At 46.8% G+C, this 1,145,138-nt stretch overlaps 72 protein-coding genes, 3 long non-coding RNA genes and 1 other non-coding gene across 182 annotated transcripts; 23 read left to right on the forward strand and 53 right to left on the reverse strand.

Moving 5' to 3' along the window:
- Positions 1–26,857: 26,857 nt before the first annotated feature.
- On the reverse strand, positions 26,858–95,081 carry LOC143149024 (igLON family member 5). 2 transcript variants are annotated; one of them, XM_076315997.1, is made up of 6 exons: positions 94,320–95,081; positions 50,962–51,069; positions 44,489–44,658; positions 31,338–31,493; positions 30,169–30,502; positions 26,858–29,015 (listed from the first exon to the last, which is right to left on the reverse strand). In XM_076315997.1, the coding sequence occupies exons 2-6, from the start codon at positions 51,017–51,019 to the stop codon at positions 28,876–28,878; spliced, it is 858 nt and encodes a 285-aa protein (XP_076172112.1). In that variant the 5' UTR covers positions 51,020–51,069; positions 94,320–95,081; the 3' UTR covers positions 26,858–28,875. The 2 variants fall into 2 exon arrangements, with proteins under 2 accessions (XP_076172112.1, XP_076172114.1); XM_076315999.1 differs by lacking the exon at positions 94,320–95,081 and adding an exon at positions 53,744–53,877.
- Positions 95,082–247,671: 152,590 nt separating this feature from the next.
- On the forward strand, positions 247,672–316,065 carry LOC143149318 (limbic system-associated membrane protein). Of its 7 annotated transcripts, none has more exons than XM_076316564.1 (7): positions 247,672–247,711; positions 249,198–249,406; positions 284,610–284,720; positions 294,193–294,341; positions 312,838–312,993; positions 313,463–313,796; positions 314,116–316,065. In XM_076316564.1, exons 3-7 carry the CDS (start codon positions 284,657–284,659, stop codon positions 314,259–314,261), a joined length of 849 nt encoding a protein of 282 aa, XP_076172679.1. In that variant the 5' UTR covers positions 247,672–247,711; positions 249,198–249,406; positions 284,610–284,656; the 3' UTR covers positions 314,262–316,065. The 7 variants fall into 7 exon arrangements, with proteins under 7 accessions (XP_076172679.1, XP_076172673.1, XP_076172674.1 ...); XM_076316558.1 differs by having other exon boundaries at positions 247,676–248,958; XM_076316559.1 differs by having other exon boundaries at positions 247,676–248,205.
- Positions 316,066–333,584: 17,519 nt separating this feature from the next.
- Positions 333,585–459,183, forward strand: LOC143149484 (uncharacterized). Its single transcript, XR_012992792.1, has 3 exons — positions 333,585–333,639; positions 334,066–334,153; positions 459,107–459,183. It is a non-coding gene; the product is annotated as an uncharacterized LOC143149484 (long non-coding RNA).
- LOC143149142 (uncharacterized) lies at positions 340,707–347,587 on the reverse strand. Of its 2 annotated transcripts, none has more exons than XR_012992711.1 (2): positions 347,565–347,587; positions 340,707–341,124 (listed from the first exon to the last, which is right to left on the reverse strand). It is a non-coding gene; the product is annotated as an uncharacterized LOC143149142 (long non-coding RNA). The 2 variants fall into 2 exon arrangements; XR_012992710.1 differs by lacking the exon at positions 347,565–347,587 and adding an exon at positions 342,357–342,523.
- Positions 361,045–368,847, reverse strand: LOC143149454 (uncharacterized). 4 transcript variants are annotated; one of them, XR_012992790.1, is made up of 3 exons: positions 367,705–368,847; positions 361,768–362,431; positions 361,045–361,183 (listed from the first exon to the last, which is right to left on the reverse strand). XR_012992790.1 is itself a non-coding variant. In XM_076316860.1 (2 exons), the coding sequence occupies exons 1-2, from the start codon at positions 367,907–367,909 to the stop codon at positions 361,980–361,982; spliced, it is 657 nt and encodes a 218-aa protein (XP_076172975.1). In that variant the 5' UTR covers positions 367,910–368,847; the 3' UTR covers positions 361,045–361,979. The 4 variants fall into 4 exon arrangements, 3 of the variants coding, with proteins under 3 accessions (XP_076172975.1, XP_076172976.1, XP_076172977.1); XM_076316860.1 differs by having other exon boundaries at positions 361,045–362,431; XM_076316861.1 differs by lacking the exon at positions 361,045–361,183 and having other exon boundaries at positions 362,007–362,431; positions 367,802–368,834.
- LOC143149409 (uncharacterized) lies at positions 370,692–372,360 on the reverse strand. Its single transcript, XM_076316746.1, has 2 exons — positions 372,247–372,360; positions 370,692–371,976 (listed from the first exon to the last, which is right to left on the reverse strand). Exons 1-2 carry the CDS (start codon positions 372,358–372,360, stop codon positions 371,734–371,736), a joined length of 357 nt encoding a protein of 118 aa, XP_076172861.1. The 3' UTR covers positions 370,692–371,733.
- LOC143148978 (longitudinals lacking protein, isoforms A/B/D/L) lies at positions 374,021–374,639 on the reverse strand. Its single transcript, XM_076315854.1, has one exon. The coding sequence runs from the start codon at positions 374,472–374,474 to the stop codon at positions 374,148–374,150; it is 327 nt and encodes a 108-aa protein (XP_076171969.1). The 5' UTR covers positions 374,475–374,639; the 3' UTR covers positions 374,021–374,147.
- Positions 376,223–379,695, reverse strand: LOC143149410 (uncharacterized). The gene is made up of 5 exons (XM_076316747.1): positions 379,313–379,695; positions 378,601–378,650; positions 378,446–378,529; positions 377,123–377,279; positions 376,223–376,639 (listed from the first exon to the last, which is right to left on the reverse strand). The coding sequence occupies exons 1-5, from the start codon at positions 379,693–379,695 to the stop codon at positions 376,231–376,233; spliced, it is 1,083 nt and encodes a 360-aa protein (XP_076172862.1). The 3' UTR covers positions 376,223–376,230.
- On the reverse strand, positions 382,534–383,531 carry LOC143149411 (uncharacterized). The gene is made up of 2 exons (XM_076316748.1): positions 383,520–383,531; positions 382,534–383,426 (listed from the first exon to the last, which is right to left on the reverse strand). Exons 1-2 carry the CDS (start codon positions 383,529–383,531, stop codon positions 382,737–382,739), a joined length of 702 nt encoding a protein of 233 aa, XP_076172863.1. The 3' UTR covers positions 382,534–382,736.
- Positions 383,503–386,986, reverse strand: LOC143149463 (uncharacterized). Its single transcript, XM_076316871.1, has 3 exons — positions 386,849–386,986; positions 385,932–386,097; positions 383,503–384,364 (listed from the first exon to the last, which is right to left on the reverse strand). The coding sequence occupies exons 2-3, from the start codon at positions 386,081–386,083 to the stop codon at positions 384,049–384,051; spliced, it is 468 nt and encodes a 155-aa protein (XP_076172986.1). The 5' UTR covers positions 386,084–386,097; positions 386,849–386,986; the 3' UTR covers positions 383,503–384,048.
- LOC143149477 (P43 5S RNA-binding protein-like) lies at positions 387,099–387,401 on the reverse strand. The gene has a single exon (XM_076316886.1). It carries the CDS (start codon positions 387,399–387,401, stop codon positions 387,099–387,101), a length of 303 nt encoding a protein of 100 aa, XP_076173001.1.
- Positions 391,514–392,091, reverse strand: LOC143149412 (uncharacterized). The gene is made up of 2 exons (XM_076316749.1): positions 392,086–392,091; positions 391,514–391,768 (listed from the first exon to the last, which is right to left on the reverse strand). The coding sequence occupies exons 1-2, from the start codon at positions 392,089–392,091 to the stop codon at positions 391,514–391,516; spliced, it is 261 nt and encodes an 86-aa protein (XP_076172864.1).
- LOC143149478 (longitudinals lacking protein, isoforms A/B/D/L-like) lies at positions 393,721–395,315 on the reverse strand. Of its 3 annotated transcripts, none has more exons than XM_076316888.1 (2): positions 395,010–395,125; positions 393,721–393,912 (listed from the first exon to the last, which is right to left on the reverse strand). In XM_076316888.1, the coding sequence occupies exons 1-2, from the start codon at positions 395,083–395,085 to the stop codon at positions 393,722–393,724; spliced, it is 267 nt and encodes an 88-aa protein (XP_076173003.1). In that variant the 5' UTR covers positions 395,086–395,125; the 3' UTR covers position 393,721. The 3 variants fall into 3 exon arrangements, with proteins under 3 accessions (XP_076173003.1, XP_076173002.1, XP_076173004.1); XM_076316887.1 differs by having other exon boundaries at positions 394,995–395,093; XM_076316889.1 differs by having other exon boundaries at positions 393,778–393,912; positions 395,098–395,315.
- LOC143149472 (uncharacterized) lies at positions 397,222–399,795 on the reverse strand. The gene is made up of 3 exons (XM_076316882.1): positions 399,607–399,795; positions 398,695–399,022; positions 397,222–398,338 (listed from the first exon to the last, which is right to left on the reverse strand). Coding segments are annotated over exons 1-3 (369 nt in total). The 5' UTR covers positions 399,647–399,795; the 3' UTR covers positions 397,222–398,337.
- Positions 399,939–401,697, reverse strand: LOC143149482 (uncharacterized; the record flags this gene model as incomplete). The annotated part of the gene is made up of 1 exon (XM_076316894.1): positions 399,939–401,697. A coding segment is annotated over one exon (252 nt), but the record flags the coding sequence as incomplete, so codon positions are not given.
- LOC143149469 (uncharacterized) lies at positions 401,570–403,565 on the reverse strand. The gene is made up of 2 exons (XM_076316876.1): positions 403,408–403,565; positions 401,570–403,076 (listed from the first exon to the last, which is right to left on the reverse strand). Exons 1-2 carry the CDS (start codon positions 403,562–403,564, stop codon positions 402,847–402,849), a joined length of 387 nt encoding a protein of 128 aa, XP_076172991.1. The 5' UTR covers position 403,565; the 3' UTR covers positions 401,570–402,846.
- Positions 403,743–404,020, reverse strand: LOC143149480 (uncharacterized). The gene has a single exon (XM_076316892.1). The coding sequence runs from the start codon at positions 404,000–404,002 to the stop codon at positions 403,757–403,759; it is 246 nt and encodes an 81-aa protein (XP_076173007.1). The 5' UTR covers positions 404,003–404,020; the 3' UTR covers positions 403,743–403,756.
- LOC143149473 (uncharacterized) lies at positions 405,701–406,544 on the reverse strand. Its single transcript, XM_076316883.1, has one exon. The coding sequence runs from the start codon at positions 406,160–406,162 to the stop codon at positions 405,803–405,805; it is 360 nt and encodes a 119-aa protein (XP_076172998.1). The 5' UTR covers positions 406,163–406,544; the 3' UTR covers positions 405,701–405,802.
- Positions 406,835–415,629, reverse strand: LOC143149461 (uncharacterized). Its single transcript, XM_076316868.1, has 3 exons — positions 415,408–415,629; positions 412,877–414,990; positions 406,835–408,046 (listed from the first exon to the last, which is right to left on the reverse strand). The coding sequence occupies exons 1-2, from the start codon at positions 415,436–415,438 to the stop codon at positions 414,530–414,532; spliced, it is 492 nt and encodes a 163-aa protein (XP_076172983.1). The 5' UTR covers positions 415,439–415,629; the 3' UTR covers positions 406,835–408,046; positions 412,877–414,529.
- On the forward strand, positions 407,110–411,921 carry LOC143149413 (uncharacterized). Its single transcript, XM_076316750.1, has 4 exons — positions 407,110–407,122; positions 407,215–407,353; positions 407,424–407,509; positions 410,688–411,921. The coding sequence occupies exons 1-4, from the start codon at positions 407,110–407,112 to the stop codon at positions 410,882–410,884; spliced, it is 435 nt and encodes a 144-aa protein (XP_076172865.1). The 3' UTR covers positions 410,885–411,921.
- Positions 427,630–428,087, reverse strand: LOC143149479 (longitudinals lacking protein, isoforms A/B/D/L-like). Its single transcript, XM_076316891.1, has one exon. The coding sequence runs from the start codon at positions 428,081–428,083 to the stop codon at positions 427,829–427,831; it is 255 nt and encodes an 84-aa protein (XP_076173006.1). The 5' UTR covers positions 428,084–428,087; the 3' UTR covers positions 427,630–427,828.
- LOC143149468 (uncharacterized) lies at positions 431,173–433,123 on the reverse strand. The gene is made up of 2 exons (XM_076316875.1): positions 433,037–433,123; positions 431,173–431,557 (listed from the first exon to the last, which is right to left on the reverse strand). Exons 1-2 carry the CDS (start codon positions 433,095–433,097, stop codon positions 431,187–431,189), a joined length of 432 nt encoding a protein of 143 aa, XP_076172990.1. The 5' UTR covers positions 433,098–433,123; the 3' UTR covers positions 431,173–431,186.
- Positions 434,089–437,229, reverse strand: LOC143149470 (zinc finger protein 131-like). Of its 3 annotated transcripts, XM_076316880.1 has the most exons (3): positions 435,295–436,491; positions 434,314–434,391; positions 434,089–434,222 (listed from the first exon to the last, which is right to left on the reverse strand). In XM_076316880.1, the coding sequence occupies exons 1-3, from the start codon at positions 435,434–435,436 to the stop codon at positions 434,215–434,217; spliced, it is 228 nt and encodes a 75-aa protein (XP_076172995.1). In that variant the 5' UTR covers positions 435,437–436,491; the 3' UTR covers positions 434,089–434,214. The 3 variants fall into 3 exon arrangements, with proteins under 3 accessions (XP_076172995.1, XP_076172992.1, XP_076172994.1); XM_076316877.1 differs by having other exon boundaries at positions 434,159–434,391; positions 435,295–436,480; XM_076316879.1 differs by lacking the exons at positions 434,089–434,222; positions 435,295–436,491 and adding an exon at positions 436,525–437,229 and having other exon boundaries at positions 434,235–434,391.
- On the reverse strand, positions 437,348–443,065 carry LOC143149460 (uncharacterized). The gene is made up of 2 exons (XM_076316867.1): positions 442,950–443,065; positions 437,348–442,410 (listed from the first exon to the last, which is right to left on the reverse strand). Exon 2 carries the CDS (start codon positions 442,406–442,408, stop codon positions 441,896–441,898), a length of 513 nt encoding a protein of 170 aa, XP_076172982.1. The 5' UTR covers positions 442,409–442,410; positions 442,950–443,065; the 3' UTR covers positions 437,348–441,895.
- Positions 444,098–445,328, reverse strand: LOC143149467 (zinc finger X-chromosomal protein-like). Its single transcript, XM_076316874.1, has 2 exons — positions 445,121–445,328; positions 444,098–444,339 (listed from the first exon to the last, which is right to left on the reverse strand). Exons 1-2 carry the CDS (start codon positions 445,326–445,328, stop codon positions 444,098–444,100), a joined length of 450 nt encoding a protein of 149 aa, XP_076172989.1.
- LOC143149481 (longitudinals lacking protein-like) lies at positions 455,261–455,777 on the reverse strand. Its single transcript, XM_076316893.1, has one exon. It carries the CDS (start codon positions 455,459–455,461, stop codon positions 455,270–455,272), a length of 192 nt encoding a protein of 63 aa, XP_076173008.1. The 5' UTR covers positions 455,462–455,777; the 3' UTR covers positions 455,261–455,269.
- Positions 455,888–459,301, reverse strand: LOC143149462 (uncharacterized). Its single transcript, XM_076316869.1, has 2 exons — positions 458,465–459,301; positions 455,888–458,288 (listed from the first exon to the last, which is right to left on the reverse strand). Exons 1-2 carry the CDS (start codon positions 458,505–458,507, stop codon positions 457,846–457,848), a joined length of 486 nt encoding a protein of 161 aa, XP_076172984.1. The 5' UTR covers positions 458,508–459,301; the 3' UTR covers positions 455,888–457,845.
- Positions 459,301–460,798, reverse strand: LOC143149701 (uncharacterized). The gene is made up of 3 exons (XM_076317271.1): positions 460,724–460,798; positions 460,085–460,657; positions 459,301–459,540 (listed from the first exon to the last, which is right to left on the reverse strand). The coding sequence occupies exons 1-3, from the start codon at positions 460,796–460,798 to the stop codon at positions 459,430–459,432; spliced, it is 759 nt and encodes a 252-aa protein (XP_076173386.1). The 3' UTR covers positions 459,301–459,429.
- A 1,951-nt stretch (positions 460,799–462,749) lies between these two features.
- LOC143149458 (uncharacterized) lies at positions 462,750–464,121 on the reverse strand. Its single transcript, XM_076316866.1, has 2 exons — positions 463,994–464,121; positions 462,750–463,574 (listed from the first exon to the last, which is right to left on the reverse strand). The coding sequence occupies exon 2, from the start codon at positions 463,453–463,455 to the stop codon at positions 462,898–462,900; it is 558 nt and encodes a 185-aa protein (XP_076172981.1). The 5' UTR covers positions 463,456–463,574; positions 463,994–464,121; the 3' UTR covers positions 462,750–462,897.
- Positions 464,122–464,928: 807 nt separating this feature from the next.
- Positions 464,929–467,759, reverse strand: LOC143149474 (PR domain zinc finger protein 14-like). The gene is made up of 4 exons (XM_076316884.1): positions 467,530–467,759; positions 466,525–467,097; positions 466,021–466,119; positions 464,929–465,213 (listed from the first exon to the last, which is right to left on the reverse strand). Exons 3-4 carry the CDS (start codon positions 466,067–466,069, stop codon positions 464,930–464,932), a joined length of 333 nt encoding a protein of 110 aa, XP_076172999.1. The 5' UTR covers positions 466,070–466,119; positions 466,525–467,097; positions 467,530–467,759; the 3' UTR covers position 464,929.
- Positions 467,760–469,120: 1,361 nt separating this feature from the next.
- On the reverse strand, positions 469,121–471,679 carry LOC143149466 (uncharacterized). The gene is made up of 2 exons (XM_076316873.1): positions 471,453–471,679; positions 469,121–471,295 (listed from the first exon to the last, which is right to left on the reverse strand). Exons 1-2 carry the CDS (start codon positions 471,463–471,465, stop codon positions 470,850–470,852), a joined length of 459 nt encoding a protein of 152 aa, XP_076172988.1. The 5' UTR covers positions 471,466–471,679; the 3' UTR covers positions 469,121–470,849.
- A 149-nt stretch (positions 471,680–471,828) lies between these two features.
- On the reverse strand, positions 471,829–474,318 carry LOC143149471 (uncharacterized). Its single transcript, XM_076316881.1, has 2 exons — positions 473,652–474,318; positions 471,829–472,940 (listed from the first exon to the last, which is right to left on the reverse strand). The coding sequence occupies exons 1-2, from the start codon at positions 473,740–473,742 to the stop codon at positions 472,657–472,659; spliced, it is 375 nt and encodes a 124-aa protein (XP_076172996.1). The 5' UTR covers positions 473,743–474,318; the 3' UTR covers positions 471,829–472,656.
- A 2,805-nt stretch (positions 474,319–477,123) lies between these two features.
- On the reverse strand, positions 477,124–478,128 carry LOC143149475 (uncharacterized). Of its 2 annotated transcripts, XR_012992791.1 has the most exons (3): positions 477,892–478,128; positions 477,312–477,640; positions 477,125–477,227 (listed from the first exon to the last, which is right to left on the reverse strand). XR_012992791.1 is itself a non-coding variant. In XM_076316885.1 (2 exons), exons 1-2 carry the CDS (start codon positions 477,980–477,982, stop codon positions 477,426–477,428), a joined length of 306 nt encoding a protein of 101 aa, XP_076173000.1. In that variant the 5' UTR covers positions 477,983–478,128; the 3' UTR covers positions 477,124–477,425. The 2 variants fall into 2 exon arrangements, 1 of the variants encoding a protein (XP_076173000.1); XM_076316885.1 differs by having other exon boundaries at positions 477,124–477,640.
- A 250-nt stretch (positions 478,129–478,378) lies between these two features.
- Positions 478,379–480,126, reverse strand: LOC143149455 (uncharacterized). The gene is made up of 2 exons (XM_076316863.1): positions 479,411–480,126; positions 478,379–478,455 (listed from the first exon to the last, which is right to left on the reverse strand). Exon 1 carries the CDS (start codon positions 480,040–480,042, stop codon positions 479,431–479,433), a length of 612 nt encoding a protein of 203 aa, XP_076172978.1. The 5' UTR covers positions 480,043–480,126; the 3' UTR covers positions 478,379–478,455; positions 479,411–479,430.
- A 4,562-nt stretch (positions 480,127–484,688) lies between these two features.
- On the reverse strand, positions 484,689–486,251 carry LOC143149483 (zinc finger X-chromosomal protein-like). Its single transcript, XM_076316895.1, has 2 exons — positions 485,990–486,251; positions 484,689–484,993 (listed from the first exon to the last, which is right to left on the reverse strand). The coding sequence occupies exons 1-2, from the start codon at positions 486,235–486,237 to the stop codon at positions 484,690–484,692; spliced, it is 552 nt and encodes a 183-aa protein (XP_076173010.1). The 5' UTR covers positions 486,238–486,251; the 3' UTR covers position 484,689.
- A 1,419-nt stretch (positions 486,252–487,670) lies between these two features.
- Positions 487,671–495,953, reverse strand: LOC143149702 (uncharacterized). The gene is made up of 7 exons (XM_076317272.1): positions 495,916–495,953; positions 495,418–495,520; positions 495,204–495,357; positions 494,636–494,877; positions 494,435–494,552; positions 489,270–489,500; positions 487,671–488,132 (listed from the first exon to the last, which is right to left on the reverse strand). The coding sequence occupies exons 1-7, from the start codon at positions 495,951–495,953 to the stop codon at positions 487,795–487,797; spliced, it is 1,224 nt and encodes a 407-aa protein (XP_076173387.1). The 3' UTR covers positions 487,671–487,794.
- LOC143149456 (uncharacterized) lies at positions 495,942–496,951 on the reverse strand. The gene has a single exon (XM_076316864.1). It carries the CDS (start codon positions 496,611–496,613, stop codon positions 496,029–496,031), a length of 585 nt encoding a protein of 194 aa, XP_076172979.1. The 5' UTR covers positions 496,614–496,951; the 3' UTR covers positions 495,942–496,028.
- Positions 496,952–498,592: 1,641 nt separating this feature from the next.
- Positions 498,593–596,540, reverse strand: LOC143149450 (uncharacterized). Of its 50 annotated transcripts, XM_076316810.1 has the most exons (9): positions 596,389–596,540; positions 593,501–593,699; positions 592,182–592,567; positions 591,828–592,068; positions 591,332–591,509; positions 587,916–588,056; positions 515,466–515,693; positions 514,593–514,860; positions 512,716–512,758 (listed from the first exon to the last, which is right to left on the reverse strand). In XM_076316810.1, the coding sequence occupies exons 2-9, from the start codon at positions 593,672–593,674 to the stop codon at positions 512,731–512,733; spliced, it is 1,644 nt and encodes a 547-aa protein (XP_076172925.1). In that variant the 5' UTR covers positions 593,675–593,699; positions 596,389–596,540; the 3' UTR covers positions 512,716–512,730. The 50 variants fall into 50 exon arrangements, 48 of the variants coding, with proteins under 48 accessions (XP_076172952.1, XP_076172936.1, XP_076172931.1 ...); XM_076316837.1 differs by lacking the exons at positions 512,716–512,758; positions 514,593–514,860; positions 515,466–515,693 and adding exons at positions 498,593–498,646; positions 500,343–500,587 and having other exon boundaries at positions 596,389–596,539; XM_076316857.1 differs by lacking the exons at positions 512,716–512,758; positions 514,593–514,860; positions 515,466–515,693 and adding exons at positions 509,369–509,453; positions 510,180–510,288 and having other exon boundaries at positions 596,389–596,539.
- Positions 502,129–504,352, reverse strand: LOC143149453 (uncharacterized). Its single transcript, XM_076316858.1, has 4 exons — positions 504,233–504,352; positions 503,347–503,681; positions 502,674–503,175; positions 502,129–502,267 (listed from the first exon to the last, which is right to left on the reverse strand). Exons 1-3 carry the CDS (start codon positions 504,286–504,288, stop codon positions 502,739–502,741), a joined length of 828 nt encoding a protein of 275 aa, XP_076172973.1. The 5' UTR covers positions 504,289–504,352; the 3' UTR covers positions 502,129–502,267; positions 502,674–502,738.
- On the reverse strand, positions 539,300–540,798 carry LOC143149465 (uncharacterized). The gene is made up of 2 exons (XM_076316872.1): positions 540,517–540,798; positions 539,300–540,058 (listed from the first exon to the last, which is right to left on the reverse strand). Exons 1-2 carry the CDS (start codon positions 540,658–540,660, stop codon positions 539,738–539,740), a joined length of 465 nt encoding a protein of 154 aa, XP_076172987.1. The 5' UTR covers positions 540,661–540,798; the 3' UTR covers positions 539,300–539,737.
- Positions 553,546–557,699, reverse strand: LOC143149457 (uncharacterized). The gene is made up of 3 exons (XM_076316865.1): positions 557,575–557,699; positions 555,432–555,857; positions 553,546–553,699 (listed from the first exon to the last, which is right to left on the reverse strand). The coding sequence occupies exons 2-3, from the start codon at positions 555,850–555,852 to the stop codon at positions 553,551–553,553; spliced, it is 570 nt and encodes a 189-aa protein (XP_076172980.1). The 5' UTR covers positions 555,853–555,857; positions 557,575–557,699; the 3' UTR covers positions 553,546–553,550.
- Positions 596,541–597,080: 540 nt separating the features above from the next.
- On the forward strand, positions 597,081–629,413 carry Psq (pipsqueak). 3 transcript variants are annotated; one of them, XM_076315680.1, is made up of 9 exons: positions 597,081–597,662; positions 610,083–610,227; positions 610,680–610,844; positions 625,326–625,589; positions 625,826–625,961; positions 626,290–626,445; positions 627,288–627,626; positions 627,763–628,213; positions 629,032–629,413. In XM_076315680.1, exons 1-9 carry the CDS (start codon positions 597,655–597,657, stop codon positions 629,234–629,236), a joined length of 1,869 nt encoding a protein of 622 aa, XP_076171795.1. In that variant the 5' UTR covers positions 597,081–597,654; the 3' UTR covers positions 629,237–629,413. The 3 variants fall into 3 exon arrangements, with proteins under 3 accessions (XP_076171795.1, XP_076171796.1, XP_076171794.1); XM_076315681.1 differs by having other exon boundaries at positions 597,081–597,657; XM_076315679.1 differs by lacking the exons at positions 597,081–597,662; positions 610,083–610,227; positions 610,680–610,844 and adding an exon at positions 618,886–619,407.
- A 1,786-nt stretch (positions 629,414–631,199) lies between these two features.
- Positions 631,200–632,642, forward strand: LOC143148920 (adenosine 5'-monophosphoramidase HINT3). 3 transcript variants are annotated; one of them, XR_012992638.1, is made up of 5 exons: positions 631,200–631,394; positions 631,532–631,649; positions 631,740–631,933; positions 632,010–632,166; positions 632,311–632,642. XR_012992638.1 is itself a non-coding variant. In XM_076315746.1 (4 exons), the coding sequence occupies exons 1-4, from the start codon at positions 631,320–631,322 to the stop codon at positions 632,046–632,048; spliced, it is 426 nt and encodes a 141-aa protein (XP_076171861.1). In that variant the 5' UTR covers positions 631,200–631,319; the 3' UTR covers positions 632,049–632,642. The 3 variants fall into 3 exon arrangements, 1 of the variants encoding a protein (XP_076171861.1); XR_012992639.1 differs by having other exon boundaries at positions 632,010–632,119; positions 632,462–632,642; XM_076315746.1 differs by having other exon boundaries at positions 632,010–632,642.
- Positions 631,973–634,814, reverse strand: LOC143148919 (mitochondrial enolase superfamily member 1). 3 transcript variants are annotated; one of them, XM_076315744.1, is made up of 7 exons: positions 634,756–634,814; positions 633,941–634,002; positions 633,760–633,862; positions 633,559–633,674; positions 633,325–633,479; positions 632,674–633,257; positions 631,973–632,605 (listed from the first exon to the last, which is right to left on the reverse strand). In XM_076315744.1, exons 2-7 carry the CDS (start codon positions 633,941–633,943, stop codon positions 632,307–632,309), a joined length of 1,260 nt encoding a protein of 419 aa, XP_076171859.1. In that variant the 5' UTR covers positions 633,944–634,002; positions 634,756–634,814; the 3' UTR covers positions 631,973–632,306. The 3 variants fall into 3 exon arrangements, with proteins under 3 accessions (XP_076171859.1, XP_076171860.1, XP_076171858.1); XM_076315745.1 differs by having other exon boundaries at positions 634,695–634,786; XM_076315743.1 differs by lacking the exon at positions 634,756–634,814 and having other exon boundaries at positions 633,941–634,042.
- A 718-nt stretch (positions 634,815–635,532) lies between these two features.
- On the forward strand, positions 635,533–638,009 carry LOC143148918 (p21-activated protein kinase-interacting protein 1-like). Of its 2 annotated transcripts, none has more exons than XM_076315742.1 (3): positions 635,533–635,894; positions 636,023–636,185; positions 636,294–638,009. In XM_076315742.1, the coding sequence occupies exons 1-3, from the start codon at positions 635,796–635,798 to the stop codon at positions 637,472–637,474; spliced, it is 1,443 nt and encodes a 480-aa protein (XP_076171857.1). In that variant the 5' UTR covers positions 635,533–635,795; the 3' UTR covers positions 637,475–638,009. The 2 variants fall into 2 exon arrangements, with proteins under 2 accessions (XP_076171857.1, XP_076171856.1); XM_076315741.1 differs by having other exon boundaries at positions 635,534–635,894; positions 636,264–638,009.
- On the reverse strand, positions 637,481–647,088 carry LOC143148917 (neprilysin-11). The gene is made up of 17 exons (XM_076315740.1): positions 646,791–647,088; positions 645,240–645,301; positions 642,406–642,473; positions 642,099–642,277; positions 641,637–641,882; positions 641,051–641,256; positions 640,793–640,969; positions 640,358–640,456; positions 640,142–640,286; positions 639,657–639,871; positions 639,414–639,590; positions 638,894–639,056; positions 638,780–638,828; positions 638,635–638,702; positions 638,357–638,493; positions 638,081–638,245; positions 637,481–637,945 (listed from the first exon to the last, which is right to left on the reverse strand). The coding sequence occupies exons 2-17, from the start codon at positions 645,249–645,251 to the stop codon at positions 637,769–637,771; spliced, it is 2,283 nt and encodes a 760-aa protein (XP_076171855.1). The 5' UTR covers positions 645,252–645,301; positions 646,791–647,088; the 3' UTR covers positions 637,481–637,768.
- Positions 647,089–650,075: 2,987 nt separating this feature from the next.
- LOC143149600 (dipeptidase 1) lies at positions 650,076–655,384 on the reverse strand. The gene is made up of 9 exons (XM_076317161.1): positions 655,054–655,384; positions 654,728–654,956; positions 654,075–654,195; positions 652,755–652,926; positions 652,161–652,598; positions 651,661–651,919; positions 650,722–650,806; positions 650,495–650,570; positions 650,076–650,392 (listed from the first exon to the last, which is right to left on the reverse strand). The coding sequence occupies exons 2-9, from the start codon at positions 654,809–654,811 to the stop codon at positions 650,158–650,160; spliced, it is 1,470 nt and encodes a 489-aa protein (XP_076173276.1). The 5' UTR covers positions 654,812–654,956; positions 655,054–655,384; the 3' UTR covers positions 650,076–650,157.
- Positions 655,385–655,595: 211 nt separating this feature from the next.
- Positions 655,596–657,937, forward strand: LOC143149603 (uncharacterized). Its single transcript, XM_076317168.1, has 5 exons — positions 655,596–655,838; positions 656,872–657,129; positions 657,215–657,355; positions 657,435–657,559; positions 657,631–657,937. Exons 1-5 carry the CDS (start codon positions 655,731–655,733, stop codon positions 657,647–657,649), a joined length of 651 nt encoding a protein of 216 aa, XP_076173283.1. The 5' UTR covers positions 655,596–655,730; the 3' UTR covers positions 657,650–657,937.
- A 564-nt stretch (positions 657,938–658,501) lies between these two features.
- Positions 658,502–664,140, reverse strand: Olf186-m (Ki-ras-induced actin-interacting protein-IP3R-interacting domain olf186-M). Of its 2 annotated transcripts, XM_076317160.1 has the most exons (6): positions 663,986–664,138; positions 663,166–663,466; positions 662,781–663,076; positions 661,764–661,988; positions 661,488–661,675; positions 658,502–661,412 (listed from the first exon to the last, which is right to left on the reverse strand). In XM_076317160.1, exons 2-6 carry the CDS (start codon positions 663,405–663,407, stop codon positions 660,633–660,635), a joined length of 1,731 nt encoding a protein of 576 aa, XP_076173275.1. In that variant the 5' UTR covers positions 663,408–663,466; positions 663,986–664,138; the 3' UTR covers positions 658,502–660,632. The 2 variants fall into 2 exon arrangements, with proteins under 2 accessions (XP_076173275.1, XP_076173273.1); XM_076317158.1 differs by having other exon boundaries at positions 658,502–661,675; positions 663,986–664,140.
- Positions 664,141–664,620: 480 nt separating this feature from the next.
- Positions 664,621–665,857, forward strand: LOC143149602 (18S rRNA aminocarboxypropyltransferase). 3 transcript variants are annotated; one of them, XM_076317167.1, is made up of 4 exons: positions 664,621–664,834; positions 664,898–665,061; positions 665,133–665,520; positions 665,607–665,857. In XM_076317167.1, exons 1-4 carry the CDS (start codon positions 664,711–664,713, stop codon positions 665,699–665,701), a joined length of 771 nt encoding a protein of 256 aa, XP_076173282.1. In that variant the 5' UTR covers positions 664,621–664,710; the 3' UTR covers positions 665,702–665,857. The 3 variants fall into 3 exon arrangements, with proteins under 3 accessions (XP_076173282.1, XP_076173280.1, XP_076173281.1); XM_076317165.1 differs by having other exon boundaries at positions 665,618–665,857; XM_076317166.1 differs by having other exon boundaries at positions 665,627–665,857.
- A 174-nt stretch (positions 665,858–666,031) lies between these two features.
- LOC143149601 (F-box only protein 32) lies at positions 666,032–676,598 on the forward strand. Of its 2 annotated transcripts, XM_076317162.1 has the most exons (7): positions 666,033–666,301; positions 671,376–671,422; positions 672,257–672,306; positions 672,586–672,772; positions 672,846–673,021; positions 673,428–673,678; positions 674,108–676,598. In XM_076317162.1, exons 1-7 carry the CDS (start codon positions 666,180–666,182, stop codon positions 674,304–674,306), a joined length of 1,032 nt encoding a protein of 343 aa, XP_076173277.1. In that variant the 5' UTR covers positions 666,033–666,179; the 3' UTR covers positions 674,307–676,598. The 2 variants fall into 2 exon arrangements, with proteins under 2 accessions (XP_076173278.1, XP_076173277.1); XM_076317163.1 differs by lacking the exon at positions 672,257–672,306 and having other exon boundaries at positions 666,032–666,301.
- A 1,699-nt stretch (positions 676,599–678,297) lies between these two features.
- Positions 678,298–683,297, forward strand: Hdac1 (histone deacetylase 1). Its single transcript, XM_076316580.1, has 9 exons — positions 678,298–678,450; positions 679,425–679,537; positions 679,689–679,806; positions 679,893–680,266; positions 680,348–680,495; positions 680,570–680,855; positions 680,942–681,170; positions 681,300–681,390; positions 681,472–683,297. Exons 1-9 carry the CDS (start codon positions 678,402–678,404, stop codon positions 681,540–681,542), a joined length of 1,479 nt encoding a protein of 492 aa, XP_076172695.1. The 5' UTR covers positions 678,298–678,401; the 3' UTR covers positions 681,543–683,297.
- A 151-nt stretch (positions 683,298–683,448) lies between these two features.
- Positions 683,449–686,892, forward strand: LOC143149321 (uncharacterized). The gene is made up of 6 exons (XM_076316571.1): positions 683,449–684,033; positions 684,112–684,382; positions 684,449–684,585; positions 684,661–684,888; positions 684,970–685,177; positions 685,238–686,892. The coding sequence occupies exons 1-6, from the start codon at positions 683,545–683,547 to the stop codon at positions 686,890–686,892; spliced, it is 2,988 nt and encodes a 995-aa protein (XP_076172686.1). The 5' UTR covers positions 683,449–683,544.
- Positions 686,893–686,897: 5 nt separating this feature from the next.
- On the forward strand, positions 686,898–690,411 carry LOC143149323 (mini-chromosome maintenance complex-binding protein). 2 transcript variants are annotated; one of them, XM_076316574.1, is made up of 10 exons: positions 686,898–687,010; positions 687,328–687,571; positions 687,695–687,972; positions 688,236–688,586; positions 688,696–689,021; positions 689,099–689,127; positions 689,218–689,278; positions 689,363–689,606; positions 689,687–689,857; positions 689,940–690,411. In XM_076316574.1, the coding sequence occupies exons 2-10, from the start codon at positions 687,565–687,567 to the stop codon at positions 690,129–690,131; spliced, it is 1,659 nt and encodes a 552-aa protein (XP_076172689.1). In that variant the 5' UTR covers positions 686,898–687,010; positions 687,328–687,564; the 3' UTR covers positions 690,132–690,411. The 2 variants fall into 2 exon arrangements, with proteins under 2 accessions (XP_076172689.1, XP_076172688.1); XM_076316573.1 differs by having other exon boundaries at positions 689,099–689,278.
- On the reverse strand, positions 688,684–696,962 carry LOC143149327 (uncharacterized). Of its 4 annotated transcripts, XM_076316585.1 has the most exons (7): positions 696,057–696,962; positions 695,618–695,975; positions 692,105–692,180; positions 691,834–691,999; positions 691,497–691,721; positions 690,946–691,171; positions 688,686–688,858 (listed from the first exon to the last, which is right to left on the reverse strand). In XM_076316585.1, the coding sequence occupies exons 2-7, from the start codon at positions 695,689–695,691 to the stop codon at positions 688,852–688,854; spliced, it is 774 nt and encodes a 257-aa protein (XP_076172700.1). In that variant the 5' UTR covers positions 695,692–695,975; positions 696,057–696,962; the 3' UTR covers positions 688,686–688,851. The 4 variants fall into 4 exon arrangements, with proteins under 4 accessions (XP_076172702.1, XP_076172703.1, XP_076172700.1 ...); XM_076316587.1 differs by having other exon boundaries at positions 688,684–688,858; positions 691,084–691,171; positions 695,618–696,962; XM_076316588.1 differs by lacking the exons at positions 695,618–695,975; positions 696,057–696,962 and adding an exon at positions 692,694–695,564 and having other exon boundaries at positions 688,685–688,858.
- Positions 696,963–697,514: 552 nt separating this feature from the next.
- Cox11 (Cytochrome c oxidase copper chaperone COX11) lies at positions 697,515–699,210 on the forward strand. Its single transcript, XM_076316589.1, has 3 exons — positions 697,515–697,939; positions 698,003–698,326; positions 698,416–699,210. Exons 1-3 carry the CDS (start codon positions 697,736–697,738, stop codon positions 698,575–698,577), a joined length of 690 nt encoding a protein of 229 aa, XP_076172704.1. The 5' UTR covers positions 697,515–697,735; the 3' UTR covers positions 698,578–699,210.
- LOC143149324 (tektin-3) lies at positions 698,000–703,076 on the reverse strand. Of its 4 annotated transcripts, XM_076316577.1 has the most exons (9): positions 701,926–702,376; positions 700,549–700,694; positions 700,240–700,476; positions 699,935–700,167; positions 699,724–699,833; positions 699,520–699,668; positions 699,231–699,453; positions 699,018–699,172; positions 698,000–698,939 (listed from the first exon to the last, which is right to left on the reverse strand). In XM_076316577.1, the coding sequence occupies exons 1-9, from the start codon at positions 701,968–701,970 to the stop codon at positions 698,729–698,731; spliced, it is 1,509 nt and encodes a 502-aa protein (XP_076172692.1). In that variant the 5' UTR covers positions 701,971–702,376; the 3' UTR covers positions 698,000–698,728. The 4 variants fall into 4 exon arrangements, with proteins under 4 accessions (XP_076172692.1, XP_076172691.1, XP_076172693.1 ...); XM_076316576.1 differs by having other exon boundaries at positions 698,000–699,172; positions 701,926–703,076; XM_076316578.1 differs by lacking the exon at positions 701,926–702,376 and adding an exon at positions 701,140–701,247 and having other exon boundaries at positions 698,000–699,172.
- Positions 701,060–703,310, forward strand: Nubp1 (NUBP iron-sulfur cluster assembly factor 1). Of its 2 annotated transcripts, none has more exons than XM_076316582.1 (7): positions 701,060–701,153; positions 701,511–701,752; positions 702,239–702,340; positions 702,412–702,502; positions 702,577–702,842; positions 702,919–703,105; positions 703,188–703,310. In XM_076316582.1, exons 1-7 carry the CDS (start codon positions 701,123–701,125, stop codon positions 703,241–703,243), a joined length of 975 nt encoding a protein of 324 aa, XP_076172697.1. In that variant the 5' UTR covers positions 701,060–701,122; the 3' UTR covers positions 703,244–703,310. The 2 variants fall into 2 exon arrangements, with proteins under 2 accessions (XP_076172697.1, XP_076172698.1); XM_076316583.1 differs by having other exon boundaries at positions 701,119–701,153; positions 701,500–701,752.
- A 147-nt stretch (positions 703,311–703,457) lies between these two features.
- Positions 703,458–708,688, forward strand: LOC143149320 (lysosomal alpha-glucosidase). Of its 2 annotated transcripts, none has more exons than XM_076316569.1 (17): positions 703,458–703,658; positions 704,064–704,511; positions 704,633–705,105; positions 705,215–705,389; positions 705,459–705,549; positions 705,634–705,802; positions 705,869–705,938; positions 706,023–706,127; positions 706,202–706,459; positions 706,528–706,730; positions 706,832–706,939; positions 707,011–707,188; positions 707,258–707,406; positions 707,468–707,552; positions 707,659–707,929; positions 708,047–708,246; positions 708,347–708,688. In XM_076316569.1, exons 2-17 carry the CDS (start codon positions 704,080–704,082, stop codon positions 708,422–708,424), a joined length of 3,045 nt encoding a protein of 1,014 aa, XP_076172684.1. In that variant the 5' UTR covers positions 703,458–703,658; positions 704,064–704,079; the 3' UTR covers positions 708,425–708,688. The 2 variants fall into 2 exon arrangements, with proteins under 2 accessions (XP_076172684.1, XP_076172685.1); XM_076316570.1 differs by having other exon boundaries at positions 704,636–705,105.
- LOC143149322 (uncharacterized) lies at positions 704,981–715,914 on the reverse strand. Its single transcript, XM_076316572.1, has one exon. It carries the CDS (start codon positions 714,783–714,785, stop codon positions 712,560–712,562), a length of 2,226 nt encoding a protein of 741 aa, XP_076172687.1. The 5' UTR covers positions 714,786–715,914; the 3' UTR covers positions 704,981–712,559.
- Positions 715,915–719,961: 4,047 nt separating this feature from the next.
- On the forward strand, positions 719,962–750,551 carry Ntan1 (N-terminal amidohydrolase 1). Of its 3 annotated transcripts, none has more exons than XM_076316007.1 (9): positions 719,962–720,093; positions 720,348–720,631; positions 731,964–732,085; positions 744,504–744,691; positions 745,268–745,333; positions 746,435–746,617; positions 747,287–747,495; positions 747,590–747,751; positions 748,453–750,551. In XM_076316007.1, the coding sequence occupies exons 4-9, from the start codon at positions 744,505–744,507 to the stop codon at positions 748,576–748,578; spliced, it is 933 nt and encodes a 310-aa protein (XP_076172122.1). In that variant the 5' UTR covers positions 719,962–720,093; positions 720,348–720,631; positions 731,964–732,085; position 744,504; the 3' UTR covers positions 748,579–750,551. The 3 variants fall into 3 exon arrangements, with proteins under 3 accessions (XP_076172122.1, XP_076172123.1, XP_076172121.1); XM_076316008.1 differs by lacking the exon at positions 719,962–720,093 and adding an exon at positions 742,029–742,195 and having other exon boundaries at positions 720,100–720,631; XM_076316006.1 differs by lacking the exon at positions 719,962–720,093 and having other exon boundaries at positions 720,100–720,631.
- Positions 750,552–752,087: 1,536 nt separating this feature from the next.
- LOC143148959 (GTP-binding protein Di-Ras2) lies at positions 752,088–782,023 on the forward strand. 2 transcript variants are annotated; one of them, XM_076315813.1, is made up of 5 exons: positions 752,088–752,261; positions 774,265–774,869; positions 775,727–775,872; positions 776,259–776,524; positions 778,195–782,023. In XM_076315813.1, exons 2-5 carry the CDS (start codon positions 774,683–774,685, stop codon positions 778,406–778,408), a joined length of 813 nt encoding a protein of 270 aa, XP_076171928.1. In that variant the 5' UTR covers positions 752,088–752,261; positions 774,265–774,682; the 3' UTR covers positions 778,409–782,023. The 2 variants fall into 2 exon arrangements, with proteins under 2 accessions (XP_076171928.1, XP_076171926.1); XM_076315811.1 differs by having other exon boundaries at positions 774,314–774,869.
- Bulli (regulator of MON1-CCZ1 complex protein bulli) lies at positions 781,616–785,302 on the reverse strand. Of its 2 annotated transcripts, XM_076315810.1 has the most exons (13): positions 785,195–785,302; positions 784,817–785,089; positions 784,428–784,733; positions 784,182–784,356; positions 783,933–784,092; positions 783,738–783,843; positions 783,505–783,658; positions 783,378–783,441; positions 783,028–783,247; positions 782,774–782,943; positions 782,419–782,694; positions 782,091–782,347; positions 781,616–782,022 (listed from the first exon to the last, which is right to left on the reverse strand). In XM_076315810.1, the coding sequence occupies exons 2-12, from the start codon at positions 784,934–784,936 to the stop codon at positions 782,098–782,100; spliced, it is 2,001 nt and encodes a 666-aa protein (XP_076171925.1). In that variant the 5' UTR covers positions 784,937–785,089; positions 785,195–785,302; the 3' UTR covers positions 781,616–782,022; positions 782,091–782,097. The 2 variants fall into 2 exon arrangements, with proteins under 2 accessions (XP_076171925.1, XP_076171924.1); XM_076315809.1 differs by having other exon boundaries at positions 781,616–782,347; positions 785,195–785,300.
- A 249-nt stretch (positions 785,303–785,551) lies between these two features.
- Positions 785,552–789,214, forward strand: Mcph1 (Microcephalin). Of its 2 annotated transcripts, none has more exons than XR_012992650.1 (4): positions 785,552–787,495; positions 787,571–788,245; positions 788,429–788,571; positions 788,695–788,833. XR_012992650.1 is itself a non-coding variant. In XM_076315808.1 (4 exons), the coding sequence occupies exons 1-4, from the start codon at positions 785,751–785,753 to the stop codon at positions 788,956–788,958; spliced, it is 2,922 nt and encodes a 973-aa protein (XP_076171923.1). In that variant the 5' UTR covers positions 785,552–785,750; the 3' UTR covers positions 788,959–789,214. The 2 variants fall into 2 exon arrangements, 1 of the variants encoding a protein (XP_076171923.1); XM_076315808.1 differs by having other exon boundaries at positions 788,334–788,571; positions 788,695–789,214.
- Positions 789,215–789,582: 368 nt separating this feature from the next.
- On the forward strand, positions 789,583–793,690 carry Tmem63 (transmembrane protein 63). 2 transcript variants are annotated; one of them, XM_076315647.1, is made up of 13 exons: positions 789,583–789,798; positions 790,049–790,169; positions 790,268–790,382; positions 790,443–790,485; positions 790,601–790,877; positions 790,989–791,092; positions 791,208–791,400; positions 791,466–791,580; positions 791,721–791,917; positions 792,017–792,343; positions 792,424–792,699; positions 792,787–793,020; positions 793,109–793,690. In XM_076315647.1, the coding sequence occupies exons 1-13, from the start codon at positions 789,779–789,781 to the stop codon at positions 793,310–793,312; spliced, it is 2,226 nt and encodes a 741-aa protein (XP_076171762.1). In that variant the 5' UTR covers positions 789,583–789,778; the 3' UTR covers positions 793,313–793,690. The 2 variants fall into 2 exon arrangements, with proteins under 2 accessions (XP_076171762.1, XP_076171761.1); XM_076315646.1 differs by having other exon boundaries at positions 789,584–789,798; positions 790,268–790,485.
- A 712-nt stretch (positions 793,691–794,402) lies between these two features.
- Positions 794,403–802,424, reverse strand: Nsd (Nuclear receptor binding SET domain protein). Of its 8 annotated transcripts, XR_012992627.1 has the most exons (15): positions 801,519–802,424; positions 801,013–801,289; positions 800,304–800,710; positions 799,497–800,223; positions 799,250–799,416; positions 798,848–799,166; positions 798,435–798,657; positions 798,159–798,354; positions 797,627–798,056; positions 797,272–797,545; positions 796,952–797,172; positions 796,639–796,865; positions 795,982–796,066; positions 795,825–795,899; positions 795,371–795,408 (listed from the first exon to the last, which is right to left on the reverse strand). XR_012992627.1 is itself a non-coding variant. In XM_076315638.1 (14 exons), the coding sequence occupies exons 2-14, from the start codon at positions 801,732–801,734 to the stop codon at positions 795,181–795,183; spliced, it is 3,912 nt and encodes a 1,303-aa protein (XP_076171753.1). In that variant the 5' UTR covers positions 801,735–801,766; positions 801,861–802,424; the 3' UTR covers positions 794,403–795,180. The 8 variants fall into 8 exon arrangements, 7 of the variants coding, with proteins under 7 accessions (XP_076171753.1, XP_076171754.1, XP_076171757.1 ...); XM_076315638.1 differs by lacking the exons at positions 795,825–795,899; positions 795,982–796,066 and having other exon boundaries at positions 794,403–795,408; positions 801,519–801,766; positions 801,861–802,424; XM_076315639.1 differs by lacking the exons at positions 795,825–795,899; positions 795,982–796,066 and having other exon boundaries at positions 794,403–795,408; positions 797,272–797,422; positions 797,483–797,545.
- Positions 802,425–802,673: 249 nt separating this feature from the next.
- Positions 802,674–805,118, reverse strand: Dnaaf3 (Dynein axonemal assembly factor 3). Of its 4 annotated transcripts, none has more exons than XM_076315652.1 (7): positions 804,987–805,118; positions 804,183–804,332; positions 803,910–804,099; positions 803,658–803,828; positions 803,385–803,567; positions 803,077–803,311; positions 802,674–803,005 (listed from the first exon to the last, which is right to left on the reverse strand). In XM_076315652.1, the coding sequence occupies exons 2-7, from the start codon at positions 804,217–804,219 to the stop codon at positions 802,706–802,708; spliced, it is 1,116 nt and encodes a 371-aa protein (XP_076171767.1). In that variant the 5' UTR covers positions 804,220–804,332; positions 804,987–805,118; the 3' UTR covers positions 802,674–802,705. The 4 variants fall into 4 exon arrangements, with proteins under 4 accessions (XP_076171767.1, XP_076171766.1, XP_076171764.1 ...); XM_076315651.1 differs by lacking the exon at positions 804,987–805,118 and adding an exon at positions 804,632–804,743; XM_076315649.1 differs by lacking the exon at positions 804,987–805,118 and having other exon boundaries at positions 803,077–803,302; positions 804,183–804,438.
- On the reverse strand, positions 805,041–809,069 carry LOC143148868 (uncharacterized). Of its 2 annotated transcripts, XM_076315645.1 has the most exons (11): positions 808,936–809,069; positions 808,200–808,509; positions 807,827–808,071; positions 807,264–807,615; positions 806,969–807,175; positions 806,701–806,878; positions 806,401–806,613; positions 806,197–806,334; positions 805,654–806,094; positions 805,388–805,581; positions 805,041–805,294 (listed from the first exon to the last, which is right to left on the reverse strand). In XM_076315645.1, exons 2-11 carry the CDS (start codon positions 808,497–808,499, stop codon positions 805,046–805,048), a joined length of 2,517 nt encoding a protein of 838 aa, XP_076171760.1. In that variant the 5' UTR covers positions 808,500–808,509; positions 808,936–809,069; the 3' UTR covers positions 805,041–805,045. The 2 variants fall into 2 exon arrangements, with proteins under 2 accessions (XP_076171760.1, XP_076171759.1); XM_076315644.1 differs by having other exon boundaries at positions 806,401–806,878.
- A 1,326-nt stretch (positions 809,070–810,395) lies between these two features.
- Positions 810,396–861,419, forward strand: Usp (retinoid X receptor ultraspiracle). 4 transcript variants are annotated; one of them, XM_076316728.1, is made up of 7 exons: positions 826,990–827,146; positions 833,166–833,497; positions 852,887–853,016; positions 853,404–853,565; positions 859,340–859,646; positions 860,587–860,912; positions 861,079–861,418. In XM_076316728.1, the coding sequence occupies exons 2-7, from the start codon at positions 833,413–833,415 to the stop codon at positions 861,350–861,352; spliced, it is 1,284 nt and encodes a 427-aa protein (XP_076172843.1). In that variant the 5' UTR covers positions 826,990–827,146; positions 833,166–833,412; the 3' UTR covers positions 861,353–861,418. The 4 variants fall into 4 exon arrangements, with proteins under 4 accessions (XP_076172846.1, XP_076172843.1, XP_076172845.1 ...); XM_076316730.1 differs by having other exon boundaries at positions 853,428–853,565; XM_076316729.1 differs by having other exon boundaries at positions 827,013–827,133.
- Positions 817,082–818,561, reverse strand: LOC143149414 (uncharacterized). The gene is made up of 4 exons (XM_076316751.1): positions 818,476–818,561; positions 817,706–818,092; positions 817,156–817,212; positions 817,082–817,087 (listed from the first exon to the last, which is right to left on the reverse strand). The coding sequence occupies exons 1-4, from the start codon at positions 818,527–818,529 to the stop codon at positions 817,082–817,084; spliced, it is 504 nt and encodes a 167-aa protein (XP_076172866.1). The 5' UTR covers positions 818,530–818,561.
- Positions 861,420–866,353: 4,934 nt separating the features above from the next.
- Tctp (translationally controlled tumor protein) lies at positions 866,354–868,675 on the reverse strand. The gene is made up of 5 exons (XM_076316732.1): positions 868,529–868,675; positions 867,758–867,828; positions 867,464–867,651; positions 867,122–867,390; positions 866,354–866,817 (listed from the first exon to the last, which is right to left on the reverse strand). The coding sequence occupies exons 1-4, from the start codon at positions 868,554–868,556 to the stop codon at positions 867,159–867,161; spliced, it is 519 nt and encodes a 172-aa protein (XP_076172847.1). The 5' UTR covers positions 868,557–868,675; the 3' UTR covers positions 866,354–866,817; positions 867,122–867,158.
- A 4,584-nt stretch (positions 868,676–873,259) lies between these two features.
- Positions 873,260–876,876, forward strand: La (La autoantigen-like). The gene is made up of 8 exons (XM_076316213.1): positions 873,260–873,649; positions 873,937–874,290; positions 874,398–874,540; positions 874,624–874,708; positions 874,785–875,039; positions 875,115–875,250; positions 875,457–875,533; positions 875,884–876,876. The coding sequence occupies exons 1-8, from the start codon at positions 873,479–873,481 to the stop codon at positions 875,899–875,901; spliced, it is 1,239 nt and encodes a 412-aa protein (XP_076172328.1). The 5' UTR covers positions 873,260–873,478; the 3' UTR covers positions 875,902–876,876.
- Positions 875,307–875,388, forward strand: LOC143149746 (small nucleolar RNA U6-53/MBII-28). The gene has a single exon (XR_012992862.1). It is a non-coding gene; the product is annotated as a small nucleolar RNA U6-53/MBII-28 (small nucleolar RNA).
- Positions 875,768–906,448, reverse strand: Nlg-5 (neuroligin 5). Its single transcript, XM_076316212.1, has 9 exons — positions 906,142–906,448; positions 896,511–896,808; positions 894,458–894,610; positions 893,567–893,767; positions 885,514–885,706; positions 884,634–885,078; positions 880,328–880,601; positions 879,841–879,987; positions 875,768–879,763 (listed from the first exon to the last, which is right to left on the reverse strand). The coding sequence occupies exons 1-9, from the start codon at positions 906,352–906,354 to the stop codon at positions 879,126–879,128; spliced, it is 2,562 nt and encodes an 853-aa protein (XP_076172327.1). The 5' UTR covers positions 906,355–906,448; the 3' UTR covers positions 875,768–879,125.
- Positions 906,449–907,083: 635 nt separating this feature from the next.
- On the reverse strand, positions 907,084–1,041,908 carry LOC143149122 (uncharacterized). Of its 2 annotated transcripts, none has more exons than XR_012992704.1 (3): positions 1,041,041–1,041,908; positions 933,729–933,898; positions 907,084–907,476 (listed from the first exon to the last, which is right to left on the reverse strand). It is a non-coding gene; the product is annotated as an uncharacterized LOC143149122 (long non-coding RNA). The 2 variants fall into 2 exon arrangements; XR_012992705.1 differs by lacking the exon at positions 1,041,041–1,041,908 and adding an exon at positions 1,000,293–1,000,406.
- On the forward strand, positions 911,520–914,018 carry Ap-1mu (adaptor protein complex 1, mu subunit). Its single transcript, XM_076315814.1, has 2 exons — positions 911,520–911,647; positions 912,029–914,018. Exon 2 carries the CDS (start codon positions 912,046–912,048, stop codon positions 913,312–913,314), a length of 1,269 nt encoding a protein of 422 aa, XP_076171929.1. The 5' UTR covers positions 911,520–911,647; positions 912,029–912,045; the 3' UTR covers positions 913,315–914,018.
- Positions 1,041,909–1,145,138: the final 103,230 nt, after the last annotated feature.

Below are 1,145,138 nucleotides of genomic sequence, written 5' to 3' on the forward strand. Positions count from 1 at the left end.
TACATCTCGATGATTTTTCTATTCAGAACAGCGATTAATTGAATTTTGGCACTTTTATGTAAAAAATACCACTTCTACGCGTATTGTGTAAATTATAAGAATTAAACAAATGTTAAATTAATGTATCTAATGAACAATTGTTACTTTCCATGCTTTAAAACTTTACGAAACACGATTTAACATCGAGTCTCGATTAAAATCAATTTCTATAAGTTTCTTAATTAATTGCAATACATAAATAAGATGCATATTGTAAGATAAATGTTCGGAACATGTATAAATGTTAGTAACAATCGCGAAAATGGACAAACATTCACCGAAACCGTTCGTCTTCGCAGATTTCGCAATATCTCGATGTTTATTTATCATAATTATTAACAACTGTCGTAGGACCATACTTTAGACAATTATTGACAATGTCCTTGTATAAATAATGGCTTAAAATAACATTTCGTTGAAATATTCTTTGTTCGCGAATGAATTTTTCGCTGAGATCCAACTGATATTCTCAAGGCTACACGTATCGATTATCGATTCACAAGTATACATCTCGATGATTTTTCTATTCAGAACAGCGATTAATTGAATTTTGGCACTTTTATGTAAAAAATACCACTTCTACGCGTATTGTGTAAATTATAAGAATTAAACAAATGTTAAATTAATGTATCTAATGAACAATTGTTACTTTCCATGCTTTAAAACTTTACGAAACACGATTTAACATCGAGTCTCGATTAAAATCAATTTCTATAAGTTTCTTAATTAATTGCAATACATAAATAAGATGCATATTGCAAGATAAATGTTCGGAACATGTATAAATGTTAGTAACAATCGCGAAAATGGACAAACATTCACCGAAACCGTTCGTCTTCGAAGATTTCGCAATATCTCGATGTTTATTTATCATAATTATTAACAACTGTCGTAGGACCATACTTTAGACAATTATTGACAATGTCCTTGTATAAATAATGGCTTAAAATAACATTTCGTTGAAATATTCTTTGTTCGCGAATGAATTTTTCGCTGAGATCCAACTGACATTCTCAAGGCTACACGTATCGATTATCGATTCACAAGTATACATCTCGATGATTTTTCTATTCAGAACAGCGATTAATTGAATTTTGGCACTTTTATGTAAAAAATACCACTTCTACGCGTATTGTGTAAATTATAAGAATTAAACAAATGTTAAATTAATGTATCTAATGAACAATTGTTACTTTCCATGCTTTAAAACTTTACGAAACACGATTTAACATCGAGTCTCGATTAAAATCAATTTCTATAAGTTTCTTAATTAATTGCAATACATAAATAAGATGCATATTGCAAGATAAATGTTCGGAACATGTATAAATGTTAGTAACAATCGCGAAAATGGACAAACATTCACCGAAACCGTTCGTCTTCGAAGATTTCGCAATATCTCGATGTTTATTTATCATAATTATTAACAACTGTCGTAGGACCATACTTTAGACAATTATTGACAATGTCCTTGTATAAATAATGGCTTAAAATAACATTTCGTTGAAATATTCTTTGTTCGCGAATGAATTTTTCGCTGAGATCCAACTGACATTCTCAAGGCTACACGTATCGATTATCGATTCACAAGTATACATCTCGATGATTTTTCTATTCAGAACAGCGATTAATTGAATTTTGGCACTTTTATGTAAAAAATACCACTTCTACGCGTATTGTGTAAATTATAAGAATTAAACAAATGTTAAATTAATGTATCTAATGAACAATTGTTACTTTCCATGCTTTAAAACTTTACGAAACACGATTTAACATCGAGTCTCGATTAAAATCAATTTCTATAAGTTTCTTAATTAATTGCAATACATAAATAAGATGCATATTGCAAGATAAATGTTCGGAACATGTATAAATGTTAGTAACAATCGCGAAAATGGACAAACATTCACCGAAACCGTTCGTCTTCGAAGATTTCGCAATATCTCGATGTTTATTTATCATAATTATTAACAACTGTCGTAGGACCATACTTTAGACAATTATTGACAATGTCCTTGTATAAATAATGGCTTAAAATAACATTTCGTTGAAATATTCTTTGTTCGCGAATGAATTTTTCGCTGAGATCCAACTGACATTCTCAAGGCTACACGTATCGATTATCGATTCACAAGTATACATCTCGATGATTTTTCTATTCAGAACAGCGATTAATTGAATTTTGGCACTTTTATGTAAAAAATACCACTTCTACGCGTATTGTGTAAATTATAAGAATTAAACAAATGTTAAATTAATGTATCTAATGAACAATTGTTACTTTCCATGCTTTAAAACTTTACGAAACACGATTTAACATCGAGTCTCGATTAAAATCAATTTCTATAAGTTTCTTAATTAATTGCAATACATAAATAAGATGCATATTGCAAGATAAATGTTCGGAACATGTATAAATGTTAGTAACAATCGCGAAAATGGACAAACATTCACCGAAACCGTTCGTCTTCGAAGATTTCGCAATATCTCGATGTTTATTTATCATAATTATTAACAACTGTCGTAGGACCATACTTTAGACAATTATTGACAATGTCCTTGTATAAATAATGGCTTAAAATAACATTTCGTTGAAATATTCTTTGTTCGCGAATGAATTTTTCGCTGAGATCCAACTGACATTCTCAAGGCTACACGTATCGATTATCGATTCACAAGTATACATCTCGATGATTTTTCTATTCAGAACAGCGATTAATTGAATTTTGGCACTTTTATGTAAAAAATACCACTTCTACGCGTATTGTGTAAATTATAAGAATTAAACAAATGTTAAATTAATGTATCTAATGAACAATTGTTACTTTCCATGCTTTAAAACTTTACGAAACACGATTTAACATCGAGTCTCGATTAAAATCAATTTCTATAAGTTTCTTAATTAATTGCAATACATAAATAAGATGCATATTGCAAGATAAATGTTCGGAACATGTATAAATGTTAGTAACAATCGCGAAAATGGACAAACATTCACCGAAACCGTTCGTCTTCGAAGATTTCGCAATATCTCGATGTTTATTTATCATAATTATTAACAACTGTCGTAGGACCATACTTTAGACAATTATTGACAATGTCCTTGTATAAATAATGGCTTAAAATAACATTTCGTTGAAATATTCTTTGTTCGCGAATGAATTTTTCGCTGAGATCCAACTGACATTCTCAAGGCTACACGTATCGATTATCGATTCACAAGTATACATCTCGATGATTTTTCTATTCAGAACAGCGATTAATTGAATTTTGGCACTTTTATGTAAAAAATACCACTTCTACGCGTATTGTGTAAATTATAAGAATTAAACAAATGTTAAATTAATGTATCTAATGAACAATTGTTACTTTCCATGCTTTAAAACTTTACGAAACACGATTTAACATCGAGTCTCGATTAAAATCAATTTCTATAAGTTTCTTAATTAATTGCAATACATAAATAAGATGCATATTGCAAGATAAATGTTCGGAACATGTATAAATGTTAGTAACAATCGCGAAAATGGACAAACATTCACCGAAACCGTTCGTCTTCGAAGATTTCGCAATATCTCGATGTTTATTTATCATAATTATTAACAACTGTCGTAGGACCATACTTTAGACAATTATTGACAATGTCCTTGTATAAATAATGGCTTAAAATAACATTTCGTTGAAATATTCTTTGTTCGCGAATGAATTTTTCGCTGAGATCCAACTGACATTCTCAAGGCTACACGTATCGATTATCGATTCACAAGTATACATCTCGATGATTTTTCTATTCAGAACAGCGATTAATTGAATTTTGGCACTTTTATGTAAAAAATACCACTTCTACGCGTATTGTGTAAATTATAAGAATTAAACAAATGTTAAATTAATGTATCTAATGAACAATTGTTACTTTCCATGCTTTAAAACTTTACGAAACACGTTTTAACATCGAGTCTCGATCAAAATCAATTTCTGTAAGTTTCTTAATTAATTGCAATACATAAATAAGATGCACTTTGTACAATCAATATTGGGAACATGCATAAATGTTAGTAACAATCGCGGAAATGAACAAACATTCACCGAAACCGTTCGCCTTCGAAGATTTCGCGATACCTTGATGTTTATTTATCATATTTATTAACAACCGTCGTAGGACCGTAGATTAAACAATTATTAACAATTTTCTGGTATAAATAATGGCTAAAAAGCCATCAATTTGTTGAAATATTCGATTAGATCGAACAATGACAATGGAAGTAACGGTAAGTCACTGGTAAGTGACCTTGCGGCGGGTATATAAGGAGCCGCCGGTTGTTTAAAATTTCATTGTTCCTGGAGCCTCCGAGGTGGACGGATCTCTTCGTTTTAGGTTTATGGAAGGGGGACCCCCCACCTTGGTAACCGGTACTGGCCGCCAGTAGGCGGTGGTCAGTACTGGCGACCACTCTCTCAATCATTTCTTTTTTTTTTTTAATTATTTCTTTGTCTAATTCATTTCATTTGTTCTCTGATTTTAATTTCTACTTGTTTTTACATGTTCATTTTTTTCCACTAACCAAATTCATTTCTATTTTCTATTATGCCTTGACTTTATGTGACTCATAGGTTTCTCTTAGAAACATTCTCTTAAATGTATCGGAAAACGAAGAAGGAAGAACGAAGGGGACCGATGTATTGCATCCTCCGCGGGACTGCTGATTCCAATTATAGACTAAGTTAGTTTTAAGGTCACCATGTACGAATATCTGTGATCTGCCGAGCAATTATCCAATCTTTAGCTTCTTTTTGCTCGCTTGCTCGTATCTCAGTCCGGCCACCTCTGCTTGTTGCATAAGCAAGTGACCGGCCGTGGAGGTGGGCCGAACGTTCGATCGCCGTTTCTTCTGGTGCGTCCGCTTTGAGAGAGTATATGCTGCGAACACAGGGGCAGGTGTTCGCACCGGTCCCTGCGGAAGCCCTTGATCCATCATAAGACCCTCTCTTCGTCATCCTCCGTGAGTCAGGTCCACGCTCTGCGTGGCTCCTGGCTGCGGAGTTGGGAGAAACGGGGCACTCCTCTAGAGGAGTGGACGGCGTCGCGCATATCCTTGAGAATCGGGCCCACTGAGGGGAAACGGGACCGACCTAGTAGGAGCAACTCTACGGTTCGCGTCGCGTATTTCCCAATTTTGCCTAATTTTTCCATAATGTAATTGCTCGGCAGAATTAAACGAGGAGATCGAAGGAACATTGATTCCTTCTATCTCTGCAGTTAGAATAAGTTAGTTTTAAGGCTGTGATCTGCCAAGCAATTATCCAAACTTTAGCTTAATTTTGCTCGCTTCCTCGTCACTCCGTCCGGTCACCACTGCTTCTTGTACAAGCAAGTGGCCGGCCGTGTAAGTAGTCCGAACGGTCTATCGCCGTCTCTTCCGGTGTGTCCGCTTCCAGAGGGGGCATGTTGCGAGCACAGGAGCAGGCACTTTTGCCGGTCCCTGCGAAAGCCTCCAAAATAAGACCCTCTCGTCGTAAAGATGGAGAAACGGGGCACTCCTCTAGGGGAGTGGTAGGCGTCGTTCGTTTTCTCTGGAATCGGAACCACGGAGGGGAAACGGGATAGACCTAGTAGGACCAACTGCACGGTTCGTGTCGCGTCTTTCCCAATTTTGCCTAATTTTTCCATAATGTAATTGCTCGGCAGAACTAAACGAGGAGATCGAAGGAACATTGATTCCTTCCATCTCTTTGGTTTAGTATCTTCGTTTGTATCGCGCGTCGAGGGAGATCGATGGAACTTTGATTCCATCTATCTCTCTCCGGGTCTCCGCTCGCAGCAACCTCCACGTGGTGAGACCTGGTAATCGATATTACTCGCTGCGAGTAATATCGAGCTAATTGGCTGCGAATTTAGAATGGTTATTTAAGATAAGAAAAAGTTGAATACCTTAAAAAGTAACATTTTTGTAGTGGGTATGAATGCTCGAGCACGTTAATTAAACGAAAGAATGAGATTGTATCACCGATGTATCGATATCTTTCAATAAAGTCATTTTTAGTAATAAAAAAAAGCTTCTTTTCCGCCATTATTTGCCTCCAATTCCTTAACCGGATCCTACCACATTGCTGAATTACCAAAGTTTCAAAATCGTCGAAAAATTTGGCCAATGTTCAGAAATTCATTCAGAAATCACGCAAAATCTTAATTCGCAGAAACTTTTGGAATTTGACGTCATTTTTAAAAATCCGCGATATCGTGGCACTTCCTCCGCAAATGTTAAATTAATGTATTTAATAAACAATTGTTACTTTCCCTGCTTTAAAACTTTACGAAACACTTTTTGCTTTGAATCTCGATCCAAATTAATTTCTATGAGGTACTTAATCATTTTCATTGCATATATATAATAGAATGCACATTGTTCGATTAATATTGGGAACATAAAATAAATGAATATTTCTCTACATATCGAAATTCTAGTTTGTTTGAATGGATATATATTCTGTTCGCTCAGTGACACACATATGTCACACGGCAAAGAAGTGGGTTGCCATCTATTGGAGAAAGGGTTCAACTACACTTAAGGGGTGAAAACACCTGGCGGAGAAAGGCTCAAGTTTGTCGAGGAATTGTTCCGACTTTCATCAAAGGATGGCTCCACAAGCATTATTTACCGACATTACAGATAAGTATCTCCTGTCGAATGATATTCCCTACCGTGCGATAAAATAAATAAATATTTCTGTACAAACTTTCGTACGCATCATTTTTCGAATAAATGTAAAATTTAACGCAATCAGCGTTATGTAATTTCTCTGCATTCTAGCCTTCCTTTATACATTTAAAAAAATCTTTGATACCACGAAATCAAGGCTACACATATCAATTATCGACTCGAAGTGTTTATAATCGATGACTTTTCTATATAGAAAAACGATTAATAGAATTTCAGCACTTTTGAGTAAAAAATAGAACTTCTACGCGTATTGTGTAAATTATGAGAATTAAATAAATGTTAAGTTATTGCAATAAATACACAATTATTATATTTCATGCTTTAAAACTTGACTAAGCAAGTTTTTAAATTGAATCTCGATTAAAATCAATTTCTATAAGTATAATCATTTATAAAGTTTGGGGATGTACGGTAGGTAAGGTATTAAATAACTGACGCAAAGCGAGTCAAGATAGTGTGAATAGTTCGGCGGACGGAAAGGATCTGCCTTAGCTCTTTATTGTCCGGGCAACCTCTGCTTACCGCCCTTCGACCGCCACCCTGCTGTCTTCGAAGACGATTCCCACGATCGCCTTCCTTCGGACAGCGGTAACTCATTCTTTCAAGTGCAGACCTCCGCCAGCAACGATAAGCTAGTTTAACTGTTTATATTACTCGGCGCCAAGTCCTCCGCGCGACGGTCGCGCGTCAAATTACACTTTCGACGTCTAGCTATTCGTTGCCGAAACTATGCGGAGGGGTCCGCTACAAAAGCATAAATAGGATACAAATTGTTCGATTAATATTGGGAACATGCATAAATGTTAACAGGAATCGCGAAAATTAACAAACCTGTTCTCCAATAGAGAAAAACCCATATAATTACCACGCTACAAATATTTGGAATTGCGCGTTCAGACTATATTTGCATGCATACAAACAATAATTTCGATATGTAGAGAAATAATCATTTATTTTATCGCACGGTAGGAAATGGCATTCGAAAGGAGATACTTATCTGTAATGTCGATAAATAATGCTTGTGGAGCCATCTTTTGATGAAAGTCGGAACAATTCCTCGACAAACTTGAGCCTTTCTCCGCCAGGTGTTTTCACCCCTTAAGTGTAGTTGAACCCTTTCTCCAATAGATGGCAACGCACTTCTTTGCCGTGTGACATATGTGTGTCACTGAGCGTTCAGAATATATATATCCATTCAAACAAACTACAATTTCGATATGTAGAGAAATATTCATTTATTTTATCGCACGGTTACTTCGATTGTCTATGTCAGATCTAACGAATACTTCAAGAAATTGATGGCTTTCAAGCCGTTATTTATACTAGGCATTGTTAATATTTGTTTAAACAATGGTCCTACGACAGTTGTTAATAATTATCATAAATAAACATCAAGTTATTGCGAAATCGGCGTAGGCGAACGGTTTTGGTGGGTGTCTGTTCATTTACGCGATTGTTGTTAATATTTACGCATGTTCCCAGTATTAATTGAACAATGTGCATCTTATTTATGCATTACAAATGATTGAGTAACTAATAGAAATTGATTTTGATCGAGATTCAAAGTAAAAACTTGTTTTGTAAAGTTTTAAAGCCTGAAAAGCAATAATTGTCTATTTAGTGCATTAATTTAACATTTATTTAATTCGTATAATTTACACAATACGTGTAGAAGTTGTATTTTTCATTCAAAAGTGCAGAAATTCGATTAATCGCTTTTTTATATAGAAAAATCATCGTGATGAACACTTGTAAGTCGATAATCGATATTTGTAGCCTTGATTTCGAGGTATCAAAGATTTGTTAAATGTATAAACAAAGGCTAGAATGTAGAGAAATTATATTACGCTGATTTCGTTTAATTTTACATTTATTCGAAAGATGATACGTACAAAAGTTTGTGCAGAAATATTTATTTATTTTATCGCACGGTAGGGAATATCATACAAATGGAACTACTTATCTGTAATGTCGGTAAAATATGCTCGTGGCGCTATCTATTGGTGTATATTAGAACAATTCTTCGACAAACTTGAGCGTTTCTCCACCAGGTGCTTTCACGCCTTAAGTGTAGTTTACCTATTCTCCGGTAGATGGCAACTCACTTCTTTGCCGTGTGACATATGTGTGTCACTGAGCGTTCAGAACATATATCCTTTCAAACAAACTAGAATTTCGATATGTAGAGAAATATTCATTTATTTTATCGCACGGTTACATGGATTGACTTTGTTCGATGTAACGAATATTTCAAGAAATTGATGATTCTCTAGCCATTGTTTATACTAGAACACTGTTAATATTTGTTTTAACTAAGGTCCTTCTACGATTGTTAATAATTATGATAAATAAACATCAAAATATTGCGAAAAATACGAAGGCGAATGGTTTTATTGAGTGTTAGTCATTTCTGCGATTGTATTAACATTTACACATGTTCCCAATATTAATCGAACAATGTGCATCGTTCTCAATCGATAACGTTGAAGATGACAGAGGGATTGACATCGAAAGGGGAGACACGTTATTTCAAACCGTACAATACAAAAAGTATTGTCTGTAACTTCTATCGTATATCCCGGCTGTGTCCGAATCTTCGATTCTTCAAATGAATGTTTGAAAAAGAAATTGAGCATGTTTTCAGCTGTTGATAGCCCACCGTGAAAATCAATAACGGTAGGTTCTTCGATGTGCCAACTAAAGGTACCGCAGATTCTGTAAGCGATATGGCATAACCGTCGAAGAATAACGCAGGAAGCGATCTCGAATAGTACTTTCGTCCGTGCATTTTATTATTCGAAAGCATTTGTTGGAAAATTCATTTACAACGAAAAAAGTCTAAACCATTCTCACGACTCGAGGTCTTTGACTCACCTGTGACACGTTTTCTCGCTCGGTATCGATGGTCTCCGATTGTTCGCGTAATTATTCACGGTTAAAACATCTGGGAACTGTACACCGAGATTGTGGATTTTAAGTAACGAGCGCTGTTCGTCGATTTTGCAAAAAGCATCTCGCACGGACGAAATCTTGTTCGATGAACTTTCGAAACTCAATGAAAATGTCTGCGATTCGCTTAAAAGCGTTAGGCAACGGTCGAGCCGGTTGCAGATTCAAGCACGGGAACGTAAAGCGACGGAATTGAGTATTTCGGCGAGTTGCAAATGTTCCTCTGGTAGTTTCGAAGTTAGTTACGTCCTGCTTTTGCCAAAATGGCTCTCAGTTGCTTGTACGCGTTATTCGGCCGCTTGTTCGGTTGACTCTGGCTCGAACGTCTGTACGATCTTGTCGGGATACAGTTTAGGGTCGTCTTACGGGCCGCGCGAAACACTCGGAAGTTGTATCGTTTGCTCTGCCAGGAGCAAGTGGTCTAGCGTTACGTCGTTCGCTGGGAAACAATTAGAATTTCGTTTCGTTTTCCCGATAGATTCGCGCCAGTTGAAATGTTCGCTTCGAGGACGATTCGACGAGCTCGCTCTTAGCATTTTCGACACAAACGGCGCCGAGAAGGAGTCCGAATCAATTTCTCGCACGAGGGAACGGCCTCCCGAAGTTCAAAGCCGAATTACTCGGTCCGTGTCGTTGAGCCTACGAATTGCAGCGATAAACGCTAACGTTGGACCGATCGATCCTCCGTCTGTAAATACAGCGAGATTCCTCGACCCGTCGCGGAACCCATTCCGCTCGCTGTATCGCGAAACGAAGGGATAAACCCTTCCATTAACCTCGAACTCGTTTGTCGTATAGCGTAATCTGCTCGGTTGCTGGCCGGTACGGGCAATTTTTAACGCGTTTCTAGGTTCTACGGTCTTTTCTCTGGCGGTCGCGCGGCGATCGACGTAAATAATAGTCCGGAAGAATTATTCCTTCGTTGATTCCACGATCCGATGGTTCGATAGTTTCGCTCGATGTACAAATAATTTCGGATCGAAACCGTGACAAAGGTGATACCGAAAAACAAAGTGACGCGAGAGCGTCCAAGTATCGAGAGTCGAACCGAGATCTAACTTCTACTTTACGCTAATTTTGTCCCAGATTCGTATGTTCCAGATTTACGGTTCGATCGACGTAGACTCGAACAGGTCGGAACTTTTGTCGGATGCGCCGACGGTATTCCGTTATTGGCTATGTCAGTTAGGTCGATCGGGACCGCGAACCGTTTCGCGAGGAATAAGCGAGCGAGCGAGCGAGCGAGCGAACAAGCATCGGGCGAACACGCATTCGAGTGCTTCGATTCCAAATTGAATCGAGCTGCATTGTTCCTCTCGCCTCGTTTGCCGGCAAATCTACAATGTTTCGGAGAATGCGCAACGTGACCAGACTGCGCCTCGGCGTTGGTAATTGCCTTTCGATTACGAAACGTTGCCTTCGGCAGGCAATTTACAAACGGGAAACCAAACATCGAGGAAGTTGAGTACAGCCCGCGTTCGCGTCGTTCCTTCGTTAAAATTGAAAATTCGCTGGCTGTGAAATACAAGGGGTATCGTTGAATATGTACTTCTGTACACTCTGTAGAGTCGTGTAAATAATTCTAATCGTCGCCCGTTCGAAATCGAACAACTTCGAACGAACTGTACACTCTTGGAACGGATTCTCCTCTAGACTTTCTTCGTCGTCGTGAGATCTTTCTCAAATCGCGATAAAAGGAACTTTGATCGAAAAATCGAGTCGGTCGATTCGGGCGATCTACTTTGCTTCTCGTACGTTTTTTACTTTCGTTTCGGTCGCAAGATCCATCGTTCTCGTCGAAACGTCCTGCCAAGTAGACGCGACTCGTCGAAATAGCGTGACTAGACGCGCATAACGACGGAGCCGTTGATAAACTATTGCCAAGGAAACTATTATCGTGGATGCGCGCCGTCCGGACGGATGCAAACGGATGGACGGAAACGTCGCGTCGCGAGAACGTAATTTGGGGATTACGCCTGCTCGTATATTATCGCGGGAACAATGGCCAAGTGACGTCGTCGTGGTACAATCACGCGCGTAATCCGTAAGGATCTTCCGATATTCTATGTCTCTCGGAGCAGGGCGGTCTGGGTCTTCGCACCCGAAATACCCTCGCGGACAAACGAATCGTTTCCTCGAGGTTTGCGCCGTAAAGCGCCACGATCCCGAAGTATTCATTTTTTCCGAACTCGGGAGGTAATCTCCTTTCGGAAAATGGTGCGTCGATCGACGAAGAACCGATCGACCGTTCTTCCGAGTAGAAGATCTCTCGAGCGTTCGAGAATTTCCTCCTAAGCTGTACGACGTTACGCGGCCGACCCGCTAATGATAAAAACTTGGATGAAAAATGGAAATATCAACGCTGGAACTGCAGCGACGACGAGAGGTGCGTCGGACTGTTCGCTTCGCGATGCACATAAATGTTCCGGGAAAGTTCAGCGGAGCGTTTCGTAAAAAGGGAAAATAAGCATCGCGAACTGCCGTTACACCGTTCCAATTACGGCCGGATAACTTGGCTGCAAGACGCGAAAAAAACTTGCGACTGAAACTTTACGGTTACGTCGCGTCCGCGAACGCAGTTTTTCACGCTGCGAGCATCGCTCTAAATTTTCGTCGAGAAGTTACGCGCCCCTGAGGCGGACAGGTAGCAGTTACCGGGAATCAAAGTTCGCCGAAAGTTCTCCTAGTTGACGATCGTTGATACGAGAAACCTCGGACCGCGAGCGACCCTGCGTAATTGTCCTATGTAACGCTACCGAGCGAGCCTACTCCCCTTGGAAATACCAGACGGTATCGAACAAATTGGTCCAAACTCTGTAAAAAGCGACCAAGCTGAGATTTTAATGGCCAATTCCCAAAATAGTCCCTTTGGGGGTCGAGGAACAACGGTTCCAGCGATCTCGGCCTCGTTGGAACGGCTTCCGAAACTTCTCCTTGTTCACCCTGTTCGGCACGATCCTCGTCTTTTCTCTAATCTCGCGTCGAGATCGTCCAAACCTGGATTTACGATACGATCGCCCGGCACGTGATACTTTTGAAGATCCTCGATGGAACTATGGTCTCTTATTTGTAAGAGGGATCATTCGGATCCTAGAAATTGCTTTATCGCGATCAAATTTCTACATTTTTCGTTCTCGATGCACAGTTGCTAATTGCGCTAAAGCCTTCTGGACTCGAGTCCCGGTGGCCCATCGCGATCCGATTGCTCCCTCCGCGAGAGAATCGTGACGTTTCGAGAAACTCGACACCGAGTTGTCGATCGCGACGCCGCGAAGAATCGATATACGAGAACACAAGGTGTCTCGAATAGAATTGTATCAAACTCCGATAGCTAAAATGATTCGAGAGAAAACTTCCTAGAAACTACTGGAGATCAGAGTTTAAGGGTCTTCCGTGCCCGTTAGTCCGTGATTCGAATACCGATGAGACGGCTAATTATTCCGAGTTCTCCTTGGTAGCGACGCGCCGGGGTTTCGTTCTCGTTCGTGATCTTCGGATCAAAGAGGTTACAGGAAGAAGCCTCGGTATCCTCGAGGATACTCGCGCTAAATTATACGTAAGAATAACTTAAAACTCCAAACGCGTAATCGACCATCGCGAGTATTATCATTTTTGGTCACCGTGCCGCGACGTAGATTCGAGAGTAAAATTTAAGCAAAGAGATTTATCTCGAACGTTGAACACGATCAACGTTTTGCCGTTGGTTCTTTCGACAAAGTTACTCCTTCGATACGATCGATTCTACGATAAATGAAATCAACGCTCCAACTGTGTCGACTGTTCGTTCTTCGAACCGATCTTCGTTCCAGGGAAGACGAAAATCTTTCCCGTTCTACCGATTTAGTCCCGGGGCGAAGACGAGGCTCAAAGAGCGAAGATTTCGCCACGGCTGAGGAGATCCGCGGAGTGGACGGGGATCGTGTTGAACGAAGAAGAAAGAGGACACTAAAAAGGCGTTCCAACGGTGGCATAATCGCTGGACCCGTTGCGTCGATTCTCAAAGAAGCCGCTTCGACGAAAAGGGTTGGCCATTAAAATCTCGAGCGAGTCCGTTACTTACCGAGGCGGTAGGTTCGAGAATTTTTCGGTACCAACGTCGTATTAAACCGCGCGATTACGGGCCGATCGTCGACGCGGACGATTCGGAAGTAGCGGGACCGGAACTGAAAGCGGAAAGGATTTCCAACCGGGGGATCAAGGGGTTATCGAGGAATCGAATTTCAGGCGGCGCGAGTAACCGCCAGGATCGTTTGGAAACGTTTTCACCGAGAGTCCTAATCCGACTCTCCAGGAACACGAACGGAGCATTCGGTAGCGATCGGAGCGCAGATGGAAATTCCATCCGATTGACGGAAATAAATTTTTATCGAAATCGTGTCCCGTTAGTCGGTAGTTCGTTCGCGAAAGATTTACGTTCCCAATTACGATAACACCGTCTACTTAAAGCGTTTCGATCGAACTCCCGAGGCTTCTATTTGAACAACCCTCCCTCCCTCCCTGCGCTCGATGTTTCCCCGAAGTTAAAATACATCGAGGGAAGGTTTCTTATCCTTCGACGCTTCCTCTTATCTTTATCTCACGGCCTGGAATTATAGCAGCAGCCCGGAAATGGCGGGACACTCCTCCACTGGCATTAAGCCCAACGCGAAAATGGCTTTCTTTTCCCGAGCTGCCGCTCTTGTTTGCTAATTAAATAAAAGGGTCGCCGGGAAAACGCCACCCCTTATTTACCCCTCGGAAATTCGCGCGAAGACAGAGTTTCACAAAGGAAGCGCCTTTGGACCGGTGGTGTTGCGAAGCTTTCTTTTCCGGCCAGCTTTCCGTGTTCTTCTCACCGGTTCGCACCTATAGCTCTCTTCGAGAGCGTTCGACCCTCCTGATCGATCTCGGCCTCCTCGACGACCGCTTGTTTTTCTCGCTTCCGTGATTTCGAGTACCCTTTCCTCGAATACGCTAGCAATACGTTTCCAAAGATCGTCGTCCGATACATTGTACCGAAAACTAGCACCTCCGTCTACCGTTCTCAACATTTACACCGTTAAAGGCGATCATTTTACCGCCATCTGACACTTACCCGTGGTTGAATCGTTGCTGCGCAAATCAGCGCGACTCTTCGAACATCCTGGACTCGGTCTCGTTCTTTTCCCAACCTCTTCGAGTCTATACGAAACCTACGATATCGAGAAATAGATTCTTTTTCCGTTATTTCGACAAAGTACTACAACCGTCGAATTATCGGAGCCAAGTTTCCGCGCGTTAAACGAGAGACGTTTTTGTTCGGCGGTTGAAAAACGAGCTCCGAACGATAATGCACCGGTTCTCCGTGCGGCAGCTGTAACTGCTTTTTTGGCACGAGAACGAGTTACAATATTGCGCCATTTGTCGGATTTAGACGCGACTATTTTATTCAAAATATTCCATAAATGGGTATACTTACGAGAGTCGTTCGATGCATCGCTGGAAAAGAAACGTATTTTTACCGAAACGAAGCATTTTCTCCCGAAATATCGACCGTGTTCCGTCATCTCCGAAAGGTTCGGTTATTTTTGGCATTGTGCATCGCGATGCACCGTCATCGCACGGCTAAGAATTTCGAGACGAGGCTGGTACGCGTCGTCCCGAAAATACGCCTGTTTCGTGGCACTCGGGCCAACCGCGAGGCTGAAACGTCGGCTCTCATTTTTTATTGTCACCGACTACCACCCCGCCATAATCACGGCGAAGTGTTCCGCGCGCTAGGCCCATTACTTCACCGCCTTTCGGCTTTGTTCGCTCCGCGCCGCCTCCGCTCTTGTGCCCGCTGTTGACCGAGCACCCGTGACCTTTCGCGAAAAAGAAGGACCAGTTTGGCCCGCGGCCGTTTTCGACAAAGCGACCGAGCTTCCGACTGCTCCGTGCTAAATGGAAGCCCTTCAGCTGCGACGGACGCAACGCCCGAAAAGGTGTCCGAGCGGAGAAAGCGCCAGTCAGCGAAGTGCACTCGGCCCACCTGAACCTTACACGGAACCGAACCCTCAAAAAGACTCGGCTGCATTCTGTGAATCGAATGACCCTTTCTTTGCCCGCCCGAGGTCACGAATTAGCATTCCATGGTCAGAACTTTCGAACGGGGGTCACGGTTCTAGACGCGAATCAAAGAGGTTACCCCGACGTGCTCTATCTAAGGGGAAAGGTTATCATTTGTCCGATCCTTTGGAAGAAAAAATGATTAAATAGAAGCGTACAGAAAATAAAATAAAAATAACGTAAAACATAGTACATAGAATCGAACGAATCGATTTTGTTACAAAATTTTTTAACATCGTTACGTACGCGGTGAAAGTTGGATACGAAACAACGAGAAAAAGCCGAAATTTCTAATTGGTGCATAGAATCGAATGTACTTTGAAACGTACGTAGACCGAGAATGGACTACGAGGGCGGACCTTTCGGTAACATTAATTGAACGTAGATACCGTTTGGACACGGTATAAGGGAGAAGATACCTTCTTCTCTCGCGATAAATTTCAAGTCCTCGCGCTTGATTAATTAATTCGGCCCGCTGGGTTCATTTGCATAGAGAGAAAGATTCAACCTCCTCGTTTGTGATCCGAAAAAGAGCCCCCGCTTCTTATCGCGGCCGTCGGGACAAATTCGTGCAGTTCGAGCACAAAGAGCGACGAGCGTTCAGACTCCCCCGCATTTGAATTGCCCGAGGTACGCGTATAACAATTACCGTACGGAAAATGGAACGCGGCGCAACGTTTTTCGAGCCCAAGCACGCGGAGTACGGTATTCTTCTCGTTCGCGTGTCCATTGTTGCGTCGTAGCCACTAATTTCGAGAGCTTTGCGCAACTATGCGATACGCGGGCGCCGAGACGAATCGATGGTCGTTGCAACGTTTAAATTATCACGGCGCGGCTCGAGCCAGTTTTAAAGACCCGCGACGAAGAAAACGTACCGAAACCTTTGACGCGACCACGGGAACCAAGAACTTCGGATCCGTGGTGTGTTTGCACGGGTTTCCATAGCCGACGCGAGCTTTATCGGAATTCCGACTGGTCAAATATTGGCCCGAAAGAACCCTGAAACTATTGCATCCGACAGATTGAACGCAACCGTGGTCACGGTAGTCGCGTTTACGGGGCCAATAACGATTTATCGAACGAACTTAATAAACTTATATACCACGACCGTGAGTGCAAGGCATTTGACTCAAGAGCACATTGGCCCAGTTGTTTGCTCGGCCGAGTAAACCTATCTCGAATAATACGATAGCTGCGCGTTTTCAGAAATATCCATTACCATTTGTCGTGAATTAGCCAGTTCGGCGAAGCTCGGGGGGTGGGAAGGGGTAGGACGTTCCTTTATAGGAACGGTACGTGCTTTGCCATTCGTCCCGTGAAATCGGGATTTTATCTCGGCTATCGACTTTAAATTCCGTGAATTGACACATATCCGGTCGCCGCTCTTTTTTTGCCGGATTAAGCTCCCCACCGGCAGGATCGCTTCGTACGTTTCCCGAAATTCTATTCGTCGGAATCGATACCGATCGACGCGATTAAATTTCCTTCGCTACGGGCTATGAAAATAAAAGCCGATGGGAACGCGAAAGTTTCCGGGGGCCGCGCGAGAGGGTGTCGCTCCGATTTTCGAATTTAATGCAACGCAGCTTCGAGCGGACCTGTAACTTTATCGACACGGTTCGTTCGATCCGTGATACCTACGCGTTTAACCCTTCGGCTGTCCGAGTTATCCTCGCCGTTCCACCGCTCCCACGGGCTTTGTCTACTTTCGCGCCGATCGCGCACCTTGTCGATTACTTAAAATTCGATTATCCGACAACGCGAGCCGTCACACTTTCTTTCGGGGATACCAAGCGACGGTTCGAGAACCATCTAAATTCAACCAACTTTCTTGCGATATTCAACGAAGGAATCAAAATTTCTGTTATCGCAAACGGTCGATTCCAAAGTAAGGAAGTCTTCTTTCCGATAGCGAATTGTCGATCCATAAATTTAAACGCGATAAAATAAAAATCGCGTAAACGCACGGACAGTGGAAAGAGCTTCTTATCCACTTTACGCCTCTATCGGGAAACACGAAGATTCGGGAAAAGAAAAAGTTCGTCGCGTACTTCACAATTCACCGCGATACATTTCCCAAGAACACTTTCCAACCTACTTTGCGCTTTCTCTCGCGCGGTTTTCCTCTCAATTTATTCGAGGCTTATCCCGTAGTCGGCGATGCACACCGCGGAGGAATTCGCGGGGAATTATCCGGTGGTCTTTCAACTTTGCGTAATTACCGGCCTAAACGGTGGTATACACGAGCCGCGAAAGTTTGGAAAAAGCGACGAAAGGCGGCTACTTCGCGACCGGGAACGGTCTTAACGATTCCGGGTTGGTCTTAAGACGCCTCGTTATCGGAACACCCGCTTTGTATTTCTCTAGGCTCGTAGTATTTCCGAGGAAAACCGACTTGGCAGCCGGGTAATGCGGGGCATCTTTCACCGTAAAGTGGTGCCGCGTTGCGTGCCGCTCGCCCGGGACAAATATGTCTGCAGAATAGGGCCGAGCTCCAATTCCACGCGGAGTGCCGCTATTTATGTTGGTTTGCTCGCGATCGTTCCGTTTGTTCGTATCCTCGCGGTACCCTCGTCTCTGGCCCTCTGTCCCTTTGCTAGGAGTTGATACTCGAGCGTCGGTGCTCGGGGCGATGGTTTCGGGAAGCGTCGAGTACGGAAACGTGTCCGGCTCGAAGGACCGAAACGATTACGGAGACAATTAACCAGTTGTCCGCGTCTCTTGCTCGAAATTAACCTACCGAGAGTCACCCGTCGTCGTTGCGACGGCAACCGGACGTTGCGTTTTTCATTCGAGATCCACCGATGGTTTCACCCCTCGTCGTATTCGATAACGAAACGTTCGCGTTATTCGCGAGCTTCTTTTCGTAACGTTCACCCTGTCGCGACCGAGACCGACGTTGTTACGTGTCACTTTACCGTGTAATCGCGTCACATCAATATGCAATACCCACCTTTCATCTCCAACGACAATAGACGGTACTTAGAAATAGTCGACAGTCTCCGCGCAAACGAGACACGTTTCTTCGTGTAAACAAGACGAACGAGATTACTTATGGAAATATCATCCTCGACGCGATTAGTAATCTTGCGTCGAGAGCCTGGTTTCGCCGAGATTGCAGAAACGTGACACAGTTCTCGGCACGGTGGAACTTCGATTACGTCTAAGAATATATACCGGCGTGCCACTGGAAATAACCACCTCGATCGCGCATGAATATTTTCGCCTCGCGAGAAAAATGCACGGGTTGCAGAAGAAGCAATAATACCGATGTAAATCCCGGCTATAATTTCCAACCGTTCTCGGCCGTTATATTCGACGAAAGGGGACGTCGAATTTCGACATAAATCGAGCTGCACGTAGCCACCGCGTCGCCGGGAGGTACATTTTTAAGTGCCGCGAAGATTTAATTATCGAATTCGTGCAACGAATGCGCAACTGCTGTGCCCTGATAACCGTCCCTTACCCCTCCCTGCCGCGCCCGTGTATATCTCGACAAAGCTCAGCTATTCTCTTTGCGACGTCGCAGTCTATACTTACGAACCTGCCACGGTTCGATAAATAATAGAGTCGCGAACTGCTTGACGGTCGATAGCTGCACGTGCTGCTCGTGCAACGACAGTAATGAAGTAATCACCCGATACACGATCGCTCTGTATCCCACGAGGTATACGGTGCTATAGGTGTTCGTCCGATTTTACGTTCGTAAGTCGACGAGCGAATAAATCTCGTTCGAAGATCAAAATCGCGCAACGAATTTAAACTTCCGATCGTCGAGATCGTCTCCGCTAACGTACCCGGGCGATCAAACGGATCCGTTCTTCTCGGATTCGACGAGTTCGTTCACCGTATCGTATCGGTGGAGTGCCGATTGAACTTTGGCCGAATACATTTAATCGTAACAAAGGATACGCGATGTATTAACTCGATCCTGCCGCGGGCTTAATCTCGTTCGTAACTGAAATAAAATTAACAAAGTCGTTACAATGGTTTCCAACGAAAAAAATGTGCTTTGAATATGCAACGAGTAAGATTACGCGTAATGTCTTCTCTACGCGGAACATGGAGAAAAATTGTACTCGACTATTTTGTGCGGAATTTAATTCTTCTTAAAATTCGTCGTAACTATTTCTTTTAATTTTGATAAACGATCGTTTCTCCCCATCGTTGTACGTTAACTGGGGTTCGCAAGTGTGGAACGTGTAAGATTTCGTTTAATTTTCCCCTCGGCAAGGAGGACAGAGACAAATTTTATTTAACCAACTTCTACGCAGAACGTAATTCTTTTCGAGATTCGTTTAAAAACACTCGCAAGCTTTGTACATCCGAGTAAGTGTATTCGTCGAAGAATTTCTCTTCCTTATGGGCCGACAAGTAAAAATAAATCGACCTACTCCGATTCGAGGCGAGACGCCGCTAGAATTTTTAGAGAAGATCCACCCGAGAGCGGCAAACAGCTCGGTCGGTCGAGCATTTAGGAACACGAAATTCTCGCGAGTACGATAAACTACGTTGCAGTGGGTGGCACGGGGACTCGTAAAACCGACCCGACGGAGCGCTATAGACGCTCGAAAAGTGAAAGCTCAGCGAAAGCTCGAACCTAGAGGAAACGCGACGCGGGCAGCATCCAGTACGGAATATCGTGTCGCGTCCAAGTCGCGGTGCCCGATACGCCGATAATATCGACTCTCGGCGTACCGAATATGCGCCCCGATTGGACGAAAGCTCTACGACGAGAACGATGACGAATGGCGTCCGCCGAAACGTTTAATTGGCTCGCGCGCCATCCTGTGCTCGGTAACTCAAAAATCAGCGCAGTCCCATTCTTTCCGTTCCACGACAGCTCGACGTTTCTCGGCTATCGAACAACCATCGGATGACCAACGGCGAACGTCCGACAACGTTTTCCCGTCGAATCGTGTCCCCGTCGTGCGTGTACTGTTACGCGAAAGAAAAAAAAAACGAAAAAGGAGAAACACATTTTGCGAAGCAGAATCGTTTGTTTCGGAGATTGTCTCGGTTTCGCCGGGCAGACTTTCGTTTCCATGATAAACGGGATTCTCCGGCCGGGAGTAGAAAAACGTGGAAGAAAAAAGCACCGCACGTCGCGCTTTCATCTTCTTTATGCCCGCTGAAATTGTAAGAACGTACAGCTCGCTCCTGGAGTTTACGACCGAGGAGGACCCGATATATATGTATGTATTAACGCGGTATTGGGGATGTACGCGAGGGTTGCGAGACTTGTTTGAACAGAACTCGGAGCTCGTAATAAAGTACGTATCCCATGGCGGAACCGACGAATGCTGTTCTGTTTACAGACCAATCTGCGAAAGCATCGTCGGGTTCCGCGTTCTCCCGGTCATGTAAAACACTGGCGCAACATCGATCCTATCCGAGCACCTTCGCGAACTTTCCCACGAGGCTGCCGTACTTACACCCCCGAAAGAACGGGCGATGCTGGTCGAAGCGGCCTGGAACCAGACGATGGAAAAATCTCGATGATCGTGTCGCTCCGAGGCGGCGTTGCCTCGACTGCTTTCACGGTAGCTCGATAAATCGTATTTTAAAGCTAGGGGCGAGTCCACGAATGTCGCTACGGACGTGCGAACCAGCTTCGAACTTATCAACCCTGGACCGATTCCTAGAGACTCGAGGCATATTTTTTCCCCGCGGGCTGCTTCGAAGCACCCTCACCGATAGGTCGCGTTTCCTCGGGGGTGAGTTGAAATTTACTAGCGACCCTGGACCGATCTCCGGGTAATAAGTCGACTCGGAAATTCTTTCAAAATTCGTCGCGATCCAAGTTTATATTCGGTTATCCGGCGTTCTGTAGTGTGCGCGGAGAAGAAACTAATTTTCGAGAAAATTAAGCGCGGTGGCTTACCGAGAAATCCACACGATCCCGCCGGTGGACCGCGCTTCGAACCAGATTGCTGTTCACTGCTATTTATGCATCACCGTATAGAGCCGTAAAAGGTGGCTGTTATTACGGGATACGACAGTGGCCTGGCTTATCGTACGGACGTAAACTTCTTTCAAGGCACGGGATTTCTACGCGTTCCTTCTTTACCAGCTTCGCTTTGCATATTTACGATCGAGGAAACTTCGAAATTGTAATTAGGTCTCGGAGAGTCTGTAGTTTCCCCCTAGCTTTCGAGAACGATTGATTAGGTTCGATGGATCAGCGTGGCTCGATAGCAGGTATTTTATTGGAACAACGACCGACCAATGAAACCTTTGAGTAACTACACGTTTTCAATGTTTGTCGAAGAAACAATTTCAATTTTTAGCAAGCAAATAATGTGCGAAAAATGTTATATTACGCGTGGCGTAAGATGGACATTGTAGTTAGTATTTTATAGAAGCTTGTTAAAATAATATACGCGTTACTCGTTAGAGGGTCGTATTTGAATTTCGAATGTTCGAAATTATTGGCCAACGTCGACTCCAGGGTCGTTATCGGCGAAACACCGAAGCGGGAAAGAATCGAATCGTTCGCGAACAACGAACCAGTTATTTTCCTAAGACGGAACAAGGGCGCTTCGGGGGTTGAAAATCGAATCGCGAGACGCTCCGTATATATTGCGCGATGCGCTTCTCAATAATTTTCCAATTTCGCCCGTGAATGGAAGCGCGAAACGTCAAAGGTTTCGATTCCCTTACCTATCGGGGACGAGAAACAAAATCACTCGTAAACCGTCTTATTTCACGGATTGGTGCGATTTTCCGCGATATTCGTGACTCGGGTATTACACACCTAGGGGCATTATTTTCTGGAACACCGACGTGCATCAGAACCCCCGATCCGTTGCAATCTCGAGGACAGTGCCACCGATAAAAATGCGTGCAACCACTGCGGAACGCGTTGCGTTCAAACTTTCTAAAAATGATTAAAACTCGATAAAACCGAGCGTTCACGGTTGCCCCGTAAAAACGTTCACGGTAAACACTATTTCATACGGCGCGGTGGCTGGCTCCTCTTTTCGTGTTCATCAAAACATGGAAATGGTATATCCAAGTTACTCTCACGGATTTCCATTAACGTAGTCGCGTTGAAATGGAAATACCGGACGAATTAATAATGTTGCACCGATATTAATCTCCACGGCCTAGAATTTTTCGTGTCACGTAGCAATTTTCTGCACGGGTCGCGCTTTCGTTCCCGAAATCGTTCCGCGACTCGTTTTTCCGACGAAACGCGACACACGTGCCTGGGAACCGTGCGAGTTTACGAACGACACTTACCTCTCGCGCCCGATATTTAATTACACTCGGTGCGCGAAATTATCGGAGCTCTTTAATTTTGATTATTCGCACAATTGTCGGTTCGGGAACGTTTGTCGCTTCGAGACGACGCAATAAAATCGTTTACGTGCAATTATAGCGACGGTAGCCGGTATTTATCCAACAACGGGAGGTACTTTCGCGTTATTGTTTCGCTCGTGGTTACGAACGCGATGTGCTTCCGTGAAAACGTGTTTCCGCGCGGATCCTTTTCGAGTCGGTTCGATCGCGCTTGAAAGTCGCGCGAGTGTGTACGCGAGGGAATTAATCGAAACGAAAGGAAAATAATCGGCCATAATGATCGTCGAGTCGAATCGATGCGAACCCATCCACGCGACGTCTCCTTTTTCCGCCGAGTATCGCGTGCGCTATCGCCGTGTTCTCAATTTCTGTCACCCTTGAACATCGCGACAATCGCGTGGCTACGCAAACTGGATTCTCAATTATTTTTTGTACATCTCGTCACGCTAGTCGCGTCGGTGGCAGGTTTATCGCGATCCAGGACTGGCACCGGTGTGTCGAGCGAACACGAGGCCAGATTGTCGCGAACGCGAGGACTCGGTTCGTTCGTCGATTAGGTACACTTCGATGTTTATGTTCGCGGGAACGTGTTCCGCGAATATACACGAGACCGTTTATCGGCCAGATTTATAGCGAAATCTTAAACTGTACCGTCACGGGATTTTACGATCCACTCGGATCGTCGGTGACGCTTTTGTCGATAAGCGTTTTCCTAGTAAATGAAACCGGCACCAGTGTTTTATCGCGCGCCTTGATTGCTTCTTCTGTTTGCGGACAAATTGAGCGATTTCGGTGTCGCAGGCCTGCTCGACCCAACGATACTTATCTCGGACCCAGTACCCACGGAACCCAATTTTATTTAGAGCCATCGATGCTCGAGATGATTTATACGAGAATCAAGAACCACGCCCGATCGATCGTAAATCTACGTCCCTTTTCTCCTTTCTTATTAGTACGCTTTCCGCAATTCTCAAACAGCCAATATTCGCACGAATTCGCACCCTCGGGAGACACGTATCGAACCCAGACGTAGGTCGATCGCGTCGAAACGTTGGTACCAGAAGAAAGGAGAATTAAGAAACCCTCTAATTGAGCAGAAGCATCCGCTGGAGAATATTTGAGGTGCGACAACAATGCGGACAACGGGGCCAAGCCGTCGTTTCGTGGTTCCGCAACGAGTACTCGAAGAACAAGACACCTCGCTGCTCGCGGAATTACCCTGTTACGTATGCGAGTTTCCCGAGACGGGAGCACTCATTCTTTGAAGGAATAGCGAACTTTCTCGAACGCTTCCAACGCCATACCCTTCCCGTCTTTTCAGCGAGTTCTCTGTGTCAGATCCCGTCCCTCACCCTGTCCCTCTCGAGCTACCATCCGAAGAGAGTTACGCGAAGTTCGAGCAACCCTTCGTCTGTTCCGCGCCCTCTTCTTCCTCGTCGTGCTTGTACCTACAGGATATAATTGTCCCTATGAAGAGCTTACCGCTGCTACGCACTGACTCTCATCGTGGATCAAGATCCCCGAATTTCGTTCGAGATACACGACTCGGGGCAATTCGAGTCGTTGCAACGAATGTAGAGACACGCGCGTACGAGTGCGTTGTCTCTCCGTCGCGCTGGAGCGTCTGGGTAATTAGATCGCGATGAAAAATTCCGAACAATTGCAGCGGGGAGAGAACGAATGGAAGATATTTTAAACGAGCGTCCTCGAACGAACAACGAAATCGAAACTCGGTAATCGTGGGATAAAAATATCGCTGTAAACGCGACGTCGGGAGATTTCGACGTTCGATATCTTTTTCGTTTTACGTACAATTTCGAGATTAAATTTTTAACCACCGGAGTAAAAAACGTCTACGTTGGAAACAATGTCTAGTAGGGTGTTCGCGCGCGCAAACTTTTTCCATCGTTTCAACGTCGCGAAAAGGTATCCCACGTGTTACGACACACACACACACACACACCCTGTGTCCAGGACAAACTACGGTCGCGCGAAAGATCCAACCGGACACGAGCGAGGAGCTCTGCAGGGTTGAACGTTCTTTGCAGTGGGAGTCACGGGGCCGTGGCGCTTTATTGCAGTAGTGTTTCAATTTAGCACCCGTTAAAAGAGTTTCGGTGCTTTTATCGCGAAAGTTCCGCGCGGCCAGGTAGAAAATAAGGCAAGAAAGCGCGGCCGGGTCGAGCGGAACGAGGTTAGAGGACAGGCGGCGGGGGCCGAACTCGGAAAAAGAGGAAGAAAATGGAATAACACGGTACCGTGCCGTGACCAGGCACGAAAGACGAACCTCGCACCTCGTCGATTAACACCTGCCCGCTAAATTAACTTCCTATTGTACTAATTGCCCGGGTATCTCCTCCCGGCCGCGCCAGCCCGACGTTCTCGGGCTCGAATCGTCATCGTTCGGTAACTCGGCGCGCATCGAGCGCAGCCACGAGTGCTGCAATTCCTACTTGGTCGAGATTTTATTGCGCACTAATGCTGCTCTATCGCATTCTTGCGCCACTATGCGTCGCAACGGAATAAAGAGCCCCGAGAGCATTTATACCGATGAATTATAACCCAATTTTCAAATAATTCTAATCTTCCGAATTCGTTCTTGATTTATTATACTAGCAGCGGCAGTATCCGATGGTGCGTTACTCGACACGGTTGGTATGATTTGTGTTACGTAACTTGGGATATTCTCCAACAATTTCTCTCATTTCCATTCTCAACGAAAGGGCTACGCTGTTCTCTCCAAGTCCTCCGAACAGTTTGACGAGGCGTCGGATGCAAGACTGCATTATGCACAATTCTGAAGTAATCCTAATCTTCCGAATGCATTCTTGATTTATATACATTAGGGGTAGCGGTGCATCAGTCGTGGCACAGTTTGTACGATTTACGTTACGTTCTCGAATAATTTCCTTCGTTTCCGTGTCTACTTCCATATCGAGGAGACCACACTTTGTACTTTCCAAATCTCTCGGACGCGGCCGAACGAAGAGGGTCGGAGACAAGACGGTGCATTTCGTCGACGAACGCGCGAATCGATCCCGCGTCGCGTCGATTAACCTAATCTCGGGGTACACCGACGTCGTTACAATTTCGTTCTCCGGACGAGCGAGCCGTTCGTCGTGCTCGTCAGATCGCGTTAATCGCCAAGAAAACCAGACGTTTGCGAATAAGTGCGGTTTCGTGTCCGACGGAGCCTTATCGATTAATCGCCTCCGGAGCTGGGCTCCCGTAAGCCGGCAGCGTGGGCTGGAATAATGTTTGGGGACGTCATCCGTGGCTGCCTCCTCGGGCGAATTTCGATATTTCTCCGGCCCAAATTTGCGGTCGAATTAATCCGTTTTAACAGGATTCCGGGGCAAGATAACGCGCGAGGGTTCCGCGATAACGTTTGCCATCGGCGTGTTAAAGCTCGCGCAAAGTTCGAAGACTCGGAGAGATATCCGGCCGCGGAACGAACGCGTACGTTTATCGGGCAAAGCTATTCCCGGCAACTTTCGTTCCCGAACTTGCCCGAAATAAACTTTTCTCTGGCGCGACGTTCGTTTCACGGGCGAATCGTGCTACTTTGCATTCAATTTCCTGTCTCATGGTTTACCCATCGAATAGCGAAAACAAACGACCAAGTTGCCTCGACAAGCTTCCATCTCTTTCTCCTTTTGTTTTTTCCGGTTTTTTCCGCAGCGGATACAAGAACTTCCGCTCCGTTCGGCGAAAGAATAACAGTCTCGCCAAGAACGTCCGAGCGTGGGAGTCGTTGCAGTGAAATGTGGGTTCCACGATTAATGTTTTATTGAATGTATAATTAGAATGTAATATTTACATCGATTCCATTTACTCGAACGTGGCGCGGAATCGCGCGAATGTACACGACGCGTCTGTCTGCGGCGGATCCCCTCGCGATCGATTCCCTGCACTCCGAAACTCTCGCGATCGAACCAACAACGAGCTCGACGATGGTCCGTCGCGGTGATAAAAGCGTCTACGCGCTCCATCCGGCGCTGAAAGCCCATCGAGCGCGCAAAGGTGCTCGTCGGTCTCGAGAAATTGAGGTTAAATTTCGAAACTTTCCTCTTTGCGCGGTTCGTTCTCCTGTGTCTCTCTGGTAACAAATGAACGCTTACTTTGCGCGTATAATAACGCAATATCTATGCAACGAAGGCGTTAAATAAATTAAGAAAAATAGAAAAAAAGAAATCGTCGAACCACGGAGGTTCCTGAAACCGGACGAGGGAGGATCCGCTCCCGCGTCGTAAAACGCGCGCCGTCCATCCATCTCGAGTCCACGCAGCAACTTACACCCTACGTGTGTGCACATATACGGGGTGGTTAGTTTTAAACTTCTCCGCGACGATTATCCGGGAAACTGAACCGTACGAACAAACGTTCCGAAGCGGACATTTCATGGTCAGCGCCTCAAGGTCAATTTCCATTATATTTTTCAATCAGACGCGTCGCTCGTGCGACTGCGACTCGAAGCATGGGTGATATCTGGGTTATTCGGGGCAACGCGGTACAACGAAGTTTCGATTTCCGATGAAGCGACTAAAGAACGAAATTCGCGGAGAACGGCTACATACTGGACAGAGTGAAACGTGCAGAGACCGAACGATTTTCGAGATCGTGTTGCGCAAAAACTGTAGAACAAACTTCCGATTTTTACGTACCGAACGATTCGATGAACGAAATTTACGGACGTCGGTCGTATTTTCGGTAGAGTGGAACGTTCGTTACGGGTCGGAATTAATCACGGACGTTAAACGATCTGCGCAGCTCGAAAGCAGCGCATACTTCCGCCTAAAAAAGAAAAGACAAACGACTCTTAAATACCGGAACGAGCTGGGACAAAACCGCGCGCGGACCGCGGGACATCCCTCTGGAATCGCGTCAAGTTTCATCCGCAACATTTGTTCGCATAACCGGTAGTTTTGGAACGTAATCGCGCGGAAAGATCGAAACGCTACACCCTGCGTGTATGTGTCTTTCGCGTGTCTATGTATTTATACATATATATAATGCACGTACGAAAAAAAAAGGGGGAAAAAAAGACGATTCGCTCGTTTTGCGCTCGCGCGAAAGATACCGAACGAGCGGTAAAGCCGTCCTCGAGCCGGGAGTTCCCACTCGCGAGGAAAAGTAGGGCAGAAAGCGACAGGAACTTCCGGTTCGCGCGACGAACTTCCGTTGCACACGCTGGCACTCACACGTACGTACACACTGTTCGCGATACAACGTATGTATCTTTCCGCGCGGAATTCTAGATCAATTCCGAAACAGAGGGATCATCGTTATTCCGAACGCGCTCACGGTTGCTCGAGATAAAGAAATTACCAGATTACAGGGGGGGATAGATTGGAACGGGCAAAGACGGGTGAACAACGAGGGGGAAGAAAAGAATAGGATTTGCCCCGGTGACTAAAGAGTCCTGGTCTCGCGATCGAAGGCCACTCCTTTCGAGAAGGGTGGACGCGAGTCTTTCTCTCCGACGACGGACACCAATAACACAGAGTTCGCGGCGTGCACAAAGTGTGGGCCGCGGGGTAGGCGTTGATTCGTTATTTTTATGTTTTACGATTCGCACACTCACACACACGCATCAGCGAGACACGGTCTTCGTCGCGCGGTCCTGTTCGGTGTCGGTGATATCGTCCCCGTGGGGGTCGGTCGGAGTTACGGCCGAAAAGACGAGTCCCGAAGAAGATCCATGCGATCGCCCGGGGTCGCCCTTGCGGAAGAGGGTGAAGTCGGGGTTGCGGTGCCGCGGCTAACGGCTCCCGCCCCCCGTAACTTCGGCGGTGATTCACGTCGGGTAAAGGCTGGTGAAACTCGGTATCCTCCAGCTGACGGTCGCCAAGAGGGACACCAGAAAGTTGCTCGCCAAAATTGCGGGGCTAAGGTTCCTTCTGTCGCCGCCGTGCATCGCCGCCGGTTTCTCCTCCTCTGAAACGAGATTGGAAACTCCGACTTTATACCGAGCGAAAAGAAGCCTGTCCCTCCCGCGCAATAGGGGAGGTTCGGTCCTAATCGGCCGGTGTCAAAAAATAGAGAAACAGAGAGAGAGAGAAGGGAGGATTCCGCGGAGCAACGGAGAATACATCCCTCGGGGGTGGCTACCGCGTTTCGACGCGGTGACCGCCGTGTGTTTTATCTCGATACAGAAATATCTCGCGAACAACCGAACGTATCGAAAATATCCTTCGAGATAAATTGATACGGACAGGGATATTATACCGTGCAAATAATTTGCTCAACCTTTTTCGTATCGAAAAACATTCGCGAAAACCTTTTTCTCGACACCGTCGGTCGTTCCCGAGACGTTTCAAAGTGTCGAGATAAAACCTTAACTTCGCTACCTGTACACCGACCGAGAACATTGGATCGATTTTATACGATAGAGTTGCGAACTCTAGAGGGGGGTCCTGCAAACTCTATCAGAGAAGTTAACTTCCTCCAGAGTTCACGATGTACCGTGTAAAAACAATGTTTTCGCTTACAACCGGTGGAAAGTGGGAAACGAGAGTGCATTTACACAAACACACTCGCACCCGTGGTAAATGCGTATCGAAGTGGGTACACACTGCGGTCAACGTGTTGAGCGAACTCGACCCGGTCGGATACTGCTGGCCCAAGCTCCGGAAGAGACACGAGCAACCTCTTTTCCTTTCTCCGTTGTCTCTCTTCTGCGACATTCGACATTGCAGTCCGATCACGCGCGCGACGATCGCTGGAACTCGCGCGCGACCCGAAACGAGATGCTCGGCTCCGCTTGTCGCAACCTTCGTCCGCCCGGATATCTATTAAACCTCTGAAATATCGCCGCTTGTTCGCGATCCCGGAGATTTACTTCCACTTTACAGTCACGCCTCCTTCGACGCTGCGTGCTAACGAGTAACTTTGCAAAAATAAGAAAGAAATAATAATAATAATAATTCCGAACTACGCGATCCTCTGCAAGTGTTTCCCGTCGCGTATTCCTTCGGCCGGATTGTGCAAACTTTGGAGGATACGTGCACTCCGGAGTTTCGAAAATCGTTCACGTTCCGCGAGAAATCCTCGAAAGGTATAATTGCAAAGTGAAATCGATTTGGCTCACCTTCGATCACGTGGACCACCACGTACGCCGGTTTCGCGTTACTCGGCTCGCACGTATAATTTCCGCTGTGCGAGGGCTTCGTTTTGTTGACCATTAATATCGATCCACTCTTCGTCAGCTCGACTTTCACCCCCGGCTCCTCGTCGTAATTGATCATGCGACCCTGACGATACCAGAAGACGTAAAGGGGCGATTCCGCGGCCGCCATCAGTTGACACTCCAGCCGAAGACTCGAGCCTTGCTTCACATGTAAATCAGGTGCCCCCGGTATGATCGAGTACGCCTCCGTGATTTTCAAGCGCACGAAGTTCCGTTGCACCGGATGCGACGTAACCTGAAATTTCGACGCGACTAGTTGCTTGCGCCCAAGATTCCGCTTGATTATCGTGTCTGCTCCGCGACGTGTAAATTCACGCCACGGATCCGTCTTACGAAAGCGTCTTAATGATCCATCGGAGATACTACTTTCGAGCAACGTTCCCCCGACGAAGAGACAACCGAAATATCGCGCGGCTTATCGATTTAAAATTGTGTCTCGATTACATTCCGCGGATCGACGTATTTGCGAGCGTTCGTCGAAAATAGATTGTTCGTCGACTCGGAACCAGATTGACCGTTTAACGCGATTCTCTTTTCGTGGCATCCTCGCGGTGTTATTTACGAACGAAGTAGAGCCAACAATAACTCACGATACGCTTCACTTTTGCAAGGTTTGGCCGTTAACATTTAATTCGATGGATCGGGGGCCGAGATTAAAAGACGCCTTTGATCTTTCCTGACCTTAAGCACCTATCGGTCCGTGTTACCGTTATCGAGGCTGACATTTTAGGTGGTATTTCCGATATACCGCGCGACCGGACTTTAATGCGGTTAGGGACGACTAATTAAAGGACCGCGCTGCAACTTTACTCCCTGTTATCGCGCGTGTATTTTATTCCCCGCGTCGGTCTCAAAGTCGTGCTTTCGTTCTGTTTGCTGCTTTCGTCCGACCGTAGAAAGAAATGTATCATAAAAGTCGGAGCAAAATTGCATCGTAAATTTAGGATACGGTCACGGTTTTACGGCCGAATGAATGATATGCATGGCGGAACGTTGCAGCGGAGCGAAGCCCTATCGCGACGAAGAAAACGTGCCTTTTATTACACGCGGGGATACATCGCTGAGTATACCTGACACTCGTATATACCCGCATCCTGCGGAGTAACCGCTCGTATTTGAAGTGCCCAATCGGTACTCGAATGCATCACGACGAATCGATTGTCGATCGAGTGGGTACTAGTGCCGACGGTTAATAACCGTCTGTCCCTCCGCTTCACCCATGTAATCTGTAACACGAGAAATTTCCGATAAAAATTATACACCTCTACGTATCTGCGCGTTCCTCCGTCTATTTCCGTTTTCGTTGATCGTAGATACGAATTCGAGACGGTTGGAAAATTGATCGGCGTAAAACTATTTACATACCGTCCGCGATACGGCGAGGAATGGAACGCGATTGCGGTCGAACAACGCGAAAACGTCTACTTCGGCTTAATCTACGCGGACCGGTGTAATCCGATCGAACGCTATTACCTTGTAAGGCGCGTTTGAAATAATTTGGGACTGTAAACGAGTCGCGGGCGGGACAGGCGTTAAAAGCATTTAGGCCATTTACGGTAACAATGTATAGGAAACAGCGTGTATCATATCAGGCAATGAGAGAGGGAGAGTAAGCCGCGCTTGCGTCCAATATCAATTACGGAGGCCATTACCGTACCCTAATTTCGGGGCAATTTTCATTCCTGACCGTGCCGACCGCGAAACTTTACTCAATTTGTCCGACACCCGTCCGTTGCGCCGCCGTCTCTTCGTTCGCGTACCTAAAACTACCCCTTTTCGCGTTCGGTATAGTTTGTCAAATTCAACGTGGAATATTTCAGTCGAGGGAGATCCAATTTTCCTTAATAAGGGTTTATTAATTTTCCCGCGTTTACTCGGATTTACACCCGCCGCTAGAATTCACGCTGTTCGAACTAGAGCTACGAAATTGTTCGCGCAAACGCGTCACCGACGACGGTTGTTCGTTACACGGGGAGCAGCGCGCGAGGGGATTACGGAAAAATAAGGGGAAATCGACTTTTAGACGTATTTCGCGAAGCACGCGAGTTAAACTCGAGCAAGTCCGCGAGCGCGCGTTGGAGTGCACGCCATTCGTAATACGAAAGCAGCAACGAGTTTCCTGCGAAACAGATGCCACTCGATTGGAAATATGTACGCCACCGCCTGTCCAAAAAGTTCCCTCGCCGATCTTTTCTCGTGGCACACCGGGAAACGACCCGCGCATTTTTACGGTCGCTTGTCAAATTGCGTTCGACTCGAAAACGATCCCGGAGTAGACTTCCGATCGAAATTTAGGATCCTTCGTGGTCGGTAATTTGGATACGATAGAATAATTGTACTCTAATTACCGTTCCAAGCCTCCCTTGGTCTACGTAGCCATTCGTTCCTATTAATTCTCTCGACCGGGCCACGCAATCGTTCCGATTTTCGTTTCCAAGGGGCAACGACCTATTTCGATATCGGCTCGTTTCCATAACGGTGACCGAACTCGTTTCAACTCGCTCGCAAAGGTAAACGTTCGAGATCTTCGCCGGTGAAAAAGTGGAATCGAAGTCTTACGGTTTGTGTTCCGCGGCTCGTGTTTGCGCTCCGACTAGCTGACTCCTTCGTCTACCGCAAGACGCTGAATAATCGAGCTTCCAATCGGAATTAAACGCGATCGCTACCGATCGATCTATCCTTGAGCACGAATACCGACTAGGATGACCCGCTTCGGTGCTCGGCCAGGCTTTAATCGCGGTAATTACAGCTATCCCATCCGATTCGTACGAAGGAAACCAATTTTCAGGGATATGACACTCGAGAAAGCACCGAGCACCCTAATCCCGGCTGTTTCCCGTAATCCTCGATTCCGGCTGAAAAGGAGCCATCTTCTTGGCGGGTCGTGCGCCGCGATTCCGAATCCGATAGGTATAGACGGTCGCGTAGGTGGCCCTCGAGCGTGTGTAGGTGCGCGCGTTCGACCTTCGCAGTTCCCAGACCGCTGCGAGTTATCGAGAACTTCGGTTTCCCTCGATCGGCAAGAAGTTACGCGAACTTTGTCCGTGTCTTTCCGAATACATCGGCCACGAAGCTGAAAAGGCAAAGACAAACTCTCGACGTCTACCGACCCTGTTCGTTTACAACATTCATCGGATCCACTCGGTAGGTAGTTTCCAGCCAGCCGAGAATCCACGGGCAACGCATAAAACGAAATCCCCTGTTCGTCGAACGGAATCAATTTTTGCGTAGGTTTCGCCGCGTCCGCGCGAGAACATTATCAACGAATCGGCGAGAGTTTCCCGATGAAAACGAATCCGAACGCGATCGTACCCGGGACTAGTTTTAATTACGTGTAATTGAAAATGTTTCGCGGAAGTGGTTCGAATAACGTGTAATTAAATAGAGTCCCGAACGAGGTCGCGTTCGGATTCATTTTCATCCGGAAGCTATCGTCGAGCGATTCGACGAGCACTCGTACCGACGATAAATGTATCGAATGTAAGTTTATTTCTCCCTTTATCCGATCGACCGCATCGGTGCATAAATCTCTCGTAGAGGGGAAAAATCGTTTCAGTTATCCGGGTGGGATTACCGATTATTTTTCTTCCCATAGCGGGATTTCAATAGCCGTCGAATTAATTACAACGGTTCCTGGCCGCCGTGCCAATTCGACGTAACGTATACGTATACTTCGCTCGGGCCAGAGACGGTGGCTGATATTCGGATCTATTAAAGCCCTCGACGATATGCAAATCGCGTACGACGCTAAAACGCCCGACTTCGTTACGCGACCCCTAATTTCCTTTGACATTGTTTCATCCATCGGTCTTCTTAGACGCGAATCGGGCAACCGATGTTCCGTGAATTCCCGAGGGGAGCTATTAAAGCGCCCACGCCGGCAAGAAACTCTTTGTACAACGCTACCCTGTACGTAGAAACGTCGAGCCGTGGGGAGGGAACCGTACGTGCAACGAACGCAGATGTAGATCTACACGCGAAACCCGTGCAAGCTTTTCGAGGGGAGTGGCGCCCACCAACACCGGTGAAAGCTTAATTGGAAACGGCTATCCGCAGCATCCTCCCGGTCGAGCTTCGCCTCCCATTCTCCACCCTCCATTCTTAATCTTTCGAACGGGAATTACCAGGAACCCGTGGAGGATGTCTCCTCCACGATCAGGGGATAACGTTATGGTCGCGTTTCGTATCTCGTCCCCTGGATCTTAACAAACTAGTTCGGAGAGAGCTAAGAGCCCGTTCGACGAGCCCGTTACAACGTCCCCGAAATTCCGCTTGCAACGATATTGCGAGCGCTTCCTGCGAACGTTCATTATGCAAACGTTCCGCGGAAAAACGGAATCGTTCCGCTATCCGGAATCATTTTTTTCATTTTTCTTTTTTTTATTTTTTTTTGTTTGCCTTCCTTCGCATCGAACGATCAACGGAACCGTCGATATTTAATTTCAAATCCGTGCCCGACGCACGATGGAATTTCCCGATTTTCGCGATGAAAAAAAGCCGCAAATACTTTAATACCGTTCGCGATTCGAGCGTAAAATAAAACCGCTATCCAATTACGTTGAAACAATTACTATCGTCGCCCGATGCGCGCTCCACATAATTCGCCCCCGGGAACATCGAAAGTTCAACCGGTTATCAGGGGAACGGTTTCAAAAGTATTCCGGTAACGAGGAAAGTTTTCTCGCTTGCCGTTAGAGAAATCGGCCGCGCACACGTAGACCACTCGTGCACACACCTACGCGAAACGTACGCGTACAGTTATGTGAAAACCCGCGGCCACGTGCCGCGTGTATTACGATCCTCGTAATTTCGGAGAAGCGAGCTCCACTCGGAGGGGTTACGGACACACGAGATCGGGCCACGGGATATTGCTCGGTAGCTCTCGTTCTCGACGTCAAACGACGAGTCTTTCTCGATTATTCGAAGCTACTCCGTATCAGTTTCGCGCGTACCTATGCACGAAACTGTTGCGAACTCGCGACGAGGGACCGGGACCGGGACAGGCATCGATCTAAGAGATTACACCGAGGAGATTGCTTTTTCGTTTCGACATTCGTCCCGGGATCGCTCGGGTTCCGGCTTAAAATCGACGTCTACGCTCTTTCGTCCGAAAGCTATCGAGTCGCTCGTTCGAAGAATGCACACCGAGCTACGATAGCCCGGGACGGTCTTGCTTTTCTATATTCACTTGTCTCGACGCGTTCGTTGCCATTCCTCGATCGCTAAATTTATTCAACGTCGTGATTTTAATCGCGTAGAAATAAAACGCAGCAAACGAATACTTCGAGTAACGTTTCGCGTACAATTTCCAAGGTATTTCGGAAACGTTGGAACCGAAATCGGTCCAAGAGCGTACGAATAATCAATCGACGGGGTACCGCGAATCGTCCCGACGATCGTTCTCGAAACGGTACCACGAAAAATCCTCGACGTAGAATACGACTTCCTCCGCGATGCAAAAACTCAATTATCGTCGCCTCTTATTCCGTCGACCGTCCATGGGACTCGGATCTCGAAGAGGCTCGAAAAGGACATCGAGCGATTTTCCATTCGGTCGATCCGTAAAATTTCGCGACAAAGGGACGTCCTTGCGAATCGAGGTGAAAGGAGGTGATCGGAGCATACGCTTGAAGTCGACTCTCGTCGCGTAGACGCTTTAATTTCCCAAAGTGCTTATTGTGTACAAAGTTTAACGAGGTCGGGTTGACAAGTATTCGTTGAAGAGTAGTCCTTTGTAGCGGTCTTCGCGAAACAGTGGCGGTCGAAGAGGAGAATGCTCGTCGCTAAGAACCGTTTACTTATTTATCAAAGTTTCGTCGGGTCATTTTATTGTCCCGTACTTCTTCCGACTTCTCGTGGACTTCCGGTCCGTGATTTCCTCCTGGTCCGTCGTGGTCTCCCCATCCGCGTCGACGTAATCGTTTCTCCGCGTTTAATCGTTTAATTGCCGCGAAAGGAGGTGAGAAATGCCTTACGAGATAATGCTCGTGTACTACACACTGGCTGGAGTGTGTTTCCCTTATCTAACGACGGCGCGGTCGGGATTACGCTGACAGTGTAAAATGCGAAGGTGCCGTAACGGCAGCTGACAGTTATGATCTTTACCGCACATGGTTCGGCACTTAACGCGTGATTTACCTCCACCGACCTGGGTGCGTCGACCCCCTCGTTTCGCGGTTTCCCCGTAAATCGGTGACATTAACTGTACACACTGAATAGGTAACGACAGATTTACGACCCGATAAAAGTTGCTTTTGTATCGAACTCGCAGAAAGTTACACTTTGCAGCGACTCGAATCGATCGTCGCGCATCCGGTACCCCCGAACGGTCTTCGAACCGCGTCGCGTCGACTCACGTGCGTTCCTCGCCATTTGCCGGTTCTAATTCGGTTTTCTAAATTCGACATCGCGCCCATCGATTTCAACCTCCGTTTCCCCCTCCCGAAAACGAAACGGCAACTCCTCGCGCGCAAACATTATTACGTTCGGTGTTTTCGAGCGACGTATTAAGTCGTATTCGCCCAACGAATAGCCCGTACAAACCAGAGGAACGCACACCGCGTGCAAAATTTGTGTACACGTTGTCGAAAGCTCGCATCGGCGAATCAAACTTTACACTCGGGTCGCAGTGCAATATCGTGTAGCTAGGTACCGTTGTGCTCGATCAACGATAACGCGTCGACGAAAAGCTTCGAAAATTTCGAAAATTCCGTCCACCCGCTCGCTGCTAATTCCTCAAGACGAATCTGTTTCGCGAAGACCGGAAACCGATATCCAGACAAGCGGTAACGCCCCGTCTTGCCGATTTAACGAACGACCTTTATTTCATTATACTTTTTAACCGTTGCTACGAAAGCAACGCGGGCTCCGGGCAGGGATAATTCGGAAAAAGATCCCCGCGAAGTTTACCGGATAACGAATTAAGCACAGGCGGCGGAGTTCCCGCGTGCTCTCTCAAACGCGAATAGTAGTTCTCCGAAACAACATTAATCAACGTTACTTTGACCGGAACCCACTTAAGGCGTCTGTTCCTGGAAATTCCCTTCGGAAATCCGGCCATGGATTTCCCGTGATCGAGAAAATTATTTCCTTCCCGTGGCCACTAGATGCGCTCGCTGGATGCACGGATAGGCCTTCTCGGTCACGCCTAACAGGCCTGTAATAATATTATCGCGCGGAAGTATTCGAGCAACGTTCGGGACCACCGACACAATTACCGGAAACCGATCCCGAGGGTTCTGCTGTTTTAATTCGTACCGCGATGGTCGTCAACGATCGACAACGCGCACACGGAAACAAAGTGTTCGTCGATCGTCGACTTGCCACTCGGAGTAAAATTTTCTTCGTCGATTCTTTCTGCACTCTGGCCGCGCAAAGTTTGTCCCGGTCGACGCGTGCCGCGCGGTTCGCTTGTTCGAGAATCGACTTTCGAAATTCTATTTCACAGACAATCCAACGCTCCCGCTCCTCTTTTTCTCTCGGTTCGACTCGTTCGTGTTTCCCGCGCGTCCTCGCAAGTTCTCTCGCAATTTCGCCAACTTATATTGTTCCGTTCCTACCCCTAATTCTCGTTTACTACCGTAGATGAGCCTACTTCCGTGTACACGGAGCGCACGACATACGTTTGCGAACTCGCGGAGGAGTAAAAGTTTCCACGACACAGGGTGGAAGGTCGACGTTGTTTCCTGTCTTCTCCGCTGAGAAAAAAATCTCATTGCGTACTCCAAGACTAAGCGGGACGGTTGATCGGTTAACGAAATTGCCACGAGTACATTTTATTCCAATAGACGTATACCGTTAATATTCTCGGTCAACGACCGTGCACGAGATATCAATTTAAAGTAAAAGTGGAGAGGAGAGTGTTAAAATTACGCGGTACGTCGAGTTCTCGAAGTGTGGTCGTCGCGCGATATCGTGAATTCTTTTCTCGTTTCGGGGAACGCGGGAACGCGTTCCGTTTAAATAAAATACAATCGTTTACAGAAAGGTACGTCGCGACGAAAAGCAACGAGGGTGAATCGGACGCTTCCCGAATCCACGGCCTCGTTCCGTGCAAATTGAACGACCCGGACGCAAGATCTTTTCGAAATTAATATCTCGTCGAGCGGTGCTCGTTCGCGTTCTCGCTTCTCCCGGCGTTCTTCCGTTCCTTTAACCTCCTCCGTGGCCTCGTTCGACCGACTCGCCACCTAAGGCAACACCCCTTGTTTCTCTGTCTCCGGCCCGTACACAAGACATAGATGAATTCATCTTTTATTCATGCAACCCGCCGGTGTAGGACCTACCAACGGTGTACTTGCTCCCCGACGATGGACAGAGAGTGTTTTACATAAGTGCTCGTAGGTTCACCGGGTTTCTTCCTACTTTCCGCGATGAGAGTTCTCGGAATTCGTAATGCGTAATACCGGTGGCCAATAACGCGGGGGGGGGGGGGGGGGGAGCGGTAATCGAGAGGAGGGGTCGACGATCAACGTCGAATTTCGAGCGACGTCCCATCGTCGAGGAACGTTTCGCTCCTAACCGTGGAGAACGGTTCGCTTTATTCCGGTACGCGGGCTCTCAGCCGGCGTGTAAACAAAGCGCTTCGAAACGGATCGACCCTTTCGAAAGAATTACAGACGAATACGATGCGCGCGCGTATACGGAGAGTAACTAGCCCGCCCTCGGGACCACGCGAAAGGAGCCGCGTTCGTCGCGTAAGCAGATTCCGAGTCCGTTGCGGTGCAAAGAATTCACCGAGGTTGAGTAGACTTCCACTTCCAATCTTCGTAAGTAACGCGCTTTTCGGCGTACATTTGAAACTTTATCGATAGCTCTGAACGACAGAGGCATTCATCGTTGAAAAGTATCCTCGAACGCCTCCCTCGTTCGGTATCTCCGAGTCCTTTGTAAATATTTCGCGGATAAGCGGTTACGGAATTGAACGAAGAAACAGAGCTCGACGAACCGTACGACCGTGACGGTGTAGAAAAGTTTCAGGCGTTAGAGCTGCGCGGAGAATTGTAGACGCAAGCTCGAGTATCGAACCGGTCACCGGTCGCCGCTCGGGTGAATAATCGTCGTCCTTAAATTAACCCGGGAACGTGGAGGAACCCTATTCGTGGCTCTCGCGATCGGCCGCCATTATTCCGCGCCACTCGACTCGACGTCGCGGCCTTTCCTTCCACCGTTAGCGAGAATCGAAGTAAGTAGTTCGACGTCGTGAAACGTGGCCGTTGATTAATCCTTTTCTCGCGGATTCTTAGCAACTCGAACGATTCTCCACGAGCGAAACTACACCCGCGATCGCGCAGTTCCCTGCTCTCGGAAACGCTTAAAAAGCTCCGGAGAACGAGAAACCGCTCGAACATAGAACCGTTTGACCAAAGAATTACCAGCCCCGTCCGACAAGAATGTATTTCCTTCGACGAAAAGCGTATCGAGTATTCCTTCCAATACGTATATATAGGTATGTATATGGTATATACGTACCTCCAGGAATGAAAATTCCTCGAAAATCCGCTCGACCTGATCCGTTCTATAAAGAAATCGTTCGTCGCCGCGATACCGAGCGGAATTCGATTTCGACATCTGGCTTTCGACGCCACGGATATCGAACGAGACGTCCCAGCTTCCCGACGCTCTGTGTACACAACCCGGATTTTCTGTCGTTCCTTTTCTTCGCCCTGCTTTTTTCTCCCTTCGGGAAACTTGAACAGAGCACCTGCTACGGTATCGGTTTAACGCCCGGAACCCCGTAAAATATTCTGAAATATTCCCGCGCCCGCGAATTCCGGGTGTACGGAAAAGAGGACGAAGGGAAACGAGAACGAGAAGGAAAAAAAAGACCGAGAAGAAACGCGAACGACCAAGCGGAAAGAAAGGAGAGCGAGGAGAGGGAAGAGGAGTGGGAAGCGACACGGTCGATGAGAGAAAATACGAGATTCAAAATTCGAATCGATCGAAAGGGGGCCGCGTTACCATAACCGATGGCTATGATCCCAAACGCGGCTTCTTCGTGCCAAAACGCCCGCACGAGAGTCGTTCGAAGAGGAGATTTGCTTAATCGCGAACGACGAACCGTTCGCGATCGATGGAAACGCCTAGCGAAGGTATCGAGCAAACTACCGAATGCTTTTTCAACGTTCCGGAACACTTAACCGTGATTCATCGATCGCAAGAATTTTCGCGCGATCCACGCTGGGAGATATATAAGGGGCCGAAAGAAAGACCGCCGGAGAAAGAATCGCCGCGAGCGGGCAGAGAGGAGAGGAGAGGAGAGGAGCGGAGCGGGACGACGGGGCTGGACAATTTGTCGAAAAGTTCAGGAAGGTAGGAGGAAAATTAGCGAGAGCCATGGCCGAGCTATTTGTTATCGAGGTGGCAATAATGCTTCCCCGGCTCTCCAACTCCCGCTCGTGGAAGTTTCGGTCTTGGTGATAATTAAACTTAATAGCGTTACGCTAGCACCGAAACCGAAAAAAATTTGCCGATCCAGGAGCTGCAATTTGAACAATAAAGAACGGTAAAACTGCGATGTCGGAGTTTTTCTTGCCAATCGGATACGGGGCGATCGGTTCCGACTCGGTAACACGGTTTCTTCTTCTTCTCGTTTGCCGTGTTCGAAACGATCAGTTCCTACGCGTCGGTTGGCTATTCTTCGCGCGATAAAATAACGTTTCGTTTCGCGGACAAGTGCCTACCAAACGGTAGAAATCGTGTACATCCGTTAGCACCGCGAGCAAGAGATAGGTTTCGTACAAAATTTTAATTCGATATTCGATTCGTTTCGCTCGACGATCTTCCTTAAGAGAGAAACCGTAACTCCGAAAGATAACAGGGAACGTTAACGGTAAACGTTGTTACAAGAACAATTGTACGTAAGAGTACTTGCTCGATGGCGATTAAACGGGAACGCAAAATGTAGCCGACAACGAGAGAGACGGTAACGGGAACATGACGGCGTATTTCTCGGCGAACGTGTACGTGGTAAATATTTAATCGAAACGTGTATTATCTTTCGATACCAATACTCCCGCACAATTTTCTCGACCGACCGAAAGAACGAGCAATGGAAACTTGTGCCACTAACGTCACCGTTTTATCGTTACCATTTTTTCTTCGTCCACGTACGCACCCCAAACGCGACCGATACGAAAACGATTGGAATCGCTGCGCGACAAATTCACACCTGTCTCGCGAGAACGAAAACAGTTCACTTACGTCCAATCAGCGTCGCGATACGGTCGGCCGTTCTCGATTGGCTCGGACCTATCACCGTAAAGTCTACAAATATATGGACCCGCTGTTACTCAACGGTCAGTCAACCTACACAAATTCTAGGGGAAACAGCGCAAGGAAAGCGAAGGGTTCTGCGCAAATTAGCCGAGACTGCGCCTCATTTTCGAAGACGTGGACGATCGATCTGGATATCCAAGGATATCCAAGTAAGCCAATACCTCGTTTATCTCGAAAACCAAGTCAAGATTTATCTTTAAGATTACGTCTATTTCCTTTGGTGGAAATATGTCTCTTTTCTCCGGGCACCTAAGAAAGTTAGACGATTCTAGATTTTAACCCGACGGTGCATTATCCAACTGCGAAATTTCGCCGTGTTGGTAGAAAATTTGCGGACGTGTGCGATTCGCCCGCAGCGTCTCTCCCGCGTGACATCGAATAACGGGTCGCACATGCACCGTTCTCTTGCACCCTGCGTCGCCCCACACCATCGCTCGAAACGAACTAGTTCCGGTGCGGGATACACCGCGGTGCCCCGAACCGCGACAATTTTTCGCGATCCACCGTGATAATATTAACGCGCACCAAATGTTCCAAAACTGTGGTGCGACCGCGGGGAGCAAAATTCGCCCCGCGTGCATTCATCTTGCGGACGAATCGTCGCGCGGATTACGAAATCACGGTTATTTTCGTTACGGAGACATTGCCCGAAACTTCGTTGCGCGAAACGAGAATAAATTTGTCCTTTGACCGCATTCTGTCCCCGCGATCGAAACAAGATATTTTACACCGTTACGCTCGCGTAGAACCATTCTCAGCGGACACTTCCGGCGAACAAGGAGCGACGTCGACGCTGTCTAGATATTTAAAGAAGAATGGTGCATCGTGGACGTCAATTCGTGGTGTAAATTTGGACGGTAAGATTCTACGGCTCGAAACAACACCAAACTGTAGAATAACTGGAATTAATAATATAGAGGTATGTTAGACATTCTGACAGTTTAACGGCAATACACCTCTTCGACGATGACGAATAAATAATAGAAAATATTATATATTTAAACACGAAACTCCCATTGTCCAATACACGCGTCTCGACTCTGTGACCACGACCCGTCTACGCGTAACAAAATCCTTTTTTCGACTGCAACGTTCTAAAGCCTAAAAACTCCGGACCCGTTTCCAACGATCCATGCACACTCCCGAAACCGATATCCTATCGTAAACTGTAAACGTTCGCTCTGTCCCAAGTACTTTTCATTCACCCGATCGTATCGATATTTATCTCGTACCTACAATTATTCGAACGAAACGTTTACATCAACCTTGCAACCTTTTTTATCGTCTCGTTGATTCCAGGTACACAGATAGGTACACAGATAAGAGTCCGAACTCGAATTTTAACTTTGTACCGAGCGCGGGTTAATTGTTAATCGCTGCATTCAACGTAGTTCAACGCATGGCCCAGTTCCTCGTTTCTAATGCGCTGTGGCAAAAAATGATTTCGCCGCGATCGCGATCATAATCTCCGCGCGAAATAAAAAGTAGACTGGGTGTTTACGCAAATGCATATTTTAATGCAATAAAATTACAAATGGAAGTCAGCGGGTCGTGTTTCCCTCTCGCGTGTTTTGCAAGAATTATTTTTATCGAGGAAATAGTAATTTTGTACTCTGACTCTCCGCGCGACCACCGTGACTCTTTAAACGACCGATTTATGAGTTTTTCGCGGATTCGTTCGCAGACTTTTCGCTCCGAGTATCAAGCGACGCGGTTCCAATCAATTCGAATTCGCGCGGAATACCTCGCGCGTTTAGTCGCCATTCGATCGTTCGCGCGAAGCTCTGGCGGAAATTGAATTTATAACGCGAAAGGAGCAATTTCGAAAATAGATTGAAACTTTCAAAGGTAATCGACTTAGAGGAGCGGGACGCGTACACCGCGGCAATCTATCGAACAACGTTAGACGAAACTTTGCTTTGCCGGTGTCTCCGCTTTGATGTCTGTTCTTCCCGATTTGTTCTCCGCGGGGGAGGAACGATTCGTTTCGAAAAACAAGCGGTTGCACGCGCTTTTATTTTTATCCGATTTTTAGGAGGCTTTCGGAGCGAACGGTGCTACGTGCTCCGCGAGAGTTTCGAACGAAACAACTTCAACATCGACACACGGCTCCGGGGGTCGGAGCACCTTTCGCGAACGCGTTACGCGCAATTTCCGTGGACGAGGGATCGTTGAATACGTCACCAAGGGTTCCTCGGTTTTTAAGATTCGAGAGACAGTTATCTCATCTAACCGTGAAAACCCTTTCTCTCGGGTGCTTCGTGTGTGCCGTCTGGCAAACGGAAATTAAATGAAAATCGCTCGACCCGCCACTCCGACGGGAAATGAAAATTGAACGGTCGCGAATAGAGAGATGGAGAGAGAGAGAGAGAGAGAAAGAGAGAGAGAGAGCAAGAGAAAGGGATGGCTTATAGAATACCGATATGTACAAACAAAAATAAAAAAAAAAAAGAAACATTGGGAATAGCGTAGATGTGTCCGAACGAAAACAGCCAAGAGTAGGGAATGCATGCGGAGCGGCCTCAGGATTTACTATCGTTTCAATTTCTACGGAAAAATGAAGTTTTCGCTCGTCGATTTTCCAACTCGACGGTATTATTGGTTACGTTATTACATCGAAGTTCTCGTCGTATTATTTCCATCGCCCCCTCTGGATCTCGCTCGAACCGGATCGCCAGCTGATACCCCGGCTGACGCTATTTTCATTTTTCCCGATTTTATTTTTTTCCCCAGTCGTCGTAGCGAGTCTCGCAAAGCATTCGGGGGATCGATATCGCCGTAAAAATAATCCCACCGATAGAAAGGCAACGCGAGTCGCGAGCGTGTTTCCGCGTGAAAAAAAATATATATACATATCCGAAACGAGTCGCGTGTCTTGGAAATAGTTTTCCAGGTCCGATCGTTCGCGAGTTTGTACGCGTATATCGTGTGCAAGGACACTTACGGTTCCAGCGCCCGGATCGGTGATTTTGCAGGGTAAATTGGCGGTACTTCCGCTCTGCGCGAGAACTTCTCTGACGGGGCCCTCGATGCCATCTTCTTTATCCTCGGTGCCCTTCAACGGCACCACTTCGTTATTGGCGCCCGACGATCGCTGTTGTTCCGCCAGGCCCCCTGGAAAGTAAACATCGAAAACATATAGACGCACGAAGCGTAAATAACGGACGAAACGATAGTCGGCTCCTTTTTCGCGATGCGCGATCAAAATTTGTCAAGATGGATGAGCATTGCGCGTATTTTCGGTGGTGGTGTACGTTCTACGAACGACACGCTCGAAGCCCTGATTTACACGGTACTCGAATTGCTCGATTTCGGTGCAATCGGTCGATAAGAGGCAAAAGGTTTCGAATCGTAGGGCTCGTGATTGCACGGCAATTGACAATTTTGCGATTACCTATCGCAAATCGAGTCTCGCGATGCTCCGACAGCCGAGATTAATCGAGAATCGGGAATCAAATTTGTAATGTCCGATCGTGCGTCCATAATTTGCAATCGTTCGGTGAAAGATCCTGTTCAACGATTACGCTACTCGCTTCGGTTGTTCGCGTTATTTATCAATCGTATTCGTTAATTACCAACTTGATTACACGGTAATTATAATCGTTGATTGTTAATTAATTCGCGTATTGGCCGTCACCGATAGCGGTTTCTCGACTTTTACGGAGACTTTACGGGCTCGTCCAGCGTGTAATTCGCGGGGTTAGGGGTGGTTTGTAATTGGCAGCTCGTACGTTATCGTACAGCTATTCGTCGACCGTTGGTTACTCGCGGAATTGCCCCAAGTTTCATCGACTGTGATACTTTGCGTTGGTAGCGGAACAAGTGGGATTGTTTATCGAGTTAATCGCGTCGCAGTTCCCGAGCTACGACTTTGAGAGCCGTGTTATCCGTGTTGCCACGAGGGTAACGAAGCGTTGTCTCGCGACGATTGTAACTTTGCTCGCGTGGTGCGTCTCTTCGAGCCGCTGGTGAAAATTTTCCATCGACTCTACGTAAAATTTCCGGGAACGTTCGAAAGCTCCGAAAACCGGTCGCGTGCACCGAAGCTGGGAAAGCTGTTGGGCTTTAAGGCCTAAGCGAAGCTACGATCGGAGATTAGGGACGATTTTCGTGGTACTTTGGCTGGCGAGGGGCACAATAGGTCGGAGGCAGTGGGCCGGAGAGGAGCGAACCCCCCTGCCGTGAGATTAATGCATCCCTCCCTCGACTCAACGATAACGCATAACCCGGGCGCAGCGTAAGTGGCTTAAATGAATAACTTAGTCGGGACAATTGCGCGACTTTGGGTCGCGCTCGCAGCGGCCCGGGCCGTTACAAATCTACCGGGGGCTCTCGTGGGAATTCACTTCGAAAACACTTAAACGTACGTAGCGTTTTCCGTTTACCGTTTCGTAGCTTGCTCGCGTTTACGCGATAAAAAAAAATCGAATCGGTCTCGTCGGAACGGGGTTCGATTCGGTAGATCTAATTTCATTTTCCTAAATTGACCCCCGAACTTGCGATCTCTGTGTTCGATGGAGCACGCTCTCAAAGTCGGGCGAACGTTCGAAGAATAGCATCGAGTCGCGAGCTCGTCCGACACGAGTCCTGGACTTTGCTTCCTGGAATTTTCCGTTTCCAATTCCTCGACGATCGACTTTCCAACCCCGACGATTTCTTATCCCCCAACGACTTATCCTCGCTCCGTACACCGAGCCTAAAGTTAGCTGGGCCTTGACCCCCGATTCGTTACAGACTTTCGACAGTTCGAACCACCTTGCTGTACACAGCACGGAAACTTTTCCATCGGTTTTCCCCGTAACGAGTTTTCTTTGCGAGCGTACCACAATTTTCGACGCGGCTCTGTTGCATAAATTTGTAACGGAGGTAGCTTATTCACGGGTTCTTGTAACCCGTTGATCTTCGTAATTAACTCGCGGCCGGTAACGCGGTCTTTAACGACCCGCACCGATATTCCTCCAATACTTTACAGTCAGCTGCACGGTGAGTTTTGCGCGGAATAGGCGATCGTCGCATTGCTATTGACGCGAGCTACTAGATGGAATACCAATGTTTCGACGACTCGCGGATGAGTGGTCCAAGGACCGTGTCCTCCGGTTTGGAGAGTCACAATGTCGGAGACACGGTGTTTACCCGTCGTCGATCCTCGAAACGACACATTTTTTCCGAAAACGTCGAGCGCGTCTCGATTGCATTAAAATGCAATAAGTTGCTCTCTCACTCTCTCTCTCTCGCGCGCGCGCGAAAGTCACCCACCGCGTAATAAGATTCCCGTGGATGTATACTCGAGCCTGGCCGTAGTATAACGTATAACGAGCCTCTATTTAGCCCGCGTACTTGAGCCGTGTACACGATGAAAACGTCGGCAATTAGCTCTCGTTACCCTGCTCGGGGCTCGTTCGACGGTTCGTTAAACCTGACCTGCTTCCCCGTAGCCCGCGAATCGTCCTGCTCTCGGGGACCAAAACGCTCAAGGAGAGATCTCGTCGCGTGGCTGGGGACTGAAATCGCACGCGAGACGTCCGAGTCGGTCGCGCGCGCGGAAACGACGCATGTGCACGCGATCGTAGATCGAGCGACGGTTTTCTCCCCGAACTACTGGCTCCGTTCTTTCTTCCGACAGTTCGGCCTAGATTCGCGGCTCGCCCGGAAGCCCCCCGCGATTTATCGCGTTTTTATTGGCACCGTTGGGCACCTTCCCCCGTGTAACGTACCACGGACTCCGCCCGAAGGCCGCGTTGATAATTGAAAAGTACACCGACGAACGTCTCCCGTTCGGTTTACGCGCGTTCTTTATCGGTCTCTTGTTTGTACGCTCGGTGCTTCGTAACACGGTAGAACCTCTCGTAACCCTACCAATTTGAACGCAAAAGTGGACGGGTAAGGGAATTTTCGGATAACAGAACGAGCATTTTTTTCTTAAATTAAACTTTATTTGTTCGATTGAAAATCAACCGAACGGAAAGTTTGCTTCGATGTTTAGGGAGCCCTGTTTTTCGCAGCTAAATTACTACGCGATAGAATTCCAATAATCGAACTACCAGTGGATGAAGATGTACCTCTTTATTCGCGGAAAGGTTCCACCGTAAATACCCTGGTAAATTAATTCCGATAACCGGCGCGGTCGGCTCGAGGAATCGATTCCGTTTAATCGACAGTTGCTCGCGCGAAATCAAACGTCGGTCTTCCTTCTTTGGAATCGCCCTCGAACCGACTTGAAATACATATTTGTCGCTGAATCCAACCCGTGGCACGATCGTCGAGAAAAATTTTTAACGAAAGAGTAAAGGTTCTATGTTCGTTGGTCGCTGAGAGCATTCGAGACACGTGCTGGTATCGAGCTTCGAGACGATTCGAGACGAGTCTAAAGGTAGAACGCGTACGATCGAAAACACCGGCATTACCGATAATTGAATTAGTCTTGCAGTATTAAATTGGCGAGCGATAGACGCGACGATTCTGAGCCTCGCAGCGATCGATGCGTCGTAAATCCACGGCGTCTCTGCAGCTTTGCCAGATGCGCGATCCTTCGGACCCAATTTTTCTACGTCCTTCTACGGCACGGTTCGACATTTTCGTGAGCGACAAAGCGGAGAGGAATTGGAACGTTTCGAAGCATCGTCGTTCTTACGTGTCGATCGGTGAATTTTGTTCTCTCGTTTTAGAGACATCGTGGTGTAATTTCCCAACAGTGTGCAGCGGCGTAAGCGTCGCGTTCCCGAAATTTACGATGCAGAATTGTTTGTCAATTTCCCCTCAGGGGGTGGTCCTTGGAGAACGTATTAATTGGCACGCACGAGTACCTTACAATACACGAAAAAAGGATAATTTCCACTCGCGAGGAATTGCCACGGGATCGTAGAAGATGAGCGAACAATGGTCAAACGGTACTCGAAAGGAGAATATTCTTCCATCATCGTTTTTACACAATTCCTTGGGGCGTTCCGGGGCGACCAGCTCTCTGAATAATTTCTATTACGTCAAAGTCGTTTCCGGTCGCAGCTCCGTCGATGATACTTAACACCCCGGTACTTTACACGGGCCTTGACGCGTCCTGCCGCGTTACGAGCTCTCTCGGTCACTGGAAGCACCTTCTCGTTCGGCATTATCGTCTTTTTACGAGGTACACACCGATAGCGGCGAGATACTACCGTGTGTGCCCGGTGCGACGTACTTTGTTGCCGCACGTGTGAACGAACAATGCGCGGTGCTCGATAAACCCGCTGCCAGCGTTTTCCACACTGTTACGAAACCGCCCCCGTGGAACCACCAGAAAGGATCCTCGATATCGACTTTTCGAGGGCTTTAACCGTACACCGGTGATTTTCAAATTTTTAGCAAGTGGCCCCCTTAATAAGAGAGAGAGAGGGAGAGAGAGTTTTTTACCCAGAATTTGTAAACGGAGAATTTTTGTTACGTTTCGACGATAATAAATAAACATTTGCCAAACGGAGAGAGAATTTATCGATGAAAAATTTTTGTTGCGTTTAATTTCGTTAATTTAACGTTAAATTCTTGTAAAATAAATACACCGATAAATAAACGGTATTTACTTCGGAAAACACTGAGGTAAACCTTGGCGAGAGTTACACAGAACTTTGTTTCTTCTCTGTACTCGACGATCGTGTACGTTACACGGTAACTCAAACACCGATCGAAAATACCGGGGAAAACGAAATATTTCGTACAATAACGCTTTGACGATCCGGCGCGATGAAAGCTTTCGAGCTGTTTTTCAAACTGTTTTTCCAATCAAAACTTCTAAATTCGACGTTTTATAAGTACTCAAATATTATCACTGCACTCTTTCGCAATTAAATAAAGATAAACAAATATTTCGTCGATTCGGACACAGTATCGAACAAATGCTTATACCTCGATATTTCAAATTTTGTAGCGTTCGCGAAATCGATAAAATAACGCGGGAAGGAGGCGACTGGCGTACAAATTCTCTCGGTTGGTTAAATAAATTTCAACGAAAATATAGATTTTTTTTCGTATTAAACGTAGAATCTAAACAAATTTAGCGAGTCGAATAAAAGAGAATAAAATCACGAATACGCGACAGAGGACGCGATCGGTGCTGGTGGAGAATTATAAAAAATTTGGCAACGAAACGGACGTAAAAGTTTGCCCGTCGAAATTCTCTTTGAGCTTGAAAAACGTTGGAAAAGTTAGACGATTTAAACGGGATCGAGCAACAATTACCGACACGAAGGTGTCACGGGCATCGATATATTCGGTTTAACGTTACAATAAAATACAATTATCCGTGGACACGTTCCAATAATTGCCCGTTATTTATATTCCCCCGATAGCGCGCGCGAGGAATCTATGCGCTCGCGGAACACGAAATCGAGTTTATGGTGGCTGGCTTCGAACGCGTCGATGATAACGTATCGCAACATCGTACAGCGGTATCACCGGCATCGTTTTACGAGTCTCGAATCCTTGAAAGCTTCTCTCGTTGGTAGAGCTCCGCGAGGTGTGCGCTTAAATCGTGTTCGGCCTTTTCCACGCAAACGGCTACCCAAGAAACCAGAGAAATACTGGAACGTTCCCAGCCTCTTGACAAAGAGGATACGCGCGCGAGACCCGGGCTGCGAGTAAAATCGTCGCGGAGCGCTCGCAAATCAGGGGCGATTCACCAAATTGAATCGTTCCACGATTCGTGAGATAGTTCAAAATTAATTCCGGGCAATTGAAGATCGTAAAACGCCCGAGTAACAAAGATCACCCTCGCGTTTAATTAAACTTTCGATCGAAATCCGAGTCGCCGAGGTGTTTTACGCGTGTGCACGTGGATCATCGTAAGACCACCGTATCGAGGCAATTCCACGGGAAAGGGTGGGATTTAAAATTTGTCAGTCGTCGGGGTAGAATCGATCGAGCCGCGATGGAAACCCGCGGATGGGAACCGAGGAGACGATTCGACGAATAAATTCTTGCCGGGGTAACGACTCCCGTTCGAGGAACGAATGGTTTACGGCCGACGGAAAGTTTCCACCGGTACTAACGAGCCGAAAGTTTGTGCGGTCTTCGAGAACACGATAACCGGATATTACTTGTCAGCCATCAACTGGCACAGTGAATTAAGTGTTTTCTGTGTCAGCACGAAAATGACTGGCTGAAACGCGAGCGCGGGACGGGTTTCGCGTCGTGCGAGCACACGTTCCAAGTTTCTACAACGTATTCGTTCGACCGTGATTCCAACGAGACGCGGTTTCGTCGACCCTCCGTCTTCCGATATTTATTTAACGAATTCCATCCGGGCGATTCCTGTTCCGTGCAACGTATCGTTTCGCGATAGGTTCGTAACGCGTGCATTTTATCGGGCGCCGACGCGACGTTCAACGATAATTCTCGGCCATTTTGTTTCCCCTGCTAACGAAGAGGATGACAAACGACGATACTTACCCGTGAAATGAAGGTGTATTTCCAGGAAAATGCTCGCCAGGATCAGGAGCGTTCTCATGGTGGCAATTAATTCGTAACGTCGTTATTTCAGACGTTCATTGTACTTATCTGTAACAGAGAAAAATAAATCGGTTGAGACAACCTTCCTTCTTTCTACCATTCGTCGGTCGTTCGTGAGTTTGGAAAACCCGGCTCGAAGCTAGGGTTGTCTTTGGTCCGTCGAGCGAAAGACATCGATGGAATATCGACGAACGGGAATCGAATAAAAATCGTGGAAGTATTCGTGTGTTCGTTACCGGTTGAATACCATCGCGGGGAAAAGTATAACAAGCTTCTTGGCCCGTGATACGACGCTCCCTCTGCAAATTCGCGTCTCTCTCTCTCTCTCTCTCTTTCTCTCTTGTGCGCGCGGCAATGTTCCAGTCCTCCGCAATCGATACGGGTTTAAGTAGGAGGGCCTGTGACCCTTGGACCTTCTCTCCGTTCCGTTCGAAGCTTTCGCTATAAGTGGCTCACCTTTGTCAAGTATTTTCGACAAGAGGAAGGAGAACGGAAAAATGGATCGCGCGGAAAGTTCCCCTGGACAAGAAATCCTCGACACGCTTCGTCGACGTTCCACGATATACCCGGTTCGAAACGTTTTTCTTATCCCGCGACGTCGTCCCCCCCCCCCCCCCCCCCCTCCGGCATCAAGAGGAATTATCCTTGTTTTACAAGAGACGTAACGCTCGGGAGATTTAACTCTTTCGCTCGCGATACAAGCGGGAAAAGTTTCATTATCTTTTCGTCTTAATCGCGTCGTATAGACGTACCGAACGGAGCGGGTAATCGGGCCGCGCGATCGTAAACGGTACGATTCTCTCGCGAGAAAGATAAATCGCGATTGCGGAATAAAATTTTCTCCAACGCTGGGGCCACGTTCCCGCGGAAATCGATTCGGAATATTCATCGAGTACGTTTGTAATTATAAACAAAATCCCGCATAAGTGTAAATATTTCCGCTTTATTCGATTAAATTTACAATCCATTATACGGAATATATAAAATACGTTTATCGTGGTAGGTATTACGGAGAAATATACACGGGATTCCTGGAACACGTTGCAATTATCGTAAAATCGCGACTGATTGGGACGGAATGCGAGTCAAATTCGATACAGGACCGCGAAGGATTAATGAAACTACTGCTCGAAGTGTGTACCCGGAAATAAAAGGTACGCGATATCGAAAATCAAATTACGAATTCTTTTCGGCTTGCGGGGAACCGATGAGAATAATCGATACTTCTTTATCCCTTCCCCGTGGGTCCCTTTAAATATTTAACAGGGCGTCCGATAGCGTGCCGTAACGGGTTAGGCCTTGAGGCCGCAGAAATTGCACGAGTTTTCTAATACTATTTACATAGAGGTCGGGGATCGATTTTTTCTTGTAAACACGTACCGACGTATCGTCTTTTCGATAAAGCTCGCCCGAACTCACCGCCGTTTCGCGTTTCATTAGAACCACGAGCGTGTTACTTTTTAACGACGGAACGTAATTTCACCGGCAACTGTGCTCCCTCGAATTTATTCGCCGCCACCGCCACCGCCACCGCCGCCACCGCCGCCGCCACCGCCGCGACGAAGAAACAGGACGAACCCGTCGCGCGATGTCTCAGATTTATAGAACTCGTAAAGCCGGAAAATTCATTGCGTCGAGGTGGCTGCTGCGGCGGCTTGTTACGGTTGATTCGACGAGCGTAACGCTAACACCGTGTACACGCTCGTCGAGTTAACGCGAACAAATTGTACGATCGTTGCCAAAGCACACACGTGCGCCAGCGAGCGCGCGCAGTCAACAAATCTGCAAGGATCCAATAAATTTCGATTCGAAAAAAGCTCGCCGGAACGAGGTTCGCAGTTACGTACGCGTCTATCGAAATTCAGGCGTCGATTTATCAACGGTGTCAGGCACGTTTCAACCATTGCTTTGCACCGAGTTTTCACTTCGCGAGCTGCAACCTTTCTTTCGCATCTCGATATTTGGTTTCCTTCCCTCCCTTTGCCGCTAAATGCGAGCCACCGATAAATCGCTCGAAACTTTTGCATCGAAATACGCGGGAATTTGTACGGTTACCCTTTCCGCGATTCCTCCCGATCTGTTTCCTCTATCCGTCGACCCGAAGGAGTCAGGGACACCCCGATCTACGAGTCGAATTCCCGCGTTAACGACAGTTTCGATTCGTTTCGTCCGGACGTTTGTTAACGGTTCGATGCAAATTGGACGATTCGTTGCACGGGACGGAAAATAATACCCAGAATTTGCTACGATCGTTCGAAGCGAGTGGGTTGTTTTCGTTCGGTGGCGGGGAACTCGAGAGGGACGATAAATCGCGAATCGAAGCGACGACACCGGACGTGAAATTTCGTTCCGTTCCTAGTAACGTCTAATCGAATTTTTTTTCGCCCGCTCGTTCCTAACAAACCATCGCCCCGCGTTTCCCGTGTACACAAAAAGAAGCGGTGGCAATATTCAATAGCTCGACGGACGAGAAATATCGGGGCAGCGCGAAAAATAAAAACGAAAAAAAAAAAGAAAAAAACGTAACAAAATATCACTGGCTTATCGATGTTTGCATCATCACCGTATTTCCGGTGAAACACGCGCGTCCCCAATTTATTTTCGCGTTTACCCCGCACTTGTCACTCGGAAACTCCGCAACGGTTTCGCGCAAAACTTCGAACACGGCTGTGCGGCTACATTCGGTCGGAGAGAGTATCCATTTAATCGCAATTATTCTCACCTCTGTCGCGTAAATACTCGACGCGGCGAAACTCGTGTCTTTTCCGCGTTCGCCGGAAAATTTTCGTTCCTCCTAGCTCGGCGAGTATCGACGACATCGGCTCGCGTTCGAAAAGAGATCCCACCGAATACGCGACGAGCGATTTAATTGCCACGGGCGAGTTACGTCGCGCATAATTTACTGCACTGTGTAACTCGCCTCGAACGAGCAAATAAATTATTGTTTCCAGACGCGGAGCTTCTATTTCGCTCGCTTGGCGCCGTTCCATACGCTCCTATCTACGCGACGCGTAAACCTCCACGTTAACTACACGATACTTATTACGGACGATTTTAATTCAAAGCTGGAGAACCGTGCGAATCATGGTACAACACCGCTCGCTCTGACTCGACGCAATTAATACCGTACACTCCCGCGCGATAACCGGCACCTTGATTCTACGGACTCTTTAATTTCGACCGTCGAGCGAAGCGAGAATTTCTTTCCAGACCCTCGGTACTCGGGAGACACAACGAAACTTAAAATTCTCGGACAAATGCTACAATCGCGACCAAGGGACCGATAAAGATTCGATCGCGTAAGAAATTGTAATCGTCGCGCTACGGGTCTGTGTTCCATCCGTGAGAAATCCAGCGTAGACGTTTTCTGTGTCGGTAGGGTACCGGTCGACGAAAATATCCTATCGAAATCAACTTTAAAGCGAGCTCTCCGTCGATGTTAAATCGCCGCGAGAAAAAATATAGACACCTTGGTTCACCATCGGCCTTTCGAGCTTTCTCGTAGATCGTGCACTCGAGTCACGTGTTAGCGACGCGTTCTAAAAAGCTCGCGCATCCGTAGAATCTATTCGCTCCTCTTTTCCCGCGATCCGTGCTCGAAAAAAGTAAACGTTCGCTCGATGTCTCGGGAGGTTGGTCGTGGTGCACCGTGTATAAATATCTCTCGCGTACTTTTCCGCGTACACATTTTACCCCGCGATGCGGAAACTCGCGGCGAAATCACGATCGGAGCAGTACCGCTCGGTAAGCCGACCTCTCGCTAAATTCACCGTGGCGGAGCGCGCAATGTGTGCGGTGCACGCTATAGCTGATACCGGCGCGTGTTTGCGTAGATTGTAAGGAGTAGGTAGAACGAAGGAACGAGAGGGGGAGGGGGTCGGGGGTGGGTTCATGGTAATGATCTCAGTCATACGGTTTCGCGGTGATAGCCACCGCGCTATTTACATACTGATACGAACGTCGCCGCGAAAGTTCGTGTAATCGGCTCGTCGCGGAGATGAGCAGGGAATCCCTGCAGGATCGTCGCGCGGAGAGTTGTGTACGCGTGCAAAATATGCGAAACGAGAGGATGGAAGTTGGGGACGATAACGAATGGGATGAACGGGTGGCGGGACTCGAGGGAAGGGAAAGGGGAACGGGGGATGAACCGGTGTAAAGACATTAAGCCGATTTCGGGTTAAACGAGCCGCGCTCCCCTGCCCCTCTTTTCTCTTCGTCTTAAACGCGCGCACACCTCGCGGAGCTCTCCATCCACGGATTAATGCTCGTTTTATTCCGTGAATAATTTAAACGGAGCATGCATTTGTACTCCTGTATCCGTGGTTCGGACCGAGAGAGGCGGAAAACTTGGCCCCGGATTAAAAACGGCCGTCGTGTCGAAACGCGCGGGCCAAGGGTTACCTTTCGCCTGACCGAAACGTTGCGCGCGATAAATGGGAACGCGATCGAAATACTCTCTCGTTCAAAGAATCTCTCCACCGTTTACACTCCGACTGGTTGCACGCCTTCGCGCTCTCCCGATGCAAACGTACCCGCGCGAACGAAACGAATTCTGGCGTACAACTTCGGGGATTTCGGGGTGGCAGTAGTCTTGTACCTACACGCCGTATTCAAACCTCGGCGCCCCGTGTGCTCGCAGAAAACGCCCGAAACTCGTACGTTAATCCCCGCTCGGGCGAGGAGGAACCAGTGTCCAGGTTTCTCCGCGCCTCCTGTAAAGAGCGTTCGACAACGCGCGGAACATTTACAATTTATTACCGAAGCGATCGGAGGCGTTACTCGATTCGGATGCTATTCTCTGGTATCGCGTGGGCGGGCGAAAATACTCGAGAGTAAAATACGTAAAATTCGCGCTGTACGAGGGTTGTCCAAGTTCGTCGACTATACTCCTCAGCGGCTAATACTTTCCTTTATTTTGTACAAATACACTCACAGTGTTCAAAGTCCTCGATTCGATACACGCGCGTACCAATGATTAAATTGTACACGTTCGCAGCATCGGAAGGCTCAGTTCGTGCAGCGTGGAACCCGTGTTACAGGAACGACGCAATTTTTCCACCGTGTCGTAAGAGGGTCGCGTGTATTAAATACCAGGATCGTCCGATAACCGCCACGGGATGTATCGAAGTATCAGCGTAACATCGACGCGATTCATCCAGGTGGAAATACGGGGGTGATGCATTACGGTCAGGAAAAAGGCGATTATAAACGCAACGCGCATCGGGATTTATACCGCGAACCGATCGTTCGCGCGATCGAACTCGACACCCCTCGCATGGGAATTGCCGCGAATGCTTTACGCGGACAAGATGATAAATAAGAGCGCAACAACGAATCCGGTGATAACGATCTTAGCGTGCTTCGAATTTATTACTATACAGTCCGTAACGGTTCCAACTCTTTAATCATTCTACGTATACGGGCTGACCCATTTTAATTTACAAACGCAATTGCGGGAAGATTAGCTAACTGTGCGCTCGTGTTTAAATTATTGTGCGCGATACAGGGAATCACGGAGAACACGGAACTCGTTAAAAAAAATGTATCGGTGATCTTGGTGCTTCCAACCGCGAAGAAAGTAATTATATTGAATTACTTCCCCCGTGTAACGAAACAAGCTTCGTTTGAAATATTTTTCTTCTAGTATCGAATAGTGTGGGAGATAACCGCGTTTATAGATTAAAATGGGTCACTCTCTATATATCTGCCTGGTTGCCGTCTTCGTCCCGCTACCGTGACCGTTGTCCATGTCAGTCACCGTCAGTCGAGCCTTGTATCGTTGCCTATGTATCTACCTTTGTCCTCGTCCGCACACTCTCCTACTTTCACCTTCGTATTCTCTTTATCCTACACGTCGATCCTCCTTTCACCTGCTTACCCACACCGTTGCTCGAGTACACCACGCTCCAACACCGTCCTTTGTTTTAACGCACTTGTTTTCGAAAAGAACTCGTCTGCTCGACGTCGAGCTAGCAAGATTATCGGGCGAGAAGAAATAAAACCGTGTCGATTTCACCAAGTACGAACACTCTTTACGATCGCTTACTCTTCGATAGGAGTTCGAAATAATTTGTCAGTTATCGATTTTAGGAGAATACATTTCGTACGAAGAATATTGCGCCGGCTGAAACTCGCGGAACGGAGAACAATTTTACACGTTGCTTGACCTGTATTTTCCGAGATTTTCCCTGTATTCCCTAGGTGCTACAATTTCAAATTTCGCGATTCCTCCTATCGTAATTTCGACTCCGAGTCAACGTTGAACAAGCTCGAGCGCGTACCGATGCAACGTTATCTTTGAATCCAAGTTACGATCGGAAAAGTATCGAAATTTGAAATTGTGCGCCACCAGACCCGTAAAGGAGAGTACGCCGTCGAATGTGTATTTTGTTCAAAGTTGATATCTATGTTGATTCGCGCGGTACAAGACGTCGAAGCGAGAGTTTAAAGCACGGGGGATGACCACGGAAAACCGAAACGCCGTGACCTAGATTTTTACCAGGCAAACGCGTCCGCCGTGAATTGAACGGAACGATAGTAATGCCTATAGCGACAGAACCTCTGCCTCATCTTGGATTACCGACTGTCGTACAGTTTCCGCGCTTGGAATAAGTCAACGAACAAGCGAGGGAGACGTAACGAAATACTTAAATTTATGCATCGCTTTAAATAACGATATCTCAGGAACGGATGGTCGTATCGACGCGAAACGGGCTCCATTTTAAAGGGAAAAGTTCACCGTTTTCGAAGTCGTGGTAAAAGGAACAGAAAAGTCTAAAGTGGTTATAAATTTCGACCGCGTAAACTTTTAGTATTTTCGATACATCTTTCGTGTATATTGCGGAAAGAGAACAAAATAATAGTTTTGAGATCAAATAGACGGAAGGTGATCGAAAGACCGCGCGTAAGAATATGGTCCGCATCCAGTCCCAATTTTTTGCAATGGCCGACTATAACCCACCGTATCCAACCCGATACGCTTGCGCGAAATTTTTTTTTTCCTTCGACGAATACGCATTTCGACGAGCATTACGACAAATAATCGAATATTTGAAACGATAATATTTGTTACAGTTTTAGTAACTGCCGTTGACGTCGTCGATAATGGCAACGCGAAAGAGATTATTCGTTTGAAGAGTGGTACGGCAATCTGCGTCGATCGTGCGCGTTCAATATTTCGTTAAAGAGGATATTTGGGGAAAAGAATATACGTCTGTGCTCGTTGTTGCAAAAAAATTTTAAGGCAACGAAACGAATTTACATTGGAAAAATACAAACACAATTATAGCAGATGGGGTGTCCGTTACGGCTCAAATGTTCGCGAAAAAAACCGGTAAATACCACTGTTTCGTTGCAGTACGAGAATCGACATTCCTCGTGTCGTTTTTCAACCTATCCGTTTCAGGTTAAAGCACAAAAGCGTCAGCTCCCGCGAGCGCGAATGCGACCGGCTGCCAAATTTTTTTTTTTTGTTCGGGACGAGTCGCAAGTGTCGATCGATCTACCGATTAATCTGTTGAAACCTTTGGAACGACCGTCATCGGTTAGGTGGGATTACCTTAATCTCTTGTCCACCCCCCTGAACGAAGATCCGTGCAGTTTTTGTGCGGTTTCCGCGCATTGACAACGTGTTCGCGCCATGGTTACCGAGTTTCCTCTCGGTGAACAGTAACGAATGGCAACGAATTAAACAATTTTCTTTTTTTTTCACCCAGATTCTTCTCCGCAAAGAATTTAGTACTTCGCGACGATGCGATACAGACGTCGTTCGATGGAATGCGTGTAAAAAGTTAAACGCACCGGCTATTCTCGAACGAAGCAATAATTTTTACAATCGTTGTCGAGTTTCGATGCTATTGCAAATTGCCGTAAGACGAGCCGTCCACGATCATTTTCACGGTCGAGAATAGAAGGTGCGAGCGTTAACGTGAAAGACACCGTGAGCACCGACCGATCGAATCGTTCATTAAGGCCTCCTCGTACACGGCGTAATGAACGCGGAAGACGGTCGAGATATAACGAAACTTCCCAGCCGGGCCATCTTTTCATCGCTTCTTGCGGGCTAATTAAATTTGTACATGCTAATAGGGTGTACAAGTACGCGCGAACGTAGAGGATTTGCGTTACCGCGAGAGCGTATTCGTTAAGGAAGTTGGATAAGCTTCGGGGCTTGCGTGTAAAGTGAATTTTCATTGGATACGGCTCTAATTGTGTTGTCGAGCCGGGTATATGGAAACTTTTTAAAGAAATTTTTACCACGCTGAGAATTTACATTCCAGCGTATTACATCGGGGCGTTCGCGCGTCCCCCGTTTAAACGTGCCTGTTCTCTTAGATGCGTAACGTTTTCCAACGCGAACGCGAGTCGGCAACGCGAGATGCTAATTTCCGGAGAAAATTGCTACGCTTATTCGCTCGGCGCAGCAAAGACCTTTTCCACGCCTCCTTTTCCCGGTACGCTCTTATTTTGGCCTAACCCTCCTCGGAGAACGCGTTCGTTCCATCGCAAGCTCAGGTTGCCCGAAACGGTCCCGTTATTCGCGAACACGTTCGGTCGAAACTCGAGGCAATCGACGAAACCGTAAACCGACACCATCTGGTGTACGAGACGAGGACAGGCGAAAAACTCCATGGACAAATACTCCGTGGCAAAATTTGTCGACGATAGCGTCAATGTTTCCGGTGGCTTTCGCGAGAATACCGATGAAACTTTCCAGTACAACGGTCTCCGTAGGTGCAATAAACAGCTCAACTCCAGGTAAAATCTCACCGCGCGTAATTCATTTCCAATGCTGCCCCTCTGCATTAATTCGCAAGTGGAGATACTATATTCGAAACGGAATAAAACGGATGTGGTTCGCGGAAGTGGCCGGCAGGTCAACTTCTGGTTAAACGAAATAAACGGTGATAGCTTTTTTTACCAAATAACTCGGCAGAAGATGCGTTATCCGATTCGTTGATCGAATTCGCACGAGGAAGCAACCGATGGAGCTGTCGCATTGTCCACTGCTCGTTGCGCGACCCGTGATCGACGCGTGCAACCTCCCAGCTGAAAAGAAATAATTCCGCGAAGCGCGAAATTTATTTCCACGATTTTACGTAATTTTTTAATCCACCTTTATGCCGAGTGTGAGCGCACATTCGGTTAAAGCCTCGAACGAGCGTGGTTAACGGGCAATCTAAATCACAATATGCATACTCGGTCGTCTCTTTTCAGCAACGTTGAAAGGACTCAGCGGCAGAACAAAGAGACCGTTTTGTCGCTAAATCGGTCATTGAAAAATGTATGACGCTTTCTGGATGGAAAAACCACCGCGATAAACGCGCGAAAGATATTTTACACGCGTATTCCGTTTGCGTTTAATACCCTTATTTGATACGCTCGTCGAAGAATTTGAAAGCGGATATTTACCCCATTGATCCGGAGATCGTGAAACGGAAAAGTATCTACTCCTAGATATCGGCCACTATGAGTCGGCAATCGACTCGGAACAACGATGAAATTGTAATTGATTCGTTACGCTCGAGCAAAAGTTGCGAATTCACGAAACGTGTCGCTCGAGCCAACCGATACTTGGACGTTTTAATCTTCGAAGCCGATTTTTGGCAAAAATGGTCGACCTCTGTTATTCCAGGAGTTCCTCGTTCTCGTTGAACCTTACGTTTTTCACTCCCGTTCGAAAAAAGCCCTCGTTCCGATCACAAGGTACCCCCGCGAGTGTACACAGATTTGGTCGTCGAAGCGTCGGCGTCAAATCGAACAATCAACTCGCGCGGAACTTCGAAACCTCGAATACCCTTCAACGAGTCGGAACGGTCCAATTAAACGTTCAGACTGCGACCAATCGAGAACTCGTTATCCACCTCGCGAAAAATTTTCGACAAGCGGCAATCGTGTCCCCCCTGATCCAGATGAGAACTCGCGAGCGCCAACCCGGGGGGCTTCCAAGTACGTAGACTCATGGGGGAGGGAAGAGGCCGCGATTAATCACGGAAAAAGTTTATCGGTTGTAAGCGAAAGGAGAGAGAGAGAGAGAGAGAGACAGAGGAGTAAGACAAACAGAGGGGACTATTAATCTCGAGCTGATGAACCCACGGCTGGTTCTCGCGACTTTAGAATCGAAGAACTTCGCCTCGTCCCGACTCGTCTTTCGACGCTGCCTCCGTAATTAAAGGGACGAGTTCTCGAGCGCAAACAAAATGTGCCGAATCGAAAGGAAAAACTTTTCTCCCCGGCCCCACACCCCCGTGCCCTTATTTCGCGCTTTCGCATCCCCCTACCGGTTCGTTCTTCGTCCCCGATTTTTCGTCGCGACACCCGTCTCTACTTTTTCCCCCGTTTTTCGTCGGAGCGGCTCTCCGGCTGATCGAAAAATATTCCCGATAGCTAGGGGAGTCGAGGCCCGCGTCAACGGACACGTACGATTTAATCGAACTATTTCGATCGAACAAAGGATTAATTCCTCGGGACGTTGGTCCAACATTCGTGAAAATGCCTCGAAAGTAAGCAGATCGTCCCTCGGTATATTCCCCGAGCCATCCTTTTATACGATATTGAATCGAAGGGTGTCGCTGGAGGGGGAAGTTGGTCGCCCGGCCGTGATTAAAATTATTCGAGTTTCGAGACTAGGGAGAACTCGATGAAACTGGAACGAGGCACGAACGGTTGCCGGACTAGGGGAAACGATTCTTCGAAACGTATTGGCCGACTTACGAGAGACGTGTATCGCGACAGGCTATTTTCCCAAACGCGTAAACGAGAAAGAAAATATTCTCCTTCCCTTAACGCGAGCACCGCGTCGGCGGCGACAGAGAACGTAAAGAACGATATTCGGATATTAAAAGTAAAAGTTGCAAGTTTGCGAGAATAGAAAAATAGTGTCGAAGGTTCCTTACGAAATTTCCCGACTCGGACCACTACTTTTCCACTTTTTCTTCGCAATCTGCGATGTAATGCTCGACTCGGCGGTATCGCACGGCGTAAACAAAAAGGTAAACAGATTATTTTAAGCGAAAACTTTCGGCTTGTTCGCGAGCCTAACTCGTTTCTTAAACTCGTTAAATTGCTGGCCAGACGAGGAGGCATTTCCAGACTTATTCCACCGCGCGCTCTTCGCAACGGTTAAAGAAAGGAGAAAAACCTGCTTAATGTTATTTATTCGGAGCTCCGGGCCCGCGAAGTCGGAAAGTAAGATTAGAAGATAAATAATCACGCCATTACGGTGGCCTGGATTCGCGAATTAACCCAGAAAGTCAGCCAGCGGGCCACCGACGAAAATTGAAGCGATCGTAACTACGGGGCGGAAGAAGCTATTTCTCTGCAATCGTATATTTCATTGTTCAATGGAAGATAGCGTTGTTCGAGGGCCGGGCGCGTTAACGGCGAATTCTTTGATAATTCTGCGACACAGGCGGACTTTAAGTTTCGAGGTACGTGGAAGAATACAGAACGAATGAAACGGGTTACCGTTTCCGTTTTAACGTACGATACCTATTCGTTTCGAGTGACATCTACCACTAGCAGCAAATTTCCAAGTAAATACTGAATCGACTGTACAGGAATTTAGGTAGGAGGAGCCAAACCCACCCTAACAAAATCTAGCCCAACCTAACCTAATTATTCTATATTCCTGTAACTCGAGGATGGACTAAATTAGATTGGATCGAGTTGAGGTAGATTAAGCGAAGTAAGGATAGGGCCGAAGTTGAATGCTTTTGGAGTGAACTTTTACGGAGGGTCTCCGAATCGATAAACCGTTTTTTTGTAAATAACTTGGAAGCTGAAGCCGATTGGCGGTAAAACGTATAGGAAAGACAGTTGTTCGGAACAATGACCTTGAGGATGTGTTTCAAGGTGGTCGAAATCGGCGAACAGGGCAAACTTCCGAAAGATTGGCAATAAGGTCCCCGTCGTATCGCGAGCGATCGAGATCCAATAAAAGCGAGGCAAATCGAGAATTATTCCGTTCCTTTTCCGACGCACGGCACAGTCGCCTCCCTTTACATCCGGCCGAGCTACGAAGGAATTTGTCCTTCGTGTACGAGAACGACCAATCGTCCTTACAGGATTCCTTTTCCGTAAGGGGCTCGTACGTCGAGGAATTCGTTCCCGGTGCTGCACAGAGAACCACGAAATTCTTCGAGCATACAGTCAAAGAATACCGCGCGTCGAAAGAACGACGAGGAACGAACGAAACTTCCTGATTTTTCTCCGTTCGCGCGTGGAATCGCTTTCGTCGAACAACGATGCACAAACTCATCGCGCATTCCGTCCCGAAACTCTTCACCGATTCGCCGACGCTACCGTGCTATCATTGTCGCTCGATCGAGTTTCGATTATCAACGAAGAAACGAGGCCCCTTCCCACGAAGCAAATTCAAACACTTTTGCGTACGTTCGATAATTTCTCGAGGCAGGCACCGTTATATTCGATCACGCTTCACGTGCACGCCGTTCCGTGTCAATTTTTCTCCTTTCCGAACGTATTTTGCAAAAATCAATGACCCCCGCGGGAGAGATATATTTATTTCTGACACGCGAGGTCAACGGGTGGGCGCTTTCCGCGAAAGATACGCCGCGAAACTGCCATAACGGCCGACACTTTCCGGAGATTGCGCTCGTAGGCTCGCCTAAAGTTCCCAGGAAAATTTCGCACTCCCCGACCCGGCGGAGGACTTTCTTTCGTAAAATTCGTTTGGGAACAAAATTACTTCTCCCTATTTTTGCCATCTTATTGAGCTACTGCTCCGCAAAACGCATTACCCTACTTCCGAACTTTAAGTAAAATTTAATGTCAGAACTCGCGATCGGGCTGAAAACGGAGACGGTTGTTTCGTATGGGAACGTTTTCGTTTAAAATTACACGGTACGTTATTTAAATAAACCTTTCGTAAGCCCATTAATCGACTTAACGGATTATTCGATTATAGTATAGGAAGCTTCGTTCGAGCGCGAAACTGAATATTTTTACTATTACGAAAAGCGTATCGCGGAGAGAACCAACGAACGTCGAACGAAACGTTATCCGAGCGTAAGCTCACGTTTAACGTACGGTTCGTTTTGGTTGTACCGTTTCTGTTCCCTTTTCCTCTCCGTTACATTTTGTTTAACGATTACAGCGAGAAGATAGTCCGCTTTTGAAATCGCTGCGACCATCGCTTCTCGTGCCTTTCGCGCGAGATACGTTTCTTTCAACGTTCGTCTCTTACGTACGAAGAAGTATTTTCCTCGAGAACGAATAACGAGAAAATAAGATTAAAAAAAAGCGGTCTCACCGGCGGGACCGTAATACGGGACTATACGTACCGTGCTCCAAGATTTACCGTGCGCGACGTATTTATTAACAGCGAAAAATGTAAAAGAGTACAGATATGCGTGAAACATATTTTTTTAAACGTTTTTTATCACGAACGGAAGCAATTTAAAGGGCAAAAAAAAAATTGCGCATTATTTAAACCGTCTCTCGTAATTTCCCTCTACCGCGAACGAGTTAAAGTGGATATAGATACGCGCACGTACGAAAATACAATAGCTCCGTACTCTTTCGTACTCTTTCGTACTCGCGCCGTCTACTCGACGAAAATACACCTCCGATGTGTTTTAGCTTCCCGAGTTTCGTAACTTTATCTTCTTTCCGCATCGTTTGGTGAACGGCCCATTTTCACTCACTTCCTAACGGGGGGGTTTAAAGACGCGCGACACGTGAACTAAACTTGCTCCGCAGCGAGGCACGAATGGAATTCATGTAAGCGATAATCTGCTACGAAACTTCTTCGATGTCCCTGTTTCCCTGCGATTCCGGAAACATCTTACCAGCACACGCGAGGTAACGTCGCACGGTGTGTCGGTGCACGCAGGAAACGAGAGCTCCCGAGTAACTTCCGTTCGATGACGAAAATCCGACGACCTACTTTTCGCACGAAACTCGAACCGGGACGGTATCGAGCAGGCGAAAAAACCCCAAGGGAGATTCTTGCGAATAAATTGCCGGTGTTAAGACCGTCAAAACCCGGGTTTACGATACGGTCGCCCGTTACCGGTTATTTTTCAAATTCGACTACCAGAAACATCGATGTTCCATTTACCTAATTAGACGAGGTAGAAACGACTCTAAAGTTGCTTCGTTGCCGTAACGTTTTTTAATCCTTGCCAACTACCCGCGCGTCTACCGTTCGTAATCCTCGGCCCAACTATATCCTCCACGCGACTAAGTGAGTGGGAATTGAGTTCTCACGAGAGGGAACTCGACACCGACTTGTCGATCGTATCGTCGCTCAATTGATATACGAAAGAACATAAGGGTTTCTCGACTCGGAGTACCTTCTCCGTACTCGGCGATTCGACGAACAAACACTCTCGTCTACGAAACAATCCGATGTACAGGAATAACTTAGCACTCGAAACACATGGTCGAACATTATAAAAATACATCTCTTTAAAATCCTAGAACACCCTTATCGATTCTACGGTCACATTTATCGAGATACCGTGAAAAATGCGAGTTTTTATCTAGCCGATGGTCCGAATCAACAGCCTTGAAATTTTTTCCGGAATTCGTCGTCGGACCTCCCGATTCGTTGGGCTACTCCCTCGAAACGATAGAAACAGTTTTTACAGGCGACGACTGACCAATCACACTCGATAACTCTCGGGGGCGCATTTTTGTCGCGAATCGTTAATTACGGCGACGCTTTCCCCGCCCGTTTGCAACGAGCCTGCTCTTTGACGCATAAAAAAAAAAAAAAAAAAACTGGAAAACTCGGCTCTCCGCGTCCATGGATACTCGAAAAATAAAACGAGCCTACAGCGCGCGGCGATCGATGGATAGGGCGTACCGAGTAAATTTCGACGTTTATTTCGATCTACGCAAATTCGATGTTTCTTTGTTGCCGCGCCGCTGCTCGATGGAGGAACATCTATATGCAGACGCGTCATTAGCGGTAGTCGGCCGTATCGTCGATCGATCGATGTCAATTGCTCGCGGAATAACGTTAAAAAGAAAGGAATAAAAGTTTCCCGGCAAACCGGATTAACACGGCCGATTACGGCGTTTCACGATGTTAAAGACGTTAACGGGTGAAAAATTAAACGGATTCTTTCGTTCGTTTTTTCGTTCAAAGATCCAAATTGAAAAACAAAGGCGCAATTAATTTTCGAATCGCGATTCTTCTCGGAAGCGACAAAAATTAATTCTACTTTATTTTCATCTTCGAAGAAATTAACTTGGTTGTTCGCGAAATACGTACACCGTCGTTGCAACGACTCGGGCATTTTTTAAATCGTTTTGTTTACACCGAGGATTAAAATGAAAAAGAACCCCGGCTAATAAAATAAGCGTTTCGGATTACCGTTAAGGTGTTCTCGTTAATTTTTGTACAGCGAGCGAAGAAGCGAGCGGAGGCAACGACAGTCTCTCGTTTCAAAATCCGAAGCTAACTAGCTCGATTACGTTACACGCTTCATCGTCGTTATCCAGCCCCGGGTTTTTCTCGGCTCGAACGTGAAAATAGAAGAAACCCTTTGGCGATGTATCACTGGAACGCGATCTCGAAATGCTTCACGGTAAGTCGTGAAACCAGCAGCCCGTGCGAACCAACGACGCGACCGACTAATTTTCTTTCGAAACGATAGCGCTAACTAGACAGTCAATTAGGCGAGACGATTGATCGTCGATATCATTCAGAGTCGCGTTTTATATCGCGACTCGAGCACGCCGAAAACGGGTCAACGATTTTCCCAACGCACGTTTTCACTCGTTACCGAAATCCATGGTCAAATTTTTATTCAAACGTTTTTCTCCTTAATCGAATCCTGCGAGGTAAATGAAACTCAATAGCACGTTGAAAACGATTCCAGCGACCCCTTGGGTATCGAATATTCGGTTGAAAAGTTTCCCACTCTTTCGGCGAACGTTCCCGATACGTCTACGACTGTTTAGAAAAGTAATTAAAATCTCGCGAAAAAGGAAGCAAAACGGCCGACGAGCGTTCGATTTTTTCGAACGCGAGAAATAAAGTTAATTCACTTTTGGTTAACGCGAAAAATCTCTTTGACGTGTAACGCGTAACCCAAAGGTCGGTGGTTCACTTTGCTTTTTAATATTTCACCGGGCGTTAATATCGCTAATGACGCGCGCGTGCACTCATTTTTTGAACGGGCTCGATTCGAAATCTCCGGAACCCGAACGTTTTCCCGATGGCCTCGAGGAAGAGTTCCCGGTAAAGGAAGTAATTTAATTTTCATCGCATCCCCGAGCGAACTCTACAGAGAATCCGAAATCCAAACGCTGCAAGAGGAACGGCGCTCGAAACAGTTTCGCCAAGTTAAATCCTGCGCTCGGCGGACTGCTTTGAGAACGCCGTTGAATCACGGAATAAGTAAATTTCTCAAATAACGTTAACCGTTATCCGGTCCGCTTCGAAGGCTCGAGTTAACCGGTGACCGTTGCTCGAACCGTCGCGGGGCACGAGGGGGCGGATTTTAATAAGGTTCGCGCGAGATGAATTCTTCTCGGGGACGAATTTACGCGAGATCGGGAAAATACATGCGCCCTAATGAAATTCATCGCGCGACGGATTCCACTTTACGAGCTCGTAAAATTCTTCGTATCGGGGCCGAGCGTCACGGCAAACCGCGAACACCTACAGGGGTACAGCCCTGCTCGCAGCTAGCCCCGCATATCGTTAAAAGATCCCCACCCGTGCCCATTATGGGACGACTGTTGCACGTTTCGTGGAACATTTCACGGAAATTGTTTCACCGAAAATGGAGGCATACATTATTATATATGTACGAGGGCGAGTCAATAGCTGTACGCGATGTAGATATAAAATTTGTTACAGGGGAACGAAGTAGAATAGCGTCGAAAATATCGCGTTTCAACGTAGCCTTTCCGGTTCGAATCGTTTAAATAAATTTCTTTATACCGTCGGTGAAACATATTTTTTTCGTATCGTGAAAAATCGACGTTCGGAGGATCTTCTTCGAGCACACCGTGTACGTTCGGGTACGGCCGACTTTATCGAATTCGATCGATAATCGAGTTACGAAAGGGAAACGAAAGAACGAAACGTTTCTGTCCGGCAGTATCGCGGTACCGTTAAAAGAATTACGGCCACATTTCGTGTAATTTTTTCCACGGATGCGAAAATTGGAGAGCGGTTAAGGTTGCACGGTCGAGGAAATTTTTTCCCGGTAATCCGCGCGACCCATTACCAGAAAGGAGTCGTTGATTCGAACGACGTTGTACTAACCCCGTGTAGATCGTCCCTGTACAATTCCACGGATTTCGATTAAAATTCAATCAAAGTTTATGCATCGCGAACACGGCCGGGAGTTTTCGTTTCCGCATAGAATTACCGACTTAAATTCCGAACGCGGTCGAAAACCAGGTCGTGCATCGACCACGTTCGAACAGCCCCTCTTCTGTCCGTCGGAGCGGGTCCGTGACATACTCGCACTCGCGATCCGATCACTATCTCCGTAGACCCGAAGGAGGGCCACCGATCGCGTGAGTTTCGCGATGCCGATCGTCCCGATGCAGGCGAACGCACTTAAGATCCCGCGATCTGGCTACGATGATCGTAAGTCGATGCTCGCGGGGAGTCGGTCCGGGATTTTAACGACTGCGAAACGAGCCAGCTCCGACTCGGAAAATTGCCCCTCGGGCTTCGGGGCTAATTTCTTTGTCCGTGTGGAAAAAGAGCGAGCGGTACGGTAGAGCTACGAGGGGAGGAGCCGTACACGTAACGAATCGCGGGAGTTTTTCCGAGCCGCGTGCGCTACGCGGTTCCGTTCGCGACGGCCTAATTCCTCCTCGACTCGTTATGAGCCGCAGAGCCGCGCGCACATGTTACTCACGGCAAATTTACATTTCAAAACCGCGCGCGCGGAGCACCGACCGGCCCGGCAAATGCACCTCGAAATTGACACTGCGCCAGCCGCCGATTGAACTTCTCCGCGAGCGCGAATTATTACGGCCGAGCCCGACCTTTGCTTCGTTTTTCGGCGAGTCGTTGCGCATCGTCGATCGATCACGGGGGGAGGAACGAACCATCGTCGAGAACAGACGTCCAGGAGATTGTAATTGCAAAGCTTCTAAAAAAACGAGAGAAGAAAATTAGTTTTTTACGTTCGAAAATCGAACGCGTCGATAGGTCGCCGTGATCGCGCGCGTAATCGTTTTCGTAAAATACAAGTCTCTGTCGCGAGCGCGCGTTCTCGAATCGTTCAACGTTTCGCGATAAATCCCTCGAACTTCTGCTTCGCGCGGATGAAGTACCAAACGACTACAACGCGCGAAGTATTTTGTAAACCTCGATTCCGTAACCGCGTACTAGGCGCGTAAACGGAAAGATCGCGGTTCCGGATGGAGTTCGATCGTCTTCTGGTCCCGCCTGATCGACGAAGACAGCCTTCCCCGATAATATCCCGATAATTCAATGATCCACGGAGTTCAATACCACCGGCTCGGCTCTGTTCTCTATCAAGGAATAAATCATACTCCCGGATGACTTTATCGCCTTGGCGGCGGCCGTGCGCCCGGCTAATCGACCGGTGAACCTCGAATCAGAATGGAGATCCCGCGACAGGACGCGTCGGGGACGACTGGACGGGTGGACACCACCGCGAGCGTTCAGCCAGTAATGAAAGGGCCGACGTGTTTTATTGCTTCGCTGATACGCGAAAATGGGGGACCGTGCTGTCGGCGATCGCGGCCCGGCACAATGCCACGCTCCTATACCGTTATTAATCATCCGTTTCCTCGGTGGTGCCACGCCCGAGTGTGCGCGAGTACGCGCGTAATCGGCCATAGTTCGCTACGAGTCTGCACGAGCCAACGGACCTTTCACGAGATAGAGGCTCGTCGCCAGTCTCGATACTTGCGGAGAAACTCTTCCATCCTTGCACTTGGAACGTCAATTGCATCGGAATTCACTCTACGGAGGAATTGCGACGGTGTTCGATAACTGTGGTAAATTCTTTAATGGAGTCGATGGAAATATTAACTCGTTGCGATCACCGTTGTGAGTTATTACGACCAGTCGCACACAATGTCGGCGCAAGTGTCACTCCGAGATTAAAATATTTCTCTATATAGATTTTTCGTTTCTCCCTCGCGAATCTACTCCAATTTTCAACTTGACCGTGCTGCGTTTACTCGCAACGAACATTTGGAAGAATCGATTACTTTGACGAAAAAACCAGTATCGACGGTTTATCGCCGGTAACAACGTACCGAGTTGGGCGTAAATCGAAGCGTGTAAACGCAGCGATTGTCTCGAAACGTTTCGAATTCTTTCGATACGGAGATCCGAGCCCTCGACGCCGAGGATTCCCCGCCGCTAACGGCAGCTGCAATCGCGTTCTTCGTTTTCAATTAGCGAGGAGGATGCCAGGAATTTGATCTAATACAGAGAGAAGGTTTTCGACTGCAGCCGTAGGTTTCCATCACCTTTGAACCGAAGCGATTCCAGGATTTCAAGGTAAACGTAATACCCGGCCGTGATTAATGGATCGCACGCAACCCCGCCGAAATTTGCCTCTTGATTAATCGAGTTCTGAAATTACTTTGCACTCGTAAAATCGCCGAATAAAACGGGGATTCGTTTTGCTTCTTCCTCGCGCTGGAACCGCGCTAAATTTATCCGATACGGTCCTCTCGTAAGTTCCGAATGTCTCCTGCAAATTACATTTTTTTTCTTCTCTATTACCGACCCCGCCCGGACCTTCGAGATTCTGGTCGAATCTTCCGCCCTTGTTCGTTTCCTTTCTCCCCGGCTCGCGCTCTCTCTCCCCGTCCCTTGCCCTCGGTCTCTCTTTTTTTTCTTTTTTTTTGCCAGCCCATTTCACCGAGTTATCGAAAAAACGATCTGCCAGGATCCACAATTTCAAGACGGATCTCCTCGCTGAACTCGAAATGAAACGAGTGGAAATCGGAATTCTTATTACCGTTCGTTTCCCTCCTTTCCGTTATATCTCTCCTCCGGCTCGAACGCGATAAGGAATCCCGTCGAATTTCGTGCTTCCTGTCGGTTGTAAATTCGAATGCGCTCGAGAGAGGACCTCGTTCGATTAAATCTCTCTCGGCGTTTTAATAGCCGGTCTCGCGGGTAGGCACATTTTTCGCGTTAACGGCAGACGGTCGTGGAAAACGACTCCCGATCGACGCGTCTCGAAGAATATCGAAAAATCACCGTTCACCCCTTTCGAAGCGAGTTTTCCTCCGCGTCGCGCCGAGGCCTGAAAAACTTCCATGGAAAAATGACGTTATAAATTCCAAGCGACGCGAAGTAACCCCGGCAGTTCGTTTATCGTTGCCGACGATCGAGTTAATTATGTCGTGAACTCGAAACCCGTAATACCTTGAACGATAATAAGCCGCGCGCAGATAACGTCTCGGGTCCCCCGTTTTCATCGAGGCTCGTAAATTATCGTTCGCCAAAGTGCACGCGAATCGAGCAACATTAATTACGGGATTCGTCCGCGTGTTTTCCCAATACCGGTTCGCCCTCGTCGAACAAAGTATTCACCGGTGAACGCGCGCGGATGACACGAGGATACATAATTAACGATACCCCGCTTCACCGCTGTGAAATTTGTTACGGACGGATAAGTCGCTTCCGTTGGCGAGAAATCGGTGCGAAATCGGTGCCGAAGGATACGAGAATCGTTGACACGCGCCACGTTGAAACACCGGGAGGCGTACACGTTGCGCGCATCTTTCCATCTTTTTCGAAGCTAGAAATCTCTCTCGTTCTCTCTGGATGGGATATACGAGGTGTCCTGAAAATTACTTCCGTATTTCGTATTTCAATAATCGTAGAGATACGCTACATTGTTCCAGAACGAAACTAATTTTCGTCGGTGCGTTCGAGAAATCGTTTCGAACGAAAAGCGATGTAAACCGAGCGCGAATAATCGGAAGCGAGCTACTCAACTTTCAACGATGATTATTGACTCGAAACTACGGGGAATTGTTTTTAGCCCGATTTACGCAAATTGTTCAGAATTACCATCTCGCGTCTCTGTACAAACAAGCTTTCATTGACCGCATCCGCCGAATGTTGGCAAGATCGTTGCCAATGCTAACAGTAGCTTCTCCGATGTTTGCCATCAATTACTCGCGCGCATTTTCGATCTAAACGCACCCTCGATTTCGCGCAGCTCTCTGCAAAATAACGAACGACCGCGTACCGAAATGGCGGCCAATAGAAGCACGGGATTGATTTTCGGAACAGGCCGTGTCACCGTCGGAAGAATCGACATTCGATGCGGAACGAGCAAGTTTTTACGAGGGATGGGGGGGACGATATCGCGATGGCCGCGAGGGAACACCACGCGGCGCGACGCGACGCGACGCGACGCGGAGTCGAGGCGATACGTGGTATCAGCGAAATACCTATAGGCAGGGTGTTACCGGGATCACGGGAAGACGCAGAAACTTCACCCCCGGGAAACGAGGATCCCTTGAATTATGCTGCGCGAGGCACTTTAGTTGCTGGAAGTTACAAGTCTAATAACTGGGTAGAAGCGGTTCGTCTGTTCGAGAAGGGGGGTCCACGGTTCTTAGCGAGATACAACGCTTCCTCTGTTTTATCAAACACGGATAAACGATAAGCTCTCCCATACCCACTCCTCCTCCTCTTTCTACTGTTCCCCGCCCCCCGTATCGGCTCGAACACGAAACTAATTCGAGGGTAAACTGTGGCGAATTAACCTGCGCTACGTATTACGGATCGTGCTCGGAGCGAGATAATGCTATGCGCGTCTGTGTGCGACTGAGCGATAGAATTCAACTCTAATCCGAGAGATTCGAAGTCGGCCGAGAGCAAACGACGAGGATGAAAATAATTTCGGGGAGACGACTTCACCGAACAATCGTCTTTGGAAACACCGTCCCGAGAACCGTTGTTTTACCGAGCGAAACAATTTCGAAAATTGTTATCGCGTATTCGAAACGATTAATCTCGCGGAATAACGGACGCGTCTGTCTTTCGTCGAGATTAATATAAGAAATATACGCGCGTAGGTCGTTTGTATTTCGCGCGCACCGGCGCGCATTATTTATACCGGCGGATATCGCGTATCGGGTTCCGCGATACAGCTTTCATAAATATCGTAATAACCCGCGTTATCCGTATTTATGTACGACTCACCGTGTCAACGTTCGCGCGTTTAAATCGTTCCCGAAAGAAAGCGCGAACGAAACGGTATTTTCGACGGCTATCCACCGTTCCTTTCTACCGATGCGAACGTTCCGATATCGGTTACGATGCATCGTTTTTTTCTTTTTTTTTTTCCCCCCAATGCGCGTACAGATGCACCGGGAATACGTATTCCATTTGCCGAAACGAGCATAACGGGGCAACCGAGAGTCTCGGCGTACCGGGTCGAATTGAAACCGATCGATCGACAGAGAGATACGAATCGGGGATCTTCTTGCCGTTATCTCGAAACCTTGCCATTTGTCACGGCATAAGCCACGGGGATGGAAGCTGGATTCTGAAGCGCGCTCGGTGTCTCGTGAGATCTCTGGGTGCAGGTGAAATCAAACCGAACCGGATTACCCGAGACAGTGCCGGGGCCCTTTCTCGTTAATCCTTCGGCGAGTCGGTGTGTTCGACTAATAAGACGAGGCCATTATGACGCGGTCCGTTATGTAATTCCAAACGCTACCCGATCGGATCTTGCGTTTACCCGTAATTGATACGTAACACGATATTTGCGCATTGCGTCGGTCCGGTCCGATCGGTCACAAACGGGCGTGTACGCTTCTCCCAAGAATATGGATCAACGTTTCGAGATTACGAGGCATCGGATAAACCCGAACGAGTTTCGCAACCCGTCGAGTCTAGTCGCCCGCATTTCCTCGGGATTTCTCCTATCGCGAGGCAATAGACCGCCAAGAGGTAAACGAATATTTGAATTTCAACGCGTCGCTCGCGTCGCGATCGAAACCTTCTAGACGCTGTTCGACGCGATATTCAATGCTCTCCTAGCTCGAAAAGATAAAGATACACTACGAACCGGAACTCGAGCGAATACGATATCTGTCTCGCGTTCCTAGACTTCTCGCGCCGACCGGCTCGAGAACGATGTTTCTTCGTTACGCGTTCGATCAACGCGAGAAATGTATTACCAGTATTCGTCACGTTTAGGAGATTTCTCTCCTCGGAGTAATCGGACCTTCGTTAATATTTCGATCGTCGAGGACGCATACAACGAACCCTGGAGACTTGGCGTTCAATATCGAATTATTATTGCCGCTGTAGTTTAACACAATTCTGTCAAGAGTATATTCGGGCATCGACGTCTCCGAAGGTACGGTTTCGTATTCGCTCACGGGTACCTAGCGTGTCTTCGACCTTAAAAAGTATCCACCTATTGTTGGATCGTTTTTGCTACCGTGATTTAGCACAAGTCCAGCAGGAACACGGCTCGATGACAATAGCGGTAGCAAAGATCGTGTCGAACAAAGAAGAACCAAAGTATTCCGGGTTCAATCGGAGGCAACCGGTCATTGGCCTTCTGACACGGATCACCGCGCTAGAAACTTTGTCAAATTTTCGGAATTGCTACTCCAGTTTCCGTTTAATCATATCCGGATGAACGCCGTCGGTCAGTAATTGGTCTACTCTTCGTTGGAGCCGACATTGGATTCCGCAATGGCTGGACGATTGGTCGCAGCACTGGAGCTTCCCGACCGCAGCTTCCAACGGTACGAGCCGATAACGATGTCCGAATCTTTTGACGTAAATACAAATTATTCGACCACGTTGTTACATCGCGCGTATCATAGCCGTGTGTTTAGGGAAACGACCAACCCGTTCAAATTATGGGAAAAATATCTACCGTTGAATACAGACGCCATTCGAGTTTGCGTAATAATTTTAACGCGTTCACCGTCACGTCGCCCGAACGCGTACCGTGGCAACGTTTAAAACGCGAGCAACATCGTGTAAAAATTAAACGGGAAGTTGTAACGGTCACGCGGTCGACGCGTTAAAAGGGACAACTTCCGCTCCCGATATCCCGCGAAGAATGAAAAATTACCAGTCAACGTTATCGTATTTCCAATATCCAAATTTCGTTCGTTCGTCGTCGTTTGAGCGCTCGAAGATGCGGGAAACGATCCTCGATACACGCTTCCACGCTCGAGCGTTTAAACGGAACGAAATCCTTTGAAAAACTACGCGTCTCGCCACGGTATTGTTTCCCCATAAAAAGTTACGAAATCGCGTGAAAAAGTCTCGCCTTCGCAAGCTCATCCGCGGTTTCCCCCGCGCTCCCAGAGACGTTGAATAATTTATGACGAAACCGCGCCGGGCGTTAGAATCGTTCGTTTCTTTTTCTTATTTTTTTTCTTCTTTTTTTTTGCTTTCGAGTCACCTTAAGTCTTGAAATTCATATTTTCCAAGCGACAGACCGTGAAAAGTTAATACCGTTCCATTTGCCATTCGGCGCGTAAAAATGGATGGCAAAAAAAAAGAAAGAAAGAAAAAAAAAAATTGGTCGCATCTCTTTCTTTCGCGAGTTCGCTTCGTCGAAGCGGAATTAGAACGACGCGCTCTCTTGAAACATTCATCCTTCCATTTCGGTTGTTATCCACTTTATCGAATTACGTTAACGAACGATCGTCGGACTTGGTCGGAGCGCGGCGAAGCTTCGAACCGATGATTTTCTCGCGGCCGATCGATCGAAGTTTTTCACGATAGGTGTTCACGCTCGCAATTTTTCCGAGGCTCTTCGCTGGCCCTCGAAAACTTGGAACCGATGTGCATCGATTCGAAACGCGTTTCGAATCACCTCGAAAGACGCGCAAGCCGCTATTAACGTTCCAGCGGTCTCTCTCGCGCGGCACCACTCGTCACGCGTCTGTATCGAGCACTCGTTTCGGTCGAACGGTCGCTCGTTCGATGGTATCGGCGCATCCCGCTCCGTTTTAATTGCGGTTGCACGGAACTCTTTAATTTCAATTCCAAAGTGCCCACGGACCGCTGACGCAACCCCTCCGCCACTTTGTTACATCCATCGGATAAATTATACAGATCGATACGCTTGATCGAGCGTCTGTTTGCCGCGCCGCAACTTCATTCCCCGTTTTTACCCGCGCGTTTTCCTATCCATCAAAGTGCGCCGCGCGCGAACCGGGCTCCGGATCGAACGCAAACTTTCGCGAGGCAATCTAGCCGGTAAATCGAAAGTATCGATGCGTCGGCGTCGCCTCGACGGCAGCTGCGTATCAATTTATCCGCGGGGAATCGGTTTTACGTTGGACGAATCGAATTAACGAATAATACCAGCCGATCGCGGGTTAGTTATCACGGATGCGATACTCGACGAGTATAGTCCTCGATGGAGCGTTCGGACCGCGATAATTCACAAATATAATAGTTCGACAATTATTACTCGCGCTTCCCTCGGAGAACTCGATTAAAATGATTTCGACTGTGCAAAATATTCGAGCGAGAGATCCATCCACCCGTCGCGGGGAACAGACCGACGGAAGCACGCGACCGTAGTCGCTTCGTCGCTCCGAAACAATTTCAGTAAGCTTTTCAAAAGTGCGGTGTTCTTCGATTTATCAAAGTGCACGAGAACGCTCGCGCCTCCTCGAATAACCGGGAACATCCATTCTCATTGGGTACGCGCTGGTTCCGTGACGCGGATCGTTTAAAAAAACCATACCCGTATTTCGCAGCGGAAGAATTTTCGGCTTCGGCTCGACTCGCGAATTTTCATCCCCGCGCGACGCTCGTTTGATCTTGGGCGGCGAATAATTTCCCACGTATACATAACTACCGTACACTATTACGTTAGAGAGCTGGAGAGACCAAAGGAAGGGAAAAGGGAATAGGACACGAAGCATACTTCTAGCTGTATAACGTCTTCCTGGCCTCACGTATTCCGTCTGTGAATCGAGGAAAATTCGGCGAAAAGCTACCCCTGTTTGCGCACCCCTGTGAACTTTCGAACGCGCCCTCGGAACTCGGACGACAGAACGGACAAACAAATAACAGAATTTTTTCCGAAATTCGCTCGTCACCGTTCCGAACGTTCCGATCGACGAATCGCGCTTCCGGTAATGTCGTTCCGAGCGTTTCGATCGTCGCCGATAATTCGTCCAAGTCGTCCATTTTTTTAACGAGTCGCGACGGGTCATTCATCGGAACTAACTTCGCGCTCGTTATTTCGATACTTGCCATTATTCGCCACTTTCCACGCGTTGTTAAACTTTTCAACGTTCGCTCGGGACGAGTCACCTCGCTCGAGCGTATCAAATTGCTCGTAAAAATGCTTCGAACGAGAATCACTTCGGCCAGAGTATTCGGTCTTTCGACTCCGTGAGAGCGCGTTCGGGTCTACGGAGTTAAAAGCACACGACCGCGATATTATTAATATAATTGGGCAACGTGTACGGTGGGTAGCATAATTGCAGGAATTTCTACTTCAATGCGTGTCAGTTTCGCGCGGCAAAGTATTACGCGTTTTCATTGACCCTAATGAAGAGTACTCCGCGTATCGTACGTTACAAATTGTTCAAAAAGCATGTTAATACTCACCGACTCTTTACCCCGCGACGCGGTCTTTTATCGAATGCTCGATACTTTGTATCTTTTTCCTTCGTTCGTATATTTTATAATCGGGAAAATAATGCTTGACAACGATGCAACGAATTTACGAGTAATTCGAGCTACTCGCACGGTAAACGTGGAAGAAAAATCCTCCGGGACGAACTGTGCGATTCCCGTCTTTCCGCGTTTGCAGGGTCGGTCCAGAAACAAGTAAATAACGCGGAAATCTCCCGAGAGAAGGATGCGGGTCGCGTCTCGGTCGTTCAAAATAAACTTTATCGTTTGCGTTCGGCCCCCGTTTGTCGAGCAATTCGGTCCCTGGTTTCCTGCGTAGGTCGCGATACGTACCGTTTCGTCGTTGAAACTCCAACGCGAACGAAGCTCGGTACGCGCGACGCTCAACTACTTCGGACGGTATTGAAATCTTGCGCGCTTCTACGAATCGAGTTTTAAAACGGATCCTCCTCGTTCCGGCGACTTGGAAATCCACCGTGTAATTATAACTTTTATCCCATCGTTTTCATTAAATTCGCGACAGCGCGGCACCGTAATCCAACACGATCGCCTCGAACGACGGGTTATACAACAAACCCCGCGTATAGTTTGCAATTACCGTCGGGTCCGCCCAGCGCAGGTGCGCAGGTTGCGGCCGAGGGTAGCTAATCAACGGGACGGCATTCGGATCGATCGATCGAAAGTTCAAATTTCCTTTTCAACGTTCGAATCTCGCGATCCGAAAAGTTTCTCGAGGCTCGAAATAACTGAAAACTGTATCACGGGACACATATCCGGCGGATACGTCTAGAGCGTTTCGAGAAAATTGCAACAATTTCCTCAGAAAGTTAATCTTCTGTCCAATAGCTTTCTCTAGTTTCTTTCTCCGTAACAGGTTGTGCCGCGCGATCCTTATAATAAACATAATACGATTACCGAAACTTTAACTTGGACTACTTTCTAACGGATCTCGCGGGAAGTTTGCTCAAAGGAGGCTCCGGTACTCGTAGTGCGACGAATCGTTGAACCGTGGCCATTGTACAAATAATGTTTACGGTCATCCGTATGACGAATTTCAACGACACGCTCAACGATCCGATAAAGCCAATTTCCGTCGGCGACGCGCGCGGTCGCGAAAGAACGCCGACTCACCCTCGTGGAATTCCTTCCCCGTAATACCCCATTAACCGCATACCGCGCTCCGCGCCATAAAACCAACGATAAAAAAGGAGGAAGGATTCGAAATTAGCCGGCACATCTGTCGCCCCGATAGCGAGAATCTAAGGGACGAGACGTCCCCCAACGACAATGAACGACGACCGTATCGGCCGATCGGCGCGTAATCTGTTTAGGTTTGCTCATTTGACACGCGTGACTAACCGCGATTCAACGCGGGCTCGTCTTTCACCGCCCCCTGGAGACCCACGACGCGGAATTACTTATGAGCGCGACAGATGCGCCCACGGATCATCCCCAAAGTACACAGAATCTCGTCTTGCATGTTTTATCCGATCGTAGGAGGGGCCGAGAGAGCATCGCTGCATTCGTGAACGTAACATTTCGTAATTCGATCTACGATATACGCCCGTCGCGTGTTGCTTTATTACCATTATCATCGTTATTATCGTGCCATATTTACGACGCGAACGAAGTGTGCGCGTCGCGTTTCGTTCGTCGTGCGCACCATCGAGGTTCATCCGCTCGCGTTTATTTTTTAATATTCGCGTATCTCTGCGTTCAATAATGAAAACAGATGGGACGGAAAAATATCGCGCGAAAGCGCGAGCAAATGGCCGGTTTTAAATCCGACTTCGAAGGCATCGAAGCAACGCAATATCGAACGAAAGAAGGGCACTTGCAGTAACGAGATGGTAAATAGGAAATTGAGGTCTGGAATTTAGAGGTGTATTTCGCACAAATTGGTACAAATTTACCAAACGAGGACAACGCGAGAAACGGTTCGCAGAGGAGGCAGCGAAGGTGGAAAATCCATCTCTGCTCGCCGCGTCGAGCCAACCAGACTTCTCAAAGAGAAACGCGATCTTATTCGCGAGCGCCGTAAGAAAATCGTAGACGAGACTTTTGAACAGGTACGCAGCGCGTCGAGCTCTGCTCGTATCGAGCTTTTTTCGTGGAACCGCGTCGGAAAATTTACTTTCGCCCCGTGAAAGGAGGAGGGGGCGTTACATCACGACCGTCGGTTAACGACTTTAATCGAGGCAGGGACAGTGGCGGCTTATTCCGGATTTACGCGGGCGTATTTACGTTTACGCGCGGGCACGGGTCTTTTAAAGGGAATCCATAGTCGCGCTGGCTGGTGAGTCATCGAAAAATTTAAATCCCCGCCGATATAACGGTGCACCCCTCTGGTCCGTTGGCCCCCGAAGAATGCTAATTGTCATTTTTTATTTGTCCCGCGGAAGCGTAAGCCGAGCAAAGCCGATCGGTTTATCGTCCCGTGTTCGCGTTTAAACGGACGAGCGTACGAATTTTCATCGGTTCCGCGATCCCTTTCGATTCGTCGCTCGAGGAGCGCCAACATCGCGCCCTTCGAGTAAAACGAATTTCGCGAAAGACAAATGGGAAAAGCTTCGCCGGAGAACCGAAAAATTATCGCGTTCGTAATAATACCGGTAAGAAAAGATCCTTGTCCGAGGTTTTCGAAGAAACGGTATGTAATTTTCAACTACGTTTATACCGCGGATAAAATCGAGACCGAAGAACCGTACAACCGAGTTCAGCGCTCGTAAAAGGTGTTATTCGGTGATAATTTTCTCTCCCGCGTGTAATTTTAGTTTCATAAAAATGGTTTCTTCGCCTCGTAACCGTTGGATCGTTCTAACGCGCAATGTTCACGCCACGTGTATCACCGTGGGTTAGAAATAATGTCGGGCTTCCGCTTTTTTACACTTTCTTTTTACTTCCGATTCTATCGTTACTCGAGAATAAATAGAGGATTCCGTTTCTTCGTTTGGGTCGCGCGGAGGCGTCGGATCGTTTAAATTGTTCGTAAATCGTTGGTAAAACGTTCGCGAATTTATACATTCGATCCGAGAGTTAACGAAAAATTGTTTTTTTTTTCCCGGCTGGAGTAGGAGAGCCCCGCGATTCGAGGCACTGGCCAACGCTTTGCAATTCAACCGAGGGAATCGTTTATCGTTGTACGCGACGCGCGTTATCGTTGCGATTCGCGTGCTGCTCGGATAGCTCCACCGTCGCTAATTAAAAAGAATACCGTCGAGATAAGGGATTCGCGATGCAAAATAACTAGCCGGGGCACTCGATGTCGGCTCGAGACTCGAGAGCGGAGTCGACGGAATTGTTCGTTGGCGAACGTTCTCCTTTGATTCGGTCGGTTGTTTGCAGCGGAAATTACAAGATTAAAAGTGCGGAAGTTGGCGCGAGGATTTCGCACCTGCGAGCAACCTAGAATTAGGATTCACTCCGCACCTCTGACGCGAAATACTGGCACGCGAGACTTCGTAACACGCGCGACAAAATTTATCCACTCGAGAATCGAGCGACTTCTCGCTAAGGTTTTTAAATCGTCGACAAATTTTTACGCCGTTTGCGTTAAGCCAGCTACGTTGCTTAAAACTTTCATCGACAATTCGCAAGTTCAAACGTGGATCGTGAGAAGGTTCGTAAACGTAACGAGAATCCGAGGGAAGCTTTCGCCGGATTTCCGACTTTTCGAAGAATTCGAAGATCCTTCGGTTCCTCCCGGATTAATTTAAATCTCCCGGCAATTTTCCGCCGCGAATGCAACAACCTTCGACGAAATCTTGAGCCGCGTTGCAATAGCTGGCCCCGGACCGTGGAGCGATACGCCTGTTTCGCCCAGTTTATGGCATCGAGTTCGAGATAACTTGGCGAATACTTCGTAGTGTGCAACCACTGTGATCGTTTATCGCGAGCGCTCGCGCGCACGATATATTTTCATTAAAGTTTATGCGAGATAACTGCGCCGTCGCTAATTAAAAACGGGAACGCTTAAGAGGAAAGTTATTAACGAGCGAGCGCTACATCTTCGTACGTTTTCGGTCGAGCGATCGCGCGGGTGAATTCGTTTCGCGAACTTTTCCAAAAATTTGTACGAAATTTCGTCATCGACGCGACCGTTGCCCGCTTTTCGAAGAAATTGCCCGCTCGTTTCTCGGGACAGGAGAAACGGGAGTTGTCTGTTCGAAGATCGAACGACCAGGGTGAGAAAGAAGGAAACAACGTCGCTCCGTTTCTCCGTGGAAATCGAGAAGAGGGTTCCGTCAGATTTCTTCGCGCCGCGTAGGCGTATCGTCTTGCGCGTGTATATAAATAAAAAGCTATCGGGGCAAAGAGGGCAGAGAAATTCCGCGAGAACCACTCTCGGGTATTGAGGACGAAATTATGTTCGAGGGGGTGAAAGGAAAGTTACAAGTTCGCTTTGGCTTTAAAGCGCGATCGACTTTATATCGAAAAACCACTTATCCGTCGACAATACCTTCCCGCGAGGCTTTTACCGTCGGCTCGATTGACGCGTATCCGTACGATGCTTTCTAGGAACGTTGGCCAGCCCAATCGAGTTAATAACGGACGATCTCTTATCCTCGAATCGCGCGCGGTTCACCGTTGCGAAAAATACGAAAACGTGTCTCTCTTTCCCTTTGGATCGTTGCATAATTCCTGTGGCTCGCAACCGTCGAACCAAAGGGGAACGAACCGATGAAACGACTTCGAACGAGAAGTCGGTTCCGATGAGGTTTCCCGGATACCGAAAGAGACATAAGCCTCGATATATTTAGCGGGGATCCGATAAGTCTTCTCGCGCGCTCGGTTTCGAGACAAGGGTTGCGGGTAGACGCACGGATGGCACGAAGGGTTGGCTTTTCCGCTGGGAACGGCAACGTCTGACCGTTTGATTACCCACGTTATACCCTCGAGCGAGTAATTACCGGTCGAACGCGATATTCGTCACGCCATCTGTCCTATCTCGTGAGGCCGCCACGCTACCCGGGGAAAAATACCGCGATTCGACCTGTTTCCGAGCGTACTCGTAATACGCGAAAATGAAATTCGAGACGACACGCTCTCCCCGGAGATCCCGATGCAGCCGCGAGCTTTCGGCTCGCCGAGGAAAACTTTCAAGAAATTAACGACGGTAAGAATGAATCTACTTTAAGGGGCCGTACCACCCCCCCTGACGACTCACAGGAATAGCTAAATTCCAAGTTTTTTCCCCCGAAGTAACTATCGAGTAAAGTGTGGCGAGTTTTTCAGCTTTTGCTCGAGCAACGTTTCGACTTTATTTTCGTCCAAGTTTCGTCCCTCGGAGTTACAAAATTACTGATTCCCGCAGCATTGTGTACCGTAAATCGTGCTCGGTAAAAGCTTCGGATTACCTTTCGCTCGGTCCGTCGAAATATATTTTAAAAATTTATAGCAAGGCGCATTCGCGATTCCGTTGAATTTTCGAATTTCGAAAAAAACTCTTTTCGCGCGATGCTCCGTACACTCGAAGCTTCGATAAACTGCGGACCAAATTTTGTTCGATTTTTCAAAACCATCGAGTGCTCGTTCAAACTCTACCAAGACCTTATCGTTGCTCGTAAGGTTGACAAATTAAACAGGGGTGTTCCGCGCATCCGGAAAGATCCGCGCCGCTTCGCAGAGATGCAGGAATCGGTCGGCCGTGGTCGCGGTTGTAACTCGTGCCGTGCGAACCTCGGCCACTGACAACGAAAAGTCGTCGCGAACGGTGAATTATTTATTCTCGCGTAGTAAATACTCAGCGAGGTAGGCGAGTCACGACTCGAGGAACCAGTCTATTTCCCGCGAGCGCCGCGAACCGGGCAGCGGAACGCAAACGTCGGTTTGCTTTAAAAGGCAGCGCCGTGCACCGTGAAGGGGTGAAAGACCGACCGAGGGGATGAGATCCGGCAAGCGAAGGAGGAGGGGGGTCACGCGCGCAATTTTCAGACAATTTCAGGTAATAAGTTTTGCATGTGAAATTGCGGTAATACGTTTTCCCCTGTGGGTCGGTAAGTTGGCTGTACGTTGCGCAAAGGCCAGACTTCTTCCTGATTCTCTCTTTCGCCGGGACGATAATGTTCAGTGTGTACCGCGGGGCCAACCATCCGGATGCTACTTACTGGTGCTCATCCTCCTTCCCCTGTTCCTCCCTCTTCCTCTTTCTCTTCCGCTTTTTCGCTCTCGTTCGTTTCGCGGAATCGTTTACGGACGTTGCCGCCTCTTGCCAGACCCACTTCTCGATCGGACGTCCTGTTTGGCTCCCTTGTTCAAAGGGGTCCGAAACCGTCGCTTCGATACCCTGGACGATATAATCGACGTTTAGATTTTCGTTCCGGACGTCTCGGTGATACAGGTACCGCGATCGTTCTCTCCTCGTTTCGTTCGCGTATAAATGAAGCCACGTTCGCTTTTCAGGGGGCCGCGAGTATCCATCGATTTCGCAGTTCGCGTGTTTCGAAACGGCTCGGAACATCCAGACGGCTGTGTAGCGGTCGGGTAGCCAGAGATGCAACGTCGACGCGGAAAAACACGAGATCGTTGCGTCGAGTGTCTTCGACGTTGGATTCCAGCCGCGCCGACGGAGAGAGCACTTTTCGAGCGGAGTTTAAATTTCCACGACGGTAGACCGAAAATGGGCCGTCGAATGAATGGAAAGGAAATCCGCGATTCGTACGGATATCGAACGAGAAGGAAAAGGTAAACGCGCTTTCGCCGATCGGGGCGAAGGTTGGCCCTTTTGTCGAAACGTTTGGAAAGTGGATCGCGTAACTGGGCCGAGAGTATACGTCGGTGTATCGTTTTTGTATCAATCGCCTCCTCTCCTCGTCGCGGTCCGCTACATCGGGGATATCGACTCGCGCGACTTTCGGTGTCTTTCCTCGATTCGAAACTACTCCCAGAAAAGGAAACCGGGATTCGAAAATAAATTTCCCGCGTGCCTCGACCGAAGTAGGTAGGGGAGCTCTTTTGTCCCGTGTCAACGGAAATGAAACGGGAAACAAAGGTCCTCGTTAAGAGCGGCAACTTTTTATTCGCACCGCGCGAAAATCGAACAATCGAAGCGGTCGCGGAAAGAAAAAAGGAGAACTCAATTTCGAATCAGCGTCGCGCACACTCGCGCGCAGACAGACAGACAGAGAGAGAGAGAGAAAGAGAGAGAAATCACCGCGAGTGTTCGCTGTCGTTTCGACCTAGGCGCGGTGCGTTCTACTCGCGGAAATAATCGTCGCGTCTTGTAACGCGCGAGACAATTTTCGATACTTTTGCGGGAAGACGCGTGCACAATTCTCGTCGGTGGTTTTCCTCGTAATCAAAACACACCGACGCGTGCACGAGCCCGGTGCTGCAATTTCATTGTCGGCTCGACAGCCGCGGTTGGACGCGCACGCGTTTTATTTTTCGCCCTCGTCCCGGATTCCGGGCATAATAAATCTTGGCCCCTTTTGTCATTCGGTTTTCCTTTGCCGGAGCTTCGCCCGCGCGTAAATTCCAACGCGTACGACGAGCCGAGGACGCGCCGCGAATATAAAGGGGCGATAACGGAAATACCGGGTGAGCGAGAAACGACCGAAAAACGATGACGATTCTTCCTGGAAAAATCGCTCGAAAATTGAGAATAAAATGCTACGATATCGGTACTCGTTTCGTAGAAAATCAATCGTCGATCGTGGCGGGGCACGCGCGGAGCCGCAATTGGACGGACTCGCGTTTCGGTCCATTGCTGACCGTTTCTACTTGCGTTGCAGTTTGTAAACATCGGGAATGGCACGATATTATCCTACCGTCTGTTTAGACGTTGAAACGGATCGTACCACCTACAATAGACACAACCGTCGATGCCAGAGTAAACAAGCAACGATGTTGCCCGCCGAATATTCGAGATTTTCTCAAGGACGAGATCGCTTAGACGCAAAGTGCGCCGATACCGTATTTTGGATTTACTTTTACGCGACGAATCGATTAATCGCTCCGTTAAATATTCGAAACGAAATACGGAACTTCGAGCCACGTAAATTTCCATCGCGCGTTTATTGCCGAAGATCGACAAATTACCTTAACGTGCTCGTGGAAACTACGCGGCGACATCGAGGACAGATTTCCCTGTCATCGGTAATCTACGATCTTCGTGCGCGACAAGCTTTATTAGCCAGTTACACAAATGGTCGCGCCGCGGAATGTCGCTCCGCCACGTTTTTGTTCGCTCGAGCGTTTTTCAAACGGTCCGCTTTTATTACCGTGGTACTCCTATCGGAAGACGGAAGCCACGAGAGGGCGACGCTCGTAAAATGTTCAGAGCCACGAAGTTCTTATTAGTCGCGATAAAATTCGCGGCCCTTTACAGTCCCGTTCGAACCCTCCCGGACCGACCATACTCGCGAGTTTGCTCGGATCTTATCCACCACTTAACCCATTCGAATCCTTCGACGAGCCGAGCTCGTCACGCCACTAGGAGGTCTTAAAATCGTGGTTTACCGCCCTGAAATATCCTTATAGCTCCACATTAGCGATAAGTCTGCAATTTTAAGATCACGAGGCCAAACTTTCCACGAAAACTGTTCGTTGTTTAATTTTTTACGATTTTATAAAAATCTGCCCGTACTTTCGACTTTTTACGGGGCATTTAAATAGATCGCAAACGGGTCGACAACTCGGTTCGCCTAATGAGCAATTATTTCGCGAAAGTGTATCGAGCGAGATACATTCGATCCGACTTATCTTCGAGGTTTGCGTTTAGAAACGACAGCAGCGCGATCGAGCAATCCCGTGGTAATTCTCGGTGCACGGAAGATGAAACAAATTATCTCGTATCGGGACGATCTCTACACGCATGGGACAATGATGGACGCCGCGCCCATATTACCTGCCATAATTTAACGCGTTAAGCGTCGAGCCCATTCTGTTTACCTTTTCGTTTGTGTCGCGCGATATCGTCGACTCGAGCGCTACATCGCAGATTGCGGGGAAAAAAAAGGTAGAAGAGCGACCAAAGTTGGAAAATTCTGTAATAAACGTTACAACGCGAAAACGGATAATTACGATTAAAGAGAAATCTTGTCTCCGACGCGTTTCAATTGCGTTAACGCGACGATTAAACGGCTCGGCCGCATTTTTCGATAAAATATTAATTTTAAAAACCGGGATATTATCGTTGGCGCGTGACACGACCGGTGGTCGAGTACTTTTGGAAAGTTCGTCGTCGGTGCTCGAAACGGCGCATAACGCGCGAACAAGATCGAAAGCCGCGTATCGACTTGTTCCCCCGCGTGTTAATTAACGGTCTCGTCGCGCGTAGCGGTCGTAACGAGGAATGAAACGGTTCGGAGGAAACGGCGCGCGTGTCCGCGAAAAAGAACGAAACGGATCGATGATTCGTGAAACGCGAAAACGGCAGGTCGAATTGGTCCGAAAGGACTCGCAGCCGGATGGAGGAGCGATTCGCGTACGCTTCTCCGATGCGCCCTTAAAGAATCCATCATTGAAAAGGTTAAATGGAAGAGGTAATTTCTTTGGCTGTTTTCAGATACGATTCGCGAGGCTACAATCTCGGCGATCCAATTGAACCGCGGGCGCAGGCACAGGCACCGGCAGCAGCGATCGGTGTTAATGCGGCATACCCTGCGTAAAGCCTTATTCAGCCGGGAAGATTACGGGTTAATACACACGACAAGGATTATAGCGGTGAATCCATTCGCCGAATGAAATAGCTGCTCGATCCGAGGGAAGAACGGAGACGGCGGTGTCGCGTACCCGGATTGCCCTCGTCTTTGAATAATTAAGCTTCTTTGGCCCTCGGGGTCAGTCGCAACGGATCCTGTCTCTGACTTTATCAAAGATACATTATTTATTCGCGAGCCATTGAATTAAACGCCGCGGGACGCCCGGGCATCGAGCGTCCCGCGGATCGTCCGTTAGCTGCCTCTACGTCTCCACGCTTTCCCATTGCGTTCATCTTTCCGCGGCTCGAAATTGGAATTTCCCTCTGTGTGTGTCTGTTTCGTTATAACGGGCTCTTCCACCGTTGCCGCCGCTATCGTTGTTTTATTTAGACATCTCCGTAGCTGTCCGTTTACTCCTTTGTTGCACCGTGTCCATTCATTCCTTTATCTTGTTCCTTTCGTTGCTTCCTGTTTTCTTTTCTTCCACCATCTTTTTTTTTCCTTTTCTTTTTGTTTACCCCTCTTCCGTCCCCGTCTCTTAGAATTACCGCACCGGATTTCGTCCGTGGTTCGCTTTTGTATCCGTCCAAAGGTACGCGGTAGTTCGTTAGCCGGACGTATCTTTCTCCTAATTATCAAAGAACGCTCGAGAAGAAACACCGGAACGGTGGACACGTAACCACCACCGGTGTAATTACGGTTACGGGGACTAATCCGCGGCAGCTGCTTGTACTTGGTCATCGTGACTTTGTAACGCAATTTCGGAAGCCCGTTCGTCGAGCCTATCGAAACGAGAGCGGGCTCGCGATTACCTGTCCGGCTCGCTCGCAAAAACGAACGGTACGCGAGCGGAAATCGACGGGCGATTATTCGGGGCCGCGATAACGCGATTATTCGGGTCAGTTTTTTTCTTTTATTAAAGCGACCCGATAAAACATCGAGTCGTCGAGTATTTTTCTTTTCTTTCTTCGTTAACTTTTTTTTTTTTTACCATTTTCCAGTGCTCCGGGAGCGACGCGCCTTCCGTTGAAAAGATTTTCCAATACCTTTTGGAATTTCACGCACGGGCTACCAAAACATTTTGGCGAAATACAAACCGGAAATTTGCTTCTGGAGTTTTCGCTTCGATTCCGATTATTTTTCGGAGTAAATATTCTCGTAAAGGATAACTGCGTACGTTGAAACTTTTTTGGTGGAAAATACGCGATCTACCGGCACCGCGCACCGCAGCCAACGTGTTGCGATTCCATTAATTTCTACCTTAGAAACCAAAATTAGCACCAAATCGTTGGAACGGTTTTCATTCCACAGGTTATCGGAATATCCGCGGTAAGGAAATTTACGGCGGAGAGGAGATTTGTTTGAAGTAATTTATTGGACAAATAGTGCAAAGTGTCGTGCCGTCGAACGCGACGTATTGCTTCGCGTCGAATTAATTACCTCTCGACGTGGCTATCCTGCGAACCGTTTAACGACTCGTTCGTAATGAATCGTTAACGTCGATACGCGCGAAATCAACGCGTTCCGAGCGAATTAATATAATAGAAATAACCGACGTACACGACCCGTCGATTCGGCACGTTAAATCCCGTAGCCCGCGAGTGGACCTTTTAATGCGGCGTTCCTCGGAACATCTGTTCACTCCCAAGGGTTTCGATAACATCGTTTCGGGAATCTTGCATCGATTTCGAACTCGCCGTACCGCTCCCGCGAATGTACGAGGTTCCTGCTCCGCTATCGCGTTTCACGAAGCGACGTTGCATTCACCACCGGCGAAGGGTTGCTAGACGTCGAGAGGGTGTACGCGCGCACCCACGCTACAAAACATATTCTCCAGGTAGGTATTACTTGCGTTCCTGATGTATTATTGTAGGTTAATCGATTCAAATTTACATGTATATTCAAATGCACTCCGCCCGGGAGATATCAACGGGTTCTTCTACCTGCGACCTAATTCGAAATGGTCGACCCGCGCGCCTGGAGGGGATCGGCGTGATATTATTACAGAGGATTAGTTGCCACGTCTCCGTACTTTTCCATTACCAGGGATTTCTCCTGTCGCGCGTATACCGGAACGTTATTACTATTAACACGGGGGAAGGGGAGCGGATAGCGAGGAGCAACTTTTATCCAGGCCCTCGTACCACGGGTACACACGCGTTACGTTCCCGTATAAAATAAAACGCAAAGTTCGTTCGGTTGTTCCGGCTTACGTGCACGTAAATGCATACAGCCCGCGTATCTACGTTCCGAGGAAGCCACCGCGGCATCTGCGTCCAATTACACGACCAACCGAATATCCACGAAACCGGATAAAACACGGTCACCTATCAGAAATACCGTAATTCGGTGGTACGTCCGGCAAATTTCCACGAAAAACACCACGCCGCCCGTATTCCACCCGTAATACCCCCGCTGTCCGCGTGTACACGGAACACACGTAGGGAGGGGAATTGGGGGTGGCTCGTGGCGAGCGAAAAAAAAAAAAAAAAAACACGCGCGAGAAAAATTGCAGTCGCCTGGCCCCGCCATTAGGCCGACGGTGGTGTACGTCCTGGACAGCGGTCTCGCGGGGCGAGAGAAAAGGCAACCGGAGCGGCGAAGAATCATTATTGGCTCCCGAGCGTCAACGTCCACGAGGTGAAATGGAATTTTTTTTACTACGGCCCCGACACCTGCGGGTCACGTTCCGGCGAGAAAAAGACCACCGCGACCGAACGAGAAAATGAAAAGCATCGTTTTCTCCGTCCGTCGTCCATTTTTGCAATTTATCCCGCCGATCGCGAGCGATTCGAAGCGTTCGAACGAGGAACGCCGAGGACTCTTCCTTTCGCGATCGGAAATCCGAGAGTTTATCTCGGGGCGAAAGATTCTTCGACGTTCTCTCGGTTCTCGAACTCTTCGAAACATAATTGTAAAGTATCGCGGTGAAATTTGAAAAATTGACCAAGTTGCGAGACCTCGGACCCGAGTCCATACGTTCTTTAATACCGCGTGCCAAACTTTAAAGTCGGTTTCCTCGAAACATTTTTCAAGCTCCTTCGCGCGAACTCTCCCGACTGGGAAAACAGACTGGGAAATTTTTCCACGCGTATGTATACCGTAAATATTCCCCCGTCGCGCGCGAGAGTTCTCCTTTACCGTTGAAACGATCGCAAAATTTTACGCGGAAACCGAATACGTGCTCGTTTTTAAGACTTTGCCTGTAATTTCCGAGTTTCTTCAATGTTCTTTTACGGAAGGTAGCCGCGATCACGCCGGTCAAGGCGGTCACGTTTCCGATGACTAAAGTTGAAACGACTACGACAACAACGATCGTTCGTACTTGAGAAAAATTCCAATAATTCGTCGGTTCCTAAACGAATATACAAGCAAGATCCGAGCTCGATCCGTCCGATAGTTTTCTCGGACTAAAAGTCCATTTCGGAGGATTTTCCGATAACTTTGTCCTCGTCGTTCGAGCCTTGGCTACGAATTAAAGACCTCTTACCATCGATAACACCGTTTCGTTTGGTTTTTTTTTTCGCGTTCGCCGAGACCCCAAAGCAATCGCGGATAAATGGAATCGCAATTAACAAAGTGGTCAAATTGCCGGCACGCGGGGCCGTCCACATTGCGCTCGACTAATCGTAATCAAAGTAATTAATTATCTATCCATTGTCCCTCTTCCGTAGTCGCGTCGATATCGATGTTTCCAGGAACGAGGAGATATCGTTCACCCTGTACGCGTCCCTTTCATCCCCTTCTCGTCGAGCCTTCGTCAAGCAGCCCGCGTATTATATCGATTCAATTTAATCATAGTCGCGCGTGGCGCGATCCAAAACGATTATCATCCACGCCCGATAATAATGCGAGATTAGCAGTTATTAAAGGCTCGAGATATGCCCGTGTTTAATTAACATTGTAATCGCGAACTCGTCGGGAAAGAACCAGCGTTATCGATCCGAGGACGATTTCGTCGGTATTCGTCCGTGATTTTCGACCGATGAAAAATTATGAAAAACGACTGATCGTGTTCGATCGTTTCGCTTCTTTGGTACCAACATTCTTCGCGTTCCGCTTGCCCGGGTGCGTCGTTCGTGTTCCTTAATCGTAAACTTTACGTTACGGTTTATTTTACGAACGTTTACGATAAAATACTCCAATGCCGCGACGATAGATAGATATCGTGGGTCCGTGTTACATGAAATTTTCGTTCGATCGAAACAAAGTAAGGATCGTTGTCGAAAGGAGCGGAGGAAAGTGGTCGGAAAGCGTTCTTAAACGCGGTTCGAGTTCCGCGCGAACCCGGGTGTTGCCGGGTAAGTATTGCGTTCCATTTTTTCGAGAGTCTTCCCGGAAACACGGTAGGTTCGCGAATGGCGTAAAAATGATCGAAACGATCGCAAGGAAGGAGAAACGTCGGGAACTCGAGGCGGGTTCAACGAGAGAGTCGGCCGCGGTGCGCGACGGCAACAAAATAGCTTCGCGATACGGCCGCTCTAATTAAATTCCCGCGTTATTCGCAATTAGCGAGCAATTTATTTGCGCGACCGTGGAAAAGAAATCGGCGAACCGGGGCCGTCGTGGGCCCCCCTCTTCCTAGGGAGGGGGCGCGAAAACGCGAAACGGCGATCGATCGTTTCTAAACACTGATCTCCACTCTTGGCGAGAGAAGAGCGACGCGAGTGCCGCGGAGCAATTGGCCCGATGTCCGTCCCTCTGTATTTCGAAATAACCGGCTACCGGCCCGATCGATGGAAAGCAATTGCCGAAATTACGCTCCGGGAATGAAGATGAATTGTTGACTGCCGGCGAATTGGTCGGCTCGAGTGCCCGTTACGTTCGAAATCCCGCCTACGCGGCTGTCGCTCGACTCGCGGAACGATAACACCCCGAAATCGTCGGACATCGAGCGAAACTTTCGTCCGGGAAACCGGACCGATTCCCACACCCTCCCCACCTACACCGCAACCCCTTCGCTACAACCCCTCGGTAGTGTTTCGCGTCACGCACGAAGGAAGAATTACGGGAACGATCCGCGGCGAAATTACACGGTGAGTGTCCCTTCTAACGTTTCACGGTAATTGCGCCGGCATGACTCGAGATTACAGGTATTTATCGAGCACGTCGGAATAAAATCGACCGTGGAAACGAAAAGAACAATCGCGACCGCGGTGCGCGAAACTACCCGGCCCCGGTTTCAATTGAATCGAGCATTAAACGTACAGGTGCGCCTAGTTCGGTACCGCGCGAGAACAGAGACCGCGAAGACGAACGCGACACGCGATGCAGACCTCGACGTCGAAACGACGGAGAACGAAAAAACAATTATTCAACGTCGACTCGGTGTCTTTGATTTTCGAACAAATACGGAGAACGCGAGCGTCTCGCTCGAATTAATTACGCGAGAATGGAACGAACAGGACTCCACGAGAGCCTCTTTTATCGCGGATTTGTGGGTATTTAAGGGTTTCTTTGCCGCGGTCGCGGAAAGTACCGCGAGAGAGAGACAGAGAGAGAGAGAGAGAGAGGTAATACGTCGAGGAAAATTTTCAACACTGTCGTTATTCTCGTAACCGTCGCATAACTGATCCGGTTTCAATAGACGAGTTACTCGTTCGAAAGTCCGATTGTCTCGGTTCGTGGTTCAATTGCGTTCGTTCGAGTGGGTAGTAAATAATTAATCGCGTCGATACGGTGACAGGCGATCGTAAGACGCGCAAATACCGGTATCTTTACTCGGTCGAAAGTTCGAATGCTCGTTTGAGAAGAACGGTCGATAAATAATTACACGGGTGCGGTAACAGCTGATCGTAAGTTATGTAAATAGCGGTAAATTTACTCGTTGGAAAGTTTAAACGCTGGCTGTGTCGCGCCCGTTCGAGGAGGATGGTTAATAAATAATTACATCGATACAGTGGCGCGACGTCGGTCGAGAGGTACCCTGGACAACGACAAAAATTTGTCCAGCGTAAAATGTATCTTTTCTCGCCGAAAATTCGAAGATGCTCGATCGAGCTCATTTTTTTTTTAGTTTCGTTCGCTGATTCGCGACGAAAGCTCCGGGGCAATTCAATTCCGTCATCAGAGAGAGAGAGAGATATCTTCTCGAGTGTATACATAAATTTTCAAAAGTCTCGCTTATTCAGCGAGAAGAGTGAATTGCTTATTCGACGCGAAAATTTGTACGGGGCTCCTCTGATAAGTCGCGCTCTATTTTCCGGCTAGAATTTCGAAATTAAATCAGATTATCAGCTACGTAACACGTCCAGATTCGCCGAGCTTCTTGCACGTACTCCCCTGAAAGAATCCTCGCAGGACACGAGTCCTCGCGCCTCTCGCGGTACCGATTGCGGTTGCGAGAAATTCGATCGTCGAACGATCCGCGTTCGCGTGTTACACGTCGCTCCGCGTAGATATTTTCTCGCTCGCGTTTGTCGAAGTTCGAGTTGAACTCGATCTCCGAATAATTTAATACAGCCTCGTTCTTCTCGGTCCACGGTTCTCCGTGGAATTGTTGCTCACGATCCACAATGTACGTGTAATCCAGGTGACCTGGATACTAGGCGAACAAATAAATGCCTCGTATCGACACACGTGCCCGCGCATATTATTACACGCGCTAATAAAGCAATTTCGTCTTTAAGCGGGAAACAAAGTTCCGTAATTAGCGACAATGTACGCCCGCATTACGTAATATATTTGCGCGAGTTAGAGGCGCCTGTAGGTACCAGCTCGGCGACGAACGCGTCGTTACGTACGTGCATGCGACGTACAGCGTATACCGACGTATTAACCGTAACGCTGGAATTGTCCGCATCGCGATTACAATCTCCCTTGGATAAAAACTTCGGAGCGGAACAATAGCCGACGGAACGATCGCCGTGGATTCGATTCGAACGATCGATCGACATTCTCGAATTATCGTCCCGGTTCGCGACGGTGTGTCCACGGTCTCGGGACCGAGCGGTAATGCGGTAATTTGGAGGGCGAGGTTCCAAACGTTTAAAGATTCCGGTGAAAGGTTCTCCTTTCGCGGTAGGGTTTTCGAGGGTCGCGCGATTCCACTGTTCGGGACGTACCTTCGGCAGCGTTTCTCGTCGACGTCTCCTCTCTGCGGCGCGTAAGATCCGAAAGTGTACACCGGGGATACGCAGTGTTGCCCGCGAGGTCGATCGAAGTTACGCGCACTTTTTCGTGTCGTTCACTGCAGTGGCGGTAACACGTTGCAGTAGTCTCGCGGTGACTTCCGGTCCACTTGTATCACAGCACTGTGGTGCACGAGCAGAGCCCACCGTGCGCGGCGAGTAACCGGCGGCGCTCGATCGTTCGATCGAAGAGATCTCGCGCGATGGATCCGCGAGAAGAGCGAGCCTCGTCCGCGCGCACCTTGTTCTCGCGAGTTTCGATCCGCACCATGGAACGGGATCACCAGGTTTCGCCGACGGTGGCCACGCGTTCCTTTAACGCGAGTTCAAACGGAGGTATTCTCCATCGCGGTGGACCACGATCGTTCCGGGCTGGTTCTCATCCCGCACGCCTCGACGTTGGAGCACGTTCGGCTCGAGAACACGCTCGAAAACGGCACCTTTCGATCGTTGGATCGAAAGTTTCTCCCTGGCTGGTCGGTGTCCGTGAGTTTTCCACTGGTCGCGGTTGCAGGTAGGGGGGAGGAGGAGAGGGAAAGAGAGAAGAAGAACGCGCGCGTACCGCGTACCGCGTACCGCGTACCGCGTACCGCGTACCGCGTCCAGACGCCGCTCGACGTCCTCGATGGATGCGCGAAAGTCGCCGAAAAGACGGTACGTAAAGCGGGTAAGCCCGAGCGATCGCGATGCGCGAGCGACGCGTCGTGTTGTTGGCAAGCGACTAACCCCCAACGCCGTCCTGCACCCCCGGACGCCGCGCATGCCCCCTACCTTAAAGAACTCACCCACCCCTCTGTGCCGCCCCAAAACCACCGGTGACTTCATCTTTTTTGACGAGATGCCTGCGAGATCCCCCCGCCTCCCTCCCCCACCTGTCCCGCCTCCTCGCTCGTTTTATCGTCCCTTCTCCGATCTCCCGCGTTCTCTTCGTTCTCCTCGCTCTCCTCTTTCATCCTCCCGACGTTCTTTTTGTTCGCCCCCTCTCTCCTTATCCCTCCGGGCTCATCTTTGCCCGACCGAGCTCTTAGCGCTTGTTTTATGTCCGCTCGTAACTCATTCCCGAGGGTGACGATTAGCGGCGGGATCAAGTTCAATATGTACTTTCGCCTAACGATCCATTCGATGGTCCGAGGTTCGTTTCGTTGCAAACAAATGTTCCGTTTAACGCGCCAATTGGCTGGAATAATTCTAGAACAATCGGCTCGGCTCGTAGCACGCGATAAGTATGCGCGTACGCGCCAAATAGGATTCGCGATCTACGCACTCGAGACGGAAACCCGAGGTTTGGGATCTCGTTCGAGCAAAGGCGAATCGATTCGCGACGCTTCGATTTTTATCGCGTCGAATTAGAATTTTTGTTCGACGAGTTACGAACGAGAAACTGTACGCTTGTTTGTTTACGTTGTTCAAAGTCTCCGAAATCCAAGGTGTTCCAGCCACTGTGCGCGCATCGTTCGACGACGAGAACAGCCAACTACGTACTTCTCTTCCCCTTGCAACGCACCGCGTGCCCTCGAGTGAATCGCGCACGGTGTTCACTCGCAAGTACCGTTTCAATTTTTTCGCGCAAAACCAACCGCGGTCCGCTCGTTCCCATCGCTGACGTCCAGAGAGATACCGGAGCCGGTAACACCGAGTATCGAAATTTCTTTCCGATGGTCGTAATATTCGTAAAAGTAAGCGACGTCGCTTAGTCTTCCGTTCGGAGCGAAGCATTCCCGGCAGGAGACGCAACCTCGAAAGTCGAAATCCAAGACGATAGAAATGGCCGGCGATCGTACGCGGTGTTCTGGAAATCGTTCGGTAGTGTACGCGCTCGCCTCAACAGGTACAAACGATGCCGATGCCATCTCGCGACGTATCGCCTCTCTTCTTCTCGTTCCGTCTTCTTTTTCCGACCACGAAAGTCTCGTCCAAAGAACTCGTGCTCGTAAACAATTGAAAACGGTATTTCTTCGATGGGTCCCGGCGAATACAATGCACTCGGTACGCCGTGGATGACCTTAGCCCTTGACGAATTGCTACGCCAGAAGTCGGATTTCGCGCGAAGCCGACCTCTGTACCGGAAAGTGCATCGTGTCGAGTAACGTGTTTCGAAGATGTCGAGTCGTTCAACGGAAGGGCTTAACGACTCGAGCCGAGTAAGGACGAACAGGCCGGTCGTTCGACACCGGCCGAAACCGTCGAGTTGCTCGAGTTCTTCGCGCGACAAATGCAAGTTTGCGAAATGAAATACCAATGTCGGAGGAATTGACGCGTCCGTAACCGGCCGTGGAAAATAATTCCGCATTCTCCGTGGGAGAGTACATCCATTTCGTTTCCACGATAACGAGCTTCCGGAGCGTCTACCGAACGAGCTCTCTGTACGAGCGATATTCGCTCGTTAAAATGATAAATATTACGCCGGAGGCCCTAAATACCGTGGCAAGAACAAGAAAGAACGGACGCGAAGCACGGTTATTAATAATCGACTCCCACTTGCGCGACAAGAGCGTTGTCAGAAATAAATATTCCCAGTAATTGTCGATAATGCATAAAGTATATACCGGTAATACGATTAAATCGCATTTGAGCGAAGAACAGAGAGCACTCGAAGGGGGGAAAAATATCGATAGAAACCCTCCGTAGGAGAGAGATTCCTGGGACAGAGACGCGAACAAACAAGTCGAACTCGTAGAAACACGAGCGGTATAAGCAATATCTCGTTTCTCGTTCAACGCGTGGCCATTGTCGAACAAAACAGAGTATAAACTGACTTCTTCTATAAAAGAAAGTTGGTTCTGTTTCGGATTTTGTTCGAGTATCATCGTCGCTACAATGGGTTGCGGAAGTTTAAAACGCGGTCAAAATCTGATATTTTCTCGTCAAACTGGACAAGCAAGTTGAACGGGATGATGCAACTTTTCACGGTTTCGAATATTGGTATCGCGCGCACGTCACGATTTTCATTCGCGCTCGAGACGACCGACGAATCTTTCCCCTGCGAGCTCGATTAAGGTGTTATCGAATTCGCGTTGAAATTCCTCGAAATTATTATCGCGCGCGTAAAAGATTTCACGATGTCGGAGATTCATCGGAGTGCTCGGCACAATGCGCGCGGTCAATTTCGGATACGTTTCGATCGGTCCTGTTGCAAATCCAAGGTTGAAAAAAAGTGTCGCCGGATGGATGCTCGGTTCGGTATTTATATTTTTTTGAAAGAAAAAATATGGAAAGGAATTAAGCAAACCGTGGCGCGGTAAAATGACGAGTAACGGTACAAAGAACGTACGCTTCGAACATTGAAACGCGGTACCAGCCGTATATCCGCGTTACAATTCTGGTACGGTAAAATTTTGTTTCTCTTGTATTTGTCGATTCGCCGGTATCACTTTCGGAGTCGTCGATCGAGCGACCGGTGCCCGTGCTCGCTGGAAATGTTACTTCGCGTAACAGAGACGAACTCGCGAACGGTAAAATAAAAACATCTCGCGCAAACGGTACGAGAATCGTTGACTCACGGATTTCGAAAACGATCGTTTGCAAAATAGCTCGGAAGCCGTAAATTCGTTGCACACTTGGTTCGTACGATACGATCGGGCTCCTTCGACGAAGAGGTAAAACGAGATCCGAGGTTAAAAGAACTCGATGCACGGGGCAAGTATTTATTCAAGGGCCTTGGAGATGAGTTTACCAAAGTCACGATCCATTGAACCGAAGGTAGAGGAATAACCCCGCGAACAAAGAAACCACGAGTACTTATTCAGACATTTTTTTTCATCGTTCATCGCGAAGGAGCTATCGATTCACTCGCTGCAGGTGCTCGCTTCTCCTCGCGCCTTCTTTTCCCTCTCAGGCTCCCCACCTGCTCCTTACTTTTCGCTTTGAGATCTTTCACAATTTTCCATCTCGAAATGATAACAATGCCATTCGTTAAACCACTCTTTACATAAAATTGTCGCTTGTCCATTGTATTTTTTCTCTTTGGCCCCCTCCCTCGACGGCCACTGTATTTAATGGTTGCTCTCGCCGAAGCTTTGTCCCCGCAAAGATCTCGAGGCCGTGTCGTTATTATCGCGACAATGGCTATCGCGCGACGAGGCGCCCGAATAAAGCGTGCCCGAGTGTACAACCTGATTTTTCGAAACGTTTCCAAAACTCGGCAACTTCGCGCTGAACGCGTCTCGTTTCTACCGTTCCTATTATTTACGTACCTCTCTGCGCGCGACCGGTCCACGAGAGCCAATATATTCGTTGCTGGGAAACCGTATAACCGTTATTAAAAGATTCGCTCGACTCTATCGTTGACGAAATATTTTTCGAGATTAACGTTTCAACGCGGTAATTCCCGAAACATCGGGGCACAATGAAATTCCGCGAGAGGAATTCGTAAATGCCACCAAACGTTCGCTTTTTAGCGACGGGTGCATATTCGAAACGTTCGAACCTTTCGAACAATTTGCATCCCGAGAATCGAACATGGATCGAGCCTCCCCTCGAACGATAAAAACGAACCTTTCTCTACCCGATCGAAAGTAAGGCACGAATATCGAAGGTGTTATTACGAACAAACACATCGTACCGATGCCACGACTGGGAGCGGGTCACGAATCTAAACTCGGCTAACTGCGGTGAATGACGCGAACCGAAGTCACGTATACGCGACACCGGCCAATAACCGACGACTCGGCGAAATCGCGTACGCGCGACGACGGCGGCGACGGCGACGGCGACGGCGACGTTTCGTCTCGAGGCGAAGAGAACATCCTGAGAACGACGCCCCTAAGTCGAACGACGGGACGCGATAATCAATTCGATCGGGCGTAGGAAGTTCGAGGGTAACGTTGGGCGAGAAGGAGGTGCGTTCTCGCGAGAACTTTTCAATCTCTCCTCGTGCTCCAGCCACGGATAAGGGGATCTTGTAAGGCGGCCGATTCGTTTTACTCGGTTTCTCCTCGGCCCTTCGTCGCCCTCCCGCGGGAACCCACCGGGTCGGTGTCGCGGCAGAGTAAAGAGGGTAAAGAGGGTAAATCACCCCACGGCACTCACCTTAACGAGAGTAAACGGGCTCGTTCGGCAAATCCAGAAGCTCCCGGAGCCAGGTACTATCGGCCATTTTCGGCCGAATAAGGGAAGAAAAGACTCGGTGCGCTTTCGTGATCGCGCCGGAAGCTATATCGGGCTCCGGTAAAGTTCACCCAGCCCCGAGGAAAAACGTCGTGAAAGTTCGCCGTTCGACTTGTTTCTTCTCGAGAGTTCCGCGCAGGGAGGCAAGGGATCGCTAGAACGAGTAGAGAGGAAAAAAAAACTGTACAACTTTTACTACACCCGTGCGTCTCGAATGTAAACCAAACGTTCCCCCACCCTCCGCCCGGTTATTGTCTCGAAGAACTCCGCTATTTTTGGTTATATCGACTCTTTGTTTTCCTCTTGCCGCAAACTCCGAATGCCCCGTGAAAGCCTACTTGCTATTCGACTCGCTTTGCGTGCCTCCGAATCGAGAGAAACGGCCAATTTTACTCTTAACGGGGCTGTCTGTTTCTTTGAAACGAAAATTGCTAGATTACAACAATAACGGTTCGTCGATAACATCGACCGTTAGAAAATCGACTTTGCGCAACCTGTACGAATTAGAAAGGAGTATTTGCGATCAGGGAAACGGAGAAAATTTTTAACGTGGCTCGGTTCGGCGAGAGTTTGGCCCCTCGGAGAGACCGGAACTCGTTCGAGTTAGCTCGACGCGTCGATTCAGCGGCTCAAAGCCTAGTTTCCCATTAATCGGTTAATTTGAATCCGTCTCGCGTTGAAGAAGTTTGCGTCGGCCGTTGGTCGTAAACATCGCCTTGAACCTGGTCGAGGAAACTACGCGACGCCGCATTGGTTTTACACCGAGCATCGTTTCGCCCTCGAAAACCATCCGGAGGAACTTTTTCCAAGTCCCCTGTTGGCCTTTAATTAACTCTCTCTCTCTTGTACGCGATCGTTTCCGGGTGTTTCCAGAGCCACGACCAAATAAAATTACCTAGTCGACGAAACGAGCCACTTACATTTTGATTGCGGCGTAATTAGCGGTCAACGTGCCTCCGTCGAGTTAATATTAAATCGCAATTTTCGCTCCGCGTGTTCGATTTTTCGTTACTCGGACATTGCCCCCCTTTCCGAGTTGAAATCTTTTTGTTAACCGGTGGAAAAAGTCGGCCGCGTTATCCGTATCGAAGACCGATTTTAAATAATTTCCGTTCGTTCAGTCTCGTTCGCGTTGTCGAATTACGGGACCGTGTCTCTTTACGTTTATCGTTTCGCGAGATAAAAGTGCTCGTTGTCGTAGAAAAAAGAAAGCAAAGGAAATACATTCCCGATAATTGACACCGGTGGAGTCGAAAACAATATCACGGGTGGATAACGAGGATGTCTTGCTCGAGTCCGAATCAGGTTGAAGTCGTTTCGTAGCGGTGTTTCGTAGCCGTGTAGTTTCTCGAATCGAGAAGTTCGCGTCCGTGATCCGGAGCCACACGGATAACTCAAATTCCTCGAAAACTTAACGGCCATTGTGCGCGAGTGTCTCGCGGCAAGCGGCGTCCACAAATTTCGCCCGTCCGAAATTACTGCACCTACTCAACCCTAAGGCTTGACAGTTAATGCGAAACGCGGAGTTCCGGCTGAAGGATTTCGAATTACAATGGGTTAGGAGTATCGTCGGACAACGAGCGTCGCTCGATTAGACATTAAACCGCATTCCGCTCTCCCATCGGTTTCTCGTCCCTCCGAACAATTGTTTCGAAGCTCGTCGTCTCCGCGCTCGCCCGCTTATTATTTTCGTTCCTGACCGACCGACGTAGTCGACCGTTTCTTTTTCCCTTCTGTGAACCGTCGAGACTTTCCATTCGTTTCGTGTAACGAAGAGGTCGCCGAAACGTCTACCTCGTTCATCGTCCTACGAAAAAACTTCTCAAGACAAAGAAAATGCTATCTCAAGGGGCACACGTGGAATAAATTTTACCTCGAGTTCATTTTTTTAACGAAATTTTATCGTCCTCGGTACTTTTTCGTATTCGTCCGCAGTAGACGGTACCACGGAGAGCGCAGTTTTGCATAGATATATGTGCGTTACGAAAAGTCAGACGAGCAGCCCGTCTACGGACTCGCCCTCGGAGCATCCCGTCCCTTCGGTTCGTTGGGAAAAAAAATTCGCTGTAATCAAAGGTGAAGGTTCGCGAGTACCGCGATTCGCGTCGGGGCGACGCCGGTTGGGAAACTCGTCGAAGAGTTTCGATGAAATTTCCAGAGCCGGTGTCACCGAAGAGCGCCGGGTCGCGTCGCTCCGCTCGATAAAGGTTCGCGACGACGCTTCGAGTTACGGAGAACGGCTAATAAATTTCTCACCGCGAGGAGAGTCACGGCTACCGGGTGGCTCGGCGACGTCGCGTGAGTTGTACGAGTGCTACCAGATTCTGATACGACGAACGATTAGGTCGAACGGGTTTAAAGAACAAGTGCGATTTACCGTCGACGAAAGTAGTTAATAGCAGCCGACGTTGCGCGCAACGTACAAACGCGAGTCTTGTACCGCTCGTACACGAGCGATGCGACGCCGATCGTTGGAGAAGGGGAACCATCGAGGAGCCGAGTTGTTCCTGGCGACGAGAATCGAAAGGGAAACCCTCCAGAGTTGCCTCCGCAGCGGTCACGGTTCTCGAGAGGAGGGAACGAGGACCGAAACGCGGGTTCGTAGACCCGCGCGGCCACGAATTTCGACACTGGCGAATTACGCTAACCATTCGCATCCCTCGCATTGTCGGAGGGTTAACGCGAGACGTCTAGCTTCCCCCGTCCATTCCGGGGCTCTGGCCAGGACTTTGGATCGGGAGGGTGGGTCTGGCAACGTCGTGGCAGACGCACGGTACAATTGCTCGACCGGTGCCCCCGACCAGCGTACCCTTCGGGTTCAGAAGTAGCTTCCGTCGCAGACCTCGCCTGGATACATTGTACGCGTAGGTACGCCAGCCACCGTCGCTTCTCGTAATCGTGTTTGCACGCACGCCCCCGTATTTGTCCTTCGCTTTAAGAGACCGTCGCGAAATCGCGTCAACGTATAATAGCGCGTCATTGACGAGAACACTGCCGCGACTCGTACGCCGGCGGCCGAGTCCACGGGGGTCCGTCGAGGGAAGCGGACCGCGATTAATCCTTTTGTTCGACACGACTCCTAATTTCCTGCGTGCTCGTGGAAACTCGATCATTCCCTCCGGAACGCTTTCGGGGAACAACGAAACTCGCTGCGCCCCGCGTTTGATGTCGGAAACGTTTACCAACTGCCGCCGCCTCGATTATTAAAAAACCAACCTACGTTCCGCGATCGTCGCCGACCGCGGATCGACGTTCGCGAAAATTTTCCATTTTTCCGACGAAAGCGAGCCGAAATTTTTAGTTATTTCAACATTTTCGACGCTCCGTCCGCGAAACTTTCAAAGAAGCGATACAATGAATATTTTACGTTACGTTGGGAGAAGGTTTTCTCGCAGCGGCGTAACGAGCACGGCTCGTCAAAAAATTCGCGTCGGTTAATAACGTTTCATTTCTTTCGCAGTCGCTCGTGATAAATCACCGAAACGGTTCGTCGGTTACACAGGTAACTCTCGGGCAACACCGTTAATTTAAACGGTTCAACGAAATTCAAAAGTACGTAGCACAATTCGCCGTGGAACGATTCAAACGGTTAACAGTTTTTACTTCAATCCTCGATTTTAAACGAACAAAACGGACTCTCCCTCTCTCTCTCTCTCCCTCTCTTTCGTGTTCTCCGTTCGCTGTCCGTCCAAGGCGACCGAATCGTTCGCGTTGTACAGGTAGCAAGGGTTTGCCCGGTTCCGAGCGACAATCGCACGACGAGAATTTACAAGTACGTATTCGGTAGTTTCTTCGAACGTATTTTTGGAATTTTCGCGCGAACGAGCGAGAACTCGCGCGTATTCCCACGGGTATCGCACGAAGGGAAGGGAAGGGAAAAACGAAGAATCGTTAGGAAAAAGTCACCGTGATAGCACACGATAAAGAACGCACGGTAGACGTAACAAAGCCTCGTCGGGTCTTTCCGCAGTGCCGTGACTTTGATCTCATTTTGGTATTCAGAAGCCATCGATGAAAAATTTCATCTACTCGGCTTTGATCGATCTTCCACGTCACGTCGTCGTATGGAAGCCATTCTTTATCGTATCCTTGTCTTTGTATCGAAATGGGACGAAGGAGCGATCGTTTCTCGATCGAATACGTCGCCGGTCGCGAACGTATTTCATATTCCCGCGTCCCCCGCCTCGTTTCGTTGATTCGCCTTCGCGCGAAGGGTGAACGAACGAAAAAATCTTTTCCCGATTGTCTTCCCGCTATTACGGAGATTGGACCGGCTTCGTATTTCGGTCGCCTCGCGCTGGCACGAAATTCGCTCCGATCGCGGATCCGGCTTCTCGATCGGGTACGAACGCGGAGAGCCATCCTAGCGTCGAAGACAAAGCTTTCGAAACCTTGCGAAAAATAACCGAGTCGAGAGAAACGCGCGAACCGTTCGACACCGTGCCGGAGAGATAATTGTTCGCATTGTCGAATTTCAATTCTCAAACACGTATCTATCGCGTTGACGATACCAAGCTAAAAGGGTGAGATAAGAGTGGTCGACTGCCCGTGAAAAACCGCACACTGCGCGATGTACAGAAATGGGAGACATACGGAGAAACGGCAGTCTGTACAATCTATAGAGGTCGGTCGTACGAAGAAACGTCGGTCTCTACGGCGTATAGAGGTCGCCGGCGTATGAAAAAAGTACAGTCTATAGACGTATGGAGGTCGTCGCCGAAGGGTTAAACTTTGCAGCTCCGGTCTCATCGGTCCGGCTGACTCGCGATGATATCCACGCGGTGGTCAACGCTTTGAGAGAGCTGCTACTCCGGACTGAACATCCGAGTCGGTCTCGTTCGTTTCGTCGCGAAGGTTGGTTCACACGTACGATCCACGACGAAGAAACGGGGACAAAGATACGCGGCAATACACGTTCGTTCGCGTAAAATTCTTCGAAAAATTGCGTCTATTGTTTCCAGACTCGATTAGGCTGGGCGAAACCACGGTCCGAGATTGGGCGGGTCGGCTGGATCGGTTGATACCGCGCCGGGAACGGAATATTTATGCGTTTCGAGGGGAACGGCGTAATCGCGAGATAGCCGGGGATAAAAATAGCCGGGTCCCGCGACCGCTACGCGGCAGACGTAAACACAAATTTATTAACAGGGTCCACGGGGTGGGCAGAAAAAAAACCGAGTCCACTCGGGACACGGTAGACAGAGGAGAAGGAGGTGAAGGAGCGGTGGTGACGTTTTTCAGTTTATCAGAATTAAGGCTGGGAAATGACTAGGCCGTAGGATCTCGCGGAAAATTAGCGAAACGACGTTGTCGCCGGTTCCAGCTGCCGGCAGCCGGTATTAAAAGGCGTCAAGCACGTAATTCATTTAGACGGAAACGCTGCCGGTCTCGCAAACGACGGCGCGATTAATCCTACCCACCCGGTCGACGTTTCGAATCATAAACTTCCGTTCGAGTCGAAGATTTTATTTTCCCTCCCTGATTAACGTTCGTCGTCTCCGGTCCGTGCAACGACCTTCCTTCCTCGCATCGAACGCGGCTTACTCGACCACTTGGCAAACACGGACCGATCGCGTCGCCTACCGAACCTTCTGTACGCTAAACACCGTGCTGGTCGCTCTTCTCGTATTTTCCTTCGAAGATAAATTACCATTCGACCGATGGAGCGCCTCTCTGTTTTCCAACCTCTCTGTCCACTTTTGCGGAAAACGAACTTTCCCAAGTAAAATACAGAATCTCTGCAGAGAACCATACGGAAAGCTGATAATTAATTCCCGTGGAGCGGAGTATATAAATTAGTTGGTAAATTCACCGTTAATATCTCCGGTTCGGACCGTACGGCATATCAGTATTTAATACCGTAGAGTGGCCGAACTCGAGGTATCTTTGTCGGACGGGTCAGTTCCACTCGATAACCCGGACGGTGGAACGTTTGTTCGACGTTGTACAAATTCATCCCTCGCCTGCGTTCGTTCTTTTTTTTCCTTTCCCGTACGAACGAGGGTCGATTCGGTTTCGCGATTCGCTCGAAGATATTTCGTACATTGGGAGCGTTCTCTTGGATCGCGTTTCCAAAATTTCCCGATACGCCCCGAGGGTGTAACCGCGTCTATGCTGTAATTTTATACTCGGGCGCGTTAACGTTGGTACGGAATGGCGTGCAACGGAGAGCTCGCTAAAATACACAATGTTAAAGGTGAGTCGCGCGCGCGTGTTCGCGATCATTATTTCAGCGGATGTTTCGTTGTATCGTGAAACGATATTACCGGGACCGACGACACACCGAGTATTTCGCTCCGTCGTAGGACAGGGAAGTTTCGACGAAACTCGTAACACCGTTTGGCTGCTCCTCGGAGCACACGGGGAGGCTCTTACGATACCGCGGACTTGCCGCGTCGATGATCGATGAAACTGTTACATAAAATGGACGTTATCGGAGCGTATCGAGAACGGGGAACGCCGTGGTTACACACGGAAAGAAACGCTTTAACGGGATTCGACGCGGGCCGCGAACTTTGTCCTTCGAAACGGACGATCCGATACTTTCCAACGAAAAAGAAACTTATCGTTTATCTTTTAAGAAATACATTGTACGATACGTGTGCTCACCGGTAAAAGAAACGTTGAAACCGTGTACTTTTTCTCGCGGTTTTCTCGAAAGCGACGTTTCGCGAACGAAGTCGTGTACGCGGTTAACCTCGGCCGTATCTAGTCCATTACCGCAGGAATAAATTATTTCCGCGAACGAAAAGAAGCCGGTGTCTTCGAAAGAAGGCTTCAAAGGCCTGACTGCCGACGACCTTGTTTCTATAGACGTCGACGACGGTCGACTTTAGACCGACCGTGCTCTGTAATCACGTAATCCACGATCCATTCTCTAATGTTAGCCTTTCTCGGACGCGGCTCGGGGCAAGGGAAAGTTTGCAATTTGTCGCGCGCGATTGGCAATTCCATCCACCGTGACTCTATTGACAACCAGCATTAAGACCGTTCGAACTTGGGTTCTATTTCCGAGGATCGACGAAAATATTCACCTCTCGATCAATAATTATTTATTCGTTATCGTGGAAACGTCGGTATCAATTTTCGCTACCGCGATACCGCGTAGTTTCTAGCGTTGAACGCGAACCGAGAGATTCGTATCTTATTTTAAACGCGGTAAATGTTTAGTTTCCCCGGGCACGTGCCGTTTCGTCGGTGTCGCGATTCTTGAAACCGTGGGAATCGATCGAGTGAAATTTCATCGGCGCGTGTCAGTTTTCGAACACCGTTCCGATGGTTAAATGGTTTTCCAATAATTTCGGCCCTATTTGCTTCGCTCCGGTAGTACTTCGATCTCGAATCTGGCCAAGAATGCATTAACTGGAACAGCTGTTCGCTCTTCCTTCGTCGTTAAAGCATCCGGCATTATCGGATAACGATGCGAGACGGCAAACGGATTTGTTTGCGTTGGGAAACGGAAAATTATGATCTCCGACTCCGTTCGCTGTGGCAGACTTCTCTAGATTTTCTCGAGCGAAAAATCCGAAAAGCTCGAGTCCTCGGTCGTCCTTGGATCTAAAAGTATTCTTCGTCCTTCGTCCCGTCTCGTCCCGTCCCGTCCCGGAAGGAAAAAGAAACACAAATCCCGCGTTTCTTGCTTCTGCCCGATATGCACACGTTCATTGTAGGGCATACGTATGCCGATGACGCGCAACGTCTATACGCATCGGAGCCAACCAGAATCGGTCTCTCGGTGCAGGAAGTGGAATCGGGGCTCGACAGGATGCGAGGCTGGTGCGTATCTCGAGATCCGAGCTTAAAGGAAACGTCGTCCTCCTCGCTGTTGGTTTTCTACTTTATTATCGGAGGAACCTTCTATTTTCGGCCGTGACGATTCTGGCCCGTTAAAGTTCTCGAAAATCTTGCTCTTCGATTCTAGGACCGGCTTGAAATTTTGAACAACGTGTCGCGAATCTGTGTCATCGCTGCTCGCTCCCCTCGCCCGTCTTGGTATTCCGTGTTCGTCCACGACCTTTTATTCGTTCCTCGGGAGAACCTCTTTTGTCCCAGTCTCCCTCGTAATCTCCCTCTTCGATTATTGCATATACAGTGGTCGTAAATTCGATCGCGTCTCTCCCCTTTTCGGGAAGGCCCTGAATTCGACGCGAAGCAGAGACGGATCTTTCATTTTTGTAGCCTCGTTCGCGGAGACTCTCGACACCGCTTGTCCTTCTTATCTTGTCAATCCGAACCCGTAACCACCGATCTTTCATCGTATCGCTCCGCCGACTCTCGTTCCACTGGTTCGTAGTCACGTTACTTTACCGTGCATCTAGATTTCTTTTCATCCAACGCGCATAACTTTTCCGTCGCGATCGGATCGAGAACGGTTCTTATCTTCGATCGCGGCTGTAGTAAATTCTCGAGATTAGGTTCGAAAGCTGCGCCTCGTGCGATCCACTATTCGGAGGAGGATGTACGCGGTATCTCCGTACGCGACGAACGTGTGGAACGATAATAATTACGGTGCAAAGAGCCTCGGTAAAGCATCGGGATTCGAACCGAATTTTAGGAGACGCGTGTTTGCGTAAATCGTCGTGTTCCCACGTCGCTCGCGAGAGCTCGAGAGCAAATACGCCCTGTTTGTCCGCGCGGAGACACGCAGTTGCGCGAAACGGGGCTGCGGAGTCACGTCGAGCCATACCAGACCGTGGAATTCCCTCTTGGAATTCGAGCAGACCCAGCACCGTCTCTAATTTCATCCGGCCACAGAATAATGGCTCGCGTTGATGCCAGGGTGTGTTACGTCCGTGCGATCAACCGAGCGTAGCGTATCGGCGACGACGGCGCGTGTCGCCTTTCAGGGACGTAAAAAGAAACTCGGTGCCCGCTTTTAGCGAACACGAACGGGAAAATTTCGCGCAGTGCGTCGCGTCGCGTCGCGACGACAGCTTGAACGACGATCACGCGCGCGTTTAAACTACCGCGGCGTCGACGATAGTCGTGCGAATTATCGTGCGAAAAATCGTTACGCGGCCCCTCCACGACGACACGCGCGTACGGCAATTTTTAGCCGACAGCCGTCTCTTCGAGGACAGATAGGGCTCGAAAAAACCGAGGGAAGAAGATTCGAGTGCACGGAATACCAGCGACCCCTCGTTGTTGACTCCCCGCGAAACACTGTATTTTTTTCTCTTTTTTTACGTACCGTATCCTACGTCCTCAATGGCGACACCGTGAATCGTCACGAAGTCGGAGTACCCGCGCGCGTTACTCGAGCCGAGCAAACGAGGATCGCGCGGGTTTTCTCGATTCCGGCATTGTCCAAAACACCGGAACACTCGCGATTCCTCGTAATCTCGAGACGCAAGACGCAAAGTTATCCGCGTTAATCCGACGAGCGCCAGTTACGCGCGTTACGTTCAAGAATACCGAGATTCGCACTCATACCCGCTTTGTTTCGTAGACGGTGAACCGTAACGAACCCACCGCTCCAACGCACCGCTACCCGGAAGCATTGTACTCCGAAATAATTGCCGTCTCATCGTTTGCCGAATCACGGACTCGCTGTAAACTCTTAAACACCGATCTTCGACGGTCTTTTTTGCCCCTGGAGTTTGATACACGGGAAAATACACGAACGGTTCTCGTTCGTTGGACGAAACGTTGCGATCGGTGCACGGTCTGCGCACTCGATTCGCGAACGATTCGAGGATAGTTTGCGAGCAGCTTTTCATCCAGTTTGAAAACGTCCCGCGACTTTTACAATTTAATCGAACGAGAAAGACATTTCGCGCGGCGAAATCTAATAACGAACGACTCTCTCTCGCCCCGACGTGGAAAAGAGTTCACGTGCTCCCATAAACGTCCGTCATCGGGAAGGACGAAGAAAATCTTGCGAACGAATAGCGATGGCGTGATTCGATTGTACGACAGCTGCCAGCCATCGCGGCTTCTCCCCGACGATAATTGCGTTTGCGTCATCGCGCGATTCGTTTTCGCGGCACGGATCCCCGGGGTACGTCTATCGGGCGCGGTCGCGTCGCTCCGTCGGCGCCGGCGTCCTCCTCGTCGTCGGCGTCCTCGTCCTCGTCCTCGTCCTCGTCCTCGTCCTCGTCCTCGTCGTCGAAAATAACCGCGCGATCGGACCAACACCGTGAAAACAATCGACGCTCGGCGACGACCGAAGCACGTTCTGCCATTTTCTGGTTCGTTTAACGCCGACCGCTCGTTATTCACGCGACGCGTGTTGATTTTCACGGCCGCCCGTCCTCCGGTTACGCCAATTAATTCCACGTCGAACGAATAATAATGACGGCCGGTCGATCGATCTTCCGCGACGACGGACGACGGAGCGACGTCGTCCGCGAGACGCGTTATCGAACCGTTCGATTCCTCCACGATCGTCCAACGCGATAACGTCGTTCGATAAGTCCGACTCGAGAGGTATACCCTATCCACGGTGACGCGTAGTCCGCCCGGAGAATTTAATAACCGCGTTCCAAAGGGCCGGTTACGCTCGCTACGGCGAAGAACCCTTTGCTACCGAGACCTCGCGAATAGATTCGAGCTCCCATCGGGCAACCGTCTACGGGTTAACATCGCGAAATAGTTGTCGAGACACCGATCGAGCTTCGATGGTTCGATCCCGTTCGCGATTAACGGCTCATCGATTACGGTACACTTTTACGAGGGACCGTGCACGAAACGAGTGCTTTCCAATTGCGAGGAGTGTCGAGGAACACACATTTTCAATGGCCAAGTAGGCGAGACGAATCGAGACCGAGCGAGACAGCATCCGAGCCTCTGGGCTATTATTCGGTCCTTATTAAAAACGTTGAAACGGAAAATAATTGTTCCCGGACGACGGTGTTGGTCCAGCGAGCGAGCGATCATCGACGCAACGAACTGCTCGAGGTGGTGCTCCGCGCTCGATTCTGTTAAAGGTGGTGCTCCGCGCCTCGATAAAAGGTAAAAATCGTTTCCGGGAAGGCGTCGACGAACTCCGTTTTTCGCGCGGGAAAGAAACATCGACGCGAAGATTCAATTAACGCGGATCGCAGTTGCGAGCGCGGTCCGCGCGGTAAACTCGTAACGCGATCGTCGCAGCCGTTCGCGCGACTACTCTGCGAAAATCGACGACCGGCAATTATACGGGCGCGAGTACGAGCGACGATTCGTGGACGAAACGTTTCGATGGAGAGTTACGAACGGGACGGAAGGGGGTATCCTTTGAAAAAGCGGCAGGAACGTGACCGTATCTCGACGAGAATCTCGAGACGGGTCGCAGCCAACGAGGACGTCCGAAGCCCGTTTCGGGGCTGTTTCTCTCTTCGTCTCTCCCTGTCTCGGTGACCCTCGTCCTCTGCATCCGAGGGGACGGAGGCGAGGGAACCGTGAGAGTTACGATTGCCACGGATAAATAAATGCAACGGAGAGCCTGAGTACACGATGGACCCCGAAACGGAAACTCCTTCCACCGATTCCGACGGTCCTCTCCATCCCTTTGTTTCTCAAGCTTGTTTATCGAAACACTGAACGGGAGAGAGCTGACTCTCCAACTTTGCCCCCCCCCCCAGCCCCCACCATCCCTTTCTACCTTTCCTTATCTGGCTTGGCCCGATTTCTTCTTTCCGGCGTCTCCCACACCCCCGCAGAAGGAATGCTTCTTCGAATCCTCGCATTTTTCTTTCGTCTCGGTTGCACCGTTCCCTGCCCTCTCCCTCCCCCTGTCCCCACACCCGGCGATCCCGGTGCACCCTTTGTCCTCATCGATGCACCGGATGCGCCGCGGTTCTCCGAATCCTTTTCCACCTCCTCGACTTCCTTTCGTTCGCCGATTATTGATCCTTCTTCTCTCTTTCCAGTGTTCGCGCTCGCGGGACTCTTATCCGGAGGCACTCGCGACAAGTTCCCTACTCGCCCGTCTATTCCCCGGCCCGTCGAGTTCGATATAATCAAATTAGATCTCGAAATAGAGAACGTTCCGAGTCGTTTGGCTCGATCCTCTCCAGCCTGTTGTTCTTAAACCTGTCGTTCCGTTCGCGGGTGAAACGCGAAGCCAGCGGATCTCCGACCGCATCTCCGCGAACCGTTCGAACGCGATACCGTCGATGACTTCTCGCGGCGGTTCCGTTTATCGACGGTTATTTATTCCCGATGGGAGATTACGAAACCGTTATCCGTACTTTCGGCAACGTCCACGGTCTCCGATCGCGCATCGAAATTCGTACAACGGTGTGTATCGCGATCGAATTCGGTCGACCTCCGTGTTTGCCGAAATAAGTTACGGATCCTGCCGAGCATAGGGAACGAGCACCGATGGAACTTCGCTACGAATACGACGCGCAAACCCGGACCGAACGACTTGCCGAACCCCCTCGTATTATATCGTCCGAGCGTAAAATTTTCCAACCTGTGTACGTAGCTACGTCGACGATTGATTTTCTATAGAGAGACCGTGAATACCGGCACCGGCAATATCGCGAGATCGCCGTTCTCGAATACGAAAGGACCGAAATCGGTTACGCAAACGCTGATTACGGAGAAGATAATCGAGGAGTTACGCGTTCCGAGTTAACGCGGCAGAGCTTGCCTTTTATCGTTGCGACGCTACCGAAGCGATGTGTTTGTAATTCAGAGAGCACGGGTTGATACATCGCGTACCGTATTTAACGGTACAATCGTAACATTTGAACCGTGTAGCGCTAAAATAACTAGGTTGCGACGCGAGTTGTTTCCGACCTACGTGTACGAGATGCGATTCGATCCGAGTATAATTGCGTTCTACGTAAACTTGTACGTTAACACCGCGACGATAAACGTCGCGAAAAATTCTCGAATCGTTGCGACCGGCGCGTGGTCTTCGACGATCGATTCTTTGCCGCGATAAACATTCGTCGAACGCGTTTATACGGGTCCGGCGATTCCTGGACGATTCCTGCGTCAACGGTGGTCGTTTCTCGTCTCAGCTTTCGACGTACGAAGTAACGCGTTCGACGGTGTTCAAATTTCAAGGGACGTCGGACATTATTAAACGCAACGAACTCGCGTTCGTCCGCGAATACGGTATCGACGTCACGCGATACCCCAATATTTGCGGAAATTTTCGTTCGACACGGACGGTGGCGCGATTTCACGCGCGAGTTTCGCGCCCGGATACGTACACGGTATCTTCGGCGAGGATCGAATATTCGGAGCAATCGGATTCGACCGATTCGGATATCTTTCGAAAAGATTCCGGCCGTAACACGCGGCGCTACGGGCCGCGATACGTCGCGCTGTTCGCGCCACTCGATTTCCATTGTAAATTGTCAGAGTGCCGAGATGTTTTGCATACTTGACGAGCAATGCCTGCTTCCGCGCTCGACGCAATTCCGTTCGAGGATACGCGAGCGTTCCGATCGAGAAAATAACGAAACCGTGCGCGAAACGATCACGGAAGTCCCTCTCGCGAGAACCTTGCGTTACGCGTCCTTACCTCCGGACCTCGAATTACGATCGAGAGTGACGCGACCCTCCCTCGGAATTTGCAAATGCGAGCGCTCGATGAATCGTTACGGTGCATTTTATCGGAGCCAGTCGAGACTGGGACATAGGTCTCGAAACGATACTAATTTCCACAACGAGGGTCGAAATAATTCCAAGAAACCTCTTTCTCGAGCAATCAAGATCGGAGGACCCTAGACTCCAATTCCAAGAAATCCCAAGAACGTTACCCTCTTGGGTAATTTTTGCGAGATTTAACCCAATTCCATCGCGACCCTCTCTTCTTCCGGGACGGTGAAAGTATCGCGTCGGAGAGGAGCAAGACGCCGAGAAAAAGTTTAATTCCGTTCCACGCGGAATTATCCTCGCGTCCGCCACGCGACGGTTCGGTTTTAAGTTCCCCGTTGATCGGACACGGATTCTTTACGTCCGTTCTAATGCGCGGCGTAACTCGATAGACGATCTCGATAAAGTTACCCGATCTCGCCGAGATTCTCCCGTCGGATAGACGGTTCGCGAAACGTATTCTACAGGTGGAAATAGATACCGGCAGAAATATTTCGCTGCTCGCTTTCTTTCTCTGTCCGCAGCGCTCATCCATCTTCCGCGTCCAGAGTGCGTTTCGTTCCCGGCGTAGATGGAAAGGATAACGTAAAACACGACGATCGATGTTTTCCTCCGTTTCTCCTCGCGTTCTTCGAATTGGTTTCGACGGCTCGACGATCTGTTCTCTTAATCCACGATGGAAGACGTTTCTTAAGACCATCGAGACTCGTGTCGCGGGAGGACCCCATTTTGTACGTTACGACGATACTTTTTACTTCGTTTCAATTTTCGGAGATCATTCTCGGGTCGTGTCGCTTGTATCGAAGGTATTTAAACATCGACTATCGTCTTAGTTGGAAGAGATTTGGACGGACCACTCGGTGTGCCAGGTATCGTAGAAACAGCTGTCTAATTCTCGGTCGGATTCGAGTTCTGAATTTGAACAGATTTGTATCGTAATTTTGAACGCAACGTTTCGCTGTTCGTTCCCCGGGCAAGATGTTTCGATCGAGCGGCGCGTCACGTGACACCGCGATCAATTTTACGATACCCGGAATTAACAACGGTCGTGAATCGTTCGTTCGCCCGATCGGTAATTACAAAGTTAGCCGGGAGCCGGGGAACACCGCGCGAACGACGAGAATCCGGTCAACTTTCGAAGCGAGTCTCCTTGGACGTTTTATCGTTTTGCGGGAGAAAAAAAACAAAAACCTAATCAACTTTCCAGTACAAGGGAACGTTTATGAAATTTTCATCAACCGAGACACCGTTCCTCGAGATATGCCTCTCCCTATTTAAGAATTGATGCCCCGATGCGGCCAGCATCGGAGCTCTCTATCGACGAATCATCGAGCGAACCCAAGTTCCCGAGACTCCGTTAAAGCAACCGAACGAGGACACTACGGGTCAATTGAAAACTGATTCCTCGCACGTTGCACCTTCCAGCCAGCAACCGAGATCACGTACGATTGATATATCTGTTTTTGAAAAAGTGGCCCTCTCGTTTCGTACCGGGTGGATCGAAGAAGCTGGAGCGGCTCGATGGCGGGCGACTCTCGTCGCGGTGAATCGAAACGATGGAACAACATCGTCTCGTTTACGTACGAAGACCCCCCGTCGAGACGAGAGATATCGATATCGTCCCGCTACTTTACGGTTACGTTTGACGAACACTCGCGAAACTATGGGAATGGAAACGCGTCATTATTTACCGCTGCTATAAATATTTTCACCCGCCTCTTCGGTATAATTTGTACAAACTTCGAACTCGTAAGCTTATCTCCCGTATTATGTATACATTGTACACACGGTTCGCGAAGCTATATAAACATCGAATGGAACCCGAAACTTTCGCGGTGGTAATTTCTCTTTCGCTAATATTTTAGTTTCGGTCTTACTCGCGTGGATTTCAGCGATATCGAAATAATTTCGCTTCGAAGCTCTTACTTCGAACTCGGTTTGTCCGCAGCGGAGCGAAATCGGGCTCCGGTCCCGTAGAGCTTAAACGCGTCGCGGTTAATAAACCGTTGGGAGTCGGACACGGTAGACGCGGGCCGATAATTTTCAAGAGCCGAGTTCCTTTTCCCGGTTCGGTTCCAGGGGGCCATCTTGGGGGGTCCTGGCGTGCTTCGAGTTTCGCAATGTAATCTATGGGGCGTGGTGAAACGGTTTTCGATTTCTCGGCCACCGGAGCGTCCGAAATTTACGATGTCCGACGTTTTAAGTTCCAATTTCTTATCACGTGTCTCGTACCCTCCCCTACTTGTCTATTTGCTCGTTCATCGGGACGATCGTAAAGGAAAAAACGAGAGTCCTTGGCTCTGTCCTTGGAAGAAAGGGAGACGAATCCGGTATGGGCGTATCCTCGGAGAAAAGCCCCGGCCGTAATTTTTACGGCCTCGAGTCGATTCGAGTAACTCGCTCGTGTCGTAACTCTTCGGATAATTCGGCGAAACGTTTCTACGGGTTTTCCTCCCGGCGACCCACGTGTACGCGGCCAACCCCGAATGTCCGCTCCTCCCATGGATAATTCGCGGAAGGAAGCGGTAAGAAACTGGACCGCGACACGGTTTTCGACCAAAGCCACGAGACCCCGTAAATTTTCGCGATTTACGAGCTTTAATAGCGCCGGGTACCCTCTCTCTATCCATTTAGGTAAGGCGATACGTAAAACCGATACATTAAAGTCCGCCTTAAAATACGCCGCGATAAATTCGAACTGCGCGCAATGCGGTCCCGCGACATCTCGCCTCGAACGTTTCGACCAGAGATCTTGATTCCGGTGCCTCGAAAATTGCAACTTACGCGCAGTAACGCGGAGTCCGAGGACACCGAGAAACCCTCTCTCCTCGGTCGAGATAAAAGAAATCGGTCAGATTCCGCGAGTCGCGAGGAATCTCTCAAAGAACGCGCTACTCGGAGCTCGACGTTTGATATTTCCTCGAGGAAATATTCAGAGAAAACACGGCGTTCGGTGCGTTCCGACGATTTCTCCTTCGCGGGACGATACAGAGAGCCACCACTCGCTTTCGTTTTACGTCTTATTAGCTCTTTTGCGCGCAAGTCGAACGAAGCTTCGAAAGCTACGGCTGCGAAATTAGTCGAATACGGAGCGAGTGTCTTCCGATCGGACGAGCCTTACCAATTTCTATCGACTTTGACGGAAACAAGGAAACCTCGTATCGAATTCTGGGAAACGTTAACGAGGAAAGGAGATCAACTTTTCGGATACCAGTGATTGCGAGCCGAGAAAGAGAACGTCGATTTACTCGCCAATTATCCAATTAGGTTCGGTCGACGGTTGAACCGTTTTTTCGACTTTTAACGATCGACGCGAATCGCCTTTCTATTTTCGGACACGTTCGCTCGGTCACCTTGTCGCGAATTCGGTCCCACCGATCGAACGTATCTTTCGACGGCACGATACACACCTTTAAATAATCCGGCACAGTTTTCTCTCAACTTTCTTCGAAAAAATTATTCCATTGGACAACGAGCTTACATCGACTGGGAAAGAAATGAAAAATGTCGAGAAGTGGAAATGGAAAATTTCAGAAATTGTGGCGTTTTTTTTGTCCAGACTCGTGACGCAAGAGCCGTGACAGTTGTTCCCCGGCGGTCGTTTGGGACGAAACTCTCGACTTTTTCTCGATCGCGTGGTCTTTGAGAGAACGACCGTAAACGTTCACCGCGACGAGGGGAAGTCTACGATGAGTCGTTCTGGCCGAAAAACGGGATTACTCGTTCGGGGTACCGCGGATGCCTTCCTTGCGACGGAGAGGAGTCGGTGGCGACGACGGTAGCACCGCTCCTACGATAAAAGTCTTTCGGACCAAAGAGCAAGCGACGGGATAGCGTTTGGCGCGGTTCCAATGTTTGTTGACTGGAAATTTAGCGGCTGGCGATTGTTTTGGCTGCGTGCCATTATCTCGTACGTGCAGAGCGAATCGCGGACCACAGAGTTTCGCGAAGTGGCGGCAACGACGACAACGACGACGACGACGACGACGACGACGACGACGACGACGACGACGATCGTGCAGCGCAACGGAGAACTGCTCCCATCGCGTGCCTATATCCCAACAGATGCGGGATTATAATTTCGCACGCGATGGCTTTCGTTCTTCGTCCTTGTTCTCCGCTAACGAGTGCCGACCTCTTTGCAGAAATTACTATTTAGACTCGAAAGCAATTAGAAACGCGAGTCGCGCGTGATACGCGACGCGTCGCGTCGCGTCGCGTCGCTGCGGATCTCGATCCTCGAATGTCGATCGAATTTCGCGCAGGAATCGTCACCCAACGCTGCACTTTGCGCGTGTTCCGCGTATCGATAATCGACGGTACGGGTGGTCCTTCGATTTAAATTCCAGGATGGGGATCGATGACGATTTGTCGTAAACCGAGCGAAAAAAAAAAGTTCGTCCGTCGAAACTCTATTTCCTGCTCGTGTCGGACGCGTCTTACGAAGAACGAGCTCCAATTGAATCCAACGTAGGAAGTAAGTACGTCAAGGGAGCAAAGGAAGTCGCAAAAACAAAGGGAATGCACCCGTCCCCGACAGTTCTCGCTGGCATCGCCGCGACTAGAATGGAGAGCTACGCGTTCTTCCTCTCGTTCCTTCTCCGTCCTCCCCCCGACTCGAACGAAATTCACCTAACCGGTTGAATCGCTATTGTGCTCGCCCGTGGCGGTCGCTCGCATCCTACGCAGACGTCGCATTGTTCCCCGGGGCTCTCGCGGTCCCCCTTTTTTCCCCTCGTTGCTCGTGCGTCGGTGCACGCGGAACCTCGCTTCGCCCCGAACCGGCGAATTACATCGTGAATAATAAAAAACAGCCGACGAAGACGCCCCCGTCTGCCGAGATTGGAGGTCGCGCGAGCCGAGGAATAATGCCGCGAAAAACTACCGCCGAGGAGAAGACGAACGGTCGAGATTCGGCGAATTGCTCTTCGCGTCGAACGCGCGAAACCGGGCTCTCGTCTAGGCCGATTTCCGCTCGGCTCGTTCCGCGCGGCGTTTCTTCGACGCCTCCGCGAGGAACGACCCTTCGCGAGACCGTCGACCCTGTCACCCTTTAAACGCAGCGCCGGGGGGGAAAAGGAAATTCGCTGAACCGATACGCGCGAACGCTCCCCCTTTGCTCGGTGAACTCGCGCCGTGACTTTTAATTATTCTCCTCCTCGCCATCTGGCGCGGCGCGAAAGAATTTCCGACGAAAGCTGAGCTTTCGCGGACGAGTTCGGAACTCCGAAAACCGCCTCCAAGCTCTATATTTAACCCCCGCGAACCCGATGACTCGACGATCCACGATAGCGCGCACACCCGCGTCGCTGTGTTTACGCGTTTACGGGGTAAATGTCGCGAGCTCGAAATACAGAGTCGACGGTACCTTAATTATAAAAACGGATCGAACGGAAAGGATCGTTAACGAGATAGTTATCTTCGTTCGTCGTCGATACTCGTCGAATAACCCGGCTTCCCCCGTTGGAGAAAATTATCAATAACATTTGACCCGGAAAGCTGCAGAGTTTGGGTCGGTGACCGCTCTGCAGATGTGGCTGCGATTACGGTAACGGTAATAAGTGACCGTCCGGATGACGCACACCTGGTCGAAGAGTCTCCTCGATCCCTCCGAAGGCAGGGTGGTATTCGAGTTCGATCGTAACGGGGTTGTAAACGATTCCGAAACTCAACTCGGTTGTTTCCATTTGCACCGTAACAACAAGGAAATCGTACACGCTCGCGACACGTTTCGTCGGTCCACTTTGCCGGGAACTTAACGAGCGCGTTCGCACGAGTGCTTCGCTCCGGCCAAATATTTATTTTCTAGCGAACGGGGGCGGAGGCGGGGACGGCGAAAGAAGTGTGGGCTCGTTAAACTGCACCGACCGTTTCGGTAACGAATACGTTCCGTCTGAAACTTTAAACGAACAACGAGGGGGAACCAGTTGGCGAACCCCGACGAAACCTTAACGTCGAGCCTCGTTTCGAACAACCGGTTCTAAGATCGCCCGACACTCATAACTTGCAGTACCGTGACGCCACCACGCTGTCCCTATTACAAATTAACCCTCGCACCGCTCGAGTATTTCTCGCGACACGAATTACCCACGGCTGGAGGCATTTTGTGCCTTCGAGAAGTAACTTTATTAACATTTTTTTTTTTTTCTTCGTACTCCCCGACGCAAAGTGTGCCCACTTTGGTAGCGCGGGGATCGATCGAACGGACCCCCCCGTTGAAATCGAGTACTCTCTCGAGGAAAACTCGTTACCGTGGTTTATCGTAAAACTATGGAAAACATTCGGTATAATGTATAGCGAGCTGGTTCGAACGTATCCGTCGGAAGTATGGTCGTAACGGTTCGAAGGCTGGAACTGTTCTTGGCTCGGTGTACGAAACGAGGGAAAGTCGGGGGTAAGAAATCGTCGGAGGGTGGAAGGTCGGTTGTCAGGAAACGGACATGGAATATTCCAGAAACTGAACGTGTCTGGCGTTCTCGCGAGACACTCGAAAAGGTTTACGGTACGATTCGCGTTCGAGTCCAGGACTCGTGTTTCGCGATGTTTATCGGTGGAATTTTTTCGAAACGTAATTCGAAACATCGAGTATTGTCTCCGATACGATCGCACCGTGAAAAGTTACGAACCCTTTTTCTTTCCACCCTCTACGAGTTGGAATACCCGAGGCAGTAAACGTTTCGTCGCGCCTCGAGATCGTTGCTTCCACGCTTCTTCTCGTGCCCCGAGGGACCGCTGCAGGCGTCGGACTCTGGTCGACGTAACGATGCAATAAGACGCCGATTATACGGGGCTAATATTCCGCAACACGTTGGGGGATTGCTGCTAATCCGACGTGCATGTTGAGGCATACGTCAGCACCGGTTGATGTACCGCGGCTGTTAGTCGCGTATGCACGTCCGCGCGTTCACCCGTGTACACTCGCGCGGCGTGTGCGTGTCCGCTCGGAAGTGGGCGCATCTGTGACGTTTCCGTTGCAACGGTGCCAGTTCCTTGCAAACGAGCGGGAAACGATTTAGCGACCTTTACCAGGGGATACGATTCACCGAGAGTACTCGTAAGACGGACAAAGCTCGACCTTCGGTCGTTGATTCGCACTCGTTTTTCATACAGAGAACCAAAACGAGGCTGAGAATTTAAGTGGACCGCATTCGCGCCAGACGAACCGAATTTACAAGAAGAACGAAAGATACAGAGTGTACGGCGAGGTACGAAAATGCATATGGAAACGCAACACTCGGTATGAAAATCGGTCGAGAGTGTAAACGAACCGTAAAGTTCGAAGTAATGGAACAAAAACTTCGTACAACGATAATAGTCACCGTGAAATATTTTCGGTGAATCTCCGTCAATTTCCATTAAGAGTGACTTCGGTCCGAGTATACGCAGTATTTGCGAGCGGTCGTAACAAACTTTCGAGCTACATGTAACGTGATTTCGGTGCAGAGTCTGCGGTACGGACAAGAAACTTGGCAAGTTGGGTTTGGATTAAACTCTCGAACAAAAATACGCGAGCGATCGACGCGTACGGGCCTCCGGTGGTCGGTCCGCGTATCGATCTCGATCTTCTCGTATAAATAGAAAATCGTGGCGCAAATTGTTACCCCTCGGTGCTAAATAGCGAGGGCACGGTGCGAAAGTTTAACGGCGAAGTTGACTCGGATTCTCGAGTACGTATCGGGGCATAAATTCCATCTCGTGTAACGATCGTTTGGCAGATATACTCGCTGACGTCTCTGGTTCATCACGGTCGATTTAAGCATTCGCAATTTCGCTTTTAGGGTGCGTCGTTTGGCCGTGCGCGGATCAATGGCCACCGCAAAGCCTTACACGTCGAATAGCCGAATTGGAAATTTCGCGAGCCCCGGCGTCGTTCGTGCCGGTGCCGTAACGATCAATGATATCCACGCGTAAACGGTAACACCTGGCGTACAGAGTGCCGCTCTCGAGAACTCCGGGATATATACGCTTGTATAATAATAGAGTTTCGGCGATCTGCCTCAGAAAATCGAGCCGGATTGACAGCGGCCGCGCAGGTCCGAGCGGAATTTCCACTTGGCGAAATTTTACGGTTATTCCGTTCCGTTTCGCGAACTATTCCGCGTTCACGGGGGATCTCGAAACGTCTATATTTCACCGTGGGCAGTTTACGGTCGGACTTAAAAAATTTATGAAAACGCGACACCGTCGCGCCCGGGCCTTCGAGGAGTTACAATCGGGGCAACGGCAACGATCCGAATTAATGGAATCGCCGAAACACCGTGTTCCCCGTAACGCGAAATCGCCACTCTTACGAAACGGTTACGGCGGAGATATCGTTTTCATTTCCCGAAATAACGGTCGCTCGAATCGATCGTTGGATACCGGATAGACCGGGCGTCCGGTTAACACGTACCTTCGTCTATCAGGTGCGAAAACACGCGAGGCGATCTATATAAAATATTTTTTCAACTCGGGTGAAAATCCCGGGTTAAGTTTCGCATCGCGTGACTCGGACGCGGGAAACGGTCTTCCCTTCCGTTCCAAGAAACGCGTAGTCAACGATGGAGTAACGAAATACGTACTTTTAGTTCGGTCGAGTGTTTAATATCCCCTAATCGGCGAAGAACGATCGGATAATTTTCAAAGTCGAGCGCCACCGGTTGTGTACGGCTTTCACCGATACACACCGCAAGTCGTTTGGAATTATTTTAACGCGTTAACGGCCAAGTATCGAGCGAATAATAGACAGCAAGGAGAAGAATTAATATTTATTCGTCGAAAACTAAAATAAACCACGATACCGCGAGAGCGGTAATTATATTTCCTTTCGAAACCGATTCGAAATATCTCTCGCGATCGAACTCTTGTTGAAATAGAGGGAAGAAGGTTCGCCTCGTCGAAAGTTTTTCATCGAAAAGATTCGCCGAAAAACACGGCACGCGCGTTTAATATTACTCTCCGTATAGCCCATACGTAACGCCGAGTACCGTGGTTGGACATAACACTTTGAATAACTTAGCACTTGGAACAGAATTTCTTCCGCGCGAAACGAATCCCGCGGGATTTAATTCCAGCTTCGGGCCAGTGGATGAAACTTGCCCAGAAAAGTTTCTCGATTCGGGAGAAGTCGTAACGGACGTGCGAATAGCGCGCAGCTCGACCCCGGGCTTTATAAAATTACCAAATCGAAACGAACACGAATGAATGGCTAGAATTAACGGGGCGTCCAATTTATTTTTCAATTTTGTTTGGACATCCATCGACTCCGTTCAAAATTGTAATGCATCGCCGATGGCACCGATCGATGAAACTTATTCGAACGAATGCTTCGAAACCCAATCGGGAACATTATTTTTGAACGATGTACAAAATTAAATTTAATCGAACGGGTATAAATAATTGTCTTCCGTTTAAACGTGGTCGCGTATCGGGCGTGAAATTTACGCAACGGTGAGGTAAATACTGTTACAATAATCTTACCAATTTTTTTGTTTCGTGCCCGCGCAAATCCACCGAAACGTCCTTTAATTTATTCCAGGTATCGATTAACCGTGTTTGCGCCGAAGAGAGTTCAAACGAAACTCGAAATATTTATTCCAATTCGACGACGTACGAAAAATGTTGAAAATCACCTGTGACACTTTTACGCGTAACTCTATAATTTTCGCGAAAGAGAACGTTTAATATCTGCGCGACTCGTACCGAGAAGAGTTTCGCGTGTAAAGTGTCCATGAAAGGGGATTCGCGGAGCTAAACTGTCGGATTATTGGCAGGGGATAACGAGAACGAACCGGTGGTGATCGGAATGGAGAACAAGAGGGAAAGAAGACGGAAAGGTTCGGGGAAATAACGATCGGTAGAAAATGTGCGAGGTACACGGGATACTAATGCATTCGAATTAGACTTTAGGGAGCGGTGTTAACCGAACTCCGATCGAATTAACATACCGACGATGCTCGGTTAAGCCAATTGCGAAACTTTCGTTTCGGGTAACCAACGAGAGCCCCGAATAAGTTTTCGTCGGGGTAACTTCTTGTTCCGCGCCTTATCGAGTTCGTGCGTGTGTTTTTCTTCGCGTTGCTCGGACTCGGGGGATTGCGGTGTCGTTTCGCTTATTTTCCGCGAAACTGATCGAGATTGACGTAGCATTCGTTGGACGCGCGTCCGTGGCACAGCTGCTGTAATAACTTTTGCAGTACGAAGCTCGAACGTGGTGGCGAAGCTCGTTGTATTATTCCCGCGGACACGCGTCGCGACGCGACGCGTGGCGAAATCTGGTGATTCCGCAGCTTCGTAATTTAAATGTCAACGAACTGGACGGTTCTTTTTGCAATAATTTGCAGCGTAACGGTTAACAAGCTCGAGTACGGAACGTCCAATTTCACCGTTTTCTTTTTCCCCTGCGGAATATCGTTGCGAGCTCGTTCTAAATAAATATTACGCTAGTAATTGAAATCCGTAATTGTGGTTAAATTCAACTATAAATACCGCCCCGTATCGTATTTCTCGCCTACGTTGTAATATTTCGAACCGACCCCCTGGACTTAATTAAATTATATTCCCGAGAGAGAATTAATAATGAAATTTTACGTCCACCGAAAAATACGATTACGGTTCGATCAACTGGCTAAATTTACATTTTCTAAAAAGGAAAGGTCTCGAGGAACTCTTACCGGACGAGGTTAATAACTTGTTAAAATTAAAACGGACCAAAAGTGCCATTAACGCCTAATCGTTCGATTCGACGATTTTGGTCTCGCGAAATTATACGGGAATAATTTTCGAACGACTTCGAAGGATTTTTATTAACGCGATTCGAAATGGGCTCCGTCACTTTCGTTTAATCGGGAGGAACGATTCGCGCGATGCAAGATCAACGTTGAATTTAACTGACCGTTTTTCGCAGATTTTTTCGAATAAACGTCGAAACGTTTGCGTTTCACCTGGAACGTTCGTCTTCGTTTACGATTCAGCGAGATGTACATTTTTGATACGGCGTAATGAAGCTACCCCGTTGAAAAATCCTCTTCACAAAGACGATATTACACGACGACGAGCTATGTAACTTTCCTAATCGAGCCCTTTTCATATCCTCTTTTTCTTCGTGCGTAGGATAAGCGCATTTAATTCAGGCGAACCGGGGCTCCAACCACCGTGTCCGTATTGTATCGCGGAGAGAGCGAGAGAGAAAGAGAGAGAGACACGTGGGTAGGTTGGTTCGCGATAATATAAAGCTCGACGTCTCGACCGTGGAGGTTCTCTCGCGCACAAAGAGCTCCGGATTTACGTGGCAGCCTTGATTTACCCGATGGTCAGGAATAGAGGTACCCGGAGCCAATCACGTCGCGCTCTTATCGGAAAAGCAAATTGCCGCCAGTCGGTTCCGCTAGCTATACCGCACCTAATTATGGAACGTAATTACCTTCGGGTAAATCAATTAGCATTCGGATCGGGCAGATACCGGGGCCATTCTTGACATATTTACGCGACAAGGAGCGAGAGCTTTCTTTCGTTTCGATTCGTTAATGAATCGCGTCGAGGATTCGAGTGGATCGTTCCATCTCGAGAGGCCAATTATTCGGTAACCTATATTTGTCCAGCGGTCGCGAATTATTGCGCAATCCTGTTTCGCGTGTTCACCGAATCGACCGTTTTCGACACCGAAGTCGCGGTTGCCCGTTCGAGATACTTGCCCCTTTCTCGACGATTTAATTAATTCACCAGCGTCGACGACGCGCGCGGGCGCGGGCGCGGGCGCGGGCGTGGGCGAGGGCACGGGCACGGGCGCTCGCCCACCCGCCCGCCGACGTGGGCGCAACCCGCCTGTCGCCGACCGAACCAGAGATACCGGAGAAATACTACCGTCCCGGCCACAACCAATGAACCGTCAGCTGTCGGTTGTCACTGACCAACGTTTGTCAACTGCTGTCAACGGGATATCAGGGTACGGCATCAACGGTAGCCGCCTTCGGGCATTCGACGTTCGCGACTAAATTGCACACGCACCCCCTTGGAACGATGTCGAGAGAAATAAGAATTTCTCTCGTAGACATCGGTACGATCGCAAATTCGACGACCGTGGTTCTCGAATGCCTCGCGACTCGAGGCTACGGTTTTATGATTTCGAATCGGTAAAAGAGGGACAGTCGACGAAACTCGACCGAAGAAAACGGCGAGGACTCGCGGTAAACGATGTAACTCGTTCGGACTAGACAGGGAACGCTAGAACTCGTATTAGAACTCACAGCGAGCGGTAGAAGTCGTCTGTAAAGCGACACGGTGTACTTTCTACGTATCGTAAATTCGCGCACACTGTGGACAATCGACACGGTGAACTCTCTGTCGGCGTTTAATTACCCGGAGAGCTCATTCGCCGGAAGAAATATAGACACCCCGGTACGCAAACACGAGTCGCAACAAGTAACGTCGGTTTTTTTCACTGGAGCGTTCGTACTAGGCGACGACACTCTCCAACCGAGTGCTAGCCCGCCTTCGAGAGGCGTGGACAATTACGCCGGCTGTAACGGAACTGGGTCGCAAAGAACACCTGCTCCCGACGTCTTTTCCTTATTCGATACGCGACCCGTACACGGATAAAGCGAATCGGGAAAATTTTAGCCACGAAGTTGGCCATTATCATTTTACGCGGACACCCGACGTAATCGGCTTAATTACCCGTTGCTTTCGTAACGGTTCGCAACATTGAAAGCTCACAGGCACGATTTTCAGCATTTTCCCCGAGTCGCTTCTTCCATCGGCGAATGCGCGTTGTCGCGCTACGCGTCCGCTCGAGAGTCTCGCTCTCGAAGGTCTCGCTATCGAGAGCGAGACTCTAGCGACGAGAGTAACTCTTCTTTCTCAGGGATAGGCGAGAACCGAGCGTACGAACGTCGACGTAACTGTCGGCACGAAGGCTCTAGATGCTCGCGCGAGAGAGCTCTATGGTTCTCGATAGCCACTCTCGAAGGTAGAACCCTCCGGTGGACGGCCAGCGTTAGTTTTGTCGTTTAGGAAGGTCCGCGAAGAATACTCGATCGAATTGCATCGCGCGAGAAAACGAGTTTCGAGCGCGACAATTTTGCTCGTAGAATTCCGAGCGATTCTTTCCAAGGTAGGGTTTTCAGGTTGCACATAATACCGAGTTTTCTAAACTTTTACAGGCCGAGACCCACTTTCGAGAACGGTAATTTTTCGCTATTCGCTCGCAATGTACATTTCAAAGGGAAGGCATAAAAATGTCGCTTCGACGCTTAAAAATTGTTCGCGCACTTTCAGTTAATACCGAAATTTATCAATCGGATACGATTCGAAACCGTTCCGATGAATATTCAAACTACTTTGGTATTTTAATATTCGATCCGGAGTTTGGGTATTCCGTGGAGAGAGAACGACCCTCGGTCGCAAGGAGAGACGGTGAGTCTGACATTGGACGAAATCGACCTTCGAACTCGGTAGGTTTCGGAGCTGTCGAGGAACCCTTTAGCGACTCGAGACGAGCGACGGCAAACTAATAGAATAGATTGCAGGTCGTTCGACGGAATTGTCCCACAGCCAGGACCCGATACACGAGGTATATAGCTGTCCAAGAATCCCAATCTGTTAGCGGGAAGCCGCTATAGCCGTGTATCATCCCGGCCGAATCTTCCCCAAATTTGGCACACGTATACGGCAAGTGTCTCGGAATTACCACGTTAAACGGAAAATATCCCCGATCGACGCGTCTCGACGAATTCCATTTACGCGATCACGCGATCACGTCGCGCCGTATCTATCGATATCGAGAACATTTATCTTTCTTTTTTCGTAACCTCGGAACTTTAACTTTCAACGTCGGGATATTTTTTACGTCGCGGATCGTGGACAATGATCGACGCGGTCCCGAAAGAAAAAGTTGCCTCGGAGTAAAAACTTAACGAAGGAGTGCTCGTTTCGAACGCTCCGGAGCGGAAGACCCGTTCGGAAATTGCACCGCGGATACTCGAAACGCCTAAACGTTGGCCCGGGTCTCGCGTACAATTACGAGACGGGTTCCGGAGCGTGTGTCGGCAGATGCACATCGGGTACGAAAACAATTTTCGTCGGTTGCGAGTCGAGAGTGTTTTTGCGGATTCCCAGCTGCGCCGGACACAGAAAGAATGGCGGTCCCCGACGGGGACGTCGTTTCACACGGTCGCGCGCGTCGAAAAGCGTAAAGTGGCGCGGTCACTAATACACCGTTACGCCCGGAAATGTCATTTCCCGCGGAAAAACGTCTTTTCCGCGGTTAACGGGAGCCGCGACAGTGGGACGGCATGGTCTTGATGGCCGTCCGCGAGACGAGAGAAACGGCCGGCGAAGAAAACGGAACTGGAACACCGCGTAAAAAGCGTTCCTCTGGAAAATCACTTCGTCGCTAAATGGAGAAAGAGAGAAAGAGAGAGAGAGAGAAGTAGCCTACCGAGCCGAAACTTTAACGTCTAAATTTTCTCCGTACATTCGAGTCGTCCTTTGAGTCGTAGCCGGACGCAAAGATAGGAACAGCGGTCGCGAAACGTCTACGACGAAGAACGTGGAAAAAGCTCGTAACCGTTCTTACTAATTTTACTCGGAGCGGAGGTATGCAGCGAGAGTTGCGTGACTCCGAGCTCGCGAGGCTGATTAAATGGAGCGTTCCGTGGCCGAGACCACGGAGCGAGAATCCCTTTCGCTTGCGTACACGTTGGAAATCGTGTGGCCCTGTCGTTGGCTACATTCTGGCTACGTTAAAGGCGGTGGGACAAGTAATATTGGCCATACTGCGCGCCGCGTTCCGCGTTCCGCCTCTTCTATCTCGACGATACCGGCAAAAACAACCGTGTTCGCCGTATTCGTAGTCGTAGCCTCCGGGTTCCGCGTTATTTTCAATGCCGCTGGATTTCGTACGACGCGGCAGGAAATTTACGTACACCGCCGGGACGTTCCAAAGGCGCGCGACTATTCAACAATAATAATAACGACAACGCGCGCCCGAACCGATCGTGCGCGTTGATCGTTCCAACTGCGCAACGAACGCTCTCTCCGGCGATATTTGTATCCCGTTGTACGACAGTTTGCCCGACCACGGGCGTACACGGTACTCCGTGAAAAAATCGTTACGTAGGTGGCACACATCGGAACGATGATACTCAAACGCGAACATCCACTCGAGCCCCTGTCGCACTGTTCCGGACACTCGTCGTTCGTACTCTGGTTCCGCGCTCCAACCGGCGCGAGTGTCTCTCGCGCCTACACCGACGAGGCTTGGAAACGCAGAAATCACCAAAGAGCGAAAGCATCGACGCCTCCGAAAGAAGAGTTTCGCGCTGTGACTCTGGTGCACCCCCAACGCCCATCTTTGAACTCGTTGATCGGAAAATCGGCAACTAAGAATATCCAGCCCCTCGGTAGCCATCGCTAACGATCCGGGGGTTTGACCGATCGAACCTCGTATTCGAATCATCGAGGACGACGGTCCTCCAAGAGTCACGGGGATGTTTGCACTCGGCTCGTTTTCGCTCGGAAAGTTGAACGCGGCTCCATCGGGGTACGCGATCCGGGACGCTTCTGTTCGAATTCTTCGATCGAGCTCGGCTCGCGATCGCGAAGAAGCTAGTTTCGCCGGGTAGTTCGGTTCGATTAATTAACGAACACCGGCGTGGCGCGGATACGTAAGGTTGGAAATTCGACGCGCGAAACTATTAACTCCAGTTAATCCTCGGTAGAATTACTCCCGCTCGAAATTCGAAAGTTGCGCGCGCCTCTGTACGTGCACACCAACGGTGGCGAGAGCGTCGAAGCTGCTCGATACTTGCCAAGAATAATTTATTGCCTTTCGGGAGGGAAAAGGTGGGGGGAAAACTAGCGGTGGCCTCGTTTCCTGGCGCGTGCACGATAAGGGACAAAAATTATTCAAATCCCAGGCGGATTTTGTTCCGGAGCCGGCGCAACTGGCGCCAAGAGGCGGCCCGGTTCCGACGAAACTCGATACAGGCCGACGCGGTGTCTCGCTTGTTTGCCTACAACTTTTAACTTTTATCGGCCGCGATAATGGCCACGGAATTAACGAACGAGGGACGCTCGTTTTCTCTCCCGGCTCGCTCCTCGTGCCTGAACATTGCGGCCCAATAACGCGCATCGGCCGTGATTTATTTAATTCTCGTTAATGCGCGGATTAATAATCGCTGGCTGGCCACGAGCCATCGTGCGTACACCACCGCTCGCGTTTCGCTCGCGTCTCGTTCCCGGACGCGTAAAGCTCGATTCTCATTGGCGATCGAAGGACGTTCGAGCACCGATCAACGTGCACGCTCGCGCTCGTGGGACATGCAGCGCGTACATTAGCGCGTTCAATTATTTAACGGGAAGACCGCTTGCATTTCGATCGGGAGCCTCGCTTCGATCGGCACGTTGCGTCACGGTTTCGTATTTAACCCGTGGACCGGTATACTTCACGATCGTAAATTTTACCGTAGCGTTGGTTCCACTTATCGCGAATTTGGCCCCGCTGGCACGTGCCGTGCCGAGTAATCGTGGCAAGATCGAAAACCGGATCGAAGGACCCTCGCCAACGGACGGCGATGGGAAAACGAACGTTACCCGCGTTCGAAAAATTCCGATTTTTTGTTTTCCAACTGTGCAGATTTGTACGGGACCTCCGATATCGGGGATTTTTTTTTATCGGCTACAGTTCGATTCGTCAGGGTGAAACCCCTTCAAGATAGACTCCTCCTCCTCTGTCTCTCCGTAGCGAAACAGAGCAACGTTTATCTACGTTTAAGAATCGCTCGATACTCGCTTCGAAGTTTCACTCCGAATCGCACTGCCGAGTAGCGCGACGCGAAGGGGCATTGGGACTTGGGCCCAGAGGCGACGAAGCGATCGCCGACGAGTGTCGCTATCGAGGACGAAGCGATACGTTCCAGGAATGTAATTCCTCGCACGATTAGGCGAACCGTGGGTCGGTATTTCCAGCGGCTGATTGGTAAAAATATCGTAAACCCCGGTTTGGACGGTCTCGACGCGTAAATAGAAAGAAAACTCGTCCGAGAAAGGAACCACGGATCCGAGGCCCGCGACCGAGATCGCATCGCGGTCGATCGAGCATCCTCTCGAGACAAAACCGCGAAAGAAAAAGGGAAGCGACGACCCCCTTCGTTCCGCGAACAATCGATGGGAACGGTCGATCGTTGATCGCGAATCTCCCCTCGAAGCCACGGCCACTTCCTTTTAATTACTTCCGCAGTTTTCAACGCGTTTTTAATTATAACTTAACACCGCCGCCTAGGCGCCCCAAATTACAAGCGAGTCGAAAGTTCTCGTGGCATTTTTTCCTCGTAACTTCGTTCGTTTGTTATTTCGCGTTTAATGAGTTCGCTTATTGTTCAAACATGTTAATGACTTCGCGGTAGCGCACCGTGAGAATAATTCGCCGTTGCGCGTTGCCGCGGATCCGTCCACGGTTGTATTTTCGACGAAAATTTCGCTCGCGAGGTATTATCGCGAGCGTCGAACGCGCCGGTTGAAAACCGGATATTTTCGTATACCTAGGAACGAAATTCGCGAGGTAGGGCGGCGGGGAGCGGGGGAACGGTGGGTTCTCCGATATCCCCGATGAGAGACGCGCGCGTACGCTTAACGAGAGTTCGCCTTCAAAGTTCGAATAAAAATCGAGAAAGGCCGGCCCCATCCGTCCATTTACCTACTCGTACGGGAACGCGGGGCTACGCCTCGGAGCATGGATATATAGTCCGCTAATGTACCTTCTACTTGGATTCACTTTAGCGTAAACCTCTCGAGCCGCCAGCCAATCGAAAATCGAACGAACCGCCTCGAGTTCTCCTTCGAAATACCGAGGTAACAATGGCAAATGGAACCGACTACTACGGGCACCGGTGCCGCCGCCGCTGCCGTCGTCGGCGTCGTCGTCGTCGTCGTCGTCCGACTCGATCGTCGGTCGTCCGGGATAGCCGAAGACTCCGTGAAATTCTTGGCCGAGTTTACCGGCTCTGCCCGAGGAAAATGGCATTGTCTCCGCCCGAAACGAACGCCCCTTCCCTCCACGGTTTCTCCTACTTCGATTAAATCCTTTCCACGGCGGGTCGTCGAGCGTGTATTAACTTTTCCGAGGCTCGTTATATTGGCTCGAGCGGGAGCGTTCGATTGCTAAAATTCTATTACCGGGGTATCCGTATTCCGACGTCGATCGGGTCCGCGGGCGAAGCCGATGAAATTTGCAGCGACGCGCCGTTACACCAGGATAAAACCAAAGCGACACACGGGATCCCTCAAGGTTCCAACGATCGAAGGACCGGCTTCGAGATTACTACCGAACAACTTTGCGTAATATTACCGTCCGAAAGTTTCCAAGATCGTTCTCGATCGTTTCCTCGCGTTCGAATCGATATCAAAATTGTTTCGCGATAGCCGTGTTTCCGGTAAGAATCTTTCGATCGTTTCCGAGACGGACGCGGAAAGCGCACCTTTTTCTTTTCAGAATTGTTGCGCCCACGGTCGCGAAACGAAAGCGCGAAAAATTTCAGTCGATCGTTATCCTCGATCTAACGAAAGATCGACCTCGATCCCGGTTGAAACGCGCTCCTCCTTCGTCGGAGGATTTCGACGTCTCCGGAGTAAATATCGGCGAAATTGTGGAGAGTAATTGCAACAGCGGTGTAGGTAACGTATTTAAAAATTCACAAAAGGGATTTGCGCTGTAATCGGGCTTTTGTACTTCAAAAGATTCCTCGGTGATTATTTACTCGTCGTAAAGGTCCGATTAGCAACGACGGTTGCAAACATTCTGCGCAAGTGGAGTTATTAATTAGACGCTTTTCATTTGGCGATTAAAGGGTTAACGAACGTTGCGAATTTCCGTAGACATTGTTACGAACGCGTTCTGTGCGCGATTGTGTAGAATCGAGTGCGTTGTAATTAGAAAATGCAGTTTACTTGCAAACGGGAGCACGACGAAACCTCGGTTTGCTCGGAGCGGTTCGCTTTATCGTACTTTCGAAGCAACGCGACTTTTCGTCTCGTCACCGTCGTCAACGCGGATCGATCTTCGCGCTTCACGAAAGTGAGAACAGTTTTCGCGGCCATCGACGACTCGTCGAGAGAATATCCGTCGCTCGTTGGTTGCCTCTCGAAAAATCGTTGATCCAGGTTCGTCGTCGAAGAACGCGGAAGCACTGGAAACGCGTTTTCGTTCCACGGTGTTCCCTTCCGTTCCGCAATCGCTTCTGGATCGCGAGGTTGTTATCATTGGCCCTCTTCGCAGCGATTGTATCGGTTATTTCGGACGACCGAGCGGACGGAAGCTATCGAGTCGATGGGGGATGAATGGATATTGATTTGAATGCTAACTCGACCGTGCTCGACCAACCCTCCGTTTTGTCTTAAACGAGCGCGGGGGTTCGGACGGCCGAAAGAGAGAGCAAGCTGCAAGATAGGACCGATGGCGGACAATCGTGGATAGATAGCCACGAGAGGAGAGGAAGATGGCCAGACGGAGAGACGAATGGAGAGACGAAGGGCGTTCGACGAGCGGGACGACCGAGGGAGGGGAGAAAACGGACGGTCGAGAGTACAGCGGAGAGAATCGAATGTCTGCAGGGATCCAGGATAGGTACTCGATCGGAATCTATTTACCAGATACTTAAGTGGACTCGAACTACCGTCCAGGATTAAATTGACCCGCAACCAGCTCGGCACTGCTTCTCTATCTCGAATTTTCATCCCTCACCGAATTTTCCACATTTTCCCAAATTCGTCGACCGAGGGGAGAGAGAGAGAGAGAGAGAGAGAGAGAGAGAGAGAGAGAGAGAGAGAGAGAGAGAGAGAGTACACTCGCGATTCGCGACGATCTCGAAGATCCATCGATCGAACGCTGCGCGGACGACCTTCGACTCCAGCGTCGCGTCGCAAACCCCCGTGGCGTCGTGGCGCAAAACCGTCACGGGTCTCGCGATTCGTTTCGACGCGGCGCGATCCTTCTTCGTGCACCTGCTGCGCGAAACGGACAGTTCGTCTCGTTTCGAGATCGGTCCACGAAAAATTTCCAAACGTTTCGAAAATTGTACACTCGACCGGATCTAATCCCGAACGGCGCAATCGTCGGGCTCCTATTGGATCATCGCGAAGCCCATTGTCTTAATTACGGACAATGGGAGAACTTGATGCGTCGTTACTCCGGCGCGGTTCAACGCGAACGGCATCCGTATCGGGCATTGCTGGTGCGCGTTGGACCGTCGAGAGTCCGGTATAATAACGTCCCGTTCGAATTGCCGTATCGAGATATGATGCCTTAGCGAGAAACCGAGAGGCGAGGAGGGAATGGAACGGTGGCAGACGGTGTCCCAAATGGGATTAGAGATTCATCGACGTGGAAATGCACGTAACGCGCCCGAACGATCCTTGTCGTCGAATATATCTAGGAGAAACGCCAACCGTTTTAACGTTGTTTTAACTTTCGATCGCGACGCACGCGTATAATCAGTCCGGTTCTCCCATTTACGACTTCGAGTAGGGTTAGAAATAGTCGCGAATCGCTCTCGATGGGCCGTGATCGAGCGGCTCGAGCAAAGTATCCGAGGAAAATCATTGCAAATTGCGTAAAACTCGCGGAGAAAAAAAATTCTCCGCGATAGGAACGTTGTATTCGTCGGTATCGACGAGGCTCGCGATCGGCATATTTTTGCATCTTGATCGACGACTTGTCCCGTTAACGGATCAAACGCAACGTTGCACCTCGACGCGACGAAGCACGGACCCTTCCCCTCGCAATCGAATCGCTATTTCCGTATCCATTTCCATCTCTTCCCGAACAAAGCGGAGCGACGTCTCGCCCCTGGGCGTCGCGGCTCGGGGACGAGTCCAGAACGGAAGCGAGAAAGAGCGTCCGCTGGTTTTCAGTTCGAGGGCGCGGAAGATTATGTATTTATGCAACACGGTAGATTAAACGGAGTGCTCGACCGTTCTCCTCCACTCCGCCACCTTTCCCTTTTTTTTCTTTTCCTTTTTCACCGTCTGGGTGGCCGCAGTCGCGTCGTCTTCTCGTTCCGCCACCACTTACGTACGCGTGCGGTAACTAACTCGAGTCGTGTCCCCGGCGTCCCTTCGCTCTTTATTCCCCGGCACTCTTTCCGCGCGGAGGCGACTCGCGCTCGTAATTTCAACCCTCCTCTCGTATCCGCGCGGCCAGTTTGGCGAGTTCGCGGCTCGTTCGAATCACCGTCCCTCGTTCTCGCGTTGGAGATTTTCCGGGCCGATTTTTCGATCGTCGAAAACGAGCCGCGCGACGAACCCAACCCGGCCGCAACTTGCGAACCTAATTGTCGAATTTTGCGGTAGGCGATGCTCGGTCGGGCTCGAGAGCGTTCGTAACGAGCTGCCAGCGGTCCAATTAATAATTGGAAGCGTCTGAATTCGGGTTGCGGCGCCGCACGCGCGCGCGCGCGCGCGCTCGAGCTCGCGCGCCCAGACTGCCAGATTCGGAGCTACTTAATTACGGAAATTACCCAGAGGGCGAGGCATTGTAAAGTCCGCGCTTGGAAGTGTTCCTTTGGAAATGCTCGCAATGTATCAGAACGAAATTAACCGGCGGTGATTCGCGCGGATTTCGACTTCGAGGAAGCGGAGATCGTTGTTGCGTTTCGAGTCCGGGTAGCCCGAAACGATTCCGCTGTTCGTAAGCGCATTTCGTCTCCGGAAATTCGGGTCGAACGAGGCCATAAATGGACACCGCTCGAACGACGAGATCGGGGCGTCGTCGAGGCACCCTTGGAACCCGTTAAGCGGAGACGCGCGAACATCTCTCTTCGTCGCTGTGACGAAAACGAGCAACAAGGGTTTGTTGTTTTTTTTTTTTTTTTTACAAAAACCTAGTTCTCGAGTCTAAACGCGTTTCTCGTTAGCTCGATCGTTTCGTTTCGACCCACGTCCCTATTTTACGCGACGTTCCCTCGCGCGTCTCCTTTCGTAACTCGTTCCGAAGATTTCTATCCTTCGAGATAAACGCTGCAGAGTATCGAACCGTCTCGCGAACGGTTCCCAGCAGCTCGACAATAGTTAACAACGTTTACGCATTCTTGAACCTCGCCGTTAACGCGTCTCGGACGTGCACGCGTCACGACGTCGAGGGAACCGTCGCTCCGAAATGCCGGATAAAGGTCAACACGCCTATCCTAAAGCCGAACAGTTAACCGGAAAGTTTCCCGAGCCGGCGGAGGGCCAAACTTAGATTACATGCATTCTTTCCCCCCGAAGCGCAAAGACGAAAGCATTCTTCGAATATTTCGCGATGCAAGCTCGTTCCGAGTAAGTAGACCCCCGAGGCTTCGAGGAAACGTATTATACGTGCGCACACCGGCTTCTCGTATACATCGTGTACACGGTCTCGTGTCCGCGCGCACGTAAACCGGTCGAAGGAGAGGTCCGATTTGCCACGAGGTTTCGACCCTGCGGAAAAGAATATCCCCCGTTAAAGTTTTAATCGGTAGCTTCGGGGGCCACGGTTACTCTTGCGAACGATATTCGAGAATATGGCTCGTTAAGCGATAGCCGCGCGGAACGTAGCTACCGAGATGCCGATCCAGCGACGGGATCGAGTACCGCGCAAAGGAAACCGCTGCTTCTCGGTCCAGGTCTCCGGTTTCGAGATCGCTGTAACCTCGCTCGCGGAAGCTTCCGAAGGGAATCGTTTTCGTAGCTCCTTTCGTCGTTCCCCGTCGATGGAAAAACGTCCAGGGATCGATAACGCGCGTTCACCGCGCCCCGAATAAATTAGAAGAAAGTCGCGAGACGAAGTACTCGGCGAGTACCGGCGTACTCGCGATTATCGATAGGCGAGGCACGGACAGAGAATTTTTCATCGAGCCGAAGTAACGCGAACAATGGCGAGGATCGCTCCCGAAACGACGAACTTTATCAATAACCGAGGCATTGCCGCGCAACGAATTTTATTTCCTACCAGGGGGTACTCGAGTCCCGCGAAATGAAACTCGGGCTATTGGATTTGACTCGGATTCCCGAGTACGCGACTCGATCCCATCCCTAGGCGGCGGGCGTCGAGCGCGAGGATCGAAGAGTCGGACGTGGAGTGCAACGAACGAAAAAGTTGCGAGAGTGGATAGGAACCGAGGAGAGACGGAGACGGAGCTGGACGGACCGAAGACGAAAGTAACGGAAGAGTAGGAGACGGCAGGTTAAACGCGCAAATGCTAATGCAAAACGCAACGTCCGTGGCCTTACGTAACCGGTCGTTGCTCGAGTCCCGGTATCTTCCGCCCCGTTCTTCCCCGCTTCGGCCACTTCTGTCCTAGGAACCGCACACGTAGAGCGGACGATAGGAGACCGATGCAAATTGCAATGTTGCATACATAATGCAGCCGTGTAAGCACGAACGTTGTCCTGGTAGGGTCTGTTCGTAGACGGGTGCACGCGCGCATCTCTAGGAACTCGTCAACGACCGATGGGAAAAGCAACGGGGAGATCGGACAGATGGAACGTTAATAGGGATCGCGGGCCGAGTGGGAGGAGAGAGAGAGAGAGAGAGAGAGAGAGAGAGAGAGGGGATCGAGAAACCTGAAAGGAACCCGTCGATGTCTGCATGCGTAATGGACGAGGGTTATGATCGACCGGATAGAGATGAAACGAACCGGAAATCCTGAGTGACGTTGTAACGGTGGAGAAATGGCGGGATCCAAGATACCGAACTAATACGAACGGTATCCGTCCATTGTCTTCAGCGTCCGACTGATGGATTACGGGAGCAAGAAGATACATCGATCTATCGTGGCGATTGCCGCCGCTTTCACGCCGGTTCAATGATCGTTCGCCTCCGTGTCCCGATTTCCAATCCTCTTATCCCGTTGATCGGGCGCCGAGCGACCGTTTCCTGCTTTCGGAGCGTATCCGTAGCGCACATGCGTCCAACTGCACCGTCAAAAATTATCCGGAAACAAACGTCTTCGCAACCTTTGATGAGCGGAATCCGGGGTCTTTCGTATTCGTTCTCGGCGGGAATCGTTCCAAGGGGAATCGACGCTTTTTCACGCATCTATCGCGAAAATGCCCCAGCGAAAGGAGCGATGTTGAGATCCACGAGGCGACTCTATTAAAAGTAAGAGTCCGAACCCTAAGATCGATCCAAGCGTTGACTTTGAATAAATAGAGAAAAATTAATCGTCGTTCCTCGGTCCCTTGACAAGGGTGGTTCGTCGAGAATATTAGTCGGCATACCGCGCGCAAATACCTTACCACACGGAAGAACGCGAACCACGGATACAGAACACCGTGTTTGTCCGTACTACGAACCGGGTTATTCTCCAGCGGTTGAAACCGGGCGCAGTAGAATGCGCCGCGTTGGACAGACGGTCCGCTCGGCGTAATCGATGCGCGCGATGACGGGATCTTTTTCTCCCCAACGATTTCGGTATCGAAGGTGTACAGGGGTATCGATCGTAAGAGCTCTCGAACACCCGGTATCGATTTTCGGGTCCGCTACTTTCGTAATCGAGTTCTCGTCGCGTTACCAGATCGGTGTCGAATTCCTCGATTTCAATCTTACCGATTTCCTCGCAAGATGAACTTTATCCGACGGTCGAGAAACGCTTGTCCAGGATCCCTCTCGAGCGAACGAAACAACCGTGCGGGTTCTGGCTCGATTTCGGGGTAAATTTCGACGCTCGGAAGCAGTCGCTCCGGGCGTCTCTGATCGATATAAGAAAGTTTCGAAGGTACCTTCGATTATACGACGGTGTGATTTACCGTGGACCCCGCAGGTGCGCGTTAATCCCGGCGAATCGACACTTTCCCGAGCCAACCCCCTCGCCGAGTAACGGCCCGCGGAACACGATACGTAAATCTTGCGCGTTCCGCCGTGGACGCAACTAAATCTGTATTTACGTCCCGTTTCGTATTCTCCGCGACCCTCGTTACCGGATGCATTCGTTCAGCGAACGATCGCCGCTGCATCGCGTCCTCGACGCGGCTTAATCCCGCGGTCCCTTTTATTCTTCGTTACTTTCGTTGCTTTCGAAAATCTCCGCGAAAGCTCGACACCTTCGTTCGATAGTTTCGACGAAAAACACCCGAACGAATTCGGCTAGATTTTCGCGGAGCATCGTGGAAACGAAGGACGCAGCTGTCGCTCGACTCGCACAGGAACACCGTAGCCAATGTATTCGAGACAAAATCCCGGATATTCGTCGTTGCGCAATTTCGTCCCGCGACTCCGTACGGTAGTCACGCATCGAAACCTTGCGGGGTTAGCCGTCGGCGCGCGTTTCTTGCGCGACGACTTGGCTCGTGCAGCTACGGCCGCGCTACACAGTTCGCGTCTTTCCGTCGCGACGAGCCATCCGGAACATCGGAAAACGCAAGAACGCGACCGCGATAAGTCGGTCGCGGGCGTAAATGTCGCGTTTGTATTTACTTTATTATCGCCGTGTTGTCCCAACAAAAAAAGGTACCCGCGGAATATGCCTCGAGGTAAATATTTCTCATTTTACGAGATCACGGTAGAAGAAGGAGACGTTTTCTCCGTTTCTCGCGTAGAACGTATCCTCGGTGTTGCATTTTCGACCGTTGCCTCGGCGTTGAATCGTTTCTCGAACGGCGTGTCGCCGATTTTTACGAGAGAGGAGCGAAGCGAGTACTTTCGTAAGAAGTTCGGGACCTTGGCCGCGCGTGATCGAAGTTGTCCAGAATTCCCCTTCGAAAGGAAAAAAGTTTTCCCCTTTGTTGGTTCGAACTCGGCCGAGGACGCTTCGCGTATGCGCATCGTACGTGGAGTTACACGACGCGCGCAATACTCGGTACGCGCGCAAAGTCCGCTCGAATCTTTCGTTACACCGACCCCTCGGCCATCTACGCGGACGTTATTGGAAATTCCATCTACGCTAGGGGTTTTCGGAATACGATACGGATTCTCCGATTCGCTATTTCGAGAACGCAACGGCGAGGTCGAAAGAATCCCAGATTTCCGGGGAATTCCGGTCGAGGCGGAACGGTTTGCGTAACGCGTTTCCATTTTCCGATCCCTTCTCGACCTTTCGACCAGAACCGAGACACGCAGGCAATATGTCTCCGCGACGCGTGGCCGACGAGGAGAAAATCGTGCACCGAGAGACCGCGGCGGGAAACTAATCGCCATTATTGCCGTTTCCACGTTTCCTCGTATTCGCTCTACACCGCACACATTCACTCGCGTCGTGTCGCGTCGCGTCGACGATTTCGTATTCCTCCTCGCGATTAGTACGCGATCGCGTTTAATCCGTGGAAAGTCTACGCCTGTGCGACCACTTTCGTACCCATCCCCCGATCGTACCCGAGGTGCGTTCCCCGCGTTTCTCGTATTTCTTTCGCGGTTGCAATTCTTTTTCCGTTCACCGTTCCTTTTTTTTTCTTTTTTTTTTTTTGCGCGCATCGCGATTTCGTTACCGAACGACGAACACCCTTTACGGAAATGCGCCGAGTTATGCGAACGTTCGAACCATTAAAATACCACGAAGAACGGGGATATTCGTTGCTTCAACGAGCGCGCTCCATTTTTGAACTGGGGATAGAAGGGGTGGGGGGCGAAGGGTATTTTTTTGTCGCTTCTCGCCACGTTGCTCGTTTTTCACGGAGTTCGGGAAACAATTTTTCGCGCCGGTCGCCGATTCGGCTGGGCGGAAAGTCACCGCCAGGCGATATTTCCCCGGGATTACTCGATCTCGTCGTCGCGGTTTCGAAACCGGTAGCGAGCTCCGCCGGTAATTCTCTTTCTTTTCTAAACGCTATTTGCCGCGAATGCAGCGATGCGCAACAACCCTAGCGCGAAATCCCCATTCAAAAGCGGTTGTGCCGAAAGCCCCGCGCACGAAATCTACGGTAAATGGAAATCCTACTCCCGTTGAATCCCTCCTCGTCGTTATAACGTTAACAATGCGCTCTTCGAATCGACGTCGCGATTAGCGAGCAATCATCGTTGCGTTTAATTAAATGGGCTGTATCTACGCGTCCCTCGGCATTGTTCCTCGATCCGACCGCGCTTCCGCGTATTCCTACCCCCATCGTCGGTTTTCCTTCTTTCGGTTCTTCGACGACGCGCGATCTTCGAAAGGGATTCGAATTTGCAAACGCGCGTAAATCGTTGGCGTGCACTCGACGAGCGCATTATTCGAAAGATCCCTGCGAACCGGTTTCGAACGGTCGAGGCTCCGATTCGAGAGAGAGGGGATCGACGTTTCTCTCGCGAAACAATCGACCACTCGCGAAAATCCTCCGTCTTACGTTCCCTCGGTCGCGTCTCGCCCTCCGCCCCGGATCTTTATCGTTGTTCTCTCTTTTGTTACGTTCTTCCGACGGTGCGCCGAAATTGCGACGAAGAAACGGGGCTAAAAATGTGCGGCAGTTTTCGCGTCGCAATATTACGAAGCGAGCGCGACGCGTTCGCGTGCGACGAATACGAAATACGTGTTTACTCGAGCGCACTCGCGGAAGAAACGAGTCGGGGAAGTTGCACTCGCAAATATTTGAGAGTGGAATAATTGTTTGCGAATGTCAGCGCGTGCTAAAGGCCACCGAGCACCGAGAGAACCCTGCCACAATTACGGTATTCGAAACGAAAGCACATTGTTGCCGGCGTACCGCGGCTCTTCGCCGCTCGAAGACGCGAAACGTTTACGTTCGCGTTTCTTCGCGAAACACCGGAGAATCGAACGCGTATCGCGTACCCTTCCGGTTCGTACACGGAACACGAGCCGTTTGGATTTACGCGCGCGACCTCGGATAACGAGTTTTCGCGTAAGCTTCGACCAGATTTTCGACGTATTTTCCGCTCTCGCGATTCGGGAGCACCGGACCGGGAACGATCGGTGTCCACGAGTTATCGTTCGCTCGCTTTTTTCTCCCTCGCGGAGTCACTTTCGAGAAGCGCTCGACAGAGGAGCAACGCGATGCTAAAAATCGGCTTACGCCCAGCGACAGGATTTTGTTTTTTCTCTCGTTCGGGACGTCGCGTACGCTTCGCGCGGATTTCATCGGAACGATCGAGCGCGCGCGGGACAACGTTCCCCGTGACCTCGTAAAAAATGCCGTGAAAATTCGATTTCGTCGTCCCGCTACCGTACGCCGACTTCCTTTCGTCGCGAACACCTCGAAGAAATTCGGCTTCTCGCGGTCGCGCGTCTCGCACCTCGAGGAACTTTGTCCATTTCGTTCGCACGTGCGTCGTCGAGTTCGTCAATTTGTTTATCGTTGAATCGAGAGCCTTTCTCCGAGCGCGAACGCTTCTCGATGGGTCATCCGTGCGGCAACGTTTCGACGAGGACTTGGGCTTGGATTAAGATTTGTGCCGCGAGGATCCGCGAATCCTCGAAGAGCAACCGGTAACCGTTCCTTCGATGGAAGTAGATTTTCCAAGAGGCGGCTCCAATCGCGCGCAAGGTCCAAGAATCGAGCGACGAAATTTTAACCGGAGAACGAAAGAAGACGTTTTCGACGACCCCGAGAATCCTGCACAACTCGGGCCGATGTCGATCCATAAATCTCGAAACGCCCGTCGAATATTTCCACGCGGGTTTCGGGGAACGTAACTTTTCTTATCCGGGTTTCCGAAAACGTGCGCTGAAATGTTCTCGGCGGACAATTCGGTGGCATCGTGGTCTCGGATTTTCGACCGTTTCGAAAAGAATACCGTTCAGCCGGACCGATCGAAAGACGAGTCGATGAATCGGCGAGGGAAAATAGAAATTGTTCGCTTCGACGCTCGAGCGACGACCCCGTTTCCGAAACAAACGTCCCGAAATAAGCTCGTTGTTCGGCGAATATCGCAGGGTGCAAGGAAAAATGGACCGACCCGCGACGATTTATGGAGAATAGTCGAACGAACGACGGGAGAATTTATCGAGTCGTTGATCTCGCGAGCGGACGATACGTGCGCGATTCGTCGCGTTAATTTCTCTCCGAGTTTTCCTCGGAAGAATTTCTTCGTTGAAAAATAGGCGTCTTCCTCTGCGACGCGAACGTTGTACATTTGGTATTCGTAGATTCTTTCGGGGAGAAACGGTCGCGTACGGGTAAACGATCGATCGGTCGCCGATACAATGGTTTCTTCTCGGTCCCGTAGGATATCGACACGGTGGCGTTTGACGGTCCATTTTCCGCAAAGTCACGATCCTTTAAGGAGCTTTGCTCACGCACAAGGTAACTCGCCGCCGAGCAGAAAGTAACCCAGGTGTTCGCGCAGACCGTCTCCGGGTCCTTTGAGTTTTCCAGACAATGCCTTTCGCTCGCGAACCTAACGAGCCAAAGAAGTTCGTTTCCTAATTAGCCACGGTCTTATTGCCCCGGTAATGCCACAAAGCGAACGGAAGTTATTGTTAATTCCGTGTTGCGAGTTATTTGCGAACGCCGGAAGTTGCGAGTCTCGAGAAGCCGGGGACGTTTCTTTATTACTTTTCAACGGCGCCGCGCGGCTTTTCCGCGGGTAACGCTCTTTTCCTGTTTTCCGTCAACCGGGAGACCCAGTTTCCGCGAGGACAGGCGGCGCAATTAGTTCGCGTTCGGCTACGGCCCGAATTAATAGCAACGCACCCCGGATTCGATTAATTTCGAGTTCGCTAATTCGGAACGAAACGAAGCCCCGGCGCAGCCTCGGCGAACGCTTCGGGGACTCGGTGTTTTCTCCGTCGACGCCGGAGAAAATGAACGCGCTAACGACCGGAAATCTAATACGTTCGTCCCCGAACTAATCTTCGACGAAATGAATTTGCTTCGTTACTCTCGCAAAGTTCAACCTTAACTGCGTCGCGCGACCGAAGGTGACGAGCTACGAGGAAAAAAACGAAGCCCCGTCGAAACTTGCGCTGAAAACTTTGGAAACTTTCGAGCATCTCGAAGCAGTTACCGCGCGAGTGTTCCCGCGATCGATGGCTTTCGCGGATCGATGAAATTTTGGAGAATTGCCGACAGATTTGTGCGTGGACGGCGATGATCGATTTCGGTTCTCGACGCTTCGAGGGAAACGGGAGTCGTCCGGTAACGAGCGGAGAACAACTCGGATTAAAACACAGAGCGAGCCGTTGCAAAGCGAGGACATCGAACACAGGTACGTCGATCGTTTGGTTTCCTTTAGTTTCGGTCGCGGTCGCGGTCGCGGTCGGAATACGGGACATATTTTGAAAAGTCCTCGCGGAAAAGCGAGATCGGTTTCCCGACTTTAACCGTTACCTTTAGCCTTTCGAGAGCTATCCAAACCTTTCGCCCGAGCGGAACGTGCTTCAGCGACAAAGTTCAACCGTCCGCGGAGTTAAACTGCGCCCGACGAATCAATTAGTCCGTCTATCGATCTCGGTTCGTTATCCACGTACGCGATCTTTTGTGCGGCGGTGCGGTGCGTCGCGTTCGCGCGTTTCGAAGAATAGTATTTTAAATCGATCCCGGTTTCACGATACGGTGCATCGCTCCGCGATATCGATACCTCCGATGGCCTAATTTCGCGAGGGTTCGAAACCCGTACAAGTTTGTCTCGCGCAGAGTGTCGTAATTAAACGAAGAGATTTATATCGCACTTTGAACGCTTTCGAGCGGCCGACTCGCCGCGCGCGGTACCAACTTACTCCGCGCGAGTAAAATTAATCGGTCGCGGCGAGCAACGGGAACATTTTACGAAACAGTCGCCGTAAATTCATAGATTCGGCCACGATCGTGGAACCGAGTTACACACGGGAATCTCCGATGTACGTGACGCAGAAACGAACCTCGAAACGTCGAATCTTTTTACGGAAAAATCTCACGAATTCCTTCTCAAACATAGCTCTCCCTCGTCAACGTTCCGACATTTTTCCGGGGAACGCGAAACATTTCACGCTCCAAGGGTCTTGGGAAACTCGTGCAGCGAAATCGAAGCGCGTCTTCCCGAGATACGGAAGTCCGTAATTTGCTCGATCTCGACGCGGCGTTCGAAACCGTTCCGAAATCATTTTCGAGGGATCGAAACGGCCCGAGAGAAACTCGAGAAACCGGGCCCGTTAATTGTACCGAGGCCGAGTAATTATCGTCGACGCGTTCGCGGTCCTCCGACGACCGGTGCCTCGACGAACGTTGCCCGATTTAACGCGACGCTTCTCCGAAGCCGAACACCGCGGACCCTCGGAGAAGAAGATGGAACGTTTGTATCGGAATTTGTATTCGGTGACTATGAACGCGTTAACGGGAGAATCCCTCGGTACGAAATTCACGGCGCAATGTGCAAAGAAATAAAAATACGCAACCGAGGAAACGAAGGCAAGGTAGCGAGGGAAATATCGAAGGGTGGAATATTTTATCTTATATTTAAAATTAATATCAACGCGTCGAGCGAACGCGAAAGTAACGGGAATACGTATCGCGCTTTCTCGATAAGAGAAGCCCGGTTGTTCGGCAAGGAGGCCCGACTAATGAACAATACTTCGGACAAGGACGCACCAAAGAGTAATATTCTCGATGCGTCGTTAAAATATCGCTCCACTTTGCCAATAAGGTCAGGAGCTTCGAAACCTTGGTTCGAAATACGTACGAGTATTTTTTATCCCGACGTAACCACTCGTGTAAACTTTCTACTCGTTTGTTTCGATCAAAGAATCGCGAGCACCTTAACGAACCGGTCTCGTCGGTGTCTCCTTTTCTACCGTCTAATTATATTACAGCGTGTTTGAAACGTTTCACCGGTTCGTTGACAAGGGCTTCGAAAGTTCGGTCCGAAGTACGTACGGATAAAAATATTTGCCCCGATCCGCAGCCGCGTCGAGTTCGAACGAAAAAATTGCGAGCGCGTTAACGAAATAGCTAGCAGCTCGGTGTAAATTTTCCTCGGTTTTCTCGTCGTTGGAAGTCTCTCTTTTTTCTCGCCCGATTTTATTAACCCGTCAGCGAAAGTAAACGAAAAGGAGCACGAAGCGTCGGAGTCTACTTTTCCCTCGTCGTTCCAACGTAACGTCCGCTTTGCGCTTTATTTCCCGACGTCACCGCGGCCATTTTTTCCCCCGCGAAACCGGCTGGCTCTTTGACGTCGTAGCTCTCCGCGAACCGTCAAACGTTCGAACGTTGAAATACTTTGAATTATTATTAATTTCCGGCCATTTCGCTCCACGTTTCCCGCAACACCGGAGAACCACCGCAGCAACCCCTCGCGTCGCGCCCGCTGCGTTCGTTAGCTCCATTTACTTCGCGGACCTTTGTGCCGTTTCTTCGACGCGATACCGAACACAATGAACTCTGCTTCCGAAGAGTACGAAAATAGCGCGGAACAATTGGCAAACGCGAAAATAAAACGGGGGGAAAAGGGTGCGTCGGCGTTGCGAGCGCCGCGGTTCAACGGAAGACCTTTTCCAATTGTTGCCGTTATTGTTATTAAATATCTTTGGAACGCGTAAAGCTACAGGTGTACGAAAGACCGGAACGAGAAACGAACGCGCGAGAGAGGAGAAGCGGTTGAAATACCGCTGGTAAAATCCGATCCTAAATTTATCGCAATTCTCGTCGGACGATCGAAACTAATTCCGCCTGGACGCGTTTAGCCATCGCCTGCAACGATCTCTGCGATCGGAAAATACGCTTGTCGCGGGTTGTTCCGAAATTTTCGGTGAACGAGGTTGGAAAATAATTACTTACTCGACGTTAATAGGTAAATCTCGGCGCAACGTTGACAACGAAAAACGTCCAGAAAGGAGAAAGAGAGCTCCGCAACTTTGGGGTGATTATTTTCGAAAACTTGACGAGAATCATTTCAAATCGGTCGACACCGGCGAGTTTCGCGAGAACTTTTTACGAGACGCTCTTGTCGCGAATAAAATCCCGTCACGGGTAAGCCGTTTCGAAGAAAAATCGAACGCGTTGCGTCGAAAAATTCTCGCTGTTCCTCTGGCATCGTATGCACGCACGTGTAAGTGCATCGCACGCTTTCCATTCGCGGTGTTCACGGTGCACGTGCAGGTGCACGCGTGGCAACGATTGAAAACGCGTTTTGAAATCGGAATCGAGGCCGGGATCCTATTCTTCGCTCCGTTCGACGCTCGTCAAGATTGCTAGTAAAAACTCGCTTCCACTCCGGTATTGCCATTCAGCGGGATTGTATAATAATACAACGAGTCCGAAACAAAGATGCTCGAGAGTCGCGCGAGAGGGCGTTTGTTACGCGTCTCCGGTGAAAGGTTGCCGATTTAAATTTCATCGCTCTCATCGACGCTCCACCTGTTCCATTCGGTGCATTTTTTTTTCTCCATCGTATCTACGTACATTCGTTGCTTTGCATCGCCGTACGTAGCTTTCTTGCGTCGTTTCGGTAGGATATTACGTTTCTTTCGAAAATGCAAATGTCGCGACGAACGAAAGTTCGTTATTCGTGTTCGTTTAAAGGTGGCTGTTCAGCGGATCAAGGGACGACGCAACGCAGAAAGAAACGGAGAAACACGCGTGCAAAGATCCCGAGATCGTCGACAATTGTTAAAACACTACGGTACTCTCGTTGCCGTCCGATCCGTCTATTAACGCGAATGGAATTTAATAAGTTTGGAACGCAAACAGCGCCGTAATTCCTCCCACGAGCAAGTCGGAGCTTTTACCTCGAACGAATCGAGTCGAGATTGGAGAGTTTGCTCGGAAGTTCCGCGATTAGCGCGAATAAACGAGAGAAAACGAGGCTTCTGTTCTCTCTTTTTTTTTCTTCTTCTTTTTGCGAGACGCGAAGGAGGGAAGAGTCTCTTCGTAAAAGTCTCGCAACGATAGGGAGCCGGGGCAACGTTGGCCGAGCGCTCGAACGAAGCGTCGAGCAGTCGCCGAGAGAACGTAATTTGTATTAATTTCGCCGGAATTAGGAGTTACGTCTTGGTCCGCAATTAAAATTTGCATAAACAAATTTCGCTCGTCGCTTTAAGCTCGAAAGAAAGATGGTAGACAGTTTCGAGCTGGCTCTCTCCTTCGGTCCCCTCCGATTTCACGTCGACCTTCGCATCGTCGTACGTGAGGGCGGGAGAAAGACGGGGGTGGATAACGCCTGGAAGGAATCGCGGATCGCATCGGGTCGGAGGTTTCGGTTAATATCCGCGAGACCGGTCTTACTCGACGCGATCCGTATCCCCTTACTCGTCGCGCCACGTTCCCCTTGATCCGTCGTTTTTTGTCTTTCGAGGCTTCCTTTTTTCTCGAACGGAGAAATATCGTAACGTCTGCGTACAAGCGAAAGCAAGAAATATCGTTTCTGGAAGGAATCGTGGGTCGTACCGGTTTCGCTCGGTCGTCGCGAGACCGGTGTAGAAGGTAACGCGTACTCTTTGACGCGAGAGCCATCTTCTTTCTCGCGACGAGGCGAGAAGAAGAATGCGTTCCGCGTATATCGTAGCGCGGTAAATGATCGCAACGTTTACCACGGTCGCGATTAATTCGATCCACCCTCGAAAGAAGTCTCGAAACTCGTTTACCTCGGTGGTAGAATTTTTTCAATTCCTTCCCGTTTCGCGCGATATTATTCCGTCGTTGCGCGCACACTCGCTGCTCGCGATTCGCGCCTATCCCCGGAAAATCGAACAATCGAACGAACCGCGGAGGACGGTCCGGCTCGGATGTTTTGCCGAAAATTTGATAATTAAGATACCCGATGGTATCCGTCGCTTCGCGCGATGTAATTACGAACGTTACAAATTCGTTCGGAGTGCTCGTTAGAAGGAAAAGTGGACTCGATGGGAGAGAAATTGGGTCGAAGCGAATCGCGTGAAGGTGTCGCTCGCGGTTAAGGGTGCTTCGCGTTCGTGCCGTGTAAACAAGAGCGTACGCGACTCGTATTATATCGCTGACTTACTCGACGCGAAAAAGGAAACCGTTCGCGGACCATCGGTCGAGCCTTCTCGATATTCGCGCGACACCGATCGAGGAACAGTAGGAAAAATCGAACGATTCGCGATTTCTCCTTCGCCTTCGCGCAACCTTTCGCGAGAACTTTCCAATATCAGGGTTACTCCGTGACGTCTCGCGCGTACTTTCCCCCGCGTTCATTTTTCCGCGTCGCGTCGTCTTCCCGTCTCGGTTCCCGACTCAACGAGTCGACGGTCGCGGGAATATTTCCGGCAGCCAGGTCTCCCTCGGAAAATACGAGTTTCAGGGGTTCGTATCCCGCAAAGCCGGCCCCTGAAACGTCGGTTCGCAGCGTAGGCGCGGGCTCGACGGGCACGGTGCGGCCAAAGTGCCGGCAGCTAACAAAGATACCGAGACGCGATTATTCTCACTTTGAAAATTACGACGAACAGCCGTAGCGGCGGCTCGTCGCGTTTTACGCTTCCGGAATACCCTTAGGGCGACCGAGGGGAAAATTAAATTTCCGCATTAACGTTCGCGTTCGTCCAGAGTCGAAGTTCGCGCGGAGAAAGAGGCGAAGAGGACAAAACAACGAGGCTCTTTCGACCGGCGGTAAAAATGGATTCGCGAAGAAGCCGCGCGTAAAACGACGACCAGAGCGAACGAGCGAGCGAGCGAGCGAGCGAATCGAGAAAACGAGCTCGGAAGTGGGCAGGGGTGAAACCGGCACGACGAAACCCGTACGTTCCCGCTCGGGCGGGTCTAGTCCCGACGGGAGCGGACCGCTCCGCTCGTTCGGTGCGTCTAATCGAGCCAGGGCGTATTCCACCGTGAAGAATCGCGAAAGAGGATCGAGAGTTTCGAGCGAAGACATCCCTCGTTTTCACGGTTCCTCGCGAGCGTTTTGCGGGAAATTTCGCTCGCAATTACCGACCTCCTCCACCGACTCGTAGGTCGAAAAGTTTCACGGCCGATCGTAACGTCCGTGCCGAGTACTCCGTTTCAATTCCGTTGCATTTCGATCGACGATTAACCGTACCGCTTCGGGGACCTACGGTTTCGTCGTTTCCTGGTTATCGAGAGACGAATTCCACACTCCGGGGCTCCTGGTTACCCAAACTGGCGCCCCGTTTACCCCGTCGATTCGAATTAAAAATATCCGTTACTACCGGGAAGCTTTTACTAGGAACGACCGAACCCCTGGCAGAATTCGAATCATCGAGGACGGACGATTCTAGATTCCAGTCTCCGGTAGTTGCAAAAAGGATTACTCTCGAGTCGTTTTTTCTAGTAGAACGCGACCCGGACATTTTCCCTGGTCGAGGGATGTTTTCGGTGGCAAATTCAGGGTGCCCTCGAAACGCGATTGAAAAGTTTCCGGTGTTACGCGCTACCTTCGACGCCTGGCCAAAGGAACACCGGTGCCCTTGGAAGATTTCTCTCGAATAAAAAGAAACGGAGAAGGTAGGGTCGTCGTGCTCGTCGAACCGCGTGAAAAATGCTCGGGTCGACGCAGGTTCTTCGACCGATCCGTTCGGAGTAAACGGCGATTTTTTATTTCGATATTACTTTTGCCAGTTCCACGTGACTTTTATTACCAGACAATGATAAGAGGAATCGAGAAAGTGATTTCTCGCCCAAGAAAAAAGGCTCGATTCTTCCTTTCGGCGGACCCTCCTCGTTCGAAACGAGTGCGCGTTCTCTTCGACAGCGAAATCCGTAAACTGCCGCTAAACGACGAAATCCAGTCATCATTGGCGAAATAGAACCGTAGCGATGCCGGTGGTGATCAAAATCTAGATTCGAATAACATTTGCCTGTTTCGTTGACATCAGGGAATACGAGGTTAGCCCAGTTCTCGAATTGATCGTTTACGATATATAAATAAATTGCACATTAATATTCGGAAAATGCACAAACGTTAATAACAATCGCGTCTAGGAACGAACATTCACTGAAAGTGTACGCCTTTACGAATTTCGCAATACCTTGACGTTTATTTATCACAATTGGTAACACCTGTTATAGGGCCATAGTTTGAACAATTGTTAACAATGTCCCAGTATAAATAATGGCTCGAAGTATCACTTTGTCGAAGTATTCTTTGTTTGCGGTGGAATTTTTCGTTGAGGTTCAACCGATATTGTCAAGGCTACACGTATCGATTATCGATTCACAAGTGTCCATCGCGATAATTTTTCTATCTAGAAAAATGATTAATTGAATTTCGACACTTTTAACTAAATAATACAACTTCCACGTGAATTGCACAAATGATAAGAATTAAACAAATGTTAAAGTAATGTAACTAGTAAACAATTGCAAGTTTCCATGCTTTAAAACTTTAAGAAACGTGTCTTTACTTCGAATCTCGATCAAAATTAATTTCTCTAGGAAAATCAAACATGTATAATGCACAAATAAAATGCATATTGTAAGACCAATAGTCGGAATATGCGTAAATGTTAATAACAATCGCGGAAATGAACGAATATTCACTGAAACCGTTCACCTTCGCAGATTTCTCAATATCTCGATGTTTATTTATCATAATTATTAACAATCATCGTAGGACCATAGTTTAAACAATTATTAACAATATCCTTGTACGAATAATGGCTTAAAAGCCGTCAATTTCTTGAAATATCCGCTTAAATCGTCACAAATCAAATCGAAGTAACGGTAAGTCACCTTGTCGAGGGTATAAATAGAACCGCCGGCTGCCAAAATTTTCATTCGCCCGGGAGTCTCCGCGGCGGACGGAGGTCCTCATCGGGGGGACGTGGACCATCCGGGCCAGGGTGGTCCGACGCGGAGAGGGGAGGTACCGTGGCGTACTCCCGGACGACCCGCGGATGTTATGCGCCGACCAGCGCGAAGGAAGTCTGTGGGAAGGTAGATCGATGTAACTCAAATACATTTCAATAAATTCATTAAGTAAAAAACAATTAGCATTTTTTCTTTTCCCACTCTATTTCCACTCCCTCCACTCCAAAAATTTCTAACTTTTGCTAAAATTTTTGGGAAAATTCTCAGAAATGACGTCATTTTCGCGAAATTCCGAAAATTCTCAGAAATGACGTCATTTCCAAGAAGTGGCGCGATAGGAATACCTCCTCGCATATCATGTTCTCCTGATACCAAAGTCTGAATTTCGGATAAAAATTTCAACCAAAGTACAGAAACCCGTTTAAAATTCGCGCCTAGGGGAAATTCTTGGAAATGACGTCATTTCCAAGAAGTGGCACGATTGGAATACCTCCTCGCACTTCATGTTCTCCTGATATCAAAGTCTCGAAAACAGTGAAAAATTCAAGTTAAAGTTCAGAAATTCGTTCAAAATTCGCGCCTAGAGGAAGTTCTTGGAAATGACGTCATTTCCAAGAAGTGGCACGATTGGAATACCTCCTCGCATATCATGTTCTCCTGATACCAAAGTCTGAATTTCGGACAAAATTTTTTGAAAATTTAACTTTGGCTAAAATTTTTCGCCGATTTCGAGACTTTGGTATCAGGAGAACATGATGTGCGAGGAGGTATTCCAATCGTGCCACTTCTTGGAAATGACGTCATTTCCAAGAATTTCCTCTAGGCGCGAATTTTAAACGGGTTTCTGTACTTTGGTTGAAATTTTTATCCGAAATTCAGACTTTGGTATCAGGAGAACATGATATGCGAGGAGGTATTCCTATCGTGCCACTTCTTGGAAATGACGTCATTTCTGAGAATTTTCGGAATTTCGCGGAAATGACGTCATTTCTGAGAATTTTCCCCAAAATTTTAGCAAAAGTTAGAAATTCTTGGAGTGGAGGGAGTGGAAATAGAGTGGGAAAAGAAAAAATGCTAATTGTTTTTTACTTAATGAATTCATTGAAATGTATTTGAGTTAAATCGATCTACCTTCCCACAGACTTCCTTCGCGCTGGTCGGCGCATAACAGCCGCGGTACCTCCCCTCTCCGCGTCGGACCACCCTGGCCCGGACGGTCCAGGTCCCCCCCGATGAGGACCTCCGTCCGCCGAGGGTCCTCCCCTGGTACGCGTCGGACCACCCTCGTCCGTCCCGGACGGACGGTCCAGGTCCCCCAGAGGAAGGAGCTCCGTCCCCTGCGGGCCAGCCTGACCCTGAGGGTCGAGGTCCCCCAGAGGAGGAGCTCCGTCCGCCGCGGAGACTCCCGGGCGAATGAAAATTTCGGCAGCCGGCGGTTCTATTTATACCCTCGACAAGGTGACTTACCGTTACTTCGATTTGATTTGTGACGATTTAAGCGGATATTTCAAGAAATTGACGGCTTTTAAGCCATTATTCGTACAAGGATATTGTTAATAATTGTTCAAAGTATGGTCCTACGATGATTGTTAATAATTATGATAAATAAACATCGAGATATTGAGAAATTTGCGAAAGCGAACGGTTTTAGTGAATATTCGTTCATTTCCGCGATTGTTATTAACATTTACGCTTGTTTCCAATATTAATCGAACAATGGGCAACTTATTTGTGCATTAAAAATGATTAAGTAACTTGTAGAAATTGATTTTGATCGAGATTTGAAGTAAAAATTGTTTCGTAGTGTTTCGTAAAGTTTTAAAGCATGAAAAGTAACAATTGTTTATTAGATACATTAATTTAACGTTTGTTTAATTCTTATAATTTACACAATACGCGTAGAAGTTGCATTTTTTACTCGAAAGCGCCGAAATTCAATTAATCGCTTTTCTATATAGAAAAATCATCGCGACGAACACTTGTGAATCGATAATGAATTTGTGTAGCTTTGACAACGTCGGTTGGACCTCGATGACAAAAATTCCGATTCGCGGAAATTCCTGGTAATGACGTCATTTCCAAGAATCCGCGGAATAAGAATACCTCCTCGCGCATCGCGTTCTCCCGATAGCAAAGTTCAGAAATTCGTACTTTTGCTAAACGTCTTGCCAGAGTTTCGAACTTTGGTATCAGGAGAACACGATGTGCGAGTAGATATTCTTATTCCGCGAATTCTTGGAAATGACGTCATTTAATTATCGGCGAACTGAGATATTCCGAACGTGCATCTTACTTGTGCATTACAAACGATCGATTTACCTAGAGAAATTAATTTCGATCGAGATTCGAAGTAAAAGATGGTTACTGACACGTTTCTCGTTGCGTTGAATCACAGAAAGTAATAATTGTTCCTTGGATACATTGATTTAACATCGGTTTAACTTTACGAAGTGGCATTTTTTAAATAAATGTAGAATTTGATCGTACGAACGGTAGTCGAGTGGCGCGGAATAGGCGAAGGGCGTAGTAGCAAACCTCTGAAAATGCAGAAGTTTCGTAAAATGGGTGCAACTTCGTCAAAAATCGTTCCTTTTCGATACGGTTGAGTTTATTTTAAAGAGAAACGATAATACTTTCCGATGGCGTGCAGGATAAATTAATATATTTGTTATCGATGCGATCGATATCGCGTCAGGGAACCCTGTGGCGCGTCGAGAACACGCACGTGATATTTTTTGGCCGTTGATACGTCGATGTATCAATGTCGTCGGTTTTCCGCGTGCTTCGTCCTCGTTCTCGTTCTCGTTTCGGTCGGTCGCGGTTTTCGCTCGTTACGGGCTCGCGTTGCGCCGCGAGGCACGCGAAAAGTTCCGTGGCTCCGAGACGGTAACGCGACTAATTATTTCGATGTCTTCCTCGATGGGGGAAAAGTAGAGAGGGGTAGGGGGCGAACCTCGGTATTATGCGCGCGGAATGCACCGTGGCGGAGAGAAGTTTGCGAAAGAGAATTTAATAAAAACGCCGGCAGTTGAATCGCGCGAGCGCGACGCTCGCCGGCCTCGAGGGTGATTGATATTGCGCGTCGTAAATCTTTCCAGGGTCGTATTAAAAAATGCTCAAGAGTGCCTCTTAATCGCGGCAGCCACCTTCGATGCCAATTCTCTCCAGTTCGGACCGCCGGCAACGGATCCGACGAGAGTTCGAAATTGTCTCGCGACTTCTCGCGTCGATCGTGGTTAGACGCATCGCGCGGACTCGAGAACGCTATTTTAACGAATCATCGAGTTTTTCGTCGGGCGGTGTCGAACCGGCGCGAGAATTCAAAGGTCCTCGTTCGATCGCTCGTTCGCGAAGAATAGGGGCGCGACGAGAACGCTCCTTTCCGTTGCCGTTAGCCGGAACGGAAACCGAAAACCCGAAACGATATTATCGCGGCGAAAGAGCCGACGCAGCGAACGCGTCCAACCAATGGAAACGGAAAGAGCAACAGTTGGCGCCGAGAGTCTAGAAATAAAAATCTTCGGCTCGATGGGAAAACGTACCGTTCGATGAACAAGGATCGGGAAATTTGCGCGCAAACGAGTCCCGCGGGGCCCGTGCTCGAGAGGAACGCCGCTCGGGAATCATCGAAGAGGGTACGAACGGAGCGAGAGGGGCACGGTTGCGCGAAATAAAGAAGAATCGTGTCCGATTCGTGCGTAATACGCCTCCGAGGGATCGGACAATGGGTTAATCTTACCCGAGGCTTCGTTATTCCCGCGTTATCTGGCTACGAGCAGCCACCGATAATCGATGTTTAACGACGCCGTTCACGGCCCAATGGCCCACCTAATTTCAACGAACGTCGACCGATCGAGTCCCGGAGAGAGATCGCGACTCTCTTTCGCGGCGAACGCCTCGCTCGTCGTTAACCCGCGCCGACGAAATTCCGGCGAATCGAAGGAACAAACTTGCGAATCTCGGAGAATTTTTCACGGAGGGATTCGATAACGGTTCCGTGATTTCGAGGGGACGAGAGACGGACCACGTTCGAATACAAACCACTGGAAAAGTCTTTCTCGAGGTCGAAAGAATATTTTTAAGCGGGGGGACAACTGGGATTTTCCTCTTCGCTCGCAGTCGTCCGGGTAACCCGATCGTCGTCCACTTTCGCAACAACCAACGAGACTTGGAACGACACGGACGAACGCGTCGTTGTCGATCGATACGATCGATGAACGCCGATCGATCGAGAAACAGGGTCGAGTAAAAAACACGAGGCGCGAACATTCGGGGCCGAAACTCGATCGACTCGAAGCGCGCGTTTCCTGGGCCACGGCCCGGTGGCTATTTATCACGATCCGGTCTGCAACAGCTGTTTTGCGCGAGATTGCGTAAAACCGGACGGAAACGCTCGAGGAAACTTTCGCGGGCAGATATCGTTTTTTTTTTTTTCAGCGAACGAGAATTCTCCGAGGGAGCTCCGCCGGTTAATTGTTCCGATTCCGAGTATTTTCCCGTATTTCGAGGCGGTGCATCGATATTCCGCGCGTCGGTTTCCAGCATCTGGCGCGGTCCGCGTCGGCACGCGCGTTTCCGCAGCCGTGTCACGAGGTACGCGTTGCGTCGATAAACAGTCGGACACGGTACATCTGTAATCGCTCGCGCGTCCGATGTTCCTCGAATTTCCAGCCCAGACTCGAGCCAGACGCGTCGAGGCGATCGATACTTTGCCTCGTGCCCTTCGATCCGTCGTTACGCCCTTCGATCCGGTCTCGAGCCTCCGTGCTTCGAATCGCGTCGAGTTTCTTTCGTACCGCCCCGCGGAATTCGGTTCTCGGTGTCCGCTGGGAAAAGAAGACCCGCGCGAAATTTGCGAAATGTCCGCGACGGGAACGACGGAAACGTTCGAGGAGAATTTCTCGCGGTATTTTCGAAACGATTTCCTTCGGGGGAAGAAAATTGTATCGCGTTCGAAGAAAAAAAACAGCGGACCACCGTGGAGTCGAGTCTCGCGTAACCTTTGGAATACAAACGCGCGTATTTATGGCACGGCTTAAAGGATTCCCGGAGAAGAAATGGAGCGTTTGGAATACATCTCGAACAGGAGCTCGAACTCTCCGTCAAAGTTCAGTCCGTATCCAGCCAAATCCTGACATCGTGTCGCGCATTATTCTCGGAGAGAACCTTTTCCGAGAGAACGGTTTCATATTTCTCCGGCGGTGCGCGACGACGAGGACCAAGATTATTCCCTATTCGAAGGAATTGCCGTCGCGGATGAAATATTATCGAGGAGCGGCTCGCGTCGGACTCTCGTCCGGTAATACCACTGCGGCGAGAGAAATTCCTCTTCGACCGCCCGTCGTGAAAATTATATCTATCGGAGACGAGGTAAGATACACAATGGAACGCGGCGGCGGTGGAGTTATTGGTAAACTAACGACGATAAGGGAGGAGGTATTTCGTTACGGTCGGTGCCGGTAGATCGATGGGAAGCTCCATCGACCGGTCGGCGGCTATCTTCTCCGAACTAGCCTGGCCCGTGCCGCGCCCGCTCAAATTATACGCCGTAATAATTGGCGGACGATAACCGGTTAGGGGAACGCGTTACACCGACCGCTGTAGCGACTTTCCTCGAGCTTTCCATCGCGGGACGAGAATCGATCGAAATCCCGGTGAACTCGGCGAGGAATTTCCATCCATCGTCGAGAACTCGAAACGTATCGCGGATAACGCAATAACGATTTACGGTGTTAACGGTCGAGGAAGTTCGAGACGAAATTTCCGTAATAATTAGAGTTCGGCGCAACGACACGGAAACTTAAACATAACTGCGCCCGACGCTGGGATCCAGGGCTCTCCGCCTTTGTAACTTTCCACTTTCCGTTCGCATATCCCTCCCTTTGTCCCCTGTTTGCTTTCTCTCGGCTGCTACCTCGACTATCGTCCACTCGTAACGCGGATGGCGTTTCCACGCGGAACGGACGTTGACGCGGTACTTTGGTTCTCCGTACTTTTTCACCGCGAGTTTCGAGCTCGGCTCCCGATCGGTTATCCGGCCCGCGATCACTCCGGGCAACGTTTCCTCGGTTACGCTCCTTTCGATATTCTCCTTCCCTCGCTCGTTCCAAGAATTACGAAAGCGGCAATAATCGTCCCGGTTTCGGAAATATTTCATCGCCGCGAGGGCGTTCCTTCCGCGAGGCGCGAGGCGCGAGGCGCGAGGCGCGAGGCGCGTGACGCACGCGGCGCAACCGGTGCGCGTAACTCGAGCACGTTGCGGCTAGTCGAACTCGATTCGCTCCGCACTCGTAGCCCCGGTCTTCCTCGAGTTGTTGTTTCGAAAAATTCCAACGGAGCGCCCGCGACTCGTGGAATTTTCCCGATCGAAACGCGCACGGAATACGTTCAATACTTTCCACGGCCGTGGAACTTCTTTTCCGTTCACCGGCCACTTGTCCCGAAGCCTCGTTTCTTCGTTTTCGAAACTCTCGATCGAAGAACTACGCGACAAACCGAATTCCACGGAATTTCCGCCCTGGAACCGGCGAAACGACGCCTCGAATTTGAAAAGTTTGCGCGACGGACGGCGAGAAAGGGACGCGTTCGAAACGTTTCAAGGGCCTTTCGAACGCGCGAGGAATCTTCGTCGAACCTCGAGCGAAACCCGGACCGAGACGTCTCGCGTTTTCTCGAAAGGTCCGAGGCACCGAGGACGAAAACGAAAACGAAAGAATCGAACGTTGCGTCGGATCGCGAGAGCTGCTGATCATCGTTCGATACGCTCGACAACGATCGAAAATGAAAGAGTAGCGCGCAATTGGCGCGGAGTGTACCGTCGGAGCAGAGCTCGAACCCAGCGAGGGGTTGGACAGGGACGAAGGGTAGGGGGTCGGTTACGGTGAGCAAGTTTCTCGGTAAATTCAGCGAGTTCAGCCCCGGCATTGGACCGCGCGAGTCGGTGCGCGTTAATACGTAGCTCGCGGCTGTTCGAAAAAAATCCACGAGGAACTTGAATGGCGTCCGCAATTGCGAAAGTTCCCTCGCAGCCGGAAGGCGAAACTCTCTGCTCTTGATCCGGCAACGAGTCGCGAGCGTAAATCTTCCGCGGCCGAGAGGCGTCCGTCTCGCGTTAAGATCCCGCGTTCCCGGTGGCTGCGGAGGAAACGCCCCCTCGGCCCCTAGTTCGGGAGTGCCGGATGTCGACCGATAACCGAAATCCTCGAAACCTCGCGATGAAATTGGAATCTTTTACCGTTCGTTTCGGGCCACGGTGATACCGGAACGATCGCATTTATTCGTTATTACGTTTGCTCTCGCGTCTCGGGAACTTGTTCGCGACCCCTGTCGAGACGAAGAGAAGAGAAAAACCTTTCGCGGAACTTTCAACTTCGATAGCCGAAGAGACAACACCGTTACGTGGATTTCAGGAACCTCGTTTTTTCAAAAGTTTCGCGAACTTCCGCGACAGCGAATACGTTCCCGATGCAAATTGCGATCGAAATTAAATATTGCCGTTACAACGAAGCGTGAACTCGATACTTTGTACGCCGGTTCATCGTCGGAGGTATACAATTATTCGAAATAAGTTATTAAATTGAATTAATTGTTTCGCGAGGAAGAGATTGGAAATAAACGGTATCATTGGCCAAATTAATTTTACATACCGTATTCCTAACCAGAAATTGCATTATTCGCGCATTATTTATTTCATTTTTGACGTAGAACGGTACAGTCGATACATATGTATGGATTGAAATTAATGGCTAATGTCCCACTCGTAATAATAATAATAACGATGACGACGATGACGATTACAATAATAACAACGGTACTAGGAATAGTATTAGCAATGATAAAAAGAAGAACGAATGTAAATGTAAATGTAAAACTAAATGTAAATGCAAATGCAAATGCAAATGTAATGCAAAAATCGAACGTTGAATCGTCTTCCAATTATTATATTAGCGCGTGCAGAAGCGATTCGATCGTGGATCGGGTTCGAGCGTAGCGGCGCGACAATTTCCGCCGAGAAAGTCGTCCGGATCGTGCAACCGGTGAATCGACGATAACGATAACGTTGATTCGCGTATTATCGCCGAGTGCCATCATCGAGCTTGTTGCACAGAATCCCGGGTACGAGTTCCGGAAACCGCTGGCCCGAGAATCGAATAACTTTATCGAATACCGCGTAGGAGAATAATTTTCTAGCCGGCGCGCTAGAGAATCCGCCTCGTCCGGCGTTGTTCCGCGATAATCGAGGAAAGCCAAGGACGACGATTACGTTCCCAAATGTATTCCGTCTCTCGCCACGGAGTCCTTTAAAGGTTAATTGGCTCCCACCGATCCGCCCAGAAACGAAATCCTCGGGAAATTTCCGGACAAAAACTCGATTTCGCTTTCCTACCGCTGGGCGCGGTTCCTGCTCCTCCTCCTCCTCCTCTCGCTCTTGCTTCCCGTCTCGCGTTTCGCGCGCGCATCGCGAACGAGAACGAGAGACGGGACGAATAATCGAGTTATCGCGTTAGTCTCGTTGCTCGTACGTCGACCGGCGAGTACCAAACGTTTCCGTTGTACAAATTTGCGAACGTCGTCGAGCAGGATCTTTCGCTCGGTCTCGCGACAGCTCGGGGCGAGCCTTTCCTCTTCGTCTTCCCGCTCGTCGACTCGCGACGACAACCCGAACGATTCGAGCCTCGAACCCCGAAGGCGTTAATTCGATGCCGCCCGACCATTTCCTCGACTACTTCTTCTCGCCGAGTGTTAACCTTGAGAACGCTCGAGTTATTTAACGGCTCGCGAGACCTGGAGACTCTCGACGCCCTCCTCGGTGCTTCGCGAACAAAACCGTACGAGAAACAGCCGAGTTTGCTTCTCGAAGAACGACCGACTTCGATTTCGTACCGATAAAACGCCGATTTCGAAACTTTGATTCCTCGTTCCTCGTTTCGTTCCACGGCGAGGAGAGGTAACAAACTGCAGTTTTAAAACCACTCGCGGTCCATCCATAGTTATTATCAAGGAGCGCGGCGATCCTCCGAGAAGTTTAGTTTTAATTTGCCGGTGAAATTCCTCGGAAATATTCTAACTCGGTGCTCGGAGGGGACAAAAAGTTTCCGGGTATTTAACTCGCCGGAGGAATATTTTACGACGTAACCTTAAGTAGATTCGCGGAACTCGAAACTCGGCGATTCGCGATTCGCGATTCGCGATCTCGGAAGACGATTGTGTCCCCAACTTTCTCGAAACTTGGCCGTGGTTCGTTCTTCGTTCCTCGTCGCTCGTTAACCGATAAATTCTTCTCCGTTCGCGGCGTCGTTGGTTCTTCGACCACCGCTACGATGTTTCTTGGGAATCGGCGGAACGTCTCGGTGTCGTCTTTGCGCGTATCCCCGGTAAATTGCGAGAGGCACGAGGAAATGCAACAAACGTTGAAACGATCGACTCTTGTTCGAGCGCAAGATTTCTACGTTGCGATTGAGCGCGCGCAACAGAGTCGATCGATGCTTCCAACTATTTCGGTAGCCCTTCGCCGTACCGGTCGAAGATCAAAGTATCGAGATCTCCGCGTTTTAATCAAACGTGCGCAGAGACTCGATCGGTGTTTCGAACTACTCGGGTATCCCCTTTACGGTAGACGTCCAAGCACCGAAACTTCTGCGTTGTAATCGAAAGCACGACTCGATCGATGTTCCCGACGATTTACTTCTCCAAGTTTAAAGACCGTTTTCGGTGGACTCTGTAATACGGAAACTAGGATTCTTCGCAACGTTTAACGCGGACTCGTTCCTCCTGGCAAAGTTTCGATCGTTGGAAAGGATTCGAAGGGAGCGCGTTAGGGATCGAGCGGTCTCGTCGCGTCGAAATTCGAGGAATCGCGTAGGAACGCGTTTCGGGGGGAGTTTCAATGGAGCTCCGGTTCCGCGTATCTAGCCGCGACGATCTCAATTGCGACCTTCACCGGTGAATCTCGAAACGGAATCCGTCGGTACGAACAATTTAATCAGCGAGACCGAGTTTATTGGCCAGGACGTCGAACTTAACCTCGTGTTGACCAATTTCGACGGTTTACCCTCCCTGCCTCGTTACCGGGAACCTCGAGAAAGGGAGAGACCCGAGCCGGCTCGCGGGGTGCGAGGCGAACGAGCTCGGTTGCATTTACCCTTAACCGTGCCACGAGGAGTTTACCGTGCTGTAGTTACAGTTGGTGCACCGTCCTCCGCCACCGGATCCTCGCCGAGGGTAGTTGCTCGCTCCTCGATGGCGAAGAGCCGGCTACCGGATAGTTCCAAGGGAAGTTGCGATGGTCGATATTATCTCTTCGAACGGTGGCTTAACCCTGTCCCGATCCGACTGCGGTCCTGTCGTCGCGTTTTCCACCCTCCCCGTCCTTCTACGGACAGCTCCTCCTCCTCCTACGCTCGTTCGCACCCCTTCTCGTGGCCACCGGCCGCCGGATAGATAACCGGTTTGGCCCCCGTCCAGAATTCATCGGCAGCCGCGTTCCAACGGGGCTTCCCCTTTGCGTCGCGAGGACCGAGCTCGCATGTACACCCTCGCGAGCCGAGCGTGACTTCGCGATACCCTAACCACCGACGAAAACACGCCGCGAGTCGATCGCGACCCGCGTCCTCGACGTTTCCGTTACTCGGAACTTTTCCAATTTTTTTTCTTAATAATCCAGCCTAAAAATCGAGTCCAAATTTTGCGGAAGCTGCTATTACGGAAATTTCCTCAAGTTCGGAGAAGGTTGTTCGGTCGATGATTCGGTGACGGTGCGAGAACTTGCGAGAAAAGGATCGGTTGGTTCCTCTCTGGCGGCGTGTGCCGAAGGTATCGTCGCACAAGGCGGGACAAATACGTTCAAAGTGGAATTGGGTAAACGAACAAAACGAGAAAGTAATTACCCTCGGAAGAGCGTCGCAGCTTTCTCGAGAGCCTCGGTCGACGATCTTCGACGCGAGCCCGCGCGCGCGATCGATTAAAAATAATGGGAGCGCGCGTTCCATTATTCCGCGCGAACGCAACGTCGAGCGCCACCCGTGAATATCTATTTCGCGGGAGGGTGAAATTTGTCTCGTCGATCATCGTGTTCGCTCTCTCGGCACTTTCGACGCTGGAAGCGACACACGCTGGGCGATTCGTCGCGGTCGAACGCGGCTGCGGTTTCGTCGCTCGCGCGTACGCGACGCGATAGTTTGGTCGTTTCCGCGCGTCATTGACGTCCGTGCACGCTGGCAAAAAAGGCCTCGACTCGACTCGACGTACCCTGTATCGAAACACCGAGAGACCGTGGAGCGAAAATTTACCCCGGTGGTCTTCGAGTGGGTCGATAATTAAATTCGCTCGTACCGAACTTTGATCCTCGTGAATTTTCACCGGAGGAAAACAGAGCCCCGAGTACCAAGGTTGCGGAGGCTTTCTCGCGAGCTCGACGAAATACCGCGATGTTTCGGGAGTTATCCGACTGGCACTCCCGCGGTAATTGGGCGAGAAAAAGTTTCCGGATCGATAATTCCCGTGTTTCGGGCCACGTTCCAGGGTCCGTGTTCCACGGACCGAACGATCGAACGTTACACGCCTCACCCCGCCCCGTTCCCCCCTGCGACCGCTCGATCTTTTTTCGGGGGTCGATCTCGGGCTTCGTTGTTTCCCATATTCCCATCGGAAACGCATCGGGCGCAAGAACCGCGCTTGCGAGTTTCCCGCTGGAGTTAATTTAGAATTGCTTCGTCATCGTGGAAATTCAGATTGCATTCACGAGAGACGCGCGAGCATTAATCATTTCCCCGTTCGGTAGTTTTAGCGTCGCGCCCGTTCGACGCGGAGCGTAAATCGGAAAATGCAGTACGCTCGAGGAGATTACCCATCGAGCGGGCCGCGTGGATTAATTTGTATCCGAGGGTTTTTCGATTGCTCGTCCATGCGCGTTCCGGATTCCTTTCTCGACGCCCGAAACCGCCGGAAAATTCCATTCTTTTCCTCCTTCGCGATCAAACTTTCTCCGTACGGTGGTTTCTCCAAGCCGAAAAGGTCGCGTTTTTCGTAGCGCCCGTCTCGCGAATTTTCAAAGTCGTTCCGCGTTTCTTTCGCGAAGAATTCTACAATTTCCACGGGCATCGAGAGAAAATCGACCAGGTGCTACGGCTCGAGCTTCCAACGACCTTGAACGGTAACTAGAAGGTTACCCCGCCACGAAAGGTACGCGATAAAGGACCACGGGGTTGGTTGGGGTCTTTCGCGACAAAAAAGTACAGCGTCGAATTAAGTTCGGGTTTCCGGCGTTTCTGCTCGAGATCGTTCGAAGGTCTTCCCGCTAAACGGTAAGCAAAAAGAAAACCACCTAGCCGGGCTACCTTTCCGCGATTCCTCCTCGAGATCCCTCCGAAGGTTATCTCCCGAACGACGAGCGAAGAAGACCGCAGGGTCGTAGGTAACGAAATCGAAGGTGCTCTCGAAAGCTTCCGAACGAAGATAAAAAGGCGAACGTTACCGTTTCGAAAACGTCTTCTTGATCGCGTAATTACGAACAAAGAAACCGCGAGCACGGTCCCGCGATTACTCGGCGTTCCCCGTTAATTTCGTCCACCCTCCTCTGGGAGCGCGTCGCCGAGCTCGGGACGCGGCGTATTATCTCGCGAATAAAGCTCCGAGTCCGAAGTAAAAATTTATGCGTTATTAGCCCACTCGGACGAGGCTTTTAATCTTATCGCGCGAAACGTTCCTCTCGTTCCATTAACGTGGCGTATTTTAACTACGCGACGCGATACCTGGTAGGTGGGCGGTCGTGATTCTCTTCCGTCCAGTGTTTCTCGTTTCGGCGCGTCGCGTCGCGTCGCGTCGCGTCGCGTCGCGTCGCGGTGGCGGTCTCGCCCGGAGAATAGAAACGACTGTAAAAAGCAGAAAAGCGCGGTCCAGGGCGCACCGTGGCACGAAACGACACAGGATACGGAAATGGCGCAGTGTCCTACGGGATACGTCGCGCGATTGTTTTGGCCGTGGTCCCATTTCTCCGGCTTTATGGGCAGCGGACAGAATTTGTGGCATCCCGTGGAGCGGCAACGAGCGGCACTTTTGCTGGCTCGCAGGCCGCGGCTATTCCGCCATTAGTTACAGACCCACTGGCTTTCGCGCGATTGTTCTTCTTATTTTTCGAAGTTCCCTTGGCCGTTCGCCCTCGCGCCCGCCACGCTCCGCTCTCTGCCAGCTTTTTCCGCCCGCCCGTAACGCCCGACTTCTGTATCGAGACTCCGAACGCTACCGCCGAACTACATCGAAACGTCGAACGGGAAAATGTTCCCGGAATTTTTCCACACGGGACCGTGAAATTCCACCCGATCCGACGCGTATCCAAACTGGAAGCGATTTCCGAACGAAGAACCGGCCGCGATCTCCGTCCCGATGTCCTTTGAAAAAATATCCCGGCTCGGAGCTCGAGGCGAATTTTAAACGCAATTGCCCGTGATCTTTCAACGTCCGAAGGAAAGTTCGGCCTTTCGTTTCCACCGCGAGAGGAAAGTTGTTTGCGTAATAAAATTACGCCCGCGTCGATTCTTTTTTCATCTTCCGTTCGCGCGTGGCTCTCTTCGCGATCGTTAACCAGCGACGCGGAAGCGGGCCGACGCCCGTGCTCGTACAAACGAATAAACGAACGAAATACGGTATTGTAATTCGAGTCTCTGAAATTCTCTTGCGCGGAAGGTATCGATATCGTTCGACAAATATTGTCCCTCCGTGGTCGCGCGTGTAAAAATATTTACCGTTTCGCGTAGCAACGTAACGAAGCGACCCGCGATAATATTTTCAGCGTAAAGCGCGAACCCGGGTATTTAGTCGGGCAGCGATGTACTCGCCGGCGCGTTGTATCGCATAATAACGCGATCCGCGTATGTGCAGTGGAAATTCCACGGATTCTTGGCTCGTCGTCGTTCCGCGAGAGAGAGACGAAAGCGGATCCGATATTACTCCCGGGCTATATTAAGGCGCTTAATACTTTGAGACCCTCCGAGATCCCGGAAGATAACTTCAAAACATCTTCATATTCGGTGAATTAAATCCCCGTGGATCTGCAACGACGGCAGCCGAGTTCGCTGCGCCGAGCGAAATTCGATCGGCGCAATCTCCTTCCTCGAAATTAAAACACCGATCGAATCGAATTCGGTCGAGAAACGGGACCGCGATTTTCCATCGGCGGACCTCGGTTTCTTCGACGACTTCTCGAGCGGAAAGAACGGCTATTTCGAAGTAATAATAATCGTCCACGTCGAGAGAAAACGAAAATAAAGAGTTGCCGCGCGAAAGTAAAGTTTGGACAAGTGCGAATTTTGATGCACCGATTTTCAGAGACTGCTCGATCGCGGAGAGAAATCGAAAGCGGGCAAAAAAGTTATATTGCATAAGTTACGCAAGGGTCGTGTATCGCTTCCCTGTGCGGTCGCCGCCCAAATCGAGCGCTCGTCGGATGATGAACCCACTTTTTACAGGGTCGAAGAACGACGACGCCGGCAGTGTACCCAGTCAGTTGTTGACTCCGTCTACGAGCTCCTCGCTGGATAGCCAGCCGGAACTTCATTTTGCCACGAAGATGGTAATCGCTTGGCCGAGTCTTGGATGCTCGGGACCGGTCGAAAATCTCTCGGTCGAACCGCTCGAGGAAAGCTTTCGTGCGTACCCACTTTGGGATCGCGAGTATCCCCGAGACAAGGATTTTACATTTTACGGGAAATTCGGAACTTCTCGGAACATTCGACAGTAAGAATGATAACCGAACCGCGATAATTATTTTTCGTCCGCGCAAACGTCGATTTCCCAGCCGGTATCTACTCGTTGCGAATAATTTTTGAGATTACGCACTCGCAACTTTCGAAAAGATCTAGGCACTGGAGGGTTCACTCTTGCCGGTGGTTCGGAGGTTGATTTCGAAACAGTCTGGTCGCGTTACTCGACTCTCCGCAACTCGTTCGCGTTCACCGGTTCGACTTAACGCGCCGTCGAGTCGACGCGCGAGCGCGTTTTCCGCGACGGACTGCGAAACGGCCGCGATTTCCATAATCGATACCGCGTCGGGATCGGCCCCGTATCGAAGCTGAGAACTCTCGCACCGTCGTGGGACCGTGACTTGTTTCTATCTCGTCCCGCACCGCGAAAGCGTTTTCCTCTTCCAACGGTTCGCTGTCACGATCTTCCTCGGTTATTTCCCGAGAGGAGAGTCATCATCGCCCGAAAGAAATTTCGAGGGCAGACCTCGGGACCGAACGCCCCCTACGATCGTACCGGGGTGCCGAGATCGAATCGCGATTCGTTGCGTTCAATGTCCACGATGATAAACGCCCCGTGGAAACACCGGGAAGCCGGTATTCGATTTCTCGGGAAGCGAAGCCGAACGTGTCGTTTCGTCTGGATATTTTCCACGAAGGTGATACGCGAAAAGATATTCGCCAAGGTTTCGAATTAAACCGATGCGGTCGATTCGACCGTGATTCGCTGTCCGTCGATATTTTCGCGAAATTCACCGTATCGTGGTCCGATCCACGTACACGTGCCTATAAAACTAAGATAGCGTTGAAACCGACCGAGACGAGATCACGGGCTTTACGAGTCCGATCGAAGCGTCCGACCGGGAACGGTCTGCATCTACTTTTACCGCTCCGCGACCGCTTCCGACGATGTCGGAACAACGAAGACACTTGGATCATCGATTACACACTTTGGTCGCAGCTATTCGACGTCGATGTTCAACGAACACGGCCGTGAACCATCGTTGAGTACGAAAGGTTCTGAAATTCGATGCGCGGGATTCGACGAGTCTCGTGGAACACGCTGGTACGCAGGGCCGTATCGCCCCGACTCTTCGAACGACGCATAAACAGTTTCGCCGTGCGACTGCTCGTCCGAGTTTAATTCGACGTTCGAAGTAGCACTTTCGAAATTAATCCCGAAGTGCGCGCGAACGTAACGGATACCGAGAGATTGAATTCGGTCGTTTAATCGATCCACCCGTCCGGGTCCGTCCCAGTTTTTTACGTACGCCACTCGGGGACGTTAAAATAGCCCCGAGGACGGCGCTTGTCCCATACATCAATGTTACAATTGACGAAAACAATAACAGCCTTCGACGCGTCGCGTCGCGTCGCGTCGGGGCATATCGATCGTCGTCCCGAAGCTCCGAGCTTTCCTTTTGTTATGCGAACCTTCCATCGGGAGACGAAACTGTTGGGACGTGTCAACGTCGAACAAGCGGTGCAAAATGGAACGGCTGAAATCCGAAAGCAACGTCGGGTAATAGGTTGTCGAGCAATGGAGATAAATGAAATACCGCGGACCGGAACAAAAGAGACTGGACGTCTTTCTCCTCGGAGACGTCTGTCGGCGATCGGGTCTTTCTCGAATCTTGTACTTGGAGCGCAAAGGGCTCGAAGAGTTTTTACCCGGCTCGCTTCCGACGACTCGACGGTTGCGAATTTGTCGTTCGGGAGTAGCGACGATTACGGAGAACGAACGGAAAATTTTACACCGGTTCTCCCTTCCGAGCAGCGAAATGAATCGATTCGCTTCGAACCGAGCTCGATCGAACGTAATCGGTGGAAGCAACCTTGTTAAAATTCGCTAGGGAAATAATGGCCCGAAACGGAGAAACAGGGCATTCTTCGACGCTGCTTTTCCACGATGTTGCGCGCACTTTTCATAACGATGTTTCGCTGCGGAAACTTTTTGTATTCTCCGTGTATTCGGGCGAAACGAGATTGCGAACCGGGATAGTAGAATACCATCGTAAGGGAGGAGAAGGGGTTCTCTGTATCTCCGCGCGCTAATTATATTATTTTCGCGTTTTCACCTCGCTTCGTGTATAATTTTTAACCAGTATTTACGCGTTTATTCTGTTTCCTCTCGCATCCTACGTACCTATTTCTTTTTTTTTTCTTTTTTCTTTTTTTTTAACCGCGTGTTATTTTTTCAACCATCGGAGAACCGACCGTAAACATATTATCGTTCTCCTAACGCACCCAAGCGCGCTTCCTTTTTCCCGGAGTATCGTTTCCCGAATATTCCACGAAACCTGTACTCACTCGTCTTCTCGATTTTTCACGGTGCTCGATCTTCGCGGACGAAAAGTACCGAACTCGTCTCGAGAATTCCCTCTCTGAAAATTCCGCGATTCCTGGAAACAGTTCTTATGCAATTCGTTTCGTTTTGACGTCTGCGAAGGAGGAAAGAGAGTAACAGGAAGAACGAGAAAAATTCGGCATTCGCGGAAATATATATACATATATACACGTCGCGGGCCGGAGCAGAGCGTTCGCTCCAAGGAGAGAAGAAGGACGAGGTCTCCTCGTAATTACCCACCTCCGGAGAACGCATTACTCTTTGTCGTCCGACGCTGCTTGGATCTTATCGTCGTCGCGGGGGAGCGACGCCGGAAACCGAAGACTTTTCGGCGGAAGGCGGCGGCGGCGGCAGCGACGACGACGACGACGACGACGTCTGGAATTTCGCCGAAAGTTTCTCTCTCGCGTTCTAGGGCCCCGAACGAGCTCGCTTCGATCCTTGAGGGGTAGACTCGCACCGAATCGTATCACGGGGACGTTTCTCGTCCGACGAGAAATTCGAGGAATTTTCGGTAGGGAATAGAGAGCGATAAACAGCTTCCGGGAACCGTTCGCGAAGATCTCGGCGACGGTGTATCCGTTTCGCCAATTAGGAACGAAACGAATCGGATTTTTACGACGAACGAGTGAGTATCTATCGCGAAACCAGGTCGCCTCTCTCCCGCGAACGAAACCGAAATACTCGCCGGTAGCGGGAGCAACAAGTAGCGCGCTCCAAAGTGCCCGCAGAGCCGATCCTCTTGTCCTAAATGCACACTCGCCGACAAATATCGAAGCCCCGTTAGCGACAAAGGCACCGATTCGGCTGCTTAGCGCCGAACGGATTCGCCGATCGCGGCCAATTTGCTCGAATTTCGCAACGCTCGTCGTTTTTGTTCAACGTTGATCGTCGAATCGGTCAATTTTGTTTCCCACCGTGCGCCGAGCGCCGAGGAGGGGCCGAATCGAGCGCGAATATTCGATCGACCGAAACGACGCATTCGCACACGGTGGGCAACCGTCGACGATTTGTCCAACGGCGCGACTACGTTGGAAAATTCGTGAAATAACGGGTGTTAACGACGTCGCGATAAACGCGTAATACCAATTTCGTTAGGGGTGCAATAATTCGGCCTGTTAGCCGGGATAATAAAACGATTCGACAGCTGCGGACGAAGCCCCCGGATCCATTTGGTAGGAAAGGGAGGGGGGCGGCGATCGTACCCGGGACCATTTTCTCTTTCATCGGGACGGCTAATCGCTTCGCGACGAGAGATTTTTCGCAATTGACGTCAATTTCGCGGCGCAACTGACACGCGAAAAACTCGATTACCGCGTGACGCGCGACAATGTGATTTAGTCGCGCGGACCGTCCACCAGCCAGCTTCCAAATAAATCAATCTTTGCTCTGCATAAATCGCGTTCGAAGCGGGGGAGGGACGAAAATGTGCCTGTTTACGGTAACGAATAATACCGTAACAGCGTAGGGGCGTGCGCGTTTTTGGCTCGACCTTCCACGGGAGAATATTTCGGTTCGCGTTTAAATATCGCTACGCGCCAAACTAGCGATACGAGCTCGGATAGCCGTCGACGGACATTTTTTTTCCCCGGGAAAGAACGTCGTCTTTCCGTCGGTAAAGTCTACGATTTATTTTTTATTCGTGCACGTCGTTCGGCTTAAAAAAATCGCGCGAACGGTCTCCCCAAAGAGACAGCGTCTAGAAGGGTGAAGAATTATTTATCGTTTCTCAACGGTCGGATCTTGTCGCTAATTTGCAAGGCAATACGCTCGATGCTCGGACGCTTCTTCGCCAATTTTATTCCGGTTGCGAGATTTATTCGACTCGACGTATCCGACGCGACGAATTAATAATCTTGCGCAGTTTCGCGGCGATCCCTTGCGAGACGCGTAAACTTTGACGGAGCGACGGAAAATTCACCGCGCGTCACCTACATGATACAGCGATCGATATTTCGACCTCTTTAACCTCGTCACGATCGAGGACCAATATAGTTGTCGTACGCGAAATATTGCTCGCTCGGAACCCCTGCGTTCAAACAGACAGGAACACTTTTAACACCGGGTTATCGTAGACACCGTTGTACCGGAGAAATAATTTTCGAAGTAATAATTCTTAGGGAATAGAATTTGTAGGAACGTGTCCCGGATAATTGTAAAATTGTTTCGCAAAATTAATCAAAAATGCGCATAGCGATGAATTTTTCAAACGGTAAGTAATTTTTTAGTCGAAACAATGTAGTACGTTTATTATTCGAAATCTCTGTTGTTGCCGATAAATCGGTATTTCGTTCATTTTCGAATAATATCGCGATCCATAAAGGACCGAAATGTGATTTCAAATAATCGTGCGTTATTTTTGTTTCGAATAAAATTTGCGCGCTCGTAAACGTCGAGCGAAACAATTTTCATCGGTCGCCAAATTGTCACGAAATCTTAATTTCATCTCGTAGACGTTCACCGGGGAGCATACTCCTGTCATCGCGAATATAAAACATTTTTGAAAATTTTATTCGCGCGAAACTACTCGATTAAATTTCCACGCAAAGAGGAAACATCGTGGTCCGTCCAAAGAAACGCTCTAGTATGCCTAAATGTTAATATTTCCGTGCGATTCGAACATCCACGGCGATCACCTATGAGAACAGATGGAAGATCGTTAAATTTTATCACGCGACGGAGAACGATTTTTAAATTTCGTGGAATCAACGAAGTTGCGCGCTTTTAGAGTAAAAAATATCGGCGAATAAAGGTCGAAAAAATTAAAAGTAAAAAAAATTGCTCGACAGGTCAAACTGCATATAATTTAATCAGTTATATGTACGCGAAATTTCGTGGAAAAATATTGAAAATTGGCAGAGTTACCGCGCGGACAGTATCCAAAAAAGAGTGCTACGCATTTGTGCGCGATATTTTTGTTATTAATACGATTTTTACAGCAGAATTTTCGTTACATTATTTTGAAGAGCTCGTTTAAAAAGGTGACTTTTTCTTTCTCCGGAAAGAGTATCGAAAAAGCGTACAACCGGAGAGGGTGCAAGCCGCAGTAGTTGTTTATCGGATATCGTGTTCGCGTTTGCGATATTAACTTTTACGAAATATTGTATACAGTGCATCGAAAAAGGAGTTCCGCGCACAGGGCTCGTGTATACGTATTTACCCCGTAGTGGCCACCTTTACCGGGGTAATTCGAGTAGGAATCGGACCTCTGGAACTCTCGTTGTATTTCAATTATCGGGGAAGGAGTACGGAAGACTCTGAGTCCTGAACTCCGTTCTCCACGAGTCGCAAGAAAATTCACTCTCGGATAGTTTTTACCTCTCGAGTTTTATCGAGGATCGTCGCGGACGATTAGATACTTTCGGTGAAATCTCGAGGCACGATCGATTCGTTGTCGACGCGCGTCTATGCGCAACGCGTCGAGAACGCAGTTATCCGAGTTCCGTGGTGGAGATCGATTTAGCGGGAGGATGTCGCGAGCTCGAAAATCGTATCCGAGCGGAGACGCATCGTGATTAACCGCGACGTCCATAGAGGAACGCGAGGAAGGGTGGTAGGAATCGCGTATGCATCGCGGCGAGCCGTGGCCCTCGTCTCTCCGCGACTTCATCCAGTTACAGACGGCTTTATATTCGAACGACGATAACAGGCCGCGATAGGCAGGGCCGACTCGCTCTCCGCTCGCTGGCAAGTCGACGCGGCGTGGCGCGCTTCCGTCTACGTCTACGTCCGCGTTTTCATTCGGTAAATGGACGGAGGAGAGGGAGGTGGGGCTCCGGCATTGTTTCGCGGCGCAGCGCGGAGCATCGCGGACGAATGGAGCTACGAATCGTCTGAAAGCCTTTTTTTGTCTCGCGGGCGTTGCATACGTGCACCGATGCCGCGAATTCATCCTACGGACCGGAGAGGACCGCCGAGAGAGGAGCAAACAGTAGCTACGAACCACCGTTCGTTCTCTGCGCGCTTTTCATCGACGCGCCACGCCGCACCGTATCCCGTCTCGGTGCTAATTGTATTAATTTAATCGGAGGGGAACTGAAAAACGCGTCGATGCTATTAACTCGTAAATGGGACCGCTCGGACGATAAACAAACCCAACGATCCAAAGTTACACGGGTGAAAAGGTTCGCGGGCGAGAACCCTCCATTAGGCGAAACAGCAAAAATTACGGATCCTCCGCGAGACCGTACCGCGGCGAAGATTCTGCTTATTAGCCCGGTGCGCGCGAATCGCGGCGGCAACCGGGATAACGATTGTTGCCGTGCCAAGCGAAATCGTATTTTCCCTCGCGGCGGTATTTCCCATGACCGGAGTCGAGAAACCCTTAACCTTAAACCGGTCTTTCGTTCGACCGTACTCGCTCGAGGTCCTTGGATAAAAAGTATCCCAAAGGAACCCGCGTTTTTTTAACTTTACGATGCGAGGAGAACAGCCAGGGAAATTGCAAGAGCACTCGGTCTCGTCTATGGAATAACATTTTTTTCAACGTGGCTTTCTTTTCGAGAAAATACCATTCCGAAAATTGGTCGTAAGACTTGGCCGCTGTGTCCGATCGCTACCGACCATTTCTACTTGCGCCGACGTTCTCGAACGCGAATCGCCTCACGGTATTGTCTACCTTTACGTCGATCTTGTCTCCCCAGTGGACAGAAGTTACGATCGTTTTGTACCAAAATCCACGCCCTCCCCTTGCAAACTTCTGCCGTTTCGAGCAGCAAAGAAATTTGAACGAAATGCACGATTCGCGGGTGTTTCTTTCCCTCGATTCCCGGGGCGGTAGGAATTGCTCGGTATCCAGAAGTCGTCCGCGGGAATAATCGCGTAATTCGATCGTCGGTGGTCGCGAAAGCGTTTCGAGACGTTAACGCTCGGCTCGACGGATTCGTTTTCGTTCGGGCGGAGAATCGAGGCTCCCGCGGAACACGTTTTTTATTTATGCGCGCGTTTGCTTCCACCGAGCCACAATGGTACGAGTTTCTTTTGTCAAAGCCGCTTTACGGTGTCACTTTTCTTTCCGACTGCTTTGTCATCATCCTTCATCGGCGTTTCGTCGTTTTTCCGTTACCGAAGCCCTTCGAGGGTGCACTTTGCGCAGCTGGACGCGCCGATCGAGTAAAAACCGTAGGAAACCGTATATATAAACTCGACGGGAGAAAAGCAACGACGACGGGGAGGGTCGAGTGGCGGTGCGATCGTAAATTGGAAAACATTGCCGGAAGGTTAAGCCGGGTACAACGTACGATAATCACGAACGCGGATAATTTCGTTTCTTTTCTTTTTCTTTCTTTTTTTTTCAACGCCCCTCGACGAAGCATTCTTTTTAACGAAAGAAAACGGGGAGAAAAATGCATCGTCGGGTTACATTAATCAGTATGCATCCGCGTTTCGCTTTTCGCTTGTCCGTGGGCTTCATCATCGTGCTTCTCCACCATTTCACCGTTTCCTTTCCCCGACGCGGTCTAATTGCGCTTCCGTGCTACACGCTGCAAACGGGCTAAATGGGTCGAAAGAGGTAGAATAATACGAAGCGGCGGCAGACTCGAACGAGTCCACGAGTCCCGGAAAAATGAGGTAAATACCGAAACGAGAGAACGATAATTCGCCCGGCGACCACCCTCGCCGGTTAGGTATATCGCGCTTAAATAATTAGACGGCCCGCCGAAGACCGTGGAGAGGCCGCGTCTCGCTCGGTAGACGAAAACGCTCCGGTTCGTTGTTTCGGTTCGCGGTTTTCGGAGGAAAACTTTCGCGCGACACTTTTACGCGTCGTCGTCGATCGTCGATCGTCGATATCGACCGTTACGGTGCCCGAGGTCTGAAAAAAAAAAAAAACGACGCAAGTAGATCGGAAATTAGCCAAAACGAGCGAACGGTGAAGAACGAGGGCGGCCATCGCGCCTCGCGTCGCGAAGCTTCGTATTTTCCTCTCGAAACCGAGAGACGGTCTTCTGTCTTTTCGCGCGTACAAAGGGAGACGTTCTCGACGTCTCTGACCAACGGAGAGGACCCAACGACAAAGAGTCGCGCGTTATGCTAAACAATCGCGCGAGTACGTGCAAGCTCCGAGACGGTCGAGCATCTTCGTCGAGGTTCCCCTTTATCTTCGTTCCTTTTTCCTTCTCGTTTTACCGTGGCGCGCCTGATTGCGGAAAGATACGTGCTTCCATCGTGCAAGCCGGTCCGCGCGGTTGATTCTCCCGGCCGACTGGCCGCCCAGACCTCTCCACCGTTTCCGCTAATGCGCTTTTACATCGCGGGGTTAATAAAACCGCACCGCCGTGGCAACCCGTGCCACGGAACGCTGCTCGGAGGGATTACATTGTATCCCGTTGCGCAACGATATCTTTCGACTCCTTTCAAGGGGGAATCTTTCCACCCCGAAACGTACGAGTTTTTAACAGTTTTTTTTTTTCCATCGATACGAAAGGTCTGGTGCGATTGTTTCGCGGCCGCGTTGAAACGCGTACGCGCTTCGAGGAGCGTTTCCTATTTCTCTGTACCCCGATCGGTAATAACCGAACGAAATTAGTATTTTTGGAAGGTAGACCAACGTCGTCGTCCGGTACGAGGCGAGTACGAAGCGCAATCTTCGGCCAGCTCTCTTCTTTTTCGTTTCAAGGATACGCCCTGTGAAAACGGGGTACGCCTTTGAGCGCAAGCAACCCTGACCGGGGATGGTCTGTACGTCGCCCTCGCCCTCGCCCTCTCGAGTATAAATAGAGCCGAAGATTTTTTAGAACGAAACGGCGTACGCACGGTTACGTTTTGAATTATCCATTCCTCGAGAGGCAAATTTCTAAGGAGGAGAATATAAAGTTTCCGGTGAAAAGATCGCAAGGACGGGGAGCATTACCGCGAATACGCGACTCCCCTTCGAAGGACGGTATCCTTCCAGGCCGATACGAATGCGTTCGACCGTCTTCCGTGGGCTCGGCCCGGACCTTTATTTTAATTCACTCTCTATCTCGATCTCGCGGGCAAAACACCGGTAGCGAGAATAGAAAAAAGAAGGGAACGGGAGGGTGGGGGGAAACGGGGAACGATCGTCGAAATGGACGCTCGAGCGATAACGGGTGGAAAAAGACCCGTAGGAGACGGAGATAAGGAGACGCTATCTCGTTTCCGTTCGTTTTCTCGAATCGCGAGCCGTCCGTTTCCCTTAGCCTTAACCTACGCGTTATCTAAATCCTCGGTCTGGAATCAACATCCCGCGCGAGGGTATCGCGTCCCGACGCGGTGAGGTATGCTCGGATTAACTCGTCCAGGCTCGTCCGAGCGGAGCCACCTTTTTATCCGTCGTCCGAAATCCGGCTCGCGTCTCGCGCGATTTCCTCGTCGTCCTCCTCGCAACGCGGACCACCGTAACCGGTATCTTCGATCTTGATTCGCGAGCACGAGCATTCGGGGGGACCGTACCGGGGATGCGAGGTTTCGAAACACGGACGTGCTCTTACGGTCAGGCTTAGCTCCGTCGATAACGCCAACCTCGTTCGAGGCGTCGACCTCTTACCTTTACGACGCTTCCGCTTAACGAAATTTCGCTACCGCCTCGTGTTTCCTTCTCGGACCGTATCGCCACGAAGTGGTTCATCGATCCGTGGACGAACGCGGGGCTCCGGGAGGCTAGGAGAGGGCGGAGAAGACGCCGAGAACGCCGCACGGATGACGATTAGGCCAAACCGGATGGAAGGGACCCAACCTCTTCCGCGTGGAACGAGGCGATACGTCGACCTACGCGCTAGCTCGATCCCCGAAAAAACGCAAACACCGACGTTGCGAATACACCGGGCGACTATTCGAATATTTTGAACAGTCCCGCGAGAAAAGCACGGGCGTTTACAAATACTTTGGACGGATCCGGACGCGAAAAAGCGCAAACATTCCCGTTACGAATATTCCGGGGGACTTTCGAATATTTCGTGTCCCGCGAGAAAAGCAGAGGCGTTTACAAATGTCTCGAACGCTCCCGCGAACAACCGCGAACGTCGGTGTTGCGAACACTCCGGGCGGACACGGTCGCGTTAAAAAGCTCCGGTTCCGCGGGGATACGTCGTTCGAGCCCCGGTGCAACCGACGCGCCCCGAGGTGTTTTCTAATAACGTTCCCGGCCGTAACTCGGTGTACCGTGCTCGCGAATCGACGGCCGAAGGAAAAACTCGACTCGCCGCCGCGCGAACCTCGACGAAACTCGAGCGCGAATCTCGAGGGACGTCCAACGCGGAAGATAGCAACGTCGATTCGTTTACCGTGTATCCCGCGGAGACGATTTCCCCTCGATATCGTACGGTTGCACGGAGGGTACCGCAAACGATCGGACGACCATCGAGCATCGGTATCGATATTCCGTCCGCGGTAGAACGACGCGCAATATCCCCGGGATATTCCTTCTCTCGCGCGGCAGGTGCACGCCCGGATCGCCCGGCTCGCCCGGCTCGCCCGGCTCGCCCGGTTTTACGGAGTCTTCGGGAGCGAAACGCCCGGACGCGGTGTCTCTCTGCGAGCGGGGGCACGAAGCTTCCCTCTCGATAAACTTTCCCGTTACGCGACCACCGCGTTTTATCGCGTTCGAACGATTTTCACGGAAGCGCGAGCTCGGACGTTTCGCGCGAGGACCGCCCGGATAAAAGCCGAAACCCGTTTTGTTTCGAGGGGGAACTCCAGATGGAGAGAGGGAGACCATTTGAAAGTATAATAGACTCTCGAGTATCATAAATACCGTAGTTGTGTAACCCCTCTTCCGAAACTCGACGACTGCACCGATGCGTACCGACCGTGAGATACGGCGCAAAGTCTCGAGGCAACGGCCAGCGGATAAATCGTATCGATTTCCCCGCTCGACGCTTTTTAACGTTCGAGACGCGCGAGACGCGACGGTCGAATATCGTTCGACTTGTAAATTCTACGAATACGCGCGACTGCGCGCGCGAGAGCGATTCTTTTTTTCGAACGACTCGACGACTTTTCCGATCTCATAGGGTACCATCGGTCCGCGAACGCGAGTGAACGATCGGCCCTTTGTACAAAAATTCCAAGTCTGGGTTTCCGTTCTACTTCTCGCGTAATAAACATTACACCGCGTCGGCGGTCGCGAATCCGAACGAACGCGATGTAATTCCAATCGCGAAATCGCAAAACAAAACGCCCGGAAAGATTTGCAACGATCCTCGCCGATTTATCGCTCGTCGACAATTATTCGCGTTTTAGCTACTAATTCCCGCAGCTCGTTGCCGAACGATCGTTTGCCCGTTTCGAGCAAACGCGCGCGAGAACAAACGTGCCCGTTAGCGTCCGATTTTTGCCTTTCGCTTCGCTACGATCGATCCGCCCGCTTTGTCCGTCAATTCGTCGGATAACGGCATTAGGGGACCGCCGTGGACAGCTTTTCGACGATCGGGCGAAACGAACGACAAATATTGTTCGACGATCGGCCGAATTTTACGATTCGCGCGAACCTAGCAGCGATACGCCGCGACGTACGCGAGATACCGATCTCGAAACACGGATCGTTCGTTGCGCGCGGATTATTTTCCCACCGGAGAGCGTCGATCGAGTCGAACATCTCTCTCTCTCTCACTCTCGCCTCGAGTTTATCGCTTCCGGATCGTTTCGGATCCGGTCCCCTCGACCGTCGACGATAACGCACTTCCCGGTTTACGATCAGAGGGATCGCTGGAGGAGCAAATTTTTTTTCAACGAAATTTCCAAGAACCGAATTTCCAAAGAGGGTTTCTCTCCCAAGGCCTCGACGGCTCGTCTCGGTTTACGAGCACGCGTTTCTTCTTTTGCCACGGATTATTCGTTCCGGGTTCTTTCGAGCGGCGTGGAAAAGAGCCGAGAAACACTGGGACGGGTGATTCGAGAACGATTAACAGGCGTCGAGGCACCGACGTTCCGGCGACCGCAGTGGAAATACCGACGATAATGGCAAATCCACGAACGCTCTGTACAGAGTGACCATCGGTGGCCGGTAGTAGCCGGAGTCCTGGCACCGGCTTTATTGTTAGCGACCATGTGCGGCTGATTGTGAGTTTCAACCCCGTCGGCCCTTGTCGCGTCTGCGGCGAAATGCAGCGTTACTGTGTTCGAGTCGGCAGCCTGTCTACGCGCGAACACCGTGCACGTGACGTTACGTACTTGCTCGCATTGCGATACTCTTTGTCGCCGCTTCCTGCATCGAAAGAGGTCCCGGGAATTTTCCGTACACGATTTAACGAGATGTCCACACTCCCGCAAAGTCCAACGACTAGGAGAAATTTTCGAATTTCGCTACAGAATTACGCACGGACCCTCTTCCGGCGAACGCGCCTACCAAAGAGGAAGAACGCGATCGTGGATCACGGAGAACGAGGAGCTCGTTCTTCGCAAAAAAATACGTTTCTGGTCAGTTTCCCTCGAGCCTCGATCGTCCGTTGGACCTCGAGGTCCTATCGGAGCTACGATTTAAGTTACCGTATATTTACGTCCCCCGAAACTTCGAGCTCGAAGAATACCCCAGGAAACCGGATTTGCGCAATTTTCGAACCGCGATAACTTCTCTCTCGTTGTCGTTATCGAGCGCGCAATTTTCGCGCGAGTATTTTCGAGTCATCGATTCATCCCCGGCGACCCTTTTCTTTGACGTTCGGCGCAACGTATACCTTTCGCGTATTGCATTTTAAAAGCAAATGCACGCCGGCGCGGGGTTAGTTGCGCGCGTCAGTCCATTGACCAGATCGCCCTTTGACCGCCCGAGCGATCAGGGGGGAGAAGGATCGGGCAAAAGAGGGTGGTTCCGGCTGGCGAACCGAGTACGTGGTTTTATCGATTTGTCAATTTGGAACGGTTTCCTGTCGGCGGTGCGGAATAATTTACCGTTGGCCAGCTTCGCGACATTCGGCCGCGTGGGTCGCTCCTTTCCCCGCAACCGCGCGACTTCTTCGAGGACCAGTGAAATTCTCGTTCGTGTCTCGGTGGCCCTCTTCCATCGACGTTAATTCCATCGCTGGGGGACAAATCAACCCTTCCACGGGAATTCGTACGACCGAGTTGGAACGATCTCGACACCCGCCATAGTCGAACGCGTTCCAAGTCGATTCTTCCGGCGAATACACCGTGGCATCTTGACGTACCCGTCGCCTCCCCTCTTCGTCGTTTACAGACTGGAGTAGACTTCGTATCGGAGTAGACTTCGGTTTCCGTGCTCTCTCCCATATTTTCGCTTTTTTTACGTTCCTTGCGTTTTGTTTCCCAGTTTCGGCGATTCGATCTTCGTCTTTTCCTACGAGTCTGGTATTTTCAGGAAGCGACGGTTTCGTTGCTCTTGGCGTTTCCAGCTTCCGCGCTCCGATACCGACTCGGTACGACGTCCCTCTTCTATTCGGAGAGAACGCGTTTCCGCTCTCGAAACGAGATAATTTAGGCGGCGGGAAACAGAGCGGCGCGATGCATCACCGATATCGTTGCAGGCGGGAACGGTTCGTCGAGAGTTTCGGCAAGAAAGCTCGGTATTAAATTTCACAAGAGGGCTTGGACGTCGTTCTCGGTTTAACGAGCAAGTTCGCGGCGACGCTCGGAAGAGGAAATTCGGTGTAGCGTGTACGACGGTGAGCGGGGTAGGAGTGGACGAAGAACAAGAGAGACGAAGGTAGCGAGGCCGGGAGATACGGGGGAGCGTTGCTCGAGGTGGAAGATCGAGAGATTTTCTTTTTGCGGGGTAGGGGGCTAGGGGGGTAGGGGGTAGGGGGGTAGGGGGGAGAGAGTCTATCGATCTCGACGGACCGCGCACGAGATCCCTCGTTCTCGGTGGACCGAACGACTGCCGAGGGATTAGAAGAAGAAAGACGGCCCGTGTTACGTGTCGCGCGACTGCGCGCGAAAAGGACGGAGCGCGAAAGGTATAAGGGTGTTCCGGTGGAAATAAGGAGGAACCGGAGTAAAGGCATCGGGATCGTGAACCGCCGGGAGAGAGAAGATTCATCGTTGGCAGCTTGCCGTAGTTTTTTCTTGCGGTGAGCACTTCCTTGCGATCGGATATCCTTTCTGGGCTCCGTTCCGAAGGTCTTCCAATATCGGTCATGCCGTATGAATCGGGTCCTTTCTCTTCTTTCCCCGTTCCATCTCGGGCCGCCTTCCGTTCGCGATTAAATTGCTTCTCGTCCAGTGGGTTTTCAGCGATCCCTCGATTGATTTAACGACGCGACTGCAATCAGTCCGTTCGAGTACATAAATCCCCGCTCGTCGCCTCCGAACGCTTTTTACCGATCATTCGAGATCGAACGCTCCTTCCGCGGCATCTGCGCGTCTCGTCCTCGGGGACGTTTTGCGTTTCGCGTAAAAATCTTACCGCCTAGACCCCCCCCCCCCCCTTGTCTTCTCGCGAAGAAAATTTCGAGCCTCGATCGCGAGGCTGAGCTCGAAGGAAGCCTCCCGGGTATACGAGGGAGGGATCGGTTCGAGCGTGCGCGCGCCCCCGAGCCGGAAGCGGCGCCGGATAAACGAGCCCTGTCGGGCTCGGGCCGGGCCACGCCGGGTCGGGCCGACGGCATCTTCTCGGAACTACTTAGCAACTTCCTAAGACTCTCGGCATCGACGTTGAAGAGTCAATTTTAACTTTATCTCGGTCGAGTTTGCGGCCTTCTCTCTTTCGAACCGGCGCCGAATACGCTTCCTCGTACGTGCCGGCACAAGGGGCCAAGATACTGTTTGTAAGTTTCATAATATCGGGCACGAACGCCCCCGAAAGGTACCGAGTCATCGCGACCGGATGCAGTTTCGGCCGCGTTCCCACATTTCCGGGTAGCAGCGCCGATGCAACGCGCGCTGCTCTCGGATAGAGAAACGATGGTAACCCGTTCGAAACGAAAACGTTCGCGTCCAGATCTACGAACGTTTACACCCGTTTCAAGTGTCCGAGGAAACGACAGCGGTTCGTGGCGTATTGTAAGAATTGAGATTTTAGCGTCGAGCGACGGGGCTCGGCAAAAGCTATCGAAACGCGGCACGATACGGGGGAAAAAACGACTACGGTCCGGAAAAATCGAGGGTCGAAGAATCCTAGGTTCCAGGGGAGAAGGAAAATACCAAATTCGAAGGGAATCGCTGATGTCGTATTTCTTCGATCGAAAGTATCCGGCAATTTTCGAAACTGTACTCTGGCCGGGACTCCGTTAATAGCATCGATGATTCAACGGGCTCGATCGCAGCGTGGAATTCTTCTGGAATTCACCGGCGTTGATCCAGATGCGGTATCAACGGTAAAGCCGATTCGCGTAGAATCGCTATAATACCTTTACAACGCTACAAAATCGATCCTCTTTTTTTAGTCGACGTTCAATTATCTCGGTTCTGGTACTTTTGTGTCCAATTGCATCGAAAATTCGCTCCTGCTCGAATTTTCAAAAAATTAATCGTCGCAGCGCACGGAACGAGTCACGCAGAATCGACGTTTCAAGCTCGTGGTGGGAATTCGCTCCGCGATTTGTTTTTTTGGAAAAAGGGGGACATATTTGCGAATATATATATATATACATATATATATATATGTATACATATACGATTTTTCCATCGGGAATGCAAAACATTTCGGCAGGGTATGCGCGCTTCGAATATTCGCGTTTCGCGCGTTTCGAAAACTTCGAAATTACCAACTGTGGACTTTAAAGCGTGCAAACAGGATTTTGGACAAAGCCGAGCGTTGTTCGAACAATTTTTAACCGACGCGTATCCGGAAAGTTGGTCGACCGCCCTTAAATTATGCGCGACGCGTTCCGACGTTTAGTCGTTCGTTAAACGGTGGTATCGTTCCGCTCGATGGAACGAATTATCGTTCGATCGCTATTTTTTCAATTACTTACGACGGTAGCGATTCGCGTATGGACGGTAGGACCGATTCGACGTTTCGTGGCATCTCCTACGCGCGCGTACGTAGATATCGAACCCGCTCTCGAATCGACGGCGCCGCTCTGATTTCGACCGAACGCGACGTCGACGAATTCGATCCGATAAATTTACGAAAAATTCCTTCCTCTCGACGGACCTTCGTTCGAGTAAAATTTTATTCGCGGACTCGATCGTTGCCCAACGAATGGAAACTACCTCGTTAACCGAATTGCGCGTAACACTTGTATCGATTCGTCGACGGATACAAAAGGGGAGAAAGCCGGGTGCACGCGCGACGCAACCCATCGCATGGAAATGAAATTTCAACGGATAGAGGTACACGATTACTTTGCTGTCCGGCGCCGTACCGGCGTGGAAAATTGCCGCGTTCGCCATTAATTTAATATGACCAGGAATAAGGCTGAACCGAGAACGCGAGGAAGCCCACGAGAGGAGAGCAGAGGAGAGCAGAGGAGAGCAGAGGAGAGACCGCGACAGCCGGGAATGCCGAATCTGTTGGAGCGAAGAGTGATTGATTGGCGAAAATTACTGACAGATTGATGGAAATTAATGGAAAGCGTAGGTGGAAATTAATGGCTCGACTCTCGCGAACCGCAGGAAAGTTAAAATACCACTCGATCGACCGTACACGTATAAATCCACCGATCGTGTGACGCGTATATCGGTACACGAGTGTAAGTATGATTAAATTTATGCGCGGCTGCGAAGTATACGGCTTAACGACCGTCTGGTTCCGATCGAAATTTGCCGTTCACGGGAAAAGTGCAATTTCGCGTTCTTCGTTGCAAAAAGAGAAAACGCGGTCTTCTTCTCCCGCGTTTAATTCGAATTGCGTAAATGTTGATAATAATAATAATAATAATAATAATACGTTTTTATCGCAGTAAGATTGTACGCATTAAACGGGAGAGAAATAATACTCGGAGCGGAGAAAGTAAAGTTACGTAACGGTTCGAGGTACGGCTATACACCGTTCTCGACCTAATTTTCAAAATAATATAGCAGAAGGGGAAATGAAAGAAATGTAAAAAATAAGAACGAATATGTGCGATGGTAATTGCGTCGATGCGAAAGAGAAATAATTTACGGCGAACCGACTTCTTCGCGCGAAGGAAAATTCAAGAGAAGGAGCTTTATTTAATACGTAAACACACGTACGCGGGAACACATCCCCGAGGACTCGGTGTATTTGATTTTCGATTGTCAAACGTTACATTGTATCCGTAAAATATATACGTACGGAGAAACGGTGGCGAGCCTCGATTTTGAAATATACACCGGTCACGTACTTGCACTGGAACGTTGCGGTACGATTCGATAGAAAAAGAGAATAACCCGGACCCGCTAAATTAAACGATACCGGCGGTCGACGGAGATTCTCGTCGCGCGGCGCATTTCGCTTCGCGTTCACGCGTGTAGAAATATTGGCCAAATAACGCCCGGTCGGCTTGTTAGGCGTCGCGGAAAACGAACTAATTTTTTCCACAAACAGCGCCTTTTCCACCCGGTCGCGACGATCGGTTTCCTTTTGGATCTTGACGAGCGTTTCCTCTTTTTTCCCATTTCCAACGCGACTCGACAATTTCGATGATGAACAGACGGTTTCGGGGCGCCTCGATTCATTTCGTAAAAAAATGTAGGCGCGTCAGCCGCCCCGACGCGCGGCAATATAAATAAATCGGGCTTCGTCTCTCCGGTCCGCTCCGGCTTCGGGGAACGCCTGAAAAACGGATTTCAGATTTCAATTTGTTCCTTTCGGCGAGAGGCCGATAAATAGCTCTCTATCCCGCTCTCGTCCCGCGAACAAGAAACTGCCCCTACTTTTTTCCTTTCTCTTTCTTGTTTTTTCCGTCGAGGAAAAACAAAGCTACGCGGAGCGTTCGACGATTTTGTCGTTTCTTATTTCGAGCAGGACCGATCGGCGTCGGCGTCGGCGTCGGCGTCGATCCGCCCGCGCGACAGAATCGATTATACCCGCGATACGCAGCGTTTTACTGCGTACGTTTTCCGAGCGAGAAAACAGCTCCTCGCGACAGATTCGATAAAATCGAAATACGGGAGAGGGAGAGAGAGAGGTAGAGAAACGACCGCGTTTATTTTCATTTCAGGCTCCGACCATGTGTAAAACATTGCCCGTTGATTAAAAAGAAAGCACGATCCCGAAACGGTTTCGTTCCAGTTCGGTGAAAGCGTGTGCTCCGCGCTGCGTTGGATTTTTCTTAAATTTTAGGCGCGAAAATATCGTCGCGACGACGACGTGCTCGATTACGGGGATTCCTTTCGATCGGGGCTGGTCAACGAAGCTAGGTATCGATTTCTCGACGTCAGCTCGCCAAGTATTTGGAAATTAAAAAGTTCCATCAGAGTCCTGCTCGCTTTTAAGCTTCTCGACGGACGAACAAAGCGGAGCCGACTTGTCGCCTCGTTGCTCGGCACGAGCCCTCGCACAGATCAAGGTAAAGGGAAACGCGGACGTTGAAGCTCGTCAAAAGCTCGGCTCCTACGAGCCGCGCGACGACGAAACAACCTATTAGCGACCAGACTGGAAGAAGAGAGGTAAACTCGACGTCTTTTCCGGGGAAGAGCGGCCAGGAGCTTGACTTCCCTCGGTTCAAATAGTTGAAATTCCGCCGGGGGTTCTCCTTTAAGTCTTTTCCTTTACAGGTGCAATCAATTTACACCCGCGCGAATAATTTTCCGCTCCGTTCGACACGGATATCTCGCTGAGGGACGCGCGGTATGCCGTGGTTATGAAAAATGCCTCGTTAAAATTGTAATTGCGACAAGTTTCGACCGATTCGACGTCGGATCCGTCTACGATGAAAATCATCGAATCAGCGCACCCGAGTTGTTACCCTTTCCTCGCGTTCGGACGGCGTCTCTTCGAAACTCGACGTGTTCGATCAAAGTCGAGATTCTATTCGACGATCTTAAAGCGGAGACTTGCGTATCAACGAGTGGAGAAATATTTGACAATTGTCTAAAACGGTGGAACGCGATGCTACGGACAAGAGGAACGCGGACCGTGGCGAGTACCGATTGGAACGTCCGGCCCAAGACGATCCGCGACTCCTTCCACCGGCCAACTTCTCTAATTTGCGCAGCACGCGATTTGAATTCGATAAAAATGGCGCCTCCTAGCTCTCCCGACCGCTCCGAGAAACGTTTTCGGCATGACGGTGCGTTGCAATCGGTCGATAACCGCGGCAATTAAGGAACGACGGCTTCGATTAACTTGTCCGAAACGAACAGCGGACCGGACAACAACGAAGGTACGTGCACGGGGGTGGACCTTGACGGTCATAAGTTTTCCAAAGCGGTCGAACTTGAAATACGACTCGCGCGGTAACGCAGAACGAATTAATCTCCGACGCGAGACCGGAAGACCAGACTCGGTTATGGAATTGGGCTGACCGGCTGGCGCAGCCGACAGGGGGTCGAGGGGACGATAGCTCGAAAGGACTCGAGCTACAACGGGAACGTCGAATGTCGCTCGGAATGAAAATTGGTATAGACGTCGTTCGCTTGCACAGGCCCATATTGTACGACACCGCGAGATTCGGATGATTTATTACGTAATATCACGGCTTCGCCGGAGAGCCCCCCGTTCCCCGCTTCTACCCCTCGCCACTCCGACCTACGCAGCCCCTCTTTTCTCTCCGATCTTTCTATCGACGCCGCGCTACACTTGGACACTCTCCAATTGAAAAATTTTACTTTAAAGGATCCATCGACCGAGAGAGTGCGCTCCTCGTTTACGACGATCGAGAACTTCTCGTCGTTATCGCGTTTTCTTAACGCCGGCTGACAGATTTCGCGGACCTCTCTCGTTACCTTTGAGTCGAACGAGTTCGCAACTTGTACAAGAAGGCGATATCGATTATGCTAAATCCGGACCTCTGGTTTCCCAAAGTGCTGGAACGCTTTGCCAGGTATTCCCGATAAGCACTCTGTCCAAACCATCGTGTATCACCGATCGTTATTTGCTTTGCATTTGCGATATCTCTTTCTTCGATCGCACCTGCCCACGTCGACACCCAGACCGGCCGATTCCTTGTTCTTAACGTGTCCGTTCGCGTCCTCTCATCCTCGTGAACGCGCTCTGCTCTCGATATCGTTTTTCCGTTCAAACGGCTCCAGCCGGGATCAATTATCGAACCGTGGCGCCCATCGCGAGTAATTACCACGCATTAAAGAATTATTTAAAGTTATACCCAACGAAGCACTGCTCGCGTAATCCTCGTATTTCCTCGTGTATCTCACCGTCAACACCGAGTTTCGAGAGAACCGATCTACCATCTGTTGCATACTACCTTGATCAAAAAGTTCTAGGACTGTCCCCCGTGTGTCGCTGTCAATCACCCGATTGTTTCTTTTTTTTTTTGTTAGGTTACCATATCTGTCATTAACACTTCCTTCCAATTTCAGCATCATAGCTTGATATTTGTAAAAGTTACGTTGTACTGAGCACATCTCCTTTGTTCGGGTCTTCGATTTTGAAAATGGCATCATTTGAGCATCAACGAGTTTGCATTCCAAAGCCGAATCCGACCTAACATTTATTAAACGTATCATCACTGGAGATGAGACGTGGATTTATGAGTATGACACACAATCCAGACATCAAGCGAGTGAATGGCGTGCACCGGAAGAGCTGAGACCGAAAAAACCACGTCGTTTTCAGTCAAGAAAGAAGGCGATGCTCACGGTTTTCATGGATTACAATGGTGTTGTGCATCAAGAATTCTTGCCAGAAAAACAGACAGTCAACAAAGAATATTATTTGGGCGTTTTGAGACGTTTGCGCGAAGCAATTCGTCAAAAAAGGCCAGATTTGTGGGCAAAGAACTCGTGGATTTTGCACCACGATAACGCACCGGCGCACAATGCGATCCTTATCCGCGAGTTTTTGACGAAAAACAACACGAACACTATCCAGCAGCCTTCAAATTCACCAGATCTGGCTCCCTGCGACTTTTTTCTGTTCAACCGAATTAAAAAACCGCTTCGCGGAACGCGTTACAGTACCCGAGAGGAGGTCATGACAAAATCGAAGACGGCTCTGATGGACATACCGAAAATTGAGTACCAGCGGTGTTTCGAGGATTGGATCAAGCGCTGGCGCAAGTGCATTGCAGTCAATGGGGACTACTTTGAAGGGGACCATATCGATTTGGACGAATAAATTTATATTTTTGATTTTATGAATAAAGTCCTAAAACTTTTTGATCAAGGTAGTAGATTAGTTGGCTAGACCTACTTCTCTACCCGGCCCAAATGGTTCGGGGTAACAAATGGAGATCACCGATCCCGGAAGTATCATCAACTACCGCGAGTTCGACCGTGAGAACGATAGCTGTCCGATTCGATGGATTCGAGGAGATCGTACTTAGCAATAGTTGAAACGAGTAGGTCCGAATCTACTTCTACACCTGGCCTAAACGGTTCCGTGCAATGAACGGAGATTCGATATCGCGGTTAGCGGTAGATCGATTGGGCCCAGTTCCGCGTCGCGATTTATTGGATGATTTTTAAACTCGTCGAGAGCGCGAACTCGAGACCGGTCCGCTTACACGGATCCGCCACGCGAACGTAGCCAGACGGAATTTTCGTCTCGAGTGGCTCGAGAACCACTGAAAATGGGACGGAAAAGATTTCTGACGCGCGGCGCGAAGCATCAACGAGGATCGGGGAAGATCAAAGGGGGAGTGGAATCAGCAGATTCGACTGGGAACTTCTCGGTCGAGGTTGCCAGCGGAGCCGACGCGCGCAGGGGGTTCGCGCCGACGAAAATGAAGAGCATTTTCCAATTTTCGTCTGGATATGACGTGGGTCTTAGCCGCTAGAATCCAGAATGCTCGATACGTGATGGCGTTACCGATTTCGTCTCGCGAAGGAGGTCGAGCACAGCCGCGGAATGATAACGTTCCCCGACGAGATTCCCTCTCTTTCCGTGGTTTTTGTCTCGGGCGCAGTCGCGGAAGGAAATACGTGCACGATAGGTGTATCGTGTCTGGCCGCCACGTCGCCCAATCTTCGATTTCCGACGGGAAAAGATCGACGCCGAATCGAAATCGAGAACCGATCGTGGAACGCTCCCCCGCGACGAGTGGTAATTGAAATCAATTACCATCGACGCAGCCCGATATTACCTTCGGCGTGAAACGTCACGGCCGTAATTGCTTCGTTTGCGCGCCTACCCGAAAAATACAAACGAACCAACCGACGAATCATTTGTACGATTTATGGAGCGCCCCGTTTTAGAATATTCGGCAACCCTCGGGAACCGGACCGGAAAAATAAAATAAAATATCAAAATTATTATTAACGGCGAGTAAACGAAAACGAAGGAATAATTTTGACGGCGATCGAGTATACCGAGCGCCCTTTCGAGAAACGATCGTCTGTGTTTCCCCGTGCATAGTCGCGGCACCGGACGCGCATCGAAACGAATCGTTCGTGGAAATTGATGTTTCGATTGTTACGCGTATCCGCATCGAGCGAAACAACGCAGCCGGGAGGCTCGTGTTTGATCCTGTTCGGGCAACCGCGTCGACGCGGACATCCGATTCGTATCTTGGCTTCCGTCGTTCCCTTTTCGTCCGCGTTTTCCGCATCTCTCGTCAAGTAAATAGCAATATTGTGATAGGATTTCCTAATTAACCGAGGTAATACGAGTGCGCCGTCCCGCTAAGAGAGTGTTTCGTCTTCCGGTATTATTCCAAAGCGAATAGTTGGGCAAACGGAAAGGGGGCACGTACAGACTGCTTGTGTAAACGAACAGATCCGAAAGCCTCTATTTCAGCGCGAATCTCTGTGACGGTGATTTTGTCCGACCTCTTCCGTCCCACTCTTCCCCCGCGCGACACTCGTAAAACATTCAGGCCGCGAGTTTCTGGCCCTCCTATCGCGCGAGATCAAAGATTTCTTCTGCCAATCTTGTAGAGTGGAAACGGTAACTTCGTCCTGGCCAACGAACGTTGGGTATTCGTCTCTGCGGCCACCGTGGACCGAATACGTCGTGCTCCAAGACCAAGATCGTTCGACGGACACGTCGAAAAGTTCGTTTCGAGAGCACGTCGTTTAGACAAGATTTCGCTCGGTCTACGTAGCCGTGTCCGCTTCGTAGTTAACGCTCGTTCCCGAAAAGCGAGCTACCTTTTTTCGATTCGTTTCAATGGCGCGGAACATGCTCGAAATTCTTCCGTTGGCTCCTTCGTAAATATTCCCCCTTTGGTCAATATTACCCGTGCGAACGAAGCGGATGATTTCGCGCCGTTTAATTTTACACTCTTGACCGTGGAGCCGAAGCTCTCGATGAAAACGAAACGCTTCCGCCGGTGTTCATTTTTAAACGCTCACGCGCTCCGAAAACGTTCCGGCTAATCTTCCGCGCGCAGCCGTTCTCTCTCTCTCTCTCTCTCTCTGGTATTTCATTTTCTGCCCGCGCCCATGTATTTATATATAACACGATGAACGTGCACGTGCACGCAGCTGTTTCTTATTATCTGTAACTTACGTTTCTCCGCCGACGGTGCATCTGCGGTGCATCGTTAGTTACGTATCAGCGGTTGGAGAGTTGCAGGTTTACATACGTTACCGCGCAGATTGCGTCGTAAAGTAATTTTACAACTGTAACGGGGAGGACGGGGGAGCCACGGGGAACGCGCCAGATGCACCGACGGGACATAAACGTGGGAACGACATTGCACAGTCGAGGAGAAAAGAAGAAAATTCGACGCGAGTCCGCGTTCTTACGGAGCTCGTTTTTATCCGGATAATCGCTCGAGTAAACGTAACGCGTCGCGCGTGTATCTCGATTCGCGAGTACCGTTAATTAGCAGAAATCAACGCGAGGGTCGGAGACAAAGAGGAGCACCGCGTCCTCGAAAATGATACGCGCGGGTGAACCTCTTCGAATCGTTTGATCGTTCCTGTCCTGTTTGCAGTACGTTTGTCCGTGCACGCGTATGTTCGTTTTCAATTAACCGACGTAATTGCTTCGACGCTCGACGAGACTCGATTTTGTTCGCGAGAGTGTTCAAGATCGTCCATACCCGGATCTACGATACGTACGGTCGTATGTTTTTTCACAAATGCAACGGTGCGCGTATTTTTTCAACGAATGCGTATTTACCGCAGGGATTTTTCGACAGGGCTGATCCCGCGATCTCGATTTTGTTTCGGTCGGTCGACACACCGCGCGGATGCACGAGTACTATTTTTCCAGGATAGGTCCAAGGACCGTTCTCGATCCGAGACCATCGACGATCGAACCGAAATCACGCGAGAATCGCGTTCATCTCGACGCAACGGCGGAGGCTCGTTAACTCGAGCCACTTAAATCACCCAGCACGCGCTCCAAGGAAAACGCGGTTTATGTAACGCGTCCACGCTGAAGTATATTGCGCCGCACGATGAATTATACTTCATTTACGCGGGGCAACGATTAATGGCCATTAGTCGATGCTAGATCTTAATTAGCGCGCCCCGCTCCCCCTTTCCTTAATTACGTCTCACTTTGTCCGGCAATTCTTTCGCCACCGCGGGCAGAAGTGTTTGCACGGGAAATGAGTTTTTTCAATATTTGTCCATCCGGCTGATAGTGAATTCCGAGTAATTTCATTGTACGGAAAATGGTGGACGGTGGTTAAACGCTAGACATTGAAATAACTTTAACCACCACGGCTGCGCGGAAAGAAAACTTCCCCGGGCTCCCTGTATTGTCGAGAAACCCGCTAAAGTCACATTCTTATTTTCGCCAAGTGGTGAGAAAATATGAAACTGTGGCGAAAAAGTTTTTTTTATATTTTACGCCTTATATAATACAACGCCTTAAGAAGGCTTCCTCGTGTCTCGGCCGAACGAAATCGATACTCTCTCTCTCTCTCCCCTTTTTTTATTTCGAAGTTCAAAGGTTTCGAAGTACACCTTGAAAATTGCGAGTCAAAAGTCAATGAATTCGCGAAGATGGGACCCTTTGAACGGGACCGTGGGCAGGGCTAAACTGGCACGTTTCCCTTGGAAATAAACTCGTTACCGTGTTCGATGAACGTCCATCGATCTCGGAATAATTCTACATCGCTTTATCGGAGCCAAACTTTGTGAAAAAACAGCTTCGTTCGCGCGATAATCGTTCGCGTTCCGTACGCGGAGGAGAATGTTTTCCCTCGAAAAAGAATAATCCGGGTTGGTTTCACAGGTCGTCGATGGATGCGGTGGAATCGATAGAATCTTATCGTTCCGCTCGAAAGAGCACGGCGGTCTCGTTTTCGTGAAAAACACGCGCATACGGTAGGAGTAACCGAGCGTCATCGCGGAGAGGTTCCAGCTCGCGCATCGTGCGCCGCTCAAGTTTTCTAATTAAGTACACCTAATGAGGAAACGCGCCGTCTCGCCATCCGTGCAAACGGTAACGTCTGCAGCCGTGGCTCGACGTAACGCCGTTGCATACAAACCGCTGCCATTTGCGGCAATACCGGAAACTGACGCACTTGTGTTTGCTTACGGGAACGTCGTCGTCGAGACGGATGCGACCCGGCCGAGACAGAAGGATCGGGAATCGCTTGGACGCGCAACGGAGCGCTAGTTGCGGTTCCACGATGCGAGATAAAAACGTGTCAACGTCGTGGTAAAAGTATACGCCGCGAACGAGTGGGTAACGCCGATTCGAAAATTACGGAATTTCAAACCGGAACTCTGAACGGAACTTTTACTCGACACTTTTCGTACCTCGATTCCGTACGAATTTCGCGACGATGCAACGACCGGTCGAATGGATCGAAAACAAACGCAACAAGGTAACCTACTCCTTCTACTTTTTACTCCTCGCTGTGACGTCGATCGTACCGCAAGAAAATCTTGCTCACCCGTTGCGACGACTCTCGTGGATCTAGTGTCCGACAGCACGCGAGGAATATCGATCGGAGTATGGTAATCCATCTGTATTATCTAGCTGGAAATTAGGATTATACGAAATTTATTACCTCGATCGATTAACTTCTAGATATTACGATCCAACCGTTGCCGACACGTGAGCGTCGAGCGAGGGAGAATTAAGAGAACGATAATGCACATACGTGTGTTATCTACTTTGTAATTGGGGTCGTGGAAAATTGATCATCCCGATCGACGAACTCCTAGGTACTATAAACGAACCGGAATCGGTCGATCGTCCGTGAGTCGAAGCACTCGCAAAGACCATCCGTCGCCCGTCCTCGGGTCTGACGAAACTTTCCGTCCCCCGCCTACCCCGGCAAACACGACGGTTCTGGAACCTCGTTCTGGTCGAGCCATACCTCCAGGGTCTTATCTCCGATGGAATTATATTAAACTCCTGCGACAAAAATGAACCAAGAGCAAACACCCTTGCGACTGCCGGAGACTGAAGTCAAGGTTCCTTGTTCGAATGCGACGAGAGGACTGGTTATTCCGAGTCGAGCCCTCTGGTACCGCTGGATGTTCGCCGTAGTTCGTGATCTCCGATCATCGGGGTCATATGCGACGTCCGTGAACGTTACGGCGTGGAAGGTTCAACGATCGAGCTGTACCCACGTCTTTGACGTCCACGGCAGTGTTTCGCGTTCGAGCGTCGGACGATATCTACCCGAGGATTTTATCCTACGTCGAGCAAGTATCTTTTATTCAGTTTAGCGAGCACGCTAAACCCGTAAAGGTTCGGACCACTTTTCGAAAACATTCTGTACGATCTTGAAAGGTTTCACGGCGACGGGCCCCTTTCCTTTCTCCCCCTTAAGGGACTGATTGCGAGAGGTAGATTGTTCGAGGTGGAGGTTCGCGTTCAAAGAGAATGGCTAATCGAATGATCGCGCGACACGACGGCCAGCACCTAGCCGAAGAATCGTATCGCGTATCCTCCGCGTCGAGGATCTTCCGTTGGCGCGGAGCTCGCTCGTAATCTCGAGGGAAGTAGCCCTTTTGAAATCTTAACGGGTCCGCGTTATGCGACAACGTAGCCAGAAATTCTTTTGAAAGTGTAATCGCACGAACGCAGGAATGCTCGCGGCAGAATTGAATTTCACAATCCAGCAGGAAAGAAGTACCGCGAAGAGGGAACTTCTTACGGCGATGGTATGCGCAGCATTTTATGCCGCTCTTGAGTCGAACCTTGCCAAGGAAAACTTTATCTTTATTAACTCTTGGTACGGCTCTCTCCTGCCCCGTTCTTCCCGACTCGGATTTTCGGTACCACGGAGGGGAGCAACGAGATCGTTCCGAGCACGCCAAATATCCAACGAACGCGTTCGATTCTTTTTACGAATGGCCGAGTCGGTCCCGAAGTTACGAGAAATCCCAGAGTCTCTCAACCGTTTCGACTTCCGTGCACCGAGCCAAGGTAATTTCTTTCCCGTCTAATCGACGAAAATCGCTACGATCCCGAGTTACGACGACTAATAAGCGAGTTCGCGCGCCCTATCGTCGAGTCTCGATCGCCGCTTGGAAAATGCGCAATTGCCGCGAGTCAGCTTCGCGTTTCGTGGTACACCGGCACGCGAGGATCGACCGATCGCTCGACGATCGAACCTGGTAAAGTCCCTGCCGATTTCATCGACGCTCGACGAGCGTTTGAACCGACCGTGACAAACCGCTGCCGATTTGTCCGAGCATTTTGGCCGCTTCATCGGCAGTTAAGATAAGGTACGCAGAGGCCGGCGCGTTCGGGGAACGGTGTTCCGTCATTTGTACGCTCTTCCGTGACCAATTAAACCGGCAATTCGCGAATTCGCTGCCCCCATTGGCGTCATTAACGCGCGACAATTACGGGAACTCCTTGTTTCCCGCGATCACCTTCCCTCCCGCTTTTTCCCCAACGTTCGGTGCTCGCCTCGAAATGCATCGAGAAAACGAAACGTGCCGAAAGCGTTGAGGCTACGGTGAGCCTAATAGGTGTACGACACGGCACAAAAATTACACGGGACCAACGTACAGAGAAATACGATAGAACCGATCTTCCGATATTGTACTTTACTCGTTCGAATAAGAACAGAGAGAATCGATCTCCTTTAAGAATATCAATCGACGCGCAACGCTGAAAATACTCTAGGTGTTTTACGGTGTAAGGAGCGCGAAACGTATTATTTATCCGTATTAGGAATCGAGTTGTCGGGTGCAGTAGAACGCAGCCGTGTTGGTCAGACGTCCCGGTCGATGCGATCCGTGAGCGCACCGAAGAGGATGGACATCCGTATCGACAGTATCGATTCCATTGTACGTTACAAAGCACCTTCTTACACCCAACTGCGTCGGTATCGAAAGTGTCGATAGATATTAACGAGACTGGGTGCACAGGTATCAATTTTCGATAACGATACTTTCCCAATTAACACGAATATCGAACGAACGATTCGTCGTTCGCGAGCGTCCGGAACTTGGTCGGAAATTAATCACACGTTTCGCGGATAATATTAACGACTCCCGACAGATTACACGGATCTAGGGAATAATGGAATACGTCTGTACCGGGCAGATTTCGTGATCCATGGCGCGTCGAACCGTGAATTCGGACGATGGAAAGAGGAACGAGCGCCGTCTCGCCAACTGTCTCGTGGAACACGGCCAAGTCTACCAAGGAAATTTCAAGACTCGACGGTACTTCCGTTCATCGGCGACCTTCGTCGAATCTCACCGTTCTTCCGCGAGTTCGCTTGTTCTTAGCACCCTCGCGCGGACTCTCACCTCGATGTGCAACAAGAACGCCGCGAGAATATTTACCAACATTCCCTCGTTACTTTCCCTTTCGTTCGTCGTTTCTTGCGATGGGTGAACCCGAACCTTCTAAAAATCCTAAGAATCGTGGATGTACAGTTTGCGGTTAAAAGGTTGCGTACAAATTACCGATTCGAGATGATGCAATATTTTGAGAATCGTGGCCGTATTCCAATTTCCAACGAGTGTTCGGCAAGGTGTCTCGTACGAGGAAGAAATCTCCTTCGTCCTTGAACCTCTTCGAGGCTCGACTTAAGTCGGAATTCGATGATACGATCTTTCAACGGCAGCCTTTCGAAAAAATCGTGGCCGATGAAAGGAACCACGGATCGGGGACGAAATTAAAAAACTCGGAGTCCGGATTACGGTAAGCCTAACGAGAAGATCGACGCGCATTATCCGCTCTGTTAGGTCGATTCCGACCGATTTGCCGTCTCGTGCTTGCTAATTTTCTCGTCACGGTGATCGGGTCTCGAGGATCCCGTCGACTCGGCTTCCTTCCCACGATTCTTCATCGAGGGAAACGAGATTGTCGAACATCGCTTCGAACAACGGGTTGAAAGACCGTTCCACGATTCGCAGCGTACCATCGTTGTTACAAATTAACGCAATGGAGTCACGTTGAAAACACTCGCGAAGAAAACTCGCTACCGAGACACTGTGGTTTATCGAAAAAGTATAAGGAACGTTGTACCGTAGCGCGAGGCTGGTGACTGAGTTTAAGCTCGACGTACCGGCAAAGTCGTTGCAGGTAAGAAATCGTTGGGGATAGAGGGTCGGTTGTTGCGAAATTGCGAATGGAAAATACGAAGAAGCGCGAGCACCGCGGGCGTTCCGAGTGTCCCACAGCGGGTGATTTATAGCGCGGCTCGAGTCTAAATTCGAAGCTCGCGCGTCTCCGACGATATTTTAAAGAGGATTTTAACGAACCGTTTCCTCGTCCACGTGTACCTGTACGATCGGCGAAGTATCGAGATGTTCGGAACGGTTCTCTCCCGTTCCCACGGAAAACGAATCCACGAACCGACTGGTCGTCCAGCCGCAAATAAGCGATCAAAATTCTGTTTTTCCTCCGCCGAAGCGCGAGGGAGCGGAGTTCCGTGAAATCTCGTTCGACGGAAAGAGTTACCGCGACGTGTACGACTTGATACCGGACTTGGACGTCCCGTGATAAAAGTTCCGCGCGTTCGTTTCGCAAGGCGTTCACGTACACGAGGTCAGGACGTCGCGTTTCGTTGGTCGAGGACTCGCTGGAAAATTTGCTCGCCGTGGAAACGAAGGAGCTCTCCCCTCGAACTTTCATGGAAATCAACTTTAGGATCTTTCCAACCCCCGCCCCTTCTCCGTGTCCGTGTCTAGCCCCCACGTTGGTCCCGTGTTCGTTCCGCCACCCTCGACCGAGCCCTCGGACGCGAATCTTCGTTTGCGAAACGAACCACCGGCAGAGAGAAGCCTCCCCGAAGATGGATCGCGCGTATAAGGTAATTCCCAGGATGGGAGAAAGAGGGTAATGCGATTCCTTTCGAGCGACGCGAGCTTCTTTGCGCCTCCGTGCTTTATTCTCCTTGGTATTACGGGGCAGATTAGGACGCGGTTCGACGAAGATTTCGAGGAATCGGCGGTACGAGCGATTTCGAAATCGCTCGGATCGAGAAGGTAACTCCGACTCGGCGAGAGAGTACGGGGTAAGTTCGATTCGACGCGGGTAAGGAAGCGCCGGAACGAGACAATCTCGGACGGAAAATCGTTTCTCGTCGGTAGTCGAGTCGCGCGGACGCGGCACGTACTTCCGCTTTTACTTTTCTCCGTTCGTTTCATTTTTCTCTCGTTCCTCGATTTTCGCTCGACGAACGAACAGGCTGGGAGGTACACCGCGAGGTACACCACCTCGACGATCCGAATAACGCCAACTCGAGTGCACACGGTCCCTGATTCGTGCCGATGGTGCCGACACTTCGCTCCTTTCCGTGTCGGCACTTCTTTCGCCGGTTTAATTTCACCATCGAACGAACAGACCGAAAAGACATCGAGGCGAGAACGAGGGAAAGTCGAGCGACCGGTAGACCTATCCGTCGCGGCGGCTACACACCGACCGCGACGAGACGCGAGAAATCGTGTCGTTCCTATCGTTCTCACGGTCGACTCGATAAGAGCTTCCAGGGCCAATCCTCCGTTAGACGCGGCCGGGAATCCTGGCATCGTTGTTCCTCGACCACGGAGTTCTCTCTGTCGAGAAACCGGGGAAAGAAATATGCAAAGCAATTTCCATCCATCAAGGGCACCTATCGCCGATCTTACGACGGGCCGAGCGCGCCTTCGCGTTCCGTCCGTTGCGTTCTCGGATTCTGCCAAGTATAAATCTCCTTTATCTGTCGGCGCATAAAGAAGTGCGTGGCTCTCGCGGCGGGGTGAGAATTTTTCTCGGTAGATTTTCGCGCAACTCCCTCGCCGGTGGTTGCCACGGCGATTCCACGCGGACGAGAGACGAAAATATTTCTTCGGGAATATTCCAAGTAAATAGGCGTCCGCTATCGGGCGGCGGTGTCGAGTCGACACCGGCGACCCTTTTCCGCGTCCGCTCGGTCAGAGACACACCAACGATGAACCCGGTTCGCGTGTACGTTTCGTTCGGTTTCTCTCGTTTTATTTCTGTGTAAGTTTGTTCAACGCGCTCGCTGGCCACCATTCGGTTGGAAAACCGTCCGCCGGCCGCAGACCGCGCAACATTTGTAGTAACTTTATTTAACGCAGTGTGTGCTTTTAACTATCTGCAAATAAAACGTGTTAAATAGGTTAATTGAATATTCCGAGTGTCACGCGTGATGCGACACCGGGCTATAGTTTGTACGCGTTTACACGAACGTCGAATAGAAAATCACCTCTGTCGCGTGTCTCGTAACCGAACCGAACGGACACTTTTCGAAAGAGCGACGTTTTCTTTCGCATTTTCCACTTACGATCGCAACCTACTCGGTCGCGAAACGATCGCTCGGACACTGCGGGTGATAATTCGATCCGGATCGGTGTCGCGATCGACGTTCCCGAGAGAATGGAACGAGGTCCGAGACTCGGACGGGAATGGAAACGAGCCGACCGAATTATCTTGCGTCGAATGGAAACCAATTACGGCGAAATTATCTTCGGAGAAGGGAGGCGAGCGACATCGTTGCTTCGAAAATGCAGCTGCATCGTCGGGATTGGATCGAAAGTTAGCCGTACGGGCCGGCGACAAGCGGTCTGTGTTACGATAAGTTGTCGCGAAATTACATCCCCCTGGACGAGACTGTAAATACTTTGACCGGAAAATTTCCATGAAACGGAAGGCAGTCCAGCGTTACTCCGCAGTTTCGTTTGAGTTAGGGGGTTTTAGCGGTCGGGACGACGACGCCCGGGTCTAACGAGAATGCGAGAACATTCGGGGCGCGAGCACGCTCGGCAAGATGGTCGATGTCCGCGTCGATTCGAAGCTTGTTTAGGCTCGGACAAACAAACGCGCGGTTACCGTGCAATTAAATCATAGCGCGGGACGCTTAAGCGGGGTTCTCGCTCGGGTTTCGTGCATTCATCGATTCCTCCGCTTTGCCGCCTCCTCGACCAAAACCCTCCTCGATTGGAAACGATGATTCGTTGTCTCGTCCGTTCGGCGAGTAATCCTCGATACGTAGCCACTTTTGTTTTCGAAGCGATCGACGCGAAACGTTATTTATCGTGCTAGTTTTCTATACGCCAGACGCGAGGAACGATCCAACGAACGTTGTTCATTCGGCCCGGGATAATAACGCGAAGATGCAAAGCGACCGCAACGCTGGCAATTTGATCGAACGATCGATCGACCTTATTATTATTTCGCGGAAGAATTCTCGCGCTTTCTCTTCGATTGGATGCCCCTTGTTCGACATCGTTGGAAACAACGCTCGATATCCGGTAGGACGGATATACGGTGGTAAATATTTTTTGCGTTTAATCGTTGGTACCTGTTGAACGATCGGGTTCGCGTTATAAAGACGTTGAACGCAAAATAAAAAAGGAGCAGAACGGAATATCGCTCTTTTCATTGTATTTCAGAGCAGGAACGTGTAGAACGGTGGCGGTGGAATATTTTCACCGATACGAAGTGTATCAAACGATGCGCAGAAGCGTAGATATAAAAGATTTGTCGAGGAACTGCAACAGGTTGTTCATAGAAGTATTCGGATGAGAAGATTATACTCACATTACTGCCCGTATTAATTTTTATACGACGCTACCTTAATAAAACTTTAATCGTCCGTGCCTGTTAATACCGCGAAGTTAATACCGCGAAGTTAATACCGCGGTTACGTTTTTATCGGTCGAATATCGAGATTTAAGTAAACGCGTGCATTCTCTGCCGACGACGTGTCTCTCGTCCAATCGTGGATACGCGCGAAAAATACGATAAACGTCGGTGTTAAGTTTTCGAGTTCGGGGAATTTTTCTCGTTCGTTGAACGGGTAAACGACGGGATAAAATATTTTTACGGGACAGTTGATTCTCCAAAGAATCGAAAACTGCTTTAACGAAAAGCTACAAAACGGTTCGAAAGTGTTTTCCGCTTTGAGCAAATTAAACGTCTATTTCAGCGAAATTGCGCAATCACCGACGTATATTATTTTATAGATTCTGCCGGCACGTTTACGCATTTCGCAATTTTGCACGATATTTGTTCGATTAATTAACTTACCGCGATTAAGCCCTCCGGGCAAATATCGCTCCGCTTTATTAAATAGTAATTGATATTTAACCGCCCATCCTATTATCCGTGAATTACCGGATACTTTTTGTCAGATACGCGCGACTGGCGCGTTAATCTAAATCGTCTAGTTCGCCGTGGTTTATTCAATCGCGAATATCTAGTGTATTCTCGACGGTCGGTCGAGAACGTTCCGAGTTGATCGATCCTCGAAAGTTGCGAACAGAATTGAAAAAAAATGTTACGTTCGTTACAACGAGTAGACATTGCCCGGAGAATAAATTAAAATTCGGAAAAATATGTCGACAAAAGTGCAACGGTACGTGAAAAACGCGTGGTCGGTAGCTAACAACATCTGTGCAAACGAAAAATAAATATGTTGCTCGACCGTTTTAATTTGCGTATCGCCGTAGTTTCCTGTACAACATTTTATCCGACTCGCCGACAAAGACGACCGTGTTCTATCCGACTAACATAAACGTTAGAGCGTTCGGTCGCTAACTCGAAACTGCCGAGTTTATAATTTCGTCCACGTCGACGAAATAGTAATTTTCGGCGCAACCAGGATGAAAAATTTCGTTTCGAGAGAAACGGTAATTTTCAATTCGAAGGTTGCGCATCGAACGAAAACGTAGCATCGTCTTTGGCTCGTTTTAGGAGGCATTCCAGCTTTCTCTCGGCTCGCATTGTTTGGGACAGCGAAGGATTTAACGTCGGACGGTAAGTTCTGTAAATGGCAAGTAACATTAACGCGATATAAGTTGAGTAAAACTTCTCCGTAAGGTTGTGCACGTGTACGTATAGTTGATGGTTCGCGTTATTGGAGTATGCACGCGCATTTGTAACGCAAGGGGACGGGTAAGAAGAGGAAGTAACTCGGAATCTCGTCCGTTGCAACTCGAAACGCCGGAACGAGGAAAGTTCAGCGAATGATACAAGTTTCGGCCCTTTACAAGTTCCCCCGGCTATATAAAACGACGTAATACCGCTCACTCGACGCGGGGATAAAATACCGCAGCATGCGACTCGCATAAAAGAACGCGTGTCGCGGGTAGAAGGAAATTGCGGGAAAAAATCCCGGCTGGGAAAGACGTTACGGTGTTTTTCTCTTTGGGCCGCGCGTTGCTAATTACTCGGCTCGGTCCTCCCCCGTGCCGTGGTTATTTTCCCGTTCTGCCGCCGGACTTTCCGAGCAACTTCGGCTCCGACTAAGATAATTCGGTCGGGAGACGAGCGAAATCGCGCGCGAAAGTAAAGGCGAACCGGGGGGCAACGTCGAGGGCCAATGAAGCAGCAACGCGGCCAGGGGGTGGGGGAAAGAGAGCCCGGAAAAAAGAAGACGCGAGGGGTTGGGTAAAAAAAAAGAGATAAGGGAGAGAGAAAGTGGAGAGAACGAAACTCGAGCGGCTGAAAGGCGAGGTAATTAGCAAGAATGCCCTCGTAACCGTTGCTGGCCCGCTCCGAAACGGAAATTCTCGTTGCGAGGCCGAACTTCTCCCTCTTTATTCCCGACCCCGTGAATCCTAACGAACCGACGCGAAACAGGGTGGGGGTGATATTCCTTCGATGTGTTTTCAATCGATGTTAATGGGGATACCGGAACTCGGCTCGCGAGAGATCCTCGAGTACGATCGGACGCGTTCGTCCGAACGAGAACCACCCTCGCCTTCCTTTTCTTTCCCCCGATTGCGCTACGAAGGAGTCCTCTTCCGTTCTTTTCTACTTTCGCTTTTTTTTTTTCTTTTTTTTTTTCTTTCTTCGCTCCGCCACCTCGCTCGTGTCGGTGGCCGCGTCTTTCTTCGGGTTTCGCACCGGAAACGCGATATCGTTCCGAACGAAAAGAACGAAGCGACGATAAACTCTTTCCGCGGCTCGCGCCGAATATTTTGCCTAATATTGCCCCCGTTTCTTCTCTTATTTTCGTGCAAAGACTTTACTCGTCGTATCAAAGGGAACGGTTTACGAAAAATTCCCCGACGCTGGCAATATTTTCCCACGAAAGTTTCGCAAGAACGGATTCTTCCTTTGGAAGTAAAAAGTTACCCGATTTCGTCCGATCTTTGCACCCACGTGCACGCGGCGTACTCGCGGCTGACCTACCAACGAAGCGGGAAAGTAAATCGCCGGTTCTAGGTAGCTCCCGTTCGAACCCGTTTCGTCGGTGAATCGAAGTTTAATAGAGAATCGGTCCCACCGATAACGGAAGCCGCGTTCGCGGTAAATAGGCGAAAAGTCTGTACCGTGTTGCAACGGTGACGGGCCGCTGGCTAGCACCCGATCAGACGTAATTTACAATGCCGTATTCGGAACCGGCCGCTTCGTTAAATTGCCTTCATTTCGTGGACACGCTGTCGTGTTTATCGCGTCGATATTAGCACTCGACGAATAATGGCGAATATTCGTCCGAGAGAACCAGCGAGGGCGAATCAACGTTATCGTTTACCTGATTAAATTTCGCAGTCTCGTTACGTAACCGCCCCGCCTCCCTCCGTCCCTTTACTCGCGCGATAACGAAGCTCATTTTTTCGAGACACCCCGTCGATCCCTTCCCCGTTCGGCCCTTCGATCGGCGATCCACGATGCTCGACGTTGTCCCGTTAATTTCAATTTAAATTAATAACGCGCGATATCGCGGCTCGGGAACAGAGACATCGTTGTTCGCGTTTCAATCGACGGCATTATCGCGCCAATTAGCCGCGACACGGTTCGCGGTCGATCGATAAATACGAAACCGGATTCGTATTTTCGTCGCCGCGACGATTTCGAAAAAATTCTATCGTCGCGGAGACGTTTAATCGCTTTTTAATCGCAACGGCGCGGCCTCGCGAACAAACGCGGACACGATCCGTTATCGCGACGCACCGTCGCTCAAAAATTGCGATTCTCGGCCGCGCGGAGCGAGCTTTTTTTGTCCCGTTCGTTCAAATTCTCTCGTTTATCGCGGAACGTTTCCAAACTCGTGACAAACGCGAAATCACGCCCAAGAGCAGTTTCAAATATCCGAGCGAGTTATTCCAGCGAACGACGGGAATCAACATTTTTTTCACGGCGCGACGCGAACGCCCGGGGTTTTTCCACGTTTCCTTTCACCGACGTCCTCCGACACGGATATTCGGACGTTAATGCGTTTCATTCGGGAGAACAATGTCGTTAATTGAATCATAGCTTTCGCGCGACTCGATTTTCGGTCCTCGAGCACGCCCACCTAACTCCGTTCACAGATCGTTCATTGTATCGTTTTTTCCAGCCGCGCGCGAGAATTCCCCGCTCCGCGATTACGTTCGCGTTCGATTATTTTTACAAGATCGTCCACGATCGCGTATCACCGGACCCGTGTGATCTCGATCCCTTCGCTGTTTCGTTCGGTCCGCCTGTCGCGAGATTCGCCCCGAACCGGTCGAGAATCCGAGCGGGAGACTGTCAACGCATCGATCGCGATGAAAATACAATATAAATCTCTTTATTTAAATTCACCGCGAGAGTAAACGCGTCCCGAGCGCGGTATCTCCTTTCGCGCGGAAAGGAAAATGGGTAACCTACGAGTATATAGACGGCGGACGACATAAATCAAAAAGCTCAGCCGGTTCCAAGGTCTACCATAAACGGAGGAGAGTTAACGCTTTGCGTACGACGGTAGATTTTCCGCGGACGCGTACGTTCGGCGGAAAAGTCCCGCAAGGTGAAACGAAACTCACCGAGCGCAACGTTTCAGAGTTTCGATAGTTTTATTTTTCTAGCGATGCAAAATCCATCGAAGAGGAAAACCGACGACAACCTGGAGTTTATCGAAAACTCCGACACCCGATCGTTTTCGTATACGACGTTGAAGAGACGGAACGCCGAACGAGCGAGAATCGACGACGATGAAGAACGAAAGGAATTCGATAGTTACTCGCGACTCGATGGATTCTCAGCCAGTGTTTGAGATTTTTGCGAAAAGTCCGGTACGAAGGACCGTAACCGAGGACGATCCGAGGAACGCGTAGGTCGAAGCGAAGCCTGTGCCAAATCACAGATCCGGGGTGCCGGGTGCTAACTGTTTCCGCAACCTTGCGAACCCGGCCCGTAACACTCGCGTACCTCGCTAGGGAAGTTGGCACTCGTCCGGAGAACTCGCGATCCATTAGCTAGTTTTCGTCCAGCAACGACCCCCGCCTGTAAATACTTTTTCGCGGTTAAGTGGAAAATTAAACGAACTCTGGTTCAACGTCGCCTTGAACTCGATACCGCGTGTTTCCCCTCTACCACGTGGAAATAATTCTATTTTATTTCCAGCCGTGGAAATAAAAGCGCGACCAGCGAAGAAGCCAACAGGAACGATATTTTTTATGAATGGAATACCGTTCCACCGCGCGCGGAATTCGAGATCGGCAGGGGGATACCGCGATGGGAATTCTGCTTTTGAATTTCTAAAACGACGCCTCCCGCCTTTGTATCCAATATCGTGTTTTCGTTCTCCGCCGCGATAACAACCTTTTTCTATCCGGGGCGTAAATTCGGCCACGGTATTTCTTACAAAAGGAGGCCGTGAATTCAAATTCCCCAACCTTCCACGCCCGACATCGGTCGCATAAATCTCGAGAAAAGGCTCTAACGCTCGGGACGAGATTTCCAAGAGCACCGAGACGTGGCCTCCCGTGAAATAACAGGCCCCGCACTTATCGAAATTGCCCGGGGGGGAACTCGTGATCGGATTCCGGCTCGTTCCACGTTCGCGGAGCGTTGAAAAACCAAAGCCACGATTAAATCTTACGCGTATTCCTACCCGATGGATGGCCCGCGACTCTCCAACGAAAAATTACCATCGTTCCTGCTCCTTTCCGAATCTTCAGCCCCGAGTTTCATCTCCCGTTTCTTTCTCTCGGCGCGTGCTCCGTCTCTCGACGAGGAACTCGCTCCTAAATCGGCTCACCGTACTTAAAATGTACACGTATTTTGGATACGGAGCAACGCTGCGAACTCCTCCTTCGGCGATCAATTTACCGAGAACGTACGATAAAGAAATCGTTATCACATCCTGATCCAAAGTGTGCGAACTCTATCTCGGAATTGTAATTACTCGTCTCGGTTGTTCCATTGGAAGAAATCGTAGATCGTTCCCGCGAATCCTGGCGCAAAGAGGAGCCAGACCGCTCGGGATTGGCTCGAGGATTTAACGCCGTTAATAAACGAGTTACGAGTCTCTTCGAATCCATCGTGGGCGGAAATGGAAGGCTCTCAGAACGAGTAACTTTCGGAGAACAAACACGAGCGGGCGCTCCGCGGACGAGCGATCCACCATCCCTCCGTAGACTCGGGCGTGGCTGTTATTGCGTAAAAAGACGAAGTTGATCCGTAAACGCGCGGTAGACAGACGGTGTGTGTTCGAGAGACGACATTGTCCCACCCCCCGTGGAACACACAACTCCCTCCCCCCCCCCCCTCTATGTCTCTCTGTGCTTGCACGTTACATCCGTGGTATTAATAATGTATCGCGGACAATGCGGCGAAGAGCAAGATCAACATCGCGCGCAGAAGAGAACGGGAACAGAGACCGCATTCTGTTCGCTTCTATCCGTATTGTTAACCCGGCAGCAGCGTGTTCGCTTCCTACGGATATTTTGTTCGTGTGCACGGTAGGTGAGCGTTGTTCGTTCTCCGATTTCGGTTCCAGGTTTCGCGCGTCGATCCGTAACGTCGCGCGTGCGAGCTACGACTGCCAGGGAACCGAACGTCCTGTATATTTTATAAGCCGACGCGGAATCGTAAAGCAGCCGCTTCGCGGAGGATTCCTCCTGATCGAGACGCAACGCTCGAGATCTTTCTTTCGAGATTGCTCCGAAGAAGAAATATAACCGCCGAGGATCCATACGGTTCTTCGTTCGGCGAATCTCTTTTGTGTTTCGATGGTTATTCGCGCAATCGTTTAAACGAACGTTTATCCTAACGTGGACCAAGAACGATTAATTGGATAAGAAAAGTCCAGTAGAAGCTACTCGATCCTCGAGACGACGTTATTGCGTATCCTCGGACAAATGTTTGATCGGACGAAAGTCGAACGTCGCCGTTATTTTATTTTTCTCGACTTTAATCATTGAATATGTATGTTTGCTTTGTTGTCGAGCCGAGTCGTATTTGATTGCATATATGTCTCCGTCCTCGTTCGCGCACATTTCTACTTGCGTCTTCGCGTTCTGTTTATCCTGCACGTCGATCCTTCTTTTTCTTGCACAACCACGCCCATTGCTCGAGCGTACCCCGCTCCGACGCTGCCCTTTGTCTCGACGTTGAAAATCTTTCTTCGGTAAATAAGAGAAAATTCCTTGCAAAAAAATGCTCGCGTTTAAAGAACGCACCGTGTATAAGAGCCGAACGGGGTAGAAATCGTCGCGAACCGGCAATGGTAAATGACCCAAAGTCGCGCATCCATCGAGGATCGTAGGATCGTTTAGAGCAGTCTCGAAAGTTTCCAGAGATGCGAGCAGCCCGACGTTGCGTCGTCCGAGGAATGAAAATATGGTCCCCGAGGATCCGACCGAGAGTAGGAAAGGTTTCCGTGGCTACTCGCGAGACGTCTGCGAGGAACACGGTCCGGAATCGGCGAAGGAAAAATTATTATCGAGGAAAGGGTGTCTCGCGTTCTCGCTCTCCAGCGAAACACGTCGAAGACCAATTCCGGTAAAATTTTAATCGGGTTCGAACTTCTCCAGGGCCGTGCGTACGCAACTCCGACGCGTTACGGTAAACTCTGCTTTTAAATCTGGCGCGCGAGAACGAGATTCGCGAGGATCGCTCGACGTATCTCGAGAGACGCGACGCGACGCGACGCGCGCAAAACTGACAACGCGAGACGAGGTCTCGTTCTCCTCCGAGTATTCGCTTTATCAGGAGCCGAGACACGACGGAGCAAACAGTCCGGTCGAAACTCCGTGGATTTTCTTTCGTTCGTGCATCCAATGGCGAACAACCGGTGGGAGGCGAGACGAAGCGACGCGTCGAAGAAAACAAAGACGCGCAATCGTCGCTGGAGGAAGACAAATATTGATGATCGTTGTTCCGTCATACCGCTCGTGACTTTTTCCAAACGGGACCATCCCGTTCCGAGACGAGCGAAATTCTTCGGAACTTCCTTTCGAGTGTAAACGCGCTTCGAGAGAGAAAAAGCTACGGAGATTTATCAAACGACCGTTCCACGCGAATCATTAGTCTCAACGGACGTGCCTGTACAGGGTGTCCCGGAAGAAAGTCGCGGACGGTGACGCGGACGGTGAAAAAAGTCTTGTAAACGTTGCGTCGAAAGCGCATAATTAACGAGACGAATACTGCGGAAGATATCGATACCTATTACCGATAGAAATAAGTCGGGATTTCTTTCGATCCGCTTCGTGTCTCGAATCGCCTCCTTCGACTCCGCTGTCCGCTGAAGATCTTTGGGTGGCACCGGGACGCACCAGGGTCGAGGAGACCGCCTTCCGGCAGGAACATCCAAAGCCGTTGTTCTCGAAAGTTTCCTCGCTCGAAGAAACGGACACAGCCGAGACGATATCGCGAGACTCGAACTTCCAACTCCCAAACGGTTCGACGAAAAATTAGATAGGCCATCTTCGAGCGGACGTTTCGTACGTTACGACCCAATGATACTTCCGAGGGGACGCTCGAATCCCGTTAGCCCTTCCGTTCGTCGAAACGCAAAAGTTGTATCTCTCTCCGGTAGCGTGATTTACGAGTCCCGTCGAGATAATGTCTGCGTCGCTTCGACGGGTTCGGCCGCGGTTATCTGTCTCGGGGACTCGGTAGAAACTATCGCGTCGCAGCGAGCCGCTCGGTATTTCCACGACGGACAAACAGACGCGGACAAATGCGCAAGATTGTGTAAACATTTCTCCAAGCCGCTCGGAACCTTCCTGTCCGGTCGAACGACGCAATCGCGACGACGTATCCGGCCAATAGCGCGGACACGAACTCATCGACGTCAAAGGATCCTCCGTTCGTCCGTGTATCCTTTCCACGGTGTTCTCCGAGAGTAGATCCTCGCGACGAGGACGTGGCTCGTCGACGATGACGACGACGACGACGACGACGACGACGACGACGACGACGACGACGACGACGACGACGACGTACCTCCTCGAGAACGTTCCGCACGCGTGCCCGTCAATGCGACGAGATCGCGAAAGAGGCATACATGCGCGACGAAAGCCGTGCTTCGGTCGATTCTCGGTCCATCGACCCAGAACAAAGTACCTCTCTTTCTCTCGATGGGTCGATCGATCGGACCGAACCTGTCCAGATGTTAATGCTCCGCGACTATAATAGCGCGGCTGCACAGGTCAATGGAAGATGGAACGATAAAAGGAAGGAGAGATCAAACGCGCGGCAACAAAGTCGATCGCGGTGACTTGCCACGGAAACGTCCTCGACTCCCATAATTGTCCGTAATTAGAGGGACGCGGTGGTCCTTTGAAGAAAAACAAAACCGTCGGAGGCCGTTTTTGTCTGCCTGTTCCTCGAACCGTGTCGCGTTCCTCAAAGTACAATTCGAACGAAATCGGTGCGTTCGATGCGGTACGAGATACGATGGAATATTTGCACTTTGCGCGTGGACCGATGTCCTCGAGGAACCGACAGTCCGGCCAATGGCGATCGATTTTTCCATCCGTGTTACTTACGAGACCATCGGTATCGAAAATCGACGTTGGCTGCATACCGTCGCTAATAGTTATCGACAATTTCGACACCAACACCGTTCGGGTATAATAGGACACTCCATCGTCTACAATGGAATCGATATCGTCGATATTCGTCACCGCGCGCATCGATTACACCGATCGACGTGTCTGGGCAAACACGCGGCCATTCTACTGCGCTCCGGAATTTCCGTTGGCTCGTTTTCGAGCCTCGAGCTCGATCGTAATTCCAAAGGGAGCTTCAACGACACCGTTCGCTCGAACGTTATCGAACCGTGGCGAGTAGCGTCTGTTTCGCGAAGAAACGAACACGGTGCAGAGAAGCTCCGAAGGATCGTGACAATTCCGCGTCCGCGGAACGTTTCTCGAGACCCGATTGCGAAATTAGTGGGAACCACGTAGACGGTTCGACTTCTCTGTACAACGATGGGAGAGTGTGGGCGCGAGGGCGCGTGCGCGCTTGCGACGGTCCGCGCGACAAACCGACGCTTCGGGGCACGGCGAAGTTACGCTCGAAAGCGCGCCGAAGAGAGGAACGGAAAACAACGAGAGAGGGGGAACAGAGGGAGAGAGAGACATCGGAGTCCGGCGAGGAGACTGCAAGTTGGATATAGATTATTGTTAGGAAGGTTGTTGAGCCGGGTAATATATCTTGGAGGTCTGGCACCCTCCCGTGAACTCGGTTCTACCGCGCGCTCGAGTTCGCAGCGCACGTAGACGGGCCGCGGTCGATCTTACGGGCTGGCCGCGATTAACGATGTAGGAAACGTCCTGTATCTCTTCTCCCCTTTGTACTTTTTCATTTCGCGAACCACGCCTTTTCTTTAATACTCGGAACGTATCCGGTCCCCGGGCGCACGAACACCGTGTTTCGCGATCGATCGTCGACCGGGAATAATTTCGCGGGAGTGTTTTCTATCGCTCTCGAGGAAACCCCGGCCAGCCTCGAATCGTTTCTGATATCGTAGTCGGACAATGTTCCAATTTGTCGGCCGGTTCCGCGAACCCGGCTCCCGCGGCACGAGGAGAGAACCCTCGGTTCCCGGCTAGTCGTTACGGAAGATATTTCGTCCTCGCGCGTTCGAACCGACCGTCCCCGCCTTCTGGTTCCACGAACACAGCACCCATGGGCTTGGGATCTACCCAATCAGCGCGTTCGCGTCCCGAGTAGCTTCCAGTACGATACCGGTGTTGCGAGCCCTAGCTATCCGCATCGGTTCGCGCGAAGCCTTTCCAAATCCCGGCCGTTTCTACAAGACGGCTCGCGGCTCGATTAACCGCAACACACGCGCCGAAATCGAAACCCTGCCATCCACGGGACCGACCAATTCCCATTGAGATTATTCGAGTCTACGGGAGACAAGGGATCCCCGTCTACCCACCATCCAAACGATCGAGAAGCGCGCGATCCTTCTCGCGGTACCTTCTGCTCGTTATTAGGTGTCACCGACTTCCAACCGAATTGTCTCAAATTTCTTAGCGATCTTTACTACCGGCCGAAATACTCTCAACGTCGAAGTATCGAAGGAACGGCCAAGCATACCTAACTACTCGTGGTTCCTTTTAAGTTATCGGCGGGCCTCTGAACCACCATGGGTACTATCGAGAAAATTATCTCAAAGTTTGCAACATTCCCGCGCAAGCTCGTCTTTCGGCTGGGGACTCTTCGATCGTGGAGCACCGAAGGGATTCGGGAATGGTCAACCCTCTGCTCGTTCGGCCCTCGTGGAACCTTTTAACCGTTATCGAGGCTTCGTAACATCGACGCTACTTTCGATCGAATTATCTTAAAGTTCGGAGGCGGTGTGACCCCTGGACGGCCTCCAGTTTCCAAAAGAACCGGACTATCGTCGGTCGTCGCCACCGAGGCGGATATATTTTATTCTCGTTGGCCGCGACAAGCAACGGGCAAAACACCGAGAATTCCTCGGGAACTCGTGGAACTTCTCAACGCGCAGGTCCACCCCGAGGCTGTGGCACGTCCGCTCGCGTCGTCGATCCCGAATCCTCCGTACCCTCCGGGTTTCTCGCGTACTTTTTCCGCCATTCTGTCCCATTTGAACACCATTACTTTCTTGTCCGTTTCATTCGAACACGGTAAAACGCGAACCCGGGAAACCGGACAGTGAAAAGAATACGTTCCCGAGCACGATTTTCGACATTGACGGCAAACTTTAATAAAAAGAAGGAGAACCCGAGGTGTGCCGGGAGCATGATAAATGCGGTGCTCGAACCAACTTGATAAATAAAAGTTTAAGTGCCCGAGAAAACGTACGGTGTTCCTTCGCGCGTCGAGATAGGGAATCGATCGCGAATCGAAATCGACAGGAACGTTACCGCCCCGCCGAGAGATTACGACCATACTTTACGGTCGTTGTTTTAATCCTCCGGATACGGAGGAACGTTTCGCGCGAGAAAACGAAACCTTCTTTTACGGGGCGCGACACGCGCGAATCCACCGCCCCGTACTCGCGTCCTCCTTTTTTTCTTCGTTAAAAAAAAAGGCGTCGCCAGTGTCGATACGTATTCTGAGAATTTTTCACCTTAACGGCGGATTAAATCGAACGAATACGACACGGCGAGTGGATTAATAAATGCAAGTCGACGATAAATTGCGCTTGATTTCTATCCTGATAAATCTACTGCGAGCTATATCTTTTCGCAAAGCGCGATCTCGTAGCCATATCGAGACCCCGTCTGTACAGCACGAAGGTTAACTACTTTCCGGCGTCTTGTCTTTCCCGCCTGGCGAGACGAGCTCGGATCGATTCTGAGCGGCCGAGGACGAAGAAAATGTCGAAAAATATTGTTCGTGGTTTGACAATTGGGCAAATCGTAGAAGGGAATCGCGAAGAACGCGAGAAAGAAGAGGAATTACGATCCGTCGTGTCTCCAGGTTGGCGTGTAATTTGACCGCTTCGAGAAGGTTTCCGAGTGTTGGCAAGTATGCGCTAAAAAAGTAGAAAGTTCCGTCGGTGGTTTTTCTAAATTAAATATTATTAGGTCGAGAAGAACAGGCAGGATGTACACGTTTTCGATTATGAGCGCGCACCGTGTTTTTCACGTTTCCGTCCTCCAAGTATTTGTTCTCGCCGCGGATAATTAGTCCGTGTTAACGAACGGTCGAGATAACTTTTATTTGAACGACCGAAGCACGAACGGCCATTAAATCGCGTTTCGATTCAATTAAGAAGTTTATTCCCAGCGATACGAATGTCTGAATATCTCGATTGTGCCTTCGACCGACCGGTTTCGATTGCGCATCGTTATATCTAATTTAACGTTAATGAGCATTCGGCGGTGCATTGCGCCAAAAGCGTAACCATTCGAATAGGTACAACTGCACCGACCGTACGTTTCGTCGAAGCGTTCGCGAATATTTCGATTTTCTATGGAGCACGGAATAGAAAACGAAAAACAGTCGTCGCGCGTATTCGGTTATTTTTCTATTCGTCCGTTCGCTGAAAAACGAAAGTGGACGTAATCGCGTTACGACGTATCTCGATCTGGAAATTCTAACGAGATCGATCCGCGGACAGCGAACGAAACGATCGAATCGATCGGATAGGGGACAATCGAGTCGTCCAATAACATATTCTTGCATTTTCCGAGAAACCGTCGCCCTTAAAAATAGCTTCGAAATGGTACGCGACCCAGACAAAAAGTAATTTCATCGGTGCTGTAATTGTAATAGACGTCGGTCCTTAAACGAGAAGAATTGAAATCGAAAATGTTGGTTTCGCGATGGAAAGTGACAAATCACTTTTAATCCGCGTAAATGCGGTACGATTACCCAGAAATAATCGTTGATCGTGTTCCCCGTTTGCGTTCAACGAGAAAAACGATCGGAAACCAAAGTCTGGGATCTTCCCGTACGAAAGGTCCGGTCGTTCCGAGTTAAAACTCCCCGGTAATGGCGGGGATGCTAAGAGATGGATACTTTTATAGTTCGCGATCTTCGAATCGATGCAGTTAGAGGCCCACTGGCTCAAGTGCCGACGATAGATAAGGTAATAGACCGTTCGAACTCCCTCCCGATCCCAAGGATCCTCGATGCTCCGTCATTACGAAGCAATTAATTTCCCTTGGACCGGAGGAAAGATTCCCCGAGACGCGAAACCTCGGGTGCAATTCTCAGCGGCGCAAAGACTATTACCGCGAGACGGAGCCCTCGGGGTGCGCGTCAAAGTATCCGTTGAAATGAACACCGAAGTTTCTGGTAACGAAAACTCGCTACACCGAGCTGAAATCTCTTACATGGCCGCGGCAAGGGGCTGAAACAGAGAGGTGGAAGACGTTCCGTCGCGGTCCCATAGGAGTTTAGAAGAAAAATATAAGATCGTGGAGGAGATTCGAATGAAAATAGGCAACGAGCCAAGAGGTAAGAAATCCGGATCCTTGAGAGGATTTTATATCGAAGACGCAACAATGTCGCCGAGCAAATTGAATCGGAGGATACGGGAAAACGATAATGTAGGCGGCGTTGTAGCATTGTTCGCGAGAAGTTCCGGGCAAACCGCGCCCGTGGTGATACGGAGCCAGAAATTGCCCGACGTTCGCTCAGAAGAAACAAACATCCCCCCGATAGCATCCGGGGGTGTCCTCGGTTCCGCAAACACGCTCGACACGGCTTGTTCGTCTTTATTTTATCGGCCGTTACGTCGCCAAAGTGTGGTACGAGGGTCGGCCCTCTCCTGAATCGCGCGAGCGTTGCGTGCGCGAGACTAATTCCCTTTACGATTCACGCGTTCCGGGCAACCATCGAAATTTTACCGGGAAGCGAACGAAACTCTTCCCGTTGTACATCCCTGTAAACGTTCTTTCGCGAAATCCACCAATCTCGTTGATTCGTGGCCTTTAACGGCGATTAAATACAGTGGTTTTTACACCGAATCCTTTAATTGAAAAAAAAATTGTCGACATTCGAGATTATCCTCGACGAGAGTATCATCGACGAATTGGCGAGGTTTCCTCGGTGAAAATTAATTTCACCCAAACGCGACATTACTCGGATATTTTCGCCCGTACGTAGTCGGTTGTGTTTTTCAGAAATGATTCGAACGACGTGTAATTAAAAGTAGCCGGAACCAGGTCGTGTTTGGACTCTTTTTCACCGGGAAAATCTCGCCAATTCGTCGATGATACTCTTGCGAGGATACAAGGAGGATCGCGTAAATTTTCATTTCGCATTAGCGAGTGCTCGATCCGACGCCGCGCTCGCAGGGTCGCTTTGACGTTTCGGCCGTCGAGCGCGCGTAACGCTAGACAGGCTGACCGTTACTCGATCTAGCGCGGACGCGTCTTTAATGAGAGACCGTCGCCGATCGATCCTGTTCGATTAACCAGCAACGAACGCGGATAACGGAGAAACGTTTAACGGCCGAAAGAAAAATAAATTCTTATTCGAATAGCGGACGATCCGGAACGGAAACGGACGAATCTTCGGACGTTTGTTCGTCCTCTTGTTTCGTTTCTCGAAATTATTGGGCATATTTTTGGAAAAGTCATCTCGATTCGGCGCATTAAAAGAACACAAATTCGTCCGTCCGAGTGTCGAGACTTTTTTGGAGCAGCCTGTATCGGTGTCGAGATAAAGGAAGTTACTCCATCGGTTCGTCCTTACGGTCGTTGAATTTTATGTTACGTTCAACGAGTGCCTTTACTACGGAGACACCATCTCGAGTTAATCTTGGAGATTTCTTATTGCCGCAGTTTGGATCCCGGTCTCTCCGGCTGATTCGCAAAACCCGCCGGCGCTATTGCGATCGTACTTGCGATTCGCCGTAACCGGAAACGACGACCGGCGTCGCAAGAACGACTAACGAACACGAAAATAGACTGGACGCGATTCCCTCGCTCGCCTGTAAATTCAACGAACGTCCGATGTTTTTCGGCATAGTCGAATGCCGCAACGGTGGATCTCTTGCCAAAATCGCGTTCCCAAATAAATTCCCGACGGTGAAATAATAACCGGAAGCAATAACCTCGCTCGATCGGAGGAAAAAGAGGAAAAAGAAAGAAATTCAATATGTACCGAGCCGCGGATGAATATTTTTCAACGCGGACAGTATAAATACGTCGCTCGATAACGACGGATACATTTTGTAAGCCAGACGCGTTAAATTGAAATTATTTTCAACCGTCGCGTTGTCACCTCGCAAGCCGCCTCAATTTCGCGGGGAATGATAGAAAGTTTATCGAAGAACGCGCAGCCATTGCCATCGATCACGTTCCTTCTTCGATAAACCCCGTTACGTTGCAAAGTAACTCCGTCGCGTGACAGATTCCTATATTCGATATTTTCCATCGACGAAGCTACGTTATGCATCTCGGCGAGTTTACGCGCAAACTTACGGTGCACCGTTTTGGTTTCGTCCCGAAGACTCGGAATAAAAATTGCCTCCGTTTCCGTAATCTCGAATCGAACGATTCGATCGGGGGAACGATTCTCCGGCAAGTGGAAGCGTCCGGCACTGGTCGGACTCGCCGAGCTTTCCGCGTTCCTTCGAACGGTATTCGATGCGAGCGTTTACTTTCGTAACTAGACTTGGTTCGATCTAGCGCGAAAGTAACGTTCCCCGGCGACGATTCGATTCTCGTCGAGGAAGGTCCGATCGTAAAGATACAACGCGAACGTAACAATAATCGATCGCTGTGTAGCGCGCGGATAAACCGTATCGGACGATAAGAAATTTCCAGCGGAACGCGCAAAAATTAATTTCACCGAATTATTTGCAACGGTTCTACGAACGCCTGTTGCATTTTCGTGCCGTACGAAAAGAAGATTAATCCCGTAGTCGGATTAAATCTATCCCGTAATTACGACGGGAATAAATTTCTCCGAAAGCCCTGGACCCCGGCATCGGCGCGCGACTAACAATACAAAATGAAATCAATTCCTGATTACGTATTATTAAATAATTTATCACGGTATTCAATTAATGCTCCGACGTAATTCCTGATATTATGTGCGCATCAGCCGGGCAAGCGTGAAACGCGTTAAATTGCCAATGAGAGGCGCGTCTGTCGCGATTAAAATGGATTTTTATCGTCCGAGGGGGACGCGGACGATTGCGCGAAATTGTAAAACCGATGGAAACTGCCACCGAAAGAACTCGTTTTACACTTCTCCCGTGTACAGCGTTCCGCGCCATCGAGGCGGTCCCGTTAATTAACGCGGTAATCGCGACAATGCAAATTGACGAATACCGCAAAAAAGGCGCTCGAAGGCGTCGGGGAACGGGCGCGGAAAAAGAAGTAACGAACAAATGGACGAAACGAGAACAATGGCGGGCGGAACGCAACGAAAAATGAACGATACGGGACAGGTTGAAAGGTTGAAAACCGCCCGAATATCGCATACTCGAGCGAGTCGGTTCCATCGTGCTGCCGGGGCACGTTTGCGCGATATTTTGTTGAAAATTAAATTCATGCGACCGGTGGCGGAAATCGTGTATTCATTGGGCGCATCGCCGAGCAAGGACGTTTTGTGTATTTCCTGCGCCAATTCCGAACAAACTATCGACGCAAAAATCCTAAAGAATTTAACGAGAAAGAATCGAAACTCATTAGTCGGGATCTACGGATTGCGCGCGATTTCGATGCTCCGAGAATACTCGGAACGTCGCGACCTTTGAACCGCGCGGACCTTGTTACCGTTAAACGTGCTCGTTGAATCGATATTTTCGCTAAAATACTGTACGCGGAGTGTTTGTTTTCGAAGCGGCGAATTGACTTGGAAACGCTCCCTCGGAACGGTACAGTTTCGAGGGAAAGTTTCACGCGGGCCTGTCTCTTTCGAAACGGTTATCGCGGCGAGTCCTTAAGGGATATTGACCCAGTCCATCGAACCGAGATTTTTCCTTCCATCTATCGGCCGAGCGTTAGACAGCCGGGGTTCGTCGGTTTCGCAGAAGCCGCGTTAAGCGGGATCGATTATTCCGTTCGCGAGATATGCAAATTTCGCCGGTATCCGTCTCAGCTACCGTCGTTTCTCCGCTTTCGCGTTCGACGCGTACTTCTACCGGTGTAGTATCCTCCGCCTAGCGATTTCCACCGCGGCGTGTCTTTCTCGCCCGTTCCTTCTCGCCGGAATGCGTCCGTCGCGTGATTTACGACGCCGAGAAATAAAAGATCGCCCGATCGCGCCGGCGCGGTCTCGCGCCCGAAAGAAGATAGAATTAGCGAACCGAAGAAGAAAGGGAAACACAGAAGCGACGGAGTTGGCTAACCCGCCCTAAATCTCTCTCGGTGCTCTCGGATGCCAAGGTTCGCGGACTCGCCACTTATCACGCCCGAAACGGTCCTCTTTCGCGCTACCTTCCGGCTCCCTGCCGTTTCCTGCCTCCTTCGGTTCTCCTTTCGAATCTCCTTTTTGTCCCCCAGCCGACTACTCCCCACCACCTTCTTTCCCTGTACAGACGAAACGGAAATTGCGGGTGGGGACAATCTTCGTCCCCGTCGTTTCCACTTACTTTAACATTTGCCGATAGGCGAACGGTACATCGACGACGAGCGTTCGCGTATCGCGCGAGAGAGGAGAAAAGGGTATGCAAATTTACTGCGGAAAAATTCTCGTTAGAATCGCCTAGATGTAAATGCGGACTCGGGGGGTGCCTCGACCGGGTGAAATTATCGGATTTATCGACGTTCCTTTGGCGAACGGTACGCAGATTGGAACGATTTCCTTGATAGATTACCAGAGAGGGTGGCGCTATGGATTTTTATTCGGGAATAAATGCATCGTCGATGCGCCGCGTCTGTGATCGCGGCGCTGTTAATTGGCAGGCCTTGTCGGTAGCGCTTACGTTGCGAGAAACCAACGAGCTGGAAATGTAAAAACGTGCAGCCAGACGAGATCGATGCTACGGTCGGCGCTCAATATTTTTACCGTTCAAGGTCGTCGATAAACACCACCATACCGTCTGCCGAATCGGATACAACTCAACGGGAGAAAGTACACGGACACGCGTGAACGGATTGCGTAACGATCTACACGGTTTCTAACTTGAAAAAAAAATAGCGCGATCGTAGCACGCATCGTTGCACCGGTGAAAACAAATATACGATCCTAGGGAATCGCTCGTCCTCTACCTTCGATATTTCTCCGTAATCGCGGCGATAAAGGCACCGGTCGGCTCGTCCTCTCGCGACGGGTACACGCCACTGCAATTTTTTTTCCACAGATTCGTAAATATCGTTGCAATTTACTCGGACGAAATTCGGGCGCGCGCAGTCCGACAGCGGAGCGCTAATAAAAATCTCTTCTTCTCTTGTATCGTTCGTCCAAGATACGATCTTCCGTGAGTTGCAACCGACGGGCCGATACGAGGTGCCGTAATTCGCTCCACACGCGAGCCGAGCGGCCGTTCGAACGGAACGCGCGTGCACGCTCCGAGTGTCGTCCATAAAGTCCGATTCGCCAGCCGCGTTGCGTTCCACGCAACTTTGTATTTCCCTGCCGCGTGACGAGCACGACCACGCGAATCGGTCAACGATCTCGTGTCTTTTCCAAACGACGCGTACGAAATACCGTCCGATAAAACCGGATCTGTCGGAGAACGCGGGGACCATCCGCGTTCCTCCGTTTTCTACGCGAGCTGCGTTTTAGTCGGCACTTATTCGGGAACGAGTTCGCGCGAGCGTTTCGTCGGTAAGTCGACGCGATGCGATCGAGCTTACCGAACGTAGAACGGGTAAGTAAATTTTCCTCCCACTCGTCGATCGTTAAATACTCGGAGCGGTAATCTCGATCGACTCTGTATACACGGTGAATCACCTCGACGAGTTACTCGAAAATTACTCGCCGGAAGTAAAAGTTGCACGAAGGTGATCAATTTTAATCAGCTTTTTGTTATCGCGCTTCTTTATCGAGAAAGTTTCCCTCGATTATCGACCCAACCTTCGAAACAATACCGGCACGAGGCGAAAGGAAATAAGAAACAATTAGGAATACGGGAGGTGAAATTAAAATAAGCTCGGTTTGGCGAGCGAGAGACGCTGTACGCTCTCCGGCCGATGACGAAACCCTGGAAAACGATTATTAATTATCCGTCTATGGAACGGTTATTCGGCCCGATGACAAAGGGTCGGACGCAATTTCAAAGGTTATTACCGCGCCATACTATGACCAAATTCGATTTGACGTACTACGCCGGTTTAACGAGTCGCGCACCGATACCTCCCGCGTCGCGCGTTCATCGTACGCGATGCGGGTAGCAATTAATAAATTAATAACTGGCGCGTCCCTGTAAGAGTCACCGCAGAGCCGGAACCTCGGCCGACGTAACTTTACAATACCCGTTGGCAACGAACCGTACGTGAACACCGCCCACCGACAAAACGCGCGTACACGGCCACGTAATCGCTGCATTATTGACGAAATAATATCTCGGTTTTGCAGAGCGCGTTACGCTCGCGTTACGAATTATTAATCGTCGCGACGTCGATGCGACAAACCTGTTATTTCACTCGTAAAACCGCCGCGTTCCTCGAGTCTTTTCCGACAATCGATATCATTTTTCCATAATCGAAGCTACCGGGGAAGTTTCGCTCCGAATAAACGAAGCTCTCGTCGCTTTCGAATTATCGGCACGGAGTGCTCCAGACTCTTCAGCCGTTAAAGGAAGTTTACTCCCGGGTCATTTTTGCCAACGGAGTTTAACACAATTCCATCGAGGATATTTCTACGGACGACCGTTTGGGCTCCGAAAATTCGTAATTCGTGTATTATGTACGGAAAATTATTGTACAGGGTAAAAAAAAGGCTTCACCGTTCGTACATTCCCCGTAGACGCGGTGCTACGTTCCCCTTGATCCAGATGACATTTTTCCAGCTGCCAGCTGTAGATAAATTATAGCCGGTGCTGGATAAAAATTCACGAAATTTCCCGTCGTCCACCGGAGGTCCATCGAGCAATGTTTCCCGAGGCGTTTAAAAATTCGCGAATCGACGCCGCGCCGCGAGCCAGGGCACAATGGTCGATCGTTCCCTCGTATCGGCCCCAAGTCCTCTCGCGGATCGATCGATATTATTCGACGAGAGATTACGATGGCCACTACGCGTCGCTACAAGTACCCGAATTTCCAAACGACCAACACGCGCCGATATCCGCCTGTAATCTCCGTATCGGTGTGTCGGCGGGTATTCGGAAATGAGACGGGAGCGATTATCCCGAATAATTACAGCCGCTACGTGCATCCGTTTTATTAGGGTAATACGTACGCGTCCGTGTATATCGATACGCTTAATCTTCTTGATATTTGACGCGTTGAATATTCATTATTACGGAGACGAGCGTAGACCGGGTTAAAACGGCGAAACGTTTCCGATGATCTTTCGATCCCTCGTCAAAGGACGCGTTAGCGGATCGTCGAGCGATCGTTCCGAACTGAGCGGAGATCGATTCGAACCGGATTCGGTATCGCGATCGTTCGAAAGTTTCTTCTCCGTACCCGACGGAACCACCGAGGAAGATTTCGCAATAAAATGTTACGGCGCCTCGCGTTTCGCGTTTCGCGTCTCGATGGCGCTAACGGCGATGAAAATCGAGACGCAAAAGATACTCGCGAGCCGCGAAGGGAACCCGTCGATCGATGAACGCGCGCGATAGATCGCGGCTTCGAACATCTCCTCCGTCTCGCGATCTTATCGTAATTCGCGAGGTGCCATTGAACACGATCAGCCACGGGTTCTCGTTCCGTCGTAAGAATCGCCGTAAGCTGCGAGGCGGCGCGATAAAAAGCTCGTAAAAGTGTACGTGGATCGAGAGTAGCGGTTATCGGGTGCGGATTTTATCGCGTCCCTCCGCCCCCCGAGATTCTTCGAGAAGAACGAAATTCAACTCGCACCCGCGAAAATAGCTGCCATTTTAACCGCCCGGGCGACAAAAGTGTCTCCGATACAAACCGCCCCGTAAATACTCCATCTCCTTTTCCGTGCCTCGGCTTCCGCCGATTCTAAAGCCTCCCCGGTTCATTTTCACGGGCGAAAAGGACCAAGAGAACGCGTCGAAGCTCCGAGTATCCATCAACGATACCGGAGAAGTCTTTCCGAAATCATTTCCCAGCGAGGGTGTCTTCGAATTATTGATACCGTCTCTACAGGCTGGTAGAGCGCGTTCGAAGAAATAAAAAAGCGAAAAAGTATCGACGAATACGCGATCGGAAACTAAGGGTTTCCAAGCCCTCTTTCGAACCAGGATACGTAGCTTTGATTTCGTAGCTAAATTAACAACGCCTTCTTGTTCTTCGAACGCGTATTTCTTAACGTATTTCTTAAAATTAACCGGATCGAAGCTTTATTTGGTACACGTGACCTTAACGATTGCAACCGACTGCGAATGACGTACGCGAGAATAATAAACGAAGCTCGCGAAACCGAATGCGCATGGAATTCTAAATCAGTTACGCCGGCACCGGTTCGTATCGAATCGAATTTAATATTCGTTAAGAATTTATAAAGAACTTTTATTCGAGTTTCGTCGATCTATTCCGGTTGTAGTTGAATTTTTCAAAGTTGAACTTTAAACACCGCGACGATCGTCTTCGTTGGGAGATGCAATCGGTGCGTGTTCTTGGAATCGAACCGGTTCCCTCGTAAATTCGTCGAGCGGCAAAAGGACAGAGCAGCCGTAATCGTTATCCGCTAAAGCACGCGACGTTCCGTGTCTTTTCATGGTCGAACAGGTTGTCAGAGCCACGACAAGCAATCGGACCTTTTCCCGAGTCCATTCGAATACTTCGTCTCAGCGTCCTTTTGTTCCTCCGGCGATTCTTCGCGGCTGGATCCACTGTTCCCGATTCTCGGTCCCGTGGAAGAAGCTCCGAGGCTTTTTCCTCCGGACAGTTTTACACGCTTTTACACAATGCATCTTTATAAGTCATTGGCTCGACCGTCCGGGTCGTCGATCGACCACCGTTCGATTTCCAATGTCGCGCAGCTTCGAGGAATGTAAAGTTGGACATTTGTCGACGACAACGGTAATCGATCTCCGGAGTCGTACGAATAGTCGGGACCGCGATACGTTTGTCGAAACTCGGCCGAGTCCACGACGAGTTTGCGATACGAGCCAAAAAGAGCAATTTGTTTCTTCGCGAAACAGCTGCAACTCTCCTGCCACGAGTTCGATAATATTCGACGACCGTGCTTCGAGCGTCGCGACACTCTTTTCTTTTTTCGTTTTCACGGAACTTTGCAATTTTTTCGGTAAGAACGTTCCGTGACTTGTTTCGGTAGCGCGCGTTCGTATCGGATAAATGCTTTCTCGTTAGAAGCCATCCGTATAGTAATTAGAAGGGATAACAAGGGTGATTCTTCGAGAATATTAATCGGTGCAACCCGTTGCGAACACCTCGCCGCATCCGAGCGGAGAATCTGAAACACAGACGCGAAACACAGATGTCAAACACCGTTTTCCAACGAAATCGTGGACGAGACGGCCCTCGTGTTATCGCGTCGTCTCGTTCCGGATCTTCCAATTACAGGGTTCATAATTAATCAAGCGGAGACGTCGAGCGCAACGCGAGAACACTTGGCAACAAGTCTCTCGTAAATAGGATTACGTTCGCGGTTGCAACGACACACCGCGTCACTCGTATTCCCGAATCGAGGCAAAAACAAATTACGTGGTCGTTAATTCTCGAGGACATACTTTCCTAATAGAATTTCGATGTATTTTCGCGCCGGTGACGAGATCTCCGCGATCGACGACTCGATGTTCACCGTTCGACGATGAAACTCGATAAGAGAATCGATTAAACGAAACCTTCGATCGACGATGCGCAGCCGTATCAAAAAATAAAAACAAACTATCGACCGACCGTATTTTAGCTGTCGTGGTCGCGAAACGATCCGTTCCCCCGATTACGAAAAATTTATAACAAGTTTTCCATCTCGTTCGATGAAAATAAAAAAAAAATCTAACCCGCGACATTTCTTTTTCGGCAGGTACTCTCGTTGCACGCAATATACGCGCATTCCAAAATTCCCGCAATTGAAATGCCTACGATTCACGGTCCGCGTTCGCTCTTGCCGCGAATATTCACTGAACGAAACTGCCGATTATTAAAAGGCAGCCGTTCCTACAATGAAATCTCCCAACAAGCAGATGAAACGCCATTATTAAATGCTGGAGCCCATTACGCGCACGACAATGGCCGAAAATTACTATATGAATTAATTACCCGGGGAACCCGGCTACAGCCCGAATCTGAACGAAACTACCTGTCCCCCGCCGGATGAACCACACAGACGTTCGTACACACGATCGTAATCGACGATAGCGTTGCATCGATATTATCGTTGATACCGAAAATCGTGTTACGCGTGTATTTCGATATACCCGTGCAAGCTGGCCAATGAGTCCGTCGACGAGAACTTGGAAAACCTCGTCTCGCTAAGGAATCGGTAAAAATGAAACGCGAACGAACGCGATGGTAAATTTCTTAAATACTTTTCGTGCTCCTAATTCGTAGGAAAACCGCGAGCAGCGTGTTTCGTTGGTTTTCGAGAGCACCCTTCGCAACGACAATGAATAATATTTTTACACCGCGACCTTCTAAAGAAAAATATAACGAAACTAAATATTTCGAGGAAGTTTGACATTGTTTTACTTTCGAGAATAATTGCGAAGAACGTTTACGCGGCCCCGGACAAACAACTCCGCCTCGACGGAATTAATTCGAAGATAAGCGAACCTCGCGACGATGCCTGCAAAAAAGTAAGGAGAAAATGGGCCGCGCGAGATACCGGGTCAGCCTACGCGAGTTTCTTCGAACCACGTCGGCAGGATGTACCAAACCGCCCCCCGCGCCCTTCATGATTTATGGTTAGCGCGTTCGCTTTTTTCTTAATTAATCTCTCCCATGGAGAGAAGATCGATGAAAATCCGAATAAAGACGGACGGAAATTCATAAGGCTCGAATGCTCGGTTATCGCCCGGTTGTTATTGCGCGCTTCGTTCGAGTCGACTTTCATCTTTCATCGGCTGTTCGAAGTTATTTAATCGTTGGATCGTACGTAAGCGTTTACCTTGTTTCTGCCCTCGATTCGTTCCTACGATCATTGTTCCCGGTCGATCGATACCTGTGTTACCAGTCAACCACTGCGCGAAGTGGTCGAGTAACCGATCCTCCGCTCTAACACTGCTCTGGGGTTTAACGCACTTGTTGGAACAAGTGGTCAATCAAGTTAACGAGATTATCGGACGAAAGAAAATAAAACCGTCGGTACCGCCAAGTGCGCGGTTCTTCGTTCGGTGTTCGTTTCGTGTTCGTTTGAAACCCTCTTTGCTAAAGTTTATTCTTCAACGTCTACCAACGTTGCAGTATCTTCTCGATCGATTCGGCAACTTCCATCGAACTAGTTACAGAGCAGGCAACTCGTCGCGTCGAGAACGAATAGCGTGTAACCGCTACCGTGTATCGTTAATTCGTACGCGGGACAACGTATAAAACACGGTGCGTGATATAATAGTTACCAAACTGAGAGAAACACGGTAGACGAGCGTTATATTCCCTCGTTTCCCGAACGATCGCGCCCACGTACGAATCGTTCGTTAAATTTCCGACGGCAAAAGTTGTCGATCGGAGTTTCTCCGTATTTTCCACGAGATGTTTCGAAACGGTGCAACGTCGAACCACACCAGCGGAAGAACGACGCGCAACGTTAACGTTTTTACGATGGAAAATTTAAAACGAACTCGTGGACGAAAGGTGTATCGAAGATACACGCGCTGGACCTTTCGAATCGTTAACGATCTTTGTAATTTGTTCGGAGAGAGATTATCGTTGAAAGCATAATTCCAAGATCGCGTCTACCAACGACGCGAGTGTAGGGCGAGTGTTGCGGAGGAACGTGTTCGCGCGCGATGATTTAAAGCTAGGAACGGACAAAGTTGGTTATCAAGTTCGCATTAGCCGCGTCTCGCGTTAATAATTCCAGAACGCTGTACGAGATTGGCTGGGTAAACGTTCATTCGTTTATTCGACAAACGTTTGGGACGAAAACCTTTTGTGTTGAACTCTCGAGGCGTGTTTCCCTTGTGCTCCGTAGCGAGCAATATCCCTACAGAAGTAAGACGTTCGTTATCGAACGAGTACGAGTAGAAGAAAGACGAGTCTCGGCTCGGTTCGTTCACCCCGGAACCGGGACACGGGGTCGTTCAGGTCGAGCCGAAAGTTGGTAGAGACGACGATACCATTTACTATGGAAAATAATTAGCATCCGTGGTGCAGGAAAATTCGCGTTTCCATTTTCATCCGGCTCGGTTTCGGTTGGTTTCGACCGCCTCGAACCCCCGAACTACCATCGTCGACGCTGCGTTTTTTTTCGGCTCTAATTAACGTCAATGCGTTCGCATCATCGTTCGCATCGCGAAGCATGGCCCCGCGTCGTCGACCGCCGGCGACAGCGGTTTTTCCCTGATAAGAATACGCAAACATCGGCGGAACGAAACCCACCACCGTCGTTTTTTCACCCCGATTCGACGTGCCCCCGTGAGCTCGTTTCGCACCGACGGGTTTATTGAAACGTCGAAAACGGCTCCGCTTCGTTGACAAACCGACGCGATAATTACAACCCGACCTCCTCGAATTTTTAACCCCGAAACTTATGCGACGCGATCGCTATCGGCGCTACGCTCCATCCACCGTCGCGCCACCCGGTCCCCACCCCCCGCGCCGCACATTTTAATTAACGCAATTAAGGGTAAACCGACGCGGACGCGAACAAAACGCGTGGCGATAACCGTCCCCGCGGTCTGCGCCCAACCAATCGTGCACGCGTCGTTCGAATACGTTTAATGAAAATCATTCCGAGGTCTCGTTTCCGGTTTGCGTTAAACTCTGACTGCGAAAATAACTCGTGAGTGAACATCCTTGCAATTTGCGTGGATACGAGTCTAGGTTCGCGACGAAACGAGAGATCCAATTGGCCGAACCCTGTGACGGAGTTGGCGACCAGAGGGCGGATCATTTTTTTCTCGCCATCTCCCGATCGATGAGACGATAGATCGGAAACATCCGGACCCAGGAGAGCCACGACGTCACACGCGTGTCCCCTAACTCGTCTGGGTCGCAGTCCCGGTCGAATCGCGTTAAACTCCGCCAGAAAAAGAGATCCAAGGGTAAACATCCTTGCGACTGCCAGAGATTGAAGTTTAGGGTACTTGTTCTCGACGAAGGTCTGGCTGTACCGAGTCAAATCCCCTGGTAGCGATATACACTAGGTGGTAGATATTTTTAGTCCGTGATCTTCGGATCAACCAAGTTAAAGACACGCCAACCGTGGTACCCGTGAACCCTACACCGGGGAGGAACTCACCCTTGTGGGATCTCGTCAAAGTTAGGTTGTAAAAAAGCTATTACCTCGCCCTATACCGGCAGATATTTTCACGGTGAAATAAACACGATAAATAATAAAACGAAATAAATAACAACGATTCGAACGAGCCCGGTTTCGACTCCTCTTCGGTGGTAGACCCGCAACGCTCGATGCATTCTATTTTCAGACGTGCTTGTTTCGGCCAGCATTGTCGTTTTATCGATCGTCGAACCGGGACAATTTAGACGTTACTTTTTTTTCATCGAATAATTCCATACCCATCGAGCTGACAACAACGCGTGCACAGAGGGCCGAAGGTCATTGCTAAAGGACAAAGACGCTTCTCTACAGTTTGGTCCGACCGCCGCCTGCACAAAAGGACTGCATCCGCTCGCAGCCCGTGATTTATGATCCACTGGTGCGAAATAAATGCATCGCGACAATATATTCCATGAACCGAGAGGCCGAGTCCATTTCACCGGCAACCGATGAGCGAAAGAAACGATAAACGGAGCTGCGATCTCTCCCTCACTTTTCTCTCTTTCTGGATTCTTTTTCGCGGTTATCGTCGAGGATACATCGAGGCATCGTCTCGTTACTCTGTCCGCCCAGTTTTCGAAGATTCGACTGTCACACTTTCGCGAATGGAAGAAACGAGAGGGTAAATGTGTTCTCGGACGTCGATGAGGAGCTACTTTTCTCTTTTACGAGGCCTTCGTGGCCGTTATACGTTAAAAATTTCCATAAACTCTCGAGAAAGGGAAACGGAGTAACTCGCGAAAAGAATCGGTTGGATCGCTTCCGTGAGATGGACGAGCGAAAACGATCGAACGGCCGTCCTAACTTTACAGGAAGCGACGATAGGATAAACTCTTAAGGGATCAAGGGATAAGAACAATTTCCTGAGGGTGTTTCACGGGAGGGAAGCGACGCCGCTCCCTTGATCCCCGATTTTCGCGAGAGGACCGTCGAAAACCAACTACTGCCTTCTTGCCGGTATCCTCGAGCTTTGTTCGTGCTCGAAGAAGGTGTACGTGTACACGAATTGTCCACGAAAGAGGACCGATCTTTTCCAAACCGTGCGGAAGCGTTCTTTTTCGGAAAGATGGAAGCAGAGAGACATCCTCCACGGGTCGAGAATCCCTCGTCAAGACGCGTATCGGAAGTCACGTTACATCGATTGTTACTCGGAGGGCGTTATTTCACTCTGTGACTTGCACGATTCGCAAACCTTGTACGATTCCTTCTTGGAAACAAATATTTCGAAATTTTCTACAAAGAAAACGTGCCAGATTTCTATCGCCGTTGAGGAGAAATTGGTCGAAATAAAAAATTCGCCATAAAATCTGCCGCGTAGCGTGGAAAAATTAATCTTCTTTGGAAAACGTCGCGCGTGCCATTTATTCGACGCGGCTGCTCCGCGATCGTTAAGCGTTTTCGAGTAAAACGAATCGTGGTGCGCGACTCTGGTCACACGGACGATACGAGAAAGGAAAAAACGTCGGTGCTGGCCGCGTATTCGGCATTCGCCCGGGGAAGAAATTGGGTGACGCAGCTGCGAGCAGCGAGCGAACCAACCGCGAGATTAGATACAATTTCGGGATACAACGAACCGGCCCTCCAAGGTGCTCTCTAAATTCCATTTACAAGGACCTTTGCGATCGTTAGCGGTCGAGCGTTCGAACACTCGGTCGACTACCAGCCGAGAACGGATACGGTCGGAGTAAAAATCGATCGCCGGAAACGAATCGGAATTCGTCTAAATTATACAACGAGATAATTATTGTACCGTGACACCGCGACCGATGAATCCATCGGGTCGTGAATCCCATTTCGCTGCGCGACGATGTCGGACCCTGTATTTCGAATTAATGGAACGATGACTAGTCGCGAGTTATGAATAACAAATATACACGGGAGCGTAGCTAGAGCGCGAAGATGGTCCGAGTCGCTCGGCCGGATGCTCGATGATACGCTCGTCGAAAGATAATAATTTTATAATGTCCTCGACGCGACGTTTTATACCTCTCGACAAGCTGGAGCTCGGAGGCGATTGGTCGATGTTCGGTGGCGAGGGAGACGCGGTGGGGTTAACACGGTGACCCGATAAGTGCAGGAAATTCCGCTCGGGGATAGGAACAAGGCCTAAACGTCTCGAGGTAGGTTGCTCGATCCCCTATCGAGCGAATAAGTTTATTGCGGGGAATTCAACGGTTTCCAAATGTTATTCCGTCCGAACGAAACTTTTAATTAGGCGCGTTTCGTTCGAAACTGGTTACCGTCGCGTTTCGGAGGACAATAGAAATGGAAAAATTGACGAGTTTCGTTTCAAAAGGAATACATTAGCCACGGTATAATTACGTATGCATCGAGCACGGTGCTCGATGGCCTATCGCGCGTAGGGCTGGAATATTAATTTATTACGGGGAATTAGACGGTCTCCGAGAAGTTGGATAGACCGCGCGCGGAAGCTTTGGAAACGAAGAATCGAAAAGTTTCCGTTCGAAAGGAAAACTTCAGCTACCGAAGAAAAACAAAGGTTATCGACGAATGGAAGGGAATTACGAGTCGTGGACGGGACAATTATGGATGCATCGATAACGAAGGCCGATGCGTTGGAATGGAATTGTAAATGACGCACGGTCTATTCTGAACTCGGTAATCGAGCAGAGGAACGACGGTGAATATCTCACGAAGACCGCCGACGATCGACGTTACGGGCAATTTCCATCGGCATCGCTCGATGTTCTTGCTGCAATTACTGCCTGTAAATGCTCGATAAAGAGAACTTTTACCTAGCGTCGAGGCATTGCTCGAAGAGCGATGAAAAACGATGTCGCGAGATCCACCCGCGTTACCAATTTAAAGGAACAAGGCATCCTTTAAATCTTGGGGAATGTTTCACCGAGACGGAGCAAAATCCTCCGGGGAAAGATTTCGCGTTCGTCCGACGGAATACCAATCGACCGTCTAACCCGGCCCAATCGACTCCGAATCGATTATACGCCCGTAGAATTATTATTATTATTATTATTATCATCATCATCACCGCGTGTCTCGAAGATACGCGTTAACCTCGTAATCTCGCGAACGAAGCAACCGAGTCTCCTGGTTCGCGTCGAGCCAACCGGGGCTTCCAAGATGGGAGAAGTGCGATCAAATTTACGACTTATTATTTATGAATCGGAGACGAGGATTTTGGACACGTTGTGCACGGAGGCGAGACGAAAGGAAGGATAAAGACCTTATACGGTGTCGCAATAATCGAAGAGGGAGATTGCGCGGCACAAGAGGGGATCTGGATAAAAGACGACGAGACGAATATAAAATATGTAGTCGGCCAAGCTCGATCGTCTCGCTTTCGATGCGTTGTACGAAATAGAGTCGATTAGATTTCTCTCGTTACCGCGAACCATCGAAAGACAAAAATGTCCGAGTACCTCGAGACGACTGTCCGCGAAAGAAATAAAAAGTTTCGTTAGCGATAAGAAGCGTGACGCCTTCGATCTCGAGAACGGAGTTAGGTGTGACCGCGCGTAACCGAGACCGGGAATCGATTAATTGGCAACCGCAAGGACGATGACGAGAGTGCCGGAGACAAAGGCGGCGCTTAGACGATAGAAGGGAAACCTGTAAGATCGGAACTATCAGGAAAGTGTTCCGCTATCGCGGGAGGAACTGCAAACTGCCGGAAGACCGCAACACGATCTCCGGAATCTAAGCAAACGCGTTACATTCGATGCATATGCATCGGCTACTTTCGGCTGACCTGGCTGCATAAATTCTAATTGGATCCACCTCGGTGTACGGAAACGGCTTGTAAACCGTCCAAGGGACCCGAGCCTTGCCCCGGACTGAATCACGGAATCCTTCGACCCCCGAGCGCCGTCGCGGGTTCCCGTGTCTTCCGAATGTTCCTTCCTGCAGACAGCTGTCTGCCCTTCCGTTTCCTCCTTCCACTGCGTTCGGCTTGTTACCGCGACCCGCTGAATTTACACCGAGGTTAATTCAATTTCGCTTACCGTTCATTGATCATTCGTCCCGTTGGATGGGAACGTTTTAGCCAAATGCGACGGCAATATAATGGTCCGTGGACGAGGAACAATCGTCGAGCTTCCAACTCGAGCGCGACGCGTTCTTCCGATTGGCGCGAGCGCGTACACTCCCCGAGACAATGCCCTCGCTGTTCAACCGCCACGAGAACACAACTACGCTCCGGCTTTCATAATTTATTCGTTTACTTCCGTTACCAACGGGATTCAATCTACGCCGCGATAAAGTTAATACGCGCGCGCAATTCGTAACGATTGATACCGGTCGGTTGGTAACTCGCTCCCGCGCAGTGTCAACGGAACGTCCAAAGTTCGGACCACCGAGACGTACGAGAAAAGATGAGCAGAATTTGCGAACGGCAACTTGCGTCGAACGATCGCTCGCAAAACGACAAGACTCCTCGTGGTTATTATCAAAGGACCGGGTTACAATCTCGATAATGATCTTCCGTTGCGCGAAAATTTCACGTTGCAAAAAATACTTGGCAAATAAAGGATAATCGAACGATAACCCGGCGAGCGACGAAAGACGAAAGAAACGAGTGGCAACAACGATTCGTGGCAATCGAGCTACACGGAATATTAATTAGCCGAGGCAACGAGCGCCCGCCTCATTTTTCTGACGAGCCGGCCCATCGATATCCACTTTTTCTCGGTCCGTGCTCTCACGGGTACCGTTCATTTGCATCGCGCTCGTTGTTTTGCACCGACGAGAATTTATTGTATCGACGTTCTCAGTTAATATTAATAGATACCGAACCCCGATACCGATACATACGCGTGAGAACGACACCCCGCGCGTGCACTCGCCCTTGCGTCGCGACACTCCCTATGTTTGACCACGATTTAGGATCAGGTGCACTCCCGACGTACCGGCCAATGCGAAAACAAAACTAATGCCAGAGAATTCCAAATACAGAGGCGAAACGAGGGTGAGCGCGGGTGGGAGATACGCAATGCAGAAATTGCGTTTCGCAATTCCATACTGCAAAAAGGGTCGCGCGACCGCGGCTGTGGTTACTCCCTTCCAGTCTCGTTTAACGTTACACTCGACGTTTTTAAAGGGCATTCCATTTTTTAATAACAACCTTTCGTCGCGAATTCGAGCGACCTGAGGCGCGACGAGCACGCGGGAACAGATTTTACGTCGCGCGTTTAAATTTTATATTTCGTTCCGCGTATTCGACAAAAATATCGCACCGTGCGCGGTTCGAGAAAGCGCACTTTACGCGAGGCGAACCTATTTTAATTCCACGCAGGCTCGATTCGAATCACTTTTCGATACTTTCGCGAGTCACGAATACGCGCCGGTAAACGCGAAAGTCTACCGGAATCCGCAAGATTTAACTCGAATAAGAAATCGCATCGAGATTCGTCGATTTAGAAAAATTCCTCTCGGGTTCTGAAAACGCGTCCGTCTCTCCGTGGAAAAATATTTTTACATTTTTCTCGATCGCGACGCGTTTCTATTTTATAGGTCGGGAAAGTAAAACGGGGAAAGTTGCGACCGATGGCGAATAAAAGTAAAAAGTGTACAACGGGCAGAAATTTGGAAAAGTCCGTTCTTGAAATGCGCGCCGAGTCGAAATAAGAAAGTTTTTACCTCGGTGAACCACTTTCGAGGGTGTTTCCAAGATTGTTAAAGGCAATAATGGTAGAGTGCGGCCGTAGCCGTCCTTATCGGGACCGAGAAAAGTTTGCGCTTCCTTCCGATAATCGAGTAGTCTCGCGTATTGCCGGAAACAGAGCGAGGAAATTCTAACGGGATTAATAATCCAACGACGGACGAGGACGATGAAAAACCTATCGAGACGATAATAACGGGCTCCGAGGCCGAGGAGGCGGCAAACGTCTAATTGAAAACTTTCGCGGAAGTATTTCTCGCGTTGAAAAGGAAACGATTCCTGAATCCTGACGCGGGCCAACGTCCGCTCCGCTCGCATTGTCGAACGGTGGGCAACTTCGCGGACCCGTCGTGTAACCTGGAAATTTCAATTCCATTTGCAGAAGTTCGCGCTGGTCGCTCGAGGGTCCTCGTATCCGCGCAGATGCTGGCATCGGCTACGAGAGACGGACCTCTCGGTCGAGCATCGAGCACTGTTCGACACCGAAACGTGGATCTGAATTTCGGACAGCCACGGTCCGCAGGGATGCGCATATTCTGGCTACCGGCCCGAGCCAACCACTCGAACAATGTGCACCACGAAATCTTCCTGCCCGTCCGAGACAACCGATCGAATTCGACCGACGAAAAAATCTCGATCGCGGACTAGATTTTACCGACTCGTCCTTTTCCAAAGATTCCGCTCCAATTTAGAGCGGAATCGAAATAAATTCGAGTTCGCGGATTCCCGGACCTTCCGAATTTAATCTCGGGAGCAACTCGACGATTCTCGATCGTGGTAAAATTATAACCAAGGTCCTCGATTCCGATCCTTTCCCGAGGTAATTGTTTGCCCAATTTTGGCGTAGACTTTTTATTCGCAAATTGTCCAAGAGAGATCTTCGTTATTGAAAAATACCAAAAATCTATTTATTTCGAAGCTCTCTATCGTACGAGCCGCTCGGGAAACACCTTTGGACCGCAACCTATCCATCGAATCGGTAAGTTTCATCCAGTCTGTGTACGAGCGTCGATCTTGCCGGTATCTCTTCGTATCCGGAGAGGTCTGCTCTTCCCTGACGCAGCAAAATCGCCGAGCAGGACTCGAAGATCGACGACGTCCAGCAGCCCGACCGGTTTTACGAGCAACTTTTGGACGCTGGCACCTTTCCGCGAGGTCGTTCGATTTTATGAAATCGACGACTGTTACGATCCACGTACGGTTGTAGTTTGGCATCGAGTAGCCGGAAGCGGTCGAACGACCAACGACGGGGAGAGGAGGGACCAAGATGGCGAGACGCCGATTTCGCGACCGAGACGAAGAATCGCGTGGATTCCGAACATCGGAGCAAGAAAAGCGTTGAAAGAAACGGAGATTCGCAGACGAGAGGACTCCGATCGCGACGGGCAAAAAAAAAAAATTCATGCGAAGAACGATGCCTTGAATATCGGTGGAAGGTTCGCCAACTCGTCGAGAGGGCAAAAATTTGCCAAACGTACGAACAAGAGGAAGCCGAGAAGAAGGATGTGGATCGATAAAAATTCCGAATTCGGCGCGGATTCGAGCACCGGGAGGCGAGTCGAAAGGAGAGTCGAAACAAAAAGGAGAGGAGGATTAACGACGAAGGCGTGGATCCGTTCGAAAGTGGTCGAGACCGCGCGAAAAACGAGGAGGTCGGACAAAAAGGAGAGTATCGATCGATGAATCGTGGAGGGAAGAGGAAGGAAGAATCGTCGATGTTGTAGGTAGAGTAAGCCGGTACGTGAACCGAATAAAAGTCGACGTCGAAAATATGCTCGGCCCCCAAACACAGCCCTATCGGCGCCGATCCATACCGTCCGGCCCTGACGCGGGATCTTTATTTCATGTTTTTATGGCGGTTCTCCGAGCTACCTAGCCTCGATACCGTGCGCCAACGTTGATTCCCGCGGTCGACGGACACGAGGAGAGATCGATGGCGGATACGGGCGAACCGATGCGCGCACCGGGTTTCCACTTTGCGACCAATTTACACCGCGCGCGTCCGAAATTTTATCGAGAGGAAAGAAATTACATCGAGAATCCCTTCCGGCGTGGAACCGAGGAGCCGGGGGACGGTTAGGAACGCGTCGTTAAACGGAATATACTCTCGGAGCATCGAGAACGTTTCTCGCGAAAGCGAGAGCGAACAAACATCCTCGCACCGTGAATTTTCGGCGTTCGGTGACAAGGTTAATAGCGCGAACGATCGTAGATCGTACCGATCCGGCGTAGTTGGACCCTCGCTCGAACTCCGCCCGGGGTACATAGATGTGCGCTAACGTCTGGCCAAAAAAATTCTCCGAAATAAAATCAATCTTCGTTCTCGTAGATTACGCGAGCAGCTGGTGTATTTAAAAGTTTTTGCACTCTTTTCTCGGCGTTCTTCGCCGATCGTTTTTCCCCCGAAGGAAAAACGGAAACAATGGGGATAAAATGCGAGCCGCGTGTAAATTTTTATCTACCACCGGTTGCAACAAATACGTGCGAGGGGAGCGGTTAAAAAAGGCTTTCTTCGCGAAAGGAGAGGAGAAACAGAGTGCGAGGTAAGAGAAGGTTTCAGGGGGTAACCGGAGCGAGATCCGACGCGAGGAGGGGTGGTTCGGGAAGGATCGTGAACGTCGAACCGAGTTCGGTGAGTACCACCGGCTGGTGTCGGATCTGTCCGGCAGGATCTGTGTCAACGCTATCGGATATATCGTCTCGCGCAAAAGAGCCGGTCGAGAAGTAGAATACACAGTAGCGTTTACGATACCCTAGTCACCGGTGGCTGCCGCACCGACGAAATGGAACAAAGCTTCGTGGCTTCGTCGCACGTGCTCGGTATCTCTTTCTTCGTCGCGAAACGAGTGCATTTTTCGCGTCGCTTCCGCTGACCTCTCCGCAAGATAAACCGACGAAAGAGAAACTTAAACTACCGACGCTGGAATCGAGACGCTATCTCGTTGGTTAGCCTTAACCCTCGAACGAGCTACCAAGTTTCCAGGTATAGCTCGACCGGTTTAATAAGATCCCTAGAAGGAGTGGCTCGAGCGCGAAAACAGCAAGGAGACCGTCGAGGGGTGTTCCAGAACCAGCGGGGAATATTTCACCCACTCGGTTCCCGAAAATAATGAAAAAAGTTTACACGAACGCGTATCCTGTTTCACCTTGTTTACGAGACACAACGAATCGATGGGTACGACGATGGCGTCGAAACGTCCCGATACAGAATCGAACAAACGTTTCGACGAATTCGAGGAACACCGAGAAACGTTGGAAAAGCAGTTACGTCGCTAACAAGTGTTAACACGTGTTACAAAGAACGTAAAACAAAGGAACGGGAAATTCGCTATACCTCGTAACCTCGTACAGTGAAACGGAACACCCGGAATATGATCTGGCTATCGGTTGTCGGCCGAGCGTGTAACATTGTTTCGAAGAAGGCTACGGAAAAGTTCGTCAGCTCCGGGTACCGAACGCTTCGATTCAAAATTGTAGTAAAATCCGCGAAATGTTCGTCAAATTAACGAGCTTCTCGAAAGCGTTTCTTTCCTTTCGCGCGCGTACGTCTCGCGAGGTGTACGGAAATTTCGCTGGCAAATAACGAAACCATGAGGCATTAACGATGCATAAAGCGCGAACATTTCCCCGATAAAGGCGAACGGGCGACAGTAAGCTGAAAGCTTTGTACGGGATGCATGCTAAATTCACGGGACGTTGCGCCGATGCGGAGCACGTGCCACGGTGAATGGATCGCAACGAAGGAATCTGTTTCGCGCGACGCCGTGAAGGGACCGTTCCTGGAACGCGCCGTGATCCCGAAATCGCGGCCCCGAGAATCTCTCCGATGCAAAAGAAACCCGTGCCACCGACAAAGATATACGGAAAGAAGAGAGCGTAGCCGGCCGACACGGAACGACCAGGAAACCGAGAGGAACCGTATAACTAGATGATTCGCGTCACCGGGAAACCACTGTCTCGGGAATATTTCTCCTCGGTGTCTTCCAGTTAACGGCTGCGTGCCTCCGCTTTCAACCGCGAACGAGATCCTCTCGTTACGCGGGCTCTCCCGTGAAAAATTCATCGCGCCCAATTTTCGCGGCGTCCGACGCCTCGTATTAAATTTACCGTGCTTAAACGCTCTCAAACGTACGGGAAGAATCGACGCGAGGATCCCTCTATAAATGCAACGCCGCGTTCTCTTTCGATTCGACCGTGCACCGGGAGAACGTCGCGGGTATCTCGCTCGACGACTCGCTAATTGGTGTCCCCCGGATGCACGCACAGAGGGTAATCCAAAGGGTGCGATCGAGTCGAGTCGAGTCGAGTCGAGTGTTTCTAAAGGCAGACGCCGATTAAATATGAAAAAAAGAAGCCCCAAAGTTAACCAATTATTCATTCGTCATTCGAACTTTCGACGATTCGAAATTTTAATACTCAACAAAGCGCAGCGTTCGGCCGGATTCGGTGGCACGAATTACGCTACCTATCGTACGTACTCTTGAAAATAATAATTCTCGATTTTCCAAAAGGAAAAGGGCAATTCTTACAGCTACTCGAACTTGGAATCTAGAGTCTTCGATAGAGGTCGTACATCTTTGTACGATAATCGACGAACACGATATCGAGAAACGCGTACGAGTTTCGTTCACCGTCAAATTAAACCCCGTTCGTTGTTTATGGAAGTCTTCGTAACGCGAAAGGACGTTCCAGGGAATTCCGCGTCTTCTTATCGCGTGACCGTTCAACCGTCTATCGCGTTACAACCGTTTTAAGCATCGAGCCCCGAGGAACGACCACGGTAAAATTAAAAATACCTCGCAACAGTGCTCGCCGTGAAAGATCATTATTCATACTGGACGCCTTTCCCTTTTCCACCGACCGTCATTCGGCCCGACTCCTCGCCGCCTCTCGGCGTTTATCGCCCGTGCTCGTTTGTCGCCGTAAAAAGTATCATTAACACGAACGCCACATTTTTTACTCGTCCCTACTACTTTCCTCCACTTAACGTTCTCCCGGCCGCTCTCGTCGTCCCGATTTCTCTCGACGACCCGCTCTGCGCTTCGCGAGCCCTTCGCGCGTTTCCCCGTGACCGTGCGAAACCGTGCCCGGAACTCCTGGGTATAAATTTCTTCCCAACGAAAAACGCCGTGACACCGGGACAACAACGCCCGGAAAAATATTGGAAGGCGACTCCATTCTGCCGCCACCGTAAACGACGAAACCCGGCGTCTCTCGCGATATTTAGCACCGGATACGCTCGCCGAGATATATCGTAGATTCGCGATACACGTATTTCGCCTCGTCGTTACGATTATCGCGACGTATTCGTCGTCTTGTTTAGAAACCGAACGAAGAACTGGTTCAGAACTAGAACTTTGGGTCGTAAAAGAACCGAAATCGATCGAGATGAAACGAAGGACTTCGGTCCGTTCGCTTGTGGCTCGATGAAACTAGTAAAAAAAATAATTCAGTCCTCTAAATCGACCAAAGGTAGATTTTATTGCTGCAGTATCGACACTTTTGGTCATTGTAAAGTTTCCAGTTTAATACGGATTATTTTGCAAAGCATATTAATAAAAGGTAAATGGGCAATTTTGAACAATTTTTTTTCCACGCTCATCGACTACGATTTTTATACAGTGCGATAGCGTCGTGCTCCAATTCGCCCGTTAATTAGATTTGAAATACTATAATTTAATCTACGCCGATCGTCGAAATGACAATGCTCGCGGAACCGAATCATCGATGCGAACAGCGGTACAAAATGGTGCGAAATTTTTTTTTAAACGCTCTCGACAGTTTCGCCGTTACGAGTAACGCGACGTATAACAAAGCAAATACGCGAAATATTGCGAAAAATACGGATCGGATAGAATGCTCGAATACACTTTGGGAGAAATAAAGTTCGCAAAAGCATCGCAGCGGCAGAATTTGTCGGAAACTAGGTACCTAAGTCAATTAATCGAAAACAAAGAGGACTGCACGTTTCGTTGCATTTGCGGCAGCAATAACTCGTCGAATTGCGCCGAAAATTTCTCCGACCGCGGCCGTATTCCGAACAACAATAACAGCGAACGATCCAGGATGATCGACGAACCGAGATCGCATCGCGCGTGGCGCATTCAGATCCGCGTCTAGGTAACTCGATCGCGCTGAAACGAAGAGGATTTCGATGAAACGATCGAACGAGAACGCTCTTTAATATTATCGATAATAATGGGTCGTCGTTGCTCGCAAATACCCCTAAAACTAAGAGAAAACCGAACAACGCGAAAAAGTTGACGTTAACTGTGTCGGAAAAATCGAAACACGACGAGGAAAAATAATTAGAATTTAATCGATCGATCGGAACATTGTTGACGGTGTACAGGTTCGTCGTTAATTTATTAATAATTTCCGGAAAACAAACGGTAACGGTTTTAATAGAACAATGATACCAACGAAACGTTTTATTCCGTGGTGTACGCGCGATTGGAAATTTAACTTTGATAAATATCGTTTATCCAAGTTTCGTAGCAGGTTACCGACAAACTCCTCGGTTTATTCGGGAAATCCTGCCTCCCATGCGACCAGGTGTTCCGAACGTGTAACGCTGAGAGAAGGAAAGATCCACTCCTTCGAGGAGTTGCATCCCGTGTCGGGTCAGACGCTTTACGTCGACGCGTTCCTCTTAGAGCGCGACCGATTTTCCGTTTTCCGCTTAAGATCTCGGAGTCGATTGTCGACTGTGCAATCTTTTAAGAAGCAGAAGTAAGATTTCCGCGACAGATGTGTCAATTTTTGTCCGTATTTTATTCGAGCGTCGCCCGACACTAATTTACGACATTTCGGAATAAAGTCTCCGATCTGCCGTGACACGCGGCGAAGATAAAACGAACGGCTAATCGATACGCGGTGATAAATATTTTGCTTCGTCATTTCGTGCTCTCTCTCTCTCTCTCTCTCTTTGCCTCTCCTTATCCGTGTTCTCAGCGGGTATTTTTCACGGCTCGTCCGAAAATAAACGACTATTCCAACGTCGAATAAAAAGGAACCCGTGCAAAGCGAAAGCACGACCAAGGACGAAGAAACCGTAATTTACAGAGCGGTGCAAAAAATTGGCGGGTTGATAGCTAATTAATAAGAACTTTTTGCTCTCGAACCGCAACGGTGAAGCAGTCTGACAGATTTACGGCATCCTGCGAGTATCGCTTATTTCGATTCGCGAGGAATTACCTTGGCACGGAACGGTCGCGTTTCAAGCCGATGGTTTTATCAAACCGGCGGTCCTTAAACCTCAGAACCGTGCACGACGAGGGACAGAGTCGAGCAACTTCTATCGGTAAGATCTCGTTCTCGTGACTCGGAAAACTTATGCACACGTCCGCTCGAACCGAGTGACCATTTTAATTGGTTTTCGCATAATGACGTCCAGGGAGCGCGGCGAACGACAACGGGCCGTATTAACGCGTCCGTCGCAAAGGGCTTGATTTATCGCTCGGGACATTCATCGCGTCGAGCCGCGGCACAATCGAGGAACGGATCGAAGCTCCTCGAGCTTTCGTCCAAAATTCGTCGCGTGTATTCTCCCGCGAGATAATTAGACAGCGACGAAACGAACCAGCTAATTGTTTCGTTTCTAAAGCGATCGGATACCCGCCAGTTATACCGATCGCTTCTCGGTAAAAGGCAATTATCGATTTCAATTTTCCAGCCGACGACTAAATCGAAACGAACACGGCCACGTTTACCGTGTTGGCCGGGCTAATTCGCGAACCTTTTTGCTCGTAAAATCGAAACCCTGATCTCCAACACGGATTTAACCCTGGACCGGTAACGCGGGATCCCCCAAGGATCACGGAGAATTTCATTTCATAATTAATTCTACGTTGATAGCATTTCGGGGTGTCCAACATCCGGTGAATTTCCTAGGGGGCGTGTTGACCATGGTCCAATTGTTCGTTCGCCGTGTAATTATCGCCCTTTGTACGATTTTCGAATAATAAATATAATTTTTTTGTACCGTGATTCGGTTCGATTGGACGATTTATTCGGTAGCCCGCTGCGCGATCGATTCGGTATTAAAATTTAGCGCGACTTGTCCAGAGTTAAAATGGTTAACGGATCGAATTCCATTCTCAAAATTTGGCAATTTATTTTGAAAACATTTTGTAAAACGACGTTCAAAAGACGGAGCGATACCATTAATTACAACGAGCAAAGTATTTACGCAGGACATCGATTCATAAATACCGGCAGCCTTTTGTCGGCCGTCCAATTAATAATATATCACAAGAGGGGAATGTTTATCGTGTCGATTGGCTGCCAAAAAGGAATTCCTATAATCATTTTGCATTTGCTTTGCGAGAACACGCGTAAACACCCGAACACCCGATCGAGAAAGAACTTCGTTCGACTTGCATTTTACGCCGTAGACGCGTTCTCACCCGGAACGACTGATGCAAATATACTAACAATAACAATGATAATTCGCCGATCGCGTTCGCAACCGACTGTAAACACGCGTATCGTGCTCGACGCACTAGACAACGCTACAAGTTTACCCATGCAAAACTAGCGCGCGCGAGTGTGCACATTGCACGCAGGGCAATGTTTATCGGTAACTATGGAAATGCTCCTTGTGGAAGATTGTTGCTCGTTAAGCGATTTTAAGAGATGAACTCGACTCGCGGATACTCGTGTACGGTTACTGCAAATTCCTAAACAACGTGCTTCGAAAACGAAACATCTCGATGCGAGGTTCATTTCCGTGCGCTTGTTTTCGAAACGAATAAGAGGACCAACGATACGAGTACTCGGTTAATGAAATATTTTTACACGCGTTCACCGCGCGCGAGGGAAATTATTTTTAAAATATGCCCCATTACTCGAACGAACGCGAACACGTGTATTCCGTATTTTCGTTTCGATAACAGCGAACAACTGTTGCGGTACTAAACAAATTTTGACGAAACAAATGTTAAATCGTCAAGCTCCATGGACGGTGTTCGTTGTTCCGCATGGTTGCTCCTGGTCGCAATCAGGTACCGATACCGTTCGATGGGCTAACGTAGCGAGACGAACGGCGTCATAGTGGAGAGCAATTTTCCAAAAAGTGTATCATCTCGCCCGCGAAAATTTTTGCCACGAAACGTACACGGAATCGTGATCGACGTTCGATGCTAAAAATTGGAAATTTTGTTATTTACGAAAAACCCGAAATTCGAATTCTCTTACGAAGCAAAATGTTTCCAATTATTGACCGTGATACGGTACCATCCGCGTAAACCGATTGCAACTAGTTGGAAGGCAGTAGCGCAGCTGTAAAACAAGAAACGACAATCGAATGTTTCCGAACGCAATGGTCGGACGCGATTTATTTCTACGCGAGCGGTCACCTTACGTCCGATCGTACCACCCGCCCTCCTACATTTTATACAATAGAATAAACTTTTGTTTCGAAATATTGCGTTCCTTGAAGCAAATTTGTTTATTCTATAAACAGCACGGGACGACGATTTCGCGATACAAAGTATCGAGGACTCAATTACCCGCTCGTGCGTCCAGATTCAACTGCGCAGAGAGAACAGGTTCGATGAACCGCAAGAAATTATCGATCTTGTCTCTTATAATTTCTGGTACTGTACCGTCGTACTTATTTACCATTCGATGATCAAAAACGTTCGCGTCTCGTACGAGTTTGTTCCGTCGATTTGTATTCGCGCGAACGCAACCTCTTAAAAATTGTTTCGAAATCGATAAAGGGAACGAAGAATCGGTTACAAATTGCCGAATGTAACAAGCGACGCGCACGCACACGTACAGACACAGTGCGGTATCAATGACATCGATCGTTCTCGGTTCGGCATCGAGAAACGTAGGTTGTAAAAATTTTGTATCGTTACAGTTGGAAAATGGCAAAAATGCAGTTTCGCCACGCGTCGACGCGCAAAGCGACGAACAAACGATCGCTTAACGAAACTATTTTCTATTTCCTTCGAAAATTCCGTCGGTACCCGCGAAACGTTTGTTCTCGTTTCGGCGCGAACGATGACTAATACGAGAATCAAATTTTTACGACGGCCGATATTACGTTTCGCGTTGGAAAGTTCTTCGAGGATTTATCGAACGGCAAACTTCGTCGGGACGGTAATTCGTAATTCGAGTGGGAAATTTCGCGCGAGGTACCCCGAGAATGGAATTTTCGAAATTATCGCTCGAGGCTGTCGCACCGATAACTCCGTTTCCGCGACTTCTCGAATGCTTTCCCGACTTTTACGCGGCTTACTCGCCCCGTACGCGCAGACACGAGTTTTCCGCGACTTATTGTTAACGCGGTCATTTAAAGTTGCGCGTAAGTCACTTTTCGAAGAAACTCGGGGAAAACGAGCGGAACGCTTCACGCACGGCGACAAAGCTCCGTTTGCTTTTCCTCGGATGCCCGGAGAAACCTTCTAGTCGCCTTTCTGGGTATCCGGGTAAAACTGAAATTACATCCGCGCGATCGTATTCCTGGATTTTAGTCGAGTGTTCGCTACAGCCGGGTGATTATTCTATCGGCAAGAATTACCTTAAGCACGCTCGGCTAAAACGTGAGAATCTTTGAGTACTTTGAATATTTAATACCATAAACTCCTTTCTTCTTTCTTTCCCTTTATGGTATCCCGAATTGCGAGAGGAGCGGGGAGGTATTAATCTTCCAAGTGGTGTTTCATTATTCCGTAGCAAGTTCCGAGAATAGCGGCAACTCGATACATCGTATTTCGCGAGAATTGTTTGGAAAACTTTCGAAAATTATTATTATTATTATTATTATTATTGTTATTATTATTATTGCAAAACGCGAAGTGGAACGCCTCGTGTACCGGGCGAAAACGAAATCTACGATCGCGGGTCGGTTTCGGAAAGCAACGGTCGACGAATCTCTTAAATCCGCGTAAGTTTCGCCACGTGACGCGTAGCATTTCTGAAATTGCTTCGCCGGTATTCGCCACGAGGATTGGGTCCCGCGGAACGACTTTCCCCTTCGCATAAATCGCGACGAGATACCGAGAGCGAAAACACCGAGGAAATCTCGAGAAACGAGAAGCAAACAGCGCGGTAAGAATCAACGAACGAACAGCTTCCGAACAACGACGAGGTTAAGGAATATTAAAGTTGCCTGAAATGAAAAATCAGAGCCGGTGGGGAATCGACGAGAGACTTTGGCGTGCGGGAGAACCGAGGAGCGGTTCGACGCGAATGGAACCAAGTCGCCAGAGACGAGCAAAAACTCGGGGAAAGGTTGAGCATCGTTGCCGAACAAATAAGCGTGGAAAATTTACACCGGAGCGAGATACGTATGAATACGGACCGAAAGCGAAACTGGCTGCGAAGGAATGAACACAGATGCAACGCGTTCTTTCAGGAGAGACACACTTCGTGCTGGTTTTCATCGGCGGAGCAAAATTGCGACTGTTTGTCTAAGCCAACCGACAGAAATTCCATTCCGTCCGTAGCGACGCCGGAAATCCTCCGTCCAGGTATCTTCGCGACTTATTATTTATTTCATTCTCGGCTGCGAGTGCTCCGATGTGTCACCTTTGCCCGTTCGGGGACGAATTGCGACGTATTCGAGGCGTGCAGCCATTTTTACCGTTAAACGTGCCCGGTGTGGAGTTAACCTCCGTGTGTTTCCCGGCTACGGTGGCGTTACTCTCTCGACGCGATCGGTCCACGTCAGTCGACGCGCGTTTAATCTCCGAATTGCATCTCGGGTCTCTCGAGGCGAGGCGAGGCGCAACGATGCCGCGAAGATGCATCGTCTTCTTCGAGAAGCGACTTCCTCCCGTGGATGAAACGGGATTCCAAGAGCAGAGTCTCCTCGAGGTTGCCGCTTCGGTGCAATTAACGCTCCGCGAAGCCATCGAATGCTTCCGCGGTAGACGTTTAAACGTTTACCTTGATTTTTAAGCGTCGAGCGTCCAAAGCGTTCCACGGCGCGAGCCTTCGGTGATTCGGGGCAGGCGAGGTTTCCCCCACCGTATTCAAAGGACTCGATTCGTAAAGTTCCGTTTCCCTCGCGTTCGACGGTTTCTCGCAAAAAGAGGTTCGCAACTCTCTTCGTCAACGTCCGCATAGTTTCGTCGCGAAAGTCCCGATAAGTTCACGATGCGTGCAGCTTTGGAGAACTTGGGGAGAGAGCGCGAGCGACCCCACTGGAATTTCACGTCCTAGAAAGCCGCGGGAAGTTTCGCGGTCGGTCGACGTATCCTTGGATCGTTCCATTCGTTAGCCCGGCTCTCTCTCCCTCGCGTTCCATTCCAACTTGCCTCGCCCGACTGGAAAACTTTCAGCTTTCAAGGTTAGTTTTCCCCCTCCGCAAGGGCATTTTACCGCGAGGAAGAGTTATTAGAGCGCACGGAGCGTAAATCCACCGATGTGTCTGGAATCCCTTCAACCGTAACACTTTTACGTCCGTGGCGTCCAACCTGCTCGAATCGCGACAGCCAACAACCAACCAACGCCGAACCGGAGAACCTCCGAATTTTTCTTTCGCATCGTAACGTTACAATTCTCACGATCCCTTCCTTTATCGAGGTTTCCGATACGGGACCCTTTGGGACACCTCATCCGTGGAACAACTTCATTATTCACCCGCATTCTTCACCCGGAGGGTATTCCGAGAAATCTACCGTGAGAAGGACGACCGTCATCCGGGCCAAAGGGCGTACATTAAACGAATCGTTTAGAATACGACTCGCTCGTTCTTTTCCTGTAACTCGAGTTACAACCAAAGAGAGACTTCTTTGAATAACGGATCGTTCGAATCGATCCACGCAGAAAGCTCGTTACGCGTGGAGAAGAAAAACGTTCGACGATTCTTTGCGCATCGAGTTCGTTCAACGACGAAACTTCCCCGAACACTTCCTTCCCCCTGTGTATTTCTAAATTACCGAGCAAAGAAAGCGGCTTTCTACAGTGGAATAAGTAGAAGTAGCGAGTAAACGATCGGACACGAGTCGTACTCTTCGATTCCACGCGGCGCACCCAAGAAATTTTCCAAATTGAATTTCTCGAGAACGAAGCTTTCCATCGCGAAATTTTCCTGTACTATATCTTCGATTCGATTCTCCGCCGAAGATCGTTCCGTCTTCGGTTCGAGTACTTACGTATTCGAAGTGTACACGACCGAGGATGCGATTACGATCAACGTGGAAAAAAAGAGTCGACTCGGTGACTGAACACGGACATCGAAGGTTTTAGAAAAGTAGCAGGTCGAGGCGGATCTTTCGAGCAACGCGACCCACTCCCAAGTACCGCGTAGTCGATTCGGAGAAAAGTTCAGGAAACGTCGGAGAGAGCACGCGATTTTCATCGGAGTTCCTGCGGCTCGACTGTTTCAGAGATCGAAAGTTACATTCCCGGTAACGATCAGCGAAATGCACTTTCGATAATGCGCGCAAATTCTGCAAAATGTATGCGCCGAGTCTCGAAACTCTCGCTCGATGGGTATAAATATTTCGTCGCGCGAAAGCCGCGACTGTCTCTTCGAGGGAATTTTACATATTCCGTTCTACCCACGCATCGAATTCGACGTTCTACGAGATACCGTGTGTACCGCGTGCACTCTCTCGTCGCTGAATATTTTTCCCGCGCTCTTAATGTTCCAAACGAGGATAAAAGTTTGCACGTACGCGAATCGATCGAGGGTTCTCCTAAACATCGATTTCGAGAATAAACGCGAACAGGCTCGACGGAAGACGAACTTTCCGCTCGACGATCGCGACGCGAGTAAACGTTCGCCTAACCGGAACTCACGGGATTTTCTGTTCGCTCGAAAAAAGAAAACGAGCTCGTGGAGGACGTAAAATTTCGCGAGCGATTCGTTCGGCGCGTCGAGAACGTTATCCGAGAATGGAGCGAGAAGAATGATATATAAGGGACGGCGAGAACGAGGGTAGCGACAGGCGGAGCGGACAGTGGTATAAGACGTTCGAGGGGGAGAGAAGGGAAGCACTGGATGCGCTCTCGATAAACCGCGTCCCGCCGAAAATTCTCAAATCTTAATTGCGAGGAAATGGTGTGTAATGGCGTGAAATATTGCCCAGAAAAAGATGCTGACTCTTATTACGGTCGGTCGAGGAGGGAGTATTTTAATCCGTCGACTTCTCTTTCCCCTCCACACCTGCTGGAAAACGCTGACCCGCCATTTCCACTGCCAATCTGTTACGGACGCGCGGATCCAACGGAGGAAAACACCGAAGGGTAAGGAACGAGCTTTTTCGCCGGCGTTCCTCTTTCATCTTCCTTGGCGCTTTCCTCGAAAGGTTCGCGAGCTCGAGTCTCTCGTCCCGCGACGACTCGCACCCCTTTACTCCTGGATACCGACTTCCAGATTTCATCCGCCGGGTTCTCTCGCTCGCTTTCCTCTCTCCGGCGGCTATTTACGCGACGCGGGTGACTCGTTGGAAATTGAAATTTAAAAGACTGCCATTCACGGAGAGGAACGTACGAAAGAACGACACCTCGCGTTACGACTATTCTGATATTATTAACCACTTCGCCTGTCGCGTTTCGAGCGTTGCTCGCGACTTATTCGTCGCGGAAAAGGAAAAGGGTAGACGTACTCGGAAATTGTGGGTCGAAGATCACGTCGACGTTACCCGTCCGACCGATACTCGACGATTCCACTCGCCCCGCGGCCGATACCAATTCCATCGATAGAGGTGGCCGATAATTGGTCAGACAGGAGTCGTGCTCGATTCCGCGGGTTCTGGATAAATTTTCCAAATGGAATTTCTCGAGAATGAAAACTTTCTATACGAAAAGTTTGTTCCATACGCTCGTTGCGTATTATCGTTTGCGCGTTTCGCTAAAATTTAGATCGAAAGCGCAAACGATCGTAGAGTCGGCCAGCTTGTTACTCTTCGCTCGAGCGCGTAGTTTCGCGATAAACTTTCGTTTCGAGCAATTGTCCCAGCGTTAGTCCTCGAACGGAGCGGTCTTTCGAGCCAAATACTCGGTGGACGCACGCGTGCAAATTCCAATCGACAAAAGTCCAAACGAGGAGAAAGGACCTCGATCGCGGACACTCGACAAGAGCGAGTCGCGTATTTCTGGAAACTCTCGTCTCTCCGTGCGACGGGCGACGAGTTTTCCTAGCAGCCAGCTACGGAGCACACGTTATTTCAAACGACGCGTTTTCGTCCCGACGTAATATTCATATTGTAACCTGAATTATCACGGGATTACTTGCGGCTCGACGAGAAGTTTTCTCGTTCTTTTTCAACGCGAACGACAGCGGAAGGGGATTAAAAGTGCTTCGCCGCGTAAGAATTTTCTCCGAGCTTCGGACAGGTTCGGGCCAATTAAGAACCACGGTCTCGTTAGGACGAAACGAACCGCGGCTTAATTTTAATCTCAAACAATAGTTGGCCGTGGTCCGTTCTCTCTCGCAACGTCGTCTCGTCTTCCCTTCCGATTTCATCCCGCAGGTTTCCGTTCGACCGATCCGGAGACTCCCGACAGACGACGCGAGTCGTCTCGCGAGAGAATCGGAGAGTTCGAGAGGCAACGTGAACGCGCGGATAAACCTTTACGACCGTGACGTCGACTCGGTGCTCCTCCTCTTTATTAAATATTTAAAGCTCGCGCGGAAAATCACGCTTCTCTTGGCGCGCGGTTGACTTTCATTTCGCGAAATAATAAAAAGATAAACGTTGCCGGGGGGCTGGCGACGATGTCGCGAGATAACCACGGTGAACCAGCCGTCCCGCGGATTTGCATTTCGAATCCTCGACGTCAGCGGTTGACGGTGCACGCTTCCGCCATTTTTGACTCCGAGAATTCTTCGAAGGTATCGTATCTCGAAAATTACCGAGCATCCGCGTCCAACGTTTCACCGTTACCAACAGGGATCCGTGCTCCACCACGGTGCAAAAGTACCTTCGTATCGGAGAGGGAGGAATCGGATCCTTTGCGAACGTATCCGCGAACAGAGGACACGAAATACGGTTCTCGGTTAGAAAGTAACGCAATAGAGATACGCTCGCGAATCCGCACAAGTGGAGGACTTATCGTACAATACGATGGTCAGAGCCAACTATCGGAATAGGAAACGCGCGACGAAACCCAGACCGAAAGTCCGGCGAAGCTTCGCTCGGGTCGATGAACCCCCTGAAGTCGAGTGTAGCGGAGTCTTTCGAGCAGTTTGGACAACCAGGGGTTGGAAAACGGACCGAAGGGAATCCAGTGGCGGAGAATTAGACGATTTAGGAATTCGGTGGACCGTTACGTGTCTCTGGGCAAAGGGGACCGAACCGGAGTCTATCGAAGTATTAAATATGCGGGGGATCGAGACAAAAGGGGAGACGGAACGTAAACGCGACACCCGAGACGTCTTCGGGCTAACGTGTACTCTGGAGTTTCGATCTTTGGACGTTAAGCGACCAAAGAGAAACATTTAACGTTACGTTTGCGAGCAAAGTATTCGGAGATCTCGCATCGTGCCCAGTTGCCGTTAAACTCCTTGTATGCGCGCAAATAGAACGCGACGTACGCTCGCGTAAACTTCTTTAACCGCCCTCGGGTATCCAAAGCGTACAATATTTACCGCCGGTTCAGAGGTACACCCTGTACATTGTTTCCCGTTTATCTTTTCGCATCGGAGGCTTTTACTCGCGAACGAACGAAAAAAAGCGAAAAGAGGGCGAAAGGTGCGGATGGAGAGGCGCGAGATTGATCAGGACGTTCGGCCGAATTAGGAGACGAGCGAACGGGAGAGGGGATCGATGATGTAGTTGTTAATAATAGTCGGATCGGTAAGAGAGTTTAAGCGAGTAGAGTTGCGCCCGGTCTGTTCGTTGGATCCCTTGGGTGGCCGAGCAATTTAGATGGCAGCCCTTTGTGCAATATTCAAGGCTGCGAGCATCGAAGCGCGCGTCACGGGCTGAACAGGTACGCTCGAGAGTAATCCGGATACATCGGCGAGGCGTGATGCGCGCGGCAGGGCCGTGCGGCGTCGAGGTGGCCGCGAACCTCGCGACGCAGGCGTCGAGCCCAGGAACGTTCGTCAGTCGTCGGGCGAACTTGAAACGCGTGGGTTCGCGGCCTCGTTGCCACGCGGTGCGAAACCACGTACACCTCCGCGCCAAAAACCGACAACACGCTTCGCGCTTCCTTCGATCCTCTGTGACTCGTGAACCCGTTTACGTCCGGCCCGGCCTGGCCCGGCGAGGTCCGGCGAGGTCCGGCTTGGCCCTACACCCGATCCTCGTAACTCGAGCCAACGACGCGTCCTTTCGCGCCATCTCCAACGGATGTTGTTCCTCGCGAGGGACGTGTTGCTCGCGCGTGTCCTACGCAATTACGTCTAGACGAAATTTCTTCGGGAACGGCGTCTACGCGCCTGTGTTGCGCATCGTTTCCCAAACCGGAAGAAAGTTCCTTTCGACAAGGTTCTCGGAGAAAATTGTGCGCTCACGGTTCGACGATTTACGTTCGAGGCTGTGTTCTTCGACCGTTTATTTTCCGTTCCAGGAAAACGGAAGCTGCTCTCCTCCCACCGCGTATCCGCAGTGTTGCGAAAGCAGCTCTCGTCAAAGCGGAGAATTCCTCGAGTAAATCCACCGATACCCATCGCACCGTTTATTTTTCCTCGGAATCGAGTCCACGTCGTAAAAGAGACGGCTCGAAAACACGAGCGTCGAAGGAAACGCGAGAAAGAAATTCAACGGGGTTACGTGTACACGAGTTTTAGAAAGTGATTACGGAAAAATTACCGCGACCTCGCGAGCGGATTAATTCGCTCGACGATCGTGGGATACCTTTTCGCTTTCCACGTAGCGTTCTTACGATTCGCGCGGTCTTGGACCTCGATTGTCGGACCGATTTTTTTCTCAATTTCATACCCAATTGGAAATCGCGGTACCAGGTCGGAAGAGTTTCATTTCCACTGAAATTTCATTGCTCTCGCGATCCATTTCTCCTTTCCGATCCATCGAGCAATCGTCGCGTTCGAAAATCTATGCGCAAAACCGCCTCGTGAAACCGTGTAATTTCGCGATCGTGAAAACACTCGGAGCTACGTTTCCTACGTAATTGTAACGTTCAATTCCTCGCGTCGGTTCTGACGCATCTCGCGATTCTCGCGTCCAATTTCGAGCAATGTTCGTTTCTTCGAGTCGATCGGTTTTCGGGCCTCGTGCAGCGAAAGAGGAACATCGTTGAAATTTTCTCGGTGAACGTACACGTATCGTGCACGTTGCGTGGACAAATTTGTCCTCGTAATTCCCGACTATTGTCTCATCTTGGCAGCGCCGCGCGACCAAGCCCGCATACAAGCTACCGGCTAGAGTGAAATTCATCCGACCGTAATTATCTTAGGATTGTCGAGAAACTCGCACACATGTTTCCATGCGGAAAGCTTCTAACGAGCAACACCGAGCGAAACGTCTTCCCGTTTCACTTTGAACGGAGCACAATTTTCGATCGAGCCACCTTTGCGAGGAACTCGTGAATTATATTCGGCGAGCCGGTACTACGTTCTCGCCGTGAGACGCGTTTCCCTGTCCACGACCATCGTTTCCAATTACTTCCCTCGATTTTCCAGTGACGGTAGTTTGATCGTCGAAATTCGCCTCCGACGAAGCGTCGCTGGGACTTTGAAACGAGGATTCGCGTTGCGTCTCCGGGAACGGTAGAACAGTGACGAAGCAAAGTTTTCACGTGGGACACGCCGTGCGACGTACACGCCACGGATAAACGCGAAGAATAATGCCCGATCGAAGTACGAGTCACGACTTCCTCGAGCGATAAACGGTAAGAGATTCCGCTAATTGTATTATACTTGGCAACCGAAAAGACGTTTCCAGAATCGAGGGGAACGCGGACGATCGTCGAGCGATTTTTAATCGGTCGCGGATCCATCGAAGGGCCGATACGGGTCGCGATCCGTTCGAGAGATCGACTTCTCGACGCACCTTTCCACTCTCCGTTCTCTCGTCGAGTACGATCGTCGTTACCGTTAAATGTAATGAAAACTGAACGTCGAAATTTCACGTGTACCGAAAGTTCGAATACAGATACGGTTAACCTGGTCGCGTGTACGAACGCGAACGCGAACGCGATATAAACCACCACCGAATAGCTTGATATCCGTGAAGTGGAACGTGCAGCTTTGGGAAAAGATCCAGAATTCTCATCCTTAACGAAAAACTCTCTCGAAAGAGGCGTTCACGAGCACCCTCGGCGAGACCCAACAATTTTAAGGGCTCTTTTCGGAGGAAGAAATTGATCCTCGAACCGTAATTAGCTCCGAAGTACCCTTTTCCGTACGTTCCAGCTACCTTATCGCCGCGCTTACGTCGCTACTTGCCCCGTTCGAGCATTCTAACGCAGCAATTACACGGAAGCAAACATTACGCCACAAATTATAACCGTCCCGGGAAGACACGCGAGACATCTTCGATGGTGTAGCTACGTTTTCCGAACTAATGACTTCGAACGTCCGCAAGAATTTCCTACGCGGAATCGAGACGCGCAACGGAGCTAAGCGGGTAAAGTTGCCAGGCAAATTAATTTTAATCCGCTGTGCATTAAATAAGGACCACCCGGGACCGTCGAACCCGTAACGCGGGTTACAGTTCCGTTCGTTGTGAGAACGAGATTGCTTCCGAGAGATCGAATCGAGCGTCGAGCATCGTTTCGAATAACGGATCGCGAGGCCGGGACTGCGGTGTATCGTATGATACAAACGCGCTATATCCGTTAGAAATTAACGTAACGGAGTCACGTCAAAAATTCGAGTATACTCGCGCGACTGAATCGTTACCGTATCCCGGTTTATCGAAAAACTATGTCAAACGTTCGACGATGCGTGCAGCGAGTATCGAACGTAACCGTCGGAAGTGACCGTAACGGTTCGAGGGCCAGAGCGTGACTAACTGTAGGCTCGGCGTGCGGAGAAAATGAAAGTAAGCGGGGCGAAATGATCGAATTTCTACACTTACTTGTGGAAAAATTAAAAATTGACGACTCCGGGATCGCGTTCCGCGTATCGAGCGCCCCACGGGTGACGGTTAAACGGTGTATCGATGTCCAAGGTACTCGGTTAAATAGGATTCGAACGTTTCGTTTTTTCGCAAGCTCGAACTCGCGACGCAACGCCGAGCTCGAACGAATCGGGCAGGTGGGACAGGTGTATCGGAACCGGCCAATTAACCAGATTTAACGCCGCAATAAAAGTAAGCGATAAGACGATGGATGGTGGGATTCGTCGATAGGCTGCTTCGATTATCCCGGTTCTCGGCCCGAAATAGGCGAATCCGGTTCTCGAGGATTTCTCCCGGTCTCGAACGCGCGAAGAATGTTCAATATCGCGACGATCCGACGGATGCTTTGCAACTCTCGCGAACAAAGTTTACGGGAACACTTGCCCCGGTCAGGCTGCAACCGTGTTTTATTCGACACGACGTGCAAAGGGACCGCGAAATACATTATTTCCCGAGACGGGAGGGTCCTGCAATTTAATAATGTTCGCCCGATGTCGTCTACGTGACCGGATTTCTATTCTATAAGTTCCGTCGTCCAGGTGGGTCGCGGCGGTGAAGTTTCATAGCGCAGCAAGTTTCAGCTACGAGCTGTTCCGCTTCTCGTTTCATTAATCCGGGGACAGGGCGAGTAATACCTCGACGCGATCTACCCCCCGACGATGCGTTCGAGATTCTTCGGGGTGACAAGTTCTTAATGGAACCCCGCCGATGGGATAACGTGAAAAATCGTCCCGTTACCCGGCGACGTTTCTCTCTAATTCGGCCGTAATCCGTCCTTGAATCGCCTTCGAGACGTCGGACGACCTTTTCCTATTTTCCGGAAGCGTTACTCGACGAGCTCGCTATCCATTTCGAAGTTCTACGACTCGGCGTTAGGGCCGAGGAACGCGCGAGTATAACGCGCGGCACGTGCCGTCGATCGTTAACTCTTCGACGTTTACCTTTCGTACCTTCTTCCTGCATTTCTTCCTACTTTAATCCCCCGCGAGATGTTCCGTCGTTTTCAGTTAACGCTGAAACTACCTACGGTGAACGTATTGCTATTTGTAACTTCGAGGACGTATCCTCGATATTGTACACACGTTTCCATGCGGAAAGCTTCTAATATTGTAAGTTAATAATTGAGTAATTTTCAAAGGAAGTTTCAAACCGGTCAAATCGACTCCTTTGGTAGTTCTAGCGTTTAAAGAATCATCCTGTACACTTTGCGCGTCTATACATTTATCGGACAGTTACGTTAGATCTCGGTCCACCTTCGTTTTTCCCGGATTCTAACAACGTGATCATCCGCCCGTTCCTCGGGTTGTCGCAGCTTCGCACCGAGCCTACGAGAACCCGAGAGACAAACACCGTGGCCCTGACGGGTGATAACTTCGTTGAACGTTAACGCGTACGAGTTCAACGAGGCGGTGCACACTCGTAAAAGTTTGATCAGGATACCGTTATTTACCGTTTCGTGTTGTTATTCCCGCCGAACGCTCGTCTTGGAAAGCAAAAACACGAGTACCCAACGGGCTCAACATCTGCGTTCAACCGTGGAGCTTTGTTTGCTCCTCGCTGGAAAAAGAGGACGATCCTCCTCTAATCGCTCGACGCGAAACGTTCGTTATTTTCATCCTCGGCTGAATTGCGAGCGGAAAAACTGGGATAGGAGGTGGTTCGATCCAAGGAGAGAGAACCGAACCGGCAGCATCCCGTGAAATCCCGAGGATCTTTGTCAACGTTGCTTTTTATTGGAACAGGTTGGTTACGGATACCGTTGGAATTCGATGCGGCGAGCAAGTTCCCTCTGCTATCGACTGTCCAACGATAACGGGAACGTTAATAACTATTCGCGGACCACGGTAGCGAACCTATTAACACGTTGGAGGCCCGTTGGTACGGCCACTTCGATCGATGTCCATCGAGCCAACTATTTGCCCCGAGCCTTTTCGAACTTAATACACGTTACTATAATTACGCGCGTCCGTGGAGCTTGCCGCGAGTCCAGGTTCGATGAAACCAAACGCGCGAACAAAGCTTTCGTTTTATTTCACCGTTCGTCGTCGTAATTTTGTTTTTGCCTCCGTTCTCGTCCCGTGTATTTTGTATACGTACTTTGCGCGTCAAAGACGTATAATTGAACGAATAAATAAAAATAATTACGCACGCGCAGACTCGGCCGCGGGTTACGCGAAATTCGCAAATACGCGGGCACGGGCTCCGACGCGTCAAAATCAATTTCGCGTCCCGGTACCGGGCACAACTACTTTTAGAATTACACTTGTACGTTATTCGCGTTCCAATGAAACAACAACGTGTACGCGTTAATATTTTACTCGTTGAATTACAGGAGGGTTCGATCAACACGCACGCAATAATGGCAGATGGCATCGATTACGTTCGAAACGGCTCGCTACGGTCGAGATGTATCGCGGGATAAATGGTTCTCCATTACAGGAAAGAGAGATCGGAAATAAATCGAGGATACAATCCAGCCAACAACGCGCGATCGACCCTAGGAGAATAAGATATCGGTCCGTACGCTATCGAGTCGAAACGCGCGATAACTTTCCCCGCGATTATTCGACCGGGTTATCGGTCGATCTCTCGAAATGTTCCTTCAACCCTTTCGTTTCTACGGTAGCCGGATGGTCAGGTATTTAGAATCGCGAGAGGAAATATTACCGACATCAATATTTTCCTATCTCTACATAAATACACATCAATTCCTTTTTGTTTATCGCGGTCGTCGCTGCCACTTTGACGCGTATGTATTTAAAAACTTCTCGACGAAACGGAGCGCACCGCCATCGATCATTTAGATACCGTTACCGATTCGGTGCTAGAGGATGGATTGCAAATACAACGAACGTTTGCAAAAATTACAAAATCCTCGGGACGGTGGATTCACAGATCGGGAACGGGGAAAAAGGTTTGCGTCGCGAATTATACGAACATCGTTTAACGCGGCGTTTCTAACCGTCTTCCGTTGCGCGTACAAGGTACAAACGGAGCACCCTTCCAATAATTCGAGAATCAACGAGTTAATTATCCCCTCGTAGACCGAGTTCGTTCTCGATAATTAGGTAGACGTTCGCCGAGACCGGGGAAAGAACTAATAACGAGTGACTGAAAGGAAGAAAATTCTCCCGGTTCGTTGTCGGTGTTCTCCACGGTCCAGCGGATATTTAATAAATAGCTCGAAACGCGCCGCGTCTAATTAATAATCCTCGAAGCGCGAGACGCGACGGAATCGGGCGTCGTTGCCCGAAAGTCGTCGCGCGTTTTTCTTCAATGGAGCGACAACGAGACTCGGGCCGAATCCTCGTCGAGGGACGCGACACGAGATTCGAGAAGCTCGACGCGCGAACGGAGAAAGATTCGCGACTACGAAAGTACAGAGAATAGGCCGCAACGCGTCCTTCTCGGCGCCGATGTCGCACTTTTCCTACGAATCGGCCAGCACGGAACGCGAGAGAACGAAACCGCGCGAAAAAGGTGGAAAGCGGGCAGGAGAAGCTCCAAGGAAGTGGATATTTCGCCCGGGGAAAATTTGAATAAAATCGCTCGGTCTCTTTCTCTGTGTCGTTCGCTCGGTTTCGGTGTCCCAGTCCCGTTCTCTCGACACCCTTCGTCTTCCTGTTCCCCTACCGACCCGTTGCTGCTCGAGAAGTAATGCAAGTTCCGCGCTGGAAACTCGTAAAAAGCTCGTGGCCGGCTAGAGCCACCGCCGGCTCCGCGACATCCCGACATCTGCGGTCCGAATGTCGCTCCTCTTCTCACCCTCTCCGTGCCCCTCCCGCTTGGAATTCAACTATTCCGCAGCCCAGACTTCCGCCTCACCCTTGTCCACCGCGCAACGCGAGCAGCGACAGTGTTTTGCGAGCTCCGAGCTACGTTTTCTCTCGGACCCGAGCTCACCGGCGCGCTCGATTCCCCCGATGGACCGTCCCGAAAAACTGACGGAATATTTCCCCCCATTCGCCCCGAGCATAACTTCCCAATAGCGAGCAGATGCTTCGCCGAACCCTCGCCGAACCCTCGCCGAACCCTCGCCGAACCCTCGCCGACTCGCCGGGAGCGATTCGGGACCGTGGTTTTTCCCCGGAACTTCCCGTAGCGACAAAACTGCACGGTATGCTTTTGTTACCTACACCGGTGTAAATAAAGTCGCGCGTAATGGAGTAATCAGAGGCGTTCTACCGGTTTAAACGCTTATCGTTAAAATTGCACGCCTCGTTTAAGCCGCGAACGGGAACCACCGAGGAAGAAACGCGGAAGGCTGTCGAATCGCCGGAAAGTAATATCCCCTTCCGGGGGATTAATTCCGAGGAAATTACCGCGGGTCTATAGGTTTCTCTTTTCCGACGGTGTTTACTCGTGCTTCGAAACAACGAGACACTCTCCTTTTAGGAAAAAAGAGGACAAAGATGTAGACGATTATTTTAACATCGCGATCCCGAGAGGTTGCGAAAAATCCACGCTGCGAGCTCGTGACGCAACGCACGAGTGTCGGTGATTAAAAGAATACAACGAGTAATTCCGCGAAACGATTCGCGCTTGTAACGTTTAAAAAAAAAAAAAAAAGAGCAGCGACAACTATTTTTATAGCGACTTCCTAGGGTCGTTGCTCGTATCCCCGGTCGAAAACGAGTTCTAGCGCCGCTCGACCGTTTCGACCGACAAATCCGCAATTTTGCGAATTTCGATAAAAACCGAACGACGTTTTACTCGGGGAAAGTGACACTTTCGAAAAGTGCGATAAAAAAATCGATTTTCCGGTCCCCTTAAATATTACACGACTCTGACACGGTCCCGGTGTCCATCGTGCTCGTTTCGCTTGCAATTCGTAGGGGAAAAAATCGGTAGGGATTCAGCCCGATACTTTGGGACGTATTTTTGCGTTCCCGAGATCCAAGTGGATAGAGTAATTTCTCGAATTTCGAGGGTATCGTTGCCGGTGATTTAGCACTCCGTTTTCGCGGGTCAAGCACGCGATTACGAGCTCTCGGTTGCGAGCGCGCTGCATACGCGAACTCGAAAATAGGATTGCGGCTATTAGGTTCGTAAGGTTCCCCGAGTACGAGCGCCGTGGAGGAAAGAGTTTTTCCCTTGTATTTTCTATTTGCGCCGGAAAACCGTAGTCGTAAGAAAGGAACCGTGCGTAGGGAACATTCCCGTCGACTTACCATGTGGCTGGGCTTCCTACCGAGCGGTCTCGGTTATCGTTTCCCCCGGAATAGCCTCGCCTCGTTCCTCCGATATCCGACCGAGTGGAATATTCTGTTTTCGTCGGACGTCTTTCGCGGACTACCGTCTCCACTTCCGACAGCGACGCTTTACGACGCCCGGCGTCCGAGAGTCGCAAAATGAATCCCGATACCCCGTCCTGGTACGAATAGTCGCGCGGTTCCTCGCTAATGATGTCCTCGGCGTACCAGAAACGGTCATCCAACCGCCGAACGATCACCGCTCGACCGTCCAGTCACCGTTCGACCGACTCGTTCCAACGTGAATTCCAGTCATCGATTTTTCCTTCGATCCCCCCCGCCTGGATAATTTTCAAACGTTACTCTCGCGAGTCGTTCCTCGTTCGCAGAAGTCAGTCCCAATTCCGAGAGTAGAAGAACCGTGCGCGTCACAGTTCCCGACAGACGCGCGACTATCATTTTCCACCGAGGTTTCCCCGTCCGTTCAATATCCCCGGCCGGAATATTCCATTTCCTTGGGTTTTGCACTTCCGCTCCTCGATTCGGCCAGACCATCGTTTAAGTCACCTCCCCTCCCCGCCCCGTCCATGGCCACGTATACGAGGATCGTAGCCTGCACGCGGTCCGAATCATCTTCCAAGCTGTCCGCTGCAGTTCGCCCATTCGGACCAAGGAACTCGTAGAAAAAATTGCGGCGTTTCCCACGGATTTCGAGATCCGATTTCGGGCAAATGGACCTCGGGACCGGAACGACGAACGTTCGAATATAATGGGAAACGAGTTTCCTACGATAATGTCTCGGTTATTGTTTCGAGCGAAGGAATGTCTCTCTCGTCGGTGGGCGAGTTCCACGACTCGAGATCGACCGAGCCGATCGAACGTCGCGAAACTTTCGAAACGCGGAAAATATATTTACATCGATCGGTTAACTCTCCAGCGAGGAGTAGGTGCCGCCGTAGTTCGCCAGTCCCGACGCGGAGTCGCGAAAATTCCACCGTGACCTCCGTGGAGCGTTCTCCGGATCGACACTCTGGCGTCGTTGAAGCGGTATCCGGATTGTGGCCTCGGCGGTCGAGCTTCGCGAGTCGGGGGGACCGTTTCGCGGACATCGTTACCCGTCCCGACGTTCAGCGCAAACGAGAAAACGTTTCCTCGATCCCGAGTTTTCTTTCTCCCGGACGTGGTTGACTCCTGCCGGGAGATTGCTGCTTATCGCGGCCGAGCTCGTTAATAAATCCGGATCCGCGCGAACGATATTAAAAGGGGGAATCTCGACCGTTGGACGTATCGAGCCCTCCGATCTCCGGTCGACCACGCGACCGTGGGAGGTTCCGCCGTAACGAGGGGTCACGTGCCGTGCGTACGCAAAGTTGCAACCCTCGTGTGTTAACCCCGGCCGGGAGATCGGTATCGCGAGCTCGATTATCATAAATAGCATCTGTAGGGAGAATCGGTGTTTCAATGGGCAGCCAGCTCGTAGCCCGGGCGCGATAACGGAACTGAGCATCGATAACAGGTACATCGGTCTTACGGGCCGGAAGATTTTCATTCCGAGATAACGGCCGCTCGTCGTAATCCGGCGAGCTTCGAAGAATAAACGCGTTTCCCGGAGTTTCCCCGAAGATTCTCACGGTGACGTGGTCGTAACAGGAAATTCCCATCGGGAGAGACGAGACTCGCGAAAGTTTCCCAGTGGCCCTCCGCTCGTGCCCCGTTCGACCCGATCGAGATATCGTCGCGTTCCTCGTATCGATCCCCGATCCTTAAAACTGAAACGAGACGTTGCACAAAGCCGGCCGTTACATAAAGCCGAAGGCGGAGCCGAGTGTACCGACTAAATGGGTCACGGGCCACTTGCCCACGGGATTTCAATGACGACCGAGAACCGGGGAAACTACGGCTCTCTCCTTTAAGAGAAAACGTGTTGCGCCGCTCGCGAACGGAGTTGGCACGTTCGGTAAAAACGTGTCCGGCCAACTCGACGAATAACGCGGGAATATTTTATCGGTCGAGGTGACGGCCTTGTTCTGGATATCGACGGGATCCTGGCACCGGTCAACGCCAGGGCACCACCACGATTCCAACGATTACGTATTTACACGTTTCGAGATCGGTTCCGATCCTGCGACGAAACACGGAAATATACGCCTTCTCCTTTCGGAACAATATTTTCCTTCTCGTTGTATCGTAGAAAACGAACGACCTCGAGTCCTCTTTTGCACGCGGTCGACCGATTTCGGGGAGAATTACGATACGCGTTGAGAATTGGTTAAAAATTTTGGTCTTTTAATTTTTTCGGCAAGTCGCGACACTCTTGATTTCCAGTCGATGATTCTAAAGCACCGTCCTCGCGAAGCAGACTTGCGCGGGCAACGCCGATATCGTTTTACAGATCGACGATCGATGCAACGAGAGAACTTTATGCGAATATTCTTCGCGTTTTGTAGCACGATAACACCAGTTTGTGAAAACGTTACGTGTTTCCGAAACTCGGTCGAGATTAATATTCCGCCTTGCGTCGGCAGCATCGATTTCGTTCCAACATCGAACCGTCCGCTGCACGGTTTGAAAAATTAGCCGACAATTAAATCATCCTCCGTGTTGCTTTTGCTCGATTTGTTTACACGGATAGATAGGTCGAGCGTTCCGCGAAAGTGCAATCAACGACGAACGCGAAACCAAAAAAAAAATGATCGCGCGAAAGACTGCAATCAAGGGTGGAAAACAATGGACGAATTGAACGTTTAATAAACCGCGCGAAACCTCGCCAACTTCGCGTAGCGGAACTTGCAACGGAGATATCTCTGTATCGGTGACGACGTAAAGGTAATCGACCGGTTCGAAGTTCAATCGATCGTTGTTTTCTTATTTATCGAAGTGTACGCGTTACTCGAGTCGAGACGCGCGCGTACGCGATTACGGAATAAGTAAACGGTACTCGGTTCTTATTCGATTCGAGAGCAGATCTCGATTCGATCTAGGTCGACCGTTACAGGGTAGCGTGTAGATTCGTTAGGAGAATTTTTTTCACGAATTGTCCGCTATTGTTATACGTAACTAACATCGGAGTAGTTTTCCTCTCTCTTTTTCGTCCGGGAAGTTCCATTCTGTACGCGACGCGATTAACCCTCGAATACAACGATACCTTGGAGTTCTCTCTCGTTTTCCCTATCTGACTGTACGAAAGTATTCGCTGTAGTACGCGTTGGTACATTGCAGGCCGTTGTTATTCCAAGTTATCAGGAAACTCCGCGCTTATCGTCATAGCCTGTTACCCGTGTCGGAGAGGAGAGATTTAGCTAGTTACAAAGGTTGGTGTAGCTTAAATAAAACGGTCGGATAGAATACCCAGTCGCGATGGGAGTCCGGCTCGCGTTTCCCCCGTAAAATCGTTTTCCTCGAGCTCCGTTCGATTCACCGTCCACTTTTAACGACACACGCGCTCCGATCGCTACGAATAAATCTTTCACCGATCACTGTCGACGATATTAGGACGCAAACAGAGAAAAAGAAAATCAATTTCGTAATCCGCTTCCACGATTGAAAAGCGTACTTTCTATTTAACGAACGGTGATTTCGTTTCGTGCTCTGTTTTCCTTTCGGCGTGGCCGAAATGTGGGATTATTTTCAATGTATCCGTCGCCGGTGGAAGTTCATTTTCATTTCCGGCGCAACGTATTTATTACGAAAATCTATTTATTAATATCGCGCGTTACGTATCGGGAACGCGATACACGAGACAGAATTTCTGTTATTTTGTTTCGACCGTAGTCCGCCCCGACGACATAAATTTCAAACGGCCACTCCGCTGACAACCTCCTCTTTCACCTCGTAATATAAAGCTTCGTTACCGCGGACAAAAATGGCGCGGACATTGTTTTCACTTGACGGGGAACGTTGCATAATGTTCCCGCGAGCGGGCTCGTAGATATCCAAATCGGCGAAACGATGCGGTGCTCGAGAACCCGAGTACCGTTCGTTGCGGCGACAACCTCGACGATAATTAAACGTGTCGGTAATTACGGAGGTAACATTAGCAGAAAAGCAAAAAAAAAAAAGAAAAGAAAGTCGAGAAAAATTTAATTCCTCTCTCGTTTCGCGTCACGTTGAAACGCGTCGTACGCTTCACGGGCGGAGGAACCGTTTCGACGAAACAAGCCTCCTTGGAAAACAAAACGAACGTTACGCCGCTTTCGGTTAACTTCCGTTAACCAAACGTTCACTCTGTTTCTCGTCTTTCCGGTTAAACGAAATCAAAACGCTTTCTCGATGACCGTTTAATTTCGTTTTCGGTAATTAGAGACGCTTCGCGTCGCCAAAGAGGGATCCGAAAACGTTTCGAATAAATAGCCGAGAGACACACGGGGGATTCGGGTATGCTCGAATCGGCACGAACAAACTGTTAAATATTGACTTACAATTAGGTCACTTTCGCGTCGACGGCCACCGTTTCGCGAGAGAGAGGCGACGTCGCGAAATGCGGCACGGCTGAATATCGCGTCGTTGATCGGGACTCTTTTCAACGTGGACGAAAATTTGCCCGCGTAAAACGAAGATGAAAACATCGGTGGGCGCGGAGCGGAGCGAAACGAACGACAGCGAATCCGTGCAATTATAATCGACGCGGCGTGTCGCGGTGAATGGGTTAATCGAATCGGCCGTAAATTGCAATCGGCGAAGTTGCAGGGAAATTGCAGGATGCGCGGCCGCCTGCTCGCGCGCGCGGTATGTCACGCATCTGCGGCACCGAATACGTGCTTCGCCGCCTAGATAGTACATAACACGGAACATCGTGGGGATCACGGTTCATAGTCGGCACTTATTTGAACACAGACCCCCGCACGAAACGCTCGACGCTCGACGCTCCCCGACTTGCCCAATGGTTCGGCCATCCTATAATAACCGGCCACGTCAGGACAAATATGCGGTGAGCAAATTTTGACGAGGTACTGCGCCCATATTTGCCTTCGATTTTGCCCCCTCTCCTCCCCCTAACGTCCCCTCGGTCCCTCTACACCGTGACCGCGATTGGTAACCGCGAACTTCCGTTTTCCGCGTCGCACGGCCGAGCAACGATCGGTTCTCGAACGTCACCGCGACGTTACCGATGCTTTCTACCCGGTGCTCGATATCCGGACAATTCCTTCCTTCGATTTTTGCCCCGTCTTGACCTCCGATTCTTTCGAGCCACGATCAAACGCGTAAAACGAGACCAAACGAGCGGAACTGAAAGTTTCGTCGATCGGGTATTTAATTACGATATGGAATATTAATAGACCCATCGTGCTCTTGAGCGAGCGGTTCAATTATTTAAACGTAACTCTATTATTCGGGATCCCTTCCGTTGGAATACGGGTTAAATCTAGGCGCGAAAGTTGAACGACCCGAGGAAAAATTAAGCTCGATACATATGTATGCGTAATGCGAAAGGAAAGAGAGAGAGCGAGTGACTCTTGGCTCGTTTTGTACCACAGTCGTGTTGCCTATTCTAAGGATTAAATGGATCTCCGTCGCTTACACGATTCCGATATTAACCACTGGGTGGTGATTGGACAATCAATTATTCGTAGTTACAAATTTCGTTCGATAGATTTTAGCGACCGCATATCCGTTCCGTTCGGCTTGAATTAGCGCGCCCGAATCGACCTGAAATTCGATCTCTGACCGACATTGGCACGTTGCAATTACAATCTCACGAGTCCTTGGCTATTACGCGTCGTTGGTCTCGTTCGCGCGAAACGGAGTTATACGTTTCTTCGCTGTTTTCTCGAGCGACACGACCACCGTTACGTTCCCGCTTAACGAGCACCGCGTTCGTAATCGATATCGGTACAAGTGTTAACAATTGCGTCGTTGTTTCCCCGGCAGTGTTTCACGGATTGACTAAACTTCGTTTCGGAATTCGAATTAGATAGATGCGCGCGCATCTGCGGGCAATCCTTTCGGGACCGAGAGTTCTGAATTTCCATAACAATGCTCGCCGCGCACGTAGAAGAGATGTCGGAACAATCATACCGAGTCGTTGTATGGAATTCATTAATAGTACATTACGAACAGATCGGATTCCGGCAACCTTTCGGGTGAAAACCACTGGAGTAAATTAAGAGCGTCCGAATTTCGGGTTACGATACGGTCGCCCGATACTACTTTTCCGGATCGATGTCTAAATAGCAAGTTGCTTCGCCGTCGTGATATTTCTCCACTTTTTACGACCGCGTGTACACCTATCGTCCCGTTGCCTCGTTCTCGATAGAAATAAACCTAACCCCGCATCGAGGCCCGACTACCCTCTCTACCAGACACTGATTTGTTCCTCGTGTCGCCACCCACTCGAACACACCGATATACAAGAACAACGTCCTTGCAGCTACCGGAGACTAAAGTTCAAAGGTTTACCGTATCTGTTAATCCATGATTCGGATAACAACGAGAGGGCTAATTATTACGAGTCGAGCCTCCTACCCGGTAGCGGTGCACCGAGGGGGTGGTTTCATTTTAGTTCGCAATGCGCAAGCCTCGGTAACTCTTGAGCACTACGGCGCGAAACTGACGCTCGATGACATACGAGAACAGCTTGGAACTCGAAACACGGAGTAGTACAACGTAGAAACAACGGTATAATTTTCGGTTACGACGATTCCCTGTTAATTCTCTCGACAAGAGTGATTCGATTTTGTTCGGATTAATAGGCGCGCCGCGCGCAGGCGGGAACAACTCCGCGATGGAATCAACGCGAGCGTTTCTCGACGATATCGCACGAAAGCAACGAATTCGATTCCGGTTTCGGGCGGAAATCTTCGGTGTGGCCCCTCGAACTGGTTCTCCCGGTGTGAAAATAATCTTACGTTTCAACGAATATACGCGTTCGTTCCGAATCGGGTCGGTCGTCTATCCGGCAGCCAGCGGGGGCTCGACCGATATAAAGTTTTCAGTGGACCAAAGACAAACAGGCGGAGCCGGCCGTAAGTCCAGCGGGACTTAACACTTGCCCTCTACCGACGACAAATTATCGTCCTCCGTTAGCAGAACGATTTAATACTCGATTTAGGGAAGGGCCGCTACTTGGACGCAACCCGCCATTAGCCCGACCGACCGTGGCCAAACTTTATGGTACTAACGACGATGAATAATGGCCGCTGCAGAAAATCGTTAGCTTCCCATTAACGGACGAGCCGGCCAGACAATCCGGCCCGGTAAACACTCCTAAACCGTGCATTCGAAATCTTGATAATGGATATCAAGTTGCGAACCGAACGAACGTCCGTGGATTACCACCGATAAAGAGGGAGGCACCGATCGCCAGAACGATCGCCCACGATCGCTTATCCGATTTACGCTCGGCTCGCTCGAACCGTAATACGATATATAGTTGAATCCGAGACACTCTCGAACCGTGATACTCCTCGCGTAACGTTACACCGCTTCGAGGAACTATTTTAACTCTTTCCAGAGAAACGACGCGATTCTTCGAGGCCCTGCCGATCCCGAAATTCGGCGATCTCTTAAACTTGGTTATTTATGGTCGATGTCGCGTCTCGAAACGAAATCTCGAGAGAAGACACGATTTTATCGTCTCGGTGAAAGGAGAATGCTCGTTCCGAACGTCCGCAAGGGGAATTAGTCCCAGAAATGTCTGTTCCAAGGACACGAACATTTTCTTTACGGACGATAATCGAACAACCGACCTCTTCGGAACGTTAATACAATTCGTACCGATTGAATTTCATTTCGGTCTCGGAGCGAATAACTTGTAAATTTCATGGACGTATAGCGCGTAGAATGGGGCGCAAAATTATTCGGTTCTACCCTGAATATATCGTTCCCTTATCGATCGTGACTCGAAAAAAAGTATACGTATAAAATAAATTTGTTCGCCTTTGAACGCATAGAAAAGTTACCATCGGATCGTACTCGATCCGGTATCCGGTGCGCGACGCGTGTGTCGCGTCGTGCGCTGTCCAAAAGTTAATGGATCGGCCGTAGGTAGAATTCCCGTGATTTGTTTGAGAGCAAAAACTGTTGGGCGATTAGAGACTGGAAGCGAATTACAGTCCCGTGTATACGGCGTCGCATCGATCACGAGCTCGGCCCTGTTGACAAACATTCGTCCGACAATCTGTAAATAAGGGGAACAGAGAGAGGAGAGAGGGAAAGAGGAGGAGAGATTCTTTAGCATCGTTTCACGTTTCGCGTTGAAACGATCGGGCATCGAGGGTCAAGAAAGTTTCGCGTTGGGGACAAACCGCGACAGAAGGGAGCAAAGCTGAATGTAAAAGGGGGAAAGGGGTGAAAAAAAGAAACGGCGAGAAAGGAAAGCAATCGTTCCGCGAATCAGTCGGGAACGATAGAAGAAAACGCCGGAAGGGGCAGGTCCCTCGTTTCCGGCACGTGCGGCCGAGAAAAATTTCCAAGCGAGTTTCCGCCTTCGAGCGATTCAACGTAAGTTCAATCAAGAAAATTGCGAGGAATCCAATTCGGGTGACTGGGGACCATTTTTATTGTTCTCGTTAGCCTATATCTCGCCTCGGCTCGAGCTTCTGTGAAACGATCGAACACATTTCCGGTTGTTTAGTCTAAAAGGAACTCGTCGAAGAGGGTCGAAAGGGCGCGAGGACATCCCGCCCGAGAACAAACACTTTTAGAACCAGGAAACGTTAGAACGAGGACGATTAATTTAAACGATCGATCGCGGTAAATTTCTTTTTCGAGTAGTGCTCATTGTCCAACGGAGAGAATCAGTTTTGCAACGCGAAGCGAGAACGCGATAGTTTTATCCTTCCTCCCGTGAATAAGCTTCGGTGCACGATTTATTATTCAACGCATGCACGTCAGCAGGAGCGAACCCTCGTCTTCGCGCTTCCATAAGACGCACCAGCTTTATACCTCGAAAATATGTTTACACCGTAGCGGCGCGAAATTTTCACAGGTAGGGAAAAATGCTTAAAATAATAATATATTACGTTCCTGTGTAAATTTTCTTCGTTGCGTCCTCTATCGGGGATAAGGGAAATATCGTAAATGGAATCCTCGGAGATTTTTCGTAAATGTTTGGACGATACTATCGTACCGGAGTGGCTCTTAAAGTATTTTTTTACTTCGCTCGATTAGGTCGTAATCTGAAAAACACGCGAGAAACGGAATCCATTCGTGTGTCTCTTGCTTCGCGAATTCCCTTTTCGCGGTAAAGTTGCGAAATTTTATTACGAAGGCATTACGTGCCTTGTGAAAAAAAAGGGGGACTGCAGTCGCAAGCAGCGGCGGTATGTGTACGTGGAATTTAATTCCGGATACGTGGAAGGTACTTTTAAAAATTCAATACCAATAGTGGCGTAAGAACGAGCATCGACGATAATACTTTCCGCTTTATTTTCGAAATTTAAGGATCGCGTAAAACGCTGGTCTTCCTTCGCACGAGAATACAGAAATAGCCGTCGCGCGGCCATTTCGGAGAAATCTTTTCTTCCCGGCGGTGAAAATTTCACATTTTTTTTATCCGCGCGCTAAGATCCGACGAGCTGCAATAATTTCAGAACGCAATTTTACTTAATCATAATAAGCGCGATTCGCTGCGCTGCCAGCAACAGAATTCCTGGCCCAATTTACGGTATACTTCTCCCCCAACAATTTGTATTTGTTTCTTCTCCCTCGTCCATCTTCCCCACACCCTGCCCTTCTTTTCTCGTTTTTCGAACGCGCGACGCTTCTCGTTACCTTTCCGCTTCTTCGCGTGGATTATATTTCACAACCGGCAAGTTTCGCGCACTTTCGGCTTTCAACATCGATTGCAAATAGAACCCGTCTTCCATTCGTTTCCTCACCCTCCTGTAATTTCCTACCAATTACAAATTATTCCCATTAAATTCGCGAGAGAGCACCGGATTCTTTCCGACTTCGTTCCGTAAATGTTCTCCCGACCAGTTTTCCTTCTCGAACCGACGATACATATTTGATCTGGACCCTCGACTTCGAGACTCGAAGATCAACTCCGAGGAACAAGGTAAACAATCAGAGTTTCGATTACCTGGAAACGAATTATTTTTACCGGATTATCGACTTCGAGCGGTTTGGTTTTTTTTCCACCGGCGGGGAACGCTTCACAATGTCCAAATTACCACCAGAAATCGTCTACTTTTAATCAGTCGGGACCGTTAACATTCAGCCGCGTTACCCGAATTTCGAGCGATCAATTTCTTTCGTTACACCCTCCAGTACGTAAATCCAAGACTTCGCCTTTTTATAGCTCGTTTACCCTCGTTCTTCTTCGTTCCCCTCTCGGTAACAATGGAACGATAAATTTCAAGAGAATCCGATTTGCATAAGATCGACAAGAAGGGTACGCCTTTTGAATGAACTACCAATAAGATCCCTCGCGATCCTCGGGCTTTCTGGGCAGATTCATCTATCGTCGGACAATGCTGAGACAAAGGAATATTTTTCGCCTCGGTAAATCCCTCCACCTCCTCCGGAGACGGAATAAATCGACAAACTCCATCGTTCACGACGTCGACTATAAATTGGAGAATCGCGCAAACGGTCGCGACATTTTCTTCAAAACTCCGTGGAAGACGCGAGACGCGATGGGTCGTTTGCTTTACTTATTGCGAGCATTTCTCGCTTCCCGATTATTCGATACAAGCTGCCGCGCTCTTTATTAGCAACCAATGCGGAAACTTACCTATCGGGGAACTTCGACGAAACGATGGAAACGGATTTCTGTAAACCAGGGCGCGAACACCTTCGAGTTTCTGTTTCTCCTCGAACTTTCAATGTTTATAGGACGCGGAACAACGTTACTCGAAGTTACACGAAACGAGGACATATGTTTATACGACCTTTTCTTTATCACCGGAACTAGAGTAAAATATATATTTCTAAACTTTCGTCGAGTATTTTAGAAACCAGTTCGCGATCGCTTTGTATAATTGCGCACAATTGCGATCGTGTGACGGTAACGATCCAATACGTTGCAACGAACATATTTCCGACATCGCGATCCGAACGCGTCATAGGGTTCCTGTTAAAAAAAATACCAATGCATTTCGTGAATTTTTTCCAAATTCGTCTCGATCGCTATTCTTCCTTACAGGTTGGGAAGATAAAAACCATTTAACGATCTCCGAACAGCAAAAGAGAGAAGAATCGAGTTAAACGCGAAGAACATCGCGTTTTACGAGCAACGTATCCACGAAAGGGTAAAGAAAATTGACGGTACTGTTTACGCGAGAATCTCACGGCGAGACGTTCGGAGATTAATCTTCGAATGATTTTCTCTCCGGGCTGGGAGGGGACACGAACGTAAATTCAATATCACGCGGTAATTTTCTACTCGGGCGGAGTTCCGGGGTCGAAACCTAGAAGTAACGGAACGTTGTTTCTTTCTCGATTTCACGGGCCGCATGGTCGTAAAGTACAATAAACGACGGTATTGAAATTCCTTCTTTTCGCTAGTGATTCCCGTGCTTCGGCCTTTCCGTCTCGGCAGAACGATTAAAACTTTTTTCCTCCGGCCCGACGCCACTGCAGTAACGATTACTTATACTCGCTTTCGGATATTGCGTTCGTCTCGACGACGAAAAATGCGTCCCACGCCCTACCGTTTGTCATTTCCCTTTACGTTTGAGAAACGAGATTCCAGCGACATCTACGAATTCCTTCGACGGAGGAATCGTCAGGTTTAATTGGTCTCTCGATCGGTTTGCAACATTCAGCGACGCGGACCCTCGAACAGCTTTACGATCAAGATGCGGATATCGCCAACTTTCTGGAATTTTACGAAGCAACTGCAACCCGTCTTCCATCGTCCAACAAAATCACGATTAAATCGAGGAGAGGGGCGAATCGGGTCTTCCCCTTGTATGAATAACTACACCTCCTGTATTCGAATCATCGAGGATGGGTGGAGAGAGCCTTAGACCCTTCAGCGATTGCAATTATGTTTATTGGGTTATTCTTGCTGCCGAGGTTCAACGCAATTCCATCGGGGATAAGACCAGAATGTCTTTTCGACGATACTTGGAGCATCTCCGCTCCTCGAAAGTTGGTGCAAACAGCAACCGACCAAATTGTAAGACCAATAGTGAAAATCACAACCCCGCCCTTACGAACTTCCAACTTCCGTTAAGACGTCCGCGTGTACCGAACCTCGGCCTTCCAGCATTCCTCGAGCAGCTCGGATGAAACAGTCCGGTACAGTTCCGCGCAATAAACATCCAACACCGACAACGTTGCCTATTTTCTTTCAAAGAAATTAATTTAAGCGCGAACAAAACCTCGTGAAACGTTATATTCGAAGAAGGATCCGCTTAAACACCCAATCTCGGCGTCGCAGTCGCGGTGGTATCCGAGGGACACTTATCGGAACTGGTTCGAGGTCCCTCGCGTCGAGGTAGCAAACTTTCTAACCTAGCTGAGACCGAACGGTCGCGCGTGCCGATAAACGTAACTGCTGAGGAACGTGTACCGAGAAAACGTTAACGATTCTCGTTGGGCGTGTATACGGAGTTCGATGAACTCATAAATTTGGACGTCGGTGGATAAATCCGTCGAGTCGAAAGAGATTCGAGAGCCTAGGAGCGCGCCGTGTTCCAAACCTACGAGTTTGTTGATTCTTGAGCGTTCTTCTTGAGTTGTTCTTGTTCGTCGGAGTGTTTGTCGAGCGTGTCGCGTCGTTTGATGGGTCGTAAAGCCAGCTCCGGTACTTCGGGTACAATGTACGAACATAGAAATTGCACCGTTTCAAAACTATTCGATAGAGATGAAAGTTTATCGTTACTCCGATCGGAGGGTTCCCGAGACCTCGAGTTCTTGGACGTTAATTTGCCGCTCGGATCGTGTTCGTCTCGAGGAAGTACGTGTACGCGGTGCGCGTAAAAATGCAAAATGTTCGCGATCGGTAATAATGTCGATGAACGAAGATTCTCCGCTCCAAGTTCCGAGCGTTTACATAAGCGTTATCTGTACAGAGATTTATCGATCGGTAGACTCCACTCCCGCGAACCATCGGATTCACATGGGATTTCAACGACGACTCCCTCTCTCGGTCTATCGCGCTGTATCCGACTCTATCTCCGTTTCTTCCCCCATGCCCCTCTGTTTCTCTCGCGAGTCGGGCGTTCGATTGGGGTCAGACACTTGGATTTCACACGATCTATAATGCAGCCCTTTCGAACAGGATAGAATACGAAAGAGCCCGGAATGAGCGCGAGCTCGAAAAATGGCAATCGAATATGCGCCGCGGTCGCAGTTGCAGTCCGAAGCCCGAGCGCGGTCCAACGAGCACGAAAATCGAAGGGAAGGCAACGATTCCCCGGGGCACCAGCTCCGAAGATTTTCAAAATGGTTTCGTTCTACAAACGCGCGACTCGATCCAACGACTCCGGCCACTCGAGAATTTAGACGCGCGAGAACCAGCGATATTTTTTACGCGCGATCGACCACCATTCTACGTACCCGTATCGTTGCTCGTCAACAACTGCGTGCTCGCTTAAATTTGTGCGATCGGTTTCGACGATTGAGTGTTTTTTTACTCTACGATAACTTCACCCGCGAAGAGTGAAATCGAACAGAGTTGCGATTTGCACGAGAGTGTTCGAACACGAATTTTCGGAACCTTAAAGTTGCCCGTACACCTCGTGAGCTCTTCTCCGTCCACTCGCAAATCCCTGGCGAGGGTACGTTTGGAACACCTCCGAGGTCCCCGAGTGCCGGCAGAATCGTTTAAACAATTTTCAGGGGTTGCTCGGGGAGTCACCGAAACACGTATCGTGTAGAGATCATCGAGGGTGCGATCCATCGAGGACTCGATTTATCGACCGCTCGTTGATTAATCTGGTCGGTGTAGCTCGAGGCAGTGCATTTTTCGTGTTCGCCAACGCGACAACCGTCGTAACCACGATCGATCGCTCGTGCAAACAATTTTACACCGATCGTCGAGACGAGCGTGTTAAACATTCGCGACACCGTTGAAAAATTCTCGTTTCCCCAATTTCAATTCGATCCAAAGTGCTTTCACTCTTTCGAATCCGCGGCCCGGTACGGTTACCGGTCTCGCCCCGCGAGCCTGTTACGAGTACACAAATCTGTGTTAACTAACGCGCTCGAAAGCACCACTTTATATGTATGTACCAGGGAAACCATGAATAACGCGCACTCCGAAACTTTATCCCGTGGTCCTCGATACGCTTGCACAGTTCGAACCCACTTTGAAAGATTCGACGCTGCATTGTCATTCCGCGACGCGTTCGAAGCTGGAAAAAAGATTTGATAAATTCCCGACCCGTCGACCAACAGAACGCCGGAACGATAATTTTACGAATCGCGTCGAGGTTCGATTAAACGCGTCGCGACGCACTCGTCGTTTATGCGCGTCGCAGTTAAACCCCGTGTTGCTCAACGACGTTGCGGGCGCTTCCTCCAAACTACATACACGTATAAGAGGTTTTAATGCGTTTAGGAGGGTTGCACCGTGCAACGTAACTTTCAAAATGTCGCGCAGTTTAGAACGAGGCCGTGTTTACCCCACCTCTGTAATCCCGGCGACCCTTCCCTAATACGTCGGCCAAAGCCGACCGCAACACCAGACGTCGAGTTTGCCATTACAAGCGCTAAATCCCGTCAAACCTATCAGGCTTTGGTTCCGCGTGTTTAACCACCCCTTCCCCCACCTCGGCCGAGAGAATCTTTTCCACGGTCAATGAGCAGCTACCGCGCGAGTTCTGGAACGAGTAAAAAAATTAAAATTTATCTCTCCTCGATGGAAAAATACGCTTGAGTACGTTTCGTAAAAATTTACGCGTTGAATCGCCCTATGTTTCAAAATACGCGGTGTATCGGTTGATCGTGTTTGTTGCTTCGCAAGCCCGGGTAGCCCGTTACGGTTCCATGGTTCGCGAAAACACATCTGGCCAGGAAACTCGAGGCAACGTGGACCCCGCTTCACGGCAGAATTTGTTTACCTCGTCCCTTCCACGATAAGACTAACGAACGAACGATCGAACGAGTGTACCGAGAAGATTGACCGCACCCGTCGCGATCCACGCTCTCCGCCAATCTTAAGATCGATCCGAGACTCGACTCGGTTCCACGGTCTCTGTGGTTGGAATGAAACGTCCAATTCTGGTTAAAGTCGGTAATTCGATTATTTAATTTTCATTCGTCGACCAAACGGACCACAAATCGTAGAACGATCGGAGAAAAGCGAACGAAACGAGATCGAACAGGGTGCTCCAATTCCGATCCACTTGGTAAATACCGAGCATCGAGACCGTGTGTCACAAAGGAGCTGAAAAAACGTGGCTCCCGTGTTTATCAGAATTCGCGAGAGTTTTATTAGCCGACTGATAACGAACGAGGAGTTCCACGTTAAACTTCACCGTCATGATTCACGGGGCTCTCAGGAACGTTGAAGAGAGGGTACGTTTCACTTTCCTCCCTTCTCTCGTTTCTCCGGCTTCTGTATCTCGATCGAGAGACGAATCGAGGAAAACATACCGCGCTCGACTCTCCTCGGAGCTGATCCGTTGGCGAACCACGCAACCTCCAAGATTCCGTCTGCTTCTTTGCGCGACTTTCGTTCCGCTGTCGATTCGTCGAACCGCAATCTCTAGGATTCATCTCCACCGCGTTTGACATTGATAGGGTACGCATCCCCCGAGTCTCCGACGCGAGGAATTTAAGAAAGGAAAAAGTCTCTCGAAGCGAGAGGAGAGGTACAAGAACGGACGGAAGGAGAGCGTAGCATCCTTAACGAGACGTCGCTTGTCGGATAAAATTGTGGAACCGAGATCGGGAACTCCCCGGATCGACGAGATCGGGATGCCTGTGCGCGAGACTGTACGCGTCGAGGAGACGAGAACAGGCACGAAAATAAATGCGACACCGGGAATGCAAGAACGAACGTTGAAATACGAGCCGTGCTGTCGCCACTTCCGCCTCGGCTCGCAAAAATTCTCCCTATCGTTTCTTTTATATTTTTCGCGTTATCGTTGTAAGACCGTTTCAAATCGCGAGAACGATCCCGCGCACGATACTCGAATAGTTTCGAGTTACGTAGCCAGAAAAGGAGCACCGAGGAGTATAAACTACGTTGCCGTTGAGATACGTGTAACATCATCGAACCAAGATCTCGCTAATAAGGATATATTTATGCCGAAGAAATTGCCGCTAAACGTCAAAGAACGCAATTAAGATATCCGAAACCTTTGCACGGCACGCGTCTAACGTTTCTAACGTTCGAAGCACGAGCGTAACACGAGTAGACGGAGTGCACACGCGCGCGGGACAATTATACGCAAGACTGTGACTGTGTGTTAAAATCACATTGTTCGGTGACCTATTTCGACGTTAATTCATCGCGACGGGAATTCAGCGATCAAAGATCCGTGTCAGACTCGTCGTTTAAATCGTTCGAATCGAGTGTTCGTCACCGTAGTTTTTCGACGCAACGATGTCACCCCTCGACGTTTTTCCAGGACAATTGAATTTCAAAATTACAACTTGCCGTGGATTTTAATTACCCCGATCGAATCGTCTCGTTACAGCTATCGTTCCGCGCGCGATAATTGCACAGAACGACCTCCTCGATGTTTCGTGCGCGTGACGTCCTCGTCGATCTTCTCGGCGCAAACGAAAAAAAACAGTTCGTTAGCCGTACAATCGGGATAACGGTGTACGTAGAAACTCGGTTTCGACTGGCGGGTGTTCTCGGTTCGATCGTAAACCTGATCTGGCGCGTCCTCGATTAAAAAGAAAAAAATAGACACCGATGGGCCCGACGGATTTAACGCGAAAAAGTTAGCGCGGGAGCCGCGTCGTATCGCGAACGACTCGATTCGATTAACGACCATAGAAGAGGCAACGCGATCGAACGAAATTTCGTCCGATACACTGCTTACGGGACGCGTCAACGTATCGCCGATGCGGTCCATTAATTTCTTCTCCACCCTCGATCGAGTTCTCGTGCTAGCAAAAAGAGAAGAAAGAAAAATGCTCCTATATCGTCCGGAACCAAAGCGTAACGAATTAATTTTGATCGTCTGCCGCCGAATTTCCTTTGTCGCGGACCGATAAAACGAAAATCGCTTTGAATCCCGATCGGGATTCAAGCGCCACCTTTGGGGATGAAAAAAAAATGCCAATACGAATGTTCTCTCCGCGTATCAAAAGTGCACGCTCCGAACAATATTTCCGGCAGTTTTCGCAGAAAGATATCGATGCTCGTGGAAAACACAAGGATCGAGTTTCTCAGTTTCGGAGCTGATAGAAATGTCCCAAGGTCTCGTGTTCTCTCGAAGAACCGGACGTTGGAAAACATTGGCGAAATAAATTTCCCGTAAACCCCGTGTCGAATCCCATACACCAACGATGTAGTCGCTGATTAACCTGCAGGTGTTTCCAGCGATTTGAAAATCGACGAGCCTCGTCCCTCTTCTCGTTCCTCTTCTTCTTCTGCTTGTTCTTCCTCTCCGTCCTTGTTTTCGCCCGATGTTCGCAATCACCCAGCCCCCTTCCTGTTTCTACAACATCCGACGCGGCCCCCGGGGCGCACGGCGAAGAAACAGAGCACGCGGACAAGTGATAAAACTTCCGGGAGGAAAGTTTCCCTCGATACGATGTAAAAGTTCCGCGGGCGGAACGAACGAGCGCAGTTGCGAGCACCGGCGTGCACGTGAGCGATTGTAATTGCACGACGTGCCTTCCGCGGGCATCGTTCGCCCCGATTGCTATCGCCGAATGGAACACGTTACCGCGAGACCCCACGGGATAATCAAATTTCACCGATTCGCAATTATTTCGAGCATTCATGAGCGACGGGCGAGTTTAACGACCGCGCGTGACGACGACGAACCGAAACTCGCCGACGAGGAATATCATCTCCTTCGAAGCTCCGGCTCTGGACGAGAATTCCACCCGAGGAGAAACTCGGCCATTCTTGAACGCGATTAACGCGCAAAGTACACCCGATATGAGAAGAACGGTGACTCGATGTAAAAGATTGCGACGTCCATCGTAGTACGAGGGTAATAGCACAATTACAGCGGCCCGAGATGCCCGATCGATAAAGTACTTACACATCAATTGTACATTTCATTGAAATTGCTACTCGAAGGCTGCTCGACGACGACATTGTTCGCGGTATGGCTTCATTCCATAAACCTAATATGTGGGTCAAGGATCCGACCGGAAATTCTTCCGAGACGAAGAAAGCGAAACGATCGAGTTAAATCCTTTACAAGCGAGTTCTCGACTTACGCGGTTAATTCATTTCGGAGCTTTACCGTCCTTCCGCGCGATCTTGCTGGGTGGAAAAGGTTAATTCGCGTTAAACGGGTCAATATGTGCGTTTCTATGGACTGAAAAATTCAAGAGGAAGAACGTATTTTCTTTTTTTTTTTTTATTAATACGATAATACGCGGAGGATATCCACGGAAGCTACTCGCTCGAGGAAAGTATTCCGCGTAATTTATCGTCGATAATTGAAACGCGCGTATCGCAACCGTTGTTGCAGTTACCGCGTACAATGGTCTAAATAAATTTTTCACCGTTTCTCGGGAACCCCTTTCCGGAAACGTGAGCGATCGTTCGGGGCGGGCAATTGGATAGATTCCCTCTACGATTTCAGCTCGGGAACACAAGCGTCGAAGCGTAAGTATTTCTTTTTACGGTCAAGTGTACTACTTCCACGGGTAAGATTTGTCGAGCGACAGGTCGTTACGTCCATGGGGGAAACGACGCGCGACAGGTCGGTCCAACGATCGCAGCACCTTCCCTCACCCGTACGATAAATCGTTACGTAGGTGGCCCCCGGGCGGCAAATCGTTAGCTCGAATCGTCGAGCGGGGAATAAATAACGAGCAGATGATTATCCACGAAACGCAAAGCGGTTCATTAATATGAAAATATATGCCCGATCGAAGTGACGAGCCCTGGTCCCCGTTCCGAATTAAAAATCTCTCGGTCGTGTATGCATTTTAATTATCTATTACTTGCAAATTCGATCCGCGCTCCAACATACCGTTCGTATTTTCGTTGGACGCGATCGTTGCACGAACACCACCGGACGGACGCCAAACGACGATAAAAATCCGCGACGCACGGGATCTGGCAAAAATCAAGGAAACTCGTAACGATGGAAACCGGTCGGCGAGCTTCCTAATGAAAACGAGCACCCCCCGATCGTTCCCGATCGTTCGGGAAAGCTCCGAGGAAGTAATTGCATCGACTGGCCGGACACACGATGTTGCGCAAGCCCCACAGTTTTCGAGAGAATCGGAATAACTGCAACCGATCGTTGCATTCGAAATCGTACAACGGAAGTAACGTTTTCAGATCGGAACTTTTCCAACCTTCCCAGAGAATTCGAACGTTCTCGAATCGAGAGACACCGACAATGGAGACACTCTCCAACGATTGATACGCGCGAGTGGGACAAATTCGTAAGACGGGTGCGAACGAAACGAGGTTCCGATTTCGTACTTGCGATTCCACCCGTAAAAACGAATAAAAAATGTGCAATAACTATTTTTTATTCCAGCCATAATCTCGGAGAAAATCGGTTTGGAATATTCACCGGGTGAACGTACGACGGGGGTCGACTTGGCTGACGCGTCCGACCATCGTTGACTTATTCCACTTGCTCCGGGATTTCCAAATATCGACTACGATACCGTCCCGATATATTCTTACCTTCGATATTAATATATTCCAATTAGTTTGAAGCAATGAAAATGGATATCACATCCCAGACACGCGTTTCTAGGCCAAGTAGAACTAATGGACAAACGCGTTTGCCAACTCGAGGTCCTAGAATTAGTTACTTGGGAACGATCTCTGTCACGCCCTGTGCTATACCGATAAATGAGCAAAGTTTCGCCTACAATCCTATCGATCGGAGATCACGAACTACAAAAGTATCTGCCCTCTGGTATTCACCACTGTCGGGTGGTCCGACTCGAAATAACTACTTCTCGCGTTCGAGGAACGGATTCTTGATTTCGATCTTGGTTAATTTTTACTGCTGGAATTTAACGCAATTCCATCGTGCGTAAGACCCGTACGATTTTAAGGTCTCGAAAGGGTTAATACGGTGGCCGATAGAGGTCGAACGCTGATAGAAATTCCCCTCTCGATCCGCGAAGCTGTACAAGCATCGAGACGCGCTTTTGACGGCATAAAATCGTGTAACGCGCGACCGGACGACCCTTGGTAATAACTCGCTGACACACGAGGGTGTTCCTTACGACTAAATGAAGAGATACGAATCGCGGATGACGGGACGAGGGGACCACGGCGCGAACAAGCATCCTCTTTCGTTGCGACGCCTCGTCGGTAACATTCCACGTGGCGAGGGTTACTGGCCCCGTACGCTCCTGACTTGACATCGACAGCTTGTTACACCGTCAAGACGACCGGCTGACGGCGTTGTATACATAATTCAAGTATCCCACATGTGCGGCTTCCCCGCCACGTACAGAGACGTTTCCAGGCTTCTCGCTCCGTGCGACTGCCATTCAAGGAAACCCAATTGTCTTCCCGCCGTGACCCGTTAACACCTCGTTTCCGGATTCCGCTTCATTATTCCCAGCTCGTGGCGAGCGTCTAATTATTCGACGACGATCTCACCACCGCCAGACGTTTTCGATGTTCTTGGCCGAGATCTCTTCGGTCCAACTTCGTTAGGAAGTTGCAGCTGGTGCGCTGACCAAGTATTGCCAAAGGACAATCCCCGATGTTCGAGCAACTCTCAAACGGTGCTACGTCAATATTTAGCGAAGCTCAACGGCTACGTTACACGTTCCAAGAGTCGAATCGAGATCGTTCTTCAATCGAGAACCGAGTGGACCGCCGAGACTAACGCCAGAGCTCTCGAGTATCCTTCTTTTCGTACAGCGTCCGTTTGATCGATGCCAGACACTCCGTAACGTGTACGTTTCGTTTCATTTCCACTCGAAAATTAACACAAGGGAGCGAGAAGGTTTCAGGTTGCGAATCAAGGTGCAAAATCTAGTCGACAACGATCGTTGCGTTTATCTCCTCGCAAGTTTTTACTCGAATTATCGTGTAATTTGCACGCGAAACGCTCAAAAGTTTAACTTGCCGCGTGACATCGCCGCGAAACGGTTTTCGCGGCTAGGAACAACGAAAATTTTACAGACCAATTGATCTTAAATACGAATCGATAACTCGGCGAATCAACGTCGAGAACAGCCGAAATGGTCCATCGTTTCCGTTTCGTCTGGGACGCGTTCTTTAAAATTAAAGCTGGTTGCACGAAGGCCATTTGTTACCCAGTCGGGTACCGTCTCCGCTACACTTGCTATGGGAGCGAACGAAACGTAAAAGGAGAAAAATCTCTCCATACGTTACGCCGTGGCAAGGAAACGAAACGATACCGAGTGCATGTAGGATATTATAGGACCCCCGTAACAATGGTATCAGCCACGGCCGCGAGAACGTATCGCCGTTAATATATCGGCGGGCGTTCCGATCGATAATTCGACTCGCTCGACGGTAAATCACGATTCCGCGTAAGGCTGCCTGTTTCGCGAGAAAAACTGCGAGAGGTATTAAATATTACATCGACGATACACCTCGCCCAATGGACCGGACGACACTGTCTGTTCCAATCGCAGACGCACACCTCTATTCGCGACTGTTCTCCGTGAAAGAATCGACGAAGAAACGATTAAAATCTCGGCTCGAGCTTTTCGTCGATGTTTATGGGACCGTGTGCAGCTCGCGAACCTAGCTATCCTCCTGTATCGCGCATCCTCCGATCCGGTATCGCGAGCTCTTCCATCGAACGAGTTTTATTAATTTCTCACGATTTTATAAATGTTCAAACTGCGAATGTAAGGTTTCCATTCGTTTCCCTTTACTCGATCGTATAAAACTCGCGAGGATCGTTCTCCGGAAAAATGATAAATAATGCCCGAACGACGGTCGTCGGTTTAGAAAGACATCGGAGCAGATCGAGTCGTGAATGTTTAAACATTTTTATTTCCTTCGGTTCACGGGGTCGACGAGGACAAACGACGCGCCAAAATAAACTGTTAAATATAACCGGACTAGCATGCCCCGGTAAAGTGCACTACAAATCTCCCTACGTTAATACCAGCCGATATTACGAACACATCAAGGATAATATACGGTTAATTCGATCGCGTGCATTGCGCGCACGTAAATTGTCGAAACATATTTCCCAGTTTCGCGTAAATGCACACGGCGGCCGGGTGCGCGTTCCGCGCCTCGAATTCGAAAGCGCAACGAACCGACGATGACGAATCGCGTGCCGACATTCGTCGACCTTCGTCGGAACATCTTCTAATTGCCGTCATCAAGATGTTAACAACCTTTTGCAGCCTCTTCAATTTCCTTTCCGGTCGGTCCGCATTTACCGAGGAGAGTAGCTCTTCTTCGAGACGCGGCGGCACGTTTCGCCCGAAAAGGCCACGTACCGCTACGAGTTCTTTCTCTTTCTTTTTTTCTTTCTTTCCTTCCTTTTTTTTTTCTTGCCTCCTCTTTGCCTCGGCCGGCAGCGACGAAAAGCGCGACAAATGCAAGAAAGAAAAATACGTGACCCGCGATGGGAGCGTCCACATTTATATTTCTTCCTCTCGAGGTTTTCGGGCTACTGCTTTCTGCGCTGACACTAATTTGACCGTTTCTCGTGTCTCTCGGTTCTCTGGTGCCCCGCCGTAAAACTCCTCCCTGACCGCCCCCTGCCGTTCAAAGAAACTACGTGTTTTACATCCCGCCCGCCTGAATCCTACCATCGAATAAATGTCTAATGAAATTTAAATATTACCCGGGAGAAACGACACGCGCGGAAAATTCTTTCGATCGAGCCTCTTCGACGCCGCCCTCCCGTGGCCGCAACGAAACCGTTATGAAATTATAACGAAAGAGCCGGCTCGTGCATCGTTTCGAAGCCCTAGGAAATTTTCCGCGATAAAACGTAACAAAATTCTACGACGTTCGATGAATCGTACTTATTATAAAACACGGTCGGACGATCCCGCTCGGGGATAAACGAGCGTACAATGCGAGCTCGTTAAACGTCTGAAATACAGTTCAAACATTCAATATCCGTGGAACAAGGGCAACGGAAAATAAATTCGTGTTGCGGCGCGTGCAACGACCGTTGTAAGTCACGTTGCGCTATCGATGGAATATAAACGTCAATGGGAAATTAAATTACACCGGAGCCGCGATCGAAAGTTATTTACCACGACGATCCTCATATTTTTCCCCCGTCGAATTCAGCTTTTTCTTTGTTTTTTTGTTCGTTTCGCGTTCCTTTTATATTCGCCGGGGAGGAAAAAGAAACGCGGAAACGGGTCAAAAGAATAGCATAATCGCGAAGACTCGACCCATCTTTTATTCCAGATTAATACGCAACGATTTACGCCTCGATGGTAATACATCCCGCTCTACAAAACTCATCCGCGGACCGTGGATCAATGGTCATTCTTCGCCGCCGACATGAATATTCCTGCCCTGCGGTTATTTGCAGTATCGACTGCCGATCGATACGTTTTATCGAGAGAGCGGTCGAAACGATACGTACGAATTACCAAAACGATCGATACTCGACTAGGTAACAAGCTACGAGAAGAATTCGTGGGAAACAGCGGTTTCCGATCGGTCGATGTTTATTTCAACAACTTTTCTTTATTTTTAACCAATCTGCGTTCCGAATCCGTACGAATACATATTCATAATCGAACAGCGAATTAATTTTTGAAAGGTTTCCCTGACACGCGAGCGCGAGCACGATCCGATATTCGAGAATCGAGACGGGAGTTTAGGTGGGAAAACGAAACAAAATACGAAAATAACGATATTTCCGCGATATAACTTTCGTAACTTGTTCGCGCCTCGTGAAAAGCAGGCCAGGTTGGTTTCTGTGTTCGCGCGACGAATACTCCGACGAAAATCCTTTTTACCGTGTACTTTCCGGTATTTAAGAGTTTTCTTGCCCCGGTTATGAAAAATCGAGGAGAACTTTAATTCCGGAATTACCGTTATCCTCGTGGCCGCCACAATACAGTACGAACCATTTCGCGAACTGTGTACACGGCCTTCTCTACAGAACGAGCCACTGGTACCGGAACGTTTGATTACTTTTTCAGAAAGAACTATCCCACCGTATCTCTTCCTCGGAATCGTTAAAATAATGCTTCAGCCGCGATAGATGCGATCCCGGTGGGACACCCTGTGCATCCGGAATGAGATACAATTAACACGGGTGCGACAAGCTCCAGAAAGCGGTCGTCACTTTACGACCAAAGCGATCGCAATTTAACGTCTTGCTCGACTTTTTTGCGAATATCGCGACGTCGTTTGTAAAACAAATTCATCGGGAAAGTTTTAACGCTTAATCCTTTCCCGTCGCTCTGAGACGCAATAAACGCCCCGTTAACGACCGCAACTTATATAGGAAGACCGTTCTATAGTATCCCCCTCCCGTCTCGAGCGATAGTCCAGGGGTTGACGACATCGTTCGAGTGCGCAAACACTTTCGCGGAAAGTTCGCGAAAACTCGCAGGAAAGCGCGATGGTAACCTGTGTTAATCCGATTACATCGATGCGAGGAGCGTGAACCGGCTCGAAAGGCAGCAACCGGTCTCCGACACCGTGCAATTTACATTATTGTGTAACCGGTACGAAGTAAAACAACGAGTACGATAACACCCGGAGAAATTAAACAAAGAGAAGAGAAAAAAGCGATACTTGCATTTTAAAGCGACTCGAATTACTCGGACACCGTGCACTACGAAACTCTCCTACGCCCCGTTCGCTCACGGTTAACGTAATTTGGAAGATTTTCGACTCGTAATCGATTCGCGATCGGGTAATGTTTTAAAAAATTTGTCCGGTACGGTAGAACCTCGATAAATGCGCGAGAACCCCGTTCCTTGCCTCCCATCGACGAGTGGAAGGGATGGTCGCTTAGCGACGGAATCGGAGAGGGAAGTAAGCGATCGTATTAGCAGAGATGCGTCGCGTAAGCGGAGCTCCTGATTGGATCGGTCCTCCCGATCGTGGCAAAAATGTTCGACCCCGTTTTCTTGAAATAATCGAGGTTCTTCCCGTAGATTCTACTTTGGACGCGATTAATCGTTCGAACGGTTCTCGATTTAAGCAGAATTTAATTTTACGTCGAAATTTAACCTTTTCTCGCCGTGCACGCGGAACGATGCTGTCGTTAAATTTAATCGAATCGTTACGAAACCGAGGGAGCACGGTTTTTGCGGGAGGAACTCGGTTACCTGCAACGGTGGAGGATCACGGTGTCTCCTCTATAGTATCGCGCGGTTTCTGTGCTTCGTTAAAGGAGACACTGATATACGCGGACCGTCCCCGAAACTTATTACTAACTTAGGTGGAGTTTATTTAAATGTATAGGTGAGCGGTGGGCATCGTCGCGGGACAGAGAAGCGTGCAGATAAGGCAAAGCCGGTCTCTTCTTCCCTCGCTCGCCTCTATTTATACCCGTAACCACCTACCGGTTGCTTTCATCGCGGGCATGCAACTCTACCGCCCCGACGTAGTTGCAAGTTAAAGCACCGTCTAATTAAGTGGGGGAATTACGAGCTCGTACGAGAACTCGCGAAATTAACCGGACCGCGCGTTGTTCCGGTCTGGTCTCCGAACGCGTGAAACTGAGAACGACCAACGCGTAGTCCGAGATCGCAACGACACGATATTAGGAAACAGATTCCTGTGTCTCTGAAAATCGACGGAATCGAATCGAACGAATATATCGAATATTTTCAACGTACACGGTCGACCGTACAACTCGACTCGGTTTTTTTCGTAACCGGTATCGCGAATCTTTGAGACGATGACATGCTTTTTTTTAACGTAAAACGAAAAGGTTAAGGGTGACTTTGAAATATTACGTAAAAATCGTCACCTCTGAAGCTCTTTTGAAATCGTGTAGCGTTTAAAAGAAATGTTAATTCGTCCATTCTAAATCTCGGTCGCGTATTATTTTAAAACGTTCAATCCTCTGGCCCCTAGCCGGGTCGGGACAGACAGTATACGGTTCAACAACTATCGCTTCTGCGATTAAACCGGAAGCTTTCTAAAACTGCAGGACGTAGATATATCATGGGGATAATAATGCGTCTCGCTCGAGAAAGGAGGTAAAATTTATTGCTGGGAAAATCGATAAAATTTTCCGTAGCCCCGAGTGGTATTTCGCGCTTATATACAGACTGCGAACGTGTTAAAGAACCGTACCAAAATTCCAAGAGAGACCGTTTTATACGACCCCAGGGAAAGTTAGCCATTATTTTATTCATTTCTTGATATCTATACGTGTTGCCCCATTTACGTGGGTAGATTGTACGCAGAAACGAGTAACATCGGGAGGGTAATTATCGTCGGATTCCGCGAAACGAATATACAGTGGCTAAAGTAGCTGCATTTTAATTACATAATCAATTACCACGGTTACGCAACCCGACAATTCGACAGTTTTGAGTTGCGTAACTTATCTGCTGAGAAGGGGTGAGAAGAGATGGGATGTAATTATCCGTATCCGGTTCAACCGAGCATCGTTACAAAACAGTTTAATCGCGCTTGTCGTTCGAGAGGAACCGGAATGCGCGAAATGCGTCGCGTTAATGCATCCCCGGAGATAAATATTCATAGACGTGCCAGTTTACACGAATTAATCGGATCTCGCGAAACGAGTAACGCGTAACACGATTCTCAGTTTTATTTCGCGTCTGTTCCGTTATCAATTTCGCGTCGAACGCGATTATGAAATTGTTAATTGCCAATTACAAAATGTAAATTGCAATCCAAACGTACCATCGAGCGCGTACGCCGCCATGCGTAATTCGAACTTGTAACGGAATACAGTTTTAAATTCGAAACACAGTTTCGAATTTTTTCGAAATTTAATATCGACGAGCCGGTCGAAGGTAGAAGAATACCATCGAGGATTGTTTCCAACAGTTTCTCGAGCGTTGCATCCGCGCAAATCTGTTTCAAGGTGCGGACGGACGCGCATTGAACCGACGCGTGACGCGGTGTTCGGAAATCTGACGTTCCCGGCAACTTACGGTACACGCGTTCTTCGATATCCGAGTTTCGCGTTCTTCCTGACAGATAGGATATTTCACTCGGTGCGTCTCAAAGGACCACCCGTCCCTGTGTACCGACGAATTTAATTTTCCTATATTTCTGGAAACGACGACTTATACTCCAACTCCGTACTTGCACGGTGCGATTACGATTCCTTTGACTTTACCGAGTCAACGGACGGGGACGATAATTCCTCCGACTTTACCGAAGAAAAGTAATCAGGAGAAAGATACTCTTCTCGCGGAAGGAAGGTAGGCTCGTCGTAACCTCGACGCGTTATACCGAGAACCGCGTTCCATTTCCTCGTTTACCGTGGTAAAGCCAATCTTCCTTGCACTCGCCACGGCTCGAATCGATTTCGAAATTGGGGACGAGACAAAGGACGAAACGAAAGACGAACAACGGAAGAGAAAGCGACTCGTGTAGGTGTTGCGATTAACGGCGTAACCAAGGGGTACGGAGAGGATGGATCGGTCGAGTAGCTTCGCAACACGGTTGATCCGTGGTCCGTGCCGATGCCCGGTGAAACCGATACACGAAGAGGAGTAGCCGGTACTCGGGCGTCTACCTGGATTATTCGAGATACTCGATACACCGCGGCGAAATCCCGGACACATTTTCCGAACCAACGAGCTCTTGCGTCGCTATAGGCTCGAACGGATGAATGCTCGCAACGATGGATCTATACGAATCGTAGTCATCGATCGGCATTAACAATGTACATACAGGCGGCTTTCGTCCGCGATAAGGCTTTGCGATCAGCGATACGCGTATCGCGGATTAATTAGGAACTTTGGTAGAGGAGATACCCCGTTCCCGTATTATATCGCTCGTCGTGCACCGTAAACCATCTATCCTGCGGATCGCTGGGACTTGTTTCTAATTAATTCACTGCCCGCCCGTAATCCAAGAAGTCCGAACATTGCTGACGAATCGCTGACACCGCGCACCATTAACGATCTTTCAACCCGCTACGTTCGTTCACGCGATACACCGGCACGGTGTTCGAAAACTTTTCGAAAATAACGCGATCGTCGAGACCGCGCGTTCTCCGAACTGTAACAAAGTAGAATAAACTCTTTCCAGTTGGAAATCGCGTGACTACTTTGCCAATGGTGACGAAAAGTGTCGCATACGCTACGGGACGAGTTGTCTTCGTTTTCGAGATACGGAAGGTAAAGCGATACGAACAATCGGACGTATTCGAGCTGCTTTCGACGATATTATTTATTCGAAACTACGGTGAAGTAGTCGACAATCACGCGACTACTCTATAGGTGTCGCTAAGCCCCGTTCCACGAGGAGCTTTCTTCGGATCTAGTCAGCCGTGTAACGGGGTAGATACGACCGATTCCGGACTCTTTTTATGCAAATAAATCGGAGCATTTCCGCGTTGTAAAATACCTCTTACCTATTTCGGTGCTGGAACACGGAGGTGTTCTATTACCGATAATTTACCGTGATCTAGGCTTCGAAGAGAAGCTGCAAAGATGACCGATAACAAACAAAACTCGTATAATAATCAAGGTATACAATTTTGTGTAACGAAAAGTATCGAACAATTTCAACGGTATCGATCGTTCCTCGCGAGAATTCCAATAACGTGTCCGTATCGATAGCCAATAGATATCATCAATGAACACAATATTCGCACAGTTATACAGATTTTTTTATTGTAGGCAAGTGCATGGATGAGCGCACGATGGACACATGAATCGAAGCCATCATGGACGTGCTCCAATTGATCCTCCTGCTGCTGGCATCGTCGCGCTACCTCGTACGTTCGATCGGTGAGTGAAGTTTTCATTTAACGAACGCTCGTAACTTCTCGAGCGGGATCTCGTACAATTTCGAATTTCCTCGAAAGCGCATTCACAGCTCTCCCTGTCCTTTTCCCTGTCCAAAATATCGGGATATATCGTAAAGAAACGAAACGACGAGCTAAGCCGCGAGCGGACCGAGAAGACGCGGAACTATCGAATTCGCGTCGCGAAACTTTATTAACCTAATCGTGCCGGATGCACGTTTCGATCGCTAGCAGGACTTTGTCGACAGCGAACCGAGCTACCGATGGGAACTCCGGAAACGAGAAAGAAACTGCATCGTTCGAGGACTACGATTCATAGTCGTCCCGTGGCAACGAGGCTACCTTTCTGCTTCGCGTCCCGATGAGGATCGTCGCGATAACGGTTAATACCGAGAACTCGGGAATAAAGACGGGATAAAAACGGACGACAGGATGGATTCGTTTTATCGCGAGCACGAGACACGGAGGATCGAGCACGTAAACAATTCGAATCCTGTTGCAACCGGTGCGACATTAATTGTACGTTCTTACCGAGCTCGATCGAAAAGGAAATCGAGAACTCGTATCGTAGAAAATTCTAAAATCGTTACTCGCTACTGTAATATGAAAAAGGAGGGTCGGCTTGTTCTAGATTTGATACGTTGAAAGTTGCCCTTGCTCGGAGGAAAGCACCAAACCGGGTAAAACTAGGTGTCTTCGAGTGGAAGATCCCTCGAGCTGAAAATACGTCGCAGCTTGCACCGTCAAGAATCGTCATCCTCTCCTGTTGGTTCCTCAACGACGGGAACTCGCCTAGAGGAACAGGCCTTAATCACGAAGAAGAGGAATGGACGAGCAACTTACACCCCAGAGGTGGTCGGGCTATCTTCGTCCCTAGGAAACACCAGCGCCGCGTACCGTGGAACTTTCTCAATTAGTGCTCCAGCCCGATCGACCAGGAGAGCTCATTCGTATTCACGATGAACCTGGGACCGTAGATACAGTGGACCGATAGCTCGCGCTCTATTCCTCGGCTCCCCCTTGCTCCTTGTTCCCTCTCAACACTTTCTCCTCGGACTTTTCTTTTTCGCGTGGTCCTCTACCGAGTCTTCGAACGCTCCGCTCCTCTTTCGCTTAATTCTCGCAGAGTTTCGTAGTCCGTCGATTTCTCTCTTTGTCCCCGTCCTCGTCGGCATTTAAAAGCACCGAAAAGGCGGAACGAGAGACCGATTAGAATCGTCGCGTTTAATTACCGTCGTTCCTTTAAATCACAGTCGAAATCGACTGCCCGATCGTCGATATCTCCAGCGAATCATTATGGACGGAAGTTCGTCCGTCGAAAGCCATTGAACGCGAAAAGTCTACGACCGTAGGAGCGTTTCACTAGTAACGGTAACGTTTCGATGAACCTTTCGATGGAAATTGATCGGCGATTTAAAAACGGACACTGTGCGTATATTTTCCCGATGAAAATGTTGATTCGACTCTCGAGGTATTTCGATGCGTCGCGGTTGATCCCTCGGGATACTTTAATGTGCCGTGATTCGACACTCGGAGTACTCGAACGGCCGAAACGGATAAAGCAACTGGAACGACGAGTCGATCTTGCAATCGGTGACGAATCAACCGACTCACCGATCGTCACCGATCGCGTCAACGTCGGTACTGCGATTCGTATTCGAGCTCGGGACAAAGATAATAGATTGGCGTCTGATCGTAAAAGCGGTCGCAGTCCCGGTGCGCAAGGTAAACGGAAGCTCGAGAAGCGGTACACGTTTACCTTTTACAACACCGTAACTGTCACCGTTAATGCTTGTAAACCTTTACCACGCTCCCAACAACGGATTCCTGATGTACCAGCGAGGAGAGCGAGTCGACGGTCGAGGGCAGATATAACCGGTAAAATATGTTCCACGAGCGGCTCGAAACTGCCGCGAAATACGCTTAACGAAGATAAAGGTATCGCCTGTCCCGAAACAAGCTCCAGCCAAGAAGCGGAGCTTATTCTTCGCTGTAACGACGTAGATAAATCTCGGGAAATAATTTCACGAGTGCGACGTTAACGTGGGAGCCGGGTTTTTGCCGAGTTTTCGGGACACGCGCTGGCAAACTAAAACGAGAAGGAAGACTCGATGGGACGTCGACGAGCTGCGCAACCGAGCTTCCTTCGCGAAACACGCGAGAATCTCCTCGCTCGTGCCACGGTCGCGAGGAGGGTAACTTTTCTCCGCTTCGGTTCATCCCGCTTGAACCGCGCGGATCAATGTTTCCAAAACTTTTCCGACCACCGTCCACTTTAACGAACTACGTAACTCGCTCCCAAAACCTACCGTCGTCGATGAGTCGTACTTTCTCAACGCGATCCACGAAATTAGCGCTTCTACTTGCGCCTCGGTGAAGATTTACAAACAAACACCGACGCACACCTCGTCGTTGAAGATCGGTAGAATTTCTTTCCCTTGGCTATTCGTAAAATCCTATGCTTCGAACGCGAGACCAAATCCTTTAGCATTTTTCCCGAAGCCTGCTACTTTGTACAGACAGCTCGGTTAATTCTCCCTCGTTTATTTCGACGTGTTACTTAACTCTTAAATTCAGTTCCAAGTAATTCTCCCAAGTTGTATAACAGTATGTTTCCGCACCTCGCCTCGTTGCGCTTTTGTTTCGCTTGTTTCGCTATTTACCTAATTTTGTTTTTCCTCCTTTTCATCGTGTACGGTATTCTCTCGATGGGAGCAGCCAGTCCGGGACCGACACCGCTACATAGGCGTAGAAGAGATACAATATCCGAGCGGTCTTTCCTGCCAAAGGCGCGAGGGAGTCGGAGGGGTTGAAAACGAGCGGGAAACGAGACAGACGAATCACGTTGCGCGCAAAGGACGAAATATCGAGCGTTCGAAAGACGAAACCAGACAAACAATCGATGTTTCGTCCGTCTAGTATCGTTTCTCGTTCGTTTTCAGTCCCTCTAACCCGGTCTCGCTCCATTTCGCTCTCGTAGAACAGAAGTGAAACGGTGGAGGAGCGTCCACCGATTCGAACAGATTTGACGGGCCAAATCCAACTTCGAACGAGAGAATACTCGTTATGCTCGTAAATGGCGAAACAAAAACGTGAAACGAATAAAGAAATCGAATAAATTTTACAAAAATTTCGCTCCGAGGTAGACAATCGCGGACCAGCGTTCCAGTTACGGATCAAGTCGAAGTAAATTTGAAATCTCGTCGTGTTGGTTTTCGGTGACATCGGTTCGCGGGATAAACTCGCGAATTCAACGTTACGCGGGGTTATCCGGTATCTTTTAAGTTCTTCGTCCACTGTCTTTTAATGCGAGAAACTGTCTCGGAGCAAAATTTTCGCGAAATTTCGCCGGTGGTAGGCGGACCGTGGTTCGAGAAACGTTGGTCCGGACGAAGTTAGCAAAGAAGTTGCGAGTGGTTATAAGACGCATAGTATGCAGCAGGGAAAGAGCGAAGGCTCGAGCAAAGGAAGTGCTCGCCGTCTTCCTTAACGAAAATTCAGCCCGGCGCGGTAACGATGAGCAAACTTAGTTTGAGAGCGTACAACGCCAAATATATTCTTCTCGTTGCGATCCTCGACCATTACTCTCTGCGTCGACTTCTTCGTTTTCCTCGCGGACGATGCAACAAAGAAGATGCTCGAAACGCGGTCGTTTCCGTTAAAGGGAAATCTTCTTGCAAGGAAGAAAATGGAAAGCCGGAAGGAACGAAGGGCGAATCTCTTTCCTTCTATGTTGGTACATACAGTTGTCGGCTTTTTGTTCCTCGTGGACCGACGGCTTCCTTTGATGAGAAACTATGAGCACCGCGAAATAAAAGGAACACTTTCCGCGGTAGGGATGTCTCTAATTTAAAGTGTACTTAGGAGGAGGGGTGAAATACACGGAAACAAAGGTTGCGCAACAAGCTTCGGTCAACCGTTTCAAAATATTTAACTCTCCTCCTTTTCGTCGATGACCGAGCGCGAAGGAAATAAACCACCGAAACCAAAGAGACGCCGAGACGACTCCGTTGTTGACACGAAAGAACAAAGTTTCTAATTAGAAACGCGATAATCGCGCAGAAAGACGAATACACTCGGACAATGTACCGAGACTTTGGAACGCGAACTGCGCGCGCAGGTATGCAAAAGTTGCGCGTTAAAGAGAAATTTATACAATCTCCCGATGCTAAGTTCCCTTTCGCAGAAGTTATTCCGTTCGATCGACGTTAACGTCAGCCGGAATTGGCAGACACGGAGCACCGAACTGAAGTTCGATGTCGGGAGAAATTTCCTGGAAAATGTCGACACCGCGAACTACTCTTATCCCTTATCGGAAAGAAATAGTTTCGTATTCTCTGCTCCGAGGTCCGAGCAAACTTGTTTGCATCGTTATTGGCTGCTTTCGAACGCTGGCGCAAGATCCTTCTCCTGCATTGTAAGAATGACTCAATTTTCCTAAGACGTGCAGCAGCGACGGTAGTCGCGAAGAAAAACTGCCCGAGCGCCCTCGACTGCTCTTGGAAATCGCAAAGTTCGAACGCCACCTCAAAATTCATCTCTGCAAATTGTCCAATTACGGTGAACATCTTCCGTTCCCCTTAGCAAGCTCTGTTTTCCGTGTCTAGCTAGGAGATACTCGAACCATTTTCGCTGATAAGTCACGAAAGAATATCTACGGAGACATCTTTCGCGTTTATCGAACGTACTTCCGATTCTTCGTTATTAAAAATTCCAGTTCGTTTCGTTCGTTCGGAACGAACATAATTATTTCGACTTTCGCGCGATGAACGAAAGTAGGACTCGGGAAAATTTTCTTCAAAATTTACATTTTATCGACCGCACGTACGTATACAACTTTCCAATTACGTTTCGCAGCACTCGTAGTTGCGAAACGATAATCACCTTCTCTGGTAACGTCGTTGAAACAGCGAATCGACGCGAGGCAACCAGAACGTTTTAATAATTTCTAAAACACTGATTATGCTACTTGAACCAACATCGGTCAAAGGATGGAATTTCAACAATTTCACGAATCACCGTTGGAACCAATTCCATTTTACCCTTAGATATCATCGGAACGCCGGAATGGAACACGAACCCGTTACGCGATACATTGAACGAGTCAAAGTAGTTGCATAGTTAACGAACTTTAAGGCAACGATCTCGTAGCCGGACAACGTAATTCGCCAAGAGAATTTGCGAGTAAAAATATGAATACCCGTCCACCGGCTGCGTTCAATTTTAACGGGCAAACTTCTGGAACCGATCCGAGCTATTAAAAATGACGGAGATACAAAAATGTATAGGGTGCTTTGCGATCGTCGTCGTAAACCTACTTATCGGACATAAATAGAAACGGAACGAAGGATCGTAGAGAGTTTCGAGACTACGTTGCCTCCAGATTACCGTAAAAAATAAATCGAGAATCACCGGTACGGCTGTCGCTGTACCTCGGAAACCGGAACTCCGAATTTCAGATCAACAAGATCGTACGTTAAACGCGTAACTGCAATTCTTACATTCATGTAGTCCGTTACGTACTGCTCGTATCTATGGCGCAACAGCGATTCGTAAAGTATCTTCAAAGTGTTTCGAAATGGAACAGTCGTGCAAGAGGTACGTAGAGAGAGAAAAGTCAAATAGAATTAGAAGCTCATTTCCAATATCCTTTCATATGCCCTGCACAGCCCTTGCCCTTTGTTTAGCAATTTTAATCGAAGCCGTAAAGTTCATTCGGACCTTCCGCCGATGGTCAAAACCCTTTAAACATCGATCGCGCTCGTTCTATCGCGAATTATTGAAACTTGCATCGTAAAGGCTGATCGCGACGTTGTTGCGCGCGTACGTATATCGCGTATAGTCGCATTGACACACCATTGAACATATTTACGTCGTACAGTTTCCCCCTTACCTTTGTTCCGCTGTTCCAATCATATCGAATGACACCGCTCGACGGCCGTACAATGTTCCGAACGTAATCAAATCGGTAACGCGCAAATTGATCCGTGTTCCTCGTTTGTACGTGCTTAACGTACACCACGCGATCTTTAGTTGTCCACTCTGCGCAACCTACTAATATTCGACGATACTAGTCGATACGGGTAAGTCGTTGCAGCGCCTACGAATAATTTCGAGACACGATTCGCGTTCTCCGAACAAAGAAGCCAACATTTAGTTTGCAAGATAGTACAATATCTATCGTAGATCCGTTCAGTAGGAAAAAAGGGGAGTGCAGAGAACTAATTCGCGCGTCGCCACCCGAGAGAATCCAAAGACAATTCGATAATAAACTTCTTAGAAACAACGCATCCTTTCGGGTCAGCGTTTCTCGAGTGTACGTAAGGCGTGTGTTGAACCCGCAACACGGTACAGTGTCTTATCTATCGTGCTCGAACTACGCAATAGTCCAGAATGAATTCTCTAGGTGGTTCGGTCGGAAACAGGGCCAATTTAATATTCCCTCTTTCGGTTTTCGCTTTCAATCGAAGTTCCGAAACCGTAATCAGGAGCGACACACTCTTAACGCGTTACGGAAGCGTCGAGCGATAAGGAAAGACTCGAGGGAGAAGGGGACGAGGGAGGGAGGGAGGGACACGTTGCTCATACGTGCTTTCTCTTCTTCGGAGTAGCTGTGTCATTGCTGATGTCATCGCAGCTCGTGTTAACCCGTTGGCAACCAACGCCAGCAACGTCAACAGCAACGTCGACGAAACGTATCTGCAGGCGTTGCACCTTCTTGATCCACAAAGTAAACCGCGTATTACCGAGCTACCTAGCGAGCCCATGACAAGAAGAACCATGCCTTTGCGGATCTTGGGCCCCGCGTCGCTCTAAGCTACACTACGGCGTCTATTGTGCGTGCCACGTTGGTTGTAATAAACGCTCCGGCAAACGCATACTACTCGCGTGCCTCTGTCTATGAAACGTCAACCTATTACGAGCCGATTATTCCCCGCGATAACGCACAATGCCGCCAGAAATACGAAAACATCGAGTATCGATCGAATTCACGAGGCTGACGCGACACAGAACCTCGTGTTTTTAATCTTTCTAATGACCGTCGCTCCTCCAACCCCACATAAGGTTCAATTTCCGTATAGAACTTTCAGGATCGGCGTTCGTTCGTTCATCATCGGGCCCGCAACACGGCTAAACGTTGCAACGAATTTCCATTGAAGCCCCGAAAGCTCGTAACGCGAGCTTTGTATTTTCGAAAATAACGGCGATGGTAATTGACGAAATGCAATTAATGAAATGCACCACCTGGTCAGAGGGTGGTCGGATCGCTGCTATTTCGTTCGTCTGCTCGCAAACATTACAAAAAGAGCCCTATCGCGAAACCGTGATTAAATAACGCGATTCGGAATAGCGGCAAGTTCGACGAAAATATAGCCCGTAATCCGAATTTTAATCGACGGGAGTAACTCTACCCCCTTCTCTTTGCGTCCTAAAAAGCAGCGAATTAATCGCAGAGCGTATAACGCGGCCAAGATTCGATCGATGTTTCGTTACGCTCGCTTCGTGTATCGCGTACGCGATTCGAACGCGGATTCATCCTTCCCCATCCTTACCGAACAGTCGAGACTTCGATTTCTCCGGATGTCGCGAAAATGGAAGACTCTCGTGCGGATTGTTTCCGTTGGTCCGAGGAACGCATCGTAATCCTGTCCAGGCGGAGTCAAAAATTCGTCGCTTTAATCACGAGACAGCCGGAAGGAGAGTCTCGCAGCCTCTTTGCGAATATTGCAGCTGGCCAGATAAGCCGAGCTAACCCCGAATTACCGGCCCCTCTCTTTACCGGTGAAAATTAGCAGGCAGGCAGGCAGCAGGCAGTTACGCCCGGAGCCGAGAGAAGGGTACAATTTTAAGGCACTCGCTCTAATAGGTAATGCAATTTAAGAAGCTCGTCAACCAGGATGGCAGCAGGACCGTAGGCAGATGGCCAGTGGAAAGAGGCAAAACCCGAGAACCCACCCTTCTTCGAGCGGTGTACGTAGAGTGAATCTTAAATTCTGTGGCTGCAGCAACCGCCTCGCTTCAGATTGCATAGCTGAGTGAGTAACTTCGGTAATTACCAACGACCTAGTTGCGACTGACGCTCAAGGTAACGTTTCGAATCTGACCGGGGGGGATGGGACGGGGGTAGGCAGCCGAAACGATAACTTTTGATACGGTGGCACCGATTTGACGAGAACGGCCTCGTCCGCGGCAACTTTTCGAGGCCAAGTCCGCGAACAACGCGCCGAGCACTTTGTTCACCTACCCCCTGCCGTGCCGCACCACCCCAGCCGCTTATCTCGAGAGCAGACTTCTTGCTCGCGAGTTCCGTTACGCGGTCTCGTCGGAAACAGGAGGAACCGCCGAACCAACTTCCATCGCGACGAATAATGCGTTTAATAAAACGGAGAAGCTTTAAACGTCTCGCTTCCGGCGAGCTTGGCACAGCTTCCCGTCCAATCAGCGTCGAGTGCAACGACTCCTGCGGTCCACGCGATCGCCGTACGATATTCTCGAGTAATGCAATTTCTTGAGTTTTCGGCTTGGCTCCAAGTCGTTAGACGTACGTTACTCGATAGCCGGGAGACCTTCCGCCTCCCCCGCACCCCACACCCCACACCCCACACCCCACACCCCACACCACCCCGCCCCTATGGGCCACGGGGAACGCCGGAGGGTTCTCGTGTGTCCAACGAAACTCCCCGGTTACACAGCGGAACGACATCGTTGTTCTTAAACCAGCGGGGAGAAGAAGAGCGCTAGTGTAAATCGAGACACCGGGGGTACGGGACGAGGACTATAAAAACGTGGAAAACAAGAGGAAGATAAAGGCGTAACGACCGGTGCTTCGCTGCAGAGGAACAAGACAAACATATACACGTCCACGGGCCGGAAGAACTTTCCGGGCCACCTATGCTCAACTTTCCCAATATGCCACTAAATAGAAACCTGTCCCTTTTCGTCGCACCTCGAGCGAACGAAAAATACAATTTTTTCGCATTTTCGATTCGAAGAGCGAGGGGAGCGTAAAATTGGACGCTCGAAATTGAAAAAACCGTCGCCGAGTGCATCCGGAGGAATTTTCAAGGGCCTCCGCGAAGAAAACGTCCACGATCGATACACCTCTGGCGGAAGTTCGGGAATAAACTTCTCTCCCTTTACTCGAGGCAATAAAATACTCGTGTCGTTTCTCGAGGGCCCGCGCAACAGTCATTATTATTCAAAAGAGTCCCCGTCCCTGGAAGTTGCCCGGCAGGCAAACATTAACGCACAATAGTTCCCCTTGAAATGGCTCGCAGTCGCGAAACGACGGCATCCACGCCGCGCCCGGTCTCGACTCGGCTCGGCTCGCGCGGGTCTTTTTACACGCGTGCGATAGCGTCGCGGTTAATTTCCTCCGCCTATTTTCCAGGCAACCCAGATCCATTGAGGGAACCGAGACGTTACAGTACACCGGTGCTTTTCAATATTTCCAGATGGTGCCATTCGCGGCGAGAAACCAGCCAACGAGGAGACTCAGAATCAGAATAATGTCCTTTCTTCGGTAGCTGCACCTGTCAAGGATGTCCTGGCGCAGACCGGCGGCAACGCTATGCTACCCTGTAGATTCACTGGCCCCGGAATAGTGAGTACAGCTACACGTATACAGGCAAATATATGCGCTCTAGATGATGTATACAAGGGCAACGGCTCCGTGTACAAGTAGACCCGTATATGCGCAATCTATAGGCCGGGGCCTCCGTGAGCGCATTATACACGGGCCAATGCACACCAAGGAAATATGCACACTGTACACAAGTTTGCATGCCATTGTGTAAAGGGAGGGAACATCGATAAACACCCGCGTTGCAGATTGCGCGTATACAGTGGCTCGGGCATTGCGCATTCCGAAACCGCGCGCGTGAATCGCGCGCTCGGTTGTGTGCCTTTGGGGACGCGCGGTGACTGTTGACGCTCATTTCGCGGACTTACGCGCGTGTCTTTCGTCCCGTTGATACCCGGAGAAATTTTCATTCTACTTTGACCCGCGAGTTTTCGATGCCTCCAGGGACTTCGGCGCGGTTTCAAACGGCTTTGAAAGACCGGTTACGGTCTTGGAGAATTTCGCGTATCGTAAAACCGCGCGGGACCCTCGCCCGAGACCGTCGAGCGACGTTTACACGCGCGCGGCACACGCTTCGAACCGCTCTACGCTTTGACGTCCTCGAGAGCTTTCACGGCTCCGCGTCGCGCGACTTGTTACGTCGCGCAACGGAAGATTATTCCGCGCGTAAGAACAACTCGAAGAATAATAACTTCCTTCCCCCGCGAACTTTCTCCCCGCGGTGCGATCGAAATTCTTTTCGAAAAAACCTTCGACGGGTATTCCGAACGCATCGTCGCTTCTGTCGCAGTTTCGTCTCGCAAATTCTAGTTTCCGCGCCGTGTAACCCTCGAACGTTAAAAAGTTCGGATCGTCGAGGGTGGCGCGCAACGTCCCTCGCGAGTTCCGCGCGGTGAAAACGGTGCTTTACGAGCCGACCTCGAGTCGCAACTTTCTCCCGAGATAATGAATTATTAACGGGAGCACGGTGCAAAGGATCGGACGGGCTGTTTCGAATCCAACTCGCTGAACGTACTCACCGATGTGGCGCGTTTCAACGACGCCGTTACGCGGACACACACACACACACACACAGGGTCGCGTTGCACTCGTCTTCTCCCCGCGCGGCGGTGCGCTCGTTAATAAATGATCGGAACGCGATGCTGGTGTATGCAAGCCTCGGGCCGAGGTCAACCGGTGGCAAAGAGCGGAAATCGGGAAACGTATCTCGAGAAGGGAAACCGAGGGTTGGTCGCGGGCGCGGGCGACCGTTTCGACGTAACTCGACGCCGGGCGGACCGGGAAATACGCGGAAGACGGAACGAGGGACGTCCGAGGGGACGGAAACCTCTCCTTCCCCCTTTCCCTGCCGCTGGAACGTAATTTCTCGGTATTAATGTTGCAAGCGTCAACGCGCCGGGAACCGCAGTTTCCTAGCTGCAACCGGCCGGCTGCCGTGGCTCGATCCGCGCCACTCAGACGCGCTGAAATTGCCGGCGAAAATTTCTATTTCCCGTGAGTGTGTACAATGAGAGCGCGATTAAGATTCATGTTGCATTATTCAGAACGTAGGTGGGCGAAATTTCTCCGCTACGACGCAATTTTGTACCACGGTTGGTCGAGACGCTTCGTCAACTTCGAGCGAGGCGGTATTAACATCTTCGCGGAAACTTCCGGAGCGATTGTTCGAGTTTCCACGCCTTCCTCCCGCGGACGTGTCCAAACGACGCGGTTCGACAGCGGAAATATTTTTTGCGTTCGACACCGGACAATGGGGTCCTCGACGCGACGCGACACAGCTTCCGTCGCGATGTCGACCGGACGCAACGCGCGCACCGGTATCTTCGTTGTTCCAACGCCACCCCTGAAAAACGAACGGATCCGCCTAATTGACTCTTGTTTGCCCCGTAAATTCAATCGAAGACCCGCTCGATTGTCCCGAAATCCTAGCCGACAATAACGGCTCGCGATAATCAACCATTCACGGGGATACAATAAATCCGCTCGACGAACTTTAGATTCAGCTGCAGTCTATCAAATATGAACGCGCAACGAATCATAGGATATCCGACGACACGGCCGCTGAAAACTGTTCGTAACGTGAAATTACCAGCGCGATGAAAATAGAACGCTGATCAACGGATTTTGTACACGGCGGTTCCGGAGCGTTTAAATATATAAATGGGAAAATAATTTTAGGGCCGTTCTCGGCAGAGATTCTCGGTGGTTCATTTGCGAGAGAAATTGAGCGAGAGAATCGCGTTTCACAGGTCCTTCGAGCTCGAGAACACCGCGGCTTAGCTTTGACTCGGTCGTGGACCGTTACCACTCAGGATGGCCACGCAGGATTGATTTTCCGTTCCACCGGCGACAGAAAAGCTGCGTGCACTCGCCGACCGAGAACTGTCCCGCGCATCCAGCTTCTCGAGGGACGCATCGACCAAGCACACGCCGAGAAAACGAGCAAAATTTCGCCTTCTCGTTAACGCACAACCGTCCGCGTAATTTCGCCAATTTGCCGGTTGAAAAGTGTAAAATTTACACGAACGAAACGACGCCGTGCGACCGACCCACTTCTGCGATCGAGTAATGCGAAAACGTACAGGGCGAACCATCCACCCCGATCGGCGCGTTCTTTTTTTTTCTTTTTATCGTAAACAGCGGACGAACATTTTTTTTATCGCGGATAAAAAAGTAGTTCTCTTTAAACGGTCCACTCGGTACATCGCGCTATCGCGGAGAGAAATTTACGCGTGCAATCGTCGCTCGATCGTACCGTACGCGAAAACGTGGAATGTCCGTGCAAATGGCAGAAGCCGAGTCGAACATTTCCCGATTCTCTGCGCGGCAGCAAAGTTTTAATGGATATCGGGGCGCAACACGTTGGCGACAAACCCGACGAACGCGCGAACAAAGAACCCGAGATCAATTTCATAGCCAGGGTGCGAGAGCTGGATAAATAGGTATTTATCTAAGAGATAAGAGCGGGAGTTGGACAGGTCCTCGACAGGGTGAGAAATCCATGCTTCGGTGCAATGGCGCGAGAAATACCTCCCTCCGTTGACCTCTCTCCGACAAAGTTAAAGCACGGCGATTTCGAAAGCTCGACCGACAGAAAGGACTTTCTCGTTGAAACGCCCACGGTCCGCCACACGGATCGCGCGCGTTTGCGACAAACGGCCGCCTGTATTCGCCAATCTGAACGACCCTCGGACACCTCGCAACACGAGGAGAGATTAAACGTTTGCACGACCCAATTCTCGCGAGAAGCTACGATTCTGCGGTGGTAATCGCGCGGAAACTCTCCGACGTTCGCGCAAAACCTCGAGGAATCGCTGAAAAACCGAAAAACTTTGAAACGGCCCTTCTTGGTAAATATCGCGCGCAATACGGAGACCCGCAACCGAGCTTTCGACCCGTTTCCATTTTTCCTATTCGTAAGATGCGCGACGAATTTCTCATAGCCGACGCTTTCGGTTAAAGGGCCGAAATATCGCCAAGTAGGGTGGAAAACAATTTCGTTCCGCGTTTCGGCAATTATTGCGTCATTGGTGACAATGAACGTTCCGGTTAAATTGCGAACGGGGACGGTAAATATTCAACGTTCGTGACCCGAATCTTCGCCCTATATGTTTACGGGCGGGGAATAAATTTCTTTTCGGCCCGTGCCTCGTTGTCGTCTCTTTAAATACGTTACGCGTCGAAGCGCGGTAAGATGAAACCCGACGTTTGGCATACGCGTCGACCTCCCCTCGAAATCGGCTATTTTAATAAACTCGTAGACCGAAAACAAACATGGCGCCATCCGAGAAGATTAGGTATCTACTCGCCGTGGCAGTCAATTTCGCCTTCCCGCAGGAGTTAAATAAATTCTTCGCGATCCGTTCCAGCGGAATCCCATTTTCCCGTTCCAAAAGCAATTTTGTCGGTTCAACATACCGTCTCGTAATATATACATTTATAGATTAAAATGGTTGCCCCGTAGATCGGTCGCGGAGACAGAAACTAGGTGCTGTGGAGGTTGGCTGGAACGAGTTGCGCTCGTGTTGCGCTCGGGTCGCGCGCGGCTCGCGTTCTCGGCCCGAGAAGAAAGGGAAACGAGTTTCGTTTGGAGGCTGGGGGCAATCTAGGGGACGCGTTTAAAATATTTCAATCCGTCGCGTTTCGTCCGACGCTCTTCGGCCTGTTCGAAAAATCTAGGCTGAGACGGTGGACCGAGAATTTCGACTCGGGTAGTTCTCGGCCCTAAGTGGGCTCTTCGCTGCGAAAACACGCGTCGTTTTCTCTTGCCTCGGGGATTATTTGCCTAGTTTTTCGGGACGACTGCACACGAGCGCAATCTGCGAGAGAGAAACGCGCGCGGTCGAGAGTGGCAAATTGATCCACTCGGAAACAATAGGCAAAGGACGAGTACTCGGAAATGGCCCACTTAACCGTCCATCGTCGGCAATATATCGATATCGTCTCGACGGCGGTCGCTTTTGTCGTCGAGAACGACGAGGATACCTTCAATAATTGAGACGCGATGATTTCTGTCCGCTCCCTTTTGCGGACCAGGAAGCAATCGACGAGAAGGACACCGGAGTCGTTTGTGTCTTCGAGCGTAAGGGAGCGTGCACAAAGTACGACACGATATTACCACACAAGGGAACCCAATATGTTAACGTCAGCGTGTTTAGAAGGCACTTTTAGCCCTAGTCGACTGCGCGAGCGCCACGTTTATCAAGGTCGGTCCACCCTAGGGACACGGTCTGGCTCTCGTTTCGAGGGAGCACTCCCTTTTAACGCAGTCGAGGAACAAAACGTTAAATATTACACGATATCGCGAATACGCGCGCCAAAGACCTTTGTCTTCTCCTCGTCGCGCGATTCAACAACGGGGAACTATTTTTTGGCGATCGAGCCGAAAACGGACTTCCGAGCGGTGACCGCGTTCGTACAACGCGTTGAATATACATATTTCTCGCAAACCGAACCGAGCCGTAAGTAGACGAAACATGCGGCTGCAACGCTGCACGAAATAAAGTGGAATCGAGCCGGAAGCAATTCGTGCCCGGGCGCCATTCGCGAGAGGAATGTTCGTAGCCTCGGTATTAGGCATCGTATACCTTCGAGCGCAACGCACAATTGCCAGATCGCCGCGCAGAAATGCAGAAATGAACGTCGCAACAGATGTAACCGATGATACCACCGCTTCTGCTACGAAAGCAATTCGGGCTTAATGCGAGTGCATTGCGCGAATATGATCGCGACAGATGGGAAACACGACGGTCTATTAACGTGGATAATGGCCATAGATTCTAGAGCATTCGTGTCGATTAGTTTCGAGCGAATCGCGGCCCAAAGACGATAAATAATTTTTGCGGTGACGAGGAACGGATCGAAATGGGGATCGCGGATCGGTGCCCCGGATTCGAGGAAAACGCGGTTTGCTCGGTCGCTGGCCTCCATTTCCGAGTGCATGGATATTCCAAACAGAGAATCGAGTCGAACCTCGTTGACCGTTTAGTCGACGATAAGATCTAAAAATTAAGGAAACTCTGAGAGACCGTGCAAGTTTTTCGAAGAAGATCACTCGTCACTCTTCGCACGAGAAGAGTTTCCTCGAAGAAAGCGAAGACACGGTTTCACTCGACAAAATTTCGAGAGAGAAGAGCTCGAGTCTCGAGACTCGAGAGGAAGAGCGAGGGTCTGTCGTAGCGAAAAGTTGGTCAACTTCAATTGGACGAAAGTCGTGTACAAAATCTGGAGCGAATGTAACGAGAGCATATGGTTGCGAAGATTTTTGTTTCAGCAGTATCCGTTTTCTTCGAGACCGTCGCTCTCCGAAAGAGCTGTCAATATCCATTTAGTATTTGTTATACAATAAAGTACCGTAACGCGTACAGCCATACGATGTCTCGCAGAGATCCTCAAAGTACCTCCAACGAAGTGGAATTCTTGGAAAACTCGAGTACCTAGGCCCGACGATAGACCAACGTCAAGATTAGTTGTCGCGAACTCTCTGAACGTTCATGGTAATGAGATTGTCCGAAACTTTCCCTCCCCTTCGGCACACACTGTTTCAGCATGTCACTCGCGCAAACACAAACATAGCAATCGCGTCCATCTTCATCCATCTTCGCGTCGTAGAAGCAACCGGTAGGAAAACGCAAAGGTAACGTCGTAGGGAAAACCAAACACGCTCGGACAAGACACAGCTGGTCGTGTAAACGTCGCGCCACCTGAAAATATATCTCGTAGTGATACTACTTTGTGTATTCGTTACTGGAAATATATTTAGGTTTACGAGGCGTCAGGCACCGCAACTCCTACGACATTAATTCGCCGTGAGAGGAACGGTACCGTCGCGAATAAAATCATCGCAGCTGCGTGCATTCGGGCCCCGGTATTCTATCAAGGAATATCGTGACGTCTGAAAGTAACGAGGCACGTCGTTGTCCCGGCAGTCGAGGTGCAAGCTTCCAGACCGATGTAACTGGAAATGCACGACGCGCGTTCGCCTACAAAAGGACACCTAGCGCTGGCCAAAGATCGATTCGCACCCGAGTAGAATTTCAATTCGAGTCGCCGAGGAGTGGCTCCGATTGCAACTGCTGATACGACAGAGAAACCTAAAAAATTCGTTCGGACGTGCCGTGCAATGCGGCGCAAAGTTCAATGATTGGAATCCGAAGGTTGTTTGGCACGTCGAAGGTTGCGAAGATAAAATAATACGAAATTTCATCGGGAGCGGTGGATCGTGAAACAAACTCGTTTCTTTCCCTTTCTTTTTCACGATAGAAGCGAAACGGAATGGATTCGACAAAACGGCTGCCTGGTAATTTCAAACTTTTATTCGTCGGGCCCGTACAACCGAGAGAAATATATGTATCTCCTCGATATAAACGAATGACGAATGAAGATCACCCGCCGATACTTGCAATTTTTTACCGCGTCTGCACGATCATGAATTTTCTACTCGCGGACGAGATAAAGCATCGACCACGGGGAGCAAGTGTTTTCCCGTCGAGTTTATTTCATTATCCGTAAGTTCGTGTTCCATGAAATGGAGGTTTCTCTACGAACATAGTTCCAGCAGCTCGGTAACGACGTCGGAGGCTCAAGGTCGGCGAAAAATATCTGTTCTCGAGAACCTCGTACCCTCGGAATTCTTCCAAACTCCGTGGGAATATTTCTGAAACGATAGCGATGCTCGGTCAGGCCTCGACGAGTAAAATATTCGATGAAAGGAATTGGAGTCTTCCCGTGAACCTATACGCGTATTAAATGCAGGATGGCTCGACCGTCCGGCAAGGTTAAGGGGAGAGATATACGAAAAAAAATATATTTCCATTTCACGAAACGTGATATTCATATCTATATTCGACGAGAGGACGCCCCTTGGCACAGAGAAGAATAACTACGATAAAGACTTTGAGAAGAATTAGCAAATAAATGGCACAATGTGTGACGTCTACGTTGCGTTTAAAGGACCATAGCAACCCTCTAAAAATATTTCTCGGAATTGCGCGGTCTACATTTCACCACAGTGTTTCAAATTTGAGAAGACCCTACGCGAACGATACAATACCTAGATCCGTTATAAACATTCGTTCCGCGCAGACGGCGTGCTCGTCATCGCGTTAACGAAACTTCGATCATTTCCAATAAAGCTAACGGTCGTTTTGTTCGCGTTATTTCTCGGGGGCAACGAGCGTAGATTTTCTTCCATCTCACCGCTGCTACAAAGTAGTAAAAAGCTCCTCTAAACAGGGGTTACAGCACGCTAGAGAAAATTCGACTCAACCAATGGCTCGTATACTTTTTATACAACTCGGGCCGTAAAAAAATTGTTTAATATAGAAGAACGGTATCGTAAAACCTTCGAGAATAGATTCAGCATCACGAGGACGATCGCGCGTTTATCTACGCGTCGTGTCATCGAAAGGACTTTTACGATACTCCGACGCTGGATGCGCGACAATACTTTCGATCTGCGCGAATGGAATGTATTAGGTGTGGAAATTAATTCGGTGTCTAAAATCTATCTTTCATGCCGAAATTTAAACGAATGGATTTTTTTGCACAAAATCGTAACGGATGAAAAACAGGTATTGTATCGAAAATCGTCCCTCCGCCCTAGGGAACCGTCGATATCGAATGCGAAACCAAATATTCGAAAAAAGCGTTGTTGCGCATCCGATGGAACGCGAAGAAAGTAGCGTACCACGGATTGTTTCAATCTGATCGGACTATCGATGCAGACCAGCATCGGTATCGACCGATACCGGAAAGTAAGGAAAGAGACCGTTTATTGGTCGGGGAACGTGGTAAATCGAGCGTCGTAAAAGGGACAAAGTATCGTTCATTCCTTGGGCTGGGAAATTCTCTCGCACGCAGCTTGCATTTGGTAAATACGCACTTTCGAACATTGGAAAAAGCGCAGAAATGGCATCGACGCATCGAACGAAATTTTGTTTAAATAAATGGTAAATTGATCGTTACACCTGATACGTGTACCGTTCGTGGAAGTCGATCGATTCGAACCAAGAATTATTTCATACGTTGGCTGGCCGAAACCCGGTGTAAAATATTTTTATCGCTCTCCGCGATTGTTCCGGACGTCGAAGTGGCCACGTAAACGGAACACAATCGCGCGTGGGGCGCATCGATACGCGCGCGCGTACTCGCGCGAGGATCTAACAACGAGCGTCACGGCATTATATTCGACCGCTGTGCCGGATATAAATTTCACGGAGGTCGGGAGCAATATGAATATTTCGGAAATCGGTACACGCGCGCTCGACATCCAAGAGGAAATCCCGACGGGAGCAGGGAACTTCTCCAATTTTCTGGCTCGGATAACGAATCGTCGCCGTAACGCTGCGGAAAGTTCGGATCCGTGAGCGCCCGGACGCAGTCGCGCCTGCACCCCCTGTGGATTTTTCTTTCCGTCTTTTTCCACGCTAATCGATCCTGGAACCAATCTGCGAGTCTCTTTCGACCGAACAAAGAATAATTTTCAATCGACCTACATTTTCCAGAATTTGCAACCCTCGAACCGACGCGGTTGCTCAATTTTCTCGAAAAGCTGCGCGACCGCGTTTACTTTCCGCTTGTACCGCGTGGAGCTGAAAAAACGTCACTCGAATTAAGAGGAATGTCCATCGGCGAGATAGTCGACTCTAGTTTAGAGTGTACGAAACGTTCGATAACCGAACGTAACGTTGAATGCCCCATCGGAGCTAATTTCGTTCACGGACCGACGCGACTGGAAAGTAAATACGTTGTAAAGCCAATTGTCGTTCGACGCGATCTTTGAACGTATCGGTTCGGGTGTGCCAATAACCGCGAAGCCCGCCCGGTCTACGATCGTAAGCTTCCAGACGTTCGTGAACTCGTTTCTAACGGAAAAATACGATCCTCCGAGTCGTACACTTTGTACAGTATAGCCGCGACTAGTAACGTTTGAGAAACACTGCGCCGCAACGATCGGGGTTTTGGAGAGTATATTAGCGGCCGGGCATTTGAATAATTACCGGGTGAATTTATAAATTTCACTCGGCTTCTAGTGCGAACGACCGTTCAGCGCGTTTCATAATTATCTTTAATGGTCAATAATTTCAGGTCGACGTCGCGGGTACAACGCGCTGAAATTTCTACGCGCGTGTCGCGTAGCAAAGGTGCCGTTTAATCGCGGATTCCAGCGACTGTGACGAATTTCCCATTGGAACAAATATTTCGACCGATGTTTGTTCGATATTTTTCCTTCGCTCTCGCTCTCGTAACTCTTCGTCTCGGCGTTTATTTTACCGTATCGTGCGACACCCTGTATACGCGACGCGCCGACTCCCGCGAGAGACATCGCCTATCCGTAACAGTGATGATTTTCTATTTTACGACCGTACGAACAAATGAACTGCGAACTACGAGCCAGCGTCGCGTTACGTACAATGTATTACTCGAAATATTTAATCGGCTCGTTCGATAGATATAATAAACCGGTTACGATCGTAACGCGATCCGGTGGCGATCAATTTTCCAACCGAACCGTCGCGGCGAACTTGTTAAATAGATTACGTTATCGGTCGTATATTCGTTCGAATAAACGTTTACCGCGACGAAATCAACGACGGTTAATTGGATAAGAAAAATCCAATACTTTTACCGGTGTCCGACGACCTGGATGCGAAACGCGGGTCCTCGGCGAGCGAGCGTATTCCGAGGAATCGAGCGTATTCCGCGCTAGCGTACACGTTTAACTTTTACTCGGGCGATCAACGGGATCGCGAAGTCGGCTGTAGCGCCGATAATAAAACGCAAACGAACCGGAAACCGATTCGACCTATTTTCTATTCCACGGAACACACCTCCCCGATGATCCGTTCGCGAAAATGACGTCGGGCTAACCGATGGAAAGCTGGGAATATACCTCGTTTGTCTCGTTATCACGGCGCTCGATGTGTACACCGTTTGATACACGAATTAACGGATGATTCGAATATCGGCCTAATATGCATAATTATTTCCCGAGCAACTGCTCGTTATCCGTGTTTCCGATCCGTCGGATCGAAACACCTGTACACGTTGTTCCGTGGAATCCACGTGCCCGCCAGACATTCGCGTTATTAACGAAAGACACAATGGCGTCCCCGTTCACGGAGTTTGCCGAGGAGGAGGCGTCGTAATCTTTCGACGCGTCGCTCCCGAAACTTTACAAAGTCGATTGAAACAATCCCGTCCCGTGTATCTCTCGCTCTCCTTATTTCCTCGAACCGATTCGAGAGAGCGTGCCATATGGCGGCGATACGACAACGGAGGGGTGTGCACCGTCGATTCCCTCATAAACCGGCAAACTTTTCGTACGAGTTCACGGGGAGAAGAACAGATGCCGGGGTTCCGTAAAAACTACCACGTCGGAGAAAAACTTCGGTGGTTAAAAACCCGTTAAAAACGCAACCCTTACGGTGGTAGGACCAAACGTCGTACCACAGTTTCGCCGCACCGTGGAGTCGAGGAGGGTGTACTCTTAATGGAAGAAGGTAATGAAAGAACGACGAGCAACCCCCCGTCGAGTTTCAACAACAATAATTTCGTTTACACGATCCACCGGTTTTTACATGCACCGCCCATCGACAGGAAGGGGAACTTTCCTTTGCCGCGACTCGTTACGCGCAAATTTATTCAACGCGCGCCGATATTGAATTTACAGGTTATTACTAACCCTTCGTTTCGCCCGTCCCTCCCCGGAACTCCTCCGACAACCGAATCCGCTTAATTTCCGAGGAAATTTCAAACGGAGCTGCTCGAGAATGCGACGACTCGATGGGTTATTAAAACGCGATCCATGGAGAGACGTACTCGTACAACCGAGGGAGTGTTATAACCGGGTCTTTGTTGCGCGGGTAAAGGGAGTGTATGTACCGTGGATAGAGTATCACGATACTGCGTGAACGCGAGATACGGCCAAAAGGCTTTTAAACTCGAAGATACCGACGATCGCTGTGGACGAAGATCGTCACTGATGCAGTCCTCGATGCGATTCGCGTCGCAAACGTGCGATTGATCCCTTCTATACTTCGATTAAAATACAACAACCGTGCTCGTTAACGCGGAACACGTGGAAGCGGTCGAATAAATGAAAAACAAATGTTTACAACGATCGGAAACACGATGGAACGTGTACGGCTACGAGTTGTAACGTCGAAGGAGCGAAACGTAGCCGAGAGGAAAAACGAAGGAGAAATAACAGAGAGTTACGCGTCTGGAAACGGTTTAAATTATCGGGTGAATCAACGAGTTGATATAGAACGACGGCACAGCATACGATTAACGTTCGATCGATCGCTCGCGGACTATCGGACCGACTCGATATATCGGTCGCGTAAGTTGACCGGATAAACAGTGCAGCTCGCGCGTACAATTAACTTTACGCGAGCGATCGCCAACCGAATCGAAGGTATAGACAGGAGGATCGGTGTTCGGTCTCCCGGAGGGGTATTTTTTCTCGACTCCGCCCACTTCTTAGCGACGCCCAGACTCGGCGACGTATCGAGGCGAACTCCGCCTACTCGGGAGAGATCATTCAAGCTCCCTTCTTTAGCACTACCTGTACCGAAAACTAATCTTATTACAGCCACAGTTACACGCGACAGACAGAAAGTTATACCCGTGTTATAAATATGTATCGAGCGCGAAAGTTTCCCGAGTTTCAGCCGTGGATGTGTGCCTTTCGTCGAACCTCAACTTTGTAAAATTCCCATTTGTAGATCTCTAACGGTGGAGACTGGGAATTAAAACGCGCGGGGGTTGACCGAACAAAGTGGATTCCGAGAGAGAAGTTTTGTAATTTTCCCAACCGTGTTGTTTGCAGCTCTCGGGCGCCGCGTGAATGCGCGTAATGGTTACATCGTTTTCGAGACGATTGGGTAAATAACAGCGTACAACTGTACCTCTGCCACCGCGTGCTTACTTTTATTTCTATGCGCTTCTTCTTTTTCAACGTACCGCGTTAACGTCTCGTGTATCGGTAAGCTCGCGTTGCTCCAATACGCGATCAGAAGTCGTTCCCACCACTGTTCGGGTTACTTGGACTCGTGCGAACATCGATTCCAACCGACGGTGATTATAAACGATTGTAAAAAATTTCCTCGATAAACGGGAGTTTTCGCAAGTTTGCCGAGTATCTCGACGAAGAAGCGCCTACTATTATTATTACTATATTAAGCATCGAACGGTCGCGTTCAAGCGCGCCGTAAATCTCGAGGAACTCGCGATAAGGGACTGGGACACTGTCGAAAAAACCCCATAAAGTAACTTCACGACTCGAAGATAACCCGGGGTGGCTCCGGTCGGCTCGTATATCGCGACAGATCGAAAAGCGTCAAGGAGGCAATCGATACACGGGGACGGGCACAGAGCCACGCAGAAACGCGCGCGATTCTACCTGCGATCTTTTATTCATCGCGCATTCCCGCCACCCTGCTTTCTCTCTTGACACCATTTTCCCCGCGCACGCTACTACTAGGTATCGCGAAGAATCGACGAGACCGATTCGAGTTTTCCGCTCTGGACAGGTTCGCGCGTACGAAAGCCGGACATCGGAACGCTCCATCGTCGCGGTGCACACGAATCGTATCGACCTCGCGCGTACGCGACGCGAATACGCTACATTTTCGTCCCCTGCAAACGTGGAATAGTCCTTCCGCGTCCACTCGATGAAAGGTTGGAATTTAATGAATGAGTAATCACGCGCGAGTTCCTCGTCACCCTACGTACGTACGTGTTTCGTGCGTCGCGAGGGAAAAATCGACGAAAGGGTTCGAAAGTTTCGCCACAAATGGCGCTCGCGAAGAGGGAGTGGACCAACATTTCCGCCGAAATATCTTGCTCGTCAATGCGCCGGAAATTATTCGCTGCGATGGACAAAACGATCAAAGGGACGCGAAACAATATCCTTTTAATTGAACGGATCCTTTTCGATTCGTACGCGATAATTAAAAATTATTTTCAAACCGAATAATTCGAAACTCTCTGTGGGTTTATCGAGCGCGTCTTCCGTACCGAGCTACACCGATCGCGGATATACATACCGAATGTGTTAATTACAAACACGTTTCATCGTTATTAATTATTACGAAACTCGATTTATTGCTTGGGCTATAAGTATTCGTTGATATATCGCGATGTTAGTTTTCGTTAATTGGCTTCCTCCGTTTTCCATTATGAACGGGTAGTTGTTTCGGGCACGGGGGAAAATATCGTTTATTGCCGCGCGTCGAGAGCCGTGTTTCGGACCCTCTCGTTGCTTATAATTCAAAGCATCCGTTTTCGGTGCCTCTTAAGATCCGTCGAGTCGTCGTCAAAGTCCGGAATAAGCGGTTAACTTTACGAGACTTCTCGAGTTTTACGACTCACGCACTACCTCGTGTGCTCCTTTTACAACCGTGGAAGGATACGATGTTTCGCATCGGTTCATTACCAAACGCGATGGTTAACGATATTAGCGAGAACAGACAGTGTTCGGTTAATGCACGGAGAGTGTTCGAGCACACTTTGGATTCGCGACTGCACGCTTGCAATTAAAAGCGCGTTGCAACGGTGACCCTCCGCGTATTGGCATCCACGTTACTAGCGAAGAATTTCCAAAATATTCTTAAATTTAATTAGCGTTAGACGCGCTCAACGGCGTAAAGTTACAGCTTTCACTTTTTCATCGTGGAAAAATAATAGGCTCGCAGACGGGTTAATCGAGAGCAAGAGCTTTCAAATTTTATGTCGAAATATAACAAAACCGGACCGCCTTAAATTCTCTCGCTACTCGAATCCGGGGCAAAAATTGTCACACGAAAGCGGGGATTACCCGGCGCAGAACCTCTATACCGACGCTCGTATTTTTACCGAGATACCAACAGCAAGCTTCTTCCCTTTAATCTTCTCCATTGCTATAAAGCACGCAAACTTTTTATAACGTTCCAACTAATTGTATCAGAGAGCCTCGATAAGAGGGAAAGTTTTTAACGACAGTCTATTTACGCCTCTTAATCGCGAAACAAAGTGAAATTTCCTTCATCGATCGAGCTCCTTAGCTGGCCGATAAAGCGGCAACTAAATACGTTATACCCTATTACGTTAATGCTTTTCTTTGAAACCGGATTTCGATCGATAATTTTCGTCGGAGATTCGTTCGATTATCCCGTCAAAGAGCTATGTATTCGTCTCGCTTCCATTAGGAGATTACCGAACGTGGAATCCATGTTGCTGCGTAAAGTAAACTGAAAAATCTGGACACAACCAGAGGCATCGATCTTCCCGACGTTGCCCGATCCATCATCCTCGAATGCTCGAGGAACGTAATTGAAATTTAATCTGACTCCGTTGCGATGTCATCTTAATAATCCGCTACCGATTGATTTACATCGCGTCTAAATTAAGTCGATGCATCTTCCGAACAACGACCGAAAGCCTCTGACATTTCATTTTCATGGAACAACGGGTACGCGAATCGATTCCGCAAAGTTACGGGCTGCAGATACTCGTTAACACGTCGAATTAATAACTTCCGCGCGTGTTACTTTTCAATTAGCGAGCCCGTACCGCGGATGATAATTAAAAGTTATTTTTATACGCGTCCGAAACGGCGCTGGGCTGTACACGCGATCACAGTTAAACGATACAAACTACGTTGCTGGATGGTCTATCGCCGGATACATTTTTAACAGATTCAACTTCAATTTTCAAATTCAATTTCAATTTCGCAAATTCAATGTACAACCAAACGTCAATGTTGCGGACGTAATTCGACAAATACCAAAGCATTATGCTCGTTGCGGCGCAACAATTAATCCATTGTCGTCGCATAACGGCTATTTATTAAATTTTAACGTTTTCCGACTTTTCGTTTGAAGTCGTTTATCGGAAAAAACGAATCGCAAACATAACGAGACGCGTGTATACAACTGAATACCACATCCGTAGACAATTTATACGGAATACTTTGCCCGTTCGATCTCCGTTTAAAATGATAAAAAGTAATTAAAAAAGCAGGAAACGATTCTGAGGGATACAATCGCATCGATGGAAACCCCATAAATTTATCGCGATCGCGATCGCGATCGCCATTCTTTCGAGGGGGACATTAATTAAACGGCGGCCGATGCAATCGTCCCGGCGGGTTCACGCGTGCGAAGAAAAGCCTGATTAATGGAACTCAGCCACCCGGAAGAAGGATTATTTTCGTTTCTTTCGGAGTCTTCGCGAAACGAAGATTGTATAAATGTCGTAAGAAATTCCTCCACTCTTTGCGCGGTCTATTTCCGTCGTAGGGGGGGTAGGGGTGAAAAACGGGTAGAAAATTGTCGCGATTGGCTCCGATGTAGCAAGCTGGAAGCGATTGAAATCAACGTGGAAGGAATCGACATCGTGGAATCGTGCTCTCGTCGATCGAGGGATCGATGGATTGGAATTGCGAACGAAATCTAGCGCGATAATAAATTCCTCTCCGCGGAGCCGGTCGTGGAAAGTTCGTCTGGCTCGCGTACAATCGCACAATGACGCCGATAGAAAAACATCGAGAGAGCTCGACGTTTGCGTTAATAGGCAGCTGGAAAGATAGACGCTGACTCGTAATACGTCGCGGCAGTTCATTATTCGTCTCGTTTATGTTCGAGTACACTCGTCGCGTCGGTACTCGTCGATCTTCAGGCCCGCATCAGAAAATCGCGAAACCTACTTGCCGCGGACGTTGAGTGCACTCGACAAAGACAATTAAGGCGCGCGAGTACCCGGTCTCCTTTTCCCAGCGTCATCGCCGAGAACACAGACAATCTATCCCCCCCGCCCCGATGATATCCTTCATCGTTGCCCACGCTGCCAATGACGACTTCGACTATCGCGCGAGCTATGTATATCGGCAAGGATGGCAATTATGGTAATTCAGGGGGATTTTCATAGAGTTATCGCTGGTAACGAGCTTTCGAGCTTCGCTGTATTCGTTGGAATCGCTCGAGGTTTGTTGTCCGTCGATAAACAGAATTCAAACGTTGACAAAGCTGTTCCACGCGACGCAAAAAGAATACGTCGAGGGAAAACACTGTCTTTCCGATGTCAAAAAATCAACATTTGTCTTCTGTATTTTCGTAAAGGTTAACGTTTCAAAAAGTAGGTTTATCCAACCAATGGGTACCTTTCCTCGATATATATTTAATCGAGAACGAGGGGTGATCATGGATACTGTTTCGAGGAGTACAAAATATCGATCGTCCATCGGTTGCGAATAAAAATTGAGTCGAGCGAGTCAGATGCTCCACCCTGTATAGGAGAGGAACGAAACAATTATTGTACCGCGAGTGACAATGACGCGAACGCATTCGTATCGGGAAAAACTCGCTCGACCATTGGCAACGTTCTCGCGACTGGTATGTGTAACGAAGAATATATTATTAGCCGCCTCCCGGATGCATGGAAACGGCTAATATCGATTCGGTGGCAGAGGAACGGGGGGAGAGAGGCACCGTAATTATTCCACGATTCTATGGGTCGCGATTCGCAGAAAAATGTCGCGAACGTGCGTCCTCCGCGTCGCGATGAAACTTTAATCTGCTATTTATGCGCGCAGAGGGTACCGCGACGTTTGCGTTTTTCTCGCGCAAATCGCCTTTACCGCGAATGTAAGAATAACGCCGGCCAAGAGGTGAAAACAGTATTACGGATGGGCTAAGCCGGATGACGATGTTTCGTACTTAGGGAGGAGGAAAGGATTTATTATTAGAGCTACTTTCCTTCAGTTTGGATGAGCCATAAATAATGTAGGAGGGAGCAGTCTCTCGAAACGAGTATAATATTTACCGTCTGGAAGGTACAACGGATAGAGATCGGAAGCGGTGTTAAAAATGCAAAAGTTTCCAAAAGGTTACCCTCGAAATCGTTAAAAATTGGACGGAACGTAAAGTCGAAAGATTAAATTTCTCCTTCGAACTTAACGCGTTGTAAATGTCGAGTACGATTCTCGTTTGCGAACGAAAAGAGTAATTGCTTTCGGAATTCAATGCGACGGAGGAACAAATTCCCGCTTCAAAAGGTTCTCGTCTTATTAAAATCTGTTTCATCGGCGATTAAAGAGCCCCCGTATTTTAAACTGAAATTCAGCGAACGCACGACCCATCTGACGTTACTCTTTGTAAAATTTACCGAGCGCTCTCTGTGTACCGTCCTCGAGCGATAATGACGCGCGTGTGCAGCAGCTTTTTTTCCCGCAAGTGTCAGCAGTGAATTAAAAAGGGCGACACCGCTGACGTGTTAGCCGCAAAACGCAAGAGGCGTTTAAAAAGCAACGTTCCACAATCTCGGGATACACCTTCGCGATTCATTTGTCTATATAGCCGTGTCAAATTGCGCTCGTGGCCAAGACTTCGCGCCTGTGTATGCCCGCGTTTAAACTCCCGCAATTCGTCTAAGTGAACTCTCGTGAACGACGGTCTGCAACATTTATGCGGCTCCCGGACTACCGAGAAGAAACTGCACCGACCTCCTTGAATACCTCGAAACAGACACGAAACTCGTTTTTCGGAAGAAAATTCATCGCAAATAATCACGGCGTACGTTCCTTTTTAAAATATTTACCGCCACGTCGGTAGTACGCGACCGTTTACCGGACGCTTTCGGGATTATTTAAAACGCTCGCAAGAAATAAACCACCCACGTTCGTAAAATTTCGAACAACGGGAATCGCGCGATGATAATTTCCGAAAAGCGTACAAATACTACCGAACGATTCGATACTTTTATTTTCAACGATACACATTTCGTCGGGCATGTTACGCAAATTGCAGAGTCCGGTGTACTTTATTAAAGCGCGTTAAACAAAAATACGATTTATCGTCGAGAGCGTTACGGAACGCGTTCCTACCCTCGTGATAACATTTTTCCCACTTTTTCTATCGTAAATTTCAATCTTTTTTTTTACGGCAACTTTTAATAGAAATTTTCCTTTGTTTTCCTTTCGCAGGGTCCAAAGTAAACACGGTTTAATACCTGACCGTTCACTCTCGTGTTTCAGGTAACTTGGATCAGACGGAAAGACAGGCAACTGTTAACAGTGGGCAGAGACACGCATTCCATCGACACGCGGTTTATGGTTGTATCGAACAGTCCGGAGTGGACGCTATTGATAAAGAACATTAAGCACGAGGACGCTGGACTCTACGAGTGTCAGGTAACGCGTAGAAATAGATAACGCAATTTTTCGTATCGTTGCATCGGAAACGGATAGCGCGGAAGACCGATAACAAAAAGCACGAAAGTAATAATAACAAAATGCGAGTGAATTACGAGCCCGGCGAATATCAAAACGCCGAAAAAGGGAGCGCGCAATTCTATTTACGTTATTGTTGCATAACGTAAATAAAGCCGTGGAACGCAACAGCGCACAATGCCCCGAATCCCTTATCGCTGTTGCTACGCGCAGCACAATGGTTCTTAAAATAATGAACGTCACGACGTCAGGTTAAAATAGAAACTTTTCAAAGAAGAACGCGGCCATCGGGATATTACATTTTATTTGCGCCGGGTCGTGCATTAATTTTAATGCATCCGTTTCGACACGCCGACTTGCCGCGTTGATATCGTAAAACTTGCAAGTCTGGAACGCTCTAGTTTTGTTCGTAATTCTCTCATCGGGACAGATTCAAACCGAGCCGGTTCAACAACGATTCATTCGTCTGAGCATCACCGAGGCGTACTCCATGATTCCCGGTGGGCCGGATCTTCACGTGAAGCAAGGATCCAGTCTTCGGTTGGAATGTCAACTAATGGCTTCCGCGGAAACCCCGAGCTACATTTTTTGGTACCGACAGGGTCGCATGATCAATTACGACGACGAGAAGGGGGTTAAGGTCGAGGCGACGAAAAACGGTTCCATTCTGGTGGTGGACAAAGTGAAACTCTCCCACGGCGCCAATTACACTTGTTTGCCGAGCAACGCCAAGCCAGCGTACATCATGATACACGTGATCGAAGGTCGGTCGGTGATATCCCATCAATTGAAAAAGAAAAAGTAATCGTCTCGTCGCGCGTAGAAGACGACCATCGGAGACGAGAATCTTCTCCCCTCCGTCTCGCGAGGGAGAAAATAATTCGCGATCAGTCCCGATCTCGTCTTCCGCGGACGGCGATGGCCGTCTGTTTTCGAATGCGATTCAATTCGAACGCGAAAAATTTATTCGCGGATAATTCACCGGGATTTAAATCGTTCGAACCGCGAATATTGATCTTCGTCCAAGCTGTCTGGATTTCGCGGGGACGGGAATTAACCGGTTGTTGTTGTTTTTCTTTATAGAAGAGGAAAAGCCAGCAGCCATGCACGGTGGAGATCGTCGAAACGGTACGCGCGGAGCGTCCATCAACGTCGTGTTGATTTTTCTGACTTTCCTCGGGATACAGAGCTCCGGCCGTCTCTATCTGCAGCCGTACCGCGTCACGTGACCAGCCCACCGGGTCAACTTTGTCACCGAATCGGTGACAAGTATGTAGCATCCACGGGAACTTGAACAATTTCTAAACACCATTTCTCTTCTATCTAGCTGTCACTCGTCCGAAACCGTGTTTATTTTTGCGAAACCAGCTTAGGATAATTGACCGTGCCGCGGAACGCGGGACGCGAGACGCGAGACGCGGGAAAACGGATACGTCGCCGATTCGAGGAACGCGGCGGCGCTACTCGGCGCCCTTGTGGCGTCGGATGATATCGTCGCGAAAGGTTTGTTTCTTGAAAACGTTTCTCTTGCGTAATTCGAGTCGTCGAGATACGCGGCAAACCCGCACCGGTAATTTTATGCGCGCGTGCACCGGGGAACTTGCTAGTTTAATCTAAAGCCGGAGAAATGGCAGCTTGAAATAACAATAACGAGGAAATTGTATCGGATTTCGCGCCAAGGCGGATCCGTCTTTCGCGATACGGCCAATTCATGGCGAAGTTTCGAAACAGTTTCCAATTGCGTATCGCGGTTTCAGAGGAGACTTCGGCTTTCGTTGGGACAATTCGAGGTTCGAACGGAGCACTCGACGGGGTTTATTACAGGGGAAGAGACTTTCGAACGGAACTTTTTACGACGGGCTCTCCATCCTAAAGTCGGGGAAGAAATTAATTGGTTGTTCGGGACCCCTGTCCCGATTGTAATTCGCACGAAAGATACCGGGCAGCATTAATTACCGTCGTTCGAGGGGAATCCCTCGTCTTCTTCGTCCCTTTTACTTCCCGATAAGCTCTTCTACGTGTTGCGCGGTTGAAAAACCAGATGGCGATTCTACCGATGCGCAGAACATTGCAGCAGAGCAGTGACAATCTTTTGGAACGCGCAACCCTCGATGGATCAACAATCTTACCATTTTTGAACTTAAATATTCCTTGGACGTCGATTGTTACTTCGTAGAGATCGGACGTTTCAAAATGTTCGAACATCTTTACGCGGCACGGTGAGTGCGAAGGGTATCGCCATCTGGCTGTCCAGCCGCGCAACGTCTAAACCGAGCCGAGCGTCGTAGCGGGGATAACGTACGAATGGCCTCGAGCGGCCACTTTATTTCGTTCCGATCCAGCGCAACGTGGTCTTCGATTTATCGATAGTTGACGCGCGAATGGACGCGTTTCCAAAGTTTCCTTCTATTAAACCGGATGATCGGTAACGTCGTAATACGCGCGCACTTGTACGGTTTGACTTCGGTACGCAGGCTACCGGAACGTTACGAACATTTTACGAAACATACGCAAATTGCAAAGCCCCGAGCACGTTGCTTCGATATCGAGTCGAGAATAATATCCGCTTTGTCTCGCGCAACGCGTACAAACTTGACCGTCGAAACAGCGAGGACTCCTCTCGAAGATTGCTCGTCGAGACTAACTTTCTTTAAAGCAACGGGGAAGATTAGTTTTCGCGCGACTGTTCGAGATGCAAACAAGGTTTTTACTTCGATGTAAGATAGCGACCCGATGTTTCCAGTCAAGAAGGTCTGGTCTTTCTTACTCGTTAGCGCGAGGAACGTTTAATTAAACGCGCTGCAGGTCTACGGTGCGAGCTCGACGCGCCACAAATTTCTTTCGCAATTAAGAGGAAAACGCGAAACGTTTTATCGACGGTGCCGAGTATCCGCCATTCGTGCTTCCCACGGATTCGCGTTTCTTCTCGCGCGAATAATCTGAATGCCGCGTCGCGAGACATCGAGACGGGGCGAGTAACACCCCGTATAATCGTGCATAGAAAAGAGGGTACCGGCGTGGCGTGGCGTGGCGTGGCGTGGCGAAAAAACGCGTCAAGGAAGAATCGAAAGCCCGGGATTCTCGACTCCTCGTGAATTTAATGCGTTGAAAGGGTCGCGGTGTGTCGCTCGGTGCACTCCGGCCGTTCGAGCGGTGCGCAAAACGAATTCGATGAACTCGAACGCGAGCATTTTCATTTAAAAAGAGACCTCTCGCGTATCCAGCGGGCTCGTACGAATAAAACGTCCTACACGGGCCCACAAGTGCCGCGCGCGCAGCCTTTCACGAACCTTCTCGTGTAAATACCGGCCGCCATTGTCTTAAATTTCTTTCAACGCGCTGGCCCTCCCCACGCCGTCGACAATTTCACTCTTTTCGTCGACCCAAAACGATTGTACCCCGGAGCCGCGTGACCACTTCAATTAACATTTCAAAACCTCGTGGAAAGTTACAATCGGGAATTCGGTGTCTGGCTGGAAAACGCCGCGAGGCTCCGTCTACCATCTCCGTACCCCGAGGCGTATCTCGACAACTGTCGCTCAATTTCAAGTTCTCGGTGCTTTTTGTTGGTGGAACGTTAAACCAGCACGAAGGTACACACAATACGGTCGACAATGAAAACTCGCTCCAGAGGAGACCGAAGGATACGTCGATTCCTCGGCGAACAATTACGAAGTACAATCGTCGTTCGTCGTACATACCTACATGCTATTCAAGAGAAAATCGGTAAGAAGCGTTTTATCGACTTGTGAAAACAATCAATGTTTCTCACTCGATGTATTAATGTGATCAGTGTATATACATGTATGTTAATTATAAGTACGTAAGTGCGTGTAACAAAAGAAAAAAAAACGTTCCACGAGATACAACAATTTTACCGTAACCTTTTACATCCAATGAAATATTGCACATTTTATCGAACCAGTGTACACGTTTCTACCTAGAACGATTTAACGATTTATCAACGAACGATCTGTCGTCTCAACACTTACGAATCGATGTGCTCGCTATTTACAGCGTTATAGAATTCTCGCTAGCTGGAATTTAACATTGATAATTGTGTTAATCGACGAGCGTAGATTACCGATTGATTTAATAACGATATAGATCAATTTCGAACATCGACCTTTAACGTGTTTCTTTTCGTCGGCTTACGATGAATGTGTAAATTGTAGGAGTAGAATTGAAAAATAGAATAGAACGAGTCACCTTTTCATCCTCACGATATTGCAGCGTGTAAAATAAATTGAACGTTTCGAAACTGTCGGTAAGTAATTGCCTCGTCACCGAGATATACAAACGCTTCGTCGGAAAAGGTAAGTTCAATTATATTTACCATCGATACACTCGCACGACCGTCGCTGATTTATATACGCGATCCGTGTACACTCCATACGGATATATATCGTAATTCCGCCTATCCTCTAATCCATTTTATCGAACGTTCTCAAAAATCCGTGCCATAATGTATATAAAAATAGATAACGAAAATCCATATTTGACCAAATAACGTTAAATCAATGTCCAGGCGATAGAAACGAATTTTGTTTTCGCAAAATTTCCAAACGGATGTTCATCAAAACGTAAATGCAAAAACTCTACGATCTCCGGCCTCTTCGATCGTACAAATGAAATATTCCAAATTTATCGAACCGAGTATTTTTCGTCGAGCGTCACGCGAGCGTTAACAACGTTAGTCTCTCGAAGTTTAGCGATTAACCGTAAAAGGAGCGAGCTCGATGAAGACCACGAGACACGATTTCTCCTGTCACTGTGATTCTAACCCGAGGAATTTCGCCCACGATCCATGGAATGTAATAACCTGCTTGCCTCTAGGGTACACCCTACAGCCAAGACGTATTTTCCGCCGAAAACGCACTTAATCGCGTGTTACGAACTGCTCGCGAGATGCTTAACGCGAAAATTGCTCACGATGGAAATTTCATCGAAAAACGAACCGTCAGGATCGACGAGGTAACGATCGCGCATATTCTTAACGAGAATCGTTGTCTCGCTCGCACAAAACGTTTTTATCGTCTCGACTCTCGAATTGTCACAGAAAGAGACTCGTGTAATACAGTTTCGGACACGTACGCAATTATACGAGCCCGACGATCCATTAGTCTTGGCAAACACACGCAACGTTGCGTTTACTCACGCCGTCCAATCGATTTGCGACCTTTGCGGGAAGCTTCGCCATAAGCGCAGCTTATTTCCGTCGATTAATCAAAACCCAGCGGATAATACGTAATATCCAGTATCTGGTAAATAGTAGGTCGAAAGCGGATACGTGTTTCCGAGTTGTAATACGAGCATATTGCGGAGCGACGATTGGGCGGAAAATTAGAGCAACCCTCGGTGCCATACGCGACAAAGACACGAAAACGCCAGACGAGACAGAGATCGCTGTCTCGATAATTGTCGCGGCTGGATACCATGGCTGCGACAGTTGGGTAGATGTTTCAGGAATTGCGCGCTGTGCTCCGGCTCTTCGGAACGCAGGGAAACGAACGCGAGAAATACACCGCGAGAGAAAGACGAGCAAAGAGCACCATCTGTTACTCCCATAGATATAATGCGATTCGTTTCAACTCGAATCGCAATATTAAAATTGAAATATCTCCCGAATTAAAATCCGCGAAGAAATTAATTACACTTGAAACATTTTTCGGGCGACAAGGAGCACAGTAATTGCATTTATAGATTGAAATTGATCGCGATGAGATTAATTCTGCATTCCTTGCAACTTCATTCTATTGCTCGAAAGTTCGTGCATCAACTGTTCGTTCAGCTCGCTGGTCTCTGATAAGTACGTCGGGAATAAGAGCGAGCGAGATACGATTAAATAGCTTGGCGACGGACTAACGAAGCAAAAACCGCGAAATTTGGCGAAGCAACGCTGCACCTTCTGTCTGTTAAATATCGTTTAGAGGAACGAGTAACGTCGCTCGTAGTTTCGTCCCACGGACACCGCGAGAAAAAGGCATCGATCCGAATACCGTGACCCGAATCCTCGCAAACACAACGAAACGCGCCGAAAATTGTAAGCCGAAATATGGGACACCGAAATGCAACATCGACACCGTTCTCGCTTTTTCTTCTCGCATTTTATAATACGTCGAGCGTTCCGATTTATCATATCGGACGTCCGTAACGCGAGTTATGGACGACAGGAGAGCAGCCATAAATAAAGGAACGAAGATCCGAGAATTCGAATTTACCGGGGGGAAACATAGGCGTGAAACGACGCGGAAAAAAAGAAACACGGAGTCTTATACGGGAGCAGAGTGCATAAATTTTAAAAGGATTCCAACAACGTGATAATTCTGACGAGATTAGAGTCGAATGAAACACAATGCGAAAGACCGATATAAAAAGTTAACAATAATAAAAGATATTTATCCCTGCGCGGGTCTTCCATCGAAAGCTTAACGAAAAGCTCCTTGTTTTTTCTGCGTACAGATCCTCTTAACGATGCAAACCCGTACAAAAGACGTAAACACCATCAATTTCTACATTCGATAATAACGTACATACGTATGAGTCGGTATTAAGCACGAGTCGAAAGGATTGTTTTTAAAGAGAATTTTTGTCGGTAATAGGATCGTGTCTCCAAAATTTTAGTACGGAACTTTGTTCAACGTTTCGGTAATATTCACGAGTTATTGCTCGATTTTTACGAAAAAGTCCAATTACTATTTTTACTCCGTTCCGATTATCGATCAGAGAACGAATATCTGGTGCCTACGAACCAGGTGGTAAACAGTTTTACGGCACGTTGCTTCTGCGAAAGAAAAACGAAAATGACGTTACCGTTGACGCTTTCCCTCGAATGAACCAATTAAATGGTCGCACGAGACTTTCGGTTCGTGTGCGTTAAACTTTTAATCGAGCTTGTCGGAGAAATTCCGCGTAGACGGAACGCGGTTCCGTTTTTATCAAAGAAAGTGGAAACGTAGACTGAAAAACAGTTTCAATTACAGGGAAGGAATACATTACGGAACCTATAGAAAATAATCCATGGAAACGGTTATTGAAGTCACCTTGCCATTTGGCTTCGAAAACTCTATCGCTTCATTCGTTTCATCGTGGGATATTGAAAGAAACGACGTCGGACAAAAATCCCGCACGAAAAGGGGAAAAGTGCTAGCTTCGAGACTCTGTGCTCGACCACGTTAACGAGAAGACTCGAAGCATGTAAATGCAAAAGGGCGGTAATGTCGCTGCAAATTTTCCACCCGTGAAAAATCCTGAGAGCGTTAAGTAAATAGGTCAGTCGTTCTCTTCGTTGTCAGTCGCGCGAGCTCCTCGAACCAACTTTTCGTTTCCGCGAAAGATTTGCCTCCCTGGTATTCGCCGATAAGAGAAATTACTCGTAGCGCGATACGAAAACGAAGAGAAAAATGTTCCGTCCGTGCTCACTGTACTCGAATCGCGTCGGCTAACGAAATTCTAAAAACGCGTTTTGCTCCAATTTCTCGTGAAAAACGACATCGATTGTTTCAACCTTTCGAAACGAGGATAAATTAAAAATTCAAACGAAAGAGGTAAAACTCGGCTATAATAAAAACCACGGAATTTTCACGAAGCAAAATTAATGGCTCGACCATTTATCACTCTTTAAGATTACCCTGCGAGGCTCTCCTTTATGGGATCCGTCGAGTTCTCGGCCCTGAAAATTGGACCATCTTTGACATTTTTTTTACAGAAACCTACGCGACGCATCGATTTCAAAATTTGTACCAATACTCGTGTATATTTTGACGAGCCGCGGTAATTTTTTCACGGACGAACGATTGATTTTGTAAAAGTTATAGATCGCTCTGCGCGCCGGGTAAACGAAATTTGTCTTCGCGAGAACTTCCCAAGGTTTTCGCATACCAATTTTGTTACTCCTTCCAGCGATAAGAGAATGATCGATGCGGACGATAGAAGGGTGTGTTTATACGTGTGCAAAATTTAAACTCAATCCCATTTGTTCCCGTGGTGCTGCGTCAACGAGCTCGAAGAACGTTGTTCCGCGAAAAAACGAGCGAAAGTATAGAAATACGTTTCAACGTTTGGCAAGGTTTTCAACGTTGGCAATGTCACCGTGGTACTTTGCAATTGTCCATCGAAAACATCGAACTTGAAAAACATACAACGGAGGGAATTCGTAAAAAGGTCGGAGCTCTCCGAGCGGAGAAGACGAATATCGAGAAAGTTGAAACGCGCTCGACGAACGAATGTAAATTGAACGGAATACGTTCCGCGATAACGTATCCGAAATTAAAATCAACGTTTTTCCAAGGGATCGAAAACAATTTACACGGACGGGTAAAAAATTGGAACGCGAAAATGGAAGCGACAGTATCGGTGGACGAGTCGGACAGTTCGTTTCGCGAACACAAAAGTGTGACATCGATTCTCTCCCGACCGCAGGCCCGATTCCGCGACGCGTTCGCCGCACGAGGAGACGCGCTTTCACCGCTATATTAGATGCGGTTATCTCGGCGAGCAGTTTTAATTGAAACAACCGCGTAAATATAGCACGATGAAACGACACGGCCGACTTAATTGAAAAGCCACACGGCGCGAGAATGGCTCGCGCGGCAAACGGTAATAAACGAACCCGCAGCGTTCGGGTTTCTGCACTTGGCGGGAGTGCACTTATAGCGAAAACTGGATCAAATGCGACCATAAAACAACCTGTCACCGACGCGTTTCATCCACTCCTGCCCTCATCGGACTAAAGCGTTCCGCTCGGCACCGCCGCGGTACGCCCGCAAAGATCTCGACGAAGGATGTTCCTCCTCGCGGACAAAAGAAAATGAATATTGTTTCCGTAAACGGTGGGCCGCACCTGTTGACCGTCGCCGCTTCATAATTCACCGTCTATTTGCCCGCAAATGGCGTTCGATAAGCACGAGCGAACACGCTCGAGCGATCTTCGTTCGTGGCCGTACGCGCGTGTGCGAGAATACCTCGAGAGGGAAAAAGGTTCCTCGCTGGGAAATACGGGAGAAAAAAGCACGAGGTCGCATGAAAACAGAACGAAGCGGGATACAAACCGGGCGCTAATATAAAACCAATAATCAACCGAGCGTGGAACAATTGGCTCGGGTGCTCGTTCGGCTGCCACGATTACACGAGAAGACCGAGAGAGACAGAGAGAGACAGAGAGAGAGAGAGAAAACATCGCGGAAGGAAATCGAAGCGATGAAAGAGAGAAAGCTCTGCTCTTTCGGCCGACAAACGACAGACTTCTGCGCTCGTCTTCGAACGGATTGGAATCCATTTCGCTGATTGCGAGGAAATAAAATTATACGACAGAAATATCCAGACCTTTGCCCGTTGGAAAGCTGCTCTATGCAATTAGCGACTAAAACGTTCGTTAATATCGACTCTCGGAATTACAGAAGACCGTACATATGATCTCTTACCGTGCTCGTAACACGAGCGCGTCTCTCTTCCGTTTCGAGGGTCCGATCGACTCACCGCGAAGCGGAGACGTATCTTCCCTGCCTCGTCTGGGAAATCTCTGAGTTCCTCTTCGTTCCTTGACAATCTCATCCGTACTATCTTTCGTATCGCTCCGCTAATTTCCTCGACAGTTTCCAGTCGCGCTTTCAAACCGTAAAATCGAGACAACCAGTTCGAAACGGAGAGACCCGTACACCGTTGCGTTCCTTGAATTTTTCGCACATCGTTCTTGTAACACCGTTCTTCTCGTCTTTTTCTTTCCATTACGATCGTTCGATCCGCACGTATGGAATCGGATCTCTGGCTGAATTGACCATTACAAAGTCATAAAACATTGAACGACGAATATTTTACGCGTACATTACCATCGATGTACAATCGGACGGATGTTTTCGCAGAGTACATTACGATTTTAAAGTCTCGCAGCGACTCGACGAGCTCGCCGAATTGGCCACGGTTATTGGTGTTTATTTATTAATTTCAACGAACATTGCTCGTCATTATTTCACGCGATATTGTTTCGTTTCGCGTATCGTCCGCAGGCTTCCTTCGACCGTGCAATAAGAACGTCGTGGTGATAACAATAATAATAATTTACCGTCCGAAGAGGCTCCTTCGGCGTAAGCTCGCGTTAACGAGCTTTCTCCTCGTGTCCTGATATCCGTTAGGCCGTTGGTAGTCTTCCCTTTCGATCCTTTATTCGTCGGTCCCTCCGTGTGGTTCTCGTCCATTCTATTCTCTCCATCAACGACCATCCGGCAAAGTAGTTTATTTCCCGAGGGCTGGCCAGACGTCCGTGCTTTCGCGCTAAAAGCTCGGTCAGGAAGGCGTACAACCGAGCCACCATTGTTCCCATGCACGAGTCGGTGTTCGTGTACCCGTACAACGGGGGAGCAAGAGCGACGCGCCAATTGCCAAATTTTATAATGGCAATTATAACTTCGAATGGATTTCCCATGCGCTCGCTACGAGCTCCATTTTCTTCGCCACGGTGAACGCGTACAATATTAATTCGAAAAAGTACACAACAATTATTCCGCTTTTATCGATACTCGGGAACAAAGTTTCGCACAGAAACGGGCACACGGGATCTGGGTCCCCTTTTTGAAAATTTTCTCGACCGCGAATTTTCGTCGTTTGCAAAATCGTAAGTAATCGAAGAGCGAGTATTTAAATCGATTCGAATCGAAGAAAAACCAATCTGCTCTACTCGCTACGTGGATTCTCGAATTCGACATCGGCTCGACCCGAACGATCGTCGTTACAGTTAAATTCGTCCGGGACGATTAAAGCGAGAAAGAGGAAAAGAAGTGAAATATATTTCTCGCTCGTCAGCGGCGGACGAATCAAAAGAAGAAATTGCTCTTTGTCGAAAGAACGCCACTTGAACGGAACCCGGTAGTCCGTCGGCACTCGTTCCGACACGGAACCCTACAAAGGGAGGTCCACGCCACGGTGAATATTCAACGCTTTGATGCCATTTTTCAGAAATACACGCTCTCGTGGGAATTTTAGCATTGTCGACGCTTCTCTGGTCGTACGCGGTTTAAGGGATGCATTTGCGGACCGTCCACCGCCGCGATGAAAATTACTCCCTTCGCGCACGGGCCCTCTAATTATTCTACCTGGAAGCGAAATACCGCGAAAATCTGATACTCGTTTGATCTTATTTTCGATCGTTTGCGCAACAATTTTCAAGCCGGATTCGAAAGCAACCATTGGTAACTCTGGCTCGCTATTCTTTTCGCGACGACACGGATACACGAACGACGCGCGACAACGATGAACAGCGAATAAGAATTACGATCGCACCGATCGAAAAACTTCGTCGAACGTACAATACGTACGCGACCGCGCAAACTGTCCGCTTCGTCAACGACACCGGGCAACCGCCTCGTAATTCGAAACTTGCCAGTTCACCGCAAACAAACGTTTCCTATACCGTACAAGTGCAGCCTCGGCTGTTGTCGGCTCTTGTTCGAGCTCGAATAAAAGTCGAACAAAAACTGATAGGAGTACAGCAAACATCATTGAACAGCGTTACAAATGCGACCAACGAGTGCCGAATAACCACCGCTTCCGTATCGTTGAGCTCGTACGCGACGGTGGTCGTAAAAATTCGAGCATTCGAAAGAAACGATACGAAAGAAATATTAACGAAGGTTCGTCGAGTAGCGTCGACGAACAACCTTCTCGGAAGCGTTCCGATCGGATTATTAGCATAACGCGACGCTCGGTCGAAAAATATAGGCGGACGATGGGCGGTTGGCGGTCGACGTTACAAAATAAACTAACCGGTGAACGGCCTTTGGCAAACGTTGCCCAAATAGGGCCAAAGACACAAAAGAGGAGACACGGTTACGTGCACATTGACACTCGAAGAGTACAGACACGCGAGTATCGGTTTCCAATACAACGCCCGGGATATATTCGCCATCGTTAATTCCAAATATCGTCGATGGCCCCTCGTAAGATTGGAAATTCCCTTCTATACGTATACTTCAAGGGCGCACGCCTAATACGTTGCGATGGTACGTTACCGCCGCCGCCGCCACCGCAAATCCGCGCGATCCGTATAATCCTGCGAAATCGGACCACACGGTTGCACCACTGTGTAAACCACCGATTGGATTCTCGATTATCATCGTTTCGCAATGTCTACCTTCCCGTACTTCACCGTAACGTCTTTTCGCTGAATCAGTGGCAGAGTAGCTCTCGAGGTTCCGCGTAAATTAATCGAAAACGCTTTTGACTCCCAAAGAGAGAAACGCGAGCGTCACGTCCCGAAGAACAAATAGCTCCGGATCGATCGAGCAATCGCCTCTCTATTTCGAGAACGAAGAAAACCTACAACCTATCCGACAGAGTTCCATTTCCCGAATTAATATCTCCGAATTATCGTCGTCGAGAAAACGCGAACATCGCCAACGGTGAACACGTGTTGCGTTCAACGGAGTGAACTTTCGAGCAAACGATACGCAACGTACTGCGAGTATTTTTACGTTATCGATGACTTGAAACGAGAAGACGAAATCACAGTGACATCCGTCTCGACAATACCGTCGTCGCGGATAAGAAATCGATTTTCCGGTAAAACAGAGGGAGACGAAATCACGGTCACGATATATATATATATATATTAATAACGGAAGAAACGGTATTCCCGAAAAGATCTAACAATAATCACCGGCATTGGCCGTTTCGTGTGCCTTTTGCATTTTCATGAATTCGATGGATCGTGGATTTAAGTTAGCCAGCGTCAACAAGCGAGCAGCGCCAGCCGGAGAATATAGACTAAAATTGCGACTAATGACATAAAATATTCCAATATGATTAGCAGGTATACGCGGAATATACACGGCACGCTATCAATCAGTGCTCGTAATCAAATGCAGATTTCATTCCGCGAGCGTTTAATCACCGCCTCTTGTCTACCTTATTTGTTCTTCGGGTTTCTTCTTGCAAATTTACCTTCCGGCTCCACTCTCGTCAAATTTTATACCGTTAATAACGCAAATATTGGCACACGTTCGAGCCAGCCGACCGCGACGCTGTTTTCTTTCCGTGCTGGTCGCGCGAAAGGAATGTTGCGCCAGGAATTCGTAATTCGCCCCGTTGGATCGGTCTCTGGTTTCAAACACGACCTATCGAGCTTAACCGTGGACGAGTTCTAAATTTCTCTTTCCGTTCACCGAATTTGTAATTGCGCCTACAACCTCGACGAGTTGCGAAAGAATTACAATTAAATTATTCGTCGATAAAACGACACGTTGTTGAAAAGCATGTAGGTCGTAACGAATACACTTGTCGCAGCTTTTAAGGACGAATCTCGGGTTAATTATATTGTCCATTCGCGTGTGCACAAACGGGTGAATTAATTCTTCTACGACCGTCGATAGACGTTAACCAAAATGTTGATATTACAGCCGAAAAAACGGCGAAGATTGCAAAATTTTTATTTCAAGATAAAGGAAACTGCAGGTAGTAATTTCCCCCGCTAAAAACGACTCAATTACAGCGAAAATTAAAACACTTCCGGCAACTTTCACGCGATTCCAAATTGTAAGTAAAAAGAAAAGATACGAAAGTTTCTAGTTTTGTTTCATCGATCGTCCGATGAGCTTTTTACGTGTAATATCGTTACCGACTTCAGTTTTTTAATCAAAGATAGTTCCTACGTTACACTTAATCAAGAAGGTTACTCCGAAACCATTGAAACTTTACAAGACCAGTATTTCTATTTCTCACCATCGTGCTATATTTCACTTGATTCTCTGATTGCTACCAAAATTAATTATCATCGTATTTAGTTTCAATTCTTACATCTAATATGCCTGAAATTTGATTACAATGAATGTCGATAAGGTTGAAAGTAACACAGGATTTGTCTATGTAAAGACGAGATGTACATGGGTATAGAATACGCGATTTGTCTCAAGCGATTTCGAATCGCACAATATGAAATACCGATCTCGAACGATAACAGTGACTCGTGGCGCGCTCTGTGTTCGCAGATGTGTACTAGATATGAAATAGATATTGCAGGTAATGCTTTTCGCGTCACGAAGTTTGGACGTCACATTCGGTTTTATCGATCCGGAAAGGAGTAAGATTTGAGCGCTACTAGCGGTAAGAATTAAAACTACGTATATCGACAATAGTACCAAGTTATCCAAGTATGGTTGAAATTGGAACTGATTTGTATTTCAGTTCTAATCCATAATCATAATCTAATCCATATCAGATTTTACAAAGAACTTATGCACACGGTAGAAAGTTTTCTTCGTCTGTTATGTCAGATGAATAGCTTCGTAAATCGATAAGACGAATAAAAAATAATCTAACCTGCACTCGAACTCACCCGACACGAAACTATATAAGGAAAAACGCAGCCATTCACTCATATTATTTGTTACGTAATTAACAATTGGATTACGATGTTACTCGCGATACGATTGTTAATTACATACTAATTTTTATACAGAATTTTTATTTATCTATACTTTCCTACCATGCGAATAAAAAACAATCTTGGTTGGATCGCTGATCGAAGAACCACCAAAGAAGGGAGTTTTCAAAAGAATCTAACAGATAATGGTTAACGATGACACAATTCGATTCAAAATGGAACATCGTGCCATTTACAAGAATTACACAAATGAAACGTGTTTAGATACAAATATCAATTATTCCTATCTAAATAAGCGTTCATACTTGATAGTAATAACTTATCTACGTAAAGTCTAATGTACTTAATTAAACACTGCAGTGTTCTTTTTCTCTCTTATAAAGAATATGTGGCCATCTATGTGGCCACTATATAAAAGCCTACCCAACTTTTAAACTATTTTATTTGCTTTCTACCTATACACATCTACAGAAGTGTAGGAAAATATACATGTTTCCCTGTTGCGTTGATGACTGATGCCACAAAGGTTTTCCTGAAACATAAAGTGAAAAATGTTAAAGTCAATGTCACAAGGTGTGACTTTCCAAGAACGATAAAATACGAGATCCATTTGTAGATACTTTTACCACTTTTGTCCCAGATCTATAGTAAGTTCCATTTCTTAACTTTTCATATGTATATATCCCCTGTAACAAAAACTTGTTTGATGGATTAGTAGACATACAAACACAAATTTGACAACTGTAAAGAAAATTTATTAATAAATATAACAAATATTCTGTAACAACTATAATAACGAAGAGCCCCTACTATAAGAGTTAAAATAATTGAATTTATCATTACAATTTATTTCACCGATAAAATAGTACTCTTTAAACATGTCAAGAATGTTACAAAGTTACATATATATGCTTCAAAAAATTATATAAATAACCATTAACTTCTTAGCTGTATTTCCAATCACAAATACTCGATTTGCAATATGACAGTTACAATAAAATTATCAATTAATTGACAATAATATCAGCTCCGAGGCATCTCCGAGGCATCTCCGAAGGACCTGAAACAAAAATCATCTGTGAGTCATCGTCCATGAAAATCATAATTCCTCAGAAATGTAAACAAATCCGTGATCGGGTCATTTGTTTATCCATACTTGGATAACTTGGTCATCTATCGCGACACTAATTTATTAAATAGAAATTGAAAAAGTACTCCCGTGAGCAGCTACACAGACTGCTTTCTTATTCGCAACACTAATTTATTAAATAAAAAATTAAAAAATACTCCCGAGAGCAGCCACCAGACTGCTTCTTTATTCGCAACACTAATTTATTAAATAGAAAATGAAAAAATACTCCCAAGAACAGTCGCATCGACTGCTTTCATATTCGCAAAGTTAATTTATTAAATACGAAATGAAAAAATTCTCAATAAAAATCGCGGAAGGTGTTTTATTTTTCGCAACACTAATTTATAGGGATTAAATGCAGAACTTCCCAGTAGGAAGCACGTACAGTGCTTCAATATTCGGACGCAATTAATATTCATAATTCGCAACGCTAATTTCAAACGCGATTAGTTCTCATTCGCAACACTAATTCAAACCGCGATCAGTTCTCATTCGCAACACTAATTCAAACCGTAATCTGTACTCGTTCGCAGGATTAATCTCAACTGCGATCGGTACTTGTTCGCAACGCTAATTTCAACCGCGATCAATTCTCATTCGCAACACTAATTCAAACCGTGATCAGTTCTCATTCGCAACACTAATTCAAACCGTAATCGGTACTCATTCGCAGGATTAATCTCAACTGCGATCGGTACTTGTTCGCAACGCTAATTTCAATCGCGATCAATTCTCGTTCGCGACACTAATTCAAACCGCGATCAGTTCTCATTCGCAACACTAATTCAAACCGTAATCTGTACTCGTTCGCAGGATCGGTGTCAACTGCGATTAATACTTGTTCGCAACACTACTGCAAATCGCGATGCGTCACCAGGTTACTGACTCAAAGGGCCAGCATATATGTACGTACACGTACGATATGCCATTGTGTACATATGCCAGCTGAAAAGACACACTAACTACTACATAACTACGTGCAAGTACAGTGACAAAGTATTAACAGTAATGACTATCCATCTTCGAACGAAGATTCGAAGATGGATAGCCATTTGTTGGGGCCCTCTCTTGAAACAATTTGTCGAGGCCTCTTCGGCTCACAGCCTCTTCGGCTTGGCAGCCTCTTCTTTCTTCGGGCGGCAGTGCCCGATCTGAAACCCCTAGGCCCAAGATTCGGTGCAGCGCGCGTGCGACCGTGCAAACGATTCGGAGAATCGTTGGTCGTGCGATGCACGCGCGAAGAATCTCGAGCGTAACGTTCGTTTCGACGCCCTAATCGACGCGACCGCGCACGCGAAAGCTAAGGGAAAGAAATACGAAGAACAGAAAGCAACGCTGGAAACAAACGGCATGCTCCGTTTGGACCAGCTTCGCGATCCATTCTTCGTATTGTCCTACAGGTACAGGTACGTCGCGCGAAATCGCGCCTACCCGAATTCAGAATGCGACCACCTGCCCTGGCCCTACCTAACCGTTATTAGCACACGTACCACAAGTAAGTTACCTGACCTACCTAGCCCTGTATTTAAAAAATGACAAAGCACAATCTCTCAAACACAATCGCTCCACGATTCTCAAGCATACCGCCCGGGTGCAATGAACCTAACCTAGGGAGGTGTCCCCGGGACACCTCCGACACCCGAGCTTGTATCAACGTGCACACTCTAAGGTACGTACCAATTTCCTGAAATCGGTTGACAAAGGCTAGCGATCATTGCGTATACGTATCGTCTACGAAAATTTAGCATTTTAGTGAATTATAGTTGATAAAATGTATCGCGTATACGTTCATTCGAGAAGCTACTAGCATTCGTTTCGTAAAATGTATAGCATTAGTCATTATATATGGAAAAAAATATGTATCTAGGTATGAATGTGAAAAATTGTAATGTAAATATAATAGCAAATGGACATTTGAAAAATTAACTGGCACGAATAATAATATGTTATAGTAGAGTATCGTTTAATGTTACTCTTTGATATATTTTAAAACCGACGCAATTCCACAGCCTAATCACACACACACACATGTGGAAAGTTACGTCGTGCACGATACGCTAGCGCATTGTCAACCGCTAACACAGATTATTATTATAAATCTTACATACTAAGTCATCGTGCCCATTGCTTTCGCTCGGTCAAGTAACTCCTGGGCACTTGAACGAGTTCGGGCAATGGACACGGAAAAATTATCCTGAAAATCCTAAACTAAAAAGAGTGGTTAGTAGATGTAAATATTTTCCATTAAAATGACTCGACCTCTTATTCGTATAAAATCAAGAGAAAATTGAAAAATTGTATTCAGAAGAAAAATTACTATAATGAGAATTACGTTAATTAGAAAAAAAAACTAATTAATTAATAATAATTATTTTACAAATAATGTAGTGTGCAAATTTATGATAAATTCATTGAATTAAATTTATTAAATTATTAATTAGAATATTGAATTTCTTTCGAGCGATTCCATCGTCAAAGAAAATTTTTCAAAAGATGTAAGTAGTGTGTAAAACATGTAACTTTGACTCAGAAATCTACTCGTCGCGAAGTGTCTTCTTGTACATAAAATTCAACATTGTATTTCTTATCGGGTAAAGACAAACTATAATACCTCAAACATATACTCCAAATATGCTCGTAAGCATATTCGTTTAATAAATATTCAATATAATACATTTTCAATTATAAATATTGTATGAAAAACGCGGTGTACAAGAAGACCCCTAACCTGAACTAAGAAATATACCGTGAAATGTTACAACTCACGGGTATATTGTAAATATACCCGCGGTCACTGTACTTGCCAAATATACAAATATAAATACAACCGGTCACCCGTGTCGATTCGGACCTTTCGTCCTACGACATGTTTGGGGACCGGAGGAAAACAAATAGCATGCGACTCACCGATCGCAGAACACGATCTGGTGAATACCCTAGCTATGAACTCCGATGATGCCGATGTACCAAGTCGTCGTGGATGTCCCAGCCAAACGTCATCGGGGAAGTTGTTGGACCCATGGACTCGATCCCGAAATGTAGAAAATCTGTAAAAACTATCACGAAACATGACAATCTATTTTTAAAATATATTACAATATATTATATTTCAATTTTAATAGTAAGTATACTTACATTATTCGCTCGTGAAGCATCGCCCAATGCTCCTCTTCGGTGATGCACTGACTCTAATACCGATAAGGAATTTAATTTTGAAGATTATAAAAAAAAAAATGGAAAAATAAGTAAAAATAGATATTAACGCAACCGAAGAACGTAATCGACGAACAACACCGATTCTAGTCTCGCGATTGGAAAAGAAAAGAGAGCCACGGTGCTCTGGAAAGAATTTACAATGCGCGAGAAACACTGAATTTATATCGCGTGTGCCTAAAATCTCAACGAAACTCTACTCGGAGCCACTGTGCTCCGAAAAACACTAACAACTTTCTACGCAACAAAATTTGACTCTATTGACCGCATTGCGCGCGGCCATCAAAATTTCTGAAAAAAAGAGTGGTTAATAAGAGGGGGGGAAGCTTTTAAATCGAGTATTTGCAAAGGAAATACAGCTCTTGCTTAATATTTCCATTTTGTCATTAGAAATACCAATATCAACGTCAAAACAATTTAATCTTTTCTTACTTGCTCTTCGCACTGGACGACAATTAAATCACAGATACATACAGCAAATAACAATTGAATAAAAGTAGAATAGTCACATACGTGTCACCTGTTGATCTTCATATTTCGAAGATTGTTCCAGAAGTCCGCGAATTCAGTTTGAACTGATCTTGAAGTGTCATGGCGTCGGTGACGCAACGCTAGCGCCCCCAATTTCAATCGGGAATCTCTAACGGAAGCAAAAAATTTTAAACTCATTTATTGAAGTAAATGAGGCGGCATTATAATTAAACAATACACGAACTCGAATTATCTTGTGCAAAACTGTTATTTAATCCGAAAATACAGATTTATACGTCGCGTTTAATACTAGATAAAGTATGTAAAAGAGACGCCAAGCTGTGAATTTTGTTCGCGATACCGATTGAATTTATTATCAAAAATATCTTAATATTGGATAATACGCGGATAGAAAGCCAACGAGAATTGTAACACCGATAAAAAGCTATTAGATATCAATACGTGAAGGATACATACCTCAAAGATCGTAGATTTCTCGAGCCTCTCGAATCTTCGATAGGTGTTATCCTTTGAACTTCCCCGGGACAAATGGACGACCCCTCGCGCCGCGTGACGTCACGTACACCAGTGATGCGACGCTAGCGCCATAATTTCAATTGCGACTCTCTAACCGAAACAATAAATTTTGAACACGTTTATTAAAGTAAGTAAGGCTTTATTATAATTAAATAATATACGAACTCGAAGCATCTTGCGCAAAATTGTAATTTAATCCGAAGACATAGATCGATACGTATCGATTAATGCTAGATAAAGAGTGTAAAAGAAACGCCAAGCCGTGAATTTTGTTCGCGATACCGATTGAATTTATTATCAAAAGTATCTTAATATTGGATAATACGCGGATAAAGAGCCAACGAGAATTGTAATACCGATAAGAATCTATTATAAATATCGATAAATAAAGGACACGCACCTCGATATTTGCAGATTTCTCGAATCGCTCGAATCTTTCGACGCGTGCTATCCTTTTCACATCCCCGGGGCAAATGAACGACCCCTGGCGAGACGCAGCGTCAAGTGCCCGAGTGACGTAATATTGGCGCCAAAATAGCAATCGCGACTCTATCAAAAAGAATACATTTTAAATACACTTATTGAAATAAATAAGGCTGTATTATAATTAAACTCGAATAAATATATTGTTTAGTTATAATCTAGGCATATTTAGTTTAATAAATTAATTTAATTAAGTGATACAGATCGATACGTATCGATTGGTACTAACTGGTATTAATCGATACTTATCGATCTGTATCCCTGAATTAAATTAATTATACCTCTGTATCGATCTATATTCCCAGATTAAATATGTTGGATTAATACTAAATAAAGAGTGAAAAAGAAGCGCCAAGCCGATAAATTTTATTCGCGACGCCGATTGAATTTATGATCAAAGGTATGTTAATATTAGATTACTTTGATTTCTCGAGTCTCTCGAATATTTCGATAGGTGTTATTCTTTCCACTTCCCTGGTAAGAATAAACGACCCCTCGCGGTACGCAGCGTCACGTAGCCAATTAGACTGTGAGTGAAGGATAAACATACCTACCGTCGAAATGTGTACTTCTAGAGGACAGAATCGTATTTCGAATAACATTATCGATACGCTCAGTCGTCAAGGACTTTTCAGGTAGAGAGGTTATAAAAGTAACACACGAAAATATCATGACAACGTTTCATTTCACAACCATTTATTTCCATTACACGTTTCAGTTGCAAACGTAAAATAGTTTATTAACCTATAAGACCGAATGTAATCGTGACACATAGAAAATTTTTATAACCCACAAAACTCTATGTACAATCGAATTTAATTCCCAGAATCACCGCTCTTGAACGACGAGGACGCTGCGAGATCACTGATGTTTCACGAGGTCGGCATTGCAGATCGTGATACACCAACTCCTTGGTAAGACGAAATGCTATTCTATATCTTGTTACAGACCAAATAGAAGTCTGCATTATCAGTAACCAGCAATATTCTAAATTCGTTCGCAATATATTAGTCTATAGTCGTTCTTTTACTACAGATGGTGTATATGTCGAAAATCGGTAAAAACGAAGTCTAATGATATCATTCCTACTGCATGCCCATATTTTAACAATAGTATCGTTGAATCCATTCCATGCTCGTTACTTTCGAAAATATAATATTTCAATGGATACGGACGATCAATGTACGATTATCAATACCGAAACGACAATTTTACATAACATTTTGCAATCTGTCCACGACAATGCAGTAGAGTGCGATAAATACATTCTTTTTATGTAGTTGCGTAAAGACGAAGGACGGCGTCTAGCTAAAAATAGGTGAGCACGAACCGCTATCTCGTGTTTCTCTCGCCAAGCTCGCTGAATCAGCGCCAGTCTTCAGTTTCCCTTTTCTTTGTCGCGATTAGCCTCGAAAAATACAAAAGAAACACGAAACTCCCGTGTATTACATTTCTGCAGTTTTTCATTCAAGATCAAGTGACCCATCACAAATTCTACTCAAGTCTTCGATACCTTCTCTAACTGGGCAACTCTTGCATACCTGTCAGTGGTTCTCATAAGCATGGAATGTCGATAAATCGATACGCGGAGGATATTGAGGCGCATTATTATATACGCCCATTATTCGTAGAAATGTAGATCGCTGATAAACCGTATTGAGAATACGAGGAGTGAAAAATTGTACAAGTTCGCGTGCAACAAATGTATTCGTAAAAGCGTTAGTAAAGCGCAACCGTTTGAAAAGGCAACGTAACCCATTATTTTGCAATGTCTTTAATAACGCGGCCTTGTACTTTACAAGCCACTGTCCAAATTGATACAGATTATATGTTCGAAATGTTCGAGTATCGATACGCATCGTCCGCGAATACAATATGGAATCCAGAATAATGCATTCAGCTGTAAAAGTCCAACGCTGAGTGCCGCTATTGATTTTTACGACAGCATATCAAATTGCCGTCTAACAGAGATACGTAAAAGGCTTTTTACTAAAAGCACCACAGCTTGAAAGACGGTCTTTAACATTGGACGGTAGACTTTAGGGCTCGGTTACATGTACATCACACAACCGCGACCGGAAAGTGTATGTAGTAGTCACCAAGAGTCTTGGGGTAGGGCAGTGGAAATTTCCACTGTGCCCGCTGAGACGGTCAATACTCTCTCCGTGCCGTAACGTGCGGCACACGAGGACCACCCGGATTACAGGGAGTTTCAATTGAGAAGAGCGAAAAAGCGTACGTGCACGCGTCCCCGTGTTTCGAAACTCTCGACGATAGCTAAAGTACAAAAGGTGACGAGGCAACTGGCCCACCGTGTTCAATCTAATTCCGTTGAAAGAAACGTGCGTGCGAGACAATTTTAGGTACGAGTGAATTCGAAAACAGAACGATCGTTGTACGTGAACAATACTGTATAGCTTGCTCCGAATACGCGTCTACCGCAAATATAAGAGTCCCTAGCTCAACCGAAAGATATTGACTGCACCGGCTTGCGCGTAACGAACTCGAATAAAAAATACACGTTTGTATCACGAAAAGTTTTCAGACGTGCTGTTACAATTTACATAAATTTCGAACGTTGAACACCTCTGTTCACGGCATGGAAGTGCATCTTTGACTCGAGTTTAACCGAAGGAAATGCAGTTAGTTTCGAACAGAATCGGTTCCAGGGCTGGTGTTTAGAAACGTTGGGAGGGAAACAGAGTTCAACGGATACGTTCCGCGAGCTAAACGGACCAAAGATGGTACAAATTTCGTACCTATTTGGTAAAATATCGGAGGAAAATGTAGCCAGTACATTACACGTGCGACAGTCGTTCTATTGCCTTCCGTACCAGCTACCATTACTTTGCATCGTCAATACAGAACTCTTGCTAGATACGAATTTCCAATGGACAGTAGCACCATCTCGACGAGACTTCTCGAATCGGAGGCAAACCGAGATCGGTACATTTGACGAGTCATCGGTGGATTTTTCACGAAGAAGCTGTTCGATAGACGATGCTCGATATTAACGCTCGGTTTTTCAATCGCAACGTTATCCCGTCGAGACATAAATTTTTGGCAGCTGATAAAATAAACCGTCCATGTGCCAAACACTCTTTTTAAAGTTTTCTTCTATGTAATCGTCGGCATTTAAATTGAAAATATACAAAACGATACCCCTTACGTTTGGAAAGTATCGTACGCATCGTCACTCTTCGAAATAAACATTTTCAAAAATTCACCGAATATTACTTTAAGAATAGCCTCTCTCTCTCTCTCCATCGATCTCGACGAGAGCCCAAAATGCATGGGAAACTTTACTGAATGGAAAGTGCCATGTTGTTAATTGTGACATAAAGGTCACAGGTTAATAAACGGACTAGGCAGGCGCCAGCTACTGTCGATCTACCAATCAACGTGATCATTCATCGTACGTACGCGGAGATAAACTATCGTGCATACGTAAATAAATGGCGGATATTTAGGGGTCTATTCGAAGAGTAAAAACAAAGCGTGCGTTTAATTTTCAAAGGTGTCCCGAAAGCTGGATGCAAAGTTGCGCGCATACAAAACCGTTTGTACCGTACAACGAAACAAATATGGCGTCGTGAAACATCACCTGAAAACTTGGACGAATCTTTACCGCTAGAAATTGACCAAGAGTTAAGATATGACGAACGAAGTAGGTTCTACTCGCATGAAGTGACCTGTAGGCACGGGATTTCTCTTTTTCTCCACGGCACAGTATTCTGCGTGTAGACGTTGAGGTACCCGCGGCAAAGAACCGGCAGCTAGCCAACAATCACGTGACACAATTTGAATGCAGTGAGAATCTTTAAATAACTGTCTGTGCGCAAATGCTCGCTTCTTCCAGCCTGTCTCCACGTCCCGGTGGAATGCGACAGGGAGGATACCATCCTTTCCACTGTTACTAAGCTAGATAGACATGGCAACAGATACCACGATTCATACCACGGAGATTGGCTACAATTATTATCGACGATCGCTTCAAAATACCATGATCCATTAAAAATATAAACCCGTTTGACCGACGATACTTTGACGTACACTTCCATAAACAAAATATACACGCGGTGTTTGTCTTTCATCTTGTACACGTATAAAATCATTCTGTATCGTATCGTTGGTACAAATTATAGATAATTACGAATATTTGCAGTAATACATACGCGAACATGTGGACACTCGTGCCGGTAATTATGAAAATACTTAGTACTCTATGTAGGAAATTTAGAAAGATTGAATTTATCGCTTGTTTCGCGTCGCAAAAAGGTACGAAAGAAACATTGACTCGAGCCACTTTCACAATCGCTGACAAATTCAATCGACGCATACGAGCGACTCTATCGAACCGATTTAGACAATTCGAGTAAAAAGATTACTTTCCAATTCGTGAACATTTCTCAAAATTCCCATATTCTTACCGCGCAGCAACCTCGTAATCATATTCCGTCCTTATATTTCACAATTACGGCACGTAATTATACGAGGGATGCTATAATTATTCGTAATTGTAGTATTGGCTGAAAAGAGCAATTACGGGAAAATAAAATGCATCCTGAAATGTAAGCAAACTACGCCATTGTCTCGCACACAGTGACCGTATCGATACGTACTTATCGGTACATTTATGGATACGAATGTGCGCGTATTTAGACGTTCTGCTTATCGGTATTTCCGCGTAAAGACACGCGATACAAACGATCGGAAATAAGCGAGTGTCGGTTGGTATAATCCGAGAAAAATTATTCTTTGCAAATTCACCAACTGTGAGCACACAATGTTACGTTTACCCACCGAATATATTTCTTTTTGTCACGTACTATGCCTCGAGTTGCTCGTTCGCGTTTTATTTATAAATTTATTATACATTTGGTATCGAGATAACCATAATATACGAGTATGCAACGATACTATCTCTTCGTTTAAAATATTGCATAAGAAAAGGCAATACGAAGAAGGCTCTCCTTTTGTCGGAATGCTAATTCCTAGTACATATTTTACGTAAATTGTAGGACTGTGCGTACATCGTGTCATTGAATCAACATTTGCTACCGTAAATAAGAAGTAAAATATCACGTGTATTTCTAGGACGCGTCGAGCATCAATTTAAATATAAACGTTATCGATGACGATAAAAAAAGAGTCGGAACGGTTATGATTATCCGCGCGAAACTCTTCGACTAAGAAATGCCACCGTCTCGCGGTTCACCGAATCTGTCCAACTTGTATTGTCTGCAATTCGGTTCATTGGCTAGTTCATTACCATTTCTGACACGTGGCTTTTGTATACAATATGTCAACGATCCACGTGATCGCACGACTATCGTGAACGAGCGCCGGAAGAACTCGAAAGTGCGAGTCTGCACGATAAAACGTGCATAAGGGCTTCTTTCCAGCACGAAGACCGCTACGTTTTATCGTTCGAGCGACACCCTGGCTCTTGCCTCGGTCGGTAATCACGGTACACTTCAAATTTCTCGAAGAGCTCGAAATCATCCACAGATGTCATCAAACTAATTGCTTTCGGGTGACAATAACTTCCTTGACGCTACTTTTCAAACAACCTTCCAGGAATTGAAACCGCTAGGTAAATTTTTACACGAAGGCATTGGAATATATACACAAATAATGGATACTTTGACAACAAATTATACGCGGAGACGTATCGAAAATTTCACGTTCAACGGCTTCCGGACATTTACACGACACGACTTTCCTACAATACGGTTTTACAATCGTTGTTTATCAAATCGTTGAAACGAGTGTACATTAGAAATAAATACATAGAATCAGTAAGAAGTGAACGCATCCTACTGCCACCAATTGTGCAATTACTATTCCTCGAATATCGTCTAGTTTCTAATTAACGCGTCTCTGTGGTCGCTAATTAACGCTAGCAACTTGGTCATATTAATATTGCTGAACAAGTGTATCTTTCCGTTACGAGTATTGCGCGTAGACGCGTAACTATAGCCTGAATGGAAGCTGATAATTAGCAGGTAACGAACGTGTACATTTATAGCCGGAGTAATTATTTAGGGTGTTCTAATAATATGCGCCCTGGTAGCATGAAATAATACTGGACGCAAGGAGCGTTTAATGCGTTTTACCTAACCGATAGTCTTACTTGCTGCGTACCTAATGGGTTACTTGACGAAAAAAGAAAAACATTTCTTCCATTATTTGAACGCAGAGACATTTAAAATAATAAACGATAAAACGCTATTCCATCTTTCGTCGATGCGACGTTATTTCTTTTTATTTCTCATTCGAAAAGTTTAAATACTTCATAAAGAATTCGTATTTTCTTTTCTTCTCTTATTCTTATTATACATTATTTCATTGTATTCGTATTGCGTTGCTCTCAAGGTTAGATTAATAACAGCAAACAGCTGTACCTAACCTTTGTGCCGCAACGTACACTTATCTTTACTTCTACATAATCATTTCGCTTCTCACTCGATATTTCATTTCGTATACAATTCCGCTGCAATAAAAACTTACGATCGCTATCATCACGTACGTTTAAAATGCCTTGTTGGACTACTATCGCTTCAACTTCTTCGGACGTTCGAAGATAATTACACATTCGTGTAAATGTGCTCTTATTCTGGGTTATCGTCGAATTAAAATTTCCTATTATCGCGCAATATTTTCCCGAGACACTTGGAAACGAGACCGCAAGAAATATTCGCAAAGTGACGAATATTCGCATATTCGTTAAAGAGCCATCGGTTAATTAATTACAAGCTTGACACGACAGAGGGAAGATAGGATAAAAATAAAGTGATTCTAATTCTCAGGGACGTTTATTGGCTGGCGAAGCAGGATCAATATTTGAAGGAGTGCCGGTTTGTTTACATAGCGTGTAAGGCGAATTGGGAATCGCGTTGACTTTTAAATTAGGTTCCATTTGTGGAAAAAATTAATTTCACGAAGGGATAGCGCTAATCGTTGACGTTAATTGGATCACGTTACACGATTTGATGACATTGTCGCGGGCGCCAGGACGTCGCGACGACGGTCCTGCTATTGCGTCGTTCCTGCCCATCCGACTCTTTGACCAAGATCGATGACGCGGGAAAGGATAATAACCGCTGATAAACGCGTTATTTCTCCATATTTACTTCCTTAACCTTCCCGAAGCATTTCTCGATTAACTCTACATCGTACGCGGAACCCGATGGACTTGCACGATTGTATTATCGAAGAACAATATACAGAATGTTCGTTGGTGTATTCGAAAATTCGAACGAAAAATCATCCGCAACGTTTCACTTGCACTTTCAATCGGAAAATTTGATTCTTACGGTCTAGCACTTCGATCGGACCTCCCGCAGCTCTCGATCGTGTTTCCCTAAAGAAACCTAACGAACGATTCGAATCGTTCAATCTACTTATCGTCGCAACGCATCGTTCTTATCGCTCGTTCAATTTTCAACTACGCAAATCGTTCGGGCAGCGAATGAATATTAACGTTTAGAGACAGGTAAGTAGACGTGGCACGTTTGAAATACATTTGTATGTATGTACATACCTACGTATATAAATCGATACGCACGATATTTACTTTTTCGCAATGGTAATTAAACCGATGTAAAAAGAATTTAATCGAACGAGTTCGTCGCGTAGGCACGATAGAACCTTGGACGAAATTAGTATCGATGACCGTTTCAGTTGTCTTTTGTTGTCTTCCATGGCAAACAGATTTAGGTGAAAAGAAGGCCACGGCGTAGTAGGCCAACGTGGTATTGATTTCGGTCGGTCGGAGCTCTCTGCATCCGCGCTTTCAGTGTCATTTGAGTACGATGTAGGTACGGTAGAAAGGTGATCGGTGAGGGGCCAGGACGGCGCTCTCATTCAAGAAAACTCCGTTCTGCGTATAGAAATGAAAATTGTGAAAACACGGGCCCCGGGACCATCAACGAACGAACGTTTCTTTTGTTCGTTGCTATTCGTTCTGGAAACGGCAGCATTTGTTCTCCGTCGCGGTGTTGCGTCACGGATTATTTACGAACGCAACCGCGGCTCGCGTCGTTCGCGAAATAAAAGTCGAAACCGATCGAAATCTCGGGGATAAGATTCTGGCCTAGATCGGTGCAGAATTTTGGCAAATGTTAAGCACGATTATTCCAAAGCCGTTCAGTCGAATTCAGTTCAACGCGTCGGCGCATCAACTCGGAACGGATTGTATCGACGATTACACAATCGAACGATAAAATTGAAGGTGTAGTCATTTTTGGCCGCGAACGATATCCACCGTTAAACAAAGAAAGGATAAAATCGAAAGGTTTGCGGATAAGTCAAATATTTGCACCGGGTGCGCATTGCGATCTTCGTTTACCGCGAATTCGATGTTTATGCCTGTGCGGTAATGCGATCTACGGGATGTAAGGATACAGGGAATCTACGTTGACTGATTTCTTTGAAATACGGGAAGAACGTGTACCAGTTCGAGTGGTTCGCAGTTAATCGGAAATCTATCGTCTATCGGTACGATACGATGCAATCGAAGTTCAATGACGATGTAAAAAATAAAGAGATCGAAGAATCATCGTTGCGTCGGGAAGCACCGATCGCGACGGAAGAGCGTTAAGTATACTGGAAATAAAAAGATGAAAAATCATACGTGCGAGGAGCGTCAACGGTAATAAAAGAAGCAAGGGAAAACAAATTTTCAAACCGCGGGAAATCGTTTCCTTGTAATAGATACGTTTTCAACGGAAGGGAAATAACTCGGGCGGGTGGAGAAACAATTTGTGAAATTGCTGTCGCGAAAAGTTAACGCGTTTTATTTCCGTAGATGGAACAGTTCGCAGAGAGGAATACGTAAGCGAGAGTGACGGACGATTTTCAGCGTGAGCGATTGTATGTCGATCGATCTTTAGTTCGCGTATTAGAAGTGGCTCAATTGATTCGAACGGACAGCATTCTATTCTCCGTGAATTATCTAAAGAGTCACCGTCACGGGCGTGCTTCCTGATGCGACATTCATAACGAAACCGGTTGCGAAGATGCCTCGCGAACAAAACGCTGGCTCGTGCTGCGATCGCAGACTTTTAAACTGCTGCATAACTGGTCGGTAACCGGTTGATGGCAGAACCTTACACCGACATCTGTACGGAGGGCAGAAAACCGATGCAGAAACCCGGCTAAGACTGGTTTCCCTTGAAAAAAGCGAATCGGCCGCGGTAGACGGCAGCGGAGAATTTCCAGCCAGATGATATCGTCCTTGCTGAGAATCAACAAGATCTCGTACCAAGGTCGATTCGACCTCGCCCGATTATGTTGCCTCCTGGTCGCTTCGTTGACGAACCGTCTGATCCGATTATCGGTCCACCGGAACGTTCCGCTATCACGATCAAAGCCGTGACGATACTTGGGACAATTCTGCGGGTGTCGCCGTTTTCTTAACCGTTTAATGCCTTTTCGAGTCGAGCGCGAAATCACCGAAACCTTGAACGACAGAGACCGCGGTTTCGACGATGCGTATCGCGATCTACTCGCGAAGCAAAGTACATTGTCGTTGACGAGATCATCGACGATCATAAACGGGCCGCGTTACCAATGGCCAAGATAATTTATTTTAAAAATCCGCGCACGCCTGCGCGTACGCGCGCGGTTATTTGGCAATAAGCGGGGCTCGCGTCAACTATTTATCGCGTACGAATCGTGCCAGACTGTTCACAATCGACGGCCGTGTTAATCTTCAGGGACCAATTTACGCGCGATCGCGTAGCGTGCCGCGGGCGTGATGCGAAGAAATTTGTCATTGCAGAGACGAGGAGGGTGTAACGACTATTTCGATCCCGATCGATGGATACGAGTCAATATTTTTGCCCCGCCGGTGTAACAATACGATTCCAACGTTAAATGCCAACATCCGAGTATTTATTGCAAACTTATAGCCTCTCGTTATTTGCGCGCCCGTTACATAATAATAATACCAGTACATCGTTCTTGCGCCAGAATTGTAAGCGATACGAAACGAGATATTGTGTAATACGAAAAGAAAAATAATAATAATAATAATAATAATACATGGGAGTGAAGATAAAGCGTACACGTACCGTAAAAACCCAAGGTACGCGCACCGTTATTAATCTAATCCGCGCAACGATCCAATAAGAATACAATGGAGCAAAAATACGATAAGAACGTGGGAAGACCGAGTGGAAAGGATAACGAATTTAAACGCTCCGAGGAGAAAATATAACGTTCGGGGAGGAAAGCAAACGGGGAAAATAAAAACGAATGCAACGAGAGTCCGCGGTGTTTAGCGATAACTCGGAGGAGAAGATCGACGAGGAACGTCCACGCGGAAGATCGTTGAAACGTTTCTCGAGCGGTCGTCAAACGCGTATTCGAATCGCCGATCGATGTTTTCGTACGTAATTCAATGATCGGAACTGATCTACTCGCCTATTAGCTATCGTGACATCGATGTTATTTGCTGTACACGATTAGGAGCGTGAATCAATTATGAAGATATTAGGAACAATTCGTATCGCGTGCGCCGCCGATCGAGGTGTCAGATGCCAACTTCTCGGGTACGAGCGAATCCAATTGGGGAACGTAATGCGAAGCAGACGGAATTGTTCGCGCCAACTGCGCACGTCTCGATGATTATCAACTTTGCGTGTGCGTGATAGGGGTACGCATGTTTATCAAACGAGACGGGACTCGAATAAATTCGTGTCGTCGAGATTTCGCTGGATCGGCAAAATTGTAAACGCTGGATCGGCAAAACTGTTTATTAGAATTTACGTCGAACGTCCATCGAACGGTCAAAGCGTAAGTTCGAATTAATAACAGATGTATCGAGAAACTCGCAGCAACGTGCGCAGCGCAACGCATCTGTTCGTGGAAGGATTTTCCATTGAGGTACTGGTTTCGTTCATACCTGGTCCGCGCATGCGCATCGCTCTAGTGGTACCGATTGACGCGCACAAGTTCGACACGTCACTCGGTGAAATAAAATGTTCGCGGATCGACCCCACGATTTTACCCATTAATATTCTCGACAATGACGCATCGCGCATCGCGCGTCATCCTTTCGATTTCGCAAGTTTAATCTCACTCCCGTTAAATCGGCTCGATTTCTATTTTTCCGTTTGTACGTTACACTCGACGAACAAGAATAGACGAACCAGTGCGCTAGATAATTTTGTCCACGAGTCACGGTGAGCACAGGTGGGTAATTGAACTTTTATCATTGATTTCTAAATGAAACGGTGACCTCGGCTCGATTCAATTGCGTGACTCAGCCTGTACATATGGCATATGGATGAAGTTAGGGCTAGGATAGGTCAGTGCGAATCAACGTGTAAACTATACGATCCAGGAAAGTTTCGCGTACAGCTGTCCAAGCACGTAACGTGCGTCAAGAGTGGAAGCCAATTCGCGTAATAACGGGTCGTATCGTTATTAGCTTATCACGGTGCGCGCTCTATTATTGTCTCGTAGCGCGTAACAACCGAAAATACAAAATACGACGACATCGATTATATAATTCGATTCCAACGAGACGGCAGGGTCATTGTCGGAGATCATAATGTACGAAGCGAAGACGTAATATCGTTTCCTCGTCGCACAGGATTATGGGACAGCACGCGAGTTTATTCCCGTAACAGCTGCCATTGGCATTCTTCCACGATGTTGTATCCTATGATTCTTCCACTTTGAGTAATTTACCTCGAAGGAATGGTAATTATCGGGGACATTCTCGCCGCGCTGCGTTCGCGAAGCGAAAAGTCGCTACCTCCGCAGCGATATTTTTTCGATAAATATTCACGAGTCGTTGGAAAAGCGATACCGTTTTCAAATTCGATAACGAAACCGGGGATCGAGCATTATCGATATCAACAACGGTGAAACGATCGTTGTTTCCAAGGTATAACGATCCGAGAGAACGAAACAACGAACGGAAATTATAGAATCGGTTAAACGAAAATGTGTCTCGACGTTTTCTACCGCAGTAGCCGTTCGTTCCGCGCTACATCGATAATTATTTTTCCTCGCGGCGGTGCACGTTTTTAGCTTGTGCAAACGACACGTATTTACACATCGGCCGACCGAATATTCCAAATAACGCGAGACGGCCAAGAGGTACGGCCGTAAAATAAAAAGTGGTCGTATCGCGGCGGGTATCGTCGCGTCACGCGTAGCTACCTGTGACAACGGACTCGTTGAACGAGTTTATCTTTTTTTTAATTCGAAGAAAGGAAATTACGTTCGCAACGACCCCGTTACCGTCGTTCCCGCCAGTTTGCCGTGTAATCTAATCGCGAGGCTGATATCGCGATCGGAACACACCCTGGTTTCGCGTCGTCGGGATATTCCGCAAGGACGCGTTGCGCCCTTGGCGCGAAAAACGAACGTCGGAAGACGGAACTGTTCAACACCCGGTCCTTGTATACGTCTAAGAATACGCCAATGCCGCGTCAAGTAAAATTCATGGTGTCTGGGGACGGGTGGTTGGCCGTGTCCGTTTTTAACGCCACGTGGACCACCGGTGGCCCAGCTCGATGGAAAGCCGAGGGAAAATTGGCGCGGATCGCGGCGTATTCGGTACGAAAATGGTGTTCGGAGACGGAAATATCGAGGGTCGAGCGGATCGCGCCTATTCTGAACGCGGCTCGGCCTTGCGGAGTCGGAGAATCGCAACGCGCCTACGTGAACGCATCCGCTTTGCTCCTGCGATCGGTCCCTTGTTACCCCGGCCCGAACAGCCGATGAACTGAACGATTTGGCAGCGTGCGTGACAGCGGCGCGCGTCTTAAAAAATGTTCACGTGGGTGTCGAGACGGCGCGGCACGACGCCGTAGGCGCCGCGATCTGCGACGACCTGCGTCGCTATTACGCCGAAAATAACGGAGTGGATCTGGCATACTTATAAGTACGGGACGCGTATGTCGATCGAGCGCGGACACGTTCTACACGCGTGACATCGCGAAAGGTCTCGATGTCGGGCGATCGTCCAACGAATCCTCGTTTCGACTTCGCGGCGATCGTCACCGGCCCGCGAGACCAGCTCGCTCAAATTTTCCGCGAGTACTGCGCCCGAGTGGCACCGGCGCTCGACGCTAATTCGTGGAAATACGCGTCGATTTTCAAGAATCCCCGATAGCCGACGCGCTCTATGCCAACCACCGTGTTTATTTGCGTTAACAATGTTCTCCGCTTGTTCGAGATTATCCCGAGGCTTGTTTACGTACACTTACGAGTCCAAGTACCAACGGTTTTATTATTAGCCGGACGTCCTGTGCGGTGGGACCGTTGCGAAAAATTAGAGTCGATTAGTGCGTTGTCTATAAACGGCGATACTCTCGTACGCGGAGATACGGCGCATCGGTGCATCGAAAGCTCGCGTGGCCCGTCTCCATGGGTCCGAGGACTTTTTGGACGAACGAAGAGCATCTTCCGGGAACGAAGAAATATACGAACAAGTTGCCTCGAATCGTGTCAGAGTTCGGTGTAACACCGGTCCTTACAATTACGGAAATACAATACGGAACGCAAACGATTCGCGTAAAAATATACATATATACAGAGAACTGGATTCCCAGTTAACCGAACGCTTTTCATTCCTTTTCCACAACGTCCTGATGCCCCTAAATTCTGCAACTTCTATCTTACATCACCCCGTATTTTGCGCAAACGCTCCAAAGATAGCTCGCTAACTTTCAGCTTCGACTCGCGCGGAATTTACGCTCCGATCCGCTAATCGCTTCCGGTTTTCACCGAATCGGCTAGTCTGGGAAGAAACGAACACGCGGTGGAACGCGCACAAGAGATCTTTCTCGTCGATTCGCAGTCCCTGCGACTCGTTCTCGGATGCATCAAAGAGGATGAAAACACACGAGGCTGGCATAGGTAACAGGAAGAACGTTTATTCACGTGCCCGTCGTAGCTACGAACGCGACGCGATAACGTACCGTTTGTTGAACTGGAAATACTACCAAGTACAAAAGCTCGCGTACGAGCGATGCGCGCGATACGTACTACGCATAAACGTTTGGAAAAACCAAGGGAGGGAGGATACAACGAAAGGGGAATAACCAAGGCCACCTAACTGTCGGTAAAAAAAAAAAAAGCTCGCGCGATGCCTGTGCTTTGTTTGCGAATCGCCAACAATCTGCGTACCGAGTCAAAGTGTACACTTCGGGCCCGCGAGCCTGCACGCGGGCATTGCGAATTAACGTCGAACGCAACGCACACCGGGGCACTTTGGTAATCATCGTGATCGGAGAGAGCTTCTGCCTTCTTTTCTTTCGTCGTTAAATTTTCAAGCACACTTTCCAGTTACCTGCGTACATTATTTCCCAAGTATCTTTCCAGAGCGAACGCGTTCATTCCTTCGAATCGTTGCATTTCCTTCGCTATTTGTCGAAAGTGTCGGCGTTAACGTACTCGAAGAACATTTCGATGGTAGTTAACCCGTTATTTCGCTTCCACGATGGTTATGGCTGGGTCAAGGGCTGAACGGAGCTTCGACGTAAACCACGCGTTCTCGCGGATGGGTGCCGAGCGATGGTTAGCGACTCGCTGACGCGTAGCTATCGAGACGCCAGCGTTTGGAAAAGATAAGAGGAAAGAAAGATCGTAGACGATCCGACGTCGCGGCGATAAAAAAAGTCACGATTCCGTGTCCAAAGCATCGGACCGAAATACGGAGAAGGATGGCCGTCCGGCGATGGACCGTGAGAAAGCTCGGCGAGCTTAACCTGGAACCTATGGAACGTTTCCTCTTCTAAAAGCTGTAATTTTTCAACGGAGAACAGACCAGAATAGAATTTACGATGACGGTAGACCTTCGGCCTTGCCACGAATCGGATCTTCGTATTCTTCGCGGTTCTCCGCTCTGTCGTTAGACGTCTTTGAATGCACCAATCAAAATCAATAGGTCAATAAGCCAATCGGCCTGCAGTGCAAAAGGATCGTTGATTTCGTAACGCCGTGAACGGAAACGAAAGCATCCGAAAGCGCGAACAAAGCCGACGATGCGCCGATGCGCCGATGGTTGCTCACCAATTGGAACTGTATCGGTTTACGAAGACTAATTGCAAAGATCACGGGCAGTTACGCGATACGGGTGTACGAAAATAGTACTCGTATCACGTGCACAGACCGAATCGCGTAGAAATCGATCCGATCTCGCTAAACTAGGCGCCAATACCGACGAGCCGCGATGGCAAACATGTTATTGCGAGTTGCAAATTTTCTCACAGACACGTCGGCCGTAAAGACTGGTGTATTATCGTTCAGTGACGCGCGCCAATAGACGCACCGTATTTGTAAAAATCTCCCCGATAAGAACCAGAAATAAGTCGTGTCGCGTTGCAAACACGCAAGACGCTTCCTCCTCGCAATAAATAGCTAAGAAGGGACAATAAAGCCCCTCCGATAACCCGGAGGCCATCGTACGTATAATTTACCGTGACAACGTTGCGAACTGTGATACGAACTGACAGCTGTTGACGCCTCGCCGTGATGGAAAAAAGGACTCGCGACTAATCGAGATAATCTCGCGGCACGGTCGCGGCGCCAACAGTGGAAAATTCTCGCCAAGATTTCTCGCTACCTCGTTCCGAGTGTTCTCGGTTTCCTTCGAGGAGGAACTCTTGCAAACTTTCGATTACGATGTACAGTTTTTGAACGGCGAGAGTGTGCTCTTCGCGACTCTCGGCTCGATACTGAAAAGAAACAACCCGAAAGAAAAATTATCGAACCGTTGACCGTAGCGGACGATTCTCAAAACTAACATCCACCGTTTGCCATCGACGACTGGCACTCTGGATCGTTGTTGCGTTCGCGAGAACAATTTGTCCAGCATCGTACGAAAATCGACGCACGGAGGGAACAAATGTTAACGATCGAGCACTGTTCGCGTGGTATCTTGGAATAGAAACATTCATAATCTCAAGGTTTCTCCTCGCTCGCCGAGGACGGGGAACGTACCTTTAACCGCGGGAATTGTTAAACGGTAACGGGCGGCCTCGCAACGCCGATTAATTCGTTTTCCGAAACCAGCCACGAACGATACCGTTCGCTTATCTAACGCGCGTGTTCGCGCGATCGGATCGCGAAAGCGTTCCCCTCGATCGATCGAACGCCACGATTTCGCGAAATTCGATTTCACCCCTCGTAAACTCGATTCGCTCGACGATAATACCGACACAATTCTATTAATCGCGAGCGCGCAAGGCTTTCGTAATCGTTTATCCAAACGATGTTATCTCGTCTTTGTACGCCGACCAATTATGTTAAGTCTACACGCGCGTGACGAACTTTTTGCACCGAAGGAGTACAAAAGATCCGCGAACGTATTGTTCTCGGTGCAAACGTGCGTCAATTGGTAAAAAAAAAAGAAAAGAAAACGAAACATTGTGTGCACCGAAGTATCGTTAAGGAGAGAAGAATGCAGCGAGTGTCCGGAGAGTCGTTCGTCGCTGGATCGGTTTCCATTCGTCGTTGTTTCTTTGTTGTTCGCGGGACGTCCACCTTCCCGGAATCGTCCAGAATCGTGTGGAATATTGGAACGACGAGCGATGCAAAAACGATCTGGTTCTCGTGGAAATGCACTTTGCAAATGATGTTCTTGACCCGACGACCCTTCCGATCTCGTGAGACGTCTCGAGTGTGCACACAAGTACCGGCCGCAATTCATAAGTTTCCCAGGCATGTCGCATCTTAATCGAACCAACCGGAGGGGAGTTACGTTCTAAGAATAATTCGCTGCAAGTTAGAAATAGTATCGTCGCGCGAACGTATTGATCGCCGGCCCTATTCCGCACCAGCCAGAAAGTCCATCGACCTGAATTCTTTTCCGGGCCTCGTTCTACCACGGTACCTGTACTTACGCCGCTTACTTCGCGGGCTTCCGTCGATTACTTTGGAATCGACTCGGCCGGTTCCACGAACCGTCCGATACGAAACGCGCCATTTTTTTCAACGCGCGACGACGCTTCGCAACGGATATTGACAATTCGCGTGTACCCGCCGTCCCTGTTTGCGAGTCTTCCCGATACTCTCCGAACCAGGCTCCGACATTGAAGGATGTCTGTATACATTGGCTGGTTCGAGAAAAAATCTCGGTTTCTTCGCGACGTTCCGAGACTCGTGGTAGAATCGTTCGAATCGTGTTATACCGATTCGATTTAATCGTTTTCAACGCGCTCGAGACGTTCGGGAGAACAATGTCCCGAGCGCAGGAATTTGTATTTTTCAGCTCCACGATGCACCGGTACGAGGGAGGAAATGCAGGAGAATTTAGTCGCGCGTACCCCGATAGGTTTATTCGCAGGGAAAGAACGTATTACGAAGACCAGAGGGACGCATCAGGGTTACGGATCAAAAATGGCTTCGTTTCGACTATATTTGATTTTATTCCCGGAAATCGAGCAACTTGGACGGAAATCTGCTGAAACTGCGGGAAACCGTAACCAGGTATCCGGCCGAGGATCGATTACTCGATACACGGTTCGACTTCTGTTCGATACATTTCGCAACGAGAGCCTTTAAGACCAGGAAGGCCGTGGGCGTCCATCCTGGACGACAAGTAATTAAGAGATTCGTTCGGAGCAGATCTACGCCCACCGTCGGCTCGTAGAAATGCTAGATATCTATGCGCAAGCAAATCGAGCACTGCCACCCACCTGAATGCGATTCGAGAGATGGAAAAGTCGGATAAATGTACCGTAACGCGCGATGAAAAGTCTAGGGAACAATGAGAAGCGTTCGGTGCAGTGGCTTCGTTCCGATTGGACACCGAAACGGTTCCCAAAATCGCGATCGCGTCCAACGAAGGTCACGGAGAACCGACGGACAGTGGACAGAAGAAAGGGCGCGTGACAAACGACCCTTTGGAAATGAAATCGATCGAGAAGGTTGCGCCGTATCCAGCTGATTCCTCCGACCTTTTCCCAACGGACCGCTCTCGCTCGAGGATCTCTGACGTGGAACTTGGTCTCCGTCGCGTGCGAAATGTCTAGTTTCTATCGGTAAAAGTGGACCGAACGATCCTCCCTTCGATAAAGCTTCCTTCCTCCGCCTCGAATCGCGCTTCTTCGAACGCGATAAAAGTCGTAATTTGTTCGCGAACCACCTAACGCATTGTACCGAATGTGTAAAAATAGCGTTTAAGTTTATCGCGCAGTTGCACGTTCTTCGGGCAAACTCGCGTCGCGCGCAAAGTGACCGAGGGAGAAAGAACGCGATCCTCTGGTCCCCGAATAGACGGGATTTAAAGCGAAACGGTTTCGCGCTCGGAGACACCGTTCACTCGAATCCGTTCACGCGTCGAACCCGCGTACCCCCTTTCTGGTCGCAATTACACCGCTGGATAGCGCCGCTCGACGCGTTTCACCGGCCAAGGATGGGGTGCTCTCCGTCTCAAGGCCGACCCTGTCCATTCTAAAGCGTGGCGTACTTTAAGGTCGCGAGAAATCGTTAGCCAGACTGTACGAACAACGCGACGTGACGGAGGAACGAGGAGAGGACCGAGGAGAGGAACGAGGAGAGGAACGCGGAGAGGAACGAGGATCGGAGAAAGAGAGCGAGAACGGTGCAATGGAACGCAGCTGAGCGTAGGCAGTCTGCGCGAGCCCAGCCGACATACGCCAGATGCGAGGCTACCGGCTGAATGAGCGCGCATATTTCGGAGCGCGATACGATAAGACTTCGTGGGTGGGTGTCGTCCTGTCGACTTCCTTCCTTCCCGTCGCTTCCGTCCCGACACTTGCCCCAATCTCCCGAGGAAGTTCAATTAATCGCGAACTCGCGCAAACGGTAGAAATAATCACGATGGAAATCTACACGAGGCCGATCGTTCGCGGTTAACCCCGGGAAATCTACTCGTACAGTTTCGGAGTAGCACGACCCATTCGGTACACGAGTCGGGCTCGTAACGCGCCAGGACCACGAACGAGACTCGAGAGAGTTCTCGATCTCGAACGGAATGTTAAGTATTTACATCCGGTGGGAAATGTAACATCGCTCTCGTCTCGTGAACGTAAAACGCGAAAAGTCGACGAGTCAGTGTTCCTCCGCGCGAAAACCGAATGGGTTGAGATCATCCTTGCGTAGATCGACGGTACGAATAACCGGGCTCTTCGAAATGTCACTGGCTCGGGATCCAGTGGCGACAGCCGAGGCGGACGACGCGTTACCGTCGAGATATTCCGCAGACGTCGAGAAGACTACGTTCGCTTTCGAAAGGTTCGCGACTGGGTCGAGGGTCGAGTAGAAGTCTCGTTTCCTAACGATGATCGGCTACTCGCACTCGCGTAGATGTCTTTGGAAAACGCGAGCAATTGCGTCTTCTTACGGTAGTTTTTAAATAGAATATGTAAAAAAGGTGACCAACTGTTTTCAATTTTGTCTCTTCGAATATTGAAATTAACGAACGTTTCGCGTTTAAATCGCGATTCGTGTACAACGATAAACATTCGTACGGGAAGGAAATCCGTACGGAGTTTGATCCGAGTGCAACATCTCGTTCCCCTGAGAAGGATATCGATGTCGTCTCGAAAAGGACAGTCACGTGGCAAACCGTGACCACAGATGAATCACGAACATCGGTGCTGCGTGTGCACGCGATCTTATTTTCCTTGTTCCCAGTGTTCGCGTCGTGTATTTTTGCCGGTGCAATTTTCGCGCTAATAAGTCAGCCAGTGACACACCATCGTAAGCAGTCGAGGCCTCCAGGCGCCGTGGAAATTTCCATTCGCGAAAACCATTGGCGTAACCAGTCGCGAATTCCGGTGTCTAGAGATCCCCGATTCGTTTTCGCGGCTAGTTCTCGCTATTCGGTGCACAATTTCGATCCGTCCGTCACCCTTTGCGATTATTACCGATTTGAAGATCGCACGTCGAAGTCGAAGAGATCGAAAGGAAGTCGAAAATTTGTCAGAGTTCGCTTCTTTCCGCCTGGAATGATGCGAAACCTCGAAATAAAATTTGTCCGTACTCTTGTGCACACCGGACGTCAACAATCGTTCAAGGATCGGGAACGAAAGGATCAAAGTTGTCTCTCCGTTGTCCGTTTCGATTCGATTGTACATCGAAACACTGGAATTCGCATTCTTTCGTGGCGACTTATCTCGAGCAAAAACAGTTTCGCAGATAATGCAACATGTGCGGTTCGTACGTACACCAGCCTGTACTCCGTAATCGTTGTCGATACGATTTTTTCATCAACAATTAACGCACGCGACGATAACTTATGAAATTCTTTTTCGTTCGTCGTAATCTGTTTCGATTACAATTAGACGCGACACCGGGGGTTCCGTTTCCCCGCGCGGTGTCGCGCGTTTCATAGTTTCCGATAAGGTGCGGCAAAAATCGACGATCACGGTTGTTTCGATAACCGATTTTTACGCTTTACGTTCGTTCGGAGCGTCGCGCGACGCTCGAAGGTGTACCTTTTTAAAAATAACGCAAAGCCGGATAAGCTCCGAGTTTTATTCGAGGGGACGCCGATTACTGTCACACGCGAAGAACGAACCAGATAAGGGGGACGACCATCGAGTGTTTCCCGTTACAATTGTAAACACAAGCACATTGTACTTGAGTACTTTTGGATCTCTGTTGCGTAACCGCGAACTCGCGTTATCTCCGTTGAAAATTGTGATAAACAGGAGAGGTAGGTATTACAACGGCAACCGGTTTCACAATACGGCCGCTTTGAATGAAATTTTTGAAGCGCGATTCATTCTTACCGATGTAATTACCGTTACCCCGTCTATGCATTCTTTGACCAAAGCGGGGCTGTGCGAACAATACGCACAGATTTAGCGCAGTGTCACGTCGAAAGTTCTGGAAGGCATACGCAACGCAGGTGGTCGTTGCATACCATCCATCGTAACCTGTACGCGACACCGTCACCTCTGATCGATAATTTCTCTCGGCTCTCTACCCTATGGATTATAAAAAAGCCAAATCGAAAGGTAGACGACACCTGTGCGATCGATCCAGAAACACTTCGTTCGTAACGTTTCTCGTTCGAATCTAAAGGATGACTCAAAATTTGGTAAAATGCATTACGACGAAGGGACAAAGTGCGTTGGACAAAGTGCAATCCGATCAATGATTAACGATTATGTACGTGTAATCGTAAGATAGCGATCGTCGATTACGAGCACCGGATAATCGATATTTATGATTAATGGACGAGGCATATGGACGATCGATACGAACGGTGAATGGTACTGTATTAAAATGTTTGTAAAATCGATCAATAATGGTCTTGGAATCGAAGAGAACGGTAAAGGAAATTCTGTACGATGTCGAGTTTACGTTCGATTTTCTATTTCAAGGTTCTATTTGTTTAAACTACTTTATGCAGACACCGATCCCTAAGCGAGAGTGGCGGATGATTTTCACCGGAGCGACACTATTTAAATTTCAACGATACTCTCGAAGATCGATTATCGGTACGTCGATCGTTGCGTTGCGTTCGTAGATACTTTTGCGGAGATCAATGAACGCGCGATGCTCGTAGATATAAACAAGACGCTTTTCCGAGCTCGTTACCGGAAAAACTGAACGAACTTACGTCCAGATTACGCGATGACGTTCGCGTGGACTTTTTGCACGCACGGTAGATGGTCGCGTCGTAGACGTGGATTAACGAACTCTAGCGACGCTCTTCTATCTTTTACGTAGTCGTGGCGATATCGATTAGCTTACCAACTTTCCAGAGGTTGCGAGTATCGTACGTAGCGATGGCTCTGAAACGTGTTTCAACACCGTCGATACTTTTCAAATTTACGCTCTCGTATCGAACAATTCCAAGGAACGTCGGACTCACCGAGACACGCGTCTATCGTTACTTGGCGATTACATCGATTCTGATATTTTTTCAATCGCGTTATCTCGTTAGACTCGTTAGAAGCGAAAAAGAAAACGATGAAAACATTGGATAATCGAATCGATCGTCGAACAAATTTAACACGTGCGATAACAATTGTACCGAAACAACGATTCGCGAACAAAGGTGATAAGAAGCAACGCATCCATTGTTTTGTCACCGAGTCTACTTCGATATTAAAACGAAAGGATTCGAAAATAAATTTCCACAAATGTACCAGGCGGAGGATAATTAAAAATATTTGAACGTACCTCTTTAAATAAATATTTATTTAAAGTTACTCGAATGATTCACGACTTCTATACTTGTTGTATGAATTATGTCGACGCTTCGAGAAATGTCAACAAGTGGATCTTATTAATACCGGTGACATCTTATTTCGAGAACTGTTCGATACCTGGCCGCAAATGCTTGGTAATTAATACGTGACGGTATTAACGAGTACGTGTCATTGGATCGGTTCCATCGCTAATCGTATGCATGGATTCGCAAACGAAGCAGCTTCCAGCGTTTAATTTCTTCGTTAAAATACGTATCTTCGACGAGTGATAATTTCATATCGTAGAGTGGTTTTATTGTAATTGCGATTTCAATTGACGGCAATATCGACGAATCCTATTCGACGAATCTGCCGAACGTGAATCATGATGATTCCGCGTCACTCGAGTCACAGATACACCGTTTTACGTGTCATCATCGGTTTCAACGATCATCCGTTGTAATTTTAGAGTCGTTGCGTGACTCATTACGAAAGAATTACCCCAGTGTTTCGCCGGGGCATACAGCGAAATCCTTGGAAGTCTTGCACGATTACCGGTACACCAAAAGTAACATCGCTCCAGAACGGGATTCCGTTTCATGGGAAAACGAAGGGTACAATGCGAAAGATATTTTAAAACTCATTTATTGAACATGACATAAAAATCACGATACATAATAATGGTAAACCGAGTCTATTGTAAGCTTTCAAACTTTAGATATATTATTCATTTATTATCATCGTCGCGTGTAATATTTTACGTGAATGTCTTATCAAACGCTAACAGATTTATTATTTTAGACAAGTATGTATAGTTAGATTTTATGGAATGTGCACCCGCCGTCTCGCTTTTTCCTTACAATTTTCACCCTTCGACGGAAACTATTATCGCTACGAAATCGAAACAACTGCAGGATTTTCCAACGAGAAATTTTCAACGTACGCTTAGATCCTTAATTCTTTTTCTTTTTCTTTTTTTCGCTTGCGGTCTTTTGCAAAAAGTATCGACGAAGAAAAGCGAGCGTCGCGGGTTTTATCTTTCTCGATAACGAAAGCCGCTGTTCGTAAAAAAAAAAAAATAAATACACAATGTAAGATCGAAATACAATTGGGGGTTTTGCCAGAGGCCCGTGGCGGTAGAATAAGAACAGACTGTTGGGGAAAAAGGCGACAACAGTCGGTTTTCGAGTCTTTCGGCCACGCATGCTACATGTTTACGTAATCCTGGGGGATTTTGGCAGTGACATTCAATCGTCGTAGATGAGGAGAAAGGCCTCGAGCGATCAGCGCACGCGCTGCTGAGACGAATTAGCGAGGAAAGTTATTACGCAGGCTGGTATCGGTTTTGGCAACACGACGCGTACAAGCGATTTTACTGGTCGAGTGGAGAATCGTCTAAATGGAAAAATAATACACTACGATACACGAATTGAGTCGAGTGTTCAATTTCGACGCGCGAAACGTCGAAGTCGAAGTCGCTCTTAAACACACCTTTTTAGCGCGAAACTTAGCACACAGGTGTTATCGATACAATGGAAATTAGCGGTTAAGAAATTTACGAGCACTTAGTTCGCGGATTTGTTACAGAAGTTGTGCCTTGTCTCCTCAACCACGCGCTAAAAATCAGCTCAAAATGTCCCGAGTGAGGTATAACGAATAATTATAAAGTACTTGAAACAGTAATACAAAAAATAGTCAAGTCGTCGAATAATAAATATACATATATATATGTGTGTTTAAGTGTGTATATATATATATATTTTTGTATAGCTTTGTAATCGCGCGAACGTTGCGACCGTAGAATGAAAGTGGATCGAGTTTTAACAGATCAACTATAAAATCATCCGTTTTCTAAGCTTTTCTTACGATACGGTTGAAAAGTAACGAACGTTCTACGAACCTTTTTTTTTTCAAGCAACAGAAGACCGCGCACAAAAGAAACCAGAAGAAATTAAGAGTCCCGATCCACGTTTACTCCGCGGTCCGAGGCCGCCGTAATAAATAGATCGTATTATCTCGTCAATCCCTAAACTCTAGTAACACCATTTTTTTTTTTTTATTTTCATCAGTACAAATCATCCGACGAAACTTTGGGAATCTCCGCGAAGGGCTTTGCTCGCCCTCCGCGCGTCCCAATCTTCCGTCCAGCACCACAATGTAACATCCGACCGATAATTCTATTTGTTTCTTCTGTTTCTCTAAAGCAGTCTTACATGTAACAGCAACGTTTGCGTTATTAAGTCCATCGCGCGACATTTTAGCATATTTTCGTAAGCTCTGTCTCCTTCTCGTTCTGATACGATCCTTTTTCTCTCTTTCCGCTTCGTTCGCTCCGTCTTCTAGCTCAAAAATACGCAGAACGCGCGTGCGTGTGTACATAGATGTGTATGTGTGTGTGTGTGTGTGTGTGTGTGTGTGTGTGTGTGTCGCGCTGACGTTCGAAATCTATTATCGTTGGAATTATTCTTGTCTTTTGAATTTACATTGCTTCGTGGAAATCGCGTTGCAATGTTTCGCGTTCATCGAAAAGTTCGGTACAATTTTCTAAATAGGGACTGAAAATATATTCTTTCTATTTCGAGCGACAACCGGTCCGATGGTTTCCGATCGGAATTCGACAAAAAAGGATCGTTCGATCGCCTGTTCTCTGTTCCTTCCTCCACCGTCAAAAATCTTGCGCCAATTGACGGAGAATCGAAGCGTTCGTACGAATTTTGGTCGTAACAATATAACACCTCTCCAAACTACTCTCTTGTTTCTATCATTTTCTTCTTTTTTTTTTCATTTTTTTTTTCTTCCCAGTTTTCGTTTATTTTTCTTTGATCGTTGCAAAATAATTCTACCTTATAGCTTACGGTATCACAGAGTTACACGCGGTATCGTTTAATTGCTCCCACTTCGTAATTTCGTAAACGACAAGCAAAGGCGCGCGAAACGTAAAATTTCTCTCGAATATTAAGAATGGAAATAGAAGAAAAAAACAACAAAAGTGGACGCAGAAGATGTCGCACGGTATTAGCTTCTCGTCTAGGACGTGTACGTTCTATCTTACGCAATGACTTAATACTGTCGAATTGAGGAAAAAAGAAAAACAGAAAAGAAAAAAAAAAAATAATCCGTACACGCTCGGGATCGTCGCGATCGACGAGATCGGCCGAGTTCTCGATCGAACGAAAAAAAGGAAATGAAAAAAGGAAAACGGAACGTTCAATCGATAAAGAAACAGCTATACGGAACCAGAGACTCTCTTTGGTTTCGAATTTCTTCGTCGTGCGCGAACAGATTTGTCGGAAAACGAAACGCCTTTTTTCAGTCCGTTTCCCGTAATTGCACAATAAGGTATCTCTGTGATTTCATTCGATGCCTTCGAAAGACGTCGTTCTGCGTCCTGAATTTCGAGAACACTTCCTTCTTCATCTCCCCGCATCGTCTTTTAAAAGAGACTGCTCGGCATGCAACGAATAACAGACTTGACCGTTCGTTTCGACGGAAGTAATACATTACACTGTACAAGAAGTTAACAAATGCTTCGTAACGGCTAATCGAAACAGTAAAATCGAATACATACCTCGGGCGCAGGACAGAGGGAAAAGCGCTATGATGCAGCTCGATATATTGCGAGGATTCGTGTTAAGAAAATATCTCTTTCACGGCATAAATGTTATTCAGCAAGCGTTTTCAGCGAGCACTTTGGAACTCGCGTCGACACGATACCGTGGATCGTACACGCGAATAGAAATGATCGGGAAACCGTACGGGAACGGATCGTTTCAAAGATTACTCGGAAACTTGTTCGAGGAATCGCAGTGTTCCAAATGTACGAAAATTAATGCGGAAGACGGACGCGTATCGTCTCGGCGCGGTAGGTGCTCGCTCGTCTCTCGAATTAAACAGGATGTCCCGTAATTCGTGGCACGGTCGAAAGTACAGCGAAAAAGTGCGATAAAATTTCTACGCGTAACGCGGAGAAGCTACGAAGCTGTTTTCGCGATCGAAGGAAAGAATTTTGAAATACCCGACCAGGAAGGTGAAATCTAACGTGTCTAAAAAATTCCGTCCCACTTTTTCGATTTACTTTCCCCTCGAAGGATCTCGCCCTTCGGGAGTTGCAACGCGCGACAACCCGTAGAAACGGAGACGAGGACAAAGTAACAAAAGCTTCGAATAAATATTCACGCGTGTAAGTACGGCTAATCTCGCTTTGAACGGTACATGGTTAAAAGTATTGTTTTTTCTTAGGCTTCCGTTCTCTCGCTAGCTCGCATATATTATGTATTGGTGTGCGCGCGACAGTGTTGGGCAAAATGTAAGCCGATCGGCGATCGACGCGCACGATTCTCGCGTGGTCGATAATCGCGATTAAAGAATAGAAGGCGAAATAATCGAAACGAGTTAGACCAATGGAGGGAAAGAAAAACGATGAAACGATCGGCCGCATCTCGGCGATGCTCGATCGATCGGCGATCGTCGCTTCGTCTCGCGATTACTTTTATCGAACGATCGAAGAAAAAAAAAACGAATAACCGTCGCGATCGACGATCGTTGCCCAACTCTGGTACGCGAGTGTCGTGTACACGCATTCGCGACCCTGTGCGTCCCTTCGCAGCTTATTGCGCACACGCGCGCGTTCCCTTCGGAGGCAGCAAGTAATCTTAACGATGAAAACGAGCGTTTCCGGTTGCGTCCGTATGCGAGAAGCTCTTACCGGAACCCCCTTCGCTTCGACGCGAGTCACGCCCCCGTTTAGTCGCTCTTTCTTTTCTGCGTGCTCCTAATGTTTCAAAAACACATTCATCATGGTTACCATTTGCGTGAAACACGATTAAACGCGAAACTTTTCTTTCGATCGCGATCGGGGTAACGTTAAACAAGAGAACTGGAACGAGATGGAGGAATCGTACGTGTCACGTACCGGTAGCGATAATTATACCACGAAATTCTAATCCGAGGACTTGTGCACGATGATCGATGTATCACCGGCCGATTCCCGACCGATCGTCACTTTCGGAACAGCGGAAAGCAAAAGTTTCGCGGCTAGCAACGCCTACATCGAGCCTTCGTCGACGCTGCGACCACCTCGAACGCGTCTCGACTCTCGAACTTCCTATACGTTTCGAGATCTTACGACCGGTACGTTCGTTGCCGCGTCTACGCGCGGTAATATCGCCAATATTCGCGCGAACTCGATCGGAATTTTCAACGCGAACGCAATTCCCGAATGTAGGAAATTTCGAAACGAGAGCGTTTCTTCGAGCGCGACGAGAAAGTACTTTTCGACGCAGCGACGAGCGCGCGCGTTCGCTGCTCATTTTTCCAAAGAGTCCGCGATCTCGGGATAGAAGTTCATTCGCGAGTAAACGTTCGAGCGTAGGAAAAGTTTCACGCGACACGATCGGTGGTCGCAGCGTCCTCGATATTCTACACGCGGGTTAACCAACGCAACGAAGGAACTGCTTTTCGAGATCCGTCGAGCGGCCGACGTAATCGTTTCTGCGATTGACGCGCGACGAACGAACGCGATATACGAATACACGTGGACCTCTGAACGTGCACCCCGGGCATCGACGTCGAATATATATCCGGTTCGCAATTACGTGTACCTCTTTCGTTGCGGTTCTTCCAGGGTGGTGTTCCGTCGGGTTCTCCGCGTGGTTGGTAGTCCTAGCCGATTCTTCGCTCGCGATGGAGCATCTTGGTTCTCGTCTCGGAGAGAGAGACCGGGTTCCCGTTCCTTCGCCGAGATCGCTCGCCACGGGTCTCTCTGTCTCTCTCTCTCGTCACTTTATCATTCCTCTTGCCGTCATCCTAAACAGATTCTCACAGTTATCCATAAAGCAATGATCGCGCGGTCGATATCGCGTCTCGCGATCGATTTGGAAAAAATATCGTTTCCCCGGCCGTGGATCGGCGTATTCGGGAAGGGTCGAGCGTCTCGCGGGCGTGCATCGAAATTCGGCCCGTAAACGTATCGTTCGTGATCGATTCTTTCGTTTTCGACTCGGTTTCGTTCTCGTCGAGGTAAACTAAAGACCGTAAACGATCTCGAGGTCGGTCGCTCCGGTGTGGTTCCTCGTGCGTCGTTTCTCGTCGGCCGTCTCCCGTCGTGACAACGATCCAAAATACGGAATCGGCTCGAACGAAAGAAGGGCGGTACGGGTTCGTTTTGCGCACGATCGTCTCCGCGATCGGCGGACGAGCGAACGCGTAAGCGAGCAAGCACGCGGGCTAACCTACTAGCGGTCGCGTTGTTCGGTCGCTGGAAGCTCGAGCGGATCGCGTCGGTCTCGATTACTCTCGCGTAGCCTCCTCGAGGATCGAGGAGACCGGAGAACTCGAGTAGCCGGTTTCTCGATGGAAGTTCCTCGCGCGTGGTCGATCTTGGCGCGTACCGATCGTCTTCGCTATCTCGGCGATCGGTGACTCCTCTTCCTCTTCTTCTTCTTCTCCTTGTTCTTCTCGTTCTCGTTCCGGCGTCGGTGTCGTTCGTAACGCGGTTACGAACCGATTCGCGAGTATCCCTCGTTATCGGCAGTGCTCGCGCGTCCTCGTCACGGGCTCGATCGTTCGTCGACGAGGAACCGGCGCTTCTCCTTCCGGGTCGTCAGCTGTCGTCTACCATGCCGATGGCGGCGGATCCGGGCACGATCGTGCCACCTCGTCGTTGCTCGTCTCGGACGTGGTAACGGGAGCCGAGGTGCGTCGGATCTCGATCGGTTTCGAGCCGGGAATCGGTGGCCGGCCCAAAACCCCCTGTACGTTTCACGACAAGTTCCGCTGGTCCTCCCCGCACTCCTCGGCCTTCCTCAGCGACCTCTTCAGCTTGTCGACCAAACGATTGTGGAACTTGTTCAGGGAGTTGGAGCTGCCGGTCTTCGGCGGCGAGGACCCGGTGCTTTTGCTCGGGCTCTGCAACGAGTTCTGGGACGCCCTCGACGAGGTCCTCGAGAAATGACGGGAGGTGAGGGGCACGGAACGATGAGCAGGCGACGTCAGGAAGTCCGAGCCCGGGGACGTGGACAGCGACGGGCCCTCCGACTTTGAGCATTCCGACACCTGTGCGACAGAAAGCGATACCCCCTGTTTAAAATCTCGAACGCGCGCTACGGTGGACGCGCGGCTTACAGAAAACTGCTACATCTACCGGTGAGAATCTATCAACCTGCCCGATACCGTCCCGGACGAGATCGACGCTATTTTACCGGCATCGAGGCGACCGAATCGCGCGCGTGCTCGGCAAACGAAAGATATCGAAAAAGAACGGAGACGCGTCTCCTCTGTTTCGAATCGTACCGGAAACCGGTGCCTGCGCGAACGATCGACGCTCTTCTCCGCGGAGCTACCTCTCGATCGTTCCTCAACGTCCATTAACGCGACCCTGATCACCGACGATCGTAGCCCGTCCGAACGTGCGAATACTCGACAAGTTACGCTCTGACTCACCCGGTATCGAACGCGATAGAAATTCAAAGTTTCGTACGTCGACGCTTTCGAAACGCTTCTTCGTTCCGGAGCGTTTCTCGGTAGACAGACGCCTCCTTTCAAAACGCGCAAGGACCCGACTACTTTCACCGCGAGCCGATGCTTCGTATTCGACTCGGCCGCGAAGATCGAACCGCGAGATCCCGCGCGGGACTTTGGCCCGCTTTCGAATTCTTTCCGCGTTCGCGACGGGACGTCCGCGAACTCGGAAACGAACCACGAGGGGATGCTTCTCCCGCGACCGAGCGACGTTTCCTCTTTCCCGAAACGGACCGATCGATCGTTCGAATCGACGCGTCGATCCTTCTACCGATTACTTTGCACAAGAGCGAAACTTTTAGACCTCTCGGAGAAGTAGGTATTACTCCGAGGCATCAACGAATCGAACGTATCTCTCAATGAGTTGGACGCGTCGATCCCTCTACCGATTACTTTGCACATCAACGAAACTTTTAGACCTCTCGAAGAAGTAGTCATTACTCGGAGGCATCAACGAATCAAACGTATCTCTCAATTAGTTGGACGCGTGGATTCGCGTCGCGACTGGTTCCAACGATGTCAAAGTTTCCGCTCGGCTAGGCTAGGTGCACCGTGCGTTCGTACCGAAACGAACCGTTTCGTCGCGCGGGTGAAATTCGACCTTCGAATTCGATTCGCGGAGGACATCGACCGATCGATCGCGCGTACTCGAGCGCTTTCCACGACGTCGATCTCACGCCGATACCCGATTTCTCGCGGTGATACCGTGCCCTTCGGAGGGTGTTCGAATTCGCGAGGAAGGTTCCTCTGGCGTGGTCGCGCGCAAGACCCGATTCTCGAGGTGAGGCTAGAATCGAACAGCGGTTGCCAAACGACGCATCGCGTCGCATCGAGCGATCAAAGTCGCACGTGTGCACGTGCGCGATGACCGCGGCCACGGCGAATTTCACGCCGCAGATTCTCGCCGTCCTCCCGGTTACGCGCGATTGCGTAACCCGTTCGAGGCACACGCTCGATTCGCGACACGTGGCCTTGCGTACGATGAAAATAATATCCTAGCATCTGCGATACATCGACGACAACGATCTCGTCTAATGTTCGAGACCTATCCTCCGCGACGGAGGAAACGCCTGCCTCGAACCTCGAACGGAGCCTCGAGAGGTCCAGGTTGCGCCCGAAACGACCAGAACTCTCGAGATACACGCTCCCGTAGAAGCAGTGTCCTCCTCGGAGCTAGTTCTACTCTTATTCGAGTCGCACCGTTTTTCACAGGAGCTCCGATGTTCCCTCGATCGTCTCGTCGCGTTAGAAAGTTAGAAATCCGAGTTCCACGCGTTCGAGACACTCTCGTTCCAAAGGTTCCAAGATTTGAGATCGAAAGAGGAAGAGTTCGGTTCTTAGACGTTGAATGTAGCACCACGAATAAAAAGACGATTACGAAACACAAACCTTCGAGAGCAACGAAGACAGTACAGAGTGTTCCTCGACAACGGAACGCCGTGGAAATGTTCGAGTTTCGAGAAGTTCGCCGACAGGTGCGACGAATTAAAAGAACAACGAGCCGCGGGCTGGATCGTCGCGAACGTTCGACCTTTGAGAGACATCGCGCGTGAGAAGAGGTCCGCGTTTTCCGTAGATCTTTGGCAACTCGGTGGTGCGATCGCGAGAACCGAGCACCGACAACGCGAGAGACAGCTACGAGAAATTCGAGCTCGCGTTTGCACTTTGCACCCTCCCTGGTTCTTCTCCGGTTGCGTATCGCTCCGATTCGAGATCGTTCCGAGCGTAGAGGCTCGCGACCGGCTCGATGTTTCGAAATTGAACGGAACTCGAAGAGAGCATCGTTCGACCGGACGGAGAACGCGCACACTTGCACGCGTAATTGAATGTGCAACGCCAGTACAGAGCCGCACCGGCAATTTTCGCGTCGAGCAACGCGGCGATAACTATCTCTCTCTCTCGAGCCGGTAGTTATCGATTAACGCGATTTGCAGTACCGCGCGATCTGCGGTTTCCCCTCTCACTCTTTCGCCCTTTTCCGCGCGCCTCCACGAGAGTAAGACTTCACCTCCGGCGATTCCCTTTCTTTTTTTCCGTATCCGTTTATTCGAGCGGGTACCGATCGTCCGAAACGCGCGTAGATTCGAACGGAACTTTGAAACGTATTTGCGCGCGATTTTCGTATCGACGCGAGCGAACAAAGTTCGAGCAACCGTGAGCGTGTAACGCGGAGAGAAAAAAATTTGAAACGAGCTTCGCGAAGTAAACAAAGTCTTATCGAATAATAGCGTTGGGCGCGAGTAGGTCGCGCACGAAACGCGTCTAGAGACGGGCACGGAAGCAGTTGGAAGGATGTGCAAAGTGTCCTGCGTGGGTTCTTACAGGAGGGGTGTACAGAGAGGCTAACCTCGGTAGAGGTGGATACGTTATTTTACGGTAAACGATCGAGCCAGTCTACGCAAAGTACTTACTACTGCGATACAAACTACGCCGTGTGTAATATATATGCTCGTTGCGGAGGAGTAATCGCGCTCGGAACGATCCAGAAGGTAGAAAGATGGCGGCGTTCCGCGAGGAAACTGCTCGAAAAAAGTCCGAGGGCTCGGAAAGAGCGTACCTTCGAGGCGCACGTCCGGCCGTGTCGTTCGCGAGGGAAATAAATAATGCGCGATCGATAACGCGCGAGCACCGAGAGATCCCCCGATCGTCACCGGCTCAAAGTGTAAAGTATGAATCTTCGATTACCGTGATTCGATGTCCGTCAACGGGAGGAACGATTTCGAAATCACGAGATAACGATATCGCGATTATCGGAGGCTTCCTCGATACGATCGGTTTCCATGGAAATCGACGAAGAGATCGGCACCCGCGAAAATCGATCGAGAACCGGAAGATATTCGGGAGGAACGATCACGTTTCACGGATCCCTTTTTTCGCGGTACCCTTTTCGATCGTTTCGCGAGAAACAAGTTTGCGTACCGGTTAGGGACCGTAACCGTAGGATCGAGGACTCGACGAGAGTTATCTCCTCCCGTGCTCGGCGTTATCGTCCCGACGTGGCTTTTCATTCTCGTCGGTTCTAATAGATACCGAGATTTACATCGAACAATGCACGCACCGACCAGCAAAAGAACAGATACGATTTCTCGTCCTTTGGCGTCCGACTCGGTCGACCGGTTGTCTCCGTTATCGATGACATATCGGATTATGGAACGAACAAGACATCCGATAAGGGGCGTCCCGAGCGAGAATTCACGCGAGACGAGATATTACTGCACGACGCGTTACGAAATTGAGAATCGAAGTTGCGCAATCGCGCGTCACTCCCGGGAAGAGGTGGCCAGATATCGTCCACGATGATGCGCGCGTGATTATTAAAAACTGGACCGTGACGATAATTCGTTTTCTCAGCGTGGATTTTAAAATTCGTTCGACGAATCGGGATCGAAATCGATTCCCAGGGATTCCTAGCTAGACAGTTTTCGCGATTACGTGGTCACCGAGCGAAAGAATACGGTCGACGCGGTATACTCGTCGAGAAGGGCCGCCGCAACGTGCTTTTCGCTCTGTTGTCTTCGTCAGCGAAATAAGACTGTCAACAACGATTACCTCACCCGAGCAACACGGACGGAATAAACACGGCGCTCTTTCGTCGCTCGCGCGTTCCTCGAGAGCTCGCTCTTTCCTCGCGCTGAACCGGCCACTCGAGTAACCGACCAAATTCCTCAAATTAGGTCCGAACGATCCTCTTTCTTTGCACCGCGCTCCAAATAATTCCAAATACTCTGAGAATCTCCCACGCGTTTCTCGTAAGGAGTTCGAACGATACGGCGAGCTCTTTCTCGCTCGCGAGATTAACAAAATTATTGCCAAACGCGGAAAGAGCGCGTGAAATATTCCGTGTCGAAATATAACAAAGAACAGCGCTGCGAACTCGTCGCGTAGAGTAACGATATCGATTCACGCGCTCGAAATATGAAATATGAAAATCCGTCCGTGTTCTTCGCGAAGAGAAATTACGTTCGAGCTACGTTCTCTTTCGTTCGACGATATCGAATATCAAAATCCGTTTAAACGCGCCAAGGAACCACCCCTCGATGCGCTTCCGACTCGAAACTTCTCTACGGTGGTTCGTCGCGAAATCAACGAAATCGTATCCGACGTTCGTTTCCGTGCCGCGCTGGAAACATTGGCTATCGAAATCCGCTCGCACGTGTCACTGTTTCGAAGTTTACGAAATTGATAGAATCGTAGCCAAAGGAGGCTGTTCCTCGCTGCGCGAGCAGCCTCGGAACGTTCGATAGGCTCGATCGTGTGCACGTGTCAAGTTAGAACTCTTCTCGGAGTTCCATGGAACGCGGTGCTCTTTCGGCGATCGCGAAATCGACGAAATTACCTACTCTTTCGCGCTCGAAATATTCGATGGCTAAATATATTAACACCCGTTCCCGGTCCAGAATTCGCTGTTTTGCGTAACCGGTGGAGGCGAGCACGGCAGTGGGCGCGAAAATTACTAAAATTACATCCGGCTTTTTCGAGGCCCCCTTTGGAAACGCGCTCCGTATCGAAATCCACCTAAACGCGTCATGGAACGCGATTCTCGGCTCCGTTGGTTCGCGAACGACGCGTTTTCGAGTCGAAAACCGGTTCCCGATCGCGGTTTCACGAATCAGCGAATCGGTTCCACGAGGGGGAGTCGCGAGGTACGCGGTTGCCGGAAACTCGTAGAGGAACCGAGCGTACTTTATCGCGTAAACGATAAGTCGCGGGATCGCGTTACGTTCGAACAATGTTGGAAAAGAATAGTGCGCAACTAGCGAAGCAACTCGAAACATCAACGACGCGCGAGATCCGTTTCGTGCTATTACCTAACCTGGGCACTGTCAAAGAGCGCCCGGCTTTTCTCCATCCTCCGCGTTCACCGCGTTCACCGCGTTCACCGCGTCCATGATCGGGCGCACTCACCTTCCTGCTGCGACATGCCTGAGGATTCGAGCACTCCGAGGATCGCCGGTGGCGATTAGTCTTGTAAATGTCCCACTCGTTTTTCACCACGGGCATCATAAACGCCATCTCGGTAGCCGGCACTCGTGGGCGCGCACTCTCTTCTTCCCGTTGGTTCTCTGTCCCTCTCGCGGTACCGTTCGGTTTCTCAGGGTTCTCCGCGGTTTCGAGCGGCGCGTTCCACCCTAGGGTTCTCCTCCGGGAGAGTTCGTAAGAACCGGGACCCGTATCGCGGGACGACTCTCTCGTTCGAATCGAAGAGGTTTCTCCCACCGGGGGGTGGGGGGAGGGGGGCGGTGATCCCTATGGGCGGTAACACTGTTCGCGCTTCACTGTACGAGGGCCGTGGTCTTTGGTTCGGCGAAAGTGGAGGCTGGATGGTCGATTAGCTCTCGAGGCGAATTCGCGCTCGCGGCGTGGATCGTCCGTGTTGAACCGGGTCCGGAGGCTGTCCGGCGATTCTCGGGAACAATTATCCTCGGTGTGTCCGGGTCGCTCGATTCGCGCGTATTCCGCTAACGGGGAACGACGAATCGTCTAGAGTTTTTGGTATATTCGTCGCGTGGAGGCGTTTACGGCCGTTTTCGGGTGTCGCTGGACGATCAGTTTACGGTAGGTGGCAGCCGTTGCTCTCGCTGCTGTGTCGACTGGAAAACTGCATACACGTCTCGTGTTGGCGTTTCACGGGTCGGTTCGGCGTGCGTTTGCCTTTTCGACGATGTTCGAATACACGCGCGTCCGGTCTGGGCAGCTGTCTGCTACGGAATGAGCACGCCGGCGGCCGTGTGGTTAGGTGTAAAAGCTCGCCACGGTGGGGGGACGGGTGGATCAGCCTATTGGTCCGTCCTGAGGCGGGACTCCTACGTCACGGGTTACCATTGATTTTCCAATGTTGATACACACGACGGCGTGACGTCCCGGATTGATTTTCTGGCGGCGGTTCCTGCTGGATCGCACGTACGTACGTGGACACACGCGTCTGCTAACTCGCGGTAACGTCACCGGACCAGAGTCCCGCCCTCCCGCCGACCCGCTCGCCCTACCGACGATGCGTAATTCCTACCTGATCTACCGCGACCTGTCCTCGACCCTTCCGCGAGAACCTACTGCGAAAATGCGACGCGATCGGCACCAAGGTCGCCCGGTAAATCAACGATGCTCCAAACACCGGGCCTACCGTCGACCCATCGTTTACCTATCGCGGGACAAAGATCACGAGGGAACTGTCCCGAAGGATCGTCTCGAATCATCCGAGACCGGACGATCGAGGAATCGGTAACGATCGATCAGTCGTCGCGCAATGCTTGGAAACTCCCATCGCGTAACCGAGAACTCGTTACGCGTCCGAACGCGACGTCTTTGTACCTTTCGTCGCGTAAAACGCGTTCAAATTGAAAAAAAATCGAGTTCTTCCGATCGAAATATCGCAAAGAATTGCGCCCGAGCGCTTAGGTGTTATCTTTCCTCGATACCTTACCGTTGGGAGTTACGAACGTTTTTTACCGATGGTGGGAAACAAATGTACCGACGGTCGAGAGTCGATAACGATCGATAAAACGCGTATCGATTTTCCGGCGTCTTACCACTCGGGAGGAACAGAAACTCTGTAATCGTGATTAAATGTTATTTAACGTATCTTTCGCGTTGAATAACCGTTACCGTGTACCGTAGGGAATTAATTGGTCGACGAACGAGACTTTGCGGAAGCGAGAAGGATTTCACAGACACGGCGTCAGAGTTGCGCAAGGAAACGTAAAAGTTGTTGTTTCTGGTTAAGATTCTAATCGTTTTTATTTTTTATTTACCAATGTACCGACTCTCTGTAATAGAGTATTGTAATTTGAAAAGGAATCGAATGCTTCGAGTGGAAGAATTGCACTCGAGCGCTTGGCAATCTTCTGCGGTCGATACTTTGTTCTCGGTACTTCGTTGTCGGTAACTCGTTGTCGGTAACTCGTCGTAGGTAACTTACCATCGTTGGTGTACCGACGCGTGTGGAAGTGCGACAAGTTTCGAGCGTTTGCGGAACGCTGTACGCACATCGTTCCCGGTGGCGCGAAAATTTGAAAACCCGTAATAGAAAGATAGAAAAACCGGCGACGTTCGAGTTCGCCTGTACAATAAACAACGATATCGTTGACCAGAGTCAATCGACGAGTAACTACGATCTTTCTAGCGCGTAAACAAGGTCGGTGAGAACGAGTGAAACGGAATTTTCGTAAAAAGTAAATTTATTCTGTTTGCGAAGGTACATGTCTTTTGTTAAGTAAACGCAATTGGCTACTCGTGCTGCGAGATGCGCGATCTCGCCGAGTAGTCGAAATAAATGACTGGTTCGTAACGTAGTTGAAAACTCTACCGCGTAATCGCTCTGTCTATAAAAGATAGCCCTTTCGCTCTGTCGTTTCGCGGGAACTCTTCCTCTAACTGTACATAGTAGTTTCGTTCGTGCTACGGACATCAAAGGAACTGTAAAGCTTGGCTTAGCGTTAACTCAATCGTCCAACTACTCGAACAACGCGCTGCTCTCTCTCTACCGTCTCGCTCGAATACTTTTAATCGTAAGCGACGCGTTCGAAACGCGCGATAAAATTCGATGATTCTTTCAGATCGATGCGATTCGCGAATCTCGAACGGACGCGTCGACGATTCGTACGAACTTGTGCTTGCGATCGTGTTACCGCGAGCGGACACTGCTTCTTCGCTCGGTGCTCAAACTTCGCTCGGAGTTTTTTTTATTTTCGACGGAATCCTCGAATCCGCGACACTCTCGTACGAAATATTGTTCCGCGTTCTGCGATCGAATTCTAACGGGTTTCTCCGCGGAACGGAACGGGGCAAAATGTCTCGCCCTAACCTAGGAAAACTTCGAAGCGTATTTAAGACGTAGATTTATGCTAGCTTATATTGCACTATTATCCGCGTAGGAAAGTTTGAATCTCTCGTCGCAATTAACGAGATGCGCCGCGAAAGCGTTTGCTGTGTTGATCTCTCGAACGTAAAAACTAGATCGTATCTTTGGCACAATTATAGAGGTATTTGCACTTCTGTCTTACGAAACATCTCGTCGATTCGCTTGGCTCGATGATTTCAACCACGGAGCCGTTTCCCCGAGGCTTTATCTTATTATGTACTTGGAGCACCGGATTAGAAAAAATTGAGACGGATTCGTTTACGGCCAGATCGGCTGTTTCTCTGTACACTCGTGTCGTTCCAGTCTCTACGGATTCGCAAATATACCTATACCGTCTACGCTCGGTGTACAATTACGACTTACACGCTAATAGATACTTTATTAATACCTTGTCTTTGGCGCAGACTCGACAATCACACTGATCACAAACATTGAAAATACTCTAGCTTCGAATCTTATATCTTGGACACCGTTGAATATCCATTACTTTTTTTTCATTTTTTCTTTATCGTGTCTAAATGCCCTATATATGTACTTTGTAGTTTTACAGTACTCGCGACTTAAATTACGTAAAAATTAAATCAGCACAAGCGATACAACGAAAGGCCTTGTCGAACAGCGATCGTATATACGCGGGCACAACTTTGCCGCGTCGTGCGCGCGTAAATAATTAAAAAAAAAGTAAAATAAACGACAATGTTCGACCGTTTCGTCCTTCGAAGAATATACAAAGTACTTAAGAGTACAACGTTACCCTTTTCGGTGGAAAGAGAATCGCTACGCGAATAAAAAATAAGAGAACCTTTCCTCTCGAATTAACCACTGAGATCGATGACGTCCGCGCGCCTCGCCGACCGACTGCGAGTCGATGATAAATAGTTCAATAAATTAACGAACGAATAAATAAATAAATAAATAAATAAATAAATACATAGGCGCAAGCTCGCGAATCGGGCGACCGGGTAGCGATAAAACTTGTTCAGTTTCGCGGCTTGAAGGTGCAGTTCGCGTAAAGGTGAATTCTCTGATGGTCCCTCAGGTGATGTCGATGTTTGAATCGCTTCTTGCACCAAGCGCATTGAAATCTCGGCCCGACGCCGCACTCGAGCCGCAAATGCCTAGTCAGGTTGCACTTGTGGGTGTAAGTACGACCGCATTTCGGGCACAAAAACGGGGGCCCGTCTTCCAAATCCTTCAGCACCTTCCAAACTGCAACATCGTTTCAAACGATCAGTGAAAATTAAAAAAAACAACAAAAAACACAAACGAACACCCGTCTCTCGCATCGACGCGAACGAAAATCGACGGCGGAAATGGTGAGAAGCGTGTTTCGTCTCGTTTCTTTTTAGCGACGACACGATAAGCGAGAGAGGTGAAACTCGGGACCTCGAGGGGCCTTCGAGTTACGCTAATTCGCGAAAACGATGTTTCGCTACCCGAAAGATTCATTTTCCACGCGTGTTCGTTAATCGTCCGGCTGGCTCGCGATTACTTCAACTTGAACGTGCAGCCATCGACGTATCTCTACGAGATCGTGTTCGAAGATATCGCGTCGTTGCAAAGAGAACATTCGTGGACATATTCTACGTGAACTATTTTGCGACATTGCGTGGACATATTCGACGCGAAATGCATTGTATTTGTTAGCAAAGGTAGGCTGTACCCGTTGACGATGGATCAACAGATTGTTTGAAAATTATTTCAAGGTACTACGAGGTTTCGTAAATTAGAAAATATTTATTTCCAGTGTCTTACAATGGTGTATATGTACGTATATATGTATACATGTATATATACGTACGTATATATACATATATGTATATATTTAATATAAATTTATTACGCAGGCGCGTAAGTAATCTTTTCACTGTACAAAGGTAAACATATATTCGCTTCGTTTCTCAACAATTTCTTCTCAGACTCACCTTTTACTGGCACTGTATTTCTATAACGTGTTCGCTGCGCGAACCTTGTTTCAACAATTATACATAAAATCGAGAATCCATAGGGTTGATCGTAATCGACGTTGATGCGTCCTCGAGCGTAAAATATAAAAAAAAAAAAAACGTAAACGATACATTGGTTATTCTTTTCCACGATCTTACCGAACACGGAATAACAATGGCAGCGAATCAGTCTATGTGCGGTAATAAAACAATAAATTACTTTCGAGATCTCCGTTTTCGGTTTATAATACAAAAGAAAATTTGTAAAACGTATAAAACGCAGAGCACGGTTCTCGCTTCGTGCTAATAATAGCGTTAACCGCGAGTAACTTTCGTTGGAAATAAACGATTAGTTTTAATCGTCGAACGACGTCTACGTTGTATAACGGGTACTATAAATATTGCACCATACGTTTAACGTCTCGTTCGACGTAGCGAAATTACTTAAAATAGGTACGCTAAAATTTCCATGTAAATTCAATGTCGCGTTCTCGCGTGAAAAGCACAAATTATACTTTCGGTTATAAGTTGGTACGGAATGCGTGACTATAAAAAAAAAAAGAAAAGGAAAACTGTACTAACGACGAAACACGAGTTAGATCATCGCGCTGAAAATTATTTTAAGCACTTGCAAGCATTAATTGGCAGCTTCTTGGAGTCGTGGGGCACGAAACGAACGGTATCGTGGCAACAACGATAGTGATCAAAGTCCACGTTGATAACTGTACTACAATCGCTAAAGTCGTTTCTTTGGAACGCATCGCGCAAAAATATTGGTAAAGAAATCGTACGGTAAAGAATTCCTCGAAAACGTTTCACTCGATCGAACCCTCCGTGGTAAATGCCCGTAGCGATGGATAATACTTGAACGAACATTTTCTCATCGAACAACGAAAGACAATCGTCTCGATGTCGCTTCGTAAGTTCTCAACGCGTTCACACTGTACGAGGAACAAAGTCTTTACGAGAAATGCGGTACAGCTAGGTTGTTCAGATTTCGAGATCCTGTACACCGGTGAACGCGTCAAGTACACTAACCGTTCGTTGAAACGTGCAACGTTGAAACGAGTGCGCGACAACCGAAAAATTCTTACATTTCTCGTTGCAGCTTCGCGAGATTCTCCCGATGAGAAACGAAACCGAGAAAGTTGCAAGGAGAAACGTAAAAACGTTCGTTATTGGGTACAGCGCACTCCTGGCCGCTCGGGGCCTTTTATCGAGGGGCAAACGCGACGTTTTAACGAGGCGTTATCGTGTATACGTTGCCTCGAGGTAGCCACATACCCCTACGACGAAACGAGTCAATCTCGAACGATTCTATCGAAAGAAATATCGGGACGATCGACGAATTCGTCCGTACGAGAAAATGTATCACCGTGTACGAGCACGCCCGACGTGTTCAAAACGGTGCACCGCCATAATCGTTTACGCGGACGGCCCAGGGCGTTCAAGACTTTTGGTGCGTTCTCATGTGCAAGATCAGGTTGTGCTTGTGCTTCGATTTCTTGTGGCACACGGGGCACTCGAACCGCGGCTCGACCCCGCACTCGAACTTGATGTGCCTGTTCAACGAGTGCAGCCTTACGTAACCGTTCCCGCAACGGGGACAAGCGTACTCGGAGGAATCGCGTGCACCGATCTTCGGGGTCTCGTTCAATCTCTTCTCGGAAGTCTTCTCCGAGAGGAGAGGCTCGTTCTCGTTCTCCTGGTCGTTCGTCGGGCACTCGATATCCGCGTTGGTCGCGTTCTCCGCCATTTGATTCTCCGCTATCATCCTCAGGTACAGTGTCTGATACTGATAGTACCACTCGATCGCTGCACCTGGCGAGTAGTTCCGTTCTAGAAAACAGATAAGTGGATCAGTACCGTTCCGATTCGCCTGTTCGCGCGCCAATGAGAGTTCTCTGTGTTCTGTGACGATGGTGTTACACACTGGGTGTTAGCCGCTCGCGGGATATGTCGATGACAAGAACGTGGACTTACACAAAGCACAAATCAAGGGGGCGGGCAGTGGGCGCGTGGGGCGTGGGGCGTGGGGCGTGGGGCGTGGGGGTTGGGGGTACACTTAACCGTTTACCATCAAAGCCAATCACACGGGATGATCGTGGAACCGCCGTGTTCACCGAGTCTGTTCGGTTCGGCGCATACGATTGCGACGCATCCGGGGGATGCAACGAGTCGCGAGGCGACAGTATTTGGACCGGGCCGAGTACCCACGATCGCGATCGCGATCGCGTCCAAGTACTCTCGATCGCGATCGTCGCCCCTACGGTTTGTGTTAGATGTTCTCTCGTCGCATCGGTTGCGTGTTAATTGAACGTGAAACGCGTTGGAACTGGTTATGGAATCGGTATCTGGAGCTACACCACGCGGAAGAGGGTTACGATTAAACAGCATGTTAAGTATTAAGTATAGCTCGTGTACAAGCACCACAGGGTTGTTGTTTTGTTGTTTCTGTGGTTGTTGCTGTTGTTGTTACTGTTGATGTTGTTGTTGCTGTTGTTCTCGTCCAGGTGGTACACCGGTCGCAGCGTGTTCAATTATGTAATCTGGGAATCTTGAAATTAATTCCATTTTATTCCATAAAAAGGACAGCGAGGTCGTCGGTTCGGATACAATGGCAAAGTGCATCGATAACAGCGATTCGATAGGAACGAAACGTCGTGACGGCATGATCGTGATTTATTTTAATCATCTAGTAACAGAAACTAGCGAAAATAGAATTCGATATCGTTAGGAAATTTAACGATCATCGCGATTTACAATCGTTATTATCATTATTATTAGTAGCAGTATCGATAATATTATTATTATTATTATTATTATTATTATTATTATTAATCTCTCCGCGAGTTTTGCGAGTGTTCGTGGTTGTCAGGTATCGGTACTTACACGTGTAACGTACAAATCGTTTTGAAAGTTTTGCATTTACAGGTTCGGTTACGCGATCTACGTTTAACCATTTTACGTACGACCGTGTTCTCCGGTATCACCGTTTTACAGTGTCACGATAGTACCGATTTTTATTCGGCGGCAACCACTGCGCTTACCCTAATTTATTTACCCCCTGTTGCGTAACGCGCCCGATCGGGAACCCGATCGAAAGAAAAGCCGAGAGCGAACAATGACAACGCACGCTCGAAAAGCAATTGTTTCGAACATTGTTTTTCTCAGCGTTGCGTCGTACACGTTGCACAGAATTTAACACGTTTACGTAACAAATCGAAACTCATTTTCACGCCCAAGGTTCTCGATCGGGCACACGGTTTCTCTCCACCCTAAAAACGACGGTTCGAAGAAATTCGTTCGGTCGTTGGTTCACGGACGTATGAATAACTGAGCGTTGATTTTTGTCCAACGTTTCGGAAGATAAAATAAAATTCGCGCAATCGAGGATCGTTGCAACCGATAAAATGTTTTAAATAATACTTGCGTCACGTGCAGTCTTGTTTGCGACTTGGTTCGAAAGACTACGTAAGAAAGAAACGATCGACACGGATCGCACCGAGTATTTTACGAGACTGTTATTCTCAAGGAACATTTCTTCTCGAGAGTACGAGAGGGCGACGATTTCCGATGGATCGTCGCGAGTAAAAAAATTCTTTGCAAAAAGTCGAACGTTCGTCGTTGTTCAACGGAGCTTGGGTATTTTGTGCCGACCCTGGTAATGTTCGTTCAATTTGTACTGGTGGTAAAACTTTTTTGGGCACAGTGTGCAACAGAATTTCTTTTCCTTGTTGCCACACTCGACCCTTTGGTGCCTCAGCAAGCTGTCCCTCCATTTGTATCTCTTTCCACAACCGAAACAAATGTTCATCGTGTTCCCGTCGTTCCGCGCGGCTTTCACGTCGAGCTGGTGCTGCGGAAGATTCATTCCGGAACCGTATGGCTGAAACCCCGACGACATACCGTACGGCAGCTGCAACATGGAGAACGAATCTGAAATTTAAAGAAACAAAACACACCGTTTAGGAGCTATCCACGAAACACTCTGCGCGAGAATGGAAGATTAGTGGCGGACAAGTTTGGTTTTTTTCTTTTCTTTTTCAACGAGACTCTTCGTAGGCGCGTTGCAGAGAATCCGGTGCGCGACCGTGATGCAAAAAAAGTTTTATTTCTCGATTTTACAGTCGACGATCGTACGGCGAACAATTCCCACCGTGGTCCAACGGGTAATAATAACGTGTAAGAAAAACATTGATACGATTTTATTCAACCGAAAAAATTAGAAACGAAGAGAACCGAGCGAGCTGGTTAAACTTTAATCGAGGGTACAGTTCGCTGCGTCCCCTTCTCCATTTTTCATTTCTGTTCTTTTCCCGGGGCGGACAAAGAAAGAAGAAACGTTATCGTTTGTGACTAATGAAGAAGTGACGATTCAACTCGTAGCGTCGATTGTAACGTTTCCCGCACTGAACGCACAACTGTCGTTTCCTGTTCTTGCCGCACTCGATGGACTGGTGTCTTCTCAAATTGCTACTGTACTTGTAACCCTTTCCGCACCCGCATCGATAGACTTCCGTCGATTGAACGTTCGACAAGATTCTCCCCGATTGATCCAGTACGTACCATTGCTCCCCTGAAAAACGAAGTCTCGTGACTAAGGAGGAACTCGTGGATCGAGCGGAAGCGTGCCCGAATCGAGGTCTCGTCGATCGATTCGGAGGACACTTTCTTCGCCGAGAAAGATACGACCGTGCGGTATCGAACGGTATCAGGATTCGCGCGGAACGAGGAAAGGATCGTTCGGTGCAAGTCGCGAAAAATTCCTCGAAAGATGGACGTCGAGTTCTCGCGAAGAAACGCAGGGAAAGCAGGCTCGCGCAACCTTTGCGAACGACATTGCGATCGTGATTTACGCTCGAATATCGTACAACGATTCAAACGGAGTCTCGAATGTACAAACTCGGGGAATATTAAAATTCAGACAGCTTTCAAGATTCATCGAATGTATTTTTGGAAAATGAAAATTAACAGAACGCTTTCACATGGGAGTAGTAGTATGCATTTTTGATAGAATTACGCATCCTATGATAAAGTCCGGAGAGAGTGTTTGCGTCGGGCGTCGTATGGAACTTGTATAAAATATACTTTATTACGAGTTCGATCGTAGCGATGCGCGCTTAATTTTAATCGATCGATCGATGGCATCTGCGAGAATCTATCGAAAACATTCTTAAATTTTCTAATAACCACCCCGGAACACCGAACTTGTCGCGTAGATCGCGATAAATCGAGTAAAGCGAAATCTCGAGGTACGCAACGCCCAGTGGCGGATCTAGACTCGTTTGTGCCCGAAGCTAGCGTACGAGGGACTCCTTTTGCGAGTTACGATGTACAAAAATAATTTTCCAAATGAAAACAAAAAAAAAAAGATCAGTCTGGCTCGGGGAATACTCTCGACGAAAAAGTCAACGAGGGTGTAAAACAATTTCGATATGAAATTTCAAAAAATTGAAAAGTTAAATCAAAAAACCGTTAAATCCCTTCTTACGCGGAGGGTCGAAGCTCCGTTGTTTTCGCGGTAGATCCGCCCCTGAGGGAATTTTGGAAACGTCTCGAAGCGGGATGAGAATTTCGTTAAGAAAAAAGTGATCGGTTCACAGGCCGTGGTGCGCGATAATGTGGTTTCGCAGCTCGTATCGGTACTTGAACTTCCGGTCGCATACGTGGCAGGAAAATTTCTTCTCCTTGTTGCCACAGTCGACCCTGGTGTGTCTCTTCAGGCTGTCCAGCCACTTGTACCTCTTCCCGCAGGCAGTGCACACGTGTTGGGCCTGGTAAACGGTGGCGTACGCGTGCGCGGTGTAACGTCGAGCCGAGCTCGATCTATCGGAGGATTCTCTCGATGCGTACGACTTGGCGAACAACGATCGCCGGTTATCCCCTATGCTTCGTGCCTTCTTCTCCAGCATCCACAGCGCGTCGTACACTCTCGCTTCCTCGGTACCTGCGGGAAAAGCGGAAAACGGTAACGATCAGGGTACACGGAACGCGAGGATACGTTACGCAAGAAGCATTCTACGGGGACGAATGTGTGTATTTTTGTGGCATCGATAGAGAATCTCCAATTTCTTTAGTTCCTTCGAGATTTAATGGACGTACACGCAGGTACAAATATTTTGCAACAATTCGAAACAACCGCTCTGTACACCGATGCAACGATATTCGGTCACTCCGGCGTATATATAATGTCATATATTATTCTGCACATGTACTATGAAATATTAATGGACGAAGCTACCGAAACTCCTCTCTCTCGGCGTAGACGGTAACGCGTGTGTGTGTGAACCGTTTGCGCGTCCCCGCTCGCTCTTTCGAATACTCTTTTCCAATTTTCTTCCACGTCCAATTGTTTCGGAACGGATCAACGGACCGACAGATACGTTCGAACGAAACCTCGAGCACGGGATCGCAAATGGTTAAACGGCCGATTCGATAATTTCGTATCGACTTTACTGGTGCGCAAAAGTCAAGAAATACGCTCGAGGTTCGTCAAAGAGGGAGCTTCGTTTCTGCCCCCTGTTTGCGAGCCGGTGAGGTCGCGCGAAGCTCGAGAAAAACGTTCGAGGTTCGGGAAAGAGGGGCCCCTCGTTCCTCTCCCCTCTTTACGAGCTGGTGGAGGCGCTCTCCTTGTCTCCGCAGACGAGCCTCTGGTGCCTCCTCAAGGTGTCCAGCCTCTTGTAACCCTTGCCGCATTGGTTGCAGTAAAACTTCTGCCGGTGCAACCACTCGACCTCTTCTTGCAGCTTCTCGAGGGAAGCGTCGCATTTCGCCTGGTGCCGCTTCAGGCTGTCCATCCTGGTGTACGCTCTGCCGCAACCGTCGCAGCGGAACTGTTGATGAGACTTGACGTTCTTCTGCGTCACGCTGGTCTCACCGGTGCTCAGGATGGACGAGTCGCACAACAGGTAGCTCATGGGCAGCTGTCCGTGAAACGACACCTCGCACGCGTCCCCGTCCTCCTCTTGGCCCTTCTCCGCGATCGTCGCCATACTCTCGCCTGCAAAGACGCGTTTCACCGTTAAAAATGCAAGGGGAACGCAACCGAGGGGGGCATCCGTGCAAAATTATGCGTTTACGAAGAAGCTCTGCCAATCAGCGAGAAAGCATGCATCTTTCGACGTAGCCGAGGGTTACCTTGCGGGCTCCATCTTGTTCTCCAATATTGGGAAAGTGTTTTCGAGGCGTTCGCGATTTGTATCGGGCTGCTGGTTATCGTACGAGAGTGGAAATAATAATAATGATCTTGTTAGGTGGTTTGGGATCGCGATTACTTCGGATAAGCAGAGACCAAAGGATATCGTTTCGAGAATGGTTTTTATTCAATTTGCGATTTTGCTCGAGCGAATCGTGCGCCAGCGTGACCCGATCGGGAGTCCATCTCGCGTCGCCGGAAGTATAATACATTCGCAAATATATGCAAACGATGCCTCGGTACGTACACTCCCCTCTGACGGTATTGGAACGCGTGCGAAAAATAAAGCGGGCTTGGGAAATCTTCGGGACACGGTTGCGATCTTTTACGATCGAATGAAACGAAATTTCATGTACGATAAAATAAACAAATTTTTCTCCTCTTCTCGTATAATTGATCTTTCGTATCGTATCCAGTACTGTTCGGTTCTACGATCGATACGAAACAACTGAACACGCTTTCGAAAAAAAAAAAAAAAACAAACAAAATACATCGGCCAAATCTGTCGATTTCGTTCTCGAAGACCCTGTACACAGTTTCCAACGCGACCCGGTGAAATCGACGATAACGATCGATCGAACCGTATCGTTCCGATACTTTTGGAGGGGAGTGTATCTACAAAGCGCAGAAAATTCTCCCCCCGATGAAAGCTACAACGAAACGCACGTTACAAAGTTGGCTGTTACAATCGTCGTGTGTGTTTTTCTTTTTTACACCAGTTTCGCGTTTCGCTCGCTCGAACTGTCTCGAGTTACAAAATTCACAGGAAGAACATTCACCGTAAACGGAACGAGGTAACTAACTAAATAACCGAGAGAAAAAAAAAAAAGAAAAAAGAAAACCGAAACGTTCCCGGTGGAACGCGATTCAAAGCGACTATATTGAACGAAATATAGAAAAGAAGTCCTCTCTCTTCGGGCGGATATTCGTTAGCGAGTGCCAAGGGTTGAGAAGCTTCCGAAAATAATTTTGTCATTCAAGGATTCCTATTCGGAACAGTTACGAGAATGGAAACTGACGTTACGGATGTTGCAACGTTGCTCTTTCGGTCCTCGTAACCGTTTCGAGAACCGAAATCGATGTTACAACGTTTCTCAACCCCTGCCGAGTATCGTTTAATGGTTATCCGATTCCGAGAGGAGAATCGAGTGCACCGTTTTCACGTGAGTGGACAAGGAGAGCGGTTTCACGAATTTCTTGCCACAGAAACGGCAGTATATTCGATCGCCCTTGACTTTGCAATAATTTTTCTCGTGTCTACGAAGACTATCGAGCCGCGAGAAGCTCTTGCCGCATTCCTCGCAGACGACGCTCTTGGTCGATTTCTTCCGTTCGTCCTGTTTCGTCGTTCCGTAGCTGCTGGCTACGTACTCGTACAGAGACTGCGGCATGTCGTATTTGATCTCTTCCTTCACGAACCAACTGCTCAGGTCCGCGTGATTTCCTGCGAAAAACGAACAGTTCGCTTTAACAAACACTCGCTCGCTGCGCGGCGTGGCTGGGTGATTCGAGTCGTACGGGGAGGAACATGCACACGAATTCTTTTTATCTTTTTTTCTTTTTTTCTCGCTCGATTTCTTTTCGCGACGATCGACGGGTATTATCGTCCGTAATCTGCCCAAACGATATCGTTTCAACGTAGCGTTGCGGCCCACTTTCGAGTTTTTTTTTTTCGAAAAGAGAACACCCACGTAGGCGAAGAAACGCGATAGGTGCACCCAAAGGTTGCTTATCAATGTTGTGCGGTACTCGCGGTAACGTAAATATCGTATCAAATATTTGTTTACTTTCGACACGTTGCACACGTTACCGTAAGTGTTCGAAACGAGAGTCGTGCCGAAAGTAAATTTTACTATCCGTTTTGTGTGTCGATTATCCCCATTGCGTAATATCTGTGCATCGATCGATATGTATTTTCGAAGAAGAACGGGCTCGTTGCTAATACGATCGTTGCGATCGAAAGCGTAATCGTTTCGTGATCAACGATTACGATGTTAATCGTGCCGGTTGATTTTACTCGCTTCGATTATTTACCCTTGGACGATGATCACCGAATCGATTGCACCGTAATCGCGATCGTCGATCGGATTAGATCGCGCCCGACACTGTACCCTGCCGTACACCTCGTGTACGTGTTCATTTTGGACTGGTAAAGCCGATTCCACGATTCAAACAAAGCCGGAGATGCGTGGATTTATCGTCGATTTTACTTGTCTTCCCATCGACGAGACGAACACTTTTCTCGACGATAAAAAGTTGATAGTTTTTCACTCGTTTCGATCGACGCGCGAGAACAAGACTCGAGACCAAGTTGGAAATGTTTCCGTTACATCGGGACAGAGAATTAGTGATACGTTAATCGTTGCCGATCGTTCGTGGTCTTCGTTGCGGAGGAAGCAGTTTTGCAGATAGGGAGTGAAAGATGCGGTTACTTGAAAAAGCAAGTGCGTTTAATGAATGCAGTTTCTCCATGAACGTCACGCTACAGACATTAACATACATTTCATGCGGTATAAATAGGTCACGAGCTCGGTCGTATCGTTCAACCGATGATGATGATGATGATAATAATAATAATAATAATAATAATAATAATAATAATAATAATAATAATAATGAAAGAAAGAGTCGCATTAAAACACACAAACACACAGGTGAGAAAATTATCGATCGAGAAGAAGGTAGTAAATTACGAGTGCCTCTATTCTGAAGTTATTATCATGGAATGTGCTACTATTAAAAGGACCCAGGGGTTCCCGTCCGTTCTTGATGGACGATCCGAGAAACACGATCGATCGGGATCGTTGCATCGAAACCCGATTTCTCTCGTTCGATCGATTAGACCGGCCATGTGGTCGAGGGGTCCTTCTGGCCCAGATCCCCGTAACCGTAGAGGCTGCCGCTGACGCTGTGCTTGGTGTTAAAGTGATTGGTCAGCTCGTATCTCCGATAAAACTCTTTCCTGCACATTCGGCAGTGATACTTGGGCAGTTTCCCGCACTCGAGTCTTTGGTGTCTGCGCAGATTCGCCATCCACTTGTACCCCTTCCCGCATTCGCCGCACATGTAATTTTGTATATGCTGTCCACGAGACGCGCGCGGTATGTGAGGCCTGATGGCGATCGGTGCGGGCTCGTAGCTCTTGGTGTCCGCGAACTCCAAGGCGGCAAGCTCGTCCATCAAGATGCTGCCATCTGGAACGCAAACGAAATCGGTTACCGCGTGAGCGATCGTGGACGACGAAACGCGCGTCTCGACTCGATCGAGAATCCAACGAAACTCGTGGTCCGTCGAAGAACCTGACCGAACGTCGGTGAAAGAGACCAACGCGCGAGAACAGTTTAAACACGCTACGAACCCGATACGATAACCGACGCGAGCCAACTTGCGAGATCGGGAACGAATCCGTAATATTTTCAACGATATTACGGATGATGGGTACCGGGAAGCTGGATACTCCTTTCGATCTGAACCCTTTCCAGGTGATGAGGTACCAAACGCTCGATACACGCAGTGCACAGAAATCTCCTAGGTGAATCGAAGCAAGCGATTGGATGGAAGTCGCGTGGTAGGTGGTAGATGGGCTTCGATCGCGAAACCGCAACGGATCGCGTGATTCACAACGAGGTTCATTGACGACAACTTTATTAAGTTCGACGAATTTTCGAAAATATACAATTCAATGGATTCGTCGCTGACAAAGTCTATACGAACGACACACGGAGATAATACAAAACCAAAGACAACGTTAATGGTAAACAATATTTCGATCCGCGAGGAACCGTGTCCGGTAACGCGCAACGATTAACGCTTAACCGTCCGCCGTATTTTACAGTTACTGTTTCATACGGTTTCTCGGAACGAGAAGAGACCGGACAATGCTCGTCCACGAGTTTCACGGTGATTTCCGTTCTTTCATCGTGGACGTTCGCCGATAACGAACAAAATACGGTACGTTTCTCTGGTGAATACTCGGTGCAAAAGTTTGATAAAAATCGGCGATCGTCGATTTCGGAAGCCGACGATGGCGTTTGGAGGTTCGAGAAGACGAACGCGAGAGAAATCGACAACACTCGTGTCTGTGAACTCGCGGGAACGCGAGAGCGGACGGTTGAGCGTTAGATCCGTAAAGTTCTGTCCTTAAATCAGGTTAGAATGATGCGCCAGTATGTGCTCTTTGAGTCGGTCGCGTCTGTAGAACTTCCTGGAGCAGAACTGGCACATGTTCCTCGCCTCCTTGTTGCCGCATTGGAGCTGATGTCGTCGAAGACTGTACATCCACGTGTACTCTCTGCCGCAGAGCGAGCAGGTGAAGAGCTGCTGGGATTGCTTCTTCTCCGAATCGTTCGGAGCCCTTGGGTACACGTAGTACACGTCGTTGTAGTTTCTTTCCTTCAGGAGCAGATCGTCCATGGGGGCGGTCTGATAATTGTTCATCGCGCTCCAGATATTCTTCGGCAGATAACCTGTCGAATAAACACACACGTGAACGAACAGCAACGGACAAGAACGTAAATACCTCGGGTCACGGGAATCGTTTCGCGGAGTGCGACCATCGGGGCAAATAGGAATCGAGTTCGAACGAGTCTGGACGGTGATCGGCCACGGGGGATGCAATCTGAGACATCGGGCACGATGGGAAGTTAAACTCGATTCGTTCTTTCGGGTGACAACGGGAGAGTAACGTCCATCTGGGCGCAGTTTCGTCCAACCCGCGTCCGATTTTAATCAATTTAATTTTCGTTGGATCGTTCGTTCAAATTCGTTTATTTATCAGTACATATAAAACACCATGTCCAAAAAAGTCTCTTCTTGGCACGCGTCTCGTCGAAACAAACACCGTGCCGAGCGCAATCGACGTAAAACGGAGAAACGTACTTGCGATTCGTTTCCGATACGATCGCGCGTACACTCGATGCGTTTCTCTCGATGCGTATTTGAAAAAGATTGTATACGTTAAAAAAACAATTACATAAACGTAAATGCGTCTTACAATTAAAGAAAGGAAATCTTTCGACGGTGTTACAAATCATCGCGCGAACGATCGTCCGCGATCCTACCGGTATGAAATGTTCACGATCGAGTCCGAAGATACGCGAAGACGAGACCCTCGACGAGATCCCCGAATCGTTCAGTTTCGCGGATCGTTCGAAACAGAGGGGGTTCGTTCGATGTCTCCGATCTACGTTGAGCAAGCACCTTTCGCTCGGTTCTCTTAAATCCCTCGAACCCCCTTCGATCGGCATTCTTTCGAATTCACAGCGCTGCGAACGAGACTCACGGCAATTCGCATAATTGTCTTTGCTTCGTTTCTTGGACAAAGCTGTAAAAAAAATTGTCGCGCGCAATTTACTTCGAGTACAAAGAGAAGATCGAGGGTCGTTCTCCCATTCGAACGACGCGACGAAGAGGACACAGAAGAGGGATGCAACCGTTAAAGTGCATCCTCTCGAGCATTCCCAAAATTATGTCAATATTTACAATACATCCAATACTTGCGATCCAGAAAAAATTATACATTTTTCTTTACGCTTTGTTTCGTATCGTCCGGTTTCGAACGATAAGCGTTCAACGAACGTGGAATTATTCGAACAGTAACAAAGACAACGGTACAAAAATTTAACCAATTGTTGCGCAAAGATCGTCCGCGATTGTAAAAAATACTCAACACCGAAAAGATCCCTCGAGAAACTGGGAATATCCGGTCATAGGTACGACGCGCGGGCCGTAGAATTGGTTAGGATCGCGTCGCTCGTTTGGGAGAGCGGCCGAAAGATTGAACGTATCGCTTCGGTGGGAGTGCGGCTTAACGATGAACGACGCTACTCTCGTTCCTCGTTGAACGCCGGCGAGTCGCCGCTCTTTTCCATGATGTGACGCAGCTTCCTCTGGCATCCGACGATGTGAGCGTTCAGAACGAATCTGTGCTTGAATCTCCGATCGCAAATGGGGCAGACCTCGCAGGGCACGACGCCGCACTCGAGCCGTTTGTGACGACTCAGGGACGTGGTGGCCTTGTAAGTTTTCCCGCACCTGTTGCAAACGTATTTGGCGTCGGTGTCCTTGGTCTCCTTCCCCCTTTGAGTTCTGTTCAGCTTGTAAGGGGTGTTCGAGGCGAAACACAATTGGCTCCACAACGCGTCGCTGTTGTCCAGCGGCTGGTGTATATCTTGCGACAGCAACATCGTCGCCAGAAGTCCTGAAACGAGATAATTCGTTCGTTAGACACACCTACTCCTCTACCCCTATCGCCGTTTCGTCCTTACCGATGGGAAGGGAATAATATTTCCTTCTCATACTTTCGCGAATTAAGCGAGATACTTAAGCGTCGCGGATCCTGAAAAACTTCCTTCTTTCTTTGTTTTTTTTTTCTTTCTCTTTCTTTTTCTTTTTTTCGTTCGTCTTTTTTTACGACAAGTGCAGCAGGCTTCGTGGAGGGGAAACGAATAGATTACAGGAGAGAAGAGGACGATAGAGAAGAGCAAAAGTAGCCTTAAACTGGCAAGCGATAGAATAAAATTGTTACTCAGAGTGGAAGTAGTAGTATGCGAGTAAGTACATACACGATTACTTGCATCGACGAGACACGGTATTCTTCGTCCAAGGATCGTCGAGATCGGGGAATAATTCTTTGCAATCGTTTGGTCAAGCGGTTGGATGAACGTTCGCTTCGTGACGGAAAACGTCAATTTATTTTAAACATGGAATATCCGTACAGCCGATTTTTCTATACCGAGCACAGTTTTTCATTTTTACTCGGCCCTGTAGGCTCGATGATAGACAACAAACATCTCTGGCCGATGAAATTACAAATTTCGACATTCGCTATAAATACGCCGGGATCATAAATAATACGATACGTTTATTTTACATCGAAGACGAAACGCGGCAATTATTCGCAAAATTCATTGGGAGAACATGAACATTGGTACAATAATTTACTCGCAGACCTGTTCTTTTATCACATTTGCAGAAACACTTCCGTCGTTAAGGCATCCCGTCGATCTTCTTTCTCTCGCGTAAAATTTTTTACAACGCTCCAAAGATTTCTCGTAAAACTGTACCCTGTTGCGGACGAACAAATCGAATTATCCTACGAAATAACCTCCGGGTCCTTTTATTTGTTCCCAGACCCTATCACCGATTTCAATTAAGCTCGAATATCTTGCTCTCGACGTCTTCTTTATCTATGATCTTCGATTATATTCGTCTTCTTCGGCACGAGGCCACGTGGTGCGTAAGTTTGAACCTGTGCGTGAACTTTTTGTCGCAAATCGGACAGCTCTGGCGGGGCTCCACGCCGCACTCGAGTCTCTGATGCCTCCTCAGGGAAGTCTGCAACTGATAGCACTTGCCGCACCTGACGCACTTGTGTATCACCGGTCTCCTCTTGTAGCCCAAGTGCTCGATGTTCTTCACCGTGAGCCTCGGCACTGGAAGACACAGAAAAAAAGATACGAGAATAAAAGTCAGTAAGGGAGGAGGGCGATCTATCGATGACATTTATTCCACAATGTTACAAGATTTGCCGCGCTCGGCGATCCGTTCCTCGAATCTTAGTCTACGATGTGATAGAATGAAAGCATAGGTGAGCGAGCGAGAGAGCGGAAAAGGGTGCATTCTCCGCGCGTAAGAATCGTCCTTCGAAAAAAAAACTTACGAGCAACACTGCTTCGTAATACACTCCGTAAACGATCCTGTTCGCGCTCTTTTTCACAAGAGGTTCTACATCGAGACGAGACGTGCACGGAGAACGATTTATCTACACTCGTGTTCGACCTCCTCGATTTTTACACGTGTATTTATATGCAAGAAACGTGAGATCCACCGATTACTTTTATCGTAACGAAAGAACAATTTTGTCGTATACAGTGGAGAACGAATAAGAAAAAAAAAAAATAAATAAAGAAAGGAAAGAAAATGTAAGAACGATTTTAGAAACGGTACCGTGACAACCGAAAATTGCGAAGAAACGAACGTGTCGGAATGCGTTACACTTTCTTGCGAAAGTTTTCTCGTTAATGAAACAAACGAAGGCAGATCGACGGAGGTATTTTCTCCGATGCGTTCAATCCACTTGCCGAGAGCACTTTCTCTAAACGTGGTAGGATACTTCTCGGAGAACTAAACACGTTCGAAAGCACATCGATTCGTAGCTGGAAGATTCGCAACGAGTATGTCGCGAGTACGTACGCTTTCGGGCTTTCCATCGGGTATCAAAGTTTATTCGTACCGAATTCGACGATCGAGTACAAGTGGCTGTATTCGGAGTACAAACACGAACACGCAGCAGCTCAGAATATTCAAGTTTTATTTGACGTTTTATTAAACAAATAACAATTGTGACACAATTATTCTCGCTTTCGAAAGAACTTTATCGATCGAAACAGAGGAAACGGATACGAGGGTAGGAACACGCAAAAGACGATGTGGCGACTAACTGGAAAGCGAGACGACCGAGTTACAACGATCCTCGGTTGTACGAAATAATTCTTCCCCGGTCGGACGATGAGTTTTTTCTTCGGCGCGAGCGATTCGATCGTGTGGAATCGTATAAATTAAAATTAATTATTCGTTGAGCGTCTCCTTCATCGAGATTTTAACCGATAGTTTATTTGCGAGTGCACCATCTCCGTGTAAAAATTAATTCAGTGGAGCCCGGTTGGAAATTAATTACGCATGCTGGAAGCTGTGAACTGTTCGGGTGGTTGTTGTTTTCGTGGAAGAGTCTATTGTACACAATTTTTCGGTGCGATCGGTGGAGAGAGTGTACGAATAATTCTTAAAATCTATATTGGCTCTACCGAATCGCTTCTGCGAGGATGAGTGGAGAATATCTACTTTACATTGGTAGTTTCCATCCTGTCTTGCAAGGGATGCGAAAAACTTGGCTGCCGTTAGCGATTTTTGCAAAAATGAAGAAAGTGTCCGGGAGAAATTCTCAAATTTATGCGAGATGTCTTCGACTCGTCGTCCAGAGGACAACGATTCATAGTCTTGTCTACCGATCCAGCGACCAGACGGTTCGTAACTCGCAACGCACCATGACAGTACATAAAATGAAAGAACAAATCTTTCAATGATACAAGTTCAATAATGTCGATCGATCGGTTACAAAAGACACAGTGTTTTTATAAGCGCAGCTCTTGAAAGTATCCAGAGCACAATAATTATAAAAAATGCTCAAACATTTCCAACGTTCGAACCCGTATTTTTTGAATCTTCTTCGAAAACTTTACACGCAAACGATAGATAAAAAACAGACCATTAAACTATTTACGAATGGAACCGAATAACGGTAAAAGGTAAAAGTTCTAACAACGAGGGTACAATGCGGATATAAAAGTCACTTTTGGTTTCCGAATAGGAGGCAAAAAATGTGGTTCGAGACGAAAATGTTTTTTTCATTATAACATACGTTCTGGATATTTTAAAAAACGCTGCGCCGATACGAAATATTGAAAAATGAAGAACGTTTTCCATGGGAGGCCGTGAGCATTTCAAGACGAATAAGTCTGGAGGGTAATGTTCGAGTCTGATGTCTGATTAGGTGTCTGGGAGGCGGTAGAGTTATTTACAGACGCGCGTGGATCGCGTTCGACGACGAACGTCCGGATGACTAGCTAAGTTACTCGACATCTTCGAACAGTCATATACTGATACAATGAATCAGCCTGGCGTGCGATTGCCAGCGGTGTTTGTGCTTGAATTTTCGCCCGCAAATCGGACACTCGAAAGTGGGATCCTTGCCGCACTCGACGCGCAGATGCTTCTTCAGCGAATCTCGCCACATGTATTGCTTGCCGCACTGGAAACACCACCAGAGCTTCTTCAAGTTGACTGCAAAGAAAAATCCAGAAATTATTACGCGGTTCGGTAAATACACGCGCCGCGTTCCGCACAAAAACAACTAAAAAGCTATAGGTGGGTGGATCGGGGTATGTAACACAAACTTTCACGCACAAATTATGGTCTCGAGATGCTCGATAAATAATACAATCACAATCGCGAAGTTTGGCACATAATACGAGCACACGCTGGGACGATTCACTATCGTACAAGGATGAAAGAGGGGGTTGCTAAGTACTTGTCAAAATACGATCTACTCTGTTTCCTTTTTGCTTCAAACTATATTCTGAGATTTTTCGTGGCACATTTCTTTTACATACAACGAGGAAAGAACGTAACACGTGTCTTCGTTTACGAGGCACGCGCGAATCATCGCGCGGACCGGATCACCGACGAAGTCTCGCAAGCGGTTTACCGACGAAGCTATCGACTAACGCAAGTTTCTTTCGCGTCGATATGGTAAAAAAAAAAAAAAAAAACACACAAGAAAAGAAAAGAGAAAAGAAAGAAATCGTTAAACCGTAGGACGAGGATGGTTTCGACAACGTCGCGACCGGTTTTCCGTTACAAGTTAACACGATGCACGCATTTCGCGTGTGACTGCCAGCGGTGTTTGTGCTTGAATCTCCGGCCGCAAATCGGACACATGAAAGCCGGCTCTTTGCCGCACTCCACCCGGATGTGATTCTTCAGTGAACCCCGCCACAGGTACCGTTTGCCGCATTGAAAGCAGATCCACGACTTCTGGAAGTAAACTGGAAAAGAAGAAGCGTTTCACGCTGGTTAGCCCTCACAGGTTTTCATTTGCTTTGATCTGCGACGAAGATCAATCCTCATTCTGACTACGCTTCGTTTGCTAACTTCGTCGCAATCTACGCTACAGAAACGATTAAATGCGATACAACGATAAGTGATACGAACCCTGACGTTGCTTGTACTTCGTTCGCGAGTGTATAGCTCAACAACGTGGAAAAGACCTTCGGGGGAGTGGCCTGAACACGGTGGGGCGAGTGGGCGGGGATACGACGCGCAATCGCGTGACTATTATTGGATCTCGACAAAAGAAGTCCACGAAAGAAACTTTTGTCCGAGTTCGGTTCCTCGATATCGCCAACAGGTACTATAAATGAATAAAAAGAAATGGAAAAGTATCCCGTCGCAAGGATCTCGTCTAAATTGTCGAGCTATACGCGTATCGGTGACAAATCGATTGGATATCAAAATCCTCAACGTTTACGTTGACGATCATGCACAATCTCGGAGCAACATCCTCGATGAACTTTCTTCTCAGGGGAATCAGGCGTTTTATTGTTAAATTATTTTTACCATGGAATCTTTATTGCTTGTCTATTAGTCTTGTGTACAATGCGTTGGAAGCCCTAGTCGTAGAAAACGTGTAATAAAATAACAATTTATACGGTACTTTCTACAATAAAGTTCTTCAACTAATTTATAAATCGTCCGTCGTTCGAACGAGCGGTATCTTTGTTAAAAACACCTGGGTGAAAATATTGTCTAGCTTCTGTATCTTCGACGCGATTCGAAAGAAATGAATTGGTTAAGCATCTATGTCTCGGGGTTGGAAGTTCGATTGGTGCGGAACGAGTCCCTATCAGTCTTTCTTGTCTTAGGTCAGTATCTGTGTTCTGCTTTCGCGCAAGAACCTGCCGGACATTTTGTTGCACGTTAAGCGTTTCAGCTTGTTCTGCTTCGACGCTGATCGTTTCAGCAGGCATCGTTAAGCGTACGGAACGATTACGTTTCGATTATCGAAATCGTCGGTTATGCAAATTCGACGCGAGATGAGATTGCAGTCTGTGTTTATATTTGAACCTCCTGCCGCAAAGCACGCAGGTGAACGCGGGTTCTTTTCCGCAGAGGCGGAGGTGCGTGTACATGGAAGATTTTCTCGAGTAGATCTTGCCGCACACTCTGCACGGGAAAACGGTTTCTTGGCCGACATCACCTGAAACACAAGTTATGAATCGTGCGTGGATGCAGAAGACGGTGCTGATTTGCGACTATTTTAACGGTTCGCTCAAAAAAGAAAAAAAACCGAGCAATTAGTTTCCCTTCGACCGACTTCAACCGGGACACGGTTGGAACTTTTATCGGGTGAAATAAAATTGACTCAACCTCGAGACGATCGGGAGTTGGAATTTCGCGTTGGTGAGAATAAATTTTGTAGAAATTCTGGAGCAGGAATGGAGGAGAAAGTCGAAAGAAATGTTAATTAAACGGGCGTGTGTTTGTTCAGATGATTTATATAAATATGCTTCGCAGAATATCTTGCTCTTTGTTTATTGCTCCTCGTCTGTTGCTCGTGTTCTTCCAATACCGGCATCAACGGTTTTATCAATCACTGACACTTTACCGACCGCTAATGAACGAAATCGATATTAAGGATCGATCCATTTAGGTACAGATAGGAGCATAAATGATCCGTCTAACAATGGTTGACCGATTTCACTGTCGGCTCGAACGATTCATTTCTATCATTTTTCTCTGCCTACGATCATTGATCTCGCCCACCTTGTTTAAACAAGGTGATCAAAATTCGCAGGACAAATATTTCAATCGCGATTATTGTTTTACTTTCTTTACACAAGGAATTCTTTCTTAATTTCCAATGTACTTTTTTTTAGGTACAAACGCCAGAATTTAATAACGCGTGTAAAAATTTGATTTAAAGAGCAAGATGTATACTATTTACACTAACTTTATTAACGCAGCCCCAAACTTTATTCCACCTCGGTGATTAAATTACGTCAGTTGCGATCAAGTCGAGTAAGGCTCGCTTTTAAAATCAAGGCATTTGTTCTACAAAAATTCACATTATAAATTAGGAGCAAACATTCCAAGGGTCGCCTACAAAAATAAAAGAATAATCGTAATTGAAATATTAATCATTGCCTCGTGCAAGAAAGATGAAACGTACGATTAAAGGATACGTTAATAGGCTTCCGATCGGTAAAGTGTTAACATACATCGAACGGCGTCGAATTCATTCTCTTTTTTCAAAACTTCCAATGTGAATTACGTTCTACTTTTTCACTATCCTATTACTCGCATTTAATCCGATCGAAATGAAAATGGTTCGCGTCGAGCACGCGAGAGACAGCTTTGGTGTTGCGAAAAACTCATAACGAAACTCATAACGTGGCCGCGTCCGCGTACGATCGCGACTGTCTATCGAGTTCCTTGGTCGATTCGTCGGCCGATTGCCACTGATCGACGTAATTGTGAATTGATTTTTGGTGTTTCGTGAGATGGTGCTTGTGCTTGAATCTTCGGCCGCATATCTTGCAGGAGAACCTCGGCTCGATGCCGCACTCCATTCGCTTGTGCAAATTCAACGACTCTTTCCATTTGTACGTTTTCCCGCAGTTGTTGCACAGATAGCTCGGACGAAACACAAATACCGGTAAACCTGAAATCACAGAACGGTACATTTTTATTAGTGCCGCGAAAACCAATTGCACAACGAACGCAACAGCAACCCTTTCGTCTTTAAACAATACGGACAACGTCCCAGTTTCACATTGGACACACTGCGCGTATCGCAAGTACTCTTAACCGAGGATTTTCTTCGACAATGATTCTTTTATTACTGGATCTTGAAAATATACAAAGCAGGAGTATTTAGTAACAATCGTTTGATTCGAACGGTTTACAGGTACATCGATACGTATAAAATAGGATGCATAATACTCGATACTCGGACGTTACGCGATGATCTTCTTGTCTCCAAAATGCAAACGTGGTATCAACGCGTGTTGTACATTTCGATCGAAACTTAACGCTACGGTTGGTACACGAAACGATGGATCGATTTTACGCGAATTGATACATTACGAACGATCTCGGACATTTTTCTTTCGTTTTCTTCGTTGTAACGTTTAGCGTGCCTGTATCGAATAGCACGTATGGGAGAGGGAACGTAGAGAGGGCGAAAATGTTTATTGATCATCGAACTAAGAGAGCTTCGATTGGTGACGTCTCTTCAGGTGCTCTTTCAAGTGGTGCTTATGCTTGAACCTTCTGCCGCAAAAGATGCAGCCGAATTGCGGCTCGATTCCGCATTCCAGTCTACGGTGCTGTTGCAACGACTCTCTCCATTTGTACGTTTTCCCGCAATTGTCGCACACGAACTTCCTATGGAGGCCTAAAAATCAACGATACGACAAACTTTTATTACTGCTGGAAGCATTCCTCTAGACGATATTACGCGTGCAGTAACAATAACCGCCGAACGAAGCAACGACTCGATCTATCGATGCACGATGCTCGATAAAAAATATTTACCATTGCATTTGTTCTTTCATTTCTGGTCCTTTCATCTCTAATTCCAGTAGATTACAGGTAAGCTACATTCACTGGTACATAAGTAAAAATTTTGTATCTGTTTATCATCCGTATATTTTCGAGAACAATTCTCTTCAGTTTAGATCAACATTTGTCGTTTGGAAATTTCTACAAAGAGGACCACAACTGATCGAAATAATGAACGTTTTATATTCAACGATCGTTATCGTATAGGCTAAGCCGTTGCTTCGTTCTACGATTAACGTTAACATTCCTGCGGTGACTAAATAATATCATACATCGGTGGATTGCGCGTGTAATTCGTGCGAATTGTTTTTGTTTCTTGCTACTCGGAGAGACACAGAATACCGCTAAGGTATAAAAGAGTCGGTTCGTTTAAAAATTCGTTCGACGAACAATGTGTGAAGAACAGGTATTCGTGTTGCGGCGAGATGGACAGGGTGTCGTGTAATCGGCGATACGAGAGAAAAGGTGGTGATTCTACGCGAAAGAACGGAGAGAAAAAGTAGAATAACTTTCTTTCGTACGACGCTTTGGTTTCGAGAAACACGACGTTGAAAATTCATAAAGCGCGCGCGTGTCTGACTAACGTGTCTGACCACTGATCGCTGTTTCTACTTGCGGTGGTCTTTGTAATCGTCAGCAGTACGGTATTATCTATGCTAGCCGATTCTAACTAATGGAAAGGTACTAACCTTGAAGACAAATAAATAATACCAAACCGTGAGCAACGCTTACAGACAACCACGCGAGTAGAAACAGCGAGTAACGATCAGACACCTTAATAAAGTCGTTCTCGACGCGTACCCATTGAATTTTCCAAATCAATTTTCTCGATAACGAAGCCTCTTGTCTCGAGAATATTCAACCTCGATATAGAACTTCTCAAGTTACTTTAGATATAAAAAAAAAAATAATTACGATTTATTTTCTTACGTAGAATCACCGCATCGTTGCTCTTATCGTTCAATCCTCTCACACCCTGTGCATTCAACCTAAAATGAACGTTCATGTTTCATCGTACACTGGCATCGTCAAATACTCGTTATCCATTGACGTCCAATTGTGAACGTGAATTAGATGCAACTTCAATTGGCCACTGCGACGAATCTTGAGATTACAAACGGGACACGCGAATCGTGGCTCTTTGCCGCATTCTTCGCGTTTGTGTCTCGTCAAAGATGGCTTCCAAGTGTATTCTTTCCCGCAGGCGTCGCAAGAATATCTTCCACGATAACGCATATGGTATGCGGATCTTGGACATCCTGCAAAGAGAAATTGGCATTAGTCTATGATCCGTCGGTACGAAATCCCTTCCTTCCCGCTCTTTATTCTCATCGTGTTACGACGTGGAACGATATTTATCGTTAGCGGTGGTTTGTTACGCATCCTTCGTTCTATCGTCTTGTTTATTACCAAAACTTCATATAATGTACATAGGTACATACAGTTTTATCCGCGCACTGTACAAGTTCGAGAGTAAAAAAAAGCGTAACATTTATTCAAACGTCGACCGAATACAGTTACGTTAACTTTGTCGCGAAACACTGTCGGTATTCTCTGGATCACTGAAATTTGTTTTTCGTTCCAGGAATAGACCGTTCGTGTCTCAATGTTTAATAGTAAAAATAAGAATAATATAAAATGTATACTTTTCCTCGTATCTTCGCGAGAGTATTGTCAACGGATGGATGGGGTCTTCCGCGTGAAAACTAGTCCGAAAAATGGAACGGACTACGTTTAATTTTACGAAATTGAAAATTTAAAAAAAAATTTTGCGCAACGAAGAATGGTCCGAAGAAGGTCGTATTTGGACTAATTTTCATCGGGAGAAGACCACCGATCGATCGACAACACTCAAGTTTCGGTTACTCGAGGTGAAATTTCTTCAGTTATCCGGAGATTACCGTTACGTCCCTCGCGGGGAAAGTAAAGTTATAAAATATAACGCTTATCGAGTTACGACGGTTGTCTACGCGCAAGAAATCGACGATATCGTGGGGCAATTCGATCGTGTAGCTACGAGAAGCTAGTTTCCCCATGACTGGCACCGTTTTAGATCGCAGTGTTTACGATGCCAGTATACAAACGTAATCGTTCCGCACTGATCCTGTGAAAAGTTCGAGTTTAAATGTTCTTCCCGTCGGTGATGAGCCAGCGATGAACGTTGATGAGGTGCTTTTTCAACATCCACTTGTGGCGGATTTTCGTTCCGCAGACTGGGCAACTGTGCTGCGGATCCTTTCCGCATTCTTCTCTCTCGTGCCTAACCAGCGACTGCATCCACCTGTACTCCTTCCCGCAGCTCGAGCAGAAGTGTCTCCCGAGTCTCTTGTAATAGTCTGGACTGAAGTAAACTGAAAGAACAATAAGCTTCTGTAATTACGTTCAAAGTTGCGCGTTCTCGAATAGTTTTTTTTTTGTTCTTTTTTGTTCTTTTTGTCTTGCTTAGATACAAATCGATATAAACGCGCGGTAAGGGACGCCGGTCAGTCTCGAAACGCTTTGTTACATTTGGGAACCCGTTAGCGCTATCGAGTTAGAATTTTGAAACGAAAATTTTCGAAACAGGGTCTCGGCGCGAGTAGTTCCCTCTATCAATTCGAACAAAGTTCTTGCCCGCCAAACGAACGAGTTTCTTCCCGTTTCCGCTCGTTCGACAACTAGAAAAGAAAAGAAACTGTTACGGTCACCGGCACAGTAGTTCGTCCACCGAGCTCGTAGATCGTACGTATCGAGATGTTCGATCAGAGAAGGAAAATTCCAAAGATAAAACTGTAGAAGTATTAGTTTTCTGGACTGAAATATGCCGCCTTTAATGCACCCGTTAGAAATTTGGTACGATATTTTACATGATTCTCGGTATTAATTCGGAGCACCCGGAATCCACGGTGCAGCACGTCCCGTAGATGACACAATCCAGAACACCGTGTACATTGTTATAAAATATACACCTCGATCGAGTTCCGATCGTCGGAAACGAAGTGTTGCATTCGGTGTAAGATAATACGATCGAATAAGCGTTTCGATTGATTTACGACACGTTTACACAGAGAATGAAACAAGTTGCCAATATGCGCTTTATTTACATCACAACGTCGCTTAACAAAACGGTTACCGAAGTAAAAAAAAGAAAAGAAACTGTTACTATGGTCAGCGTCTAGTATGTATGTACACCTATTATATTTCCGTTTCGTTTCTCTCATACACGTCGATCTCTGTAACATGTAAAACACATTTAAAAGTCTGTTCGCATTGTACACGTTGTAAATACGTCGAACGACATTAGGAATACAAGGATGCTAGCCGGCCGCCTTAAACGGGCCGTCCTCGACGACTAACTTAAATCGAACAAAAGAAACAATTACAAGTACGTGTGCGACAGCCTGCGGTTCAACCTACGTATCAATAACGATAAATAACATAATTTATTATTCGTTTCGACGGAATACTTAATTCGTAGCGGACGTAGGATCTAACGTATTTACATCGTTCGTTCTATTACTCGAATAACCCTAGAAAAATAAGTAAGAAATCGGTAGTCGAGTACCGTGAAAAACTATGTCGAAACCTCCACGTTCGCGGTAGAGAACGTGCACACGCTCTGGAGTCGGTGAATATCAGTCTTATAGACGAACAAGTCTTTGAATCTCGTGTCGGTGTTGTACAGTTCAACGGAGCCGCTGCTCCGAACGTTCGGTGTCCGTTTTACCATCGTATCGTTGCACACGTTCGTCTCGCGACGAACCACCACCGTGTCCAAGGATACGAAAGAAAAAAAAAAAGAAAAAGAAAAAAAAAGAAACGTGGTAACACGGATACGCGAGGTTCATAGTCGTCGTTACATCTTATCGTTAGCAGAGGAACTTACGTACGAACTGGTCGAGTACACATACCGTACTCGGAATGTTTAAAAAAGGATAACCGTTAGAAAATCTCGTTACAAAAGTTGCGCTCGAGTACGGAGCAAGGTTATCGGTCGACGAAAATGGCGCAACGTTCTCGAGACGGTTGCGCGGTAATGGTCGATTTGTAAAGTTTCATCGGACCATTTCACTCCATCTTGTGGACATTAATCTCGTGTCGCAAGAGATAGTCCCTACGTTTGAACTTCCGTCCGCAGAGTGTACATTTGTGCCGTGGCAATTTCCCGCAGCCTTCGCGCAGATGTCTGGTCAGCGAGTCCGTCCACGTGTAACGTTTCCCGCACTTGTAACAGATGAACGGGGCGTCGTAATTGACGCGGTTGTGGTCCCTCTTCGAGTCTGGAACAGATCGCAAAAGAGAACGACAATGAGACCAAACGGGGGTTTCTCGTTAAACGTCGGGACATCCTTTCTCACGGTGAGAAACGGTTATTTATCGTCATTGCCGACGAGGAGGAGGTTCTTAGTACTGCCCCACCCGCACCGGGACTATCGAGAGGTAGATGTAATGCATCGAACGTGAACGGGGAGAGGGCTGGGGGATACGATGAAAGGTGAAGCATCGGCTTGGAAGATTAACGTAATTCTTTATTGGTGTCCGATATTTCGACGGACTCGGTGACGCGACGCGGTGTTAACAGGAACTTTCGAACGAAACGCAACTAACAGCTAGAGTCAAGAAAGAAAATATGTACTAAAGTATGTTCCTCGGCGGTGTCTCGTGGAATCTCAGTAGGTGATTGGCGAGCAGTTGCTTGTGACGGAATTTTCGATCGCAGGCGGAGCACACGTAGCTCGGCTCGCGTCCGCATTCGTACTTCAAGTGTCTGTTCAACGAGTCCCGCCAACGATACTGTCTCCCGCAATTCTTGCAAACGGCCCTCTGCAGCTTCTCGCCGCATTCCTGCTTCATGTGGCGTTGAAACGACGATTTCCAAACGTACGTTCGCCCGCACTTGTTGCACTGGTAGCAATTCGAGGACGTGGTCGTCTCCGTGGCCTCTCCCACGACGAATTGCCACCCTGAAATCACAGTTCGTTCGTCAGATGGATTTCGAACGATACGAACGCCGCGCAGTGCTCTACTACCTTCCGATCGTCCAACATCACGGACCGTTCGTGCGACTTGGCGAGCAAAGCACACTTTTACCTCGACAATTTCTTCCTTATCTATCTCGATGCGACAACCCCTCGTTAACGGAAGTGTGCCTTACAATTTATACATCTCTCGTATCTTCGCGAGAGTATCATCGATGGATCGACGAGCTTCGTCCCGGCGACGCGACCACCGTGTTCACTTTTTCGTGGAATTTTTCAACGTGTTTTCGATCGGTTGCAGTTAAAATCCGTTCGAACACGGCCCTGTTTCGTCTCGTATTCATTGGTACTCTCGAGAAGCGCAACGATGGTCCGTTTTAACGAGGAGTTACCGCGTATTCGATACACCGTGACGATTTCCACAATTTCTCGATCATTTTATCCAACAAGGAGTCCTCCTCCGCGCAACCTCGAGCCACGATCAAGCACAGCGGATAAAAAACGGTGGAGTTAAAGGATCAGAGACTCGCGATGCATGGAAAATCGTGTTTTTATTCTGTAATGCTTACAAGGAAGTTGGCGTTGTCTCGATCGTACGGCGATTAACATTGTCCGTGAATTAGCGTCTTTCCCCGTCGACGAGTACTTTGAACGTTACGTACGCGCGTCGCGAGCGAAACCTCGCGCTGGAAAAGTTAAGAAAGATCGGGTCACATGATGTATCCGTGAACCGTCCAGACGTGTCGTTGAAAATTCGAACGTTGCTTGAAAGCCTTCTGACAGTAACGGCACAAATATTGCGGCATTTTCCCGCACTCCTCCCGCAGATGGCGATTCAGGGTGCTCTTGTTCGTGTAGGACCTGGTGCACTTGCAGCACGGATACGGCTTCCGTAGATCGTCCCTGTCGACGTTTCTTCGAAATCTCGGCTGGCCTGAAATCAGAATCGAAACACAATCGATTGAATACACGCACCGGTAAACTGGACTCTCTTCTTCGCGCAGACTCAACGCTTGGTAATATCTTCGGGTACGAAGCTAACTCCTCTGGTACACGTATCTTCGCTGGGATCTTGCTAGGTCGTTGTCGAAAGCATCGCAAACGGAGAAGAGGAAAATGTTCTCGCTGGCAACGAGAACCGAAACGTGCCGTTAAGTGAGAACAGTGGGTACTACTTGAAACCGAGTTAACGGATGCGTGTGCAAAGTGTATCCCGCTAGGTAATATTTCATCGTATCGAGATTATTCCAGTACCCACAACGACGATGCAAAAGTTGACCAGGGAAATCGGAAAGTTGCTTGCTTAACAATCTAACGACTCGTAGTACCGTGCAAAGAGAAGCTAGAGATAAGAGAGAGACAGAAAGAGAGAGAAAAAAAAGAGAGAGAGAGAGAGAGAGAAAGAGAGAGAAACACTATGAGAAAACTATGCGATCAACGGTGGAGCGTAACGATAAATCTTCGGTGTTGTTCTTCCGGTTGTTGTGTCTCTTCTTCGTCTTCCAGGGAAGTGTGTCTTCCAGTAGGTAGAATCTTCGATTCGAGGATACCGAAATGGCTGCCGCGAAGAATCTCAGACACGGTTTGCCCTTGTAGTTACAATTTTATTACCGCGTACTTCGATAGTTATAATAAAATTATAATAAACTACAGTCATACGTTGCGAAACTAGATTACGTATAACCAAGGCCTCGGCGAACATCGTTTTCTTCGTTACCCTTCTTTTTTTTCTTTCAAAGATAACAATTATTCGTTTAACGTATCACAGAACATCGCTTACAGAATGAAATTTTCGTAAACCAATTTAACGTCGCAATTTCTCCCGACCATTTTTATTTTTTTGTCGTTTTTCGATCGTTCGAATCCGTGATCGCGACGAAATGTTCATACCGCGCGTCGCGCACCCAGTCCCCCGAGAAGTCTCGTTTTTCCTTCGTTTTTGTTTTCCTTTCTTTTTAAGCGTCGTTCGATCCAAGCGCGACGTGTCGTCGCGAATCGAAATCCGTTCTGTCGTACAAGAAGAAGACAAGAAAAAAAAAAAAACAAAAAACATTGGAGGAGAAATAGATAGGTCGTGCGAGAAATGATTGCAGATAGCGAAGCCTTACATCGCCTGTTATGTTTTTTTTGCGTTTGTTTGTTTCACTCGCTTGTCTCGTTTAACTATATGAGCACCATCGATAGAATTAGCAAATAGTGAGTATTACGAAAACGGAAAAGACTAAATGCTGCGTAAAACTACGCGTGTACGTGAAGAGAGCAAAAAGTGAGTACACGGAGCCGCGTGAAAGATTCCCGATTCGGAATTCCCATTCCGAGATATCTTGGTCGGAGATGCTGTCTCAAGGAGACGATGGAAACGTTATCTTCCGGCGACTAAGACCCCTTGCGCGCAGCCGTCGCCGTCCTCACGGACCGAGGAGAAATATACGCCCGTGGATGGTCGAGTTGTGCCGCTGGAAGTTGGCCTTCTGTTTGAATCCCTTGTCGCAGATGCTGCAGATGTACTGGGGTGGTATCCCGCACTCGTCGTGGAGATGACGCTTCAAGCTGCCCTTGTTCCTGTAGGATCTACCGCATTTGTGGCAAGGAAACGGCTTCGGCAAGAAATCTTGTCCCCGCGACGACGAATACCTGCTCCTCGAGCAATTACCTGGAATTTAGAGGACGAAAGGCTTCAATTATTCGATCCAATTTCGATCAAGCTAGCGAAGAAACGCGTACTCGTAAAATTCAGATCTTCAATGATGCCGGTATACTCTTAATTACCAAAATCCCATTCGCTTTAACACGTTGACCACGTGGATATACACGAGACGTGCTCCCGGAGAGGACGAGGCCGGGAGAGTGGGGAGGAAGGGGGCACGCTATCATTTTCGAACTCGCATTACCTAAAATTCAACGATTTCTCTGTGTTTTTTTTCTTTTCTTTTTTTTTTAAAGATACTCGCGACGCGACGAGAAAAGATACCTGCGTCGCGTGCACGCCCTCGCTTTTCAACGCTGTTCGTGTTGCTCGTGTTATAATACAAAACGTACGATTCGGTTGCGGTAGAATACAACGTAGATTTCTCGCGCGAGCTTACCGATTTACACGCGCGACCGAACGAAATCCAAAATCGTTACGCGGGTGAACCGCGTACAGATAAATTCGTGAAAACCCGTATGGAAATTCGTCGCACCGAGATACAATTTTCCAACGGAGTACGTTTCTGGGTGAAAATGTTCGGTACGCCGTAGAAAAATAATGCAACGTGTATTCGGTCCGTGTACGAGGTAGACGGGTGTCTCGAAACGTGTGGTCAACGTGTTAAACGGAACCGATGTACGGCCGCGTGTTCTACATAGAGATGAGAGTCTACGCGCGTGACGGTCCTCGAACGAAACGAAAGGGAGAATGATCGATGCGTTTCGATTATTTCTCGAGGCAGTGTGACCGCGGCGGATGTGTCGCTAAAGCACTCGGTCGATCTTCCAGTGATGACACTCGTTGGCATTTCGCGCGATCGCGTCAACGAACGGGTGTAAAATAAAGAACAAAGTATCGCCGATAGAAGATATTTTCTGCGTTATTATTTCTGAATGCTTTATTTTCAAGAATAATTGTCGCACGACGATTCGTGCGTGGTGGCGTCCCGCGAGGCAGACTCGCGGCGCGACGTTCTCTCGAGGTAACACGAATCACGTATCGCGTGCGATCGGGAAGGACGCATCTCGACGCTCGACGAGTCTGTCTCGGGGAACGATTGGTATAATTTTCGGGCGGTGAGTTTCAGCGGCGGGCGATTTCTCCGTAGGGAGTGTCTCGCTCACATCTTGAAGCCGTGTACGTTCGCGCTGTGTCGTTGGAAGTTCGATTTCTGTTTGAAGCCTTTCTTGCAGACGTAGCAGATGTACTGTGGATTCTTTCCGCACTCGTCGCGCATGTGACGACGCAACGTGTCCTTGCGGGTGTACGATCTTCCGCAGGAGGGGCAGGGATACGGTTTTCGATGGGAACGCGGATCACCGGCGTCGTGTTTTCGGCCCCATTTGCGCTCTGCAATAGAAAAGCAAAGCCCGAAGGCGGCCAATCATTTTTCGGATGCTACCAGGTCACGATAGGAACCGATCGCGGACAAATCGAGCGACGCGAATCGCGAGAAGCGAGGCTAACGGCTAAACGACGAGGTTGCTCGCCACTTCGGAATCGTTCCGGTTCGTTTCCTGCTTTCTAACGTTAAATGTCATTCCGGGCGAACAGATAGTGTTACATGCAGGGAACGATCGCTTCGTACGACCTAAGCGGGAGACGCCTCGTCTCGTCGAGGATACTCCGATCGATCGCGATCCAACCCTCGCATTGGACGCGTTAAAGGAGTCGCTCTTACCTGTCGAATCGCCTCTGAAACCAAACAAAATCGAGAGCAGAACGAAAACATCGGTCCAGATTAAACCAGAGAGTAGATCGAACATACGTTTATTGCAAAACTTCCGGCCGAACCTCGTACGTGTACAATCATTGTTCGCCGTTCTTCGTATTCTCATTCCGCGGTTAATACTACAACTATCGTCGCCATTTTCTCCGGTTCTCTGTTTCTCCTCGGCGTTGTTTCTTTTCGTTTTTTTTTTATTTTCTTTCCCCCTCGATTCTTCGAGCGCGTTCGCGCTCTTTCAAAGATTCTCGAGAGTAGATTTGATCTCTCCGTTTCCGCATCGACGTTTCGCTCGTGGTAATATCTAGCGTCTCGGTGCGTCGTAGGTTCCGTGTATGTTGAGCAAGTGTCTCTGCAAGCTGCACCGTTGCTTGAACGTTTTCCCGCAGTTCGCGCAACGGAATTGCGGCGGTACCCCGCACTCCTCGCGGAGATGACGGCAAAGGGACTCCTTCCACGCGTAACTCTTCCCGCACAGGTGACAAACGAACGGTTTCCGGCGGGCCGAGACCGCTTTGCCGAACCTCGGTCTCCAAACAGCTAAAAACATTCGAGAAAGGAAAGCAGCGTCAGTGATGATCGGTTTCGCGGGGAACGCGACGCCGATTGGTCGACGATCGGCTAAGAAAAACCCGCGTTTCACGAGCGTTTTAGCTAACGACGATGCGACGACGCGAAGTAGAAGGCTCCTCCATCGCTAACGAATATGCAACACCAACGACGAACCGTCTTGGCTCGGGTTAGGGCGAAAAGAACCTCCTGCGAGACGCTGGGAGACGATCGTCGATTATCGATTAGAAAATCACGATCCGAACGCAATTTCACGGTGGGTTCACCGGTTCAAACGCGACCGTACTCGAAACATTTTTTAATTTTCAAACTTTTACTCCCGTACAATTAAAAATACTCCGAATACGGACGTGTTTGAACCATTTTTTTTTTTTTTTGGAGGGACAACCTCGTCGATAATGCTCCGGAGAAGATACAAGGAGGAGTATAAAATATTCTTGTTCGCATCGGTAGCTGCCGTGGATACGTTTTATCGAGGGACCGTTGCGACGTTTTAACGAGGGATTACCGTACTCTCTCGAAATTGCTAGAGTCTGACCCGTTCGTTTAGAAGAATATGTATATATGTCGTCGATACACTGTACAAAATTTGTAATTCGCTTTTGCGTTTATTCAACTTTCTGTAACAATACGTATCGAGCAACGGAGGTTGTCCATAAACGGACACGGATCGGTTCAGTTCGGTTTGTGCATGTTCGTCAGATGATAGGTGAGATGGTGTTTCCGCTTGAATCTTCGGCCGCACACGGTGCAGGCGAACTTCGGCTCCGTTCCGCATTCGTATCGCAAATGCTTGTACAACGAATCGCGTCTGACGTATCGCTTGCTGCAATTGCTGCAGTTGTAGGGCTTCGCGATGTACAGTTGCTGTCTCGGCCAACCTGAAAACGAGACGAATACAGATTAGAAACGTTCTTCTCCCGCGAGCGTTGTTCACGATTCTGAAACCGGTGAAAATTAAAAATTTACGGTAATCCCCGGACAACTGAAACAAACTTAAGCCCACCTCGCTCGATATCGACGCGAGGCAACCCGACGAGTCGCGCGGCTCACCATTTCGGACGAGTTCGATAAAATATGCACACGGGATGGAACTCTCGCTTAGATTTCAACAGTGATCTATTCAACAACGATCGTATCGTCCACCAATGAAAATTAAAATTTGCATACTCGTCGTCGTATATTCGCGAGAGTATCATCAACGGATCGGTGAAACTTTCCCGAGAAAGATCGATCGAAACGCGACCGCGCTTGGACCGTCTTAACCATAGTCGTTGAAATCGTTTCTCGAGAATGTTCAATCGTCCACGAGTAAACATGGTCCAAAGTAGGTCGTGTTTGTACTCGTTTTCATCGGGAAGGTCTCGACGATCTTCCGGTAATGTTTCCGCGCGGTTCCAACGACGCGCGTAACAATTGAAATATTTATCAGCGGACGTTTCGTTCCAGGCGCATTCCTTATCGGTCTCGAGCGCGATCCAAACGCAGCTTTCTCCGTTTCGCTCGCTTCGGAGGTAACAACTCCGAACGATTGAACGTGACGCGAGAGCGGTCCATGAGGGTGTCACGGTTGATCGTCGGTTTGCGGAAAAGAAAACGCGTTTACCGCGACGGCGAACTAGCAGCTCAGACTGATCGTGCGATTTTATTCGGTAAAATTACAAGGTGTTTCGGTAACCATTGCGGGGTCTCGGTGATGGATACGCAGGATCCGAACGATGGCGACACCTGGTGTCGTTCGATCGCAGGGATCGCGTTGCGTTCGGTCTCGAGAACGGCGTTATTGAAACGCGAGCATCACGGCTCCGTTCATCGGAGCCAGCTGATGGATAGAGGTCATGTGTTTAAGCAGGTGGTGCTTGTGCATGAACCGATAGCCGCAAACTTCGCACGAGAACTGCGGCAACTTTCCGCACTCGACGCGCTTGTGCTTGAAAAGCGACTCCTTCCACTTGTACGATTTCCCGCAACTCTCGCAGAAGAATCTTCTGTCGGGTAGCAGCCTGTCCTCCGTTTCGTGACGCGAGCCCGACGGTCGTCGACGATAACCGGCCCGTCGCTGTCTCGCATCTGGAAAATCGTCCAAGCAGAACACAGTTGAAGCGTCGATCGAACAAGCAATCTCGGCAACGACGAACATAGGTGTTTGTTTATTTTTTTTTTTTTTTTTTTGTATATATTTCGTAAGACTCGTGCGTGGGAGAGATTTTTTTTTTTATTCGAAAAGAATGATATACGACACACAGTGTGCGATTCCTCGGTGTGTCGGTGTTCCCTGAAAACGTCGAATTAACGACGTATCGTTTTTTTTTTTTTTTTTCGTTCAGCGAGTATAACGCGCAAACTTCCGTCCAGGAGGATAAAGAAAACGTTGACGCTTCCAGTCGATATATATTACAAAAATAATGTACACTCCACGTTTTCACGGTGGAAAGGGGGGAATCAGGGTCGGGGGTGAGGAGGACCACTTGCACGATACAAAATTGTCAAGGTCCATCGAAAAGAGGTCCCGTTGCCGGATCACGGATCGAGGATTAACAATTCGGGAAGTCCGCGATCCTCGAATCTCTGAGACGGCAGCTTTTCAGGTGCTGCGTCACGTGGTGTTTGTGCCTGAACAATTTCCCGCACTGCGGACACGGAACGGTCGGCATCTTTCCGCATTCGTAACGCAGGTGTCGGTCCAACGAGCTCTTCTGATTGTAGATCTTGCCGCAGGTGCAAATGTGCTTCTTCGCGGATATCGAGAGCGACGGGGACAGGTCGTAGCCCTCGAGCGTGAACCTCGCGTCTTTCGCGTGAAACAGGCCCATCTCATCTGAAATCAAAAATCGGTTCACTTCGTTAAAGACTTTTTTTCGCGGCGGCGTTCCGTTTGTCTGCTTCGCGGTTGTTTCGGTTTAACGCGCGGTGTGTGTCTTCTTTCTTCTTTTAACGGGCATTACATATTTACAAGGTACTCTACGACGTGCCTGGTGTCATTCGCGCGTTAGTCTTTTCAACAAGCATCATCGACCAGTGAACTTTCGTTTCGTGTTTTCTCGGACTACGATCGCGACAGACGAACACGAGAACGGAGAAATCGCGATGCGGTTAAATCGTACGTCGATTACGATCGAACGTCTATCGATCGCGTCGTCTTCGCTGTTCACAATCCATGGTAAAGCAATGCAAGGCTGCTGATAATCACAGTACAGATAAGATTAAATAGTTACAGGATAGATGCGTTATCGTGCATGTTTAGGTACATACTTGCTCCTCCGTTTTCAGCGAATTCGTGCACGTCTCCTCGTGACCGACTCCAATTTTTAACGTACTACAGTCCTGTCGAGTTAATTCACGATTCGTGTCCACGACGACGCCACCGAAACAATTAACGTGCGTATCACCGAATTTTCCAGGAGCAGAGATCCCCTAAATAACGATATTTCCACCGGCGACACCTCGAAGGAAATGTTAATCGAGAGTCGAAGAATAATTGTACTTGGTATGTATAAATTACACTTGAACGAGTGATCGTAACGATTGTATTATTATTGTTCTACGATTATATTATTCCTACCGCTATACGATTATATTATTTTTCGATAACGATAAACGAATACCCGACGTATCGTTACAATTTATCGTACGATCGTGTTATCTCGAAACAACGGTCGCTGAACGAACATTCGATGCTGCGTAACATTTATATTTTTCGTTAATGCTAAATAAAACTCAATGTCGTAGTTTTACATCTGCGTTTCAAAGAGTACGATCTACAACGGTGTTTCTTTTTTTTTTCTCTCTCTCTCTCTTATAATATAGATACGATAACAACGACCGTTTCAATGCGGGGATTTTTTCATTAATTCTTGCTCCAAATAGAGCGCGCAGGTGCGGATGTGGCTCGTCCAGTTGGACAGTCTGTCGGTTTTAAAAGAACAGTAGTGGCAATGAAATTTCGCGCCGCATTCGCCCTGCTGGTGACACAGCATCGAGAACTTGTACTTGAAACGACGTCCGCAGTAGCAGTAGAAGGAATCTGAAAAAGAAAAAAACGGGAAACGTGTCAGTATCGCGTATATAGTGCCGTACAGATAAATTAACTACGAATTTTAAACGCTGTCCAGCGTCGAACTGTGCCTCAGGTTCAAACAATACGATCGAACGGTCTTCTCTCAACGTCAAGACAACGCTATTGACGTAAAATTACGATCGACGACGTAACAGTACAGGATATTTCCGAAAAGTCTCGTCCAACTTTGGGAATATACCGCACTGCTTGTAACGATGACAAAATATCGTTGAAACGAAGGTCCGCGGACACCGTGCTGGAAAATTGTTATCGTTTGTACCGTGCTTCCAAAGTTGGATCTTTTGGAAACACCCTGTGGATTCCTGCGCCTATCGCGATTCATCGGCGAACGAAAATTCAAGAGACGGATCGTTGCTGAATAATTAAATTCAATTCTTTATTATTTGTCGAGTATCCTCGCTAACACAATGGTTATCAGTGATACACTCACAATGGTAATCGTAATTTTAAATTCGCAGAAAAAAAAAAAGATCGTAAACCATAAAGAATATATCGTACATGTAACGCTCGTGCATATAACACGCGACTCTCGCTCGTAATCGCGCGATCTCTGTTGCGTATATTTCACACGCGTGTTACCCGAATGAACAATAATATTATGCAATTATAGTTTTTTTTTTTTTTTTTCCCCCTCTCGCGTTAATATTTAACCTCCTACCTGTCTCTATCATCGCCTCCGAAAGCTCTCCGTACGGGGAGAGAAAAAAGAGTCAAACGCTTACGTGCTAATTATTATCATCGATCTCCTTAAAAGCAAGAGGTACTCCTTTCTTTGGGCTTCGCGTTTCAGATTTCGTATTTTCCGTCTCTCACTTGTCTCGCGATGATTTACGAGAATCATTGGCTTCTACATCGTATAGCGCATTGTACAATCGTAATTCTTATTTACATATGTATATATACAGGATGCGGGAAAATTCGCGAGGCAACCGAACGAGGGGTGAATTTTCGCGCGGAGACGAACAAAAAACGAGGAGCGACATTTTTTCCTACGGGCCTTCGTTCTCCGTAAAATCGACTTTGAATACTCACGGGACACGCGGACGATCGAGCGCAAGGACGTCTGACCATTGCGCACTTTCTACTAGTTCCCGCGTCTGACTCGTTCACAGTGGTATTAGCCGTGTTCCTGGTCAGACACGATCACGGAGTAACCTGACGCGCGTCTCGTAAATATTGAAGACCGAGTTTCTCGAAAACGAAGCCTCGTATCGACAAACGTCATCCCACATTTTTTATTCGTATTTCAACGCAGAATGATCCTCGACACGATCGTATCGCAAATTTATCCCCGCGTCCCGTATACTTCTACTCGAGTGTCACCTCGTACGTTCTCGCGTGTGTGCGCGTGTAGAAATCTTCGTCCCTTTTTTTATTTCGCGTAAATATATACGCTCTTGTATATATATATATATGTATGTGTGTATGTATATTTTCGATTATTTGTACACGCGTACACAGCGAATCGCGTGACTTACGTATAATGCGGCTTGAAAATAATTCTATAGGCATTTGGTGTAACGGCCGTCCGCTGACGCGCACGGCGACTCGAATATTGCATAGCTAGCCTGACTTATATTGGCACAAAGGTTGCAAAAATCAACGAAAGTGCGCCAGAATAGATTCCCATCGGACTTATTTCACGAATGTTGGTTTCCTCGCGGATAATCGTCGCTGTTAAATTATACGCCTTGACGTTGTTCCATGCTGTAAAATTGTGGATAAATTTCGTCCGGAATGGTGCGAGTTCGTTCTGTGAAAATAAATTCGACGTAATCTTTCACCGGCGCGGTATTGATCGTTCCCTTCCGTCTCGTCTTTTTACACGATGCTCTACGTTGCAAACGGAAGTCGGTAAACAACTCATGACTCGCGTTTGCGCTAATTGCGTCACGCACGGACGCGAGAGTATCTACGTTTCGCGATATCAGACGCTCGTTATATAATAAATGTATGTATACCTCTCACTTCTTACGATTTTTGTTATCAGTCTTTGCGCTTCTGTTTACGCTACACATTTTTATTCGTCCGCGTGCGAAAATTGTGACCTTTTTTATTATTTTTTTTTCTTTCTTTCTTTCTTTCTTTCTTTCTTTCTTTTCTTTCTCGAGCGTAAACGAAAGATCGCGGAATCCGTTCGTTGCTCCTCGATCGCGTCAAAACACAAGCACGGCTGAAAATTTCGCTTCTCTTGGCTCACCGTTAACGATCATCCTTCGTTTTCCATTCTGCTCATCGTTGGAAGACACGTTCTGTTCCCGTTCGCGTGCTCGAGCGCAAGGTAAGCGCGTTGAACGCTCGGTAAAAAACAGCGATTCAGCACGGAAAATCGTTTTCACCGAATCATCGAACGACGTTGCACCGTTCTTTCGATAGTTCTCTTTTTTGTTTTTTCTTTTGGCGACGATCGATCGCTAAAGTTGGCATCTCTAAAAATAATTTTGGCTGGTTCGAAAAAACAGGATACTTCTGCACGTTCGGAAGTGTTCGCGCGGTTCTGTACGAAAACGGATACGAAAACACGACATCGATAACAATAACATTCAGTGTCACACTGATAACAGTTAGCATTCTGATCACATTTTAGGCACATGGAGTCGACTCGAACGACGCGTGGGAGTCTTGTTAAAAAACCGCTTCGAATTCTTTGGCACAAAGAAGCTCGCGAAGAAAAAACGGAAGAGGCTGGGGCGAGCAGCAGCTTTCGAGCAGCCGTTATTCGACACGAATGTGCGCGAAAGATTTTTTTTTCAAGATCAACGAGGACCAGCGCGTAGAAGCTGAGAGGTTCACAGTTCCGTCACGAAGGTCTCGTCGATTGTTTCCGACGTGCAGTGAAAATAATAGAGCGTGTCCGTCGATCGTTGATCGAATTCGAACGGGGACCTGGTATTTAAAACTCATCGACGAGACGATCGTGATCTCTGGCACGAAAGACGGGTAAGTCGAGCGAGAGAACAGTCGAGAGATACCGTTGACGATGACCGAAGAAAGAAGCGGTCGATCGCCCAAAATCTAGATCTAGCTTAGATTCGATCGAACAATTCTCAAGATACAAGATAGAAGACGCTTAAAAGGTAAGAGCAAGCGAGACGCTCAAGAAGCTCGCTAGAGTATTTCGAACGGGGCACGGGATCGTTGCCCGGGGAGATAGAGCTGAGACGGCGAAAAGAGAGGAAGATGGTGAAACTGGAAAGTTTGGTAAAATTCTTCTAATCCTACGAGGATAAATACGAGATTCAACGCCTCTATAGTATTATCGATACGCCTCTTCGCTCGATTCGCGCTTGGCCGGCGCGGGGATCGTCATCGGGCATCGATCTGACTAGAATCCTGTCACGGTTATAATTCTTTGTCGAGTCTTTGGTCCTTGATCGAGGATTATTCTCGAATTCGTTGGGTCTCGAAGGAAGCTCGTGTGTCGCGCGATAACGATACGTCGCGAGGATCGTAATCGAATTGTTTCGTATTGTCCTCGATGGTTTACGGAAATTATCAATAAAGTCGTTGTCCGTTCTCAAAATAATGTTTCCCCTTGCGCTTCGAGAATCGACGTTGCACCTATCGACGAGAACACGGGTATCGATTCAACGTTTCGGTATCACCCGTCGAAGCTTTCGGCGGTTCGTTTATCGATATCAATTACTAACGTTATCACAGAGATCCCCGCGCGATTAAACGTTCGAACCCGATGGATCCCGTGTTCCGGCCAAGCCAACGTGGAAAGACATTGTTTCTGTTTCAAACGCAATGTATGCGTACGATTTACAATTACAATTTACATCATCACTGTAAACTTACTATCCAATATGTATACGTCTATGTATAATGTATAATATATTATACATATATATATATAATATATATATACCTTTTTTTTTTTTTGATTTAAATATACTCTCTATCTTGGGTATTCTATGGTAGGTAGCGGTCTACTTAGACCTGTCTCTAAACTAGACGACTCTAATTCAGACGAAAGGAACCGATCGCGAGGTCGTCGAACGAATCGCTAAAGGGATCCTTTCCCCCTGTGCGGTTCGTCGGCGTCGTTTATACAAGTTCGATCCCGAGATTCGTTCGACCACTTCGATCGGTTCGCGAAACTACGCACAATCTCCGACAAAAATAATGCAATATCGCTCCCGCGCGAACAAAGACGAGCCATGCTCTTAATCGTTTTGTCGCGCTTGAAACAGTAAAAAGGCAACGATGTTCGTACGTTCAACCGGGGTTCTCGTCGACGTTTCACGCGGGAGAAATCGTCGTCCACGAACGAGGGACTACCGTTTGCCTGACTAGATTTTTCTGAACCGTTACTTAAGCTAGGTTACGCTAGAGAGCTAGGACCGGGACACTATTATTCACTACTGTCGGAGATTTTTCGTTGCACCGAGAACTTTGACTCATCCGACCAACGACGAGAATCGTCGAGGTTCCCTTTTCCATTTCTTGCCCGCAGGCAACCGCGATCGTCGCCGTGTTCGATCGATCGATCCGATCAACGGACCACGGAATCTCTGTAGCGAAACGCTCCTTACGTTTCCGTGTCCGTGGTAGCTCGCGGGGTAAACGTCCCCGGCTTCCCTTACAATTAGTACAAAAATAATTGGGCAATTTAGTAATCTGCCAAAAACTCGAAGAGATCCCGGAAAAGTTCCTCGTTGCTCGCGACGCTCGAGCAACCACGAGGCAAAGACGATCGGTGAATCGTCGCGTTCCAAATAAACCTGTACTTCGTAATACCTCGAGATTCACCTAAATACGGGGCAAACTAACCGGTCGGGTGGTTCTCGGAACTCGAGGAGAAACTAAAACACTGTTACAGTTTGCAGGTGAAAGTGTCCAAGGGTCGTCTCGAGGCGAACTTTGTTCCTCTTGGATGGAACCTCCGGTTTCTTTTTACGAAGCAACGATTTCTGAAAACAAAAACATCAAGGTACGTTTATCCCGATACTTTGGTCTTCGGTGTCGTCGTCGTAGAAGATGAATATCTCGGTGGTGAATTGTCTACGATTCGAGGTCAAAGTCCAACACTTTGACAACTCGAGAATCATTCGTTTCGAGATGGATGTACCTTGTGACTTTTATTTTCGGAATTCATCGAGCACTGGAAATTGCATTCGAACGAACGAAAGTTGACCTCGGTATCAGCCCTGTGCCTTCACTTGGAAACTGACCGTGCGCGGCAACAAGTAGTCCTCCGCTAAACGGAGTATTTTTCTTCCGTCTTATCTGACTTTTGGAAATACAATATACGTCTATAATATCACCTTTCTTCGTCTTATCGCGTACATCTTTGCAGGCTTTTCCGGTGCTCCTCTCGAGCCTCCTAAAATATTCAACAATACGTTTTACATTATATATCCCCGTTTACACACGGTTAAATGGGATCCAACAACGGCTTCGCGCCACAGCGACGGCGGATCGCTACTCTTCGAACGACTATTGGGTTCGAATAACCCGCCAGTAACAAGACCGACAAGACCGTCTTCTTCTCGCGTTCGTTTCTATCGCGTTCGACGTCGCCCGAACGACGAGGGCTCTCTAATTCTGGTTGGTGCGTTTTGAACGCGAAGCTAAAGCAAAGCGAATTTTTTCGAGTTGCACGACGGAAGTGTATTGTCTCATGTATGCGGCTGTTTCGAATCGCGTCAGTCAGGAACACACGGTTTGTTGTACACCGTTCGATTAATTTATCGCTCAGTTTCGTTAAGCGAAACCGTCGGTTACTCACCTTCTGACAAATGGAGAAAAATATTATCAAAAAAAAAAATAAAAAAAAACAATCATCAACGAAACTCAAAAAGCATCTTTCGTAGAAGCCCGTCCGTACGCTCCGAGTAGGAGCGAGTGGCTCGATTCGTGCTACCTTCTCACCGAGCTTCGTGATTTCAGGGTCAGAGAAACTCAAAGTTTGCGTCGATACAAGTGCGCGGAGAGACCGTGACTCGTTCATCGACGAAACGACTTTCATTCGGCGAATATCCGACGTAAATGCGATCAACGACGAGACGACGATACTCTGCCAATAATTCGAACGGTTAACGTACATTGGACTTTGAACGACGCGGAGTTACCCCGACGACTCGTCGCGATCAGTATCTACGTCGGACGCGCGAGGAGTGACGGTCGTTCCGTTGAGCGGTCGGCGATAGAATGACTGCTGCGCAGCCGTGTCGCGCAAGTCTCGAGCGCCTCTGCACGCGAAACCGGGAAGCTTGCCGCGACGAGGAGTGGGGGGTTGCGAGAATCGGGCCACTTGCCCCTACCGTCCGGGAATTCGTCGGATCGGGTGTACAGCGGGTTGCACACGGTATCCAAGATCCCTAAAGTAAACGCGAGCTAACGAGGCGGCCGTTTCTCCGATTCGTGGCTCTTTCGGGCGCTCGTACGTCTCTTTCGGCGGCTAGGGCTCGAACGAGCTCTCCTTCAGGCCCTCTGGTTCACGGTGGTGCCGGACTGCGAGGGCTGGGCGACCACGTGGCGATGATTGATGTGCGCTTTCAGGTTCCTCTCGTACTTGGAACTGAACGCGCAATGGGGACAGTTGAACGAGGGCGCTTTGCCGCACTCGTATAGCAAGTGTCTCTTCAGTATGTACGCGTTCTTGTAGCTCTTGCCGCAACGGGAGCAATTGTGCCGACGATCGAGACCCGACGCCGAGATGCTGCCGATCGGCCGATTATTATTGTTGTTGTTGGTGTTGTTGTTGTTGTTGTTGTTATTGTTGTTGTTGCTGCCGCTGCTGCTGCTTCTAGCTGGATGACGCAAGGGACAGTGAAGCCTGGCGCGACGCTGGGGCGTCAACGGCGCCGGCACCGTCTCGTTCGCGGACGCCCGCGACACGCGCCTAGTTCCGTCCGAGTTCCAGCCCAGGCTCGCGAAGAAACCTGCGAACAATCGAAACAGACGTTTCGACGTGCCGATTAGTCGTCGCGCACTCTCCTGGTGCTCTAGCGCGGTTCGTTGGTTACACGACTGCTCTTTACAACGGCGCGGGCCATGCGATAAAAAGAAAAACATTCATGTTCTCAAGCTTAGCAACAACGAGCATGTCAAGGGGGAGATGAGGATCAACGTGGGGGGTGGGTCGAGGTTCGGGTGGGTGGACGATTACGTTCTCGGGGTTATCTTGGTGATTCTACTCGCGGAGGATCCCCTCCGCAGGCTGCTCTATCGCCGAGGAGATCCTCGGTTGTTATTATTTCTTTTTTTTCTCTCTTGCCGCGGAACGCTTCGTTCGGGAGAACGCGTTGCGAACGACGGACGGATTTTCGTCGATGGAACTGAATCTCTTTCGTATGTACCTGACGCGTTTTCGTTTCGTTCTGTTGCCATCGGCGCGTCACGACGCTCGGTTATCTTCCGGGAGTGCTTCCGTACCTGGAACTCAACAGACGCGTCGATTAATGAGAATGTTCGCCACACGCGCGAAACGAAGAGTTCCGTAAGGAATCGACCTTCGCGGAGATCCTTCTTCGTGGCGATCGTCGTTCCGTTGCGATGCACGATCGGCCGGAACACCTGCGAAAAATAAAATCGGTCAGTATGCGGAAGTAGAGAGTCTCGGCACGGTTCTTCCTAGGTCCTTCTTGTTCGCTTCGTCCTCGGGAGTCGTCTCGGAGCGTGCTGGAAATCCACGGGAGAAACTCTGGGTTGCGAGCGAGAAGAACAGGAAACACGGAGTACTTGCCTTTCTAGACTTTATTTTGCTCTAAATTGAATACAAGGCTCTCTACAAATTGACAAAAAAGGAGGGAAACAAGCATTTTGGAATGTTCGAAAAGTCGAAACGATACGTGTACAAAGAAATGAAAAGGAAGCACAGTGGTAGAAAATAGGAAGCGAACGACCGGCCGGTCGAAAAGACGTCGCGCGTTACGCCTCGAAGACGCGCGGCCGATCCGCGCGCAACCGAGAGGAGACTCGAAAGAAAAGGCAAGAGGCGTTCGTACCGCGCGCGATTCCGCTCACCGGCCGATCGTTCCACGAATTTCACAAGCAAGCGACTTTTCTCGCGCGATACAACGAAGCCAATAAAACGGCGACGCGTCACTGTTATTCGTTATCTTGTGTTTCTTTCTTTTTTCCCCGTGTTTGCCCGCTGCGAGCAAAATGGGACGCGCGACGCGCCCCGTTCTTGCGCGCGGAAATTTTTCATCAATCGTCCCGGGTGGCGCGCGCAACAACGGCGCGCGCTCGATTGTTCGTGTGCTACATACGTGTCTTGTATATACGTGGGTTTAACATGCATGCGAATGTTCGTCGCAAGAGAACAAGCAAAAAAAAAAAATTATCTAGAAAGAATATCGTTATCATCGTAGCGTATCATCGTTAATAATTATTGCTCTCTAAATAATATTAATATAAAATGGAGACAAAAAAAAAAGTAATAATTAATAAATCATCGTTCGTTGGCAAATACATGGCGACAAAGAAATTATTACGATTACAAGTTATGTTTTGCGTTCGAGGCGCTGAGCGGAAGTTGTAGTCGCGTTATTTTTACGTGCTCTCTGTTCTCTATCGTTCGCTCATACGCTCTCACACACTCTCTTTTGCTTTCCTTTCATTCGCGCGCACACGCACACTTTCTCTCCGTTTTTTTTTTTTTTTTTCAATTCTCTCTCTCCTCCTGCCCCCCGGGCCACGACATCTCATCCGGTTACGCTCTTCTCTCTGTATTCTCTCGCATACGTACTTTCGCTCTCTCCCACTCGTGCACGACCTTTCACTCGCTCTCTTTCTGCCTGTCTCTCTCTGTACAGTCGAGTACTGTGCTTGTACTAATTGTAAGAATATCGTACTTAAGCTCGGGGCGCGAGATCCCCCTTCGAGCGTGGTGAATTTCGTTTGTCGGCACTAATACTTTAGTCGCTGGTCCCGTGTCCCGGATTCAGCTCGATGGACGTTTGTGCCTGGAAGGTTCGAATCGCGCGCGTCACCGAAGCGTTGGAAAACGGGGGGAACCGTTTTCGCAACGCTTGCTTCGAAGAGACATCTCGCTCTCCCGATAGTTCACACGCGACGCGTCCCGAAACACGCGACGCGACCTGAAAGCGACCGGAAAGCGACCATTTCTCGAGGAACGAGTCCTTACTTCCCGTTTGCTCGATCGCCTCGCGTATCTCGCGAACGCTCCGTGACACCGCGGCCTCGCGGCGCAGTAAATTCACTATTATTTATTACAGATAATTGTACTGTTTTAATCAATAGAGACGAACGAACGAAAGAAACTGTAAAGGAGTACGCGAGTACCGCCATACCCGTTTGTTAAAAAAAAAAAAAAAAAAAAAAAAACAAAACGAAGAAGAAGAGGAAAAATACAAAAGTACAAGGATAAACGTATGACGCGTAGGAATAAATAGAGACCGAAGTTAAAATTATACGCGCGGGAATCACATTGCGGTTATCTAGGAGTCGAAGGGGGAAAAAAAAAGGACAAGAAACAAGGAACAAATGTAACGCGTTAGGGATAATATGGTGGTTGGTGTGTCACTATGTATGTAAATATGGATCGACAACGAAGATGAGTACGTCTTAGCGGATATATTGGCAGTATAAAGGCGAGTGATCGAGATTAAATTCTGCTTCTTTCGGCGTAAATAAATAATTTCTAAAAAAATATCACTGGTCTCAAGATGTTCGCCGAGTGTCATCTATAAAGCGGTTTATCGTTTCGCGCGGTGCGCTCCGACGGATGGGTCCGGACCGTCGTCCGCGTGAAAAAAATGTATCTTCCGCGTCGTTTGGAACGGTTATCGAAATCGGTGTCGAAATTTAGCGAGAAGAACGCGACGGGAAGATCATCCGCCAGAGCCGCGCGTAGGTCTGTCTTTCCTGTTGTGTATGACACCCGGCCAATAATACCGTAAAAATTCGTTCACAGCTGGATGCGCCCAGCGCCTCTTGTTATTTCTTTTTTCTTTTCATCTATCCTAAAATCTAAGTCGTACTTGAAGGCACTTAACACAAGGCTCTCTCGGTTCAAAAGCTACTTCCTCCCCTTCTTTTCTTTTCTTTATTTTTTTTTCTTTTTTTCCTTTTTCTTTTCTCTGTTTTAGACGTCTTTCTCGAATGTTCGTCGCGAACACGCGTTGCGCGAAAGAGCTAAGAAAACGGTCCACGGGTTTTCGTGGTCGTTCAGGTTCAACGGGCGGAACGTTCTCCCGCGTTAATTTGCGACTTTCTTCCTCGTCCCCACTCGCGTCTTCGATTTCCCCCCCCCCGTCTACCGTAAATTTCGAATCGGAGTTTGTTTCCCCCTCTCTCGTCGATGGTCGCCTTTGTCGCGAGACCGTGGTCGTCCGACAAGAAATCATCTATGCCACGCTTATCGCGGGAAAAAAGTTTTTGGAAATGGAACGTTTTCGCGAACGATGAACGTTGCAATCAACGTCGAACGAATTTCGATAAAACGTATCGCAGTGCCTGACTGCGGGCTCCTTTCTCGCGCTCGGAAATTTCGCTCTTAGTACGACGATTATATAGTACGGTATATATAGTACGATATTTTTCAAAATAAAAAACAAAAAAAATGAATATCCATACGCTCTCTCTCTCTCTCTCTCTCTCTCTCCCCCCTTGGTTCCCCATCGATAGTACGGACACCATTGTTCGCTTCCACTTTCACCATGCGCTCGCGTTCCATCGCAAAATATCCTATCCGCCGTGAGCGCCGAATTAATTCTTCTCTTCTTTCTCAAAATCCAAATTTGGACTTCAGAAAACACCGGGCGGTTTACGATTAAAAGTACGGAAAAAGTCCTAACGATAAAGATAGTGTTCTGGAGAGCCGACGGAACGCATGCGCGCGCGCGAACGTTCACTGTCACACAGAGACGTTACGCGCGCCATTCGTTTCGTCGGCCCCTTTTCCAACCCGTGTATCGAGTTGACGCAAGTTTTCGACGTTGCCTGTCCATAAGTAATTTTCTCATATAATTTCTTCTCTATCTCCTTAAGAGCTAAATATCCGCCATGCAATGTTTCCTGACGCGGCTCGCCAAGGGGTACGCATCCCCGCTTCCGTGCAATCGATCACTCCCCGCTCGGAAACAACAAACGCGTCTTCGTTGGTGTCTCGTTTGCGTTTTCTACGTCGGATGTACGCGAAACAGCGATTCGATTGCACACGAGCGGGGACCGCTGCACTTTGATCGTTTCTCGTTGGCCTTCGTTTCCTAAAATCGTTTCCTCGCGATCGAATAGATTAGAACGCGACATCTTGCGCCGCAAAGCGTTATTCTTCTCTTCCCTCTTCAGCCCCACGTTACCCGTTCTTTCTCATTCGTCTTCGTTCGGACACAGTGCCGCGCACACGATACGCATTCGCACACGCCAGGCGTAACAAAAGCAACAGACTCGCCGAAAGTGTCGCGGTTCGTTGAATTTCGACGGACAGATCGCGTTCAAACGAAACTTGAAATCCTCGATAGAAATTTGGTCTACGACCGCAAAAGGTAAATTTCTATTCCCTCCCTGTTTGCACGAGTGCGGTGAAACCTCGATAATTGCGTCGGTAGAAATCGTTTGGCAACGAGTGAAGCTGGAGGTGGACAGAACAGGTAGTCGTCACCGTTGGTAGGTACACGGTAATCTCTGGATAATTGGGATCGGGTCCTCTTGACTCATTCGTGGAAAGACGAATCTCGTTCCACGTATTTATCTCGGTTTGAGACCCGTGTATCGTTCGATAAGGCGAATGAACGAGATACACCGAAAGCGAGGGAGACGGAGCAACAGTGAAAAATAAGTACAAACGCGATCGTGTACCGGCTGTTCGCACGTTGCTCCGATCGTTTTTAAAAATTGTTCGGTTACGCGAAGGTAGAACGTGGTCGTGTTTGGTCTCGTTTTCATCGGGAAAGTTTCGCCAATCTAGCGACGATGGTCTCACGAAGACGCAACGACTACGACGAGTATAAAAATTTTCATTGCGGTGGAGATGATCCCCTTCCGGTCATTCGGGGAGATATCTTTTCAGTTATCCGACGATTACCGTACCGTGTAAACGGGACTACTAGTCGAATCGGTTACCTCGGTCGTAGAAACATTTTATCTCGTTTTTTTGCGCAATTATCGAAGTTCCACCGTAACTCGAAACGCGAACTCTTATCGACTCTGAGACGATCGCTTTGTATTTACTTTTGTTTCGTTATCACGGCCCAGCACACGGAAAATCCGTACCTCTTCGATAAAATGCTACTTTTCTGAAACTCTTCCCTTTACGGTACAATCATAGAAATATACTATGTCGTACAAAAAATAAAGCACTGTACTTTCTAAATTTCTGGATGGCATGTCTGTCGCGCTGTTTCCGCGAATTGCTCTACATACCCTACGCGCTACTATATCTGTATTCTTTCCGATCTACGCTTGCCAGAAACGTTCATTTCCATAGACCACTTTTCGACAGGTGCCGCGAAACAAAGAAAAAATCAGCCATTAGAGAAACCACACGAGCCTAAATCTTAACACCCTTAACGAATAATATTAAAAAAAAAAAAAAAAGAACGATATATTATATCGTGATAAATTTCGATCTAAACTGCGAAGCAACATAATATTTTTTCACTTTTCCCCTTTTTTCGGTTTTTTTTTTATCTCGTTTTGTTAATAACATACATTTCGAATAATCCTCTCCTATATAGATATACGTTTAATTAAAACAAGATATCTCTGCATCGAAGCCGCAAACAATCGCCTAATAAATAGATTTCTTTCTCTCTCTCTCTCTCTCTTTCTCTCTCTTTCTCTCTCTCTCTCTCTCTTTCTCCCTCGGAAAAACAAAATCGTTATAAATTTCGCGGTATCGATCGTACCGAAATCTCGTTAAACTCCAATAAAAAACGTTCAACGCGAGCACGTGAAGTTTCTCGTGGGACCCTTAACATTTTAAATTTAGCGTCTAAATATCACACTATGCGCGCATTCTGTAATCTATCGCGAGCTACGGAATTACGGACGAGGTTCCTTGCACGAGTCGGACGACAAACTGCCCCGATGGTGACACGACGATCCAATGATATCGAGTACTCTGCTTCGGACACACCGTGCCAAAAAAAAAAAAAAAAAAAAAAAAAAGAGAAGGGTGAAATGAAAATGCCAGACTGTCCTCTAAAATGCTGGAGAATGCCGATTCGCGTTCTACCCGACCATATATATATAAAAATATTTTTCGATTCCCAACGGCTACAACGAATCGAGCCGATTCGCTCCCGATAACGATTGTATCGCGATCGAGCAATCGTTTTTCATCCTGACAAGTAAAAATCGTAATGTTTGGGCGTTAAAAGGCAAAAATAAAAAAAAAAGGAAACAAACTGTCGTCATCGCGTTTCGCCTCGCCGCCCACACCCCCCGCCCCCCTGATCTGTCCCGATATTTTCGAATGCATCGATTTTTTTTTTTGCAACGGCTTGTTCATTCGTTTTTTTTTTTTTCGTTTGCTTTCGGTTAGAGTGTTCCCAATCCCAAACCGACACCCAAGATAAAGAAAATTCATGGAATTCCAACGTTCGGGGCGTCGCGACGCGATCGCAGATTCGCCGCGACGACCGATATAAATCGTAAACGTAATAAAAACCTAATTAGAAAAAAACGAAAAGAAAAATAATAAGAAAAATGATTAATAAGCCCAATCATAAATGCGCAAGACTCGAGTTAGACCTGATTAAAAGCCGTAATAATTAGTACGTTAGACGAACCCGTAAAAAAGCTACCTTTATTACGGCGATTCCCTTGTGTACTCGCGTGTATATATAATATATGTATATATCTCTATATGTACATACACACACGCATATATATATAAATACATGTATATATGTGTGTCTATATATATATGTGTATACATGTAATATTTTTGCTCACCTATCTCAAAAATTCTACATATTTTTTTCCCGCCTCCCTTCGTCGACACGTGATCTTATACGTACGTGTATATGTGTGTACTCTTTTCCGGAAAAAAAAAAAACAAAATAAAGGAAAGATATTGAAATTGACGGCGGGCACGAAAATTTCGCGGTTCGCGCGCGAATTTTACACTTTCCGCGCAATTGTGTTATGCAATTTTCAATCCCCGCGACTTTCAGCCACGGAATTACTTATCACCGGCGAATCGCCCGATAATGTAGTAAGAATCGTAGAATCGTGTTCTTTTTTTTATTTTCTGTTCTTTCTCGAACGTTTCGAAGGCACATGTATTAGAACGAATTTACGTACGTTACCGCGTCGGTGTACGCGATCGTCTACCCAGCGTTTCGAATTTTATTCGCCATCATCGTCTTCGTCGTCGTCGTCGTCGTCGTCGTCGTCATTGTCGTCTTCGTTGTCGTTGTCGTCGTTGATCGATTTTCGAAAAAGAGTCAAGCGAGAGCGTGCAAGCCGTCGATACGTGTCCTGAAACTATAGAACGAAGAGGAAACGAGTCACCGACTCTTTGAAAAACGGAGAAAAAATGCTAAGAAAAAAAAAAAAAAAAAAGAAGAAAAAAACAACCAGTGAAACGTAAGATCGATAATCCGCGAACAATCCGGAAACGAACACGCGTCCGTTTACCATCTACTGTATTTTTTTTTTTCTCGTCGTCTACACGCGCAAAACGTACCGACTCTAGATCCAATCGAATCCGATTAAACTCAATCCGCAAGCAGAAATACATATATATAATGTATATATATATACATATACCGACGATCCTGCACCGCGCTAATTACAAATCCTCTCCCCGACGATCGAAGAACGTCTCGCCGATCGGTCGACGTCATCGCGTCGCGTTCAAAAATAATTTTCGTTTCCGTTGGAAAAAAATATTGGCTCTCTATATTTATGTTATCTCTCCCTATAAAATACGTTCGCGCGACGGACGCTGGAAGCGAACGAATCGCGAGACCGTTTCACGCGAGCTAGCGCAACACGAGCCCCGATCGGATCGAGGAAAAGACGTGGCTCGCAAAGAGGAACCATCGTAGAACTTGGCACAGCGATACGAGCAACGGCCGGTGTAACCGATCAAACAAATCAGAGAAAGAGACACGAAAGCTACAAAGTTTCTCCCTTTAAAAAGTGCCTCTCGACGGACTCGATTCCGGGACGTATTCGCGAGAAGAATCATCGGAATCTGACGAGCGAGCCTCCATTGGAAAATGCTTAAATTAAGCGTGCATCATCTGCTCAACGATTCGTTTCACCCACCCCCTCCCGCCTATGCAACTCCGCGCCGAACGGCCTCAACGTTTTATCACGAGTGTTCTATTATCACTATCGTCCGTGACGACGACCCTCCTCCACCCTCGGAATCTCTCTTTCACGCAGCACGCATGCACGCACCCCCTTTCGCTCCACCCTCTTTCACCTTCGTACACCGTCGCCGACTGTAAAATCCTCGCTCGAACATTTTACGAATTTTCCACGTCGCGATCCGATTATTATTTCCTCGCGTCTGCTCGGCGAAGATGCTCTATCACGGGTTTACAACAGTTACGAACAGGACCGCGACAATATCCCGTATCGCGAAACGGGAACTCTTGAAACTGAGAAAAATTACTACTTCGATCGATACTCGTCTACTTTGGATTCCCCTCTAAAAATTCGAGATCAAACGTATAGAAATACACGCAGCACTGGGTTTCTACTCTATCCTCTCGAAGGCCGAAATATCTACGCACGGTCCTGGTTGTGAACGACTTTTCTCGTTTATCTTTATATACAAATATGCATTGCACTTTTTGTTACGAAATATATATATATATATATATATATATATATACATATATATGTACACGTATACATATACAGTTTCTCGGCACGATTTCTCGTAAAATTTTCATCGCTTCGAAACCGCAACGTGCGAGATTCGGAAAATTTCAAGCCGATTTTACAATCACGGGCCACGGTGTAGCTTTCCGAAATTTACGCTCCAACGTCTCTTAAAATCCGTCCGGCTCGGCCGACCACAGACGCTCCCCCCGCGCGGAACGCCGAGGGCGTTCCGTCCTTCGTTTTTTTCTTTTACTTACGTTAGAAGGAAAAAAAAAAAGGAGTCATTAAAACCTACGACCTACCTAATAGTACTTCTTACGTACCTAATAATCTAATAATCTCCGTCGATGGCGGCGGTCGGTCGGCTCGTCGGCATCGAGAATCGTCCAACCCTGCTAACCCGACCCCTAATCGCGAACGTTTCGAAACCAGTTCTCCACCCCCGTTCGTTTTAACGACCGCCGCCACGCATCAAGGCCTCGTGAGGCAGTAGTATTTTATCAAATAATATTATTCAGTAACTATGTATCAAGTCGATCCATAAACGTATTTTTTATCCGTAAACGCTAGCGTCGCCCAACCGTCTTTACTTCGTGCCGTCCCCTACCTACTCTCGAGCCGATTATTAATCGTTACCGATCGCGCGTCCACCGTGTTCTCGTAGTTCCAACTACGAAGAATGAAAATGCTCTCTCTTTTCTCACCCACTCCGCAAACAGTAGCCATTTGTTCGCTCACTATACGGCATACGATACGCGCGCGTCGACGAACGCGTTCTCGATCGGACCTGTGCATCGGTAGGAATAAAAGATACAAAAAAAGAGACAAAATTGGTTGTTCGAAATGTAGGAACGGATCGAAAGAGCAAAGTATACAAGGTGTAATTATTGCACTCGTACGGAGGAGACATCGATCCTGGCCTGCTTCGCTCGAAAGCGTTTCTCGCGTCGATCGTAATACTTTGTTCTCTCTGGGCGAGGCCACCGATCTCGCCTCGACGACGAATATCGCGCCGGGCAGCGTCGATCGATGTTTCGGTCGAGACTATATATAATATGTATATATATTTTCCAAGACGAAGGAAACGGCTCCTCTCTGTGGAGATCGGCCGCGTAGGTAGAGAGATTCGTGTGACGTTTCGCGAGATCTTCGGCCCGATCGAGAACGCGTTCGCGCGTTCGACGCGAACGAAGAAAAAAAAACAAAAAAAAATTACAATCTACAACCGCCCGTTCGTTTTGCGTCTAGACGTTTGCGCACACACTTACAACTGTATAATATGAGTTACGAGTAGTTTAGTTTAGTTTAGTTTAGCTTGTCTCATAAATATTGTCTACAGTATGGAAAGTCGGGCAGCCGTGGCGCGCGTATTTGGCGTAGGAATACGGGACCTGATGCCAGGTACTTTGCCGAGCACGGGCGTCTCTTCTCTTCGTCGATTTCCCGTTTTCTTTTTTTCTTTTTTTTTCATTCTTTTCCTTTTCTTTTTTCTCTTCTTCTCGATTTCACTTTGTTCACTTTCTGCGGGACTTTTTCGATGGAAGTAAACGACCTCGTCGACGAAGCGTACGACGCGGGGAAAGATTCCACCCCGTGGTGGAGAAAAATTTCACGATTAAAAAACACTGCGCGTTGCCGCAGTTTCTTTTCCCAAAAGTGGAAGAACTTCGTACAAGAGGACTATTTTGGGAAGGTAGCGGTGTGTGCTTCGCGGCAAAAAAAAAAAGAAGAAAAAATAGAAAAGAAAAAGAAAAGAAAAAAGAAACGGCGACGCTACCCGCGCTCGGCACAGGATGCTTTAGCCGGGGGGATACGTTTACCATCGAACCGGTCGTGCCCGTGCCTCGTAGGATCATCGGCAGTGAGGAAGGTTCTCGTACAAAGAAAACGCGAGGGTTCTTAAACTCGAGGGCGCTTAATTAAAAAGCATTAACCGTACGTATTATATAATATAAATATATATACTTAAATGCATCGTATAGGAATCTACTAGGTTCGTGTATCTGGCAGTCTGACGATCACAATGCTATAGGAATACCCCGCAGTATTTAAAGTATGTGTATTCGTGTAACGTATATGTAAATGTATGTACATGTATAGGTATGTACGTATTCGACTGACTCTGTAACGCGCGTGTCACGTATGTTAGGTAGTTGGGTTTCCGCGAATGGAAGGAAGCATTAGCGAGAAGCGAAAAGACGACGCGATTCGATCGCGAGAGTGACCGACCGAATCGGGTGTTTAATACTGTACCCTCTCTGGTTGATTCGCTGCTTGGGTTCCGCAGCGACAAGGAATATAATAAATGGCTGCCTTTCTCGACGAAGGCCGAAAAAAAAGGAAAAAAATAACAAGGAAGATGAGACAGGAGTCCGACTATGAACGTCGAACTCGAAACGTGTGTAGGTGTTTGGGTGTGTAGGTGTTTAGGTGTAGAGGTGTGTCGGTGTACGCGTGTTCGGGCGACAGGAAGCACGTGGACCGGATCGAGGAACGTTCCCAGCTACGATGGAGCAGTGTTCTCTGGAATATGACAATTGCTTTCCTCTCGCGATTTTGGTGTCCCCAGTGAGCCACACGCGCACGGCTTGGCCCGTTTAAAAATATGGAACCAGTGTGACCAGAATGGTTGCTATGGAAGAGCTCCGGTTTACCGGACGGTCTTAATCCGACTCGGGGCGGGCCGCGTTTTAAAAAAAACGACTCTGTCCAGGGATACGTATCGGGTTTCGGGCCTCTTCTGCGCTGGTTTCGAAAACCGTTTGGCTAGCTTCTCTAGGATTCATCGAACACATTGGAAATTATTTGTCGACGCGATCGTCGGCTCGGTGACTCTGCGCTACGGCGCGAAGGGGTCCGCGAACCTAACCGTTCCTCGTTGAATCGCGATCCCTCGCGGAAGTACCCGTGCAGGGCCTGAACACCGAAATTACACAGTTTGGAATTTTTCCAAAAGGTTGTCCCGCGCCGATAGGCCCGGAGAAGGCTGTACACGGCGCTCGAATGCAAAAATGTTCAACATTTTCTCGTTTAAATACTCGTTGCGACTCGAATCAAATTTCGGGTACCTCCGCCGTCTAACGTCGAAAGCGCGCGGTGTTTTCGCGCAACCCCTCGATTAACATACGCGGAATCGTCACGTCCGCGGACCCCTTGTTTCTCTTACCGTAACGGGCAGAATCTCCACGCGCGATCGTCGTGAAAGAGAAAAAGAATAAAAGGAACGAAAAGACGCGGATTCGCTTCGCAAATAACGCGTCTCGCGGAACTCGGGTGAACGCGTTCCATCTGATTACGAAGACATCGCCCCGAGCGGGAGATCGACGCGTTCCCTCGTTCGTACGCGGTACATCTCGTTAACGCAAATAATAATAATAATAATAATAATAATAATAAAAATAATAATAATAATAATTAATAGTTACTAATAATAATAATAATAATAATAATAATAATAATAATAATAAACCTTAAAAAACGTTAAAAAAATAGAATCCAAAATCGAGTAAGGAGGATTGGCAGTTGTCCTGTTCCACCCAGCCCCGTCCGTCGTGTTCGCGTCTTACCCCGGATCGGTTTCGATCGTCAACGTCGCTGTTTGCCCCCGATCTCTTCTTCGCCCCTTTGATCTCCCCTTCCTCCTTTCTCCCCTTTCTCTAACCCCGTCGCGTACGCAATTTCTCCCATCCCATCATCATCCCCCCACCCTCACCCCCCGACTCCCCCGAAATCCCAATTGTCTCGCTCTAACCCCTGTTCGGTGATCGTTGATGAACGTCAACCGAGCGCGAAAGATGGCCGCCGACGCGAATAACTCGATTTACGCTCTTCGAAACTCCTGTTCCGTTTGTATCGCGCACGGCGCAAACAAGAGAAAAGACTTTCGCGCCCGGACGACGACGACACGCCCCCCGACGGTCCCCCTCGACGTTCTCGGCCACGGCCATTATACACGCGTCCCACTTAGACGAGCTCCTGCTTGTAGATCTTCTCTTTGTGCATCCGTTCCATGTGCCGCGCGATGTGCATCTTCTGCTTCGCCCTGTAGACGCAGTGGGGACACTGGAACTGTGGCTCCTTGCCGCACTCCCACTTCTGGTGGTTCCTCAGGCTGCTCTTTAGCTTGTAGACCCTGCCGCAGGCCGGGCAGTTGAAACCCTCGGGATTCGAGGAACCGGAGCCGATACCCTTGCCAAGACTACCGCCCGATCGCCACATGATCGACGGCACGCTCCATCTCTGCCAGGCCGCTGCCCACTTCAGCCCGGTGATGCTCAGGTCCTCGGCTGGAACACAGGATTTCACGGCTTTATTAGTTTTAGCGTTGTTCACGTCACCGGGTGAGGATCGGACGGTCGTTTGATCCCTGTGGACGGTGCGTTTGTTCGTTCGTCGAGTTCGTTGTTTTTATTTGACTTTTTTTTTTTTTTTGCTTTGTTTTTTCTGCTTTATTTCTTTTTTACTTATTTTTTTTTTTTACTTTTTTTATTTTTTTTTAACCTTTTTTAAAATTCTTTTCTCTTTTCTTTTCTTTTTTTCGACGACACGATACCGATCCTCGGATCTCTCTCTGTCATTCTACGCAGGCGAACTTAATACGGATCATACAGGCTTAGACGCTAAGTTTTTTTTTTTTTTTTTTTTTTTTTTTTGCGAGTTAGACGCGGTACGTTTCCTGCAGGTTTCGCCACTTCGTCGAAGTCGCCCGATTTTGCCCGCGAAAGCTACCTGCTGCCCCGGTGCGCGATACGATACGATCGACGCGATCGTTTTCGTTTTCGAGATCCTCACCGGTGTGAATTTACCGCGTACCGTTTCGACCAAGCAGAAGGTAACTTTTCGGGCAAAGTGTCCTGAAAAGTGGCCGCGTCTTGCCCGTACGTCCGAGAAGGAATCGTCACCGTTCGATTGGCGACCGAGAGTAGTCGCGATCGATCGTTACGTTCGATTCGTTCTCGAGCTCGGCACCGACGCGATCCAAATGCGTGGATTATTGTCAAGGAAGGAAAGAATAATGCACGTTCTTCGTAATCCCTACTTTTGAGCCCCAAGCAGCTAGCTATGAATTTCGCATACAAAGAAGGAGCGGTATCTGTGCGTGAACGAAAGAAACAGAACGTCGACGCGCACCTCGCGAATCGAGAATTCTCGCGGATCGGATCCCTGATCTTCGTTAGACGGTTCCTTTTTCTTTTTTCTTTAGTTTTTTTCGTTTTCTTCCGAGTCTGATCACGTGGGTTCGAGCGATCTGTTCCTTTCGACGCACAAGCGATAAAAGTCGTGTTTCTATGTACAAGTTTCGAGAAGAGTTAGTGCGCATGCTACTTCCCCTAATGTCGACGAGAAGAGTATATAGAGAGGTCAAAAATTCAAGAGAGAAAAATGCAATCGGAAAGGAAACGCAACCGATCCGATCGTCGTTCGTCGAGCTGTGGCAAATTCAGTGGAAACGTCGAACCGATCGTCGATTAACGCGTGCAACGGGTCTCCATTTCTTTTTTTTTTTTTTTCTCTTTTTCCCCTTTTGTTTCGCTTTTCCACGATTTCCGACTCTATCTCCCACAATTCGACGAACCGCGGCAACACCGATGCGATCGCCAAGTTCCCGCAACAATGTACAGTGATTCCTGTTTCAAAGACATGGGTGAGAGAGAAAAAAAAGAGAAAGAGAGAGAGAGAGAGAGAGAGAGAGAGAGAGAAAGTGAGAGTAAGTGAGAGAAACAGAAATAGAAAAATAGAGAAAAGTAGAGAGAAACGGAAAGAGAGTCAGAGTGAGAGAGACAAAGACAGAGAGTTGTCGTTGGTGGGGGTAAACAAAAAAAAAAAATCGTCGTGGAAGTGGTGTCGATGCGTGAAATCGTTGTTTTCGTCAACGTAGCTAAAAATAGATACGAATGACTGTAATCGACCGACAGAGGAATGATAGAGTCCCGTTGCGGCACACGATCGTGAGAACAGCGAGAGAGAAATAAAAAAAAAGAAAAAAAATAGTTTGTAACATCGGCGCGTGAATAACGGTATAGGTGGATAATATGTTTGGGTGTCATTCTGGTAACTTTTCGTCTTCTGACACATTTATTCAATCAAACGTACGAAATACGTTAGGAGTCGCATATAACGTTAACACTAATCGCAAGATCGTGATGCAGCACTGCGAATCGTGGTTGTCGCGCTCGAACATGATCAGTCTTAACGAGAGTTCGCTCGCGAACCTATTATATTCCTAAGCTTTATAGAAAATAATTGTTTGCTCGTGTCGTCTCTAAGATTTTTCTTTAAGGCTAATCCTTTCGTGTACTTTTGTTTGTTTTTTTTTTTTCTCATAGCTCCGCGCAGAATCGCGACTTGTCGTCTCGGGCGATTCCGATTACGCCTACGCGCATCCATTAAGGCACTTGATCGAGCACACGATGCGATCGAAGGAAACAAGCGTCGACGTAAAAATGTCAAACTTTCGAAAAAGAAGAAAATAACGTATCGTGATCCGAATCTTACAAAAGAAACAGAAGGGAAAAAAAATAATAGAAAAAAAATCGTAACTTATCTAGATAAAGAAGCAAACGCAAACATGTTACAAGAAACTAATCGTAAGTTCGATGTACAGTAATAAATATCAGTCGGTGTTCTTGATTTCGAAAAACAAAACTCAAGATTACAATTACTCGATACACGCTTCCGAAAACAAAATATATGTGACACTCGTTGTTCCCTTTTCTTTTCTTTTTTTTTTCTTTCTTTTTTGTACGTTAAGCTCGTTTCGCGTTCATCGCGGAACGAGTTCGTTTTCCTCGCGCGAATCGTTAAATATATGTACAACCAAGAAAAAAAAAAATAAAAAATAAAAACTTTCGAGCGCGTATTGGAAAAAAAAAGAAAAAAAAGAAAGAAATCGATCCGTTCGAGTGACTCGAGATTGAAAAACCCTTCGCGACGACGCGAATTTCTTTGTTTTTTTTGTTTTTTTTTTTTATTTTATTCAACGCAAATTCTCAAAATCGAAGTATAATAAAAAAAAGAAAAAAAAAAACTGTATACAAAGTCGAAGTCCACCAGTCCGGGGCGATGGTGATTTCGCGCGCACCGGATACTGGTCGGTCGTCTCGTCACCCCCTTTAGCTGTACTCTGGGAAATCACAAACGGTTACGGATCGACCGCGACAAACGACGTTTCAGAATCGATCGGTCGACGGGCTGGCCCGATAAATATCTGAAATCCATTAACTTTGAGGCTGAAAGTCGCTGATCGTTCGACCCCGCGGGCGAAAGCCCTCCCGAAAAACTCGGATCGAGATAAAGGCACTCGCTCGAACGACCGTTCCGCTCAGTCGATCTCGTGTTTCGGCGTGTAAGCCAGCAAATAGGCCTCCATGTCTCCAATCTTGTCGAAGTGTTGACGTCGGATGTGTCTCAGCCAGTGTGCCTTCCGTTTGCAGCGCTGGGGACAGAACGGGCATTGAAACTGTGGCTCCTTGCCGCACTCCCAGTGCACGTGCCGCTGCAACGAGTCCTTCCTCATGTACGATCTTCCGCATCTGCTGCACCCGAACTGTCCCGGTGGCTTCTTCCCTACGTAGTTGTACGCCTTCGGTATCTTCAGCTCGGCGAACGGCAGCCCCTGTTCCTGTATCTTCCACGCTTGAACCGGCAGATCGGCGTTCTCCTCGGCCGCCGCTTTGTTCTCCGTCACCTCATCTGCAATCCGGAAAAAACAACAGCTTTAGGCTTGTCCCGCGTGTTCCCGTCACGCCTCTGTAGCACCGTGACTGAGCACACACTTGGTTTTTTTGTTTTTTTTTTTTTTTTCGTTTCTTTTTTTTTTCTTTCTTTACACACTTGTACGTTCGAGGTGAATAGGCTCGATCGAACGCGATTCGAACGGACAGGGATTCTAGAACGAGATACTTTTCCAAGCTCCCACGACCTTTCCTGAGCGCGACGCTGCTCAGAGCTTTCCGGTACGAGTGTTCTTTGAGAAAGACGCTCTTTGTTCGTCGAGAGATCGGACGACACCGTGTTCTCGATCCTGGAATCAGGAGCCGATCGAGATCGAAACTCCCGAGTGAGAGGAATCGATACCATGTGGGTCGAGGTGACAATTTTCAAGTTAGAGATCGTTGGTTCACCAGAGATCTTTTTAACCGGTCGGCTGAGCAATTAATAAGACACGTTGACGACCAACTATCCGTAACATTGAAACGGTTGGGCAGAGGAGCACTGGGTAACACTGGTGACGTTGCGTCGTCGGACACCCTGACGAAGCTTCGACATCGGAACGTCTTTCTTCGAGGACACGGTTCGTACCCGAAAGCCCCGAACAGAAGATAGATTCTATCACCGCGTGACCGTCACGGAGAATTTCACCAGCCTACTCGTAAAGTACAGTAATCTCCGGACAACCGAAAAGAAATTGTCCCACTGTTTACGTTTATTCGGCACGAGCGACTTTCGACAACGAAAATTAACATTTTTCTATCCGTCGTTGTACCCGAAAGTGTTACCGGTAAGATTTTCCTCGCGAAAGATGAATCGAAACGCGACCAATGTTCGGACCATTTTAAATTCCAAGTGATTGAAAATTGTTCCGATCGAGGACAGCCCGAACAAGGTCGTGTTTCGACTCGTTTTCATCGGGAGAACCTCGCCATTTCGTCAATCTCGGATACGACGAATGTAAAAAAGTTAATTTTCGTTGACGGATGACTCGTCCTGGGTACGAGCCGCTGTAGGTAATGCGAGACTCGCTCGTTGTTGCTCTGTCTCTCTCGCACTCGGTCTATCCAGTTCGCTCTCCTCGTCGTGACTCGGCCTCGGCTCGAGATAGGAAGACAGTCGATTCCTGGAACGAAAACTCGACCATCCCCGGATAACTGGAACGCCAAGGCCCAATTTCATCTCAGTTATCCGGAGATTACTGTGGTACGTGTCGTGCACGATATCGGTATACACAGATCGCACATTTTTCGCTCCGAGTTTTAACCGCTTTCCGCGATGAACGTTTCTTTTTTTACGTGCCAATGGGGTTACATTTATTTCGTTTGTATCGTAACGTTGTTTCTTCGTCCAATCAACGCCGACGGAGCGTGAAATTTGATTCGAACAATTACAATTTCGGCTACTTTGTTCGTATTCGTTTCGTTCGAACGCATTTCGTGTAGAAATCAAGGAACGTACCTGTTTTCCAGGGGTACCTGTGATTCGCGTGTAAGAAAACAAACAGCTTGAGCAAAATCATTGAAATGGTAAATAAAGAGAAAAGATCGTTTCGGGTGAATAAACACAACACTCTTTTTTATCGCTATTCTTTCATCACTTTTTTCAGTTTTACGGTTCACATCGTTTGTTCGTTCGTTTGTCTTTTTGTTTCTTTTTTTTTCCCCCGGTCCACTTTACCATCGCGCGGAGAAAACTTTGGCGCGTCGTTCCCGCGACATTTCGAACGTTCCGTCTCGGTTCTCAACGCAAAGCTTTGCTCGAAACGAGGTTGATCTGTTTCTTCTGATCCGCTTCGGGATGCTGCGTAGCGAAATGCCTGAGCAGGTCCCCCCTTCGATGAGAACGGTAATCGCAGAGGGTGCAACGAAATTTCTTGTCCGTGCCGCAGGTTCTCCGATGGGTCCACCAGGATTTCGAGGATTTAAAGGATCTGAAGCATTTCGGACACTGATACGGCAGCGTTCGGGTCATCGCGCAGTCCCAGCAAAACGAACCACCTGAAAAAGTCAGACACTGATGAACTACCGTTCCACTGTTTCGCGTCTCTAGCGATACTGCGCGTAGATTCAAACAAAACGGGGCTAGGGTTACTATTCGTGCGCACCTTCCTCCCGGAGCCAACCTGGAAAAGCGTGAACGGATAAATTACACCGTTTTAAATGCGAAACCGTCGTGGCTCGGCTGAAATCGTCAAAGTGCAATTAACATTCCGTCAAACGCGTTGACGGTTTCTTGTGAGAGTGTACATAACAATTTCGGTATATGCTCCGTTATTTATTCAAAATAGAATGTAGTACAATGTAGCGTCTTTGAAAGATACGCGACCCAACGTGTCGAACGCGCTTTTCTAACAACTTATATTTTCTTTTCTTTCTTTTTTTTTTTCCTTTTTCTTTTTCTTTTTCGAACAACGGCACGTCCTACGTGTTAACATTCGAAGACGAAACGAGTTGAGCAGAAGTCGCGCGTGATTCGTCGTCGAGCAACGGCCCAGACCGAGCAACGAATCGAAGAGGACAACGTTCCATCGAACTCGATCGGCAACTTGCTGGAAACGGGTTCAACGATTCGGAGGACGTTTCACCGAAACTTGTCCCGTCTGTGGCGCAGCATGTGCCTCTTCAGGTTCGTCAATCTCAGTGACCTGTAAGCGCAATAGTTGCAGCTGAACATTGGCTCCCGGTTGCACTCGTTTCTCTGGTGGAATTGGAGGGCAGGCAGCGTGGTGTACGTACGTGGACAGTTGTCGCAGGCGAGTTTCCGACGCGCGCCGTTCGCGTAAAACGATCGTTGCCTTACTTGCCAAAAGGGGTCTGAAATTATACAAGAATACCGACCGATTAGCAATCGACGCTGGCCAGACGTTTTCTTTTTACGGAAGTTGAGGAAGCATAGAGGCATTGCAGAATAGTGTAGTAACGCGATAAATTATAGAGCAAGATCGGTAACGGAGCAACAGCGCCGCTCGCGATACAGAGGAACGGCGCAAACGCCTCGTTAGTACCGGCTGGAGAACCCTCGGTAAAAGGACGTCCCGGAAACGCTCCACCAAACATCCTAACTGTACTCGTAGCACAGTTATCGTTACTACGTGGTTTTTCGTCGCTTCGTCTTCGCGATCACGATGTAGAGAGTCGTGACTTTGAAAAGAAAAGAATTCAAAAGGTGGAAAAACCTCGCGAGACGAGAAGACCACGCGCTGACCCACTAACGAACAAAGGGAACAGAGAAAACGGTGCACGAAGACACGGTGGACAAATTTTCGGCAAAAATCCAGCAATTCTGGATGGAATTCTTGCACGATCGTTGAAACGGCAGAAATAACGCAAGAGTACGATAGCCAGATCTTGCGGTACGTGCGTTTAGAGCAGCGGCAAGAAATTTGGATGACGAAAACCGCGTAGTAACAATAATTTGATCACAAGTACGGGTGGAAACTTTGGCGGCGCGCTTTTACCAATCCTCTCTATCGCGAGGCGATAACCGTTGGCCCGTTGTCGAGCTCGAACAGGATGCAAACATTACCCTGATACGTGTAGATAGGTATTGGCCCGAAGCAATTCCTATAAAAAATAGTATATTCCTAGATGGTTGCATTCTTAGATTGGAGATATCGTTAAGGATAGTAACGGATCGAGGTAGACAGTTCGAGTCGTGCCTGGTCCGTGCCTTAACGCAACTACATAGGCATCGCACACCTAGGAACGATGACCTACCATTCGGAGGTAAACGACCTGGTCGAACGCTTCGCTTCCACCGGCGGTTCAAAACAGCAATCAAATGCCACGATGACAGGAGCTGGGTCGAACCGCTTCTAATAGTCATGTTGGGCATCCGATCATCGGTCGAGGAAGACATTCGAACTCTCGCAGTGGAGTTTGTTTACGGAGAAACGTTCGGGCTTCCAGGAGAGTTTGTAGTCAGAGAAGCCGACATAAACGAAACAACAGAAGACGGACAAAATCCAAAGGAAAATAGTGCAATTTAGATCTCGGATAAAAAAGAGTTAATATCGTTAACCGTAAGGGGAGTGTTCGTGGTGGCGCAATAAATTATAGAACAAGATTGGCGATAGAGCAACAGCTAAAGCGCATCGCTAACAGTAGGCCGGAGAACCTTCGGTAACCGTAGTTGTAATAATTTGTTATTGTTACTACGCGCTGGTCATCGTTTTCTCAGCTCACCGTCGTCGATGAGAGAGCGACAGCTTCCACGCGCGTACGGTTAAAAGCGTTCTACGTTCACCTGGCCATCGAACAGAATAGAAATCTAGCCGAGAGTGGTGAGCAGTACGAATAATGGTGGTTAGTAGCAACAGGGTGTTAAACTCTGTTGTTTGTCGGAAATTAGTTGGAACATCGCGAGAAACGTCATAGGCAAATTTCGTGTCACGGTAACCCCTCGTTAAAACGTCGCGTTTGCGTTGTTCGGCTCGAGGGATCGAGCTACGGTTCTTGCAAAACCGACCGGGTGAACTTCAAAGCGACAAGTACCAAGTAAAAACATTTACACTCGGCGCTATCAATTTTCAACGAATCGGACGAGCTTCTCCCGACGAATACGAGTCAGCGCGCGACCGTGCTCGGACCATTTTTAATTACATCCGTTTCGAATGGTTTCTAAAAAATAAGTATAAAAAAAAATAGTCGAAATACGGTGGTGTTTGGGCTCGTTTCGATCGAGAGAATCTCGCCGATCTATCGCGCACACTCTCGCGAAGATCCAACGACAAATATAAAAGTTCTCAAGTTGCTCGCACCGACGCGAGCAGCGTCGCTTCGAAGTTCGCTGCTGCACTCTCGGTGCAGCTCGGTTCGTGGCTAGTGTTCAACCTCGGTTACGGTCGATTCCGGGAAGAAATTCGCTACCGTGCCTCGTTAAAACGCCTCGAGCGGAGCCGACGGTGTACGTTTCAACGTGGGGCTATCGCGTATGGATCACGTCACCGGGAAAATGTTGTGCAATTTTTTCTTGTGCTCCATCAGCTTGTCCCTTCTGTAAAACTTCTTCTGACAGGGATCGCAATAGTACTGCGGCCCCTCGGTATGGATCCTCATGTGCGAGACCAGGTTGTGCTTGTACGTGAAGAAGCCCAAGCAGATTTTGCATTGATACATCGGGGGTTTGCCGCACTCGGTGCGCAAGTGACGCGTCAGGCAGGATTGCCTCATGTAGAAACGGCCGCAATCGGGGCACTTGTAGCTGGCTTCACCTCGTGGGCTTCTCACCGTCTCGCACATTAATTGATTCTTCCATTCGGTCGCCGTCAGTTCCGTTCGCGGCGAGCACGCCTCTTTCTTCACGTCTTGCGGCCAATAATCTGAAACGAAAAGAAACGTTCAAGAGGATGTTCCGTCGTTGACTGTCGTTGACGCCTGCGTTCGATGACGACCTGGACGGATTAAATCTACGGTCCAGAATACCGATCGCAAACCAAGACAGACGGTTTGCACGCCGAGCGGACCAACTCGCGCCTCGTTACCCAGCTTTACGAATTTGCTCGTTTCTTCGTCGCTGTCGGCTTCGGGCGAAACTTTTTTTTCTTTTTTTTTTTGCGGATGAAATGCGACGAAAGCGTTATTCGTCGATACGCACGCCAGTTGCAAACATCGCGCAACGAAGACGAGACGCTTCGCCGAGAGGAACGATAACTCGAACGGAAGGAGACGGCAGGTTGCTTCGTAAGATTCTCGAGGGAAGTACACACGAATACAATAGTACGAGTCGTATAAACGCAAACAATATCGCGCGTAATAAATAAGAGGTACATTGAGAAATTTAATTTTTATTTTTCGTAACAATGGACATCGATCGTTCGCATTCGTAACTTAAACGCGAAAGCATTGCGACGACTTATTCTGAAATTCAATGCGGATAGGAAACGATACACAGTTTGTTAGAACACACACTGTACCATACAATAGCGACCAACGAGTAAGTACAATTAAATACGACCTAAACGTATCTTCCCATTTCGATCGTGCAACCGAATCGTTTGCTTTCGAGAGACAAATCTTGAAGGATACGTGTCGGTGAACTTTGATTTTCCTTCGAAACGTAAAAAAAAAAAAAGAAAAATATATAATTCTGCGTGGAACTTTTGGTATTCATGGTTACATTGTCCGCCAAGTCGGTGAAATTAAACCGTGAATAAAAAATGATGCGCCACCGTACGGGTAACGTTTCTTTCGAAAAATACAAGCACGAAGTAAATTTCAAAAAAAAAAAAAAAAGATTTAACGCAGCTTTCGGAAATTTTTGCCCGAATATGTAATTTCGTTCAATGTTTATCCGTTACCTAGAAATAACCTGTAGTTTAATAAGCGCGTAGATAGATGACGGATAAACGTTCGCGGAAATGACACACCGTTGTTCGTTGAAACGTATTTCCGAAAGGTACGTTTCAATTTTCATCGTCGTGTTTCTCCGCGGATGAGCGATCGTCTGAAACGAAATCAATTTAATCCGTGACTCCGTAATTCGAGCATCCCGCTCCGCAATTTCCGTGCGCGTGACGAGCACGCGTGTTACAGTCGTGAGAAGAAGGATCGCGCAAACGGTAATCACGTGCCGCAGCTTCTCTCCCCCGTGATCGAAGCGATCGGTCTCGCCTGTCAAGCAGACCTCTCCTCCGGCTCGAACTTGCCCGATTTCTTCACGTCTGCCACGTGAACGTTATAGTGCCTCAGCAGGCTGTGCTTGTGCTTGAACTTCGCGTGGCACAGCACGCACTCGAATTGAGCCTCTTTCCCGCACTCGAGCCTCTTGTGACGTTGCAACGATATCACCCTCCGGTACTGTCTGCCGCAGGTGTCGCACGGATACGTCTCGAAACTGACGGGTAGCCGGTACAAACACGCTGAAAACAGAAATTCCTCGTTAGCGGGGCACTGCCCTGACTTTCAGATCATTTTTCTCGCTGCGCACACACGACAAGATCCGAAGTTGCCGATACCAGACGTTTTCCCTCGTAACGTCACGGTCCAGACACGGTTGGTTTCTCGTTTGCAAGTTGTTGTATTTTTTTTTCTATTTTTTTTTCTTTTCTTTTCTTTTTTTTTCATCGTACAAAAGACACGGGTTGGCGAGAAATGTCGAGATTCGATATATATGTGTGTATATATGTGTGCGCGTATATATATATGCATATATATATGGATATGTATATATATGTACACACGTGGGAAAACAGAATGACACGTGCGATCTTTAGAAAATAACCCGCAACAAAGATTGTCTTTTTATTAATAATAATAATAATATTAATAATAATAATATTAATAATAATGATAATGTTAATAATAATATTAATTGTTGATAATAATCATGATAGATATTCCATAGTTCGCTTGGTAAACCTTTCCAAAGAAAGAGGGGTGTGGGGTTGGGGGGTGGTTGGAAGAAAAAGTAGTTGAAAGTGCTATAAATACCGGAACGAGTATTCGTGAGGGGCACAATTTCTATTCTCTCTCCTCGAGCCGATACGCCGATCGTTTTCGACCAAGATGAAACAAGAGAGACGAAAGGCGCTTCGAGAAACCGTAAAAGTAACAAAAAAAAGAAAAAAAAAAAAAAAAAGTAAGAAAGAAACAAAACGAAAGAAAAACTGAGAAGTGTTTGGCTTAGATATTAAACGAGAAAGGTTTCGGTAACAAAAGTCGGCAATACGGGATTAATTACGCTCGATCGATTCGTTCGCCGCGTCGATAAAAAAAAAAATCCGCTGGACGCAAATTGTTGTCTCGAACTCGTCGCGCAAGAATATTGACAACGTTGAGGTATCAGGGGGAGACGATGTAACGAGTATATCCTACGTTAGTTTGCAGGCAGGTCGACGCGAGTATCCGCAAATACTGATATCAAAAATACTGGACACCGATCCGGGGACAAAAAAAGTCTCCCCAAGAAAGGGTCCCTTTCTCTTCTCTCTTTTTTTCTCTCGCATATACACGCTCTCTCGCTTCGCGCGCGTGTACAAATGTTCGTATAAAAATGGAAAAACAAAAAAAAAAAAAAACGTTGCTTTCTTATAACACTAAGAGAATGATACATTCTGCGTGGAACGACAAACGAGTCGATCTCGAGATAATTGTGGAATGTTCGAGTACGATGCGCGATCGAGCGGTGTAATTTCTCAGCGTTTTTCGGTGCATCGTCACGGTCCAATGATCGGAGAATTAGTCGTTCGATACGCTTTTCGCTGAACGTCTCCGCTTCGAGGCAAGTGTGCGAAACCCGGAGGAATCAGAGATCGGCTCCTTTGTGTCGCCTTGACGGACTCGTTGGATCCTTTCGTTCGAACAGAACAGGGGGTAAGTTTCTCCGCATCGATAAATTCGCTTAAAGGTACAGTGGTCCTTAAAAATTCTAACATCTAATGTCGATTGTCGAGCGTGGTTCTTCGATCGCAACGAATTTGCGCAGTACCGATAGATCGCAAAAAATTGCTCGGAGAATTTATACCGTCGTCGAGTATAAAAAGAATTCGTGTCGCCGATACCGAGCGATCGCGATGATTGAAAACCATATACCATAAATACGATCGCGATCGATAGCGACGCGCGGTAGTCGTTAAAAAAATATGATAACTATTCAGAACCCTCTAGCCCGTTATCGTCGATCGTCCCGTGTCGTTTAAAATGCAAAAATAGTCGAATATTTTCGAATATACGTGTTCCGTTCCCATCGCCATTTTCCTACTCGTTAAACGCGTATCGCTAAAGTACAAAGATTTCATTGCTCTTCGTAAACGTACGAGGAACAACGGACCGTCGAATCGTAGCTCGCGCGTATATTTTTCCTTATTTTCGATTTATCTCGATTCCAGGCCGAAGATGGAAGATCGAACAACCATTATTGTCTACCGTAAGTCTATAAGGTGCTTTCAGGTAACCGATTTTCTGGGGATCGTATCGCAAAAATCAGCAGCGATACGCGAGGAACGATCGTGCCGAGTGCACGATCGATCTTTCCGTCTGATTTATCGAAACGTTTCGTTTCCATCGGATCAAGGCACTTTTCAAACCCTTATCTTTATCACGCATCGGAATGATCGGTAATTTCGTACCTACTGCCGCCGCTTCGGTTCCATTTACCTTGTATAATTTCTAACGTTCCAATAACGAAGCGGCGCGAACGTCTACGGATAAAAATACCTACAGTATAAACGTACTAGAAGATACGGGAAATTCTATGGTAAGAAGTTTCTTCGGACAGTGGTAACACGATCGTCAATTTTGTCTCGACGTTGATACAATAAGAAGAGAGCCGCCACCGCTCCGTCTTCCGTACGTATAATAAATTCTTTCTTTACACCGTTGCATTAAGTCGATAAAATCCTGAGACTCGAAAGTATAGTAGATATGTCGCGCGTTCTTGGAATGTTTCGTGATAATGTGTCTGCGTATATGTAAGAAATACATAATCCAGACCGCGTTCTACGTGGTACGATCGTCATAGAAATCGAATGTCGTCGATACGGCTCGAAACGAAACCACGAGTCACCGATCGTTTCGAAACGACAATGTAAACACCGAATCCCGGTTCATCGAGAAGATAAAAAAAAAAAAAAAGAAACAAGTCGTTATCGTTGCGTTTCGTCGATCGACCAACGAAAACAAATCCTAAACATTACAAAGAAAGAACCCTTCGAATAGAAGTAAAGAGATTGCGAGATTATGTACAAGTAGAACCGAAATACCACGATAAATGCTCACATTGAGGTAATAACTTGAGAAAAGAAAAATTAATCTAACAACTTTCCTACGATAGTTCGCGATTCACGTCCCCTGAACACGAACGCTTTATGCCTCCTTAAAAGTACTCGATACGGCTAAAAAGAATTCCCAAGGGATCACGCCCGCGCGACGGCTACAACGACAAGGGTAGATTTTGCAATTTCGAAGACCGTGAAAATCGTTAGCTCCGTACCACGGTTGAAATCGAACCGAGTGGTTTCGCGCGGATGAAAGTCTCCCCGTAGACTCTGCTCCGCTCCCCTACGTGTAATCGAAGAACGGAAAGAACCGGCTAAAAATATTCGTTGTCGAAAAAATGGCAAAAACTCGCTCGGACCGAGCCGTCACCGGGTGCGATCCCCTCGAATCGTAAAAGTAACGCTCGCGACGTAGCGTTCTCTCGTTTTGTTATTTACAACGGTCCCCGATCGGTGGTATATTACACTTCTCCTACGAATCGGAGCGCGATCGATCGTTCGGACGAAACGAAGGAAAGGGAAAAGCTACTCGGTGCTGGAAACCCGTCGATCGAGGAGATTTCCAGGACGATCGTGCCAAGCCCCGGGTATATATAATAATTTTAGGCGCCCTCGTCGTAACCGATTTTCTGATGATGTCGTTTGTAGTGCACGGTCAGGTTGCCCCGTTGCCTGGCCTTGTAGGGGCACTCGGGGCATTGAAATGCGGGCGGTTTGCCGCCGCACTCGACCATCTCGTGGCGGCGCATCGTGCTTTTCCATCGGTAACCCTTGCCGCAGAAACGACATCTGAACTTCCGTTGTTGCTCGTGGGGCACGCCCATGTAGACGACACTTAGGTCGCGCGGTTGCGGGAGCACCTCGAACGAATCGGGGAAGACCACCTCGCGCGTGGACGCGGTGCGCGCGTTGTTGTTGTCGGTCCCGCTGTCGTAGCTGTTGCTGTCACCGGCGTTGCTGCTCGCGCGTCTACTGGCCAATACGACACCGGCCCTGGCCGTCGCCGTCGCCGACGACGAGGACGTCGACGTACGTGCCTTCTTGCTCGCCGGCGGCGGCTGCTGCTGCTGCTGCTGCTTGTAATCGGACCGCAACAACGACAGCAACGCAACCATTCCTGCAACAGGTCCCGGCGCCAAGCGAGACGCGAGAGCGAGGGTAACAGGTTATTTTATCAAATGAAAAGTAATACGTGGATTGGGGGGCGGGCGGAGAAACGAGAGAAAAAAAAGAAACTGTGAGCTTGGATTCGGAACCGGGACGAACGGAGAATCGTGACGGGAACGAACCGGTTCGGGATCATCGAGAGGTTCTTTTCTTCACCGATGCACACGGATGAGATGGTTGTTATGCGACTGGCAAGAGAGATCAGTGAGATTAAACCCGTAACCAACCCAACACATAACGTATTCAGCCAATAGCCCCGAGAGATAGGTGCGCCCAGGGTAAAATTTTGCCGTGTTTACGTGAAGTAGGCGTGAGGTATCTCAAGGTTGCGCGAGGAGACCGAGAGACCTCCGAACGTGCGCGCGGCGTACCATACGCCAGTCTACTCTTGTGCCCGGCGACCGAGCGAATTCTTCAACGCGCACGACGGCTCTCTCCGTCTCCCCGGTGCCACCTTGTCTTAAAATGAAAAAGATGCCAAATTCCAACCCTCCAAACAAAGTAGCCAAAAACAGGATGCTTCGTCGACGATCGCAGGACGATGCCTCGCCTTCGTGGAGACATTCCGGTACGACGGGATCGTACGATTTTGTTTCTTTTTTTCTTTTTTCTTTTTTTTTTTTTTTTTTGTGTGTTTTTTTCAGGGACAAATTCGACGAGTCGTCGTAGTGCAATGTACACGAGGCGAGCGTTGTATTCATACGACGTCGCTTCGAGGACGAGTCTGTACAGTTCGGAGCGGGAACGACGAGCGACGCGTTCCTCTTTCTGGAGTATCGCGACGATTGTCGCGTTATTTTTGTCGTTTTGTTTTTTTTTTTTTGTTTTCTTTTGTTTTTTTCAATAAACGCAGAAACACAACGGCGGAAGCGTTTCGCGTCGCGCGACGAAACGCCGATGGTGTTCCTTCGTTCAGTGAACCCCTATCCGGTGTTTCTGAAGCCCGCTCTGGCTGAGCTTTTTCTGACAAATCGGGCAAACGAATTGCTTCTCCTTGCAACACTCGTACTGGATGTGACGCTTCAGGGTGCTTTTGTACATGTAACTGCGACCGCAGCGTTTACAGGGGAACGGTTTCTTCGACGCGTTGTCCCCGTGGCACGAGGCGCGGGACTCTGAAACAAAAATACGCAGGATCAAGTTCGGCGCGTGTTCGCTAACGGATCGTAAACGGAAACGGTCGCGACGAGCACAGGGGTGTTCTCGGGGAAATCGAACGAAACGACCTGCCGAGGGATTGCTTTTCTTTTTCTTTTCTCTCTCTCTCTCTCTCTTTTTTTTTAGCGATTAAAGTTTCCCCGATTGCGAGAATCCACGGGTACCGCGTCCCTGCGGAATAAACGTGGCGAATTAGTAAACACGTTTGCGACGGCACGAGGACCATAAGACAAAGCGTACAGCGATTGCCGTTGAACAATTTATTCTTATAATTCCAGAATTATAAGGAACTGGTCGTAGCGAGGGAGAGACGCGAATAACCACTTTTTATTCGAATCCGATTACAATATTCTTGCACTCGTCCCGTCTCTGCACTCGCGCGCGAATCGATTCACGGTGTACGCGAAACGATTCGTTTAGTTCTCGAGGGGTTAACCGATACCGTGACTCTCACGGTAATGATAGCGGAGGGATCCAGTCTATTCGTTTATGTAACACTGTAGCGATTTTCGATGCTTGTGCGCCACGTGGGAGTCCAAATTGAATTTCCTCTTTGAGCTGAAGCGACAGTAGGGACAGTGAAACTGCGGGAGAATTCCGCACTCGAGCTTCAAATGCCGGTACAGGGAGGACGCGTTCGAGTAGATCTTCTGGCACTTGCCGCAGGGGTACATTCTCCGTGGTTTACTCGGTGTCCTGACCCAATGGAGCAGCCCGAAATCTGCGAAAAATCGTAGCGTCAGCTTAGGAGCGGCACAGCGGCGGCGTGGGGTGCTGCGGAGAGCGCGACATTCAAGAGCAACGTTTCAAAAATACTTAATCATAGCACGGGAGCGTGAGATTCGGAAAAACGAACGGACGTCTTCCGACTCGACAACGAGGCTCGTTGACGAGGAGATTCCTCGACGCGCGAAACGACCAACGTCCAACATCCTCGTACTCACTCGGAAAACAATCGCACCTGGCTCGCGGAATTTTCCGGAAAATTCCTGGAAAATTACTTCAACGATCGTCCGGGATCTTGGACGAGGAGATATTCTTTCACCCGATTCCAAAATCCCGGGACGAGCCTCTTCCAAAATTGCATCTCTTTTTCTTTTTTTTTTCTCTTTGAGGTAACAGCACCCACGACAGTCGTACTCCAATCGCGCTACAACCATCACCGATCTGTAAACTCAAACGAAAAAAAAAAAAAAAAAAACTATAATTCGCGTTCAAGGATATCACACCCGTTGAACGAAACGCAATCGATATTCGGAGCGAGACGCTCGAACTTCGAGACGAGACACCAAGCAACGCGTTCAACGGACACGTACAGCCAACGTACAAACCGAGACATGCAGACTTTCGAACAAGATACCAAGCAACGCGTGTAATCGTCGCGCCGTGTTTCTTTAGCAATTTCTCATCGATTTCTTTCTACTCGACCAAGTCGACCGATACGAGATTCCTGATCTCGCGACATTTTTAAACAAATGCGGCATTCGGAACAAGTACAGTACCGTCTCTCGAGTTGTCACAGAGCGATCGAGTTTCCTTCGTCCTCCCTCTCGAGTTGTCTCGGGTCGGTCCAGAGCCTGTGATAACCCGCGAGACATTGCTGTGCTTGGCCGGTATAGAGAAAAAATAAAGGAACAAATATTCCGGGCGGCGTAAAGTAATCGTTCGAATGAAACAGGTACATAAAAAGCAGCCTGAAAAGGAAACCATGAAACATCTTCGATATGATCGTGAACGTTAGGCTCGAGGGGGCAGTCTGGTAATTTTGAATCGAGAAATTGAGTCTTGACAACGTTGTTCGAAAAAAAAAACTATCGGTTCGAAAAAACGTGGAAAGTTGAAACTTTAACGTGGAACTCTTCGCGTGCATGCTGTACACGTCGTAGAAAAAACATTTATCCAAAGAGTGAACCACCATCGGTCCAAAATACACGATACTTCCATTTTTTTGATTCGATTCAAATGGTCCCATTTTCGAACTTACGACGGTTGGATCGCTCGATGGATAAACCAATCCGGATCGATAATCTGTTACCTGAAATCGTGCACACCATCGGGGTAGACTTTTCTCTCCTGTCGCGTTCCGAACGAATAAAAATGACGAGAAATAATTTGAAAAGAGTACCTTCGATTCTCGGTCCAAAATACCAGACCGCCCTCTTAAACTGTAAGCGGTTCCACCCCTCTCGCACTCCTCTCCGAAGGAAGAAGTTTCGATGCTCACCGTCAACGCGCGACACATACAACATATAGTATATATTAGTCTCTTGTATCAGAATAGAATAACATTTATTTCTATAAAAAAGTATCTGAAATAACAACAAAGATTGCGCAGTAAACGGTGCGCGCTGCCTCTTCGGTTCTTTTTCTCGTATCGCGTGGCTCGAGTTTAACGCGAGTCGAGTCAATTGTTAACGTTGTAGAGCATTTTGTAGTGAATCTGTCTGATGAATTCGTCGTTCCCGGACGTTAGGAGAACGGGCCAACATTCCGGGTTCTCCCGCACGTGTCGATGCAAGGACTTCCTCCATTTGTACGACTTCGAACAGGCCAAGCAGGTGTTCCACTCTGAAAAAGCAACGCGTTCGTATGGTCAGTAGTTTGTTCGACCACCGTGGAACACGTGGACGTAAGTAATGTTTATCTGTGACGGCCGGTGATCTGCGTTCAACCTTTACCTTATCGCTTAAAACTCTATTCGCGCGAGACTGCGTTGTTTGTGTATGTTTCGAGTGCGGAGTGGATGTTAGAAATGACGTTTCGAGAGATTGCGGGGGACGTTGTTGCGAACGAAAACTGCTCGAGGCCGAATTCACGCTGTTCGTCGGGCATCGATGCGTTTATTCGATGGATTTCGATCGATCGTACCGAGCGCAACTCGTAAGATGTCCCGCGAGGGCGGTCCACTAGCCCCGCCCATCCCCACCTCTCGCGTCCCGATTGGCTCCACGTTAGATGCTCGATGAGGCCCGCCGACTCTAAAATACGCTACGGTTGAAAATGCGTGTCGAACGAGGTACAGTCCCAATTACACCTGCATTTCTCCCGCGGGTCATTTTGTCAGTCGCGCACAGTACATCGATGCAAAATTCATTCGAGAATTATTCGACGGGCAGACGTCTGACGAACAAAGAGCGCAAAGTCGGCTCGACGTCGATAACACTTATCGCTCGTCCCTCGTTCCAAAATCATGGTCAACATCCTTTGCCAATCTTTCGAAACGCAACACGTCGCCTTCCCGCTCGAACGCGACAGTTCTAAGTGTCCCTACGTGTTCAGGAGGATTCGCCGCTTCTCCGGTGTTTCGTTGGAAACGACTGAAAAAAATATTTGGTTATCTACAATGTCCAACTCCTTTTATTAGATCGACGATCGCTGCTCAAGACAGATCGGTAGCTTCTTAGTGATTTATTTACAAAGATGATAAGGGCATGCTTTCGAAAGGAATGTACACTATTTTACAGATGATTCTCGTCGAAGAGAAAGACACAGAAGGATGAGAGACTAGTCTCCGTTCGAGAATTCTTTGTTGTGCTTGGATGTGGGAAAATTTGCGTTGCAAAACGGGAAAGGGGCGAGTCTTCGTGTAAAACTGAACCGTAAATGTGGGATAGAATTTTTTCGTACGAGGCTTCGTTTTCGAGAACATCGACTCTGAAAGTTCCCGGGGTACGACTCGGTTCGCGTGTCCGACCATTGCTCGCTCGTTCTACTCGCGTAGCTCCGACGCGCCGACGCAAGTAGAAAGAGCCTGCAGTGGTCAGACGCACCAGTCCGTATATCGTAACCCGTAAGTTTCTAACCTCGATTTTCTCGAAAACGAAACCTCGTACGAAAAAATGGTATTCCGCGTTTTTTATTCGTTTCTAGCCAAAGAATCATTGCTATCCATTTGCAACGCGAATTTGTCCTCAGTCTGTATACACTGCGACGTTGAAGAGATCCGTGCCTGTACATGCACAATACGTGAACGCGAAAGTGTTCGCAACGCGTCGCGTATTTAATTAATTTCATGGTATTCTACACTTTGCGGGGTCCTCGACTATTTCCATTGGCGGTAGGAGACCATCGATGGTCGTTGGTCGCCGAACGCCCGCGTCATCGCGTTTTCCACGTCCCGCGGGGAATCTTCGATCTCAGCCGTGCTTTTTTCGCATGTGTTTCAACAAGTTGCACCGTAACTTGGTCCTCTTCGGACAATACGGGCATTGATATTTCGGTAGCTGGCCGCATTCCTCCCTTATGTGCCGCGTTAACGAGCTGTAATACATGTACACGTTCCCGCAGGTCTTGCACGCGTGCAACTGACTTCCTATCAGGCAACCTGGAAAAAGAAATCACAATGCGCGGTTAGTAAAACAGGAGCGGCTCGATCGTTCGCTGCGCTGATCACTGATACCTGTATATCGATTACCCTGTCACGTGTGTCCTCGTTCTCGTCGACGAGCGTCGCGTTCGGCGTCAGAAATTACAAATTAGGACAATCTGGCAAGTTTCTGGTACTCGTTTCTCAGATTACAGCGTTACGTCACACGCATTGTTATTGCAAGACCACGACCGGAACATATAGCAGCCACGATGGGACGAAGGTTAAACGATTAGAGACGGAAATTCGCGCAAGAATGCGGAATATCAACGATCGTTGGAGCAACGTGAATCCGTGTTTATTAATCGAGCTGATGGCCAGAGAGAAAGGAAGGCGAAAAGCATCACCGTGTACAGGTGGGAGCACGAGGGTTCTGTCCCGAGGGGGCGTGGCCGCGGTCAAGGAACGCCCACTCGGCGACGATCCCGCCCGGTGACGGGCTCGCGACCAGTAGGCGACGATATTTACAGATCTCGTTCGGCCTCGAGCGTTACAGAGGGAGGTGTCGAATATTCGAACGCCCGCTCGGGACAAATTGTCAAACTCCCGCCAATACGTACGTATTCACGCACCAGTTTGCTTGCCAATCCCAGCCCCCGTAATAATTCTTCTTCGCCTTCGTCACCTATCTCCTGTCCTCGCGACATCGACCGGATACAAGTATCAGAGAACGACGACAGATTAAGCGCGTACGTGTAAGAAAAAGCGAGGCACAAAATTTACGATCAACTCAACTCGGGTTCTCATGCACTCGTTAGTTACTACGCACAAATTCCACTTTACCTCGGGCGAGTCTTCGCTCGTACGAAAAAGAGAAACGAGGACAAGATACACACATCTGCGACTACATGTAACGTTGCTTCGATGTCACTTTATTGATGCCGTTACCTTAAAACGACGTGCCTGTAATACACGATACACAGTTACGGTATACACTTTCGTCGGGATCCTCGTCCTTCTCCCCTATATCGTTGGTTCGGAGTTCAATTCGAGAAACGATGTAACGTTAACGCACCGCGGTTTGTAAAAATAATCTATCCTTTCGTCTCGCGATCCACTCGTTCCTTATGTACACATTGAACATGTTTTACAACGATCGCTGAACGCGATTACAAACGTTCCCGATCGTAGATCCACTCTGTTCGATCGAACGGAAGCAGAGTCGAGTACACCCGATATAGACGAGAGAAAAATGAAAACGGTAAACGATACTGTAAACGATACTGTAAACGATTGGACGAGCTTCGCCCTCGTTCGGGATAGAGAAAACCGTCTTCCGGATAACCGACCGAATTTTTCCCTCGACGAACGATCCGGAAATATCCCTGCCGCTGTGAAACAATGATCGAACAGGAACCGTGACGCGCTCGATAATCGGTTATCCGGAAGACGGTGCGTACACAGTCTTACGTTATAGGAACAGGACATCGTTCGAATCGTGTAACGCGTCAGACAACTCGATCACGATGTATCTCGACGAAGAATCGTCGGGTGAAACGATTCGTTCCGGGCGAGTTACATCTTCATCACGCAACCGTGTTCCTTCTTCAAGTGGTTCAGCAGATTGAACTTCATTGGCATGATACTGTGGCAGAACGGACACGTGTACAACACCCTGCCGCACTCTTCGCGAACGTGTCGATTCAGGGCCATTCTCGACCTGTACATTTTCTTGCACTCGCAGCACTCGTGAAAACCTGAAAGGAAAGAAGAAAGATACCATTAAGCACAACGACCCGGCGAGTTTCACGATTCGGTGAACAAGAAGCTTTCGCCCAACAAAAGCATCAGCAAAAGCATACTATTTTCCTCTCCCCTCTTCGCTTCCCGTGCTCATCCTTTTTTTTCGATTATAAAATTCGCTCGCGAGTATCGCGAGAACTTGCGCGTCCCAGTGAATCGGGAAAGTATCCTCTGAAACAATACACACAGACATTTCGTATTTTTGGATCGCGGTAGCGAATCATCGGGCCACGTGACACGATCTCGTCGAAACGATGATATCTCGTACGTTCTCGCCTCTGCGTCCCGTTCGTTAACGCCGTCGTGCAGTCGTCGCAGAACGAATAATAAATCGTATCTTCTCGTAACACGTTGGCTGCCAAGCCCTCTCCCCGAAACATCCTCCCCGCTCTGACCTCTGTCGCGTAATTTACACTCTCGAGCCGATATCTATCGTCCGCGAAGCTGCGAAGAATGCCTCCGAGCGACGTGGATTTCGAAAAAATTCTCACCGTCTAAATCCGAACCTCGTCCGGAGGCATTCCCTGTACACGTTCGTCGACTTCACCGAAAGCTTCCGACGCCGCACCGTCTCCGTTTTCAGCTCGAAACGATCGCACCTCGTAACACGATAAATGTTACGCGCAATGATCGTGCATTCGTGACCTGGCGGTCAACGTGTTAACTCGGAGAATACAAGATTCGGTAGAAATTCGTTCTTTATTCGTGCGAAAATATACAACAGGGTCGAGGATCGCGCAAGGTTCGTCGTTTCTTCTGAGGGTGTTGGCTGCGCAACAGCTACGATCTACGAAACCTTGGAAGTATCGTTCGAAAATGTACACTCCGCGAACGGTGACCAAACGGACGAATCGGTTGCGAGAAGTCGAGCAGCGTGTTAACCGGTCTGGGTTAGTATCGAAACGGTAGATTTTTCACGCGTTTCCTCGGGAGTCGTATGATCTCGCCGTCCATCGCGTTGCCCAGATAATTGTCCACCCTGCGGGAACTCGGTCGATGAACGACCCTCGTTCTGACGCGGCAATCTTGGCCGTGCTTCACGCGCAAATGACGTATCAGGCTGTCCTTGAGGTTCATCGCGCGTGGACAGTGGGGGCAATGATACGGTTTTTTCCCGCATTCCTCTCGCTCGTGGCGCACCAGACTCTTCCTCCACTTGAACGCCTTCCCGCAGGAGCTGCAAGGATAGACCATGGCTGAAACACAGAAAATTCATCGTTCGTTATTGCGAATTCCAAGGAGCAACCGTGTTCGTCCTTTCCTTCGGGCGCCGGTGGAGCGTACAGAGTAGCACAGTGGTTAGCAATTCCGTTTCTCGAACGTTCGATCGAACCCACGATTCGCCTATTCGAACGACAGGAGAGGATGGTGTATCGCGTTGCGAAACGTCTTCGTTGGTCTCGTCTCTCGTCCCAATAATGACACCCTCTTTTTCGTTTTCGTTTGCAAATACTCTTGCAGCGATTCTTTATTTTTGGTCTTTACGAAAATACATGCATTTACGAGATTACTAGAGATTACGTGTTAAGTTCGCGCGCGCCGTGTGCTTCGCGCGATCGACGACGCTCTCCTCCGTCGTCTCTTCTCGCTCGTGCTTCGATCCGAGCGGTGAAATCGGTCGCGCGTTTCGAATCGGTCCGATTCGACGGGACCGTACGTCGAATTTACGAGAACGAGTCCCCGAATCGAGCGACGACCGAACCAACCGAAGAGATCACCGAACGTAAAGAACGACAAAACAAAGCATTGGGGAACGTGGTCGGGACCAGCGGCGCGAGAAAGATCTGCTAATGGATAAATTGTTTACAGGCTAATTAATCAGTCGAGAAACGTTGCGTTCTACGGAACCTATATAGTGGGCGCGAACTAGGCTGACAACGATGTCGATACGATCGTCGACAGCTCGCCGAACGAAACAGTGATCGTTGCTCGGACGTAGGAATCGATCGCCTGGCGCGAACGATACGGCAGTTGGCGGGAACAAGATTCGTGAAATCTCCTCGAAATGCTCGCTGGCACGCGAATACCGTCGTCGCCGCCGCGTTCGTAATTTTACATGTACACGTATCGGCGACGACACCTCGAAGCGTAGTTTTCGATTTCACGATCGTGGCTGCGCTCGTCGTATAGTAAGAGAAAGAAAAATAAACATTCTAGCTGTGTACAGATTATTGTCCGGTTGAAAATGGACCGGTGGATTCCATTTTCGTCGCGAGAGCCACGGAAAAAAGAGAATCGACGGATGCGAATACCAACGGAACTCACCGGTTTACTTTTATCGGTGACCTTTTTACTCTCGGAAGCGTTCGCGGTTCCTCCCCGGACGATTCGTGCGAAGAGAACGGAGAAACGGATACCGAATCGTTCGACGAGGACCCGCGTGGAGTCGACGACATGGACGAATAAAAAAATCACCGGTAAAGATCAACGTTGAGTTTCGTTCGTATTCCATAACCGGGTGACCATGACGTCGCGAGTTCCCCGCGCGAAGGAACCAAGTACAAGTTTCCGATTCCGCGCGCTCCACTTTCCTCCTCTTTCTTCGTGGTCGTATTTTTATTTCTTTTTTTTTTTTCTTTCTTTTTCTTTTCTTTCTTAAAAAACCGTTCCCTGTGCGAGAAAAAATCCTGGGACCGAGGTGCAATAGGCACGAAGAAGCTGCGACGCGATTTAAGGCAACTCGATGGACGCGCGTTGGTTGCGGCGTTCTCGTAGACGTGTTCGAGGGCGAGTGGTTCACGTGTTCGGCGAGGTGACCTTGAAGTGATGCTCGGCCTGATGGGCGTGGAGAATGAAGGCCTTGAACGCGGCGAACGGGCATAGGGGGCACTTGAACTCCGGCGGTTCGCATTTGTGCTTCAAGTAGTTGCTCCACATCTTGTAGAATTTGCTGCACATTGTGCAAGTGTAGCCGAGGACCTGGTCGCCCATGTACATCTTCCGATAGGCTGAAAACAGAGGGACCAAGTTAGAAAGAAGCGCGCGCCGTGCACGAGCGAGAGGAGCGAGGCTTGGCTTCTCCGACCAGCGAAACCGCTCCTTCTACGGAAGCTTCGAGAGGCCCTTTCGCCATTTCAGGGATCTCGATTAACGCGTCGAGTGCCGCGGAGATGTTCGCAGAGTCGTCAAGAATACTCGTCGAGATCGTTTCTACAAAAGCTGGAAACGTTCCGTACATCGTGGACACGATTCTCCGTACGGTATCGAAAGTTGCAACTAATGGAGTTTATTGGTAGGTAAACGTTGTTACGCGTCGATCACGGGTGTTCTCAGCGACACTCGACGAGCTCAAGAGAGAAATGAGATAAAGCGTTTGGATCGACGCGACACATAGGGGGAATTGTCCGCTACGAGATCGGGAAGTGGCTCGAGGTTCGGAGAACAAGGATCGGAGGGTTCGTGAACATAGAACACAATCCTGCGGAATTCGTTTATTAAAGAAAATAATAATTGTCGCTGTAACTCGAACACGGTAAACCGCCGGCTGTCTCGAAACGGTTGGTTAAAATTCTTTAACGTAGTGGCGATTCGAGTAATACCGTATCGGTGGTATCGATGGCGGATGATAAAGTATCGTTTTGTACGAAACGATTTCAATACCTACGCGATACGTATCTACTGCAACAGGACGCGCGTCATTGAGCTCGAGAGAACTTATCCTCACCGATAAGAGCGCACGAGCGTCACCAGAGGAGAAGTCATCCCATCTTGAGCGCGCGATGCGCGAGACGTGTGCGCGTAACGTCTCTGTGCAACTGACCGCTTGCGCGGATCCCAGCTACGGTCACTTGCATACGCTCCGTCAGGGGTAACGGTGATGTCGCGCGCACCTACGCGTGATCGGGCACTTATAAGGGAGTGCTTCTCCGCCAGCTGCGTTCGCACGTCTGCGTTAACGTGGACAAATTTTTCTCGACCCAATGTATTGCACGAAGAAAGAGAGATCAGTCCCGTGTACGGGGGAATGTGGTAGCGAACGTGGAACTGATCTTTTTTTCACCTTACGACACTTGGTATTCGTTTTCGATAACGTTTTACGTATGTTTCGAGTAGACGCAACAAACAAAAAACAATGTCTAATCGGTACGGAAAAAAGTTGCGGAGCGATTCAATTTCGTAACCAGCCAAAGACGCGTCCGTGTGCTCGTATTGGTTACTTCGTACCGACTGGATTTTGTTTCTTACTCCCGAAACACAGTGGCAGTATTTATTGCACGAGTAACAATTTCGAAAATTGATATCGAGTACCAGAGATTTCGATGCCTCTCGATAAACGTTGGCTAGCACTTTGGTATCGAATTGCTCGAACATCATCGATACGAAGTTGCATCGAACCCGTTGCCAATTACGCGCAACTACCTTTTCCCGCGATTCGATCGCGTTCTTTGGATTTTGCGCAGTAATTCCTCTTGGTCGGATACTCCTTCCATTCCTCGCAAAGTTCCAGGTGCCAGGTTTCTCTTCGTTCACGTATTACTAACTTTAACGTCGACACGGTCCGAGCCACACCGCGCGACGAGCGAGAGACAAAACTGCCACTATAAATATTCTTTATTTCGACTGGAATATTATACACTCATAGTGAATACTAACAGTCAGTCTGCTCGTGGAATTAATACTTTTAAAAAGAAACCATAAATAGTCCCGAAGGAATGTTTCGTTCGCTCGTGTAACTGTATCTGTAGATCGTTGTCAAAGAGTACGAAACGTGTGAGAAAACTCATAACGCTTAATAAAGTACGATTATAAAAAAAGAAAAACGTGTCAAAAAATTCTGTAATGCGGAGAAGTTAATTGGTTTGGGCTTATCACAGACATTCACGGCAGCTTGAAACTTAATCTCCAATGCTAGCCTAAAATTTGTTCGAATACAGTGTTGCGTAAAATTATTCCATTACATGTTCCATATATCTTGATCCTTTCGTACGCGAGGTGCGATAATTTATCGCAAATCGAAAGAATCTTCGATCTTGCCATTCGACAAGAAATTACTCGTTCGACGTATCTTTTTTCTATCGAATGCTTCCCCACGTGCGACGCATTCTTTATCAATGGCCGTTAAAACGAAATTCATAGCCGTAGAGGAGAGATACACTTAGTTTACGGATTACGAGACAATAGGTAGTCTTCGAAATATTGCCCTCGACGTTCGAACGGTTACGCTTGTCCAGTGTGATGGGCTGAAAAGTGTCTAGACTCTTTGAAAATTTGTTTCGAAAACGGATATGTAATCATGTATATCGAAACACGAGTCTACCAAATTTTATTAAAAGATTTCGTTTTTTACAGCCTCCACGCGAATGAAAATATTTTAACGAAACTCGGTGGATTCGCGTTTCGGTATACGCACCGTTGGTTAACGTTTCGTGAAATTACATACCAGTTTCGTGGAAAAACAATTCCACGCGTTTATACTTTAATTTCCACCCCGTCAACCTGGCGCTGTCTTCGGCGAACGATTAGTTTCGAATCGACATTATTTCACCGGATGCCCGGAACGGATGTCAGTCTTCGAGGACGCTTCTACGAACGAGATACGATATCAATTGGTATGGTGTCTCTTCTTGTGATTTTCCATGCACCATTTGTGCGGACTTTTGTAGGGGCAAGACTCGCACGCGAATTTCGGCTTGGCGTTAATGCACTCGAACTTCCGGTGCCGCCAGAGCGATCTGTGAACCTTGTACGCTTTACCGCAGTCCATGCAAACAAAATTCCGTTCCCGTATGTCCATAATGCCGCGTTGCTGACGGAACTGTAGACGCTGATGACTTCTCCGCGCGATTCTGTTCGCCGTCTCGAACGTGTAGATGGTTTTGTAAGGCCATAACAACTCTGAAACAATAACGGGGGGCTGGTTAATGCGAGCAACGATCCACGGATAAACGCTGCGAGATAGTTTTACGTAACGTCTCTTCGTCGAACAAACGGACACACACGTGACACAAGTAAACAAATACGTTTCCACGGAACCGGGGGACACATTCGGAAATTACCTTTCGTTCGAACGGCGACGATCTCGTGACGGACCGAACCTGAAAAAAGAACCTTTCGATACACGTGTACCGTGGGAGAAGGAACGAATCAGATGGACCTGTTCGCGATCGACGTTATCGATTCGTTCGCAAACGTCGACACAAAGAAACACACGCTCGTAGTATCCTAGTCAAACGTATCGAATGTTTTATTACATTCACGAACGATTTACAAACAACCTGAGTGTGCTTCAATTCATCTCGGTAAAATGGTGTCTACAATATCGTTTACTACGAATGAGTATACACTGCGAAGTTATTGTTATAAAATACATACAAATTGTCTCGCGTGAAATTCGGAGTTTCGCTCTCTCTCTCTCTCTAGTCGATAGTCGGTACATTTCGGGAGGTTGGAGGTACTTAATTCTAATTCCTCGACGTTTCCTTCGACGTCGAAGTACGAGTATTTTCGAAGGTTGATTGCACGGTATAAGTAACGACCGTAAACGGCGACGATTCGTCGATCTCGAATTCCGCGTTCGCTTCCGGTCGGGACTTTCGATTACAGAGTGGAGTCGACGCGGGTAGGGGGACGTTCCGTTCTAAATAACAAGCTAGAAAAATAATGCCTGCAAGGAAAAATCGTGTTCCGAGTGCAATACCGAACTCATCGCGCATTCGCAAAAGTTCTGCGGAAGATGTACAGTACATACGTCGTTAGAGACTCTTATATACCTTCTGTTTCCCTTTTTCGATAATTACGAACGATTCTCGTTTACGAATAATCCTACGCTACGCGTATAATCTCCGATGGGTCTTTTAGCTCTCGTGGCAGTACACTCTTCGCGGTTGTATACAAGAAGAAATACATTGGCCGTGGTGAGGTTTACGCGTGATCGATGACCGCTCGATCGAGTCCACGATCGTGGCCACCGATCGTTTTACAAGCTCGTAGTTCGGTTTCGAACGACTCGCAAAGCTCGAGGGATCGTGCCACGGTGACGAGCCGAGAATTCGGGTAACTTTTCGACATTTCTCGAGAGGAAGCGGAGATAATTATGTACATTGGTAACCACCTCGCTGATACGGCTTCGACGTATATAGTATTCGTGGAAGATTACCGAGCTTTCTCGACTCACGATCGACGGTTGCTCGGCCCCAATTTCTCCAAGTTGTAGGCAGTAGAAGATACGAGGAAAATAATAGATAATTACTATCTACTTGGAAGTAAAAATTGTTTATTCGTCGTTATTGTCTTCAGATGGGTACACCTGCACCGTAATGTCGAAGAAAGGGTTACAGTGTTTACGGTGGTAAGTTTCTCACCGATTTCAATGGTCTTGAAGCGCGTTAATGGGTTCAAGAGGGCTTCGAGGCGAAAGTTAATGGCTCGGGTCGGGTCCGCGAACGACCCTCGATGGTGAATCGAGGATGCTCGATGAACCTCCCCGGTCCGACGTGCTCCAGCTGATCGAAATCGTCCACGTACCTAACCAGGGCCATTAATTTTTCCTCGAGAGCATTCACGAACCCATTAACCTGCTCCGAGACCATTGAAATCGGCGAGGTCGTTACCGATCCGCGCAAGTATCTTTTTTCGTCGAAGTTTGATACGCGATTTTATCAAACTTTCGTCCATCGTCTGGAAACACATTGGATCACGAACCGTGACAATTTTACGGACAAATCCCTTTTTGCGTAAAAGTTACGAGAGCGGCTCGAAAAAGATTGACCAAAAGGGTGATCCAATCGTTGAATCATCCGAGATGTTACAACCCACATTTCCGACCAATCGTGGCCGTGTAAGTGGCAAGAGTACGGGGTAAAAACGTTCCACTTTGAACCGATATAAAAACTATAAAAATAAACGTTATTTAAAATCCATCGTCCCAACGTTTCTTCGTTCCGGATAATTCGACGATTGGATACTCGATCGATCGTTTTCAAGGCGCGATACGCGTAACTTTTACGCAAATAGAAATTTATTGCACAAAACTCGGTGGATACGTCGCGCAATGAACGAACGTTGGAGAAAGTCGCGTATCAGTTTTCGAGAAAAAAAGTGAAAAAATGTCGTAAAGGTACCTTCGTCTCGAGCTTGGTCACTGTGGCGCATCTTCTAATTAAAATAGATCGCGTCTGCCTACTGTTTCGCTTCGCTCGCGTCGGGTGCGCGATGGAAAGTCTTCATGTGCCTTCGCACGCAGAACGAGTAATTGCTGCGGAAATTGCACAAATCGCATCGGAACTTCAACACGCCGGTTTCGTGTACGTTCCTCACGTGCCTCTCCATGTTCGCCTTGTAGGTGCTCTTGTAAGGGCAGAACGAGCACGCGAACTGCGAGTTCCTCGGGTTCATCTTGCAGCCGAACTGCACGTGCCGCCTGAGCAGATTCTTCAGTGGGAAGACTTTCTTGCAGAAGCCGCACATGTGACGTTTGTGCGCGATCTGATAGTTGGTAATGGACTGTGCAGCGGCCGCTACCGCCGCCTCGGGGGGCATTTTAAATTTATCGAGCTCCGGGTGTAGCTGGATACCGTCTACCGGGCTGTAGCCCTCCAAGTAGCCCTGAACGCTCCAAACGCCTGAAACAAACCGAAACAGACACCGATGAAGCAGAGTTCGCCGGTAGACGAGACAAGACAAGCCGTCGTTCGTCTTCGAATCGGAACGAAACCTGTGCGCGATACTCGGAGAGAGTCCAAGCAACGTGTAACGTCGTCGAATATTAAATGAAAATCGTGTTGTTTACGTAACGTACATTTTATTGTTCGTGGGACAATCGAGACCGGTGGAATGCGCATAAATATCTTCGTCGACGAACATCGGTCGTAGCGATCCACGACCGTTGCTATGGTATTTTCTCTAGCGTCTTGCGGAGGCGTTGCGGCACCGAAACTGCCATTCTCAATGAGCACCGCTGCTCCGACGAGAGGTAAACTACTTTCGACGGGAAACCAAGATCAAGTTTTAGAAAAGTCGAGCGAGAAATAACGTAGAAATGTTCGCCACCGAATAACTGTAACTGCGTAACAAATATCACCGATGTTTCGGTCTTCGGGAACGAGACCTTCAATTTTACGCAAACACAGATAGAAACGACGGGTCAAGAGAGCACAAAAATAACGCGTTCCTTTATCCATAGGAAGCCTACCGTTACAATTCGTGAAACGTTCGAATTCTTTGCCATCGGGAAATAAAGTATTGCTCTTATCTTTGTCGTGTCGTTACCCTTGTTTCTATCTACATCGTAAATGTATTCGTTCCCGAGGAACGTACAATCGTCGCGCAATTGCAAGAAAACTTGTTCCCAAGACCGCGCAAAGATTTCTACCTCGTTTCTCGGTCACCTTCGATCGTCGAGACGAAAGAGGGAGTACACGTCTAACGCCTTCTGTTTCAGAAAATCGATACCGAAGTTTTGCTTTCTCAATGTCGACCGAAAGGACGTTTCGCGTGCAAGAAGCCAACGGATGCAACTACTCGAGCACTGTTCCTATTACACGCTCGAAATCCTTCTCCGTCGATCCCTGTGAAGCTCCGACGAGCTCGCGGAAAGCCTCGTCGGGACAATTCTCGGGAGAACACGACGGACGGGACCAAGATTATGCTAAGCAGGGTGTCGCGAGTGCACGTGTCTCGTGTGCCTGAACAGAATGTCCTTTCTGCTGGTCCTGTAGTCGCACAGTTTGCAGGAGAACATCGGTGGCCGGCCGCAGCCGGTGCTCAGGTGACGTTGTAGGTTCGCCTTCCAGGTGTAACCCTTGCCGCATTTCGGGCACACAAAGATCGGTTTGCCGAGCGTATCGTCCAGCTGGTACCCCGACAAGCTGACCCCTAAAAATCAGAAGCGTACGGGTTAGAAAAACGAGCGGAGACCAGCCAACAATCGAGTCCAATCGGTGTGAGAGATACACGAACGTCTGCGAAAGAAAAGAATTCACGTAGAACGAAGCACAGAAGCGTGAACGCGTTCTTTCGTCGAGTTCTCGAATCGTGGATCTTTTTTATCGTTTTCGAGACAAATGGGTCAACGTTCGAAATTATATCGTGCCCTTTGACCACGTTCGTCTTGGAAACGAACCTACCTGCGATTCGAGAACTCGTCGAAAGAGTGGATTTTCGCTTCCGGTCCTCTCCTCGTTAGAAGAACCGAGTCGTGAATTCCGGAGGACGAACAGGTGAGACGTCGATGCTGAAAGAAATAATTTTCACCCGAAACGGAAACACCATTGGGACACAATTTCCAACACGTACACCGTAACCCAAAATACCAATTTCTTTCGTTTTTCTTTTTGTTTTTTCTCTTTTCTTTTTTTGCGAACGATACGTTTATTGCAACACATATTATCAACGACTACAACCTACTGACAAAACGCACAGAATTATTTGGTCCACTCGCAACAGCGGCGGAAGAAACGAGAGCTCCTTCTTCTTGCTGTCGACCGCAACGAAAGATCAACGAAAAGCGATATTTGCGTTGGTCGATCAATAGATCTCCTCGACCGGCACGAAGGCCGCGTGTTCCCGCACCACGTGATACTTGAGGAGTGTCGGTATCCTGGCTCTGTGCGTGCAATACGGGCAAGGATAGAGGGGCTCCATTTGACAGAAAAAATTCATGTGCTTCCGCAAGCTCCTCCAGTCGCTGTACCTCTTGGTGCACTTCAAACAGAGAAGCTCGTCCTTGCAACGTCTCCAAATGTCGCGTGGCAGTTGGTCGCAAAAGAGTAGACCTTTGACTGAAACAGGAGCGGAACTGTGCGTGAGTGGTCTGGCATTTGCGCGGATCGCGGAAAGAAACGAACGTACGAACGAACGAACAAACAAACAGGGGATCCCGAATCGGGGAGCGTTCATTAACTTTTCTTTCTTTTTTTTCTTTTTCTTTTTCTTTTTCTTTTTCTTTTCGCGCGTAACATCGATCGATGGCACTGAAACGACAAAGGCGAGTCTTTCGAAACAAAAGAAACGAATTTCACGAGGCGAGAAACCTGCAAAAAGGAAAAAGAAAAAGGACTCGGACGAGAGGAAGCGCTACGAAGGGAAAGAATAGGTGTTTTGATATCTTTTCTCTTTTTCCTCCAGGAAGCATTGTCCTCGATCGCGCTTCGACGACCGATGTGTACGTGTGCACGATGCTCGAAGCGCCTCGACGAAATGCAGAAATTTTCGCACCCACTCCGGTCACCCCGGTTTCTCAGTGTCAAGGTAAAACATCGCACGACGTACGTAAACCGTGTGTATTTATTGTTTTTTTTTTTTCTTTCTTTTAAGTAACACCTTGCACAATAACAAAGTTTGTTTTGTTTGTTTTTCTCTTAGGTGGTATCTTTTCCGGTATCGCGAGTCATGACGAACGAAGTGGAGAGAAAAAAAAAAGAAAAAAAAATACGTCAACGACGGACTCCATGTCCCGACTCCCGTGCATGGCGTCCCCGCGCGCTGTTATAACCGATGGCGTCGCGTCGCGAGTAAATTTTCCGACTCGTCAACAACAATTCGATTCATCAACAACAATTCGACTCGGGACGCTGATCCTACGACCGAGGAGAAACACTAAAACGAGATACGAATAATTTTCACAGCCCAAACAACACTATCAGTCGCAAGTTAACAAGAAAAAATCGACGTCGTTAGGTTCTGACTACAGCGATACAAACTCGGCGAAACGTCGCCACTTATCCTGATTTCTCGAAACAGTACTATAAGGATCATTGTAAAAGTTCTTAAGTGCACCATTGCAGTTATTTAAACCTAATCCCTTTACTTAACGCAGTCTTAAACGATTATTTCGATTAAAAGAAAAGGAAAGACGTAATAACGATAGAGAGAAAACAGATTAAAATATGCAGCACCATGGAAGTGTAATCGAACTCGACGAATACACTATGCGCGAGGAACGCGTTCGCGCATCGTTCCTTCTTCTCGTACTCGTTCGAGCGATCGAAAAAAAAAAAAGCATTTGTACCACGTTTTTCGTGCAGCGTACGCATAATAAGAAATCCGACGACAAGGAAAAAACCGTATCAAAGTTCCATACGCTATATACGAATAATCAGCCTTAGTCTTTTTTTTTTTTTCCTTTTTTTTTTTAAACGCTTTTCCCTTTTGTTTTCTTTTCTTCTTTTTTTGGAAACGAACAACAAAGCGTATATCCTCCTTGTACTCGAATACATCGACGATGTACGTACAGAGATCCGACTATAAGACACTTTTCAAGAAAAGGGCACATATAATCGCCGCGAAATTTCGTTAAACACTGCATCTCTCTGACTCGTGACGGATCGTTCTATTTTGGCGTAGCCGCGATAAATTGCTTCCACGTGCTATCAGTGCCGTTTATAATCTTATCTTACACGTAATAAGTGTAATATACACGCATACGTACGTATACGTATTTGTTTTCTGATAATTAAAAAAAAAACTTATCGATTTAAAAGGCCATGCGTATTCCAGCCGTTATCGACTACTTGCGGTTTGCATACGACAAACAGTTTCAAATCGCGAACGAATATATAGCTCTTCGGCGAAGCGTCACTTCGTCTATCGACAACCGCGTTCGGCTTCGTTTCAAGTGTCGGTCCCGCGCTCTCACTTGAGCCCGAATCGAGTGCCGTGCGAGGAACGATATCGATAATAATCCCGGTTATGCCGATAAATCGCAAATAGTACGGTGGATTCGCGCAGTAACGTACGTCTCTTTAAAAGTTTCGTTCTTACGAACTACGCTACATAAATACGAGGTGAATTCTTTACATGTATAAGTGACACTTGAATACGATCTCTAATCTTCGGATTAACATCGAAAAGATTTCTCAACTTTTTTTTTACCCCCTTTTTCATTTTCTAAGGAACCGTTCTACGATTTCCCCGGATGGGAAACCAACGTTCGCGTAATCTTCCCCGGAGATGAAACGCGAAAATATCGAGTCTTAAGAGGCTAAGTCGATTCGAAGTAATTCCTAATGGAAGCTGCCTCTCGGAGGAACGACAATCTCAAAATGAATAATTAAAGAAAAAGAAACGAAAACGACTCTCTCTCTCTCTCTCTCTCTCTCGCTCTCTCTCGTTCTTTCTCGCTCGCTCTCTCTCTCTCTCTCTCTCTCTCGTTCGATAATCCCTGAAAACGATCGACGGTTAACAACAATGTCTCTGGCTTGTTTGTTTTTGTTCTAGGACACGAGGCACGGTTTATAGTCTGGAATCGTCCGAGTTCTTCCCTTCGAGGACACATTTGTTCAGGTCGACCGCAGCCCCGGTGTTCCCGTCGACGCTCTCGTTGTGAAAGTTCCTCAGGTGTCTGATCAGGCTGCAACGTTGGGTGAACTTGCGGTTGCAGAAAATGCAGCAAAACTTTCGCCGTACGCCGCACTCGAACCTCACGTGACGAACGAGATTCCCCTCGGTGACGTAGGATCTGGTGCAACGTGGACACTTCCACTTGCCGTTGGTGTTTCTGATCTTCCCGCAAACGGTGCGACGGTGACGGTTCAGGGTGAATATATGGGTGTAACCTTTGCCGCAGCTCGAGCACATGTACGGTTTGTCGGTTTCCGGGACCCAGGCGGAAGAGCTCTGAAAAATCGGTCGATGATCCTCCGCGCAACCTTGAAACACCGGTCGGGAACCGTCGGTGCAACCTTGAAACATGGCTCGCGGATCCTCGGTGCAAGTCTGAAACATAGGCTGAGGATCCTTGGAGCAACCTTGAAACATCGGCGCTGGGTCCTTGGAGCAACCTTGAAACATCGGCTGGGGGTCCTCGGAACGACCCAGTCCCGGATCGAATGGAGGGACAGCGTTTATCGGGACGTCGGTAGGCGGCAGGCACGACTTGATGAATATGGCCCGGTAATCCGATTTGTTGTCTGTAAAAAAAAGCAGACGAATTTCATACGTTAGAGGGGGGTAGGGAGGGAGGGATCGCGAGTGTACGAAAGAGATGGGAACGAAAGAGAAGAAGGGACTCTATCGAGACTCGGGAGTCTACGATCCAGCTAAAGAAGACGCGTTTAGAGACGATTTCGATCGAATGGATTCAGAAACGGAAGGAGTTGCGAAAAACCACGGAAAATCTCGTCGACGAGGAGTCGAACGAACAGCGAAAGAAAAATTATGAGAGATTTTCATTTCGTAGGAGAGTCGGTTGGAAAACACAAAATGGATGTATATATATATGTATATATATAAAAAAAAAAAAAGAAACGGAAAACTTTTCTTTCCTCTGTCGCGAGGGTCGTAATTATTTTCTTGTACGAAGGGTCGGTAATAATTGTTGTATACGTACTTGTACATAGGAACAACACGCAGGATGAGTATCTTCGATATGAGTTGACGCCGACTTACAGTAGGAACGCGTCGCAATTAAGAGTATCCGATTTATTCGAATATAAAAAGAGATTGGAAACGAAAAAAAAAAATAAAAAAACGAAAAGGAAACGTTGCTCGAGTTTGAAAAAATAGTTTCGCGCGGCTCGATGGACGAGCATTTTACGATGGTTCCGTAAAAAATTATATAAAAAAAATATTATATATGTGTATATATATAGATATATATGTATGTATAAAAAAATACTATGGAACGAGTTCTGCGCTTCGTAAATGCTTGTGCGTATTTTAACATATATTGTACGTGAAGTTGATCCTCAAACTGGAAGACGATCGATGCGAAAGGTACGCGATGATTGTCGGGTGTTGCCGTATCGTTAGAACTCAACATTTTAAAAGTTTATTGTTATATTTATTACTGTCGCTAGACGCTAAGTGGCACAAGTCGATGTTTTTTCTTTTTTTTTTTTTCTTTGAACGTCTAACTACGTATCGATGTTCCAAGAGGCAAAATTAAGGTAGACTTCGAAAAACAGTAACATTGCGGTCGAACGACACCGATCGCGCGACGAACGCGTATTGCAGCCGGGAGAAAGCCATACAAACGTGTCAAATTTAAACAGCCCTATCTATACAATCTCCGTATAAGACCGAGGAACTCGAATAATTAATTAATCAATTGTTCGTGCACTTCGCCTATGTCCATTGCGCGTTTTAACCAAATCTTCGATCGACGAATCTTCCGGGTTAGGTCCGCGAAGAGGTAGGTGCGAGGTCTTGGCGATATCGAGCCAGGCTCTGCGGACGATCTTCGTGGACGAGGGAACCGATCGTGAATTCTTCATAGACGCAATCTTCGGCGAGGAGCGAGGATGGTGTCTTCCGTGAGGATCGATCAGAGAATCTTCCGGACGCACTGCTTCTTCGGTGGACGATAAACATTGTGGATCCGCATCAGGTGAAGGCGGAGGTTCACGTTCTGTGTGTAACTACTGTCGCAGAAGTCACAGGCGAAGTTCCTACGGCCACCGCACTCGTACTTGAGATGCTTGGTGAGACTGTGCTTGACCTTGTACGCACGGCCGCACTGGGCGCACTTGAGCGTTAGGTCTTCCTCCCTCAAATAATTCGCGTGTCTCGATTTGCGATGCGATCGACGATTGGACAGCTCGCCGATACCTAAAAGAACATTAATACCACAGTCGCGTTAATCACGAATTCGAGCGTGCTCCGACCGGTTGACTCGCGGTAACCACCGAGGACCACGACTCTCTCCTAACCCCGCAGCCCACCCCCCTTCGCAACGTTTCGTAGATTAATTCGAATCCCCACGGGGAGGGTTTTACGGACCCCTGTTAGAGCAACCATTCCCTCCATCGGTGACGATAAACCTGCTACAAAATGGAATTCTTGGAAGTTAGTCTCGTGTGCGGAGTTCGAAACGTACAAAGACTCGAGCCTTTCAGGGGGTCGAGAACGATGTGGATTACAAGAAGCAGCGCACAGTTATACGGGACGTTAACAAGGAGAAAGCTAAGCGAGAGACAAGTGAACGGGGGGTTGGATACGGAGATGTGTACGTCTGTACCTGTGTGGGTGTGTACGTGTATACATGTGTGTGTGTGTGTGTGTGTTTTTGTGTTTGCTGCGCGCGTGCCTATGCTACGTGTGTACGTGTACGTGTACGTGTGTCTGCGTGTGGGTGGTACGTGTGCGCGCGCACGCGCGCGAGAAAGACCTGACGTTAGACGGATCGAGGACCGGTTTCTCCCAAACAAGTTCGATGACGCATCCGGTCGTTTCGGGTTCTAGACCATTGTCTAAAGTGTAGGGAATACAGGGGTGGGGGACTCGATTTTTGCGTCTATGACATGAGACTAGACTCCACTCCGTTGACAACGTCGATTTTATGGATCGCAGTCAGATGACGTTGCAGACTCGTCTTCTGAGTAAAACTGTAGCTGCAGTAGTAACAAGGAAACTGACGTTTGCCGCCGCATTCCCACTTCATGTGCCTCCTCAGGTTGCAGAGCATCGTGTACCCACGGCCGCATTGCTGACACGTGAACCGGGACCTCGCGAAACCTGTCGAACGAAAAGAAAAACCCCATTGTCAGAGAAACGGTACCATCGAACGCGATCAAAGTAGACGGATGTATAATCGTGGAATTATTTGTCTGATTTCTCTTTCTCTTTTCTCTCCCCTCTCTTTTAGACGATCGTTTCTAACCCGAGAGATTAAACGGTGTCTTGCCCACGCGAGAACAACCTCCGATCGTCGGCCCGTCTACAGCCGCGTCTACCTCGGTTCCACGAACGCGAGTTTACAAAATGGACGCAACGGTCGTCCCCAGCCTCGGATAAAGATTCGTCGAAACTCGTACGAGGTAAGACGGACCGGGTGTATCGCGAGACTGGTAACGAAACAATTTTTCGTCGGCCGATCGATACGGTACTGGATCGTAATCGACTCAAAAGCAATGGACTTACTTTCGCAGCGACTGCTTTGCGTGTTTCTTCCGTGGTGGCTCGAGTTTTAAATAATAATAGTAGCTCGCTCCTAGCAAAGTCTTTTCTACGAGCGCGCACCTAGATGCAAAGAACATGTACGAAGAAAACTTTTAAAAAAACGGACAGCCGTAACGGATCGCTGCCGCGCGTATGCAGAAATAAATCGACAATAGTCACGGGCTGTAAATAATCGTTTATTAAATTCTATGCGAAGAGGAATGGGACGAAGGAAGCAGCGAAATTTATCGAGCCTAGCTTTCGACGTTCGCCGAAGGATTGCGGGTTTCTATTCCGTCGAGTTTCTCCTAAAAGACGTTAACGATAACTGGTAAGGCGAGTTTCGAGTAGCGTCCTGCTTGTGCTTCGTAGGAAGGAGATGGTGCGAGAAAATCTTCGTCGGTCGTTGCATTCGTCGTTGGTTCCCCTGGGTCGACACGTTCCCCTGTAGCTCGAACAATGAAATTCGAGTTCTTCGATGGTGTTCGAATCCCGAAACAGCGTAACCTCTTCGCGGTGGATCGTGTGAACGGTTAACGTGGCCCTCCTGGAGATCTGAAAAAAAAAAAACGTTCGTATCTCGGTTAGAACGATCGAACGATGGGACGTTTACCCACAGAAGCGACGATCTTCGGGACCAACAAGGGTACGAGGCGCGATGCTCGAATCTTAAGGAAACTTCGTTGACGGAGAACCAAAGAATTACAGATGTAGGTGACCAGTGATCGTTAAATATCTCGTAAACCGTTTAGATCTTGCAAACCGTTTGAGAGATATTTAACGAATCTACATCGCCTACAACTACCTCGCCAGTGGAATAATATTTGTCGGTATCCAAGGAAAAAGTTTCGTTAAAGTTTGAGCAACTTGGCGCGGTTCTTGCGAGAGAAACGTCCCGTTTTCGATCACTAGTGTCCTTTATCGTAAACTTTCCCGTTCGTCCCAGCCTCGTCGAACATTCCATCCGTCTGGTTGTCCGATACTTACCGGGATCGTTCCAGATTGACCACGAGACGAGCGTTTAGGAACGCGTTGGACCCGAACCGGTGACTTCTCGCGAACGATCGGTCGTTACTTCGTCGTTCTCGCTGTCGAAGCGTTACACGAATAATTGTCCTCGACCTCTTCGACCTACTGTAAGAAAGGATAGACACTAGCATCGAGTTCCTATCTTATATGTACAGAAACGTTCCGTCTACGATGTCGCGCGAGGATCGTTTAGCTATAAGTGGGTCTCATCCACGTTTTTCGCGGCGGCACGAAGATGTTGTGCGCGTTCAGCATGTGCTGCCTGAGTTTCCCGTTCTGCGTGTACCTCGCCGGGCACAAACTACAGGCAAAATGCTTGTGCCCGCCGCACTCGAATCTCAAATGTTTCACCAGATTGTGCCTCATTTGGTACGATCTGCCGCACCGGTGACAGGTGAACGCTTCCATACTCCTGAAGCATCCGTTTCTGGATCCCCGCGGGACGATTATCGGCTCTGAAAAACAATGAAAAGGAAACGTCAGCTGCGCGAAGTCTTGCGGGTACTAACATCCATCGCGCGGTACTTCAACGACGAGGCTATACTAGTCGTCGTCGATGAGGGTTCGATTATTTCTCTTTTTTTTTTTTCTTTTTTTTCTTTTGTGGGAACAAATGAAAAGAGAGATCGGGGAGAATCGTGTGCACCTTTTATTCCAGGTTCCTCGTATAATATTGCTCTTACATCCTGTACAAATCTACCCAAGGTTTTCGTTCGATGATCACCTTTGGTTTCGTTCAATTTAACCTACCGAAATCGAAAATGTCTGTACAAAAACTGCGGAAGGAATCGTTTCCACCGAGGCACGATTCCGCGGAGAAGTCAAAGGACATAAAATACGCGACTCGCGTTAAATAATTCTCGTTTTTATGGAAAGTTCGGGTAATTTTCCACGAACGTTTCTTCCCGGTCCACCGAGATCTAAGGGCCGGTCCCTTTCTGCTCGGTCGATCTGTGAGAGAAAATTCGCTTAGGGACGGAGAACTTTGGGGGTAGGTAAATGTTGTGTCTTTGCAATAGGTGGCGGCGCAGTCCGATATTCTGCGTGTATCTCGCCGGGCATATGTGACACGTAAAGTTTCTCTGTCCGCCGCACTCAAATTTCATGTGTGTCGTCAAGTTTCGCTTCATCTTGTACGTTCTGCCGCACTGTGGACACTTGACCGGCGTCTCCATCGTGCTAACCGAATGTATCCGCGCGACGTTACTCCTGAGCACGTGGCTCCTCCTGAATCCTAGAAATAAACAGGATAACGTGTTAGAGAGAATGATCGAACGTGCTCACGGAACGAACACTGGACAGGTAAAACGGTTAATCAATGTTCACTCTCGCGGGTGATTCCTGGGTGGAAGAATCGGTCTTAATCGCGCGTGATCACGCGTGGTTAATAGCGTGTGATTGGTCACACGATTTATCGTGGTGAAAGCGTATCGGTTTTTCAGGAGTACATAAATTTATTTCAGCCATACGATTACACTATCTTTGGATGCACGTTTGGGAAAGGTAATTTGTTTCGTAACGGTTCTCTTTTTTTTTTCTTTTTCCTTTGTTTTTTTTTTTTCTTTTTTCTTTTCGTTTTTATTCAGACTACCTACAACGAACGAGATAGCTGAATCGACTAGCGACGCATCGCTACGATCGTGCGTGTCTCGGCCACGAGCTACTTGTTCGCAGATCTTTGCGATCACGATTAAAAAATAAACGATCGATCCTACGCAACGTTACTCGGTCGCTACGCTGTTCGACCGCGGGAATTGTTCACGTTACGCAATAACGAACACGTTTCAACGAGTATCGTCCTATACGTTTCGTGCAACGTACACCAGGATGTCTCCGAAGGATCTCGTTCGACTTTAGGAGTCGAGAAACGAAACGTCGTATAAACGAGTAAGTCCGCGCGTGTCCTTCTCATCGCCGAGTTACACCTTATGAAACTCACGCATGGAATAAAACGTTCAAAGTTGTCTCGGCGAGTCGTCCAGTGAATCGTTATCGTTACCGTTAACGGTATTTTCACACGATACCTACCTTCGATTACTCGACGCACGATTCCAAACGTCTCTCCTAACGAGAAACATCGAGAGCCTGTGACTCGATAACAAAGCGGTTAAGGTACTATGTTTATCGTCGCTACAATCGGTACGATGCACCCGTAATCTCGAACGAGATACGACGCGATTCCTTGTAGAAAAACGAACAAAAAATGCGGAACGATACGTTTTTGTGCGAACATTTCTTTCGAAGAACGTCGACTGTCGAAATGCGAGGAACACGCGTGTCCGATCGTCACTGGCCGTTTCTACTTGCGCTGGAATTTACAAACGTCGACGATCAAAAAATCGTCCATTTTTCGTTGATTTTTACCAGCCTTGCAACTAATTATAACGCTAGTAGAAACAACGAGAAACGATCGAACGCGTTGGTCGAGCCGTGTTCCGCGCAAATGTTCAAAATCGATCGTTCTCGACATCGAAAAGTTATCTCGCGCGTTCTTTGTTCGTTTTTACGCAAACGATCGGTCGTACCGTTCGTTCTAACCCTTTCTGTGTATTGCCAGACTCGTTAACATCCGCTCGTCTACAATTTACGGAATACTGTATACACTTGGTGACGATCTTTGGAAGCTGAACGTTGCGTCAACGCACGCGATCGATGATCGAAGTAAAGTGGAAATCGAACAACACGATCGAAGCCTAAGGGAAGCAATGTACACGCAGTGTCTAACGAAAGTGAATCGATCCGTGTATCTCGATGTACCCGTACAGGGTGTCTCGCTGATCGCGACGACCCTAAACAGTCCCTTGGTTTTCGACGATTCGAAAATGTCGCTCCGTTTCGAAACAAAGAATACCCGAGACACTGTCGAATAGTTGCAAAACCACAGGAATATTTATCTCGACACTGTGAAATATCGCACGAGCAATCGATGGTGTCCGAGAGATGTTCTCGCGAACGTCGTTTGGAACGGAGGAGGGTAGAGATCATTCGAAAACGTGTTTTCGACACCTTCGGTTCTTCGCGAGATATTCCACCGACGAAAAATAAAAAAACTGGCACCCCGTACGACTCGACAGATTGGACAATATCCCCGAGGTTTGAGCGCGGTCGAAATAATCGTGGACTCGTAACGAATAAAAAGAAATCTAGCACCGGGATGAAAAATTGTCGTTGAGCAACCGGGAGTTGGAGGTGGGAGTAAGGGCGGGACTAGGGTTCTCCCGCGCCAGGGATCTTTTCCAAATGGTCGAGCAGTAGCAGCTACGCGACGAAACGACTAACTAATGTTTGGTTCTAATGTGTCGGTCGAGGTTCGTTTTCTGCGAGAATCTGGTCTTGCAGATGGTGCACGTGAACCTCGGCTCGATTCCGCACTCGTAGTTCCGATGCCTCCATAGAGACGTGAAGGCCGCGTATACGCGATTACAATCGGGGCAACCGTATTTCTTCTTCTTGGACTTCTTCGGATCGGTGGCCGATTCTTGAACACTTTTCTCGCTGGTCTGGGACTGCTTGCTGCACTCGAACATCCTGTGACGCGTCAGGGAGGCCATCAGGGCGAAGGTTCGGTTGCAATCCGCGCAGAGATACTTCCTCGGTCCCCAACGATGAGCACTGCCCTGGTCGTCCTTGGACGACATCGACCTCAGATGCCTGGTGTACGCGACCACCCTCGACGTGGATGGCAGTGTCGCCACCGTCCAGTTCGACGAGCTGTAGCTCACGTCTGAAAACGAACAAACGGAAGGAATGGCATTTAGTTCTCCGATGAAGGATCAACGCGCGTTAATACCGACACGCGAATCGAGAGCCATCGATCTGAAAGAATTACGAATCGGATGGAAATTCCGAGCGATATTAAAATACATATAATCTTTATTTACACGTCACACACATGGAAATGATCCCGCGAGTGTACAGTGATTGGACGACGATTACGAACGGGGCCACCTGTCGACGTTTTATTAACCCTGCTCGTTTTTCTCGCGACGCGAACACAGTTGTATCTCTTAACTAACGATCGACGGTGGTTGGAGGGGAGGGGCGTGGTTGTTGTTGTTGTTGTTGTTGTTGTTGTCGCGCTGTACAAGGTAAACGATTCGACATCCGATTACAAATTCTGCGTGAAATCGTGATAGGAGGCGAACATGGTCCCAGGGATCTCGGCGTGGACGTCCAGGACCTGTTGAGGCCCGTACTGCGAGTTCTGGTCGAGTAGGTGTTGATGCCGTGCCAGTATGTGCTTCATCAGGCTGTCCTTGTACCTGGTCCTGTGTGGGCAGAACGCGCACTTGAATTTCGGATCGATTCCGCATTCAAAGTCGTGGTGACGTTTCAGGTGGTGCTTGTGCTTGTACGTTTTCCCGCAGGTGGCACAGGTGTGCTTAAACACCGAGACGGCGGGATACTGGGACTCCACTGAAACAGACACAGACGTACACGGTTAGTCGGGATAGCAGCGTCCTCGCGCCAAGTCGCGTATGCCAAAGGTTAGAGGTCGGGCCGAATCTCGAACGAATTTTCTCGAACGAACCGACGAATTAACGAGAGGGACCGGACGGTGGGGGAGAGGAACGAGGGAGAGACACAGACAGCCGTGTAGTATGGAACATGACAGATTTTTATTAGATCCGCCGCCCCACCTTCCGTGGGTCTGACCCGGCAAACTTCACAAAGCTGGACACGCTAACGATTACTTTGCTGCGCACACTGATCGTTTCTGTCTCTTGTCCCTCTGCGCGTGTACGTGTACGTGTGTATGAGCGAGTGTGTTTGTGTGTCTTTTTTTTTTTCCTTTTTTTCTTTCTTTCATTTTTTTTTTTTTTCTTTCTTTTCGTGTCGTTTGGTTCGTCGTCGCGGTTTAGTCTAGAGGAGAAGCTAAAGCGAAAGAGAATTCGAGGATAGATCGGTTCAACGAGAGAGATCGTGTCCGTGCCCGCTTCGCGTCGGTCCATCTACGTCTATAACACAATTCACTCGAAGCGTCGGTTGTTGGTCTATGTTCGTTTTGTCTATGCTTCGATTTTCGTATATTTTCACCGATTCACTGGAATGAGAGACACGTTGTTCGGGGTACGCGCGACTCCTTCACGGATTCCTGTGTTGCCTGACGGTGGCCGTACGCGGCGTGAATCCTTGTCGGGCGTGCTTCATCATGTGCACCTGCAGGTACGACCTGTAGGTCGCTCTGTAAGGGCAGAACGCGCACTGGTGCATGGGTTGTTTACCGCATTCGTTAATCACGTGTCTCCTGAGGTTCTTCATCTGGTGGTAACGACGATCGCAGTTGTCGCAGGCGAAACGGCCCTGGCCGCGCGATCTCCGTCGATCCTTAGTCACGCGGCTCATGTAGTACCTCATTTTCGTGTAATCTGCAATCACGTGGAAAGAGTTCTCGGTTAAATCAAGGGGGGCTAGACGGGTCGGCTTCGATCGTCGATTTCCATCGGGGTCTCGTCGTGGTGGGGTCGTCGATTCGCACGACCGGATTACGTGAACTTTTAATACTATTTCTTTTTATCTGTATTTTTTTTTTCTTTCTTTCTTTTCTTTGTTTAGCGACGCAACGCACGCGTTCACTCCTGAAATAACGTGTACGGGAGAATCTGTGCGCTCGCGAGAAGAAGAAAGAACGTTCAAGCGAGCGGGGGTTTCAAGGGGGCGTGTTCTTCCGATCCGTCTGGAAACAAAAAGAGAAACGAAACGAACGAAACGTGTACCGATCGTACGCGTCGACGGGGGCGAGGGGACTGATGGACTTGTTACGGGGGGAAAATCGAGAGAAACCTGTGCACGTCGTAACAGCCGCAAATTCGAGCTGCGACGTTTGCTTTCGATGCGACGAGCGTAATTGGGGTGAGGGGGGTGGGGTTTACGTTACGCTTAGAATACAATTACCAAACTGTGTGTGAGCATTGGGGCGTATCAGGTATATTTTTCGATTTAAAAAAAGAAAAGAAAAAGATTGTACAGTTGAAGCAGCGGGTCGTTCGACGACGCAAGAACCTTCGTCTTTTCGTGGGTTTCGGCAATTCTCTAGCGCTAGAAACAGAAGTGGGCCTGTCTCGGTCGGCGTGAACAACCTTTCACGGATAGGGAAGATTCGGATGAATGCTCATCACGTGCTTCGACATGCTGGTCTTGTACTTGCTGCGATGCTGACAGTACGGGCATTTGTATTTCGGCGGTTTGCCGCACTCGACCACGAGGTGACGTCTGAGCGATCGTTTGATCTTGTAGGATCTGCCGCAACGTGGACACCGGAAATCGTGCGAGTGGCCCGGTGACCTCTCCAGCCGCGACTCTTTCGCCCGACGATGATTATGGTGTCCCGTCGACGAGGGCTGGAACCTCTGCGCGCGGCCCCAGCTCCGCTCTGAAATCGATGGTCGACCGGTTAGAATTCTCGTTTTCTCCGAAGCGTCGTTTAAACGCGCGTTACCTGAAACTCGATCGCGTCCTGACACACGGACCTCGGGACCTCCTCGACGATACCCTTTAAACGAGCTGCGTCGACGAGTACGCGCACGGGGTGTCGAAAAGAAACGTTTGTTCTTTCACGCGGCGTACAGTACCCGCGCAAGACCGAGTAAAAACGACGAACGCGGGTCGATTTTCGAGAAACTGTAGCTGTCCGAGCAGAGCTATTCGCGAGAGGTATCGCATCGATTCTACCGATGCAACGATCACCCACCGACCCGCGTCACCTGAACCCTCTTTACTCGATTCAGCGACTCCCGTACGTTCCTAAAACGTTGCACCGTGGTGCACTTCGACACCCCGATGCACCCGTAGATGGTCGACGCGCGAAACATTTCGAATCGTGAGAATCGGGGCAACTCCGGCGCACATCCCCCTTCTCCGTGTAGGAAAAGTCTGGATATCAAGGTTTTCACAGTTTTCCACTTTATTAAATAAGTCTGTTCTATAATGGTGATTCCTATCCGGTCGAGCTACTCGACTCGCGTCGGACGATGAAACGCAAAAATCTAACGATGCTTTCTAAGTAGAAACCTAGCAGTGAGACGGGGTTCTCGCAGATCTCGTAAACGCGGTCGTTCGATCGACTCTCGGGTGGTTTATTGTCGGTCACGTGCATCAAAGTAAACGGAAACCGTAAACGCAAAGAATTGTCCAGCTCGCAGACTCGGATCGAGTTTCGTGCACGTCCAAGGTAAGGAGGAATCGTCGACGAGGGATTCGTTCTGCGACTTGGAAGACTGTCTCTGTTCACCGTGCTGAACGCGTACTTCGATCAAGGTATATCCGTCTCTCTCTTTCTCTCTCTCTCTCTCTCTCTCTCTCTCTCTCTCTCTCTCTCTCTCTCTCTTTCTTCTCTTTCTCTCTATGCGTTTTGGACTTTGGTTGCGAAAACGTAACGAATTCGCAGGGTGCGCGACGATCGTACACGATATTCGGTCAACAGTCGTTAATACTCTCGCGAGCTCGCGAATTCGCGTAGTCTCGCGTCCTCGAACCGAACTGTTATCTCGGATCGATCGCGATCGTCTCGATAAACCTACATTACGTTCCGAGCGCGCTCTCGCTCGACTAAATTCTACGGACGTACGTAACTACGTCGTGGGCGATCTAATCTCGACTCGCTGCCGTCGACTCCGATCGCTTCTACAGCGTGCGAACTCTTGCGAGTAAAAAGGACAATAATAATACATTTGCAGGTATGTAATACGCATGGCGGTCTAGGAAGGAGAGATTCGCGGCGCCGCGGACTCGTGCGCGTCCGAGACACGCGAAAAATAGACTCGGTGTCGAAGGTACAAAAAGGTTCGCGTGGAAACTGACACGGCAGAACCTCGGTTATCGGTCGGCAATTTGATCCGCGGTCGTCGAACGATTTTCACGAAGAGAAGGATGGAACATTTCGAGTCCTCCGTTCTCGTTTACCGGCACTTGATATCAAAAATACACGAAACGTCTTCGTTTCTTGGACGACGATCCGTTCGTCCGAGTTTCGATAATCGAAGCTCTACCGTACTTGGGATTGTTCGACGATCGAATAGATTCTTGTCTCTTGATTATCATCGGCGCCCCGAATTCCTCGAACAGGGGAGACACTCTCCAGACAGGTGGAACGAAAGAAAAGCTACTTCGATGTCGTTGCACTTTGCGACAATTGTTCGCAAGTTTGGCCTCCTCGCCGATCACGATGAGCTCGAACCGTGTCGCAGAGATCGTTCTTCCGAACAACTTTTCCCTGTACGCGTTACCGTCGTTCGACCCAAGTTTCGGAGCTATACAGGAAAATATGTTCGGTAGGGTATATTGCGTTCTACTTGTTACAATGGTCCCGAATTGGATTTCTTCTGTGCCTACGTTACTGTACTTGTTTGGATATTTCCCGACCCGACCCGACCCTGTAACTCGACGATAGACGGATTCGGTTAGGCGGGGAGGGCGAACTTTTACGGAGTGTCCCTGAATCCACGAGAAGGTAACTTTTCTACGAGTTTACCTCTACGGGAAAGAGTCGTTCGAAAGGACGACCTCGGTGTTCCAAGGTGATCGAAATCGGCAAGGAGGGCAATCTTCCGAACAATTGGCCGCTTCGCGGACGAGGGAAACCAAAGAACCGTTCAAAGACGATGCATCCGTCTTCGCGACGCGTCGCGACCAGTTGTAAAAATATATACGATGCTATCGCGTCGATCGGGGCGTCTCCGAGGCGACGTCGACGGATCTGATCAATCTCGAGGCTGCTCGCCGCGAATATTTGCAAAATGAACGACGTAAACGCATCGAAACGCAAAAGTGTGGCCCTGGAGGATCGTTTCGAAGGACTAGTTGCCAGCGTCCATGGAAGACGAGAGCTTGTTCCCGTTCGGCATCGTGTAGAACTCGCTGAGGAGCTTCATGTGTCTGCCGTTCAGATGGGTGTTCAAGCTGGACTTGTGCTTCGTCCTGTAAGGGCACAAGGGACAGTGGAACTTGGGCTCCACGCCGCACTCGTGCTTCAAATGCCTCGCCAGGCTCGAGTAGTAATTGTAGACCTTGCCGCAGTTCTTGCAGGGATAGGTGACCCGTCGACAGTTGAGGAACCCCATCGTCCTCGACTCTGGAAAACACGAAAGGCAGAAGAAGTCGACATTAGAGACGATCAGTGGACAAGCGGGACACTCTCGCGTCGAACTCGATTCGTCGGGATCGAGGATTCGCGACGATACGAAGCGAATCGTCGTCCAGCGAGTTTCTTTTCTCTTGCGAACGGGGTTACCATTGCTCTACGAGGCACAGCGATCACCTGGATAAACGAGTACCTCGATTATCCGGGGATCACGGCACACGGTGCGAAACGACACCGGCTGTACTTTCAGCTGCCTACCTTTTCGAGTATTCTCTAACACGGTCTATTAAGACCAAGCGACACGCGTATATCGCCGCGACGAGCTTTCGTGCTTTATCGTTTCGGCTGGGAGTAGGAAACGCTGGAACAATTCGTGGGGTACCATGCAACTTGCGACGAGACATACATTAGCGTGTTTCCTGAAAGAAAAAAAGCCCATTTTCTCGTCGATCCTCCGTGAATCTCCCGTCTCGACGATGCTCTCTCGGCCGTGAGACGTCCTTCGATCTCTTCGAGGACCGGCACCTGGACGACTTCCGGTGAACGCGTTGTCCGATCGAAGGAGAGAGTCCGCTCGCTTCGTAAAGTTAACGATCTTTCGATATATTTATATACGTCGATACATTACTGAATCATTCGATACACGAGATGTTTTATTTACAATGTTATCTTTCGAAGATGAATCGTTCGATGATGCGCAGGCGATCGGAAACGATCGAAATTAAATTACACGATATCACAGGGAAGAACCGGTAAAGGATCGTCGATCGCGGGATCAGAACTGGCTTTGCGCGCATTTCTCCATCAGAAACGGGATCCCCTGTTTACTGTAACGATGGAGAACCGACTTCGATATGGAGAAGAGTTTCGCCGCCTTCCTCAACGAGAGTCCGTTGGCCACGGCCTCGATCGCCGTCTTCACTTGCTCGTATTCGCTTTTCCCGTATCTTCGTCTGAAAAATCCCGATCTTCCGTCGTGATAATAGTACCCTGCAACACGAATTGATCATTATTATCGTCACGGTCTGTGACACCCGGGTATCGTTTTCCACCACAAAATAGAAAATGGACCGGACTGTACGATTACGGGGAAAACGTGGTTCGAGAGCCCATCACCCTTCCGTCTCGCGATTACCAGTGTATTTAACGAGAATATCGAGAACGTGGTCGCGAACGATAACACACAACGGATCTGTACAATAGATGTTTCGTGAGGCTCGTATCTACAACGGAATACAAACCTGGATTTTCGTACGAGAGATACTGTCGGGAAAGAAAAGAAAACGTTTTATTTTCATCGGCAGGGTCACACGTTCGGCCCCGTATACCCATCCCGCGTGTTCACAATGTACAAATACGTTCGTTTTCATCCGAGGCGAGCGAGACACGTCGCTTGTACAATTGTTCGCGTTGGCTCGCGTTCCGAGAACGTTCTCGACGCGAGGACGAGCCGTGACAACGATCTTCTTAAAGGTCCGCGTGGATCCTCTTCACGTGACACTTCAAGTTCCACTTCCGATTGCTTCTGTAGCTACAATACGGGCAACACTCGGCCTTCTTCTGGCCGCAGAACGCCTTCACGTGCTCGACCAAGTGGTGCTTCCAACGATACGATTTCGAGCACTTGGAACACTTGTACCTGTCCGCGAGCGGGTCCGTGTTCTTTTTCCGTAGCGTGCGCCCGGTTTCACGCTCCGAACCGTAATAACTCCCGTCGTACGAGCACCTTTCCGAACGAAACTCGACCGTGTCAGCCACCGTTGCCGCGTCGAATACCTGATAATCCTCCCACAGGACCAGTTCACCTGAAACACAAAATCCAAGCTCGTCATTGCCCGTGCACGCGACTGCGATCGTCTACTCGCCTCAACTCGCGTCGAGGATCATCGTGCAACGATTTACGACCAGGATATCTCGCCCGCGTCCGGTCTGAACAGTGACGGGCTCGTTCTACTCACGGTCCTCGTGGCGACTTGGGCTAGTGGTACGCTAATCGCGAAACTAATCGCGCACGGATCGTTCCGTGATCGAAAGCGTACGACGAACACGACGACGACGACGACGACGACGACGACGAAGACGAGGACGACAGATTTATTTTCTCTTCTCGACACGCCCACGGTGTACAAGTTCGAGGATTATACGTCTCGATCGTACGATGGAACTTTCTTTCGTAACACTGTGGAAGGACCGAGGAAGTGCGGGAACGTTGCAATAATTTTAACCGTAGAAAAACAATATATTATCCGGACTCGAGGAACGCGTCAGGGTTCGGACGTTCTCGATACAGAGTACCAGGCTACTAGAGGTGGACGTTTTTCGCGGTATTACAGGGATTACACCGGTTTTTTTTTTTGTTGTTTTTTGGTGTTTCGCAGGTAACTCTAAACGCATCGTGTTTGCTCACGTTTCGTCGACGACTTAGATTATCGATACGCTGTTCGCGGGACGAGGCAATAGCGAGTTGACCAGGAAGAGACGCGGAGAACGTCTCGAGAGTGCTCTCGATGAAAGTATACTCGACAGGTTTATTGTATGTTCTTTCCTCTTTGGAAAAAGAAACAAAATGTCCCGAACTTGTGGAACTCGTGTTCTTAGCTTTACAATACAATGGGAGACCGACGAGGTACAGTCGCGTCTGTTACAATAACTTTGACCGCAGAAAGACGATACATTGCGAGGAGCCGAGGTTGTCGCCAGGGTTAAGAAAAAGAAATGTTCTCGTTACAGAACGCCTCGATAACTCGTCTCATCGCGTACCTATCACGACAAGGGAAAGATCAATGATTTTTCTTTTGTTTCTCGCAGATGACTCTGGAGAACACGTCGCCGTAATGCATCCGCTTGACGTGTTTCTTCAAGTTGGACTTCTTGTATGTACGGAACACGCAGAACGGGCAACACTGTTGCTTGTCCTTGCCGCAGAATATCTTCTGGTGCTCGACCAGGTGTCCCTTCCTTTTGTAGCTTTTCAAGCATCTGAAGCAGGTGTATCTGCACTCCTGGCCGCGTTTCAGCTTCCCATCTTCGAGCGGGTAGTCGGTGACGTTTCCGATGCACTCGGTCTCTTCCTCGTCCTCGTCCCGATAAGTCTCGTAGCCGACCCCGTGCTCGACGTTCTCCTCGTCCCCGACGACCACGCGTTCCGTCGCGACGTACTCGTCGAACGAGTCGAGGGATCCCAACGGGTCCTCGAGTCCCTTTTTCGTTTCGTAGAAATTCAACGAATCTGAAACAGAGAGATCGGTGACGTTTAGATCGATCGTAACGTCGCTAAGGATCCGTGGATCCTCGTCGAGCTGTCTGTAATATCGTGAAGAAGGATCGGTGGACGCGCGAAAAGCAGAAACCGGGCAGAAACGAAAGGTTTTCTTTTCGTTTCGCTGTTCCATCTGGTCCCTCGCGCGAGCCGCTCGCTCGGAACTTGTTCGTCCCCTTGATGCGTCGGCTGAAAACAAATTGTATTTCCCTCGATTAGTTCGGAGCTTTCGATCGCTCGTGGAAGGATCGCAAGGATAGAATCGATTCGCGAGACAACGAGCGTGAAACGAAATCGGGACGTTCCTCGAAGAATCTCTTCATCAGCTCGGACACGTACACAGGTATTTATTTAAAAAGCAATCGACTGCCGAACACCGTTACACAGGGACAATTAACCACTGCGTAGCACAATTTGCCCGATCTATACGTAGATCTAACGCACCGATCGAATCGGATCGTCGTGCATCGTAGACAAGCGACTCGTACAAGTATTCTTGCTAACATTAATAACGAGGTAGGACTCGTTTGTTCGCGTTCGTGCGGTGATACAAAGAATGGAACGAAACGAGCCTGACATTCACTACTTGGTTTAGCGCGAGTAGCTACGCGAGATTCAATCGGTCGATAGCAAATTTCCATTCGTCGGTTTACAACGATGTTCACGCGGTGACGAACGGTTCCGAAGCCAATCGAAATCGTTTACCATTGCGTACGGTTGTTCTCGGGACCAACCGACACGAATTTCTCTTGCAAATTTCGCACGCCGTGTATTTACATTTTAAATAATAACGAACAACGGTGAGTTCCGGTTTTGTTTTTCGTATCGTTTTTCTTTTTTTTTCTTTAGTCTTTCGTTCTCCTCCTAGATTAAGTCCTATTTAATAGCGTACGATTGGCTATCAAACGTTCCGTGCGTTTCCACGAGTTACGAGGAACTCGAAACAAAGAGGGGACAAACGGCGAGTTCTTCTCGCGCGTTTCGAACTTTGTTCCCGCGCGTTCCGCTCGAGCGAGCACGAGCACGACGGACGAACGTTATCGCGAAAGAAAAGACGACGACGCTCGTCCTCGCGCGTCCTTGTTCGAACGACGCGGAGAAAACGTATCGATCGCCCGCAACGCCGTAATTACACCGCGTTTACCATTTCTCATTGCGATCAATTTATGTACATTAGTCTCGAGCAATTTCTATAGGAAATAGAGACTGCGAACGCATGCTTGTCCATACTACGATCACTTCGATATCAAACAGGTAGGAAACCGGTTGCTAGAGTTTACTGGGCTACGGATTATTTTCGTCGATAACGGTGAAAAAGTCGTTGACGCACGAGCGTGGAGAATTATACTTTCCGCGCAACTAGAAAATGAAAAAAAAATAGGGAAAAAATAGCGTCTCGACGTAAAAAAAATCGTCGATTATCGTTCAACGTTCACGCATTACCAATCTCGCGTACGAACGAGATTTTCAACGATTCGTTCGACGCAATGAGGACGTTTTCACGGTGGACCCTTAAACGGCACCGTCGCGAAAACAATTGCGTTCGATTTTCGAATGTAACGTTAGAAGAAAAAAAATGAAAAAGAAAAAACCGATCAGCCCGTGACGTACCGTTTAACGGTCCACTCACAACACACAGCATCCGTTATGAAAGTTTCACCTAACGACGCGTCTCTCGTTCCAAGACGGAGATAAAACGCCGCAACGAACTCCGAATAAACGTTACAAAAGAAACAGCCTTTAGACTAGATTCGGTTCAGTTAGGTATGATTACGGTTAGTTTTCTTAACCCCTCGACTAAGGAGAGCGCACCGTACGATAATAATAATAATAATAATAATGATGAGAAATGTAACAAAAGATTCCACGCTGAAAGGACGTTTTCGTTCGCGTCGAAACGACGCGGCTAAAGGGGTTAATGGCACTATCGCGTTGACCAACGATTAACCCTTTCGCGATTTGTCCTTTGACGCAAAGAACGGTGCGAGATGGCCATTTTCGGTACCGGTTCACGGAAATCCACCCGCATCCGTGTATCTTAAAGCGCGATGGGAAAGTTTGCCACAAAGGTACACAAATAACGTGTACAAATTGTCCGATTCGATGAATGGCCACGAAAGTCCGCAGAAGTTCCGGTAAAACGATCGTGCGACTAAAAATGAAGATTGTCGCAACAGTTGCACCGCGAACGCGCGAGTTACATCTTTGAAAGTTTAAGAGGTTCCAGACGATGGATATTTCCATATCACCATCGTGCACTTTTACGCACAGGTCGTAAAGTGCAATTGCACTTTCCCTTCGGACGGAATCCCGTACTTTTGGGGCCACCTATCGATGCAGTTTTCGGCCTGTATGAAAAAAAAGAAACGATCGCGTTAAATATTTTTCGAGATGCACGGAACCGGGTGAAAACGACAGGTACCGAAAAGGACCATTTCCGGCCATTGTCGTACGTTCGACGCGCAAAGTTTACGGATCGTTCGAGAGATTCCAGCAACGATCGATCGTCGCGTCGAAGTGTCCCTCCCACGGTGCACTTTTTCGAGCGATCGTCGCTAATTTCGAAAGTGAGAAACTTAGTACCGGTAAATGACGGTTACCGATCCGATTACAAGCAAAACGTCCACGAAACACCGACACTGATCGACGTCGATTCGTCGTTCGTCCATGTTGGTTTCTCCGGCCCCCGACTCCGCGAGGCGTCGCTCGGGATGTCACGAATGTCACGGATGTCACGGATGTCGCGCTCTTGGTACGCGCGAAGCATCTTCCGGTCCGTTGGTGACGGTAAAAAAAACGAGCGGAGAGAGTCCTCCGGGCGCGAAATCGGGAGCAATCCTGGGACGTTCATCGGATCCCGGTCTACTTGATGTTGTGCACCGAGAACAGGTGTTTGAGGAACGAAGCCTCGATCCTCGATCTGTAAGGACAATATTTGCAGGAGAAGTGGGTCTCGAACGTGACCATTCCGCAGCCCATCTTGAGGTGTTTCCGCAGGTTCGACGCCCAGGAGTACATTTGCCCGCAACGCGGGCACACGTGCAGCCGTGGCCTCACGATCGGGAATAGGGGAGCATCTGGAAAGAAATCTCGATTAATGAACGATCACGGGGGCCATACGCGACGCGACACGGTCGAGGTGTCGGGCACAGAGGTCTAGGAAGGAAGTGGAGAAGTAAAAAACAAAAAAAACGTGGGATTCGCACTGGGTAGCTTCTAGACACCGAAGCGCATGCCTTTTGCCGTTCAAACGACGGGACCCGACCAGGTCGTTCCCCGACCTCGACGTTGCGCTCTTCGAGTACCCGCGGATGCGAAACAACGATTGCTCTCGACGACGTCGACGAAATGTATCTTCGGTTCGTACGAACGTTCGGCGATCATACTCGAAAAGGGCACCTCGATTTCGAGCGGCTAGAAAACAACGATGCCAACACACCTTGTACTTGTCTCGTGCACGCGACAATACTTACGAGTGCGCGGTTCTCGTCGACGATCTTTTCCTAGGAGTTACCTTTTCTCCGATTATTTTTCTTTTGTTTTGTTTTTTTTTTTTAAATTAATTTCACCTGAAAACGATTGACGGGTGTCGAACGCTCCAGGTCGACGCTGCGCGAAGCATCTCGACGACGTCGACGCGTCGTTACTCGGAATCGTTTCCAACACTTTGGCTATAAAAGATGTGACATAAAAATAAAGTAAAGTCGAATCCTCGACTTTGGAAAACGACCGGTACGAGATAATACACCCCTCGAAACCATGCAAACTCGCTCCCGTACGATGACACGTCGATCGGTAGTTTACGTTCATTCGAGGCGAGCGTGTCTCGCGAGGTAAAGAGATCCAATAAAATTCACTCCGTTTGGATGATCGGTAAACAATTTTATTTCAATCGGGATGGAAACTGTCCCCTCGAATTCTCGGGGCACTGGTGAATTCGCACACCGACGGTTGAACGAAGTTGCGGGTCTTGGACTCGTCGGATCGCACTTTATTACGCGAGTCGGTCCGTCGGTCGCAGAGTTCTGTCGCGAGCACGGGGGCAGAGGTTCGCGATCTTGGTGAATTCGATCCCAGAGGCGAACGAAGCGGCGCTAATACATTTCAATTTGGTGTTTACAGAACAAGTGCCTCTTTAAGTTTCCCTTGAAGTTCGACTTGTAGTCGCAGACGGTGCAGTAGAAATTCGGTGGTTTGCCGCAGGCCATTCTCTGGTGAAGCCTCAGACTGGTGGGCCAGACGAAGGGTCGACCGCACCACTCGCACACGTACTTGTTACCTGAAACAAAAATTCTAGTCAGCGGGTTGTCGCGATGTCCGAGCGGTTGATCGCGCGAACCAAGAGTAAATCTCATCCCACTTCCGACGTCCTCCTCGCGGAAACCAACCCCTTTGCGCGCGATAGCCACCCTCGTGTGAAACCAACCGCGACGCTTTCTCTCTAGCAAATCGTTTATTTCGTTACAAGAGCGAACATTCGAGCCGACGAAGCGCTTGTTTACCAGTAAAGCGCTCTGTCCAACTATACATACAATGTGCCATACGTTATGTACATGCGTCACCCTCTACCACACACGTTCGATTCCTACGGAACAAATGTATTTTTTTTTTTTCTTTTCTTTTCTTTTCTTTCGTTTTCGTTTTTTTTCTTTTTCTCTTTTTGGAAACCACACGTTGCGCCGTCACCTACCCGTGCCACACGATGCATCGAGTCCTCGGTGGATCTCGCTAATTAGCAAAGCGGTAACGATTAACGGCGCCGTCGAGAATCTACGGTTCATCATCCAAAGTGGATACGAAGGATGTGCTTCTGCAGGCTGCTCTTGTATTTCGTTCTGTGGGGACAGTACGGGCAACACTCCTTCGGGTCTTTGCCGCACTCGATCTTCAGATGGTTCTTCATGTTCCTGAGCCAACGGTAGCCCTTGTTGCAACGCGGACACCTGAAGCAACCCGGTTTCTTGTCCAGGCAGCTGCTGCTCGATCTCTGGGGCACTTTGAAGCTCGCGCTATTCGACGACGTTAACGGTATCTTATGTTGGCCGACTGTTCTGCCGTGATAATGATAGCCGGACCAAGTTAGATCTGGAAAAATAACGAAGCGTGAACGAACGCACGTTGATGCGCGTCTAGCGTGCGAGTCGCGCGCGCGTTTCGCTCACGAGGCACAGGGGAAGGAAACCCCGGTTTGGTGTCTCGGCGAACGATACGGTACGATGCAACGCGACGTCTGCGTCCGCGTATATGCGATTTGCAACCAGACGGTTCACCGAGCCAAACGTTTCTGCCAACGCTTGCATCCGCGACGTGTACAAAGGAGAACGGAGATTAACAACAATCACGTGTACCTTGGAACAGCGTTGCGTATGTCCAAAATGCTTTACAAACGTTGCTCTTTATTTCTCGTTAAATTTGGCACATGCCTACAGGCTCACGCGCAGGATTTTCCTTTCTTTACACGTGTGTGTGAGTGTGTACGAGTGTGTACGAGTGTGTACGAGCGTGTACGAGTGTGTACGAGCGTGTACGTGTGCGATGATCGTACAGAGAGGGTCGATCTCTCGTTTCTTTTTATTCTCGAACGATACAAATCTCTCGACGAAATTCTCCGATGAAAACTAAGCCGCAGCTCTACCCTATTGTCGCGTTACAGGACTCATACCCCGGCGAGTTATCCACCATGCGGAACCTCTAAATTCACGCGTGTGGCTACGCGTTCGCGTCTATCGTACGGTCGTCGCGAGCGGTGTCGAAAATTCTGCGCGAACGAAGCGAATTAATTTGCAACCTATTTCGTCGTCGAGTGCTTCGAAACGCGCGTCTGGAACCTCGAGGAGAATCGTTTATCGTGGATACGGTGATCCGTGGTAACGAACCGAAGTGAAATCGTGCTCGGTCGTCCGGGGATCACCGTATCCGGGATTCGCGAACGCGTCCACCTTTGAAAAGGGTAAGACGACGTAAACGAAAGACGAGCTATTCGCAATCGGCGAGATTCGTGTTCGTTGAACGCGCGTTCGTGTATTCAAGCTTCCTAAATCGTGCTGGAGAAAACGTTTCTGCCAGGATGGTTGGTTCGAATGTGTTGATAAAGGTTGCCGCGTTGTTTGGTCCTGTGGGCGCAGTACGGACACTTGAACTGCGGCTCCTTGCCACACTCGTGCCTGGTGTGTCTGACCAGTGTCGCGCGATGTTGGTAACCCTTGCCGCAGGTTTCGCAACGATACGGAAAGTCGACCCGCTTGGCCATCCAGAAGCTGGCCAGATTCTTGATCAGCGGCATCATCGGATAGTTGCAGTCCCTTTGGTAGCTCTTCGGCATAGCCATGCACGGAAGCGCCGTAATCTCTGCAAGTCACAAGGAAGAAGAAAACGGGGGACGTTAGTTGACCATGAACGTGCAAAACGCTTCGATAGTTTTTGGGGGATGCTTTTTGTCAGACAAGAAACCCAACTACAATTGAAAACATCCTTTAATCGTGACGACACACAGCTCTTAAAAGTCTTTCTTTCTTTATGTTTCTCTTTTTCGACCTTTCGTGTATATAGCTACGCCGAATTTACTCTTACAGATTCTCGCGGGGAAAATAATTCGTTTCACTGTTTCCTTGTCGGAATCGCGTTCCATCGAGTGTCGCCCACCGACGCATTTCGTTATCCCTTAGCCATTAACGAGAGAGAGAGAGATGAGAGAGATGAGAGAGAGAGAGAAAAAAAAATCGATTTATTCCAAGTAGAAAAAAAGGAACCGTATGAAAATAGTAAATAGCGAGGAGCCTCGTGTTCGATTCGGGTCGAGTGTTCGAAGGCGTGGTACGCGAGGATCAATTTCTGTGCATGTTGTACACTTCCAGGACCGCGGGCCGCAGACTCGGGTGACGGTTTCTGATATGTCGATGGATCTCCTCGGCGCCGCTCGCCACGGCGTCGCAGTACGGGCATATCTTCCTCGACGCTAATTTACAAACTTGCATCATGTGCGTGCGGAGATCGTGCAACTGATCGAACTTCGCGGAACACTTTGGACAGAAGCTCGAGTTGGCCGATGGTTCGCCGACTCTCGTTAAGAGATTCTGCACCGATCCATGGATCCCTGGCCGTCGGTGGCTCGCGTCCGTCCCGACGTTAAGCAACGCACTTTGTCGCGCACCTGAAATCGAACGTGACAATTAGAAATCAATCGGGCCCCGTCCCCCGAACAGACCGACAAGCGCCTGCGTGTCATCGCAACATACAAATGTACAGAGAGTTTTCGTTTTCATTCTCGTTTTCTTTCTCGTATCTTTTCTCTCGCCGATCGACGGATCGACGGAACAAACAACAGTGTAAAAGCGTTACACGGTAAAGAGAAAATAATAAATGGGGAATGGAGCAATGAGAACGCAACAACCCAATGAACGTTTTACCAACTCGCAGGAACAATTATTCGTTTCTTTCTTTTCTTTCCTTTTTTGCAACTTTTATTGTTTCTAATACTCTTCTCGTCCGCGTTACGGCGTACAATAAAATTATGGTAACAGAATCGATTAAGAAAAAATGAAAACTTTAAGTAAAATAGTCGGGGTGGACTCTCTCTTTGTCCCCTGTTCGGTTTCTCGAAAAATAAAGATCGTCGTGCGCGGTGCAACGATGCGTTGCACCGTCGTACGAACCGCGAAACATTGCACACAACGATCGATTCGATACCGATGGTCTCGCGTCGGAGGATCTCGCGCATCGACGCGACGGACTTTCATCGAATACGAGCGGTATATATATATATATATATATTTCGTTTGTTATTTTTCTCCCTATTGGCCTGGTTCTCGTTCTCGCTTGCGAGCTGTCTCTTCACAGGAACACGTCGAGCGCGCGTCGAATCGGTTCGCGTTCGTCCACGAATCGGTTAGTTCAGATCGATCACGTAGACGTTTTGACCGCGATGGCACTGACGGATGTGTCTGTACACGTGGCCGCGTTGCTTCATCCTCGCCGCACAGTAAGGACACTGGACCTTTGGCTCCTGACCGCACTCGAACTTGGTGTGTCTCTTCAGGTGCCACGCGTGAATGTAACTCTTTGAACACCTGGAGCACGTGTGCCTCTCGATGTCCCGTAGGGTCCCGGTTCTTCGTCTCCTCGAGCTCAACGGTTTCTCTTCCTCGTAATCGAAGTCCTTCGCCTCTTCCATCACCACCGAGCAGAGATTCTCCAGATCGGCTTCGATTTTGATCCTCTTGACGTCTAAAAGAAGAAACATCAAACAAACGAGGAATTAGAATTCTCCGAAGGCGTGCGAAGTTCGTGTCCGGCCGGAGGTTATTAAACGGAGAAACCAAAGAAAAAAAAAAAAAAAAGAGATACGTCGAGAGGTCGAGGAACATGGAGAAAAGTTTCGTTACGGAAGGATTCGAGTTATTTTTTCCCGTCACCTGGGAAAGGAGGTGGGTCCCTCGAGACCGGAAAGCTGGCGCGTGTCGTCGTTTCGAAACGAAACGCGAAACGAAGAAGCGTCTCCTGTCGGTGATCGTCCAGAGCTACGCTTTTCTTTCTTTTTTTTTCTCTCTTTTCTCTGTTCTGTTTTTTCTGTTTTTTTTTTTTTTTTTTCGTCTTTTCTTGCCGAGCGCGTCGTTCGTCGCGAGACTTGTGCGAAACACGCGCTTCTCGGCCACGAGGGTCGTCTCGAGAGAACCGAAAATACGATTTCTTTCCTGTTTCTCTTTTCACTTTTCTCTTTCGAACGAACGAAGAAAAAGAGGAGCGTCGTCGCGGTGAAAGTATAATCCAAGTAAAAAAGACGCGCGAGTCGAGACCAAGAAGAGACACACCCACGCGGAAACGAACATCGGCGGCACGGAGTATTCTTGAAACATCCAGTAGCATCGTTGGAATGCTTTTATTCGATCACATTGTACAAATTGACAACAAAAGAACCGTTGAACGGGAACCAGCTTCGTTGGAGGATATTCGTATACAAAAAATTAATACACACCATGGTGGGGAATCAACGATTCGACGAAGAGTCGGAGAAAAAACGAGTCGGAATATGGGTGTGACGGTAGAGAGGGGTGATGGGGGTTGGTGTTGGTGTTGGGGGCTGCTAATCGGGCTGCGAGGTGCACGCGATTAAAAATTCCGCAACGCAGCCGCGATCGGCGCCGTGCGATTCACGAACGGTAACGAGGAGACACGGACGAGCGAGCGAGCGAGCGAGCGAGCGAGTGGAGCGAAATATTCCGTATTGCACGGTACGCGGTACGCGTCGTGATCATCCGCGCGACGTAATCAACGATCAAGGCGAATCGATGATGTAGACGCATTGACCCGAGTGTATTCTACGTATGTGGTCCTTCATGTGGGCACGCTGCTTGCTACGATTACCGCAGTACGGGCATTTGAATCGCGGCGCGACGCCGCACTCGTAACGGAGGTGACGCTTCAGACTTTTCGCCACGGTGTAACCGTTCCCGCACTTTGGGCACACGTGGTCCTTCCTCCTGTATCTACGTCGACGCGGTCTGAAGACGACCTCCGAGGCCTCCAGTCGCCGCGTCTTCCGGTACAGATCGACCGAGTAACAGCTACCGTACAGCAAACGGGACGATGGGTCCACTGAAATCAAAGAAACGTAACGGTTAGCGGGGACCTGCATTGGCCGGTTAACCGGATTATGGGGTTGAATCGTCGTTTCGTCCGTCATTTGCGATACGTCATCGGCAACAACGATACGCTTCCGAAACATCAAACGGAAAAGTATCGTTCTCGCCAACGACGAATCGCCGAGTGGGTCTCTACACGCGCGAACAGGCGGCAAGAGTTACTCCTCGCCAAGATTAGGGAAGCAGACGCGTCGGTCGGTTTAAGCTCCCATTGCGCCAACCTGCTGGATCCCCGGATAACTGAAACGAAGCGTATTTCTCCCGCTCGAGTGCGACCAACGCGCACGCGGGATCGAAATCGAGGACAGCTTTCGATACTCTCTCTCTCTCTCTCACTCTTTCTCACTGCACACTTACGTTCACCTTTCTATCGTTCGTTTCTTTTCTCTTCTTTCGTTTCTACCTCTACGCTCGCGCGACGACCATCGAGAATTAAAAGAAACGATCTCGAAACGAAACCGGTAATAATCCTCGCGTTCTGAAAATATAATCGACCGTCGTTCGAACGTGTTCGAGATTCGCTACGAGAACGATCGAACGAAGATTTCGATCTTCGCTCCGAGAGTCTTCGGCCACGCGTTTCTGTACGCGTGTCTCGATTTCCCTCGCTGAGATCGAAACGTTCGTTACGAGCGAACGATCGTGTATTTCCACCGATCGAACATCCGCATTCGTCGTTCCATCTTTGCGAGAGTATCGTCGAGAGCGTTCATCGGGAATGCCTCGTTGCAGTACCCTCGCGAATACGACTGGACGAGACGCCGAAAACGGAGAAACTCGCTCGCTTTTAACGATAAAGGGGAAAACGTCGAATAAAAGTTTCTCGGTTTCGAGGAACAGGTAATACGGAGGCGTAGAGAAGACGCAAAGGTCGAAGCTGTTCCTTTCAACGGAATATGTTTCTTTATTTACGTTCGAGGTTAAACGAGATCCACCGTAACGAAAAATAAATCGTTCGAACGTCTCGTGTCCCCTTTGCGCCTTCGTTCGTATAAAAAAAAAAAGAAACGATCGATGTCGCGTTACACGCTCCTCGAAACCGAGGACTTTTGTTTCCCATTTTTCCTTCCATGGTCGAAAGCGAGGAAACGATTCGCTCGGTTTGGACGTCCCGCGCCGTACACACCGACGAATACAAAAAAATTAGAAGCTTCGTTCGAGGACGCGATTGGTCCCTCACGCGCGCCTTATCGCTCTCGGGTCTCGTTGCATCCCCTCCCCGGTGTTCTGGAACGAACCTATTCCTGGAACGTAACACTCGACCCTCCCCGGATAACCGAAACTCCGACGCAGCTCGATCTCGTTTCGTTTATCCGGGGATATCGGTGGTTGAGAGGGAACGTACCATCGACGCTCGTGAAACGTTGTTTCTCGCTCGAATGTGAAGTAGTTCACGGCGCTAGAAACAACCCCGGTGCATCGTGGGAGAAACGTTTATTGCTTTGCTCGTGAATACAGTGCGCTGTGGTAACGATAAAGCGTGCGTGGCCGTCGGCCGATCGAGGCGAGACTAGTCGTGAGACGCGCGGCGCACACTTCCGTGTGATCGTCTACGGTTCAGACTTTCAGGTCTACCACGTAGACCCTCTCGTGCGGGTGTTTCTTTCTAATGTGACAGTAGATCTGTGACGTTTGTTTGCTCCTCAATTCGCAATAAGGACACTTGAACCGGGGCTCGTGTCCGCACTCGTACTTGAAATGTCGGTTGCGGTTGCCCTTTAACGTGAAACCGCGCATGCACCTGGGACAGTAATGGAGGGTCTTCCGTGGCGAGCAGATTGGTAGATCTTTGATATCGAGCCCGGATCCTCCGAGTCCCATCAGCGTGCTCATCATGTTCAGATCTGAAAGCAAACACGGACTCGTGAACCTCCGTTCCAACGGATATCGCCAGGCAACGACCCCCGGAATCAGATTCTCGCCGATAACCGCTCGTTTATTATATTCACGTTTCTTTCCTCGTCTCGTTAATCACCGTTTAAAACTATCAACGCCCCGCCGAATCGCTAGCCGTCGGCCTAAATGGAGAAAAAGGGGATACAGCCGGGATCGAGGGAGACCACCCCACAAACAAGCACGGGGAAAGCACAGAGAGTTACACTTGGGAGAACACAGAGGAACGCAGGGACGGCTCGTTTCGCTGGCCGTGACGCGAAGCGATACACCGGACGAGAAAGAAACGAAAAAAAAAAAAAAAGAAAAATAGGGAAGAATGCTTTCCATCGGGTTTCCCGTCGAGATCGTGGAAGGAAAAATGGCCAAGGACACAGGACGCTGACGCAGCGAAGGATTTCGCGAACGACGAACGATCGTTTAAAGAATCGTGTGCTCCGTGATACGCGCCTAACCCCAACGGTGGAGAGCCAGTGTCCCTCGATAAAAGCGTTACGGACGAAACAAAGTGGAGAAAAAGAAAAAGTACAAATCGCTCGAAGAAAGACAGCCGTGATCAAGCGGTACGTACAGTAGATGAGGTATTTGAACATCGATTTATTTGTATCTTACAATTCCACAGCGACGATATACGATCATAAAACATCGTGGAAAATGAGGAATAGTAACTGGCGAGACATCGAATGTTATTTCCGCGAACATTTATATCCGTGTGTGTCCGTGATCACCGAACGTAAAAACGTTTCGAAAGAACAATTTTTGAACGTTCGTACGACGAGTCTGTCTCAAAACGTGGTTCTACGCCCCGATCTAAATCGGGCGGCACACTTAAACGTTACTTATTCGCTACAACATCGTTAATTATATCACAGCAACAAAAACAGTCGGCCACTAACGTCGAACGTCTAGGTGCAATTAGAGCGAGAGGAGTAAAACGAAATCGTCCTCGTCCGGCGAGACGAGGAGCAACGACGCTTATGGTTTCTCGAGACGGTCCGAATCGATCGAAACCGATTTTACTCGGCGTGCTCGGTCGCGTAGAATCGTCCATGTTCCCCCGTTTAAGAGATCGATGCTCGTTCGCGTCCAATCCCTCGCGATTGGTAAAAGTTTCGGTTCCATCGCGATGTCCTCCATCAACGCAACGTATCGAACGGAAATAGAACCAAGGAAAACCGATATACAACGAATAACGTTTGTCCCGACCGCTTCACCCTGTACCGCGTGTATATTCACCCTCCCTACTTAGGTTGGTAGCGCTTCAGTCTTGATTACGGAAAACGTATCGTTCGACGGATACGTTTCACCATGCCTCTTCCATGCAACGCACAACGCAACGCAACGGACGTAAGATTACTCGAAACAACTTTAATGCATCTAACAAACAGGCATTCGTCTTTCGCACAATTTTCTACAGCTCGTCGCGCGCGACCACACTCGTTCGATTATCCCGACGAAACGAAACGTGCAAATTCGTTTCCGCTAATACGAATATCGATTGTGTGTCGTGTTATCGTAAATATTATTTCCTAATCGTTATTGTTACTTCGTCTTAGAAAACATACAGCCCGTCTAGGACGCCTAGGAATCGAAAACGTTCGTTCTCCTTAACCGTACGTATATAACTTCTTGGAACTTTAAATGCACTTGTACTCAAAAACACGCCTGTTTCGTTCGACTCTCGTCCGCAAACCATCTGTCGACAACGAGGAATATAATCTTTCCTAGAAGCACGGAAAATTTTTAACGCGCGAGATTAATTGCGAATCGGTTCCTCGAATCCGGGAAGAATTCGGGGTACGCTTGAGCATCGTGCAGTCCCACGTCCGCGTAAATCATCGTTTCCTTAAATTTATAAAACATTTTAAAAATTTTTCAACAACGAAAAATATATATATGTGTATGTATGTATGTATGCGTGTACGCGCGTACGTATGTATGTATGTAAGTATATACATAAATTATTTGCCTAATCGAAGCGGACCAGCGGAGTCTCGCGCGGATTTCGGTGAGTTTCACTCTGCGCGCGCGTGCGACTTTCGCCATCATCGTTGACGACAGCTTCGCTGATTCGTCCCGATGACACGGATCGGTTTCCGTTGCGCCGCGCGAGCTTCCGCGAGTCCAACAAATGGACGACGTCAGAGATTTTGGAAGGGACAGAGATCCAATCTCTCGAAGGCAGAGAACCGTTTCACGGAAAGCGAGCGATTGTCTCGAAATCGCTCCCGATTGTTCGCGAGACGTTCGTAGCAACGCGGGACCGATCCTCATCGGTATCGATTCCTCGCGCGAACGCGAGCAAAGTATTCCTTCACCGTTTCGCGATCCGAAATACGGCGAGATACGAGCGATCGAAGCGCGAAACCGCAATCTTTTCGAAACCACCAACACCTTCCAGCTAATTATTTTAAACGTACAGCGTTCTTCGAAAGCGATTCGCGTCGCGCGACTTGGCGATCGCGACGAGACTCCGAACGACCGGAGTTAAACGTTCCTACCATCGGTTTCGAGTCACTAATTTGACCATTCTCCGCAAAGAGAACCCCCAGTCCGGTGAACGTATCTTTCGCGATCTTTCTCGCAGACACGAGAATAAATATTCACCCTCTCCTCGAGGGACCGATTAACCGCGACCCGGAGCGCGATGTTTCGCGACGATCGCGGGACAACCTCGTCCACTCCGAAGATCGCGAAAAAAGTTAACCCCTGGTGTACCCGAACTCGTGAAACGCAAAGAGGACACTTGCTTCGTGAAAATCGACGCGAGAACTTATCGAACGAAAGTCCCGCGCTTTGAGAAACTTTGATCGCTCGTATCTCGGCGAGCACGAATCGCAGAATGCCCAAGGTGGGAAAAACCCTTGGATCGATTCCATTGGCGAGGGACGGTCCCTCGTTTCCGCGAACGGCCCGTTCGTACACCAGCATCGTTCGTTAGGAATGATTAAAGACAATGCAAATACTATTCTCGACCACTAGTAACGTTCTTACAAGCAGAATGTTGCGAGGGACGCGCGGTGTTCAGTTCTCGTACTTGAGATGCACCACGTAAACCCTCTGGCCGGTGTGCCTGGTTCTGATGTGCGACATCACGTTGGAGGTTTGCTTGCTACGGAACTCGCAATAAGGACACTGGAACCTCGGCGCTTGGCCGCACTCGTACTTGAGATGCCTGGTCATGTTCCCCTTTACGGTGAAGCATCGTCCGCACTTCGGACAACCGAACGGCTTCCTGAAGCAATCGTCGAACGATCCCTTGGCGTAGGTGTTCCTCACCCGGGCCTGGGCGTAGTAATTCGGCAACGACCTCGGCAGGGAAGCGCCGCCCGATTCACCCTCGCTACCGGCGTCCCTGTTGCTACCCTCGTTCTCGAACGCCTTGCAAGATTGTAAAACGAAGTTTAGATCCAACTGTGGCGCCGCAGCATAGAAACCTGGAACTTCAAGATCGGATTCGTTAGTCGGTGGTGGTGACCAACACGGGCAGAGATTGAGAGGTAAGAGACAGAGAAAAAGAGAAAAGAGAGAGAGAGAGAGAGAGAGAGAGATAAAGAGAGTACGTGACAGATAACGAGAGAGAGAACTAGAGGGTGAAGGGTGAAGACTGGGGTGGAGAGAGAAGAACAGAGCGACAGAGTGATCGTAGACGTAGAACGGGTTTGGGATGGAGAAAATCGGGGAACCGTTCGTCGAGCGGTCGATTTGGAAATCGGAGCGCATGCTTTGGATTCTCGAGCGATTAACGGAAAAAGAAGGATACCTTGATAAATTGCGGATGATCTTCTAGACGAAAACGTCGAACCAGTATCGATCGTTCCTCGAGCAGTGATCGGAAAAGCGTGACTCGATAAACCGGCGATTTTAACGGGCTTTTTTTTTGTCTTTTTCTTTCTTTCGTTCTTTTTAATTTTACGCTAGCGTGTCTAGTACGTCGAGGATCGGCCTCTTAAACTACGGATAAATCTACGAAAAACCAAGATCGTTGCGACTGCAGTCTTCGGGTGACGACGAGATCCATCGGGTGTGTGTCCGTGTTGACCGTACGAGTACGGAAGAACGCAGAGGGAATATCGTTTTCTTTTTTTTTTTTTTTTTGACTTATACGGTTACGATGTGCTCGCGATTAGCTAGGATTCGCGTGTGAACGTGAAGAAGAAGAGAGAGAGAGAGAGTTTAAACTACAACGGTCGGTTCTTATTTTCTTTTCTTTTCTTTTCTTTTTTTTTTTCTTTTCTTTTTCCTTTTCTTTTTCTTTTACCCTGGGGTAGGATGCGTTTGTCGAGAAAAAAAAAAAAAAAAAAAAAAAAAAACGTTTTTCTCCCGTATTTGCTCGCAACTTTACAAAGGATATGGTGACTCGTTCAAAGGTTTCTCGAGCGTAAATATATTATCCTAAGATTAAAGTCTTCGAATCTCCACGACGATCGGCACATATCTTCAGGATGAGCGCGTGCAGCGGAGGAGGTTAGTACACCTCCGCGGGAAGCGAGCAAAGACGCAAAAGCAACATCTAATGTTTATTTATCCGCGGGGAACCCGGGGCGCGTAGACACGCCGGGATCGGAAATGATCGTGATCTTCGAATTCAGAGCTTCATGTCGAAGATAAAGACCTCCTCTTCTGGATGTTTCTTCCTGATGTGGGCGTAGACGGGTGACGTTTGCTTGCTACGTAGACCGCAATAGGGACATTGAAACCTCGGCTCGTGGCCGCACTCGTAGTTCACGTGACGGTCCTTGTTCCTTTTCAACGTGAACCCGCGGCCGCACTTCTGACACTGGAACGGTTTCTTCTCGTCGCAGGCGTTCAGCTTCAGGCTCCTCCGTCTCGCGCTTTTGCTCGATTCCAAACTACGTTTCCCGATCGTTCCCGATCGGCTCTTGTAGATCAGGCTCTGTCCGAGCGGTAGCGGTAGAATGTGGAATCCTGAAACACGGAGATGTAGATGCTGAACAGCACGACTCTCGGCCGCTGGGAGATAGGCGAGTATACACGGCGGCCGCGCGCTCATCGAACCAACGTGGATTCCACCGAATGCAGCGGGGATTACTCCCTCGAGCCACACGGATCCGTACTCGCGATCCATACGCGTTCTACTCGCTGAAACGAACGATCGACCGACCACGATCGTACCCGAAACCGACACGAGAACGACAGTCGCGCGCTGCATTCGGTAGAACGCGCGTTCTTCGACGTTCTCTCGAATTCTCGATAACGCAAACACGCAACAGAGGAATTGTACATTCACGACGAATCGTTCCAGCACCGGACGGAAACAGATTTCGTTGTTCCGTCGTCGAGGAGAAGAATCTCCCGCGCGACAATTGATCTTTGCATCCACGCTCGGTGCGCTTACCGTGCTCGTTTCAACGCGAGGAAACGGAATCCTCGCGACGGAGCCGCGCGGAGGGAAAATAAAACGAGAAGGTAATCAACGCTCGCAAGCTTTACTTATCCAATCCTTCGGGGACCGTTTTAGGGGTTTACCCTCGGACGTCGCCGCGAGCTGAAAAACATCGAAGGAAGAATTAAAACAGATCGTAGAATCGAAACATCCATACGCCGGTGATGCACGGCGATCAATGACAAAGAGAGAGAGAGATAGAGAGAGCGTAGGGAGTAGTCACGGGGGTTAAGACAAACTTCATTCGTCCGGAGTTCATCGTCGAGCTTTATTGCGTGCAACAATTAAATTAAGGGGAGGTTCGGGGCGATGCGACTCGAGTTAAAGGCGGAAGAAATTGTTGAGCTTTCGGTCCCAGAACATCTGGGCGAGCTGGGGATGATGCACGCGGAGATGTCGTATCATGTGCGCCTTCTGGTAATTCTTCATCGCGCAGTGAGGGCACTCGAAACGCGGTGGTTGCTTGCACTGATTCCTCAGGTGCGACAGCATCGATTTCTTCCATTTGTACGGATTGTGACAACTCGGGCACTCGTACATCTCGTTCCGTCTGATGATCATGAACTCCCGCCCGGAACGACCGTGAAACCGCTCCACCCTCGTCACACCTTTACCGCTCTCTGAAACAAACGCAAAGAGAAATTTTAGGTTAATAGTGATCCACGGCAATACGTATCGCGCGGGCAAAGGAGCTCGCCCAGCTAGTATCGTCGGTCGACCGAACGGTCAGTGTTCTTCCTTGGATTCGATGAAGCTTGCGACGAACGCGCTTTAAGAGATCCTAACGGACAGGCAAAGATACAACGTGATGCATTTTGGAACCGAAATTACACCCAAGTGTACTTTCCGTACGCAATAGAACACCTTTTAATAGTTTGCAACTGGTCTATATTTCCACGGCACTCTCCCCTCGCCCACAGCTCTATATACTTTCTCGTTGCTTCTCTCGATTATCTACTTACACGATAAAATCCATAAACAATTACGGACCTGTAAAGATAAGTTACTCGAGTTAATCGTAATGTACAATACAGAGACGTTGTCGCGACAGCGAGAGTCGTCGGGGACGCACCGAAAGCAACGCAGTAGCGTGTTACAAACTGTTCGATACGCGACAGAGTTTCGAGAATGTTTCCAACGTTAACCCGACAAAGATCCCCGCTACCCTCCCTCCCACCCCATTTACCCCCTAGATGGTTTTACAATTTTATCACCGTAGAGACACCGGAGGTCGATACAGGTTCCAGAATCGAGCTACAAAGACCCCCGTTACAATCTTACACCGTAAACAATGGAGCAATTGACAGAAGCAGCTGACACTATGTACCGTAGACAGATTCGCTAGTCGAAGGCTGCGAGACACCGAAGGGCCGCGACGTCTCGGTTGCGACGTTTACAAAATTCGCGCAGAGAGGAACGCGCGACCTCGAGAGGACGATCGAACGAATCCGTTTTGGTAGGTGGTTAGGGCTACAGGTACGAGCTCTGGCCGAGCGTGTCGGTTCTGTGCTCCTGGTGCGTGAGCCTAGCGTTCGTCGCGATGTCCACGCAGTAGAGCTCCCGATTCGGATGAAAGGTGCGTATGTGAGTCCACACGTGTGTACGTTGACGGAGATGGTGTTTGCAGTAGGGGCACTCGAATCTCTGCGGAGTGCCGCACTCGTACTTGTAATGGCGTATCATGTGGCTGCGGTGTTTGTAACTGCGGCAACACTTCGGGCAGGGATGACGGGTCCGATCTTCGTAATCGTAAGCACGTTTCACGCTCCGATGGAAGCTCCAGCTCTTCGCGGCGAAATCTGAAAAAGAAGAAGATTTCGAGGCAGTTAGTTGGAGGATTCTCCGGCGAGAGATTTCGTGGTCCTCCGACTCTGGCCTTGAAGTGCTAAGAGGACGTCCTGATATCCTCGGGGACACGACGCGGGGAAGCGAAGCGGATTCACGCGCGATCGACGATCAGGGGGGGTAGGGGGCGGGGAAACGGCGCAGGATCTTCGAGAAATGCTCGTGGTTAGTTTCTACGTCGCGGGGAGGGCTGGAACTTAACGCTAAACTACCGTACAGGGGTTGACAGTGGGGAGGGGGGTCTAGAAAACGAAAACAGGGTAGGGAGAACTCGTAGGTGGACGCGCGTAACACCCAGGGAAGACGAAAGTCCAACGATCGGTACGGACAACGAACGATACGCGCTTCTTTATTCGTGTGTGTACGTATACAATAGTAACGAAAAAGGTGGAAAAACTGAGCCGTTTGCTATCGCTAAGGATGTGTTTATTTTCTATACAGTTGCTACGAATAAAAATGTACAATATCGAGAGAGAAATGAACAAGGTTACAACGCAAAATCGTCCGGTGAGGGGGAACGATAATGTCGTTCCGAAAGTTTCATGGCAGTCGTGGCGAAATAGCAACGAGAGACACCTCGTCGGTTTCGATCGCATGTCCAGTACTGTCTCTCGGGTTGTCACGGGTATTAACGAGTCTAGTTCGTGAGAGTGCTTCGATCCCGTAGACGAGGTTCCTACGATGACGATGACGATGTCGTATATCGTGAATTGGACGAGCGGCGTGCAATTGCCGAAGAACCGGAGTAAAGTCCCGAATAATCAATCGGGAGATATATTTTTCGAGGTATCTTCGCGACAGTGAGCGTCCCCGATGAATCGTCGAGATTCTCCCGATGAAAACGAGTCGAAACGCGATCCGATACGGACCGTTTTCCGAAATGTATTCCGTACGATCGAAAACGGTTCGAACCGGATCGCGTTTGAACTCGTATCCTTCGGGAGGACGTTGTCGATCCATTGGAAATACCCTGGCAAAGATGTAAAGTGTACCGTAAAACGTTCAAGGTCCGATGACTCGGGTAATCCGAGACTCGCTCGCTGTTGCTCCGTCTCGCTCGCTCTCGTTTGTCCCGTTCACACTGGTCGTCGGACGGTACACCGAGTCGAGAAACACTAGATCCGTATCGCTACAGACGCGCGAACGCCGCTAGATTCGAAACACCTAAATTACCATGCAGTTGCGCGTAGAGTAACGGATCGAGGAATGCGTGTTCCGTATTTACAGCTCAATTCGATCGTTCGCGGTATCACGAGAGAGAGTTGCGTTCACCCCTGTAGAAATTCCTTCTCCGTGATCGGTATCGCGTAGAAATAAAAGAACGTAAAGGTATACAAGTAAAGATTAGCGAGACTCTCCGCAAGCGCGACTCTCCGAGAGTTCACCTACCCGACTCTCGGGTTATCGCAGAGAGACAGTACTGGCCTCGTAGAAACTCGTCCGTACAGCGATCGGTGCTGCCATCTGTTCGGCTACGATCTCTGTGGCGTTGGTAGAGTTCGAACGAGTTTCCTCGAGGTCGGTACACGACGACGAAGAACGACTTTCGATGTTCGGCGACACGTACCTGTCGGAGCGCTACGTTCGTTATCGCTGAAAATACGCAAACGGAACAAGTTTTTAACACTGGAGAGTGTCGAGAGCGTATACCGGCTGATTGCTGTGATTGCTCCTGATGTGCGTATAGACGTGCGACCTGTGTTTGCCGATGTACATGCAGTGCGGACACTTGAAACGCGGCTCCTTACCACACTCGTACTTGTAATGCCGTATCATGTGGCTACGGTGTTTGTAGCTGCGATAACACATCGGGCACGGATGACGGTTCCGATTATTGTAATCGTAAGCTCGCTTCGAGCTCTGGCGAACGCTGGTGCCGCTGTTCGACGGCCAATCTGAAAAAGAGGAAGATTTCGGAGCAGTTAGTCGACGATATTCTCGATCGAGAGCTGGTATTGTCGCTGGTCCTACGACCGGCCTCGAACCTCTATGGGGAATCGTGATTCGTCAGAGTAGGATGATTCTCCGTACACGGGGAACACGCAATGGTTAAGACGACAAAGAAGCGACGTAGGGTAAGTTTTCAAGTGTGTTGGGTTAGTACTACGTCGCGTAGCTGGGACGTTTAGTTACAGTGACAGTACAGTGTGGAGAACGAAACAGTGGTCTCTTTCGGGCGTTTCGTGTCCAAACGAAAAGAGAAAAAAAAAAAAGAACGATCGAAAAAAAGAAACCCAAATCGGTGAAAAGAAAAAGGTACGTCAAACGGTGAGGAAGGATTTGAAAGGGTCGATCGATCGCGAACGCGATCCAGGGTTCATCTTTATTTGCGAGTCGCGCGGTACACATCACCTGCACGCGTGAAACAATAAAACGTACGTATATGTATACATACTTGTGTACGTATACATCGAAGGTGGAAAAAGTGAGTCTGGTTTCTGTCGCTGAGGAAGTTTATTTTCTATACAGTCGCTACGAATAAAAATGTACAATATCGAGAGAGAAGAAAACAATGTTACAAGGACATGTCGGTTGGAGAACGAGGCGACTGGGTGTCGTTTCGATCGTTTCTCGACGAACAACGAGAAACCGTGACACCCCCGTCGATTTCGATTCGCATATACTTCGCTTTATCCGTTCGGTACAATTCGAAGCGTGATTTCGATACTACGTTTCCCCGGGGCGGACACGTACCTGATTCGAGCGGCACGTTCTCTTCGTGGACAATTACGCGAGTACAGTTCGTCCCCGACATACCCGATGGACGCGCGTTTCCCAGCACTTGGCACGCGATAAGACTTTTAACGTGACTAGTAAAATATTGCAACTATGCCCCTAAAAACTAGTTACGCGTACGCGTGTACACCGTAAACGTAAAAGATCTCGATCGCGAACGGGCTAGACGAGGTAGCCGGTACCGCGTCGTAAACGCGAAACTCGTAGAGTACTTACCGAGTTTCGTATTCGATTCGTGCACCGTTCGTGAACACTACTCGAGGATACCGAACCTAGAGCGTACTACGTTTAAAAAAAATAAAAAAAAAAAAAACGAGGAAAAAAGAACCTAAAATTCCCTAAACCGCACACTGCGACGAGGAGTCCGGCCGCACGACCTCGAAACTCGAAGGGTGCAACTCGAAGCGAGAAACGATCGCACCGAGAGATCAGAAATCGACGTTGAGCGATCCAAAGTTCATTCACGCGCGTAACTCGAGCTCGCGTAAGTCGGGGACTAGCTGTAGCCTTGGATGAACCGACTCAGCCTTGTTGGGTGTCCAGAGCGTAAACCGGCCGATTGCTGTGATTGCTCTTGATGTGCGAGTAGACGTGCGACCTGTGTTTGCCGGTGTACATGCAGTGCGGGCACTTGAAACGCGGCGCCTTACCGCACTCGTATTTCAAATGCCTGTGAAGCCCTCGGTACCATTTGTACGTCTTCTGACACTTGGGGCAATCGAAGTTACCTCTGGACGCGGTGTTCACTGCCGGGAACAGACCCCCGGTGTTGCAACGCCTCCATCTTCGTTCCGGGGCCATGGCCGCCACGTAAGGCAATGTACTCAGGTTGAAGATCACTGTAAATTATACGGTAGTTTTCTAGGTAAGTGAAATTTCGCCAAAACAAGTACGAGGCTCGACGACACATACAAGAGCGGTAATTTCGTTTCTCTTTCACCTTTTTCTCTCTCTCTCTCTTTCTCTCTCTCAATCTCTCTCTCTCTTTCTCTCCCCCTCTCTCGTGCCGTGAGACGAGAGTTACCCGCCGTGTGTTTCGTAAGGGGGAAAACAACCAAAGTCAGCGACGAATGTTTGTTAAGTGGCGTTTACGAAAACCGAGCCGCGTCGTGCTGTGTTTTCGATCGCGGTGGACGATAATTCCGAACCTGGCCGGAAAGATACAACGTGAAGAAGCTCGACAACTGGCAAACATTTAAAAAGCGATTGACGTCGATCGGCGCTAATGTGTCGCGTTAAATTCACCTGCCCGGGTCCCTTGGTAGAGGCGTTTTGTGCGTGTGAGAAACAATCGAGTGGCTCGTTGGTCTTTATTCAGTCTCAGAGTTACAAAAAACGAGGGAATACGTAGACTCGGTAACGGGGACTCGTTCCATCGCGGGGGTGAGCAACTCGAGCGGCGCTGTCTCCGCTTCTCGGCGTGGATGCGCGACGTGGATGCGCGTAAACATCCCGATGCAAACCGTAACAGACGGATCGACTCGATCGCGTGGTTCGCCACGGAGAGATCGAATTCGTTTGGCCGCGCGCTCGGCGATGTTTCCGCGCATCCGTGTCGCGCAACTCCACCGTGAAAGGGAGGGGGTAGCACGAAGCGAGCCACACGCCCCCGCGATCCAACGAGTCTCTGTCGTCGAGTGTACACTCGGCGACGAAGAACGATGCATCTCTCGCGTTCCCTCCGAATACTGGCGAACGTTCCGCTCGTCGAGACGCCACGTGCACACCGTCCGCCTCCGGCCAGCACCTGAAATCAAGACAACCAAGGCCGTTAGTAACGTTGGAACGAATCTCACCGAGGATTTCGATCGCGCACGTGGAGATCTTCCGGTTCTTCGGCACGGTCCGCTTTGCTCGACGCTCGGAAATCAATACACTCGAAAAATTGGGATTCAGTGACTTTATTAACTTTTCTCACACATGGATCGAGGACGGTCGATACGTCCCGTTTGCGACGTTAAACGTCGACGAAGGTTTCGGCCGAAAAGGTACTCGAGAGAATTCAGTAGAGTCGTTTGAAGCACAACACCTGGCCAGGATGGTACTTCCTGATGTGGGCGTAAATGTTCTGGGTGAACTTGGAGGGTTTCTCGCAGTAAGGGCATTGGTATTTCGGCGCCATGCCGCACTCGTGGCGCAGATGCCGTGTCATGTTTTTCTTTAGCGTGAAGCCGCGATTGCAGCGTGGACAGTAGTGACTCTTGTTCACGGAGTACACTTTCCGCCGCTGCCTGGGAATGGTCTGGCAATAACCTGAAAGATCGAAGGAACGTGTTAGCAGGGAAGACCGGGGCTACGATCGGTTTTACGAAGCTCTTTTTCCTTGTCCGGAAGCAGTGTGCACGTGCATCGTTCCGCGTCTTCGTGACAGAAAATAAAGAAGATCGAACAAAAAAAAAAATGGAAAAAAAATGAAAAAAAAAAAATATATAAAAGAAAAATATAGGAAAAAAAAAAAACACCTTGAAACGCGCGAAAGAAAAGAACTTTTCTATGTTGTCTTCGTTATGGACGGGAACAATCGCTCAACGAGGATCCGTTTCGTACGAGCAGGGAGCGTGCGAGCTCGCAACGAGATTCGAACGATGAAAATCCTCGTTGAGCCGGCGTCGATCAAGCAAAGCTGGCTGGAATTGGGGGACGTTGTACCGAAAGAACAATGCGATAAGAGACTGGTACAGAAAGACACATATGTATACGTATATATATATTTTTGGTTCCTTTTTTTTTGTTTTTGTTTTTTTTTTTGTTTTTTATATTGCAGAACATGTGAAAAGAAAAGAGAAGGTATTACACGGTCATACTTTACAGAAATCGTCGCTTCGTTTCGCCGCCTATATCTACAGCAATTTCGAGCCATTGTCGATGTCGGTCGTTCGTACGGAACGTCTTTCGTTCTGCACGCTCACGGAGGTGTAGGAGCGGGGTTACGTGGTCGTTCTCACGCGGTTCTACGGGGGGTAACCGGGACGAAGAGCTTGATGGCGTGCGCCTTGTATCCGACGTGGCGCGACCTGACGTGTCTGTAAATATTGGACGAGCACGAGGCTCTCATTTCGCAGTAAGGGCACTGATAACGATGCCCCTGACCGCAAAAGTAACGCAGATGCCTGGTTATGGTCGTCTTCTGGGTGAAACGACATCCACAGTCGAGACACTCGAACCTTTTACGTTCGTTCGGATGATATCTATACCTGTTCGAGAGGCTTTTCATGTCCGACGTATAGTTAAGAAAGTCCAGGTCGTTCCACTTGCGTGGGTGTCCTTGGTAGTCATCTGAAAAAAATCAACACACGCGATGGTTAATCGAGGTCGGAGCAGAGGACCGCGCTTTAAACCGTGCAATCGGGGAAACGTTTCTCGAGAAACACAAGATATCTTAGAAGCGAGAAGAAACGTTCCACAGAGAAGGGGGAGAGAGAGTAAGAGGCGGTATACGAATCAACGGATCACACATAACACGCTGGATTACTGTAAACGCAGGACATGATCGAAACAAAGGGAGAACCGAAGGCTCGGTAAAATTCGTTTAATCGTTCAAACGTGTTTACATTGTCGAGAGAGATCGCTTTCAGCGAATACATTTCCTCGTTCGATGACATCGAGCTCCGAAACGGAGGTTCGCGGCCCGACGATCGATGACTAGAGACACAGAGAAGTCTGTAAAATCGATACATGCGTACATATACGGATATATTTAATCTATTCGAACGGAACGACGAGAATTTCCAAGGGGGGGATCCACCCTCGGTTGCCAATCAACGTTAACGATCTAGAAACCTTTCCGAGATACCGTCTTTCACGGGTCTTTTCACACCCCTGCGATTCAAACGTTTGTACAAAAATGCTCGCTCGATCGAGTACCAGTGTCTTCTCGAAATGTATCACCGAGAGAAAACCAACTTGGACAGCATCGTCCGTTTCCACGGTCCGTAATTTTTCGGCGTTGTACGATCGATGATAAATACACTCGTGGACGCACTTTCATCGAGTAACGTTTATCGAGTTATCGGACGAAATTCAGTCCTGCGCGCGACGCGGAGTCCCGAGACTTTCTATCGAGAGGAGTACCGGAACTTTAAACGAGGAGTCGGTGTAAAAAGGCCCACGGGATTCGGTGCGAGGGTTGTCTAAAACGCGTTCTCGCGGCCCTCGGTTCGAGACGCGTTTCAGTAAAGTTTATTGTAGTAGATCTCCTTCCCCGCGTGACAACGGCTTATGTGATACTTAACGTTGGACGTGTACGTGTAACACTTGCTGCAATACGGGCACTGTATCCCGCGAATCCCGCACAAATGCCGTACGTGATAATTGAGGTCTTTCGGCCTTTTGAAGGTCTTTCCGCATTGATTGCAGTCCAAGCTCCCGGCGTAGTTAAAACCGTCGGCGCGTCTCGCGCTATGAATCTTTCGCTCCTGATAATGGCACAAGTGCCTCGTGTGGACGAGTAATTCTCTGCGCGTGAGAAACGTCTTGCCGCACTGCTGGCACTTCGCCGCGCTCGATTTCGCGCAGGACGAGTCGTTCCACTCTGAAAATAAAAATACAAAGGCGACATGTAGCGAGGGATGTGCTCGAGCCTTGGCCACCTTTCGGGCAGCAACGCGCGCCACTACGAGCACGTCGACGATCTCTGTATCCACGATACAACAACGAAGGAAACGAAACCGAAACGCGAGCGATGCATCGTTGGTACGCGAAAGAAATAAAGAAACAAAGAAATAAAGAAAGAAAGAAAGAAATGGTCACAGAGAACGCGCAGATCTTGGTTACAGGGGATTGTGAAATAATTGTACCACGGAATACGGAAGCGGAGGCAGCGCCAGAGTTTTATCGTTTATTCTTTACAGAATACTTTTTCGCAAAGTCGAGATCGCTCCGATAACCGTTCGCCGGATCTTTCTATCTAATTTTTACGCAACATAGTTTCCGTTGTTGTGTTCCGGACAGTGAAAATCCTACGGAACCGAAAAACACCGATAGAAGGGTAACTCGCGTGAACATGAAAAAAATTCGTCTATTGTTTTTGTCCGTTAAGATACATAATACTGTTCGCTCCACGGGCCAGGCGATCGAGACCGTTCAAAACATTTTGTTCACGCCGACCGGCAATTTCGGATGCCATCGCCTAATGTGCCTGTAAACGTTCGAGGATGAGTTGTCCTTCTTATGGCAATAGGGACACGCGTATCTAGGTATCTGGCCACACTTGTGCCTAATCAGGTCCCACATCCTTCGGAATCCTGCGTTGCACTTGGGACAGATGAAACTCGAGACCGCGAACTGTGTCCTCAAGTTCGGCCACACCAGTCTCCGCACATCTGAAAACAATCAGGACGTTAGTCCTGCGCCGGCTGATAATGATCCGTTCGCCGGAACTCTACGCGACCACGCGACGCGGAACGTGTCGGGAACGATATTCTGATACTCGTGGGACGTGGGTTGTTGTGTGTGACTAAATGATCGTTTCGCTACGTCGCTTGGAACGGGTTCGGTAGTGTGACTAGAGAAAACACTTCTGCGATGATGATATTTGAAACGGAAAGAAAAACAGAAAACGTTGCGTGAAAACGACAGCTTCACGTTTTCCGTTGCTCTCTTTATTCAATATGCGCCCTTGGCCTAGCTTAACTCGTACAACAGGTTTTGGCATAACGATCGACGGGGTCCCGTCGTTCTCCGTGGAACGTAATTTACATACACGGCTTAAAAAGTATCATCGTCGAGATATGGCATCGGGTTTTCCGTAATATATATATATATATGTATATGTATATATAAAAAGAAGAAAAAAAAAAAAAATACGACCGCGGCTGCTTCGACCAACGCAACGTTTCGCGAGTAGTCGTTTCACTGGCCGCCGAGTCGAACGACTCGCAAATTTTATTGAGGTAAGCGTTCGCAAACGTGAGTCGGTTTATTGCTTATACACGGTAGTTCCTAACCGTCGACGCGTACAATATTTTCCGCTGCACGCACGTGGCCGCATCGAGACTATCTTTATGTACATACGTATGTATACATACACACGTATTATTTTACACGTGTATATGTATACATTGTACATATGCTTTCCCTACCGTAGGAACTGAGAACTCGCGAAAATACCGAAATATGCATACGGAGGTGTACCACCTAAAATACTCTATTTATTAGGATCTCTTATTCGCTAAGATATCATAGACGTAGCACGATAGAGAGGAGAGTTCACTGTACAATTTCGAGACGCGTCGACAATGTTCCTCGTTTGTCGTACGTGTGTCGCAGGTACCGGGTTGTTAAAATGCTTTCGATCGAGTTCATTTCTTTCGTACGGAGAACGCTGCGCACGGTCGCGCGACGAGTGTATCTCGGATCGCGGGTACCCCCGTTGAAATTCCAAGATACGCACGATTCGCGACCCGAACAACGTTTCGACCCTTTGAGTGCTGCAACGCTTCCAAATCGAACGGTACGCGGTACCGATTGTACGTTAAACGCGCATCTAGATGGCTAATTCAATCATTTCTGTAACTCTACGGTCGTTAAAATATTAAAACGCGCACCGAGCGCACGCGCGAGTCCGTAGCCCGCACCGATCACGTTCACCGAACCTATGTACAGGATGAATGTGAAATTCCGTCGCGAAGAATCCACGAACGCGTTCTGCGACTGAAAATTAACAAGAAAGGTTCGATCGAGGCGAGTGGTTCGACTATTCGAGAACACTCGATCGAAGTCGACACGATTCTCGTTCTATCTCCTGCATCCATCGTCGGTGGTTGGACAAGAGGACGACGTTAAGCGTTTGATGCGACCTCTCCAAGCTCACCTTCGCCATTTTTATTTACAACCGTACAAATTTGTCGTGCCTATCGTTCGGTGGACTTTGAGAGGAGATCGACGACGAAACGACCGTCCAAAGACCTCGTACCGTGATTGTCCACCGAACGGTAAATAAAAAACAAATGGTACCGTTGTGTGCGAGGAAACGAGGGTGAGCTTGAAAATTGATAAAGAAAATTCAAGTGACACCGACTCGATGGAAACGTGGATCCTCTTCGAGGTGTGATAATTCGTTGTCCTACGACGCGAGAACGATGAAAGAATACAGGCGGGGTACCGTTTCCACGTAGACTCGAAGAAAGCGTAACGATAAGCGTTGCTCGGTATTTACAAACTGTCGTGCGTCAAAGTGATTGAGACACGATCGAATATTTTCGCACTAATGTAGTGAAAAATATACCACAATAAAAGCGAAATGTACAAAATGAAGCATCGAGGTCTCCTTAAACTAGTATTATACATATGTACAAATTGTCGAGAAGCTCGTACGACAAGCATCGATCGTATTTAAAATATTTACCCCCGGCCCCCTTCGTTGAACCATTCTTTCGGCCACGAGCTACGCACTTTCAGATTGTTCGCGACGATCTTCACCGGACGGGTGTACGCGTCCGTAGGGCTCAAAGGGTCGACGAGTCCAGGAGTGCCGTGAACGTGGCACGCGTCTCTTCCTCCGAGAAGCGAGAAAAAAGAAATATCGAAGCAATGGCGCGCTTCTTGCCGCGGCTCGAGCGCCGCTTTGTACGGCAAACGTAGGTAAACGTAGGTAAACGTAGGTAAAGGTAGGTAAACGAAAGTTGCGAAGGAATGGGAAAACGTGGGAACCCGAAGAACGGAAGGAACGTGAGGGAGGGTACGGGGGTAGAGGTTCGAGGTGAGTCTAATTTCTGTGGACGATCACAGGCATCCCGTCGTGTCGCATCCTGACGTGTTTGTAAATGTTCGAGGAGCACTTGTCCCTCTTGCTGCAATAAGGACACTTGAATCTTGGCTCTTTGCCGCAGTCGTACTTCATGTGGGTCTTCAGGGTCTTCTTGTAGGTGTATCCCGCGTTACACCTGGGACAGTGATAGGACATCCTGCCCGATTGCCAGAACGGACCGTCTTCGTGTTTCGAGGAGTCCTCGCGGCTACCACCGTGCTCGGTGTCCGTCCTCAGGATGTCCAGGACACCGGTGTCGTAGGGTGGCAGGGCCCGACCTACGAACAGGAAAACAGAGGTCACGGTTAGTGGATCGGGTAAACCGGGCAACGACCGCGTTTCGGGCAATTGTCGGCCGTGGGGCCCGAAATTGGTAACGAGAGAAGGAAAACGGTGAGTAACGAAACGGACGACGTTCGAAACCGAGCGCAAAACAACCATCCGTATCGCAGTGGCCCCCTGCGTGATCTAAAAACCCCCGTGTGTTCGGTCGTTCGTCCCCCTGAAACGAAGAACGTAAGAGTAGAAGGAAGATGGCCGAGAGTGAGGGGTATGCAATGAGAGTAATTGTCCTGACAGGAGAAGGAAGACATCTATTTCGTTATCTTGTACACGCACACACAGCTGGCTCGCACACTTTTTTACTTGGTCGATCGTTCGTCGCGAGACGCGCGCAGCGCGTCCACGCCGGCGACGACGAGTCGCGAGGTCGCGAGGTCGCGAGGTCGCGAGGTCTCGAGGTCGTGAGATCGCGAGGTAGCAGAGAGAACACGGAGATCGTTGGACGCGTCCTCGGCACCAAATCGTTCCGTTTCTTCCAAGGACCAGGCACCGTGATTACCGATCCCGATCCCGATCCCGATCCCGATATTCAGTAGAGTCGGAACGCCTGTATTCTGCTACCCTTATGGTACGTCCTGATATGCCTGTAGGTATTCGAGGACTTCCTGTCTCGTTTACCGCAGTAAGGACACTGAAACCGCGGCTCCTTGCCGCACTCGTACCTGAAATGGGTCATCATGTTCGACTTTTTGCTGAAGGAGCTGCAGCACCTCGGGCAAAAATATCTCTCGACCGGTACCTTTTGGCCCATCCACGGCTCGTCGACGTACGCTGCAACAGAGAAAGCAGATCGCGACGCGAGTCAGTAAAGGATTGTCCACGGTTACGAGCGACGGGACGCAACAACCTCGAGCCACTTCACACAATCGAGGAGGATCTGGGTTCAAGGGAAGACGTGGTATCAACCCCAAAGAGAGAGAAAAAAAAATGGAAAAAAAAAAACAATGCAACACTTTTCGAACAGTGGACACACGTACATCGAGTGCTACACATATATACATATATATATATATATATATGTACACACATATACATATATATATATATATATATATATATATATATATATATAACGTGTATGTATATATATGTGTATATATATATATTAATCGTGTTGATGCTGTATGAATTTTTGTTTCGTTTTTTTCTCAAAGGGGAGCGTGTCCGGCTCGCAGGACGCCGTTCTTGCGATCTCCTCGCAAAAAAATGATTGACACGCATCGAGTAATAAAATAAACTGAACGTGTTTTATTGGTCCGTTTCAAGTAGACGATCGATTACAAAACTTGTCGTTGCGGCGTACAAAAAAATGGTCAAGGTACGTCGATTTTGGCATGCTTGGCGATCGCGAACGGTGAAACCGACGCTGTTCGTTGGTCGTTCGTCGTACAGACCGTAGGACGAAGAACGATTAATACACAGTGTTCAATTGTTCGACGCGAGCGAAACGACGCGAGCGTTCTTTTCCTTTGGTTATTGCGACGCGGAGAAATGCGACGGTTCCGTCGGTAAACGACGTTGATTGCGTGAAAAATAAAACGAGGGGACGAGGGTGGCAGTTTCTTCGGCGGGGGGAGGGGTTTTCTTTTTTTGGGGGGGGTGGGTGGGTGACGTTCGATAGAGAGAATCGTCGCCAAAAATCGGTCCTCCGTAAATTCCACACCAGCGTGGAATTCCATCGGGAGGTTCTCTTCCTTCTCGTGCTGCGCCTCCTCCTTCGTGGATTAACGCAAATATATTCGGTGGGGTCTAAAGAAGGGCATCTGTTTGTGGACCCTTCGCGCGTGTTTGTAGACGTTCGAGCTGTACTTAGACCCGTAATCGCAGTATGTACACCGGAAACGGGTCTCGTGGGGATTGCAATGGTTCCGGTAGTGACGTAACATGCAGTCGTTCGACAGGAAACTGTGAGTGCAACGGGGACAGTGGAACCAACCATCTCCATTTGCCGCCAGCCTACCTGGAAGCACGGATTCAAGATCAGAATTCAAATGTTCCGCGTGCGGGTTCGAGCGAATAGCGAGCTCGCACTTTTTCACCGTTCGGAATATATAACGAGCTTCGCGCTCGAAACGGAACGAAGGCGCTCGTTCGCGCCCCGACACCGACTCCTAACGGCCAACTATCGTTTACGGGTTTAAACATTACGAGAAACAACATAGCCAGCGTGTACATTCTCGACGACGAGCTATCGTCGATGCATCGTACGAAGCGAAAATCGCTTTCGTCGACGAGGAAACCTCGGGATGGTGACAGGGGTACTGCGACTACACCGTCTCCCGGATAACCGATCGAATTATTCCCCGGATAAGCGATAAAACGCAGACTTTCCCCCGCCACTTTCTCCAATCGGTGATTCACACGGGATCTTGTAATTTGACACGAGCAAACGATTCCAGCGACAACCGCAATTCAAAAAACGGTCGAACGATTTCTATGCGTTCCGCGCACACGACGAAGAGGGTAAGTGCAACAGTCCCACCGAGAAACCTTGAAATTGTTACATATTTTAATGTACCTTCGAGAACTCGTTACCGATAGATCGACGAGCTTCTCCCGAACGAAACGAATCCAAACACGCCCTACTTTGGACTATTTTTAATCGTCGAGTCGCTTCTAAAAAAAAAAGAAGAAGCTCTCACTGTGCACGATTGAAATTAGTCCGTACGACGACGCGTTTGGACTCGTTTCGTTCGGGAGAGCCTCGTCGATCTATCGTAGATACTTTCACGAGGATACATCGAAAACTGTGGAAACGTGAACCGCGACCGTCTCGCGCTCGTTATCCGGGACGCGGTGTGCGGAAACAAGCAAAGCACTGGGAGAGATCGAAAATTGCAAATAACAATTTCTTTTCTTTTTATTACGAGTCGTTTGGTTCTTCGTGTCGGTGAACATGTGGATATAGTAAACGGAAGAAAAATAAGAAACAAACTTTCCAGAAAGCAAAAGCAACGTGTCGCTGAAAGCGTACAACTGGTAAAGACTACTCGAGCTTCGATGGCGGATTCGCGGCATCGTCGGCATTCGGTAGAGTCTCGAGGGTGCAAGCTGCGTGAACTTTTTGCGAGCGTTGACGGGTATTTTCTCACGTATTCGCTACAAGCTCAACGTAACCGCGGGAAACCGCTGTCGAACGTTAGCCTGTAAAATATCCGCATGCACTTCTTCGATTTAGAATCCTCGAGGCAACGTGGGTCGAAAAAAATACTCTTACTCTTGACTCTGTTGCCTCCTCTCCCTGAAACATTGAAAACGTTCGATCAGTAAGAGGGTCGTTGGTTCGGATCGCCGGGCTTAAACGATAGAGAACGAAAAAAAAATCTAGACCAACGAAAGATCGAACATATGGCTCGGTGAGACTGTTCGCGTAAACGGGCGAAGAGAAAACGTGTTTGAAAAACTCGTAATAAAACTACAATCGTTACCTTTGTATCTGTCTCTTTTTTTTTTTCTTTCTTTTTATCAGCGTGATCGAAATCGTACACGATTTATACATTGGTTTTTTTTTCTTTTTTTTGGTTAGTGCAACTCTCACGGGGCGTCCCGGAAAATCGAATTTCCCGCGCGATTCCAAACAGTAAAATTGACACGCAGTTGCATCGTGTTACAATTTAAGGCCAATTGAAAATTTATGCTTACGCGTTTACATGTATGTGTGTGTATGCGCGCGTAGATCGACAATATATATATACATATATATATTATATATATATACACGTATATATACAGCTAGATCTATGTATATCAGTCGTAAGATACTATATCAATGGTACAGAAAATTCTTGTGCGCGTCCCTGCATCGCAATGCTGCCGTGTTTCCAGTCTCGAACGTTTCGTTTTTGGATAATGCGTCGATTAACGCGATACAAAGCTCGGATGTTCGCAGTCGTCTCGGCATTTGAAATATCATTCTTACGACAACGACGACGACGACGATATTAACAATAACTATAGTAACAATATCATTTATCCACGACTATAGACCGCTTATAGACTGTCCCTGTATTTCTCAGCCACGTCCTCGTTATATCTCCGGTATACCACTGGGCGATTAAAATAGATTCTAACGTGTGCTTCTAATTTATTATCGTTCGGAGGTCGATGACGTACAATTCACCATGCTTCGATTACAGCGCTCTCTGCGTTCTCTACTCCTTTACATTTTCTACAATTGCGAGATCGAGTCTCGTTAGGCTATATTCGCTCTCGTTCGCTCGTCTCAAGCTTGCTTCTAATACCGTGAATCGTCCAACGAAAGTACGATCGCGCTATACGTCGGGAGGGACTCGCCGATCGATCGGCGCGAGTTTCGACCTTTTCCGTACACAACGCGCTGCCGGAAAAAGTTAAGAAACGATCCGAATCGCAATTTTACAAATCGGACGATCGTTACGCTCCTGTTCGTTCGGAAGATCGTTCGCGTCTACTTCCTAGAAAATAATAAATACTCGGTGGCACGAATTCTAGCGAGTCGAGGAGTAGTCGGCTCGCGTTACCCCTTCTCTTTCCGGCCAAGTTTCTCGATCTCGCGCGCAAAGTATACTGCTCGATCCCAAAATATGGCAAAGTACGCTCGACGAATATTGCTCTTCTCCATGGACCGGGAATCTATTTTACAGTTTGCGCGTCGCGGAGCCATCGACGGAACGTTGTAATTTCAGAAGTGTTACGTGCGACGACTCGGTCGGTCGACGTTGCTCCGTCCGCGGTCGGCGGTGAAGTGACGCCGCGCAGCCGCGACCGCGCAGCCGCGACCGCGCAGCCGCGTGCTTAAAAGGAGAAGGGGTAGCGCGAACCTAGCCACTTGCCCCTCGACCGACGAGGACCCATGTCGGCCGGTGTACGCACGAGAGTGTACACGGTACACACACCGCGTAGAATCGTTCCTTACGCTATAAATCGCCGGATCGATGAACGAAAACGCATACCGCGGAGAAAGCATCGGGCAAAAGGCGATTCGATGCGACAAAGGATCCAACGAGCCGTGTTCGGCACGGATCGCGGCTCAGAAGCTCGGCACGCGAGGGAACGCAAGTTCCGCTGCTAGAGGCGTTCAATAAAGTTTGACGAACCTCAGCTCCATATTGCGGTGCTTGGCCCGAATATGCCTGTACACGGCCTGAGTATACTTGCTGCGCATATCGCAGTGAGGACACTTGAAACGCGGCAGATCGACGCACTCGAGTCTGTAGTGACGACTCATGCCACCGGACGTGTGAAACGTACGGGCGCACCTTGGACATGGAAAGCCGCGCCGGTTAAGGGACGTCTGTAGCCTCAGCATGTGCCGAGAATTTCGAACGACACCGTGGTACTTGCCCAGGATAATCGGCCTGAAGTCTGTAAGCAAAAAAAGAGACGAGGATCTACCGTTAGAGTGAAAAAGTGGAAGCAGCGATCTCCTCTGAAACCGAGCTCGGTTATATCGGAGGTGTCGCGTTTTGGGAACGTTCACGATCCAACGAGACACGGGTGATGAACTTAACGTAAGCTTCGAACGATCGGTTACCGCCAAACTGGGCGGTGATCGCGTCGGTTCGATCCGAGGATCGTAAGCGCGTTAAAAAGCACGAGACAAACTCTATCTCTCTGTCGGCAAGACCTCGAGAGCCCTGAAACTTGATAGGTCTTTGACGGAATTGAGGGTCAGTTGCATTTTCATGTTTTGTTTTCTTTTTTTTTTTCTTTTTCTTTTTCTAATATTTTTTTTTTTTTTGTTTTTGATTATTCGCGCAAACGCATTCCTCGCAAAAGGAAACATACAATTCTCTCGTTCGCTCCCTAGGGTTTCTTATTTATTGACACGAATACATTGGGCGAGATCCGCTTCGTGTGGGTTCCATTCGAGTCTCTGTTAGTCGAGTACTAGTAGAGCGTATTGAGGGTGACTTCTTGGCCCGGATGGATCTTCCTGATGTGATTGTAGATCGAGTGGGTCCACTTACTGATGTGACCGCAGTAAGGGCACTGGTAACGCGGCAACGAGTCGCACTCGTATCTATAGTGACGGTACATCGAGTAACTCTGGGAGAAAGACTTGTCGCATTTCGGGCATTCGTGTCTCCGTTTCTGCGAGGACGTCGTGGCCGAGAAGGTCTCGCGGTGTTGCGGCATAATCCGCTGGGAAAGATGCGGCTCCGGTCTCTGTTCTTGCCGGGCACGCGGCCGAGACTCTGAAACCAAGATCGTGGTTTCGAGTTAATACACTCTCGTGCGTGATTCTCGTCGAGAGTAACTCGATTACAAACGACCGAGAAAGCCAACGCGGTAATCTACGAGCAAATCAATGGAGGACGGAACGGCCGAGTACTCGCCGCGTCGACGTCGCCCTTGGTACAAAAAAGGTATCTCGCGCGTGCGTTTCGGCGTACAGATTCGACTACTGGGAGCTTGCGTGTATCGGTCGAGAGTCGAGAGCCAAGAAGCGCGAGTATTCTAACACTGGGAGTACCATTGGCTCTTAACGAGAGTTCTTTCGTATTGGCCTGTTCACGGTTGACGTTCCTAAACGGGTGATCGACAGTTTGGGCAAACGACGAATACTTCTACCAGCGAGGGAACTAAAAAGCGATACCGTGGCACAGGGAATGCGTTTCACCCTGACTCGTCGATCAAAGGATACCCAAGAATTTTGGTCGAGGAAGGTGCGCACGGGAGCTGGATCGAAAGGTGTCTCTTCGGTTTGGTTGGCCAGTTTCGCGAAAGGACGAGTCGATCGGTTCGCATGGAACAGGGAGAGGGTTGCAAAACCAAAGGACTCGGTGCGGGTAAAATCCTCACGTACCGTTACGAGGGACGTTGGCTGGCGGCGCATGTTCCAGCTGTACGAGTCGACGCTAGACAGGAGACGATCCAACTGCGATAATAAACTGAATTAGGACAGATACGGAACACTTTGGTACGGTTGATTCTTCTTGTCGGGCTGTGATCGTTCGCGAAGCAATCACCGAGGACGGAACTGCGCGCCGTGTTCAATAGAGAAGGTTCGTCTTGACCTCGTAGCCAAGATGAATCCGTCTCACGTGTCTATAGATCGCGGTGGCGTATTTGCTCCGTTTCCCGCAATAGGGACAGGCGTAACGTGGCTCGACGCCGACGCACTCGTGACGACGGTGCCTCCTCAAGGACTGCTTGTGACTGAACCCCTTGTCGCAGACCTGACAGACGAACCTCTTCGTCGACTGCCGTCCCGCGGCACCTGAAACGAGACAGGTCGGAGGAATGGTTAATTCGTGGACATTCGTGACTCGGTAATACCTTGAGATTTTGTCCGTACAACCGGCTAGCCCCGATTGGCTAAAGTAATCGTCGCCGCTGAAAAAACAAAAGGACAGATCGAACGAGACCAACGAGGAAAGGATTGGTTCTTGGTCGCCTTTATTCTTTTGCACACCGATCGAAAATTTTTTATCGTACATCGCAGTCTTGATTTCTTCGTGTTTCCTTGTTTCTGAACGACACCGTGAATGGTCATAATTCGTCGCGAGCGATACGTCTCTTTACCTTAAAAAAAGAAAAAGCTCGTTTTCGACTTGAACGTCGAGTTCGAAAACGTTTGGAAGAAACGTACGGCTCGCGACGACCGTGACCACGGCCACGAGTTTCTTTATTTTATAGAACGATCGTTGCGATCGGCACCCGGATAAAGTTTCCGTGGACACCTTCGACGAAACGGAGATCACTTTTGTACAATTTAAGCAGTCTTTTGGAACACGGGTTTCGAGGAGGGACAGGCTCAATAGAGCTTAACGAGCGTGACCACTTCCTTCGGATGCATACACCTGATATGTTGATAAACGTTCGATGTCTTCTTGCTGCACAGTGTGCAGTAAGGACACTTGTACCTCGGCGCCTTGCCGCATTCGTATCTAAAGTGACCCAACATTGTGTCTCGCCTGCCGTAGCCGTTGTTACAGTTAGGACAGTGAAATTTCCCGGTATTCGAGTTGTACAGCGTGTCCATTATCTTCGCGAACTTCCTCGTGCGCGCGGCGCGAAGGTCACCGGGCCTGCCACCTACAAAACATCGTATCAGAGTCAGGATCGTGGAAGCCAGCCGTTTCGGGGACAACTTTGTCGAGCATCGCCTTAAATATCGGGGATGCGGAAACGTGTACGCACAGGAGTGTATCATGCAGGAAGGGAAGTAGTCGGTAAGCGAGCACATCGACCAACGCGAAGTAAAACCGAAGCCGATGGTACTCTCTGGCGACGGTTCATGAAACGACGCAAATGCACAGTATTCCTTGGTTTTCCTAGAAACGCTTTTATTCGTTTTTTTTCTTTTAAATTCTTTTTTTTTTTTTTTTTTTCCAAACAAGAGTCACACACCGATGAATTTACATGACTAACCGGGCGCCTCCGTGTTCGCAGTTACACGTCCTTGGAACGGAAGTATCTCCGTGAATTATGTACACGAGTGGCGTATCGTTAAACCAGGTTTATCGATCTCCCGATCCGACGGTCGACGAGGACCAAATTCGGGTTCGACCTCATCGTCCAATTCGTTGAACGAAACTAACGATGCTCGAGCACTCTGCCGTAATTTCGACTCTGCTAAAAAAAATGAATACTAATACCGAATACTAACACCGTAACCGGTAAGTACTTTCGATCGGATTGAATCGGACGTTAGACACCCGATAACGAGCCGCGTGGCACGCTCCAGAGTAACGAACAAATTCGAGCGTCGATCTCTCGATAGCATATTCGCAAATTAAAGGCGCTTGTACAGTCGACAGTTATCCGAGAGCGTACACTCGGTGACGGAAACCAGCGTCGATCAAGTGGCCCGCTTCGCGCTACCCCCTCTCTTTCGGCTCGCGCTTCGCGGTCCCGCGTGCAGAGAGCGCTCGGCGAATGCGCGAGACGGATGCGCAGAATCGTCGAACGAACGCGAACGTAACTCGGGAACTGGACCGAACGGAGCACACGTTCCTTGCACGAACCTTCCTCGTCGTTTTTGCGTCACCGATACGCCACCAAATCGGGCCCCACTTGCCGCGGTACACGTACAACACTCCGACGAGTCGCGCGAATGCGCGTAAATATCGTAGGTAGGCACTGTACACCTTGCACGTTTCGTCTACATCGGTGGGTAGCGTCGCGCGGACCGCGTACGCTCGATTTCTGTCACGGGATGTCGCGCGAGTACAACTGGGTGTCTTCCTCGAGAGACGCGTCGGCAGGCACGTACTTGAAACGAGGACTCGGCCTAAAACAACGTGTTGCAGACGACCGGTTTCGATGGATGCTTGTGCCGTATGTGATCCTGGATGTTGAACTTTTTCTTGCTCAACTTGCCGCAATAGGGGCACTCGAAACGCGGCGGTTTGCCGCAATCGTACTTGAAGTGGGCCGTCACCGCGCTCTTGGTCGTGTAACTCTTTCGGCAACGCGGACAAGGGAACCGAGTTTTAATCTTTCTTGGACTTCGTTCCGAGCACTTGTCCTCGAACCAGGGCGGCGGCAACATTTCTAGGAAGGCTGAAAAAGAAACGGAAGTGTACGGTTAGCACGAACAAATCGGCCGCGGCGTCCCTCTGCGGGAGTTGGCTTCTCGAAAAGCTCGCTTTTTTTTTTTTCTTTTTTTCTTTTTTTTGTTCGCGGCAGAGCGACGCGCTCTGCGGCAGCCTCTCAAGCGTTTCGAAGCAACGAAATCGGATGAACGTGGACACTCCGAACGATCGCCACTGTTCTTTCGATTCGACCTCCGATCGATCGGAAGCGATACGATGATTGGTGAAAAGTTACGGGACGGATATCACGATGAACTAGAACCAGGGGTTCCTAACCTTTTCCAAACAAATTCGAATCGGATACGGAACAACTCGAAGCGAACAATTTCGTGGAAATCGATCGTATTTCATTCTTTACCGCGCGCGGTGGAAAGAATCTCGTAACGTGTAGCGGGTTCGTGGAAACTCGTCCACGGTACCACGAATGCGTGAACGCCACCAGCTGGGAAACTGTTTCTCTCCTGATCACCACGATGCGTAAGGTAGGTGCGTGTAACGTATCCGCTCACGCGTCACTGGTACACCAAGCGGAGATAATTTTCTCGCTCGTAGCGTTCGCGCGTCCGTAACAGCGTGGACCAGTTTCCTCGAAGCCCGAAGAGAGCGTAGAGTACGCGAGCGAAGAGATTGCACGTCAAGTTCAGGGATCGCGCGCAATCTCTTCGCGCGTGTACCGTACACGCGATATTACGATGTTACGATTTTGTGTAAGTGTACGCTATTAAAGAGAACAATTGACATTTATCGGGAGAAAGTGGGGAACTTTCGTGTCTCGATCGGAACGAACAACAACGAACATTCGTCGTTAAACGAGAGAAAAATAATCGTTTGAATTGTCCACGTGCTAACAGCTGAGAACGAAGAACGAGAAACTCCTTGTTTTTTTTTTTCTTCCGCGTACTTTCGCATCGTTGTACTTTGGTCCAATTTCGAGAACGTTTCCTCGAACATCGACATCGCGTTGGTCTTTGAAACTTCAGAGCCAGGACTTTTTTTTTGCTATTCTCCAATTTCTCCCGATAGTCTTCAATTGGCTACGAATTAACGATAATAATTTCCCATCGAGCAAAGAAAGCAAAGTCGTCCCAGAGTTTATCACGACAGTGTGTTTCTGTATCGTCGAATGTACGATGAGTTTATCCATCGAGCCCGACCAGGTTCGAAACCCCGGAACTAGAGGCAGTCGTTGGAACGTACTGCCGTGCGAACTCGACGAAAACGTCGTACGGAATACTACGGTTATGCCAAGTTGGCGAACACGCGACTCGCGAGAGGAAGAATCGTGCACAGCGAATCGTTGGCGAAGAAATGTTCACAGGCAGTAATGAATGGGCTTTTGGTTTCTATGTCGGAGTCTTGGAGAGATTGTGCTTGCAGGCTGACACACGCGCGGTGGTACTATATTGTGTTGAGTTAAAGACAAACAAATAAAGCGGTTGCAGGCATCTTCAAGCTATATACGGGGACAAAGTATTTGCCCGGACAACCCGTTTACGCGCAAGAAGGACAATTGCGGGACGAGTAACGATCAATCGCAGCCGCTGACTCCCACGTGGACGCGCGTAGATGACGTTCGAGCGACTCTTTACCTGGAAAACGATTGAAAATGTTAAACATGACGTGTCGTTTCGAAGCGTGACGGAACAAGTATTCCCCGTACGTGGAAACACGTTTCGAGGGTGTTTCCCAAATCACCGCAAAAAAAAAAAAAAAACAAATAAAGTAGGATAAACCATTTCGAGGAGCGAGGAGAACGGAAGGAGTACGTGGTCGGGGCAAACGGAAGTATACACATTCTTTTCCGGTAAATCGCGCTTTATTGTTAAACTTGTCGAAAAGAATAGAAAAGAAAGTGACGATAGTCGAGGAAACGGTCGCAACGGTTCATTGCTGATCGTAGGGAAGCACAACGACCTCGGCCTTCGATCCTGGATGTTTGAGACGTATGTGCTTGTAAACGTTGTTCGACTGCTTGCTCCTCATTCCGCAGTAAGGGCACTGAAACCTCGGCGGGCTGCCACACTCGAACTTACAGTGTCTCAGCATGTGGTGCAAATGCTGGTAACTCCTTTCGCACTTTGGGCAAGTGTACCTGATGCACCGTAGCGTTATTAGCCAGTGTTATTAATCGGTGTTAACCACTTCTCGGTTAACCGTTCCCGGCGCGAGCAATCGGGATGCCGTCGTTTCCTTTTGTCGTTCGTTCGGTGGGATTACACGAGCGATCGGAACACGTTATCTAGTCGAGACTCGAGCTTTACAACACGATCGGGACACGTCGGTTTTTGGGGGAGCGCTGTCCAAATTGGGCCTCGTGGGTCCTCCGGGGTTCCCCCTCTGCTGTTCGAACGCGACGGTGTACGTCTGCGAGCTTCCACGCGGTTTCCATGGCAACGCGGGCCCTGGGCGGGGTTAGAGGAACGCTGGAGGGGGTAGGTAGCGCGCGAGGGGCCCCTTGCGCTGGACAGCGCTGATTCAGGCGATCGTATGGTACAGGCGGAAGCATGGCGTGACGCACAATCCAACGTCACATTCCGGGCAGTAGTACCTGGTCTCTTTCCGTACTCTTTTCCCGTTCGCGCATTTCTTCCTCGAGCACTGAACGCACTTTCTCACGGGATTCGATTTTTTCTCCGTGGGCGGTATGGTCTCCGGGAAATGTCTCTCGGTCAAACGTCGATGAATAGCCGCGGTAGCGGCTGCGAGACACGTCGAGCCAACGAAACACGATTCCACGACACGGTCTTTCTCTTCCATCCTGCAATGCAAACGTGTATTGTTTCCACGGGTTTGCGAGTGCGAGCACGCGTTCGCAAAACTGAAACGTTAGTCGGTGCGTGTCGAGAACGTCGAGGGGAGAACGACGCGAGCGACGAGACGCTGGTCGTCTAACCGAGAAGTGGTTAACGTTCGTTCGTCGCGCGATTATTCACGGTGAACGAAACGATACGTAAACGAAACGGTATCGGCGTGGTGTTCACTAGCTGACAACTAACCTGTCGTTATCGTTGCTCCCCTGCTTCGTCTGACGATGACAGGGCGGCGGTTCTTGGAGCTGGCCCTGGCACACGGGATAATGAAAACCGGTCGACGCTGGGAAATATATCGTGCCTGAAATCAAAAGCGAAGCGTCGTGATTGGATGAGCTTCCACGAACGGACGTAGGAGTACGATGACAAAAAAGACGGACCTTGTTCGCCCTATTGGGTTACACACTTAAACGAAGCACAGTGATCACCGGATCACCGAAACGAAATCGTCCACGTTTCGGTTATCCGGGGAGTTTTCTTTTTCTTTTTTTCTTTTCTTTTCTTTTCTTTTCTTTTTTTCGCTGGGTGACGGTCAGGATTTCGTTTCGGGAATCGACTCGTTTCATCTCGGGCCAACGCCATGCACATACCACCCGACGAGGAGATAGAGCACCGGCGAGCGAGAGACCTTGGGGTTAAGTTTCTACGCTCGTTGCGCGCTCGCGTACCTCCTGCGTTTCTTTGCGATACGACGAATTTCGAGTTTCGTCGGTCGAGGAAGTTGTCGGCTTTGCGAAAAAGAAGAGCAGGAAATAAGGGCGATCTCGAACCCCAAGATCTGTCGCTCTCGGCCAACGTGAACAATGGACGGGGTTACATCGGTCGTCGGTTATCCGTGAACGATTCTACTGATCGCGATATCGTTGAGAACTCGAGGAGTATCGGTGCGATCGAACGACGAGATCTGGGAGAGAACGGTTTCGAAACGTTGAGACTCGGGATCGGTGACTAAAATTTTCCACGATGCCTCGGATAAGCGACTTTTATTATACATTCTCTGCTTAGGCTTACAGATGGAACAGTTGCGTCGACCGTTTGTCGTTTCGCAGAGGGCTACCGACGTTCGACGACAGCTATCGTAGAAGCTGAAGCGAGAGGGCAACGCTAGTAGCTCGTTTATTCGTTTAGGATACAAATATCGTTCGTTCGCGTTGCGGAACGTTCGTTGGGGAACGTTCGTTGCGGCTGTGTTTCGAATTCGTGGTGGTCGCGGTACTCGAAGTGTCTACGCACGGTGACCGGTGAAAGATTCGACTCGGTTGTTAATTCTTCCGCGCGTAGAACTGCCTGTTGGTGGCCACGTCGGTGAGAAATACGCGCATTCCCCGATGCTTGGTCCTAATGTGCCTGTACACGTTCGAGATCTCTTTGGAGTGCATGTCGCAGTACGGACACTTGAACCTCGGTCCCTGGCCGCATCCGTACCGCACGTGCCTCCGAAGGTTCGTCTCCCTAGTGAATCCGCTCGGGCAATTAGGACAGTAGAACCTCTTCGACTTGTTCCGCCACACGCCGAAGCCACGGCAAACTGAAACAGAAAACCCAGCAAGATACTTGCGCACAGTCCACGGACAGCAGCAACGTAGACACAAAGATCGTCGACGACAGATTCGTGCGTGCAACAACTACGAGTAACTCGCTCTCGACGACTCGGTTTACGAAACGCGAGATAAACGCGCTTAACCGAACGAGAACAGCTGGACGATATTCTCGCGATCGTGGACGCGTAAAAGAGTCACCACGGATGGCGCAAAGCGGCGAAACACCCGAAACGGATCGACGAGGCTCGAGATGCGTGCGTTTCCTCGATGAAAATACGTTCGGGGAACGACACGCGAGAAACAGGTGGCCGCAAACGCGTCGCATCGTTTTCGGTGCCTCTTCGGTACGATTGCACGCAATTACGAGCGTAACAGCGAGGAACGAAGAAAATTTACAAAGAACGACCGAGCTCGGGACTGTACAGTTGCGATTTCGAAGCGAATCTGGTATAACTCCAGAGGTGTGACTCGACGCACTCGAAAAGTCCAATGAATTTTCTCGGTTCCCCGTTATCGGAGAATGATAATTATATGAAATCTTACCGAAGAGCGTCTAGAAATCGAAGACGTTACGGTAGTAAATGCTTCGACACCGACTAGTCGAACCTGAAACAAAAGTAACGGTCACTACGGGGACAGGCGTAATTGAAAAAAAACGAGGCGCGCTTTCGTTGCGCGGATTCCTTTCGTTACTGTTTAAATACACACTTTACTCGTAAATTTCCTAAGGTATGTACAGAGGCGCGATCCATCGCGGCATTGCGGATTCGAGTTTCAGAATATCGATTTGTTGTCCTGAAGCGTGGGAGTATCTTTCGGAAAGTAGTTCCTCTGGTTTTGTACGTCGATCGCGAAAACGTCGTGGTATTCGTGGAGACGTTTCACGTGCTTGTACGTGTCGGACGGGTAGCGAGATTTATAGGGACAATAGGGACACTTGTAGCGAGGCTCCTTCCCGTTGCAGGCGCTGACTACGTGACGTTTCAGGTGAACTTTCGTCGAGTAATTGTTCGGACAGTTCAAACACTGATACGGTTTCACGTTCCAAGGGCAGTAGCTGTACCATTGGTTGTAGTATCCTGGAACAGATTGGAACGGTCGTGTTTCTTTCGTGAATACCTTCGTAAAACTTTTAACGTACTATTCGCCGTACGGTCCTTAACTACTCGGTATTCGCTGCCGGGCGAGTAGGCGGAAAGGAGAACGTAAGGATCGTAAATCAATGTGCTCAAACTGTGTGCGTGCGTCTGCAAAATAAAAATATGTAGAATCATAAAAACGTATTTATTCAACTAAATACTCTGTTCAATTCTATACATTAGCAAGGATCCGGTGATCGATCCTCGATAAATCGAAACATTTGTACATTATCGCCGAGTTTCACGGTAGAGAACTAGAATCCGTTATTCGCGAGTAACAACACCGAGCGCGATGGATCTAATACTGAGTAAAACTTTACGCAAAAGTACAGCGATCCCCGGATAATTGAAACGAGATCGTACGGGATCTTCTCGTTCCAAGAGTACACTTTCCTTCGATCTACCTCGGTGGAGTCCGATGATCGAAATTTTCGTATATTTCGACGTATCTTCGCGAAAGCACGATCGACGAATCGGTGACGTTTTCACCGGGAAGAGTTTGCCGATTCGTCGACGATACCTTCACGAGGATACGCTTCGAAACAACGTAAAAATGTAATTGTATACGCGAACAGGGGTCTGTGCGAGAATTTCCTATCCGGTGTCCAGGGATTACCGTATCGGGATACGATTTACGCGATCGAGAGCAACGAGACGACGAATCGGCTTCAAAACCAGTCCATTTGGGGCACGGTCGGGCAATGCTGCATCGCGTCCCCGTGGATGTCGATGGCGAACACTTTGCAGTTCAAGTGTTTCCTTCTGACGTGCGTGTAAATGCCCGAGGTTTTTTTACTTCTTTGGTGACAGTAGGGACACTGAAAACGTGGGTCCTGTCTGCACTCGTACTTCAAATGTCTGGTCAAACTCGCTTTCTGTCCGTAGGCGGTCGGGCAATTCGGACAGGGGAACTTCTTTTTCTTGCTGTTCGCGGCCAAGCTTTTGCTATCCAGTGCCTCGGCGCTTTGACCGGAACCTAGAAGGGGAAAAAATTCACGTTAAGGTTAACGAAATGGTACGGTGGAAACGACGCTTCCGTGTCTGGGTCTCCCCGCGACACGACGACCAGGGAGAACGAACGAGGGTTCGTGTACGCGTACGAGAAGGAACCGATCAACCACCCGGCAATTTTCACTCTCAAATCCGACAAAATGCAGTTAACATTCTCCGTCTAAATCCACAACATTTCGGTTACACGGTTAGTACCTCTACAAAGAGCCGATAGGCGTGAAAACCCCGAAACCCAGAGAACAATCAAAAAGGTGCGATAATACATGCGAAGCGTCGATTCGTTGGCTCGACGGAAGCGGTCGGATGTTTATTGAACCCAAGACACATTTCTTATCGTTACAGGCAAATTCGGAGAGATTCGACGCAAGATGTCTACAGGGGGATTCGGGATCCGCTGTGTGGCAAGCCAGCGAAGCGAAAATTTAATTCTCGTAGGAAATTACAGCCGTTCGGAGGGATCTTCGTCGGGCCGGTGTCGGTGACGATCGAAACGCAACAAGCACGATCCTCGTTCTCCGTAACGATCTCATCGCAGAACCTCCCACGATTGAAATATATCGATCACGTAGACGTCGTGGTTCTTGTGCTTCACCCTGATGTGTTTCCGTATGTCCGCCTTCACCTTGCACACGTAATCGCAGTAAGGACACTTGAACCTCGGCTTCTGACCGCACTGGTAACGCAAGTGGCTGGTCAGGTTCCTCTTCCAAGCGAAGACGCTACGACAGTTCGGGTTCGGACAGGCGTACGTGCTGGGTTTCATGAACCAATTGGTGCGTCGGTGACCCTGTCGCGTCGTGGACCCCTTGTACCCTGAAAAAGAAGGTGTCTTTCGCGATCAGTCGTCCCGGGAGCACGGAGAATCGCGCGAAGGGACACCGAGCGCGCCACGAGAACGCTACGTAATCGCTAGCTACACCCTTTCTCGAAACGACGATCGAAAACCTAATCGTATCGAACGATTGGGCAACCGCCTAAACACCGACGATTCGCGAATCCAACTTCATCGAACGCGGTGTACCCGGACGAGAGAAACTCGTCACATTCGGCAAATGGTACGGATTTCATGAGAGCTTTCTCTGCATCGAGAAAGAGAGAGATCGAATCCGTGGAGTGTCAACAACGGATCGACGAGCTTCTCTCGAGGAGAACGAACCCGAACACGACCTCGCGTTTGGTCTCGTTTTCATCGGTGAACCTCGTCGATTCGTCGATGGATTGAACGATGAAACGATGATCCCGGTTTCGTTCATCCGGTGAACACTGCGCTCGATTGGTCGCGCCCGAGGTACAGCCTTTGCTCGCTCGCGTCAAGGGCGGTGCCGATCGATGTTGTTCAGCGAGAGGAACAATAGACGAGGAAATCGCTCTCTTCTCTGCGTACTCTGCTCGAACGAATCGGCAACGAACACTGTTCTTGCAATTGCGCGGATAGTGTTCGCTCTGTGGTTGATTTTCGATTTTCCAAAAATGAGGAGAGGGTGGAAGGGAGGGAGGGTGGTATCGCGAGCAGTCATCCGTGTACGCACGAGTTCCACTAGCCGCGGTACCGGATGAATCCGTTAGCACCTGGAATCACAGGAAAGCGTAAGAAAACGTGATAAACGCCTGGTCGCGAGCAGAGTCGAGCCTCTCGAGGAGCGAGGTTCCGTGACGTTGGTCCAGGGAATTCCCGAAGGTGGCTGTAAACGTCGATTGTCGATCGTTTGCTCGGTAAGTAACGCACAACGATCTCGATTGGGAAAAGAAGTCTGCGTTTTATTCGGACGTAAAAGGTACAAGTTTCGAAGCTCTAGCGTGAGAACGGGGGCTCGAGGATCAGGCGGTGAACAGGTCCAGTACGTATACGGTGAAACCGTAGTGTTTCCTCAGGATGTGCTTACTCACGTCCCCTTTCACTTTACAACGATAGTCGCAATAGGGACACTTGAAACGCGGCTGAAGACCGCACTCGTATCTTAGGTGTCTGTTCAGATTGCCCTTCCAGCTGAAAGACTTGGAACAATTCGGGCTCGGGCAGACGTAAGTACCGGCGTGCAGTCTTCTGTACCTGGAGGGTCTGATACCCTCGCCGAACGGCCACTTTCGTTGGTACTCTGAAACAAACGAACAAACGAAATATTTTCTTTTTTTCCCCTCGTGGTGTTAAATCGCTCGCTTCGACGTTGCGTCGCGTCCGATGAGATCTCACGTGAATCCTCGATAAATAACCAACGAACAGAGAGGCGCGCAATCTCGTCAGTTTTCCAACAGTAAGGTATTTATTGATATCGTTACATCGCTGCGATCGTCGCGATCCTCTTATCCTAGTTGTGAACGAATCGAATCCCGCACCGTGCGTACCACGGTGCGGTTCGACTCGCGCGTTAGAATCGACCGACGATAAAAGTGTACGAGATTCGTACGGTGTCCGAGCGAAATCGTGGAACGAGCAGGCTCGAGAGAATACGTTCTCGAATATTTAACGAATACGACGCGTGTACTCGAACAGAGCCCGGACAACGTTTCAAAATGGCACGAGCGATCTCCGGATAACCGAAACGAGACCAACTTGGTTCCTGCGCGCAGAGTTACGCGTCGAATTCCATTTTTCTCCCGAATTTTCTCCGATCGATCTTCGCGCGAACCGTACGACCAGCGTTGAGGTTGATTTTCACGCAAAGAAACGCAAACTTTCGATCCAATCCCGCGCGGTGAACCTTCTCGCGTCCACTGTTTCGTTCGGATCGCGCACGAAGCGTTCCACCAGCGAGTTTCCCGAGGCACGTCGTGTTAGAAATCTACGCAATGTACAATAAATGGTATCGATGTCGGAGGTAAAAATATTTCATCCACGGAGAAGGACGAGGGCGTTTTCTCGTTACGAGGGCGACAACCGCGACGTTTGGGATCCCGCGGCTTAGGGGGTTCTACGTGTTGATAACGTAGATACTGCACTCCTTGTGAACCCTCTTGATGTGTCTGCATATGTTGGCCTTCCATTTGCCGCGGTAATCGCAGTGCGGGCACTTGAACCGCGGTTCTTTGCCGCACTCGTTGCGCAAGTGTCTCTTCAACGTGCACTTCCAGACGAAAACGCTCGGGCAGTTCGGACACGGGAACTTCTTGTAGGTCGCGTCGTTGAAGCGCACCCGCGGTTTCTTGTAGCAAGCGTTCGTAAAATACCGAGGATCTGAAAACAAAACGAAGCACCCCGGTATATTATCACGATCACTGGTGAGCGGTTCGCTGTAGCACACCTGTTCGCCGTGCTAGAGTCGGCTAGGGAGGGCCTACGGAGATCACTCGTTCACCAACGACCCCCTTAAACTGAGATTCTTGGACGTGCACGCGACTACGGGGAGATTTACGGCGACGGTCCCTTTCCGAGCGATTTCCAAGAATCCCAGGGCTACGCAATCTCGCGACACAGTCACGTGCGCAAACACATTCACCACCACCGTGTGAAACGCACCGAGATATATATATATATATGTGTATATATAGGAGAAGTTCGATGCTCGTGACAGGAACGCAACCCACGACCAAGACACATTCGTAAACGCGTTCGAGAACACGAGCTTTGCGTTTCGTCGCGTACCTCGAACAACCGTGTTGCACGAGTCCTGGACTGTCGCGATAGTCGTCGAAGGAAGAAATTCGCGCGAGAAAGATCGCGGTAGCACCGATACCTCGAGCGTGAAATTCGCGACGAGTTCGCGAGCGAGAAAGACGAACGCGTAATCCTCCCCACCGAGTTTGTTAGTCGAAGCAGAGAGACGACTCGACGATCGACGCCATCCGCGATCTTCTCGCGAGGAGAGCGTACCGACCGCCTTCGGGTCGCGGATCTCGTCGAAACTTTCCACGATGGTAGACTCGATCGTTTTCTTCGCGAGAATCACAGGGTCGGGGACTCGAGATTCGTTCTCGAACGATCGAAGCGTCACCGTCCCTGTGCGCGTGTTGCATTCGACGAGCAACGTTTTCGCGTCGCGGATACTTAAAGTAACTCTCAACGAACAAACGCGGGTCCTACGTTTTCGCAAACGGAACGAATCTACCGGTTGGCAAAGTCGCGAGCAGATCGGTGCCCCGAAGTCTTGCACTCTCCTCGTTTACTCCACCGAGAGGGCAAGAGCGTTGGAAAGGAGAGTGAGACACGCGAGTGCGAGCGGTGACGCGAAGAATTTCTTTTCTTTTCTTTCTTTTCATCTACGCGTTCGTCCTACCGAGGTACTCTCCGCGCGAAGGGAAACGACCACGGGTGAAGAGAATACTAGGACACTATTTATTGCACACTCATGCCGTATAATTAAATGAAATTGCAACGGATACATAGTTGCCAGCTCCCAGCGTAAAGCGTACATTCGCCACCGTTTCGCCAAAGCTCCTAGAACCTTCGACCGCGTGGACACATTCCCGCGGCCTCGAGCGAATCGCGCGCAGCTAACGCGAAAATACGACCATTGGCGTGCAACGTTAAACAAGGTGAGTACAAGACGATGCACGCGAGCAATCTCCAGGAACGCTTCGAAACAGGAAAAACGGTCGGCCGTTGCTGGGTTGCTCGGCAACGACGTTCGCGCTTATCACAGAACGTTGTCTCGTCTCCCGGAACGACTGGGTACACACTTGCAGGAACTAGATACTAGGAGTGTAGGAACTCGAGTTACCCTAGAAACAAGCAACGATCAAATCCGCCAAGCACCGTACGGGAAAAGCGTCGAGTCTATAGACGGGAAGAAACTGGTACACGATGTGCCACGAGCCGAGTTTATCCGAGAAACGTATCCACGTTGCTTACGAACGAGTACCGTTTCTAGCACGGATTCGTTTTCTCGAAGAGACTCGGTGCACAGGATGTATCCACCGTGGAAGAGACTCTGGTCGTTCAAGTTGCGACCGACGAGTCTCGGGAAACAGTGAAAGGTGGCCCTGTCGGTTTAGGCAGGGTCGCGCGATCGGGACGCGGGTCGTACCTCGAATTCGACGAGAAACAATCGCGACGAGGGGAGAAATCGAACGTTAACGATTCTCTTCGTCATCGGTACCGTTCGATTTCTCGTCTTTCGTGAAATTCGCGACACGACTCGGGCCCCCGATCGCTCGTTCCGCGTATTTACAGCATCCCCTCGAAGAGAGTCGGTTCTTCCAAGCTCCCGTCTACGCGAGTCCAGGGATCCAGGGGACTACCAAGGAAGGAAGGAAGGAAGGAATGGGTTCACTTGGGCTTATTGACGCAGTGTCCGACGACGTCCATGGCGAAAACCTCGCGCTTCTTGTGAGTGGTTCGAACGTGTCTGTAGACGTTACTGCGGAGTTTGCACCGATACCAACAGTAAGGACAGTTGAATCGTGGATTCTGCCCGCAGGCATACAGCAGATGTCTGCTGAGGCTATTCTTCCTCTTAAAGGTGCGATTGCAAGTCGGACAGGGATGATTCCCGGCGACGAGCTCGAACGGTCGAACTTGATGCGTCGGGTCGCTTCCGTACCCTGAAAACGACAGAAACAGATTGGCCGCGGTTAGTAGCGTGTCCGAAATGTTACCGCGAAGCAACGCGAAACGCAGAGAACGTGCAACACTTTTCTACTCGTTCGGTCTCTCGAAGCACGTGTCACCTGGAAATTAAAAAATCTGGCATCCTCGTCGATGCAAAACTCCTCCGCGAGTCCGTAATCGGCCCTCTCTCTCTCTAGGAGGGAAAACCATCGATCGTTGGCCGAAATCGTACAGAAACAGCATTCGTCGATGCGAAAACGTCGACGCGCGACTGGGTCGTTTGGAAATCGTTCGCTCGACAACGCAACGTAAAAAATAGAACGCCTTCGGCTCGGACTTTGCTCAAAGAATTGGCCGGCGAAGAAACGACGAGCCTCGAAGAATTTTATTCAACTTTTACAGGTGTCGATGTACATGGTGCGCATCGCGGTGCCCTGGTGCCTGTTCCTCACGTGTCTGTAGACGTCCGAGGTACGCCTCGAGCGATACTCGCAACAGGGACACTTGAAACGCGGCTCCTGGCAGCACTCGTATCGCACGTGCCTCTTCATGCTGTAGTTGTGACTGAAAGAGCTCCCGCAGTTGTTGGAACAGAAATACTTCTTGGCGGCTACCGTCGGGAACTTGGAATCGGCGACCATGTAACAGGAGAAGCGCGAATCGATGTCTGGAAAAAAAGAGAAACACTCCGGTCAAACCATCGTCGACTATTTCCAACCGTCTACGAGTCGCGCGCTCGCGACAACTCTTCCGTGTCCAACGGAAGATCTCTCTTTCTCTCTCTCTCTCTCGGTCTTTGTTTAGAAAAAAAAAAAAAATTGAAAAGTTTGCCGCTCGCCGAACGGACAAATACCATCACCAGATGTGCGAATAATTAATGCGAAAGGGGTACACTACGGAAGCACGAGTAATCGCGATCTTCCGTCTCCGTTGGCGTTCACGGAGATGGCTCGAACGTGACACGTACCTTGCTAGAGCTTCGACGTGGCAGAATCCTGTTCGCTCGTAACGATGCTCACCGACCGGGGCAACGGGGTGCCAGCGGCGAGCTCGAGATTCCAACAACTGCCGCGACCAGTACGCGCGAGATAATCGCAATGAGGAGGAAATCTTCGTGAATGAAAGAACCGTGGTTTTACGATACGTGTATTTGAAAAAAGAAAAGTTTGTTCGGTGACGAGAGTCCACAATTTTTCAGCGAATACTATTTCAACGTCCATCGTTGCGCAACCGTTCTCGTTGATTCCGTCGACGCGAAACGATCAACGATCGCTGGCCTACGGGGATACCCGAAACGAGAACGAGTCCACCGATCCCTGAACGCGCAAAGTGTGAAGCAAACTCGCGGGTCTTTCGAAAGCACGGGGGTGCGACGTTGACGATAGTGATCGGGATCAAGGGACGTGTACGGGGGGACTCGCAGATTTTATTGAGGCTCCGTTGGCGCGTACAAGAACGTCCGTGTGGTACGATGGTTAATTCCCACCGACGTCGATGCAACACACGTCGCTGCCCTGATGCCTTCTGCGCACGTGTCTGTAAACGTCCGACCTCCATCTCGAGCGAAATTCGCAAAACGGACATTTGAAGCGAGGACTTTGCTGACACTCGTAACGCAGATGTCTGGTTAACGAACCACGATGGGTAAACGAGCTCCCGCAGGCGTTCAAGCAGTTGAACCTTTTATTAGCGGCGGAGGAGAATCGTTGAGCGGTAGATTTGCGTTGAGTCCCGGGTATGCGAGCGAAAAGTGTCGCGATGACGCCTGCAAAAGAAGATCAACGACTGAACGCAACAAAATCTCGTCGTGCACGGCTGTTAAAGCAGTTTTCGTTAAGTTAAGAGGTGAACGAAACGATCGAGGGTAGACGGGACCGCGAGTAGGCGGCTATAAAGAGTATCGTGGACGAAGAAAGCTGGACGGGGCTGAAGTAACAGCGAGGTGTCGAGTCGCTGCGATAAATGGACCTCTTTATTTACAAGTCTCAATATACGAGTACAATTTCGTGAAAGACAACGCCTGGTAGATTCCGGACCACCGAGACCGTGATCGAACCGACGGTGATCGATCGTGATCCCGCGCGTAAGAAAATTTCGGCGAAAGACTCGCGACGGGACGCGAGACATCTTTCCAACGAAGCCTTAAAAACGAACGTGTCCGATGTGAGTGTAATTCGCGCCGAAAGTTTCCCGATTCGATGCAAACGTGTACAACGAGTACCGCAAAACGCGACGATATAACAGCGGGAGGTATCCTTCGCGAGAAAATCAACGGGGAACGTCGAACGAAATTTTTCCCGCCGATGACTTCGCGTTCGAGAAAATCGATTTCGAAACGCGCGCGCTCGATTGTGTTTCGACGTCGATTCTTTTTAGGAACTTGAGAGGAACACTCGAAGAGATAATCCGCGAAGAGAAGACGCCCGTACGTTCGATTTTCTCGAAAAGGAAACCACGGAGGAGAAAACTTCGTTTCGCGTTTCACCGTTTCTTTTTCCAAGAGGAACGTTTTTTGCACCGCGGTATTTCGCGTAGCACGCGACAGAATCTGCGGGGGTATTAAGTTCGCTCCTGGCGGGCGATCTTGAGAACGTCGATAGCGTACACTTTACAGTTCTTGTGCCTTCTTCGGACGTGTTCGTAGACGTTGGCCGATTTCTTGCACCGATAGTCGCAATGGGGACACTTGAACCGTGGCTCCTGGCCGCACTCGTAGGTCAGGTGTCGGTTCAACGAGTACTTCTGGCTGTAGGCGCAGGCGCAGTTCGGGCACGGGAACTTCTTCGTCCTAAAGTTATTGTCAAAGTTAGGGAGTGGCGTTTGGGGCCAGAGTTTGCCGATAGTTTGGACTTGGCTGCCTCCGATACCGATGTTGAACCCGAACACGGTGAACGGGGCCGTATCTGGAACGAAACGGGGTCTGGCTGATTGTCAGTTTACATTTGGAATCGAGTCCAATTGTTCCCCGAAAGGCGACGGACGCGCGTTAACGTCCGATCGATTAACGAGACCTACCGAGCAAACGATCGGTAGACGTTCTCGGTAGAAGAGAATGGAGGGAATGCGTTTGGGTAAAATGTTTCTTTTCGAGCATCGGGCGCAACGTCGAATGATACGTTTTAACAAGCTTCGTTGAAGGAACGTTTTATTGAAGGACCTAGAGTCTACGACAGGCAGCGATACGACTGATACCGGTATCGATACCGACGATGCCGGATAACAAAGTATCGATTGCAACGGCCCGTACCTACACTCGTACACGGAAATATCCAAACCATTTCGTTCAGTGAAAGGTACGCGTTTCGAATCGATCATTATCGAATTATAAAACGTTGGAAATCCGAGCGTTCGTATACTTTTGCGTACGAGTTTATATATACACACACACGTTATCGATCTTCCAGTATCGATACATTTGTTCCGCCCGCTTAATCGAGTACCGTAGAAATCGAACAGTGATCGGTATTCGTTGCAAATGTAACGTTGCCACCTCGATACCAAAGACCCGTAATACTCGGTACTGTTCCATAGATCCTGTCGAGTACTTTGGTATCGAACGATACGTATCAGTCTGATCGCCAACGACAGGTACAAAAATTCGCAGTGTTTATTAAAGAGACGTAAAGTATTAAAAATATTTCCCAAGTTACATGCCAGACAAAATGAAAAATCCTGCAACCACTCATACTTTATACAAACTACTCTCGCCGCTACACCGCCGTAACGCTATTTGTATACATTGTTCGAGATTAGGATCGAGAAACGGAGATTCCTCGGGCGGTGATCGTTAGGTCGTTTTCCGAGGCGACGTATCGCGAGCGTAAATAATCGTTTACAGTTCGAGGAGCGTCGCAGCTGTTTCGTTCGCGTATTCGTCCTCCCGTTCTCGTCTACAATATCCATTGCTGTTGGTTCTCTTGTTTGCCGCGCACGTCGAGAACGTACACCCTCTGACCTGGATGCATCCTACGCACGTGCGATCTGACGTTCGAAGAGTGCCTCGTGCGATACGAGCAATAGGGACAGTTGAATCTCGGCAACTGACCACACTGGAACTTGAGATGATTGTACAGATTGTTCTTACGCGTGAACGCGTTACCGCACTTGTGACACGGATAACTTCTGTTTAGCTCGTTTCGAGCGAGATCGTAGGCGCAACGATGACCCTGAGCGTAACAAGATGGACGTATTACCGGATGATGAGCACCTGCGAACAGAAAGGTCACCAAAATGACTCCTGGCGTTTATTCACCTGCTTTCGTTTAACACACGATTTAGCGGTTCAACCGGCGGCAAAAACTTACGAAACGTTTACTCGGTCGTTTGCTTCGTGTTGCTCCCTAGCGGTTGCAACGCGACACGTAAATCGCTACGAGTCCGAGCTATTCCTAGATGTACGTATGCAAAACCCAACTCCGACCTTTAGCTGAACGTGGGAGACATTTTAGCTTCTCGAGAACGAGACTGGGAAAACATTGCGTCGTGGAGGCAAGAGGGAAAAGCGACGTGGATGCGGCGAATACAGTAATCCCCGGATAAACGAAACGAAATCGAGTGCTCGGTGTTTCACACCCACCGAGCTTCTTCTTCATTCGTCTCTAGACCCGCGCCTCTAACGTCGCCAAATAGAAACCGAACGAAACGTACCGAGAGAGCTCGCGAGCCTCGAGCGAATCGAGTTCGATCGTTTAACGAAAATCATCGTTTACGCGATTCGTCCTCGTAGCTTCGCGAGAGCATCGTCGATGGATTTCGAAAGTTCTCTCGACGAGAACGAGTCGAAACGCGACCCAGTTCGAACCATTTTGAAGAAAAAAAAGCTCGAACCAGATCCAGTTTGGACTCCTTTTCACCGAGAGAACCTTACCGATTCAACGATAACGCTCTCCGGGAGAACGAAACAAGTACAATTGTATCTTCGCCGTCACGTCGATGGAAACGAGTATCTACGAAAAGGAAGATTGTCAGAACCTCGAGGTTACGCGTCTCTTCGGTTTCGCGCGTTTCGTTTCACTTATCCGGGGAGAGGGGCGACGAGTGGTCGCGCTCGTCCGAAAGATTACCGTACCCCGTGCAAAGGAGCAGAAAGTGCGTGTAATTTTCCTTTTTCTTGTTTCTTTTTTCTTCTTACAAGCTAAGAAAGCATCGTCGCGCGTGATACAGATACACATCGGGCTGTTAAAAATAAAGGAGTCCGCAGAGACGTTGGTAATTTGCGGCGCGATCGATACGAAGACGAAACGGACGAAAGAACGAACGAGAGTCGGAGGAACGGATGCTTGGTCGATGAGGAAACGGTCGTCTTGCCTAGCAACGGTCCAGGTCGAGCTACGAATCGATTAGGAGTGCTGCGAGACTTCGATCTTGCTTATGTCTACAACGTAGACCGCGCTGCCAGGATGTGTCCTGCGCACGTGTGCCCTTACGTCCCACGGATGCCTCGTTCTGTACACGCAATAAGGACAATTAAATCTCGGCGACGGTCCGCACTCGTACTGTAAATGATACTCGAGGTTGCTTTTCCGGTTAAACACGCTGTGACAGTTCCCGCATGGAAATTTTTGCGCGTGATGGACGTCCGTGGGCGAGAACGTCCTTCCCCTCGGCGAGTACGGCCAACAGACGTTCGTCTCCACGTGGTGGGGCGCTAAGTACATCGGCTCTGAAAAAAGCACAATTCGTTTGTTCATTCCGAGTGTATCTCAACAGAATCGGATCGTTAAGAGCCCGAGATAACGTCCACGAGATAACGGTACGTGGATAGTCTACGAGATGCGATATTTGCTGCATGACAATGATTTTTCGCACGATCCACGGCCGGAAGTATACGCTGTCGCGTACCTCGGTACCTCGGATTGGTTCGGATCGCTATACACGGTGTGCCTCTATCGTCGAGACGGCTCGAGATACGAGACTGAACATTTTTTTATACGTCCGTCTACCGTCCTTCTACCCACTCGGACGATACGGATACACCTAGCCGCGGAGAGCGAGCGGATCTACTCTTTCGTTCTCCGCGAAAGAAATACTCGTTCGTGGATAAGAAAGAATCACCTGTCGTTCGATTTGCGAATTCTCGTCGTACCTCGAACCGTTCGAGCGACACGGTTGGTCTCGGTTCGCGCAGCCCGTATAGCCGACCGTGTGACTTGTTCTTGCTGCAAGGCATGGTACGAAACGAATACTGCGAGTGAGAGCATGCACGCAAAGCTTTTCAAAGGACGAGTTCGGGGTGACCTTGTTTTTATTCAATGATCGTTTCGTTATAGTTTACGGGACAATACAGTGTAGAACGGCGGCCATATTGCGTGTCGCGAGACTTACGGAGAGAAGGAATCGTCCATCGGCTGGTCAGGTTTAACGGTCAGAGTACCACCCGGCCTGCGAGTTCAAGACTCGGGTGCGTATCCCTAAAGAACGATTTCGTACGGCCGATTCGTTTTCTCCTAGACAAGCTGGTATCGTTTCTCGTTATTGCTGGCCGCTCAGTACATCGATAACATAGACCTCTCTGTTCGGATGTTTTCTGCGCACGTGGGCTTTTACGTTCGACGTGTGTTTCGTCCTGTAAGGACAATACGGGCAGTTGAATCGCGGCGATTGCCCGCAGGCGTACTTCAAATGATGCAGCAGATTGTAGCGCCAGTTGAAGGGTCCACCGCACTTCGGACAAATGTGTTTGACGGGTGCCGTTTGAGGATCACGATCCGTAGTACGGCGCGCTCGATTCCTCCCGCACGCGTACATCCGATTCGGTTGCTTCCCTGGAAAATTCAGACGTTCTTACGGTTAATTCTACCACTGATCGTGCACCGTGCGCGACGACTTAACTTGTTTCAGTGCTAAGTGTTCGACAACAGTCGAGAATTCGTTTAAAGCGATAATCGTACGCGCGAGAGACCACGCTCGAAGCGTTCGCATCGAACAGCGGGACGCGAATGCACGGGAATCTATTGCGAAGCGACGCAATCCTTCTTCCACGGACCAGAGACAAAACGATAAGATCCAATGGTGGGTCAATTGGGCATCGCGCAGCTTTCTTTTTTCTTTTCTTTTCTTTTTTTCGTATTTTTCGTATTTATTGCGAGATCTTGGGTACAAACGAATATTGCACTTATAACTTTTACACGAGTATCTTGCTACCGTATCTGCGAGACTCCGTCCCCTTGTCCTTATCAAAGTACAAAAAAAAGGAAAAGAACGCTCGTCGATCGGTTCGCGAAGAGGCAGCGGAACGTTTTCCACGGAATTCATTTTCTTCCTTTACAATTCGCGTACAATTCGATTCTCGAAAATGTTCGACGAGTACGTCCTACGGATACAAGTTCGAGGAAATTGTTTCGAACGATGCGAGTGTAGGATTCAAGGAGAGGAGGGATCGTCGATCGCTAGGGAAACGGCCTAACGCCTGACCGATACATCCGGTCGTTCGAAGATACACGATTTTTCTTCGTTGAAACTTTTCTCTCGTTTCGGTCGTTTCGACTGCGGTAAAATTTCTCTAGAAATTAACGTCGCGTCGGACACCGCTGCAGGGTGAACCGCGACGATCGAAGCGTACTGGGAAATCGGCTCGGTACGATGAAACTTCTTCCCTCGCGCGAGTACGTTCGACCAAGTTTCGATGTCGAAACCATTTCCGCGAATGGAAAGAAAAGAAATTGCCGATGCAATTCGCGAAACTTTGGTCCACGTGGTTTGGAAAGGTAACTCGACGACGCGAGTTCCTCGGTAAACGCTACGCTGACGCTACGCGCGATACGAACGAAGTATTTCTAGTTTCACGAATCGGTACGGATACATTTGTAACGATAGATTCGGTACGATGCGTCCGTTGGAACGAAGAGCGCGAGTTACACTGATTTCGCGGTTCGTTCGCAAATCGAGGCTCGGTCGTGGCGCGACGAGCTGCTCCGAGATCTTCCGTTCTCGTCCCACCGCTGTTGGATTACACTTCCAGCTTGCAGACGTCGATAGCGTACACACTGTTCCCGGGATGCCTTCTGCGCACGTGTGCACGCACGTTCGACACGTGCCTGGTCCTGTGGGGACAGTACGGGCAGCTGAATCGCGGTAACTGGCCGCACTCGAACTTGGAGTGGTAGTAGAGATTGTTCTTGTGGCTGAAGACGCTCGGGCAGGTCGGGCATGGAAACTTTCGCTTCTCCTCGTTCCCGACGAGCGGTCTGCCGGTTTTCTTGTAACTTCGACGTTTCTTCGCAACGGGCACCATGCACGGGTAATCTCCTGGCAGGGGATACCCTGAAACAGAAACGAGACGGGAACGTCGTCAAACACCGGTACTCGGTTTGCGTCAACGAAGGGTCGGTATTCGACGTCGTGGATCGTTCGGTCGATTCCTCGTGGGAATCGAGAGGCAGCGTGTCCTAGGGGCACTGTGGTCCCCGCTGGCACCCGCCCTACGATAAATCGGTTCGATGTTTCGGAAAGGGAGAGACGAAGAACGACGTTGGGAGGAGGGAGTGAAAGGCCCGCGGTGTTTGCGAATGAGCGTAATTCACAAATGGTCGTTGGTAGATTTAACATCGTATATTTAAAAAAAAAAATGAAAGTGAAAGATCCGGTCGATCTTGTCCGTTTAAGTACAGAGTTTGGGTCCGTGAGTTCTGAAAGTCCCGGAACTGTGAAACTTTGCGAACGTCCACCGCCGTGATAAACACAATACAGACTTGGCTAGCCGTGAACAATTGTACTATGAGTAAAATAGCGGTTGCGAGTTCTGCGAGATTGCGGGGTGAACGATCGTCGATGATACCGTCGCGCGATAACGTTTGCCACGTAATTTGCCGCGCAGAGAGCCACGCGGCGCTCTAACGTCGACGATTCCCAAGGTAAACGCGAACGAAACGATCACCGGATGCGACGCGTCGTAAACGGACACGTTTACTGCTTTGGCACTGAGAGTCTCCTCGGGCAGGGTTCGCGCGTTGCGCGCGTTGCGCGATCTGTTCGCCGTAACTCGTACCACCGTGGCTTCCGTCGACGGACCGCGAACACCGGAAACTTTCGACTCCTGAAAAGAAAGAAAATCGCGTTCAACCCCGGCCGCTACGATCGATCGTCGCGCGATTCAGCCGTACGCGCGCCTGGATAACAACACATCGAACCTAGGGGAAGATTGCTGCGATCGTTTCGCGCGTAAGCGAAATAAACCCAAACTGGACGATGGTTCACCGAATTGCACCGTGCGGGAATCGTAAATTGCCAACGAATCGAATTCGTCGACCCGGCTAGAATCGTTCGACTCTTCCGTCGTATCTCCGGCGAATAAGTAGATTCGCGATTCCTCGAAACGTCTCGCGAGTGATTTTAGAAACCGTACCTGTAGCTCGAATTTTATTCACGTACTTCACAGTGATCGACAAGCTACGATCTCCGCGCGGTACGCGTTTGAATTTTCCGCGAAAAAGTGGAAGCATCGGTCGGCGCCACGAATCGAGCATTTTCCCCCTAACGGACGTCGGTCTCTACCGTTCTTCGTGACGAGGGCGAGGGCGAGGACGACGACGACGACGAGGACGACGGGTATTCTTCCAGAGACGTCTCGCGATGTTTTCCGGCGAGTTGGTATATCACGTGGACGTGTTCCGGCGCTGGTTGCTCGCTGGTATCCATTTCTTCGAAGACGGAACGCTTCGATAGTCTTCGCGTAGAGACGGTTTCAAGCAGCGTGGTGGTCCAGCTTGCAGAGGTCGACCGTGTAGACTTCTCTTCCCGGATGACACGTGCGTACGTGTCTCCGCGCGTTCGAGATGTGCCGCGCGCGGTACGTGCAGTAAGGGCAATTGAACCGCGGCTTCTGGCCGCACTCGAACTTCTGATGATAGGTCAGGCCCCCTTTACGACTGAAGACGCTGCTGCAATTGCCGCAGGGAAACTTCCGCGCGAGCATACGCGCGTTGTCGGCGACCGGCGCGATCGCGGGGCCAGTCGCCCCCGTAACGTGTTGCTGTAGAACAAAGTTCGGCACCCCGGTGAACACGCAGTAATTCAAGCCTGTAACAGAAACAGAAACGCGACACCGCTGTCAGAGTTCTTCGTATTGCCAGCTCAGCACCGTTATACAGTAGAGGCTAGAGGAACATTTGTACGAATCGAAGAAGCTGGTGTGTATCGGTTCGAACCTTCTTCGGTCGCCGAACGTCCAACCGCGAGAGCTTCCCTGCAGGAGCTTGGGGGATCTTCCGTGAAGAGGATGAAATAAGAAAAGAGGCTCGTTGCTCGTGCAGTGGCAGCTGATTGCTTTATTGATCAACGAAATCATCCGTGCTCGCGTTAAAACTCGACGAATCGTAAACAAGAACCGTACGGCGGTAATTCCTCGCTCAAAGATACGCGTCTCGATCGCTGCGACCATCCTCGCCGAATTCAATCTTGCGCGCGTTTCTCGTTCGAACGTTGCGACTACGCTCCGATTAATTTCAACGACTCGTTACCACCGTTTCTCGGTAGTGTCTCGAGCTCGCGATCGTTTCCGCACCGACCCTCGATCGACTCGCGTTTCAACGAGCGTCGGCGCGAAGATTTCCTCGGTGGTGATCCGTTCTCGAAAACGACTCGAATCACGGTTGCGTGAATCGCGACTCGTCTTCGCATCGGAGAAGACTCCTCGAACGAACGAGACCGCTCTCGCGAAGATACGAGGAAAACCGTGGGACAAATTCGTTCGCGAGCGTTTCACTCGGCGAGCGAGAGAAAATTCTCCGCTACGGTGCCTCGATCCGAGAGACCGGTCGATCCCGGAGACGAGGAATTACCGCGCGCCGCTACCGGCAATCGACAAACAACGCGAACGAAAGAAACGCGAGAAGGTGGGTTGGGTCGTTTAGAAGGCCTGAGCGATCTTCGCGGTGTCGAGATCTTCCATCGACGTCCCGAACGGATCGCGCGACACGTCGATCACGCTGACTTTGTATCCAAAATGTTTCCTGCGCACGTGCGCGCGGATATTCGACGACTTCTTCGACGCGTAATCGCAATACGGGCAGCCGAACCTCGGCAGCTGGCCGCACTCGAACTTCAGGTGAGAATAGAGATTGTTCTTCCGGTTGAACGTGCTCGTGCATTTCGGGCAGGGGAATCTACCCTTGTTACGGTGCTGGAACTCCGCCGTGGTTCTTGGTAACGCGTTGCACGGTATCTTGAAGCCGCCCAGGTGTTCCAGATCTGCAAGAAAATGTTTGGAGCTCGTCAGAGTCCGCGATCCAGCGACAAGGTTCCGTCTATTCGATAAATGAGTCGATCGAGAAATACCCGGGTGACGGAACGGACGATCGGGGAAGTTGGAGGGTGAGTGGACATCGATGGCGATGGTTAGCGATCTACGAGAGCGTAACGGACAGCGAGAGAGAGACAGAGAGTGAGAGAGAGAGAGAGAGAGAGAGGGGATCGGGTGATACGACGTGAAAGGTGATAACGATTTTTGGACGACGTGTCGTGTGTTCTTCCACGGGATTGTCATACACATGTGTACGTCGAGAAGCGTTTCAGGCTGAAGGATTGATATTTTTATTTGGTCTCTGTACAAACGAGTCGTGAAACGGGACACTCTTCGAACATTACCTCTAGATCGCGACACTATTCTCGCATGCAAAACTGAATGGTCGCGGAGTCTGGTTCGATGGTTGTGTAGCACGTGGACGCGTGACGCGTTGACGAATCGTCGTTGTATCGGTCAGGCCCCGCGCTCCGTGGACGTAACAACGGTAAAACGTTCGGCAGCCCGGTGACGGTTTCGGTGGAGGATCCCGTGGTCCGTGATCTTGGTGACGCTAGACGCAGCTCGCGTTAAGATCGATCACGTAAACGGCGCAGCCGAAGTGAACGCACCGTACGTGCGCCCGAACGTTGGACGTTTTCTTCGACCGGTACTCGCAGTAAGGACACTTAAACCTCGGCAACTGGCCGCACTCGTACTTCAGGTGCTTCTGAAGATTGTTCTTCCGGTTGAAGACGCTGCTGCAATTCGGACAGGGGAACTTGACGTTCTGTACGTGTTGCAGAGCGAACGACGTAGACGCGTCCCGTTCGCCCATTAGACGGTCGTAGAGAAACGGCTCGTCTGCAAGCAAAACAAACGATTGCAAAGTGCTTACGTGAGCAGTGCCCGCGGAGATCCATACGGCCACGGATACTCTCTTCCCGAACCCAACAAAAAGAAAGGTGACAACGGTTGCTGTGTTAATGGAAAGTTTGCGCTACGAGTCGCCGAGAAGAGGACACCAACGACCGCGTTTTACCTGCGCAATCTGGTTCGCGTTTCTCCACAAACTTCCCCGTTGTCGCGATCTCTCGATCATCGTCACCGTCATCGATCGACAGCGACAACATCGAAGAGACCGTCGATTCGCGAACCAGAATCGTACGGCAAACGCTTCTTTAACCTTCTTCTCGCGAACGAACGGTGAACCAACGGGGAGCCTCGAGGATCTACCCTCGTTCGTCTACTTTTTGTCCAATCTTTCGAGCCCAATTCTCAGTTTTCCCGTGGAAAGCTTTAGTTCCACCCACGGGGAAAGTCTGGAGCAGAGCTGGGCACATTTTCGTCCCGGACAGCGAGTAAGAACAACAAGCAACGTTTCGTCTGGATAAACTTTTATTCGTGATCCCGATACAATTGTACGATCGCCACGGATATGCGCAACCGAACGTTTACATCGTCGTGGTTCAGTCGACAGTGTCAAAGTACCGATCCGAGTGCCCTGAACTTTCATCCGGATTTGATTTCGTCGAGAGAAACGTCACTGTCTGGACAAAGCTCTCCGATCGACGATCATCCGGACGAAAGTTACACCCGGACAACGATCCGGTTCGAGGTAGCACGAGTCTCTTCGAATTAATGCCCAACTCTGGTCTCTGGCGGATCGTTCTAACGCCCGACAACCCGCGAGAACACGTTAACGCTACATCTTTTGCTGATTGAGATCGATGCACCATACCAATTGGCCGCGATGCTTGCATCGCTCGTGTTTGTAAAGATTCGACATCAATTTCGAGCGATGATTGCAATACGGGCATTGGAATCTTCGTGGCTGACCGCATTGGTAGGTCAAATGCTCTCTGAGCCCCCGTCGTCTGGGAAATACGCTCGTGCAATTCGGACAGCAGAATTGTCGATCGCTTATCGACGTCATCCTGACCGATCTGGAAACTGAAAGCATAAATGTTGGTTACGCCGGGAGAACGTCCCGCGGTCGTCGACGAGCGCCTGGTCTTGCGGATTACGGTTAGGACGTTACGTTACGGAGAAAAGGAACCTTCCACGAAGACGAACATACAGGGAACGGTTGGTGGTTTTTAACGGGAGGGCACGCTCGAGAAGACGAAATTTCGAGAAATTTCTTTATTCCGTCGTGAACGCCGAGAAACGAATACATTGAAAGATAAACGATCGTCGTGTGCAATCAACGAACGTTACGCGATCCTCGATCTCGTCCGTCAACAAGCGATCCAGGATTCCAATCCTCGAGGAAACGGTACTCGTGGAAAGGCTCGCGCGGGTACCTCTAGCCAACAGAAACCTGAAAACAAAAAGTATCCGGTCAGAAGAATCGCTCTCGATCGCCTTTACGGTACCGAGGATGTAAAGTCGTTACTCGTCGAGACGCGTTGAAAATCAAAAGAGAAATCGAACCCGACGAGCGAACCGCGTCAAACGTTCGGATTTTAACGAAACATTGTACGCGAACTGGGCTTCGTTTGCACTCGGGTGCGAGTAAATCGGTGAGGAATATACTCTCCGTTTCTAGAACGGAGCAAGATTCGTTCGTTCCACGATCGAAAGGAATCGCTAAAATAAAAATACAAAAACCTTATAGGGCGATATGGTACGAGGATAGTTACGAACGATGCGCGGAAAGTATAACGAACGCTCGGAGGAAAGTGGTATCAACACACCGATGGACGATTACAATCTTTATTGTCTACATTCGTATCCGTATATTGTTTAAACACTTCTCGCTTCTGTCCATGAAAGTTTCGTTAAAATTCGAGCATCGCGTTTCGCGCGGTTCCCTCGCGAGACGAAGACGAGCATCGTCGCGTTGACATCGGATCTTGCACGACCACCTCGTCGAGTTTAAGCTCTCGCGGTGTGCTCTCGTTTGAATATTTAAATCGAATCGTTTTTATTGCACAAACACAGGGGAACCGCGATCGAACGCGTCGGTGGAACGGGTCTCTCAAGCGTGGGTCAGGTTCGATAGACGATAGATGTCCTGGACGTAGACCATGTGGCCCTCGTGTTTCCGTCGGATGTGTTTCTGAATGTTGGACGTCTTCTTCGAGATCAGGTCGCAGTAGGGACACTTGAATCGGGGCGGTTGACCGCACTCGTATCTCAGGTGGGTGAGCAGGCTTCGTTTCTGTCTGAAAACACTCGTGCAATTGCTGCAAGGATACTTGGTCGTACTGTTCGGTACGAACGTCCTGTAAAGTCTGCTGCGTTGGCCCGCAGTCAGTAACAGTCTCGATGCAGCGAATCGTTTCAAACCTGCAATCATCGAATCGACGGTCAGTACGGTCTTGACGCGCGGCTCTGGAAACGACGACTAATTGTTTCGCGAAATTAAACATCACGGAGGCTCTCGATGCTTCGCGAGATCCTCGTCTCGCGTAACGATCGCGAAATCGTTCCTCCGAGAGAACGAGTCGTCGTCCGTTCGCGCAGCGTTTCACACGCCGGGAAACGAGTCTTTACTGGACATCGTGATCGGTAAACATGCCAACAAAAGCCAATGGAAAACCAAGGGAACGCAAAGAACGTGACGCATTGTTTCTGTGTCGGTGAGACATTTGTACGGGATCGTTTATGGGGTAACGCACACACGACGAGACAAATCGGTAAGTTCGACGATCGCTGTCGCTGCTCTTACGACGAACCGATCGCGCTAGGGATAGTCGAAAGAGAGCGATCTCGAGCAACCCTTCGTTAAAACGTCGCGTTCGTCCCTCGATAAAACGCACCGAACTCGTCCTCGTTACTCTGTTCTCCATCCTCGAACGCTTCGAGAGAACCCTGCCTGCGCTTTAACGAGGGGTCACCGCGCGCGTATATCGAGTTCGATGAATTATCGCGTCGCCCTTTGAACAATATCGATGGATTTGTACTCGATGGTGCGACGTGCTCGAACCGGAAGCATACTCGAAGCATAACTGCAAATTGGAACGAACTTTCTTTATTATTCCTTGACAATCGCAATCTCGGCAAAAATAGAGTACACTTTGCTCGAAGAGAAAAGAAACAGTTAACGAGAGACTGCACAATTCTCGACTACACTGTAAATGCAACACAGGTGTTCAAGCGCAATACGACGACAGTGGAAAATGAAACGATCGCTACATCACGATCGGTAGTGATACCGAGCAGGCTGTACTTGGGGTTATTCTCATCGTGCTATTAAAAATTTCATCGGACGTTAGGAACCGATAGGAACGACGTCTTCGATTTCCACTTTTCGTACGGACCTGTCGCGTTTGTAATATCCAACTTTATAGCCTGAAACAGAATTAAAGAAACGTTTGCAGAAAACATTTCGTCGCTACGATCCCAACCGTGCGAGCGTGTCCCTTGGCTGTGTACGAAACACTGATAGGGGAAACTCGGGGTAATATGGGCATGGTTGGTCGACTTTTCAAAAATAAACAGAAACAATGGGAGTACGAAATTTTAATACACGTATCGTTGAACAATCGTCGTGCGTTGTTGAAACTTTATTTACCTATTCGTACAATTTCGTCCGCAACTCCAGCGGCGAAGAAACACAGCGGACGTCTAAGGGCGCTGTGAACTCCATGGTAGGGCGACGATAATCTGGGCACGTGTACGGGGAATGTGGACAGTATGGATGAAATCGTATACCATTGAAAATGTCATCGTGAAATAAAATTCACTATCGTTATTTATTTACAATCTATCTACCTCTCTGTCTATATACACAGGGTGAGACACCTAACGCCCGATCGAATAACTTACAAATTATGCGTTGCATGAAAAATTATTTTATACAAAAGTTTGATCATTTTCACGGGGTGGCCGTCACACGGCGTGTAGAGTCGTTTCGGAAATTCAAAGTCCGGCTTGGTTTCGTTTCCCAAATGGAATGTCGATATTTCTTTGCGCCAAAGTCCGTTTTCCAAAAGACCGTTTAAACTTCACCGATCCTAAACCTAACGGTCACCGAGATATTTTGTTTCGTTTCACGAAAGATTGTTTAAAAATTTACAAATTCTGTGCCCGGCACGGTTTCGCAACGACCGTGACACGTTGAGACAATATTTTCCATCGATCCTGCTACGATCGAGAACGCAAACACTGAACACGCTCGTGCGTTCCGGAGGTAAAACATCGGTGCCCATATTACCTCGAAAACCAGTGTCTATGTACCCCCGAACGGGCCGTTTAAAAAAAAAAAAAAAAAATCTTACAAACGATCAATTATCGGTACTGGTGTCGAATGTCCGCTCGGTAGTTGCGTTGTTTCGCAATTGTGCACGATAAACGAGCAAACGTGTTCTCGATTCTACGATCGGGAGCAACGACGCGAAACTCTTGCCTTAAATACGAGCTCAACGACAACACGGTAACGAGAAAGTATAAAAACGCGAAAAATGTTCCCTGTTTAAAAGTAACAAAGTCGTCCCCGCCTTTGTTCATCAAACGCGACCGAGAGTCTCCCGCAACTGGAAACCGATGAGATTATTTCGTCGACGTGATCGACGATGTTTTCCCGATGGAAAAAAGAGTCCAAACACGGTCTCGATCCTGGAAAAAGAAGAAAACTTTGAATTTCGTGGAATAAAGTGGTCGGAGGAACAGGCTCGTGACCCTTGGACTCGTTTTCGTCGGGAAAAGAGATCTCGGCGATCCGTTGGCGATATTCTCGCGCAGAAGCAATAAAGAGCGTAAAAATGTAATTTTGCACAATTGGATGGCTACCGGTGAGGAGGAGGAGCTCGTTCAGTGTAGCCTCGCTCGTTCTCGGTCTACTCCGTTTATTCTCCTCGTAGGACGGTACGTGCGAACCTCGGCCTCGATCCGAGATTAAAAAGGGCCGATGCCTATAAAAAAAGGAAAAAATAGTGGCAACCTTCCCGGATGTATGCAAACGAGCGCACTCGGAACGAGTGCTCTAAGTACGGCTATCTACAGACGAAACGCGTTACACGGGGGACCTTTTTCAAAAAAAAATCCCCCCTCTCGTCGTTCCTCGAGGAGGATCTCCTCGAATTCGGACGATCGCCGAACAAAACCCATCGAACGTCTACATTTTCAACCTGGTCTACCGTTAACTTACGAACTTACGCCTTTAATCGATAAATAGTTTGCAAACTTTCCATCCGAGCACAACACACACCAATGCCGTTTATCGGTAACGTACACATCTAAGAAAACGAATCGGCAGCGATCGGTTGTTCCTGTTGAACGTTTTACAAAAGAATGTTCGTAGCAAGCTTTCGCGTATAGTTCTCGCACGACACTTTACGGCGCGAGGTCGGAATGTCGAGTTTTCTCTCGCAACGTACGTTAAAACCCGATGTAATTTCTTTCGTCGACACTTTTCAAAAGTCATCGTCGTCGTCGTCGTCGTGGTCGTCGTCGTCGCGCGTCCGATCAACGAACGATCCGGCAATTCTATCGATCGACGCGCACTGTACATCCCGGAATTAAAATCATAGATTACAGAGCTAATCGTATTTCCAGCGAATAAGTAGCGAACAGTACCCCTAAACGAACTTCGGATATGTATCGTTTGCGCATCTTGTTCCGTTGCCTCCTTCGGTTCTTCGAGCCTCGAAACGTTCCCGAGGATCGATTTTAGTAACGAACTCTGGACAGCTGCTTGTACAAATCGATGATCTGGAGCCTCTCGTCCTTGTGCATACGACGCACGTGGACGTACATGTTCGAGGAGAATTTCGCCTTTTTCGTGCAATAAGGACACTGGTACCGCGGCTCCTTGCCGCATTGAAAGTGGCAGTGGGTCTTCATGTCCGAGAGCCTGGTGTAACCGCTGTTGCATCTTGGACAGTGAAACTTTTTTTTCGGCGTGGGACTTTGCACGATGACACTGTCGGGCCAGTGCGTTCTGGAAACCGAGGGTATCAACGGATCCTGGCGACACCCGGTCCCCGGTTCGATGAAGAGGAAGGACTCGTTCTTCCCGTCCTTCCCGGAATCGCCTCTCGGCTGGTAACCCTCGGACTGCATGGATCCACCGGGTACCATTTCGGGACGAATAAACGCCGAATGCAGTCGGGCGTACATCGAATCTAGAAAAAGAATCGAATTTTTGTTGCTAGTTAGTGTCAGGCGGAACGTGACCGACAAACTGACGACATCGGATAGAAATTACATTCGTCGTCCATGCTTCGGTCTTCTAAGATACGCGCGCGCGCGCGCACGCGTGTATGTTTTCGAGCTACTTCGTTTCGTAAAACGTTCTAGTATCGAAGAAAGGAGTTCTGTATGCCACGATTCATTATCACGAGTGTCCCGTAGAGTAGACTGTAGTATGTAACGTAGGAAGAGAGAGAGTAACAGTTACCGTTAATGTTTCTCCTCGTGAAAAGTCAACGGTTAACATGATTCGTTCGCTAAATATTGTACTTCGAACCGGGGGAAACCATCGATGTACCCCGATTTCCGTACGACCGATCACCTCGAAGACGCCCGCTCGGAAAACTAGTATTCCTAACGTTGGATCGGTGCTCCTCGAAGCGAAGCCTGATGTCCTGAAACGAGACGATACACAGTAATCTCCATCGATGTTCGTGCACAGGAACCGCCCGGCGACGAATCGAAACGACAAACTCTTACGTTCTTGTGTGTTCGATGGTGGAACCTCGCGCGAGTATTACTAACAAAATTGGCCAAGCTTTCCCAATGAAAACGAGCCCGAACACGACCCAATCGGCCATCCAATTATTTCGAATTATACGTATTTACAAGTTTTTCCAAGAACCATTCGAACAGCGTATAATCGAAAATAAACCGAACGAAGTCGTGTTTCGATTCGTTTACATCGGGAATCCATCGCCGATCTATCGATAATATTCTCACGAAGATAAGACGGATAAAAATGGTTAATCGTTATTGGTGCACGGTTCGTCCATTCGTCGATCCTGACTGCGAATCACCGAAAGCGAACGATTCTTCTTGCATCGAGTTCGCTCTTCTCGTTGGACACGGGACGAAACTGGTCGATTCCTGGACCGAAAACTCGACTAAAATTCCCCGGATAACGGGAAACGCCGATGTTCCGGTTATCCGGGGAACATTGCACGTTCGAACACGCCACGCGTTCGAATCTCTCGAGACTTTGTGCTCGAATTTCTTTCCAAAGGGACAGCGGTCTCGTACGCGGGACACGGTTCGAACGAATCGAGACGATAAATAAACGAAACTCTAACGTACGATCCATTGGGACATCGAATGCAACGACAGAGAGAAACGATTACGGTAACCGTACAATGGCGTGGAAACAATTCGATCCAGTTGCACGAATATTCACAAGATCGGCGAAGACTCGAAGTAAACGCGTTATTTTCCACGTGGTTTGACAAATTTCAATCACGATTCTCGATCGTCGACGATTAGATGGATCTTACGGAATGTTGGAAAGATTCTGTTGAAGGTAAAATAAATCAATTAGACGTAAAGAGCGTATATTTTCACGTTTTGAATTTAAAAGAAAAAAAAAGTGAAAATTACCAGGCATCGTATAATGATTTTGTTTATAGCGAAACGGTATGAAAATTATAAAAGTAGACGCATGGAAATGCAAATACAAAAAAAAAAAGAGGGAAGAACTTCTGGAACACCTGAATGATTCCCAAATTTGATACAATTCTTAACCATAGGAGGAGTATTTGTAGCAATAACGAACGTCGCAGAAACAAAATTGACGTAGAACGCATGGAAATGCAAATATAAAAAAAAACGAACGTCTAAGACACCTAAATTAAGATTACCACATTTGACACACTTCTTAACGATACGAGGAGAGAATAAATGCCTTCTGTTCGTAACAGTAACCTTGAAAAAAAGAAGAAAAAAAAGAAGATAGAGAAGTAGAACGCATGGAGATGTAAATAAAAAATGAAAACGTTTGGAACGCCCAAACGACTCGCAAACGTTACAGTTCTTAACTACACACGAAGGATAGATACTTCCGAGGAACGATAAAAAAGTAAAATGTACATTTGGTTAAGGTACATCGTTGGCGGACGATCTTAACGCGGCGCTCGAACCGATTAACTCGAAAATTTACTCCCGCGAGAAGAAACGGAATACAAAGAAACGAGCAAAAAGGTGGAAAAAACGCAATAAAGTACTTTTACTAAATTTCGGAAGAGAATGACTCGTTATCGCTGTACGAATTACTGTCATCGAACGTGGAAGTAGCTTCAGGTGGGGTTCTTGTGACCCGTTTTTCTTGTCGATTCGAAGTCTCCTGCTTGCGAGGGGATTTCTTGCGAAGGGATTCCTGTCGAGGAGATTCTTTCCGAGTGCCACATTTGCGGAAGACAGTTGTGCGAGTGGATACTTTCGACGACGGAACCATCCGTCCCTGGCAAATCTTCTCGTGCCGGGAGGGCACCTTATTGCCCTCGAACAATTTCAGACACTTTTTGCAGATAATGGTCCTCTGACACTCGTGTTTCTTATGATAAGTGAGCGATTTCATTACCTTGAACGTACGATTGCACGCATTGCACACCATCGGACGCTTTTCCGGCTTCTGGCTGTACTCCGAGTTCGGATTTTTCAAGCAATTGTATTTTATGTGCTTGTTCAATAGTCTCTTATATTTGTACTCTTTGGCGCAAAAGTTGCAAACGAATCGTGCAACGTTCTTCGCGGTGTTCACCCAATTGAACACCGTCTCCAATGTGTCTTCGTGGTTCGCGTTCTCTTCGTCCGTGGAAGCTTCGTTGACGGAGCTTTCGTCGGGAGAGCTTACGTCCGCGGATTCTTCCTCCTCTCTGGTCTCGTCGATTATCACCAACACGCTGGTAACTCCATCTTCGTTTTCCGTTGCAGCGTCGTTCTCGCCTGTAACGATACAATTTAGAAGACATGAGCGTCTATTTTCCGGCCCTTGGAACGGTTAATGATAAAGAAGAACAAAAGACAAAGAAAGAGAACACAAACAACCAAATACCGAGAATATCTCGTAGCAATAATCGTTCTGAAAGAGGAACGTAATGAAACAAAAATCTACGTACTTCTCGCGCGATCTCGTAATCGCTGTTCGTTCTTTTTATTCGGATATACACCATCGATTACAACGCGAACCTACGAGAGATTACAGTAATCGTCGGAGAACCGAAACGAAGTCGAGCTGTGGACGCGTTGGTTCACCGTCGTAGGTTCGTTGTAAAATAGAAAATACAACAACAAAAAAATAAGAAAACTTGAAAATGCACGATCGGTCGAGAACTTGCGACCCACTGATCTAATCGTTGGTGCGCACAGGCACTCTTGGAACCTTTATTTTATTTTATAAACGCGACAAAGTATCGAACGAAGACACTGCGTCGAACTCGCTATCGGTGCTAACGTTAATAATTTGATCAGTTGCCACTTTCTCGAAAAGTCTTCTCTTCTTCGGTCGCTGTTGACTTGGCAAATTTCACGGCTGACCCTAAACAGCGTTGTCTCTGTCCTTCTCGCTGCTACGGTGTACTCCTGTTTTGCGTTTCGTTTCGGATACAACGTGTGCAGATATTCCACTGTCCGTCTACACGCGTACCTCTTCCGCTGACACGAACGACGAAGGTCTGTCGCTTCGTTCGATGATTCGAAAAGATCCATCGTTCGAAGGCTGCAACGAGATTGGCTTCTCGACTGCATCGTGGCGTGTAGAAACACCCCGCGAGTTTCGAATACTCGCGAGTCGACTCTTTAAACAGAGTCGAACCGTCCTCTTCGATGGATACTCCGAAACGAGATATACAGCCGATTGACAAATGCATTGGCAGCTTTTGGACCGCTTCTGGCCATCGAGAGAAACGATCTACGCGGGCTAGGCAGTAGCGATAGATTGGCAGAGAATCTTCCGTACCCAGTTGGACGTGTCTGCCAGTAACACCTGCAAAAAATACCAATTGCAACATTAACACGTTGCGTAACTTTTAATCTTCGACACCAGATGGACCGTTCCTGGTCCAGTGTTTGCTGTCCTTTCATATCCCTGGCCAAACACATCGTTCGACTAGTTTCAGTAGCTCGAATGTACGGACGAGAACAGCCACGAAGAGCGTCGAACGAACCTCTTCGTAGACACGAAGAGGAACACTGGCGTTTCGCTCCCTGGAATTATTACATTTTTTATTGCAGGGCAGAATCGTTTTCTCTTGATCTCGCGATGGTAGCGTTCACCAGTGTCCGTGAGAGCTGCAAACGCGTCCTCCAGCTTCCTTCGTCCTTCTTCGTTTCAATCGGTAGAACATTCACCGGTTGCTGAAGATGTACGGCGCCTGAAACGAAGCGTCGAGAGAAATTAACCATCGTTCGTAGGTACTATAGGTGCAGATGGTCGATTTCGATGATCCAGGAAATTCCTGGATAATTTCCAGGAATAATTCCATCTTTTCCCCCGATGGTCGAGGTCTCCGATGATCCACGACGCTGTACCCGAGGTAGTGGATTCTACGGACACCAAACACGCATTTAGTCGGATCAAAAACCATCACGTACTTACGTGGTCTCGCGAATAGGATACGCAGATACATTGCTCGTGCTCGTGCTCGTCGCGCGACGAGCATACTCGCGAACATAGGCGTAGCAAAAGTCCAGTTCTCGGAATATTTCCTCGAGCGAAATTTCTCTGGCCGAAAAGCATCCAGGGGAATTCGAACGATCGGAATGGCGAAGTTGTTTTCGGGATGTCTTTTACCGACACGATACCTTCTACACCAATCGACGGTGGAAAAGATTATCGTTTCGGCTGGCGTACGCGATAACTCCTCAACGTAAGCGTACGAGACGATAAGGATCTGGAACGGTTCTGACGACTAACCGTTTCACTAAGTGCAACTTTGACGCAAAACGTACGCCGTGTGCGAAAGATCTCGAGTATTAAATACACGTAATCGATCGAAAGACGAGAGTCAAAGGGTTAGAGATCTATCCCCACTGCAGAGTTGTAAATTCACGATGGCCAGATTTGATTTCTTAAATCCCTGACTGGGAGAAACGGTTAACTCTTTGCGCTCCAGAGGGCACTCTCTGTCGCCAACCAGTGCACCATTAGAATTTTTCTAATTTTTATAATTTTTCTAATTTCCAAAGGACACTTTGGAACACGAAGTCAAAGAAATACTTCGTAAACTAAACAAAGATACAAGATCCAAGTTAATTCCACGATTTGTTCTCGCTTCCGATTCAAAAGATCGAGGTCTTCAGTTTCCCGTGTAAGATAATGAATCGAACTAAAAGGGTTCAATGTACCGTACTATCTTCTCCCACTTTTTCCAATCAGCGACTTGGAGAATCGAATCTGTCCACCGTGATCGTAATCCTTCCTCGTCTTTCGGCACGATAGGCAACGTCGAGGGCCGTGGACTTCTCGTAATTTCAATATCCCGAATTTCCCACTAACTTTTTCGTCAACGAAGTCACGGTCGTCCACGAAACATTGTCTTCGAACGTCGCTCGGTGGATCAAAGCGCGAAAGGAAATCGATACCGATGACGATAATCGCACGAATTTTGTCGTGCAAAGTTCGCAGACAAGATTCGATCGGAAACTTATTCACAAATATACGGAAAGATCGGCAACCGTATCGACGAGGAACTGAATCTTCGTGTCAGTTGAAAATGCGACACTTTCTTAACCCTTTGTCCTCTATAACCACGTACGAGTCCAACTTCATCGTTAGTTATTCGTTGCAAGAATGTGCAAGGTCTTGGAGAAGACCAGACGGGTGTCAAATTCTGGCTATCGAGATTTGTAAAGTTTGTGCGAAATGTAAAAAACGTAGCGAAACAAGTGCAAAAGATGCAAAGTTCCGTTACGAGTACCAATATGCTTGGAAAGCTACCGTGAAATCGATTAGTAATTTTCTGTTAATATTTTTAGAACGTTAATCACTTGACGATTCGTAACTATTCGTCGAAGAAAACCTTACCAAATGCAAACAGTTGTACCTTACGCGCGTATTCACGTTCAATTGGACAACAACGAGCGCTTAAACGAACCGTGAAATGGCTCGATGGCGTCGGCCACCTTTGTTGTCGTTTACGTCTCGCGGGTTATCGGAACTTGAATCGTAGCGCAAGGTGTTCAACCGTCGATACCCGTCGCGTTTATTAATTATAATCGCGTAGTTTGTATAAAAAAATATTCGTTTCCCGAATAGTTCGAACACGGTGAACGGTACCTGGTAGACTCGTCGCAGAATTGTTCGCGTTGCGTCGAAGATCGCTCAAACGACGAAAGAACCGAGATTGCTCCACGTTGACCGATCCTTCTCGAGCCAGCAACTCTCGTAACTTTCCTTCTTGGGACGTGGACAGTTGGGCGATCCGCGATTTCGATTTCTCGTGTTTATCGATGTCCGGTGATGTTCGCAGGATATCGCTGACTTCCCGCAGCGCTCGAGTTTGGAGGTTGAACGAGGTGTAACGATACTTCGCATTATTCGTCGTTATGCCAGCGACCGCTAGTTGCGATCTCAATCGCGGGAACAACAAATCGAGTTCTTCCGCGAGAAGAGGCGGCACGTCTACGCTGCTCGAACGTTCGATTTTGTTTTCGGTCGCAGCATCGTTGATTTTCGGTCCTTGCGGCGACTGTGTCATTGTCTCTGCACAAACGGAACGAACACGGAAATACGTCGACGCGTTTCACCGATTTTATAACGCACTTTCGATCGTTTCGCGGTCACGAGTGCAACGATGCAGTTGACACGAGTGCAGCGATGCAGTTGACGCGAGTGCAGCGATGCAGTTGACGCGAGTGCAACGTAAAGCAGAACGACGAGAAACTCGAAGACGCGCGACCGTCGTAATCGAGAACGTGCGATCGACTGGCCCAATGTTCGCGCACGAGGCACCCTTCGGCCCTTTCGTTTGTTTTTCGGTTCTAGCGCGACAAAGGCCACGCGTATTTCGAATCTTGCGACGCAGCGCGGCGCAACAAAATATCGAACAAAGATAACGCCTAGCAGTCGCGGTGCTACAGATCCTCCTTGGTGTCGATTTCTACGTTCCGAGAATCGATCATTGTATTTAAAAACGTTACCGAAAACCTAATACACCGTTCAACGAAGAAACAAATGAAACATCCACAGGAGGAATATCGTAGACTCGATGCTGTTTTCGATTCTGTTCTCGAAAAACTCTCGTTTTTCCTGCAAAAGTTTTCATTTCTGCAACGATACAACCGAGTCGGTACCAGCACCTTTTTCCAGTGCTCGAAACGATTGAAAAGTACAGTCGAGGAAATAAATGAAGGACACGCGCAACGAAACGTCGTTACCGCGATAGACGTGATCGTTCCAAAAGGAGAACGCGTAACGAAATGTACATTTCGCGATCTCGTGATCGTTGTTCGGTGTTTTTATCAGGATACAATGGATACAACGCGAACCCTCGACAAATTAGAGTAATCGCTGGATAACCGAAACGAAATCGGGCCAGTCGAATTCAGGTTTCAACGACGCGACTCGTTCGCGTATCGTTCGAAGTACCGAGCGAACGAAATGCAACGAGGAGCTCGAGATGCACGAGATGCGCGAGATGCAATTGCAGCTGGACGAGTATGCGCGCGAACGTTTCAATTATGCCCGGCGCTGGTTAATTATCTGCCGAGGAAAGTGTTTTGGGACTACACGAAACGAAAGTGGACGTGTGCGTGTGTTTGAGATTTTCAGGGAGAGTGTGAGAAGTTTGTAGGTCTGGTCTAACTTCGATAAACACAGTTCTACGGTTTCAATTTACTGTATTGTCTCGTTATAGGTCGTCCACTTGAATGACACGCGCGACTTGCAACGAGACACTTTATTTTACAGTTCTTCTGTTCTTTGCCGCGACGAGAGAGCAAGACGACAAAAAAATAAAGGACCACGCGAGTTTCAATGGTTTCGATTGTACAGGGATACAGGAAGATCAGTATCGTCTTTTTTGAAGGAAATGTTATTTAAATTTAAAGAATTTTAGTAAATTGTAGTATTATAATCTATTGTACGGGGATGCAGGAAGATGAGTATCGTCTTTCTTAAAGGAAATGTTATTTAAATTTAAAGAATTGTAGTATTGTAATCATCGTTGCAATTGTGCGTATTGTAGTTAAATTATTGTTAAATTATCGTTAAATTATCACTGGCCGGAGAAGAACCTCGTTATCGATGGAAAGGATGATCGATGGAGAGGCAACTTCCAACGAAACGACAACCTATAACGAGAGTGTTTTTCCAAGTACCTTTTATTTATATTTATGGTAAAAATTTTCATTTTCTTCGTTGAAGAAAATTACTCTTACGATCTTTCGCGATTAAGTGTCTTCGGTGATCGAGCGCGTACCTTGTCGCTGTTTCTAACCGGTTCGCGCCGAACGAATAAAACTTGTGGTGTAATTTCGTTGGAAAAATGTGTAAAAATCGTTTCGGTTGTTCGGTGATATCGGTGTATCGAGAGAATTACTCCGAAGAACGTTCGTTCGATTCGTCGAAGGGAACTCGATAGTTCGGCAAATGTGGATCGAAGATAAGTCCGCTTCGTTGGTGAGGGTTGTCCACAGGCGCGAGAAGACGAAGACGTAATCTGAAAACAGCAATTCGGGACGTCAGCGGGCACGCACAAAGAAGAAACAAACAATCACCGCCGAGTCGTTCGAGAACGGGCCAACCGTGGGAAGGACCGATGTGTTAGGTAAACTGAGATAAGTCGCTTTTTGTCTTCTTTCATCTTTCTATTTTCTGTTCATCGTATAACTCACATTTCGCACGTTTTACAACGTTGTTTACTGGTTAAAGGGGAAACAGTTCTCTCGAAACGAAACGGGAACGGATCGTCGCGTATCTGAAACGAATCGCGATTTAAAACCGGTGAACGTAGCCTCCTACCGGTGTTATTCTAACAATTAATAATTTAAATACATCCACGCGTGGAATCACATTTTTCTCTCTGAACACGTTCGGTGCCGATGTCCACGCGATACGACCGACGATCGTTGATGAATCGTTCATCGATCGTTCTCCGTTCGCGAGAAGAAAATCGACGAGAGGTTCGAGAGCTTACCGATCGCTACGTTATTTGTAACTTCCCCACCTGCGTTCGTCGCGAGTTTAGCGACGATCGATCGTCGAGATTCCGGTCCGCGAAAGAGAAAAATTCCGTAATACGGCACCGAACGTGTCGAGGAGTACGGTTGGTAGCCGAAGAGACTCGTCCGGAAGTTAGCAACGAGGTAAGGGAAACGCTTCTTGTACCTCGCTCGACGAGAAGTTTCACTTGCGACACTCCTCGCGAAAGAAGTCAAGTTCCGATGTCACCCAGACACCTTCACAGCCGTGTCTCTTCGGGCCCCGATTATACGCGTTTCTTACACAGTGTTTCATCGTATTGTTATTAGCGGGACTGAAAGTTACAAGGTGGCCGTTGTCGATGTTTTCGCAAGCTGCTGCTATGGAGAAAGGTTTTTTCGCAGACGGGACACTTCTGCGTCCTACCGCAGTCGTGTCTCACGTGGAAAATCAGGTGAGACTGTTTCGAGTAACAGGCACCGCACTGGCCGCAGGAGAACGGCCTGCTCTTTTGCAACTGGTGACACGTCGAACGAGGATTCCAATAGCAGAAGCTCTTCTGATGGCTCCTCAAGTGCCCGGAAAGGGTGAAACCCTTGCCACAGTATTTGCAATTGTACTTTCTTTTCGAGTCGTCCCCTCGAATCGTGTCCGCGAAAAGCTCTGCAACATTATTAACCACTCGTCAATTGGGTCCTCTCGACAACATTCGTGCAACGCGTTCCTACGGATCGCGCGCGGATCCAATGTAAGGAGAACGAGAGACTTGTCTCGCCTGTCGAACTCGTTTATCGAAAACTATCGATCGAGCGTGATCGATAACCGTTCGTGTGGAACGGTGTTTGGGCTCGCTCTCGACGGGAAACAAACACCGATAACGAAACGAGGAAGTGAAACTTTCGTTGGCATCGGTTCATCGATGCTACACACCGCTTCGAAATGTACGTTTCGTCCAAGGAGGAACGCGACGTTTCGACGAGTAGTCGAAGAACACGGTAAGCACACCCCGTTGGTACAGGACGCTCGTTCTCCGTACATTGTATCGCTCGTCGTAGGCAGAACCGTGTAAAAGGAACACGGAATGTTCCTTCGGGCATTGCGGCTTCTAAGCGATTGCTTTCGATCCTCGACGACGACTGCTAAACAGTCCAACGATGCGAGAAAATTCGAAGCCGATCCATTCGACGAACAGGGACGCGAAACGTTTTCCGCGGGTGCGACAGCAACGGGAGAAGCGTGACGGGATAAGAACAGGAACGAGTGCGTCCAATATTACTTTATTCATTTACATTCGGACGAGTAGTCCGCCGAAATCCCTACGGATACAAGTATCGTGTACAGTTTGCGTATACGTAGAATCGACGAGAGCGTCGACGGGGGAAATTTTTGTAAAAAAAAAAATTTCGAATCTTTGTTCGATCGATTGAAACGAAAGTCGCGTCACTTCGAGCGAAATGTACGATGATACAGAGACCGACCATCGTTTTAAAGTTGATCGTTCGTGGCCCGATCGATCGCGAACGAAACCGTGACGCGAGACGAGCAACTTTCGACAATTTGTCCGAACGTTGTTCGATTCGATTCGCGACTAAACGAATCGAATCGAACGGACGAGAATCTCAACGAGAGGACACGACTTACAACAACGCGTAACGCTCGAACGACACGTAAACGTGTACAAACGAAAGAACGAAAACAATTCGGTGTCCACGAGGCCGAATCGAGTATTCGTCGACATTCGTCGGCCCTATTCGTTTTCACCGAGACAACATTGCACTTTGTGTTTGCGCAGACTGCTGCTGTGCAAAAACGTTTTGCCGCAGCATTCGCATTTCTGTGTTTTGCCGCAGTCGAAACGTATGTGCGACTTCAGCGACGATTGTTTACTGTAACTGGCTCCGCAAAGGATGCAGATGTACGGTCTCAAGGCCTTCGTCTTGTAAAACATCGACAGTGGATTAAAGTAGCAATAGTTATTACGATGCTTGCTCAGAAACCTCGAGTGCGTGAACGGCTTGTGGCAATATTCGCACACGTACTTCCGTTTCGACAGTTCGGGGTCCGGATACTCTTTCAAGCTTCCTGAAACACCGGTCAAGAACACTGAATTAAACACGGTATACAGGGGAACGTGAATTAGTATTCCTCGTGTAGGCTAATCGCGGCATATTGCTATGTACATTTACAGCCCACCTTAAAAGTCACCGTCCGTCTCGCCAAATGAAGGTAATTATAAAAAATACCATGTTCGAAGTGCAAGGTTATCGTACATTGGAAAGATATTCGATTTCAAATTCTCCATCGCTTTTTTACAATTTCGTATCTTCTTTCAAACTTTACCGCGCTTTCGGTAAGCAAAAGGGAACGAGCTTGATGATAAAAATAACACATTTTCCTTACTTTGCGAGATGGACGATTACTTTTTGGACATATTGGGTGCAGGGTGAATTACTTGCCATCAGAAATAATTTGTTAGCCGTTGATATTGGGAAGCCTTGTTTTCTATAGGAGATACATTGTATTCGAAAAGGTTCGTCGAAGAGTCGCTTTCTTATCGTCGACTAAAATACACTATTAGAAAGAGTACACTGCTGTTTGAAAAATTAAGATCACCTCGATAGGTTCGAAAGAAGAAAGTAAATTGTTTTCGTTCAAACTCCATCGAACACAATACGTATGCAAGAATTGTTTCTCAATATCGATAAATAACAAGCCATTTTCAAACGACAATTATCATCGACTCACCCTGTACGCTTATTCGCGTGTATCCAGCTTCTTGCTAGTATCTGGGGGACAATGGAAATCGGATACGCGAGATTTAACTAATTTGTTACGTTCGCATGGATGAGATACAAGAATCGATTGTTTCTCAGAGTTCGATTGTTCGATGTGCTACGACCCTTTATAATGGAAAAGAAAGAACGTTCGATAACAATTTCGTGCCGTTTGTACGGTCGATTTATTTACGGTGACGTGAGGATAGACGAGGAGCCTTCATTTTCGTGCACTATGGTAGCGAGTTCGTTAGCCCGTGGCGATCGACACACGAGCGATGACCTTTCGCGTAAACAGCTGATCGGTGAAAAAAGTCACGGCTAATATTCTTATCGTTGTCGATTGTTTTTACCGTTACGCTAATTATTCGAAAGGCCGGAACGTTTTTTGGTAACGATAACGACAGCTAGACTGCGATAAAATCGTCGAGTTTACATTTTATCGATTACCACTACTGTTACACATCAATCACGACATTGTACGATTATTGGGTTTTCGTCGTTGAGGGAGGTGAGGCCTGGCTGCGGGTTTGTATTTATTTGAAGAAAAAAAAAATAAACAAAAAGAAAACTGTAATGCCTTACAATACACAACTGTAACGAGTAAACGATAAATTACGTGAAAACTTCTTTTATTAGGCGCATGCAAATGTTACAAGATTATTGATAAGACAGTGCTCGGACGATAGATACTTAGGCGATAGACGTTACGGTTCAAAAGGAGAAGAGATAGGCGAAACGATCGAACGGTTCTGCACTTAGGAAATATAAACTTGTTCGGTTGATATACGTGCCCGTTGGATACAAATACAATTGAATTGTGGTAGTCGTCGTAAGCAAATTCAATGTAATCATTTTCGATCCCTATTTCTCGACTCTACGGTACATTTTAATGTAATCGAAATTCCACAGAAACAAGGAAACGGACAAATTGCACGGTAAACGCGAACAAAAGGAACGATGAAAATATTATATAATAACGAACTTACGAAAGAAAAGAAACGAACCGCTTACAAAGTACAATGGAGAGTATGAAAAGTAACAGAGGAGAGAAGCGAAAAAAATACACAGTAGGAAAATACAGAAATCATTTGTGCGCTAGTAAAAAGATTATAAAAATATTCAAGAGAGAAGTAAAGCGTTAAAGTTTAATCAACTTTAGTAGTTTCACCACATCTCTACGCAAGAATGTACATATATATATATACCTTTATTTAGACCGTAAATTCACTGTTTTCCCTATTTATACGTGGACTCTTTCGTTAATATTTCTTCAAATTCGCTATTTTCATCGTACTAGTTAAAAGTTTGTTCGACGGCTACACTCGTATCTTCCTCGTCTATTATCTGTAACGCGATCCTATCGCTACGTTCGTTGATCATTCGTTCCTTTGTATTCTCACGGTGGAACGTTCGTCAGATTAAAATGTACCGATAAGGAAAACCTTTCGTGAAATTTGCACGCGATCGTCGCTACCGTTGAATTCAACCGTAGATAATTGCTCGGTTAAAAGTCCAATGGATCCAATACGAGTTCGTTCTTCATGGTGGAGTCGATCTCCAACGCGGTGAGATCGTTGGTGTCCGACTTGGCCAGTTTGTCGACTATATGACGGAACGGGCAGTAACGGCTTTTGTGTTTGTACAGGCTCGTTCTGTGCAAGAATGTTTTCCCGCAGTGGGTGCACTTCTGCAGCTTGCCGCACTCGTGGCGCACGTGCCACATAAGGTTGTTCTGTCGCGAGTAACTCGCCCCGCAAATGTTACACGCGAACCGACCGACCCTTCCGGCCCTGTACAGCTGCGACTGGGGGTTCAAATAGCATCGGTAGTTCAGGTGGGCCTGCAAAAAGCTGGCCCTGGTAAAACTCTTCCCGCAACAGTTGCAACTGTGACTGCGCGCCGCGTCTTGGAATTCGGATGCAGCTCGGTCTCGTTGACGAACCACCGCGCCGCTTTCTGCAACATCATCAAAGTGTCTATCAGAGTCGCGCAACTTCTTACCTATCGCCGACATTTCTCTTCAATTCTTTCCTTCGATTCTCGTCAATCTCTTCCGCGCCAAATATATCATCGCGTCGACGATACGTATAGGTGCATCGTTCAACGTGCAACGCGTCCGTAGAACCGAGAACAGGCACAAGTGTGTATCGTGACAATGAAAGAACACAATTAACTAGTCGGTTTCTTTTTTATTATCTTTGGTAACAGCTTCGTGCCGCGAATACAAATAGCATTACGAAGATTTCCCGCGAGCGTTTCCCGTGCCCTCGTGGGGGGAACCACCGTCTCGTGAAAAGAAGGATGATATTTCGGAATCTTTTACCAACGATATCTCTTTCGTATTCTTCGTGAAAGATTGTTCGCGGGTACGGAATGTATCGCTCAAATTTGAACGGTTACGATCGAATGCTGGACGAATATCGCTATCGTTTGGCGCACAGATTTTTTTTAAATATCGAGCCCTTTGGGAACAGCGATTTTTTCAGAAGAGAGCGTCGACTGTTCGAGACAAATCAACCGGAAGGTGCGAAAAAGGGAATGTCGATTTTTTGTTCGAGTCGAAAGGTGGTGTTCCCTTTTAACCCCTCAGCGACGAGCTCCGTGCACCGTATGTGCTGCCGTTTTTTCGTTTATTGCAAACCCCTGTACGTTTTACGAACTGTAATATTTCTCCGTGTGCCGTCAGCCTCGATACAATGTAGAATTGCGAATCGATTGGTAGCGATCGATCTCTCGTCGGCTTCGGGGCACAGATCGTTCGTCGTCCCTCTGTCCTTCGTGCAAAACGTAACGAACGAACGTCACTGAAGGGCTAACGACAACATTGTTAAAAAAAAAAAACAGTTAACGTAACAAGATAATAGCTTATTTCGATTGAGTATTTTTCGGTAACTACTACGTTCGTGCCAGACGATCAAAATTATAAAATATCGAGATACTAACGTAAGATATAAAAATTTCCTTATCCCTGCGTACGAGTATAGAGATCTCTCGGTTGGACGAAATGTAACCAACGCGATTGCGCGCTAAAAAAATCTAAAAACGAATAACCAAGGAAAAAAGTATCCTACCGCGATAAAATCTTTATCGTAATGTCGATTAGACGTATTGCCATTGTCATCGTGAAAAAGTAAGAATAAAATAAGAAAATAAAAATTGACACGTTTTGCAATCGTGCGAAAATGTCTGCGAGCTTAATAGCTACGATACAATAATCAACGCTTCGTGGTTTGTTCAAACGCTGCTTTTACGAGTCGTTCTTTGAAACGGCCTTTCGTATAAATTTACGAAATTTAATGTACAAAAAGAATTATTTACATAGACGGTGTTCTCTCTCAGATTGTCATCAGTTGCGATCGGTTCCCCTCCTGCTCTCGTGATTCTTCGTTCGGTCTCCGCTGTTTCACGCTCCGACCCGAATCTTCGAAACGAGACGAGATTCGAGAATCTACGTTCGAGATCTCGGTTCTATCGCGTTCGAGTCTCGTCCGACGGAGCCGGAGGGTCAGGGACGACGATCCGAAAGGGACCACCGTATTTCGCGTTCCTGGTAGAAAGCCGAGAGGACAGGTTCACCGTGATGCATGCACTTTCACAAATTCTGCAACGCCATGCAACGTTTTCTATGACGACAAAAGCTCGCCCGATAGGAGTACGTTTTGTTGCAATATGGACAAATGTACGTTCTGCAACAGTCGTTCGACTTGTGCGATTGCAACGAGCGATAAAGTCTAAACTGTTTATTACAGCCCCCGCAAATATGTACTTTGTTGTCGCTGCAACTCGGTTGCATTATGCCGTCGATTTTTACAATAGAATTCTCCTTGGGCATTACAGCAGCGAGATATTGGTCGTGCTGGTATCCAGTTATCTTAAATTCTGAAACAAAATTAAAAAGTCGTTCGTTTAAATTGTGTCGCTGCAATTGCACCGAAAACCGATTTTCGTGGGTAAAGAACAGTGCATGCAAGTCCCTTCGCTGTATTCGAAACAATAATGTACACCTATGGATTAAACACGTTGCACGGAACATTTTTAACAGCGTTGACTGCTGAACGAAATTTACGGATCGCAACCTTGTTACTTCCCAGTGTTATTTCCGACTGTCTCGATTCTCGTAGCAAAACGTAACCCGTTACTTCTAAACGACAAAGTAATCGAAGAGCCTCTCGAAATAGAGTACACTTCGAGAAACAGGTACCACACGATCGTGTAATCGAAAATTAAATCTCGAATGCAGTTACGATATCGTATGCATCGTTCGAGCCTTCTATCCCATTTCTTTGTAACGCAAAGAGTAAAATTATTCGAATAAACGTCTTCGTGGAATTCACAGCACAGTATGGCAGACAATGTGTTAAAGATTGCATCCGCAACATTCGAAACAGATCTTTCAATTGACACCAACTACAATCCCAGACATACCCATCACCTCGTGGATCTAATAATCGATCAAATTTTCCGATAGAGAAAGCAGATCGTTATCGTTGGATCTACCAGTTTGGACTCATTTACTTTTTTACTCGAGGGGTCTAGAGATATTTAAGTGACTGCAAGCTCTTCGAACATTTTTTTCTTGGTCCCGAATTCGATACGAATCGCCCTACGATCGAAGCTCTTCGAAGGAGTCTAGCAACGTCTAAGGATCCGATAAAAAAGTCTCGTTTACAGATCTGGTTAAATCCGGAGGGAAACTTATTAATATTGCTCGTTGTACCAAAAATATTAGGTATTATTAAATCGTGAACTAACAATATTTCTCGATATATTCGCTGTCGTATAGATCGAAACCTCGCAAACAGATACGTATAAACGTCACGCTGGTAACGAACGTGTTGATTAAAGTCATCAACGTCTAAATTTCTGCCCAATTTATCGTTAACCCGCTCACTTACATTTTCATACGACAAACTTTTCACCCTAAGTTTCTATCCGATCGCAACACGCGCCGATGCGTTGGACGAGCATTCGTCGATTGCTTGGGCAACATTTTACGCATGAAACAATGTAGGAAAAAATAAAGAGAGTTGTTCCAATAAATTATCGTAAATTTATTCAATCGAACGTCGAACCGTGGCTGACGAATTATTTGAAATTCTCGACGAGAACACCTGTAAATATTCCAAACATTCGTGAAGTAACCGCTACGACAACCTGCTTCCTCTCCGATAATAAATACGCATTAAGTATGAAATTATTCCGACTCGATAAACGGTATTGTTGGATGCTTCTTCTGGCCGGAGAACCTTGTAAAAGAGTCGCCGAGCTATCGCCGTGTGTTTGCAGAAAAAGATACAGATTGAATCGTTGGCAATCGCGCTCGATAATTTCCAGATAATGTTCGCACAAGTAGTTGGAAGAGTTTATTAGGAAAATTGTACAGTATCGGTACGAAGTATCCTATACGCGTGTATGACACCGTCTCGAGGAAGAAAGTGCGAGTCTGTGACGTTACGCGAGTCACCGTTGCGGACGTCGTGTGTAAATTGGATCGAAAAGGGGAAAATTCGTTCCGTAGAATTGTACGTGTCGAGCGTTACAAAAAAATTGTTTACAAAAGAGGTTGCCCGAACGGACGGTTCGCGACCAAGTACCGCGATGACTCATCGATCGTTCTGATCGACGATCAAGAACAGATCCTCTCCTTTGTGCCTTCGCCTGATGTGCGTATAGATGTTCGTTCCGTGTTTACTCTTCAGGCTGCAGTAAGGACAATGGAACTTTGGCTCGCAGCCGCACACCGTACGCAAATGCGTGACCAATGTTCGCTTGTTCTTGTATCCTTGGGAACACTTTGGGCAAACATAGTTCCTGGACTCGACCCTGTTCTTCGTGTGCCTCTCCTCGATCCGGAACGAGGGATCCATGAAGCATCCTCGGGTCAGGTGCCGCTTCAAGTGGCTCTGAGACGAGTAAGGACAGTTGCAGAAGTTGCATCGATATTCCTCGATGTTGCAGTCACGAAGCGATGCTGGAACACACAAGCGACACTTAATGTACAGATTTTTCACTTTCACGTCCCCCCGAACCGCACGAAATTCTCTACAAGATATTGCCGCTCGTTAGGGACAGCCCGAACTAGTTCGAAGGAAGCCATCGCGGAGGAGCACGATTTACGAGAACGAGCGAACAAGCAACGAACAACGCACAGTGGCTTGTCCCTGGGAAGCAGAGAGGAGAATCGATGTGTATCGCGTTATCGAAACCGACTGGTATCTTTCCCGCGCGAATTCGTTCGTTTGACGAGACAGCTGAGCGACTTTGTCTCTAACGGAGTTCTTTTCTCTCAAAGTGAGAGATTCTTTTCAACTTTCTCTCTTGCGTTACGAAATGAATCGCAAGTATCCGCAGAAAGTGCTTTCGAGAGTTTTGTGCGCGTGAAAATTGTACAGCGAACGGAAAGTGAAGCGTCGTTGTTACGAAAAATCGGTCCACGTGTTTTGTAACTCGTGACTCGCTTAAAGAACAATGCACGAGATTGGAATCTTTCCATCGATAATAAGAATAATTGTTTACCAGCCTCGCGTTACGCTGCGACCTCGACGAGAAGCGAAGCAGACTCTTTTAATACTATTTTTAAGAAATTAAATCTCGTGTCCCGTACCTTCCTTCGTTGAACATTTGCGAACCGTTTAGGAATAAAAAAAGAAGGGATGGACGCAAACGGGAACGTTTCCTTCAAGATCTCTTTTATTTACATTCGATAAAAATTTTCAGCGTCCGGCGAGCAACATCTTACAGAGTTTATTGCTCAACGATAACGATGTATCTTTAGTCTTCTCGTTGTATAAATCCATATTTGAAATTCACCTTCTCTTACATAGAAATATATATACCTCTGTGCACGCGTCGTGTCGCGACTAAAAAAATAACATTTCATAAATGTAACCTTGTCGTTCCGTCACACGCGTATCGTAATAGAACTATTAAACAAATTTAGTTCCTCTGGTTGAGTTAACAATGTTCTGCACTCACACATACAGCGTATCTAGGCATAGGTACGTTTACCGAGATGTCTCACGGTTGTGTCGAACAATCGAGTATCGAGAATCTCTCCAACTAAAATGGATTTCTTTGTTTGTGTACTCTTTGGTCCTCGACGCGAGCATCGACAGCTGTTTTCTACAAATTCCTTCTTACCTTTGATAGAAAATCTCTCGCTCGACGAATACGACACACCTCGCTGGGAAACCTACAAGTATATACAGATTCACACACGCACACGTACAATCGTGTAATCATTTAGAATAACTTACAAATATATTACTGGGCTAATCTACAAAAATAGGAATATTATTCATTTGGCATTCGTGATCAAACTATTTGGCAGTTCGTATGCGCGCACATGGCATAGACCAAATTCTTAATTATTAACCTGAATAACGTTACTGTGATTTTTTTTCCTTTTTCTATTTTTTGGTTTTTGTATTTTTAAAAGTGTACGTATTTCCTTAAATGCAACTTAAACAAATACAAAGTAGGAACGTCTACGATGTCGCAAAGAACGCGCGTTTGATGCGCTACAATCGCCAATCGGGATGAGAGAGAAACTCGAAGAGATTCGTTCTCGATCGTAAAGTCATCGAAGAAGGTTATCGAAACGATGGGAAATAAAATAAAACACGCTTTGGCACATTTTCTATGTACACTTATCGATTGAATTACGTATCGCGTTCGAATAACAATGATCCGTCCACGCGGGAAACAATTCACATTTGTTCGATATAAAATTTAATTCTTAATAAAAATAGTACATCGTAAAAGTAACCATTGTACCGTTAGTAACAATTGACGCGTTTGTACGTACGATTTATAAATCCTATCGTAAAAATTCCCTTTGGTATTCCTTTGGATAACAACAAGTAGGACAAAGACGGTAGTCACGAATAGAAACTGAGAGTATTAGATGCAACAGAAAAGAGAGAGAGAGAGAAAAGAAAAAAAAAGAAAGAAAAAGAATAAGGACTAATCGTCGAGGCAAAGGAGACAATCTACTATTCGAAAATAGAATAACAATAATCTAGGCAAACGGTCACCTCGCGGGCCGCGTTTGCTTACTTTTCTACACCGGCTACACCATTACGCCTGTACAGAGTCGGGCAGTAATTGCTCGTTACGTAATCACTTTCGTAACTGATCGATAAAAGTAACCACGGTAATAATTAATCGTCGATGAAATTAATCGGTAATTAAGAACGATATTCGCTACCCGTAATCGTGTATCGGTAACTTGTACTCAATCGTTCGACGAAAGATTACTTCGACGTTTCACCAGCTCCGTTGAACTTCCTTATTGTTAACTTATCGCTTTAATCGTAATCAAAAATGTAATTATATCGTGACTAACGATTAATAAGTTAATCATACCTGATGATTACATTCGCTTCGATCACTTGTGCTATGCATCGACACATTGACGGCCGCGGTCCGTGTCCACGCGATTCGTGTTACATCAAAATTGTTATCCACGCGTTCGTTCCGATATCCGGATTTAAAGCTCCCTAACGTCCTCGTGTGCCTGGCTTTGGTCTGGAAACGTTCACGAAAGAAAGAAAGAAAAGAAAAGAAAAAAAAAAAACCTCCCTAATTAACCGAAACTTTCGATTTCTTTGGCACAGTTCTCGATGCAAGCACGCGGAGAAGACAGCGGAAAAATACGCGCACCGATACTCTCTCCGACGATCTACGACGAAATCGACCGTGCGAATTTGTTTAATTTTCTACAAGGATCGAATAATCTCACGGATGACACTCGAACGCCCCTAGAACGGCCAATTGCGAACGTTCGGTCGAAATTTCGAGCGGTCGTCAATGCGTCGCTCTTGATTACCGTACGATCGGTAATCGTAACGATTAATCACAGAATCGATTACACGGTAATCGTAATTGTCGATCGGATTACATTTTGCCCGACGCTGCGCGTAAAAAACCCGCGCGATACGTTACGAATAAGTTAACCCCCCTCCCCGTTCCCTCGGCCCTCCTCCTCCTCTCTCGATCGAGTACGAACGTGGTGTTTAGCAAGGCTGACGATTCGTTGGACAAAGAACAACAACGCGAGAAACCCGAGGCTCCTGAAATCGAAACGCGCGCAAGTTTCGCGGCGATATCAAATATCGTCCGAGTGAAATTCTCTAGCGGCGGACGTGAGCTATTTAGCGACCGATCCGCCGTGAATATTCAGGATGTGCTGCTTTAGGTGATCCGGTCGGCAGAAGTACTTTCCGCAGAGGGTGCAGGTGAAAGTGTACCTGGACCCGAGTCCTCCGCACTCGTACCTGGAGTGTCGCGTCAGAGAAGACCGTGATCTATATCCGCGTCCACACATGACACACCGAAATCTCAGCTCGCTGGCAGAGACACCCTCCATCATGGGGCTCGCTGTAAGCATACAGGGAGGCTTTTTACATATGGGTTTTCCGTTTCAACCCCCCCGTCCGAACAAATCAATACACCCCACCCCCCGTGCGTACGTGTGTGTCACGAGCGAGTTCGCCTCGTTTCGCGTTCTCGGTGGTGTCTCTCTCCCTCTCACACTCACGGATAAATGCATATCATCAAATACGTGACAGTTGTAGTTTCGAAGCGGGGTCCCCGTCTCTCGTGTTTTATCGCGACAACGACGAAGAAAGGAAAGCTCGAGCCAAGCATGTGGACGATATACGGTCAAGGCCTAAGCTCGCTCCGAAAGAAGACTGCGCGACACGAAACATTCTCTCTTAACCGACAACGAAACATTTACTTCTTACTTTCTTCCTTCAAACGCGAAACGATCGAAACTCTACGCGAGACTCCGGTAACGAGAAAAAAAAAAAGAAAAAAGAAAAAAGAAAAAAAACTTTCAATTCCCAACGAAACACTTACACCCTCCGACTTTTCTTTATCGAATCTTAACGATATCGTTCTACGTATACCCGTGAAATATAAATGTGTTCTCTTCCAAAGTCGATACTCGCGTTTTCTTCGGAAAGCAACGATACTTGAAACAGTCGCGTGTCACAGTTCAAGACGGACTCGAGAAAATTTTGCTATCGATATTTACAAAAAGTAACCGATCACGCATTGCAACGAAACGAAAGTCCTCGATTCGAACAGATTGAATTCTCGTGACACTCCGGCGAGATACTTTCTGCGCAGTCTTCTTTACTCGAAGCCGTTGTTATTTACATGCTGCTCCAAGATGAATTGCGTTTATTAGTGTTTTCCATTTTTACACCCGTGATACTTCATTAATTCAACCCAACGTAAAAAATGCCTCCTTGTATAGTTTCACCCAACACACGTCCATGACACATGAACACATACATCTAAAACGAGTTACGCGTCAATAATTCGTGAAAACTGTATTTCATCGACACACTCGGGTACTTTGTTTGTTTGTTTATTTATTCATTTATTTTATTTCATTATTATTATTTCCATCCGACATTACTTCTCGCATTACATTAATGATAATGAAGCTTAAATTCGTGGCAAACCATGAGCCAGCATGCAGTACATCGTCAAATGCCATCGCGTAGTCGAGATATACCTTTGATTATCGATCGAATGCAACATGAATCTTCCATTCGGGATGACTTGGTTGCGCGCGTGATGAGCATCATGGTTATTTCGTATGGAAATAAGAGCGCAGGAATTCAAACGGTGTTCCGCGAGATACGACGGAAATTGAAATTTAATCGCAAAGTTGCGTTTCGATTCCGTCGAAGACGACCTTTACACGATCGGAAGTCGCGAACAACGAGCAACTGTACAGTTTATGTACATCGAAACGATAATCCGAAGTTTGATCATATTGGACCGAGTTTACGAATAAAAAAAAAAATTGAAAGAATTTACCTGTAACCACGAATCGTTTCCAAAGCGGTCGCGAGTAGAATGTTGACTTTACGTTACAACGAATGTAGGATTATAATGATCGTTCGTTTCGTCGGAATTTTGAAGAACGATGAAACGAAACCAACCGGACAATCGACGCTACAGAATTTTCGTACGACGTTTTTCTCGCTGTAGAATGGTGTGTGCAATTAGACTCGTCGTTTGCGATCTGAACAACAAAAAAATTAATAAAAAAGAAAAGAAATCAAGAGAGTTTGTAGGTTTTTGTAGGAATAATTACGAAACAAACGTGCCTGAAACATTTATGGCTTTACGGCATCCAAACGCTGCAAGGGTTCCGGTCCAAAGTCCTTCGCTGCGATCGTCCGTTGCCGTAGTCGTGCATTGCCAAACAACTTTGCAGCTTTTCCCAATTTTCGTAGGAGATACTCGTGCGATCCAACGAACAGTGTCTCGATATTTACGAAACTGCGTATGCAACTTGGACAGGATAGACTGCGATTATCTGTCCACTTATCGACAACCCGGTGAATTTAATAGTCACGGTGACGCGGTGCGTTCCATTTATTTATTTTATTTTTTTCTTTAACACATTGAGCGCCATTGGCAGTGATTCGTAATACTTGCGAGCAACGTGAAATATACGGTGAGAGATAATATCGTAAAGTAACAAGTATATCGAATAATATACCGTTTAAGAATCGAAAGTTTCTATTCTTTTTTTTCGTCTCTTTTACACAACAATTCGAACAATTATCGATGGACGAAACACGAAAAACTCGCTCGGCACTCAACGCGTTAATTTTGTACAGGTTGTTCCTCGTAAAACGCGTATTCGAACGACAACAGGTGATCACGTGAATACGAAACACTATTTCGTGAGATTGGACTTTTTCTTTTTTACACACGTGTTCATGGATATCGCGCAAGCTCGAAAAAGTAGCTTTCGATCGGAATTATTAATAATCAGCTTCGCGACTCTGTATTTCCACGCGTGATCGCTATTTTCGAGGAACACTGGAACACGCTATTTACTAAGAATATCGTACTGGCTCTCAGAATCTGTACAATAATGACATACGTGATCCAAAACTTCTCTTTTTTTTCCGATCGGACTAACAATGACAATTAAAAAGGTGTTTACACGATATTGTCCCGATAATAGCGCAATATCCGGAAAGCGGGCGAGTTGATAAACAGATATACGCCTGAAAATAGGTCGCTAGCTATCGTTCCTGAAAAGTAGGATATAGGAGGGAAATGAGCAAATGATAAGAAACAACGAGGTTTTATTAAAAATAATTTATTGTGTATCTCTTCTTATACTCCACTCCACTCCACCGGACGACAGCTGGAACGTGCGATCGAGACGAATGCAGACTACGCATACTCCTACCGTTTCTTTAATTTTTATCATTTTCTTTAACGACCACACGCCGACATAGATACGCTCGAACAAAGAGAATTACTCCGAAAAAACACCCAACGAACGAACGAACGAACGAACTTTCGTAAAACCAATTAACCCTCCTGTGCAACTTTTTCGCAATTATAGGAATAATACTCGAGACTCGAAATTGTTTTATTCTCTACGCGCGTAACGACAGAAGAAGAGCTCGAAACGATTTACAAAGCCGAATAGAAATCTTTCCTACGCTTTACCCCGTCGACGTTGAAACAACATTTACACTCTAGTTTCCTCGATACGAATGCGCCAATGATCGCGAGGCAAACAAGCTCGAGACGAATTTCAATTATCGGATGCTAACGTCTCACGAACGAAAATGAGAATGTCGTTTCGAATGTTCTTATTAGCCGCGTAGCCGATAATCGTATATATATATATTTTTTTTCTTTTTGGCGGAAATGAAACAAAGTGAACACAACATCACCGCAACACATGCCTGGTTAACTTTTTGCAACAAGCGATCGTTTATTTTTTAACAACATTATACCGCAACTTTCCCGAAGGATTATTTTACAAATGATTATTAACGCCGATTGTTCCCGGAAGTCTCCCTCTCTCGCTCTCTCTCTCTCGACACTCATATTTCGTGTACAATTTTGAATTTGGACTTTCTCTTACAATGAATTTTGCGTACGATTTTACTTGTATACAAAAACAACTTAAAAAAAAAAGGAACAAAAAAAAAAGAAGAAAAAAAAAGCGTCTCGTGAAGCAAACTTAAACGTTCTCTTCCCGTATCTCGAATAATTTCCAAGAACAAATCATACTTGCGTAACGCTCAACTAGAGATCGGTTCGTACGAATCGTTAATTTAAACTTTGCTAGATGGAAATGTGTTCGACGCTCTCTCTATTACCCTCCGGATAAAATGACCGAAAAACTCGCAACCATTTAACGATGTCACGAGCCAAGATGTCTCTGTCGCTTGACCAATGATCGAACGATTTCCAACTCTCCGACCTGGGTCGGTTAATATAATACAACCGTATTTACAACTAACCGAGCCGCGAGAACGACAGCTGAGAATCGCGAAACAATAATAAAAGAAAAGAATAGAATCCCGCGGAATGAAAGAGGCGCGCGCTCTCTCGTTGAACGAGCTGCTTTCTAAAACTTTCTACGTCGACGATCGAACGTAAAGCTCCGGGAAGTTCTGTGCGTCGTGTCCGTTAAAAACAGTATACAAAAGAAAGAAAAAAAAGAAATTAAAATAAAAAAAAAAACGCGCGATCATCGGCAAAGGCATCGCACCATCTTTCCGCAACCGCTGGAAAAGAAACGAGTGTACTGGCACGGTGTTGGGATCGAGTGAAGAAATATTTGTTCGTTTCGATCAACGCGCGACAAACAATTAACCGTGGGTCCGTCCGTGCGTACGTACGTGTCCAAACGAAACGGAAAAATTACCACGCGTTTCTGTAACTCGATCGCTGAAAATCTACACGGAGAATAAGATCGGAAAAACGGAACGTGACATACTTGGCATCGTAACGTGGTTTTCTCTCCTTTTCCGGTCAGTAGGTTTTCGCACCAAGAAAAGTAGGAGAGACGACCAGAGAATACACACTACGAGACTCGATATTCTCCTCCCCCGTTCTGTACTTTGCCTCTCTTAAGAGTCCTGGAAAGCCGCGACGGATAGCTGCTGCTTCGACCTGGAAAACCTTCCTCTGGAGTAAGGCGCCAAATGATGACCGGTCCGCTTCTGATGCGCCCTCATGATGTCCAGCCGCGTGAAACGCCGGCAGCAAGTCCTGCAGACGAACTGCTTCTCTACTCCGCACTCATACTTTTGATGCCTGTCCAACGAGTACTGGACGGAATAACGTCGGCCGCATCGCAAGCAACAATAGCCAAGAATCGATTCTGAAACACCGTGGCCCTCACCACAATCACGCGAGCACTCGTACTAGGGACTTTATCTGTTTATGCATTCTTCACCCCCCACTCTTTCGCTCTCTCACACTCTCTCTCGGCTGCTCGACCGCGTTGGAGGATCGATGGAAAAATTGCTCTAATGTTTTTCGTTACGTCCGTCGTCCGCGTCGTTATTTTTCTTTTCTTTCCTTTTCTTTTTTTCCTTCTCCAGAAATAAAACTCGAGACCCGCGTAACCTCGAACGAACGAAAACGTTGCGGTAACGTCGCAATACGTTGCGACTCCGATAATGACCGCTGCGCAGCAGACATTATTAGAGGCACAACGATCGCGCATCGTTGCGTTAGAACAACGTGTCCCCCCGTTTGTATATCTTGTTCTTTCTTTTTTTCTTTTCTTTTACCGTACACGGTGGTCCTCGATTCGAAAACGCAGCGTCGAGAAATGCACGAGATACGCGATACGCGTTGCACGGAACGCAGAAAACGTCCGTTTTCTCGGCACTCGGCTAACCCGGACAAAAATCCGTAATCTTCTGTCCATAAAGCGTTAAAACGAGGTTGGATCTTATCAGACGCTGCAAACAGTAAACTCGCGTCGTGCATCCTTCGAGTTCGTTCGTGTTTGCAGTGTCCGACGACGAAGCGAACCCGATGGTTTTAAAAAGCGAACTCGCGCTCGAGGCTCGTCATCGCCGAGTTTCGCCTGTTCGATGATCGTTCGACGATATTATTATTCGTTCGTTTCGCGATATTTTCCACGGACGTTCGCGAAACTGACAAGATTCGAAACAAATCACGAGATCTCTGCGATACCCGCAACGAGAAATCGTCTCGAATGAAACGTTGAAATTTCGCGGGAAGATCGCCCGAACGAACGGTTCTCGACGAATCGTTTCTTCGTTGACGATGATCGTTTCATCGAGATCGTCCACGGGTGCAACCTTTGTTCCCGATCGCGTGGAAAATATCGCAATTCGGAGCGTTACGATTGTCGATGTTGAAATTTCGGCGCGTATCGAAACACGTTTCTCGCCGATTGTTCGAAAACGTGGCGATGAGGCTCCCTATAAATTTTTTCGATCGGCCGACTCATCTTGCCGAAGAATCGCGATCGATGAAGGAACAATCGTCGGATCTTCCATCATCCAGCGCCTTAGAGTATGAAAGATACGGATTGAACAAACATCGAGCTCGCGATTCCACCGCACGAATCGTTCTAAAAAATTCCTCAACACGTGAACCCCTTTTGAAACCATCTAAATATCTTCTGCAAGCATTCGCACGGAGACACATTCACGCTTTCCGCAAGCCGGTCACATTCACAGACATCGAGGGAATTTCGTCGAGTACGCCGTTGGAAAACGAACCATACGTCGGAGGCTGAAATTGCGAACACGAAGATGACCGAAGAGAAGAAAGGGTTTAACCGCAGCGTCCTCCTTTGCGAAATGATACAGTAGCGGTCGTGAAACACGCGGTGTATTTTCTTTTTTATTTCGTGCACGTACTAGAATCTGAAGTACGCGAACCCGACAAGAATCGTCGAAAGAAAAACAAAGGAAAAAACTGATCGATAAGCCATGAAAAGAATTACCTAATTTTTATAGGGATTAAAAAACGGCGTGTGGAATTTTTCTTTTTAAGTAAACATCGATGTAAAACCTTTGGATGGTATCACAGAAAACAAAAATACATGTTTTAAAGGTGTATCAAGAGAAACTTTGTGAGTAAAACATACTTAAAGTTACGGTAAAAATGATTGCTTTCGTCCAATTAGAAGATAAACGTTCACAAGTGAACACATTCGAGAGTTCGTTCGAACGGTATTATAAACGATCATTTTTACGTGAAATTATTATTTAAAATAATTAAGTAACGAAAGGCGTCTTGCGTGCCGATACAACACGCAAGACTACATACTTACGCTGTTTACCTTTCATTACCCATTGTTTTAACTGGTCACATTCGATAAGAACATTGCACCACATTCTTCTTCTCGCGGCACTCGACGCGAGATCTCGAAGACTCAAAACGAATCTTCGGGAACAATCTCATCGAGTTCACTTCGTCATTTCCGGACGAGTCTCCGCGAATTCCATGTTATCGCGAAAAACAATGTTAAAAAGGATGTGCATCGCGTTTGGTTAACGAGAAAACTGCCCGTAGTTCTCGAAACGTGACACATCCAGCGTATATCGCTACGGACGCGTCACTCGAGAACTACGCAAACGCTAAACGTGAACGAAAAAAAAGGAAAAGATATTAGAAATTCCTGAAAATAAAAGTACACGTGATTCACACCGCGACGAGCGATTAAAAATGTTTTCGAGTTTCATCGGTGAGACGCAAAACGTTCGAAAATAAGAAATAGTCGCAAATGGTCGAACGATCGACAATAATCCCTATATTCGATGCAAAGTAAAACAGAGTTTGCGGGAGATAACCTAGAAATATTACACACGCAAAGAAAACGGTCCAAGTGTACATAAAATATGATAAACCATGCTAGAAAAGAATTGCAAAAAAATTGGTTATAGTACGCACCGTGTACATAGGGAATAGGAGAGTAATAAACGCACCTTAAATTAGATCTTACGCTAAGGTTTAAAGAGGATTACCAATACTGTACCAGTCCGTGCACGGTGTGTATCGCGTTACCAGAATCCCACGATGTAGCCTCCAACTTCTTCGGACTCAACTTACCCGCTCCAAGTCCTAAAAATTAGGAACTTCGAGCGCGATATTTTCCATTCGCACTGCTTTATTACTCGGGAAAGGTATCAAATTCGATACCTTTCGAGCGAGACCGTACCAACGATCGGTTATCGTTGCGAAATCGTGTCACCGGACGCGAAAGCTCGAGAAACTCGAACAGAAATCCGCACCGAAACTTCGAAAAGCCAAAGTTTCGATAAAAGGGACCGTTCCTTTGTTTCTGCTTCCAAAAGAAATCTCTTCAAATTGAAAAGTTCTTTAGAACCAGAAACGCAACAACGATATATACCTTGTCTTCTGTCTTCGCGAACCGTTCTCTTCCTTCTTCTTCTTCTTCTTCTTCTGCTTCTCGTTCGTCGAAAAACGATCGCACTGACTCTTACGTATCGATAGAAAATTGAACAGAGAAATTGCGCGAATCGATCGAATCGGAACAATCGCACGAACAACGGGAAAAAGCTCGAGTCGTTTCCGATGCGAGAGGATCCGCGCGAAATCGAGCAAAGTTCTGTTCACGAGTATCGATAGGCTGAGAAAAACACGAACACGCGAGTACGCGTACATTATCGAACGTTTAACCGATTCGTTGAATGCAACGCTCCCGAGTATCGTAGGACGAGGTCGTAAAATACTCGGCAAGAAAAAAATTACATTCACGAGTCGCTTGAACGCAAGCGAATGTACAACAACGAGACGGACGAGTGTCGCGCAACTGTATTCTTTGAAACGGGTCAAAGAATAACGAACCGAGGGTACCTATTGGCTGGAAAAATGGTGAAAAAAAGAAAAAGAAAGAAGATTACACGGAACAACCGCTCCAGGAGCGACGTCCGATCATTCGATCGCAAACATTCTTTCGACTCGTATTCGTTCGTTCGATTCGACGTTCGACAAACAAATTGCAAACGAAAGCTTACCAATCTCGATCCAAGGAGACGACGTCCGGTCGTCTTACCAAAAACCGGACGCGTCCGCTCGCTCGAGAGATCGTCGCGTGTTTCGTTTGCAACGTCGACAAAAATCAAGCATTTTATAATACACACTGCGTTTACACGTGCATACGAAAAGTTTCTGTACACGGGTTTCGAGTGTACACCACGCACAAAGTGACAAATTACGCATAACTTAGCAGAAACGGAACAGTACGAATTGTGGCACGATTCGCGGATCGATAAGATCTACAAACAATACCTGTCGAAATTATTACCTTGGTACCCATTTTATTACCTTTACCGTCTTACCAATTTATCTCGGTCTTCCGGACAACGAGATAATGTATGTTCTTACCAACAGCGACTTTTCGATTTCTTCTCAAGCGGCATCTTCGGTTCGTCTCGATAACTGGGAGAACACGGTTACGGCGAGTCGCTCGCGAATCGTACGAAATGCGTAAGATTCGCGCACGGACTTTGTTAATTCACCGTATCCGACGCGCGAGGACCGACGTTTCTCGATCCGTGGCGGAAAAACGCGTTACGTTCGAAGAACCGTGGAAAAAATCCTCGAGAACCGACGTAGGAATCCGTCGTTCGGCGACGCGATTCGAAAACGATGTACTCTCGCGGCAAATGGGCCGACGAGCGTAGAAAAATAAATTCCGCGAGACCGAGCAACGCACAAAAAAGGTACGCTGCCACGGTGTGTATCCGTGCGTGCACGTGCGCGTACGGTGGTTGGTGTTCTCTTCTCTCTTCTTGCGCCAAGTCGAAAGGAACTCGAGAAGCGGTTCCGTTCGATGTCTCGATCGAGAAATCGCTCGACCGTGACCGGATGGAACCGTCTCCTCCGCAGTTCGTTGCCGCGGATCTTCCTTCTTGCATCTTTTAATATATCTCTTCGAACGCGTTACAATCCCTAAACACTTTGGGAGGTAAAGACGACAGAAAATATCGTACAGAGTAGAATTTGTGACATGGCATAGTACAACGAGAATCGAATGCGAGAAAGTACAATACCATGAACAGTATTAACAATAATTATAAACTGTATGTTTTCATACGCAATGTAAATATATAGAAGATAATAGGTACATATCGAGTAGAAAAAAAGTGTGTATATAGGTGCGTGCTTTTCTATATATGTATACAAAATGTATATACATATATATATATTGGATCCGTGTTTCTACATATACATACCACATGTAATATGTATAAATCTCCGGGACACACGCACTTGTTTACGGACTTCCATCGACACACGTACATTTATACGCATATATATATACATATGCGCGTACGCGTGTGTACTATATACGTGTACAAATATACATACGTGTGTTAAAACAGCGTTGTATATATGTATATATATATAAATCGAGTTAATCAAATATTTTGATGTTTATATGCGTTACGAACAAAGAAGCGAGTTATGTACACATGGGTTAGTAAAAAAAAAATAATGTTTTGGAGTGTGTGCAAGCGCGTGCGCCTCGTATATCCGTAGAGAAGGAAAGTAAAATGTGTTCGCAGATCGAGCACCACCACCATATACATGTACGTAACTACCCTAAATGAAAACGCGTGGATCTGCAGGCAAAACATTGAACGGAAGAGAGAGAAAAAAAAAAATTGAAAAAAAAACAACAACAATAACAAGAAACAAATAAATAAACGATAAAACTCGCGCGAACGGAGATTCGTCCGCGCTTCCGTGACGAGAAACGCACCGCGCTCGCTCACCTCCGCAGAGTTAAAGAGTCGTAATTACACTACCGAAGGAAGCGTGGCATGCAAGACGAATTACGCAAAAAATGGCACAACGCAATGGATTAAAATCTATCGAGTGTACGCATACACGGATGGACAAAGAAAAAGTATGTTGATATCACACATCGTATTTTATATATATATATATAATGTAGGTAATGTGTGTGTGTATATACATAGGTTATGTATATACGCACACGTGTTGGTACGCGTGGAAAAGGTTCGACGCGCGTGACACGTGACTGCACACGCGGGACGGGAGGATAATACACGCGTCGTCCGTCCCGTGTATCCGTTGTACACGCGCGCTACGTACAACGCGATACGTTTCCCAGCCTACGAGAGACGCGTGCAGACGCGTATCACGCGTGCCGCGACTACCAAACGACACGTGCTTTTTTTGTTTGAACGTTCGGATATTGTTCCTTATAGAGAGCCGCAACCCAACGTGAACGTGGTGTGTGTATATATATATATCGTTATTCTCGAAAAAACCACGAAGGAGAGGGACAGACGACACACACGTATGTCGCGCGCGCGATTGTAAATCCGTGAATCGGTAGAGAGAGAGAAAAAAAAAAAAAAGAAAAAAAAACACACAAAAATTATTCATCGAGCCATCATCGCGCAGTACTTACACGTGGCGGGTGTTTCTCTGGCGCGTTGCTCGAAAATTCGCGTATCACCGGATGCTCGTTGCAAATGGCGCGCGCGCGTGGCGAGGAACACGTGCGACGCACGACCAACCGTCGTCGCTCAGCTGTTAGCTACGAGAGAACAAGCGCATCCGTTTTCGCGAAGTGACGTGGGTAACGAGAGGTGACAGAGGAGGGGGAAACAAAAAAAAAATATATATATATATAAAGGTAACAGGCAGAGCACGAAGAACAAAGTGTTTTCGGAGTCTGTTCCCCGTCGTGCGACAGTGCAAACGATAGCACACGCGGCATACCCCGTGGTGGTGTTTCACCTCCGTACGCAATCGAAAGAAGAAAAACTGCTCCGATAATGCGCGTGCACGGTTGGCTTTACGTCGAGGACGAAGAATCGCGCGATAAAACGCGGCTCGGTCGATCGCGATCTCGTCTTCGCCTCGTGCATTTCTCTCCTCGCCACGCGATCAGGATCGCGGAAAAATTTCTTCGCAAAGCCGTACCGTTTCTTTCGTTCGATAGTTCGATACACGGCCCCCCGTACCGTACGTATGGGCGGAGGGCTCTGTGGGCATTTTATACGGGGTTACGATCGCGCGTTGTACTTTTGTCACGTTTCTACCAACAAAAAAAACACGTAAACGACTACAATGGGTGGTTCCTTTCTTTGTTTCTTTTCCCTTTAGGATACGAGGGGGGTTGCCCACCGGCTCGTGGGGCAGAGACGAACGCCGTGTCGCGTCTGCCCGAAGAAAGAAAGAACGCGTTGGCTGGGCTACGGGCAGACGAGTCACGCCGACCACCTTTGCCCGTATTTCCGCCGGATCTCGTATCCTTCTAGTTTCACTAACGACTACGTTTTATAGGAATCCTCTACGCACTGCAAATAACGTGGCGCAACGCCGGCTACCAGCTCTTAACGTTGCTTTGTTTCTTGTGTACGCGCGACCATCTCTGTGTCCTGGTCGGTGTAAAGTAACGACAAAGTGGAAAACACGCGAAACGAGACCATGGCGCGACTCGATCGTTTATTCAACGCCAAGGAAACGGGACAAAACGGACACAAAAGTGTGTTACGAGAGAGCCTTCGACTGCGAAGCCTTCTTGTCTATTTTTCTTTTTCATCGATCGAATCAAATTGGATCAGGCTGCGTGCTGTGTACGTATGTATTTATACATATATATCTGTATATATACATCATTTTTTTTTAACAGTAGAACTAGACGCCAAGTCGATTCGTGAACACGTTCCATGCCGCGCTGGCAACACCAGGTGTGCCAACTTTCCGTTCTGCGTCTCGAGAGGACGTTCGCAAAACTCTCACCGGTGAGAGAGACCCAATCAACGACGCGCTGTGTATCATATCGCGTGTTGCGCACGCGCACACTATACATACGCTTACGTAACCGTGGCGCGCATCTTTCGACCGTACAAAGATCTCTCGCCCGGCACCGTCGCGGTGTACAACGATGACAAAGCGTACACGGAATGCGGTATTCAGACCTGAATGGTTTTATTTCGAAATCGATCATCATCCCGTGTACCGATCTACCAGAGGAGAACCATCGAGCAGAGGTGGGGTTCGTCGCGACGTCGCTAACTTTCACGGTACAATTTCTCGCGGACTGTACATACCCGTACCGAACTTGTTTACATTGTCGTAGGTAACTATTTCTCGCAACGACGTCTCACTTTCGACACTTTCCCCTCTTTCTTTTTTTTTCTACCCGGCCCGTGACGCGAGCCTCTGCTCCTCGTATCCGCGACAGACGAATTCCGCCGAGCGTAATATGCACACGTATCGTACCCTCGACGCGTATGGAGATACGATGAATAGACGTTTTCGATCTTTGACGCCGCGTGGGTCACCGGTGACCCGTCCTCGACGATCGATACGTTCCACGGGAGAGAAACAACGCTGCGGTGCGTTCGTCGGACTTTCGTTGAAATTTCGAACGACGCGATAAATCGAACAAGGAGAGCGATAATCGATAACTCACGCGGCACGGAACGTGTTGGAATATGTGTGAAAAAATTAGCATTTGCTCGGAAGCACCTTTTTGTAATTTCAATGAACCCGCGCTCGAACAATCGATTCAAGGTAACAAGTCTCTGACGGTGAAAACAACGACCGTCCCCATCAATGCGAGCGCTTGTGTAAAAATTAATCGTGTGCACTCCGTTCGAACGTTTTTCTTTCCTTTTTTTTTTTGCGCGCGCGTACAACGACGGACTGATCTTTCGTTCGAGAAACTTCTTGGGCGTCCGTAACGTAGAAACGACGATCGATTGCGAAACGTGGAATGTAATAAGACTGGCATTGACAGAGAGGTCGCTCCTCTCTCTCCGATATTACCTTGTATCCCGCGTTGGATCGCCTTCGATTTGTTATTTCGGGCGACCGTTTATCCTAAACATCTCTTTGAAAAAATAAATAAATAAATAAATAAATAAGAGAAGAATACACGACGTACGCGCGCGCGTAGAAACACTCTTTTTCCCCGCGCTCCCTAAAACTCGGGTTCGTTTATATTTCACCGGTGAAATTATTCAAAGGTCTCCCTCCAGGCGCCTCTTCCCTTCCCGTAACGGATTCTACGGACAAAGTAGTTTCGCGTGGAGAATTCCAACGAGAACTCTACCATTTACCACCGAAAGTTTCGTTGAACGGTCCGTGCGAACCAGACCCGCGCGCGTCGCATTTGCCAACGACAGCTGCGCGGTTGCCAGCAGATGCACCGACCCGAGGAAGCGACAGCTGCACGCTCTTTTTCTCCTCGCTCCGCGAGAGTGGTACGCGTTTCGGAATCACCGAGCCACCGCTGCCGAACGGTCGTACACGCACGTAGACACGCGACCCCGCGACTCGTTCGATTCGAACAACACGCTCGAATCGGTCCAATCGTACGCGATCGATTCCGTTCTCGAGTTCTCTAAAACGATCAGCTCGCGCGCGAACTGGAGCGTCCGAATTACATCTCTCTCGATACTTGTTTTCGTCTCGGGCATCGTCGCGATTCATCGTTACGTAATCGGTTGTATCGATGGGGCCGATAGGGTTCACCGGCCCACGGCTCGGAGAATCGCGAATCTGGGTCGTCGAGCGGCTTCGGAATCCTCGCGCCTAAAACACGCTCGGGATGAAGATATCGTTCCATTCATCGTCGACGAGCAATTTCCACGACCTTTCGCTCCGAAATACGTCTCCGGCTCGCAATACGCGCAATTGACCGCCCTCGCGTTAACCACCGAGACCCACACGTGTACTTTAGGAAGCATCCGAACGAATCGTCGTCGTCACCATCACCGACACACGCCCGATAAATCCTCGTGGTCTTTTCTCCGTGACGATCGCGGTCATCATACCCGAGGTTCGCGCGCGAGCGCGCGCTCGGCCTACGACTCGCGCGAGCGAGCATTTCTATCGTCGCAATTATACTTCTGTCGGGGCCCTATCGAGCTCAAGGCCGACGGGTTTCCGTGGGAACCGAATCGTTTCTGTGCCTTCTGACCGCGCGTTCGCGAACTCGCGCGAAACAACGTTTACACACGCGCGCGAAAATAATAATAATAATAATAATAAGCTACTTTGGAAATTCAATCAAACGTTTCGCGACTTTTTTGATCTTTCTCCGGTTCGTCGTAAATTGCGTCGGAATGCGTATTGCGCGTTTGTTCGGTATCGAGTCGCGTTCCACGAGTACACTCGGCTTCGAAGATTCCGTTCGTCTCGTTCGCGAATACCTGGAAGATGTCGGGTGTGCGTCTCGACGATCGAAACTACTCACCTGGCCTCTTCCACGTATTCGTGGAGCACGGACGGTGATCGTTCCGAGCACGTGCAAACGTGGCCTAACACCGTTTATCGGAACTCCTCGAGCGGTCGAATTCGCGTGGAGTTTTTCTTTTTTTCTTCTAAATACGATTACACCGTAATACTCGGTGGTCGCGGCTGTATTCCGTTACGATCCAATTTCTCGAAAGAACGGCTTCGAAAGAGGAAGGAAAAACTAGGACAACGGGTCTCGCGAGTACGCGCCCGTTATATCCTTCTCAAGCTCTCGCGTTACTTCGACTTAAGTTTCTCATAGCAACAGCCCGCGAGTCTCCGGCACGATATGCACGGTGTACGCGAAACGCTCGAGTTCGAAACTTCCCTTTGGACGTTGAACGAGTTTTTCCCATCGAGCCCGGTAATCTACCATCTCGTGGCTCGCGATTCCACGGAACAATAAGAAACTCTCGCTTAAATTCACCGCGTATTTTTAACCCTTTGCACGCTCGATAATACTCCTATCGTCCTGTTCCCGTTACTGGGCTCCGCACCGATTTATCCACCGATTGAACGAAACGTATTTTTATTGAACTATGAACAAAAAAAAAAGTTACAATCAAAAAAACTTGAGACTTACACATAATCCGTGACACAATCTTCGTATTCGAAGCAATCGTTGCGCAAAGATCGACGACGCACGTGCCTTACAAAAATTACTCGATCGCGAAAGGAACGAATTTTCTTTCGGTACCCCTTTTTAAAGTACAATCCGGCTTTAGAGAGCAAGGTGGTATATATCGATACACAGAAAACTCAGTACTGCACCTCCGTGTGGTAACGTTCGAAACATTCGATTCTGCAAAGGGGTACTCCACAGTATTCACACATGTAACAAGTATCCTTACGTTTCCCATGCACTCTACAGACTCGGCACGATCTCTGGGGAAATCTTTTGGCGCCCGAACTGTGAATTTTTTGAAGACGATGCTGCTTCAAGTTCATTGAAAGCCTTTGTGGTGGATCCGCACGAGGAACCCGTCTCCTAGTACCTAATATTGAAGTTTGGTTTTCGTCTGCTTCATTGGATTACACGAATTCGCATACTTAACGCGCCTACCGAAAATAAACAGTTGCAACGATATACGCGCGCGTGGTTTTCGTTTCGAAACGGAACGCGGTGCCGCTGATAAGTCTGCGCGAGTATTTCGAGTAAACGCGTCGCGCGCAGTGCAAAGGGTTAATCGTATATCGTGTAACGTCTACTCGAGACGAGGCAAAAGAAAAATCGATGGCCGAAGGGAGAGGACACCCTCGAGAGACCTGCCTGTACCAACAACCGAGAAAGGATCGACGAGTGCACGGCGTGTTTTTCGCGCCCCGGTAACGAAACGTTCTCTACATCGATTTGGTTCGATCCTTGAACATCGTCGTCGTCGTTCGACGACGAATGGAAAATCAGCACGCTAAATTTCCACGAGATACGAACGTGTTACACGACTGCGATTTTATAACGATTCTCGCAAGCTCGCTTCCCGTTATTCTCAACTCGAGACACGTAACAAGAGATATCTCTAACTCTGAATATTCCGCAGCTTTCTCTCTCCCTTTCTTCCGTTCTCTCTCTCTCTCTCTCTCTCTCGCTCTCTTTCTCTCTCTCTCTCTCCCCATCTGTCGTCTGAAAATTATTCCTACGCGTGTACGTGACCGATATCGATGCGAGAGATCACGATGTATCGTCAAAGGGGAGGGGACTAGAGAACTAACTGTAACGTTTCCCTCGTCACGCGCGTAGGATAATGCAAAAGATGCGAGAACGTGTCTCGTGTTTCCTTTGGTCGGTGGTCGCGGCGAAGCAGCTCGGTCCGCACGGTCGACTTTTTCCTTGCAGAGGAGAGAGAGGTTGCAATATCGCGTCGCGAGGCCAACGATAAAGACGAGCCACAAAACAACAACAACGAGAAGAAAAAAAAAAGAAAAAAGAAAAAGAAAAAATTGAGGGAAAGCGCTGGTAAGTGTACGCGCGCGGTCGTCGCCAATACTTGGGAACACTACACCCGAGCGATAAGAAAATACCAAAGGGCGGCGAACAATACAACACGAGTGTACGTGTACGTGTACGTGGCACGTGTATCGCGTATACACGCACGTGCACGGTGTACACGTAGCAAAACCGTGGCGTTTCTCTCTCGTCGACCTCGCAGCATGGTATCGCGATAAAAAAAAAATAATAAAGAGGAAGACAAAGATAATAAGGAACTTAGAAATTAACGAAAAAGCTACATGCCCTGTTTAAAAAGTGAAAAGCTCTTTCAGAGACCGTGCTACTCTTGAATGTACCGACATCTAGGTTGAACCACGTTATTCGACAGTGAAAGAAAAAAATTAGCCCTGTCGCGCCTGCGCAATGGGCACTTTTCGTTACGGCGTCTGTTGTTCTCGTTCCTTTCTTTCGTAAGAAACGGGTAAGAGAGAATTCTAAGAATGTGTTGCGTTTCTAACGAGCCGTTTTCTTTTTTTTTGTATTTCTTTTCAGTCTCGAATCGACCATCGTCGAAAGATATTGTTCCCGAACTCCGTACGGCCGCGCTCGCTCCTTAAAATTCACACATTCGAAGAGTACTTGGTTGTTCCTTTCGACTGGTGGCCTCTTACTGGCCGGATGCAACGATCGTTGTTATCGAACGATCGCGAAATATCTATCGAACGCGTGTTATTATCGCATACCCGTGTAGTCGGTGCCAATGTCGAGTGCCTATTGTTACGGCGGACAGGAGCTGATGAAAAATGGTGTGGGTGAGCCTACCTTGAGAGTCGCGGTGGGCCTGGGCGGCCTCCTGGGCTGCAAGAAAGACTTCGTCTGTCGTTCCTGGAGCTCCTGCCACCGAGCCCACAACTCCTCCCGCATTACTCCGATCTCCGGTCATGTGCCACGCACCTAAACCTGCTAAACGAAACAAAAAAAACAACCATACTCGTAACAAACTTTGCCAGAGAGCACCGCGCACCGGTCACGCACGAACGGGTAAAGAATAAACGAGATTGGTGAACCAAAGCGGTGAAAATTTACAAAAACGAAGAAAGAAAAAAAAAAGAAACAATCAAGATGCCTTTGGAATGAGGGATACTTTATTCACAAACGTCATCCTCATTTAAACGAGAACAAAAATACCATCCGGATTCTCGGACGATCCGAAGTAGTGAAATACAGGGTAATCGCGATCAAAAATTGTATACATTTCTTTTACAGAAAAGGTGAAACCTGACAGTATTATATAGACGATATATCGTAAGGTACATTTCCTTCTTCCTTTAATCCCCGTTCCGCTATTCCTCGCGGGAACAAGTATTTGGCAATATAACACGAAATCTTACATTCCTATTAAACACGCGATCCGTTTTCGTCGTACATACACGTATACACGCATACAAACATACGTCGAACACTTTACACGCCTCGAATACTTCTGCCTAATTGATCCTACCGCAACACTTAGAACAAAGAGATAATACTGATAGTTTTCAAGCTATTTTCACAGTCCGATACTTTGTACGCCACTGATCGTATGCTGAACTCGCGATCGAGTTTTAACCCTTTCACAGTGGAATAATAAAATCGCGAGAAACGTAACTTTAACCGCGCGATACGGAATTTCTGTGTTCTGGATTCCTTCGTATCGCGACGAGAAACTCTTTTTCTTCTTTGCGAAAGAAAAAGAAGAAAAAAAAAAACAAAAAAAAAACATGTTTTACACGTACCTTCTTCGTTAAGTTAATAAGTACCTCGCGTGTGGTAAATCTTAAAACACAGAATGCACAGTCCCACGTTACAGTCCTGGCAGTAAAATCTCGTCTCTTTTCTAATTTTCTTTCCGTCAACTCCCCGTGAACAACATGCCACGCACTGTCTTGTTGGTTTTTCATTTTTATCGCTTGCCGGAATAAAGTCAATGATATGCCTTTTGGTCACACGGCCTGGATTCGGGGTTGCAGAAGGTCTGCCCAGTTTGCTGGTTCCTGGTAATTCAGTGGAGTGATATTTTGCAACCAAGGCAGCCATCGTATTATCTAGCATATTAATTTTACATAGCGTATAAGTATCTAGTAACGTGTACTTGTTCGTTTCGGGCGTTATCGAGTTCGACGAGATCGTTCCCCGCGTACGGAGGATGCGTGGACTCGTGAACGGAAATCTTGACGGTGGAATCGAATCGCAATCGTATCGATTTTGGAAACGCGATAATTTCGTTGGAAGTTAACTCGAAATTTTTGATCCGAGTCGATGCGATAAATCCGAGGCGATTTCGTTGCGCGTTGATTCACCGGTATCGCTTTCGAAATCATCGATCGAACGATCGTTATCCAATTTCGGTGAAAATTCTCGCACTTTTGCGCGAAAACCTCGTGCGAACGGTTTAAAACGATTTAAAAAAAAAAAAAGAAAAAAACAAAGAGTACGTCCGTCGAGACTCGAAACAACGTTGTGGAAAATAAAACGGCGGATCGAGAGGGACGGAGAGAAAGAAAACGATACGTGGAAAACGACTATTCCGCGTCTAGCTCGTAGTAAACAGTGTTCGACGAGTGCGTCTCGTCTTGCCGAGTCTCGCTCGGGTTGATCTGTGAAAGGGTTAATGAAAACGCAAACGGCTCATTCGGAACACAGGTCGTACAACTAGAAAATTGATTACTCTGTCGTACAATGACTGTGTGTGTATATATATATATATATAGACTCGTATGTACGTATAACAAGAACTAACCTCAAATATATATACTTTGTAGAGCGATAAAAATTCCTCGTCGAATCGCGATCGATCGATGCATCGATTCGCTGCTAATTCAAAAACTGAATTCTATAACCCTGTATTTTTTTTCGGAACACACGGTACGACTACCCACTGAAACAAATACTGAGCAATTCGTTCGACGCGTCTTCCTTTCTCGTTCAAGCGAAACAAAAGCGGCGGCTTCTCCGCGGGAGCTAACGACGATTACGTGTAAGAATGCTTCGTGCCGGCGCAGTGTTTACCGATACTCGAAGATTGGCACAAAACAAACACGCAGCTTGATTTCTCGCCGAACGAGAAAACGCAGAGAAAAAACTTGAATCGATTGATCGTGGTAACGCTACTTTAAATATATCAAAAGTAAAGTATTCCTTGGAAGGAACAAATCGATTAAGTAACAACGCCGCGTGGAATTATAAACTGAACACAATTGATCGATCGGAAGCTGAACAAGCCGTTTTTCACCGATTAGTGGGGCATTTCTCGCTGCCGAATCTCAACACTGAACATTGTTACGCAAACTACTTTTTTTTAAGGCATACACACTAAGACTGCCTAGGCTGGATCAGGTTACTAGGTTGTTGCCTCCATCTCCTTCTGACGACGTTCAACTTTTTCAAATAGAACTGCAGGGTCGAGCGATTAATGCCATACATCTCTGATGCCTGAGTGGTGCTAACCCCCTGCTGCAATATTGCCTCCAGGGACATTTTAACGGAGTCTAAGCTATACTTTCTGCCCTGTTTGTTCTCCAGCGATTTAAGCAACGCGCCTACGTCAACGTCTGGGCGTGGCCGCCTCGTGTTCGGCCCTTTTTTACATTCGAGGAAATGGGACGCCCAGACGGCACCACCACCACCACCACCCAAATTCCCTCTCGACCGAGACCGCGCTCCCGCTCCCGCTCCCGCTCCCGCCCCCCCACCTGCAACGAGGAAACCCAAGCTAGTGTCGGCCAATCATTGCACGACCCGGTTTATACTTAACAAACAAATAAACGAAACGTTCGCGAGGATTAAACTAAATTCATCAATTGGCAACGAGTCCCTTTTTCTTTGGTCCTGATACAAATGCGGTTGAAAAACTCGAAAACCTACAAGAGCGATACATGTATCTCCTCGTTATCGGTAACACGCCAGGGTAGAAAGCTCTGCTTCGATCCAAAGTTTCTTCTGGATGGAAGTTTTGCTAACGTCATTCGTATCCGTATACGTCACACGATTTGCTTAGACACGCATACGAGAGAGAGAGCTAACGATACATTGAAAATTACGATATCTGGAAATGTCCGAAACAATTGGATCCGACGTCTATGAGAAATTTGAAATCGACTCACATTGAGTAGATTCGCGAATGTACCCTGTATTCCGCTACATTACTAGCCAAACGAAACCATCGTTTAAATAATAGTGTAACATTGGTGCAAACTTACCAGGATGTTGGGAGGGGTCGTGGGACGGGCCTGCTCTATTGTTATCTTGCTCCATTTCATTTAAATCGTTCATATCGTCATCCAGCGTCAGATCTTCGACGCTCTCCTCCGGATCTTCGAGATATTCAGATTTTGGCTCGATCAGACTATCATTTGGCTCGGGCTTTTCGAGTGGCAGCTGTGCAAAGAAGAAATTATTTTACACACGAGTTTGGTTCGCGTTCTTACTTACGATAATCACAGAAACCGATCTGTAGACGCAAGCGAAAGGAAAGAAAATTGTACGCGGGGCTGGCGTGTGTATCTGTATCGCACCGTTTCCACTCTATCGGGCCAAATTAAAACGGGATCAAATAGAAGGATTAAGTACGACATTCGTTACTCTACCAACGCGCGAAAGAAACAGCGCTTGGGCAACTGTCTCCATTATACGTTGGTAAGCGGTCATCGACGTGGCTCACGCTGAGAAATCGATATTGAATTTCGCAACAATTACCTGCAGCATTTCATCCGCTGGTTTCGTCAGCTGCGTCATTAAGGCTGACCTGCCAAGCGAGTCTGTGGGGTCTGCGTGTACTTTTTCGTCCGCCACGGGTGCGATTCCCAGCGCAGGAACACCCATTTGCTGGGGCATGTCGCTGGAATTCGAGGTTTCATGGTTCTCTATCGTATCTTCGCCGACGCTTCTTCTTCTAAACCTCTTTCTCTTCCTCGAAGTTGGACTTTGCGAGCCCTCTCTGGAAACGTAACCGGAACCGATCAATCGAGAGCACCTCGACGAAGCTTCGTTCGACGGAACGAAGTATCGAAAGGTGAGTTGTTTTCTCTCGTGTATTTTCATCGTTCTTACCTCGAGGAGAGACCCTTAGGTAGTTGGGGACTGCCCGACTCTTCAGGCAGGTCCCCTACGGAACCTTGTGCCATAACCTGCCTAGGAACTTTGTTCTTTTCTATTGTAAGACCGGAAGACGCGTGTGGAATGTCTAACGACGGGGCCGTTGTTTGTGGAACGACCTTTTGTTGCCTCGTGTCCGTCTTACTGCTACCACCCGTTTTACTTTCTGAGAGCCCCTTTATCTGCAGTGACTCCGCGGCCTTAAGAAGCGCTGCCAATTGGTCTTGGGAGATGTTTACTTCTCCCCTGTACATGTAGTCCATCATCGCTTTTAATTCTTTGAACTTAACATCTTTTAATATGAAGACTGGATGTTTGTCGTAGTGCTCGCTGAGGAGGCCCTACAATGAAAACACAACAACGTCAAACATTAAAGTATCTCGTCGGAAAAATTCCGATTACTTTTCTACGGGTTCTACTTTGTCGTAAAGCGGCAACAAACGTAAATTGCGAAGGCGGTTTTTTTTTAGTCGGACGATTGTTAAGTTTCTCGATTAAGGCGCGAAAACATCGAACGCGAAACGATCGTACAACGGTTGGATATCGACGCGATGGTAAACGAAAAAATTAATATCGAGAATAAATACAAGGACCGTGAAAATCTGTGTAGATCGAGTGCATTTTCCATTAGGCTAAGCTCAGTTTTGAATGTTAGATAATATTAGTAAATGGAATTTAATTCCATAATCCAAGCTCAAATTGACGAGGCACTGCCTCTTCAAACACCCCCACCCATGTCAGGGTAAAATCCCAGGGCAAGTGCCCTGGAAATCAGCCATCTTGCTTTCTCTGTATTGATCACGAGGAACCAGGAGGGGGTTTGGGCTTTCATTCCCCCTGCCTCTCAGGCATCTGCCCAGGCAACGTTCAACAAGGGCAGCCATCTTGTTTCAATTTCAGGTTCCCCCTTTGCATCGGTTTGAATTCCAGTATTTGCTACAGTTCCTAACCATGCTTAGCCAATGGAAATAGAAAAAAAAAAACTTGAGACAAAAATTTCAGCTCGAAACAACTTATGTTTTCTACCCTTTTCGAGAGCGTTTACTTTCTAGCTAATAACGGTAAGAATATGCTTCTACTTTGTATGCAAATTCAACGTCGAAGCTCAAAGTAACATCCGATAGAAAACTCAATATCCACTCCGTAATTTTTCATTCAACCCGAACTGTGTACACTTTAACCGTAAAACAAATTAATGTATCTATATACGTACACGGCTAAGTTTATCAAAAAAAATAATACATTTATGACAGAAACATGAATAATAAACTCACCTCAAAATAGGGACTGCACGCGGAAAGAACTACCTTATGGGCCTTTAAGTATTTCCCCTCCGCCGCCAAGGTGCAGTCAACCAGCGTCCCGCTTTCGAGAAGCGTGTCGAAGTTCTGGATTAATGTGCTCTGGTGGTTATTCCACCTAAGACAGAACTGCTGGTCGTCTTCCATTTTTTCTGATTTAGTTCCCTCGTTTCTGTACAAGCAGAAAAAGACCCGTGGCGATGAGCAGACGGAAAGACCCCGCTGTTGTTCAATATCGACCGTTGCCTAATGCTATCTAGCTTTCTTACGCCCGATTAACGCGAACATCGAACCGGATGATTCGAAAATACACGGCAGATATGGTAAATTTAAACTACGTCCGCGATCGATATGTAACCGCGGCAAAAAGCTCCGCAGGGAAGCACCGAAGCTTCCAAAATGGCCGTACGATGCAAGCGCGTCGGTCGAATCGGTCTTCTGGCCTTTTCCTTTGTGCGTGTCCTCATAACGGTAATGGACGATTTGGTGGGGATGATGCAGGAGGACGCGCAAGCATCACGCATGCGCAGCTGCGCCCGAGCTGCGCGCTTGACTTGCGCACTGGCTCGAGGCCCCTGGAATTCAGGGGCGTCTGCTGGATTCACCGGTACCCTCCCTCGCGACAATACCGAAATACGAAAAAAATATAACTCGATAAATCCGATATATGCAATAATCTACAACGGCAGGTTTCGACTCGATCGACTACGAAACGAATCAAACGGTTTTGTATCGTTGGTTTAAGGAGCTTCGCAAATACATACACTATAAGTTTCCGATAGTGCTCCAAGTCTAAATACGAGTACCGATTTCAAAATATTCTTCGATCGATGTGCGATTTCAAGTTTGTCGGCATTGACTGTGACCAAAGGATTAGCGCAATGCATCGTACGGAGACGAGTGAATGAAATATTTGGAAACACAAACGATCGAAACGAGATTTATCACGATCGCTCGAAAATTTCGTCAAGTTCGCGAAACAGGGGCGAAATGTAACAGTTTACGTCACTGAGGTTTACATCATTGACGCGCAATAAAACGGAAAATCGATTACTCGCCTCACATGCGCAACGCGTAAGTTTTGACCGCGGGTGGGGAGAAGGGGGACGATAATGCGAATGTACGCGTGTAAAGATTAATACGAAATTAAGCGAAGAGCATTCACTGCCTACACGCGGTTGCGTAATCTATTTATATTGTTATCTTATATCGAATGTTACGTCAGATGGCGCCGAGCAACGTGTGCGAAACAAAACAAGTTAGCGACAGATAATTTTTCCAATCGCATCTACCGACCGGCGAAAAAGAACGATGCACTTTCCTCACACCGCCCCCGGAAACCACGAGAGGAGAGGAGACGTGGATCGCAATATGGCCGTCCGTGAGGTCGCGCCCGGACAAAATGGCGATAGAAGAAAAGCTCGCAAGGAAAAATATACAATTTAAAATTTTTCACCGATACTAAAATTTCCCATTAAAAGCACCGCCTGGACAAACACAAGAAAATCGCAAACGCTTACTTCATCGGGAAATTTTGTTCTACGATAACAAAGCCAAGATGGTGTTTTCTCAAAAGTATATAGAGGATCCGCCCGCGCCATGTCACCCCACCTTAAGATTTTCCGGAATTTTCTTGCGAGCTCTGGCGAAATCGCGAATTTTACGAATAACTATCTACGTGTTGTAACACTCACCTAATAAGGGGTATAAAACAATCTAATATCACAGCAACGGGATCGATGAAAAGTGAAAAACTGCGTAAGCGTCCAAGCTCGGCGTGCGCCTCGAGCGCTGCCCTTTTCAACAATGGCGTAGCACAACGCCTGCTAGCTTGCCTGTACGTCGACCGTCAGAGAGCGCAGGCTTCCCCGGAAGAGGGCACGAGAGAAGAAAAAACGAAGGAAACTATCGAGCATGCGCTCTACTCCCGAAAGCTATGATGGGCTCGTCGTGATTGGAAATTAAAACTAGAGGACGCTACAGATAAAACACTTCTCTATTTTGATTCGATAGTATACGCCAACATAAGACTTTTGGTGAGAAATTGAACTTTGCGCGAAAACAATCGTACTCCTTGTTTTCTTATGAACGGAAATGTTGTCTTTCGGAGTAAACAATAATTAACTAACGTGCTTGCCGACTACACCGCAACGAAATCGGTTCAAACAAAACATAAGAAGGCGGCTTACACTTTGAATTACTCTATTTTCTCGAATACATTGAAGTAACAATACTCGTATCGTACAGTGCGATGCGATAACAGGGCATTTAGACGACAAATCATTTCTAACGAAAAAAAAACTGACCGATTTACGAAACTAGGTACGCGGCATCGACTTTATTATCGCGCATACAACATAAAGGCGTCGCGACAATTCAATTACTCCGAAGTCAAATGAACGGTCAAGAATGTAAATATACGCATACAAACACGTGTACGTTCCATATGCCGTCAAAATGGATTAATTAACGACAAAAAAAAAAATTTTTAAGTGTCTTCAACGTCATTAACCGACCCTGGACCGCAACCTGGCAGGCGTACGTAATGGCCGACTCTGTGGACTTGGCCAAGGCAAAATGGCGAAAACTCCCGAAAAAGAGCTCGGAAAATGCAAACTACTTTGATCGAACGAGCTCGTAATTCGTTCGAATCTCGTAACGAACACTTCTCTCGCAAAATTTCGAACACTGTTAACCTACGGTTTTTCGCAAGATCACGTTTCTATGACAAAACCGCATCGTTGTTGGCATAGCGAGGCGACCTGATTTTCCACAAACTTTTCGCGACAGTAGAGGCACTATTCGGAATAAAAACTAACAACTAGAACGCAAACCAATGTACATATACGTGCGTTACTCACCTATATTGGCACAGTCTAAATATCACAGGAGGAGAACTTGGAAAACTACGTCCCGTCCTCAGCGTGCACTAACCGAACGTCGTGGGTTCTTTTTACACAATGGCTGTGGTGCTACGCGTTAACGATCGACCCGTTCTGCGAGGGGATAACCGGGATGTACAGAAACAGTGCGCCCCTTGCGGGGAGACGCGGCGCAGAAGAGTAAAATCGGCATTCTGCGCATCGAGGTACGAATAGTGGGGTAAAGAGAACGGTCGTCTAGCGCAGGGTCGTCGAATGACTTTTAGAACCTAGTGACTATTTTTACGCGGCACAATAGCGAACATCTAAACGATAAAAGTATATCGGTAGAAAGAAAATGTAAGATTCGATCTCTTTCGTTGGACAATTGGTCCGAAAAGTGACAACACGCGGTTGAATCGCTTTCGTAAACGAAATACAAAAGCATCGAACAGCGATTCGTGCACATCGCGATATACAGCGTACGATTCAAAGTTATATAGATACAAGATGTCTTCCCGCGTTCCAAGATCGGATAAGCGCTATTACTCGATAGGATTTTCGATGCATCGGTCACACTTTTTCAACTACAAGAGGTTGGTAAGCCATAGAGCAATAAAGTTGATACAATCCTGATTTTTGCCGGTCTAACATCATGGCAATCCGTGGAGGTAGGGGTTTGCGTGGACGTAGTGGGGAGGAAGGCAGATTTCCGTTGAGGGGCGCGTTTATCGTGTAGCGCAGCCGAAGCGACAGGCGGGAGAGGCGAAAGGCGGCGCGGGAGAAGTGGAAAGCCGGGAAGAGAGAGCCGACGAAGGGAAGAATCGGGGTCCACAACAAAATCGCTTAATCGCTTTGCGCCACCGTCCGCAACGGAACACGGGCCGTCCGCCGCCATCACGGTGCCCCCTAGTGTGCATTTATGTCTTTCTCTTTCTCCTTCTCCTTCCCCTTGTCCGTCTCTCTCCGTGATTCGCTACGCCACTTCGTGCCGCGACGTTTTCACGGGCAAACCGAGAGAGTGACAGCTGCCAGTCGTCAACGCGGTACGTGCTTTACGCGACGACTGACAATCGTTCGTGCGTCATCGCGTGAATACGCGTTTCGTGAGAATCGTTCGTAAAACATCTTTCCGTGCGTGGTCGTGTACATCGAGTGTCATAACTACAGCAAAAGTGAGTGTCTCCCGCGGACCTTGGCACAGAGTTGCCAAGAATCGGCCGAACTTTTGCTCCGGTGGTGATTTTATTCGTGCGTCGAGTTGTCATGGTAAGGTAAGTGCAACGACAAAGTTTCACGGTTCGGCTTATTCGTTTGAATCGTCAACAACGCGTTCGGTAGATCCCGCGATCTTCGAGTGGCTCTTTACTCGATGGCAAATAGAAGAGTACACGTTTCTATAGTTTCCGCGAGTCGTTATTGTCTTCTTGGCGCGTCTCGCATCGAGTCGTTTCGATACAACGTCCGTTTAGAAGAGTATCAGACCTTCAAACGTCGGTAACACCGATACGCGGTCCGTTAAAAAAGGTTTCCGCGTTCGGTGGCTGACATTCCGCATCGCATTTACGCGTGCTCGCGCGTATTGTTTTGACTTTCGACTGTTCCCCGTGTATCTCGCACAGCTGGTCAGTCGGCGTGTGCGTACTCGCATAGGTGTGCGTGACAATGATCTACGACGTTTAACGACCTGTCGTACGGAGCGACGAATTAAACGACGTCCCTCCACGCGCGCCTCGTGGCTTCTCCATGAGGATTTGGAACACTTGCCGCGTGCACGTTCGAAACGCTGTCGCCGATTACGGTAGGTCACGTGCACGATAACTGTCCAATAATCAACGATTACGTATGCTCAGGAAACACTTATTTAATGTTTGCGCGTATTACGGAGCTAAACACAAGTAAAATTACAACCGCTGGTTTGTTTTGCGGATAATTGTTGGTCGAATTAATCGTAGAATATTTCGTAGAAATTTGTCTACGGTTTCACTTTTCACGCGTACGCGCAGTACATATTTTTACGACCGGTACAATTCGATATCGTTTTTCCGAAAGATTTTTATTACCGTTACGAATTTGTTTTTCGTTGAAAAATCTCCACTATACGGAGTATCGGTCGTCGTTCGATCGCAAACGCGGACGCGCGTAAAACTTTCGTTGTATTTCGAACGATAAAAAACGATGCGCAAAGATTTCAAAGTCGGCGTATTTTATAACGATACGCGAGAAAACGTACCGTACAGACGTTTGGGACGAAGACCATTGCGTTCGATCGTTCGAAGGATTTTTCCTCAACGTTAGCGACACAAGATTGCGAAGAAAAAGGGGTGGCAGGGGGTAGGGGTAGCAGGGAGTAAAAGGAGACGAGCCGTCTAGCTAAAATAAACAGAATCAACGAAATTGTACGGCGGTGCTCCATATTTGCGACGTACGGCTACGTTTACGCGGGTTCGTTGTTTATTAAATTATCGATAAGAAGCTTATAAGAATTAATAGAGAAGAAGCGTACGTAACTGGTACGAAGACCGTGCACCTGAGATTTTCTCTGCGATCGTACAGCAACCAACGGTTTACCTATACATTGTGCTCGCGGTGCCGATGATAAAGAGAAATGCTGCCTAGAAAGCAGGTCTTGACTGAATCTAGGCCACCCTGATGGCGCGTGCACATTCTCCACAATTTTACTGTTCCTTCTCTCGGCCTTGCCGCGTTCGTAACCATCGAGAGAACTGCACCTTTTCTCTTCTCTTCTAGTTCTCCCTCTCTTTACCGCCTCTCTATCCCTTCCATTGCATCTCCGTTTCTCTCTCCCTTCCTATTTTTTCTTAGAACGATTCAAGGATCGAGTTCCGGAGGACGACCGGCTACAACAGAGATAAAAACGAACGTTTGAATCACTCTCGGCTATCGATAATATTGGCAGGCATATTTAAAAAGTCGCGGAGCTCGCGGGTATTTCTGACGATTTATCGTTGACAAGATTAATTACGGTCGAGTGAGAAAACGTTGGAAGCTAACACGGCGAAACAGCTGAAAAGCATCGATCGTCATCGAGCGGCATCGAGCGGCATCGAGCGGCACCGCGCGGAATACGTACGAAAGAGGTTAGAAACGGTCGAGGGACGATTTTTATTTACCCGCGGTGAGCATCGATTTTCACCGAATCGATGACAACGGGCTCTCGCGGAAACGGTAAAAGATTAATCGGGAACGGGAGCGTTCTAATTGTAATCGTATCTTGTTGCGTCCTTAAAAGAAAACCACGAAGAGATCGACGATTTTCTCGAGAGGCCGCGAGCGGAATCGCGTGTATATGACTGACAGTGGGGCGATCGAGAGCGACCTAGAAAGGTTTCAAAAGACATTTTCCCGTTCACCCACGTATAAAGCTGCCCTCTCGCCGCAAAAGCATAGAGCCACATAACGTGAAACCTCGTATAGTAATTGAGGTGGCAGAAGGGAGGAAGGAGGGAGAGGAATGGAAAAAGTGCTGCTCGTACAAGTGCTAAGAACAGAGACAGAGACAGAAGGAATGACAGGTAATGGACGCAAAGGAAGACAGAAAAGAAAGAGAACGCGGGTAAATGTATATTTCTCTAGATAGGTTATACATACTGCGCACGTACACATGCGTGCGCGGCCCTGTGCCCGGCCGCGTCTACGTGTCTCTACGTGTCTCTACGTGTTTGTACGTGTTTGTACGCGTGTGTACGTGTGCCGCGCGAGCCCGAGCCGCGCGCGCATAGGAACAACGGAAAGTACGGAGCATAATACGGAGAAAACGCTGGTAAAAGGAAAGAGGCCTCTCTGCCTGCCTTTCCAATCGAATCGAACGCCCCTCTCGCCTTTGTCATTTTCTCTTTGTCCCCGTTTTCAGCTTGCCGTTCTCTCGGACAGTTCTCCTCTATTTTTCTCTATTTTCTATCCATCTTCGCCGAGCCGACGGACCCGGGGCTCTGACTCAGCAACGGAAGAAGAGTGGAACGAGACGGAGAAGCAAGAAATTTCTCTTGCTTCGCTACAACTCTTCTTCCTCCCTTCACCCTTTGACTTCCCTCGTAGCATCCTGTCTACCACCCTAACCTCGCTTCTTTCTTGCGTTTCGATCTGCCTCTACCCACCTTTTCCTTCTCCTTCCTGCCTTGCCTCCTTGCGTCCCCTTCCTCGGTCCTCTCCTTCCTCACCTCCACCTCCACCTTCACCCTCTACCCTCCACCCTCCACCCCCGCCGCCGCCGCCACCGCCGTCGTCGTTACCACCACCTTCACCTCCATCTCCACCTCTACCTCCACCGGCTCTTTCTCCTTCTCCACCACCACCTCCTCCGGTCTCTCGGTTCGTTCGTTCGTTCGTCCGTTTGTTCGCTCGTTCGTTCGTTCGTTCGTTCGTTCGTTCGCTCGCTCGTTCGTTCGTTCGTTCGTTCGTTCGTCGTCGTCGTCGGCGGCGGCGGCGTCGTCGTCGTCGTCGTCGTCTCCTGCTTCGCCTTCGTCCCCTCTTACTCCCTCGAGCCGTTCTTTTCCGCTGGCAACCCTCTTGCCTTTCTCTCCCTACTCTCTTCCTCGTTCCTCGTCCCGCTCCGCACATCCTGTTTCTTTAATACGACCGAGACGGGAGGGGAAAAAGGAAAGACAGATGGCGCAGGGGATACAGAAGAACAAGACGCGAGAGAGAGGGAACTTTGTTGCTCGATTTTTCTCGCGCTTTTTTATTCGGGTTACTTACGTAAAAAGCTTCTATATTTAAATCAATTATAAATTCGCACGGTCGGTATCGTTTCCCCGTCCATCGATCGAAAGGATCGTTTTTAAAAACGACGCCGAGCAGAAGCCACCGGTTCCCAAAGGATTTTTACAAACTCCGGATGCACCGAGACCGGTAAAAGGAGAAAGGTGTTTCAACGAGGAACGACGAAAAAGGATCACATCGGGGTCTCGCGTGCACGCGAACGTCGTTACGATTACGGGAATCCGATGGAACGTATCGAGGAGAATTGTCGTCGAAATGTTTATCTTTATCGGACGCGTTCGAACTTGTTCTCACGTGCAGGGAAATAAAATGATCGTTCATTGGGCTCCTTTCCGTTGCCGTCTCAAAAAAAGCAGTTTCGCCTCCTCTTCTTTCTCTCGGCAACCTTTTCCCCGCTGTTCCTTCTTTTTCTCCCCTTAGATTCTCGCTCGCGTTCCCCTTATCTCCGGAGTTTCTCATTGTCTGAAAGGGCCATCTGTCCCCCGGCTTTTTCATCCTCCGCTTTCATCCCTCCGTTGTACACGAGCACACAAAGAGACTCTCTTATCCGCCGTTCGCCACCCTCTCTTCACCCTTTCTCCGGCTCTCCCTTCTTCTCTGTAGCTTCCGTTCGGTCGACTACTCCTGCGCATCCTCGTTGCTCCTTTCTCCTTCCTTGGAAACATCACCGGACTCCTTTCCCGAGCAGACGGAACCACCGTCGAGCCAACTATCGGAAGAATACACCGAACCGGAATAATATTCCGAAATCGAGACGATCGTGCCGGTAGTTGGTCGGTGATACGGTAAAAAATGCAATCGTTTCGCCGCCGCGCGAACGATGGTCTTTCCATAATCGTGTATTCGAATCGGAATAAAAAAAACTCGTGCACCCTCGACGCTACCATAGAGAGAAAGAGAGAGAAAAAGAAGAAAAAAAAACGATCCCTCTAGGCGAGCCACGTGCGACCTTGGGCAAGTCCACGTCACCCTCTTACGTTGCACCCTCCGAAGGGACGGAACCCTGATCACGTGGATCTCGGGGGTGGTTTTCAACCCTCGTTTATCCTTGCTCCGTAAGAATAGAATAGAGAGGAGCGTAGCGCGGCGGACGGTGGACGTTGAAACGCGCGGCGAGCTGCGCTACGGTGTCGTTAAACTCTAGCCGAACGCGCAAATTCGACTTTGCGAAACGCGCGTTCGCTTCTTTGCGCGTCTCTCCTTCGAAACACGATTCACGATCTTTCCTCCGACGGTCGTTGGGAAACTATCGGGGGTAAAACTGGGGGGTTAACCGGAAATATTTCTTTTCGATCACCGGCCAGGGGAGTTTGGCATCTTTATACGACGACTGTCTCTTCCCTGTAAAATTGTTCTCTTCGGGAAGTAAGGCGGGATTCGAGCGAAGCGACCGCGTTACTCGTGGACCCGTTGCCCGCGTCTTTCTCCGTTGTTGGAATATTTCATCGGCGCGGAGCTTTTTGCGCGATAATTTCGAGGGAACATCGAGTAACAGGGCTATCGAAAGCAGTATCTACTCCGATATAGACCGTGTCTTTCCTTTCTCCTTTCTTGCGTCTCCACGTGTCGGTTCCTCCGCTCTCCTCCGGTTCCAGTGAAATTGGCGTTTCCGGGTCCGTCTCCTCCCCCCGTATCGCGGCTCGTTTCTTCCTCCTCTCCTTTCCTGCCCTTCGAAACCAGCCTCACGGAGTAGCGGTCGGAGTCGGAGGGAAATGGCGGGAGGTAAAAGGTGGTAGGAAGAACGGAGCCGAGACTCCGACTATATACGACTACTCTTCCAAGTGGTAGGGCGAAGGGGAACAGGTGAGAGGCCGAGAGAGCCCGGTTCTCTCGGAAAGGTGAACGGAGAGAAACGAAGAAACGAAGGGCATTTGGAATGCGGTACTGTTATGCCTTACGGTACAGACAGGACGGAAATTAGGACTGCTGCGACTCGCGTTGACCACCGATCGTTCTTCTCTTCTCCTCGTACTCGGGGACTTTTCCACCGGTTGCCATTTTTCCGCAAACCCTTGGAGAGTTTAGCGCATTTGGGCCCCGCGAGCGCCGGCGAACCAGGCCCTCGGTGTTTACCGCGTCCGGGAAACGTACACGGCGACGCGTTCCTCGAGCCGAGCGATACTCTCGACCGGAAAAAAATCCTCCTCGTCCGTTATTGTCGCGGGCGATCGTACGAGCCGCGTTTACGCCTCGGTTACCGTCTAATCCGTATCGTAAAATTCCATTTCCAGTTGGACGCGATCACAGCTTCGAAACGCGCAACGAGCCACTCGAATCCGAGCAATATCGCGCCTCGAAACGAACAGTATCGTCGAACCTTTCCACCGATCGTTCTTTCCTAACCTTGGACAAAATACACGTGTCTTGGTTCGTAGTTCGTTCCTCTCGACGAACCGTTAAAGGGTTAATAAGCTCTCCCCTCGTTTCGGTTGGTCGTTGAATTTTCTTGGCATCGAGGAGGCTCGTAGCCACGGTCTCTGTTTCGTTTCGATCGAGATACACGGTGATCTTCTTCCTCCTCGGTGGTACCGAAATTTTCACGCGCGTCCCCGCTAAGTGGACCGATCTCCCCCGTATTCGATACCTTTTTATCGTTGCATCGATGGAAGGTAAGGTTCTCGGTTCGCGTCCACGATCGCTTCGGGGATGTCTCGGCGGCGCGGCGTTATCGATTACTTTCAATCTCACGGGATGCGAAAAGTCCGTCAGTGTATTACCGTAAATCGATATCGACGTCGTTTCGATGACGGAACACACCGGTGTACCCGGGGAGAGAGTCGATAGAAAGCGTCGTTGAAACGTTCGTCTCTAAAGGACAGGTTGGTACCGGCGCGGATCCGAATCGAAACGAAACGAAACGAAACCTCTTGCCAGCGTTATTCCTCTTCGCCGCGTATCCTCCTGTCCCACGGAGCCACACTTTGTTTAATGCAACTCGCTCGCGTTCGGTCCTCTCGTTCTCGATAAAAATAGAACGCCGCTACGTTCCTTCCTCGGACATTGTGTCAAGTAATACGATCGGAATACGAACAACGGCCACGCGATAATCGCCGATTACTCGACCGGTGAACGATCCTCCCCAGAACCGGGTCGAAATTCCTTCATTTTCGTACGCGTTCCGCGCGGAAACCGTGCGCGGGATACTCGTCGTTTCGTTCGAGCGTACCGAACGCGAGCTCGCGATCGGTTTCTCGTGGCCGGAAGCTGTTCGGTGGTACCGTCGAGGACGCGTTCCACGTCCGGTGAACGATTTCGCTCGGGAAGATCCAACGAGATCCGTTGTTCGGGGAAAAAGGCAGGGACTTGCGCGGGCACCGCGAAGCGAAAGGTCGCGGGTCCGGGTCGCCGCTGGTTTATGCAAAATTTTGCCCCGGTAGCGAATGCAAATTTTATTAGTCCCGCGTTTTATCATCCGCGACTACCCAACGGACGAAAAACGAACGCGGAAACGAAAACGGGAGAAAACGGTTTCTGGAAGATTTCAGAACCGGGGTTCCCTGGAAACGCGCGGCCTGGGATGGAAGCGGGCACGAGCGGCGCTGATAGGAGAGGAGAGAAGAGAGGAGAGAAGAGACGAGGAGAGGAGAGGAGAGGAGTGGCAGCGAGGCGCGGGGGGTACCGAAGGGGGGGAGTCGTTTCCGCTTACGTTTTCCCGGAGAAAGAGCTGGTTGGTCGTCTCGAGGACGGTACGGCGAAAGGAAAAAGTCCGGGAAGAGTCGAGGAAGAACGTCGATAACGTTGGAAAAACGTAAAACGCGCACCGGCCAGGAGGAGAAGGAAACGCGCGTAGTATATAGGGAGTGGAAGAGAGGAGAGAGAGAAAGAGAACAACCGGAGAGCGAGAGGGTAGCGCACAGCTTCCCATCGAGCGAGAGAAGGGCGTTGCGGAGATGAGTGGAGAGGAGAGAGGAGGATGAGACTATGGGAGAGGAGAAAAAGAGAGAAGGGTGGCGCGGAGACCGTGGAAGAAAAGGGGGCCACGAGAAAATAGCGTCTTCGTCGTAGGGAGGGAACGAGGGAACGAGTAAATGGAGCCAACGCGCGGAGAAAGAGGGAACGGGAGACGCGGAGGGTCGAGAAAGAAACGATGAAACGACCGAGGGACAAGGAGGGCGGGAGAAAAGAAAAGAAGGAGACGGAACGAGAACGATACCGGGGGGGTAGATGAAGAGGGGAGGGAGCCGGGAGAGCGCGGCGGGCGCGCTCGTCTACTCCACGAATGGCAGAGAGACAGACGGGAAAAAGAAAGAGGATGGGATCCGAGGGAGGCGAGGTGAAATTGGACACAAAAAGCTCGAAGAAAAATTGAGATGAATCGTGGAAGGGAACGCGGGGGAAGGGAGGATTCTCTGAAAGGGAGAGACCAACGCAGTGTCCTTCTTCGAGGCCGCGAAAGAAAGCGCGAACGCGCTTTCGGAGGGATGAGCCTGCCTCCTCCTCGTTGATACGATATTTCTTGCCGATTTCCAAACGCGATCCTCGCTCTACGCTGTACGCTGTACGCTGTACGTTATACGTAACGCTCGCACCGTTTATCCGGGACGCGATTGTCGAACGTTCTACGCATCGCCGGCGTTCGGAACACTGTGTAAGTGAACATCGACCACCGATCCAACCATTATCAACGCTCGTAGACGCAAGGGTGTACATCTGTTCGTTCTCGACGAGGGGATCGCGGCAAGTGTCGCGCCTCGATTTCTTACCGAAACTTCGTTACGCGGATCGAGACCCGGAAAGAACCTTCCCGCCCGATCGTACGCGCTTTGCGTATTCTTCGAGCCCGGAGTTCGCGATCGATCGATCGATCGGTGTGTCTCCGTTGCTTTTCCCCGAACGTTGGATCCACGACCGTGGCTGGTTCGCGATCTGGCGTCTACGGTGGGGACGATTCGCGGCGGACTCTTTTTAACGTTTAACGCTCGCGACGTTTCGATTTCTTCGACGTCGCTGTCGTTCGTTTCGCGCACCCGTTTTCGAAAGTTTCCTTTCCATCGATACGAACCAGAGCGACTGCACCGAGTCTCGGTATCGCGGTATTCCGTGCAACGAACAGCGACGCACGTACACCCCGAGACCCCGAAACGTAGGATCGTCGCACTCATCGCGACATCTTACAGGATCGTAATCAGTTATAACGTGTGCGCGTTACGCGTGTGTCCGTTCGCACATACCGAAACAATCTTCCGCCACGCATCGATCGGAAAGTACCGATACACGGTCTCGTAGATTACGATCGCGAAACGAGCTGATTACATCCTCCGACGATTGGTACGTCAACTGGAATCTAAACGCGGCGCGAAAGAAACTAAGATTCGTAGACGAACCGGCGGCTAGTCGCGTTTCGTTTCGATCTATAGCGAGTGTATCTCGGCTCGTTACATTACGCTCTCGAACGTCACTCGGTCCCTCTCGCGCGCGCTTTATTTTCGCGTCCACGGCTACGTTGCTGCTCGTTTAGCGTCACGCGCGCCAAAGTAGTTTACACTCGGCCCCCCCACTCCTTCACGGTCAACTTTTTACATATATTTCGCGCGCTTTTGCCTCCGCTGCTCGAATTCGTGGATTCCTCGGCGCGCGTTCTATCGCCGGATACGAGCGCGCGGTTGCTTTGCTCGTCGATATCAGTGAAAGTACCTGGGAAAATAGTCAAAGGATCTCTACAGTGCGTTGCAAAGTCGAACGATCGCGTCTCGAACGGTCCCTCGAGCAGAACTAAGAAAAGGAAATATTGTTCCAGCTCTTCGAAAAACGAACACTCGATTGAAAGTCGCGCGAATTTCCCGTCTGTCACTTTCATCGATCGGTTCTACGAGAATCGAGCTTCGCGCGAACGACTCGACGATTCGTGGCACGTAACAGTCCAGGAGTCGAAGATCTGGCAATGTCGAAGTCCAAATCACCCGCGGTGATTTCAAATAGTAAACACGGCTAGAATAAACAGAGGAGATAAACATCGCCGACCTACTCTTACATCGTAATGTATCAACGGTGATTCCTTTAGCGTCACCGCGAATAGTATTTTTTACCGTAACTTTTCAACGAGCGTTATCGATTACACGATTAAAATTCTCCAAAACGATACACTCGACATTCTTTCGTCAAACGTGGCTACCGTCGAAACGCGTTTGGAAAATTTCTAATCGAAACTCGCGCTCGAGGTTTCGAATTCGAGCGCTCTCGATTCGACTCGCTAAAAATCGTACGGTTTTCCGTGTCGAGTTTCGGTCGATTTCGCATCGAAAAAATCCCACCGTTCGATTTTGAAACGTCCTGTACGCGAGCGGAGAGAAACCGCGTAAAACCGTCGAGATCGGTGTATCTCGCGCGTACGCGGGAAAGATCGACACTCGAGAAAGCGTATCGATCGATTCGATCGGGTTGGGCGATAGCGGTGGAATCGATCATCGGTGTTGGTCGGTTCGCGCGTTTCATTTGCGCGCAAGATCGCGAAGCTCTCTGATGTATCGACGGTGTTGTGCTCGCCGCGACTGTTGCACGCCGCAACCACACTCGCCGAGTGTACACGTACGATACGTACGTACGTACGTGGACGCATCTGGTATCGTTTCGTTTCCTCGAGTCGCGTCGCGTCGCCTCGTCTCGTCTCGTCTCGTCTCGTCTCGTCTCGTCTCGCCTCGCGTCGGCTCGTCTCGCGTTCGGTTTTCTCTCGATCCACGCGGTCGTTTCGATCGCCACGCGTTCTCTTGCGATAATCCGTTTCACGTTATTGCCACGTTCGTTCGATATCGTTCCTCGTCGTGTCCATGCGTTTCGTATCGGTCGTCCACTTTCGCCGCGCGTTCTTTTCCTTCTCTTTCGCGCGCGTAACTTCCGTTCGGTTGTTTCTGTTCGCGTTCGAGGTACGTCGAGTAGCTACCGTACGACCGATTCGGTCAGATCGGTAGTTTCTCGGCGATGCGCGGAACGAGCGGAGAACCCGGCGCGCCAGAAGCGAAACCTTAACTCGGTTTCGTTCCCGTTCCCGGTCGTTTCTGGTAGGCGTCGAACGGGTCTACCCTTTCCGCTTTGTTCGCGGAGAGTCGCGCGTCGGTGGCGCGATTCGCGGCGAACGGAGACCCGAAACGAGAGAACCGATCGATCGACTATCATTGTTTCGCCGTTCTACGGCCGTTATCGCGTATTATCAGTCGGTCTGAAAAGCGGTGTACCGATTAACCCAATTTCTAGATATCGATGCACGTACTTACTTTGCGTCGCGTACGTAGCCCGTATCGGTTACGCGTTCGGCTCGGCTCGTCGACGGTTGAACGCGAACAACGAGACGACGCGAGAGTACGCGAGAGTACGCGAACGCGCGCGCGAAAAACACGGTTAACGAATAGCAGGTAAAAACCGACAGGTAAGTGCACCAGGTGCGCTCGCTCGCTCACTCGTTCGTTCGTTCGTTCGTTCGTTCGTTCGTTCGTTCGTTCGTTCGTTCGTTCGTTCGTTGGTTGGTTGCCGGCGTTATCTGCGACCTCCGTGGCGAAACCGCGCGCGTTGTATTTCCTCGAAGCGATTCTCGATAAAACTCACCGGCCACGCGTGCACGCCGCGTTTTAACGTTCGCGTCCGCTCGTACGGTCGCGCGAGCGGAGAAAGAACTCGGAGAACGGCGAGGAGTTCTCCAAGTTGGAGAGACGGCGAACTCGACGCGCGTTTACACCGTCGAACGGGTTCGTTGATCGAACGGACGATTTAAACGGCGTATATCCGGGCGAGATACGAGCGACTAGAATCGACTCGGGTCGGTTATCGCATTACCATAATATGTATTCGGTTCGACGACAGTGCGCCGAGGGGCCGCAGAAAATGTCCGCCACCTTCCACGGCGGTTCCAGCGAGTGGCGCGGAACAAGAGGGGAACGACGAGCTAGCGAGCGAGCGAGCGAGCGAGTCACCGCCGCGGCGTGCTCGTTCTGCTTGCAATTCGGAAGCGAAGACGAATCGTGAAAGAGGAGGAGCGCGCGACGAAACAGGACGCGAGAACGCGAGAACGCGAGAACCCGAGAACCCGAGAACGCGAAACGAGACAAAACCGAGACGGGAGAGCTTAAAGTTTTCACGTTATCGGAGCACGTCTAAGCAACTGATAAAAGTCCGTGTTCCTACGGATAGATAACGCGGAATGGCCCGTATAAAGAGTCACATAGATAGAGGCAGATAAAGCACGGTCCACGGAACAGGTGAATGTTACGAGACAGACCAACGCCCGAACTTCTTCGGTTTGCTTTTGCTTTTGTCGATTCGCGTCGATACGCGGCGCCCGTCCACGGTCACGCGCACCGGTTACGTTTACATCGAGAAATTAACGGACGATACGCTACGCGCGATCGGTACACCTCCTTTATCCGTTTCTTCGTTCGCGATCGCACGCGCGCCGCCTTATCGCCAACTCGAAACGGACTCGGTGCGGTTCGTGTCGATCGTTCGATCGTCGTACACGCCGCGAAAGTGTTTACCGATTTACGCGCGTTCGACCACCATCGAACGGGTGGTGTGCTCGTGGCTCTTCTTCTCCGCGTTCTCTACTCGGATATACACTTTTTACAACGATTTCCGGAGCTTTCCAACCGGTGCTCCACCACGGTTCCCCGTGTCGTTCGCGCGAGCGTACCGCACCGCGCTAGAGAGCAACGCCGATATCTTCTTGCCCGTAACCGTCACGGGGAAACTAAAGAATATTTCATGGAGACAGATCGTTATTGGGGCGTGCACTACAGGTACTGTCCCCCGCTTTACGGATCGATCTCGAAGCCGGAAGGGCACCGTGAAACCGTCCGTCCGTCCGTCCGTCCATCCGTCCGTTCGCTCGATCGTGTGCGCGCGTACGCTCGACGAGTCGCGGAACGTCGATGACTTTTTCGAACGATCTGCCCGGAACACGCGAACAAGAAGACGCTAACTCCAGTGAAACCGAACCAACATTTCCCGTGGTGTTTCTGTTGCAGCGGCGGCATGGCCGGGCAACACTACTGCCTGCGCTGGAACAATTACCAGTCGAACATGACCTCCGTTTTCCACCAACTTCTCCAAACCGAAGCCTTCGTGGACGTCACCCTGGCGTGCAACGAAGCTTCCTTGAAGGCGCACAAGGTAAGTCGATCGCGAGATAACGCGATAGCGACATCACCGCGACCGTCTTAACTCCGCGGAGACTCATCCGGCTCGATAATTTCGATTTCGTTCTTCGATCCGTCGACGACGACGCTACTCGCCGAGTTCTCTTTTTCTCCATCGAGCGTTCCGTGCTCGACCTTAGCTACCTACGCGAGAAAACCTCGTTCCTTTTCCCTGGTGAACACGGTAACGTCCATCCGGAACCGGTCAAAATTCCCGAACGTGAACTCGACCTACCTCGAACGCTATTTTTCTTTCTTTCTTTCTCGCGTAAATTCGAATTTTTACTCGTTCCGTTTCTCTCCCGCTCGAAACTTCCAACCGGATATCCCCCCGATCGGTGCAAACGACGTACCGTGCTTTTTGTTTTCGCGATACATTCGCCGATGCGCCAACCGCTCGCTCGATACCTCGTTTCGTTTGCGCAGGTGGTATTGTCGGCGTGCAGTTCCTACTTTCAGAAGCTTCTGCTTTCGAATCCGTGCAAGCATCCGACGATCATCATGCCGCAAGACGTTTGCTTCAACGACCTCAAGTTCATCATAGAGTTCGTCTACAGGGGCGAGATCGACGTCTCGCAAGCGGAACTTCAGGTAAGGCTCATCGATCACCGATTCCAAACGATGCGCGTAACGCGCGCATTGTTTACCGGGACCCGATCCGCTTCGCGAAAACGGAATCCACTTTATTTAACGGCTTTATTACGCAACTGCGGAGGAACGGATACGCGAACGGAAAACAAGTAAAACGAGAAATGTGTAAGCGCGTAAGTGGCGCGGTGCAGCTGAAACGTTGCGATTAGAACCCAACCTAGAATATATTCTTCGGTTGGACCGTGTGGGCGGCAATAATGGTACTGGTAGAATAAAGTATCGGGGTAGAGTAGCGACGAACCGAGATTCGAGTATCGGGCAATTACTTAAAAATTATTCTTCTCATTTGCGATCGCGTTGCGGAACGTCGAGGTGTCGAAGAACTCTATGGAACGTAACGTTGATCAGAATTCTCACCGTTGAGAGAATAATACCATTTCGAATAATTCGTGTCCCGTGAACGATTCGCCGAATTCCGAAACGCCGCGCGTAACGTAGAAAATCGTGGCGAACGAATAGAGCAACGGTACTCGGCGTTCGTCGAACGAATAAAGCGATATCGCGATCGATCGTTCGTTCCTCTCATCGTCGAAGAATGCGTCCGATTAACGTGCATTTACCAAGTGAAACGAATAGGCACGATGGAACGACAAGACGATCGAGACTTTCTCTTCGTTGCGCATTATTTCGCGTTCGCTCGCATCGAACGCAAAAGAGTCTCGGTAAACACTTTTACCGACAGCGGAAACGTATCAACCTACTCGTCCGTCTCTGCAGATTCGTCGGAAGTTAACTTTTTCCGTCTTTCCGTCCGGTCGAATCTCGCGCGATACAGATGTCTATTTTATCGATCGACAGGTTCGTTCTTTCTCTGCTTTACCGTTCCGAATCCGTTATCGGTAAGACAGCTCCCGGAATGTCCAAGATGGCGCCACGAACGCTCCGACGCAGGGTAAACACATATCTCGTTTCGACAGTTTAGGCGCGCAATCCTCCCTTTCCTCCTCGTATTCCCCTTCCTCGTTCTCAATTCCCTTCGGTACTCGCTATAAATAACGGTACATTCGCGACTAAAGGAGTCGTGTGCGTTTCAAATGTCCACTTTCCCTTTCGCGCACTTTAATTTTCTTGCAATCACGATACCACAGTCCGCCGAAAGTCTTAGTTTGGTTAATGGTTCTGAACGTGCGCGCGCTCGCTCGCGTTTCTAACCTGCTCTGCGGCTATAAACACGTAAATTTGTGTATGCTCCCGATCGAGAACAAAGAAACAATTATCGCGTATTCTCTACCAAATGAAATGCAGTTTCACTTTTAAAAAGGACGAGTAAGAAAATAGATTACTTTGTGGACAATTTTCTGGAGTACTTAGAATGCTTTGGTACGTATGTACGCTACTGTAGTTTTCTAATGTAGAACAGGTTGGCCGGCTATTCGAATCGTTTAACGTCGGACGACGAACTTGCACTGTGTACTGTATTTTGAGTACGAGCCAAATTTAAATTCGCTATTAATTAGAGAGTAAATGTCTTTGTATCGAGGAGTCGGTACAAGGTGAGCCAAAATACGGGAGCTTTCGTTCGTCGAATCAACGTTCTCGAAAACGAAAACGATTTTACCGTACGTTATCGAACAACTGTTTTTCTTCGTCTTTTTTTTTTTTCATTTCGGAGTCGCTCTTGGAAAAGTAGGGAGAATTTCGTTTGTTTTGGCAAAGAACCTCTGAAAACAGTGGGGAAGCCGGGCGTGGGAAAGCATTACCAATTGGTAGGTTATGTGCATCGACTGCAACCGATACGAGCGATCAGCATCGTTCGCGTTCGAGAACAACGAACGCGTAACATCGTTGCTTGTCCGTACAGACGGTGCACGCTAACAGTTGATCGTAACTCGATGCAACGCGGTAACTGTATTTACTTTTATCGCGATGCTTTCGAGTTTCTTTAATCGACGGAGAGCACGAGTCGATCGGTTCGTCCGTCTTCAATGGCGACCCGATACAACTTTTCGATCTAACAGTATTCAGAGTCGAACGCGCGTATGTTTTGCAAAATCATGAATGAATAGTACCATTATTATGCTTTCCACTTTCGCGAGATCAATAAGACAGTCTTCAAACCCCGTCTCGTTAGATTCCATTGTCCGGCAATCAAGCTACTACTACTACATACCGTACCTACCAGTGCAGTGGCACTCAACCATTATCACCTTAGCTATCGATTTCAATGTGTCTGTACAATTTGTAAACTCGTTTCAGTCGCCGTGAAACGGGCGGATAGATTAACGTCGATGCGTTTACGATCGCTTCGTACGTTGCATTCTTTTTTTCCGCGCGTTCAAAAACACACACGAGTAATCGCGGATCGTGCAAAGTTAACGTCTTTCGCGTATTTCGCTAGCGGCCAAGCGAGACGCGATCCATTTCTCGTTACCTACCGAATAGCGTATAATATCCATTCGTTCTTGCAACGACTGTTCGAACTGCTCGATCGAATATTTACGAGCTACCGCGTGTCAACGTCTTTTGACCCTCTGGTGCGAAAATATGCCAGAGAGAACCGCTCGCAAACGATGCTTCGAGTTTCGTTATTTTGCCATTTTTTACCTCCCTTTTACCCCGCTCCGTGAAGCAAAACGTGTTGGCACGCAACGATGCTCACGCCCCTGATTGGTGCTCTTCGTTCAGAGTTTCCTATCTCGTTGCCAGCATTCGCTTCGGACATAATTCTGGGCTGGCCGAGAGTAAACTTGTAAAGCGATTTCTTTCCAAAGAAATTTTTCTAGTTTCGCGACCGTTTCTACCGATCGTATCTTTTTATCTTTTTTTTTTCTCATCGTCGATGCTTTCGTCTTATCGGGAAGAGTAATACTCGAAATTCGTCGCGGTTTTCGATTAACGAATCGACGATTCCGATATCGCGTAATCTCGCGTTAGAAAAAACGTATTTGGAAGGAGAGCAGGTGCGAGGAGTTCGCAATGTTGTATTCGATGTCCGAGAAGCGTTTTACGTTTCATTTTCGGAGAAAAGCCAATAGATAGGGCCTGACACGCGGTCCTTCGACTCGTTGTCCTTGACACGAGAGGTAAGACGACGACGTACGAAGAAAACACATATCGCTCATGTGCATCGAGCTGGACGTACTTACGTATACAGGGTGTCCCGTTTTAACCCTTCCACGCTATTGTCCCCAAAGTTACCACTCGCACCGAAGAACGTTTTCGAAGAAGCTTATTGAATCGTCGCGGTTTTATCGCAAACGGTGGTATTTCGAGTTTTCAAGGTCACCTTCCTTTATCTCGACGCGATCGTATTTTACGTTCCACTTTGGCTAAATTCAACGACCTATAAGTGGGTCGTTCAAGGTCATTCAGGGACACCATCGTGCAATGACCATATGTGGCACAGAATAGGGAGAGAAGCAATACATCGAGGTATGGCGGTGGACCATAATAGCAGAGGGGAGATTTTGTCCATTTTTCCCGTCGAATTTACGCTCAACTTTGTTCCTCCGAATCGCGTTGCTCCATTTACTTTTTTTCTTTCTTTGTTAATCCGCTGCTAGGTAAAACGAGACGAATCCAACGATACGCGACAGAGGAACGTTCAGTAGTCGCACGGGATCGGAAACGAGACACGTGATTAGAATATTTTTTGCACCGATTACGATAGAGTTCGGAGAAACCAAGTCGACCTTGAAATAGTATTTAAAAGAATAAACAAAATTCGATCTTCGTTCCAGCAGACCCTCCCCGGTAAAATGCAAAAATTCTCTTCAACTTTTATCGCGTACACCTTCTCTCGAGACACCCTGTATGTATACGTATATTCACGGTCACAGCTGCACGTGTCCCTTTTCCGATCTAACTGGAACGAAAGCACCGCGAAAGAATTTCGATAATTTTGCATCCGCGAATGTAATTCAACGAGCGGTGCGTGCCGCGAGATCGGTAGGAAATAGAACGCTTGCAACAAATTTCTACACGCGCGTCCTTTATCAATCGTGTACGCGGCAATCGGGCAAGAAACATCCAAGCATCGCAGGGATAAGGATAGTATGTATTCTCTACTGACCTCGTTCTCGATCGGTATCTCCCTTCTTCGAGTAGTTCGAGAGAGAAATGCGGGCGCGTAGAGGGATCAAAAACGAAGGCACGCAAAAAGTACGCTTCTTCGTTCTTGTCGTTGTTACCGTTTGCGAAGAAACGGGAGCAACGGATCAACGAGTACGGACAAAAGTTCGAACGCTCGTCGAAAAGACGGACGCTAAAGGGTAAACGATGCGTTGCATCGATAGAGTCGATTCACGATGCAATTTAATTTCGAAAGCCACGGTACGCGTTGCATTATTGGGAGTACATACCGCGCGAGCGATGATCGATGTAAGTGGTTGCGAACGATACGAGACTGTTCGGTTATACGTTTTAACTAGAGATCGAATCAATAGTTGCGACTACAAACGAGTCGCTGAACAAGGATTGAACGAGGATTGATCGAGCACGACCGGTATCTATTCGTACATAGGTAAACGCGCCCGGACGGTACTACGTTCGACGGTTGTAATTTAATAATTTCGATCGTCGACGAATCGGCTAGATTTCGTTCGCACCGGTTGGCTGGTTGCTCGCGCGTAGTACGGGTAATAGATTCGAGGAAACCGAGGGAAAGCATCGAGCGTGGACGAAATATTTTTTTGCCCGCAAAAATTCGCAAAGCGCGTACGTAGATGGCACGTTGCTCTCGCGACTGTACCGCTTTCTACGCTTTGGCCAAACCGCGAAGAAGTCGTTCGTACGCGTGACTAATAATTTTCTTCTGTCTCGGAGCGAGCAAGGAGGTTGCTCGAACGAGTGGCAGCGTACGAATGTAACCGAGGTTCTTTGGGTCGTACGATAGCGTTCGTGACCGTGGTCTCTTTATTCCCTTCGATAGATGCGAAGCAGAAGAAAAGCAACGAAGAGAAGAAGAGGGTGGAGAGAGGTACAGCGGCAAAGTCGAACGCGGGAAACAAGAGAATTCGCGCTTCCTCCGTCGACTGTACCCGCGGTTTCTGCAGTGGCGTGCATGCGTGCGCACGGTTGCGCGCCGGTGGTGGTGTGTGTACGCGTGTGCAGCCTGGCCGCGTATGCGTGCGCAGAGAGACGACTGGAGCCGCAGATTCCCTTTGTCCGCGGCGCGCAAGCTCTGCAATTCGCGACTCGACTCCGAGTCTTCTTTCTTCCTCGAGCGCGCACGCGGCGGCTGGCTGGCTGGCCGACTGGCTCGCTCACTCGCTCACTCGCTCACTCGCTCGGTCTCCGTTCGCCTTCTTCCACCGCTTTTCCATCTTCCTCTCTTTCGTTTCTTTTCGGCAATACCGTCCTTCTCCGCGATGCTCGTTCTCCCGAAACCGACCACCCGTGCCCTCTTCCCTCGCCGTGGCGTCTCGCCCGTCGGTGAGTTGCGTCGAGTCGCCTCGCGTCGCGTCGCCTCGCGTCGCCTCGCGCCGAGCCGAGCCGTGCCGTGCCGTGCCGAGCCGCGCCGCGCCGCGCCGCGTCGCACCGCGTTGAGTCGACTCGAATCGGCTCGAGGCAGGGCCGGCCCTACGGACCCTCCGGGTTCCTACGCGGGGCCGGTTAACGACAACAGAAAGTGGGGGTAATTCGATCTTTCCCGCGTGTCCGCCGACACTTCTTAACATGGCGATTATTAAACTATCGTACTAGATTTCCTCACGCTACGATCGTACGCGACGCACGCCCGTCTCGTTTCACCGAACGTCCACTCGCTTCGACGCGATTATAAATATAACGCTTCGCGAGACCGACAACGCTACCGTCCTCCCTTCTTACCCTCGTTTCGTTCAATTTCCATAATTTTTGCCACAGTTTTTTTCTACAGCACCTTCGTTACCCGATGCTCGAAAACGATATGCGAGAGAACATTGGACAAAGGCGAACCTAGGATACAATCTCGAACAACAATCGAACGAACCACTGAATTATGTTAACGTGGGAAAGCGCCTCGTAAAGTAGTCAACGTTGTTAGATACACATCGTAAATTACGATTCGTAATTATCGCGATAATAATACGTACTTATTACCGGTTGCGTCCGATCGACTATCTCGATGCTTTGGACTTTTTTTTTTTTTTTCCCGCCTCTCGTTTTCTACCGCTCCGTTTCGTTCCTCCGAACGTGCGTACGCGTATCTGCTGTAAAGACAGGAAAATGTAGAATGTGCGAACAATCGATAAAAAGTAAAGAATCTCTTCCTATACCCTGTACAATGTAACCGCGTTACGATTGACGTGCGACGGTGGTTCTCGCGAAGTACCAAACAACGCGATTACGCGCGTTAGATTGTGTAGCAATTATTTTCGGACTTGCTGCAAATCTTTCGACGCATCGATCCAAACGACACGATTCGCTCGCGAACGATCCAAATACCGTAATACGCGAAACAAACCCACCTATCCGTATCAACGTCCGAAATTGGACTACGAGCGAGTTCTTTATTCGTCGATGTCAAGGGAAGAAAATTCTTTCACGATTCGCTCGTGATATACGGTGAACCAGGAACCTAACTTTAGGCGTACATCACTGCGACGGTCATCTCCCTCTCTCTCGCGCATATGCACGCATATGTATTATATAATATGTATATACGTATACACGTGTAGTTACATAGATGCGTGTACACACGCGTACATAGATATATACATATATATATATATACATAAACATATATATACATATATATACATAAACATATATATACATATACATATACATATATATATATATATATATATATATATACATATACATATATATGGATATGTAAGTACACAGTCTCGACCGGTGTGTTCGCGCGAGTACGTATCGCTAGCTTCGTCGCGCCTACGGTAGATCGCTTCTGCCCTTTCCCGTTCTCTCGCGAACCTTGCATCCGTCTTCGTCGTACCGTCGCTGAACGCGTTTCCCGGTCTCCGTCCCTACCGTTCCGTCTCGTTCGTTTCCGCGCAGACCGTAATTCTGTCCTCGTTCATCCACGGGAAGTCTTCCTTCCTCCCTTTGGGAACCGCGCGTCCATCTCCGTCGCTCCCCCGCAAGAGACGAACTCTCGCGTTTCTCTCGAGCACCGCAGACTTGCCTTCCCCCTCCCCCGAGGCACCGGCTCCCTCTTCGTCTCCCTCACCGTCTCCCTCTCCCTCTCCCTCTCCCTCTCTTGCTGCCGTGCCGTCGTGCATCGTGCTCCCCGTCACCCCCCTCCACGGACGGACTCTCTTACCCCCTCCCGCTCCGCGCTCGCCGCCGCTTCCCACCGGCCGTCCTGCCACCCGCCGGTTTTCAACCCCTTACCCCGCTGTCAGGGACTGGTCAGGTGCGCTGGCTCGCTCGCTCGCTCCACGCGAATGCTCAATCGCTCTCTATCCACCGACGAGCACGCATCCCCCGCGAGTCTCTTCCTCGTTGTACGCGCTCGAGCGCGGTCTGAATCCGTCCTTGTTCGTCGCGTCGGCGAATTTCGCGGCGTCCTCCGCCTCCTCTTCCTCCTCCTCCTCCTCCTCCTCCTCCACCTCCTCATCCTCCTCCGCCGCTACCTCCACCTCCTCCTCCACCTCCTCCACCACCTCCTCCTCCTCCACCTCCTCTTCCTCCTCCGGTTCTGGCTCTGGCTCTGGCTCTGGTTCTGGCTCTGGCTCCGACTCCGACTCTTGCTCTGGCTCTGGCTCTGGCTCTGGCTCTGGCTCCGGCTCCGACTCTGACTCTGGCTCCGACTCTGGCTCTGGCTCTGGCTCTGGCTCTGGCCTGCCTCTGCCTCTGCCTCTGCCTCTGCCTCTGCCTCTGCCTCTGCCTCTGCCTCTGCCTCTGCCTCTGCCTCTGCCTCTGCCTCTGCCTCTGCCTCTGCCTCTGCCTCTGCCTCTGCCTCTGCCTCTGCCTCTGCCTCTGCCTCTACTCTGCCTCTGCCTCTGCCTCTGCCTCTGCCTCTGCCTCTGCCTCTACTCTGCCTCTGCCTCTGCCTCTGCCTCCTCCTGCTCTCCGCCGCGTCCTCTTCATCTCCTCGCTCCTCCGAATGCCGTGCGCCCTCAGCACGGAGCGCCGAATGCCATTTCACTTTCGTTGGGCTTCGCCGCGTAGGAGATCGGGCCCTGCCAGGAATTATCCTCTCGTTCTACGTGGTCGTAACCTCCTCGTACACGGTTTCGTCTGGCTTTTTCACGACGTCGACTCTACTAACGGCGGCGACACCACCTCGTTTTCTCGTCGTGACTTCTGTGCCTCTGCTTCTCCTTCTCCTCCTCCTTCTCCTTCTCCTACTTCTGTCTCTTCCTTCGCCTCCTCCGCTTCCTTCTTCTCTTCCTCGAGTTCTTCCTGCTCTTCGTTCGCTCGTCTTTCGTTTCCTCCCTCGTCCTCTTCCTTCCCTTCTCGCGGCTTCTTCTTTCGTTCGTTCTCCGGCCGATCGTCAGACGCTCCTCGTGCCTCTTCCTCTCCCTTTTCCTCTTCCCTTTGCGTTTTCCCTTCCTCGTGCGTCTCTGCTCTCTCGACGAGGGACCGTTCGCCTACGGAGCACCGCAGCCAGGTGAGTGATAAACGATACAACTTCCTTCGCGCCAGGATGGAAGAGTGTCTTGCGAGGCGCGTCGCGTTATTACTGCTCGCCGTAGGATGGGCATTGCTCCGATGGACTTCTCGCAACGAGGAAAGAGACAGAGACGGAGAAAGAGAAAGAACAAAGAGAGGGAAAGAGAGAGAAAGAGAAAGAGAGAGCGAGAGAGAGAGCGAGCGAGCGGGAGACAGAGAAAGATGGCACAAGTTTTACGTGGATACACGACAGCGTACTACCCGCCGAACGTTGGACGCCCGTATCGTGCACGTGAGCCATCGTGTTTCAAGATATTTTTGTGCGCCGGACTGTTTCGTGCGGATCTTACTTTCTCGTTTCTTTCGAATCGAGGTATCGCGGCCTGAAATCGTTCGTGTACCGTTTACGAGTTGCCGCGCGTGTATTCGGGACCTCGAGGAGCCGTGATTGCGTGCAAAAGTGTCTTTCTCATGAATGAAACACAGATGCAACGGACCGATACGAAGCCGGACGCGTTCACCAAGTATTTACCAAGTCTGCGACGCTCGAATAATCCGAAAGGAAGATACGGATTACGATACGCGAGGCGTCGATCGAACGCGTGGAGTGTTGTCTGTCGCACACGTTGTGTAAATAACCGCTCGCGCATAATCGTTCGCGAACGTTTTCTAATTCGAGCGTTGCTTCACGCGACGGTTCTCGACGTCGTTCTCCAATCGAAATTCCCGCTGAGAGCTTAATCCGCCACGTGTCAAAAATCTCTACCACGTGTCAAAAATCTCTACCACGTGTCAAAAATCTCTACCACGTGTCAAAAATTCGTCGACGCGTTCGCGATCGTGCTCGAGTGAACGCAAATCGATCACCGTACGCGCTCCGAGGGAAAGATCGCGTTGGGCTTCTTCTCGCGTCGATATAAATACGTCACCGTTCGTTTTACGATCGTCTCGGTGTCGATTGCCACGCTCTCGAAATTATTCTTCCGCGACGCTCGAAAGATCGACGGATAATCCGGTTGTGCACGAGAATCCTTTGGAACGGCTGCGAAACTGCGCCATCCGCATTATCAGCCTTCTCTGCTTCACATTCGTAAACATTCCCGTCACGCGCATCTTATCTTTGCCGATTCGAACGATACCGTTGGATAATCGTAAACCCTTTCGTAGATCGCGAGTAGAATCGAATCCGACGGTGAGACGCGTAATCGCGAGGTATCGGTGCTCGATCGAAATTCCGTTTCGTTGTGCAAAGTAACGGACGCGATCTACGACGCGCGGTATAATTGCAGCTTCGCTCCGAGTCGCGTATCCGCGGACAGTTGTCCCCGAATCCCAGCGACGGGTCCGAGACGGGAAAAATCACGGTGAAAAAAGTTTCGCGGTTGTTCGTCGATGTTCTCCTATCCGCGTAGAAAATTCAACGACCGACGCGTACGTGAAAAAAAGTGTAGCGGAGATTTCGCCGGAACGTAAGACGCGGGAGGGCAAAGTCGCGCCTAACACCTTCGGTGATGCCGGTGTGTTTTAGCGTTTGCTCGAAGAGCACGTGGTGGCCAGAGTCGCGCTTCCATTCAGAAAGGAGGTTATGTAGCGTGGAGAAGAAGAGAGGAAGGTTATGCTCGTGACGCCCGTTACATTATCAATTCCGTTATGGCGCCGTATTCGTAATAGTGGAGACGACCCTACGACCATCTTCGGGGATTCCCCTGTGCGTTCTCCTCTCCTCTCCTCTCCTCTCCTCTCCTCTCCGCTTTCCTCCTCGTTTCTCTCTTTCACGTATCTCCGACCCTCTCCCCTTTCCAGCTCTCTCTTCTTCTCTTCTTCCTGCGCCTCCTGGGTCTCTTCCTACCGGTGTGTCTGTATAATGTACCTTACACCGTCTCCTGGTACGGTCTCACGGAGACCAACCCCGAGCCACCCCTTCGCGTCCTTCCTGTTCTCGTGAAACGTTTCCACGGTCGATCTTTTTGCGGATTTACACCTGTTGGACTTCTCGTTCTATCGCCCCCTTATTTCTTCCTGCGAAAGAACTCCACCCAACGTCGTGTTCTACCTCGATGGGAAGATCTTTCAACGATTCACCCTTCCGACCCACCCGCTTCTTCTCTCTGTTGTTTTTTCCCGCCTTGAGAACGCGCGTTTGTCCCCCGATCTCTCGTTCTCCGTTATTCTCGCGGTTCGATCCCTTTGGGACGAATCTTTGCTCGTTGGCGAACCGCCCTTCTCGGTGCTTCTCAAAGTGGACGGTACCGTGCGAAATCCAAACGAATCGGTCGCTTTCCCCGACGAACGGGACTCGTACGCGACGTAAACGCGTTACGAATTCTCTTCGATACTTTTCCTCCAGCCCGGTTGGTCACCGACTCCCGAACACGACGTTTCCAAAAGGTTTCGCTAGCCCGGTTTACGCGGAGACATAGAATCGGAAGTAGTCGCTACGGGTAGAATTTTTTCTCTCGTCTCGCGTCAATTAGTCTGGGATAATTGGTCGGGCGATGCCCTTGAACCCTAAGTATTGATTGGTGAGGTTGGATTCTGCCGGTGGCTTTCCCTCTTGCCTCCGAACCGATGGCACCACCCCTATGCATCCACCGCCGAACCAACCAACTACCCACCCGCTCCCTAACCCCTGCACCAACACCCGCACTACCCTACCAACCCATTGCCTAGCGTCCGTGGTTCTCCAAGTCCCGTCGCCGTCGTCGTCGTCGTCGTCGTCGTCGTCGTCGTCGTCGTCGTCGTCGAATCGTCGAATCGTCGAAGCGTTGCGCTTCTTCGAACCTTCTTTCGTTTTTTCGTTTAATCGAAACGCGAAAAAATTATTTTACGAAAGAGCGTTGCTCCCACACCCTTGAATCTTGTCGAATCTTATCGAATCTTCGACGCGACGGAGGAGACGTTCCTTTCGAAAATCGATTCGAGACGTTCGATCGTCGTTCGTTCATCGAATCGAGACGATTCTTCTACATCCGAAGCTACGATCATTTTTCAATCTTTACGATCGAAGAATTTTGAAAGTAACTACTAGCGGTCGATCGACCGACCGCGTTCGGTTTCGGCTTCGAACGCGTCGTCGAGGAGTCGAAGCGTGTTCGCAATAGCTTGTACGTTCGACTACCCCGAAACTAGTCTCTATCGCGAGTTTGCGTGCACGCCGGTTAGTACCTAGCTACGATCTCGAGGAAATTTTTGGAAAATCGTGGAACGCCGGGCGTCCCAATTATTCCCTGTTAGCATCGTTACGGCGTCGTTGTCGCCGCCGTGGCGTGCACGTCCGACATGGAAGTTCGATCACCCTGCTGCAACCAATACCACGGAACTCACGGATTGTCGGGCTCGAAGATTCGCGGACATTTCAACGCGGTTATACGTATCCGTTCGCAGCCGTCGGGTGAGAGGAAGCGTGTGAAAGAGACAAAGAGAGACAGAACGAGAACGAGAGTGAGTGAGAGAGAGAGAGAAAGAGAGAGAGAAAGCGGTGAGTCGGGGTGGGGTGGAGAGAGACGCAGAGAGCAACAGAGAGACACAGGATGTGTGCGTGGAAACGGTTGGAAGTCATCGGTGTCGGTGCCGTCGCGAGTGCCGTAGAGAGAATCGGGGGTTGGGGGTGGTCGATACGGCCCTGGGGCCGCGACAGCCGCGTCGGAGGCCTCCCCATTCTTCCTGCGGGCGTTTTTGCCTCTCTGCCCCTCTCTCTCTCTCTCCCTCTCTCCCTCCCTCCCTCTCTCCCTCGGTCTCTCACTCGGACGCACGCGGGTGCGCTCTTCCTCTCTCCGGCTCGGTCTCCTCTCCGCCCCTGTCTCCCTCAGCTGCTCACTCAATCGCTAGCTCAGTCAGATTCTCTCCCTTTCTGTCGTTGCAACTCTCTTCTTCTCTTCCAGCCATACCGCTGTGAACCTAGTCCTACCCACAGCCACCCAGTTTTCCACCCACGCCCGCTTTCCAGCCGCCACCGACACCCCCGGCGCAGCCTGCCTAAACCCCCCACCTGAACCTCTGCTTCCATCGCCTAACTCTTCCTCCGCTTCCTCGGCCCCTTCCCTCCTAGCCGAGCCGTTGCCGCCGCCACCGCCGCCGCCGCCGCCGCCGCCGCCACCGCCGCCGCCGCCGCCGCCGCCGCCGCCGCCGACGCTCTCGTACCGCCTGTCCCCTTGCCGACCCCGCCTAATCGCACCACCCCTGCCTTGATTAAAGAACAGAGAGCCTCAACTTCAACGCGGCCCTCGCTCTCGATCGCTCGGTTCGTTTCTCTCTCGCTCCGAGCGTCTCCTCTATCTTCCGTTTGTCTCGCTTCGCTTGCTCTTTATCGGTTTTCTTTCCATTTTTCGTCCATTCTTCCCCGGGTTTTCCTCCTTTCGGAAGAAAGATTAGTCACGGGGAACGCGGGACAGCGTCGAGTAATTTCTCTTTAGTCGCGGCCCTCGCGAGGACCGAAACAACCGTCCGATGCGATTCTTTTCGGCAGCGATATTTCCAGTGGTCCGTAACACGAGTAAGAGTAACACGAAGTGAACACGAACAACGTCGAACGATATCGTTTGCTCGTTCCACCGTATACAGACCGGATACCTCCTTACCCGATGGAAATCGCGATTCCTTTCGAGACGAGAGTCTCTTTCGTCGGTTGGACCGGTTCGCGCGTCCACGCGTTGTTTCGTTTAGCCGGAAACGGAACGTCTTTTCGTCCCGGTGTGTATCGTTCGGTGGTAAGATCGGTGACGGTTCAAAGGACGACGTTACCCTGCTCGGGAGAGGATATCTCGATTTCTCGTTCGATCTTCTCCGGTTTCTCTGGTACTCTCCTCGACTTCCAGGCGGTTCTTCCGCTCCGGGGAACCGTGAACCGATGATCGTCGACGAGTCCTCTTCGGTTTTCCCAGTTCGCGTTCGTCCGGGGTTTCGATTCTCTCCTCCGGTTTCTTTTCCATCGCTAGTTTCCCTTGCGCGCCGCATTCAAGGTTAAGATCACAAGAAGAGAGCGCCGGAGAAGGTGGAGTAGCGGGGAGGGCCGGGGTCGATGGGGGTACGGGGGGATGGGGGGATGGGGGGTTGGGATGGATGTTGTAGTCTCAGGGAGGACGTCGCGCTGCTCGACGCGGGTCGACGCACTGTGCCGATGAATCGCTGCACGCCGAAACTGGATCGTGAAAACTGATTTTAGACCGAGCCGCGGCCAGACGGCAACTGCGAGATGAAACCGTATCCGTTGGAATGGGGCGTAAGGATGACGAGGTTTTACCAGGAATATGCAAATCCGCCCGGCCCGGCCCGGCCCGTCCCGGCCCGGCACGGCCCGGCCCGGCTCGGCACCCGGCTAGTCCCTTCTTCTTTATTCCTCTCGGAAAGCGGTTTACCGAAATGGGTTTATTCCGTATTTGGTCTTGTCCACGGTGCAGCAACGCCCGGTGTGTGTATTTGCGCGCCGTGAACGGGCGCAGTTTGCGGGAATACTTTGATAATTGTTCACCCCACCGTGCGAGGATTCCAGCTGCTCGTTGCCCGAATATCCATCCGGTTCGTTCTCTTCCTCGTCGGCGCGCCAGCGGACGATCGCCAATTCCAAAGTTTGCCCGCGATGCCACGGAGACGATCCCGATATTCGAAACTCCCCTTGAACCGGCTACGGTCCAAGGATCGATCCCAGAGATACGTCCTTTCCTATCCCGCGATCGAAGCGGTCTCCGATACGCGATAACGCGACAACGCGACCACGCGACCAAGCGACCGGTAGACCTTTCTTTCCAACTTGGACGGTTTTTCCTCGGAACACCGCGCCGAGATTGCAACCGAGCGCGTACAGATGTAATCTCGTCGCGGTGCTACGGGGGTCGATAGTTGGTAATTCCGAACACAGAAACGCCTCGCGAACGAACATACGAAACGCTCACGGGAACCGTACGCGACCTCGTGTTTCAGTCGCTGTTGAAAACGGCCGATCAGCTGAAGATCAAGGGCCTCTGCGAGGTGCCGGAAAGCAGGGACGGTCCGCCATCGGTCAGCCTGAGCTCGCCACCGCGGGAACCCGGCACGCCTAGGATAAATTTCACCAAGCTAAAGAGGCATCATCCGAGATACAAGAGAGCCAGAACCACGTTCGAACCTCGCGCGACCGACTCGAGGCACTACGACCGATACAAAGAGGAGGAATCGATCGAGATCTACGACCGGGAGAACAAAGAGGTGAGACCCCAGCCTCGGAGAAAGTATGCGAAAATCGTGAAGGAAAGTACGATGAAGAAAAAGGTGAAAAACGATTTAAAACCTTCCCGCGGGGGAGGGAGGGCGTTAGGGGAGGAGGGGTTGCGGGGGGGACGCGGGGGAGGTGGGGAGAAAGCACGAGAACGTGACAGCCGTCCGGCGGACGGTGGCACGATCTCGTCACGGTCGTCGCTAAATTCGTACCGGATATTTCGCAGAACCACATAGACTGGCAGGCCGAAGATGAAGATTGCACGGAGGGAACGACAGCAGCAGTAGTATTGGAAACTTGCCAACGGAACAACAACACCAGCAACAACAACAACGGTAACGGTGCGAACAACAATAACAACGGTAAGTCGATTAACCGAGATCGGCGCCCCACACCTGAACCTGGGCGCGCGAGCGCGCTCGCGCGAGCTCGAACACGAGCTCGAGCGCGTGCTCTTCGTCCGTGGTTTCCTCTCTTCTTTCCACGACGAACCCCGGTTCGCGACGGATCACCGAGATCCGTGTAACCGGTGAGATACGTTTCGCCGTCGCTCGCTAAAACTAGGAATTTGCAAGATCGGTAATCGATACGCGATCGTTGGAATCGCGTATGCGGCAAGGGTCCCAGGTGTGGGGCGGTTTACCAGTTCGAGGTACGACAGAACAGACTCTTTTCACTTGAAATAAAAAGGTGACATGTTTTGTCATACAGGACTCGGCCATTACGGTCATCATCCGGATCCTGGGGAGGTAGATCTCCCCCCGGAGACCCAACCAACGCCACCCAGCGCCACGTTAGTCGGCACCACGATCACCCATCTCAGGGATCCGGATCATCATTCTACAGGTGCAGTCTCTCGCGGCGTTTAATCTCGATACGGTGACCACGATTACAGTAATCCCTACGTCACGGCTGACAATTTTCCCACACGAACTCGAGTCACGGGATCGTCTTTTCCCGTTTTCCCATTTTACTCGATTCTCGAACTCGCGAGCCACCTAAGAGCTTTGTCCCGATGAAAACCGAGTTCGACCGCGACCGTGCACGGACCTCGTTTTCCATTGTGCGAAGAAAACGAGTCGCTTTCGATTTACGCGAGCACCCGTACCTTCGAACAAGGTCGCGTTCGCGCTCGTTTTCATCGGGAAAGATTCGCCGGTCCATCGACGACACCTTGGCAAAGATGTTCCGGGAAAGTACGCGAAACTTGTTTCTTCGTATCGATGGACCGATTTGCTCCGTGTCGCTGGAAACACCGTCCACTCGGTTTTCTACGGCGGTGTCGATTTTGCCCCTCGAGAGCGCGTACCGCTCGCAATCGCTATTGTCGTTTATCGACGCAGAAACGTGTTCGCCCGGTGGCGAATCGTAACGGGTGGGGAGTAAAAAAAAAGTGTAGCTGTTCGTTAGACAGGGAGGGAATCAAAATAATTGGTCTAATCGGGCTTAACTAGTTGCGATTAGATTTGCGTTGCTCGGTTCGTAACAGCCCACGCAGCCTCGTTTAGTCCACGCATCTAGCTTTGCCTTCGACGGCGTTTCTTTCGCGGAATCCAGGTGAACCCGGCGAGAGATCTCGTAAAGAGAACCAACCGGGCGTTCCAGCCTCGCGTTCGCGACAACCCCGAACGAATACGTCCCGCGGATGGATACCAGACGAATCGACGTTCGTTCCCGTTTGCTTGCAGAGATTCAGACCTGTGACAGTGTGAAGATTAAGTTCGAAACGTTGCACACGATGGATTCGTCGGATACCATCGACATCGACAGCCACATGTCGGATCGGGCGAGCGTCAGTTCGAAGAACGCGGCGGACAGCGACAACATGATGATGATCACGCCGGAGCTTCTCGGATTGATGCCCTCTGGAAGTTCCGTTCACTCCGATTCCGGTGAAAATAACTCGAGGGGTCATTCCGGGCAGTCCAGTTCCCATCACCACGGCTCCAAGTCGTGGACCCAGGAGGACATGGACGCCGCGTTGGAAGCTTTGAGAAATCACGACATGAGTCTCACGAAAGCCTCCGGTAATTCAAACGCACGATCGGTATTTACTCGGGAACAATTTACATCGATTCCCTTCCGATCGTTGCCTCGATTCTTTTCTATTATCAACGGTATCCGCGTATGTACGTACACGGACTGATCGCGATCGATTTTTAGCTACGTTCGGTATACCCTCGACGACACTGTGGCAAAGGGCGCATCGATTAGGCATAGACACACCAAAAAAGGACGGACCGACGAAATCGTGGAGCGACGAGAGTCTGAACAACGCGCTCGAGGCACTCCGAACTGGAACGATCTCGGCGAACAAGGCATCGAAAGCGTTCGGGATACCTTCGAGCACTTTGTACAAAATCGCGAGGAGGGAAGGCATCAGATTGGCCGCGCCCTTCAACGCGAGCCCTACCACTTGGTCACCGGCCGATTTGGATCGCGCTTTGGAAGCGATTAGATCCGGTCAGACGTCCGTGCAGAGAGCTTCCACGGAATTCGGTATACCCACGGGGACTCTCTACGGTAGATGTAAGAGGGAAGGTATCGAACTGAGCAGGAGTAATCCCACACCGTGGAGCGAGGATGCTATGACCGAAGCTCTCGAAGCCGTCAGGTAAACGTTTCTCTGTTCGTTCGGTTGAAATTTCCCGCACGAAGACACCCGTTCGACCCTTTTGCTACGATCGAGACATTCGTTACCAAAGTACACCAATACTCGATGGATGTTGGCATCGATGATATCGTGCAAGGAACAAAATCAAATTGACGAGAGCAATTGCTCGATGTTCTACAACAGGGTACAAGCGTTTTCGAACTCGTACTTTGTACGATAAGTAATTCACGAGTTCGCGGACGTACTCGCGAGAAGAAGCTACGTTCGAAGTAAACTATAAAACTGCTTGCGTAAAAAATACACGACCGTGTACACGATGTAACATTTTCAATCCACCGTTTTGCCGAGCACATCGACCGAACGATACTTCCTCCAAGCATCGGATATGCATCGATACTTTCGCGGAAGTATCAAATATGTACCAATACCGTTTGATGAGTGTTTATAATTTACGAGGTGGTACTGATAACGTCGATTCAGTGTAGCTCCTATCGAGCCTGACGATTCAATGTCCATAGAATTACCGAAAGTCTGGTATCGTTCGTAATATTAAATTTCACGAAGCGTGTATACATTGTATCGTGTAACGTCTGGTTGGAGGATGAACCGTGATCGTTTTTCGTACGCGCAGCAAGCGCTCTCACCGATGAACGATCGCCGTACGTTCTTCGTAGCGAAAGAGGTTGAATAGGTTTATTTACGTAGCGAAATGGTACCCGAAACGTTTCAGATTGTTCGCTACGGGACACACCGTCGTTATTTCTACGATTAATTTGTCGATCTATCCAGGACACGTTTCGTTCGTTTTGGTGTTTCAGATTAGGGCACATGAGCATCAATCAAGCAGCTATTCACTACAATCTACCCTACTCTTCGTTGTACGGGCGTTTCAAGAGGGGGAAATACGAAGAACCCGTTGTCGGTGAAATATCGCAAGACGGAAGCAGTCCGCATTTCCATCAGAGTCCAAATCAGAATCATTCGTCCGCCGTTCCGGATCAAATGACGTACCAAGGCAGCTGAAACTTACCCCTCTATTAGAGCGCTAAGTTAACTTAATCGTTGAATTTGTCGTCGCAGTTCGATCGGATTGTTCGAACGGTTGCGAAAACAAAACCGAAAGCCGCAAAAAAGCCACCGACCAAACTTGTTACAGAACAATTGGCTGAACAATGTTTTCAGGAATTTGTAAACCGCGGAGCGGGGTTGGGGGTGCGGGTGGGGGGTGGGATCTGGGACGGGGCGGGCGGGAACGGGGGAGGGGGGACTCGCAGTATTAAAGGTGGATTACCGTCAGGAAATATTATGTACATTGTACGATTTTTATGTCGAATCGGAAACGTAGACTAATGATAATTTATAAGAATTATTTATAAAGAACGCTCTGTACAGTCGGGACGAACCCGGTAAACCTACTTTAGCGTGTAAGTCGCCCATGGGCCAATAAGCGAGGATATAAAATGTTTTAAGAACGGATATCTTACTAATTTAAATTACGCAAAATCGATCGATACGTAACTCAATTCGATTTACATCCGTACTCGTTTTTCTACGTCTTAGTTGATCGTTCTACTCGAGACAATGCTTTACTTTATTTTATACTTGCAACGCGATCGAAATCAGTATATCAGTAATAGGGCGTAATGGATGCTTTTCGTATATAAATAAAGAATTTATACATTTGTGAACGTTTAGGTAAGAAAGAAAAGCATAACACGTGCGAGCGCACGCGCGCGCGCGCGCACAACGAAACACACGCACACACCGACACACTTGTACACGCATAATTTATCTACATTTACAAAATTTAAATACGTAACGCTGAAAGTGACGTTCGATAACATTATAATGTACGAAAAGGATAAGATACCTATGTAACGATTTATTTACAATCATTTGTACAATTGCGAACGCAAATGCTTGTATCGAATGGATGCGAACTTTTGTAATTTGCTCGCGCACACGGTTCTTGTTTTCGAATCGTCGTAAACGAAATAGAACTAATTTCTCTTTAACAAATCTTTCGTTGTAATTTTCGTACGCGCAAAATACGAACACGCTTTGTACGTATTTACGAACAATGATACACAAACGATCTTCGGGAAAGGATGACTAATACTCTACGATGCGTTAAAATTACTATTACTTATACGGTCCACTTTATTTTCGCATTTAACGTAATTGCGATATAAGTTACATACTTGAAATAGAGCATACGATGTTGCATTTTTGTGTTTTCGGAAAGGACTGAGTAGAGTACATTAAATGTAGAACAAAAATTCGTTTAGAAAACGTAAACGAGCGAAACTAGAAAAAGTACGCAGAGTTTCTGCAAATTTCATCGATTCCTGTACACAAGGAACATTTTCTCGGTCGTCTCAACTGCCACGTGTAAAAATATGTTAGATTTACTATTAATTTATCATGCTCACACATATTATATAAAAACACATGAATATATACCACTTATAAATATATGTACAGTTTATATATTTTAAATTAAAAAGTAATGCAATTATGAAAATGTCGCTTAGTCATTGTCGACTTCTCTTGCATTCAACTTGAACGATTGTCGATTGAAAAGAAAATCATCGACCAAAGAAACAAATTATTATTGTTCATTAAATACGTATTATTTTAATTCACTACATTTTTGTACGATACATATTTCATAAATAATAATTCATTTACACGATTCGTTATCTATTATAAAACTTAACGGCATCTAACGTGGTTTCGGCCACCCGACAACTAGAAGCTTGCCGAAAACGGTCGAGAACAAAGAGAATACGTTCTTTTTATTATGTTCGTCTCAAACGGAGCAAATTAATGAACATCTTGGTATATTTGACTTTCCGACTATGAACGTCCGAGTAATTTTTTTTTATTACAATTAATTTTATAGAAATCCGAGACGAGATGTATTTATTTTCTCAAGAACGAAAGCTCCAATCTATACTACCTACGTATTTTGAGTCAGCCTGTATAAACATACCTATCGAAACGTCAAGTAAAAAATTTTAAACAACGTTCCAAAGCTCAAAGTAGAAAACACTTAAAAATCAATTTTTTCATCGAATGACAGTGTAACTGTTATATTATCTACATGGAAACGCACTTGGAAAATTGTATATTCTGTAAAATCATAAACAATGAAGCACCGAGTGAAAAGATTTACGAGGTATGACGAACTTAACCTCAACTGTCAAATGTAACGAAGAATAACACAATGTATTGCTGAATTTAATATGAGAAAGTACAACGTCATAAAACTATAACTGTAAAACCTGAAAACGTAATTTTTATGTTATATTTTAGGACGATTATGTGACCTGTATTAAAGACATTAATCCTGCTTCGACGCACCATTATTTGATACTACCGAAGAAACATATACGTAACGCAAGAGAACTTAAAATAGAAGATGCCGATCTCTGTAAGTTGTGTGAAATAATAATAATTATTGCATTAATTCTTCAAACTTTATCTCTGATAATTGTAGCCTAAAATCGTTGGAAATTTTTAGATGCTAAAATTGTCTCTACGGTGGATATAATATTGGAACAGCAAGGTCTCGATTCTGAAGCTACACGGACAGGATTTCATTGGCCACCATTTAACACAGTGAATCATTTGCATTTACACGTTATTTCTCCGGTAGAAAATATGAACTTCCTTAAAAGAATTATGTTCAAACCCAACTCGTATTGGTTTGTGAGCGTACGTATGCACCTTCAAATATATAAAACTATTCGTTCGCATTTATTTTACTAACATTAATTATTATATTTTGTAGACCGACTATGTTGGATCCCAACTCCAGTTATGCAGTTAATACGAAATATATTTTATAATCTATCATTACGAACGTAGAGTTTCCTTAGAAGGGATTTTTGAACGGTCGAGGTTCGTACGAAGCTCGACATTTTACGATATCTATTCAAGGTCAAAAGGTAAACCTATATGGTGTATAAAGGAGGGTACTGTGTTAGACAAAGTTTCTATTAATCTTGATTTCGCGTAAAGTACATTTATGTTTATACAAACATTGCATACTCGATGTAAATTTATACATTATGATTCTGTATTTACTTTAGAAAAGTGGTTTTTGGAAAAGCCCTTCCGAAAACATGTACTTCCATTGTTCACCATTTGGATATGTATAATTTTTAATACATTCGTCCTTAAGTTTAACTGAATATCCTGGAGATGTGGGTGGCATGTAACAAGCATTCTGTACTCGTACAGGATGTTCGAAATGCTCGTGTTGTTGATCAACGTATTCGATCACACGATTCTCAATGGTCGTGTTCAAACAAATGAAATCCCACATTTGGAGGTGTTGAACCATTTCGCACAGACCTACTCCTCCGGCGTGCGGGCACACGGGAACTAGTAAGACAAACATTACAATAAAATATCCAATCGATTTGGAAGAAAATTCAATTTATTCAACTTACCTCCCAATTTTGTTGCCATTAAGTAAACGGCTAATATTTCGTTGATTCCTCCAATTCTAGCCGAATCGATTTGACAATAATCAATTGCTCTCGCTTGCAACAATTGCTTGAACATAACGCGATTCGCGCACATTTCGCCGGTAGCGACACCAACACCATACGGTTTCAATTGATCAGCAATCTTGGCGTGGCCCAAGATGTCGTCCGGAGAGGTTGGCTCCTCGATCCAAGTTGGTTTAAACTTGATCAATTCTTTCACCCAGTCTATCGATTCGTCAACGTCCCAAATTTGATTCGCATCCAGCATCAATTTATTTTCGTATCCTATCGTGTCGCGTATCACTTGGCATCTTCTCACGTCGTCCTTTAGATTCTGACCGACCTTTGCCTTGAAGGACGTGAAACCAAGACCCATAAACTTTTCGCAGAGATGTTTCACTTTGTCGTCGCTATATCCGAGCCAACCCACTTGAGTCGTGTACGCAGGGTAACCATTTTTCTTTAGTATCTTTTCACGTTCTGACTTTCCTTTCTCATTGTCTTTCAGCATTTTTATTGCTTCTTCTCTCGTGATAACATCGGTACTGTAGAGAAGAACTATACATTGATGACCATTTTTTACTCAACAGTTGCACACTGTATACAACTTACATGTATCTGAAATCAATCGTAGAGACTAATTGCTCAGGAGTTAGATCCGTCAAGAGTTTCCAAACAGGTTTGTTCTCTATACGAGCCCATAAATCCCACAGTGCATTTATTATAGCAGCTGTAGCAAGATGAGTCACACCCTTCTCCGGACCGAGCTACATTTCATAATATTTTACGAAATAAATTTCACATAAAAAATCAACCTAAGAAGAATAGTGCATTTATCTGCATTACCCATCTCATTTGCGATTCGCTGGTCAATTTCCTCCAAAACGACCCAAAGTTTGCAAAGATTTCGCTAACGTTTTGATCCTTTACCAAGTACGACATTGATTTGCACGCTTGGACAACTAAAAAGATTTTTAACCGATTTGTACTGACCTCACGTGTAATAATTATGTTTCGTATAGTATGAGTAAATTTATATCTAAATACCAATTTCCGTCCCTCTACCCAATGTAAACGTTAATCCATATCCTTCGATCTCTTTGTTAGTCTTTATTGTTACATACGCGCAAGAATAATCCGGATCGGTGTGCTACGGTTCGATAGAATTTTTTAAGTACCTAAATTTTGAATACAAACGGTCATTGTAGTAACGCAAAAATTTACATACCATGGCATCGCTTCCATCTGCCAACAACGATGTTGGAAATCTAACATCCTTCACATCGATATCTGTAATAATAATATCCATTCTTCGTAAGGCAAGTTTCGTTTGAACCGTTTTCTTGGAGCGTTAATCAAGAAATGCTAAGCAAAGATATATGCAACAGTTTTTTTTTAAAGATACATTCCTTTTATCATATTAGATAAACATTTAAGTACATAGACATTATCTCTCGAACGTTGTATCGAATTTGATACGCGCTCGTACACAACTAGTTTAATTATAGATAATGAAAAGTACAGAATTTAATTAGAGTTAAAATATAAAAATTATGTATCCAGTATTTTGCTATTTTTTTTACTTTTTGTTTCTATTGTTCGCGCTAAATACTAAAATTTAATGATAGTAATTAACGTAATCTGAATAAGAATTTTTCAATTTTTTGATCGACAAATATAGCTAATAATCATTGTTGTACAAGGATGATCACTGTAGAGGTTTTAATGGGTAGGCTCCGCAATTAAAGTGTCAGGATGGTGAATCCTACACTTTTTCTGACTTTGTCTTAAGGGAAAATCTTGGGAAAATTTCTCGAACGAAGAAAAAGCATAACGAGATATAGAGCATCGGTTTGGAAATATAGAATTCATAAAATATCAGTGTGGAAATATCGAACGTTAGATTCTTTAGCCAAGTCTCAATTGCGTATCCTGCGTATTTGTGGCTTTGTTTAGCTAATTGTAAAAAACGGAAACATTACATTCTCCATAGGAATTTTAGTTTCATGTTTTGTCTAAGCTAGTTGTAAAGTTTGTATGTACGAATGTTTGTAGTCTACCAAACACTGCTTCTTAAACAAGCAAGTGATCGGCCGTGTAGCTGACGTGAACGATTTGTGTCGTCATCTGATGGATCCGCTTCCGGAAAAATGTTTCGGAAGTAGATAGGGGCGCGGTGACGGAGAATGGTTGAACTAATTTTAAGTATATAAATCCCCCTGGCGGCAAAACGGCCAAGTTTGTCGAGAAATATTTCACTATTTTGTTGATAGATGGCGCCACTGATCCCTTTTTATTGATATTATAAGAATTACTTTCCAGAACTAAAATGAAGATGGCGCCACTAATCCTTTTTATTGATATTATAGAATTACTTTCTAGAACTAAAATGAAGATGGCGCCACTAATCCCTTTTATATTGATATTATAAGAATTACTTTCTAGAACTGAAATGAAGATGGCGCCACTAATCCCTTTTATTGATATTATAAGAATTACTTTCCAGAACTAAAATAAAGATGGCGCCACTAATCCCTTTTATTGATATTATAAGAATTACTTTCTAGAACGAAAATGAAGATGTCGCCACTATTACTTTATGATGCCGGTATCTCGGATCGTTAGCATGGAAATGAATTATACATTGCAGAAAATATTGTTGTTTATTATGAAACATGAAAACAAATAATTGCCAATCTCCTTTGGTCTGTACATCCAGTAATACATTCACTTTTAATTATTGTAATGGTAATGTTACTGAAAAAAAATTGATCGTGCTTCGTAGTCTTCTGGTATTATAGTTAGTCAAGATGGTGTCGCCACTATTTTATCTCTGATGTCTTTTATTCTACCGTATACTTTTTCATTCTCTTTCGTATTCATTAATTTCTAGATAAACAGTGACATCTACTCGCAAAGGTTTTACATTTGTAAAAGTATTGCGAATAAAATGTGTTTACTACGTTTTAATTTTATGCGTTTTGTTGCCGGTAACCCTAGTAATTCAGTTGCACGTCAAATCAATTCTTTTGTGCACGTGCCAAGAATCATTGTTTCGTAATTGAATCCAAAGTTTATGCACAATGGTGTGTTTAGATGTAAACATGCCGGATCCGTTTGAAATAGTTGTAGGGACGTATGAGCAATACTTGCTCGGTTATAAAGTAAACAACATCGTTAACGTAAGTCTAGAATATTCTAGTTGTTACTTTATAGGTTAGGTTAGATCTTTTACATCAGACGTAGTTTTCAGAGATTGGCACTCGTCATTCGTTGAGCAGGATTTTTTGAATAATTTATTAATTTTTAGGAGTACAAAGTGGAAAGAACATTTGCAACACATAGCCATGTGGCTAGCGTACGTAGCATCGCGAATAATAAACATTATTTAGCCTCTGGTGGAGCAGATGATTCCATTTGTTTATACGATATGCGTTACAGGATAGAGTCTGGTAAATTAGTTCATCACAATGGTAAGCACAAACTTTTTACTAATATTTGTTGTGTAAATATTTGTAATAGCATTGCATATTGTTTACTTTTTCATACAGACACTGTAAATTGCATTGCATTTACTCCAGATGCATCGCATATGTTTACGTGCAGTAACGACGGTACTATAGCTGCCATTCGATGTGGCAATTGGCAAATAGAAAAGCAATGGCAAAAGCCGCATAAAGGTTTAGCAGTGAATACTGTGGCTATTCATCCTACGGGAAAAATAGCATTGTCTACGGGAGCCGATGGTATTCTTCGAACTTGGAACTTAGTGAAAGGGAGACAAGCGTATGCCACAAATTTAGTGCCCAGATTAAAATTGGATGCTCGCAACGTTACTGTGCTAAAATGGAGTCCAAACGGGGAAAAGTATTTGCTGGCTGCGAACCAAAGAATAGATATATATTCTGTAGAATTAGCAGGGGTCAACAGCGAAATTATGTTCGATTCAAAGATAATTTGCGTGGAATTTTTAAAAGACGATTTAATTGCCGTCGGTTTAGAGAACGGACGGATCAAATTATACGATCTTGAAAAATCAATGCAAACTGTAGAGACTATAGCACATGACATTAGAGTTAAATGTATGGCTTTTAAGAACGATTTGTTAGTTACCGCTTCCAGTTCCGGCGAAATTAAACTTTGGAAATACAGTAAACATAAATTAGGCATGTTGCAAAGCGTTAATTGCGGAGCTAGAATTACTTGCCTGACACTCGCAATGCCGTTTATGAATCTCCTTGACGACGATGAAGTAAAGTCCGAAGAGGAACAGGAAGTACCAGAGAAAAGGAATTTTCGACTTCACCAGGAGGTCATTATCGAGAAGGAAGGTGATTGGGTGGTAACGCCGATCGATGTTTCACGAACGAAAAAGAAATCGAAAAAGAAAAGGAGAATGGAAGAAGTACAAGCTTTAAACGTTCCGGATAAAAAGAAATCTAAAACGATTTTGAAGAAGAAAAAGAAACGAGAAGAAGATATAGTCGAGAGCATTCCAAGAAAAAAGAAGAAATCGTCGAGCGCGGAAGATGCAAACGACGGTTCCAATAAAAAGCGAAAGAGAAGCGCAGCGTCTATGGAACGCGAACATAACCAGTCCTGTGAAAAAATTTCGGAAGCGGATAATAAAATCATCGATAGACCAAAAAAGAAATTGAAGCGATCGGGAAAGAAAGATGAGGTCCCTTCTAAGAAGAAAAAAAAGAAATCGATCGTAAATAAAACCGGTGCAATTTCAATGAAAAAGAAGAAGAAGCAATGAAATTGGACGATTGAAATACCGGATTAGTTTAAAAAATTCTATTCATATTCTGTATAATATTTACAGATCGTATGTTTACTAGAAAGTATGATCTAAGAGTATACTAGGTTACACACTAGTTCCTACGAATCAGTCTGTTTGCAACTTCTTACGACTAATGTAACTTTACCGCTACTATTGTAACGTGTACATGGATACCCGTTGAAACCAACGAGTCTCTTTAAGTCTTTCCCGCGTACAATATTACAATGAACGATGTTCGTTCACGTAATGTATCTGTACCGTTGAAAGGATTTACCACAAAATACACTTGTGAGGTGGGTTCATAGGACTTCCGACTGGACAATTCCAAGCTCTCGCGAAATCTTCGTTGTTCGATAATGTTCCGATAACTCTGAAATGATTTGGCGCGTGAACTCCTTCGATCAGTTTTGATTTCAGTGCGCCGTTTGTGTAATTACCGCACCAGACCTGTAAAATAAATACATATAATTGCTGTACGTTGTTTATGTCGATAAAAAAAATTTTAACTCGATTCTATAAAGCTACGTTAATTGCGTTACGAATAAACTACGTATCGCCGCTATTTAGCGGATGAACGCTTACTTGGGCGAAACCCACGAAGAACAGTTGTTCTTGATTGTATCCAGTGAGGCCAGGTAAAACTCGCTGACTACCGTTTCTCGTTTCTAGACGTCGATATGCTCTGAAGGCTTCCCGTATACCGCCATTGTCAGCTATGTTTTCTCCCTGCGTATTAACGCCGTTTATCTAAACAGCAATGGTGAACGAAGAGAAGATCAGCTCTTGTAAAATTACTACCGCTACCTACCTTGGCACAAATATTCGTTTCATCCTTACAAGGGATGCAATTACACTCACCGTGAAATTATCACCCAACTCTGGCAAGTGATAGTTACTATACTGTTTGATCATACACTCGACTTTCTTGTGATAATGTTGCAACGTCTCGTCGCTCCACCATTGCCTCAGATTCCCGGTCTCGTCGTATCTACGACCTTACGAGAAGAAATCGTATAATCGAAAATTTGTATAAATTATGATCAATACATAACGCTACTTGAATCGCAATGAACGGTTAGTTTACGTATGGTTTGCAATTTGTATTAACTATCGATGATTAAACGTAGATCGGATACCTTGGTCATCGAATCCGTGCGTGAGTTCGTGACCCATAATCGCGCCCATGGCCCCGTAATTGACGGACCTGTGCAACACGTAACGTTAGAAACGTTCGATCGTAAATAAAAATCTTTATCACGTTGTTGAACGACTTATACGTACTCTAGCCCGTTTCCGTAGAACGGAGGATGTAGTATACCAGCCGGGAAAGCTGCAAATTGCAATGTAACAATGGAATAAGGTGAAATAAACAACGACCAATTTTTCGATACTTACTAACAGAGTTTAATATCGCGCTATAAAATGCATTCACCGCTGTACCCGTAGATATCCATCGATTTTTGTCCGGTTTCTCGCGTAAAGCGTTTAAACTCTTCTTCATGCCCGCGTCGGTCAATTTCAGGAATGTTTGGAACAATTTTCCTGGAACGACCTCGAGCTACGGCAAAGAATCGATGAATTTTATTGTTCGTTCGACATAAAGATCAGGGGATGTAAACAAACAAAATCGTCACGTGGTCAGACTTTTATTGGTCCATTCCAACCAGGTCTGTCACAGAGTGAATCGAGAAATCGGTAGTAGAGCTTTCGTTAAAAAATAATTGCAAATTTAGAATCTTTACAAGAAATCGACAATATTACTATTTACGTGTATAAATAGCAACTCGTATAGATTCTATTAAATTTGCGTCTACTCGAGGAATAACTCCGTGCCGATACGGTCCTGTCGAGGTCACGTGGTTCTCTTTACGCGAACTCTAACAAATAGGTGGGAAAGTTGTTGCGGACAGCTCACCCCTTTGTAATATTTCTCCAATTTCGTGACGTTGTTGATCCATTCTGGAATCCCCACGTACGGTCTCATCGCTTGTAATTTCTTGTGGGCTCGAGCTCTCGTGCTAGCGTCCATCCAGTCCAACTCGGAGACCATCTCGTCGAACGCGGCTTTGATGTCCAGTAGCATCTCCAGTGCCTGAAAATTTACGCGACCATAGTACGTGCGAAAAAAAAAATCATCGATGGAAGAGCGACGGCCGACCTTTTCCCGAGCTCGATCGTTGAAATGCTTCTGTGCGTAAACGTAACTGACAGCCATGCCAAAATTCGCATTCGCGTTTCCAGTGCAGGCTGTCCATCTCGGTGTCTTCTCCTTCAATCCGAGAACCTTTTGCATGAATTGGAAACCCAGGTCGCGAAATCGTTGCAATGTCAACGGGGCGACCGTCGAGTAAACACTCCACCATACGTATCGCGCTGAAACGTTCGATCGACAATGCAGCACGCGTAATCTAATACTCGGTAACTGTTGCCGACAGATAAGGTTGCAAGATGAAATTTGACCGCGTTACTTTTATCGCAAGTCGGTTACAAATCGAAAGATAACGCATTCGGCGCATCGGAACGTTTGTTTACGTACGAGAACGATTTATAGGTTATTGCGCGCGTTTTTTTCCCGAGAGAATTATTTCGATCGACAAAAGGAATTTACGGGCACGTACATACGTACGGTACGTATGCACATACCTACGGTAGCGGGCGGCGTGATCGCAAGCAGTTCGAGTAATTCCTGTAAATAGCGTAGATCCATCACGATCGCACGATCGAGGCTGGTGTCGATCGTCGCGTTCGTGTCATTGAACACAGCTTCCACGTATCTGGTCCAGTTCCACTAAAACGTTCGGTAAAGAGCCTCGTTTATTAACGTTTATCGAATTCGACGGGATCTTCCGTTGTATTCACCTGTTGCGCGTGTAAATCTGTAAGCTGTTGCAATTCGTCGATCGTTACGTCGTGAAAGGTATGATTAGCGCCACGTCTCTGCTCCGGCGTCGCCATAATCTGGATAATCCCGTGGAACATATTCGATTTGTACGCGTTCAAAGTATTCGTATACATACGTTCACACACGTATGCATGCGGTGTGTACACATATCGGCGAGCCGATGAGAATGCCTCTGGATGGAACTCAGATTTAGCGATAAGAGTTTAGAAAAAAAATTATCTCGCTGTTGGTCGGAGTCTCGTATCGTACAAAGTAATGACCGATTGTTATCGTAGAAACGTAATTTATGACCGAAGAGACAGATTGCTCTCTCGTCGAGAAAATCGCTCGGAGGCATTCTTCGTAGCTGCTCGCTGCACTTATGTACGCGTACGTAAGTCTCGTTTACCAACCTTTGCGATTTTTGTACTGAAATCCAAAATATCGTTAGCAAAGCCGAGACTCTTGTTCCCCCCGCCGGCCAACTCGATCATGGCTTTGATATATTTTTTGTACTCGGTTAATTCCGATCGGAAACGTTGCGGCTCGAGGAGATAACGCTCGCTAAATCCCGGGGACACTTGTTCCATCTGAAACAATCGCGGCGACAGTTGTGGAATCGCGCGTCAGATCTTAATCTTGCGTCGAAACGTGCGCGTTCGTTCTCTCACCATCATTCGATTTCTCGTCGTGTCACGGACATCCTCGCTGATGTAAAATTTCAAAAACAGATCCAGACCCAACGTTCTTTGGGCCTTGCCGGCGATCTTGGACAGGTCCAGGGGTGTGCTCCTGCTACGCGGAGGTGGATCCTTCGACAAACCTAACCTGGTCAGCGTATCGTGAATCGGGTTCAGTCCTAAAGCTTCGACGCTCTCTGAAAAGAAAAAAAAAAAACCGAGAATGTTTGTCGTTTCGTGCGCGCGTAATAGTCCAGTTCCGCTTGGCTCTTTCGTTCCCACTGTAGCCTGCGTATTTACTGTTACAAAGTGTATCTCAGTTCCCTTCGAGACTCTCTCGAATGTATTTCAGTTTCTTTTAGAACTCGTTGAAATAATGTATTTTAATTCCTTTTAGAATTTTTAAAATATGTTCCAGTTCCCCGTGCAAGAGAAACCCTCTCGGCATCGAAGAGTATCTCAATTCCCCTGTTTTCTCAAGGCAATGTTTCACGAACCGCGTAGGTACTTTAAACGAGGTGCGCGTCCCTTGATCGCTTCCCCGTTACGAGTGATGCAACGATCGTCGGTTTCTTACCCGTGTCCATGCAAGTTCTGTACAAAGCTCTGGCCAACTTGACCGGTTTGGGATCGTTCTCGTTGTCCGTTTCCTCGAGCAGGATTCTTAGATTCTTCAGGAGCTGTTCTCTGAGAAGGCTCAATTGATCCCAGGAAGTTTGGCTCTGCGGTATCGGGTTCTTCGAAATCCAGCCGCCGCAGGCGAATTTGTAAAAATCCTCGCACGGATCCACGGACCTGTTCATCGCGTCTATTATCCTTGCGGCTAGAACGGGGAACAAACAAGTTTCGTTTCGTTATTGTCGATGGTCGTTCGTCATCTCGGGCGATCGCGGGAATTAACGCGATTATAAATAATCGTCGTTATGTAAACAGGTGTAAAATTGAAACCACGAACATTTCCATGTAATCGTCGTCGCGAGGCTAATAGAGGAGAAAAAAAAGAAAAAAGGAAGACCTTGGCTCGACACCGGTACGGTACCTGTCTTCACGCACTCGGTGCTTTGGCACGTCTCTTTGTACTCTTCCCGACGGAAGACAGCAATCTGCAAGGTTAGCGTTACGACCAACGCGATCACGGTCACCGTCAACAGCCCAACGATTATCACCAGTTTCGTCTCCTTTCCGCCCAATTCTTTTTCCTCTCGTCGACCGTGTTGCCTGATCGAAAGTAACATCGATGACAACTCGAACGAACCAACTACCGCGATCCAACGCGGTAGAACTTAACACCTACTCCGAACACACTTCATTCCACAAGAATGTACAAGAAAAGGTCGATTAATTACCACGGAACGATCGAGTTTCCTCTCGTATCCTCGGACGCGTCCCTTCCATGATCCTCCGGGTCGGTTACCTGGGAAAAACGAAAGCAGTGGTTCCATTTACGGACAACCAGCGGACGTCGAGGTTGCAAAACTTTTCTAACGCGTAGCTTCTAAGCGAGGTGACCCGATTTTTCGTTCCTTGTCCCGAATTCGGTGATCGTGTCCCGATTAGCTCGGTAACGCAGTATCGGGGGAAGGTTCCGTGTTTCCTCTATCGGTCAACGGTGCTTCTCCTCTCCTCGATAAATCGCAGATAAGTTCTAATCGATCTAATCGGAATCACAGGTGTATCGTCGGTTCCGTAACACCATCGATAATTTCACCTTGCCCCAGAATCGTTGGAATTACCGCGGTATTGTTCCCTTCGCGGCCAATATCCTGGCCTGCTTGGAGAACGGGCATCCTTCTTCGATTACGGTCTCCGAAAGACATTTTCTCGCGAATCGCACGAGCCTCTCGACCATGAGTTCCCTCTGTCTCGAGATTTTTTCGGTTCGAGGTTCTTCGTGGCGTACGTACAATGAAAATAATTTCTCCGATCGAATATCATCGAGGGGAGTTTTCCAAAGTGAACACCATCGCGTTCCTCGCGCGTAGAACCATGCAGGCGGATCGAAGGACGAGCCGAAGGGTTAATGGAACGAACGAATCCGTTTCGGCCTTGGCCCGCAAAATGTAGGTTGCGGGAAGCTGGCGTACGCCACGGCAGCTTAAAATCTGACTACATGTGCAATACAAGACGCAAAGCGCGAACACGCCACACGGTTCTAACGTTGTGTGCCCTCTACGAATAGAACGACCGGCTTTATCGATGTTCGTTCTTTCTAGCGCGGCACGAATACCCCGGGATATCGCGGGCGGGAATCGTAACGCGTTTGATAAACGAAACGGAAACATCGCGGCAACGATATCGTTCCTCGCCTACTTGCAATTCGATTTCTCGTAAACCGTCAACTCGATAAATTATTCCGTTTCTTCGCCTGGCCGTGACTCCGAATCGCGAAAAGATCGTTCATTAACCGCGATTAGCTTTCATCGTCGTCGATATTTTATTCAAATTTTGATTGGAAAATCTGCACGGTAGATACTTGAAGATGCTTCCTCGTCGACAATCCTTCTACTCTTTAACGAGAGGAAATCTCTCGATTTGTATATACGATTTGTCCTACTTGCGAAATCTAATAATTTTCGGTGAGATTTGATCGTAATTCGGGACAAGTTGGAACAAAGAAATACATTTATCGAATGTTGACTCGTGCTTTTGAACGATACCTCGAACTCGTGGAAGGCAACGTCGTTGACGATAAACGAACGTCTTTCTACGAGCGAAATATAATCGAATATTTTATTCAGGTGTCGTTGGAAAGTCGAAACGAAGGTTTGGACCGACTTTCACCGGGCCAATACAATCGAACGGAGTTTTCCGCGGCGCGATTTCCGGTCGCGCGAGGATTCATCGATCCGCGAATTCGTGTCAAGCGCGAGCGACGGTATTCCCCCGGCGATTGAAATTTCTCGATCGTTTCGTAGCCGTAAAATCGAGAAGGACGAGCCTCTCGTACACGCTCCAATTCTTCCCAACGAACCTATTCAATCTTCGAACCGATCTTCGCTAGCCAGACCAGATGCACGCGTCTTCGTACCGGATAACGCGCGTTGCGCAATAAAATAAGATACACGGTGTAACCGCGTACACCAACGAGTTATACAACAAAGTGGCGATCGGCGCGAGCCCCCAACGTAGAAGATCCTCGCGCGTTCCTCGGAAGCGAAAGACACGATCTCCTTCGATCGAACAGCGAAAATGTATAAATACATCTACGGTCTACGAAGCTTGGAAAGGAATTAGTCGATATTGACCGTGAACGTGATCGTCGATTCTATTCGCGGTGCGAAGCGTCACGGTTCGATCGCACGGTTAGCTCCGTTGTCCTTCGCCCAACCTCTTTTCTCTCATCTCGAACGAAGAACGCGCGAAATTGAACATCGGTGTTACTCGTTCGCGGCTCGATCTAAGCTCCTTTTGAAAAAAAAAAAAAGAAACGCGACTCTATCTCACCGAGACGATACGCACTTCCAGCCATTACGATATTCGGTCATCGAGGATAGGTTCAGAACGCAACCTCGCGGTGTATCCAGAGCTGGGCCATTTTTACCGAATCGAGCCATTCTTCGCGATACGTACGGTAGACTTTCGATTGAACTCGTTATCCACGATCGTTTGATTCGAAAACGCGATAAGCGATTAAAAATTGAAACATCGAGTAACGATCGACGATGGTATTTATTCGAAAGATCATCGAACGAATTCCACGTTATTGTTTCGTACGTGGATCTGTGGGTCGAACGAATTTCATCGAAAACGCGATAACGCGGAGAGCGTTTAAAAATTGAGACATCGAGTGACGATGGACTATGGTATTTATTCGAAAGATCACCGAACGAATTCCACGTTTCGTACGTGGACTTGTAAATCGAACGAATTGCATCTAAATCGGCGAGGATCGGTACCGAGATTCCCCTTGGTGGATCTCGAGAGGAAACGAAGGCGTTGCGTCGCCGTGTCTACGCTGCTTATGTTTTATGCAAATCGATGCACGCGAGACAAACGAAGAGAGAAAGAAAAGCTCAATGACTCGGTGGTAAGAATATCGCGGGGACGAGACACAGCGAACATCGTCACGATGATCCTGATTATTCTCGTTCCTCGCGACACATCCGAGGCCACGCGTCGATCCGCGCTCGTAGCCGCGAATGGAGAATACAATCGAGACGCGTCTCATCCTTCGCGTCACCTTGTATCTCATCTTTTCGTCCCCTTCGTCTTCCCCGCTTCACCCGGCTGCAGCTCGTTCCTCTGAAACAAAGGATTATTGACAGAAACCTCCGTGCCATTCGACGCGAACCCGCGATTTTTGGCAACCGGACGAGAACTCCGCTGGTCCTTTATCTTTTCTTTCGTTTTTCATCGGACCACGCTCGTTTCCTTCGCTGACAACGACGTAACCGTCGTTATCCTTTCTCGGAAGCGACGTTTTGAGAAAAGTAACTACGCGACCGCAACGCGCACGGAATTGTAAACTTCGAGCGGGCTGTTTCGCACGATCGAACGGTCCATTTCTTTTTCATCCTTTTTCACGTTTCAGCGGCTCGTAAACAACGCGTCCCGACCGAAATTATAACTATCCGTCAAATTTTTCTTTCATACAAAACATCTTCCGTAAGATAGATTCGATTTTTAAGTATACGCACTCGTACGTAACGAAGTTTCGTATTGTATATTCTATCGGGATGGAAGACTTCTTTTCGAGTAATCTTTGCTTTAGAAATTTATCAAAACGTCTTCTTTTCGTTCGAATGGAATACCTCTAAGAACTTGGCCATTGGTACATAACGTAAATTAAACATCGACCGATCGAACGCGCATCGTAGATCGTTAGCTTCCTGATACGATACGATGGTATCGAAACGGCGCGTATTATCGTTTCTTTTCGTTCCCGTAGATATTTCTCGATTTCGGTTCCGTTACCCCCGAAACGACGTGTCCTAAAATTGTAAAATAGAGGAGACGCGCGACGGGGCCAATTTCTTTCCGTCAATATTTACAAAGCGGGGCGAGTCGTACCGAGAAAAGCGGCGAGCTCTCGTTTCGAGTGGGGATCCATTTTTAAAGACTCTTCGAAACACGCTCGTTCGCGGTCTCGACGGTTTACGAAACGTTCCGCCCCGTTTTCCATCGCGGCACAAAGCGAAAACGCACGCAGCAGATACGTACGCACGAGACGCTCGACGTTTTTAGAAATTTGACGCGCCCGCGTAAACGCTCCCGCCCGGCGCGTAGTCTTATATCGGCGCGAATCGGACGCGCTCGTCTCGTTAGAATCTTTGACGGATACGTTGGTCGTCCGCCAGAAAAGTAAATCGGTATCGAAGGCTATCGTGGTGTAGCTTCTTCGTACGGAGGAAGTGAAAAAAAAAAGAAACGAAAAAAACAACGGAAAAAAAAGAAAAGAAATCGTTAACGCGAACTCGGCTCGCGCGTTTCCCGCCCCGTCAAATAAGCATACTTGGTTCCATGCGGTTCGAAATTAGCCGGGGCTATTTTTACGAGTTCTGTCTCTCACTTTCGGCGGGATTACAAGTTCACCGAACGTGTGTCGCGATGTAAACGAAAAGTACCGTCGTGTGATCTACGCTGGACACGTGCCTCTCGAGCACGCGTTCGTCTAGCGTTCGTTGTCTCGGATCGTTTCTCTCGATGATTGAAAAACCGTCGCGTTTTCGCGGAATCGATCGAACAGAAGTTTTCCCGCGCTACGGTATCTCGCGTATCTTTACGAACTCACCTGTCGATTTCCCCGGATTCGGTCAAGTTCTCATATTAAACGATTCGGTTCTCGCGTCCCTCGGTGCGTCGGTTGCTTCTTTCCCTCCTCTCGACGATGCTCGCTCGTACGATCGTAAACGATCGCGATCGTAAGAACCGAAGTTACGGTGGTCGAGGATCGCGGTGTAAGTTTGCGCCGATTTTGCATCCAGAGTCGTCCGCGCTTCCGAAACCCGCGGAAGGATGCGACACGAAACCGATAGTAAACTAAACTGATGATTCGGCTCGCGAACCAGCCAGCGTAATCTTCGAATCCCCTACCACTTCTGCTCCACGATACCGCCATCCAGCAGTCCAGGAACGGCTGAGGACGTACTCGTCTTTGTTCTCCTTTGGTTATATATATATTTTTTTTTTCTCTCTCGCTCTCTCTCTCTCCTCTCTTTGTCGCATATTTGTCCCCCGGTTAACGTAACGCGTACGCGCGAGAAACGAGGGCGACGGTGGTTTCGCGAATAAAGAAAATAACGATCGAATCCGAGTTGGAAAAATCGAACGACGAACACCTTCGAGACTTGTACGAAAAAGGTGCGCGCGATTCGATCAACGTAACGACGTAACGAGGATAAATTTTCGAATAAATAAACCGAGCGAACGCGTGTCGTTTAAACTCGGGAAAACCGGAACATGCGAAAACGGGTCCTCCGTATATTCATGCGCGGTGACAGCCACGGTTGATAATCGTTGATAAATAAATTCGACGATATCTCTCCCCTGGAACAATAAGGCAACGTGCTCCACCGCATCTGTAAAGCGTCGCACGTTTTATGGTAAGTTTAATTGTATTAATCGCACGAATCTGCTTACTAATGATCTCAACGACTCTATCGATCTTTTCCGCGAGTCGCCGCGTGAATTCGAACGATCTGTGCCGCGTGCCTCGCATCGTCAACGATTATCCTTATTTTTCTTCCTCTCTTTCCCTTTTTTGTTCCCCGATCGCCCGTAAATCACTCGTTCTCCTTTTCCATCTTCCATTTCCCTCGAGCGGAGATTCTCTTTCGAGAGATCGCGCGCGCACCTGGAACCTACCTTTGTAAACGTATCGTTAACATCGACGCGTGTTCGTCTTTGCGCGTTCGTTGGATATCGTTTCTTATTTCGCGCTAAAAGGGGGCTGTTTTCGATGTAACGAGCGTTTTCCCTTGACGATTTGCGCGAGGGTTTCGCGCAGACGTGTACATTCCTGGGTTCGGGTTTACAATCGGTGAGTATCGCCGATATTCGTCGATCCTCGGGCATTAATGTTTTAAAAGCCGATGAATATAGTCGCGTTCGTCATTCGTCGCAACGCTTCCGACGTAGGAGCTGTTGTTCGCGTTTCGTGCGCGGCACCGCTCTTGCGCCCGGTACCGTACGTAATCGTAATCTGTCCCAACTCGAGGATTTGATTGCAATTTATCTTGGCCTCTTTGATCCGATGAACTCGTTACGCACCGTTCCTTCGTCAGCTGGACGAGATCAACGAATCGCTTTCGGTCGGATCCGTGCGGTCAGCACGCGTCTCGTTCTTAGAGATTCGTTCGGCTTTATCGTAAACACGAGGTCGCCGCGAGCGAGCTAGCTAGCTACCGCGTAATAATCCTGTCGCGTTCGCACTTGGTAATTAAAAGAGACTCGTTTCTTACCAATCACGGCTCGGTACGTGCGCTACGAGCGCGGTAATCCGTGTCTTCGACGATGGTGACCAGGAAGCGTAAAACCGCGAAATTTTACTCGTACGCGAAAATCTCAGCGTAAAAAATGGCAGCTCTGTAAATTATTTGTACCGAGACGATCGCCACTCTTCTTCGACGACGATAACTAGGAGGTAGAAGTAGAGAAAATTTAATATGAAAAATTCCCGAGTAAAAGAATTCCAAGGTAAATTGTCTATCGTAGGATTCAAAGCTTCGATTCGGATGCAAATGTTTGCCCATCTCCTTTGCGCATCCTTTCGCACGTGTCGCGAGTAATTGCAACAATTTTCGGAGAATCTTAGATTCATCGCGGACATCTTCGTCGTCTCGATCGATACTATTCGGGAACCTTGAAGCAGGTACACGCGGGGTCGTCCCAATTCCAGAAATGAAACGTTCGTGTAATCTTTAAAGACCCGATGCTCCTCGATTTTATTAATATCTTTAAAAGAAATACGCGTTGGTTTACGATCGGGGTTCCTAAACGTGTGCTTCGATAGAGACTCGGACTGTAATCGGGCAGAGTCGATAGTCGCGTGTTCAAATGTGGAGTAGGTCGGAAGGGCATGTATTTATAATACGTATTACGATCGATCGGAACGATCCATCGATGCGGAAATTCGGCCGATTCTTTTCCAAGGAAGACACCTACCAATGTATCAACGCTCCGAGTAAAAGGCAGAGAGTATCCCCATAAACACCAGTTACTGTACGGACGAGGAAAAATGGAGTAACAAATTTGAAAACGATAGACGAGCGACCTTTCGTCCGATTTAAAATACGTGGTCGACTCGGTTCGAAACGACGAGTAATCGTCGAATAGGAAAGATCGAGATCGCCGTGTGATCCTCGCGGATATAAAATAAAAACGTTCGTTCCCTCGAAAACGAGTCCGGAACAGAGTTCACGCGATGCATCGACGATAGAAAGACGAAAGGGGAAGATGCAGTTTGATTTCGAAGTCGTCGCGAGTCGCGATCGTACCTCTGGCGCAATTTGTTCGCGACAATCGATCGTCGCTAATACGCGCGAACGTTCGTACCGCGCGAGACGATCGATCGCCAAGGATTCGACGAAGGAATAATAAAAATGACGTGAAAATGCCCCGGGGGAGAAACTCGCGAAACTGGTCGTGTAAATCCGACGTAAAGGAAATCAATGGGAATACTTAATCTTAACTCGCTTGAGCCGCGAACAGGGCAACCGACTCGTGTATTTGTACGCGCTCGTTAACCGCAATTCGACCGATATGAAATTAAATAATTGCTTCGACACACATTCCGCGTAGACAGCACCGTTTGTGACAATGTAAACGGTCTCGAGCAACGTGGTGGATCCGTATTCGTTGTTAATACGCGACCGGTGCGCCCGGTCCCTCGATCGCAAGGGCGCGAAACATCACCGGGAAACTCCGTGAAAATTCACTCGGTCGTTCTCAAAGAAAAATTCTCCGCGCGCCTAGAAAGCCGCGGAACGTGGCTCGCAGTTGCAATTATTTTTCTTCGTTCGACCTTCGCGCTGGCTCGAAAGAAGTAGCGGTGGGGACAGGAAAAAGAGCGGTACGGTGAATCCGTGACTACTTTATTAAAAATGTAAAACAGAGTAATCTAGGTACAAAGATGAAACTGTACAGGAAGTACGTCGTGTTTACGTGTCGTGGTATCTACAATAATCGGTATCCTCGATCAACTCCTGAGGTATCAATTCCTCCGCCGGGTACTGATGCGACATCGTCGCCGCGTAATTCTCCACTTCCTTGAAGATTCGCAACAGATTACCACCGACCAATTTCTTGATATCGGAGGCCGACCATCTTCGATCCCTCGTCAATTCGGCCAGCAACAGAGGATAACCGGAAACATCCGGAAGTTCGACCGGCGGACTAAAGATAGGCGAAGATTTAATCGGTGTGTACGCGGTAACCGCGCGAAGATGTTAATGTTCGCTCGGAATAAATTACGAACGTTAAAGCCGTTCCACCAACCTTAATATACCGTCGTAACCAGCTCCAAAACCCACATGATTAACGCCAGCTATTCGCCGTATATGATTGATGTGGGCTGCGAACACAAGCGCGCGTACGGTGAGTCGCGCGAAAGAAAAAAAGGAGGGAAGAAGAAAAAAGAAGAAAAAAGAAAAAAAAAGAAAATCGTTTGCGCAGCGTGAAAGTTTTCCGCGCGTGTAGCGCAATTTACGCGCGCGCTGGCGTACCTATGACGTCGTACATGGAAGCTCTGTCACCGCAGTTCAAATGCGCGCTGTCGAAGCTGACCATAACCAGACCACCGTTCACCGACTGAAAGAAAAAAAAAGAAATTGATGAAAATCGACCGTTTCGTTCTCCCCGCGAAAAGAAGCGTTTCGATCGCTTACGTGTGCACCTCGGTTTCAAGGCGGGATTTTGTCCGCGGATTCGCGATACGAATCGTGTCGATCGGCTACCGTTTATTTTCACACGGATCGAGAGAAAAAACAACGATTCCCTCCTTTGATGAAACTTAATATTTCGTATATTTATCATTGTATCTTCGTGACGGTGTTATCGATTGTGTTGGAACGAATGCAACAATGATCCTAAGAGTGCCAGATGTCGATAGGGAATAGTCGATGTCAGTTTCAAGGACTGTCTCCATATTGGCGCGGAAGGGTCGTCAACGATTTGGCTATATTTCTTTTGACTTTTTTCTATTCAGTTCCAAGTCGAGAGTTACGAAGACAACGCGACACTGTCGTCGTTTACGTCAAGACATATCACTGGTATACTTGTTTGTGCGGACTTTGTATTCTCGTATGTACAAAAACTATACTACTGGATACGCTAGATCTCTGCGTATTATAATGAACTACACATTACAATCTGAACTTTACAACAGATCGATTGATGGAGTTTTCGCGAATACCCGCCCCGTTGAACTAGGTCGTTCGCGGACTCGATTTCATCAGGAAAATCTCCTCGATTCGTCGATAAAACTTTACGAAAGATACAACGGAAAATATACAAAACTTTACACCGTTCATCTCGTTCGAATTCGACCACTTTCGCGACCAAATTCTAGCCCGATTTTTCACCTCGGAACCGAGGTCACTGGCGAGTCGAGAACCGAGAAAAAATCGATCGAACGATTCACTCGTTTGCCTTTCGTTTCTGACCAAGTTACGGAGCACGTCGTCCGGAACGTTGCTGGACGAATTGCAGAGTGCCCTTGCCGCGCTATGGGAAAATATCACCGGTGCTTTGGTCGCTACCAACGCGTCTCCCATGGTCCTGATCGAAACGTGAGACAAATCTACGAGCATTCCCAATCGATTGAGCTCCTTAACGACCGCTTTGCCGAACACGGACAACCCGTCGCTGTGGAAATCGAGCGAGGCGTCCGAGTTCGGATCCTCCACCGAACAAGAATCCGCCCTGTGAACAGAAAATTCTTTCTAAAATCGATCCTACACACAACCGTGCACAGTGGCTAATTTCACGAATATACATTGTATATTTCAACGATAGACGCAACGGATGCTCTCCTCGTTACGTAAATTTAAAACCACGAGTGTATCTTTCCCCCCAAGGACTTCGTGCGAATACAAAACGTTCCTCCGATCGTTTCGTTCCATCCGTTATTGGCCACTGTGCGAAATGCAACGTCTACGCTTACCAAGGTGTGTTGCACTTGTGCGTCAAGGTCATGTATCTCGCACCAAGTCGATGAAAGCTTCTGAGCACCGCCATGGATGTACCGATGCTATGGCCACCCTCGATCCCTACCAGGCTCCCGATCACACCGTCCTTGTGCGCTTTCTCGAGCTCCTTGCTGCTCGTCACCAGTCTTATCTTCTTCGGGTACCTCGAGGCGAGTCTACGCACCACGTCGATCTGCTCGAGAGTGAGCTGAACCGCGTCGAGGAACTGCGCCTCGCACGGAACGTAAACGCTCCAGAATTGACCGCCGACTATACCCTGTCGCAATCGTTCCAAATCGGTTTGCCATCGTGGTCCCCAATCGGCGTTGCGCGACAGATCCTCGTCGAACGGGAAGTCTTGCAACTTTGTGTTGCCACGATGCTGACGGAGGTTCCATGCGAAATCGTTGTGCCTGAAAGATCGACGATCGCGTTCAATCGAACGACTCGATGATCGCGTTCAATCGAACGACTCGACGATCACGTTCAATCGAACGACTCGACGATCGCTCGTTGAGCGTACGATCGTTCCAAGACGATCTAATTTACATAAATACTGATCGGTTTACCCATCGATGAGAGGAATCTCGGAGAGCATTCGGCGCACAACTTGAAGCCTGGCTTCCAACAGGTGCGAGCTCCGTAGTTCTAAAGCTAATGGTAATCCTACACCGGCGACCAAGGCACATCCGAGGAAAAAGAATCCCGCCATCACTATCCATTTTCTCAGCATACTTCGTCCTGCATCGTACAGAACAGGACAATTAAATCTCGCGTTCTCGGATCTTTCGGTGTGTAGTCGAGGTAGGTAGTTCGTTCTACGAGTCCGTTCAAACAGTTTACGATTCATCTCGGTCCAGTAACGGTCGAACGATCTCGCGTTCGTCGATCAACGAAATCGATCACGGCTTAACCGTCGACGAGACAACGATTACCCCGATCGTTGAAATCGGGCGCGCGCGTTCCGCTCGTCCCGATCGTCGATCCGTGAATCGAATGGAAATCGTATCGAATCTTGTTCGCGGGACGCTTCTGTCGTTTGCTCGTACGTAGGTTTCGCGCGGGCAAAAGTCACGCTGCGCGGAGCAGGCTCGCCGATGTGAGAAATTAGAGAAAAGGGAGAAGAACGAGAAATTTGCCGCCAACTGGTCGATCATCGTGCCGATCACCGTGCCGATCAACGACCGGAAGCGTCCAGCCGCGAAAGAGAACAGTTTTATCGAAAAATTTCTCCCGTTCCGTCCGTCTACCGTGAAATTTTCATTCGTGGAAATCATCGCTCGAGATCTACCGACCAAAGTGAGGCAGAAAATTCACGATTCTACGACTCGAAACACGATGAAAATATACAAGAAGAAAATTACATCGGGGACTTTCTATTCGAGAAAAATGCGTTCGAAGAAGTAAACGATTTACCTTGAAATACGGTATCAAGGTCATCGAACGTTTTACATAATTTTGTTTTATAATCGTTAACTCGGTTTTAGTTTCCAAGATATTTGTAAAAGATTAACGATACTCCGAGCTATAGAACCTCCTGGAATTTTGGTCCAGGATGGATTTTGGTCCAGGAATTATTATACACCATATAATAGCGTCAAGTCGAAAGCTTTACCAGTGTATGTACGTAACGCGTGAACAAATATTGCGATCTTGTTGAAATTAAAAAGAAGACGACGATATCATTGAGCGTAGGATGTGAACAGTACAAATCCGATTGAATTTCCATTTTTTTAATTACGGCTCGTTCCCAATAAGAGTATCCGTTAACACGTCCACACGAAGTGCAAGTAAACAAATAAGCCATATTTGTTCCACGTGCTGTACGCGTAGTGTAGAAAATTTTCATACATCGCGAGGTGGATCTTTTTAATTCGTTAGGGACGTACCGTTTTCCCTCGGTGGATCTTTGTTCGAGGATGTAGAGACACCCGGATCCTTCGTGTGGTGTATAGCATCGCCGTTAGGCAATTTTCTCATAAGTTCTGGCGACGATAACTGCAAGCAAGTCTGCAAAGATATCGTTTTCCGTTTCGGTGGAGGATCCGTACTTTCGGTGAACGTTACTCGTTTAATCTTTCAAGATTTCGTTTTTTTTAATCTCTGGACCTTACCCGTGACTCTATTCCGGAAATATATTCGGTTTTTACACCGAAGAGCAACTTGTCGCTTTAACGTAACCATCTCCGCGCACGGTATGTATATACGAATCTATTTGTCGCTTTTGCAACAGTACCGTTCAATTTGAATATGTAAAATGGAGAATCAAACGTTCGGATTATTATTCGTGTTATAAAATAAGAAATATGCAGTAATTTGCACACTGAGAATCTTCTTCAACGATCAACGTATGTTGTAAGATACGTATCCTTTTTCAATGGAACGATAAAATTCGAAATTCGACCAAACGATATTTCGGGTACACCTTCTTAACAGACTTTACTCCGGCAGATGGAGATCACCGATGATGTAGTCGTGGAATAATAAAAAACGAGGCAATAATTAACGTAACCGAACGAATTATCCAACATCGGTGTATTACCTCGAGTATGTCGACTTCTTTTCTTCTTGGAGGTGGAGACCGATAAGCCATGCCATCTTTATTCACTCCGTAAAGTTCAAACATGTTTCCCTACTTTCTACGATCGCTCTGTTGCCTCTGCGGAGAGTTCCTTAGGACCGTAAATACTGAAGGGAGCGTCTCGTTCCACGGTACGTTAACGCATGCGCCGACTCTCGTATCGACCCAATATCGGGGAAACGTTTCGAATCTAAAAAATTTCGTCTAATCGGTAAAATTTGCAAAATATTGGTCACACGAGACCGCGTTTTTCTAACCGAGGTACGCATTCGTGGAAACATACGCACCTTCGAGGTGTAGGACAATTCATTTGTGATACGTAGTTGCGTGACATCGCACGCTAACGCGTCGTAAAAGGAAATTTTTATTGTCGTTATTAATTCGCTTTGTTCGTATGTCTCTGGTTATATTGGTATCCCCAATGAAAAGCGATTATACGTACCGAAAGAATTTGATTCGGTTAACGAAAGCGTCGCGCGAGAAATAATAATCGACAGGGACGGTAGAATAAAACTCTTTACGAAATAACTGTAATCGTTCGTACATATTCTTTCCTCGTGTTTCTCGACTACTCCGGTAATGCAGGGAACGATGCTGGAAAAGATTCGAGTAAAAACACTCTCGTTAAAAATTCGTTGCATTCGGCATTGGGCGTGTATTCGTACTGACCGCGTCGTTTCAACGCGATGCGCGACGATGCAGAGATCAAGCGAGCAGTTTTATTCGTTATTTGAAAAAGCGTGTATCTCCCGGTCATCCGAGAACACAGGAAGTCGCGAGGCACGCGTCGCTTCCAAGCTGCGCAGGAGGATATGCGCGAAAGTTGATTCCCACCGCCATATACCGCCATATTGTTTGCGGTAGTCGCGCACGTAGTTGGTCGATTTGTACGCGGTCTCGAGAGTTTTTTTCTTATTCGGTGAGTCCCTCGGGAAAGTTTGCAAACATTTCGCGAAAAAGCAACATGAAGAAGACCAAGGACGTGTCCGACGAGGACGAATACTCCGCAGACGATCCGGAAGAAATGGAAGGAGCCTCAGAAGAAGAGTGGACTCCTGAGGCCGGGGTCGAAGTAAGCCCACGCTACCAACACTTTTGCCTCCTTCACTGTTGTCTCAAAGATTTTTCTCCGTATTTTCTTTCTGACCGTAACTTTCCACTTTCCAATTTTGATTCCTATCCAGATTCCACGGTACACAAAACGTTTATACGCCATTATTCGTGATTAAAGATCTGTCAATCGGAATTATAGCTCGATTTGTTCGTTCGCATCGAACTTGGATTTGGAAATTTGAACATTTTCGCATAACGGATCAACATTATCGTTTAAGACGTTCCCGTTTCTGTTAATCTTACCCGTTTCGTTATTGTTAGATATAAATCGTTTCTAATCAATCTCCTTGAGTAGATAACGAGAAAACACGAATTGCTTGTGTAGCAGCGCCGTTGAAGCCGTGACAAGCACGCTATCTGATATATCATATGTCTTTGAAAGTGTTACCGCAGGTAGAATTATTTTATGAAAATTGTGTTTTATTGCGAGAAACACACATTTGATAGTTAATAACGCGAATAGAAAGTCCGTTCTAGGATCATAATATTTTTACAAGAAAAACAGTTATTCTTGGTGATAGCATTACGGCCGTCGCGAGTCATCGTTGCCGGCCGGTCAGTCGGTGGCGCCAGCTAATGAATTCTTCAAAACAGTGCAATTGTAAGCTAACCATCTATGTTTTTTTTAAACACGTATACACTTTCCAGTTTTTAATATATTTTTAGGCAAATACTTATTTAAATGTCGCTTACCTGAATCGTTATTGTCATAATTTTCCCAAGTACATTAAACATATATATATATATACATTTTATCAGTTGCCGATTAAATTCGAACCACGTATAAACGGAGTTAGGTATATTTTCTCGCGACGAAATATTATCCTTGTTACAAATTATTTTCATGATAAACCCGAAAACAAATTGTAGGTGTTAGTAAATGTATAATTCGTAAAAAAAAATATATGACCTCGATTCTCAAATATTATAAGAATCCTCCTATACGTACTGAAACAATAATTATTAGTTACTATAATGTAAATGTTCTTTAGAGTGGTGCTAAAAAGAGGCCACAGAGGGAAGCTGCTAAAAAGCGACAACATTCGGAAGAAGAGGAGGACGAAGAAGAAGAAGAGGATGAAGAAGAAGACGACGAAGAAGACGAAGAGTCTGATTCTGACACAGGAAAAAAACCCAAAAGGAAAAGACGGTCAAAGAAAGAAGAAGATGAGAAAGACGACGAAGACGAAGAAGATTCAGACGATAATAGCTTTAACGAATCATCCGGAGAAACACCAAAAGATTTTACTGTAAGTTGGACTTTCAATCCTGTTTCGTTTATTTATTTTTTTACAATTACCTGCTTCGATAACAATATTATATTATTTACATTAGTCCGGAGCATTTGTTGTTGCAAAAGCCGACATTGGTACAAGTACGGACCCGACATTGTGGAGGATAGATGGGAAAGCATTACTTCAGAAATTTTTACCTTTCAAAGAAGATGGCAAAACACTATACAAAAGCACGTCAACGGTAAGCTTTAATATATCTCCTGTACGAGTTAATTTTTATATATCTATGCGTTTCCAATGAATTTTCTTTCCTTTTTCAGTATTCTGGATGGTCGGTAAATAACAAAGATAAATATTTGGCTGCACAAGTCACTTTTAAAGTGCAAAGTAGAACAGAGACAATTGTTGAACTTCATCTTGATCAACAACAACAAGAAGTTGTGAAGTATGTTTCTCTTTCCATTTTCTGCTATAATATCTTTATCAAAGTCGTAACAACTATTCGTTATTTTTTAGGGAAGACAAAGAAGACTAAATATAAGATCGCGGTTGATCTTATTTGTTTATATACATTTTAAGGTATGCTAAGAAAGAATACATCTACATCCACATGTACACAATAACACTACACAGGCATATTACGCAAACAAATGGATGCAATTTACAAAATGATATTCTAGAAGATTCGTGTTTAAAAATAAGATTGAGTGGACCATGGATCTCAGTTCAAAGTTGCAAAGGGGTAGCTTTACGTGTAATTGAGTTCTGTCAAATGCATATGCGTGTTTCAATTAACAATAAAGCTACCTACCAGTCTGCGTCATTTTTCGGTTTTTTAGAGGTGTACAATATCCACTGACATTCTATATTTTATAATTTTGACAAGACTCTGGACTTTTTAATTTAACTGTCTATTATCTTCAAAGATTATCATATTGCTTATTTTTCCTCGGATAACAATTGATACGAAAATTTAGAGGCAGTCTTGATCTCAAAATTTACTTAACTGTCATAGTACTTGGAATAATTATATCCTATAATGAAAACATTCAGCGATTAAATTCTGCATTACATTCAGTCACAGAAATGCAAAATGTTAGATATAGGGAGAAAAAACGCAGTGTCGGTTACCATTTGTCTTGTGTTCCTGTCATCCTGTGAACTCCTTGAAAAATCGTATTGTTTTTAATTTTTTTTTTTTACTTAAATTTCGGACTATTTTTGTGGCCATGAATACCATATATAATGATTTATGTTAATAGCAACAATGTGTGAATAAGAAATTAAATTGTACTGTCATCGATCATGTTTAGTGGTATGTCATGTTGGACCTAGTTTTATAGATAAAAATGATGGTTCGCATACATGAAAGAAGAAAGAGTAAAAATTAATTGTGTTAAATATTTATTCAGTATTCCTGTATTTGTACATTTCATCGTATCTTCTACAAAGCTCCTACCCTGTTTGTATAATCTATGTACATCAAACTTATTGGAATGTAGGCATATAAGGAATATAATTTTCATTATAAGTTAATTAAATCATATATTTTAAAAAAAAATTATGAAAAATAATTCTGTAAGTTTTCTTCCAAAAATTTCAGATAATTTTTAAAAATATTTTAATTTGTACTTGAACCGTTTTTAATTAATAGTACCTAAATACAACTCTTATAGTCGTATTTAATTTAATTACAAAATGTGTGTGCTGGAATATAGTTAATGTTAGCAAAAAGCTCAAATAAAATTGTATTCAGTTCATACTAAAAACAATTGGATTAGTTTTAATAACAAGAGTATATACATATTTGAATACTAAAAACGATTAATGAGCTTGTAAAGTTACAACTGTGTATAAACTGTAGATTACAGTTAATAGTTTTCTTTTTATATTGATTATGCAAACAAGTTTTAAAAACAACTACACTCTTTCAGAACATGTGTTTTTAAAAGCACAAAAATACAAAATAGTACAAACATCAAAATGAGGAAAAAATATAAAACATTACGAATAAGAATGTTTCGAAGTTTTCTTTTGCTTCTTGGCAAGACAGGGTTGAAAATGTGTAGCGATCGTTACCTATACAACTGTCTTTTATCGTTGTTTCTTTTTTTTTTTTTTTCTTTACATTTCCGAATATACTTAGCCTTCGTCTTTTTTTTAACATTAGATTGTCAACCACTTGAAGTCGTTTTTGTTCAATTTGAAGAATATGAAAGCCAAATAATATTAAGTAAAACAAAATATACTATATAAAAATATGCGTTTTCATTTCATGCTGTTCGTAGGCATAATGATACTTGTATCCTTGTAAGTCGATGTTAGCAGTTTATTACTTGTCTAACGTGTATCATTAGAAATAGACTTAATGTTCACACAGATCCCAAACACAACTTCATAGCATTGATGTTCTCGCTATAAATATAATCATTCGCTAAGTATTTACAAAAAATGTTCTTAAACACGAAAGAAGCTGTAAATGCTGCTTCGACTGTTTCACGTCGTAATCGAAATATCGAAGATTTTACAAATGCCTCGGCGAACAATAGTATGAAAAGTTAGTTATATTGCATGTAGGTACCAATGTTCAGTAATTATAATTTTTTCCACTAACTTGGAATGTTTCAGTTATATTCAATAATTGTTTCAATTATAAATGAAACAATATAATAAACAATAATATTATTAACACATTATTGTTGCGCGAAATTACGGGACTAGATTCTCCGAATTTCTTTCGTTGACTATAGAAATGTAATATAACTGTAACTTGCATTGTTTTTAACAGTATATCAAGTATAAGAAGCAAAGTAACAAACATTGTTTCAATCGTGTCTACGATCTATTGCATATTTGTACGATTGAACAACAATAAAACTATTCAGACGTTAACATAACATTTAGATGAAACCTTCAACATAAAGCAAATAAAAAATATCTACTAAAATTAATAAGTGTAATAACACAATAGCAATAATATTCAAACATAACGAAACACTGTAATTACACGTGGAAATTAAAACAAAAAATATATATATATATATATACATACAGATACAAGCGCGCGCATGGTATTTGTAAGTATAACCACATATTGAACATTGGTATTTCATTCATATTTACTACGAAATAAAATTTGAAATCGTAACAAAATATTTACATCTTTATTTATAACTAAAAACATAAAAAAATGTAGCTGTTATGAATAAAGATGTTTTTTCACATATAAAACATTGGCATTGTTAGTTTTTATGGTACTTATTACTTCCTGAGATAATTCCGTGTGCCAGTTTTACTATGTGTATAGTGCTTATAAATAGATTATAGAGCACTATCTATTGATATATGCGAAATAAACATTCAGTTTTTGAAATAGATAATTGAATAAGTTCGAACAATTTCACATGTCTAATACCATGTTGTACAGAATGAAATGTTTTATAATGTCATAAATCGATCATTTCTGTCATTCACTTATTCGTGAATTATCCTTTTTATATAATATTTGTTCCTCTGTATTAAAATCCAGGTTCCAATCGTACGGACAGTACATTACTTAGCATTTCTCGAATTTCTGCCATCTCTCTTGTATTTTTTGCTACCATGTTTTCCAAGTTTTTATTTTCTTGAATAATTTTATCCATTTTTTCCCAATATTTGGTAGTACCAGAACAACAACAAGTTGTACTTTCTTCTTCGTCCACAAATGTTTGTTCCAAAGATTGATTCTTCTCAACGTAACATTTATCGTTATCCTGTTGCCGTTTTTCCTTAACTAAACTATTGTCTAAACATTGAATATAATCATTTGTTCCTTCGGAAAATGTATTTAAACATTTCGCACCACAACTTTCATCTTCAGTTCTTAATGCCGTGTTTTCAGCGATCTTTTGAAGAGAATTAACTTGAATATTTGTACTATGTTCGCCGATTTCTACTTTTTTGTGCAAGTTAACTTCTTTAGATTGTATTGTGTCAGATATAGACGCCTTTGAGTTACAATAACTTATTGCATCCGTGTCAGTTACTCTAGTCTGTCGTTTCAAAGTTTTTCTCCTCTGGGATAAGATAGATTCACCGTTACCATTACCAATAGTTTGAACAAAACTATCGCTATGTCGTCGTCCCCACACTATTGATAGATTCTCTCCAAATTTCACATCACAAGATCCATCGCTAGCTCGTCGAATATCGGATAAATTTTGTGTAGTTTGATTGAAAGAAATATCTTCTTCAAAATTAATATTTTTATCTAAGTTTGTATTTTCTTTATTTAATTGTTCTTTACATGTTTGTATCTGTAAATTAATATTAGTATCACAAAGTTCTGTACTGTGATCGAATGATAATTTCTTTGGTAGTATTTCATTTACTTCCTGAATAGATATATTGTTAGATATTTTATCATAGTTGGTATCAGTGTCTTCTAAATTTCTATATATCTTAGAATTTTCCTTGATATTTAAATCGTTGCTTACATTACCTTCAGATGATCCTTTTACATCAGAAGGATTAATTTCAATTAAATCACCATTATTTCCAAACGCAAAAGACTTTTGCCCTGAAACATGTAGGTCAAATAAAGACTTACTACATGTAGTTAGAAAATAGTTTTTAAAATATGAACATATGATGTTATCAATTCTTACCAATAATCATACGTTTATTACGCATGTCAGGACTTTTTGAACGCGGACGTTCTAAAAATTGTCTATTATCAGGAGATAGAACAGAAAGTGTGCCATTGTATTGCAATGGACTGTACTGTTCGTAAGAATTATACATTGCATATGGATCATATTCATGACTCTCGTGTTCTCGTAAACGTTGCATAATTTTTTGTACAATTTCTGATGGTGCTACGTATGGTGAGCCTTCCAAATAAAATGAAGCATTATTTCATCAACTATAATGAGTTCATATTATGTTATTACATAATACTGATAGCACTAATAACCATGATAAAATTAAAACAACTAATAAACAAGTAATAATAATTTATAAACAATATGTAATATGCAAATGTGTACAGTTATATCATGGTTACAAGCATATATACTGAGAATGTAACCAAATTTATTATTTATACTATATTTAGATTTTATTAACAAACATAATTACAAGCATTTAGTGCATACTGAAAAAATAATTAAAAATTCACTTCTACACAACAGACTCTGTAATAATATAGCAAACGTTTCATGCGTATTAAATTTCTTTCATATATATAATAAAAAACGAAAATAAAAATTTGAAGAGCACAAATATTTAGATGAGTCAGGCAAATAATCAAAATAAATACCTTACTTTGAAATTGAAATAATATATCACTAATTTTGGAGTTAAATTCTTCAAATAAAAATATTTTGCAACAAAAACAAATTTTATTTAAAGAGTCCTAACTGTCGTAAGACTTACAAACTTAATTGGTCCAGAATGTCTGCGATGTGGAAAAAGTTTAGACACGGATAATGTGCCATCGCTTCCTATAAAATTATCATTTACGTAACATAAAGTTACTGCTGATTTAAAACAAATTATCTACAAATTTTGTTCCACTTGTTTGCCGTTAAATGTAATGACTTTTAAATTTCTGTTTCTTCATTATTCAATATCTCATTACAAATTCGTCTTAAGTATTAGTAAATTTTTTACGTGAAACTTACCTGTTAAGCCTCTATATCCTAACGATACGGAATCAATAGATTCACTTGTTTCTTGTTGATGTTTCATAAATTCATTAATAGCTATGCCTTTCAATTTCGAAGGCTGCAAAAATCTTTTTGGTATACGCGAAAGAGAACAATTTTCTTTTGGACTGTTAGAACAACCACCAAATCCAAGACCAAGTAAGATTGCTTCTGGATCTGCCTTTCTTAATTCTAACAAGCTTTCCACGCTACTACAGTGACTACTGTCGGACTGCAGACTTGGATCACGTACCAACTTGTGGGGTAATGAACTACAAACAAACAGCAGTATAATTATTACAAAACATAAGACAGGTATTCGCTGGGATCTTTCTGTATATATTTTATTTTTACATAATACCTAGGTAGGCCAGATGTATTAATTGTCGATGTAGTAGGAACATTAATAGGTGCTGAAACAGTCATAGTTGGTAATTTGGTTCCCATTGGATGTAGAATGTCTTTAGGCTCTGTTGACGTCAATGGAGTAACAAGTTTTTTAGTTAGTACTTCGTTGTGTTCATCAGGTACCGATAAGTTAGTTTTTATGGGCGATGGTATCGAATCGACCCATTGTTGAACTGGGCCAGTTCGACGCCTCATCTCCCAAATTCCACGTAACCAATCTGTTACTTTTACAATTGTTTCTTTACCTATATTATCTAATAAAATATAAACAACGATTGATAAAAAGTTCATGAAATTAATATTTCAATAATTAAATAATTTTAATATACAATGAATTTATTTTAATACATTCGTAAAATTTATGCAAGCTACTATAGATTTACAAAAATATCTGTATTATACGCGCATTGCGAATATTCCATATGATTGCGTAAATTGCGAATTCAATTCTTAAAAGTTTATCAAAAAATTTTCCAAAAATCATTAGTTATTAATGTTAATTCAAATACTTAAATATCATGGTACATATATACGAAAATATTTTAAAATTCTACATGATCTATTTTCCATAGCGAAATACCTGGATCCATATCCTTCGAGCAGCGCAAATGATATAACATCATTAAAATGAATAAAAACTAAAGACATCCATTTATATAAATACGCATTAACCAGTTATTGTTTTTATGTACGATTGCGAAATTATAATTTTAACGGTGCGTACTTATAAGATGAGAAAATTAACGCGTAAAGCGTAATAAATTTACACCTACCTTCAATTTAAGAGATGTATTAGACCAAACAATACATTCCTGTTCGAGTCAAAGTGCTTTTAAACGCATGTTACAGCAGCATCGTTCTCTGAGCGATTTGTGTTCCGCGAAGCGATTGAGAACAGAACAGCCACTTGTTACCCACACTATGAGTGTATATACTTCAGGGCCGTTTGATGCAGTGGCACTATTACAAAATATAAAATAAACATTTTTCATTAACACTATAATTTTAGTCCTCATACATTCTATTTGATAAAAATTTGATTCAACATTTATAGGCCTACATGACATTTTATATTCATCATTTGCAAATAGTAACATTTACTGTTTTCGGTAGGCATATATATTTACATGTCGACAAATGCAATCTTGTTGATACAGGTATACAAATATTATGTTTCCAATTTAAGAATATGTTAAAACAATTAAAACTATCGTTACAATTACTTTTACGAAACAAAAAAAGTATTTATATGTTGTAAAATAGTATTCTTACAACGCAAATATATCCATTTTAATCGTAGACAATTCTATGTATGTAAATATATCGTGTATATGGTATGTAGTTATGTAAATTTATATACCAGTATATGCAACAGTTATCGACAGAGTTTAAACTAATTGTATTGACATGTAGCCTTCGAATTAGAGAGGCACTGCTTTATATGCGCGTACACTTACGCGAAAAAAACTATATTAAGAAACATTTTGAGGTTCCATAAATGTCATCTCGTGGAAAGAAAAATAAAAAGAAAGTATTAAGTCGACGGCCTCGACATGTCGTCGGAAAAGAAGAAAAATATCGTCAAGAAAGGGATAAGTCTGATAAAGAAGACGAGGAATCAGGTTAGGAAGAAGCGCTTGGTTGCGCACATTCGAAAGAAACAAATATCATTATTAAATTTTCAGAGGAAGGAGAATGGTCTCTCTCTTTTCCAGTCGCTATGTGGGATCTCGAACACTGTGATCCCAAAAAATGTTCCGGTAAAAAACTTGTTAGGCATGGCTTAGTAAAATTACTGAGGTTAGGTGCTCGATTTCCAGGCTTGGTTCTCACTCCGGTCGGTCAAAAGGTACATCTTATACATGTAATGCACGAAATAGTGTTATCATAGGAACTCGAAGCTGAAATAATTTATTGCAGTGCGTGAATCCAACAGATCGTGATATCATTCGAGACTACGGTTGTGCAGTTGTCGATTGTAGTTGGGCACGTTTGGATGATACTCCGTTCGGTAGAATGAGGACACCTAATCCTCGTCTCCTACCATTTTTAGTTGCTGCAAATCCAATAAATTATGGCAAACCGTGTCAATTGAGTTGCGTGGAAGCTATAGCAGCTACTTTAATTATAACAGGTTTTCCCGACGAAGCAAAATTTTATCTCGGGAAATTTTCTTGGGGTCATTCTTTTCTAGAATTGAACGATGAATTGTTAAAAAAATATTCACTTTGTACGAGCGCAGAAGAAATTATAGCCACACAGGAGAAGTTCCTCGCCGATGCCAGACAAGAAAAGATAGATAGACACGGTAATTTTACGATCATTACTTCGCATAGTGGACACTCTGAATACATTAAAATAGATGACAATCATCGGTTACGTTATTATTTTTAGTTGTACTTAAGCTGTTCCAGATTTTCCACCAACCGATTCGGAAACCGAAGACGAGAGAGAAGAACCGGTGCTTGCGAATACCGTTTCTCAAATAGAAAAGCAATTAAGCGATGTAAATATAATATAAAGAGTGTACATATTTTTTTATTTTGTACCTAATCTGAAATTGATTCGTTAGGTTACGTTACATGTTTATATAACTTATTTGCTTATGTCGTAAATAAATAAGAAATATTGTACATCAAATAATATCGAAGCGTCGATCTTTTTATATAAACCGCGTTTATTCGCGGTTGCCTTATCGCGCATGTGCTTCTCATAATTTTCAAGATGGCGGATTGCAGCTTGAGAGTGAACTGGTCCGTCGGTCGCTCAGCTGATACCAAAGTGACGTCAGTAAAACAAAGCCATGCGCGGTCGATCGCAGTCGCGAGGCAAACCGAACCGACTGAGTCGTCTCGCGAACAAACATTGGGCGTCCGTGAAACAGTGAGGTGCGTTTAGCAAGATTTCTCGAGTAAAGGTACGGTTTGCGTGCGCGAGTACGGTCGACTCGCGTCTTCCTCGCAAACGATGCCGTTCATATCGAAAGATTGGCGCAGTCCTGGCGAGGAATGGGTCAAGACCGTCGAGGGCTGGGAAAAGAAGAAAATCCTCGAGTGCGCAAACAATAAAACGCTTTCTCTCCTCCTTCGGTAAGTGGCACTGTCGACTCTAGCGTTCTTTGCTCTCTTTGTATGTTCCCGGCGTCGTTCTTTGTTTTCAAATAGCAGTCGACGCTGGCGGGGCCAGTTGTTTCCGGACGCTTGGTCCGCTTCACAGCTGTTACATCGATCGAATGACAGTTAGTTCTCGGTTTGTTTACAATCACGAGACGTGCTAGCATCGAGCGGCCTGTCTATCGTGACAGCCGTTCGTTCGACGTTCCATCGAATGGACCGAACTGTGACGGAAAATACTCGCTTTCGAATCAATCAATGGTTTCGGGTAGGATTTAGATTTTTTCGCATTACCTCGCAAACGTCCGTGTCGTCTCGTATACTAAATTTCGTACGTGCTACGCAATTAGAGAGAAAAAGAATTCGGTTCCTACGTCAAGAAGTTGAATAGATTCGACGATGGCCGTTACGATGTAAATAAATAATGTTTCGCGTCCGATTTTCTTTTAACATGCGTCAATCTTTTGCGCTTTTGCGCGACGATTTGCACTTCGAATTCGCAGTCCATCGATTCGTCGTCGTTCGTCGAAAAAATTGTTTCATCGAAAATATCTTCTTGAGAATACAGAGAAAACATTTGTCGGAAAATACTTGTTTAACTTTTTTCGAGGATCGGGAGTCTTAAAAGTCGTCAGTCGTTTATGGCAGTGCGAACATGGTTCCAAAAATAGCCCTTCGGTCTGTTGTTCTTCGCGCGTTCCGAGTACCTTTCCGAGACAGTGCAGCTTTTGTTGCAAATTACGTTTGATCCCTGATCGTACCAAGTCGTTGCATCGTTTCTGCTCGAAGTCGGATCCGCGACCGAGTCGATAGGCAATTTCCTTGGAGTAGTTACGTGTATCGTTGCGTGCATATTTTTCTCGCATCTTCTTTGTTATCCGCGATGGCGAATCGTTATGTTTCTAATGAAAGGTGCGTGCTGCGTACGGGCGCGCGCGCGCGCGCTCGCGTGTGCTCTCTTTATACTTATTGTACCGTGATCTTTTGTGGGCAGGTGTACACGTACGCTAGGATTGGACGTGTACGTACATACGTGCACGTTTTCGCTCACGAATTAAGCCCCGGCGTCGCGAGACCGTGAAAGCTCCTCGTACCGATGCATACACCGCAGACAAGCAGGCAGGCGAGCTATCGGGGCTGCATCGTCGCCACGCTTTCGCGCGCTTCGCGAAAGAAACGATCCTCTTTCTTCTCCTTCTTCTGTTTGCACGCCAAACAAACTATCGCGCGAAGACCGAATAGTTTCTCGTTACCCGTAACAGCGTTTGCAGCCGCGGATTGTCCACTTTCTATCGGAAAGTAAGATTTATTGTTCGCAATGTAGACTAATATTAAACGACTAACGTTATCGCGTAGATTTACAAAACTTAAATTTCTCCTTGTAAACGTAATATCGTTATACGATACGGATTTCGTTGAAAGTCTTTCGGTATCTTTATATAGCTCGTGAGATCAGTACAGGACGTATTTCCGCTCGGTGTGTAACTTCTATTTTACGAGTTCTACACGTATCCTCCTAACAAACTTTGTAACATAATACCACGATGGTTTGTTGGATGCGAACCCAATTCTTTAGCCGCTTCTAGGTATAGCTCTGCTATTCTGTATCTTAACGATATACAATTTGCCCGGTATAGCAGTTACGTGTACGTACGTATCCGTCGGCCTTGGCTTCCGGATCGCGGCGCGTACCGCGCAGCTTCGCTCCGATCACCGACTCCCAAGATCCACGCAAAACATATTACAGACACCGAGCTTTGAACTTCTTTGTTACGTACAGCGACGAAGGTGGTCCGTGATGTCGCGTTTCGATTAAAGAACACGATAATTCGTGTACTCTGATTCGCGTAGCGCTTAACTCTCGATCTTTGTATCTCGTAATCGACTGTATCTGGCTCTGTCATCGAATTCGGGACGATAACAAACGCGGTGAATAAAAATATAAATAAACAACACGGTTACGCTGGAACGCGTACAAAGAAACTGTCCCCGAACCTCGCCCACTCACCGTGACGTAGTCAATATTTACTTTTAAAGTTTGCTCTTTCTTTTCGTGAACTGTATTTCCAAGAATGTGTGTACCATTACGGTTGCGATAAACTCGTCGAGTAAATAAATAAATGCTCGACGAGGATCGATCAAATTCGAAATCGTAGCGAGTACCGATGCAAGTTGTCCGTGTCCTGGTACGAAAGTAGGTCGCGACCTAGCTAACCTGACCTGTACCAATTTCGCAAATCTCCTTCTGTATCACCGAGTCCTGATAAATTCGATCCGACGATACCGCACTTCTTGGCGACCGCCTCGCATCTCACATCTGGCGATCTTACCGAAAAATTTCGCTCTCCTCGCTCGCTACCAAGTGCTAAGGAACCGTATCGACGAGCTCGTTCGAGCATCCGAATTCAAACTCTTCGGAACGTGCACGCAATGTACGCGATGCGATCAGAAACCAACCCCAAGTTACAACGAAGCGAGGTAACAACCGATTGTATCAAAAAGAAAAAAAAAAAAGAAATTAGCGTTAGGATCCATGTTCGTTCGGACGTTTTTCCGTTACTTTCCAAGTGTTCTAATACGCTTTAACGTATTTCACGATACGTATATCGTACCGAGTGTAAGAATATAACGCACGAAATTGTACAGCGAAGAATTGAAAGTTTTCAAACGAGAGATACTCGAAAAGCTTTTAAACCTTCTCGAGACTTCGCGAGACACTTTCGACGGCTTTCCTGAAGACCATACCAAGAGCGAAGCCCCTTCTATACCGGGAACTTTTCCGAATGCTCGACTTTTTGCGCATAGCGTGCGTGACCGCGCGTACAAATGCGTGTACACGGGGAACGCTCACGCTCACGCGCGCGCGCGTAGTACCTACGCGACTCGTTTCACGACAAGTATTACCGATAGTTACATAACGTCGCGGGATTATTGGTGCGAGGTTTCTCTCCCTGCGTCGCGTAAGCGCGTTAGTGCAAGGTCTCCGGTGACGAGCGTACACCGGCGGCGATTCGTCAACCTTAACGCTTCGTCGAGTATGAAAATTCGGAACGACACCAGACACTTTGAACGTATTACCCAGCCCATAGATTACCGCTCACGCGTTTCGAACTCGATCGATAACGATCCTCGACGAAGCTGACCAACGATCGATACTTACCGTTTCGTCTCGCGTGGAACGCGTTCAGTATTCTCCTCTCCGGTTCTCTTTTTTCGCCCGTAAACGCGATCATCCCGTTTCTGAATAAAGCTGGCTCGACGCGACGCGAAGATGGATCTTACTCCCACGTCGTCCGAACTATCCCTCAGATTAGAAGGAATCCTGAATTATCCTTCCTCGTTCGAACATCCGCGATGTTCCCTTCTCTTCGTGCGATTACAAGTTTCCCTTTAGAACTCCGGCTCTCTTTTTACGAGAGATTATTACTTCTTCTTTTTATTAGAAGCAGTTTCCTTTGTCCGTTACGCATCGTCCAGAGGCCAACGTCGACGTTTAATTCGAATCGTTTTCGTATCGCGAGATTCGATTCACGGACAAAGAAAAATGGGGTCGTCGCTAACCGTCGAACAATCGATTCCCTGTTGCGTTAACCATTGTTTAGTCCTTTGACGTATCCAGTGACCTCTCGCGCAACTTCACCCTGGCTGGGAAAAGGCTGTTCGCGCATACACCGCCACGCGCGTTCGCACGATTTCGTTCGCGGTGTCTCTGGCAACCGATTCGCGTTTCGTTTAATCCGTTTCGACAGGTATCCGCGCCCACGCTTATTATATTTCTTCGTCTTCTGTTTCCTCGTCTCGTTTTTGCCACGACTGTTCGACGAACAGAGGTGTCAGTGTCGGTGACTCGGGGCGACGCAGAGACGAACACGTGGGCGCGCGTCCACCAGAAGATCAAAGGAAAGTAATAAAACAGACTTGGAAGCAAAATCAGGTTCCGACGAAGGTCGACGAAAGTTTGGTGTTTCTATCTGGCATCGTGCACGTTCTACCAATGCTATTAGGTATCGATTCGAGAGCTGTACCGTCCCTCGGATAACCGATCAAATTTCCCACCCGATAACTCGGTAACGTTTCATTCGTTGGGAAAAAAATGAACATTCGACGAACAAGAGGAGACCAACGGTTGGTCGACGATGTTTCTTACTGCGCAAACGAATCCAAACGCGACTACTTTCGGATCGTGTTCAATTACACGCTGTTCGAGTCGCTTGGAAGGAAAAGAACGCGCGCGTTGAAAACACGCGTTAAAAATACTCCGAACGAGATCGCGTTTGGACTTATTTTCCTCGGGGAACTTTCCTCGATCCATTGGCAATGTACGCGCGAATTTTTCGCGAAAAAAATAACAACTTTCATTGGCGGATGATTCATCTAGCGCGAAGGACGATCTCTTTGTCGATACGCGTAACGTTCGACCTTGAATCGAGGTAAAGTGGACGAAGATCTTCCCCGAACAATCGAACAACTAGCTGTTCGATCTCTGTGATCAGTTATCCGGAGTTATACGATATTGTATCGTCTACGATAAAAATGCGATATTTTCGACGCACTTTGCTCCGTAACGATGAATCATCATTTCCAATCGTATCACGAGTCACGTGTAGTCGATGGAGTTCCTTCGATGGTTCGAGACACCGAAAAACCGGTCGAATCGTTATCGTTCTATAATTGCATCCGTTTGCAGGCTTCTTGTACTCTACGGTCGAATATCGGAAAAAATAAGCAACGAACACCCACGCGCGCGCTTGTTGCTCGCGCGTGTCGTTTCACCGGTACCTTCTTTCCGCGCAACGAGCATTCGGTTGTTAACGCGGGGAGGAACGTTCACGCTCGGCGATTACGTTTGCCGGTGGAGTCGGTCGCGAGTTGCCAAGTTCGAGACGAGAAACGAACAATCGCCACGATCGTTGAAGTTTCCTTCCTCGAGCTTGCTTCCGGTTGCGATCGACGCGAAATTGTAACATCGCCGCGAGTCTGTTACGTCCCGTCGTTCCGCGATCGTTGAACAAGGACGTGTATCATCGTCTCGTTTGTTTCTTTCTTGCAGCGGCGACAAGGATGCGCTCGACAAGAAGGAAAAGGACAAGAAGAAAGGTGAGCACGACACACACGGATCGAGCGACTCGCAAACGTCTTCGTAAATACGACGATCCCCGCTTGTATGTACCCAAATTGGTGCCACTGGTCTCCATACATCCGGAGAGGGTACCATTTCTTCTTTCTTTTTTTTTTTTCTTTCCAAGCCTTGACCTATTTCTATCTCGTGGCTGAGAACGAGGCTGGCGGTTACACGTTCCATAGTCGACGTCCGAGAGCGATAAGGTGCGCGAAATTTGCATAATTTTCATCGTGTATTCGCGAAAACTTTATCAACGGATCGAGCGTAGATTTTCCAACGGGGACGAGTCCGTGCACGATCGCGTTCGGAGAATTTTTCAATCGTCGCGAGAGATTGGAAGCTTTTCGAAAACGATTCGAGCGTACGATTAAAAATAACGCGAGCAGGGGAGGCGTTTCGATGGATTTTCACGGGGAGGACAAGGTCGACTCGCCTTGAATAGGGGAGACGCGGCTTTGAGGAAAGTTGGCCGAAAACAAACCCGTAGCGTTGCACTCGCTAAACGTTGTTTTCTTTTTTTTTAATAAACAGTGTAGATCGCGTTGAGTCGATCGTTCGAAAAAAGATATTCTCAGAGAAGGAAAAACGATCCACGACGTCGGAGAAAAATTACAGTGGCGTACAAGCGAGGAGTAGGGGAGTCGAACCGTGGAGAAAATCCGGTACACGGGGAGAAACGCGAATAAAAAAGGAACACAAAACAAAAAAAACTGCCGGGGAATGCACCGGAATTCCCCGAAACGGCGCGTGGTCGTTCGCGTCTCGACCGTTTGGATCTTTCGACTAACCATCTTCTCGTATAATTTTAGAAAACGTCGTCCAGCCGCATTGCCACATCACGCTAAAGTGCACGCGCGAGGTGAGTGACTCGTTCCACCCCTACTTATATTTAACTCGAGTCTCGCGAAGGGGAGAAAAGACACGGCGATGAGATTTGTTCGTTAAGGTCGTGGGTTTACCGCGTATGGATCAAGGGAATGGAATCGGATAAGGGAAGACGCGCCGGGAAAGAAAAATAGAACGAAAACGCTCGTGTATTCCGACGACGACTATTCTTAGCCCGAACCGCCCCTGATCGTAACTAACTTTGATTCGCTCGTGCTTCGTTTTTCTTCTTTACTTTTCGTTTCGTTCGCAGATCGCCGGTTTCAACGGACTGAGCGACGCCCTCAAGAGGCTCGATTTTTTATCCGCGGTGCACGATTGTCGACGTTTCAATTACATCGTGCGATTACTGGACCTGTTGGTCAGTCATAGAATGGGCGGGCTGAGCGGATGCGCCCAACGAGTCCTCTTCAACATGCTGGAGGAAGTCGCGTTGGAAGGTGAGTTGCCCCTCTTGATCGTACGATTCGTGAAGGAATGTCGACGTTGACGCGCGCGTTCACGATGTTTCAGTATCGTTGTCCCAGCAACAAACCGGAAGACTTCGCCGTCTGATCGAAAGAGTACGAGCATTCAGTGCGGGCTGCTGTTGGGGCGGCAGACCCTTGGGCTCGGTAATTTTGTGGGAGAAGCACAAAGCAGCTCTGGAGAGAATCTTACAAATTGCCTCGTCCATCACTATAACTCAGGTACGAGCCGACGAGTCCCGATAAGGGACTATGTACCGTCCGTATGCGAGAAGAAGGCTAACGAGTGATTACGATTGTCGCTATTGGCCGCTGTCGAGCTTCGTCGCTGACTTAGGGGAGGGGAGCTGGTAGACCGTACACCAGAGCGGGGATGTAAACACTCGTTGGTCTTCTTCTCGCGAACGAACAGTATCTACTGTGCGTACATCGCTCGATGACAGGGATCATTTCCACCACTCGTTCATTTCTTCGCCAAACGGTACTCTGGTTACCACAAATAGCCAATTTAGAATTAGACCCACATTCCTTCCGCGCGCCATCGAGCGATCTACGCGCTATACGCTGGAGAACGAGCCACGATCGATAACGAGGCGCATCGTTGATTTTTTTTCTCTTTTTCTTTTAGCCGGACGAAGAACAACAACCACAGTGGTCGGATTTACCTGCCGAATGCCGTCGGGAGGTGCTCCTTCGACTGAGCGATCCACGGGACATCGAAGCTTCTTCGGAGGCTTGCGAACATCTCGCCGTCCTGGCACAGGAACAAAGAATCTGGCGCGAGCTTGCTCAGTATCATTTCACGCTCCAGCAAATAGCCACTACTAGACAGAATAATCCTGGAAAAGACTGGAAGACTATATTTACCATCGCTCGAAGGTATACCGAGGAGTCGGAGGAATCGTCCTTGGATAGAGTTCAGATTCGCGGGGAAAACTTTTGAAAAATTTCACCGGCGGTCAAGATCTCCTATCGCGTAAACTAACGATCGATGCCATTGTTATCGCGAGAACGTGCATTTTATGGACGATAAACGGGTTTCTCGAACATCATCTAAGGACGATATTTATAGCTTCGTTCGGTAAATGCGTAGGTTCGGTATACCGGCGAGGAATAGAGTGAATAACGCCGGAATTCGACGGTGAACGTATCTATTGTACAACCTTGTCCTACTATTGCGCGATCTAATCGGCAACGAAATACGAATTCGTTGTTTCTTTGAATGAATATTTTTTCTTTTTATGCAATACTCTTTATTAGCGATCCAAGGAATCACTTTAACGTATCCAAACGAATGTTTCTGTTTAGATCGTTCGGGTTGCGAGAAGAATACGCAGAGATGATTCAGTTGTGCCGTAATTGTCGCTGCTTGTTTTGGCGATCGTTGGGCCATCCCTGTATCGCGGACCAGGATCCAGCGTTTCAGGAGAAATTGGCGGACGTTGATCAAGCCTCCCTTCACGTTCCAATTCCTCCGCAAACCTTCCTGAAATTCTTTTCGCTGTAAACGACACCCGTACGACCAATACCGTGTAAAACGAAGGAACCAGAGAAGTATGCGTGAAATACGCGAGGCCGACCGCTCTTTATTAGAGACAGAGAGTGTCTCCATTCTTGGGCTGTAAGTACGTTATACGCGCGCACGAGCACGAGCACGCGAGAGCACGCGCTATTCAAGTAGCAAAGAGATAGAGACGTTGTAAAAGGTGTTACTCCTCGCTTAGAGATTCCGACGTTGTCGTTGAAAAAAGGATATCTTTGACGCGGGTTAATGCAAAATCCGTGTATGTGTATGCATGCATGTGTATATACACATACACGCGTACCCTGATCGGGTACGATCGATATTTTTCCGAGTGATCCGATTCCAGAAACTATGGGTAGTCCGTTTACTTTAAGACCCCTACCGGAGATACGTTCTGCGAACGGTAAACCAACTGTGTATTCTCGTGTTGTTTGAAAATTACGGCGCTAACGAGGAGAACGTCAGCACCGATCCTTATAGATTTCAATGAAATTTGTCAGACTCATTGGTCCAGGTGTACGACAATCGTTAAGGCTATAATTCCTGTTACGATTGTCGTACACCTGGACCAATGAGTCTGCCAAATTTCATTGAAATCGACGAGGATCGGTACTTACATCTCCCTTGCAAAAGACAGAGACTTAACGACATAACGATATGTATTTAGAACCGAATTTATGGAGTGTCGATATATTGTTCGAGAATTATATTAAACGGACTGTAAAATTACGAAAATTCCCGCTCATCGGTAGCGACGTATCGATTTTTTTTTTCTAAATCGTACCACGACACTGACAAATTCCAGACAATTTTTACGAACGTTCAAAGTTCTTGAAATCGCGTGACCATTTCCTTTATCGCGTTTCTACACGAGGGAACGAATACGATTTATACTCTCGTGTATACCGCGTTGCAAAGGTATCGTTTACGGAATAAAATTATCTTTCGTTGGAAGTTATTCTTTCAGCGCACGGGCTACGAATAAATCCGTCTTCTTCGAGTCGTCGACATTGCCCGAGAAGGGTGTTCCGTCGGCGAAACTATTCGGGCGTCGATTTCGTCGAAACGATCGCAAAATCTCGTAGCTGTAGTTCTATCGATGGTGTACGTACGAAATGCGATTGGTGCTGGTCGAAAGATATGTATTTATCGAGTCATCCGCTTTAAAACGCCACCGTTCGCGACGTTATTTCGTCGTTGTTCTCGGCAGCTGCTGCTGTACAAGGCATTTCATTTCCATTTAGGTGAATTTAGTTTTTAGACTTTGCATTTATTTCGCGCGATAATTGAAGCTCCATTTTAAGCTTTCATCACGATTACTTGTATCACTTTTATTATTATTTTTTTTTTATACTTATATTCTGTGCGCATACGTTTTGCGTGGATGTTCGCGTTCCATCCCCGGCAGACGGGGTAAAGATCGTAAAAAAAAAACCGATTTTTAAAACGATGCATACCAGAACCACGAAACGATCGAGTAGCGATAAAAAACAAACAAGGACAAGGAAGGTCGATTGTTACTTTCACGAGTACAGGCAGATTCGGGCAAGTTTTCTTGTAATTTGCGGACACAAAGGTGTACCATATGCGAATCGCATTCTGTATGCTCGTTTGACGGGGAAAAGCTTCTATTTACGATGCTTAGTATACATTTATTGTACGTACTCGTTTAGCTGTAATGTTGTCAGATTTTTAAAGATTTCATAAATACATAGAGATTGATAATCAATTAATTTGAAACGCTGAAAATCATACTGCCAAAATGGATGCTATTGCATTTACACGAATCGAAGCGTTTTTTTTGTAAATTCCGTTTAAACCGATACAGCATACTTCTTTTGATATTTGATTTTTTTTAACGGCAACGATTGCAATCGTTGCACACATATATATATAGTACATACGTACTACGCTAATCTGACGGATTAGTAAGAAAGAACGACCAAAATGGCATTTACGTGTACGTTCTTTGACGTGAGAATGCAATACGAACTATACGTGCAGGTGCAAAATTTTTGCAGCTCGTTGTACGTTTCACGATTTAATGCACCGACTTGTGTAAGCTGCGCTCTTCGGGTAACCTTGAATCGACATTATTTTACTTACGTAAACAAATGTAGAGCAGCGTTGTGTAAAATGCTTTGAAATAAAAGATCTATTTGTGTATATATATGTATTAAAGTTTTTAATATATATATTAAAATTTATTTTCAATATATATGTTAAAATTTATTTTAATATGTATATATATTTACATATATATATTTACCTGTACATATTGATGTACATATTGAAAATTTGTATCTTTTAAATTTCCCATTAATTTCATTCGATACAATGTACCCATTGAATAAGTTGAACAAGTGGTAAGTAGTAAAAAATTACGTTCAACGTTAATATATTCTTTATGTGTTCATTTAGATGAAACAGAACGCGTAATACTAATTTACTTCTGGCGAATATTTTATAATTCAACTAAGTATCGCTAGAAAATATTCTACGATGTCTAAATTTTTTAAGTCACATATTTTTTACGAGCGCATACATATGCACATAGAGAAACGTATATATACTCTATATATTTTTATACTTATTTGTATGCGTTCGTTTGTGTACATACGCATACATGCACGTATGCAATACTTGTATGGACACATATGGGAGCTAACATCCTTAATTGAACTATTTTCATCGAAATAGAATTCGTATTGATTAGTTTGCATTAAGAAATAGTTATATCAGTTTCCCTTGCGATGTAATTCATAATGTAATATTATTGTTTGTTTTACCGATATATTTTACTCAAGTACTATAAGTAATTCAATTTTCAAATTTTGTTCGATAAACTCGTCACGCGAGCACATGTTTTCGTCTTATTATTTTTACTACTAATATCATAATTAATATAAAAAACAAAGTTTAGTTTTGAAATATTTAAATAAACAATTTTATGTTATATCTTCTTACCCGATCGTATTTGGAATTATTATTAAATGAACTAGTAGTTTGGCAGGGATAAAATTCATTGTAGATTTAATTTATCAATTATAATGAGTAATTAATTTAGTTCGTTTTAAAAATTTATAAAAGAAAAAAAATATTATAAAAAATAATATCAACTGCATTAGAAATAATAATTATTGTATTTAATAATTTGGGAATCCTTCATAGTATTGTGAGAGGTCTACAAGATGCAATAAGTGGAGCATTTTATATTAGACTCATTGCAATTTATTTTTTTTCTTAATATACACTTGGGTTATATACTGTGGCAGACAAATCACATATCTATTGAATTACGGTAATCAAAACCTTTGATTATTCAGTGTGATTTTGAATAGTTTGCCCATTTTGTGTTCTACTAGTTCCTGATTTAGTAGAATTTTTTTTTCTGTGTGTGACAATCTTATACTTAGAATGCATCTACACAACATCTACATTAGTTTCATTTAGTATTTGCTTGGGTCTAAGATGTGCCTTGTACCTGGCTATAATTCTTTTTTTTTATTGTTCGATAGATTTTTTTAAATCTCCATCAAATATTCCATCTCTTATGGCCTCTCTGTCCACTTCCATATATGCATGTAAATATTACTCCTGAATCAATGCTTCTTCGTTCATTCTTTTTATTTCTTGTAAGCTTTTAAATTTTTCTTCCACTTCCTTTATTTTATGTAAATTGGGAACAATTACACTTGGGATAATTGTTCCAGTAATTATGATTAGATTTCTGCAATTTTATTCATTGTCGTGTTTCTTTTACGTTTAACCATTTCTCTTTTAATTACTTCTATGCATGTATCGTATCACTCTTGGTGGCGTAGATTCTAATATTTCTAGTCTAATTTTAGCAGCAACATACCTATTCTCAACATTATTCGTTTTATGGTTAAGTTTGCTTTTAGGCAAAGCGACATCTATACGATAAATCTGAAACTTTACCTACGGAACACTGCGCATGCGTAGATGAGAGATCTAGTGACGCTGTGTCCTGTCTGTGGGTGCCGCGACACTCCGCGGTCTGCGTTTGATTCATATCAGGTATTTTGCAATTTAGCAGAAAGAAATCAGTGAAAAATGTCGACCTTACCACACAGCAAGAAGCGCGTCTGCTACTACTATGACAGTAAGTGAAAAAAATTGAAGAATTTTATACTAATTTATGATCCCGCGAAAACATCATACACGCACGGAGGGATTGTCAAAATGTGTTTGTGCTGTCCGCGCTTGTATCGTGTACAGCAGATTTATTTCCTCTCCTGTAACCAATTCTAATGGATTTTCATTGTAATTAGCTTTGTCCATTTTCTCCATAGCTCTAATACTTTCGTTTCTTTCCCGTTGCTTGCCATTTCTCGCATTTATTCCGCCTCCTTGCACGGTTTTGGCCGCGTTAAAACGAGAGATTCACAGGTATAGCTCCGTGTTACCGTACTTTGAACGAAGAAAGAGCGTCGGCTTTACCTATCTGCCTTTTTAGCAATTACAGTGCATTCAATGATATTTTCTACTTTTCTATTATTTTTCAATGTAAATGTTTCTAGCTTTATTTTTGCTTATGTTTACGAATTTATAATACACCATGATATACGGATTGTCTATAAATCATTAGAATTTAATAATGAATACTCGTTATAACAACGAATTATGAATTACATTTATTTTACTCTTAATTGGATACGGCGTGTATCGTTCCAATGATTAAAATTGATTTTATTCGATGATAGTACAGTTACGATAAAATTGTGTCAATCATTTGAACGAAACAAACCAATTGTAGGTTATGAAAAAATATTGAGAAATTATACAAAATTTTCAATTAATATGAACAAAAATACACAGATTTACAAACATGTTTGAAATGCATTCAAACTAATAAAAAAATAATAATGTTTTGGGCATATATACAAGAGATAACACTTTTTCGGTTCGGTTACGCGAAAGATTCTCAAATATATTTCGGTTGACCGTATTGTAGCCAGTAATACAGATATTGGTTCTAAGTTCTATATTTATAAATCGACTTGCAAAACAAATTATTTTCTTTTTGTAAGTTTTTGCGATTCTCTTAAGCAAATAAAAAAAATAGTTATGCTTTAGGTGATATTGGAAATTACTACTATGGGCAAGGACATCCAATGAAGCCGCATCGTATAAGGATGACACATAATTTACTTCTTAATTATGGTCTTTACAGAAAGATGGAAATATACGTAAGAATTGTTTATCAATTGTTATAATTTTGTAGCCTGTATGTATTGTCTAAAGTGAAATAATATAAAAAAATATTAATATTATACGAGCATTATTTATAAATAATTCAGTATTTAATAGTTATAAATAATTTTATTTTTTTTTGTTTAGCGACCTCATAAAGCTACAGCAGATGAAATGACAAAATTTCACAGCGATGAATATATTAGGTTTCTGAGATCCATAAGGCCTGATAATATGTCAGAGTATAACAAACAAATGCAACGATGTAAGGCTATATACTTAATCTTCATACTTGTAGTGAAAATTTAAATTGTATTTGAACAGTGCAATAATACCTTGTTTCTTCTATAGTTAATGTTGGAGAGGATTGCCCTGTATTTGACGGTTTATATGAATTTTGTCAATTATCAGCTGGTGGCTCCGTAGCTGCTGCTGTAAAACTTAACAAACAAGCCTCGGAAATTTGTATAAATTGGGGTGGTGGTTTACATCATGCTAAAAAGAGTGAGGCATCTGGTTTTTGTTATGTTAACGACATTGTACTAGGAATTTTGGAACTGCTTAAATATCATCAAAGAGTTTTATATATTGATATTGATGTTCATCATGGTGATGGAGTAGAAGAAGCTTTTTATACCACTGATAGAGTAATGACAGTTTCCTTCCATAAGTATGGTGAATATTTTCCTGGTACTGGTGATCTCCGTGATATTGGAGCAGGAAAGGTAACAAATGTGCCAATAATAGAAATGAGGTATGTTGCATTCTATAAGATTGTATACTCATGTATTTTTTTTTCTTCACAGGGAAAATATTATGCTGTTAACATACCATTAAGAGACGGTATGGATGATGAAAGTTACGAGTCAATATTTGTACCTATTATTTCAAAAGTGATGGAAACATTTCAGCCCTCTGCAGTTGTTTTACAGTGTGGTGCTGATTCATTGACAGGTATAGTTTTGTATATACATGAACATAATTTTATGAGAAAAACATTTGTTTTAACATGGTACATACTATTGTAGGAGATCGATTGGGTTGTTTCAACTTGACAGTGAGAGGTCATGGCAAATGTGTTGAGTTTGTAAAAAAATATAATTTACCCTTTTTAATGGTTGGCGGTGGTGGATATACCATCAGAAATGTGTCTAGATGCTGGACGTACGAAACATCGGTAGCTCTTGGCTCTGAAATTGCAAATGAATTACCTTACAATGATTATTTTGAATATTTTGGACCCGATTTTAAATTACATATTAGTCCTTCAAACATGGCAAATCAAAATACTCCTGAATATCTTGAAAAAATTAAGTATGTTTTATTAAAATATAGAAAAATATATAGTTATCTTTTGTTATAAAATGTTCTTTATTTTATTAGTTTGAATATTTTTATAGGACCAGATTATTTGAGAACCTACGAATGTTACCTCATGCACCAGGTGTACAAGTTCAACCAATTCCAGAAGATGGTGCAGTTATCGAAGATTCAGAGGCTGAGGAAAAAGTAAATCCGGATGAACGATTACCACAACGAGATTTAGATAAAAGGATACAACATGAAAATGAATATAGCGATAGTGAGGAAGAAGGGGAAGGAGGACGAAGAGACAATAGGTCGTTTAAGGTAATATTTATTATTTCTGCAAGCATAAATAAGTTATTTGTTTACATTCTCATTTGACTGAATCGGTAAAATGTTACATATGTGTTAAACACTTTTATATTTAAATTATAATTATTTCTTATTTAAAAGGGTTCCAGAAAACGACCTCGTTTAGAAAAAGGTCAAGAAGGTATAGAGGGTGATCTTAAAAAAGAAGAGGACATAAAATCGGAACCAAAAGGTATATGCATTTAATGTTACTATACAAGATTATGCTTTTACTTCTATTTTTGTTTTTATTAGAAACATTAATGCTTTACAGAAAATGAGAAAGATGAAAAAGCTAATGTCACAAACGAGGAAACAAAGAAGGATGGCGGGGCGAATCCCTGATAAATGGTTGTCGTTGAATATTTAAGAAATTGGAAAAAGTCCTTATTTAAATCAAGTATAGATAAGTATAGGTAACTTAAGTCAAAGAACATACGATGTACGCTGCCTCGAACTCGGTATACGATTCTAAATCATCATTATAATTTCTTATTATTCTAATGTTGGCATATATCGATTGAATTCGTGGCAAGCGACATTGTTATCACGTACACGTATGAGCGTGTGATTGACTCCAAGCGCTCTGCAATTTTAATTATTGTCTCATTAAATTTACAGACGTTTTCCGATATTCTTAAATTGACAATTCATCGAGTGACCGATTCTTAAAATATTTTTGGAATCGGACGGTATCTTGAATAACCTGTCGAATTTTATGATCTAATAAAATCCATCTTTGTATACATTTATACAGAATAACATAACTAGTCAGACGAGGCAAATACCTTGACTGTACAAAGAGTTTTCATACCGATAAAACCTATACATTTTGTAACATTTGTTTGATGTGTCCAATGAGATCATAAGATACTGACAGTATTTCAAGATATTTAGATTTACAATTAGCATGTTCCGATAAATCATGCAAAAATATAATAATTGTAACATTTTGGACGCTCGAAGTCCTTTTTCTAATTATTCATTACTCGCAGTGTGATCTTGATTAAACCGTTTAATAAGCGCATTGAAAGAAAAAGCGATTGAACAACGGGCAAGTATTAGGGGTTAACAAATTTTTTTGCTTCCTATTCTTGTACATAACGTAAAATCAGGTTTAAATGAAGTCCTACATGCAATAATACTATACGATAACAATAACGATATTCGTTTTGATATGTAAAGTATTTTATTTTATATGGGAGAAATTGAATGATCAGCAAAGAAGAAAGTATGGAGAAATTAGGACAGTCAATGAACGTATTGAATTCAAATATAGATGTAGAATCTTAATCATAAATTAAGCAAAAGTAATTGTAAGAGTTCAAAATTACATATGTAACGCGGTCGATTTATATCTGTATACTGAGGTTGCGAAAGCACTCTCGTTCGAAAAAAAAAAAAGCTAAAAGAAAAGCGTCACACAGATGCATCTATAAAATTGTTACCCTCCAATCGTATTACTTTGGACGTTTGTGCGAGAGACAAAAATACATTAATAACATTGTGTACATAAAATTTAACTTTTTGCGCCTCAAAAATATTTCAGAAGCAGATTAAATTCGACTAGTTGCATGATGACAGATAATTGATCGAAAGAGAAATATATGTCGATTTATCTAGTTGTAATTAAGTACCTACCACTACTTGTAATTAATTATCCACCACGACACAAAGACAAATTCGATATAATATTGCGTATATCTAAGTCGGTTTGAGATAGATCAAGTACGATATACATATATAAATATATATATATATATATATTTATGTCCATACATGAATAACACGAATGTTTTTAAATATTTATAATAAAAAATAAAGAAATCTACCGCGTGTATTGGTGAATTTACTTTTTCGCCACGCGGATTAATGGTGGGTGTGTTTTCTGTTGTACCAAAATGGTCGCAGTCTTAAGAAGCCGACAGACGATTCCGATGGTTTTTTACAATCTGGCTCGTAAAAAGTATATTTTATCAAAAGCGTGACGTTCAAAGCACGATTTCGATACGTCCAATATGATAACGACTTCCACTGTTCTTTTTATACGTAGTACTATCAAATGTACAATAATAATGAAATCCCAGTTCTAACCTCACAGTTGAAAAAGCTTATGCTTCAAGACATAAAAACAACGCACGAATGACTATTACCTATGTATGTTATGAAATCCTAAGATTTTCATTAAATAGCATAATATTGCTATCTATTTAGTCGAAAAAATTTATCTGAAGAAAGACAATTTAATGGTCATTAGACATCAAAGACATTGAAAAATCTAAAATATTAATGTCGATGCAAGTATTGCCATACGAATTAAAGCAAACCGTTTAGATTTATACAATCTATGAAAATGATTTCTCAATTATCGCATGTTATGACTCTTGCAAACAGCATTATTGGAGTAAGCGTTCTTGCAATGCCATTTTGTTTCAAGCAATGCGGCATTGCTTTGGCTACTTTGGTGTTATTAATAAGTAGCGTTTTGTCCAGACTTGCTTGTCACTTTCTTATCAAGTCAGCTGTAATGTCAAGAAGACGAAATTTTGAGCTTCTTGCTTTTCATGCATTGGGTCATATGGGAAAATTTTTGGTGGAACTGTTTATCATTGGTTTTCTTGTGGGAACGTGTATTGCTTTCTTTGTTGTTATGGGTGATGTAGGACCACAAATTGTAGGAAAAGTGATAGATAAAAATCCAGAAGATATCAGAACTAGTTTACTCATAACAACAAGCGTTTTTATAGTTTTACCCTTGGGACTGCTTCGAAACATTGACAGCTTATCCAGTCTTTGTACTGCTACAATTATCTTTTACCTTTGTCTTGTATTAAAGGTAAATAATTTGTTTTACTTTAAATACAAATTTTGAATAATTAAATATTCATTATATATAATTTATGTTTGTTACTAGACAATGACAGAATCTATGCAACATATTTTTGTTGGAGATTGGTATGAACATGTATATTATTGGAGACCATCTGGTATACTCCAGTGTATTCCTATCTTTTCTATGGCTTTATTTTGTCAAACTCAACTGTTTGAAATATATGAGACCATTCCTAATGTGTCATTAGAGAAAATGAATGACGTTGTACGAGGTGCATTAAATATATGTACTATTGTATATCTATGTGTTGGATTTTTCGGTTACATTGCATTTTGCACACAACCTTTCACAGGTATTTATAAAGACCTAAATGCATGTTATTCTTCCAAGTCCTACTAATTTATTATTGAATTTGTAGGCAACATACTAATGAGCTTTGAACCTAGCTTGTCATCTGAAATGATCAAAATGGGATTTGTGTTTTCTATTGCATTTAGTTTTCCTCTAGTCATTTTTCCATGTCGTGCAAGTTTAAACTCTCTTTTATTTCGCAGGGTTTGTATAGTTGTAGTGATATATAATAATAGTAAAATACTATCATTTAGCAATTACATGTCCAACTTTTTACAGGTACACACTCACGAGCCATCTATAAGTTATTTACCAGAAACAAGATTTAGATGTCTTACTATCGCAATTGTGTCTGTTTCTCTGATTACTGGCATTCTAATACCAAATATCGAATTTGTTCTTGGTTTAGTGGGATCTACAATTGGAGTAATGATATGCCTAATATTTCCAGCAATGTTTTTCATATCCATTAGTAGCAAACATACTAATGAGAGATTATTAGCACAAGTGAGATTATTAAGTAAATTCATTCAATTTATCACTATTTATTTGTTTATGATTAATGTTCGCTTATTAATATGTTGTTAGATAATATTATTTATTGGTATCTGCATTATGATTCTCAGTACATATGCAAATGTGTATGCATTAGAGGAATCTACTAATACAAAAGCATCAGCAACAACAAACAAGCCCCTTAATCAAATTAATAATTTACCATTAAATTTGAACAAAGATGATATTAATGCAATTGTGAATATTCCCAATAATCCTGAAATTCTACCGGATATTAAAGGTATTAAATATTTAAATGCACATTGATAGTGGTATTAATAATAACAATATTAATTTTCAGAAAAAATAAATCAGATGCCGGACTTAAATATTCTTGATAAATCATTGAACCAAAAGACAAACGATGTGCGACAGGAACCACCGATTCCAGTAGAACGCATAGTTGTCGCAGAGAATTCAGCAGTAGAAACGCAAAAGTCTGTCGAAAATATAGTAGTCACGTTTGCTCCAGTGATAAGAAAAGTTGTACAGGAGATAAACACATTGAATAAAGATCTTAATAAGGAATCAAAAAATATAATGAAAAATGAAATTGTAAAAACAGTAGAATCTGTTACAGTAAAAGTAGGAGAAGAAAGCAATGCTGTAGAACTAAAAGAGAGTTTTGTAGATGTACAAAAAGTTGATAATCTCATAAATTCGGATGCAATTAAGAAAGAAGAAACAGAATTAGCTGCTGATGCAGAGGCTGGTAACATAATAGCTGACAACCGGCTTGAAAAACTTAGAAAGACTTTGGAAAAGCATAAAGAAGAACAACTACAAATGATGCAGGAACAAAAGGAAATATTAAAAGATATTAAGGAACAAAAGCAGGAAATTGAGAGACAGAAACAAAGGATAATAAAGGATACACAAGAGCTTAATGAAAGTGAAAAAGAATTAAACCTTTTTAATCAAAAATCTGCTTTAAAAGTAAACCATAATTTTACAAATCCAATTGTTAAAAGTATTGAAGAATCTTTAAAAGAAGTAAAAATGAATAATGACGAAAAAATTGTTGATACAAAATCTGAAGGAGTAAGATTGAATGAACAGTCTAAAGAAGTAAATAACAATGACAAGTATAAAATTAAGCTTTCAGGCATAAATGGATTTAATATTCTTTCTAAAAATGGGAACATGAACAGTGATCGAAATATTCAAATGGATATTCAAAACGAGAACATAAACAAAACGTCAAGTGGTAAAACCATTAATGAAGAAAAAATCAAAGAAGCACAAATAAGACCAAGTAATTCACAAGAATTACCGAAAGGACCCATTTTAAATGCTTTGACAAAACGTGGATTGCAAAAATCTATTCCTACTAATAAATTAATAAATAATAACGAAAATGGTAACACACTCTCTAAAACTAATAATAACCCTAATGATTTTAATTCTGACTTACAAAAAAATTTGAGTTTAAAAACTAAGAATCAACAAGTGCAGCATGAATATTCTTTACCCATTGCATTGAAAATGCGAAATCAAACAAAAATCGACAATTCGCCTATTTTATTGGAAAATAAGTCCGATGAAAATATTCAAGCAATCCGCAGAGATATTTTGGAGAATCATGAACGTGAGAAACGAGATATCAATACAAATGTAGAAGAAACTAATGCCAAAGTTACGAGTGATATTTCAGATAAAAATACTGAATATTTAATAAAAAATTCTACCTTACAAGATGATCATGAAAAATGTTTCAACCATAATGAAAATATAGACGGAAATATAGCCAGTAAATCAATGGAAAGGTTAAGCGAAAACTCATCTAAAAGTGATTTGATCGAAGCACCATTGATTAAAACCAATATATTCTTATCCCAGCAAGAAATTGCAAATGCGATTTCTGTAGATTCGAATATTGCTGTGAGAGGAGACTATGTCAAAGTAAAACAAAGGGATTTAAAGTCCGTTGATACTGATGAAGATTGTAATATTTAAATCTCTGGAGACCTGATTAGGAATAGTACATACAACATAATATATGTGTGAAAATTTTATTTTATAAATAGGAAATTGATGTTGTAATTTTTTGTTACTGTTCCTTTCAACTGTACTTGTAAGTTACATATGTATAGTAGATAAATAATTTTAATCTTAATGAACATTATTTATATTGTCGATTATCCTGTATATCGTCATACATATCGCTCTCCGTTTACATAATAATTATCCGTGAATAAATATAGTTATAAATATATTTTTACATTAAATAAAGTGTTATAATTTTCCCCAATCTATTACTTAAAATAATATTAATGTTAATTAATATTATATAAAAAGTAGCGTTAAAAATTTTATGAAATAGGTCTTACGCAGACCCGAAACAAAATGGTCGTTTTTTAATGTAAATCTTCATTTTACTCTTGATTTCAGAAAATAATCAGGATTATTTAAAGATCAAATAAACATCGTGTCGTTATTAAACGACACCCTCTACTCCCCCCTTACTCCACAGATGGCAACGTATACATTTCCATAATTTCGAACGCCATTTGGATCGAGTATCTTGGAAGAGGGCTCTGTAGTAGTGTTGTTGAAACGGTTTTCGGATACTTAATTATTCGCATTGTATACAAGAAATATATATTAAAGTGTCATTATACAAGTACAATGATTTGTAAGTAGATCTCCTTTCTCGTAAAATATAAAATAAAAATACACATCAAAGTGATTTAATATTAATATTACCATTGAACAAAATTAATGTACAAGCACAGAGAATGATGCACTCTTGTTTTAGCATCACTTAAAATAGTGGATTGGACTCCTGCTCACTTTATCGAAAACCGCCCAAATTGCAACAAAATTTTGGAAAATCCGGATGTTTTAAAGGAAATTCCTTTATTAAATAATGCACCTCTACATAATTTTATGGATCGTCAATTGGTCAGGTTCAGAGGAATGATTCAAGACATGCATAATCCTGAATATTATTTCCAACAATACGAAGTCAAAGATAATCAAACTGAAACTCATGAAATTAGATGTGGAATGTATGCAGACTCTGCTCAGTGCTTGGTAATTATACAACTGAAATGCTGTGTCATATGGCCCATTGGTACATTATCTTATCCATGTCTAAATTCTGTAGACATTCCGGATTAATGGGAAGGGCCTATAGTAAATAATTATGGTAGTTCCAGGTGTGAGGTGCTAGAAGAATAGTTTATCTCATGTATAAAACTGCCAACAATAGTTAGTTTATAGCATAAATATCTTGTAATCAACGTATTTCTAAAGTTCCTTTTATTTGAAAATTAATATTTCAATATTTTTATTAGCCACATGAAGAGATTCTGGTAGATTCTGAGAAAAATCAGAATGCAGAAAGACATACTTGTGTTGTTATATCGATACCTGGTTTGAACAATTGGGCAGAGGAAAAGTATGAATGGTCTTTTTATCAAAATTCAAAAGCAGTCAATAGTCACAAAAGAAATCTGGATGAAAATAGCTATGTAACTATGGATTGTGCCGAGCCTATTCAAAAAAAGGAAAAAGTTTCATCGAACAAAGATGGTGAAAAAATGGATACTACTGAGCACGATACAAGGCAACAAAATATATTTTCAAAGGAATTCATATTAAACTTTCCCATTTCTATAGATAATGGTAAAGCTTGTATTGTAAAGGTTATTTGATACTTTATTTGCTTTCATTTTCATAATAATAAAATATTAATAATTCATAAATCATGTAAAACAGTTTCTTTAATACATATAGTTGTGTATTTATTTATAGATATACGAGGATACAGCTTTAAAATTAAACGAAGTTATTGAAGTAATAGGTTTTGTATCTTTGGACCCTCTTCTAAGTACTTTTCACAAATGTGACGATACCATGACAGAAGCTGAAATGAACGTTCACCATCCACCTGCTTCTCTCATTCCTCGGTTACATGCTGTAAAAGTAATTCATTTATCTAAACAAAATATCGAAAATGCTCCAGAAATAATATCTAAAGCACAATTGATTAGAAGTGATCTCCATTTGGTATTAAATCAACTTCTCTTTGGAGATCATCTAGCTGCTGACTATCTAATTAGTCATTTACTTTCTTCAATGTAAGTATTGAAGTTCTTTTTATAATTTCATAGAGAAATTGAGCATTAGATTCAGGAAAGTATTATTTCCATTTTAGTTACATGAGGAGAGATACCTTTTGTCTTGGTACTTATCCATTAAATATAACACATTTTCCTATTATTGAATATAATACATTTGTAAAGGATTTATATAAATTTTTAACAATACTTGTAGAAAAGAGTTATTTATTGGAACTTACTCTGGAAAATTTAAACGATTTAAGCTTATCGCCAAAGTAAGTAAAACATTATTAGGTACAATCCTCTTGTGTAAGACTGGTTAAAATTAGAAATAAGAGCATTTATGTATTTGTTTCTAGGCAAGACTACAAATGCAGTAGGTTAACCAGTGGAGTGTTTCAACTTAGCGACAACACTCATCTTGTAATAGACGAGACAGGGTTAACTACTGGTCAAGTTTCACAAGCCGGGCGAGAAAATTACAGTACGATTTGCGATTTAATTAATTTCCAAAGTGTAAAGTACGACTTTACATTTTATGAAATAAAATACGAGACAGACATTCCGGTTCTAATTTTATCAGAAGCTAAGTCATTTATTCCCGTGCGTAATAATTTGTATAAATGAATTATCTTGATTAATTCACTCAAATGAAAAATGTAAATAATATATGTTTATTTTAGTGTCAAACTCAAGTTCCATTGAAGGTAAATTCGGAATCGAAAAACAGATATCCACAAGTACTGGAAATGGCGGAGCAGTATTTAAAAGATGAAAATAGATTAACAAATATTCGTCGGTATTTAAAATTTGTAAAGAATATGAAGTTCGAATTCAACGATGATATTGTAAAGGTAGTACATAATACATGTTGCGTTTTGTATATTAATATTATACTACTGTTTTGTATAATAATTGAACCCCCCTTTTTTTTAGGAAATTCAAAATGATTTCGTACAAATGAAACAGACAAACAAAAATATAAATATCGATCATTTACACTCGTTAATGGTCCTAGCTAGATTATTGTCGTTGTCGTATGGATTAAACACATTAACTACAGAGCATTGGAAAAAAGCTGTTCAAATGGAATTAGAAAGATTAGATAGATTACCGAAGAAGGCATAAATATGAATGGTACAAATGATAGGCATGATAATGTTAAATATATTCCTTTATTGTATTTTTATACATTCGTATGGAAGTTTGTAGTTCTTTTCTGCATCTCTGTAACTAGTATCTAAACTGAAGAAGATTGTGTATCTTTTAACATTCATGTCTAACCAATGTACCAATTTACGAAATGGTAAACGAGAACTACCGAAAGCTTTACTACACTGAACTAAAGCGTTCCAAGAGCGGTTGTAACATCTACTATTGAAATACATTAATTTACACATTCGCTAAATTCCATTTCATACATTCGAAGTAATATTTATTTAAACTTGTTATCAGTTTAGAAATGGAAATAGCAGATTGTTATTTCGTTCGTCTATTCTTAGAAAATGTTTCTGCATGGAAATATTTTCAAGAAATACTCGACTTAAATATAGTACATTAACATATCGTACGAGAAACGATTTTACGAGATCGTAAATATTAAATAAGCCCGCGCGCTCCCACCTCGTATCGCGATAAAGACCTCGTTCCCGATAACGGCATCAAGAATGGTGTTTCCCGGCATAAAATTCTTTGTTTCAAAAAATTAAAAGAAGCACTTTTGATTCCATTTTATTTTAAGTTATCCGTCGACAATATAAAATTGAAAATAAATTAAAGACAGCATTAATTTACATTTTCATTGACGTTCGTACAATTTTCTGCGTCGAACATTTTCGTTGTTCGTAAAAAGATTGTCATTATTTGAAGCGCGCACGAAGCGTTGCCTCTGTCCTTCGTATAGAATTCCGAATCGAATCTTCGACAGACTGGTAGAACTTACGCTCGTATTTGTTCAGTTTCGTGAATACGCACATCGTCCAAAACTTTCTGCACCGCAGCCGCGTCCCGTAGCTTACCGAGCCTCTCCTCGCGTTCTTTTCTTATCAACTCTAGTCCCTTTCTCGCGGCTTGGGCGTACCTTTTCGACAGAGCTACTTCTCCTTTTGCTCCTGGAATATGTCCCGTGTAACCCACGATCGGTGGTCTTTCAGGAGAGACTTCATAATCTGCAACAACGATTGTTCGATAAATCACGCTAGAGCAATGCTTCTCGAACTTTGTCCTCCCGCGGACCTCCTCAACGAAGAAAAACTTTTGGTAACAGTTTGAAAGTCAAATTATATTCTTCGGGTGAGAACTATTTTACTGCGAAAGAAAAGTCCAAAAAAAATTTACCATCTTCTGTTACTCTTCTGCACAGAAGCGGAATGAACTCTACTGAACGATGCTTCTAAAAAATTAATCGACGAACGTTTTCGATGCGGACGATAAGAATCGACGTTAATCGTCGGGAAATTATAATTATCGCGAAACGATAATTCGAATACGTACGAAAAGTCGTACGATTTCGTTCGTGATCGTGATCGATCTCGATGGCCACGTTATCTGCTCTCGCCCGGGACAAAAGATTTCTGGGATCGCATCTCTCGGCCTGAGCCCTCATAGCGTCCCTACGTGCTCTCAATTTGCTTTGATTTTCACGCCATTCCCTGGCCCCTTCCTCCACGGCTCTCATAAAGGATAGACCGTACCTGCTATTAAATCCAGGAATATATCCTATAATTGAACGATTAAATGTTTCTTAATTGCGCCCGTGTAACGATACACCCGCGGCTACGAGTCTGTACGCGTGAAAATCGCGACAAAGATCGTGTTCAATTTCCTTTACCCGTGTATCCAAGGATGTACGGCGGCGCTTTGAATAAATGCGCGTCGGTTTTCCAATCTCTTCTGATATCGTCTTTCCCGCAAGGAATCGATCCATTTTCGTGCACGTCCCTGCTCGAATTTGGTCGGTAAGGTCCCGTCTTGAGGATTTTCTTTTCGAGTAATTCCTGCGCGAAGTAATACTCATGGTGCTATCAACTTTACTAAACGAGCGTGGTTTGCTCTCGTTTAAGTTTCTCGCTCGAGTCGCCGTAGATCTCGATCGCTCTTACCTTCATAATTTCTTCCGTACTGGCACCGAATCGTTTTCCGACTCGAAACTTGAGGGTGGGACAGTGTCCGGTGTAACTAAACGAACGAAACGTATTCGGTGAACATACAGCGCGTATCGTTTGCATTGAAAGGTCTAAATACAATGTTTATTCGTTGAGGACAGGTGACTCGTGGTCGACACGTGGCATTTAAAGTAGCGGGATAAAGCATTGTTAGCAAACGAGAAGCGTCGATGCTTCGTTTCTCTTGTAGACGGTAGTCTCGCTCGCTCTCGCTTTCGAGTAGCACGAGTGAATAAGAAATGGTGGGGGAGAACGACCAAAACTCTCAGCGTGTAGTTTCAACCTAACTCTCAACGAATAAATCACCGTAATCCAAATACGTAGCCCAAACGAGCGCAAATTATTTCATCGTAAACGTGTACGATTGTAAATTTTCGGCTCCCTTCGGTACGATACTTGCATTCGGTGAGGATGGAACATTTATTTTTATTATCGAGATCGTCCCTTTAATTACTTATGTCCGAAATCACGATTACGTGATCGGCCGGTGGTGGTGAGGCTCGTGTTTGTAACAGTACATACGTACGTGCGCTTACACGATTCGAACGATTTCCGTTCCGTCGCGGATGGTCGGACTTGGCTCGATCGAAAGGAACCAGACGCTTTCTAAAACAATGTACTCGCAGAACCGTAAAAGTGGACTACCGGTGACCCAGTAAATCGAACGGATAATTATTCCGCGACGGTCACGATGCACGACGCAGAACTGGCTCGTGAATCCTCCGGCTCGGCCGAGAGAGTCGTTCGAACCTCAGAATCTATATCGAATTCTACGTAAAGAGTGATCTGATTCCACATTGGACGATCTTACGGGATTACAAGATCAGTGTCAAGGTGCCGACATCGATCTCGTTGTCGCGAGAACGCGCGATGGATCCGTATAAGATTACTAGGTTACCGGCGTAGAGAAAAAGATACCTCGCTTTGTAACCGTTACGTACTCCGTTCTCGGCGTTTAAAACACGATCGTTTACCAAGCAAATACGCGTCCGACTTAATTCGGGACGAATCATTGTTATCGCGAAGGGTTTACCTTGACGGGAAAGTTTCTCGTCCGAATCGATCGACACGCGCGCAAATGGATAAATTCACAAGTGGTAGGTTTTGTGCGTGATTTCCTCGCGTGGTGGAATCACCGTGTAAAGCGTTTTGGTGCCAGGACCGGTACCAGTTACCTCGTGTAATTTACCTCGTGGCGTAGATAGTACTTTTGAAACTGCGTTTTCGCGCGCGAAACAGCTAGATGCGTTCGAAATAAAGTTCGAGGCAATTCGTTTCGATAATAATAGATCGAAAGCAATTACAGACTTCCCGTTGGTGTGTTACTACTTTTGAGAAAAGTTTCAAACAAGTTTCTAACGGGTATAGATCGTTCCTAGTGGGGAAACGTTTCGTTTTAAATTGCTAGCAAGTTTGTCGGCAAAGCCAACGTGTGATGGCTGAACGTTCGAATTTCGAATTTCCATCGATACTCGAAACTTTGGTCTCCGATCGATAGTATCGGGTTCGGGCGATACGAATCGAGGGTTAAAGTCTCGATCGTTGAAAGATTTCACGACCGTAAATGGACCGTTTCGTAAATCGTTCTTATCGAGCTTCGAATCGATTCTCTACTTCCTCGCGTCCTGTTTCACGGTCAGTCGAACAAAGAATCGCTATTCCTCGTCGATTCGACGATAATCGAATGGTACCGCGCGAGTTATCGTTTACGCGTCGTGCACGCATACCGGGCGCACGGCGCAATCAACAAGACTGAATCGACAAGACTGAATCGACAATGGGGAAACATCGAAAGAAGGTTACGGTTCGATTACCTCTCGTGTGTACCGGTAGTCCGTGGAACAATAGTAAAAGTGAAAAGAGCTTTCTTTCAACGAATCTGTTCGTGCGCGCGCATGATAGTTACACTCGTCTGCCCTCGGCAGCCCCGAGACGCGCTTACCTACGTACACAACCGACTTTCTCATCCTTGGCGTTCGAACACGAGGATCAATTAAAATTCAACGACGACAAATTTATACGATGTCCGATACGATCGTTGCACGCGGTCAAAACTCGACGAATCGAGGTCGCTGGTATTTATCGGAACAATCAAAGTTCTCGCGTTTCGCCGTGTACTCGAGAAGTAACCGATATAAATATTTCGAGTTCGATATTTCGTTTCACGTGTCGCGTGTGCTGCATTCGCGCGGCGTACGCGCGTTACGCAACAAGAGATAAACGAGAAAACATTTAGCATGAATGGTAAGCGTTGCAAATCCAATTAAGCCGTTTAATAAAATACGATGGTAAAGGAGGTCTTTGACGCATAAATTGAATCAAAGTACCCGCTCACGGCGTACGCTTTACTCGCTAAATAAAGCATTGCTGGAAACGAAACGAGTCGGTTCATTCGATCGTAATACGTAAACGGATACAAGCGAATGTCTGAGGCCGCAGTCCCGCTTGTGTAACGCATGGCACAGAACACCATTAAGACGCTCTTACAGTGTCTCTCGAGTCTTTTATTTTTTAATCGTCGTAATTAACTTACCGACTTTTCTATGATTGCTATTTTTTCACGCGGAAAGAAACTTGCGCGTTATATAAAAGCAACCGAACAGGACAAACTGTTCTATCTGAAAATATTATATCATTTAATCGATTCGAAGCGCATCTTGTTCGATTCTTCGATCGCGATCAATGTTGATACGGACACCTTTTTCTTTACAATTGGGTCATTCGTGAAAAAAAATGTGTTATTCATTATATAACCGTTTTATCGTACTGGTACATATTCCTCTATTGTAACACAATCTTTATTCTAGATACGATTACTCTGTGGTCCGAAGATGACCACAAAAAGACGATCGGAAGCGTTAAACGATAAAAGTCTCGGAATGAACGTATACCGCGATAGTTACACTTGAAAAGAATCGCTTTTAAAAAGTAACGCAGAAGGCGGTCGCGGTATTATTATTTCTCGAGTGTTTTTGCTCCATTGTTAAGAATAGATGGCACGTATTATATAATATATCGCTTTGTAGATAATGAATCACTCCGTATGCATAATTGAGAACCGTCGTTGGAAATAAATCAGTGTATACGTTAGGATTAGAAATGGTAATCGATGGTCGGTCGTAAGGAATATTTGAATATGTATATATTCGGGTGTTCGAATTCTTCGATTCGAACCCGATTAAATCGATCGATAAAAGACAATCGATTGTAAACGTCCTTTCGAGTTGTAATATCATTATTGTTGGATTTAATCGTGCCGATTAAAAAACTTCAACGCTTGCCCGAATTGGAATAGTTCCATGCGATAGGTCCATGCGTTGATACGGCCCGTTTATTTCTAAAGGGAATCGGACGTCGTGGTAAAAGTACGATAAAAAAAATCACGTTGTTTACACGAGTGGAAACTGCGGCCTAACGATCGTTCGTTGTTGAAAATCGGACGAATCTTACCCGGGTAAATGAGCGCCATAATTTTGTCGAAAGAAGCGTTTCCTCTGCTCTTCGACGACTGGATCGAAGACCATTTTCTGTTACGTTTGTCGTATCACGATACAGCGCAAAGTAACGTCGTTTGTTCCATCGTCGTTCTCATTTTCCCGCCGATTGTTCCGGATATTTTTGAACTCGTTTCGATCACGGATGCCCGCTACCACGAATCGGACCGTTATGGTAACGAGTCATCGAGAGGAAGGATGAAAGAGCGTCCTGAACGTCGGACGACGCGGAACAATGTATCGTATCGCTCGTGGAACAACGCGAGGCGAGGTAACGAACGAAATGTTACGCACGGCCAGGTATGGCCCGCGCGCTAGTGAAATAAAACTGTATATAGTCGGACTGGAGATACACAACGAGAGAGTTACATTTGATCAAAGACATGCGCCCCTACAATGTTTCGGCGTCAGCCATCCCTTCCTTTCTTCCTTCGAGGGACTCGCTTGGAATACGAGCGACAGAATTACGAGTCTTCACGAATCTAACGAAGGAAACTGTTAAAATTTTTAATTGAATGCCAAACAACTGTCGTTACGATACTGTTCGATCTTCTTTGCTTCGAAGAAACAGAACCGAATAATTTCAATATTGCGTCCCTGATCACGTTTTAACCAAATTTATCTTCTTTTTCTTTTTTGCCTCGAAACTCGACTCATTTTCGACCATACGGGTCTTGCGACAGTATAGATTACCGTTCTCGTTCGTACAAGGACGATTTTAGTCTATGTTATCGACCTGGTTCTTTTTTAACGAGGAATCTCCCCCTTTTTGGTTGTATCGTCAATTATTGAGATAGTATGCTCGTCGAATATTATCCATGTCCAGTATTTATATTACGAAACACTAAGCAACGGTATATTATCGAGTTACTGTAATTTTTTTATGCTGTTTGAGTTAGTTTTCGCGAAGAAGACAAAGGCAAAAATAGGGATGCGATTTTTCAAATCGTAGCTACTATATCGAACGCGTTATCGATGATTTATTCTCGTAAAATGCTTCACGACGTCTCGTCGTATAGTACGACTCAAGATTTACAGCGTAGCAAGTTCGTAACGTAACTCTTTCTCATTGAGAAACATGTATGTAATAAAAATAAACAATTCCACGGTTGACACGTATCGGAGAAACACGACGCGAACCACTTTGCAATCGTAATCGGAAATATCAATGTATCAGCTCCGTTCGGTCACTTTCGATCCTTTTTTCGTTTGCGCTTTTCCGGTTTTCTTTTATATTTTATAGTCACGAACGAGGCGTGCTGCACTTTGCTGTTTGTTTCGCGTTGCATCGGTAACTGGATATGATTCAGTTCGAGGCAATGGTCTCCTAGGAGTAACTCGACTCCGTTACCTGTGAGAAAATCGATATGGGTGGGGGGTGAATGCACGACCACCAGTCTTGAAGAAATCTCGCTTGTATTTATATTATATTAACACGAATTAGTTCAAATTTTATACTCCGTCCGTACGACCTTGTGAACAGATGGTAACTTTGTTTCGTGCATAATTTTAATAAATACCGATATTGTTGGATATTAGATAATCGAATGTTATAATTATCTAACTGAGTCGGAACTGTGCGACAAGCAATTCGAGAATAAACGCTTTAGATTATCTGCGATTAAGTTTTTGTGTCGTGGTTTTTGTTCGCTTAAAAGAAAGTAACAATTTCAAAATTAAGTACGCACTATTAATGGCGAGCTGGTCGTAATATATGAAATATATAAACTATGAAAGTTTAAATTAAAACGACATACATACATGCATGTACGTACTGCATCGATTTATTATAAAAATAGAAGAAGCGGTGAATACTATTTTAAATTCAAATTAGTTACAACTTTTCGATATTGAAAGAGATGGCAGTGCGCTTCATCAAAATGGAAGCCTCCATGGTATCGTCTTGTACTACGTAAAGGTCGTAATATTGTTAAACGATAATTAATAAAATTGTATTACTAAACTATTTCTAGCTCAATGTGTCTAAAATTCAATAAATTCGTTTCATGATAGGCTGTCATAAAGATTGTATGTTGATCACTGTTAGGTTAGATCGCCAGAAAAAAAAGAGACAATGTATTTTAGAATTTACCAAAAACTATTAAATAGCCACGCAAGACAAATACACACTAACGTATCTCGAATCTTGTGCAATCGATATTATGACCCTGTTACTAAACAACAACTCCGTTCCTCGCGTTTATACTGGACCGGATTTGGTGTACTAGTCATTGGGTTAAGTTATGCAGCAGTACCTTTATACAGAATATTTTGTCAGGTAATACAGTTAGCTTGGAAATAAAATACTTACTTTAAATATAACAAACTATTTACTTAACAGTCGTACAATTATGGTGGGGCGGTAACTGTTGGTCATGATAGCGATAAAGTAAAAACCATGGAACCCGTTAAGCATAGAGTAATAAAAGTGTCGTTTAATGCCGACACTGCAGCAACGATGCAGTGGAATTTTAAACCTCAACAAAATCATATAAAAGTTGTTCCTGGTGAAACTGCTTTAGCATTTTATACTGCTAAAAATCCATTAGATGTACCAATTATTGGTATATCAACTTATAATGTAGTACCATTTGAAGCAGCTGAGTATTTTAATAAAATTCAGTGCTTCTGTTTCGAAGAACAACAACTTAATCCGCACGAAGAAGTAAGTTTCTCTATAAATACTTATAAATAGTATTTATAAAAAACAATTATATTAAAAAAGATAATATTGTTTAATATGTATTGTTAAAGGTTGACCTGCCAGTATTTTTCTACATCGATCCACAGTTCGATGATGATCCTAGAATGCAGAATATCGATGAAATTATACTTTCCTACACGTTCTTCCAGGCTAAAGAAGGAGTTAAACTCCCCATACCGAGTTATATAAAAAAACATGTGACAAAAAACTAAAGAATACGTTAGCTTTTAAATAATATACAAAATTATATCGACACACAAATGTCTGATATTTCTTTAACAAATGTAAATTGAAATATCACTTGGCCTAAATTTCTTTAGGAGTGCATTTCAATCGTACAGAATAGTTATCCATAAAGATGCATTAAAACCTAAATAAAGCATTAATTGGATAAGCACGTCTAAGACTAGAAACTTTTTCTCGATCGATATACATTGCGTCGACCTTCAACGCAAGATCGTGCTCTAACGTTGTGCGTGTTCGTAATAATTTCTGATGCTGGTTCTCTAACTCTCGTAATGCCCGGTGCATTCTCTCCACTTGATGCTTTATGTCGTCAATTTCTTTTTGAAGACTGCAAAAATAGAGTGAGTGAGTAAATAAACTATACGAGTGTTTGACACTAGAATTTTTAAAATTTGTTAAAATGCACCTTATGTGAGCATAATCACGGCACAGTTCTAAATCTGGACGATGCATTCTAGCTTCCAATCTAGTATGCGCTACTTTAAATACATGACTTTTATCCACAATAGCTTTACGCATTAATTCTAAGTTTTTCTCCACATCAAATATTTCTTGTTGCACCTAAAGCAAATAACAAATTATATCAGTGTTTCACAGTACTGGATACATTTATTTCTACCTTTTGTAAATGCTGTTGAAGCTTAGTTTTAGCTTCGAGCAGTTCGGAAAATCTATGCGCTAAAGCATTGTTTGTGTTGCTCCATGCATCCCACATTTCTTGTCCAACTTTACTTATAAGAACTTCTGCATTTGTCCTCAACTGACAAGATTTGTTTCTTTCTGTCTGAGATTTTTGAACTATTTGGTTCGCTGCATCCATCCATGTTTCTTGTTCTGAAACACTAATGCAACAAATAAATTCTATTTTTTTGTATAATGATCATTTAGATATCAAGAATTTCATGTACCATGAATCGTATTTTTCAATGCCTGAATAGTATTGTAATCCATGGCTATAATTATTCAATTGATGACACATTGCATCTATTCCTAATGCATTTTCTTTATTTTTCAAATCTAATTCTAACTGATTTTGAGAGGCTCTGCAATCTCGTAGCTGAAAATGAAATCGAGTAAATTCTATAAAATTCCATCTTTCGATCTTATTTTACCTGCTCTTTACATCTATCTAAGCACATCTCCAGATTTTTCCTGTTTTGACGTAAGATTTCTATTTCTCTGAGTAAACATTTCTCTGAATCGTCGTGCACAAGTTCTGTACCTATATGACAGAATACAAATTATAATACTATTAATTCACATATATTTATAAGAATAATATAAACATTGAATTTCATTTTTCTAAATTTTATCAATCATCACCCTTTCTAGCTTCTCTATGATAAAGACATTCCTCTGCAATGTGCAACGGACCCTCGATATCTCTAATTGCTTTTTCTAAAACTGAGCGACAATCTTGAAGTCTTTCAATTTCTTGAAGCAATCTTTCTAATTCCGATACTACTTCGTTTCGCCAGAAATTGACATCATTTATTCTTTCACCAAGTCGTCTACCAGTGTCGAATTGTCCATTTTGCACTTTTTCTTCTGCATCCCTGATGAAGTAATTGTTTAGTATTATGCATTTATAGCAAAAAACGATTTAATTCATAATACACAATACTTACCTAATAATTCGTAAAGCATCGCTCCTTATTCTTTCTGAAAAATGTCTACACGAATCTGCTTCGTTATAATATTTTACCTGATTTTGAAACCATTCGTTAGGTGTGTATCTTGTATGAAGAGCTGTTTTTGCAGCGTGTACGGAATTACGTTCATATCCTGTCACTATATTTGGAAACTTCAACGAGTTTAGAGCATTTGCATTATCTAATGCATAATTTGATATTGACTTTGTAGCTCTGGAATAATCATTAATAACTTGACAATTATTATTGCTAAAATAAATAATAATAAAATCAATAAAAACTTACAAAGGAATAACTTCAATGTTTTTATATCCCATATGTGAACGCCAAGGTATTAAGTTATGTGTACCATTATAGTCCGTTCCATAATATGTTGGTATGGGTTTAATGCAAGGTATTGGTATATTACTTGTACTCCATGATTGTAATTGCTATAAATTTGGCACATAAGAAAAGCAGTAATATTTTTGAAAGGAGAAAGGTAGTATAAAAGGTGGTTCATATATTTTATTTTCAGAAACTGTGAAAGATAACATCTGAAATGTTTTTTGTTCTTGAACAAACTTTTAAAGATAGTTTATATTTACTTCTTTAAATGCATACGTAATGATTAATACTTATTATGGTATAAAGTGAAATGATGTGCTTATAATCAATGAAGCCGAAGGTGTAAAAAATGTTAAGAAGTTATCAGATTGTATGTTTTTTTTAAATAACTTAAATTCATCAAGTTTTTGTTTCATTTATCATTTTAATTACGATAAAAATGAAGTGATGCAATTTTCGTCCGATTCTTTTTAAGAAATATCTTCTTATCAAATATTTACGGAATTATCTGTCACGTTCAGTTAAATTCAACATGGCAGATGTACCTACCGACGTACCACAACGTAAGTACACGTGTAGTTAAGTCCTTTATGTTATTGTACAAACTATCAAATGAAACAATTGCAATTTTGTACTCCAAAGGTCATACGCAATTACAAATGTAATTTACAAAGAATCATTGTTACTTTATTAATATATTTAACGTTTATCCTTCAAGTATGAGGTTATACTATGCTATACACTATGCAATTAAGTATTTAGTTGAAATAATTACTAAAATTTCAAACGAATTGTCTGACGAGAAATAGTCATTCTTCCTTTTATATTTTTATAAACTTTTGTACATTTGATTTCTAACTTTAATATTCTACATGATCTTTATATATTTTGAAAGAAAACAAAATATAGTATCTCTTTAGATTGCCCTGGTACTACGAGCAAAGATGCAGGCAAAGCATCTATGTGTGCAGGATGTCCAAATCAAACACTATGTGCATCTGGTGCTACGAAACAACCGGATCCTGGTATAGCTCTTGTTAAAGAAAGACTTTCTACAGTCAAACATAAAATATTGGTACTATCTGGTAAAGGCGGAGTTGGAAAAAGTACTGTCACATCATTGGTGTCTAGAACTTTAGCAGCAACCAATTCTCATATAAATGTATGTATTAGTCTTGAATGCAAATAATACAAAGTAAGAATCTTTAAAAGTTAATTTATAAAAATTATAATTTTAAATTCCTTTGTTTTTCTACAATATTCAATATCTATTTATATACACTATGTTGTATATTACAAATTGAACATCAACTTCTTAGTAATAAAAGAACTCACCCTTTTTCCTGTACTAAGAATATTCATGTTGTTTTCTATGTACATACTGATCTAATAACTTCTAGTAGCTGGCTATGGTCTACAATACAGCTGTCAAAAGGAAATCCCTATATATGCTTATAAACCTATATATGTTGTATCAGTCTGTACCAGTTCCTTATTGATTATTTCAAACCTTAAATGCTTTACTGTAATCTTGGACACAAAGAATGAAAATATTTCTTAATATGTAAAAATTAACTTTGTGCATTTTTAATTGTAACAAACAATTTCATTTGTACTTGCAACTTAAATTTAATAATAAATATTCTAGGTTGCAGTATTGGATGTTGACATTTGTGGGCCATCTCAACCGAGAGTGCTGGGTGCATTAGGAGAACAAGTTCATCAAAGTGGATCAGGGTGGTCTCCAGTAGTAAGCATTTTCTATAAATACAGTTATATCAAATAAGTAATGCAAAATTTAAGTAAAGTTTATTTTTGTAGTACATTGAGGACAACTTGTCCCTAATGTCTATTGGATTTTTACTTGCCAGTCCAAACGATGCAGTGATATGGAGAGGACCAAAAAAGAATGGTATTTTCTTAATGCTTCTTCTGTGCCTGTAAATTTGATGCATATTTTGTTTTTGATTTTTGTTATATTTTTAGGAATGATCAAGCAATTTTTGTCAGAAGTTGATTGGGGCAGTTTGGATTATTTAATTTTGGACACACCCCCTGGGACATCAGATGAACATTTATCAACTACATCTTATCTTAAAGATACTGGTAATACAGGAGCAATAATTGTGACAACCCCACAACAAGTAGCTCTGTTGGATGTGAGAAAAGAGATTGATTTTTGTAGAAAAGTAAATGTTCCAATCTTAGGTGTTATTGAAAATATGAGTATTTTTGTTTGTCCTAAATGTAAGGCAAGTATCAGAAACGGTACAAAATCAATTGGACAATGTTACAAATTATCATTTACAAGAAACCATTTTTAAACAGGAGTCTGTTGAGATATTTCCTGCATCAACAGGTGGTGGTCGTGCAATGGCCAAAGAGCTTAATGTAGAATTTCTTGGTTCTCTACCATTAGATCCACTTTTGGCTAGATGCTGTGATGAGGGTAAAAATTTTCTAACTGAAGTTCCAGAATCACCAACAGTTTTTACACTACAAGACATTGTTCAAAGTAAGTAACTGTTTCATGAGTATTATGTATTTATTTATGTTCTATATTAAAAAAGAGTTTAGCATTTAATATTTCATTTCAGAAATTATGGAAAAATGTGAAGAACTAAAAGAAAATTGCCAAGTCAATTCAACGTGATAAAAATGTAATTTTTATTCCACAAAAATAAATGTGTATTAAAGTTGTGTATAAAACAATATACAAATTTAGTTTTCTTTATTTTTGAAAAATATGAATATGAATTTTGTAAATTTAATAAACGTCAACTTGTTTTAATTGCTTTAATAGTAATCATCTATTTTATCTATTAATATAATATATTTATGCAAAAAAAGTTGTAAACTATATTTCGATGTTTTGTAATTACGATCAAACTTTGAACTAATATTATAGCTATTTTAAATGTTTACTGTTACAAGTACGCTTTCATCGCGAGCGTAAAAATAAAACTGGTTGATAAGTAAGTGTTACACTGTTAGTAAAGCGCTTCGACATTGTGATCGCTACAGGACATGAAATTTGACGGGATATGAATACCTTTTAATAAAGAATCGTAAGTAATTGAATTAATAGAAACAAAAAATCTATGTTATCATCATAAGTTTAGTAATGTAGTCGGTTTTTAAAATATACTGCAACGATAAATACATGTTTACTAAAAAGTACCCTTTTATAATTTAAAAATAATTTGAAAGTATGTTGAATACTATATTGAAATACGTATAAAACGGACGTGGATATAATACAAATTATTCTATATTTTAAATACGATTGCATTTCATACACGGCATTAAGGTTATATTATGACTCATTGCACACTGAGAATAACAAAACTTTGATGTCTCTTTGTTTGATTGCTACAGCCATTTTATACTTTTTATAGCTAATAATAGTTCATTATATATATACTATTGTTTCAGTCAACAGATTATTTAGATAACTAACAATTTGTTTACAGTCAGAAATCTGTCAAAATGATTGACAAAGGAATGGATCGTTTGATTATTGAAGAAGATTTAGAGAAATCGTATCTGTCAAAGAATGATCCTATAACAGAATCTCCAAAATTAAATATGTCGATAAAAATTGATACGAAAGAAACGAAACATCATCCAATGAAAAATATACCTTTAAAAATTTATTTAAGATATATATTGCCATGTGATATTTTGAGATCAATTTTTGTTATTATTCTTTTCTGTACCTTAATATTATTCATAAGACAGGCTAAATATATTGTTATCGAGGTGTATGAGGTAAACATAAATTCTGTTAAAGATAATGAAAGTGCCCAGAGTAGAAGTCATAAATTAATCGACACTTCTAATGGTATAACTATAAATCAAAAGTATGAATACCATGTAGGTTTTGTTGATATAATATTTCAATCACCTGAAATTATGCAAGTAAGTTTTACACAATGTAATTATAAATTTATAAAGTGGCTTTAAAGTATATTATAGTACAATATAGTTTTTCTATAGTAATCATTATTTGTTATTGATAATAATTTTGATGTATTATAAGCAGTGTAATAATGTTCCGGAAATATTACGTTTTGATTGTTACCCTGAACCTGGGGTATCGGAATCTTCTTGTACAAGCAGAGGCTGCTGTTGGAGACCGCTCACCAAACAGAATTTAACTGTACCAGTTCCTTCAAAAATTCCACTTTGCTATTACCCAAAGGATTGGACTATATATAAATATGAAAATTTTAGTCAAGAAAAAAACGAATTTTCTGGATTTCTTAAAAAAACAGGAAGTTCGTTTTATGAAAATGATCTACCTCTTATTAAAGTAGAAGCTAGCAGTATAAGCAATTCAATTTTGCATTTAAAAATGTACGATGCTTTAAAAAAACGATATGAACCACAGTGGCCTATCAGATCTGATTCTAAACCATTTACACAAAGAAATAGTAGTGTAAAGTATACATTAGATACTGATACTACTAAACCTGGTTTTAAAGTATCTAGGGCCGAGGATGGTATAGTATTGTAAGTAATGCACAAAATTAATTTAAATTTTGAACACATGTAAATTACAATAATAATGAACCTATATTAATTGGTTCATATAATATTAATGTTTTCTTTTCAAATTCAGATTTAATTCTATTGATGTTGGAGGTTTCATATTTGCTGATCAATTCTTGCAAATAAGTGCTCTTTTGCCAACTCACAACATTTATGGTATTGGCGAACATCGATCAAGCTTAAAATTAAACACTAATTGGCAGATATTTACATTGTTCAATAAGGATCAAGTACCAACAGAAAATGTACGTAGAAACATTTTAACATATCATTTCAAATTACTCTTCTTTGTGTACAGAGTATCTTGAATTTAGGCAAATTTATATGGAGCTCATCCCTTTTACTTAATAATTGAAAATTCTGGTAAATCTCATGGAGTTTTATTCCTCAACAGTAATGCTATGGGTACAAATTTCTTTTGAATCATTTTTCATTATTCTTTCTTCATACATATCCACAAATATTTATCAAAACAATTATCATTTCCAGATGTGATACTACAACCTTCCCCTGGTATAACATTTCGAACCATTGGTGGTATTTTTGACATATACTTCTTTCTGGGACCAACTCCAGCAGATGTTATAAAACAATACTCCGAAGTAGTGGGTAAACCATTTCTCCCTCCATATTGGTCCCTCGGTTTTCATTTATGCAGGTACGAACGTTAAATTATAGCAAAGTGCAACTTTAACATTTTTTAATATATCTTGTAATAACTTAGATATGGATATGGGACTTTAAACAAAACAAAAGAAGTATGGAACAGGACTATAGCAGCAGGAATTCCATTTGTAATGTTTACCTATATGTATAGATTATTTATGCGACTAAGCGAAATAAATTTGATTGTTTTAATCACGTTGTATTATATTCAGGATACTCAATGGAATGATTTAGATTACATGGATAAAAATAACGATTTTACGTACAATTTGGATAAATTCAAGGATCTACCGGAATTCGTGAATGAAATACATTCTGTATGATTGTACCGATTGCATATGTACTTAAAATATTTCGGTCGAAGCATCTTATAACATGTTATATATTACAGAAAGGAATGCATTTTATTCCTATAATCGACGCTGGAATATCCGCTTCTGAAAGTAATGGATCTTACATGCCGTACGACGAAGGTCAGAGAGAAGATTTGTTTATAAAGGATGGAGAAACTAATAAAACATTTATCGGCAAAGTTTGGAATTTTGGTTCCACTGTTTGGCCCGACTTTACGAATCCTAAATCACAAGACTATTATTATCGTATGATGGACAATTTGCACCACGCAATTGCATTCGACGGTGCTTGGATCGTATGTATCTACTTTTAGTTGAGAGTAAGAGTACTAATACTTCTTTAATCGCGTCTTACGTTTACCAGGATATGAACGAACCATCCAATTTTTACGACGGTCTGAAAACGGGGTGTTCAAAAAATAACTTAGATTATCCAAAATACGTTCCTCACATCGTCGGAAGTGTACTCGCGACGAAAACTGTGTGTATGAATGCTAAACACTATTCAGGAGTGCACTACGATCTTCACAATACTTATGGTACGAGCCACGCGATAGCTACAAATTAGTAAGTATACCGGTCAGCAAATGTGTAAATTAAAATAAGACGTTTATTATTTAATAAACTTATTTGAAATTATTATATAATTGAACAAAAAATTGATGCAGCGCGCTGACTAAAACTCGGAATAAAAGACCGTTCATAATTTCACGTTCGACGTGGGTAGGACACGGACATTATGCTGGTCATTGGACAGGGGATGTTTATTCTACATGGTAATTAATATACATACACAGTACGAACCGTCGCCGAACCAATACTTCTATTAACTGTCATCATTCATTAGGCACGATTTAAAAATGAGTATCCCTGCGATATTATCGTTCAATTTTTATCAAATACCAATGGTTGGTGCGGATATTTGCGGATTCAATGGAAATACCACAAGTGCGTTGTGCAATCGCTGGATGCAACTTGGTTCTTTTTATCCTTTCTCTCGTAACCATAATTCCGACGACACAATCGTTCGTACTGTTGCTTATTTAAAAACTCGTTAAATATATTCGATATTATATATACACACGTATACGTAGGAGCAAGATCCGGTCGCACTGGGTGATTTAGTGGTGCAATCGTCAAAACGCGCTCTTAAGATACGTTATTGGCTTTTACCGTATTTATACACCTTATTTTTCCGAGCGCACAAATTTGGGGAAACTGTGGCGCGGCCATTATTTTTCGAGTAGGTGTTTCAACCACGACCTTTCTTTGAGAACACCCATAAAAACTTCCCTTTGTTTCAGATTTCCCAATGATCCAACCACGTACGATATAGACACTCAGTTCTTGTGGGGACATTCTCTGATGATTATTCCAGTTTTAGAAGAAGTAAGGCAACATGAGATTCGTAATGATTAACGAATCAGTACGTCGTAGATCTAACTTGTAAGTGAAATAGTAATTTAATAATCATTTCGTACGTTGTTGTCGCCAGAACGAGGTAAAGGTAACGGCTTATTTGCCACGTGGAGTCTGGTACGATCTTTATACGAAGAAAGCTCTATTTGCGGTGGACAAACACGTTACGTTGAATGCGCCGCTCGATACCATACCGTTAATGGTTCGTGGAGGGTCTGTTTTGCCGGTTCAAAAACCAGCTGCAACTACAACCGACAGTAGGAAAAACAATTTGGAGTTGTTAATTACGTTGGATCGTTATAATAAGGCAGAAGGAGAGTTGTATTGGGACGACGGCGACAGTTTAGGTATCGTAATACCATGTAACCGAATATTTACATATTCAGCTCTACCGGTTGACACCAGTGTCGTCTTATGCGCTTGATCATCATCGCAATTTTTCTCTTTTTGCAAACTTATTCTAGACTCGATCGAAAAGAGACAGTATTTGTGGGTGTCTTTTGTCGTCGAGAACAATACTTTGATCAATTCTCTAGAGAAGGGATGTGCTTTCGACGAGAAAGTCGTTCTTGACGAAATACAAATATGGGGAGTAACGTCCAACGTCACGGAAGTTGTCTTAAACAGTAGTCAGATAAAATTCAAATATATTGCCAAAAAAACCGTGAGTTAAAATTTTCTGCAACACGAAAAGTCGCAATGCGTTTCCTTTTCACCGATGCCTGAGTATACAGATATGATTTTATTATTGAATTTTTTTCCAGTGTTTGTTCATATACAATCTACAAATGGATTTAAGAAAACAGTTTACCCTTTATTGGAAGTACGGTCATCCGGCCTAAATAATCAACGACAAAGATTAAGCTCGCGCTTATAATCTTTAACGATAATTTCGATGCGTCGAGTCTTCTATATAATTTCATGAACGCGATCCGTGAGTGTTATTACTCTTTACAAGTTAATGCGGGTGATATTACTCTTTATACGTTATTACTCGTAATATAAAATATAATCCTCTTTCGTTCTGAATACGATTTTTGCTACTATACAATATATACACGTGTATGTATGTTTCTATGCGTTAAAATAAATACTTGTATAAAGAAAAAACATTTTATTCGAATCACTGTTTCGACGTACAGTACAACATACAGTACGGCACGAATTACGTAATATTTATGGCACTAATGAAAAACAATAAATAGAAATTTGAATCTTTCGGTAATGCGTGCTCAACGGAAAAAAGAACGAGGAAAAAACGCGTAACGTAAATGTCCAGGAACGCTCGTCCGTAATCGTCACGCGAGTGACAGCGAAAGATAACAACAGCACATTCGATCGCGCACGCAACATTCGTAGCGTTGACCAAGAATTTCTCTTTTTTTTTTCTTCTTTTTTTTTTCTGTTTTTGTTTTGCTTTGGCACCGTAACTTAAAAGTAACTCGAGAATCGTAAGCGTTTTCGTCGAAACATCGAAATCTCCGCCTCGAGTTCCTTCCGTGTTACTTCTTTTCTTTCTGTCTAAACTTCGCGCGGCTGAACGTGCGCGCAATGTCCCCTTTGACCTCGATCTATATTCTACATTCTATATTCAATGTCCCGCGACCCCTATTTGCATTTCTATGCCGGACAGAAGAGTAGATTTCGATCTTTCGAATAAATTTCGAAACAATATGTCACCGTTCGTGTCAATATAATCTTGCCGCGGCTCACCTACACGCGTGAACGTACTGCCGAGTGAATTCTCGCGACAGACACGTTGTTGAACAATCGTTAATCTATTCGCGAATATTCGACGAAAATTCTGAAATTACATCGAGTTCTATCGTCAAGTTTTCGCCGCTGTTTACCAACAAAATTGTTACTCTTTGGATTTCGGTAAACCTCGACAACCGCGTTTCGTATTCTTAAAAGACATCGGTTGCGAACAACAAACATAACTTTCGATCGTAAAACATTTTAACCGTATAACGAATGTCCGCTTACAAATTTCGATTTTCACTGATCGATACGAGTACGATAGTAGGTACTATTCGAAATATTTGCGCAATACAAAATAGCACCCTGCTGAACGTTCTACAGAATTAAAACGTTTTTAACGAATTAAACATATTACACGGTGCAGTATTAATATAATAGGAAACGCATTAACGTATTATTTCGTTTGTCTTCAACCTATCGCACAGTAATATAACGTATATTCCTATGCGTATATGGATATATATATATGTGTGTGTGTGTGTATATATATATATATATTTATATATCTTTTCTCAATGACTAATATATATCAATCTTGCAACCTTGTTCATTATTGTCTGCTCACATTTACTTACACCTATCTAAAGGATATCGCGCTTCTTCCGAGCAATTAAACGTACAATACGGCAATACACACGAATGCTTACCGAGGTCAGATAACGAATAACCATGTCAACTATAATAGAAACGGAGCGAGGGTAAGGCCTTTCGGCATCGAAGTCTCCATTCTCAGCGTACTCGTGAACACAACAGAATCGCGCGTCGCTTTTCATGTACCAAGCTCTACGAAATATTTTTAAAGTTTCGAGTATAATTTTACTTGATCCGGAACCTTGCGTCGCTCTCGCAACGAAAAGGAAAATTGTCTCGAGACAATGCGCGCAGTAATTTAAACTTCGCTACATTTTGTTGCAACGTGAAAAAGAAAACGGGAAAAAATAAATCTATGGCTTCGTGCAACGAAAAACCGTCCAATTACGATCAATAAAGTTAGATCGTAAACTTTTCGACAACTTGGTACACGCTTTGCGCGTATAAATACGACGATAACGTTTAGCTAAAAGAACATATTGCAATAAGTGACGTACGATTCTAAGATCGCGTTTAGCCTCTTCAATATTCGTAAAGGATCGCCTAAGAACCTAAGCAAACATATCCTAAAGTGTGCAATTATAATGATGTTTCAACGACACCGTACGTGCGTGCACTCGCATGCATAAATATACGCTAAGAAATATGGCAAGAAGTTTTCTAAGATTTCACATATCTTACGCATTTTTGCGCCCAAAATATACCTCTTTTTTCCTATACATACTAGATAAAAAAAAAAATCAATCGAAAAACGTACGGTTCGATCGATCGAAACGAGTCCTCGATCTGTTTCGTCATTGTCGACCCGGTCGATCGACGAGGCTTGGATTTTTCTTACCACGCAATTTAAATGTGTACCGTACATTCTTTCGCGTATCACGAGCAACGTATATTCCCTATATAACAACGCAAACAACGCACACTCTTTGATATTATAATGCGGCAAGTACAATGACAAATGGCACCCGTGGAGAAAATACACACGAACGCGACTTAACCTTTTCGGAAACGTGTTTCTTCCTTCGAAACAAACAAAAATTCAAGTCGATATCGACCAATGACATCTATCAGCTTCGCGACGATGTTGTCGCATTGTATCCTTAGGAGACGCAATTGTAAACATTTATTTAAAATTATAGCGGTTATCTCTTACGTTAGTCGTATTTACGAGAAACTTTGAAACTAAATGCGCGCGTTCCCGAAGAGGTTAATCAACGCATCGACTGTCGAAAATATACACAGGCACGGCAAAGCGACATCTACGCCTTCTGTGCCACGGTAATACTTACGAATCGAACAAATAACAAAGAACGGTATACTTGCCCGTAAAGAAAACAACAAGGAAGTTTCACGTATAGTCGCAATGTTGTTATGGAAACATGCAATCTCAGCGTCTGCCGTTAATGCTTTATATTTTACATGACAGTCTATCGTTAGTTTTCCACAAGTTTCTTCTTACGTCTACCAGAGGCCACAAACGTAACGATTCATCATACAAGGAGCCGACACGAGAGGCAACGACAATTGTGCCTATCCGTCGTACATCGTTAGTCCCACAGACGCGGTGATTGGACGTTTGACGAATCTTACCGAAAGATATCACGATACTCGCTCGAACGTAAAGAGAAACACATACGTAAGTATTTAGTTACAGTTATTTCGACACTTTTGCTTCGAGACTGAAATCGTACAACTACGCGTTCTAACCTTGGAATAGTAGATTTTACAACGCCACCGTACTGTTGTCCAACACGACCGCGCCGTACAACACGTAAACAATCCCAAACACTTTACAATCGTCGTTCGAACAATCCTATCGATCACAGTTGTACGACTCGTTGCACGATGAATGTAATTACGAAAGTGCCCGAACGGAAAATTTGTCAAAATTAAACGCATCGCTTATTTAGCGTTAGCAGTCAACCTCGAAAGGTATAAGAACTACTATAATGTACGATCTCGTAATTTTCAATGCGTTACTTCTCGAAATCTTACAATTGGTATAGTTACATATATACGTGTATATATGTAAACGATACAGCAACAAAAAAAAAGAGGTGGCAATTTTTCGATACGAAAAAATTGTACTTAAAAAGATACGAAAGTATAAGTTAAATTTATTGCCGCGAGCGACGAATTGACGAGCACCGATCTTCAAAGAAGACATAAAAGAACACCAAGTTCGGTCAATTTCGTAATCAACGTCGTTCGTAATCGGTCTATGGCCCCTGTACTTCTAACCGATCTCTCCGCTGAATTGCACGCGACGTCTGTCGCACTCTTCCCGTTAAATGGTAAATCAGTCGTCGATCTCCTAACTAACGCACCTTAACGAATGATAGAGTCGTAGGAGAGAAAGAAATTGTTGAAATTTCATTATAGACATCGCGTTTGCACATTGGACTAGCAAATAATCAACGTTAAATTAAACAAAAAGAATTCTATATAAAACGTTACCGACTTTCGGTCGTTCCCTCGGGGAAATTACACGAGGTTTCTCGACAATCCGTGTACATCTCTCTGCGCGATCTCGCTCGTTTGGGAACGATTGTTCGTGGAAACTCGGTTCCAGCGATCTTTGGTGAGGCAGTTAGAAACGATTAATCGGCAAATCGCAAGTTTCGTTTAGGTAGCTGTAAGCGTTTCCAAGATGTCTTCCGGGCACTTGTTCAACCTACGGAAGTTCTCCCAGTGTTCTTTGGGCACGGTCCACTTGAGAAATATCTCGAGATTTCTGGTGAGTGTCTCGAGTTCCGTGAGACCGTCACGCGCGACCGGAACTCGGCCGGCGGATATCAGGGAATCGTGTAGGACCTCGTCGATCAGTCGTTTTCCAAATCCTAGTTCGTCGAGTCTCTCCTGTTTGCTGATCCTCTTTAGAAGCACGGCGAGCAACAGCCTCATCCTCTCCACGGTCATCACCCGGTACTTGGATGGCGGTGGGGATGGTTTCTCGACGATTTCGGTGATAATCGTCTCCGAGTTGTTCGACCCGTCGGTATTGCTCGATCCGTGTTGCTCCGGATGGCAAGTCTTCTCGTGGCACTCGAGATCGTTCTTGATCCTGAAGAAACTCTTGCACCGTTTGCAAGCGTACGGCTCGTTTCTACCGTGGATACACTTCATGTGCTTCTTCCAATGGGGCAATTGAGTGAAACCGGCGTTACACTCGGCGCATTTGAACGGTCTCTCGCCGGTGTGACGTCTGGTGTGCAACTTGAGGGCTGTGGAGTGAGCGAACGCTTGCCAACAGACCAGACACCTGAACGGTCTCTGACCGGAGTGGGTTCTCTGGTGAACGGTCAGTTGGGACTTCTGGGCGAATCTTTGGCCGCAGGTGGCGCATCCGTGGGGTCGGTCGCGCGCGTGCGTCCTCATGTGTTGCGGTAGATGACCTTTGAACGTTTTGTTGCAGATGACGCAAAGAAATGACTTTACGTCCCTGTGGAGGCATTCCAGGTGTTTCTTGAGAGCGTCCCGGCGCACGAACGCGCGTCCACAGATCTCGCATTTGTGGTCCTTCTGGCCGTTGTGACGTTTCACGTGCAAGGCAAGGTTCGCGGCGCACGTGAACGTGCCCGAGCACAGCCCGCAACGATACGGCTTTACCTGGCTGTGAGTGCGTCGATGCTGCACCAGCTGACCGCCACGGGCGAAGCTCTTGTCGCACTCGGGGCACTTGTACGGCTTGAACCCGGTGTGGGTCCTCACGTGAAGCTTCAGCCTCTCTTTGAGCGGGAACTCCTTGCCGCATTCGTCGCACTTGAAGATCGGCCCGGCGCCGTGCACGATCTTGTAATGGTTTCGGAGACCACCGCTACCTTTGAACCGCGCTTCGCAGACCACGCAGCAGTATTTCTTCTCCTCGTACTCGGTCCCGTTCGTCGACAACGCTTCGTCGTCGTCGACGCTCCGTGTACCGGTGTTCCCGACGTCTAGCCCACGGTACTCCTTCTTCGAGGATTCGTCGTTGCTGGACGCGTCCAGAGCCAACGAGTTGGCGCATATGTTTCGAACCTTGCCCCGATTCCCTCGCAACACGTTGTTGTTCTCACCCTCGAGGAGATAATTCGCCTCTATGATCGCCTCGATGCTCAAACAGGATCGATCGGCTCCACGATCGGACTCTCGGTCGTCGATCGGTTCACCCGACGATGGAATCGTTTCTTCGAACAACGCGGCATCGGTGTTCCCCGAGTAATCGTTCCCGTAATCCCGATTCGTGTTCTCAGTGTACAAGGTGTCCCGCCGGAACACGTAAATCTCGTCGTCGAAGTCCTTGCCACGATCAAAGTCCAGGTAACCTTCTTCCTCGTAACCGGACAACGATCCCTTCTCCTCTCTGTAACCGTTCGGTCGTCGACTCGTCGATTCTTCGTTCCCTTCGTCGTCTTCTCTGGCGAGTTTCTTCTTACGCGGTTTCGCGCGCGCGACGCTCTTCCTACCGATACCCTTCCGTTTCCGTTTCACCGCGTCGCCCTCGAACGTCCGATCCTCGAGCTTCTCTTTACCATCGCGCAACTTACTCCCTCGCGATTGTTTCTCGTTCCCTTGTCTAGCCTGGCGCTCGAGTTTACCGCAGAACGCGAACTCCCGCAAACGGAACTCCTGTTCGTCCTCGATGCAACCATCGCTGGCGAATCTTCGAAGCACCTTCAACGCGTCGGTGGTCGCGTTCGCGTCCGTGTCCAGGTTCTCGTTCGCGGTCTCATCGGTGTCCTCGAAGATACCGTTCTCCCTGATCCGCGATTGTTTCACAGGCAACAGTTCCGTGAGCTGGACCTCCTCGCGCGGCGGTTCGGATCCGACCGTTTCGTTCAGAACGGTTTGTTGCACATTGAGCGTGGCCATTTGCCTTCTCGTGTCTTTCCACGATCCTCGTAAACAGCCCCGTGGTAGGTGGTGGTGGTGGTGGTGGTTGCCCTCAGCCACGAGAGACTTCGACGCTCGACGCCATTTATCGCGTCGTCGCGTCGTCGCGCGACACTGGAACCGATCGTGAATATTCGTTCGGGACCGATCGTATCGCGCACGGGCTCTACCGACGTTTTTTTTCTTTTTTTTTTCTTATTCGTTTTATCGCCGGGCGATTGGTCTTCGTGGAAATGAAATCGGTAACGAAAACGCCCGGCAACGAAGCGCGTTAGTCAACAGCGGGGACGCGTACGCGCGCGTCGCCCGACTACGCTCCGGTTATCGGGCTCTTATCTCTCCGATAGTCTCGTCGACTTTCTCTCTCTCTCTATTTCTCTCTGTTCTTGCTACGCTGGCATTTCTTCCACCGTCGGTACGATTCCTAACGCAACGATACGTTCCCGTTCGTACGCGATTCGCGATCGTTCGAAGGGCTGGTCTAATTCTCGCGATCGTTTCGACCTCGCGTCGTATTCTCCATCGAGGGTACGAAACGATAGAAGCGGTCGAGGAACGGGTAAGGGGAAAAATTCGCGATGGTCGAATCAATCGTTTCTCCCGTTCCCGAGGGTAGTTTCGTTCTCTAGCCGCTTGTCACGCACGCTCGGCCCGAACAACGATCACCCGTGTCTCGCGTGTTGCTGCCGTTTGCTTACCCGGAAATACGAGGACGGTTCGTGCGCGCATTGGAATCACCGAGAAGGGTTAGATACCGGAAGTCGAGCAAAAGCGTCGACTCTGACGGTTTGTTTTCCGCGGTGGCGTTCCGCGAACGACCGAGTCGAAATCGAGCCGAATCGCGTTCCCCGTGTACGATCGGTACCGGTTGCGAGAGTTCCCCGTTTCGTTTCACGTTCGTACGTGCAAGAGGAGGATTCGGTCGCGGGCAGACAACGACGGGTCGGCCGTCGATAAAAAGGGACGACAGAAACCGCGTGCGTGTTCCTCCGTGCCCGTCGCCGCGACGATCGACCGACTGCGAGAGCTTCCTCTTCCTCGCGACGATACGCCGTTTCCTCGACGGCGATTGCGCGCCTTTTTCCACGCAAGCGCAATTCGCGGTCGATATCGGTCTGATTTCACCCCCCACCCCAACCCCCACCCCCACCCCCACCCCCCAACCCCTGCGCACCCTGTTGCCTTGCTGCCCTGCCGGCGGAGAGAGACTCTTTCTCCTATACCCCTTTCGTTCTACCGACCCCCCTGCTCGCGTACCGTCTGCGACCTCTCACCTTTCTCCCTTGCGACTCTATCGCTCGCTACTCCCGCCTCCGATTCCCCCCTCTCCCCGCCAACCGGCATTATTTCCCTTCGATTCGACCGATTACTCGTCCCGATCTACGACGATCCGCGCGACCCTACCGCGCACGCTTTCTCGCGCATCTTTCGAATCTCGCTCGCCCGTCACCCGTAGGTTTCGAAACCCGCACCTACGGTACTCGGTTAACCTATCGTTTCTTTCGTTCTTTATTATTTTTCGGGGAACACCGTTACGCATCGACGTTACCGGCGCAGGTAAGAGTCGCTCTTCGTATCGCGATCAATCTTTTTTTTTTCTTTTGTTTTTTTTGGCGAGTCGACTTAAAGCTTAACCGTACGATTCTTTGGTGATTACCACAGGATACACGTGCACCAGATACGTTCGAATACGAAACTTCGTTCGAGAACCGCCGCCGACGAAATCACGACGCAATTCGTGATACAATCCGCTTACTTATCGCGCTTCTATATTTACGCTTTGACGTTTCGAGTTCATCGTATATAATCTCTCCTTATCTCAGGCCCGCGTCATAATTTCCTCTTTAAGGAGTCCCTTTCTTTTCACGGCTAGACCGGAATCGAGCCCGAGAACAAGTCCACCGGTTCGGTACGCGATTTTCGATGGCCGGTCTCTTTCGCGAAAACGACGCACACGCGGGGATATACAATTTTACTCTCGTCTGGATTAGTAAGCTGTGTTAGTAGCCTTAGCCTTTCCCATCTGTGAATCGCTCTCTTGATTAGTGAAAAGCGAAGAACCCGCCACCATCTGAAAGAAACGAGAAATACCGAAGGCATTTCTTTGCTGTCTGTAATCTACCCTGTCAGCGATATTTGAGATCCCGTTCGTAAGTCGAGGAGGTGCTTCGAAATGGAAAAGTACGCGAGCCACGCGTCCGCAACACTTACCCATTTCGTCGATCAATTAATCGGCGTTTGCCCGTGAGTCGCTTACCAACCCTCTGGGAGCCGCATCGATACGCGGTACCAAATTGATTTACATTTTTCTTTTTCTTTTTTTTTTTTCCATTAAGAATGCAACTCGGTCCCGATCTCGCGTCGTATTTACCAGTCGGCGCAGACATTGATCGTTCCCGAGCATTTGCATCGCGCGCGATTGAAAGCTCGAACGCGTTACGTGACTCGATCTGTAACCGCGTCGATCAATTTCCGTTGTCATCGTCATCGTCGCCCGTGGTTGTCGCCCCGTGTCATCGCCGAACGCAAATTACGTCAGAGTAAATCGTGCAATCGGAAAGATTGTAATTCAATACGGTCCGATATCGGTTGCGCGATAAATACGGAATATCTCGAAAAAAACAACCCGAAAAGAGACACCACTTGAAAAGGACGAGTCGATAACGCGGAACAATGTTTCGTACGAGCCTTCGTTTTCGAGAAAATGGATCTTGAGAATACATAGGGTACGCTAGTTGTCTATTCCCTTCGAAACGAACTCTCGAAGCGAGAGATTCGAGCTCGCGCATCGTTTCTCGTGCCTCGCTCGTGCCACAGATTAAGCTCGCGATCGCACGCGGCGAATACAGACGCGTGTACGCGTGTACGTCCGTGAACATTGTTGCCCGTAACACACGCGCGCATACGCTCGCTATAGACCTCGCGCTCTCGTTTCGTCGCGACATGACACACGTTTGTGCGCATTGAACTTCCCAGTCTCGAAAGAGACGGTTCGTACGTATCGCAAGATTCCTTCGCTCAACCGGTGCGAATTTCCCGCCATTTCGATGTCCCTCGAGCGACTGGTCCATCAAACGAGTCCACGTTTTCGTGCAGTTTCTCGCGACAATACAATTTTTACTCACCAAACACGAGATGGCTCGAAATTCCAGCTATCACGACGAGGAAAAGGCTTCCTTGCGAAGCGTCCGCTCAACCCTACCCTCGTATCGCCATCTTCGAACCACGTTCGACTCTGCCGATGATATTCACGAACCGTGTAGAGGGGCGAAATAATCGTAATAAAACATCGTACCGTCTTTTCCAGCCAGATGGCGCGCGAAACGCCGGCAGACAGAAGCGTACGTGTTATCGTTTCGAGATTTAAGCTCGGATGTTTTTATTTTCATAAAGTTTCCGACCCTTTTCCAACGTCAATTGGACTCGTGAAACAGTTGCGAACATTACGGTTGAAACAGTTTCGTTTTTAATGGTTCCGTTCGCAAGAATATGTATTTTACTCTTTCGAAGACACGTGTCTCTCGATTTTGTAGCTACTCGGACGCAAAAAATATAACCGCGATCCGCTCACGAGTTGTATAACCAATAATAAGTACACGATCGACCTTTGATGAACTTTTAGAAGAAAATATTAGTGCCGTTAGTCGATATAATAGGTTCCTCCATAAAGCGTTTACAGCCACGCCCCAAATTCGTTGTTCACGGTAACGTTCGACGGAACGTATCTATAAATTATATATTTACAGTGTTACGAGTTGCGCCTAGCAGTTGATTATTGACGCCTGTCTTTTATCGTTGGCGCACATCTACGGAAAGCACAAATCGTTTTCCTGATAAGTAATGGTAGATCCAACGATGATTCAATATTATAAAGGAAGGAAAACTGCAGGAATATTGTACGGTGATCGTGTTAAGAATATTCATCGTTTTGAACGTCGTGCATCCTCGTTGTCCTCTGAATAAAAAGGTCGAGGTAACAAATTCCTCGCGAACAAAAGACGAATAATCGTGAAGCGTACGTGGGTTCTATATTAGCGATTTCAAATCGCTAACGAAAAGATGTTAACGTCGAAGAAACGAACCGTAAACGTTCTCGACCCTATCTCTTATTCATTGTAACGTTACTTCGTACAAAATGTACAAATTGTCGAATCACTCATTGCAGAAAGTCAGTGATTTCAATGCTTCCAAAATAACTTGCGTAGCAGAATTTAAAACGGGTGAAGTGGCATAGTATGCACACATGTTTTTTTTATCCGTTACGTAAATAAGAACAAAAGATATCGTTCACCTGTATACACGTAACGGGCTTACGTATTCATCGAAGTACAATTTAATACTGTAACTGCAAGAGATTACATACTACCGTGTTTCACGAAATTACAATCTTTATTCATATTAATTCATATACCCAAATTAGCGCAATTTTGTGTAATAGAATAATCAAGTATTGAAATTACAAATAAACTAGACGCAACGACAAACATCATCTGTTAAAGATGACGTCCCACGATATACATACATATATAATATTTGTAATTTCGTTGTCGATCATAAATTGAAGCTTCTATCAATTCTCTCTAGATGGTAGTACCGTAGGGATATTCTTTGCGAATCTGTATATATGTTCGCATTATAAGAATTGTCTATTTATACTAGTGTTATTCTTAAAAAGTTGTGGCGAATTTGTCGAGTGGAAGTTTTGCGTAAAATTTAGCAAATATCGGTAAACGAAGTCTAATGTTTGTTCGTTTTTTACGATATGCTCAAGAGGTCGCGAATGGATAATCGATCGTTTTATGGATTTATCTTACCAGGTAACAAAAAAATTTTGCAATACATTTTTATCGATTTTTATTTGTTTAATTTAAACGAAAAGTAGCTAAACGATCGATTCTAATATCGTTTGAAATTGAACGCAAATTGTTCGTCAATAATTTTTTTTGCTACTCGGTCGAGCGTACGAACTAACTCGAAAAGAACAATTACCGTTTGCGATAAAATAGAATGATCGTGAAGTTTCGCGGAAAAAGAGTCGATAACTTATTCGGCTAGAACTTATTTTTGTTTTTTGTGTCGATAAACGATGAAAAATTACAATATTCGTCGATGAATATATCGAAGCTTTAGTCATTGGTACTTTTTAGAAAAAGAATCGAACGAACGATGATTTCGAAGCGTGAAGCGGCGCCATGTTACCGCGAGAGCCGAGGAGCGACGGAAATGTACGAAGCTAGATTCGAGGAGCGGACGAGGTCGAGTGCAGACGCGACTGGCAGTGCAGACGGTACGGACAGTGTGAGCGAGTGTAACGAGGGAGCGTGGCCGCTGCGGTGTATCCGATCTTGCTGAATTTTTGCTCAGCTGTCACTCGGAGCGCCCTACTCTCTTTCTCTCTCTCGCTCTCTCGACTGTGAAAGCGTGGTTCGTGGTTCGCGGTTCATGAGTGACGCGCCTATCAGGATCACGTCTTCTCTATCCGTCTCGTACGTTTTTCTTTTCCGATCTCTTTTCTCTTCAGTTTTTCTTTGTTTCTCTCAGATTCGTTTACTTCGGTTGTACCCGTACGCTCGATAGTACCCCGTGTGTTCTCTTACGTGGGCGACGACGTCGAAACGAGGACGTCGTCGACCGACGACGCTGACTGCTGACGTTTTGTTGTCGATCGCCCGTGTCGTGTGTGTGCCACCAGTTGCGTGTTGCATAACTACAATTTTACGACAGCCAGCTCCTCTCGTCCGTATTCGGGTTCAACACTCGACGCAGCATCCTTTTGCCGGTAAAATTGGACTTGTCGATACCTGCGAAGGATTCGACGATCACGGGTGAGTAGTGTGTTTTCTTACTATCGACGGCAACGCGATGTCACGGTCGCGTTCCTTCGACGTATCGAACGATTGTCAAAAATCTATCACAAGGCGCCAATATTTAGGCGGGAACGAAGATTCGGTCGATTTGTATTATCCGTTCGGGTACGTTCTGTTTTCGACGAATGCAGTGATGAAAAGAACATATACATACATTGTATAAATCGATTTTATCGCGTAAACGCGTTACGGCACGAATCTTCGAAGCGAACGTTGAGAGTAGGCTTAATAAACGACGTTGTTTATTTGTCCTGTAAATTCAAGGTCTTTGACAAACGTGCATTCCCTGCGACATTCTTCTTTAATAAGCTAACGAAAGGAATTCGTAAACGGGGGTATCCGTCTTCGTTATTTTTTGTTCGATTTGGACTTTGGAAGGACATGGTGCGAGTTCTGTCTCTGAAAAACGGCTGTAAATTGAAATTAGACGCGCTTACGTAAAGTTATGTAGTTCGTTATTAATTTTGCTTACGCGAGACGTGGATTCGATTACAAATGCGAACTTTGTTTAAGCTTTGTGTGTTGCACCCGAAACACGTGAAATTCTGGTCGCCCGTGGCCAATTAATAGAAATTTGTCGTTTTTCCTTGTATCGCGGCTATAAACGTGTAACGATATCCGCGCCGGTGTTAAGCGTTTTCGCGACTACGAAACAATGCGTCGTTGATCGAACAGTTTAAAATTAAGGTAAGCGCGCAAAGGCTGCGCTCTCGGTTTTCTTCGCGTGTTTTATTCCATGGTCGTAAAAAGTATGCAAAGACGGCGATACAACTAACGTCAAGGAAAATGCTATACACACACGTGCGTGGAAAAGGAGCAAAGTCGCGTCTGTTGTATGTATATACAACTTGCACAATTTACGGACGGCGACGCGTACGATCCAGTCCGGAGTACGTAAAGGGTACCGTCGCCTCGCATCGCGTCGTGTCGCGTCGCGTCGCGTCGCGTTGCGTCTTCCCCACTTCTTGCCTATACGCGACTGTAACGCTACTTGAATATGCAACATGTGTTCCTTCATCGGCACGAAATTATTCACCGACCGCTCTTTCTCTGTTCGTCTCCACCGCGCTTTTTCCCCCGTTGACCGTATATTCGTTGCTTTCGGCCAAGCTGCGCGATAACGACGCAGCTGGATATTTTCTGCACCAAGGATTCAAATTAGTTTCAATCGACCTAATCTTAAATTGGAATCTCGCCGATTTCAGTCTGCCTATTCCTGGTAGCTCGTAATCGTATTCCTCGGTTACCCGTGTGGAAACCGGAAGGAAGGACAGCGGGATACAGCGATCGGTTTAACCTTTCCTTCGACTTTAAATCCCTGATCGCGCGTGCTTCGAGGGGAGGGGTCGTTAAAGTGTCTTTTTCCCCTCGGAAGCTTAAATTTATTCTTTCGTTTGCATGTACGAGTGGTACAATATTATCGCACGGGCGGATAAAATGCGCAGCGCAAGCGTAATTGGTAAATGCGCCGAATCATTTACACGCTGGTACGCGTGTCACGGTCAGCAAAGTTGTATTTACCACGGATACGGTGGTTTTAGAAATACGGTGTACTCGATCGGTTTCGATCTTAAGGGTGCGCAATTGCTCGTAGAACGGTCCTCGCAAGGTTTCGCTTTTCGTCGTTACTTTAATTATGTTTTTTCTTACATCAAAGTTTTTGTCAAACGATCGAATATTCTAAGATCGAGAATTTGTCAGTCGGAGTAAATTTGAACAATTTACCGGATACTTTTTGAACAAGTTCGTTCTTTAAACGGGGAAAAATCCATTGCGTACAAGCGGGGACAGTTACTGTACAAGGAAAGAAATAAATTTGTTCGTCGAGCGTGTAGCGACGCATCCGCGAAGTTTGTCTCGCAACGGCCTTTGTTCGAAATCGATGTTGCCATCCGAGAAAAGAAAAGAAAAAAAAGAAGAGAAGCAACGATTAAATAAATCGTACGCGCCGCGACGGACTCGGTAATGCTACTACCATCGACGCGTTCGCAATAAATCTCGGCAGCAAGAATGTACGCACGCAGGCAGGTACCACGGCTTACGACGCGAACTTAACGGACCTGGGCTCCTTTTAGTCGGACTCTCTCTCTCGCTCTCTCGCACGGGGAGCGATAACTCGTGTTAATTTGACAGTTAATTAACGCTCATCGGATCGATTCTATGCTCGACGATGCATTTCCGTAATTGTCCTTTTTTCTTCAAAACTTATCGAGCGTATCCGTTTACTTTGCTAATTGTCGATCGTCGCGCCGGTCACGGTCTCGCGTTGTTCGTTATCGTGGCCCGTATACTGGAAAGCTGGAGAGAACGATACCGGACGGGGAGATAGGTATAAATTTACCGAGCGGAATTTCTTTTACAAAAATCAACCTTCGGGTTACGAATACTCGAGTGGAGCCAGTCCGATGTGGAGTAACTTTGAAAATTTTTATGAACAATTTGTCGTTGAGAATTTCTTTCAAACATTGCGTTAAATATTATATATTTCTTTTTGTATAAATTTCTTTGTAAATGTAATATACGATAAATATTCAATAATACAGAAAGGTAGGAAACCTAACGAATAAAAGTATGTATACGTAGATCGTCTATTGTGCTTCGTTACAATTTTTTTGATACTTTTTTTTATTCGCGCCTATATTTTTAACAAGCTTAAAAAACATAGAACTTTTCCCTACGGTTTCCATTTCCGAGTAGTATCGTAGAGTATCGCTCCGCGACGTGTAGCCTACCTTCGCTCGTTCGTCACTGTTTACGTTTGAGAAGCGATCGTTTCAACGGTCGGATCGAAACGGGTCAACATTCGTCGTACGAGGGTTCAATCTCGCTATTGGTTCGCGGTATCGTATCGTCTCCCGCGGCATCAACGTCGCGAAAATGCATTTTACGAGGGAAAAGATTTCTCTCGGAATCGTGGCCATCGCTCAGGTCCATACTTCGCGGTGCCTTCGCGGTAACGTACTTAGTTTCACCGAGCGTAGCAAAACGGGGAAGATTCCGGTACATCGACGAGGAAAGACGGTATTTCATAAGACGACGCGCTTCCTCGTTCGCGCGAGTCGCGCTTGCGACACGAGACGCGAAACGCGTGCGTTCCGCGCACCTTGCAAAAGTCGCGATCGCCGGCCGCGCCGTGTGCACGCCGACTAATAAGAATGTCGTTGATTAATTCCACATCGATTTCTATTTTTATCCTTACCGACGTATAAATAAAAGCCACGGACCGCGGGAGCGAGCGGCTCTTGAACCGGCGGGTGTGCGTTCAAGACTTGAACTTCAAGTACAAAGTTTTCTCTCTCTCTCTCTCTCTTTCTCTTTCTGTGTCACGATCGCGTTCGTCGTTTATTTTTCTACCTTTTCGAGCGTAATTCACACACACGTGCTAAAAGATCACGTTTCGTTCGATACGCGCGAGAGAGACGCGAATCGTTTTTCCAAGCTGACGCTTCCGGTCGAAGAAATTCACTTTTTCGATCGAATCGCTTTAATTGGTGACTAGTTTTTGCGTTAAACGGCAACGGTTGCTTCCTCTAGCCAACGTTAACAAACGATAGCCATCGCTCGGAGGATTAGCGCCGCTCCTCCGTTAATTAAGCTTGTATCGTAGAATCTCGGCATGGTTGGAATTAACGGCGAATTTATGCCAGGCAAGAAACTCTCTTGGAATAGAATGCGTTTCGGTATTGGACAGAATTGTCGGTTATAGGTTTAGACCACTGTGTCATCTCGACCGCGAGATAACTGCCTTTTCCCGAAATAATGGGTGTTCGACGATAAACGGAATATCGTGCTGCAATCCAGTTACGACCGTGTTGGAAATCTTTCAACAATTTACGAACGAAAGGTGCGCACGTGTGTCCTCAACGAGATCAAACGTAACGAATAAAAAAAAAAGAAGAGAAGAAGAACGAACAGCGTACTTTGAAGCAACGTCAACTCAGAGAAGTATATATCGACGTGTTCGTCGCGTTTAATTGTTAATCGGTGAGAAAATTGTTCACCGGTCCAGGCTACCGTCGCGATAACGATTTAAAATCCGTGTCGTCGGGTGTTCGAGGAGCCTCGTAGTTTCCGGGATGTCCGTTAGCGTTTGAGAGTCACTGTTCGCATGAGTTTCATTAATCTGACCGCGCCTGGAGCCTCGTCTTGTATCTTGGCTACGTGTGCACGGTATCGCGCGTTTTGTTGTACCACGTGTACGTGCATTTAGATACAGAGGCGCGCTCGCGCTCGCTCACTCGCTCGCTCGCTCGCTCGCGCGTACGTATGCACACTTGGTCTCGGGCGCAACCACCGAGCCATCCTCTCGTGTATTTGCACGCGAGATCTTTTACTCGCTCGCACGTTTTATTTTTCCTCGTTTCTCGCCCGGTTCTTTCCCTCGCCCTTTCTTTTTTTGCCCTACGCCGCTCCTTTTTTCATCGTTTTCTCACTCGGCCCGGCACACGGAGTTTCTTGCATTTACGGTTTGTCTCGGATATCCCCGTATATGTACTTTTAATCCGTTCAGTATATCAAGCCCGTTGACTATTTTATGCGCGCGACCGATGCACGAGCGGCACGAGTGGCACTCGGATCGTTCGTTTCGCATCGAAACGTTAATCCCGAAGAAACGTTATTAAATATCGAGTTAGAGGAGTTCGAATCGCAACGTTCGCTCGCCGTGGATACACACCGCTTACGTGTGCACGTACGAATGGTGGATACCGACTGTAACCGTAACTATGTACGTATATACTTTCACGTGGCCGCGGACTTTAATCGGAAGGTACTTAAGCGAGCCGTAGTACGGAATTATAACCGATAGCTAGTACATATTCCCATGCTCGAGAGCCACACGGCCCGCGGAGTTTCTCACGCGTTCGGTCTCCTCGGTCCTCTTCCGAGGTTTCCTCGAACGAAGACGAACGCAACCGTAACGCATCTATCGTACGAACTCGCGACCGATTCCAAAAATCTACGGGGGTCGTTTTATTTCGTCGTTCGTCTCGACCTCGTTCGACCAACGCCGTTTACACGCCACGATACGCGGAACTTTTATTCCGCGATGCGAGAATCTACGTTTCCGTGGCAACCAGCGAGAAACCGCTCGGAGAAATTACACTCGGCTCGGATCGCGAATCGTTGTACGTAGTACTATCGTTATAGTTGATCGGCGAGTAAAGTTGCTCAACCGTAAGTCATAATTGCACCTTCGGCACGGTAACAACTAAATCTCGAGATCTACGACGATACCGAGATCAACGTTGTATACGTAATACGCGAACATTTCCAACGGACGCAATCCCCTTGCAGGGAACACCTGCGCCGGTAGACTCGGACTTTTCAATTACGGGGAAAATTATTATTATTGTTATTATCGTCGCGCGTTTAATACGCAAATAAAGGAAGCGCGGGTATACTACATCGTGTGGAAGGACGTTACGTAAAGCCAAGGTACGGTAAGGTTTTGAACAGTACACCGCAGAGGAGATCGCGCGGACAATTAAATCGTAAAACGAGACGAAAGGGATTGCGCGCGAAGGCTGTTTCTCGAAAACGATTGAATCGTTGGGTTTGCGTCGCGAGGAGATTTCGCTGCGTACCGATCGTGCTTTACGGCATCGCGCTCGATGTCGATTCGTTCGCACAGTAAACGGGCGTGATCGAAAAGCGAGATAAAAAATCTGGATCCGATCGCGGGATCTCGAATCGTTTCGAAGGGTTCCTTAACGAACGGAGAGAGACGAAACGAAGGAGCGAGTGGGAGGAGCAGGACGAGGAGGGCGGATGCTCGGTGTATGTATATGTTTCTCTCGGCGCTTCGAACTCTCTTAAGTCACGGATTTAACTGAGTTAAGACGCTCTTAAGGCTAGTAGAGGGTGTTAACCTTTTGCTCTCCCGCTAGCTCACCTGCGATAGCTACTTGCCAGCCAACGATACGCCATCATTTTCCGTAACGTTTCAATTTTATACGCGAAGTCAGCTTCCTTCTCGCTACGCTGCGATTCGGTACCCGGACTCGTCCTGTTGCTTTTCTCTCGCGACAATTTTTTCCAAAATAAATATTAATTTTCTGTACCGTCGCGACGGTTACTCGTCGAATTCGAAAAGCCCTATTCCGAAGCGAATCGATTCCCAGGATAGTTGCGTACCGCGCGGAATGAAAATCAAACGCGTACGAGTAAATTTGCCTTCGATGTAAACAAACGATTCACCGATCGGCGAAAATTTCGAAAACTCCACGGATCGATGAAGGAGCAAACGCGCGTAAAATTCAACAAATTTTCATACACCTACGGTTATCGATACTCAAATTGAACTATGAATTCCCGTTAATGGTTTTTGTGCGCGAACAGCCGGTGAAATTTAGTTTATTTTCCATCGATACGATCGCGATGATGCTTTAACGGTCCATTAAACGTCGGGATAAATATTATTTATTAACCACTGAGAGGTCATTGAAAGACTGGATTGCAATGTTCGAGCAGGCTATACGCAAGCTGGAACGTATGGTTATTGCGACAAGTATCATCGTATCGAGGACATTTAACGTTTCGAACGATAAGGTACTTTTTTCACGACCTTTCAGCCCTCTTCGAAAATTGAACGCCTCTTTTCAATTGCAAATCGACAACTCGAGCAATCCGCGTCGCACGGTGACTTTTTCTCGTTACACTTTCGCGTCTTTCTTCTTCGTCGATCACTTTTTAGAACCGTATCCCGATACCGTGGCACGTTACGTGCATTGGGCGGTTCTAAACTCGTCGGTAGTGGACATGCGTCACACCGGCGGGAAGGGTTTCGATTGGTGGAACGTGAGTCATCGATGTCTCTGTACCAATAGTGACGCACTGACAAGTTTCTTGTCAACTACGTTGCACAAAAAGTTAGTTCTCGCTTCCATAAATACCCAAGAGCGATCGGTTTCTATCGATCGGAGATGGTAGAAAGTTATCTTCACAATCGCGAATTGAAAGTAAACGACACTTTTAATCGTTACTCGTATTATATTCGGAAAGTCATTTCGGTTTTTTTTTTGGTGCAAATGAAACACGATTTTTTCAGAGTGTATGAACATTTTATTCAATTATATATTCTCCATTTTGGAAAACGAAATCACTTTCCGAACGATCCAATAGTTTCTCGTGCATGTAAAAGTTGGGTTGTGGGTCCTTTATAAATATACTGACCAACTTTACAAAATAGTATACACACACACACACATATATATACACTATTTTGTAATATATATATATATATATACAATTTTGTAAGGTTGGTCGGTGTATTTATAAAGAACATGCAACATACATATATATATATATATATAAAGTTTTTTCGCGCGGATCGTGGCTTGGTAAAAGCACACGGGTCGCGTTAGGATGTGTTGGGGCTCGTTGACTGTCTTACCAGTCCTATTCCATTCCGCGGCGTTACGGTACGAAACAGTACGATCTCGTTTCCGTAGTTTTCGCGCGCGTTCCGTTAACGCATTACCGCGCATCGTTCAACGTAGGTAAATGCACTCGCACCGTTCCACCGTATCTCTCTGTTTACGTTTATGTAGGTACCGCGTTGTATTTTAGGTATATACGCACACCCAATAGGATAATGCATCTTCCGCGTATACACGTATCGATGCGGCCGGGCGCGCACGCGCACGCGCGGCGCGTACAGAACCGCGCGCACGGGCTCACGTGTGGGTGTGTGTGTGCCCAGGCGAAGAAGGTAAGGTGTGCGGAGACCTGGCAACTGGACTCCCCTCGGGGCCCACATAAATCAGAAACTCAGGTTCAAGCGTAGCCCGAAGCACCATGCCAGAAATTTAGATGCACTCGGTGTTCCCGAAATAGTTCCCTCTCCAAGTGGTTTATGGACTCGAGAATTGGGACAAACTTGCCGGAAACTGTTCTACCCTTTGGATCAGCGACGAGACGCGCTCGTACAGAGCGATTGTGCGCGCGGTGCGCTCGCGAGAGTCGATAGGATACGGAAGAAAATCACCGGTGATCGAAATTGGTCTCTCGATCCAGCTGAAAAATTTGAATTACTATTCTTGTATGTGCGTCGGACATAGGTTCGGTGTACGAGTATCGCGAAAAGCTAGCTTGGAAGTTAGCGCACGAACGGTTAAAGATTGAACGAATCGAGTACACCGTTTCGTGGAAAAAAGAGAAAGAAAGTAAGGATTCTCTCGTCGCGAGGAAATCTCGGTCGGTTCGAATTCAGCGAGGAAACGACAACGGGATATGGACGTCCGGATTTACGATAGTGTCGCGATAAAAAAGAATATCCCTCCCTGGAGCGTATCGAGAGACGAGCGCCGTACGGAGAGCATTCGACGATTCGTCGTAGCCCTGTGCAACGGCCCGTACAAACTGGATGGAAAAACGAGATATCGCGCAAGATGAAAACACGAGAGTCGTTTCCAGTTCGACTGGTCGCTCGCTATTTCGTAAAGAGTGAAATCCACGCGCGATACCGTGGAAACTGTAAAAATCGAACGATCGGAATACCCACAACTCGTTCGATCCGATGTAAAAAAAAAAAAAATAAAAAAAAACATTCTCGGTGCGGACGAGCGCCGTGGACGAGTTACTCGTTTTTATTCTTTTTTACGTTGTTCGCCACGGACTTTCGATTTCGAAGGCAGCGAAGTGCATACACGCGCAGTACGGGCGCGAGCGAACGAGCGAGCGAGCGAGCGAGCGCGCGCGAAAGTGGCGAAGCGAAAGAAAAGAGAAAAGGGGGACCGAGGGAGCGAGAGAGCCGGCGAAAAAGTAAAGTAGAAGAGCGAGAGAGGAAGAAAGAGGAGACCCGGAAGGGCAGCTCATCTTCCGCGAATCGACCGGGCCACTGACTCGTCTCCTGTTGCATAACGATTCCATCTCGTTCGAATGCATCTCCATCGAGAGACGCGACTTGAGAGCCACTGGACCGTGTACCGGTTGTTCCACTCGTGGAATGCGGACTAGCTCGTCGTATACGTGTACGTGTGGTTGCCGCGCGGCTCTCTGTGTGTCCCGCGTTCGCGTACGCCGCGTCCTATTCGTATTCCTTCTTACCTATACCATACACGCGCCCTCCTGCTTATTGTACACGTATCGCGAGGAGTTGATCCCTACGCCGGACTACGCGATTCCGCGATTATTGCTATTATCGTTTGTACTCGCGGTGGTGTTGCCCGGGAAAATTGTCTTTCGAATAATTTACGACTACCGTTCCTCGCCGGTTTCACCTCTGTTTTCATCCACTTGGTTGCACCGCTTCTCGAACGGCGCTCGATCGGCGAACACCGATCGTAAAATCGATGAAATCTCGTTGAACCGACCGCGCGATTTTTGGAACCGAATCGCACCGCGAAACATACCTCGCGAGACGTCGCGGAACGTTTCCAAACCGAGACGATCGTATCGTCGGACATTTTGAATAAAAATCATTTTGGGGGTGGAAACGTTGGTTCTTTCTATCATCGAGTATCGCACGGATTCGATTCCACGACGGACCTTGTCGTTCTTCCATTGTTTCGCTTCTTTTCAACGGTATCGAACAACCCTCGATAAACTAGGCTACAGGGCTAGGTAATCGTCTCGGTCCCGCCTCCTCGCTCGGATCACTCCCCATGGGGGATCTTGTTAAAATCGTCGGATAATACGTGTCTCGTATTTCGATACGCGTACCAAGATCGTAGATGTTACCGGCCGAGTTCATCGTGTATCCACGGACAAAGCGTGCACGCGCGAATCGTCGACGCGCCGAATTGAGGTCTAGGTCTCGAAATACGCTGGTAACGATCGGGCCGACGACGCCTCTACCGCGTCGAACGCATAACGAGTAACGAAACGTTAGTTTGTTGTTAGTCCGATCGCGTAGAGCGCGAGGCAAAGGGTAGGAAGAAATGTATGATCGTCGCGTCGACGAACGAATGCGCGAGTACGTTTATAAACAATCGGAGGAAGTCGTAGCGCATAAATATGTAGAGAGTTGGACGGTTGCAGGCTCGCAGGGCCACTGTATGCAAATCCAGTTTACCGGTTGTGTAGTTACTTTACATGAGAGCACACGGTATATTTGTTTTTTTCGAAGCCACCGTGACGGAAGGTGGGAGGAAGAATTGAGAAGGAACCGAGGATCGCCAGGTGCGGCTTCCACGGTGTGGACAGGGCATAAAATGACGGATTTAAGGGGACTCGCGATATCCGGCCGCGGGACATCGCTGGATTTTCGAGCACCCTTCTTCACCCGAGTTGCGCGCAACGCGCGAAACGGATATACCGATCTACTCGCGATACGGTTTGAAACGGTACCCTACGTAGGCTGTAAGTCCGCGAAATGTATTTTTTCTTACCGGATATCTGTCTCCGGATATCCTCCCCGCGGAGAACGTACTTAATGGATTTGGTTAGGTTTACGCGCGCTTGAGTTACGCACGCTCTGCGCGATGCACTCGTCGTTGTTTGGAAAAAACGCGTACTCGACCTAAACACTCGTGTTACAGCGGTACTCTTGCGCTATGAAGATAATATTCGAGCCAGAAACGTTCGAACCACGACGAAAGGGTCGAGGATGAACGTTTCGGTAAAACACTGTACGAGAATATATAGCGATACACTGGTCTCGTTAATGTAGGACGTCTGCCAGTCTTGGAGCCGTTCAGAGGCCATTAAAGTTCTAGCGTCCAAAAAGAATCGTTCGGAGCTTGGCCCTGAACTTTTGACATCCTACGCTCCAGCCACTACCGTCTTCGTTTCTCGCGGTTTTTACGAGACGGTTATATTTGTTCTACTCTCGGTAACTATCGGACAGCTCGGTCGAGGTCTGTTTCAACTTTACGCGCTCGGTTCGCTCGTCTTGGAACTCCCTTGACGCGAACTCGGTCTTACGGCGCTTCGTAATATCGTTAGAACGAACAAGCCCGCGACTTACCGTTAGCCGCGTTTATCCCACACATCGAAACCGGCGAGGAGAAGTTTTCTGCGAAAGTGGCGGGCGAACCGATCGAGAAACGCGCTCGAACTCGTGGGACGATTCGATGTTGACGCGACCCGCGTATCGTTTCGTGTATCGTATACATTTGAAAGTTTTTTCGTACACCTGTCCGCCGATTTGCACGGCAGCTGCGCGTCGGAACGTTATCGCGGGAACGACGATGATCGAAAGAATTTCGAGTCACTTAACGAAGCCAGGTTTCTCGCGAACGGAAACGGACCGAGTACACGTTTCACGCGTGGTATCGAATCGCTCGGTTCTCGCGGATTATAATCGATTCTTTCGTTCTAACGCGCCTCCACGCGTTTCTTGTTGCAGAAAGTTCACGGAAAGTTGAGCGAGAGAAGGTAAACCAGACCTAACCCAGAGAGGAGGAATTCTTCGAAAATGGCGGTAGGAACGTGTCAATTGGCCTGAAGAGAAACTACGAGAGACGCAAGGTGAGTTACACCCTTTCTCGATACTCGTGCGATCGGTGAATAGTGTATCGGGCGTGAAACAGATGATTTTCGACGCGATAAATCGCACCACCGCCCTGGTGCACCGCGATCCAGACACCGCGAGAGATCGCGCGATTCTCGATCCGATTTACGAGCTTCGTCCTTGGGGATGAACGAAAGCTCCGTTTCGAGAATCGAGGGGATCGTTCGTTGAATACTTTTCTAGGATTATTTGGCTCGAATTGGTGAAAACGCGTATCGTTGGTCCCTCTCGGAACTCGGGCTGCAAACTCGTAAAATAAAGACATCGTATCGGTACGTCCGAGCGTACACACTCGGAGTCTCGTTTCACGGAGGAGTTCGTGGCTCGTAAGTTTCGAACGGCGAGCATCGGTAAGCCCTTCGCGATATGTATGGGCATCGTTTATCGGGCCACAGTAACTTATGCGTCACCCGTTATCTGACCGCGCTTATTATGCGCGTTATCGTCTCCCTCCCGCTCGGACGAGGGAAAAGCCATAAATTTAATAGCCCCGGCACCGGTCCCAGCCCCCAACCTCGGCCCTGCGAAGGAGGCTGCCCTCTTTGAACACGAAAACCCAAATCGATCTTCGAGAGAGATTCGGTTCGTCGCTTCTTGAACGCTTCTCTCTCGAGCGTAACCGTGTATCTCGATTCGCTCCTTATCGTTACTCCCTCTTTGCCTATTTCTATACGGATTGGGCCCAATTTCTGCACGAGTTGTTAACATTGCGTTTTTATTAATAGGTCGAAAACGTAAGCAAGTATCTCGATTCCTTCCTTATTGTTACTCGCTCTTTGCCTATTTCGATACGGATTGGGCCCAATTTCTGCACGAGTTGTTAACATTCCTGTTAACATTGCGTTTTTATCAATAGGACAAAAATCCGATACGGACAATTAGTTTAGACAGAGTTCCTACAACCGTAGGAATACGTTGCTTTTTTTATACGACGAATTACGTACACGCAAGTGCAATTCGCATTAGGCGATGCGTAACGCACACGACTCGAATCGTCGTCGAGTTGTCGGACGACGAAACAACGCTATTCGTTGACTCTTCGTCGGTCTCGTCGGCAATTTTTTTCTCTCGCGACAGTGGTACTCGACGGGTCCGACGAACTCGATCCTTTCTCGAGATCCGAGAACAACGATCGACGAGTACACGCGTGCACGTGCACGTGTAGTTTCTCCGCGCGATCGCCCCACTCTCTCCGTTTCACCGACTAATCTTATCTAATAGAACGATTCGACCGTTTATCCATCGAAGATCCTTGCGGTCCCCGGGGGAAAAAACCGAGCGCGGAGTCGCTCGCCGCGCGTCACGTTTTCGTTAGATAAAAAAGCAGACGGAACGTTACGTTGGAACGTCCTTTGCTCGCTTTCCACCGATAACCTTTTCGATAAATTCTCTCTATCTCGGATTATATACGTTTAACGAGAATTTAAACCCGCCGGGGACGCGGCGTCGGAACAATAAACTGCACAAGGTAAATGCACTAATGGTTCACCGTCTGGGAGATAATCGTCGGAAAACTTACACGGAGCGTCTGTTTTATCTCGCGAGGAACCGAGGGTACGTTTTTAAACGAAATTATTCGGTGGGTGACCCACGGTGTGAATAATTTTTCCGTCCCCTACACTGGCAAACAATATTCGCGAGATTCGCCAGATATTCCACCGAAATGAGATATTTTTCGTTTCGTAGCGCGATCGTTCGATCGACTTTTAAAATAGAATCTAACGTTCCACGTGACACTGGCCTTGGAACGTTAATCTTCCGTACGTGGTAAATTAGATCGTCGATCCTTCTAAATGAGGTTTCCCCGAGACGATGTACCGAAGAATACGAGATTAATTTTTGTTCTTCTCGCTTATCGAATTCCTCGAGAAAATTATGAAAATCGAAACGGCACCTGTTTCGCTCTAAACATTCGCCGTTACCATATTATGGTAATTATTTCGAAACAGCGACGTACAGCAGTAAGGCTTGCCTATTGCGAACACGGGGATTCGCGTTCGTATTTTCGTTATTTTTTCCCGATGCTGTTCACATTCCCCTTACACGTTTCCCCCTACCAACAAGAGCCACCATTTCCACGATCTTGTTTTTCTCTTGCAAGTACATTCCCCTCGATTCGTATAACATCTTTCCAGCTTCCCGTAGCACATGTTGCCGCATGGTCAACGACTGAAACTATTACCTAGCACGATCGTTTAATCGTGCAACACGGAAGACGGATAAACGTTCGTCGTTCAGCTCGACTCGAAACGGTTTTCTGCACTGTGCTCGCGGCAGAAGAAGGTCGCTCGATGAACGAACCAAAAGAGACAGGGGCCTATTGACGATTCCGGAATATGCGTGCAACGGGATAAAAAAGAACCTGGTCGAAGCCAGGTCGGACAAATAAAGGCATTATTGTCGATTGTTCTTTCATATTATGACGCTCGGTCGCGTTATTCGGCGTTTCCGGTAATCGGAGCTCGTGAATACTGTGCTTCTCGTTATTCGCGGCCTCCCTCCCAACCCTCTCCTTCCATTCGAAAAACTGAAGTCCTTCGACCAATCGGGTATTCCACGCGAGAATATCCGATTTATTTATTCGCAAATCGGTATCGATTTATGAGCGAAAAATAGAACGAAACTTCCAAGACCGTTGTCAGGTACACGTGATTTTGCCAGCCAGCGGTTCTCGGCCATTGTCCGAAGTTGTCTTCCGTTTGTTTCCTCAGTCCTCTCGTTGCATCGTGACGTTGAAAATACACTCGAGGCAATTTTTAGCCAATTACCTCGAGAGAAAATTGAACGTTTCGAGGTGAAGGATATCGAATTAAAAAAAAAAGAAACAGGAGTGGAAGCTTCCTTCGCGGCGACGCTTTCTCGAATTGCGGCGATCGTGCGAATACGGAGGTTACAGGGAGTCGAACGAAAGAAGAAAACTTTCCTGAACGATTCAACGTTGGTTGGATCGCCTCGATCGCGATTCAATTTTGCCGGAGATAAAACGTCTAGGCGAATGACGTCGACCTCTTTCTCGATGCGTCGTTATCGAAACGATTCGATTCCGTTTCTCGATTTCTCCTTTTGCTTCCTCCTTATTCCGCGTAAACAATCCACCGCTGGTAATAACAATTTATCATTTCCCTCGTGACAAGCGCGATCGAGCCGACGGCGTGAAATTTTCCACTCGCGTCTCGCGCTTCTCTCTCGTGTTCGCGCCGCCTGGACTCGTACAGACTCTCTCGCGAATAGGTAATTACCGCACCGATGATCGTTTTGTATCGTATACTCCCCCTGTTCGAGTAATTTTCATTCAAGGGTCTCTCTCGACGAGGGTCCGGGTTCGAAATCGACGAAAGACGAAAGAGCTTTCAAAGTTTACGATTCTTTTACCCCGACGAAACGCGCGAATTTTAATCATGTGGCCCGAGTCACGGATAAAAGATCCTTTAGGAATATTCGTGGAAGCAGCGTGGAGTAATTTCGCGACGATAGATTCTCGGTAACGTAACGTACTCTATGATTCGCGCGTTTATTCGCACCTAACGAAAAAATTCGCACTCCGTTGCGAACGAATCGTTAAAATTTCGCCAACCATCCTCGAAAAGGATCCGCGACACGTGCGATGGTAGCGATAAACGCTCCGGCACCGAACGGAAGCAAATTTCGAGCATAAATCAAACACCGTGCTGAACGTTAAACGCCGTTGGAAGCCGGAATTTACGCGTACCGCAATCAGGAGCGACGTAAAGATCGTTATCTCGGTCTTCGAGGACCGATTAGCCAACGGAGATCCGTATCCAGCGACGACGAAGATAACGGTGATTAGGCATTTAATTACGAGTCGGTTAATTAATCGGTGAACGCGCGTACAAATCTCGACGAGGCGCGAGCATCTGCGCGCGATCGTATTAAGGTTACGCTCGAAATGAGAATATGTACAAGGGGTCGAAAACTTTTTCAACGGTACCCGCGACGATAATTGGAATTTTCTTCGGGAATGCTCCGGGAAAAATAAATATATACGTATACAAAACCTAAAGAAAAAAAGAGGAAGAAATTAAAAACGAACTTTATAATCGCGCGAAGGCGAGGTCGATTACATTGAAGTCCAAACCTCCGAATCGATGGAACTGCGATTTTCCATCGCAAGTGATAGTTGTCTCGTCGCGAAATAAAACGAACAACGCCCTTAAAGTTTCTTACCCCGTTATCGAAGATTCCCCGTGCACACGGAGCGACGCAGAGAATCAGAAGCGTAACCGGTGTCCGTGTCGGAGGCGAATGGTTCGCTCGTGGAGTCACCGATCGACGACAAAGGGCAAAAGGGACGTTAGGGAAATATATATATCGGAAAGAAAATTTCCGTTTCGCATCGCGCCGGTGCTTGGTAAAGCTTGGTCGGCCTTCGAGATTCTCGGTAGAATCACCGGCCATTAGAATACCGTGCGGCCGTGAAGAAGAGGGTGATTCGAGGAAAGGCACCCGTTAATGGCTACGGCCCTTTTGCACGCTTAAATAAATAACTGCGCCGCGCCGCATCTCGGCTGTGTAATTACGCGCTCATATATACACACAGCCAGCCGTACGTGTAACGCGTACGTGTACGTGTAACGCGGCACGAGTGTGGCTACGTGGTTGGCGTGCATTCTGCGAGTAATCGGTACAGAAAGAAAGGAAAAGGGCGGAGGAGCGGATAAGAGGTCTATGGTATGCCGTTTCTAAATTATAGCCTCAAAAAGACCAAGGATCGCGGATAAGAAAGGCTTCGATCGAGAGAGGCTGTCAGTCGCGGCCGATCGTTTGCGTTCGCGGTCCTCGCGTCTACCGGCCACCGACTCCCGGCTCTCTCTTCCTTTTTCTTAAATAGAAAACGACCGTTCGCGCGTTCTCGGGCTCGTTGGAATTTTACGCGCGACTTCCAGAGATTTTAATCTCCTTTATTCGAGACGCGTCCGTTACCGAAAGAACGCGAGAAACGTTTAAACGGCGCCGTTTAAAGAATCGTTGGAAAAAAAAATCGGATCCTTCCGCGGGAATCGTCGTTCGCTCGACCTTAAGGGGTTCTTCGACTTTCGGCGCGAACAATGCTCCGAACTTACGGAACGTTTCGTATCGTTACGACAGAGAGGGAACCGAGAAAATACGAGAGCGTCCGAACGCGAGGAGAGAACACGAAGGAAAAGTAGATACGGGAAATATATTCAAAGTAAATAAAGTAAAAGGTAACGTGCGTGCCAATGATGATCGATCGGATCGTTCGAAGGGAGAAGTAGGGTAGAAATTAGTCAGCCGTTGCGTTCGTATCTATTCGAGGGAATGGCTGTCCGTCGATACTGCGCAGCCCTAGCGCGGACACGTGGTTTTGTTTACCCGCGCTTCGTCCGTGACAGTTGAACGCGCAATATGTCCTCGCAGCGATTTTCCCGTTCGCGTTCGGGCTCTCGTGTATTTTCGACAAGAGGGGACGTTGGAAAAAGTGTCGCGAGAAGGAATTCCACGGCAGGATCGTAACGGGCAGGCGGACTGACGGACACGGAGTTCCGAGTCCCGGGCAGCGTGCACATAGCCTCTTAGAAAGGCCGATAATTAAGGTAATGGCTACTTTTCAAGTGGATTTCCGTGTGGCTCGATCCTCGCAGCGAACCGAGCCAGCCTCTCCACCGTCGATTATGGTCACGAAGGGCCTCGACGTTTTGCTCGTTTCTGGCCTGGGCCCTTCCCTCCGTCGTCTCTCCCTCTCCTTCTGTTTCGATTCAGCCGCTGCCTTTCCCCTTGTCCTCCAAACGATAATTGTATATAGCTCAACTCGACTCTCGATCGCTATCTCGATAATTCCGACGGTGAAAAGAGTCGCGAGCACGCGCCCTTTCTTTTCGATATCGATTCCTACCTTCTTCGACCACTCGGCTAACCCTTTCGGTAATTATTTCAAAGAAGGGGAGTGTCCCATCGATTTCGATGATTTTTCAATACGTCGTACCACTCGACCGAACCACTTCTCGACCTTAGTTTCCGAGATATTCGTATATCTCGAAACCAAGGCCGATCGTGTAGGAAAAAGTCGTCCGAAACGTCGAGTCGTACAACCGTGTTTAAAAATCGTCGAGATCGTCGAAACTCGTCTACCTTTAAACAAACTTAGCCCGTTTCCTTTTCCACTCGAATCGTAATTTTACCGCGCGACACCGATCCCCGGGGAATACGTTCAACCACGATCACGAACGCTCGTAGCCTTGATCGAGTACAACGACTGTACGATAAGACGGCTAGAAATTCGGAATTTTGTACGAGCCGTTTCCCAAACGGTTGTTTACCACGATTTCCAAAGTCCGGTACCGAGAGATAGTTTCCAAGCGAAGTGTATCGCTCGATTTCAGCACCGTGAATCGTCGTTATCGCTGCTCCAGATACTCGTACGACGATATTTGTGTACGTAGCTATCAACCGGTTACTTTTTCGATTCTGTGTTCCTTGTGGCGTCGTCGTACGCGCGTGTACGTACATACGTACGCGTATTATCTTCGCGACGTGGCCAAGTAAAACGCAGACGTTAAATCGGTCGAAACGTTACGAAGTTTCCTCGAGCGCGATACGTTTTCGAGTCCCGAATCCGGTATCGATGGAAGACCTCGAGACGGAACGATTTCGTTCCGTTGAAATTTATAACTCGATCGGGATCGGTCGTCGCGCACCGCGAACAAAGCGTCTAGACGTCTCCCTGGTCGGCCGGGTAAACGACGAAGGAAACGAACGACCGAGTGGAAAGAGGAGGACGAAAGGGTGTAGGAGGACGACCAAGAAAATGTGCCGCGACCGGCAATCTGGTACAATGGATTTTGAAGAGTGTAATTTTCGTTACTAACAATGGCTATACGGACCGTGCCGTATAATCTTACCGTCGGCGTGGTTCTAATTTTCCGCGCGTCATGGGAATTCCTGACAGAGTTCTTTCCGACGAAAGATCGACTCCGCTTCGGGAATAGGTCCGGATCGGCTCTGGGATTTCGGTTGTATCGCGAAAACGTTCCGTTACTCGCTAGTATCGCGCACGATCGACGCGAAGTATCGTCCCAGGCTCCGAACGGATGTACAAAAACCGCTCGAAAGGATCGCTCGAGGCTCGGTTCCGAATCGTTAACGTTCGTGGACTCGAGGAACGTTCCTCGTTGGAGACTCGTGTCGAGACAGATATTTTTCAGTTTCCAGGGCTAGGTAGCGAAATAACGGTTCCTCGAACCGTTTCACCCTTAATCCTTCGCGTACTTAGTCGAGTAAAAGTACTCGCGTAATTTCGCTCTCCTTCGCAACGGAGAGGAAAGTCATCGATTAACGCGTTAAACGTTACGGTGACCGTATTCTCTGAAGCGCTTACAAGACACGAACTCTGATACTCGTAAACTTTTGAACAGCATTAGTCGAAACGTTAAGAAGTTTCGTTCGTCGACGCTGTGAAATAAGTACAAATTATCGAGTATTAAAAATCGTGGTGAACGCTTTGAAAGAATGTACGCGAAGAAACTGTTCTAGCTAGTCGTTGCATTTCCGACCAAGAAAGATAGGGAACCAGCTTTCGTTAGGTTTTACGTACTGGTGAATCGGAAATCTATATCGTGATTTTTATCCGCAGCACGAGGCACGTCCAAAGACGCTTGGAAACGAAACAGATTTTCCCTCCCGATAGAAAGGACCTCTCCCCCGAGCGCGTATCGAAGCGTATGCACGCACAGATCGAGATAAAGGTCGTTAAAATATGGTTTACGTAATCGCGCGTAGCCCGAACGTTTTTTCTATTCCGATGTTATCGCGCGTTCACGCTTCTTCTCCTTTCTTTTTCCGTTTAATCCAATGCGAGATTTTTCACTCGCGATAACTCGACGCGATCACGGCGTTCGTGGGAATACGGTCGGCGCCGTGCTTATGGCAACCGTACCTTACCGAGACGTCCATCTCGAATCGACGAATTTCGACGAAACGTTTCCCTCCTCGAGTTCAGGTCCACACCGAAGACGGAAATACGTTATCGCGCGTATCTCGCGAGCACGACCGCTAACGCAGAGTCTGCATAGATTTTCTACGAGTTCCGCTCGATGAACTCGTTCCTCGACTTTAAACAAAACGAAACCTTCCGAGTACCGTATCGACCGTCCGGAAATTTTGGAACTCTTTCAACTCTGTCCAGAGCACCCTGGAAACGTTCTCTCTTTTCTAGAATCCCACGCGTCGCAACTGGTGAACAAACTGCGTAGATCGTGCGCGTAGGCTGATCGAGCTTATCCATCGTGCATTGAATCTTTCTTCAGGATCGTCGGTATCGTTTCTAAACTCCGATCGTTCGTGTACCCTGTGTACTTTCCACACTTAGGATCTCTCCCGATGTCGAGCTTTGTTTATTCGTACAGAGACCGAGAGAATCGACCGTTTATTCGAGTAAATATCGAGAACGTAATCGTACGTTGGGAGCGTACGGATACGGGGAGGCGTGTATCGAAGCAATTCGATCGCTCGGTGATCGATCCTCGAGGTACAGTAACGGCGAAAAAGTTCGAGAAACGGAGAACGCAAACGAGACGATCGCGTGGACGATTCGTCGATCGCGATATCGAGGAGTTTCGAACGGCCGTGACTACGCGCGTAAACTTGTCGCCCTGTTACCGTACGAGTAATCGTTCGGAGAGCCACGATCGCGAAAGAACAATGTACAGCGTATTGGGGGATCCTCGGCTTTGAATCGTTCGGTAAACGATCGAAACAGCGGCGGTCCGAGCAAAAAGAAGGAATTATTATACCGCAGGGGAGATTTCGATTTCAAAGCCCCCGTCGAGAGAACGTTCGAAGCGAAGCAAACATGTTATTTTCTCGTTCATGGTGGTGGTGGTGACGGTGACGGCGGCGGCGGCGGTGGTTCGATATCTGATCGGTACCACCCGCTTCGATTGGTCCCGGCTGGATTTTAACCCATCCCACTAGCGGAGCGCGGATCGCGCCGATCGACCAATCGGCATTTTGACCGATAACAGAAGCCATAATTAGCGCGATTTGTTAATGAGTCGAGCGACCACGGCGACGTTTTGAATGAAACGAGTTCGTGAATGCTCTTAGTCGTAGTCCGGCCCGATGACGGATCGCGAGGCGACGACGCGTCGCTTCGACCTCCTCGATCGAATCACGATTACACGATTTCGTCGCCTTTACAACGGCCACGCGCGTTAACGAGCTTCGGGACACGGATCGTGCAACGAATCCTCCATACGGACCTCGTTCTACGGAAAACTGTACCGAACGGTCCCAAGGGGATCTTTTCTTTTCTTTTTTTTGCCTCTCGCGGGACCTAACCCGATCCGTTGCGCGCTCTTTCGAACTTTTCGACGCGTTAACGAGCTTTCGAACGCGTCGGAGCTTTCCTCGTGTCGGAGCTCGTGATTCTCGGAGGTATTTTTCTTTTTTTTTCGTCTACGCGCGTTGTGTGCTCTTTGGAACTTTTCGAGCGTTGAACAGCTCTCGAATACATCTCGGGATACGTTCACTCAAACGATCTAGGAGAATTTTTGTTTCTTCGTGCCCAGGCGAACTCATCGACTCTTTCGGAACCTTTCGACAAGTTTCGAGAACCGTTCACGATCGCGAACTACGAACCGATCTCGAGGATATCGAACCCCTCGCCCGTTTAACGAGTTTTCGGTAACATCGAAGTCGACCAACCGGTCCGAAAAGGATCTTTCTTCTCTTCTCGAGACGACGCCGCGAGTCGCGCGTTCATTTTTCGAAAGTTTTCGACGCGCGCGCGTCCCGACGAGGACGCGGCCTAGCCGCAAACTATGAACCGATCGCGCCGCGAGCGAATCAAAGACTCGCGCGAGAATCTGCGGGCGCCATGCCACTCTCGGTCCCTCCTTTAAAAATATGTATATAATATCCAAGCTCCTCGACGCCACCGCCATTCTCCTTGTCGCGAATTAGCGAACGTTGGATTAGATCGGAGCGAGAGGGAACGCACGCCATCTTTGGATCACGATTTTCGAAACGACGCACGCACGCACGCCTATTCAACGATAAGGGTGTTCTTTCGTCCGGCGAGAAACAACAAGGTAAAGAGACAAACGGAAAGAAAACCGATCGAAACGTCTATCGCGATTTCACTTTCGCCTATTTACCGATTCGAGAAGCATCTAACGCGAGAACGACGGGGGTCACCGGTGACCGCTGCTCGGGACTTGGCGACTCGTTAGGAATACTAATAAGCGGTTAGGCGTCGTGAAAGTATTCAAAGATACAAATTATTTCTCGCGCCGTGGCAATTACCTACGATAACGAGCTGTTGCACCGTGAAAGTGTCCAAATTGGAGATTGTTTCAACGAACGATAATAAAAACTTGGCTCGTCCGAGTTACTCTTACTTGGTTTTCGAACGCGCGATTCGTCGAGGAAAAAAAAATCGCGAACATCCGGCAACGCGTGCACTTAACTCGTAATATTTTCCTCCCGTACGAAACTGTATCGATTATTCTCTTCTTTTTTTTTTGGTTTCTTTTCCCCCTTCGAGTTTTTATCGTCGCTCGTTTCGTATCCGTTTAATAACTCGCGGGCACGTGTCGGTCCCCTGACACGCAGCAGAATCGGACGTTCTCTTGGATCGTTTTACGCGCGTGGAGAACGATCGGTCGTTCGCGTGCGATAAAACCGGCAAAATGAAAGTGTACGACAAACCTGATACGTATATAATATTTCTCGTGAGCAGAAACGGTGGTTTCCCCGCACGCGCGAAAAAAAGAGTTTCTCCACTCTGTCCGGGGACGCTCGGCTGGAAACGGGTCGTCCTTTTTGCGTTTTCACGTTCGCGGAACGCCAGACGCGAAACATCTGGTTTCGGGCCCGAAGGATCTATTTTAAATCGTCGCGTCGCGGAACGGTGGACGGAATCTTTGCGGAAACACGACGACGTCGCGCGACGGTGTGCGCCGTTTCTTCGAGCGTTTTCGTGACGCTCGCGTAGCCACGGGTCGATTCCGCGATGGCAATCGGTCTTCGCGCAAACTCGAACGATTTTGCTTTATCTGCGCGCGAGGAAAGAAAGGGAAGCAAAAAATAAATACGACGAAGAAGACGAAGAAGAGGACGACGACGACGACGAAGAAGAAGAAGAAGAAGAAGAACGCGAGCGCGATAGATAAACCCATAATCGATCTTTCGTCTTTTTCTTTTTTTTTTCCTTTTTTTTTCTCTCCCGTGTCCTTCGTTTTTTTTTCTCTGATTTTTATCCCGTCGGTTCTGCGTCTTTTCGTTCTCGCGAGTTAAGAGAGTCACGGAGCTGCGACTAGAGAACAATTTGACGGAAACGAGGGAAAAGTTGTCGAACGGTAGTCCCTCGGACTGAAATTGTTTCGGGGTGGAGGACGGCGGTTCCCGACGATGCCCGATCTCCAGTTTCTTTTCTCGGTTTGTCGGGGTAATCTCGTTAAACAAACGAAAGGTTAAACGCGGAACGTCGTTCGAGGCGAATGACCTTAACCTTTGGGGTAAGTCGGAGTAGTAGAGGCTAGCTCGCCCGTCCGACCGACTGGCACGGTTGTCCCGAGGTTTTATTGTTAACGCGATTAACGCAACGCGACCGGCCCGAGTCCGAGTGCCAACAATGCCTGTCGCTGATCTTCGATCTCTCGATTCTGTAACCGGCTTTGTCATAACGCCTCCGTAGATCGTGCGTCGAGATAAACGCAACGTATTCGAATATTCGATCGTAAAAGCGCTCTCGGACCAACGCTTCGCGAACCAGAAACCCGGGGCCGTCTCTCCTTCGAACCTTTTACCTCGAAGCGTTCCGTATACTCCAACTCTTTTAGCGTACGCTCGGAATTCGTATCCGCGACGACGCTCGTACCGTACCGATTCCGATCTCTCGGAACGGTTCTCGTCCTCGTAGAAGAGTTAGAAAGAAACACCATCGCGAGAACGCGTCTCGAAAATGTCCCGAATGTACGAACCTTGTATTTTTAACTTTATTGCGTAACCGGAGGATATACAGAAACGTTCTATCGCGATAGTTTCTCTCGTGGAAAGAAAAGCTCGGACGCGACCGATTCGTGTTCCCCGTTTACGTTCGATCGACGCGTAGACGCGGTGGAACGCGAGTCGCGAAGAGGTTCGCGAACGAGATGAAAAATGTCGCGATATTTTTTTCGAGTTTCGCGAAATATCGTCGTTAACGACAGCTGGCGTAATATCGTTTTTATCGCGGCTGGTCGAAGCCGCGCTTATCGCATTTTTGCTTTCCCCGATCCACGATACGGACCGGTCTCATTATTGCAGTCGAAACGAATCGAATCTCTCGCGCGAACTTCTCGACCAGGGGAATCGGGCTACGATCTTTCGCGTTTGATTGTTCGTTCCGGTGAACAGGATGGTGCTGGTGGTGAACGGGGTCCTGCAGGAGGACATACCGACGGACAGCAGGTCCTTGTACGCGGCCCACCCGATATATCGTGAAACCGCGGCGCAACTTCACTCGATGCCGGCGAAATTGGTCGGCCCGATGGGTCTTCTTTACGTCCAGCAACGAGAAATGGCCGCTACCTTGCCACAGGACAGTAAGTGCATACATACCTCACCTCTTCTCGCGTGCTTGTACTCCTCGCTAACGATAAATATAACGCGCCGATCGCCGGTAACACCGCGCCTCTTCCTCAACCTGAACGATCAAAAGAGAGGAAGATTCGCGCGCGCGCGCACGCTCGCGCGAGTAGATACACGCGCGTGTGAGTCGGTAATAACAAGCGCGCTACGTTGACGCAACGCGTTCTTACATCTTCGTCCGTTCCTGCAAGAAATATCGAACGGTATTAGCATCTATTTATGTATATCACGGCATTGACGCAATATATTGCTAACCGATTGCAGCTAATTCTGGGAATCGAAAAGCAACCGCTACCGTTAACGATAAACGCTCGGTTTTCTTGCATTCGTCGTTTCGCGAGCCGTGCCACGTGCGTGGAAAAAGGTGTTCTCCATCGGCGATTCGATTTTCAAACGATAACTTTTCCAATTCGAGCGACACCTCGAATTTTGAAAATACGCGCGCATCGAAGATACTTGACCGTCTCTCGAAAGAACGATCGGTCTATTCTTCGATCTTGGTCTCATTTTTACGTTTTTCCATTTTTCAGAAAACGTGACCATTATCGGCTCGGACGACATGACCACCTGCATAATCGTCGTCTTGAAGCATTCCGGTGAGCATTTCCGTAACGCGAGTACTCGCGTCAACTATCCCCCCTCCCCCATTTTAATATCGTTATCTTCGTCACTCGCGGAATGGAAAAATAACAACGCTCGGGTATAAGTTTCTAAGCGGTTTATTGACGATACGAATAGAAAATTATGATAAAATCGAGGACTTTCCTATTGTTGAGTAAACGACACTGAGATCCTTCAAAACGTTCTTGACTGACAACGGTGGTGGTTTTCTCGGGGGTAGGTGAAACAAGTCTTGAAAAATTTACACAATTTTTTCCTCGTAAAGTTCTTCCTCGTGCGCGATATTATCCATCTGTACACATTGAACGTATGCACAGTTTCTCGTACGGGACAGTACTGGGTCGTTCGGAAAGTCGTTTCGTTTTCTTTTTCGGTGAAAATGAAACACGGTTTTTTTAAAGCGTATAAACATTTCGTTAAATTATATATTCTTAATTTTGGAAAACAAATAAATGATCAATAATAAAAATAAATTTCATAAAATGTTTGTACACTCTAAAAAAATCGTGTTTCATTTTCATCATAAAAAACGAAACGACTTTCCGAACGACCCAATATTTTTTATTATCGCCTTCGATGATTGACAATACGATCGTTGGTAAAATGTCTTTACCGCGCGAATAAGGACACTGGTCGTGAAAAAATGTTTCTCCGTACAATTTTTTCCGAATTAATTGATAATTTCCCGTACCGCATCCAAGGAAAGTAACTACGGAAAAGACTGCATCGGTGACTGCTGACCGTGAATCCGAGCAAGAAACTTTATCAACGATCGAGACACTATTGAACTTACCGCTTGGTCGCGTCCAAGATAATCGTCGGGTCGATTCACGGTGTGGTGGAATTGCTGGTCGATTAACTTGCCTTCTCTGTCGCTTCCGTTTTCGCGGAACAAAATCTCATTTATCCCCATCGTACCGCGAAACTTGCGTACACGGTCTACGAGTAACGATAGAGGTGTTCGAAACGAGTTCTACCAGATGGCTAACAGTAACATCACGACGAATATTACGGTGTAGTTATTCGTTGCTTGACATCGAGGATACTGACGACGACACGTGTGTTTGTACACGTAGGTTCGGGAGCTGCGGCGTTTGCCCATCTCGACGGTGCCGGAACCGAAGAAGCCGCAGCAGCGATGGTCCAGAGGGTAACCGAGCTCGCTATTTCATTTCCAGAGGGTCGTTTGGAACTGCAACTCGTTGGCGGTTATTCCGATCCGAGGAACTATTCCGAGGAACTGTTCTGCAATATTCTCTGTAAGTCACTCTCGAGACGACTACGCATACTCTACGACGAAAACGTCGCGAAGAAAAGAAGAACGTCGATAAAACCGAATGTCTTTTGCTCGTTCTCAGTTAACAAAGATTCGTTTCCACGCGACGCAAAGACACCGAGTTGCGACTGTGGTCTCGCAGAGACACTTGGATCGTGGCGATCGGTATTTCTCGGCATGAAAATCGAAAGAGAAATCCTGATTTCACGATCTGTCGACTTGAATGCACCGAATCCGTGAAACGAGCGAAAATTTACTACCGAGAACATACGAAAGTTGATACGTCGACTCGTCGACTCGTTTGCGCTCGAGGCTTCTTTGTTACCGGAAACCGACGCCTCGAGAAAATTCTTTAAGTCGTAACATTCATCCAGAATGGAACATTTTTATATACTTTACGTACACGCGTTTACGCTCTACGAGAACGTGATATTTAAATTCCAATTTGTAGTATTCCAAGTGTATTCCAATAGTACACCGAATTATTTGCCGATCGAGGATCTCCTCTCGAGCCCTCTCGAGTCCCACCTATTCAGTGAAAATGAACGATTGATCGGGAAAAAAAAAATCCTAGCCATCTGCAGTCAAGTTTTTTTCTTTTTCTTCACCGAGTGGATGTATTTGATTACTCGATACATTTTTTCATTCACAGCTGCCTTTCACAAGCAACGAATGGAGATCGACCTGACCCTTTGTTGCGTGGGTGAGCTGAACACCACCGTGAGGGGTGGTATTCATTGGCCGGTGATCTACGGTATCGGCTTGAACATGAAAACGGGCGAAATTTTCCCAGCGACCTTCCCCGACAAAGGTCCCGATCAGGCGCTAAGAGGCGCGCGACAGTTCACCGGTGGTCAACAGGTGTGTATTCTCGACACGTTGAAACCTCGACGATCGCGTGAGAAATTAAAACGCTCGTTTGTTCTCGTTCGTTGGTTAATCGTTGTCTGCACAGGTTCTGGATGTTTACGACTGGACCCTTGGACTGCTCAAAATCGGTCCGTTCAACTACGATCCTCTGCGAGGAGTCGATCTATGGTTGGCTCAGTCCGATCAATTTATCCTGCAACACCTCTCGACTTCCCCGGAAGTGGAGCCTCCGCATTTCGTGTCGCAGGTAACGTACCCTCCGGGTTCCTCCGAGAGACTCGAGGCTCTGGGTACGAGCCGTGTTCTTTAGGAAAGAAACGTTTCGCCAGTTATCTTCGAGAGGGTTGGACGACGTACCGATACTCGTGTCGCGAGATTAGTGGAATCGTTTACCGTATTGGTTAAAATGCACTTCACCGTGCAACTTGTGCTGTGCAAGTTCACCGTGTAACCTCAGCTGCCTTCGTGGGAAGTCTGGGGAGGAACTAGGAGCCCTAGAAGTATTTTCTGAGAAGATACGGGCAGTCGTCTCGACATTATCGAACATCCTAATGTAATCGATAGAGGCTCAGGCTCTCTGCACGATAGCCGACGAGAAGACCCGTGAAAAGAATGCATCGCGTCAGAGTGCACACATTGTATCGAGCAGTGACGACGAAAGTCGACGAGACGTTTGGAATCGTGGACGGTAGCTGGTCTGGAGCGAACTTCTTCTGTTTTTGTAATTGTTCGAGGAAAGAAACCGCTGGCGAAACACGTAACGTCTCTCCTAAGAGACACGGCTCGTCGAGTTTCGAAGAGTAATCGTCCCGTGTCGGGATCGCGTTTATTCAACCAACCGTGTAGCTTCGATAAGGAACTTATTTACATCGTTCACGAGTTAGCTTATTAAATTAAACACGAAGATTACGCGAGATCGGTAAAAGAGGAACTGATTGATTGTTTCAGGTTCGGGCGACGCTCAAGTATATACAGGACAATCAATTTCCGGCCGTCACCGTCTTCCGGGATAACAGACCTCATTACTATCGTCGAGACGAGACCACCGGCATTTGGCAGCCTATAAGATACTAATACACCGATCCGGCTGTCCTTTACGCTCGTGGACATCGCGCAAGAGAAAAGACAAAAGCAGTTTGCGAAATTCCTCTGGTGATAGAAAATCCAAAAATAGAATCGCGAGCCGACGAAGAATCGCCGTAATAAAGCGGACGTAGCACGGTCCGCGCATGTCTCCGCGTTTTATCTTATCCAGCGTTGCTCGTGAAACGTCTTTTTTCGGATTACATATTTATTATTCCCGAAGCGTGGATACTATATCGCCCGAAATGATTACGCGCACAGGCTATTGTGTCGTACGAAATTCTTCGCCGATCTCTCGTTCTGTTTCGGTGAGGAGCAAGGTGTTTCGTCGAGTTCTTTGCCGTTGTTGTTACATTTAACGATAAGAGGAAAAACGACGATAAGATCGTATGCCTTTTGACGATTCGCGATCGTCTCGAATGCAACGAGAAAAAGGTGTTTTAAACGATCATCGTTAGGGTAATAATAACTTCGAACGATCAATATTAGGAACGGTAGTTTAAGGGTTAGCAATCGGCGGTTGTTGAGTTTCATTTACTTTATTATATTTTTCTGCCTCCACTTTCTTTTCGTCTCTCTCCTTCAAGAATATTTTTACTCCTATGTACACGAGCTGCGATTGTAAGTGATCTTATCGTTAATAGAAGCACCGTTGCCCGTTTAATCGTGCGTATTCGTTTAACGCGTCCACTATTGTATCATTTTTAATCAATGTACATAACGTGGGGATTTTTTTTTTTATTTCTTTGCTAGCAGTCTCCAAGTTTTTTTTACGAACGATTGCGAATTATTCGATTCGTTGTCGAAAAGAAAAGAAAGAAAAAAAATAAATGAATAAAACCAAACGAGCGGACGAATCGATTAAGAAGCGACTTACCGCAGCTCGTTCGAAAGTATATATTTTATGTGAATCGTTATTGATCCTCGATGCGTTTCCGTCGAGATCAAGAATTTGTTCCAAACGATGAGTAAGTCATCCGTAAAACTGCGATATTATGCGTCTTTTGTTTCTTTCTTCTTCTCCTAGTTGGATTAGGGAAGTTCGCAGCAACGAACATTCCGTACTTGCCATAAAAGAAAGGAAAGTTAGAGAAATTAGGGAACGATGTAAATAATTTTTTTTCATGGTTACACTCGAATCTTGCGGAGAAGAGAGAAAGCTTCTTTAAAAAACAGATCCTGTTGTTGACTCGTATCGGTTGAATGAAATTCGAGCTTCCTATTGTTTCCGTATAATTCTGGCACGGATGTTCCATAATAGAAGCGACGTTTAATCGAGATATACAAACTGTTAAGGAAATAAAATAAATTGATAAAATGCGATGTTACTTTTACACGAAACGTTACGACCGAGCAAGAAGACGGCCCACTTTCGTGTAAAGGAAATAAAACGTTCACAGTTTTCCATTCCAGCGATATACGAACTAGTTAAAGTTAATATCGACTCTAATCATATTTCCTGGAAATCGAAGAGATATATTATGTATATTGTTGTTCTTATTGTAATCGGGGCGCGCACCGTTTAAACGCAATAGAATGCAAGTACAATGGATAGGAAAACTGTAAATGTTTGGTATTGCAAATAGTTTCTCGTATATCGGTATAGAACGATGATCGCGATGACAACGATGCCGACACTGATATTACGTTGTCGATGGCGATAAGGTAGGGAAGTTTTTAAACTTCGAAAAGGAAAACTGTTATAACGACCGATCTTGTCGCGGTCTTTAATATTTTTGCCGACAGTTTACCACGTTTGTACTTACGTCGCGAAAACTTTTCGATGACAACGACGCAGCAACATGTCTTCCAACTCTGTACTTTGCGTTTTGGTTTATTCTCTCTTCTCGTTACGCTTTTACGTTCGATCTCCTTCGCTCTGTTTTTCTTGTTACGCGGAAACGATCTTTTCACAACATTATTTGGTGATACATATATTTATACAATAAACGATAGATTAAAAATTGTGGCATTAACTTTTTTTTACCGCTCCATGGAGAAAATGTATCTTATTTTTCTAATATATACACGTACTTTCTTCGTTCCGGAGATCTATTTGAAAATATTTACGGAGGTAGGTAATGAAATACAACTATTTATCTATGAAAGCGAAGAATATAAAATTTAAATAATATATATCCTAATTTAATATTTACCTTAAAATTTGTTACGCTTCTATCTGTAGAAGCAACTGAAATATAAAATGATATTATTTAGGCTATTGTAATAACTCATTACAAAAGAGAAAATATGATGGAACGCGGTTAAAGTATCACAGAATTTCTCGATATTATTATTCCTATTTTATAAGCATTTATTTTTAAAATGCAGTTATGCATATTCGATAAATTGTCGTTTTATAATTGCATTAATAATCAATTTACAGTGAATACAAAACGGTAGCCATCTAGCGGTAAACCAATCGAACTAATTTTTTTTAATCGAAATTCCCCCTGGCGGGAAAACGCCCAAGTTTGTCGAGAAATAGTTCTCAGTTTTGATCGCTAGATGGTGCCACCGACTACTATAAACCTGAAAGGAAAAACTATCGACCAGAACCGTGGCGCCATCTACAATAAACGGCTCAAGTTTATAGGGAACTAGTTTGGACTTGCTACGGATAGATGGCGAAACGGTCCTGATCTATGGTTTTTTCTTTCAGGTTTATAGTAGTCGGTGGCACCATCTAGCGATCAACACTGGGAACTATTTCTCGACAAACTTGGGCGTTTTCCCGCCAGGGGGAATTTCGATTAAAAAAAATAGTTCGATTAGTTTACCGCTAGATGGCTACCATTTCAGTTTCCATTTTCTTTCTAAATAGACTAAACAAATGTATCGTTTATTTTACAGATGGCCCACATACGGAAAAGTATACAACATTCCAAGTCTCGTTCCCAGGCATCCTCTTATTATTTCAATTCTCTTCCTTCGGAATTTCGCGCCTCTTTGATCCACTCTATTTTTAAACGCGCGATCAAATTTCATTCGCCAATATTTCGTGCAACTCTCCCTATATTTACCCATTTATTCCGTTTCATTTTTGTCACATTTAATTATTCGCGCAGTATCTTCAAGGTTGGGTAGAAAAGCAAACTTCGTTTTCATCGTTACACATTGTTTTTATTTAATAAAAGTACAAGTTTTATACAGAATACTCTCCATATACACATAAACTGAGCGTTTCGTTTCGGGACAGAGTATTTCCAACAAAACGCTGCAAGTTGGTGGAACGATCGTTGTAAACGGACAATTTCTGAAATCAAGGGAAAGTCGAGGCACGGTCCCGTTTGTACACGACACGAGAATGGCAATGAGTACAAAGTTGACAGTTGACGTTCCTTTCCCGGCACGATCGACCGTATTATCAGAAAATAAATAACGTTGCGCACGCTCGTTGAAGGCAAGTTGACGTTCGTAGTACGTACTCGGCGGCCGGTTGGGTTCGGTTGGGGTCGGTTCGCGACGGTAGAGGGGTGGTCGGTTATGGTAGGAGGAGTATGGTCGGCTAACGTTCGCTCGGCCAACACGGATCGCGATGGAGGTTCAGTGCCGTTTCGACAGCGGACGAAGCGGAAGCTGTTTACGTTTGTCTCGTGTCTTGGTGTTACACGTTGTCGAAACATTTCTCCCGTGTCGCATTATCGTCTAACACCTGTCGGTAGTTGAACTCGGTGAGTGGTACTTTTGCCATATATTTCTCGTTAGATTACGAATACCGAGCCCGATCGTTCACGCGCGATCAATTTTCGATCGTTGTCGTCCGCCGATTCGATACCTCTCGGTGCTTCGAATTTCGTGGAACGAACCACCGAAGAAACTCGCGAAAGTATTAAGATAATCGAAAAGATACTAATCTCTCGACTCGGGCCAAGATATTCATCGCGTTAAACGGTCCGTTGAATATTAAACCGAAGAGGGTCTACAATGGTTACTTTCGATATCTTTCTACTTTCTTTCGCTCACCGGGTATTTTACTTTCCGTAACGTTAACAGAGTTCGGGCAACGACTCGAACTCGGTGTTTCTTTTTAAAAGAGAACATCCACATCGCACGTACATTCACAATACGAACGGTAAACACTTTTCGAGTGTACACCGTACAGATTCCTAACACGTTACAATCTGTACCGATACATATTGAGTAACACTTATTCTATACGATGCAGGGTGTACGATTTAACGTCGAGATCGATAAAAATCTGAGCCGAATGCAAAAGTCGTTCGATCGAGGTACGAGTAAAGAACGGTCGATCGTAAAACGCACGATGTTCGACGATCGTGAAACCAAAAAGAAATTATTACACGGGGAGTTATACCGTGGTATCGCGTTCACGGTTGTTGCATCGTTTCGAGACAAAAACATCCTGCGGGGCGGCCTCGTGCGGAGCACACCGAATGACTTTAATCCTCGAGGTTTATCGCGGTCGGTGCCTCGAGGGGTATGCGCCTTCCCGTCTCCTCTAAGGTCGAACGTTTTCTCGAGGAGAGACGTTCCTTTCGTTACGAGAATCCTCAGCTTTCCAAGATATTGCGCTTTCCCTCGTAACTACTCGCGCAGCTCCGTCCTCGCTTCTTTCTCGCTTGGTCTTTTTATTTCCTCTTCGTTGCCCCACGCCGGTCCATTCTTACTTCGTTTGCGTCCTCTCTCCTTCCAGGTCATGAAACTTTTTCTTATGGATCACTATACGCGTTACACGCGTTTCCATCCAGCACCGGGTCTAGACTCGCTTGGGCCCGAAGCGTGTATCACCTCCAGGGACCGTTTCACCTGAAACGTTTCGAAAGATTCAGTCACTCGAACGTAGACCCAACCAAGGAGTACGTTAACCCTTTGCACTCGAAGCTTCTCTGCCACCAGAAACTACCACCTTGATCCTTCGAGTCGTGTAATTAATTCCAAACGGATCATTTTCATTTCAACGTTTCGCACACGTACGTTTACGTCTCACGAGAAAGGAGTAATTGAATATTAAGTTTCTTTTCCAAAATACGATGGTTTTCCGTTTTTTGGAGAAAGTACACCGAGTTAAGTGGCGATCGAGGATTGCTTCTCGAGTGGAAAGGGTTGAAAGTACGTTAAAAAAAAACTGCAACCATTCCGAAAGTCACAAGAGAACCGAGCAGAGAAAAATTCTCTGCACGGAATCTGCGGAAAATTTGCAACAAAGAGGTTCGATTCGAAGTAAACTTGGGAAAAGAATCGGAAAGTTATTATCATTCTTCAAGGATGAGAAATATTTCTCTTCGGTGAGAAATTGAATTTTAAAAAAATCCACGAAGAAGCTCTCGGTGTCGCTTCTACGGGAGGATTCGAAGCTCTGTTAAAATTTGAAACATTGTTCTCGCCCCCCTAATCGTGGGGTCAGTTTCACGCATGTGTTCAAAGCTTTGTTAGTTTCGTGAGCGTTCCTCGCGCGGGATTATACTTTCTAATATTAAACAAACGCGCGCGTGAACAACGATTGTCTCTTCGTTGGAACCGTACACTCGTTCTGCCCTCTAGAAATATAATTCGGTGTTTCGGTTGGTTTCTTTTCGAAAAAAAAAGAAATAAACTGATATTTGCCTCTTTGGAGTGAAACGTTGCAAAGGGTAAACCGTTAATAGAAGTTTCTTCCACGTTCGGGTCTCGCTTTGAAATTACCTGGCACGCGGTCTCTAAAGACGTTCACGTCCAAATTGGTCACCTTACTCACGGCAATCTACGTTTCTTCCGTCTCGTGCTAAGTACGAGGGTTAATTAACTCGTCGGCTAATTGCCTGTCCACCGAGAGATAGGTTGCGGCTGAAAATGGCGCTCACCGACGAGGCGCGATTCGCGAGTACGGCCCGATCTATGTAACACAGGGTCTGGTACCGGACTGTTCGAAGATCGGGACCGTAGATTATCAATATGCGAGGCACGAGCAGGGAACTTTTTGTCGGAACACGAACGACTCGCTCGAAGAAGACAACGAATGGGATTCGAAGGGGACGAAGTTCCATTGGCCAGGTTTTGTTTCCGTAGGTACACACATGGGCAGAGTGTATCAGGATTTAACCCCTTGGTACGTTGTACGAATAGAAATGAAAAATCTCGGTCCGTGTGTTCTTGGAAACGACCCTCGCCCGAGGAAACGCAAATATTTTCAACTCTGATCCCTCGAAACATTAATCTTCTTAATCTTCTCTACTGCGTTAATATTGGAAAGTCGTTTCGTTTTTTGGTGAAAATGAAACACGATTCTTTTACAGCGTGTAAACATTTTATCGAATTACACGTTCTCCATTTTGGATAACGAAATTACTTTCCGAACGATTCAATTGATTCAGAAGGTATTCAAATAATAGAATTTAAAAACGGAATCTCATCATTTGGTTAGAAATTGGGAACGACGGCTCCGATTTTTTACACGTTTATTTTTCCATAGAATTGACGAGCACAATCGCAGCTCCATCGTTCTTACGTTCGTGGAATACCGCGAGGAAAGTTTCTCCTTGTTGCAATAAAGAATCAAAGCCGGAATCCGCGAGACCCACTTGCTCGAGTTTAAATCGAATCGAACGTCTAGATCGAATCTACCTCGTGTACGAAAGAGGACGTGTCTACTCGCGACGAACCGGTCGAATTTTTACGTGGTTCGTACAGTGAACATATTGCACACACGTGCAATGTAAAAGAAAATTTTAAATGTCTCCGTTTACAAGGAAATCGACTTTGAAAGTTCGTCTTGCGCGCATGCAATTCAATAAGGCGTTCGGTCCAACCATCGTTGGCTGTTTCTACTCGCGCCAGCGTTCGAAAGCATTATATTCGGTTGTTAGGGAATTGATTTTGTTTTCCAAAACGAAGAATACACAATTTACTAAAATGTTTACACGCTTTAAAAAGATCGTGTTTCGTTTTCACCGAAAGAAACGAAACGACTTTCCGAACAACCCAATACTTTGTACGATAATTACGCTTACACTTTATTTAAATTATTTAGACGGTAGCAACGTTGATGAAAAATGTACGGTATCGTACCACCGTCGATATTATCGGGCACAAGTAGAAGTAACGAGTAATGGTCAGACGCGTTAGCGAGTGACGCGAATTAATTTTCAAACTCGATTCTCTCCGTTCAGAATTCCACGTTTTCAGTTTCCGCTTACACGTAAAATCATCCATCTCGTCTACCACTGTCCCGTAATACTCCTCGTTTCGTACGTGTACGCGTAACAGATGCAAATCGAGGTACACGTGTAGAAAAGTAAAAAAAAAAATTTTACTTCCCCGCTCTGTGCAATTCTTCCGGTCGCGCGACAATTAAATGATCGTTCGTGTCCCAATTTCTTGGCACGCGGTGGATGTTACGTACGAATTTTTTCTCCACGACGAGTAATTATTTACGATCGTTGACCCTCACCGATTAAACTCGTTCGACGTCGGATGTGCACGTTCGTTAACCACGCACCGATTGCTAACGAATTAATATCGAAACGAAGAGAACAATGACGTTTCACGTCGAGGCGGAGTTCATTACGTGGGATTCGCGTGAGCGGGAGTTTTCGTTTCGCGCGATAATCGACTCGGAACGCGCAAGGGTTGGTCGATGGCGGCTATCCTCCAGCCGCGAAGAGTAAGTAGCTTTCGAAAGCTTCGTAAAGCTCGACAACCTTGAGACCTCGGAAGTCTCGAATGTCGCGTAGAATATTCGCGAGTCGAAGGACGCTCGGAGTTTCCGGTTTCCTATTCGAAATTCTTTACTCATTTTCGTCGAGCTCCGCGAACGTAACATTTCCTCGGTTCGTTTCGTTCGTCGTCGTTCGAGCGACGAGTTCCTTCGAACGGACTTTTCTTTTTTCTTTCTCTTCGAAGCTCTTCGAAAAATCGAGGGATTCGAAATCGTTGAAATAATTTCTACAAAAGGTGATCGATCGAATCGTACCGTGATCGATTTCGATATTGTTGTAAAGTTCAGATTATAATGTCTAGTTTATTATAATATGCAGGGATCTCGCGTATCCAGTAGTGTATAGTTTTTGTACATATGAGAGTACAAAGTCCGAAGAAACAAGTATACAGTGATATACCTTGACGTGAACGACGACAGTGTCGTGTGGTCTTCGTGACTCTCGAAACTGACTAGAAAAAAGCCAAAAGAAAAATAGCTAAACCCTTGACCGCGTAGCGGACGACCCTTCCGCGCCAATATGGAGACAGTCCTTAAAACAGACATCGATCGTTCGCTATCGACATCTGACACTCTTAGGATCATTGTTACATTCGTTCCAACAGATATTTTCCCCGGTTTCGTGCAACGAGGCAATCCGTACTCTTCGAAACGTACACACGAGACGGACGTACACGTACGCGCACAAATACCATAGAATTCTCTCAATCGTGAGAGAAAGTCGTTCGAATAATCGATTCGGAATAATTTGCGAACGTGTCGTAAAACGAGTGAAAATGATAAAAAGAAATGTTCAAATACGAATAGACAACTCCGTTTCTACGCTACTTTCCCCAAAAGTAATTTCAAACAAGAACAGCTACGATTCCAGAACATTTTTCCGTTATTTGCAAGCACGAGTCCGTAAGTGGGTGGAAACCGCGAAATGCTTCACCGTTTCGAAGGAAGTCGCTAGAAAGACGTCGAACGGACAACAAACGCGCCATTAAAGAAAGTTGAAACGCGTGTCTCGTTTAATGGTTTTCAACGGGCGCGAAGAACGAAATGCTCGAGCGGTCGCCGGCTCTTCGTAGTTCGTCCGACCATAACGCGACAGTTCCACTGGACAGAAGCGACGTTCCGTCTAGTAGACGCGGAGGAGGTTTCGCTCGATGCAACAATCGCGTCCTCGTTCGGTTCTCGAAACTTTCTACAGCCGTTGGCTCTCGGCTCGGTGTAACACCGAGACCCGAGACTCGAAAACCAACGAAACGAAATTTCATCGCTCCAATTTTCCGTCCAAGACGACGTTTATTTTCGAAAAGAGAGCAATATTTGTACGCCTCGAAGGATTTCTCAAAATTCGAGAAATTGGCTCGTTGGACCCTCGTGAGATGCAATAGGTTTTATCGAATGACAAAACTTATCGAACAACCTAATACTATACTGATGAATAGGTTTTATGAACCGATGAAACTTATCGAACAACCTAGTACGTAATCTTTCTCGGTGTATTCTGGAAAAGAACCGGAATTAGATGAAAAATTTTGGAATTTCCAGGTGTTTAGTTTAGTTTAGTTTTCGTCGAAATGTTTGAACGATGGAAAATTTGTAAATTTTCTTTTCCATTTCGGTGGTGTTCCGCTATCGACAACGCGTCTGAGATTTTTCTTGAACCGAAAAGTCGGAAACCGATGGAACTCGACCGGAAACACCGTGCTCGAAAGAGTCGCTCTCGGTTTCGATCGACGACGCGTTTCGCGAGCCGATCCGCGCTTTACGCCGCGAGCGTGTATCTCGCGCGAGCTTCTCTTCGATGAAAGGTACGGTTCGCGAGGGAAGCGGATTTGTGAAAAGAACTCGCGATCGATAGAACGGTGAGGAGTATCCTTGGTTCGAGTATCGCGGTTTCCCTTTGCCAGCCGACTGTCGTACGACGAGATCGAATCGAACGATTCGAAGAAAAACGCGCACCGTCACGGAAGAGAAAGAAAGGGAAAACCGTGGTCGATTCCCTCGGGATCGTCGAGGCTACAAATTCTCTCGGTTTTTCTCTTAGATTTTCCTTAGTCCCTCGCCGCGTACCGAAGACAAACGATCGATGCTCGTGTTCCGTTCGCGAGTCCCGGAGATTTTTCACGCGAGACTTCGGAAAGGAAAAATTAGAATCGCCCGGAATCTCCGGTTGGATCCTCTCCGCGTTCGAGCACTCGTTTTCCTTTCTCGTGGGACGATTTTAAAAACGTTCGTCCCGCAAACTCTCCGCGCGTACTTTTGGAAACATTTGAAAATGAAAATACAACAAACTTTGAAAATACAACAAACTTTGAAAATACAACAAACTTTAAAAATACAACAGAATCGTCTCTGCGCCAGGACATGGAAAATTGCGATCTTTGCATCGATTCGTTGTAAATTATTACGACTACCTTGAAACCATGCTCATTTTCACGAGTTCTTGAGATTTCTCACACGAGACTTCGTAAAGGAAAACTTAGAATCGCCCAGAATCTCCGATTGGATCCTCTCTTCGTTCGAGCACTCGTTTTTCTTTCTCGAGGGACGATTTGAAAAACTCTCCACGCGTACTTTTGCAAACATTTAAAATACAACGGAATCGTCTCTGCGCCAGGACATGAAAGATTTCAATCCTTGCATCGATTCGTCGTAAATTATTACGCTCGGTACGAGCAGCCTGCAACCTTGCTCATTTTCTTTCCAATATTCAGCAGCCATTTCCTCGATCCTCTCGCTCGAATTTCCCTTTCTTTCCTCGGGCGCAGATCGACTCCACGGTCTATATATTTCCCGAAACTCTCGACCGCTCTAAAATTTCGTTCTCATCGGTTCCTGCGCCAATTAAAAGCTATCAGAGTTTGGCTAATAAGCGAAGACACGATCCAACGAGATCATCACCACCAGAGGTCTTCCTCGACAGTTCCTCGTTAACCAGATACCTTCGGCCCTAATTCTCTCGCTGGAGGGTCGTCCACCTTCGTTATTCGCGGGTATCGTTCGCATTGCATCGCGTTTGGTTAAACAAACCGCGTTACCCCGTGCATTGCGTGGAGTTTCGTGCCGCTTTATTCGTCGGTCGCGCGAGATCAATTTCGCGCGTCGATTATTACGTCGGACGGGGAACAGCTGGTATCACGATCGAGATAAATACGATCGAATCGATTCGCGGTTGTCGCGTACGAGGATCGATCGTGTCCCATGCGGGACGAGTTTCCCGATAAACGAGCTTTCGGATCTTTGGCGAGCGACAAAGAGGAAGACGAGCGCCGCAAAAGAGAACGGACTCGTTCGCGCGGAGCGAGAGAGACGAGAGATGTCGAGAGCCGGGTCGCCGTAGAAAATAGATCGGACAACATCGCGTGAACCAGCCTTTGATCGTTTCACGGTAAATCGGCCATCGGGTACGAGCTCGCGAATGGCCCGACCAAGACTCCAGCCCGGCCCTCTTTGTCCCCACGGTTTCTGCAAAATTATACGCGCGAACGCGATTCTTTTTTCCAACGAGTTTCTGGCCACTTTTTCTCGCTCGGAGCGATCCCGTGGTGGTCCTCGAGCGGTAATACGCGAGCCGTTTTATCAGATCGGTACGTTAGCCGTCGAAACGACGAACGCTCCTCGTTCTTCTTTATTTCTCGTCGTTGGAAATAAAACCGGGGGAACGTCCGACTCCGTCTAAACGAAAGATAAGCGAACCTAAACGAAAAATAACTACGGACGTCTCTCGCGTAGGGGCCGAGTCGAGCGTCGAAACGACTTTGTCTTTTTCTTACCGGTTGGGGCCAAAGTGGAAAGATGGACTTGGAACCATCGTTTCGAGGCTCCGAGCCGAAAGAAGCGCTTATCCGTCGATCGTCGCGTGTTTTTCGGATTTAAACACGGACCGGCTACACTCTCTCGGCCGAATTCGTTGTCAGACCTATGAACCACCCACGCGCGCGCGTTGACGAAACCGGTTCGTTCGTTCGTTCGTTCGTTCGTTCGTTCGTTCGTTCGTTCGTTCGTTCGTTCGTTCGTTCGTTCGTTCGTTCGTTTGTTCGTTCGTTCGTTCGTTCGTTCGTTCGTTCGTTCGTTCGTTCGTTCGTTTGCTCGCTCGCTCGGGTGGAAACGGGCCGTCCCGTGGCCTCCCGTCATCCGTGAAATCACGGATCCTAATAAACTCGCGATGGAAAAAACAGATTTTAATTATAGACGGCTCGCTTACCGGCCAATTTTCTCTCCTCCCTTTCGTGCGCCTCGCTAAAGTTCAAATGGCCTTTTCAACGGCCCTTCGGTCGATCGACCGAACGACAGACGCGTCGAGCGCGTCGATAGCGTGACGGAGGGTTGTTCTAAGCCCGAGCGTAGAGTATAACTCGGGGACGAGGAGGGGGACGATCGTGTTTATCATAAATTAATACGAGGTCCGGTAAGACGAGTCGGCTTCACGAGAAACCGAGAAACCCAAGCGAAACCGGTTTCTTCGAATCGAAAATATACCCCAGTGCCGTTTGTCGGTCGAACGAACGAATATTCCGTTTCGTCGCATAGATCACGATACTCTGTTTATCGTATTATTCGTCTCGCGTATACAGTAGCATAGTACGTGCGAGAATGGAAAAACGGGACGAAGAAATATACAGAAATATAACTTGGCGCGAACGACGACAATACGCTTTTTGCGACTCTCGGTTCGGAACCGAAAAGAAAATAGGGAAACCGTTGACCGCGTAACGGACGACCCTTCTGCGTCAATGCGAAGACAGCCCTTAAAACTAACATCGACCGTTCGCTAACGACGTCTGGCACCTTTTGGATCGTTGTCGCGTTCGCTCCAACGCGTTTATATAGAGCTCGGATCGCTCTCGGATGACACACGCGGGAACATTTGAAATTACTCGCGAATAAGTAACGATTTATCCCTCTCACCTGCGCAAAGAGGAACAATTTCGATAACACCGTGGCACGGATTCAACAAGAGCAGTGGATAGAGAGAATTAAACACGGATTCTTTAAACATTGCGCGCGAATCGGTGACGTGTTACCGGGCCCTTGACACAGAAAATATAAACAATTTGTCTCGCGCGTGTAACAACGTCTAATTGTTCTTCGCCCTCGGTCGAGTTTATTCCATCCACCCCGGAACGTAACGCACCCCTAAGTTAACTTTTCCTTTCTTCCTTTTTTTTTCCCTTTTTTTTTGGTCGCTGCATTTCGCTCGAAGTTCGATCAAATCGCTAATAAGAACGGTCATCGTCCATCGAGATCCGAGAAGTATTCGGTCCCTCCGTTTCTTCGGGGGAAATGGATCGTTCGAAGGGTGGATCAGACGCGATTTGGCTATTCGAGGGGGATACGTTTACGAGTCGAAGGTCTGGCGGTGCCAGGGATCCGTGAAAAATGAGCCGGCTGGGGAAAAAGCGCGACAAGCGTGTCAAAATACGCGTAATTATTTCCCCAGCTTCTCCGTTGGGAGTTGCCCGAGCAGATCCATTAATTATTATACACGCGACACGCGTAACACGGCCGAACGAGACGATTACGTTCGCCGAGTTAGTCGAGCTACACACCTTCGTGACTGTAAAACGATCGATTCTTTTTCTTTTCGTTTCCTCGCTCGATTGTACGCAGCGAGAGGAATATTCCGTGAAACTTTTATCGGAAAATTTCGAAAATTGACCAAGTTACGCTTCAAATTGTACGAGCGTGCACGGCGAGCAATTAGCAATAATTTCGGTCTTCGTGTTCCCCGGTATCTTATCCAAGACTCCTCCTAAACTACTAAAAGTAAACTTTTTTAATATATAAAACGGTACCACGCACCCTTAAAAGTAGCGTAAAAAAAAGTTTACCGGTGAAAGAACCGTACTAATGACAAAAATATGACGGCCCGAGTACGAACTTTGAACGCGTCTTTCTGGAACCGCGCTTGTTGCAATCTGAGCGATAAATCTGTCGATTTTCGAGTCGAATTATACTCGAACAATGCTCAATTAACATAGAAGAATAATACTTTGGGTACAACGTTTCCATATCTAGGAAAAAAGATATTTCTTTTAACGATCGAAGGGTGCCCTAAACGTTTCAACGACTCGGGTTCTCGTACTGTACACTTTTGGTATAATAAAAGCTACTGCAACAGATTGGATTGGAAGTCCCCCGTAATTTTGTTAATCGTCTCGGTGGATTATCAAGTTAAAAAGCCGCGATTCGGGAGGTTGTTTCGTCGAAATACCTCGCGGATGTAATCGAACGGAGAACGCATTAAGGTTAACGAAATGGACGAGGTTTGTCAACCACGGACAATTCGGGACAACGAGTGGTAAAGGTATTCGCGCGCGGTATAAGGGAAAAGGATACCCACTGCAGTAGCGAGTAATTTAGGACGCGGCTGCGTTCCGCGTTTCTCGGTTTCGCGTGCAGGCTGAACGTTCGATGCAATTTCAGCGGAGGTTCGTTAGACTCCTTTGTAGAAATCGGTGGCAGTGACGTCGTAGGTAGGTAGCTAGCTAGGCTGGCTGGCTGGCTGGCTGCCGGCATACGTATACATTATTTTGTTGCGCGGCAAGGGTGGCTGGTTCGAGCGAGATTGCGCTATCGGGCTTTCCTGCACGGTATTTCGGTTTCCCCGTGTTGCGTGCGAATAAAAGCTCCGCGCTGAACGTCGTTCGCGACGAATACCTGACCGTCGTCAGATACGGGAATTACGAACGTCTGGTTCGTACGAAGCGCGAGTTTATCATCGAATCGGTTCGATATACCTTTCGAGGGACACGTCGAAATGTATTTTCGCAAACGGGCCGCTCGCACTCGCTCCGAGTCTCCCTATCCCTTGTTCGAGACGCTGAAACGCAGACTCGGACGTCGAGTAATTAATTACTCATTTTTTCAAAATGAAATCGAAATCGTCGGAAGGTGGTCGTGTTTGGGCTCATTTTCGCGGGGTGTGTTTCGTTGAATCCAATGGCGATACTCTCGAGACGATACGATCGAGTATAACCAATTTTGATTTTCGTTCGCGCGCGATTCGGTCGTAGTTGCGATCTCGCGGTGCGTTCGTTCTTTTCGTCGTAAGATTCCACGAGCAAGAAATCGTTACCGTTTTCTCCTGGATAATTTGGAACCGAAAGCCCCGTAGGCGTTCGTTTTCTTCTCGCTTCTTTCGAACGCTTCAATTTGAAACGCGTTCGGCGCGCCGTTGCGTAGACGGCGCGTGATAAACTCGGGGCGGAACGTTGGGCAATGGGTGGACCGGATTAACGATTCACCCCGACTCCGTGGAGACATTCCTCGTAAAAGAGCGCAATTCCTACGCCCTGGGGTGCCTCGTTCCGAGTTTATCACGTTCGTGAATTTTCATGGGAAGCGGGGACCCAAGATCGTCGGTTGGGCGCGTGTTCCGTGAACGCGCGCAACCTATCGAAACTGTACAGGGTGTCCTGGAAAATTCAAAACTTCCGGAGCGAGCATCCGAGCGCCACGAGACCTTTTTAACGGTGATCCATTGTTCAAGGAACGTAAAAATAAATCGAGAATCGACTCCACGCCCACGCGGGCGCTACAACGCTAAACAAACCAAGTAGTTCTATCGTTATTCTCGTCGAGTAACATGGGTTGCGTACAACTGTGCAGTCCCGGTGTGTATCGCGTTCACCTAACGACTCGTTCGATAATCACTACGCGGTCGGGCGATAAAATCTTTTACACCGTTGTAAGCTCGTAGTTGAAAACGCCTTGTAACTCCGAAACCAACGATACTCGTATCCGACGTTTACTCGAACACTTTTCACCCGTTTCGACGAGCTCTACACTCTCTTGAATTTCGATCTCGAAGTTCCAGGACACCCCGACATGCCCACTCGCGATGAAAAAGGATAAAAGGTAAATACTCGTTACGGACGGGGAAAAAATACGAATACCCGCGTAACGCAAAAACACCGCGCCACTCTTTGATAACATGGCCGACGGCCAAAACGACCGGCGATAAAAAGACGAGCAACGAACGCGGGCCCGCGTAATAGCGGGAAATATTATTATTATTATTATTATTATTATTATTATCGTTATTATTACAACGGCTTTATTACGTAAATTAGAAGAAAGTACACGCACCGTTTCGAAGTAATTACGTAATTGCACGAATGCGGGGTACGCACAACGGAACTCTAGCTACTAAACCACCACCACCCTCCTCCCGCTGCCCCGATCCGCTCGGTGTGTAAACGAGACGCGCGGCGTGTACGAAACGGAAATCAAATACACGATCAAACGTGGTACCGGTGCACCAAGTATTCTCTGCGACGGTCTTTGTTCGTTTTCCATCAAACGCGTGCCGTGACATCGTTCGCGTGGCTGTAATAAAGTAGGGTATTTTTATTCCGACAATAACAAGCCCCGACTTTCGCGCTCAAAAGCGGGCGAACAGAAAAAAAAAACGGACGCAGAGGACTCTGCAAATAGAACCGGGATTGAGAATTCGACCGAAATACCGCCGTTTCAGAGGGATTCGCTCTCAACAAGTGGTTCGAACTATTAGCTCCCGCACGAAACATCGCGAAACGTGGATGGAAACTTGCCCCGCGCGTTCACCAGAGAGACCGTGGAAAATGGAGACACACACCCCTGCGTGGCTCCCGTCGAATTGAATTTTTCATCCCCGAAGTGCAACCGCGTTGACATCTTGCGTACAAACGAGACATCGAACGTTGCACTCGGTTTCTCGACGCTCGTTCACTTCGGATCGAGACAAGGCGAATTTCGTGATTACGTTGTTGAAACGGGACAATAGGAGAGGCAATAAGACCGAGGAATTTGTGTTACCCTTTCTCGATAAGAGACGGTTGTCGAGGTAAGAGGATCGGACTAATGAACCAATACTCCCCATAGGAAGGTTCCAAAGGGTGATCCGAGAGACATCTGTCTCGTTGAATTGAATTTTTGCACCGTAGATCGTATTCTATATCTCGAGAGAGAGAAAGGGAGTAATACTAAACCGAGCACGAATTCGCGAGTACGTAATGTCGGGATAGGACGACAGGCGATTAAAACGAAGGAATTCGTGTTGCACTTTCGCGATAAGGGAGGCTGTTGAACGAAGGGAACCGGATCAACGAACGATACTTCACCGGAGCACCCTAAAGAGCGATTCAACGCTCTTAATGCGACCGCGTCGTTAAAATATCGCCCCGGTCTATTAACTCTGGTGCGTTCCTCGGGTAGGCTATCTCGATTCGAGCGACAGAGAGGTTGCAATAATTATAATTCACGCTCGGCGTCGGTCGGTCCCCTCGTAACGAAACTCCGTCGCCGCGAGACGCATCAGACACCGAGGAATCCGTCCCGACGTCTCCACGTGATAACGATCGAACCATCAATCGCGAATTCGTACGCCCGGACGATCGAAGATCTCGCGTTCGAAACTCCCTGTCATCAATTTTCTCCCTCGTAAATTGAGTCTGGATTCCATCGGGGCTCTTCTTCTCTTCTCCGCGCGACTCGATGAATATGTACGTATCATCGAGAGTGCGTGCACGCGCGGGGGAATCTTTTAACGCCGATTCGAGTAATCCGAAATATTGCTTTCGTTGTTTCGAACGACGCGATACGGTGTTTCCACAGTTATGGTGCAGCAACGAAATGGAGTGATTCTTCGTGGGAAAGATTCCTTCTTTTTTTTATATATATATTTGTTACATCGGCAATCGGAATAATATTTTCTACAGGCTAATATGGGATCTGTGATACAGATACAGTGTTTTTCTAAGATTCAATGAGTCTTCTTCGTGGAGAAGTGAGTGGAAAATATGGGACAGAATTTTTGTACACGACGCGAAGACGAGGCGCAGCTGACTGTTCTTAAACCCAACTTCGAACCGTCATTGATACCGTAGAGAGGGACAAGTATTTGAGCATCGATCGTCGAATAATCTCTGCGTTTTCCGCGTCGCCTGTATTAGCACAGATCGAAGATCGAGAACGAGGGTGGAAGGGGACGTCGTAAGTTGATCGCTAGGTAAGTTTGTTGGATGGGGGTGATATCGAAAGATGCGTTCAGGGGCCAAAGTGAACATCGTGCACGTTAGCGAGCTCGAGTAGACATCGACTATCAAATACTCCCGGAAATTAGCTCTCATCTGTTGCTCCTCGATGAATTTTCATCCAAGAGGGAACGAAGCGAGGAAACCGCACGGTTCCTCTTTCGTAGTTTGCTCCGGAGGTCGGATAAAACTTACCGAAACTAGGAAACAAGTTAGCTTACTCGTGGAAGACGATACGCAAGCTGTTGTTATCGTTGGAAATATTTTTCACAGACGTGCAAGCGCGCGGAAAGAAAAATACAACGTAAATTGGAAGAAGATAAACGCGCGTGAGGTGAATAAACAACCGTGATAATATTGGATAAAATAACGAAGAACAACAACGAACGAGACCGAGTGGAAACGGTAGAAAGAGCGCGGGGACGTACTCGTCGAATTTTTATCGATCTCGACGAAGGCCTAAAAATCGAGGGGATGGGTCGCGGCTACCGCACGAACCTCCTGCACCCGGAGGAAAATAATAACGAGTTAACGTCAGCGTCATCGAGCGTCGGTTGCGTGGCTGTAATTTGCGAGAGAGCGCGACGGAAGTTCGTTCTTATTTATAGAAACGTTCAATTTCCCGATGTTTGCCCGAGCGGATCAAACACAACTGGTTCGTGCTTTCCGCGCAGTGTTTCGTATTCCTTTCACGCTTTTTCCGCGGCGTGTGATCGACGCTCGCTTCTTAATGTTCGAAAATCGAACGCGGAATTTATTGTATCGCACTGGCAATGATAAACAAAAAAAAGTAATTACGTTCACGTTACAAGGAAAAGCGACGCCGTTATTAATCTGATCTGTTTCGCCGTGAGATTTCCGCTTTTGCCAACAGAATTCTTTCGTCGTTGTCCGAGAATAGTTTTGCTCGCAAAAATTAACTTTTTTATTTTCAACAATAACTGTAATTTTTAATATATCTTAAAATATCTTCGATGAAAATGAGTCCAAACACAACCACGTTCGAAGGATCGCTTTATTTACGAAATTCAGAAACGATTTATATTTATATGGTATGGAGCTGAAAAGTTTACGTATGTATATTTAGTGGACAAAGATCGTTCTTTGTTCCGTGTACGAGCCAAAACAGCGCCGGGGATGGTTCTATTTCATTTATGCGGGGTGGAATCGTTGCTCGTAAGCGGGAGTTACTCTACCTCTTTTATCGAACAAGGAAACGACGCGTCCAGGAAAGGGTAACGAAGCAAGAACTATCTACAAATAGATAGTCGACGAAGCGAACCACCAGCCTAGCGAGCTTGCCGCAAGATAAATCTGTTTGAACGCTATCTGGGTAGACGTAGTCACCGAGCCCTCTTTACGAACATCCGTATTGCGCGCGCGCGATTACACTCTACCTCTCTACCTCTCTCTCTCTCTCTCTCTCTCTCTTTCTCTCTCGTGTTCTCTTTTATATAGAATATAGCAGATTACGGGGAGAAAGTTTTTTTTATCTTGTCTAATTATTAACGACTTAACGAGGCAACGACTAGGTTCCGTCGCAACGCAAATGGAAGCAGCACGACGCGGAATAATTTCTCGTTGCTTTATTTTCGTCCGTCGAGTCTAAATATTTAACGTTTCGACCGCACAAGTATCGTTATCGTTACCCGATAGACGAGACACTTTTTGTACAATTTTCAATCAACAGCGTACCAGTCGCGCAAAGGGTGAAATATCACCCTCTCGTATTTTAATAATAATAATATCGTTATCGGTAACGGTACACAGGTAAAGACCCCCTGGTAATTATACTCGCGTAGAATCTACACAGGCAGCGCGTAACGCGCGCAACCAGAGGCTACGTACCGGTAGGTGGAATTTTGCAATCGATAAATTTCTTTCAATCGGAAAGAACCGACGCGCAATTTGAAACGGTCTCTCGCGACGACGATGGAAGTCTGCTTATCGACTGGTAAACGCAATTTCAACGGTAGCACGCCCCAAGAGTAACCGAGGAATCGGAGAAAGATCGCGGCGAGTGGAAACGAGTCGTTCGAACCGTCGAAAGAAGACGGATCGCTTCGCGTCGAACGAATCGAACGAATCGAACGAATCGAACGAATCGAACGAGTCGATAGGTCGCGCGCGAGTTTGGCTTATCGGCGAGATTCCGCGAGAGTTGCTCGCACGGCGTGGAAAACACGGAAACGCGATGCATCCAGTCTGCAAAGTTGTTCCTTTCGCGCGAACAATTCGCAAACAGGGTCCACGATTATTGCCACACGTGTGTGCGTTTGACGCGGGGAATTCGTTATCGAACGCACCACGGTGCTTGGTAAATACTTCCCGGATATACGAAGCAATTTCCACTAGGTTGGATGGAAATACGAATCGATGGTAGGAAAATATTTCGATCCACTTCCCGTAAACCACGAAGGATCCCAGAGCTACGAGCAACGCGCGTTCCACGAGACTCGTTTTCGTTCTTGAACGCGATACGCGATCCTCTCCGCGTCTTTCATTGTTCGCGGTTTACAAGCTTTCATAACGCAGCCTACCAGTCACGAGGGCGGGAGTATTTTTCAACTCGCGGCTAGAAAAGCAATATCCGTGGTGTCTTTGTCCGCTTCTCTTCGCGTATATTGTCGTTGATTTCGTCGATTGTTCGCGCGCGCACCTTCCCGTCTCCTGTTTCGTATGAAATTCTCCTCGAATCGCGGACGGGTAATAATAAAAATGGCAATGGATGGATCTTCGAACGATCGGTCGGTGGACCGAAACGGGAAAAGTTGAACGGCGCTGGGTAATCCTCTCTCGTAACTCGCTTAATTCGTACCGGTGTTCGTAACTTTGTTCTCGTGGTATTAGGCAGCGCCGTATAAAATCGCGATTTTCACCGGCCGAAATACGAGACCGTCCGCGTTTTCAAATAAATAAATTCCGTTCGAAATTCACACACGGATCGTTTTCACCCAAAGGGATATCAACTTTCGAGCGTTCTTTTATTCGATCGTGCGCCCGGAAGTCTCTGGGGTAAAAATGTCCAGAACGGAACTCCGGGTTTCTAACTTTACAACACGGCGAGACTGCTGAGGGAATGGTACACCGAATCGCCTCCATTACGGGACGCCCCGATTATAGAAATTCGATCGTTAAACGATGTATGTTCCGTGCTCGTGAAATTACCGGTTCGTTGAAAGGAATCGTTCACCGATTCTTCCACCGGCCCGGTATTATTTCGCTTAAACGAGAACGAATAAACAAAAATAATACGGTAATTGAACGCTAGAGTACAATACCGTTACAAATACCGAGGAAACTGCACAATAGTTTCCTTTGTGTCCACTTGGGTAATGGCGGTCGGTTCTCGACTCGAGTATCGACAATTTCGGTACGGTACAACCTAATACCCTGTGATACAGGGTTGCCGGAATTTTTGGACCGTGTTACATCGGGACCGGGTTCTCAAAGTGGCGCGCGCGCATCACAGAAGAGAATTACCTACGCTTGCCAATTAGGAGGAACGCGCGCGGACGCGGGCGCGGGCGCGGGCGCGGGCACGGACGGGGCGGGCCAGGTGTCGTCGTGGGAGTCGATGGTTTTCGACGAGCGACCTTTAATTGGACCGCGATTTACCGAGCCGCGTACTCGAAAACGATAGAACACGCGAGCGATATATCGTTTCCGGTGGTGTACGCGCGCGCGACCAGCACACGGCCGCGTCGACCCATCCTGGTATGCACACGGTTTGCGGCTTCGCCGGCCGAAGCGCTAATTAGCTACGCGCGCGGTCGTTCCGTCGGATAGCACCGACCACCGAAACGCATTAACAAGCGTTAGCTTTTCGTTCTCGTTTCCCTTTTGTTCTCGAAACGTGGGCAGCTCGGTTCACTAGGTGTCGTGTTCCCGACCCGAAACGAATTTTCACGTACAAGGTGGCGAGATAGGGACCGCGACGAGGAGACTTTTTGCGCGACGCGACAGACTGGAAGGAAACAACGGAGGAAGAAAGACCCAGCTCTCGTTCGTGACACGTGAAACAACGACTCGCGAGAATGGATCCAAACGACACCACTCGAGGGGGAATGCTTTTCGAGCGACTACGCGGTAAAAAGTCTGACCAATTCGTTCATACTCCCCTTGTTAAAAGGAACACGGTCTCTAGTGTCGCGAGCAAATTCCTTTGGACAATGCATTAAGTAAGAAGATAGTTCGGGTGGTCGGGAAGTCCAAGTGGAAGATTCGTGGAAGAATCGCAGTTTCTCTGTACGATCTGTTCACCGGTGATAGTTTAAAATATCACCGTAACGCGGGTGGATTAACCCTTTGGACTCGAGAGACGATCCTCGGTCGCCATCTAATTCGGTGTACTATTTTCCATCCGGGAGAACTTTGTGGTTTGGAATTCAAATTGGAATTTAAACATCACGTTCTTGTAGAACGTAAACGCGTGTACGCGAATGTATATAAAAGTGTTCCGTTCCGGATTAATTTTACGACTTGAAGGATTTTCTCGAGGCGTTGGTTTCCGGTAGCAAAGAAGCCTCGAATGCAAAGGGTTAATATTACGATATTTTACGATACCGAAACGAAGGGCGGTTTTAAAGTATCGAATATTTCGGCTATGACGTAGAACAGAGTTCAGAGATTCGACGCAGAGCTTGGTTGGTACCCGACTGACTTTACTCGATACGCGGTGTTCTTTTGTACAATTTGATATCGCGGTTTTCGATGGAACTCGGGGGATCTTACGCGGTATCGTAGCCTACAGGAGTAACGAGAGGGGTCTTGCGTAGAATTTGGTCTTATCGTACATGTGGAACTCGAGGTGCGCCGATATCGATGTCTCGTTTGAGTCGCAATATCAAAATAAATTCGTTTCTTCGAGAGTGTACAATAAAGGTAAATAAAGTTCGGTAATTTTTCAAATGGACGGTAGTTGCCGAATGAAGCAACAATCTCGTGCCCGTGTTTCCTCGAACGACCCTTTTCCATCGAAATATCATTTTTATCGACTATTCGCGGTCACGGTTTCCGTAACGTTTCCGCGATGAATCGTCAGCTCGCGAGATACGCTCCGTGACGTCGATACAGGAACAGGTTTTCCACGTGTAATCGGAGAAGACAGAAAGTCGCGATCGTAATCGGAATCGTGTGCCATCCTCGCGCATCGAGTTGAAAAGGGACATCGCTGTATCACGGGTTAGAGCAGATGTACGAGCACGCAACCATGATTCCCCGTTCGATGGAACGCGCCACTCTCCGACCGCGAACCGCGGACCACGAACCGCGAAAACATTTAGCATCGATAACGAATTTAATCGGAAGCGTAACGTTCAACGTAATTAAAAATAAAATTAGGAGGGACCGTTGAGTGCTCGCCGTGCATTCGATACACCGAATGCAGAGAGAGAGAGAGAGAGTGGTAGTAATTAATTCCTTTCTGATATTTCAAAGCGAGCGAGTATTATAAAATTATGCGTGACACGGGGATCGATACAGGAATATAAATGTACCGAGGAGAAGAGATCGCCAATAACCAACGATTATCGTACGCGAGGAAAACCGTGTTGGAAAGAACCATCACCTGTCCCCGTTTCTGGTATATTTAACGTAACTTCGACCGAAAAGCCAACGACGAGTTCTCATCGAACGAAAAATGATCTGGAACGACCACCAACCGTCGCGTACGCGTTTGTTTCCTCTCGATAAATAAGGACGGCTCGATACGAAACGCTTTTGCAGCCAGCCTCTACGAAGGACACGCGAGCGAATCGACCTAGGGCGTTGCTTGAAAAGAAGGAGCGTATGCGAGCATGCTCTGATAAACAGGAACGGGTACAGAGGGACCTAAAGGTTGATTCCCACCGGCGCTCATGGGGCGCGACGCTCCTCCTCCTCCTCCTCCTCCTTCTCCTCATCCTCGGAAGAAAAAATTATAACATTATTTTCAACGCGAGCAATCACAGGGAAGACGCTTCGCTCGGGCTGCACTCGGTCAACAACGCGCAATCTTTCGCGAGACTTGAACGTCTCGAGTCGTATACCACCGAACATTCTCCGTCACTTTAACTACTCTATGGACGACATAACGATAAAAATTTCTCACTTTTTTCCCCGGTGTAACGGTCTCTGTGTATAAATCTGTCCCATTTCTTTCGAGTCGCCTTCGGTTCTCCACGACGGAGTTTCGAATTATCTTCGATCGTCCGAAAATTCTAACACCACATTCTTGTCAATTATTCAGAACGAATTAAACACTTCCCTTTAACTTTTGCTTCTCGTCTCGTCCCTTTCAAACGATAGCTTTTAGCATTGTCGTCGATATCTCGATTGGAAAAATCGAGCCACGGTGAGGGACGATCGAACTTTTCTCGAGGTGGAGATCCAGACTTTTAACGAGTATCGCGCGTCGGGATACTTTCTCGTTCGTCGATACCCAGATCGAGCCGATCCGGCGATTGCGTTAAGTTTCGTTTCGCGAATCGAAGCGTTCGTGTCGTCGCCCTCCCGTGCAAAGAACGCAAAGCGTACGCGCACGTTAATTCAACGCGACGAATCGGATCGTAATTTCGTAACGGGCGTGTACCAACTTCCTCGCGCGGATCGGTGAGAAGCGACTCCCGCGCTCGGTTACTATCAATTGATACCGCGCCGCGTTAAAGTTCGTATTTCTTGACCCAGATCCTTGTTTCCACGTAGACGGCTTTAATTCCCTGGTGTTAGGTGAAACGCGTTTCGATCGATTATAAGCGCTCGCCGCGACGCTTTCAACCAGTCTCTTTTGTTTGCTCTTCAACCGCGTCTCGTCGCGAAACCGAATATAATCCCGCCATTGGCGGATAAAGAAATAATTGAACCCAATACTGTTACCGGTCGTCCGTACAAAACGAGCGTCAACCTTGTCTCGGCATCGCGAAAACGCGGACGTTTCGTTACGTCCTGTCGAAAGCTCGAGACGACGATGATTCGTTTCCTTCGTTCCCTTCCGTACCGTTGTACGTGTCGCGATAACGCGGTTCACGTTTTCGGCGACGAGGTTCGATCAATTGGCACTCTCCGTGTGCGGGAAATCCACGGTTGCGTACTCGCTGAACGCCTCGTAGGCGTTCTCCGCACAGACCGAGGGAAAGTTTCGACTTGCACCCTTCCGATTTTAACGCGCTTTTGCACGGTGATAGAGTATCGGTCGGGTAGCCGAAACATTGGACGCTCGATCATCTTAGAAACACGAGCGATTGAAATTCAAAGTACCTTGGATATTACACGACGCCTGTATTAACGCATCATCGAAATCGTTGCGGCCGAACGTTATCGTCCTACTTCGTGAACGAGAACTTCGCGATAAGACCAAGTTGAAAATAAAAACTTGCATCGTCTAACACCGGACAGCGAGCTTTTGTAACAATTGCGCCGCGACGATTTCGGTGAAACGAAAATTACATTGCGCGTAACTTCAATCCCTTTCAGTTTTACGATTATCGATTGTCCACGCTCGATCTTTCGCATACGCGACAGAACCGTCCAAGCTCTCGTTTATTCGGCTTGTTTCTCCGTTCGAAGATCTCCCTTCGTTTCCTTCCCTTACAGAGATACATCCCCTGGGAAGCCACGTTCGAAAACCTTCGGACAGTCATCGCTCATCGCGATGAACAGCGAAGCTTTTTTGTCGACGGTCCCTCGAACGCGTCCCCGCGCTTCGTGGATAAACAGTTTTTCAAAATTATCTATCGTTCTTCCGTACTCGCTACATTTAACACCGTTGGCGCACGATGAATTATAAGCGTTACATTTCACCAACTTTTCGACCAAAATTGTTCACAAGTTTTCGCGATCTTGTCGCGCGATAATCGTATCGACGAGACACGTTTGTTCGATGCTTGTCTCGCGTTTAAACGAAAATCGTTTCGAAAACGAGCGGCAACGTTGGTCCGTAAACGGTAAAGAAAATCGTTGGTGGTGGTAAAACGAAAAGACCGATAGTAATCTCGATCACCTTGATAATCTCGATAACTAATTTCTGGTCAGAAGGTAATCTCGGGATCGCTAATCTAGCGAAAATTTCCTTACGGAGCAGCAAACTCCTGCCGTGAGAGATTCGATCTCGATCGCTGGACGACGTCGCCTCGAGGGTGCCTGGTCCAAGGAAAATCGAGTTAGCGTTTCGAATCGAGTAGCATCGGTCCGAGAAGAGAGAAGGAAAATCAGCGTGACCGGAGACAGAAGCGGAAGGTGACTGCCGAAGGGTAGCTGGATCTCGAGGCCGAGGGGCGAAAGAAAAGAAGAGAGGATATTAGGTTTGTAGAAGAGGCGGTTGGTCGGGTGGCCGGGGTGGCTGGGTTACAGCCGAGCAGCGAGCTAACCGGCTGCTGTCAGCCAATGCCTTCCTGAGCCCGTACCGTGTTTCGAGTCGGCCGACCAGCTACCACCGAACCAGCTACGCGACATGGCCGATCTCGAGAGGATCAGATTGGTGGTGTTAGGTGGCGCCGGCGTTGGGAAAAGCGCGATCATACGCCGACTCCTCGGCCAAGGATTCAACGAGAGATACAGGCCTACCGTCGAGGATCTCTATTCGAGGGAATGCGTCCTCGGCACGCTGACGCTCAAAGTCGACCTTCTGGACACCGCTGGTAAGCACCATCTCAACCTTGAAACTCGTACGGTCGCGAAATCGTCGCATACGGAACTTTCGTTTATATACGGCTCGATCCCTTTAATTGGAAACGGTGGAATATCTCACGAGGGTTTAACCCTTTGCACTCGAGGTTTGTTTGCTGCCGGAAATCGACGCCTCGAGAACATTCTTTAAGTCGTAAAATTCATCTGGAATGGAACATTTTTATATACATTCGCGTACACGCGTTTACGCTCTAGAAGAACGTGACGTTTAAATTCCAATTTGAATTCTAAATCACGAACGTTTTCCCGGTTGGAAAATAGTACACCGAATTAGGTGGCGAGCGAGAATCTTCCCTCGAGTCCAAAGGGTTAAAGTTATTAGAGAGAGACAGTAAACGATGTAAATAATGTCTATGCTGAACTACTTTTGTAAGACCTAACGGGATTGTAAGATCGAACAACTTTTGTAAGAATATTCTTCCGATAACTTGAATCCCTCGTGAGATACTTCACAATTATAGATATTACAGCTCGTAGGTGTTATCAGGTACCGGTGTTTCTTACCCGCTGTTGCATTTTTGTTTATTTCAATTTATTCCCCAACCAATGTGTAAATACTTGTTGCAACGAATCGAACAATTGTTTTCAATTTCGGCTCGGTTTAACGGTGGTATCGATTAATCCACGATATTAGAATTTGTTTCGACGCTCGACTCGGGTCCCTGTATACCTACTCTCTTTTCCGAGCACGAAACTTCGAAACTAACTTTTCTCATATCGATCCTGCTACTAGGTCGTAACTGTGCTAATAATCTCGGTAATTCCGTCGATTCCTTCGAAACATCTACATTACCTTCCACGATTCCAGGCGATTTGCAGTTTCCAGCTATGAGGAGGCTGAGCATAGCCACGGCGCACGCATTTCTCCTCGTTTACGCTACAACCTCGTTACCGAGCTTCGAGTGCGTGAAACAGTGTTTCGAAGAAGTCCGAGAACAGCGACCAGATTTCCAGGTACACCGTCACTCGGGTATAACCGTTTCCACCCGGATACGCGAGACGATTTGTTTCCGGATAAATTACTTTCACCAGAAAACAGAATCGTTTAGAATTTACCTACGATACTTTTCCTTGTATCGTTACGAGGGTATCGATAACGAACCGGACAAAGTTTACCCGCTGGAAACGAGCTTAAACACGACCGACATCGACCGTACTTTTTAATTTCTTTCGACAGATTCGATTCCTCGTAACCGAATAATACTCTGTCGCGAAGCGGGACGAAATCGAGGCAATCGAATTTCTATCGACGGTGGTGTTAGAGCTCGGAGGAGGGACGGGGGTAGATTAATGGTAGCGAAAGAAACCGTTTCTCATACTTTCTCGACGACGTTCGACAGGAAGTACCGATAGTCGTTGCCGGAAACAAGCTGGACCTTGCACCGTCGCGACGAGAGGTAGCCATCGAGGACGTGAGCGAATGGTTGTATTGCAAATTGCCGAAGCTTCGCGCGAAGGTGATGGAATGTTCCGCCAAAGACGATTACAACATCAAGGACGTGTTCCGATGTTTCGTCACTCTGTCCAGAATCGTGCCAAAGAACAATACCGGCGAGACGGACGAATCGGGCCTCAGACGAAGGTGTTCGGCGTACGGATCGCGCAGGTATTTCCCTCTTTTTTCCTTAAATTCTCAATTTTTATTCTACTCCCTGTCCGTACCCTCCGCCCGGCGTCGACGCGATTTGAAAATTTCAATCTCGGGTTTCCGTGTACGCGCAACTCCGTTAATTGCAATCTATTGTACGGGGCTCGCCCTGTGATCGAAAACAAGGAAATCCCGATAACACGACCCGTTACTTTACATCTCTGTACACACACCCCGTGTAACAAACACACCACGCTTTAATATGCAATAGCAATCGCGAACGCGAACGCAATTCCGCTCTTCGCGAATAAAACTCGATTCCTGTTTTCCTTCGAGTTAAATTGCTTCTCGACGCGCGACTGTTTCCGAGGAATTTCCAGAACTAATTTCCACCCGGTCTGACCGAACCCGAGGCGAATAAAAACACGTGGGCCGATTCGAAGCGATCGACGAGCATCGCGTGGAGACCCGGAGAGAAGAGTCCTGGAAGAAATTACACGCGGAATTGTATCGGGTCGTCCCAATCGGTCTTCTTAAGACCCGAGACCGAAACAAAAACGGCCACCGTGTGTCTATATTCCCCCTTGATTCCTTGCATTACGATTTAAGTAGTAGTGTCATGGTCAGACTCGAAGTCGGTGGCCTGCTGGGACAAATCAGCAACCGACGGTAATAAGAAACTTTAATTCTCCTATCGAACGCGATTTATCATTGTACGAGTTGTGGCGGCTTCTACCGGACGGTGCGACGAAGGAAGAGTGAGCGAGTGAAAATAGGAAAAAGATGGGAGAGTGTAAAAATCATCCCAGGCCTGCTAGTGGACTCATCGGTAAGGCAACCTAGCAGGCCTTGCCTTACAGCCGGGATATCGTAAAATCGGTAAGGATCGTATATATAGCGATCGGAGCCAGGTACGGGGACTTGCGGGAAACGATCAGCGGTCGAGTTTCCCTCTAGTGGCGAGTATGGGAGGTACCGCCACATAGTACCGTACTTTTTCACAATGTTTGTAATGTAGGCCTATCTTTGGAACGATCGCCACGGTTAAGTGACGAACGTATAATATTTCCAACTGTTTATGTAGTAACGCGTGGGAACGGTCTTGCACGCGGTCCAGAGAAAATGTGTAGTGTTTGGGACAGACGAGCGAGCGAAATGTCCTCGAAAGTGTGAAAGAAGAGCGTTTGAACGAAACAACGGGGTGTTCGAAGTGAGGTGTGAAAAAAGAACGATTGAGATGACGCCGGATTAAGGAATTTTGGGTGAACGTGACCAGACGCATCGAGTGAGACAGTTTTAGGATTAGAACGAAAGAGAACGAACGCGTGTAAGAATATAGGGTGGAAGAGAAGCACAATCGGGACACTTTTTGGTCGGAGATTAATCGAAACGAGTCGAGTCGAATAAATACCTTTGCGAAGGAAATTCCCACCGCTTTTAATTCCTCACCTTGTGACTATTATAGTGATACAAAAAGGGCTATTCGAATATCGATCGTACTCGATGTTATCGATCCTTTCAGCTTTCTATGAATTTGAAGCACAGGGGACAACTATCGGTAAACTATAATTCTCCGTGGTCGATAGCGACCGATAGTTTACCGTTAAACTCGTCTTTCCGGGTGCGTTCTTTACCCGTTGAGCGCGTGACGCTCGTTCGATTATAACGATACACGATCGAATCGGTAGGTCCGGCAGTCCACACGGCAGAACAGGAAGTGCCGGCGGCCACGGAGGGAATTCTCAGCAAACGGTCGCGGCACAGGGTTCGAACGTCGTTGCCGTCACCGGCAACGAGGAGACGAAGAGCAAACCGCGCAGCCGTAGCTTGATCAGACGCGCCTCACGGAAAACGAAACAGCAAATCAGGGACGCTCACACGGACGACTGCAATATCTCGTAATTTAATCACCGCTCCCCCAGCCTCCCTACCCTTTCGACGGCCGATAATAAAATCGGTAAGATTGAAGCACGCTAGACGTGACGCGCGCGACACGATCAACCACGCGGACGCGATCAACGAACGAGAGAGAGAGAGAGAGAGAGAGAGAGAGAGAGAGAGAGAGAGAGAGAGAGAGAGAGAGAATGCTTGTGGAGGAAATACGCGAGACCGAAAGCGGAAACTATATTATCGTCGCGTTACGTGAACGCACATGGCTCGTTCGCGCGCGCGTTCTCCTCCTCATTTTCCGTTAAAATACACTCTTGTGAACCGTGAACGATCGAAAAATAACTTGCCAACGCTCCGTAATTATAAAGATACTGTGAGAAGATCCAAACGAAGATTTCAAAACGAGAAAGATGTGCGTGCGTATTCTGTGCAATTTCAACAGCGACGCAACACTTTGTTTCCGTCTTAATCGTAAAACGAAACGAAAATGCCTCCTTGAAACGTGTGAGAAAGAATTCGTACGATCGAGAACGAAACACAGATTGTGGATTATCGGTCGGTCTCCCACCATCGTTCGAGCAACGTACGCGCGAACGTTTACGCGTTTAACCGTTTCAGTTTCCGTGACTGGATTTTACTTCGCTCGAAAGGAACGAAAAATCGAACGCGAACGATGGTCGGAACGAATAATTCCTGTTCCGTTCCGTTCTGTTTTCGCAAACATTTATTTCGATCGACACCGACTTCGAGCGAATTTTCGCAAATATCAAAATACTTGTTCGCAACGAATACACACAGGTATCGTATACGTATGTATGTATCGCGTGTAGGTAAGGACAGTTAGAGTTGCAGAGAACGTAACTGCATCGGCAATCTGTTCGGAACACGTTGCATTTCATCGTTGTTACCAGGATCGTGATAAAGTAAGTAATCGAATGAAATTAAGTAATTTAACATTTCGCGAGTTTTACGTAACTTTTACCACGATTTTTCAAGCACTCCCGATAATCCAACGAAAAGTGTTTCGAACAGTATTTGATCAGCTTCCAGTCAGCTAGAAATGGTAATATTAAAAATTTCTAAAAAAAATTTTTTTTTTTTTTATACAAACTCAAGGTCATCTTAATTTTGTTAAACGACATTACGTATTTTAAAGCACATTGTATTGTAGCTGATATCAAAACGAATTCGACAATCTAGTATTCCATTTTTTAACTAAACACCGGAATACACGGCACGATCCTGGTTGTTACACCGCCCCTTTCGACCCACGCGAGAACAACTTTGAAACGTAGCGTCGCGCGTCAGTGCCTATGTTACAAATCGTACAAACAAAAGAAACTGGCAGTTTGATATTTCGGTGTCTGGATCAAGGCGAGCCGCATATCAATTTTTATAATTCCATATACAATTCAATTAAATCTATTTTTCGACCCGTCTTGTGTACGCGCACACGCTTGCAAAGAACATTGATGTATTTTACCGACGAAACTACGCGAACGCGACTCTCGTTCGGCCGCTAGATCGATACTCGAAATGAAATTTAAGAAAACACATAACATCGTGATTATTCAAAGAAACTTCTTCCATGTTCTCGAAAACTGACAGATTACTTTTTATCGATTATTTGAAAAAGAAGAAAAAATTTTCCGTTTGCTGAAACTTCAATGTTCTAAATTATTTGAACTATTATAATACACTTCTTTTACGTTCAAATCAAAATATGTTTGTTTTTTAAGATAACTATATTTTCGTTGAAAAATAATCTGTCGTTCTTCGAGGACGTTGAAGATGTTTGCTCGAGTAAGCACCGTGGTATACGTTTTTGAATTTTTCACTAAAGCTCTCAATAAGTAGAAAAAAAGACAATTTTTGAATAGTCTAATGGCGGCTACGCATTTATTCGTCGAGATCGAAGCGGCGAGAGCAACGCGAATCGTAAAATATATTTATGTGCTCGACAGATCGAACGAAAGCGAGATTCCCTGGTGGACGTAAAAGAACTGGAATTCGTTGCGTTGGAAACAATAGTCGAGTGGTAATCCAATTCAATCCAATTGAACCCGATATAGGCACAAAAGCTCCCTACGGAAGCGAGTCGCGGCAAACGGAACGCAACGAATGCGACAATCTCTCTACCTAACCCCCAAACCCATCTATCTAGATACGTTTAACTGCGAACGCGACCGACAGTTTGGTGTAACCAATCGATCGTTCTATGCCAATATGCACTCCCATTTTTTGCTATACATTTTACACTTGATTTAAGTTTATTTTCCCTATTCATGTCATCGGTTCGCCGAGTTGTATTCGCTCGTTAATGTACGTATGTATGTATCTACGTACAGTACTGTCTGTCACGTATTTATCTCTATCACTTTTTGGAACTGCTCACGCTGATACTGTTTCTCACTCTTGCTCGCGATGTACATATACAAAAACGATACACGTAAGTATTTACCTGTTATCATCCCGGCTCGCTCCCAAGCTGCGATAACTCGAGCAGTAACACCATAAATACGTAACGTTACTTTATCTTTCTTCTCTTTATTACACCGTTCGTAGAGTTCAGGCTCTTCCAACGATACTTCTTGTTGAAAACGATTATCAAACCGTTCATTTTTCTCGTCTTTTCGTGCAACTCCAAGAAAACTTCCAAAACAGATCGACAACTGTTTGTTCGATCTCGATAAAAATAAAGTGCAAAATGGACCGAATGTGTCTCGACGAATATCCTGTCCGTCCTCTTCTACGCGTTACGTCGTTGGTCCCATCGAGCGAATCGAAGTTTCGTCGATCAAGTAACGACTTGGTATCGAGATTAATCGCGTTTTCTAACCAATAATATCGATCGAAATGTACGCAAACGCGTATCACCTACTTTACTATTTGCGTAGATCCTGGAAAATTAGAATTAATGAGAAAAAATCATTTATACGAGCTTAATCGTGTAACTCGATTCCGAGTCGCTCGAGATCCGAATAGCGACGATTAGCCGCTAAGAGATACAATACATACGCGTGCATCCCATACATACACCAGACCAATTTTACTAAATATTTTGTGACTGTCTGTTTGTCTAAACTATAAGCACCAAGTAATTATCTATACCCTCTAAGAATAGTATGTCTTTTCATCGATTTCCAAAACGAACGTAAATTCATTCCTTCTGCGGAACAATTCGTAATGCGTTAAGAAGGGTAAAAGAAAACCTAGAAAAACAAAAAAAAGATATTTTTATTACCGAAGATCGAAATCTTGTTTCTTCCTCTTTTAATCTAGCGTACATGTAGTTGTATCGTACGCGAATATATCGACGTGCCATTATTTGTTTGTATGTATAGTATCGTGTTTCGTATTAGCGTATCATTGTGGCTACGCAACATCCCAAATCACGGAGCGACTATTCCGTCGCGATTACAGAGGCAAAGAATAAAAGTAAATGCGTTATTAAACAAATTATGCTAGTTACGCTCATTATCACGGAATTCCGTGAATTGTATATGTAAATACAATTAACTGTAAATAAATGGTGACCAATATGCTTCTTTGACGTATTTCGCGAATGACAACACGAGGAAAGAGCGAATCAATTTCGATATAACTTGCCAACGTCCCTGCTTATTCTGTGTTATAAATTTGAAATATATTATTGTTTGTTGTTTCCGTTGATGTTGTTATTGTTTCTCGTTACCATAAAATCAAGCTGTACTGTAATTTGTATCCCAATTACTTCCGTTGGCCGGTTTGGGAAATAAATGTTCGAAATGTTGAATGTAAGGCTGACAGTGTTCTCCTTTCGCAAAGGCTGTTGTATTATGCAACCGCAAGTTGCGCTGTTCGAAAAATTTGAAAACCGAATGGAACAATGTCGCATCCTCAGTTGCTTTTGCCGCTTCTAAGAATTTTCGGGCGGAAACTTGATCTACCATTCCCACCGATTGAACGTATCTGAAAAGGACGAGTGAAATAACGAATCTGATAAGTCATTTCGTGATTCACGAATGTATATCGGGACTTACTGTAACGCCGGCAAAATATGACCCTTCGAGAGGAGGACCTCTATTATTTCTTCGTGAGCATTTCCTAATCGTTTCAACATATCCAAAGCAAGCTGATGGGCAGCCGGATACAAGTTCTCCAAAGAAAGTAATAGGCACGCCAGAGGTTTCGAATCGGCAACCACATGATATTGCAACAACTGATGAAGCTGATAGTAAGCTTTACGATGCACCAACGTTGTGATAACTAACTCGTGTAAATAATGATGCACGGGTATACCATGTTCTGCCAACGATCTGAAACGAACATCTAATAATGTGTATCTTAATCCGGTAAAAAATGATCCAAGACTGCTAGAGCTCGGTAAATAAATACCGGATATACTCGAGAAGAACCCATACGATCATTTTCGGTTCGATTGTACTTTCAAAACATTTCGATAATATATGACTATACGTATCGCCTTGATCGAGTAAGAGCTTGTACTTGTAATTTTCTATCACAGCACCCACATTTTTCACGTTACTTTGTAAAGGAGTACCCATCTGAATGCAATAAAATAAAGAATGTTAACGCGTAGTAACCGACAAAAGCAACAAAATCGACAAACGTATCGATAGACATGTTACCTGACTTTGTATTTCACTTTCCAAATAGTTCCTGTACACGGAATTCAGCTTGTCGAATACAGTTGGCATATCCATTAAACTAACAGGCAACTGCATCATGAAATTTTGCAACACCTCTATTAAAACTTGTTTCGCATTCGTGCGTTGCATTAAAAATTCGACCAGCAATACTTTGTCCGTGATAAGCTTTACCAACGTTTCCAACTTCAATTCAACGTACCTGATCGATAAACGTGATCGAATAAGTTTTCTGTAGCCCAACTTTCCTTAGTTCTCTCTTTCGATTAAAATACCTTGCGATGTCACAAACTACAAAATTAGAACGTTCAAATTTTAATGGACCTACCTACCATAGGCAACCCAACTTGACATCTATGACTATGTTTGGCTGAAACACCACCCAATTTGGTGAATCTGTAAAACATTAAGGAATAAACGGAAACAAACAAGAATACTCGTCATTTTTATCAAGGATACATAATTTGCAAGGTTGATACGTATGCTCTGATAAAGTTGCACCTGGAACTTTTAAACTGTACGGTTTTATCGGTTTCGCTGGTGCCACGTTAGTATGATGCATTACAGTACCATCGCTTACGCCCGGTAACATAATGTCGAAAATCATTGAAGTCTAAAAAATCATTTCATTTAAAATAACGGGTAATTAAGACTTGCAGTTTTACAGTTTTAAATCTCTTTTGTTTACTCACTTTTGAAGCTTGATGATGAACAATAATGAGATTATCTACAACATTAATGGCAAATCTACCACTGACATCAAGTTTCAGAATATGACTTTTTTTTATCATTGTCATCCTATTTAAACAGTACATAAAATATACGAGTACACGTATAAATATTTGAGAGTACTAAATTGGATTAACACTGTGAAGAGGTATGCATACTTATGAACGGTATATACATATACAAAAGCAATTCCTGTTGAACGACTGGCACCTGGTTGATGGCGCAATAAAATAATACAAGGTGTTCCATATAGAACCGCCAAAGCTACATCTCTTTCGGAAACTGCCAGTTTGCCTGGTTTTGTTGTAGTTAGTTCCACTGAAACAATTTTATGATAGCAATTGTGTTACCCTTCTAATACATTGATAATTGTTAATAACTGCTATGCTAAAGTTTCTACGTCTTACCTTCAAATTTTGTTAACTTATGAAGATTTCCTGGAGTTATGTGCAATGCATACATTTGAGCCCCTGTTTTACCAGATGATAACAATACCAACTGACTTTGCGGACAATACACAAACCAATTTATATCCAAACTTAAACATTTTACAGCTCTGACATTTCGTTTCTCGTGATTCACCTAAAGTGATCAAATAATGCCTACAATAATATGACACACCAATGAATGGCAAGAATCGTTTATACTCGTACCTGGAACAACTCGACTCCATGATCCGTAACAAGCAATATTTCATTTCCATGTGTCCAAACAAATCCCAATATTGTGGCATATTTTATTTTACTTGGCTGCGAATATTCTATATTATCTAATCCAACTACAGGAGAATAATTGACAAATTCGACTGAAGTGTGTGTACGTTGTATTGCAAGTATATTCATGTCAGGAGAAAATTTGATGGAAATCACCTGACCCTTATCTTCCATTCGAAAGTTTATACTTTGATTCGGTCCTTTAACTAATACGCCTGCAGCACCACCCGATCGAACGGCAAACACCTAAATACAATCAAGTATTAGTTTTTTTTCCAATATTTGAGATTTTTGTAATACGTAAAGTATGCGTAAATTAACATTCTAACCTGTTGTTTCGAGTCGTCGAAGAAAACATTAGTAAGACAACTGACTGACTCGAACTTTATCGGATCAGAAGACAATTCCAAGTAATAATCATCAGTAGTATCTTGGTCGGCAGTTGCCATGTCTTACAGTTAATTGTTAATCGTGTTAACGTCAGTCCCTACTCGTTATTGAGTATATACTTCACAAAATTCCATAAGTAGACCAACCATCCCAATTAATGGTAAACTTCAGATCACAGCAGTGTATACCCAACCATACCTAACTTTATCGTACTGTCAAACGAAGTAAACACATAAAGGTAATTATTATAGATAGGTATTTCTTTCCATTTTAGTGGTGCATTGTTTAATGCCTCACTGAGAGAAAACGGGACCGACCTAGTAGGATAGACTCCATAGTTCACGTTTCTTCCAATTTTACTTCATTTTGTTCGATAATATAATTGTTTGGTAGAACTAAACGAGGACATCAAAAGAACTTTAATATTACAATATTTTCTGAAACTACTGGGAACTTATGCTAGTTTTACTGATTTCAGTGTCGCAGTGCAGACTTTAATCGTGCAGTTGAATATAGTTCCTAAAATTACCGTTCTTAAACGAAGAGGTCATTCGAAACCCACTAGTATTTTATGAGTTCCGTATTTCAGATCGTGTGTCACCAACTCCTTTAAGGTGAAATATCTAGTTTTTATTTCATCTATGATTATGGTATCATGGTAACGAAACAGATGGAGAAAAATCCCTAAGTTCCGAAGCTTAATCGGTGACTAGAGCGTGCATAATGGACGACTTCAAAAGCATCCATTCTTATATATCAAACATGTCTAAAATAATGGCCTTAGTAACAGTACACTGCTTTTATTACACATAATTATTCTGTAAAATTGCAATTATAGTTATCCTATAATCTCTAACAAAATATGCGTAAACAATGAGTCCGAAGAAAAGAAAAATCAAGACGAAAAATATATTGGATGAATGTTGTGGCCTTAAATGTCAACGTAGCTCGCTGGCGGTCAATTTAAGTTGTGTCTCAAACTTAACAGACTCTGGCAATGAATCACTCAAACAAACACATATTGAATACAATGATGCTTCTGCAACTACAGTTAACTATAATACAACCTCGAAAAGTGATAGATATGAATGTTCTAAAAGCAAACAAACACATCACGATTTTTCTTTACAAAATGCAAGAATACTTCTAGAGAAAATTAATGATGACAATGAGATTTTGAATAAAGATTGCAAAAGATTAAAGGAAGCTATTTTGTCCAAGACTATGGAAGTATTTGATGTACAAAATGAGCTCTCTGTTAAGACGCATACAATTTTAGGGAATAAATGTAATCGATCTGACACAATTTGTAACAATGATTTTGTATGTGCTGCTACAAATACTAAAGCGTCTGCAGTGTCGAATATCATAAATAAAATTGAATATAAAAATAACCAAAATATTAGTAGTACACCGAAAGATAAATGTACAAACAAAAACATCGAGGAACAAAAAAAGCAATATAAATTAAAAAAAAGACGATTATTTAATGTAAGTAAACACTTAAATGGTAAAAATGTGAGTGACAGTAACATGAATTTAAAATGTAATTCTCCGACACTGAATCTATCACAATTGAAGAACAAAAACTATGGGAGTAGCATTATACTAGCTGAAAACAACAAAAAAATAGATACTTTTGCAACTGAATCTATTTCCCATAGAGATAATAGATCTGTTGTTTATAAAGACCAATCTATTTTAAATGAAAGTATATTTATGGCAGTGCCAATTGCTTGTTCAACAATGCTAAGTGACCAAATATTAGACACAGAGCCTGAAAATCATTCTCAAATTGAACATAATTTATCTTCATTAAATAAACATACGAAAATAAATGCAATTTCCATGGAAATAACTCCTTCTCAGAGGAGGTATATATTAAACAATAAAGAACAATCTTTGGAACAGGTTATAAAAAATGTGCCTGACAATTTTTCTAAACAAAAAGAATTAAAAAATAATCGTACTTCTGTTTCTTTGATACAGAAATTGGTACAACCAACTACAGAAGTTTCCAAATCATCATATGAAAGTTCTAAAAAGTTAGAAAAATCTGTTTTATTCAATACTATTACAGAAAAAAGTACTAAAATACAATGCAATGATCAAGATACAACTGCAGATAACAGTGGAAATACAATACGGACTTCTTTAAATGTAAATACATCCATTGATGCAAAAAACAAAGATAAATGCAAACAAAAAGATAATAAGGAGGAAACATACAACAAGGATCTTAGAAACATACAAGAGATACCAAACATAGGTACCAATTGTACTTCATTGGAAGTGAATACATCCTTAGATACCATAAATAGATTATATTTGCAAAACAGTAATATAAGAAGAAGGTTATCAATATCGAATAATGTAGCAAAGAGTGATACAGATACAGAAGAAAATATTACCAATACTACTAATGTATATAACATAAAAAATAAAATTATTGATCAAATTCAATCAGGTAAAAGCTATATTGAAGCTACTCCATATCCAACATGTCGATCTGTTTTATTGAAATCACAGTTTACTAGTAAAAATAATATTCATAATGATAATAATGAATTAAGAAATCCTACTGAAATACAGCCTCCTAACAATACATTGTGTCCAATGTAAGTATTTCATTTTTCATTTTGAAAAAACTAGTCTCTAAATCGATTAATATTACTTTATTTATACCTTTTTAGGAGGAACAATGTATCTATAGAATGCACAAATTCGTGTTATGAACATGGAAAAACGATAAATAATTCGTCTTCTTGTGAAATGGTCTGTAATAAATCACAGATATCGGTAGTTATAAAAGAATCAACAGATGAGAGTGAATTACAAAAAGATCAAAATGTAAAAAATTCAACAGTGCCCTCTGCTAAAAAAAAATGTAAAAAGAAATTATTGCCTCTTCATGAATGTTCGCAATTATTATCATTCTCTCCAGTGCAGGAAGAATATTTACCATTTGAACACCCAACACATCCAAAAAAATATAAAAAAAAAAAGAAACAAAATATAAAAAATAAATCTAATTCAACAAATCATGAAAGTAATATGAAAAATATTAAAAGAAAAAGCAGTGAACAATTACTATTAGAAGATGATCATCTCATAGTTTGTGATAAGAAAAAAAAAGAAACAAAGACAAAAAAAATTATCAGTAAAAAAATTACCATTAAAAAAGTTACTGATGAAAACATTTTAAAACAATTAGAAAAAGATAGAGAAAATATGCTTAAAAACCATACTTGTATTTTAAGTAGAAATTCGTCAAATGATTTCCAAGCTCAGAAAGGATTATCTACTGCAAGATTGTCAAGAAAAAAAGCACAAAAAATAAATATTGTTGCAACAGGTTTATCTAACGAGTAAGGAATGTTTTTATTCCATATTTTTTCTAACTTATAGCTTCTTTTTACATCTTCGTTTATTAGTTTTTTTTTTTTTTTTTGATAGTGATAAGAATACAGTCAAAAGCATTATTAAAGCTCTTGGTTTTGCAAAACTTGAATTAAATGTCACCAAACGAACAACACATGTTGTAACTACAGGTGTGCGTACAATAAATTTGCTACATGGAATTATACGGGGCTGCTGGCTTGTTAGATTTGAATGGATTTTGAAATCTTTAGAAAACAATGCATGGTTACCTCCAGGAAAATACGAAATGACACATTTTTCAAAAGCAGTGCAGGTAAACTGAACATAACACCATATTCAAACATATACATCACTAACTTATATGTCGTATACATTATATGCTAAATGTATTCTATAGAACATTACTATTTTATGATTTATAAATTATAACTTTCAGGAAAACCGTAAAGATAGACAATTATTTGGAACATCCTATGTTCCTGAATTGTTTGCTGCTTGTGGCTCCATATATGTTGGAAGAAACACAACACCTCCTTATAATGTATTAAAAGATCTAATAAAAACTGCAGGTGGTCGTATTACTGATAATCTGGAAACAGCAAGAATTGTGGTTGGTATAGAAGGTTTAAAAGAAACTTGGGTCTTAGATTGTATCACAACGGGTGAATTACAACCATTTGATCAATACCGACGACATTAGATATATTCTGATAATCAAAAGTATATGTACAAGTATTAAAATACTACTTGATTTTAAGGAGATATTTTTAATTAGGATATAAATCATGTATAAAATACTTTTCACGAATTTTTACTCGTTTAATTACTTTCTAGATATAATTTAATTATATCTGATAAGAATAAATTTGTAATGTATATTTATATTTAAACCCAATTATGTACATTTATATTTTTATTATTTACATATAAATATATGTATATTATGTAATATTATATACTATAGTCTTGCACATGTAGAACAAAATTGTTTTTTACTTGAAATGATTCATTGTATTTTGTTTAATTTAAAAAAAAATTCAAATTACATCTAAATTATAATCAACGTATCACAAAAGATAAGATAAGAAATGTATTATATCTGTATCAACGTAATTACACAATCTTGTATAAAAATGTATTTGTATGATTTATTTATTTATAAAAATATTTCATATTTACAAGTGTTTCTTGAAATATGTTTTTCATAAATTTGATTCAGAGTTAGTCTATAGAATATCCGAGCTATTAAAATTAAATTGACTCTCGAGAAAATTCAATCGATCGTTAGTTTTTATGATACAATCCAGCCTAACAGAGACCAATCGGAATAAGATATGGTTTAAGTGAGATCATGTTATCTCTTGTAATCACAGTATTCAGGTTAGGCTACGTCAGTGCGAACACTTGCAACAACTTGTAACCAACGGCATTCGCATATGATGTGTCAAATTGACACACTTTTGTTAACATGTACCTTTGTGTTTATTTAACCGTAAACTAATATAAAAATCTGAACAATTATGGGCTACAATTACTTTAAGTAAGTAACAAATTTCAAATTGTTCAAACCAATCATAATTGTTTTCTAATTGTTGCGTGACATATTCTCGATTGTCAATAACACACACACTTGTTTGGTTTTTTTTTTAATCACTTTATTTGTACATAAATCCTCTACAGCAATTTATTCTTGGAAAATATATTTACAATATGTAACACCAAATGGAAAGTTCTTTTTGCAAATAAATACTAAAAAATTTATCCTATTATTGTTATTCTTTAAATTCTAGCCGATATGAGACTCCATCTGCAGTGTCATGCATTTCAGTACCAAGGCTTAATACAACAATAATAACCGATGCTTATGCAGGCATTCCTGAAAACTTACTGCTAAATTTTTTTGGATTTTTGGTAAAAATTACATTTATTTTGTATATCTTTAAAAATAATTTTTCTTCTTACTGTGAAAAGTGTTCAACATACTTGCTAAACATTATATCTTTTCAAAGATTCTCGTTATATTGTTTGGTCTATTGCGCAAGAAAGCATGGAATTATGGACGACTTGCATTATTAAACAAAACAGACGAAAGATGGATGGAACTCTTTTATGGAAACAATGAGGGTAGAGATATAGATGCATTATGTATAGAAACTTCTGTTAATTCACAACTTTCACATGTAGATGGAGGTTTATTATCATGGATTGTTACCGCATTCAAAGTTACGTAAGTTTAACAAGACGCATCAAGTTATAAGTTCTTAAATCTCAAAGAATTACTGAAATTCTGTAGGTAATATTTAAATAAATCACAAAACCATTTTTTTCCATGATAATTCTAGCGATGATGAACTGTTAAAACGAGCTGGACCTGATGGTTTATTATATATATCATTTGAGCGTCATTTAATCATCTTAACAAGCTTGATGGTTATTGTATCCTTGTGTATAGCTTTACCAATTAATTTTCATGGAAATATGCAAGGAGATGATGCAACATTTGGTCACACAACATTGTCAAACATAGATCCAACGTCTCCATGGATTTGGGTGCATACAGTACTTCTGTTGTCCTACTTACCAGTTGGTGGTTACGTAATGAGGCATTTTTTTAGAAAAGTAAAGTATTTCATTGGTAACATAGAGGAAATAATTAAAATACAATTTTTATATTCAATAATTCTATTGATAGCATATGCAATTAAATTGTTAAAGCTTTACCCTGTGTAGGTGCAAGATGCCAGACATGGTGGTGAGTTGGCAGCTAGGACATTATTAATTACAGAAATACCAAAGCACCAATGTAATGTTCAGACTCTCACAGATTATTTCAAGTATGTAAATTCATAATAATACACGAGTCAAAAACTTGATTTTATCATTGAAATTGTATATTATGTAAGTACCATTTAATTTATTCTGTCTTTCTTATAGTATTATTATTTGCAGAGAAGCATTTCCTACTTTAACGGTAGAAGATGTTACATTGGCTTATGATATTAGACGGCTGTCAACATTAGATGTAGAAAGGGATTGTGCCGAACAAGCACGTTTATATTGTGAAAACTATGCAAGGAAAGAAGAACCCTTAAAAATGTATCCATATCCATGTGGTCAAGTGATAGGTTGTTGCTGTAAATATGTATGTGAGAAATATTTAGAAATATTGTAAAAAATCCACAGATAAATATTTCATTTATTCTGCAGCAAATTGATGCCTGTGAATTTTATACGAACGAAGAAATGCGATTATCGGCGTTAATCGATGAAGAAAAGAAGTTAGCATTGAGCAGGCCTCTAGGAGTAGCTTTTGTGACTTTAGGTTAGTTACTACTTTGTAGTATTATATATCATATATCAAATATTAAATACACATAATTAAAATCAGTTAACTCATAGATACTAATGATTCCATTTCAATAAAATGACAATAATAATATTATTATCAATAACAATAAAAAGGTACATCTGGAGCTGCTAAAACTATGCGACAACAACTAAATTCTTCATCTACTGTAAAGTGGGTTGTAAATTATGCACCAACACCATCTGATATTTTTTGGGAAAATTTAAGTATACCAAGACCATGTTGGTATTTAAATGCTGTTTTAATAAATTTTGCTCTGGGCATTGTATTGTTTTTTCTTACTACTCCAGCTGTAAGTTACTTTCCATCAGTAAATTGTATAACGACTGATTATATTGAAACTTACTTTGATTGTATTAACATTTTTTATATGTGTAATTTTTGATTTTAGGTAATAGTATCTGCTTTGAATAAATTACCGATCACAGGAGAGATTATGAATCTTAGTCCAATAGTTTCATCTTTTCTTCCAACTGTATTATTAGTTAGCGTGGCTGCTTTAATGCCTGTATTAGTAGCAAAAAGCGAATCATTAGTTAGACATTGGACTAGAAGTGGCCTAAATCGGGCAGTAATGACAAAAACACTACTTCTTTTATTATTGATGGTTCTTATATTACCTAGTTTAGGTTTAAGCAGTGCCCAGGCATTTTTAGAGTGGACTGTGAATCCAACAAATGGCTCAGAAAGATGGGATTGTGTGTTCTTACCTGATCAGGTGAGGTCGCATTGATGGTATAATTAATTATTCTATAATCGTGTTAAACATATTTGTACTACACTATTGTGTTTTTATAGGGCGCCCTATTTGTAAATTATGTTATTACTGCCGCCTTGCTTGGAAGTGGTTTGGAGTTAGTCCGATTTCCCGAATTAGCGTTGTATGCCTTCAGACTGTGTGTAGCTCGTAGTAGAGCAGAAAGAATACACGTTAGAAAGGCAGTATTATGGGAATTTCCATTAGGCGCTCATTATGCCTGGTTACTCTTAGTTTTTACTATGACAACAGTGTACAGTTTAGCTTGTCCGTTAATTACACCTTTTGGCCTGCTGTACCTTGTAGTGAAACATTTGGTACGTTTAAACGTTACGAATGAAAATTCATCCATGTGTGGTATAAAAATATTAATAAATAAATACATTATATTGTATATTGCGCAGGTGGATAGGCATAATCTATGTTTCGCGTATGGACCAAGCATTGGTGGTGGCCAGTTAGCAGGGGCAGCAGCAAGTGCTACCGGAGCCGCTCCGATTTTGGCTCAAGCTGCATTATTGGCTTTAGGCTTTGTAAGAAGAGGTTTGTCGCCACTGGCTGCTGTACAACTTAGTGGTCTTGCTGCAAGCATTTTAGGTCTTGTTACCGGAGCTACCTTACCCAGATCAAAGTCTAAGGTACAGATGAGAAATATTCTTTCAAACACATATTTTCGTCTATAAAAGCATCTAAAGTATCTAAATTATCAAAAGTAAATGTTTATAGACGCAAGTGCTGAAAAGAGATCTGTCTGCTGGTCAAAATTTTATCGCCCCTGTATTAAAAAAGGAACAAATTTCTCTAGAGGAAACTATATCCACTGATTCGAATTCTGATCCCAATCAACCTAGTTCGGGAAGTACTAGTACTTTTGTGATTAAAGAGAATCCGAAACTTTATCAAAACTATGGTAAAGTATCGCAAGCATAATAGCTTTTTTTTTTTTTACAAAATTAAAAGTGTTAAACATGTATTAAATGCAATTTGATTGCGACATTAAACGCGTAACCGGTGCATAATAGTAATTCAGTACAAACACAGTGAAATATTTTGAATGCTGTGACTGATTATTAAAATTCCCTATATCGTGATATCGTACAAGAAAATATGATAGGACTAAAAATTTTAAAACAGGGAAGTTTTAAAGGTCAGTATAAATACACCATTATGCCCACATTATGAGATTAAATTATCCGGTATCAAGATGGGAATTTGACAATGTTTCGTTTATACTTATATTAGTGAATTGTAAAAATAAATTATTATCCAAATAGCAATAACAACATTAATAATAATCATGTTGTTATTCATCGGCGTTTCTTATTTTTTACCGTTCACAGTTTTGTACAAACAATTATTCCATTATTGAGTCTTTTTTTTTATAGTTTTTTGCTAATTTGATTTTAAGTAATATGTATACTACGATCAAATGGAATTTCACCACGCAAATGCAATTGTTTCGCAAATGAAATATGAATAAGCCTGATTAAGAATTGCACGCGCATTCAGTCGTTCAAATTTTTTTTGGAATAGCAGCAATATTTGTTGCTCTATAAAACAAATGTAAGCAAGATACGCACATTTTTACAGATAATCAAAAATATTAACTATACAAGAACGTTATATGTATTTGTGTCCATTTCTTTGAAAGAAGTTTTTTCGTTTTATTACACTTATGATTATGAAAATCGTACTAAATGTATGCTAAAAGTTGGGAAGTCACATAAATAGTAATTTTTGCTTATACTACACAAAATTCTTTTGTTTGCATTGAATTGTTGACTCAAATTTCTAATAACGGAACACACTTATACCTATGTACAATTTGAAATACATATAGAGAGAAAAGTTATTAACAAATTTATATTATTTTCTTCATTCTACGATATTCACACTTAAGCAAAATTCTAATAATAACTCTTCTATCGTACATCATTGAGTTATAATTTAATAAAAATCACCTAAACGAATCATCAAATACAATTTAACCGAGTCTGTAGAAAAAAATAATTTCATGACATCGTAATGGAATATGTGTAATGATTTCGTTTTATCGGCATCTTAATCCTAAGTACTCTTAAAAATAATATACTTAATGTAATACAAGTTTTTAAACATTTACAAGGCAGTGTGAAGGTAAAATTGCTTTGATGACTGATAAATTATTACTTGACCGATGCAAATTTTCTGTATAATGAATCAAGATTTCAAACAAAAAACAAAGGGTATGAAAGAAGTATTTAACTGACACACAGACACCTATGAAATTAAATATTGGGCCCTCATGAGTTTATTTGTATAAGAGTCAAACTAATCCTGACAAGGCACTGAATTAGTATGCCACACTTTCAGATTAAATACTCATACTACAATTGATAAATACTTACAAAAAAGAAATGTATAATTATTGTGGGCGTGTGTTATGTTTTACTTCTGGATAAACAGATGTATTCCATGTCAATCCGAATCGGTAAATAACATTCGTAGAAACAAATGGTTAATAATTCTCGAAAATCTTACATTTTATATAGTTTGGTGTGACATCATGAAAAGTTATCGTGTTAAAACTGAAATTTATTTTCTTTAACAGTGGAGATACAATTTCTTAGAATTCGTTATTCAATTGATCTAATTGACATGGAATAGTGTTTTGCACATAACGAATATTATTACACGTGCTATTATTTCACATTGGTGTGCACAGTAATCTCCCATTACCATCATGTAATTTGTAGATTTGAAGCTATGCACATATGGTATGTTTCACTATTCGAGCTTAATCTATGAAGATACATTGTTCACTCGAATAAACTACCACCGATTATAGCTTCCAATTGACTAGACGTAAGGTTATTTAACTCTTCTACCTGATCCTCCTCCTTTTTCAATCTCGGAGATAATCGGTGCAATGTTTTTCTCTTCATACTTTTCGAACTATATTCGTACGGCATAAAATCAGCAGACTGTATTACATCCTCGTCATCCTCTTTCTGAGATTCTTCACTTTCTTCGCTGCTTGGATGAACCTACGAGGCATATTGCCATTTATCAGATCTATTTCATTAAACTCTATGCAATATATGAAAATAAACGATCCTTTAACTACATTCTAAGAAATTCTACTTTTTATAAATACTTATTAGGAAGCATAAATACTCTACGCAAATTAAAAAACAAACTCAGGTTTACAGCCACATTACGTGCACTAAAGTGCTACAAATAACGCGAATGCCCATAATAAAAATATATATACAATGATACGATTTGAAAGTCTGTTATGTTTAAAAAAAAAATTTACTCACCAATGTACTCATAAAATTAAATGATTAATTAATGATAAATAAATTATTTGTTAACTGCAAGTTAGGAGTTTTTCTGTTACTACGATTATACTATGGATTAGAAGAGGTCCAAAGAGATAATAGCAAAAGTATACACTCACTTGAACGTATAAACTTAAACAGAACATGTTTGTTTGTTACTACTTCTCACTACTGCCAATGTCAGGGAGAGGATGCTGGGAACAATGAAAAATAATTAAAAAAAAAAAAGGTTAATTGTCATTAATCTCTCTTTTCTTCTTTTGGAAACATACTAACCGTGAATATTACATCAACAGTGATATCGTATCATTTGCATAAAATTGCAGCAATAATCGCATGTTTTTGTAGTAAACCGTTGTAACTTGTATATCAGTAAATATACAAGATGAATGCAGCATTGCGTCAAATAAAATTGGAAAAAATAAATTTAGAATACAATGAAGTTGTTAATTGCATATAGAAGTTCACATAGTTTATATACCTTCGTATAAACATGGAAAGTTACATTTAATCGAAATTTAAAAACACCGTAAATACAACTTCGACGTAAACAGTAACATACATGTATGTTTTGAGATAAAACATGGAAAAATAAAGAAGAATTTCCAACGACGTTTTAAAGATGCAATTATTTCTTTACACACCTTTAATGTCGCGATCGAAAGGTCGCTGAACATTCTACTATTTTTAAATACATTATTTTATATAAAATCTTCCTTTCGTGCTTACCACCACCAACGCAATTTATCGCCAACTTGCTTTACGTTAATATGTAAATAATATAAACAAAATAAAAGAAGCTATCTATGGCCGAAACATAAAATTATTTCGGATAAAAGCTTAGGATGAGCATCAGAGAGCCTGTATATTGCTACGACGGTACTCATAATTTGCAACGACGGTACTTCTATTACAGACTTTCGTTCATCTCACCTCTACTATGGAAACTCTTGGCGAAGGTTCACGTGGTACCGCTTTTTCCATTATTACGAGTGGGCTACTGGAGTCTGTAGAAGAATATTCCTTGTCTGTTTCGGTATCGTTATCCGAATAATCTTTTTCATCTTCGACAGATGATCTTTGCATTTCCATATTTTCATGTAGTTTACAAACAAAACCACCTTTTTCACCATACTCAAACAAGTTCCTATCCAAATGCACTGTTAATAACGATAACATATTAATTGTAAATTAATAAGCACAAATGCTTTTGAACGCATAAATCAATACATTGCATAAGTATTACCTTGACAAAAAGCAGCGCTGCAGAATGCACAGTGCGCGGATGTTCTACGACCACATTCTGTGCAATGATGCCAAGGACAACTAAATCTTGAATCCGTGTCGTTAATGTCTACACAAGTGTTATGGTATTTCTTATTGCATGTTTTTTGATCGCAAACTACAAAATCTTCTAGCTTCTCGATTTCTTGTCCACAACTCCAACACATTACGTGTTTTCTCGATCTAAATCGGAGAAGAATCCATGAGTTGTGTGAAGTATTGTAATTGACAATGTTAGCGGAACAAAAAAAAAAAAAACTGATAAACGGATGTGTTGCTTACCTTCTTTGACGTTTTATTTTGTCAATTTTTTCAAATTTTTTTTGTTGAATTGAGGGTGTTGTTACTTGCGGTTTTTGTACCTTTAAACCTATAAAGCCGCTACAATTTGGTGCACCGCACAGACAGGGCTTTCGAGTTTCACCATCACAAGCTAAATTATAATTAAAAGTTAATTCTTCACCTGGGTCTATATCGCATAACGCAAACAGACCTATACGCGTATCCCCATTTACCGTCCACTTTTGAGTCTCGCAGTTCGGTGAACATGAATGATCTGCATTCCAAAAACAGTAATTTGAAGTATAAGTTTATCCTTTTTTTATTTTATCATTTTCTAATAGCACGAAATACTCACTCATAAATCGACTTAAATTGCCCTTTGGCTCGGCGTCGATCATTCTATTATTATCTATGGTTAAAAAATAAAAATTCTCGTTCTTTAATTCCTTTTTTCTATGTAGCCTTCGTTTGTATTCAGCCTCGTCTATAACTTCACCTACATACTCGATAACAAACTGTCCCGCTGAAATAGATTCTAAACTTCTAAGACCCCAACCGCGTCCCATAGTGTGAAACGGTTCCATAACTGGATACTGTCTTCTTACGAATGCCTGGTTGTTACACTTAGGACCAGCAGGACAGATACCAGGACTACATTCGACTAACAATATTCGATTCAAACAATCTGTTCCTGGTGCACATGGATTCTCCCACTCTCCATCACAATCGCACGCTACGATACTTTCAACTTCTACCGGTTTAACATTGCCAACTGGTTTATTGACCTATAAATGCAACATTATTGCAAATTAGAATGTTTTGTATTTGTATATTCATATGACTAACTATACATGCATGGAAATGTAGTGAAAAGAAAACAATTTTACTTTCAACTTAACATAAGGCGGAGGTTTTAGGCCTCGTGGTCCATGATCTTTAGCAGCCGCTCTTTCAATTTTTAAACGCTGATGGATTTCATTAGCTTCTTCCAACGCTTTCCGATATGTATCGTCCCTATTGTTTTTTTTACCAATTGGTGGTTTTATATTTGCATCACCATCCTGATAAAGAAAAGCTCGACCTCTAAAAAAGAATAAACGTTTAATCATTATACTTCGTAACTAATATATTTTTCATTATCCACGATAAAATCTAGTACTTACCTGTGAACCCAATAATAATTATTTGAGCCCAAAAACATTACACAAAATTTACCAGAGCTATGAGGTATAGCTTCTATGTTTTCAGGAATTTCGTGAGGATAACAAATGCGAGATGGCCACCAACGATAGTTACCAAGTTTAACCCACACTACTTCCCCGTACAAAGGCAGTCTGCCCGTTTCACAGTCTTCACAAATAAATGCACCATCTGGCGCATCAATTCCTAAAGTCATGGTTATTTATAATATGCGTTACATTATTATGTATTGACACGTTATCAAGATTACTACTATTACCACCATTATTACCATAATCACTACCGCTACTGCATTTATTACTATCACTGCTACTATTACTACTGCTACCATTACCGTTACAATTGTTATTGCTGAATTTCAATTAAAAACAGTTACCCAAACACTCGAGATGAAAAGAAGTTGGGCATGTATCGCAACAGATAAGACTTCCGCCTCTTGTGCATAAGAAACACCATGCTGCGTTTACGGGAGGATGCGGTGCTTGATAATGCTTCGGACAAACTATTTGACTGCCAGTTAAAATTACTGAACCAGCTGGCAAACAAGACGTGGATGTATGATAAGATGAAGGACAGCGAACGCATCGTGCCAATTTTTCATTTGGTGTTCTCGAATGACTATCCTGTGGATTGTCCGAACTGCACGTATGGCACACGTGGTACGGACAAGTTAAACGACCTCCCTGCCAATGGGACTAACAAACAAAAATATTTCTTATTATAAATAGCATATTTTATATGATACAATTTATAAGATAGACAACATTTTTGTTATTACTTGTGGCCATGATTTCAAACAAGACGAATGATAATGTTTTCCACATGCTAATACGGTGCATCTTATTCTGTCTCCTTCTCTTTCATTGCATATAAAGCAAGCAGGTGCTACGCCTGACAAACAATCTATGCATTTAAATAACTCATCTTCTTGTTCGTCAGTTTTGCCTAAAATTAAAAACAACATTCATTTGATTGAATATAAAATATATCACTATAAATAACAATTTTTAGTTTAATTTCAATACCACTGCATTCATCGTCGTCAACATTGCTTCGTTTAATCTCCTTTATATCATCAAGTATCTTATCGTCCATTGTACTCTCGTCGATGGAATGTTCTGGACTAGATTCACCAGGTTTCACACAAGGCAGATGAAAGTATGAATAACAAGGACCTTTGCACCTAGTTAACTTTCCAGTTTTTTCACAAATTTGGCAGACTTTTTCTTGCTTCATTCCTTTAAAGAGATTATATGGTCTACTTCGTTTTGTTTCTGAAACACTCATCTCTTCCTTTTCAACCTTGATTCTCGTCTTTTTACTATCCTTTATATTTGCATCTATATCTATCAATAAATCCTCTTCATGGTCTGACAAACTTTCTTTTATATGAGTACTAGTAGCATCTGATGTTATATATGCTCGATATTTTTTACGAAACGAAGAATTCATAGTATCCCAATTCTTTCTTAAATATCTTCTGATATCGTGTTCCGACGTATCAGGATTTTCATCTTCCAACATATCTCTGTTTCGTTCGTAATAAACTTCAAAAACACCATCTTCATCTTCTTCATTCTTAAATTCAACTTTCTGTGTGGCAGGAACATAATCTGGAACTCTTTGACTCAGAGGAGATAATGGAGGAGTATCCGAATTGAGTCTTGCATTACTTTTACCATTCTCAGTGTACTTTAATGTCTTAGATTTTATTCCATCTGCTTTGTACTGTGATTTATTTAATTCATATGCCTGCAACAATATTAAATTCAACATTTATAACAACAACTTTATGTGAAACTTTTATTATATTTAAAAAATTTTATCCTCACATTGTCCTGCTTAACACGTTTAACATCAAATCCGCTCGAATCAGTTGAATATTTCCTTTTGTTAGCTTTATCCTTTTCGTCTAATGTAGTTGTTTTTGGTGATCTACTTTTTGCATTTTTTTCTTTTGGTTTAAAAATATTTGCCCTATCTTCGTTGCTCATTGGTTTGACTTCCATAGCTTCTTCAATTGCGCTTTCCCATTTAGACTTTATCCCAGGTTTTACAACAAATGCAGCAGCATATTTTGCATCTCTCTTCTTAATTTCTGCAGTTATTGATTCTGACAATTTTTTAAAATCAGCAATATTTGTAAATGGTATCATGGAATTTGATGAGACCCAACTATGACGACCTTTATCTCCAAAATATTGAACATGTACCATCAATGTCTGTGATCTGGCAGTAGCTAGTGAAACAAACATTTTGTTTAAATTAAATCATATTAATTAATTAATAAAGATTATTAAAAAAAATCAAAGAAATCTTAAAATATATGTATGTTTATGTTTTTGTGTATTAGATTCTAATTCATGCCTTGTAGTATTATATTTAAAGCAACCTATAGAAATAAGATTTAATTATTTATTTGAAAAGTAAATATTTATTTTAAAGAATGTAATAATGTTAGAAAAGTGAAAATATAGAATAACATCTCAATACTTTATCCAATAACAAAAAATTATAGGGCTCTTGAATGAAAAAACTTACCTTTTAATCTATGATACATCATTAAAACTGGATCAAGAGTTATAACGCAAGGCCAAAAGGGAAAATTACCAACTCGAGCCCATGCTAATTGACCTAATATCCAATTGCACTGTATAGATGAACCAACCATTTTTGGAGAAGCTTCTTCCATGGTGCTTAAACTGGTAGAAGAATCGCTTGTGTCGTCTACATCGTTGGTTACGTTATTTTCATCCGTGCTTTCATTACTGCTGTCGGATGAATTTTGATATTTTCGAGCCTTTGGCATTTTTGAATTCTGTAAAGTATGTATATTGACATCATTATATTATGTAATCGAACATTTCTCTCGACCGTCAGAAAAAGTATACAGAAGAATTATAAAAAAATTAATACAATGTACATTGTGTAATTAAAATTATATATTAGAATATTAAAAGTTACTACGTATAGTACCATAATTTATTAGGAATAGTACTGATTTCTAATCGGAAAAATTGTAATTGATATTAAGAGGCATAACATGCCTTTGGAGAACTGGCAACCTCATTCTTAGGAGATTTGGGTTTTATTGTTCTACCATAACGACTTCTACCAGGCGAAGTCCTACTGGATTCGGCACTGAAGTCCTTTTTAACATTCTCAAAACTGTTGCTCGTTGCATCCAAATTACTGTCGAATTCACCGAATCTTGATTCAGTAATTATGCCCACCTTGCTGCTCACTCTGTTGATACAGCTCATAGCTTGCCGACTAATTTAACATTTTTGTTTATCTGGGCCGATAATGATTCGATGTTATGAAACCTTGTACACTTTTTCAACGATCAGCGCGATATAAACTTCAGAACTTCTGTATAAAAGGCTTACGCATCGAAAACAATTTCCATTATCGCTGAAAATAGCTGCGATGGCCGATTTTCAAGGGTTACTTTATTTCTTAGAAAATCGACACGCACCGTTGTCTAGCACTCAAAAATTAGCACGTATTTTGTGCAGACCTTTATGACAATACATTTAATATTGCATAAATGATTTTATTTGTTAGTATTGCGGAATTGTAACTGACCCTCACGGGCCTTCAATCAGGAACAGGACGCGTTTCCCGCGATTTTGGGTGATTCTCATAACCATGTTTAGTTTGATTTTTCACTATGTGTAATAGTATTTGGTGATTTTCGTTTTCTCGGTTATTTCAACAAATTCTAACAGTATGCAAAGACTTTGTACAATGATATTAATAATACCCAGTTTATTAAAATTCCGAACGAATTAGACAATGGATGAAAAATTTGTATCTACTTACATTTCGCGATGGAAATAATATATAAATTTACCACTGTATTTACATAGTTCAACAGTAAAGCAGAATGTGATACATTCATACATTATATTCATCCATCTCATGTGCAACGGTATGCCATTTAATTTTGTGAAATATCTTGTAGAGATTTTATTGTGAAAAATGATAATTTACGTATTTACACATTACAATTACATTCATGTTCAGAATCTACTTAATACGAAAACCAATTTTTGTATTTATATATTCATGCATGCTTCCTTTAAACTTAATTAAAATTACGTGAAACGATCTATTGTACTTGTTTTTATTATTACACATACAGAAGATAAAAATGTTTCCACTTTTAAAGATTGTAATAAAATAAAATGTCATAAGGAAAGAGGTTTAAAATTTATTTATTTGTAATCATTTAATACTTGTAAAATCTAGCGATATAATGTTTCCTAGCATTTATATCACCAATTTCACACAGTGCACTTTTTTGCGCAATATCTCTCAATTCTTTTACAAAGTTTTCTAAATCTTCTTCTCGTAGCTCTATCATGTACTTTCGTAACTCGACTAATACAATTGCACCATTCTTGAGTAATGGAGTTAGATTAGGCAATTGTTTTATCATGTTATGTGCAATCCAAATAAAATCAAATTTGCTAGCATATTCTATTTTAGATTTGAATGTTTCTAAAGATGTCACAGGATGAAAAATTACCTAAAAATATTTTATAAATTGTAGAGAAAGGCTTGTTTGTCATATTTGTTAAATTTGGTATTATTTAATACCTTGTGATTTTCAATATCTACCCAGGACAAATCATCCTTTCCATACTTATTTCTTTTTCTTTTCCATAATTCTTGTTCCATTTCATTATTCGGCATTTCAGTTACTAATGTACCATTTAAGATTGAGGAATCTCTGTGCGATGCAATACGATCTTCGCACAATGGTTCTTTTCTTCTGATTTCATGTATGAAGCGCATGATTTCCTGTTCAGCTATGTCCGCTGCTCTGTATTTACTAAATTGTTGTTTCAACATTATATCAGGAAAATATATAAATGTACGACTCACAAGTTTAGGACAATTCATACTTATGACTATCCTTTACTTCCTCTAAGGCCCATGTGAAGAAAGGACCATTTGTAATGTCTCCTAAATAAGCATAGTGTAAAAATCCAGGTCCATGTTGTATGATATTACTCAATAATGTTGGATTGCTTCTAACAGGTTCACCTTCTAACCAAGTGTACGCAATTCCATTGTTTCTCCAAAATCTAGCTTTGGAATAAACAAGTTATGCTTGTAAATATATGTTTATGTAATATTTTGCTAAGTGCACAGTGTTCCGTAATTAATAAACGTACCTATACTCTTGTACAGTCAGATTAGAGACATCTCTAGACTTCAAAATCATATGATAATCCCAGTCAAAAACACCATCGCGATAATCGTATCTTGTTTTCAATGCTTTTCTAACTCTCTGATCCCAATATTCCACAACAGGAATGTTCTCGCGTGCTGCACGCTCCCAAAATCTTATGAAACATATTAGTGTAAATATGAAAAATGCAAAGTATAAAGAAAGTCTAAATTTTAAGTTCTTCAATCGAACTTACTTAAAAATTCCTTCTAATCGATCTTTATCCTTGTGCTTCAATTTTTCCAAACTTAACCAAGGACAATCAATTGTATTTGTTGGGATATCTGCCAATTGATTAGAATGTTTTATCAAGTATTTGGCTGTTGCTGGTCTTACAAGTGTATTTCCGTATATTTCCAAATAATATCGAGTTGCTTCTTGCAAACCTTGAGTATATTCCATTTTTTTTATAAAAATATGCTTTTAGCAGGGACAATTGCTATTATATTTAAAAAAATTGTATACATACCTAGGTCCCTTTCTAAACAAGTACTTAGTAAAAGCATAGATCTAGCAACTTGTTCCAATGTTGGTTCAATTACATGATATGTAATAATACGATCGCGGTACAAATAAGATGACGCTAATGTCTTCACGATATGTCTTGCATCACCAGCACCTACAAGTAATACCTCAAGACATTTACCTAGGCAGTTAGTTTCACTTTTATTAACTTCAAGTTGTATGTCTAACGCAGGACTGTATCCCCACCACATGTTGTCACACTATTCTTGATATTTTACACCAGTAGAATACTGTTATAAAATATTTTACAAGTACCGAATAATAAAATGCTAATTATCACTATAGTCGTTGCTAAGTAAAGATTTTAGAATACGTTATCACCATAGTAACATACATGTACCTACGTGTACTATGTAAATTGTATGTATGTACAAAATAATTTCAACGGTATACCTTACGACGTTTCATAGTGCGAATGTTAATTTTTGTACATTTCAATTCTTTGCTGTTAAAACTTTAACGCATTGAGTTTTATCATTTCCTTCCCAAATGCAAATGTATCTACATATAAGTGGTGTAGTTATGCGTGTATATACACATGTATACATATCTAACATGACAAAGATAAAAGAACATTTCAACAAATAGAGGAATAAGAAGTATTTATATTAAAATAAAAAGTCGTAGATACGTATAATAAAATTATAAACATGTTTAGTGACAGTCGTGTCATAGACTTATAAAACCATTTATTTTACTCCTATAATGTAGATTCTGTGACACAGATAAAAATAACTCCCTCTCGAACCTTGCTTCTGCAAAGGTTCCTTATAAACGTGTTCATTTTAATTCGATGAGCACTCTAGCTCATTTATCTCGTTTCTTTTGAGCCCGTTTGTTACCGCACCGTTGCAAAATATCTGTAATAGGTCCTTTATGTTGAAATATAGCAATAAGCTGCGTGCGCGCTTCATTCATTCCTTCACTAATTAAGCTACTACGTTGCATGTTTCCTTTGATCAATTCATTTACACGTTCAAGTTCATCGTCTTGTCTATTTCTGACGTTTTGTTGCGATTCAAGCATCGTCAATGTTGTTTTTAACTTTTCATGTACCTATACAAATGCAACAGATTGTAATTGACAATTTCATTGTCGTCGCTTTGATGTTTTAAAAATGATATATTTTATGTAGATTTATAAACGTACTTGTTTCTCAAGATCAGCAATGTCTTCCATTTGCGCAGTAAGATGATACACTTTCCAACCATTCAGCTTTTGTAATACATGTTTTTGTTGTGCTATTTCTGCAACTGTAGGTCGACTTTCTTTTCGAGGTCGAATTTCACTTGGCCTTCTGTAATGGTGAAGCCTACTACCCCATCTATTCTTCCAGGAAGGACCTGCAAAAGTAAGGATTATTTTTTGTTATGTTATTTGTGCATAACAGTTTCGATTAATTTCTGTTTACAAACCTAATAAGCTAGGCGTGGGTCGCGTTCGTATTGCAACGATTGGTTGTTGCGTAGGAGATTTAATAATGTCACGTTGCGCGTTTGAACTTTGTCTTTTATCCGAAGATTTTTCTTTTGGTTCTTCTTTAAGCTCTTTTTTCATTCTTTCTTCTGTAATGAATTGCATTTCTTCTTCCGTACACCTCGATTCTGTTAACTCTACACCGGTAAGTTGTTGTTTTCGAGGTTTTTTCCTTGGAGACATCTCTACCGTTGGGTTTATAGTAATTCTAGACTGTTCTGGTTCTTCGTCGAGTCCTGGTGATGATGTTGCTGAAACTGTAGTAGATCCTGAACTTTGACAACCTCCACCATCTTGATCCCCTCTTGGTGAACAAGGTGGGCTGGATGTCGTGATAGGTGGTAAAGATGCAAGTACAGGAACCAAATTCTTCGCCACACCTAAAAGTGTGAAGATGAACAGTCACTGATGAAATAACAGAAGCAGTAAAAATAAAAAATACATTGTATGTCCAATAGCAATTTAATTTGTTAGTTTTGTACCTTTTACAGGTGAATTATCATGATCTCTTTTTCTAAGAATACTTGGTCTTGGAGATGCATTTGGTTTAGTATGTGGTTCATCATATCCTGGTTCAACAAGCAATCTTACTGGAGTCTGCCGATATTGAGAGTATGTTCCTACACAACAGCATTAACATAAGTTCGTTATATGAGTAATGTTTAAAAGTAACGATCACAAATTACCTGTAGGTTCAAAAGAATAATAGGTAGCAGTGTGTGGTGTATGCAAATATTGCCCTTGAACTGACTGAGCAGATATCGTATTTGAATTATTGTTTGTACTACTAGCCGAAGAAACTCGCAACCCAGATTGTTGAGAAGGCTTGATCTGAACGGTTGGTCCGATACTTTGGGCCGACACTGTTTTAACAGTTGCCGATGCAGTCCTTGCAGGCGCTAAAGGTAATGGATGTAAAGACATCCCAGTAATTCTAGCAACTGTAGTTGGTGCTGGTTGTGGTATTCTTGTTGCACTTGACGTACTTGCCGCTGTAGTAATTACTCGAGACACTGTATTGAGATTTGATAAAGAGGTTACTGTTTGAACAACACGAGGTGTTGTTTGTGGTTGTGATTGTGATTGTTGTTGTTGCTGCTGCTGCTGCTGCTGCTGTTGTTGTTGCTGCTGTTGTTGTTGTTGTTGTTGTTGCTGCTGCTGAACCTGTTATAGAACAAATTTTATTTAATATTTAATAGACCTGCAAAATATTTTTTGAATAAAGTGTACATAGTAAAGTATTTTTATACCTACTTGCTGAGATGGGATAACAATTCGACTAACAGTACCAGTTGATGGACCAGCTACTGTGTTAATTGATAACTGTCGTCCCACTGTTGGTTGAACAGTTACCGAAGCTGTACCACTTATTCTATTTGCAGTTCCAACCACAGGCGTTGATACAGCTATACGATTTACAGTACCTGTACTAGTACTTAGAGGTCTGTTTGTTTGATTGGGCTATAATTTTAAGATAGAATGATTTTAATCATTGCAATCATCATATTTACAGTTTTGATTAATTCATTAAAAATACATAATAACATACTTGAATAGCCTGAGTTGAAGACCTGCTAGGCTGTGTGGTTTGTGATACATTTGTTACTTGAGGAGCAGGTAGTCTACTTTGTGAGACTGGCAGTCTTGTAATACTATTGTTCGTTTGCAGAACAGGTGCTATCAATCTGGACGGAGTGCCAGGAACTCCCGCAACCATTGTCGCTTGTACAGATCTTCCTTGGCCAGATGGTGTAATTAGACGAGGTTGTTGACTGGTGTACACTGTGGATGATGGTCTCGAAACTCGACCAACTGGAGGTACAGGATGCCTTTGAGGTTGCGCATACACAACTGATGTTGTTTTAGGTTGCCATTGAGGATTTGAAATAGTTGTACTTATTCTAAAAGAAGCAAAAGCTACATTCTATTTCTATACTACATTTAGTTTAAAAATATACATTTTCATTAATAAAGTAATTCTTTACTAAATGTTAAGAATAAATTTTGTCACTTATATGTTAATAAGTGTAAATTATATATATATAACTAAAAATGGCACTTATAAAAAATAGTTGTACAACTTTTGATAAATATTAGGTAAATTATACATACCCTGGCCTTGTAGTAGGAACAGTTTGTCCTGTATTTGCTCTAACAATAGGAGTAGCCACCGTTGATCTTGGAGCAGATATATTGGCAACTGCAGCTGGCCCTCGTGGTACATGGTATGTTGCTGGCATACTTGTCACCTGTTGCGTTTGTTGTAACAGTTGCTGAGCTTGTGGTTGATTCTGACGTTCCACTGTACTTAACATACCTGGAGATATGATCCTTACTGTAGAACCCACAGAACAAAGCTACAAAAAGACAAACAATTTGTCTGTTAATTTTTTATATTTAATAATTGCAAAATGTTAGATAAGATTGTTGCTTTCAAATCAACCATGACAAATTGTTGTACTAAAGAATACAAAATTCCCATTACCGTTGTGGTTATCTTATTAGTTTCTGAAGTCGACGTGGTACCAGATGGAACTACAGGTTTCATTAGGGGTAATTTTGGATTTGTATCCATTGATATTGATTTGCCCATAAGATTAGTAGTTGTTCCAACAGATCCTACTATAGTTTGTGTTGCTTGAATATTTTGTATATTACTTTGCACAACACTTTGTACATTTTGCATACTTTGTATTGTAGTTAAATTTTGTGCTATACTTTGCACAGTTGTCTCTGGCAAACGTTTATCACCGCCACTTTCTACTGAACTTATTGTTGTATTCATGTTTGCTTCTCTGAAAATATATTTCACCACACAATATTACAAAAATTTACACATATTTAAAAGGTACACGATATAAGAGTTTATTGCTGTTTTGATTGCTTTTTTCTGTTTTCTCATTAATATGTTTTAATATCTTTCATAGTAGAAATTTCATACTAATTAAAATTTATTAGATGTAACATTCAGAAGTTATTGTTTACAATAAAGTGGTCAAACATTTTACCATAATAGATTTGAAAACCTTTCAAGAAATTTTGAGGTTACACAGTTTTATCATAACTTTATTACAAGTGTAATAATAATGATGAGAATGCTCCAATAATAATAACATTAACAAATAAGGTAAGATTTTGTATTAAAATCACAGTATGTTTTTGTCTTTTAAACTGACAGTAATCGGTATATATTGCGAATACCATGAGAAAAGTATGCATACCTTTATAGAAATGCAACGTTGTAAGACCATTACCGATTCATTTAAACGTACACATATGGCATTTCTAAAATACTTCTGTTTCATTGATGTTCCTTGAAAAAAACATTTTACAAGTAGAAGAGCACCATCTCTATAACCACAGAAGTTTGTAGCGCCTAATGTAAGCACAGTGTAGGTATATTATAATCAAATAAATAAATGTCCTAACTATTTAGTACTACATTTCACTTTATAGGAACATTTCATTTAGATTTTAGAGTATGCATCGGCAACTTGGATTCTTACCAAGGGGCAAATGACTCAGTTCACGCTACCCCTTCTTCTTGATACACGACATGGGTCTTGCGTCAAGGTTTACGAAATACGTGTGCAGAATCATTATATCGTTAGCTATATAAAAGAGTGACTTTATTTTCCATATTATTTAGTCAAGTTTCAATTATTTTTATCCCTTGTCTACAAATTAACCTATTTGCAATTAATTATATTCATCATTATGCAATAACAATGCATTGTTATATGAAAAATTTTAAATAGGTTCTTATAGACAATTGTCTTTGTTAGGTTACGTGTATCAAAATTCAGACTCAAAACGTAATTATACGTGTTTGATAAATAGTCATTTTTTCCTTAAATTCATAACTTATTCTAAAATTTAAATACTTCAAAGCTATTACTGTAAAAATATTATTTTATAGCAAATAAATCAATTGTATACAGGTTAAATCAGGTTATATATTTCGAAAGGTTAAAATCTCAATCATATGGTCGCAGGGGTTGTAAGTGACCAATAGTGATTTTACAAATACGTCATGTTGCTACAGTAACGCTATCTAGCGTTTTTGTTGCACAACTAGAAGTTTATTGAGAAGGTGAAAGGAATGCCTTTGGTGTGCTGTATTCCCCTCAAACAATAGAAATTCATGTCATCTTATATACATTTTAAATAAAGTTGATTAAATCCTTGAAGGAACAAAGAATTATAAAATTATCTACATATTTTTATTTACAAATATTGAATGTTTTTTTGTAATTTATAAAGGAAATGTAATGAAATTATTTTATGTTTACAATGTGCCTGATTTATTAAATATTTGACCAATGTTCCGATGAAATTTAATTTTTACCCATATGCCGCAATGTGTTCAAATTTTATAGCGATTAACAAAGTGTTTGAGAGCAAAAAGAATGAAAGAGAAAACTTGCGTTTCGTTTACAATCTATCAGTTATATTTCATTATAAAAGCTTAAAGGACATTTGGAAATGAAAGATTTTAAGAAATTTGTTGCTAATGAAGAACTTTGAGAATCGTTGGATTGTTCATGGCCCTCTAGCGGTGATATTTGGAATCATTGCCATAGACGTCCAATGCGTAGCGCCACCTCCGAGTAGGTTGCAAACCACATTGTTAGTCAAAACAATCGCCGAATTCACGATCTATTTTTAGGTGGCAAGCACCAAGTTACGGTACTTTACCATTTTTCGCGTACACTGAAAAAAGATATATAGTTCTAGTGTTCCACGGCGCAGTCTCTTGATTTCGGAAAAGTTCAACGACCCCACGGTAATTGTGACAAGAGAACGACCGGCCATGTTTATATCGTGGTGAATTTTGAGCTGGCGGGCCGAAATCCACAAGTAATATTCCACGTGTACTTGCTCGATACTCGTTTCGTGTGCCGTACATCCAACACGGTATCAGAAGTCTTTGCGAGATGGAGTCCAGCGAGAGGGGTGAGTAAATGTGCATGCAAATAAAATCACGGCAATATTGAGCCTCTGACACAAATCGCGACCTGGGGGCAATGGCAGTGTCAGGGTCGAAACGGAACTAGTTCAGTGACCGCATTTGCGGTATTTGACCGCGATATTGGCAGAGAATTCCTTTTTGAATCTATCCTCCATTCATCTATAACTCCCTATGAATATGGCATCCTGGTTTGGGATAGTCTTCCTCTGAAAATTGGTCTCTCGGCCAAATCTATGTCACGCATCTCACTTTTGATTTTGACTGTACCCTCCTCTCTTGGCTCAATCCTTACGCGTATCTCTTTTATACATGTGTATTATATGTACATGCAGGAAAGATAGCGAAGAAAGTATCATAGCCATTCCTTTAAAGTTTTACTCATTTTTTTTGCGTGTTATTGTGAATAGGTTGATTTGTTTAAAGTAGATGTAACTTGTGTTTCATTTTTCTTTGACGTTTGGCCGCGAAACATTCAAGAAAGCCGCTTAGTCAGACGACTACATTCTGTATTACGCAATAGTATAACGGCGTGTCTTTAACCCAGATAGTGTCTCGCGTACAGTGAATTGAAGCCACGATACCGCTTGACAGAGACACGTGAGAATTATTATCGCTTGACCGAGTCAAGCATGTGTTGCAACGTGGCGACACCTGTCGACCGTTTGTGCACGTCCTACCTCAAGCTAGTGCGAATTAACCCCTCTCCCTGTGTGTCGCTATTCAACCCTTTCGATCTGCGCAGAGACTTGTAGAAGTGCGAGTGTATCGAAATGCAGAATACTGGAACATTAGTTTATCTAATTGATAGGTTTTGGTTTATTTCTCGATAACCTTTATAGAAATAGGGATACGAAAACATTCTCGAGACGATCGATGTACGAAAGTATTTTCTATCAGTTTCAATTTATCGATATTCATTATGAAGTTACTTCGTTATTTCTATGCATTTTATAATTCTGTAAAACATATATGTAATTCTCAGGGTATTTATAATTACATTTCTATAAAGTAGCAAATTTAAAGTAGGTAAAAACACTTTCACACAGAAATTACTTGCAGTCAATGAATATCAAAGTTGACTTGACAATGCTTACTGAATGTATTCTATTAAACGAATATATTTTATTTTTAAAAATAAACAGTTAATTACAGGTTAAGTTTACAACAATATAGGAAGTAATTGTGTATCAATTATTAACTATACTTCTTACGTGTCTTTCACCAATGCCTTATCGATGCTTTAATATTGGAAACAGGTACATGAATTTCTGTTTCGAACATGTGTTTTGAACACAATAAGACATTTTTTATATGAAGAAGACATTGTAGAAGTATCTCCCTATGTAATTTGAGGGTACGAAGTTTATTGATCGTTCAATTGTCTGTTAAAGTACAAAATTTTTTAAGGTTTTGGAAAAATACGACTACATCGTTTACAGAAGCATACATAAATGCGATAAATATGTAATACAACGGCGATCTTTCTGTATTAATTTTAGGCAGAGACTATAGCCGCGATTTCTCATACGTTTTTCATGATCGTCTTGTTGCACATGTACCATCGTTAACCGGTTTACGAGTGTGTTTTCGGAACGTGGAATATCTAGGTACAATAGCACGTTTCCTTTCATCCTATTTTTATTCTTTGCGTGAAAATTGGTTTTTCCGTGCAATTGTTCGCAACTTTGTGCAAAGTGATAATAATGTTAAGTAACTCTTTAGACTGTTCTTGATGAAGTGGTAGATCATCATTTATAAATATCTAATCAATGATAGGAAGAAACGAACAATTTTCGTATACATTTTCCTATAGTTTTTTTTTTTTGCGTTATTTGAAAATGTTGCAAAGTATCATGAATCTTTTGGTCGTTAGAAGACGGCATACTCGCGAAATTGTTCTCCATCCTTTATTTTTGATTCGCCCTTTTGATCTTTCGTTCCATTCTGGGATACTTCTCTTCTTTCCCTATTAGACTCTTCCTTGTTATATAAGTCCAAGGACGAACTGCAGACGCGCTCGAGCGCGCGTCCACACACACGACGACTCTCCCTCGCTCGTACCCGTTGTTTCTACTTCACCTCTCTCTCTCTCCTAGTGGTTACACTACTTTTTTTTTCTTCATCTTCTTTCAACCTACACTCTGTTGTCTTACTTTCCCTTTTCATCTTTTTATCTTTCCGTCCTGTTACGCTCTTCCCCTCCCCCGTTTCCTTTAATCTGCACTCCTCTCTATTCTTTGCTTCACTGTGTCGCACGATATTAGCCAACTATATATATTACGTTCTTCTGTACACCGATTATGCGTTCTTCTTTTTTTTTCTCATTATGTATAGTACGGTGTTTGTCGCGACGAAACCATAGTTCTCCCTCTTGAATTGGTGTACCAAGTTTAATAAAAATCACGACGAGTATTTTTTAAAACGAAATATCACATTTATATGTCTAATAACGCATCAGTTGGGTAAACCGTAACACAAGGATTTTGTTTTAATGACGTGAAAATACAAGGGAGAGTAAATTTAACGAATTGCACAAGCTGTGTATAAACTATTGATAGAAATTGTAGAGGTTGATGAAACGATTCTTTTTGTTAAGCAATTATCTACCAATTGTTAAGAAGATAGTGGAAGTAGTAAGTTACATAATCGTGGGAGCAATATTGAAACAAGATGAAGCCATAAATATCCATAACTCTGGAGAGACAAAATGCAAATCAGTGTGGTTGCACAAACGAAGGGAATCGCTAACGCAAACATTGCGTTTCGTCATAGTTAGAGTATCGTTCGTGCATTCGCGGCAATTAGGGGCTATTGATTTATCGACAGTAACTGGTGGTGTTCCACGCAAACTAGGAAGATGGATAATCGATGGCCTTGCGCGTGATTATATCTGCCCACGGTATTGTATAATTTCACGTTGGCGACGAAATTGCTCGAATTCGCTTGTTAATCGAGCGGATTATACGGTGAATTAAATTTGGTACTTAAAAAAGTCGAAAATAGTAAAAGGTGTGCGTTCGATCGAAGTATCTGTTTGCAGTAAAATCGATGTTTCCATTCGTAACCACTTGTAAAGAAATGATAACCGGTAAGTATTATACGCAGAGGAGGCGAAATTTGTTTATACCGTTTTCCATTTTGCCGTATAGGAAAAATTGTTTTATTTACTCGTTGCTCGGTTTGTTTCGGGATACCATTATGATTTCGACGTGGTCTAAATATTTCTTATGTTTGAACTTTGTCGAATGAGTCAATTAGCAAGCTGGTCTAACATCTGCTCTGCATCGTTTTCTTTTGCTCTAACTGCCATCGCGAATGTATGTTCATATGCAGGCTATTGCTGGAAGATTAATGCACGCGATTGTTCTGCAGAATGGTAATTTCAACGTGGAATATTATACTTATTTGTTCATTTATTTACTTGCGTAAAATTTTAATTCCACGAATTAAAATGTTTACGTGCTGCAGTAGCGTACACAAGTAGTTATAAAATTCTTAACGATTCTATCGATTCTCTAGATTCGTCCAGAAGTCATTTAGAGCGGAATAAGTGCAAGAATCGATTCTTGAACTGGAGCGACTATCCGCGTAAATTTGGAAATTTATGACGATTTTTCAACACTCTCGGTACACTCAGTTTTGAACTAATGCCGGTACCGTTGAATTCGCTCTCCGATTTCGTGCCAATTAAAGAGATAGAATTCCAGTGCGTGGGCGTACGACACGTACGTTTGCCATTTAGATACTCGGCTCATCGTATCGGTGAGGATATCCTGAAATCCTGTTGCATTCGTTCGTAAATTATGTTGCTTTCTCTCCATCGAGATCTTTCCAAAATTAAAAGTAATTCTACATCTTTGGATATCAGGGACACTCTTCGAGATCGAAAAGCTAATTTCCATCCCCCTTGGTAAAAATTTCAACTCGACGAACGTCTCTCGCGTTTGTTACGGATAAAAATTATTTCTCCGGGCGTGAAAATATTTTATCTCGTTCCCCGCGTATCTGTTTCGCGATTATTCGAATTTAAACGCGTTCGTACTTCTTCACGATTCGATCAATTAGGACACACGCGCGCCAATTATCCTTAATGAGGCCATTAATTGGAGCTAAGTAAAGCGAGAATGGTGCTTCTATTTCGATCGATCCGCCAATAAATTAGAACCGTAATTTCTATCGATCGTTTCGCCGTTATCGCCGAGAGTGGACGCAGCAATTATAGTTCGCTCGATTAAAATAATTAGTGCGCGATAATGCGCGTAAAATTGCGCGAATTGCCGTGCATTTTTGTCAGGGTCTTGCACCGCAAGGCCGGCACCACCTCGCGTGCAGTCCCATTCACGTAAACTCGTATCGATAATTACTTTATACAGAGCTCGATGCCATTACGTTGGCCGTTCTACATGCAGGTAGCGATTAAGGTAGCTCGTGGTTGCGCGAATCGGCCATTTCAATTCTGTGTTCAAGGTTCGTACGGCGAATTCGTGCGGAATTCAGCGAAAATCTCATAGCATTATGGGTGAATACGAAATTAGCGGAGATATTAAAATTATTGTGACAATTATCTCTCGAGCGTACACGGACGAACCATTAAAAAAAAGGATATCGCGGTATCGTGTGCGTTCACTGTCGTCCGAGTCACCGATGAACAGCCTCGTTGAAATTAACGCAAACAATCGAGCGTGCAGAAAATTAAATTGTGCTTTACGTTTCAGGTTTACGTCAAACGAAACGACGACGATTATTTTAATTTCATGCGAGAGACTATTATTAGAATTTATTGAAAAGATTGGAATTCACGACTGTGGAGATAGTTACGCAATCGTGAAATGTTTTAAGTCGTCGAGCAGCGAGAAAGAAAAAAGCGAGTCCGGTATATTTAAGGCACCGGTTTTTACAAGAGTATCAACTCTTTTCACAACACGTGTTACAATTGCACAAAGGTATTAATATCTTTATTTTGTCGCAGCTTTAACGTTTCCGTGGTCGCTTTCAGTTTAATATTTGTAACGAAATACAGCGTTACCGCAAAAAGTCTGAATAATCTTCAAGCAAGTTGGATCGTGCACAAAAACACGACCTTCGGGCGATTTTACCTCGAACTTTTTACATTCTAATGAAATAAGTTTTTTACGCGTTGTATTATCGTTGTAAATTTATTGCCCTCTGCGCGTGCGATGTAGTTTTTCGTTTACAAATATGATATTTTCCCTTTCATTTTATGCAAGGTACTTAAAGTGTGACTTATTTGGTCATTGAAACCATTGGAACGATCGTACGAACTGAAAAGGAATATCGCTCATTTTGAATATCTGTCTTGAAACGACAACTCGAAATAAGGAAAGGTTATTTATGGAAAGTTACAACGATTATTTGCAAACCTTAACATATAAAAGTTCTGTTACCATTAACACCGTTAGTCTTATTCACTATTATTAGTACTTATTAATAGCAATACTACTGCCTCAATACATACAGTATGAACATATCGATGGTGATATATCGCGTTAAGCCAAGTAACAAAGCATATAATTAACAAATTGTCCTAAATACAAGTATAAAGATCAATCGTGCTGCGTTCGAGAAATGGAGAATATTTGTTCCACTTCGTTCTTTCCACTTCTCCCTTTATTACATTCCATAAATTGCGTTCGTTCGTCAATCCCTGTACGATAAGTCGATGTCGCCAGACAAAATGTTTGCATAGTTCTTGGTCGCTGTCGTTCGTGTTGCTTTTATAAACAAATTTATACCGATGTGACTTCTCCTCGAATTTTCGAGCGACGTAAAGCGATCGTGCATGACCAGCGCAACGTTTCAGTACGTGCGGTACGGGTTAAAAGAAAATGAAAGAATTTTCGAGGTACGTTCGAAACACGATAAACGCCGCGCTGTTACACGTCGCTTCACGATAAGGCGTCGTGTCAATACTTGGCGTACTCGGTTTCTCAGCGACGCAATTGTTTTCAGCGGAAATTTTTTATCTGTCCGTTCATTTTTTTTTTTCGCTCAGCGAAGTTCTACCGATAGGAATTGCAAGTCCGTCGCTGGTATCGCGAACGAAGTAATCGAACGTAGTTCGCGTAACAGACAAACAGAGAGAAGAATATTATAATAATAAAAGAATAATGGAAATTTATTGAAATAGACGGCTAAATACTTCCTCCGTTCGGTTAAATTAATCTTTACTTTTGTCGCTGAATGTATATCTGGTATCATCCCGATGCGAACTGACCTCTTAATATTTATTTTTAAAACGATTTACTTTTCCTTTATTATTTGAATAATAGGAAAGGTCTTCCAACAGGTCACGGTATTTATGTTACGGAATGAAATTGTTCTCTCAAGCTCGGTCGGATTATTATTTTGGTTTCCGAGGAATCAATATTGACGAATCAGTTCTGCGTTAATGTCTTTTAACGCGTTACTTGTGTCGCGGATTCGATTAGTTATCGGTTTTTTGGCATACCTTGTACACGCAAATCCACGCCTTTCGTCTAAAGACCGAGGCACTTAAAATAACCACCTGAAATCGCTTCTAAACTTTTAAGTAAACGCGACCATTAAGAACATCGAACAAACGTTCCCTTCGATCCCGATCGTTTCTTTTCCCTTTCAATTCTTTTCTTTATTATTCTCCCCGAGAAACGATAGATTCGATTTTATCATCGCAATCGTTCAAAGGCAATAAGAAAAATCCGAAGAAAAAAAGAAACATTTGAAAATTTCCAATACGAAAGATCGGATTAAATAGCTTTCATAGCCTCCGACGTGGACGATCGACCGGCATTAAGGGCGCTCGTTCAAGCTTCGTTCGCTACGTAGCTTCGGGCAATAATTAAAAACCGAATTAACCGAACGAGCCGGCGATAAAGAAATATTTTTCTTGCCTCTCTGCTCGATGCGTGAAAACATTACGCTGTTTATAGTCCGATCGTTATTCCCGCGTGTCTGGACCGAACGAAAGAGGCGGGCGCGAGTGTCGTCGTTTCGCGATAAAAGAAAAGAATGCTTCCCACAGCGCGCGGGATTGGTTTACGCAACATCGGGTAGACCAGGGTCGCGGTGAAGTTGTCGTGCAAAAGCTCGTCGGAGTGCCACGAGCCAGCAGTACCGGGCGTGAGAAAAACACGTGGAGTGTGACTGACTCGTTCAAGTTTCCCTCCTTCTCTATCGCGATCTCTATTTATATTTCCGCAAGGTTGCAACGCCCGGTGCGACACGCACTCAGGCATGCGTGCGCGTACGCAGATCGCGTTGCGAAACCATTTATTTATCGTTGTCCCTCGCCAAGGCCGCCGATGAGGTGGCTGTCGAGATACTTTTCGCCTCGGTGCAGGTGAGACGTCCGCCACGGAGGCTTCTGGTGGCTTCCTTGCGTAAGCAGTTTTTCGGCAAATTTTACGCTTCCGTGCAGCAACGATGGAAACAGACAGAGACGATTGTTAGGTAATAGGACGGTTGTTTCGTAGATGAATCGAGATAGCTGTAACTTATCGCGTAAGCTGCTACAACAACCGATTTTAGTTTCCGACGAGCTTTACGAGCATATTGTTCTTAACATCCGATATTAAATAACGTAAGGTTATTTTGTTGAAGAAAAGAAGAAAGGTTACCGATTTAAACGGAACGTTACAAGACGAAACGAAAATATTCTCTTTTAAAATCTTAATTAAATTTCTACGAATAGAACAGTGGTTGAACAAACAGAATTCGAACTTTTCAAAACGATCGAAATTGCTGCTCCGTTTTTCCGAACAATTCACTGGGACAGTTCGTGTTCTATTACCAAAGATCTAGCGACGAACTCCTGAATTGGCGAACCGTTTGGCGGAGGATCCATTTGTTTGAGTATTCAAAAGCGATCATGAATTCGTGGCTCTGTTCGGTCTCGTTGGGGCATCGATCGCGTCTGGTACAGGGTGGCGGGACGGTCCGGCGCCGGGGTGGCGTCCCGGTGGTGGGGAAAGTGCACTCCAAGTGCAAGCAGACCCTATATGCAATTGGCTGGAAAGTGCATCGCTGGAGGGGATGCCCGAGGGAAGAGAGAGACACGGGGATAGGGAGAGAGTGAGAAAGAGGGGTCACGGAAGGGGAAGGCAAGTGCACACACAAAGTAGACATATAGGTCAATGTCGGGACACTCCCGTGCACTGTTTAGCACGACTCACCTACTGACCTACTTACTTCCTCCTTTTGCGTACTCTGACCAGCTCTCCTAGCTTCCCGGTCGCGATTCCAGACACCCGAGACCGGTGTATCGTATCTTTGAACGTTTCCTGAATAGGAACACCTACCGCCTGCGCGAGATGCATAATGACTCTCGTTCGTAATCCTCGTGTGACCCATTTTCTCGTTTCTGTGTCAGCCAACAGGTTTCCACCGTTGCCGCAGATTATTCCTTCGCATCGTCCGCGCAGCATCCTCGTTCCTGTTCTTCCACCTCGTTTAGTTGCCATTTTCCCGCAGATGCGTCGTCCCGATGACGATTCAGTTCTTGGTTCAGGCCTCCGATGTTCGTTACGTTTTCGTTGGCTATCGTTATTTTTAGAAGCTCGTAAACGTTCGCTTTTGCAACGTAATTAAATATCCCACTTTCATCGCGACTCGATCGGTCGAGATGGATCAATTTTAAAGAGACTTCGAAGATTGTAATCGCAATCGTTGCAAGCCGCGGTATTCAAATTTGTCGAGATGCGTAGTATTTAGAATTTTCTAATTTTAAACGTTAGAAATCCATTCGTTTTTTTCTGCCCACGGTATCGTTTGGTAAGAATACTTTTATTTGCGTAGAGCAGTTCACTTGAAGAAGTAGAGGGTACCCGCCGAGCAATTAAATCAATTTAGTAGACGACCCTTTAATTATTCCGAGCGGTGTACATCGTAAACGCCTGCGACTTTCATTGATTATGCCGCCAGATATGCAGAATGCCAGGAACAGGTAAAGGCGTGTAAGTGAGAGTAATTATGCCTTACCTTCGGTGATTTCTTTGATTAACGAGTTCCAGGTAATCCACATGGGCGTTTTTCTTAAAGATCCTTCAGTCTTGATTTGAATATCAGGTGGCGTCCTTTCTCACTTTTTTACCCAGGATCGTGCGAAACGTTTCGTTAAGACGTTACCGATTCTAATGGTTTTAATTGTTCGTAGATCCTTCCACGATCAATTACTATTTTTCATCCGAATAAATTCAATCGTAAAAAGAACTTTTTGTACTCTTCAACGTTTGTTTCCAGGTTATGAATATTTCTTTGCGATTAAGCATCTCGTTTGAAATTCTATCGTCTGGGTTAGGTGTCCGCAATTCGTAATTTTTCTCAAAACGTGGCTGCCTAAAAAAATCAAAAGGAGGGTGAGAATATTTCTGTTACACGTGGCACGTGCTGCGCATCCTTCATAATCCAGGCTCATTTGGCTGACCTATATTCACTTTCAGCACCGAGGTCTGCTTTTATTGTCGTCCTGTTTTCAGCACCACGCACAATACATTGTTGTGCCACTTTACGCATTATTCTAAATGATATATTATATAAAATGATAAATCGCTCGATCGATACTTATTCCATGTTTAAACTTTTATTTTATATAATATACACTTGATAATCGTTCATTATTTTATATGTATATATATAAGTATAGTATTATATATATACATTATATAAATATTATATATGTATATTTTATATATATACACTATGTAAAGTATATACTTACTAGAGAGAACGTTTAATAATTACCACTAATGTTTTTTAAATATCTATTTCACACGATTCGGCGGTGTCGAAACGATGTATATTTAGTAACCAACGAACTTTATAGCCTTATTCGAGAAAGCCACTGAGTGATTTCCTGTTACAAGGTCCTCGGAAGTACACTTTACGTGACGGGGTTCCATTTACCGATCTCGTGGGAATGTCAAGGTTGCTGGTGCAATTTCAGACTGAAACGCGATTCGTGCTGTGACGCTTTTCTAGTCGAGGAAAAGCTTTGCAAGACTACTGGGTACTAGTCGTAATAGAAATTGGGTCAAGTGCGGATTTTCCAAAGAAATACATAGATCTTTATCGGCATAAAAATAAAAAAAAAAATAGATTAGATATTCCAAGTTATTTCAAGAAAGAAATTATTTGATCGGTCGTTTTAATACTTTAGTAGGTATTAGAAATTAATTAATTCGAGAAATGATTGCAAAGCGTATCGTTACAGTATGAAACATAAATTAGTTCCAGTTTCTTTAGGTTTAATCTTTTCAGAGAACAATTATACACCCGGCGATTACTTATTATCGAACTCGTTGCAATTCGCTGTAATTACAACCTCGTGGTAAATTATGGTTCCTCATGGATTTTCTAAAAATTTAAAAAGTAAAAAACTCTTTTTGGAAAGCCGATGATTATACAAACTTGTTATTGGTATTGCACATATTAATTGTAATTTTTTCTTTTTTGTTGCAGGTGAGTTACATGGTATTCTCGTTCACAATCTATTCTGTGCGTCTTCGCTATAACAATCATGCCGTTCTACCATGTAAGTTCTTATCGATGTTATAAAATGAACAAAATTCGCTACTCATCTATAAAAAAAAAAAAAAAAAAAAAAAAAACATTATATAATCAAAGATTAAATGCGGATATTTGGACGTAAATAGATGCAACAATTATTAACGCGCAGTCGTCGTTTGCATACGAAAGGACACATACCACTTGGTGAACGAGCTCGAAGGTGTTAAGCAACGCTGCTTTGTATTTTTATACTCTCCCGTCACACTTGCTTAACGTAAGAACAAACAATAATTTGCTTTCCGTTAAGCACTTTCTTCGGTTGATTGGTTTACGAGAGAGCAAAGAGCTTAATGCGGTTATCGTTAACTTGGTCAAGGTTTTTCTCATGGTCTGAAGGGAGTGCACCACAGAATATAGAAAAAAAAATTAAAAATAATTAAAAAAAACTCTTTTAAGTTTCCGTTTTAAGCCTCACTGTTACGTTACGACCATCCTTGTATCGTTTTACGGCGATCGTGGATGTCTCCACGATTTAGCGCTGGAGAGATAACACGTAGGTAGGAAGTAGGATGCAGTGGAGAATACCGAACGGTTTGCCAAAAATGAATTTTATGGCGAGCAAAATTTCTGCGCTGCACAGTGTAATTGAAACAGAAGCCTATCTAATTAATGTCCGATACGTGGGACGAAAGGAGTGGAAAAGTGAAACAAACGTTTGACATCAACAAAAAGAAGATTCATCGAATATAATAATCAGTTACGGTACGATTACATTTCACACGAAACACTTGAAATAAATACGGGGAACTGGTGTGCAATGATCCGGCCAGAAAGTTAGAATTACCATTTTATTGTATGTGTAATTTGCCCGGTATATCGAGGTTGGCGTATTGCACCTCTGTATTGCGAATTCCGAATCGGTCTCAAGCGTATCGGGTGAACGAACTATTTATACACGTCCACCTATGAACACCACTTTATTTCACGGAGAAGAGGAGTTTCAGGACCGTAGCAGAATCCTTCGTCGCAATGCGGTGGTCACGTACATTGTCCTTGACAGTTCTCTCAGTCTCCCTCTTCGTCTCGGGGCGTCCCTTTCCACCTACACCTGATTGATCATCCTTCCTCTCGTTCCCCGTGAACGAGCATTATTTATAGCAGGATAAGTGTATGCGTAGTCGCTTTAGTGTGACCGATCATGCACCCAGCGCTCGAGCGTCGCGTCGCCGACTTCGATGTATAATATCACCTTTGACGCCTACTACCCGCGTTTTCGTTTCGACGACACGAATGACCAATATTTCGTCGAGTTTCGAACCGTGAATACACCTCTAACGTTTAATGAACGCTTCTTGCGTAATTTTCATAAAATTGAACGAACGCTGCGGATTCTGATCTTGCAGCCAAAGTAACGCGCGCTAAAGATCTATCTGCAGTTATGTGAGAAGAAAATGCTTGAAAAAAAAAATATCGTCGAGACAATAGACTTTGGATCGTTCTGACGACGAACAGGGAACAATACCCAATTATTTCTACGTTGTTAACTAGTCCGAACTCCTCCGTATACCGGGTCTACGAACAGAAGGATTCGAACGGTCCAACCGAGTCCTTTAGACTTCCCTCTGTTTTCGTCGCGTTCAGGCTTCAGAAATTTTTCGGCAGGACATCCAGCGGTGTGCGTATTAGTTTGTCGCTTATTAGGTTTCAAGGAACGATTAACCCTGAAAAATTGCGAGCTTTCATGGGTGAACAATGCCGGGCCTGATTGGTACTCGCTTTAGAATTAGAACCCGAATTGTGCATTGTGCAACCGGACCAGTCGAAACAGCTGCTGCACCGCCGCTTTCTTCTGTCCGCGCAGTTCGAGACTTTTTTTTCCCTCTCGCCTCGACTTCCTTTGCATTCAAACGCAACGTTTCCGTCGCGTCTTAATCGAACGGACGTGTTATTACTATCTTTCTTTCGCTTTGATACTCGTAACATTTGTTACGCGTTACAACGTTCGAGAACGACGTACAGCTTTGATTTTATTCTTCCGAAAGTAGTCGCCCGCAGGCCGACTGATGCCTCCAATTTACTTGTTGCTCCAGATCAGTGAAAATTATTCAAGAAACGATATTACTCGTGGACAACTCTGTAAAACAACTCTCCCTGTTGATCCCTGTTTGCGTTCGTAGATACGTTGGCGGATGCTTGTAAATTTATACGAGTGTCTTGTAATTGTGGTGTTCGCGTACTAGCGTAAAATCTTTGCACTGCGCAGAGGACATAAAAATCATTTCGGCATGGAGCGCATACTGCGTAAATCATGGCTATTGCAGCGGAAGTAACATTTATGCGTTGGTATGCTTGAAACGACGTCATATTCTGTAATTTATGCCTTCTGTGTAACCCTGTCACGATTGATGCAAGACCGAGAAAAGAGAAGCTTTATGACACTTTTAACACTTAAACTACAAGCGGTTTATCGCTTTTGCCGGCACTCTTGCGTTCATTATACTTGGAAGAAAAAATTTAGTGATGTAATTTTTGTGTAAGACTGTTTACGCATGTCTATAAGTACCGTCAGATTTCTTGTACAGGAATTTCAAGCCGAGGATACGAAAGTTATTTGCTTTATCTTTCGGTGAATTGACTCGAGGACTGGATCGATTGTAAATAATCCAATTGAACGTGGGAAAACGCACCGTGATCGCAGAACCGATGAAAACGTGAACGAATGTACGAGAGAAACATCCGAATTTTAATGTCGTTGATTTTTCTTGCACGTTTGGCAATCTTCCTAGGGACCAAAGGACTATACAACATCCCTGACGACCGAACGAGGGAGAAACCAGTTCTGACGAAGAATGTAAACGGAATATTGCCGAGTCCTGTTAACCTTTTCTCGTCCTACTCACCTGTTCGCAAAAACGAACAAGGATACGGTTGCTCTGTCCTCTACCTATGCGTTTAATATAACGCATTGTCAAGGCGTACGTGCACATCGATGTTTTCATTGGTTCAAATTGGTCCTAGTTACTTATCGACTGAAACTCGACATTTAAGAAAGCGTAGACAGACCGGACGATGACGTTATTCTTCTCAGCTTCCTTCGGTCGGACGAACGGTGAACAGTTTTCATCGACACGTGTCTACGAGTGCCAATGGAAACAATTACCTCTCGATCGAGAGTATCTTCTTTCGGAATTTCCCGTGAATAATTCACGTGTCATAATCAATGCCCGGTGCAAAAAATCTGAGCGAATACTTATGAACGGTAGTAGCGTACACGCTCGTTGCGTTGCACAACGCACGAGACACGTGAAACGTGCAATAAAGTGTACGCTAAGTCGCAGAAAATGCCACGCCTGAGAAGCGTCAAGCGCGAGCCAGCGCGCAGCGTCCAGAGATTCGTTTCCTCGATTCTCCGCGAGCGTATAATAAACTTTAAAGCTGGCAAGACGACTCGAATGCATCGAGAGAGTGTGCACGAGCCCGTGATAGCGAGTAGGTGGCTAACCTTGACGACCACTTACACGATCCACACATTCGCGGGCGCACACGAGCGTGCAGAGCGAGCTCGTACGCGACCCGCAGCGAACTCAACACGCGACGCTCCTCGGTTATGTGTACAGCGTTCGATCGTCTCGGTGTGCGTCGTGCGCGCGGTGTGTGTGGGTAGTCAGCATATGGGCCAAACATCGAGCGGGTCAAGCATAGCGCGAAAAAGAGAAGAAAAAAAAAAAGGAAAAAAAAAGCAAAAGAAGCAAAAACGGGCGAACTTCCTTAAAACGGAGCTGTTGCCGCGAGGACGACGGGTGGTGGTGTGTCTAGGATGTTGCCGTGGCGAGAGCGAATCAAAGGTATCGGAACAGGTGCGGCCTACAGGCTCTCCGTGGATGTCCTCTGTTCCACGTAAGGCCGTTGCAAGGATACTTTTTCGTGCAGCGCGCGGCAAAGAAAGCAAGAGGTGAATAAATATAAGTTCAGAGTCAAACGAGATACGCGATCACGAGCGGAGGGAACGGTCGCGTCGATTTTTGCATTAAACTGGCATTGGATTGTTTCCACCGTTGGTCGCGTATTTGTGGAGCTGCTCCGCGGTGGTATTGGACTGCAGCAAACAAACCTTATCGACACGCGATACACTAAAGGGAAACGATCTTTCGCGACCCTCGTTATCTCCGTTGGCGATCTAGGCGCGTTGTTAATTTATACGCGCCATCGAGCGCCGTGTTAAGAGCCCGGTAATCGTTAATTATAATCGTCGGGCGCAAACTCTTCGGGGTTTTGTTCGTTCCGGCGAACGCCAAGAATAACTTCTCCGCGGTTTACGATCGTTTCGTTTCGAAACGTTTTAATGTATCTTTACGAAAACTCGTATCCGATTTAGCATCTCGTTGTTCGGCACTCGTAACGAGACGTAAATCTTCGTCGGAGGTGCCTAGCGGCGGCTTATTTCCCTTATCAGATTCGTTGTTACATGCTCGGTACCGAAGGTGTATATTTCGGTCACCTGGTAGAATCCCCATGCAAGGCTCGCCGCGCACGCTCGACATTGCGAAGCACTCCCCTCCCCTTCGCCTTCGACGATTTCCCTCACCCTTGCGCCATTGGACGAGCCACCGTGGCTGGTAGAGGGGATCGTAGAGGGGAGGTCGATTCTCCCGTTTCGGCCGTGCACTAGAACTTGACTCCTAAGCTCGACAGTGACGGCGCAAGCTCTATCTGGGTCTCTCTGTTTCACTTCTGCACAATTCACTCGCGTGTTCACTTCCATCTTTCCTTTCTCTGTCGTTCCAACGTCTCCTCCCTCCACGAAACTTACTCGGAGACCTCGAGCGGTGTGGTTACATTTCTATCGTCCGAGTATTACACCTTTTTATCGATTATGAATAACTTACACCATCGCTCGGCCCGTGTTACGTATTCGCGGTACCTTCGGCGAATCGAACGGTAAGTTCCGATCGCTTTCGAACGGTCCCTACCAAACGTCTTTATAGGAACGAATCTCTGACCTATATTTCGCGATCGTCCGTAGTGTCAACGGAGTTGTTTTTTTTTTTTCAAACTTTCTCGCATTTAAGGCGACGAGATTTAAATTACACGAAACGCAGTGCTTCTCTGAAAGATGTTCGCAGGCCTTAAAACAGGTGTACCGCGGTACCTTCCAATTTTAAGAACCTTTCGAGGTACCAATCGCCAACGCTTGCCAGTGAGAATCGATATTTTCATATTTTTCGTTGAATATTCGTGAGAGTATCGGCCAACGAATTGGCAAGTACGATCGCGTTATGACTATTTTCGATTATAAATGTTTGGCTCGCGTATTCGCAAGATTCGATGGGTACGAATCGCGTACAACTCGAAACGCGTATTTTGTTGATTTTACGCGCAAGGTTCGACCGTAACGTAAGGCGAAGTCCACGAATTCCTCGAACGGTGTCTAAAGCTTAAACGATATTCGTTACCGGTACGGAACCGTGAACGTCGTGGAAACCTGTGGCACCGAAGATATTATTCAAACAGGCGGTTATTATCGCCGAGCTTCGACGTGCTCGACATTTTCCTGCGAAGAAAAGTGCAAGTAGAGACAGAAGGTTGCTCGTCGGGCGGGATTCGGTTGCACTCCTTCCTTCCCGAGTTTTCCCTCTTCTCCCTCCCGTGATCGGCCGCCAGCTTTTCGTCCTCCATCGCCTCCTCCTCGTCCTTCACCTCCTCTTGATCCTCCCTCCCCTCCCTCCCACCTTTCCTCTGACTCTCCCTCCTCCGGCTCCCTTCTTCCGTCCTCCCTGCCCCCACTTCGTTCTTCTGCCGGCTGCACGCTCACATGCAACGAGCCGGACCGGCCGGCTGGCACTCAGTTGCCTTTAGCGCCGTGCATCTCCGAGTCAGTCAGTCAGTCAGTCAGTCAGTCAGTCATTGAGTCATTGAGTCATTGAGTCAGTGAGTTGCATCGACGGTACGCGTGCGAGGTATATCGCCTCTGTAACTACTTTACTCTCACTTCTCTCTCTCTCTCTCTCTCTCTCTCTCTCTCTCTCTCTCTCTCTCTCTCTCTCTCTCTCTCTCTCTCTCTGTCTCTTCCTGTCTCGTTTCCTTACCGTTTCATCGCGGCGATCTCTTAAGATTTATTCGCGCGGTGGGTCATTCGGTCGTGGCGAGTGTGTTGCCCGCGTGCTTCTCCATTGACGGACACGTGTGCAACGCTCGTCGGGGAAAGAAAAACGTGCTCTCGTCGCGTGCGTTATCCGCCTCCTCGCTCTCTCGCTCCGTAGCCGCGATCGACCTTTACTCCACGATGGAGTTTTCCGTATAGTTTGCAGCGTGTATCGCGACACGTGCCCGGGTACGATGTCGCGGGAGAAGAAAATTCAGTGCGCTGGAAACGTTGGTACGGTTGTTAGCAAGGTGGAAACTGTGCGTATTTCCGTGATGGATAGACGGGAGCGTCGCTCGCGGAACGCGCTCGCCTTCGCTGCTTCCGAGCGACGAGCACGCTGGCGATCAGATTCGAATCGTATTCCGTTCACGCGCGCCACGGCGAAAGGATTGCTTCTCGAATTCCGAATGTCGATAGGAACGGGTTACCGTGTCCCCCTTTTTCCCCGGCGGGAAATTCGGTTCTGTGTCGTCACGTAAAAATGTGCAACAGTGAAGTTCAATGCCGGAACGTAACGTTCGCGTGTTTGTTTCTCGTGTTGAGTCTCAAGTGTGCAGTTCAGAAGCGATCGACGCGTAAAAATCGCTCGTTATCGTCGGTGCTTTGCACGACCGAGCTTACCGTTCACTTGGAAAATATCTCTTACCGTTCGTATACGGGAAAAATATAAGAAATAAATAAATAAACGCGTTGTGTTCCTTGTAGAGCGCGCTACTGCTCCGACACCCGTCTCTTTCGCGTAAGATATAATATTCCGACTTTCGCGAATCGGTAAAGAAAGAATGTCGTACGTGTCGTGTTGTGTTTCGGCGTGTTTAGAATCCTCAAGTGCGGATGAAATTCGTTTAGGGGCACGACCTCGATCACGTTCGCGACAAAATTATTTCGTTTCGTAGTTGTCGGGCAGTATTTGCAGCTGTGAAAGTACCTCGGTGGGTGGTAATGCGTTGTTCAGTGGTAATTTCAATAGATAACATTTGACGAACGGAAACTTTACGCGGTGCAATGTAAAATGAATATTCGGAATCGATCGCGGTAGCGAGAAAGAAGCAAAATGTATTCGAGAAGTTTGTGTCGCGAGTGACGTCACGAATGGTTTGCATTTCTTTGCGGTGCCAAAGACCGAGCGCGCGAGACGCCAAAACTGTCGGTGGATGCCACAAACATTATCGATCGCGCAAAGTATATTGTCAGTGTCGTAATCAAACGTGACTGTTGCAACAGTGACTTCTGCGGCAGCACGTTACGAATATTACGCGTGGCGACGCGCACGTGCCAAGCCTAACTCTTTGCCCTCGATCGTTCGAAATTCGATCGATCTCGTGAACGAATAATATCGAACTCGTTACAAAGAATTAATATTAACGATCCAATACGTATATATACGAGTCAATCGTCCAAATATACTGTTCCGAACTTTGCTACATTCGATTCGCGAACGTTACTGCAACTTCTTTTTTTTTTAAGAGTACGAAATTTTCCGTTGAAAATAAGTGAAAAGATTATAGATAATTTTGAAACAAATATCGTGTCAGAATTATGCCATGTAAATGGAAGTAATATATTTTTAATTCTATTTTAATGGAAACTTGGGAATTAATTATCACGGTACTGATCGATCGTTCCGTGGGTAACCATCGTTTGTGATCGATTATACCTGTAGTTTAATTGCGTTGAATTAAATTATGTTTGAGAAACATTTATATATTTAGCAGCAAGAGACAGTTCGTTGCATAGTATTTTTTCTTCGATTTCTCGTACTACAGAAATTAATTGTCCGTGTTAAACGACGATATCAATTTAAGACGCAGAAATCATGATTTATCTTTTGTTTTCCAAACTTCGGAACGTGCTCGTTTCGAGTAACAAAATTTATTTTGGTTAATGTATTATCAAGGTCAACGTCACCGTAGATAATTCAACATTTTACTAAAAGGATGTTATTGAAGTATCTGTCGAAAGTAAAACGTGATAAATTGTGTTTGCATATTTATACGTGGGTACATTGGCTCTTGTGCGTTCGTGAATCATCGTCCCCTAACTGCAAAAGTGCGCAGTTCGAGTCGTCCACCCTTCTCTCTCTTGAATCTTCTACGCAGTATTAAGGTCCCACTGACCTCTGCAGTGGATGCATCAGTGCAGTGGTCAACTTTTTGTTAGCTCTGGAACACATGCATATGTAATTCCTGTTTCATCTCGGATGCGTAACAAGTTTACTTCTACCCTTCGCAATCGTAGTTTCGTACAGTTTGTGGCTCGATGCACATGCACTTTTCGAACGTTCCATCATGTTCGCGTAACAATATTTTTGTTATATTAGAAAATTAATTTTCTACTCTATCGGAAATCGGTCGTGTTACCGCACCTTCGTTACGGTACTAAATTTTAAACGTTATTTACTTTTACGAGAAATTAATCAAAGGGAGTAGGAAATATTTCACAAAAAGTAAGGGACGGTGGAACCTACGCGCTATGTGCGAATCGATCGTAACGGCAAACAGAATTTTGATTAACAACCCCGGTAAATGGCAGGTATATTCGATAAGTAATATGGCAGCTGTAGGGTCTGCTAATGGTTTGCCAAATTCAGTCTACGTTGTGTCTGCCTGCGCATTACTTCGAGGCCACGAGAGAATAGCTTACACATCCAACACGTGAGGTGAATAACGGGTGAAGCGCGTGTTATCGATTAACTTTCATACCGCAGATGACAATAACATATCGAGTTCAGTCGCTTTGGTATAAATAATTTACGAGCTCAACTTCTCTTTGTTTCCATGCGGCATCTCTTTACAAGATGACTGGATAGTTCTTAACTATAATCGCAACGGCACGTCATAGTAGTGTTGTAAAGTTTCTGAATAGTCGTTGCAAAGGAGAAGATTGACTCTGCAAATATACATATCGATAAAAGGAATATTTTTCGATCATATTTCTATTGATCGGTATGCAAAAAAAAAAAGAAAATTAATCGTAGTCGATTAATATAAAAATTCACTCCAGCGTGTTTAAAGAAATCGACAGTTCTTTATTTTGGCGGGAAAATACTCGTGGCCTCGATAGTCGACGACGAGCGTTACAATTTTTCAAAATCGTATCTCCCGAATAAACGAATTAAATCTCATTGTTCGGTATTAACGATCCACGGAGTTCAATGTCTTTAACCGCGTGCATAATTTCCTACGAGTCGACTCGAAACATTTTCGGGCCCTTGAAAGAGCAATCGACCGTTTGAAATTCGTACAACCCGGTAGAAAACAATGGGCAAAAGAGTTCCTTGACACGAAACGCGTGAAAGTCGCGAACCGAAACAGTTATCGAGCGGGCAGTAACGGCCGTGCTTGCGGAGCACCCGGTACGTATCGATTCGTCTTTCTCGGTAGACAGGGTCTGACGCAGCCTCTTCGGGATTAACCTTGAACTTCAACCTCAACACCAGCGATTGCCATTAGAAATGTGTCCTCCGGTATCTTCGTCCACTTTAATGATCGATGACCGCAGCGTTGATCACGTGGAAGGAGGAAACGAAAAGGATGGACGGACAGACGGACGGACGGACGAGTGGACGGGCGGACAGGCGGACGACGTCCGAGGTCTCGCGACGCGCACAACATTCTTTTCCCGTGTAGAAAGGATTTTACGTAACAATAGTCGGGTTTCGCGCCACGGTTGGACGAGTATTATCGCCTCTGCCATTACGAGCGGTCGTCAGGCGGATACACGCGATGCCAGAAGAATAGGAGATGCACCGCGGCTGGTACACACACGCACGTGGACATACTTGCATTTTGCATAATTGCTCGCGTTACGTAAGCATTGTTTCTCCGGCGCGGCGATTGTCGCCGCTGTGGCAAGGCAATCGCATTTTCTGCCTACATGCTGTGGTCAAGGTCGCCGCTCCGTAATACCGACTGCAGGAATTCCAGTTACTTGCAGTTTCCTCCCGCGTGGAAATTGCCGGGAAAATTTCTACGCGCGACTTCTTCTTCTTCTTCTTCTTCTTTCTCTCTCTCTCTCTCTCTCTCTCTCTCTCTCTCTCTCTCTCTCTCTCTCTCTCTCTCTCTCTCTCTCTCTCTCTCTCGTGTCTTGTGCTCCGCGACGAGTTACACGAAAATTCGTAAGCACCGATTTCAAATCGAGACACCACCGGTACTCGACGATCGTGTTTCTCTTAACTCAGCGAATCATCGCGAACCGCCTAAACGGGAAAGTCCATCACCGATCGGTGATTCACGTATATTTTAAATAGATCGGTTCTCGACTCTTGAATTATTTCCCTCGACAGAGTTGTGTTACCAAGCGTTCTCGGGCGATCAATCCCGTGTTTTTTGTCCGTTCGGTAGATTCGTTTTAGGAAACGTTCCCGGAGCTGTCAACCGGTAAACCTAGCACATTCGTCTTCGAGTCTGCTCCCGATTACTTCGCGATCCTCCGGGGACAATCCGCGTTTTCTCCCACGAATTTTTAGCAGGCCGACCGGCGTTCTCCGGAGATAACTCGGGGCTCTTTTTTTTTTTCTACCGGTCTCGAACCCCGTAAAAAGCGTAAAATATTGCCGTCTATGGCAGTTCGTCGCGAAATTCGTTTGATCTCGCCGATGTGTTCTCGCGAGCCGTTCGCTCCGTCCCTTTTTCGTTCGCGAAACGCTCCAATTTTTCATTTTCGTTCGAGCCTCGTCGTTTTTATTCTTGGCGCGTACAAATTTCGCGGGTTTACTCTCGTTTTCTCTATATACTCCAACTTTCGGCACAATCCATGCTTTTTGTCACTTTCACCGCGTGTAGTACGCTCGGCCTGTACTTTGGTGAAATTTTCGTAGTATTTTTAGAAGCATCGCGAACGAGTTGAACTCGTGGCAGAAAATTTTCAACGCTCGAGGTCATCGAGAGGTTACCCCCACCGTATCGTTCGGGTTGTCTCGCTCATCCGTCGTCTCTTCGCTCCGCCCACCATTGTGTTCGAAAGACGAGGGTATCGTTCAAATGCAAGCCATGGTTCCCATCCAAGATGTTATTTACTCCGAAATGATTTACTCCGAAAATTTCTCGAGACAGTTCGCTTCAATTTTAGACTCGTAAAAAGTTCGGGTTCGTAACTTTGGAAAATATTTTCGGCATCGTACGAAATTAACTCCGATGCTCGAGCCGCGAGCTGAAATCCTCGAATCACTTTCGACGCGTACAATTTTACATCGTCTATTCGTTTTTCGCGATAAACGATCCCTCGAGGCGACTAATTCCATAGTGTCGCGAGCTTCTTTCGTTTATACGTCGTAGCGGGTAATTCAAAGACAGGATGGGTGTACGTGAGATATTTCTGAAACATTGATGCACTTTAAAGGTCGGTTCTCGGAACAACGATGTCGGTTTTGCCAAGTCGAGCTTCCGCGGTCGCGTTACGCTACTCCGACGGAAATTCTATCCGTCTCGGATTAACGAGTTGCTCTGTTTATCTCTCGACGATATATGTGTTCCCTCCGCCGTTACTTTTTCGCGAGCAATAAACTCGATCGGAAAAGAACACGGCAGCGAGAAACTGCGGGGAAAGGATACGCGCGGTTCAAAGCGGCGCGAACGCGCTCGTTGCTCGTTTCGCAATTCAGCTCGCGATAAAAATTACAATGCTTCGTTTAGATCTGCGACCGATTCGCCGCGCATCGCCTCCGACATGCTTTTCCACCGCAGACACAAGCAAATTCTTCCTTCGTACAGAATCTTCTTATTTAGCGATTACGATTAATCGTTAATGGGATCCGTCTCGCCCCATTCTAAAATCCATGTTACGGTCAGCTCGTTCGAACTTTTAAAGATTGTTCCTATTACTCCTCGTAGAGCAATCGAGAGTTAAGCGCGAAACAACCAAAGAGAAGTGCAGTGAACGAAACCAAATCGATACCAAAAGACGGAACGTAGCACGATTTAGGAGAAGGAAGGAAAACTCGGCCGAACGATTCTTGGTTTTTCGAAATGACGCAACGAGAGTGTCGCTTGTGGTTCGCCTGAAGTATCTCGTTGGCGAAGATTCGGGGCGGAAGCGGTAAAAGTGACGAGCGAAACCAGAAACATCAAAACGGCCAAGATGATGAAGAAGGAGAAACCGATGATGTCGGTCACCGCCATCATCCAGGGGACTCAGGCCCAACATTGGTCGCGCGGCAATACTTGTATGTATTCTGATACTATTCGCAATCGAAACAGGGAATGTCCAAAAGCATTCTACCTTCGGCAGACTCGTGAACTCATTGGTATTGAAGTTTAAAAGTTTGAAAGTTTTACGGTAGTTGATCGTTAAGGAAATTAAATAATTCCTTGTAAAATTATTGCGATACAATCGAGGACATTCCCCGTTTCCTTCCGATACTTTTTAATTATTAATTTTAAGTTTAAAATAAAAGGAGACGGAAGAAACAATAGGAAACACTGTTCGTTCAATAATCGTTAATGTTTTTATCAAGAAACGAATAAGAATACAAAATAGGAATATACCGTACGACTTTATATGTAATGCTACCGGAGAATTACCGTGAAAATGTGCACTTTACATTGCACATCCGTTGCGACGAAGTTAAGTAAATTATACAAGATAATTGCATCACTCGGCGGGTATACTCGCAATTATAGCTTTCGTGAGTGTCCTTGCTGATTAAAATCGATGTCATTTGAAATACCTCGCCGCTGTGAATTTTAGCGCCCGAAGATGCTTAAACGAGACCGACTGTTGAAACGACGATTAGCATAGTGGTGCTAGACAGTCAATTAGCACAATTCTCGAGGCTTCGGCTTATCTATTCCCAGCCCTTAAAACTATCTTTACTGCAATCCCGTTCCGCAGCGTGTAATTTCAAAACATAATAGCGATTCAGATACTTCGCATTGTTTTGAATACACGGTTCGAGATAAGTGGAAAACCGTGTCGTTGGATCATTTAAGAGGATGACTTGAATTTTTCTCGCCAATAAAATACTATAAAATATTAAAATACGCCAACGATGGTTAAATATCATTTTTCAACGATACAATGTTCGATATAATTGCGATCCCAAAACGAACCACGATTCTACAAATCCAGCGCTAATGGATCCACCAGTCGCATGCACGGCCGGATAAACTATACGTTGCGTTTATTTCCGCGATCGGAGTTAAATTGACCTTAGACGATCGATCATGCAGAAAGTATTTTATCCAATCGTGTTCGGGGTTAAAGAAGAGTACGCGTTGGTAAAAGCTGGCTCGTACGACTGCTGCACGTACTAAACGATATCTCGAGCGAAAATGACTCACTGGCTCCGATAATCGCTGACGTCGACGTGAAATGTTTAAATACGCAGCCTGGAAACACGCGCGCGCGTCTAGCTGCACGGTGCTGTTAAATGCACATAGGGTGAAGGTCGGCTATTGAAACCTGAATGGTGCAATTTGCGAGCGGAACGCATGCGCGCGCTCGCGCGAGTAGTCGCGAGCGCTCGTTATCAGTCGCGGCTTCAAAAGCGGCCCGCAAACGCTCGCCGCGAGAAGGTCACGCCAATGCGCTTCGTTATCTACGCCCCTACTACAATTTACGATCCTTTTTGAGGCTTATCGCGTGCCCCTATTGCCGAGCAACACGCGGCGTGACGCGTTTCCAGCTTTACGGGTCTCCTCTAGTCTTTCCTCTTTTTTTTCTTTTTTTCTCTTCTTCTTTGCTCCGGAGTTACGCCGTTAAATCCAAGGTGGAAAATTCACGACGATCGTTACGAGGATTCTTTTCTTTGTTCCCTTCTCGGTTAGGTTTACACGTTTTAGAGAACTCGAACGCGATTTCGTTTTGTAACACTATCGAGATGCAATGTATTCTATCGAAATTGCAGTCAAGGAATTACTTCACGATCGATCACGATCAATTTTCACTGCGTTCGATCAATCTTTATCGAATAAAACGTTGAGAGAAGTTTGACAAAACGTACGAGAAAATTCGTAGGAATTTTACACGTTCCACGGGGGTCACTGCCAAGCCTTTTGATTCCCAAACGCAATTTTGCGATCGGGCGAAAGAAAATAGAAGCGATAGAAGGGCTGTGCGAGAAGACCTATCGTTAGACTTTACGGAGATTACGGATTCGATCGTCCGAAAGCAAACATCCGCAGGTTGATGCCTAGGTAAATTCCAATCCGAGCTAAAAGTACGAACAAAATTAATTGCCCGCTCGCCAACCTCTCCTACCGTATCGTCTGTCTCGTGTACGGTCGGTCTGTTAGTCATACGCGGTCTTCGCCGTTTCTTCCTCTACCATTTCATCCGCAACGAAGAGGTATTACACGCCCCAATTGTACCACGCGTCCCGTATAATGGACAATCGGAGCAACCGTAAACGTTTACCTTCTTTCTATCGCACCAGGACCGGCACAGTTTCGGTATTAATGTTTCGGTAGATTCCTATGATAGGAAGTTCACCATTTCCCAATGAATTTCGGTGATTCCGTTGGCTCTGTTCGCTGAGGCTAGACTCCGGGCGAAACCAAGCCGTGGCCACTCGAACGTTATGCATCGCGTACGTGTGCGCACCGATGCGATAAGCGCAGCGTATAAGCATCACGCGAGACTCCAGAGCGCTCAATGCTGGTTCAGTTAATCCGCGCACCAGTACGAACGCAACCTTGGCACCGATGCGAACCAGCCGTGAAGCGCAGCCTCCGTGTGTCGGTGTGCGACGGTTACACGTGTGCACGAATCGTACACCTTCTGCCCCGTATTAGATTAGGTTTGCGCACCTTTCAGCCGCTCGCGTGGGCGTCGTTTGCGCAACGTTCTATCCGTCGACACGCGTCCCCCACAGGTAGACGGTTTGTTTAATTAACGGTTCGATCGTCTGCCCGCGTTCCGGCAGAACGTTGCCTCGATGGAACGACGTTTAATTCGGACAACGTGGCCGTCCAAAGGGGACGAAATTTCGTTCGGCGATTGAAGTCGGTTGGAGCGAAGTACGTACGGTTTTCGTTGGTAATTCTTCTGTCTTCGATAAATTCGAAGCACGGAAGACAAACGATGTTACATCGATCGAAGATTTTGAGTTACGATCGATCGATAAACGCGGCGACGATACCGGTAGCCATTTTATTACTTTGGGTATGAATAATAGACGACAATTGTGAAATCTCTGATACGTGATTTGCTTGGTTAATTGTGGACGAGAGCAACTTGCAACAGTAGTGTGTGTCGGTTCAGGTCAGACCTAATGGCGTAGCGCGCATCGTTCTTTAACTCGTCATAACTGAATATAGTGCTCGAGGAGCCTACGCTTATTTGTAATTGTTTCGTTCTCTCGTACCGTAGATCGCTACATTGGAATACCGTTTAGGTACCGAAGTACGTACGCGTACAACGTACCGCGATCACTACGAAGTTGAAAAACAATCGCGTAGTAAAAGAACCGATCGGAAAGATAAGTGCTACGGGATCTTGCATCTCGTGATCAATGAATTACGTATATTTCAGCCGACGATACGAATCGAAATCCAACGTTTCGAAATCGTCCGTATACGGAAAGTTATCTGGCATACTGATCTAAAAGCGCAATAGCGCGCTGATTTCCTTTGCTTGTTCATTCAATTTATATTCAATGTTAAACGCCGCTGTGTGGAATGAAAGTGAGCTTAGATAATCGAAGTGGTATACATACGAGCCAACGTGTCTAATGGGTCTACTCTTGATGATTCATTTAGTTCGTGCTCGCTGATTAATGCACGCGATCGTACACTTCGATGTCCGCGCGATGAATTGGTAAAGGCGCGATGCGAGTTTCGCGCAAGTTTACGCATGGTAACGTTAAACCGATTGCAATTTTTTCGCACGGTTGTCCAGGAACGGTGAGAACTCTGACCCCAAAATCGTATATACGAATACGATCGCGTTGTTCCCAACTACACGACGTTCGAACACGTCTAACGTTTTCGCGCGGTTTTTACGAGTTCGCTTTATATCTCGTCCATCGGCAATACCCGCTAGCGGCTAAGACGGTGTACAGGAAGCGATCGTCTATTGTAGTCACGTTGCTTAGACTCCGCGACGTGGCTAGTGACCGATTAGATGTATCTATTACGCGGACGCATCGATGTACACAATCGAAGCGGAACGATCGCGGCGCTAATAAGTGTTTCGAACACGTATCCGCGTCATAAGGAACGTGCACGGGTCTCGTGTCGTCGGCGAGTTTCACCATGAAAGTCGTGGCCTTTGCATTGTCTTGTTGACGCAACCGCTGGTATGCCAGAAATCGCAGTTGTTTAAACGCTTTACGAGCTACGTTACGTCACAGAAAAATCGATCGTAAGATTGTTCGGTGATATTTTTCTTCGTCGTTTCGAAAAACGAAAGTCGCGCGCAGAGAGGCTTCCGCGTTTCAAGGTTCATTTCGTGGCGTATCATTTTGAGAACGATGTGCCAGGAATTTTAGAAGCGTTTGAAACGAGAGGGACGATCGCGTCGAAGGTTTTGGCACGCTACAAATTTTCTTCTTTTTTTTCTTTTTTAATAATCTTAACGACGGAAAGAATTACCAAAAATTCTTCACGGTGATACGAATCGAAGATCCTTGGTTCGTGCGCGGTTAATATCGGAAGAAATTTCGCAATTTCATTGAATTACCGATAAGTTCCCGGGTGACTTTAACGTGACCTCAATTTATATCGACATATCACGGCCAGTTTGCACTACACGATACGCCCACGTTTTAAAACCGGCAGTCCAATCCGGTAACATTACACTATTCGTATCGCGCAACGCATCTTATTATACCATGGAAAGTACGACGCGTACGAGAATACACTGTTTTCAAACGAGCTTTCCTTTTTTAAATCCGTTCAAAGTTTCGGGTGTCATCGATGACGTATCCTCCATCGATTTAACGAAAATACGTTACCCTTACTGCGTTCTTTGCTCGTTTCTCTCCGAGGAATCTCACCCCGTGTCGTTGTACCCGGACCGTTGCCACACCTTTTATAACACATTCGAAGAAAAGTCAACCACGGATCCAAGTAAACTAACGAAACCCGTATCACCGAGCGATGCCGAATCCTCGTTTCCCGTAACGCGAGAGATAAATACGCACCGATGGTAAGGCGACGTAAATCTTGCATCGCAGCACGTGTTGTTCGGCCAGTGGTGTACGTGCGGGCACACGTTCGTTTATGACGACCGATTGCAGGGCGTGCCACGGGCAAGAGCACGTTTTGCACCGTGACACGTGCAGAAAATTCCCGTACGCGATGCCACGAGTCGGGCATACGGGATGCATTTCCATTGCTATTCCCATGGTGAATATCGAACACTGTGGTACGGATGATGTGCGCGCGGCCGGGGAAAAGAATCTACCGACCGGATTGCTGGAACGCGATTACAACCCCGACTTTTTGTTAAGATTACACCTTCGTTGAGAACGACCAACTAATCTCGACGATACGCGCGCGGGTGTGTTCTTATCGAAGCGTGCCTCGACTCGTGTTCGAGTTAACTTATGTCGGGAAAAGCTGGTCAGGGTGTAAGATTTTGTGTCGTTTATCGTCATTTCCGTCATTACGAATCGCGCTAGGATGACCATCGCTTCGATGGTTCGTGTCGATTTTTTCTCGATTCAGAGGAAGATGTTTCTTCTTCCCTTTGACACGACGAGTAGACGAAGTAAATATTGGGTCGTTTGAAAAGTCGTTTCGTTTATTTTTGTGAAAACGAGACACGATTTTTTTAGAGCGTATAAACATTTTATTAACCCCTTTGCACTCGTGGCTTGTTTGCTACCGGAAACCGACGTCTCGAGAAAATTCTTCAAGTCGTAAAGTTCATCTGGAATGGAACATTTTTATATACTTCGCATACATGCGTTTACACTCCACGAGAACATAATATTTCAATTCAAATTTGAATTACAAACCACGAAGTTCTCCCGGATCGAAGATAGTACACCGAATTATGTGGCGACCGAGGATCTCCTCTCGAGTCCAAAGGGTTAAATTATATATTCTCCATTTTGGAAAACGAAATGACTCTCCGAACCACCCAATACTGTAGCGAGTTTGGTCTCGAGCGATGAAAATCTTCTGTCTGTGCCGTGATCTTAGATCCAATGTCTGGATATCTCGAAGAGATTCTTTTCTCCAAAGCTAAACATTCGAGAACGGTCGCCGATCAGCATCGCGTTCAAATTTCTGTAACTCGCGCCGCGCAGGAAATCCCGAGACGATACGAATCGGTGCGTTTCCATGAAAGTCCGATGTGCTAGACTTCGTTCAGCGAATTTTATCCCGTTCCCTCATAAACGGACATTTCCATCGCCCGATGCGGCTATTTTTACCACGCACGTCCGTCACTCCACTTGTCTTTCGCTTATCCCCGGCACAATTTATCCACGTATCTGTCAGATATCCGGTTGTCCGCGTCCTCTTATCGACGTCAAATCTCCGATGTCGCGAACGACCTTTCCATAGCCTAATCCCGTCGACGATTTATCCAACGGTGAGCGACCATGGTGAAACTGCGAATATTCTAGCCACCGAAGAAACCATTTCGAATCTTTCGGTAAGATCGACGAGATCGCGGACGAGAAAAGCTGAACCGCGTGGACGCGAAATGTTTCAACCTTCGAGGCCATTGAGTCGAAAACTCCTACCGTACCGTTTCTGCAACACGGTAGATAACAACCCGATGGCAGAGAGTATCTCGGTGTAGCTTCGCGATGAAATCGAAGCGTAAAGGCGCAACCGGAACGAACGCCGGTCTCAAGGCTGTCGGAGGCACGGTTTTCGCGTCTTCGCGCCTCCTCACCCTTCTATTCTATTCACCGGCCGACGCTAACAAAGTTAGTCAACGAACGTCAACGAGCTTACGTAACAGCAATGGACGTTGCTCGTTTGAAGGTAAGAAGGTCGTTAATCACGAGGCGGACGGTTCGCGTTGACCTTTCGCCGCACTGAACGGTTAAGGACACGGGATTTCAATTGTTTCTGCGCCGGGGGATCATTGTACTTTTGAGTCTGCGAATTTCCTTCGAGAGTAGAAAGGCATCGACGTTTCCGCGACGCATGGAAAAACATTCCCAACGTTGTACCGCGCGCGGAGAAATATTCGCGTCGAAGACACGGTATGGTTACTTGCGCGTTTACAGCAACCTGAAAGTACACGTTTAAAGCTGAATAAAGTACTGGCCGGGGAAAAAATGATAATGTAAGTCTTGATTAATGTTCTTCAACCCCCTTGCTCCTCTACGGGCGAGGATAAATCGATGCCATATTTCACCGTGTTCATTTTTATTCGTAACGCGAACCTTTTTGATAAGAAATTGTTAGTTTAAATAATGACAGCGTTTCGCGTCACCGGGAAGATCGATACCGGCATAAATTTTTGGAGCATTAAGAGCCACCAGGCTGCTATTTTTTGCGTTTACTAATAAACGATCGAAGAAGGCGTAATACCCTTCGAAGTTTACCAAACGGTAGAGTCTTTCCATTGATTCTAAACTACCGACAGAATCGAAAATGTTTTGGAGAAAGATCATTCGGTTTTAAACGTCAAATTGTACCGGAATTTTCGATGTTGGAAAAGTGCAAAAAATAATGGAAAACGGTCGATCATTTTTCACGAAGGTCGTTTCGCGATATCGATTACCATTCATCACCGTTCGAGTACGAAGTCTCGATCGGTTTACCCTTGCTCGAGATACGATTTTAATCTTACGTCATTTTTACCTCGCGCCGCAAACGAGAAACTTCCTTTCCGAGTTCCGCCGTTACGGCCATCGATCTTCCCTCCACGGAGTATTTGCTTTAACGAAGCGGAACTAAAGAGAGGAGCTCGTCGATGATATCGACAGCGACAAACCTACGCATTCGCCGATGGCGAGTTCCGTTCTGCGTCTAAAAACGATAGAACGAACCGGTGCGTGCATCCGACAATGCGATCAATCCTCCCAGTTTTCTTCTCGGTTTCGTTTTTTCGTTATTTATTTCCCCTGCCGGTTCCTACGAAAGTAGATGAAAATTTCGTACAAGGAATAAAATATAAACGACCCGTTCATAGACTCGCCGAAAAAAAATTGGAATTTAAATCGTGGAACCAAGCGTTAACGAATATTCTTTGAAAAATAATAATTCACGTACATTGCCGCGTTTCTTTTTAATCGTTATTGGAAGAATAGCGTATCCACTTTAATAAACGTTTAAAAATATCGTTATCCAAATGTTGTTTACACGACCTTTTCCACTCGTTACTTAAAGGTAAACCGTGTTGTAAATATATTACGTCCATGGCAAATACTCGGTGCGGAGTAAATGGAAGCGTGCAGGAACGACACGCCTCGTTGCACCTGTGACAACGAGGCGTACACACGCGGTTCCACGAGCGCATAAACGTACGCCGCCTCACCTGCTTGAAAACGCGAACCCCTGACCTTCGCCATGGTATTCACGTACAAGGCCAATTTAAGCTCGACATACTCTTATTCGCTGATATATACCAGAGGCTTGATTTCTCCGCTAGATACGTAACCGACTGAAACAGCCTACCACTTGAGAAAAAAACGAGCCTCCTTTTAACAACAACTTCCAACCAAAGCTATTACTGTCCCAGCGCGAATAATAGTAAATGATAAAACATTGTACAATTCGTTAAAAATTTATCAGAGCGTTCGAAGAGTGAATAATTTCAATTGAAATTAACACAGGTCGGTATGTCTTTTGTTTGACAATTTTAAACTTTTCACTTAGGCCGGTTTCGTAATTACCGACACGTAAATGAAAAATAAAGTGCTCTCTATCGTTGTATCTCGTTCGACTTCTCGTAGCTCGATCATCGAATATTTACAATTTCGAATAACACGGATCGGGAGAAGTCTGTCACATCGTCTATACCTACCGCGCCCTTGCAACGAGTGCAGCCACGGACCGCGTCCGGTTGCACCTGCAACGCAACAAAGATGCACGCCCACGAGTCTCGTGAAATCCGCGCGCCTAGCTGAAATCTCGACCCCGTGACCTTCTCCCGGTGACCCAGGTACCAAGTTGCCCTGCACGTGGCGCGCCGTGTTATATAAAGTATAGCTGCATATAGATCGGTCTGCTCTGCACTTTCAGGAACGTAGGATGCAACCCGGGGCCCGCGTACCGCTTCATCGATCGCGACAGTTCTCGACCGCAACTTAATCGTCGTCGTATTCCGCGCGACAGATCGATCTGTTAACTCTCTTAAATTTGATCCCTGAAAAACATTTCATTATTGAATCGATACGACTCGTAGCAAAGCGATTACAGAAACTGAACCAGGTTACGACTGTTTTCTAGGTGACTGGTAAAGAAAATTTAACAAGTGAACTTGCGAGGTACGTTCGCACGGTATTTTGCATAAACTCGAGCTACCGAAATCTCAAAGTTTGCGTTGTACGACATCGGTACATATCTTTTGCCACAATATCGATTGTATCGTTGCTTCGAGGCGCGTCTCGGGACACAAGAAAACACTTATCCTCGGTCGCAATTCTAATCCCGGCGTTCCCTTTTCTTTTCTTTTTTTCTCGATAAATAACCGTCGTTCGTCGTTAAAATCGATCCCGAACGGTGCGTGTCAATGATATACAAGAGCTAATAAGAAGTTGCGAGGGAGATGAATTATTCGATGCTGTGACCGAGATTCGTCGTCGTCGTCGTCATCTACCGGTCGGTCGGGATCGACGTTTCGCAGGATGGTTTAACGTAAGAAACATTTATGCACGAGCAGTGCGCGTCGTGTGTGCAGTTCGCTCCGTATTCAGCCGCTCCAGATGCACGACACTTCGACTTTCATTGGCGGGCGCGCACGGTGTCGCAGACGAGCGAGCGAGCTCTCCTTCGTTCCGATGGGAATCGAATTTCGATCGAAAGCATCGAACGAGACGCCTTCGTTTCCATAAGCGAAAACGAGAACGCGGTGTACTTTTAGAATTTCGCAGACGGTCGCGCGCTGGCCTCTCCTCGAAGGAGGAACGTTCGAAAACTAATTTCTGGCGATGCAGCATCGGTTGGCGAACGAATACGCCTGGACTCTTTGGACGATTTTGCGGCCAAAGATCTAGAGCACCGAATACGCGGAGAGTTTTCGATGGAGCGAAAACTCGGAACCGAGTCGCGCATAATTTTCTCGCAATGTTCCACACGACGACTCATAACGTACCTAGACCCGGTCGATTTATTCACTCGTTAGATGTCTTTAATATGCAAATAACCGTATCCCTGGTACAAGTAATCGCGTTTCCAACGAGTCACGATTGTCCGAATATCGCTCGTAAAGATCTCCGAGAGTGTACGATCGGAGCAGCGCGAATCGATTCGCTCGAGATCGCTCGTGACGGTAGGAAAAGTGACCTTGAGCGACAGCCTGAATTTAACGCGACTCTAGTCGGAGAACGTCTCTACCGATGGTCGCACCTCGAGGAACAGTTTCTCGCCGAGTCCATTATCTCCCGGCGGGATTTACCGGCGCGTTGAAATACGCGGTGAATAATTCCAGAAAGCCCAGTTTTGTATCCCCTCTACGCTGGTTTGCGGAACGAGTGTCCTCGACGAAGTAAAACGTAGGGTCCAGTCGGGACCCCGGCAAGATAGAGGGAAATCACCGGCTTATCTTCGCGTTTACACCGTGGATATTCGAGCGTTACGGCGCGAGAGATACTCCGAAAGCCGTACAACGTGCGCTTTGTCCGATACAATGGAATTTCTGTGGTTTTCGCGCGCAAGTTTGCTCGGTTAGATTATTCCGAGCGTTGCATTCGCAATAAATCGCTCGCGGTTCAAAGGAAAATAAACCGTAGCTGCGATTGATCACCGGGCACAGTTCGCGATTCATCTGGAGATTGTTTGAGCGAACGCACTCCACTTGGCAAATAATCGATACATTGCGCGCAGTATCCGCGGCCCGTTCGTTTACACACTTAACGAGAAAACGCGAACGCGCGGTGACGTTGCGATCGAGGCAACGAATTTCAATGGTAATATCGTTCGAACGAGGTTCCTCCTTAGCCGTGGACACGGTTCCGTCGTGTACATCGGATCTTGGACAACAAGTAGGTGGCGTGTTACCACTTCCACTTCTCTCCTTGTTCGGCAGGCTAACACCTAAAATGGCAAGACGATCGGCAATTAATTTCGATTCAGGTTTTCGACTAAGAAACTCGCTATTCGAAGCTCGCGATCTTTCCACGGTATTTCGAGTTTTTTAATCGCGCGCATAAATAGCAAGATGCTCGCTCCTCGATAAATAACTGAAAATTCGCGGCTTGTCGCCGAGAGTCGCGGCCGATCTCCACGGCGAAATAAATCAGCCCCGGCCGAGTCATTAATCCAGCGAGTTTTTTCGTGGGTTCAAGGCCTAACGCCACGGGCAGCGGCACTATTTTCGTACACTCGTGCACATGTACGCATTCGCGTGGGTTGCATGTGCAACGTCACGAGGCTATCCTGGTGTGGGAGCGGCATCCGGTCGCAGCTGCGTGCAGGAAACTGTTAAAAACTCTCTTTCTCCCGTGCGCCGCCGCGTCGAAAACATCGTTCCTCCTTTTTCGTTTTCGCGCGCCGCAAGCGTTTTCGCGTCACTGTTGTCTCATTGCCGTGCGGTGAAATCGTTAATCCGCGGCCAGCAGCACCACGTGGCACACGGAACGGACAATTCGTTCGCCGGAAACCGCCCGACCCGTGAACGCTTCCTTTCTAATTAGAGGGATTAATGGGACCGCGTATCGTCGTAAAATTCCCACTTTTTCTCGCGAATGCTTTCGTCGCCGGGGAAGAAACATCGCGCTCGTCGTCGATACGCCACCGTGTAATTTAGATCCAACGTACGGAATCTTCGTACGAGAAGATTGATCATTGTTGCGCGCGATCCGAGCAAATAATCCTACGTAGCGATGGGTTCGAGTCGGATAGGTGATCTCCGAGCATCGATCGATTCGATGCAAGTTCGATTTATTTCGCCGGAATCGACACTTTCGAAACGAAACTTTTCGATCGTACGAAAGCGTACGCGTTGCGTTCCCTCTCGCGCGATTCAACGAACGCCGTTACGAGCAAACGACGAATAAATCGTTACCTCGATCGGTGACCGTTCGATTACTCGGCGACGATCGACTCGTTCGGTCGATCGGATCGCGACACAGGAGTCTCTACGCGTCTTCTCGTCGGTCAGAAGTATGCAACCGATACGCATTCCCCATCGCGTGTGTCTTTTATCGCAAACTCTCGACGCCGTTTCTCGCCGGTATTCGACAATTTACTGGGTAGCTGGCCCGACGAAGAGGGGAATTCATAGCGAATTTACGATCTCGGGGGCTGTTGTACGGTGTTGCCGGCGAGTTGCAGCGTCCACGATGCGCCTAAGGCGCTCGCAGAAGAGGTCCGCCGCGCGGGAAACTGGTTTTCAGTTTCGGAAGAGCGTTCAAATCGTCAGACGGTGACGTCACCGTCATAAACGCCCGGACCTCTTCTTGTACAGAATAATGACTGAAAAATAATTTCGTTCCGGCTGAAATTCGCGAGCCCGATCATTATCGGCCGTTCTCGCGTCATCGTTTCGCGATACGATCGATACGTGACGGGTCACCGACTGACGATGAGATCGAGCCGGCGATGTGACCGATCCAACCACGTACCCATTAATATCGACGCGTATCGGTACCCAAGTACCGCGTCGAGCTATCGAACAGGTTTCAAAATAAGTTATCATTGGTATCGATAACGCGGACTTGTTAACGTTTCTTACAGCATCGGTACAATTCGAACGTCACGTATCGTTCAAATTTCAACGAGACGTTGTCGCGATTACTCCGTTATTATCGGAGCGGTGCATTATTTCGAGTAACACCGAATCGATCTTTTTCCGTTAGGTTGTCCCAAAGTTCGTACCACGGTGTGTATATATTTCTCGCGGTACGTTTCATAAACACAGACAGAGGAGACAGACGTAAGGAGACTCGGGTGACTAAACTGTTACGCTTCGGTTTAGTCCGTAGAAGGAACTCGAAAGGTACTGACGTTACGAGAATATTATATTCGATACTCGGTGAAATAATGAGTGAAATGCGTCTAAGTTTCGAAGAAAATGGGAATGATGCCAAAGCTGGACGTACGTCAGCTTCGTAAGTAAGATTCAAATATTACTTTATACGGTAGAAAAATTAACGACACGAATTCGCGGGATGAAAACTAGTCGTAGTAGAGAAACTATGTACAAGGTACGCGAAACGTTCGATGTTGGTGTCGAAGTTACTTTTACACTCGTTATGAAACACCCTGTATGCAATATGTACCACGCGCGTGTCGAGTTATTTGCTTAATTCACCGCTTACACGTTTACACGAATCTAAAGTTAGCGTCGACCGACGAGCGCGCCGCGTCTTCACATTTTGCATTACTCATTTGTGATGCTGCTGCTGCTGCTGCTGCTGCACAAGCTCCTCGATGCTGTACAGAGCAACCCGCGAGAAGATCAATTTTGAGCGTTTGATGCGAAGATAAACAGGTACACGTTGGTCTTCGAGTTGGTTACTTTTGGTTAGTTTCAGCACTATCCGTGCAACGTTACGTGGACAACTTGTTGGTATTACAGCGTTGTAATACGTTCCACCGTTATTAATATTACGAATACAATTATTACTTTCGCGAACGCGATTTAAATTTCATAGTAACGGCGAATGCAAGGTATTCGATGCAAAGTTCAAACCTGAAATATTTAAAAAATTTCTATCTCTTTTAATATTTTGTTGCGCGCTCTCTCTTTCTCTCTCTCTTTCGAATTGCAAGCAACGTTTTCTGCGAGGGAAATAAAAAAAAAAAAAGAAGCGTTTCGTATACGACATTATTAGTTCACTGTGTCTGACTTTTCTTCGAGTTTCCATCCCGTGAACGTGGAATGTAACGAAACGGTGCAGTGAAACGGTTTATTGCCGTTTTCAAGGCTCTCGACGCTTCTTGGAACATAAATATTCATCTTCTTTCACGGTCCGAGGATAGTTTCGCAATATCGCACAACGTCGAAACGTTCGTAATTATTGTTCCGCGGTCGTGTAAGTTTCGACTCGAGGAAAGTTTATTATTTTATTATTTCTGGGTTACCGAGGATCTGGTTGATGCCTAACGAATGAATCAGACACCGAGACCGAGATATTGCACGAGTAATAAAATACCATATATAGTGGAGTTCGCTGTTAAATGCGTAAATTTCCTGTCAAAATGATTTCGAGCAGTTAAAGGGAAAAGTAATTGTAAATCCATCGGTAGTCGAGTCGAGTAGCTTTCGCGCAGCATCGTTCAATGTCAATGTTGTAACAATTATCGTTCGCGTTGCTCTATATTTAGAATGTTCGATATAACGAACCGCGGTGATGGACAACGTATCGAGATAGGCTTTTATATTTTATGGCTGGCGTATCTAAGACTGGATGCAAGAGTTCACGCAATATTTATTAATGGTTCTGCGGAACAGTTATGAAACACGATACTGTCCGTTATACTTCTTTTTAATAACGACGCCGTTTCCCTTCCGTCGTATCCACCGCCTCCGCTCTGTTATTATCCCCTTGTCGACCTTTACATCTGCAATATTACCTTCCCCGTTCTATTCTTTCCTGTCTCGGGTTTCGTTCGCGAAAAATTCGCCCAAAACAGATCCCCTTACACTGCAGATGTTTCTTTAACGCTTAATACTTCTGGGCCTTGAAGAAGAGAAGCTTGGAAGCCACGGTATACGTACGCGCAAGTTTCTTCGCGCTGAACAGAATTCGAAACAGAAAATGGCAGAAGGTGTTTACAATACATGCTGTTCCCGAAAGTATGTAATCTCCAACAAGGAAGTAAAACGAAGTAAAAATAATACGATATCAACGTAATGTTAGAAAAGTATATTTCGCGAGAAAAAATATCGGAGAAATGAATAAAGTATCAGCTTCTAGCATCGCTGGAAAAGAACTTATTTTCGATGCATAAAATTTCGACACATTCTCTACCATTTAATATCCTCTGCTACACTTCTGATTCTAAATTCGTATCGCGATTATTCGATGCGAATTGCGATACGTCGAGATTTATAATATCAGACGTTCGTCTGTACGAGGCGTTCCAAGAGAATAACCACGAATTCTAAGAATTGAAACCGTGGAAGCTTAAAAAATTCCCTATCCGTTGTTTCCAACCCCATTGTGGTACACGTTCGCGGAACGAGACGCAATAGCGCATCCCCCGGGATCGTCGAGTGAAGTGAGCAGAACCCTCTTTGCGAATTTGCCCGTACCGTGGTAATGCGATCGATACTCCGGTGCGATACATGACCATTCCCAATTCCACGTTGGCTTCTGCCCTTGAAAATCAGGTTCGGGTGGTTCGCCTTACGCCGTTCACGATCGATTCACACTCGGTCGGTTCACTCGCAAAGGCGAATATGTTTTAAATATTCAAAAGGCAACGCACTTGACTCGTTGTTGGCGTAGGTCGGTCTGTTTTCTCCTCTTTTACCCCTCTTTCCGTGACACTCGCCCCCCTTTCGTCTCTTTTTTCCTCGCCTCCTGCTTCCCTCGATGTCTCCCTGCATAATTCATTCCTCTTCCCAGCCGTGAACGCGAAATGGATACTGTTATACGTAAAAGTGTTTCTCCGCGGTGTGTACGCGAAAGGAAACGGTCGGAAGTTGGGGCGACGATTCGATGAACATTCGAATCGAGCGATGATTATTTCAGTAACGACAGATAGGGAGCGATGTGTAAGCGATGCGTATTCTTATTAATATCCCTTCGGTTCGGTTTGTGCAACGAGTCGAAGCGCCGTTCGCACACACGAGAACGATAAGTGACTTCTGTATAGTCGCTCTCTGAGTTGAAAAACTCTATTCTCGACAAATGGCCGTGTATTCTCCAATACTGCGTTCGTAAGGTATCGCCTTTGGGATTTGGATAAAACTCCAAACTCTCGTCACGTTCGACCGCAGCGAGGACAGTTACGGTTCGATCATATTTAGGGGACGACACGTTGTTTCAAGCTTCCGAAGTTGAACCTCCGAAATTTTTTTTTACACGCTCTATGCGTGTCCTTGCCCACGAGACTGTGTCCTAGACCCCAAGGCAATGTTCCTACTCGTACGACTATGTTCTAATTCCCAAGTTTATAATTGGTGGTGTGCTCTAGACCAGCTAACGATAAATTTCACGGTACTCCAATTGTCAATACTAAGAATGCAGACTAGACGAATACTTTGTCGAGCAATTGTGTACACAGACGTCCGAATATAGTCGTGTGCGCACAGTTTCGAACGTTGCACCGGCGTGTTTGCGCCTGGTCAAGGTGCCCGACACTGCCGGCATAATATACCGTCACCGGACTTGGCCTTGCAGCCACTCTCGTGTCCTCGTCCCATCGCCCCCCGCCCCTTTTGATACGGTTAAAGCCGCGTTCACAACTCGGTCGCCCCTTCGACGAAACTCTGCTCCCAGATTTAACCCAGTCACTCGACACGTGGCTATGGACGTTCGTTTCCGTGTACATCGGACGACGTACAACTAGACCCCAAGGCAACTACTTCTTTTGAGAAGTTACGGCTACTAAGTTTCACCGGTGTTCGCGTGAAAATCGTGATCAGATTTCCAACTTACTTTTCAGAGCATCGGAGGACTCTTAGAATCGGGGAGTTAATTTAAGTTGCTCGAACGAACGTACGATTCGAGAGAAAGGAAAGAAGATTCGTGGATAATTGCGTCATCGTTGGAATAATTCACAATGCGCGCGAACCGACCGATCCCTTCGAAATACGCGGGCTCCGTTCGAAACGTTCGTTTCTAACCCAGCCGGCGCGAACTCGAGGAACTTTGTTCTTTTTCGCTCCACCGGCTAGGAGGATGTTTATCCAAGACGCAGACACGTTTCGGCGCTCGCCGCTGCAGATGCAGAAGCCTTTTGCAGTCTGTCGACGACCTTCGGTCCGCTTTGCACGCTCGTTGCGTAATTAAAGCGGCGGCGCAACGCTTAATAAACGGCGGCGATGAGAGGCACGCAATCGGCGACCCTAACACTCGAAATAGAAGTCGCTGCTCGACGGAGTGACGGCCTCGACGTAATTATATGTTCCGTGGAAAAAAAAGCGCGGCTGATGAACGCTCGATGTCATCGTGCCACGTATCGTTTAACCTTTTCAGGAGCGATTAGACTTGCGCGTGCTTGGTCTCCTTTTAGTAATTGTGAACCGTGTGCAGTCGCACGTATCCAATGGACGCGAATAAAATAAACGAGGCGCACGTTCCTTGACGAACGTTTCATCGAATTCAACAATCTCAACGCAGCTGGCACAATATTAGGGAAGAGGATTGGATATCGCGGTCGAACGATATTACCGAGTGGATCGGTTGGTACTTGTGCCCTACTCGAGGAAATTAAACCGCTCTTGACGCGTTAACTGCCAAGCACGAGTTAACTCGTGCCTGACGACCTGTCACCGGACGCCACCTACGAGTTATCCGTTGAAGACGAACTTGTCTTCAACGCGATGTAAATGAACTGTAAATAATGGCTACTGGGCATTTTAAAGAATGATAAAAGTCGGTACGTATCAGAGCACCGAATGCTCTGTTCGAAGATCGGCGTTTCGTTCGACATGGTAATCAATCGTGGTGTTTGTATCGTTGTATGGAGAGAGATGCACATTTTGCGTAGAAAAAAGCAAAAGGAAATCTTGAGGCTCTCAAATTTTTGCACCTATTTCACTCGTGAAATCCAGTTATCCGATGTCCACCGTACGGTAACATCTTATCGAGCACTCTGTTCGACAAGCGTACGACACGCGACGCGATACAACTTCCACCTAAAAATAATCAACCGATTCGACGAACGAACCCTATACGCTATAAATCCCAATGTGTCCGCACGGCTGCTGCGCATTTGTCGGCCAGCGATGCGTCTTCTCGCGATTGTACTGCTCCGCGCGCGAGAGAAATGAAAAAAACGCCGAAGAGGGCCGAGATGAAAGGAGCGAAACGCGACGGGAAGGGAGCGTGACGTCAGTTGCGCAATTACCGATACACTTGACGGTGTCCTTAGCGGATCGGGGATCATCCGGCTCTCCCTAACTCTCCCCGGGTCTCCTTCGTCTTCGACGATAACATCCCCTCTTTTCCTCGTTCGTTCATTGGCGATGGAGGGTGACGATGTCCGGCCGAACCCTATTAAAATGTCATTTATCTTCTCGTCATCGTTCCCTCCGCGTGTCACGGCAGAAACCCACGAGGTACGTATCGTTGGTATTGAAAAGAAAAAGAAAAAAAAAATAAAGAAACGGGTCCACGCGATCGCAACCAATCGCGTTCCACCGATCAAGAGTCCAAAGATTCGCGATGGCGTGAGACGAGTATTTTTGCGATCGGTGTACGAACGCGAAGAAAGAATCGAGTCACGAGCGCGGTGACACGAACGCAGGGTCGATTAGAACTCATCGACTCGGTGCAATCGAGTAATTTGCGTTCCGGCTTGGCCGATGCTCGCTTCGCGGCGTTCCACTCGAGATACGCGAAGCTGACGTACACCGACTCGATCGCGCTAAATTGTTCTTAACCCTTTCGCGATGTCTATAATTACGGTAGAGAACGAAACGGTTGATTATTTAACCTCTGTAAGTCGAGACGTTCGAGTAAATTCAATGTAAATGCTGCGGGTAAATAACAATGAATTTTAGACACGAATGTTGGCTCGCTCGAGCTCCGTTCTAGAATATGTAAATGGATCGAAGAGGCTAACGTACAGTCACAGCTGTTCCATTTTCTTACCAATTTCTGTGCAGTACCAGTATGGTTATTTGCTCGAAACAATTATTGCCAGTGTCGGGATCGGCTCCTTGAACTTTTGCGGTGATAATTAAACGTCACTACACTTTGTCGTACACGAGACGCGTCGTCCTCGATTGGACGATGATGAGAATCGCGATCGCCTAAGGTTGAAAGTAAAAGGACGTCGCGTTGTAAATATTAATGGAGTAAAAATGTAATTCTGTGACACGATAGAAAGCAACTTTATATAGAAAACTGACCAGTCTGCGCGCGTATTAATTTTTATCGATCGGTTTCCATGAAATTCAAACTTTAATCGTAGGATGTCCGTTTCGTCGAGTCTGTCTACCGAAATTTGTTATTCAAATTTTACCAGACTCGTATTAGACAGATTTGTAATATTTATGAAACCGCAGGAAACACTGGTCTTTTCCTTTTTACGTTAGCAGACGGTGATTGATCACTTTGTTCGCAATTGAATCGCTTTCCGATTAAACTTGTATCGTTAAAATACAATCTCAGTTTTAAAGAGTTACGGTTTTTTTCACCGGTTCGTTAGTTGGATTCTTCGATAAGGTTTTGTTCGGTAGCTATTTACAAATTCAGCAAAATCTTGTTAACGAGTTTCACCGGCAGATCTGAGATGATATTCGATGGTTCTGTCCCCTAACAGATGTGAATCTTTTTTTGTAACGTACACCCAACTTAAATTTGTGTATATTAAAACTTCAATTGATCTCTCTAATGCGGAAAAATGTCGTTTTCCAGGGTTGAGTCTGGACAACAGCAATATGTCCATGTCTTCGGTGGGCCCGCAGAGTCCTCTCGATATGAAGCCCGATACAGCGAGTCTTATCAATCCAGGAAATTTCAGTCCTTCCGGCCCCAACAGTCCGGGGTAAGTACCGCCGAAATAAACCGAACTAAATATTTTACAACTAAAAGCGAAGTAGAGGAACAATGGTATTGGACGACGTTGAAACGTACCGATGTAGTTCACCGTTTTTACAACGGAACATGCAGCTAGTGTTGCGAAGACGGATAGGTCCCTTCGCTTCTATCAATCAATGTCGGTTATTTCCTTGTCGCGACGAGAGAGAACAAAAGTCGGGAGAAGAGAAATATCGTGATCGAATAACTTACAATCCACTAGATACAATAGCAGATTGCAACCCTATAGTTAGAGTCGTAGTTAAATTCCACGAACTCGAGGACAGTGTTTCGTTCGATCCGAGACCGTAGATTCGTAGGCCGAGTTTTTGTTACTCTCTTCTTTGCATGTAAGATCCTTCAACGCTGGTTGTCACAGCAACCTTCTGAGCACGTCGCCGAGTGGCCAGAACAAAGCAGTGGCACCTTACCCGCCGAACCACCCTCTTTCCGGCAGCAAGCATCTCTGCTCGATCTGTGGGGACCGCGCCAGTGGCAAGCATTACGGTGTCTATAGGTAAGTCGAAGATTCGCAAATTTTCTTTAATCGCGAAACCCTCGTTTCGACAACCATTCGAACGATGCTGTTTATCATTGTTAACGCGTTCCCGCGTGCACTCGGAGCGAAAAATATTGACCGTCGAATGTCGTCGAGCGACAACCCCCTCCACTCGGTTTGGACTTTCGATTCAGGGTTCAAGGCAACAATCGCGCTCTCCGACAAGGTAACTCGTCTTCCCCGGTTAACAAGTTAAAAATATCGAATTGCTCGATGGAAGGGTAAAAGACGCGGTCGTAACACCGGGCTGTTGCATTCGGATCGTCCGCGTTGCAGAAACATCGCGCAGCATCGCTCGTAAATGTCTCCATCGGCACCGACGAACTCTAACTTAGCCGTTGTACAAACGTTGGCTAATAACTTCGTCGCGCGCATACGAAAAACAAGCACCGATGTACACATGCACCGGCGCTGCGTTTGCATAATCGTCGTGCGTCGAACCTGCTAAGAAGGAATAATAAAAATGTCGTCGAACCACCGCTGCCGTTGACAATCGACGTTAAACGTGCCTCGAAGAAAGTCGATGCTAGAGAATTATGAATTCGTCGTCGTCGTCGTCGTCGCTCGTTGTCGTCACGAACGACGTACGCGGATCGTCTTTCCTTTGTTATTAGGACTGCAGCTGCGACCAGTTTAATTTCAACGAAAGAGAGTGTCGTGCTCTCGAAAGAGAGTATCGACCACCGGGTGATTAAGTGCACGCAACAACGTTGCGCACTCGAATGCACAAAATTTCGAATTTTTTTTTGTTTTCTTTTTTCATTACAAAACTGTATTACGTAAAATTTGGTTTGCTCGAAATTTCCTACTACACTTTTCGCTCGTGAATTTGTTCGTAAAATAAAGAGAACTTTATTTGCTCTAAATGAAAAAGAAATTAGAAATAACAAATTTTTCGAAAACACTTTTCTCCTTAAAAGATCAACGATCGATTTCTTCGTTCCGTTTCTACGTCCGGGAAATCTCAACGCGATACCGCAAAACGTTTAACTTTCGAGATTGTTTTCCTATAATCTATTTCATTAAAAAAAAATAAAAATTTAAATTTTTCGTTCAACTTACACGTAGCGTACGATACTTAATCGATCGATGACGTCCATTACGTGGAAACATCGATTACCAGTTCTCAATCGATTAAGACTCTGATAGCAACAAACGCAGTATGCGGGCAAAACCTTGCAGAAACAATTGGTCAGCGTTGTATAGTCGCGCTCGGTGTCTATATAGTACACGCGCATCTCTATGGATATGACATTGCATCGATCCGTATAAAAAGGACATTTCGTCGAAGTTGTCGAACGTGTTGAGCTTCTGTCTCGTGAAAACAAGGGCTTATAAAAGTTTCCAGCACTGTTTGCTTTGTTTTCCAGTATACAAAGGCTCTAGCTGATACGCTGTCGGGGATGCTTCAACGTTGACATTTAATTTTTCGCAACGTTGCAAAATCCTGGACTTCGAGCGTTGTCTGACTGGTTACTCGTTCCGAGATTCATTCCTCGGAGACTTCTTCGACGAAAATAAAACGAAAAGCTTATTCGTGTTACCGAGTTGAAGATCTTCGCGAATCGTTTCCTTTTCATCGAGTCTCCCGCCTCTGGAACGTATTAGAAACGTTTCCTACAATCTTGTTAGCATTTTCGTCTCTCGAACGTGTCTCTGAACGAGAGATCGATTGTGTTTTCAAACGACTAACTTATCCAATTAAAACTTCCAACGACTTCCCAATTTCGCACGTATTCTGCACACTGTAATGACGAAACGGAGAGGGTGAAGATATCTGTTCATCTCCTTGGAAGATTCACGAGTGGTTTACGAGGGATTTATTCGACGTCTCGCACTTGGGCGAAGTTGCCTGACGCGAGCGACTAATTTCATTCCATAAATAGACGTACCCTGCAAAGGGATAAGAACGCGTGGGAAATCTATACGAGAATTGGAATGCGATCTCTATTATAAAAATAGGATTTTAAATGCTCTTATTATAGATTCTTTTGTCCTTTTCCTCTATCGGATCTATCTTTATCGGTTGTACCTCTATTAGATCTACCTCTGTCGCGTTTACATCCACTACGACTATCGGGTCTACTCTATTAGGTCTACCTCGATTGGATCAATCTCTATCCTTATCTTCGGTATCACCGTTTCCGTTACTTTCTACCGCAAACTCTATTGTAATCTACTCCCCGTGTCTACGATTTAAAATACTATTTTAAATCGTATCCAGTGGCACGGTTTACCTTCACGGGTTCCTACGGAACTTCAACGGCGTACAAGAGCATCGACTGTACCGTCTACCACCGTTTACTCGCCCTCTGTCTCCATCAGCCTCTCCTATCCCCGTCGTTTGCTATTGCCTACCGTCTGTCTCGGTGATTCGAAATAGTATTTGAAATTTCAGCAATCGTGCAATTTGCCGCCGAGGTTCTTCGATCCATCGAGCTGTAACGGCGTGCAATTTGCGCATCGCGTATACTCGATGCCCCACTATTTGCCCTCTGTCACTATTGGCCGCTCCCCACTTTGGCTCGGAGAACCGTCCGACCGATGATGCCTCGTGCGTGTTGCATCAGAGCCCCGGCAACCTTGGACTTGCCGCGAGTTGCGGCCCGTGAGGTTAGGACGACTAGCCAGCCGTAGTTCCTACTAGGGGAAAGAGAGAGATAGCCTCTGCGTCTTGATCGTGCAGGCACTTTGCTCCAGTGGCAGCTAATTAAGCAATCACGGCCATTATCAGGGTCCGGGCTCGCACGCCGTGTCAGATGCATCGCGCGAGCGCAACAAGACTATCTTCTTGAGTTACCGGCGGCTGGAGTCGTTCATTTTTCTCATCCATTTCGATCGAGAGGGTCGATTACCAGACCGGTAAGATCCGACTGTTTGCTCTTCTCTGAATTAATTACGGATAAAAGTTTACCGTCCGGTCGAACGAACAACGGACGAAAGATTCTAAATTCGAATAGATCAAAGGTTCGAGGGAACAACGAAAACGTTTTCGCGCATCGATAGCGAAACTCGACCGGTAGAGGAGTGCATTTTCTCGCGTGTCTCGCGCCAGACGTATTTGTCTTTCGCGTAAACTCGCTCGAGATCAAACGATTTTCAGGGTGGTCCAGAAATTTCGTCACGCACTGCAACACAGTCTGCGCGTTTCGTGGGCGTAAACCGTATCGGTGGTTCGAAACGTCTCGAAACGATCGAGTCGATAAACAATTATTCCGTTTCGGATGTTTGTTTGTTATTCGTACGAAACGGAGACAGAGATGAAATTTAATATCGTTAAAGCTATCGTGGGGGAGGAACTCCTCGTCGATATATTTTTTAGCAATCACTTTGCTCGTAGACTGTAACAACGGAAACGAAAGACAAAACGTATTCGTCTATCGTTCTGCGTCGCGACGCGGCGCTTGAGCGGATTTTGTTGTCGAAAACACGCATAAGTCTCCCCGCGAGCTATCGGGAACCCGCATCGCGCACGGTTTCGCGATTCGCGAAGGTCGAGTATTTTGATGTTCGGCGAAATCCATGGGATTACAGCATCGTATCGTTTCTCTTTGTGCCAGGGGGAAGGCGAATTTACGGATAAAACAAAGCGGAACTGTCCGAGCCAAGGGATGCGGCTTGATTTATCTCAACGGTTGCTTTTCACGAACGCGAGAAAACGTTTTACGATCGTCACCGTTGATCGCGTGCTTACACAGGATGTTCCGAAGTCAAACGATCGAATTTTACCAGTTTATCCTAGGAATAGAAATAAGAAAAGAACGTCACACGGGGCGCCCGGATGCAACGTCCGTAAACATTTAGTTTCACCGTACGACACTTTCCTCTTTCTTCGATCGTTTCGAAGATACAACTTGTCCCAGTAGCGTGGGACACTTTGCCTAGCGTTTCTCTTCTTATTTCTACTCGTGCTAGAATGCCTTACCGACGAGTCCACTAGCAGGGATGAAACGCCTTCCCTTCCTTTTCCCTCGCTTTCCTTTCCTTTACCTTCAACATTTGTTAAAGCGCGCCAAACATTTTATCAAACTACATATTCTCCATTTTGGAAAACGAAACGACTTTCCGAAAACAAACCAATACGTTTCCTTTACGCTTAATTCCCTTTGCGCTTCTTCTCTCCCCGCCGCGCACTGCTTTCGAAACTGATACGTACAAACGACTAAAAACAATTTCATTTGTTGTTGTTGTTGTCGTCGTCGCCGCACGAGTGAAAACAAGAGAAAGGAATATGAAATTGTTGGCCGCGCTAAGCCTTCGCGAAAATACACCGAGTGGCTGCACCGAAAATAAATTCCTCGCGGAATGTCGCCGCTTCTCCGGCTACGACGGGATTTCTGGAGTGGTTCCAATTTTAAAAACGAAGGCCCCAGTCGCACGCGCGTTTCGCTTCGAAAACACTGGGCCATCGGGGGCTTAACGATCAGAGAAACGTGGAAATGGTCGATGCCCGTTCCCAGCGATCGGGGGATTTAAATGGCTCGATTTACCGCCGTGTTCGTTTTTATTCCCTTTTGTTCGCGAGTATCGCTCGCGACAAGTTATCCTGATCCTTTGTGGGAGGATGGGCTAGGATCGAATGACGCAACAGTCGTTTTCTGTACCTGTATCGAGAGTTTTCCTTTGACCGACAAACGCGTGGAAATGATAAAAAAATGTTCAAATTCGATAACAGATTATTCGACGCTCGTTCGTCCACAATTGTTATCGTAAAGTGATTATCGTTCGTTCGTCGCGATTCTCTAAATTTATACGGAACGTTGATCATCCAGTTGAGACGGTCGACGAAATTATTGGCTCGTAATTGTCACCTCGAAGCGCAAACAGTTTTCCCATTACTTTCTCCGGGTTGAGTTACACGCGAAACGTCTTTCGATTGTCTCGGCGACAATGTTTCCAAAGCGGCGTGGATTACGCGAGCGCAATCGTAAACCGATGGTACTTTATTCGTACGAATCGTTGGGTTAGCGAAGCCAGAGTCAACGAAAGAGGGAAATAAAACGGTGCCAACGGTCCGATTGAACGCCTTTGCGAAATGCGAGTCGAGTCGGCGTTCTGCTCTTCGATGAATCACTTCCCGCGTCTATCGAAACGCTGAATCTCGGCGAGGATTTCGTTCTTATCGCGTTGAAATTTTATACGAAAGCATTGGCGCGTCTTAATCTATTTTTTTTCTCTTTTCTTTTCTTTTTTTTTCGTACTCGACAAAATTACGGAAATGTACTTTTCTGCTCTCGAACAAAAATGCTTCGCGTTTCCTTCAGTGACAGTGACGGAGATCACTCCGCGACTATTTTACGTTTCGTCGTTTCCAACCGCGAGTACAAATTCGCGTTTCCTTTTCCTACAGTCGGATCAAGTTCGATCGATCGCTCAAGGTCACTTTCCCGACTATGAATCGCGTTAAGCACGACCACTACTTTTATGCTATGGCAACTTGCCTCGCTATTTAAAGAACAGAGAGCGCATGTCTGTAAGTTTCTGCGAAAAGTCGAGAGATGGAGCGATGAAGCGGTTATCCGAACAACGCGTTAAAAGTAATCTCTCCCCTCCTGCGTGGCCTTGAGCGGTCGTTTGATTTCGTTCCAACGGTAGCACGTTGTCGAAATTTTCGTGGATGGCATACGGGTTGTATATAGTACCGATTGATACGAATTTGTGGAAATGTTCAAGGTCTTACGATCCTTTGGTAATTTACGGGAGTATCTAAGAAATTGCGAACGTTGTTTCAGTTGCGAGGGTTGCAAGGGATTCTTCAAGAGGACCGTTCGCAAGGATCTATCGTACGCGTGCCGCGAGGAGAAGTCCTGCATCATCGACAAAAGACAGAGAAATCGGTGCCAGTATTGCAGATATCAGAAATGTTTGGCCATGGGTATGAAAAGGGAGGCGGTACAGGAGGAACGTCAACGTACCAAGGAGAGGGATCAGAGCGAGGTGGAGAGTACGAGCAGTTTGCACTCGGACATGCCGATCGAGCGTATCCTGGAGGCTGAGAAACGAGTCGAATGCAAGATGGAACAGCAAGGAAATTACGAGGTACATATTCGAGCAAGAGTAAACGAGCGGACTGTCGCACACTTTGAACACCGAACGCGTGCAACTCTCGTATCGTTCTTCCCAACGAGCACGATGAAACATTATTCGATTCGTTTTTTGAGTCTCGATGACATCTCTTTGATCGTTTCAATGTACCCTTTAACCCCGATCGATTATCGAAGAGGATCAAAATGGAAATTAAATGCACTTACACTTAAGCTGGAATTTAATTTCGCGAGTCACCGATGGATACATTAATTCGCGTTGAAAGGTAACGTCGCGCCGGAAGTGGTATTTTTCATTTCATTCGTTGGTTCGTCACGTTGGATGTCATCGAGAACTTTTCACGAACCGAACGACAGCTTTAGACGATAAGCTGGCTCGAGACGAAATCAATTTATACGACATTGGATCCAAGCGAACGATCGAATTAAACTCGTTTCGGGCGCCGTTTGGTGGCGATCCGATACGATCGTTTTGCCCCGCGCAAAGATATTTTAAAATTGATCGAGTCGATTTGCCTCGATGAGTATCGCGCTCGAAATTATTAGACCGTCGCCTACTCGGGTATAGGTTCGCTCAATTAACGAGTAAATTCGCTCGGGAGGACCACCTACTCGAGTACATTCGTCCATTGAGACCGTTACCGTATCGATCGTATTCCGCAATTTCCGTCAATCTTGATAGTTGGTTTCTTCGAGGCAATTTGACGTATCCTTTTCGTAATTTTCAAACAGACATCGTAAAAGCAACGAACGTGGCAATTGGACGTTTCGTCCGGCACCCCATTCTGCGAATCGATGCACACCATTTACGCAACTGCTATTCAATGTAGTCCGTTTGTCTATACGTAAGCGGCGTGACGATTTTATAGAACGGTGTGCGTGGCCGTTCCCCGAAATGCTCCTTCAATTAATTCGGCATCTCTTGTAATGCACAGAATGCAGTGTCGCACATTTGCAACGCCACGAACAAACAGCTGTTCCAGCTGGTAGCATGGGCGAAACACATCCCACATTTTACATCGTTGCCACTGGAGGATCAGGTACTTCTGCTCAGGGCTGGATGGAACGAGCTGCTGATAGCCTCGTTTTCCCATCGTTCCATCGACGTGAAGGACGGTATCGTCTTGGCGACGGGGATCACTGTTCATCGGAACTCGGCGCAACAGGCTGGTGTGGGCACAATATTCGACAGAGTGCTTTCGGAGCTTGTGTCGAAAATGCGTGAAATGAAAATGGACAGGACCGAGCTTGGCTGCCTGAGGTCAGTAACAGTTAATTATACAGCTTTCTTCTCGTTTCGATTCATCGTTGAATCTTACTTTCGTTATATATTCCAGTATCGTATCTTCTTCCATTCGATCGACGCGTTTCCTTTCTTTCTCTCGATGAATTTCTCGAATTATCGAGTTGTTGTTGCATGTGCGCAGGTCTATCATTCTTTTCAATCCCGAGGTTCGAGGACTGAAGTCCATCCAAGAGGTGACTCTGCTCCGTGAGAAGATCTATGCAGCCTTGGAAGGATATTGTCGCGTTGCTTGGCCCGACGACGCGGGCCGATTCGCGAAATTGTTGTTGCGCTTGCCTGCCATCCGGTCGATCGGACTGAAGTGCCTGGAGCATCTGTTCTTCTTCAAGATGATCGGCGACGTGCCGATTGACGATTTCCTCGTGGAGATGTTGGAATCGCGATCAGACCCTTAGGAGCAGAAGGTGTGCCGCGTCCTGGGGCACACCGACCTGTGAGAGAATAAAAATATATATATATACATGTATGTGTATATATATATATATATATATATATATGTATGTATATATATGTATGTATATATATATATGTATATATATATATGTGAAAAAAAAGTGAGAAAAGAAAAAATGACAAAAATATAACATTTAAGATACATGTAAAGAATCTTCGCCGGTACTGACGCCTCCACGCAAGAAATCCTCACGTCGAGCAGCGGGATGGAATTTACTTACTTTTCCCTTCTCACCTTTTTATTTATGACTTTGTTAACGCTTCGTATCCGACGTAAGGAGGCGGTCTTTCGTTCGATTCGTATCGAGAGCATGGCGGAAGTCGCAACGATGCACCCAGGAGAGAGAAACCAGTGACATTGATACAGCTTCTTTACGTTGGAACGTATTGGTTCGGTAGCAGCTGTTATTTTATAGAAACGATCTCTATCTCTTAAGTCTGTAAGACGTATGTTGCATCAACATCGTCCGAGCAATGTTCCCCTCGTAGATGTGTAACTTGGTCACTGGATTCGTCGATCTTCGGTTTGCACGGGCTTCGATTGCGCCCACGTCGATCCCTCTGCGCTCCCTGCAGCCATGGAAGTTCCTAAGACACTCTCGTTTCGTTTCTTGTTGTCTTTACACATTGTCCCTCCACCGACGAGTCAGTCTCTTTGCTTCTCAAGTCTTTCAAGATAGTTTTTACGGACCGCCATGCGATCCTCTTTTACACGGTCCTCGACGTGGACACAATCTACGCATAAGTTCTCGGGTATTTTTACATTCCAACTTTGCCTCGATTCGGATCGTCACTTGGAAGAGCTACGATTGCATATAGATAATATACATACTTGCATAAATGAAAACGTTTTACACGTGTGCACTACGATAATTTATTGTTTTGTATTTTAGAATATAGAAAGAGATAAACTTACTAATTCATTATTAATTAAATATATTATAATAGTTCTTTTGTTTTACATATATATATATATATATATATATATATATATATATATATAAATACATATATATATATATTAAATATACATACAGAATATATCTGTAATGAAATATCAAAACCACATTGTCCTATTTCGAGACAGATAAACAGAAAATAATTATCATCGAGATGTCAAATCCTTGACACGCTATTGAGATATTCGAATGTAAAAACTTTTACATTGAAAATGGTTTACACTTTTGGTACAGCAAATGTTTGACAACTTTTATCGGTACATAGATTTTGGTACAAAATTTTTCCGCCTTTTGTGTCTGATTGTAATTTTACACTGCTATATCTGATAGCAAATAAGGTGTAAATGTTTCTTGTTAGTTTATTGTCCGATACAAATATTTTATTTTTCTTCGGAAATGTCAACGCGCTATGAGACACAAGAGCTCTTGAGACTTCAAAGAGACACTTGCAAGATGTATTTCCTCTAAATCTAGAAATATAGGAATTAACTGATCAAGGACAGAACTAAGATTGAAACTTTACTGTCGTTGTTAGCAATTTACAGAACTCTTCTATGATTTCAGCTGAAGGATGTAAGAAAATTATAATCTTACGCATAGAGTGCATCCATTTTAATTCTATTTTTGTATAGAGTAATAAAATAATTTGAATCTTGTTTATTATATTTTTAATTAGATAATTATTAATCTGAATGTGTTGCAATAAATTCCAAATTATATTTTAATCTTTGTGCTTTATCGATTTAGTTTAAGGATATCAAATTAGTGGAATATGTATTTTATAATCATGATGTATTGATTTTAGTGTATTAGTTCGGAAATTTATAGATATTTATTTATACATTTTTTGTAAAATATTCCGCGAGATATTTATCTTTATTATATTTCAATTGTAAATTTTACAAAGAACACTATCTTCTTAATGTCCTTCAGTTTTAGTCATCTACATACATTACTATAGTACCCTAGAAATCGTAAGAAATGATCATACTTACTTCGATAATATAAATTATGATAATATTAAATATTATTAAACATATTTCTATTTTTGCGTGAATGCTTACGATTGTTAGTTGTTGGTTATTGTTATCTATTTGATGAGAGTTTTTAATGTTATGCATACCATGAGAGAAACACAATATTAAATTTCCGATTTTTTTTGTAACATTACTGGAGTTCCTGTTCATTTCAGACGCCTGCTATATTACTTTTTAATATTCTCACGTGGCAAGATAAAGATAATCCTTGAATATTACTCTATTAATGATTTTAAATGATTTGCGATTAATGCATACCAAATAACATAATATACACACACACATATACATACACACGCACCCCCCCCCCCCCCCCCCACACACACACACATTTATTTATAAAATAATAGGAAAACTGTATCACAATTTTGTAATCCATTTACTTCGTCGTAATGTTCTGCTTTTTTTTTATATTCAATCCGAAAATACATCTTGACCAAAATTACCTCTGAACAAAACGCATTTTGCGGTCACCTCATCTAATTCCTCAATACGTGTAATAATAAAAGAAAATAAGCAGTGAAAGACCATTAGGAATGGAGGGCGTGAATGCTTGCTACCTGTGAATGAAGTTTCATATAAATATATAAATGTTAAAACGATGATATCTATACATACATATAATATATAGACAGAACTCTTTCACAAATAATAATGAAAACCTCAGTAGTAGTCAGTAGAATAACAAAGATAATGGCAGAATTAAAAAATGTCCTACGATCAGACATTGATTAAGGTAAGAGGATTTAGGAGAGCTGATTCTGGAATGTATTAGAACCTATTAAACGATAGTATGCTTCTGTGAGAAGTAATATTCAAGAACAATGAACTGCGTACGATTATAATTGATGTAAACTCAATGCTTTTGCCATACTTCTTTGAACTATCATAGAAATGGTACGATGCTCAAATTGTATGTAGTGATGTTTTACTTAGTAACAGTGTCCTAGAATGAAAGAACGAGGTGCGTTGTAATATTTCTGTACAGTTATGCATAGTAAAGTAAACAAGAAAAATAGTTTACTTTATATATATACATTGCATTTTTAAACTTCATTTGGTACTTATAAAATTCTTCAGCCTTAATGTGTATACGTATTATTGGTTCAGACTTACAGTAACATGTGATTGACATATGCTATTATTTATACCTTTATATTTATATCTACTAATAATTTAAATGAAAATGAACATTACTGTTGAATTAAAATTTTGTGATAATTAATTCAATTGCAATTTCCTAGAGTACTGAAAATTTTTCACGCACCCGTTCTGCATAGATCAGTACAAATAAGTTTAATATTAATAGTAATAATGATAATTAAAGTAATTGTTTGACTTTACTAAACGTGTAAGGTACGTCCCACTTAAACAGTAGCTGGTGTCCTACTAAATACTGTACCTTCAATGAACTAAGCTAAAAGCCAGAGTACTAAATTCTTCTATGTGTATAAATGTCATAAACTTTGTGTATTGATAAATACTACATTAATAACAAATTAACTCACACAACTGCCATTACAATTAACTATTTTTTGAAATATTAGCATGGCCCGATATTCCATATTCAGTCTTTCTTCCTTCACATTGAAAAGAATAATTCTCGCTGAAATTGTTGTACCATTTTATTCGGTAGATTTTTTATAATTTGATTGTAAATTAACGAATTACTATTGCGCAAGACTTGTAATTGTAAGGGTGTTAGGAAAAAAATTAAACATTGATATTTGGAAGCAACGTAATTGCAAATATGTGGACAACTATACATAATAATTCATTCCAGAAATAATTGTATCGACAGCTTAAAATTGTTTTTTTGGGAATATAAATTCATTTTTCATATGCTGTTTATTTTAATTCATTGTATACAGACGCAAATAATACTATAATACTGATGCCATTGTTTAGATACACTGTTTCAAATTGATATTAATTCATTTCATGATTTGATTTCATATTATTTCATTTTAACACTATACATGGTTGTGCTCAGTAGTTAAAGCAATGTTTGCTGCATGTATGTGCATATGTATATAAATGCACTGCATTTTACGTGTGCACATACGATATACGAATACATGGATGTATACACCTTAAATCCATATTTTACTATCTTTAAGCTGTAACTAACGTTTCATCTTTATTGAAGGAATAATTAACGTATTCTAGTAGTTCTATTTACTGAGTATATGTATGCATATATAGATGCATACATGTACATGTAAATTAGTACTACATTATTATGGTACGCTTTTGTGTGTATAAACATGACACTGTTTCAGGAAATAATATGGAAAATCATATTAAATGACGAAGAATTCTGCATTGAGTTGGTAACTGTTTTATAAAGAGTAAGAGTAATATATTCACAAAAGGATACGTAACGATGAAGAATATATAAATTATATAAACATAGAAGAGGAAGAGTGGAAGAGGGTGTGACAGTGAGAGGTTGTATTGGACGAGATGTGAACAAATCATATTATGAATGTATTGTATATGTAAAGCAGTATGGTTAATAACAATCCTTGATTAAAGAAAAATGTACGGTCTTGCGCCAAGAGATAAACCATCTATTCTGACTTATCTGAATATAATATTTTTATGAAGCGAAACAAATGTTCATTTTACTTACTGCATTCCATAATTGCCTCTTCGGTTCCAACTTGCTTAAGCAGCTTATAATCGGAAGATTCTTACATAGTTTTTCATTCAGTTTACGTATTTCAGGAAACTGTAGTAGTCATTTGCATGAGTGCATCGATTAAAAAATATTATATTTTATTAAGATAATTCAATTTTACCAACTATATTATTTATTCAAGTAATGACAAATTTAAAAGACTGTACTACTTAAAAAATAACATAATATGTTCAATAAAAAGTGATAAAAAGTTCAATAACTTAGCAATCATAAATATTTTAAAATAAAAACACAGGTAACGAGCAGTATTTATGAAAACACCTTTTATTCGTGCTGGACATTATACAGAGTATGTTGTTTCTGCTATATTTATTATTCACTGACATTTCCTGATGTTAACAATAATTATAGGCATTATACTTTAATACTTCCACTGCTGCAAAGTTCTTTCCCCATCTTCCATTTATTATTCATAAGTAAAATGATCCAACAGTATTGAAAAAAAAGGTAGACAATAATATTATTATGGTCACAGTGAATCAAATAGACATACGTTGAAGGGATATTGAGTCTTATATTATTTTCCTTGCAATCACACCATATATACAAGTATTACTTTCTTTGAGACTGTCGTTAATATAGTTTTCTTTTTTAAAAAAGGAAATAAGTTAATTGTATTACAAAATGAAATTGGAAGTGGAACTGTGTCTTCTTTTAACTAAATTTCACAGCTTTCTAGCATGTGTACAGTCTTGATTCGAGTTTATCTGAAAAACGTACAAAAGTTAAATTTTTAATTTTGTTGGACATATATTCTATGTAATGATCAAATTCTTTATTACAATGTTTGGCTACAATAGACGCCATGTCTAAGAGGTTCACCACAGCGAGAATCTGATCGCCACATTTATCTTACATGTTTGTGCAATGCCAAATACAATTAAGCGAGTATAAAGCAAGAATTAACATGTATATATTTGATTTTCCCGAAGTCTGTTATTAGAGCTATACTCTGTACATTAAGTAGTATGATATTAAAAAAGGTATGAAAATAATATATGCAAAACTCACAATATTTTTTTGCAATTTGTTGAATATCTAAAATTATTTAAAACTTTTCTTCTTCAAGACCGTGTTTGAATAACATGAGTACAGGCACAGATTCACCATCAATCTCACGATATTCCATCAATGCAACAATGCCATCAATGTCCATAGATTCACCAGTAAAAAATTGTAAGTCTTTAAAACGACTCAATATGTCCTTCATAACTTTGTTTGTGTTTGTTTTGAATATTTCCACCTGATCAGGAGATTTGTCTTCCAATCTTGCTACTAATCTGTCAAAATATAAGTTTATTAGAAAAGTTATTCAGGAAAAATTTTTATTACTGTAATAATTTAGATATTTACTTTTTCATATAATCTTTCAGATATAAGGTGTAAGATTTTTTGTCGCTAAATGCAAAACTTTCTTGAAGTCGATGGTTTAAAACCACATCTACCCCTGTTTCTACCGCCACATCTGTTCCTTCATCAGCTTCCTCTGCAGATGGGTTAAATCCAGCAATATCTATCTCTCCAGATTTACGAGAAACCACCTAATTATAACAAATAAAAAAATGTAATTAATTAAAATATTACACTTTTGGTATTTTAGAGTATTGTATTTTTATATAATATAAAAAATTCCATTTAAGACTTTACCTTGCCATATACTTCATACAGAACATCATCGATTAATTTGATTTTATAGGTATCTGAGAACATCTCATCACCTGCAGTATAAAAAATGTTATCAATATATTATAAATATGTTATATATTATTTGTTACAGAGTAGTTTTAATATTTTTCTTTAGAAATGTTCACCTTGTCTTAATTGTAAAATTAATTCGAAAATCATATTTTCTCTCATTATTAATGTACCTATCAATTTAATTTTATCACAATTTTTACGTTATTTCATTGCTATTTCAATATATGTCAAAATTATTATGCAAAAATTGAACTTAACTGAAGTTTCAACGGAAATTTTATTAATAGATGTAAAATTATTAAATCTGTATAAATTGATATTATAGTAACATATATCTTTGAGAATAAGTTTACACTTTTCTTATGAACGTAGCTTTTATAATTGTTGTAGATTATTCTTCATAATTTACAGTTGGAATGAGTCATTTCGAACATATGGAGAGGTTATAAATAAAAATCTCAAATATTGAAATAATACATTTGCGTATTACTGAATCGTTTTAAAAATATGATTTGTATCATATTAATACAATTTAAATATAAAAATAATTGTAAAAAGATATTTTGTTCAGTCAGCATTGTTATAATATTGATAATGTATTAGGAAACGTCACTATGTGTCGAACTCCTATGAAATTTAATTCTTTATTTCCTTACATAACAGATAATTTAAAAAATAATAAACGCATATTTTACTTAATGATATATTGAATCAACTTACCGGTGAAAATATCCTTATAAATCCTCATAGTGGAAGATGGAGAAAGATTTAATTACAGCTAAACTAAACAAGACACAGTCACTTCGACAAAGCGAACCGGAAGGGAACATGTATAACCGGAGGTGTAGCCAACTTCATTGCATACTCGTACCAATTACTCAGAATATTACCAACATATAAGATTTGAAACCGTTATTGTGCAATAAAGCAAAATATATTTATGAAAGAACTACAATGTGAAAAAAAATAATTTTCATAACCTAATTATATGTATATTTACTGAATTGTAGATACATTTCATTTTCGCAACGAAACATTTATAAGGCACCACGTGACTTGCAACAGAATTTCATTGGTCCGATGGCCTCTGTCTTAATACTACCTACTACCGTTACTTTCTCTATTAATTATTAATTGTATTATATATTCCAATAATCATGTTTAACCCTCTAACGCTCTGTTTTTCGTGTGTAAGGTAATATATTCCAATATAAATAAAGTTCCTTAAAATTGCATAAAAATTGTGTCCTTTCTTGGCTTTTCCCGCTTCTTATATAATTTTTAATATATTGCGGATTACAGAAATTGTGACGTCATTTCCAAGAATTTCTACGACTTAAAAATTACGATAGTTTATGGAGGATCTTGTCAAATTTTCACACCTTGGTATCACGTATTTCGCACGTTTCGAACATTTATGTTACAGTATGTATTTCATTTATGTATCGCAAATGATTGGTTTGCCTATAAAAATTAAATTTTATCGAAAAATTAAAGTAAATGTTTGGTATTCATATATTCCTCAATTTTTGATCAAAATTAACATTTGTAAATTAATTAATGATTTTAACTGTAAAAATTGTGAATATTCATGTTACAAAATGCATATTATTTATGCAATTTAAATGATTGATTTGCCTGTAGAAATTAATTTTGCCAATATTTTGCTATCATTTTCGATCAAAATCAATTTCTATAAGTCACTTAATCATTTGTAATGCACAAATAAATAGCACATTGTTCGATTAATATTGGGAACATGCGTAAATGTTAATAACAATCGGGGAAATAAACAAACATTCACTGAAACCGTTCGCCTTCGCAGACTTCTCAATATCTCGATGTTTATTTATCATAATTATTAACAATCATCGTAGGACCATAGTTTAAACAATTATTAACAATGTCCCAGTATAAATAATAACTTAAAAGCCATCAATTTCTTGAAATATCCGCTTAAATCGTCACAAATCAAATCGAAGTAACGGTAAGTCACCTTCTCGAGGGTATAAATAGAACCGCCGGCTGCCGAAATTTTCATTCGCCCGGGAGCCTCCGCGGCGGACGGAGCTCCTGCTCTGGGGGACCTGGACCCTCAGGGCAAGAGTGGCCCGAAGCGGACGGAGCTCCTGCTCTGGGGGACCACAACCGTCAGGGCAAGAGTGGCCCGAAGCGGACGGAGCTCCTCCTCTGGGGGACCACGACCCTCAGGGCCAGGGTGTCCCGACGCGGACGGAGCTCCTCCTCTGGGGGACATGGACCCTCCGGTTCAGGGTGGCCCGACGCGAAGAGGCGCGGTATCGCGGCGTACTCGCGGAGGACCCGCACCGGATCGACGCCGACCAGTGCGTAATCATTTACGCTTAAATTCTTTAAGTAAAAAATAATACCGTTTTTTCTTTTCCCACTTTATTTCCACACCCTCTACTCTAAGAATTTCTAACTTTTGCTAAAATTTTTTCGAAAATTCTCAGAAATGACGTCATTTTCGCGAAATTCCGAAAATTCTCAGAAATGACGTCATTTCCAAGAAGTGGCACGATAGGAATACCTCCTCGCACTTCATGTTCTCCTGATACCAAAGTTTCGAAAACTGTGAAAAATTCCAGTTAAAGTACAGAAATTCGTTCAAAATTCGCGCCTAGAGGAAATTCTTGGAAATGACGTCATTTCCAAGAAGTGGCACGATAGGAATACCTCCTCGGACTTCATGTTCTCCTGATACCAAAGTTTCGAAAACTGTGAAAAATTCTAGTTAAAGTACAGAAACTCGTTTAAAATTCGCGCCCCAAGGAAATTCTTGGAAATGACGTCATTTCCAAGAAGTGGCACGATTGGAATACCTCCTCGCACATCATGTTCTCCTGATACCAAAGTCTGAATTTCGGACAAAAATTTTAGAAAATTTCGGAACTTTGGCTAAAATTTTTCGCCGATTTCGGGACTTTGGTATCAGGAGAACATGATGTGCGAGGAGGTATTCCTATCGTGCCACTTCTTGGAAATGACGTCATTTCCAAGAATTTCCTCTAGGCGCGAATTTTGAACGAATTTCTGTACTTTAACTGGAATTTTTCACAGTTTTCGAAACTTTGGTATCAGGAGAACATGAAGTGCGAGGAGGTATTCCTATCGTGCCACTTCTTGGAAATGACGTCATTTCTGAGAATTTTCGGAATTTCGCGAAAATGACGTCATTTCTGAGAATTTTCGAAAAAATTTTAGCAAAAGTTAGAAATTCTTAGAGTAGAGGGTGTGGAAATAAAGTGGGAAAAGAAAAAACGATATTATTTTTTACTTAAAGAATTTAAGCGTAAAGGATTACGCACTGGTCGGCGTCGATCCGGTGCGGGTCCTCCGCGAGTACGCCGCGATACCGCGCCTCTTCGCGTCGGGCCACCCTGAACCGGAGGGTCCATGTCCCCCAGAGGAGGAGCTCCGTCCGCGTCGGGACACCCTGGCCCTGAGGGTCGTGGTCCCCCAGAGGAGGAGCTCCGTCCGCTTCGGGCCACTCTTGCCCTGACGGTTGTGGTCCCCCAGAGCAGGAGCTCCGTCCGCTTCGGGCCACTCTTGCCCTGAGGGTCCAGGTCCCCCACAGCAGGAGCTCCGTCCGCCGCGGAGGCTCCCGGGCGAATGAAAATTTCGGCAGCCGGCGGTTCTATTTATACCCTCGAGAAGGTGACTTACCGTTACTTCGATTTGATTTGTGACGATTTAAGCGGATATTTCAAGAAATTGATGGCTTTTAAGTTATTATTTATACTGGGACATTGTTAATAATTGTTTAAACTATGGTCCTACGATGATTGTTAATAATTATGATAAATAAACATCGAGATATTGAGAAATCTGCGAAGGCGAACGGTTTCAGTGAATGTTTGTTTATTTCCCCGATTGTTATTAACATTTACGCATGTTCCCAATATTAATCGAACAATGTGCTATTTATTTGTGCATTACAAATGATTAAGTGACTTATAGAAATTGATTTTGATCGAAAATGATAGCAAAATATTGGCATTGATATGTTTCTCGATTTGGTACCTAGAATAAGTTCTAGGAACGTTGTTTAAAGAATTATTCACAATGGCCTAGTATATATAATGACTTAAAAACCGTCAATTGCTTGAAATATTCGGTGAGATCGAACAATGACAATCGAAGTAACGATAAGTCATCTTGTAGAAATGATGTCATTTCCAAGAAACCAAGGAATAGTGCCACCTCCTGGCCGATCATGTTCTCCTGATACTAAAGTTTGAAATTCGAGCAAAAATTTTAGCAAAAGTTCGAATTTTGGAACTTTGGTATCAGGAGAACACGATAGTCGAGGAATTGGCCCAAGGTCGCGTATTCCTGTAATCGTGACGTCATTTCTAAGAAATTGACGCTAAAGGATGGAAAAGTAAGTAAATACATTAAGAAAAAGAAATATTCCGACATTACCATCTACAAAAATCATTGATGTAATTCTGCAGGTAGAACGATAACTATTTTTCAACAAACTTGGACTTGTTGCTGTCGTGGATGTCGTCATTGTTATATACAAAACTGCTAATGCTATCTAGTAAGTATAATAAGAACTATTTGTCGACATACTTGGACGTGTTGCCGTCGTGTATTTCGGCATTGTCCTTTACAATACTTCTTGTGCCATCTATCAGCTATAATGAGAACTACTTGTTGACAAACTTGGGCATGTTGCCGTCGTGGATGTCGGTATTGTTATATACAATACTGCTTGTGCCATCTAGCTGCATATAATAAGAACTATTTGTCGACAAACTTGGGCAGTTTGCCGTCGATGGCGTTAGTTAAAATTTCTAAATAGTTCGATTTTTTCATCTCTATAGGGCTATTTTCTATTACACTTACCATTTTCTTTGTAATAACATATTATATAATAGACATTAACATTATAAGAAATTTATAGTACTTAAGTTAATAATTGTAGTATATAAGTGTATAGTGTAATATGCAATGAAAAAGAAGTGTTTGTTTAAGTTGTCATTATATTAAAATAGAGTCGTAATATAAACTTAGTACGACTTATGATGTGTACGATATTGCTAAAAATTGGTATAGAAAAGAAGGTGATACTAATAAGAACAATTTTAATTGCTGTTGATGCATTTACATAGTTGCGTTTGTTGTTTATCTATTATATACCTTCTGGATGATTTAAATATCGCGCTCCGGAAGTCAAGTATACATACGGTAACTCGTTACATTTTGAGAATAAAATCTTGGACTTTAATTAAATTTAGTTAATGTATTAATTTAATTATTATGTAAATATTTAAAATTTAATATAGAATTTAATACGAGTTGTTTTTATTATTTATTCTAGTTTTTTATACATTAACAAGCATAGCTTAATATTAATTATGTCGAATTTATAAATTCAGTGGAATTTGGGAGTAGTAAAACGTATACAGCCATCATAAAATGTTTACATTATGCAATTATATCGAACTTAAAAATTATATTTCATACGATACGGTTGCAGTATTTGTTCGAAGCATGTCCATCCGGTTTCATTCAGAGTTAGGGCACGTGTGCGTCATGCTGTTTTGAGTTTGTTTTATCAAGGTGGCTTAAATTTACGCTCTATAGAAAATCCCGGTACCTGAAATTTGTTAGAACATCGTCGAGTCTACAGTCAGGAAAATGGAAAACGATCAGAAAGAAGTTAAAACTGAAAATGTGAATAATGATACTAACGACGAGGTTAAAAGCGAGAAGCCGATTTCTAACGTAGAAGAAAATTCAACGAAAGAAACATTAACATCTGAAGAGCCATCCAGTGAGCTCTTGGCAAAAATAAAGAATCAAATCGAGGTATTATTTCATGATATAGTCAATAATTCTAGATGTAAAATTGATTATTCGTATATAACCATTGTTATACAGAGTGTACGTGGTATTATTACTATTTTGCTTGCAAATTAAATTGACATGAAAGAGCAAATGGAAGAGAAGATATGTACATTATTTGATACAAGGAGTAGGGTGAATAATTTGTATATATACTTTTGCACATAAATATTGTTAGGAGGTTAGGTTTATAATTTTCAATAATAGAGACACCAATATTACAAATACATTAGAAATATCATTGTTTATAGTTTTACTACGGAGATGTAAACATGCAAAGAGATAAGTTTCTCATCGAGCAAACAAAGTTGGACGATGGATGGGTACCAATGTCCGTTATGTTAAATTTTAAAATGTTGGCTTCTATGAGTAAGGATATTAATGTTATATTGAAAGCTTTGGAATCGAGCGAGCTTATAGAGGTATCAGAGGACAAAAAAAAGATTCGTCGTTCTTTGAAGTATCCTTTACCTGTATATAACGAAGAATATAGGAAGGCACAAGAAGCCAGAACAGCTTTTGTAAAAGGATTTCCATTGCAAGGCACGACTATCGAAAAGTTGAAAGCTTTTTTCAATGCTTTCGAACCTTACGAAAATATTATCGTAAGTAATTTCATTGTATGCGAAGCAAGCGATATTTCGCAGTATATAGCACAAAGAAAAACTAGTAAAAAGTGTTACGATCTCCAAAACGCTTTCTTGTTTCATAGCTAAGGAAGTACCAAGACAAAGACAAAAAGTTGCAATTCAAAGGTTCCATTTTTATACAGTTTAAGACTATGGAGGATGCGAAAGCTTTTATGGCCAGGGAGCCTATAAAGTACGGAGATACCGTATTAATTAAGAAGTGGTCGTAAGTAGACGTACATTATTTAAAAAAAATAATATTACTTAAAACTGTGCTTATATAATGTAATATTTAATTTAAACTTTTAGCACCGATTATAGCATGGAAAAAGAAAAGGAGAAAGAAGATTGGAGACAAAAGAGATCTGAAATGAAAATGAAGAAAAATGACACTGTCTGTATACACAGAATCATTAAATGTATTAACAATAGTTACGTAGCAAAGTACGAACACTTTGAATTTTCATTAGGCAAAAGGAATAGAGGATGCAGAGAGTGGGGAAGAGGATGACAATGAAAAGGACAGTTCGCTACCAAAGGGTTACGTACTCCACTTTTCCAATGTACCTGAGACATGTACAAGGGAGGATATCAAGGCACGGATAGGTGAATTGGAAGCCAGTATTGCATTTATCGATTTTAAGATGGGCGATACACAAGGGTGGGTTCGTCTTCAAGGAGAAAATTCTGCAAAGTCGATAATCGATAAAATGGAAGACAGTAAAGTGAGTATTTAAAATACACTTCCGCATATTTTTGAATGTCATTATTTTATCATAAGTGTATTTTTATTTCAAAAGATGGTAATTCATCAGTCCGAAGTTACCTTCCGTGTTCTGGAAGGGGAGGAAGAAAAAAAGTACCTCGCAAAAGTAAAACAAGGAATGGTACATACAAGACAGAAGTCCAGTAAAGGAAAACGTGGAGGTAAAAAGGGTAAGCCGATATAATTGGAATAATTACGTATACTTTTTTTTATACTTTTAGTATCGTTATAATGATGCTTTGCCATGCTAATACTGAGAGATCTTTAGGATCTCGCTGAGTTGAACTTTCACACAGTTACTGAATAGTTTGCGATTAAAGCTGTCGTTTATTGTTAAAATATAATAAATATTCAATATATACAATTCGTTTTCTAGGCCGTAACGGGCAACGAGGTCAAAGGAAAAAGCGCCACAGCGATGACAATGGCAACGAAGCTGTCTCTGCTAAAAAGGTAGCTAAAAACTAATTCGATAAGTATATTTAATTTTGCAAAGCCAAAATAATTCCATACGTACTCTAGTATGTATATTAATCATATTTTTATTAAGTGGACGCCCATGACACTGTCACATGCAGTCGGTATCTACTTTAAGTGCATATTTTTTCTGTTATACTCGAGCAGTGTGTATGATTTAAAAGATAAAAGTACAACACCGTTTATATTTGTAAGCTGTATGTGGGAAACGTGAGGAATAAACAATATCGTGGTCGTAATTAAAAAACGTTCCTTTATTCGCGACGTCTCGTAGTGCATATAGACGTTGCTCGTGCAACGTTCAACGTTCGGCGATCGACTTCCAGGTTCGTCGGAAAGTTTGATTACCCTTGGAACGATCGGCGAATCTTCAAGTGTTAGGCTTTACGAGGACGTCCACTGACATCGTTACGCAGCGGTATCGGTATCGACGAGCGACACGGCCGCTGTGAGTTTTCGGAGCGTCTCGACACTCGAGGACCTGCGTACAATGTGTACATCAATTCATGAAAATGTAATAGAACCGAAATATAGTCTGCAATACTTGGTATCGGATGCAAAGAATGAATGGACCAGTAAATGGAACGTAAAAATCTGCAATCGAATTATATTTAGAAATCAGCATTTTATTGTTTTACAGTGAAATTTATAAAGTTGGTTAATCTAATCTACTACTTAAATTTCACTGTTACGTGCTTGATATCCCGTTCACACAATTAACTGACAGTCACAACGTGTTGGCAATTCGAACCATTCGCGGGCAATACTTGACGAATTTTGTTCATGTAACGACGGTGTATTGAAAATTACCGAATTCGATAGTACAGTCACGCGACACCGTGCATATTATGCTGCTACCTAAATACAACTTTATGTCCTTAATGGTATCGATACGTTTCCATTACTTCGTGTGCCTCGGAAAACGCGTACAATTGATTAAATATATTAAAATATATTAAACAGGCGTTACTTTTTTACATGGCGATTGAAACGACGTGTCTGGTTGAAGCTCGTAACGTTCTTTCTACAAAGGAAAGTTTGTAAATCTCTTAGTGGGACATTATTACATCGTAAACGCGAAAACAATTGCAATTATATTGTACATTAATATACCATCGTCGGTCCGAATTATACGCGTAACTTCTAATTGATTTTTATCACGAATGGTACCAACGAATAATGCGTTTTGTGCAAATATTGACTAATGTAATAGTAGAAAAAGGAAAGAAGCAACTGTTCACAAATTGGATAACTGTATTTTTACAATTAGCGAAGCAAATAAAAAGAAATAAGTTATTTAAGAACGTTTATGTCGGTTTTTGCAAGTCCGGATTTCTGTCATTCAATTTTCTTGAGAGTTTCTTAATATTCGATTCGAAATATAACGATAACTGATTCAGCTTCAAAAATTCTACAAAGATGATCGATAATCGTGTAAACGTGGACGTAATCTCGGCTTAGATTACTTGGTCGAAGAGGAAATGTAGATATTAGTTGAAAGGAAGTCATTTCCCATTTTACGATTACATTTTGAGCACATATCGCGACCGGGACTTGCGATATTTCTCGCAAGTGCTGTGTGAATTTTGTAGTTCGAAATAGTGATCGGCGAAGTTCAAACGTTAAATATTCGATATTCGCACACTATTTTGATTAATTTTAACCTTGAGCCTGTACAAAGCACCTGCGTAAATCGTTACGCAAACACGAGCTGGTCTTTTGGGTTCTTATCGATATCGAGTGCGTAAATACACGTTCCTTTTTTTTCTCTCTCTCCTTTGTTTTCTTTTCACTTTATTGGCGAACGATGACGAAGAAGGTAGGTAACGTAAAGTCGACGGAACGCTTTAATGTTCCACCTTTCTCTCGGCCAACAAGGCGATCCTACGGAAAGTGGATCGAGACTTCGATAACACTTGTAGAGACGACCACGCACGTTGAGTAATAGTAACGTGTGAAATACTCCGGTCAGCGATTATTTGCGAACAAGTAAAATGCGATTTGTCGAAAAAATGTTCCAAAATTATCGCGATACCATGTACACGATGAAAAATATCCGGAGAAGAATAGGTATGAAACCTCATGGGTATTTAGTACCCGTTGTACCAAAGTGTACATTGCGCAGAATGCAAACGAACGAAATACAAGGTAATGTATCTATTGTTACGTACACGCGGAATGAAATATACCAGGTATAAAAATATAACGAACAGAAGATACGTAGGTATATTCGATACGATGAAATTTTTACGATAGAAAATATTCTACACGCTACCGTTACTCGATTATCTCCGATTCTTTAAATTTTTCTTGCGAGTAAATGTTTACGCAGATCTTGCGTGAACGAGAGTATATACACTGATATATTTACGATACAAAATTCGTTCGGTCGATTTGCTCCAGAAACGAAACGTTTTCCAGCAAAAAGGAACAGTTCTCGTATACGATTCTCGTAAATCGATGATTCGGTTGTTAAACGAAACCGCTAGAGCGGGCTTTACCTGTGAATCTAGTTCCTCGATTTCGGGCGTGAGATCGAGTCACAGGTTCGCTGAGAAATTATAACAGACGACGAGAATCGTTATCGCGTTATTTTAGAAGTCACTTTCATAGCTACGCGCGGGCCATAATTCTCGACTTTCGGCCACGAACCGCGTAACATAGACTTTACCTAATTGATTATCTGTGCGAATTCGTGCACGACTTTCAGTAGTTGGAATAGAAAAGACACAAACGATCTCGAAGTTCGCCGGTGTAAACGGAAGTAGGAATGTTTCGTGTGTCTACATCGTCAGCTATACCAGAAATTACCCTAATTGTGTGACCGTTGACGTCTACTCGATCCTGGATGTCAGCTACGAGAAGAACACTTGAAAGAACACTGATTGTGTCGCGGCGATAGATCCAACGAGAGACGGTTACAATGCTCGCTCGCGAATCCTGATAGTTTTTACTTAATTACGGTCGGTCGATTACTCGGATCGTAAGTTCCTCCCGTTGCGAATTTTCGCCATTTTTCGCACCGTTTCTGCGTTTCTCGTAAACTCGATATCGAGCCACGAAGGAACACTTTCGTCGTTCGGCGAGATGGCAGTCGTATTACGCATCGTATTATTATTATTATTATTATTATTATTATTATTATTATTTTTTGTTCTTTAATTACATCGATCGGTTACTCGAGTCCGTGTAAACGATTTAGATCGATTATCGTTCGATTTGTCCCGCGTATACTCGTTCGGACACTCGAACGTCACTTTAAAACCTTTAGAAGAATAATCACACTCTCGGGCAGTTCGGTTTCCTCTGCGTCTATCCACAAACTATGGGTTCGCGTACGGTGAGACTCGTTCGTAATTTCGGTTCGGAAGCATCGAGGTCCTCGGTTCTGTGCTCGGGTTCACGGTTCTCGATCCGAAACAAACGAGAAACACCTGTTTCCGAGGCGGACAATCGTTCTCTCCTCGCTTCTCGTCGATCCTCAGAATTTGGATTCGGTAGTACCGTCGAGGTCCACGAATGTCACCTTTTTAGTTCTCGCGTTGCCCTCTTGGGGCAACCCCTAATGCTATACGGATATCTCCTGTATCTGCACACGTTTCTTGATGGTGTTCGTGGTGCTGAGCGAGCTGGTCGTTCTCGTGGGTGGTTTCGGTGGTATCGGATCCTTGTGCACGGTGTTGCAGCTCCCGTGGCTGGGTTTCGGTTCGTTTTTCGGTTGTTCGTCGTCGTCGAGCGATTGACACTGGGACATCTGTTGGTGTTCCTGGATAGAGGGACTTCTCGCTAGGGTTGTGTAAGACGGTGGGGGTTCTTGGGACGGTCTGGGGTTCTCCGGTGTTTTCATCGAGGACCTGGTCGTCATCGGTAGGGACTCTTGCCCGTTCGGGGCGCAGTCCATCGCTGCTCTCTTCTTGTCGCGGTCCCTCTGATAATAGATCCCGGCGAATATCAACATGTTGAGGACCAGGAGGATGCAACCAACGCCGACGGTGATCGCCAGGGCGGTGGTCGTGCTGTAGTAGTGTCTGGAGGCCAGTCTTTGCAGCAGCTCGGCATCGTCCTCCGAGTCGTCGAGAATCGGAGCGATGTCCTCGGCGATACCGTCTTCGCCCGTCGACGTGCTGCACGCCGTCGTCGAGGAGGCACTGGTCTTGGTCGTCCCTACCAGAGGCAGCGGGGTGTACCATTCGTCTCGAACCGGACCTAAAATCGATCGATCGGTTCGGTATTTACTTCGCTCGTTCGGATTCGCTACCGGTCGTGATCGAAAATCAATTTACCCGCGTAAAAGTGATCGCCCCTTTCGCGAAAGTGATGATGGCGCATCGAGACGTCGTCGTCGCCCGGCCGATGGAGTTGCGGGATCAGGTTCAGCCAAACCGCCATCTTGTGACCGCGATAGTGGCTCTTCATTTTTGGCTTCATCGCTGGAAACGATCCCGATAAGCGTGACGTCGCGTCCGAATCATCGATACGGTGTTTATTCGTCGAGAGTCGAGTTTATACGTTAAGAGCTCGGGGCCTTGCGCGCCGATTTCGATTCGCGTTCCCGGTCCAAGGAAGACGAGAACGCACGCGAAGGGAGCAAGAATCGAGCCCACGTTGGAATCGCGTCCCCTCCAGGTTGCACGACACGCGCCAATGGCCTCGAATCGATACCGTAGAGCGGCAAGACTCGACGAACAAACACCGTTGTTGTTGTAATCGCGACGCTCGACGCGAAAGAATCGACGCGCGTATCCTCGATACGCGAGACACGAAACTCACCGATGGTTAGGTACTGCTGCGAGCCGGTTTCGTATTGCTTCCACGTGAGATTGTGGTAACGCGTTTTCTCCTTCGGGGTGCCGTAATCCACCGACTCGATTTTGTGGGGCTCGTTCGGGTTCCCGGTTTTCGCGAAATTCGTGAAGAATGTGAGAACCGTCTCCGCGACGCCTTGATCTTGACGGGAGTAATTCCGCGGGAAGAACGGTCCACCGGCGACCAACGGTAGCCCGAAAATGTAGGGTATGTCCTCGCCACGGACGCTGCCCAGACGCTGCAACAACATCGTTCTCTTCGTTAATAAAATATATATATAGATATATATCGTATCGGCACGGATATAAATACGTTTCGACGGGTTTCGAGTTCGCCGTTCGTAATAATAGCCGTCGGTTCGAATATTTAACGCGATACTTTAACCGTCGTTCGTGGAATCCGTAGCCATCCATTTCGATTACGTTTCTCGCGGTGGAATCGATCGCAAACATCCCGAGTGATTATTTCATATTTACAAGCATCGCGTCGCGACGTTTTGTTACGTTCGGCGAACGTTCCATCGGATAACGAACGGACGCGAACGGACGATCTCGTCGACGAGACGGTTTTCTCGCGAGAAACGTTTTCGAAAACGTTGCGTGGTTCCACGGTTCCTCGTTCGTTGATACGTGTCCCGATAACGCGTCGCGGTATCGCGTCTCCGCATCCGGCGAACGATTTACCGTTCGAAGAACACCGAGAAACAGCAACCTCGGCGATTCGAGGAGGGCCAGCTGCTCGAACTCGACAATTGTAATTGCAAAGCGGCCGCGTATCGCGGAGACGTGCCCAATTTTGTTTGCGTTTCCCGGTACGCCGGGGGTCGCGATGCAAATCCCGATAATTCGCAGCGCAAGCAACCGAGCGTAGTCGTTGTTCGCGTTTCTCCTCTCCTCTCCTCTCCTCTCCACCGGCTTTCGGCCCGGTACACGCGACATCTTCGTGGATGGGCCACCAATCGTTGTACAAGCGAGCGAGAGCATCTTTCTCGCCGAGTCGCGCTCGAAGAACGCTGAATTAACATTTATTCGAGGATTCACGGTGTCGTCTCGATGACCGTTCCCTCGGATCCTCTAACGGATAAGTGTTACCGTCCCCGTGGAACCTTCTCGCGCGACGTGCCTTTTAATCGCGCTTGCGAGTTCGCGAGGAATTCGAGAGCAACGAGTGCGCGCGTTACCACTTACCGAACTTTCGGGGTAAGTCGAAACTACAAGTAGGAGGAGGTTTCGAAGCTTCGAGCTCGAGGACGATCGAACGAAGAAAGTTGTATTCCAGCGCGACGAGTACGAGTGTACTCCGCGGTCGACCAAAGACGATCCACCTTCCAATTGTCCGGTTACTCCTACCCGTATGTTTCTCGTTTGGCCAGGAACTCCCGTCTGCGCGATTCGTCCAACCAGCGATCAGTTCCGTCTGTACGCGACTTGTTCAGGCCTCGTGTTTCCATACGACCCGTTAGACTCGCTCCTGTTTGTACGCAACCTGCTAAACTCGCCCCTGTCTGTACGCGACTTGTTCAGGCCTCGTGTTTCTATACAATCCGTTGGACTCGCTCCTGTTTGTACGCAACCTGCCAAACTCGGCCCTGTCTGTACGCAACTGGCTAAACTCGGCCCTGTCTACGCGCAACCTGCTAAACTCGCTCCTATTCGTACGCGATACGAATCGCGTTCCTGGCCGTGTAACTCGTTCGAGCGGAAGCAGAGGTTGTCGAAACGCAACCCGTCCGAGCAGAGACTCGGTCTTGCGTTCTATTTATCGGTAAGGAAGTTTTTCCGTCCGACCACCGACGGTCCACGCTCTACTTGCCCGTTTAGACGCGAGTAGAAATCCCTGTCCTTGGACGGACAGTTTGGCTTTCTATTTTCCACTTGTCCGTTTAGCGTCGTCTGTACGGTACTCGTCCGGTTAGGAGTCCCGCTCGTATACACCGGTCCAGCGAGGAATTCACTCGGTCGGGAAGTCCCGTTTCCGTGTTGTTCGTTCGTCCAGCGATTTCGGTACTATTCGCGCGGTTAGGTACTCGACCGTTGGTTCGCTACTCGACCAACCGTAAACTCGTTCCCGTCTGTAGGTTATTCGTTCGACCGATCCGGGGTTCGCGCACTCTGTTCCACTCGCGCGGGTTCTATTCCGCTCGTCCGATCGGGCGCGTCTATTTCGTTGGTCCCGTCGAATATCGTTTCACGGATTTTGGTACGACGATTCGCGCACCGGAGCGGTGTTCATCCCTCGCGGTTGAAGAAAAAAAGAACGTTCGTTCGTTTCGTCTTCGACGAGCGACGGCCGCGTCGCGAACACCGGAATTTCCGACGGGGCAACGCGAATCGCGAGGCGAGCGAAAGTTGACAAGTTTCGCTCGGGGCTACGGTCGATAGCGATTTAACGCGTTCGCTCGTCGTGGCCACCAGCTGCGTACGCGCAAAGCGAAATTTAATTAAAGCCAGGAGCGCGTCGCGCCACCGAAAGGCGATTCGTTCGATACGTTCGCCGGTGTCGCGGCGAAACTCTTTGCAACTTCCGGCGTTACGATAACCAACGCGTCCCCGGCGAATTTAGAATCCAGCCGGAGGGGAGACCAAGAACGAAGTGTAACGCTCGTGAGTCAGGATCGCGTTAAAAGTCGGTGAACAGAGGGTCGAGGGGTAGAGGACGGTGGAAAGAACGAGGAGGCTGGAAACGGGAACTTTCGTCGAAGAGGAAACGAAGGAGGACGATCGATTCGAGGAAGAGAAGTTACACGGCGAGAATGCTACTTTCGAATGGTAAAAAGCGTCTTGAGAAATCGGTGACACGATCGTCGGCGTGGATCGCGCGTAACGGGATCGTTGCGCACGCGCGGAAAGATCCCCGCGTTGAATGCATGTAAATTTATTGGCACCGGTAATAAACAAGTTTAAATCGATTACGGAGGTAATTAAGCGGATCTGTCGATGAAAATTCATAGGCAACGTTGTCCGCGCGAAACAAAATCGTACGTGTTAATTGGAGTTAATCGACGGTGTCGCAAAATGCAAATTGAACACTTTGAATTATTCAAGCCGCCGTTTAATCCTCCGCTGGTAACGAATTTCTCCACACGATCGAGCCGTGTCCTCTGTGTTCCGCGCTCGCGGTTCCATCGCGGGATCGTTACGCATCGAGTGCGCAAATCGTCGACTTTTTCTCCGAGACGACGGTAAACGCGATCTCCGGAGCGTGTACGCGCACCGGAACTCCCCGATCGCGAGAGGAAAGAGTCCCTTTCGTCGCGAATAGCTCCGAGTTGCTCCGATCCGCGTGGTCTCCGCTCGAGCGTTTTCGCGAATATTTCTTCCCCGTTCGAAAAACGAGCAGGGATCGTAACGACCTTCCGAAATACGATTCTCGACTACTCTTCCTTCCGAACTCGTTTCCATCGGTCACCGAAACCCACGAAATTCTCGCCCCTCGGTTATCTTTCGTTTCTCCAGGGGCGAGTCGGCCACTGTCGCACGGAATCGGCCAATCTCGGCCGGAAGTTCGCGGTAAATCATCGGGAAACCGATCTTGCGTTGAAAAACCATCCGGCTCGCGTGGTTCCACTCGGACCGGAGGGCGCGGAGAGGCGAGTCAATAAAACGCGGAGCGAGAGACTCGAAACGACGGTGAGCCAAGTCGCGCTCGATTTACGCCCGTACCCGTCGGTGACCCGCCGCGCGACGACGCGAGCGTTCCTCGCGAGATACCGGGAGGCGTTTGATCGAATCGGTAGCTTCATCGTGGAATCATGGGCAGCGGTTAAACGGGGCAAACTATCGCGGAGGGAGGGTGTCGAACGAACCGGGGAATCGATGCCGTGGAAACGGAAGATTGGAGCGCCGCGGAGCAATCTTATCCGAGCGGAGCGACGAACGAGAGGGGACAGGATTGCGTTCTCGCGATTGAATTAACCTCGAACCGAAACCGCTTCCGTCTTCGTTCTTGTTTAACTTTGCGTTCCCGCGACGACGGAACGAGTTGCGAGCAATTATTATTCGCGCGGGGACACCGCCTCGCTTCGAGCGATCTCGATAGCGAAACGCGCGGACGGATAGACGATCTCGAGAAGAGAAACGATCGAGATAAAACCGCGAGTTTTGCTCGCCGACGTATTTTCAATTCTTCGTAGTACCCGCGTCGATTAACGCGCGTCACCTTTACGGAGCGTCGAACGATCATGAGATTCGTTATCCACGAGCACGGTAGAACACCGGGTGTCTCTTTCTCGGATCAACGGGGAACGGAACGTTTTATCTTCGTCACTGACCTGCGAGTAGGCGCTGTCCTTGGTCTGGTGGCTGAAGTGGTAAAAGTACGTCTTGGCTCCTCTCCTGGCGTGATAAAAAGCGATCCTCATGAGAGGCGCCACGGTGTGGCCGTCGCTGAGCGCCTCCATGGTCAAGTCTCTTATAATGATGGGATGTAGAACAGGTTTCTCCCAGTCGGTGTACTCGTTCCTCACCGCGGAGAATATCTCGTTCAGATGGTAGACGTACGCGTTCCTGATGAACGTGCGCAGCACGCGGTTACGATGGTCCTCCTCGAATCCGTACTCGAAGTCGTTCGCGTTGAAGTCGAGGTTCGATTCCGTGGTGGATACCCCCAAGATCAACGGGACCTTGATGAACGTGTCGCTGGCCCTCTCCATGTCCAGCCCCGGGTCCGGATTATTTTGGTCGACCGGCAACCCGGGCCCTATACGAGGCACGAATCTGGGGAGCGTAAAAATTTAATTCGCGGCTGGTCCAGCGGCCGCGGGGAATCCGTGCGCGTCATCGATCGAGAAGGCGACCCCGCTCGAGCCAACGATAATTACGCGCGTATCGTGAATTAACCAACCGATTCCCAGCCGGAGTTCGCTTTTCACCGCGGATTAACCGTATTCCGGGTCGATTCGATCGAGGTTTCGACGCCGTGATTATTTCGATCGGTTTCGCTTCGTCCCGTTTAGTCGATCGGATTTTCTCGCTGCCACGGACCGTTTCGAGAAACCATCCCGTACAAACCAGACGCGTGGCAGATTTATTCGTTCGCTGGTGCACACTGATCGTAAAAAGACGCGTTTCTACGAAGCTTAGAGACGAACAAGAATCTTACGGCGCGAAATCAAAATTATCACGCGAAACTCGACAACGTGGACGCCTTACCGGATTTCCGGGAGTTCGACCGTCATGATCTCGCGAAGGGGAACCCCGCGCAGACAGTCGGCGATGTCTTCGTCGTTTTCCATGGAACATCCTATTTGCTCCGCTACTTTCGCGCGAAGATCGTTCGGATCGTGAACCGAGGCCCACGGACTCAATCCCGAACCGCTCGACAACACCACGCGATGAAACAGACCTGGAACAAACGTTTTCGAGCGTAAAGTACGATCCGCGCGAGATTGAAAATCGAACGAACGCGGACAACGTTTACGGAGAATATCGAAACGACGACTCGAGTTCAACGGTTCGATTCTCCGTTCGTCGAGCTCGCAACAAGCCGCCAAGTATTCATTTTTGAACGCTGGTTGCGTCTCGTCGTATCTTAAATCGCTGGTCCGGTGTCCGACCGAGGTCTCTTCCTTCGCGGTAAATTCGTTTCACCTGGTCCGTCGCGAAACAAAATATTAAACGATAAATCTAATTTCCAGCGAGTAGAAACGAGCGCCCGACTTTCACCGTTCGTTTCTCCCGTATTTTATCGGGCAAACTTCGTTCTTTGTAATCTTTATTCCTCGTTGGCGAGCCTTTGTGCGCGTTCGTTCTACGCGCGTATTACGTTTCCAACGAACAAAATGTTACAACAAAATGGTCTAACAACATCGTTGTTCGTTTAAACCCGGCACATTGTCCGACCATTACCACTCGTTTTTGCCGCGAGTTACTCCAACGTTTTCTTCGTCGCGGTGTAAACTACGATCGAAGAAACGTGCTTCGGTCGATCTTTCCTTCGTCGAGCATCGCGTAAAGAATTTCTACGAATTCAACTTCGTAAACGCTCGTCGAAGAAACCTGCGTCCGTGCCAAACCGTACCGACTCGTTCGAAAATTCGTAACACGAGCCCCGACGACTCGCGTTTCTTGCGTTTCGCTCGAAATTCGTATCGCGAGCCTCGCTCGATGCTACAGGGCAAAGGGTTCAAGCATCGACGACGACTTTCGCGTGGTAACGTAGCAACGTATTCGGAGTTAATCCCAAGCGACGCCGAAAGGAAATACGACGACGATACGTGGCCGATGCAAATACTCCGAGCACCCTGGCCGCTAAATATTTCCCTCTTACAGTTTCGTACGAGTCGCCCGTCGTCGCGAGTAATTTTCGAAAAGCGATACTCGCCCGACAACCACTGCGAAAATCTCCTCGATCGTATTTTCCTTCCATCGTTGCACGCGTTCGCCATTTTTGTTCCCGTTCTCGGACTGAGATTCTTCCGCGCGTAAAGTTCCCCGTGACACGGATCATCCCCCGCTTTGACCTGCTTTTATTTACAGACGAGCGTACTTTGCAACGCGCGATTCTTTCTCGTTCGATTCTCGACAATTCGTCCGCGACTTTCGGTGTCGTCGAATTCCTACGAGTCCGTAAAGTCGAGAATAGCCAGCTCACCTTGACCTTTTACGAATGTCTCGCGTTTGGAAATTTTTAACACTCGAGTTCGTAGCCGAGCGTAAATTGGATCAACGTTTCTTCGACGGATCAGTGGAAATGGACAAAGAGCTGCGTATCGCGCTGGACGCAACGCCGATCGAACAAAATCGAAAGGACGGATCGTATTGTAAGTTACGCGCAAACCGGGCTTCGTTTTGCAAATACACCGTAGTTCGAGAGCGATTCGCGAGTTACAACGGGATCGACGTTTATTCCAAAGTATACGAGAGCTTCGAGGATCGATACGCGGCGCGGTTTAATTAATCAACGCTCCTCGATAACCTATCGTTGGAATCCCACTTGCGGATTTTTCTCGTCATAAAACGGCCGTTGACTTTGTCCCTCGGTTACGATTCGTCGGTAACAGCGGGTAGAAAAGAACGGGCCGAGGAGAAGCGATCGTGGATCGCTGGTTTCGCGCAAGTGGAACAAAACACGGGAAACGACGCAAAAGTAGAGAGTCGGAGGAGTCGGGACCGTGGGAGAAGAGAAGAGCGGTTCGAGGAGGCCGCGAGCCGGAATTGTATACTTTTCGTTAGCGAGGCTGGCAAAGATTAAAGGCAAACAGGAAACCGTGGCGTGTGACGGTAATAAGAAAGACTTGGCTGGGTTCGTGGATAACGACGGGGATCGAGGAGTCTCGATTTAGTTCGAACGTAATAACAACGATAAAGGGGGAGGAACTAAGAAGAGCGCGCGAACCGGGTTATTCGAATCCAATTTGATAAAAAAAGGAGGAGGGAATAAGAAGAGCACAAAGGGAGTTATCCGAATCCAATTTGATGAAAAAAGGGAACAAGTAGGACGGGTACGGAGGTTGCGCGAATATCCACGTAAGGTCGCGATGGTCGAGCGGATGAGCCCGGAGACGAGTCGAACCGAACAGGGAACATCGGAGGGAAGCTTTCAGCCGCGTGTTTAAAGAGATCGAGTCAGCGAGAATATGGAGAAGAAACGAGAGAATTTTGGCCGAGTGAATACGAATCGGGGCGTTAAATAAAATACGATGCGCGGAAACGGAGAGGAATATACGTTTTACGGGTGGTTTCGAAGGGTAACCCGTGGCCGGTAACCAACGCATTCCGAGCGGGTATTGTCTCCGTAACGAGTCTCCGCGCTGAGAAACTTTGTAATTTCAGCGGTTCCTCGTGGCCTCTCTTGCGGACCGAAGTAAATCAAAGTTCGGGAAGGACGGTGACTCGATATCGGCATATAGTAGACGATCCAATTTATCGCCTTTATTCCGAATATTATAGCGGTGCGTCTGGACCGGTGTGGAAATCGCCCTCGTATCTCCTCGCGGCTCCCACGAGCTTCCACGAGCTTCCACGAGCTTCCACGAGCTTCCAGGAGCTTCTTATCGTTTCGTCGGCCCGATTAAACGTCGCATCCTGCATGCAAATTGCTTCGTTCGTCCCGTGAAAATTTTACGACGGGCCATCGGGAATCATGGGGGACCAACGTCGAACCGTCGTTACCCCTTAGAAATGTAGATTCGGAAAGTTTCGGTCCGCGGTAACCTCGCGCGTGAAATACAAATTACGGACTCGGCGCGAGCACGTCGCGCGCTGCTTATGAATCTTCGAGACGCGGCGAACTCGCGACCACTTTCGAAACCACCATCGACCGTATCGCGTTGCTCGTCTTCGATCGCGAATCGCCTAACCCAGACTTAACCGACGATACGTTCTCAATTCGCGAATATTTTTATCCATTTTTCTCGAACGTGGATTGCCTCGTGAGAAAACAATCGCACTTTCGTTGTCACGAATTACCTCGCGATTAACTCCGATCTCGATTCTCCGCGAGTACAAGAGCCAAGGAGGTCAACGGAACTCGTTCGAAGGCTCGATTCCCTTTTTCCAACAACGATATTTTTCTCCGGGTTAATCTATCGAGAAACTTGACCGAAAAGAGTATTCTCTCCCACTTTCGAGAGTTTCGCAGAGGTCGGGGAGCAGTGGAGGGACTTGAATTCGTTCGATCGGTTTTTAACGAAAGGGGAAACGAAACGAAAAGAAAAGGAACGAACAAGGAGACGAGGAGAACGAAAACGACGAAATTTCAGCCAATGAGATTGTCGCCGTGGAAAGATAACGAGCCGCGTTTATTCCTCTCGATCGCGGAACCGCTTCGCTCGCGGGGCTCGATCGCCACCCGCGAAGAAATAATAAACGAACAGCGAATAAAAATTCTACGAACATCCCCGATTATCGCGCTAATAGGGTGAATACTCGTTTCAATGGAAAATTCCTTCTCACGGTGAAAGTTCTTTCATCGGACGTCATCGCGTTCCCGGTTTCGGACTTTCCAACGATTAATGCGCACTGACAAACCTACCGGTAATTATTCATCGTATTCAAAAAAAAAAAAAAAAAGCAGAAAAAAAGAAACGCTTTCTCTGCTCCCGGAATATTCGTAAAATATTTTCCTCGTCGGGTTGATACCCGGCTTCGAATTATATCGCGCGCGATGTTTCCAGGTGAATTAATTTCACGGTTAAAGCGTGCTGCTTCGTTAAAGAAACTTTACGTTTGTTTATTCGAAACACGTCAGCGCTGTCGGGGCACTCTTTTTAAAGCGACGAGCATCGTTTTCGTGCAGAACACCGATGTTTCGTTTTCGTTCGCGTGCAGTCGCAACAACGTTTGCCGATGCGAACTAAATTGCGTATAATTTGAAAAAGATGTTTTCGCAACGTAGTACTCCCGATGGATCCTTGCAGTTTTTTTTTCCAGATCGTTCGGTATTTGAAAAGTTTTCTTATCCGTACGTAAACGCCTCGTTCGGATACATCGATCAATTTTCCCCCGGTATCGTTTCTCTCGGATCGTTTAATTCGTCTCGAGACCTTTCGATCCAATTGTCGATCGTCGCTCGGGGCAAGAGTCGAGCATACGCGACGAACATACGTGGCTGCTCAAGAACCATCGATCTCCCGAATTAAATTCGAGAGCCAAAACAAACTCCTTTCTTCGGCTCGGGGAGGACGATCGCTCCGTCGTTCGCGATGAAATAGGATTACTCGTCTCGGAAGTCGTCCGCGAGGCTCGTCCTTTTTCCCTGGTTTTCGTTTTGCAGCGGTCAGCTACCATTCCCGAGCTGTTTCTCGGCTATCACAAACGCCGCGCTCGACCGATTGGCTTAGCGAGTAATCAGGAAAGCAGTCGAGCGCGATTCCGTGGCAATCGGCCGATTCGATGCGCGTCGGGGACACCGGTTTCCTCGCTGATTTCTTTCCTTCTGGTTTTTCGCAAACCCGTCGAAACGGCACGGAAGAAACGTAGACGGTGTAGTTTCTTTACTCGAGCTAGTAAGCCGAATCCATCGACGTCCAAACGAACAAAGATGTTGCCGTTAGAAATCGGAGCGCGTGCGCGTAAAGCCCCGAATCGAATCTAATAGCGCGCGAGAGGGATCCTCGAATTACGGAGAACGATCGAAAGTGGCATAATGCTGTAAAAGTGCAAGTATCGTCGCACTTTATGAAATTGAACACCCTCTACTCCCGAAGTTTGAGCCGCGCGTTGTCGAAAGTTATTCATTTCCACGAGTAAAGAGCAACGGAATCTATCAGAGGGAGGGCGTGACAAAGTTTAAGGGCGTGGCCGTGCGAAAGGAAAGGTTTCTAATTTGGTTACCGAGGCGACGACACGGAAGGAAGAACGGAGAGAAGAGTGCATTTCGTGCCGAGTCCGCTAATGGACTTGGCGAGCTTATACGGGTCGGGGCGAAATCAATTGGCCGCTCAAGGTCACCGAGAGGCTACCCCCACCGGAACGTTCCGCGTCTCCTCGTGCTTCCTGTACCGTTAGAATCATCCGCGAAAGAACATCAAAGTCGCAGGAAGGTTCTGGAGCAATTGAAGGGTGGCCGAGACTCGGGTACGGACAGATCTCTGTAGGTGTGCCGTTCGCGAAAAGAATGTTCCGATCTCGTGCCGCGAAGCAGAAGACGTTCGTCTTGGTGGAAGCGGTCGGAGCAGAACCGAAATAAAGAGGAACCCGAAGCGGAGAGTCGACTCGGCCTGGCCATTTCCCGGTGTTTCCGGTGGTGCCGGAAACGCTGCAAACGGTTTACATCTTGCGGGGTCGGCTCCGTCCCGCGAGGTAACGCGGTGTCTTCGTTTCTGGAAGCGGGCGCAGGAAGCGAACCGCGAAACTGCTTCTCTTGTTCGTACCGCGGCTTTCCACTCGTCGCCTCTTTTTGATCCCGATACCGACAACGTACCGGGCGGACAACTTCCGGCGAACGAGAGGGAACGAGTGCTTTCCGATCCGCTCGTGGCAGCGCCGAGCAGAACGCGCTCGAGTGGCCCGAACAGCGCGGAGGAAGTCGATCCTCCGCACCGGACAACTATTACCCCGGTTCTCTCCTCTCCTCTTTTTCCACCCTCCGGCCGAGCAGCCTGGCGTACGCTCGCTCGACCACGAATCCCGGTGCAGAGGGTCGACGAATTCGTCGGAACTTTTGGGGAAATTACCCCGTTGCCTCGCATCGGAAGACCGCGTTTCGCCTTCTGGTTCCTTTGTTCCGTTTTTCCATTCCCTGGGTCACAGCTACCGCAGCCACCGAGCTTTCCGTATCTCGCGTTTCCGTGGACATTGTTCGAGCGTGGCGCGCGTCGTCCCGTGAGCGACTCCCGCGGTAACGACGCGGAGCTGCTCACCTGGAATACGATCGGCCGAACCTCACCATTTCGTTTTCACCTGTAGCGGACTTTTCTCGACACTGTCCACCGTTGTCCACGAGTCCTGCACTCGAGGTAATCGAATCCGAGAAGACGATCGCGAGTCCATCGCAGCGGAACGATGATCGATCGCCCACGACCGAAAGGTGGATTTTTTTTCCAGCCATTGGGGAGCGAACCTCGTCTTCGTTGTTACGATAAGTAGTAGGTGTGGGCGTTATTGTTCGATAAAATTCTCATTTATTTCCTCGACCCTTTGCAAAAGACTACCCTCCGTGGAAAACGCGACCTTCGAAGGGGAATAATTGTAACATTTAACGGGACATTTATTTTCGGTTTGAAACACGTTCCATCGATTGTTTCGGGAACAGGTTAAAGTGCGGATTTTTGTTCGTTCGTTCGTTTTCGAAAGAAAGGGGAACGACGTACGAAGGGATAGGTATCGGGCCATGGTGATTCTGTTTACGTTAATCTCGGTGTTTACGTATTCACGGCGGCGCGATATTAATCAGAAATTCGACGTTCTTCGCTTCGTTAGAGCGGAGCGTTAACAAAGATACGTCGAATGGCGGCGAGTAACACGAGCCCGCGTTAAATTGGCCCTAATTATTCGTTGATTGCCCGGTAACTCCGGCGCGGTTCACGGCCCGCTGCGCGTCTTCGGAGCGGAATAATACTCGCGTGTTGCGCCGCGGCTTCGTTAATAATATTACATCGCTAACGGATTATTTACGCAGCACTCGGGGTGACGTTTCGTCGTATATTTTTACTCGATAATACCGCGAGGTCCTCGTGGCCCCGCATTGTCGTCGTAATTCCGTTTCGTTCCTCCCGCTCGGCGCCGAGTCCGGGGTGGATTCTCCCCTCGTGGAACGGGGAGGTGTTCAATCTGGTCCGGCACGTACGATGCCAATAAAAAATACATTTTCGATTCTCCAGGAATAAAACGAAGCCGCGCAATTTGTCACCATCGCGCGAGTTCGATACGCGCAATTTTGTTGTTTTGTTTTATTTATTTATTTTGTTTTTTCGTTACCCCTCCCCTAACGCGCGATCGTTCTCTTTTTTCCTACGAGATGTTCCGCTATCTCGATTGTCGGCTCTCGCTGGGTTTCGCCGGGGCTAATCTCTCGTCGATTAATCTATCGAGTGTCGCGCGTGCTGGGATCCTCTAATCGTACCCGACAGCGATATTTCTGCTCCGTTCCGAATCGATTTCCATTCGTGGCTCTCTTCCCTCCGTTCCGTCCGCCTCCCCGCTTGTTATTGCACGGCCCTTCGTCATCGCTCGAATCGAATCCAACGCGGTTCCAACTTTAATCGAGGTCCTCTTAGGCGCGCGATTCGTCAGAGTTATCTAATTCCGAGGATCTGGCCGGTTTGCGTTCGCGCGACGGATAAAGGAATCCGGAGTTGCTCGGTAATTCGATTATTTTTGCAATCGATCGGGCTCCGGCTCCGGCTCCGGCTCCGGCTCCGGCTCGGTTTACTTTAATCCGTCGACGCGAGTGTTTCGAACATTTTAAGCCGGATGAAAGTTGAGAATCGAACGCAAAAAGGAACCTACGATAAGCGTAATAATTAAACCGTCGAGTACACTTGGTACGTTCCATCGGAGTACGGTTGAAATCGTGGGCCACCTTTTGCTTCGTTTCCGTAGAATGCAACGATACGTTGAATCTCTTGGTTTTTTTCTTTCGAATAAATGGAGTTGTCGAGAAATCTGGTCAGGAACGAATCGAATATCCCACGGTGAACGCCTCTACCGAGGAGGGTTCGATTCGCGATACCTAGAAGCTCTCTCGTCGCACTCGAATCGTCGAGTACAAAGGACTCTAGATTCCGGAATATTTGCTCCGGAAGATCGTTTCGCGACTTACCTTTGCCGTAAGGGGCGAGCAGTAGAAAATTCACCAATGCCGCGCCGGTGTCGTGGCCCATTAACGTGATTTTTGTGGGATCACCGCCGAAAGCGGCGATGTTTTCGCGTACCCAACGAAGAGCCATGGCGATGTCCTTCAGAGCTAAATTTCCACCGGATCCTGGCGTCTTGTCCGGGAACGGTCGGGTCCTTAGGAAACCTGGAACATCGCCAAGGCATCGGTTCAGCCCGCGTATATCGAATACCCCTCGACAAATATTTCGCCCGTCGCTATTGTTCCATCGAATCCTTCCACGATCTCGATTTCCTCCGTTTTTCCTAGCGTCGTTGTTTTCGTTTAACCGTACCCCGACGCGAACAAACGCGATATCAGGAGGTCTCTGTCCGTGTAGCGGCGAGCTCCGTTGGTATTTATATCGCAAATGAAATCTAGTTTTTATCGAGGGCCGTTACGCGATACAGTTGTTTACGTATCGGATATTCGAGGGCCGTTCGATTACAGGAAACTGCGGGGACACGGTGTATCGGTTATTTCTACGTTACCGATACCGTAATTGAATACGGTTAGGTAACCGTGAAATATTAATCTTCGTACGGATTTATACGCGCACCGCTGGACGCGTGTAATTATTGCGCAACGACAGTACGAGCTTCCGGTCTGCACCGTTGGAGGAGGAGGAGGAGGAGGAGGAGGAGGAGGAGGAGGAGGAGGAGGAGCGCGATTCAACGGAAGGAATAAACAACGGCCGCGAGTTACGTTTTTCGTTCGTTTCGATTTTTTAGCGAACCTACGAAAGAACGATCTCCATCGGTCCCCGTATCACGGAGATCTCGAGCGAAAGTTACGACGATCGCCGATTATTCACCAGATCGATATTCTTATACGTACCCAAGATTCCCAGACGATAGTTAAGCGTGATCACTATAACGTGGCCAGCACTGGCCAAGACCGAGCCGTCGTAGACGTTTCCAGTTCCCCATTCGAAACTCTCACCGTGAACGTACACCATTACCGCGTACGGTGCCTCGAGTCCTCGTGATCCTACGAAAATTCATCGTTTTTATAATTTCGTTCCATCGACGTCGGTCTCGACGAACGTCGACGCACCATTCGTCTACCAAATCCACGCGATCGATTATCGAATATCGTTTACCGAAAAGTACCACGAATCCTCGATCGTGCTCGATCGTCCGCAACAGTTTGCGTCTTCTTTTTTCACGAACAGTGTTTTTGCCATTATACGGTCGTGAGAACGAACACCGAGATCGTTTATCGAAGGTCCCGGTGTTCGGTAAAATTTGTCTAGAATTTCGCGCGCGTCGGTAGAAGCGATCGGTGTAAGACCGGACGAGAGAGTAGAAACGGCCGGTGCTCGAACAGACCGGTCTACTTTTAATTAGCTGTTCTTGCGCGGGCTGAAGCGAGATAACACTCGCGATTACACTTGACAGTGTCGGAGAGGGATACCGGAAACTCGTCACGGGAAACGTCACGGGCAAGAACACCACCGAGGGGTTCAATTGTCTAGATTAAAATACATTCAGGAGCGAGAAATTTCGGTCCGGAAATCGTAGGGTCAGAGGAATTAATTTCTGTCTGGCAACGCGCTGCCGCGTTTGCAGATCGCGTAATTCCTCACCGAATATTACCCGACCTCGTTCCTTCGTTTTCATCCTTTGTTGGACGATATTCGAATCGAAAATATTGTCGCAAACAGTTACGGTTCGCCCCGGAAAAAAAAAAGGTACCATTCCGATGGAAAATTATTTCCCTGCATTTGTACATTCGTAACAAAAGGGGCGGCAATTTTTTTATTCGAGCACCATCGAAATTGAACGTCGCTGTATTTCCCGTACAATTTTTTACAGCGCTCCCGGGGGATCGAAAGATTATTAACGAGCATTGTAAATATTTCCCATCCGTAGCAAAACCGGGCAGGGCCGTGCAATCATCGAAAGAGATTTTCTGGTCAATTACTCGTCCTCGTTATGCAGTTTAGCCGTCGCCGTAATATCTCTCCGAAGTATCGTCAATCGTGCTTTTATCGCGGCTAAATATCGCTCTTTAATCGGGTGGCTAAGCGGAAACGAGCGCGGGACGATTAGCGCGCGACGTCGCTTTTATTGGTTCCGTCGAAAATTGAATTTCTCTATCGCGTTACAATCCGTTCGGCCGATTTAATTCGCGGCGGGCCGCGTTTGTCGCTCGTGTAGCCCGAAACGCTCGAATAATAACGCGAACGATTTTGCGAGTCTACGAAAGTCGAAAGAAAGACCGTACTCGCGTCGCGGTTTTAGCTTCGAATCGGGATATTTCGATACACGAGTCGAGAGTTCATTGGTCAGCCGCCGTCGATTTTCTTCGAGTTTCGCGCGCACGAAGAGGAATTTTAAACGACGGTTTACAGAGTAACCTGTACACCCTACCAGCCAACAGCTACGAACCGTGTCGAGGACAAACAAAGATTCTTATCGAATTATTTTTAACGTCGATTCAACGCACGGGGGGTGCAAACGCAACTTGAACGTTCGTCGAACGATATACGAGCCCTGTTCTTACTTCGACGATAATACGCGGCATAAAGGTGCTAATTACTTCGGGACTAATTGCTTCGGGAAGTAACTTGTACCGTACCGTTCTATAAACAGATGATAGATACCGGCTCAAAATTTCCCTCCGCGTGTTATTAACGCGTACCGACTAATTACTAGTATTACGCGCGATTTTCTTTTCGAAGCTCGGGGGAGGTATCCGCGAGCTTAATCGGAGTCGATAACTCAACGCGTCGTACTTCACTTTCTCACGAACGCGATTCACTTGGTATCGATCGATATCGCGGTACGATAAATTTCACTCGGTCTTCGAGTCGAACGATGATCGATAACTCGCGGTGGATGCGCCTTTCGTCGTAAGAAGATGTATAAATTTCGATCGTTCTCACCGCTTCCGGGTATGTACAGGTTCAGAAAGAGGCAGTCCTCGCTTTGATTGGTCAGGAGCATGTGCAACCGTTTCAGCTGCTGGTACCTTTCCAGATGCATTTGCAACAGAGCGGCCGTGTCATTGGTGACGTCCGGAAAGTGCTGCGGACAAACTGCGCCGAAGGAGTCCGCCAGTTTAATACCGTTCCAAGGGATCGGCGAGATCGGTGGTCGAAATCGTAAATCCCCTACGGGGGGTGCGGCGTACGGTATGCCTCGAAACACTTCCACCGGTTCCAAGTGTTTGCTGTTTAACTCCTGCAACGCGAAATCAAATCGATTTGCGACCTCTCGAGGTGTAACGATACTTGGAAAATTACCATCGATCGTTTACGAACATCGTGCGAACTACCGCCGAGAAACAAGTTTCGTTGACTTTTTCTAGAATCAATTTTTTCCCGAGATGTTCGAACAATCGTCTACAAAACGAATTTCGCGAAACTTGGAGTAACGTTCGTTACACGAGGCGATTCGTTGGGAGTGTCGCGTTTACAAAATTTACGCCGGTTCGAGTTCTCTCGATGAATTTCGAGCGGATAATAACGACAAAAGTGGCTCGTTACTTCAATCGGCGTGCAGGGTCCCGATAGGGAGATCTCTGACAGTAATATCTTTGCCGGCAACATTGAGTTGGACGTAAATCCCGTATTTTATGTACATAAACGCGGCTGGGGTATCCGTGTTGCCGGAAACTAATTACCTAATTACCTTCTGCGTTTCGATTATCTCTGGTTTACGAGAGCTTCACTGAAATGCAATAATCCGCAGATGCTTCGATACGGTCGCGCGAATAAATAATCTACGCCCGAATTTTCGATCCCGTGTCGCAAAATACGCGTTACGAGTCCGTCAATGTTTAATAAATAAATTCCACGGGCATTCGTATCGGTGTCTTAATTTTTGTAACGCTCGATGCGTCGAAACGCCGGCTCGTTCGTTCCGAGCGGGTACCTCGCAATTTTCGGACGAACGATGTTTGTAAAAATCTGTCGAGCATCGATTATTAAAGCCATAGTTCGAAACACAAAGTAGAACTATACACTATACACGATTTATGAAATTTCAATATCGAATATTTCGGTTGCAGATTTTTAATCGAGCACACCGGAAGTTTAATTATTACCATCCGTGGAATATCTGCGTTTTATTTATTCCAATCGAGAACGCACGATCGTATATATTTAAACAAACGTCCCGCACAAAGGGACGTTTAGCGTGATTTTGCTCGAACGTAACGATTTCTAAATATAAACATCGATACCGTTATAGACAAATATATTTCCGTTTCCCACGGTTTTTATCGTTGCCCGTTGCCCGGATCGCAAAGCAGCGCAGACTCGCGCGACGCGTTTAACGAATCTAGCATCTACGCTAACGAAACACGGTAATTGCTTTCGTTAGACGTAATTGTACAGAAAAAAAGGTTGCCGTTCACTGGCTTTCTTGGAAGCAATTATGCCAGAAGTGCTAATAAATCTCGTTTGGTACGCGTCGACGTTAATTGCACCTTCGGGTGCTACGAGGAAAAGATCGTACCTTCTCCTTCTCCTCCTCCTACACCTTCCCATTGAGAACCACGATGGAGCCGCATCGACTTCAAAATCACGAATTCCCATTAACGGGAGGACCTGTGATGTTACCGGGGGAATAATAAAGAGGGCAGGGGAGGACTGGAAAGACGTGAAAAAATTTTTGCCCCCTGGCCTTACTCCTACACCTGAGCACTCTATAATTATGGCATCTCCACTCTGGAAACTGAAAGAATTTTTCGATGAAAAATTTCCTCCTTTCTTTTCGCGGATATATAACGTCGTAAATTATTATCGCCGAATCGATAACAACGCCGCCGAGTAATCGGAATTTTCTTTTTTTCTAATTTCGTTCGTTGCGTGGATCATCCGTAACGATCGTAGCCAGTACCTAATTATTCACAAGGCTGCTATGTATATTGAATTCTACGCGTCGGTGTAATAATTCGCGAAGCAACCGTTGCGTTTAGAACCGAGATTCTTGACCGACGGAATCGATAAATATTCTTCGTACTAACGGAAAATTAAAAATTGTTTAATTGAATAAAATAACGAAAGACTTGCCGATACTGCGCTAGAGCGTATTCTTTAATAATTTTTCAGAACGGTGATAGTTAAATATCCGGGGAAAAAAAAGAATTTCCAAATGAAAATAACATTTGCAAATGATTCTGCATTAATATTGAAATCACCAGTACCTATTGAAGCAGTACAGTATTTGTATTAAAAAAAAAAGGAGCGATCGTGACAAAAATCAGCGGAAAACCGATTGGGGAGAGCGGTGGGGGAAACAAGCGACGGACAGGGAAATGGGAAAAAATATTAAAATATTCCTTCCCCGGGCGATTCGACCTCGTTCGCGCGTATGTTTTCCGAGTGCGTTAAAAATTAACGACTTTCGCTCGGTCGTCAGTGCTCGTTCGTGAAAATGCCTATGAAGCAACGGTGTTGGCGCGTTATTTATCCTCGCGAGACCACCGATTTCCCACGTGTCGCCGCGATTGATTTCTGATACGTTGCGACAGCCCGTGCAAGCCCGTACAATTATCGCTTTTTTCTTTTTTTCATTCTCCGACCGAGTTTCGCACTTTTTTCTCATTCCGGAGCCACGTTCCGATCGCGAGAGGCAAAGACAGAGAGACCCTCCCTTCGAGAAACGATCACCTTTTTTACCCATTTTTAATCGGAATAGGCGAAACAAGATTTATGATTGATTCGTACGTATTTTTAAACTTCTTCCAGCGAGTAATTCTCCTTCGAAAATATTTTTCGCGTTACTGTAGGCGAAAAAAAAAAAAAAAATTAAAAGATCGAGCGAGACACGATCGACCCAGTGGAGCGCAAGAACGCAGGCGTAACATCAGTGATAGTGGACCGACTTTGGTCAGACGCAGTTTCCGCTCTAACGAGTGGCGTTACAATTGCTCGTAACTTTCGACGCAATAATTATTTTGAAAATTATTACCGGTAAAACTTTTCGGAATAACGGAAGTCGTGAAATATGCACGATTCTATCGTAAACGTTATTTAATTATTCGGGAATACGTAATATTCCGTTCACTCCCCGAGGGTGAATGGCACAAATTTTCACCCATACGGCAGGGAATACGTGGAATTAAATTTGAAATAAATACGTACGCAAAACCGATCCTTCCCGAAAGTAACGAAACGGTTAATTTTGATCTAAATTTGTTCAGTTTCACGCGATAAAAAAAAATGACTCCCGAATGTGCCGGAAAGGCATTAAAATAATTTGTTTAAACACGTTCCTCGACGCGTTCCCGGCGTGCTTAGAGTTTCGAGACCGTGGCTTCGCAAATATTTGTGCGAGCTCGCGACAAAATATTTCGCTGTCCGAAAAAATGCTGCGAGCCAACATTAACGCCCGAGGGTCGAAAAAAGTGTGCGCACGTATCGCAACTCGGGCTGCATAATGCATTTACCGATGCACGAACGAACGCTCGACCGGCCGTGCTTAAGAATTAAAGAGCAGATCTGGGCCAGAGCAATAAATAGATCGACTAGAAAATCCCAGACGCTGGTACTTCGTTTATAGAGAAAACGAGCTGCATCCTAGGCGCTCCGGCTCACGCGAGCAATTTTCCGCTAATGCTTTCGCGAACGAAGGATTGTATACACATCGTACCGTGAAATTACACTGTTCGTCGAAAATGTTTGAGATACCTAGTCATCGTCGAGTATTTCTAGCTCGGATTCACGGAAAAGGAGACACGCTGTTGCAACCGAATGGGAAAACAACGCGCAAACGAAACTTCAAACTCCCGAAAGATCGATTCGGACAACGCGAGTAACCTCTGTACTACCAAAGTTCGATCTCTCGGTATCGGTTTCAACGTTCCACGTGGAAACTTTACGATCTGGTTTGAAATTTACACCTCCTTCACCCCGAGCGAGTTTTTTTTTCAGTTCGAGTTTCCAAAATGACTCGGCGAGTACATTTACCGAAAAATATGTGGGAACGTGGCTAAGTTTCCACGCGAAAGCCTTCGCTCGCATTCCTACGCGTGTACTCGCCACGTTTCTCGGCGAGATCGCCTTAATTAAAACTCGAGGAAAGAGAGAGGAAAGTTTCTTACTTTTGGCCGCGACGTCGAACGTACCCCGTCCGGTGTACAACTCGCGTGCAACGTGCATTGGCGTCGAACTCTTTCCCGAAGAAACGCAACAATGTCGATTTACCCTGAAACTCCACGGTAAAAGTGTAACACGAAGCGACATCGCTCCTCGCCAATCTCGTTCCCCGCAACCCCCTACGGAAGAACAGCTCGAATCGCCGCGCGTTGGAAAATTCACGGACATTTTCATTTCCGGGAGCGTTTACTGGCCATAAAATCTCCAACCGGCGGCAGCTGTCGCGCGATTCCCCGTGTCGCGTACAATTGCCATGTAAACTGCTAAACATTTTATTACGCTGGCCATTGTTGGTCGTGGGTCGGTAACGTACGACCGGCAGAGTGTATACAATGTCCATCGTTCGGGGCCGACGTAATGTCATCGTTCCGTAATTATGGTAGCATTACCGACCGGCTATTATTATTGCCAGATTGCTACGGAGAGCGCATACACGGTGGCTGTTTGAACGTAACCGTAATTACCGCGTGATTAAGCTAACGCGATCGAGAGACGAAAGAGCGCAGCTAGGGGATATTTTATGGAAAAATTTACCGCGAGAGACGTCCCTTTCGGCCGGCGGCGATCACCGCCAACGATTACGCGTAATTCGTAATATCCTGAAAGCTCCTGGAAAGCCGAAACGCGTTAAACGACCCCTCCGGAACGATCGTGCGCAGACTTCCTTCGGTCGTATAAATTTTCGAAGCCGGCCACCCGAAGTGGAAAAAGATTTTACGCGTAAAATTGGATCGAAAACACGGAACGAGACTTTTCTTCGGACAGTTTTTCGAATAGATCGATCTCGAACAAGCTCGGAGTATTTTTTGTCGAAATTTAACGGATCCACCTTTAGAGATCTCGGACTAAAAATTTGTATCTCGTTTCGGTGTTGCGCGTAGAATATTCTTCGCTGCGTACACTCGTTTCGATAGAGAATCTCGGGACACGAACGCTGAAATAGATTTTGCTGGCCACTCGCCAAGATTCTAACCGGATATAATAGCGTTGTTAAGCAGAAATTACAACGTAATTAAATAATTCCTTTCGCGGTCGTTTCGTCGCGGAATCGGAATCCCAGCAAGTCGGTTATTACATTTTTCATTCCCCCGGTCGTGGCGAAAGAGAAGACGCGATGCCACACGATACGTGAGGTGACTGCCTAACCCGCGAGTCATTATAATCCCTTTCAGGGCGGCAATTCTATCCCCGAAAATCAGTCGCGTACAGACGTGATCGTAATTCTCGTTATCGCCGGGACACGGAGAACTTTTAGCTCGGCGAGAGACGAGACGAAATATTCGAGCTCGCGGAAAAGCTTCGGGAAAAATTTACTTCGGCCGTCCTCGGCAGTACGATAAATTGGAGAGAAGAGAAGGAACTATTTAAACGAGGGTCGTGGACTCTCGGGGAAAATGCCTAATGAGTTTGTTCCCGGAACGTCTGCTGTCAACGAACCGCTGCTCGATCGAAGCTCCGTAGCTGCAACAGAAAAATCCACCGCCGCGGTTGCCGAACCGGAGTGAACGCGGAACCTTTTCCCAGAGAGAAATTAAAATTCGCGGTCGGACGGTTCGATCGATTTTAAAGCGCCGAATTGGACCAGCTTCGAAACCGAAATTTTCCAACTTTTGCCCCCGTCGATCCTTCGAGTCCTGAACTCGGCAACTCGAGAGCCGAACCGGCAACTTTCGATGAACTTACGAATCGAGCGAACTTCCGAGCAACTTGGCCGAGATTTCGGAACGTTTTCAAGCCCCACGTCGATTTTCGCAGCATCGACCGGGCGAGCGGGGACTTTCCCCGATTCGACGTAATCGTTCGTTAATTCCCGGCGTCGTTTTTCCTAACGACGACGATCGCACGGCGTCGGAACAGGTGCGCGAAACAAGCTCGGCTGGCGAACGCGTTAACAACGCTCGGAGAACGTACTGCGTCCGTGTTTACGAATCCCGCGGTGTGTACAGCCTGTGAAAAATTTACTCGCGACGACGTCCACGGATTTATAACCATCCGTGCTTCTAATCGACTCGTACGCGATGGAAAGAAAAGAGGGCCGGTAAGTTCGTATCGTAAATTTCGCAAACTTCTCCGCTCCATTTCGCGAGTACCGTCTACTCCGAAAGTTACCCTCTTCTCTCTTCCATTCCGTGTACGTATATTACAGCGAACGCGAGACGAACTACTCACGCGTCTCGTTCGCGACCGTACACCAACTGTATTCAAAGTACGACCGAAGAAAAAGAATTGTTTACCGGAATATCCGTCTCTTCGAAACGAGACATTTTGTTTCCCGCGACTCGGTCCCGTATCGTCGAAACGGACGGAGATACTCCGGATAAGGGAATCGTTCTGCACGGAAACGAGATGGTCGAGTTTCTCGACGCTTTCTCGACGAGAAATCCAACAAACTGTTCGCAATCGAGGCGCGAACGCCGCCACAAATAACTTCCTTCGCAGCCGGTATGAAATCTTTGTCGTTTGCGCATCGATCTAGCGAAACGATCGACCTACGTAGCACTCGATCGCGCGAAATGGACCGAACCGACCGAACGAGAAACGACCGGGACGAGCCGCGGTGCGTTACGACCTAATGTAAAGCCCACCGGACGTCCCTCCTCGAAAAACTTTTCTCGTTATCCATCCATCCGCTCGGGGGACCAGAGAGGCCAAAAACGCTCGGTGAGTTACGAATACGCAGTTCACCGAAAACGACCACGCGCGCGTTCGTCCTTTCGTACGCGCGTTCCCCGAATTCGTCACCGCTCTTCACGTATCCTTCCATTGCCCCTTTGTTTACGATTTCTGACGATATTCGTGCGTCTCGTCGAAATATTCGCGCAACAACGAAATGGTAACTCACTCTCGACCTAAAGAAGATACGCGAACAATTTCTCGAAAGAAATCGCTCGAAACGCGCCGAGACTGGAAGCTTTTTTTTCTCCTGGATGTTTTACTTCGATAAAATTTCTAGATCCTTTTTCTCTTTCCACAATTTTCCAACATCTCCGACAGTCGTGGATATACAATAATAAAAGTATCCGTAGTACCGATTCATCGACGACGGTGCAATTCGAGAGAGAACTTTCCGTGGATGTTGTACTTTGAGCGTTTTTTAAATTGATAAAATTGTCGAGAGACTGCCCGGACGTCGAAGGGTTTAAAAAGTAATTTCGATATTAGCATCGAGGGGGAGAAGTCGGTGCGAAGTTCGGCGAGTTTTAAAAGCCAGAAACAGCCATGTTTCACGATCGAGCGCCGGGAAGTAGAGTCTAAGCTCTCGGAAGGAGTCCGATAAGAGATTGAATAAAAGGTGCTCGATAACCGGTGGACACTTTCGCGAGGACGAAATTGGCCGGTCCCCTTTGGTCGCGATACCGTGCCGCTTATACGGAATCATTCGACGTTCATCGATCCGTTCTTTCTCTCTTCGAGGGGAATATCCATTGAACGCGATCGATGTCGGGTCCGGGTAACGTTTGTCGGGGTAAACGTCGGATCGGCTTCGTTCTCGGTGACCGATCGACACCGCGAAAATCCCGCGCGAATATTTCGTTTCTAAACGATCGAGGTGATTCGTTAGCCAACGTGTTCAAAGACATTCCAAAGAGCACCGTCCGCGCACGAATTTACGAGTCGAATATTGGAAATTTGTTCACCCGTAGCGGTATCCTCTTATCGATTCATCCGGTTGTTTTAAAATTGTTCACGGTTATTTCGGGGATCGTAGGGCCATCGCGCGTTCGCGAATTTTTTTAATACCGTTGTCGGAAAGTTGAAGCGAATTCTCGAGGGAAAATTGCGAACGATTCGACGGTTACGGTTTCTGGAATTTATCATCGAGGAGTTTGCGAGAGTCCGCGAACCTTAAGACTCGCGGAGGTACCTTGCTCGTAAATCGAGGACGAGCAGACGATTTTCGGATTTACCCGAACGTTCGATTCAGGGAAACGCGTACGAGTGTATCGATCTCGGGGTCGATCTCGATCTCGTTCGGAGGATGGCCCGTTACTCGAGATGTAATCCGCATATTGAATAAAAATTTTCACGAAAGTGTCCCGGGAACGACAATCGATCGGCGGCTATTACGCGTTCGGACGAAAATAGAGGAAATTTTTCGAATATCCGTTCTCCCGTATTTTCGAATTCATATTTTCAATGTATCGGATATTCGGACTCTAGCCGGTAACCGTTTCGTTGGATGGTGTCCCCTCTTCGGCTTCGCGTTGAAACGGTAGAAATCGATATACTCGAATATTCCATGAATACCTCGACAAAAGATTTTCGAGTGTAACGTAACGGCACTTATCGAGAATTATTTATGCCATCGGACATGTGTTTTATGCTTAAAGCACGGTCATTTCCCCGGTGTCGTAGGTTCTACGTTTTCGTATCGCTCTCTCGCAGGATTTAACGCTTCGAGCATGCGAATTTTATTCGCTGCTTGATCCTGTTTCCACGACACAAGCTGGTCTCCGTCGTGGAGCCTTTGATATTACGTACGTGCACGCATCACGCATTCGGTATGCAAACTGGGTTGAGTACGCGATGGATGTTTGTTGCTTTTACTTTTCGTTAAAGATATCCTACATTTTTGGACCGGCGACGCGTGCGATATTTTACGTCACGGCGGAGCGCCGGGACGCAGTTTCGCGAACGATCGTCGATTTCAGCTTTTCAGTTTAAACGTCGTACGATTCTTCGAATCGTAGGAAACACCGGGCCGAGTCGACGTTAAATTTCAAACTTTCGCGGCGGAAAATTCCGTGAAACGATACGAAACATTTCTCCCGCGGAATAAGATCAAAATTTATTTCCCTCCGTTGCAATTGCGATTAAACTTTTCAATTCGACCATTAGGAATTTCAGTAACGAGCCGAGTTCAACGGACAGCTTCATTTTCGAAACATAAAAGTCGAAGAAAGAACGTTCTTAACGGAATTTTTCTCTTCTTCTTCTTCGAACTTCTCTTTCCGCTTCTATTTTCCTCCTCATTTTTCGCTCGCGAGAACCTCTTAGATACGCATCTTTATCCTATTAAATTGCACAAGAAACGCAACTTTCAACGAATTAAAGCCAACCGAGGGAAACTCTGCTTTTTAACGAACGACCGGTTCGATTCTCCGGGCGCCTCGTTTCTCGAGAAAATTTCAGAAACTTGCTCGAGCTGCGATTAAAAATTTCCTTACGCGTTCGATTCTCTCCGAACGTGCGCACAATTCCATTTTAGATTTGTAACGCGCGAACACATATTCGTGGTTTGTTCCGCGAGCGACGATTTGAAATTTATCTTATTTCTCGATTCTCCGTATAGCGGCGAGATCAAGCGGTGTGAAAATCTCACCGGAATTCGCGATCGCCCGCAAAACTTTTACGCTCGAACGGAGACGGTTTCCGTGGAACCCGTGGAGGGAAGGAAATCGATACGTACCTGAAGAATCCCTCGTATTTGTCCGCTCTTAGTCTCGACGTTGCGCGAAGCGTAGCGTACGTGGGAGGATGTGTGGGATCCCTCGGTGCCGATCAGAACGAGAACAGCAATCAGGACGAGGCAGCTGGTCGTCGACGGTGAGATCGTTGATCTGTTCAAGGACCTCGTGGCCAGCGGCCTCTTCCTGGCCGCCGGCTGGCATGACAAGAGCATGACAGCATTTGCTGGCGGCCACCCGAAGCGACGCCACCAGCATAACCGTGGAAGGTGACTTTAGCCACAGCCGAAGGTCAGCTTCGAGATCGCCGAGTGGATCGCCGCAAGTGACGCTGCAATGTGAAAATAATCGGAAACTGCACGGAGAATCGTTTCTTTTTTTTATTTTTTTTTTATTTTCTCTCTCTCTCTCTCTCTCTCTATCGCTGCCAAATACACGCGCCGCGCGTCGATCGTTGGGAGAGAGGGTCGCGCGCGACAGCGATGGTGTTTTTATTTTACCTCGGTACGGCCGAATAAAAACTCACCGGACCAGTGTCACGTGCGTGTGACACATTGTTGAGAATATTCAGTTCCGTTCGATACGGTTTATTTCCAGGTAGAAACGTTGCTGCGTTAAACGGGGATGATTTCCTAACCGAATTGCCGACAGCGAACCCATTGATTCTACGCGCACCGGTAGTGTCGTACTCGGTGTAAAAAGTGGAAACATTCGGTTTTCGTAAAATTGATAAACTCGTCTCGAAGAGAGCTTGTAGCTCGATCGGAGAATCGTTCGCCAGGATCGAGAGAAATCCTGCTTAGGGTTACTCGTAGGGTTTCGATGGAGCAGGAGAGCCACGATATTTGCCACGTTCGCGCGTCACGGGTTCCGTACGGGCCGTAACATCGGAAGATTGCACTCGGATGTACCTTTAGGCGTGCTCCTCACCGGAACGGATGGAAAAGTATTTCCCAATCGCGTAGCGGGAACGGGTTCCGAGTTATTCCGTAGGCAATCCAAGGCGCCGGCGACGAATCACTTGGTAACCTCGTTATGCAAAACGACGCCACGGTGGCTCTCCTCCGCGAGACCAGCAAGACGACGACGACGACGACGACGACGACGACGACGACGTCCTCGTCCCACTTCGCCTTCCTCGACCCTTCTACTCGACGGGACTCACCCTTCGTTTCTCTTTCGGGGTAGCGCGAGTTGAATTCCACTCAAAACATCCCGTGAATGACAAAACACGGACGAGGTAGCTGCGTACCGTCCTCCCGTTTCCAACCGAGTTTCGCCGATCCGCAACGGTGGCCTGTTCTTGGCGATGCCGACGCAGCTATTCCTTCCTCCATCTGAAACCAAGAGAAGTCGAGCGTGAGAGCGGCGTGTATTCCTAGCGAACGACGTGCACGCCAGCAACCGAGAAATACAAGCCTCCGAGAGATAACGCTCCGAGCGAAAAGAGAGGACCTGCCCACCAAGGGGACGGAGTAGGGTTGATCAGAGGGATGCCCCGCGGGGAAGCCAACTTTCCTCGGAGCAATCAGTGCCGCGCCGCGCCGCGCCACATCGCGCCACGCCGCGCCGAGCCGAGCCGAACAGCGACCACAACCTACTACCCCTAACGTCTAAACCAACGACCATCCCTTTAGAACAACCTCGTTTACTTTTTTACACATCCTTCCTCCAACGATTTAGGACTCGGGGTAATGCGCTCCGATTTTCAGGAATCTCCGCGATGAGGATAGAGGTCCGCTCGACTCGATCGTATTCTTGGACGCCGTGTACCCGCGGTCGTGTTCACTGTTGGTGGGCTCACGAAGACACGGAACTGCGGATAAATCTTTGAACTCTCCACACGGTCCAGAACCGAAGGATTAAACGAGTCGAATGTCGCACACGGGACCCAACCACCCGATTTACGATTGCGGCGAATATCTTTGACGAGAGACGTTAACTTCGTCGCGTAACGCCGTCCGATCGAACTCGATTTCGATTAAAATCTAACGCGTACCTCCGGTAGAGTTACTTTCCATCCGAACTTAACCGACTCCCGGTGTAAAGCCGAGAATATCGAGTAACCGATACAGAATTAACTCGGACCGATTCGATTCGTCCGAGCCAGGCTCGACTCGACCGAGATTTCTGACTCTGTAAAATCACCCAGCCGTTTTCGTGGGAAATCCCTTATCACGAGCGCCCTCGGTCGAAACGGTTCGCGGTTGCTTACGAACTTCGCATTCTGACAACGTTCTTCGGAAAAACGGTCTCTCGATTGCGCGATCCTCGCGTGTTCGTTGAAAGTTCCGTATAACGGAGCACCCGATCGGGGTTAGATTCAACTTTAAAGGGAGAACCGAGGAACGCACGGAAACACGATTCGAAACCGTAATTCATACCGCTAACGAAACGATTTGTCAACTTTATCGTTAATGGAACTTTACGAAAGTTTCGCGGTCTTTCAGGTGCTGTTTCGCGATAAAAATGTCGCGTGATTCCGCGACGTTACTTAATATAAATTGTGTCTTTCCGTGCGCGATTCGCGCGATACCTGTACCTGCTTAAATTTCAATATCCGAAGTTCGCGGTCGGGGAAACTTGGCCAACGAGACTTCGGGGCTGAGAGAACGTATACTTTTTACGAACGTTACCATCCCGTGCCCTTTCTACTTGTTCGCGTTACTTTTCCTAGCATATTAACCGGAACACCGTCGAGAGACAACAACGTGTTTGCAAATGCACCGAATCGCGAGCTCTGTCCGATCCACGAATCCAGGAGACCGTTTCACCGAGTCGAAGGATATTGTTCGCGGAAGAAAATGTTCCGGTCTGGCGTCGAAACGTCTCGTGAAGTAACTTTGTTCGCGAAAGTTTGTCAATTATTCCGTCTTCGAGACAGTCTCGTTCGTTCGACTCTTTTAATTCGATCCCCCTGCTCGTCGGACGGCGGAGCCACCCTTCGAAAGGGAAAGCATTTCGCCCGGGCGATTAGGACCGAAGCGAAATATCGACGCGGGTCAACGCGTTTATAACTAAGTCACACGGGGGATGTTGGCCAACCCTGTCGAGGAATCGAAGTCCCGCTAATTTAATTTCGAGTCTCAATTATCGGTCGCGTCGGATTCCCCGAGCGGCTCTAACTTTCGACCCTCCCCGTGCGCACGACTCCCCGAAGAGGGGCCCCCCGAACGCGTAATACACCCGCGATTCACCCCTCAACTCCCCCCACCCCCCTGTATTCCACCAATTTATCTTCGGATCGACGTTTCATCCGTAGAAACCGACAGACCGAGAACCACCAGGATTGCTCTGTGCCCGCGCGTCCGTATCGCTCGCCAGGGAATAAACCGAAGAAGCGAAGGAAACGCAAACCCCGCGATGGGACCATTGCACGGGAACAACAAAGAACACGGACAAAGTCTGGAAACCGGGAACGAAATCGTCGCCCTGGACCGGGGGAACATTTCCAATTGCTTCCAGTGAAATATAGTACATCCGAGTCTAAGGAAAATACCATTCGAGATGAGTGCAGGGTGTTTATTAATCGTGGGTGCACAGTTTGCACGGTCAGGTAGAACTCGAAGAAAGCGTAATTAGAACCGCTAAATCCAGGTGCGTTCATTTCTGTTCCCCTTTCAGTACGTCGAGATACTCTCGATAAAAGAAACATTCTTTCCAACTGTTTCTTTGCGTAAAGTGTTACCGCGTTGCAAAATAAAATGCTTTCCAAAGTCGTTAGTTTCAACGCCCTTTTCTTTTTCGTAGAATTTTCGCGAGCGTGGTCCAAAGTCGAAGAACGTGTTTGAATGTTTTCAGATCGGTTCAGAGAATTAACGCGCTTATTTATTACCTCCTATTCGGAATAACCGTTTCCCCTGTAAAACGACGAGAGGGAAAGAGGGAGGGGAGGAAGAACGAGAAATCGAAAGGGAGGACAAAGAGGGAAGAGCGAGGAAACCGTAGGAAGAGGAAGCGCGAGGGAAAATGCATTTCCCCGCGGCGGAAGAACTCCTGTCCCTCTTCCTTCGATGATTTGACTTTATAATCGAGCCAGCATTGTTCAATTACGATGGAATTTCTCGCGGAATTTCGCGCAAACATTGTCGCGATTCGAGACGAGTTTATCGCGGCCGGGGTAAATATTCGCTCTTGGGCAGTCGTGACTCGGCGAGATAAACGACCCCGAGGTTAACGATTACCGCGTGAAAGAAAACTATATTTGTTCGTACGTTCGCTCGTAAAACGACTCGTTTGCGAACCGTTGTTAAATATATCTTTCCCGATTTTCGTGCATCGCGGAGAATCGATTTCTCGCAATTCTCAAACGATAAAGCGTATCCGCGACAATTTTCGAACAATTTCGTCGGCAATTAACAGCGAACGTCAAAGGATCGAAGAAAATTAGTCGACGCGATGTTACTTCTCCCGCTTCGAATCCCGATTTTATACCCCGGCCGAGAACACGACCATAGGACGACATCGTAAATTACGCTTTAATTAAAATCGAAACGCTCCAATGACTGTACGTAGCTTCCGGCGGCTGGAACGTGACAGCTGACAGCGACCAGTTCCACGCCACCTTCCCCTTTCTGTTCTCCTTTCGAAGCCTGCAGTCAAACGAAGTTCAATCACCTTCGGTTCTTTTATAGACTTTATACGCGGTACGCGCCTATAGATGGGCTTTTGTGCGGAACAATTGCCTACTTTGGTGCACTACACTTTTATTACGTAACACCGATGACCATTGTACGGCTACGTAACGTTGGAATGTCCCCGAGCTCACCCCGCCGGAAATGCGACAGTATACGATTCTTTTTTCCGACGTTACGTCGCATTAAATCTGCCCTCCTTTCCGTTCGAAGACGTACAAGCACGAAGGGTGCTTTTTCTCGGGTTTCGATCGAATATTTCCTTAGGTTTCAATATTGTACGCGTACGAAATTGTTAACCAACAGTTTACGGTAACTCCTTTGTGTTCGCAAACCTCGAGTGTCGATCTTGCGAGCACTTCCGTGCGTACCTTTAAAGGGAAGTCATTTTTTTTTATCATTCTATAAATAGACAAGTATTCATAGAGGTATCCGATAACCATTGGTTGCGGGAGTCGTTTGATTAAACGTGTACATAACGAATTTTATAATTCACCAATTTGATCGTACACCATTGTGTTGTTTCCTTCCGGGATCCGACTATTAAATTATCTTTTTTATCGCGACAATAAAGCCAGGATAATATCCGGTTATAAAATTTAAAAAAATGTCTGCCACTAAATATTGTCGCCTATAAAACGTTCGAACGACGCGGAAGACAGGCGGGTCGATATTCAGCGCGAAGTTGGCAACGCATGCGCTTCGATAGTACTCGCTGCTGGGCAACTTCAGTGCGGTCCACAGTGGCAGTCCGACAGCTGGGTGGGGAGGGTCTTTTTGTCGATAAAATCTCTTCTCTCTTTTACTCAATAAGAAATTTTCTTCGATGTAAATAACCGAAGAGCTATCGTTCCTCGAGGAATTGGAAGGACGTGTGAGTACTTAATAAAGATGAATTGTTTCTCGAAACTCACGTTCGGGCACCTTGACGTACACTCGAGTGTCAAATTGTATCTTTTACGAAATTGTTTCTCGCGTCTGTTTTACGTTTCTGTATGCTGCTCTCGCGATATCGAGTTTTATGTACCGTACATTCTTTTTTTCCGCTCCAGATTTTACACCTTTACTCGCATCCGTCTGCTTGACAACATAACCTTTATTAAACGCGTTTTTCCGATCCATAGAGATCGGTCTGCCGAATAATATTGCAGTTCCCCTTTCGGTATACGGTCTTTTTTCATCGAAACGCGATTCGACTATCTTGATTTCACGTTTCGAGCAAAGATACGAAATGGACTTTTTTTTTTTATTACAGTTTGATACATCCTCAAGATGTCGACATCCGCAATATATATTTTAGACGTGAAGGGCAAGGTATTGATCTCACGAAACTATCGTGGGGACATAGAGACGGGTGTTATAGAAAAATTCATGCCTCTCGTAATGGAGCGCGAAGAAGAGGGCAATCTAACGCCGATAATTCAAACCCAAGAATGTACATACGCGTACATAAAGTACAATAATCTTTATATCGTTTCCACTACGAAAAAGAATGCAAACATTTCGCTGGTATTTGTATTCTTGCATAAATTGGTTCAGGTCATGCAAGAATATTTTAAGGAATTGGAAGAGGAGAGTATAAGAGACAATTTTGTCGTCATTTACGAGCTATTGGACGAATTGATAGATTTTGGCTATCCGCAAACTACGGATAGTAAGATTTTGCAAGAGTATATCACTCAAGAGGGGCACAAACTCGAAATTCAACCGCGCATTCCTATGGCTGTGACTAATGCTGTATCTTGGAGATCGGAAGGCATAAAGTATCGTAAAAATGAGGTTTTCCTCGACGTAATAGAGTCCGTGAATCTACTGGCAAACGCTAATGGAAATGTGTTAAGTTCCGAAATCGTGGGTGCCATAAAAATGAGAGTTTACTTGTCGGGAATGCCAGAATTGAGACTGGGTCTTAACGACAAAGTCTTGTTCGAGTCTACGGGGCGTGGAAAGTCCAAGTCGGTCGAATTGGAAGACGTTAAATTTCATCAGTGCGTCAGACTGTCCCGATTCGAAAACGATAGAACAATTTCTTTCATTCCTCCCGACGGTGAGTTCGAACTAATGTCTTACAGACTGAATACACACGTAAAACCGCTGATATGGATCGAATCTGTAATCGAACGACACGCTCACAGCAGAGTAGAGTATATGATAAAAGCAAGATCGCAGTTTAAGAGGCGTTCTACGGCCAACAATGTAGAAATAGTAATTCCAGTACCGAACGACGCGGATTCTCCCAAGTTCAAAACCACTATCGGCAGTGTCAAGTATTCTCCGGAACAGAGCGCCATAACTTGGTTCATCAAGTCGTTTCCTGGAGGAAAAGAGTATTTGATGAGGGCACATTTTGGTTTACCTTCCGTCATCGGAGAAGACGTGGAAGGTAAACCGCCGATTCAAGTCAAATTCGAAATCCCCTACTTCACAACGTCGGGCATACAAGTACGCTACTTAAAAATTATCGAAAAAAGTGGGTATCAGGCACTGCCTTGGGTACGTTATATTACGCAGAACGGAGACTATCAATTGAGGACGAATTAATTGAAAAATCGATTAGCGTTGAAGGAAGATTTGTTTAAAACGATACGAATTCCGATAAAAAATACAAAAGTGGAAGCTAGTCGGTTCGCTGCGCATAGTACGCTTCCGAATGTTTAAAACTATCTATATAGCTGTTTTCACAACCGATCGTGATTAATATGAAAATCGAAATGTATAGAATATAACGCTAGAAACTAGTTTCTCCACTATTGAGCAACATTTCCTCAATATTGGTGCTAGTTTGACAGATTACTTTCAATATTTCTAGTTTTAATACTCTACGATATTTTGTATGTATAAACCCAAATAATATTTTTAGAGACTTTTACGTTAATTTTTGTTCACACGGTCATAAATCGTATGAAAATATGGAGTACTTAATTCATTAAATGTACGTTTCATTGATGCCACATTATTCTTATATAGTACGACTAGTATTTTCTGTATACACGGGTTATTACATTGTCCATCCAACATTATCCCGATACGAAGAGTTGTAAATATATTGAAAACCTTTGTATCTCGACCCTTTCACGGAATTGTTAACGAATCAATAGACGTTGATTGTACTAATTTAAGCTCCGATAGTATTACGTCAGGATTATTGTACATCAGTACGACAATAGATATAACACTATTATTATTGTATATCGATGTATTAGTAACTCGAGATTCGAAACAGGTGTATTAAATTTTTAACAGAAACTATCGTTATGTGCGTTTCTTCTCGTCCCTGGAAATCCAATCTTCTTCGCTCCGTACTTAATCCTATCCCACGAGTACTTATCCGTGCTAAGACCAACTTCAATGTATACTCATGAATTTGAATCGCTTCGTTCGTTGAATTCTAAGAACACTTTGCGGAAGAAATTACAACTTCGAAATAGTTTTTCACGTTGGTACATTTCGAATATTCCATGATCGAACTCCTGAACTTTGGAACCGGCGGAACTTATACGCCGAAACCGTTCGAATTTCGTAATTAAACTCCTCGAACTACTTGGACCCTGCTTAACTTTGAATTAATCCAACTTTGAGATTCAACCAGCGGATGCTTAATTTCGATAAAATTTCGAGCCTTTGGAAAATCGGTGGCAATATCGGTCGCTTCGGATAATTAAGATCCAACGAGAAATATCCTTAGTGGGAAATTAATTACTTGTTTCGATATAGTCGAGACACCTTCGTTTCTCGGTGGTTCGAACGAATGCGAGCCAGCGCGAAAGCTGGAGGTCGCGTTGAACGTGTAATCGCGATCGAGGGAAAGTGACTTCGAGCGGGAAACTCAACTCGATCGAACCGTACAGGTTCAAACGAGCTCTTCGAAAGTACGCGCGAGAGAGAGAGTGATCGGCGATGGTCCGTGGTAAGATCGAGATCGTAGACGTTGCGATCGATTTCGCGAGAAACGTAACGTCTCGGCGAGTTGGTAAATATTCTACGAGGCGATGTTGAAGAACCGCGATACGGAGACGGAGACACGGAAACCCGTTTAGATCGAAACGCTGCGAGGCCTTTCTTTTTATACCCGCGACCGCGACACGGTCACGGTATGCAAATTTCCGTGGGCGCACACCAACTCGCAATAATTTTATGGAAATTGCCGGTCCTGCAAAGAATTTCGAGCGCCCGTGAGAAACGCATCGAGGGAAGAACGTGCAACCGTATCGGAAAAGTATGAGAAAAGAGGGTCGCGGTCGGATACCCTGACCAGAATAGCCTATTCTCATTCATAGTGGGAAAAGAGGCGAGCTCTTTATATTTATCCGGTGTCCTTCTTTTTTTTTTTTTCTCCAGCGTAACGTATTTCTTATTTATATTTCGGTCGGTGTGCCCGCAACGCGAAACTAGTTTCGTACGTGTTAGCGCATTACGAATTAGGTAGGCGGCCAGGAGGGTAGGGGGTGAGACAGATAACGTACCCTGGGACGGAAAAAATAGTCGCTGTTATGGTAGTTAGAGATAAAACACTTTGGAATAATTTTACAAGTCGGGTTTGCTTTATCGTACCCGCGGGAATTGTAATTTTGTAATCTTACGGAGGCGCGAGTTAGCGGCCATTGGATTTTAACGTCGAAGCGTTGCGTCGGTATGGCACGATTATCGGAACAACATCGTTGCGATAAAGTGTATTATAAATTTTAAATATTTCCAATTAATTTCGTACACGCACGGATGGCCGTGTGCGTCGCGTGGACTCGAAATTATACACGAGATTAAATTGAACAACATTGTCGATCCAGGGCGCGGGCCGACTAAGTATCAATCTATTTCGTTTAAACGAATTTACGTCCGATGATTTACGATGGCAGTACGCGTCTCTGAATCTGAATAAATCCTCCTACGTCGGGCTGTTTACCCTGACATAATTCACGGTAAAGACAATAAATATTCCAGGAGCGTCGGCCATTTCCTTTTTCTCCTTTTAGCCCTCCAGGTTGCATCTGGAATTTATGTGTATCAATTCGCGGCAGGGGCTACCACGTCGGCCGGTATTTACGATAATGCATTTATCCGAAATTTCCGCCGATGGGATGCGTTTATACGTATATATTGGAGTCTTCGTGGCTGAGATCTGATCAATAAAGGTCAATGTATCCTCTGGAAGTTCTCCGCGCCCAAGAGCAATTTTCAGCTTATCGGATCGCGAGGAGATGCTTGAAAATCTATATTATATATACACACGTATATTATATATATATATATTATATATATATATATTATATATATATATATATACAGGGAGAAAATTCTTTATTACCCGGAAGGGTAATTTATAGTTGCGAGCCTTTATCGCGGCGTAGAGCTATCGATGGATGCGCGCTATAAATTTCGTTATGTTTTCTTTGCAGCGACGCTCCCGGGTTTCAGGGGCGAAGGGGAAGTGTTCGATATTTTCGTTTAGCCGTCGTAATTAACAAAATTGAAAGTAATTCATCGACGGGCCGCGTACACTGTCAATACGGTGGCTTTGTGGGGCCGTGCTAAGGCAAAAACTAATTTAAAGTTCGTTAACGGCTTTGAAATCGTTGGAAAAACCAAATAGATTCTTTTGTTTCTAAAATATTCCTCGTTCGGAAAGTTCCCCCATGGTACTCGAATTCCCGTCTATTGGAATTCATTCGAATCGTTTGCGAGAGAACGGACTCGTTATATCGACTTCGGGCCAATATACGGAGAACGAAAACGATAATAAAGCGTTACGCAAATTTTTCGTCCCTATTGTCCCAAGTTTTTTGCCAGCATTATTTCCCGGACATTGTATCCTTTAAAAATCAGTGGAACGTACGTTCCGTCTTTTAACCGTTCCGTGATCGTTGGTCCGCGTACATTTTGGAGAATAATTACCATTCTCGGTTGGATTGTTCGCGTAATTCGCCAAGAAAGCGGTTACCACGGTTTCCGAGAGACGGTGGGCCAATCGTCGTAGATTTGTCTTCGCCGCGTCGTGTTCCAGCGTTAATAGAAAAAGTAAATTTACCGCCGCTGGTAGGAAATCTGACTCGAAAAGGGTGGTCGAGGAGTAACGGGGACGCGCACGGGACTCCCTTCGGCCGTTTCTCCGGTTTCCGTTCCGCGTTGCATCGGTTTCGATCGGTCGTCCTCGCACCACGCCGGCCGGCCGCACGGGATTCGAGAAATTCTGGAGAGGCCGATTTAAAAAGTTGCAGCCGAGATCCTGTCGCGAAATCCACGGGAGACATCTTCCCGTCTCTGCCGCAGGATATTAAAACTTCCCCGTGAAATATATAGCGGCTGTCAACTCGACTGGATACGTCCAGGGACGCGAGGGAGGCTCGAATAAAAATGCGACTTAAAGTATACGCCGGAGAAATGTATCTAAAGTTTTTCGTCTCCCGCGTCGCGGCGGAGATTTGGCCGTCGTCGTCGTCCTCTTCCTCCTCGAATTACGTGTTTGTCAAAATTTTACATTCGAGGCTTTCGCTGTCCGAGTTTACGAAAGTTTCGAGCTACCGATACAAAACGTTCGAGGTTCTCGCGATCGAGACTCTTCGCACCGATGCGATCGGCATTCGAGATTCTCGTCTCCGATTAATTCGAGTTCCGTTCCACGTTCCTCTCGAGAGACAGGGTGTGGCTGTTTACGCGTGGATCGTTCACTGTTTCGAGCTCCGATTATTCACCGCGCCCGACTCGTTCGATTCTCGAAGAATTTCCATCGTTCGTAAATTTGTATTCGATCGAAACGAACGATTTCGCACGAAGATCGATCGTATCGATCGCAGGAGGGTGTTCGGGAGATATTCGATCGTCGAATACGGGGAGGTCGCGAAACGAACCGGGGCACGGACTAATTTCGGGTCTGAATTCCACTTAGGCGAGGGTAAATCGCGCGAAGCGGCGTCAAACGACGTCGCCGATTCCCGGGCTCCATTGAATTACAGAAATATGAACCGTAAAACCCGGGAATAACTTCCCGGCTGTCTGGTGTACATACTCGGGGAAATACGTTCCGGAGGAGTTTGCCGTACGTAATTCAACTCGAGTTTATGTTCCTTGTGTACAAAGTGTTAGCGTCAAGTTACACCGTAGAAATACTCCATTATGAATCACGAAAGTTATCCGCTTCCGGCCGGAAGTGTACACCGTGCATACGTTTGCGTATCGTACGTGACGCGTGGCGGGGTTCCACGGATCTAAAACTGTCAAAACTTTCCACGACCGACCCGTCGTTTATTCGTTTTTGTGTTACCGCCTCGCGTCGCGAAACCGATGCCGGCCATTCTTCTCCTTTAACGCGACCAACGAGAACCGAACACGGATCTCGAACGACCGTCCACCGTGGTAAATCGATTCGATAGAAATTGCGCGCCGATTCTCCACCGTACGCTCTAATTATGACCGGGGACTCCGGTGAATATATTAACGATATCGGGAGAATGTTTTTGATTAAAAAAATTCACGAATACGGTACGAGAATATTTCGTACACAAAATACGAACGACAGCTTTGCGCTCTTCGGGGTGAAAATCGTGCAACTTGAATATTTTACGCGAAATTCCCGTTGAATTTGTTCGCGCGCTCAACGTCCTCCTCGATGCGAGTAATTTTTACTCGAAAGAATGTTTAAAATAACGCGTCCACGAACGGTTAAAAAGAGACGCAAACTCCCGGACGAGTGGGTTCGAGAATGCGTGTCTGGTCATGGACAATCCGCGCCCCCGTTGCTTCGTTGTAGGTTCCCCGTCTCTCTCGCGCTCCGGAACCACGGATCGATCCCGTCCGCCTATATCTTCCAGCGTCGTTTAACGAGCGCGTTATTTCGAACATTGTTTCGAGCGAAATTTTACACGGATTCCCGTCAGCTTCGCAAAGAGGCACGAAATTATCGGTAATTTTATTCGGTGTTTGAAATTTTCTTTCGCGCGCCCGACGCGACACAATTATGCGAGTTTCCCGCTCGAAATTCCTATTACGCTTGGAAATTTCGCTAACAATCGTGTTCTAATAATTTTCGAACCGGTTATCGTCGATAAACGTTCTCGAAGCGGAGCGCAGCCGTAACGCTCGGCGCGTGGTACGGCTTGAATCGAATTGTAAATAAATGTTCCGTTCCGGTCGCGGATCGAAAATTTCAAAGACTCGGGGGCGCGCGTTTAACGGATTTTTTTAAAATTCGTTTCAACCAAGATCGGTCTGAAAGAAAATTTAACAAACTGGGACAGCGGAGAATATCAAAGCGTCAGACAGGGCGTGAATTAAGCGCCGTGTACGTTTTGCAGGGACGCGTTCTTGAGGGACACGTTTCGTTTGCTAAACGCGCTGCGACGGCCGTGATAAATAAACGTATACGTTTAAGTTTCAAACAGCGGCCTGAAACGCGGTTGCCAGCCGCGGAATGAAAGGAGTTTATGCATGCGTGCTTGGGCGTGTAAAATCGGAGAAAAAGCGGGCCGCGCGCGGTTTCGCTGCTCGCTGCGGGATTCTGAATTACGCCCGTTCCCCCGAAAAACCGCCCTTTGCTCGCGGTGACTTAGAAACGAGAAACGAGAAACGAGACCGCCTTGAAAGCCCACGAGAATACGCCTTTACCACCCCTTTACAAACATTACCAAAGAAATGAACTCCCCAATTTTCTGCCACTCGATTACAGACAGATCCGCCGGGAAACCCAGATTTCCTCGAGCATCCCGCTTTCGAAACGTAATTCCCCGAGTATTTACATTATACTTAACCTTTACGATACCTTGCAACTTCCCGATACATTTTTTTCTCGATCTTACGACCGTTCGCGAGTCCACGATTAAATTTGACGAATCATTTTCGGGGCAGGTCGTTGTTCGTATCGTTGTTCGCAAAAATCGACGATGGAGCCGCGTTACCTTCTCTCAAAGTCGGTGGTACGAAACATCGACGCGAGTAGAAGTAGCGAGCAATGGTCAGACACGAGGCCTCGCGCGGAAAAAAAATGTTGCTCCACATGTTCTATTTCCTTTTGCGCGTAGAATCCCCTTCTCCTCGGTCGCGTTCTCTTCCCGTGGAGGATTCCTCGTCCCTTTGAACGAAGCCACGAAACAGCGCCGATTTCGGGCGCGAAAAAAACCGAGGAAAAGCGAGTCGTGGCTTCCTCGCGGAACGAGATTCCGAACGGCGGGATATCCGTAGAAAATCATCGTTTACCGGAGCGATTCGGGCCGGCGGGGCCACGACCCAGAATCGCAGCGAGTAGCGCGCGTTCCCTTGATTTATCCGCGAGAGAAGAAAGAAGTCCGAGGGATGGGTGTTGAGCTCCCTTACGCTCGAGCGTCGTGTGTCTGGTCTCGAGGGGTGACAAGAGTGACAAAACGCCACCCTCTCGCCGAGAATACCGCGGGATCCGTCACTGGCTTCGGGCCAATAGGGCTTCCTTGTTTTCGCTTCCCGACTTCGACGTCTGATTGCAAATTACGTTCTACGAGGCGGCGGTACGGACCGCTCTGTTTCGTTTGGCCCGTCGAGAGATCGATGTTTCTCGCGAGCGGTTCGTTTTTCTCCGTGAGCCGTGCTCCCACGAAATAATCTCCGATTCGTTTGTCAGGAGGCGGCCGCTCCAGCGAGGCCACGATTTAAAACCTCGATAGACCACACGGTATCGTTAGATCGATGAGAAGAACTTTGACTCTCGTCATCTTAGCCTCGAGTCGAGTCTCGATTCGGTTTTAGCTGGATCTCGCTCGGAGCGAATTGGGACCCGTTCAAGTTTCGAGAGAACTCGACTAACTCTGTGCTGGCTCGCGTTACGTTTCTCCTCTTGGACGTTGGTTCCAAGAATTCGGACTCGATCCGAACGACCCTCCGGCACGAATTACTCTTCCGGTATCCATTTCGGACGGGACGACGGAAGTCTTTGATTTTGGTCGACTCGAACACCACGCGCGGGCTGGCTCTCGATTAAACGCACTCGTTAAATGCGAATTAAGTTTCGTTCGAATTTGCCCCGGGTCGAATTAAAGCGGGTTACACCTTGCCGAACTTTGATTTAACCCGCGTCGGACAAAGCTCGATTCCCCTTTTGAACGAAACGATCCAAGCATCGACACCCTGTTGAGTTTCGCGTCGACTTCACCCGAGGGAGATGAGAACTTTATTTTTTTGTTTTTTCTTGCCCGCTCGATGGACAGTTTTTTTGCGCGCTGGATCGATCGGGTAGATTGCCCGTTACTTCACCGAAGATCGATCTTCTTTCGAGTATTTCTTAGATCGATATCGATCGACGTTCTTCGCGCAGTGTCGTTAATTACTCCCGCGAAGCGTTGGAAAAAAGTTCGATTTCGTGCAACCGCGGTGGGACGGATCGGGAAATCGTAATTAATCACGTTGTCGATTCTTTTGTGTCTCGTCGTACGACAAAATTTAATTAAAAATGAAACGTAAATCCACGCTCCGTACAATTAATTCGTCGTCGTGTCGTTTTTGCTCGACAGCCGAGCTAAATACTCTCGTCAAAGGTCCACGGTGGAACAATCTCGGTTGTTCCCTTTGTGATACATCTCGGGGATTCAAAAGCAGCGAATGTGCGAGTTCGAAACGAGGGTAAATATTTACAACGGCTTTTACGAACATTGGGCGCGAGCTCGCTGTTGATCGACTCGTAGATCGATAACGAAAATTTCAAAGTGCGCCGCGTTTGTCTTATCAACGGACGTTAACGGACAAAATTGTTCTCAACTGTTCGCTACAGCCAGACGACGAATCGTTGTTTATTTCGTTCCTTTGCGAACGACTGTTCGAGTTCTCGTATATTTCCAACTTGAATATACGTATTACGTTCTCTATCCGTTGCTATTTTAATTAGCCGCGGATATTGGGGAATCGCAAAGGAAAGCGACTTTGAAAAACATCCGAGTGTTCGAAAAACGAGGGAAACTCGGGAGTATCGCGAAGCCGGTCGCTTCGCGTCCCTTTGTCGAACGGAAATATCACGAACGGGTACGTAGAAATATTTTCCGTCGCTGCTTTTGCTAATGAGAACGCTCGTAGACGAAACGATGGTTTCTCGGTGGGCAATCGCGACAGAGTTTCGTCGCCGATCCGAGAAAAGTATCCCCGCGACGTTCGTCCGCTATCGTAACGTCGTTTCTACGCCAGGATCGGAAACTTTGAATGCAAATCGAGGTTCGATGTATTTCTCGACTTCGATGTCGAGCCGCCCGAAACGAGTCGGTAGACTTTCCTACCCGAACGCTCCGGTAGATTTCTCTTCGGGAATCGTACGACGTTTCCAATCGAGCCGAACGAATTTTAACGGACCTCTGTAAGACGATTTTATCGAGGTATCGTATCTGTCATCGTTTCGCGACAAGTGTTCGAGCGAGTACAGAGACGCGCAAAACTATCCCAGAGAGAAAGAAACGCATCGGGGTGAACGTGGACGGTCTCGAATAATCGTCGCTCGAATCGATTTTCAAAGCTCGCGGAAGAATATCAAAAACAAAGATGCGTAGATCGTGGCGATCGATACTCGTTCGCGAATTCGGAACGGAATTATTATCGTTGTTTCGTATTCGACGAAACGTTCGTCGGTGTCTCGAGCGCGTTGAAAAATGCAACCTTTGATCGTTTCGGTGGTTGTAAATTGGTTTCGAACGGTGTACAGAATTTCGTTTTGAAATTGAATTTTTGAGAAAGAGGAGAAAACGTGTTCCTCGTGGGCCTCGCGGCTGTGAGCTCGTTCGGTCTCTCGTCGCGGTGCAACACCACGGACATCGGGGAATGCAAATAGAGGGTAGTTTGGAGACGACGGTGTCCCTTCGACGTTAAGCTCGGGGGGGTTAATGCATTCGAGTATCGCGGTGTTGGCGTACGCGCGTATGCAAATACGCGGCGAAGAGGCCGAGCGCGCAACACGCGGAACCCGGTAATGTCAATCCCTTGATTGTCGACGTTCCGACGCGCGTTATGTAGATAAATACGAGCCAACGACGTCCAACGGGCACGGCAATATTGCAAATTATACGAGGAGATAATCATTTTCGACGGCGTCGCAACGAATGGACGGCTCGTAACGACGCCGTTTTCAAAAGCTGCGCAACCTCGCGCTCGAACCGACCGGATACCACGATTCAAAGACCGCCCTTCGCCGGACAATTTCCTAGTTCGACACCGCGAGAGACACCGAGCTTCCATTCTGTCGCGGACAAAGTCGATGCGCGGGACCCCGATCGAAATTTCGGCCAACCGATCGGAAACTTCGTAACGATCGAAAAATTTCCGAATCGTTTCTCAACCGATGGAGAAATATTCAATCGCGCTTCGAGCGTACCTCGATTCGACGGAGCGGTCAAAGTTGCGCCCTTTGATCTCGGTAATCGAAGCGCGGTCAATTTGAAAACGCGGTGCACGAAATTCCGGGAAAAACGAAATATTTCCGTGGAATTTTTAATCGCGACACTCCGCGTCGAATCTAACAAAGGTTCGAACGATGGAAGGATTCATTTATTTCCATTACCGTCACGGTCGATTAGTGGAAATTCCATCCAGGTCAGGTTAGTTATTACAGGTACGCTGCCAGATAATCGAACTTCAGATAAATGCAGCTCCACCCGGCTATGTACGTCCCGTGTATATTTGCATGTGTGTAAACGCCGACAAATTACCTACGCCCGAATAATGTGTCGGTCCACGTTAAACATGGGAATTGCGGCGGGATCTAGCTTGCGCTAAATTTGCTAATAACCATCGGTATTCTATTGGCACTTCGATTTATCGGCTCGCTCGTTTCTTTTCTCCCTGGGAAAAAATATTTCACCTCTTCGTTGGTCCTCCGCTTTGGTTCATTATCGTCGTTATCCGCTCGCTACCTTTCGATTTGAATCGTGGAAAACGACGGGCCAGCGACGATCGAACCTTCGAGTATATTTTTTAGTCGCGTCGAGAAAATATATTAACGAGTATCGACGAGTCGAAGGTTGTCCAACAATACGAAACGTTCCGATTATCGTTTTTCCTATCTCGAGCCAGAAATTATTCTTGCGAAGAAACATTATCGGTACACGGTCGTACGATGTTAAATTTGTCGCACGTTCGCGCACGATGGTCTCCGGACTCGCGTAAATGCGATATTTGCACGCGCCGAGCAATATCCTCGAAAGATCGCTCTCGTCAAAGGACCAACGAACGCCGGGCGAATTTTCTGCATCGACTTCTGTACACTCGGAGCGCAATTCGAACGTTCGTGGTCGACTCGATCGATTTCGGTGAGGGTTCCGAGACCGACTGTCGCGCAGGGGCTCGACCGTACGATATTCGAATCGCTCGACGCGAACTTTCATCGTTGTTCGCACCTTTGTCGATCAATTTCGCGACGCTTCGTCCTCGAAATATTACGTAACCAACGAAAGAGGCAAGTCGTAGACTAGACGGTCTCGTCTCGATAAAATTAGTCCGCGAAGGGGACGAGGTGACACCTTTTCTCCGTAGAAGAGTTCCGATTTCAAAAGCGACGAAAAAGATGTTTCGCGCGATCGACGTGTCGTAACAGGTTTCCGTGATCTTCGAGCCAAGTTTCACGGTAAAATGTGCCCCGTGAACGCATTATCAGAGGCACTCGGAAGCGGCGGTAATTAAATAGAGTGACGTGGCCGGGACTTTGCACGAAGGTTGTAGCTTACAACGCGCGTAGGGTCGACGAACCGCGTTGCTTTCGTTGCACTTGAATGCATTAGCTCGGCTTAAAGTTGAGACGACGACGACGACGACGACGACGACGACGACGACGACGACGACTACGACGACTACGACGACTACGACGACTACGACGACGACGACGACGACGACGACGACGACGACGTCTCTTTGCATTTGCATTTACTGCGGTGCCCACACGCATTTGCATTTAGTTACGAATCATTGCCGCGCGCCTCGGCGAACCACCACCGAGATATCTTGCCCCGCTTTTGATAAGGTCCCGGAAACACGCGTGTACGAAAAACTTAAGCGTGAAATCGATCTTATTCGACGATAATTCATCGCGACGAAACAAATGTTCACTCTCGGTCGATTTTTATCGAAACGTTTCCTCGTACGAATTTACACGAACGGTACCGAGGAACGCGGAGCTTCGTCGAAATCCTGACCGAGAAGCCAATTTTCTTCCAAGAACTTTACATTTTAACCGAAACTGACATCGATGGTCTCTATTGACAATTGAATTCGATATTCCTACTCCGATCTTGCAGCCTCCGTTCGAGTTTCTATCTTATTGTTGACTCAACGAGCGACTTTTGCGCCAACTTTGATATATTAGCGATATTAAACACGGGCTGTTCGAAAGTTCTGTACATACTTTTTTCCCCCTTTTCTCGTCGATAACCTAGTTCGACAAAAGTCAGAACCGATGGCAAAAAGTTCACCGGAAGGTACACATCGAAGGGGATACTCGGCCAATGAAAATCTTGTTTTAAACTTTATCTTGTGTAGCCTGAATCTTCGATCGGTTCTCGTTACCGGTGGAAATGTTTCTCGAGACCGAATCAATTTGTCCGAAATAACGAACACGGAATAAATTTCGCATTCTTTCGAACGTAGAGTTCGTACCTCGATTTCGGGATTGAATAGCGACCGTTTCGAAACGAGTCACGCTTTTGTCGGAAAACAACGGAGCGTTTGTTCCGTAATATTAATCGTCCGCGTTCGACGTAACGTTTCTGTTTCGTTTAAATCGATTCCAAGTACACGGTTCGAGAACGATTACGCAAACGATCAATTTTACAATACGTTCAGACGTTCCGCCTGCTCGATATTTGTTCTCTAAACAAAACGAACGAACCCTCTAAATGGAAGCGCAATCACCGTTCGAAAAAGGTTATTCTTATGGTTCGCTACTTGTGTTTGACTTTCATTAATTCCGTACACTTTCAGCGGAGACATTTTAGCAGCTGCTGTTCGCGTTGACGGACGTGATTTCACTCTGCTCGTTTTCAACGCGGAAAGATCGTATTATTAAGGCGTCGACTCGAATCACCGTCTTCGCCCGCTGAGAATGCTTAAAATATCGAACAACGAACATCTCGGTAAAGATTCGCGTCTCCCGATTTTTTTTCCCTCTTTTTTTTGCGCGCGCAACCTGTCTCCTTTCCGATTAAAAAAGAAAAGGAATTACCAAAGATCCGCTCTCGTGCCGCGTACTCGACAACGCGCTTCGGTTCGGTCCGAGTTTTCATCGAAACTCGATAAATCGAACGCGTGTCTTTTAATATACCGGCCGAGCGGACAGCGGAACTACTTTTTTTTGACATCTATTACGCGGAAAGTAATTTCCTCCGGCGTACTCGCGTTCGTGTTTAAATTAAAATATAAAAGTTACGTCTCGACGAAGCAATCGTTTTCCATAATAATTCCAATACACGAGAGCAGCGTAATCCGGGAAGACAGCTCCGATCCACTCGTTGCGCAACGGAATCGAATTTATTTTTAATCGAGAATGGTAATTTCGATCTTTCGATTGCGAACGTATGACGTTCCTTCTCTCTCCCTCTCTTTCTCTGTCTTTCTTCCTCTCTTGCTTTTCAATAATTTCGAGGAAATGACGCTTTTTAATATAGGACGACACGTGGTTGTATTCGAGAAGAGACTTTCCATTCCCAGCCGCGTCGTGAATGCTTTCAAGACGGCTTCGAATGTAACGCGACATTAATAACGTTTCGCTCGGTCGAAGAAAGGGATTCGAGATGTCACGTCGCCAATATCTGTCGTTCGATTTCTAAATAACTGTCGGGAGCCCCGAGCGGAGGGGATCGTCGAGCTTTCGCTCGGCATATTTCGTAATTTTCATTCGGAAAATTCTCAATGTTCGTCACGTTTTCCGATGACGTTTTAAAGAGCGATCCGTGTATCGCGCGCCGCGACGAGAAACAGGAATACGTTCTTCCCGATCCACGACATTGTTTCGCGGATCGTTGCTCACGCATTACGGACTATTCGGGTTAGCTACATCGACGTCATCGATCGTTACGAATTATCACCATCGCGCGTAATTCTTTTCTTCTCGAGAGATCGAGCTTCAGCGAACGTGGACAATTCTTACGAACGAAATCCGTCGTTGGTAGTACAAAGCGCTTTCGCGATTGTTTACGCATTTTCTTACACCGATCCGATACGTTTCGTTATCTTTCGTTTTTCATCGAAAAACGAACGGAACGTTCCGTACGGGGAAACGATGGTCTCCGAATTGAAAAGAAAATCCAGTTTTGCGCGCTTTGAATGCTAATCCGCTTTCATACCGGTGAAATCTCGCGCTAACGAAGGAACATCCGTTGCTCCTTCGTTTCAACGATAATTAAATTTGTTGCCTTCTTTACCTTTCTTCGTTTCGGACGCGAAACGTTCTAAACGAAAATATAATATATTTTTTGTACCTTTGAAAGACTTACGCGTTAGTACCTTTCCGTCGTGCGAATAAAATATTCTCCATTCGTACGTTATAACTTTCCGTACCGGATAATCTCCTTGCGAAGATTTACCAACGAATACGTTTCGAAACGAAAGACGAACGATTAACTTTTTTAAACTCGGAAACGTTCGTTTGGATGTAATTTGTACGCTCTTTGTGTAATTTTCAATTTCAGTGGAAGATTGCTTCTAAGAGAGTTTTTCTATGCACATCGAGTCTATTTAATCGAATAAGCCGAGCCCGACGATATTCTTCGTTCGGAAATTTTCCCGATTGTAACATCTTTCGAAGAGAAAATTACTTCGGGCGATTCTGGAAAGTTTATTCGACGTCGAAATCACGTGATTGCGTGCGTCGTAATTATTTATGTACAATCGCTGAATGTCGTTGAAAGACTTTGGCGAAACATCGAAGTTTCGAGCACGACAAATTGGAGGAATTTTGTCGAAAATTGGTCTCGCGAAAACGGGCACGTTTACCAGAGGACCGTTTTCGAAAAATCCAGTTCGCTCATTTTTCACAACTATCGGAAGCACGAAGCGAAGGTTAAGGATTTTAGCTTCGACGCCCGGTAGAACGAAGTAAATCTCATTAAAATCGCAGTACGAGTTTCTTTTCTCTCTCTCTCGGGCGATGAAGAAAGGACGAGGAACTCGAAGGTATCGTTAATTAACTCCGTCCGTCACGAGAAGAGAAAAAGTTTCGTACTTTCGCAATCTCGAGCACAGTCATAGAGATTCGTTTACAATGTTCCTCGGTTGATTTTATAGCCACCGACGAGATCACCCTTTTTAACGTTGAATTTGCTCCACGAACGCCGGAAATTTTAGAAAATTCCAACATTTTCCCCAAATTTTCTCAAATATTCGACCAAATTCTACCATCGACGCGTCGAGCACCGGTGTGCTGACCGAGAGTGAACTTTTACAGCGCCGATACAGAACGCGATAAACGATATCTCGATATCGAAGATTAAAATTAAAAAAAAAAAAAAAACAGAATATTCCATGCCGGATGTATTACTTTTCCTGCACTGTTGAAGAAAAATGTACACATTGGAGAGAAAAGTGTCGGACAAAAAATCCAAAGGCTACCTCGAATCGACTGTATCGGGATCTCGGCGCTGAACGCGTTTACCAGTTCCACCGAATCTCGTTCCGGAAGGAATCGTTCGTTCGTCTCGCAGTCTCGTCGGAGGAAACGTCACGGAGAAGGTTAATTGCAACGAGTTCGTGCCGTGGCTGGAAAAATGTAATCGGAGCAAGACGCTCCGTTAAAAATCAATGCTCGGGAGCATTTCCACGTTCCTATGGGCGATCGTTCCCGGTACGAGAACCCTATTTGCTTGGGCGAAAATGTCCCGTGCAAGACCGGGATCGGACGGGAATCTCATTTAGTTTCGAATTTCACTTCCAACAACACGCCCGAGATGCAAAGAGAGAGCCAGAGAGAGGAAGAGGGAGAGACGAAGCGAGAAAGAGCACGGGAGAGCATCGATTATACGAGCCGACGTGCCGATCGCAGTTAAAGCGACACCGTGTTCCCAGTGTAAACGTAGTACGACGTCTCGAAACTACTTACATCCCCCTTTCTGTCCCACGGCCTTCTCCTTTGTCGATCCTGGTAAACATTGGCTCGTTTGACCGAAGGAAAAGTTGTCGGCCGACACGGGGGGCTCGTCAACGGCCGCGACACCGAGGCCAAGAATACGGGCGTAAGGGGCCGCGAGGGGGTCAGAGGAGAAGAGGGGAACAGGGGTGGAGGTGGCGATGGCGACGAGTCCTTCGAGTTTCTTTTATTTCCAACCCCTTCTTCGTTCCGGCTTTATTCCCCCACCGTCCAACTCGGCTCCTCCAGCCCCTCCGCTATTCTTTTTTCTTCCAGCGTTGCAACGAGGAGTATTCATTGTCCACTCGCGAACTTTTCGAGCTCTCGTGCTTTCGGGCCAGAGGAGCCGGACAAAAAGGAGAACAGAGAAGAAGGGTGGGGGGGTGGGGGGTGGGGGAGTAGGGAGAGGGAGATTGATCGTGAGTCCGCCAGGCACGGACCGGTGCCCGGCTCTCGTTCGCTCCCTCTGGCTTTCCCTGCCTTCCGAGTCCCTTTCTTCGTTTCTTCTCCGTTGTTTTCCCGAGGCTCGATGAATTTATGATAACGTTTAATGTCACGGTCGTGCGCGATTCGCTTTCTACTCGCGTGCTTTCCCTCGGAGCGTATCGCACTTTTTTTCGCTTCGCCGAACTCGTCGACGCGCTCGTCCATCGGTCGTAATCGGTGCAACGATCGGTGAAGCGATTAGCGGATCGATACATCGGTACATCGGTACACTCGTCGCTGCATCGATCCAGCGTATCGATTCCTATACCGATCGGAGCACAAATGACGATACCTAATCGGTATCTGGGTACACCCGTCGCTACGTTAACCCAACGTTTCAATTTCTATCACCGACTCGGTGCAGTGTTCAGTGCGGTTATTAATACGCCGATCGGTCCGCGACTCGTTGCGTTAAACGGTGCACCGTACGGTACAATTATCGGTGCATCGATCGGTACGATGATCGGATCACTGGAAACTACGCTTACCGAGTCGCTGCTCGGTCGCGCCGATAAAGATGGCTTCGAAACTCGAGCAGGTCCTCGTAGACGTTCGACGCACGCTCGTCGAGGACGAATGGTCCCAAGCGGTTGGGTACCAGGATCGTTGTCGAAAAGAAATTCCATGGAAGGGGATAGAGGTGGGGAGAGTCTCCGCGAGACTCGGGTATACGGACACACGGAGTCGTTGAATGTAAACAAATGTTTCCGGCCTTCGATTACAGAGGAACGTTTCGCGAATCGTTTAGTTTTGTTTACGAAGAGCGGTTCGTGGAAAGTTGGCTCGAATCGATGTACAGCTACCTGGAATTCAAGATTTCGAAGAAGCTTCGCGACATTCGCCGAACGATGGTTCTCAGCGGATCGGGAAGTTATTAACGTTTCCCAGGGAAAGATAATTACTACGAAATATCGTATCGTTTACACGTTCTACAGGAACGACTCCTTTTGTCTACTCTCGTACTCGTGCGCGGGTAATCCAAGCAGATATATTTCGATCTCTTATCCTCTTCGCCGAGGTAAAAGGTTCATATTTTCAGCTCCGCTATCACGTTTCTCCTACTTGCACATCCCCTTTTCCCTTTCTGTGTGCTTGCGCGCTCAATATGCACGCGTTTCGAAACGCGTATCTTATCCGGGCTTTGCTCCTTCTCCATTATTAAATATTAATACACCTTACGGTTCGCGGAAAACACGAATACTCGTTGAAGAAATACGAACCGTAAGGAAATCCTCCGACGCAGCCTTGTATTTTCCACGCACGTTTCCGTTGTTTTTCGCGACACGCCGTGGAATACGAAAGTATAATATTACGAATTCGTTGATCGTTTTCGTTTTTCTTCTCAGTTTACGAGCGTATTTCGATAAATCGTAGATTTACCATTAAACCTACGAACACGACCTTTCGATCTTTTCTACTCGGGGGTATCGAGCAAAATAAATTGGCCGCTCGGGGTCGCGACACTGTCCTCGCCGTATCGGTGGGTTCTCCCCACTCCGCTCCTTTCGTACCTTACAATTAGTAACCTACGGTCCACGATCTGAAATACGTTCCACGTTGCATGAAAAATGTTGTCCGCGGGTCGCGAAACCCCCGTACAGAGTTCTACGCTTTTCGCGACTCGTAGATTAACTCGAGGAATAAAGGAGTTCATTGTTCGTCGTTGAACTCGTTCCTCGCGTATTTGCGAAAGACGAAAAGGATACCCAGGAGCGTAGCACGCGAGCGATCCTTTCCCCGCTCGGACGCGCGGTCGATGAATTTGCAGCGGCACTCGGCGAAATTTGAAGAGATCCTCTCGGCGATCCTAACCGTCCACGTCGCGATCTCTATTTCCGAGCGAAGAAACGAGACGAACGAAAGAGCGCTCCTTATCTTGATTCGCCGCAGAACGGTTTGATTTCAGATTGGACGAACGTATTCCCAATTTTCCAGCGCGGATCGATGCTCCGCTCCCGACAATTTAGCGTCCCCTTGTCGCATCGGCAAATTAGATTACCTCGAGAGGAGACTTTTGCCGCTTCCTTTTTTCTTTTTTTTTCTTCCTTCCTTTTCCTTTTCGTTGCTTCGCCCCTCGGTGATTTCCTTTATTTACCTCGCGTTACAAGGATCACCGAAACGGGCGTGACACCTTGGATCGGTGGAAAATTAACGCTCCGGCTGAATCTCTCTCGGAAGTCGAGGAAATCTTCCGACACGATGATAAATTGAACGCAGGTTTTCGCGTTCGAAAAAGAAATACGAAACAACGCTAGGCGAGAAGAGCGAGGCTACGGGAATTGATTGAATTTTAGAAAGTTCGCCGCGCATAAATCGTCCACGGTTAATTATTGAAATCGATTCTCATAGTTTACGCGGAATACACAGCCACCCGCTATTTACATTTTTACGAACAAACGTCGCTTCAATTGGTCGCAATTGCGTTTGTTCCGTTCGCGAGAATCGTTATTCGATCGCTTGTATTAAATAATCGTGTATGCAACTAACAACTGGTTCGGATGAAATTAACGTAACGGGACATTGTTGTCTGGACAATTGTGATTATCGTTCGTGGTAATTTATGCGCAAAAGGGAACGCGCGTTCGGTCTTGCTTTCTCCGGTTTGTTATCGCGCGATGAAACGTTGTGGAAAAAAGACATTAGGGTCGATGGACGATACTCGAGATCGAACAAAGTTATCGAACCGGTCAATAGTCCGCAACCGGTAATATCGTGGACGCAATTTCCTCTCTCGCGTTATCCTTGGCAAACTCGGGTGGACGGAAGGGGATTTTCAAGAAGACGAGGAGATAACGTAAATTTACCGTCCGGTTGTTTTCGATTCTCCTTGCTCTCCTCGCGGGATTTAACTTCGTTTCAATAAACGCAACGAGTTTCATTACAGACCCGCGGTTTATCAAGGAGGAAGAATAATCCTTCGTTTACCGGAGAATCTAGCCTCGAACCCCCTTTGCTTTTATGCCTTTGAGCGAAAACTGGAGAAACAGTCGGAGCTTTACGAAGCAACGTAAAGCTTTGTTCTAAACTTTCCTTATCGTATCCCCGCGCGGAATTGTGAACCTCGCATTCGTTATCGGTAATCCAGGGTGCTTTCTTACGTCGCTATCGGAAAACTCCGAATAGAAATGAAATAGATAGAGACATTAAATATGAGAGGTTGAGGGGAACTTTCAATTTATGTAGATTTACTTCGACGGAACAAAGGAGAGCTTCTCGAGCCCCGGCGGTATTCGTTAGGGTTCCGATTCGCGCGATTCCGAGTAACGGACCGACGCGACTCGGACGACTTTGCTGGAAAATTTTATGGAAACCTGTTTTTCCTAACGATGGTCGATAGAGAGTACCGTTGGTGTATACCGATGCGACTCGAGCAACACCGAAATCTTACGAAAGAACGAAACACCGGAGGCACGTACCTGGTACTTATTTCGACCGTAATTGATTACGAATTTAACGCGAGTAAGTATTCCATCGCGACCTACATTCGAGACTGTACGATATCGTAGCTACGAATTTCTGTGGAATAAAACGGATACTTCCTGACGCGATCCTCCTTTGGTAGCGACGACGGTAGATAACGTTACAAGGCAATCGGTAGAATTGCACGGGATAAGTCAACCGTGGGTGCAAACTGCAGCGACTGTTAACTGCATCGGTTGTAAACTTTGCTCGTAGTAAAAGGCATAAATAATGGAAACTTTGTGCCGCAGATAACGCCAGCGGTCTAAATGTGTTTCCGCGTTGCCGGTGACAACAGATAGCTGTAGAACCTTGCGAGTAGAAATGTATCGCGCGAGTCAGCCGCGATCGTATTCAACGGTCCACCGTTTCACACGGAGGAAACTTTTCGACACCATCGATCACCGAATTTCAATTTCCTTCCATTTTTTAAAACCATATTTTAAATAAGTTACTCGCGATTATTCCACTCCTGGAATCAACGATACGGTCGAAGAAAAGAAAAATTCTCGCGTCTTATTTTCGTCGAGTGTTAAAGTTTGCACAGTTCCGATCGAGTGTACAAACCAATCGCTTCAACGACGAAACGGTAGCTCTCTCGAGAAGACTATTTTTCAAAAAGTATAATATAATCGTCGAACGCGCGCATATTCTCTCGCAAACTGGTTCGCCGTTGAAACTATCCGTTCGAGTCCTCGTCTTAAGGATCCGCGCAAGGAACGTAATTTTCTATGGTCGTTCGGGATTCCTGCCGGCGGGCAGACTCGGTCGGGGAGGAACAGGGAGGAAGGACTGTGAATCGCACGGAAAACCGGGGAACGGTGAAATTTACCGCGGGACTCATTTCGGTCCATGGAATAAATGGACACTTGTCCGAGAACGATGTAAGCTTGTGGGAAAAGACGTGGCTCCCGTGGTTTATCGTCGAGACAAACAGACCGATTAAAACAGAAATAAACGCTTCACTTACCGGCGTCGCGCGCGATTCGTAAAGCTTTCTAAATGTCCATCCCGCGCCGTTAGACGTGCCAGACATGAGAAATAATTCGTGGATTTCCCTTCGTTCTCCTTGGCGCTTTCGCGTTCCAAGGGAATTAAGCGTCCTTCTAGGATCGGCGCGACCTCGAGCTCGCTTCCCAGCTGTAACAGAATCGTACGGACCCGTTATCCGAAAATTCGACGAAACAAGAGCGATTCGATCGGAGCGAAATTGCGGACCGATGTGCCCGGACCGCGATTTCCAATCGACGGCTCTGTCCTTTGGCGATATCGCGAAGAGAAGATTCCGATTGCCCCTAACGCTTATTCGTGAAGCAAGATCGTTAAAAAATGTACGCGCAACGAGCCATTCCCGCTACCTCTCGTCCTCTCTCGTGCAAACTTCCAAGAGCGCAGCGATACAATAACAACGACCACCGGAATACTTTTACCCGGCAGAGTATTTCCTTTCCTTTGTCGCGCAAAGGAGCGAGGAATATTTTTCATCCGATATCGCGTCGAACAACACGCGAAGCTTCCCTCGAGAAGAAAAATAACGACTCGGCCGATTTTTCGCGTCACTCTCGTTGACTGAAGCAGAGACACGTCGGATTTAATCCGAGGACGATGCGTCGGGTATCGTCGGACGTTACCTCGAGAGAGCAAGCTTCTACTTTTTTCTCCTTCCTGTGTACTTAATCAATATTGATGTTGGATCGAGCTGCAATTCGTTCGACGCATTCTCCTCGCCTTATATCGGATATTGGAGGAAGTGACAGGTTGAGCTTAGTTTACGACACCGAGTAAAAGCGGCAAGTGACACGGACGCTATTGGAAGCTTGAAAAAACGAAAGCAGGGATCGACGATTTTTCGATCAACCGTGCGAACAAAGGCGCGTCGCGTTAAAAAAGTAACCAGACGGAAAACTACTGGTTTTTCCGTCTATTTTTGCGCGCCTCGAACCTCGTTCAATTTTCGAACGGTTTTCGAACCACTTTGAAATTCGAACGATTTTATATTTTAATCGCCTCTCGATAATTATTTTCCAATAGCAATGCTCGCGTCGGAAGTGGCGTCTTCCGCGTTAATCGGGAACATTTTTCGGCCCGTTGCAGCGAGTTTCGGACGGTGCTCGATCCCTGAATTATTTTTCAACCGGTTTGCAGTTGGAGCGATTTTCTATCCTTAGAAGCGATAAACGTTACTCATCGGAACACGACCGCTTGCCAATTTTAATTATCTCTCGATAATTATTTTCCAATAGTAATGTTCGCGTTGGAACTAGTATGCCGGATAAACGATATTCGGAATCGAATAAAGAGAATTTTGCGCTTGGAAATTCCAGTGTCCGCGTAAATGGACCATCCACGGACACGGAATTTCTTCGTAACGGTATCGGTGGGCTTTTCCACCGTGAAATCAACGCGCGGGCTCGTCGAGGACCCCCGTTTCTGGTAAATAAAAGGTACGATTATTGGCGCACATTTATCGCGAACCACCGTCGGGACCCGTTCAACGAGCAGGTAAGTGTGTATCGGCTACAATCGCCCGACAAACCTAAATTTCTACGTATACCTCGAGGTACACCGGCAATTCTATTATACGCGCGCGCGGCCAATTATTATCGTATCGATTCGACATCTAATCGCGTTCGAACGCCTCTTCCCTCGTGCATCGGGAATCGACGGCAATCGATATAATTATACACTCCTTCGTATCCCCTCCCCCTCGTCGGACGAACTAATTACCGATCGATGTTTCGGCAGCTTCGATTGGTTCGAGGGTGTCCTTCGCGACGGCGTGTCTCGGTGTTTCGATTCGAAACATTTCCCCTCGTTTTTCATCGATTCCGTCGTTCCGGCCAATTTCACGGCAGTCCGCTCTTTCGTCCTTGGGACGGAATATTTTTTTACGGAAAAGGAGCTCGCTTCTCGAGATACTCGTTAGCTGGGTCAATGACAAGACGCGCGACGTTCCGGCTACTTTCGAGAATTTTGAATTTTCGTGCTCCCTTGCCTTGACACTCTTCCGCTTCGTTATTCGCGGACAGGGAAGATTCTAATTGGGTCGCCGCGGACTCGAAGTGTACGCGATCTCGATATTTTTCGATCTACGGTCTTCGCTGTCCGTTCGACGAGGCGCGGGGAAAAAGTACGTTTCGTCGAGCGTTTTAATAACGCGAGTCGGGTCGACGAATTCCTCGCCGTTACAGGAAAACGCAACAATGACCACGAAAGTGCTCCCGAGCACTCGGCCGATCGCGAAAATCGATCACGGGCTTCGTCTTCGTCCCTGTTTCTGCCCTCCCCGATAAAAACTTTCCCAACGACTCTTTCCCGCCCTGCATTCTACTTCGCGTCTTCCCTCTCCCTTTGTTCTTCTACAATATCTTTTATACCACGACCTCGTTTCCCCGAAGAGCTCGTAGAAGGAGAGGGGAAGGAGGTGAACAGGGAAGAGCTCCGAGTGAACAGCTGAAACATTAAATTCTAAATGAAAAGGCAGCGCGAGCAGGACTTTGGACTTTTAGGTCGCGAAGACGAAGAGACGGAGAGAGAGAGAGAGAGAGAGAGAAAAAAAAAAGAGAAGGCGGGGAAAGAAGGATCGCAAGAAAGGCGGGAAAACGAACGAAAGGTGTAAAAGCAAAGGCTGTAAAACGTGGACGGAATCTCTCGGTCGATTCGCGCGGTTCCTCGACCACCGGGAGAAAAAAATATTCGCAAAATGCTCGACGAGATCGACCCCCGTCTCCGATCTCGTTCGACGATTCGGTACAAACGAAGTTTCGGCGAGCGGCGTGTACCTCGGCCGGGAAATATCTTAACAATGTTTACGGAAAGATGCGAATCGCGATGGACGAACGCGATCGAAAAATGTAGTAAAAGGTGTTCGATGTTTCGCTTGTGCTCTGTTTCCCGCGAAACGCACCGATTGAATCCTGACCGCCGTACAAACTGTAATTTCCAGGCTGTGCGGTCGCGCAATTATCGTAATAAAATACGTCCGAAACGCGTCGAGAGACCGTAACGATCGTTTTCGTTCGAAATTACCGTTAAACGGGCGGATAATGTTTTCTTTTTTTTTATGCCCGCGCGCGTTAAGGTGCGCTCGTTTCTCGAACTTTCGAGGCGCGGTGTACGTTGCCCTCGTAACAGAAAAAGTTCGAAATCACGACCCAGTCGCATTCGTGTGCAAGCTAAACGATGTGTTTCGTGTCAATGGTTTCTCGAAATCAAAATTTCCTCGAAGAAAGGAGAACGCGAAATTATTGTTCGATCGTTTCCGAGTTCTGCTCCGTTTAAACGTGGTCGTCGAAGAATGTTTCTTTTCGGTTATTCGTCGGTTCGGAGAGCGGTTGGTCGTCTCGCAAAACCGAGTTTCTCCCCGCGAATTCGAAAGTTTGCGGCAACACCTATATATTTGTTCTACGCTGGGCTCGGGGTGCACGCAATGCATACAGAAAATATTACTTTTCTCCGTCGAGAACTCCTCCATTGATAACAACCGAAACTAACAAGTTGTCGGTATAAGTTTCTGCATCCGTTGTATTGCTTTTCTCGATCGCGCGCCACGGATGTGCTCCGCGTGTGAACAACTTCCTCCGGAACATTTTTACGGAACGGGAGCGTCCCTGTTCTTCCCACCGCGAAACAATTTCGAGTCTAAAATTCACAATTGTTTCTTCAAAAGTACAACTTTCGGTGGATTAGAGGTTTCGATGGAAACGCCGGTTCCGCGAGCGAGGCAATCTTCTTCGGATTTCGGAATACAACGCGAGCACTTTACCGAGAGAGATGGCCGCGATTTATCATCCGGATCGAACGCGATCGAGGTATCCGGTTCGCCGAGTCTTTCGTATACCTTTCGCAACGAACGAACGATAACGTAACCGTTCGAAACGACGATTCCGTTGGTCGTTTTTTCTCGAAACGCGCGTTCGTCCATCAACGGTTCAGCGCAACGTGTATCGCGGGAATTAATCGACGACGAAACGGAGGATCCACCGTCGGAGGAGAGATTGTCTCGCGTCGTATTTCCGGTGATGCGCCGAGGAAGAATTCCGAGAGAGCTCGAAATCGGCCGTGTTTATCGGTTACGCCATCGGGGAGGAAATCGAACGGGTCGGGAAAAACGATCGAGGGAAACGGATGATACAAGTGGACCGAGGTTTCGTTCGGGCACCTAAGACGATCAATCGTGGGGTTGAGGCACGTCCCTGTGAATACGTATACGCAGGAATTATTCTCGCGGTTATGCGCGCGAGTGTGCGTAGTCGCGCGACTCAACCCGTGAAAGTGCAAACAATGTTTAAGCGCGATTGAGTACGCGTACCGGGTGTTCCGCAAACGGTTTGTAAATTGGGTTACAGTCGGTTGATATTCTTGTCATTATTCTAGGACATCTGGAATACTAACCGGATCGGCACACTAATTTATACCTATTCGGTACAGTGGTTCTTACTTCGAGGTACCCGAGATACCCGATCGGCGATCCCCTTGTTGGATCGAAAAATACCATTTTCGAACGATCGGAAGTCTAATTTTCATCGCAGGGTGTTTCTTTTTAAGATTCCTTTGCGATCTTTCGTTAGTATTTTTCGTATTACTCCGAAACGAGTAACCGGATCGTTGTCGGGATCTAGGAAGGTCCGGTAACGCGTGTATCGCCCTCGGACGATATTATCCGGGTCTCCTCTGCGTAATCGTACTTTTCGAAAAAATTGCATTTAAAGGAGAGGGAAAATGCACTTTCCTGGCGGCGTCCTGGCACTACGGAGAGCCCGCACTGTAAAATTAGAGCCCATTGAACCATAGAGCGTTTCTCCTTCGCTTCTCTTCTCCGGCCTCGATCAAAAGGGAAATATAACTCGTAGCGACCCGCTCCGTGCACCATGAAAGTTTATCGCGCAGCACGCATTTGCTCGGCAGCGGTGTACCAGATTTTTCTCGGATATATTCTAGGCTCCCGTTTCGCGTAAGTTCGAGCCCGGTCTCGCGAATAAAACGGAAACTGATAATACGTATCGGGTGGTGCGCGAATCCGTTTCTCTTTTCCAGCTCTCCCGCGTCTCACTTTCGGCTCGTGTCCCCTTGGGAAACGGTGTTAAACTCCTCCACCGTTGAAAATGACCCAAGAACAAACATCCGTGCAACTGGATCTCCCCGATGATTCGAATGCGACGAGAGGTCTGGTTCCGGCTCGAATCTCCTCGGTAGAGATGGATACCGGAGAGTGGATACTTTTCGCGATCTTCGCTTTAAATACACTTAGCCTAGGCACTGAGAGGGAAAGCAGCAAAGACGTGAAAAATTTCTCGACGCTGTCCACAATCCCCTCGGGCATGGTACTATATATTCCTCTCGATCCAGAGGTGACGTCTTTTCAGCTTCCGCGGTACCCCTGTAACGCGGAACTCTGTTCCTCTGCATCGAGCGTATTCGTTGCGAAAATTGTGCAATTATTTCTGCAGCCTGGTCGCGTAATAAATTCCGCTTCGAGGAAGAAACGAACGCGTAGGAGGGACGAGTCTCGTACCGCGTGTCTCGATTGGGCGTTGGTGAGCCAAGTCACGTGACGATTCTCCGTGTATCGCGTCCATCCCGTGGTGGCCTCTTCCGCCGTACCCGAAACGGAGAACTCCCCTATCGTTAACCAAATTGATATCGGTCGACGTTGGAAAGTTTCGTGCTGTATAAGCTTCCTTTATGGGGTTCGCGAGAGACACGAACCGACCGTGGAAACGTACAGATACGCGTGGCCAAGTTTGCGCACCGGGCGGATTATTCGCGCGCCAAGTTCTGCAAGAGTTCCGGTAAAGTTTCCCGCGTGCGGACCGCGGGAACGTCCGAGGGATTTCGGAGCAACGAGTGGTCCGCCGAAAACAATCGCGAACGCTCTCCGAGGAATCGATGAACGAAATTATTCTCTCTCTGTCTCTATCGCGAATCACGAACATCTACTCTCTCTCTAAGCGAGTTCGACTCGGAAGGAGATCTCGAAACATCGCGAACGCGCAGGGAAAATCGTGGATCTCCGTCATCGATGGTTGGGAGAAGGTTGCCCGAGTCGAACACCTCTCCACGGTGAATACGTCCCGGAAAGCGGTTCTTCGAGGCTCCGTTCGTCCTCCAGCCCGATCGGATAAAGAAACTGGAACCGTCTCCGTCCGCGTAAGCAGGGTAGGGGATTACTCGTAGCCAGCCACGTGGAATAGTATCACCATCGGCCGGGAAAGTAGTCTAGGCTCGCGCTACGAGTCGGACAAGTGGAACGGGACCGGTTTCTCGTTAGTCGAGCGAACCGAGAACCGTTCGCGGCGGGGTAACTGGAACGAGTACTATCTTTGAGCGGGCAAGATGAAGCGATAACCCGGACCTAACCCAAACCTAACCCGGACGAGCGGAATCAGCACCGAGTTCGGACAAATGGAACGAGAACCGAGCTACTGCTCCGACAACCGGAGTAGGACTAATTGAACCGTCGAACAGCCTGGAAAGTAAAAACGAAAAGGCGACGGAATGTATATTCCCTCGTACGTACACGCGCGCGCGCGCGCGCGCAGGCACACCGATACGGAGATGCCGATAAGAGAAACATCGATAAAATTGCGGCTCTCTCGTCGACGAAAGGTTCTTTAACCGAGGCACGATTAATCGCGATTCACCGCATCTTTCGAAAACCGGTTCGCAAGGTTGCGTAATAATGATCTATTTTCGTTTCCGCGGAAGCAGCCTCGAGGCTCGAGCGGAATAGGAAACTCGTCGGTAAGTTTTCGAGCACCCGGTGCATGGATGGGGCCGGTTCGATAGCGGGCGGCATTGTTTCCGAATTCCCATTATAAGCGCGTTCCGATTCTGGCGAGTGGCCGGCTCCTTTGTCGTCGACGGTAGAGCGAACTTTCGAGCCGAGGTTTTCGTCGCGTCGCCACGACGACGGTATAAGAGCTCGAGGGGGTGAGTTTCGGAGGGTAGTTTGTTATGCCACGCAACGATGCACGCCCCGTTGGAACGGGGGGCATTAAAATTGCGTACACGGTCGACGGTACCCCGGCCGTAATTCCGACGTCGCTGCGAATTATCGAATTACACGGAAAGCTTTTCTTTCGCTTTACGCGCGGAAAGCGCAACGCGCCGGCTACAAAACCTCGTTCTTCAACGCCGGAAGAAAAATGGGAAAGTGGAAATCGATGTCGAGGTCCTCGACTGCTACCGCGTTCCGGATTTCTGCCAGGCGAACCGACGGGGGGACTCGTACCGGTAAACGCGTATATTCCACGACCTAACGAACTTTGCGATACCGATTCTTCCTTCGATCGGATCTCCGCGCGACTCGTTATTCGAGACCTCGAGTGCCTCGGATGGAGATCGTTCGTCGAAAGACGACCGTTGAACGTCCAACCGCTTCCCGAGTATGGTAATCGAGAGTCGCCTGTATCTCGATCGAGAACACGATCGCTCGAAAAGTTTCCGATCGTCGAGACGGTCGACGACCGAGTTTACGATACGCTCGTACGTTACGGAGCCGAGAAGTTGACTTCTGTAAGCGATCGCGCACCTTGCGCAAGATCGCTACCCCCCGTGACGATCGCGCGAGCAACGATCACGATTATCGCGACTCGGTCCGAAGTTCTCGGACGAACGATCGTCCGTAATTTGGAAACTTGGAACGAGCCTCGGATAAAAACGATACACGACGAACTCGTCGATTCTCGAATCGATCGTAGGACCGGGGCACGCCAACTTGGAACGGTCTTCTTGAGAAACCGCCAACTGCGCGGCGGGAACGATGAAAGAACTCGCGTGGAAACGGGTACAGGGAAAAGCAGTTACGCTTCGATAATTATTAATCGTGGCAAGGAACGCGTTCTCGCGGCACGAACCACGAATTCTCGTAGAGGTAGGAGGATGGGGTACGACGAAGGATAGCGGAGCAGGAGACGGTCACGCGGACGGAGCACGGGAACGAAACGCTGCGTTACGATGCATCGTAAAGGGACTCTGGCGGAGATGTTACGAGTGCCTCGCGGGGCACTGCACGGCCCTCGAAGGAAATTAGAACGGGCCAAGGGAACACCGTCGGAATTGCTTTCACGACTGGTAGATACCCGGGATCGTGGGTCGCACTTCCGATCCCCTTAGCCCAGAGTCGTCGAATAAACGCACTCGCCGCAATTTGCAGTAACGCGGACGCATAAATGCCGTCTATCGCGGTCATTTCGAAGTTACGACCGCGGTTCCCGGCCCGTACAATTTATCCAACCGGCACCACACTCGCCCTCGAGACAACCCGTTATTACGCGATCGCTGCGCGGTTAAGTAACGACCCCGCTTGTTTACGTTCGCGTCTCGACGAGAACTGATTTTCTCCGGGTCGGACGATCGAGTTCCAACCGTGAACCGAACGAGAGACGAACGCTACGTTTTCGGTTACGTAAATCGTACCGCGGCGAATCGAAGAGGTACAATTTTGAAAAAAATCACGCGACCCAGGGAACCGGACACCGCTGGAATCGATTACCTCGGATATCCGCTCCGCACGGAACGTTATTTACGAACGTTCAACGACGACGTACACCGTTAAGTTGCGAACGATGTACCTTCCGAGTCGGGATATTATCGTTCAACGTCGAACCCGGGGGAATTAACAGTCCACCGACGAAACGTCAGCCATCAAGGATCGAGGTATCGTCGACTGTATATTGCAACGAGCCGTGTCGGCCAGCTTCTATAAACGTTAATCTTCGCGCACGGAGAACCGTAACCGATCGTCCGATAGCTGCCGTGAGCCCAGAAACGGGAGACGTCTTCGTGGTCAGGAATCACGTCCCATACCGTGGCCGGTATCACCGCAAAGCTACGTTTCGTCGTTTAATATTTACGTATCCACGATACTTACGAGAACGCGCGACACCGACGAGGAAGATTCGATCCACCGTGTACGAAGCGGATCCACGAGTGCGAGGCGCGACGAACCGACCGAAGTGCGATCAAAATTAATCGACCGTTCAAGGCCATTGTCCCTGCCACTTCGTTTCTCGTCCGTGCTCGCACACCCACCAGCCACGCGGTAACTGTCTCTCGGAACGGAATAAATCGTTTTTACGTCGCACCGTCTGCTTCCGTCCTCGAAGCTCGTCGCTCGATATCGATCCAGGTGAAAATTCCCCGAACCGAGGCGTACACGGGCCGATTCGGTTCTCTTTCGACTCGTTCGTCGCCCGACGCGAGCTCTCCGGTGTATCGGATGTCCAAAAAAGTGAGATCACCGTGAAAGAGTAGAGCTCACCGTCCGCAGGAATCGGGGGGCCCCCGATTCGGTGGCCGTTGGTCCGAGCTCGCTGTCGGTGGTATTATCGTTCTCGTCGTCGAAGATTTACGAGGCGTTCGCGACATAAATCCAGCCGGTCGGTCGAAGCCCTAACGCCGACGAAGCCTTCGGGATCGAGGGACGGTCATAATGCATGCGATTGTCGGCGCGCAGAGACGTCAGTGTCCGACGATGCAGTCGCGTGTACCCGAATGTTACCGGGCTCACCGTGCCAACCCCGGAAGGAACTATCGATCGATTCGTGCCCACTTACTTCCGGTGTCCCGGACGATGCTTCCGAACCTGGCCAGCGCGGATGTACCGTGTGAAACGCGGCCTCCGTCGAGGCCGGACACTTGGATTTCACGGAACCGGAATCGCGCTGTCGCTTAGGCAAATCCTCTCTGCGGAGAAACGAGGACCCTCTGCTACCTTCCTTTTCGATTTCTATCTCCTGTGTTTTCTAAGATCGCTCGAAAGAAATACTTTTCGAATCGATACACCCACCGTTCCTACTTGTCCAGTAGAAACAATATTTCGGCGAACGTTCTTCCGAGACTCTTCGAGTTTCCCACCACGATCGAGGAAAGAGTCGAAAGAAAATTGTTCGATACGTTTTACGAGTCTCCTGTTCGCGGTTAGAGGAAAAGTTACACGTCGTTTTCTCTGTTTTTCGTTCACAGGAGCAACGCTCGAGCGGTTCCGTCGCCCGTAGAAATTAGAATGGAGAAAAATCGGACGAGAAAGGGAAGACGTATCGCGCTTTCACCGCGAAATGTATCATAATTTTAAAAAATATTTCAACCTCCCGATGCTTTTAACGAGCACTTTCGTCGGGACGGTTGCAATCCCTCGGTCCCGCGGACGAAGAATCGAGGGTGTCGAGCGAAAAGAATTACTTGTCACTGTATATTACAGATGGCCGATTATTACGTCGCGGAGTTTCATCCCCGAGAAAATTGTCCGGATAGCGTGAAAATATTTGTCGCATAATTCAAAACCTTTTTCTTAGACGACGCAATCGTGGACGATAATTCCGTTACCGCTTTTTCCCAGCGATCGTATCAATCGTGTCGCCGAAAAAAGAAAAAGAAACGAACAAAAGAACGTTAAGAGAAGGAAATTTCTCGATTATTTGTCCCTACCCGGATTTCGAACAAACGTAGCGAAAGCACGAAGGACTTTGTATTTTTCCAGTTGGAAACGGTCGAAGCTTCGCACCGTGGAAAAAAATTGATCAAACTCCCGACAAAAATACGAACAACGAGTCATCGAAGAAACGCGTTTCGATCTTCGTTCCGTCGTTAAAATTTTTCTTCGCACCTAATTCAACGTCCAGCCCGGGTAAGAAAAACTTTCGCGGGCGTTAAATATGCGCCGTAAAACAGAGAACGGGGCAATCGGGGGGCGATAGTTTCCCTTCGAATCGCTTTAAAACGGCCAACGAGGAACACGAGGAACGCTTTGCATTTTAAAGGAACCGTGGAAACAGCGTTGTTCACTTCTGCGTCGTTTCGCGCAAGGTTAACCGGAAGGAGAAACAATACCGCGAAGGATATTCACCGCGAGAAAGTTATTCCCACTTCCGACAGCTCGTGGAGCTTCCACCGGGATATCTTTCGCGGGAGTTCGAGGTGAATTGCAAATATGGAAAAACTTGAGTCGATTTAACCCCCTACCCGCTCCCCAGTCGACATGCACGGAGTGCCACCATCGTTTCGCGATACCAATCTCTCGTAACTGCTAGTAGTTGTTTGGCTGCACAATCCTATTTGCCAAGCAATCTGCCACCGCCGGCAGTTCGTGTAATCCCGAGGGAGCGGCGCTCAGTTGCGGTAATACGACCGGAAGCGACACCGAAAACACCGCCGATTTTCAGGGTCGTGGCTCATTCTGGCTTCGTCTTTGTCGCGGTCGAGCTTCTCCCGTTCTCATGGCCATTTATACGCTTTCTCCTATGATTCTGCACGCGTTCGCCCGATCGACCGGCCACGGAACCGAACGAGACACTCAACCTTCGAACGATGGACTCGAATTCTTACAGCGACGAAACAATCGTTCGCGATACCGCGAGAATCACGGTACACCCTCGATCGTTCGAGCCGAAGTTCCATCGATTCTATTTTCCTCTCGGAAAATGCTTCAACGATAAGCTCGTGGCAAAAGCTCGTTGCAAAAGCTCGTTGCAAAAACAGATGGAATATCTGTCGAGTCGCGGGTATTCCAACAGGTTGGTAAAATTTTCCAGGTCCATTCTCAAAATATACTCGGATATTCTATATTCCAAGGAAGGAACGATCGAACGACCCTTGAAAGTTTAATAGCTCTTTTGAAGAAAAAAAAAAAAGTGTCGCGTTATAGTTCGTAGAAACGCAACGTACAAGTATAAATAGGGAATCTGGACGTTTCGATTCCGGTTTGGAGTCTCGATCGGACCGACCTACGAAATTTATAATTCATCGAACCAACCGACGACTTTTCGAGCGAGCAAGGGTTCGCCGGTCGGTCTCCGTGAAGGAATTCGTCGTTCACTTTCCAATACCGGGCGCACTTAGTCTGCATTTCCCGTAGCCGGTCGACCAAGAAGGAGCCCGATATTTTATTTAGTCGCGGAAGAATTTAATCAACGAGTCGAGCGTAACCGCCGGCGAAACCGGTGCACGGACACAGCCCCGCACTCGAGGGCCAGCATTGTTACGAAATCTAACGAGTTTTTCCATCCCGAGGTTTTTGTCCGGGACAACGCTAAATCCTCGAAAATATGCGCATCAATTAGCGAACAGGCCAGACGAAAACACCGACGAAAGGCGAAACGAGAGATGCGCACGAAAATCGATTACGGACCGTCCGGGTATTTATCTTTCCTTTTGTGTACAGCTCGACCCAAAATACGCGTTTCGAATCGAAACCGGAGGATTCTCCGCGAGGAGCTACATTCAAACGATGGAGTAGAATTTTTTACGGAGAGCCTCGTTTTTCAAACGGTGGAGGTTCGAATATATCTGGAAAATTAGCAACGCTTGATTTCCTCTTGAGAAATTCGTTAAACACGGAACGAAATCTGCGCGCGAGGGTCGCGTCGTCGAGACGATATTTGTCGCGTTGACGGCGTATTGTATCGATTACGAATCGGTCCCGTGAAATCGGCACTCGGTACCCGATTCATCGGGCGACGACGGGACGAAAACGGTTTAATCCGTTTTCTACGATTTAACGAACACGACCGATAGAGATCCGGGAGCGTCCCGACGTATAACGCTCCTCGGTCACACGTACTCGTCCCTGATTAGCGATCTACCTTGGTCTTCGTTTTTGTCGTCACTGCGATAAAATGGTCGTGTAAACGGCCGGGAACCGAGGGCGAAACCGCCTATCGATCGCTCGCGGATAACCAATGGCCGAGTATAATTTAAATAACGCGGTATTTTTGAGAACGAACCGGGCTCAAAGCGATCCGTCCTTTGTATACGTACACGCGTTAATTGTCGTAATTAGATCCGCGCCGATTGTATCGGGGATGCAATTAAAATCTTGTCCGCGTAATCTGCGCAGTGTGTCCGCGGCGATGCGTTATAACGGGGGTCCCCGTTTATTCGGCGAGGAAAGGAACAACGACTCGTCCGTCGAACGTTCAGAGGAGACGTAGCTATGGTTTATTAATACCGTCCGTTTATCCACACCGGTTACGTTTACGGTAATATGGATCTCCGATCGATGAACTTTTCACGATGAAACGGAGTCTCTGTCGAGGAAACTGCTCTATCGGAAGCGTGGGACGACACGTTGTTTAAAAATAGCTCGATCGGTGGACGAACGATCGTTGCGGACTCGTCTACTTTGGGACGCAATTTGTTCGCAACTAAGCGAATCCGTGAGCGCAGCGTGGAGAAAATCCAGGGTAAATGATGCTCGCGTGGATCGGAAATCTATGTTTCCGAATTGGCGAGAAAATCGTTCGGTACGATCTCGGTTCGTTGTCGATCGACCGCGAGAGAAAAAACGGATCGACGACGTGTACAAATTTGTAAAAGGAACTTTACCGGTTAGACACTTTGACGCTTCGAAGCTTCGGTGCATCGAAACTTTGGAACATTGGAAACTTCGGAACTCGAGGCTTTGACAAATTGGAGTTTCCGAACGGAGGTGTTTTTGAATTTTGGTCTCTTGGAACCGTGAACCTCGAACATTTTCAAACACCGAGACTTTGCCAGTACACGTATTAATATTGTAGAATCGGTTTACTAAATTTGGGGGTTCGGACGATTGGATTTTAAAAATTTTAAACATCGATACTCCGAAGCGGGCTACCATCGTATTTAATCGTTCAACGAAGCTTCGATGCTCCGTTTGCATTTCGCGCGTACTTTCCGATGTCGGTTCGAAAGCTTACGAACCGCGCGTTCTTTCTCTGGGTTCTTCGGCGATAACGGTGGTAATTATTAAAAAGGAGTCTCAGCCAAGGGGCGAATACCCAAGCGGACCTCCTTGCCGCGAAAATTGGGTTCGAAAACGGGGAATATTTTTTGGAGTTATCGAACACTGCTCGTAGAATAGAAACGCGCGCAATTACGTGCCGGTAGGTCGCACGGCGCGTGTGCGGGAACGGTTATTCGAAGATGCAACGCGAGTGGAGCTCGATAAAGGTAACGAGAGCAATTTAATGGAACCGAGGAGCAAGAAATTTCTTCGAATAGAATGCCATTTAGGCTATGCACGCTCGAACGGGCTCGGGCGTCACGAAACGCCCCGGACAAATTAATTGCAATTAGATCTCACCGATCGATCGCCGCGGCGCAACTTGGCTGGAAAGAAGCTTCGGAAACTTTCCGCTCCGATTAACAATTACAATCGTCACCGTGGAAAAACGAAAGCTGCGATCGGTCCGAGGTATTTCGGGGATCAACGAGCTCCTACTCCCTTCGAGGATTTCGTCCTTGTGCTTATCGAGCGCGGAAGTTATCGCAACGTTTATCGTTGTTAATTCGCGGGACGAGCGTAGGTGGCAATATAATTCACGGAACGACGCGAATCGATGCACCTGTGCTTCCGTTACCTCTCTAATTCCAGCCGGACGTTTAATAATTTCATTAAAATATATATTTTCAGTCCGCGTTGATTAAACGTAGAAAGCCGTATAAATTTCAATCTGTAAAATTCGGATACCGCGAATTCCACGATTGTTAATTGCACTGCGCGGAGATACGTGTACGAAGTTTCGAGCGCCACGGTCACTGGCCACAAGTATTACGAAATTAATTTTTCGCTCCTGCGCGGGACGTAGATCGTGTATCTGGTTAGAAACTGCGTACGGTGTTGACCGTAATTTCAATCGCGATTTAATCGCGATTTCCGAAAAATATTCGACCGGACTCTTCTCCCCTACGTTTCGTAACTCGGGATCACGGATGAACCTTTCCACTCGCGGAGAACAATTGCAATAACGAGGAGGAATAAGTATCGATCGATCGTTGCTCGGAATATAGAGCGCGTACCGAAAATAATATAATACAATCGAGTCGCGAACGAAGTCTCGCGTTCGATCGATCGGCCATGCCGGCGTACCAAGTTCGCCCGTCACCCGGAATCGTAAAAGCATTCTTTACGATCCTCTCGTCGCGCACCTTTTCCCAAATGAACTACACGGAATCCATCTTCACTTTCGCAAGGTATAATGGTTGCCATCACGTGCCGGCATCCGGCACGTCCAAGGGGAGAGTGACAAGGGAGAAATAAAAGACCGAGTGACCCGGTCACGCGGACGAGGAGCTGGAAACTACCTCGGGATTAATCTACAGGGTGATTCTCGCGAAACGACCGGTCCTCTCGTCCTCGAGGAGTTCGAGGGCGCGCGAAACGCGTCTCGCGAACAACGGAGACCACGGGACACCTTTCAACAATCACCCTATACGCGTCCATCCCCGGAACAACGGAAGTTTTACCACGCGGGCTATTATTTTTACGCAATGAAGGACGAATAACGCCCAGACGGTCCACTTCGACCTACCAGCATCCTCTACGGCGTTGTCTTATTTTTTTCACCCTCCCCTCGACTCGACAGCTCGTACTTCTTTATCGTCATCCGTCTCTCTTAGCAGCAGTTTTCGCCGGAAAATTTTAATTATCGTGCAGTTGGCCGGTGTCTCGATTAATTTACCTCGGAAGACGGCGCGGGAGTACTGTACGATTAAACGGCTTAAAGTGTCGCTAATGACCGAGGGAATTATTAACGATCCGCTGGTTCGCGGATGGAGCGTCTTTTCGAAGAAAGCTCGTATCGATGACGAAAGGGAACGGCCTTCGAACATTTCGTAAATTCTTTTTTCTATCCTCGATATCCTCGACACCCGGTCGAAGTGTCTCGAGGTCTTGTTTCCTTTCGCCTTTCCAAAAAAACAACGTCGCGGTACATCGACGAAATTTTATTCTCCTTTGAATCAATTTCGAAACGTTCCCGCAAAGTGGGAAAATGGCGCGCGTTCGTTTCGTTCGATTAAACGCGCGATAGATTATCCCGTGTTTATTTCGCGCGAACGTCGCGCACTAATCGGGAAATTGACGTTCATGGGAAAAAACGACCGGGGGATGCGTCGAAATCGGAATATTTTAATTCCCATTAGTCAGGACCCGGTACGTCGATGATTTATCGTCGCGTACATTTTTCATGACGCCTTTAATTAGCTCGACCCGCTCGATGTTTAACGTATCCGCGTTTTAACGTATTTGGCTGCACTTCGGTCCGACTGTTTTCGTACCAGCTCTCGACTAATTACGGAATCGTGGCGGTTCGATGACGATCGTTGCGAGATAAATTTGTCATCGAATCGATTCCTCGACTGTAACGTCGAACAAAGACGATCGATAGCGGTATGGCGGCGATATTTTTCGACGATCGAGGTTCTCCACGATCGATCGAGAATTTGCCAACGATTACCGTAGTATTCGTTCGCGAATACGTTGAATGCGTTTATCGCGACACATCTCGCGATAATCGGGAGAGAGACCATTCGTCTAAACGGAAGCTGGTCAATTTACTCGTCCGATCGGATCATCCACATCCACGGATCGGACGAAGTGCGGGGTCTGTTCTTGTTGTCCGACCGTGGCCAAGACCCGTTTCGCTCGTCCGAGTAAGAACGATAATTATTCGGCGATCCGGTCGGATCGAGACGATACCGTGTGCTTATCCGAGCCGGAACTGGGTCGTTCTACCTGTTGGAGTAGACGCGAACACATCGGTGGAGTTATCCGCGCAGATACCGAGTCCGTGTTACTCGTGTCTCCAGACTCTGATCCCGTTCTACGCGTCCGACCTACAATACCTTCTACTTATCTGCACGGACACACGGTCCCGTTCTACTTATCTACAGAGAGAGGCGTACCGTGTTACGCGCCCGATCGGGAACAGAGCGGATTCTACTCGGTCTCGGGTCTCCGTTTATCCGAATTCGTCCACCGATGTCGAAGAAAACGAAGGTATTTTCGAGGAAACGAGCCAACCGGGGAAAATACAATTTACGATCGTCGGTTAGCGTCGATTGTCTCGATGCAACCGATTCGACGCACCGAAGTGTCTCGCGTTACAACGAAAACAGACACGGTTCTGTTTACAGAGAACGATGGTCCGCCGCTCAATTAGCGATTCACCACTTAGTCGCGGTGCAATTGCAATCGGCTAGGGCAACTTGTAAAATATTCAATCGGTTGAAACGAAATCGATACCGATCGCGCGACAGAGCCGATCTCGGCACCGACGGTAACGCGTGACTTTTGCAAGCGATACGAATAAACGTTTCCAGCCCGGCACCGCGCGCGCATTATAGATGGCCGGCTCGAATAATTAATTCGATCGAACGAAACAAAGATGGCCGAATTTCAGCGGACGGAATCCCCGAACGGGAAAGATACGAGCTTAACGGTAGCTTTGCCGTCCATCGATACGATTAATTTATCAGGGCCGAAAGCTGAAATAAACAATCGAACGGCGACCGGTTCTTTCGCGATATTAACGAGCGAATCGGTCAACGGTGTCACGCGTATTCAATTTCCTCTCCCTTCGGGCTAATACCACTCGGAATTTAATTATAAGAGCAACGATGGAATCCGGGTATACAATTTATCCGATTATAAAGGGAACGAGAATATCGCTGCAAAGGACATTTTTTCGTTAATATCGTTAATCATCGACGAAACAATTCGGTGAACGCGGACAAAGATCGTAGAAGGATACAACGAATCGAGGGACGCGTCTAATAACGGGGAGCTCGAAAACGATTACGTCTCGTTTTTCAAATACCGTTCGCGACGACATCTTCGCTTCGAGAATCACGGCCCGGGCGTAAAATTCGTTAATTTATTCAATACGCTTTCGGTCCCTGGGATTGTAATTTTCTCTTGGCCAATGTTTCCGCGGTGAAACGGAAAACGTTCGTCCTTTTTACGCGTAATTGCTCGGCGAGCGCAACAGAGTCTCGCCGTCATCTAGCAAAATAGTCGCTTTCGTCGCTCGACGTTTCTCACAATAGCCTCGGTCCCGGTGGCCTTTGACCGTCGATCAACGTCAATGGTTTATAATATTTTGCAAGTCTCGCGAACCCTCGCGATTCTTTGCAGCGGCCCTTCCGCTGAAAACTTTGCCCGTTGGCCGAACTTTTACATATTTAATCGAAAACGACGGTGTCCGCGTTTCGCCGACAGTGATTTCATTAAAAGGTCCTGCGGAGTACCAAATCGCGATTCAACCCCTCTTGACGTTAAATCCAACACGAGTACCAGGGATTACCGCGAAGCCCCTAAACTTCCTGCGACCGGAAGTTCGGTGTTTTACACCTCCCGCTCGAAATTGAACCGTAACTTCCAGTTCATCGAGCCGGATCGCGGCTCGCAAAAAAAAAGGGACCCGAATTTTTCGCGGAGCGAACCAATCCTGCAACGAGTCTCGTTACTCGAAATTCCGCTCTTCACCTCGATCTCGACACCGATCGCCGAGCTGTCTTTCCGCGAAATTATTTCGCGCGCCTTGGAATTTACGGTATTACCGAAGAGGGAGCCATTCTCCGTGCAAAAATCTACCATTTCGAAAAAATCGACCTTAAATATTTCCGGGCACGCGCGCTGACCGACCATTGTCAGTTACTTCTACTCGCGCGTCGGAGTTTCCAAAGGTCGACAATGGCGCTGTTCCTTTCATCGATCTTATTGTCTCTTCCAACCGGGTAGAACCAGTCGAATCGGGAAACGCGATTCCCCGCGAAATAAATGTTTCGATTTTCTGGAAAACGAAGCTTCGAGCGGAAAAAAAGTGTATCGCGGAAATGGAAATTTACCTTCGCGCGAAGAGTCGCTCCCTTTCGGTGGTTTCGCGAATCGCGCGCACACGATGTTCGCGAACACATGGAAACTACTCGGACAAAAGTTCTCGGTGAACACTTTCAAAGTCGACGCGTGACTCCGATACCGATCGGTTACGAGTAAGTCCGACCCACTGCGATCGAGGATTGAATTATTTTCGGTGGTTGCAGCGTGCGGCGAACTTCGAATCCCGACTCGACGAAAGAAGTAAATCCTTCGTTGGTCGCGTTATCGAAGGGCTCGATTCGTCCCCTCGTCGCGACGATTGATCCTCGACCGTTGCAAAAACCCCAAGAGGATTCGAAAAGAAAGTCCGGTGCGCCGTTAGCTCGGGACGGTTTGCAGAATTTTGCACGGTTACTCGAACCCTTGAATGGATCTCGCGAGGTCGGTTTCGTGGCCCTTTGTGGATCGAGGTCTCGGTGAAAAATCCCCCTCCATCCGCTCGGTTCCTTCGATCGACCACAATGACCGGGTTTCGGTAAGCGGACGCGGGGCATTCGGTAAGTTCGGGCGGTCTTCGGTCGTTAACGGGAGTTTCACCTTAACGACTGGGATCCCCCCTTACCCCCTTACGGGTCCCCGCTCGGCTCCGAGCCCCGTTCCTCCTTCTGTCCCGATAAATTTCAATCCAACTCTCGCAGGCCCGGGTCCTTGGCGCTGGATGCGCCGTGTAAATATGAGCCAAGTTGACCCCGGGACGACGAACTATCGCGGAAACCGGGCGCGCTCTACGAGCAACCGGGTACGCGAGCTCCCGCGCGAGTTTGTCTTTGGTATTAACGGGTTTTGGTACAGAGGCCTGCAGGGCCAACTGCTTTGGCGCCATAAATTCTCCCGCGCGCCAGCCGCCCCGTTAATATCCCTCGCTTGGAAAGCGGTTTACGAAGCCCTCGAAACCACCCTCTACGGGCCTTTTCTTCTATTTACCCTCTGTTCGCCCGTTCCTTCGAAACGACCGCTCCGTTTTCGAGCGAATCGGCCGAAACTCATCGACGAGTCTTCCCGTTTCGCTACGCGGGACGCGCCTCGTTGCTCTCCAGTCTCCCGGATCGACCGAGACCACCGTCCGAACGAAATCTTACGCCCTTTCCAAGCGAATAGCCCCTCTCCCCCAGCTTCGATCCTCGAGATCGTTTCAAGGTTTCCGTGTCACGGGTCGTCGAACTCGACCGAAAACACTCGAGCGTAATCGATACCCAAGTTGATACTTTTTTAAGGATGCACCGTCTTCGAATTTGTCGGAGCTTTTTCTTTCGCCACCTGTCGAACGTTCCCTCGCTTTAGGAATTCTCCGACGAACCGAGCAACTATATTTACCGGTTTACGAAGCTACGCGCAACGCAACGCTGGGTAAGTTATGAGCCGGATAGTTAACAGGGTTTCCCAGATGATTCTCATTTAAACTGACAGTGAAATGCAGGAAAACTAACAGGGCTTTGCCGAGCTTAGTAGTTTAACCGAACACCAACTATTCCGGGAACAAACTACGGACGGAAGATGGATCTGGTAAACGGAGACTGCTTTACGAAGTTCTGCAAACTTCCTGCCCTCTTTGTTATGTTCACCGTCAGTTTGTCATTTTGCGTTCAGTCTGATATTCTTGTCGCGCATCTCGTGTGCACTTACCGGTAACATATTTATACATTACAAATTAGGAGAGTGCTCTTCTTTCTCGACCAATCGGAACAACTTGCGAGTAACTCGCGCGGTGAGCATACTCGCTTGAAAGATACGCGACAAAAATTAGGGTAGGCTCGTTCGTTCTAGGTAAAGAACTGTTTGTAAAAATACAGAAACGCGCATTTCCTCTTCAATCGGGCCCACTGAGGGAAAACGGGATCGATCCGTTAGGACCGAATCCACGGTTTGCGTCGCGTCTTCGCCAATTTTGCCACGTTTTGTTCGACGATGTAATCGCTCGGCAGAACCGAACGAGGAGATCGAAGGAACTTTGATTCCTTCCATCTCCTCGGTTTGGTAATTTCGTCCGTAAGGTGTGTCGAGGGAGATCGATGGAACTTTGATTCCATCCATCTTCCTCCGGGTCTCCGCTCGCGGCAACCTCCGCGCGGTGAGACCTGGTAATCGGTGTTACTCGCGACGAACGATACTTTTTCGTCGCGGGTAGTGTCGAGCTAATCGGCTGCGAATTTAGAATATTATACTACGATATTGAAAAGTTTGATAACGTGTAAGAACGTATAAAGCTTTATGTAAAATTAATTCGATTATTTTTTGGAAAGTGTGGCTCCGGAAGGATCGTTCGGTGGTAATTGAGAGGCAGAAATCGTGTCGGGTGGTGTAATCGGTGTGTCGAAAGAAAAATAGAAGAGCCGAGTTCGCTTACTTTTAAACCTAACGATCGGTTCAGCGGGTTGCGATACCGTTGGACGTTGTTCTCTCGAAACTTTAAAAGCGGTACCGCGTCGAGTGAGACGCGAAATTTTACCTCGTGGACCGTGCATATTTCGGACGGAATAGTTCCCGACGTTCCCCGGATCGTTCTGGACTTTGACCGCGCGAGGTATCAGCGTCCCCGAACGTATTCGGTGTCAGCTCGTTAGGAAATATCAAGCGCGCGAACTATGACGGCACCGACGTCCATTAAATTAAGTCCTCGCTAGTTAACAGATTGCCCCTGTACATCGAGGATCCTCGACGTTGCGATAATTTATATGCTAATCGTGTCTCCGTGTTTCGCCTATTGTCCCGTATAATTATGATACGTATCTTCGCGATTACGCGAACGTGGGACGTGGTTTAAAGAAACGATCGTGTCGGCGACCCTGCGGGCTCTTACGTTTCGATCCGCGAATGGACTCGTCTCGAGCGCCGCGAGGAATCGAAAATAATCGAGTCGTTTACTCCGATGTAAACGCGCGAAAGAATTTAAAATTCTTCGAAACAATTTAAAAGAAATTATTGGCAGGTTGGTTCGGATAGTTGGTTCACGGGAGTTTCTCGAGCACGATGACCAGAAGAGGAAGGCCGTTGCGTCGCGTTTCGTTTCCCGTGAATTTAGCACACCGAATGAAGTTCTCGCTGTTCATCACTGTTTGCGCTCGGCGCGAAATTAGTTTTTCGCAACGTAAATCGCACTTCGCGGACCGGAGTAACATATGGACGCATCAATATCCCGCGCCAGTTAATAATTCTGTCTTCTACGCGTGGCATTTCGAAAAAAAACTGGCTTTCCGCTTCGCGAGCGCCGCTCCATAATGTTGCTTTTGAGCGTCCAGCGCGCGAACGTATGAATTTTAAGGATTCGTCGAGTACTTCGCGATACTCGTCCGTCCTCTGCATTTTTATTTCGAACAAAAATTGTTCGGCTCTGATTCACGTCGAGGAAATAACGAGGCAAATAGTTGCTTTACTTGTTGCGTGTATTCGAAAAGAAAATATTTTTCGTTCTTTCGATTTTATTCTTTCCGGACGAGTGCTCTCCTCGACCGATACTACGGGAATGTTTAATATTTTTCCATCAACGAAGGTTCGCTCGCGCGACCGTGACGCATCTGAAATTTTTTCGTTACCCTTCCTCGTAGGAATAAGTATTTGGTAATTTCCCCGAGAAACGATGAAAACGCTTTTCGTTCGAGTTGGTTCCGCGCGTTCGAGTTTTCCTTGCATCGCGCGGGCGGAACGATCTCGCGATGCACACCTTTCCGCTAGTTCCGATTTCCAATCGCGCGCCAGGAAATCGAAAGGAAAATCATCGTTTCGTCGGAAACTGAAGCTATTCGGCACGGTATCGCAAATCTTGCGAGTATTCTGGGAAGCTCGTAGAGATCGCGAAACGATCGTTCATTTCGACGCTGAAACTTTTGTACTAAATTCTTGGAAGATCGCTGACACGGAACCGTGTTTCGCGCTATCCTCGGTAACGGATAACCGAACGACAAAAGTGGCTCCGATCGAACGAACGTTTGGCAAACGTTTATTTTGTATCTTTGGCCGAAACGAAGCTTTGCGAAGCGAGTTCGCGCACGTGCGCCTCGCGTGCAATTAGACTGCTCCTTTCGGACGTTCATCGCGCGGGTGAATACGAAAAACACACCGTACACAGAACAACGATAAACGTTCGCTCGCGATAGAATATTAATCCTATTGCATAATTCACGGAACGTACTCCGCGTATCCTTTGCGTACGTTTCGCGTATTAACGTTCATCGCGGACGAGTGCAATTGGCGGTTTCGGTTCGATTCGCGAGCGTCATCGAGCGGTTGGAAAGGCTAAAGGTATTTCGCAAATTGATCGGTGCGCGTCCGTTTGCTCGCGAATTTGTATCTCGCGCGCAGACGTCGAATGTTCGTCGCGTTTCCCGTAGACGTTACTCGGTGACGGGTACAAGGTTCGTAATCGATATTAATGCTCGAGGCGAGAAGCGGCGCGAGACGAAAGGCGCAAGATCCCCCGTGATGCAACTTCGAGAAAACAAAGCCGACACGCGTAAATGTTGACGTTTTGCCCCCGCGCGTAACTCTCTCCGCATACAACGCGAAGCGCTGCGAAATATTGTAAACGTTTGCACCGGCATCCTGGCGCACTCGCCTCCTTGTTATTGCAGCGCGACGCAACTAGCGCGTTAAACACGCCGGCATAAATTCAGGAGCAAAGTTTCCGCTTAATATCGCCCCTGAGAAAACAGTTTAGCAAAGCAGAATCACCTGTTCTCCGTTCGCGAGTCTCGGTTCTCGTTCCAGTCGGCGAAACAAGCCGCGCCGGTTCCCGATTGAACGACAATGCAGGGAGAAAACGTTCGACGAGAACGAAAAACCTTTGCTCGTCAATGTAGGAAAATATCGGCCCTTCGAGGTCGGTTCGCGCCTACTCTATGTTCCTTGAACATCGGTTTTTCTCGAAATCGTTCCGCGAGAAGACTCGCGACTCGTGGCATCGACAATTAGGCAGATCGTAGAAACGCGAGTGTTCCGCGGAAAGCTTAAAACGATTTAAAACGTTAAATACCATTTGATGCGCTCGGTTCTTTTGTTTCGTTGCAGCAACTCCCTCCCCGACGTAGGTACGCGCACGTTTAACGCGACGTTGTACCCGGTTGATACAAAAGCAGCGATGAACAATGCCGAGCCAAATTGAACGTCGAAAAGGAACTTTATGGATGGAAACGCGCGTTTCCGTAAATCGTTTCACCGTTACCATTATTAAGCGGCAGATTCCAATAAATTGACACGCTCGTGCTAACAAAATTACGTCGCGGTACCGAACGACGAACGGGTGCTATCGACGAATCGGTCGCTCGATCGTTCCCCGTTAACGCCGTTACGTTACAATTTCTTTCGAAATCGGCCACCGTGATCGGTTCACGGCCCTTTAACCTCGAGCCTTCTTCCCAACGGAGTTGCGACACTTTACGCATCGATTTCGATCGATCGATTTTAATAGACCGTTCGCGGTTCTTCCGCGGCCATGGTTGTTTCCTATGATTGGATAGAGCTCGCACGGAAATTTTCCGAATAATCGTTTCTTCGAGAACGGGAGAGATCGCTCTCGACCTTTTGGACAACTCCGCGACGTAACGGGTTTATTTCGTGTACGGCAACAATCCGTTGCCTACGGACAACCAGCGAGAGTGGACGATCGATCGAGCAGTCCTCCATCGAGTTAACGATGCTCGACGTTTTCCTCGCGTTATCGTTGCGAACTTCTAATTAAAAACTAATTTACCGAGGTCCTCCGGTCGCATCGGTTCCCAGCCGAATGCCCGTAACGCTTGGTTCGTTCGTACTCTGTTCTCGGTTCCCGTAACGCGCGATTCATCGTACTTTTCTCCCGAGTTGCCACAGTAGCTGGCTCGGTTCGCCCGTTTCCCATTGTCTTCCCCCCATTGTCGATCATTTCACCCTGCTCGCGTTTATCTTCCAAGAGGGAAACTTCTTCGCGCGTTTATCACCGCGACAATGAAGACGATACCGGACGATAAAGGGTGGCTTCGCGCGAGTTCTCGTTTCGGCCGATATTAAGCGGAGGCTTCCGGTAAATTTATGCTCGCCGGATTCGGAGCATCGCGAAATTAACCGCGGCACCGGACCACCCAGACCGACTTCTTTGCGCCTTCGTGTCCCCGGCAACGAATACGTTAACGTTCCTAGAAACGAGGAAACGATCGTCGAGAGCGGTCGTCGAATTTTTACGAAACTCGACCGCGCTGGTTTTTTACTTGGAATTGTTCGGGCGGGCCGATTGTTCCCGTTCGTAGCGAAACTCTCGACCGGAGAGGGCGAACGATCCTGGAAAAGTTACGAGTTCCTGGTTCCGGTGCAAAACATTCGCGCAAAGATATTTTTTCGATTCTCTCGTAACGGAGAAAGCTGGTAATTCGAGACGGTGTGGAAAATCTACTTTGCAGATCGATCTCCCCGATCGCTTTCCTACGCTTCGACGTTACTTGGAATCGCGTCTAAAAGTAAATAAATATTACGCGAAATTCTCCTTGGAATTCGAATTCACCGGGAACGAGACGCGAAAAGTATTCGCACCTCGTGGAACACTTTCAAACCGAATCGGATCGAAATTGGAAGAAGAGATCGAAGAAAGTCGCGGCGCAAAAGACGAAAGCGTAGGACGAACGGTTTCGCGGTTCCGCGTCGAGGTTTACGTAGCTTTTGTCCAGCGAATTGCGGGAATTCCGCGTAAAACGTCGAGTTTCACATCGGGGTTGAAACGCGCGTTCCGGGGCGACCTCGGGGACGCGTTAAAAGAGAAAGTGCGATGAAATTTCACTCGAGTCGGCCGATTGCACGGGCAAAGGTAAACTCCAGAATGCTCGTCTCGGGTCTTTTTTATTCGCGTCGGCTTCCTGTCGGGACGACGCGGAAACGCGGCTCTAAAGCGGGTTTCCGTGAACTTCTTCCGCGTGGCCGTGGTATCAAGTGGAACGCCCTCGCGGAAATTCGCTCGGCGGGCTGAACGCGACGAGCGACGAGCGTCGAGCGGAATTTTTGTTTTCCACGGTAGGTCGCGTTCACCGGCACCGCTCTCGTCTTCGGAACTACGTCGCTTCGGATGCACCGCGAGCGACTTTACCGCTCGAGCGCCGTTTTTAAATTCCTCGATTTAAGCGTCGAGCCACGGCGTCGATTGCTTTCACGGGATACGCTCCGCGCTCGATCCTCGCGAGCCCACCGTAACCGAGGAAAGTAGACTCCGCGCGAACCTTTCGCGACGAGATACTTTTTCTTCGCCGCGAAATCTATTTATCCTCTTTCGCGTCCGTTAACGAGACGATTTATCCGACCCATTCGAAATATCGCGTCTCCGTTCGCGTCTCGATTCGATACGAGGTCCGGTGTACGGAGACCGAAAGTCGTTCCGAATTTAATTGGAGAATTAGAACCGAGTACGAGAGTAGAACACCACCGGGGCAAGCGGTACGGGTCGAGTTTCCGCTCCGAGAAGTAGAATAAGACCGTCACCGATCGGACGAATAAAATACGATACGTAGCGTTGACCGGGTAAGTAGAGTAGAGTAGAATCTCTGCGTCTCGTAGGACTCTCGCGATACGCCGAGTAGAACGGGGTCGTCGCTGCTCGGACAAGTAGAATTGGACCGTCGCCGAACGGGCATCTCGAACGTATTTATCTACGATCGAACGCCTACGACGAAACCCACTTCTGGTCAACGGCTTCGTAAAAATCTGGAGAACTTTCGGAATCGAACGAAATCGAAGAAAAAAATCGACCGACCGGAGAGTTCCGCTTCAAGAGGAAACGTGGACAATTTGGTAAGTTTGCGAGGGATTCGTCGAATCTCGCGGTTCGCGAAGGAGAGGAACGTTCGTCGAATCTTGGAGGATTTTCCCTCGAAGCGAAAATAGTTCGCAGCATCGAAAGTAACGAGCTCCGTCGGTGGTAAAGTGTTTCAGCCCGGCGAAACGATCGAAACAGCGAACGAAGAACGTAATCGAGATTCGGTTCATCGGGAATCCCTGAAATTCTCCGTAAGCTTTTGTCTAATACCCCGTAAGGGGAAGCAATTTACGAAAGCGGCTCGTACCGTGTTCCGCGAGTTTCGTTCTCGCGTTCACCCGTTCCCGTTCGATATCCAAAGCGGCACACCGAGCAATAATAATCGAACGAAAGCTCTCGCGAAAAACCGTGTCGCTCGCCGTGCTACGACGAGCAACGACGAATTTCACGGGGAATTATTATCGTACTCGCGGCGTTCGAGTTTCTCGTTTCTCGTTTCGCGGGGGAAAAAAAGCCTCTCCGTTGAAACGGAAGCATCCGTTTTTCGAATCGGAAAAAGAACGACGACTCGACCCAGTTCCGCGACGCGTATCGTGGAAAAAGAACAACGACGCGACATTGAATCCAGGACCCGAACTCGACGGGACCGATCCCTTCGGGATTTATCGCCGCCTGGAGAATACCGCGGACGAAAATCGTTTACCCATCGAGGTCGCGATTTCCACGAAAAATCCTCGGATTAATTTTACCAGACGCTTCGGGGATCTCGGAGGGCATAATTCTCGTCGAATCGTCGGGTACCGTCTCCGCTGGCGTGAAAACGCGTCACCTTACTTTTCGGCATTTCCTCCGCGCGCAGCTGAAATTTTCACCTGTCCGCCTCGTCGTTCGAAAACAGCGCGCGAAAGAGCCTCCACCGAGCGTCGACGATGTTCCTTCCGGGCAACGTGAAATTTTCAAATTCCAGGAACGCGGTGGGAAAATTTCCAACGAGTCGAATGCCCGTCGCGATCGAAGCTCCGTTCTCTCGTCGTCCGATTGTTGCGCGCAACGGTAGATCGTTTAGAACGGTGGAAATTCTCGGAAAAACTCCTACCGAGGGAATGCATTTTCAAAGTTAGGAGTTTCTCGAACAGCGAGGAGTCGAGATGAATTCTGGCCAAGCGATTAGAACGGGAACGATTTCTGTCCAGACGCGTGGAAGAACGCGATCGTTTCTAGCCGGCGAGCGGATCCTCCTTGGCCGGATCCGCCGCAACGCTCGACCCGGTTCCACGAGCGGATCGGACCCATATTCGACGAAACGGGTCGAACGGGGCCCGCGTACGACCGGGCGAGCAGAAACACGGGCGTTCTCGCCCGGTCGAGTAGAACGAGACCGTGTCTGTCCGAGCATATATTTTCCATTCAACGAGCGAGCCGAGAAAGGCTAGTCGGGGTTTACGAGGTACGAGTTTCGTCGCTTCTCGGCGCGTTCATTGTGCGCTTCCGTGCAACGAACCGTGTCTATTTACGGGCTAAAACGAGAGACGGTGCGGGCGCGGGGTCTCGGCTGCGCGAACCGCTCGGCCGCATCGCTCGTTTACCGTCATTGCGAAATCTTCGAGGGTAGCTCGGGATCGGCCGCGAGATCTACGCCGTTCCGTCTCTTTCGATCGTGTCTATAGCGTAACGACGTTGACGCGCGCGTCACCGAGTTAATATCGGCTCCAGGGACGCGGTTGCCGACGGAAGAAGATCAAACGGAATTTGAAAAATACGCGACGATCGAGAATCGAGAGTATCCGCGGACGAGTCGAAGAAAGTACACGCACCGGGATTACGCGCGACCCCGATCTCGGTTTTATCGTCTGAAAATTTCCCTTCGAATAGCCGGCCCAACCAGTCCGAGTAATTTCCAAGGGGAACGAATCGTCGCACGCTCGTCCCCGATATCGTTCGAGGAACGCTCTTTACGCGCGCGGCTACTCTTCTTCGAGAAATTCACCATCGATCGCGACTCGCAGCGTCAATTTACCACCGAACGATTCCTTCTATCCGGAATAATGGACAGCTGGAAAAGGCGGACGGATTGAAACGCACCGCGGTAAATTCAGCGTTAGAAGTGCCAATCAATGGAATCGTTGGAAGCCTCCGAGGTATTTTTACCGACCACGAATCCGAGCGTTCTTTCTTCGCTTCTTCTCGCTCCCTTCGTTCCACTTTCGAGCGTTTACCGGTTATTCGTCGCGTTCGTTGACCATCGATCTCTCGTTATCTCGACGATTCCTGTTTCGAAGGTACCCCGTCCGAGACCCTTCCCTCCGTGGGTCAAAATTCTTCTCCCGAGGACCGATTTCCGCTCGCGAGAATCCCTTTCGGCCCGCGAAATTCTCCGATTTCTAATCGACCGAGCGAACGTCCAATTTTCATTCCCGACCGCGCGTCTCGCCGCGGGCAAGATGCAATTTGTCAAAGCTCCTCTTACAATCTTGTCTAACGTTACCGTCGCGACGGAATGTCACTCGCGAGCGCGCAGGGATAAATTCGTCAAGGAAGTTTCCCTCTAATATCGTTTACGCACCACCCAGACTGCGGGAAGAAACTTCCTTCGGCTGCACCCTCGACGCTCTTCCCTCTCGAATTAGCTCCTCGAAAGAACACGAGACCGACGACGAACCGCCCCGAAGTACCGAATTATTTCAACGAAAATTCGAAACACGACGTATCCACCAAACCGAAGGGGAACAACTTCCTCTGTGTTGGCAATCTCCGCGATCACGAACGGACGGTTGCCCCGGGTCTCGTTTCGCATTCGTCGAATTCGAAATCGAGGAAATTTTAGGCTCCCATTGCCCTTCGTCCTCGACGAGACCACTCGATATCGACGAGTATTCGAGACGGAAGAGCGCGTTCGACTTTTCTCGTGAAAACTGTTCGAGAGTAAAAAATGTTTCGTAGACTCCGTGGAACGTCTCGTTCGCGATAGTTCCGAGAGGAGTTCCTGTCTCGGTTGACTCGTGGCCTCTCCGTCGACTCTGTGCCGGGGAAACGAGGACGATTAAAGGCTACTAATTCCGGTTAACAAGAAGGATACGGGCGACGCGTAAGTTTCGAGCGCACCGACCGGGACCAGACGGGATCCAATTAGTCAACGTACCGCCAACGATCTTGTCTTCGGTGTTGCGCCCGTGGTGACGTAACAACCCCGTTCACCGCGTGGGCATAAATTCGAGCCGGCCGAGAGGTTCTCGCTCGATATCGCCCACGGGGGAACCGGTTTACGAGAGTAGACGCGTCGCCCGGCTACGTTTCCGCGTCCGTTATCCACGGACGGAATAACGTTCGCGAGATCCAGCCCGGAGCGGTGACGAGTACGGAACTTGCGTCGTAAACCAAAGGGGAATCGGAGCGACGGTGCGGGTCCTCTCTTCCCTCGAAACTCCGTATTCCGTCTTTGGTCACGTAGTCGCGGCCAGGATCCGTGCGCGCGGCTTCGTTAACCGACGCGTCCCGTCTTGGCCCCGGATTCCCTCCTCACGGTCGTCGGTGAGCGCCAGAGGAAATTCACTACGGATACGTTCGATGATCTCCGTCACCGATCCACCCACCCGAGCAATTTTAGCGCGTGACGAATTACACCGCGATCAGCGACACGGAGAACTCGTTCGCGTACCATCGCGACGACGTTCAAGCTGCTGGGGAAACGCGCGAGATGTACCTCCGGACGGAGGAAGGAATCTCGTTAACCGCTTTGTATCGAGAAACACTCGCGTCCGGTAATTTTTTCCTCGAACGCGAGCCAATACGGTTCGCAACTTCTGCGTACGATGCAACGGGAATCTTTCCACCGCGAGGCAAAGAAAACGAAAGAACGCACGAGTTACGGGTTGCTCGCCGGTTTCTCGCGTTTTCTCTCGAGCGTTTTCGATCGTTATCGCCGCACGCGAAGCATTTTGCGCCCAAGTTGCTTCGTCCTGGTTGCCACCGTGTCGCATTCCGGGAAATCCTCTTTGGTTTCGGCGGTAGGCTCCGCGGTGTAATTCGGAGAAGGATGAAAATCTCGCGTGACTCTGTAGCTCGGCGAAAGGTCGGGAGGATCGTCGAAACGTGTCGAAACGTATCGGTCGTATCGAGGTCCACGGTTTCCGACGATTTGTCCCGGTGATTCGAGTCCAGGGTGGCTCGTCCAGGGCCGTTACGCTCCCAGCCGTCTTTATGGCCCCGAAAGAAGGACGCGGACTCGACTCAACGGAGTGTTCCCTTCCGTTCGCGGGAGGGAATCTACGGTTTCCTCGATTCTTCTCTCGGCGGTCTGGTTTCCAGAGCCCCGGCGCGATCCTCGTTCCTTCGCTGCTTTTTCTCGCGTATCTCGCCCCGGTGCCAACAAAAGACGCCAGTAATCCGCAAACGACCCGGCTCGTATCTAACGAGGCAACGCATTAGTCACGGCCGGTGATCCGTATGAGTAGATATTACGCGCGATGCAATTTTATTTACGAGCCGCGATTACGGCCAAACGCCCCCTACGAGCGATTTACTTCGGTCGGTGTTCGCGCAATCGCGTTTTCATTCCGTTCCGTTATTTCGCCACCGTTCGTTGGCTTTTATTAAACGTTTCGGACACCATCGTCCGTCCCGTCCGATCCCGCTCCGAGACGACTCGGTGAATCTTGCTCGCCGAGCCGAATTCGTTTTCATCGGACGTCGAGCACGTCGCGAAAACAAGTTTCGCCCCAAGAACGAAACGCGTACCGATCACGGGATCGAGACAGGCTCGCGAGAAGAGGGAGAACAACCAGTTCCGAGAATGCGAACGGAGTTTCAAAGATCGAGAATCGAAGGAGTATTCGAGAGCAGATCTTTACAGAGAATCGTCGAATAGAGTTTTCAGCGTGCACGGTACCGTTGAGTCACGTTAGAATTTTATTCAAACGGTCTTTGGAGTTTCCGTTCGTAGAAAAGGAACCAACGACGTTCGATCTTTCGCGTATTTTTACTTTTCGTACGTACGGTCGTTTTCAAGGGCAACATCGACTCTTTTACGCCCGACCCTGTAATTTATCTCGCCTTCGAGCATCGAGCTCGATCCAACGAGTCAAAAAGCGAACGTTCGAGCGTTCGAATGGAAAAAAATTCCGACTCGGTCGCGTTACGATTTTACCGTCGAGTTCGCGTCCGGGAATTCCGAGCTCGAAGGTAAATAAAGGTTCGGTCGCACCGTTCGAAACCCGTTTCTTTCGATCGGTCGAACGAAACCCAGGTGAATCGAAACCCGACACCGTTCCGCGGAACTCATTCGTCGCGGTTACCGGGAAATTAAAGAAATCCCTGGTAGAATCGCGCGCGGTACACTCGCCCGCGTGGAATCCAATCGCGTTAATCGCATCGGGAACGGTGGGCTTTCTATCGGGAACAAACACTCGGTGTATCGCGCGTCGCCGCTCCCCCTCGAAAATTCGCTCGTGTTCGTTTCGTTTTGCTTTTTCCCTGTTTTTTTTTCAACGTCGGATCGGCCCCGTGTCCCGTCGGTCAAAAGTGAAAACTAGCCCCGACCCGTAGCTGCGTCGCGCTCGCGACGCGAAACGAGCCCGTGGCTCTTTTTTTTTCCGCCCGCGATCCGAATCCGATCGGAGAGCGATCGTTCCCCACGACCGCGATAACTCGTCAAGAACCGAGTTCTTTTTTCGTTTCGTCGACGATCTTGCCGCGTAATCGCTGGATTACGGGTTCCGCGAACCGATCCGGAGCGTTTGTCCGCAATGTCCGAGTAAATCGCGCGGGAACGATCCAGCTAGCCGAGCACCTAACGGTTCGTGGACGGTCAACACCGCCTACCTGGCCGGGATTTACAATCGGCCGAGCTCGATGTAATTGCTCCCTGTTCCGCGTTCACCGCGCGATCCTTTCTCCGGAAACTACCCGCGCGAGAGACCGATCCTTGGGATTTCCGCGTCTTCGCGAACGATGGTGAACGCTTCGACGTCGAGCGGCTGGAATTCGATCGAGTTTTGCCAACGAATCTACCGTTGATCGCGGGGAAGAACGAATCGTCGATCGCGAATTGTCGAAGAGTACGGAGATATCCCTTTCGGAAGGTATCGATCGAACGAAATCGCTCACCGCGTATATATTCATTTTTACTCGAGGAGGAGCAGCCGAGGCAAAAATACCTGTCCATTAGTTTTTGTTGCCAATTCGCGAATATTAGTTCGATCGTTGCGGGCGATTATTTTTCTTCCGCTCGGTTTTTTTCCCATCTATTTGCACGCGGATCGTTGCGCGAACAAACGAACGAAAGCAACGCTTCGGGCCCGATTTCGGTCGCAACGAACGACGATAAATCAAATTTATGTCGATCGTGGGAACCGTTTTCCCCCCTCGCGAATTTCCATGCGGCTCGAATAATTACAACGAGCGCCGCGAACGGCATCGATACACCTCCGCGTCGTTTCGAACGCGATTCGAACGCGATTCGAACGCGATTTCCCTGGGAGCGTGGAACTCGACGCGAAGTCTCTGCTCCTTTGTATGCATTGTGTTGTTCGAACCGGGAATCGTAAAAGTCGTGTGTCGGTGGGAGAAGTAGCCGACGATCTCGAGAAAAAGAGGGAGCTACGGTTCCCCCGACTAACCGAACGCTCCTACCGGTCGACTCCAAGGACTCTGTAATTCCACCGTGTTGATCTCTCGATGCTGCCAGAGTACTTTGGCACGGTCTATCGGTGGCAATGTGTACAATAGATGCCAAGGACAATGGCTCGGGTCAGGCCCGAGTCGGGTTCGCATCGATGCTCTATATTGCGCGAACGCGCGAGTGTTGCGACAATATCGCTCGGAAGACGCGGAATAAAAGTTCCTACGAGTTCATCGATCTCGTCCTCCCAGGACCACGGTTTCAACGATTATCAACAACGTCCGGGCACGAATAACGGCTCGAAACATCGTTTCGTTGAAATATTCTTTGCTCGCGAAGGAACTTTTCGTCGAGGTTCGTCGGACGTCGTTCGATGCGACTCGTATCGATTGTCGTTTCGCAGGAGTTCTTCGGGATGATTTCTCCGCCTAGAAAAGTAATTATTACCGAGACGGAAAAGTAGAGCGGGACCGTGCGCGCAGGAACGATAAAAAATGTAACCGGTTCCGGTCGGAGAAGCACGATCGGAAGTTATCGTTGTCCCTGGTCGGACGAACGGAATACGATAGCGGGCAAGTGGAATGTAACGACTGCTAGCCGGACGACTAAAACACGACGATACGTAGGTAACTGGAAAAGCGACACCTCTGACCGAACCGGTAGAACACGATCGCACTCGTCGGACAAGTAGAACACGAGTACTTTATCTGGGAAAATATTTCCAACGTCGAAACCAACCGCGATGAAAGCCGTTGAACGAACTTCTTGGTAAACTTTCTCACCGGGCAGCGCACCGTGTTATTTTCGCTCTAAAACCGTTCGCGTCCATCCGGGAAAGTGGTTCGTAAGAGAAATTCCCTGTAAAATTTTTTAAGATATTATCGGCGGTGTAACACCTTCCAAGGGTCGTTTCGTCCCTGAAACTTGGCTCACCGCGGCTAAGAAAATAGATCTCTTTTGTTCTCGAGTGTTCGACGATCCCGTGGAGTTTCGTCGACGAACCGTGAAACGGAAGCGCATGGAAAATCTCGATTGTTTCGCAAACACGGTTTCCCAGCGCGAGATTTCGAATAAGAACGGTTCGGTTCGCGAGCGTACGATCGCGGAAATACGTTCTCCGTCTGGTTCGAGGCTCGATGGAGAAACGGGTGAAAAAATCGGTGATCTCGCCTCGCGTCGAACGAAGCTACGTTCTCGCCGGAAGTGTGAACCCGGGCCGTAAAGAGAGGCCCGTTAATTCGTTCGAAAACGGAGTACGTAAAAAGCGGGCGCGATTTTTCACGGAACGTTGGGAAGTTTACGACGCGCGGCCCGCGCGGAATTGCCGCTCGCGCGCCGCGTTGGAAAATTTCGAACGAAAGGGGGACACGGAGGGGCCAGCCCGAAGTAATACGATACGCGCGTTAAAACGAACGCTCACGTTTCGCGTAAATCCGTTCAATTTTTTCCCGGGGCTCGCGAGCGCGATAAACATCGATCGGTACGCTTAGCTCGGTTCGCCGCCCGTCCGTCCGTCCCCGCGTGGTCGTAAAACGGCCCGGAAAAGAATTCAAAAGTCGAACGTCGAGTCGAGGGGGCTCTTTGTAACTTTTCCGCGCCTACGAAAAGCGGAGTCCGCTTTCGGTCGGCCACGTACGCGACGCGGATACGCGTCGCTTTCAGAGTACCTCTTTTCGAGAAATCTTACCGCGGGGGCTGAAACGTGCGACGATAATCCCGACGTTAAATATGCATACTCCTGTAGAACGGGCCGAAGCCGACGCGATAAACGCACTCGGTAAATGCGAACGATTTCGCGGCACACGGACCGTTGTATAATCCCGGGGACGTTTAATTCCACGATTACAGTCGCGTTACTTCATTTCTACGGCTTCCCGCGCGACAGCCGCGAATCGTTAACTCTACCTTTCGCTCTGTTTTCCCGCGAGACGAACACCGATACGTTTCGCGGGCCCGCTTTCGAAAGACGCGCGTCTACCTCGAACGGAACAACATTTCGGAAAAATACTCGTAAACGAGAAGAACGCAATTAATTCGAAGCCACGAGATTCCGTAACGTCCGGAGTGTAGTTTTCTCGGTTGGGTCCGGAAGGGACTTCTCTTTCTCCCGGAGCGCTCTCGGCGTCGTTCCGTCCTTTCGAAGCACCTACTTCGCGCAAGCTTCGAAGAACCTCGTCGTACCGGAGTCGCGCGTTTATTTCGGCTATCCGGTTCTTTCGTCGTTTTTCGTTCGTTTTAATTCGCGTTATCCGACGAATTTAAACGAAACGTTACTTTCTTTCGTTTTGTTTTCAACGGTACGGGACGCAAATAACGAATTTTAGCGAGGGGCAATTCCTTTCGCGCGTACATTCCGGCGTTGAAAAATTGTATTTTCAAAAACCGAAAATATATAATTTCCCCGTTTGGGGAATTTTCATACAAGTGGAACGTTGGAAATTCTTTCCTCGAGAATTCAAAAAGGTAGAAAAACAGAGCTCGCGTGTAACAAATATCCTTCCGTTTTAATTCCCATTTATTTTTCCGGGGAGCGCACCGCGGAGAGAGGCGTTCCCTCGAAAGTTGAATCGTTTAGGATGCGAGTCGATACCGTTGCGCCGAATCAGCGTTCGATCCCGAATCGAAATAATCCTAAATTAAAGGCAGCCGTTTCGAGAACAGAGCCAATCCGTTACCGGGCGAGCACGTAGGAGTGTCCGAAATGCAGGGAAACCTGTTCCCCGGATCGCGGGGGGACTCTTGGCATCGGATACGACTCGAGACATCGATTCGCGTTGAATTAGCCAGGCATCTGAAAATTTTCGGTATCCCGACGACATGCATTGGACTCTGTTCAATTACAAGCCCCGTCTGGGAATCCCCGAAATCTGGAAACGACCGAATTAACCGGAATCATAGCGAAATTGCTCCACAATTTATGGGGACGTTCGTGCACGGTAAGTTACGAACGCGAGATCGAATTCTCGTAATATTTCTGTCAACGGGCCGTTCGAGGGGATCGATGGTGTCGTCGATGGAAAAGCGAGCAAAGAAATATATTTATCACCGGGGGAGCGAAGGAAAAAGTTTTTTCAACGACGTAAACTCCGACGAGATTGTTTCGCGATTCGTGCGCGCGCGTACGGAACGAACGAGTTTCGGAGTCATGAATTTTCAGTAGCGCCACCGGAGTTAAAAATGCAACTGACCGGAAACTTGTACACCATTGTGTATTTAACGTGACATTTGTATCGCGACAAAGGGATTTCGGTGAGCCGAACATTTTGACTTTCTTGAATTCCCGTTTGCACAGTGCCACGGTGTAAAATACCGACCAAGGGTTTTTATTTACGATTACCTCGCTTTTGTCGGGGGAAAAAATACAAAGAGCGACGCAAATACAACGAAAGTGTCCGGTAAAAAATTGTAGACGGACGTTTGAACATTAAGGCCGAAGCGCGCTCGCGTTTAAAACGTATAGTATACGCAGTTTTCTCGATCGGTAGAGAGTTTCTGTTCTCTTCGCCGCGTCGAGTTCGAGCGTTACTGCAAAAGGGAGATTATTTCTCCGTAACGATGAGCGCTACTTTCGGGAAGTGACACTTCGGTGACTCGGGCCGAGCGACACCTTGACCAACAACGATGGGAAGTTGCTCGTGCAACGAGAGACGGAACACGGATGGACTCCCCTCGTTCCCGTTCTCGAACGAAACAACAATCGGGGTACCGAGTAAACGGCGGAACGAGAATTTGTTCGGTAATCGCGGAAGGAACTCGACAAAGTATCGAGCCAGGGTCAAACTGCTCGAGAGAAGCGGTTCCTTTCCACGAACGCTGCCGTTGAATCGAAAAGGAGGCCGGAAACCGGCGAAGAAGGAAGTGGACGCGAGACGACCAGCGGCCAGAAACGGATCACCGTTGTTGATCCGTTCGACAGCTTTTCGACGACGTCCTCGACACTGACTTTCGTCGGTATCGAGGTTTCAACGGCTCTAACCTCGACGATCCGAAAATCACGAACCGTAATGGTACCCGTTGGGACTCCGATCTCCCCGGTCGGCAAGAGGCAACCCGAGTACCTCTAACGGTCAATTATTTCTCTTCGCGTTTCTTTTATGCATGGTATGTATTTTACGTTCTCCGGGTCGTTTTCCCTGTTCGGTACGCCTTTAGCGGAGAACCGTTTGTTTTATTCTGGCACGCGTTATTCAAATTTCTCGCCGACTTCCCAACAGTGGCCATCCCCGGTATCCATTAGCAGGTGCAACGACGATAACCGGAGTCCCCCGTCGTATTCGAATCGTGGAGAACTGGAGTACGAGAGAGCCCGGAGTACAGTCTCCGGCAGTTGGTCCGCTCTTTGGTCATTTTTGCCGGCGGTGACAATTCTAGCAGGTGATACGAGCTGCTGGCGGTCTCGACGGTGCCGTGAACGTGAATCTCTCGATCGTCCACTTTTATCGCGCGATAATCGAGTGGTCGTCCGATGGAGGGTTGTCCGAGGCCATTGTTTCCGGATCTCGGGCGAAAGGAAATCGTTTCGACGACGTTTCTATTCGCGGTGCACGCCCGACGGGGAAATTTCGGGGGCACAGCTGCGAATCGAGACGCCACGTTTCGCAGGGTTACGTGGCCTCCGATCGAAACGCGATATTCGCGTCGTACGTCGCGCGGTTTCCTTCCTTTTTCCATGGTAAATCCGTTTCGAGGGGAGGGTAATACGAACGCGCAGGCTGACGCGGTGATCCGCTGCGAAAACTTTTCGATCGACGAATTCTGTGGACGTGCAACGCCGAAGCGATCTTCGATGCCGAAGTTTACAACGATCGAGAGTCGCGTATCGTTCCAACGAGTGTACAAACGATACCGTAATTTGGAAACAAAGGGGAATGGAACGAAAAAAAAAGAACACGGACGTTCGCAAAACGGTAACGCAAATAATTTATTCCATTCGGAACGCGGAAGACAATTAAATCCTGCGTTGGAACAAAAGCGAGTAACCGATGCGCTCGTAACGCGAGATAAACGAGAACGGTGCTTCGTAAAAATCGTTCTCGTTGTTCCGTCGCGATCTTCGAACAAAAATCTTCGATGCGATTACAATGGAACCACGACCGAGCGTTCGAAAAGATAACTCGAACGTTCCCGCTTCGATCGGTAGCGAGAGAAAAAATTAATTTTCAATCTCCGAATGCTTCCGCTTCCTGTCGAGTTTAAAATCTCGTTTCGCGGATTCGTTTATTCTTTGCGCGTGTACCGCAGCGGGAAAGATATCGAGTTACCCTCGTTGAATCGAGTTTTACCAGCCAGGTTCCCCGTGGTCGTAAATATTAATTAAATATCGTTCGGATATCGCGAACCTACCTACGAACACTCGTTTCCTTTTCACCGTCTTTTCGCGCCCTTCGTGTCGCGTCGCGTCGCGTTGCATCGCGGGAGAAGCAATTGCCTCGAAGCAAACGAACTTTGAACTTTTCTCCGCTTTTCCACGCGAGGAATTAAAAATTTTCCCGGGACGCGTGGTCGTCGTCGTCGCGCGACAAACGACGCCTTTCGTCGCGACGGACGCAACACTCGAGGTTGGTCCACTCTTTCGTCCTCGACGAAATCCTCGAAGGAATTTATAATTCGCGAGTGGTTCCAGCCGGTCTTAGGGCGCTGCGCTCCGGACGAGGACACGAGCAAAGTATTTGCATAATCGCGACGCATCTGCACGGTACGCGAAATTCGTCTCGACTTTGTAATTCGTGCTTCTGTGCCCTTTGCTCGAAGAGGGAAGAAAAATTGGAAAAGAGCGGGGATCGCGGGCAAACCGTTTCACCGCGAAGGACGATTAAACTTGCAGCCAATTGGGTTCCGCCGAATCGAGAGTGACGCATTTCCCCCGCTCCGGCACCGTTGCTATATACCACCGTTCTGTTCACGGAGGGACTACGGTCCTTCCTCGGGTATCGTATTGTCTTCCTACGAATACAATGAACGCGAAACAATACACGGGAGGAATTTATGCGAGACGAGCGCTAATTATTAACCCGGGCGTCGTACGATCCGTTCTGGAACGATCTCGTAGGGATAAAGTTCCGAATTGTATCTTTGAAAATTTTACAACCCTATTGCCTTCGCGTTGCGTCGGAGCACCTCGAGAAATACTTTACGAGTACGTTTCGGAATACGTTCACAGCCACGGCCGTTTTCTCCTTTATCGTAATTAAATACGATTCTCGAACGAACTGTTTTATCACGAAGATGTACGCAGAGCGTTTGTTTCGCAGCAGTTACCGATCTCCTTGTAAACGTGTTCTCGAAAAGGCGCACCGGTTCGGTAAATTTCTCTGCGAGTGCTCCTCGAAACGCGCATCTCAGCTTGGATCGCGCAGCGCTCTATGGAAACGTTTACCGTGTCCGGTTATAAATTGACGCTTACCGGTAAACCGATAAAACCGGAGTGGAATGTATCGGCACGTATCTTGAATGCGGTAAATCAGGCACATTCGAAGAGGGATCAAAGTTATCCGACATTTTCCAGCTGCGCGATATGATTAATCGTTCGGTCGTCGGGTCGGGCTGTCACCGTGCGCATTATGGAAATGCGACTCGCACCAGACGCGGTATTTTCGCGACACGAGATACACACGATTCCCCACCCATCGTCGAACCGGAATACCGTAATAATCGTCGAGTACCGTGGTTAGATTCGCGTTCGCCGAGCCCAGAGCTCGCAAATCCTTCGTGCAATTTGTCCCGATAATACCGTATCGATTACCTCGATTTCTTCGCGGCTCGAATTCGAAGCAAATATTTTGGCAAACGAGTTGCTCGATTTTAATTCGTATCTCGGTCCGCCACGGGACGAATTCGCGATACTTTCGCGCGATCCCGAACCTCGAAACTACATTACCGCTCGTTGAAACTCCACCAAATACCGTACAATTAAGTTACTAATGATAAGTTTGATACTACAATGAAACACAAACCTGCACGCCGGAGTTTGCATAACGATGGTTGAAACTTTTGCAATTATCGAGTTACGGAGGTGCGTAACTTCCGAGGGAAAATGACACCGGTTTTCCCCAAGATCTATACTCCAATTAAACTTGGAAGGTCTGTCGACGATCTTAAACTTTGCACGCGTACACACGAGGAAAGGAAGATACTCGTCGTCGTATCGTATTGTTCGATGTCGATCGATTATCCTCGTTGAACGGTCCGAGGTGTATCCGGTATCACGAAGATTACTTTGCGGTAGAAAGATATTTTACCAGGACGATAGCCTCGCTTTTAACGCTTCCATTGGCGTGTTTCTACGATCGGAACTGTGTCAAAGTTTGCAGCGCGCAGGTCGCGTACACTGTTCTTTCGGAGTGTGAAATTTTCCAAGGATCTCGGGAATCGAGGGACGAAATCGTGCTAAGCGTTCTCTTTCACGGCGTTGTCTCGACGAGAGGTCGGAAAGGAAATACGATCGCGAACGCCGTTGGAAAATGTTATCGAGTTCCGGTAGGAATGCCGGCCTCTTCCTTCCCCGTGAAAAATAATGTCGAGGAACCGGGCTAACGATCGCTTCGGCCTATCTCCCGGCGTTCCTTATTGGCCCATTGAGCGCGACTTTAACGATTCCGACTTCACGGCGCGGATATTCCCAGCCAGATTGCATCAAGTGTCGCGTTCCACCGGCTCGAGTTTTATATCGGCGGTGGGTAGCGTTTGCTTTAAAAATGTGTGTAACCGTCGGCGGATAAATTTCAACCGCGGCGGGCCACTCGTTTCGAGAGCCCCTGCGTTACGTCGCCGAGCTACGAACGTATCGCGCCATTGAAAAAAGTAAACGAGGGAGCTTCGCTTCGCTTCGCTTCGCTTCGCTTCGCGTCGCCTCGCGTCGCGTCGCGACGAAATCCTCGGCCGGTCGAAGATGTACCTTTTAGAAGCTCGTAAACATTCTTACGCGTCCCTGTAAAATATCTTTCACGGATTCTTCTCGCGCCCTCTGGTTCCGTTGCGCTCGAGAGGAAGAGGATACCGAACGTTGTCGAGATCTTGGAAACCCGGTTGTACGACGAGCCGTAGTTACTCGAATGGCGCGAGGAACGACACCTCGAGAACTCGATCGATGCGTCGTAAACCCACGATACCAATTAACGCAATTGCTTCGCCGATCGGTCCACTCTGGCTCCGAGTCGCGATCGTCGCATCCGGAACGCAGTCAACGTTTTCGTTCGAACCGGTTTTACGTGTCGTTTGTAACGGTCGGGACGCAACTCTACGTTTTTCAAAGGTCGTTGAAACTGAACGAGACGGGACTCGAACACGGCGAAGCGTTGTCGGAGCGGCGCGAGACGTGGAAAAAAAGCAGCCGAACGAGGTAATTTGCGTTTAGACTTCCTCGATAAGAGAACCCTCTCGAGGGTAGGGACGATTGCGCGAATCAAAGTCCGGTGGCAGGGGCGCGTTGCGTGTCGCTTGAAAACGCGTCTAGTTCTGGCAAACGTGTAAACACGATGCGGTGCTTTTGTCCCGGTTGAATCGAAACGCGCGAACTAACCGAGGCTGCCCTCGAATGCCGAGTCAAAAGGGTTCGGCTACATTTTGTCGCGACGAGATTTAAATTATGCTTCGGAGGTGAACAAGAAACGGAATACGCGCCCTTTGTGCGGGAATAACGAGACCAGACGCGGCTGGTTCCCGTTACGGAGAAAAGGCCTCGCGCGGTGTCCGGGGAGGAAATATTATTCGGCCGGCGTAGTTTCCCTAAATAAATTAAAAAGACGACCGAGAAACGCTCGAGCGATACCGGATTCGCGAAATTTCGCGCGTCGAGCTCTCGGTAGACCGCGGATCGCACAGTTGGCTCGGTTCGAGTTTCGAATCCAAATTGAGACACGGGAGTTCCCGGACGGTGCCACGGTTATTTTATCAGCCAAGAAATAGCAATTCTACGAGCATTAGCATCCAAATTGCGATACGTTCGCCCCGGTAAATTGTAATCTTATTAATTTGTATCTCGTAATTAACGCTTTTGACTTTGGGAATTTTACAGCGAATAATTTTCCCGCATCACCGTCACCGGTACCGAGCAATCGAACGAACCACCGATGATCGCGATTACCGACAAAGTAATCGATAATTGGATTCGGAGAATAATAAAAGTGATCAAGTGGGACGCAATCGTCAAACGCGAATAATCGATCGATCGTTGATCCCGAAATAATTACGTTCTCGATAGTTTTTTAATCGCGAACGAGAACGAAGCGTTTGACGGTTACTTTTGCATTATACTCGCGTTGAACGTTAACGTTCCGTTCCGAAGGAAATTCGACGCCAAAGGGTTCCAAGATTCCCGATTGTTGTACAATATTTCACCCACCTAATCCCTTTGCGTTTATAGATTGTTTCCGGGCGAATTTTGTCGGGAACGTAATTGAAGTCGGCGAGTGCGAAAGGCATTCTGAAGCGAAATTCTTGAGATTCAATTTTAATTACCGTGTTTGTGCCGGGGATGAAATCTGTGGAAGAGGTTTTCGAGGGAAAGGCGTTCGTCTCCGGTCGAGCAATACCGTTGAAATTTAGTTTTCTCCGGAAGTGGACGGTGATTCGATCTGGTTACGACGTTTCTCTCCTAGGAGCTTGCGCGCTGCGACGAATCTCGGGCGATATTTTCGAAATTACCAACGAGGATACGTTTGCTTTCCGTTTCGTGGAATCGTATTTACCGCTTCGATTTCGACATCTTTTCCTTCCATTTCGACGAACACGCCCGTTCGAAACGACGTTGAAATAATTGGCGAACGTTGCGCGATCAGAGAGATCCCTTGCGCAAAGTGACCTCGAAAGTTTCCGACTCGATCGAACCGAACCTCGAACTCTTCCATTTAGCGCGCATTTGCAATAGACGGCACAGTTCGACGTTTGTTGTATAACCTTTTGAATGGGAAAATTAACCGAATAGATGTCCCCCACAATGGTCGCTCGAAGCGCAAAAGCCAGGGGATTCCCGTGCCGTTTGAAAAGGACTCTTTCTCACCGGCTGGCATTCTCCGAGTTTGCGTCACGATAGGACTAAGAACGTCCAACGGTCTAGACTCGAACGGGATCCGTAAAGGAACTACGTTCGTCAAGATTCTTTTTTCTTTCGGTCGCGCGAAACGCGGCGAACAAAGGCTTGGAAATATTAATTTCATTTCCGGACGAAATATCGGGGGCCGGTAAATCGGAACCGTTGTCCTTTCCTACGGAAAGACCCACGGGCTCTAAACGCGTCGTCTTTTATCGCCGAACCACCGTCAACGTTGATGAAATTTCACGTCGTTCCGCGATCAACTAATCAACAAAGCGAGCGAGTGAATACCGATTGCGCCATTGTTCCCAGAGACGTGGTTCGTTTTCGCGGCGCTCTCGGTCCAATAAATCTCGATAAAATACTCTACTTACGATATTTCTAGTTCCTTTCCTTTTTGTTCCGGGAAAGGGGACGTACCTATTTCAAATTTAATCAAATTCGCGCGATTGGAAATCGATCGAATTTATCCGAACAAAGTTTAATCGAATACGCGCGAATAAAATTTAATAAGATTTGCGCGAATCAATTTCATTAAAATACGCGCGAACGCGATTCGAAAACATTTCTGTGTACGAAATACAATAAATATAGAATTTTTGCCGATCGTTTCTGCGAATGCGTTCAGCTTCGCGTGCATTGTTTATTGGTACAAAGAAGCGAGTGTTCGTTGCATCGCGTTCGCGATCAAAGGAATTGTTTATTCGTACGTCGAAACGTAGCCGATATTGATAAAATTCCATCGTTTGCTCGTATAGATCAAAATCTTTGAATGCTTTTCTACGATGACGTACGCGATCGAGTGCACCGTTTTTTTCGCGCGTAGAAGCATCGCTGGAATCGATGAAACTTGTACGAGATTTTTCCACGAATACGTTCGTGTTTATCCGTACTCGTGTAAACGTACGATTTACCAGGTTTCGGTATCGAGGTATAAATTGTTGGATCAACTTCCACGAATTCCAGGAAAAGTTAATTTCATCCTCGTAGATTTCGACATTTCCCGATCGATAATTATGCTTCTTTGATCGCTAACTTTTACCTACGGTACAAATTCTCTCGTATATTTTAAAAGAACTTTTATTTCGTCGTCGAAGAGAATCCAAACTCTCCATTTATATCGCGTTAATTTTTATTCGACGAGGCTGGGAATATTTCATCGAAGAATTACTCGCGACGTAGCGTCGGGATTGAAATTCATCCTTAAAAGTGCATCTCATTTGGATGGAAAATTTTTCCTGCAATTTCCAGACACTTTCTTCCGATGCGTCGTAATTAGCGCAGCGCTTTAGAACGTCCTAATTTGACACGAATTCCACGAAATAAATCTCATACATATTCACGAAACGTACAATATGTTCGCGCGCGTGTAATTCCTATCGCATACGAAATATGCAAAACGCGTATGCATTATGCAAAATGCACGAAATAAGAAATTCATTTTTAAAAATTGTCCACCGACGAAACGAATTTCGGTTTAACCGACTCTCCGTGTTTCTTTCCTATGGCGTTTTATCAGCGACTTTGCGTTTATTTTGTAAATTTCGTGTTTACCGTGCCCGAAGATTCGCGAATAAACGATACGTTTCTATTAAATACGTCCTTCGCGGAGTACGGATTTTAAAAGTTCGATTCGATTCATCGATTACTGGTAAATATGACCCGGATTCGTTCGAGCAAACAACGAATACCAACGTTCGATCGAGCAGCCGAATTTAAGTAACCGTCGATGGCCGAGCCGGACCCCGACCGGCGTTAAATATAACGGTTATTTGCGCAACTGACTTTTTCATCCGTGTAATTGCATCTATTTGCAATTAAAGGAATAATGTTCGACGCGTCGAAAATTAGGGCGCATCTATTCGAACGTTTGCCAAAGTACATCGACGAGGACAAACGTACCGTATTCACCACTTAACTCGCTGGCTGTTCAAATTTACAATAAATCAGTTTGCGCAGTGACAGACCTCCCCCTCCTCCTCCATCTCCTCCTCCTCCCTTCCGCGTCTGTTTCAAACAGTGCTACGAAATTCGAAGTGAATTCGAGTCAGTGGGTTCGGTACACAGATACGTCCCAGTTTTAGCTACGTGTCGTTGTACAGAACTCGAGGGCTTACATGGAAATCAGCGCGATATGCTAATCCGATACGATTATGCGTCTTCTCAATAATGAATTGGGCCCGTCGTGGATCCGGAACCAATCTGATTTCCAAACGTTTGCGGATATAAAATAATCCCTCGAACGACATTTACCGGCCGTCGCTTCGCAGGAGGTCGTCGTTGATCTCGTTCTGCGATCGAACACTGGCATCGTGACTCGTTTGTCAGGATTCATCGTTACGAAACGCGTGACAAACAATTTATACACAGTTTTAGGAACATTGAGCCAATTGGCGAGTATCCTCCGTTTATTGGAACCGTGGCGCGAATCCATCGAATTCGAATTCAATTCTGTTCCCACCGGATCGATAATTCCCTACCAACTGTATTCGTTCCCCCCCGAGAAACACGGTAGACGGTAATTGCGAACAGTGTGTTCGCAGTATGCGCCACGGTATGCTGTAATCGATTATTTATCGCTGCGTTTTCGAAACTCGGCACCCGCCGCCGAAAACAGAGTCGCTTATCGGCGACCAGGTGGGTACCTGTTAGATTTCTAGCAACGCTTTTAAAAACAGTCCCGCGAACTCGAGAACCCACCGAGCGGCTCTTTCGCGAGCGTATCGATTTTCCATCGAAACTATAGCCCGTTCCGTATACCTTCCAGTTTCGGCGACCTCGTTATCGCCGGTTAGGCCGGGCAAATCTGAACCCAGCCAAATTCAAATCGAATTTCCTTTTCGCTCGAACGGATTCCCCGATTTCGAGCGATTTCCGGGCCAAATACAATCGTTTGCGTCCTTTACACCGCGACTGTTTTCGGTCAGCGAAAACTCGGTCTCCTCCCTCCGTTTTGCGTTTCTTTTCGAAACGCGACCGTTGTCCTTTTTAAATTTCTCGAGGTCCGCTCGGACCACGGCTCTGGAGAATATACTATATGTTTCGAAACTCGAATCGTTCCGTTGAAATCGCACGTTTTCCAAACCCGACTCGATCGTTCCGCGAGACAACGAATTCTGTAACGCATCTCGGAAGCGTTACAGGTTATCCGTGCTTCGAAACAGTAATTCTTTTATCGCGTCGAACGAACGATGCGCGCATACGGAGCGATTTAGTCAACGGAAGTCACGAAAGGAACCGAGAGGGAACGCGCGCAGCTAGGTGAATTATCGTAACTATTTTTAAGTCGTTCAGCCGTTTAGTTCGTCGATTGAGCTCTTTGCCCCATTACGCGCATTATAAACACGACCGATAATTCTCGCGGATCCCAACGAAACGAACGAAATAGTATCGATACAAATGGATTTCCGCGCTAATTGTTCTCGAAATATTTAGCCAACTATTTTGTCGGTTTAAGCTCTTCGTACGATTACGCGTGGCGTAGACGCGACGACGAGTGTTTAGGATTAAAGCGCTCTACGTTGAAATATTGAGTCGCGAGTGGGATATGCGTCGAGGTTAATTAATCGAGTGGAATGCGCAAGGACTTTTGAATGCGACAGGGTACCGTGATTCGAGGGACAATCGAGACCAGAGAACAGAGTAACGCGAGTTAGAGGTATCAATGACACAGAGAGAGAGAGAGAGAGAGAGAGAGAAAGAGAGTAGAGTTAAAGTCTTGATTGCGTTTAGTCGATATCGACGCGAATAATTAAAATGGTCGGTATTTCGGTAATTCGTATCATCGAGAAGATGACCCGTAACGGACACGTTCGAAGCAGGCGTTGAAATTCACACGTTTAATCTGGTAAATGCATCTTAAAACGCGAATTAATCGTGCACGACCCATTACGAACAAAGTTTACTCTTCGTTCCCGGAACAACGTTGTTACGATACACGACGTAGATAGATACGGGCGGAGCGATTATTTGGATGTTGATTTAAAAAATTAATTACGCAGCAGCTGGGCAATTAGCTCTGATTAATGCGCCGAAAGTAATACGAATTACCGAAAATTTATTGTACCGTTGCCTACAGCTGTGTAGTCGCCGCGATAATTACATTATAATTGCGCCGAAAATCGAGCGTATATATCACGAAAAAATAAACCGGAAACGGGACAGCGTTTAATACGATTGCAGTCCACAAATTCGCATCGGTTTAACATCGCCGCGATAGCTCGAATGTTTATTTCCGTGTGACGTCGTGTTATTCTACAAAACCTTCGGTGAATTATTTCAACGACACTCGAAGTTATAACGCGCCACGCCGTATCCGCGCACTTCTCCGGAAAGAAAATACACGAAAATATTTTTAGCCGCGATTGGATAGATTGTCGGTCGATGAACGCGAACGGGAATTATTACCAACGGTTACGAAGTTCGTTTCGAAAGTACTCGTTAACGAGTCGGTGTTGATGTTCGAGTAAACGACCCTTGTAAAATATTTCGCGGGAATACGTAGCTCGTCGAGCGGGGCAAGAATTCCGGTATCGTTACTCACATGCTTGAGAAGATAGCCGAGTCGAAGCTTTCGCTCCGCGAGCTTCCGTTAAATTAGTCCACGAACCAAGAACGGTGTGCTCCGCCCGTGAGATCCCTCTAATAAAAATAAACCGAGAGCAGTGGCCATCCCCGGGAATGATCCCATGCAAATCGCGTTATTTCCGTTCCATCGCGTACCATTCGACGTAATGTATTCTGCCGGGATTTATGCGGCTTTGCGGAATAATACCTGACTTAATATATTACCGCGAGGATTCCACCGGTACAATAAGAGATTCGCCGGGGACGATCGGCTGTTCTTGGATCGTGCGAGGGTCCAGGGGTACGATAAAATTCCAAAGAGGATCCGCGTTGATCCGAGAATTAACCGAAAGGAGAATTTCGGACGAGTGGAATGTAACGCGTCCTCGATCGAACGAGCGGACGAGAGCGTATTCTTCGGCGGGCAAGTAGCGCATGGCTGGTCGTTGATCGGATCAGCGAAACAGGGACACCTTCCTCGGCCAAGGATACGGTTTTGGTTCGACCGATGATTCGTATACGTACGAACGGTCTTCTGTATTGTACAACGCGTAGCGGACGAGGCGAGCGGAGCAGAGCTTGAGAAAAATACCGGCCGAAACGACGCGGAACAGCGCGATACAGGGAACGAGTGGTCTCTTAAACGCTTAAACGTTCGAAATGCAATGCGGTACCGGGCGAGCGAATTACGAAGCGTCAAAATACTGGCTCCGGTTCAATCTGCTTTACGACCGGAGAGGCTTAACGACCGACGCGTAGCCAATAACGACGATAACGATGCCATCGAAAGGCGGTCGGTTATCGGCGTGACCGTTAAAAATGCATTTGCGTAAAATAATCGCGAGACAAAGTCGGCGAAGAAGAGTCGAAATCGGTGCTCGTAACGCCGCCCGATACTCGATGCATATTTTCGAATTTCTTTCTCCGTTGGAAAGTCGCGTACGATATTTTCCAGCGTATATTTTCATTCGTCGTACCGACCAGTTTCTATCTTGTTTTAAATCGGGAACCTCGCACGGGGCTGCAAATTATTTCCCCGCTATTGTTCTCTGTCCGTCATTAAATTTCTCGCGGGACATTCTACTCGTTTCAATCACGACTACATTTGTATCGCGTCCGCTTCGTTTGTCAAACCTACCTTTACTCGCTATTCAATTCCGTGGTGGACAACATTTTCTGCGAATAATTCCCCGGCCGTGCCTAATGTACTCGGCTCTAGTATTTAATCATCGTACCGCGTACAATTAATTACTCGAACGTAATTTTCGCGTAATTAATTGCTTTCCGTGCGTTCCATTGTGCCTATTAGCAGACGGAGTTGTATCGTCGTTGGTAACTGTCTCCGTTTCTGTGTCGCGAAACGTTTTCCTCGTCTCGGTTCCCAGCTTCCCGAAGATTCGTTAATCACCGCTTCGTCTCGCTCGATCCGAGCTAACGTCGAGCGATCGATACACAACGGCGGGAGTTTCGTGCCGATCCTTCAAAAGTTTCCTGCACGAAATTGAGAAATTAACCCAACAGGATCGCGAGAGATTGCCAGAGAGGGTGGTTTATGCGCGCACCGGGGGGTGGATCTTCCGGTAAGGAACGTGGAAGGAGACGCGCAGCTCGGGACGATGCTAGATACGTCGGTAATATATCTCGTATCGCGCCGATTTGAATTACAAATCGTCCCGGATTATGGTTTTGCCCTCTCCTCGACCGAAACGGATCCGTAAACGGGGGACGCCGACCGATTTCTGGCTCACGATCCTCCTATCGAACCTTGCAATTTTCACCCGACATTCGAACCTTTGATTTCCGACAACGCAGGAGACATCGAATATAATGGTAAACGTTTGCGAAACGTTGCGATGATATTTAGAGAAACGAAACTATCGACGCGACTCGCAACGTTATCGCAGGACCGAGGTACAGCGGAAAGAGAGGTAGTTTCGATTTACTTTTAAATTGAAACGACACGATGCAACCACGACACGAATTCACCAATGGAAATATTGTAAAATTTGCCTCCCGTTCCGGCAAGTTACCTGCACAGATACTTCAAACCCGAGAACAAAAGAAATTTTTCTTTCCGCTCTCTCGTTACGCGTATACATCTTTTTTTTTTTCTTTTTTATTTCGTTGTATTTTTACCGCTATATACTCACGACCAATGGGAAAGTTTTTATCGTCGCTTCGAGTTACAGATTACAAAACTTTTATCTAACATTTTTTATACCACCGGCAGCTCCCAAGACAACATCGAAAGAACGAAACTTGGCGATGCAGTTGCAGCCTCCAACGCTCAAGTTCTACCGTCGAGAAGAAAGGTAAACAAAAAATATGTGCAAAAAAGTGTTCTTTAATTGCGTTTACTCCACGAATGCGCACTTCCTACGGACACCCGGTAAAAGATTATAATTATCGCCCAATTGTACGTCTCCGAGCAATATCATCGAGAGGAAGTCGTACGAATAAAGTTCGATTCTATAATATTTTGTCTGTTTCACGATAGACCGGAATCGAAACAATATCAATTGTGTTCTCGTTAGTACCCAATATTTCGTAGATTCTCTTCATCGAATTAGGGTTAACTGACTCCCGTCAAATTAAATATATCGAGTATATTAAATAGTAATATCGGACTGGGCTCAACGTGTACGGTACTCGAAATAAAGAGAAACAGTACGATGGACAAACGAGTATTTAATTGCTCGCTTCGGTCAAGTTACATCGAAAATTCTCAATGTCTTAATTAGTGTCCTGTCGAACGATGGAAACTCATTATTTCAAGTTCCAATTAAATTTATATTAAACCGGTTGGTCGTTTATTATACGTCCTCCAGCAGTTTCCATTGGTGTACCTCGGCATGTTAAACGTTATTCAATTTTGCAGGTTGACGCGGTTATTCGTTTCGAACAGTTTCCTAGATGCAATTAAACATCCATTAAGGTCTGCGCGATTACGAACCTCGGATGGGGTATTCCCGATCCTGGACAACGCGAGAAACAAAAATTCATCGACGACTTATTCGTCCGACGGAAACGATTTGATAATTTATCGTTAAACAGTCGCGTAAAAAATTGATACATTCGCTGTATAATTATTCGAACGGCGCATCGCGATTGCCTCTAATTTATCGTTATTAATGTTTATTAAATTCGGACCTGGTCGTTGAAGTCCCTACGTTTCATATTAAATATTTTCGCGTTAAATATTTGCAATATATTATTTTCTTCCGTGCGTTTCCATATTTAGGAAACGGAACGAAATCTCCACGGTACGTCGTAATGGAGACACGCTGCGCTTTCGGAAGGTTAATAATTATGTCGATGCATTTTCATTGCACCGGTATTGCACACGAGAAGAAATGCAATACCGGATGAAAAAAGGAAACGCGTGGAAGCAAAGGTGCGTTACGGTTCAAAGACGAAGTGCAGTTTTATTATTAATCGAACTTGGAAAAAGAAGTGTCCTCGCGGGTGATTTAATTCGATCTTTCTCGTTCGATGGCCGTATCGCGCGTGTCTGGCTCGGACTCCCCCGTGGCGCATTCGTCTCCTCGCTGGACGTTCCGAACGATGGCTTATCAAAAGTCCCTAAAAATTAAAAATTCTACGAACACGTTCGATAATTATACCGAGGCCGGTTCGGAAAAGGTCTCTTTCCGTGCAAAGGAAAGGAAAAAATGGGAAAAGCTTCGAAGCGTGCGATCAAAGGGCTCTAAAAGGTTAAAGTCTACCAGCTTCTGGCAGAACGCCTGCACACGCGTAAGCGTGTCGGCACACAGAGACGCGTGCGTTGCATCTGGCGCGCAACGAACGCCGTGGAAACGCAAAGCGTCAAGAGCGGCGAACGGAATTAAGCCCGACGCATTAAAATGTGGCAAGTGCGGCAATAAGAGATTTACATAGCAAAGTCGACTATATTATCGTGTCGCAAGTAGGCTGCCTGCTCGTTTCCTCTCTGCACGCAGCGCCGGTATTTACACTGCCATTAACATTCCCCGGATACTGTTGATATAATAGCGCGAATTCGCTCTTACCGGCCCGCCATCGGAACAATATTTCGCATTCCGACCTGCGCCGATAAACCTGTTCCCCCTTTACTCCGCTCCGAAGCGTGTTTCGCACAGATAAGTACGAAACGTCTCCAACTGTCTATCGATCGGGGAATGCTTATCCCACCGGTATCAAATGTTTCGCGGTCAATTTCCCAAAATCGTGAGGATTTGCGACATCGTACAGCCGCGTAGAGATACGGTTCGTTTCGTTGGTGGAAATTGCGCGGGAGGAGATCGGTGGATAGGTACTCTCGAGGAAGAGAAATTCTTCGTTCTTTGCGCGCCGGACACAGCTCCCGCTTCGCCATATTGTGCTCGATTAATTCGTCCGTAACGAATCCCAATAATATTCGATCTCACGGGAGGAAAATGGGATCCATTTGTTCGCGGAATTTGCGTTCCGATTATAACTACGCGCGACTGCGCGCTGACGATTACACAACGCGAAACACCGAGCGATATTAAATTTACATCGGACGTTTGACGTTGTTGTTACAACGGATCTGGAATCGCGTCGGTCCACGGGTCGAGTATTTACGTCGAAATAAAATGTAGCTGTCGGTGTAGGTAACTCGCGCCGAACGCGAGACAGAGCGCGAAAGCCTCATTTTTTTTTCTTCGCACCGGACAGCTAGCGCGAAACTTTTTAATAGTCAGACGGACGCACAAATAATTTATCCCGATGCCCGGGATACGCGATAGAGGTATTGTTACGCGCGACAGCTAATTATGAATTATTACTTGGTAAGTAATATCGTTAGCGGGATCGCGAAAGTGGAAAACTTCGCGGAGCGTTGTTCGCCAAGTATAATTGACGCAGAAAATGCATTACCGGGTGACGCGATGTTTAATTCTTTCTCCCGTTCGGTCGTACTTCGCTGCGTCACGCTGTCCAACTTGTTAATACTTTATCATTCCCCGTCTACTTCTTCTTTAGAATTATTTATCGCGTCGGAGTAACGAAGATCGACGCGGAAAATATCTTTGTATCGAATATCTTCTCGGTGATGAAAAAAAATATCGATTCGCCGCAATTTCAAAGTAACCCCTCCCGGTACCGAAGACCGGTGAACAATTTCGTTTCGTGGAAAAGACTCTGGGAAGAAAATAGTTGGAGGGACTCGGACGACGTGGCTGACACCGAGACGAACGTCAACGCGGTAAGTAGAAATAACGAGCGATGGCCGGACACGCGAATCGAGGTACACTCGCGCGTTTTCGAAGGATCTTCCGGATCGATCGTCTCGGAGAACAGGTAGCCCGGTGTAAAAAATATTTACGATTCGTTTTTACGACGAATTCCACGAAGTCTTTTCGTACCGGAAAATATTTTTATCGCCGTGAGCGCGGATGGAACAACGAACGTACACGCGTTGCAAGAAATCGGAAATCCATAGAAGCTTAACGAGTTAAGTGAACGGCGAAACGGAGATCGAAAGTGCAAAATACGCGACGGCGGGTGTCGAATTATCAGGAACGTAATTTCCACTGGTCGACCAACTCCGGAATACATTCGTTCCGAAAAAATGGTGCCAAGTTAATCGAGGTGCTAATTCACAGTTTACGGTGACTCGGTCTCCGCGTTTACAGCTCGTATCGAAAGGTCGAGGGCACTTTTAATCGTGGATCGATGGGGTTTCGTTTAATGCGAACGAACGATCCTCGCACGCAACACGCTCGCGTTATTATGTTTAATATTCCCTCGCATTAATCATCGTCCACGACTACCTTTGGCGCGAACGTTGGTGCGTGTTCGCGTGACGTAAATGCGGAGCATTCTAGTTACGAGAAGCGAAACTGCGTAGATTCGACGAGATAAAAATTCTCCCGGCGCGTTTGTCGCTTTCCACGATTTTTATAACGAACCAACCGGATGTTTCGAAATTTTCAAATTTCGCGAATCGAACACCGATATTTATCTCCGTTGCGATCGAAATAGATTGGAAAAATGTTAACGAGCCCGGGGAAACGGCACGCGAATAAATTAAGTATTTAAATTGAAGCGCAACAACGGTGGCCCGGAAAGTGTGCGGTAATTGTAACGTAATATAAATATTTTGTAACGGAGCGCCTCTCTTTCTCCGTTGGTTAGAATCGAAACGGTGTACGGATCGTATCAACGCTGTTCCACTGTTGATGAAAAAAAAAAGAAAAAAAAAAGAAATACGAAACGAAAGAAGAGAACCCGGTAAATTCCGTTTTCGCGAAAAAAGAAGAGCTATTCGCAGAATTTTTAAAATTCAGACTCCACGGGACTACGATTTCGCGCAAGCTGTGTCGCTCTTTGAAAAGTTATCCGAATTCCAGTCTCATTAAAACACGGTTTCCGAAACTTTTTAGACGGACAGTACAAGGTACAACTGTTGCAAGGTGGAAGCATTAGAGAGCAGAACGAAAAAGCTATTCGACCAAAATACATTAATCCGATACCGTACGTGCTCTGCGTTCTCCTGTATACCGTTTCAACGAAAACACTTCCGTCCGAAAAAATATACCGTTTTCCTACTAAAAGCATTGGAAGAGCGGCTTTGCCGCGAGACACGGGAGAACGAAAAGGCCCGAAAATCGGTGCACCGCGCTTCAACGGACGGTTCGACGGTCCGTTCGATCCTGGAAAAATTAAACGCTCGGAACATAAATTTCGAACGAGTCTCGGAACGCGATTCGTTCGATCGTTTCGATCCTCGGAAACGAACGAGATAGAACAGGCGTACAGGGTGTCCTGTATCGGTCTGCTCGAGGATCGTCGGAGAAAGTTTCGAGGTGAAAAGTTTCAGCGAATTTTAGATAACGACGAGATCGATGAATTTTTCACGGTAGAGAAATACAATAAACCGATCGGACTAATTGGAAGTTAATAAATCGCGGCAAAGTCCAGGTAATTCGACGTTGAAGTACTTTGCGACAAATACGATCGTTGTATTAACTTCTGCTCCCTTGTTTCGAAATGACGCCGAACGAGTTCGATCTCGTTCGAAGAGGAAACAGTAGCCTCGAAATAACGCGAAAAATACGAAGAAATAATTCCAGCGTAGATTGGAAATACTCGACGACAGTGTTTGTACACGATCTCGTAGATCGTCGCGCGATGCTTAGGTATAAATACCGTGTGTAGAAATTCGCGACACCGCTTAGGTGGAACAACAGAGCGATCGGGGCGCAGAGAGACGGAACAATCGCGAAAGAGTTACGACATTTCAGCAACTACTACGGATTCGCGCTAAACTCGGAACGGATGTTGAACCGATGGAGAGACCAGGCATTCCTTTGATGCACTTTCCGCGAACGCAGCCTTGTACGCGCAGCTGCGATAGGGGTGTTGGTGCCGCGCTGGAATGGGGTCGTAAAAGATCGCCATTAATTCCGGAAAATTCCCTGCCGGGGCAACGAGGCTTCTCTAAGGTATTAAAATAGTTCGAACGCCGAGGCGATTAATTAACGACACGGTTGCCGAATTGCGCTCGCGCGGCCGTTTTCTTTCGCGTCCGATTTTGAGATACGGGCGCACCGTACCTCGCTACGGTCGTTTTCGTCGAAAGTATCGTCCTGCACGATTCCGTATTTCCAATCGGTCGTTCTCCATCGATTATGCCCGTTACGCGTCATCTCGCCCGAGCAGTAGAACCGATAACGATAAACAGACGAACGAGGAACAGCGGCAATTCCGTTATAGATCGAACAATTTTCGTTTCTACCGCGGAATGATACACCGTTTAATGGAAATGGGCCGGAAAAATTGATCCGAGGATCCCCCGATGGAAGAGAAACGTTCCGCGCTCGAAATTTCCACCGAGACTACTCGGACCGGGTCCGAAGGGGACAGAGGAGATTCAATATCGCGATCCAGGGTGCCGCGTTATCGTAAAAATGGATTATCGTTCACGGTGTTCGCGATGGATCGGGATTTTCTTGCCGAGGGATCGTCTCACGGTCGCGTATTCGCGCGAGATTACAGGTGCATCCTTCGGTGGGCATACGTATATAGGGAGACGCGCGCAACAAGCGCGTGTATACGCAACCTCGAGAGATTACAATACGTTCGCTCGTTCACGCGATTAACATCACCGGGAATATTTTCCAACGGTTCTCGAACGTTACGCTTCGCGCGCAGAGTTTCGATCTTTCGTAAAATTCACGAGCCGATCGTACCGGGCCCGAAGAGGCTCCGAAACAAAAATACTAAAATCGGTGTTGAAAACGTTTGGGCGAAGAAGATCGAGTAACGGGACCGTTTGGTATCGCAAAGGTTAATTGCATTTTTTCGGGGAGAATTTTTCTTCGCAAAGGGAGGCGATCGCGTCTGCAACGTATACCGGACAAATTGCTCGTGTCGTTATACCGCGAATTGTTGGCCGGCCAGAGAGCGACCGATGCCACTGTCCGCTCGGATACGCGTTCGGTTCTACTCGTCGACGCAGCCATAGCTCCGCTCTACTTGCCCGAGCATCGATCCACCGGTACGAACGAACGCGCGACTCGTTCTACTCGCCGCGACCGATAGGCCCGCTCGTTCGATCCCTGACCATTTTATTCCACCGATCGGACCGGAAATTATTCAATTTTGCTTCCCCGAACGGGAACCTCTCGCGTTCGATCAAAAGAATACGTCCACAACTCCCCCACGATATGGAAACACGGTCGAGCGTAGATCGTCCCGGTAACGTTCGATTCGTTCGCGGGTTCTTCTCGTCCTTCGTAAGGTCCTCGAGGCTCGACGAGCACCGAATGGAGCCACTCGTACCGTCGAATCGTCGTCGATTCGTAAACGTCCTCGCTGTCGAAAACGATCGTTTTTCCAGCTACGGGGAAGTCGGGGAAATCTTCGTCGTCGGATGATTTGACGGAGAAAGGGAGCACGTAACGCGAACAGTCTCGACTCGATCGCGGCAGCGCGCCGATCGATCCGATAAGTTGGAGGCTCGCCGCGATTTATTTTCCGCGCGGCGCGGAAAGAACGACGAATTACGTATTCGGGGAGGGTGACTTCGCGGAACGAGCTCGCTGCACATTCTTCCTCGGTTGGCGCGCGCGAGAACCCTGACGAGCTCGTAAAGTACGCCGCGCCGGCAAGATTTATCGTATAAGAAAACCTCGCTCGAGCAGATTTTATTTCGTTGTTTCTGCGCGACGTAGCGAGGCGGGGCGAGGCGGGGCGAGCCGGAGTGCTTATCGTCGGACGGACCGAGCGGTGAAAAAATTCCGAGCGGAGAAATGCACTGGTTTTCCAGCCGCGACGACTAACGGCGCGAGGAGTCGCCCGTGAAAAAGGGCATCCGTATCAATCGAGCGGAAAAACGAGGCGTTGGCTCGAGAAAAAGGGCGTTCGCGTTCGCGTTCGTCGAGGCGACCGGTGTGTATCGGTGTACGGTCCGCGTTACGAGAGTAGGAAGAAAGGAACCGCGAGTTTTTCGCGCGGCCGGCGCGCAAGAAAACTAGACTTTCCGCCGGCGAAACGACGATAGCGTTATCCCGCGTGCAACTAATTTAATCTCCGCGTCTGCTCGTGGATGCACCGCGGGTACCCTCTCCTTCCGAATTCCGAGCAACTCCGCGAAATGACTTATCCATGCTCGGGCCAACTTTCCGCGATTACATCCTCTTCGTTAACGTTCACCGCTCTCGAGAGACCACCCGCCGACCGCGAGCATCCTCCCCCTTCCGAGCTCTTTCTTTTCTACCGGGACGTTGCGTAAAGAAGTTCGGGGTATACCGTCCTCGGATACACGCCAAACTTCATAACTCCTTATCCCGGGGAGCGTCGTGATGCTTCCGACTGTTTAAGAATCCTCTCGCGTGGACGGAGAAAGGACCCGGAGAAACTTTTCCGGAAGATTCCGGTTCATGGAAGTCAATTACTCCGGTGTCCGGCTAAAACCCCCGGAAGACGTCTTCTTTCGTCCCCCGTGAAATTCCTCGCCGCGAATCGAGCATCTCCTCCGCGAACAGATACGCACAATTGCGCGGATTTGACTTTTCCTTTCGAAAGTATGCTCGAGTCTCGACGAGGATCCATCGCTCGAACGAAAGAGTACCGCCGAATTCGGGCTCTCGCTCGTTCGTTAACCCCTGGAACACGCTGCCCGGTTCGTTTTACTCCGCCGGATTTAAATGCGAGCGAAACTTTCGTTTCTGTTTCGGTGCTCCGATCCTCCCCCGACCCCCTCCTCTGCTCGCTGCCGGATGAAACGACACCGTAAACGAGGTTATAAATTGAAGACGAAAGCCGGCTAACAACAGGACCGAATGTTTCCAATCCGATCGATGGTTCGAGCTTTTTTTTCAACTCGAGCAAAGAATCGGGGGGTTACCCGATCGGAATCGTACGATCGAGTAGACGGTATCGCGACGTTTAACGGGCTTTGACGGAACGATAACGCGTTGCGCGTACCGATAAAATATTTCACGAGAAATGCAACTCGTCGTTTTTATCGACTCTCGATTCGAAACTTTTCCGCGCTATTGTAGCAAAATTAACCACGAAGAGTCGTATTCCAGTTTCCCGATGGTCCGTTTCACGATTCCGTTCCATTCGTCCGTCCAGCATCGATCCCGGCGTACTCGTCGGACCGCGAACGGGCATCGTGCCACCTGTCTTATTCCACCGAATCCGCGACGAATATCGCTCGTTCGACCGTACCGACTCGATAAGAACGTTATTTCGACGTTCGCGTTGCACCTTCTATCGACGCGCACCGGATGTTGTCTTCCGCGCGGAGTTTATCCGGGAGAGACCTTTTTTGCCTCTAGCCTGGTGTTTGCGATACCATCGAGAGACGTAACTGGAGCGTAGCTTACTTTTCCTCGAATCGCAGTTACCACCGTGGCCGGGAAATACACCAGCGATGCTCGTTTCGCGGTCCACGATAAACCAGCCGAGCTTCCTAAAACTCGCCGCGCGTCTAATTCGTTCCCTCTTCCGGTTTCTCGTTCGCGGAGACGTCTCCGCGGAAAAATCGTACAATTCTCTCTTTGCGAAACGCGCAGAGAAACGAGAGAATCGTTTACCGATCTTGGCGTTGCGCATCCCTAACGCGTTCGATCCGTTTCTCTCTTCGCTTCTCGTCTCCGAACCACCGTCGATATTCACGTTTCACGGTCACCGATTTTATTTCGCGCGGCTTTTCCGCGTTTCGAGCTCTCGATACGATCGCGCGTTTCGCAAACTTTTCGAATCGAGAACAGACCATCCGCTCGAAGGTACAAGTTTCTTTCGTTCGCGCTTCGTCTCGATTTTCCAAGTCCTCCGCGACGATTTCGTACGCCGGACGAACTCGCGCGCTACCGAAACTGCATTCGACTTTCGAGCTGTTGCACTTTGTACTCGTCGATGCTGGAACTTCGAGATGCCGTTGTCGATACGATTATACCGCGTTGGCAAACATCGATACTCCTTGCCGGAGAGTCGTCCTCTCGAACTCCACGGAAGAGGGTCAAAGAGGTTCGAGTATCCCGGTCGTGTGGATAATTAACACCTTCGCGTTTGTCTTCGAATCGAACGCGTTGACGTCGTCGAACGCGTTGAACGCAATTACCCTCGACGAAGAATAATCCTGGCACAATCGACTCGGTTAATTTCGCTGGATCGTAGATACAACGTTTCGCGCCGATAAAAGCTACGTAGCGCAAAGTTGCCGCGAACGATAATCGATACGAGAAATCAACCTATTACCCCTTCGGAATGGATAAAGTTTCCAGTGTTATCGAAAGGTACGGTAATTGCAGTAGCGAAACTTTCGGATACGATCTAATTTGAATCCCTCTACCGTCGAACATTAGCACGTGACTAAGAAATAACGACGTTATTATTAGACGGCAACGCGAATACCGATCGAAGGAGAGGCTTCTCCTACTAAATTTTCAATTTTTCACCTATTTTCGATCGACGAGAGGAACGCGGCAGGAATATTTCATCGACGTGCAAACGAACACTGGAAAACGAACTATTCACCGTTCGGTTTTTTCCGGTTCGGTCCATTTGCTACTATTGTTCCATGCGCGAAACGTAAAATATTAGAAAAAAGTTCGTTCCTGTATTGTCTGTCGATTTAATTTTTCAACGGTGAGTGCCGTGGCCGCGACGACGAGGGGTAGACGACGCAAATGAAATAATTGAACAAGCGGTGCAAAAGTCGCGAACGTCCGAACAATTCGCGGGTTAAAATTCGCGCGCTACTTATTCCGGTCGTTTACTTTACTATCGATCGTTCGAATTCCAACGATTCGTTACCGAGATCCGAGCGTGTTCACGAATAACGAAACGGTAGGGATTCCGCGCGCCGGCGGACAAGTGGAACGAGACCGTGCCCCGACGGACGAGCGCAGACTCGATCGCTCTCGAACCGATCGAAAAATTCGACGCATCGTTCGTGGCGTCTAGGTGTTTCGCGAGTAGGATCTCTCGCGAACGAGGACACCCGAGTATCCGTGCGTTCTCGATGATGCTCGTCTTCCCGTAAGATAATCCGGCAACGGGGTACAAGCGTAGGACGGGGTCGGAGATGCGATTCCGCACTAGGAGCGGGGAATCCTCCGTATACTTTGACCCTCGTTACACGCATTAGGAGAGCACGTAGACGGAGTTTGGTTTGCAGGGACACGTTCGTACGCGGGTCACGTGCCTGGATGGATTTTGCATGTTTGACCTACGGTTATGCCGGGGCGAGAGCACACCGGAGAGGGAGAGAGAGAGAGAGAGAGGGAGTGAGGGAGCGCCCTTTGGCTCGTAGCCGCGCTCCGGGGGTGCTCGTATCCGTTTCCGGGGTCTTCTCTCCGAGTTTGACTTTCGCGTTCCTACGGGATCGGGAGACGACGCTCCGCAGACGCCCCGTGGAAGGGATTCGGCATTAACGCGAGATTTTCTCGGTAATTTCGCTAATGTGTGTATGGAGAACGGGCCGGGCGAGTAAGTTCCCGTGCACGGCGGGTAACCGGCGAACTGAATAATTAGCGGCTAATGGCGTTCCATGGAATTAAAGATGCAGGACGTTCGACGCACGCCCGGAAACTGTGTTACGCTTCGGTATTAAATTCCTTTGCATTATTGAGGGATCTCGCTGGTCTCGGGACGCGAAAAGATTCGTTTCTCTTTCTCCTCGAGACGCGTTTCGATAACATCGAAACTTTGGGCGTAGCTGCGACGAAATCGATCGTCCGTACTCGGAAATATCGCCGCGCGAGAGCTACAGATTTCTGGGGGAAAAAAAAAATGTTACGCGTCGCTCGAGTTACCGGGTTGCGAACTCGGCGGCTTAAGGTTTACCCGCAACCTTGCTACCTACGGCACGGGAGTGAATCGAACCGAAAGATACGGCGAAAGCGTAAATCCGGTGGTCGAGGCAGCTAGGATTTACGGTGGGAGAAGTGACCTTGACGGGTCAATTTTTTCCGCCTCGAGTAAAGCGGATACAGATCGATCTGTATCTTCTCCCTTCTGCTTCTGCGTCGTTCGAGCTTTTCGAGTCTTCGATGCGCTCTCTACCGCGACGCGACTTTGCGCGATGCCCCGAAAACGCGAGAGAAGCGTTTCCAACCATAATTCGCTTACCTTCGCGCGAAACGCGAGTACCGAGAATTATCAGCTACGCGTACCTCGGTAAACGAAATCGATACGCGGGAAACGATACGAAACTTTGCAACGAATGGATTCAACGCGGGCGAATATTTTCCCTCCGGAGATGATAAATAATCAAGGTACTCGCGTTTCTTCTCGCGCGGGATCCATCGGTTAATTTTGCGCATCCGTCGCGCGGATCTTCGCGCGCATCGGTGCACTACTGCAGCCAGTACGCGTAAACGTGATTTTTCTAGTTCTCGATTTCACGGGTCCGTCCTCGGTCGTTGGAACGGCGCGATTTATCCGCGCTCGTGACTCTCGTTTTCAATTTTCGATTTTCGCCATTGTTAGACGCGTAAATTCCAGCGCCCCGTGGCGACGCAGAGGCGCGGTTAATAATTCGACCCTGTCGCGCGAACGGTTATCAACGTCGTCCCGCAGTTTATAAAAATGACGCTCGTCCCGGGCAACAATTTTCAGTTACGATCGCGGAAGGTTATTTCGACTGCATCGGCGCCATTACGTTTCGCGCTATTTCGCGTTCGTCACGGACAATCGGCCGCTCGGCTGGCTTTTTTATCGTTCGGAATAACCGTGAATTCGCGATCGTTCTCGGTGATTTCGCGCGTTTTAATAAATTTTTGACAACGCCTACCGTCCCGCCTACCCGTTTCTACGACCCTTGTCGTTCCTTTGCCCTTTCTTTCTCGAGAAACGTTACGCAGTACCGCGTTTCGATACCTGCTCGATACGGTGACGACAACGTGCGTCGCTCGAATCGTACTTCGACGCTACATTTTTATCGGAGAACGTCCCACTTTCGTCCGGATCGGTCGCGCATAATTTTCGATCCGTTTTCTCCCTGTAAATTTTATGACAGAAGTTCACCTTCGAACGTTGCGTAACGTCGATCGGAACCACGAATTTCTTCGCGCAAAGAGGCGGAAAATCCTCGAAACATTAATTAAAAACACGCTCGTTCCCAGAAGAGACGTATCCTTTGCTCCGAGCAACGCGATGAAAAGGAAACCAGCATTGTGACAAAAAAAAAAAAAAGAAAAAAGAAAAAAGAAAAAAGAAAAAAGAAAAAAATGTTCCCGGCAGAAAGAGGTTACAATTTCATAATTGCGACGCTTTCCCAGAGCCAGCGTAACACGCACGAAACAATGCTCTCGAGGTAATGTTACACGGCAACACTCGTGTTGCTTGTCGGCGCAAAATTATTGCTTTTTCGCAACTGTGTTACGCCGGCTCTTTCGGAAGCGTGTATTTTTTTTCGAGTAGCGTTACCCTTTCCACGAGCAGCTAAAGCGACGGAATAAATTTCTTCCAACGGTCGTTGTTCCGCGTCTCGCGAGTGCCCATCGATCGAAACTTTGCCGCGATTTTTTCCCACCGCGTTCGCCGATGTCCAAGAGGAAACGACGCTCGATCGCTCGTCGTCGTTTCGTAAGAACGACGAACCGCTACTTTCCTCGCTGCACGGAACGGAAGGAACTTTGCGGTCCGATCGGGAAAGTGGCGATCGAGCGAAGGGGAAAGAGAAACGTTGCTTAAAATTTCGAAGAAGAGCGAGGATACACCGTTCCGGTCGCTTCTTATTTTCCATTAGAGGGTAAATCTGGCGGTAGCGCGGCTCGGATGGAGTCGAATGCGCGATCGAGGATAACACTTGGGTATTATTAAAGTGGAACGGGATCGTTTGAATCGGACGGAGGCAGATTGTATCTTAAAATTCCGATAGAATCGGGAGCAGTTGGGTGCAGCGGAGCAGCCCGCATTTAGAAAATGAATCCGCGCGGTGGAGATGCTCGTTCCCGTTCGCGCAACGGTAAGAAACAGAACGGCATCGAGGAAACGGAGGAACAGCGGGGATGGCTGGATGGGTGGGTGGATGGGTGGATGGGTGGATGGAAACGAAATTTCACGCTTATCCCGACGGATTCGCTGTTCGCGCGGCCGATGTAACAAGGTGAAGGGAACCGGTTTCCTGGACTGGAAGATTAAAATTTTTCAAATTTCCGACCAGCGAGCGGTATTCCGCGGGTATAACGACGACGGGAGCCGGGAGCCGGGCACCCCTTGGGTACTCGACCCTGGAGGACGCTGGAATCACGAACAGATGGCTTTCCAGTATTAAATTTGGTCCGCGGTAAATTACAGGACGGACCCGGCTCTCGGATTCGCCGCGGGCCGACAAAACGTATAAGCTCCGGACGCGACCTATCTCCCGTGTCGACTTACAATTAAAAAGTTAAATTGAAATTACGCCGGTAACCGGCCCTCCGCCGCCGATCCTGCTCGTCGTCGCTGCCCGCCGAGTACGCATTAAATTGAAATTTCCGTTAATGCCGCTCGTCCCCGTGAATTTGTCACGGTGTTGCCGCGCAACCTCGCCGAAACGGAAAACTTTAACGCCGCGAACGAACCGGCCCAACTACCGGATCGTAAATCCCGAGTATCCGGCCGAGCAGCTGCCGCGTCTTCGACCGACGGAAACCGAGAGACCAGACGCTCGGGGACCGAATCTCCTACCAACGATAACAACACGGTACGCGACGCGGAATCGAATAAACCGGACCGAGGGAACGGAAAGATTCGACGATCGGCCGTTTGCGAATCCAATCCCGAACACCGCGACCGAATCGAATACCGGGGATTAAACCGCGGCGAAAATAAAAGAGGTCTACCCGCGGACGTAGCTAAGACACAGGGGGCGAGCGCGTTCGATGAGCTCGTACATTTTTTGTATCTTCGGGCAGAAAATCGCAGCACGGTGGTAATTTGAAATCGATCGAGAATCAAACGCGATGGAAACTCGAAATCCATGAAAAAGGAAAATCGTATCACCGTCGCGACGAACCGCGAACCAAATTCCAAACTCCGAAGCGACGAGGAAATTGGCGATGTCCACCGGTCCCGTTTCGGCGAGTACGCGCTCGCTTCTCGCGATATTTCTTGCTCGCGGATCGATAAACCTTCCTCCGTGGAACTTGGAGAATTATCCGCGTTACCGAAACGAACGAGAGGGACAGGGAGGGAGGAGAGTTCGCATAGTTTAGCAAGTTCGACGATCGACGCATGCGGAAAGCAGCCGGTCGACCGCGTTTCTTGCACGATCGATCTTCCTCTCGGTGAAACGAGACGGACCGCATTGTGCGCAACGCTCCGCGTCGCCTAACCTCGATACCGCTGGGACGGTAAAAACCACGAGGAACGCTCGTTTCGACGATACACCTCTTCGAAATCGCGATATCGATACATCGACGGTGACGGCGTCGCGTCGCGTCGAAGCGTATTCGGTTGTTTCGATCGCTCGTTATCGATACGTTCCCCGCGATATCGATTTCCTTTTCGGAACGCGTATTCCCGAACGGAAAGCGACGCCTCGAAACGGCACGTTTCGCGACTGATCCGAAACGATTCGCGTCCCGACGTTTCTCCGACGCACTCCTACCTTTGTTCCGTTTCGCGAAAATTCCACGCCGATACCTGTTTCTGGATATTTACAATCGAGGGGGAATCACCGTTGGTACGTCGAGGAGCTGGAACGGTTATAATAAAATACCCCGTCTGGAAATCGTTGCAAAAATCGCATCTCCGTGGTTGGCCGAAAGTCGGAGACCAGGGAGTACACGTCTGTCTCGCGAGTCAGTAAAAGAGAAACCGTTCGGTACGACCATCGTTATTCCGATAGGTAGAATATTTCCCGATCGAAGGACGGAAAGGTTTCGCTCGACGCGTGGCGCTCGAGGACCATTAAAATACGAGCCGAGACTTTGTTCCAGCTACGAATCCCCCTGCCAAAGAAGAAACTCTGCGACGAACGGACGGAAAACAGTTCGGTAGTATCGCTTTGGTTCGTTTTACAATTCAAAGGAGGTTCGCGACTCCGTTTAAGTATTCAGGATGCGGAATCGTCGTGGGAGCACGACGGTAAGCGATGGCGAGCTTTTTTCCTCTCGGAGAGGATCGAGGCCGACCAGCCGGCCGACCGGCTTGTCGTTCCTGACCACCGAGATTATGTCACGAACGAGACCCATTGTAATTGAAATCCACGCTTAAAATGCAGACGCGGGCTTCGTGAAAAATAGAACGAACGATTCGCGTCTCGTCCTCACCGAGACTCGTAACAACATTTTTCTCGGTGCGCCGGAGGGTTCCCGAAACCTTCTTCGAGTCGGTTTTCGGTCGATTCGATCGACCATTGGGTTCCCGCGGAACACTTTCTGCAAATTGCGTTCCAGCCTCTCGAGAATCCTGTATCGCGTGGTTATTTATTCAGCGTTAACTAGCGCGCGATCCTTGGAAACGAAATACGCCGCTCGATTATTATCGAACGATCGATTCGCGACAAATTCCACGAATAACCTTTCGAAAAATGTTTCCCGAAAATTGGGAAATATTGGTCGGGAGGTTGGAATTCGTTCTACAATCTTGGCGTAGTTTTGCGCGAAAAGTTGCATCGCGCGGCCATTCGCTGCGTTTCGGATTTTCATCGAAGCAACATTTGCGCGCGTTTCCATTACGTTCGGTAGGGTATGCTAATTATTTTTCGCAAACATCGATCGAATCGTTTATCGGGTGAACGGTCGCGCGGCATTGGCTCGGTGTCTCGGCGCGATGGACGAAATTTAAGCGCAGGCCGCTTTTATAAAGTGTCGTTTACGGCACTTTACCACTCGGCTCGTTAAAACGCTTTGTAATTTTTAAGACTGCAATACGAGTTTTACGAGAGGATCGCGAGGACCGTAAGAATTCATGGCGTCGTTATAAATTAACTACCGTCGTCGCCCGAACTTCTAGACGAAGCCGTTTTTATTGGAAACAATAAAAACATCCGAACAGTTAGCGAGTCGTTATCCGGGCAGTAAACGGTACAGGATGTCGCGACTTAATTGCGTCTGCATTGTTCGACGGGAGTCGATTCCTCCAAGTTGGGCGAATAAATTTTCGAGTGGCTTCGTTACGGTATTCGATTCCACGGTGACACGGAGAATTCCGCAGCGCGCGCGTACCACCATCGAGAGAATTTACAATACCTTTTCCGAAGGGGAGATTCGGTTCGGCTCGTAACGTATATTTCGAATGTATCGCTTTTGAAATTCGAAGCGATTATCGTTAATTCGGTCTTACGAGGGTACGAACGGTCGATACCGTTGCGTTCGTTAACGGTTCCATCGGAAATCGCGGCCAGGGTCGGCAATAATTTTTCAACGAAACGTTCGCGTTCTTCTCGATCCCGAGAACCATCGCGATCGATGCGCCTCCTCGTAAACAGAGTCGCAAAAATCTTCGCTCGTCGTTAAAACTCGCCGTCGAACCGCAAACCAGAAAACGCTTAATTCGTCGAGTAAAACTAAGGTCGTTAAAACTTACCCAACGTCCACGACCCGTTCCAACCCTTCGACCGCAAAACGAATCACCCCGTGAGTTCACCGTCCGAGTCCGCTTCGTTTCTTCGTCGATTCAACAAGTCCGCGACCAGCCGCCCGAATCCACGAGAGGGCCTCTCTCTCCGCGAGGAAACCGTGGGAAAAGAATCGCTGAAAAACCGAAGGAGAAGAAAAAAAAAAAAAAGAAAATCCTCCCGACCTTTACGAGGCCGTCGCCGAACGGCGCGGCGGGGGATCGCCGAACGAGGGCGGAAAGGGGTGTTGTCGCGACTTAATTGCATTTGCATTTTCGAGCCGAGTCCCGACGGCTTACTTACGAGTTCGTCGCTCGTTTCGTTTTATCGGTAGCCCGAAGAAAGTCCTTCGAAACGAGGGGAGGAAAAAAAGAAAAAAAGAAACCGTGTTTGTCGCGCGTGCGCGGGAAAATAGTCGCGACGGCCGTTGAGACTAACTACTTTACGAAATTACGCGCAGCGAGCCGACCGAGCGGTGACGGGTCCGCGTTTTCGCGGGACGACGCTGCTCGTGCCTGGAATTCTCTCTTTCGTTTCCCACCCCTCTGCCCCCGAGCGTCTCTCTCGCCTGGTCCGTCCCTTCGGCGAGAGTCGCGGCGGTTTTTAGAACGCAACCGAGCGAGAGAAAGAAATTCGTCGACGGCCAGGGGAATAAATAGTCGCGTTAAACGCGGTGGTGCGGTTGAAAAGGATTCGCCGCTCGGAGCGGCGACCTTTTCCGACCCTTCTTCCGCCCCCGTGATATTCTTCTGCCCCCTCGTTCGTTATTTCGTCGCGAGCACTGCCCGAGATTTCATGCCCGTTTAGGGGCTGATTTATCGCCGCGGATGGACGCGTCGCCGGTAATTTATTCCCTCCCGCGTTGCTTGGAACGCGTAACTCGGCTGACTAAATCTGCGAGGAATACCGCGCGACGCGTTCCACGTATTTCCCGCGCGAGAACGGTTTCAATTTTTTTCCACTCGGAACGAAGATCGAAGCCTATCCAGACAGAGGGCAACGTATGGTGTGCGTTCGAAACGAAAGTAACGAACGTTTTCGAAATGTTCAAGTATCTTCGACGAATGGTTTTTTTTCCTCGAGTTTCGAGCGATCCGAGGACGAAAAGGTTAACAACGCCGAGTATACGTTTCGTTCGCGGAACAGATTCTATTCCAACTTCGAGGAGACGTGTTCACTTTCGGAGTCGCCCGTTCGTCCGATCTTGCCAACTCTGGATCGATGGTAGTATTGCAACGCTCGAGAACATTTGGACACTCGAGTTCGGGGATTCTATAACCGTACAACTACTCGGATAGGAATGGTAAACGTTCTCGGGCAACTTGCAGCGACCCCAAAAAGTGACCTCGACTGTTACACAACCGTGCTCGACTCGGAGGATGTGTACCCGACGGTCCGCCGCGATACCGTCTTACGATTCTGTGTACAAATCCGACGAGAGACGCGCGCTCGATTCTCGACACAGACCGTTATCGAACGTGCAACCTTCCAACGACGAACCGAAGGCGAGCGATGCTCTTTTCGTCCGCGATAATTTCGCGTCGCGAGATCGAACCGACGAACGCTTCGCGTTTCCGGTCGAAGACGGTACACGCGACGACGAACAAATTTCAGAAGCGATCGAAGCAAATCTCGTTCGCCAATATCGATTCGCCGAGTTACAAACATCGCGAACGCCATAGGTGCGACGAAGAACCGGCTCGACGAGTCTGGTCCGAGCGGGCACCGTCCTTGTTCCACTTCCGTTCTTGCGACGCAAGTTTTCTACTCGTCCGACTCGATACGATCCTTATTCTACTTGCCTGGAAAGAGCGCGACCATTGTTCCACTCGTCCGATCGAGCACGATCCTTATTCCACGTCACGGGCAAGGTGCGATCCTTATTCTGCTCGCCTGCCCGGATACGGACCTCGCTCTACTTACCCAGACTGGAACGTTCCTTATTCCGCTTGGCCGATCGCGAGCCGACGTTCTTCCGCGAAACCGAAACTCGACGATCGCGGTTCCGGGCTGCCGGGCCAGGATCGTTTCGATCCGCGTTCAGACGATACATCCACGTGGTCAGCAATCGCGAGTCGTTGACGCTTCAAAGTCTTTCCTCGAGCCGGTCGTACGGTGCACGCGACGGTGCAAAGAACTCGGAAACTCGCTTTGCGAATCTCGAGACACGGTTTAGGCTACGGATTCGATTTCCAAAGTCTTTGATCTCGCTCGGTTGGACGCGTTCGCTTGTCTTTGAATACAGTTTTAAGGGGAAGGTCGCGGTAGAACCGGTTGCTCGATTCGACGTCGTCCGCGTCGCTGAACGAGACGAGAGGATTCGCAGCGAAGAATCGCGCGGCCGGTCAAAGAGTAGCGAGTCATCCGGCCATTCCCCGTGCTCCAAAGGCGACGCCGAGTGAATTAAAGAAGCGCTGATTTAGCGGCCGGGTCGGCCTCGAGTCCATTAGCAAAAATTAGCATACGCTTTTCCGTGAGACGCGTTATCGCGAGCAATGGTACGGAAGCAGGAATTATTTTCTCTAATCCAATTAGAGGGACGATAAAAGCTCGCGCCCCAGTTCCCGTCCCGGACGATCGGTCTTCATTAGCCGGGGCGAACTTTTCCTCGAGCTTAGCTCAAATTAAGCTCGCGTGCTCTCGCTAATCGCGCGATAACGAATCGCCTCGCGAACCATCGGAACCGCGTGCCCCTCGAGTATCTACGAAAAACAGAGTATCGAAAATCGTTCGACGCGTTCCCTTCGAGATACGGCCTCCCTCCCTCCCTCCCTCCCTTCCTCGTGCCGCGAGTTTTCCGTGCTAATCCTCCCCTGCCGGTGTAAGATAAAAAATATATAGTACGTACTCTGCCCTTTCGGAGTACCCCGTCCGATCGGTTGGGAGCGAGATTACTCGACCAAGTTGAGTTCGCAAAGTATCCTCGCGCGATAGTATCGTTATCGAAATAAGAGAAACGACGCGTGCGTTCTAATCTCCCCTATCCGAAACTATCATCGCCCTTTTCGAAGATACCAAGCTGCGTTCAGAGTACAACGGAGCGATAACGTTATCGATCGTGAGTGTCGGTGAACGACTTTAATCGGCAATAATTCGACGATCGAATTACTCCCCTGCGAACCGGAAGGAAAATATTTCGACATCGACGCATGTCCCGAGCTGGGGAGGCCGTCGTCGTTCGGTGGCTCCTTCGAGGACGAGTAATCGAAATCCACGTCGAAAGTTTTCGAATCGGAGCACGATGTCCGAATAAACGTTGAATTTTAGTTATCTCCTCCGGGGCAGGCGTGGCCTCGCGAGCCGCCGTGGCCGCGTTTCCCTCCGACCGAATCGGCATTCCCATCGACATTTAATTTCCCGTCGCCCGGGTAAACGTAAATTCGCCCCCAGGATACGTCGCGAACGTTCCGCGTTCTACGAGCAATCCGACACGGAAGATAATCGTGACGTATCTTCGACTACGTGCAGACGGTGGACCGATCCTCTCGCCTATTTCCGCCACGGTGCGAGCATTACGGGCTTTATAGCGAAACGGGGCAACGATACGGGCGTACTTTCTTTCGAAGACGTTACGACCGGTTGTTTTCCTAGATACCAACTACGTTCCCGTCTACAATGCTGCTCGAAACTTTCGAGCACCCTTTGATCTTCGTTGAAATAAATCTCGTTTAAACGCGTACGGTTGTTCCGATGAAAATTCTACTCTTTCGTATTCGAAGCACGCGCGTCCTGAATATTCCTACGAGAAACGATGGAACTTTGGACAAGTTTCTCGAAAAAGCGTTTCTCGCGCCGCATAGGCACACTCTTGCAACGCCTCCGTTTCGACGAGCTTTACGATCGACGATTCGTTCTCCGCTACTTTCGTCCAAGTTGGAGAAAAAAAAAGCAAAGCTCGACGACGCAGGGAAGATAAGGGGAGAAACGGTCCGTTCGTGGAAAATAAGAAAATGGATCAAGATTTGGCGGATTTCGCGCTCGAGCTGCCGCGATTGCGTAAATCTCACGAACGACTGGCTGGAATAAATTGGCCAACCTTCCGAACAAAACGGTTCACTGAATACGAATAATTACATTTATCCGATACACAGGGTGACCCGTAAGAAACCGGGTATCCGGTCGGTTGCCCGAATAAAAGACGAGAGGGCGTAAATTTTGCGGGTTATTTTAATCCCGCTCTTTGTCATTTTAATTTCGTACCTCGAAGGGAGTGGAAGATTAGTATTTTTTCGCGCGATTGTTCGCGCGACGAGAGTTCCCTCCGATGTATCGAACATTGTCCGTGCGTTTCGAACGAAATAATCGATCGACGAAATTGCAACGATAAGAGGGAAATGCTCGTCGGTTCGCTGAGAAGAACGCGCGAGATCGGTGGTAGTTTCGGGGAATTTCTTGCGGCCTGCGATTTCCTTCGGACCGCGGACGAGCTCGAAAAGGAAGTGGAAACGATCGCATTTAAATGACAAAGGGACTATTCATTTTTGCAGCCCGGCCTACTTTTTGGCCAGCTAACGCGTACGCAAACGGAAAGTACACAGGGAACTTCTAGCCGCGCTATTGTCTCGCGATGCAAATTTCCCTTCCCCGCCGTCGGAGATTACAAGAAGAGTACCCGCAATACTCGCTCTCCCAGTCCGGTTGCGCTCGCGAGCGCGAGCCACCGGGATCGCGTACGTGTGGGTGCGTGCGTGCGTGCGTGCGTGCGTGCGTGCGTACGTGCGTACGTGCGTGCGTGCGCGCGCGCACGCGCGAACATGGCCACATTGTGCACCGTAACCGGGGCCGCGTTACCTCTTTCTAAGGTAAAATCTCCGAAATATTTCCGCCTCGGCGAAGTAGCCCAATAGCGAAGACCGAAGCCCAACCGAAGTAGCCAACGGTCTCGTTCGCGGAAAAATTCGAAAGATTTCGGAGCGATTAAAAGGAAACAAATACACCGAGATAAAAGGGGAAGACTCGTCGAAGAACGCGAAGGCTCCATTGTGATCGAGGCTCTTTATTAAAGCGCGCGATAGCGGGCCGTGAAAGTGGAAATACTTGCCGGTTTTTATTATTTTTGTTAGTCTCGCGAGTTGACATACTCGACACAGTTTCGTTTCGATACCTCGCTGCGAGAAAAATGCTTCGAGGAAAGTTTCTATTGTCTGAGAGAGTTTCTATCGCGCGAGAGAGCTCCACTTTCGAAATATGAAACGTTGCGGAAGTGGTGGCAGTCTTTTCACGCGTGTTTCAGCTCGGTTCCCATTTATCAAAACTTTCGATCGTACGTATATTTCTGTTTCCTTCTTTTTAAACCGGTGATTGCGCCCAAGAGGGATCCTTCCTTCTTTTTTTTTACTCTTAATTGCGATCGTCGCTTCAAGGTCGTCGATACGCGATACACCACCCGGGATTCCCGGGATCTTGAATCTCCCGATTACTCCGAGCGTTGTTTACGGTCCTCGTAACCGGACAACGCGATCCATCGCAAGGAAGGGGAATATTCGAGGCGCGGTCTCGGATGGCTCCCTCTGCCCCGCGTATTGCGAGCGCGTTTCCCTTCGACCGGAGGTTGTAGCGAAATTCTCAAAGTCTCGGTCCGGAGCGGCTCGTAATCGTTCGAAAAAAAATCTGGATCCCGGTATCAGCCGACCCAATTTCGTCTCGCACGAGAGCGCACAGGGAGAAAGTAAACGAGTAGCTCGACCGTGTCGCGATGCAAATTTTTCCTGGGGGTGCGCGCGGGCTTACAGGAACAATCAGGGCCACTCGTTTCGAGTCGTAGCTGGAAATACACGCGGCCGCATTATGCGCGGTAACTAGGCCCGTTACCAGCACTCCGGGGTTAAAGAGACAATCGAGGTCGGGCGTTGGACAGAGATAGCGCGACACCGAGCTTCGGAGAGGGAGACGAGGGGGGCTCCCGTGGAGCAGCTCCGTGGCAAAATATTTCAGCGTACGCCATAAACGTTTGCCTTCGTCGACAACGCGTAATAAAGCGACGAAACTCTCTCCCGATAATACCCTGCTCCCTTTCGAACCTTTCAACCTGTGCGCACCCTCCTGCAGCTTCGACGGAAGCCGGGCGATTATTGCCATTAGCCTGCTTGTCGAATCACCTTCGCGGGAAGCTGCTTATCGGAGAATTCGTTGAACGTAGTCGGTAGAGGTTCTGCGTCGGAGCACGGGGAACCGTCAATCTCTCCGGCGATTTTCTTTCGAACCGTGTACTCGTTAATTGCGGGAGATTGCGCGCGAAACGCGCCCGTACGAGATACATCGAATCCCCGGTCGGAAAATGGACGAAGAGGTTACGGTGAAAAATTTCGAGCTCGGAACGTTTTCGAGCAAAAGACGGCGCACACGCTCCGTTTTATACCGCAATCTACACCTTGGCACGAGATTTCCTCAAAGTACGTTTCTCGAGCGGCGGGTTCCCCGACCGATGCGACCCGGAGGTCTGGTTTAATTTTCTCGCGACGACTTACAGTTTGTTCTGCTCGTACGTGGTCTAAAAGATGCCAAACAAGTCGTACGTAACGGTGCATTCGCGATCCCAGCGAATTCTGTCTGCGAACCGATGTGACTGGAAAAGCAATATGCCGCCGGTTCAATTTTCATTCCATCGGAATCAGTTCCGGACTGGCAATCGCCGAGAAACACCGTGCTCCACGATTTTACTCCTCCAGGTTCGCTCCCGACGACAAAATATCGTCCACCGAGAGCAGTTTCGCCCTTTAAACTTGCATCGAAGTAACTCAAAAATACGTACCCGTCGAAAGTCTCGCGGTACGGTCCGGGTTGGCTCTCGGCCTAACGATACTATATTTAGTTTGGACGCAGCACCGGCCGAACTTTCGGTTTTTCGGAGATTCGATTCGCGCGGACAACCGCGTCGCGAACCCTCCACCGAACGGGAGCACGTTAATCAACACTTGGGAACATTCTCCGAACAGTCAGCGTTCACCGCGCTAACTCGGAGACACCGGACCCGACCGATCCTAAATCCTTCTCCTTTTCCACGACTTTCTTTCTCCAACTTTTCGCGAGCTCGCGTTCCTTTTCGCCTCGGTCATCTCCGGCTCGCGCTTTTCGCAATTTTCGAACATCAAATCCCTCCCCGATCGCGCCAAACGTTTTCCTACATTTTTCCCAATCGTTTGCTCATAATTCGTCGACCCGTTGACGATCCAGCGACCAGTGGATCGAGAAAAATTCGAACCGTCGAGCTCCGAAAATTGATGACCACCCGCTATGTCGAGCAACGGCCACATTGTTTGCCGAGTGAATGCAATAGCGCATCGCGGTGGCCGGGAAATTAGCCACGCATCTGTGAATCCGCGAATCGCGGCGGGACGAACACGGTCAGGATGTGTGCCGAATTAAAAGTTAATTAAAGTTGCCGCGTGGGATTTTTAATCGTCGTAATCGGCGCGGCCTGTAATTCCGTTTCGTCCGCGATCTTGGCTCGCGGGGAGGGGGAAAGAAAAAGAAGAACCGTTCGCGCAACGCGTCGCGTTAAATTGATAACGTTCTACCGGTTCGTCGGGACAAATTCATCCGGGCGGAGCTCGTTCCCCCAAGAAATATCTCGATGCAATTTAGAAGGGCGCGTCGGCCAGACGCGAGAGTCGGGAGACAAATTGTGGCGGTTGCAATTTTTCCGAGCTGAGAGGAATAAAGTGGCCCCCCGTGCCGGAACCACCTTGCGAAGAACATTGATTAATTCGAGCCACTCGCTAGGGCCTGACTCGTATCCTTCGAGGACAGACTGTCCTGTGCGACGGCGAGTTCAGTTTTTCGTTCCGTATCGGGTCGACTCGTAGCTGCACCGCTTTCTTCCGCACACTCCTCTCCGAGTGGTTACACTCGTCCGGGTGGACGCGAAATGTTTCGGTTCGCTCCTCGCGAGCGTTCACTCTCAACGGATATACGATCGGACTCGTTCGAGCTTACGGGAACTAGCTCCGAAGTCACGACGAGGATTAAAAACTCAATATTTCGAAGCTTTTTCGTTCTAACATCGATCGAGAACTCTGACGCGAATTACGGAATGTACAAAATTCGGTACGGGAAAATAAAAGAGACTTTTTGCACAATTCGCGGCAAACGTTTTGCAAATACGAGATAAAATTGTGATTTCCTTCGTTACGTATTCGATGGATCAAAGACCGTTTTAAAACTAAGCCGAACGATACTTTTGAAAAATCCAACGAGCAACACCTCGTGTGCTGGAAATAAAATGGACATTCGTGATCCGCGGCCCGAAGAGCATTGATGTATTTCGCGCTTACGAAAGCTTTCGCGCGATTGATCGATACCTCCGCTAGATGGTGGTCGTGGTTGCGAGCGCGAGGTAACGGATATATCGATTTCTCGCTGAAACACGATTAATCGGTACAACTACGAGCGTTTTCCGCAGTGGGAAACATCCTCGTGTTCCTTGGAAAAATTGCCGTTGTAAATTCCCATATTTCATTATCTCCGATATTAGCGACGGGTTTGCAATTTCTCCGGGACGGTGTTCCAGGAAAATCTATGCGAATCGTATTCGGTACAATGTTTCGGTAGACACTCGGGGCGTTTCGTCGATGCGCGTACATTTTCTAACGAAAAATAACGCGTACAGAGTAAAATAAAGAAAGCGATTCGTATCCACTTCGATGCAGGGTGTATCGTGTAATTTTTACGAGACACGTCCACGGTGCTCTTTCAAGAAGGCTGGCCACGTTCGAGTTTATAGTTCCGTCGATCCGGATCGGTCGTTGATACCGCATACGAGATCGCCGACTTTATTCCGCGGTATTTCGTTCTTCGACGGGCGATACCTGCTGTCGCAATTGAAGAGTCGCTTATTCGTGCAAAAGGTATCGTAATTGTTTCGAACGTAAAATGAAAAAACTGCGCGAAATCTTCGTCCCGATTCTTCTCACCGAGTATCGGAACATAGATACAAAGTATTCTAATTCCGTGCACGTTCGAAGCGCCAACGATTCGAAATACCTTTCGTCCGGAAAACAGGAAGAAGATACGATTCTGCGGAATACAAAACACGCTCAGCGTGTCCGTTATTTACGATACCCGAAGACGCGTACTCAACGGCCACTCCCATTTGGATTCCGGCTGACGACATTTCTTTGCGATGACCCCACATTTCCACGAGACACGGGTCTAAATTCTTTAAGACGCTCGCGCGCCACCGCTGCAACGTCCGCGTTCCGAAACTCGCGTCGTTTACGTTTCCTCGAAAACTTTTCCCAAAATTTTCCATCGAGGGAAACCTACGTTTGTTCCGTCTATCGTAACGTCGACTCTAAAAGTCGACGCTGTCGACGAGACAAAGTCTTCTTAAATGTCCCGAGGCCTCGCCCGAGTTTCCAACAAATTGATTCCAATGTGTAACGAAAGAGGAACAGGTTCGATCTCGATGCGAAGAAACGAGGAGAATCGCGTGGCTCGGCGTTTACCCTTCCGTCGATTGGCGAGAGGATTCCACGAACAAACGAGTTAGCCACGGTTTACCGTACGGTCGAATAAGCGAGGCCAATTACGAGGGTCTCTGTCTTACAACCTCGTGAAAAGATCGTGCCAGACGTCGCCTGCTTGGCCACGAAATGGTCCATGAAAGATTTAAGGGTCGCCGTTACGTCCTGTTGGCGGTGGTTCATCGAAAGGGTCGATCTTACCTCGTAATTTTTACCGAGAGACCATTGGCCGAGAGAACGGTCGAAAAAATAGCTACGAGTCGTTCCGATCGTTGCATCGACGTTGCGTCTACTCGATGGAATCGGCTGGGCGATCGAGACATTTTACGAGGAAAATCGAAAAGATTCTCGAGCGCGGTTCGGGCGTAGCGTTCGAACGCGGTGGCGCGGTCTGGGTTGGATCCGGGTTAGGTATCTACTATATTTGTTGTTCGGGGGTTTCGGTGGGTAAGCTCGGCATCCGAACCGGGGAATCTCGTATTCCCTTCGACCTCGTCCCAAGGGGTTGGAGAAGCCTCGAGCGGATTTCCCTCGCGAAAAAAAAAAGATAACTATTTGTTCGGAGTTCGAAGGGGACGATGTCTAAAAACAGGTGGGCGAGAAATTTTTGAAGGAGGATCGAAAACATCGACGAACACGGTTCCCTGGGAGTAAACGCTACCGATTGCGCGTAAAAGCGACCGGAGACAGAAGCCAGGAAGACGGAGCGTGTTTCGTTCGGGGCGTCGCGGCGGGCGAAGCTGCGCTCGACGAAATTAACACCGGGCGGTGCGTTATCAACGAAACGAACCAACGGACGCGAAACAAATCCGTGGAACGGTGTGCGGTGACTGGGCGCGGAATAGAACCGCAACACCGAACCGAGAACGCGAGACGACGAAAGGTTTCGAAAATGGGACAACGCTACAGGCGTTTGGGTCCCGGATTCCTGTGGCCACCGCTCGAGCAACGGTAAAAGACGAGGCGAGAAACGACTCGGAGGAATGTCTGCGGTGCCAGCTGCGGAAACGTAATTTCTCGCTACGTTGCCATCGGCGAAGCTTCTCCGTGGCAGCGGCTTCCCTGCCCGAACTAGCTCTTTCAACGCGAGCCGAAAGTGTCGAGCGACGAGAATCGTTGAAACGCGTCTGTCTCAACCTTTTCGTCCTTTTCTTTCGCATCGCCTTGTCGCCCGACCGCGCCTACCTTCTCCCTCCCCCGTTTCTTTTGGATTTCTATTTCCCCGCTCGCACTCCTCCCTTCGCACTGCTTCTTCCGCCTTTTCATTATCGCGTTTCTTGCCCCTTTGCCACCGCTGCCGCCTTCGCTACGACCTTCGACAACCCCCGCGGAAGACCGTGTCGGAATCGGACCGGCTAACGACCCAACAACCAGATCGCTTACTCTTTCTTTTCTCGTTTTTTTCAACGCGCTCCAACGAGCGACTCGACGCGATCGTCCAGCGGATCGATCGAACCGACAACTCCGAGTAAATTAGCGGTCGCAATTGTGTAAGTTTTGCATCGCGAATAGATACAGGAATCGGACGAGGATCGCTAGCCGTGACGTTCAAGTCCCGGTTAAACTCGATCGAAACGGAAACACTCTCGCGGGGAACGAGAAGGGCCATCTCTTGGCTCCTCGTTGTTATCTCGGGATTCCTCTGATCCACCGAACGAAGATTTACTCGAGCAGCAGCTCAAGCCCAATGAGCTGTATTAATTACTTATCGATTAGTTAACCCGATGCGTTGCGCGAAACAATTGGGTCGCATTTTTTCTCGTTAACGTTCAACGTTTCGTTTCGTTTCTCCGCGACGTTCGATTCAATTTTCAATATTCGGCGCGTCGACGAAGCCTCGTACGATCCAATACGCGTCGATGGATCGCGTTACGATTTGCACAGTGCGATACACAATGACAATTTAATCGTAAATATCTCCGATTGGTGGGAAAAATTAGAAACACGACGCGCACCCCTCTCGTCGAGTTTCCAAGGTACCGGTCGATGGCGCGGGACACCGATGCACTTTTTCTCGGAAGCATTATTCTTTTCTAGTTCCCCGGGGATATCGACCGTTCGATTGAATTTAAGTTGAATTCTCGGCGCAACGATTTCTCACGTACACTTGCGCGCGTGTTTATGTACATATAGCGTCGCTATCCAACGCGGTAGACAGGTCTTTAAATTATCACGACAAATATCGATTTTTAAACGCATTCAGCTACGCCCGCTTTAATTATCGGTCCTCCATTTGGATTTATCAATATTTAAAGCACAGATCGCGAAAATCTCGTATACGCCGCAATATACGTACATACTATATAGAAATAAATCCATTCGAGCATCCATTGCGATTATCGAAGTTATATAAATTATTAAACGCGCGTGGGAATAATTATACAAATCGTGGGGCGTTTCGTTGCTCGCTGCGCGTAATTAAAAACCGGGGAAAGAGCAAAGAAAATGATCAACTTCGCGCACGCTGGCGAACGATAATTTCAAATTTCCTCGTCGAGCGGAGATAACGCGCGGTTCTTCTCGGGACGGATGCGGACGCGGAACAATGCAACGGGACGAACTGTCGATTTCGCGCAGCCCTGTAACGCAACGCGAGAAAAGGTTTCCTCGAGTTATCGCGCGTCATCGTGCGAGAGTAATCCGGTTACTCGGGTTACCGTAAAACGTTGAGAGCCGAATCTGATTTAAGTTACGGTTACAATCTCCGTCGGAGGATCTAATTCCTAGCCGTCGCTCAAGACCGAACCGCTCGCACTCGAATCGCCTCCGATTTTACAAACGTACGCGCCAATTCCCGTACAGGGATTCTTTCCTCTCGATCGTCGCGGATCGAACGATTCACGATTATCGTCTACCGGGTGAACCTTGTTCGAACATCGGAATTAAAAGGCCGTTCGTTGCACCGGGAACAACGATTATCTTGGCGTTACAACCCCGTAAGAAGAGCCGAGCGATCGCCGGCCGCGGTAATTGGGGGCGAAAGGAATTTACCCTCTTCGCAGCCGTGGAACGAGTTTCATCGATCGAGGGAAACTTCCCGCGACGCTGATCGTTCTCTTCCTTTCGTAAACGCGCGAAACTTTGATTCCACTTTCGGTAATCGAGAATTCAAAGTACCTTTAACGGGATCTCGGAGAAGTCGACGTACAAACGAACCTCGCGCGGAAACGAGCTTTCGCTGTCTACGAACGCGACTCGGGCTTTGTCTTTTCGCTGAAAACGATTAATTCGTCTGGAAAAAATGGCAGGAAAATGTATAAAAAAATAAAAAGGAAAAGAAAAGAATTCTTATCCACGAGTCTCCGATCTCGAGAAAGTTCGGTACTTTTACGCGCGTTCGACTGTCGTAGAAAAATAAGTCTACAGGGAGGAAGTGGAATAAATTTCGATTTTAATTGCTTTTACGAAGCGGAATACAAGTTTTCTTTTCCGAGCACGAGCCGGAGATAAGGAAGAGGAACGGATCATTAAGAAAACTGCTCGGAACGGATTTTCATGCCACGGATGTCGTGTACAGCACTAAAAGTCTTTCTCAGCGAGTAGCTCGAGCGATACACCCGTCTTCCCGGGGCCGTTACTTGCAGCCTGTACGTGGATCTTGTCATAGATAAGTAGAAGTAATGCGGCGCAAGTGGTGTGCCACGATCAGGCTTTCTGTTTTATGCAGAGTGTGTCGTAAGATGTGGGTGTCTCCTCGGAGCTGTTTTCGGTATAAGAACGCAACGGAGGTAGCTCGTGCGAACTTTTATTCCGGATTAAACGTAAAGCGTGCGCGGTTATCTCGTAGCGTTCGGTTAAACGTAACAACACCCGAACGACTCGTAATATTTTTCTACGAATTTTCGTGTCTCTCCGCGAACGAAACGGGGTCGGAAGTTCAAAATATACGCAACGAACGAGCCGACTCGATCGGGCTCGATATTTTTGCGGACGAATGAAAATTCTTTTCGTCGCGAAAAATCGAGTCGCTCGAGTTAGGCGATACTCCGGGCTGTACTCGAACGTATGCTCGTGACAGACTACTTATCGTGGAAAATATCTTCCGCCCACTACCAGATTACACCGTCGATCGCACGATTTTCCACGCCAGTTTCAAAACTGCCCCGTCAATTATCCTTTATCCATCCATGCGCTTCGCCGAGATATATCCATTTTTACGTTGCTTTTAATGCATTATCGGGGCTCATATTTCGCAACGCGGCAATACCGCGAAAGGGGCGAAACACGGTTATTTATCGCTCGCGAGTCGACTTTAGAAAAATGCGCTTCTCATTATTCTTTCTCTCTCGATAAGTTATAGGGGACGTTCGTTTCGCATCGTTTTAACGCCGGCCCGTGAAAAATTGGATTCCCCGTGGTATTATCGGCGATGATTAAACATCGTATTCCTAATGACCGGCGCGCGCATTGCGACTTTGTTTTACAACGTTCGTTGGTCCCGCGATGAATTCACGATCCGATCGTTTCCCCGATAAAAAGGCGATTCACTGCCCGTTATAAATCGTTAACAAACATTCCGAAACGGAGCAACGTTTCGAGGGAGCTAATGCAACGCGAACGCGTATCAAAATTGTCGACACAGAGGAGCTCGAGGAGAGGAGGAGGACAACCGATTGAATTATTTCTTGTTTTCCTATGACGCTTCCCACATTCGGTCGGAAATTAAATTCAATCGAATATAAAATACCTCGTAAATCAACGACGCGCGATCGTTGCAAAATTTGATTTAAAATAGTAACTTTTTATGCGTACAAGCTCGATTGATATTCCACGGCCGCGTGGTATCATAATTCATAAAGTGAGTTACGCGCGGGGGAAATCGATATCGTCAAAATTCCAAACGCGAACAAAGTTCGCTTTGTAAACGGATCGCTGTGTTTGTTAGCGATAACGAATACGCATCGAAGAATCGGGTCTTGCGCGAATTTTTTCACGGATATCGGTTCTTCCCGATGCGTCGCGCGTAAAGGTGTTACCGGGCGAGCGACGCGAAATGGAACATCGAGGGTTCAAAGGCCGCGATTTAACTTATCGACAATGAAAACCCTCTTCGAACTTCTCGAGCCTCCGACTGATCAAAAAGCGCGCGCAATGCGAAAGAGCGAATACAAAACAAATTGCAATCGCACCGAACAACTCTATTTTACTGGCCCAATTTGCTTCGCTCGAAGGACAAACGTTACGAAATATCGCGTTCCTTGCATCGATGCGCAAATTGTATAAATTAAAGTGGCCGCTCGATTATCGATACGTTAACCTACTTTCGATTGTTCGCGTTCGTTCGGCATATTTCTGCCATCGATTGTCGCGACGACCTACAAGGTGGTCCGAAAGGAACCGAACGCTTTCGACAATTTATTACCCTCGTTTCGCGAACCACGGACGAGAAAGTATTCACCCTGGATTTCCATGCTGGCGAACTTTCTACGATACGTTGGAAGCATTAACTTTGGGTAAAGTAAAAAAAATCCTTGAAAAGTAACCGATATCTTACCGTACTCTTGCGCTCGGTGTGTTGTCCGCGCGCGCGGATAGAGCGCAAAAGAAAAAGGGAAAAGCGAGAGTACCGCGGAACTCGAAAAATTCGAACGTCGAACGTTCCACGATTTCCGAATAGGAGACAGTTATCGAGAAATAGATTCGGACGAATTTACGACGAGCTCCTTAACAATATCGTCAATTTTGTACACGCGATGCATCATTTTTTACGACGTCCTCGAACGAACGGTGACCGTGGTATCTCGAAGCGATCGAATTCAATTTCTCATCCGTGAAATAAAGTTTGTCCAACTGGATAGCTCGATTCCCAGGCCGGCGCACGATCCGTCATTGCTTTCGACCGTCTATAAATTTCAAGGCGCCGTTACACGTCGATTCGACAAAGGGTTAATTTAATTCGTCCGCAAGTAAAATTCGTTAACGGCGCCGAAGCGAATTTCTCGCCCGTCGTCGTACCAATTTGTCGAGCAGAGGAACTCGGAAAACGGACGCTGGCCAACAAAGCGCCGGGTAAATAAACAAAAAAAAAAAAAAGAAAAAAGAGAGAAGGAAAAAAGCTCGTTCGTGGCCGGTGGTGCTTTGATCGCGGAAAGATTCTTCAAACAAACCGTATACAAATGCAAGGCCGGTCGCACGACACACGCTGTAACCGCAAACACATCGGTGGCATTGTCCCTTTTCCCGCGAGTTCTTCGCCGCTTTGGGGAGATCCGGCGCGGCCACGGCAGAGTTGCTCTCAATTGAATCTTCACGGCGTGTAATTGTACTTCAAGTGGCTCAAAGAGCGGCCACTGAAAACGGAACTTCTCCGCTCGTCGCATCCGTGGAAAACATCGCGGACGACTTTGATAGCCCGTGCTTCGAATAAACGTTACAAACCCGCGCGTGTCCTATTCGCCCGGTCGGACGTATAGTATTCCTCCTCGGAACGGCTAGGAACGGCTCGAAACGTCCAATGCCGCGTTCTCGCGCGTTTTCGAGGAACGCCCCTTCGCTGACGCAAACTGCATCGTCGCGAAACTTGCCTTTTGCGTCGTCTTCTCGGCGAACGATCGCGAGGGAAACGCAGCGGAAAACGTCGGGTAATTGGGACAGGTTGCGAAATAATTTCGCGAAAATTTACTCCTTCGGAAAAAAATCTACCGTTTCGGAGATTGTAAATTCAACGAGAAACGTCACCGGCCCGGACGGCCATCAGATTTCTGTCCCGTGTCGTTGACAGTCGTCTCCCATATGCACGGAGGCGCGAAACGCTGGCCCCGGCTACGGGAAAGAACGTTAATTACAACTCGTTACTCTCTTCGCGGTGTCCCGACCCGCATGAATTATAGTTTACGCGGACCCGTTCGTTGCGCGCGGCAAAAACGCAACCTCGGCGAATTCTCGACGTTTTTGGGTCGAGCGTGGACGCATCCGCGAGATCGAAAACGACCGGATGCGAGCGGTTCGATGCTCGCGCGACGTTTCGAGGCTCGTGTAATTTCGACGCCGGTGTTGCGAACGATCGAAACTTCCGCGAAGCCGTAAACGAGTCCCGTTGAGTTCGAGGGTTCACGGAATCGAAACTTGCCGAACTTTCGCGCCGTTCGAGGCCTGTACGAAGTTGGCGGCGGTTCGAAGCACGGTCTGGCTACGATCGTTTTAACGCCTTACCGTTGTAACGTCCACGGAAGACGTTCTCGCGTAGCTGGAAATGCACACGAGTGTTCTCGGGGACCGTGTTTAGACAGAGACCTCGAGACTCGAGGAAGCTCCACCGCCAAACGAGGGATACAAAGGAGATGGCAATCTCTCTAGCGGAAGGTTGCCCCGGAGAGTCGGCGGTAACTTTTCTAGCTCTTGCAACGACGACTCGAAATTTCCAACTCGCTCCCAAGGCCCCGTACCGAACATCCTCCAACGCGAATTTTTACGCGACAAAATTACACACGATCCGATTACACTTTCGAGTCGATAATTCCGATTTAAAGTATCGTCCAACTTGCGGAGAATAATACCTCTTTAATTTTTCGTTACTTTTAAAATCTCGGTCGAAGGAGACCGCGCAAAAATCCACCGTGCTCGATCCAAGATTAAACTCGACCGCCGCGCAACATCGTCGTTGCTTCTCCATTCGTTGCGTTCCCTTTCACGAGCGTGGCACACGTGTTTGCAATAGAGCCGTATTATTATTGGCCAACGTCTGGGAACTGTTCTTCGAGGAATTTACAGACTCGCTTTGAAGTTACACGCCCGAGAACCCGGCAAAGACTTCGAATCTATCCGGCGTTTCGTTCGCGAAATAAAACGTTCTCTCGGGGGCGCGGAAGACGTCGGCTCGCGCGTCGACCGTAATGAAACAGACATCGCGCGCGAAACAGGGAAACCCCGTGACAAAGAAGCGCCCCGATAAAGCCTCGTTGCGTCCCGACGCGATTTTACGAGCACCGACGGGAATTGGATCGTCAAACGACATTTCCATAACCGGAAACAATGGCCAGGTGTGCGTCTCCGCGCGGCCACGAGGACAATGCCCGACCGAGAAAGGAAGAGGAACACGGAAGGACGGTGTTCACCGTTGTTCGAAGAAATTCGAGACCGTCGTTCGCGCGGTGAGCAACGGCTCCGATTGTTCGGTAGATCGTAACCAAACGAACGCGCGAGAATCGAATCGTTCACCGAGAACCGACGAATGTTCCGCAACGATCGAATATTCTCGATAAGGGGCCATCGTTCACGGGACCGCGGGACGGTCGAGAGAGCCAGAAATTTATTTAGAAATCATTGAAATCGACGCGTCTAAATAGTTTCTACTCGGTGCGAAAATTTCGGATCAACGCGTCTTGAAATTTACGATGAAAAGAAAGTCGCGATCGCGTCTAATAGAAAATTCGACGCGAGTGGAAGCAACGAGCAATAATCGGACACGGGTTCCGCGATCGTCCCGGTAACTCTCCAAATAATTTTTCCGGGAAACGAAACCTCGTGACATTTACGCCACGTTTTCGATTCATTTTTCGACGGTTCGCCATCCTCGGTGGCTGATTGCGCCCGGTACTCGGGATATTCCCAAGAACGACTATTGACTCGCGCAGGAAAAACATTGTCTGCGGGGGCGTGGGATAAAACGGGCCCCGTCTCGGAACGCGTAGCTGAAATAATTCCCAGATAGGAGGAGGACACATAGGCGAGGCGAGGGGTGAGGAGCGTAGAGGTTTAACGCGGCTTCGCCGTAACCGTGCCCGTAAATATTTCCTTCCGCGCGCGCATACCGAAATCCGTAACGAGCGTCGAGCAACCGGGGCTCCCGGTTTTCTCGCGTACGGTGCGACGCGCGCCAGTTCTTGCTCGAGCGAATCGCGGTGCGGTTTTTCCAGGTGAAATGTCGGGAAACGGCAGTTACCGGGACACCCCCCGCCAGACGGTAATAGAGCCAGAACTAATGTCGGCCCGTCGAATTTGTCGCGGAACAACGACCAAGCTACCGAATGCCGGTGAACGTTCCAGCGGAACCGAGCTACCGGCGAAAGAGACAACGAGCAGGACTCGCTGGAGCTAGAGATACTTTTTTCCAGCCCGGATCCCTCCACGCTGCGATCCAGTTTCGGCCGCCTCCTCTTCGGAACTTTTCCGTTTCGATCCAGATCCTTTGGCCACCGCCTTTGCTAACGCGCGGTGTTTCGGATGTCAGGAATCTCGGCAATGGTTCTCTTCTCGTTCTTCCCTCTTTCGCTCCGCTTCGACGCGAGGAAACCATCGGTCAACGTGGAAAAGATTCGGTTCTCTCGGTTTCGTCGGTTCTACGGGACGATTCGAAATCGATCGAACGATTTCCGGTAATCGTTGTCGATCGAGGACTCTCGCGGCCTTTCGGAGACCGGTTCGTTTCAGGCTCCGTTTAATCGGGTTTCGATTAATTTGGTATAGTTTTTCGACGAGTCCGGATCGTCCGTATCGCGTCCGTTTGTTCGATCGGTTGGCTCTGGATGCATCGAGTCGTCGTAGGCACAGTAGCGCAGAGAGTTCACTTTGGCGAGTTTGGTTCGCGCGTACCGTGGTATCGATCGTTCGGTCTTCGCGGTGCTCGCCGCGTTTCCTCTCGCTCGGTCGTTCCATTTGTCTCGGCGAGATCACCGAAACTGTGCCAAAGGCGAGGGCTCTGTTTCGCTCGTCGAAATCAGGGCCGATATCTCCGCTTTTTGCGCTCGGTATTCCCGTTAGCGACTCGCGGCCATCGGTCGACCGACCGCGACGAACCGCCGCGAGCCTCGAAAACAACTCCTTCCGCGAACTCGCGTTACCGTTCGCGTCGTTTCGCACGACAGCCTTTGATATCCCTCGATGACAGCGCCGCTTTTCCTACCCGGTTGATCGACCCGGAATTCCTATTTTCCTTCCGAGCAAATATAAAGCGCAATATCGCGCCACGTTTCGCCTCGATGCGAGTCGATGGACAGCGTTTACAACCCGATCGATCCCACCGTCGGAGGATCGTTCGCATCGGAGATCAAACTTTTCGATCCTACCTTCATCCGAAAGATCACCTGTCAACGATTCCGCAAACTTCGCTCTTTCGCCCATACGGGACCAAAGAGACCCTCTGAAAACTACAAAGTCCGATGTTCGAACGAGTTCGACGGTAACGTTGAAAGCGAAAAGCCTCGATTCCCGGATACGAACGATACCGATTATCCGTAAAGAGTTTTCGTGCGCGCAAACGCGATACCCAGTCCCTTCTCGCGGAAGAGAACGTTTCCGTTAATATTCTTTCTAGGTGAACCACGTGGAATGGAATTCGAGAGGTTCGAGTCGGGAGACGCACCCGGTACACAGGAACGTTTGGTTATTATTCGAGGACTGCGATCGCCCGGATTGGCTTATCGAATTGAATTTCCAAGATGAAATTAATTTCCCGTTCGTTTGCGTTGCGCTCCGGGTGAGCGTACAACACCGCGCAAGATAAACGCAAAGTACCGCGCGTTTCCTATAAATTTATTTTCGAGCAAATTTCGAACAGCCAGCGGCATGTAAACCGACGTTTATTGGGGAACTTTGGATTGATATTTCGCTGCCAGACGTCACGGGGTCACCGTGTGTTCCATGCATTATCAATTTGGCTCCGGTTCTGGAAGTTTCGCGTCTGGCTGTGTACGTTCCGCTACCACTGGCTGCGTACCGTACCGTTGCTTCCCCGTGGCTCGAGTTCGCGGTGCAACACCCACGTGTCGAAACGCGACATTTTCCATACCCCTTTTACTCCGCTCGGCATTGTCTCGATCCGCGGGCACGCACGGTTTCTCCGGTTCGCGCGACGACGGTTCGGATTCCTCGAGTCGAAAGAACGGGGGGAGTCGGTCGTGCGTTCAAAAACGCGCGCTCCGACGCTCCGAGGGCGAAGAAACGTTTTCGAGAGGACCGAACGAGACACCCCGTACATTGAAATCGAACCTCGGGCGTCCGCGACGTGGCCCCGCGTATCCGCGCACCCGTGCACCCGTGCACCCGTGCACCCGTGCACCCGCGCACACGCGCAAAGCTGCCAAACATCGCCCGAAATAGTCGCCGAAGCAACCAGGAGAGGACGAAAAAATACACGCGAAATTCTGCGAGAAACGAGAAACGAGAAACGGGAAACGAGAGGCTTGAGGCTGATGTTTGAAAATTTATCGTTCAACATTGTGCCGCGCCGAGTCGTAGGACAAACCGGTGGGCTCGCAGCGACGAAACGGCGAGAAAGTAGACGCGACCGGGAGGAGAAATTAAACGGACGTCGTCGGAATTGCCGGGTAATTGAAAGCTCGGGCTGCGAGAGAAGAACGGGTGGCCGACGTGCGCGCGAGCCTTTGTCATCCCGACACGCGAGAGCCCGGAAACTGGCTATGAAACGGAAGGACCGCGCGATGGGACGCTCGAACATTAATTCAGATATTTCGCGCGACGAGCTCGGAATATTCGATCAATCATTTCCCCGTGACTTTCTCTATCCTTTTTCCTACTCGCGGCTCTTCCGGCGCGTTTTTCCCTTCGATTCCACCGCACCGCACCGCCCCGATTTCCCCTTTACCCTCATTCTCGCTCTTACTCGCCGCTTTACCTTTTCGCGTCAATTTTTGCACCCCCCGACTCCTCCTCGGTTTCCTTGTTTGTCTTTTCGCCCCGGACCGGATTTTTGCGACGGGTCCGCGGAAACGTTCCGTCGGTTTTCTCGGTCGTTTTTCGCGCTACGATGAATTTACGATGCAACGTTTATCGTTGTACAAAGTTCCGCGCAGAGTCCACCGGTTCGCTCGACCGACTCGATCTTTTCCGTAACTCTGCAATTATACGCGAGCGTACAGTTTTACGTTCTCGTCCTGGGGTGGTTCCGGATCGAATCTATCGTTCGTTCTTCCGTGCAACGCGAATCTTGCAAACGAGTCTCGTTTCTTTTACTTCGAGGTTTCTCGTTCTTTTCGTCTCCGTTCTCTTGGCGGGTCCGCGTTCGCTGAACGCTCTCGGTCCGTTCGAGGTTCCGCGCCGAGGAAATTCTAATTGGCGGTACTACGGCCCCGAAACGCGGGGATTGGCTCTTCGTTAACCCCCGTGTGTCCCCGTCGACTGATCTGCGGACCGTCGCGGAACGGTATCCAAGTTCGAGCATCGATCGGTTCCCGATTCCCCGAACCGTGTCAAGGGTGGAAGACGTAACTGGAATTTCGATTTAATTGCGCGAACGTTCGACAACGATCGGCGATCGACGGGACGCGAGACAAAGGGAACGAGAGAAGAACGAGGACGAGAAATTATGTTCAACTTGGGGCGAATTACTCGACGTTGCCCGTAACGGGAAATATTGTTCGAACGCAACAATTATTTCCCGCAACTCGGCCTCTCGATGCACCAATGGCCCCGAGGATCGATATCTCGGTTACCATGGACTCTATCGACGATTCGCGGAGAACAAAAAAGTTTCCGCGTTTCATTTGCAGCAACTTCCGCTATCTGCATTTTTGCTGCGAAAACCCGTAAGCGAGACAGCGTACGCGCCGATGTTACGATCTAATTCGCGGCGCGATGCAACCAAGGGAGCCTCGGCCGCGTTCCGATCTCCATTCGGACGCAAAATACGGGTCCACCGTTTCGATTTTATCCTTGCGTTCGAGCAAATTTCGAGAGACGTTTCTTCGACATCGACGGAAGATATTTCCACGACTTTGGATAGTCTTTTTCTCGCACCTCTCGCGCGAGAAAAAACTTTTCGGTCAATTTTTCAACGAACAACGAAGCGGAAAGAATAAGAAACTCGACTCGGAAAGTCTGGACGAAAGCTCTTCCGAAGTTCCCTCGAAGAAGAAAATGCCACGGAAGCTTCCGAGAAAAAATTGATCGATGCGTCGTTCGCCTACGCGTTGCGGCCAACCTTTTTCTATTCTCTAAACAACCCGATGCGCGTTAGCTGCGTCTCTCTGGTTTACTCGAGACCTAACCCGGACGCGAAGAACGCATCTTTCATCGGTGCAAGGGACGACTGAACGACGAAGGGAAACGACCATGCACGGGTTTCGTTTCGATCGAGTTCGGACGAACGTTAATCGCGTTGTAACGTTACACTTGCGACGATATCAAAATTGCTTTCTCTTTCGTTCTTTCGACAACGGAGTGTGCAAATATTTGAAAAGGGAAAATTGTTCAAAGGTTTTCGCGGCAGCGATAGAGGAAAAGAACTCGGCAACGCTTTCCAAAGAGTAAGAGTTTGTTTAATTCCTCGTTCGTACGATGACTACCCTTGCGTCTGATTCGCGTTGACACTTTCGACGGAACCATCGATATTCGAATCGCAACTGATATAAACTCGACGCGATCGATCAACCGTTTGATACAATAATACGTATATATATATATATATATACATATATTCGGAGAGAGATTCCGAAACCGCAGTTCGCGACACGCATCAACAGATGAATTCGTGATCGATAGCAGTCCTCCGGTCAACACGGACCTGTTCGGGTCCTCTCGTTCTTACGGCCTCGATGCTCGGCAACAATTAATCATCGAGATGTTCGCAATGTAGTTAGAAATTCTCGGGCAATAAATCATGGAACGATCTCACCGTAGTGATGAATCGTTCTCCGAGTTCGGTCGGGATACCGGCTTCGTTCCAAGTTAGCGATAAGAATGCGACAATTAATGCACGTAGAGTCGATAGCGGCCGAGACGAAAGCACTCGGTAACGCGCGAATCCCGTTCCGTGGGTAAGCAACCTCTACGAACACCCAGAAACGCGTGTGCTCGACTCATCGTTCGACCCGATACAGCAAACTCTCGATAATCCCGAGTAAACGAGAACCGAACTGGCTCCAACTACCGATAACTCGAAACGAACGAAACGAACGAAATCGTAGATATCGACTAGGCTCTCGCAGCATCGTTTCCCCGGTACAACGTTTCGACAACGCGCGTAAATCTTTCGAGGATACCGTTAAATTCGACGCATACGCGGGTTAGCTCGATAACGGCCGATAGCAGCTGCATCTCGTCCGCGCGATGCATCTTTATCTCTACCCATTCGGGTTCCTGTTATTCTCGCTCCGTTTCTTTCGGTTATCGCTATCAAAAGTGCGGAGTAGCTCCAACTTGAAATATCCCCCAGACCGATGACTTTCTCGCGGAACCGACGAAGAATTCCACGGATCGATGTATCGAAATACGTGGCTCGGTTTAGGAAAACGAAGTCGAGGTCCGCAGCTGCCCGTTTGAAAACTTCCGATCGCGGATCGTGTTACTCGCGAGTGCAGTGAACGGTCGTCGGTCGGTCGGTGGATCGGTCGAATTGTGTTTCGATATCGACGATAGTTTGTAGAATGTTCGCGGGGATCGATTCGAACGGGACGGGTCTGTATTCGGTCGATTCGTAGTTCGTAGCAGGTGTCCCGGTGAATTCGAGGGTAAAGTTGGCTCGGCTCGGACGGTGGTAACGGCGGGCTTTGATCGCGAAAAGTTGCTCCTGTTTTCTCGCTTCTTATCGCGTCCGCGTTCACCTCGGGCTGAACTCTTCGAGCTCGTTTCGAGGATCGTTTGTTGGCTCGTTCGACGGTCGACGGTCGACGGTCCTTTAAGACGGCCAATGAGACGGGAGGCGTTCGCCGTCCCGAAAGAAAGGGGTATCCTCTTTCGGCCGTTCTCTCGCCACCTCGGCTTCCTCGGTTCCACGTTCCGCGTTTCGCTTCCCCCCTGGCCGAGAAGGTATTTTTCTCCCTTGAAACGGGCTGGCCTAAAAGCGGGCGTCGCCCTCGGCTGCTTTTCGCGGCCTACCCTCTAATTGACCCAGTTCGCGAGATAAGTATCTGCCCGTACAGTCGACATGGGAAGTTATCCGTGGGATCTTCCGGGTCCGTCGCACCGGTCCGCCAGGGAGACGAGTTTACCACCGGCTGTGGTCGCTCGGGAGGACCCGTTGCCGGACCGTTGCCTCTCCAATGACCCTACCAACGGAACCGATCCGATACGATCGCGGCGACGACTCGTTAACACCGATACGGGTTTCGCTCAACTTCGAAACATTGTTCGACATCGTTGGATAGTTTCGAAGATACGTCTTGCGCGGAAAGATACCGATTCGACCGATCCGATCGCGTAGATTCGTTAATATCGGTATCGTATCTACCGAAACCGTCCCGAAACTTTCGCGAGAAACGTTGCTCGATGTCACCGCTAGTTTCGAAGATGTTGCGCGTGGATCGATTCGGCCGGTACACCCTGCACGAAAAGACGACGACTACGAGGACGACTACGAGGACGACTACGAGGACGACTACGAGGACGAGGACGAGGACGAGGACGAGGACGAGGACGAACGTTCCCGATAGATCTCGCGAGGCTCTCCCAACGGGACCGGTCCAATCGAGTAGACTCGTTAATATCGATACGTATCTACCGAAAGCATTCAACTTCCGTAGGAAACATTGTCCAATATCGGCGATAGTTTCGAAGACGTTCGACGCGGATCGATTCAAGCGGTCCACTCGCTACGAAAAGATGATGGACCGTATCTCCACCCTCTTTTCTCCAATCTCCTCGATACGGGGCTTTTGTAACTGTTGACCACGGACACGTAAGCTTCTTATTGGCTCCGTACGGAGCGTTCCCGGGACCCGAGTAACTCGAAATTAGAAGGAGAGCCCTTGAACCGTGCAATTAGGACTCGATGGATGGTCGGTCGCGTTCTTTTCAGAGCGAACCGCAACGCGTCTCGTATTTTCCACCGTGGTGGTTGTTCGGGCTCCGTGCATGGATCTTCGCCGTAAACTTAATATCGCGAGCTTGGCCACCGAACTCGACCGAAGCTTTTGCAATTTTAGTAATAAAGCATCTCGGTCGAGCGAAACCGAGTTCGTAATTTCGGGGCAAATTGCGGGACGAAGAAGTTGCTCGCTCGGTGCTCGCAAACACGGCGAATTAAATTCCTCCGGGAATCGTCTTGGCCTCTACGCATCGTAGATCGTTATCGATCCTCCCTTCGATTCTTTCGATCGCCGTCGAGTTTCGGAGCATCGATTCGAAAAGAAACTCCAACTCAGGAACGGTGCTACGCGGAGACTCGTAAGGGAGCGAAACACGAGGAAGGAAAAAAGGGTAATTCTCGGTAGTGTGCAACCGATATGAATAATTGATGCAGAGCGAGGGCACGAACGGTGGCCAGGATCGAGGATGCGTTCCCAGGGCGAGAAGAAGCGTTCCGTTCTGAAAAAGAATTACGCGGGACCCGACGCCGGCTAATTGTTCCATTTAAATTTCATACGAACGCGACCGTATTTGCAATTGAAATTATTTTATTACGAAACAACGCCACGGTGACTGCGGCTCCTCTCTTTCCAGCGATGCACGCCCCGCGAGGACGCTTCGGGATCGACCTCGCTGTCCCGGCCGAAAAACCGAATCGATCCGCGAGTCTCTCGTTACGCTCGGTACGAAACGCCGCGCAAGTTTAAAGCGATCGAAAATTAGGGACGGAATCGATCATTTTCCGTCGAACGTTTCGAAAGAATTACAAATCTCCTGTTATCGTAGCCCTTAAATGTTCGTTGAGAAGTTTCTTCCTCGCGTGTATTTTCCACGTCGAGTTCGACTCGCGTTCGAAACGAGAGGCCACTTCGAGACGCATCGATCGACACGATCTCCGTGAAATTTTTAAAGATATCCTCGCCCGGAGTAATTTCCAGATAACCGAGGAGAGTCGTTCGTCATCGAAAGTGACGGGCGAAAGGGCTGTATCCCCGTAATTCTTCCCGAGCGTAATTTCTGCCTTTTGTGTGTTGCCAGCAGCGTGCCCCGGCTACGTCGTCTCGAAATCACGACGCGGCAACATTCTTCAGGAAATTGCGCGCGTGTTCCAAGTGCTAGCCTGCAACTTTACCTCGGCGCGCACCCCTGCCCCGGTACGTATCTTCAAGTTTTCACTTAAACACAGGGACAGCCGCCACGAGCATCGCGCTCCGCTTGTTTCTTTTTATTTCGCGTGTTTCGGACGAGGACTCTTCCACCGTGCGTTCACCCTTTCCTTTCCTTTCCTTTCCTTTCCCTCGTTCGTCTTTTCAGAGCTCCGATATCGAGACTCGTGGCTCGCTGGTTCCGGTTTACGAGTTCCTCGCTCGGCGTATACGGTAGAAACCGGGGCCCGGTATTTCCGCGGATCTGGCTTTTAGTCGCGGGCGTTAAAAGTTCCAAAGAACGGGACTCGAGTATTCCTCGGAGAAGCAAAGGTCCGAGGTTCGGGCAAGTACGCACCGTAAACGGAAACCTTGACGGATATACCGGGCATCGAGCCGCTCCGGTATGGCTCTCGTTCCGAGTTGTGTACCGATCGGTTCGCCGTCGAGTACTTCGAGACGACGCAACGCTCTCCGCGAGGCTACGTAAAACCGTATAAAAAGTTCCTCGCGAACGGCCGGTTCTCTAAACGGCATCTAGGCGACCCAGTTCCGGGTATAAACATAACCGGCACCCCCGTCCATCAAAGCGAACGACGAGAAGTTGACGAAGTTGAGCTAATTCTGGCCTGTTTTCCTCGAAAACGCTTCAGACCTCGAGTCGACACAAGTCGCCGTTCCGGCAGCGAGTAACGAACGCCCGTAAAAAGTCGGAACGTGGGACCGGGTTTCGAGGTCTCGGGCTTTTCGACCCCCTACCCCCTATCCCCTCCCCTTGCCTCGACTTGACGCTAATTGACATTTCGCTCCCCGAACGCCCGGTTAAGCCTTTCGCGCACCTCTCCAGCCCCCTCCCCCGCTTCTCTCGTCCGGTCCTCCTTTGTTATCCTAATCACGAGAGCGACATCGTTGACCACGCTTCTCCCGGGAGTGCGCGGCAGCTTTTATTCGCGGGTTAATTTATTATGCTAATTACTTTTCCAAGTGGCCTACTCCCGGCGAGAGCCAGGCCCCGGTCGCGTGCTTCTCTCGAGCCGACGCCGTGCCCCGTTTTCGTGCTCCAGCTGCACGCCTTCCGTTTCATCGTCGAACGAACAGCGTTGAATCCGTTATCGCGACGACGCTTCTTCTCCCTGGATAAATTAATATCGGAAGAGCCGGTCGAGCCAACGGCGACCGCGCAACAACGACGAATGCCGCGCGTTGCGAGCACCGGTTCAGCGCGAACCTCGTGGCGAATTTACCACCGATATCCATGCCCGTGGCTTTCACTTCCTAATTGGAATAATTCTACTCGAAGAGCATTCTCGACGCGGCTCAGGCGACGCGTAATTACGATTGCCGTTGAATGTCAATAACGCATACCGTGGAAAGCTGCCATTTCGCTTCCTCCTGCGTAATGATCCGTAATTCGGACCGATCCAACGGCTGATACTTAAGAATTCTATTTATCGTAACGGTACAAGCTTTCTCTCGATTTTACCGGCGAATTGTACATTTCCAAGCCTCGATCGTTCAATTTCGGAACACTTCCGAACGATCCCGAAGACGTTGCATCGAGGAAAAGGAACGGAGAGCGACGAATGTTCCTTCGATCGCGCCAACGATCCAACGACCGTTACGCAGACACGGTGTCCCGGATAACGTATCCCGTTCAACGTATTTTTCATTTAAAGAGGTCAACTTGCGTTTAAAGTAACGCGTCGCGTCGACGGATATTAATTTCTTTTTTATTATTGATACGTTTAATTGCACGCCGCTCGTAACGCGAATCGTTAAATTTATTTTCTATGCGTATAATTTAATTGCGCTCCGGGCAGTAACGTTATCGTCGTTCCGCAGCACCGTTCATTTGATATTCCCGCTCGTAGCGCATATTCTCGGTGTATTTTTGCTAATTGCTTTCTGTTTATGCAAGAAACCTCGCATTTTTATTCGCCGCTCCTCGCCCCGCGTACATTCGTGCGGCTGCATATTAAAGTAACGTTCGTTATTAAGCGGATAAATTTTTTTCACTCCTGGAAAGAGTTGAAAGTTCATCGTTTTCTCGGCGAATCCGCTAATATGCTTTTCTTTCCATCGTTTACGTTTCGAAGCTTACCTGCGAAGTTAATGCGTGTTCTCGAAGCTTTTATAGGTTCCGATGATCCCTTTTGGAAACAATTGTTGCGATATTCCCTGTACGAATGTAGCGAAAGAGATAAAAGACGCAAGCGGAGACGGATCGATCATCGTCGGACGCATCGTGCCGCCAATATGACCCGTGCCGAGTCCTGAGAGATAAAAAATGTTTGTACCGTAAACTTGTTAATTTATTTCGACGTTTATGTGCATCGAGATCGATACTTTTTATTTGACCAGCCGCGCTTCGAACGTACCCGATACGATATTGAAACAAAAATGTTAAAAATTTCTATACATTTAGGAAGCTTTTGTTTGCTCGAAAAATTTCTAGTCGAAACGATATTTTCGGTACGCTCTGTGCAGCGACGTTGTCGAAATATTTGCCGCGATGTATCGCTGTAACGATACGAGTCGTGAGTGAAAGTGTCTCGTCCGTGGTCGGACATACCTTGCTCGAAATACGAGCGACGCTCTCTATGCGCGGAAAGAGCGAGAGCTTATCGTTTAAACGGTCATCCCGGAGTGTAGTGTTCCCACAGGGTTTTTACAGGAGGGACTCGAAACTTTTTCCCCGTGGTTGATCTTACAAAAGTCCAACAATTTCGTAAAATTACTCGGAGTCGTTGGTTCGGTTCTCCTCGTTGGCCACGCTCGTTCCAAGTGGGATCGATCGAGAAAGTCGTTCGATTCGAAACGAGATCGACTCTACGTGTAAGTTGGAAAACGAGCGAGAAGTGGAGTAAGACGAACTCGCGAAGACATCTCGACTCTCCGAGCACAATGTGCCCCTTGGTTTCGTCTCGAACGCCAACTTCGATGAAATTTGCAAACACTCGTGGGATCAAATTAGAACGAGGGTGGCCACTCCAAGCGAACACCGAATCGTTCGAAGGAAAAAATTTTAACCTCGCGTATTCGCTTCGAACGCGAACGCGATGTATTGTTTCCTTTCGATACGCGTTCTCCGTTCTTTCGTTGTTTATCGAAGACTTCTCGCACCGAAGCTTTTCGTTTAGAAGTTTTCGGTCCATTAAAAAGAGGACACAGGAGGCAAATTGGAAACTGTACTCGTAACGGCGACCCCGCTTTTAAGAATAATCGACTTTGTTTATAATTGCCACGAGACTCGCACCGAAAAGAATACGCGTACAACGATCGCACTCGTCGAAGCAAGCGACGACTCTTTGTTAAAATTTGTCTCCAATTTTAGAAATCTATATTCAGGCATCGAAGTAGAATATCTCTGTTCCCGGGGAATCGATAACGTCCCGAAGAACTCCAAAGAATACAAGTGGTTCAACGTACCGTGGAACAATATTGTCGAGAATTAATCCCTTGGGCACGAGAATAACCCAGACACTGCGCTTCTGTCGGAGCCTCCAACTTTCAAAGTCTAAATTTGAACAAGCTCGAAAGCGGAAAACGTTACATAAATTCTCTTAGGACTACGACCGACAACGGTGGTCTATCCGGTTCGGAAATAATAATCAACCGACCGAAAGATGCAACGGAAGATTCGTTTCTCTCGCCAGCGATTAATTCTTCGAGTTCCGAGGCAATCCGGTGCTCTATCCGCGGAACTCTCTTTACTTTAAGGAATACACGTTTCGCGGCGCGTTAAAGCGGAACGTTCGACAATTTTTTTTTTTTCGCCGAGCGAACCGTACCTCGGTAAAAGATTCGAGAATCAATTTCGAGACTTCTCGTCCGAGAATTAATTCTTCGAGCTCCGGGGGGCGACTTAGTCTCCGCGAATAGTGGCTCGGTCTCGAATTTCGAGTGTCTGCTTTTAATCGCGCCTTAAGGAAGATTATTCGATAATTTTTCTGCAAAACTAAATAACAGCCCGAGGGATCAACAGTAGTTATTCACCTTATACAGAGACGGTAATAATGACTGGAGAGAGACCTTATCCCAGCCAGCGACTCGAGAATCGTTAAAAACTGCCTTCCAGTCGAGAATTAATCCCCTGGGCGCAGAGGCAACCCGGTCCATTCACGTTAGCTTCCTGCCGTCAACAAATATGAAGTTAACCGTTGCAGGGGCGTAAGATGTCTCGTTGTACGGTACGGAATCAGAACCCCCGGGGCGTTCTTCGTTCTCTTTCATCTCTGCCATCCTGTTCATCGACCTAGTCCGGGCTCTGTCGTCGCGACGAAAAAGGAAGGAAGCGTCCCGGCGACGGCACAAAGACAACTTTGACTCTCAAGACCCTCCTGGCTCCACCCCCGTTATCTCTCTTTCCCTCTCTTTCTCTCTCCCTCTTTCGGATCTTATACTTGACGGCCATCCCGGGCTTATTAATAAATCATTATCGTCGTCGAGGTTGCACTCGCCTTTTTCGAGCGACATCGTTTTCGTCCCCCGTTCAAAGGGACGTCGCCGTTGGTTTCGTCTTCCCTTTGCCGACGCTGCGCGCGAAACCCTTTACACGCCGTTCAATTATATTCTCCTCGTCGCCGATGCTATCTTTGTAACTCTGTAAGGTTCTCGCACGCGCCTAGCTCGTTTCTGTTCGAAGACGTCCGGTAACGAGGACCCCGTTCCGCCCCCGGAATCTCATTAAGATAAATTAATATTAAATAGTCTCGAGTTCCACCGTGCGCGCTTCGACTGTCCCGCAACCGGTTGATAATCGACTCTCGAGTTCTCGCGACGCAATTCCGAGACGTTGTTTCCTTCGACTCGGTCTCGCGCGACCCAACCTCATTTGCGGGGAAAAAATCGATAAACTCCGTTCGGAGAAATTAATCGTAATCGCGGATTCGAGAACGTACGTTCTCGCAGAGGCCCGTAACTTCCCGAGAGGTGAGTAATGTCCAATCTTTCATCGTTTTACGCCGTTTCCCGTAGCTCTCGATGGATCCTTTTACAAAGTAAGGTGAAAATTTCAAACTACGAGGGAAACAAGTTCTAATTTATTGTGATAATATCGTTGAAATATCGCTCTATTCGGAGCTCGATAATGAAACACCATCTCGGCGTGGCTCGTGTTGTAAAATCTTCGAGCAACGCGATCGCCGTCTCAAAGTAATGCGATATCGCGTGGTGCTCTTACAGAAATTGCGGCTTGAATATCGCAACACGCAACCCCGCGTTGTCATTATAAAATACTTTCGCGTCATTCCGAACTTCACGGGCCATTCGTTTCGGTAAACCTCCAGCGATTTCGAACTAACAAGAATTTGTTTCGCGACAGTTTCGATCTCGAAACGACTCTCGAAAGTATTTTACTCCCTTCGAACGAGGCGTCCAGAATATTATCGCGCTCGAAAAGTTTCAATTCGGTTTAAATTTTAAACCGAATAACCGGTAAATAACCTTTAAAACGTCCTACTTGGAGCCAATCGTCCTTTGGAATTTTGTCAGCCGTAATTCACTGGTAAATAATTAGTTGGAAATCTTTTGGTAGACGCGCGGGTTGAATCTCCTCCGAGTAAGGGAGAAAAGGCCGAGAAGAAAGTAGAATAAAATCTATCCGCGCGAGACTCCGTTCCGAGGACAATCGAATTTGAACATTCGCGAAGTACGCGCAAACTGTTTAATTAGGTTCGAATACGCGTCTGTTCGTTAGTCGGTAATCGCTGTTCCGTTTCTCATCGATCTTACCGCGTATCTTCCAAACGGTTAGAACCGGCTCAAAGAGACAACACCGAACCGTTTATCTGCACAGCACCGACTTAAGTAGAAACGACGAACGATGATCAGACGCGGCGTACCGAATCGCGCGAGCTTTCTAACGAATCCTCGAACTCGATTTCCCCGGGACGAAGCCTCGCGCGATGAAACGTTATACCGCGTTTCCCCGTTTATTTTTTCGCGTAAAATCGCCCTCTGGCCGCCAGAAGCGCACTTTACGAGACACCGGGTGTACAGAGCGAGCATTGAAAATCGGTCGAGCCACATTGTTAAACTACCAACGTCCCGGTGACGTTTCAAGCCTCTGTGGTCCAACGTGTCCCCTCGATCCAGTCTTTTCGAGTTTCCCCATGGTTTCCGCGCTAATCCCAGAACGGTCGAAGAAACGCGAGACGAAGGGGAGATTAAGCACGACCATCGCGTGGAACTGCAACCTTAATTGGAACCACGAAAAAAGCACAAAAACTTCGTTTAATGAGGGACCAAGGGTTGCGCGCTTGTCGAGACGCCGATTTCGACCGGTCTTTCCATCGCCGCAGGATATTTATCGAAGCAGAATTTTTCCGAGGGATTTTCCCCGCTCCAAATACGTTTCAATTTATTTCCTTAAATTACAGGACCGTGGACCGTGTCCTTTTTCCACGCGGAATCCTTTATTTTATCCATTAGGCCGTAAAAAAACACACACACAGAAAGATGAAACGTCAAGATCCGTTTCATTCCGAAGTCAGTCGTTTCATCGTTTCTAACGAGCGAGCGGGAGAAAATTTCGTTACCGGTATCGTCTTCTTTGATTCTTTATTAGCCGTTTACGAGTACAATTTTAAACGATCAAAGTTTTCCTTTCCGTACTCCGAGTCTTCTTCGGAACGATTCACCGGCAATCGTTGATACACTCGTTTCGAAAATTGGGACGTTTCGTATTATTCGACTACTTCGAAACGAATTCAATCGAATAAAATTATCGACGATCTTTACGATATCGCGCCAAATTCCGAAAAATACGCCGGATTGAAGTACGCATCGAATGAAAATTACCCGAAACGAAAGTGTTAAACGAGTTTCGAACAATTAAGTCGAATAATTACTATCCTCGCGTGTGTTTTATTCGGTCTGTATCGCGAGCGGTAGGAGTTTCGGTTCGCGAAATGAATTTTTAGTATCACGTTCGAGGCATTATGTTACCTCGACACGGAATTTTAATTTACCGTTTATTCGCGCGACCGTGCTTCTGTTTCCCAAACGCAAAACGAGCAAAATGTAATATTTGTTTTAACGCGCAAAAGGCTCGGTTCGCTTTACACGAGCGAACGAAAAGAGAAGCGAGTCGGTTGTCGTTGCTTTTCGCGCGACTTTCGAACCTATCGAAGCGTACAAATTTTTTTTGAAACGGTTTCGCAAATACAGCGAACGCGCGAAATAAAACGCCGAACCGAAAAGAAGCGGCGAGTATTCGAATGAATCAACGCGCGACGGTAAGACGAGAAAATGTGAAAATTGGCAAAATCGGGCGATAATCGAAATTCAAGCCCGCATAGCCGAAGACCGTAAATATTTCGCTTTAATAGCTTCCGCTTAATAGATTCAGCGGCGCTAAAATATCGTCTAACGCAATTTCCTCTGCAGCTCCCGAAACAAAAGGCAACAATATCTATTCTCTGTTTCGCAAAACCGAAAACACCGAGCTTCTGTGGAAACGGGGCCGTTCGGCCGACGATAAAAAATCAATTTCCCTTCCATCTCTCAAAACGCGGCCAATCTATCGCCCAGAAATCGTTGCAATTTGCGATTCCCATTCTTCTACCTCTTTGTCGAACAGCCATCGATTTACGGTCGCTTGAAAATATCGTCGAGGGTTCTACGCTCGAGCCAAAGGCAAAAAGCGTTACGCAACTTAACGAGACCGATAATCAACGATAAAACAGCAACGTGGCGCAAACGATTCGAAGCGCGACAGCCTTGAACGCGAGGAAAACATTTTTCTACGGCACTCGCTCGGCCCACGGATCACCTCGGTAGGTCATTTACATTTTACTTAACCCGTTTCCAATGACCGGGCAATTTCTCTCCGTCCATCGGTAATTACCAGCCGTCCTTTGTAAACGAATTAAAAATCCACTCGGTGCTCGAAACTTCTCGAATGGGCTTTCGACCGGTTCGCGAGACAGTGCTCGTCGGGAACGGCATCGTGCCCTCGACAACAGAGATCGATCCCTATTCGGAATCGAGAAGAGTTCTCCAAGTTCCGAACAGCATTGAAATTTCTCCGCGAACGAATAAAATGAACATACCGAAAGACTCGTAGAGATTCTTCCGATCAAAGATGGAAAAGAAGACAAATCTGTGTCGCGATCGTCAAACCTCTCGTCGAGGCCTCGACAATAGCTTCGCTATTGGGAAGCGAGAAGAGTCCTTCGACTTCTGATTGAAATTTGAAGCCCTGCTGGTCGCAAACGAGTAAATTCGCGTCAAAGTAGACTCTACGGAGACACAATTCTTAATCCCAACGCTAACAAGGGATGGATACTATTCCGACTCTTGGACCTGGAGTCTCGACGATAGATTAGGACAAAATCCCGATTAGAATTTACGATTATCCTCGTTGTATAGTATACGACTGGATCGAACATTACCGAATAAACCGAGAATGCGCGAGCGCCGTCCAAAGACAAGAAAAAGGTCAATTCGTACGTTAGAAATATTTACGCTCGAAGACAATAGCTCCGAGAATCTGTGACTGCCGTGGAATTTAACAGGATCCTTGCCAGGTGTTCTTAGCATCCCCGCTCCGTGGCCAGATTTTCTAGGAACGCTTGTCGTTATCGACTTTCGCGCGTTTCTGTATGTAAACATTCCTCTGACGACGATCACCTTCGCGATACGATCTAACCGCCATTGCTACCACGTAGACCAACGTAGACAAGAATAACAAAATCGAGCTTTCCAAACGAACGCAACGAACATAATACCCCCGAAAAATCGTATCTGCGTATTTCTCGTTGTAACGGTCGTTTACGTCGGTAACGTGAACAATAGTCCCGATAGCGAAGAGTGACCGACATTGTATTCTGTACAAAACGAATCGCGGTAGCTGTCTAGCGAATAACGAAACATCGGTTATCGGTTAGGTACACGTTTACTAGATCGATGTTCAATGTTTCTCGATTAGCAAGTCTCCGATAGAATTTCGTTATTTTATATTTTTGTCGCGTTCGCAGCGGTTGAGCCTCCCCGGTTCCGTTTGTTCGGTGAATTTTTGGCCCACGTTGTACGCGCATATAACTCGTCGAGTCTCGGCCGATCTCTACGGGGAACCGAGAACACCGAGAACACCGAGAACACCGAGATCGTTTGGCCCAGAGGGCGGAAGGAGTACCGAGAACGCGACAGAAATGAAAAATTAAACCCGCTACCGTCGCTACCTACCGCTAACAATTCGTCTGGTCGCGGTTCGGGGAAACGGACCGCGAAGAGGGAAGAAGAAACCTGTCGGAAAAGCCGTCGAATCGAGCCGTAGCAACGGGTCGTCGGTTGTCCGAGCGAGCGACCGGTCGGCTTTTTTCCTCTATTACGGAGCTTCTTTTACCGACGGGATGACACTGACGAATGCCCGCCCGCTGGAAATTATCTCGCATAAACTCCGTGAGGAATCCCGGCCCGCAAGGACCACCTGATGTTTCCCGATACGAATGGGCCAAGTGTCTCCGCGAGGTTTTTCCGTCGCGCGTCTCAATCCATTTTGATCGTGCCACGGAAAACCGAGAATACAACGCTCGCTTTTTCCCTCGACGACACCCACGGAATTTCTCTTCACGGTGACGTGCATTCCTCCTACGGACCGACGGACCGACGAACGAAATGAACCTCGTGATTCCGAGGGGAAGCTGCTCCGGCTCGAAAAACCCTCGGCCTCGCTTTCGGATGCGCGCAAAAACAAAGTTACCGTTTGCATTCGACACCGAAGCGTTGTTCGTTTCGAACAAAAGGACCGTCGTTGAACGAAAATCGAGCGAGCCCAGAGAGACCGACCGGAAACACCGAAAATATAAACATCGATAAAATCGCTGCGGAATTTTCGAAGGTGACGATCCCGTAAAACACCAAGGAATTTCGTAAAAGCTACGTTACCACCCGTTGTTAATTCCATTCCGTATAATAATCAATGTTTCGTTATCCTGGTATAATTCCATTGAATATTGCACAACTGCCTAGCACGTTTGTCGTTAAATAACATACAAGTGTTACACGTGCGAGTCGCTGGTAATAAACCGATAATACTTACGCATAAATGTTACGTAGCTGCAAATGGAATTAAACGAAATTGATGCGTTCATTGAAGAACAACTGCGCCACGATAATCTATTTAATTAATCTGCTAATGTACGTATATTGTTACCGAGCAAGAAGATTAATTCGAACAAAATAAATCTCGGTTGGAAACATCGAATTGATAATTATGACGGTTGAATCGTGTTTATACGATTGTTCGCCGTTCGATCGGGGTACGCGCACGTGTGTACAAGGTACGAATAATGTAAACAACCATCGCGACCGAGGGAAGCTACAAAATTATCGATCCGAAATAATATAATATTCGATGGGAAGTTCGTTCGCGTACACTTATTCTCGATATTTGGCGGTGAAGGACTTACCGATCGCTAGGCTCCGTCCGCAAAAGGACGAGAACCGTTCGAGAACGCTCGCTTCGCGATCCTGGCTTCGCGAACGGCAACGAGAACCGGTGACAAGGAGTCGGCTTTTCATTATCGCGACGCAGACGGCAACCAGTCAATTATGCAATCGAGCGTTCCCCTAATTAAACGGTCCGATAGCACCGCGTTCGAGGATGAAAGGCACCCAGCGGATTTTCCGGCTGGGGCTCGCGTGTTCGCCGCGACTCGTGTGCGCCGAGCAAATATTAGTGTCGCGGTGCGTCGCCGTACAAAAAACCCTTTGGGATTCCGAAGAATTAATTTCCTTTGAGCAAACATCGCGGCGGGGCCCGAGTCTCGAGCATACTCGCCTTTTTCCACGATCGTTCGATTACTTCCGCGCGAATTATCCGACGTTCGATTCGTAGACGGAGTCACACGCGATCGGCTTTGTTCGCTCGTCTCGCGCGTCTACGAAATTCCGCTCCATCCGCGAACGAAAGCCTTTTAAACGATAGTCGTCCCGAGTTCTCGCGTAGCGACCTTTTTCGCCACCGCGAACTTACCGCGAGCTACCGTAAAATCAATGTGGCCGCTCGCGACGAACCAAGAAAGATCCATTTCCTTCGGGAAAGTTCGAAATCGGTGATTCGCTCCGACTCGCTGTCGGAAGAGGAGAATTTCCGCGGCTTAGCGGTTCCTTCGTAGCGAAGAATGGTTTTCAGCAATTAAGTCGGTCTTCGTTTCCTCGTTAAGATCGAGCTAGAAATTTCAATAGTAACGAGAAACTTTCGCGATACGTCCCCCGGCGCGATTTCGCGAAAATCTACAGGTTCGAGTTCAAGAAACGACCCTTCGTTCGAAGGAATTCGAGTTCAAGAAACGACCCTTCCTTTGAAGGAATTCGAGTTCAAGAAACGACCCTTCCAAGTTTCGACTTTTCGATGCTACCGATCGCCATTGTTCTCGGTATTTGTCCCGAAATTTGTTACGATTCTAGGAAAATCCAAACGCGCGTCACTAGCTGCTAAACAACCGTCGAAGGAATTACTTTCCAAATACCCGACAACGAGAAAACTGTTGTCACGGAGCGAGGAGAGGGATAGCCGATGACTGTGACCGGGGCGCGCGTTTCATCGTCCGCAGCCGAGCACAAAAGGATCGCCGGAACATTTTTCGCCATCGTGGTCGAAAATCGATCGCGAAAAATGCCTGCAGAAAGGCGACGAAAAATCTCGCGGCAACATTCTCGATTTCACGCTCGCAATTCTCCGAGCCGAGCGGGAGAGAGTACCCCGTTATGCGTATAACCGCTGCTGGTATTCAGAGAACGTAGAAACGTAATCAAAGTGCCAACGGTGAAGGATCGTCCGGTTGAAAAATCACGAGAAAGAGAATAGAGCAAGGACAGAGAGCGAACGAGAGAGAGAACGAGAGAGAGAACGAGAGAGAGAGAGAGGGGGAGTGATCGAGGCGCACATGTGCACTTCTGTATGTAAAGGGGAGCAAGATAAATGAAGCCAGTTCCCCGTCAGTCGTGATGTACAAAGGATAACTTGATATATACAATGTCTAGATATGCAAAGCGCGGAGCAACAGAGTGCATTTCCAGGTTGTCTGAAACGTTCCACCCCGCCGTTACGCCATATTTTCAGCGACACGCCGGCAAGCCTCGGAATTAACAACGATACGGCGATTAATCGAAGACCAGCAGCGCGAACGTTACGAGGGATGAAACGCGTGTGATCGTTTTATCGATGTTACGCTCGACTTCCGCTCGCAAAGACAAAGATAGCCGACAGCTCGAAACGCAAAGCTCGACGGCTGTCTCGGTTTCATTTCGACGCGCCGAAACGCAGCTGAGATTTTACGTTGTCCGAAAATCGCGCGTCTCGTAGACCCACTCTCCGATGGACCGACGTCCGGTAAAATCGATATTCGATGAAAAGTGTCTTCGAGAGGCATACGAATCCGTTCTCGCGTTACGCCTCGACCCTCTGTGCCTTCTGTTTGTACGCCACCAATATCCGAGGAGCTTTACTCGCAGTCGAAAGACATATTAACTCAGTCAAACTCTACTTTACACAGAACGACGTCACGGTCGTGGCTTTGACTAAATTTCGAGCCTTAGATACTCTCCCCGGTCAAACAATCGTATCCTCGTCATCGTTGCAACCTCAGCCAAGGTTAGGGTGTGTAAAAGGTGACGCTGAAACATCAGTAGTTCCAAGTTACATTCTTGAGAGTTTGACTTGTAAAGTTCCCTTTACGTTTGAAGTTTGACGCTGTTCTATTTGCGTTTTAATTGCGTCTCGTTGAGACGCGGTCTCACCGATATTAATACGAAGTCGCGTGGTGTTTCATCCCGGATGCCGAGTTCCAGAAATTCTAGCGAACATTGCTCGTTGCGAGGAGAGGTGTCGAAAATTGTAAAAAACTTTATATACCGTTCTTCGCGTTCGCTTCTATAATACTTCGCGGAAGAACCGAGATTTTTATTCGCGTCGGCGAATAGTTTTAGATCTTTCCGAATCTCCATCCGACATGGAAAAGTTGAAAGAATAATAGAGGAATATGGGTTTCTTTATCGTCGGAAAGGTAAGAAGCACTTTTCCCGATCAATCGCGAAACGAGTCGCGCGACCGAGAAACTTTTGGAAGGCCAATGGAAATGGAGGGGAAAATTGAAGACAGTCGAAAAGTATTCCCGATATTGGAAAAGACGTAGGCACACGACAGAATGCAGCATCCCGACTGGTAAACAAGATTGCCGTTCCATTTTCATCCAAGAAACAACCACGCTCCTTATCTCGCGAATAACAACCAAAGGAAGACCACGCCGAAATAAGAAAACTCGCCGATAGCGAACCGCAAACTTTAATTCGAATTCGTTGCTCTCGATAGAAATTACGGAAACTGCACAGATTTATTTCCGAACTCGTCCGCGGAAAATGATTACGGATTCGATCGTGCGTTTGTATCGCGAATTCGGGACGAACCATAATTGTTCGCGCAATGAAATATCTGGCGTTCAAATTGGGTCCGAGTACTTTTAAAGTTACAAGTTTATAAATAGTAATATTCGTCGTGCAACGTTTTTATTGCACCGTTGTTACACGAATATACGTTAAGGTAACCAGTTACGAACTATATCGTACGTTTTCGTGTTTACGTAACTTTTTACGGTATTACGTTCGAAGCTGTACTTTCCTCGACACGGTATCGATAACGAGCCAAATTTATATTTCGTTCTCTTTAATCATTATACGCCCTTATTGTACACACAGTTACAATGTACACACATTGTTCCGCAAAGAATAATTGCGCGGAAAGGCTAGCTGCAACCAGAGGCTGCTTTCAAATACGAGCTCAGAACTGTTGCACAAACACGAACAAACGCAACCAATTAAAACTTGGACAAAAGAATATTAGAATTCAATCCAGTTTCGCGTAGAGTCGGAAAATCGAACTCGCTCGCGCGATAAAAAATCAACCGCGTACTATATATACGGGTTGTCGAGTACTTTGTGCACCGAGTGTTTTATTCGCGCGTAACAATAATATTGCGCAAAAATTACGCAAAATGCGAGTTGCGAAGATCAAAGGAAGAAGAAAACGGTTGAAGATAAATTGCACGATAACGGAACAATCGTGAGATAAATTTTGATCCCGTCGCGAACCTAACCTGTACCGCGCGAAACGCTATAATCAGGGATATCGTCGAATTGAGAAAAAATAACGAACAAACGTAACGTAGAGTGCAAACGACGTTTCTACCGAATGTCTGACTTCGCGAAACGACACAATCGCTCGAATACGTCGTCTTGGAATAATTTCGAGTAGAATTTCTTTCCCGTCGCTCCGAAATATTCGTAAAAATTGACGCAGAGAGAATCGTTTCGATCCGTTTGGCAGTCACGTGTCGTGAAAATAATCGTAAAATGGAAACTTACCGGTGAACGTCGATAAGGAATTCCCCGAGCTGGCCCCCGAATCTTGTACGTTGTATCCTATCCTCGTGCTCGAAGCGATTGGTCGTCCGAAGCACGGCTCGTCTCGATTCACTTCCGAAAACGCGATAAACCCCGGTATTTCTGGTCACCACTGATCCGAGTAAACAAGTCGCGATAACAATACGCACATGCACACCGAACGAGAGGACGACGCGTCTCCTGGAGATGCGTGCGCGACGACGTCCACTGACCGACTAAATGACCTGTGTGACGCGCTTGCTCCTTATTTCAGCGACCCGCGTGTGTTTGTACATGGACGATGGTCCTTTGCCGGTACGTCGTTCGACTAGCCGAATTCACCGGGATATCTTTGCGAACTTGTTTACTCGCGTTGAGCACGAAATTCGAGAGTGTCCTTCGAGCACGTGCGGGACACCGAGATTCCAAGGAACAGGATCAAAGCCTCGCACGTCCGATCCGTGTACTTCCGTTTCGAATCCCCCGACCGGAACAACTTTCCGACAGAGTCCGAAAAGTTCTCGGATCGGCCGAGCCGACGTGATTAAAGACGGTTCGATATCCTCGCTACGGTGAACGAAAGGTGGGACTGGTCCAACGTTCGGTTACCCGGAAGCACCTTTCCGAGCACCCTTGGATCCCGTTAGGTATCTCCGTGCACGATACTCGAAGCAAAGCCCCGGTGGTCCCCGGTGGTCGTTTCCTCGATTCGACGCACGAATTCGGCACTCGATCGAGCAAGTTCGTTAGCGAGAACCGCGTCACGGATAGATCGCGAACGTTCGGCTCACTCGTAATCGTTCGTCACTAGTGTCGCGCACTGGACACCGGGATCGTCGTACGAGGAAGTCCTGAACCTCGAAGGCATGCTTGCTGCGCAGAGTGAACTCACACCACCGATCGAGTCCCGCGTACGGTGTCCGATCGTCGCGGCCTAACCTCGAAATCCCCGTACGATCGGTCGGGGCCGATTTCCGCTCGGTCCGGGGGACGATGAAATTGGAGGTCAGCTCGTGACGTAGCGCGTCACGCGCAGCTAGCACGTGACACGACGTCCGTGTGTGACGTCGCGACGGCGAGAAGAGCCACGTTACACCTGGTACCAGGGCCACCCGGTGTGACGTTCTGGCCTGGTCTGTGTACCAGGGTGCTACTGGGGATCGGCGTATGCTTGTTTTTGCAGGGCCGCTACGAAAGAGCGAGAGGAGGCGCGACCAAGAGAGAGGGATTCGTCGGGGGTGGAAGCGAGAGAGGTCGGAGACCGCGCGGATCGGACCGAGATCGGTGCGCAGGGTGGAACAGGGTGGAACAGGGTGGAACAGGGAGTAACAGGGAGTAACAGGGACGAACGGAGACGCTGACGGACGAGATGGAGAGCGATACGAGAAGGGAGAGGGTGGGGGATACCGACGACGGAGAGAGAGAGAGAGAGAGAGAGAGAGAGAGAGAGAGAGAGAGAGAGAGAGAGAGAGAGAAACAAAGAGCAGAGGGGAAGCCGACGAGCGACCGGAGGAGATTCGAGGGAGAGAGACTCGAAGACGGGAGGGACGGGAGGGACGGGAGGGACGAGAGGGACGGGAGGGAGGAGAGGGCTGGCTGGTGGCCGCGAGGGGGGTGGAAAACACGGGAAAGAATGAACCGACGGTAGAGTACGACACGGCGGAGAGCAAGAACGGCGAACAACGAATAGAGGGGGTGCTCGGGAACGAAGGAGATGGAAAATTCATCCCCCCACCCGAGGAGTTTCGGCTGATCCCGACGTCGGTCCTGCGCCGCGACGGCGCACCGGGCGCAAGGATCTCCGTCCTTCTTCAGAGATACGGGTTTCCCTCCCTCTTCGTCGACGAGCAACGCTCGACCCCGCCGCCTCGTCCCTCTCCCACGACCACGGATCGATCCGACGTCCGTCCGTCCGTAAACTCGCCGCCACGGGTTATGCTCGCGTGTACACACGGGATCCCGTGCGGCACCGACTCGCGCGCTAGACACTCACGACCGAGGAATGTACATTCCCGACAAAGGAACCGGGTATACCCCTTTGCCGCGCGGATCTCCCAACACGGAACACGCGTACCTACTTCGAAAACGAGGAACGATGGGACCGACCGCGACACGATCGAGCACAGCCATCGTACTCCTACCGAACAATACCGTACGAGTATCGCGAGTACGTAACTCGCTCGATGGATCGTCCGCGACGCACGGACCTCTCGATCCTCGATATATTCGATCGTTCGACGCTCAACCTACGCGTACCCGATCGCCAATGGACTCACGACCGATGGTACCGAAAATGTGTTCTTGAAAAATCGGAGAAGCGCGTCGCTGACCAGACACCTCGAATTCGACTCCAAGAGTCGCCTTAAAATTTTTAACGAAAGAACGAAACAAAGTTCGAAGACGGTGGACAATAGCGGGCGAGAAGAATGGAGCGTCTCGAGCTCGAGGCACGATTCGTTTCGCCACTGTTACTCGAACGGTACCAAGTATGCGCATAATAATTCAAAACAGCGACAATTCATAGAGGAGCGCGCTAGTTGCGAGCGAATGTTTAATTACAGTCACGTGTGCGTATTTTGGACGGAAGTTACAGACACGGCTGGTTGTTTTGCTCTCGAGTCCGCGAGCGGCGAGACAAGGATACGTTCAGGGTGAAAACGTTGACGCAGTTACCAACTCAAGATTTATCGTAACAGCCAACTGTATAGGAACTCCATTAAAAAACTTTTACCCGAGTTTGCTACGGTGTCTGGTCTTTGTTGAAGGTTCCGCGGTGCTGTAGCGAGCGGGTTCAACGTAGACGTTTTCCAAGAACTCCGAACGAATAAAATTACGCGTCGTCCGGCCGTGCAATTATCGATTCGACTTCACCGATTTCGTCGATGTACGAATGGAAACGCCGAATCCATCGTGGAATCGTCCACGGCAACGCCGAGATTACGGACAATCCGATCTCTCTTCGAGTTTAGCGATTGTTCAATCGATGCGCGATAGAGACCGATCGCTCGCGTAAACCCATCGAAGCCCGAGTTCGTCCGAGAGCTGTCTCTACCGATAATCGTTGATCGAAGGCTCGAGCACCTTTCGCGATCCTCGCTTCCGTTGGATCGACGTTTCCTTGGAAAAATCTCGAGCGCGCGCACCGCGTTCTTCCTTCGAAAGGAACGCCGGTACCTGGGAATATTTAAAAAAGTTGAACGCCGATGCGCTGTAAGATTACCCTCGAGCGATTCGCGAAGTCATTGTACACGTTGGCCCGGTATGCAAACGAGCCGGTTCATCCGCGGCCGATAGCGTCACGCGCACGCCTCTAAATCTGAGACGGGTCTAGGAGCGAGCTCCGCCCGTTACGATTCATGTTTTACGTGTGCTGGTTTAAGTCCCTGCGCGCCGTCTGATTTCGCACGGTGGCTCCGCGAACCGATGCCTCGCGCTGCGATACGTGCGACGAGGTACGCGGGACGATCCCGCGGTTTCCCTTTCTCGGTAACGTATACGAATCCCGCTGCGCGCTCGTAATCTTGCCCTCGTACGAGCAACGCATACGTTCTCCGAGACAGCCATCGTTTCTCGCCGAGCGAACGTGTTTTCGCGCCGATTGTTCTCCTCGCTTAAGGCCACGTGGCTGGCATTTACGCCGCCTCGATAACAAGCGTCGTTCAACCGCTTAAAATTCGTCCGCGCTCTCCAGGGTCCGAGTACTCTTGGAAAATATCGGCTCCCTCGGAGAAACAGTCCGGTCGCTCGCGACGACATTTCACGCATCGTAAGTCCACGCGCGACGAAAACGCTCGTGGCGGTCTCGCGGAACGGCTTCCTCGAACAAAGGACTTCCCGTCCAAAGTCTCTCGGTAGCTTTCTCGCTAAGCGATCGCGTTCGGTCTTGTAGGCGCCGCGTAAAGAGGAATTTCGTCTCAACGCGGTTCCACCTTGACGCGCGTCCCTTCCTGGATACCGGGAGTTTGAACTCGGTCGGATCGAATCGCGTTCGGTGGAAGAAGATTGGAACTCACGATAGATCGAGAGTTCGATTACAGCAATTTCGAATACCTTTAGGTTTCGTTCGAGAAGTACTTCGCTTCGCGACACCGAACGCTTCTATCGTACCCACGAGTTGTATCGATCGCATTGCGTTTTTAATTATTTCGTGTTTCCTAGCTCGATCGCGAGTCAAGATCTGTTCGACGAATGATCGACTTCGCGGAGTCCGCGCGAGGCAACAACTCCTCGTGTACGTCCATTGCGAGAAGAAAGAGAGATCGGTTCCGAAAGGAGTTACGAGTCGTATCGGGTCGGGCCTCGCAAGGCCCGCGACCGATCAAAATTACTCGACGGTGTAAATCTCGTTCCACTAACTCGCGACACCGCGCTCGATCTTTCTTTCTTCCTACGATGCACGAGCGGAATCCTCTCTGCGCGCAACAGACCGCGTCCGGTTTTGTTAAGAATCGTTCGATTCGAACAACCGAGAGATTTTCGTGCACGGACGAAGGAAGAGGCTACCCTGGCGGAGGAACGTAACAAAGTGACTCGTGCAGCGACAAAGAACGCATTTTCGCTAGTGAAACGCGTTCCGCGTTCCGCGTTCCCGTCTGTTCCTCCCGCAAAGAATTTGATTTCGTAGGTATTTCTCGTGCGCGTATTTTCGTCGACGGTCTCGTCGCGCTTGGTCACAGGGTCCCTCGGTTCGGCCGTGGATGGAAACTTCTCGTCGTTATTCGTACCTCCCGTTTTCTATTCGTCGCGGCGCTGCTCCATCGAGAAGGGAAACGATCGTTGATAAACGCGCATAACTCGAACCTCGTATTAAATTTACTTCGTATTGTAGAGCGTGCCGTTCCGATAACGGAGCTATCGTCTCACCCGTGGCTCTAAATTTCAGTCGCGGTAAGAGAAACCTCGAGACCGCGAGCAACCGGGTCTAGAATACACCGTAACTCTTCGAGTTGGTTAAAAAGGTATAATAAGTTCGGAAACTGTTCGGTAGGGGTTCTCCTCGTGTTGTAGCGAGATAGCGGAGAACGGGGGCTCGGTAGAGGGCCGCGCGTTAGATTTACTACTGTAAATAAAGTCTATCGTCGGACTCGAAGAGCGAGCTGTATCGCGGAGAAATGTTTTCCCTGAGCGATTCGCATCGTTTGACTTCGTCCCTGGTCAGAATTCACGGTGAAATACTTGGGCGAGAGGAATCCATCGATCGCGTGGAATCGGATCGCTCACGGCCGATAACTCTGTCGGAACAACAAGATTTCCTAGTTCGCGGTGCACGTCGAGCATTATAGACAGGTTTCGGTGCAACGATGCGTTGGCGAAACTGGCGGCGCGAGCATCGTTAAACTATCGTTTCCGAACTATCGTTTCCCGCCGCGGGTGCCCTATTTCGCGAGCGCGTCGGATCAAATCTGCCGCTCGACGAACCTGGCCCTGTTCGCGTGCAATCGCGCGACCACAGACCCGCGCTAAGTTTCTCCGCGGCGGCATTAATATGCACGGGTCTACGCGGGTTCGCTAAACGCGCGTAAACGAGCGTAAAACGCGACGTGTCGCTCGGTCGTTCGCGCGTTAACAGAGACTCTCGGATTCGTTCGCGAATCGCGACTAAACTCCGAGTAACGCTTGATCGTAACGGGTATAATTTAACACCGCGACGCAACTGTTCTTCCGCGCGCAATTAGGGAAGAACGGTACCACGGGGACGAAAGATAGACGAAGCGCGATTTAAAGCGCGAGAAAGAGAATTCAAATCTCGACCGCCGTATTCGGATCTTCTCGATTGTCGGAAACGATTACGTACCGCTTACGTTGCGCAAATATTTGTCTCGAACCGATACCTCGTCGAGAGAAATCTTTTCGTTCGGGAAGAGAACGAAAGACCCGGCTTCGCGATATCCTCGGTGGAATTAATTTCACGCGAGCGTGGAAACTCGGCGAAACGAACAACCGGCGAAGCCGTCGGTGAAATATCGTAATCGCTATCAATTCTCCGAAGCGGCGAACTAATTACAAGAGCCGCGCGCTAATTGCGGATCGATAAACGTATGCGTTTTGAAGCGCTTCGTAAACACCAACTTAGATCGCGAGAGCCGTTCCACGCGTTGCAGTTCGCGTGGATCGCAGACAACCAACCAGCCAGGCCTTCGCGTGTTCGCCATCCGGCGAGTCTGCAACGATTCCGGTTTACGCGTGTGTTCGTTCGGTGGCGGTAAGTGTACGCGAAATCGTACGCGAACTATTATCCCCCTGCCACTTGGCAGACGCGGCAATCTGATAAATGGAAGCGAAACGTGCATCATCGAACGCCAGCGTGCGTTTGATCGGCCGCGTGTAACTTTGCGGGGATTCGCCAGAGACATCCGCGGTAGAAACGAACATCGATCTCTCCGAGCGTAGCGATGGATACCGAGCTATCGTGCTCGGAAGGTGCTTGCGCGAAATCGGTGTTCGGAGATTTTTATGGATCTGGCGAAACTGGACGTCCCGCTGCAAGAAGAACCTCCTCCCGTTGAAGAGGACTCGTTTGGAATGTTTCGAGGACCGGGATGGACCGAATTGGTTTTAGTCGCTCGTCTCGCCGTACTCTTTGCGCGTTGGTGAAATTTTCGTTGAAAATTATGTTCCCCGAAGCAAGGTCGACGGTAGACGGAACCTACCTACGGCGCAACCGACGGCAACGGTCGGACTAGTCGTTTAAAAAATGGTCGACAAAGGAGAAACGGTAGATCGCGTAAATAGGGTCCGATCGATCGCAAAGCCGATCGAAATCCGAGGGTTCGAGACGTTAACCGACTGTACCGACCGATAGAAGCCCGATTGTTTCCAAACTAACTGTGGACCGAGTGTCGGAAGCCCCGGTGCTTCCGGGGCTCTAACCGACGACTGATGGATAACGAACTAACCAAGTGACGGAGCAAGTTTATCCGAAGGCATTGCGAACCTCCCTTCTATCGCGCCCTTAGCGCAGCTTTTCCTCGGAAGAAGGGGTTTGCAGGGATACCTACCTGTTCCATGCTCGGCGGTTATACGGAACTTTGCTAACGACGCGGAATTTCCTCCGGGCTCCGAGTCCTCCGTTCAGACGCATCGGTCCCCAAGAACCGTTAAACTAATTTCTATCTTGCCCTTCGGTAGCTTCTAGGTTTATGACGCGTTCGCTTCCTATCGAGAGAACCGGAAACTCAAAAGTCCGCGCAGCGAAAACTAACTTCACCTCGTCGGAATCCCGGTTACCTTCCAACGATTACGGAAAATTAAAATCATTCCAAATCGGCTACATCCCGTTTAGATTTGTTTCGAGAACCTCTCGATCGCGTCCGAAAGATTCTACAAAGAAAATAGCAGCGACCGTCGATGTACTCGACAATCTCCGGCCACTACCCGCCCAACGAATAGAACCGATCCCGTTCTCGCCGACGCGAACCCATCGTTCGAAGTGCATCTAATTCGTCGCTTCTGGCGGATCACCGTGTCTACTTTGCTCCCGCGAGATAAGAGGATTGAACGCGACGCGGTTCGCTACAATTTCGCGCACGCGTTTCGGCGCGTGCGCTCGTTGCGGGGTGAACTCTATTCCTGGCGGTTTAATCCGCGGGTTCGTCGAGAATGCGTGAAATTTACAGGAGCTCGAAGAGCGCCGCGTAATTCGTATTTACAATATCGGTGCACGCAATACCGAGCGCTATCGAGCACGAATATGGAAGTTCCGTCTGTGCGGGCGGCAAGTAATTTTATGTACGGTCGTATTCGGGTATACCACAGACGCGGAAAATATGCGCGACCGCGCCTGCGTGTACAATTTGTACCGGGGCGCGAAAGTGTGGCGCAAACGACGGACGCTCCTGAGCTCTGATATATCACCGGCATTTGCATCTATGGGATAGTTTTACATTTGAATACCAGCGTTTTTTCCTTTATCGGACCGACCCCCGTGGTAACGTACGCACTCGCGGAACGTACTCGTGTCTACCCGCCGGCTGGAAAACGTATCGCTGGAACTTTTCCCCGTTACGCGGATTTACGTCGCGACGCGCCAGAGACTCGAATTTATTAAGGCGGCAATTAAGCTCGTTCCAGTTTCCCGTGCGACTTTCCATCCAGGATAGTCGCCAAATCGAGAACAAATATCGTTCGTGTCCAGTTTCCCTTCCTCGCTCTCTCGAGATCCCTGGACGACCCTTGCGAGTACTTACAACCCTTGCGAGTGTTACAACCGTCCCGTTGAATTCGATCCCAGGAAACAAAAATAAGGATCCTCCCGTTGACCGAATCGACCGAACGGAGCGTTCTACCGTTACAATTATCGATCGATATTCTGTGCACCGTGTTCCCGATTAATTTACCCCAGCAATTTATCGAAACGCGAACCTGCCGATCGGGTATCCGTTATATTTTAACGAGATTGATTTTGGAACAACGTGTCCTTAGCCCTCGCCGCTTTAGAGACTCGTCAAAGTGGAGTGTAATAATTTGCGTGCACGAGACAGCTGCATATACACGACCCGTATATGCCGCGGTATACGTTCACGTTATGTATACATATTACCGATACCGCGCCAGGTTGCTGATGAACATTAACCTTTAAGTGTGTGATTAACCCCTTTAGCCGGAGCACGGAGTTCTCGAGTGAACCGAACGCGCGGTGTTTCTTCGAAGCGAGACTTCAATTTCCATGGTTTGTTAACGGCCCAATCTTCGTTCGTCGCCGCTCCGTCCACGCTTTTCGACGCTCGAAGCGCGAACGAGTAATTCGCGATCGATCACGTTGAAAGAAAACAGCGAGGTACAATTTCATCGACCCAGCGATCGAAAAGTTCCGAAAAAACTCGTAATTACGTTTTCCGGCCACCGCGAATATTTTTACTCGCCATTGGTTGGTCGTCGAAGGTGTACAAACAAGGACGATCGTCGAGGAAAGACGTAGCGCGGTCAAAAACATTTATCTTTCGAAGTGAAATCCCATTAAAGTTCTCCGTCGCTGTGCAACGACGGTAATTTTCCGGAGAAGCGCGGAAAGCTTCCCGTTGTCGCGGCGTTTTCTTCCCGGCGCTTCGATGGTCGATTCCACGAGCAAACTGCATACGTAAACCGTAAAAATGGCCAGAGTCCGAATCGATGAGGGGTCGTTCCTTATCGTTCCTCGCGGGTTCGTTATCGTCGAGACGTTTGCACGAAATTGGAGGAAAGCCGAGAGCTTTCCGCGTGGCTCGGACCACGGCGCTGCAAGGTTAACGAAGTTTCGGCTCATTAGGCCGCGCGATCGTGAGTTGCGAGCCTCGCGATCGATTAAACCCGTCGCTACGAAATCGATTATGAAGATGTAATTGCTCCAAAGTATTTCCATTAGCTCGCCGGGTGCCACGCTTGCAGAAATTCGCCGGATTCTGGCCGCAAAATAGCAACGAAGGATTAAATCCTGGCAGGGATTCGAGCAAAATGTCGGGGACCGGTTTCCACCGCGTAACGGACCCGAGACTTTTCCGCGTAAGAAATAAATTGAAACGTCTCCTCGGATTCGGGAATTAAGCAACGCGATGTATCTTTATCGTACACTCGCTCGTAACGCTCCAACTCGCGAACGTTTACATCCGATGAAAAATTCGCATCGTTAAAAGACTCGTGAAACGATCTCATAAATATGTAAAGTAGATCGTTCCGCGGTTGGAAGAAAAAAAATAGGAGCCTGTTCGCGAAGAAATATTAACGAACGCGATGCACAATGGAAGAAAAATACGAATCGAACTTTACGAAAGTTGCACCAAAGTTTACCGCGACAAAGTACGCTGTTGGTTCTCTCTTCTCGTATCGTACCGGACGGACGTCTGTGGACGTTTACGATCGATATTACGCACAGAGCAGAGCGAAGTACCGGTACCGGTGAAGTTTCGAGAAGGTTGTTTATTCGTTCGAAGAAGCGATCTTCAGAAATTTCTTACGCGTTTCTCGAGTCGCGGCATTCGAGTGGTTCCGTGTACAAATTGTAGGGGATCGAGGGCAAAAGTAACGCCCAAGGTCGCCCCATTGGCTCCGACGACGAGAGGAAAAGAAATTAAAGTGGTATCCGTTGAACGGACCCCCTCGATTCGAATCTTTCCCCTCTCGAATCGATGGATAACGAGTTTTTTGTCTACGGATGGAAGTTCGTACCGTCTCGCGCGACACCGTTATCCCCAAGATCGATCGAAATTCGCGTAATCTTGTCCCGACCGCGCGCACACGCACGCCGAATCGGTGGCCACGTTTCAACGAGGCGGTGGCATTGTCGCAACGCGAAAGAAACACGCGGGGCTCGTATAACGCGAATCTCGACCTTCGCGCTTTAAGGCTAACGAAGTTTCGCCTCGTTACGTTCTAGTGTTACCGCGCGGCAAACCCCTCCGCCACGCTAGACGGTTGATTAATTCTCCGGATAACGATCGACCTCGCGCAGCGATTTTACGAGACGGCCTAAAAAAGGCACTTGTTGCTCCGAGATAGGGTTGGAACCCTGGCGAACCGTGATCAAACTTCGTTAACCGCGGTTTCGTAGATTTTGCGCGCGGACTGACGAAACCGCGGTCTCGTTGAAAATTAAGCACCGGAGGATCACCGATACTCGCACCTCGGACGTCTCTTTGTAAATTTGCGGAACGTCAAAATTTAACGTATCAATGGTTACGAATTTCCGTGGGAGATTTTCTTCTTCTTCTTGCGCGTGCTTCGAGTCGACTCCAACGAAAACTCGTCAGCCACGGGGTTATCCGGGTAGACTGTATTCGTCGAGAACACGTTTCCTCGGTTATCGTGTTTCCGATACAGTGCTGAGCCGTTAGGGGCGTTTCTGGATTTCGGTTGTATTTTTGTCGAAGAGATTCGGTTTCTCCGCATCGGCAGAGAGTACGGTCGGTCGTTGATGTTTCGCAGCGGCGTTGGTTACGGTAGAGCGGTTCCGATTTCTTAGTCGAGCAACCGTGTGTAATTTCAGTGTGGCTGCTCCTTAAACGTGATATCGTGACTCTTTTCCGTTTGCACCGCGGTACGGTAAACGGTTGCGTTACGGGATTTTTCGTATACGAGAATCTTTTTCGTTGCGATAAACGAAACATTTGCGACCGAACGATGGCACATCGAAATCCGGTCGTAGGTCTCTTGCGTCACCGTCCCTGGATCGTTTCGACGGTTAATTCGACACTCTAATAATTAAAGCGGTCAAAAATTGCCACGATATGCATTCGACAAACGAGATTGAAACGATTCCACGTATATTTGTAACGCCAGCGTCCGTGCGATTTATTAACAATTCCATTTACCAATTACCGCTGAAACTCTGCCGGATTATGGTTCGCTGCTCGATGTTCCGCGTTGAATAACGGAAGCTTCGGTGTTACGATTCGTACAATATTTTTGCGGAGAAAACCGAGAAGGTGCTCGAAATTTTTTCAATCGAGAAAACGCCACGATGTTCAACGATTCCAAAACGATACGCGCGCGTGTCTTACCTGTAATAACCCAATTTCGAATGCAAAGACTTTGAGCGTTCGATCCGATGATAAAGTGGCCGTTTACTGATTCAAAATGTAATCGTCGGTATCTAGCCGGGTTGCTACGTTTGTACAAACACCTCCTCTACTTTTGCAAGAAATTTCTTCCGCGGTATCGGATCTCGTCTCTAACCGTGCCGGAATCGCGTCGTAAATCACTGTACGCGGCGTACTCGTTAAACACGAAGTATTATTAACCGAGCATAACTCTATACCGCGTTAACTCGACCCGATTACGGTAAAACGAAGTATCCGACAAAATTGCTAATCCGATCCGAGTGCGCGAACCAGAAAATATCCGCTTAATTCCGAAGAGAACACTTAAATCACTTATACTTCCCGAAAGTCCGTTAAATTGTCCGGAAACGAGTAACGCGTTTACGAAATACAAGGAAAAGTCCCGGTGAAAAATGAATTTCCTCGTAGCAAAATAAACTCGCGATCGCGCAATCGCGAATAAACTGCTCCGTCGTTGGCCAGCTTACGGCACGATGTTGTACTTCGGTTACGAGATCTCGTCTCGGGAATATCCTCGAATAATATTTTTTCGTAAATATATGGAAAACTTAACTACATCGAGCGTCTCGCGAGAGCGATTTTACACGGGAGTTTTCAGACATTACGGATAACGGATGGCTCGGTGTCGATCGCAGAACTCTTCGATCTATAAAATTCGAAAAGAAATCGCTTCGTCTTCGGCGATGTTAACGTTTCGCGTCCGCGTTAACCGGCAGTAACCCGTATTTCGCATTTGCGCCTTCTTCCTAAGACGATGCTCGTTCCATCGAAATTTTGTCCGCGACGACAAAATTTCCATATTCGTACCAACTCCCGTTGCGTATATTTTTACCGTACAAATAATGGCAATCGAGATATCGTGCATTTTATGGTTCGGGGGGCCATAACTTTCCCTCCCGGCAAGAATTTCGTGCTGTCGCTTATCTCGAACTTAAGGTCTGGCTGTGACAGATATGCTTTTTATTTACGCAGATCGCAAACGATCCCTAAGTGCTTCGAACGGGCCTTTCACCCCTCGGAACGTATGCACCACGTTTCCCGGTGTTGAAGCGTAACCCGTTACACCGCTACCAGTTTTTGAAATGGCAAAGGTCCGATTACGCGATAGGAATCCTACTTGTTAATTCCAGCCATCGTGAAATCGGTTATGCCAGCGTCTGGACCGCTCTTGTCGAGAGAACGGCAAGAACACGCTCGAAATACTGTACAAATGTCTTTATTTAAATTCAACGCTTGGATCTACATCGCGGCACGATAACCGAAAACCGTGTTATCGTTTCCGCGACTGCGCGTTTCTAAATGCATTTTTCTCCAATTGGCTCCGATGCGATATCGTTCTTTATTTTCGTATCACTTCGACCGACGGAATCTCCCTGTGCCGGTAATTTTGTTTCACGGTGCGTGTAATTACTTTGACCCTGAACAATGGCTATCGAGAGGCTCGTACGCGAACACGCGTGTCGACACGAAGGCCCGAGGAAAGATAAGGTTTGCGAAACACGGATATTCCGGAGGATCGGAGAGGAGTAATTTCTTTCCCGTTGCGTTCCAACGGCGTCGGATCGATGACCAAAGGGACAAAGGACGATTAATGGGACAAGGAGCCGAGGAGAAACCTAGAGGGAACGGAGCGCTATCTCGATTTCGTTCGCGTCGTGTTGAAACGACGAACGCTTCGTCGGCGTCGGCGTTGGCGTCGAGGTCGACGTCGACGTCGGGACTCGGGAAACACTTTCGGCCGCGTCGCGAACTTCTCGATGCCAAATTTAAGGGTCAAAGGGAATGCAAAACACGTTACCCCGACAACGCCGCGAACTCCCTTCCTCCCTTCCTCCCTTCCTCCCTCGGGCGTCTGCTGCGCCCAATATCGTCGCGTGTTTGGTCGTTTTCCAGGTTATGCATATTGATGATTTCTGACGTTTTGCATGCTCCGCGTCTACCCCGGGAGTTTCGGGCGGACGTTTTGCGAGTGCAAATGCACGGATTTAGGGGTTATCGTGCGCCGGGTCCTTGAAGTGATTTCGTGTAATCCCGAATCGTGCACCGGACCCTCGGTACCTGGCAAGAACTCGCGTTCAAAGGGTTAAAAGGCTCGTTCCGAGTACTTGCCAAACTCGTGTAATCCGTATAAATAATGCTCCGTCTCTACAATTAAAATACCACCTACGCGGTACCGGAGAATTCTTAACGGAAATACCGATATTTCGTTTATCGTTGTCTTTGCAGGGAGAACGTGTACGAAAAGAGTTATCGAGATTCGAATCTCGCAACCCTTCGTTCCGTGGAAATTTTCCGTAGAATCGGTAGGAATCGAGGTCGGGAACCGGTCGGAGTTCGATACGCTCGGAAAAAGGTCGAAACGTTCAAGTTCGACGAACCCGTTGCATACGATATTTCCAATTTTACGATCCGCCGTTGTTCCGTAATTATTATCGTAACTGCGAATTTGACGTAGAAATCGGATCGTTGAAAAATGATCCTACGTGCCGTTTGAAAACCAAAGAACGGTATACGCAACTCGGCAAACAGCTGGAACAAATACGCCACGGCAAACACTCATTATAACTGCAGAACAAACTTCAAAATGAAACGTCCACGGACTGCATACGTACGAGAGACTGATAACCAAGTTCGCGAGTAACTCGCCGGCGTGGAGTTTTCCCGAGGAAAAAATTTCGGGCCGATGTACACAGGACCGAAACAAAAAGGGACAATTCCGTCGCCGTGGCGCGATCCCCGTGTCCGACCGAAGCAAGATCCAACCGTGGCATCGTCCCTCGTTTTTCATCTTCTATTTTCACCGTTAGATATCATCTGCCCCCACCCCACCCCCCCCCCCTAACTACTGGATACGTAATCACGCCGGAATGAAATTATCGGGCAAACGCTTTTAACGTGTAACCGAGAAGGAAGATAAGAGAACACCGTGATTAATGAAAAGCACCCTCGAGGAAAGCGCGGCTAAAATCCACGTAAGGGCGTCGATGTAATTACCGGAGGACCGTCGTCCATGGATAAATGTATTTCGGGATTATCGTCGGCTAAAAATTGCGCAATTTATGCGCGCCGATCGCGTGCCGCTCCGCTCTAGATTGTACAATTTTCATCGTGGAAAATCATTTCCCTCCTCCCGGCCAGAATATTCGATATCCCTTTCTTCTTTCGTTTGTTTACCGCCGTGAAAAATCTTCCTGCGTATACACGGTCTGTGCGAGAAAGTAATTATACGTTGAACTTGAGCGAAAACTTGCCACTTGAAAAGAAGAGGGAAATCGAGCGCTACGGGGAAACGGAAAAGGATAAAACAACGAGACGAATGTTTAAAAGAAGCGTAGGAGTTCAACGAACGTGCGCCGACCGGGATAAAGCTGAAATAGTAGGCAAATACGCGGGAAAAAAACAAGCTTAAAATTTAGCAGCGAGAGGAGGAAGATTTAGACGAAACTCGATGATCGGAGTAGTCTGGGTGCGCGAAGATAAATCAAGAGGAGTAAATTAAACCAACAGATCGGAGTCTTTGAGGTGAGAACCTCGCAAACGTAGCAGCCAAGACGAAGAATCCATCTTTGCTGCATATTCAGCCAGCTGGAACGTAGAAACGGTCCGAGTACCGCGATCGAATTTACGACAACGGTAGGAAAAACGAGGAGAAGAGTTTTGGATACGTCGAACGAGAGAGGAGATAATCGAGCAGAAAGGCAGAGATCATGAACCGGAGGAAGTATAAACTCCAAGTGGTAAGATAAAACGAAACGAGAAGGACGTTCGAGACGTAAAAGTGAAACAGCGGAACACGCAATACGAAGGTATTGGAAAACAAAATATCGAGACATACGTCGCATCCAGATTATCCAGGGTAGGTTGTACCGAAAGAACCCTCGTTTTTGTCAAATTTCAATATACTTTTATCAAATTTAGCGTACACATGGCCGAGCAAAATTCCCTGCATTGCACAAAGCCACACTTTTGATTCCGCGTTTCGAGCTTTTATTCGCCGATAAAGGGATAAATTTGTACGCAAACCGTCACTTTTTCCTTAAAAATTGCGCAATTTACTCAATTTTCCGAAATTTAAAAATCGATATCGCAAAATATAATAAAATTCTGTCCATTTTCGACTCGAACCGCCGCGGGAACTCGAACAATGCGGACAATGCAGCTGCGCCCGTAAGTTCGCGCTGCGCGCAATTAAATTTTATCGTCGATATTCTTTTATGTACGACTTTCGATATTTTTTCGAACAATCTACAGTGTATCCCCTGTCCGATGAACGAAAAATCGAATCGATTCGTGGAGGGGTTCTTCCGCGATCAATTTTCGAAGAGAGTGCTCCTTTTTACGGCGACGGAGGTACCAGTGGACAAAATTTCTGGATTAAAAATGTTCTTTCTCCGGTGGCTCTGGATGGCGAGGCACGACTCGAGTTTGGAAAAGAGCGCAACGGTTAGACACGAGCGTCGTCTCGCGAAACGACACGCGAATCGCGCGAGCAAGGGTCAAGAACGGGTTCACGGTACGTCTCGTCGAAGGGACGGTCGGACGAGTTCAATGGTCCGCGATAGGAAAATGGCAAAGCGGACGAGTAACGATCTCTCGAATCCGTTCTCGTTACAGCGTGAAACGAGGCTGACGTGTCGTCAGAGGGGGAACGTTCCCCGATGGTACGGGGGAAGAAACGCTCCTACGGGAAGAGCTATTTCGACCGAGCCAATCGCCCTGTCCTCCTTGCGTAAAGGTTGACGACCCATAACGCAATCTTTCAAGCACGACGTGCGCCCGCCGTCCTCGTGCTTCCGTCCCGGACAAAAACGGACGAATCGAACCTTCGCTCGTCCTTCGCATACCTGACAGATCAAAAGACACCGATGGACGCCAGACGCCGGACCGAACGAACGCGTCCCGTCGCGTCGCGTCCCATCGCGTTTTCCTGTTTGTCGTCGACCGACCGCCTCCACGGTCGTCAAAGTGCGTGGATCCACCACCCCCGAGCACCCCTCGTGCTTTACGACCGGTATAAATGCATTCCTCCCGCGTTATACCCCGACGACGTCGTTCGCGTGTTCCACAGACCCCGATCCCCGATCCCCGATCCCCGATCCCCGACGCGGGATCGCCCATTCCGATGGTTTACGGGCGCAAGCCGCAGCCGCGATTCCGCCACCGGCTGCGCGGAATTAAACGGATACAACGGAGAAACGTAAAAAAGGTTACCGTAATCGTCGAAACGGTGGCTTGTTTGCGCGAAAATATCGAAACTCGTTGCGGTCGAGATGCGAGCTAACCGTGAAGCGATTCCGTTGTGATTTTTACTCGCGCGTTACAACGTGCAACTTGAAACGAACGAAAGGATAAAACGCGAAACGTTACGATCGTAGCTCGCGTCGAAACATCCAACTTTCCTTTTCTTTCGTTCCCTTTGCTTTATTTCCGACAAGTTAGCGAACCGACTTTCAAATCGGTTCGATCGTTTCGGTAGCCGGATATTCGATGGGCTCTAGAAATTGCCTTCCAGGTATTAACAGACTCGGCGATAACGGCGATCAACGATGCAACGTTTCGGTTCCGATTGCAATGCTCCGAAAATGCAACGTTCGCGAACCTGGCATGCGAACTTAATACTACAATCGGTCGCTGGAAACCGTTTAATTATGAATTGGACACCAAACAGTGTCACGATCCGTTCCCGATCGAACGGCATTACACACGGAAGAAAAATCATCGATAATCGAGTCTATTGCGAAGCGCGAGAGGCTTCTTTGCATACACCGTGTCGACCAATTCCGCGGAACACGTACCGAACGGGGGCCAAGGGGGGAATACCGCGCAACCATCATCGGCGAATGTAAACCGCGTTCGTAATTTATTCATACACGGTAACGGGACGCTCGGAGCGTCGATAATGGTTGCTCATCGCCATAGACGATTCTGTAATTCGAGTAATTAGTCGTACAAAACCACCGCGGGGAGGAGGACGGGAGCGAGAGGGCCGTGTAGGAGGAAAACGAGTCGGCTCGGTCGGGAACGGGACCCAAGGGGGATCCGACGCCGGATGCGAGGGAGTCGGATATCCGTTCGCGAGGGAAACTACGAAAGAAAACGAGGAAGAAATTCCAACCGGGCGAGTTTACGAGCAACAGGGAAGTTAAGTCGAAGTGTCGTTAACCGGGCCGGATCGTTGTTTTGGTTAATGAGGTACACCTGCGCCGAAACGAACACGCGGGCTTCTTCTTATTGCGCCCAACCTCTACGCCTCTTGTATCGGCAGAATTGTTTCCTCGTTACCTCGATAAACACGCGTGTTGCGCGAAATTGAATACTTTTTCCAACGTCTCCTTTCTCGCTGCAAATGGCCGATCGTCGGAAAAATTGAACGGAGAAAAAGTTTCCGATACGTCGAGGGGGGTGTACCTCGACTTCTGAATGGATGAAATCACGAACCTCGAGAACGATGTTTTACTCCTTTAAATTTTGTAAGGAAATTCTAGCGGTCGATTCAGAAATAGTCCAAGCTTCTCGACGATTCGTCGCTCGATAAGTAGGAAGAGAATATCGGGGAAGCGAAACTTTTATTTCATTCTCCGGCCCGGATAAATTTTTACAGAGGGAAACTCCGAACCGAAGAGAAAACTTTGTAAATATCTCGAAGAAGCTCCGTTCGAATCAATTTATTCGGTTATAATTAACGAACGCGTTCGTGCTCGCGGAGATACCGCTGGAAAGACGCGGCGAAATCATTTTTACTAATATTATCGGAAAGGACGGAAAGCTGGAAGCGCGAACTAACTGGACAATTTTTTCCACGACGAAGGTGTAGACCGGTAATGGCGAGCTTCGAAGATAAAAGCCATCGCGTCGGGGCTGTTTTACAAATAAACGAGTGGCTTGCGCTCGACCCTGGTGTCTCGCAATCGTTGGATAATTTAAACACACCGCGTAAGAGGAATTATAAAGATATCAAGAGCGAGCAGAGAGTAGCGAGAAAGTAACTGCCTTGAACGGATGTACCGAGGTCGCGAAGAAAAGAAGGAAAACGTAGAACCCAGAAAACATTAAGGAAAAGTAGACCAACGACTTTGAAAAAAGAGAAAGAAACTCCGCAAACCGGTACGAAAAAATAACACAAAAGTAAAACAGACGCTACGATATAGATATATCTCGATGAGAAAAGAAAGACGAGGTTCTGAGAGCAAATTTTAGTTAAAAATACAAAGATAAGGAGAATCGACCAGCTCGGAATTAAAAACTATCGCGCATTAACCAACGTGTCGTAATAATAACCGAACGGTAAAAACGATTCGAATTCAAAATAATTGTTTCGTTATCGAACAGTGTGGAATAATTTCAGAAGAGACCCCGCTTGGAAAAACTTTCGCATTTCGTGCGACAAATATTGTAAACTAATATTTTTAAATTACGCGAACGGTGATAAAATAGATGGAATATAAACCAGAAATATAATATTAATGGCAGCGATAAATTTACGATGCGAACGCGCGAAACGTACAACGCATTATTAATGTTCGTTATTTGCATCCCAAGGCATCGTTGCGCGATACGATTTCCTGAAAAATTGATCGCTCTTCGGCGACATCGCTCTTAATCGTAAACACGAGCAATCTGCCGCGCGCGAAACGATCCTGAATACGTATCTTTGTAACTTCGTACCGTCGCGAGCCAACGCATCGAATATTTCGTTAAAAAGGCTCTCAGCCGCGTAAAGTCGATATTCCGCTTTCTGTTTCCTTAGAAATTTCCAGGTGCCCTTCAATCGGAGAAAGAAGGGAGCAACGGATAACTGATACGAGAAAAGGAAGAATCGAAGGAGAAAAGTAAACCGAGAGAAAAGAAGGTACGTATCGGGAGAAAGAATATGTATTTCCTCGCTCGCGTCAACCCCGTGTTTTACATCGGTCGTGTTTTGTCATCCTCGCTTTTCCCCGTCGTCTCTATTATATTTCTAGACACCGTGTACACGGTGGGCCAAGCTTTCTCAAAGTAACACTCCGCGCGATACAAAGTGCAGCGGTGCGTATCGTGAAAATAATGCACCCATAGAGAGACGGAACTCGCTAAACAATTTCGTCGCGAAGACTCTCGCGCTTTGGAAATCGATTTATTGCGCGCGACGCCGCGCAAACTGAGACTTTCGGACGACTCCTAGCTCCGCTAGCGGTTCTTCGAACGATTAGTTATCGCGGGCTTAAAGACGACGGAAAGTACTTGATACCTATTGCGTCGAGGTATCGAATACGTATCGAAGCAAGTCACCGTCGATGCTAACTATCGACACGGTTCGGACACTCCGGTATCGTCGAGACTCGAATCGTTTAACGGACACCAAAGTCAACGGTAATCGATAAGTCTCGTATCGTTCGAAGACACTCCTCGAAACTATTCGATACAAGAGTATCAATTTCGAAGGTAAACCTAGCGGTGGTATCGAATCGCATCGGCCCCTTCGCTACGCGGACCGATGTCCAAGAATCTCGGGACGATACATCTCGATGGAAAATTCAGAAACCTTCTTGTACCGTGTTTACGCACCGGCTGCTATTGAAATCTATACACCGTCGAAAGAAAAAATTGTATCTTTGTGAACGTTATTTCTTCGACCCGTGTTTATTCGAACATTTTGGCTCCGTTTGGCGAGCAGCAGCCACCCTTCAAGTTCTTTTCAGTTTGTATAATAGTTTTGGGTTACCGCGCCTGTAACTAAGATTTACAAAACACGTCGCTGTATCACCAGCTTGCTTCAACCGGTCCCCCGTGCTGTTAATTTATCGCCGGCAAGTTAGTCTATCAATCTTCTCTATTCTCGCTTAATAAGAAGATACAGCTTGTCCCAGTTTCCTGAATCAGCTCCTACGGTCGCCACCTGCAGGCACGAAAATACGAACGAACGTTTCGAGCTCACTCGTGCTCGCGCGCGCATGCTCAAATTGAAAAGAGAAGCCACGGATTTCGCTCGTACGCTAACCACGGACGCCATTTCGCAAACCTCCGTTGTCTCCGAATATGTGTGCACGTACCAACCGTCGAAACGGAACTTCGTAGATGCGTATCCCCCGATCTTCGACAACGATACCCGTTGCATCGCGCAAAGGACGTCGGCGCGAGAACTCGAAGGGACGAAGGGAACTCGCGGGCTTCGAAGGTGAGGGGACAAAGCGCACTGGACGCGCGTTCCAATTACGACCACGGTCGCGTTAATTAACGCGTTTAGCGGACCGCCGAGTTTTTCGGGCACCGAGACTTTTTCGGGGGAACCGTTTCTTCCCGGTGAATTCAATATACGTCCTGGCGCCGATTGTTGCGCAAAGAGCGCAGACCGCGTTAAAAATAATACACCGTGGAAACGAAAGAGGAAGCCAGAGAAAAAGGACAGCTTCGTTTATTAGGTGACCCCGAGGTTCCTTAAGAGCGTTTTCCCGAAAACAAAGTTTCCGCGAACCGTAAAGTAAATAGAAAAGTACAATTCCGAGATAATTATATGGAAAATATGCAACAGAAACGTGCAGTTTATACAAATTGTGAAACGTTATCGGGTGAAAGAAACCACCATCGATGCGTGGACATCGGCGCAAGTGGAAATGGCCAGGAACGGTCAGACGCGTCGATCGAATCGTGCTCGATCGCGTGAATATTTCGATTCGATTTTCGCGAAAATTTCGTGCTGGTTTCTCGACTTTTAATTCCGGACTCTTCGTAACTACCGATGCAAGAACAAAGGCAAAGAAGCTCGAGAAGAGTTAATTCGAAGCCGGCAGATTTAATAAAATTCTATCTCGAGCTTTCGCTGAAAATAGCTTGGCAGTTTTAGAATATTCCACCGCTGACAGTAAAAGGGTTATGGAGCGAAACAGTGATGGATGAGTTTTACTTTCGCGAAATACACGTATCCCGCGTACGAGGCACGCTCCGGGAGAAATACAGATTGCAAAGTATACCAATTATTAATAATTTCAGGAAAGACGGATCATCGTCGGGTCGTGTTGCCGCGTGTCGTTGAATTCGTGGCAATTTTCGCGACAACCGATCCCGACAGGAGTACGTATAATCGAGCGACGCCGCGAATAGTCAATATTTATTAAATACACAAAACGTGACGACAGTCTCGAGAATAAAAATCCTGGCGATTAAACGACCGGACCGTTTTTAACAATGAGCTCACGTGTTCCGGAGCGAATCCATTCCCGCTACATTCGTTTCCGCGAGAAACCACTGTAATCCATCTCCGCGTTTCTTACAATTTCCATTCTAACGCAATTCCCCGAAGGCGGGGAATTCCCAGATGCAAAGTGAAACAAGAGAAATCCTCTTACGCAAGAACGATAATTCCGTGAACGCGTGATGGCTACAATTTTCGTTGTTCCTTCGGGTACGTGTAACGAAGCATTCTCTGCTTCCGTCGAGAATAAAGTGCGTAACCTTTATCGAGTTTCAGGACGAGATCTTCTCTGATCTTTCGACGTCCCTCTTCTTCCCTTTCTTCTTATTATTACAAGGCGCATCGAAACAGCCTTTCGTTAAAAATTCACTTTGAAAACGGTATTATTAGCTACGGACGATATTTACTCGCTCTCTAAAAGAGTTCAATTTAAATCTAAAAAAACCGGAGGTAAACATATCGAGAACATCTTCAATGATAACGAGATATTTGACTCCCCTGAAATAAACGATTGGAAACAAAATCTCGTTCATCTTGATGAAACAATTCTTGTACCTTCTTACGAAGAAACTTACGTATCACGGGGGAAAGCGGATAAAAGGTAACAGGCGAATCGTGAAACGGGGTATCAAATTTTCCGAATAGCCGTCCAAGCAGCGGGGAAAACCGAGTCCATTAGCAATTATCAACGGTCACCGACTACGAAGAAAAATAGTCAACCTTGCCGATGCATTCGAATCTGATTAATTTTCCAGTCAATGAGGCCTTTCTAGGCCCGACGGTGAAACTTGGTCGATAGTTTCAGGAGTTCGTAAAATAGAGAGCAAATTATCGGTGATGGAACGACGGAATTAAAGTAAGTATACGATAGAGAAACCTTTCGGAGTTTCGATAAACATTTTCCATCCTCCGCAGAGAAAGCACTTTTAAACTCCTCGCTCGTTTAAAATTTCAAGCAACCTCCTTTCATAGAAAACAGAACCTTCGTCGATACCTTTCGACCGATTCGATCTTTCGAGAGATCTCTCTCGCAGCGATGAGGAATTAACGTTTTTTTTCGTTTACACAAGATATCCCCATGGCACGTCCATAAAATCTGGTTACAACCAATCGAGTTGTCTTTTGAGAACGTCGCGGTATCGTATTTCTTTGAGAAGCGCTCAAAGTTTACAAACGATTCGACGACAGCCACTTAAACGAATCCATTGAGGGTCCTATCGAAATTACATATCTCGATTCTTCTTCTTGGCGAAATTTTTCAAGGATATCGAGAGAAAATAGGTGAACGCTAAATAAATTCCATTGTACCCCTGATTAATTTCACGCCGAATAAATCCATTCTCCGCTAATCCTTCTTCCGTAAATTCGTCGAGCTATTCGAAGCTTCGCTCAGCCATCCCGATTAATTATTTTCGACGATCGTGGAACACAGCAGGCTTTGGATTCTAACGACTTAATGGGTCTGCGAGATACAGTTGCCCCGTCGTTCGACCTTCGGGGCACGAAAAGAGACAAACTTTGAAATTTCGAAAGATGCGACTTGTTCTCGACGTTCAATGGAACTGCGGGTAAATACGATTATAGTAAAAGTAACCGTTCTTATTACTTTCGACGCTGAATGCGTTCCTTCTCAGAAATTTGTTCAGAATGGTCGTACCGTTCGATTCGGCGTAAAAAATATTAAAACTTTTGCAAAATTTTTATCTAGAAAAATAACGGTAGTCGATATTCGCGTGAAGATTCCCTCGATCTTGCGACGAGAACTCGCGTTCGAAAGAATGATCGAATGAACGACGACGAGGACGAGGACGAGGACGAGGACGAGGACGAGGACGAGGACGAGGACGAGGACGACGACGACAACGACGCAGAGAATCGATGGCTGGCAGCGTGTCGAAATCCGCGGACAGGCTCGAACGTTTCCTAGTTCGGATTATGCAAATTTGACGAGCGGCCGAGTTACATTCGTAAGCCCCGTTACAGGAAAAATCAAATTGCTCTCACGTTCCCGCGGAGTTCTCGCGTTTCTTTCACTGCGCGCCAGGCGGCGTCGCCATTAAACATTCATATTCTCGCGGGCGTGAACTTAAAAATTCTCTCGCGAACGTTGAACTTTCTTCCATCGCGCCTTACTCTCGAAACTTTTCCCTACGACTTAAATATCGTGAAACATGGCCGCCGACGCGTGGGACACGCGGGAACCGAGAAGGCTCGATTTTCATCGACGAAAGTGAACCAGTTTCCGCGTTAGTCGGTAGCGACTAATCCACGACTTTATCATTTATGTATTCATTTATTTAAATTATCAACCGTTAGCTTCGCAGCGCGGGGAAATTAGATTAGCACACGATTAGTTGGAACAACCTATTCGACTATAATGCGTCGAGTGTTCCGCTAAAACCATTCGAACCGAACCAAATACTCGCTCGTATCGATGAACTCTGTATCGCAATTATAGATACTTTATTGGCAATTTTAAAAAAGCCCGAAACGCAGCGAAAATCGAAGATTTCTGTCGTTTTCTTCATCGAATATGAAACGTTCAACGAAGTCACATTAGTTTTATTTACGACGATCGCTTATTCAAACGCAGATAATATTCTCGAACTCTTATTAAATTCCGTAACTCAGGGGTGCCTGACTTTTAACGTTTTATACCACTACCGCGATAGTGATTCAGTGCTACGAGCGAGGATACACGGAAAAAAACAACTTAATGTACATAGATACATTTCATCGTACGCGAAACGCATTGCCTTGTTGCTGCCGTAATACTTGTCCGACGATAAATTGTTAGAAAAAGAATTCGATTAAACGATATTATATCGCTGTGGAAAACTTTGATCGCACTCTCCGCTGCATACAACTGATAAAATAAAAGGCAATAGTTGATTCGCTTCTCGACTGATATTTTCTACTTTGTTCGAAGAAAGTTGAGCGAAACGAAACAATTTCCAAACTTCGATTATTTTACAAAGGTACATTTGTATCGTTTTCCCGAGGCTGGGGTATTCTATTATTACCGAGTATAAATTACCGATATTACTTCGATATCGTACATCGTTGATACTAAGTGCACACTGTGTAGCGTTTGTGTCAAGGAGGAAACGTCTCTGGAATTCTCAGCACGAGCTTTTGTCTTATTTCGCGCACAAGCAAGAAAGTTCCCCGCGTCTGAAAATATGTATAATAATGCCTCGTCAGTCGAGCTGCATTCGTAGCTTGTTGCTATCCTTGATTTTCCATTACGCAAATTACTTTCGAATTGAAGCCGAACTAACTGTCTGAATTCCGAAAATAATTCCGCCGCGAGGTGCGCGTCTCAATTTTCGAGATCTGGAACAATTTAATGAAAATTTGTCGCGGCAATGGGGACAAATAAAGCGAGGGAAATGGGGCAGTCGTATTACGAAAAGGAATCTGCTCTCAAACTTGGGGTTGGAATTTAAAAGAAGAGAAACGGTTGCGGAGAGGTCTCTTCTATAAATTCGATTTGGAAGAGAATCTCCATTTCGGTTCAAGAATCCATAAGCGAATCGTACTTTCCTTCGTGTCACCGATCTTTGACATTGGACCGTTGATATCGAATTCGAACCGGTTACGATGAAGAGTACTTATCGTATATCGTTCCATAAATTTTCGAAACCGACAACCACTACTGGCCCGGAGTACGAATCATCGTATTTCAAACAATAACAACCCGGTTATAAACATTCTTTCGCTCGTTTGTTCGGTTAATAATTTCATCTCCATAATTATTGGAAATTCGATAAAGGTCGTGGAAGAATTTATCGATATTAATTATTTGTGTCAACGACAAGCCGGTATTCATCCAGTTTATGAAAATAAGCTCCGATGAAGCGACCCACTCTTATGGAGGCTGTCCTTCGATCGAAATGCTTTAATAATTCCATTAAGATTCCAGGAACGTCTATCGCGGAATCTGCGATTGAATGTTTTCTCTTCGAATGGTGTTCTCGAATTCCTTTTCCCCTTGATGCACAAATACGCCAAGCTATTAATTTAAAAGCTGAACGGTAATACGAACGAGATCTATATTTTTCGAGACTCTCGATTCGAGAGAACAGCGTGATAACTGTTTACGCGATTATGGAAAATTAAAGAAAAATAGGTGAAATTTTACAATGACGCGACAAATTTTGTCTTCGTAATGAGAAGTAGAAAACCGGTAAAAAGTTCTGGAAATAAGAGTCGGTAGGTTGATTAAAATGACCGAGCGATAAGAAAAAATACAAAAAAAAAATAAACTGGTATATACGAGGAGCACGTTAAAAAATTAAAAGTGGCAGGGGACCAGTAATCGGCACTGGTCAACATTAGCCGGGTGGTCAGGAAAGGTCAGTAGAGGTCAACGCAGGTCGACACGGGGCATCGGGCAGCCAGAAACGGGCAAGAGGTAGGACCGCGGTCTAGATATCCGTTCGCTTGGAAAGCTCCAAGGAGACTGAACATTTTCGAACGTTACGATTCTATTTGTACTTTGTGCTTTATTTCGTGCGAGAACCAACCGTTAGCTCCAGATGGAACCTCGCTCCAGAAGCGAGACAATATTGTAACTTTTTGAACCCCGTTTCGTTATTCTTTCCCGCGAAAGGTTCGAATTGCTGTCCCCCGAATCGAAGTTCGAAAGTAGACACCGCCGTAACGTAAACTTAATGTCTCGTTAAAGGTCCACGCCTATCTTGCCGAGAACTCCCCGCGAAGAAACGTTCGGAAGGATCGGTAGTAACGAGCGTTATCTCTTAACACTCGCCCGAACATACCGCTATCCTCGTGGGCTTTTATCGTTCGACGTAAGAATCGAAATTTCTGGAGAGTCGTGGCAGGAATTCAAATTAAAATGGGTCTCGGGTAATGGGCGCAGCGTGTCGGAGTTGTGTAATCTCTGTCCAAGAAGTACGCTATTATTCGAATACGGGAAAAGCTTTAAGCAGTATCTTAGAAGTTTCGTGTATCGGTGGGATGGCGGAAGCTCGATATCGCAACAGTGGTGTACACGGTGAAAAAATAAAGCGAACGCGGTTCTCGCGAACGAACATGTTCGAATCGATGCATCGTTCTCGTTAAAATTGAGGTCGTTGCAAGAAAAAACTTGAAATCGAAGATACGAAAACATTGCTCTCCACGCTTTCAAATTACTTTTTCGTAAATGATTATCTCTAGCCGCTGGCGAGACCATCGTCCCGCATTTTTTATCCATTTCTGTACGAAGAGTCGTCTTTCTCGAGAGCACGCGGTGAGTCCATAATGTTCAAACGGCAGATAAATAAGACGGAATCGTACGGCGAGGATTCCGCGATGAGAAACGCTGTCTAATAGAGAGCAGGGTGCGCGAGATCTCGCGATGGGAGTCGTACTTCACGGGAGCGATTCGCGCGAACCTAATTTCGCGGGTATTGAGACTCAATCGAGGAGAAGATTCCCGGAGTAGTTTCGAACGGAAATAAAAGATCGCCGAGAGGATGTGTCGAAGCCAGGAAGCGTTGGGTAAGTGCGACTGTTTTTGTTACGTTCTGCCGGTCGTCGAAGACTTTCGATTCCGTTTTCGCGTCCATCGAAATCGTTCCGCCGGTCCTCGCGACATCGATGATTGGACCTATCGTCTTGCCGGTGTCGGGGAACGCGGGGTTAATCACAGACCGAGAACAAAAGCGTCCTACCGGAGGATTTTCATAAGCAGCAGACTCCCTTTGCCTTTCGAGAAACCCGATATAAGACAGCGAGGACGCGCCGCGACGCCTTCGTCGTTCCCCGAGAGACCCTCGTGGCGGCCGTTTGCTGGCTGTATTGATAAATAGAAGGGAGGATCGAGCCTGGGTATCAAAAGATTTGCGGTATTAAATATTCAAAGAATCCGGGGGAGGGAGTTATAGTATACTCGAACGACTCGATCGTTCCAACTTCCTTTTACCAATCTCGAGACCCTGCGAAATAGGAAAATAGAGAGCAGAATAGGGAAATTGCACCCGGGGACAGATAAGAGGGGTAACGTTGACAAACAGCGAAGAAGATAAACGAACTACGACAAATGAGAAATCGAACCAGTCTTTTCTAGCGCTCTGTACCGGCTGTTGCGATAAAAATCGTTACGAATATTTATTGGAAAGCGAGGCGATTTTCTCTACCCGTTCACGGTGTCGCGTAATTCGCGAGACAACTCGATTCCTTATCAGAAAATGAGTCGAAATTACGAAATACATTTTAGTCTCGCGGTGCTCAATCAGCCGGAAGGGGACGATAAACGACCCGTCAAAAATCCTTAACTACGAACGAGAGAAGAACATCGGCGCTTTATGGTCTTCCATTTTCTCCGCGGTGCATCGATGCACCGAACCGGTGCGCCGATTTCTCCGGTGCCGTGGCAATAATAGTTGAAAAAAACGTCCCCGATTTCATCCGTGAAGCGCCTCGCAAAAACAGCAATAAACGGAACGCGGTATCCCCCGTTCGTAATAAAATCGACGCTCGAGAAAAAAAGCTGGCCCGATATTCCTTTCTTCCTCCGCTATTCGCACCTGAGCTTCCCTTATCGCGCCCACCGCCGCTCCGCCAGAGATTCTTTTTTCCTTCTTTGCTCGTGCCGCGCGCCGTTAAATCATTGTTAACTTTTTCCCAGGGAAGATTAACGCCGTCGAGCGGGAAGAATGTGGAGAAAAAAAAAAGAAGGAGTCGTGTTTACACGAGGTACGGACGCGATACGCCGCGGCGCTCCTTCGCGTTAGCGGCTCTAACCCGGGCCCTCGTAATGCGAGCAACCCTTGCGGACTCGACGAGAGTAATATAGTATTTATTCGCGACCGCGATTATACTCGTCAGGCATCGACTGCCAGTTCGTTCATTAACGCTCGAATATTGGCGTTCGTGTTTACCGAGCCTGGCAATTAACTTGCACGGGTAATAAACATTTAGCAACCAATCGAGGGAAGGGCACACAAAGAGAGTCGGAACGAATGGTAGTCGAGTCGAACCGTTTTGGTCGCCGAGGGCATTTTCTGCGACCGATGGTCGCCCTCGGAGTCTTAACTTTGAACGCGAATCGGGCATAATCGAACACAGATCGAACGCGATCCAATTCGAAACGTATCGTGGCAGCTTTCGTCGAGACGAACGACCAAACGGTTGCGCGAAAAGAGGTGAAACGATGGGGGATAGGCTTTCGGTGACCTTGACCGGTCAATTTTTTACGCACAAACCGTACGTTAGCACGCTTCGAGGTTTGTATCTCGAAAACCGATAAAACTATCGATTTCGAACGAAGCGTGTTTTAAAAAGCACGCTCTCGTTCGTTTTTCGAGAAGAATTGCCTTTAAAATTTCGCGCGGCCCTCGTATCGACTCGGGAAAATCGATAACAATTGAGGCGCGTTCCGTTTCTTTTGGCCGATCTTCGTATTCGGCGCAAGGTGTTTCCAGCGCTGGCGTCATGGTGCTGCACCTTTTATTCGTGACAAAAGAAGCATCGGTACTCGCGTCAACGTTTACTTTCCCGTCCTCATCCATTCTCCGAGTCGCGCATAAATTCCGCGCCACGGGCGTAATCTTGCTCTCCAACAAAGCTGCGCCGAGCAGGGAGCATGTCGTGCAGCAGGTAGCTATCGCGCGAGCTTTCGTAAATACGGCCCCGGTTGCCGAGAAAGCTGCGCCAAGAGAGCACGCGCCAAGAATATGCTGAAAACTTCGTCGAAAATTCAAGAGTCGAGCGACAAACACGAGCGTGCACGCCGCGTGCTGCAAAAATGCGGGCTACGGATAAAATTTGTTTCGAAGTTCGTGCTCTCGCTGTCAACGAGGTTTCACTTTAAAAGACACCGTGTAAGAAAATTCAAACCGTTGTTGCGAAAATTCAACCGTTACAACGGGAATTTTGCGTCCCGCTGTTGCGCTGCCGGGCAAACACCGTGTCAACTTTTATTTAGATTCTTTCAACTCGTTACTCGATCCGGCACCAACGGCGAGAGAATACGGCGATAGTTGCCACATTCGGAAAGATATATCCGACGAGTTGAAACGATAATCGAAAATATAAAAAAGGGAAAAGTTCGAAAGGAAGGTTGGAAAGTTTTCACTTGGTGCGAAACTGGTTCAGCCGGCCGACTATCGTTTTCTTTTTTTTATACGGGAAGTGTTTCCCTATGCAAAACCGAATGGAAACTTTGAAATAAAAGTTCACCGTACGGAGCCTCGTTTTCGAGAGAATCGATTTCGCGTTCACTTGGACGCCTGCGCGCGTGCAACTTCGAAATCGGTTTTCTCGGAAACGAAGCTCCGGCGTGAAAAATATGTCGTTCCGAGTTTTCGATTTATTTTCTACCGTAGAATCGTCCGCTTCGCGTTCCGTATCATTCGAACGCTTCCCGTTTGTACGCTCAAGAAAATTACGGACGACCGGGCGATTGGTCGGCGTCTCGCTAACCGATTGATACTTAACGGAAGGCTTCGATAACGCCTCGGATCGATAATCTTTGTGCGGGAGCCCGAACGCGACGATGCGCGCGGTAATTCCCGAATTTTACCGAATTTATTCCGCCGTACTCGTCTACGATACACTCGGTTGGTCGATCATGCGGCAAAGATGAGTTTATAATGCGCAACAGCGCATCCCAAGTTAATCCCTCCCGTTCACGAGGTATTAGCGAATACTTTGAGCCAGCATTCGAGTTTTACTCGAACTTTCGACGTTCGAGAACTTTTTAAACGCGCAACCCGTGTTTTAAAATCCACCGACCGCAACCGCGTCGCCAAACGGATCTTCCGTGGATTATAAATACCTAGGGAATATTTAAATGGGCGGTAAAATACGAATTAAAGCTCTCGTCCGTTCGCGTTGCTAAATTTTTTCTCTTCCTCCTGTCGGGATTTCAGAATCGGACGACAATTTTCTCGACGACCGGGCAAATAACGGCAACTCGAAAATCCATCCCGACAACGTTTCGTCGTGCCGAACCGAGTCTACGGAACGGAATCGAGCTCGTCGTTCGTCACCCGGAAGTCGATGGGTGCAGCGTTTCCCGAGGGAAACTCTTCATGATACGGCAGAGAGCTTCGATTAAGCCGGCTAATCAGGCTCGGACTAAACCGATTAAATTGAGATCCATTGGGTAACCAAGGCTTAGGCAACGCATAAACGAACGTTGACGGAAAACTTGCTCGTCTACGGGAGTATCGGATACGGGGTCCATGGACCGGCGGTGGCATTTTTTTCGCCCGGTGAAATATACGAATATAAAGACGCGAAACAATGGTACGGAGAATATACAGTTATCGCGAGTAAAGAATGCTTGGAAAGAATACGCTGTAACTAATGCCCCGCCCTTTATTTACATCATGGAGGAACGTCGTGCTCTGCTCGTCCGACAAGGAACAGTCTCGTGTTACTTGCACAGCGAAAAGCTCTACCTAGACCTTGTTCTACCGGTCTGGCGAGAAAGCTTATTCTACTTATTTCGTAAAGACCCTCTTGTTCTACCGACCGACTCGCCTCGAGCGGAACCAACTTATTTTACTCGTTCGCGACTGTGCGGACTCGTTTCACTTGCTCGACCGGACGCGACTTCTCGTTCTACTGGCGCGACTTCTCGTTCTACCGGCGCGACTGAGAACAATTTTGTCTGGCTGGTCCGGCAAAGAGCACGCGCGTTGAACTTGTCCGATAACGAGCATCCACGTTCTACTCGTCTGACCGTCTCTCGACGTTCTCCACTCGTTCCATTCCCGTGAAGTATTCCCCGAACAATCGAGTACCTGGTAGGGAAGCATCTTTTGCTCGCGCTCGGAATTCAAACGTCGAGTTTCTAGAACCGCTCTAGAGCGCGCGACAATGGAAGTGCGAAAAGCGGGTCGCGTATTGTCAGAATGACATTATACCCTTCTCTTAATGCAGTAGATAATTGAAGCCGCGGATAATAGACGGTCGGATAATCGAGAACCCTGGGAACTCAAACTCCGTTAATCGAGATGCCACAGTATAGCTTTTACGTGTCTGCGACGGATGCATCCGCGATATATGTACACAGATGCACGCTCGTTCGTGATCGGCCTTTGCGAATGTTCGCCGAATCGTGGATGCAAGAACTTGGCAGTTGAGCGTGAAATCGAAATTCTGTCTTGCCAGCGGTGCATTTCGAAATTTCGCGCAGGTAAAACTTGGCGGGTCGGTTCCGCGTAGAATTGCGTGGAGGTAACAATGATCTCCGTTGCGTTTAATTTCGCGCCGGCGAATGTCGTACGATTAAATTTCCACGTGCTCCCAGAGTTTATCGAGTACGTATAGGGACTGTTTTGCTTTATAGCGAGCGAGTCGCTCTCCGACTTGAATTTAAATCGCAGCTAACCCGTCGGCACCGTGGAAAAGTATCTTGAACGCGAGGTAATAGAACCGTTACTTCCTTGAACCTATTTCGGTTGTTCTGGAATTCTCGTCGGAGTACGAACGACGACCTAATAACGGTAAATATTATTTTCCCTGGCGGCGAGAGAAGAGGAATTTTACGCTCGAAAGAATACTCTCTAGAAACACGTTCAACGGTTCCAGTGTTACTTCGATCGAAGGTATCGACGCGTGGACCGAGCTACGAATCGGCGAGCACTCGGCGGAAACTCCAGCGAAACACGGTTCCTCCTTTCGATCGCGAAAAACCGTGTCCGTTAATTGCACCGGGCCGTCGAAAGTTTCGCGCGACATCGTGTAAAACACTCGCGCCATCGGCGTCAAGGGAACCAGGGCCGAAGCGAGGGATGCAGCAGCATCCCCGAAGCGCTTTCACGACTATCGTCCCTCTTAATCTTCTCGCCGAGGGGTCACGCTCGGCTCGTGTACTATGCCAAGTTATTCGTCCGCACCGATTCGAGCGACAAACGTAGCGCTTGTCCGACCAGCCATGCGTCCCAGTAAAAACGACGTTTTTTCTACCGACTTTCGCCAAACGTGGCTCTAATTTCGAGCCTGAAAATTAAACGCCGTTTTCGATCGTCCCTCGCTGACTAATTCTTTCTTTCCAACCGGTTTCGAACGGATCGTCAACGAACATATTTCTAGGTACGTATGGAACACGTAGCTACGAATGTGGATCAAAAAAATGGACGCAACACGAAGCGAGAATTTATCGATCTCAGTTCGTAGCCGATCGAGGTTACCGTTTCGAAAGAATTCAAAGAGGTGACGCGCCGATAAAAGCAGGGAGCACGACGCGCGAGCGAGTCGGTTCGAGTACAAAGGAAGAACAATATCAACAGCGTAACGACGGATAAAGGAATCTAAACGACATAAGGGAACGAAGAAAAGTAAAAGAAGAATTAAAATTCCGGAACGCTCTTGGATCGAGCACCGACCCGTGCGAATGCTGCAGATTCGGCCGGAACGAAGGGACCGGGAAGGGTTTAAAGGGATTAAAAAGAATTTAATCCGCTATCGTCGGTGAGAGATTAAGCGCTATTGTCGGTGGAACTTGTTAAAGGGATATTGTTAACGTGGATACGGGACGAGGTAATTTGCGAACAGAGCAGTACCTGTGAATCGCTACACGCATCGATAACATTTCGTGCTTTAGCGGTGGAATTTACGCTAATTTATCTATCATATTTACAATGCCGTTCGTAATTATTCGAGCGACTCTGCACGCGGAAGAAAACAAAGATCGTGTACGGTGTACGCGTACTTTTATCGTTCGACGTTGCGCAATTTGTCCTCCGACCGCAAATACCGATATTCTCGGCAATTGAAGGGCAATTTTATTTTCTCTGGATTAGAGAGTAGTCGCATACCTGCAGCGAAGATTATCGTTCCAATAAATACGAACCTTAACGTACGCTGAAAGTCTAGAAACTCTCGACGCGGATGTAACCGAAAGTATATTTTCACGTGGTGGTTGGTTTCGGCAAAATGTTCCCAAGGCTACGCTTTACGTCGGTGAATTAAAAATATTCACGAAGGCAACCGAAGACGCGAGGAGAGTCTTTACAGAAGGCGCTAGAAAAAAGCCCGGCGTATCAGTCCCGACTCGCGAAGCCCGCGTTTACTTATTCATCCAAATCTCCCGGCTCGCTGGCTTTCTTCGGGCCTGCCGTTATCCGCGCCCTTTTCACGGGCTTCGGTTCGTCGCGCCAGTTTCCTTATGCAATTTTATCGCGCACTCAGGATTTAGAGCCGAGGATTCTTTTGTATCGGGCCGCCTCGTGCCCTTCGATATCTGACTGACGAGAGAAAGAGAGAGAGAGAGAGATCCGCGCGTTACAATTTTATCGGTGATCTCTCGTTACCATATGCGCGACTAAACTGTTCGCGAGATGCAGCTTTCGACCAAAATTCTTTTCACGGTGCGGGGCAAGAGACGAGAAAATTGTTTTTTAAAATACACAATGTATTTCGAAATATTCAATTTCGATAATAACGAATGGTAACGCAAAGGAAGTTTATTTTCGTTTTTTTTTTTTTGTAATTTCAAAGCTACATATTTTGCATCGTAAACGAGTTAAATTTTCTCCAAAAGAGAAATCGAGTTCGATCACCTCGAGCACGCTACTTTAATAAGTTCCCGTCCGTTTAATATACAAACGAACGAAACGAGCCGGAGAGAAAACGTCCCAAGAATTTCTCTATTGCGACGCGCGCAACGTTGGATCCTTTTGATCGATTAATTATTTAAACGCGTCGTATCAATTTTCCTTTTCTCGAGAAATCGTCTCTTTGCGAGCCTTTCGTTTCTCGTTATCGGATATCCGTTCGTACGATTGTTCAAGGCATCCGATTTGACGCAAGTGGGATCAAGAGTGGGCACGTTTTCGCTAATACGGGTTAAATACGCTCGCTGATTACGCGTTACACCCTTGTCGATTATCAAACGAATTTGTCCACGCGAGATAGCCGGAACGGTTATATCGGTGTTATCGAAATTTATTCGAACCGCATGCGCGCCGCTATAGCGTTTAATACGCGGAGCCGCGTATAGCGTAACAGGCTCGTTCGATCGGTGTACTTTTACCAAGAGAAAACCTAAACGCGAGAAGTTCAAGACGATAAACACGTTTACTTCGAGATCAAAGAGGAGGAAAATTAATTTCACCGAGAAACAAATCAAAGTCGAGTTCCGTTTCCGAGAGACTCGAAAGGAGAAACGATAATCTTCGAGGAAACTTTGCCAGTTCGATTAGATCGTTATTTCGTCCACATCGATCGGGGATACTTGAAAGCACTCGATCGCAAACATTCGACCCATTCAAATACGTCCATTTGAAACGCATATTATCGAAATCCTTCGATTATTCATAATTTCGGGCGCTCAAAGTGGCCTAATTAGTACCGATATTAATCGGTGCATCGATACGTTCGCAAATATGCATTACGCTGATCAATGATACAACGGCTCTTCGTTCGACGATATCGCAAACGAAATCGACGATCGTGTATCGCGTTCCGATTCAATGACCGAGTAATTTTCATAACAAAGCGCGCGATCGTGTCTCCTAACTTTTACGAAGATCTCGAGTGCTCCACGGGGTACCGCGAACACCACAAGTACAGAGAGCGAGTCGTGGAAATCTGACTACCTCCGAATTTGGCACACCAGGCTGACACATTTTACACCGTAACGAGTTCGCGAACGAGCACGAATAAGTAACCCTTTGCTTTGTGCTTTTGCGTCTTATTACCTATAAAAAGTATACAATTAAAAATTTCCAATATACCGGAACGTGAACTATAAACATTACTTCGAGAGAAGAGGTAAAACCGTTTGAAGTGAAACCGGGTGTACACTTAATTAGAAGTGGCTATAGAAGAGACGGCGCTGAGGGAAGAAAGGTGATAAAAAGAGGATAAAAAAACTCTCGACAAGTTGCTTCAACTCTTACCGACGAAGATAAGTGCTGTATTTACCGCGAAGATGAATATGCATACACTTGACCGATTTTCCGGAAACAATAAAACCGACAGTTTTTAAATGTACATTTTACTTTCTTTGGCGTACATTTAAAGTTTAACGAACACCGTTCAAAGAGAGAGAAGTTTCTTTTTTTGAATAAGGTGACTAGAATTTTTCTGATATTCGACCAAAGGTAACTGGAATTTTTCTAGTATTTTTTCTTAAATTGCCAGTTTCGCAGCGAGCGTGCTCCGGACACGAGGTGGAATCGCTATTTCCGTTTCCGTGCGCAAGTTCGCGATCCCGTGGGTGCGGCGCGCGAAAACAGCGCGTGTGCGCGCGGAAGGCATAAATATCTGCGGCCACGGTGTTCGACTAACATTATTATAGAACCGGCAGCGGGAACGCAGCGCGGGAAGAGCATCCGCTTCGCTCGGGCCGACAACTTTCGCCATTAATCGCACGTCGGCCCGCGGAAACCTTCGTCGGTCTCTGCGCGCGACTAATTAATAATTACCGAATCGTCCCGTCGCCATTCTTCGCGTCGTCCAGACGCGACAAATCGTCGCGCGTTGCTTATCTCTGAAAGCTTTGTCCGCTCGAACGTATATTAAACGAACCGCCGAGACGAGAAATAAAGTTTTTCCGATTTATTTCAATTTATCGCCGTAATCGAAATTAATTCTTCGGGGGATAAAAAATAAAGAGAACATTGTCACCTTGTTATCGAGTTTTCGGTCCCCCGAAGCGTTCCAGTGAAAAATTACTCGTAACCTGATAACCTCCGGTAGTGTCTCCGTCCGATTCTCGTTATACGTTCCGTATTTACTTCCACAGAATGGCGCAAAAGTTTGATTGCATCGTGTCCACGGACACCTGCTTAAGCAACGGTGAATCGTTTGATGTTTTCCAAGGGAGTTCATTGCTTCTGGTTTCACTATCGGTTAATTATAACGGGAAAGAGCGCAAGTTTAATTAGTCTAACTTAGGTTCGTTATAGCGTTTCACCCGTAGTCCCGTTTCATCCCTTCTAATAACTCTAATTTCAGGTAATAAGTAATCCGAGTCAATTTCAGAGGATCACCCTCCAAATTTACATCGAATTCGAACGTTAAAGCTATCCGCGAAAGTTACAAGGGAGTTAATAATAGCGATTTCGAGCTACGTAGGATGTCACACGGCTCCCATATCCGAAATAGGCTGGAAACGAGAAAGAAAAAAACTCCAAGGGCTTATTTGTTCCGTTTGTCAATAATGGAAAACGATTTTTCCGAATGTCTGACGCACCGAATCAAATATTTTATGTATGCAAATTTTGCTAGAAATTGTCGATCGAATCATCTATTATTCGCGAACGATATCGTTCGGGACGTCTCGTTTACCATTTTTATCGTATTTTGTGCTCACTTCCGAGTTTAAAATTCCAATTTCTATCTCTAAATTCCGCCAGAATTTTACACACAGCGATAGCTTTGTCACATTGACAAAGTATTGCGCGAACGCAAAGAGGCTGTATAACAACGCGCGCTGATTGTATCGTAATTCGGAAAAAAGAGCAGTGGTTTACGCGAATGAAACATTCCACGTCGATGAACTTATCCGGGAATACGCGATTCGAGCGAGAAATAATAGCTCCGACGATACGTGGGAACGGTGGCATTAAATCTGCTTTCGTTTCTCGAGTTAGAATTGGAAATAAAAATTTGATAAACCGTGAATCCGTGCGATGGAAACGCAGATTCTCCGATCGCATCGTTTTCACTGGGCGTATCTTTAAAAATAGCTACGCTCTGGAGTAAGCCTTGCGATTGCATCGCGGTTTGTTCGAATTTATTAACACGTGAAAAGATGAAAAAACGGGTAGCGACTACCGTTGGCAACCCTTTAGGAAAAAATTGTTCTTACCAACAATTTTGCGGAACGATACTCGATCAAAAATGGCACGATAATTATCCAAGAACGCTCTCGGTGATACTCGTAGCAAAAAACGAGAAGTACGAAACGAGGAAAGTAATTTGTTCGTGTCGAATAAAATTTCTGGATTTTATAACGGTAATTTTTAAGCGCGTGTCAGTTCCACGTCGCACGCCCCGCAAACCTCTCGTCCGGATGGTTGCGCACCGAACCGCTCCACTCGGCAAACCTTGAAACGATCGCAATTATCGCGCCGCTCGCGTTCCACTCGTTCTCGCGACCGGGCGATCGCGGGGAAATTATCAGGAATTAAGGAAACTGCAAGAAAGTGAGGCCGTCGCAATTAGGAGCGAGATCGTTCCTCCCCCGTGGCGCGGCGCGAATTAAGATTTACAAGAAGTCGCGAGCCGCGGGACCTCGAGACGGTCGAAAAAAGCCGCCGCGCGGGAACGGCGCCGTCGTTAGGCACCCGACGGGTCATTAGAGAAGTTAACGCGGCGTGTATGAATTTTCGTCGCCGATTATACGACGCCTCGACAGCTCGCGACGAAACCCGGCTTACCTTGGACGACGCGTAATCGATCCTCTAGACGAGGAACGAACATTTTGGCACTTGGTACCGAAAACGGTACACCTCTTTGTATCGTATATATAATCGGTACAGTTTTAAGGAACGTATACAATATTTTTCTTCGATTCGTTAACTCGGATAACGCCGACGTACTTCCAAAAGTCCTTCGAGAAAGGATTAAATATTATTCCGTTTCTGCATCAGATGTAAGAGCTACCGTTAAACGAATAATAAAAATACAACGGTAAGCGATCACCTTTTAATACCATCGACCTACATATCGTCCCGGTGCGCGCGGTTCCTTCTTAGGCGTTAAACCCGCTCGAAAGTACCGCGCGAATAAATTGAACGTTCTCGAACCCCCGAAACGCGGAACGGTGTGTAATCGCGTCGTTAAAATACCATACGGATCGGACGAGCATCGAGTCTCGAATAAATTATAATCACGCGGAGTGGTAACGAGGATAAAAGTTTCGTCGGCGCGTCCAGTCGAGGCACGCCGGGTCAGCGTCGAAGCAATTTACAAAACCGCGACTGGAGCGAGCAACTTTTCCGTCACCGAGACGAACTTTTCGGCCGAAGAATGCAATTCCTTCCCGCGTCCGTTGTCGCGTTCCATTTCGCTAACTGTCCGACGCGTGTTAAGGACACAACGCCGCTGGAACGCCGTAAAACGACCAAATAAATGGGAAGGAGGACAAAAATTTAAGGGAAAAACCTCGACCCGGGAAAGCGATGTACTGGAAGGAGAACGTGAAGAATGAAGACGAAAGAAAGGTAACAAAACCAACGAGGAATTATACGGAGAAAGAAACCGGTGAAGGTTACCCGGAGCGACTCTTATTAGCCTCGGTTGCAGATCAAAATCGCTACTTACCCCTTGTCGCTCGAAAGAGGGAAATAGTGCGATTCAAATTGAATCGATAATTTTCTTCCAACTTCGAAACGATGGATGTAGTTTCCAAAGAATCGATCGAGCAGATCGGATTGTACAAGTAGGGAAAATTTTTAATTAGAGTATTTTGGGTACTAAAAATGTTCGATCGAAAACGATCTAAGGTGAAATATCCTTCGCGTTCTTTAGGTCTCTCTTCGCTTCGTCTCGCTCGAGTCTTTCTTGAATAGTTGCAGATAAACCCGTGCCGGTTTTAACTTTTTTTTAGCGGGTGACATTATTTATGACAGCACTATACGAACGGTGATAAAACCTGCTATGGAACTTCGGCATTACCTTACGACGCGTCCTCCACGGAAATTACTTTCCAGACGGTTTTCTTCACGACAGGCGTTCGCCACCAATAATCCTCCCCTTTTCGACTCGTTTACTACCACGAAGAAAATGACCGTTTTACGACTCGAAAACCATTCGAAATGCAATAACAAAACGCGCCGGAACTTCTTCGGAATCATTTAGCAACGAAAAAGAAAATTAAACGTTATTTCGATTCGTTCGAAATTTTGATCTCGGAATAAAATATCTTTCGACGCGCAAGTGAGAGGTCCCTCGATCGTTCGCGAGCGTTGGAAAATTTGACCCCTAGTTTTTAGAAACCGAAGCACGTAGCTGTAAGTGCAAAATTTACATTGTACCGGCGAACGGAGAGAAAAGACGAACGAACGTGTACGTAAATTCGAAGGGAAGCATACATTTTCGGCGCTTAATTAAATCCATTCGTATTTGGATGTGGGAACGTTTAATAGTCACGGGAAACGCTGCTTTCCTCCTCTAATTGCCCTGCAGGAACAAATCTCTTAGTAATGGCCTTGCGCAAAAAGATTTCACCGCCGGTAAATCCTGCGCGAGCGATAAAAATGCAGAAGAAAGAAGTCCTCGAACACGGTACGACGACACGGATGGAGAAACAGGAAGAAACGAATGCCAGGAAACCATAGCGACACGGGATTTCCGCGAACAAACAAAATATAATTGAAATTACTCCATCGAAGCCGTTGAAATCATTTTTTATACCTCGTTAGAAACACTCGCAATTCACTTCCCGGGCTCGATCGAAATTAATCGAAAGTACGAAATCATTTATGTAACGCTAACGTGTTAGCGTTTGCACTGCGAGAACACTCGGGAAATACAATAATAAATCTGGTTTAACGTAATTTCCATTAATTTTTATCCGTAAAATAAACTTTCTCCCGCAAAGGACCCTGTATTAGCAATGACGATAAATAATGCATCGAGCTGCAGCATGTGAACCAAATCAAATCCCCGTTTTTCAATGTCGTAGTCGGTATCGTCTCGAAATGTTCGCCAATAATTCTTCGCGAAATGTTTAGTCCTTAAATCCTGGAGAAAGAATAGAGCTGCGCAGAAAAATAGGAGGGACGTGCGGGTTAAACGAACAGGGACGATATACACCGAAAAACGAGGGGAAAGAGAACGCGGGGCGCGAAGATACAGGTAGATAAATAAACGTCTTTATTGGACGTAGATGAGATAGTAATGTGTTTCGGCCGTACGTTTTCGAGATGAGAAAAATATTTCGCCAGATATCGTAGCGGTGGTTCCAGGTCGACGCAGCCACCGTGCTTGGAAATTTATTTCGGGAACGCACGGTAACGTATCTTGATCGATCTCCTCCGTATACGAAACTAAATAATACCGATCTAAATTATGAAAATGTTTCGCACGTCTCCAAGTATTTCTAGCTGAAATTGAAAATGTAACCGAAACATTAATATTTCTCTGTGAATTCGTGGTAATATAAGATCGTCCAAACTCGACAGATATTGGTAACGTAGATTGAACCTTTAACATTTAGACGATAAAATATCGTAAATTATTCAGAACGTGTATAGTTTAATATCTCCCAACGTTATACGACTCATTTCGAGACGGTTCTTCCGCGTAAACCTCGTTAAACGGTCATCGCCGCTACATTACTATTTAAACAAACCGTTCAAAATGTTTCATCGCATAACTTGCCGGTAACTTAATTACTTTCCTCGCCCCTTAATTACATTTGCCGAGTACCAAGTCACAAAGGCTGCAATTCGTGCTGGAAACAAACAGCACTCTCATTAAGTTCATCGGTGTACCCGCGATTACGTCTCTGCCATCTGCAATATGTGTCTACACTCCGAAATTCCTTGTGTTCAAACTTGGACCAAGTTTGTCCAAATTCGTCGGTCAACGTATCAATCGATCAGACATTGCATCGATAAATACAAAGTAAATTATATCGTGATAATAATATTTCGATAAAAGTTCGAATTATAATGGTCGATCGAAGCAAATTAACATTTCTCGAACAAATTTGAATCGAAAAGCGGTTGATCCTTCGTAACGGACTTTGGTGTTTAAATATTAACGGAAATGGGAATAATTTATATGCGCAAAATTCAGCGCAATGGCACGATTGCAAATGTTTTCAATGCGAAACATGGACGATTTATTCGATTTCTGTACTCCGTTAAGTATCCCTGAGAACAACCATTTCGAACTACTCTCTACTCTGTCACAGTCAGTGTTCCCTTTGAGTGCATTTCAATTAATTAACGTTGCACAGAGTAGCGAATGCTTTCAACTTCACGGTTTCATTTGACACTGCTAATACGGATTCAAATTAAATTTTAAAGCAACGCGCTAACAATATTTTTATACAATTCTCGTAACATAGTAATTCCCAACGAGAAGAAATTGCGAGAAATATTGAATTTCGCGTTGAATTTTATATTATTTCTTTTTCGATTAAAATTATAATTATCCTCGAGCGAACCGTGTTGACATTTTGTCCCATTTTGTACCTTAGTGACGCAAAAATCAACGATACGCGCCTTTATCTTTTTATCTTCTGCGAAAAAGTTTAGAAAAATGTAACCGGAATGTGTTTCAAAGTGATTAACGCGGTAATAATTATGATCAACACCGTACAGGAAACTCATTGAACAATTCGTTATTGGATAACGCGCTTTGTTACCGGTTCGTATTTGTTCTCGAATGAGATTTTCGCAGGCAATCGCTCTTCCATAAATTCGGAAAGTTTCCCGATAAATTTTGGCCCGACGAGCACGACGTAGAATTTTATTCGAGTAATTCATTACTTTATGCAAAACTGTTTCATCCGGCGCCCGGTTATTCGCGACACAACTAATATACGCGATGAAAGCGGAAACTTTGGTTCGTTAGAATAAGTTGTCGGAGAAGAAATGATTATCTCTTCGCTATTACCGAGATTATTAAACTACTTTGAAAAGTTTGCGCAACAAAAGGCGCCTCGGTGTTTCCGGCACAACTGAAGATTTTTCAAGAGAACGAAGCTTCTTTGTAAAAGAAATTCGAATCCCTTTTCGCGTTCAATTTCGATACGACTCTAATTTCAATTTTAGTTAAAAGTAGAAGCAAGTAGTGTAAAGGACAAGTGGCGCAAGATTTGACAAGGTGGTAAAATATCCGTGGATAATTTCATAGCTTACATTTGCACAAGTACGGAAAAAAGAGTTCTCCTCGCGATCGTAAACAATCTTTTCATCGATTCCATTGCTCCGAGCTTTCACGATGTAGCTCTGTGCGATTGCACGTTGTAATAGTGTAAAAATGTATAACGGAATACTTCTTTTTCGCGTCTTAAAAATAGTGAAAAACATTTATCGCAATATTTTATTTCACTCTCCGGGTGCTATTTGTAAAAGCAACTATTTCGAAACATTGAACGAACGTTATTCGTGCAGTCCATGAGCACTAGATTTAACGTATATTTTACAAGTGTAAAGAGTGCACACGGTTTCGGCAGTAAATTTGAAAGAGATTTTTTATTATTGTTCAAACGAAGAACGATAACGTGTAAAAACAAAGCTTCAATTTCTAGCAACGCACACGTCAATTCCAGTGACTGGGAATAACTTTTAAAAAACGTACACGTATCGTTGGTGCCGTTACAACGTAAACGTAACAAAGGAATCACTTTTTCCCGCGGAAAGAACAATTTGAACACTGCGATACGTAATGGAAAGAATAAAAATTCAATCCGGAAAGGTCTGTCCACGTTTCTCCTCGAAAGTTAACATTTATTTCTCTCCTTCTAGGAGAAACTGCACAGCTTCAATTTTTTACTTCGATGGAAGATTAAACCGTCAATGTTTCGCTGCGACCGAAACGACTCACGGCTCTTTCGAAGCGGTCGATTCAAACTTTTTTCAATGACGCATTAATGGCAAGTGTAGGCTTCCCTGTGCATCTGGCACTGTGCGCAATTCAATTCCCGATTAAGATTCGCAAAGATTTTAAACGCATCGGTCGTCGAATTTCGTACATCTGTTTAACGCGAGACAATGATCGAAGCGTAAGTTACGTTCCACAGGTTTTTATTGGCCTTTCTTCTCTCGCAAATTACAATTACCTGGGGCCCCGCTCGGGATGCTGAGTCAGCAACATTAATTAATGATTAATGCGCGTAAAAAGCGGCATGTAAACGGACCTCGGAACGGGCACTGTGGGAACACAATGGCTTTCGGTCGCGAACCGACAGCTTCTCGTTGGAATATTTCGAAAATTCGGCCGGTCCGCGCTTCTCCGTTGAGCGCTTTCGCGATAAAACGAAAGAAAGGGGACGCGACTAGCGTTTCAAATACAAATTACACGAAACGAGCTTTCGCGGCGTTCCTTTCAAACCGGAATTGCAACGTCGTCCTTAACCATTCAAGCGGGCGCATAATTAAAGCAAAGCGAGACCGTCGAATAAACGGGGAGTACCGGGAACGGTCGTGTTCTGGTCTGGCCTGGCCTTTTTGCCAGCACCGTTTCGATTTTGTTAATATCTACGAGCGCGCGTTGGTAAAGCTAGATTGGACCGTTACGTTAATAAAATTATTGGAATTGTCGGAAACAGGGCCCGTGGCACTCGAATCTACAAAGTATGGGTGCGATCGTAACGAGCCATTTACCGTTGTTACACGTTTCCGACCACGGCCCCGTGGTCATCTTCCGAACAAGAAACGATGCCTCGTGGGACGAGTCGGAATACGAAAGCTGCTTATCGGACAAGCGGAACCATCGTCCACGTGGTCGACCGTAACGTATAGTATGCAGCTACAGAGTCAACTTTGACCACGAGCAAGTGGTGTAGGACCGTTCTCGTGCGGACCGATACAACGGTTACCGGTTAAACGCATCGTGAACATTTCCGCGATGAAAATACGAACTCGATGTCTTTTCCGGTCTCGATTAAGATTTATCCACGATTCTGGAGAACGAACGAAGAATAAATTATGATCGCGCGCGAACACAGAGGTAACGGATCACGAGTACTCCCGTACCCATAGAAGCGTTTCCCGCATCTATCCTAAACGCGTTTGCTCCCCGTGCTCGTGCACGGGGAGCTCAAAGAAGAGGAAGAGAGTCCACTTGTTTCAATCTCATCGCCAGCAGTCGCGTCTATTTCTATTTAAGCAAGCTTCCGGGGCCACATTCTCCTCAAACGCCCTTCGAACCGTCTGCGCGCGTTCTGTCTTTATTATTTCCCCGGCGCTTTTCTTCCCATGGCTCGTTCGCGCCGAGTTACTTCGCGAGAAACTTTTTGATAATACGTTCACCGGGGAAAAAGTAAGATTGCCACCGGAATTCTCAGAAACAGTTACTCGCGGATGAAAACTTTTCGACGGTTTCTTTTCACGGAGAAGTAAATGCCAAGGATAAAGTAAAGTAGCGGATGTTTGACTTCGCGAAATAAGCCACGAGAAAAGCCAAGACGGCCGTGTACTCGCCGAAACTGTCAACGTTCGAAATTTAACGGTGTCAAAATTTCTACCGACTATTCAACCGAACGAATTTTTTCAACGTTTCTCTTCTTAAGAGTTTTCCTGTAGCAGGATTTTCGCGTCGGGGATTGGAAAATGTTGCCCGAGCACATTATCACGCCGTTAATTCGAGATCGATCAATACAGTTTACACGATAAATCGCACGGATCGATTTGTGTAATTTTAATATTCACAGCGACGCTTACGTCGTTGCTTAGCGTGCCGTAAGGTTCCTACCAGACGTTCGTATTTACAGTTACCCGTACGTCGCAAGAAATTGCGTATTTTCTTTCGCAGATGAGACTCGGAAGCCCGGATGGTTCGTTTCTTCGCGACAGGGACATTATTTTCATCCCCTCGTGCCTTGCACGGCGTATCTTCATTCCTGTCATCGCACATCACCGTTAGACGCCGGTAGACATAGTAATAAGTTCGCTCGCGAGGATAAACTCCGCGCAGGAATTTGTTCGCGTCAAAAAATCGCGGTCTAAATCTTGTCAAATTCCGGTTGCCCGGAAACTCTCGCAATTCACGGTTTAGTTTCAAGGTAGAGCAACTGGCGGAAGTTTTCGCGAGTCGAAGGTTCGATAGCGACAGTGGACGCTACGAGCGGCCGAACAACTCTCGCAATTTACAACAATTTATTTTCAGGGTAGTGCGAACGGTGAAAGTTTTTGCGAGTCGAAGGTTCGATAGCAATACTGGATCGAGGGTGGAATTGGTGGCGTGCTTTCAAAAGTGGCGTGCCTTCGCGCGCGAATTAAAAAGAAAAAGGAAAAAGTAGGGGGAGGGGGGTATCGTTCGTCGATGAACGGCACGAAATCGCCGATGAAAAGGCATAACGGTCACGGTACTCTCGCAAATCCACGCTCACGGAGCTTTACGGTCACCAATCGTTTAGTCCGCGAAAGCGTACAAGCTACTCGAGGATTTTCGAGCGGCAAGGCGAATTCCCCTCGGGGCGAAATCGTGTCACTGAACACGGGAGAGGAGATCTGCAACCGGAAGCATTTCGGCGGCTCTGTCGAGGCGAAAAATCAAGGTGGTTCTGGAGGGAGCGTGATTGGCTCGATCGTGTCTCGGCCCCGTTGGAACGTGACCCGTCCCGACCGAACGAACTTAACGGAAGTTTGCTTAACCCAATAATACCGGAGACCCACGGTTGGCCCGCGAACGGATCTTAACGAAATTTCCACCGAATGTCGCGGGAGTTGTGGCCGCTTTCGACCAACAGTGGTCGATCTCGCGAAGCGGTGATTTTCCCACCGTACGATCGTTGAGAGTTTCGTATCGCGTTCTTTGCCGTTAGAATCCACCGTCTCGCGAACAAACTACGCTCAGAACGATGGGGATACCCGAACTTTGTGGCGGGAGTGGCTCCACTTCAACGATTTTAAGCGGCCAATTTATTTCGATCGTGCCGTACGCATTGGAATATCGATAGTATCGATCGTGTTCAGAATCGATCGTAGTTGTTGCGCAAAACTCGTCCAAATTAAATGGTAAACCGGAACGCAGCTCTAGCCGGTCAGAGACCGAACCGTGGTAATCTAATGCCCAGTCGTTGCATTTTATCGTTGTCAACGTCGGTTTTAAAGACGTTTGCCGGTTGATCGAAAAATTTTCTTATCGCGAACCACCTGTCCACCCACTCCGTTTCCACGTAATTACCTATCCGTGGAAGTATTTTGCGGCACAAGATGGATCCGAGGAACTGTTTCGGTTTATAGAATTGTTCCGTTCTTTCGGTTCGTTAGCTTCGTTCGCTTTAAATATCGCGTCGGGAGAAGTTTACCCGAATCGATTCCCTCCGCGTCGATACGTACGACGAACGGAATTTCTGGCGCAAGTTGAGCGTATACGTGTACGTGTACGTGTACGTGTACGTATACGTGTGTACACGTGTGCAAATACATCCGCGCGAAGTAGTTGAACGGCGAACGACCTTTTCTGGACTGCGTTTGCTCTTTCCGGGTGAAAGCGACTTTGTTAAACAGTCCATTAAAGTGCGACGCCGGAGATTTACGCTCGACTTGGCTGTTGCGTTTCTGGCACGTAAGCAGCTGACAATTTATATCCCGGGAGCGGATTATCCGGTTTCATCGCAACGCCGGTAACCGGAAGCCGGGATTAATCCTCGATGATTCCTCGGGATGTTTTGGACCTAGCCGGGCATAATTTCAGCAACACGAACGATTCCGTGCAGTAAACAAAATCTAACAGCGGAAACGTCGACGAAATTATACCGTGCAACTCGAACAGACACCGTGACTTACCAACAATTGCACGGAATATTAATTTACTCGCGCGCGTTACCTTCCCCGTGAAATCTTTCAAAGTAAACACACCGAAATAATACTCTTCGATCGATCGATATCGATTAATCGAGGGATCAACGTTGAAGCGGAAAGAGGAATACTCGAAATCTGTCCTTCGACGTTATTCGAATGAGCGGATATTGTCAATTTCGAACCGGTGTGTTCCATACGGTAAAAACCCGTGCAACTAAAACCGCTTGGAACCTGAACGGAAAGTATCCGTGATTTCTTTCCTTTTTCAATCGGTACGACCGGTATTACAATTGCATCGGTGATCTTATCCGGTTGAGCATTGTGTTTCGTAAATGAAAATTTCTCACTCGACGAGCAACGGTCGTTTTTTAAACACGGTATCGTTGCTCGCGATAATCACTCGTAAATTCAATTTCCCAAAAGAATTAAACGAATGGACTGCCCAGAAGACCGAACTGCTCATTAAATTTTTAATTAATTTGTCCCCGATTCGTTGTTCCGAACTGGAGCATGATCAATTGGTAAATTTTCCGGATTTCGATGCAATATTAAATGTCTCGGCAGCGTATAACGTTATACGAGCCACTGTTTGCGCAATTACGGACAAATGATGCTCAAAGTAGATTGAAAATTTCAATTTACAGTTACGAACAGGATGGAAGCTCCGAGGCGGACGGAAAAAAAATAGAGGACGTTCGTTTCAATTTATTGCGATATTTGTTTTTATCGTTGAATACATTGAGAATATATTGGTGGGAGGTGGCTGTGGGTCGGAAAAGACCCGAGGAAGCCCAGAGTTGGTATCATCGGTATCGCTTAAACGCAATTCAGGATCGAAAAGATTTCTCTCGCGAGGATCGAGAACGTCGCTCACAGGCATTCTTTGTAGCCGCTCGCGATACGTTCGACGAGTGGTAAGGTCTCGTTCCGCTTGGCTCGCCCTGTCGCCTGCACTCTCCGGTTTTGCGCAACGCGCGTACACCGTTCGCGTTTCGCGGAGAACTCCGATGCGAGTGCGTCGGATTGTTTGTTCGGGAATTTACGCGCACGAGAAGCTACCAAGGCGGAGCCAGCGGGTCGCGTATTCTTCGGTAAACAGTAAACCCGACAATCGTCGCGAAGACCGGAATCGGAGTTCAGATTCGGCGATGCCAGCCAGGGCCCTAATTGGCGCAACATTGTTGTGCAAATAACTGGCGGGAGGGCGCGTGCTGCAAAACGCCTCGGCTACAAATCGCATTAACAGCGCGTCGATCGAGTCAATCGTCAAACGGCGAAACCAATATTCAAATTCGTTCGTGTTGACAAACGGATTTACATACAAACCTCGTCTACGCGGCTGGAATCAATTAACGACGCGCTCGCTCGTCGTTGATTGAACCGAGCCGACGCTGTTTCGCCTCTTAAACTGTCTCTTTTAACGATTCGCCCGGTTGCATCGTATTCGACGTGCCGATCGCACGATTCTTCGAGTCGTGGAAAAATTTACGTTGTTCGCGGCCACTCCCCGTTCTCGGTAGCCTTGAGCGGCCGAGGCCGACCCGTTTCGTTGGCACCTCGATCGAGAAATACAAAAGAGGGTTCCGATAACGAAACCCTCGCTCGTTCCACGTTGATCGTTCTCCACCCTAGGATTTTTTGGCCGTGATTGGGGCGGACCTATCGCTGCCGGGCGTGGTACAGGCCATGCTCGGCAGCGAGACGAAGTGGCGGGCCGTGGCCTCCTTCTGCGAGGAGGTAATCTCGCAGAAGGAGGCCGCGAGCCGCATTCGCGAGAGCGGGAGACCGCGAGCGAGGCCCCGTCCGAGGCCGGGGGCGGGTGGGCCTCCGGAAGGGCCGGGGAGGCCACCCTGAGAGCGGCGGGCGGGGGTGCGTAGCCCTTGAGGCTCGTGCCACCGCCCGTCGTCTGAGGGGTGGGTAGAGTAAGGGACGGCGACGCTCTCGAGGGCGGAGAGGCCAGAGCCGCCCTCGGGAGCGTACGAGCCGGGGTGCGGCCGCGCCGACGGCACGGTCCCAGGGCCGTGCCCCCGGCGCGGCTATGGGGGCCGTGGGCGGTCGCGAGTGTGGGACTCGCGGCCGCCCCCGGGCGGCCCCCGGGAGTGGGACGTCGGAGCAGTGTGGCCCTGCTCCGACGTCGGGCGCCAGAGCGCCGAGGAGAAAACAGGGAAGGGAGGGTGAAGTACCCCCTCCCTTCCCTGGAACGGGAGGACACGGGCGCGAGAGCCCTGCACGGGGGAGCACCTGATGTTATGATGTCTTTGGTCCCAGGTGCTCCCCTTGCATAGTGCGAGGATGGCCACCGTGGTGGGTTTTAGTGGGTAGGTCCCGCGCCCGATGGGTTTCCTTCCGGGCGCGGGGAATCCCACACTCCCCCCGCCCCTCCCCAGGCGGCGGGGGGGTCTTTCGAAGATTTCCCCCACGTTAAAAAAAAAAAAAAAAAAAAAAAAAAAAAAAAAAAAAAAAAAAAAACCCTAGGATTTTCATTGGATCTCGAGTCCTCGCCGATGGATCTTCCCCGAGGAAAACCGCTTCTATTCGTTCTCGATCGGAGTTTCAAACGTGGCGCCCTAAACGAGCGGACCGGTGACGTCCTACGATCCGTGAATTCCTTCCAACAACTGTTGTAACATCTCCTTCTACCACTGTACGCAAATACGTGTACCGTCGATGTTATACTCCGTCGCAAAGTTCTCCACTCGTAACCACATCCTTCTGTACCCACATCTCGACAACCTTCTCGGATAAACAGAGACTACCGAACCCCAATATCGTTGTTTGATACAACTACGCCAGGACGGATTCAACGGATAGAGGCGTCCAAGTATCGTGTAACCGAACCGACGTGGATCCGTACACATTTCTTGAATGCCTGATAGGACAGTCCGACTAATCGTAGTCCCCTACCGGAGCTTTGATGTTTACCAAGGGGTCGAGAGTCTCTCGTCAAACGACGTCGCGTGCAATTTATTAAACACCCGCGAGCAACAGCCACCGTGTCCTATCGCTTCGTAAATCTTTGCATATTTTTCGAGACCGTTCGCACCGTAGCTGGACGGATGCTGAATTTTTCGTAACATCGAATGTATCTACATCGTCATCGCGGAACGCGATCAACTTTATTACGAGTACGACTCGCTTTTGTCGAATTTGTTGTTTCGTAAATGTTGAAAATATTGTTGATACCCGGACGAAACAATTACGCGTGTCGATGAGATTCAGCGGTCAGCTGCCACGAGTCCAAGTTCAATTATTATCGGCCGCTAATTAAAACGTCATTCGCTTACCGCGTGGCCTGAGCAGATAAGCAATTTTATGGCCCCCTGGGAAGGGCTCGTGTCTCGTCGTAATAAATCCTTTCATCGACGATTCCTTTTTTCGTTCGCGCGGTGATTTATCGTTCGCTGCGAAACAATGAATCGGCTCAAGTAATACTCGACCCGCTACAAATTAGTTTCGGTCCATGTTATTACAGGCTGCTTGAATTTCAAAAGAGCCACGTTTTACAAACACATCGTTTCTGCCAATATAATAGGCTAGTTCGTGTAAACGAGTGGTCTCGTTTCGAATCGGACTCGTCGAAAAGTTGTATCGCGAATTCCGTATCGGCGGAAGGAGAAAATATACGAAACTCGTTCAACGTATTATTTTCTTGCGGCGTAATTAATTTACCCCGAGAAATATACAATCGTCGATCGATAGTTTTATTTTCGATGCAGCGCAAGGGATTTCATTTATCGATCGCCCACTTGTTTCTCCCTTTTCGTCCACTTTGGTAAATATTTACGAATCGGTATTCGTCGGAAGAGTGCGATATTATCTTCCGTTAACACCGAGTGTCGTACCATGGATCGAGACCATCTCCGACGAACGATCCCGACAATAAATCTTCGACGTGCAAAAGTCGGACGCCCGATCGGATGATTTCCTCGAGTATCGCGTTTAAGCGAAGGCGGAAATTTCGTCCGCGAATGCAACTTCGCTCTAACGCAATTTCGAATAACGCGAGAATGATTGCAGCGGCAACGAAACCACGAAATTGCCGAAGCCATTGCGCGCGAAAATTCCTTAATAACGCGACGCTCGTGCAGGTGTCAACGGAATGGATCGAAGGTGGCTTTATTCGGCGATTCGAGCTCGAGATTGACGGAGTATTAACGAAGTTTGCTTCGATAGGGATTGAATTTTACATTTTACGCGCCAAGTTTATATTTATAATTTAGCATTCGACTCGGACCTAACCCAGACTCAACGACCCGAAACGAATCTTGGAATTTTTAAGCTCGAGATCAATAGCGTCGACAATCGTACATATCCAATGGAAACGAATCGAATTTTTAGAATCTTTCTCGATTTTACAGAGACACGGGGTCCGTCGACTCGACTTTGGTGATTATCGATCGATCGAATAAAGACGTTCTTCGTGGGGTTGAACTCGCGCAGAACGACACAAGTTACGCGCTGACCTAATAACTTGACAACGGTAATGCATTCGGCGGAGCTCACGGAACGCGACATCGATTGATAATATTCGACGAAGGCTGACCATAAACGCCGCCATTAGACCGGAGAAGCCTGGGATAGGGCAATACTTCTGCGATTCGGACGCGCGAATATGTAATCAGCCGGCAGGCGAGCGTTTAGAATTACCGGCGCATTGAAATGCAGCCTACGTTCTCCGGATGTAGTCGGGACTCGCGTAAGAACGCTTCGAAAACGGGGATGAAGTGTGAGTTTGCCCTCGGAACGGAGATTCCCAGCCAAGAGCGTTTCCATTCGGCGCCTCCCTTATTCTCGAACGAGGCCGCTGGTAACGAGGATCGAACATTTCCGCTGAGAACTCGTCGTCGCGAGCTGTCTCCCGATGCCCTCCTAACTTGTTCGCCTTTCCAACGATATTTGAAATTTCGCGGTGGCAAACCACGGGATCTTCGATTACGTTTCACGGTGTCAGTGTTTCGCTAGTTTTACGAGCTTTGGATAATTATAATACGCCGCGCAACCTGCCACGAAGTTCGCCGAGCCGATTATTTACTCGCCAAAAATTCTCGATCAGAAACACCGGTTTTATCAACGAGAATCGTCTACCTTTCGCAAAAGGAAAGAACAAGAGCAACATTTGAGATTGGAAATGAGAGAAAAAATTGTTTTATTAATTTTTCTTCTTCATTTTTATCGAACATCCTTATTACGGTTATTCGATATTATCAATACTCCGCTTTCTACAAATTCAGAATGAAACGAATATTGTGTTACCGATGGGGGAACAAAAACTAATGGTCGATAGCTGGAAATTGTTCGTTAACAGGGTCGAGAACGAAAAGTATTTGAATTACTTGGTTCGATCGTACGAAAATATAATATTCTATTATTCAGTTTCGTTCTACTTTATTTCCCGTAAATTAACTTATAATGACAAATATTCGAAATAGGTCACGCGTTGAAAATCATACAACACGAGAATAAAATGCAACACCGAATGCGTGACGCGTCACCCGCAATTCTGCCACAATTACAAAATATCTGGGGCGGCCACGATCGTGGTAACGCATAATTAATGATCGATAAACGTTTGATCTAGAGCCAATAGTAAACTCGACCCGCTACCCCAGCATTAATTAACAGTAAATTCAAATTAGCGCGTATTATTGCGCGATTAATATGGGGCTTGACCGATGCACACGCATGATGTACACAACGCGTTGAAATTAAATTTACGGTATCGCTTACAATAGGCGAAATACGGATTAACATTTTGGAGATGGCAATAACACCTTAACGGTGATCAAAATTGCCAAGTAAATTTTTACGCAGAAAAGGTAAACTTGAAGTATTTTCAAACAATATTGTCTAAACGTTAAAGCGAAGAACGTTATACGAATATTAAACGGAGATACGATACCGAAGAAAAGTATTTCATTCAATTCGGTGTATCATGTATCGAGAAAAAAATTCATCATTAATTATGTGTACATTCTAGGGAAAAAACATTCCAACCCTGCGGTGAACGAGATCTTTTATTTCGTCCTTGCTGCGCGAAATTGCTGATTCATTTTTCAGGGAAATGTCACTCTCGTGCCGTTCTCGTTTTAATTGATCGATGAAAACAAGGTTGTCGCGCCACCATCGACGAGCAAAAGTTCAAAACTTTTCAGGGGCAAAATTTTAAAAGCAAAACGTTGCTAAAAAATTGTAAATGCGACGAAAGATACATCACCTTTGAAAACTGTCGCTGGAATTTTTTCTTCGTCGTGCACATCGGTCCTAAATGCGGAAACAAACGACTTATTGCGCACGATTCGGAATTACAATCGTTACGTCTATCCACCTCCGAGCGAAATTGAAAGTCCGCAATTCTATTCCCTCCCGTGTAATTCGAAAAACAATATCCGCAAGACGAAGGGGAACTGTGGTAGTTACAAAGAGATTGAAACGAATTACAAAATGTTATACAAGGGAACGGAATATCGTGGGTAGAGAACGCAGAGATGCGCCGTTATAACAAACTAAGAGTTGATATTCGCAATTTAATATCGCAACACGGGAAACATTATTAAAACTGTAAAATTCCGCTGTCATGGACAGAAGTATGCACAGATACAAACTTCGAAACAAACAGCAACACCGAACGTAGATGGTATTGCTTTGTTCCCGGCTGGAAACAGAAGCGATATCGAACAAAATTTCATTCAAATTCTCATCGCAAGCCATAGCTGCGTTCGAAGCTACAGCATTAATTAAACATCGCGTTACGTTTCAAGATACCACGGACGCGAAATTCTAATTTATCGACAGTTCGTCCGACACTTTGGAGATTCTAACACCGTCTACCGTCAACGTACGGAGATAAACAAACGTAACTCGTAGTCGTTCACAGCCCCGAATACGCTTCCTCGAAGTCGGACAAAATGAACTGGCCGCTCAAGGCCACCGAGAAGCGATCCCCACCGTACCGCTTACGCCCACTCGTGACCAACTAACGAGCACGCGCACCCTGGAGAATTCGACCGTAGGTAACCTTGAACGGTCAACATATCCCGTCCCGACGCAGGACAATGATTCTATCTACAGAAATCGACGACTAGGCCAGAATTAACGACAATAGGATCGGATGCAAAGCTCTCTGACAACAAGCGTGAATATTGTTCGCAACTCGTACGGTGTACACTGCTCCAATTCGAATCCGGATTCGGAAATCCGGGGTAAAGCAAGAACAGAAAGGAGATCCAATTGCCGACATTCGATCCAGACTCGTTCGCGAACGAACGCCAGGCTGACAAACTGATTTTTCAGCCGACTACAACCGAGCCGTGTTCGTGCTCGGAAACAAGTGCGATTAGAAACGCGATAATGATGGCGCGTGACGTGTTCAGTAGGCGCCTGATTGTGGATTCGCGATAGGTAAATACAACGTGAGATGACGAATAACTAAAATTATGAGATTGTCGACACGCTGTTCGTTACATTAACGATTAACGTGCCCGTGCATTCGGTATCCACGATGACTATTTATATGCGTACGTTATACAGAAACGGATGGATCATTGTTGGGGTCTCGAATACATTATGATAATGACGGGCCGCGTGGTATATGCTAAACAAGTGTTCAACCCGATAAACGTCCCTTCCCGGGTTGGCGGTTACGCGATCAATATCCAGTTTATTTGGCCTCTGCACGCAGTAATTGTGATTTCTAAGCAGAGCAAAACCCGTGCGATCTAAAACTCACCAAAGAAGGACAGTAAAAGCGGAGGAGCGATAATGAGTCACCGAATGCGAAGCTATAGGTAGAGACAATGTAATATTTGGAAAAGAAACACTCTTGTACAACGGAAGAATGGTAATTGTACAGGTCGAGTCAGGAGAAGTATAACGATACCGACCGCAGAAGTATCTTTTTTACATTTCAGAATACGAAGGAATCGTTTTATTTTTTTGTAGCTTCGAGTGCAATTCTTGACCCTGTATAACCGTGATCATCGTTGCGTCTTCGTTTGCCTCCCATCGAATCGAAAAAATTTTTCGAGCAGTGGCATCGATTTACCACAAATTGTACCGAACACTCGGTACCGATCATTTGCCTTGGATATTTACGATCGACCGTAGGAATAGACGCTGCGCGTGTTTACATAATGGTAAACATCGGAACACTGGCACTGCGGTATATATTTGCAAGTGTCACATCGTGAATCCTCGCGCGCTGGGCGGCCCGCGTCGAGCGGACTTTATGAAATCGTAGAGCCCGAGGATTATTTAAATTTATCGTGATTCTAGCGCACAGATTCGTTAACAAATCCGCGATATCGAGAATAGAGCTGCACGGATTGCGCGAGTTTCTTAATGCGCAACAAACGCGACAATGTCGACGTAAAAACCGGTATTTGGTAATAATTTTACCTACTCTTGCATCTCTTCTCTGTACAGGATGTCTCGAACGCTCGAGCACAATTTCTTTTACATCCCGTGAATACATTTCCAAACTTTCTACGAATACTGGATATTTTTAACGAGGGATTCTACGTTTTTCGCAAAGAAGCAGACAGCGCGAATCGATGCACGGTACGGATGCTTCGCTCGATCGGATTTTACGATCGCGAAGCCTCGAGAACGATATAGGTGCGACAGCGGATTTCTTCCCTGCCGAGGGATCGTTCAGGAACCCATTAGACGGATTTTCAGGGGGCACGGAAATCTCATCCGGAGAAAAACAATATATTTTCCAGCTCGGCCGCGAAATGGAAAGCTGCTTTGTTGCGCAAAGCCTCTTAACGAGTCGGCGCAACGCCGGTTTCCGAGCAGTTAACTGCATTTCGTGAATCCTTTATGCACCCCTAAGTCCGAGCAAAACAATGCTGGACACTAGTTCCGCGAACGCTGTCGCGTTTATGTCCTTTATTGTACGTCTTCAATTGTAAACGTTACATCACCGAATATGCGATTCCATTTATTGCGACGCAATCGTGGTGCGTGCGTCGACGGGCCTAGCGATACGCCTACGATGGGGATAACCTTGTCGGTGACCTCGAGGAACCGTTTCGTTTCGAGTCGAGTACAGTAGACCGCGTGAAATCGCAAAACGTATAAAACGTGGCAAATTGAAACGAGAGAAACGTGCAAAGAGTGTACAAGTTCGGAGTCTCGAGATAAATTTGCATACCACGCAGGCCCTAATGAACCTTGCCCGTTGAAATAAACATCGCGACGAGCTGAAATCATCTCCGTGTCTTTGTCCCGAAGAATCGCGTTACAATCAAGAAGCACCGGTGACGGAAATTTTGCAGAATTTTCAACAGGAATCGAGAGAAGTGAGAAATTGAATGATTCCGTGAATAGACGCAACAGCGAGACGCTCGACAGAAATTTATCTTCCGAGTAATAACAAGAAGATTCGATTTAAAGTCCGCGCTTGAAATTCGGTACGAAACTGGCGAGTCGAGTTTTTAAAAAAATGTTCGTCTCGCGTTAGGTGAGCGGGCAGTTCGAAAAATCTCACGAAAATACTTTCTCGCGAGAATCGAGAGTTCGTAACTCCGCGGAGAAGTTGTTGTTCCCTTCGAAAGCAGGGAATTAACAGTGCCCCTTGAATTTTTTCCACTTCTGATGTAAACGTTACCGCAACACCGGGAACTTTTCAGCTTACTCGCCGTGAAATTATAAATTATGCAACAAAAGGATTAAGTTGAATAACAGTTTGCCCACGAAGCACTTAACATCGTAACCCCTCGCGGAATATTCATGGGAAGTTTAAATAAATGTACTACGCATCGGAGACTCCATTACCGCGAGAAAGTACACTTTGCAATGCGAACTAATAACAAAAGAAAAGAAATTGTATCGTTAGGTTTTAATCATTTTAATTATTCACGGTAAACTTTCATGGCGATGCTTTATACGCGTTTGAAAGTACTACGAGAGAAATATAAATTTCAATGTCTAATACGGAACTATGCGAAACGAATATAACAAACAGCATAGAACACAATTCCGTGGAACAGAAACTGGTTCCATTCCTATGTTTTGTAGGCACCTTTATGCGCGCTCGTTAATGTTAATACGGGAAAAGTACGAACTTCAATATTTCGCGTTGTACGGCATTAAAATTAATACAAACAGAATGAAATATAATTTCGCAGAAACTATGTTGCGCAGAATACTCCGTACCGTTGCAAAGGTAAATAAAGTGCGAGAATTGTTACACGATACGTAAAAGTGTGAAGTAGCCGCTCGTACGTTACGATTCTTCTAATATTCGTTATAATATTCGGTTCACGGAAAATGCGACGTATAGCTGACTATCAAAACCACCCGATATAATAGCGTAATTTGTCCACTACCAACAGGGGCGAAGCTTCGAAAGCAACGTAAAACTTACGGCCTGGAGCATGTACTCGGTAATCGTTCACGTTCTTATCTAACTTCCAGAGCACGGATGCCCTGTCTGTTGCGAGATCCAGTTGACGTGTTCTAGAGGGATTTAGCTGAATTACGGTGATCCTGCGCGACATAAAGGATCGGTCAGGTGTACCGATAGCTAATTTCCTCGACATTATCTCTTCGCAGCACGCTTACCACGGGCGACAGTCGCTGCTTCGAATCTGACGGCTCGCAAAAGCCGGCCAACAATACACTCTCGTCCACCAGAGTGTCTGCAGTTAACAACCCTGTTAGGATTCAAACTCGAACGAACTATTACGAACACAGAAATTTCTCGGCGATATAATCAAGCCGTGGAGCACGAACCCCCGAGGATAAGGATCGCTATAAATGAAACTAATAATTTCAGAGAAAACCTGGAAAGAGAACCGCCCCAGGCCAGGCTTCAAACTTGAAACCAATTTACGCTGACATCTTTTCTACAATCTTTGTAAGCGGATAATCTTCCGATTCAATTTATATAATTTTCAATACACTTTTCTACATAATTCCACGAATGTATACGGTACGATGATAGATTATCGCGTGCTCCAACTTCTCAGGCCTAAAGATCGATATACTCCTGATTCGAAGTCTCCGATATTTTTGATCGATTTCGGTCGAGTAGTTAAATCGTGATCAGCGGTCGATCTCCTCCCCCCGACAAACGCGTCGGAAAAATTCGTTTTCCGCGAAAAAATAAGAGGGAGAGAAAGAAGGGAGAGAGACGAACAAAGGCCATTCTTCCAGACGTATCGTTTACAAATTCCTAAAAGCGCCTATACAACGTGCGTCCCGCATTCAGTTGGCATCACCGCGAGCCGGTGCTCCCGTTTAATTGTTCCACCCGCGCTATTTATCCTTTGCCGATAATCTCCTTTCAGCGGGCACAAAGCGAGTGCACGAGCCCGCGCGCACGCGGATAACAATGCCAAACATCATCAAGGCGTACCGCGGATTTTACGAAGTCAGGTGCTTCTCGGCGTGAAGGATCGCTTCGATCGAAGTATGCCGAAGATGGGATTTAATTGTTCCCCTGACTGCTACCGCGCGTGCTTGTCTTACGTGTGAATGCACTCCGCTTCGCGATAAGGGGCCCTATTATGCGTACGTAGGCTTGAATACGCGTGATCGCCCCTGAATAGCGGTGTACAGTGTTCGTGCGCGATTCGCGTTCGAGTTCGTTACATCAACGGCGCGCGAGCGAACCAACGACGAATGAAATTCTGTTACAAATTTGCTGGTAAACACGTGTCACAGTCAGCCGTTTCTCAGCCCTTTCGGCTCTCGAGGCTGGGAAAATTCAATATCTTCGAGCACGTTCAATCCATCAAACGGCAAACCGCGCTCGAGCGAGCGAGCGAGTACACGCCTGTCGTCCTCCTTATTCCGTGTGAAATATTTCTGGTTACACCGCCGTCGAAGCGTCTACTCGTGACGAACGGGTATCGGCCACCAGTGTCCCTAATATTGCTTTTGTTCCGCGGGCAGATGTTTGTACGCTTCGCGCGCGTCTTCGCGACGACTTCCTCGAACGATGGGATTCTCCAGCGGCGAGGAATTGGTGTTTTATTCCCACTTCTCTGGTAATAATTGCTTCGTGAACACTTTGTCGATCCTTTGCCGATGACGTCTGTGCGCATTCTCGATGATCGAAGGTACGAACCGTTATAAATTTCTTCGCGAGGTAGAGTTCGATTCACGAGGTAAATTTATAGGGAAATGAGACGATTTCGAATATTGACACGCGAAGAGCTGCGATCGTTATAGTCCGCTCGGAACTCACCGGCTCAAAATTCTTCTTTACGTTTATTATAGGAGGGTGTCTCGAGTTTCCAGGATCCTCGAAACTTGTTAAACGATTACCGAGTACTCCGTTATTGATCGCAAGAGGTCGAAGGAAAATTGCAGAATTTTCTGTACATTTACGCTTCTCCGATTCCCCGATTACAAATGGTGTTGGCTATTTGTTCCATAGTGGGTTACAAATGTAGTAATTTTCGAAGAATTAATAACGGAATAGAAAGGAAAACCGCAGACGTATCGTTAATCAAAGCTGGATGAAGCTACGTACCGAGTCAGGCAGGCTAGAACTTGGGGCAAATTGATTTCAAAGTTTGCAAAGCTCTGCACCGAGCGGACAACTTGAAAAATGAACTTCTGCTTCGATACTAGGGAAAGAGTTTGCGATTTTTCATCGAATTTCATCGGGAATACGTAATCTTCTAATTAAAAAGGTTAGCTGGATCGAAGAACCAATTTATATTCGCAATAACGAAATAAGAACCTGAATTTCAATCGTTGGTCTCCCGATGAAACTTTCGAAACTGCGTACAATTTAAGTTTACCTTTGCTTATTTCTATGTTTATTGAACCCATAACTATGCACAACTGTAACTCTAGCTTTAACTACGGCTCTAACTCTGTCTCTAGTTTTGAGTCTAACTCGAACTCTGACCTTAACACGAGCTGCACAGTTGGATGAACAACTCTCCCGCCAAGTGCAGTTCTACCATCAACAACAAAGTATTGCATATATTCTTGACCGCCGCAAAAGCGAGACAGCTGTAAACGGTTTCTCCGCGGCTCTCGGCCCCTGGTATCGGTTCCCCGGGAACGACAAGGCTGGAAGAAAACTGCCAAGACTCGTCGTCGCAGTTTTCCTCGCGTTTTCATATCGCGCAAGAATACTATTGCCGCCTCGCGTCGACAAAAATACCGTATCCGCAAACGGAGAACGTCAGAAACGCGGGAAATCTTCGCGACGGCGCGATAAATCACTGGAAAAAGGATCGGTTCGCTAGGAAGACGCTGATACGCGGATCCGGGTCCGGGTCCGTCTCGCGGAGAACGAAAATGGTGGACCAGATGTGCCGTTTTGGCAAATCGAGAACGATCCAAATGCCATCCCTCTCGCGGAGAGTATGCACGGGACGACCAAAAGGGGAACGAAGAAGAGAGTAGAGAAGCCAGTTCGAATTCTCAATATGCCGGCATGACTTCGCGTCTGGCATGAACCACCGTTCACGCGGAATCTTATTGAAAGGAGAGATAGGTAGAAGGTGAGCCTGCTCATCCTCCTCTCGCCTCCTCTTCCCCTTTATTCCTCCACAGCCTCCATCCTCTACTCCTCTACTCCTCCTCCAGCTTCCTCCGTCTCTTCCGCGTCTGTTTCTTCCTTCCCGTCCGTGCTTCTCGTTCCTGCCATCCGTGCGCCGACTCGATGCCGCTACCTTTGCTCGAGGCGCACTTAAAAGATTTACCGGTGAAACGCCGCCGTGTGTACACCATTTCATCCTGCAATGTGTTTAGCGATGGATATTCAATCTGTTCCATCGCACGTTTTTTTATCCAGTCTGTTATTGGTTTCGAATCGCTTCGAATGTCGTTCGAAGCTGCTTCAAGACGATCGGACCTGCGTAGTCGAAAAAGTCTCGAACCTATCGAAAGATTCCGAGCAAGTTCGATGTACTGGGAAATTCTTCAGGTTTTTCGAGAATCAAACCGTACGAGAAACGAACCGAGTAGACCGGAGCTTTTGTAACATCGATACCACGAGTATGGAATATCTCACCAGGTACCCGAGGAACTTTCTCGGCAGGTCCGGCATTCAGTGATTCTGCACCGGAAAGGTTGGACGCTTTATGGATCTATTCCCATTCGTTGTCGCGATAAGCGCTCAGTCTTGACGTCAAGTACGGGGGACATGACCTAGCTATCGATGAAGATGCGGACCGTGTACGATTGTCTTCTACGTTCAGGCAGGTCGTTCCGAACCAGAAAGGTCGTACGCGCTATGAATCTAGTCCCGTTCGTTATCGAAACGAGGGTTTAATTTTGACGCGAAGCGGTGGGGATATGCCCTAGCTATCGATGAAAACGTAGCCTATGTTCGATTGACTTCTCCGCTCTGTCGGATCATTCCGAACCAGAAAGTTCGTTCGCGCTATGGATCTACTCTGGTTCGTTATCGAGACGAGCGTTTAGTTTTGACGTCAAGTGGTGGGGATGTGCTCCTAGCTATCGATGAAAACGTGACCCATGTTCGATCGACTTCCATGCGCCGGTAGGTCAATCCGAACTAAAAACGTCCCGCACTCCACGGATCTATTCCCATCCGTTATCGACGTAAGCGTTTAGTCTTGACGCCGAGCGTGGCGATATATCTCAGCTACCGTTGAATATGTAGATTGCGAATCATTCGCAATCTACAAATTCACAAGCTCCGGGCAAGCTTCCCGAGCTTACCGAGCGATCCTCGGTTTACGAGTCACCGGTGTCGCCTTGGAACGTGAAATCAATTGCTGGAAAGTCTCTCTTTTACCGTCATCGGTCTATCAGTTATCCAGGAAAGAGGTCTCGTGTAGCACTTTGTCTCAGCGTGGATTCGGCCAGCTCCCGTGGGGAATATGCTCTAAGAAATTTCCAAGGAAAGAGTGCGTTTAGCGAAAGAAGTACACCGCCGCGTTGACTTCCTCCTGCACTCGGGGGAGATAACCCTCGTCCGTGATCTGCTCCACCCCCTTTTTCATCTGCCCCCCTCCCTTGTGTTCCACGAGGACTTACGAGCTACACACCGACGTTCATATTACGTTACGAGAACGTACGGCATCCATTTATTACCGGCGAGTCCCGAGAATCGCTTCGTCGTTGCTGCTGGTACGCGATCAGTGGGGAATTTCACGGAAATAAATACGTATCCCGACAACCAATTGTTCACCGACTGATAGCGTTTTGTACAAGGTGTTCGTTAAATCCCAGAACCATGGATGAGAAAGTGACGCGTAGAAAGAAAACCGAGCAATATATCGGGGACATACCTGTTCCGTCTCGATGAAATATTTTTAATCCGGATGAAACCAAGTGTCGTCTTTGATCGTTTAATACTATTTCGATTATACGTCACGTCCTTTTCGAAGCATATTTCGATATCTCGTTGGTATTACAGTCAGTTGCGTCAAAGGTCTAACGACACTGTTACGCACTGATTACTACTATCGGTCCACCGATGACACAATTATACACATCGATCGGCATCGGAGCGTCATTAGACTCTGATGGAGCTGGCTGAAACGTTGGCGTAATGCCGAGACTCGTTTCCGGAAGGGCACGGCTCGCGTCCGAAACCTTCAAACGGTATCCAACGTTTGTACAATTATCCGTAGAGCAATCGAGAATATTCTCCGAAGCAAATCGGTAAGCAACAACGAGAAAGTCGATCGACTTGGCTAAATTCTACGCGTCCGAAAGATTCGAGGTTCCGTTCGATCTTGGAAATAATTTTTTTCTTACCCTAAAATGATCCCAACGAGTCACGGTAGATAATGCGATATAAGTGGTTCTCTGATTATTTTTGTTATATTCTTTAATCTTGCAGCTTTTTCATCGCGCGTCCGTCCATTGAATAAGATTTCGTTATCGTACAGTCGTACGTCGACGATAAACAAAATTTTCAGCATACTCTGCAATGTGTGGACTCGTGTCGGGACTACCGAACATACTGGCCGTTCCGACAATTCCCTTCCGTCTCGTTCAGCGTTTAGAAAATTTATCGCGTAGAATTGCTCCTGCAGTTCGAAAATAATGGGCTGGACGACAGTTGAAGTCATACATTCTGGTTAATATTTCAAAGACCGTCGTCCAAAATACCAGGTCTTACCGACGCTGTAAAGTACAAACTATTATTTATGCAATACGAATGCAATAAAGATATATCAATATTGTTATTATTATTTGCAAAGCGCGGTGTTAATTTGCCATCATGGAACAATTAATCTTTCACAATTTGAATTGCGAGAATTTGATATTCAGGGAACAGAATTCAAAACTGAGCGAAAAATGAATTTTGTGTTTCGAGATTATTACCGTAATAAATCCACTCTAAACATATATATCATCGTTCTATTCGCGTCACTCATTTGTTCGCTCGTTTCGAATTCTCGTTTTGCAATCCCATCATCCTGTGCATATTAATGCTAGCGTGTACCAGCGCTACAACGTTCGTTTCGATAATTGCCATTAAACAAACAAATTCATAAGGGAACGCGTTAACTCTGGGATCGAAGCCCGTCTACAATTTTTCCGCGAAGCTACAGTTTTCGTTATTTACTGCACGATAACGCGGTACGGTTTGCACAGGGAAAATCGAAAATTTTCTGCGCTTCGTCGACTGTACCTTGCAAGCAAATAAACTCCAAGCATTAAATCATAATCCGCCTAGAAAGATTTCGTGTACGCGCCATTCGCTAGGCATCGCTATTTACTCGAAAAAGATTCCAATCCAAAGGGTGGAAAAAATTTACGCAAATCTTTCGTCGATGTAAAAATTCTCGTTGATTTATTCCGTACCGTCTGTGTCGTAAAAATCCAACACCTTTCTTTGCGACGCATGCGCAATTTTATACGGAGCTGCGATAAAACAGCATCGATGCACGGTAAACAAAATGCTAGCAATAACCGCGAACAACGAATTTATCGTCCCCATTAATGGAACGTGTAAAATATTTGTTAAATGTAATAAATTTTTTATTCGCTCGTTGATCGAATATCGCGACCACGAACACGATTTTTCCTCGATCGGTGACGGACGAAGATTTTTTCGCGTAAAATTCGAAACGATCGGAAGACTGTTAAATAACGCGGTACAATTTTAGAGAATTCGATGCAAATGAAAAATCATGAAATATCGCGAACGCACGAGGCGGACCAATCAGTGGACAATTATTTAGAGAATTTGCAGTGCGATACGATATCACGGAATATTGAAACTGGTATGCGATGCATTGTATCCCCGGAATGTATGAGTAATTTTAATGTATCGGTAATTCAATACGACACGCAGAAAGTAAAACGATTCGTGTATGAAAGTTACTTCTCGTTCTTCGTGCGCGTGTTGTTAAAGTGTTATTGGAACGAAAAATAATTGTAAAGCATTCGCTTAACATTCTCGCGATCCACCAATGATTCAAACCCGGAGAGAATTGTAAATACAGTCGATGGTATAGCGATGCCAAATTTAGAAAATCGGTATTGGGATTTCCTCCCTGTCCCTCGTCTATCTTCCCAACGGTCTAAAGAAGTTCAAGATTTCTGGTTAGAAATCTCGAAAGATGAAAGAAGACAGGATACGACAGAACCGTGCTGTCAGCTAAGGGAACACGACGTTGCTAGCGATCGAGGCTACTTCGAGTTTGCGGACTGATGTTACTAGGACAATTTTTCGCATTTTCACGAGAAACTACATCCTGACTCGCGGTTCGTACCGTACAGAAATGATCTTGGTGCGAGCCAGTCGTGTGTAATTAAATAATCGTTCGAGAGCAATCGAATAGACGAAACAGGTAGCGAGAGCGTCTTATCGACACTGGACTTAAAAGGGATAGTAAAGTACAGGTCCGGTTTCACTTGTTACGGGCTTTGGTTTTTAAATTAAGCGAAATCGATCACGTTGGGAGCCACTGGCGTGGCGTTTACTCATCTTCGATGTTCGCGCCATCGAATCGAGACCACGTTACCACCCATGTCAAGTTACCACGGTAACAAAAGAAAAACGGAAAAGAGATGGGAAGCGTCGATGCGAAGAGCGGAGTAGCAGCTGCTTCCCCGCGTAACGGCCGATGTTATTACACGTACGGACGTGTCTTCGACGGGGTAATAGTCGTTCTAGGTCGCGGTGGCCTCCGTTCTCGATCCAAATCTAAAAAGCATTCCGCGAGAAGTATCTCTCTACCAGACGTCTGTCGGATCCCCGTACCGCGATATCGCGACAAAATCGTAAATGTCACGAATCAACGTCGAGCATAAAGCCCTCCAAGAGAGAAGAGAACAGAGATGAAAAACCGGAGGGGAACGAGTAGATGAAGACGCCGTGGTTCTCCAGTAGGGTAGATCAAAAATCTCGGTTTCCAGAGTCACGGGATAACACGGATCGATGTCACCGGGCGCCAATTCCGACACCAACCGACCTACCGAACCAATCTCGCTCTCTAAGTGGATGGGGAGCCGATGCGAGTCTAAGCGAAGTTATACTTCATCTTGTGCCAGGTCTATTGGATTTGTTTCTTTGTCTACGTGTAATGGCAAAAGGCACGACAGACTGGAACATCCGAATGTTCCTTCCTCGAATGGACTAATTTTAGATCCGGATTGGTTTAAGTTAGACCCAACTCGTTGATTTTATCATAGTCAGTGTACAGTCGGTTTTCAATAATTTCAGGATAGATTATTCAATCTACGATACCTTCGAGAATTAATCTTGGACTTTGCAACCCGAAGAGGATTTAAACGAATAAGCCGCGTCATAATGCGATACTTGTGTCGAGATTGGATTAGTTGTGCTTTAAATTGAGAACGTAACGTTGGAAAGCAATTTTCCTTATTTTTTCATTAAACGACTTGTTTTATATCGATGCACCGACGATCCTGTACTTCGTTCCACGAAGTCTATTAGAAGTAATCGGTTTTATTGACTCGCCCCTCCTCCTCTGATTGAAGGCAGATTCCATTATTAAGTTGCGAGAGGGAAACTCCAGGTCTGATTCCTGGTACCTGAACCAGAAGCTCTCAACATCCTGTTACGCTTCTATTCACCGCCTCGCTACTAATTTCCAAATCAAAGCAACCGTTTAAGAAAGGTCCGTCGAAGGTCAACTCTGCGAGTCAAATTATTTCCTCCCTCCCATCTGTCGAAGATAATTGGCTGTTTATTGACGAATACAAACGAAGACTAGCTTTAAACCGTTACGAAAATTGACGATACGCGATATATTTTCGAGATTGATTATCTTGCAATTCTATATAAAACAAAAAATTTCTTTCGTATATGAAATCAGTTTCTATCGATCGTAATACGTACACGGTCCACTCTAATTTGCACCTATTATTAAAGTTTCGTACCATGTGTACGTCAAAGTCGCGTGTCGACAAGCACGCCCTAGGAAGGATGATCCCAAATAAGAACGCAATTCCGGGTCTAATGAGTCCTCGAAGGTAATCCCGAGTTCTGAACGAACAAAGATTTACGAGCAAGTTGCCTAACTCAACTTCCCGTGCGCGAACTACCAACTCGTTTACGTGATCGTCTTTACGCATACATGAATACTAAAGAGCGTACATGACGCAGAACGGCGGCGACATAGTTACTTATAAAATATGAAAGGTGTACTTACCCGCGAGAAGCAATCAGACTTCGTCAACTTCGTCGATCAAAGTTACGCTTAGCATTGTTGACCTCCGTTCGGTGCTTTTGAGCGCGATAATTTCTGCAACGACTATGATTGCGAAATTATTATCATTATCGTACGCGTTATTTTATAAGTAACTAAGATTTGTCGCACAATTCGAAGAGTCGAGGCATTTCGTGCTGGTCTTGCAACGAACGAAAAGTTGTACAATTTTCCTAAAATCACACTAGACGCGTTCTCCATTTGCTTTCGAAGCTACCCGGATTTTCTTGAAGTAATTGAAGACAATTTCGTGGTTCAAGTTTCGATGTTTTGATATAATTATCTTTCGAGCACGGTGGATCCTTTTCGATCTCCTTTCCAAAACTTCGAACGTTGTTCGTAATCGTCAACCCTGCTATAGAAGATAGAGAACGAACACTTGACTCCGCGACTCTTTCTTGGAGAAAAACGGGAACGGATGTAAATGCAAGACAGGATGAGACACGAGGTCCACGCGTTCCTATCGACGACGCCCCGATGTATCGAAGATTCGAACGGAGGATTAACGAATTGGGCTTCGAGCGGCATCCGCATGGCGTCGCCGTACGATCTCGAATAGGGCCCGCGGTAGAAACGCGACCGTGGCCAAGAGCCGTATTTTCCAACACTCCGTTCCTCGTTAATTCGATTGATAATCGCAAGGAACAAATGAAATTTCGAATCGTTTCGCGTCAAGGGGTGCACGGATCGAATCTGACGAGCCCTTGACGCGAATTTGCGAGCTCCCGAGGCAGAAGTGGATCCCGCCGTGAGAGGCTAAAGTTAAGCTTCGTTCGACGCGAGCCCATCGGGCAAATGTATGCACGCAGCGCCGTCACGCAGCGAGCATATGGCGGGAAACGGGTGTTAGCGTAATGCTGAGAGGATTATGCTCTGTTCCAGAAATGGCTAGCCGACAACTGGGGCCGTTGACCCTCTGCGTGGCCGAGTGTTTTGCGCCTAGCACTCGACATGTTTCATGCAAATGCAACCTGATACAGCAATGCCGTCGACGACCAACGAAATAGTTTTCCAATATGATCGTGTTTCGGCGCCGGTGGGCGGCAGCCAGCTCCAGCTTTTTCTGCGACCTGCCTCGATCGTCTGTTGCACCGCCTTTGCATCGTGTACCAACCGCGCGAACACCGCGTCTCGTGCAAAATTATGCCGATCGAGTTTGAAAAAAGGTGCCGTTTGTCGTGCCGTTTGTCGTCCCGTTTGTCGTGCCGGTCAACTGTAACGAATGTAACGGGCTACTTTGAAAACTTTTAAAGGAAATTATCGAATCGAGATCACTGTTCATTCGTGAGCAAATCTTCCGCTGTCCGGAGCTCGGACATTTAAACCAGATTCAGAGCACACCGGTTACATTTACCCTTTCGTAAGAATATATTTATATCGGACGCGTTAAGGTGTGTTTGCAAAGTATATGCCTATTTCTCGAACAGAGTCGATTCAAGTTTCAGCGTACTTAAACGGTTAATACGAGAATATGTGTACCGTTAAGCCGCTTAAAACTTCAGTAAGGTGTTCATTTCGCGTAGTCGGAAGTTGGAGGTAATTGAATAAAACGGTGCGTTAAAATCGGTGAGATGTAACTGGTTGAAACGAAGTATTTAACCGTTGAGCAGCAAGTTCAACAAGTTACAACCGTCTACCGGCTAACTTGTTAATTTAATTGCGTTAGATACAATTGACTCTACTTGTCTCCGGAAAATAAATTATTTACCAAGGGTGCAAGTATTGTCCTTTGCTATAACGATAAGAAACTTAAGCGGACAGGAAACAAACAAGGCTGGTTGAGTAAACAGTGAAAACTTCTGTTATCTTAGTAACTCGAGACGCGATATGTAGTAACGTTTGCTTAAGACTGCCTCACTCCTGATTTCAGAATGTTTTCCGACAATAAAACGCAGGTTAACTTTCGCGACGGCTGATAAATGTTTTGTTTAGTTTCCTCTATGGAAATATTTTACTCCCAATAATGGACCCTGTAACTCGAATCTCTATCAAGCTTGTTTAATTCGTTTAAATAGACATGGTTCACGAAACTGAGAATTTTCATTGAATAATATTCCAAAATTTACCGTCCTACACGGATCAGTGAAACTTGAGAAAACAGAGATCTTGTTCGTGTTTCGCGTAATTAAATCTTACAGTTAAACAAAGTTGAGAGGGCGAGTCAAAGGTCGCTTAAAAGTGACCTTTTGTATTCGAATAATTTCGTTCAATTTTTTCGAAATGCTTTTAAACGTATTTTCAATACCTGTCGTCTATTTGCTCCAAAAGTCGATAGCATTAAATGCATAAAACATGGCGCAGAGTTTCATATTCCCGACGCTGATCATATTTCCCATAAACGTGATACAAGCAGTATTGTCAACAAGCAACGTCTCGCAAATGTATAGGTCGGAGAATCCCGATATATTCGAGCTAATCAAAGTTTAATCTGCGCAGCCTACCAGTTCAACTGCGTGTTTACATCTAAGTGTACATCCACTATATTGAGGATATGTGTTGGGCCAGAATCGAGAGAGATCTTCGGATGATGGAAATTGGATCGAGGTTCAATGGGTTCTGATGATCCTTTTAAATTACTACGATCAAGATATACGCGACGCCAGTATGGAAACTTCATCGATCTCCGTGCGAGGTTAAAAGCAAAATTAACGCGATAAAATAAAATACAATCGGAAGGTGATTAAATTTAATAAAGTCCCTCGGTGACACGATATTCCTGAAAAATATCTCTCTTAACATAATCTGCGGTGATAAATTTCTCACAATTTTAAACATTAAACTACCCTCATCGAAGAGTGTGTAGCGCTATCCGATGTACTGTACCATTAATTAACCGGTTACAATATTAATGATAGGGTCATTGGTTCTCTTCGGTAGCACCGTTACATCTATCCTAATTAAATGTTTCGTTGATGCTTTAACACAATATCGTCATTATTCTCTTTCGAATAGAATGTACAGGTATAATTGAAGTAATACTTTTGTAAAATTGCAAAGCACAGATATAGGCGAATAAGATCGTAGACGTAAGGAATTGTTATCTAAACGGAAAGCAGTGAACGTGTCGCTGTATCGTTACTCGCAAACACTACTAGAAATACTCGGTCGAAATTTACAACCGATAATGCGCGATAACGCCGTCATACCCATTACAGCGTCGCATGAATCATCGATTCCAACGATCGGCTTACAGAACCTCCCGGGCTAAAGTTTCTAATTACATTCGACTTCGTAACTTCACGCAAACTTGGAGTTTACGAGAAAGTTCCGGCACCTAAGAAAATTTTACGCTCAATAGAATACACCGGGGCAGAATAATCGATCGATTCCAGATAAGCTGCGATAAGGGCACTGTGACGCACCGAGCGGAACAGTTACGTTAAATAATTACCAGGTATAACTGCGTTACGCTAGCCTAGAGCGCGACTCGTCGATCTAGCTAGCGTTAGTGTCTCTCCAATTAACAACCCCCGTTAACTCAATTTTATTACGTTAAGTCTGCTAATTCGACCGACTCCGTTAACCACTTTTAAAGGACATGCTCGATCGACGCGATAACTTGCGACGAACATTTTTGTTCGAGCTCCTCGAAACTAGATTTACGATCTGGAAGCTTCTAATAACGCTACCCTCGAGAAACATCCGAAAGAGGGAAACTTTCCTCCCTACAAAGGAACAAATATCGAACTATTTTCTTCCGTTGTTAGGAACGTTACGGGTCTCTGTTCTAGATTTATTAATCGAGGTCTTTGTTACGGTTGACACTGTTTCAAACTTGGTGGGAAAATTTGGAAGAGAATTTCAACGTTCCACCATTGCAGAGTCAAGTGGATGCAAACTCGACTAGTCGCACAAGGTTACCGAGAAACTATCCCCACCGCACAGTTTTGTTACTTCGGTCGCTTTGTCTATCGCGTGTTCACAGAATCCCACAGGTAGCGCCATCTGCTTCTTAGACGTGGAAACACGTAGCGATGTGTGACTTTGTCAAGGTTCCGATAACGCGCCGATTTCAATGTTACACGTAACTCGACATCGGGCAAAGTTCCTGGAGCGTATTACGGGATACAAAGCGGTGAAAGCTCTTTAAGCTTTCGTTGGATCGGTTTAAGGTACACGGGTAGGCAGCCAGAAATTGTTTAATCGATCGACCGGTCAATCGGGTAGAATTACACCACCGCACACCGTCAACGATTTCGCGTACCGTGTTAACGCCCGCGAACCGATTCGAACACGTACTATATACGCGTCTCCTTGATCGCGTGACCGAAACTAGAAGCACGTGGCTGAAAAGCAACCGTTCCTCCCCTTATTGGATCTCCTAGTTATCATGCTCGTGGATCTCTTGGGGTGCGGGTCTCTGGTTTGGCGCGGTTCCCGCGGCTTCCTCATAGAAGCTGTTAGTCGAATTATCCACCCTTCCCGCTATCGAACTTTTACCATGAAATCTCCCGTCGCCGTGTGAAAATAGGAGCTGAAAGTGCCTCCGCTGGTGAATTTCGACGCTCGGAAGCCAATCGTGTTTACTCGATTTTTTAGAAAACTACGACGACGAACTGCTGACGACGCTTTCCCCAGACGCTGTAAGCTTAGCGAAAGCTCTTTGTCGATCACGGATTCACTTAGCGTAATTGGGAACGTTGTCGTGGAATGGAGTAATGGAACGGATTGTTGGATGGAACAATTCATCGATGATTACTTGATACTCCTTGTCATTGCTCCGTCTCTTTTTCGATCGATTAAGAGAATAATTTTAACAAAAATTACATTTGTGCAGAAATTGTTGGAAAATATTAATTGCAATTGCACGTTCTCGCGAACAATGCTCGTCGATTCGAATCGTGGCTCGCAGCCTTCTGGTGACACGTGTACCCTGATATTGCGCGTTCGATAGACGAGACACCGAAACTGACCATCGACGGAGTTTAAACGGGAACTTTGAAAAGTTTACGAGACGTCCGCGTATTTGTCCGGGGATTCGGGGTCGGCTAGACTAGACAGGTTAAACCAAGGCCTGACCCTTCGCCCAGAATCCGACCCGGACCTTCGTCTCGGCCCTGGCCGGAAGTTATTCGGTACCCAGGGGAGCTACGGTAACTACTGCCGGATTGCATCGTCTCGATGACCACTGACTAGAACTCGGGGCAACCTATACGTGTATACTTTGCCCAGAGCAAACTGCCTTCGATACTGGGTGTCGTTAATGTAGTTGTTGCCTCGAGTGTGTTGACGTACATGAGAGATTGTCGTGGAGTGTGCCGAATGCACTCTACCCCGGGGCCCTGGGATCAACCGTTGAAAGATTTAGGACGGAAGCATTAACTTACCTTCTACGAAATATCAACACATCGACAAATGCTTTCGTTTATTTGGAAAATATCAAACGAAGAAACGGGACGAATTTTCGATTTTTTTTTCATCCGCACGGTTCTCGTACAAAAATTAATATTCGAATATTATGCGATGACTCGCTTTTGTATTCAAAGTGGACTCTCACGTGCAATGGTTTTCTTTGCGTTCGATAAGTGTGCGTGAATCATTTTTGACGTAGTTCGATTTACAATATCTTTCCAGAGCTGGTGGATGAAACAGCATTTAATAGCTACTTTTTTATTATTTTGTTGGTACCGAATAATAAAAGGGAAATTATAACGGTAGAACGATATATTTATCTAAGAACATCTAGTCGATTAATGCAAGATAAATTAGAAGAATAAAGTAGAGCATTGCACTATTGTAATTACCGGACGAACGAGCGAACGTTAACTAGATAACTCGGGTTGGTTCAATTCTCCAGCCGCCCGATAAAATATTCCCGCACAGGCAGTACCGGCCACATCGCAAAATGGAGTTCCCAGGAACGAAAAAGCGAAAAGTAGAAATTTTTGCGGATTCGCGGTTACTCTATATGAGACTCCCAGATCGATTTCATTTGCATCTGCATTTTGTTAACCGCTGACGAGCCGGCTTTCGCTCGGCCTTCCTCTCGCGTTCGTTGATCTCTTGTAAAAATATGAATAATCGCGCTACCTACATACGGTATAAATTTTCGAATCTTATAGGAATTTCATGAAAAACTTTCTACGCAACGATGAAGTTTGAAAGAAGCATCAGAATTTTCAAACAAAAATTACGAATAAAGAGAAAAACATAGATACATAGAACACGAGCATTTCTTTTTTACGCAATTATCAATATTGGAGTCGTATCGATTACAAAGATCATTAGCGACTTTGCATATCGAGGAATTTATTCCGAAAGATTTTAATTTCATTTGTGAAATTTAATTCTCTTCTCCTGGTACGATTCGTATCGGCATAATTAGCGCAATGTGTGCGCGAATATCTGGAATGGCAGTTATGGATCTGCAGTGGATGCTTTGTCCGATATTTGGTGCTCTGAACGAAAATTCGAGCGATTGCAGTTCTCCTATTAGACGCTCCTTCGTAAATAAAGGTTTAGTGGGTAGTTTATTCGACAAATCTGAAAATGAAGCGTGAGGTCCATTAATCGCCAGCAGGGAGTCAAAGTTATACCGCGGTCGTCAATTCGGTTTTCATTGACAGTGTCTGGTCCAAATTTAGTGAGCTGGGCGGGAACAGGAAACGAATCGCGGTTGACAATGATTAATTGGTGGGAAATGGATCGGTATAGCGGCAATTTCCGTTTGCGGTAACAGACAAAATAATAAAACACCGGGTCCAAGTTTTCTTTCGCGTTAGCGAGGACAATGTTTTCGTGGCGTTCTTTAAAAAGTTCAAAAAAACTTCTCGACTTGGCCAGAGTTCCGAGAAAACGAAACCACGTGACATTTTCTTGGCGAATAATAAAATTCGAATTGCTAACTCGGTAAAAGAATTGAAAATTATTGCACAGTTATCGATGGAATTCTCCGATTTAAACTTTTCCCGTTAAACGTTTTAAAATCGATATTTCTTTTCAACTTTGACTACGATATTTATTCGAAGAACCTTACTTATTTTATTTTATTAATTTCATGTACTTATTGTGTCCAATTCAGTAAACGATACCGGTATAATTTCTGTAAACTAGTTTCGTTCGTTAAATTCGCAACGCTCGACAATCTAAACGTTACCAGCGAATCATTGAAATCGACTTTGTTAAAAACGAACCTTCTTGTGAAAAAAAAATGTTACCACGGTGTCTACGAACATCTTTGGACACCTCTCGTCTAACCACACCTTTTACGGTAACACCATTTTCCACCGTAACCCAACGTAGTTCGCTCGCAAATCCTCTTTCTACCTTTTAACAAATTCAAGGCACGAAAAACATTCGACAACTAATATCTCGCGTTCGATGTGGATATTATGAAACGACAAGAGCATTTCCCAACGAGCGATAAAATTCAGCAGGATCGCGGAAGAATTTAGGCGAACGAGCATGCACGAGGCGTTGAGCCGCTAATAAAAATGTATTTGCCCGCACCGTGGCGAGCAGCAGACTATTGTTCTTTATTTTCGAAACGAATACGGCCAATAACGGTCAATATCCATTTGCCTATTTTGTCGAGCGCTCGTAGCTCGTGGAGGATAAAAATTCAGGATCACGAAACCGGTTTTAAAATGTTTTCCCTACCGGGCAATTAAACCGAATCTCCACGCTGTTGCTATTGTTGCTGCGAGATCGGTGTCGATCGATTGTATTTTCGCAGATTTATACGTCCACCGAACCTTTATGCGCAAACTACTCACACGGCGATGTACCATTTGGACTTGGATAGGGAGGAGGAGATAAATAATTAAACGCACATCGACCTAAATAATTAGTCTCATTACGTTCCCCATCATTTCGAATAATCTCCGTATTTGGTTTACCATATACCTAACGCATATAACAATGTAAGTTAGTCCTATATTTATTCGTATTTACCGACCTAATAAAGTGTAGGTGCAGATGTACACTGGTAATGTAATACGCGGCTTTCATTTTTATACATTTTCTACCACGGTAACGTTAAAATATCGTCAAATTATGTTTAGTTTCTCCGACACACCGCACAGAAACCTATTGTACCTATTACCGTGTTATAATTTTTTCATCGTAAAGTAATAAATTATTATACACCAAAGAGAATCCACAACGAGGCTCGAAATCGTTACGCGAAATATATGTTCGGGCCGACTAATATCGAAATGGATTATTTAGTAATTCGGCTCGGCGCGCGGAAATTAAACAATAAATCGCGCGATGAATCGTTTATCGGTTGTGTGCAAAATAACGCGATACGTTCGGAGAACGCGATGTACGTAGCCAGGGAATGTATACGGGTAATATAATGATCGTCGGTAGAGTTTACAAAAATTTCGACCGTTGTAACAACGACGTATGGAAAACGCGCGAATAAGTTAATACGTGAATTGTTTCCATATCCAATACGACGCGTTACACGGTGAAATGCGCTTTGCATGCGAATGGAGATCGTGACGCGATGTTGTTGCGAAGAATTTTTTGCGAGTTCGATATTCTATTAGTTTTGTATCGATTGTTATTCTTTTCAAGGACTATTATCGAATCTCACGTTCGATTATTTTGTATTACCGAGGATGTGTTTTAACAGCATCGGGCGTAAGTTGAAATAAACGGATGTAAATTTATGAAAACGCTATCGTAAACGATAACACGTGATTTCAGTTTGAATTATATGGAACGTTCTTTAATCGTCGACGTTGTTAATTTTTCGGCAAAATATGTTCGATGAAAGTATCTACAAAAATTAATATCGTTCAGTATATTCGGAAGAACAAATTTACTTTTGAGATATAGAAGAAAGTGTGCGCTTAAAGACGTGCTTTGTTCCAAGTTGGTACCTAAACTGGTTCCCGAGATACAAAAACTCAAAGTGAAATATAAAATTTACGCGATCCGACCGGAATGAATCGGCCGCCAAGGTCACAGTAGAGTTACCCCCGCCGTAAGGCTGACTCGTTCGCTGAGCTGTCTCACGCACCGCGCGCCACCTGTCTCTCACTAGTCGAGAATGACGATGTTCCAGTAGTCTATATCGTACACTCCAGCTGTCGGCTAGTCCTAACAAGCAGCAAAGTGGGTGTGAAACGGAAGAGATACAAGCGAGTGACAAATCTAAAGGACCAATAGAGCAGGTAGACTCGGAGAATTTGCGCGTTATTGTGTCGGTACTCGGCTTAATCCGTTAATCTGTCGGACGTAGTCAGGCCTTGGACGGTTTACACGTTCGCGTTAATCCGGTAGGAAGTTTCTGACGGCGGCCGTGTAAAAGCGGCTCGTAATTTGTAAGTGACACAAGGACCCGGACCTCGAGGACATCCCACGCGCGGAAGAGCCGATACGCGTCACTCTGTTCCTGCCGTCGCTGGGATTAAACGGAGGCCTGTGTAAATTATCGCGATCCCGCCAATTGGATAAGAGTGATTGGCGCCCGTCTACGATCTATCGAATCTAATCGACGCTCGATTATCGCGCTGAAGCTGAGCAACTACGAAGATGGGTTAACTTTCTCACGGCAATAAATCGTTTTAATCCCGGGCTGGCGTACACGATGGTGCCGGACTCGATGAAACGATCGATGACTGCAAGCACCGATGCATACCATCTGAAAAAGTAATCTATTCAAAGGGTTGCTCTTTGCCTCACGAAATATTTTACAACCATCAATGGATGGCCTTAAGGAATTGTACCGAGCACTATCCGCTCCCAAAACATCGAATCTCTTTTCTGCGACGACCCTTTTTGCAACAAGCGATCGAGACACACATAAGCCTTAGGATCGACAACAACTTTCAATCTGGCTTCGCGAAGGTTCAGTTCCAACCTGAGAGGGATTTCGACTTCTAAAGTTTCGACGGTAAACAACGGCTGTTTACGCTGTCGAGCGTTAGACAATGAATTCGTCGAGATAGACCACCCTTTGGCGGGTTTTAAAAGTTACGAAATTATTGAATTTTACTCGAGTTATCTGTTACGAGTTTGCTTCGATGCGGTACGCCCCTCGTTAACAGTTTTGCGATCGGTCAAGCGCGATGTTACCCTTTCAAACGTCATCGAACTCGAATCGACTTCACAATGTTACATTTAATATTCGATTTAAGAATCGATGCGTATTTAGATCAATTTACGCGAGATTGAATCGAGTTGCTTGAAATTAAGGTAAATACCGCGCGCTATATTTCCAAGGAAAGTAACGATTTCCGCGAGAAACGCTTCGCGAGCCTGATCCGGGCTCACAAATCACAAAAGGATTCGTGTTTCACCGATATCTTAGCGCACTATCAGATACGTGGTCATGTGTCAGCGAACATGGATTAAGGTAAGGCTGCTGTAAATTATTCTGTCAATTCGATAAGAGCAATCAACGGTGATTGCAGGCTATTAAGTCCTCGAGTCCTCTCAGCACCTTGCCATGCTTAAGAGCTATTTTCTTGAAAACCTTGTCGCTAGCAGAATCTACAAGAACATCCAAATTATATATATCGAAGAAACGATATCCTCGGATAAAACTTGCGACCTCTATTGGGAATTTCGAACGATAGAAAAAAAATATTTGATATATTAACCTGTTTCGACTGTTCGAGGTCCCCCTTAAATCGCGACGAAAACGCACGTTTCGGTTCCTGAACGTACCGGTGTACCCAGTTATCCACGATACGATTCCAGCGTTCGAAGTCGGTATCGATCAACGTGACGCGGTATAATCCGGGAAGCGAGCGAGCCACGACCTCGCATAAAACAATATAATCCAGGTAATAGGATAACAAGCGGCGCGTCTGCCGGTCAACCGGGACAAGTACGAGCGGACGTGCTCCATTTAGCGTGCAAACGATGCAGCGACGTTCTAATACGCCGCCGGTTCGAGTGGTTCCCGGTGATTGCGCAATCTAAGGAATTGAGCTGCGCCGGAAATACGCCGCCGGAGAACTCGTCGAATCCCCATCCGATGGAAACGATTCGAGCGATTTCGCGAACGAGGAGAAAAAAGGCGAACAGACGCTACAAGGGGCGAGGTACGGTGGTCTGGAGAAGCTATCGAGTTTCTTCCAACTGACGATCCGAAGCTAGTCGGAGTAATCCAATCGGTAGCGTTAAGCTCCCATATAATTCGCCGATTATCCGACAAATTATAACGATACAATTTATCCAGCGATAGCCACGATACGAAGCGGTAGCCACGAGATGCTGTTTAAAGAATTCAGAAGAATTCCGTAAATCGTGCTTCCTCCCGAACGAAAGCCATCAAAGAGAGCGAAACGTTCTTGTCTCCGTTACAAGCTCGTCTTCAGAATTCAAGCGAGTTAGACGGCTGATCGAATCTGTTCAGACATTGGACCAATTCTTGTTCTAAAACTAATCTTATCCTAAATGGTAGATACCCTCTCCTGTCTCTAAAGGATGCATTCGTGGAACAAGTATTATATCGTAGAAGGGAGTGGGAGAAATGTCCCGTAATATTGTTGGTTCAAGTTCGATCAAAATGTTACTCGAGGGAGTAGAGCGAGACTCTGACGTTTTCAAGTCCTGTCCAACATTCGTACCGTTGGTTGTAAATATTGAAAATACCAAAGTAAGATAAATACAAGTTCTTAAGTTAACAGCAACGCTTAACGCAATAGCGCAAATTGTTTTTGATGCAACGCGACTAAAATTTCTCGGTAACGGTTCGCGCATGTTGCATCGAGAATGTCGAAATTTCATGCCCATGTTTTGCTTAATTCCGGCTCTAACGGGGAGATTGCAGCAGCTTCGTAAATTTACCGAGGAAAGAGGGAATATTGAGATAAATATCACGACTCGAAGGAGTTTTCAATGTAAACGGATAATTTATAACAGATCTCGCCGTCGAATCGTTGCGTGCTGGACGTTCGATACCGTTCGCAAAAGTTTGATCGCGTTCGAGAAAGTTTCGCGTGTGAACAGAATCGTAACCCGAGTTCCATCCGCAAAGATATTCACTTTTGGCCGTATTCGAGCGCGTATATCTTGTCTTATCGAGCGATCTCGCATAAATAATTTCAAATTCACGCCGGTATTATTTTTCAACTTTCAACTACTCGGCACGCTGTAATTTTAGGTGCGACCTCTCTTCCCGTGTACATTACACATGGATTGTTTATTTTCACTTCACGGATGACACGAACGGATAACCGCACGTTGGGACGTAATTGCTTATAGCATTATCCGACATTTATTGTTAGACGTATTATTAGACAGCCGGCTCACCTCGAGTGGCTTGCGTCTGGTTGTGACGAAAGGATGACAACTAGCATTGGTAATGGAATTCCGTAGTTTCACGTGGAACGGTTGCGGGGAGTGAATCAAAGCGGCCGTGAGGCCGCTCGTTGACATGACAATTGCACCAATCATCAATGCATGAATCACGGACAATCCACTTTGCCTTCGTCGTGTTGCGTCGAGCCTTGTTACGCGTTGCCGTCACGTTGCGGAAAGTTCGATATCGATCCTGCTCGACACGTGTGCACGTGTATACGCGTGTGTGCACGAGCGTGTGTGTGACTTTACACCGGCCACGAGCCCATTGACTTTCGTTGGAAACGGGCCAACGATGTAACGTAACTTTCGAGAAACTAAATTGCCAGGACCCCGTCGCCCCGACGCGGTTCATTGTCCTATTTTTTTTTTTTCTTCTTTTTTTTTCATGTCTCGACGTTTCCATATCTTTTGCGCTCGCGAGTGTTGCACCAGATCCGGACGTCGAACGTTAACGTAACCCGAATTAGAAAACGGATCGAACCTTCAAGATCGACGCGAACCTTGAAGAGGTGGTTTACGTATTCGCCAAGTGTGGCGCTCCAAGTTCAATGTCTATATGGATGTAAGTAAAACTTTGATGCTCGCGCAAATCTATATTAAGCAGGCCGATGTAAAAATTTTAAGGGTCACTGTTCAACTAACGTACCTCGACAATTCAAATATCGCGTAGAGAAATAAAATTAATTGGTGAAACGAAACGTTTTGCATTCTGCGTTTCTTTCTTCTCCGAATTAAAATTACAGGAAAATATTGTACATTAATTACATCCGCCGAGTAAATAACCGTCCACGCGCGTAACGAAATAATGCAACGATAATTGGTAAGGGAAATATAAAAAAAGATTATTTTTCTTTCTGCTCGTTGAGACGAAAAATAATATTCCGACAAGCCACAACGAGGCAACGAATTCATTTTCTCGCTCCGAAATGCGCAAGAATTATCATAGTATTTGCACATCGCGAAGCGCAGAAAATTATTTTCAGTTGTCGTAAACTCCGTACCTTTTACCGCGTAATATTTCCAGCACGCTGATGGAACATTTTCAACCGCACAATTTAGCGATTGTTTCCTGTGTGACGCGACTGTCACTTCGTTATGACACAGCCTTTGTTAATTTAAACACACGCGACACGCGCGGCTCTGTAATTCTGAATGCGCGAAAATTGTAGACAGAAACGGAATTCGACGTTCACCCGATCGAATTGAATGCGTTCTAATCAAAAGGATCGGGCGACGATTTTATCGAATTGCTCGTTAAAGCGATCATTCGACACGCGCGAATAACAGGGACTAATCATCGGAAACCGGAGTCCACTTTTTCTTCTCGTACGCGCGATAAGACCTCGATTAACCGGATTAATCGGAGAGTATTTTCTATGCAAAATGAGCCCTTTATTCTTGGAATATTTTCGTTCCGACGTAATCCTAATCGAACGCGTACGTCTGTTTAAATTTTGTTTCGTTAACTTTACACGTACCGTATATTCAATTACCTCGGTGAAAAAAAAGACTACGTCGCGTAAAAATGGAACGAAAACAGGCATCGTATCACTGCCGTCTCTTATACCAAGTAACGGTCGTGTGGCGTGGGTCGCCGACACGCAACCACTCGGTTCTCATCTCCGTAAAGCCGTCCGGCTATTGCGAAATATTTCGCATAGTCCGAAATATTTTCATGTCCTGGCATTCCGTAGGAAAAATGCGACGCGAATCGATCACCGGCCACAAAAATTTTCGCTACGCTCGTTCTTCACCCGGAGAAACGAAAGTGACAGGGTCTTTTTCCTAAAAAACGAATTCAATCAGGCGGAACCCCGATTTCCCGCTCTTTCTATCGGACTCGGGGAAACGGCAATATTAAATTCTTCGGAGATGCGAACGTTTCCCAGAAAAACCTTTTCCTATCGTTTAACGACGACAATAAGAGCGGTAATATAGTATACGTTGCGTTTTCTCTCTTTCGTTTTCTCGTTTCTCTTGCCACCCTGTGTCAAATGTTTTGGGTTTCCCGACTTTACGGATCGTATTCGCGATGGAGTTGTTCGTTAAACTCTGGCAACAAAAACGACCCAATAGAACTCGAATACAACGAGGGGATTACTTCTAGTCGAACCTCTTGGGAGTATCGGATACCGGGGAGTAAATGTCGTTATAGTTGGTGACCTCCGATCAATGGGGTCATAAACGAAAGCTTCCTCGATGATGAATACGATAAGAGGATTATTCCGAGTCAAGTTCCCCGTTACACGAGGAAACTCGCATTCGAAATTAGGTGTCTCGACTCTAATGGGACACCTTGAACGATACTCATCAACGTCAGGATGTGGATAGTTTCTCGTACATCGAGCGGCCGAGTTCAAGATCCGACGATACCTGAGAGGGAAGAAGAGGAACGAAAAAGCATCGCCTTGGCGACAACAAGCTCATCCATCTGCCACGATAAGAGGCTCGGGATCGGTGTTAATAAGAAAATCTGAACGATCGCTCAAGACCCAGTCCTAGGGGAGGGATTGGACGAATTAAATTGAAAAATCACGGTCGTGGGGGTGACATCGGGGTCGCTTTGTCAAGCCGGATTACGCGCTAGGGTCGTGGAGATTATTTCCACGATTCGAGAGGGCAGAGAACGCCTCTCGGCCACGAGGAACGAACCAGCTCGATTAAGAGGAGCGGAACGGAATTGCACTTTTCCGATGCAACGTTCCTGGAGAGGTCGTCGAGCTGACGTCGCGAAGTGGCTGCTTCCCCTAGGAAGGGAAGGAAGGCCAGATTTTATCATCCCTCGGCATTCCAACGTCTCGCACCTACCCCCTCCCTCCCGTTTCTTGGTGCGGACGTCACTCCGTTTCAGAGTCTCTTCGCGGAGGGTGGAAAAGTCTCTCCCCCGTTCGAAATTCGGCCGCCACTCGCAATCTCGTATTTGCATCTCGTTGCCTGGCGCGCCACCGATTCTCGATCCAATCGACCGGGGAATACGAGCCTTTCTCCCCCTCCTCGACCAACGGGAGACCGACGAAACTTGACGGAGGCACAGGGTATTAGGATTCACGCGGTGCAACTTCCACGGATCGAAGCCCTCGATGCTGCACATAGAGAAGAGGTTTTGTTCCGGATTCCCTGTTGTAGCCGACTCGCGTTGACTCCATTCAGCCGATGGTTTTCGCTCGATTAAGGGGGAAACACCATCGCCACGGTTCTCAAAACCGGGCCAGAAAAATACCAGTATCTCTCAAGTGAAGTACAACCAGTGTCGGGCAAAGGAATCTCGCTTTGGAATTTTATCGCTTCCTCGAATCGATGTCCAATTATAGGCTTAGCTCGATAGCAGCGAGACCTCGTTATTCGTACATGTTACTTTTTCATTTTACAGTAAAAGCGTTACTATTATTATTATTTTACTGTTATTATTATTATTATCATCATTATTATTATCGCTTAATAAACCTACGGGACAGAACTCTCGCGAACCGTGGACTCTTAGAATCCGCCATCTTGCGATTCGGTGTGTCTTAATAGTCCTCGAACTAGTTTCCAACAATTACGTACCGTCTTGTCTGCGAAATAAATCGACGACGCTGGAAGACCTACTTAAAACTATTTAGTCGTCTCGAGCCAGCGTCTGAAATCGTTAACGAGGGCCCGTTCCGCGGCCTCGGAACGAAATGAAATTTCGAGATGCGGTTTTCTACTCGGTGGGGCTTCGCGAAATCGCGAGGAGTAGGGAAAAATACGCGTGCCAGCGCAGCATCGGTTCGATATAGAAATGCTGTGAACTGCTGCGTCGTATCCTCTCGTATCCTGTATTCCCCGGGGGAGATACCGGGAGTCAGGTAAACACAGTGTAACCACCCGTAAGCGTATGCAGACGAGTCGCTGGAACTTCTTTCCCGGGGACGTCGCATCGTTCTCAATTTTCCTGCCCGGGTTCCTGGACCCCCATTCCTACCCGCTGGTGTTTATCCTCGCTATAACGCATAGAAAGCACCGTTTCGCGATCGCACTCGTTACATCGCCGACGAAACGACGGAGGACGGGGTTGCCCAACTCGACTACCGCGATAACAGTTTCTCTTTGCCTCGCGAGCCCCCGGGAATTCTGCCCCTACTAATGCCACCGTTCGAAAACTTCCCGGAGACGTTCATCGGGAATCGAACGCATCTCGCGCGAACTTTTCGGGCGCCCCCGCGATTAAATTGCCCTTCGAACGACTACGGAGACGTCCGACGGCAGTACGCGAGGTATAAAAGAGAATATAAATGTTTCGGGATCGGAAATATTTGCTGTCTCCCGGATAAAAATACGTACCACCTGGGAGAACCAATAATACAATTTATTTTTCACCCTCCCGAGCCTGCTATTTTACGAACGAGAACTTGCATTCTTTGATGTCGGTTTCATTATCGGTGGACCCGTGTAACGCGTATCGCGTACTTTACTTCGTCTATATATCTCCGGTAATCGTAAACAAGTATAAAAAATGCTCTCTGTATCGTTTGAAATCTGTTACCGATATCGAGCTAAGACCTTCGGTAAATTAATTGTAAATTCACCATTTCCGCGATTATCGTTCTTATTTTATTTTATCGTCAATTACGATTGTAAATCGCTGTAAATAACGAGACCGTTACAAAGCCAGAAAGTGTCAGATGTGTTCACTGACACGACTTCCGTGTACGGTGGACCAATCAAACTTAAATTGCGCGATGGCGTCGTTAAAAATCTTAACGACGCGAACATCGGAGAAACAGCAGTTAAGGTCAATTACGTAGAACTCGAGTTCGGGCCGATCGTAAAAGTCGAAGCCCGATATAACGGTAACTAATCTTCGATTGAAACTATCGGCACCCACGATAGCTATAATTCTTAAAGCGAAAGGTCAATTATGTGTCAGGATGATAAATGACTTCTTACACGGCATCTATGAAGTTTCCACTCGGCCGGAAGAAACACACGAGCTGAACCGGAAGATGCTCGGAATAGATAAATGACTTACGTAATTAATCAATTAGAAAAGTTTTCGTGCGAAGATTACTCGTCGTATCGGACATCGATGGAACAATAGCAATAATCGATAAGACCATAATTTAAACGTTCCGACCGTAGTTTGCGTTCTTTTCTTCTTTCGAATCTTCGAAACTGGGTTCGAAACGTTTAAATATATAATTGCTTGATTTATGCTTTCATCGGTCCGTGTCGTTGCCCTATCGAAACTATAAATATCGAATTTATTAACAGAATTTATCAATTTTTTAATATACGTACGTAGATAAGATTCTTCGGACCATTTTAAATTCGAGCAAAATCCGCAATCTACTTATCCCGAGATTCTTAAATGTTCTTCGTAGGTTCTGCGCTGAAATTTCACGGAAAAATAGAGGATTAGTCTTCAAAGGAGCTTTATTTGTGGAACGGTCCGGTTGCAAAACTCGTTGAGTTCAAAGAGCACATTCTCTGTTTCCCTCGCGCATTCATTGGTCTCGTTTCAAAGTAAAAAGGCGGTTTGTGTACAACAAAGTGTTTTAGAAAATTACAAGGTTATACCGTAAAGAAAGAAGCCTACACAAAAGAAATACAATTTGTAAGTTAACCAATGGTTCGAGAAATTAGCCGAATGGTACATCTTCCTAAATTTTCTTCTCTTGAAATACAAACGCTTCGAACGGTTTTAACAAATTTTTCAATACTTCGCAATTCTTTTCCTCGAAGGTACAAAGCTACTAAGATACAAAATTTTCGATAAAACTTTTATTCCGTATCTATGCAATATAAAGTATACGTAGACGTAGAAACTAAACTAAAAGTTAACGAGTCTTATCGACGACTTTGTCGGACCTTTGTGTTACATGTACTCTCTGTGTTTTATATACTTCCTAATATTACGTTCTTGGAATTAGCCCGTTATTAGGTCGATGTCAAATTTATTCAACATTTCAATTCGCCCGAATACGCAACAACAACGAACGTGTACGTTGCGGAGTAAATGTTTCTTCGTTAATAAAACGTTCTCTCGTTTCGCGCGCGCATGTTTCGACTCGCTGGCTCCATAGAAGCAAGTCTTGCTAAACTATTCCAGAGAGACATATTAGAACGTGGCCATGAGAGCGTATAAAGTGGCCATTACTATCCGAAAATTCGACTCTATTCGCTGACTTCGGACCAACTGGCCCGTTCTCTCTCAAGTAGTTCTCAAAACGAGTCGGTTGACCGGTTCGAATTCTGTCTTTGAAGAGAACTAGAGGATTCTCAAAGGATGAACTTCGCAGTTGCTGCCTATTGATACCACCAAATCACAGCAAACCCTATCTCTTTGCCTGAAAAGGAAGAGGCGATCGTCTTCGACGTTGCTTCAAACGGACTAAAGACTCGGGATCCGAATGGAGCCGTTGGACCGTGCACTTAAGGAAGATTTACAAATTAACTCGTCCAGCCGAGAGGGAGAGTTTCCGTCGAGGAGCTGAATGGGATAAGGATACTTTTGGAAAAACGGTTTCGATGGAAGAGCCTTGAATAAGGAGAGTTAATTTTCTTTGGTTCTTCTTTGCTACCGCTCTCGTGTACAGGGTGTCTCGGTTAATTCGTACACTTTAAACGTTCGTTGCTCTCGACTTGTACAGATATTTTAAAATCTCGTACACGCGGAACGTCGTGTCTTTAAATCTCGCGAATAAAAACATGTTCTTATACCGGCGATCCCGAAATCGTTCATTCATTTACAAAAAATACGCGAATAGCAACACGGATGTCAATCAAAATGGTCGCGCAAATGGAACAACTTCTGTATATTATGAATTTACGTTTGCCAGATTTATTACCGATCGTAGAATGGTGAAAAATGCTTCGAATTGTGCGCTCCGGCGCTAAATCGTCGAACCTCTCGATTATAAAGCTTAACATTTTCCATTTCGCGCGTGCCGCTCGGAGAGCTCTCGATGGGAAGCACGGGCAAACTGAAGAATGGCAAAGAAACATCCCTTAACGTGTTTCGCTTCTGAAGACTCGAGTGTCTTTTAGAGAAATGTCTACCGAACGATACTTCCTCTTGGCGTCCTTACGTGCTCTAGAGCGGGCCGCTTTTAAAACGAAGATCGTTGTTTCTGACCCCTCGGCAACGATCGAGCACGTACCTAAACAATATCCAATAAAACGTGGACTAACCTTTCACCGGAAGCTACAAACTGGCTAACGTGACGAGTTCTTTTAACGGAAATTAAACTGTAACATCTTGGCGTTTAACGCCTACACCGACGTGTGTACGAATTCTACCAGCTTCGTTTCCGGTTACGACTGTGAAATTGACAAAGCGAAGACGACTCGGTGTAACGTAAATCTTTAGATCTATGCGTGTAAAGTAAATTTTAAAAAGTAAATTTTCCTTTTCGCGAACGATACAATAATTGAGTCGCGCGTAAAAGTAACTGTTATTTCTCAGCGAGGATTTTCAAGTAAAATATGATTCAGAGACTGTATGGTAACCGCGGTTACCGTTTCACGAGAGAACGAAGCTTTCGCGCGTTGGTTGAAAAAGACTACGTCGAGGCGCGAAAAATTGGCCTGTCGAGGTCGCTTCACCGACTGTGAATCATGCGAGGCACGAGTCCCATTTTTACACCGTGTCGTTCCGTCTCTTTCTTCGGGAGACAGAGAACGCGCAGGTTAGCGCGTTCTGTCTTGCGAGCCCAATGGTGGGGCGGAGCGAACACGGTACGAAGAAACAAAAGAATCAGAGCCGAGAGAAGCAAATGGTGGGGGGAAGTCTCTCGGTGACCGTGACAGGCCGATTGATTCAACCTCGAGCACGACTATACCACCTAGGGAACTTTTTGTAGAATCAAGGTGAAAGCACCCTTTAAACGAGTGAATAGCCTTTGTAGCCAGACTCGTGGGGTCGATAATCATTCTCAAAGGTTAGGAGAATCCCTATTACGTACACTGTCCTCTCGAGACATTTCAAAGAGGGACGGTAGCGAATTTTGTTCTCGTAATCTTCCCGTCGTACCCCTCGAAAAGCATAAACAGTGGTCGGACGATTCGTTGCGTTTTATCGAGGGACAAACGCGACGTTTTAACGAGGGACTACTGTACTCGACGCTCGTAAACGCTCGATACAAACTAACTCTTTGGTCAGTGATCCACCAAGTGCATCGAGAGCGAGGAACAGAGTCCCCAGGGTGGCTGATTGCTCGCCCACCTAATCTTTCTCTCTCTGTCCCGTGCGCCACGAAACCGCCCTCTCTTGAGATGAACTCGCGAGGGATCACGTTCGACGGAATAGTCTCATCGAGGCAGCTTTGAGACGAGCGTTGCCATTAACGGTCGAGTATTTAGTTTGCCAGCAAGCGAAACACGGCGAAGGCGTTTCGGAGGAGGGCTGGGGGCTGGAAGATGGAACGAAGGGAAACAGGCGTAATAAGATAGGTGGAGAGGAAGTGTGAATGCGCACGAGGGGAAGGAACGGACGTGGCTGAAGTAGCGAGCAAGAAGGAACAGAGGGGAAGGAGAGAGAGCCAGCTGGATGGAGAGCTCTCAGCAAATTGGAGAGTCCCGGCCTTTTCTATTGCGTGCCCGTTTCCATTCGCGCGGAAACATCGGCGCCGCCTCTTTTTCTTCCCTTTTCAGCTTCCCCTTCAGCTCCCCCCACCGTCGTTCTTTCTTCCGGGCTGGCTCCCTCTCTCCTTTCGCCGGGGCGCTATTTTTTTTTCATTTTTCCTTTTTTTTTTTTCGCCGCGTCTTTCTGTTTCTCGTTCCGTTTCACCACACTCCCGACGTTGGCCTCGTTCGTTTCGTCGCACGCTCTGGGAAAATAAGTGGCCCGGTCTTGCAACGAGGGTCACTTATCGTCGCCGGTCATCTACGGGCGTCGCGGCTCAACGACGAGCGTCGGGGCGCTTCGCGGATGATACACGTGTCTCGCCGCGCCGAGCCGCGCCGATAAGATAGCGATATTCGTTTCAGTCTCCGTGGAGAGGTATCAGGCTGACAGATTGCGTTTGAAAGCTACTCCCTGACAAGGAAACGTACACGGCCGCGACGCTCAATCGCTAGCGGACATTTTTACAGCCGTAGAATACGCGATGCATTGTTTCGAGCACGGCCGATTACAGTTTTCGTACGTATATCTTTGGGAATGTCGACAAAATGAACGAAAGAGCTCGCCTGTCACGCGGAAAACCAAGGTTTGACTCCGCATCTCTGAATTTCGTTCGAGCGACTCTTTCTTTTGGCGTCAAATTATTTTTGTTTATTCGTTAGTCGATTTAATTTATTGGCGCGACCCTCTGCATTCTCCCGATGAATCGGATAAGGGTATTCGTTTCAATTTTCAGCGATAATTCATCGTCTGACATCTTAATCCCTCACGCTGCAGAAAACCAACAGATGTTCTGATCTGTCTTATTCATCCTCTCGTAATTGCACGTTTCAAGGGATGACACGCGAAACGCATTTTGTCACCGAGCTCTCCAAAGTTGAGTAATTACCCCGAGCGACGTTGAAGAAAACTTGTGTGTGAAAAACGTGACTCTACCAGACTCCCGAATTACGCTTAATGCGCGTGACGCGTATTACGTTTCGTTTGTTTGAAAGTTACAGCGAAGTTGATTTAATTAGTTTCGCTGTGTCCTTTCAGAAATTTATCGTCGGGACAAAGAGCATTGCAATCGAGTTTACCGTATCCTTACACTCGACGAAAGCATTTAATAATAATAACAATATTTCTCGACAATTAAATCTAAACGGTTACGACGCTGCCCACATCCCAGTTAACCCAAGAGTAATCTTTCCGCCAACTACCAGCCATTTTTGCAACGCAACTACCGGACAAATTTTCATTCGACCATCGTACATTTTCCAGAGAAACACCAGAGGTAATAGTTTTTGGACCATCCAATATACGTTTCGCGCGTTCAACGCGGGAAGAGGAGCTCGAAATAAACGCACATTGAAAGAGAGGTCAAAAATGGTCAATTGCGAGTGTACACTTTCACACATGGAAAAATGTTCAGCCACCGTCTATACCGTTTTCCTTGCTTTTTCCCGTATTTCTCTCTTCCAGCGAACTTTCTCGTATTCTGCCAAAAAAAAAAAAAAAGAAATAAAAAAAAAAAAAATAAAAGAAACGAAAACTCGGTCTTGCCGCAACCGCTGCTTATCTCTACGGTTATCAACGCGTACATTTGTAAGGGGAATCCTAATTTTCCCCTCTATGCTGCGCCGTTGAGTTTCATTTTTATCGCGGAAAGATACGGTGAAAATTTTTATTACACCGGAAACGGTTATTCGATTCAGGAATTTTCGCCCATCCCACCTACCTCGCGATAAAAGGAAATGAAAAACGCTCACCAATTAATAATGCGTGCTCCTTCCGTGTTGCCCTGTTAAATTTCGTCCTCGTGTTCGTTTTTGTCGGATATACGGCGAAAATGTTCATCGCGCTTGCAATTATTCGTCGCGAGGAAGTTTTGCGCGGCGCGATAAGAGGGAGTGGAAAAACATTTTCCGATTGAATACATGGGATCTGGGGATGAAAAGTACATATTCGATCGCGTAGCGGGTGCGAAGAAAATATTTGTCGCAGCTTTCAGGGACGAATCTACGTATCTAGGTCGGTGCAGATTTTGTTTAAAAAACCTGCAAAATATTGTTCGCCCTGAAAAAATCATGATCAAAAGTTTTTTTATCGTTCATGGATATTCTGCTTGGCAGAAGAGTGAAAAATTCAAGAAGAACGAATTATTTTCTCATCGAAGATTCTTACCCAGTTACGACCAATGAGATTGCGCGGCATTACTGCCAATATTTGTTTGTACTCTATACGTTGCAAAGGCCGAAACGTTGCTTCAACGACGAAAAGTAATTAAATAATTTACTACTGATCCTGAAATACATTTCATCAATTGGTTTTCTGCAAACGATAATTGTACGTTGCTATAATTGCCAAGTTTCCAATCCAACAAACAAATGTCGATAGAATATTAATACGATTTTACGGTTCCTCGATTATGCGAGCTCCTATTATTTCATATCCACGTGTATTAAAACTCTGACGCTGTACAATCATTTTTTATGTAATGCTCTTTTATTCGAAAATAATATTTATCGTTTCGAAACGGTTTGTTCTCGTTTAGTTCGATAAAGGACAACAACGGACCGTTGTTAAATTGTAATTTGAACTACGGAGGTATGAAATTCGAAATACAAATGAAAATGAACTTTTTCTTATTAAAAATATAGAAGAGTATAAAAATCCGAACAAACGTAACGAGAAATAATTGTCTGAAAATAATAACATTCGAGACGCAAACGATGTAAGAACGATCGATACTGTACAAAATTACTGGACAATGAAGAATATTGAGAACCGAAACGATTGGAGGATTACAATTTCAATCGTGGCCTTCGGCGTACGGTGCAACGTCGCGATACAGAAACAAAAGATTTATTGCTATTATAAATTTGGCGCGATACAACACTTTTCGTTGCAAAATAAATACAATTGATTACGCAAAACGATATGTACAGACTCGTATCGAAAACAAATGCGATTTAAATTATTTTCACCCAGTCGTTGATTATTCGGTGAAACCTAATTTAGAGGATCGAACGATCGAAATCTTCTTTCGAATCGAAAGCGACCAGCGTGAAATAAAATCCTGAGCTTCGATACGTCGTATAAATAAGCAGAATCGAATTCCATTGAAATCGTACAGATTCGAAAGAAACAGACACATTGCACACGAACCGTTGCCATCCATGTACCACGAATCCACGATGCTAAACCATTTTTCCCGTTGAGTTATTATTGCATCGCGCCGAGTGACGGTCATGATTGTTGTTCGGGAGGACAATCTGTTACCGCGTGTCCATTTGTAACGATATTTTTCAGGCCTCCGTCGCGCGATATTTTTGCACAACGCGTCGACGGGAGAATTTGTAAGCAGCGAGAAGCGGAGCCGCGCGCGTGTCGATCTTCGCCGAATACGGGTCACAGACCAATGCAACAAATACAACTAAAATTCACTTGCCCGAAATAAAATAAGATATCATTTTTTTTCCACCGTACAGTGTGTTCCGTTCGAAGAGTGCCAGAAATATCGTCCATCAACTTCGAGTTTAACTCGAGAATTTACTTCGCGCCCATAATTCTTCCACTATGCAAAACAGAGTAAAATATGCGAGACGATTTATACGGAGTGTCCAACCGAAGTGTAATAAAACGCTAGACTTAATATCTTTCATCAACCCCTTGGTATTTTCTCCGCAGAATCTGTTATTTATTCTTTTATTTTTAAAAATCATGACGAAGAGAAAATGGCGAAGTATTATACAATCGAAGGAAGACGGAAATACTTTTGTGCACTTTTCGTGGACGATGCAATTACATTAAACGGTGGCAGTGTTCGGTAAAACCGCGGAAGTCGCACCAACGGAAAAATGGTTCCGAAATAGCAGGATCGGATAAAACTAATTGTCCAAATCGCGAAGCCTTTTCGTTCTTGATTTTTCGTATTTCCTCGGCTATTGACTTTCTCGGGGAGCGGTCGCTCATTCCTAACCGATCACGATGTGGATTAACAAGACGAACGTGATGAATGGAGAGCTTTATTCGTTACGGGGAGCGAAACTTTTTTTTTCCAATCGATTTGTCGAGCAGCACAGCCATCGTCACCGCGGAACTAGATTTATTGCAGCTTTCCGTCGTTACTTTTTTTTTTCGTCGCTTCAACGAAAAGTCTCTCTTTTTAACGGAATGCTCTTCAAAATGGTCCCGGCGAATACGATATTTTCTCTGTTTTCCCAAATTATCGGATGCAACTCGGTCCGATCATTAGCGATTCGTTAATTGCTTCTCCGTTCGTATTTCGATATTTGGAAAATATGTTCGAATATCGTTCGGAAAGAATTTTATTTCAACGAAAATACTTCGACGAATAAAATATACGTTATTGTTGCACTATTTCGACAACCTGTGAAACACGAAGAGAGAGAATCTGAATTGTTTCGATCGAGAAAAGTCTTCTTCGCGAGTCCGACGTTATTTTAATTTAAAAGTTGAAATATTTGAATTTTTGGAGCGTAGAAAGGGGATGTGGGAATACTCGTGTCTCGTGATTGAACCTTTCTTTCCGTTGGAGAAATAAAGCCGAAGAATCTCTACTCGAACGATAAGTAGATAGCGATAATATTAAACGGACATACAACCCCGCTGACTCTATTGTTGTAACCCGCGAACAGTTTCGGTATACTCCGAGTGACGTCGTCGCTGCTCGGAGCGACAGTAATTTACTCAAGTCATAATACGTGCTCGAACTCCGTATGCAAAACAGCCTGCTACCGTTATGAATAATAACGGCAAATAGTTTTATTAGCTAACGGCTCACGTATGCCATCAACTTTCCTGCTCGAAACACAATTCGCGAACACCGGTCGAGTTCGCCGCATGGCTTTCAAAAAGGTGACCACTCGAAGTCCATTCTCGGTATTGCATTCCGCACCGACGCTAGTTTGTTTGTTCATTTCGCGCTGGTCAGGTTGCGCGTTACGTAAACGTTGTTGCGCGTTACACGAAACAAAACCACAGTTACACGAACGAATAAAGGAAAATAAAAAAAAAGAACAACGAAAGGTCAAAGTGTAAAAGCGTGCTCCGACACTGGAAGCTCAAGGTCGAAAAGATTCTTCGTTTCGAGAAGTGGAAATAAACGAAAAATGCTTTAACCTAGAATACCGTTATGCTAGGGGAGAAGAAAATATGAACGACAGAGACGAATGAAAAAGTGAAACGAGTATAATAAAAAAAATGAATCCGAAACGCACGGCGAATTATTATACCATTGGAATATTCCATCTCTTCCATACCTTAAAACTGTAGCGTTGTTTCAACGTGGCCGATCGACGCATTAATTTCTCGGATAAGAGTTTCATTATCGAAATTAGATGCCTCCGAATCTACTTTACAAACATAATGCGCGCGAAAGCCTGATAAATTAGTCCGTGTTAAGGGCGTATTCTAACTACTATTACTACTTTGACGATAACACCGAGATACCATGGATAAGCGTTGTCGCTCGGAACTTTCGGGTATTATCCGTATCCCTTTATAAAAACGTTTCGACGTTTCGCCAAAGTTGCAGCTGACTCCATCAGAGGTTCGGATAACACGCTAATACCGCTGTGCGTCGTGTAGTAATCATTTATACACACTTTGCCAAAAGGACCGCGGCTTAAACCCGGCGAGCTCAAGCGGCATTGACTGTAAGAACCTGAGCTCGAAACGCAACGAAACGTCTTTAATAAGTAATACGTACCTCGTTCGCGGGGCTGATAACCTACTTGAAACTTTAAACATCGGAAATATTTAAATCGCTATTAGTTGCGTTTAGTCGTGTCTTTTAAATATTTTATATTACCACAATCACCACCTGCTTGTTACGTTTATCATCGATACTATTGGAATCGAATCACTTCCTCCGCGCAACCACCTGGAAATAAATCAAATGGATCGAACTGTGCAATAATTATATGCATATATCGAGGCGTTCGTGCGAACACACCTGTTCCTATAACGTTCCAAAAACGTTGATCAACGCGTCGAATAACTTCCCCGTGGAACACGAGCTCCTCCGACTCTTGTCCCTAAATCAAAGTACATGCACGGTTTTTCGATTACTGTTCAACGAGCGTAAAAATAACACCTGTCCGAGAGTTTCCATCGGGACGCTGACAGTTCCTCCGCGCTTGCATCAGCTTCCTAGATGCGATTCGCGTAAAGGGATCCGTGCGGTAGATCGTCCGTGTTAGCGATCCGTGTTATCGAAAATCCTTCTCGTGGTCCGTGGCGTGGTCCTTGCGACGAACTCTATCGTCTCGTTTCAGCGAAGACGCTCTAAAATCTAGTAACGCGACTGGACGAAAACAAATTGAATACATCGCGGAAAGACTTTACTCTTCGAACGTTTATTCCAATAAGTCTGTTCAAAGTTCACCGCGTTTCGTAATCGTTTCGCACAATTACGGGGACCACGAAAATAACAGTTTTTCCGCGCAAAGCGGACCCGCGGTTTTCCCCGACTCCTGAAAAGCCCCTAAATACCCGAAACCGTGGCGCAAAGAGGATTCTCGTCCAAGTGCTTCTCGCGCAAAGTCGGAAATCGTCCGCTCGTTGTTCACGACGCGAGAATAAGCTACGAAACTTGCATCGTCGTGTTTGTAACAATATTCGTTTCGGTAATAAATCGATACCCGCAAGTTTCTTCGCGAGTACGATCACCGTGAATATTTAAATCCGCGGAATGTATCGCGAGGAGCCGCGAAGAATACTCCCGAGCAGAGAAATCCCAACCAATAGCGAAATTACCTTTTATAAAAATTCTGTTCGCTGAACTCGAGGGGGGAGTGGTTCTCCACCGACTCTTCGTTCGGTACACATCGAGACGAGAATTACCTCGCAATAACGCACGAACAATATCCAACAACAATGCTCAGGAGCCGAACAATTAACGAAGCTCGGCGATTACGAAACCTTCGAGTTTAGGGCTCGGTCCGCGGAAAGTTTATCCTCGAAAAACATCGTTCCCCGGGCGCGGCGAATTTATTTTAGCCCCCGTTTATTTTTAATAACGGTCCGCAATTAATTCCGCGTCTGGGTAAACTCGTCCCGAAAACTCGCGCGCGGCAATAGAGTGACTGGGAACGAACGGCGGCAAACACGGAGAGCACGCCCCGAAATTCGCATAATTCCCGAGCACCGAGGCAACTAAGCCGATGCAGCTACAGCTGCACTCTTGCGCGCCGAGTAAAAACGTTAATCGGCTGCACGAATCCGGAATGGAAGCGTCTCTTGTTCGCGTCGTCGCGTCGTCGCGTCGTTGCGTCGCGTCGCGTCGCACGGAACGCGATATTCGTGTCGCATCCGATACGCTTGACACGATCGCGTGCCTCGATAAATCAAACCAGACGTTAATGTCGCCATAGTCCACGCGGTAAGACGATTCGAATAGCGAGGCCTCGGCTGGCCAAGGGTGGATCGAGACGAGAACCGAGTCGCCTAAAGCCACGCTCCTGCTTGCGAGACGCGTGCATTTCGAGTACGTTTGCGTATCTTTTACCCGTACGAGAAAAGAGACGATCGTTCGTTTGGAATAATTACGACGCGAATGTTACCGGGGGAGTAAATCGCATCGGTGGAAAAGCGTTAGGAAGAAACGAGGATAAAAAAGAATCGGTGGGAGGAAGGTTGCGAGGCGACGAAGTAAGAAAACGGTGAGAAATTGGCGGGGAAGTTTTCTCCCTCCGGTTACGAGGAAGTTTCCAGCACGGGTTCGATCCAACGTCGATCGAGTCGCGATCGATATCCATTGGGCGGATCCACGGACGAGCTGTCGTAAAGTTCGAAAGGAGTATGTCGGGCACGTATGACGAGGACCGTCGCGATCCGTTCCGGGGCCGTACTTCTATCGTACATATAGTATGTACTTACGTGCGTGAATCGCGACGCGGAAAGAAGCACCCGCGGGCCCGAGGAAAGCTCGAAAAAGAAAATGCGAGTTACATTTCTTTCTACCCCCGAGAGATTCAATATTTCACCCCTTAGCGCCGGTAAGAGATCCTTACGTTGGAAACTTTCCACGGAAAATTCACCCTTTCCCGCGTGCGTTTCCTCGTAGCCTTCGCACTCGCTCGGTCCACCACCCAACCCCCGTGATCCAAGTTTCCACGGAAGACTCTTCGCGTGGAAAGTTTCTTCGATTCGTTTTGCGCCCGAGATACGCGCCGAACGATGATTTAATTCAGCCGTTCGAATAGTAATCGAGAAATTTGAACGAGCGAACCTCTCCGCGGCTCTACGCCCGTAGAATACCGATACCGTTCTTTTAATGCACCGTGGATGTTGCACGGTGGATACGAAGACTCCCTTTGCGGTTCCGCGGGCCGAATACAGCGAAACGAAATCTCGTTCGGTTCACCGTTACCGTGAATTCCGTCTATCGTCGAGATCGAAAAATGGTACTCGTCGACCACGGAACAGAATTTTCGAATCAATTCGATGCGACGTTTCGTAGAAATCGGTAATAATTTTTTATCGGTGGAACTCTGAGTCACCGTCTGCACGGAGAAAAACGTATGGATACGATATCGAGCAATTTCCTGACATTTTTCCAAAAAAACCTCGCGATAAAATCTTCCCGCGAAAAAAGCAATTAAACGAGCGTCGGAGGAATGTAATTTCGCCGGTCGGTGGATCATTTGAAAGCGATACACACGGTTTTCTCATTCTCTAATTAATATTTCGCAACGCGGTCGAGACGAGAGCCAGCAAAACGAACGGACGAAACTTCGAGTAATGATTCTCCGCGCAGTGGTGCGATGTAAAAATATAGGCACGCGGTGGCTTCCCTTCATTGGAAGAGCCGCACTCTCCTTTCCCTCGAAACAGTTGAATTATTCAAGCTCGTTTTTCCGAGATGTCTGCATTTTTCGCGCTCTCCTTTTCGCCCGTGGCAACCGGTTCGGGAGCGAGAACGAATCGCGCGGGCACGCGGCTGCGCGTTCGATCCTTCCGGAAAACGATGCAGCGATTCTTCAACTCTTCGTTCTCCTCGATTCTCTCGAAAGACGAAAGAAAATCCTCCGGTAGTTTGTTTTCAAGAAAATGCAAATGAAACGGTCGTGTCCCCTGAGCGCAACGGATATTATCCCGCGGAGGGTTCTTAACGAAACAGCCTCGATCGAAAAGATCTTGGCGCGAAACCGGGACGAAAACACTTGTCCGCAATATGAGAATTTTTAAGCAACATGCCTTCTTCGTAATAAAGTCGTATCGTGCCCATTATCTCTGGGGAAGTTTACGCGCATAGCTTTTACGAACTTCTCCCGGGAGCTTTCGAGACAAGGAGAAGTGCCCATAAAGATGGATAGATAAAATTGCGAACCTACAAAGACCGTCCGCTTTCACACCGTATATAACGCTGGTGGCTTACGTTCTGCGATAAATTCGAAAAACCACGAAAAAAATTCCGCTCCACGTTCGTCGTGATCCCCGCTCCCCGTTCGCGGCGCTGAATACGCTTTAACGGGGAAAGTTCGTTTACTCGAACGACGTCGATGCTGAATCGAAGACTTGAGAATTGAACGACCGTTCTTCTCGCAGCCTGATTATTACGACCCAAAATCGTACCGCGAATTAAACGCAACAACCCAGCGGAGCCTGTAAACTAAACGGTACCGCTTCTTCGTTCTTTGCTCGCGCAAATTGTAATTAGGGTCGCGCGCGAGGACGCCTAACGGCTCGTTACCGTCTCGAGGATCGATTTGAGGAAAAATCTGTCCGCAAACTCGATCCATCGTGGCAAAAGGTTCGATACGGTGACCCTTTCGACGGCTTCGTACCAAGACGCGCGCGGATCGGCTTCGGGAGTTCGTTTTATGCATTACATAGTGCCGAATAATCGGAGCGGAAATTCAGCGGGCATTGTTTCCCAGGCGCAGTTCAGTCGACGTCACAGACTCCGTCGTTCCGTGCCGGTCGCTACGCCCCCGTCATCGTCATTATCATTGTTATCATCGTCATCCCCGGTCTGCGAATACCCAGCCCTCTCCTAGACGCGCTCGCAAATGACGATTCGACTGCGAGCCGTGGCTCTCTCTCTTCTTCGATAACTACGGGTCCTGGGTCTCTTTTCAGCGACGAGCGACTTCCACAGGGAACTTCCACCCTCGCGCGCTTTTTTCTCGGTCTGGCCTGGGTCTCTTCTCGTTCCGTTGCGTCTCTCTCCCTGTTCCTCCCGCGAAACACGGCTTTCTCCCTTTTCAATCTATCGAGCGCTCTCTGTTCCGCGAGGATTGTTCTCTCTCCGTTCAAGTGCTTTCGTGGACTCCCCACCTTCCTCTCCCTGTCTCTCTTCGTCTCTCTCCGGGGACGCAGGAAACAATGTCATCTATCTTCCGCCCGTGATCCACGTCCGGTGCATCGTGGCGGAATTACCGGTACTAATACACCGTCGTGACGTCGTGCTCGGTGCATTCGCGGCATTCACATACGCGAACCGACCGACCGAGTCCAGATACCGACTACTTATCCGTGCCGTGCCGTGCCGTGCCTCCTGTTCCTCGATCTTCTCGGTCAAAAAAATTCACTGTCCAGGGAGCGTTCCACTCCCGTGAACGTTCGCAACAACGCGATTCGTATCGCGGACCACGAATACGAACAAGTGTTTTTCGGGACCGAGATCGAGCAAATCTCTCGATCGAACGATGCGGAGGGTAAGAAAGAAACTGTATCCCTCTACGAATGACGAAACTTACGAAATAGTCCAAAGTGAGAGGAAAAAGAGACGGAACGGGAGGAAAAGGTATCGCATCGAAGAAGACTCGAAACGAAGAAACGACCCATTTAAGCGACCAAATTTAAGCTCGGTCCGCTCGGTTCTCGCACAGTTTGAAAGAAATCTTGCAGATTACCAGAATAACCGTTCAAGTTCGACGAAGGAACGTACGGAAACTCGCGCCAAGTCTCCAATAATTCACGCGGCGTTCTGAATGCCATCCTCGAGATCGGGTCTACGGGAGCTGCCGATCGTAAATCTTGTTCTTGACCCAAGCTCGAACGATATAAATCCGGTGGGCCGGTGGCGTTCCACAATTTTACTTCCTCCCTAGGCAGGTTTTATCCTAAAATATTATATCCGGAGGTTGGAGGCCCCTAGCGCCGGAAAAGGTGTCAAGGAGGGAAGCTGACAACGGGGCCGGGGGGATAGGGAATCGGGCGAAGGAGAACACTTGTAAATTCGATTAAACGGATCGAGAGAGATTCCCGTCAAGAGTTTACCCGCGAAATTTATCGCAAAAAATAAACGGCCGTTTTACGTCGGGAGTTACAACTGGCCCGTAGCTTCCGCGTAAAAAGTTCCAACTTGGCGAGGAACAATGCACGCCAAGCTCGTAAAGAGTAGGTTTCATTGCAAACGGAATATTTTCCCCTTTTCTTCCTTCCGTTTTGTTTTCCATGGAAGACGCGAAACCGCCAGATTTTTTATCGCCTAAAAAATTTCAAATATTTACGGATATCGATACCGCTCGAGCCCGTTATACGATGTACGATGTACGATCGTACACCGCCCGCCCCTTACGAACCTTAAATAATAAATATCCACGAAATATCAGCCAGCTGGTAAAATGTATACGTTGAAAACTTAAAATACAGGTATTCCTTGCTATTTAACGATCCAAATTGAATGCGTCCTATCGTGTAACCTGCCCTCGAGGACCAAGCGAAACCATTCCGGTCTAAATTGCGTTTCGAAAACATAGCGAATAAATCGAAGAGAAAGAGAAATAGATTTCCTCGCGAGCGAAAGGAAATCCGTACACTTTCGACGCGGCCGTGCATCGCGGAAGCACCTCGTTCGATTTGTTTCGCGGCGACGGAAAATTTCCTAGAAAAACGATAAATTTTTTACTCCTAAAACCCTCTCTCCTTGCACTTAAAACGCTTCGTTCAGCGCCGTAGTAAATTGACTCGGTCGTACGTGCTAATTTCGCGAGACAAAGCCACGATTGTTTGGAATATACACAATATGCTCGACTTTAATCACGTAGAAAAATGCAAGTCGAGAGCACTCGACGATAATATCTCATTTTCGCTTTGTGCGCGGCAAAGCGGCTCGTCGTGTTTGACGAAAAACACGGAAATTGCGAGAAACTTTCAACGCCTCGGTGGAATATACATATGTATGTAAAAGAGGCCAAGGTATCTGCAGTAACTAAGCGCGAGACAATGTTTCCTTTGTCGCGACAAGAGGTTCGTTTACCGTTTCCTCTTAGGATAAAGTTAGACAGTATTCGCCATCGAGCAATTTGCATTTCGGTTTGTTTGACGAAACAAAATTTCCTTCCGGACGAAGAATATTTCATCGAAATGATATTTCGAGCCATTATTCGTACTAGAATATCGCTCATAATTATTCAAACCAATGTCCCATGTCGGTTCTTGGTATTTATGATAAATAAACATCAAGATATCGCGAAATCTGTGAAAGTGAACGGTTTCGGTGAATGTTTCATCCAAAGCACGATTGTTATTAATATTTACGCAACATGTATGTAAGAAGATAAATGTAACTTCGATACATTTGAATAAATTCACTTCGTACAACAAGAGTAGCTTTCTCTCTTTCCCTACTTTGCTCCCATGTACGCTTGATTTCTGATTGCTAGCAAAATAATTAATCATCATCGTATTCAGTTTTAAATCTTACATCTAATGTGTCTGAAATTTGATTCAAGTGAATGTCGATAATCAGAGACGAAATGTACACGAACATAGAATACGCGATTCACTTTACTCGAGTTCGAATCGTACAATCTGAAATACCGATCTCGAACGATATCAGTGGTTCGTGGCGCACTCTGTGTTCGCAGACGTGTACTAGATATGAATTAGATATTGGAGGTAATAATTTTCGCGTCGCGGAGCTTGGCGCCCTCTTACCATTTTAGTGTCACATCCATTTTTATCGATTCAGAAAGGTACAAGATCTGAGCGCTAGAAACGGTAAAAATTACAACTATGTACATCGACAACGGTAACTTATCCAAATATGGTCGATATTGAAATCGATTTGTATTTAGCGGGAATTCTAAAAATCCATATCAGATTTTGCGAAGAACTTATGCACACGATTACGATGCTACTCGTGATACGATTGTTAATTACGTACTAAATAATATCGATTAACCAGGTTTCTATACCTTTTATCTATACCTTCCTACCATGCGAATGAAAAACGATCTTGGTTGAATCGCTGTTCAAAGAATCAACAAAGAAGGAAGGTTTTAGATAAATCTACCCGATAATGGGTAACCATGACACAGGTCCATTCAAAATGGAACACCATGTTTTACAAGAATTAAAGAGAGATAGCACAAATGAAACGTAATTAAAAACTAATATCAATTATTCCTACCTAAACAAGCGCTCGTACTTAATAGTAACAGACTACCTACGTAAAGTCTAATGTACTTGATTAAACACTGCAGCGTTCGTCTTTTCTCTTATAAAAATAAACCTGCCTATGTGGCCGCTACATAAAAACCTACCTAACTTTTAAATTATTTCATTTGCTTCCTACCTATACACATATCTACAAAAGTGCAGGAAAACATTGTACATGTTTCTCTGATGCGTTGATCACCGATGGCCCAAAGGTTTTCCTGAAACATAAATTGAAAAATATTAAAATCAATGTCACAAGGTATGACTTTCCAAGAACGATGACACGCGAGATCCATTTTGTCCCAGATTTATAGTAAGTTCCATTTCTTAACTTTTCATATTTCGTATGCATGTATCCTCTGTAACAAAAACTTGTTTAATGAATTAGTAGACGTACAAACACAAATTTGACAGCTGTAAAGAAAATTTGTTAATAAACGTAACATATAATTATGCAATGACTAATTAGATATTCTTCTACGCGAAGGTAAAAAAAGAATAAATGAAAAAGTACTTCGTAATCATTTCCAGTAACAAATACTCGATTTGCAATATGAGAATTACAACAAAATTACTAATTAATTGATAACATCAGCTCCGAGGCATCTCCGAAGGACCTGAAACAAAAATCATCATTTGTGAATCATCGTCCATAATAATTATCATAATTCCTCATAAATGGAAACAAAACCGCGATCGGGTGATTCTGTCGCAACACTAATTTATTAAATAGAAAATGAAAAAATACTCCCGATAGCAGCCACACAGACTGCTTCCATATTCGCAAAGTTAATTTATTAAATACGAAATGAAAAAATTCTTAATAAAAATCGCGGAAGGTGCTTTATTTTTCGCAACACTAATTTATAGGGATTAAATGCAGAACTTCCCAAGAGGAAGCACGTACAGTGCTTCAATATTCGGACGCAATTGATATTCATAATTCGCAACGCTAATTTCAAACGCGATTTGTTCTCATTCGCGACACTATTTTCAACCGCGATCAGTAATCAATCGCAGGATTAATCTCAACTGCGATCGGTACTTGTTCGCAACGCTAATTTCAACCGCGATCAATTCTCGTTCGCAACACTAATTCTAACCGCGATCAGTTCTCATTCGCAACACTAATTCGAACCGTAATCGGTACTCGTTCGCAGGATCAATCTCAACTGCGATCGGTACTTGTTCGCAACGCTAATTTCAACCGCGATCAATTCTCGTTCGCTACACTAATTCAAACCGCGATCAGTTCTCATTCGCAATACTAATTCAAACCGTAATCTGTACTCGTTCGCAGGATCGGTGTCAACTGCGATTAATACTTGTTCGCAACACTACTGCAAATCGCGATGCGTCACCAGGTTACTGGCTCAAAGGGCCAGCATATATGTACGTACATGTACGATATGCCATTGTGTACATACGCCAGCTGAAAAGACACACTAACTACTACATAACTACGTGCAAGTACAGTGACAAAGAAGTAACAGGAATGACTATCCATCTTCGAACGAACATTCGAAGATGGAGAGCCATTTGTTGCGGCCCTCTCTTGAGACAATTTGTCTAGGGCCTCTTCGGCTTGTAGCCTCTTCGGCTTACCAGCCTCTTCTTTCTTCGGGCGGCATTGCCCGATCTGAAACCCTACGGTTTCGCGAAATCCGCGTACAAAACGCGTGCGACCGTGCAAACGATTCAGAAATCGTTGGTCGTGCAATGCACGCGTGAACAAATGGAATTTCGAGCGTTCGTTCGTTTCGAGGCCCTAATTCGACGCGACCGCGACCGCGAACAATTAAAGCAGAGAAACCCGAAGAATGGAAAGCAACGCTGGATGCAAACGACATTCTTCGTTTGCACCAGCTTCGCCATCGATTCTTCGAATCGTTCTACAGGTGCAGGTACGTCGCGCGAAAACGCGCCTACCCGAATTGAGAATGCGACGACCTGCCCTGGCCCTACCTAACCGTTCTTAGCACACATACCAGAAGTAAGTTACCTAACCTACCTAGACCTATATTTAAAAAATGGCAAAACACATTCTCTCAAACACAATCGCTCCACGGTTCTCATACGTAACGCCCGGGTGCAACGAGCCTAACCTAGGGAGGCGTCCCCGGGACACCTCCGACACCCGAGCTTATCATAACGTGCACACTCTAAGGTACGTACCAATTTCCTGAAATCGGCTGACAAAGACTAGCGATCATTGCGTATACGTATCGTGTACGAGAACGTAGTATTTTTGTGAATTATAGTTACCGACACGTATCGTGTATACGTTCATTTTGTAAAATGTATAATATTGTTATTGTATATATGGAAAAAGATATATATTTTGGTAAGAATGTGAAAAATTGTAATGTAAATATAATAGGAAATGGATATTTGATAAATTAACCGTCGCTAATAATAATATTTTATTATAGAATATCATTTAATATAACAGTTTGGTATATTTTAAAACCGACGCAATTCCACAGCCTAACCACACACACACACATGTGGAAAGTTACGTCGTGCACGATACGCTAGCGCATTGTCAACCGCTAACACAGATTATTATTATAAATCTTACGTACTAAGTCATCGTGCCCATTGCTTTCGCTCGGTCAAGGAACTCCTGGGCACTTGAACGAGTTCAAGCAATGGACACGGAAAAGTTATCCTGAAAATCCTGAACTAAAAACAATTGTTAATAGATGTAACGTGTAACGAGATAGTATTCTTTCGTTCTTTCGTATTTCGTTCTTTCTCGTTTCATTTTCCATTAAAATGACTCGACCTCTTATTGGTATAAAATCAAGAGAAAATTGAAAAATTGTATTCAGAAGGAAAATTACTATAATGAAAATTACGTTATTTAGAAGAAAAAATTAATCAATTAATAATGATTATTTTGCAAATAATGTAGCGTGAAAATTTATAATAAATCATTGAATTAAAGTGATTAAATTATTAATTGAAATATTGAATTTCCCTCGAGCGATTTCATCGTCAAAGAAAATTTTTCAAAAGATGTAAATAGTGTTTAAAACGTGTAACTTTGACTCAGAAATCTACTCGTCGCGAAATGTCTTCTTGTACAT

The sequence above is a fragment of the Ptiloglossa arizonensis genome, chromosome 7, assembly GCF_051014685.1.
Source record: "Ptiloglossa arizonensis isolate GNS036 chromosome 7, iyPtiAriz1_principal, whole genome shotgun sequence".
NCBI classification, from domain to species: domain Eukaryota; kingdom Metazoa; phylum Arthropoda; class Insecta; order Hymenoptera; family Colletidae; genus Ptiloglossa; species Ptiloglossa arizonensis.

Bases quoted from the DNA above. Each gene is read 5' to 3' on its own strand.
- LOC143149024 (XM_076315997.1), bottom strand. From the start codon at position 51,019: ATGAGAACGCTCCTGATCCTGGCGAGCATTTTCCTGGAAATACACCTT. The intron at 30,503-31,337 runs GTATACTCAGCG...TCGAAATTTCAG, and splicing joins CGGGTATATACGAGTGTCAG to GTTACGTCGCATCCGGTGCA. The intron at 29,016-30,168 runs GTGAGCCAAATC...ATCTCGTTTCAG, and splicing joins GGTGGTCCACGTGATCGAAG to AGGAGGAGAAACCGGCGGCG.
- LOC143149318 (XM_076316564.1), top strand. From the start codon at position 284,657: ATGGACGTGCTCCAATTGATCCTCCTGCTGCTGGCATCGTCGCGCTAC. The intron at 284,721-294,192 runs GTGAGTGAAGTT...CAATATTTCCAG, and splicing joins CTACCTCGTACGTTCGATCG to ATGGTGCCATTCGCGGCGAG. The intron at 313,797-314,115 runs GTCGGTCGGTGA...TTTTCTTTATAG, and splicing joins CATGATACACGTGATCGAAG to AAGAGGAAAAGCCAGCAGCC.
- LOC143149454 (XM_076316860.1), bottom strand. From the start codon at position 367,909: ATGGCGTTTATGATGCCCGTGGTGAAAAACGAGTGGGACATTTACAAG. The intron at 362,432-367,704 runs GTAATAGCACGA...TCTGTCGCACAG, and splicing joins TTTGACAGTGCCCAGGTTAG to GTGTCGGAATGCTCAAAGTC.
- LOC143149409 (XM_076316746.1), bottom strand. From the start codon at position 372,360: ATGTCGCAAAATAGTTCACGTAGAATATGTCCACGAATGTTCTCTTTG. The intron at 371,977-372,246 runs GTAATCGCGAGC...CTGATCGTTTGA, and splicing joins GGCTGCACGTTCAAGTTGAA to AACGATGTTGCAGTTTGGAA.
- LOC143148978 (XM_076315854.1), bottom strand. From the start codon at position 374,474: ATGATAGCGGAGAATCAAATGGCGGAGAACGCGACCAACGCGGATATC.
- LOC143149410 (XM_076316747.1), bottom strand. From the start codon at position 379,695: ATGGCGACGATCGCGGAGAAGGGCCAAGAGGAGGACGGGGACGCGTGC. The intron at 378,530-378,600 runs GCACGAAGCATA...ATCCTCCGATAG, and splicing joins TGTGGATGCTGGAGAAGAAG to ATCGAGCTCGGCTCGACGTT. The intron at 377,280-378,445 runs GTACAAGTGGCT...TTCGTTTTTCAG, and splicing joins TGCACTGCCTGCGGGAAGAG to GGGAGCAATGGTACGTACTG.
- LOC143149463 (XM_076316871.1), bottom strand. From the start codon at position 386,083: ATGTTGCTGTCGCAAGATATACACCAGCCGCTGGACAACAGCGACGCG. The intron at 384,365-385,931 runs GTGCGGGAAAAC...TTTATTCGACAG, and splicing joins GCCAAATACGTTTGCAACAG to GTTATCTGCCGAAGAATATC.
- LOC143149477 (XM_076316886.1), bottom strand. From the start codon at position 387,401: ATGTCATCGATAGATCGCCCTCCTCCCTTACTGACTTTTATTCTCGTA.
- LOC143149478 (XM_076316887.1), bottom strand. From the start codon at position 395,085: ATGAACGTTCATTTTAGGTTGAATGCACAGGGTGTGAGAGGATTGAAC. The intron at 393,913-394,994 runs GTAATTATTTTT...GTTGATTTTTAG, and splicing joins TCTACGTAAGAAAATAAATC to GCCTCCATAGGAAGTTCGTG.
- LOC143149472 (XM_076316882.1), bottom strand. From the start codon at position 399,646: ATGTTAATCGCCGTACGATCGAGACAACGCCAACTTCCTT. The intron at 399,023-399,606 runs GTAAGCATTACA...CTGTGATTTCAG, and splicing joins GAGACAACGCCAACTTCCTT to GGTGGCAATTCGTCGTGGGA.
- LOC143149469 (XM_076316876.1), bottom strand. From the start codon at position 403,564: ATGAGAATACGAAGAACGGCGAACAATGATTGTACACGTACGAGGTTC. The intron at 403,077-403,407 runs GTAAGAGCGACT...TTTCTATTGCAG, and splicing joins TTTCAGAGGCGATTCGACAG to AGCGCAAATGGGGCCGAAAA.
- LOC143149480 (XM_076316892.1), bottom strand. From the start codon at position 404,002: ATGTTTTTAGCTGTTTGGAGACCGAGGTTCGGCAAAGCGGTCTCGGCC.
- LOC143149473 (XM_076316883.1), bottom strand. From the start codon at position 406,162: ATGTTCGTCGTTGCCGAGATTGCTTGTTCGATCGACGCTTCAACTGTG.
- LOC143149413 (XM_076316750.1), top strand. The intron at 407,354-407,423 runs GTTAATTCACGA...CGAATTTTCCAG, and splicing joins ACGTACTACAGTCCTGTCGA to GAGCAGAGATCCCCTAAATA. The intron at 407,510-410,687 runs GTATGTATAAAT...ATCACATTTTAG, and splicing joins TCGAAGAATAATTGTACTTG to GCACATGGAGTCGACTCGAA.
- LOC143149461 (XM_076316868.1), bottom strand. From the start codon at position 415,438: ATGGCAACAGAACGAAACGAAAACGCGTCAG. The intron at 414,991-415,407 runs GTACATACGAAA...GATTGTTCGCAG, and splicing joins ACGAAACGAAAACGCGTCAG to GTTTCTTCGCGAGCCTGGGC.
- LOC143149479 (XM_076316891.1), bottom strand. From the start codon at position 428,083: ATGTGGCGATCGGGCGGTAGTCTTGGCAAGGGTATCGGCTCCGGTTCC.
- LOC143149468 (XM_076316875.1), bottom strand. From the start codon at position 433,097: ATGATTTTGCTCAAGCTGTTTGTTTTCTTACACGCGAATCACAGGTAC. The intron at 431,558-433,036 runs GTACGTTCCTTG...TCCGGATTGCAG, and splicing joins CAGGTACCCCTGGAAAACAG to ATGAGGTGACGGAGAACAAA.
- LOC143149470 (XM_076316877.1), bottom strand. From the start codon at position 435,436: ATGTCTTCCTCGACCGATGATCGGATGCCCAACATGACTATTAGAAGC. The intron at 434,392-435,294 runs GTAGGTCATCGT...GTATAATTTCAG, and splicing joins AGGTCGTTTACCTCCGAATG to ACCCCTTTTGGCAAGTAAGG.
- LOC143149460 (XM_076316867.1), bottom strand. From the start codon at position 442,408: ATGGTTGCGTTGCTGTCGTTGTTGCGGTCCGATTACAAGCAGCAGCAG.
- LOC143149467 (XM_076316874.1), bottom strand. From the start codon at position 445,328: ATGGTTTCCTTTTCAGGCTGCTTTTTATGTACCTGTTTCATTCGAACG. The intron at 444,340-445,120 runs GTACTGTACTTG...GATTTTTCGCAG, and splicing joins CTGTGACAACTCGAGAGACG to ATTTCGGGCTGCTCCATTGG.
- LOC143149481 (XM_076316893.1), bottom strand. From the start codon at position 455,461: ATGGACATACGGGAACGGAATTTTGTTTGCATGGACTGCGGTAAAGCG.
- LOC143149462 (XM_076316869.1), bottom strand. From the start codon at position 458,507: ATGCGCATTCCACCGGTCTCGATTGTCCCACGAACAATAAAAT. The intron at 458,289-458,464 runs GTACGTTACGTA...GGTTTGTTTCAG, and splicing joins TGTCCCACGAACAATAAAAT to GCGTTTGGAGCGTTCAGGGC.
- LOC143149701 (XM_076317271.1), bottom strand. From the start codon at position 460,798: ATGCTTCCTGGAGGAAAAAGAGAAAAGATATCAAAACACCTATTCTTT. The intron at 460,658-460,723 runs GTCCTTTTTCTT...TTGTTTCGAAAG, and splicing joins TAGCGCTTCCTCTCGTCCGA to ACTCGCCTTTGTCGTTTCAG. The intron at 459,541-460,084 runs GTGCGTTTTGTC...TCTGATTTTTAG, and splicing joins CGAGTGGACCAAATAATTCT to GGGTCAGCTTGTCGGGGTAC.
- LOC143149458 (XM_076316866.1), bottom strand. From the start codon at position 463,455: ATGTTTCAAGGTTGCTCCAAGGACCCAGCGCCGATGTTTCAAGGTTGC.
- LOC143149474 (XM_076316884.1), bottom strand. From the start codon at position 466,069: ATGCTCTGCAACCTGAGGAGGCACATGAAGTGGGAATGCGGCGGCAAA. The intron at 465,214-466,020 runs GTCAGTTTCCTT...ATGTTCTTTTAG, and splicing joins GTGGGAATGCGGCGGCAAAC to GTATCGGCGAGCTGTCCAAT.
- LOC143149471 (XM_076316881.1), bottom strand. From the start codon at position 473,742: ATGCCCGTACTGTCAGCATCGCAGCAAGTACAAGACCAGCATGTCGAA. The intron at 472,941-473,651 runs GTTGTTCACGCC...ACGTGATTGCAG, and splicing joins ATCTTCCCTATCCGTGAAAG to ATTACACGAAAATGAGGTAC.
- LOC143149475 (XM_076316885.1), bottom strand. From the start codon at position 477,982: ATGGGTATACGGGGCCGAACGTGTGACCCTGCCGATGAAAATAAAACG. The intron at 477,641-477,891 runs GTTTGTATTCCG...TTCGTGTTGCAG, and splicing joins TCTCTCGTACGAAAATCCAG to GGTACTATTATCACGACGGA.
- LOC143149455 (XM_076316863.1), bottom strand. From the start codon at position 480,042: ATGGAACAGCGAAACGAAAAGAAAACCTTTCGTTTCTGCCCGGTTTCT.
- LOC143149483 (XM_076316895.1), bottom strand. From the start codon at position 486,237: ATGGCTATGCCGAAGAGCTACCAAAGGGACTGCAACTATCCGATGATG. The intron at 484,994-485,989 runs TCGAACCAACCA...TATTTTTCCAGA, and splicing joins GGCAACCTTTATCAACACAT to TCTAACTTGGTCCGGCTATC.
- LOC143149702 (XM_076317272.1), bottom strand. From the start codon at position 495,953: ATGTTGCTTTTGCGTCTTTGCTCGCTTCCCGCGGAGGT. The intron at 495,358-495,417 runs GTTTTTCGTAGA...TAGACACGCTAG, and splicing joins CTGCAGTCGCAACGATCTTG to CGTAAAATTAAAAAGAACGA. The intron at 488,133-489,269 runs GTAATCGTAGCA...TTCTTCTTTTAG, and splicing joins ATTCAAATGCCCGTACTGCG to ACGTCAAGAGGATCAAAATC.
- LOC143149456 (XM_076316864.1), bottom strand. From the start codon at position 496,613: ATGCAGCGCGCGACTGTCGTTCTCGTGTCGGTTTCGGGTACGATCGTG.
- LOC143149453 (XM_076316858.1), bottom strand. From the start codon at position 504,288: ATGGCTCGAAATTGCTGTAGATATAGGCGGCGAAACGAAGCGACGATT. The intron at 503,682-504,232 runs GTATGACCGTGT...TCGATCTTTCAG, and splicing joins GAAGCGACGATTTCTGTAAA to GTTATTGCCAGACCATTCCC. The intron at 503,176-503,346 runs GTGAGAAAAGTT...TCTTGATTTCAG, and splicing joins CGACCGTCCTCGATCCATGT to GTGCTGGCCGGAGGCGGACG.
- LOC143149465 (XM_076316872.1), bottom strand. From the start codon at position 540,660: ATGGATACCAGCGAGCAACCAGCGCCGGAACACGTCCACGTGATATAC. The intron at 540,059-540,516 runs GTAGAGACCGAC...CTTTCTTTTCAG, and splicing joins CGCCCTCGTCACGAAGAACG to GAGTCGAAAGTTTCCGGTGT.
- LOC143149457 (XM_076316865.1), bottom strand. From the start codon at position 555,852: ATGACACAGTCGCCGCAAGGACCGAAAATCAACGATGCTGCGACCGAA. The intron at 553,700-555,431 runs GTACCGTTCACC...TGGTGTCCGTAG, and splicing joins TTCTGCGACGAGTCTACCAG to AATCCACTACCTCGGGTACA.
- LOC143149450 (XM_076316808.1), bottom strand. From the start codon at position 593,674: ATGGAAGACGACCAGCAGTTCTGTCTTAGGTGGAATAACCACCAGAGC. The intron at 588,057-591,331 runs GTAAGTTTGCAC...TGTTTCGTTTAG, and splicing joins CGACCCCTCCCAACATCCTG to CAGGTTTAGGTGCGTGGCAC. The intron at 552,101-587,915 runs GTAGGCTCACCC...GTATCGTTACAG, and splicing joins GGCCCACCGCGACTCTCAAG to GCGAGAACGACGCTGCAACG.
- Psq (XM_076315679.1), top strand. From the start codon at position 618,901: ATGCCGTGCGCCCTCAGCACGGAGCGCCGAATGCCATTTCACTTTCGT. The intron at 619,408-625,325 runs GTGAGTGATAAA...CTCGTGTTTCAG, and splicing joins CTACGGAGCACCGCAGCCAG to TCGCTGTTGAAAACGGCCGA. The intron at 625,962-626,289 runs GTAAGTCGATTA...TGAAATAAAAAG, and splicing joins TGCGAACAACAATAACAACG to GTGACATGTTTTGTCATACA.
- LOC143148920 (XM_076315746.1), top strand. From the start codon at position 631,320: ATGGAAACGCACTTGGAAAATTGTATATTCTGTAAAATCATAAACAAT. The intron at 631,650-631,739 runs GTAAGTTGTGTG...GGAAATTTTTAG, and splicing joins AATAGAAGATGCCGATCTCT to ATGCTAAAATTGTCTCTACG. The intron at 631,934-632,009 runs GTACGTATGCAC...TATATTTTGTAG, and splicing joins ACTCGTATTGGTTTGTGAGC to ACCGACTATGTTGGATCCCA.
- LOC143148919 (XM_076315743.1), bottom strand. From the start codon at position 634,021: ATGGATATTATTATTACAGATATCGATGTGAAGGATGTTAGATTTCCA. The intron at 633,675-633,759 runs GTATTTAGATAT...AAATCTTTTTAG, and splicing joins GGGTAGAGGGACGGAAATTG to TTGTCCAAGCGTGCAAATCA. The intron at 633,480-633,558 runs GTAATGCAGATA...TATGAAATGTAG, and splicing joins GCGAATCGCAAATGAGATGG to CTCGGTCCGGAGAAGGGTGT.
- LOC143148918 (XM_076315741.1), top strand. From the start codon at position 635,796: ATGGTGTGTTTAGATGTAAACATGCCGGATCCGTTTGAAATAGTTGTA. The intron at 635,895-636,022 runs GTAAGTCTAGAA...ATTAATTTTTAG, and splicing joins AAGTAAACAACATCGTTAAC to GAGTACAAAGTGGAAAGAAC. The intron at 636,186-636,263 runs GTAAGCACAAAC...TTTTTCATACAG, and splicing joins TAAATTAGTTCATCACAATG to ACACTGTAAATTGCATTGCA.
- LOC143148917 (XM_076315740.1), bottom strand. The intron at 641,883-642,098 runs GTACCGTACCGG...TCCCCGTTCTAG, and splicing joins CACCGAGTGCGTGAAGACAG to CCGCAAGGATAATAGACGCG. The intron at 640,457-640,792 runs GTTGGTAAACGA...GGGATTATCCAG, and splicing joins TCAGTACAAAAATCGCAAAG to ATTATGGCGACGCCGGAGCA.
- LOC143149600 (XM_076317161.1), bottom strand. From the start codon at position 654,811: ATGTTTGAACTTTACGGAGTGAATAAAGATGGCATGGCTTATCGGTCT. The intron at 652,927-654,074 runs GTACGTCCCTAA...TGTACGATGCAG, and splicing joins AGATCCACCGAGGGAAAACG to GACGAAGTATGCTGAGAAAA. The intron at 650,571-650,721 runs GTACGCCAGCGC...TTGTGTTCGCAG, and splicing joins TTCCATGTACGACGTCATAG to CCCACATCAATCATATACGG.
- LOC143149603 (XM_076317168.1), top strand. From the start codon at position 655,731: ATGAAGAAGACCAAGGACGTGTCCGACGAGGACGAATACTCCGCAGAC. The intron at 655,839-656,871 runs GTAAGCCCACGC...AATGTTCTTTAG, and splicing joins CTCCTGAGGCCGGGGTCGAA to AGTGGTGCTAAAAAGAGGCC. The intron at 657,130-657,214 runs GTAAGTTGGACT...TATTTACATTAG, and splicing joins AAACACCAAAAGATTTTACT to TCCGGAGCATTTGTTGTTGC.
- Olf186-m (XM_076317158.1), bottom strand. From the start codon at position 663,407: ATGAGGCGTCGAACTGGCCCAGTTCAACAATGGGTCGATTCGATACCA. The intron at 663,077-663,165 runs GTATTATGTAAA...GTTTGTTTGTAG, and splicing joins AATACATCTGGCCTACCTAG to TTCATTACCCCACAAGTTGG. The intron at 661,989-662,780 runs GTAAGTTTCACG...TTTATTTGGAAG, and splicing joins AGGATATAGAGGCTTAACAG to GCTCACCATACGTAGCACCA.
- LOC143149602 (XM_076317165.1), top strand. From the start codon at position 664,711: ATGTCATCTCGTGGAAAGAAAAATAAAAAGAAAGTATTAAGTCGACGG. The intron at 664,835-664,897 runs GTTAGGAAGAAG...TTAAATTTTCAG, and splicing joins TAAAGAAGACGAGGAATCAG to AGGAAGGAGAATGGTCTCTC. The intron at 665,521-665,617 runs GTAATTTTACGA...GTTGTACTTAAG, and splicing joins AGAAAAGATAGATAGACACG to CTGTTCCAGATTTTCCACCA.
- LOC143149601 (XM_076317162.1), top strand. From the start codon at position 666,180: ATGCCGTTCATATCGAAAGATTGGCGCAGTCCTGGCGAGGAATGGGTC. The intron at 672,307-672,585 runs GTGAGTGACTCG...TTTCGTTCGCAG, and splicing joins CGCTAAAGTGCACGCGCGAG to ATCGCCGGTTTCAACGGACT. The intron at 673,679-674,107 runs GTATACCGAGGA...GTTTCTGTTTAG, and splicing joins ATATTTACCATCGCTCGAAG to ATCGTTCGGGTTGCGAGAAG.
- Hdac1 (XM_076316580.1), top strand. From the start codon at position 678,402: ATGTCGACCTTACCACACAGCAAGAAGCGCGTCTGCTACTACTATGAC. The intron at 678,451-679,424 runs GTAAGTGAAAAA...GTTATGCTTTAG, and splicing joins CGTCTGCTACTACTATGACA to GTGATATTGGAAATTACTAC. The intron at 680,856-680,941 runs GTATGTTTTATT...ATATTTTTATAG, and splicing joins GAATATCTTGAAAAAATTAA to GACCAGATTATTTGAGAACC.
- LOC143149321 (XM_076316571.1), top strand. From the start codon at position 683,545: ATGAAAATGATTTCTCAATTATCGCATGTTATGACTCTTGCAAACAGC. The intron at 684,586-684,660 runs GTTTGTATAGTT...AACTTTTTACAG, and splicing joins ACTCTCTTTTATTTCGCAGG to GTACACACTCACGAGCCATC. The intron at 684,889-684,969 runs GTGAGATTATTA...ATATGTTGTTAG, and splicing joins ATGAGAGATTATTAGCACAA to ATAATATTATTTATTGGTAT.
- LOC143149323 (XM_076316573.1), top strand. The intron at 689,279-689,362 runs GTAAGTAAAACA...ATTTGTTTCTAG, and splicing joins GATTTAAGCTTATCGCCAAA to GCAAGACTACAAATGCAGTA. The intron at 689,858-689,939 runs GTAGTACATAAT...CCTTTTTTTTAG, and splicing joins TCAACGATGATATTGTAAAG to GAAATTCAAAATGATTTCGT.
- LOC143149327 (XM_076316585.1), bottom strand. From the start codon at position 695,691: ATGGTCTTCGATCCAGTCGTCGAAGAGCAGAGGAAACGCTTCTTTCGA. The intron at 692,181-695,617 runs GTAAGATTCGTC...TCGTTCGTTTAG, and splicing joins TATGGCGCTCATTTACCCGG to TTACACCGGACACTGTCCCA. The intron at 692,000-692,104 runs GTAAGAGCGATC...TACTTCGCGCAG, and splicing joins GTACGGAAGAAATTATGAAG to GAATTACTCGAAAAGAAAAT.
- Cox11 (XM_076316589.1), top strand. From the start codon at position 697,736: ATGTATTTTAGAATTTACCAAAAACTATTAAATAGCCACGCAAGACAA. The intron at 697,940-698,002 runs GTAATACAGTTA...TTTACTTAACAG, and splicing joins TATACAGAATATTTTGTCAG to TCGTACAATTATGGTGGGGC. The intron at 698,327-698,415 runs GTAAGTTTCTCT...GTATTGTTAAAG, and splicing joins AACTTAATCCGCACGAAGAA to GTTGACCTGCCAGTATTTTT.
- Nubp1 (XM_076316582.1), top strand. From the start codon at position 701,123: ATGGCAGATGTACCTACCGACGTACCACAAC. The intron at 701,753-702,238 runs GTATGTATTAGT...TAAATATTCTAG, and splicing joins CAACCAATTCTCATATAAAT to GTTGCAGTATTGGATGTTGA. The intron at 703,106-703,187 runs GTAAGTAACTGT...ATTTCATTTCAG, and splicing joins ACTACAAGACATTGTTCAAA to AAATTATGGAAAAATGTGAA.
- LOC143149324 (XM_076316576.1), bottom strand. From the start codon at position 701,970: ATGTACATAGAAAACAACATGAATATTCTTAGTACAGGAAAAAGG. The intron at 700,477-700,548 runs GTAAGTTTTTAT...TGATTATTCCAG, and splicing joins AACATTGAAGTTATTCCTTT to AGCTACAAAGTCAATATCAA. The intron at 699,173-699,230 runs GTAGAAATAAAT...TATTTGCTTTAG, and splicing joins TTCAACAGCATTTACAAAAG to GTGCAACAAGAAATATTTGA.
- LOC143149320 (XM_076316569.1), top strand. From the start codon at position 704,080: ATGATTGACAAAGGAATGGATCGTTTGATTATTGAAGAAGATTTAGAG. The intron at 705,106-705,214 runs GTAAGTAATGCA...TTTCAAATTCAG, and splicing joins GCCGAGGATGGTATAGTATT to ATTTAATTCTATTGATGTTG. The intron at 705,939-706,022 runs GTAATGTTTACC...TATTATATTCAG, and splicing joins TAGCAGCAGGAATTCCATTT to GATACTCAATGGAATGATTT.
- LOC143149322 (XM_076316572.1), bottom strand. From the start codon at position 714,785: ATGGCCACGCTCAATGTGCAACAAACCGTTCTGAACGAAACGGTCGGA.
- Ntan1 (XM_076316007.1), top strand. From the start codon at position 744,505: ATGGTGCTGGTGGTGAACGGGGTCCTGCAGGAGGACATACCGACGGAC. The intron at 746,618-747,286 runs GTAAGTCACTCT...TTTCATTCACAG, and splicing joins ACTGTTCTGCAATATTCTCT to CTGCCTTTCACAAGCAACGA. The intron at 747,496-747,589 runs GTGTGTATTCTC...TTGTCTGCACAG, and splicing joins AGTTCACCGGTGGTCAACAG to GTTCTGGATGTTTACGACTG.
- LOC143148959 (XM_076315813.1), top strand. From the start codon at position 774,683: ATGGCCGATCTCGAGAGGATCAGATTGGTGGTGTTAGGTGGCGCCGGC. The intron at 774,870-775,726 runs GTAAGCACCATC...CCACGATTCCAG, and splicing joins CGACCTTCTGGACACCGCTG to GCGATTTGCAGTTTCCAGCT. The intron at 776,525-778,194 runs GTATTTCCCTCT...TCGAATCGGTAG, and splicing joins TCGGCGTACGGATCGCGCAG to GTCCGGCAGTCCACACGGCA.
- Bulli (XM_076315810.1), bottom strand. From the start codon at position 784,936: ATGGCAACTGCCGACCAAGATACTACTGATGATTATTACTTGGAATTG. The intron at 784,734-784,816 runs GTTAGAATGTTA...GATTGTATTTAG, and splicing joins TCGACGACTCGAAACAACAG to GTGTTTGCCGTTCGATCGGG. The intron at 784,093-784,181 runs GTAAGACGTAGA...AAATTGTTTCAG, and splicing joins TAAGTTAACAAAATTTGAAG to TGGAACTAACTACAACAAAA.
- Mcph1 (XM_076315808.1), top strand. From the start codon at position 785,751: ATGAGTCCGAAGAAAAGAAAAATCAAGACGAAAAATATATTGGATGAA. The intron at 788,246-788,333 runs GTAAGGAATGTT...TTTTTTTGATAG, and splicing joins GCAACAGGTTTATCTAACGA to TGATAAGAATACAGTCAAAA. The intron at 788,572-788,694 runs GTAAACTGAACA...TATAACTTTCAG, and splicing joins ATTTTTCAAAAGCAGTGCAG to GAAAACCGTAAAGATAGACA.
- Tmem63 (XM_076315646.1), top strand. From the start codon at position 789,779: ATGGGCTACAATTACTTTAA. The intron at 791,581-791,720 runs GTTAGTTACTAC...AACAATAAAAAG, and splicing joins AGTAGCTTTTGTGACTTTAG to GTACATCTGGAGCTGCTAAA. The intron at 793,021-793,108 runs GTACAGATGAGA...AAATGTTTATAG, and splicing joins TACCCAGATCAAAGTCTAAG to ACGCAAGTGCTGAAAAGAGA.
- Nsd (XM_076315638.1), bottom strand. From the start codon at position 801,734: ATGAGCTGTATCAACAGAGTGAGCAGCAAGGTGGGCATAATTACTGAA. The intron at 800,224-800,303 runs GTGAGGATAAAA...ATATTGTTGCAG, and splicing joins AACGTGTTAAGCAGGACAAT to GCATATGAATTAAATAAATC. The intron at 798,658-798,847 runs GTAACTGTTTTT...CCATGACTTTAG, and splicing joins TTTTCATCTCGAGTGTTTGG to GAATTGATGCGCCAGATGGT.
- Dnaaf3 (XM_076315648.1), bottom strand. From the start codon at position 804,429: ATGTGGTGGGGATACAGTCCTGCGTTAGACATACAACTTGAAGTTAAT. The intron at 803,829-803,909 runs GTAAGTTCGATT...ATGTTTCATAAG, and splicing joins CGATTAGAAGGAATTTTTAA to ATTTTGGGAGCGTGCAGCAC. The intron at 803,006-803,076 runs GTATTAAATAAT...AAATATTTTTAG, and splicing joins TAGATATTGAAAATCACAAG to GTAATTTTTCATCCTGTGAC.
- LOC143148868 (XM_076315644.1), bottom strand. From the start codon at position 808,499: ATGAATACAACAATAAGTTCAGTAGAAAGTGGCGGTGATAAACGTTTG. The intron at 807,616-807,826 runs GTATGTATAATT...TGCTTCTTTTAG, and splicing joins GTTCCTACTACAAGGCCAGG to AATAAGTACAACTATTTCAA. The intron at 806,095-806,196 runs GTACAAAACTAA...TCACACTTTTAG, and splicing joins TGATAATTCACCTGTAAAAG to GTGTGGCGAAGAATTTGGTT.
- LOC143149414 (XM_076316751.1), bottom strand. From the start codon at position 818,529: ATGGATCCTCCGCCAAACGGTTCGCCAATTCAGGAGTTCGTCGCTAGA. The intron at 818,093-818,475 runs GTAATAGAACAC...GCTGCACGGAAG, and splicing joins AGTTCGTCGCTAGATCTTTG to CGTAAAATTTGCCGAAAAAC. The intron at 817,213-817,705 runs GTGGGAAGCATT...AAGCGATTTCAG, and splicing joins GTAAACCAATCCCGCGCGCT to GTGGTTATTTTAAGTGCCTC.
- Usp (XM_076316728.1), top strand. From the start codon at position 833,413: ATGATGAAGAAGGAGAAACCGATGATGTCGGTCACCGCCATCATCCAG. The intron at 833,498-852,886 runs GTATGTATTCTG...GTCGTTTTCCAG, and splicing joins TTGGTCGCGCGGCAATACTT to GGTTGAGTCTGGACAACAGC. The intron at 860,913-861,078 runs GTCAGTAACAGT...GCATGTGCGCAG, and splicing joins ACCGAGCTTGGCTGCCTGAG to GTCTATCATTCTTTTCAATC.
- Tctp (XM_076316732.1), bottom strand. From the start codon at position 868,556: ATGAGGATTTATAAGGATATTTTCACCG. The intron at 867,829-868,528 runs GTAAGTTGATTC...TTTATACTGCAG, and splicing joins TTATAAGGATATTTTCACCG to GTGATGAGATGTTCTCAGAT. The intron at 867,652-867,757 runs GTAAAGTCTTAA...TGTTATAATTAG, and splicing joins TGTATGAAGTATATGGCAAG to GTGGTTTCTCGTAAATCTGG.
- La (XM_076316213.1), top strand. From the start codon at position 873,479: ATGGAAAACGATCAGAAAGAAGTTAAAACTGAAAATGTGAATAATGAT. The intron at 874,709-874,784 runs GTCTGTATACAC...AATTTTCATTAG, and splicing joins AAATGAAGAAAAATGACACT to GCAAAAGGAATAGAGGATGC. The intron at 875,040-875,114 runs GTGAGTATTTAA...TTATTTCAAAAG, and splicing joins ATAAAATGGAAGACAGTAAA to ATGGTAATTCATCAGTCCGA.
- Nlg-5 (XM_076316212.1), bottom strand. From the start codon at position 906,354: ATGCTCTTGTCATGCCAGCCGGCGGCCAGGAAGAGGCCGCTGGCCACG. The intron at 896,809-906,141 runs GTACGTATCGAT...TTCGCGTTGCAG, and splicing joins AAATACGAGGGATTCTTCAG to GAGTTAAACAGCAAACACTT. The intron at 879,764-879,840 runs GTAAATTGATTT...GATCGATTTTAG, and splicing joins GGGCGATCACTTTTACGCGG to GTCCGGTTCGAGACGAATGG.
- Ap-1mu (XM_076315814.1), top strand. From the start codon at position 912,046: ATGTCGACATCCGCAATATATATTTTAGACGTGAAGGGCAAGGTATTG.